The following is a 1,153,433-nucleotide window of genomic DNA, read 5'->3' on the forward strand; positions in this document are numbered from 1 at the left end:
TTGGTAGTGTTCAGATTCTAGCAGCTGCTGTCTTTCTCCTCTCTGTTACAAAATGTCTCAAGCACTTGGGGCAGAGTTCAACACCTTCCTGCAATTCACTCCTGAAAACCACCAGCATGCAGAATATCAAAAGGTGGTAGCCCAGGATTAATTCGATCTCATCCGGTTTTTAGGTGGTCAGGCTTCACAGCCTACTTTCTTATGGCATTTAATCATTAAAATCAGAAAATCTTAGAGGATTTCCTCTTAAGTGTCTCCAATTCCCTCAGCAAGTTATCTCTGACGTTCAAATTTGAGAGCTTACACAAATGTTTCACTGTAGTTCTTGAAAGTAAACCCTTATGCATCACAGCTTTTGTGCAATACATACATGCTAAAGTAAAATTAATATCCTCTGTTTAGTCTGAATTCATTGGCTCAATGCCTAGGGTGACTAAGGAAAGAGCCTGGCATTTATAGAACAAAGCTGGAATTAATTCTGCTAGGGAAATGGACTGTGTTGAGAAAAAGACTGTGAGAGGTGGAAAACAATGGGACTCTCGCTATCCACAATTCAAGAGTTGTCACATATAAACTGGAGCCTGGGAAGTGGAGAGGAGATAACATGTAATAGCTTGGAGAATTCAGTATCTGATCCAACTCCTTGACTGCCACTCGAATTTTATACGTATCTGAGAGTGGGGCTCAGATGACATCTATATACATCAAATTTTTAAGTTACAGGGCCGAATTCCATTTTCATTCATCCCAGAGTTAAAACAGGATTAATCCATCAGAATACAGATTCACACTTCTTACCATGGGGCAGACAAAGAGTGGCTTCTGTAAGCAGTGCAGCTGTACATACCCAAAGAGGATATTCCACCCCACCCTTTCAGAGTGAAGGAAAGGAAAAAATTGCTTGGCTTATCCACTAAGCATTATAAATCAATTAAATGTTCTGGTCATGATTTTGAAACACATAAATGTAACTTGGGGATTTTCATAACAGACACTGTCAGACTGTACTGAAGACTACCTCACTGTAAACGGGGTCCATGCTGGGGAATAGTTTTTTGCTGCAATTTCAGTAGCAAAAGAAATTCACATTCCCAGAACTGAAAAAATGTTTGAAAGAGATGGACTAATTAAGTGTTGCTAATATTTGAGCAGGTTAGTTGAAATACTTTGGGGTTGAATAATGTTTAGGAAAGGGATAATGGATGTTATGATTGAACTTGGGAACAGTTTATCTTGAAGGAAAATGGTATAAATTAGAAGATTCTTATACCTGTATTGGAACCAAAACTTAATCACTGTTCCTATAATAAATATTTCCATAAGTTAATCACATCAAAGTGATGAGTTGCATTTCGAGTAAAAGAATGTTACATGAAAATACTAACAATACAGAACAGCCCACCTACTGAGGAAAAATTGTTTTACACACTACAGGCTAAAAGGCAATCTGTCTTGATGTTTGCATTTAGACAGGTTGACTCAACAGAACATGACAATTATTTATTAACAAACTCCACAGAATAAAGAGCTTTCTGCAGGAATTAATATAACTTACATAGATAACTCACACAGATAACTCACTGTCAAAAATGGACTGCTTGATTATTCTTTTATATTTGGTGAAATTGTCCACTAATCAAATAGAATTAAATATTACTTTCTTGTGTGGCCATATCTTATGGGAATCAGAGTGGTTTTAAGAGCAATAACAGTCAACAATGAAAGCATGGTAATCTATCATCTAAAGTATAGAAGACTCATAGAAAATTGGTTAAAGACATTCACCAACCCTTGAAAGAGTTGACAAACAAGACCATATTGAGTTTTGCGGCTCAAAAAAGAAAACAAATTTGAAGGAAATGTTTAACCATTCATAATCAGATAAAGCAGGTCATAAAATTTAACCTGTCATTAAGCCTTGACACTGTAGTTAATAAAACTGCTGGGGGCCATATCTCAGCTGTCACTAAGACACTGTATGAATGTTGCCAGTGTGAAATTCTTTCTAGGTCCCAAAATTATGATTATTAGGCACTTAGTTTTTCACTATCAGTAGTTTACAATTGTTTTTGTAGAGATGGCAATATGTGATGCCTATTTCTTTTCAACTTTATTTAATAAGTTTGTAATTACAGACTTATGTATTCATGAAAAAATAAGTGCTTGTATTAAATATTAATAAGTATTAATATATGCAATTTTATACATTTTTAGTTATCAATATAGCATGACACTGAGGAAGCAAAGCTCTCTATAAAGGTAGATTTACTTGGTGATTCAATACTTCCATTCCTTTTAAATTACTTGGGAGGAGGCTTCAAGAGGAAAAATGTTGGCATGAGGGGAATATGGCCTAAAGGAAAAACTGAAAGTTGAGAGATGGCAGCTCAACAGCATCACTGATACTGCTGTTCTCATGGGTGGTGACTGCCAGGCCACTATCAGGTGTCTTCTAAGGTGTAATAAGCACATTTTACTTACCTGTCTTTTGTATTAATACTGTGCAGATACAGCTTGCAGAGGCTCTTTATGTAGAGTGAAATTGGTCTGGACAGACATGGTCTAACAAGGCAGAGAGATGAGCCTGCTCCACGCTCATACTGACCCAAGACTTCTCAATTAACAGAATATTATGGGCATGATGTAGTTTGTCTCTTTATTCACATGTGGATAACCTGCTTCCTTGCATTTTGGCAACTTTTACTATTCACAACCAACTTGGGGCAATTTATTTTTTTTTTTAAGAAGCAAGTGTGGGTAGTTTTGACAGCCTCCTGACATTTTATTTCTGATGCCTTAAACAGTAGAGCAATATATTCCTCATTTACTTGCAGAGGTTGTTCTAAAATGCAGACAGTCTGTCTTCTCATGAGTGGTTTGCTGGCCTACATGTTTCTGTTCTGCTGCATTCACCTTGGCGCAGCTTCTTTCTTCAGTCTTTGCTGTCAGCACAAAAACCTGCTTGCAGGCTTCTGCTCGTGGTCATTACTTTGCATAGTGATAACTTTTACTTTAAGTTCCTGCACAGAATCTGAGATCAGTTTTCACTTGCTATACTCTTTGGCAGAATTGTCTATTGTTGTAACTGCAGTTTGCACACAGAACTCACTCCTAAAACATTTACTGAACTCTCCAGATATTCTTTATTCACTTTTTTAAAACACAATTGAGTTCACATAAGTAAACAGTGTCTCCAATCCACTTTGTGAAACTGCCCAGTTTCATTTAGCACCTTCGGTCAGTCACACTGGTTTGATTTATATTTTTCTTCATGGAAGGCTGCAGAACTATCATTTGTTTCAGCCATATTTTTTTATTATGGTAATCATTATTATATGAATTGGGTGAGAGTTTAGCAGCTGTAGTCTCACTTCAAATCCATCTTGTTCATCTCTGTGAAGTAATAAAAAAGAAGAGGTTATAATACCTTTCTAGCAGAAGCTAAGTTACCTGAAAGACGATCTACGATCCAGTCATGACAGTTTAAGATGTTGCTGTGCACCGTCAGAGCAATGGTAACTCCCCATGTGTGTGGATTGAGTTACAGCAAAAGAAAGGTGAATTAGGAACTAATTGTCCTTTGTTCATGGGAGTGACTAACATTAGCACATGGCTGTCAGCCCACTGCTGCCAATAACAGGAACCCATTAAACTGAGATAACAAGATGTCTCAGGTTCATCTACTTATTCTGATGCCACATACCAATCTTTAAATAAGTGTCTCAGTAGTATATACCATCATTTGTAAACATTCAAATATATTGCAGAGATCATCACCATAGAAACGGAACTCAGAAGAAGAGTTTCTTACTAGCTCTAAAGTCAAATAAAATTTTGAATCAATAGAGCTTGTAATTTGAGCTCACAACATATATCCAGGTAGCATTTGATATATCTACATTAAAATATTGAAAGGAAACTCTGCAATGTGAACATGCACACAAAATTCAAAGGGCATATTTTAATGGCAATGTCCTTTCAGTGGTGTCTGAAGCATTTAGAAATGCCTGCCACACTGATTCAACTTTTAAAGGAGGCCTGAAACCAACAAGATGGTTGCTTGCCCTTACTTGGGAAAGGATAAGCAGGCCTGTGTATTTGCTAATCAAAGATGACAACCATAGGTGGATACTAGAGATAACTGTGACCTAAATGATGGTCACTAACAGCCAGGTCACCCAAACTCCTCGTATGGGACTGAAAAGCAAAATCCTGAGGCAAAACTGGAAAAAGCGAGTCAGAGTAGGGCTGCATTGCCCACACAAGCAGCCTGAACTTGATATGGAAGACAAGGGTAAGGTAATAGCATTCTTGTGTTTTGTTATGGCCCAAAAAGAAAAAAAAAAGCAGGGCTTCTGCAGGAAGTGGCAAGGTTTGGGGAGCAAGGAGATAACCTTTCTGCAGGAGCTGTGTTTAGACTTGGAGGTGGTCCTAATGCTGCTTTTGAAGACATTTTGGTCTAGCAGTTTGTTTTTCCCAGGCCTTCCTCTTTCACTGGACTGCTTTTTAGAAGATAATACAAAGCAAAAACAAATAGCAATTAAGTTCAAGTAAGACTAAATGTCTGATCTGAATCCACAAACACAAGGAATCTTTCAAGCTCAAGCTGGAAACTTCATACCTATGTCAACGTTCTCAGTATTGCTGCAAATGCCTGCTGAGATCATCTAACAGACTGAGGCCACAGGTAATTTTGTAAAGAAAACAAGGTACCCTAAGGATGGAGTTAGGACTTTAACTCTGTGTTTTCTGGTTTCTGTTTGCTTAAAAAAATATGGTATTTCTTATGCCTATTGCATGGTCCTGAAAGGATCGATTATAACACGTTTTCCTAGTTCAACAAACAAACTATAATACCCAGCTTTAACAACTGAAAAAACCTCCATCTCTCAAGTGTTAACAGTTCAAACAAAAGGTCAGGTCTTAAAAGCTGGGCTTATACTGTTCTATTTGCTGTAATTTGCATAGATACAATGCAGGGGGGACTTTTTTTATGCTACAGGAAACAAGGAGTTTACATCAAAGAGCACTGAAAGGTGTTCTGTAAGTTCACAGAGCAAGAAGCCCCTTTGGTCTAGATATCTGGATGGAAATCTCATGAAAACAGGCTCTTCCATAACATTTCCAGTCATTTCTAATCCTAGCTGGCTCAGGAACGTCAGAATGATAACATTTCTCAAGTTATTTCAGTAGCCCTGGTTTTGGTCAAACCCAGGAAGCATGTAAACTTCACAAACAAACAGAAGTCTGACAGACAGAGGAAGCCTCAGAAGAAAGGCTTACTTCAGATTTAGTTCATCTATGGGTAAATTTTTTTATAATATTAATAAAGATGCTTTGTACTTTCATCCCAGAATCATGGGATACCCCAAGGCCTAGTCTGTGCTTCAATTTTTGAACTATGCAATTCTGTAAGACCAGAGCTCCCCATTGCCATGGTTAGTTCTACTTTTTCAGCTGCTCTACCTATGTAAGACATTTTGTATTAGCATAGATTATCTTGTTACACTGAACCAAAATAAAACTCCATTTGGGGTAGGCCGCTGTGGTTGGAGGAAAGAAATATTTCAACATACACATAACGTCCCATCAGAAGGAAAAGAATGCAAATTGCACTTGCTCTTCTTGGTCCAGCGTTTCTGGGTATTTTTGGGTTTTGGGTTTTTCTTACTGTGATCCTTTCTCAAACAGCAGGGGTGCAGGAGGTGATGGTTTGTGTGCCCTTCTCTCCTCTTTGTGTATGTGCTATGAGTAACAGACCCCCAAGACCTTATCTCTGATTATTGTTGTTTGATTTTATTCTTTTTCATGCCTAAATTGGGAGTTTTGAATTCAGTTATTTCATAATATACTTTCACTCATTTCAGACTTTTCTGAAGCTTTGAAATCAATCCACTTGCTTCTCAGTGGAGTCTGTGAAGCCCTAAGACCTGAAGACACTGGCAAGTATTAAATGAACAGTGAACTCTCTTCATCTTGCTCTGTCAGTACAGCAGATGCTGTGACCTCCAGTAGCAGCCACATTGAAACATGAATGACATCTTTTCTGTGCTTTTGCCCACCAGTTTACAATTGAATCTATAAATTACAGGACTACAAAGGAAAGCAGTGTGTCCAACCCACACCAGTCAAGTCAAGATAGAAGAAAAGTCTTTACATAACATGATCTTGACAGCTTGTTCTTCACAGCAGTTTTCCTTGTACTTTTAAGAGAACAAATTGCAGTCTTCAGCTCAGCAACAAATTTGCAAATAATTTTGCCACTCTCAATAAAGCTGAGATGTTTGCCATTACTCAGTAGTATTGTTTGCTTGGCTCCTAGAATTGTCCAGTCTTAACTACAAGTAACAAAACATTGCCAGGAGGAAGAATGCCATGCAGGCCTCTGAGACACAAATATTCCAAAACCACAGAGGTTTGTATGAAGTCCCTTCATGGAAGTATGGAGATAAGAAAGTATGAGAAAGGAGAAACACTGCTGGTCTGTGAGCAGAGAAAGAGACAGGATGCAGGGCTGTGGAAACTCCAAACCCCTTCAATTCCTCTTGGCTTCAGCAGAAATGGGTGGATCTAACCTGTCAGAAGGGCACCACTTTCTAGCCTATCATGTCACTTCTCCAACTTTTGTCCTTCAAGACCATCAAATCTCAAAGATAGAAGGCTGTTGTGAAATAGGAATGCTAAATGTTTGTCAATCAGTTTGTGATCTTTGAATGAAAAGCACAGAACATTATTCCTAATGACGGGAATCTCTAGATCCCTTAAAATTCTCCAGCACATCTTATGAACTGCTAGTGATAGAACCTCTCCTTTCTTCAAGTAGTGCCGTATCCTATTCTTCAAGAAGTTCACAACACACCCTGTAGATCTGAGTAGCAGACCAAGTAAAACTGGCAAAAAGTCATAATACAAAATCTAATTAAGGGAATGGAGGGGGAGGTTTCAATTAAAGTTCTAAATGCAGCTTAATAAAATAGAGATATGCCTATATATATATATATATATATTCTGTTTACAAGTAATATACTTGGTACAAAGATATTAGCCACTGTCATGAGCAAAAGCATTTTTTTGAGTTTTGGGCTTATTGCCCATTTAAGATGGCATCAGAGTCATCTGACTCTTGAATGGCTAAGAATTCCTCAGAACAAAGAAACAGAAGCCAGAGTTTCAGAACTACCAGCTGTAGGCAAACTATGTGCAAACAGAGAGATCTGAATCTAACACAAGTAAGCAAATTTTCCACTGGTAGTTTACTTTTAAAGTATAAACCACGAGGCCAGTAGTGGTTCTACAGCACATGCCTGAGCTTGTCACACCTTTCCAACCTAGAAAATTCAAGCAAGAGAAGGAAACGTGATCCCATTCCCCTTTGATGTACCTGTTCACTCCACAGAGGCTAAGGGGGACCTCTGAAAGATCAGTGCTTTGGTGCCAGCTGTAGATATCCTCTTCTTGTTGCATCTCACGGGTTTTGATCCAAACTCAGGCAAATTTCAGTACTAGGATGGTTATTCTCAAGCAGAATCATGGCTGAGTCCTACCCATCCCCTGAGGCAGTTGGCTGGCCTCTGTGGCAGCCCTGGTCATTGCTATCAGTCAGTGCTCCTGCTCGAAATGCTCACAGCCAGGCACAGCCCCATTTGCAAACAGTCCTTCCTTTTCAGTCACTCTTGGTGGGTGCTTTCTAATGGCAATGCTTGTGGCTGGCTCTTCCCACTGGCCAGGGCTGGTGCTAGCTGGCCTGATAATTGCTCTTAGCTAGTTGTTCCAACAAGGTTTGTTCCTATGTAATCTTTCCCACCACCTATTTGCTGCTTTGCTTGTTTGCTGGCTGCTGCCCTAGTTTGCAGGAAAGGCTCTCACGACAACCCCTGCAGTGATCCAATGTGCAAAACCTACAGACTCCTTACTTCAAAACCAAAGGATACCCTTTGTGCTTTCGTCCTCTGAAACTTAAATACTGTCCAGCACCTTCTTTCTTCTGTGTGAAGAATGACACCATGTTTTCTATCTCTTTAAAAGAAATGGTCCCTATTACTGGAGGAAAAAATAATCAAATAATTTTCTCACTTCATCCTATTCCATTAGCCTCTTCCAGACTCATTCCTTTAACTTTTGGACAGATACTAACTGAGGGTACTCCCTCTCACAGTGTCTCCTCAGCCATTCAAGTCAGCGGACTTACACTGTAAGTGTCATTGCTAGCATCGCTCTTTGTGACTTAGCTTTGATTAGTATTTTTGTATTGTTATGCTGTTTTCCTAATGAGGTAATATTTTTCAGCAGAGCAATGTCCTTAAATAAAGAGTGTGTGTGCAAAATGTTACTAGAATTATACATCTCTTGTTCAGAAAACAGTTGAAGAGATTCTTCTAAGTGGGAGCTAAACTTCTTTTCCAGATTCAGAAATAGAGGCTTCCCGTCTATAACTAAACCATTCATGGAATAAAGATACAAACCTTTCTTCCTTTCCAAGGTACAAGTCACTAGAGAGTGGACTGTCCAGTTGCTTCAGCTGAGCACCAGAACTTGTAATGGGAGTGTCTTCTTTTATCTGTGAAAGAGATAGAAAAATAGAGCGAATTTTACATGAAATTTCACAATCGACCTTAAAAAGCTAAACTTTGTGTCCAGACCACAAAAGGCAACAGAATGAGTTACAGCAGAACTCTGTCTGATAAGAGGCTAACAGTATGCAGAAAACATGTACATCACTATTGCTAACTAATCCGTCAGGCGTATCAAGAAAAATCAAAGCTTATTACAACATGTTCAAATAAGGAGTTGACAAAAATGTTGAACAGTGTTAGACACGGAACAGCCCACTGGGGAATTTCCGTGAGAAACACATCCATTTGGTAACATTTCCCCATCAACAAATACTTCTTGAAATCTGCCAGCTGGCCAACTTTTAATCCATTTAATGTGTGCTATACTGACATTTTAGCTGCTGTGGTGCTAAACCGAATGACTTTGTAGGAATATGCCTATGCTAAATCTGAACTATTAACCTATATGTGATCACCTCAAAAACCAAAATAGCAGGAAACTTTTTTCCCCAAAATCATGTTGTGGTGGGCTGGCCCTGACTTGGATGCCAGGTGCCCACCAAAGCCACTCTATCACTTCCCTCCACAAGTGAACAGGGGAGACTAAATATAACAAAGGTTCATGAGTTGAGATAAGGACGAAGAAAGATTGCTCACTGAATATTGTCGTGAGAAAAATGTTGTTTCTGCTACTGTTTGGAAAGAGGAGTCCTTCCTCTGCTCCAGTCAGGAGTCTCTTCCACAAGAGACAGTTCTCCATGAACTTCTCCTGTGTGAGTCCTTCCCACGGATTACAGTTCTTCACAAACTGCTCCAGCATGGGTCCCTTTCCACAGGCTGCAGTCCTTCAGGATCAGCCTGCTCCAGTGTGGTTCCCCTATGTGGACACGAATCCTATCAAGAAACTTCACTGGTATGGGCTCCTCTCTCCACAGATCCACAGATCCCTGACAGGACTCTGCTCTACCACAGGTTTCCCACAGGTTCACAGCCCTCTTTTGGGCATCCACCTGCTCTGGCATGGATCTCCTCCACAGGCTGCAGGTGGATCTCTGGACTCCTGTTGACCTCTGTGGCTGCAGGGGCACAGCTGCCTACCCATGGGCTCCAGGGGAGTCTCAGGTCCAGCGCCTGAAGCACCTTCTGCCCCTCCTTCTGCACTGACCTTGGTATGTGCAGAGTTGTTTCTCTCACATATGCTCACTCTGCTCTTCTCTGGCTGCAATTACTTCTGCACAGTAACTTTTTTTTCCTTCTTGAATCTGTTATTCCAGAGGTGTTACCACCATTTCTGACAGGCTCGGCCTTGGCCAGCGGTGGGTCCATCATGGAGGCAGCTGACATTGGCTTTATTGGACACAGAATTCACTCCTGCTACCAAAACCTGGCCAGCGAACCCAATACACAAGTTTATTGGCATTAATGTATTCTAGAATTTTTATTGATTGATCCTGTCCCTGCTTTACCTTTATTTTGCCTGGCAGTGGAAGTTTCCTAGGTTAAATTTAAAACTGAAACACCAGAAAAATAAAAAAATCTTTTAGAAGTGACAGAGGAGAAAAATAGCATTGCCAGAATCTGTATATTAATCTTTACAGAGGATGCTAAACACCAAAATCACTTTTTGTCCAAGATGGTCTAATAGTAAGGAAACTAGTAATACTGCAGTCAGGGGACAAAGTTTTTCACAGAAAGGGTAGGAGAATTATGTGTCATAGGAGAAGTACGTTGTATTACTCTTTTGCTGGAGAAAGTTCCCTCATTCATTAGCTGTTCTATTTTTGGTATAAATTGAACCATTGTTTTTAATATGATTCAGACTTTTAGATCTATGTTTAGATTATTTTTAAGCCGTACACAAAGGACGATTTTTTTTCCAAAGATCAATTCATACCAGCCCCCCTGCCATGGGCAGGGATGCCAACCAGTAGATCAGGGCCACATTCAGCCTCACCTTGAACACTTCCAGGTATGGGACATCCACACAGCTTCTCTGGGCAACCTGTTCCAGTGCTTCACCACTCTCTGAGTAAAGAATTTCTTCCTAATACTTGGTATAAATCTACCCGCTTTTAGTTTAAAACCATTGCCCCTTATTCTGTCACTATCTGCTCACATAAAAAGTTCTTCTTCCTCCTTTTTATAAGCCCCTTGAGGTACTGGAAAGCTGCAATGAGATCTCCCTGAAGCCTTCTCCTCTCCAGGCTGAACAACCACAGCTCCCTCAGCTTGTCTTTGCAGGAGAGGTGCTCCATTCCTCATGTATTGAGCTCCTGAGCAGCGGTGATGTTCCCCTGGGAAAATAAAAAGTTTGATGTAATATGAATCCAGAAAGGTGTAAATATTGATGTAGACTTTTCCTGTGCAGCATTCAGTATTTATTTTGATTAATTTATGTTAATATCATTTGAATATTAAACATTTAAATTAATTTTAAAAAGTTAAATAATGCTGCTGGATTTCAAGTATTATGGACTTGATTTAGAGAATTCTATTTAAAAAATCACCATTAAAATTATTTACAGCTTTTTACAAAGTTATAGAAAAAAGAATAGTAGAGACAATGTTAGAAACTTTGCTATATACAGTCCTAAGAGATTTTGACTGAAAATCTGTGCAGTTCCAGACCGCAATTCCTGCCGATGTCATTATTTGCCTTTTCTCCTCAGGAGATACTAATATCCTTAACATTATATAAGAAACTGCATAATGAGGCAGGAGTTAATGCTGTTCTTATATAAATTTGAAGAAAAATATTTTGTCTACTTATACAATTTTTTTTTGTATTCTTCTCAGAGCTTTTCAGTTATCAGATGTCTTTCTGTTTTGGGAATTTCCTAGAAGGGAGAATCTGAAGCATTTTTGAAGGGCAAAAAGAGACACTGACATACTCAAAAAGACTGCACCTATTCCAGCTGGAGCAATAAGTGCAGAAAGTTGATGTGTCTTTTCCAAGGACTAAAGAGAATTCAGCTCTCTTCTGTTGTAAGGTTGTGATCCACTGAAGATACTTTACCCAACATGCAAAAATGAGATGTTCTTGACAGATGTGATCCCTGATAAAATTAATAAAAATTTATGGGTAATCTAACATAAATCAAACAAATTTCTTACAACATATAACAACACAAATAAGGGCTTTTCCTGTCCTTATTTTCTCCTTCCCAGATGTAATACTAATGCTGCTGTTATGGACAATTAACATGGGAGATTTTAAACAACAAAATTTATAAAAATAAAGTAGTGAATGGGAAACTGACAAACCTTTACGGTACATGTTATTCGATGTCTGAGGAGTGAATATATATTTATAGTGCTAGAGGATTATCAAGGGAAAATAGCCTGGCTTGTTAACACCTGATCAGAGGGATTCACGTAGGACTGATAAAATAAAAGGAGGTCTTGTCAAAGTGCTGGAAGTTGATGGAGTGTTTTGTTACTGATAGTCTCATTCTCAGCAAGACTAACAGTGTTTGTACAATCTAATTATAGGGGAAATTGGATACAAAATGCTATCATATCTTTAAATGGGGGACTCGAGTTAGTGGAAGTTTTAACAGGCTGGGCAGGAAAATGTTGATTAGTAGCACTCACGTGACTTGGAAGGTTTGAACTCTTACATTTAGGAAATAAAAACTTTAAAAATAGTTTAGCAAAAGGTGTAGAGCTTTCTAAAGATGATAGTGCTCCCTTTTCTTTAGAAAATACCTAGAGAAGCACTGAGCGAAGACGGGCAGAGGAAGCAGTGTGAGCAGACCCAGGGAGAAGCCCAAAGCATTTCCAGCTCTGGCTTGCATCCCATCCATGGAGGATCCACCTTGGAGCTCTTTGCCTCACCTCTGGAGCCTCGCTGGGACCCCAGGCACCTTCCTGGATGTCAGAACCAGAAAGCTCAGTGATGACAATGGTCACTCACATAGTGAACGCCAGCTAAAGCACAACATCTGCAGAAACCCAGACATTTGGTGATACCTCAGCCATCCAGGCAGTTCAAAGAGACATGATTTAGGTGATACTTCACTCAAAGGGAGGGGAAAACCAGACAAATGGCTACCAGCTCAGACTCAAAGTAGTACAGCCTCATTTCCAGCATTTTGGTCTCCCGGCTTCCCTGGGACCTTCAGCTGGTTAGATCCACCTGGGACACACCGAGCAGTTGCACAGTGCATGTTGGTCAGGATGTGGGAGTTGGGAGTAGGATGGAGTGCCATACTGAACCCAGAGTACTGAACCCTCTTTGGAGGGAGAGCTGCCTGCATGTCAACCAGCCCTGATCTCGTCACAGGCTGTATAGATGTCCCATAGTCAGGCAGAGGAGACCTTGTCATCTAAGAGAGCAGAAATCTGAGAGGTGTGAGGAAAAAAAAAGATCCAGTGCTGGGCTTGGCAGGTAACTCTGGGGGCTCTCCATTCTCCTCGAAAATGTTGCCTCTCTACCAGAGAAGGCCAGGGCTGTCTCCTTTGGTCTCTGGTAGCATGGTGGGGTTCATGTACACCACAGAGCTGGACCCATCCCATGAGCACTCACACAGCATCATCCAGCCAGAGGGAAACTTTGGTGCAGGCAGATCTCTAGGTCTGTCAAGTCTGCTTGACACCCAGATCCATAGCAGTGAGACTCTGCCTCTTTCACTGGGCAGACCCTCCTCTAGTTGTGTTTGATCAGGCCCTCAGTCATCATGCAGCAGTGGTGATAATGTTATACTCGTCTGACCACAGGAACTGTAATTGCTGTGTCAATCTAACACTTTGTAGATGAGGTCAAGATACTATGGCGATAACATCATTTGAGGTTGTGGGAGAACATATATATATACACACATATATATGTGTGTGTGTGTGTGTGTGTATGTGTGTGTATATATATGTGCGTGTGTACATATATATAGGCATATACATTGATTTCAAAGACCATCTAAGTCAATGGGGACTTTCTTATTTATCACCATTAGCTTTAGCTTAAGCCCTGTGGGACTGACATTTAGGGGAGCTAGCAACTGGGCAGGGACTCCAGAGACCAGTTTACACGTTTTTTTCCATTTGTCTCTTGATGACCTCAGTCACTTCTCCCTATGACTCAATTTCCCCATCTGCAATGGGGGTAGTAAGCCTGACCTTCCTTGGAGAAGGATGAAAATCTACAAACAAAAAAGGTGAGATGAGCTGGGTATTATTTTGCATCTAGTAATAAGGCAAGAAGTTAAAAATAAAAGGAGAAACTTAATCCATTTGAGTAAATATGTTTACTTCTGGTGGGGAAGCTGAGCTCTCAGAAGAATTTGTTTGCTATTAGCAGAAAATTTCTCATCAGCAGCTGCAGAGATTAGTAATCTGCAGCTACTCGGAACTAAAATCTATACTGCCTCCATTAAGAGTGTGTCATTATCAAACTCCTGTTAATCACTCAGTTAGTGCAACAGCGGTGGCTAACTCTGATTCCCAGCCTCAGACTCTGTCCTTGGTGAACATAAAAAGCAACTCTCCTTACTGTTCCTTCAGGAAGCAGCTTGAGACAGGGCTCATCTAGAAATCAAGCTGGAAAAAGAAGTCTGGGCTCTAATCTAATCAATGGAAACTCTCTTCACCTCTACAAAGCCAGGGTTTAGCCCTGTATCCAAAAATAAATATCAAGGATTTTCCAGTGCGTATCTGTGACTTTTAAGAATAAGCCTGGATGGGCTTCCTCCCAGCAGCAGCAGCCAGCAGCACTCTCAGCAGCAGCATTTATGAGTGTCTCCTACACCAGAACATCGTATGGAATCTGCTTACCAAGGCTTGCAGCTATCGAACTCTTTCAATCGTATCAGAGCTGCTGATCTCACAAGCGTATTCAAGAACATTGCTTAGCTGTGGCCAAGAGTTGCTTGTCTGGAGGGTGTTTTGGAAGATAGTGCATGTTTTGAATAACTGAATCAAGTGAATCTCACCTGTTCAATTATATTTTCATTGGTTTCTAAAGCTGCTGGGACAGTGCAGGGCAGGACATGAGCTCCAGTCACATAGCTAGAAATACAGAGAAAGACACAGATTCAGTAATATCCCAGCTACCCACGATCGAGGAACAGAAGTCCTTTGGCACATGAATCTTCTATTAATCACATTTTTGGAACCAGGCTGATGGTCATGGCGGGCTTTGTGTTCGCTTTAGATTTACAGTAGGATTTCACTGGCCTTCTGTTCTGTATTTATCTGGCTCTCACTTCCAGTTAAGTATTCAAAGCAATACCCTTGGGCTCTGACTACATGAGAACCAAAACTGTTGAACTGAAATGACTAAAATTTGCACATCTTGCCTAGGAGTCCATGAATCCTTGGAGATAAGTAAGGAAGTCTTATCACTGGGATGGTATGGACACTCACATTGGCCAAAACATCAAATTGAATTTCCATGTGTTGCCAGTAAACACTGAAATTTGGGGTGATTTTTTCTGACATTAATAGAAATGCAAAATATGGCTGTTTGTGTAAATCAGGACACACTCTAAAATACCCAGCAGCCCTCTGTTACCAGCACAGGCGAGGTCCAGTGAAGGACACATATCACTAAAGGTCAGCGAGCAGAAAAACGCAAATGCAAATTAAAAGCATCAGAAGGAAGGTGACAGCAGGGTTTGGGGAATGTGAGAGGAAGGGTGGGCATCAGAGATGCAAGTCACCAAGGCTGACCTCAGACCATGAAAGGAAAAATCATCACAAATGCCAGTAATGAAAGCAGATGGGGATGTGACATACCATTGACTTCCCAATACATCATTGACTAATAAAATGACCAATACCATAATGATGCTTTCACCACAAAAATCTACAAGTGTCTAAAAACTTCAAAGATAGTAAACTCACTTTGTAGATGACAAATATTGATGAATAACTCAATTAAGAGCCCCATAACCCGCTACTCAAACTTAGAGCTGCTCACCCCAAGCTACGTAATTAATTGCTGTAGTGTATTGTGAAACTTACTCCTTATTTCAGTCAGGGGATATTTTCTTCTCCAATTACAGTAGTAGTAATCATGACTTTGTCTTCTTTATGGAGGTGTCAATCACAAATGGTAGAGTAGAAAAGGAACATACTCAGTGTATGCCAGCAAAAATAATAGCAAGATTTAACCATTTTGTAAGTATTCCTTTTTGAAACAAATAAACAAAATTGAAAAGGTAAGTGGCTTGTGTTGCAGCCTTTTTTGTATAAGGCTTTACACTACTTTTTCCTCTTAAAAAAGAAAAGCATTGGTTACATTGAAAAAAGAAATAGTTTTCCCTGCCTTCTAGCCACAGATGTAAGCCACGTTAAACACTAAAAATTTTTCAAATGTCGATGAAATTGCTGATCATAGTTATGTTGGTCATTTTAAGGAAACAGACCCACAAATTTGATTTGAAGTCACTGAATCAGCCAAATCTAAACACAAATTCAGCCTTTGTCACTTTATGCTGGAAGTGTAGCTCAGGAAGCCACCTCAATAACCTTCCCTAGTCATTCATTTGGCTTTTATGAATGAAAACCAGAGATCTGGGGTATGGGTTACAGTGAGGTGGTTTGATGTTTTTATTCTGAACAAAATACAACTTTTTCTACTGTGAATATTTATGTGATTTTATATAGCCTGAGGTCATTCAGATTGGGTCAGGGCATCCTGAATTTGTCTGTAAGCTGACCAACATAAAATTAGAGAGATTCAAGACTACACTTTGTCATTTTTCCATGGTATTTTATGCAGATAAATATCTCCTAAGAGAAGGACAGACAGCTTCTACAGAATTGCAATATCTCTTACTAAATACAGAAGCTGTGATTCTAGCAGTCTGGCTTAATTTACAGAAAATTATGAATTATATGTTATTATTCAGTTTTTTATTTCCCTGATGTCAGGCATTTTATTTTTTTATTGTTGATATCTGAAATTAAACCCACATCTGTTTATCAACAGACAATTACTTTCTTTCAAGTTGTTTGTTCATTAAAGTTTCACCATATTGTGCAAGTTATGGTGTATTTCACACAAAAAGACAAGCTCTATCTGTTTTTACAAGAAAAGAGCTATTCAGGTATACGAAAGGATTTATCTGAAAAATACAAACATTGACCCCTAACTAGGCTGCTGCAAAATGTGTTCTTCATATCATCTCCTTGTGTATTTGAATACATATTTACAGAGGGATACATCTTTCAGCTGATCTTCTCTTCCGTTCCCACTGCTCTAACTTGGAACCAGCCAATGTTCAGCCTGGCCATTTTCACATGGGAAGCAGGAAACAAATCAGAGACTTTTCAGGTGTGCCCCACTGGCATTTATGAATATCACAGATTTTATATAATAATTATGCAGCATTTTAGCTACAGTGGTCACTCCTATTGAAGCAGATTTGGACTTCTGTGAAAGCCAAGGCTGAGGGTATGAAGGATAAGCTTTTTCTCGCTTAGCTACCTAAGTATTAGGCACTTTCTTTAAATGATCACCCAAGATTCCTCATGAAACACTCATCCAAACAACCTCAGGAAGGGATGAACAATCATCGTCGGTGTCTACACTTCTCTGTTGAAAAGTAAGAGAGAATTTAAGTGACTGTCTTGAGCTCAACATTTAATACTTAGATATATAAAGTTAGGAGGGATGAACTCAAGAATGAGAAGTATATGCCAAAATTACTTCACAGCTTTTGAAATTATGATCGTACAAGTAGTATAAAGAGCTTTGCCCAGATATAGATTAAAAAAGCTGTTACTCTGCTGTAAATCTGTATCTAAAAAGTGTTAGAGCCAAAAATCTAAGACAAGATGTTAAAAATAGGTGTGAGGGTGTATATTTAGATATCTGAAGAACTGGTAAGGATTTTAAGTGTGTCTACTGAGCAGAGCCATATGGGCTCAAGGGGAGCTACTAGCTTTTGGTGTTCTTGAAATGAAGCTATGTGTTGAAAGCTTTAAACTGACAGAAAACTTTATTTTATGCCATTACTATTCTTATTATTAATTTTTGCCTAAAGGTTTTTTTACTGTCACATAAGTCAACAACAAGAAGATCCAATTTGTTGCCTTTTTTATGCTAGAATGTCCTGAAATGTTGCCTTAGGTGGGACATACAGAGTCAAGCACTCCAGCCCAGGTGTTCATGTTTACAGTTGGACAGGCAATTCCCCAGCATCATTACACTGCCAAGGAACAAAGATTCACCAAATAACTCACTCGCATCTGCTCAGAAATACCCCAGTTGGCAATGACCATATCTTAATTTTGCTTATGTTCATCTACAGACTCTAAACTCTGCAAGAGTCTACAGGAGCACTTTGAACAAGTAAGTGTGCCCTGAACAGGCCTAATAAATGCTGACAGCAAGGGTAGACATTACCTGGAAGGCAGTTAGTGGAAGTGGGAATAGACCCTATCTCACCCAACATCTTGAGTAACACCAGAGATTTTACTTGAAAATTTCAGGAATCAGAATGGATGATTTTTGTCTGCTTCCAGCCAATGATACAGAACAGCCCCCAAAAGGAAGAATACAAAACAGATTAAATGTGTGTATCAGAGAATCAGAGAATCATATAACTAATACGCTTGGAAAAGACCTCTAAGATCATTGGGTCCAACTGTACGTGTGTGGGCATATACCTATGTGTGTGGAACTGGACTATATGTTTAGAGGTGTTTTTCTGGGCTTCCTCCTAGGAAAGGGGCTAGAAGAGGATGAAGTGCTGTTTAGTTACCAAGTTATTAAAAATGGTAGATCTACCAGAGTAGATGGTAAATGCCTGACCCAGGAAGCATCAATTACATCAAAACTGCTTCTTAAAGCATGAATCTGGAAATACCTTGAAAGATGGTGACTCCTGGAGAGCCTTTTGGTCTTATCATGTATACAGAGAATTGTCTGTAACTACAGAGAGCAGTGTTTTTCTGTTCTTGATACCACTAAAGGCTTGGACCTCTTGAACCACAGCCAGTGACAGGAACCAGCCTAACTTCGATGATAAAACTCTGCACTACAAGAAAAACACCAAGACAACAAGCACTACATTCTTTGGACTAAAAATTGAAAATAAAATATAAAAGGTAGATGGGGAGAGATATTTGCCACCTCCTAAGAAGATTTTTAAATCAAAGGGGGACACTGTGATTAGATTATGGCCCCAGAATGACAACAACTCAAATTTCTCTTTGAACTCACAGAGGCTCCCAGGACGAAGTGGTGTTCAAAGACAATTCCTTTGCATGAATAATATGGGGGAGGGTTTAATTACCACCTCCTCCTCTCATTCTTCATCTTCTCTAGTCAGAAAGCTCAGGTTTCAGCAGTTTTGTTTCTCACTGACACTCTGGCTGACTGGGGGAAGGGAGAGAAGGGTGGAAATACTACAAGGCTGGGAAAAAAGGGAAGCAGCCAGTGAGCTGTAGCAAAAAGGACAAGAAAAGAAAAGAAAAGGGCACTGCCTCATTCATACAAAAACCAGTTTAAAAAAATAAAAAAGGAAAGAAAAGAAAAAGAAAAGAAAGCAAGCACTATCCCACTAATATTGTAAATTTCTGGACAGGGTAGTGTCAGAAATCACAAGTCTTGTGCAAAATAATCCTGTGGCTCAAAACTCATCTCGTGCAGAGGTGTTACATTATAGCTATATGTGAACTCTGGCATATACTGAGCAGAGCTGTTTCAAACCTGGTTTCACTCTGGCTAAGTCAGCTTAAATAGAGCTACAGCAGATCCAGACCAAGAATGAGTAAATCCTAATGTTCCCCTCTGTAAATAAAGACTCAATTTATCTTGCCTTTACATTTATGTTGTCACTTATCTCCTTTTTAATGGATGTAATATTAAGCACTTCTAATATTATTGGCCAATAACACAGAACAAAGAGAGAAGTGTGAGTCTGTTTTTTACAGATTTCAAATATTTTCAAAATACAGTTGATTTGAGCTCATATAATATTCACAGCTTAGAGGTGAGATAGGAAATGCTCTTAGTTAATATTATTCATAGTTTACAATCAGTCATGCTATCACTTGTCTCTGCAGACCTCTTAAAATATCTGCAATAAGAGTGCCCTCTCTGGACAGAGAAGTAAGCTCTCCACATATATTGCAGAGAAAGGGGTCTGGCTGTGTTTCCTGACTCAAATGGCTCCAAGCTTTCTCTGTGATACTTGGTGGAGAATCACCTCTTGCTGTTCTCTGCCCAGCTCCTTTGCCAGCTGAGGACCTCTGCAATGACGTGTCCTGACGTGAACTTTCCCTCTCCAGGACTCTGCTGTGAGTCAGTTGGAACCAATTATTGTGTTGTGCAAAGCTCACGTTAGGCAATAGCAGCTGCGTGAGGAAGCAGATTCCTCCCAGGTTGCTCCACTTCCAGTGGTTTCTGACTAACTATTCCTGTTCGTGCCAGGTGTCAATGGGACACCCCACTGCGACAGAAAGGCTTCGTTTGCTGTCCTCCAGCCTCTATCTTGGATGGAGGTGAGAGGCATCAGAGCAGACTGTCAGAGTGCACTTGATTGCGTCCACCCAACCCAAGGTCACCTAAGGACACCTGGGACTAGGAGGAAAGGATCATAGCACACCTGATGTCTGCAGTACCGAGTAGAAGCAGCCTAGAGTGTGAAGAACACTCTCAGAACCTCGGTCTGAGCTCAGGTTTTGACATCTCCCCTTCTCCTGTGCTAAACAGCAATGGCATGTCCTAGAAAAGTCCTCTGGAAGCTCTGCCTGCTGAGCAGAGGTCATATGAAAGACTCAGCACAGGGTCATAGACGCTTTTGGCTAGTGGTCCACAGAGTACTGGAGCTCATCTACACTGTGGGCCAGTGCTCCCCCAAGCCCCCAAGACTTACCCAGAGAACTACAAAGGCCAAGTCAGAGGCAGCCCCAAAGGTGTTCAAAAAATCAAGAAACATTGGCAGAAAGAGAACTGACACTTAAGTGTGGTCTCAGGGCTATTTATATTCTGTAGGGGTGGCCTGTGAGCCCCTTTTGTGCCATGTACAACAAGACAAGCCTAATCCTGCACCATACAAGGTGCTGTTTGGGTGATTCTCCCTAGCAAGAGGGTGAGGGGGAAGTGAAAAATATTCAGTGGGGTTGCTGTTTCTGTGGGAAGAGAGGAATACACAAAGATATTAAGAGAACCCTTCTAGATTTTACTTCAATGAAAGATTCCTCTCTGTTTCTGGGAAAAAAAATGGAGATGAGGCAGTATAACACATCACTATGAACTAGCTCTACCCACCTCCACACCTTGGGGGATTTGATTGCTGACTTGCATTTACCGAAACAATGCCCAGCTGAGGGGTTTGATCAGACACACTGAAGATGACGAAACAAATGACACCAGAGGAGATGGAAGTTCCCAGTAGCAGATACACGATAAGGATTTAGAGCATTCTGCAGCCCTGCCCTCCCTGCTGCGGCCAGCTCAAGCAGCCCACACAACTGCTGAACTGCTTTGGGGAAGACTGGTTCCTAGAAAAGATAAAGAAAGAGACATGGACAGATCATGCAAGATTAATGATGGAAAAAAAGTGAAAATACTTGTAAGAGGAAGTTTTCACTATGCCAGAATGGTTATTAATCCCCTGCAACTCCCTGTGACTAAGAGTTGTTAAACTTCATTGGCATTTAAAAATGTATTCTATTACACAGGCAAAAAAACAACTAAGACATTGGGTTGTGAAAAGGGGATTAACTCCAACGGGTATTTTTCATTCACTTTTAAGAGTATTTTTTCAAAAGTATTTTTTACTATGTCTGTTTAATTAGCAACTAACGAGTTGTTGTCACTCCCTCTATATTAACTTTCTTTTCTTTTTTTTAATTTGTCAGTGTTTTTTAACTCCCATGTCAGATTCTATGAAATCAATCAGAGCAATAGAGAAATTTGAAAAATATTAATGTATTTCAAGCACTGGGTGAAAAAGTGTCCAAAAGACGACCAAAAGCTATTCCCTCATGGAGATCAATATGGGCACAATCCTTAGTAGATATCACAGAAGAAACACTTGACAGGAAGCAAATCTTGATGGTCCCAGCATCACTTGCTTTGATGTTATATTTGAAATTATATTTATAGAACTTTCTTTTTCACTTTTTTGTGACCTCTTCAGGGTCTTTTTCACAGGTAAATCTAATGTAGCATCTTAGCCTTTCATTGCTTTGTACAGCACACCATTTTTTGAGCAACATGAGACCTTGAAATATCTGTGCAAAGCAAGACTGGCATTCAGGTTTCCAATCTGTTCAGCTATAAATGGAGACCATGGAGACAAGGATCAAGTCTTTTGCCTAACAGGGACAATATGATGGTAGGCACTACCAGGCTGCTTATACACCCCATACTCCAAATTCAGGTATTCCCAGCAGCTCTCATCTGAAAGACCACCCTGCTTTTGAGCTGTACAGGGCTGCCAAAGCACCAGCACATGGAAAACCATTTGCAACGTTGGGGCTGGTGATGGACAAAAAGCTGATGGGCAAAGGGCTGTGACCTTTGAGGTCACAGACACCCATACATGAGTTAACATCACTCTTAGCTTCCTCAGTTCTCGTGTGCACCAGTAAAATCCCTTTGAACATGCAGGTAGAGGGTTCTGATATCTGTAGTACCTCCTATGCAGAACACATAATACTGCCTCCTGAATCTTTAAGCTTGCCTTAAGCTTACACTGTTTGTCTGGAATTGGGTAAAGGGGCGTAAATTCACCTCTTGCAAAGCAAACGCTGCCAGTTCATTGAAACACATGGCCCTTTACTTCCTCCATAAGAGAGGGTCTAGAGCAGCTAAGCAAACTCTCAAAGGCAGGATACAAGATAAAGGCAGCTTTGAGAAGAAGGATTTGAAGTTTTGTTTTTCCATTGCTCCATTCTAAAAATAACAATCAAACCTCAGGAAGGGTGAGGTGGCACCCTGTTGTTACGAGTGTTGGTGCACAGATGCTATGGAGGTATCGCTAGCTGGGGCCTGGACTTGAGCTCAAGCACAGTAAGTCCCTCAGGAATGGCTCTACTTCCCAAGGAAGCAGTAAAAATGCTATAGGTCTCTGTAATGACTGGTGTTTGCCTGCCTTCACAAATCACCTCAATACTTTCACCCACATTTCTTGAATATAAGAAACAAATAACATACTTATTTTTTCCATTGTTATGAGGAACTGTAACTAAATGATGGATACCAATTCCTGCTGTCCTGAGTGCTAGGAGAGAGAAAGCCTTGGTACTCCATCAGCTGGGGACACCAGAGGGTGAATCTAGGAAAAAACCACCAGCTGCTGTTCCAGAGTACCAGGAGGAAGCAGGCTGCAGGTTCAAAGGACCCCGCAGATGTGTCTGGAAAGGAAATGGGGAAAGAAGTGTCTGTTATCTGTCACTTCCCTTGGAGCAGAATGCAAAGGGTATTGGCAAAATTTTCTCTTGTTCTTTCAAGAACAGAGATTTATGAGAAGCTGTTCACTAATTTAGTTCTGCTTTTCCCATGATTTCTTTGTCTCCACTCAGGATGCATCTCCTTCCAGCAAAGAGTACAACTACACAGATGAAGAAAACCCCCAATCTTCAAAGGGCTGCAGCACATTGCCATAATGCCATCATAGCAAGACTTAACCCCATCTATACAGGCAAGATCAAACAGTATCCTGCAGAGTCAGGATGCTATTGCATTACAACATGATTCTTCCCCATGACAGATTTGGCCTAAAGCCAGGCAGTGAAATGGGTCTACTCAGAGTGAATGGACTTGGAGTCTTAGACAGCAGTTAGAGATTTATGCTGCTGCTGTTGCTTCGATCTCTGATATACTCACATCAGAAATCAAGACACTGTTTCCCATCATCACAGACTTACCCAACCATCTGCATGGAAGAAGAGAGGCTGCTGCCCTAAACATGGAAAGGATCTTTCCTTCTTCCCTTCTGAACTTTTATTGGAGGGAGAAGAGATTTGATCCATTGTGAATACTGCTTTATCATAGGAAAGATAATTAGAATTGTATATATAATGTATTATAATATTTATTCGTGTAGTGATTGTAATATAATTCCCTTCCTCTCATATTGAGTCTTGTGTTGTGTCTGGAAAACCCCTCTCATACTGGAGTGAGTTGTGGGAGAGGGGCTTGGACTCTGAAGTTGGATTTTGGGGGTCTCGAACCATGACAATAGGAAGTGGCATAGATCTTTTTGCTGGCACTTTGCTGTCAAGATGTTTTAATGAAAGGCAATCAGCAGGAGATAGCAACCTGAAGTACCAAGGAATGCCACAAAATCCACAAATTTTTGTGAAGAGATTTCATCTGTCCTCCTTCATACATCCATACCCTTGATCTTGGTCTTGAAGTCATGGATGTACTTAACATTCCTTGCAATATGCAGGATGAATCCATCAGTACTGTGGATTAGAGAGCAGAGAGCCTGTTGGGGCTTGGTGAATCTTGCAGAAATAGCAGAGGGACCGAGGCCCTTAATGCATCTACGTTAAAGGGGCTTCTGTCTGCTGTAATCTGGAAATTGCCAAATGTTTTCCGCATGCATGTAGGATTGTACATGGCACCCAGTCACCACACCTGAGATGAGTCATGGCATATGATAAGCTCAAATCCATTGCAAAAAAAAATTGCTAAGGGATTTGCAAAAAAATACAGATTAGCATGGTCTGAATGAGTGCATTTGATTGGGTCGAGTGATGGGTTGCAAAATCTGAAACAATTCCCAGCAATCATATGCCTAAAATGTTATCATGTCTGTGTTTATTCTAGTAAAAGAAATTAATTAGAGTCTGTCCACTGGTCCTGAAGAGTCATGTTATCACTTGTGTTCTTATGACCATACTGGAGCCTGCAGCTCATCCTGCCTGGTTTGGGACAGTAGGCACAGCCTGTCCTGCTGCCAAATGTGCATATTCAAAAGGAAAAAAAAAATCTTGCTTGATCTCACAAAGCTGAGACCCCAGCAAGTGACATTAAATGTCATGGGAGGACATAGCTCTCTCTAGAAAGTACTTGAAGACAAGGGACTTTTTAAGTGTCAAGTCCAACAGGACCCTGAGTTCCAGACAGATGGCAGAGGGAGGGTGGCATTTTTCATCATCTGCAACAGAACATGAGTGTTTGCAAAATCACTGTTTAAATAATGGTTTAGTGGTAGACTTGGAAGTGCTGGGTTAACAGCTGGACTTAGAGGTCTTTTCCAACCTAAATGTTTCTATTCTATGGTTATGCTAAATTGTGTGTTTGCTTGCACAGCCCCTTGTGTGAGATGCAGTGGATTACTACAAAAGGTTAAAAAAATCAGTAGTGTAAGCTATGCTTAACATCTAGAAATAGGTACATGACAGGAGCACCAAAGATATTTTATTAGGCAGATACTGTGCATTCTCCAGCCACAATGGGGGATGAATCACTCACTGAAACACAGGAAGATGGAATGGGGGGTTACATTTCTTTAGCCAGGGTGTTCCTCGAAGAGGCAGTCCAAATCATAACACATCAGCTCTGAATTACTGTAGGAAGCTGCTGTCCCTGACTATCTGGAAAGATCTTGGAAAAACCATACAGCCCTCACACAAACTCCTCTCCTGCCCAGGGGAACTGTTTCCAGCTTCGGAGGGTCAGAGACACAGTGGCTGCCTGTAGCCTGCAGTGGGGACAGTGGGTAGGCAAGGCTCACAGCTCTCCCTGACAGAGGAACATGGAAGTTCACACATCTTCTCTTGGCATTATTTCCATGATGATATCCACCTGGAGAATTTCGCCCTCCTGGCAGTGGAAAGACTTTTACCCATCATAGGCTGGACAGTCAATGTCACTTTGGAGTGCAGTGAGCAGCAGCACGAAAAGCTGAACTCTACATCAGGGCATGTTATCACTGCCAAATCTCTGTTGATTCACTGATAGCTCTGATATGTCACCTGTGGCTCTGGTCAGGGAAAAAAACCTCATTGTCAAGGCTTCAGTCTGACAACAGGCATGAAAGAGGGGTGTCTTTGAAATCTGCCTTCATAACCAGAACCAAACCCAGCACTTTTAGTGAAAGATTAGGAGAGCCAGTTGAATTAGCAGGCTCTGCAGCTTGTTGCTGCTTGCATTTGCTTTGTTATCAGCACATACATTCAAATGCATGTTTGCAAAAGGGTTGTGGCAGCCCAACCCCCCCCTCCCCATCCCGTGTAAATCATGGGGGAAAGCAAGAAAGTGTTTGCCTGTGATGAGACCTCTGCCTGCTTTGAGTGCAAGCTGCTGGGGATCATTAGTACTCTCTGATACTCCTTATTTGTAAGCAGCCCTGCTCTCTTCAGGTTCATTGCCTGCTCCACAATGCAACACTGTCAGATATTTTCACACACTCTGGATGCATTGTGTAACAGAGGGCAAAAATCTTTGGCAACTAAGTGACTGCCTGACCATCTAATAACCCAAACAGCTCAGCTGTTGTGTGCTGCAACCCAGCCTTCAACCCAGATCATCTGCCAAAAAAATCCATGAAGGCCAGGGAGCTCCAAAATGTGGGACCTGCACCCTTCCCACAGCCTGACAGTGTATAACAGGCAATAAAAAATATGGTACTACTGGGGCAGGAATTGATTGTTAGTGTTGTCACATAAGGTGATGCTGTGCACACATGTGCTGGGTCCCCATCTTGAGATGCACCCTTCCTTGGTAAGGTCAGCCACACTACCACACAGCCACACTGCTTGGCAGCCAGCTGAGAGGTGCACAAGTGTTAGATCCACTCCTGATTTCTAGCTACTTTTGATGGAAAATGTGTCAGTAACTCAGAGCTGCTGCTCTGATGTGGGATTTCCAGAGAATTGAGCAGGAGACACATGTGCCTTCCGATTTCTGGCAAATTTTCATACAACATGGGGAGAAAATGGGCCTCTAAGTTGTGTGAGTGCAGCTGCATCCCATGATGTCTCCTGGGGCAGCTGTACTCGGAAGCCTGCATGATGGTAACCCATCTCTAACCGAGCTGGTGATGGTAGGGAGGGGCTGTCAATTTAGTAGTATTCACCATCCTACCACTGATCTGCAACATGAATCATGTTTTTGGGAAGTGAGCAAGAGACCATGTAATTAAGTAGGTAAAGTGGTAACTTTGGCTGAACTATTTGGTAAATACCAACAACAGACAAAAGAGCACCCTAAAAATGAATATAAGGGGTGTCCTGTGCTCCTGCCTGAATTTCATACACTCTAGAAAAGTCTCACTCATTCCTTCTATTTCAGTTAATGAAAATTTTGTTTCAAAGAAAATTGAATGCAATGAAAATTTATATTTCACTTTGATGATTTTTTAAATTATTATAAGTAAGCACCTTATAGGGTGCCTATGTCTTTGTTCCCATGTGGTGGCTGAGGATGACTGCACTGGCTCTGTTAGCATCACTATTGGGAGGACAACTCCAACCACCAGGCTGTCAGAGGCCAGGGCAATGCTGCAAGCAGGCTGTGACTGGCTGCACCACTTCAGTGCTTTGCCCAAGCAGCAGGGAGATTAACAAAGGCAACTACCTCCAACCAGTCATGGAGGCTTCTAAAAGACACTATGATGGTGTGTGTAAAAACCATTATTCTGTCCAGTTTCTCCATCTGAAGGTGTCTGAGAATGTACAGGAGTATGTCCCCATCCTGTGAGCAGCCCATTGGAGGTGAGAGCCAAGGCATCCTTCCAGGTGGGGACCTGGTCCCCTTCGGAGATAGTCAGACTCTCCAGACTGGTCAGGATCAGCCCCACCAGGAGCTTGGCAGCAGTGAAATAGCGTGGATTAACATGTGCCAGCCTTGAGCTGCCTGGCTCTGGTCAGTCTAGTTCACTAGTAGAGTCATTGTTTATAGACCTACCTTTAATTGCACGTGCTTTTTGTTTCATATGGTGTTATCTATGAATCCTACACAGAATATAATGCTTCTACTTAAAATTAACATTGAGACATTCTAAACTGGACTCTCACTACTGTCACATTAGGCTATAGGCATGTGATTAAGTAATTTCTCTTAAATTAGGCTTCACAAAAGAAACCTCTAACTGACCCGCTTTTCCTTCTGCTCCATGCTGGTTGCACATTAAAACTCATTACTTCAAACCATCCTGACAGGCATTTGTGCTGATAGTCACAGTCCATTCTAGCTAAGAGTTCTGTACACATCCGAATGTGCATGACTTGTTTCTAGTCTGAACCTGCCTCTGCTTAACTTCTAAGTGTTGCTTCGAGTTATGACTTTCTCTGGTATATTAAAGAGCAATTGTTGGAAAGTTTCAATTTTGCAAGAGTGATTTCCTTTTAAAGACCAATGGTTTTCTCTGGACCCTGTAGAGCCTTGCAGATAAATAACCTTGGATTTAAATAAGCAGAACACTAGAAGCCTCTAAAATGGTTCTACATATGGTGAAAACAACCACAGTGTTAGGTCTGTCTGCACCCAGTCTTCACGGGCCTTAAACTGCCCATGACATTTATATTAAAATCTGTGAGTGGATTCTCAGTTGCCATAAAATCATAATTTAGGGCACGATCCTGCTTTCACTTACATCCATATTGGTTTCTGTAACTCTCTCACTTCCAGCAGAATCTGCTACATGTGGAAACAGGTGTGGAACATACCTGACATGTCAGCGGGGTTGTTGATAGTTCCATGGAGTCTAGGGGTAGAAGGAACTGCTAGATCACTTTGTCTGATATTCCTGTTACGGAAATCCATTCAGTTATTCTTGTACTGGGTTGAATAAATTGCACTGAACTAAAATGTAGCTTCCAAAAAGGCCTCCAGAGGATTTCAAAACATAGGAATACACCACTCTCCTTCATCATTCAGATAACTGTGTAAAGAAAGCTTGCTACTAAACTATGCCTTCTGTCTAGCATGAATATATCTACCTTCCTCTTTTAGCTTTTCACTGTTACATGACAAAGAACCTTATTTTCTCTCATTTTCTTACTGTGAAGGTAACTATGCATTGCAAAGTGTTTGCTTCATGCTTTTCTTATTGATAAGCTCTACACAGTAGCTGATCTGCAGTAAAAGAGCCTGTATAAATCCTTACCTGAGGGATGATGCAAGATAAGAGCCCTCACCTTCACTGAGGGATCACCTCCGCTCCTGTTTCCCTGGCAGCTACTGAAGAGGCTGTTCAGGGTAATCCTGCTGTCAGCTACCACTGGCTGCTGGTTTCCACCCAAGAGCAGCCCTGTCCCCTGTACAGCCAGTTCACACGTAGAAATGGCTCGGCGGCTGCCTTCAACACTGATCACTGAAGGGATCAATAAAGCACTGCAAACTCTGCTGGTCCAAGGGAGGGAGTAGGTTGACATATGTGTGTGTGGTGTATGTTGGAGGCAAGAATTCACATACTTTTGAGGATGATAGGAAAGAAGAGGTGGGAAAAAGCACATGGAGCCATTCCCTCAGGCTAAAAGTGAGTACTCAATGGTTGCTAAAGAGTGGCTTACATGCCATCAATTCATCCACTGATTTGATCTTCAGTAACCAATTTATTCAACCATAGCCTATGCCAAGCTCCCCCAAAAATATATTTTGTCTGACCTCTGTCAAACACACCCATCGTCTCAATAGAAAATTAAGTTAGGTTAGTTAATTAAGATTATTCCCCTACAGCTGGTGATAATCTATGCCTGTGGACAGTGACAGCCAAGAACTCCCTTTTCCTCACTACATGTGATTATAAATCACAATTAGAAAGAAGGATTGTTTGATAATGGTAACCATGTAGATGTAACATAACATATAAATGTAGATGTGATATAGTTCTAATGAAATACATCTACATCTGGTTTCTACAGCATTGCGTGGATTGGCATTAATCATATCCTCCTAATTTTAATTCCTTCCTGGTAGGCAAACCTAACTTACCGACCTACATTATCCCACTTGCCCTGACAGTGTGATCACACAACATGAGGTATGGCTGAGAAGGAAATAGCTGTGGACATGAGAGACTCACCATTCCCATTATGTCATTTTCTAAAGCAAAATTTTGGTGTGATTTAAGTGCTGCTATTGCTGCACAAAGATTTGTGCCTCACCAGGCTCTGTCTCTTGATCCCTGTTCAAACCTAAAGAGCATGGGATTAAGCCAATGGGACATTGTGTATTTCCAGAGTAATATACAGTCATCAGTAGAGGAGGCGTGCAGTCTACAAATATAAATTACTAAAAGGTGGAATAAAAAAAAAAGCTAGTTCATTTGTAAAAAATGCTCATTTGAAAAAATTAATTTGTAAGATTTGCTTATTAACCAAACTAAACCAAACAAGCCCACTCTCCCCCTGAAACCTCATTTCAGAAATTATCCCAGAAGTGAAGTCCCCTATGCAGGACATACGTGTCCCTGAATCAAGACAAGGCAGCCAAGTGTCCGAGGAACCCAGAGGCGCTGGCAGCAACAGCTCCTCAAGGCACAGTGTTGAGGGTAGCCATGCTGAAGGACGGACTAGGGACACCCATGTTACCACTTAATTTTCTCTTGCCTCTGACAGTGCCAGAGAAATTCTGATATCAGGAAATGATGCTTTAGGACTCATGCAGACATCAAGGACTTGGTTATGTGTATGATGGTAGCAGAGCTTGATGAGGTAGCTCCTTGCCCAAATAAATGACGAACATTTATCATTCTTCATGAACTGCAGTGATAGGACAAGGAGCAATGGGTACAAATTGAAAGAGGGGAAATTTAAGTTAAGTATTAGAAAGAAATTTTTAACTATGAGGGTGGTTAGACACTGGAACAGGTTTCCCAGAGAGGTTCTGGGTGTCCCAACCCTGACAGTGTTCAAAGCCAGGTTGAATAAGGCCTTGAACAACCTGGTCTAGTGGAAGGTGCCCATGGCAATGGGGGGGGTGAGACTAAATTATCTTTAAGGTCCATTTCAACCCCTTAACATTCTATGATTCTATGGTCATGTTAAGCCTGGCTTACACTACATATTTGGCTAGTAGGAAGGCTGCTGTGGAGAGGGGGTCAAGTAGCCTTCTTGTCACCCTTCTGGCCCTCTGGCCCTGTTAGGAGCAGACACTGCAATATGTCCCTTGCCTGATGAGAGAGGCTCTGTAACAAAAGATGGTGTGACACAGATCATTTGGAGGTGGTTGGAGTATGAGAATGGGGCTGCCTAGGGAGGAAGGCCTGAAAAGGAGGAATGCCTGAAAGCCCCGACAGACTCCATGCTTGCTAAGTCATGATGTACTTTCAAGGGCACTTTAAACCATCAAAAGTCAGATTGTTGCTAAAAGCAGTTGTTTTGCCTTCACCTTGCCCAAGGTACTTCTTAACTTTTGCTGTTCCCTCTCCCCAGGTAATTAATTTCTGACCTAGGTTAGTTCTCCTGATGTAGGAAAAGGGACAGTGAGGGCAAGGGTGAAACAGCTGCTTTCCCTGCCACATCCAGGTTAAAACTGCTCACAATACTGACTTAAACTACCATCAGACTTGTTATTTGAGACAGATGGATCGTTCAAGGATCTTGGCTTTGATGCAGCATCCTAAAGCCACTCTCCCCTTGGAGCACACCTGTGCTCTAACCACTCACACAAGACAGATTCCCAAAAAATCTGCAGTCTAGGTAACCACTGACTTTAAACCATTTATTTGCACATGAGAAGCCCCCAGAGGGCTCCGAAGTTTTCCCACACGGTAAGGTAACGACAGGCGATAACTCGGCGAAGAGTCACCTCCGGATTTCCCAACGGTGTCTGGACACGGCTCCCTTTGTGGGCGCGACGCCTCAAAGCAGCGACCTTTGTGGTCCTTGAGAAAACAGCACGGCGGAATGGGAAGCTGATCCCCGCCATCCTCCCCCGCGGGTCCCCGCCAGGGCACGGCGAGACGCGGCAGCGCCAGCGCGGCCCCGCTCCGGCCCCGCGCCCGGCGCTGGGGGATCCCGGACCCCGCGCTGCTCCACTCGCCTCAACAGTGCCACCCAGTGCCTCTTTTGTATCATTTCAAGTGGAAACGGGGGCTCGAAAGCGGGGAAATCCGCCTTCAAGGCAGAACGGAGTCATAAGGAGCGAGTGAAAGCAACTGGCGAGCAGCAGTGGGGTGTGCTGTGAGCTGCGGGTGCCCCCGGCTACCGCGAACTATCGACAGAAAAGAGCGGACATTTCTGATTTAAAACAAAACAAGTGAACCCCCCCCAAACAAGACACCAAATCAAAACCCATGCCACAGTTTTTCAGTTTTTAAATGGCCTAACGTGTTTCCTGGCTTGTTTTAACGTGAGAGGCGGGGGTATGAAGGTCAGTGGGAGCTTCCTTGGGTCTTTGCTACAACAAATGCTCCTGTGAGTGAATGGGTAAAGCAGGATTGAAAACTGAAAAGTTCATCCATTCATAGAGGAAATTCCCTTATTAATAAAATCCAGCAGCAGCAATAACTGTCCCAGCCGAATAGTGGCTGTGGGAGGGACGAGTCCCACACCCCAAGCCCAGGGATGCAGAGAGTGGGGAAACTGGGGGCTTGCCCCCACTGCAGGGCATGAAGAGGAACCAGTTGGTGGCAACATATGTGTATTGCATTTCTCTGCAAAATTTGCAAGTAGCTAATTAAATTTCTGACGCTGAATCCTTGGCTGAGATCATTTCAATGGGCAGGGTTGGTTGCTTTTTTTTTTTCTCCTTACAGGAGTTCCCTCCCCTCCTTCTTCCCATCCTCCGCCTATTAAAACAACTCAAGTCTCACTTGTTAAAAGACCCCATAACGTGGAAGAGGCAGAAAAGCAGCAGCAGCAGCAGGAAAGAAAAAGACGTCTGGAAAATATTACCCGTTTGCTGCTGCTGCTGCTGAGAAACCTCATTGAAACTGTTACTCGGGCAGCAAGGTATCACCAAAGAGACTTTATCTGATGCTGTACATCTCAAACTTTCAGACGCTGCCTTGCAACTTCTCCAGGCTCCTGGCTAGCGGGGTTTGAAATAAGATCTTCAGCTTCGACCACGAGAAACTAACTCCTAATTTATTATTTCTAACTTTTTTTTAATTATTATTATTATTATTATTATTATTATTACTATTATTTGAGGAAAAAAATCCCACAACTTTGAGCTAGAAACTGAAGCAGAGAAAGACAGATACGTGGTAATTGTGAAAACACGTGGGAGAAAATGAGTAGGACTGACTAGCCTTAAGCGACTTTTTTTATTATTTTCATTTTTAATTATTTTTTATTTCTGAGCGTCTCAATAAGTCCGTGAAAAGTGCGATTTGATTTTTTTACCTCAAACTTGGAAACTATTCAGCGGGAGCAACGGTACGTGAGACCACACAGTTGGCTGGAGCCCCTCTATGACCAAAGGACAGAAGGACAAACAAGGTAGGTGATTTATGATTACGCTTCTGTCAGCTCAAGAGCAGAAGACCCCCTCCTCCCATCCCCACTATTCAAGGGAGGAAAGCTGAAACAGATCCCCAGAATACGAGTGGGGCTGGGGGAGGATCTTACCGGCTCTTACGCTACACCTATTTCAGCAATGAATAGGACCGTCGTGAGGATGAATGAGGTTTTCAGGTTCAACCCCTCCTCCGTGTAATCCGTTTAAGACATTGCTGAGCGCCAAAATCGGGTGGGGGGGGGGGAGCCACCAAAAACAAAACCTCTCAAAAGATCCTAAAATTAAAATCTAGAGCAGGTTAGGCAGCTGCTCCGCTGAGCCCAGAGGGGAAGGCGAGACCAGCTGAGACCCCAGGTGGGGTTCTCTCCGGCCGTTCCCCGGCTGTGCATCCAGGGCCAGGCGGGGGACGCGACAGGAGCGGAGGGAGGGATGGGACTGAGGGAGGGAGGCGAGGCGGCGGGCGTGGGGCTGGAGTAGGGCGGGCGTCCCGCCCCGGAGCGGGGAAACCAGCGCTCCCGAGCCGCTGGGGCGCCGCGCCGAGCGCGGAGGGCGGTTTCCCGAGCTCAGGAGGTTCGGGGGAGGCGGGATACGGGGGGCGGGGGCTGCCCGCGGGCTTCCAGCGCCGCACGCCCGCCCCGGCCCCCCCCGGCGGGGCGCCCGCCGGCCAGACCCGCGCTGGCGGCGGGGCCGGCCGAGGGAGGGTCGTACTTCGCGGGGGGCGAAGGCAGCGCCAGCGCAACCTGGGCCGGCCCTGTCGGGTCCCGCACGGCCCCGCACGGCGCGAGTCCCGCCACCCGCGCACAGCCCCCCCATCCCGGGCGGAGCGGGGCCGCCCCCCGTGACGTGGCGGCGCGGGGGATCCCCGGCCCCGCCCCCTCTGTGACGCAGCAGCACCGCCCCCGCGGGCGGCGGGGCCGGGGATCCCCCTCAGAGCGGCCCCGCCGAGCGCACGGCACCGCCCGAGGGAACTGCGCGGCCCCCGGGCCTCTCCCGCCTGAAAACCGCGTCCCTCTGTCCCGGCCAGCCCTGCTCGGCACCTGTCCGAGCGTCCGTTCGTGCCTCTCGGACACGGCCGCGACTCACCTCGCCACACTCCGTAGTAATGCTGGCAGAAGGGTGAAATGGACCTAGAGAGAGAATTTACCCCATTTCCCTTCCCCCGAGAGGACCCCAATGTAGTACAACACCCCTGATGGGCGTTGTCTTAGTCTAGAGGAGGGAAAACTGAGGGGGGATCTCATCAATGCACATAAATATCTCCAGGGTGAGTGCCAAGAGGATGGTGCAAGACTATTGTCGTGGTGCCCAGTGAAAGGATGAGGAGCAATGGCCATAAACTAAAACACAAGAAGCTTCACCTCAACATGAGGAATAACTTCTTTCCATTGAGAGTGGCAGGGCACTGGAACAGGCTGCCCAGGGAGGTTGTGAAGTGTCTCTCTCTGGAGAAGTTCAAAATGCACCTGGATGTGTTCCTGTGTCACCTGCACTGGGTGACCCTGCCTTGGCAGGGGGGTTGGACTGGATGATTGCCAGAGCTCCCTTCCAACCCCAACAGTTCTGTGATTCTTCAGGGCTGCAGTGATCCCACATCTCCCAGGGCTCAGCTGCTCCTCTTGTTTCACTCGGCTTCATAGTCTCCTTCCTCAAGGATCATTTTTCCATTGGCACCCATGCACTTTTTCAAAAGCACACATTGCATGTAACATGGATACCTCGGTGGTTCTTTTGGGGATTGGTTAGGTTACTTCACCTGAGGGTGATGGCAGTGAAATATGTTCTTTTCCCCTGAAAAACTTTGCAAAATTCAGCAACTCCTAGGCTAGAGGAGTTTTGTCTCTGGTGTCAATAAAGCCAGGATTTCATTTCAGGGTAGTAAATCTTTCTTACCCCTCATGCAACCAGAGAAAAACCTGAGGAAAGATTTTCCCAGTAGGAAGAGCAACTCTACTGGTTTCAGTGGAGTTTTCCATGCAAGTTCACTAGCAAAAAAACTAGTGGCATGAAAGGACATTTGCTTCAAGGTGTTGCTATTTAAGATTAGTGTATAAAGCAGTAAAGTAGTCCTCCATTCAGTGTAGTGGGACTTGACTAAGTCAAACAAGGTATGATCTGTGCTTTATAACCTAATTGCAAGATAATAAGCTGTATACACCAAATAAATATTTATTTGCTGGATTAAGTAATGAAATAGTCAAGTTTGTGCATCCAGGGACTTCATAACTGGCAACCAGAAAGTATTTCTGAACTATATTTTTGTTTAACCACAGTCCAAAATATCTGAGTACCAGTATGATTTACTCCTTTATTTATTTCTTAGAGCATTTGTCTGGGGGGAGTTGTTGTTGGTTTGCTTTTCTTTTCTTTTTGCTAATTTAACAACTAGTGTATCACTGTCTACATTACACTCAAATCCAACCAGCAGCTGTAAAATTCATTCCATGTTGGTTACTCAAACCTGTAAGAGACTAAATTTAGGCAGTTTAGTGGGAAACATACGTTAATCAGATAGGGGATTCTTGATTTGCTGACCAAAGCCTGTGAATACAGATACACTTTGCCATCATTAGTAATCCTGTTCTTTACTTTAAACTTAACCCAAGAGTTAATTTTAGTCTAATGTGAGCCCTTTCCAGAAGATCAATAGCATAACAAAATCTGGAAGTGATAAATAACCAAAAGTACCAGATATGGTAAGTGTGCTGTAATAAATATGTACAGATGGAGCATAACTCTTCAGTTTCCTCTCTGCAGACTGTAGAATAGAAGAGGGAGTCTGGACAGCTACTTTGTGCTTGTAATTAATGTGTACTTGGAATAATTTGTACTCCAAGGATAAATGATTTAATTTGCCATCAAAATGAGGCTAATAATGAATCTAAATATTGGCTGAAAAATTGTAAGCCTCCAACACCATGTACACACACTGAGTGTGTGTGTGTAGGGCCAGATACAGCATGTGCATGTGCACACAGATGCACACACACACACACACGTGTAATTGAAGCAGTTTCTCTGATGAAGTCGATGCTATTATTCTCATATGTAAGGAGGGGGGGTTAAGGCTTATAAAGATGGCATTCTTTGACTGTGAGCAAAATAGCCCTTGGTAGCTGTATGCACTTATAGCCATGTGTGTTGGCCTTTATAGTGTCAACCTCACTGATCTCAGGCATCCTACTGAATGAGAGTTGCATTTTTGTTGCAGACAAATCCCTACTGAGTATACTTTCAGGTTAATATAGGCAAGAAAAATAGGAAGTGGTGTGTTGGGTAACTAGAGAACTGGCGGATCCCATATCACCCCAGAAAGAGTTACATTGCAAAAATATCAGTAACCTAAGCCTTAAGAAGGGTTTTGTAGACCTCCAAAAACTTCCTTCATGATCATGATTCCCATTTTACAGGTGAGGAAGCTGAAACAGAGGGGTGAATTCACTTACCTAAGGTTATCCCGCACGTGAATAACAACACTAGGAACCAAATCCAAATTATCTGGGTCCTGATCAATTCTTAGATTCTCTAACATAAGAAATGCAGTGGTTAACACTGACCCATCTAACAACCTTCATAAGGGAAGTTAATCTGTATAATAAATTTCTCAAACATATAGATACATTTTTATCTTGAGTGTCCCGGAAATAGCATCTTCACAGAGAAAGATTTTTTTTTTTTACACCTTTACTACAGAACTGCAAGATGTATTATCCACTGATTTCCCTCTTCTGCAAAAATACCTAAGTGCACACTTATCTTTAATGGCATGCTTATGTGTTTTCCTCAGCATTAAGGTCCAGTACATATTCAAGAGTTCGCCTTTGATACAGGCACGTAAAAATGAGACATTTTCAAAGGTTGTCTGTGCTCAGCACTTCTGGTTTCAACAATGGTTGCACACAAATCTGACCTGTGGATCTTGTGTGAAAAGTTGATTTGTTTTATCAATTTAGTTTGAGTCGAGAGTGTGCTACTGAAGTCAATGCTACAAGTGCACTACCACCAACTAAATTGCTTGAGTTTCTATTGCAAAGCAATCACTCGGCACTCAAACTGGATTCTTCTTGAATGACCTAATTGCAAGCTACACCCCTGGGGGACACTTCTCAGGTTTTTAATCCATGGAGTCTGACTATACTTAGTTCAGAGTAAAACATGAAAATGTATGGAGGATGGAGTTGGGCCCTTAGCACCAATTCTTCCTCATTGCAGATCTGTTTCTGTAGTATTAGACTATTTGCTGATGTGACCATAGTCCTACATGTCTAGAGAGAGGCACAGATCTTTTGAACCTTTATGTGGTGGGTGGACCTTGGCTGGCTGCATAGTGCCCTCCTGGCTGCTCTATCTCTCCTCTCCTCAGCAGGATGTGGGTAGAGAAAATAAGATGGAAGATCACCAGGTAGGTTGAGATCAAGGCAGCTTAATAAAGCAAAGGCTGTGTGGAAAGAAAAGGAAAACAAGACATTTATTCTCTACTTCTCGTCAGCAGGTGATGTTCAGCCACTTCCCTGGAATTAGGGCTTCAGTACAGGTAGCAGTTGCTCTGGAAAAAAAAAGTCATAATTAATTCCTCCCCCTCCTCCTCATTTTAGCTTTTATATCTGAGCAGATGTCATGTGGTGTGGAATAACCTTTGGCCAGTTTGGGTCAGCTTTCCTGGTTATGTCACCTCCCAGGATCTTGCCCACCCCTAGTAAAATGGTGTAGGGGAAACATTGGAGAGACAGCCTGGATGCTGTGAGATGCTCAGCAGTAGCCAAAACACTGGTGTGTTCTCAACACCTTCCTAGCTATAAATAGCACTATGAGGACTGCTATGGGAAAAATTAACTTCATCTCAGCCAAATCCAATACAGGCAAAAAATGAGCACGTTTGTGATTGAACTTTTACTGTTGTCTCCTGGATAGATATTGACTTTTGCAGCTTATGGCTGCGATTTTTTAAAATGTCTTCAAATGTTTGGAATTAATAAGTCCTAATTCTTTCAAACAACCTTCCAAATCATTACACATGATGTACAAACTTTCTGTCTCCCCCTCTTGCTTTTTAATATTCTGGGGAAAACTATCCAGAAGTACTACAGGGCAATGTTTGAGTGTTGTGCATGAAAGACGATTTCTGACAGAGATGATGTAGTGAGCTGCATCCCCATTTGTTACAAGCAAACCTAAATTCAGTTTGATCCCCCATCAGTCACTGGTTCCATGTCCTGTATCAGCAGATGCCAGGTACCACCTGGTTTCTTCCTTTAAAATAAGTGAAGAGACTGCAAATAATATTGATGTCTTCAGACACCAATGCACATGGATATGTATTTGACCCTATCTGTTTGTTACCTTCTTGATGTATTAGTAAAAAAATAAGCTTTTCTTTTTTTCTCTATGCCTCCTGACTTCTGCTGTCTTCAGTTCCTGTTACTGTCAGGGATCCATGAAAGCTGATTAATAACCATATGGACAGACCCTGCTACATGATTTTGGAGTGGTGTTTTACCACAGAAGTCACCAGCATTCTTTGCTGAGGAAAGACCAAAGACCCAGCCCAAAGCAAGACATATGAACCTGCTGAATTTCAATCAAGTGTCTAGATCTTATTAAAGTTAGATCTATGTACAATAACTACAGTTAACTGCTAGCCTAAATATTTTTCAGAATAGAGAGAACTGGAGCATATTTTGCTATGTTCTTCTAATTTGAGATCTAAGGCATTATTCAGTCTGAGAAAGGAGTGTGATCTCTAGTGCTGCAGTTAATACCGCCATCATTATATGCAGAGGGTAGGTATATCACTCATTTGTTAACCTGATTTTTTTTCTGAAAATGATGTTAGAAGACTACAACTTTTAGTCATGCCAGTTCTTGATATTAATGTAGAGTAAGTTCTCCTTTGTCATAGGTTGGACAAAAAGATCCTATTTCTTGTGGCTTTATCAGGGTGCCAAAAGAGACACAATGCCAAAGAGTTCACTAGGTGGACTCTGATGCTGAGTACATGCAAGAGTTCATTTCTTGGCCATGCTTTTCCATAAGAGCATCCAAAGAAAGGCACATTGCGTCCTCCTGTACAGTCACTACAAGGCACATATATCCTTGGGACCTCTTAGTGAATCAAAATGTGTGAGTGAATCAGCAACAGCCTACACAGCATTAGGATTTAGCATATGACTTTCACATTTAATTTCTGCTAGATGTGCTGATGAGCACTGCTCAGCTCCATCCACGAAAGTAAACAGCTGCAATATAATGACAACAAATTGCTCAATAGCAGACTTTGAAGCCTCTTTACGTACACTCATCTTGTTTATACAAACCTGGACTCTGTTTGCTGGAGGCTGCATAAAGCTTGTACTGGGCTCAGCACTGTGGGGTTAGGGGAAGATGTGTGTAAAGGATCTAGGTGCCCAAATTGCAAAATAGAATTATTATATTTCACTGTGTTAGGCCAGGCTAGATGCTCATAACAGCACTGTCTGACCTAAAAATCTCTAATGCAGCTGCTCCCTACCCTTGGTGTTAGTATTTGACTCAGCAGTTCATTTTTGGTCCCAGACTTGTACAAGCATCATTTCCTTTTACTTTTGGCTCAATTACTGGAGAAGGGTGGAGAGTTTTTGGCTCCTTTGCCATTGTTTGGGCATGTTCAAGTTGATAAAGATCATTTCTGCTGGGCAAGCTATCAATAGCTCACGTGTTAAAGCTTGAGAATATTGAGCAACTTTTTCCAGAGTTCCTTGAGATTCAGTCAGTTAAAACACTATACATAAAAACCTCAATTGCACATACAAAGAGCAAAGTTTCTTTGATGAAAGCCAGGAATTTAGATCAAAACACCATTTATTTTCCTAAGGATGACAGTGAAAGGATAGAAAAAAATGCTGTTTTATTAGCACCAGAAGTCCATTTCTTGATTTTAAAAGACTGGGGGTTTGCAACAGAGGGAAGCTGGGCTGTAATGACAAGATCAGAGAATTATTCTTTTTTTTTTCCTTTTTTTGCAGAAGCACTTCACAGGTACAGAAGAGCAATAACAAATTAGTATAAAAGATGCCTAGTACAGTATATAGGCAGTCAGATGTAACCACTCCAGATCTTAATCTAAATCCTGTGACTCCTACCCATCGAAGCGGTCCATTTATTTCAGCCATATAATTGTTAATGTAAGCAGACTCTGGCCCCTACTCACTAATACAAATGTTCTATTTCTGGCAAGAGAAAAGAAGTGATAAACCCCAAAAGGGAAAGCAGAGTACAGCTGCACCATTAATGAGACATTTACCTTGATGTTTGTGACATTTTGCATGCTTGAGGAACTAGTAAACACACAAGCTATTTGACTTTAGGGTAATCTAGAAGGGGATCCGTTACTTAATCTCTTTTCTAAAGCAAGTCTAATTTGGGCGCTGGGTTTTAATTCATATATACCAGTGGAGGTAAGCATATCTTTTATTAGGCTTCTTTATCACCCCCACTGTGAAAAATTTTCAGACAGGCCAGAGCAGGGATGGTGGATGATTACAGCACCTGTCAGAGCCCAGCCATAAGTATTCAAGGAAGTCATAAAGATGGGGTCCGATTTCTTTAACAGTGCCTCCAAATATACATTTAAGAGGCTTCCTTCTGTCTTGAAATTTAAGACCCTAAATAGCCAGTGGAAAAAAAGCGAAGTCTTTGTAACCTCCGACTTCATGCTCATCTAGTTTTATTTTGATTTGGTAAGTGATTCCGTGTTGACTTTTTTTTCCAAGCCTATAACTTGTCAGACATATATAATTGATGACAGCTATGTTGCTGTAGCTTGGTAGTAATTTTTCAATGAAGAGTTAAAAACATATATGAGGTGAGGAAGTCCTGTTCCAACTTCAGCTTTGGCCAACAGATGGTGAAACAAATATGATCAGCAAATGAGCAAGATGATAGCAGCAGGGAAAACATGAATAATAGCAAGAAAACACAAATATTAAGTCCATTACTCTGAGAGGATCTACTTCAGCAAAATATTCAAGCATGAGCTTTATTGACTTGCAACACACTTGCTGGGTTAGCCTTAAACAGACATTATCTGTTTTATGTCCTTCACATTAAATGCATCCAGTGACAGAAAACATTGTCATTAACTTCCTGTAATTCTGAGAAAGCATAAAATTGTTAATGTGATTGTCAAGAGAAAGCAGTTAGGTAGCAATATAGTCTGCCTGTCTGCCTGTCTACGCTGTTTGTCTCGAGAATACCAGAGCACCCTCCATGCCAGCCACAGCCCAGAGCTTAGGTCAGAAGATTTTATAGGCAGGTAACCTAAGTATGTAGAAGTGGTCAGAATCAACTGATGTCCTAAGGAATTTCTGAGTCCAGGGTGGAGTCTTGGCTCTGTTAAATTTATGAGTATTTTTGCCACAGACAATCTAAGTCAAGCTTTAGCCCCTATACACACATGCTCACGTGTGCATATATCTATGTACACAAATGTATAAATAATACATTTTTGCAATGGTATTGAGAAGACCTTTTAAAGCAGATGTCTGATTATATAAATATAAATTATAAATATAGTCAGACATCTGTTTAAAAAATTATAAATACATTCAGACATCTGTTTTAAGAATGTCTTTCCAATATTTTTGCAAACATAACTAAGTGACCGAAACAATTCAGGGTGGGATGCGGTCATGACATGGATGGGGGATGAGGAGGGGCTGCCCAGACATTCAGCTGTTCCACTCGCCTGTGACTGTATGAAGCGAGTGATGGCCCAAGAGCCCTTCTCCAACCTCCTCAGGGAAATATGACAGAGCATCTCATCCAGCAAGCCTAGGCTGCCAAAATAAGATCCTGACACAGACAGCAACTTCTGTGAGGACATTACAAATAGCAAACATCTCTGCTACACTAAGTGTATTTGGGTCATGCTTTACATGCAGAAAATACTGCAAAGAGATGTTATGTTGAGCAAGGTGATGCCGTAAGTCTGTGAGCCAGAAGCTCAGGGTGTATCTGTTGCTGCTGAGATCTGTGTTGTAGCCATGTGAACCACTTATGAGATCTTACGCCAGCAAGTGGTGGCTCTGCTAACGGTTTCCCTACTTCTTTGCAGATGTATTGTGAGAGGTTTATATGTATCCTGAGAATACTTGGAACCACACTCTTCGGGGTGTCCCTCCTGCTGGGAATCACCGCTGCTTACATTGTAGGCTACCAGTTCATCCAAACAGACAACTACTACTTCTCCTTTGGACTCTATGGTGCTATCTTGGCATCACATCTCATCATCCAAAGCCTGTTTGCCTACCTAGAGCACAGGAAAATGAAACGGTCGCTAGAGACTCCAATCAAGCTGAACAAAACAGTTGCCCTTTGTATTGCTGCCTATCAAGAGGATCCTGACTACTTAAGAAAATGTTTACTTTCTGTGAAAAGATTGACCTACCCTGGAATTAAAGTTGTTATGGTCATTGATGGGAACTCAGAAGATGACGTTTACATGATGGACATTTTCACTGAAATCATGGGTAGGGACACATGTGCCACTTATGTCTGGAGTAATAACTTCCACGACAAAGGTCCAGGTGAGACGGAAGAGTCTCACAGAGAAAGCATGCAACACGTATCTCAGCTGGTCCTGTCCAACAAAAGTGTTTGCATCATGCAGAAATGGGGTGGAAAAAGAGAAGTAATGTACACAGCATTCAAAGCACTGGGGAGAAGCGTGGATTATGTACAGGTAGGTATTAGAGCATCAGGTCAGTGCCAATTCAAACACACTTTGAAAGAAAGCAGCTTTTGTATATTTTGTGCAGCATGTTAGAGGCTATCCTAGTCCCTGATGAACACAGTGCTCCTTTCAGTCTGTTTGGAAACAGCTTGACCGTTAAAAGGGTATTTTGCTAACTTTTAAAATGGCCTGTCTATCTGTGACTATGTTAAATCTGTTCACCAGCTACTGGAGAAATCCGAAATCCTCCCCCAGCTCTCAGTACTGCCCTCTCATCTAAATGGTTTTGCTTCACACAAAGACAGTGGCCTCCTGAAAACCCCGTCTATGCTCCTGTAGGTTAAGATCTTGGGTAAGGCTTTATTTTGTGAGGTTGTTAGTGGCCCCATGTAAGCAGACAGACAGGTATTTGATGGCACTAGGGAATATCTCAGAGCAATGGTGGAATCTGTAAAAAACATGAGGATATTTTAAAGGCATCAAAGGCTATGTGGAGTATTCAATAAAAGGGTCAATGTGCAGATTTGAAAGAAAGATTTCTCCAGCTAAAGCCTGAAGGAGCTTTTGCTTCATCATTTACAGCTGCATTACCTCACTCACCACAACTTGGCCTTTAAAGCTCTTACGACACTATTCACTTAAAAATGAATTAGGCTGGGTCCTCTCTCCCTGTTTTCAAAGCAGCAGAGGCACATTTCTTTCCAGCTGCCTTGGATCCCCTGAAAGATTGTCTGTGCTTTTGTCTTACTTACATGGGAGCACTTCTCACTCCTGCAAACAGCTCTGCTGATTGTAGGAAGGGGAAGAGGTCATGTATAAGGAAGGTGGGTGGGATCAGGATCTCTAGCTGGACACTAAGGTCCCTTCCTTATCATTCAAGGCCAACAAGGCTCATTTGACTAATACCACTGAATATGAAATGATCTTCCTAATGAACTACCCTCAGTTCTTCCTGCCTTCTCCCAAATGCAGAGCATCCAGCAGTCTCCTCCAGTGGAGCAGCAGCTCCCCGTGAGATGCTCTCTGCTGGCTCAGGGCAGCTGCATGGCTGAGCCATATGTGTTTCTGGGGTCTGTGCCCAGCCTTGTGTGGGTGTGTGCATGCTCTGCACAGCACAGCATCCACGTGCACAGTGTCCAAGGGATGTGGAGAGCCTGCCAGTAGCTGGGCTGAGACCAGTGAGTCTTCCATGCACAGGAGGGGCAGGAACTGAAGAATGCCAGGAACCGCTCTGTTATTGGAGCTGAGAGAGTAAGGCAAAGATTTAAAACCCGTCCCCTACCACTTCTCAGACTGAAACTAATTTATTCTCTGAAAAGAGTGGCCTTAAGTTCTCCATTGTCTGCACTTTGATTCTGTGCTGTAAGGAACTATGATGGGATAAAAATGCTGATTTTCTCTATTAGCATGGGTTTATAATCACTTCACACAGAAATACCAGATTGCAGAGAAAGAAGGCAGAGAGGAAGCTGATTCATTGCAAGTTTCCTCCCTTAGTCCAGGTCTTGCATTTTTCAGGGAACCTGGAAAAAATGTTTCTATTTCAACAGTTATAGCATAAACTGAGAAAATGGAAGAGGTATTTCTGGTCAGTTAACACTTCTGACTGGGCTCAGAAGTCCTAATGAATTAGTCAGGGACTGTAATACTGCTCTGAGCAAAGTTTGCAGTAATGACTAATGCCACAGTCACATCTACAGTTACATCTGTAATAGAAATGCAGCACCTTGGTGGCCCTGGAGATTACACAGTCATGAAGGAATGTAGCTAAAATGTGGCTTTGTTTTATGAATGAATGAAGGTTGAGATATTTTAAATGGTTCTTTGGGGGGACCCAGGGTAAATTACTTTAAACAGGCCCAACATATTAAAGGCTAAGCAATCTGCATCAATGATAAAGCACTTAAAAAAGTGGACCATTCAGCACCACTGCCCTCCCTGAAATTGTAGGCCTTGAAATTGTACGGTTTTTAAGACCCCACCTTGGGGTTATGGACAGGCAACCATAAGCTGTCAGACCAGTGCAGATAACAAGCTGTTGGCATTAGTTGTGTCTCATTAAGTACCTGAAACTGCTGTGTAGGCTTATTTCCATCCTGGAGGAGGTTAGCAGTGTGCAAGTAATCAGGTGGAGGAGTTAAATTGGCAGGTGTCATTGGTGCAGAGCTGGTTGCAGCAGCCAGGGTACAATTCATCTTGGCTTGATGGAGGTACCTGTGCGGACAGTCCAGCACAGTCTGAACTTCTCAAAGCAGCTTGGATAAGCTGTCACTGGCTACAAAAAGTATCTGAACAGCTCGCTTAAGGTCAACCGTCCCTTTCATGCAACTCTGTGATCCAAGGCAGTAATTTTTAGGTCACTCAGCCTTTATGTGGAAAGATGGCAAATTGCCTCTTAGGCTGTCCTGGGCCACCCCTGGCTGGGCAGACCTCAGTGTGTTTTATTTGGGTTCCTAATTGTCCGTATTTGGGAGTGTCCTCTTTTCACATGCAAAAACCTCATCCAGAGAAAAATAATGGCTTGTTAGGTTTGTCCCAGAACCCCAGACATGTCCACTGTGCTGGCATGCCCAGGACATGTAATGGTAACTTGTAAATAAATCCAGTGTTTTCCTCATTTCATATTAGTGAGGGTTCTCATGGGCAGGCCTTTCTGCTATAAAGAAATGCATCTGATGGGGGTGGTGGCTGCTCAAGGGACAGGTTCTGGGAGGGAAAGCAGAGGGACTGGGGGGGGAGCTGATCCCAGCCCACCACTCATGGTCACAAGAAATGGGATGCCTAAAGCTGCCTGAGCACCCTGGGAATTCAGCAAACTACAGATTACCTGTGCAAAACACTCAGCAACAGGTCTTTCCAGGAAGCCCCTGGTGAAATACAAGCATCCTTTCTCCTCTTCAGTAGAATTGTTATGCTCCCTTTCTATCACCAAGCACTGCCACTGATAACAGCTTTCCACTAAAGCTGGAGGCATACCTTGGCCAGGTTACAAAGGTGCTCCTTGGGATGAGTCCTTTGAGGAGAAGAGATGGAGGCATCAAGTTAGGGCAAGCTGGAGATGCTTGTGGCTTTTCTTCTGATGGAAGTATGAGAGCTTTCATCACCTTTATCCTCTTGGCCCCCTCTGAGGGAGCATGGAGGGGAGCATGCTGGCAGACTCCCAGCTGCATCCTGAGCTATGCAGCCCAACTATTCTGGGTAACCTCTCCTCTTGAGCCTGATCTATAGCAGAGCTTCAAAATGCTCTCCTCCCCCTTTGTCTGGTCTATACCAGACATGAAGGTTACTGCTCCCCTGGAGTGAGAGGGCTTGGGTTGAATTGAAAGTTTGCACAGAAGAACACCAAAATTAAGATACCTGATACAAAGTCTCAGCAGAATCTGTCTTAATATGTTGTTCATGCAGAGCTACTGACTTTAGCACCTACCAACCCCATCGAAATCACAGGAATCAGTGTGGGGACAAACTGGAAGCAGTATGAGAATTTGTAGGTCAGGATTCAGCCAGTCAGAGGGGGATTTCTGGGACAGTCTCTGCTCCAGTTCCTGGGCGTTGTGAAGTGAGTTCACACACTATGTGGCCAATGCTTTCAGCACCAGCAACTGCGACAAGGAAACACCCACTTTTTTTTAAACAGGCTGCAGCCCGTGCTGTTCTCCTCAGAGCAAATGAAAGCAATGCCAGCTGCCTTGCAGACCGGCCAGCCTGTCTGAGCCCTCCTCCTACTCTCCAGGGGAAAGCCAATTTCCTAATGTACACAGAATTTAGTTGACTAGGAGTGTTTGTGTAGCTGAAATGCCTTGCGTGTGTCATCTATTTCTGCCCTGATCTCATGGAGTACTGAACTTTGAGACTCATTCCTTCTGGCCTTACATATTTTTTATAAGAATGCCAGAGAAAAATAGCAAATAATTTCTATATATTAAATGTCAAATCACAGCACTACTAATAACACACCGTACATCTAAAATTAAAAATGAATTTGTGCTGGAATCCAAGATACGTATCTTACATGAATTGTGAGATTCACTTCTGTGAGTGAAAGAACTATTAGGTTTCTTACCAGACTCCTACTTGACTTTTTTCTTTCTTTTTTTATAACAAGTGTCTGGAATTTACCTCCTCACTCCTTCCCTCATATGGCAGTGGGAAACATTTGACCAGGGTGCTCCAACTGTGCAGCTGATGCAGGGAAACCCTATGCTAGGGCTCAATAGGAATCTGCTGCACACCCACAAACATTGTCTCACTCTGTGGTGCCCCATATCTTACTCAACGAAGCCAGCCCACTATGTTAGTAAAAAAACAGAGCTGATACAGAAGAGAGGATTGTTGGAGGGCACAACCTTAACAAGGTCTCTGTTTCATTCAGCAACACTCTTTGCTGCCTGGTACAAATGGCCTTTAACAGAAATATCAATGCAGTCTCCAAAGTCAGATTTAATTACATTCAGGAGAATATGCATTTAGAGTCATTATAACCACTCGCATGATTTTTGTTTTCTTCTTTAACCCATTTTTGTTCTCGTTTTGTCTTACTTGTAGGTCTGTGATTCAGATACAATGCTTGATCCAGCCTCATCAGTGGAGATGGTAAAGGTTTTAGAAGAGGATCCAATGGTTGGAGGAGTTGGAGGTGATGTGCAGGTGAGTACAACAATTTTCAGATTAACAGAGGGGTTTCAGCAATTATTTGCATTGCAACTGATTTCCCTGCCTGGAATAGCACTGAATATACTAGATGTCTACATACTATATGTGTATATATAATATGTGGTACCATTATAGAGGCTCTTATCATAGCTTGATCTTTCTGTCGATTGAATGGAAACTCTTATTCTTGTACGTGAGCACTGTGTGGTTTTAACACCCATAGCAAGCAAACAAATATTATTCTGCCTCATATATGTAAAAAGAAGGGCACTGGCGTTGTCAGGACTGTTGTGGCATCTTTGAGTCTCTGGGTATAACTGCTTGCCCAAGGTACCAAAGCAAAGCTATAGGGGAGCAGGGAACTGAGAACAGGTCTCTCAAAACCATGTTCAGCATCTCAAGTACTTCTATTATATTACTACTGTCATCCAAGATTGTTAGAAATAAAAGACATTTTGAAATGCTGTGCACTATGCACTCTGTGTGTTGCTGGGTTTCCCCTGCATCTCTGGCAGGTAGGGCAATGGAAAACTCCTGTGTCAGACCAGCTCCACATCTGTTAGGATTTCCAGCATTGCCAAGTTTGGCTGACAGCTACAGCAGAAGACTGTTGGTTCCTTTTGACGCAACTCCTTCTCCTGTATTTTATAAAGAAAAATGTGTATGAATATTTCAATAGGCCTTAGGATCAGTCCCCCATGCTCAGTTGGGCTTTTTATGTGACACAGAGAAGAAAGGCCATCTATATGGGCAAGCACTTACTAATGAATGCCCCAGTAGTCAGAAGTATTTCAGGCATGTGGCTCTCAACTCCAGAAATTGGGATTCACCCAGAAACCTGAATAACTTTGGAGCTCTAGACTGGCTACAACCAGGTATCACACTCACCCTATGCATGTGAGATGCCAGGCATGTGTGAATACAAGTGGAGGGAGGCAGCACAGGTTCAGCTGTGACAGTGAACATTCATAAGCATCTGCAGAGAGAGGTGGGAAGGACATGTGTCCTCTGGGAGGAAAGGTGACACAATGAAGGCTCTGGGCTTTTTTTTTTTCCCCAGTTCATTTTCCAGCGTACACCAAATGCATTTGAGCCAGGCTTGTATCTATCTCCAAGCCCTGCTGCTTCTAAAATATTCTGGAATTAAACTGAAACAGAGACAAGATTGGCCCATGGCCTTCACACCTGACAGAAATTAGGGTCATCAGAACAAAGACTACTCTTTTTTAGTTACAGGGCAATGCTTTCTAGTTGTAGAAGGCCACAGGTCCCCCTGAAAATCCCCACACTGAGAAGACATAGGTTCAAAGCTGGCACAGCCACCCTGCCACACACTTCCTTGCTGCATCTTCTGGCACAAGCTGTGTGCTGAGGACCTGGATGCAAAGCCACGGACTTCTACATCTGCAGGCACTCATACCTCCACTGAGTGTTCAGACTCCTAGACTGTGCTTATGTCGTATTTTAAGTGTAGGTCTGAGCTTCAAGTGAGCTTTGGGGTGTGCAGAAGAGAAAGACTGAAAGCTTTATGGAGGCCAAAGGACTACAGACTCTACTGGAATATCACCTTATGTCTTGGGACAAAGTAACAGGGTTGGTACTGCAGAGGCAGAACAGGTTGTTCCTCAGAGGGCCTACTGTTGGATATGGGGACACAGTCCAGGGTCAAGCCTCTGGGGCCTTACAATACCAAAACTCTAGGGCAAAGACCATGTGCTCAGCTTTTCTCATGCTCCTGTGCGAGAGCTTTAGGAAGGTTGGAAGAACTTCTGTGAGTCCCAAAGATGGGTGTGGGGAGGAGAGCAGCAGGAGGCCATGTCTGGGACTCCACCAGCTCTTAGAAATGTCTGAGTCCAGCAGGTCTTTAAGTGGGGACAAAGGGGAGGGAAGAACGAGACAGAAAAGAAGGAAGCTTCTTGGTGGAGAAAGGAAAATGTGTGAAGAAAAAGAAAATATCTTGGTGGAACATACTTTTGGTAAGGCTTCATCTCACCCTTCCTGTCAACGTCCTGGCTGAGCTGTTTGTGTAACTCCTGGGTTTGCCATGAGCTGGACTCAGGAGTGAGGTTCCCACCACCTTTGGTCCAATGGTTCTCTAGCCTCTGCACATTTCTTATCAATCCAATTTGCATATTTTCTGTCTCAAGAGCTCATCTAAAATGAAAACTTTTTTTATTTTGCAGATTTTGAACAAATACGATTCCTGGATCTCCTTTCTGAGCAGCGTGCGATACTGGATGGCATTTAACATAGAAAGAGCCTGTCAGTCCTACTTTGGCTGTGTACAGTGCATCAGCGGACCTCTGGGAATGTACAGAAACTCTTTACTCCATGAATTTGTGGAAGATTGGTACAATCAAGAATTTATGGGCTCCCAGTGCAGCTTTGGAGATGACAGGCATCTAACTAACAGAGTGCTAAGTCTGGGCTATGCAACAAAATACACCGCTAGATCCAAGTGCCTTACCGAAACACCGATAGAGTATCTCAGGTGGCTGAATCAGCAGACGCGCTGGAGTAAATCCTACTTTAGAGAGTGGCTTTATAATGCAATGTGGTTCCACAAGCACCATTTGTGGATGACCTATGAAGCTGTAATCACTGGATTCTTTCCTTTCTTTCTTATCGCCACAGTCATTCAGCTCTTCTACAGGGGAAAAATCTGGAACATCCTCCTCTTCCTGTTGACAGTTCAGTTAGTTGGCCTGATAAAGTCTTCCTTTGCCAGCTTCCTTAGGGGCAACATTGTCATGGTTTTCATGTCACTCTACTCAGTGTTGTACATGTCAAGTTTACTGCCAGCAAAGATGTTTGCAATTGCCACGATAAACAAAGCAGGGTGGGGCACATCAGGAAGGAAAACCATTGTAGTTAATTTTATAGGACTCATTCCAGTCTCCATTTGGTTTACAATCCTCCTAGGTGGCGTAATTTTCACGATTTACAAGGAATCAAAAAAGCCATTTACTGAGTCAAAACAGACAGTTCTCATCATTGGCACAATACTCTATGCATGTTACTGGGTTATGCTTTTGACTTTGTACATGGTTCTTATCAACAAATGTGGCAGGCGGAAGAAAGAGCAACAACACTACGACATGGTGCTAGACGTATGATGTTTCCGTGGGAAGTTACCCAGAGTTGTAAAGCAACCCAACGACCTTGTAGTATCTGTGGCATCAGACATATGTTGCCAAGGGAAATGGATCACTGCTGCTGGGAATAGGACACATATTCCTCTGGGTTCATTTTCATCCTGCCAAAGTAAGAAAAAAAAACAATTTTTTTTTTTCCAAGGGGGGGAAGACACAAACCACACAGTTTCGACCTGTTCGCAAGAAAATGGGAGAACTTCTATGTTTATGCACTTTTTTATTGTGCATACGCCTGACAGTGTTACGTTCTATATACCTCACTGGTCATGCTTAGGTGTGTGGACAGACAGGAAAGGATTTTGGAGAATTTGGAAAAGGACCTTACAACCCCTTGCAACCTAATTTATGAACTTCTCTTTTTTTATAGTTCTGTTTATAGGAAGGGTCTTTTGTTTTAGGCTGCCAAATGTAATGCCAAAGGTAAATTTTAAGAGGCCATTGGCTGAGCTGTATTTTTATATTATTGTATTATTTGTGTGTGTGTATTTTTAAGCCAACTTTTTTTTTAAATCACATATTTTATATTTTACTATCTGCCAAAAAAAGCTGCCTCCCCAACATTTTGTTCTTTAGCCTTTTTAAATATATTTAGGGAAAAAAATCATACTTTCTCACCTCAAATTTCTGCTGAAATGATATTGTTCACAACAGAAAAAATAAAAAGTCTCTGCATTTTTGCAACTAAAAAGTCTCTCTGCATTTTTGCAACTAATGAATGGTTATTTCTGTGAAAAAGCATTTAAATGTGCTCTTTTAAGACATTTACTAGGAAAGGCCCAACATTGTCAGATTTTGCATACAAGCATATTTGTGCATAAAAAAGGCCAAAGGGGTAGATATGTGCAATTTGGGGTTTTTGTTTAGATAACATTGTAAAAGGGAAATTTGGTTCTCTGCTGAGAGCTTAATATCCCTAACATGCACAATAAACCATAAGGCAAGGCAGGCCTCTCTGCCACTGGAAAAGACATTGCTATAGGAAGACTCCCACTGATTTTATATAGGACTTGAGGAGTCAAAAACTTCTGATCTGGAAAAATACTGGGCACCCAAAAGTGCTGTTGATTTCACTGATGGTTGTAGTTGTTAATACTCTGCTAGTACCAAGCAGATAGTTCAGATTTTTTATTTAAAAAAATACATGGAAGGAAAAACTTATCAACACTTTCAAAATGTGTGTGGTGTACTATAAAATTTCTGCAGTGCCCTTCATATAGTTTACAGAAAATACAAACATCAACTTCTCTGACATCCAGTGTAATACAGACCCCAGTACTGAGCCCAATCATTTGTGTTTGACTAGAGCATATCTACTAGAAAGGAAGCCAATTTTTTAATCAGAAAACATTGAGGCTTAGCAAATTCATCACTTCCTTGGTGCCTAATAATCAGTCTTGGACATTTATTTTGGACCATGGTTTTGAGAAATAATATTCAGGACTAAATTCTGCAATCCTTCACCAGCCAAAGGAATGTGGCATTGAGCCTTAATATACTCTATAAAGAGCAACAGAAAGCCAGCTGCCCTTTTTAGATTCTGGTATTAAAAGCACTGTGGTAAAGCAGAAATCAGCATATGATGCTTAAAGAACTTAGAAGCGTTTTCAGCTTCTCTATTTTATGCAGACATGGATAGATTCTGCTGTAGAATGAACTGCACACACACTACCTTATTTGTCTGATTATCTTGAGGTACATGATTGCTTGAAAGTCATATTAATATTATGTTAATGATTGGAGAATTGATTCATGTTAATTACAAAATAGAACAGTATTAAAAAAAAAGCAAAAGAAAAGGTAAAAATAAAAAAAAAAACTTGGCTATGCCTTTTAACTATTTATGATGTAAGTTAAAGCTTGGGTTAACATTCAGACGTCAAATAAATCTTCTCATTCTATAAAAAGATTGAATAAATTGCCTGTATTTATTCTAGCAATTATTCAATGTCCTTCCAGTATAGGTTGTATATTATAATTGCTACTTTCATAAATAAAATATTTTTGATAAGATCATGACTAATTCATGGTATTTCTCATCAGCACTCGCGCTTTGAAGCCACAAATCTGCACAGTTTGAATGCTGTTGTTGTCATGTCACCAGCCTGATTTCCAAGTGGGAATTTGCCATTGTACCAAGCCATCGAGCACTCATGGAATGTGTGCCTGAGGAAACCAGGGCTGGTCCCTGCTCTGAGAGGCAGCGCAGTACATGGGGAGCACTCAGAGTTTCTGCCCACCTCTGCCAGCAGCTGCTAGATCAATTCGGTCAAAACACTTCCTTCCCTTTTTCCTCAGCTTCCTGATTTGTAAAACAGGAATAGCAATCCAACTTGCAATCCCAAGCAATCCTTTTGGGAAAGCACTTCGAAGTTTATGGCCAAAGTACTTTACATGAGAGGTGATGTTTTCCAACCCTCCTGCCCGCTGAATGTTACCACCCTCCATAGTTGGGGAAGCAGAGGAGGACAAGTATGTGGCCTTCTCCTGCTCCTCATTACTGCTGTTTATCAAGCCCCCTTTGCCCTGACACAGCTGAAGTGCATGTGTATATTTTCTGTCACTGAGAGTTATGGGCAGCAGCCACTGACACAGGGACAGAGGGAGCAAAGTGATATCTCATGCATCTCTCAGACCACAACAGGCTCATCACAGGTCAATTACTTAAGAGACAGCTTCTCAACCCTCAGTGCTTGTTACTCTATGTCTACATACTGTGCCCAGTATTGACTTCCCCAGTACAGGGACATCATGGATAAATTGGGGCAAGTTTGGTCCAGGGACAGTGTGATAGTTTGATTTGAAGGGTCTGAGAGAGCTGGGCTAATTAGGCTGGAGAAGGGATGGCTTTGGCAGGAGGACCCTAAGCCTCCCCAATACCTGTAGGGAGGTTTTCAAGAGCATAGTTCTAGATCTTCACAGTGCTGCTTGGTGTGAAGATGAAAGACAACAAGTTTGAGTGGAAAGGGCTGAGGTTTGAGGTTCAGCCTGGGTATGAACAGGGACTTCTTCCCCCTGAAGACAGTCAGACATCTAAGCAGGTTGCCAGGACAATGCAGCCTCCATCCTGAGAGTGTTTCAAGACTAGACTAAATAACACTGAGGTGCCTGATCTGACCTCAGAGCTGCCCCTGCTTTAAGCAAGAGGTTCAGTTAGTCCTACACTACTTCTCCTGTTATCCTTTCTGAAGTAGGTGCTGACAGCTCCCACCCACACGGAAGTTCATTCCCATCTCTGTTCCCTGCGCTGACCCCAGATACAAACAGCTCAGCAGCAGCTGGTACAGAGTACCCAAAAAATCTGAGCCCGTCCTGTGACTGTGTCACTCTCCTCACTGTGTTTGTGGCTGTTTAAAAAAAGGTTTCAGCAGAAAACTAGACTAGAAAACAGTTCTTAATTCCTGTTTTTCGTGAATAGCAAATATATTTGTGAGATCTCTGTCAAAAGAAGAAAACATGTTAAAAGAAAAATTTGATCTTATCAAATTCATTTCGGACTTTTTTAAAAACACTGGGGTTTTTTTCACCTCTGATAGACAGATGGTGCTGAAAAAATTCCCACAAACTATGAATGCTATATAAAAGTCTAAAAAGAATATTTTAAAAAATGCAATGAATTGGCAATATTTCAAGTTATAAAGCATTTCCATAGTAGAGTAATTTGGATTTGAGAGCATCTGTTTGCAGAGGTCAGATGTGAGTCAAAACCTATGATAATCAGAGGTGCAGCAGGGAGAAGGACCCCTCCTGTTCTGTCTGCTAACAAGCTTCATTTTGGCCAAGAATCAGGTTTCTTTCAATGGGAAATGCATGAATATGTAGCAGAAATTTTCTAGGAGGCAGAAAAATTCCTGTCAGACACATACTGCCAAATATGTCCTGATGCACAAGCTGTTGAGAATCTGTCTGTTAAAAAATTTGGTCTGAATTTTATTCTTAGCAAGAGATATGATGGTGAAAAGGAGACAAAAGCACTGAAAGCTGTTGATGTGGTTTGGTATTACTGACATTGAAGTTGGTATTACTTCTTTGAAGTTAAAATGATTATCTTAAATATAGTACAGTTTTCCTCTAAATTTTATTTGGCCTAAGTTTGCTATTTTAGTTTTGTATCTGATGGATGGGTGCCACAAGTTGTTGCTGCTTCTTCCAGCTATGGAAGAAACATATTATACTTTATATAATATAGTATTCTGTCTCTGTCAAATAAATCCCACTTACTCTCCTAGAATAACACCAAGATTTCTATAAGTTACCATGACTGCATACAGGAAAATAACCTTGTAGTTACATTTAAAATAGATAAATGAGAGACCCAAGCCAAGTTTCTGAGCTTTGGTACATGATAATGCTCCGTACCGTTCAAGTGTAAATATAATCCATGGCATGTTTTTGCCATGGGCCAGAAAGTCCTGCCCCAGAAAGTGCTGGACACAGCGTGGATTGATATATGGAGCAGGAAACAGCCTGGTTTGGGAGACCGTAGAGCTTAGGTGTGATCCCTGTCATCAGTTGTTCTCAAGATTGGCAATAGTCCCTGGCTTTTTTTTTCACTGGATTGTGTATAATATCAATACCCCACCAAGGAGGAACAATGCTTATTCTCTCAGGAGGTCTACAGATGTGATTAGTTCTGCAGCTCTTGAAAACACCTTTCTTTTTTTCCTTTCCTTTCCTTCATGCATTTTCTAATCCCTTTGGTCACGAGCAGTCTGGATCCCTTTCCCCACCCTCGACGTGGGGGAGCCCAGCTCTAGTTCCTTCTCCATCTGAAGAACCATTCCGACGTCTTGAGGGATGGGGAAAGGGGACTCCAGTGACAGGGTGACAGGGTTTTTCAGGCCCCGAGCCTGGAGGGGAGAGGTGCTCCCCCCTCCCCCCAGCACCCACGTGGCCCCATGGCTGGTACAGAGACAGCACACCGGGCATGGAGAGGAGGCAAGAGAGTGTTTATTGTTGGGGATGTCACATTTATAGGGTTAGGGAGAATCACAGGTTAACCAATTAGAAGTCTCAAGGGGCTTACAGGAACACCCAATCACAGGAAAGGGTTAACAAGGACCAATGGGACACCTCAGGACACCTTGTATGGGAGACAATAGCTTCACAGGGGGGTGTTGGGAAGAAGAAACACGTGTTTACAAAGAGACCACAAAGAGCCATCCTAAGACATGTTCAAACAAGTTTCTCATCAGACTTAGTGCTACATCCCACCCCTTTTAATTCCTTAAAGATGAATATGTCTTTATTGATATATGGATTTTAAATTTACCCCATTCTCTTAGTGTCTGAGGGTGTCCCTATAAAACAGAATTTAAAAATGTTTTTATTGATGTATTCATAAACAAGTTTTTCACTTACACAAACTTCCAATTTACTGCTGAACCAAACAAACTACTTATTGCTGTTAATTTTAGTTTCAGGAAGCAAGAAAAAACACTACCCAGGGTGTAGGACCCACTTGCTGGCATTAATACTTCCATCACTTCTTTTACATGGCTTCCATGGCTTCCCTGCTGAGCTGACTTTCTCCTGGTACTTCAATTTGCTCCAGGTGTGATACACCCTGTAGAAATGAAATGGCTATGACAGAACTTTTTTTGGCTGCTTCTTACAAGTGTCAGTGAGAACAGAAAGCATTAAGAGCTTGCCCGTGATCAGTGCCGTTTTATATAACAGAAGAGGGTGACATTTGGAATTTAACATTATCAGTCACATTATTAAAGAACCCACAGAAAAAGCATGTGCAAGAGTGACAGCTAGCAAATGAATCACAGGAAATTAGATTTTGGTAGTTTCTCTGCCCATATAATTATCTATTTCATATTCTTTATGAGTGAAATCAGCACTTTTTACTATGCCTTGACCCTACAGCACTTTGGGGACACATAGAACACCAGAGCCATGAAGAACTGAGATGAATGTGACTAAAAATACTTTAAATGGGTAGCTTGCTCCAAATTAATTATGAGATTGTGGCCTGTGTATGCTCTTCAAAATTGCTCTTTAGCTTTCCATACTGATTCTTTTTAATGAATGTATCTTATAGGCTGCACCTATCCAGTGAGTTGATGCTGCAGATCACCAGTGATTTCCATCTGCCCTCATTATTCATGGCCTTCCACAAAAATTGCACAGCATCTTTTCAGCATGGGTTGGTCCTGACCTGGATTCTGCCAGCATCTATGATATCGGGAAAACCATGACAGTACTTAGAAATGTCTTAGAAGACATTTCAGTATCAAAAAATAAAGTCTGTGAAGATCATGGGAGAGGGCTCCTCCAAAAAAAAGAGGAATCATTTGATAACAGAAATAGAACTCCAGCATTGCACAGTACACAAAATGTCTATTTTGTGCTATACAGTAGAGCAACATACCTTTTTGGAGAGGGGGTTTTGGGTGGGGCTTTTTTTAGGGTGAATGGGGAGTGGAGGGAATGGAGGTCTGGGGAGGTTTTTTTTTTAAATGACCACCAATAAGACTTGCTGGCAGCTCTTCCTGGAGATAGAAAGAGGAGGGAAAGCGGATGGTTAATGCTGTGATCTGCCATCTGGCTGAGCATGTCAGGTAAAGAGATCAAATGTTCAGGTGTAAAATCTATGGTGCTTGACTCCAGCCAAGAGAAAATTCAAATAAAACCACCAAAAAGGGATATCCATGTACCTCTGAACATGGATACACCCCAGAAGTTTAATGTAAACCAGGTATGATACTCCCCCCTCCTTTTTTTTTTTTTTGGGTAGGACTTTAATACAGCTTATTTCTTGTGCACTAGAAGTCTGACCAAGATGCGCTCACACGATCACAGGTGTACTATATGGAGGTACCCTCCTACAGGCACTGGAGGAAGATACTGAGCATCTACCCCCTACTGCAGAGCACATTAAGCTGAGGTAGTTGCAGGTGTGCCTCCGAACATGCACTGTCTCTGTACAGGACTTTGCACCGGCCAGAACTAAAATACCTGCCTCACGCTGCCAGCATCCACTGTGCTCAGGATGTTCCTAGATGAACAAGAAACAGGCTGTTGGCTGAATGACTGCATATTCCCCTCTGAAGCAACTCCAGTGCATGACAGGCGCATAGGTTGCACATATGATGCATCCAAGTGGTAAAACAGACCATGCTGTACATGCAGCAAACCCATATTAGCCAGGAATCACAGGAGACAGGTGTGCAACTGAGACATCTATTCCTGGCAGCAGAGGAGAGAGAAGAGGGGTTTCATCATTATAAGAAGCATAAATAAGGTGTAAATAAGCTATCTGACTGCACAGCACCTCCCTTTGTGGCCAGATGAGCGTTGCTGTGGCTGCTCTGCCTGGAGGCATTGGCACATCACCGTGTTACCCCAGGGGAAAGAGAGATCGAGCCTATAGTACCTTATGCTGGGTGCAGTTGGCAGAGCACATGGTCTTCCCTCTTGGCCCACTGGACGCAGTTCACTCTTTTGCTGACAGAGCAGCTGCTTTACACATACTGCAGCATGACATCACGCTCACAGGTAGCTGCCAGATCCATTAATTTCAATTTTTATAACTATTAGCCTTTAATTCTAGTAATTAATGATTTGATGGTCATTTGGCTTAACACAGTTCCAGTTCTAAAGTACATGCTGTAATCGGTTGGATTTGTTCCATGGAGAATAAGTCATGCCCCCAGCACAGTGTACTCCCCAGGTATCCTGACAGATCTCACGTGAGTGAGATCTGTACCTATTGGGGAGCCCATGTTGCCCACAGCTGCCAGCTTGGCCCCTCTTGTGCTTTGTCGTTGCTCTGATTGCTCCTTATGTTCTTAATTAAATTAAAGGAGTGTGAGGTTCTGGCCAAATTAATCATGGCTGGGAATCAACGTTCATATTTCCCTTTCAGCTTTGAAGTCTGTCTAATCTCTCCTGTTATCACTATAATATCTGAGATGTGATGAGGGCTTTGTAAGTACACAGATTAGACAGATTGAGAAGTTAATAGGGACATATGGGTGTTGTTTCTCAGCCATTATTCTCTCTGTAATTGTGGTGGAAAGAATCTGTCAGCAGAAATGCACTCCCCAGTAATACATTGCTGCAGCATGTTGGTAAATGTTGCGGAGAGTGCTGGTCTGACAGAATGTGTTCTGCACACACGATTGATCACTCCATACCCTTTGTTTGGGTTTTTTTAAACACCTAACCAGCGAAGGAGTCACTTGGAAATATATCTGGCATTGACTTCAGCTTGCCAAGAACTGTATGAAGTTTTCTGATCAACCTGCTGTTGAAATAAAACAAAAAGCTTATTATCTTTGCTGTTTTCTGCCTGTGACTTTTGGGTGATACACTATGAGCTAAGAAGTAAAGCCTTGGGAAACTCAGCATCACTGCACAGGACACCTGCATCCTTTTGTTTTCCAGCCACTTCCTCAAATCTAATTTGTTACTTCTCTGTTTAAATCAGCACAGCCAGGCAGGTATAAAACTAAAGTCTTAACCACCCACAGCAATTACACATTATTTTTCATAAGATTAGGCAGGAAGCACTCCATAAATTCCAGTAGTTAACACTTGTTTTAATTGAATTGCTCCTGGAGTTTGAATGTAACTGGTATTCCTCTGCTCTGATGGTTGTTTTTCCCAAAACATGGCTGCATAACAACAAACAGATGTTTCCCAAGGGAGACAAGCCCACGTTTTGAGTGATGGTAAAGCATGCCTCTGTTCTGTACATTTATCAAGTACTTCCACATCTAAAATATCTGGAAAAATATTTTTGGTTCAGCTACATTTAATCCACTGGCATTAACAGAAGTTTAAAAAGATCTTGCAATTATCTGGAGTTTAACACATATTAAATAATTTGGTCCTGATTTGTCTTCTTGTCCACAGGTGAAACAAGTCATCGGGATGCAGAGACACTTGTTTTTCTAAGAAAATCAGAAAAACAGATAATGGATCATTCCTTAGATTCATTTAGGCTGCAAAGCATACATAGTACAGTATCTTAGCAAAGCAGCTTTTACCTGCTTCTATGAGGTAAACTACTAAAATAACTTGCCCAGGACAATACTGTGCTTTAGAAGACTTGTATGTAGACTGATGATAAATACTTCATATTGATTTAGAAATAGCTGAGGCATGCAAGATGCTCAAACCTTTATACCTGCTGCCATAGGATATTTTATGTTTTGCACCCTCACCTGCTTTAGCACCAGGTCAGCCAGGCTAATGCAAACCATACTTATCTATGCTAACTTCAGATTAAATATTTGAATAAGGATGTTCAGGCAAATATCACTCTCAGTCCCTTCTATGACCCCAGCTGTGGAGGCAATGACAGCAGCCAACAGCCAGGGTTATTTACTTCTTCAAGAATTACAGCTACATCAGAAGGCACTCTCTGTCTTTGCCCTGATACATGTAGACTGTAATCCAGCTGGCATCATCCTGTGCTGCTGCTGCCAAACTTCTGAGAGGGAGGGGCTGCATTTTTTAAAGCCTTGTCTGCACATGTCAGTTTATTTAGTATATGTTAAGTCATTTATTTTAATCAAATAGATCAATGAAACTCTTGAGAGTTTACTCAGGCACACCTGTTTTGTTTTTTTTTTCTTTTAAGCCTGTATTATTCAGAATCAAAGCCAAAAAAGTCATTCTTACACCACAGTAAGTCTGTTCAAGAGTAGAAAAGGCCTCCCGCATGGATTGTCCTATATTATTACCATGTTCATACAAATAGTAAAATTCAGACAAGCCACAACTCATTTCAAACAGGAACATAAAAGCACTGAAGTGCTAGAAGGAGCAGTCTTATATTACTTATATAGGAGCAGAATACTCTAGAAAAGCAGGTTCCAACCCACAACTCTGAGAGCCCTCAAAAACTGGTTGTTTTCAGAGGAAATAAGTCAAAAAACAAGACCAGCAGGCAGAGCCGAACTTGTAACTTCAGCGGTTTTGTTTGTAACTTCCACCCATGAGCTAAATGAAGGTTTAAGAGAACTGAAGAGGGTTTTTTCCCATCTCTAATGACTATGAAATAAGTCACTGGTGAATTTCTTCTTGTTAAATTCAACCCTAATGATGCTTCAGTATTTAGCAGAAAGGTAAGAAATTACCCATTTAAGGAACTCTGAAGTGCTGTGAAATGCATTCCCATTTAACACATCTCTGATAAAAATAAGACTCCTCAGAAATTGTTTTCCACTTAAAGATCTGAGTATGCTTGTTAATTCTACAAATAAAGATTCTGTGCATATAAATGCTCAGTGAAATCAGATTCCTTCCAAAGTATTTGTTCTCAGAAAAGACAGATTAGATAATTTTATAACTTACTGTTTTCTATTTTCCTTGCTTTTCTCCTTGCCTTCCTTTTCATGATGTCAGCCTCCAATCCACTGGAGGCTCCCATGTTCCTAGAGAGTCCCTACTGGTCCAAAAAAAGCTTTGTGTTAACTCAGTGAATGCTCAAAGCCATGCTCACTTGCATACGTAGCTTTTCCGGCACAGTCTTTCCTTTTAGGTCTGACTATAGATATTGGCTAGGAGTCCACAGGAGGCACATGGGCTGGAGTACCTCAGTTCCTATCAACTGTGCCCTCTGCTCCTTCCCCTGAGCTTTAACTAGTTCCCAAGCTATAGTCCAGAGTTACCCTCCATACTCAGGCAAACACAACACCAAAAATATGGAGTTGAATGATGAGTTTGAAGCTTTCTCCACCTGTTCTCTCAAACGCCAACCAAACTTAACCTTTCCTTCTACATTTATTGTGGAATCGAATCTTTAATTTCACCTCTTCTCCCTGACAAGACTATTTGATTTCAGCTGTTCGAGCTACCAGAACTGAAAGAAGGTAGTTGCTGCAACACTGTTTAGGGTGGTTCAGAGCACTTTACATCCTCTCTCTGAATGTACTGTGCAGCAGTGAGAAATTGAGTCTGTGCTGCTGTTAAACCTTGAATCAGTTCTACCTGTAAGACAAAAGATGATTCCCTTTGTTTTCTTTCCTAGACCAACACAAGACTTAATGAATTCAAGACGTGTATGTTCAAAGTCAGCAGGGACACTAGGATAATGGGAATTACCTAATTGACACATACCACACCCCCCCCCCCCACTTCATAAAATCCAGTCTCAAATTGACTAGTACCATGTTTAGAAGCAGGCTTTTCACAATGTAACAACATGAAAAACTACTACAAGTTTCTGGTCCAGCGTTACATAGCTATGAGTCTAGTCTTGTGAGGTACTAAGCCCATAGATCTAGCAGAGAAGGCAGTGAACTCTGCCTGCATCTACAGGTCTAAATTCAGTGTGTATTTTGCCTGAGGGAAGACTATTATTTTTCATTTCACTTGTCTTAATAAAAATTCTTTGAAGTGCTAATTATTCTTCTGCTGCCGCTTGTTGGTATATGCAGAATGTACTGCTTTGTGATATTTCTATCTTATCTGTTTACTATTTTCTAGTGAGTGGCTTACTATGAGCAATTCATTCCTTCATTTGCTCTTTTACCTTCTTGTACTAACATTTGAGTTCAGGGTGGAAACTTCCACTTCTCTGCTGGAAGAGATCAGACAGTTGACAGAATTTTTGCCAAGGTATACAGAAGTTTTACAGGGGCTTTTTCTACCTACTTGGCTATTTGTAGCTTACTTGGTCCTCTTATACTTTTAGTCAAGATATGATCAGTACTCTCAGAAAGGTTGCTTTTTTTAGGTTTGGTGTTGAAACCAGGTTTTGTAAAACCCCACAAATTGTGTTAGCTGAGCCACACACCAGAGTGCAGCATATTTTAGCAACTGTCTTTTATGCACTTCATTAAGTTTAAGAGTAACAAGCATCTCAGTGTTCTCCATAATGAAAGGATTCTTTGAGTGTTAAATACTCCTTTGGTTGTTTTTAATCAAGCTTAATATGTGTGAAATTTGTGGGAACGACAGTCCCATAGACTAACAGCAACAACAGGTACAGCCAGAAATCCCGACTTGCATAACATATCCATAACATAACACCAGTTTTCTTTACCTTTGACCTACTCAGAAGATCTCGGTAATCAATTTTGCTCTCACAGACATTCACTTGGGGTACTCCCTGTTGTCTTTCAGCAAGGATACTCACAGGTAGCTTTTTGACATAGGAGCTTCAGGAGAAGGTGTAACATACCACCTGGCTTCCTTACACAATTCAACTCACTGCAGAACCCTGTCTATGCTTTTATGCTTTCACAGCTGGCAAAATGGGCAAGACCTTTTCACAGTTGGGCAGTGCCATGTTATCCACCTGCAGGTATTCTGGGGGGCTAACTTGTCAGTTAGATAATCAGATTTCAGTAAAAATCTCCCAGCTATGGATATCTTGAAGTAAAGACACAGAGCAAGTGGGACAGGTTTATATATTTGTTTCAACTTCACTTAAAACAATAGGCTTGAGGTGTTATTTGCCCTGTTAATTTCAAAGGGTTGTTAACTAGATGCCCAGTGCTGATAAATGTCATCACACTATGTCCTTTTTACAGTATGTTCCAGATCAAAACCTTGAACTGAGCACATGTACCCTTCTTATGTTGCCTGCTTACAGAGCAATTATGTCCTGGGCACATTTTAGCCACTGCAGAGCCAGGCAAACCCATCTTAAGCTGCCTGTCCCAGGGGAATATGTCTCAAACAGACTTGGTAGGACTCAAAAAGCATCGCAGAGGTGAGGAAAAGAAGAGTGGGGAATCCTAGGAAGCTCCAGCAAAGAGGAACACAAGCAGGAGCGTCCAGCAGCCTTTTCCAGTGACATGACCCAGGCAGAGTGTTCACCTCTCAATGGGCTGCACTCAGCTGTGCAGCAGAAAAAGTATTATACAGTAAAGCACATTATATTTACAGCCCATTCAATGCTACAGCTGGTCTTGTAAAACTGCCTGCAGACATAATGGGCTGACAAATATATTCCAAAGACTGTACAACAACATAGCTTAAAATGAATCATGATTGCTATGTAAATCAAGTGCAAAATCCATTTTAATGCTCTGAACTGTATTTCCCCCCTTTTTTTTTATCCTTTTCCATTCCATATTCACTTTGGACTCTTTTCCTGCCTTGCCAGAGCAGTCTCCCAGACACAGGGACATCTTCTGTTGTTTACTCAGTAGCAGTGAAACATTTTCATATAACTCCTTCCTTGATGATAGACAGTTTAAAACCAGGGAACTTGAAGGCAGAAAATGTTGGTGAGGTTTAAAATACATAAGTACATATATATGTTAATATACATATTTTTGTATAGTTTGTATATATATTTGAATGTAAGAGGAAGAATAAATATCACTTTTCCAGCCATAACTCAATAATGAACTTTTAACAACAAACTCAACAGCTTTTAAAATTTTAAATGAACTAAATTATGCAAGTTTCAGTTTTTCTGGTCATGTCCTATCTCTTCCAACCAAATGATCTCTGCTCTTTCCCATCTCTGTGTTCTCTCCCCTGACAGCTTCAGACCTGTCCATTTCTTCTCTCACCACACAGACGCTTTAGTAAAACTCGTGTTTTTTTCACACACCTGGCAAATTTCTGCTTAGATTTTAAAAAGAGAAGAGAAAAAAATGTTTAGTAAGCTGTTTTCACTCCCAAATTTCCTGAATGCAAGGAGTAGGAAAGACATATGTTCTTAGTAAAACCACACATCCCGAGGGACGAGGCCTGGACCCCTGGAATAGCTTTTAGCACTCAGCAAGATGGATCTACTCTTCCTTATCTACTCCACTGAGAAAGAAAAGTTGAAGTGAATTGCACTGTGTCAGTGCAAAAGCAAAGTGAAGCAGCAATGCCTCACATATTCTTTCCCTATGATTTCCAAACTGTTTGAGCAAAATCTAACCATCAAGCCTCACTGAGCTGAAGCCTCTCTTTTGTTCTTCATCTCCAGCTTGAATGATCCCAGATTTTCCCCAGATCTTCAAACACATCCCCTTACACTCTCTAGCCTCCACAGAAAAAGGAAAGCTGGCAACTTCAAGAGCAGCGGCCACTCCTCCCCGCTCGGAGGCCACTGCACATCTCTGCTTTGATGTGGCTGACCTCCTCTGAACTGGAGAAGACTGTTGCTTCTCAACTCAGATTTCCCCAGAGGCAATGAATTATCCTGACAACTGACTACTGACAACCAACACCTCCCCAAAGGGCTCTGTCCTACTGTGGGAACTGACACTTCAATGGGAAACTTGGATGTATATCCCAGGCTGGAAGTGGGGCACTTGGTGCTTAATGAATGTTTCTATTTTGCTGAGAAACAACCACAGGCCAGAGGGTCTGAGCTGGAATCTGAAAGTTTGAAAGTGTTTCGATGTGAGGACTCATCTGGTCTTGTGACAAAACAGAAGCCAATTGTGAAATCTGAAAATATTTCTAAATTTCCCAATTTCTAAATGGTCTTTAAGATCACTTCAATGTGTCACTTCAACCCGAAGCCTCCATGGGTCATTGGTTTGTGACTCCCTTTACTTCCTCTTTTGTGCCATCCTTCCCATGCACATCTCCTCCACTTTCCACTTCGAGCGAATAAGAATTTATGAAATTATTTTTCTTTTTTATGAGGCTCTGTCAGCAAAAATTTTGCAGAAATGAGAAGTTTTGAAGACAAAAATGGTCATAGTTTTTTATAAAATAACTTCTGTTTTCACATCTATATTTTTGTCCTGAGGAATAAAAAATCAAATTGCATAAGGAAAATCGGAAATGTTGTATTATTTTTAAAGTTTCACATACTAAATCCACTCTTATTCTTCCCCAGCTGCAAGCTTGCACGTGGGCAACACAGTAACACATTCAAAAGACTATTCACAATGTGTGATTTAGGGCTGATCCATTCTATGCACGAGGGTTTTAGGTAAAGAGCTAGGGGGTTTTGTTATGGTATATTACACCAGGAAACATTCAACTGAAGAAACCCACTTGAATTATTAAGCCTAGTCCACCATCATAATTAAGTCTGTGTAGTGCAGGTGGCTTGACAGATCAATCAATCCACCCCAGCTATAAAATAATTCCCCTGGAAAGAAAGGAAAATAAAAAGGCATCACTAGTGTCTCATATTAGTTTGGTTAAAAGCACAAGATGTTCTTTAGAAGTTGAGTACCAATACATAAAAATAAAATGCCTCTTATCTGCCATCATCGCTTAGGACATATTCCTTCTAGCACTGGATTTAGTGGTAAGTCTAACCTTGGGCACATGAAGTAGACCAAAATATCTGAGAGCAGAAATATTTTGGAGTGCCATTAGGAACAGCCTACCTATCAGGTGTACTGGGACTATTCACCAACCCCAGATGTTATTTTGTCAATGAATGCAATGAAGCATTAAATAAGACACATCAAAAGCTAGATCCTAAGTTTGAAAAAATCGGTTTTATTTGGCAGATTTATGTTGACTTACACCAATTAAACACATATTGAGTTTTGGATTGCATTCTATACAATACTCACACAAATTCACGTTTTACTATACTTTAACAATACTTTTTTCCAGCAAACCAAAATGGGCTTGAGCTCGCCTCTTAAAAGAATATAAATTCTTCTGCAAAACTCAGCTTTGAGAATGTCCTGTTCCCTTCTTCAGTGTCACTGATGGGCAGCAAGTGATTGCAGCTGATAGTATCTGCTAGCCAGAGGATATGAATGTGCTAATCTTACTTCCAATATAAACAACAGTTGGGGCAACTTTTTGCAATGTAAATGGTTTGTTGGGTGCATTTTATGACACAGCTTGTGTCATCACAAGCACTGGTCATTGTTTGCTTTTCTTTAAAATTAAGTCAAAGTATTTCACGGCATTGTTTGGCACCAAAATAAATTAGGTCCATTTGTGTATAGTTTAGGTGCAAGTGTGCACGTAGGCATTTGTGCTCAGTTTTTAAAAGAGATGCAATTTTCAAGAATTCAGAAGACATGAACTGCATATAAGGACTTAGAGTTTTCTCAGTAATGAAGACGACTAAATATACAGAAGAAACAATGCAGGGCTTATTTTTTTACTCCCCACTTACTGAGACATGCTTTAACATTGTATTTTCAGGCATTTGTTTCTGTCAAAAAAAGATGGATATTTACCTTGGTTGCTTATTGTTTGCTTGAAAATTGAGCTTCACTTTGTTTGGATGAGTTTGAGACTATCAAGCTGCCCAAAACAGCCCAAAAATCTGCAAGTCAGAAAAATTGGATTTGAATCTGTTTGTTTTTTTATCCATAGTAATTTTGAAAGACACTTAAAAACTGCTATTAACTGAAGTGAACTTCACATTTGCAGTCACTGAGCTCACTGAGAGATGAAAGGGTCCTCCTGGCCATTACTCAGCACTTTCCCTTCACGTTGCCCTGTCCCACCATGGAGGTTATTAACTTTTTACAAGTGCTGCTCACATCCTCCCTTTGATGGATGGTGCTAAGCTTGTACTTAGATTACAGGATTTCCTAGCCAAAGCTGTTTTGTTATTGAGGGGGAGGAAATTTTAGCACAAGGTGGTTTTTCATATCAACCACTCCATTCTCCTGACAAAAATTTACATGGGGAGTCTGCTTCAAGGAGTTTTGCGCCACACCAACCTGAGGCCTTAATGGAAGGTCACGGGTGCCCCACACACAGGGTGCAGTCGTAGGTTTTGGACTAGTCCTCCCCTGCTTTTTGTGTCCAACCGCAAGTTACAAGGGGGCTTTGCCCTGGGGCTTTCAATGCTGCTCTCTTGCAGCTCCCACAGAGATGCAGGAAACATGGCGTGACCCGTGGGAAGACTTGAGTGAGAATAGAGGGGAAGGGGGCAGAGAGAGGGGAAAGAAAGCACCCTTTAGCCTTTCTGAAACTCTTGTCCTCTTTCAAACTGAAATTAAAAAGGAAAAAAAAAAGAGAAGGTGGAGAGGGAGGCCAGAGGGAAAGAAATTTCCCTCCCACCTCATTAGTCTCTGCTCACTGTAAACTCCCAGTTGTGGCCAGCCAAGCTCCCACCCTTCTCTGCCCTCTGGCCTCTGCACCTAAATTTCTCACAATCTTCTTCCCAGCTGGAAATTAAACAAACAAACAAGGAAACCAGCCTGAATAAGAATGTCCCATTCTCCTTTATGGATTATATAGAAACAAAGCATGGCTGGTCTTCACCATCTCTAACTTTCTGTGATTTCCAGCTGAATTTTCATGACTCATGAACTTACTTTTCAGTTTAAAAAACTTACTGGCTTTATTTTTTTTTCTTCAGTGGAAAAAAGCTGACACCAGATGTTTCTTTAGACCCTTCCCTGTCCTGAGTGAGTAAACACCAGAGAGAAACAGGCGGTTCTGTCATCTTGCTCCTCTCCAGAACACTAACAGTTTTATCACTTAGTTAAGAAATTTAAACTGCTACCAACTGCGTTTCCAGCTAAAGATATGTAAGTCTTCACTCTTAAAATTAAATAAAAGTTTTTGCTCATGAATAATACGTCTGTTTATGAGCAGTGTGGTATGATGCACTGATACAATAAAGCTCTTGTGCTGTCTGAGTCCTTGGCTCCAATGAGCGTGTCTCCTGGCCCAGGAAAGCAACAGCCCTCACTAACAGCCGCCTGTCAGTATTTTTAAACCTCCTCTCCTAAAATAACATGTCAATGTTTGCCTACTGAACTTACAGGAAGGCTGAATGAAAATTTGTGGGCACACTACTGTAAATGGATTTTGTCACGGTTTTTATGATGTCATCAGACTATTTATTGTGCTGTGCTGAGAAAGTGAGTGAGAATTGCACTTCCCCTTGTGGCCCCCTCACCTCTGAAGGCATTTTTGAACCCTTTTTTTTTTTTTTTTTTTTAACGCCTCGCAAAGTAGGGGGTTGAAATTGTGGACAGCAAACTACCACTCCTCAGGTGAAGGTGAGCAGGTTGGATCCGTTCTGCCAGCTGGCATTCAATCTTGCTGTGTTGTTTACAAGCAAATCATAAAAAAGCACCACACAGACAATTTTCATTCCTTCTCTGTCAGTAATGCCACTACATTTGTTTAGCAACTAGGCATGGGACTGTGGTGCTAGCCAGTATTTTATATTCTGGTAAAAATCTACTTTTATATCAAGATATTTGAAAGAGAGGGAAGAGTAAACAAGCTCTCATGTCCCAAGATGTTTTTGTACCAAGACCACTACATCTGCAAATTACAGGTATTTCAAACTTTTCTTCAATTATGCACACATAAAATATTAGATCACTGCATGGTTAGCAAATATTATTGTAATATCACCTTTCATGTAGAAAAATGTCAGTTACTTCTACCTCAGTCTTTGCTTAACAAGTAATTCAAAGAAGAAATCCTGAGCGTAGGAGTTTTTTCAGCTTACCAAAATTGTTTAAAATTAGGTTTCACTCTATCCTCCTTCTCCAGTCTGTATCTTCTCTGTATCTTCTGTAAGCTACTCATTCATTCAAAAATACATGCCTGGTTTCACCTTGACACAGGTAGATTCTTTTCCAGCAGGATCCTGGGGTGCCTCAGGCCAAGACCTAGTGGTGTGAGTGATTTTCACTACAGGCAGTAAAACACATTTTATGCATATGTGCATTTTGCTGCAGAAGTTCTCTCAGTCATTTGCATCACAATTCCCAGAGCTATGTCTTCGCCTCACAACCTCAGGGGTTTGGGTTTCAGCACTGGTGTAGGTGGAATGTGTTTGTAAATGGTGAGGATTTCAGAGTGCAAAGCCATCTGATACAGGTCTGGGGGACATCTGGGGGGGAAGGCAGTGCTGTCTCACACTGTCAGTGGGAACCAGACCCTGGAGCAAGCCCTCCAAGAACTGTAACTGGTTTAGGTCTCAAGAAAAACCAGTTGCTTCATGCTGGGAGAGATCCTGAGTGAACACTAATGCACAAAACCTGTGGGTGATGTGGGGAGGGAAGCTGGGACAAGGGATGGAGTAGGGGAACTAAAATAACCAGGAAGTCTATTTGTAAACTGCTGTTTCAGTAGTGCCAAGATCTTCAACTTAATCTTAAATCTGATTTCTCCTTTGGTCTGCAGGAGCCTGTCAATGCAGCCCTTCCTGTGGAAACCACATACCTGAGTGTGCCTCCTAGCCAGAGTGTGCTTAAATAACTTGCAGAACTAAGAGGCAGGCACGAGGAGAAGGACACCTTCTTGGACAATGATATTTGTGAAATATTAAGACAGAACATGATAGACTTCAGGGCTGCAGTAGGGCTGGGGTTTTGTGGTAGGGTGTCAAAAGCTGTTCCTGGTATTGTTTTGGTTTCCTTCTGAGCATGCAGAGTTGCTCTATTTCCTTCAGAACTGCAAGCCATTCAGATGGATCAGGGTGATAAATGGTGAGAAATTGCTTTGCAATTTAGCAACATATGGAAAACATACTTTGAAAACTGTATTCATTTGTCTTTTAAAAGGTGAATGTGGAGGTTTTCTAATCTTAGGCATATTTTTGAGTCTTAATTTCCCAGTATAGATCTATGTCTTGATTCCATCAGAGTTAAATTTAATATTATATTTGTTTTGCAGTCAGGAAAAAAAATGCTTTATCCTTGCTTGTTTCACATTTCTGCACCATTAATTCGTGGTAATATGACTTTTTAATTTATAAGGTGACTTTTGTTGTCCTCTTTCAGTCAGGACTTTATAACAATAGCAGACTGAGAAGTGAAGACTAATTCCTGTCCACTTAGACAGGATGAGCTGCATCTATGCTTCAACATACACATCCAGACCACCCTACTGCAGCCAGTTGGCATTGAATCACCTCTTGCTCTTACTTTGCTGGTGAAGGAACAGGGTCAAACAGACTGGAAAACTCCACACTCTGAAATGAGCTTTTAACTCTTGAAGGATGACAGCATTTAAGTGGATGATCTGGATGTGGACTACAGCTCTGATAATATAGCTACTCTCTAAATAGAGAGCCATTAAACACTAGTTTAACTCTGGATAGAGATACAAATTGTTTGAACATTAGTTTTCCGAGTGTTTACAAAGACCATGTTATTATAATATGATGTCAAAAAAGTGTGGCAGCCTAGATCTTAGACAAAATGAATAAGAAGATAAAGGAATGAGCAGAGACTTTGTGCTATTGATGGAATCACCAAAGCACTGTGAGTTAGATACAAGCCATTCATTTTCTCTAGTATCCAACAAAATGCCCATGCAGTAAGCAATTCACACAATAAGAGCAATCCATTGCTGCTGTATTGTATCACTGCATACTAACAAAACAAAACTGTGAAGAATGGTTGGTTTCCTTATTAATCCAAACCCTGGGATGAGTTTAGGAGCTCCAAAGAAATGTCGATGCTCTCTTTATCATGAAGTGTTATCAAGGCTGGAAGTCCTTGTCCAGGCATAGTTGCACTGGAATCTCATTCTATTACTTCATTCTTTGTCATTTCAGGGGATGCTGGTTCTTACTAAGTGGGATGAAGGAGTCTTCCTCTTGTTGAAGGCTGCATGGTCTTTTTGAGCACTCCTGGATGTCCACACTAGCACACAGCACAATGCCAAACACAATTAGTGCATCCATACAAAATATGGCCCCAGGCCTTACATAAGGAAGTGGTGGGAATACCCATCCATGGGCTGTAGGAACCTTATTTTTCAGGTGCAAACCTTATGATCTGAAGATAGTCTTAGGCATTTTGTGGGGTCTTCTACACTGAAACAGAGGATAGTAGATGTGTCTCAGGAAATGAATACACTTAAGAGCATTCAGGCTAAAATTATGTGTCTTTTGCATTATCCGTCTTAATGCTGATAGTTTCTAGAACTGATTTAGTTTAACTTTGCAAAATAAGAGACTAAAAATCAGCTTTATGATATTTATGTGTTTTCCTTGTAAGGTTGATAAAATCTATATGTTTCTTGCTTCATCTTGTCTTCTCCCAGTTACCCCTAATTTTCCAGATGCAGTTGCCATCCTAGTTAGTTGGATTACTTCTGATTCCTGCCATAAAGACACTACCTTACAGAACTTGTAATTGCAGAGCTGACTGTACCTAACTGATTTCAAGGTTTTAGATTTAGGGGGTTATTAGAAATATGGTCCACACATGCAACATCTTCCCTCAGGATGTCTGAGGTTACATTAATTAATCGAGCATCCAGGATAGGAAACATTAATCATTTGTCTCTGTACATTACTGGGATTATTCCAAAACCTCTTTTACATATGGTCAGAGACAAAGAGCGTGTCCTCTTCTCCAGGGGCATACATCAAAGATTTGCAGAGATTGGACTGATTCATCGGCAACGCTCTTAGGCCGAGGATGTGAGTCAGTCACAAGCCATTTGACTTTAAACTTCCATAAACAATTTTTACAGATGATACAATAAATTTGTATTTTCCTTGCTCTCCTCCTACATTCAATAGTCTGCTATATTCCCTTTATAACAATTCCTTTTGCCTTTATCTCCAAGACACTAGAAATAGCCATGGATATAAAAACCTGAAAATCTCCATTCTTGAGCAGAGTCCAGGACTCAAACTTAAAAAGCCATGTGATGAACCAAGATGCAACCAAGTGTCCTGTCAAGTCAGTGTCCTTAGGGTTCATGTTCATGGCGGTAATGATGGGAGGTAATCAATGACCTTACGGTGTTCTTGAAGTGTATTGTCTGTTCATGTCAGACTCAGGTGAAGTTTTCCAGAAGAAACACAGCAAGCTAAGAATAAGATTGGTAGTTACTAGAAAGATCAAGCTGACTGCTATCTACATGGAGAATTTTTCATCAAAAACTAATAGTCTAACTCTGTTCTCACTACATGAGAGAAGCCCAGGTTACTACAGCTAAACCAGTGGAGTTGCTCAAAACTCGTAGTGGTGTAGATGCACTTGATTTCCAGGAAAGCAGTAGGAGTCCTATTATTCATTCCCTTTTTTATTCATTCTTTGATATGTTCAATTTCCAACAATTCTTCTTAGTTCACCTTTCAAACTATAGGTAGTAATTCAGGTTTTCCATGCTTTAGGGTGTTTACAATACCACAAGAATCTAAGGCATCTGATCTTCTTTTCTTGAATCTGAATAACACCATCGGTGTGAGTTAGTTTTCTACTACTTTGTTCTGAAGAGCTAAGCTATCCTGAAACTGTCTTGGTCTCTAGAATTGCATGGTCTAAGTTAGTCATAGGCCAAAAAGATCACTCAAGGTCACAGTCAAGACATGCAAAGTTTTAAAGCTTAATACATCAGTTCTCTAGCTTTCTTATATTAAGCTTCTTTCCCAGAAATGCACAGAGAGGAAAGTAATAGAAACTATTGGGGGAAAAGTATTATCTCCTGTTCCCTGTGGTACTACAAGGAACTAGAAAAATAAATATTAGATAATTAAAAGGAATAACAGGCTTTGAAGGAACATTTTCTTATGATCAAAAGGTTGCATCATACCTAAAGCTGAAGAGTTTTTATGTTTATACTTTATAACTTTAGCCACCTGGACTTAATTTTGTAAAAAAGTGTTCCATGCCTGTGAAGAATAAAACCATGTGGGAAAAGAGCAACTTCTTGAGATTTTTGTCCTGCTATGGAATTGCTGCATCCTTGTACAAGAGAGTGAACCTTTTCTTGTGTGTATTCCATGATCACTAGGCCATTCTCTTGGTTTCAGCTGTTCCCTGAGGCATCCAGTCTACATCAGCAGTCATCCTACTTTTGCAAATGCAAAAAGAAGGTGACTCCATTAGTCAAGATTCCAAATCCACAGAAGAAACAGCATGCCAAAGTGCACAGATGCTAGTAAATGTATGCATAGTTTCAGTATTGCTTCAGAAAACATAGTGTAGCTCATTACCTTTCTTTCCCACAAGAGAAATTGCATTGAAAAACAGAGAATAAACACACAGCTTTAAAAGGAACTGCTAATTTTGATGTTACTTATAAGGAAATAGTCAGATCACACTGGCAACAAAATGTATTTTTCTTCCTTTGATTCACAAATCTACAGGAGAAGGGAAGTGTTTATCACCTCCCATTAGAAATTCTGAGCATGTCGCATAAAATACAAATCTCCATTTGAATCTTTTGTTTTTAGTGAATTCTTTTCAGTATGACACATGGATAGAGAGGAAATTTTAGTTAGTATTGGTTTGGAACAAAAAAATTAGCCATTTTTTCAGTAAGTAATTTTGGAAACAACCCCAGTTTTGCAGAAATCTCAGTTCTGCCTCATCCTGTTTTACAGAGTTTCCTTTCTTTGCAGATTCTGGCAGAATTCTGTTTGTTAATTCCCAATGACTAGAATTAGCCACATAATGGTTTTTATGGAGCTGCTAAAACATTTGACTCAATTAATTGGCCAAGAATATGTTTACACTTACAAATGGCCTGCTTAGAAAATTCCCAAGGAATAACTTACGCATTGAAACAATTTTTGCAAGAGATCCAGCCCCTCTTGCCTCAGTTTTAGGAAGCTTCATGTGAAGGCAGTGCCTGCATGCATGTGCCTGCATGCTTCAGATGTAAGGGGACCACACCAACAGATGCTTTAAGGTGCTTTAAGAGAGCAGGAGGCAGAATGGAGACATCTAAGTCTAAAACTGCAATCCACAAAAGCCTACCTCATCCTGCAGGAGATAAAAAGAGCCACAACCAGAGTTAATTTCCCCAGTACAATTCACCAGGTGCTTCCAGTGCTTGACAACCTGATTTGCTGCCATCCCTCTGGAGCTGAACATTTTGGTGCCTTTCCTATGACTGCAGTCCTTTGGGACTTGCAAACTGGACACTCCTCCACCCATGTCTCTGGAAGCACAATCTAGCAGGTGTTTTCTGGAAAAGTTGGATGTGTATTGGCAGCACTCATTTCTGCATGAAGCTCAGCCGGCCCTTGGATAAATCCTGCATCTGGAAGGAAAGCAGAACTGTTGCTTTTACCTAAAAATTTAGAGATTTAAAGCACTTATGCAGGAAACTCGAGGCTTCACTCCTCCTCAGCCAAAGGCAGTTCCAGCTCAGATGTGCAAGCTCCCGGAGGAATACTGGGAGGGAACATCCTCCTCTCGATATGTCAAAACTGATGTGGCTGAAAAAGCCAGAGTCAAAGGGGCAGGAAAAGAGTAAGCCACAAGTGGGTGATGTTGTCCTTGTGCCTATGAAGCACAGACTTCAGGCTCTACAGCACACTAAAGATCACAAAGAATGTTAATAATTTTAAACTAGAACCCCAGTGAGGGAAGTTACCCCCAACACCTAACTACTGCCTTTTTGTTGTCTCAGCTAGTCATCAACACCATTCATTTTGGACAGAAGACTGCAGGTAAGCACTTCTCAGTTTGAAGGACACCTGCTAGAATTTGAGTTAGCAAATTAAAAAAAAAATCTTGGAAATAAATTTTCTCATGAGTTCTAGGACAAAAAAGTAAAATAATAGAACCATGTAACCTAATATTTTCTTTTCTTTAAACTCAGATTCATGCTAATTCTTTCATTATTTGTTCCAAATTTATTGAAACAAGGAGTGCACCTGAACATCTTAGAATGCAGTGACTTAGTTCCACTCTTCAATATGAAGGATAAAAAATTAATTTTATTCATATAAAAGAGAAAGCATAAATGTGTATCAACAAATTGTTTTTCATCATGAGTATTTCAGCTGATGGCTTCTAAATGACTAATTGTACTTGCAAATTACAAGTATTACAATGGAAAGAGATTAGTTACTAAAATTTGGTGTATTAATATAAAGGATGTCTGCGGTGTTTTCTAAAGTAAATTGAATATACTTTTGATGTTGTATGTAGAGTTGGAAGACTGTTTCAACCTACCTATTTCTCTAAAAGACTGAGGAAGACATTAAAATATCAGTGTCATAAAGGTAAGGAAATAGTGACAGACAGTTGTGAAGATTCTATAAAAACCAAGGTTTTTGATTTACATATTTTTTTAATCAATAAAAGAATTATGTAAAAGCCTATCAGACTTTTAAAATTAACCAAGCCACATCTGTACAAAGATTTTCAGGAGTATTGGGAGTTTTTGGCAGCTCAGCTTATTTTGAAAGTTCGTTTCATAGTATCACAGAATCACTAAGTTAGAAAAGACCCTTAAGATCATCAAGTCTAACCATAACTTAGCACTGACTAATCCACCACTAAACCATGTCCCCAAGTGCCACAACTACACATCTTTTAAATAGTTCTGGGGATGGTGACTCCACCACTTCCCTGGGCAGCCTGTTGCAGAGTTTGACAGCCTTTTCCATGAAGAAACTTTTCCTAAGATCCAGTCTAAACCTCCCCTGGTGCAACTTGAGGCCTTTTCTTGTTGTATCACTTGTGACCTGGGAGAAGAGACCAACCCCCACCAGCTACTATCCCCTTTGAGGTAGTTGTTGAGAGCAGTAAGGTCCTCCCTGAGCCTCCTCTTCTCCAGGCTGAGCCCCTCCACCTCCCTCAGCTGCTCCCCGTAAGATTTGTGCTCCAGACTCTTCACCAGCTTTGTTACTCTTCTTTGTTGATACCTTTGCAATTTTGGAAATCTTTTTCTACTTTCCACCCATCTGTTTCAGTTAATAGCTAACTTCACTAGAAGAAGTTAAAGGAAAAGAATAGCCTTTTCTATGAAATCTCATTCTGTATCCAGAAGCAATTAGAGCAGTGATTTTTCTCACAAATAATATATTTTTACTTCAGAAGAAAGTGTGTTTGTGCTAATGATCTTTATGAGGAAAAAAGTGAGTCCAAAATACCAAAGGACCCTAATACAAGTTGGAATTCTTTGAAGGAGGAAGTTTATAAATCATTCTTCCATATTATATAAATACGTCTATATGTGTGGATTTAGTTAGCTATTTTGTAAAACCCACATCTTTGTAAACAAGTTTGTAAATCCTGTTAGCTAATTTATAAAACTTATATCAAGTACTACAGTCTTTAGTCCTACAATACCCAGCCTGAAAAACTACTTTTAAATTTAATACTTAAAAAATGTATAATCTGAATTTACATCTATAAAGTATAATTTATACATGGAAGTCATAGGTAATCTGTGGAAAAATGTGCAGTATTCAGAAACTGAGTAATATCATAGCAGATCAGGCTACAAATTAAACTTTTCCTTGAAACTAGGAGATCTTAACTATGCATTTGATAAAAACTTAAATCATATTCTCCAGAGAGGAAAATAGAGGGAAAAGAAGCATATGGAGGTCAGTCTGGGTGTGACGTCCATTACTGCATCAATCTAAGCTGCATTAGTCATTTCAGTGTATTTTTTTTTACTTATGTTGCCACTTTGAGAGCTTGTGTACATTGTGGGAAAGAAAAGGGAAGAGAAAAAGAAAGAGGAAAAGGGTTAGGGAAGGGAAGAGGGAAAGGGAATGGAAGAGAGAAGAGAAGAGGGAAGGTTTGGGAAAAAGAAGGGGAAGGAAAGGGGAAGGGAAGAGAAAAAGGAAGGAGAAGGAGAAGGGGAAGAGACTACAGGAGTACCCACATTGGCAAGATGGAGGAACAAGATACAGCATGCAAATAAACTGTTCACTGTTCATGGGCCCTCAAAGGCACATGGGCCTTAACTGGACAGGCATGGCGTGCTGTTGCCTGGTTGGTTGTTCTCAGGGATCCTGAGCTTCCAGAGTGTTGTTGGCTAGTTTTCAAATGTTATTTTTATACTGCTAATGTGATAACTAAGTGATGGCCATCTCTTATTCCCAGTTTTCCCCTATTTTTCTCCATAGAAAAGTAGAGCCCATTCCCAATCTGGACAGAGAAAGAGTGACTTCACTGAAAGATTTTAGAAGTATTCATGAAGAGAAGGTATCTGCTTTGCAGGATAGCTCAGGGAAATTGCTCATGGGACAAGAAAACCAGCAGAAAGCACAGTGATGTGGCAGTGGTGTGCTATCACTGGAATGGGCAGTGATATGGGAAGAGGGGACTCACCAGAATCATCTGCAGTGGTGCACAAACTGGAACAAAAAGATTTGTGGGAGGATTTAAATACCCTTACCAAGGAGCGTGTTTGCACCCTTGCCTTCATCGGTAGATCTGTCAAGAAAGAATAAAATAGCTTTAAATCATGTCCCACAGTCTTTGGAGTGCTGTAGACAAACTGAATTTTGTCACCTCAGTATGAGAGTCCTGGACCTGGTCATCACCTCCAGAGAGTTGAACCCTGGAAGGCAAGTCCTGCAATTCCTCCTGCTTTGGTCCAGTTCATGGACAGCAGGACACAACCGTGGGATTTAGTACTGGCACAAGTTACCCCAAGAAGAGTGGGGGCCTCCTTGTTCCTTACTTCAGTTTCAGATGAGGGAGTCCATTTGGTCGAAATGGAGACTGATCACAACACTGATCTGAAATAATGCTTTTGGCTTTGACCTTCCCTCTCCTGAATTTGCTTAACCCATGTGTGGCCCTTTATCATTGATCAGCAACAAGAACCTTCTGTAGAATAACACCATCTTCTTCCTACACCTTCACACAACATTAAGCAATTGTAATATTAATAATATCAGATTTCAGGTGGCCTGAATGCTTTTTTGATTTTCATGAAAGAGGTAATTAAGCAATTTCTGTAGAGTTAAAACTTGGAAACAACTAAAGTCACTACCCAAGGCAAGTGGGCCAATGTGCCAAAGCTGGATCAACGTATGCACAGTTTATTAACTCTGCCTCCCTATAAGAAAGCAGCAGTGTATGAGTATGGGTTTGCAGGGATCACAGAGCCATGAGAAGCAGCTGCAGGGGGTAGCCTGACCAAAAGAACAGGCAGAGCTTTACTTCTGCCTTCTCATTGGAAGTAAATCAGATGACAGCAAACCGTTGTTCATGACACCAAACTTTCCTCCTAAAGAGGAAGAAACCCACAAAACGAGTCCTGAGAGTTCCGGAATATTAATCAGATGTTCATGACTGTAGTGGGGGAAACAGTTTTTCCCCCTGCAGTTATAAAATGGTAAAACCCCAGGGGTTGGTGACCCTGGAAGTTTGAAAGTTTTATCCAATGAGCACTTCTGTGAAATATAAACATACCACAAGCAAATGGAAGAGAAGCTTAGTTGTAGTTTGGTGGTGGAAGTGATAGCCATGTTGTGAATGCCACGAGGAAAGGGGCTTGGAGCCCCTTGGGGCCTCTGGGCTCCCCCCCAGCCCCCGGCAGGGGGGGCTACGGAGACTTGGAACAGTGTTAAGCTGGACTATGTGTCTGTAGCTATGAGCTGGGGGATGTTTTCCACCGTGAGTGAGCAGAGACAGAGCAGCGGCAGAAGCAGCGTCCAGAAACGGTGGCAGGGAGCCAGAAAAGATAAGAAGCGGCAGAGGCATTACAGCCAAGTAGGAGAGACACAGAGATGTCTAATGAAGAGAGAGAGAGAGCAGGACTAAACTCTACACAGAGTTTTGGGGGTAAGAACTGAACCAGACCCCCCAAAACTCTTTTGAGACCCCTCTTAAGTTGGGGTGGTGGACTCCTACTGTGGAAGTCCTAAAATGCAACATGCAGCACCAGAGAGAGAGAGAAGAGCTGAAAAGCTCAAAGCATCCTGGAAAGCTAGACCGGGACGGAGAAGAATGCAGAGGGGGTGACCTTGGCTCCCCCCTCGCCGTTGCTGCCAAGCTGGCAGCTTGAGGCAGAGCACAGGAGCTCTGCAAAGGGGCTTGAATCCCCTAAAGATAAGGACCATCACGGAGACCCCAGAGCTTCGTGATATGACGTAGTGAAGTGACCCTTGTCCTGGTGAACACAGTCTACGGAAGAAGACCCTCGCCTGAAAGACGAGTGGCCGAGGGGCTTGGATACCCCTCATGTGTGCTGGCAGAAATCCAGCTATCAGCTGCTGCATGAAAAGAAGATAGATGACTGCTGCCCTAGAGAAACTGCTGCTCTGAGACTGGAAAGGATCTTTCCTTCTTCCTTCCTGGACTTTTATTTGGAGGGGAGAAGAGATTTGATCCATTGTAAATACTTATGTCATGGTAGAGATAGTTGAGATCGTGTGTATAATGTATTATAATATTTATGTGTACAGTCATTGTAATATACTCCTTTTCCCCCATTTTAAGTCTCATGTAGTTGTCTGGAAAAAACCTTCTCGCATTGAGTTGAGATGTGGGAGGGGGCTTTGACTAGAGAATTAGATTTTTGAAGCTCTCAAACCATGACATAAGGGATGGAAAGGCTCTGAGGCAGCTGTAAGAGTTAATGGATTAATTTGTGAATGCTTTGAGATTTTGCAGTGGTTGGAGGGAAGCTCATAATGCTTGCTCTGCATGTATTTGCAACTCCCTAAATAAAGACCACAGTGCCAGGGCTTGAATTTCACGCATTAATCCACTGGGACCTGCAAGCCAGACACATGGTTCTGAGGCAGCTAGGAAAATAGATCTTTGCTGTTTTTCAAATCTGTCTGATTAGCTGGATTTCTATCATCTGAGCAACCTTACAGCAAAAGAACAGTCACTTCTTTAGAAAGCAGCCACAAGCATAACTTAAACAAACTCTATTAGAAAAAAAGTAGTGTCTGTCTGCAGCCACCAAGTGGACTAAATCTGAGCTGATTTGGGTTCTGTTTCCCACAGTGAAAGAGTGGGAAAGTGATCTTCCCTTGCTCTTGGGATAGGAATGGTATTGGATGAATCAGCCTCTTACAAGAGTTTTTTGGACAGAATGCAGGAAAATCTTCATATGATTTGAATTTGGTTAACTCACAAGCGTTATTGTTTTACGTTGTTGGCAAACATAGTATCATTAATAATAGGATCTGCCAAAAGCTACTACTTTATGGGACCTATGACAGTTGAATCTCTGCCTCAGTAGCTTACAGACTCACACACCTGTTAACAGGACTCATCCTGCCTGGCAGCAGAGACCTTGCTCATGGGTGCTGTGGAGTGTCATCAATTTCCACAACTGCCAAGCCAGCCTAGGGCTCCTGGCACTTTGTGGGACTGACTTTTATAGTTCCGTCCTTTCCAGTAGACCCCTGGGGTATCGAAAAGAGCCAATAAACAAAACAAAACAATACAAAAGCCAACAAGGAAAAAAGACCAGTATTTGCTGAAAATACTGGCCAACATTTACACTGATTCTGTTAATGTGCCCCTGAAATTTCCTGCATGTCCTGCTGTGCAAATGCCAAAAAAAAAAAAAAAAGACTTTATTTCTCCAAATATTAGAGAATATTTTCTTTGGCTTTACTCCATACACATCATCATTCCTCACACCCTACGTTTCAGAGCAGGGTTTGAAAAGGACGTGCCTGGGGAACATTTCATTTACTGACTCTGAGATTTGAGTTTGTATCAGACAGAATCGTTTAGGTTGATAAAGTCTTCTAAGATTATTGAGGCCAACCATCAACGTAACACTGCCTAGAACCCAAGGATCAGGTTAATTTAGCAGGGTGTTTCCATTTGCTCTGTGAACATGGTGTACAACACTGATTACTAACCATTACCTGTTGCCAGCATCCTTATTCTTACCTACTGAGGCTGTGCAACAGGGTCATGTGAAATTATTTTTCCCAGGCTGTGGCAGGCTTTGGGGTTTTGACACAGTAGCTTGAATTTCAAACTATGAATTGAAATCACAGCATTAATCAGGGCTGAGAGCTTCTGGGCTCAGTAAGCTGTGATCCACCCCAACAGCAGGTCCTCTCCACCATCAAGGGATTGAATGTACAGACCCCATTTATGGGCAGCAAGTGAAGTTGTTCCAGTGCTTAACTGGGAAAACCAACTCGTTACCACGCAGCTTGTGCCATGCATGCTGCTGCTGTCATAACTCTTATTTTAAATTTGTCATTCTTGGCTATCAGCAAAAGAAAAGAAGTAGAGCATGCAGAGCAGAATAAACTCTGTACTCCAAGTTCTGGGCAAAGCTGCTCCAGTATGTATTAAAAAATGTAAGAAGTACCATAGCCAGCCAAATCAAAAGCCTGTCTAGCCAAGTATCCTGTCTCGGACAGGATTATTAGCAGATACTGAAACAAAAGTATGAGAATTAAGGCATATAGAATCCTTTTACTACCTTCCAGCCTCCAAAAATCAGCAGTGTAGAGATTTCCTAAGACTGAAATTACATCCAGAGTGTAGTATCAAATAGTTAATGAAGCACTCATCCTCCATTAATGTGTCAATCCCTTTTGGAATTTATTTATTTAATTTATTTGGCCACAATGTAACTGTAGGCCACACAAAAAGCTTTCCTTTTTTGCCTAATTTTAACTGTGCCTGACAATTTTATTGGGTGTCCCCTAAGATTTTATGTTCTGAGAGACTGTAAATGATTGGTCCCTGTTTGTTTTCCCTGTACCACCCTGTTTTTACAGAACTGTGCTATATTCTGCCTCCATTATCATTTTTTACAAACTGAGAAACAATATGATTTAATCAGCAGAACAGAGAGACACACCAAAGAGGAAAAGAGGCTTGTGGTAGGACCAGTTGTGTAAGAGGGAGTTTCTGGAGGCAGGTCTTTCTCCGGACATCTCCTCACCCACTCTGTAGACCTGTGAAGTTGAAGAACAGATACTGTGTCCTGACACCCAACCCTTAAAAATGAGGAGGGAGATACAAAGTACCAAGTTTCAGGAAGAAAATTCAGTAAACTCTTGAGTCCATGGCCAAAATTTCATGGTACTTCAGCCAGAAAGGAAATGGGGAAAGAAGTAGGGCAGAAGGCTCCTGCCTGAAATTTGGGAGTTGTTCTCTGATACAGTAGTAATAATATAAGTACAACCAGTCCCAAAGAAGAAAAAGGGTAGGAAAGAAAGCAAGAGATCAGCTTCACTGACCTTTATCTTTACTGACCTTAAAAGATTTTATCACTGATATAGATAAATTTAGGCCTTTATAGGAAAACCTCTTTTCCCTCTTGCTCTCAGCTCAGGTCTGGTTCTGAGTCATAAAGTCATAAACTTACAACTTCAGCTTCAGTTCGTTTCGTGAAAAGTTGTGTTACAGTATAGGCCTTTAAGGTCATTAAACTCAAGTGTATGTGGAAGAGAAAAACAGCAATAAGCAATTCTCAGAGATAAAAGCCTATGCAGATAATGTTATTCTAACTTTGCAGAAAAGGAAGATGTGAAAGGAAAAGATGTCTAAATGTAATTTTTTAAAAACTTATATGCAAGATGGAGGGATGGGTCTTTTCCATCACATGGATAGGACAGGCTGTGATGCCAGAGTTGTATGTGCACATGAAAAATCCAAGGAAACTAGTGAGCCACAGTCTGAGGCAGCTGCCCTGGTGCCCCTTCCCCCTGTTGCCAGACCTGCCTCCAGAACGAGCAGAGCTGGGGCGTAACGCCCCAGGTCTACTGGCTGGGAACATCCTGTTCTGCAGTGCCACACTGAAAACTCTGCCTGCACGACAATCTATTCCTAATAGTCTTTCAAACTGTTCATGGAAACTAGTCCCTCACTCGCAGATTTCAAATAAAAACCATCATCATTGTGAACTGGTGTCCAGAGCACATGTTTTCGTTAATCAAGATGTTAATCATGGAATCACCGAGAGCACTGCCAGACAAATAAACATAGTCAGGACATCCAGGACTAACAAACTTTGCACTTTGTGGGACTGCTTTTTCCATGATTTTTTGTCATATCTTATATATCTAACTGGCTTTAACATCAAACACCTCCCTATGATAACTTGCATAATTCCTTTTTTTTTTTAAATAAAAGGTAGCTGCTTGCCTTAACTCATGCTGCTTGTCTTCTAAGAATTGAGTCCCTAATTTGACAAGCAATAACAGATGGTACCCTAGCTTAAAAAAAGGAGCATAAAAGGAACTGCAGCCTCGTGACCTCTAGCCCTAAATCCTGTAAGTTTGGGCAGGATGTCTTGATAACAGAAAGACAGTGAGGGTTGCTTTCTCACTCACAAGTTTTCTCACTGCTCTTCTGCCCTGTTCTGTGCCTGTGAGCTCATCCCCATGAGAAAAAAACCTATTTCTTTCATTCGGCGTCACTCCTTGAGCTGAGATTGGAAATGGTTTAACTCAGTCCTGCTGTGGACATTCATGTTCTCAATGCTACTGCAAGTTGCTCTGCCCACCTCTGCATGAGCAATTAAGATCTATAGAGAATGCTAAAATTTTGATATACGCTCTGTAAATTAATAAGATTTGTAAAATACCTGTTCTTCTGGTACGTGTAACTTGTCATCCGTATTCTTGATTTTCAAGAACAAGTTTTTTAGCATCTACCTTAAGGTCATGATGCCTGAGACCGCTGGATGTTGCAATGTAATTAGCCATTGTACTTGCAGAGCTTGTGGTCTCTTTTCTTTAGCCATTTTCTCTGCTAAAACCTAAGAAAACTACCTTCCCTTCCACCTTACTGTAACAAGGAGAAAACAGAAGACCTGGTCTCTTCTCTTGCTGCTACCCTCTCTCAACTACAGCTACTCAGTAAAAATCTCTTGGCTAAGAGAGTGTTGCAGATTTGGTCTTGTCTCCCTGACAGGCACCACAGAGAGGAGAACAAGACTTGGTCAGAGTCTGCCTGAGCCAGGCAGACTGTGTTAGCCTGTGATCTCCGTCTTTATTAGTATGACAAGAAGTCCAGCAAAGATACAGAAAGTGTTTACAGATGGTGGAAGGACCAGATAAAAACAATAATACTTATTTGATTCTTAAAAAATAATACATTAATGACTCAGTTTCATTTCATATTGTAAAGAAATTGAAATGTGGAAAGCATGAGACCTCAGACAGCTCAGAACAGCTCTCAGCTGTGTCAGAAGAGTTTTCATCCAGATCTTGTCAGCTCAGGTAAGTGATCTAACTCTTGCCTATAGCAGCAATGCCCTACAAGTACTTAAAAAAATTTGAAAAAACATCTTCTTATGTCCCATCTGCTGTTTCCCAGCTTGAAAGTGAGATCCTGAAACTTAGGCCTCTTTTAGAATTATCTTCCCCGTGTCCCCTGAGCCGCTTGTGAGATATCTTGTTCTCTCTTCTTTCATCCATTTTTGCTCACTGTCTCACCCACAAATGTCAGCACTTCCTGAAGCTTCCTGAATTTCTTATTTCTCAGCTAAGAAATATTCCACAGACAAATCTTGGCCAGCGTTACCCAGGATCAGGTATTCATGTATATGACCTGCTTCAGGGCTGTATGGGTGAACACTGTGCAAGTACTTCACTTACAGAAGAAAGACACAAGTCTGCTCAGATAAAACAAGACTCACTCAGTGAGGTCCGTGCTATTTTAAGGTCAAGGTCTAAATTCACCACTAGCTGAATACGACTGGATTCAGAAGAAATGTCCCTGATGAAAAAGCCACATCCTCTGTCTGGGATGTAGCTAATTATCCCATCCTCTCACTTTCTGACCAGAAAGCAGAGTGTTTTGCTGTATAGCATAATTCCTCTAAGGTTCTCCACAGAACTTCAAAAAAAATACTGTCTTAGGAAGTCATCTAAGCTGCATTTTGCTCCGACTGGGTCATAAACCAAGTACTCAGTGGAGGGAGGCAAAGGTGGAAGATCCAAAGCTAAGGTCACAGCTTTGAAGAGCAGGTAATCCAGCTCAGTTCTGTGACCACTATGTGTTTGTGGTCTTACCCGAACAGTGATTCAGACCTGGATGGCTCTGGTGTCATCAGGCCATGGAGATGGGTTGGACAGGGCAGGATGCCAATATTCCAAGCAGGGGATGGGGCACCCATACCAACACATCACATCACTGACTTTTCTGAACACTCCAGACCTGAGACACAAACAATTGCCCATACCAATACAGTGCTCATCAACTTCCGGAAGGATTTGTTGGATTAAGAAATCCAGATTTGTTGGATTGGAAACCAGCTGAGCATGAAGTTAAGACAAATTCCTGATTTAAGCTGCTGAGAATTAAGAAATGACAGAGTGGTTTCCTGGACTAACCACATTTGCCTGCCTTTGGTTTTTTCCCTTAGAGCAAAATGAGAAGAAATGGTAAGCAATTTTTAATTTGACATGTTCTTTCCATCTTTTCAGTTCACTACTATTAACTGTAGGACAGTTATAAAATAAGAAATTAACTAATTGGGAGACTGTACTTTACATCTGGAAGTGATCTGATCACACTGATTAGGACAAGACAAGTCTAGTATCCAGCAAATCACTCGCACATTTTTCCTCTGCCTAATTTCTTGTGCCCATTTGTTCACAAAGCAGTTTGCTTCTGACTGTAGGCAAAGCTCTTCACAAAAGGTAGAATCAAACAGGAAAAATAAACATCACCTCAAGCTGGTACCAGAACAATCTACAATTTACTCATGTGTCTTTCTGAAATATTCCCCTTTTTTACTACAAAACTGTCTGGATGAAAAAAGAATCTATAGAGACAGACATTTTTCAAAGGTTAGATTAAACAGGTCAATAAGTCAACAGGAGGGAAACATAGAATCTGCTTGTGCTCTTAGTCACTTCATGTAAAAACATTCTGAAATATTCAATTAACTGTTAAAAACAAGTTTCACAAATTTCACTCTCCATCATCGCCCATACTCTTCAGCTTTGAGATCCTGATTTAAGGCTGTAAAAAAATCCAACTGCAGAAGAGCGAAGACCTGTTATCTCACTAAGCCAGGGGAGTCTCTGCTTTAAATTGTAGATTTAGAGGTAGACCTTCAGAATGAGGCTTCTTTATAGAGCTTACCTCCTGTACCCTGACAGGTCTGTCCTCTAAGTTCACTTACCTCATTTGTCTGCCTATAATATGATAAGAACAATAAATAATAAGGCTACAGGAGGCACCTCAGTTTGCTGAATGAGCATTTTATCATTTAAATTAAAAGCTTAACTTACAGTCACAAATGGCTTAAATATTTAGCCAAAGTAATACTTCAAAAATTACTCCTTCCCTAAACCTATGAGGTAATTCATAAGATATTGTCATTTGGGAACCAGAATAAATATTATGAAAGGCAAAAGATGTCAAATCTTGTAGGCAATGGAATAACCTAAAATTAATTCCAGTAATGAATTTTGATACAATGATTTCTAACATGTCTCTTTGGAGTGATAAACAACCTGAGTTCAAAACTGACTCAAAATCCAATATTCAATACATTTATGAGTAACCACATGGTAAACTGACAGCCAATTTATTTCAGCATAGCTGCTTGTGGTAAACCTTTCAGTTCTTTCTTAGCAGGATTGCTGGAAAATTGCCAGTTACAGAAATCTCTGGCAGTTGTGAAGTGCAGCTGTGGCTATCTGCTTAAGTTTCTATAAAATTAATTTGCATCAGGCAATCTCCAACATCTACTGACTAAAACACACATAGGTACACATTTCAAAAATACTATGGTGATCTGATGCCAGTACTGCTTTCCTGCACCATATTAATAATTTTCGTACATTTTTATTGCTATGACAAATAACATAAAGCCAGTAATTGTGGTTTTTAACTACTTCAGAGTACACGTGAACTTTTTGACCATATAACAGAAAAGAGAAACAAAGAAAATAAGTCTGATGTAATTTTAGTGCAGTCAAACCCTGTAAGTCAAAATGGATAACTGGTATGTATCACCTCTCTTAGTGATATGAATCCACCTCACTCAGTATACATAAATAAACTATAAATATAAGATTCCTGTCTATTTTTAAAAATTATGCATTCAGTGAAGTCTTTGGAGCTTGAAAATATGCAGGGGAAAGGAAGAAATAGAAAAAGATTCCTCTTTTTGTCAACTTCCAAATCTTCTCCCCATCTTTAGCTCATAGGGCAAATATGAAAGTTAGCTACAGAAGAAATTGGCCACTTTCACTTGTATGTTTACTGTAAATGATTTAAGCATTATTTAATATTTTTCTTTATTTGACCAAGTCTATACTTATACCAGCATAGAGATTTAGTTAAAATTGCAATATCTTGTGTGCCATACATATACCAGCAAAAACCCTAACGCAAGCACAAACTATATCAGCATTAAAGTGTCTATGCCAAAACTGACAGCTCTGTGTTATCCAGGTTAATGAGAGGCTGGAAATAGCTTCCCATACAAGGGATATCTGTCCCTGTACCCGTCTCTGGCAGGATGTACCTTGCATGGACCCAAGGCTGTGCTTCTAGCAAGTTTTAACTACTGGGAGTCAAACTGCTTGCGTGCACCTATCCTGTCACCAGGGCCAGCTGCTGCCCAGTCACAGCGCAACCCTGTCTGTTTGGTGTTGAAGTTGCACCAAGAAGTCCCACGGCACTCAAGCTGGCCTTGAGCATGTCTTCTCACATGCTTTTGCATCCATGATGTGGATCAGACTAGTTAATTAAAAATTTTGTTTACAAGAGATTAGTTTATTTACCTGGGGAACTGTTACAACTTGCATCTTCACAAGGAGGGTGTGCTGATGCAGCAGAGCAATGTGAAGACAGCAGCAAATCATTTGAAGTACTGAATACAGTCTTTGTTTATTTTGTCTGGATGTGTTTCATTTATCTGATTCACCTTTGAGTGTTTGATACATCCTGTCTTCATCTGTTATGGCTTTAATCTAGTTTATATTATTTGTTCTGCCCAGTCCACGTATAAAGAGTTTAAAAGAGTTTACCCTGAACGCAAGGTTACTGAACTACAGCTACTGAGAAGAAGAGGGAATGTTAAATGCTTGGTAGTTCACTTTGGCTTCTCTTCTTGCTGCTAGTCAGCTGGTTTTCTATCCATCTCAGCTATCTCTAGCTACAAATACAGAACAGTTTTAAGTATGACTTTTTTCAGACTTGGTAAATTTTTTTGATTCACAACATCTGTTGTACATGTGATGGTGAAACATTGCTCAAAGGAAGAGAAGGGAAACACATTGATGCAGGATAGTTTGATGAGGTTGTGTTCCTCTCAAGATGTTCTTTACAAAAAGGATGAGTATTTTTTGTTCTAAAGAAATATTTTGATGACCTATGGTATCACAGAGGGAGTTCAAGGAAACTATTAATACATATTTTTAATAGACAGCAGGTTTCCAGGACTGCATCTGTTCAAACATACCATTTAGTCTATAGAGATGGGCTAACACAGACCACTGTGCACCAACTAAGGCTGGAAGTTCTCAGTGAAATATGTCTCCTGTATTTGTTACTCAATGTCAAGGATAACAGGTGAGATATGATGTTCAGAGGTTCAAAAGCTTGAATCACAAGGATTTAAGGTAACTAACTCCCTCTCTTTCTTACATATTCACTTCATATTAATAGAAGATTAATTCAGTTGCCAAAAGAGAAATGCCATAAAGGTATTTTTTATAGTCTTCAGCTGCTTCTCTAGAAAGGCACATCTTGCATTGTGTCTGCCATCTTTATACTGGACTCACTAAATCTCTCATATGGCACTAGATGTTTAGGCATAAAAAGTTATAAATATTACCCTAGGTTCTATTGAAACCCAGAATTCAGCATTGAAATTACAAGTTCCTGAAGGAAAAGGGATCTCGGGATTGCAATGTCGAGCAGAGCAACAGTCTAAATTTAAGTACCCCTTTGAGAGTTTATTCCACACAACTTTGGAAATGTAATTGAACCATGAAAATTTAAAGGCAAATTCTCTCTGCAATTACTAGAAAGAGGTGAGACACTTTCAGAGACTGACAAAGATCTTACATGTAGATGACCCATGTAGCCCCTCTGAATTGTACAGTCATTAGTTTTTTACTGTAAATGCCACTGTCAAAGGAGTAAAATTAGGTGGGATGGATCTAAGACCTGGTCATGCACTATAACACACAACCATGGGCTGGTGACCTTGACTCCCTCTCATTGGGAAAGATGATCTATTGTGAAGGACCAGGAATCAGAATGGGAACAATTTCAGAAGTGGAAAAAGATGTACAGCGATTGAAAGGACTTTATGATACAGACTTCACAGTTATTATGTATATACACATTGTATGTTTCCGCAGAATTTGTATCTCCCAGGCATGCCCAGGCTTGTCCACTTCCCTGCTTCCCTGATGATTGGCTGGAGAAGCTGCAGAGAGGAGACAACCTCCATTCGCCCTTTCCTTCCCCGGTTCCTCCCACGTTCCTCCCTCTTTTGCTTGTGGCCCTAGCCCGATTTGTTCCCCCATTTGTCTGTCTCGTGCTCCACCCCATGTTCTGGCCCTTTCCCTGCCTGAACTGATAAAAAATCCTGTGCACGCCTCAATAAAGCATTTCCACCTGCACCCTACCTTGTCTCCTGAACCCATCCGTGCTGTGTCACAGCCCCATCCCCCCTTGGACCGTGGCAGTCTATAGAAGCCAGAAAGCTGAATGGAAAACTCTTTGAACAAGCCAGGAGAAATGCAAGAAATGCAGAGGGAGTTTGTATACTGGAGCATCCACAGCTTCATACTCTTCTCTGAAGTTAGGCACTTGCCTAAAGGACTAAGGAAGTTTCAGCTGTAATTATCACCCCTTGTCTGGGGGTGCAAACAGCTGGTTATATGCCCAAGTTTATCATGGCCTAGAGAAACTAAATAGATGAAAGATCTCATCTGGGTTAGCACCCAGAGTCAAGAGAGTTGAGTAACTATGAGGGGAGAGATCTTGAGAGATCTCCCAGACCTCACTGGAAGAGAAGAATTGTTATTGCTCTGGTTTGTTTTGTTATGACAGGAAAAATGTAAGACAAGGAGCATCAAGAGAGGTAATCTATTAATTAATTCAGATATATACAAAGGGACCATCCTTTTAAAAATAACATCTTCTACATTTCAAGTGCACGTCAATAAATTTTCCTAACGATGAAAAGCTCACCACCACTGAAATTTCAACTGAGAAAAATGGACAATGAGAAAACATACATTGTCGGTGACACTAGCCACCAGGTGCCAATATATCAGTAGTGTCCCAAAAGACCTTCTTTTATCCCTTTTCTGTAAGTACAGCTATTGGTAGGGGTGAAATCTAGCATGTCTTCTGCTTTTAAATCAAGATCTGTGAATTCAGTATTTCTGACCAAGTTCAGACACCAGCTGTACCTCCTTTCTGAGAATTTGTGTGAAAACCAGAGACAAAGCAGACCAAAATATTGTTTAACTTAACCACAAGATTAAATTATGTAAAGGAAAAAAGCATATTGAAAAACCCAGCGTGCATTCTACAACCCTTTGTGGTTGTCCCAGCTCTCTCAGACACCCAGTTATATGACCAAAAGCAGCGTTATTCCCACAAACAACTTTACAGCCACTCTTGGAGGAGTTCCCTTTTTAAGCTACTTCACTTCTTTTGATCTCTGTTGGGTGTAGGCTTTCTCCTGTCTTGCCACTGTCTTTTAAAGTTCTCAGGCCCTTTGCAAAGAAGCAGTCTGGTGTCAGCTGTTCAGTTTGTCCCCTATAAATCTTTTGTCCCCTTTATAGCTTCTATGAGACTGGGACAAAAAATTAATTGTGAACGTCCTACAGTAACCAGGTGGGCCTTCAGTACGCATATATCATCACAAAGGCACAACTTCCTTGCGTTTTTAGGGCTAATACATAAGAACTTTTCCCACAAAATGCATCTATTTCAGATATCATGTTATCATGTGCATTTCTCATGGAAATATGATCACAAGGGCATAAGCTCATCCTTCCTAGGTACCATCCAACTGCCTTCTGAGGGAGAAGGTCACCAGCAGAAGACAAAGATGAGTTCTGTGTCTGTGCACAGCAGACGCAGTAGCACTGTAAACAACTGCATTTAGCAGATGATGAAGTGCTGTTCTGCAAACTTCGTCACTAAACAAAGATTTCCTTTCTGCTGGGTTCAAGTTTGTGTGTGTCCTACCCAATAATGTCTAAGCCCTCCAACCCGTTATGCAGATAATTAAGATAAATATTGTCACAATTAATTAATAAAGCATGGCACTTAATTTAAACAATCTCAGATTCAACTACCTCATAAAACTGGCTAAAAGAACTATTGTAAAATGGTGACATTCAGAGCTGAACTTTTCTTAATTATTCACCAGTTAGTAGATACTTAGGTGTTTCTTAGTATAAAATGGAGGACTTTTACATGATAGATCTTTCCAAAATATATTCTCATTTATTTTTCAAAATTATTATGATCTGCTTATCAACAAATTCTAGAGGGGAAATTTACACTGGTATCAACCACTTATAAGCAATAAATCACCATTTAACTCCATTCATTTAACCATCAGTATTGCTCACTCTCTACTAAAGTATGCAAACTCTTTTTTAATAACTTTCTTGATGATGAGTAAGAGGTTAATATAATATGGCTAATACTGTATATTTATACTGATTAGAAACCAGTGACAGGTTGGTGTTCTGACCATCAGCTCCTAATCAAGTGGAACATGTATGCCTCCAGTGTCCTCTGCACACAAATTGTGGTCAGGTTTTCTTCATGTAGTGTTAGTAATACTGTATTGCATTGCTGTATCAGACAGAATCCTTCATTTAACATTTTTATTATACTATAATTGCTTTTAGGAATTTAAATTTAAAGAAGAAATTTTTTTCATGAGTATCTTTACCTCATTTTTTTTCCAGATTGTAATTGGCAAATCCTTGTCACAGTTTCCACTATCTTGATCAGTATGGTAGTCACATTAATGGTCCGTAGTTGGAGCTATTTTTAAAACTATGTCATAAAGAAACACAATCTAGATAATTATGCAGTGTGTTTGTGGCCTGGGGAGAGTGATGGTTATCTCTGTGATTTTCCAAATATGTGTTCCACCTGTAAGATAATTCAATCTTATCTACAACAGGATAGAGGATTAAACTTTTTCGAGCTCTTGGGGATTAAAAAACCCCTTGGCATCTGCATAGGGGAGAGAGACTACTGCTCTCCTCCTGTTTGATACCAGAGAATTGACATGGAAGAATTTTTATGAATACTCCAGACCTTAAGAAGTTAGAAAGCAGGTAAAAAAGCAATCATAAGACACAAATTCAGTGAAGGTGAAGCTTCATTAGTTTCACTGATCATGGAACAAATTCTTTGACTGCCAGTAAAGCACACTGTTCAGGTCTGTGAGTTCATCATGCCAGGTCCCACTTTATAGGTTGGAATATCCTGATTTTTAAGGATTTTTTTCCCCAATTCTCTAATTCCTCTGATTTTAAGCATTCCTGCCAATGCAATTACTTGTGAATCATTCAAAGTTACTTCTTGAAAAAGACTGTCTGTTTGGCCAATCTAGCTCCATTTAATAATGCCATTTTGGATTATTCAAATGTTCCAAGGGACTAGATGGGGAAAATTACAAACCATTTTGCATACTATGGAAATGTCAAAGCAGGATTTGTCTGCAAATGTCAGACTTCACAAAGGCTACACCTACAACAGTGAAGGTTTTCCATTTACACACAAAACCTATTAGAGATCAATTCCAATCTAGAGAAATCTGATTAAGGCTTCTCCTTTTACAATTCACTCAGCCCAAATTGCCATCTAAGGGGAATTTCACTTGTCTAAGAACTGCAAGAGTGAGCTGGATATTCAGATGCTTAGTCTGACTGTATTTGACTTCATTCCAAGTGTTTCCCCATTCCTGGCTCCTACACACAACTTTTATATTATGTCATAAATACTGTCATCAAACTAAATATGCTATGCTGTAGATAGGTTAGCTGGAAAAAGATTATCACTATACATGACATAATGTTGTATGAAAAGCTAGAGCAAAGAAAATTCGGTAGGAAATACGGCTGGTCATCTACTCAATTGAATATTTCTCAGATTTTTTGCTCAGACTTTCATCAGAGGCAACTTCAACCTCAAAGAAAATAAAGGGATTTCAGCAAGAATTAGGCAACAAACAATTAAGCATCGCTGAAGGCACTCATTCTTTTTTGATAGCTGAGAAGGCATGACAAAGAGATGTGAGCATCCCTTCCATGGGCTTACCTCTTTGTATCTATGTATTTTCCTTGAAATAACCTCAATTAGCTTGAGCCCAAATTCATTCCTTTTTTTGATGAGTACCTGAGAGTGGGCAAGGCTCTCAATAGGAGCAGTTCTGCTCCTCAAAACAAAGGAGTCTGAATTGCTGTAATCTGCCTGCCAGGGAGGACAATGGGCAGGAAAACGCAGCACCTGAATGTTATCATATGCTAATAACAAGGTTCACATGCTTTAGAAACACTGGCAATACACTCTACTTAAATGCTCCTTCTAAAGGTTATATGGCATCATTTTTACTATTTCCACCTTGGCTTGCCAGTGCAGGCATGCCAGAGCTTGATAAAATCATGGAGTGGTTCTGCTGTGCAGGCAAACCCTTTGTAATGAATCATCTGAGAAGAGCTGGAGGTGATGCTCACCCCCAAAAGGAGAGTGATTGTAATGTACCATTTGAGTTCCATCTAAGCCCTAAAAAGAGTAGTCTCTTGTCCCAGAGGAAATTTCATACCCTTTGCTGTTTAACCTAGTTCTTCTTCCCATGGAGAGTTGTAAATGGGCCCTTTATTTCACCTACAAACCTTAGAAAACTTTTTCGTAAGGCTATCTCTGTCAAAGACACAGTGATCTCATTGTTGCAGTTAACACTGAACAGACCATTCTTGCAATGACACTTCCACTTCAGAGCCCTACACTACTTGTAGAACAGGCTTAAGCAGAAGACACTTCAGTTTGTATATCAATATTTTGTTTGTTTGTTTTGCCAATAGACCGCAAAGATATGTATGAAGCTGAGGAGATTTGTCAGCAGCAGCTTGGTCCACATGGTTTTTGCAATGACAGTCGTGCTCATTTATTTTAAAGAGAAACTCTGGAACCACCACTGAGATTTGTGTACTATTGGAATAGCAGTTTCCTGGGCTTGCAAGTTCCTACTCCAGTGCCAGGAAGCCTGGAAGCCATGATGTCCCCAAGCTGGTCGCTGAAATTCCGTATAGTAATACTGGTCCAAGCCTGTATTTTGAGGAAGTCCAGTTTGTACATAAAGTTGCTCTGGAGCCATGCACCTTGACAGTGAGCCAAGAGAGCTGTCAAGAAACCAAATAATTTTCTGATGGCAGCTGATTTCCTGGCAGGAAAGGTTTCCTCAGAACTCTGTATGGGTTCTGTCAGTTTGCCAAAACCCACCCATTTCACAAAACATTTTGATTTCAACAAATCAGTGGTTTCCAAAAAAACGGGGGGGGGGGGGGGGGGGAAGAGAAAAAGATAAAGAAAAAAGAGCTGTTTAAAGCCAAAGTTCCCAACTGATTCAAATGATTTCACTCAGTTTTCCCAAAGCTATAAATCAGCGCAATTGCTGTGTTTCAAAACAGGAGCCCCCGGTTGTGTTAGCCAGTTTGGAAGAGTCTTGCATACCAAGTCCTGAGATGGCTGACAACACTGCATTGTGCAAATGTCCTGATCAAACCATAGCAGTATGCCTGGATATAGCCTCCTGCTCGCTTGTGAAAAGTCCCCAGCACGATATTCATATGCCTGTTCCCCAGGAAGATGAATGGCTACAGAATCATGCTTACCACAGAGTCCTTCATGCAGAATAGAAATTGCAGGGTCTGGAGCATGTAATATATATTCACTGCCTTTCTGTGTCCTGCTATTTTAGAGTGTAATTTAAACAGGACAGGTAACTATCAATGGAGACATCCAGGTATGTTCAGCAGTCACTAACAACCAGAAGACAAACAGTCCTGTCAGAAAGGGACACTGAGTAAATCCTCTGGCTTCTTGTCTGAGCTATGTTAGTGTCACAACAACTTTGTTAGGTAACAATAATTCCAATTTAAAGCACTAGCAGAGTCAACCTAGAGGATTCTTAACCACAGAGAGCCTCTTCTAGTGATTCCTCACATTTATTCTCAAAGTGAGCTTCTTGAGATTGGTACCTTTGTTGGGTGATTGACCAAAAGGTGTTATGCAGAGTAAATGAGAAACCCTGGCACTTGACAAGGTACATGCTAAATGATCGTGCAAATCTCAAAAAGCCTTTGTGTGTTTGTGGGTCAGAGACAGTAGGGCTGTTGTGCAAGATTTATATCTAAATGACATTTTACTGTTGTGATTCCTTTTTGCTAACTAGCATGCTTTGCCTGCATCCAGAAGCACAGTTGTTTTTTCCTTCAGAGGAAGCCCCTGCTTCCATGTGGTGTTGATTTCCACCAGGTTCAGCCCCAAGGGTAGGCCATCCTCTCCTTTGTGCATGGTGGCACCATCTCAATGCTATGCCAGAAGATATGTGGCAGAAAACAGGTGAAAGCCATTGCATTTTACTTTGAAGAGTTAAATCAGAGTGTCTGTGCCAAAATACTGGGAACATGCTGCTCTTTACTCAGGCAACACAAGTCCTACAGTCAGTTCTTTCTCATCTCCGCTGTCCCACCCTGGGTCCCATCTCAGGATATCTTCCTGCTGCTCCTTGTATGCATGGTAAGGCTGGTGCCTCGGGAGCAGCAAGGATGGTGGATTTGGGGAGCTTTTGAGCTTAGAGAAATGCATCAGTATTTAAGATGGGAGTAACGCATTGTTAACTAAAGCAATTAGCTGGGACAGGGCATAAAGTAAGAGGAAGGCAGCTAGGGCACCACCAAAATACGTGGGAATGAAGACGTGACCACGCAAGTATTACTGTAGCGTAAGTCTCCAACACTTCACCAGTCACATTTTTATAACAAAACAACAGTTTGTAGAATTATAAAATGCCCATGCAGGCAAACCTCTAATGTTTCAATGAGAAAAAGAGGAATTAGAGTTGCTCAAACAAAGCCAGAGCCTTGTGTATCAGTATTTTGCTGCTGCTAGATGTCTCAGCAGCATTAAACTGCTCCATTAAATAGGTTTACTCCACAAAATAGAACTGGACCTGCAATTTCTGCAAAATTCCTGAGTGCTCAGATTTGGGCTGACAAAGGTTTCTCTTCATTTGGCGTAACTTGACAGAATGCTCTAGGAATACCAGGGAAAACCTAGCAGTGTTAACAAATACAGTACATCCCAAATAATCACCCTGAAACCACAAAAACTACTTTTTATAATGACTGTTTCTAACAATGTCTGAAGTCCCCTGGTTCCCATCTTTTCAGCCTTTTGCAATCACTGTGGCACTTTAAACTGTGCAAGGTACTGGGATTGCAAGCAGACAGGCTTTGCTCTGCACTATACAACACGTGAACCTCTGCAAGGGGAAATGCCACCAGGTACCAAAGCCCTGGAACAGCAGAGGTAATCCATCAGCTGGTTTAAAGACAAATCCCTGCTGTATCACTAGCCTACTTTCAACCCCAAAAGAATGTGGAGATGTTTACAGACGCGGCATGCCGAAAGCCAGCACAGCTGGAATTTCAGCTCAGCTGGCAAAACCCTCCCACCGAGAGCCAAAGTGGCCAACGTGCTACTCCTGGCAGCCAGTCTGTCCCTTAACGTGGTTTAGTAGCTTAACGTCTGCAGCAGTTTGGAAGTGTTACACGAGCACCAGCAGAAGAAGCATGTCTCAGGGGGAAGCCAAAGATGGAAGGAGAAGCTGGGATGACCGAAATCTGGATATGCAGCTGGAGAGAAACGCCTGGCTCTCCCTGGACGGCTTCTTTGTGCACTTCTTTAGGAGGATGAGGGGAGCCCAAGTCCTGAGCTTCTGTGCCCTCTAGTGGCTGACAAAGGAGTGGAGATAGAGGTGGTCACTCCAGTCCCCAATTCCATCAGTGACAGGGGTGGCACAGCCATGCCCATCCTCTGCAGAAGAGGCCCCACAGAGACTTACAGTGGGTAACGAAGATGGCCAGATGGGCACGGCAGGTTAAATGCCTCTACTTCTCTGTCGGGGAGTGTGTGATAGCACTCTTTCCAAAAAACATATGTCCCCACTGGAACTGATGAGGGAGGAAAAAAATCCACTTGGGAGGCTTGAAGGCTCCTTCTCCACAGTCCTTTCTCCCACCAAAAGCATAACACTGAGCTAATGGCCCCGTAACTTTGTTTTGATTTCCCGAGCAGTCTTAAGTTACCTAATATCTGGCTGGCTTCCCTCAATGGCTTTCCAGCAAAGTAATTCTCAAACAGTATTCATCAGATACCAACTATCATGAAGCTAGTTATCACGAAACTCCTGTTCATATTGTCACAATGCCAATCTTGTGTTTCTTTCCTGGTTTTTTGGTTTGTTGGTTTTGTTTTTTTTTTTTTTTTTCTGCCTGCATTGATTATCCTCTTTAACTGACATAGACAGGACATACACATATACACATAAGATCATGTTCATTAATGCATGTGTACACATATATGTAATTACACATGCACATGTATATAGAGTCATAGCATTGCTTAGGTCGGAATAGACCTGCAGACCTTTAAGATCATCAAAACCAACCATTATGTATATGTAGCCTAGATTTGTAAAGATAAATCCTTGTGTTATTGCCAAATGTTTTTTGCTTTCATTCTTTATTTTGTTAGTTCTTACATAATAGTCATGTATGCAGAATTGCAGGCAAGGCAGAGGACTCATGTCAGGCAGTCAGCACCACAAAACACACATACTGTATTCCTTTAACTAAGCTGTCCCCTACTATCTCTGATTTGCCAACAAAGTTGCATTTCTATTCTGACAAGGAATTAAAAGGAAATCTCTGTGATCGCATTATTTACAATAGGCTTTGGAACAGGAGGAAAAAGTGTAACCGTAGGAAATGGTGCTGCACTCAGAAGAAGTTTTATATGGTTTGTATGGACTCAACACAGTGACTTTGGGAAACTCACAGCTCAGAGGTCACCTGTCTGGCACTTTTCAAGTGAAACAAAAAATAAAACCCAGGTAAATACTATTTAATGTCTGCGAAGGAACCATGAAGTACCACAAACAGCTGAGTCAGCCCCTCTTTCTGAAAATTGCTCCTCAACCACCTGTAAAGGCAATGGGTAAGCTCAAGGACCTCAGAGACCATTCACCTTACTCATTTCTGTGACAGCATAAGCTCTTTTTAGTGCTTATTCAGCATCTGTTTGTAGTAATGGTTTTGTGGCTAAAACTCTGCAGCTTCCAGAACTCTTTGGCAGGTGGAAAAAATGTGAATTACCTGTCCTTAAGCTGATGTCATGCCCACTTCTGCATGCATGCAGTCAACACAAACAGCGTGGGGACCGAGACAAGCAGTTCATCTATTGCTCTACCATCCTCCTTGTCCTTTAAATGATTTGCATCTCTTGGGGAACTAAGAAGAATGATGCTTATGCTTAAGTCATGAAAGAACAAGGGACAACCTAACATCTAATATTCCTGTATTCCCTTGTGCTGACCATATATTTTGTGATAACAATGCGCACTAAACATTTCGGTGCATATCCAAAGGACACCATTTCAGGTGCCAGAAAGAGCTGTTAAGCCTGTACCTCACTGTCTGGATTTACTTCAGAAGGCATCAGTAATTTCAGTGATTGCTCTTTATCTGAAGATCTCATAGCACCGGTGTTACAGGGCAGCTCTACCTCTGCATGGCTCACCAAAGTTCCCTGTGCTCCACTCAAATCTGAAGCACATATTTATAGCTCAGATTAGAATAAGATGTTTTCAGCCTACCCAACTTCATCTGAGCAGAGACCATGTTAGTCAAAGTTCACACTGTCCTGGCAGTTTCTTTCTGTTTTGTCAGGAACTGCAGTGATAGGATGAGGAGTAATGGGTACAAACTGAAAGGGGAAAATTTATTTCAGATATTAAGAAGATATTTTTTACTGTGAGGGTGGTCAGACATTGGAACAAGTTTCCCAGGGAGATTGTGGAGGCTCCAACCCTGGCGGTGTTCAAAACCCAGTTGCCTTGAGCAACCTGGTTTAGTGGGAGGTGTCCCTGCCCATGTCAGAGGGGTTTGAGACTAGATGTTCTTTAAGGTCCATTCCAACCCCTGAACATCCTATGATTCTAAGACAGAACTGTTATTTGACAAACATTCTGGCATCAATCTCATAAAACAATGCTATAGGTTAGGTGGAGGAAGAAATCTGTCTTGAGGATTCTTTGCTACCTCATTTATAGCCCTTATTTGAATGGGGCATCAAAATTAGGAAAGAAACTGGACTTTTTAATTTTTTGTTAAGGAGTACCCATTTTCCTAAGACTTTGTGAAGGGAAACAAGCCATTAATAAAATTTTACTTAGTAGCACATCTAAAGAATTCTATCTCTGTAGACTTTGAAAAAACTAATCATTTGCTATTGTTTTTTCTATAATAAGGATGTGTCAAGCACACATACGCTCATTTCAAAAAACTGTTTATGTTGCAAACATGATTAAATCAGGGGATGGTATTTCAAACAATGATGCAAATTATGGTGCAAATTCTTTTGATCTTGTTATTGTAGTGCACTAGTGCATTAAAGCTACATTAGATGCGTTAGGAGTTCCTGTCCTTATACAGAAAGCAGTCTCTCAGTAGACATGTAAATTGAGAGTGTCATGCAATGAGAAAAGCATCTTAGCTTTTTTGTTATGGTATAAGCAAGGCATTAGATTTACTTGTGAGCCTGACACCCCATAAGCATGCATAAGACAAGTTTACGAATCAGATAAACTTTCATAAGTTTTAACATGAATAAGAACTTGCTCAAACATTAATATCACTGAGTATTTTTTCATTTACCAACTTTCTTTTGCTTTTTAAAAAAACCTGTAAGAAGTGGAAGCAGAGCCTGCTGTCTGGAGAAACAATTAGCCTGGCCTGTGAGCAGTATAACAGAATAAAGCCATAAACAAGATGGCTCCAGGTCCTGCAAAAAAGAGGACATGGACACCCAATGATCAGCTGCCTATGGAAAGGGAATTGAAAATAATGCCACCTTAAGCCAGCCATTTATCTGACAGGCATATTATACTGGGTAAGGATCTTGTAGCAGGATTCGTTCAATATGTCGTGCAGTGGGAGCCAGGGGAGTATAAATTCCTAAATAATCAATCCACGTAAAGAAATCTTCTGTTTTACTGATGAAATTAGGTCAGCAAAAGGACTAGACCTATGCTTAGCCACAAGACTTCATTCCCTACTTTGTGACTCAGAACGTCCTCAGCCTGTATTCAGAGCAGCCTGGTTTCCATGGCCTGCCAACTGCTTACTGAAACAGGCCCTCCACGCACTGGGCCTGCGACCATGTTTCAAGGACATTTAGATGACTGAAAATGCAGATGAGTGCTGTCTGGGACACAACCAGTTAAAGGCTCTGAGAGATCCTTGGCTTTAGGACGTAATTTGTTTTGCTACATAGAAACAGCGTGGCCAGCAGGAGCAAGGCAGTGACCGTCTGTACTCCCACTGTACTTGGCACTGGTGAGGCCGCACCTCACATTCTGTGTTCAGTTCTGGGCCCCTACAAAAGGGACACTGAGGTGCTGGAGCTTGTCCAGAGAGGGGCAAGGGTGAAGGGTCTGGACCCCAGGTCTGATGAGGAGCAGCTCAAGGAGCTGAGGGTGTTTAACCTTGAGAAAAGGAGATTCAGGGGGATCTTATTGCTTTCTACAACTACTTTAAAACAGGATGTAGCGAGGTAGGGCCAGTCTCTTCTTCCAGGTAACAACAGGAAATAGCCTCAAGTTGTGCCAGGAGAGTTTTAGATTGGCTACTACGAAAAATTTAATCATGGAAAGGGTTGTTAAGCTTTGGAACAAGTTGCTCAGGAAAGTGGTGGAGTGACCATTCCAGGAGGTATTTAAGAGACATGTAGATGTAGCACTTGGGAGCATGGTTTAGTGGTGGATGGCAGTGCTGGGTTAATGGGTTAATGATCCTAAGGGCTTTTACAACCTAAATGATTCTATCATTTTATGATTCTAAAGCTCTTCTAGGTGTATGTCTGAATCCTCTCTGGCTTATCTGCTTTTTTTTCCCTGCTCCTGGTCTAAGTTGGAAAGAAAGAAAAACAGTACTCACTGGCTGAAATTGTTCACATTGACTTCCCGTTGTTGAAGGAATGGGTGAAATGCACAATTAATGCAAACAGCTGTTCCCTGACCTTTGCAGACATTCACCTGTTATTACAGCCTTTCTCTCTGTCAGCCTTGAAGGGTTGAGGATGCTCCTGACTACTCCCCACAACTCCTGATGGACCCTTGCAGGGTCTCAGTGAGGGAGGCTCATAATCCACAATTTGGGAAAAATACTTTAATAAATACATATAAATGACACATATGCAGTGACTTTACTATAGAAATGGAGACCAAAATAGCACAGCAGTCCCCCCACACTTCAACATAATCCAGAAAATGCCAGATATATCAGATTTTTTGCATTTTGGACCTAGTAGTAAATTCAAATGTCAAGGCCAAATTCTTCTTTCACACCTCAATAATTCAGAAATAACATGAGACAGAAACTTACCACTGAACCTCAGATGAAACTTATATCTGAATTGCTACAACTTTCAATTTTAAAAGAAAATATTTTAATTATGATGCAATGCAGTGGGAATTAAAGAAGCTTACATTACTGTTTACTTTACATGGTGCCCAGTTCTTTTCTTTTTTCTTTTTTAATTCCAAGGCAAATCTCCCATTGACTTCATTATGAGCACAGTGTGATATGCCTCAGCTAACATGGGAAAGTGCAACAGATCCATGTGGTAGATATTAAGATACAGCACTTAAACAAGGATAAAAACTAATTCTATGATCACACAGAGGTAAAGCAGGACTGCTTCCAGATAAGTCAGAGATACTTGTCTGGTAAAAAGTCAGTGCAACTCTGTGTATTGCTTTAAAAAGAGAGCTGATTGCCATTATTCTACACTCACTAATCTGCGGCTTATCATAACTTTAGGCCACTGATCAGACTAATCTGATGCAAAACACAGACCTCCATGTCCAGTGGCAGGACACAAACCAGCTGGGGTCCAAAAGCCATTTGGACATCCTAGTTTGCATCAGCACCTACAGCAACAAACCCTGACTCTTGGTGGCCTTGCTGCCACAAGCCAAGTCCTGGAATAGAAGGGCACATGATTTCAGTGCTCTGAAACTATTCCATGATGGTTAGTCTGGAACTTTCAAGATTCTTGTAGTATGCTTACCAGAATCAAGCTCATATAAGTCTTCCTAACTGTGCAAAGGGCCTAATGTATGTGTTCATTACAATTTTGAAGCCATTCAGCAAGAAAAGTCTTACAAATGTGAGAAACATTTGGTCAACATGAATATCTGTAAACCAAAATCTACAAGAGTCAGAGTCTCCAGCAGATGGGATACAGCAGTGACAAAATGATTTAAAAGTCAAAGATCTATTTTCAAAGAGACAGGTGCTTAAATATCATTAGAAGTCAAATGGAAATAAATTTGTGAGTCCAATTTAAAAATAGTTTTTCAGTCTGTGTGAAAGCATTGCACACTCATCCTTGAGAACATATTTTATTGTCAATTTAGTGAATCCAACCTCTGAATTTTGGTCTGGACATGTTCTCATATAAACAGAGGAGAGCAAACGCTGCCTCCTGTGGGAATTGGTGCTGAAATCTTATGTTTTGGACTATGCAGGTATTCAAAGCAGATAACACAGTGTTATATTCTGGCCTGAAGGTATGGAACAGGTCTTTCACTCTTATGAATAGGGAGAGTTTCTCTGCAATATGGAGTAGGAGAGGCCTGGCACTATTGCAATACAAGACCCATATATCTCTCGTCAGTTCAGGGTTTGTGGGAGGAGAAGGAGGTTTTGAGCTCTGATGACACTCCTCCTGAAGATCAAAGCACAAAAACTTTCACAAGGACAGCTATGCTACAGAGCTCTACCTTCCTATGGTCTGTGTCTTTCCCTGAAGCAGCATGGACTGCAAATGGGGCTGCTTGGAAGAGACACATCCTGTGTAAGAAGGGACATGTGGCAATCTTCTGCCACCACCCCACTAGGTGGAATTAAATCCCCATTGACTACAGGTTTGTTCACTGCTCTGCCGTTCCCACCCATGGCCATGAAAAGCCACGCATCTCTCAGCCACTGCTGTCTGTGCTGCATGGGGAGGAGCTGGAGGGAAATGGTTACCAGAGTGGTACCAGAGCAGGTGCACTGTGATTGCGTTTGTTTTAATTTCCTGGGAAGACAGTGTTCAGCCTTAGGGAGGCACTGGGAAGAATGGACAACTCCTATGTTTGTCATAGGAACACAACAAAAAAAAGCAGGAACATTTTGAGACATAGAACAAATAATGCTTCATTTCAAAAAGACTTGTGTCTTGTTGATGATATCTCTATGTCTTCACTGACTAACAAAGGGCGACCCATTTTGGGCTATTCTTCTATTTACACCTTAGTCTCTGAACGACCCAGAAGTCCTGGAGATGACAATTTTCCTAATTTGGAACTTGCCTCTCCTGCACTAGAAGAGATCAGAGGAGACAATGTGGATGTTTATTGGTGTACTGCTTTCACTACTTGACCTGAAGTTGGGCACAGCCTTCAACCCTCCCAAACTGGAGTTTGTTCCAACTTGATCTCTACTACATTTACTTCTTTAACTTGACATCAATGCCTGACTGTTTGGAGCTTACTTCGGATGTGTTAGTGGTCCTGTAATGCTCAGACTGAAGGCACTAAAACACAAATTATTACATTTCCTTTGTACGCATCCTACATTCATGTGAGAAAGGAGTTGAAAAAAATTGTGTGAATTTTGGCATTTCCCCCTTCCCTCACAGTAGCACCAGCCCTTGAATTCTCCTCACCCCTTCACAATCCCAAGATGGAAATTTTGATGCTGAAGTACCCAAAAACCTTCTCTCATGCTTCAACCAGCAACATCATTAAGCCTTTTTCAGGAATGGTCAATCCCTTACGTCTTTCACACCCTGCTGTCATGTGCCAGCATGATTGACGCTCCTGGGAATGATCTGCCCACTCCTCCTAAATGCGGTCTTGGGCTGTCGGTGCTGCAGACATGCAGACAGGAGGAACACAGACCCTTGAAGAGTGTCAGATGGCCATCTGCCAGCCAAGGCACAATATGGTGGCTGCTGCCAAGCCAGCTGGGTCCTCGCTCTTCCAGCTGGTACAAAAGTTGCCAGGCAGCCTCCACTCCAAGAATTTTAAAGCATTTGGGGCTATAATCTATGCCATGTGTTTCTCTGTTTTTACTACATAGTAGAAAATAATTTATTCAGATATGCTAAATTATACTTTTAATGTTTCACAAACAGTTCATTGTGAAACTCAGTCTTGGCATTAACTAGAAAATGCGGTACTTTGCTCCTTGTGTATATTATTATAATGGTTCTTTTTTGTTTAATCTAAATATTGTAGCTCATTTATCTTCTTGGATGTCACAACCAGCTCTAGACTGCATAGTTCTGCTGCTGCCTACCAGTTAAATGATTATTACTTACACATTTTATAAATAATTAGTCAATAACTAATTTTTTCTGTATGACATCTACACCATTTTGTCCACTAGAATCCCTTATATTCTTTCATTTTTAGTGCATATTGAGAACCTCTAGCAGGTTGATAATTGCTTTTCTAAACAAGAAGGGCTGAAGAAAGGTTATTCTGAGTAATTCAGTCTCAGTCAGTTTTTGAAAGAATGGAAAATGGCCCCTTTTTCATAAATGAGACATTGTCAGCAAATTAAAAATGGGAATAGAGCCCAGGACATTTAGTTTGAGATTCAGAGATCTCTACCGCTTGAGCTCAAAGAGAATTTTCTGACGTTAGCACTGGTATGGAGCTCCTAAGTTTTCCTTAGTCCATAATAAGATACAGGATGATAAATACATATGTCAATACATGCCTTTATTTCTAAGCCTTTCCTTGAAGAAAAAAAACTGCTTCAATTTGCAAAGATTCAAAAGGTATTGGCATCACTTTAATTTCCCTCTGCATCTTTAAGTTACACTTTATTCTCCATGGCTTTTTTGTGCAAGTTCAGAAAACAGAAGTGAGCAAGTGCAGTTTTGTTTTCTGTTGTGGACTGTTTTCCAGGAATTCTTTTCCTCCATTAGATCTACCATGTGAGTACCTAAGAATCTGTATTTCTTCTTTCTGAAAAAAAAAAAAAAAAGAAAAAAAAGCCAAAACCTTTAACTTTCTTGTCCTTTTCTACCGTATAGGTCACATTCTCCAATCATTCCACAACAGAAATAAGTCTCACGAATGTCCACACAGTCACAAATAAATAACTTCAGAAAAGCTACGTAATCTAGACCTCAGTGGAATATGATTTCCAAACTCCTTTTAAAACAAGAAAAAAAATTCTGATTTTATCTTTTCTGTCATTTTATTTTAATTGCTGTTTATCACATTCTTTATACTGGCTTCCAAATGCCTCACCCTTTTTTTATCAGGGGGCAATTCCTAGAGACGTGTGAAATGTTTCATTTGAACTACAAAAGCCTGGAAGCAGACTTGCTGTGAATTCATCCTGCATTTGCAAATTGTCAGCGAATTGTTAAACTCTTGTGTCTGCTGTCACTGTGCAGGTGTTGCTGGCTCTTATCCTTGGGGAGTTCCACAGCTGTTGTTCTGGGGCATTTCCAGGGAAAATGAGGTTCACCACTTAAGAGGCCACTCACAGTCTTTTGTGGTTTTCAGACACCTGTGCCTTGTGCTGGAAGAGGAATCTCATGCAAATCTTTGTGATTCACCATGAAACTTAAATGTGTCACCTTTCCTTGTAGCTTAAACAGTACCCAGAGATGGGTTAATCCCCAGCCTCCTGGGGTCTGTGTATACAAGTATCTGAGGCCTGATGATTGCAAAGTTACTTCAAAACAAAAGTAATTTTGGAGCCACTAAAGCTGAGGGTCCATAACAAAGTGTGACCTGAAGATCCAAGCATACATTCTCCTCTGCAGGTACAGGGATATCAGCCCAGCAGATATCCCAGACTGGGGGCAATAGCATCTGAAACCACCACAGCAGGACTTGGCCACCAACACTTCAGAAGAGACCTTGCCCCTGCAATTAAGCTGGGTAGGTGTACAGAAGTGGAGGGCAACAGGAAAAACTAATTGTGTCTCTTGATAATGTGGGAAATTATGTAGAAGAATACTTGATTTCTTTTAAAGGCTTGTGAGCCATCAGACCTGATCACAGCAGTGGTCACCATCCAATAGCAATAAGCTGAGGCAGCAGCTATGCTGCTGCCTGCATGTCGTGGTTTGGACCTTGTTTTCCCCCAGAGGCTAAGAGAAGTGGTAGACCCCAAGGGGTGGAAACCCCTAGAAGTTTTGAAATTCTACCCAATGGGCGCTCCTGCAGAAATGTCAACATCTCACAAACCAGACCGGAAGAGAAGAGTTGTAGTTTTGGGTTGTTGGAGGAGAGGTGGCCATGTTGTGAGCCACGAGGAAGGGGCTCCAAGCCCCTTGGGGCCTCTGGGCCCTCCCAGCCCCTGGCTGGGGGGCTGCAGGGACCTGGAACAGCATAAAGCTGGGCTAGGTGCCTGTAGTTATGCTGGGAGATGCTTTTCTCCATGGGCACAGACAGCAGCCGGGACTGACCAGAGAAACGGTGGCAGAGAGCCAGGACTGATAAGGACCTGAACTGAAGGAGCAACAGAAACATGCAGCACCGCAGAGAAGACTCCTGGAAGACAGAGCCGGGAGAAAGAGAGCCAGCAGCTGAGAGACAGAGTTTGGGGTAAGACTGATACCAGATTCCCCAAAACTCCCTTGGAGACCCTCTTGGAGAAGAGGGACATGGACTCCTATTTAGGAGAAGAGTTTTAGACATGCAGCACCGGAGAGAGAGGAACTGAGAAGCTCAGAGCGTCCCGGGAGCTGGACCGGGACGGCCAGATGGAATGCGGGGGGAGTTGACCTTGGCTTTCCCCCCTCACACTGCTGCCACGGTGGCAGCCTGAGAGACAGGGCACAAAGGCCCTGCAAGCAAGGAGCTGAGTCTCCTGGAGATACCAGACCTTCACGAAGACCCCCCTGCGTCTTCGTGATATGACGTGGTGATACGACCTTGTCTGGGGTTACGAAGCCCACGGAAGACCCCTCGGTTGAGGCGATGGGGCCGAGGGAATCTGATATCTCCCTCGTTGAGTGCTGGAAGAAAGCCAGCTATCAGCTGCTGCATGTGGAGAAGACAGAAAGAAACCTGCTGCCTCAGAAGATGCTGCTGCTGCTTAAGAACTGGAAGGGATCTGTCCTTCTTTCCCTCCTGGACTTTTATTTGGAGGAGAGAAGAGATCTGATCCTTGTAAATACTATATGTCATGGTAGAGATAGTTTGTGATCATGTGTATAATGTGATGTTGTATTTATTTGTACAGTCATTGTAATATATTCCCTTTCCCCCACTTTGAGTCTGGTGTGTTTTGTCTGGAAAAAACCCATCTCACATTAGGTTGGGATGTGGGAGGGGGAATGGAGCTAGGGATTGGATTTTGGGGCTATCTCAAACCATGACACTGCATTATTCAGGTGATCTGCCTGGACAGCCTCAGCAATTCTTGGAATTTAATACTTATTAATCACTTGAAATAATCAAAATGCTCTAATATTATAACACAGTAAAATAAAATCATATTATCACTGTAATTTTTACCATAATCTGTGCTTAAAACTGCTAAGCCATCTGTTCAGACATCTGAGAGATTTGACAAATGAGCTCCAGCAAATCTTGCTGAGGCAGTTGAAAGGGATACCTCGGTCAGGGTAGGAGTCAGCCACAGATCAAAATGTCTGGATTTCTAAATCAAAGCATCCAAGCTCCCATTGTCATCAGCAGAGAAGAAAGGCTTAATTCAGTTGCTTAGACACAAGCACCAGATGCCATTTGAGAAGTCCTAAGGGTACCTACCTCACCTCTGGCTGCCTTCCTGAAGAGCAGAGTGTCTCAGGCTCTGGGTGGTAACTGTTGGTCTTTGAGCTCTATCTGTGACCTTGTGGTTGTTTCCAGTATCCTGGGCATCTCAAATCCTGATACCCATATGTGAACATCTGAATAAAGTCCAGCCAACACACTAGAGAGCCCGGAGAGTAGTTTGGAAGAATTAAGCAGATTTATTGACAAAGCTATGACACGAGAAGGAGATGGGACACACAGTGACAGGAACTCCTCTGACCAGAGCAAGTGTCATCAGGGAGCCACATGTCCTTTCTCCACCTCTCCCCCTAGTAATCCTAAAGTGTTATATTTGAGTTTAATGCTTCTTAAGTTAGTTTAGCTAGAGCACAAGAAGCCACAGCTCTGAAGAGACACTATAAATTGTGAATGGATTAGCGGCATCCCCTCTGGAGCTGTAGCTTATATCTCCCAATGGGCTAGTTAACTTGTGTGCAAGAATATTACCACATTGAATGGAAGGGCTTTGTTTGTGGATGGAATTCAAATTAAGAGCAATACATAGGTTATTTTTGCAGCAAAGACAAGTCCTTAATATATAAAAGATGATTTCATTTTAATTTAGATTAAAAAATGCTTCAATGAAAGAAGTTAGTTCTCTTTTTAGGTAAAATTCACATAAGCTTTTAATTGCCACTCTCTAAACATCAATAGTTTAGTTATTGTTTACTATTCACTTACTCTTCTCAATACCAGCTTCATAGCTGGTAAATTCAAGCAGCTGTTTCTGTTTGAGAAACATGCCACTGAAAATGACTACAGATCAGAGAATTTCTTTAGAATATGCATATGCTTTAAAAGGATTTACATTGTGCTTTTACACTGAGCTACATTTGGATTCTTGTTCTGGAAGTGTTTTATTTCAGATTTTGTGCTGATGCACTATGGATACTCAGGGATTTTTTAAACATGCAGATCAGAATTCAGTTATCCCTCATATGTCTGCAGACTTTCTGTTTTTGAGAGTAAAGAATGTCCAGAGGTGTAAGGAAACACAGGTTCTAAACACAGCAATTAATGTACTTTACAGTGAAATCACAGTCCTGATCTGACACACATGCGGGAAACTGCATCCTAACAGTCCAGTCATTTTGATTAAGACCTGATCTCGCAAAACTTATGGACACTTTTTTCCTAAGTCCATTTCCCATAACTACTTCAAAATTTTATTTCAGAAATACATGTGAGTTTCTCCTACATCAAGGCTGCAGTGATAAAGTGACCATGCTGTGGTTTTTATTAAATGCTAAGATGTGACATTTTATTTATAGGCTTCTGACCCAGTAAAAGATTCATGCAAACACTGGGCTGCTTGATATAGAAAAAACTTGCTGTGCATTTGAGCTGTACCATTATTAAAAGCATTCCTCTAGACATTCCCTTTCCTTCTTGGACCATTCTTGGCATTTCTGGAACATTTATGAATATTTATGAAGACATTTACTTGTATATTAAATGAAGTCTGTGAGTAAGTCATCAATATATGTGAAAATCGTTGCCTTTGTGAAAACTTTGTTAGCCTCTCCACACAATTGCCTTTGAGGGCCTGGAAAGTTTGAGCACGGCTTGTAGAGCACATCCTATAGAATGTATATAATCCTTTAATCAGCACAACCGCAGTGCAGCAGATTGAGTAACCATCTGAAGAAACTCAAGCAGTACTGTGCTTTAGTCTACTCCAGAAAGCTGTTTTGTAAGAGCTTTGCAGATGTCTTCTCAGTTACCAAACCTGTGCTAAATCAGCCTCTGAACAGACTTATACCAGTTAGTAGATGACTCTTCTTTTGATTAAGTAATAGATCTTAATAAATTCAAGGCTACATGGAGAAAATACACTGATTTATTGGTCCAATTCAGCTTACCCTGAAAGCAAAAGGAGTTTCACATTTGACTTCAAAGGAAGCAAAGCTGGACCCTAAAACTATAAACAGTATAATAAACACTAGTAAAACATAATACTTACTAAAGCAGCATGAATCCCACTTCCAAAAAGTACACTTTTACTTGCTTTTGTACCATTTGTGCAACTTAATACTAATGAAAATGAAGGGGCTGGTCACCCGAGTACTGTGAGAGCCAAATAATCTATCAGAAATAATACTATGAAACATATTTGCATTAAGTGCTGATAGAATTAACCTGAATTCCAAATAAATCAATAAAACTGTCATATCTCTGCTCAGTTGCAAATTGAGGAAAAGCAGAATTCACCACGTTTCTCAATAAAATGCAAGAATGCATATTCAGTTCTAATATTGACATACCCTACAAAGCCATACATACATTTACAGATTGTGTAAAATTGACATTAATATCAATAGAAGTGGAAATAGGCCAAGATTTCTTTGTTGCACTGAATATTTCACAAAGTGCCTATTAACAATAGCTCACTTAGCTTTTCTAAGTGGTTTCACAACATGACCATTTTTTCTTTTTCTTGACTTAGTATTCTTCGTTGTTTATGATTGGTGCATCATAGATCAGTGGGAGTCTATCATAGCAAAGACTAAATGAAGCCTAAGTTGAAGGTGTCCTGATTTAGCTCTGTAGGAGCCAAATCACATTCCTCTTTTTAAAACCACTGGAGACAGATCTCACATCTTCACAATGCACTTTCCCAGTGAAGTCTGGTGAATCAACACCATTCTTTTGCTGTTTACAAGGAAACTGAGCAAAGGAAAATGATTTTCAATGTCAGCCTCCAGCCAGCTGTACTGTCAGACAGTGAAGCATGATGCTAAGTGCAGAACAGCAGCTTGTCTGATAGACGGTAAGTAATTAAGTCTTTTTGGTCCGGAAAAGTTTTTATGTTGTCCTTGGGCTTTAGATAATAATATTTCTTTTTCTAAGCTGTCTTCCTGTGAGAAAAAAGAAACCAAACCAAACAACAACCAAAAACCAATATTCACCCTACTTGTATTTACTGTGAAAAGATGAGGCTCTCACAGTTCTATAGAGCAGTGAGCCTCCAGGTGTAGACCAGATAATTGATGTTTCATTCAATTTCCCTCTCTTGTGCCTTCATGAAAAAGAATCCAGACATTGCCTTTAGCAATGCTGCTGCATGATGTTGACCCTGAAAGCATATTCCAAATTGAAGTGTATTATTTTCATGTAATGTTGGAATACAAACTGGAAGCACAGACTTCGGTTTCCATTCCTAATAAATTAGATAGAAATATTACACCTTTACAGACTTTCAGCAAACACCTTCAAATATATAAAGATATAGCTGAAACAAATTGTTGAAGAGGTAACATTTCCTTTTATTCCCTCATTTTTATGTAGTGAGAATAAAGCAAATAATACAATTAGAAGTGAGCACAGCATTTCCTGAAGACTAGACATAAAAGATCCCTCATCTTCTTGAAGGCAAGGGCTAATAAAAACTCTTTGCGAAAGTGATACTAGAAGCTAAATACACTAAACTGAAACTTCTTTATGACCTTCTATTACACAGTCATTTGAGACACTTGCACAGTCCTACCACCAGGGAATCCTTGTGTCTCACTGTTTTTATGCCCTGGATTTACTACCCTTCTAAATGGGACACTGCTCAGTTCCTCATTTTGCAGATGCAGAAATGAATTTTGCAGCTCAGTGAAAATCTCAGACAGTGGAGAAAACAGAACTCCTGTATCGACTCAAGTAAAAAAAAAATCATCCTGTGGAGTATTCCTTTTTGGGAAAAAAAAAAAAAAGAACTATGAAGGAAAGATTTATAAGTTTTCGCTCATGAGACTGTACCAATATGGAACAAAAAGAAAGCCTTGAGGCTAGAGTCCTGATTCAGAGAATATGGGAAGTACTAGTGAAGGGAAAAAAAATGATGGAATGTTAAATTACTGTGCAGGCTTTCATGTGGTATGATTGTGCCTCTACATTTGTGGATGAAAACAAAATTCAAGTTACAGTTACAGAAAAAAGATCATATGTTTATTCTATTGCAATTTGACCAAGAGGTGTAATTGAAACAACTGAATCATTGGATTCACTGCAACATAAATGTTGGAAAAACTCAGATTATAAATTGTCTTGATTTGTGTTTTACATTGCTTTTATATAATGAACATCCTGTTCTCTGCTTAATCCTACAATCCTACTTACCAGAAATGCCATTATTCCAGTCAGGGTCATATTCAACTTTAAATGATGTTTGTATAACAGAACCATCTGGCTTCCCCAAGGCCACACAGCTCAGCAGGACTAAAGTGATTAGGACATACTGCTTCACTAGGAGTGATTTGTTCTATTTTGTCCAACTGAACTGTCTGGCCTTGCACAATCTCCGGGAATTTTGGTTCTGGTCAACTCAGTGGCTGTTATCATATTTTTAGTAATTAGTGTTTCAAAACTGGTGTACTATTATTCTTCATATTTACATATGCTGACCAATATTTGTTTGCATGTCATTCTATGTTCAAAATTATACCTTAAGTGTAGGTAGCACTGCATAAGTATAGACTATACTTCATAAGCTGAGTGATCCTAAGATTCCTTCTTTGGTTATATTGTCTTGAGCAATACCAAAACCGAAAGAAATTGTTTGTGACCAAATTGGATAAAGGCAGAAAGAAGGAAGATAAAGACACCCTGAAAGGTTGGTTTGTTTGTTTGTGATTTTTTTGAGGAGGAAACTGAAAGAGAAAACAAGAGACCCCCAGGAACCTTTCTCAGGTGAGGTAGAAGAGATGGCAAAGCATAACTGAGGCCAAAGGAAAGAGGCAGCAAAACAGATTTAAGAGTCTGACAGCAGGGCAATAGGAAAAGATGTGAGTAACTAATGCTGATAAAGAGGGAATATAGAACTGAAGACTCAGCAATACAGGATAGAAACAGAAAGTACGGGAATGTTTTCATCTTCAAAATGATGGTATTTTCCACCAGATTTATCCAGATGTCACACATCCTTAGCCCTGGGAGAGAGCTAAGTCATCTTGGAGATAATCTAGGAGGAAGCTGAAGATAAGGAAATGTTGAAAGTAGAGGTGAGTAATGTATTCATTAGTGGCAACAGTACAAAGAAGACAATCTGACTAGAAACAACTGATGAGATACCTGAGAAGCAAGAGGTGAGAAATAAAGAGAGGGCTCCATGAGAAACACAAAAGAAATAGCTGAGGCAGATCAAAATGGGCTCTTTTCTTGCCAGATCCCACATGTAATGCTGAGAAAAAGAAGTTAAAGGATAAGAAAATTTTGAAATAAGGGATATGGGGTTGAATTACATTTTCCTTTGGTCAGCATTCACTTACCCATTAGGAGAGCAGATCAGCTGAAGGAGAAATACACACCACCTAGATCATGTGCCTGAGGCTTTTACTGTCTGAGCACTTAAATCCAGAGGACAAATACCAGCAAAAAATACAGATTCATCAAAAACTAAATACAAGTACTGCCAAGGAGATGGCCAAGATTAGAGAGGTGGTCATAGCTGTATGGGGGTCAATAGATGAATCTGAGAGAAAAGGGATGATGGTGTGGATCAGTGGGAAGCAGCCAGAGGAAAGTTGAGAGGGGTATGTGTGAAGGAGTAAGTGTAGAGAGGCAAGGGAGAGAAGCACTGCTGGGGGCAGTATGCAGCAGCCAAAGGGATCAGGCCAGCTTCAGATCCATAAAGGAATACTGTTCTGTAAAGACAAGGACAAGAGCAAGAATTGGAGCGTCATGATACAGGAGACTGGAAAGGAGATCAAGGAAAGTAAGTGAACAGTAGGGAACTGGAATAATCAGTGAGTGTAGGGGATGAGATAAAGGTAATAAAGCACCTAGAAATAACAAACTTGACACACTGGTACAGTGGAAAGGAAGCAGTGAGGCCAGAAGGATGATAGAAAGAAGACCAAAGGCAGATGAGAACCACTCTATGGTAAATGAAGGAAAGAAGATGGTTCAGAGAGCAGATACGAGAGCTAAATGCTCTTACTGCAGAGTTTGATCTTGGAGACATGTATGAGGACAGCAACAGTTACTAGCTGGATTTTGAAGACTGGAAGCTGTTACATGTACACAAAGGAGGGAAAGTAAATGAGATGTTGATAATCAGGGTAAATTAAATTCCTCAGAGAAGGATTAAAAAAGATGTGGAGAGTTGTAGTTAAGAAAAAAAAATAATATGTGAGCCAAAGCAAACTACAGGTCAGGAATAAAACCATCCATCTGAAGACTGTAAGAGCAGTCAGAAGAAACAAATGCAGACTTTCAAGTCTGCAAAACCATTCTTCCATTCTTTTTGTTATCAGAATTGCCAATGTCTGGAATGATCAAGATCATTCTTCATTGTTGCAGTGAATCTAGTGAAATGAAACTTGAATGTATAAAATGTTCAAACACTTCTTGCTCAGAATGGCTCATTAACATCACAGATTAAATAAGTGTATAACATTGCTAATTTGATTCAAAGCCTTTGAATATAAATCATCCATAAACTGTGACTTCAGTGAGTATAAACAACACAGTGAATGTCCCCATAGGACTGATACTAGTTCACAATAAAAAAACTGTTACAACTCCTACACATGGGAACCAAGCATTTCTTCTTCATCCTGACTGTCCGTGAGCTAAAATTCAAATGTTAACCGTGAGTTATTTATTGAAAAATATTCTAAAATACTCATTAAAATCTTAGGTGGCATTAACACTTAACTCCACACTTCTTTCTGTTTTAGTCACCTTTGCTAATGGATTTCCTGATGAGAATCATCAATTCTGAAACTGGAATTTCAAACCTCAATTATCATCCTCCCATGTAACCTCTAAATCCATCCCAAAATTCTTGGTGCTTTAAAAGGCATCCATAGTACAAGGCAGCAGTTGTAGAAACTTTGTTGAATCAGGGTGTTAAATCATTCCTGAAGATAAACTGTACTGGCATATATCCAAGAAACTAGGTGACCAAAGAATGCTTTTAGTCCTCTTTTCTTTATCCCATCAGTCTCTTTTGTATTTGGTTGGAGAGCACAGGCTGTGCATTGGGAGGCAAGGTGTGAAAACAATAACATGATAGCAGGGAATTGCTTGGAAGACGTGGGAGTTAGTAAAAATTAAGGACTGAGAAGGGGAATTTACATTTTTTTTTCACAACAAAGTGGCAGCTGTTATGTCATGAGTCTATACTTGTCCTGATCACTTTGTGTGCTGTCTTTTTCCTCCACCCCACATCTGTCTTTCTCTATGTATGCTGTACATTTTCTGGGCAAATCATTACCTTTCCCTGTGTCTGGAGAGAAACACAACATCTTTTTTGGCACTGAAGCAAGCTCCATGATGAAGAACGTGATTATAACTGATGAAGGATATGGATTCATCTTTCAGCTTCACAAACTATTTACTATGATTCAGAGTCACAAATTCCTTTGGGCCAAGGCTTTCTCTTTGAAGAAGCTGCAAGAGTTACCATATATTGTTGATATGACTCAAACTCAGGGTTGGGAGGAAACTGGGGCCAAGATTTTGAAGCACTAAGCAATTGCCCTAAGGCCAAGTCTTTTAAAATGTCACATGTTGGACATATAAAACTGGATATTTTTAAGTTTTTTACATTATTTAAGTCTTATTAATAATAATGATGATAAATTTCATAATGATACCTAAAATTTATATACTACTTATAAAGCTAAAGTTTTGTCCAAATGGTTTGTCCCAAATGGGTAATCAGAGTCGGAGTTAGTTAGATTTCTGATATTGTCAAATAAGGAGCTTTTCAAAAGCAGTTAGAGTTTTTGTAGCTCTTCAAATCCTTGTTCCTCTTTGTTTGAATGTTCAAGCAGCTTCATCTGCCTGTGCTTACGTTTGTTAGTCACAAATGCAGAAGAAATGTTGTTTCAATATTAAATTAAAAAAGCTACACTATGATTATGAGGATAATAGGGCTGTAATAGTATGTATACAAACCCCTGACAATAAGAAGCCCTGAAAACCAGCAAGTACCTTATCCACAAACTCCTTAAGACTGCCAAGTCCAAGACCAAAGACAACAGTCATGTCTCAGTAATGTGCAGTACAATGCTGCCCATGAAACAGTGGCATGTCTACTAGCTATCTCTCAATACAGCATGCTGCACTGCAAGTTTCCTGAAAATATCACTGATCCCAACAATTTAACATTTTTCATATGCTTGACAAAAGGCAGGGGTTAATAATTCAGTGTGTTCTATTCAATTCCCTGGGGACATTTGTTCCACACCCAAAACTATTCTTCAATTGGGAGTTCATTTTGTGTGTTCAAATCAACGTAGAAGTATTTGTAGGATCAACTATGTAGGGTGAAAGGAAATTCTTGTATAACCTATATAACACACCCTACCTTAAGGTGTGCAGAACTGAAAGCAGTTTACTTTTTTAAGTAAAAAAAAAGTAGACTGTCAACAGGCTCCATGGCAGAGAAGGCATTTATTTTCAGGGTGTTTTTCGTAGTCTTTAAGGAATTTTGAAAGGTGACATTTAAAATGTGTCTGACAACTGCCATTGGGAAATTTCTCCCCATATTCTTAAGTTACTGAAAAAACTTTATCCTCAAATTAAATTGGAAGATATTTTCCTTTATGTTGTCATATTTCCAGATGGTTGGAATCCTGACTGACATCTTCTGCCTGAGTGTAGCAGCCAAGGATTTACACAACACCAAGTAAACTGCTGTTCTGATTCCAAGCTTCTTTACAGAATTTTGTAAGATCCATAATAATGGAAGCAATGGATTTCTGCTGAGATAGTTTTGCCAGCATACAGAAAAATCTTTCTGAGTCTCAGTCACTCTTCTTCTTGTCACACTGTCTTGTTCTCGCAGGTTGCCTGTTAGAGCCTTTTTTGCAGCTTCTCTATCAGGAGCTCTAAGAGTTACGATGACTTACATCCAAAACAATATTCAACATTACCAGATTTTCTGTTCTGGCTGGAAAGTGAAGTTGTCAGTATATGTCTATGGCAACTATGTTGAGTATTCTCACACAAATAGGACATATATGCTAAGGCCAAAACATCAGACTCATGAAGAATCAAAAGAAAAATCTCAGAATATAAATTATTCACTGTTACATATGAACCAAAAGGGCAGACAAGGTACAGAGAGGGGACCAGGATCAATAGCACAACTAGCAAAAATTGGTTATTTTTGGTAAAAATTGGTTATTATTGGTAAAAATTTTACATTTTTACCAACTATTCCACACTTATCAATACAAGAAAATGTAGCTATATGGTATTACCTCCCTCTCTTGAGCATTTACAAAATGTTTGTTATATAGACTACAATTTTCAAACAAGCCGGAGAGGCACAGGTCCTCTTTTCATGTGTGAATGTTATTTCACTCATGTCTTTCTTCACAAGGAAACAATGAGAGTAAATGTGGAAAGCAGTGAAAGGCACCATGGAATTTGCTCATCAAGCATCAGTCTTTCTACAGTATTGACCCCACAGTAGGTTTAAACCAAGTATTGATCGATTTATCTACTCTTCATCTTGCAAGCTGGATGATGTTAACACCAGGGGAATGTATCATGTACTATAGTGGTGTTTGTATATCATCTCTCTGGATCATGACATTTATTTCTCCTTAAACTTAATTAAACTTAAACTGAATTTCAAACATTATGAATTGTAGGTAAAACCATGCATATCTCCCCTGCATATTCCAGAATTCATCAGGTACAAGATTAAAACATTGACTTATTCCATGTCAGTGAAATATTAGCAGCACTAAAGAATCTCTTGGAAAACAAATGGGGAAACTATCAGTTTTATGGCAATGGCAGACATTAATTCAAGGGAACAAAAACTCTCTGCAGCAGAGATAAGGGGTACAGAAACAGGGGTCTTCTTCTTTCACTGACACTTCATTGTTGCCTGTGTCCCAATTTCTGACCATGTCCTAATTCCTGAGAAAATCTGGGAAAAAAAGATGGTCTCCACTGTCCAAAGCTGGCAGTAGATGCTACCTGGAGGTCTGCAGAAAGGGTGTGGCAGCCAGGACAGCCCTGCCTGTGGCCAGCAACTGGTGGAGCTCTGCAAGCCAGGATGAACTGAGAGCCCACAATGCCCACATCAACCTCTTCCCTGCTTTCTGCGACCTACTCCAGCTTGCTCGGGCCTCTTGCTTTCACCAACTGCTGCCAGGGACTTTCCTATTGTGTTACTTTGTTCTGCAGGTGGAGCTGGGATAGGAGGAGCAGGGAGAAGACATGCTGACCATGGCCAGGACAGCATCAGTAAAGGAACCTGGGCATTTCCTTCAATAAAGTGTTTGAAATGGTTATAACTCATCCCAACTGCTATGGATCATACATGATGAAGCATCTCAGGGAACAAGGAACAGAAATTCCTACTTTATGATTTCTAGGGAGCCTCAGACATTGCACAGGCTCGGGCAGCTTCATTATCTCAAAAGCAAAGTCCTTCCATCACGCATGGGGTGCTGAAAGGGTCTCAAAAAACACCAGAAATGCCATGAAGTGGCAGTTTCTCCAGAGACAGACAGACCTTTTATATATCTGGACATCTGTGCTTCTACTCTCCTGCTCTCTCTCCTGTGTTCCAAACCTAGTGAGTGGCCAGACAAGGTGCCAGGAAGGCTGTGTCAGCCTCACAGGAGGGCTGTGTCGTCCTCACAGCTGAGGACAAGGGGGATCTTTCCTGCAGCAGTTCCACAGCCTGAAAGGGACAGAGGTGCCTAATCCTGGAGCACTCCCCAGGAAGGAGGGCTTATTTCTTCACCTGAAGATGACTGCCACCACCAACAGCTTTTTTGAAGCTTTTCAAATAGTCAGGTAAATAAAACAAAGGAAGCTAATAATTCCTTAGTTTCATTCAATGGCAGTAGGGCTGTTCTTTTTGAAGCCATGAGCCAGAGTGATTAAAAGTTCATCTGTGGCTGAGTATACCACGCAGTACAATGTGGAGGCTTTTCCACAGAGGCCCCTAAATCTTGGAGCTGGAAGAGGTGTGCAGGCGTGGGGTGCGAGCAAACCTTGGCGGCACATGTCAGCCCCACAGGAGCCAGAGTGAACTCCCACCCCCGGGCTTCACAGAGCTTTTATTGCTCACCAAGGGCCAAACCTCACTTTCCTCACAGTCAGTGGGAATTTTGCCATCACCTTTCTTGAAATAAGGCTTGACACGAGTGGAGCAAACAATAGGAAAACAGAAGCCAAGCCCTGGGCTGCAGAGCCCATGGCAAGTTTCCATAGCTTTGACTTGGCACCCAGTGTTGGTCTCCTAAAAGGAATGTCACTGTACCTGCTATTTGTAAGCAAAGCACATCTGCTATAATTGCAAATGCATATAGGAAAAAAATATTATATTTATACATATTATTTTTTCTCTTTGTAGTGAAGATAAAATCTGTGCGCCAGTACTGATAATAGCGCCTACACATTTTCTGAAATCTAATGCCTATCCTAAATGTCAAATCTTTATTATCACTGTTTTAAATGGGGCATACAATTTCCTTACTGGTCTGTCTCCTGCAAAGAACCAGTGCTTGAAAATATCATATTAAAAAATCAGAAATAGAAGAAAGGAAATAAGATGAAAGAGAGGACAAAAAACCACAGAAATACTGATTTATGTCAAATGTTCCCCAATCTCAGATGTCATATTTTTTTAAGGTCTTAGAATAACTATAACCGTCAAGATTTATATGAAATGAACTAAACATATTTCCTAAAATAGTAAGAGTGGGGAAACTTTTCTGCAAGTCCTGTTCCAACTGCTAACCTTCTGTTTTATAAAGTGTTTAACGTACTCAGTTCATACAGGGTGAGTGTAGCACACAAATATATGTCTATGCATTATCAAAGACTAAAGCTAAACTGTAGTGTTTTTAGGACTTCATGGTTCAATTTTACATGAACATGAGAAATGGAGTCAGTCAGACCAACATGAAAATGAGCTCAGTATCATCATACTTTTAATAAACGTTGTGGAGAGGACAAAATTACTGGAGAATTATTCTTTATAATGGCTTTCTTATATTTTAATAGAAACTAACTGAGAAATCTACAGGAAACTAATTTACAATTGGATTACGAATTCAAGGTGAGGTTAGGAAAAAGTGCACATACATCTCGCAGTTTGTCATCATCTTTTGAGCAGTGCCCAAGTCCAAGCCCCCTGCAGCATCAAGTCAAGTGTGGCTGCAGTACAAGCCAACATTACCATTTGGAGCACACACATCTCCATGTGCCTGGACATATATGGGAGCTCAACTCAATGCCAGGTGGTCCTGAGTGAGGGCTATGCCATCCGAGCGCCAGCACTGTGGACACACGATGGATGCTCCACACTTCCTGCTGGCTCCTGCCAGCTGCCAAGGCTGGGATAACTGAGGCCTCTCACAGAGGATGGAAAAATTACTCACTGCCTTAGGCAAATCTGCCTAACTCTCCATCTCAGCTGCTTCTGAAAGCATGACTTTGTGGTTATAAATGTTATGACGGCCTCTGTCCACATGCACTCTTACATGATTCTGACAAAATGCTGGCATTTCTTCACAGCTTACCTTTTTTGCTTGCATTTTTTAAAGCAAGTTATAGCACCTCATTTTTTACTAGAGCATTTATAATCTGGTCAGGTCGGAAAGCCTGCCATTCCTCTCTGCATCAGAGCTGTATGCTTTCAACCTGAGGTCATGAAGCTATTAGCACTTCCAACAATTGGTTGCATCAAACTGTGTTGCAATACTGTGAAACATGCCACATCAGGGTTTTTTCTTTTTACATTCTGCCCTCAATTTTTCTCCTCAGTCCTTCCCTACCTCTCCAAAGAGAGGAGCAAGTCATTTGGCAAGATATGAAATTAGTTTTCAATCTTTGGCTTTCATTGATTATGAAGAAATTCTTCTGCCTAGAGTCATTCACAGGAAGGGTCTGTTCACTGTGATCTTGGGATTTGCCTCAGCAGTGGTCAATCAGCCTTCATAGTTCTTCTGACCTCGCATGTACAGCCTTACCTCAGGTAACAAAACACTTGACCCACTTTTCTCTGCAGCACAACAGCAGATGTAACTCATAAGCCTTTAGGTACTGTATTCCATCTCTAATTTAGCTCTAGTTATTGCCCCCATGTCATTTAGTTATTCTATTAAAACTCTAGGAATACAAGTGAATTAAAGGAAGTGAAGGTGACAATGAAATTCCCCATGCTCAGAATACCACCTTGAAAAGTGAGTGCCTGTTTGCTGTGCTTCATTGTTTCCAGCAGTAGCATTTAAGTACTACTTGTGGGGCATGGCATTTCAAATTATGGAAAAGAGAAAGCAAATTCTCTAGGGTTGAATCATCTTATCTGGAAATGCAGCAAATGTCCAATTTACACAAACTGCATTCATAAATCTGAATTACACTCTGTGTAAAGAGACACTCATCCAGTATATACTGGTGGAAGCAGATGAATGAAGCAAGGAGGAGTTCCAAAAGGAAAGCTGGAATCTAAAGGAAAAGAAATGGCACATTTGTTATTTCTGTCTAGTTTCTTTTTTTTGGTAACAGAAATGAACACAAGACCTTTATCTGAGATTACTATCTTAGAGAGCAAATTGTCAGAAGGGTCAAGGGATCACATAGACATTGCCCACACAAGAATTCCCACTAAAGAGAAATGCTGGATCAGACGAAAATCATGCCTTGGTTGCACAAGGCACCGTACCTGTCATGGGATTTTAAATGTGTAGTAACCATAGGGGGTATGCCTTATGGAGCACTGAATGCTCAGAAGTCAGCTGCTGGGAATGGTAGGTGTCCTCTGCTGTTCCTTTCCTCTTATAGGAAAATGTCATCACTAAACCTGCCCTCATCCAAGAAAATGTAATAATGAATCCAGCCTTTTTTATTAATTTTGCACAAAGCCATAAATCCCATGTGTTCCATCTTTCTATACTGCAGAGTACCATGTTGGATAACACCATGGAGCATTCATACAGATTACCTAGTACTTCTACAGAATCCAGGAAGGTGACAATTTGCTAGAGAAAGAGCAAAGCCATCCTGAATGAACATCTATGTGTATGATCCAGGATATAAGTACTTTCCAAGGTCCCTGATAGTCTGAGTTTACCAAGGTCCTCTTTTTCATATCACCTCTGAAAAGTCTTTAGCACTACCATTTAATTACACTGATAATTCATGCCTTGATCTGGCAAGCTCAAACCCCACCAACACACGCTGAAGGTTATTTCTGTTGAGGTTCATACTGTAACCACATCTAACCAAGAATTCAGCTTTCCATTAAATCAGGTGTTAGAAGCCCAAACAGGAGTTGGAAACCTGAATGCTTGTCTGGATCTGAGCCAATAACCCTCCAGTATTACATTAAGTAACACGACTAACATCTGTCCTCAGCAGAAGGCAACAGCACATAGCACTTTTCTGAATGTTGGCCTAAAATAGCAGTAGCTGTCAGGCTTTTCTCTCCATCACGTTTCCATTGTTGGTAGCCAGTATATTTTTAAGGTGAAAGGGTATGAAACCCACTTCTTCTATGCAAGCATATAGAAAAATCAGAACTATACATAGGGAAGTAAAAACTACTGGACACTATGATCTTTATGGTCTTTTCAGACCCAAATGATTCTGTGATTCTCAAAAGAAAGATGAAAGACACTAAGAAGTTTTGGTACAGTGAACAGCTGTAGATATAAGGAATCTTAAGTCTTGGAAAAATTACTAAAAAGGGTCATGAGAGAAGACTGTAAAATCAATCATAAGTAGAATGGAAAAGGTGAATAGGAAATAAGGAATTACTTATCATTACTCCCAACAGAAGATTGAGAAGGAGGACATTGATTATAATAGGTCATAAATTCAAAACAAACATGAACAGGTACTAGGTTGGGGTTTTTTGTTTGGTTTTTTTTGTTTTTTTTTTTTTTTTTTGCACAGCTTGCTGTTAAACTGTGAAACCTCTTGCCAGAAGGCATTGTGGTATACAAGTATATAAGGTCAAAACACAGCTGGAGATATGCCTGAAAGAATTGAGAAGAAATGCTGGTGGCCCAGGCAGTCTTGCAGTTGCCATCCACTGGAAATGGGAGCCCGTGCCAGGGAGGTATCATTGCATTTCTGCTCCATTCGGACACTCTTCCAAAAATGACCACTACAGACAGTGCTGGAGGCAGAATATTTAGATACACAGACATTTTTGATGTTTGATGTGGTAAAGATATTCCTCTGCTCTCATATTATGTATGTATGAAAATCACCAGAAACATTGATGGAAACTTCCTAGTCTCATCAAAAGATTATATCTGGTGTATTTATAGCCCTCTTTTCTCTTTCCCAAAGTGTCTGCTCAAAACTACCACCATAATTTATTTCTCCAACAGACTTAATAGTTTTCCAGCATTTTAGTATCTCTTTGTGCAGAACTTTTGCCCTTTTCTTTATGAATAGGTCATTAATGTTTACAAAAAGTTGGAAAAAGCATCTTTTCAAGGGTCAGATCTACCCACTTTTTCATTTCTGAGGTGCAAAGCTATGAGTGGTCTATTGTGGAAAACAGCTAGCAAAGTTTTGAAAATGCAAATGAAATAAAGTAAATTTCTTCCTTATTTGTTGATAGGGATAGAGGAACAATAAAAATTTGTAATTTTAAAAATTAAAAAGGTTGTATGACATTTTTTATGGCCAGGGCAGCAGGGAAATTGGAGCCAAAGGAGAAATTTTAAAACATAACTAAATCAAGGAAACAAAAAAGTTCCTTTTCACTTACACAGAAGCCTTGTTGAAAGAGAAATACTTGTGGGACATGAGGAATGAAAAATGTCAGCATGCAACTGCCCAGGCTTGCCCGATTTGTAGCTCCCACCTCATGGCAATTGCTGAGAGTGTTGTAAAAGAGCTTCTTTGTCTCTGGAGAAAGTATTGCTTTCAAAGACAAGAAAAATCCACAAGCAACCTCTCACTTTGACACACAGGTCATGACATTAAAAGAATAATGTGAAGAATCACAAACCAGTGGTTTCATTTAGGAAAGCAAATGGCTTGGTAGGAGGGAGGGAGAGCTATTTATGTTATGATCTGCTAACTCTCTGTTTACATATATATAGTTCTTTCCTAAAAAAAAAAAAAAAAAAGCAGGCACCTACTAAAGTCCTTCAGAATGACCCAAAGGAAGTAAAATTCCTTAACTGAGTCGACAGTGTAAATAGTTTTCAAAGGGGGAGGCTAGAACAATATAACTTCTAGAAGGAAGTGGGGTTATTTTGCCATCTCCTTGCAACATTGTGGTGCAGAGAGGTGATGCCAGCACGACGAGTCCGTGCTGCAGCAATCCAGACTCTGGAATGAGCACATTTCCTGGCGGGTGCTTCGGTAAGTTAGAGATCTTGTGAGCCTGCCAAAGGGAAAGGGGGAGAGGCAAGAGGGCATTGTGCCAGCAGAGCTGGCACACAGTCCCACCTCTGACGTGGGATTGCCAGAATCAACTTCAACAACCAGTTTTGCTTGAAATGCTGAGAAAATCGTGGTTCTGGCAAGACAAAACAGTTTGGTATTTCCTTGTCCAGAGCTAAGAGGCGGCAAACCTACCTTGACGGGCACATCCTTTAACAAAATGTTCTGAGCTATATCCCTTCCCTCTGCTGATTCTGGAGATAGTAGCAGAAACATTAGGATTGTTTCCTCTATGCCCTATTTGCTATACTGTAATTAGAGAAAACTGCTGAAAAGTGATGCCAGTAGCTTCACTTCAAAAGAAACTGAAGGAAGCAGAAGTTGTGCTCTTGATTCAGCAAAGCTCTCTATGCAAACCAGAAGTGATGTTTTTAAGTAAAGGGGGAACTTGGCTTTATAAAAGTCCTTGAACATCTGAATTTCTCAGTTTAGCTTGTGAACTGAGTGTGAGAATCACATCCAGGAATAAATGCACAGGTGTGGATCTACAGTTAGGGCTAAAATGCACTCCCAATTGCACCTCTTATTGGAGCTCCCCTGTCACATCTGCAGTGGTTTTGGAAACTCTGGCTGCTTCTCTAAGTGACTGTAGCATAAAAAAGGCATGGAGATATTTTTGGAGTGATGAGCAACTGGGTATTTCCAAAGCAGAAACCCCAAATGGAACCAGCCTGCAAAGTTTTGATAAACTCTCAAGTTCTGACAGGAAAAGTAGAAGTGATGATGTCGTTTCAAGAGGACCAGAGGGAACAGCTGAAAAGCAACCCTTCTGAGATGTTTTGGGAATAGCAGTTACATACAACATTGACATAGCTCAAAGCTTTTATTACTGTTGTTGTTGCTGTTACTATTATGATTTTTAAGAACGAAATTCACCTCCTGGCAGGTAGCCTGTAAAAAATGCCATGAGTCCACTTAGTCTTAATCCTGAGCCCTTCTAGAGGCAGAATTGCAAGACTCCATCATGCAGACCAAACTCACCATATGCAGCCAGAGCTCCAATAAATAGCTTCAGGCTATGGATATTTCTCAGTCTGAGCTAATTTTCCCAGCTGTGAATCTGAAGCATGTGAAGAAAAAGAGGTGCCACTGTTTTTGGTATCCACTGTAAAATGAATTAAAAATTATAACAAGGATGGTCACCTTCTCCAGGCAATCAACAGAAGATTTCTGGACAGTTCGGACTTAATGCCAGGGGAAATCATTTGATTAATCACTGATTGACTGGCTAGCTAATTTGTATGGCTGCTTGGAATGGAAATTAGGTTCTCTGTTTCAGAAAAGGATATAGTAAAAAGTTTGATAAGTAGATATATTATAGAATATTCAAATCAAACTGGAATTTAGATTTCATGCCAAAATAGTTATCTGAGCATTCCTGGAAGTGTTGTAGGAAAGGAACTGAGAAGGAGTCAGGAAGCCATAGACTAATGATTATGATCTTTGTGGTAGGCAAGATCTTTCTGAAGTTAATAGGGAATGAGATCATAAATGATCTGGAGAATGTTTGGGGGATTTTTTGATTGGTTGGGATTTTTTTGTTGTTTGGTTTGGGGTTTTTTGTTTGTTTTTTAAAGAAGAAAAAGAATAAGTGGAAAAGAAAAAGGAACTTTGTCACCATGGCTTCAGAAAAGGCAATGGCTGAAAAAATTGGGGTGAATTTTTGAGGAAGTGACAAGAGAGGACTCAAAAGTGAAATTGCAGAATCTTCTACTTAGCATCCTAAAAATAATAAAAATGTCACAGTACAGATATCCAGGAGTTTCAGCAGAAAGGGAGAAGTATGTAGTAACCACAATATTACCCAAGTATACTATAAAAAGCACAAACTTTCTGAGAGCAGAGAGGGGTTTCCAGATTTCAATCAAGGAGACCAAACCTTGCTCAGTGAAGCTGCTATCTGTGAAGTATCTTAGCCAGTAGACAGGATCTGTTATGCACATCTTAGATGCTGTCACAAGCAGGCAATAGTAAGTACAAAATGTTGCTATAAATTTCCACTGAATAAAAGAAGAAGCAGTCAGAACTTTCTTGCTAACCCCATGGTATAGCCCATCTCCCTTTTACAGTGTCATATTTCTAAGGAAAGCCGAATGGTATCATGCAGCTGATTCCTCATAGTAATTCCTTCCTCACAGTAAATTCATAAATAGATAAGAATGAGTTTAGAGAATTAAAGAGAGTTCCAGCTGGAAACTCTAAATGCATCCAGCTAAAAGCTGATTTGTTTGTTTGTTTGTTTTATGAGTACAGCGGTTTGGCCTGGCAAAAGCATCGAGACCTGGTTTCTCTTCATGCTCATCTTTATGTCTTGCTAATCACTGCCATCTCTCAGCATTTCTGGTTTCCCACATGTATTTCAGTGTTGGCTGCTTCCTTCCTGAAAACTCGGAGAACTGCAGGCAACAAACAGCATTCAGCAGATGGCAGGGAGTATAACTCTACTGTCATTTATGATTGACTTAATTAGGCATCCTGAGTAAGGGATTTGCTTTTTTGACCTGGCTTTTGTTCCCTCTCTTTTACTTGTAAGCCCCTCAATTTAAAACAAACCGTTAGACAAAGCAGGGTACCACATCTGGGCACGTGACTCAGCAGAACTGTTAGGAAGGCAGAAATTATTAATTTAAACACATAATATGAGATCAGACTGGTGACTGCAAAAGCTTGATTTACTTCACTCTCTGTTGAGAAGATCTCAAATGGTGCTCTGCAAAAGCTCAGCTCTGCCAGATCTGCACCTTGCTTTGAAAAAAGTTCATGCTCTGTGAGGAGCCCCAGTGTTTCAGACAACACGGCTAAGACAAGGATGCGTTTTCAACTGGAGAGAAGGTAGAGTAAAATCACTTCTTAACTCTGCACAGCTTTACTGAAAAGCCTAGAGAAGAACAAGGTGTATAGAATATCCAAACACTGCATATGTTTACGAGGTGAGATAAGATTATTTCCTTTCTTTAACGGTGACTGGAAGCAGGGAATCTTTTCATATTGGATCCAAAATCTTTCATTTGAGTTTCTCACATTTTCTCCATAGTAATAACAAATGCCCAGAAGAGGACCCAGAAAACTACAGGCCCATTAGTCTTGATGAAATAAGACTTTCAGAAAGTAATAGAATGAGTCCTCCTAGAAACTGTTACAGGACAAATGAAGCAGGTGATCAGGAAAAGCCAACATGGATTTACCAAAGGCAAATCATGCCAGACTGACCTGATCACGTTGTCAAAAAAGTAACATTTTCTGTCCATAGAGGGAGAGCAGTGGATGTGGTTTACCTGGATTTCAGTAAAGCATTCAACATTGTTTCCTACAGCCTCATAAGCAAGCTGGCAAAATACAGACAGGATGGGCATGGGTGTCTGACATGGGAGGGAAACTGGATCACGAGCTACACTGAGATAGTGGTGATCGATGATTTTCACTCAGGCTGCCACAAGTAGGGTCCCCCAGGGATTGACACTGGCCCCACGCTCTTCAACATCTTCATAAATGATGTGGACAACAGAACTGAAAGCAGCCAATCAAGTTTGCTGGTGACAGCAAAGTGGGTGGTGAGGTGGACACATCAGAAGGGAGACACATCTTACAGGAAGACATGGACAGGCTGGAAAAGCAGGTGAGCAAGAACTGTATGAAGTTTAACAAGTGCAAGGTCCTGCATCTGGGACAACATAATAAAAAGCCCAGAACAGGCCAGGATCTGTGACTGGGGAGCAGTATCACTGAAAGGGAGCTGGAGGTCCTGGTGGACAGCAAGCCTGTCAGGCCACACTTGGAGTAGCGTGTCTAATTGTGGCCCCCAAATTCAAGAAAGGTGTGGGCAAAGTGGGGAGAGATCAAAGAGGGACCACAGAGATGATCAGAGGGCTTGAGAACTGCTCCATGAGGGAAAACTGGAGGAGACTGAAGGTCTTTTCTCTCCAGTGAAAAGAAGGCTCATGGGGACCTCACCACAATACTTCATTAATTAAAGGGCAGCCACAAAGAGGATGGAGTCTCTCTCTTCACAATTAGCCACATTGAGAGGATAAGGAGCAAGAGGTACAAGTTGTACTGGGAGAGGTTTCACCTCAATATAAAAAAAAATAAATTTACATAGAGAACAATCATTCACTGCAACAACCTCCCCAGGGATGTGGTGGAGTTCTCATCCCTTGAGTTTTTCAAGATTTGGTTGTACAGGTTGCTAGATAATCTTATCTAGGTTCCCTTGGACTACATAGTTTTTCTAAGGTCCCTTCCAACCTAAGCTGTTGTATGATTCTATGATAACAATTGTTGGAAATTGAAAGTAGTATCTTGTAGAAAAGGCCTTAAAGGAGACTTTGTTTTAGTGCTTATTCCTTCTGTTGTGTAAGGACAAAAATCCAGTTTTGTTATGTACTTCTGGGAGTTCACGTATTTCACCAATTTGTCTTCACTGTTGCTGCATATTATTTATTGTTACCTGCTGGGAGTGCGTCTCCATCCCAGTTGTAGTCAGGATTATAGGTTCCCTCAAAGCAAGTTGCTCAATAGTTCCCATTTTCTGCACTTGGGTTCACAGTAGTGTAATCTGGATGACCTGAACCCTTTTGGATGAAACTGAATCCTATTAATCCTGTAAATGGGATGCAACTGAATCCTATAAATCAGTGAACAGAAAAAATCAAAGAGAAGGTTAACACACCAGGCTATGAAGTGGCTGAGCAGCTGAGCTGAAGCACACAGTTAAGTGCTGCTGCTTTAGCCAAAGGGGCCAGTAACATCTGGCAAAGTGATAGGGCAGTAACCCTGACTCATAACATCCAAAATCACTCCAGCGTAATTCCCACAGTTTTCTTGTCAGCATTCATAATTCCCTTGTTCTTGTAAATTGAAATAAATGATCGATGTCAAACATAAACAGAACACCGGAGTCTTTCAGCTTGCTAAAGAAGTGATGTTGGGGGTAGGGAGTCAGCAGGATTTGTCCTACTCTTAGTATGTTCTCTTTAAAGTTGCACCACTGTATTAAGTCCCGTTTTCTGAAAACAGAAAACAATGAGAAGAGACTTGCAAGAACACCACCAGCTTCCATCTGTGAACAATCTCATACTTGCTTTCGGCAAATTTCTAAGCATTCCTATTAAATAGACTTTGTACCAGTATTCTCACCACCAATGGTGCACTGTTGAAATATTCACAAAACCGATCACAAAATATCACAAACACTTGGACTGAGAAGTATTTTTTGTGAATGGTTATGTTCACTGTTCTCCTGTTTTAAGAAGATTGTTGGAAATATGAAAGTATAACAAACATACCTGAATAAAACAGGTGATTAATTACTTTGAGTTGGTGAGCAATTAAAACTTTGTCACTCCAATGTAAACTAATGAAGAAAACATCAGTTGTCTTTGGCTGCATTGGGGCCTGACTCCAGTAGGTCTGAATTCAACCTATCATGATAGAAATAACATTAAAAAGTACTATCTTCATCTGCTCTTTGCTTTCTAATATAGTTTATTATCATTTTATATATGATGCAAAGGTCCCTTTAATAGGTCAGTGAGGCCAGTATGGGTCTTTGCTGATATCAGAGTTTTAGATATCTTTCTTTCCAACAAATTTCTGTATACTTTAAAAAAAAAAAAAAACCAAAAAAACAAAAACAAAAACCAAAGGTGAGCAGTTACTCTGAGCAGAAGCTGGAAGTTAGTGAAAAGTCTTAGATAAAGCATGCCCTCCAACCCAATGTTACGTCTTCCTGGCTTGGGTGTGTCAACTTCTTTCTGTCTTGTTTCAAGAAAGCAAAAAAAAGTTAAATGTATTCCAGCATACAAATAATCAACTGTTTCCAGTGCAGATAAAAATCCTATCCAAAGGGAATATGTTTTAGAAGCAAGAGTACGCCAGCTAATGATATTCAAACAATGAATCAGTAAGTCTGCCTCCAACTTGCTAACAAGGCTGTTCTGAGTTATGCTCTATGCCTGTTACAGCAACTGTCAGATAAATAATCTTGCTCCTCCGTAAGAAAATGAACAGGCTGGTTCACTTTAATCCCCCACCATCCAAATATATTTAAACAGTAACATAATTAGGATAAGGATACACTGCAATATGAGTTGGAAAAGTGCTAAGGCTACGGAAGCACATACTATAAATCAAGCATTTAATGATTTAAATCAAGAACTTCAAGCAGCTGCCCCTGGGAAACATTGAGAAAATAGACTGTGCAATGAAGCCTGATGAAAATTAATTTAGTAGGCAAACATTGTTATCTCATGGACTTTATGAGAATTACAAAAATAAGGTTCTGAACTTCATAATGTATTTTTATGTTTTTAGGTTAAGATTGCTTTCTACAGGCCCTCCTTTTATTTAATAAGTAGACTACAAACCCTGTACCCTAGGCAAAAGTTAATTTGGAATTTTTTTTCTAAGTTGGGTGATTAAACTATGCCTTTCAACTGCTGTTGTGTTACCTGTGGAAAAGGTCCTGACATCTGGAGGAGCCATGCACCTATGCAACACCCAGGGTTGTTCTGCAGAAAAATCAGACTGTTTAATGAAAGAAAACACGCTCCAGCTGAGGGACTGTACTCTTAAAATTCTCCTTGAGCACCATACTATCACAGGCAGTGTGAACCCACGCAAGCAGGCACTGACATCCAGATGCTCACTCCTGCCGTACTGCAGCTCTCTATGCTGCTCCTTCCCTGTCCAGGGTTATTTGAAAATTCACTTTTTTTTACTTGGATAATTAAGATTTAGAAGCAGGTTAATTTAATCCCTAAAAATATATAATATGATGTTACAATTCCCAGTACTTTGTGGTTTATTAGCAAATAAGTTTGCTTTCCAGTAATTTTGCTTATAATGACAGGTGTTTCTTCCACTCACACTTGTGTTTGTGCTCAGAATAAATTTTATCTTGCATCCATTAAAAAGAGAGGAAAGAAAATTAAAAAGAAGTTATTGGTTAAAGAAGATGTGATTATGCTTATCTGTAACAGCCAGTCTGGAATCTGGAAAATAGTTTAAAGAAGACGCAAAATAAGCCAGTCTGCATGCACTTAGGTAGAATATAGCTATTTTTACACTGCCTTTACAAAGAGATTCCTAAATAACAAAATGTTGTTGCATCGGAAATGTGTAGAGATGTTGTTATATTACATCTGTTTGCATGATCAAAATATGACAATAGGGCCTGAGTTCATCCACTTGCAACCCTCAATGGCTCCTGGAACTCAGAGGTGTATGTAGATGGTGACTTCCACAGCAACAGAGACAAGAAGCGCTGTAGGCCGTGACTGAAACTGGAGTCAGAAAACTCCTGCCTTAAGCAAAAATAGTTCTGCATCACTTTAAACAAATTTCTTAACCATCGTACATAGGAAAAAAAAAGAGGAATGAGGGAATAGAGGGAATAAAGCCTACCTACCTCAAAAAGTGTCATATTTCAAATAGAATAATTGTAGTAAAGTGCTTTTTAATCCTTGAGTGATCATGTCCTCTTATAGACATAAATATATAAATAGAGTGCTATTAGTACATTTTAAAAGTGTTCCAATTTCAAATGTATTTGTTGTGAATGCTAAAAGCTTTGTACTTTTGCATTAATTAAATTGACACTACCATTAAAGTAACAGTGCAGCAGTTTTCTGTCTAAGTTTGCTATTCACACCCAACAGTGCATGTGGTATTTCTTTCTCACTGACTCCAGCATGGTCCTGACCACAACATTTAACATCACTGCTTTCTGAGCAGGCCAGAATCATCGTGAACAAGAGAAAAGTGATAAAAGATCCAAAGCCAACAGAAAATTAAACCTACAGCTTAGGAAGCTTTATTCCAAAGGAGTTTTTTTTGTTTTCTCTCCAAAGCTATAGAAAAGCATAAAGGTTGTAGCTTTTATAATTTACATTAATAAAACTGCTACAGCCTACATATTATACAAAAATAACATAAACTAGTTTATGTAAAAAAAAGTTAGAGGTTATATTACAGCCAGTAAAGCTCCCTAAATTGTCTGTAATATCAACAGAAAATATTTTGCTGATGTATTATTCACAAAAGCATGTAGCCTACATTTGTGTGACTCATAGTCATACTATCAAGGATTCAAGGCCAAGCTTTTAAAACAAAAGTGCAGTTTTCTGGTTTTTTGTTTATCTGATATGAACGTTTCAAAAATATTTAAAGAAAAAGCAGGATATGAAAGGAATTATTGAAGTGCAGAGATTAGTATCCATGCATTTTCCTGGATACATGTGGACAAACACACACCAGCATAAATCAAGCAGAAGTAATGGCAGTTTTGTTAACATTGTCTAACAAGATTCTACATTTTGATTACTACATTGTCAAACTTAAACCATTTGTTAATTTAAATTTTCCATGACACTAATCCAGTGAAGCCCAGGTTGAGCAGTTTTAGGAAAATTTCGGCCAAAAATTTAAGTGTTTTTTTCTGAGCTGGAGGCTGAAGATACAGATACACACAGTCTGCTGTATGTAGACCTTCATGGCTGGGTGACACCAGAGCATTTCACTTGTCTATTGGGTGGGTTGAGCACACCAACACACTTAAACATGACAGCTCAGTAAAGACATGATAATACACAGTAAATTGTTGCAACTCAGTCAGGTCTGTGATATTTTGCAATATAGATTATGTCTGTGAAAAGGGAGGAATTTTTTCTCCATGCCTGCTGGGGACAGATGCAAAGTTGTGGACTAAAATAAAACAACAGAAGTTTAGGTTACATGCTGGAAAAATATTTTCAATAGTAGTGATGCTGAGGCCTGGAGCTGGTTCTCCTGGAAGTCATGGAATCTCATTTATTGGAGGATTGTAGGAAGGGGTTACACAAACATTCCCCATGAGTGATTCAGGACTGGCTGGATCTGCCTGGAGGAGGGTTATGAACTACAAGATCAATCAGGGTCCCTTCCAGTCCTACTTTCTAATTCCAAATCAATCTTGATAGAGGTTTCTGCTGAATTTGGTAAAAGAGCCTCTCTGTCTCTACTGAGATTGAAATTGACTTTGCAATAGAAGCTTGTGCTTCTAACACCATTGAAATAGTTATTATGCACTTTTTTCCCCTCTTGATAATATTTCAGTTATGCAGGTTTCTTAAACCTGAAACAGTGAATTCCTGTTAGAGCTTAAGGTGAAAAAAAACAGTCACTCACAATAATCTCATTAGGGAAGTCATATAAGGAAGGGCATATTTACTATTAGGCTGAAAAGTGTTTCACCTGAAAGAATAGAATACTATGTTCTTCAGATATTTTATAGTTTTCATTTTTTCATGATGATATAATTTGAATTGCTCAACTTATCAATGAGTAAGTTGTGATAACTTGGTTTCATGTACCAGGTACATGGACACTTCCTGTTGCATTCTGCCTTACACAGTGACATTCTGCAGACTGATCTGAGGACACAATTTTAAAATAACTTTTCTTGGTAAAATCAGAATGTGAGGATACTGAAGTACATGCTCTGGCCTCTGAACCTGCTTGGTAAGAATTTGTTATTTGAAGCAGGGAACAAGAAGTGCCACATTCTTCCTAGATATTCTGCTACAAATGTTGAGATGATTGGTGTTAGCAGGAGCAAGTGAGGTTTCACAAGAGTGACAGGAGCACCAGAGTTGCCTTTCAGCAGTCTAAAAGAAGAATCCACTGCATGAGGAACCCACTTGGAAAAAAATCTCCAGGGAGAAACTAATGCTTCAGATCTTAGGGATTAGGTATTGTTCCTATTATAGCCAGCTTACATCAAACCCTTTGCAAAAAATAGGGTAATTCCAAGAAATGCATAGATATTTAGGACAAATGCTTAGAATTTAGGACATTTATAGGATTGCATAAAGTTTCATAGAAGTGAAGGTATCATCTGATTCTTTAGCCTGCTCTTTCTGAGCAGATAAGGGATTTGGCTTCCTTTCATCTCCCAGAATCTACAAGAGCACTGTTGGTTCCCCTCTAAGTATTAATAATTCCATTTTAATGACAGAAGGCTAGAGAACAGGAAGAGGATCATAGACACATTTCATGTGGCAAATCTGTGGCACACCAAGGAACAGATGTAGGTTAGTGCTAAAACGATTTTTCTTAGGACAAAAACACTTTCTAAATTATTTGCTCCTTTTTTTTGTTTGTTTTTAAACTCTCATTTCTTTCAAAACTTCTGCGCTTTTTCAGTTACTTCAATTATTGACTAACAGTGTCAGCATTAGCAACAACACTCATTGCCTGAATTTTAGTTACACCTGAAGGCACAAAGTCATGTGAGATGCAGTATATATAGGGAGAGTTAATTCCTGTTATGAGGACTTGACTGTCTAATTACACAGAAATGAGGAAAGATTAATCATTGTGGCAGAGTGAGGAATCCATTAAAGCCCTTCTGGATCCCTGCCTGGTGCTCTCCTCACCAGCCCATTTCTCCCTTCACATTTACCCTCTGTTAAGCACAGCTAAGGGTCACATGGACTGTTAAGAAATCTTTGGCTGCTTGAGGTGTTGCAAGGCAATTAAAGTATATGCTACAAAACCTTATCTGGAAATATCTAGAGTCAGTCTTCATTTTTCAGCAATCTCCACAGGAGACTTGAAGAAGGAGCAAACCCTCATTGTGATCTGTGCAGGTAGAAAATAGATTGGCACAATTTGGACCCCAAAGAACCTTTGCCATTAGAAAAAGCAAAGAACAATAATAGGTTTTTATGAACAGTTATTTACCTACTTTTAGAAGATAGGCTCAATCAGCTCTCTACAAAATCTGTCCAGCCATCCAAAATTTGGTGGCTTGAAGAGCTCAAAAGCAGATTTAAATCCATCACCTAAGCAGAAGGAACAGCACAGTGATGTACTGTCAATGAAAGCTGGAGGGAAGTATTGTATCTGCACCCACTTTTAAAGCTCCTCTACAAGCTGTGCAAGGTAGTGTAAGGAATAAAGGTGAACTGCCATGTGAAGATCAGAAAAGGAAATTTAGCTGGAGTGATGATGACTTATGTTATTACAAAAGCTGTGAGTGAGAGACAGATTTTTCTTATCCCGCAGGTTGTCCATAAGATTTTGGGACAGACTGCTAAAGACTTCTCAGCTTCCAGATCTTAATATCTGAAGTGTAAGGCTTATTTCTTAAGAAATATGGAAAAGATGGAAATTTTTGAAACTGCCTTTTTGCACTCAATCAACAACTGTTAAGGTAGGCTGCATCTGTAAAATTTAGAGACTGAGGCTGTTTCTGTTTTTAGCGTTCCCATGAAATGCCATTGAAGGTAGAAAGGAAAAAAATACCTCATTATTTAGTTCCAAAACTATAGCCAGCTCTGATTCAGTCCTTTCCTTCCATTTTTTGGCCTGGATACATTAGCACAAGTGTTATGATGTGAGCAGAAATGCCACAGTTCTTGTACAGAGCACTTTTCAATAGTTTTCTAAAAACAAACAAACCAAAAAACAAACAGAAGAATTTTGCATTTAAGTGAAGAGCAAAATTATCCCTAGTGTTTTACATAGAAAATAAAAAAGAAATCTAGCTCTGTGACACTGACAATACTGACTTTTGCTCATCACTTTCAAGAATGCCATGTTCTGCCTCTCCCAGCCTACAGTTCAGGAAAGGACACAGATGTGCTCCTCTTGCCCTGTGATGGCAACAACACAGTGCTACTGCTGAGGGGAGCAGGAGGAAGGGCTGGGCTTCTCACCTGGAAGGCTCCTTTCAGTCTTTTCTGTGTAACCATTAAAACAACACTGGGATTCGTGGTGTGGCTTTATGAAGTCTTTATTGATATTGAATCATCCACACAGGAAAGATTTGGTTTCCTACTCACACAAGCTCTCCAACATTATGTTTGGCCTCACATGAATTTATTTCAGTGACTAAAATGGCTTAGTCAACTCTGTTTCCTTCTGCTCATTCATCCCATCACCAAAGCCTGGATGCTTATCCTTCCCATCAGCCACTTAGCAGAGCTGATCCAATCATTTATTTGGTTACTCGGGGAACAAGGTCAGGTAACTAATCAGAGTTAAAAGACAAAAAAACAAAACTTGCTGGCTTATTTCTTACCCAGATCAATTCCTCAGTTTTCACAGTGTAGCACACAAACTTTATACAAGAACATCTGTGCTGGATCAGAGCACAGGTCCATTTGGTCTGGTGTACTGCCTCCAGCAGCAGAGGAGACACAGCAGATGTTATGCAAGGAAGGATGTTAGCACAGGGCAAGCATGCAGGAATGCTTCCCAGGAATGCTCTCCCAGCCTTCTGTGACTTGTGACTCAGGGATATCTTGAGTAATAGTTAATCTTTTTGTGTTTAATATTCATTGATGGATTTTTCTTTTCATTTATGCTCCTGACTGTTTTGGGTTCTTTTTAATTAAAGGAAATATTTACAACTCTACCATGCTGTGCACCATAGTAGAACTATGTTCTATGCAGCCAATGAAGCGCCTCTCCTTGTTTGCTCTAGAAGTAGTACCCAGTAGTTTAATTCTGTGCCCTTTGATTTTTATATTGAAAGAAGCAAAGAACACCCATATACCTACCCACCCTTTTTGTTCCACTACCTATTTTATGGATCATTGTTGCATTTATGTCATTCAGCTCATCCAGCCTCAAGAGGTCTTAAAATACTCTTAAGGGAGCTGCTCAATATCAAGGGGACAGCAGAGGCAGCACTGCAATAGATGTGCATGGCCAGGAATCCTGGTAACTTAAACGGAGGACAGAAATGGTCATGAAATAAGCCTTTAATTAATAAGAAAAGTGAATCTGGATAGGCAGTCTTGTCCGCTGAACCTGACTCGGACTTTTTATTCTCCATCCTCGTTCCCGTTTCCTCTACCACTGCTTGCCAATGTCAACCAATGTCTTCAGCAGCTCTGTAAGTAACTTTTGTACTTACAGTTTTGTAAGTAAGTAAAGAATTCAAATGAATGATTTAATACATTTCCTTTCATCCTCCCATTGCTCAGTTCCTCAGCTGCCTTCTCTTTAATCTTCCCTCATTTCTGAACTGCAAATATTTTTTGAAGATTCTATCATAGCTGGTTGAAATGTTCACTTAGATTCAATGTTCAGTGTTTCTTTTTGCAACTCTGAATAAAAATCTCCTTCATCCTCCTTTGTCTTGTTTTCTACAGATCTCCCAGTACTTCTTGTTTATATTTCTAAAAAGCCACAAAGCTACTCTTCACGATCTAACTTGCCCTTTGCCACTCTTTGCCTCTGCTTACAATCTGATTTAGCTTGCAGGCTCTTGCCAAATGTGCTTTTTAGAAATATTTTCCTATCTCAGAGAGTCATAGTCAAAATTATGCTACTCATTACATGCTGTCTTAAATACATATCCTCTAATAATACTGAGATACTTGTATTTTCTCCAGTCCTTCACCTGACAAACTCTGAAATAAATGAGAAAGCCAACACTTCTTATTCTCCTGCCTGCATCATGCTCACTTGTGTGCAGGCTGACCTGCACCACTGTGTGCCTTCAGCCACAGCCACTGAACATGGTCGGAGCCCAGCACTGCCCAGAAGGGGCAGGATGAGCTCTTGTATTCAACTTGGTGCATGGCTTTTCAACAGTGCTCTTCACAGAGCAACCTCAGGCATGGTGTACTGTTGATTTAAGCTGAGTAATTTCCAAAGATCCAGGTGGAATTCAAGTGTTCAAAGATTGTCTCATCTCATATGTCTCGCTAAGCTGGTACTTACCTGAGCACCAGCCTGGGAGACACCAAACACTGGGTTATGTGCTAGGAACAAGCACAGTTATACAAGATCCTACAATTTCATAGTGCACTTTTGAAGCAGGGAAAGCAATGCTGTCCCCCAGGGAAAACACTTCCAGTGGGGCTTTTCTGGGTGAAGAACATCACCAAAAGTGTCAGGACTGACATGAATTGATTTGAAATGCATCTTCGCTTCTCTGAGTGGAAGAAGAAACACAGGTCTTTCTTAAAATGACCTTTCATGCACTCTTTAAGGGATTCTTGCCTTATTCAGTCTGTCAGTGGGAGAAAGAAGGATGAAAATATTTCTAAACAATTCTCTCAACATGATGACTTCTATGTTGTGCCATTATATCAGATGTAAGGAGTACATGGACTGCTCATGAATTTTGTCACAGAAATAATTTTCAGCTTCATGCAGCCAGAGCAAACCAAAGGGTAGAGGAATACACAGAGAAATTTACAATGGGGAAAAAAAAGAAAAAATATTTTTGCATTAACACTTTTTGAAAATCATTTTGGGATGGTTTGTGGAAATAATTACATGTTGTGCAAATTACATGTTGTACAAATAATTACATGTTGTGTCAGAGAGCATACAGGCTGAGCAGCTTTGCTTCTTTCAGCCTTGAAGGGGTTGTGGCTGCAGCTTGCCTGTGGGACATTTTCTTTTGCAGGATTGCTTTTTTTATATTCCTTGGATTATGTACAGTGACCACATCACTCCATCAGTTTAAGCTACGGTACATGGTGACATCAGATCAGGGCCATAGAAGCCCTGAACCACCTCTCACTGGAAGGGAACCTTCAGAGGCATCTTATTCCATCTCCTTCTCACCATCACCTCGCGTGAAGTGCCCATCTTCTTTTTTTATTTATTGTGAAAAGAGGGAAGAGTGCTTTGTTTCTGCATGAAAATAGGCGATATAATACATGTTCCCAGACATCAATGGCTATTTCCAGTAAATGGGACCCTTATGTCAAATATATCCTGTCTTGCATCCTCCAAGTCTATGAAAACCTCTCACAGCCACCTGAGCCACCCACATGCCCTTTGTTGCCCCTAACTTCTATTAAACGGTCTTTACTGTGGCAGGCAAAATATTTACACTATTTCTTTCTGCCGACTCAATTGCTGCCTTTCTGCCTGGTCTATCCCCAGGACTCAGAGCCTTGCATGACAACACTGCCTTCTGCTTCCCTTACCTTGAGCACAAGCAACTGAGCTTTAAAAGTGGGCAATTCAAATTAGCAGTTGGACAAAACAGGCTCCTTTTAGCTCCTTTAAAAGCTTTTTAGCTCTTGTCTGAGGTTTTCTTGCTTTTCTTTCACATTGCCTTTAAAAGCAAGACTGACAGAGAAGATTAAGTTGCTTCTGGCTGTGCTGCATAGAAGCAGATTAACGCAGCTGGATCCAACCCTGGGGAGCCCAGCCTGGATATGTATGTTAGCACAACCTCGGCAATGTATAAGCAAGAGTCGTTTGTGTTGATCTTTTTCAGGATGATGAGTTTGTGATTAACTCTTTTGTGTGGAGACTTGCTTGTGTAGGAAGCTGGTACACAGCAGGATGCTGATGGAAAAGCTCCTGAGGCGTCAGCCCTCCCTCTTGCCATTCACATCCCTGCAGCCACTCTGTTGGTCTGCACCAGGGCCTCAGTAGGGACTTTTGTTTGCCCTCTGTCACCTTTGAGATTATTTTGCCAGGAGCAGGATGGCTGGGGAAGAAAAGAAAGCTTCCATCTGAGAAAGGTTTCGTACAGCCTGTTTGGCCGAAGCTAAGGAGTAGGTCCAGTCCTGCATGGTGGATGTACATGTCTAAGTTGCATGAAGTTAATTCAACTCCACAACAAATGCAAAAGAGATGTTAGTGGGCACTGGCAGGATGTTTTCTTCCTTCATTATTTTCTTTGGGGCTGAAGATTTTTTTTTTTAATAAATATGGTCTTATTAATATAAAATGACTGAGACTAAATTGCAAAATATCAAGTAAAAATACATTTGTTTTGTTGAGCTATGAATTATAATGCACAAGAGGAATCCAGGAGACCCCAGATTCAGCAAGCCGCCTTAGTCAAGCAGATGACATCTTTTATGCCCTAATAAAGAAAAGCACAGTAGATCCTGCAGTATGCCCATTCTCCCCTCTGAGAGGCTGGCTGCAGGAACTGCTGCAAAGGGCAGGAGAGAGCAGCAGATGCAACAGCTCCACGTGTGGGACGTGTAGTCCCTGCTCATGTTCCTGTTCAGGCTTCCCTTGGGTGGAAGGATTGACCCTCTAACCTTTCCCTGCCCCCAGTCTGCCATTAGCTGACTTGAGATAACGTTATTTGCCAACCTCAAAGAAGTGTGGTGAGGATAAAAGCCCTTGAGGGGGCTCGACACAACACTGCTAAGAGCAATGAGAAGTTTCCTTCCTGGTTAGAGTGGAGGGTTCAGAGGAAATCTTTGCTAGCAATGTTTATCTGCTGGATGATCTGGAAGCCAGAGAGAAATAACATCATTATAGATATTCCGGTTCACATCTGAATTCCAACCAGGAATTACTACTGGGCTTTATTTTTTTTTTTCTTTTTACGTGGCATTAGTCCAGGACATATTTACATATAACAGTTTTGAAATTGCACACACCCCTAGGCTGCATGAAATATTTTTATACGGCATAATTTTTTGGAGACAGTAAATCTGACCATCTCAGATATGTACCTATAAATTTTAATGAATACACAATATCCCTGTCACTTCTTCCTCCCTTGTCTAATGACAGTTTTTCTCTATTTCCAGCACATCTCCTTCTATATCAATGTGAAGAAATGAAACTAAACACTGCTGACTTAGCAGTAAAGTGAGAAGGAAAGATTCTACCCTGGACTGGGGAAAATGATCATTCATTTTGCAGGCTTAGTGCCAACAACACTACCTTGCAGCTCCAATTATCTGATATTTTAGGGATTACACTCAGACAAGCAGGGATAATTGAAGCAATTTTCAACATCTTCACCAGACAGGCCAGAGGCATGACCTTATCTTAGATAACAGACAAATGAGATTCAAATGAGCTTTTTTTTTTTTTTTCTAACAGTAAGAAGCTTTAATTACTGGAGCAATTTAACAAAGGAAGTGGTACCTCTTCCAACCTTCAAGTCTTCAGGTGGTGTCTGGTGACTGACAGGGGGACACCTCTTAGCTAAGCACAAATTTAGGGGCTTCATACAATTGCCTTGGAGTTCTGTGGTTTTATAATGGATTTTGGATGAGGGAATCCTGGAACTTAATTATAACTGTACATATCTGATTTTAATTTTAATTTTTTGAACTTTAGCTCACTGGAATATGTTCTGCTTTATATCATCAGCATGTCCATAAAACTGCTAAGGCTGATTTCATCAGACCACCTGCAGGGGAATGGGATAATCAATGAGGTTTGTCTGCTTGAAGCTGAGATGCCACGGGGTGAACTCCCGGCCCCATCAGCTGCTCCAGGACAGCTGAAGGCACTGTAGCTGCTGCTCTCCAGTTCTGCATTTCTTATGACTCCAGAGATCTACAGTCTGTCAACCAAATCAAGGGTCTAAACGCTGCTCAGAAAAGCTCATGCCTTCCTGACCCGAAAGACGGGCAGGAATGTATCAGCCACGTTCCTCGCTTGCAAGTGACACTGGCTTATTTCTGCTCTGCACAGGAGCCATAAAGAGATCACTCCAGCACTGCTCAAGACTTTGGCTTTGCCAGTATTTTACTGGCACTATTTGAAAACACTATTGTTTTGGTGGAAATGTCACATACCTAATGGTTCTATGGGGAGAAGCAATAGACTGCTTTACTTGAAAAAAAATGCATGCAATAAAATTACGAAGGCATAAATGAGGACTTCCAGCACAAAGAAATGCAGTTTTGGGCATATAGTGTCAGATTTGTCTGTGTGGGTAGGATAGCTTGACTGTTTATTTCTAGACAGTTCACAAATCTGTTCCCACACACGGAGGCTGAACAGTCAGCTCAGCACAGGAAGGCAGTGGGTGCACAACCCAGTCTAATGCCAATGGTAAAAGGGGCAAGGGAGAAGGATTTCCTCAACAGGCAGGGAAACAAACCCAAATGAGGCCATAATTATCCCTGGTGGCAGTCAGGAGAATTGTGCCATAGTTCATAAATTCAAGGCTATGTTTTCCTACAGCTACAATTCAAGGACTGCTTTGCCCTGTCCTCATGGCTTCATCTTCCCTTTATACAGACTCAAGATGTTCAAATCAGTGGGTGAGAGCTGGGTGACAGAGGTCTTGGAGGCATCTCTCTCTGTAACTTCCCAGGCTATTTGTCCCCCTAGAAGAAGAACTAAGAAATTTCTTTAAGGAAAAGGCTGAAGGGACTAAATGTAAAATATTTTAGGTGATGCAGAGAAAAATCAGCAGAGCCTGAACACATGCAGGAAGCACGTGTGAGAGCTGGGTACCTCCAGTCCTTGCTGTAATGCCTGTGGTCTAATTTCTAGCTCTGATATATTGCATCACTACACAGCATGATGGCCCATTTGGCTTTCCTTTTGGGTCCAGATTCACATGTGTCTCCTGGTGTAGCCAAGGAGCTGTGTGGGAGTTACTCCCCATTTAGTTTGGTATGGCCACCATGAGAATCTGGTCCTTAAAACTCATCACTGGGAGTTAAGAAAAAAAATGTGTGTCTCACAGCTTTTAAAATTCAGCCAGCTGTGGCAGCCTTTTCATATCTGTTCATTTCTGTTTATCAACACCTTTCCCACCTCTTCCCGCTGTACCAAACTGGAGGAGACGAAACGTCCTTCTGGACCTGTCCCAACTATAGACCTCATTTAAATTTCCTCAAGTCTAGCCACAGCTAAAGGTGTTTCAGAAATATAGCACAGGCCAATGTTGTTAGTCTGTAAGCCTCTCCAGATCTTCTCTGAAATCTCAAGAGGGTTCCCTGATTTACCTAAATTAACCTCCCCTATAGATTTCCCAAAATAGAACATCTCAAATACTCTTTGTCAGTTGTTTCCACATAGAGATCAAACTGTAAACCATCAAGGACTGAGACAAAGATATTTTTCATGGTCAGCATACAGTAAGACTCTCACAGAAAGAGAAATTTGCTCATTTCCGAGACTGTCCTTTTTTAATGCCTCTTATTTAGAAGCCCTTATTTACTGAGAAGCTTTGAGATCTTATTTAATTTATAGATCTTGTGTAGAACAATAGCAGTGGCTCAGGCTGTGAAATGCCACTTTGTTGCTTTTCCCCACTGCTGCCCAGAGTGTGAATGCTCCTGATGGTGCCTATTTGGCTTCAGCATGTCAGATGGACCAGACAGAATGCTGAAGAAAGAAACTGGTGTCCTTCATTTCCAAGGCCTGGCTCATTACACATTCTGTGATGAATTTGCCCTGTTTATAAATTCTGCAGCTACTGCTTGCAGCCATACCTGTCAGGAGCTTGAGGAAATGTGAGCGGAGCTAGAACCATCTTCCAGGCAGTTGATTTTTCAGGGAAAATGTTGCACGGAAAACTTAGAAACCCAGAATACATACAGAGCAAGTGGCACGAGTGCAAACAGCAACCTGCTTGTTAAGATCTTTTACACGCTGGAGCCAGTTGGACCAGCTAAAATGTCAGGCTGAGACTGCCCCAAAGGATGACCAGGGTCAGACATGAGTATTGATCTCTGCCTGAGGCAGCACATTACCCCAGCACGGGACCATGTAGCCACTGTGATGGGTTGCAGTGTACAACAGTCCTGCCCTGCGTACAGCACGGACTGACTGCGGTGAGAGCAGCCTGTCTGAAAGCCTCTGCTGCAGTTGGTGGGAGACAGAGATGTGCTACAAGGAGGCAGCAGCCCAGACATTCACAGGTAAAACTGAAAACACTTCTAGACACTTCATTATTTGCACTTCTGTAAGTATCTCTGTTGGAAATGGGTCACCGACTCGCCCACTCTCATAACTGACCACATGGAGCTCTCTAAAGCAAGATCACCTTGACTTCGGAGAAGCAGCACACTTTCCAGGGATGAAATTAATGCCATGGCTGAAAGCTGGCTAGGATCAAACCACACAGCAGAACGCTGACACTAGTGACTACTGCGGCGGCCAGCTTCCTGCAGAGAGTGGTGAGGCTCTTCAGAGCTAACAGAAGGCACAATTCACTGGTATTAACAATACATGGATTAAGAATTGAGTAATTCCAAAAATTCATATCAGAGAAGTAGCCCTGTGAAAGCCAAGAAAAACCAGGCTGTTCATTAGCAGGGTTTGCTACAGCACGAGAGAGTATTTACATGCAGCCAGGGCAGCTTTGCCCTCCTGGGTTTTGCCGAACACCAGAAGCAGCTGCCTGTGTGCTGGCCCCACACCATCCCGCCGAGCCGCATCTGGAACCACTCAGGACTTCCAGGCAAACACCGTCCTCGGGTTCAGCTTCAGTGCAGCATGAGAGCCACCTTTCTCAGGAAGGTGCTTGGGCAGAGGGGACTCCCCCTACCCTAACATCTCCCTCCCCTCCATTACAGCCACAGGACACACATGTGCTTTGCAGGCCCTGAGGGAAAATAACAGGAATTGCTTAGGAATTGTCAGCTGCTGCTCTTTCTTTCCTCATACCTTCATCACCTGGCATGCTATGGTTAAATCCTTGGCTCTGGACAAGCTGTACCCCTCACCTTTGAACTACTGTGATGTTAAGGTTGTGGTCCCAGATTCACCCCCACTGTGAATTAAAATAATCTTATTTCCCTTACCTAATGGCCAAGCTTCTGGTATAGGGTTGCAAGGAGAAACAAGCTCCATCTGCACCTTCCCTGATCCTGGTCTATACTTGCTACTGGGGAGAGGTACAAAGGCTTTGGATCATAGGTCTGGGTCTCCTTCAGCACAATGTTCCTCCTGCAGAGGAGTTTCTGGCTGTCTTCTGAGATCACATTCTACATAATGAAAAGCATGGATGTCCCATATGAACTATCCTCTTCTCCATTTCTGTTGTCTTTCAACCACCACAGCTGTCCTGTGTAACTTGACTTGACTAACCTCCAAAAGAATTAGTAGTGCTACTAAAGAAAGAGCATCTCAGGGAGTCCTACAAGCTGAGAATACAGGAGGGGATGGTCAAGGTTTAAACTGCAGACAGACCTTGCCTGTGGATTTCCCCAGGAACCAGGTGGAGCCCTGAAACAGATTCTACGTATTTTCAGACAGCAGCAGCTCTTACTCAGTTGGTTTCTGGTTTCTGACACCAAAGATCTCAGCTGAATTCAGTTGTTCTTTTCTTCCTCTGAGGTGTACTGCCTGTTTTAAACATAATCCTGTATAAATTTTATTTCCTTCCCTTGAGCCTCACAAATGACCTGTTTTGCGTTCAGCTGGTGGGGAGAAAATTCTGCTGTGTGAAGCCACATGGGACACTTGGGTCTGCTTTTTACATGGTGGCCAAATGCAGTTTACATTATTTTATGCAACTTTTTAATAGGTTTTCCAAATAGGTGCTTTCAGTAAGGTAAAGAAACCGGATTTGATTCTGGGAACAAAAGATTTGTTCTAGTTTTGCTATGATATAGCTGAAATTTGTTGCATCATTCATTTTTTCTGCAGACATTTAATATAATACATACTTTTGGCTTTTACTATTTAACATGAAAAGGATTTTTGCATTATTAGCTACCATCCTGTAAAATTCTTTTTTTTTCTCAGTGTTCCTGACCTGCTGTCTGCATTATCTACCCTCATACACTGAAGTTATAATTTGAGTCTCCACCTTCAGTTTTCCATAGAATAGCCTGTTCCTCACCTGAGGAGGTGTGTCTCTAATAGTTCCGGCCTGGAATGTCGTATGGCAGTGCCACTTCTGCTGCCATTAGTGGTTCATCTTTCTGTTCATCTTGGCCTTCAAAGTGGTCCAGACTTTTGAAGTTAGGAGCCAGATGCCAGTTTCAGGACATCTATTCCATTGTGAGAGAGACACCTAAAAATGTAATAACAGGATAGAGAAAAACTCCTGCCCCCATAGGTAGCAGACCTTGGGACTAGAGCCCTTTAATCTACAAGCTTTCAAAGTTTCTTCTGACATTATGGACAGATGAGTAGCATGAAGTCATGGACAATGCTTTTCCTTTCTGCTATCATAGCAGTCTTTCTGGAGAATGTTTCACTACTACTGACAAAACCCAGACAATTAGGGGAACATGCTTTCAGTTTTGTGGGAGGTAGTGTTGGTCCATGGGCAAGGTATGATCCACAGAATTCCAGCAGACAATGCTTAGGTAATAGGATGGGAGCTCTAGGTATTGCAGGAATTAGCTCTTACACAGCCATTCCTCTTCCTAGACTACAAAATGATAAGACAGATCACCACAACTTCCAGCCTCAACTTACAGGTGGTAAAATCAAGGTACAGAGAGCTTGGAGATCAGCCCAAAGTAATTCAGAAAACAAGCTACAGAGTCAGAAACTGAGCCAATCTCATGCCAGCCTGTTTTGTGCGCCGAGTTTACCTTCTCAACTCTATAAGAGGTCATAGCAAGTTCCTCCTAGAATAGATGACTTCTTGCAGACAGGAACAGGCTCCACTGCAGACAGCCATCATCATCTTCAAGGGCTGGGTCCATGCCTGTGTCTGCCAGAGTCAACAGAAACACTAAACACCACTTGAAAATAAATCACAAGAATGGTTATCCACGCACATGTGTACATGCTGCCCTTTGCACCCACTGCATCTTACCCTGGCTGACAATGTTTGCTCACATGAAGAAACACTGGAGGTTCACTGGAGGCTGCATGAGAGTCTGAGACCACATTCTCTATGCTGATAGTCTACCATCCAAAAGCAGGCTTCATCAACACCAGATTTTCCTGCAACCTTTGCAGTTAGGTTTTCCAGATGAAGCCTCACAGATACTAGAGTTTGGAGACAAGAAGGGAAAAGTGGAAGACAGAGCTACCATCACAGGAAATAATTCTAAATGAGCTCAAAGAAGTCATCTAGCCCACCCTCCTGTACAAATGTAATTTTAAAAATATGTACTTTCTCATATATATTCCCCCTCTCAGAAAGTGACTCCTTCCTTTTTTTTCTTAGAACTCTATTCCGGATCTTATTTATCCTCACTGCTAGAAAACCACTGCTGCTGTCAAGTTGGATGTTTAGTCTCATAGCTTCCTGTCATTCATATGTTTTTGGAGAAAAGATAATTTCTTTCGTTTGTTTCTTTAGTAGGTACACTGCTATTATGTCTGTACCAGGAACATCACTCAACCTGGTTATTCACATTTCACATAAACAGTGCAAGTTGCTGCATATTATTGCATAGCAAAGTAACTGGATAAGCACATTATGTAGACTGTGACATTTTTAATTGTTGTGAAAATAAAATTTATTTATTTTGCAATTCATGCTCTGTGATTATTATTTTTTTATTGAATAGTGGTTTGTTTTGGGGTTTTTTTTATTAAATGATCACCTATACCAACTCCACCAGTTCTTCACCTGGAGACTAAAAGATTAATGGAAAAACACATTTCAGGGACTGTGTGGAAGAACCACAACTGTGGGGAGAGTTCCTTTCATTCTACCTTCATTTCTCATAAGCTTTGAAAAGTCATAACAGGAAATAAATGTAAAGGCATCTCAGGAAGCTATTTAATCCATCTTCCTGCTCCAGGGCTGAATTTGAACTGAGAATTTATAAGAAATAATGGAAGGCAGCCTAGAGAATTACTTTTTTCCTGAGTCACCTAAATTTCCTTTCTCTAAAGGATTCCAGAACTTTGGTCTAATTTTCCCCTACAAAAGCCATTTTTGTGTCTAGAAACACTAAAATTATGCTCTTCCTTCTGTTGAAGAAGTTTTTTTGATACTGCAAACCTCCTTGTACAACTGGTATTCTGTCAAGACTATGAAAACATGCAGGTCTTACAAAGCAACATCTTAAACTCTGAGTGACACAACCATGTCCTTAAAAAGCCAGAGATCTTGAGGAAAATTCATGTGAGGGGTCTCCAGGTCATGTTGCTGAATTTACATGCCAAATATTTCTGTCCATAAATCTGATAGAAGTTGTTACAGACCTTCACTGCATCAAGGTATTGACCTAAACAAATGAACAGGGGACCTAGGCAGACATACGAATGCCTTCTGAAATATGATAATAATAAAAGTCATTGAAACCCAAAATCCAGGAGAAATCTGGGTTGCATCTGTAAGAGTAAACTTTATTCACTGATTAAAATGCATAGAGGTTACTTGTTTTAAAGGACTGTAAACGTGGAAAACAACATTCTGGTATTTTAAAAATGGTCAAATCAACAGAATACCAGAAAACTTCCCCAGACTGATGCCCAAATCTAGCAGTTGCAATTTGAACATATTCGTGACCTGGTTGAGCAGGGCAGTGAGAAAGTTTGATGAGAATTCAGTATTATTCAAGGTAAGCTGACTGTGAGGACTTTAAGAGACTGAAGGTATTACTCAGTACACTGGACACAGAGTGTGGTGTTACTCAAGAGACCTGAGGATCTGAGATGCCCACACAACACTTACGGACATGACCCATGAGCTCCAGCAGACTTTCTAGAACAGAGGAGAGGGCTGGGAAGTCCTCCAGTACTGACATTAGCACAGGTTGTCTGCTTATAGCCAGCCACACTGAGCCTACAGTGACTAGGTGATAAAATATTGAAACAAAATCCATGCAGCTAAAAGTTAAAGCACCTGATGTGGGGTAAAGCACTCCTTACTCTGCATGTAAAATGAGCTGACATTACCGAGCAGTAGGATCCTGGGTTATTACTGATAATTCTGCAGAATAACTTGGTAGACCTCAGTAGAAACCCAAAAGCTGATTAAAAATTAGAACTTACCAGAAAGAATGGAAGTAAAAGTAGGAAATGCCGTTATGCTGTCTTGTAAATCTATTTTTAGTCTACACCATGAAAATTGCACTTATCTCAAAAAAGGTTCTCCCATCTCAAAAAAAAGAATATAGTATAATGGGATAGATATAGTGAGGGCAAGAAAGATAGTTAAAATGTGAAATGAATCCTGTATGAGGAAAGATGACATATAGTAGGAAGCTTGAACCTGTGAAAGAGATGATTTAGGGTGTCAGTATTGTCCTATAATCTTCATAGTCACAGCAAGACATCTTCTTTAGGATGTGGCAAGTAATTCTCTACCATGTCTTGATTACTGACTGGATGCCCCTTGGCTATGATAGGGTTGAGTGTGATCCAGTGAGGCACAGGTGTTTGAACTGTAGTCACAGGAAACTCAGTCGTGTTCATACACATATTTGTAGCTATAAGCTGTTACCGTAGGTTTCATTTTATGAAATGGCCACATGAAATAGTGAGAGTAACAAAATCCCTCAAGAGAAAATCAAACTTATGCCTACAATAGATTTTGCAATCTAAGAGGGATTTGCTGATGACCAGGAGGTTTGAAACACAAATCACAGACAGAAAAAAAAGGTTCCTTCTGTTTAAAGCACTTGAGTGCAGTTTCCTTAGGCCCTCCTGTGGCTTGCAGGGTCCTTGTCCCCAGACACTTTCCACCAAGCCTCTCACAGATAGGGCAGAGAAAACATGCCCACTCTGGGATGCACATGGTGTCCTGCAAGGACTTCAGTCTTTTTTCCTGAGAATTTTATGTCCCCATTAGGGGTTTTAGAGGGAAAAAAGGAAAAGATTCTGTGCTTGCAGCAGAAAGAAAAGGGACCAAATACAATACAAAAGTGTGAGACAGAAAAATTCTCTCCTGTTTGTAAGCGTACCAATTAGTCTGGTGAAAGATTGCTTCTCCCTGCAAACCTTGTCTCTCCTCACAAACAGTTGGACTATCATTATTACTCTACAGTAATGTAAAATACCCTTTAAGATTTTTTTATTCCATCTGTTACTGTAGGGATTATAAGGCAAACAAACTGATTATCACCTTGCCAACACTTATCATCAGGTGGCTGTGACTGTTTATATTGCTGTCCAAAGCCAACAAGAAAGTACCTTAACAGAGAACAAAAGGTATTGTTTAAAAAGTCAACAGTTACCATTAAGCCCTCATGATATAGATCAGATAAATCCAGTGATATTGTAGTGATCATGACCTTTGGGTTCCCCACCAGGCTCATTGCAACTTTATCTTATCATCACTGTATATCCTAATAAATCAGTGTGTGCCATAAAAACACAGCAGTTAGCATTGCCTTTCCAAAGGCTGCTTTGCAGCTTTTTTTGCTTTAACTGCACATTCCCTAATTGTTTTAGATTGGTTTAACTGTACATTCAGAGATGGGGATTAGATTTTTAAAAACTTTGGAATGAAGTGGGTTCCTGCATATGAATTTCTCCAGCTGTGTTAACAAACCCGAGAGGAAACAGACAGGTGGCAAAAACATACGAGGCTCAAAGCAGTGCATTGCTTGGGCAATCGATTAGCACCTCCAAAACTTATGAATGCCTTAATAAAGTGAACCTTCACATCTCCTGAAGAGCAGCTGGAGATCACAACTATTGTGATACGACAACCTGTAAAAGAGAAAATCTGTCTTGCAGGATATAGTTGTGTGTGTACAATCCCTCTGGTTTTTGGAGGATATTCTGCTCTCATGCCTGTGAGCCCCAAACTCAGGCATTTGTCACTGATTTGCCAGACACTGTTCCTTGATGGTTGCAATGACCAGATTTCCATTTTGACTTTGAGCTATTGAGGGCATCCACTGAAAAGGCAAGTAAAGAGACACAGGGAAACTTTCTGACTGGAGCTAAACAAAGCTAAGATCAGCCAGATTTGTGGGGTTTGTTGTGAAGGAGAATAAATAGTTTTATGTCCTCTTCTAGCATTTCAAGTAATTTAAAGATGGTGCTTATCTTGTTTTCTGTGTTAGTGGAAAATTTTGATGATGATTTATTAATGAGTACTTTGGAATTATCTCTTCTTGCTTTAGGGAGTTTCAAAGTAGAGAACTACAACATTAAATTTAGGCATGAGGTTCTAAGAGTCTAAACTTGAAGAGACTAGGGGAGAGATAAGGAAAAATAATAATAGGTTAACAAATTCAGCTATATGCAGTAAGAATGCGTCCTCCATTGTAACGCATTCCTGGAGTTAACAACCCACTCCTGAGACAGAAAAGTATGTTCAAATAGTTTGAACAATTTAACATAAATTAAACAATTTTCACTGAAACAGATGAGATCTGAGAAGATACCCTTTATCCAGCTTTTCTTGGTCATTAAACAGTGACTTAAAGGAGGAGTAGTAGTGGCAGAAAACCGTAACATCTTAAACTACTTCTCTTTAATAAATCTTCAGTGTCCTTCAGCAGAATGAGGTTCAACCAGCATTTATATGTAACTAGGATGAAGCTCTATGCAAAAAGCATGATTGAATCCTCAACCCTTTCAAGGCTGGCCCCTGAAGTAGGTCAGGTGGTTCTCTCATCAAGTCTGAAGGATCATGACAAGGAAATTTCCAACCTTGGTGTTACATCCATTTTTCCTATCACAGCTATGTCAATAGGCCACTGACCCATTAAGTAGTTTAGGTTGAAGGGACTCAAATCCATGGCTTTGTCTGTAAGAAAGTACCTAAACCATCTGGCTAAGTAAGATTCCCTCTGCTTTTCAGTGGGATCTGTGCCCTGATGCAAACAAAACCACAGAATCTAGGGGCCTATAAAGAAAGGAGGTTCTTTCCCAGAGTGTTTGAAATGAAATGTTCCACATTCAAGCTGGGGAGGTTCTGAATGAACCCCATTGCCATGCATACATGACCACTGAAATGTACATTCTTGGACTTGGTTTCTTAAGAACTTTCTCAGATCTGATCCTTCTGGCCTTTTTGCTGTCCCAATAACTATCAAGAACACAGAGGTTTTTACTGTAATTAAATTATCCACAAATGTTAATGTTATTTGCTTAAATCAAGTTCCTGAAGTCTACAGGGTGGACAGAATAGCGGTAAGAAAGAGCTCAGACTAAATAAATGTGAGGGCAATGAATGTCAGGGTTATTAAGAGAAGCAGTTGGTTAGCAATTAAATTGACTTGAAAGACTTATCTAAAAAAAAAAAGAGATAGAAATCTCTAGAGGACTGGATTTTTAGGGGATTTTGACATCCTGTGTTCCCAGACAGGCAGCTGGCAGCCCAACGGATGCTCTTCTCACTGTGCTTTGGGTTGTCTTTTTCCATCAGACCAGGAAAGCCAGAAATTGTAAACCTTACAGAGAGGATGTTGATGTCCTCAGAGATCCTTTGGCTGCACTGTTTCAAAGTTTCAGAGGAATTTGGTTGAATCAGCTCATGTGAGGGGTTGGTTAACTGACTTTCACTTTATCGGTGCATTTGGTCGATCAGTAATTGTGTGACATATCCACCCAGCTGTGTCCTGTGTCTGATGACCCACAGTCTGAACACTCCTATGTCAACTGCTTTTTATTAGCCACTTATTTCTAGGCTTGATGAAAGGTCTTGCTTACTTCTGCATGTTACTGTGCCCAGTACTGTTTCATCTTTGCTGTTGTCTTGCATTCAACGGAATAAATACTTGACTTTTAAATAAATGAGGTCAAATTCTTGCTGGGACCAGGGAAAAAAGGAGGGCAATAATGAGAGGATGTCTTTGAATTGGATCCACAGAGGAGTTGCAATCACAGTCTTACTCAGAATAGTCAGACAATTTTTGCTTTCTTCTTAGCACAATGTTTTTCTTTGGGTTCCTGATGAATTCAGGGTCTAGATAAATTCATTAAGTGAACAGATGATATAGCTCAAGATATTATTCCACTCTCCCCCACAGCTAGTTCAACCCTGAAAGCTCTGTTTGAGCTTCCACAGGAGGTGGTTGGAGCTAAGCCATCAGATCTTCTGCTGAAGGAGCTGAGCACTCTGTCCTCAAGGCAGCAGTGTCTTACAGGAAAGCAGCAGCAAAGGAGATGCAACAGCCTGACACACCACCACAGATAATGGAAAATTTGTCTCTAACTATTTTCTATTATAATTCTTTTCTATTTGTTTGTTTGGAGATAGAGGCACCCTTATTACTAGTGACAAGTGCCCACAGAAATACACCTGGCTCTACTTTAATACATTTGCCTATGTCAAGAGGTGGTAAGAGCCCAGTGTGGATAAGCCCATACAAATGGCCAGTCATACACCCAGTTTAAATTTAGACATTTACTTGTACAGCATCCCAGATCCAACTAAATTCAGCACAGTTGCACCCAAATGGAAGCAGTCTGAAGGTAGGGCAGAACTTGAGTATTCAGAGACACCAGTGCATCAACAGGAGTCTGAGGACTGTGCTTTAACAGAATAACACAAAGAGAAGTATTTGCAGATATTATTTATGTACTTAACAGCTGGAAGCAAAGAACTGCCACATAACCTACAAATATTGCTGAGTTTGGGAATATCCACAGATAATGGATATATTAAGCCTCAGAGCCCTAAGAACAGAAATGCTGTGGCTGGAGGTATTCCTTCTGTGCAATGTGAAAGGGGCTGGCCCCACTGTTTGCAGAGGGTAGACACACATCCTTCCTGTCCCACAGATGTGAGCACAAGGCAGGTTTGATTCCCTCACTTCTGTGCAAGGACCAGTAGTCACAGGTCCCGCAGTCAGAAGCAGTGAAGGACTATTCAGAGCCAGGTGATGCAATGTTAGATTTTAGCCTCCATTTCATTAAACTTTCTTTTTAAACTCATCAAAACAACATTGCTGGATACAGTGTTGCGTATCTGAGTCAACAAAAAGCATATGTATGATTTACAGTGCTGTCTTTCACTACAGTCTTTTGTAAGTAAATTCATGCTTGTGATTAGCTTTCCAACAGATGTCTGAAGACTGGCTATTAGTCAAGAGACAAATACAAGATCAGCATCACAGTTTTCCTTGTACAATCAGCATGTCTTATCTCTGCACAGGAGGTACCCTCTCTGACAAAGGGGCTAATCAGTCCCAAATCATGTGGCTTCCTGATGCAGACACATGACGCTGGGCTCAGACCACCAGCTTTCTCCTCCCAAGCCACAAGATGTGCTTCAGAGGGGTATGATATTCTGTTCATAAGACAGAGGTGAAAGGCTCTATATCCTATTACAGATCCCCTGGGCCAGCTAGTCTCCTTGTTTACATTTTTGTCAGAAAAAATCAAGGATGTTTTTACATTTGTGAATGGAAAGGCAGCAACAGAAGTGCATGTGAAGTGGTGTTCCTTAGTCCCACCATCTGACTCAGTATTGGATAGCAGCCAAGGAAGGAAGGCAATTGCCAGCTCTCCAGCTGTGAGCACAGGGCCATGCTAAACCAAAGATTTCTCTGGCACCCGATGGAAGCAATGGGGAATCTTTGAGTTCCTGAAGTCACCTTCTGAGCTGATTGCTGTAAACTGGTGACCGTGCAAGTCTAAGATACCACACACACAGAACCAAGAACATGTGCCTTCTGGAGGTTTCAATAAAAAGTATGTCTGTGGTGAGCTCTCCAGCCTTGGCTCCAGCAAAGTAGTCCAGACTTGGTGAACTTGACTCATTAGGTTCCCTCTATGCCCTTTGGAAACAAGCTTCTTTCTCACACTCTAATCTGGGATCATTACATCCTGAAATACAAAAGGATGCCCAGAGTCCTATTACTACTGAAGTTACAAGTACTTAAAATAACCTATGAATGATCCTTCTCAGAGTAAATCAATAAGAATAATTCATAGAAAAACAGCATTAATGTTGGTATAATACTGCGTTAAATAGCACCACACAGTGTTCTCGTTCTTAGTGATTCAACCATCTGTGCTTTCAGCCAGTAGACTTGTTCCTGACAGGGCTTTGACCTGACTAACTAGCTTTTACCAAGATGAGAGAGAATTGGAGGAGCTAGCACATGCCTGGGAGCACTGCTAGTCTGGATGCAGACCTTTCTTTGCTTTAGGAGTCAGGAGAATCTCTTTGTCTGTCTTTCACTCTGCTGAAGCATGTGGGAGTTTTGCCATTGACTTCCCCTGACTTTCCCAGTGGAGCCAGATTTCCCCTGAAAAGTTTTGATGATTTCTTTATTCTGCAAGCAAAGAAAGATGTGTGTGAACCAGCTCCTCTGTCTGATTCATCAAAGGCCAGCAGTAGCTGATGAGTGAAATGTAACTAAGATGTGATTATAGAATCGAACTTACAGTTTAGTCCACTTCCTCTAAATTTTTCTAAGTTTTCAAGTTGACTTTGTTTATGTGTAAATAGTTAGATATTATGGAATCCAGGCCATCTCAGCTGTTTTGGTTAGTTTGTGTAAAGTTATAGGAAAGGTACTCGAAATTACTACAATCTGCCACTTTGGCCCAAACATAATCTGCACTAGATTGCCTGAGTTTCTGAACTTCACAATATCATAAATTTGTGCTATTAAAAATGTAGAGGCAAGAAATATGTAAGCTCAATTAAAACATCTGAATTAACATCATGTAACAATAAATAGATTCCCATAAAACTGCTACAGACATCTCCAGAGAGTAGCTCTTAAACAATAACCAGAAAAAAAAATACCCCATACAGCTAAAAGCTTTATATGCTGTATTACGAGGTTTTTTGCCCTTTAAATGATGTACATTGGGTTATGGCTATGAGGTCTTAGGAAAATTCTAAGTGAAACTGTTTAATGCAAAATGTCCAAAGTGCACCCGAGAACAAATGATACCCTGAGCCTCCTTAAATGGAGTCCAGTAAGGTCTCTTTCTTCATATTAACACTGGAAGACAAAGTTAAATCAACTAGAAAAAAATCTAAGCTATTAAAATATGCTTTTGCTTACAGAAAACTTTCATCTTTGTGGCTCTTTAACCACTGCTAGGTAAAGAACTTCATCTGCTCCAGTTTAAGTCGATGGCTATGTCCTGATTGACTTAAACAGGGAAATGGCTGGGCCACAAATGCAGAACGGGAGGAAACTGATTGAAAATGGGTTCATATTTCTGTCAGAGCAAAGGAAAATATCTGTAAACAATTTCCTTCTAAGGCCTTTTAGAACCAAAGTGATTAATGGAAAGCAACTGGCAGAAAAGCAAGAGCCAACCCACTGAATGGAGAAAAATAAACAGAACATATACACAACCATCTTTCCAGGGCAGCCAGTGTCTTTCTCACATCTATATTTACTTTTTAATGCCATCTAAATATGAATACATTGAACAAATGTAATTTTTTTCTTATTTTCATAGCATCACCTTTTCTACCTTAATTTCCAGCACCACTAGGACTGCTCAACATATAATAAGGCACTTAGTAAGCTTTGGCTGCTTTGAAAATTATTTAATCTTATATTGTTCTGTTGTGACTGTTAAAAAAGTGAGGCACAATGAGTGTGTGAGCATATGTATTAATTGCAAACACATTCTGTTTATCCTGCAATGTGTAAATGAAGAAAAGATAGTGCTTAAAAGGAAAGCAGTCTTTTCTTCTGTTAAAAAAAAAAAGAGACCTCTAATGTTCTTATCTTTCCTGTTCTTATCTGGTACAGAGCACTTTCAATCCGTCAAGACAGTACTCTTCTTGTCTAATCGAACTGCTGAGAGATAAGAGGTTTTAGGGTTTCCTGACCATTGTTTGAACCTTTTTCTTCCTAGCTCAAAGAGGAAAGTCTTGAAAGTCTCTAAAGCTCCAACTGTAACTAATTAGGGAATCTGAGGAATATTCAGTTCAATGGAGAGGTTAACAAAAAGGAAAACTTCAAACCACTACAGAGATGACCTTAATGGGAGATTCAGATTTGAATTAAAGCTGTAGTAAGCTAGTCACTGGATATTCAAGCCCCTTTTCTTCTTGTTTTGGAGAAGTTGAAAAGCACATAAAGAAAAAACCTCCAAACCTTAAAAGGGTTGCCCATTTGTATCTATTTTTATGTGAGTATTGAGCCATTTTAATGGAGATGAGCAAATGGCTGGGCAATTAGTGTATTAGTTGTGTAGACCTATAGCTTGGACCAAAATGCTGAAAGACGCCACGTGCAAAGGAAAAATTAATGTTGTTTTTTAAACAACTATAACTAGCTCTTAGAATTTAAGTGCCTCTTACAGCGTAATATGACATTTCAGAAAAAGAAATTGATTTTATTCCTTTCTGTTATAATATTACTTGGCTATGTGAGAAGTAATTTTAACTAAACACAAAAACCATGTAAAAGTGAAATATGCTTGGCAAACACCAAGAGACAGTGAACAATAGATTCCAGATAGTTGGATGGTTTGGATTTTTTTTTATCCCAACTGACTTTCAGTTCCTTGTAGTATTGACTACAATAGACTAACATTTAATTAGAGAACCTTTTAAAATTACCATGTCTCCCTGGATTTAATGGCAAATTAAAGAGGGAACACTTCTCAGAATTTAGTTTCCTGCTTTTAAAATTAAAATTTTTCTTGTTCTGTAGAATTTAAAAATGTCATCAGGCTTTTACTGTCTGCAGTTTGTTATGAATCACATAAAACTCATTAAACACAGCATTTTTCATCATGTTGTGTGTATATTAGTGAAATCATTACAAATATGTTTCAATAAATCACCAGATCAACTGCCATAGAAAAGTCAACAGGAGAGTTAAAAATAACTGTTCTTTCATGGTTTCCCACAGTAATGCAACTGTCTCAAACTCTAGGCAATTTATTTATAGTCCTTTTTTAATAGTAGCTACTTAGTTGAATTTCCGCCTTCATATTTGGGTTGTTTCATCTAGACATGAGTACCAGTCCCAGCCTGATTGTTTGGATTCAACTCTAATTTCTCCCAGATTGTCCGTGGAGCATGTACATTACAGAACTTAGTGGATAAAAAGAAACACACACCAAAAACTGTAGCCCAATAACCTGCACAGAGGCAGGATCAAGCAGACTAAATCCTCCTCAGGAGAGGGTCATCTACCTCTTCTTGAAAACATTCAGTAAAAGGTTTTTCACACATATCTTGCCAGAGCTTCAGAGCCTGCACATATTTAAAGTTTTTTTCTTTTCCAATATAAAACTTTTGGTTATGAACAGACTTATTCTCTCACTACTGAACATGGAGCACAATGATTTCCTGTCCTCCCTATAGCAATATTAACATACAAGAAGCATGCCATGTTCTCCTCAACCTTCTTTTTTTAGGTACCCAGTTCCTTCAGACTTTCTATATTTGTGCTCTGTATCCCTTATCACCCAGGCACCAGGCTTGACCTTCACAAGCTTAGCTACATTATCTAAACCTTGCTATGACACTCCCGACACTCCTGAAACACCTCCCTGATGAGGAAAGGCTGAGGGACATGGGTTGTTCAACATGGAGAAGAGAGGGCTCTGGGGAGACCTCTTTGCAAACTTTCAGTATATAAAGGGGGCTTATGTGAAAGGCAGAGAGAAACATGTACCAAGGCCTATGGTGACAGGACAAGGAGAAATGGTTTTAAACTGAAAGGTTTCTGTTGGACATGAAGAAATTTTTTACTGTGAGGATGGTGAGGCACTGCAACAGGTTGTTCAGGGAAGTTGTGGATGCCCCATCATTGGAAGTGTTCAAGACCAGGCTGGATGGGCTTTGAGCAACCTGATCTAGTGCAAGAGGTCTCTGCCCGTGGCAGGGTGGGGCTACGATAGGTCACCTTTGAAGGGCCCTTCCAATTCAAACCATTCTGTGACTCTATGATTCTAATGAAACCTGGGTAACAAACAGAGAAAAATAGTTGGAACAAGAAAGGTGTTGGTTCACAAGCAAATGACATTTTATGTTCTTATTTAATTTTAGCTCTATCATAATCTCCAAACTCACTCTGCTGTACTGTTTTCATTGCCAATTACTCCAGCTTTACATATGTGAGCTTAATCCTTACCCCAAATTGTACTTACCACACTCACTCTTGGAGAATTCCCACCTGTCTGTCTTGACTCACCTACCCAATTTGACAGACTCTGTATTCCCACAGAGCCCACTGGGTTGCCACTGTCAAAACTGACGGGGCTCCACTCATGCTGACAAGTCATGGTTCAGAGGTACTGGTGCATCCCACAGGGACTGCAGAAGTTCAACTTATTGCAATATTGGTCCCTTATTTATATGCTGTTCCCTTTTACCTGTGCCAGAAGCAACATGGAGGAGCTTCTTTTTTCTACAGCTGGGGAAACACTCCAAATCCCCAATTTTGCTGATGCAGTATAAAACATACAAGCTAATGCTGAACATTATAAGGATCAGGAAATGTGGAGCTTATTCCATTAAATGTACAAAGCTACTAGACCTTTAAAAATTGTTTATAGAAACATTTTGGCTGTAGGAGGTTGATCATAGGCACTAAAGGACTTCTTCCTCAATTGGAAAAAAGATTGAGACATAAAAGGAATGAGACTTGCTTTTGCTAAATGTATTTAAGCTGCCCTTTTAATAATAAAAACCAGTTGTCTTCAAGAGGGATAACTTTTAAATATAAAAAAATAACACACCACAGGGAGCTGAAAGGAAAAACAAATTTAATTATGTACTCAAGGCCATCCAAACCACCCACCCACATATTAAGTGTTTTCTGGCTACACAGACACTCTGGTTGCCATGGCTTAGCCAATGGCCTTTGTTTGAAAAGTAAACACCTTTGTCAAAAAATTAAAATATTACATGAAGTGAATAATCAGACTGTTATGGCAACATCCTTCTCCCTCTGAAATCAGCAGGCTACTTTCAGCAGGATGGATGTTAAATTTTTTCTTGTCTGATTAACAAAAGCCGGGATAGCTGCAGTGAGAATGTCAGGAGCTGTGCTGAACTGACAGCTGGATGCACTGACAAAGAGCAACCACCTCTGACCAAGGGGCTCAGGGAGAAAGAGTAGAGGTTAAGTCAGAGGTGGCAGGATTACCAGGGGTAGGCTGTCAGAGCCACTGTGTTGATCCTAGTGAATTAAATGTTGGATTTAGTTGTACAGACAGTCAAACTCCAGTGCCTGGGAGTTTTTACTGGCATTGTTTTATTTTCTTATATAGATGTAGCTCTTAAGAGAGGAGTGTCATTTTATCAATGGGCTTGAAAGCAAACTGTCTCCAGTGCAGTGTGGCAGATGCACATGGCAAAGTAGCCATAGATTACTTCAGCCTGAATGAAATACTGATTAATATTCAGTTTGTGTGTCATCATACGTGTCTGAGCCTGCTGAAATTCAAAATTACAGACATTGAGAGGCCTAAAATTTCAACGAGCAGAAGAATGAATCTAATAGAGCTCTGCACAAAAAGCCTTTCCTAATAACCCTGAAATGAGGGGTTTCAGCCTTTTGCAGTCAGCAAAGTTTGCAGATGATACGGAGGAGCCTTGCTAAGTCGGAAAAGATGGGTCACTGCAGCAAGAGAGATTAAATATTTGTTTATATATATATATATTCTGTCAAAGAAGGTATATATATATATATGGTAGCAGGGTTTTAGTAACTGAAAACTAGAAGTGATGGCAACTGATACCAGTTTGGTCTTCAAATAGGGATGCTTTGTTATGGTACACACAGTCTAAAGCCTTTTGGAGCAGGCAATCGAAGGGATCAATGCCAAAGCATATTCGCCTGTTATCTGCAACCATCTCTGAGAGGATGCTGATTTCAAGTTGTCATGTACATTTCTTGGTAGTTAATATTATCCTCTAGACAAGAAATATCAAAAGTGACAAAAATTATGTGGGAAATTGCCATTTATAAAGCTGTGATTTGCAAAAGCAGGAAACACAAAAGTGCTGGGATTCGAGGAGAGCGAGATTTCGATGGTTTGCGAGGATCCTGTACCAGATGAAAGGCACAAGTAGCAACAATAACAAGCAAAAAAAAAAAAAATCTTGCAATGGCAGGCATTCAAAAGCCCCCACGCTGAGAGAAAGAGACATCAAGTCCATCTGAAAACTAGCGAAGGTAGATGGATGCCAGCAAAAATAATTACTTTGTAGAGACAGAGACAAATTTTTGGAAACAAACTGACAGGCTACTGGAGGAGTCATTTGTTTTAACTTGCCATGTTCTTGGAGTCCAAAATACATGTCAATGCAAACAAAATGAATAAATTAAAAATAAAAAACTCTTTACAAACCTAATTGCTTGGGAAGAGCCAGGGAAGCAAAAAGCGTGTACCAGCAACAGTGTCCTTGCAGCCCTACATTCCTAAAGAAATAGGGGACAAACTCCAGATAGACACAGTACTGCTATGCTGAAAATGCATGTTAATTCATTAGGACATAGTTTTTCAGCAAGAAAAAACACCTAGAAATGTGGAATAGAATACAGCTAAGATGAACTGGTTGATCTATATGCCTGTCCTGAGTAATCAGTCAACTGGTCACTTCAGAAGAACCTAGAAGAATTAAGGGTATGGAAAAATATGTTGAAATAAATGAATGCTGTTAGGCACTACAACACAACTTCGCAAATGAGACAATATGATGCTGATATGGCAGTGACTGGACTAAGAGAAATACTGCAAGGTGAATATGTCCATGATGGTCAGATGTCTTCCAGAAGCCTAAACCAAATCAAAATGAGGGACATGCCTTTTTTTTTTTTTATTATTTGTCAAATCTGATTCTGCTGTTTAAGACGTGAACACAGAGTGAAGGGCTGGCTGGTGTGACTCCCTAGAGACAGGGGGTGTGATAAAGTCCATTCGGGCACATGTGTTCTGCTTCCCCCAGTTTTAAGTTTCCATGTTGCCAGAGCTTCCGACAGAAGCAAGGAGCTGGAGACTGAGAAGAGACCTTTTTAGATTTGCCTGAATGAATTTTCAGAGCTCTTGGGAGCACTGCACAAACCCTCTGCTGCAGGAAGTCCCTGTTCTATAGACCTCCAGAGAGCTCAGTTTACATTAGCAAGGGATTTTTCTTAATTCAGTTCCCCATTTGAAAGATTTCAATTACTTGCCAAAATCCTTCTGAGGTACATGCATGGTTTCTTTTACCAGGAAACCAGGATTTAATCTACAGGCATACTTTTATGCCCTAAAATCAGAGATTTGTTTGAGAGAGAGAGAGAGAAAGAAAGAGGGATATTTCATATGAGAGATCTAAACAAATATCTAAAGATCCTGCTGTCATGGTACATACACAATTAGACAGAGATTCCCTGAGGGATAATGGAACATCAGTCTGACCCTGTTAAATTCAGCTTTTGCATTCATTCAGTAGACGCAGTGAAGATGTGAGTATCTTGGTCAAAAGTAGATTAAAATGTCTTGAAACAGCTGGGTTCATCTGGTATTTAACCAGGCATTGAACCTTGTGTAGAACCAGGAGAGTAATGCTAGATTTGGTTTGGGTTTTTTAAATTCATAATAAATAAATAGTATATTCATAAATAATAAATACTGAAATGTGATTTTCTGGAAAAACAAACCCAACATAGAAAAACATACAACAGACTATAATAAAGATTTCTGATTCTATACTGAAGTATTAAAATAAATTTTTTATTCTTATTCATTTTAATTACAAACACGGCTCCTGGATGTTCTCCTAAAATCCTGGAGAGAAATTGCTATCCCTTGACAGCAAAATATCCTTTGATTTTTTTCACATAAGTCATAAGTGAGTCTGTGTGGGAAAAAAATCCCACCTCACAACATAGCGCTGGAGAACTGATCAGAACCTTTTTTTGCAGTAACTTTCTATATGATTTTTCCTTCTAGGAATATCTGGTAATAACTCTATGCTTTCCAAACCAGGAAAACATAAACAAAGAAGACACTAGTCCAAACTATTATGTGTTATAAATAATAGTCAGAATGTGCATTTGCATTCACACAAATACAGTGGATGAGGGATGTTGACACAAAACATCAGATTTTCTTCCGATGTTTCTTCATTTTCGTCCTTGCAAATGAATGCAGAACCATAAGGTTTTGAAGACAAAAAGACTTCTTATAGCCTCTAGTTCCTCTCCGTGTCAGTACAAGATTGCTCCTCGATATACAATCCCATGTGGGTTGTTTGGTTTTACCCTCCGTCCTTTTGTCTTACTTCATGTCTATGTGAAATATTTAATTAGCAGCAAGAACGTCTGTGAAGCACAGCACTGTGGTACTAGAATGTGGTAGAAGTGACTCTGGCTGAAAGGAGCTCTGCTGGACAGTCCCTCTTGTCCTCTTCCTCCGCCTTCTCAAATCCAACCAGAAGATCCAGCCTTCACATGCCAAGATTTTTGTCTGTGAGCACACACAGGTTTTCAAGTAAAGCAGTGCCAAGGAGAGACTGCTGCAATTAATACAGTTCACAGAAATCCAGAACTCTGACTCCCATCCTCAAAGCCAATCCGTCCTTTCAGGAAAACGTCACCCCTGGCTTCAGATGCAGCAGAGCAGTCCACGTGCTCCTGGAGTTTGCCCCGTCGCAAACAGCGTGGCTCACATTTCTGGATGCTGTGTGTGTCATGAGCAGGCTTGTGCTGGGAAATTGCATATAGCAATCAGTATCTCCCAGACGCCCGACCAGAGCTCTTCTAGCAACTCCGGTGGCAATTCCAGGAATGATCCTTCATGTGAATGGGGAAGTTTGGTCTTCCTGAGAAGCAGGAACCACCGAGGGATTACAAGGAGGGGCAGCATATCTCAATAGGAAAGTATCCAGGAAGTGTCATTTCCAAGAACCAGCTGGTAAACAGTTCAGAGCGCCCTGTTCACATCTGTAACACTCAGCAATTAATGAGGCACTCATGTACCTATAAAATAACCAATTCAGTCCTGTTTATTTACATCACTGATTGAGCACTTTGTCATTGCCTTTGAAGAGGGAAAACTGGGATGAGCCTCAGATACAAAATTAGGGAGTGCTGGCATGGTAAAACGGCTTCTCTCTCCTGTTTAACAAGCAGTGGTTATGGTCTTAGTTTAATGTCAAACGTATTTGGAGTGGCCATTAACAGGTAATTAATAGCCTGAAATTCCCCAACCTATGAGAGTACTCAGGATTATACTGTAAAGCTAGCTCAGAGCTGCTAAAATATTTATCAGGCAATACGCAGCCTCAGAAACCTTCCCCACCAGTTCTCCCGAGCCATATGCACCGGGGTGTGCGCAGCTCCCATCCAAAGCACGAGTTTGCACTGGGAAACCCTGTTCAGACAGTGAAATTAAGTTTGCTTTTCCGCACTGACCCAGAGCCCCTGCACTGCAGAGACAGGCGACCTTCGGCGGGGTCCACGTTAGAAGAATACAGCTGCTCTTTTCTAACAGAAGGGAAGAAGGAGGCTTTTATGGCTGTCCCTGAAGAGAGCCCTCTTACAATGCATCGCAGTGTCTAAATAGACCTACGTGCTCTGATCCCACTTGGCAATAATGAGGGACTTGTATTCCTCAGGCTTCGGGGACCAGCTCGCCCGTCGGGCTGCAGATGCCGGCTCTGGTTACAGCGGCGGCGCGCTAAAAAACCTGTGACATTTAAGAGGGGATGAAAATTAAAATTGTCTTTAGCCATTGTCCGTGTATTTACCCTTTGCTTTGCTCTGTTTCCATAGCAATAAAAAAAAAAAAAAGAAAAGGGATCACATGCGTTCCCCTCGGAGGGGGCGGGAGGGGGACGGACGGGCGGCCGTTCTGCGGGCAACCGCGCCCCGCCGTGGCTCCGCGGGAAGAGCGGCCCCACACCGCTCCCCCCGCACCGAGAGCGGCCCCACATCCCTCCCCACGCCCCCCGAACGCCCCGTGCACTGACTGCACCCGGTACTGAGGAGAGGGGTTGAAGGAATTTGCTGCAAGCACTGTCAGACACCGTCTGGATGCTTTGCACCATCAAATCACAGAATCGTGGAATGGTTTGGGCTGGAAGGGACCTTAAAGATCATCTAGTTCCGACCCCCCTGCCGTGGGCAGGGACACCTCTCACTTGATTGGGTTACTCATATCATATTCCTGCCCCACGTGATCATGAATGTTTCCAGGGATGGAACATCCAGAACTTCTCTGGCAACTTGTTGCACTGTCTCACCACCCTCTGAGTCGAGAATTTCTTCATATTATTTAATCTAAACCTACCTTCTTTCAGCTGAATGTCATTACCCCTTGTCCTATCACCGCACGCCCTTGGTACTTGGTATCACAGGCCTTCCAGGTACGGGAAGGCTGCTATAAAGTCTCCTTGGAGCCTTCTCTTCTCCGGGCTGAACAGGCCCAACTCTCTCACCCTGTCTTCATAGGGAAGTTGTTCCAACCCTCTGATCATCTTTGCGGTCCTCCTCTGGACTCACTTGAATAGGTGCATATATTTCTTATATAGGAAGCCCCAGAGCTGTACATATTAGCCCAGGCAGGGTCTCATGAGAGTAGAGTAGAGGGGCAGAATTACCCCTCTTGACCTGCCTCTTCCCTCACCCTGCATCAGATTCCACTTACTCAAAATGGTGGTGCAGAGATAAACATTTCAGTGTAATGCTGAGTCTGTTTCAGGGCCCCTTTGTGGGGCAAAAACTCCACTGACCCCATTCAGTGGGCCAGATTAAAAAAAGTTGTTGCCTGACTGTAAATTCTGCCATCAGCCTTTGGCCCTGAATATTTGATGAACTCCAGGGAATTTCTACCTCTCTGAGCACAAAGACAGTAGTCAGTCAAGACCAACAGAGCATGCCAGGTGCTCCCCCACTACCTGTTTACATCCTATCAAATATTTTATTATAGCATCATAAAGGATAATATGTGGTTCCTACAACTTAGAAATTAAAATTCATAGAGAAGTTAAGAGAAGGATCATGAAATAAAGAAAAAGCTTCCCATCAAAATAGGAATTACAATTTTCAGAACTTTTTAGCATTAATCATTTTCAAATTACTAATTAAGCTGATTCTGCAATTTTGTTATTATAAATTCTATCAAAATTTAGTTGTAAGAGACCTCAGGAGATCATCTAGGCCACTACCCTCCCCAAAGCAGAGCTAACCCCCAAGCTTGTCACAGGACCTGATATCCAGGACACCTTTGCAAACTCCAAGGGTGCAACTTTGAGGGCACCTCTTCCAGTGTTGAACCATGTTCAAGGTGAAAAACTTTCCCATTATGCCCAATTTGAATTTTTCTCTTGCAACTTTTCACTCTTGCCTCCCACCCTTTTACTTTCCTCATCTTTGCAAATCGCCTTTATGTAGGGAAAAGAAGATCCTAGCATGCAATCCCTGACATGAAGAACAGTAACAGGCATGAGCTTTCTCACTCTCTCAGCCTATGCTATTAGAGCAGATGTTAGATGAATGTAGGAAAAGAAAAATACCAATTGTAAGTGTACCACAGATCTGTCTTTTCAAAACTTTTAACATAAAAAGATTTAGTGTAAGAATCAGAAAGCAAACTTTCTTAACCCAGAACTGACTTTTGCCTTGGAGATGTTCACATGGTGGACAGCAACATGGTTGCCTCTGCTCATGTCTAAAAGTTTGTTTGGGTTGATACACAACTGTCCTGATTTTGTCTGGGATAGAGTTATTTTTCTTCCTAGTAACTGGTACAGTGCTGTGCTTTGGATTTGGGATGAGAATAATATTGTTAACACACTGATGTTTTAGTTATTGCTGAGCAGTTTTTAGACAGCATCACAGTCTTTTCTGCTCCTCACCCAACCTCAACAGCAAGGATGCTGGCGGTGCACAAGCAGTTGTGAGGGGACAGAGCTGGGACAGCTGTCCCCATCTGATCCAAGGGGTATTCCATGCCATACAGCATTATGCTGAACAATAAAACTGGGGGGAATTGCCTGGGGGTTGGTTGCCCACTGCTGAGGGACTGGCTGGGCATCAGTCAGTGGATGGTGAGCAAATTGCATTGTGCACCACTTGGTTGCATATTCTTCTATCATTACTATTATTTCCTCTCCCTTTTCTGTCCAGTTAAACCGTCTTTATCTCAACCCACGAGTTTTACCTTTTTTCTGATTCTCTCCCCCATCCTGCTGGGAGGGAGTAAGTGAACAGCTGTGAGGTGTTCAGTTGCCTGCCAGGTTAAACCACAACAACAAAACATCTATAGTCTTCAAATAATCTTTCTTGTTTCTTGGAGAACTATTTCAGACTGCAATGAGCTCGGTGGCGTCAGAGCCAGACTACTGCTGCTATCCCAGCTGACTTCTTCAAGGCTAACATGGGCATCTTTATAGTTCACAACTTGTAGTAACTAATTTATGAAACATTATATAAATCAAGTGCATTGGTGGGAAGAAGGAAACTATGTATCTTATAAAAAAATTATAGAGGCATAAATTATAAGTAATCCACTGTTTGGAATGAATAGAGAATAATCTAGGTTTGGAGCATGTTTAAGTAATTTTTTGGTTTTAGAAGACACTTTCTATTAAAATATAAAACTGCTTTTCAAGAGCATTGTTCTTTGGTTTCAGATACATCTCAAACAAACATCTAGTCAGCACTTATTTCAGTGGAGAGATGCAGCGTAAGGGTATGAGGAACAGGGTATTTTCAGACTATTGTTCAAATTGAGATCTAATATAGGTATTTTTGATAGTTGTGAACAGATCCATAGCCTTTTACTAGGCAGAAGTTTTGCACAACTTAGAAGTGCAAGCAGTCATTTATTCTATCGGTATTTAAACAATAAGAAGAGATTCAAACTGCATTAAAAAACCTTTGACCTTCTTTTGAATAAATCAGTGGGGTTTTTCTTCAAACAGCAAGAAATTTTGCTGCAGGACATGATAAATTAGGGAATAGAGTTTATTGAAACTAAAAATAAGTTTTATTAGTTGATCCTGTGTCTTTTTCCAAGGACTGAGAACAAAAAGCACATGGCATTTGTAGCTCTGTGATTTATATGGTCATATATGAATGTAAACATCCTGAAGACCACACACATTTTTGTCAACTCACTACCACATTTTTGATCCTACAGTCCTGTCCGATGCACATGCTGGCAGCTAACATCAAGCTTTTTGACTTGCTGCGCATGTCCTTCTGGGAAAATAGCCATTCCTGGTGAGGGTGTTACAGATCTATGTTTAGGTCTTCCACACAGAAGTGAGGAGAAACTCTAGAGTTACATAAAACAACAACTCTACAACCAGAGCTTGAAGAGAGATTGGTGGAAAAAGCAATACAATTTCAGAAAAAGAACAATGCAGGACCAGGGCAGTGACTGTCCCCCTGTACTTGGCACTTGTGAGGTTGCACCTTGAATCCTGGGTTCAGATCTAGGCCCCTCACTTACAAGAAGGACATTGAGGTGCTGGTCCAGAGAAGGCTAACAGAGATGGTGAAGGATCTGGAGCACAAGTTTTATGAAGAGCAGTTAAAGGAGCTGGGATTGTTTCCTGGAGAAAAGGAGGCTAAAGGGAGACCTTATCACTCTCTACAACTACCTGAAAGGAGGTTGTAGCCATGTGGGGGATCGGTCTCTTCTCCCAGGTAACAAGTGACTGAACCAAAGGAAATGGTCTCAAGGGAGGTTTGGATTAGATATTAGGAAAAATGTCTTCTCTGAAAGGGTGATCAGGCACTGGAACAGGCTGCCCAGTGCAGTGGTGGAGTCACCATCCCTGGAGGTATTTAAAAGGTGTGTAGATGTGGCTTTTAGGCATATGGTTTAGTGGTGAACTTGGCAGTCGTGGGCTAGTAGTTGGACTGAATGATTTTAAAGGTCTTCTCCAACCTAAGCAATTCTATGATTCTATTACTCTATATTTTGGAGATGGTCTGTAAGTCTTAGGCTTGGGACAGGAACCCTCCCCCAGCTGTCATGACTACTGTATGAAAACTTATACCAGGAAAAAAAGACAGATCTACTCAAACACATCACTGTAGTCCAAAATGTCTTTTGGCTCTTGTGTTCAGGAGAAGGGAGAAGAACCTTAACATTTTTTGCCACCTTTTTATGTCAGGAAAGATCTAGCCGAGGCATTTCTGATCCATGCACTGCCCATGACTGGGGCTAAACCCACCCCTGTTTAGACACTGGCAATCACAGGCTCTGACACTGTGAGAACAGGCTACCAGGAGCATTTAAGGGTTGGAGAATTACACAGAGAAAAGTGTTTCCTCAATGAAAGAAGCAGAAAAAGACCAAGACAAATAAGCCAGACAGCATGTCCAGTATCATGGCCCATATAAACACACTGCCAGACGTGCACCGGATGCACTGTGATAACACAGTCTGCCTGTGCCTCTGGACCAGAGCACTCATTTCTGAAGAGGGCTTCAGATTTTTTATTTTTTTGACATTTTTGTTCCTCAGGCCTCCTGCTGCTTGTCTGAAACTGAAAGACTCCTCTACCTCATCTGTATATGTGATGGAAACAGATGAGTCCCAAGAGGGAACAGAGCGACCTTTGCACTTCAGCAGCTTGGCAGAGGTGCAGCAGAGCCCTTCAGATCCTCCTCCAGAGCCTGGAGAAGCCCTGGGATGTTGACAAGGTTCAGAGGGGTTTCCTTTCCGGTTCTGCTTTCTGCAAAAAGAAAGTGCTGGTGATCAAATTAGAAAAAATTATGTCACTCCCCATTTGCTGGCAACATGCAATAGCAGATTAATAACTCACTGGCACATTTTTCCTTCATTTTCTTTCTTTTTGCCTATTCTTCAAACTTTAACACAATAGTAGAACAGAAGAGAGATGGGAAAATGGTCAGACTGTTTTTCTTCACAAATGACTCATTAAAAAGCAAGATGTTTCTTGAAAAATCCCAAAGATGATGTAAAAATTCACAGCTGGTTAGGAAATTGGAGTGAAATTGCAGTAAATTCACTATACTTGTGTTCCATCTGGGATTCTTTTCTACTTGGGTATTAAAAATATATATACACTTCTGTAAAACTCTTGTTTCTTTAACCTCATGGTCATTCCTGAAAGTTCAGGGCCATGTTTTTGAAACCCAAGACCAAAATTTTAGTAATTTATCAATAGAGTTACTAAATTACTCCAAAAGCTCAATGTTCGCACCTTATCTGTTCTGTCATGAGCCACAATAAGTTGAACATGTTAAGAATTATGTACTCACTTATACATGGATTAATTTTGGAAGAAGTTGTGAGGGACTTGATCCAATGGAAATAGTAATGATTTTCATGGGTAGTTGATCAGATCAATCACTCCCCTCCTTCCCTCTATCCCCTCCTCAAATGTTCAGTCAATTGTTCAGTGAAAAAGACTAAAGCAGAGAGTTTAGGAGAGTGCTGGGCTATCAGAAGGTGGTTTGTGTGGCAAAAAGAGTTGAGGGAAAGATATAACAGAGCTCAGATTATTCCCTACTTGGAAGAAGTCTTGACCGAAGCCAAGATGCTCATGTCTAGGTCCTCAAAGACTTGTGGAAACTCTGATGGAAGTCAGTCATACAAATAGAAGAATGTGTTTAATCACCTTTGAAGTTCTTGGAGTTAAGGTCTCCTAAAACTGATCTTCCTCCAATTCCAGTTGTCCCATTAGAGACCCCTATGTCAAGTAGCCTTGAAATAACACATAAAACTGAACACAGGTGTAAAAGCTGCAATAAAGAATTGCCATGTGAAGCCTCAAACTATACTGAATTCAGCTGGCATCCAGACCACACAGATGCAGTCAGCTCAGAGAAGCCCTTCAGCTCCCTCAGAAGCTACAGTGGACAGATCTCATCAACAGTTAAAACGGGAAATACTGCCTGTAGTGGAAATTCACTTCGCATTTGTTGGGAAGTCTGACAGAGCAGAGGTAAGGTGTTTGTAGCACATGACAGCAGCTGGGTCAAGGCTGGAAAAAAGTGATGTTCCTGTTTCTGCAACAGGGAGATCTTTTGAACACTTTAGAGGACACCTCATATGATATCGATGAAAGTCAATACGGCTATTCTGATTTAAAAACCAGAAGTCTCCATTGAGCTCTAAGAAGCTGAAAGTAGCTGTAACAATCAGGATCACAATGAGAAGGTCTTTTTTCCTGTTGTTGAGCAGCTATGGGCTTTGTTTCAGCATCACCCATCTTTTTGTCCTGTCCCCCTTGAATTCATGTCAAAAAAGAACCAAAAATAACCATGTGGAGAGAACATACTGCACAGAAAAGAGATCAAAAGGACTTGAATTTCTGGATTTCTAATCCAATTTCTGTTCAACCACACAATGAAGTTGCCCTTCAGTTGCAGCTGTGGGCCAAGTGATGACAGATGCTGTACAAATGGATTGTAAAGGACAATCCTTAACCAACGTGAACACCACCCTCCCCAAAGTACGACTGAATAAAGGGCAAGAAAAAACATGTGGATACAGGCAAATTGCAAAGCCCAACAAGACCTTCACACCACTATGCTGAATGTGACATGGCCACTTTCTCCCATCTGTGCTACTACAGCTGGGACTTAGGGAGCTTGCTGGTTTGGGTGCTGGAGGGCTGCCTGATTTGCAAGAGATGAGGTCGAGAGCAATCTGTCAGCTATTTCTAAATTCAAACTAATGAAACATAGCATGAGTGTGATTTGAAAGCAGTAGCAATATAAAGAAGTAATTTCAGAAATTTTAGATTTCAACAGCTTTGCCAGTAATTCTTGTCACCTTATTTTGGAGAACAAGAGAATTGACTGAAACAACATCACAAGATTATGAAAGAGAGAAAATTATAATCTTAGAGGTGGGCAGTGAAAGATGCTTATTTTCCCTTATGAAACACAATTTTTGGGATAGAAGTTAAAAGGTCCTGTGAGAACCAGAGGAGTGATGTAATGATGCAATAGAAAGCCTGGACTCTCTTTTGTCTAGTCCTGGGTGGTAGAAAAGTGATTTGCAAAGGTACAAACTATTGGTTTATTCTAAATAATTGGTTTATTCTAGCTGTCTAGCTAGACAACTGGTGTACTCTCTAGGAACTGCTGTTCCATATAAAGTGTTATGAATTATGTCCTCTGGAAAAGGATGGTTACCTTTGGAAAAGGTAGGCAAGCGGCACTGGCAGACCTCTGGAATTGTGGTGTAAAGAGGCTGCTTGGATATCACATGGAACAAAAGAGGGTAGATATGTAGTGAAGGGAAGGGAAATGAGACAGTGTGGGGAACACAAGCAGGTAGGCTGAGGTCCTGGAAGCTTGCAAACATTCCAATAGAAGGTAGGAGAGACATGAACCCTAATTTTGATAAACTAAACACAGTAATAATTCATCCCACTAACAGCAGCTGGGACCTTTAGTTTGTGCTTTTGGAGTGTTTGGAAATTTCTCACAGTGTTTCAAGAGACAGCAGATATTAGATGACAAAACTGTATATAACAGAGCCAATTGAATCTTGAGGGAAAAGAAACAGACTCTTCAGAAAAATAAGAACAAAACCTGAGCCATTGCAGTAGTTTGAAATTATTTGGAACAAAAGAACCTTTGGACCAGAGGTGAGGTGTTAAAATGTGCATGGTAAATATATTCAAAGTACACTATGCTGGCACTGCCTTGTATGTAGCATATCTAATATAGAGCATATCTAATATCAAGCATATCTATATGACACTACACAGCTGTGGCAGAGAAGCTGCTCTGATGAGTGACTGAAAAGCTGAGAACTTCAACATTTTGTGCTGTTGCAGCATAGCAGAGAGGATTAGTATAACTTAACACTGAACTTTTTACACTTTCTTACACTGAAGAACCCTACATAAAATACCATGAAGTGTTGAAAGATCATTTGGCAAGTTGGCTCCAAAATTAAGAAAACAGCTTGGTTTGACTGAAGCTTATCAAGTATTTCAGCAGTTCTTTTCAGAGAACATTGAGACCCTGTTTTCAGTGCAGTTTGTCACTCGTCAGTGCATGGTAACATCTGAAGAAATAATGCAATATCAGTTTTGACACACTAATTCCTGCTTTTAAGCTGATGTTATTGGCCCATCTCTGGTAGTGGTTTGGAGAAAAGCAATGAAGCAGTGATGAGGCAATACCATAAACCCCCTAATTTTCTAAGTAGAAGACAAATGACTAAACCACATGAAAAAAAGATTGGTTTCTTTTAAACCCCCATTTGTGTCACTAACAGAAAGGAATTTGCCATGGCCATAACATAGCCAGTAGTGGTCATGTATCTACATGACACAACCAGAGGCAGTTCAATATGTGGACTCTGTTACCTGGAAACAGACTTCACCTCCAAAGGCTGTGAGCAATTCCCAAGGAAGTCATCAGGTCCAGATTTTGTCTCAACACATTCTGCCTATCTAGGTTTTCTCTCCAGCCATTGGAGAGACATAGGTGAGACTGACTGGTCTGAAAATGTACCACTGCTTGTAGCACTACAATGTAGCTCTACTTCTTTCTCTTAAGATGAGTGATCTCCCGGAAACAATTATTTGCTGACTGTAGAGAAAACAATGATTACCTTCAATTAGAAATCTAACTTTTAAACACATTGAAAAAACTGAAGTGATTTCTAAGACTCATTAAATCTTCCGTGTGTGAATTGGCCTGAGGACACCTTGTAAAAAGCTTGAGTGAGAGCTGTCTAGACAATAGAAGACTTGAAACTGGTAGAATGGATCTATTGCACAGACAAATAGCAATAAGACCTAACAGTACGGGGAAATCTCCCCATTTTTTTGTTGCATAATTTCTTGCATAAAATGCATTTAATACGAAAAAATTATTGCATAAAATATTCCCTCTACATAGTTGTGTTGCTAATGGCTATGTGCACATTCCTTGGATGGTCCTTGTGCAGTGTAGGATATATGCTCCCATGCAGGAAGACAGATATGCATGTAGCATACTGAGATGTTGTTTTAGTCCAGTCTCCCAAAGGAACGAGATTTGCCTCATCGTACTCTGTGTGTGTCTATCCCCACAGCTAATTTTTAATAACTGCTCAATTTTAAGAAAAAATGGCATCAAAGTACTAGTTCAAAGAAAATAGACAGATTGGTAGGGTAATTCTGGGTGCAGAAGGGCTTCAGCAGCACTTGTTAGTTATCAGCAAGTCCAGACAGAGAGCACACATTTTGAAGAGTGCACATTTTTAAGAACACACGTGAAGAGCTCGACTGTGAGAAAAAAATCAGTAAAACATTTCCCCTTCACTGGAGGAGCGGAAGAACCCAGCCATGAAACCAGTTGCATGTATGTTGACTAACTGGAGAGGAATCAAATATAGGGCTCAATATGAAAACTTTCATGCCTTCAAATATGAAGGCATAGATTGCTCTTTAATGCATTAACAATTATGGTTGGAGTACAAAAGAAAAGGCTGTCATTAGACTTGAGAAGAGGAAGCTGTTATGTTTGATAGCTGCCAAATGTTTGTTGATCATGCAAAAGCTGCAGTGCACACCCTACACGGTGCACACACGTGCGTGCGTGCGCATATTTAGTTCTCATAACTCTACTGCAGAACCAACGAGGGAATGACGTGAGTTGTGATCTGGGATAAAGCACTTCTACCATCAGGTCTGAAAGTTCTGCTGGGATTTGAAAGCCAGACTGTATACTTGTATTATTCTTGGTTCCTGCTGATGTACCACTTCCAGCAGTAAAAAATCAAAGATGGTTGGAGACAAATTTTAACTTCTGCAAGTCTTGCTTTGTTTTCTCTTCTTTTGATCAGATCCCAAGAAACCTTCTCTCCTTGCAGAGGCACAAGTCAGAAAAGTATTTCGTCTTGCATTTGCAAATCAGTTAACAATTTGAACAACAAATGAGCCAAAGCCACAATTTTCTTTTCTACAGTGTTATAAAGAGAGATCTGAGGAGTTCATTCACAAGTGCTGAGGAAACGAGCATAAGCATTTTTCATCGAAGTGTAACATTTCCAGTCACATTTTCCTTTGAACTCACATCCTCCATTGTGTCTGCAAAGAACTTCAAGAATCTGCAGAAAACAAGGCAGAAAAGGAAAATTAGACTTTTTCTACTTTACAGCAGCGAAGGGAAAAGTCAATATTAACTTGACCTTATTTCTTACTTTACATCTAAGACTAAATTGTGCATCTTGGCCAACATCTGGAAAATCACAAGTTATCCAGGAGAGGATTGTCTGTTGTTAAGTCCTCAGTATTGTAGAGATCATCTATCATTTGTTTTTGTCTAACACCTTTTAATAGAAGTAACAACAACAATAAAATCTCAGGTTTTAGTTTGGTCTCTCTTCTATCATAACTTGAACTCAGAGACACCTTTGGTATTTTAGGTCAATTGAGCAGAAGACTGAAGGAGTGAGAGAAGTAAGTCAAGTTCTGCTACTTCAGACTAATTCAGTTTATCAGTATCCAGTTTGGTTGAGGCCATAGGGGCAAATCAAGCCGAAGATTATTTAAGTCCCACATTTAAGATACTCCTTTTTTATAATAATAATTTGTGAGTTTGTCAGCCACAAAGGTAATAAACAAAATAAAAACAAAATCAAGAAACCAACAGGCATTCCTACCAATATAGTCAGAAAAATTGTTTCTGACACTGTGGTTCTAGCTACCTACTTCAAGTTAACTGTCCTTCCCACAGTTCTTTTTCTTTTGGGGGAAATTATTTTAAGATGAATACACTTATATCACAATAGAGAAATTATTTAAGACATAAACTACTTGTCAATACTGTGGTATTATATAAATATATTAATCATAGAATTGTAGAATCAACTGGGTTTGAAAAGACCTCTGAGATCATCAAGTCCAACCCTTGATCCAACACTGCTGTGGTTACTAGAACATGGCACTAAGTACATCACCCAGTCTCATCTTAGAAACCTCCAGGGACGGTGAATTCACCACCTCCCTGGGCAGCCCATTCCAATGTCTGATTACTCTCTCTGTGAAAAATGTATATATATATAAAATAAATTTATATACATATATGTTATACATAATTTATATAATACTGTAGTATTATATAAATGTGCTTATTTAAAAGAATGTTTTAGAAAGAAAATAGCACGAAGCTCTGAAAGGTTTTCTTCACTGTTTTTGCTGGCATTTAGATAGCAACATTTAACATGTGACCCAGATGACCAGCAACTTTTACCTTTGGTGGAGCGTTATCTGGTATATATGCAGATTTTCCTTTGGAATTAAGTGTTTCAACATGTTCCCAGCATTTCTAAGTATTTAGTGAGATCCACAATAAAGGGTGTGATTCCTTCCTAAAACACCACCTTCCCAAAGCAAGGGCCTAAGCTTCCCAAAACAAGAGCTTAAACTGGAATTCTAGCTTTCATTTGCAAAAAAAAAAAAATAAATAAATTTAAAAAGCTTACATATCTAGACACTACAGTCACAGAGCTGAAAATCTTGACCCGAGGCAAGAAGCCAGACAAACAAGCACAACTGCTTGCTAGTTAATTCTTTTGTCTTGGTAATGCTTTGGAGGACAACTCGTAATTTTTAAAAAGCTGAGATTGACAATACCAGTTTTGGGATACAATATAAACACAGCAAGTGTAAAAACCATCTGCACCATCATGTCCTTGTTATGTTCATAGCAGAATAGGCAGAGAAAGTATTTCGGTGTTGAGAATTTTTGCATAGTAGATTGAAACATAGTTTGGGTGCGAATAATTGCAGTAGGAGGCATGAGCAGCCAGGGTAATTACCCAAAACCCCAGTGGGTTAAACTAGGGACATGCATAAGCCATCTGCTGTGCAGATGGGAAAAAGGATGGGCCCGTGCCCTGGTCTTCTACAAATCAAGTACTATCTCTGGTCACTGAATAACAGCTGAAAGGATGTGCCTGTAGGTCTGAAAGCCACTGCTTCCCTAACCCACCATAAGTCTTATATATAAACCTCAGGTAAGTAACATTCCCTAAAGACACCTATCTCTGAAAAGAGCAAGATCTTTGAAAAGGGAAGGAGAACAATCCAGCACACGGGCATGTGCCCATTAGCCCAAATACCTTGATTTCCAGCTCCAGTTTACACCAGTAGAGAATCTGGTGCCATCACAGATGCTATTCCCAAGCCTTCTGTGCCTACTCTGGAGCAAGTGGCAAATTTCTCCAACTCGGCTGACTTGAGTTTCCTGGTCTAGAAGACTGTGATAGTGTTGTATCTCTTTTAGAGCCTCTTCTTTAAAAGAAAGGTGCTAAACATATCCATAAGCAAATATAAATAACAGGGAAGACACTGATGAGAGAGCATGGCTGAAAACAAGGCAGAAAAGTTACAAATGAGGATAACGCAGCAGGGAAGTCTGCAGCTGGGAGAGGGAGGAGGGGTGTGTGAAGAGAAGATAACTTTTATTCGAAACACATGTGTGTTGGTTAATCACGGCTGGAACCTGGGATCGGGTGAGACTGTAGTGGAGAGGGGGTGGCAGACACAGGGAAATTATTTTTTATTTCAAACAGATGTATTAACAATGGCCTTATGCTGATGAAACTCAATAAAGAAGAGATTTAAAGAGGAGTATACTGTGATGGGAATTTGTAGCTGGGAGGCAGAGGGGAAAATGATCATTTGCAATAGACATATATAATCACTGTGTGCACTCAGTGCTGAGATGAGGGTGGGACTGCAGCTGCCAGAGCAACTGAAAGGAAAAGCCTGGCTGCTGCTGCAGCAGAAAATGGGAAGAAGGGATAGGCTGGTTCAGCAGGAAGGGAGGAGGAAACATGTGGTAGAGGATGTATTTTTATATTTACAAATGAATCCTTGCAAAGCTAAAATTGTTACTTTAATGTGCCACATTAAAGAAAAGTTCTAAGTCCTGTAACTGTTTTCTGTCTCATTGCAGGATTTCTTGTGCCTTCTTAGCATTTATAGCCTGACGCCTGAACATGAGCCTTGTGTTTTCATCAATAAATTCACTATCATTGTCATTCAATGTGAAGTTAGAATTTCACTTGCTCTTCACTTTTTTTCTTTTTTTTATTTGCTTCCTTGGTTTTTTTTAACACTATGTTAGAAACTTATGTTCCTGATTTGGTTTAAGGTGAGAGCTGTTGTCAGCTTCACCTCTCTGGGGAATCTCCATTCGCAAGCAGCAAGTGATTTTACTTAGAAACATAAACAGATATTACCATGAGTAAATGAAAATCAAATTCAGTACAGGCAAGACTTGAATAGTTTGCCTATAACAGCAGTTATAAAATTGGTGAAAACCATGATTATGTAGATAACATGTTCAAAACTAAATAAATATCTACAGCTAATTTAAGTTTTAATTTGGAGAATGCCAGCAGACAGAAGGAAGTGAAAATACCTTCCCAGAGTCCAGAGGGTACCCAGAAGTACACGTCCAGATGAGCGCAAGGAGTCTCAGCTTTCATGACGGTCAGTGAAGATCTCATCAAAAATGTCACTGCAGACTAGGACAGGATGCCTTGCCATTTGGAAGTGTTTAGGTCAGGATGAGATGAATCCCACTGTATCCCCATTGACCACATTAACTTTTGCTTTCTCACAGTAATGTATTTTGCAAGATATGAAGACACACAACACTAACCCTTATTTTCAGGCATCCAAGGTCTTGGATAAAGAGTCAAGTTTCGATAACAAAGAGCACATGCTCAGCTACCATGGTTTGATGGATATGTTGACTTCTTAGCCCTAGAAAATTCATTGCACCCCCAACTCTGTCATAAAAATAGCTGAATTTTCAAGAGCTTTCAGATAGGCCACAGCCTTGAAACTGCATAAAAATAAAACCATGATACAATTAATGTTGCTTTATTCTCATACAGGGGTGAAAAGTGCATTTTTCTTATGACTTGCCATTGACTCAATAAACAGAAAGAACTGAAGGTGCATGATGCTGAGCTGCCCCAGGAATGGAAATAGCTGCTCTGACCTTCCAGAGTGCAGACTTCCCTTTTGGGAGCTCTCTGTTTTGCTCCGTGCTCTAAAGAAAGCTCTCTGAAGGCTTTTTTTTGTAATAATACAACTTTTTTTTTTTCCATGCTTTTGGATGTCAGGAAGAAAGTACAGCTTATGAAAAAAAAAAATCAGTATTTAAAAGAGAATTCTGAGTATGATTTTTGTCCTGTCCTTTTAAATAGTGCTGCCAGCTTGCAGCAAAAGGCAAAGTAGAAATCCATGGGAAAGCAAACCAAACTTATGTTGGAGAAAAGCTGTTTGCTATCAGCTTCTGCTGGTTTCAATCCACTGCATGACTAGAACAAGGCCATTTTATGCTCTAGGTTTCCTTTCAAAATCCAGACACAAGGGAAGTGCTTGTCAAAAATTATTAACATCTTAAACAGGGTTTACTATAGACAAAGACATTAAGATACATTTGAAAACGCCCACATACATTATAAAAGTTGGTGAATTATGCTTTTTCCAGTGCTCTTTTAGGACAGAAAGGAGAAGTGTGTATTGCATATTTCTCTTGGGACAGATTCACTAGCAGTGATTTGACCAGAATGAAGTCTCCTTCACTTCTGCAATGTATAATGAAGGAAAACTGAGCTGTAAGTTAAAGATGAAGGCAAAAGCCTGACCCCAGTGAAATGAATGGGAATTCTGCCATTGATTTCAAAGTGGCCAGTGTTTCAACCAAGATATAAACTTTATTTTGTTCTGCCTCATTCTGGGAGTTACTCAGGAGCAGTGCTATGCATGAAATTGATTTTTTTTTTTGGTGCTCTGCCCAAACTGAAAAAAAATAAAAAGAAAATAATCTTCAGTCAACCAAAACCCTTTGTTTGCTTTGTTAAACCAAGAGAAATTCAAAATGCACTTTTTGTCAACAGAGGTATTTCTTCTGACACAAAGTGTATTGTTTGTGGGATTCAAATCTCTCAGTCTTCTGTCTTCATTTATTGTTGAAAGCAGTTTTTCAAAAACCCCAAATAAATGTCTTTGTTTAAAGATGTCAAAACAAATTGTTTAGGATTTTCTAATCCTCTATCACCCAATGCTTTTGTCCAAAAACAGTCATCATACTCAAACCCGATTCTTTTGTGTTCTTCAGGAACATTTTTTGGTATAAACTGCTTTTCTGGGAGAAAAAAAAAACACAATACAAATCTCTTCAGGATTACAACATGGTCAGGACTACAAAGAGAATTTAGATCAGTTTTGAAAGTATGATCATATTAAAACTGCTTTACCTGGTAATGAATTTCAAATAATATTTTCAATATGAAAAGTTACCATTCATTTTTTGTGTGAGCCACAAATAAGAGAGGAGTGTAGATGAAGTTTTGATGCAAGCAAAAGAATCAAGTACAGTCAAGATCAGGGTGACTCTAATTCTGAAGATATACTCACCTCTAATCGCTTCAAAAACTTTTATCAAAAATCTTCAACTTCAATTATAGACTTGAAGGAGCAATGTCCCAGTAGCACCTGGACATGCACATGGTCACAGCACCACAACACAACACAACCACAGGCATGTGAACTGGCAGAGTTTGAGGGTTTGGGGCTGATAGGGATTTTTGCCCCCCCCCTTTTTTTTTTTTTTGGTTTGTATGTCAGTGTAATGTAGGTTTGAGCAATCCAGACTTTAAACTGCTCTAGTAGAAATGGAAAGTCCTAACCACAGATTAAATCATCTGTATTGTATTATGAATAGTCAGCTCTGTTGAGTAAGGACATTTGACTTTGCAATATGGTAGATATTAGCAAACACTTAAGAGAAACCACAAAACTTCATGTATTTGCCTGGAGTAAACCTGCAACATCTGCTCGAACCCTTCTGGGTCTACACTGTTAAGAACATAAGTCAGTTTGTTGGTCATTCCTCTGAACTTGAAGCCAGATGAGCAAATCCAAGCCATTTCATGGTACAATCACTCTAATCATTTCAGCATGGTTACTAGAGTTTTTTTGCAGAGGACATGAGCTTCAGAAAAATATTAGGCAGCATTTGCAACACTTCCCTCCCTTACAAAGATTAAGTTGTGTGAGCTACAGAGCTCTGAGAAAAAGCCCTGCTTATCTGTCTGTCTGGTTTATCATTCATTTATTAGGTCACATTCCCAGGCCCTGTAGTCCAGTTTCACGTATTTAGCACTACTGGCTTTTCCGTTCATGAACATTTTGTATTTTCACTCAAAGGAATTGCTACTATATATATATATGGATTACAATTTATAAGGATAATTTTTTATTGTATAATATTTTCATAATTGCTATGAAATTACTACAAATACCTCTACTGGGTGGAACTGGATTTGTTCAGTTGTCAAGGTCAGCCCTGACAGGTGAGTGAGCAGGGATTGTTTTCCTCGGCTGTTGCTGTTTGTCAGATGTCGTGTTTCTAAAGTCACAGGTAGACACAGAATCATGGGACTACCATCATAACAATTGTGAATGTACAAGCAGCCACAGTCATATTGCCATATTTATACAGAACCACTGATATCCGTGTCAGCCTGCGAAATTTTAAAGGCAGCTCCTGATTTTACATACTTCACAATCCAAAAAAGGCACAAGGTGGTAAGGGATGGTCATAGCCAACGGTGCATGGCAGGAATGAGAGAAAAGCACCACAGGAGACAAAACCCAGATTTTTTTGGTACAGTTTCAGCTGGTTTTTTAGGTACTGTTCTACTCTCCTCTTTTATTCTGCTGATTTCTTTTGGAACATTTAGGTTTCCTCATCACACAGACATAACTTAATGGTAATGGGAACAAAATTTGTTGTCCTCTTAAGACAAAAAATGAAGTTCTCTGACTACAAAATGATAAGTTTTTCCAGTTTTGTGTCATTTTGGAAATAATAAATTCCAGGTGTCTGCATACAACTTTCTGTTTTGAAAGGAGGTAGATAAAGTGATGTTTCTTGAAACCTGAGTATTGATGTATTAAAGACATATTCTTAGGGGAAATTTTAAAATCAGGTCCAAACACTTCATATGGGAATTTGGTCAAGGTTTCTGCAGGGGCTGAAGACAGATTAGACTTTTATTTGTAAAGAAAAATCTTTCTTTATGAAGTAGAAATTCCTACCCCTTCTTAAATTTTCTTCCAATATAGCAAAATTCAAAAAATTGAAAAAGTTAAAAATATCTTTTTTTTTTTTTTCCCCAGAAAGAAAAAACTGGGAGAGGAAAAAGGAAGAAAAAAAAATCGAAAACTCCAATATTTTTTAAACATTTTCTTGCAACTGAAAGAATTAAGTTAATGTGCAAGTGTGTTCCACAAATGCTTTTCCTCTCAATAGCCACTTTTGGAACTCTTTGAGCAAGTGGGTATCTCATATAAACAATAGCAATGACTGGACATGAATGAAGTTGAATAAAGATTATCTCTTCAATGTTCATCAAGATCAAAAGAAGTTCTTATAAAAAGTTGGATATCTTTCAGTAAGGTGAGAAATCTAATATTTTCCAACTATCTTTTGTCAAAAGTAGGCAGTCAGGACCATTTCTTTCAATGCTTTCCAGAAAAAAACACTTTTGGCTCAAGTTTGAGCAACGGGATTTTTCCAAAAAGGAATTGAGGGAAAACTGGCCATAAATTTGGGTTAAAACAAAAGAGGTCTGACAAACAATTATATCATTATACCACTGCAATACTGACAAAAGTTGAAAATCACAAGTACAAAGTAATGATCAGTAGGATCAAAAGAAAACAAGCAGGAAGGCAGGAAGGATCCAAATGCGTACAACATCCACACGCGCTGTAAAGGAACAGCAGCAGAATGACGTGCTGAAACAGTGGTGTTGAGTCAATGAGTGGCATCCTGCCACGCACAAACCTCCAAGAGAGTTTGCCCTTAGTCAAGATAAAAATGGAGTGCACTGGTGGCTTCTGTGCAGCAGCTGCCATGGAGATCCCCTGAGGACAACACAGGAGAAAAGCCCTCAGGAGGTGAGGTGGTGCGGGGTGTGTTTTACTGCCCACACAGTGTGTGTGACTGTGACAGAGAGGTGGCCAGGACAGTTTGTCTCCTCCCTTGGACATTCATGAAATGCCAAGAATGGAGAAAATATTGATTTGAACTGCCAATCCTGTTGATTTTGCAAGAGTCTTGCATGACTTTTCCAGAGGAGCATCTGAAGAACTGACCACAAATATACACATGTTCTGGTCAGTTTTGACTTTGGTAAGATGTCTCCTGCTCTCACGTCTCATGCCTGTATTTCTGTCAACTGAGGAAACATATTTCAGCTGTCACAATTGCTCCTTGACCCTTCACAACTACAGGAGGAAAAGTGGAGGCCATTTTATCCCCACTTCATTCCCTGTAGAAGAGAATTCAGCCGGAGCACGTGCAAAGGTGTATTCCAGATCCTTTTGTTATTTTGCAGCAGACCTACAGTAATAATTTTTCTTCTGCACAGGAAAAGGATACGAAAACATGACTGCAGTGAATCAAATGAGCAGCTGTTTACTCTCCAGTTTTGAAGGCACCTCCCAGTTTATTGCTCATTGTTTCTGGACCACTTTTATCTGTTCTTATCACCCCTTCACTGCCACGAGGGAATCATTGCAGACAGCATCCACAAACCATACTTTCCTCGTTCCTCTCGCAGCTTCTACTAAAGCCAATTCCTAATAGCTTACACAGAAACCTAATACGTCTTCCTCTGGTGAAATGATCCTTAAATTAAGCCACTGGAGGTCTAAAAGAGAAAGCAAAGAAAACTCCCCCCAGGAGGCAATACAGAAACAACGCTTCATGAAAAAATGGAGTAGATGAGCAGTCTCAAAATTGGTGATAGGATCTGCTCATTGATTGCAGATAGCCACAGTATTTGATATTGTGCATGTGTGAGCAGCCCACAACACAGCATGTTAATATGAGGGAATATTGTGCTGCCTTCTGCAGGAGTAAGTTACAGGCCACCTAAGCATAATGGAATTGCCCTCCTCATCTCCTAAGGGCACCCCCACTTTTGTTGCCAGCCACCACCTCACTCAAGAGCTGTGCCTTTAGCTGCAGGAGGGGTTTAAGGGCCCTTCCAGTTCAGCATGATTATCTCAGCAGGTTTTAGTTTAATTTGACAGATCTGCTCTCTTTCAAAGGAAAGAAGAAAGTTAACAACTGATCAACCACTATTCACAATGCAGGTTATTCACTTAGAAAAAGACTGGAAATAGAGTTTATATGCATGAGGATCAGGCACCTCCTTCAGCGCAGGTCTCTCTCAAATGTAGGGCAAAATTTTGTAAGTACTCAGAGTTAATATAAGACATTGCAGGATTGTTTAATGCATGTTCAGTTCTTCTTTCCCTTTTTAAAAAAAACAAACAAACAAACATAAAACTAACCAACCAAACTCAAAAAAACCCAACCAATAAAAAAAAACCCCAAACAACTAAAGCAAAAGCAAAACCACAATGATGTTTGTTCTTCTTCTCTTCCTTCAGAATAAAGTTTCCACAGCTTGATCTCCAGTCACATGAGGCTTCCTGCCTATGAGGTCAGGAATGCAAATCCTCATTTAAGGTTTATACCATTAACCCATTAACCTGCAAATTGTTTTTTGTACAACTGGTATTGCCTCGGTTACAGGACATGCCTTTGGACAGAACATCCTTTTTACTGTGTGTATTTGTATATACTTTGCTTTGCTTGCAGATCAAAAAATAATTGGGAAGTCATAAAGACACTACCTGGAAGGTTTCAAGCTCTATTGCTGTAAATTAACCAGAAATCTGCCTCTCTCAGATGTCCGAAAGTTAGATTTGAAGTGAGTGCCTGTGTGCTCTTTATAGCCAGCAGAGGAGGAACTGTCTGCCAGTCTCCAGAGGGAGGCCTATGCCAAACTTGTGTCTAAAATCACATGTATTAGGGCCACATCCCACCCTAGGTCTCCATATTAATTTTAGCCCAGCCCAGAGAGCTCATACATTTTTAAGACACTGTTAAAATCAGAACTTCTCCATTTCTTGCCTCATGTCCTGTGTATTTTACCTTGTTGTAAAAGACCATTTACAAAAACATCAGCTTCCATTTACACAGCATTAAAAGCCACTAGATTCTCAAAAAACTTAATGAACTTGAGCTTTAAAAGAAAAGAAAAAAACTTTTCCTAGGGATACTGGGAATTCGTAAGCACTGAAAGTTTCTGTAATTTCATCTCTAAAGTTACATATCTTACAGGAAAGAATCCGAATCTTCTCAATAGTCCAGTGTCATGAATAATTCATGACAAGAAACTTGTCTGAGCCTAAACTACTGTTCTCAACACACCCTAACTTTGTCTGGTTTTACAGTCCAACTGATCTCAATATCTGGTTTTGTCCTAATTCCAGTGGAATAAATCCAAATTTCCTTTTCTGAAAGGTTCTAGGTTACATTCTGAGGTTTAGGTTGCCTTTTACTTCTAATGGCTGTGGCAGACTGAAAAATACCAGAGTACAAATCAGATTTCTTTAGGGGCAAACACAAAGTAACCAAATGTTTAAAGAAATTGATACCTGAGCAGCAACATGGTTTTTTTGCTTCTAAACATAAAAGAAATTTAGGGAAGGTCTGAAGTGAGACTTGGGTATCTAAAGCAGAAGCCCAGGTACCGTCCAGATGCAAAAAAGCCAAAACTATTTAAAAAATCGCTTCTCAGTTGGTTCTGTGTTATCTTTGGTTGATCTGAGAGCATCAGGTCTGTGCTGCTCTGCCCCACAGCATTGCCCCAAAGGAGTGGTCTGTGTGGGCCTCCCCCAGCCTTGGGGACACACATCAGGTTCCTCCAAACTAGCCAGCATACAGCTTTAGTCCTTTTCTAGATGAGGACTGAAGAGAGACACAAAAGTATGCATTTCTGAAATCATCACAGTCCTCTACATTTGGCCAGGAAAAGTGGGAATATTCTCATCTGCAATGTAGCACACTGAGCAGGCAAAGCACTTCAAATCATTTACTAGTGTGTTCATTAAAAGCACTATCTGTTAAGTCCTGGTGCTCATCAGTGCTGACACTCTGCTTTTGAGATACTATTCATCTTCCAAATACAAAAATCTCCAACCATTATTGGTAGGTCCTGTGCTGAGCAGTTGAATTGGAGACACCTCTATGCCCTGGGAGCTGCAGACAAAGGGTCAGCCAAGCCAGGCTTTTGTACTTAGAAAGATTTTCATTAGGAGTTGAACTGTTCTTGGATACATTTACTTGCTTTAACCAAACAGCTATGTTGTGCAATTTCCCTTTTCCAAATGCAGCTTCCACGCACAGCTTTTTATCAGAGAAATGCTGACGCAGTTCCTGTTATCACAGACCCAGAGGAGGATTCAGTGGTGCATATGCATAAAAAAAGTAAGCAAACCCTTAGCTGGTGTGGTTGGGCTTTCATGCAACAGTTAACATTTAAAAAGTGGTTCTCTTTATGCAGTCGCTTGTGAGCATTATAAGGGTCCTCTTAGATGAGTTTAATTATTGGTAGTAGCTCTTTTCAGAGAGTAACTGGGTTGTATGTATAAGTACTAGGCATGTGTTCATTTGTTAAACTATTATACTTGCTTTAGAAGAACCAGGAGAATATCGACTCACGAACTTCCTTGAGAAGGTTCCTTTTTTTAAATGTTTTTTTCCCAGGCTAATGAAAATCTATAAATGTGCTGAAACATTTTTGGTATGAGAGGTTATTTGTTGAGATCCAGGCAAAGACAAAATGTTTATATATTGAGACCAGTACCTGGAGTTTTCATAACCATAATAATCATTACAAGGCTTAATAAACCTTCTGCCTTAGGGCACAAGTGGCTCAGTAAAATCATCATTTAATTCATTGAAAATATTTCCAGTAGCTTCAGATGGAGTTGTTTAAACTTCAAGTCTGGCAGACTTTTTTCCTCCCCAGTCTAAATTATTGCTGAGCTGGAGAGCAGCTTTACCAGAAGATAATGTTTCTTCATTTGCAATTACCACTACTGATTACTTGGTAATTGTCAGTGTTGAAGACAGGCTTTTGAGCTGGTTGAAACAATAGCTTTATTCAATAAAATATTTTTTCTAACTCAGAATGATAAACTAGGAAAATATATCATGAACTAAAGCTATTTTCTACTTCATGGATTAGCTTTTTTCATAAACATTTATTCCTCATATATTAAGCAGAAACAATGAGTAAACAAGAGATTGCAAGATTAATTTCTAGAATAATTTGGAAGTTATAACATTATGCCAAAAAACAACTATGTTTTTTTCACAGTAGTTGGACAACACCATTGGAATAACAAATAGTAGTACTTCCTAGTCAAAAAAGATTAAATAATTTCATTAGTATTCCCCGTATTTTATCAAAATAGATTCTGAGCTCTGTTAATGTGTATGGACCATAGGAAGATGCTGAGTGTGTTGCTCATAAGAACCCAGGAGCTGACATGGGGAAACTGTGAGACTACATAATAAATAAAAGCTCTTAAACACAGAGTCAGTTTCTGGCAGTGTTAGTGTCTGGCTTATCTCTGTTTCAAGCTAATTTAAAATTTCTGTGACTATAGCACATGTTAATAATCCAAGCCCTGCAAATGTGCTTCCTGCCAAAATAGAAAGACACTGCTTCTTTGGTTGGTATCAGGAGACCAGACCTTACCAGAGCACAGGAGGCAGGACCCGGGTCACTAGCCCAAGGCAGCTTATGCTTGTTATCAGTGTCCACACAGCCCTGTTATACTAAAATTAAGCAGCTTTGAAAGACATTAAAAAGAGATGTTTGCCTGGTTTTTGCTGTATATTCAATACAACCATTTGTCGTCTTAGCCCCATTAGGATCCCAATTCTTGATCAGCTTAAAGAGACATTTAATTTCCCTATAGGCCCACACCATGTTATTAAAAAAAAACAAACAAACAAAAAACAACAACAAAAAACCACCAACCAAAAAAAAAATCAAAAACAAAACAAAAAAAAACTAATCCCAAGGAAATACAAAGTTGCAGATAAAACTTTTCACATTCATTAACATTCATGTTCAATTGCCTTGCAAAAATAAGTTAACGACCATAGAATCATAGAATCATCAAAGTTGGGAGAGACCTACAAGATCATCCAGTCCAACCATTCACCCAGCACTACCACTTTAACCCTTAAACCACTAAACCATATCACCCAGTGCCAGATCCAGATACCTCTTAAACACCCTCAGGGGTGATGACTCCACCTCCCTGGGCAACCTTTTGTAATGCCTCATCTTGTTACATTATCCATAGAATGACAGAGTGTACTGTGAAGTCCTCCTGATAGAGTAGGTTTTGTCATTGATGTTTAAGTAATTTTTTTTCCTGGACTCTTTTAAGTAGAATGTAAAATGAATTAAGTAGCATAAATGCTAAAAAGTAGATTATATTTTAATTTTTTTTCCCCATAACTTCAGACAGAATAGCAATAGAAATTCAGGATTTACTTTGACAGTCAATACATCTAGGTGAATCTGTGCATTTATGCTATTCATAAACCAGGATGACTTCTGAAATCATAATCTTTGTAATTCCACAGTTTCTACCACGGTGGTATGTGAACACCTCCTAAAGTAGTTTTAGAGGTAGAAAAGGGCAATCTTCATTCCTTAGATGGGAAATTGCAGAACAAACAGTTGCTTTCTGGAAGTGTCACCAAGCTGATGCCCTCTTTAAAAATGTATATAATTTTAGGGCAATCACCTAAACACAGTGTGTATAACATGGCCTAGGAATCATACCAGTATAATACATATATTTTCATTCTTGATCCTTACTCTAGAAATTATCTCCATGAGGTGAGTCTAAACCACACTATATTAATATTTCTGAACTCTCTGTTACACCAAGTTACTGATCCAACACAATATTCTCCAATTATAAAATCACCTATTACATTTATGATCCTAGATGATGATATTTCCAGCCAAAAGGAGTAAGATTTCCATCAGCATTTATACCTCAAGAAGCTCATGCCTGAACAAGATTAGCAGAAATCAGGCATATTCTCAGGAAGTGCTGTTACAAACAGCCTTCACTAACACAGACCTTTCTGCCACCAGAGCGTCTTCTTCTCTCTCCAGCCAGGAGGGTATTTACAAAAAATTCCGATATACAAAATATCAAGAATATAATATTACTAAGAATTTGAATATTATAACAATTGCTGACATACTAAATATTATGCATAATTCATAGGAAATGTTTAATATCTAAACTGAAGTTCTAGTCAGTGATGCCAATGCACTGGGAACATTGGCCTCTGCATTTGAGTGCCCTAGAAAGTCTCAGGACAAATATCTCCAAATAGTTATGCACAACATGAACATATTTCAGTACCTGACAGGGATTCATGGTGCTGCTGCCCAGGCAAGGGTCAGACCCAGAACAAAGTGTTCACTTACACAAAGTCTGAATTTGCTCCCGAGACTCTCTCAACTACACTTAAAAATTTTCTGCAGTGGTTTACTAAAACAAAATCAACAAGAAAAAACCCACAAACCTCAACCCTAAAACTAATCAAATCAAATAGAAATTCAAGTAGAAGAATTACTTTCAGATTTAAAGAAAACTCAGGCAGACAGCAATCCAGACTTTTTAGCCTGAAGGCAGGGGCTTATTCATCTTCTGCATTTTAATGATCATTTCAATGAAAAGCTAAGGAAATTATTGGTTTTCAGCCCTTCTTCTATAATACTTTGCAAAATTAGTATAGTTTTTAGAAATCCTTTATTAAAAAACTGATGAACTGATTTTTTTTCCTTTTTAATCTTCTTCCATGAGGTCCACTTGGCTAGAGTCTATGAAGATATTTTTGCAAGAGAAGTGTCTCATCTGGTAAGAGTTTTCAGGAGGGAAATCTTTTGTGTTGTTCTGTTTCTGCTGTGCTTGTCTGTGTTAAAATTTAAATTTTATTTCAACAGTGTACCATAGTGTAAACCCTCACCAGTTTCCTGCACCAATGAGGACACTGTTGCACCTGCAACACGAGGAAGGAACTTCTTTGCCTTGAGGGTGGCAGAGCACTGGAACAGGCTGCCCAGGGAGGCTGTGGAGTCTCCCACTCTGGAGACTCCACTTGAACGAGTTCCTGTGTCACCTGCTCTGGGTGACCCTGCCTTGGCAGAGGGGTTGGACTGGATGATCTCCAAAGGTTTCTTCCAACCCTAACAATTCTGTGATTCTGTATTCTGAATGTCCCACCCTGAGCATCTTCGGAGAGAAACTTTTCCTTTCACATATATGCTATTCCAGTTTCTAAGCAGTGGTGTTGCAACCTGTGGCTGATGCCACAGGGAAAGAAAATGACTTATTTTTTCAGATCAGACAGGAGTGACGTTTATTTGATTTAATATAATGTGGACTCTCTCCATCACCTTAAAATAACTAGATAAGCTACCTAAACATCTGAAATATTTCTGTAATAATTCCTTACTATAGACAATGTCTCCCAGCTGACCTTTTCTCTCCTCCTTACATCATCATGGCTGGGCTTCGCGAATGAAGATTTAGGAAGGCTCTATCCACATTTGTTACAGGCACACTGGTGACTTATGAGGCCAATACGAGATAGCCTCCTTACAAGCTGGCTATTATAGTTTGGAATAATTTGGAATAAGTTGTAACTGATGGAGACTACAAGACCCAACACTTCCCCATCTTTGAAGGCTGTCAGAAAAGAAGTACCTTCACCTACCCACGCTGTGAGATCTGCCCTGCATGTCAGGGAAACCATTATCATTGCTTGGCTAAGGTTTTGAGCACTCCTACAACAGCCACCATTACATATTTTTCTTTTTCAGTCAAGGAACAACTTCTCTGCTCAATTTTTTTTTTTTTTTCACCTTTGATCATCCCTCCTACTACTCCTACTTCAATTCTTTTTTCACAGGGTCAGGTAGTGAACTACATTAGACATACAACTGCTTCCTGTGGATCAGTCCAGTGTTTTGTCCTCTCCTGGGTCCTCAGTTCATAGAAACAGAAAATGTCTCAATTTTGAGTCACACTAAAACAAAATACAAAAGGTCCTCAGTTCATAGAAGCAGCAAAAATCTTAATTTTGAGACAACTTAAAACAAAAAGCAGAACCAGGTGCCCTAAAACTAGCATGGTTTTGGGAATTTCAGAGAAGCTAGTTGCTTTCCACACAAAGTAGGCAATTGACATAATAATATAGGAGAATATGATATGTCTTGCTTTTTTTCCCCATAAGTATTGGTATTGAACAGCTAAGGGTGGCTGTAAAAAAACCCTCTCCAAACATGCTGAGAGAGCTGAACTTGCACAATACTCTTCTTATTTGTCAGTAAACCAAACAAATGCACAATATTCAATATGGAAAGGCAGGTCTCAACTAGCTGGCAAGCCAAAGCAGGAAAAAAAGTCTGTTATTGCCCCAGAAAATAGTCTCAGTTTTTCCTCAAAACTGTGTTGAAGTCAGGGAAGCACATGAGAAAACCCCTGTACTCACTCAGTTTACTGTGATCTCTTCAATCCATGACAAATCTGAGATCTCTTTCAACTACCCTGTTACATAGAAGCCATGGACTTTCATTCAGACAGAGAGAAGACACAGTCATCAAAACATTAAGCTCTCATGAAATCTCCATTTCCTTATAGGAACAACTGTATGGGATCTGAACACTGTCCAAACCATACAGCTGTTCTGGACCTAGATTTGAAAATTTGAACTCAGAACTACCTCCTCTTGTTGAACACTTTTATGTTGACACAAACAACATATGTTATGTATTTGTTTCCTTTCCCCCCTTTTAAGTTGGTTTTTCTGATCAGCGGAGCAAAGATACAAGAGGAAATTCATCTGCTGTACATAAATGTCCTTCATGGTATTTAAAGTCTTTACCAGATCTGCATGGGTAGGAAGATAAGCATGAACTTGAACATACAGCTTTGGGAGGACAAATCCTGAGGAAAAAAAAGGTGGGTTTTTTTTTACCTTGTTTGATAAAAATTAAGGTTATCAGCTCAGTTCATCAGGTTTAAGTCATATTTTTCACAATATCATTTATAGTCACAAATCTCAGCTTAGAGGTAAAATTTATTTTTATTGGGAACTAAAAATACTAAACACTCATAATAAGGTAATTGGGTTGATATTGCTGTATTCCTTTCACATTTGCTAGGCTTTGAAACTGTTACACTTTGGCTCTAGGTCTATTTTGACAAGCCATCCAAATCCAGAATAAAACTACCCAAAGCATGGCAGAAAAAACAAACAAACAAAAAAGAATGGAAAAAAACTCCTACCTTTCCCCAAGTTTATGAAACTGATGGTCAAAATAATTGTTTACAAAATTAAATTCTTAGACAAATTATTAAAAATATCAGAAATATACTATAATACTTTTTTTAGGTTAGATTAGGGATGCCAGCTGAAGAAGTGAAGCTGTTCCTTTTTACCTGTGCTTTTAATGAGCTGATATTGAAGAATTTCAAGAAGTGTTTTGATGATTCTTTGCTTAGAGTAAACATGGAGTTAAACACAGTAATTTGTGTACATTACATAGTCACTGGTTTGAGCAATTATTGAAGGATTTGCTAAAATATCTGCGGGTAATACCTAAAATGCTTAGATTGTTGAAATCTAGATGGAAGTTTTTGCAGAGACCTTATAAATATGTATAGTCACTAACTAAGCCAGAACAACATTGCATATTTACAGAAAAATGTAGACCCTCAGTGACTGGAAAGAAGTGCTTTTCCTGTAGTTTCTGAAGCAATAATTTATTTGGAGACATTTGTCTTGGGGCAGTCTACAACTGCTTTGGTGCTAATTACTCCTTGTAAAAAGTGAAGGATAAAGTCAGATAATAAAGGTAGAACAGCAGCACATATGTGTTGAAATAGCTGTTCTGTAATTTGTCACTGTTATGGGGAAAAAGCAAAGCTCCAACCTTTGGCAAGGGAGGTAAAAATCATGGCATATAACTTTCATTCCAAGGTTTTAATCATAGAATCAGAATGATTAAGGTTGAAGAAGACTTCCGAGATCATTGAGTCCAACTTTTGGCAGAACACTACCATGCCAACTAGAATCATAGAATCATAGAATCGATTGGGTTGGAAAAGACCTCCGAGATCATCGAGTCCAACCCTTGGTCCAGATCCAGTCCATTTACTAGATCATGGCACTCAGTGCCACGTCCAATCTGCGTTTAAAAATCTCCAGGGATGGTGAATCCACCACCTCTCTGGGCAGCCCATTCCAATGCCTGATCACTCTCTCTGTAAAGAATTTTCTCCTGATATCCAAACTAAACCATAGCACGAAATGCTATGTCCAATCATTTCTTGAACACTTCCAGGGATGGTGACATAATTCCCTGGGCAGCCCATTCCAATCTTTGACAGCCCTTTCAATGAAGGAATTCTTCCTGATGTCCCACCTGAACATCACCTGGCGCAGCTTTAAGACCATTTCCTCTTGTCCTATTGCTAGAAGATATAGAGAATGCAGGGAGTACTTTGACGTATTTATTATGCAAGTGATGAAGCTTATTCCACTCTGCATTTGCCAGCCAATTTCCCCATGCAGACAATCCTTCAGCAGCTGCAGATGAGCCTCTAGCTCCTGACTATCTTGAGTGGATCGTCAGAGATTTTGGATGCAACTTTGGTCAGGCTACAGAAACAGGTTTTCGGGTAAATCGTGATCCTGGATCTCTTCCACTTTCTGTTTTGTGACAACTAGATAGCAAAAACTAAAGACCTTGTTGAAACATCATGGTTCTTTTTGACCAAGGTAGAGCCTTGAGGCAAACCATGCCACCTTGCCCAAAAAACGGTAGTGATGCCATTTGCCAACACATTATCTGAAATATATTCAGAAAAGAATATGGAATAGCCTAAAGAGACCATAAAGTTAATTCCAAAGCTGAGACTTCATAGGACGTACAATTATGAGTGCATTCAAAAGGGTATTAGAAGAAGATAAAACAGATAGATCCCATTTGTAGTGCGAATGACACCAGGCGTAGAGGCCTCAGAAGTGTGGACAGATAAGTAGACCTGTGAATGTGAATGCTCTCTGTGATTGGTTTTCTTGACAAGTCTTCTAGAATTCACTTCTTTCTACATTTGTTACTCAACACATTGCACATAATTCGTCAGCATCAGCTATTTCTCCCCTTCAGATGCCCTAGTAAATGAACACATTTAAAGTCAATAAAGAGCAATCTTCCTAGAATAAAGAAAAACCAGGTTCTTGCTTGTAAGGAACAAAATTATTTTTCACATTCCAAGTAGTCTGTTTTCTGTTTTCAAATTGGCAGGTATGAAGTTGAAATCATGTCTAGATGGGTTACGTGAGAACTACAGGAGTTTGGAGGTATTTTATTAGGGAAAAGAAAACCAAAACCAATTAAAAGTATAACAAATAGAAGCTGTCCATATCTACAACAGTTAAATTTGGGAAAAGTGTGAAATAAATATGGGTTAAAAAACCCCATGATCAAGAAAATCAGGCTAGGAGCTGTGTTACATTCAGCTTTTTCTTTATGCTTGACTTACAAGTAGGTACAAGCTTTACTCAGCTTTATATTGAAAAAAAATCTATATTAAAACTAAAGTAAGGACTAGCCCTGCAAAAATAACTTTGCAGCACTTCTTAAAGTGAGCGTTTTTGTGGTTTTACACCAAGAATGATGGAACACAGTCACCATGGTTAGGACACTGGATACATAGAATAGAATCATAGAATCATTTATGTTGGAAAAGACCTTTAAGATCATCCAGTCCAACCCTTAACCCAGCACTGTCAAGTCCACCATCGGACCACATCCCTAAGTGCTACATCCATGTGCCTTTTGAACACTTGCAGGGATGGGGATTCTACCACTTCCTATAGTGGCCTGTTTCAATGCCTGACCACCCTTCAGTGAAGACATTTGTCCTAATATCCAAACTAAACCACCCCAGCACAACTTAATGCCATTTCTTCTTGTCCTATTGCTTGTTACCTGGGAGAAGAGATCAAACCCCACTCGGCTAAAACCTCTTTTCAGGTAGCTGTAGAAAGCAATAACGTCCCCCCTGAACTTCCTTTTCTCCAGGCTATTCAACCCCGGCTCCTTCAGCCACTCCTCATCAGACTTGTGCTCCAGACCCTTCACCAGCTTCATTACCCTTCTTTGGAGTCATTCCAGCACCTCAATGTCCTTCTCATAGTGAGGGGCCCAAAACAGAACACAGGATTCAAGGTGTGGCCTCAGCAGTGCTGAGTACAGGGGGATGATCACTGCCCTGGTCCTGCTGGACACAAACCAGGATGCTGCTGGCCTTCTTGGCCACCTGGGCACACTGCTAGCTTATGTTCAGGTCCTTTTCTAACAGGCAGCTTTCCAGCCACTCTTCCCCAAGCCAGTAATGCTGCATGTAGAGTGCAAGAGCTCTTTATACCAGTGTGTAGGAAATTGAGCCAGGCAGGCTGGAAAACAGCATGGCAGGACAAGGGGAATGATCACTCTCCTGCCCCTCAAATGGAGGAGTAAGAAACGCACAGCCACTGGAAGCAGGGACAGATGACCTGGGGAGAGTACAGGGATATCATTTTAATGTGTAGGGATCGGATCAGGAAAGCCAAGGCAAAACTGGACCAGGACTTGGCAAGGGACATGAAGAATAAGAAGAAGGGATTCTATAAGTACGTAGTCAGAAAAGAAAGGCAAAGGACAATGTACCTTCCCAGTAAGCAAGAGGGGTGAATTGGCGGTGACTCATGCGGAGAAGGCTGAGGCTTTCAATGGGTTCTTTGCCTCAGTCTTCCCCGGCAGTCATGCTTCCCACTTCTCTCACATCCCTGATCCTCTGGGTGGGTGTGGGTGAAGTTCCTCCCATTATAAGTGAAAAGTGGGTTTGGGACCACTTGATGAAGCTGAATAGCCACACTTCTATGGGACCTGATGACTGTGATAGTTTTCACCCTAGGCCTTCCTGGAGACCAGCTTGTAACCAGGAAGGAACTAGGGTAGTGACTTAGGAAGTATTCCATGCTATTCCTTTCCGTAACACAACATATAAAAAGGTGCAGATAAGAGAGTTCGCTCTCTTCTCTCTTCCAGTGGCTGAAGGCGACAGGTCTCTCTGTAGATGGGCTTTGCTTATATAGGCCAGGGCCTGCTACTCAGACCTGCCATTATCTCCGGTCTCTCCGGGAGGTGTGGGGGAGGTGGCTGCTGCCTTGCACAGCTCTGCTGTGCCGATCAGGGAAGTATTTAATTCATTTTTATATTTATTGACTAGCTCTCTATTAACGGGTATATTTAGGAGATATTTGGTTTTAGGCTTCTTTTTATCCCTGTTTCCCCCTCCCTTTTCCTTTTTTCCCCCCTCAGGAGCTCCCTGTTGTGGATAATATATTCAAATTGTATATATATAATTGTAAATATATATTTTTGATAGAATTCAGTTTTGTTCAAACTTCTTTCAGTTTTTTTCCCTGTGGTTCATTTTTTTTCTTCCCTCTCTGGGAAGCAGGCCTTTTTGTCAAGTTTTGGAGACTTGGTGGGAAGCCAGCTCAAAACTTGCACAATGACAAATATCCCTGGGTCTTGAGAGAACCAGCTGATGTGGTTTCCAACTACTCTCCATCATATTTATAAATTCATGGTGGTCAGGCAAAGTCCTCAGTGACTGGAAGAAGGTAAACATCACTTCCATTTTTAAAACTGGGATTGTAAAGCATGAAGAAGAGAAGGCTTCAGGGAGACCTCATTGAAGACCAGTACCTTAAAGGGGATTTTAAAAAGGAGTGAGAGGAACTTTTTATACAGGCAGACAGCAACAGGACAAGGGACAGTGATCTTAAACTGAAAGAGGGCATGTTTAGACCAGATATTAAGAAGAAATTCTTTACTCAGAGGGTAGTGAGGAACTGAAACAGCTTATCCAGAGAAGTGGATGCCCCATCCCTGGAAGTGTTCAATGCCAGGTTGAATGGAGCCCTGAGCAACCTGGTCTAGTGAATGACATCCCTGTTCAGGGCATGGGGCTGGAACTAAATAATCTTTAAGGTCCTGGGCATGGGAGCTGGAACTAGATAATCTTTAAGGTTCCCTCCAACCCAAACCATTCTATGATTCTATGGGGTTATTGTGACCCAACTGCAGGACCTGGCATTGGCCTCGTTGAACCCCACACAGTGATCTCAGCCCATCAGTTTGTCCCAGGTCCCTCTGCAGAGACTTCCTACCCTCTGGGAGATCAACACTCCCATCCAACTGCAAATTCACTGAGGGTGCCCTTGATTCGCTCTTACAGATTGTTGATAACGATATTAAACAGGGCTGGCCCCAGTACTGAGCCCTGCAAAGCACCACTTGTGATCAACTGCCAACTGGATTTAACCCCATTTGACACCGCTCTCTGGGTTGGGCCATCCAACCAGTGTTTACCCAGCAAAGAGTACACCTGTCCAAGCCATGACCAGCCAGTTTCTCCAAGAAAATGCTGGGGTAAATGATGAAAAACTACCAAGCAATATAAGCAACTAAAACAACCTCTGCAGATCCTTGGTTAGATGAATATCATGTCCTTTATCTAAGTATATGTATACAGCAATTAATTTTCTTATTAATCCTCCAACATGTTCTCTTTGACATTTATTATCTTTTGTGTGTACAGGAAATACTCATAAAGTGTGCATTTATAGACATTGAATAGATAAGTACATTTCCATGCTGTGCAGCTTTCCCTGCAATATTAGCAATTGCTGTCATTTAAAAAGGACAGTTGTTAAACATTAACAGTGGGATCCTCAGGAATAGGGACCACACTTTTTTAACAAATGAGAAGTTTGTTTCCTCCAGGGGAGCTCAGCATTCTCACCAAAACATAATAACAGAAGGGGAGGGATGGAGAGTTGTTCTTCAGCAATAAAAGTGTCCTCAATTCCATGTGTATGAAAATACAGACTAATATTATTCACATTCATGAACTGTGTCTTTAACACCTACAACCACTGCAGTCCCTCTGTTGTGGTGGCCGATGCTCCTACACACTGCTGTCTCTCTGTAGGTTTGGTTCAGGTTCCAGTTTCTCAGCCAGATCATTGCCAACAGTACTGACCTGATCTCTTAATCAAAACCCTTCAATTCAACACCTTCATCTGCCCACATTTCCTAGCACACAAGCCATACTACCTGTCCTTCTGCACCCACTTCCCCAGATCCTTTATCACCACAGCAAATTGCCAGTAGTTTTCTCTCTGTTTTACATCACATGCTACCCAATGAGCCCACTCTTTTCAGTGAGCAGCTCCCATGCTGCCCTAACTCTGCCAAAATTTGCAGTTATGATGTCAATAAGGCAGGTTTCAGCAGCGTGCACCTCATGGCCAGATGTGGACTTTTGCATGTCCCCCTTCATAACTATCTGAGAACATATCCTGCAAATGCACTTTAGACATAGTTAAGGTGGGACAGTTAATAAAACAGCATGTTTGTGTTTTCTCAGTACGTTGCTAAGGAATGTCAGAACTAGGACTATTATCTAAGCAGTCACTATGTTTACAAGGAGAAGAGCAAAATGATTGAGGTCTTTCTCCCAAACGTCCTAAAAAGACACGATAATAAACAACAATATCATTGTTTGCTTTCAGCACATTAATTTCTCCAGTGTTGCTGTTACGTAGACATTAAAATCTTGATCTTTGCTGAAATTTACCATTTAAGCTCGAACAGTATGGACTTGGTGAAAATTCTGTCATAAAATTTCCATTTGCTTTCAGGTGCAGTTACTTATTTAAAGCCAATTAAAGCTTTGAACACCTCTTTATCAAATGCAAGTCACTTCAAAAAGATATACTGATTTGCAACCTGAAACACAATGACCTGACGTCAGTATTCAGGCACTTTGCATTCCAAAGCATTGTCTTTTGTGTTTAGAGACCTCATGATATTATCCCAAGCCATAGACCTAGCAACCAATTTAAGATTTAAAAAATAATAACACATCCATTAATTTGGCAATTTTAACATATAAATCTACACATACAATGGAACAATAATCTTCTGATCTTTTGGACTAACTCCTAAAGGGAAGGGTTTTAGCTACAGATGAGAACATAGAGAACACAGTGCAGAGGGATTAATGAAGTTATTGTTTTATACAGATGTAAAATCTATGAAGATCTTCGTTACATGCCAAAATATCAGTTAGTGATTTTCCTTTTCACTGGCTCCTCTTTTCCTTCCCTTCCTTGCACATTATACTTTTCCATGTTCTCACCAAGTTTTTGTCCTAGCAGAGCAAGGGAGAGGGCAGAGCAGCCTCTGCAAAGAAACATTCAAACTCTATATTATGTGTACAACTCGCTAGCCAGCTGGTAGCATATAGACATCTGAGGTCACATCCAGTCCATGCATACATGGCCTCAGAGCATTGTCCAAAGCCTTTTCACTGACCTCAGGGCACTGGTTTGTGAACTAAAGCAAACATAATATCTGTAGATAAACCTTTGCCATCCACCCTTTGACCATATTTGATTCGTTGAGGCATATTCCCTCACCCAAAAATCTTCAAGCCAAGTGAAGAAACAGTACAATTAAACACATGACAAGCAGAAATGATTAGGTAATTTTCATTTTGATTTTCAGGAGAGAAAAATCAAGAGTTGTGTTTGCTAACTAGCTTGCATTGTGTGCTTTACAAACAAAACCTCAAACAGACTGGTCATTTCATAGAATAATAGATAACACTGGCCAACAAAGCCGCTCTCTTGAGAAAAGGAGCACTGACTAGATGAATCTTTTCTTACAACATGGAGACACAGGGTAGATGTGAGATCTTTAACCTTCCCTCCTGGACAACCACTGAAAAAAAGCATCAGGGACCTCAGTTTATAATAAACAACTCCTCCATATTACACTGCACCTAACAATACACCACACACTGCTGCTGCTGCACTGAAATGTCATTATTGGTTACCAGCCCAAATCCCTGTGGGACCTGACCATCTGTTACAGAGAACAGGACACAGTTTGATGCAGCATTATCTGTGGACAGGAAAGCAAAACCAGTAACAGCAGAATGAGGTGGTTCATAAACCATGAAATACCTATAAAGCAGGAATGTGCCAACTTGTTCTTTTATTTCATCACCTTTTAACTGTGGAGGAGAGATTCTTGCCCAGATCCTCAAAAGGAGCCTGTGACATCTTTCAACGTTTGCACCCAAGTAATGTGAGCATATCCATATGTCCCAGTTTTTCTCTTCCCAGACTATTATCCAAAGCCTTTGATTTGCAACTGATACTTTGAGAGGGCACATCTTCTTCCAGAGGTACTATAAATTCCTGAAGCCAAGTGAGGTAAACAATAAGCTAAGTAAGTTTCAGCCAAAACTGATAACTGCTTCCTTTGGATCTTTGGAAAGGAGGGAAAGGAAGGAATGATATAGATGAGTTTGCTGAGTTGTTTCTTATAGCTTAAATTGTGCATTTTAAAAATTACTTTGGAACAGTCATCTTTAGCAGACTGGTAGCTTTTTACAGACAAATGGGTAACATTAGAATAATGTTAGAATAATTATCAAGAAAATTGCTGTCTTGGAAGAAGAGATGTTTATTCAAAGCAGTCTCTTCATGCAAGGAACAGGAAATCAGATTTCCTTGACCGTATTTTCAAGGATACTCCTGTACAACTTTTCCAGCTCAGCTAAAGCCCAAACTGCAAAACCAAAAAAATGTTATCCAGTGCAAAGCCAAGGTAATGGGATATGGAATTGCAACCAGATTTTGTGATGATTATGACACAGTAAGTGTCAAATAGGATGAAGTTTTACCATCATTAATTTGCATTATGGAACTTGAAAATAAATTACTCAGCTGATTCATGTAGAATAAAGAAACAGCATTTACCTCCCATTTTTTTTCATTGGGTTTGAAAAAATTCTGCTTTGTTCTTGATCCATAGCCAGGCTGAACACTGTTTTCAACTGATTTGGATTTTTTCTTCATTATTACAATTTGACAGTAGCATGCTAGAGTTCGTTTCTCAGCTATATTGTTGTATGGAAAAGCCATCACAGACTCTGTGACCGCATATTTCTGAATAGACCTTCTCTAAGCAGGGTGCAAATGTTTTATCAGCCGTCCAAAAGTTATCTACTAGAAAACAGCATTCACTAGCCTGCTTTAGGCATGATGTGCATAGGTTTTGAAACGTCTTTCTTTACTCTGTTTCAAATTTGCCCTTTGTAATCCTGCCTTTTCTGATAAGAAAATGGCAAGAATTGCTTAGAATCCCTGCCAGCTGAGCGACCTGCCCTGGCTTCCGCAACCTCTGCAGGACTCCAGCCTCTCATCCACCCCAGGAAACCCTTACAAGGCATAAAAACACATCCCATAACCCTGTAGCAGGATTCATTCACAGAATCTATGGGGGGGTTTTGAGCTTATAGCAACAACAGCAAAGTATTGCTCACATCGAGTACACACCTTATTTGTACAGGCTGTCACAAAAGGGAAAGAATCCTTGCTCAATCACAGCTGTGCTAACTTTACATTTTTTCTTTATTCTATTTTTTATTTCACACTCATTCATTTAACCGAGTGATTAAAATAGTGCTATAAGGAATTTTATTTCAAATATAAAATTGCAAAAAAATAAGTCAACAGTGCTGGGTGGATGCTCTGCTTCCTGCATACTGTATTCAAATTAAATTGCAGACGGTAGAGGGGAACGACAACTTTGTTATCCTTGCATTACTCCACTGAACACTTCAGTGTAGTAATTTGGAGTAGTTTCACTCCAAATTTAGTTTAAATTCATCTGATGTCCATCACCTGTGTGATTTCCACCTTTTGTTCAATTAGGTCAAGTCTTTTCAATATTGACTTTTTACTCATAGGATCACAGAATCATAGAGTCATCTAGGTTGGAAAAGACCTCTAAGGTCATCAAGTCCAATTATAAACCTAACATTGCACCACTAAAACAGTGGTACCACCTCTGGCATAATGTATTTAAGAAGGGTAAGAAAACCCTGCACAATTGCAGCCAAAGAGTGGAGAATATGTGAGAGAAATAACTCTGCAGACACCAAGGTCAGTAAGGAAGAAAGGGAAGGAGGTGCTCCAGGCACTGGAGCAGAGATCCTCCTGAAGGCTGTTAAGAAGACCATGGTGAGGCAGCTGTGCCCCTGCAGCCCATGGAGGTCCATGGTAGAGCAGAGATCCACCTGCAGCCCGTAGAGGACACTACGCTGCAAGTGAATGCCCAAAGGAGGTTGTGACCATGTGGGAAGCCTGTGCTGAATCAGGCTCCTGGCAGGACCTGTGGCTTTGTGGAGAAAAGAGCCAATGCTGGAGCATGTTTGCTGGTAGGGCTTGTGACCTGTGGTAGACCCACAGTGGAGCAGAGTGTTCCTGAAGGACTGCACTCCATGGAAAGGAGCTCACACTGGAACAGAGAAAGAAGTAAGAGGTCCTTTCACTGAGGAGGAAGCAGTGGCAGAGACATATGATGAGCTGACCCCTGCTCCCATTCCCCATCCCCCTGTGCCACTGGAGAGAAGAAGGTAGAGAAAATCATAAGCAAAGTTGAGCCAGAGAAGGGAGGGGTTTTGGTTTTATTTTCCCATTACCCTACTCTGATTTGTTTGGCAAAAAGTCAATTAATTTTTCCTCAAATCAAGTCTGTTTTGCCCGTGATGGTAATTGCTGAGTGATCACTCCCTGCCCTTGTCTCAATTCATGAGCCTTTTGTTATAGTTTTTTCTCCCCTGTCCAGCTGAAGAGGAGGGAGATAAAGCAGCTTTGGTGGGCACCTGGCATCGAGCCAGGGTCAATCCACCACATCAGCTTTGGACAGTTTTGGATGTCATTCACCTGTCATATATGCAAGCCCTTCTGCCTTAACAGCCATTGTTATCCAGGCTATTTTGCCAAGGGCAGACCATAAGGGCATCCCTACAAAAAGTCTTAACTTCAAGAGGTGTATATTGTGTCACAAATGCTCTTCCCTGTGCACTGCTCAGGCTAAGAACACTGCTCTCATCCTCTAAAAGAGTCAGAAAGCATTTTCTGTCACTTGCTCTCCAAAATAAGCTCAGCTAGCAGAAACAAAAGACAATTACCATGAGATTTAATGCAGCAGATGCAGCTTTAGAAGTATATGAGTGTTTTTAACAAGAATAACCATTGGAACAACTTACATATTTGTGATGCATCATCCATCTGTTCATATCAAGCCAAGCTACTATTCTTAGAAGAAACACTGTAGGTCAAACTGAAATTATAATACAGGAAACTGACTTTTCTTAGCTTTTGTTGCAGAAGTCAGATTAAAGGAGACTAAGTACAACTGCCATAGGTTTACATTTTCCAAATATGTACTATCTTCCACCTATAATTTAAGTAAAATCCTAATTGAAATGAAAAGATTTGGACCCTTTTCCTAGCCTGCTGCACATGTAGAGGACTGCTTGCATGCTGTGCTGATAATATGTGCTTGTCACATAAACCCAAAAGACCTTCCTGAAGTCTGACTACAAAGCCCCAGGTCAGCAATACTTTTTTTATACAGCCCTTCCCAGATGCGTCGTGTTCACTGTGTATGTGTACATGTGCTGTAGAAGGCATATTTCTGCCTAGGAAATCCAACCCAAAGTTATGGGAAGCCATGTCACAACAGCTATTTCCACCCTAGGGTAACTGATGTTTTTTAATTCAGTCCTATTCTTTAGGAAGAAACTTTCCTGAGATTGCAGAAAATGCTGTCAGCCATAGGCAAAGGAATAAAAGAAAGTACTCCATGAAATGGGTAGAAATTTGAAGGACAGCATGATGTCATTTATATAGGCATAAACCAGGAAAGTGAATTAACAGTTAATGGTTTAAAATACCCCAAATCAAACCACCTTTCTTTCCATCCCCTTGCTCAGCAGACCATGTTTCTCTTCATCTGCTTATTGATGAGTCTTTAACCTGACTCCATTTCCTGTAGGTTGGCCCCGATCAGGAGAGTGAAAAGCTCTAAAGAATAGGTGAGGGTACTCAGACAGCTCTGTTTCTCCAGAGTAAGTAGACATAGCTGTCTGACTGGGACTTCTTGTTTGCTCTCTGTGGGTTTTATTTATACCTTCAAGTTTTTCATTCCAGCTGTGCCTGAAAGTGGAGGGGATGGTTTAGTCCCTTTAAGCCAAGTTCATGTGTGGTATCCGCTCCTACTTTCTCTTCTCAAAATGGGAAGACAGCCAAAGGACATCCAAGTAGTAGGAAAATGATCTTCAGGGATGCTTGAGTAAGGATCCATCAAAGTAAAGAGCCAACACAGCTGGAAAAAATAGGAAAGAGCAAGACCTCACTGAAAGCCAGATGTTCAATGCACATTTTCCTTTCTATTTTTTTTTTTTAATTAGAATTTTTTAACAACAACAGAAATGTATGCTACTTTTTTCTTAAAATACAGGCAGGAAAGGAGACTGCCTATGAGTTTAAGTTAATGTGTTTTATTGTTCTAATTCCTTTGAAACAAGTTAAGACATAAAATGTTACTGATTGGAGAAGAAACATATGCTTCTTGGCTCAACAATGCTCAATGCAGTCAGTGTTAGATTTTTTTCTATGTGCTTTCACAAGATGCCTGTTGGTTTTGAATTGGTTGCATTGTAGAGTTAAATTTATATGAAGGGATTTAGCAGACAAAACAAAGACCCTTTACAAAAAAATGTTTTCATGCAGATTTTGATGGAAGAAGAGATATAAAATGATGGGAAAGGGTGTAGTTGAAGAATAAGAAGTCTATAGGGAAAGTTTCCCTGCATGGTTTAAAAGCTTGGTAAATCCAGCACTGAACTAATTTACAAGGAACTGTGTCTGAAGCAATGCCAAAAGGAAGGAGAAGGGGGAATCAAATGTCAAAAAAACCCAGAGTCCTATTGAAGAACTCAGTTTGGGGTTAGAATGGTAAAAGAACTTGGAAGTAGAGATGCCTCATTTGGGCCAGATGTCTCAGTGTCTCTGTACAGGTGTGACTAATATTTCCCCTGATACACAAAAAACTTGAGAAGAAAGAGCACTCAACAGGGATTTGACAGTTCAACTCTTGGCTCCATTATTGACCTTTTCTGTGTGTACATCAAGTCCTGATTCTCCTCCTTTACGTCAGTCTCGGCTTCGAGCTCTCCTGGAAAGAGAGTGTGTCCTGTCATGTTTGCAGCTATTTGACTATTGTATTGATGGGACATGTTTTTCAGAAGCACAGCTTAACTCTTCTATTCAGAAAAAAACCTGATAAATTTCACAGTTTTTAATCAAGAAGCAGGCACAAAACTGGACCTACCTCATCTACATGGACAACAGTAGTCTGTTTTTAATGAGACATTACTAGTGGAAATAGTTACTGAGGATTGTTGATGAAAGAGATGGGGGGAAGCAAGAAACAGTTTTGAAAGCCAGGAAATGTAGCCTGAAAGGCACATATTTTGAACTCAGTCACCTTGGGACATGTCTGCTTAATCACGGAATAAATTAACATTTTCAAAAATGTCAATTAGGAATTTTTGTATAAAATCTACTGGCGACACCTCCAAATTTTGTATCAACACAGACTTGACAAAAATTACACCAAAAGCTGGTTGAGAATAAGAATCACAGATATGGACTGAAATCAAATCAGGTAGCACAAAATGCATCATTTGGAAAGAGTTGAAGATAAAGAAATATGTACAGTTTTTATCAGTGGATGACAATGAGGTGGTGGGTCACTGATGTGGAAAGGTGATGCAACTCTAGGAAGCATGGAGGAACTATTTTAGGCACACATAAGGGAGTATTGACAAAAGTGGTTCAACTGCTGAAGGCATCACCTTTAGGAGACTAGAGGTATAGAATCACCAGGGTTGGAAGAGACCTTCGAGATCATCCACTCCAACCACCCACCCAGCACTACCACTATAACCCCTAAACCACTAAACCATATCACCCAGCACCAGATCCAGACACCCCTTAAACACTTCCAGGGATGGTGACTCCACCACTTCCCTGGGCAACCTATTCCAGTGTTAACCACCCTAACAGTGAAATTTTTTTTTCTAATATCTTATATCTGAATCTCCAATGTCTCAGCTTAAGGCCATTTCCTCTGGTCCTCTCATGGCAGGCACAGCAGAAGAGACAAGTCCCTACCTCACTACAACCTCCTTTCAGGTAGTTGTAGAGAGCGATGAGGTCCCCCCAAGCCTTCTCTTCTCTAAACTAAAAAAAACATCTCCCTGAGCCATAAGGTTGAGACATGTTTTCTAAACCTTTCACCAGCCTTGTTGCCCTTCACTGGATGTGCTTCAGCACCTCAATGTCCTAAACTATCATCCTCCTTTTTGGAGAGAAATTTAATGAAAGAACAAGAGCAGAAGCAGGAACTTGAGTGATATAGGGAATATACGGCTTGGATGCCAAATAGCAGCTAAAGAGCTTAGGTAGTTTGCTCTTGTAAATGAAAAGCCCCCCCTCCAACCCCCAACACACACCACACAACACACACACACATAAACACGCTCCAAGTGAAAAGACCTACTTGTATTAAAAGCAGTGTCATTTTAAGAACAAGGATATACAGACTAGCAGAGAACCAGGCAGAAATTAGAAATCAGAAGAAATAGAAGTTAGAAGGTTCCCAAATGCTAGAAAAGGGAATTTTTAATAAGGTAGTAAATAAATCATAGTAAAAATAAAAACAAAATTACGATATGTATGTTATCTGCTTTTAAGATAGGATTCATTGCATTTATCAAATGGAATTGAGGATGACAGGGACCAAAGAGAGAACCCAAGGGATCCCATCCCAGACTATCTTTCGGCTTCCTGCCACAGCTTGTTTTGTCCTCCAGGAAATGTTCCACTATCATTTTATCTTCAAAGCCATCCAATTCCTAAATTATCACTGGCTTCCTTTCAAGACTTTTATAGCCCTTTCCTCAAGCTGTATGACTACCCTTCCAATTTGTCCACCCTGAGATCTTCATAGTCTTCCTACTTTGTCTGAACATTTCCAACTTCAACCCCTCCACCTTTTAACTCCCTCAACCAAAGAGAAGGAGCTTCTCATACCTTCCCCTGGGACCTATACCCTAGCTGAGGCCTTTTTTTTCCTGTTCAATAACTCTCAGACTAAGCTCACATTTCCCTGAAGAATCACCTGCCCACTCAACACCTTTAATCTGTCTCAAGTGATCTAGCTCCTCCAAAAAGCTTTTTTGGGGGTGAAGAGGGAAGACTTTCTCAAGGCTTCTGGTCCTGAAGCCTTCAAGGTCTCTTCTACTTCTAAACACCATCTTTTCCTTAGGAATAGATTCTGCTTTCCCAAGAGTTCTGTTTGTTCTCCAAAGACACTCCCAAAACAAGCAGTTTTGGGCCTTCATGCATCCTTTCACAACACATGGAATGGGAATCATTGGTGTCGGACAACTCCACTAACTTCAGAGAATCAGTATCTTATTACTGCACATTAAGTAGTTAATTTTATATCAATGATTGATTATAACACTCATTGAAAAATACATTTTTGTTTCAGCCTCTGAAAATAAAAATTTGAGATATATTTTATATAGAATAATGTGAGTCACAAAATTTTTTTATCCCTCATCTACTGACAAGCACTTCTGGCAGATTCTAAATGGCAATCCTGCTAGAAAGAGTGATATGGTTATACTTGGAGTTTGGAATCATAATTATTTTAATTAAGATCAGTTATTTGTAGTAACTGAAGTTCTACTTTCTAGGGTAATACATAACTGAAACTGGAAGTTTAGAGATCTTTTTATACATACAGTAAGCTGTGTACAGTGTTACAAGAATTTTGAGACTATTCTGATTCAAGTGCTCCCCCATACCCCAAAAAAGCATTGTACATGGTGGGTACTGTGAGATTCCAGGAAAAAAACCAAAACTAAACCCAAAACAAAAAACCCTAAACAAATAAAATCAACCAAACGAACAAAAACAGGAAAAAAGAAAATTATGGTTGAAAAAAATTGAGGAGGAACAATGGCTCTTCTCCCTCCCACCTCAAGGAACAAACAGGCTCTCCAAGGACTGACTGCAGTTGCTAACAGAGAGTTTGCATAGGTCATAGTTTCATGTGCACTGTAGTACATGATGTACATTTTGTACATATTTGTCAGAAGTCTTTAGCATGCCCTTGCATAGCTCAGCCCTTTAGTCAGAGATTTTATGACATGAAAAGAATCACTGTCTTTACAATTACTGATTTTGGTCTCAGAATCAAAGTTTCCAGCCAGTTTCTCCAAACCTTGCTTCTTGAAACCCCCTCAATCCTGTTAGTGCTACTGCCTTTTCATTACACTTGGGTTACCAGAGCTGTGATTTCACATAGTGCTAGTACTTCTCTGTGCTGTTGACTCATTCAGTGAAAAGCTAATTATTCCCTAGAGAAAGAAAAAAGATAGAGAGGAATGAACAAGATAATAGCATCAGCCCCACACCAGTAGGTAGGGCGTGACACAGGGACACTTTGTCATCCCATGTAGGCTGGAAGTCTGGGGAAGTCACCTCATTTCTCAGGAGAGCAGTGTTTCTGTAGGCTAGAAAAAAATCACGATACTCACAATGATACTACATTTTCACAACCCGTTGGAGAAAAAGAAGTGTTTGAGAAATTATTATGTACAGTTGTAAAAACTGGAAAATGTTCTTATTTTATTGGTACAGCCAATGTAAAATCAACCATCCTTACACTACTCTGTAAAAATATGAGACACAAAGGACTTCAACTCTTGCTTATGTAGCAGGTATAAGGCATAGACCTACTGTCTTAAGGAGAAAATAAATCTTCCCCTGAAGTGGACAGTATGAAAAAGGGATGAGGAGGGAAAGGAATCAGTGAAGCCTTTAGCAAATATGACAGCTTTACTAGAGACAAGTAGATAATGCAGGTGAAAGAGAAACAAACAAAGCGTCTATCCCACTCGGCATAAGTGTTTCTAGAGTACCTGCAATTTTTCTTTGCTGGAAGATATGCAAAAAGATAAATCTTTGCTGATAAATCCCTCTTGTGCATTCTGGATTCCAGCCCTTGCAGGATTTGAAATTTCATGATTGTATAATTTAAGCACTTTCTAGACATCACTGAGAATGGATGGACTAGTCTCAAATACTTAGCTCATGAAGATTATTTTCAAGTATGAGATTCCATGGAAGATACCAATAATTCTAAGCAATCAATGCACACCCCCAGCTTACCTGTGTGCTATCACTTTCATCAACCAGGGCAGTCCTGACAATTCCAGCTGCCCTTTGTAACTCTGAAATCTCAGATTGGCTTTTCCAAAAGTCTGCTCAGTAATTAGGGTATCACTTTTAAAACCTACATTACTTTCTTCTTTTTTTTCTTACTCAAAAACCAAACAAACTACAAAAATCACACCAACAAACAGATTTTTAATATGTACTAACAAATCTCAGTGCTCATTGGGCAAGCCCTGTACGATTTCTGAGATGACTGACAGTCTCTCACATTAACAGGTCTAGCACTGAACCGTTCATTCAATAATCCAGTGTATTCATACACTTACATCCTGATAATCAGACTAGCTGGCAGTACACATAAGTGATCACAAGATCGATCCCAAATGGTATAGGATTTTTGACTGTAGGAAAAACATCAGTGATATCCTTAAAACGACAAAACATTTTAGTGTAGACAGTATAAACGTTTTCATCCTTCCACTTTTAGTGCAATGTAGCATATGCGAGCAGTGCAATATTTCCAAAGTGCAAAATCTTAAGTCACTGCATGGAGCACATCCCCATGGATTGGCTCACTCCTCCTGCTGTATGATTCTCCCTTCCAGCACTGAAAGCTGTCACTTACCATAAAGATTTGACTCTCTTCGGTGTGATCACATAAATGTCGTCTAAATCATCACTTGAACACCTGGAATCTCTGGCAAGAAAAACTGCTGGTGATTCCCTTAGAAAACTCCCCTGGGATGGATAAGTGACCACAAATGATGGGAGGGCAAAGACAGATTTTTCTTTCAATTGCAGTGCTTCATGGCACGTGTTTGAGAACATGCTAACATACTGTAACTAGAGCCCACAATTCTATGATGAAGTTCGTGCTTTAAGCAACAGGAAAAAATATCTGCTCAGGCAAATGGCATGCTTAATACTTGAACATCAATTTTGTCCATAATCTAAGCTTGGCCAATCTGTACAAGATCCAAGGTGCTTTCCTGTCCATGGTGGGGCTGAGGCACAACTGAACTGTGAGAAGCAATCCACAGAATTTCTGCCCAACTTAGGACCTTAAACCTTCCCTAGAAAGCTTTATGGTGTTAAAAGTTATACCGTGGCACATTCCCAGAGATGCCATCGTCTTAGTGAAGAGGTTACACAAACTCATCAGACTCCCAAATCCCTGCATTTTGTAGACGCTGCATCCTGTCCACCAAGGAACTCACCTTTGCACATGAGGTGTCAGGAAGTCCTATACAAGGTTTTACCACAATTTAATACATAGATGTATCATGAGACAGTAGCCATTCTTTCAGACATGGCTAGGCTTCAGGAACGAAGATTTGGGAATTCTCAAAATTCTTTCAGTATAAGAATGGAAAAAGCAACAGTCATTAGTGTTCAGCAATTGTTCAAGCTGCCAAGGAATGGTTAATTAGCATTAACTGCCAGCAGTAGCTCAGCTGGGGCAGGGAGTGTCACCAAAATTTACATTAAGAGTTAATCATTGTAGCTGGGTTTTGCCCTCTGCTACCTTGGAGGAACCCAGGTCTTCCAGCAATTACACTTATCTGAGCTGTTTTTTAATTTAAATATGCAAATATGGGGGAAACTGTATGAAGACACATGAGCCAAAAGAGAGCAACACTTTCAGAAGCTGGAAAAAAAACCATTGTTCCAGAGAACTCATGCCTTTGGTGTGGGATTGTAAAGTCCATTGTCAAAGCAACACTGATGTAGCAGTGCTAAGGTTATTATGTTCAAATCCCTTTATTAATTTGGATTTATGTGCCTAAAAGTTATCCATAAACTATAAAACAGGATATTCCTCAGAAAAAAGGTAGATAAGTCTGAGATTTCACCTTACTCTAGGCAAGTGACCCTCCAGTCCTCACAGAAAGGGCAACTCTTTCAGGCAATCTGGTGTTAATGACCAAAATGTTTCATCATCCAAAGAAGAAAACCATAAGTGGATCATAATTAAGTAAAAATAGTAATTTCCTATGTTAGATCAATTCAGAGGTTACCACTTATAATTTTAAACTACAATTATCAATTTATAATGGAAAGTCAAGTATGTCTAAGTTACCACATGGGAGTATCTCTTTCACAGAGAACACGTTTTAAAATTATTTTATTGTGTAATAACAAAACATGACTATAGTAAAAGATTCACATAACAGAATATATATGCACAGCATTTTACAAATGTTAATTTAAACTCCATGGTTTTCCTTTTTCTTCTTAACATTTATTGTATTATATGCAGGGGACAATTTTGAATAAAATTACTAATAAGGAAATAAAGTTTTACTGAGAGCTATTTTTAGTTAATATTTGAAAAGAGCCATAAGGATATGTTCGTCCTCATTTCCCAAATAGAGATTTAGTGGGTCATAATAATGAGATTTATTACTACAGGATTCATTTGTGCACAGGGGGTCTCAGATGCCCCAACTATAGCTGAGATCCTAATTGGACTACGTGCACAAATCAAGCTTCAGAACGCTCCAAATATAAAAATGTGAATTTCCTCTGCCCTTTATATTTCTTTCCCCTACAGCCTGCTCAGAATTCCCCTCCTCTGGGCTCCTTCACAAGATCTTGGCTCAGACTTGGCTACAACTCCTTGCTTGCCTCTGCTTTCAGATTTAAAAAGTTTTAGGTATTATTTTCAGCTATTCCTTATGTTGAATATTGCTATCCTTTTCACCACCCCTTGTCTGTAGAACATTTTGTACTTTTATATTCTACATTTTCTCGTGGGAGGGTTTTTGTCCCAGCAGGAGTGCTGGTGCAGAAATAACCTAACATTGCTAACACTGGTGTTCAGCTATATATTTAACTAAACAGCTCAGCAATGGTTATTTCTATCAGCATGAAATCACATTGGAAAAGCCCATTAACACTAACAAAGATTTCCTCTAGATGCAGTAGTCAATGATATAATTACTAAAATAAAAGGTGTGAAATCTTTTATTCATCTTTTATTCATACTCAAAGCTAAACTAGAAAACAGAAACTTTCTAAATGGTCACCTATTCTCTCTCAGATCTGATGGGGGGTAGGGAGGATATACTGAGTATTTGTTGACAGATATTTTTCCCGTATTTGAAGTCTAACTGCAGGTTCTTTTGAATTTATTTTTATTCTGGAAACCCATGCAATCAGCCAGCCTTGACATAAAGTGAAGCAGCGAACTGCACTGTGCTATGGAACATGCCATTGCACTCCACTTCAGTGCTCCCAAACCAAATATACCCTTTCAAATGGTTTCCTGAAAAAAAAACACCATAAAGACTCATTTAAAAAAAGGGATGAAAACAACAGTGGTCACTTGAGTTTCTTTCTTATCCCCAGCTAATTTCCCAGAGGCAAATTCACAAGAGTCAAGAGACACTATAAATCATGAATGTGCAACCACAGGACCACGACTCTGTATTGTAGCTTTGAGAGCATCAATCTCTCTATCTGAGCCAGGACCAAGCAGTCTTGGAGGAGTACCAAGAACACAACCTTTAATAATGACCTAAGATCACTTTTCCCTTTTTCCTGATTTTTCTTCTTTCAATGAAAAAAGCTGTAAAAACTCCACACTTAAACAGAATTTTGGGAAAAGCCGCTGTTATCTTTTTTGTTTTTGTTTCTGGTGCTTATTCTTCTACAATTAAAGTAAAACAAATAAATAAATCGGTTAAAAAATAAGGCTATTTTAAACCAATCTTACAAACTTGGACATCTTTCGACATTCAAAACATAGTTTTCTCCATCAAGCAGAAGATCCTTATTAGCTATTTATACATACCCAGGCTGAAGAAAAGTTAAAAGTCAGGAATTTTTGTCCCATTATTTTGCAACACATACAAACAAATATGTAGTATTTGCCAGTTTCCAAATAATGGTTTTCTGCTGTTTATAAATAATTCTATTCTTATTTCTGGTTTTCTAGGATTTTATGCTTAGCTTATGCTCTTAGGAGTAGACAGTCTAATATAACTTGCCATATTGTTTCTCTCCATGAAGCACATGACCCTGAAAGGCATCAGTAATTCCCACTACAGATTCCCTATTATAATGATGCATCTTTAGGAATCAACTGTTACTTAGAGTAACGTTTTTTTAATGTTATGTCTTAAAAAAAGTCAACTTTTGTCATGTACCATGATAAGATATGTCTGTGTCATTGGTTATAGGTCTAATAAATAACAATGATGTACAATAAAGAACATAGATGTATGTACTTAAAAGCATGTTTCCAGTTTAGGGACTCTCTTCCTGCTTATTATCACTGTTCTTTCCAAAGGTTAAATGCTTTGCAATAGACATCACTGGGAACACTGCAAACGGCTGATGGTAGAACTGCTGCAGTGCACTTTCCCACTTGATAATGTGTAGCTCCCCTGAGCACCTTTGGTGGATTTGGAGCCATGTTGTTAACTTTAATTTGGCTCAGGTAATTTGGGCCCTTACTGCTGCACTGTTATATTAAAAAACTATCTCAAAAGCGTGTAATGTGTGTGGTTAAACTCATAAACATAATACATAAGGAAATGTTAAAATTTGTGCACTTTCTGAAAAATGTACTTTTGTCAACTAGCCAACACCCAAATAATGGAAGAATAAAGTGTAATAGAAATGAATGTACATACAGTAGCTTGAACACATTATTAGCTTTTTCCTTCCGAGATTAGTCAAGGGCCAGTTCATTACACACAATTTAGTACTAGTCATAATTATTGTTAGCCATAATAGCTAAAATACTTTCCTCTCAAAACTTTGAACTAAACACATTAAATTCCTACCCTATTAAAATTTTTTTGTCTGAAAAATTGAGCAGGCAAGTAAATAATGAACACAGGGACCAAATGGTTGCAGCATGCTAAGGTGTCACGGGGTACCTTGGGTTATTATCACAGCCAAAGGAAAATCTACCTCCCAGAGAACATGAAGTGTGTTGTAAAGAGGATTTGGGTTACAACACCCAGGACCATAATGCACAAAGGCCTCACTTATGTTCTAGGTAATTCAAAAAGCAAGAAACACCTAAAATTTTGCCTCCAAAATTGCATAGGCATTTAGGTAATTGTAACAGAACACTGTCCCTGAGTGGGGGATACAGCTGCTTGAAATTTGTCTTAGAATTTTATTAATGATAGCCTGAGCAAATAGGATCTGCTGACCAGTGCAAGGAGGGTCTGCTGTTCTTAGTGTTGAAAAATGCTGAGACCAGTCTGACCAGACTATCAGACCCCACCAGGAGGACATGCAAGACACACTCCCTGACTGGGGCTGGGAGCAGCAAGGATGTGCAGGCCCTGATATGGAGCTGAGAGTCAGGAGTGTTGAGCAGAAGAAACTAAAGTGTTGCTTACACCTCTTTCAGCACAAAGCATATTTTGCTGATTAAATGTGATAACACATAATCTAAAAAATGCATATGACTGACAGTCACTTTATACTCTAAGAGGCCAGTCCCGCTTTTGCACAGGGAAGACTTTTAGCATAGCACCCTAAGGTGTGTGAAGATCCTTCTTTTGAATGGGAACACCCCTTGAAGTTACTCCTCAAACTTGAGGAACAGGTCTTGGTACGGGTAAGTAATATAAAGTTATACTTAATAGAGCTTTATTAAAGTTTTGCTAGCTTTAATATAATTGCTTCAATATTGGTTCAAAAATAGTGCATTATACTAGTAGCTATAGCTATACATACTGTTTAGCAAATAATTCTGATTAAGTTCTTTTTTCCTAATCTTTATAATTATTGTAGTCAATTAAAATAAGTAATTTAATAAATTCATATAAATATATTTGATTTGCCATCCTTAATCCTGCAGGTCAAAATTGTTTAAAAGTTCGGTTACGTCTGTCAATTGTTTATGTCTGAAGGATTATACAAAGTCTGGGGCTAAGATTTGACCCAGCCACACCTGGGCTCGTCTCTGAGGAGTTTAGATAGCAAGAGGGTCCTTTCTGCACCTTGTGACTCCACAAGAGAATTTCTCTAATAAGCTTTGCACAAAGCACCCACTCTGCCTGCAACCCATATTCAGCACAAAACCTCACAATCACAGACAACCCTTTCTGCCACAAAGACAGATTTTGCTGGCCTTTGTAGGCAGCAATCTCACTGAGGCACTATGACACCTCAGCAATATTATTTTGGGTTTCAAAATTTACTGCTCCTGTCTCCCAGAAAAGGTGTGCTAAACCCTGAGCTGAAGGCAAGCCTGGAGAAAAGCAAGTCCCATCCCCTCTCTTGAAGCTGTGCCTGTCCAAAGAGAAGACTGTCTCCTTTGCCCAGGAATATGATTATTTTTTAATTAATTGTTTAACATAATGCGCTCCACTGACAGATGGGAGATTTGGGTTATATCTGCTTGATAAAGCCTGAAAAAGCCACAGACATTAAACATTATTCAACAGACTGGAGTAATGACAATGGGTACTGGGGTGAATTATGAAGATTACAGTTAGCTACCTGCATCTTCTCTTTGCTTACAATGATTGTGCAAATAATTTGGGGAAACTCCCCATGACACATATTAATGTTTCTGGATCTTGTCAGGAGAGGGATTTTAGCTACACAGCTCCATTACCTATCATTTCATCTTTGATATATTTTCCCATCTGCCTAAGGGACTTCCAAATAGATGTGATCCCAAAGGCAGCCTATAAAGCCAGGCCACGCACAGAGGAAACCACGTGTCTCAGGTCAATGAACACTTATTTGTGGAACAGTGCATAGAAGAGGGAGGGGGACAGACTCTTTGAGGAGGTCCTGCCATCAGAAGTAGTAGTTGAAGAAATAAGACAGAGAGCAAATCTGTCACAGGCAGGGCTAAAGCACAATTACGCCAAAATTATCATTGATTAAAACTGGTCTTCTTATCATGGAGGCGGGTCTGAAACAAGTAAAGTTCTGCATGCTGTCATCACAGTTACGTCATTTCACAAAGCATGATTAGCAGGTTCTGCTTTTATATCCAATCTACAGTTTGCTCTATCTGAAAAAAATACTATCTTGTGATTTTCAAATTGCCTCGCTTAACAGAGAGGTTGACCTCACAACAAATCGACATAGTACTGGGCATACTGACTAAATTGGTAATAAAGAAATTATGAATAAGGAGGAAAGAAACTGAATTTGAAGAGATCCTCAAACATGAAAACATGGGATCCAAGGTGGCATCATCTTCCAAAAAAGCAAAGATGAAAGAGTTAGTTAAGAAGTAGCTCCATAACTAGAAAGCAAAATAACATCTTCATAGCATTTCAGCTGCAAAGAGACTACTAAGGTACTCTGAAGTGTTAGGGTACGTAGGGTACATAGATTTCTCTTCATTTACTTTGGCTCCTCTCAAGACATTTGCAGCAACATCTTTTCTATTTCAACTTGTGAATACTTTCCCTATTCTATTTTAGTGCAAGTTGTGCTGGGTTACGGGTGCCTTTATGGTAATAGGGAAGTTGGGATAATGGAAGTTCTTCATAGCTAGTCATGAAAAATCCCCTTAGGCAGTAGGTAAGGGACAAAAGATACAAAACAGAAAGGAGCAAAACATATGAAACAGAAATGGCAAGGTGGGACTGATTAAATTGAAGGGTGAATTAGGATTTCTGGAATTAAACAGGCAAATATAATAAATCTCATTCTAGTAATCAATTAGGCAAAATGAATTAAGAATATTAACAATGCTAAATGCAATTAAAGAATTAATTAAAATAATTACTATAATAATTATTATTAATTATATGGATACAGTCAGGTAGATATTCACCCATCTCTGCTCTGGTTCTTTCGCTTGTGAATGACTCTTTTTTCCCCCCCACACTTTTATTTTCCCACTTGCGTGTTTCTGTCATTTTTGACTGAAAAGCCTTTGAGACAGAAGCCATCTTCCACATTCTGATTGAAATCCCTGGGCTACACTAGAGTAATGTAAAATGAATAATCCCACCAAATTTAATAAAAAAGTTTTTTACCTCTGTAGAAACCATAATTAAAAGGGCATTTCAATTATAAAAGAGAAGGAACTATTTTATCCTGATTCCATAGCTGTCAGAACAAAAATTGCCTTGTCTTTCAATAAAGCCAGAGTTACCCTTCATTTACTTGAGAGATAACTAGCTCTGGATTCACTGAAAAGATGGCCTTTTCATAAAAGAGTACACCCGGAAAGCCTAAAAACAAGGTCACAAATTTCCTGTGTTTGTGTTTTTTGTCTAAAAGACAGAAAGGCTAGACAAGGTTGCAGAGGTCCTCATACTGTATCCTTGCAGAAATATGGAACACATCGGAGTAAAGGGCCGGGTTTACTGACCCGTGCAGTATTTCAGTCTTGCATCTGCCATGTTTGCAGGCTCCCAGATGAGAGTGAACTGGCAGGAAGCTTTGTAAAGGAGGACATAATAGTAGGATAATTTGGCCAACATAACTGTGATCTTTCTGTATTCGTGTTCTATGTTATATTTTTATGTGCATGAAAATAACATAAAGGAATTACTGCTCCATTACATCATCTGGGTAACCTTTTCAACCCAACATTATCCATTCAAGATTCAAAAAAAGAGTTGCTAAGAAATTTTAGGGGAAAAAAAAATCAAAATCCTAGAGAACTGGAAAACAATAAAGACCAAAATATTTAGAGTAAAAAGTCCTAACATTAGCTCCTTCACCAACTCTCTCTCTGGTACGCTGGTAGACACTGGTTGTAGAATGGGGATTCTCCAGTTTACTAAACAAGTTTCATTTGACAAGACAGGCAATTGTAAGCCATCAACACGTCCAAAAAACCAAGGATATTTTCTGGATTTTCTTAACCATTATGATACCATTTCCAATCATATCCAGGCCTAGAATTTTTTCTCTTCCCCCTGCTTTGCTATAGGATCCAACATTTGCTACTATTTGCTGTTCTCCCTTTCAGCTGACCTCTCAATGGTCACCATATCTATACCTCCCTCTGTAAGGTAGCAGAATTACCCTTTGCTTTGTCTTTGTTCTGCTCCCAATGGACAGATAGAATGATTTCTTATGCCCTTTGCTAGTTACATTTCAGTTTTGTGCCTTTCTGGTTTTATACCTCCCTTCCCTTTTATTTTTTTATTTTGTAATTTTTGCCTGACAGACTTTCTAGGTTTTGTATACTTCTGCTTTATAATTGGGGTCGACAAAGTGGTCATGATTTAGTCAAATTGGTTCCATAATGGCCTTCAATCCTCCCTCCAATTTGGGATGATTTGTGTTTATGTCCTTCACCTGGGGAATTACTGACATTAATGGGAAAAGATTAACAGTCTCTTGCTTCCATTTAACTATCTTGTCTAATCCCAGTTTCTCTTATAAATTCAGCCCCTCCCCCTGAGCCCTCATTATGGTGTATCCATTCAGCTACTATTTTGTAATGCATCTTTTGCCATATATATATATATATTTATGCAAGGGTTTATTAGGAAACTGTCAACCTGTTGATTTCCCCTTTCCCATCTCTCCTTTCACTTCTCGAGCAAACATTTCAATTACCTGGTTTTTTATCAAGCAGCTAAGTAACTAGTGCCCCTTCCCCCTTTGAAAAGGTGGTTTCAAGATACAGGAATGTATGGTGCTGGTATCTGGTATTAACCTAGAACCCTTTACAAACCACCAAAGGCAGGCACAAACTTCAATAACATTTTCAGATGTTTATAGGGTCTAACGCTGGGACATTGTAACAGGCTTGTTAATAATTTGGTTTCCAATGATCCAACAGCACCAGCAAAGTGCAGACACCCACAGTGTTCCAGGCTGCACAGTGGAAGAACCACGCCATGGCGATTAACCGGCTGAAACAACCCAAATTGGTATCAGCCTTTTCCTCAGGGAGCTTTGGAACTACTCAGGAATAGTGTTGTCCCATTCTGTTAAGGGGTAGAGATGGGCCTCCTTCCTGTGACAAGCTGAATCTTGAAATGGGTAGAGAAATGGAAGCAAGATCAAGAAGCTAGAAAGTACAGAGAAACACATCTAAAAGACATGAGGATACAAAATTAGCAAATTCTGTGAGTCACTAACACACTATTTATAAAACAGAAAACTTACAGGGTTTATGAATTTGTAGGTATATTTCTAGCTGTTGATTATAGATAGGTTTTACTAAAGCTGTAGGTATAGAAATAAATACAACAATTTGAAAGGTTTTGTATTTATGATAAAAATAGTGGAATTGAAAATACATTTCATGTGGATTCAAGAAAAATACAGGACCTTTGTGTCCCTAGAAAGGATACCAAGCACATAAAATGTCCAACTTCCTTCTTTGCTTCCATAGCTTCTAAACAGCGGACCAATTCCCACAGTCTTCATCTGTCTGTTTCAGGACTCTTCCACAAAACTTATCATTGGAATAGTTGTTACACATGAGCTCACTGATAGCAGTTGTTCATTGGTCAATCCATCAAACTGATACACTTTGGGGGGATCTTTCAGCATTTCAATATCTTTCAAGCAGGTTCCTTAAAAGAATTATAGGGATATGCTTTTAAAACTGTCGAGGGAGCTCTACTGATCCTATCTAAACATCTACCCCTCTAAATCCCTACCAATGTGTTGTTAAAATTGAATCTCCACAAAGAACTCCTACTGTAAAACCCCCAACACATGCATGTCTTACAGAGCTTGCAGGCAGATAACACACAGTTTTGTACCACTGAAAATGTGGAAGATATGATAACTCTGCTTTTAAGAATACTTATAATTTTAGACTCTATGTACTTTTTTCAGTCTTCCTTGTAGTACGTTATTACCAGCAGTGCTGTAGAACTGTCTTTCCCAAATAAGAAAGCCTTTCTTGTCAAGCATTTTGAGTGCCTCTTACTTTATTTACTTGCAAGGCAAGCTGTGAAACCATAGAATTTGTGAATTAGGTTTTCATTGCCCTCTGCTGCATTCCTAAGTGTCTTAATCAAGGCATAGCCTGCTCATACTTGCCCATAAATACTCTGTATATTGAACATTTAAAAAACTGTTGGAGTGTACTGTCCATACTCAGTACAGAAAGCAATTAATTATGAAATTGGATACACTTTCTCTTGTTTTCATGAGTTAAGCTAGTGTGCTATATTTCCCCATATTGCCTTTTAATAACAGTAGGTAAAATGGTGAATTTTCTCTTTCCTTTTCCCCAAGCAGTTAACCAAATCCCAGTTAGTTAGCCAGAGAGACTGCAGAATTTGCACAGTTAAACTGCAGTTGCTTCTCGTATGGGTGAGCTCCAGAGACGTTATGAGAGATTTGAACTGCAGGATGAGTCAGGCGCAGAAGGAAAACAATCTGTCTCAAGTATTTTCCTGCCTTGTTAGTTATTAGAAAAACTTACAAAAATTATTGAAAAATCTTTCATTAAGAGTTTTCCATGTTGTTTTTTATCTGTGCTCTCATTTTTTTTTAATTGAAGAATTTTAAATACACATTATTTTCGGTGCTTTTAAAAAAGGGGACAGAAAATGTCACACAAGTATGTTAACACATAATTTGTTCACCAAATAAATTATATGTACTTTATAAAGTAAGAGAATTTTCAAACAATATGCAACAATTGCCAGCTGTCTATAACAGAACTCTAACATAAATTAGTCAAGAAGAGGACACTGACATCATACCTTTGAGAGTGTATCACTTAGAATGGTTGGCTTTGTTAAGTGAAGTTTTACTGTAAAATATTTATCATCATAGAAACTAATGATGCAAAAAGGCTCTTTCCGCCTCCTTCCTCTCCCATGCCAGCCAGCAGAGTTCTTGAATGAACATTTAGCACCCCTTTGCCTGTCTGCTTGTAACAGGACCAAAGAACTGATCTCCCTGAGGTACATAATGGCCACTAACACCACCCACCCCCCATTATCACAAATTTTGCAGTTTTCAGCCTTCTTTCCCTATTTATCTTCCATTTACATATGCCAAAAGTCTCACTTCCCATAAATTCGATATAGCTCAAGGAATTAATTTGGGAGAAATAAGAGGAAATAGGTGTTAATATGTCAGAATCAGATATTTTAATTTTTTAAATAGTTTTATTTATTTAATATAGAGCATAGATTACACATGAAAGACTCATAGGTGGCTGTCTGACCCCGGAGGTCACTGATATTTAAGACATCCCAGCATAGCCTTGTTGAGGTCTATATCTCTCAGCACTTGCTAACTTATTGGAAATGAGTGAGGCTGTGCTTTTTCAGTAATTATATCACATGTAAGTCCAAATAACATCAGAAGCAGAATAATTCTTTCACCAACCTCAGAGAGGAGCCAAATTAGATCCATGATCCGTGCATTCAAGCTGCCTCCAACACTCCTTGCTCAGCAGTTCAGGCCCTCATCCAGAATATGGAAGTCAGGAAAGCAAAAAAATATGCCCTGGCCAGAAAATAAATAAATAAATAAATAAATAAATAAATAAATAAATAAATAAATAAATAAATAAATAAATAAATAAATAAATAAATAAATAAATAAATAAATAAATAAATAAATAAATAAATTGACATGCCACAATACAAATGGCTACAGGAACTCAATGTAGGACTTTCCTGTGCCCAGGCCATTCTACCTGAATGGTCCTGTGCTGGGGTCTAAATAAATATTCAGCTGGGAGTAAGTAAGCTGTACTGTAGTGTTACATTTGGCCCACTTGCCAGGTGCTGTGGAAACAGTTTAGTCCCTGCTCCAGTGACCCACTTGGTATAATACCGTAAGGTTTGTGTATGAACAGGACCTTTAGCCCCTTCCTGGTGACTATTCAGGAAAAAAAATTAGCAGAATTTATTAGGAAAAATACAAAATCACAAAATCTCACTTTCTGGTTCCCAAAATAGCTAAGCATTTCTCACAAGGTTGAAAAAACTTTACCGGAATTATTTGAGTGTCTGTAACCTTATATTTAGGGATTATTTCAGAAAGATAGGAGAAAGTTTCCTAAAACCAGGTGGTTGGACAAAAGAAGGAAGGAGATATTTCTACATCTAATACTTATTTAAGAAACCTGATCTACTTCCCAGTTATCTGCATGCTTACAGAAATGGAAATTACCTTAGTAGAGTCAGGTAGTCCACTTCCAGGTGTGAAGGGATATTGATGATTTGCTCCTTGGAAGAAGGGATCATGGCACTTAATTTGAGCTGTTAGTTTATGGCAGGACTTGGCTGCTCATATTGTATTGCCTGTAAGCGAAGGTCCCAGCATTGAGAAGGCAGTGGAGAGCAAGGCTGAATTCTGTCAATCAGGTGAATATGTTCCATGTTAGCCATTACAATGATATCCTTCCAAAATCAATTAGGCTTCTGTACTCAACTTTGGCCTTGGAAATTTTACCATGCTTATGTAGAAATCCCTGAAGCTGCATTTACTGTGTATTAGTCACCTTAAATGTAATGAGGTACCTAAAATCAAATGCTATTGAATTGCAACGCCTAAATCATCTCAAGAGTCTAATCTGCCCCTGAAAATTCTGTTATCAAATAATGAAGAAATTTAGAACAAAACTGTACCTCTTATAAGCCAGACTGGTACTCCCTGGATTTTTCTGCCTTATGCCAGCACAAAAAGTCCACAGGGAGAAGATTTTTGTTACCTATTTCAGAGGCCTGAACAAAAAGCAATTATTAATAGCAAAAGGTTAAAAAAAATCAAACAAACCCAAGCCAAATAACTATCTAATATAAGACAAGGAGTGACAAAGTGGAAGAAAGCTGATTTTCTGAGGCAAGAGAATAATACATGATGGGAGCAAAGGGCCAAAAGAGGGTGTCTTTGGAAAGGAAAAAGTTTCCTGAATGCAAATTTGAAAGGCCTTGGAGTTCTGGGCAATTATTGTCATTCCTCCCAACAGCATAAAGCATCTTTGAAAGAGAAAAATAAAATGGGAGCAGTAAACGAGCAGGATTGAAAACGTTCCAGGATCAGTGAGTTTGTAAACCATTTGCATGAAGTTTGTTACTGCCACACTCTCCCAGAGAGAGTTTGCACCTCAGGGACTCCTCTGAGCTCCTGCCAGTACTTTCGGGGATAGACCCTTCCACCCAGCAAAACTGCCTCCCAGCCAGCAGTGCAGCTGTGTGCTGGTTAACAGCTGTCTGTGCAACAATGTGGATGTTATTATTAACTAATTGCAAATTCAGTAGATGACTTCCAAAGAAAGTACAATAGTCTATGAAAATGCTGAATAGTCCCAGATTCACAACAGACAAAAGTTCGGAGCCACACTGAGTGCATATTGAAAGCAAGCTGTTGCCAATCATTTTCTGAGCACAGATTTTTATCTAAAGACATACTATAGTTTTGTTCAGACCTAATTTATGCAGCTTGCTTGGCAGTATACAATACAGGAGAGCTGTGTTAAAAAACCCCAAGATGTTTAATACTCCTTGCTTATTTTTTTCTCTAAATCCTGCTATTGAACGAATCTTAGTTCATTTGGAGCTGTTTGACAAATCCATATGAAACGTAAGTATCCCTTCCCATCTTCTTTCAGACAGCTTGGAGCAATTTGTATATGGTACTCAGAATGATTTGCACTAGTGACCAGTGCTGAAAAGACCCTGGTTTAGGTTCTGGTGGTGCTTTTTGTGATGAGTGCCTTACACTCGACCTTATGTGGTGGTTTGAGACCACCACAAAAATCCAAAATCCAATTTCCAGGCTTCCCCCACCCCTTCCCACAATTTTATCTCAACGTCGAAGAGAAACTTTCAGGCAAGAGGCTTCTATAGGGGAAAAGGGGAAGTATATATACATTTATTACTGTACAAATAAATACTGTACAAGTATACAAGCAACTATATACATAATATTACACACTTCTATCAGTCCCTTTAAGCCGCTCCCTTTAATTTTAATCCAGGAAAAGCTCTTCAGGCTGATAAGTAAAGCAGTCTTTCTCTCATGGGAGCGTTCAGGGAAAAGGGTTCACTCCCTCCATCAACCTCCAGCTGTTTGCTGAAGTCTTTTCTTCTTCACGAAGTCCAAGCAGATAGCCCTGAGTCCTTTATCCTTGGTTCTGTGCCATCTCCGCTGTGTCATTCTCTCTCATACCTCTGTTCCGTGCTGCTGTAGTTCAGTCAGCTCATCACACATACGCGTCTTGGAATCTTCATTCCTTCTCTGAGTTTTCGGCTGTCCTCCATTTTAATCACTGCAAGGACATCCTCCAGGCCTTTCTCCGGTCCGTCTCCAATTTTGCCTGGGGTTATCTCCCTGGCACAGGGCTGCATTCCACCCGTCCACTTTGGCTCGGCTCCAATGCTGAGCCTCCCCTCCACTTTACAGTGAAAGGGAAAGGAGAAGCCCCCTCCGCAGTCTAGCTGCAAAGGGGGGGGAAGAGGGCCTGGCTCCTCTCTCCCTCTTACCTTCAGGTGTTGTGAATCCCTTCCTTCACAACACACACTCACTCCAATGCTGTCTCCAACCCTGGCTTAAGCAGAGCTGGGGGGCCTCAGGGCCCCCCTTCCCCGGAAGGGAAGAAAGGGGGCCCTGCCACCCCCTGGGCCTTCTACACCCACACAGCAGCAGACACAACAGCAGCCAGCCAGACAGACTGATTGCCAACAACTTCCACCAGTTGTGTATATATAATTTTTCACAGGAGCGAACAAAATGAGCGGTGATCTGCCCTCTAGGGAAGACTGTCCTGGCACCCAAGCACCTCTAGGCCCCCCAACTCCTGGGGGGGGGGGGGCAATTTTCAAACCATGACAACTTAACAATGGCTCAACTCTTTGAGGTAAAAAAGGTTGTTGGGAAAAGGAATTGCCTTTGTACTTGAGATAAATTTTTAACCTGGCCGATGAATAAAAGTGATGACAAATTTCCCATTAAATTAGAACCCAGAGAGCTTTGGTGCAGAAGTGCAGGAAGTTTTGAATTTCATAAAACTCAGTTTCACTTCTAATGAAAAAAATCTTCCTTCTTCTGTGGAGTACTTGCCCTGTGACGGATCAAAAGGGGAAATGGTCTCACAAGGTTGCTACCATTGAAGGGGCACTGCCAGGAACACATTAGGTGTCTTCACTCTCAGACTATACAGAAGCCTTGGGATTACTGAGCCCCTTAGGCAGGCACAAACCCAAATAAGTAGCTGGGGACCTCAGTCAGTTTATGTCCCTTAACTATTCTGTGCAGGCATATATGTCTTACAGGGATTAGAAGTTCCCAGTGAAAAATTAAAGCAGTACCACTTAGAATCATAGAATCATAGAATCATAGAATCGATTGGGTTGGAAAAGACCTCCGAGATCATCGAGTCCAACCCTTGGTCCAAATCCAGTCCATTTACTAGATCATGGCACTCAATGCCACGTCCAATCTGCGTTTAAAAATCTCCAGGGATGGTGAATCCACCACCTCTCTGGGCAGCCCATTCCAATGCCTGATTACTCTCTCTGTAAAGAATTTTCTCCTGATTTCCAACTTAAATTTCCCCTGGCGGAGCTTAAGCCCGTGCCCCCTTGTCCTATTGCTGAGTGCCTGAGAGAAGAGACCAACCCCCACCTGGCTAGAACTTCCCTTCAGGTAGTTATAGACGGTGATGAGGTCACCTCTGAGCCTCCTCTTCTCCAGGCTAAACAACCCCAGCTCCCTCAGCCTCTCCCCATAGGACTTATGCTCCAGTCCCTTCACCAGCCTTGTTGCTCTTCTCTGGACCCGCTCCAGCACCTCAATATCCTTTCTGAACTGAGGGGCCCAGAACTGAACACAATACTCAAGGTGTGGCCTCACCAATGCAGAGTACAGGGGAAGGATCACTTCCCTGCTCCTGCTGGCCACGCTATTTTTGATACAGGACAAGATCCCATTGGCCTTCTTGGCCACCTGGGCACACTGTTGGCTCATGTTGAGCTTCCTGTCAATTAGTACCCCCAGGTCCCTTTCTGCCTGGCTGCTCTTCAGCCACTCTTTGCCCAGCCTGTAGCACTGCATGGGGTTGTTGTGGCCAAAGTGCAGGACCCGGCACTTGGCTTTATTGAACTTCATCCCATTGGAATCAGCCCATCTCTCAAGTCTATCCAGATCCCTCTGCAGAGCCCTCCTGCCTTCCAGCAGGTCGACACTCCCTCCCAATTTAGTGTCATCAGCAAATTTGCTGATGATACACTCAATCCCCTCATCTAAATCATCTATAAAGATGTTAAACAGGACTGGGCCCAACACTGATCCCTGGGGAACACCACTGGTGACCGGCCGCCAGCTGGATGCAGCTCCATTCACCAGCACTCTCTGGGCCCGACCCTCCAGCCAGTTCCTAATCCAGGAGAGGGTATACTTGTCCAAGCCATGGGCTACCAGCTTTTCCAGGAGTATATTATGGGAGACAGTGTCAAAGGCCTTGCTGAAGTCTAGATAGACCACATCCACAGCCTTCCCCTCATCCACCAGGTGGGTCACCTGATCGTAAAAAGAGATCAGGTTGGTCAGACAGGACCTGCCCCTCCTAAACCCATGCTGGCTGGGTCTAATCCCTTGTCCATCCTGAAGGTGCTGTGTGATTGCACTCAGGATGATCTGTTCCATAACCCTGCCAGGCACCGAGGTCAGGCTGACAGGCCTATAGTTGCCAGGGTCCTGCTTGCAGCCTTTTTTGTGGATTGGGGTGACATTCGCCAACCTCCAATCATTTGGGACCTTCCCAGAGAGCCAGGACTGTTGGAAGATGATGGAGAGCGGTTTGGCAAGCTCTTCTGCCAGCTCTCTCATCACCCTGGGATGGATCCCGTCTGGTCCCATAGACTTGTTGGGATCCAGCTGGCTCAGTAAGTCACTAACTACATCCTCCTGGAATACAGGAGGGCTATTCAGCTCTCTGTCTCTGTCTATCTGCTCTAGAGGCCAGTTGTCCTGAGGGCCACCTGTCTTACTGCTAAAAACTGAGGCAAAGTAGGTGTTAAGTACCTCAGCCTTCTCCTCATCTTTGTTAACTATATTTCCCTCAAAGTCCAACAGAGAACTGAGGTTTTCCTTGCCTCTCCTTTTGCTATTAATGTATTTATAAAAGGACTTTTTGTTATCCCTAACTGAATTAGCCAAATTAACTTCAAATTCCACTTTTCTTTCCCTAATTTTTTTCCTGCATGACCTAGCTCTCTTCGTAAATTCTTCATAAGTAACCAGCCCTTTTTTCCACAGTCTGTAAACTTTCTTTTTATCCCTGATTTCTTTCAGAACCTCCCTATTTAACCAAGCCGGCCGTCTTCCCCTCCGGCTGGCCTTTCGGCACACTGGTATAGCCTGTTCCTGTGCGCTCAAAATTGCCTGCTTGAAGCATGTCCATCCCTCCTGGACCCCCCTGCCTTTAAGGGTTGTTTCCCAGGGTATGCCTTGAATTAGTTTTTTGAATAGGCCAAAATCTGCCCTCCGGAAGTCCAGATTAGAGGTTTTAATGATGGCTCTCCTTACATCCCTGAGGATTGAAAATTCAATTATTTCGTGGTCACTATGCCCCAGGCGGCCTCCAACCACTACATCATCCACCAGCTCCTCTCTGTTTGTAAACAGTAGGTCTAGTGGGGCCTTACCCCTGGTAGGCTCATTTACCAGTTGATGAAGGAAATTATCCTCTATACACTCCAGGAACCTCCTTGACTGCCTCTTCTCTGCAGTATGAAGCTCCCAGCAGATATCCGGCAGGTTAAAGTCACCCACAAGCACAAGGGCTGGAGATTTTGAGACATCTGCCAGCTGCTTGTAGAATAATTCATCTCCTTCATCATCCTGGTTGGGCGGTCTGTAACAGACACCCACAAGGATGTCAGCCTTGTTGGCCTTCCCCCTGATTCTGGTCCACAGGCACTCAACCTTGTCACTGCTGACCTCAACTTCAACAGAGTCAAGAGACTCTCTAACATATAAAGCCACCCCTCCACCTCTTCTTCCCTGCCTGTCCTTTCTGAAGAGCTTGTAGCCCCCCATAGCAGCACTCCAGTCGTGTGCGTCATCCCACCACGTTTCTGTGACACCACTTGCATTGAGCCAGGTGGAGGAAGAATTATAAAAGCATTCAGTTAGCTGATTTCTAAAATGCTTTAGGGCCATTCAGTCAATTTTCAATTTTAAAAATGTTTTAATGCAACTGGATGCTTTTCTCAAGTATCCTGTGTCCCCTTATAACTATGTGAATACACCAGCAGGGCAAAAATAAGTGTGAATTGCTTAGAGGATACTTCAAAACTTAAAGGTCAATGTAACAAACACATCTATTTCTTCCATTAGATGATACTGTCCTTGGGATTCCCACCTTTGAAAGTTGGTTTTTTTTTTTTGTCTTGCAGGGCTAAAACTCCCATGCAGTTAGCCCTGAGCCTGTAGAGCATAAGAGTCTGTAAATTACCTGGGGGATTTTTTTCCTGGGGCAAGCAGGGACTATTGAAGATGTGACATTCATCTGTGTCATCTTCTGGGCAGAGAGGAAGAATCAATAAGGTTTTGCCATGTCTCACTATTTTGCACTTCATTGCAGCTGCAGTCTGGAGCAGCCTGGTCTCCCTAGGGCAGTGTCAGCTTCTGCTGCATCCTCTGGGAGAAAAAGTGCTATACTTAGAAAAATACAATCCAAATCAGGGGAGGCAGAGACACCACAACTTTTGCTCTGACTTAATTCAAGATGAGTTGCTACTTTGAGTTATAAAACAGGTTTTTTGGCAGGAGCTTTGTAAGGGAGCAGGTGGGAGAATATATGGGGTCAAACCTGATCATTAGAATTCTCTGTCCTAAGAAGAGAAAAAAAAAGGAGAGAAAAAAGGAAGAAGAAAATTAACAGGAAATAGAAAAATTCCTCTTCTTGCGGTAGTTTAATTTAGTCCTTCTAAAAAAAAAGAGGGGGAACAAAAAGAAAGAGCCCAGAGCAAATAGCCTACCATAGACTTGGAATGACAGCAAATAACCTCCATATGGATATAATATCACATAATTGCTAGGGCAACAATTAATGATTCTGTATGCAATACTTCAAAACCTTTTTTTAATTAAAAACATTTCTTTGTGCAAGTTATTCTGCTTTTCCCTTTCAAACGACTTGGCTTCTCTGTGGCCTTTAGAGAGAGCCATAAATCCAATTTGTTTTCATCTGGCAACAAAGAGGAGCTGCAAAAAAGAAAACCTTCCTTCTGTGAGGATGGGAAGGTTGCTCTTGGATAAGTGTTAACATAGAGGAGTAATCCAAATGCTTAAAGACACCCCCCTCCCCCTCCCCTTCCCCTCCCCAAAATGCAGCAAAGATTACCATTTATTCCAAAGAGGTTTAGTTCAGGGTCCTAATGCTATTGAACCCTGCTAACCTTGGGCTCGGAGTTTCTACCCAAAGCCCAGCAAAGGCTCCATTCACATGCACTGTGAATGTTGTGAAGTGAATTTCTTCCACTGCTCTCTGCTATATGTAATGTCTTCCTGCCTCCTATGAGCACGTAAGCCTGCCTTCAGGAGCTGTAGCAGTTTGGCTTGTAATCAGAGATATTTCCCAGCACCAGGTATGAAACCTTCCAAAACCTAAACTCCGACTGATGTGGGGAGATCTGCATTGCAGGAAACATGTGGTTAGGGAGATAAAGAAGATTGTATGTTATCCCACAGCATCTTGTGCTTTGACCTGCACAAGAATGCCATACTCACAGCAGAAATGGGCACAAAGTGAAATTGCTCTCAGCTGGTCAGGACAGGGTCTTAAAATGAGTTAGGGGATTTCAGCACCAGAAAGTACAGTGTACAGGTCATGATCACCACTGTGCAGTCCTCCCATCTGGATAGGGAAGAATCCACGTTTTATGACTCCAGAAGCGCCAGCAACATAAGGAAGAGCACCACCAGTAAACCCCAGGTGATCCAAACACTGCAGCACTAGACACATCACAGAGAAACCTGCAGATCTCTGTTTTCCTGGGTACTCGTGGTCTCAAGTCTGAAGGGCCAAAATCTCCCTTCTTTAGAAGATCTGCCCCTTTCCAAGATGTAGAAAAGGACAAGGACTGTACTCCTCATTGTGAAAAGATTTCAATAAATATAAAATTGTCTTAGCTCATCCTTATATTGCTTTTCCTTGACAGTCCTATGCTCATTTCAGTGGTAAAGAGAGTGGCAAAGTGAGCTGTCAGAGCACTGCAGGCACCAGCACACCACCCATGGCTCTGTCAGGGACCATATGAGAACATCTGGAAGGGCCTGCCAGCTTCCCTGAATTGTGTTTGGTCACAAATATCATCAGGAAAGCAAGCAGCAACCTCCTTTGCCGACCTTAATGAGGTGCCAAAGATAGGAAAGAATATGGATTTTATTTTTCAGCATAACTTAATAGTATATAAGATATGAACAAGCACAAAATCAAGGTGATACTGGAGTGAAATACAATACTATGACATCAGCTGTTTTCCTGGTATGTGGTTGACAGGCCAAGACAGATTTCATTTAAATTGTGTTGGAAGCAGCTTTGTAGAGAAGGACTTGGGGGTCCTGATGAAAAACATGCTGTCCATGAGCCAGCAGTGTGCCCTTGTGGCCAAGAAGGCCAATGGCATCCTGGGATGCATTAGGAAGAGCACTGCCAGCAGTTTGAGAGAGGTGATCCTGCCCCTCTCCTCAGCCTTGGTGAGGCATATCTGGAGTGCTGTGTGCAGTTCTGGGCTCCTCAGTACAAGAGACACATGGAGCTCCTGGAGTGGGTCCAGTGGAGGGCTACAAAGATTATTAAGGGACAGGAGCATCTCTCTTATGAGGAAAGGCCGAGAGAGCTGGGCCTGTTCAGCCTCAAAAAGAGATGACTGAGAGGGGACCTTATCAAAGTAAATAACTATCTGAAGGGAGGGTGTCAAGAGGATGGAGGCAGGCTCTGCTTGGTGGTGCCAAGCAATAGGACAAGAGCCTCTGGGCATAAACTGATGTACAGGAAGTTCCATCTGAATATGAGGAAGAACTTTACTGTGCGACTGACCACACACTGGAACAGATTGTCCAGAGAGGTTGAGGAGTTTCCATCACTGGAGACATTCAAGAACCATGACCATGACTTGAGTGTGGCTGTTGATGACTACAGGCTGTTCAGAAGACAGAAGAAGAAGGGAAGGTGGAAGAGTTGTCCTCTACATCAAGAGGTGGATTGAGTGTTGAGTTGTCTCTGAAAAACAGCCATGAGCAGATCAGAAGCCGGTTGGAAGGAATCAGAGACCAAGGCAACAAAGGGATCCTAGTGGTCAGTGTCTATTATAGGCCACCTGACCAAGAGGAGCCAATTGACAAATCCTTCTTGCTCCATCTGCAGGGCTGCAGTAATCATGCATTGGTGGAGTTTGCAGTCCTGAGGGATGGGAGTCAGGTAAGAAGTAAAGTTAGGTCACTGAACTTTAGGAAAGCAAACTTAACAACTCTTCAAGAACATAGTCAGTGGGATCCCCTGGGAGACTGCCCTCAGGGACAAGGGAGTAGAACAGAGCTGGCAGACTTAAGGAAGTTTTCCATAGCAATAAATTAATTTAAAGACACCTGGGTCAGGGCACCATCTGTTATCAATACAGGCTGGGGGATGAACAGATGGAGAGCAGCCCTGCTGAGAAGGACTCGGGAGTACTGGTGAATGAGAGGCTCAGCATGAGCTCACAATGTGCACTTGCAGCCCAGAAAGCCAAAGATGTTCTGGGCTGCATCAAAAGCAGCGTGGGCAGCAGGGTAAGGGAGAGGATTCTATCCCTCTATTCTGCTTTGGTGAGACCCCACTGGGAGGGCTGAGTCCAGCTGTGGGGTCCCGAGAAGAGGAAGGGCATGGACCTGAGTGAGTCCAAAGGAGGGCCACCAAGTTGATCAGAGAGATAGAGCACCTCTTCTATGAGGAAAGTCTGAGAGAATTGGTTTTGTGCAGTCTGGAAAAGAGAAGGCTCTGGGTTCTAATTGCAGCTTTCCAGTACCTGAAAAGAGCCTATGAAAAAGATGGAGAGAGACTTTTTACAAGGGCATGTAGTGATAGGACAAGGGAGAATGGGTTTAAATTGAGAGAGTCTGGGTTTAATTAGATATTAGGAAGAAAATCTTTACTGTGAAGGTGATGACTCACTGGAACAGGTTGCCCAAAAAGGTTGTGCATATCCCATCCCTGGAAGTGTTCAAGGCCAGGTTGGATGGGCCTTTGAACAAGCTGGTCTAGTGGAAAGTATCTCTGCCCCCAGCAGAGGGATTTGAACTTCAAGGTTCCTTTCAACCCAAGCTATTCTATGATTCTATGGTGACCCACTATGGTCCTTTCCAACTGTACCCATTCTGTGATTCCGTGATTCTGTATTTTAATCCCTCTGGATTTGATATCGTGTCCCAAAGATGTATTTTTCTCTGCCTTGGAAAAATACTGCTTTTCCCAACGGACTTTTGGTACTATTGTATTGTCGTGGTTTGAATCTTGTTTTCCCCCAGAGGCTAAGAGAAGTGGTAGACCCCAAGGGGTGGAAACCCCTAGAAGTTTTGAAATTCTACCCAATGGGCGCTCCTGCAGAAATGTCAACATCTCACAACCAGACCGGAAGAGAAGAGTTGTAGTTTTTGGTTGTTGTAGAAGTGGTGGCCATGTTGTGAGCCACGAGGTAGGGGCTCTGTGCCCCTTGGGGCCTCTGGCCCCCTCCCAGCCCCTGGCTGGGGGGGGCTGCAGGGACCTGGAACAGCATAAAGCTGGGCTAGGTGCCTGTAGTTATGCTGGGAGATGTTTTTCTCCATGGGCACAGACAGCAGCCGGGACTGACCAGAGAAAACGGTGGCAGAGAGCCAGAGATAAGGACCTGAACTGAAGGAGCAACAGAAACATGCAGCACCGCAGAGAAGACTCCTGGAAGACAGAGCCAGGAGAAAGAGAGCCAGCAGCTGAGAGACAGAGTTTGGGGTAAGACTGATACCAGATTCCCCAAAACTCCCTTGGAGACCCTCTTGGAGAAGAGGGACATGGACTCCTATTTTAGAGGAGCCTTGGAGTACAGCAGTACCGGAGAGAGAGGAGCTGAGAAGCTCAAGAGACGTCCCGGAGCTGGACCGGGACAGCCAGATGGAATGCGGGGGGAGTTGACCTTGGCTTCCCCCCCTTGCACTGCTGCCACGGTGGCAGCCTGAGAGGCAGAGCACAGAGGCCCTGCAAGCAAGGAGCTGAGTCTCCTGAAGATACCAGACAGTCACGAAGACCCCCCTGTGTCTTCGTGATATGACGTGGTGATATGACCTTGTCTGGGGTTACGAAGCCCACGGAAGACCCCTCGGTTGAGGCGATGGGGCCGGGGGAGTTTGATACCTCCCTCGTTGAGTGCTGGAAGAAAGCCAGCTATCAGCTGCTGCATGTGGAGAAGACAGACAGACTGCTGCCTCAGAAGATGCTGCTGTTCAAAGACTGGAAGGGATCTGTCCTTCTTTCCCTCCTGGACTTTTATTTGGAGGGGAGAAGAGATCTGATCCACTGTAAATACTATATGTCATGGTAGAGATAGTGTGTGATTGTGTGTATAATGTGATATGATATTTATTTGTACAGTCATTGTAATATATTCCCTTTCCCCCACTTTGAGTCTGGTGTGTTTTGTCTGGAAAAACCCATCTCACATTAGGTTGAGATGTGGGAGGGGGGATGGAGCTAGGGAATTGGATTTTGGGGCTATCTCAAACCATGACATGTATGGACTGTAGTGTCTTTGAAAGTATTGAAAAGACAGATATCGTATTACAAAAAGAGTAGAAAGATGCCACCCTGAATGTTCACAAGGTTAGGGTTATTAAAGAGAGAATTTTAAATCATGCCAGGTGTTAAGTCACAGGAGAGAGAAGTAGGGAGTTAGGCACAATATATATAAATGCAATCCATTCTGTGGATGTACTCCAGGTTTAGATATTTTGGAAGTAGAAAGAAAAATTGAGATTAAAGAGTATCTGCAGAAGAGTCACATTGAAATTCAGCAGCTTCCTTATGGATTTTGGATCACGAATACAAACTTGTGTCAAGTGAATTGCTTCGTTGAGGTGTTGTTTTGACAGGATCTGAAGAATCATGGACTGTGATGTATGAACAAAGAAACAGATTACAGACTCACAACACTAATTGCCAAGCCTCCGGTTACCAGTCTTCACGTTTTGATGAATTCTGTAGATTTATAATGGCCAAGGGCCTGATTCCCATTTGCATCACCCAACGGCATAAAGTGAAATAATAGTAGAATAAAGGGACATGAATGCAAGTGAGAATCTGGCCAAATACCTGTATCTTTTGAAGTTTTGGCTGGCACCCAGAAATAATCGTGAGACTGAATATTCCTGGTTATTATCCAGTTGCTGTAACCCAGATGTGCTCAAACAAGGGCACAGGCCTACAGCTGGGAAAAGGACAATTCCTAAAGGGATGACAAACCTGGCAGGAATTTATTGATTATGGTGGTGTTCAGTTGGCAAGACACAGATATGGGATTTTGTATGAGGCATGAGGGTGATGAGAAACAGCATGATGCTGTGCTCCTCGGACTGGTCTTCATCTCCCTTACAAGAAATCCGATGGGATCTCAAAAACTGATCAAACTTCCACATTTTTCCCTAGGACAGATGGCCTTCTCAAAGCACTGGAATCATTTTGCATCATATTAACAAATTTATCACAAAAGACTATTACAAAAGTCACTCCACAAGGTACAGGAAATCTTTCCCCATATTTGTGAAATGCTTCCAAATCAAATTGCTTCATACTATCCTGTGCAATGGCCTTCACAATAATTGCCTGTTCAAAAGTTGCTTTTTTCCCCATCTCTCCTAATGAATACAAAAATTGAATCTCAAGCAGTAGCTGCATATATGCAGCCCTCCTACTTATCTCAGGAAAGCAGAATTTTTTCTTCAAGGTAAAATTTTTATGAGTTAAAACCAATGCTGAGCTCACAGTTCTAATTGGTAAGGCTCACATTACCCTTCAGCATGACCAGACAAATGTAGATTTATATGGTCTACTTGGCTTGTGTTTTAGATCTGAAGAAGGGCCTGCATATAGGAAAAAATATTTTTCCAATGAAATCCAGTGTGGTGATGATAGATCTAGCTTTCTCTACAAACCTTCATTTGAATCCTTAGGTCACCACAGCAAAGTGGGGATTGAGTGCACCTTCAGTACATTTACAGTTGACACCAGGTTGGGCGGGAGTGTTGATCTGCTTGAGGGTAGAAAGGCTTTACAGAGACACCTGGACTGACTTGATCCATGGGGTAAGGACAATGGCATGAGCTCCAACAAGGTTAAGTTCCAAGTTCTGCACTTGGGTTGCAGCTCCAACTAGAGGCTGGGGAGAAGTGGCTTGAGAGCTGTTTGGCAGAAAGGGACTTGGGGCTGCTGGTTGACAGCCGGCTGAATATGAGCCAGCAGTGTCCCAGGTGTCCAAGAAGGCCAATGATATCTTGCCTCCAAGAAAAGTATAGCCAGCAGGGCTAGGGAAATGATTGTACCCCTGTACTTGGCATCGGTGAGGCTGCACCTTGAGTACTGCATTCAGTTTTGGGCCCCTCAGTAAAAAAGGACATTGAAGGGCTGGAGTGTGTCCAGAGAAGGGCAACAAGGCTTGTGAGCAGTCTAGAAAACATGTCTTATGAGGAACAGCTGAGGGAGCTGGGTTTGTTTAGTCTAGAGAAGAGGAGACTCAGGAGGGACCTCGTTGCTCTCTACAATGACCTTTAAGGAGGTTGTATTGAAGTGGGGACTGGTCTCTTCCGCTCCGCCTGCTGTGAGAGGACCAGAGGAAATGGCCTTAAGCTGAGACGGGAGATTCAAATTAGATATTAGAACTCTTTTCACTGTTAAGGTGGTCAGTCATTGGAATAGGCTGCCCAGGGAGGTGGTAGAGTCATCATCCTTAAAGGTTTTCAGGAGGCATCTGGATCTGGTGCTGGGTGATATGGTTTAGCGGTTTAGGGGTTACAGTGGTAGTGCTGGCTGGATGGTTGGAGTGGGTGATCTTGAAGTTCTTTTCCAAGCTTGGTGATCCTGTGAAAGCAAGATCTTTTTTAGTGTTCTTGAACAATGTCTGCTTTTCCAGGAAGGAGTACTCTAAGTCCTTACAAAAACCCGCGTGACTTCTGCTGGTCTGTCTTAAGCACTTGAAGTGAGCCTTTTCCTGTTATGCAACGTTTGAGGATCACTTTTTGCTGCCTTCATCACATTCAGAGAGACTGGAAGATGCATAGTTCTCTTTCCATGCATAATTTCACAGAACAGAGACAGGAGGTGACCTTTCAAGAGCTGAACCATGTCTGGATGTCCTGACTTGTCTGCATCAGAGTCCCAGCCCCAGCTGGGACACTGTACACAAGACCTATATCACCAAACATCAGCCTACGTATGTACACCAAAACTCACTGAAGATCAGTTTATCGCTTAGTTAGCAACAAGAAAAGCAGTGACCACAACTATTTTTCAGGGAGAAAAACCTCTGGCTGACAAAGCATTTGTTTGTTCTCCTTACATCCATTCCTGTGAGTGCTTACTTCTGTTGTCATTTGCCACGGTGACACACACTGTAATGTGAAGCACTTCACATTAAGGACTGTGTTTCCAATTTGTCTGTTTGCTCTTTGTGCCCTCATAACCTTAGTAATGACAAACTAATCTCAGCAGCCCCTGCAGATAAGCAAGTATATAAATGTCTATGGACTACATCAACCTTAATCCAATAAAAAAGGACCTTCATGCATGTCAGGACCATGTCAGTGATAATAGAATTCTTTAATCTCATGTTAAAGGAGAGCATAGGGTGGCCATGATGGTTAGGTTTTCTTCAAACTAAAGGAAAAAATTAATACATGTGTACATGAGTGACTATAAGAGATTGATGGGAATTCACAGCATTAGCTGTAGTGACTCTCAATGTTCAGAAAAACTAAGTCATAGCTTTTGGTCAGCAAAGGACAGACCTTATCCCTTAAAGTGGTGAGTTTCCGAGACAGTTTACATGGATCACACTGAAAAAACAATGTCTTGTGGGGAATACTGTCCTATTTTTAGGAAACTAGCCTGACACTCAGTAGACCTTACATATTGGAACACCGGGAAAAAACTCTTCTAGCTCAGCAATAGTAGGTGAGTATCTTGGTGGATAGTTTGGGATTACTATTAGAGCACAACACGTAATGTCAAACGCTTTCCCATACCCTACAATAGTATGGTAATGATTTCTTCAAGTGTGCTGCAGCACAGTGGCTGTACTGCATGGTATCCTACAGGCTGTGTAACATCAGCTTCTAAGGGGAAAAACCACATGATGCTCTTGCTGTGTTTGTCCTAGCAAAAATCTACGAAGAGAAAGCAGATGGCAATTGTATTGACAGTTCAACAATTTCTCCACAACTAAGCAACCATTAAGGTAAATATGCATAGATTATATTTTCAAAAACTATTTCTTCATTTACAGTAAACAATATTCTTCTTATGGAAACAGATGCAATTATGAAACATGGACTATATGAAACAGGACTTTTTTTTGAAAATCTTGAGGGTCTGAATGAAAGCCCTCTTTAATCTGTGGCAATCTCCTCACTGACTGCTGTGTTTACTCTAATAGATTTTATTTTGGGAGTTGTTCTCACATGGACTTCTGGTTTGACCAACTATACCTTATAAAAGATAATTTATTGATGGTGAATATCACTAGGGTGGTAGACAAGTGATCGTATATTCATATTTTATTTTTATCAATCAGGAGACCATTTGCAAAATTCATACATACATAAATAGCAGAGAAATTCAGATCTTTGGTTTTGACCACAGTCCAGGTCTTGTTTACAGGGAGCTATCACACAAAGAGAGCTGGACTCCGCTCTCCTGTTCAGAGGGGAGAAAGAGCAGGACTTCTCACTTTTGCTGTAAGATAAGATCCATATTCCCAACAAGAGTTAAATGGGTACATATGGCAAGTTTAACAACCATCAAAGAAGACCCAGAACAACAGAACTTCCATACGTCTGTCTAAGTCACCTTATAAGATACCAAGATATCAAAATTATCTCACAAGGTGGCAGAACCTATACTTTGATTTTCAGCCTTCCATATAGTTTCACAGACAGTTGTTCCAGGCACTCCTGTGACCGTGTAGCACGGCTGTATATTAACTCTGCATGTAGATAATTTGACAAGGATTATATCTTGATCTTAACTGAAACTAAGATTGTCAGAAAGTCCCATCCTCTCTAGCTACTGGGAGGCACTCACAGACTTGACATTATCTAGAGAGCTGGACATATCCTTTCATGATGGAAGGAAGCAAAAGAATGAATAAAAAATTGCCTAAAATAGCTTTACGTTCAGATAGTCTTTGCGTCCTCTGTTTTAAAGTGGTTTAGTAATGAAGAAAAGCAGGCCTAAAACTCTGCTTCATGATTAACATAGGATCTTAGAGGATGGAAATCTTCTAGAAGTCATCTGCTCAAGACAAGACTATACTATTAGACTTTTCTTACCATTAGAATATGTTTCCTAATATGTATCCAGAATCTTGTGTACTGTGTTTTAAGCCATTTACATCCTGTCTCCTGCACAGTCATGAAGAATAAATTAGTCCCTTTCCCTTGTTAGCAAGCCTCTATGACTTGTCTTTCCTTGTCCCTCCTTGTCCCTAAGCTTCTCTTCTTTAGCTTGATAACCTTGGTTCTGTTTATCCTTCCGCATGGGATAAATTTAACCCTGCCAAAGTGAAATACCTCATTATTGTTCCCTTGAATTTTGCCCTATCATTTTCTTGATTATTTCTGCAGCTTGTCAAGATCATTTTGAATTTCAGCCCTGTCCTCCAGTGTACTTGTAGACTCCACATGACTTACAAATTAATAACCACACACTGTATTTAATCACTGCTATAGGAACAAAAAATATGAACAGAATCAGATGTAGAGGAAAAACTTCCTGAATATTCACTATCAACTTCCTTTTTTTTTTTTTTAACAGTCAACCATTGATAAAAGCTCTTTGAAGGCATTTTTTCAAACAGTTCTGTGCCTCATACAAGTTCTGTAGAATCATATCCTCTTATTTACTAATGAAAGTGATGTTTGAAAGAGTTTCGGATCCCTCTTACTGCTTATATGACACTTACAGCTTTTCCCCAGTTCCCAAAGTCTGCTTCATATCATATAAAAATGTGACTGTTTTGACACGAAACTTTATTGACAAAGATATGCTGGATAATAGCAACTTCTTTGAGCATTTGAACATTCATATTTGATATTTATCAGTCTTTCAGCTTTTTCAAGTGTTCTCAGCTTGTTTGACTACGAAATTCTTTCTCCAAGAAATGAAGTTAGACTGATAGGTTCCCTCTTAATTTTTTTATTTATTAATTTGTAAGTTCCATTTTAAAAAAAGTAGATGCTTTTTCCCAGCCTTCTGCATCCTTCCCCAGCTATTACACATTCTTAAAGGTCATTAACAATGGTGCAGAGATTGCTTCATATTATTTTTTGTTGTACACTGTGTAATAAGAGCAAAACTAAGAGTGGAAGCTTGTGCTAAGGCTGATTGTGTCTCCACACGCTCATTACAAAATGAACAGGAACCTGGGATCACTAAATCTGTGCAACCTGAACTATTTTCTCGCTCCTCTCTATTCTGAACATTATTTTTCTCCATCTGTGACCAAGGGCAGGAAATAGCCCAGGTACCTGCACCCCACATCTTTAAGTTTCCTTGAAATGTTGCAGCAAGCAAGCTCTGCTCTCACATGTAGCTCAGAAGCCAGTGCATTCCTCCTCCAAGTCACTTCTCTTCTTTGCCTAAAAGGTGGTGAACAAACCATTGTCCCCCAGTTTGCCACAGAGTCCCAGTCATTGGACTCAAACTGTTCTGGGGCATATCTGACAGGGTGAGTCTTCCTTGGAAATCTCCCAGTTTTATATAAAAAGAATTTATTTACTCAGCCAGAAAGATAACAAATAGTTTAGTCTATTCTAGTATTTATGGCATTCCTCCCCTAAAAATGGGGAAATCCCTGCTTTAATGTCTGATCGTATATTTATTCAAAGGTTTCTTCACATAAAATATACAAATATCCTTGAAATATGGAAAGACTCTAGGGATAGTTGTCTCATACCCAGCAAAGAAATGCAAGACTGGCAGGAAAACACACTCCCCTTCAGCTCAGCCTTGACAGGAGGTGAGGAATAGTGGTCGGTGTGCCATCACCAAAGAAAGGTCTCCCTCATTACAGCTGAATATCCCAACCATTGCATGTCAGCACACTAGCACCACACATTTTTTCATCCCCTTTATGAAAAGTGAGGTCTCCCCGTCTACCCATATGTAGTTTTGAACAAAAAGCCATGGGCAGGGATGTATAGCCAGGGAGAGGTACGAGCTGTTCAGAGTGTTCCAAATCCAGCAAGGAGCAGGAATTGAGTCCTTGTCCTCTGTCTTCCTACAGCCATCAGCTCTTTCCATGGGCTGCACCATGTTTTGTGGCCACACTTAGAGGCCCTCCCATGCACACTGCATCCAGACACAGTTCCAGGTTTTCCCATTACAACTAGATGGCTGAAAATCAGTGTAATCTGACTCAAAGCAGAAGAGCGTTCAAAACAACAAAAAATGCTTTCAGCCTGGAGGTCAGACTTTCACTTTCTTCTTTTCTTCTTGACTTCTCTGGTTCTCTCTCTTTGTGTCTTGAAATAAGCTTTTACTTATGCTTAACCTGGCTCTCAGTTCTGTTGCAGCTTCCATTTCATTTTTTCTCCACAACAGAGATCAAAATCATGTTCAGAGTGTTCTCTCAGTGTTCATTTGCAGACTTCCCAATGCTGTCTTTGACTCACACCCCCGATACAGACGTTTTTCCTAGCAGACTTGCCCCACACACATAGTGCTCTCCTATTATTCCTGATGGGTTTGCTCTTTTCTTGCTCCTTATGAATGTCACAACATCCCTGTGCTCATTTCCTTCATCTGCAGACAGAGGCCAAGGCTGGCTCAGGTGCAGCTCTCTCACAGGGCTTGCCCTTCCTCCTCCTCCAGCCTGATTCATTCAGATGTCACAATCCAATGTTTATGAAACATCGCCATGGCAGTGAGTCAAACGTTACTGACACTGCATCATCGAGTGAATCAGGCAGGAGAAGGATATAAAAAGGGAGAGCTACTATTTATACACAGACATTATGGTAATCAGCAAAGATGAGAACACACAGGGAAGGCAGTCACTAGATGTCATATCCATCACCTTGGGGTATTCTCCAACAGGTACCAGGAACAGCAGGAGTGCTTCCCTCCTGCTCACCAGACTCCCCATGCAGCATTTGTTTAGGCAGCTTGTGTGTTCCTGGGAGGGAACACAGTGAAAGAGCAGATGGCTCAAATAACCACAAAAACCACTGAGTGTGGCTGAGTGCAGGGAGCACCTCAGCCAGGGGCAGGTTGTAGGAGCACGAGGGAGGTGTCCTGCTGGACTCACAGCTGTCTTGTTTCGTGATATCTGGCTCTGAGGGGTTTGCTTCAATTTGGAGTGCTCGCTGGTTGTGATAGAGGGGGTGTTCTCATAGCATAATTGTCCTTAACTGTTAAAACATGTAAGTCTGCAGGGAGGAAGGAAAGGGAAATCCCTTTCAGAATTTGTTTTTCTCACTTAAAGTGGTGTCATAGTGGAGTAACTCCACCTGACTACATGAAATTATCACTGAATTACACTGGGACAAGCCAGAACCAAGCAAGTAGTCGGTCAAAATTGCTGTTTCAAATTTCATCCTTCACCTGTGATACAAGACACATTTATCTCATGGTGTTTGTACAGCATACAGTGAACTGGATGTCACAACTCAGAGGTCCACTCTAGTTCCAGGTCTCTTTGCTTGTTACCAGGAGTATTGTCAAAAGAAAGGAGAAAAAGAAAAAGAAAAAGCGACAGTCAACATCATTTTCATCCAGTCTTATGTGCTCTTTTTGGGTACATCTTTAAGCTCAGAGCAGCTTCCCCTCCAAAGCAATTGCAACTTTACAGGGCTGATAAATCATGCTTGTCAAACAAGGGTTTCCATTAGTTAAAAATATCAGTTAAATAGATAGAAGTTAATTTTTTTTTTTTAAATTCAAATAGAGGAGATTAAGACAGTCTTTTTGATGATTTTGCCTGATGCAGACACTAAAAGAGCCTGATGGAAATTGAGATTTGACTTGATAACAGTCCAAATCAGAAAAGATTACGTGATATCATTGTTCTTTGATTAAAAAAACAACAAACCACATGTGAACACACAAAACCAAGTAGAGTTTAGAGCTTGAAAAGAAATAATATTTTGACTCTGACATGTGTCAGTGAGCATAGGAGTGGTTCATTCTGAATTCGGATCTCGTATTTATTTAAACAAAATCTTCTTGGATAAATAATACAACATTCATGTGTTCAGGTAAACAACTTCCTGAATTCCAGGCTGAAGAGCTCATTTAAATGCAGCACAAGTTGAGATTGGCTTGAATGGAGTTTTCATTGTTTACAATAGGACTATAAGGTCTGTCCCATCAGTTTATACTAAATTATTTTAAGAAAAATAAGTCAATTGGAACAAAAAGCTCTTCCTCATCAAAGTTAACAGAATTAGACCTGCTATCTTTCACGTCGTGGGTTTCCCCCTTGCACAGTGCCAACTATAATAAACTTTTGGTTTATGTTGTTCATCCCAAAGTGGTACAGCAGGATGGATGCCAAATGGGAAGAAATCTGCCAGTAGGCAATTAAGTGCAAATGTTCTGGGTGAGAATTTAGATAGTTATGAACACCCAGCTATACCTTCTGTTGTGAACAGAGCAGAAACAAAACCATGCTGCATAACTTTGAAAGTGCAGTACTAAAAAGGCCACAAGGCACTGGCCAAAATAGCTCTGGCACCTCTGCAGAGGGCGGCAGATGTGCAGCATTCCCACCTGCAATCCCCATGCACTCCAGGCTATGCCAGCCAGCATCTTTCTGCTGTCAGAGTAGAGGCTGCAGCTGAGCCTGAGGAGCAAAAAAAAGTACCTGCTCATGGGCAGTGTCTACAGTTGCAGCTTCACAGCTACATGGTGGAGTTGCAGAGGTTCCTGCCAAGGTGTGCTCTGCCAGAGGGCAATAACTGCATGAAAGCAGACATAATGTGATTTTTCATTCTATGACCTAACTTGTGTGAGGCAGTGTGATGCTTCTATGAGCAGGTTTAGGATATATCCATGTGGTGATTTACTCTACCTTTGTGTCCAATGGATAAATGTGAGCTCCAACATGAAAGCCATGGAGCAGAGAACCTGGTCAATTGGCCCTTCAGGGATGTTAGATGGAGACCACCTCTACTTTAGTGCTGTTAGTAAAACTACTACAGCATGGCAGGGCATGGAAACTCTTAGCTGCACTGCTGGTGAGACTGCTTTATTTCTCAGTTCTTCAGGGTTTTTTCCCCTATCACAGGACAGGCTTCCAAGAGCAAGTGGACAGGCAGTCAGGTAGAGTGCCACCAGAGATGGTTGAACGCCTTGCTACAGTGAGTCTTTTTACCATCAATATGCATCAGTCAGGTCTCCAACCCAAAAAGAGACGTGAGTGGAATTTATGCCCCCCCCTAACGTTGAGGTCTGCGGGTATGTTTCTCTGTATACAGGAGAGCTTTCCAGTTTTCTGAGCAGCACGAGGAATGCATCTGGCAGAGACATCCTTCCTGGGAACACTTCAGTGAAGGGCATCCTACTTGATAACAGAGGGCTGTAAACACTGGCAGAGATCTTGATCTTGATGGAGGACTTGCAAGGTCAGCTCCCGAGAAGGAAATGAAGGAACTCACAGGCACTCAGGTGATAAGAGACTTCAGAGTACTCAAAAAAAGCAAAAAGTGCACTCCAAGAAAGTGGATATGGACACTTAGATGTGTACAGTGCTTGTTTAATGCTTATCTTTTCATAAAAAGGAAATTCCTACTGACATCAAACAACTTGGGACAACAAATTTTATCAGTGAAAATAAAAACTATATTTAAAACATTTGCATGGGGTGTTCAACTTGTTACAATAAAACATCAAATTCTCGGTAGAAAGTGAATTCTCCTCAGAGGCTGACAACAAAATGTAAAAGTTTTTCTCAGCTTCTGAGTCTTGGTCACATCCACAGAGTATCTTCTGCAGCATCTCTGTCTCTCCACAAATCAGCTTCCTACACAAATAGAAAAAAAAATCTGTCTTTTAGGTCTCTTAAGGAAGTCAAAAAGAAGGATTTTACTCAGGTTTGTAAGACTGTTTTACCAGGGTGTTGTCTCCAGTGTTGATCTCAACTTTTCAGGCTTTTTTCTCCACCAAATTCTGGGATTTTTTACTTATGTTTGTTCAGTTACATGAGTTGAATCATCAACACTTGCTCTGATGCTGACTTCCCACTTTCCAGCAGCCAGACAGAGGGAGTCCTCTGGTAACCATTGTTTTTCACTATGTGTTTGCACTCTGTGAGGTCTGATGCTATCAATTTCCAGACTCACTTGACCTTCTCTAGCTGCCCTAAACCTGGTTCTGCATCTCCAAGCTCCCAGAAGGTCTTATTTATACACCTCCTTCACACATAAGTGTTTGGTTTGTAGGTTTTTTTCTTATGTGCTTTGTATAAAATTGTTAGTGTTATCTTCCTTTTATTTACCTGGACTAATTTTTCTCAGATATTGAGAAGAAGTGCAACTCTATACCATTTTAACTAATTGTATAGGTTTTTCTCTTTTTTCTCATGTAATAAATATTGTCTGACTTCAATGAGAAACCAACTAAGTCCTCAACAGAAAGTTAGTGAATTAGTTATTATACTACAAAAGCAGTGAATATTTTGCCTTACTCAATTTCTCCCTAAAATTCAGGATTTTTAGACTTCTATGAAAACCACATCCATTATCACTTCTTTAAGCTGAAGATTTCAGCTTAGTTCCCTATTTCAATTCTCCCAGTTTGGAAAACAGTCTGTATGTCTGTATGTCTGTTGCTGCTTTTCTTAGTACCTCTTCAACATCTGTGTCTCTCCTGGAAACAGAATAATTACAATCATGCTCTGAATCCCAAATTCTGATCCATTATAGACTTGCAGAATGGCACAGCAATTTCAGTTCTTTTGACATCCATTCTTAAAATCTTTTGAAGTCTACTTGACTTTATAATTGCTTACGCTTTCTGAAAATGATCAACAATACCTTTTCAACTTTTTTGCCAAGTAATATTTGATGATCCCACGTTTGAACATCAGTGGTATTTTTCTAAATGTGGGTTACTTTGCTTTGACCTTCTCTCTGCTTGTAGACACTTATAATTGTAAGATCATTCTGAGCCTTTTGGGTTTGACAGTCCTAGCCCACTGCCTTAAGTGTTTGTGTAATCATAAAGCTGAAAATTAACGGAAAGACCTGCCACAGAGCCTGAGACAAGCAGGACTAGGAAGTCAGAGAGAATGAGTACTACCGAGACATAGAAATCACCTAAAAAACAGACCTTCAGCTCAAATTGCTACATAATAGCTATTATTTAATTCCTTTATGCTATACTTGATGTTCTTAATTTGATTATTTTATATAATTGTTCTTCTTTTCTCTTTCAGTTAATTATTTTTGTCTGCTTTTAGTTATATTAAATGATGAACAAGTCTTATGTCCTTATGAATGTAATTTTCTATTAATCATTTCATTGTAACTGTTCCTCAGGAGTAATAGTGTAAACAAAAAATAGTAAGGAACTTTAAATTCAAGAAACCAAAACAAAAGTGCTGCATTCTTGTCATATGTTAACAAATCATAACTTAACCCATATAGCCTAATGTTTCGGTAGGATGATGTTTATGCACATGGGGCATTGTATTATCCTGAGAGTATTTTCATATAAACACAGTTCAGTGGATATCCAGTGCCAAATTACACGCAGGTAAGTACAGTACGTAAAATATTGTCACATTAATTTGGTGGTCAGGTAGGCTCAGAATTTCTCCTACTGCGAAGCTCAGAAAAGCAATGCCTGTAACACCACAGATCACCCATGCCTGTCATAAAGCGCCAGAGATTCTCTTTAAATTTGTGTATTTGCCCATTTTTCTCTCTAAGAAACAGACGACATGAACAAACTATGGGGCATCTTCTATTCATGACTGATGAATTCAATCTTTGTCTCCCTGGCCTTGCAGCTCCGATTTAGTCCATTGATAAAGAAACAATTTCTGAGAACGGCAGGTTCAGAGTCAACTGGAGAAGCTGCTATGATCTGTTGACTTAGATTCTGCAAGATTGGAGACGTTTCCTAGACTACCAACCTTTTCTTTACTGTTTCACCAAGGAATCACTCCCTTCAGTGATGAAGAATCTAGAATAGGCTGAAATTTTTGTTCCGTGCAGATCTGCACACAAATTGTATCCATACAGGATTGGGGCAGGGAATATCCAGCACACAAAGTTTGCTTTACAATGAATGTGGACTGGCATGCACTTTCCTTGAACCCCACTTGGAGAAAGGAAGAATTTCAAAGCTCAGTTAACAACTCAGAGGAGGTGATGTAATTTGTTTTGGTGATATTTCTCAGTTACCACCTATTTAAGGTTGGCAGTTTTAGATGATTTGTGGTGAACAAATGAACTTTAATCAAACTTCCTTTTTAAAAAATAACAGAATCACGTACAGCAAGTTGACAGGGAAAATATATAAGTTTAATTGGGGAAAGTACTCTGGTTATAATGCTGGCTGGAATACCAATTCAGTTCTTAGTAAAAGACTATCATTTGTGCACAATTGTTCAGCATGTAGAAAAGCTGCCAGGAAAAGCACATTTAAACACATTCATTTAGGAAAAAAAAAGATATAGCCATATGTGTCCAAATCATTCAGCATTTACAAAACATAGCCAAGTATTCTTTGTTTTAAGTTCAGAACCCACAAAGAACACAAACTGATGGATTCAGAGCCTCAGCTGTGCCACCTTCCTATCTTGAACAGCTGCAAGGAAGACAAGCTTGTGAAAAACTAACTGCTGAAGGTAATCCCATTGCTGAACAAGTTGCTTAAAAGCAGGGCAGCGGTCTGCAGCCCTCTGCTCTCTCTCCGAGGAGCTGCCCTGCTTTGTTCAGCTAAAACAAAAGCTTCTCACATTCTTCCTCATCTGCCCGCATCTTGCTCCTGGTTGCTCTGCTTTCTTGCCTGGGCTTAGGTCATTGTGGAACCCCACTACTGCCTTATTCCCATTCTGTCCCCAGCCACCTTCCACTCCTGCCCCCTCGTTGTGTCAGATTCGTGGTCTTTTGACGGGACACATTCGGTGACAGGAGAGGAACATTTTCTAACTGAAGAACTCATGAGCTTCCTAGACTTTTCAAGTCTCTGAAGAGATGTATTCACAAGATCATCTCTGTGTCCTATTATTTAGGACACAGTGGTGCAATATTCAAATCCTCGGCCTCCTGCTTCCCTTCCTCAGCAGCTCCCCAATTCTAGAATTACGTAAAATTTCAGAGGCTTCTCTCAGTGAAATTACCCGGATACTAAACGATCTCTTTCCAGTCACACCCAGAATTGCTTAATTCTTGACAGTGTTGAGGAGCCAGGCACTGAATTCATGTCTGAATTTTGTCAAAATTTATAGTCTAAGCTTCTCCCCCATGTCTAGCAGCACAGCACTGCCTTTTCTGGGTGCACGCTGCCAGACAGCGCCTAACAAAATGCAGAGAGATAAGGAGGTTCTACACACCTCCTCTGCTTGACCCCAGCAATCAGGTCACTCAGCTAAGACATGGGAAGATTTATCAGCAAACTAAAGGAACTGTAATTTCCCTGGCTCTACAAAAAAATCCCCATGGTGTCAGCACCACCCAGCACAGCATAACAGCAGAATTGCTTCTGTAATACGTGACGCTGTCGAGAGCAGAACAGTCACCTCATTCACGCAGTCTGCATCTGACTCAGTGGTGCAATGCAAATCCTTAATCCTTTATAACTCACAAGCTTTCCAGTAACTGCAGTGTATCAGAGCATAGGAAATTCTCCCACTGGCTGACCTTAGCCTTTCCTACCGAGACACTAGCACAGCTCCCTGTCATCATGCCTGAGAGCCACAAAGTTCTGTACTACTTGTGATACTTCTGCTCTTTCTGTCCCAATAAATATTTCATGTTTTTCCATAAAATTAAATCTGTGCAGCTTTAAAATAGTACTCTGACTGTAGCAGGGCAAGAAGTGCCTTGGAGCTAGGTTCTCCAAGGTCTATGCCCTTTCATGGATCTAGGCCTCCATTCTGATGCCTTAGTGCATTTCGAAAATGATGTTTCTGACTTCATAGGTACAATTCAGAATGGGAAAATGGGGCTTAATCTCCTTATCTCTTTTTGGAAACCTGACTAGGCAGTAATTTGGACTTCTTGCTTTACATTTCATTTGCATCATTTGCATTTTCACTCAGATTCTTTCAGGATCTGACTATGGAGCATTTTTGAACATGCTATCCATGCATCTTTTCACTCTGTAGACCAATGCCTAAGCACAGTGAGCCAGGACAAAAGTGCTCATGTTCACCTACGTGACTGAAGGTACATATTGTTATACCAGGCTGTCTTCAGCTTTCTAACTCTTTTATGTTGCCACGTGAGATACCCTACAGGCAACTTTTCTATCAGTGCAGTTTCCTGCCTATTTCAGACAGATGTGAGGTTGAGATATTAAGCCTCAAAAGGAGTAAATCTTGCATCCCATTATGCAGATTTATGTGAAGACATATGCATTAAATGCCAAATTAACGTGCTGAGTTTTATACACAAAGGCATGAAAATAAATGGAGGTGTTCTAGCTTTCACTTCTAAGGCTGCTGTTCAAGCTGATGTGGGGACCTTTATGAGAGAAATGTTTGCTGCAATGATACTAACATTCTTAATTAACATATTTATTGTAATCCTTCCTCTTGTTTCATGTAACTTCTTCCTCTGCCTTGCATTTTATCTTCTTTTGACTAGGTTTCTCAAGATTTCTCATCAACAACCAGAGAGTATTTTTGTTTGCAGTATGAATGAATTTTCAGTGTTAGATTTATTTAGCTCTGTACTACTGTGTATTTGGTCTGATGGTTTCTGGGTTTAATATGTTTTTAGTTTGGTCTTATTATCCACTGCTTTATTATCCAATGCTATGACACCTACAATTATAGGTATCATAGTTAAACTAGAATCGTAGAAGTTGTTTGGAAGAGATCTCTGAAGTTTGTGGTCCAACTTTCCACCCACAGCAGGAGTATCACCAAGTAGATGAGGTCAGCTGTAGCTTTGTCTAATATTGCATTGAAAACCCCTAGAAGAGACTTCACAACCTCCCTGGGTAACTTGTTCCACCCCTGCTCTAGCCACACAGCAGAAAAAGACAGTAGCTTTCCTTGATCTGCAGACCAAGATTCTCATCGTGTATCTCAATATGAAGTTTGGTCTGTTTGCAATGAGAATGCAGAGGTGGCTCATGTTCAACCTGGCATCCACCTCCTTGATCTGCCATTGAGCCCGTCACTTCCCAAACTACAGCCGAGCGGGGAGTTATTCCTCTAGATGTTCAGGTTTTCTTTGCTGGTCCTCATGGGGGCTTTGCTGGTGCAGCCAACTTTTCTGGGGTTGCTATGCCAAGTGGTCACATCCATCAGTCCCCTTGGCTGAGGGCCATCACAGGTTTGCTGAGGGTGCACCCGCTGTCCAGGCTGCTGGTGATGCTGAACAACCATGTGCTTCAGTATCAACCCCTGGCGTGGTCTCCCATCTCTGATACAATGAGATGCACTGTGAGACTTCACCATGGTAACCCAAGATCCAAAGCCTACTGAAGCAAAAGAGAATATTTTCAGTGATTCTGCCAATGGTCTACTGTTTGTGATCCCCACATATGATTAAGATTGGTCTTGTAGGTCCAAGCTGCCTGGGCACAGGCAGCAGCAGCAGTTTCAAGCAATTATTCTCATGATTAAGCCACAGACAACAGTGTGTAAGATGTGGGGCCAGAAATTTTACTTCTCTGGGCTAAGGGCCAGGTATTTGGTGACTAGAGGCATCTTGTGCCAAAACATATCTTCACCTATTATGAAAGGTGATAGAATGAATATTACACTAGAGCTTTGCTATTTCTCAATGAAGTGTGGAATACTGTAAGATTACATTTTGTTCATTACCAGATGAAGTACTATGCTACAACCACCAGCGTCAGTTAAAAGGGAGAGAACAAGATCACATCATAAATTAATAAGGGAACAGCTAATGCATCATAGTCCAAACTGTCCTGCTTTATTTTCAATAACAAGTTAGTTTTGATTCTTCATATGTATGGATAAATCTGAAGTAGTATATTTTCCTTGAAGTGATTAAATTTTATGATATGGGGACATTTACATTTTCCATGAAAGAATTTTTTTTTTTTTTTGAGAAAAACCTCATTCAGTGGGGACAGCTCTGTGCTATGCTAGGGACTATGAATTAGTTGTTCCACTTCAATATTCTCTACACTTAAGCTCATATGCTTTGAAAAGATGTCTAAGTTTAAAAGAATGAGGTTCTGCTACTCTGCACATGAAATACATACATATCTGTTACTCATTTGCCATTAAATAGAGCATGTGGTGGAGTGCAGCAACTCTGCACAAAATTGTACATGCCTGCTTGCATTGTGAACTCCATTCTCTGTGGCAATTGCTCGACTTCAGTAATAACAATTTTTTCTATTTCCCTAGGAAGGAACAGAAGAGAGGGGGACACCTGACAGTGGATTAGCAACATGAGTCCTTGAATAACTCAGAAACAGGACCAGTTCTGAGGACAGTGATTTTTTGGGATGGGTCCATCTGGTGGCTGAAATTCAGTTGTGTGAAAGTTCAGCAAAAAGTTGAGCAAAATAGAGTTAAATTCAATAAGGAAATCCAACTGATAAAAGAGAGCAACCAGACCACATGCCAGAAGACCAACCTGGAGGAAGAAAAAAGAGAAGCAAACCCGCCAAGCCTAGGACACTCTCCAAAGAAAGACTCACAGGAAAAATGAGGTCAGAATTGGAGCAGGGTGTGCAGAGTCTAGGAAAGGGGTCTGTAACTTTTCTAGCACTTTAAAAAAAAAAAATAGTAAAAATGAATGTGCTTGAGAAACTCTTCTGGTAGTACTGTTTGTCTCATATGTCACACAGCCACTGAAAGTGCTACTCAAGAACCAGGAGATACCCAGCTTACCACTGGCCTTGGGGCTGTAGAGTACAAAATAGGCAGAAAGTTTCACATTCCAAAAACACCTTGGAAACCTGAACTAAGCAAAACTGACCTGGCTTTTCCCAGGCCCACTTGGCTCACAAGTACATGGGATTCAGCTATGATTCACAGAGCACTGGTATTCATCCAGAGCCAAGCTGCAACTTCTGCACATCATGTTCCCTGGATGGATACACGATCTACCCCAGTCAGTTAACAAACTGAAAGCATCATTCGGCTCATTGTTCCACTGCAGCAAAGCTGGGTGAGGCTTCATGGACCTGTGCCAGTTTACAGCCACTGCACTCTGGCCCCACTGAGTTCACCAGGGTGAAAGATTTTATTCTGTAGCTTCAAATCAGCTAAAATTTTTGATTATTCTCTTATTAGAAACATTAATTACTGTAAACAGTTGTGACTGAAGCCAGAAACTCTTAAAAAATATTAGTAAACCAGAATATTTCAAACTGCTGCACCAACATTGTAAACAAGCACAATTACATTAACATGCACTCCCTTCTCTATGCTGTCTTCTCTTGGAATGTCATCTCAGCCTAAAGATCTTAGTGCTGTCCATAAACTGCTTCCTTGGCACTTTGATACTTTTTGGTAGTGTTGTTCAAAGGGCCATGTTCTAGACCATAATCAAAACCACTACAACAGACTTTTTGCTTTACAGTAAATTTATCCAGGCAGCCAGGAATGGACATTTCTCAGAAACTGGTCCATGGTTGCAGGAAAAATCTTGGAACATGCACTGATCTGAAGGCATTCTTAAGTCCTGTTCTATGGAGCCATTCATGGAGTAAAGAAGTTGAAACTGGGTATGAGTCTCCCAGATTAGTTTTATCAGAGACAGTGGGGTTGCTCAGAATAGTTTTGTTGTGGTTTTCTTTTTCAGTTTTCATTTTGTCCATTTCCTTTGGAACATAGTCAAGGCTGCAAAATACTGCTTATATGCTACACAAGAAAAAAGTACTCTTCTCTCTACATATTTTTTCCCATTTTTAAACCATCAGAAACATTAAAATCTACGGCATCCAGGTGTTTCCTACAGCAACACATACCCGATATAGATCTCTGCTGCCACAGACTCCCACTTTTATATCCACAAGGCAGAGGAAAGATCTGGACTAACGATACTGTTTTGCACAATGTTAAAATCTATGCTCTGGAGAAAAAACAGCTGCAATACAAACACCAAGCTGGTTGCCAGTTGGCTCTGCTTGCTGAAACAAGAGCATATTCCTTCTAATGTAATCTTTACTTCAGGAAGGATGAAAAAAAAAGACACAACTAACATCAAACAGTGTGAAGTATCGCTGTGTTATACTTTCCAGCTAGCCAGAGAACAGCACTGTAAAGTTGGTTATTAGCCTTTCAGACTTAAATACACAGACACAGACTAAATTATAAGACTGCAAGCTTTTCAATAAAAAAAGCAAGAAACACTTTTCTATGTTCCCTGTCTTGTCTCTCAAAGGACCACAGGGGTGATTTCCCTTTTCATTCAGAAATAACCTGCAGTGGGCAATTCCTTACAGATAGTAAAAGCATCTTGTTTGACAGGTGGTTTTGGAAGGGACAGGATGTTTATAAGAATGATGAGTAGCTGAAAATGAGGACACGGGTGTTGAATCTATTTCATGGGTTTTCATTCCAATCAGCTCCAGGCTGCCTATAACAGCTGAGGCTCACCACATATACCCTCCATCGCCTGAGGCCTCTCTGTAAAGTGAAGCAGAGCATGGTTTGCTGGGACAAGCAGGAGATAACCCTCAAACCTGCACTCTTGACCCAAACTGCCATGCACAACTGAGCAACTTCTGCTGTGAAATATGTCATACAAACACACTCACATCTGGAGGAGGAATTTGCAAGACACCAACAGCTTGAAAAATATTTTCAGAGAATTGTCAGAAAAAATTATCAGGAGAAGACTCCTGGAAAGGTCTTATTGCCGAGGGATTCAACAGCAATACCAGCTTAAGGAATTTTATTTCTCCCTCTCACAAAACTTCTCCCAATTCTTCTGATTTCAAAATAGCTTTGGAAGACATAGAAATGCCAGAAATAGATTTCATTGTTAATTGTACCCCAAATACCTGTTATAGTGATAAACTTGCTTAACGTGAAATAGCCTGCCATATGCACTATTCCACTATATATTCATGCAAGTATCCACTTTCTTTTGGAAAACAATTTTTCTCACAGTACTAGCTGGTCAGTCAGCCACAGGGCCTGGGTAAGGAGCTTTTTCGTGTCTTTAAAGAAAATTAAATGTAGATTACCTCAATTTAAAACAGAAAAAGGAAGAAAGAATAATAGGAAATTGCCACCAAGGCCTGAAAGTTTTGTTTTGTGCAAGCCCATTGAAGTCACTCTATTTTCATCAAGTTGCCTTGTAGGGCTGTCTCTTCAGCATGGAACTAGCTTCGAACAGGCCATTCGAGGCAGTTTGCCAAAATTTTAAATGTCATAACATCCATTAGTGCAATTGTGAGTGGGTAAGGTGGTGGTTATGAACTCACAGCCCTTCTACCCTCTAATACAGTTCATATGTCTACTGTATCAAGGGGATTCATTTCACCCACTTGCAGTTTTATACTTATCTGAGCAGACGGAAGTAATGTCCAGTTTCCTTTAGTCTTTTAGTGCTATTATACTGGCCAAAATCTAAGGTATCTCTTTATTTTCAAAGTATAATGAAAAAAATGGATGAAACAAAATAAAATAAAATAAAGTCAAATAAACTTTGTGTGGCAGTATTCAGACTACATCCATTGCCTCATAATTCCTAGGCCACAGAACCACATTGATCTGCATTTAAGAGACTACAGGAGGTTATTAAACAGCTGTTTCTTACTGAGAACTTTAATCTGATATAAAGAGTGAAGCATTAAAAAAATAACACACATCTATTGAAAAATAACAGAATCATGGAATTCGTGAGTTTTGTGCTCTTGTCTGCTTGTGGCCACTGAAATTCAATGATATAAAGATGTCTTACTAGAAAAACGTGAGTATGACATCAGTGTTTGTTCTTACAGAATCACAGAATTGTTTAAGTTGGAAAAGACCCTGGAGATCATCAAGTATAACTGTTAATTCAGCACTACTAAGTTCACCACTAAATCATGTTCCTAAGTGCCACCCCTACACATCTTTTCAATACCTCCAGGGATGGTGACTCCAGCGCTTGCCTGGGCAGCCTGTTCCAATGCTTTACAACCCTTACAGGGAAGAAATTTTTCATAATATCCAATCTAAACCTCCCCTGGTAAAACTTCAGGCCATTTCCTCTGGTTCTATTGCTTGTTACTAGAAGAAGAGCTTGGACCCCCCCTTTCCCCGCCAGCTACAACCTCCTTTCAGGTAGTTGCAAAGAGTGAGAAGGTCTCCTCAGAGCCTCCTTTTCTCTGGGCTAAATAAGCCCAGCTCCCTCAACCACTCCTCATAGGACTTGTGCTCCAAACTCTTCACCAGCTTCGTTGCCCTTCTCTGGACGGGTTTCAGCCACTCAAAATGGCCTTGCTGCAGCAGCCAAGTCAGGTGGGCAGCTTCCACCAGGCACAACCATGCTGTCTCCTCCTGTAGAGCCCTTGCACCTTTGCTTACAGAGATTTAAATGGATTTCAAATTTCAACATGAGATGCTAAAATTTGACATGCTGTGACCTGTGAGGAGATGGAAAAAAAATTGCAAAAAAGTGATATTTTAATGGTATTTTTTAAATTTTATCTAACTGGAAGAAAAAAGTACCAGAAAATCTGCATCTAGGAAGCTTATGTTCTCTAGTCCTGTGAGCTCTGGAGGAACATCAGAAACTGTGAGCGTATTTATGAACTCTTTTCTTGCATTATTTGGTTACATCTCACCTGTGCTTGAAGTCCACTCAAAGACCAGACTCCTACTCTATCCCCCATACTGTGTTCTTACCCCTCCTGCAGCATCCATGTGCTAATGAGTACCTTCCACCCCGGGGTCATGCCCTGAGGTAGAGCTGTGGTGTCACACACTGCCATGCACAGTCATACTCAGGACAGTCCACTGCCTGCTCCTGAATCAGCTACATGGACAGAAAACTGGTGAGGCAAGTAGACAAAACGATGCTCACAGCTGCTCCAGGTCATCATCTTCTGTGTAGATGATGGTTGACTGCCACGACTTTGTGTTCCACAAGCACAGAAGAAAATATGGTTGAAACTTTCTGGCACAATATGTGCTAATACATAGATGAGGAGACAGGGTTACAAGTGTCTTCTGACTTTTCAATGGCATCTGAGAGTCCTTCAGGTAAAATCAGCAGTAATTTCAAAGCTTTTGGTTGATTTCACATAGTTAGCAAAATGTTTGGACTACCTAAGGTACTAAAAACCTTCCATCTGTACAGACTTGATGCTCACTATCTTCCTCTGGTGTGATATGTTTTGGAACTTCAAGATGTATAGTGTGATTTATGCTCTGCAGAAGTCGTAGGGGTATTCACTAGTCAACAACAATTTATTGTACTCCCATATGGAAAAATAAAATTTGGAAAGAGATAAGAGAACCATGATCTCAGAATGGGGCCTAATAGAAGATAAGGATCATGATTTCCCATCCCCCTCCTAAGAGATTTCATTCAGACCTTCATTTTGGATATAACTCACAGAATATGCATGAAATTAGGACCAGTTCCATTGAAGAAGAAGAGGGAATTGGGGTTGTATCCCTGGAGTAAAATTCAATCACTCTGGGCTTGTATAGCTACACTGTACGTGGCAGTCCCAGGCATCATTGATCCCAGCAGGAAGGGGAGGATGAGTATTTCAGAGCAAAAGGGGAAAGAAATCAAATCCAGATAGAACAAGATCACACATTTCAATTTGCATCTGTATCATCTTTGGAGTTGTGGTTGCAATTATTGAACGGAGATGACTGGAAATGTCTTTCATACCAAGATGTCTTGGTTGCACTGAGTTTCTCCTTTAGCATGTCAAATCAATTAGCTGGTGTTTGGACAATGCTTTGAAAAGAGGAAGCAAGATATTACATACAAACACACATGCACATGTCTAGTCACACAGCCTTCTGTGCAATTAGTATTTGTAAGGAATGGAAATTGATGTTTTAACTAGAAGAAGAAAGATACAAAACAGATATTTAAGGCTTAAGTTTCTTTGCAGATTTTATTAAACATAACAGAACAAAGAAATCAAGTCACTTGGAAAAGAGAAAAAAACAGCAAAAGGAATAAGAACAATATACTGAAAGATAAAGGGTTTTAAAAGTTTTCATTTTAAGCCAAGTTTAAGACTGTACAGGTACCAAACTAAATCTGCAGCTCGCTACAGTATTACAGACATTGGAAAGTAATGTTTCTGTATCTTATTTCATCATTCCACTGTTTTACGTCAATTTACTAGTCTGGTAGTACCAAGGCAAATGTAGCATTTTGCTTTACTTACCATGTCATAGTCAAAAATAAATGGCAGTGTGAATAACTATTAATCCAGAAGTCAGCACAAGTCAAATAATGAAATAAAAAATATGTAACAGTTCTTGATTACACATACATAGATATCTCTTTTTTATCTCTCTATTCTCTCCAGTTTCATTACCATCCATGGCTGCCTATGTAAGAATCAGGATTTAGCTAGGTGAAAAGTATGATGAAATTTTAAAAGAATAAGTTTACTACAAAATACCCTAAGATTCAAGAAGACAAGGCAGATCTTTGAAATCTGTTACATTCAAGATACTCTTGGTTGGCATACTCTAAGGTCTTACATTGCAGGTTCAAACTAAACCTCTGGCTCCAATGTTAAAAGTTTTTCCATAGTGTTCCATTTGCTGCTCTCTAAAAAGCTATGCCTGTCAGTGCAAACACATATGTAAAAGGAAAGCATTTGTCTCTTCTGACAAGTCACTCTAGGCTGATAAACATCAATTTATAATTCAGATCTCAATCAGAAAAAAATATTACCTTGGAGAAATATTTATGCATTTTACTAATTTCATGTCATAATGACAAATTGTACTAAAGGTTCTCAGGTAATGAGGGTGTGCCTACTACATAAGCACTTTAGTTTGGCTCAGGAGGACACTTCTGACGTGAACATCCTAATAGCCCCCAACATCACTTACTGTGTTTCACATCACAGAGCAGTCTCAGAGCACACACCATATTCCCCAAAGGAAACAAAAGCAGAAGGTGTGCTCTGGCTGTCAGTGAGCTTCCAGGCCATGGGACCAGCTTAGAGCTAGCTGGAAACAGCCCCCAGCACAAGGACACACCTCATACAGCAGGTCGTGCAGAACCATTTCTCTGCTTATTTGCTCTTGCTAGGCACCACTACTAGCTAATGTGGAAAGCCTCAGAGTATCACTTTAGCTCCTCTCACATTCCCATCCCTCTGCATAAGGTTGTATTTACTAATTCATATCCTATTAATATATATTTTCAAATAGCCTCGGATCCCCAGTGGAATCCCAGGACATAACTGCATTAACTGCCAACACAGAAAACAAGAACTTCTCCCTGGAGAGGTTCTAATGAGCTAAATAGAAGACAGAGGATTAGATGGAGATGAATAGACCAGTGACCACGAAGTGACAGTGCAATAACATGAGTCAAACAGGGCTGATCAGAGAAAGAAGCCACCTTCTCAGTACTGAAAATCAGATAGGTGATGGAGATTAGGCCAAAAAAACCACTAAGAACAAAGAAAAAATTGTATTTGATGTGCCAGAGAAGTTGCAGCAGAAAGGACAGAAAGAGAGGTCAAAGCTATGCTTTAGAAAAACGCATTTTACAGCACTAGTCTAGATGGATATAAATGGTTCAAAGCTAAAGAAACCTAACACTGTACCCAAAATGCTGTCCAAGTTCTGCATGACCTATACTAAGGCACAAACCTTTGGCACACGATAGCAATTCCTTCTTCTATCCAGAATCACTTCAGAGATGGAAACGTCCCCTTTAACACTTCCATTACCACAGATATTCCATGTCAACAGCGGAAGTATAATCTTAAATAAAAATAGAAATGTCCCTTGTCACTTGAAATACTTGGACAGTGGTGCTTTCAGTTGGAGAAGTCTTGTGACATAAAGGGACCTGTGAACACTCAAACAAAAAAGACTATGTAGCAGACAAGTGAATGAGGATATTGATAGCGTTGTTATCACCACAGTGAAGTGATTTAGAAGGCATGAATTTAATGTACCAGCTGTTCCATTTACTTTTCCTGCTTTCAACACAGCGCACATAAGTGAGGACACTAGGGAGCTGTCTTCTCCTGCCCAGAACAGTAACATGTCCTGATCTATGAACAAGAGAAAACAAGAACTCTGAAGACACTGAGCTAGCTTGGGTTTCCTCTAGTGACTGAGCCTCCCTTAAACTCACAGCTCTTCAGCAAAGGACATCTTCAGCAAAATGAGCACTTGCTTCAAGTGCTCAGTATATTTCCAGGCTCACACAAAAGAGCCTTAGTACAAGCAGGAATCAGGACTGTAAGTGCAAAACACTTTACTTGGTAGTATTTCTTATTTTCAGTGAACAGCAATGATGAACCATATTACCCTGCGCACATTCAGCACAGGAAACATTTTCCAAATGGCCAAACAGCTGCCAAAAGGAAGTAACATCATTCCCCATTTTGAATCCAGACAATATATATGGTCTGTCTTTTACATCTGCAGAAGTAGATCATTGGCCTTATCAAATCAGGTTTATTGCTTTGGGGTTTTTTTTTGTACTTCGGGCAAGAACTATTGATTTTAATTTATGAGTTAAGGATGAAATTCAAGTTTGTCCTGCAGTCACAGCTGTGCTGCAGCTGGTATCAGGATGCACACTTAGGCATTAGTTCCCTGGGTGGTCCCAGAACTAGTCTCTGCAGAGGTGACACAAGGGACTGAACCAAGAAATGGTGATCAAACTTGCTGCAAGCCTCATAGCAAAACCTTTGCCTAATTTCTGCAGGAGAAGTCCAGGTGGGAATTTCAGGCAGTCCTAGAGATTTAGTGTTAGCATCTAGAATGGAGAATCTGGCCCAGGCTGAGGACTTCTCCAGGCAGTTTCTGCTGTATAATTAACAAAAGAGTATACAGATATTTGTAAATAGTCAATAGAAACCATTCCTGTAAGTGCAGAAGGGATCATGTAGTGCATTCATTTGTACATAACCAAGACAGAATTTTTAAGGACTTTGCTATAATGTGTAGTGCAGAGTCACGCCTGTAATGGAGTGGTCACACAGACCTCATAGCAGTCTACAGCATCCTCACAAGGGGAAGTGGAAGGGCAAGCACCGATCTCTGCTCTCTGGTGACCAGCAATAGGACCAGAGGGAACAACATGAAGTCATGTCAGGGGTGGTTTAGATTGGATATTATAAAAAGTTTCTTCACTCAGAGGGTGGCTGGGCACTGGAACAGGCTCCCCAGGGAAGTGGCCACAGCACCAAGCCTGACAGAGCTCAAGAAATATCTGGACAATGCTCTCAGGCACATGATGTGATTCTTGGCAGTGTCCTCTGCAGTGCCAGGAGTTGGTTTTCAATGATCCTTGTGGGCACCTTCCAACTCAGGATATTCTGTGATTCTGTGTAGGACCCCAGACCCGCATAGTTGCATGAGCAGAGCAGAAGGAAGGTTCAAGGAATCTCACTCTGTCTGGCTGAAGATTGCCATTGCAAGGACACTCTCAGCAGAGACTCCCATCACCATCTAGGCAGTGACTGGCCTTCCTGTTCAACAGATTTGACTTCTTGGGTGAGGGTTACCCTGTGCAAAGATCTCAGTAAATTAATTTAGCAAATGCTTTGTCCATGGATGATGGTGTAACAACTTAATCTTTCTGGTTGTGTCCCCTCTCATCCTGGCAGCTCCAGTGATTCACAGGAAGGACTGCTCTCCCTGGCCTTCTGCTTTGCACAGCCCGGCTCTCTACAATACACCTCTGAAACAGGCAAAAATTATCTGATATCTTTTTTTTTTTTTATACACCTTTAGTAATTTCTACTCTTAATTCCTTTGTATGTACACAAAGTGCCCCACCCAATCAAGTCACTGGCCCTAAACTCACAACAATAGCCATAGAAAGACATACATAGCCTGAAACTGAAGTTTTAGCTCTAGTTCTGTGGTTTGGACAAAGATAATTATTGCTTTCACTGATATTTGATGAAAGTGTTTATCTACCTGTTGTTTTCATCCTTAATGAAAAGGTACAGGACTATTAAGCAAGTTTCACCCAGTTCCATCACAACAATTCAATGAAAAGTCCAATAGAGCACTTCTTGGCCAAAGTCCAACTAACATTATGCTGGTTTACATCACTGCATTATTCTAACTGACAAAGGATAATGCATCAAGTTTAAAAATTAGTGAGTAATCCTGAATTTCTTTGGCAGCTTTAACCAGAATACACCAAAGGTGTTTGTTGTAAACATTAGGATCACTATGGATTGTTACTCAAGTTAGATACAGATTAATTCATCGACTCTATTGTATAGAATATGGTTGTCCAAAGCAGTATTTTAGCTAAACTATAGCAGTAAGAGCTGGTTTGACTGTGAAATTTGCTTGTAAAGCAACAAGGTAAGAGGAATTCTTTTCTGAAGTTGTCTGTGTACGGGAGGACTAGGTTCACGGCACTCGTCTTTGCAGCAATATTAAAGGCTCCCTGTCCAAAATCTATCCTTCTCCAATGCTCCCACTAGCACTCAGAGTCTGAAGAACATAAAGCTTCCCAGAAATGTCTGTTTGACATCACACTTGCTAATTACAGCAGCAGTTTCACAGTTAATAGCTGTATGTCTGTTGTCCTGGCAGCTCTCATTGGTAGCAGTGATTCCGGTTTCGTGTTACACTGTCCAGCACAAGAAATCATCAACTCTTAAACGCTAGTGTCATTAAAACAAACCAAAACAAAACCAATAACAAAAACAAACAAGCAAACAAAACAGTAAAAACAACCCACAAGTTTTCTAATGCTAAGTCTTAAAGCACAAGTATATGAAAACACAGTACACAAACATGATAAAGTAGCACAGAAATGCCACATTGGTGGCTGAATTCCTTCTGAGATGAGGTTCATAAAACCTTTATTTACCATCTGATATAAAAATTACAGGCTTGATTTTTCTCTTAGAATCCACTGTCTAATTTAAAATCTATTTCTCATTGTGTTATTTTGCATTTTAGAGAGTAGTCACACAAAAATAAAATTGTCAGTTAATAAGATGCTAAATAACCTTTTTCTGATATCCCTAGACAGCATATGTATCTTATCTTCCTGAGCACTATGCATCTATTATAGAAGGTAAAAATCCATATACTTCCAGAAGATCCATTCCTATGTCAGTGTAAAGTTGCAAACACCTCAAAAAAGAAAAGTAAAAAGAATTGAGATCTGGTAGAAATGAAGGAACCCAAAAAGATCTTAAGCTCTGTCCCATGAAAAAGACAAAACTATATCAGCACAATTGCCACCACCACCCACATACTAAGGGAGTGTACATACTTTTGTAACAATGCCACTGATCACTAGAACAGCCAGTTGACCAACAATACTGTAATTAATAACAGATGATCACACAAAACAACTATCACAAACAAACAAAAACTCCAGGGTGCTTGATACATGTAGCTTAAAAAGAAGTTTTAGAATAACTGCTAACATGCCACGATTTGTTTACCATTGAATTTTAACCATTAAAAGATACCAAGTACTAAGCCAAAAAAAAATCTAAGAAAAGAGTTATCTGGTTTTTCTTATTACATTTCTGTAGGAAGTAATTTTCCCACCTTGAAAAGCTAGTTGATTTTTTAAATCAAAATTTATGCATTCTGCAATGTGATAAAACTGGGATCTTTCACAGGGTTTAATGAAAACAAAAATATCTGCCTAAATAGCAGGTTACAAAGGAATTCACACTGGATTTAAATTAGCAGCAAATTCAAAACATGAACTTTCTTCAATTTCTCATATTTTCCCCAAGGGTCCTATCTTCACTGGACCATGCTCTGTTCTATTGTCTTTATGTTACTGTCATCTCTGGTTTGGACCAGAAATTTCATCCTGGAAACAAGCACCTTTTCTCCCAAAATCACATCTACATATTGGTCTATTCCCACACACAGAGGGGAAAAAATGAGAAAGAATATCAACTTTATTGATTTCACATTGCAAGGCATTTTCCTCAGAAAAGTCTGACTAGTTCCTAGAATTAGTTCACAGCAGGTGATAAAATAGCGTCATCACCATTAACTCAGGGTCTTCCTCTGGGCTTAGCAAGCAGCCTGGCAGAAGTACACGCTTTTATAACTAAGCTATAAATCATCAAGGCAGGCAGCTTAGTAATTGTTTACAGCTGGTCATGGAAATTAGCTATTGCTCTGAAGAAACAGCAATTTTTCCTTAGTAGAGAAACAAGGAAAATGGATTTTTTTCCCTACACATAAGACACACGATGTGACCCTCTGTGACTTTACAACAGTATCATATTGGCCTAACTGTTTATGTCAGCTAGCTGACAAGGATATCAAACTGGTGTGCTCAAATAAGGAATGGCCCTGATGGAAAAATCTACCCTGAGTATGGGGAAGATTATTGATTTGATAATAAAAAATCAGCAAGCCAAACAGTGGCATGCAGTAGGTAAGAGAGCTGATGTAGGCTCTACCTTCACCCCATCACTGGTGTCCAACTAGAAATCATATAATTATTTAATACAATCAGATTTTACTAAGGATATAGAGGTAGAAGGAGGGAAAGGAGGGCCTCTTTCCCTTTATGTACCAGGGCACAGTGTCTTCTTGTCGCTGATGGTCACTTCCAGTCCAAAGTATTGGTATTGTCATTCTAGCCATTGTAACGGAGGATGACAGCACAGTAATGAGCTTGAAGCACAGGCAACCTTGCCTATGGTGCAATTCAAAGCATCACTCAGGCCCTGACAGCCAGATGTCTTCCTGATCTTCCTCATCTTCCTATTTCTCCAGCCCAGGGGCATGCATCTCCTCTTCAAAGGTGCTTTCCACACCTTTATGTTTATTTCAAGAGAATGTTCAGAAATGTTGGTCTGGGAAGGGGTCCCAATCAGACATGCCTGAGTGTGTATCCTTGTAGTCCATTTCTCAGTTCTCACACTCCTTCACTGCATGGGAAGTACAAAATGAACAGCTCTCATGAGCCAGACTACAAACTTTAAGGAGCTCATCAGCCACTCTCCCAACTCTTACCTTTCTTTCCAAATAGAGGTCAATGTCCTGTGCTAAAAGTTCCCTTTGTTTGCAATGCAGTGTTATTTAAGTAAGAGAGAGAGCACAGAGGCATATCTGCACTATGAATGCATGTTGGAAAAGAAAAGGGTATGAGATCAACTCACTGAAAATGCAAAGATTCCCAATCTTTAGTAGGAAGTATTGCTAGTACAAAGAAAATTTAAATTGGTAAGGCTCAGAAGCTCTAGATAAGTTGTTGAATAAATGATGTGAAAGCCAGTCTCTCTTGCTCATTGTGTCCCTGCATGGTGGATCCTTTCCTCACCCTTCCTCTGTGCTCCATCATTTTTCGGTGTTCTTTTACCTTGAATAACAGTCACACCATCCTCTTGTTGTACCTAAGAAAATTTTCTCTTCACAATCCACTTGGCCCAGAAGGTTACCCCTTCTCCTGAAGGGTTTCCACTGCTCTAGCCAGGTTAGGGCAAACAGATAAAAGAAAACCCCACCAATGGAGACGGCACCATCTTTATCAGAGCATCCAGAACACAGTACCTGCACAGCAGGCTTCAAAACAGCACATGAAAAAGCTACTGCAAACCTTCTGCCTAAAGACACCTTCATGTAATTTTAAAACACTGTAGATACATCAGTGGCAGCTGAAGGACCACTTTCCTGGGTTCAGTGCAGAAGCTGAGATAATTGTATATTTTACACAAAGATGAAGCTCAGATAAGTTCCCCACTTGCAGTGATTTAGAAGTCATTAAAAATTACACCAATGGAAACCACTTCGATCTGAATGTTCAGGCTTGTCATATACAAAATAATTTGGTAAAACCTTGCATTTAGGGAAAGTTATCTAAATCACATAACTTGGTGGTAGTTTGTGCTACATATGCAGGAATTACTGCTTCTCAGCTGACCTGTAGTAACTTGTTTAGATCATGGTAACCTGATCACACATCAAGGTCTCTACACAGCATAAGAAATATGCAAAGGCTTGTAATCCATTCTGGTATAAACGTGAGGAAAAACTGCAGAAGTCACTTATACAAACATTCAGGAGTTGTACTGAAATTTTACTGACTCTCCCATTGTTCTCCAAGCAGAAGCCTTGCAAGGACTACATCAGGATGAAATTAGGAATTTGGAATTCATACAGTGAGCTTCTCAGGGAAAAAAATGAGATGACGAAAGGGATGGATAAGATCCAGTGCTATTAGACAGTAAAATAGGATCTGCAAACATATAGCTCTGTAAAATAAACATGAAGAGTGTCTGCAAATATGTGTAGCCAAATTAGACCCATTGGCTAAGCGTTGGAGGAAATTTACTACAAATAAATTATTCTTTTAGAAGACACGCTTTAATAAACATATATTTACAATGAGTTCAAAATTCAGTTACACAAGAAAAAAAAATAAAAAAAACCAAACCCACTACTATTCACTCAGGCAGGCTCTACAGAGCTGAAAAGATGTCCATTTTGAAAACTATCTGAATTTTGTCAGTGTAAGCAGTGTGCTGTGTCCTAGAACAGATCCTATTGCTCCTCAGTTCCTACTGCTTTCCAGATGTTCCCCTGACTGCTCCTTCTGGCAAGCTCCACGACAACATTCACTCTCTGCACACTGTCTTGTGTGCAGCACTGTAAGCATCACCCCAGGTACCCCTTCATGCTGCTCCCTGCCCAGCTCAGCCTGATGACCCAGCTGGTGGGCCAGTGGGCTCTAAGCTCAGCTTATCTGGGGAAAACTCTATAGGCAGGTGGCTTAGGTGAAGGCAATACTGTGTTAGTAGAATAATATTGCTCCTTATAAATAGCCTGGTAGGTAATTCAGACTTGTTTGGGGTATTTATGTGTGACACTGCCTGAGGTGTCACAGCACACCTCAGGATGCAGGTCCATCCTCATCTTTAGTGAGCTCTCTACCTGAACGAGTCTGAATGAAGGTGCTAATGTCCAAGCAGAGAAGCTGACACATAGGTGTGAAAATGTGGCCACCACTGAAGTTGATTTTTTTCTTCAGCTCTGAAGTAAAAGTGAAAACATCTACTTGTGGCTGGTTGGAAACTACTTACAGCCAAATTATCAGGATAGAATGTACATATTTTAACAGCAAGGATAACTAACACCTGGTACGACTGGTTACTGGTGAATCCATCCCATGTGTAACTTTTTAAAATCTAGTTATTTTGTGAAGGACAGGCAAGAATTCAAAGGAGAATTCATTCAAAATGGACTTGAACCCTACTGTCCTCGCTGGTCCTTGTGGGCCCTCCTGGCCATCAAATGCAAGAAGTTGATCAACATATTAATGGCAGAAGCTTCAAGATTGTGGCTTGAATGTGATGTCAGAAGAGCAGGAATACAGTTTAGAAAAGGATAATGTGAAGTTTTCCAGGCACTCCCAGTAGAAAGGCAGGTGGGTTCAGGCTGGCTGCTGACAGGGGGAGTGGCATGCAGAAATACTTCTTTGACTCTCAAAATTCCACCCAAAAGTTCAAGTCTTTAATCCAGTCCTTCCAGCTGCTCACATCACTCTGGCGTTTGAGATAAAGTTTTTGCTTTTCTAGGGATGTTACAAAGTAGCCCTTCCCCCTCTCACTGTTTTTTTTTTAATTTAAAGTTCCATTTCGAGATTTTGTTTTCTCCAGGACAATCAACTGCTCTATCTGGCTGCACCATTTGACTAGACTTCAAAATAAATTATACTCAGCTGAAAATGACTTCCAGGCTCTCCAAGAATCAGGTAGATCCAGTGCATTCAGGGGACTCTGGCTAGGACTGAGTCAGCAGAAGCACCCGCATGTCTTCCTGGAGGGAGCGCAGCTGCAAAGCAGAACACAAAAACAAAAACACCAACAATAAGAGCTTCCATGCCAGCCAGCTGAGTAATAGGAACATTTCCACAGCACACAGGACACTCTGCTCTTATTCTCAGTGTCCAAGAAACGTGCTATTCAACAGGTCTCCATAATTACCATGTAATACCTTTACTGCTTGGTGTGGTTTTAAAGACAAAATAGTAGTTTTGTGCTGTTAAAGTAAAAAATAGGTCCCTAAAAGTGTGGGAAAACGGTATCTTTTTCTCTAATATGCAAAGACCCTGGAAGTCAACCTCTGAAAGTTACAAGCAGTTCCTTTTTCAGTTGTTTAGCTCAGTTATGAGTCTTTAAGGAGCTTCTCAGTCCCTGAGGGGAGTCATGTAATGAAGAATAACACAAATGAACAGCATTTTGTCTTGATGCCTTGAGTGTAGAAAGCCTAGATGAAACTTCTCTTTTTTCACCCCTGAGGCCTGCCACTCTTGCCAGCTGAAGTATTGTTTCCAGACTTGCCACAGGACAGCTCCTGTCCCTGGAGGCTTCAAATCAAACCTGGAAGTCCCTCAAAACTGAATCTATACTGGAGTGTGAATGGCCTGATTTTTTTGACAAAGTCTCAACCTTGTTTCTTTGTCCCCACTTTTTTTTGCTGGGGACATCTTGCTGCCCCTTTTCTTTTCTTGAGCAGTTTTGGGGAAAATGTGTATGCTCAGCTGTTTGTTTCTTTCCAGAAGCACAGTAACTCCATTAATGCATCCGCCTGTCCTGCCTCCCTCTTGATCTTCACAAAGCTGGCCAGACAGCCAATTCCCAAGTACACAGAGTCGCCTGGTACCACCACATAGGCCAGTACTTCATTCTCCAATGACAGTAGTCAGTAAATGCTCATATAAATCCAATTATTTTTCCTCTAAAACATCTGAAAGTCCAATGACCTATTCACGAGACTAAAATTTCATATATATTTCAGTATTTATCCCATGAGAAAAAATTCCTGTCATAATTCCTGTAATTCCCAGTGAAGCTCATCAGTAAGTCGATGAAATTCATGAAAAAATACACAGTAAAATCACTGGACTGACCAGGCTGTCAACTTTTTCTGCCTATATAAAAGAGGTTTCTGTGTCTGTCTCCTCACAAAAGCAGTTTGGTTTATCTAATTTCATGAAGTACAGTGTAAAGCCACTACAATGATGAGAATAAAACCAGTAGATCCAGAAAACATAGGACTGCAAGTGTTTTGACTACCCTGTGTATTGCTAAAAACAAAGCAACTTCTGAAAGCATCAATTATTTTATTGTGTCATTTGCAAAACTATTATTTATTGACTGTCATAGGATTATCTGCTAATCTGCATATTCTTTGCAGTAGAACTGAAAATATTTAAAAATAAATGTATGTGGATTAAATTCCTCTGTGAGGTATTTCAATAAGAATATTGAAATACTTACTGTTCGAACTATATTCTTTAGGTTGTTAGCAGAACAACAACACATATTCCAGCCCCAGTGAGCTAAAATCCAGTGTCCCTAAAATCCATTGATGTCCCTAAAATCCACTGATATCCCTGTGTGTTCTTCAGTCACAGCGAAAGAACTGTACAACTTGGTTCTAGAAATGAAACAAGTTAGCCGGCTGCATAAGTTTGAAGTGCATGAGAAAAAACAAGACTGCAGCACAAATGTTTGTTCAGCTCCCATGGTTATTAAAAACATTGACCTAAAAATGAGGCGTTTGCACTGGAAACAGCAGCCAAACCCCACAAAGGAGCAGAGCATATGCAGCGGTCAGACTGCGCATTGCTCTCTGCGAGGTCATCGCTGCAGGATGGGGGAGCCAACATCTGTGATGCAAGATAGACCCCTTGAAGCGCAAATAGCTTTGGCATATTTTAGGAAGAGAGAGACATCTCCTGGACGAACTGTAAATTTGCTACTCATTCCTCTGTGTGTTTAATAACATATGAAAAAAGTTAGAATTATCTGAAATATAGTTATATACTACCTAGGAGGAGTTCTCCTGGTTCCATGTTTTATCATTTCAAATTGATTTGAAAGTACAGTGTATTTGATATCAGGGGGAAAATAATGCTGTGTGTACAAAGAAAAGAAAAATGAGTTTTAGGATCACTTATGGATCTGTGGAAGGAAACACTAGGGCCATACCCTCTCTGAATTACCTTGTCTCATGCCAGCATTACTGCAGATCATGAGAGTAATATTAGTGTTGGGTCTGGAGACAACCAAGGAGCAACAGTGAGAAGTTACACAGGTGCATGTGGCAATTACTGCAGCATTTCTAGAGATTTACTTTGGAAAAAAAATGAACAGGCAAAGACAAGGGGACAATGAGTGCAGCAAAGTCCTTGCTGATCAGTTGTGAATGTCAAGGATTTGCACCCAGATCCCTCCCACCAGGGTTTAGACAGAATCAATTTGCTGCACTTTAAGGACCCTCAAAATTCAATCTATCATTGTAGGCAAGGGAGACAGAGAGGCAAGTCAGCCTACCTATGTACTGATTTCTGCCCAAGATGCACCAGTGTGTTCAGTCATCCTCCAGTGACACCATCTTGCTTTCACTAGGGCCGTAGCCTTGGAATCCTCTCTCTGCATTAAGTTACTTGGCTAAGTATCTAAATCAAAGTGTGATATAAATCAGCTTTTGCTGTCAGTCCCGAAACAAAAGCACAAAAATGCAGTCGCAGGAACAGCTGCAGACAGAAAGTTAGTGCATCTTTCTTTGAGGTTTAGGTTGATTATGATGTTTATTTATACTCCCTAAAGCCAATGACTAGATAAAAACACATTAAGACTAATGCAGTGGTATTCATACAACTTACCAGACCTGAGTGAATCTGGATTGTGGATGAAACTGTTTGCAATGAGTTCAGAATACTATTGTGGGAATAATTTATTAAGTAATAGCTTATTTTTCCAAGTGCTTTCAAATTCATGTGCACTTCCAGACTGCTTTGAAAAGTTCTGTCCCTCATCAAAGTTGCAATCAGGCTTCATGGCCTTGATTTGTTACAATTTTTTTCAATGAGTTTCCAAGATACATCATCCTCAATGAATGGGATCTCAGTTTTCTACTTGCGGTTCAAATCTCTCCAGTTTTGTCACACACTGTGCTTTGATCTTGGCACTCACTGCCACTCTCAAAAAAATACTTAAAAAGGCACAAATGTGTTGGTTGCATAAGACAATTTTCTACTACCTCTTGACACACACTGACGTGGCAGAATCAAGGTAGTTTGTGTGCAGATTGGTCTCAGGGTGGTGTGTTGCAGCCCCTGAAAATGATATTCATGTATTGACAGTGCAATTCCTACTCTGCCTGTATCAGCATCCTTGAAAATTCTTCTCATGGATACACCTAAGGTGGTACATCCAAGCAAGAGACTTTGGCCAGATCCTGCTGCCTGGTTGTGACCCAGACTCCTGAAAAAACATTTCTTCCAGCCTTATATGCAAAACCAGGCTTCAGCATAGCCAGGTTATGCTGGGGAACAGAGATGAGACACACGGTCCTCCTAAGAAGCTTTTGGTCCAACTGATTCTGCTGCCTTTCTGACATTAGTGAACACATAACTGGGATTTAGCTTAATTTTACAGGATCACAGAATCACAGAATGGTTGAGGTTGGAAGGGACTTCTTGGAGTTCATCAAGTCTAACCCCTTGCTCAGGCCGTGCCGTCTAAAACAGGTTGCACAGGACCATGTCCAGATGGCTTTTGAGACTCTCTGAGGAGGGACAGTCCACGAGTTCAATTTATTGCTTTTGAAGTGAGAGGTTATGTTAACAAGGATTATGTTCATGTTTATGAACTCAGGAACATCTGCACCAGCATAGCTGAGCAGGCAGCTAATTGGAACAGGGAGAGAAAGAGTGTAAAGGATTGTGTAGCCAGTGGGCAGGAACTTTTAAAGTCAGCTTTGTCTCTGGGGTGTTATTCAACTACACCATGAGTCTGAATGGGAGTCAAGTTCCTGAAAACAACAAATACACACCCTATTCAGGTATAGAGGTGGAGATATGCAGAGAAGAATGCCTTGGAGTCTACAGCATGCATTCAGCTTGTTGGTACTGCAAACTGCGGCCTTGAAGTATTTCTAGAGATAAGACAGATGGGGGCATCTTGGAAGGGAGAGAACAAACCTCAGAAAAGACTATCCTTCAGACACAGTGGCTGGAATGAGCAAGCACCAAGAAACCTCTCCTCAGTATGCCTTAGCTCTTCTTCCCCCATCAATCTCCCTCAAAGCCCTCCTGAAAGAAGAGGACTTGGAAAGAGAAAGAAAAAGGGAACAGCACCAAGTCCTAGCCCTTCCCCCCTTTGTTGCTCGTTCTACCAAAAAGACTAGCTTCCCTTTTTAGCCTCTGTCATGTAAAACAAGAAGCAAGGACTCCTCCTATGAATAACAGTAAATTCTTTTGATCCCTCATCCCCATACAATTCTTGCAGCTTTCCAGTATCCCCTTTCAATGCAATTGACATCTTTTTCATACCAAGAGTAAGGTAGATGTATCTTTGGTGCACAGAGATACTAGTAGGTTTACATATAATTTACTGTGAGAAAAACCCAAAATACTGATTCTGAGAGTGGCAAAGCTGAGGCCATACAAGCAGGGCAATTGTACTGTAACTCTACCTTTTCCTTTTTTTTTTCATGAGCTTGACATCATCATGAGGCAGAAAATGAGAAAGTACAAGGCCAGTGTAACTCCTGGCAAAGAGATATAGCAGTTAATGAGTCTAGAAGAGAGCTGGATCATCAGGCTTGAGTTCTGATAAATTTTCCAGGCCTGACCTTTCTTCTACCATGCACAGGTTGACCACTGGCTTGCCAAATATATTTGGTCTTCATGGATATTACTTTATTGCTAGACAATGTGCCATGGGTTAGTCCAGCAGACAGTGAGGGACAGTTCTTTGTGGACACAAGCAATATATTTATCCTACAGGAGAGAGAGGGTCAACCTACTACCAGAGTTTCTTGCTTTCTACTTCAGCACACTTCCAACCCTTCCCAAAGCCAAGATGAATTTTTCTGAAGTGCTCTTTTTCCTCTGATTTTAGAGCTCCCCATTCCAATAGTTCTTGCACAAATCTTAGTGGACCATTCTTGTTGCTGTTTTTTATCAATCAACAGAGAAAAATAAAGGTACCAGGTACTGCTCATTTCTCATTCCTCTCCCCAGGACTTTAGATCTGTTCCATAGTAACAGTCCTAATAGCACTTTTGCTATCTGCATTAATTGTCAGTTTGGGGTTTTTTTGCTAGAAGAATAGAAGTGTGAAGGATATCGCAGTGATGCATGTGGTTGGCTTTCTTGCATAACCATTTATCATTTGTACTTTATGACCTTTTGATTAATGTTTTATTCTACTTGGCTTGTAAGAAGTTGCAGTGGTTTCCAGATTTCATGTCTCTATGAGCCATTAAATGTCATACTGGCTTTCCACTTCTCTGCCTGATAATGATGGATTATGGTAGCAAAGCCTCACAGTGAATTAGTGCATTGGCCATATTGACTCATAATTCTTAACGGGCCTGTAAATGGAACAATCTTGTTTTTCAAGACTTTATAAGTGACAGGACACTTTTAAACATTATATAGTCTATGAGATAGTATGCATGTAAGTTTGATAAAGCCATTATATTGAACTACAATATTTTCCAGAACTCCTGGTTGGTTCTGAATAGTCAAATCATTTTCTTCTCTCTGAGAACATACAATAAAAACTCATGTTCTCAAGAACTTGCCAGTGATTTCAGAGTCAGTCCTTAATAGCAGAGGAGCCGTTGCTTTCAGTGGTCAAGAAGGACATTTCGTACTGCACAGGTTGGAGAGCAGCAAGCAAATCTCTTTCCTCAAAGTGCTGCCAGATCTCATTCAGATGTGATGGAAGTTTGGTCATCTGGAAGCCACAGTCTTGACCACCTATGAACAATAATGGTATCATAACATATTGCTGCAAGGAAATACATTAATCTCAGTGTGTGGCTGTGACCCCATTCATTCATTTGTGTCTGCTTACTGGACTTTCTAGTTTTCTGTACAGTACAGCCCAACTCTGCACACTGAGCACCACACTAAGTAGACAGGTAAGGCATTACCAATATATTGCACACTGAGCACCACACTAAGTAGACAGGTAAGGCATTACCAATATATTGCACACTGAGCACCACACTAAGTAGACTGGTAAGACATTACCAATACATGGGTATTTTAATCCATTTCCCACGCAAGCTTCTTGGTCCAAGTGTCCTCTTGGAGAGTAGGTAGACTGCTAATTATCTTTAAATTCAGAGTTTTGATTTTCCCACTAGCTTTCTCATGAATACTCATTCTACATACAACTAGACCCATTAATCTTTAGATTTGGCCAGACAAGTGCAACAGCAGGTCCACTAAGCCAAGCTTGCTACCACCAGCCAGTGAGAGAGGGGTTGTGTGGGATGGAGGCTGTTTTTGCAGGCATAGGCAGGTGATACTCCAGAGGCACTGCCGTCATTTCTGTCATCCACCCAACAGCAGCAGAACAGCAACAGCTATTAGACCCTCATGTCTCCCTGGCAGGAGGGGCTGGGCCCAGTCTCTCATCCTTGTTAAGTTCAGGAGTCTGAAGTCAGCTTCATTCTCCCCAAAGACAAGCCTTGACTCATTATGTATAATTGAAACCATTCTAAGGGCTATAGAGTTGCAATAAGAAGTAACATGAAATATTTTACCAGTCACACTGAATATGCTTCTCTAGAGTGATCCCCCCAGTAATTTTGCAATGGTGTTTGCTCTAACTGAGCTGATTCTTGGGGACAGGTTGTTCCCAAGTGTTGGACATTTGGTTCATTAATTTAATTTCATGAAAAATATGTCATATCACATGTCATAGAAAGAGAAAATAGCTTTCAAATCTACTTTTGAGCCCATTGGTTAACTGAGGAAATACTTTGTGGAAAAGTATTTCATGAGACCCAGTACTTTCCCTCTAGAACCAGCAAAATCCCATCAGAGCTGATGTCACTGAACTGGTAAAGGACATGTTCAATCATCACTGAAGCCTTCCTATCCCTGGGTAAATCTCACAGCAGTTTCTTTAATCCTGCTTCATTGCAGTGAAATCTCTTTTCCAGGCAGCACTTTATTTCTAATGGTTCTTTGCTTGGTGTTAGATACAAAGGATAAAGAACAGTAGACACCATGAAGGAATACTGCCAAAATCCTGTTCTGACCAAGCATGATCTGAGGATTTGTCAGGTTTTCTGGTACATGTTAACTACTTCTATTCATTGCAAATTCAGAGAAACGAAAATAGCATTTTTCTACTTATAATAGGCTCTCAGGGGACAGTGAAGAGCAGTGTCCATATCTGTGTGTCTGTCAGAGGGTCTCCATAGTGCCTCTCCAATGTCAGTGTCAACTGGCTATTTCACAGCTCGTGCAACTGCCCAATTGTGGGCTCATATTTCCCCACCTACTGTGACACAGGCAATTTTGAATTTCAGGCACAATGTATCAAGAGTTTATTTCTGAAGTTGAAAAGTCTTAGTTATTTCTTATAACTTTACAGCAGTTTCTGGATATTTTTAGCAAAACATAAATAAAACCATGAGATGAAATACAGAAGAACAAATGTGATAGAAAGAAAAAGAAAAATTATCACAACCTTGAATCTGATACATAGAAACAATGCCAGAAAATGCTTAATACATCACCAGGAGAAGGAAATAAGAAGATATTTCTTTATGTGTTTGACATGTTTCCATATTTGTGTCTATGTTTCTGTGCTGTATGTAAAGGGATCCATGATGCCCAAGTCATGGAAGAACCAAGAGTACAGTAGTCACAAAAACATGCACTAAGAATCATATTGCAGAGTCATATTTGTTTCTATACTGTGCTCCCCAGAACTCCAGGCTTTTGACTGGCATTCTAGTTCAATTGAGTGCTATATCTACACTTGGTCAAAGCAAATAAATCAAGCTGGGCCCAAGCTGCCTGTATAGAACCATCCAGAAGTCTCTTGAAGGTGTTCCCTTGTGGTCCTTTTCTGCTCTGGCTGTGTGCCAGGGTATAAAGTATTACTGGGCAGATCACCTGCACTTCATGACATGGCACCTGAATACATACCTCCTGCAGACCACACCTGACCCTGCACAAAGCCAATTTATGACTTTTCATCTGCAGAAAACTGAGCCAAAGACTGGACAAACTGTCGGTTAGTAATCATATCTTAACTGTATGACAAAATGCAATTACATTTTCTCTATTGATAGCTGCCAGAGACAGAGATTGAGCTATTTAGAGGGTTTAGGTTTCAAAAATGTTGGCACTCGATAATAACGATCTTATTGCTTACTTTCATATGTTTGCTTCTGCCGATAAAAAAGTCAAAAAATAACTTTGAACTCCCATCAGCCTGCCTTCTTCAAGAATATTGAATATAAAGAAGCACATACTAAATCTCAGAGGTAATGTAGCTCTAGCCCAGGTCCTAATCTCTTGAAGAATCAAATAGTTTTGAGATGAGAAATGCCACTTTCTAACTGAGCATGAAACTGCAGGTTTGACTCCTTCATAAAATGTGACTATCCAGGTGTGTCAACATTTTCCCTCTGCCTGAGGCAGGACCAATGAATTCACAGTATCACAGCTGCTCGACTCACTTGCCTAGACAATAATATGTGTCATAATCTGATTTAGTTGACGTTCACAGTCACATTTCTGTTTCACCGCTTTGAACAGGCAACAGGATACCTTTGAATAGAATTTATGATTTGTAGTAATACAACTTTGCAGTTATTTGGGCAATTTTAATACACAGTGTCAACAAAATTCTGTTGGGTGCAGGACAGAAAAATAAATTTCTTTTTTTCTCAAAGTTTTAACTATATGAAAAGAATCTTTCATGGGAGTTTCTAAGGTGTCTGTCACTATGGTGTGTCAGTATAATTTAGGAATTATAATGTAGGAATGAACTAAACTAAGATTATCTCACAAACTGCCTTCTCATTGACAGTACCAGCATCATCAGACATGACAGACATTTAATATTACCATCAGAGCAGTCTTAACCAAATTTACTAGAAACATTGTAAAATCTCCATCCTGCCATCTGGAGTTTCTCAATAAAAAAGTAGATCTGAGCATGCAATAATTCAATAGGATGAATTTATATCTCATTACAGGTCAAATCTCAGTGTATTTTAGCAGATTTCTTAAAAGGAGGCACTGGTATTAATGTCCACACAGGGAAAGACTTACTCTGGCTATTCATTATAGAAAAAATTTCTTAAGGTTGAACAAAGAATAGAAGACAAGTCTTCCTCCTCTGGGGTGTACACTACTAGGTCAGCATATCAGTGTCAGGCACAACCCAGCATTTTAAAACAGCAAGTCATTCATCTATATCCAATCCCACAATTTAGACCTCAAAGTGCAGGAAAGGCAGTGGACCTACGAATGACAGTCTCATTGAGACACCTAATTCATAATCCAGGGGACAGATAGTCAACCTGTCTCCTGTCTGTTGGTCAGTTAAGATATTTGCTCACCGAGTCTACTGAGACTTCTTCAGACAATTAATTTTTCCAGCTCTGACAGCAGCATAGGCTCTTAGTTGGCACTGGACAATTCTGCTGTGAAAGCAGAACAGATACAATTCAGGGAGATGTTAGTTATGCCAAAAAAATCAGCAGAAAAAAAAAGATGAAAGTATGTTTGGCCACTCCTACACGGATCTTAATGCTTAAGGTTTCTTCAACCAGAAGTCATGCCTAGGCCCCTGGAATCCAACTCTCAAATTTACTGTCAAGATATATGTGACTTTTTTATCCTCCCCATACTTCTACTCAACGTCCAAACTTGGATGCAGATGTGTTTTCATTATGTTGGACTCTTTTTCATTTGTTTTCCAAACTTTGTCTTCTTTTTTGCTTTGAGTTCAGCCAAAATCCACCATAAACTCCACATTATCAGCTGGGGAAAAGTCATGTGGTGTAAATGTGTTGATGGTTCTGGTGACTCTATCATATTACAAATCAATTTGCTGCACACGTGGAGTTGAAAAATTGCAGCATCAAGTCTAAAACCACTACTGTCAAACATATCCTTGAGAGGCACATAAATTTCCTATGCACTTTTACAACATTCTTAGTCACAAAGTTATTCTAAAAAATGGTAAGTACATTTTGCATCGTACATGGCCCTTTGGTAAGATGCTAATTATTTGTCACAAACTCAGCTTTTGGACTTCTGTGCCATTTTTCGTTTACAGCTGCAAGCCTGGTCACAGCAGTGATCCTGCAGCAGTGGGGTTGCGACAGAGAATTTCACTGCAGTCAATTCATTATTTCTTGTTTTCATTCAGTCTCTGTGAGGTACTTACCTATCAACTCCCATTGTTATCTGTACACTGCCTACAAAGGCAAGGAACTCTCTGCTTAGGGATCATCTTTTTATTTTGTATTACTTTGTATTTCTGCACAATGCCTAAATTTTCTCTTGGGCTCAGACTAAGTCCTTCTCATTTTCCCACATTTTAGCTGAGTTCCAGTGTCAGAAACAAACGCATATGGTGCTTTTTCTGTTTCTTTGAGCTTAGGCATGTTCTGAACAAGACATTGTTCATTAGACAGTTTTGTGCCTGGTGTTTCCAGCTGGCTTCCTATCCAAATACAGTCACACATAGGGCTGCTGGGGCTGCAGGATCAGGAAAGGGCAACACACATTTATCCTGGTGCAGCTACAGCGCTAAGTATGAGAGCTAAACAAGCCACATAGGATAGCTGCCACTACCCTCTTCGCTAATACCTGGCACCTCATGAAGGCAATTATCTTTGCTAAAACTGTGCCTTTGTTTCCCTACCATGTTGCTGTAAAGGCACATGAATCTTTTGAAATACCAACAATAAAAATTTCTAGGTCTCTCCTTCTAATCCTGTGATAAATGGGGAACAGGGGGTTATTATGACTGACTTCCAATGAATTGTTGTACCGAAATCCCTTACCTGCTCTAGAAATTCTCTTTCCACCGTGGACAATACTACAAACTGACTGAAGTTTACTTCTCTCTGTTCCTATTTCTTTGCCAAATTTAAGCTGTGTGATATGCATTATGGCCATCTGAGAAATGCTTAGCAATATTATCATATGTTGGCATGACCCCATAGAAAAAACAGAAATATATATTATACTATAGTACTTTATAATTTCCAGCATATTTTTGAGACAAAATATACACCAGTACGTTCATTCATTTTTTTTTTCTTCCTGCACCAACACAGTTAAAACCACCATTGGTTTCTGCAGTAACTCCAGTAGGATATATATAAACTTTCCCCACAACACCAGTGGTGAAACAGTTCTAACAAAATTTAGTTCCCTTTCCAGCCATGTCTATAAAAGTTCTCTATAGGTGGGATTAGCAGTATTGACTCAAGTTCCCCCACTGAAATTTGCCCTTTGTGCTTTGGCATAGACTTGCAATTTCGGCCTAGGTTTGCCAAATCAAGGGGTTGTACTGAGCCTGGTATGGCTAGACTGAAAATCACATGGGAAATTAATGTCTATATTTTTATGAAGAAATTGTGAAACTATGGGCAAAGTTTTTTTTTCCCTTCCTGTTTTGTCAGTTTTTCTGGTGTTACTAAATGAAACAAAACTGCAAAAAGAAGCTTGTATAACTTTCCAAATGAGGGGAAAAAAATCTCAAAGCACAGGATGAATTTGAAACATCTGCAATAATCCAAATGAGCCAGTCACAAACTAAAGTGAAGGCCATAGACAGATTCATACTGTCACACTGTGGCTGCAGAGGACAAAGAAAGCATATCCCCGCAGCTGGCGTTGTGAAGAAACAAGGTCACAGATCTCTGCTCCTACTCTGGTGAGGTCTAGGAAGGGACTTTCCTAACAGTCCATGTCAAACAGGAACCCCCAGCAGGTCCCAGAGCCTGAAATGAAAGCTTAGCACCATGCCTGCACTTTCAGGAATCGCGATAAAGGTGCAGCCTTTTATAAAAGCTCTGCCACAGCTGGGCAGTGTGTTAGCTGCACTCCACACTGGACTCCAAATTTGTTATTCCTGCCGATAGCAGCCGTTCCCAAAGCAGCGGTGGGCAGCATGTGGGAGGTCACTCATTCCTCCCAGGTGGCCCTCAGAGCTGTTTCTGGCACAGTGATGAAGCATCAGCTGATCTTCCAGCTGTGCTACTTCCCACTGATGGAAGGCCAGGTGAGGACTATTTTGGGAGATTCAGAAAACCGTTTGCTAGCTACATTTGTCAGGAGTTTCTAGGGTGTAAATTCCCCTAGAGACACACTTCTTAAAAATGCCACAACTTTACGAGAAGTAATAAAGTCAGAGTAGAACAGACCCCAGCTGCAATAGCACAAGTATAGCACAGCATGGGCTGCAGGCAATAAACACAGGCAAAATGTTTATACCTGTATAGCATTACACTAATACAGTCAATAGGATATATGAATATAAATAAACAGCTGCAGCCATTTGTCCTAAACAAACCGATATTCCACTGAATTATTAGGTGTCCAAGTGCAAAACTAAAGCAGCTACAAGGGCAAGATGAAAGTGATATCAAAAAATAGGTTGGAAGAAGAAGACTAATGGAATGTGGACTTTCTCCTTTCTTTTGTAAATATAGGTGTGTTAGAACAGGAAAAGTGAGAATGGAGCTGTCATATAGGGAGCTCCACTTACTATACGTGAGATGGGAGTGATTTTTTTTTTATAGCAGTATTGCAAAGCAAAAATTTAATTTGTTGGGAAATTACAGGAAATGACTAAAACTTTTCATTCTTTATGAATAATTATGTTTTAGTTCTAACTTCGTGATTTGGAGGAGATTTTACTTTTGGGAGGAATCTCTACAGTTAATGTTCCCACTCTGATTAAAAAAAATTTACAATGAAAAGTAAATAAATAAGTGGAGTCTTGTTTGACTACACATTGACATATCACAGGGAGACTGTTCCCAGTGATTAATGGGTTTTGGCCTGCTGAATAATTCCATTAATCCACTTATCAGCACAACTTGCTGTCACTTTTCTCAGCATTGGTTTCAGACGCATATGCAAACTAATTGCCATATAGAACAACAGGTTATGGTGCACAAACTGAGACTGTCTAACCCAATTTAGAAATTTCCATCTAGTTTTTATATTTGTTTTTTAAAGAAAAATCTCACTGTCATGAAAACCCTCCAGGTCCTACAGAAAATGTATTTAGAGAACTATAAAGAACTTTTAACCCACTTTTCCCACAAGGAAAAAATAAGTTTGAAAACTATTCTGTACCCAATATGAGGAAAACAGGAAATTAAATATTGGCCACAAGACATTTTTCTGAGTTTTATTGAAGTAAGGGTTTTAACAATGTGTTTAACTGTGTAACACATTCAGCAATTGTTAGCATGAAGCTCCTGCTTTTCTGTACAGCATTTACTGCCCCCACTTTAGAAGTCTCCACATCACAAGGGGTGTAAATGTTCTTTTTAAATTTAAATTATGCTTATTAAAACCTTCAGAATTGCCAGCAGAGCCACTGTGGTGAAAACCCTCTTATGTATTTTTCCAAGAAGATTTACAACCTACATTAGACACAGCACTCAGCCATAAAATCAAGAGAAATGTGCAGAGCTGACACACTTCCTCTGTGCAGCAGAAATTAAAATATATATCACATGAATGTTGTCATAGTAACATGTGGGAAACATTAAAAGAAGTCAACATGATGAACAGGTATAATTTATATTTCTCTAAAATCTTACCCCACACACTGCTCATAAATCATCCAGCGTGGGTCTGTATTACAAAGATGTTCAACTTTCCATCCTCTAGTTGTACTGTCACAACCCACAAAATAAGTGCTGGAAAAAATGACTCAATATCAACTGGGTCTTACAATCTGCTCAGTAATAGAGACATACAAACTTAAAAGCAAAACCAAAAAGGCTGATGTCATTTTTACAGTTTCTAAATGGATGCTCTATATTTTGACATCAATAGGATTTACTTGTATGTTTAAAATTAAGCACACACACAGGGTTTGCAGGACTGAAACTTCAAACAGTGCTTTAAGCACATCTGGGGTAATATATTCCCATGCAGGCTTTTGGACCCCTACATATTCCCTACAGCCCATGGTGCACACTAATAGGAATCACTGCAAGTGCTTCTTGACCCAGCATTACAGACCACTGCTACCTACCATTTCAGATGACAACTTCCAGCAAAATCTTTCAGGACAGACTAGTGATCCTAAGCATGTCTGGGTTTGGCTGTGCCTTCTGACAGTGCCATAAATCTGGGTATTCACATGTGTATCTGCAAGGGAGCTCCTGCAAGAGGGGAACACAAAACCTACAGTACTTGGAACCCAGGTGAGCAAATCTTTCCCAAATGGTTCAGCCAAACGAATGGTTTCTTCGGAAAGTCTTGGTCTAATTAGCTGTTTAAGACTTTCCTATTCCATAAAATCCATGTGGTTCACCCACCTGGAAAATTGAAATAAAAAATTAGTCAAAGCACCTGTAGCCTCACCTTATAGGGAGTTTCATGTGGTCCTATAACTTCAACAGCCATCAGTACACTGACAGGATCTGGCTGGGGTCTGTAATGGTCCCAGCTGAAAATTAAAGTCTACTTCCTCTTTTTATGCCCAGAATAATTTAGTTCAATTTAATTTTCATGTATTTTATAGTCTGTATTAACAATAAAATAATTCTGTACAGTCGATTTCCACAAAAACTACTTCCTAGACTATCAAAAGAATAAAAGACTTAAAAATATCCAACCATTATTTCACAGGCTGTAACAGTTCCTAAAAAGCAGTCAAACGCTTGACACACATACAAAAATATTTGCACTGCTTTGTGGAGGATACTTTGCATGTTATTTGATGTGTAATGATAGTTATGTCATTTATTTTTAGTTTTTAAATCACTATGGGACTAAAATAATGACAAAGGAAATAATACCACCGGAGATAGAGGAAAGTACCATAAAAGGTCTTCCTTAAACTGACTGAAGTCTGGCTGTTCAAAGCCAAGCATGAGAATCCAAATTGAACTCAACCCATTTGAGTTAATTTGAGTTCTGCTTTTTCAGAAGCAGAAGGGATGGGGTCAGTGAGAAAGGCACTGGGCCAACCTTCACTGGAGCGAGCGGCTCAGCTATGGACTATCAGCAGTGTAGTGGAGCTGCTGCCCCAGCACTGGACCAAGGACAAGGTGAGGACAACCCAGCCAGTTACAGCATCAGGAGAGGTTGGCAGTGGATTCATACCAGCTTTAACCCAGTGGTATTTGGGGGATTTGCATCCAGCTGTAGAGTGAGCTCACACATGATTTTGCAGGGAAAGGAGACTTGCCTGAATTTTCTTTCAGATGGGAGAAGAGAGGACAATCCTACAAATTTGTCTAAGAGCAACACAAGTTATATTGCTGCTTGCTTGTGGTGCCAGTAGCATTTGGCACATATTGCATCCTGAATGCACAGACACCCCAAAAATCATCCCAGGAGTACCTGAGGGTTCACCTGCTTTGGGTGGAATTTTTAACACTGACCTCAGAAGGGGGAGGAGGTGTCTTGTGCAGAAACCCACAGCGGTCAGATCAAATCTATTTCATCTACTGTCCTTTCTACATAGTGGCCATCAGCGAAGGTTAAGAAGTGTTTAAGGGTATAAGAGTTTAAGAGTGTAAGAGGAAGGTTAGTTATAAAGATACTCCCTATATTGCAGTGATAAATTTTCTGAGTAAAACCTTAATATTCTTTAAGAAGTTTTAGCCTAAGGTTGTTACATTAATTGTGACTGGATATCTTTAGATTACCTGAAAGGCCATAGTCTTATACAATACAAGGACTGTAAGCAGAAGTTAAGGAATATTTTTGAAAAAATCCTGAGCAAAGTATCTCAGACTTGTAAACATAAGCTTAACATAATTGTGGTCTTTTGCAAAAAAACCCTATACTAAAATAATCTGTAAAATAATTTTGTCATTAAATTACTATACTTCTCAGCAGAGAGACCTATGCTTCTATTCACTATATTCTTTTGAAGTTTACAATATAAATTGCTTCTACTGGCTTACTATATTAAAAAAAAAAAAATTAAAGTACCTATAAGCCTTCCTTATGCTTTTCAGTAGCAACTATTAATATGACTTCAATTTGGGGGACAGTATTTCATAAAGGATTCTTTTTGCTTTGGAAGCACACCATTCTGCTGGGGTTTTTTGGTGTTTTTCTTACCGAGTTCTTATGCAAATGCCTCTGAAGAATATGGCACTTCTCAATGTTTTATGCAAAAGTGCAAATTTTTCATGTGCTGCTTGACCTATGTTCTCCAAAAGACACATTTTTTCCTGACAATCCATACTGAAATAAAATTATTTCCTATGAATTTAATTATGCTGAAAGCAATTAACCACAGCCCTTTCATACCTATAAAAAGGAAAATCCTAGAAGACCACATCACATATACATGACGCAAACCATCAAGCCATACTGATTTATATAATCTAAACTGCTTTGCTCTATTTTGAATTCTTGTGTCCATTTCCAACAGTTTTACAGAACTCCTTTGTTTTTTCATCAGAAAGAAACAGAATTCTGAAATCCTAATTTTCATTCAACTGGATATGTTAGGGAAAAAAATGAAATGTTAGGCATCTAATAACTGGGATCTTACCCTTTTTTACAAAGAAACCACAGAGTTTGGAGAATGTCCAACCTTAAAATTAATGACTGAGTGTGATCCATAGAGAAATAACTTTAACCACAATTTGGCTAAACCTTAAAGTCTGCATTTTTATTGGTTTTGGCATCCGGAACTCCATTTCTAACAGATTCACTTCTCTTGAGATAAACAGTGAAAGAAAGGTGGCTAGTCCTAAACTTGAACCTTTAGTGGTTTCCTTGCTTTCTTTTCTGAGTTTTAAATAGCATTAATTACAGTGTAAGCAGAAAAGTCTGACAGCATTTCAGTTTGTATCCAAGATGTGAGTCCTAGTGCAAAGAAGAAATTACATTCAAATGGGACTTGTTCCAACACTGACAACAGCTTTGGAATCAGCACTGTAGTGGCTTTTGGCTCTCATTTCCCTTGAATGTGGCTTGTGTAAGCTCAAAAGACCTGTTGAACACAAGACAACCAGTACCTTCAGCAGCCATTGACATGAATCAGATGCAAATGAAGAAATCAGAGTAGTATATAACCTGGTGAAGCCTTGACCTTCTCTTCCTGATGGACAGAAACGCTGAGAAGGTGATAACTGCGGGTAACCACCATGCTTTGTTCTCCATGTCATTTTATATTGCAACAGGACTATGAAAACATCAGGAAGACCTTTGTGACCACCACTTTACCCGTGAGAAATGGACTGCAACCACTGAAACAACACACAGGGAGGTAAGTGGACCTCTGCACTATTCTGTCCACCAAAGCTGGCACCGGATGGATGAAGGTTTTTCTTTCTCTACAGCTAACAGAGCCATGCAAGCACAAGGTTGGGTACTAATGGGACACTTCCCTCAGACATCTGTTTGGCATCCCATTCCTAAGGGGAAGGGAAGGTCTAAGATTCGGAGATGCTTGTGGTCAAAAGGAATGACAAAAGCCAGAGGATCAGCAAAGCTTACTAAGTGAAAGAAAGAGAGAAAGAAAGAGAGAAAGAAAGAGAGAAAGAAAGAGAGAAAGAGAGAAAGAGAGAGAGAAAGAGAGAGAGAAAGAGAGAGAGAAAGAGAGAGAGAAAGAGAGAGAGAAAGAAAGAGAGAAAGAAAGAGAGAAAGAAAGAGAGAAAGAAAGAAAGAAAGAAAGAAAAAGAAAGAAAGAAAGAAAAAGAAAGAAAGAAAGAAAGAAAGAAAAAGAAAGAAAGAAAGAAAGAAAGAAAGAAAGAAAGAAAGAAAGAAAGAAAGAAAGAAAGAAAGAAAGAAAGAAAGAAAGAAAGAAAGAAAGAAAGAAAGAAAGAAAGAAAGAAAGAAAGAAAGAAAGAAAGAAAGAAAGAAAGAAAGAAAGAAAGAAAGAAAGAAAGAAAGAAAGAAAGAAAGAAAAAAAGAAAAAAAGAAAAAAAAGAAAAAAAAGAAAGAAAGAAAGAAAGAAAGAAAGAAAGAAAGAAAGAAAGAAAGAAAGAAAGAAAGAAAGAAAGAAAGAAAGAAAGAAAGAAAGAAAGAAAGAAAGAAAGAAAGAAAGAAAGAAAGAAAGAAAGAAAGAAAGAAAGAAAGAAAGAAAGAAAGAAAGAAAGAAAGAAAAAAAAAAGAAAAAAAAGAAAAAAAAGAAAAGAAAGAAAGATTCTGGCTCCACCATCACTCCAGCTGATGCAGTTTCCAGGGCTCTGGGGCACACTCACTCCGGGGCTTCAAGAGGATACCTTTGTATAGGTAAGTAACTTCTCTCCACCCTGAAGACAAATTTCTCACTTTCTACACAAAATAGTTCTCATGCACAGTACGTTCTTCTAGACCTTTCTGGAAATGGGTCAGAGGTCTTGGGGCCTTTGGTGGTCTTGATCGCCCCTACAACTCGTGTAATGTCCCCTATGGATTATATTAATAGTTCAATATATTGTAGACACAGGTGGAAAGAGCCAGTCAACAAAGCAAAAGAAATCTGTAATTTGCACAGAATCCTTCACTAGAATCAGAAATAATCCAGAACAAAAGTACAAGACCAATGTAAGTTTCAATGAATATGTCATTTAGAATTTCAGAATTGTGATATCTGCAAGATCTTGAGGCATGTACTTTGCAGAAAGCATGAAACAAACATTTCACATTGAAGTGGGAACATGAAGGAATATGTAGCCACAAAACATTTTCCAAGTGGAAAGGTTCTATGAAGGTTAAAAGAATAACAAACTACCCCCAGAATCTTCATGGGAAGAAAAACACTACATTCAGATTTTTTACAAAAATTACACAAAATTAAGCAGTTATATATGGAATGTTAAAACAAAACAGAACTAGTATCATTCTTTCATACTTGAGGTTATTAGGCATCCTGGCATTTCATACAAAGGGGAAGGAGACAAATCTGACTCCGACTATATTTGAGTTTTTCCCCTCTCTTAAAAGAGATAAAAGTTCATGGCATACTTATAATACTAAAAGTTCACACCAGAACTTCTGAAATCTTCAAAATTGCTCAAAAAATAATGAAGTCATCTTCATTTTTACAATTTGGAAAGGAAATTAAAAATTCAAAACTTCAAATCATGAAGCTCAGGAACAGTCCTCCTCAGTCTTCAAGGAAGACTGCATTTTCATGGGATATTTTCCTGAGAGTAGAGTGGCAATATATGTTGAAATGAAAATGTCCTCTACTCATCCTATCACATTCCTTCAGCAGAAGAGAAAATTAAATTAGGTCTTAGTATATCGTCTCTCTGTGCCTAGCTACTCATGGTAGGATCACTTTTGCTATTCCATGTCTTTTCTGCTACTCATGTAATTACTCTTTTTCATCGATATGCTGCCAAATATCAGCCCCTGCTGATTTGGTGAGGAGAAATGAAGATTGCTCTGCACCCCTGAGAGAAATAGGAAAGGCTGTGGGATGTGGGAGTATTACACAGAATAGGATGGAGACCCAAGCAAAAATCCATGATACTTAAAGAAGTTAAATGCAGTAGTTTGCTGAATTGAGCTGTGCTACCTCTGGAAGAACCATGCTGTAGACAAAATCCCTTTCTTTTTCCATGCCCATCACAGAGGATTGTTGGGGAGACATGCCACAACAGATTGTATGCAACTTTGATCTGTTTGCAGAAGACAGAGACATATATTAGATAACCAGATATCAAGGATAACTTACAAAGACCTTCAAAGTCTTTAGAAAACTAGATTTTAGATCTTTTGTAGAGAAACTGTGATGAGCCACGCCATGGGGCAGGGACATAGTGATGCTTCAGAGCTGCTTTTCTTTCTCCTTCATTCAGTTTCTGCACAGCTTGTTTAGCCACAACCTTTAGAGATAGATATTAAGAAACTAAAATGTTTTAAAGACACACTTAAGAAACATATCTTCTGTAAAGAGTACTTTGAAAGTGTTCCGGCTTCTGGTTTTCTCTAGTCCCAGTAATATCTGAGTGGCAGAAATCCAAAATATTTCTAAATACCTTTAATTTCTAGAAAGGTAGTATTATATTTACTCCATCATATACATTCTAGGAAAGCTGTCTTCAAGACATTTACATTAACCATCAATTTGTATATTGCTTATTGTTTAGAAATGCTTGGTCTTTGTGGATGTTGTCTTTAAGCAGGAAACATTTTGTTGTCTGTAACCAGTTTCTAATTAAAAAAAAACAAACAACAAACAGTATTTCACCCACGTTAATTTAATACAGTGGGGCTTTTCCAAGTTATATTCTTCTTTTTTTTTTTTTCAGAATGTATTTTCTGAGTCTGTTCTAGCCTTCTATCACATGCCCTAGCTATAACAGGTCAGAAAAGTTTTGTTGAAATTCATTTTAAAAGCTGAGATTTAACTGAAATACCTCAAGTTTCTTATGCTCTTGGTAGACCACAGGCATCTCTCTGACAGAAACTTGCCTGGCTTCAGAGAGTAATGACAAGGACTCAATGCTTCTACAAGAAGTCGGAGAGACTCAGGCACATATTTCTTCCCAGCCCTGTCCTCCAGAGCCAAGACCTGGGATCATTTGCCTTTGGAGACCTTGGGGCATGCAGGGCTGTGACTCCATGGCAGGTTGGAGTCCCTTACATGCATGGCTCCCTCGATGGTGCCTCTGGTAGGAGAGATGACAGTGCTGTGAATTCGGCTGCCTGAGAACCACAAAGTCCTGGCTCCAGCCACAGGTCTCCAGGCTCCCATGTTCTGATCACAGAACCAGGATGATGAAGCTGGAAGTAGCTGCACAAGCTCTCCTGTTCCATTCCAGGAAAAATCCCACAATTTCTTGATCATTAAAACTTCACAGCCTACCACACCAACCTTAAAATCAGAAGATAATGGTCCAGGAACCGGGGAGGGTTGTACCTTGCCAGGGAATGTGATGGACAGTAAACTTGGAGACCTCTGGAGCCTGTGCATTCAACGAACACTCCTTTCTTGGCAGTGAGGAAAGAAACAGAAATGCCACTTTTTTTCACACCATGGGACCTCTGTAAGCAATTTTTGGGTTCAAAGATTCAGTTCATTAGATATTTTCGAGCAACAATTATTACTGTCTGCCGGCTTGAAATTCTGTACTTTGTCCAACTCTCAATAAACCCAAATTGAAGTAAAACCTAACAAGTAAGGACATGTAAGTGACAAAATATACCTAAAGTGGCAATGTTAGAGTCGTTCTGAAGGCAACGGACTGTGTGTATGGTGAGAATCCTGTCTATTAATTTTTGTAAAGCAATGGGTGGCTGTTAACAACATATTGAGGTCTTCAAAGGGCACTGAAACTATTTAGAGACCTTTTTTCCCACCCCCTTTTACTTTTAACATCTATTGGCAATATTAAATGTCTAAAAGGATGCAGAAACCAAATCATGTGCCAGAGTTCATCTATACCAGAAGCAGCAGGCAATTTAGATTACCAGTTTGGTTATTATTAAAAGTGCAAAATTGCTGTGAATGAGGCGAAGTAAAAATACTCTCACAGACTTTTCCATTTCATTCCATTTCCTGCATTTATTTTGGAGGTGAATTTTGCTGTGTTTATAGCTGAATCTTACAGATAATTATATACTGCCAGCATTTAGTTTCATTATTTAGGCACAAATCCTTCTAGCACCTATGCAGAAACATAAATTTATTCATTTTGAAGTTCAGCAGGACAACCCATTGTATATGAAAGCAAGCATATGAATAAATCCTCAGAGCCTTAATTTGTACAAGAAGGATTAGATGTTAGATTAATCTGTTGCTGGTTTAGTGAATGTTATGTTCTTCCCAAAATACCAGATGTGAGGAAGAATGCCCAAAGAACAAAGCAGACATGACATCACCTAATTATCATTGTAGAAATAACGACAAGCATGTACCGTAATCCAACACACGACAGATATGGACAATTTGATTTTATCTTTTTGTGAAACCAAAGTAAAATTAATGTAAACTGTAGCTAAATAGCCAACTCATCAGCCAGCGCATCAAGTCCATTCTTAAACAATGGCAGATTGTTTAAGAAAATTTCTTCTCTTAAAAGTGAGTTTCAGTTCTCCAGATAAAACCAGTTCACTTCAAACTAGGATGCTGATCTTGCCCAGATTAGGTCATACATGTGTTGATCTAGCAGCCCAACTGCCCTCATGTAGCACTGCTTCAGCCTCCCCATTGGGAGAAAAGGAAAATGCTTCTGTGCAGAAGTTATGGGGCCATCATGAAACCCCTCTACAACAAGCCTCAAGCTGCTATTTATCTTTTGTCCCCACCATGTAATCACTGGAAGCACCCACTTTTCCTGGACCAAGCTGAGCCCTCATAAGGGCTACTGAGTCCTGGATGCCCAAGAGAGTTAGCCACCCTGCAAGTGTACCTCTCTGAACACGTAGTGTTGGAAAATGCTTCTCCTATTGATAAATGCCAACTGGAGTGAAAATATTTTTCTTTGATATTAGCCTTATGTTAGGATTTCAGAGGAGCCTGAGCAGGTTTCATCCTGTTTGTGCTGAAACAGTGGCCAAGTTGTTACTGAATTAGTGAATGCAGGACCTGGCCTGAGTAAGCACTGTGCTGTGAATTAGAAAGGAATGATGCAGCTATTACCTTGTATTTCTCTTCAAATGCATTTTTTTTCCTATTTTAATTAATGAGTTGACCAACCTCTCTGGTGTGCTTTACTTACAAATGCTATAGCTATAGAGAATTAACTGTCATTGCTATGCCTAAAAAATCCTGATGAGCATAGCATGGATTTGCCAGCTGGTACCAACTTCATCTTCACACTGAGCAGCAGCGGGTAGACTGCGATATCTTGGAAAAGGTGCAGCCCATTTGTGTGCTCTTGGATCCAAGCTGACAGCCCATAAAAGAAAAGTATTTGCATAACCGTGGGGTTAATCCATAACCCAGGTGAGCTTCCAGGCGTCACTGCTGACATGATTATTTTCAAAATCCATTACTTAGTCACTTGATTATACACCCAAATAGGTGAATACTAACTCATTTTTCCCAGTACTATTCAGCTCAACTTTTTTTTTTTTAATTTTGCATAATTTGACGATATTTGATAGCATTTTGGAAGTGAGAAATGAAAAGACTGCATTGTAATGATAAGGAAAACATCTGTTGAAGCCTTACAGACATCCAAAGTTGCTTATAACTCTTTTAAGTTTTAAATAACAGGCAGCAGTAAAAGTAGATATTTGAATTATTAATATAATTAAGGCACTGGGGTTTAAATAGCAGTCAAAATGAATTCCCGTGAGCAATGCAAAAGGGGTTTAAAGCCTTTATTTAAAAGATACATTCCCATTTAAAAGATACCCCCCATTATGATCATCTTCATTTCTTTTGGGCTTGTTTTTCAATTTCCAAAAGCTCGCAGAGATGTTCCTGTCCTTTGGGGAGGATGCCTGTGCACATGCAGCTGCTCTGAACCCATTACACCTGTAAGGTATTTGCTACCTCTGCTTAACTGAGCAATTTGACAAAGTGACTCTGCTGGGGATTCTCTGAAGTTAATGGGAGATTTATTAGCTACTTCAACACCAGCAGGATCAGGCTCTTTGACTTCAGCAGGCATGCCATCCATCTTCACATGAACAGGTTGACAGGACAGGAATTGAAATTTCACAGTCTGTGGTATATTTAGAGATTGTTTAGATTGCATTAGGCTATGAAAAATACTGTGTTGACCAAGATAATCATCCTACAGATATTGATCTAACCCCTGTCTGCTCAAATTTGTTCTCCCAAATCATATTGCCTGCAGCTGCCTACCACTATCTTAGAGTAATATTGTAGTGACACTTCTGGGATCTCTGTTTTTTCCCCAGTGGAAATTGGCAGTGAAACCCCAACTGACTTCAACAGTGCGGGATTGTGTGCTCTGGATACCATTTTCAGCACTACATTTCCCACTAAAATGGGAGAGTGTTTTAAGCTACGATGCTGAAAATCAGACAGTAATATCCCAACTCAGTCCAATAATACAGCGTTTAGCCTTGGGGCATAGGAAGGAAAACACATTCACAGAAATCATACCTATAATACTACATAGCACTACTTAGACTAGCATACCTGGACTAGGTCTGAACAAATTAGTGGAAATGATCAGGAAATGTGCCAAATTCCAAAAACATTGTGACAAGGCTAACATACATGACCATAACAGAGCTAAAATGCCCCCAGGAGACCATTGTACTACCATGACCATAACTGCTTCCAGCACAGCATTAGCTTGTTCCAAGAAAGCTAAACTACCTCTGGGTGGTGCTGCCTTGCCATATTTTGATTTAGACACGTTTTTGACCATTGCTGAACTGTGTCTAAATATATTCTAGTAGAACAACTCCATAACCAGGATCTCCATTACAACCACTGATTTGGAATGCAACTGTAAACACTTGTGATGGATGAAAAGGGCACACAAAGAGAATGATTATCAGCAGCCCAGAAAACTGGGGACTCTGCCAGCAAGGCATAATGTGGAATAAGACCAACAGTACTCTTAAAGCTGTACCATTGCCTGTTAGGTAAAAGTCAGGCATTGCAAAGAACTAATTGCAGAAAGAAATAATAAAATATTATGTTAGTTCTGTAAGTGCAATTCCTCCAGCAACAGAGAGATACAGATCACAAGACCCGGAGCTAGCACATGACCTCAGCAAACAGGTCAAAGGATGCTTCAAAAATTAAATTTTGTTGGATTTGCATAGCATGCTTTGGCTAAAATGCTATGTGAATTCAAAGCACCCTTTGTCCTAAAGGGAGAGAATGGAATTAAAGTGAATTGAGTTTCTTTTTCTAATACCTTACACACTGCACAAAATAAATATAAGGCTCTACCAAAGCTATACAGATTTGGGATTTTGCAGCATTGTAAATTATTGCCCCCACATCAGAGCAATAGGCTGCCTGATCCTTCTTCCTAAGATTTGCTGCTAATTCAAATAACACTACTCTCTCGAGTCATGCTACTTTTCTTAGATCTTATGTTTAGCAGATCACATAAGAAACTAGAGATTTTTATCTTTTTTTTTTTTTTTTAAATTTAGTTTGTGGTAGTCTCATGAACAAGGCAATTCAGAGATGGAGCCGGGCTTGCAATGGGTTTTGGCGTAATATTACTAGGTGTTCTCTGAGGTCCTGTGTTAGTTCTAGATCTTGTGATCTGTATTTCTTTGTTGGTGGAGGTGTTGAAGAATTTGCTCTATCTTTTGGCCTCTTATATCCATTTGTGAGGCTCAGGGTCAATGTCAGCAGCACACACAGTGCAGTTCAGTGCATCAGGTTCACTAGGCTTCAACAGCTCATCAATAGCTTGTTCCAAAAGCAGCAGTACTCCCCTCAAAACCCTCAGCATACTCCTACACAGCATTACTCTTGACCACAAAACCTTGTCTTCACAGTTTGTGCTTTCAATGATTCCATGGCAAGGGTAAGACATCCTGCCAAAACACAGGATTTTCTCCCAAAATCCTTGTACATCAATACAAAATTTTCTTATTACATAATCTCCTCTCTTGAAGCATTCCTCCCCAGCTCATCAATGGCTTGGCAATTTTTGTCAACTCTTTCAAGACACATCTCTTTAGCTTCTACATCCTTCCAAAACAGTGGCAAGGAGGGAATATTCAGAGAATCCTTTATCTAGAAAAAACAGCAAACTGTCTGTGTCAGGGTCAAGTAGATTTTAGAACCCATTAATAACATTTTTAATAAATCAGTAAGAGATGTAACTACAACACTGGCTCATATTTATTTATGAGTTTGACTTTTTCTTCATGAAAATTAATCCAAATCAGTCATTTTGACATTAAAAAAGAAACTAAAATGGTACTTCAGAAAGTAATTTTAGAAAGACAAAAGTTCATTTTGTATTAATTATTCTGAAACTGGGTTTTAAGTACATGCTATGTTTTCCAAGTATGCAAACACTTATCAATATAGTAATAAAAATGACATAATATAATTATTTTTCTCCTAACTCAACTCAACAACTCCTCAGCTTTAGATGAGTTGATTGTTGCTTTGTTTTGTTCTTGTACCATAGAGCTGTCAGAGTGCTGAGTAGAAAACAGGCATCATGCTTCCTCAAAGAAGAGTGTTTGATGTCAGAAATGGGTCTTGGTCTATAGGAAAAGGTCTAGAGCTTTTGGATGCAACGAAGAGAGGCAGAGTAAGATACTCAAATACTCTTGGGATGATCATCACAAAAAATTTCGTGCTGAGGAGCAATTCAAGGCTTGGGTCAAATATTTTGGAATTTCTGTCATGCCTTGCCTGTCACCAGTCCATCAGCCACCCTAATGTGGTTCATAGAATCACAGAATCATAGAATCAACCGGGTTGGAAAAGACCTCCGAGATCACAAGTCCAACCCTTGATCCAAAACCACCATGGTTACTAGACCAAGTGCCACATCCAGTCTTATCTTAAAAACCTCCAGGGATGGTGAATCCACCACCTCCCTGGGCAGCCCATTCCAATGTCTGATTACTCTCTCTGTAAAAAATTTCTTCCTAATATCCAACCTGAACCTCCCCTGGCAGAGCTTAAAACCATGCCCTCTTGTCCTACTGCTGGTTGCCTGGGAGAAGAGATGCCCACTTGGCTACAACCTCCTTTCAGGTAGTTGTAGAGAGTGATGAGGTCTCCCCTGAGTCTCTTCTTCTCCAGGCTAAACAACCCCAGCTCCCCCAGCCTCTCCTCATAGGACTTGTGCTCGAGACCCTTCACCAGCCTTGTTGCTCTTCTCTGGACCTGCTCCAGCACCTCAATATCCTTCCTGAACTGAGGGGCCCAGAACTGGACACAGCACTCCAGGTGTGGTCTCACCAGTGCTACAAAGGATTCAATGTCCAGGTCCTGCCATTTCCTGCCCAGAGTGAAAACAGATGCAGCTCCTCTCACTGACTTTTCAGGCATGCTCAGGGGCTAAAACCTGACATCTCCTGTCCACAGATCTGACAGAAAGCAGCTGTATACCTAATTCTGCCTCCCTGTGGGCCCCAGCTCTGGCATCCTTCAGTGTTTGCAGCCAGCTCACAGATCCTCTAAACATATGGATAACACTCTGGGCCATGATGAGGCCTCCAGTTCCTTGAAGCAAGGAACAAAGATACAAAAAGTGTTTAAAGCCTCCAAGAAGTCTTGCCAGAGTCTCTGTGAGCCACGAGGTAAGTGGCAGAGAGGAGAGGGCATGTTGCAAGGAGGTGAGGCAGCAGAACCACATTCCTTCTTGGTGGGAGCGCAGTTGGGTTGGGCTGTTGCACAGCAGCTAGAAGAGAGAAGGGGAGGTGGCAGGTCCCCAGATCACGACATGACCAAGTCGTAGACTCAGATCATCCAAATATGAATACAGTGCCACCACTGCCAGGCCTAGCTGAATGAAACCGAGAAGTGGGGTTTAGGAGTTAGCACCCTCGCCTAGGGTAAAGAGAAAAACAGTCTGAAAGAACAGGGACAGAGGTGAAGATGTCAGCAGCCATATGCAGGACTGAGGTTTATAAATACAACCCTTTCTCATTTCCAGGCTTGCAGGTAGAAATCAGATTTGGGCACCAACGGAAGATGCTCGGGCTGTCACACAACGCGTGTATTGTACCACCCTCCAAAAGGTGACTACAGTATGCACACATTTCACAAGCAGGACTGCTGTTTTCTTACCACAAGAGGGTCCTAAAGCCTCACTTTCCAGAATAAGGACTCTGCTGTTAAGGCCAGTGAATAACTATTTCCACGCTGCCTGTAAGAGGCCACCACGGGGTACAGATTGTCACATACTCAGCACAAAAACCGTCCTGCCTGTTATGAATGTGTAAATCACCCCTGAGACTCCTAAGCCACAGGAGTACGATTTCAGCCACAGCAGGAAAACAAGACTTGATCAAAGAGAAATAAATAGTTTTCAGGGACCCTCAGTTAGAGTTGAAAGGTGCAATTACACAGGACCCATTACCTGAGAGGGATCTGTCCCAGCTTGTTTTGTAGAGTTGCAAACACAAGCAATCAGAGATGAAAGATAAAACACACAGCATAAGCAGGATTCATTTCAGCAAGGTGTATTGCAGAAATGCATCCACTAGCAGGACAACACGCAGAAGTATTAGGGATGTGAAACAGATGATGGCAGCCAAGCTCAGGGCCATGTCTCCTCAGCTGGCAATGCTGACATGATGTCATGAGTGAAAAACAACTGGAAGAAGCACAGACCCTGGCTGGTCCCTCTCTCACCATCTCCTGGGCTCTCTGGGGGAGTCCTTTGCTGAGGAGGCTGTGAAGACTCCTGGCAAGAGAAGAGCAGAGCAATCAGGGTGAGACACCCAAAAGAGACACCAATCCCCTAGGAAAACTCAGTCCCAGCTCCTTGCAAAATACAGACACAAAACTTGACTCCTGTTGCAGGTCCTAGAGAGGCCAGATAGGAGCAATGTCTTAAGCAGTGCAATGCTAGTAGAGGCTTTTCATTTCCCCAGATGTTTCTTCAAACCAAGAGCTGGGTCAATTCCTTCCCACAGCGAGCTGTAAGTGAAAACCAGCACAATGTATTTCCTCCCTGTCATTTCTTCTCATTGGTGTCTGCTGGTCTTGCTTTATCTAAAAGAAAGCAGGATCAAACTTCAAAAATAAGTTCCAGGCATTGCAAATAAACTTATTTTTTCCTCCCCAAGTGCACTATTTCTACTACTTTTAATACCAGCCAAGAGATTCTTCTACAACAACTTTTTCCAGTGCTGGAGGGAAAATCATTTTTGACAGAAAATGTGTCAAAAACATATTTCATACTTTATATGTCAAATTCTTCAGCTCCATTCTTATTATTTCTCCCTTAACTTCAGTAAAGCATTAAAAATATTTTTGAGGAAGATTACCACAATTGGAGTCATATGCAATCACCTGATATAAAACAACAACCATAGGTACACCACTGACTCCCTGTGTCCTCTTGAACCTCAGTAACACTTTTTCAGAAAACCAGTGGGATGGCACAACCTCAATCACACCGTAAAATTTCTCTTGTTGTCCTAACAGTTACAAGAAAGCTATAAAGGGAGACTTGCAGCAACTCTCAGGACTACAGATCAGAGCAGATACTTAAGAGTGTTTGCAGAACAGATGAACAATAGACTCTTGAGGAGTAAAAAGAGCAAGCAAGTGGAACAGCCAGCCACGCTCAATACACATCAATCCCAGGAAAAAATAAATGTTTGCACAAAGATGCACAACCAGCATGGTCAGCAAGAGGTTTTTTCATCATGTGTTTCATATATTGACTAATTCCAAGCATTTTTTTCTTGGGTTCACTTCCAGGTGCAAGGACAAAAATCAGTCTACCTCACAACAACCAAGGGCTCATTCAAGCATGGTTCAAAATGGTCAAAATTAACAGCTTTTCCAGGGCTTGTGGAAGTAATATTGTTGCCAGACTATTGGTGCAGTGCATTTGCCAACCATTTTCTGCTGCATTGCTTCATATCAAGTATTTATTTTTATTCTAAAAATTTTTATTTGTTTATCAATGATTGAAATGTTATTGTGGAGACACTTTGGAAAGAAGTGGGCTAACAACAGCTAGTAATTAAGTTATTTTAAAGCACCATTTGCTTCAGACTCAGGTTCCTGTTTCTGTATAGTTTCTTTTACATCAGCTGCCCTCAAAAGCCCTTGTTAAAGGAAAAAAAAAATATTAAAAGTGTCAGTTCCCTCTTTACATTGTGTCCAAATTCAGGAAGTCATATTTCAACTACCTCTAGCCAGCAAAGAATTGAAGACAGCATTTGATTCTAAATGCTTGGAAATATCGCACTGAAAGAAAAATAAAATATATTCATATGCACTGAAGTGGATTGTCTATATGGCCACAGAGGGATTTGGCCATTAAAAATATAATGTCTAATTTAAATTAGAGATTTCCCCAACCATGAGGAGAGAGACATAAAACAGTTTCCTTGACCACTCATCCAACACGCCTGCATCAGGCATGCTGAGGGCTCCCTGGATGTCTCTGTCTATCCCTGGGGTGGCAGAGGGATAGGCAAGCCAAGGCTGTCATCTCTCCCAGCTGTTGTCTCCAGTGCAGGATATGCAGATGGATATGTCTCTGCCTAATGCCTGTACATGGTTATATTGTGCTCAAGACCCTCTTTCTGTTAAAAACCAGAGGAGCCACAATAGAAAAACAACAGAAGTAGCACTTATTCAGTGAAATGTTAAAGTGATAGCTGTGGCAAGTTGTGCCACTCCTAGTATCCTCTGGTATTTGGGTGTGGGGTCATTCCCACCAGACTGCCATAGCCACTTCCAACTCTCCTTTATTAGCTTTTTACAGAAGGAACATGATATGAATGATATTGCATTTACCAGTATCAAACAAAAAAATGTAACAAGTCACTTCTTGAGGCCACAATTTTAGTTCAGAATTATCCTCCACTTCCAATTTTGTCTTCAACTCCTACTACTTTGACTAAGATTCAGAATCCTACTGGAATAAGTGTGTTATAAAGAGATATTTCCCCAGTCCATGCTGATGATTCAGAAAGCTATTAGAAGAGGAGGAATCAATTGGTATTTACAATAAGTTCGCAAGCTCTTCTGCCTATTTTATTACCCCTAGACACTTTCTGTCTGCTTTGAGATTCACTGTTGGTTATTTAGGTCAGGTTTATAAGCTAGTCTCATTCCATGCTTCTCTCAAGCATCCTGTGAATCCTGTGCAAGATTCAATTTGCTGAAGATTTATGAGTCCTTCCCATTCCAGACACATATACATCATGTGGAAACAATTGAGCAATGGAGAGCTTCAAGGAAGTCCCTCCCTGGCTGCCTCCAGAACAGTGTTACAAACTAATAGCTTCTGAAAATAACTACCATAATAGTACCCCAGTCTTCTTTCCTGTTGATCTCTTTAAATTTAATTAGGCCCATTTTGTCTTTGCATTTGAATGTTTTCTAACCAAGTCCTTGAACGTTACCAAGGAAGAAGGGAAGGGAAAAGAAGATAGAAACTGCTCTTTGGTTTCAGCCACTGGCTCCCAGTTAGGGCAAATGGACTGAAATGTCCAAAAATTGAACCCCCTGAAGTTGTAGTCAGAATATTGGCATGTGCATATTCTAGCCCATCATCTCTTTGAATGAAGAGTATAAACATTGCTTTTAAATTATCTAACCTCTTGTAACTGGGTTGTTACCTTGTCCGTAAAGAACATTCAGTGCAAAGAGAGCAATACACAAACTGTATTTGAATGGGCTTTGTCCAGCACACAGATATAAATACATACTAGGGAGAGACTCCCCCATACTCAAACAGACCTACCTAGTGCAGCAGCCAGCAGCGATCAGAAGCAGAAAGCACATTAGGAAACAGGACAAATATAAAGTGGTTATTGCCTGGTCTGCATTACAGCCTCAAGCATTCAGAAGGGTAGTATCCAAACCATTATTTTTAGTAACTAAAGACTAGTGTTTAATAACAGTGCTTAATCCTCCTTAAATTTGTCTTTACCCATCTTCAGTTTACACGTAGATCTGAGCTAAAGGAATGCATGTCCAAAACACCATAAAATGTACATACTATTCTACAGTTAATTATATTAAAAAGTCTCTTAGACCAGTGGTTTGTAGCTGAAATGTTAATTTTTCACAAGGGTTGAGTCATTTTGTGGATTAAAGTACAACTATGACTCTGGCAGTGCTTTTTTTGAAACAGAATAATACCTCATTGCAATATTTTACCAGAATACTTCAAAACATGTTTTAAAATCAGAATTAAACCTTGTGAAACCACTGCATCTTTTTTATGTAGATAAAATTGATTTTTCTCACTGCCATCTCATTCACAGGTAAAGCAATCACTCACACAAGAGCACAGGAGTCAGTGTCAGAGCCGGGAATAAATATAGGAATCCTATCATTCAGGACCTTGCACTAGACATTAGGTTGCATTTTCTTTTCCAATTTATTACATTGTGAGATTGAAAAAAAATGGAAAGCCTTTAAGTGTGTCCCTGCTTTACAACACAGTGTCCTATGAACCCTTCCTTGTATTCATTATGACTGTGTTTCATGACAACTGCATAAAAAAATCTATTTTAATTCCATGTGCATAAGACACTCTTTGTGAAATGATAAAGAATCATTTTCTTTCCTAATACCTAACTAACATTTTTTAGTTAGGCTGACGAAAGTTTACCTACAGTGCTATCCTGGCACATAGTTAATACTTCCAGTGAAGTTGCTTTCTGACTGAGAAAGGGTATGAGCTTTTTTTGTCCCAGACAAAGCAAGGGTCATATGTACCTAACCTGTACAGGCTGGGACAAAATGGGAGACTCCCTGAGAATTAACAAATGGACTAGCAGGTATGATTCTAATCTCAGTGCAAGAAAGGTTCTGATTAACCTCTCTTAACCTATTCAGAAATATGTTCTTGCATGTGTTTGATGTGAAAAGCTTATAACAAGAATTCTATATTTGCTGAAAAAGGATATTTGGCATTCTCTTTGGTAATGATGCAGAACATGTGGAACATGAAGTATCTCAGACTGTGCATTTTTATCAGATTCTTCTCAATTTGACATCAATGAACCATTTATAAAATCTCCTTTGGCATTTTTCATATGTAATTTACCTTGGAATTTCCAGATGCCCTCACTTTTGTCACAGAAAACTCCAGGTGATCTTCTGAGTGCTCTTTTCATTTAACCAACAGTGGATATTTACAACACTTAATCAAAATGGATGTACCATGGTAATTTATACCAGCATTTCCAATTTAACATACTGGCTGTTTTCCAAATAGTAGAGCAGAACTAATAAATTTCATATCAGATTTCCAGTTTGCCCACTCTTCACATTATTAACTGTCGAAATATTTTTGCCAGGAATAACCGACTGCAAGTAGCACTTGCACAAGATTTCACATGCAATAACTTGATCCACACAGTAGTCTATCTGGTTTTGGATATTTCCTTACTGTTCAGAGCACCATAGGAGCTATTGCTTTTCTAATTACTACTGAAAGCCTTTCTCACTAAGAGAAGTGAGGCAAAGGCAGACAAGAGCACCGAAAAGGAAATTATTACTAAAATAGCACTGCCTGTGTACATGCTGTACCCTGCTCCTAAAGGCTTATATTTGAAGGTCAAGAGCTGGTATGTCAAAACCTTTTGGCTTTTTCAATACTAGCAAACACTGCTCTGGTATCCCTGTAATATATATGCGCAAAGGTTGCCAACTTTTGCAATTCTATCTCCAGTCTCATCCTATTCTGTAGTTTCCTGCCCGAAGGCCCCAGTGGTAGAACAGAGATCTTTCCCAAAGCTTCAGCTTTCATTTCTAAGGTAAATTTCCATCCCCCATGACTACAGGAAAAAAACATTTAAGAGGAAAAACATGTGCCACCAACGAATGGGACTTTGATTCATGGCTGTCATGTATTTGGAAAGCAAATTTTCCAATCACCCGTATTTACTTCATGTTGGCTCAGTTTGCAGAGTAGTTTTGTTGTACATGAACTAGGCTCCTTTCGGGGGACATTAAACCACACACACCAGAGCTCTCCAGACCCTCAAGGAGGCGGGAGGTGTGACCGGCTCTGCAGACAGAATCAATTCCCACACACACAGGGTGCCAGTCAGGCCAAACAACAAGACTGAGTTTAGTCCCAAGCAAAAGCCTAGAACCACACAAAGCGCAGATGAAAAGCCTCAGCACCCACTGCTCTATATACTGAACCTCTCTTACTGCTCTGAATTAACTTCCACCAGTAAGAATTACTGATTTAAAAGTGCAATATATTTTGTCATTGACCATTTAACTCAAAGAAGGCAAATAAGGTAACCGATAAACCCACAAAACCATGCTGATGCCAATCAAACTGGCTCCTTTGTCCATCTGCTCCAGCCCTGGGGTCAACAGCCTGGCTAGATCTGCACCGGGGCACTCCCTGAAAATCATCCAAGACACAAATTCAACACTTGGGAACATCCAAAGACTTTAGACATCTGTCTTTAGATAGTTGCAAAAACATTACAGCCATCTGGAAAGAAATACAACTGAGTTCTTCCTTCCTCACTTGGGGCTATTAAAGGAATGGTTAATATTTTGCTACAAAGCTCTTGCAAAATGACTAGTCACTTGTCTCTCTGTGCTGCACGTCCCCAACAGTACTGCTCTGCCCTCCTGCTGCTTTATCCCTGCTCTGTGCAGATACACCAGGTGCAAGGTGGGGGATATTAGAGAACCAGGCAGGAGACCATCTGAACCACTAATTCAGATTTTCTCTTCTAACGTCAGAAGGTTCAGCCAAATAATTACAGCACACAGCTGGTGTCTGCTAATACACTTTAAATTTGATAATCTGTCCAGAAGTGAAGAACATTTTTATTCAGTGCAGGTTGGAAAGACAAGGCAAGAGAATTGAATGAGACAAGGTATTTTCTACGTGATCTTTTTCATTACTGTGCTTCAGCTCTATTGACTTTAAGACTAGAACAGCAACTAGGCAAACAAAAGACTTCTTTTTCAGAAGTTACATAATTTAGCAATAATGTCTCTGTTTTTTTTTTTCTCCAGACTGGCAGGGTCTTAGCAACTCTTCTTTGTCAAAACAATGTCTGCTCTCAACACCAAATTTCCTTAATTGCTCCACCTGAAGCAGAAATGTGCCAATTACATTCTTGTCCTGATTATCAGACAACTCACTGGAATGTGTTGTACCAAGAGAAATTCACTTCTGAAGACAAGCCTATGTGATGAACATTTTAAAGACACATTGATATATACTTATGTATATTAAAAGAAAAAAGGTGCAAAACCAACAGTCGTAATAGCATCTGGAAAAGAAAAGACAAAGCAGCTCTGTTCTGGCATGGAGCTTGGTGCTCAGGGAGGATCATATGGGCCTCCACGTCCTCCTGGAGCCCACCTGATCCATACTCTGCCCTCACAGAGCCACCAAAGGCTTCAGCCCTTAGAGAGGATCCATGAACCAAAGATCTCAAAAACCTTTGTACAAATATTTATCCAGTCCCCAGCATGGCTGAGAAACACAAGCAAATGCTACATTGCCCACTGTACTGATGGGCAGGCAGCAGAGAAACAGAACCAAGGAACAGAAAAGGAAGCATTTCCCATGAAAGCCAAGACTCATATCTGCACATCGTGTCCCTCTTGCAGTGTCACATATCCAATAGGATGGAGGTGTTCGGTGTTGAGAACCTCTGGTAGGGCTGAGAGGGATCTCCTCATCCTGAGGTTTCACACTATTTAAATGAATGCTGCAAAGGGAGTTTTGACATCAACTAGCAAGTTTTAAAATTCTGTAGTAAAGTGTGTGCATAAGACTTCTGGGACTCTCTTCCTTATAAAATCCACTGACATGTAGTTGTAGTTGCATGCATAGAGAGTGAACTCTGTGTGTAGAGAGCAAAATTTACTACCTTATTTTTAAGGCAGTTCTGTTAATCAACATAGTCCATCATGAGAACACTGCTCTTAAGCTATGGAGAAGAACTAATCTTTATTTGGATATCCAGATGTAAATTATACTTATTAATATATATTAATATCCACTTTATAGGAAGTGTCATAGGATCATGCTGACAAGCTGGCGTGTTGGGAACAGCCCAGTGCAGAGTCACTCTCACAGGAGGAACATTAAATGATAGCAAACCAATACTCCATCAGCAGCCCTAATACTCTTCCTCCCCAGATTGACCTGCCATGTCTTCAGATGTTCCTACTCAAAACGCTACAGGATGAGAAGAAGGTGAGGATGAAGGCCATCTCCCCAGAAGGGTTGCAGGGAGGTGCCAGGGTGGCATCTGAAGCATCTGAGGATCCAGCAGACACACACAGGTTACAGGCAGCCTCTGCCAGTGAGGCAGAGGATTTGATGATACTGAGCATTGCCTGTGAAGCACTTGCTTGGCAAGAAGTTCATTCACTGGGAATAGAGAAGGAGCTTTGTAAAGTATTAGCCTTTGTGTTCAGGCCTAGGGAATGTTTCAAAATAGACCAGTGGGATATTAAATGAAAGTAGAAAATCCTACTAAAATATGTGTAATAAAATTGAATCTTTACATGAGAAAAAGATTCGTGAAGTTGCAGCTATTTAAAAATAGGCAATTTTATAGCTGCATGAAAATGCTTAAAGTTACTAAGGAAAAATAAAGATATTTTACTTCATTAAATGATATATTTAAAGGTTGGTTATTAAACAGTCCTTTTAAGTAGCCATGCAAAAACACAGGACATCCGACGTTACCAGGCACAGAGAAGCTGTAGAGAGGTAAAAGAGATCTTGAAAGCTGCCTGGTCTCTGCTGTAATTATTCAAGACTCAGAGCTGCTCTCATTTCAAGACAGCTGCTGACCCAGTGTTCCCCAGCTTTGGAGGGTGGGCCCCTCCTTAGATGAGACAGTTTTTTCCAAACACTTTTTGTAATGCTTCTTTGCAGCGCTAACAGTTTAAACCCCTGTTTGCCAGAGACAGCCCTTGTAAGGGGGCAGTTTGTGGCACAAACCAGGTGAGAAGTGAAGCAGTTTGAGCTCCTATTGCTCTGATCAAGGACATGAAGCTCAGTGTACCAGAAACACCCCTTGCCCTTCCTAAAGCACTTCTGCACAGTCTAAGGAACCTGGCCTTGTGCCATGCCATATATCTCCCCCATCATACAAGCTCCTCAGACACACACACGGAGTCGTCATTCCGCTTGCACTACAGGACTTCCATTAACAGCAGGAGCCTACAGAAAAAAAAGGAAAATTTACAATAACAAACACATAAACACAAAGAAGAGACAAGCAGATGATGGCATGGAAAAATATTTTCCACAAAGCAGTAGTGGGACTATTTGTAACCTGGGGTAATGAAGTTAAAGTAGTCAAAAAATGTGAAGCTAAATTGAGGAAGTCAGCTTCACAAGAAGGAGAAGTCAGGCTAACTTCTCTGATCCTACACATCGTGCAGAGACTAGCAAACCCCAACAGGAATAAATATATTTTAAAATGAACTTATTTCAGATCACTTTTTCCTTTGCTTATCTGTCATGATCAGAGGTTGGACCTAAGGCTATCTATCACAGTACATAATATCTTTGTTAGAGTGGCTGAGGTAGCTCCGCAGGCTCTGGAAGAGAGCTTTGCACTGCTTTAAGTGTTAGTGATGGCCATGACATGGATCTTGACAAGTAACAAAAATTTTAGTTTGCTTTCAAAACCTGCTCAGAAGTGAAGTGAAATGCCATTTATCCAGCTAAACAAGCTTCAGCTTTCTTGATAGTCGCTCTGCTCCACTTTCATTATTTATTAGTATATATTACTGGGATATAGGAATGCCTAACAGCTTGAACCGAGAAGGAATTCTCATTATAAGAGGTGTTGTACAAACACACAGCAACAGACAGCTCCTGCTCAGAGAGCTTCTGATCTGACCAGAAAAAAACTGGCACATACTGGGAAAGGCAAATTGACACACGCAGTGAAAGAAGTTTGCTTTGCAGAGAAGCCAGGAATGGTGACTGAACAGCAAACACTATTTTTACACTTAGGCACAGGGTTTTCAAGTGTTTTCTGCCTTGCTGGGGCAATTTTAATGCAAAAGATCCCACTTTCCTTTTCCTACCTGGGACCAACCATGATTATGAACATCATTACTGAGTTGGCTAAATTTCTCCTCATTCCTCAGTGCTTTTTTGGCCCAATTTCCAGCTGAATTATGTCATTAATTTGTTGAACAGTCAGCTCCTCTGAAATATTTTTTGAATCTTTTGGCTTACAGCATTCAAATTTAATAGAGGGATAAAGGTCTCAACATAATTAAGCTTCTGACAAGTTCTGTAGAAGTACTAAGTAATCAGAGAGAGGAGAGAGACCTCGTTAATACGCCTACCAAGAGAAAGACAATAGTGTGACCTCAGCTGCTTTCAGAAACTCAGCAATTGCAACAGAATTTCGGCCTCAGAAGACAAACCCTTAGAAAATTATTTGCCATTAGTTCTGCTGCTCCTGGGACAATCTGGTTGTGCAAATGCTGATATTTGGATGATGTGGCTGACAAAAGCAGAAGAACAGAAAACTCATATCATGTTCATTGCAAAGATATGTCATTTTACCTTCTCTTCCAGGCGTCCCACCCTTTCTCAAAGAAGATATCATGGAAAATCATTCTCCTGGCTGCACTGGGACAATCCAAGCTGTCTAAAGGCTCCCCAGACATGTAGCAATAATTGGTGTTTCCCAGCCATAAGGATAAATATATGCAGTCCTTATCCTCAAGAGAGCCCTCTAATTTATTTTATTAGTGATAGCAGAGCTGATTCCCAGACTGTGAAGGGAAAGAGATACTGTGGAGAAGGTAGCTCTGCTGGATATTGTAGAGCTGGGGTTGTTTAAGATGCCCACTGGGATAGGTCTATCCTTATCTGCTCCCCAGTCAGCTCTTCCTGAATCCAGCCCCTCCATCAGGACCCAGTCCTCACTGCTCTGCATGCCTCCCACCAAAGCTGGCCCCTTTTCCCTGCCGTGTAGAGGTGGTGGTGGAACGGCTGCTCTTTCCCACATTCCTTGTGTCATGCCTGCCACCATTTCTCTTGGCAGGACTTTCTTTCCTGAACACTGAACTGGTCCTGAGTGCAACGGCTCTAGGAGACAAACAAAGTATTTCAAAGTATAATTTAGCCTGATGTGGGAATACCTGCTCACATGAGCACAGGGCCTGTGTTTTGACTATGCAATGCTGTGCCTCGCTGCCTTACAGAGCATCCCAAAACACATCCTCTGCAGAGGCAGGGATACGTCCCTGAAAGAATGCTGTAAACACCACATGCAAACCATCTGTCTCTTCCTCCACAGCCAGAAGGGCTGGATACTGGTATTAAGGCTGCTGACCAACTGTCCAGTGCTCCCACTATGTTCTCAGATGCTTCATGTGCAATGGCGAGGCAGAAAAGGAATGATTTAAAGATGAGACAGCTACAAATGGAAACTCCTGAGAGTCACAGGGTTTTCAGTATTTCTTTTCATGGGTGACGGCACAAATCATTTGGTGTAGGAAGGCAACCAGAAAAAGTCATGCCTTGTGGGTGAGGTACAGAAGAACTTTGTATATGGGAGGCTTTGGGAGGGAAAGTGAAGGGTTGGTGTGACTCAGCAGAGCAACAGAGACAAACAATGTGACCAAAATATGCTGATTTATTTGAAGCTACAGCCCTAATGACAAAAAAAAATTCAGAATAAAGACATCTTATTGTTGATTCACTCTCCTTTACTGCTCATTCCTTTCCCACTCGTGCCACCGGGAACCTGAAGTCTCCGTGACACCAGGAAAATTTTGTGCCTCTGTTTCAGGACAGTGGGACATACTCTGTACTCTCCTGAGTGCAAAATTCAGTACATGGCACCACCTTGTCAGCTCAGCTGACCTTCCTCTGTAAATCATTGTCCTCAGCAAGTAAATTACCAGTTTCATTTCTGAAAAATAATGGATTATAGGTAGGAAAAGGATTATGAAAAAATGAAAGGAGGATGGATTTACTTGTGCAAAATATGCTCAGCTGGGTATTACTTTTGTTTTTTGGTGTTTGGGGGGGGTGGTTTTGGTTGTTGCTTTTTTTGGGTTTTTTTTGGTTTTTTGTTTGCTTTTTACCAGAGTTTAGTTTAGCTCAAATTTTTGGGCCAATCAGATGGGCAGTCCCATAACTGAGGGATTTGAAGTGAGCAGTTCCAGCACTGAGCTTTCTCCCAAAGGCCAGCAGCAGTGAATGAGCCACTATACCAACAGACATTACCAAGAATAGAAAGTAGATTTCCAGTCTTCCTGCTTTGCAGTAGTTTTGTTTTCCCTCGCAGTGGTACCAGTGATTACCTTATCTGTGCATACCAGCCAGCCACACAATGAAGGAAAAGCTACCGTCCAAGAAATACTCATTTAATAAGTCTTGGCATATTCCATGCAGACACGGGAAGGCAGGATGCTGCACAAGAGTATCTTCCTTCAGACAGGCTCCACAGTGACAAATACAAACCTGCAGATATGAGGTAAACCACATTTCCAGGAAGGGAACATCAAGTAGGAAATCTATCCTCTCTGAGAGAGCTTTGTAAAAATGCTTGTTTCTCCAGTGGTGGAAGTTTCTTTCCAGTCTCTGTTATAGGATTTTGGTCTCCAAACCCATATCCTGAGGTTGGGGCACATTTTTGAGTACCCACTGAGGCTCAGTAGATGGGTATGTGAACTATATCCTTTTTTCCATGTCGCAGCTCATTAGGTGTCCCCATGGTATGGCCATTAGAGAACTGAGTGACACCTTCCTCCATAAGACCTCCAACTATTTCACATATTGGGTAACCAAAATTTGACAGTACCAGTGGACCTAGAAAAGCTTGGCCAAATAGAGACAAATATTACATGATCGCACTGTATAAATACATCAGGAAGTTAATACCCAGTGGAGGGAAAAAGCTATTTAATGAAAAGCATATGTTGGCAGAAGACCAAATGGTTATGAACTATCTGTCCATGAATAGATTTAGGCTGGAAATTAGAAGAAGGATTCTACTCATTAAGGAAGTGTGGATCCAAAACAACTAAAATGACAGCTGGACAAGACTGGACACAGAAGCACACAAGGTCCCTCCCCTTCCTATGCTACTATGCTCTTGATTCTATTTTGCAGGGAAAAACAAAACACTCCTAACTTCTTTCTAATCTCAGTGCTATCCACATGCCCTGAAACGCACAAACAGGGCTTGCATCTCAACAAGGAAAGCAGAGAAACACAGAGAAATGCTGTCACAATCTAAGGATGCACTGGACCTTTTCCTCCTGCTGACTGAAGTACAAATGCGCTTTATAGCGATCCAAGACCACTATAAAAATACACTGGAATGGGCACTCTGATGCCTGATTACTCTGTTTTACAACTGACTACCTATTTATTGAACTACAATGTCTGTAAGTCACAAAATGCTATTATCGTATCATTGAAGTGGTCGTTTTGCCTCTACTTCATTACTATTAATCTTGGTAGGATATTGCATTTCTATTATTTACCATGTAAATTGCAGTGGTATCTAGACACCCCCTTTATGTTAGGACTCCATGTGCTGAACTCTACACAAACACGAGTGACAATTTTCTCTCTTCCTGCAAGATATCTAAAGCCTACATAACATTGTACCCGTTAAAGCTCAAGCCTTGCAAACAGCTCTGTAGATGAGAAAACAGAAATATATATATTTCTATTTCCAGAAACATAGAACGGCTTGGGTTGGAAGGGACCTTAATCTAATCTATTTGATTGTAGTATGGTTAAACAGTCACTTCTGCTCTGACAGCACAGTGCCGAACAACTGTTGGGTTTCCCATCCTTAAAGCTGCTGATCCCAGCAAAGCCTTCAGCAAAGACACTTTATCCTGCAGTGGCTTAGCAATATCATGCTGTCACTCAGCAGAGCAGAGCTCACAGGCAGGACCACCATATGTTTTCAAACTGTTCATCTGACCTCACCATTTGAGCAATGTGGGAAGAGGCTTGAGCCTTCCTGAGCTAAGGCATCGTGTACCTGAGAACTCAGGGCATGCACAGGGCTCCCAACTCTGCAGTTACATATGTTTGTACTGCTTTGAGCTGAACTAGCACAACTTTAATTTTGGGGTAGATCAGAAAAGACAAAATAAACAACAAATACTCAAATGCTGAGAGAAGAGGGTAAAGCTACTGCTGGAAGTGAGATTCTCTGTCGCCTTGTATCTTGCAGAGTGTCTCAGGTGGAGACTGTCTCCCATCAGGCAGTGTAACGCATAGAACTTTGCCCTGGAGAAAATGACTGCACAAGGGTCAGTGGAGATCTGAACCCACAATGGTTTGGCCCAGCAGAGTGAGCCTGAAGCCTTTAAAGCAGCCACATAATCCCACCTGCTATCTGTCAGCAGCAGGTTTTCTCCCTCCTTACTGCAGAGGTGAGCTTTAACTCTAAGCTGCAACTTTACTGTATTTTTACCAGCGGTGATTACACTAAGGCCCACTGTCATCAGGCATTGGCTGCTTAAAGAGAGTATCTTTGAGGAAAAGTGTCTGAGACTGACACAAAATGCACAGATTTCATGGGAAAAAAACCTTAATGCAGCTCATCAGAGAGGCAGATGGCAGCTTCCCTCCCGACAGGCACTGTGGGGGCTGAGTTTGCTCAACTCCCTCTCACTGCACTCTGATGTATTCCAGCAGCTGTATGAAATTAATTCCAATAAATTAAACCTTTTGCAGGGACAAATGATCCGGATGAAAACTATAGTGCTAGGGGCAATCAGTCATTTGAAACTTGGTGATCTCAGAGACAGGGAAGCAGCACTCTTGTTGGCTGTATCACAGGCACTTGCTGAGGCAGCCAGAAAAGGCTGTCAGCAAAGGAATCCCAATCAGGATCCAAAGCTCCTTCTCTATAACCACAGTAGTACCAAGCCTGAAATTGTGTGGGATCTGCTGCTCCAGCTTGATCCCTAAATCTATGGGGCCTGATAGGATTCATCCCAGAAACCTCAAAGATCTGGTTGATGTCATTGCAAAACCTGCCTTGATTTTTGAGCACTCTTGGGAATCCAGAGAGGTCCCAGCTGACTGGAAGCTGGTAAATGTCCCAATTTTCAAGAAGGGCAAGAAGGAGGACCCTGGAAACTACAGGCCTATCAGTCTCACCAGTGTCTGGTAAAGTTATGAAGAAGATTATTCTGGGAAGTATTGAAAAACACCTGAAAGACAATGCAGTCATTGGTCACAGCCAGCCCACCTTCATGAGGGGAAAGTCCTGTTTATGAAAACTAATTTTTTTTATGACAAGGCAACCCACCTAGCTGATCAAGGGAAGCCAGTTAGTGTAATCTTTCTGGATTTCATCAAAACTTTTGATACTGTCTCTCACAGGATCCTTCTGGACAAAATATCCAGCCCACAGCTGGAAAAACATATCATGCTGTGGGTGAGCAATTGGCTCATGGGTCAAGCACAGAGGGTAATAGTGACTAGGGGAACATCAGAGTGGTGACCTGTCACTAGTGGGGTTCCACAGGGCTCCGTCTTGGGCCCTGTGCTCTTCAACATCTTCATAAATGACTTGGATATAGGACTGGAAGGGATGTTGAGCAAGTTTGCAGGTGATACAAAACTGGAAGGAGCTGTTGACTCCCTTGAAGGCAGGGAGGCCCTGCAAAGAGACCTCCACTAATTAGAGGACTAGACAATCACCAACCCTATGAAGTTCAACAAGGGGAAGTGTCAGATTCTGCACCTGGAATGGGGCAACCCTGGATGTTTGTAAAGACTGGGGAATAAGATGCTGGAAAGCAGTGCCACAGAAAGGGACCTGGGGGTCCTGGTTGACAGCAAGTTGAATATGAGTCAGCAGTGCCCTGGCAGCCAGAAGAGCCAACTATGTCCTGGGGGGCATCAGGCAAAGCATCACCAGCTGAGAGAGGGAGGGGATTGTCCCACAGCTCTGTACTGGGGCAGCCTCACCTTGAATATTGTGGCAGTTTTGGGCACCACAATATAAGATATTAAGCTCTTAGAGAGTGTCCAAAGCAGGGCAGCAAAGATGGTGAAGGGGAAGCCTTGAGGGGAAGCCGTATGAGGAGCGGCTGAGATCACTTGGTCTGTTCAGTCTGGAGAAGAGGAGACTAAAGGGGAGACCTCATTGCAGTTACAACTTCCTCACGAGGGGAAGAGGAGGGGCAGGCACTGACCTCTTCTCTGTGATGACCAGTGACAGGACCCAAGGGAATGGCCTGAAGTTGTGTCAGGGGAGTTTCAGGTTGGATATTAGAAAAAGGTTCTTTATGCAGAGGGTGGTTGGATGTTGGAACAGGCTCCCCAGGGAAGTGGTCACAGCACTAAGTCTGACAGAGTTCAAGAGGCATTTGGATGATACTCTTGGGCACATGGCGGGACTCTTGGGGATGGTCCTGTGCAGGGCCTGGAGCTGGACTCGATGATCCTTGTGAGTCCCTTCCAACTTGGCATATTCTGTGATTCTGCACTTCTGTGATTTATGGTGATAAAAAATATACACAGACCCTGAGAGTTAACCTTCCTTAAGCACCTTGAGGAGGCTCCTTGCCATAAATTCACCGAGCCCTTCAAAAGCCACTCCAAGACCAAGCTCAATAGGAGGAAGAGTGACTCAACCTATTTGAAACATGAGTCTAAGTCTGACATTCAGCTTAATTATTGCAAATTTAACTTGGAGTGCACCATTGTCTTTACTGCACTTATCCAGCTGGTTATGTGAGTTGTTTGCTCTGGTTTAGGGCCACTCCAATGCATATGACAATATACAAAGACTCAGTGTTGAACAGTAAAGGACGAGCATGTGGAGCAGGTACCCATGTGCTGCAATTTCTGTGCTGTCAGCACCAATCTCTTCTCAGCTGTGTGGCAGGCAACCCTTACATTTTGCAGGGATATTGCTGGATGGCTTTTCTCCTAAACTTTAGGAGTAGGATAATTTTTCATGAAGCTTGTGCCCACTAATTTCAAACTTGTTTTTTGTAAACATCATAGTAACGTGCCCAGAGATACCAAATCTTCAAAACAAGAAACAATCTCTGTGGATTTTTTCTAGTATTTCTTAATATCAATCTGCATTTTTAAATGTCTTTTCATTTTTCACCTAGATGATTCTTTACAGTTTTAAAGAATTGACCCTTTTATAGAATTGTTTATACATTTGAGGCATGAAGTGCCTCAAACAGAGAATATATTAATTTCTCAAAATGAAAACACTAACATAGTGACAGCACATGAAGGAGTCAGAAAACTTGGGTGATGGCTGTCTTTCACCTCCCAGCTCTGCTTCAGTTTGCCTGGCTATTAACTGGATACAAAAAAGTTAAGCACCCACTGATGGTGTGTCCTGTCCCTAGTTATAGAATACCTTAAGGTTGCTTGACTAAAAGTATTAGCAAGGGCAACAGAGCACTTGCAGCAAAAAGAGAACTTGTTACTCTTTTCTGTTCCTTTTCAGGAAAAGTGAGGCAAATATGCAAATTACTTCTCTTTATATCCTCTTCTAAGGAGTTTTTAACTCTTTCCTTTCTTGTAAGACCTAAAAAATTGAGTTGCTGAGAAAGTATGACAGATGTGCCTCTCAGGGCCAAATGGCCAAATAAAGTAACCTGCCACAGACAAATTTAGCCTAGCAGATCCTTATGGAAGCACCTAAATATAAACTCATAGGCTATTTTTGTTATAATTTATCACCAATAAACATGGCAGAAATCATAAACACAAACCTTTAAGAGGCAGAAGAAGGGGCTTTGTATATATTAATGTGAAGAGGCATTTTTACCCGAGACCCTGATGGGATCTATCCCTGCTTATGGTATCCTGGCCCCCATTTTGTCTTAATCTCTGCAAAATAATAAACGCCAAAAGTCTAGACTGCAAACCACCAAAGTATTTAAATGGGTCACAGTTTTAACCCCCCAAGTCTCAATTTCATATATGGATAGGAATGATGTGTGTTTAATCATCTGCTGCTGTAACTCACTCACCTACTGATGGAGGATTTTATTTATTAGTATAAAGTGAATGTAACAGTCTTGTTCTTACTTAAACGATCAGAGATGGTCTCTGAAATGACCATCTGAACAAGTGTCAGAATAGTCTAACTCTGAGAAATGAGGGCCCTGGATTTTGAAGCTTGATTATGATCCATTTGAAGCTCTCCAGACTGATAATTCATCCTGGCTACTCATTGGAGTGGGTTCCTCTGTTATCAAAGGAAATGACTGCCCTTGATGTTGAAGTGTCACACAGTGGATGCCAACACAGCAGAAGAAATATGAGTTAGAGAGACAGCAAAGATGACATGTAATGGGAAATAACCCTGCCCAATGACCCCCATTAACAAATGAGTGTGCAGAGACTAGTGGATAGAGTGTGCCTGTGCAAATAGCCACAAATTACACAATTAATTGCAGTGCCAGACAGGAAAGCTCTTTGCAGCACTTAGTCCTGTTCTGCAACTTGTCCCCTGCCTAGCAGGGAAGTGGTATCGAGCTGCAAGGGATCACGTGCCTGTGTCCCGAGAGCAATAACACTGCTGGCAACTCTCCTTTTCAAGTCTTTTCTATCATCTCACTATTCCTCTCCAAAAAGGACAGGGAAAGCTGTAGTGCTTCTGTCTTTTGGTGTAATTCTCCTTTCTTCTTTTCCCTTCTGTTTCTTTGTTTTATCCTAGGAGTCACTAGAACAGCACCATCCCAGCAGCGGGAGATTTGCCTGCTGTGGGACGTGTTTAGGGAAAATGTTTCTGGCAGGCAAATCTGAAATTTGGAGCCCTCCTCAGCTCCTGTCTCTTGAGAGGATGAGTGCCTCACAGAAGTTATTTAACAGCTCGTATCCCCTAGCAGCAAACAATGCTATGATATATTAAGGGTGAAATCCAGCTATTTCATACCATTGACATGGAGTGGGATCACCTGATGTGCCAATCTGAGCTGCACCTGACCCCAAGTCTTAAAGGATTTGCTACTCCACCGAATCTTGATCTAGCCAGGTTCTTTTAATGTTGTCAGTAACACCTACTTGTATGTGGACATTAAAAAGGAGCCAATCAACCCAGCATGCCTATGTTCATTTCTTCATCAGTTCAAATCCCACTGGTGTGATGCACTTTCCCACAGGTGTTCATAAGCCTGTTCTAATCTCCTGTAATTTATAGCTGCTTTTATAAACAATCTGCCTTCTCGTGGACGTTCTAGGACCAAGTTCAATAACTAACTGAGGCTACAGGAATGAGATGTGGAGAGATATTCAGAGGTGGGATCTAGAGCACTAGTCCCTTAGGCCTAGCTGATACCTCCTCCTAAATCTGCACGGTGATGGGATTCCACTGTCCTAGGCAGCCCAGAACCTGCTCTCACTATGGTCCATCAACCAGGAATTTCTCCTAAAAAGCCCCCCTGGGTGTTGTTCTCCCATATCCCAGCCTGCATGCAGATAGCACTGGAGGTCACCACGCTCTTTTAAAAGCTGGAGAAGACGGTGTCCTCTGTAACACTCAGCAGCCAGGTGGTCAGAGGGCTTACCAGAAAAATAGGATGTCACACAACAGTCCTGTTAACCATGAAACCTACCCACATCTTGGTTTTCAGATAAACCCTAATATCATACCTCACTTGCTCTATGAAGTGTGACTTTTGAATAAAGGTATTGTGGACAGTCTGGCAGCAATTCTGGTGTAATTCGTCCTCTGACAAACTTCATACTTTGCTACTAATTATTATTCTAGCTAAGTCTAGGGGGAGGGCTCCGAGAAAGAACTCGAAAAGTTTGGTAGGTTAATCACACATGAAAACAGGGAGATAGGCGGAGATTGAGCAAGAAAAATGAAATCTGGAATTGCCTTTATTCCATTTGATTACTTTTGGGGTATAGGACTATGAGCATCCCTAATCTGTTCTCAATTTGCTGAATTAATTTAAACAAATAATTCCCACTCAGAGAAATAGAGGGAATGAGGAAGAAGAAGGGAGAGAGAGACAAGGGAAAGGGAGAGAAAAAAATCACATTTTCCAGAAACTGTGACTTGTTACCTGTAGATACTGCAGAATCTTGCAGATCAATGGCAGGATCTTCAAATACGCAACAATAGTTCCAAGGGTTCTGTAAATCTAGCATAATCCTCCTGCCTCTTCTTATGTTTTTGTACACAAATTTCCCAAATCTCAAACACTGAGTGCTGGGTGGGATTTAGGGCTAAGCAAGCCACAGGTGGAGGGCGACTGGGCAGACAGAAAGACAGAATAAGTACAGGAGGGTGGAGTCCAGTGATCTTCAAAAGGCAACTGAAGTACAAACAAGAAACTTAAGCTAACTAAATATTTGATACAAGATTCCAGGATCTATCATTGAGATGCAGGAAAAAAAATACAGAATTTATTAAATTCTGTATTAAATGAAAGTTGACAATAAACAGTAAAATTATGAAACAAAAAGTGTGGGCAAGGGTTTATAATTAAACCTAAATTCAAGATTCCTATATTTCTAAGCTCATTTCTAACCTTGTGAAAACTGCACAAAATTATTCCATTTACTGGCCTCTAAAATTATTTATTACTGATACTCTATTCTTATATTATTTTTCCTACCTACTGGAAATATTACAACATTCAACTTATTGACACAATCACAGACAATTCAGTGGAAATTCTGCCTGAATAAAATCCTCAGGACTTAGCCATTTTGACAGCCTGACTGTGGCATTATAAGTTTGACATAAAAGCTAAAATTATATAGATGTAATCCATATAAATGATGTAATAACAGATGTGGGGAAAATAAAGGCATAAGAAGAAACAGAAAAATCTCTGGGCTCTTTTCTAAGAGAATTCTCTGTGTATGAAGTTATTACAGGAAAATAGAATTAAATGTGACAAATACATACTTTAAAACACCAGGAAACTGGAAGAACAATGTCAAGAAAAATAACCATGAGGTGAAAACATGGAGAAGGACCTGATAAAAGCACCTATGTTTTGCTGCAAGTGTGTCTCTTTGGTCTGCCTGTACCTATTGCAACATGGATGATAATGTTTGCTCCCTGGATGGGAGTTGCAGAAGACAGGCATGTGTGGAATTCCCCAGCCGTCCTCAGGGCATCCGCCTGCCTCACTGCTGCTTTTTATTTTTTATAGGTGAAGTGTGGATTAGTAACTTTGCATGCTCAAAATTGCCAAATTTAATCCACAGAGCCCTAAATCCATACATATCACACAGCATTACAAAACCTTTCTTCTTTACAAGAGTTTGCTGGTGTTTTCATTCCAGATGACTTAAGTAAGTAATTAAAGAGATCATTAGCAAAGAAGTGTACAAAAATCCTTAAGCCTCTCATGACCAGTCTGCTTTCTTAACACGTGGAATTGACACTCCTACTGCCCCATTTAATGTAGATTGTTTTGGGCAAATACCATGTTTTCTTCCTAGACTCAAAACCAAAACATCAGCTGATCAGCTCTGCTGTGTCTCCACCTTGCTTCAGTAATGAGTCTGTCCTTAAAATGATTTACAGCTCCATCAAGGGCTTCCTGAGTTACAACTTTGGGTAAACCAAGCATTTATTCATTGCTGTAGTGAATTATGATCAGCTTTGTCTGTTCAGAAGCTCTTCCAGGCAGGGACAGTCTCCCTAAAAGTATGTCCTGTACATAGCACATAGGTATTCCAACATAGTTTGAGCCTCAGGAGGCTTCTGCAATGCAAACAGTAATAACTGAACAATCTGCTGATGTGATAATAACAGTGTCTGCCATTTGCCTTTAAATAGAAAATTATGGCCTTGTCCTGTGTGAGAAAGGGATGAAAAATCACACTATCCCTGTCCAGCAGCAATACTACCATGTGTCCCCATATCATGTTTCTCAGCAGCTTCCCCGACTTCTAAAGAGCTCAAAAACAATAATCTTACCCTGCTGAAGTTATAAAAGCCCTACTATTAAGCTGGGAAATCTCTTCAGGGTAACTGTGGAAGCAGCCCTACCAGCTCTCTCCACCGCTGTCCACCCTCTCAGCTGGTGACAATCACACTGTCACCAAGGTAACCAAGGAGGGGTCATGGTCAGGCATGATCAAGAACCAGGCTGCATGCAGGCTTGCTGGGCACAGTCCTGACCATAAGGTGCCTGTTCAAGATTTATCCCTCTCTTTGAGCCAGAGCAGCCCTAGCTTTGCTTTCGTTCCTGTCCCCTTCTCTGCGCTCATCCCTAGAGAGCTGAGTCTCATCTCCTCCTCCCATCAAACCTAGTTTAAAGCCCTCTCAATCAGCCCTGCCAAGTCACAGGCTAGAATCATTTTGTCCCTATTAGATAGGTAAACCTCACCTGTCTCCAGCAGACCTGGTGCGGTATAAACCAGCCCATGACCAAAAAAACCAAAATTCCACTTATGGCACCAGTGGAATTTAGGTCACTTGTTGTTCACATGGGTTTTCCAGCTCCTTTCAGTATTCATTCCTTCTACCAATGGAATTAAGGAGAACACCACCTATGCTCCTCTCCCTGTAACCAGGTGACCCAGTGCCTTGAAGTCCTTTTTGACTATCCCGGTACTTCTCTCATCAACCTCATCACTGCCAACCTGGACAACCAGTAGTGGGTAATAAACAGAACAGAGGAGCTGCAAGTCAAACCCCTTTTCCATGCTGGGATTGCCTATGCAGAGGGGATGTTCACTGGAAAGTGTGAAAAGGCAGGAAAGTGTGCTGCTGGCTAGATGAGTGAAAGGACACTTTGCTTATGGAAATTGCTATACACTATAAGGTGTATAATGGCTGTGCTGCAAAAGCTCCCAGCAGCAGCAAGGTCTGACTGACAGGATTTTGTACAGCATTAAGGGGAAGTGAAAAGTTTGAACCACAACAAAATGCATTTATTTCTTAACTCAGGCAAAACACCCATTCGCTTCCATTCAACCCTCTCTGTCAAAGTTCACGTTGTCCTCATTGAGGGCTTCAGCTGAGTAGACTGCCCCTGTAAGCTTTAGCTCCCAGTGAGGAATTAATGACAGACACTTTTCAATGATTAACTCATACAGTTGATAGTCATCTCCCATTCCTGTAATTAAAGAGATAAAGGTGTTATGGTTAATGAGTGCTTTAGCATGAGCTTAATTGCAAATCCTTTCATCAATGAAGTGACTTATTGAAACACCTGTGGAGCAGTGAATAATTTGTCTTCACTTTGGAAGTGCAAACTCTGAGACATAAAAGAGTTCAGAAGATTCACAACCACTGTCAATATTCCTATGCAGCCACTCAGCATCCTAGGTCTTTTCCAGCTCCCCATTTTGTCCTTCAGGATTGAATGTATTTCAGAAACTACGAGACTTTGCCTATTGAGGTGAAGGAGAAAAAAGAAAAGAACCCATGTTGAATTACTAGTGTAATTTTGTTCCTATTTCTGTCTTTCTACTCTTCAGTCTCAACAAACACAGTTCAAACAAATTCAGAGCAAACCTTTGAAAAATCAGTATCAGCTGTGTATAAGCCTTTGGGAGAAAAACTGATTTTTTCCCAGTTTTCACAGAAGACATGAGCTTCCTTAGCTGTCATATTATATCTTCAGGATATCATCTAGAAGCATTAAAATGTCATTTGAATGATCTCTGGTCTGATATACATTGAAAGTGACCACATAAAGGATATATTTTTGATAAAGAAAACAAACTGGAAGTGAAGGAAGAGTACCTCTTGGTGATCATCTCACAGCAAAAAAATAAGCAGGGAAATTTAGACACGTTTCTTTTCTGCAAACAGGCAGCAGTGTTTATGTTTGTTGTCTACCAAAGGCTATTTAAATAGCTGGTCTAAGAAAACTTGTTTGAGCACATTCAAGCTTGTGAGCTGCTTGCAAACTGAACATTTATTTCTGAAATTCAAGCTCTGCCCTTGATCACCTAAGATACATGATATTGATTCCTTTTCTGATTGGAAAACTTTGATTTGATTTTTGCCACTAACTTGAATAAGAGCCACGATTAAACAAGTCCTGTCTGTAAGCTCAGGCTGCAGGCTTTCTCACACGCCCTCCACACACAAAAATCTCTTCACAGAAATGGCCATGAAAAGTACATGGTCTGAGTGATAGCAGCCACCTGGAGCCTCCCGATTAAACCCGGCCAAACATAGGCTTCCAAAATCCTACTAAGAAATCATAAAAATGCCAGTGATTAAACTTGTATCCCTGTACAGGCAACTCAGATGGGAAATCAGGGTGGCACTATCACACCCACCTTTTACATGCAGCAGTTTATCTCAGTGCTGACTGGGATTTAAGAGCAAAAAATGAGGATATATTCAGCACAGACAATGGAGTAGTTTAAGGCTGTGGCAGCACAAACTGCAGTACAAAACTGTGCAAAACTCCAGCTTATCCAATATCCTTAAACCCTCTGAATTTATTATAGAAGATACACGTACCCAATGCCTTTTTTTACGAAGAGAAAAAAGGGGAATATCACTGAACAGAACAGTGATCTGAATCTGAAATAAAAGAAAATAAAGGAAGAAAATAAAAAACAACAACAACAACAACAACAACAACAAAACCACCAAAAAACAAGGGGGAGTTTCACCAAAAAGTTTCATCTATTGCAAGCAGCAGAAGCAGAGGCTGCTGCCTTCAGCATCAGAGGATATGGTCGGCCTTGACCAGACTTAACGCTGAACTCGGTGCACAAGCTGCAAAACCAAGGCTCAGAGCTCAGGCTGCAAAGGCATTTTGGGGAGACACGGCACTGGGTCCAGCCCAGCACCTCCGTATTCCCTCAGAACTTCTGCTAGTGGAAGACCACTAGTAACCTTCTCTGTCCTATCTGTCAGTCTGTCCTTCCCTTCTCTTCAACTTCTTGTGAAAGTTAGAGCCTTTCCTGATTCTGGTTTAGTCACACAAGAAATGACCCCTTCAGAGCATTTAATTAAATTATTTTATCACTTGGAGGTTGCAGGGTTTTCTGACCTGTAAAAGTATGAAAAAGGGGAAAGGAAGCATGTGACTGCCTTTTGACTAACATACGCAATAGTCTCGGACAGAAGTCTCAACCAAAAGGTCAAGGAGTGATATTCCTTTCACTTCACTAAAAGGCATTTCACTAACCATGGCATCCACCACTGCAAAATGTCACAAGCCATGCAGCCCAGAGTTGTGCTCCTAGGTAGGGCACAATCTGTAATAATAACTAGAAAATAACAAATCATGTGGAAAAAAACCCCTCTACTTTTATTCTCTAGAGTCCATTTTTTCAACCAGAAGCTGCTTGCTATAGAAACAGCAGCTGGCAGCTCCTACTTTCTGATCCTGCCTCCACAGATGCTTCGCTGCACAGACCTTAGAAAGTTGCTCAGCCTTTCTGCACCTGCTATTTTTCTTCATCTCTTAAATTTTAATTTTATTTTGTGCTCGTGCTTCCCACTGTAAAAGCCCTGCACTACTCTGCTCATCCTCATCAGAATGCCCCTCCAGGGCAGATGAATATCAGTGTTCCTGTTTCAATACGATGGAGAAATTGAAGCATGGAAATTAAATTACTAGTCCACAGAATCAGGCCTCTCTGAATCAAAACAATATCTTTCTGGTTTGTAGAGGTGTCCTCTTGCTACAAGATCATTTCTTTCCATCTAGTTCAGAGATAATAATATCTCTGTAACTAATCCCTATGGTTGTTGTGAGGATCTACTGTTCATTCTGTTGAAAATCTAAAGCAGTATAAAATATATTACTGATTAAAGATGATGAAAAAGTCACAGTGAAGGTGGAAAATGAGAGTTATTCCTCTTAATTTTTAGGTTTTCATCTGCAGCAACATGACATGTCTCCTGAAGCCTTACCACCCGCTCTCTTATTGCTATAGTGCTTTTCCAGGGGAGCTACACAGTGGACTGTGCTTGAGGAGAGGACTTTAAAAGATAAAGTGTTATTTCAGAATAGGAATGAACCATGAAAATGAGGTAAATTTTTAAGATACAGACAGAAAAAATGATGATCAGATTATAAACTGGAAGGGATGGTAGGAGGATTACCATTGATTTGACATAATTCAAGAACAATGTTTCTGTAGTCAAGAAAATTCTTTCTAAGCTTTCCTGTCCTTCCCTGCTGAGTCTCTCAAGGGTTAAATGACCAGTGCAGCTCTGCCATGGGACCAGATTCCAGGGAGCTTGTGTAAGCCCCCAGGGACCCAAAACATTAGAGGCAACCGGTTTCAAAATCAAACCGGGCTGGGCTGTATCAAAATGAAGGGATGAGGGAAGATGCTGGAGCTCTGGTCAGAGATTTTTAGATCCCAAATTAAAAGTGATGCAGAGTTTCTCCAGATGTCAGCCAGCACCTGGGCCTGCTTACAGCAGCTGGCTGTCCCTGTGGACAGGGAGGGGCTGATTTTAGCACAAAACGCTGAGAAAATCAGACAGCTTGGTGTACAGACAGCAAGCAAGCAAACACAAAGAATGCACAGCAGTAATGTAAATTTGCCTTTGTAGCCAAATGGGGTAAAAATTGGCCTTTAAGACATAAGATGGTGTTGAACTTGGCTCAGAATTCAGGACGGGTTTGTCTTGTTTACAGCTAAAGTTTTTGCTGACAAGAACTATGTTGTTTGAAAGCATGAAGAATTCATACCCCCAAACAGTACATCTGTATATTGGAAGTCCTTTAATAACAGGAGTAATAAGTTATTTCATGGGAAATTGGACTTTTTTTCTTTTTTTTTTTTTTCTCCCTACTTTCCCCCCTTAATTCCCAAGTATTTTGTCATGACCAAGTACTTTCTTAGAATAAGAAAGTGTGCAGGGACTTTGTATGCACCAGAGGAAGTCTGCCAATCAGTTCAACCATGTAGATATACAAATCCTCTCAGTGGAGATGCAGTTTATAAAGACAAAGGAGATGTATATCTAAATGGCCTGCTCATAACAGCAAACTCCTTCTAATGTAGACAAAACTACTGTTTATTTTGTTATTCTGATAAGCACTAGCCCGTGACACAATGCCGAAGTATCAGACTTAAAGTTATTAGAGTTTGGCCTCTAGCTGCTCTGCCACTTGAAAGAACAAATCTTCCAAGAGATCCCAATTAGGAGCAAAAGAAAAATTCAGGCACCAAAATAAGTTAGATTCCAAATAGTTTCATCATGGATGAGATATAGCCTTTCATCATTTTTGGGAACTCCCCTTTTCCAGTTAGAGAATACAGCTGCTTGAATAGTGTCATGTCTGTTCAGCAAGTAGCAGGCACAATATGCAAGCACTTGTAGCATCGAGACCATTGTTCAGAAAATATTGCCATTGAAATATTGTAAATGTGAACAGAATTAACTTCCCCTTCATCTCTTGCTTTCACACTCTGTTTATTTTACTGCATTGTCTGAATGAAAGCACAGCCTCTCATACACTCACAGGTCCCGTTTCACCTAACAAACGTCTGATTGTTTGCTGCTCTTCCCTTCCTTCCCACTGAGCTTCCAGCAGAGATCAGAGCATTAATGAAACCCTTCCCCAAATTGTCCTTTTCCTGCCGAGAATGTTATATAAGGCCTAATTCTTCTTTATATTATTCTCTGCAAAACCCTTTATATTACTCTTCTACTCAAGGAACAAAAGACACTTGTTCGGCAGCAGCAGAGGAGAATCAGAAGAACATATTCTTTCAGGTAATGGCACGTTTCTGTTAATTGGTTACTTGGTTCTTGCTGCAAAAGAGAGTAATATGTCAGATCTCAGAAGAAGTTAATCACATCTGACTAACTACATTCTGTTTTGAATTATGAGTATCATGAAACAACACAGGTTCATGAAACCAATATTCCTTGATCACTTAATTTCTTTTATAGCCTTAACCTTCCAACTTTCCCATGGTGTTCTTGAAGATTTGAAGCAGTTTTTTTATCTATAATGAACAGTCTTATTCTCTTATTGACAGTAAATATGCATCTCCCTTTTAATTAATTTTAGCACTGCAGGATACACAGTACAGAGCTGCAGATACAACAAAGGAGGTTGCTTGTGTGTGGGAACGAGTGTGCTTTTATCTGATGGAGCACTGGAAAAGGGCAGGGCATAATTCTGTATGGAGCTATTATGACTTCTGCCTCTAATGCTGCACATTTTTTTAATCCTACTGTTTTCATGGGACCTCTATCAAATCCCATTATGTGGGTGGGAATCTTACAATGTACTTCAGTGGGAGGTGGATTAGATCCATGTCATAAACAGTGTTGATGGACAGTCAACATAGTTGTATCTATCACTTACTCATTTTCCAGCATTTGCTAAAAATAGGAGAGACACTGCTGATATGCAGTGGAGTGTGCTCTGCTGCCCTGCTGTCTGTGAAGAACAGGCTGACTGACGTGGCTAGGAAAGCACAGGTCTTTCCTGACTCTATCTTCCCTTTGCCTAACTCAGAGTCACAAAATCACAGAACCACTGGAGGTGTCTAGTCCAACCTTCTGTTCAGAGCAGGGTTAGGGCTGAGCAGCTCACTCAGGGCTCTCCTCTTACATGTGCTTCAGTCCCTGACCATCTCAGTGAACCTCTGTGGGGCTTACTCTAGTTTGTTAATGGGTTTTTTTGCACTGAAACCTGTAACCAAAACTGGTTACACTGCTCCAGATGCATTCTTAAAATTGCTAATTAAAGGAAGAAAAATCACTTCCTTCCTGCTAGCTACATTTTTGGTAATACAGCCCAGTATGTCATTGTTGCAAGGACATACTTCAACTAGACCCCCAGATCTTTTCTGCAAAACTGCTTCCTAGCCAGTCATACTCCAGTCTGTTTTGGTGTAGTGGGTTATTGTGGTCCAGTTGAAGGAATGTGCATTGACATTTGCTGAACTTCACAAGTACCTGTCAGCACACCTCTCCAGCCTGTGCAGGTTCCTCTGAATAGCAGCCCTGCCCTCCAGGGTATTGATTGCTTACCCACAAACTCACTGAGAGTGCACATCATATCACCATCTCATTAATAAAGACATTAAACAACATTGGCTGCAATATTAATCCCTGAGATACACCACTGGTAACTGGCTGACAGTTTTTCCAGGTCACAGATCACTAGCAATCTAATTTTCCACCTACCTTGTCATCCGCTCATCCAGTCTGTATCTCAGCACTTGGGCAATCTTAGTGATATCATGGGCAACTCAGGGATACCTGATGTATACAAAGATCTGTGGGGGAAAAAATTATTAGTGTTGTAGACTAGGAAAGCATAGAAAGGGAATTTGCTTTATTTACAATCTTATACTCCCTTCTGCTACACTCATCTATTGGACAATGGTGCTCCCTTCAAAGCTTCCTGGGAAACCAAAGTAGTATTTCAAGAAAATTACAACAAACCTTGAATTTTCTTTTTGCTACTGGGAAAAACCTTCTGAGAATAATTCCAAGGATCAGAAGAGAAGCACAAATCCTCTGTGTTTATCAATAAGTGAATCTCAACAAAAGCTGACACATTTTTTATCCAAACATGTCTATGCACTGTGTCCAAATGCAATGGCAGTTCGCCACAACCAAAGTCGGATTTCAAACAGAATCCAGAAGTGGTGCAGTGACCAGGACATGGATTAAATTTGCACCCTTAAGACAAGCTTGAAACATGGACTTAGACTACCTACAAATGTCTACTGTCTGTGACAGACAACTTGAGCCCTCCCATGAAGGACTGTCTGCTATCTTGTCTCCTGATACTGCTGCAAGGGCAGATAAGCATGTGGCCTACCAGGCACAGTTCAACAGGGCACATCCCACTGAAGGAAAGTGAGATGTATGCATAGTCTCCCTCCCTTCCCTAACTCATTCTTTAACACACCTTGTCTTAAAAACAATCCCCAAGGAACTCCTGCAGCAAAATGATGGAAACAGAAGTTTTTGCCTTGAATTTACCACTAAAACTGATCTAAAAGAAAGTGCAGAGGTGATGTTTCACTTCCAGGGTCTTTGGCTCTAATCCCAGGGCTTCATCTGGGACTCAGAAGCAGTTTAAAATGCCAGGACTTCCAGGCCTTTTGCAATGGAGCCAGAAGCCTTGTGTGTTAGTGAGCTATGGAATTTAATTTACAGACATTCAAACCTATAGTTACAGCTACAGTGCTGCTGGTGCCAGGGCTGCACCTGGGTGCACACCCTGTGCACTTAGGCATTAGTTCCCTGGGTGGTTCCAAAGCTCTCAACTAGTCTCTGCAGAGGTGACAGAAGGGACTAATCAAGGCAAGGTGATTGCCTGAGCTTCCAGACACCCTCACAGCAAAGACTTTGTCTAATTCCTGCAGGAGGAATTAGGTGGGAGTCCACGTGGGAATTTTTTGACAGGCCCAGAGATTCTTCCATGCAGTTCTTGCTTTACTTAGATCATTTTATAGGCACTATTTGATGTGTCAGTGTGTTAGTATATAGGATGACAAATCTGCCCATGCTGGGGACTCCACTAAGAAGTAATGGCTGCAGAACTGATAGACTTATATATTGATGAGCTACTTCTAAATACTTAGTAGAAATTGTTCCTGAAGTTTCAGAAATGATCATGCAGAACAGCCTTCTGCACATAGTAAGGACAGATAGGGGATGTTTTGCTCATGGTTTAAGATAATCTGTAGCAGGTCATGTAGGAGCCCAACCCCAACAAAGCAGGATGGTGGTTCAGGGAGTCTCTGATATGTCAGAAGACACTGTTGCAGGGACCCTCACAATAGCCACTCCATTTGCCATGTGGATAGTGAGCCAAACATCACATCCAAGAGATGTGATTTCCCACGCGAGCATTACCCTAAGCCAAGACCCCAATAAGTTAAGGGATTTTCTTAAGGAAACAAACACTCTCCATGAGACAACAGATGTTTCACATTTGTTGTGCAGATGTGCAAGGCTTGAAGCCTTAGAGCTCTACAGTTATCCCCATCTAGACCTTCTTGTCCATCACTGCACCAGAGATTGTGAGAGTCTCGCAAATGTCAGGGAGGGATGAACGCTCAGAGCTGCCAGACTGTCTGCAAAAGGGCACACAAAAGTCTGTAAATCTTGGGTCTTTTGGGCTTGGGGATGTCTGGTTCTTACAAACCCTGGTGAACATTTACAGCTGTTCAGATATATGACTGTTCACACTGATTTTGCAGCTGCTGCCAACAGTGGGCCAAGAGAGTTTCCTGGTAGTAAATGGAATTGGAATACAGTATTGTATGAACAAAATGTAAAAAAAAAAATAAATAAAATAATCCTGCCACCAAATAATGTTGGTTTTCAGTAAGATGTAGCTGCTACCCTCAGATAGGGCAGGGGACAGCTGCAAAGGACTAGCAGGAGTCACATATTACACTGCGCACCCACAAGTGGATCTTCATTCTGCAGCACGTGGTGTATTTCCCAATGCAAGACCTTCTCCAGATCTGTGCTCCATGAATTCAACCTCCACTGCCCTGGATTAGTGCTACTGATCACTATGTAGGCTCTTTCATGAGGCTAGAGTTGTTTTTCCAGACTGCTCCCAGCTCTGCTGGTTGCAGTTCCCTATATTTATTCTATCCCAGCCTTGAAACAACATTAAAGAGTCTGGATAAAAAAACCAAACTCATTCCCACAGGCTCAAAACAGCACTATCTTTAGGAATTTTGTGTTCCCTGGCCAAGCACACACTCCAATTATACAAGTTTATCACTGTTATCATGAACGCATTTTTACTCTTATATTAAATGTTCATCAATCGTGCTTTTATTGTTACGCTTTAATAATGGATTGCCACCCAGAAAAAAAAGAGAAGCACTGCTGTAGGCAACTGGGAAGTGGTCCAGAGCTACCCTCCTGTGTGTTCTTGGTGCTATATTTCAGAGGCTCATGCTTATTTGTCTCAGTTCAAATCTAGTGAGAAAGTTGTTCTGTATTTGCATTAGCACGAAGAAACACATTCTCCTAAAATCACCCCCTTCTCCCCCCTCATGTTTTTTCTCATTATGTGTGGTAGAACCAGATTCCCAGAGGAAGTATACTTGGCTAAATAACTGTGATGACTATCCCACCAGTTGTTAAATACATTATGCAATTTCTATTACTACTCTCATTTTAACAAACTATTTTTAATTTATACTATATAAATACTAAACGAAACCCCAATATTTCAAAAACCACCCAGTCTTTGAAACTATGTTTTCCATTTAGTGTGTTTTGCACAATCTAACTAATATCTCCTACTTAAAGACCAAAATTCTTATAAAAAGATGCAAAAAATTCACTTTCACTATAATACTAATTTTAAAAAAGATTCAGTCTATGCCACCCTGACAGAAAATTAGTCAGCATGTTCCATACTAAATATGACTTTTAATTCTGGATTAGATATTAGTTCTGGGTTAAATATACAAAACCAGATCTGGTTAGTATGTTACCTGTATCAGTGATGTATCAGAAAGCTCCAACACCAAGAGCTTTACATCTAGGTACACTCTTTGGGCAGAAGCAGTGACAGTGGCAGCAGTGAAAGGTACACAGAATGGATAGGGTAAGGTAGGTTAGGGTAGGGCAGCTTGTGTCCTTATCACACAACCAAGAGTGTGCACAGGATGGAAAAGCTGATGGGGATGTGGTTTGGCAGTACAGGGTGGTGAGGAAGAGATAACATCTAGAGGCTCCTGCATCCTCTGTGACTTTCTCAACTCTTAATTTCACCCTGAATATTGAGAAATGTCATTGTGAACTCATATCATAATTTCCATTAAAGAAAATTAAAGTACTTTAAAAAGAAATCCAGTATTCTTTTATCAATTAGTTGATAGGCAACTAGGACACAAAATAAGGATTTGTCCATGGCCAGGCAGTTCAACACTGGCTTTCAGAACTTGCAGGCCAGGGCTTATACATGAAAAAATACTGACATAAAGACAATCCACAACCAAACAACAATCAAAAAAATTTGCTTAAGGAATCTTTCAGGCAGATGTGCAAAGGGCTCAAACATCTGTCCAAGAACGCATTGTGCAACAGGTGGGATTAATAAAGGATGCTTTAATGTCACAGAACCAATCTCACTTAGATTTCAGTGTCAAATACCTTCACAGTTTCTCAAAATGAAATTTAAATCAACTTTGTCTATGATTTGTAAATAGAGTAGTTTTACTTCCAACAGAAATATCTGATTTAGCAAAGAACTTTGGTCCATTTTACAATCTTAGCAGTGAATGTATCTATTGTGTGTAGAGGATCTGCTCCTGCCCTGCCTCACACACCTTCCCTGCCTCGCTTGGGTCTGACCTTATTTTTCTTTCAGGAGGTTCCTGCCCACGGAACACTAACTCAGACTGATTACACTAAAATAAGAACACACTTTCAACGTTTCCCTCCTAGACCTGCCTTATAATTTGATCTGGGCAAAGAAGCACATTGTCATTAGTCCCCTGAATGTGATGGTTCCCATCTTAATTAACTGTAAGGACATTGTGTCTTATTTCTAGAGCACAGGAGAAACACTCAAGAATCAAAAATACAGTGAGGCTGATTCTTATTTCTCTGAGATCAGTTTTCCATTGCCCTCCCTGGATTTACACTTGATTTACAATGCTGTGAGAAGAGAACTAGCACAGATATTGTGTGAAGCAAGAGACAGAACTAAGTCATTGCAGAGCTCAAAAGTGAAACAAACAAACAAAAGTGAAAATGGCATGTACACATGCAAAATAATGTAATAGTATTATAGAGGACCTGGAGGTGAGCACTATTATTTCTAGCATGCCAGCAATACTTCTGTACTCTCTTATTTCTTGGTGGAGCAGGCTTTCTGTACATCACAAGGCATTTCTTGGAAAATTCGCTACTTCCTCTCTGATGAGGTCCTGCCCTGCCATGGGAGGGAGCAAGGTCCCAACTGCTGGTTTGCAGCTCACATTCACTGCATATTCACAGTGCAGAGCTTGGAGGAGCTGTCTGACCTCTCTGCCTTCTCTTGTGATGGCAATGAGAAAGCAAGGTGCTTCTGGAGAACATAGAATTGGGACATCTCTCCTGCCTGGAGTATCAAGTTGCTGCTTCCATGAGGGCAGGCGGGTAGGGGAGCCTTGCTAAGGTCCTGAAGGAGTCCTAGAGAGCCCTTCTCCTTTGGTAACCAGCAGGACCATGCTGTTTCCCTCTCTTGGGCTGGGGGATGCTCTTGGGAGGCAAACTTGTGCTGAAGTCATAGCATGAGCTCAGCATAATCTCTGCAGGACCAATCTTGGAGAATAGTCTGTTTCCAAATTGCAAACTCCTCTCTTCATTTCCCTTCTGTCTGAGCAATCCATTGCTGTTTTTCACCATTGTAACAGATTGATTTATGACCCTGGGAATTGCATGGAAAGGGGGAAAATGACCTTAGTTCACCTGTGACAGGGTACAGCTGGAGCTCTAGGCTACAGAAGGAGCAAACTAGCTTTTCTAGCTGAACTACTTTGCACAAAGGAAACAAACACTTCTGGCACCTGCACAGCAGCCAGCTTCTCTCCTGCTGTCAGCAGCATGCTGCAGGAACAGATGCCTGGGGACACCCGAGCAGTAAATACCACAGGAGATTCCAGGACAGGAAAAGTCCAAAGACCTCGTGGACAGTGTGTTTCACAGGCACCATGGCAGCAGCAGAGTGGAAGGCAGGACACCTCCAAGTGAGACTTGCAGGAATGCACAGGATTTGACAGGTTGAGGACAAGGGCATGAAGTCATTGGACTGTGGGGTCAGGACCACATGTTGTAATGCACAACATATCTCACCCCTACAACATTAAAAAACCATAGGTTAAGACCAAGAAAGAACAGGATAGTAAAAAATGCTTTTGTTGCTTTGACACCCAAACAGATTAATCTGCTTCTGATGAAAATGAAAACCAGAGCTGAAGCATGTTGGATGATATCTAGGGTTCCACCACCTTTTTCATTATTTATTATATGTTCAAGAATTGCTGCAATGCAAACCTCTCACCTTGGCATTTAAAACATCTTGGGCTTAGCTTAGGGAGTGGGGGGAGATCGGTATGCAAGAGATAAAAAACCAATTCAAGAAACTGCAAGATCAAAGTAACTTGGAATGAAAAAGTTAAGAAACTAATGCACTGAGAGAGATCTGCAAAGCAAGTGCAGGACACCAAAACAGGACAAACTCTGCTATAGTGTCAACACTATTATATGAACCTTTATTTTCAGAATTTTTTTGTTTTAGTTCTTTCATAAAATTGCTTGAAGCCAAGGCAAAACTTTCTAGAGTTCTGAGCTTGATCTTGTCTTTTTTAAAAGTCATCTTAACTGTTTCAGGAAACAGCCCCAGATGTAAGCGCACAAGAAACCTGAACGCTGCCTGGCACCAGCTTCTGCATTCACTTGTGCCAGAGTTGTATTTGCAGAAGGGATATGTTCGTTTGCAGCCTGGCCCATAACTCCCTGGCTGTGGGAACATTTTCTCAGTTTACCTAGTTAACATGTGACTTAGGTAGGTGCACATACAGATTTCACACAGATACTTCTTTCATGTGCACACAAGTAGGTTCCTGCTTTGAAAAACTGAATGCATAAAGCATTTGTTGGCAAGCAGCTATGCATTCATTTTATTTCTAAATACCACGATGTGTGGAAAAACCTGGATAGCTTCAAACCAGGAAAAGAAAAACAATGCTTCTGTAATTTGGAAAATAAGCCATAATGCAACCTCCAGGTTACGAAGATCTTCAGGCACTCTTGACATCTTCATAACCCCACCAGCACCAATGAGCAATGATTGGTCAATGCTGACTTTAAAGCCAACAGGCTCCCTTAACACTGAGAAAGGGTGGGTAGCTCGTGAGGATTAGTGGGACTGCCTGCCCTCCACCAGCAATGCCTTTTGGAAGGCATGACCCTGGCCAAGTGAGAGGTCCCCCCACTGTGCAACAGGGACATCCGCATCAGGGCTGGAGCTTGCCCTGCTGCATCCCATCCTGCATAGACATAGGAGGGGCTGCCATGGGGGAATTAGTAGTTCAGGCATGTTCCTCAGAAAGGAACTTAAACTTGGCTGCTGAACAGTGTTTGGGATCACTGGAGGAACTGGACTCCTTTCCAGCTCTCTCATTTTTTGTCGGGTTTCCAGTACTGGCCTTCTGACACTGGACTTCCTTCCTGTCTAGATCCGTCTGCTGAGCTGGTCGGTGTCAGGGTAACAAGATGGGAACGTCATTATCCAGACCTGACTTCTTCCAACTTCTATCATCTGAAACATGTTCAAGGATCACAACCCTGTTGTTTCCAATGTAAAGGAATTTCAGCTGAGCTGGCTTTGAGCTATTGTTGCAACACTAATAATGCAAAAAGAAAGAAAAAAAGACACTAGAAGGGTTTGAGCATGTCCCAAAAGTCCTTCAAAAATTACATCTCTGCTATAGAAAAGCACAGATAGTCATAAAGAAGCCATGGCTATAGAAAGGCTCTCTTGTGTCCTTACCTTCTCTGCCTGTGATGGGAGTGGGAGCTGTGTCCCCTGCACCACTGTGTGAGTGGTGAGCTTGCATATGAGGCTTTGCAATGATTTTGCTATCAGGAGGAGTTTATTTATATAAGATGTGAACACTGACCTCTTTGCCTGAAAACAGGGGGAAAAATCCCATGAACAGGCAGGGTCCTCATTCTATCTCCAGTAGCCTCTTCAGTAAAGCTGAGCCTGAAGAACATCCTCAGTGCCACACTCACAACCCTTTCTTCATGGTTCTTCTTGTATTTCTGTTCTTGCATGCATGCACAGATCCCACATCCCTTCACCTTGCTTGGACACCTCAGACATCACTGCTGCCCTTTATGACCTGGACATGCCTCGGTGCTCCTTGTCCCAGGAAGCCATTGCTGTGTTTTCCAATGCACTGACTTCTTCCAGTTCGCTGAATCGCTTCTTCCATTTGGCCCCTTTACTTTAGCTGAGCCCACAGGCCCCTCCAGGTCAACAGCAGCTATTAGCATTATCTTGCCTAACAATTTGTTTATACAATATGAGAAAGGACACTAACCTAGTTCAAGCTTTTACACACTGCTAAAATACAAACATCAAAAGATGATTATTTGACTTTTTTGAAAGGCTCTGCTTTTCACACCAGACTCTTTCAGAAGGACAACTGATGGAGAGAGACTTTTGCTAAGTTTTGTCTGTGCTGAAAGCCTTTCTGGTGACTAGAGATGGGAGCTTGGAAGTACTGAGTCCTCTGCCAATCCCACCACGCATCCCAGCTTCCTTGCAAAGAGTCTCACTGAACACTGCAATTGTAGTGTGGATATTTATAGATGATGTCGGAAACATCGCCAGGAGAAGCTTGCAGCTGAAATTGGGAGATTGCACTCTGCTATGCCTTGGAAACTATTAGGGACCAGCAGCTGACTTTGAAGTAACAGTTTTATTTGTTGCAAACCTGAGCATCCAATAGCTGCAAACCCAATTAAACACCTGTTTTTATCTTCTGTTTTTGCTCCTGCTGCATGAACCTGAATTTCAGAAACTACCCCTGCAGGTGTGACTGGCAGACCTGAGGTAGGGCTGGGGATAGTAATGTTGCCAGGGGTACCAGCAGAGAAGTCTCAAGGCACCTTTTCTTTCTCACCCATAGTTCAGCAGCCAGAAGTTGCTCTTGGGGTACACAAAGACTCAGGGTACACAAACACAATTACAAGCCTGCACTCCTAGGACAGAGAAGCACAGACATTAGGTATCAATTGCACTGTCTCCAGTAGGGGAGATGATCTGGGACACTGTTTGCCTTGGATCTGTGCCTTAGCATCTCTTATACTATCTTCTTTCTACTTCTATTTTCAAGATTAAAACATCACCTCTCTTTTCTTATAGCTCCAAGGTGGGCAGGAAGGGGGAAGAGAAGCAATGGAGACTGCTACAAAGCCTTTTTTGTACCAGGGACCCATATATCAGATGCTGGCCTTAGGAAACTTTATTATTTACCTCTGCTGGAATAGGAAAGGAAAATAGCTGGAACAAGCACAGTTCTCGGATACATGCAGTGCAATTGTCTACACCAGGCAGTTCCACAGGATCCCCACTGGAGAACCAGACACGTTCAGCAAACACGGCCCAAACGCACAGTGTGTGGAAGAAGTGTGAGGCATTAAACATTAACTTTCCTTTCTCTATTACCTTTTCACAACAGGACAGAAACATCTGAATATCCTGAATTTTCTGAAACTATGTTAAAAAGATACATTCCCATTAGAAGCAGCACTGATCCTTTAGTAATTCATAAAGAAGAAACATTAAATAACTGGTAAGAGCCAATTTACCAAGCAGAGGTGCCTGATTTTATAACTTGGCCTGGTCACTTGGGCTTGGAGCTATGCAGGAATATGAGTGCTATGACAACTGGCATCGTAGCATTCAATTTTTGCAAGCCTGTCTTTTCCCTCCCATCCTTCTCTCACCTACCCGAAGCTGCTGCAACTGAGCAAGCACATTCATTAACTATGTTTGGCACCTGGGAATGGTATCTAAAAAAACCCACCAACCCAAACATCCAGTGTTATACGTGAGCTACCTAAATCAGGTAGTGAGGAATTAGCTGGAGAAAAGGATGTGTTGTGTTTTTCTCCTATGTAGGGATTAGGTGCCTTGTTCAGGTTTAACGGGACATGCTTCTTTTCACTTTGGATTCACAGTCCTGAAAACTTAATTATAGCTTTTCACCTTGCATTAATTAACATGAGAAATGAAGAGACCTCTCTCCAGACTGCTTTTTCTCCACCCACCCATTATCCTTGAATAACCCATTGCCTGTGGATTCCCGCTCTCCCTAGGTGCAGGGTTGCATTCCTACTGGGAGGAGGGACCTGCGCGCAGCCTGGGTGAGGCTGTAGATGAAGGAAGATTGGGGCCTCCTTCTGCTGTCCTTTGGAGGAAAGGGAACGTGTTCTGTGTAGCTCAGTGTGAGCAGCGTGGTCTGACAGACTCCACTAAACCAAGACAAGCTTTTCTGGGGAGAATCCCACATGTAGGTCCAACCCCATGCTGAGAAGGTGAATCCCAAATTAATCCCCACATTAATCTGGGGCATGTGTGAGTACCTGGAAGCAAAACCTTGGTGTCAGAAATTAATGGCATCACTTCAGAGAGGAGCAAGATGCTGTATTTAGGGACCCACATGACTCACATGGCCAAAATGATTGGGACTAATAACTTCACTAGCTATCCCAACCTTCCCAAAGTGTTGCTCCTATATACACCAAATGTTTCAGAACTGCCAGAGTTTTCATTCCAGTTTAGGAAGAAGCTAGAGCTGCTCTGCAAGGAGAAGAAACAAAGGCAGTCCAGGAGGTGCTTCGTGTCTGTAGAGTCACATTGCTATGGGGCAGCACCTCCAGGTCTGCTAGGGACATCTCCAAACAGGAATGTGAAAGCTTTCTCCTCTCTGGTGCCTAAGCTGGATCTTTGAGTCCCTTCGAGTCCCACCTATTACTTCCTGGGAGGGAAGGGTGCATGGGAAAAGCTGCAAAATGACAAATGTGGACTCCACGGGCCTTTAAAATTCGTAGTCAAAGGGCATAGAAAACAGTTTCAAAACGTGCAAAAGTATCTGTCATAAGCAATTAACAACTTCATCCCACAAAGCCGTAAAACAACTTGAATTTTACTTCCATACTGTTGAAATTTAACTACCTTTGGGTTACCTATTAGTTTTAATCCACTTTATAGAAAAAAAAATCCCTGTGGGGAAAAAAAAAAAAAAAGGAGTTGGGGGTTTTCCTTATCTCTTCCCTGCCACCAGTTTCCTTCAACTCCTCTGTACACCCCACTGCAGACGGCAGCTGCCGGCGCTCCGGCGGGGCCCCTCCAGCGCTGGGTGCCATCACACCCTCAGCTCGAAAGGACCCGCGGCTCAGCCAGGGGTGTCCCGCGACGTGTCCCCGCGGGAGGGGCGGGACACCCATGGCCGGGGCGGGACACCCTCGCCCGGCACACCCACCCACCCCGCGGGCGGTGCCGCCAGGTGCGCCCGCCCCGGCGCAGCCCCGGGGGGGCGGCCGCGGCTCCTCGCCCCTCCCCGCCGCGCCGGGAGCTCGCCGCCCCCCGGCTGAAGTCCGGGTCCGCCGCGCTGTGCCGAGCCGGGGGTGCCGTCACTCGGCGCTTCCAGCATGCTCCTAAGATGGCGGTAGCGGCGGCGGGCGGCGGCGGGGGCGGCCGGGCGCAGCGCAGCGGCTGGCTGGAAGTTTTGGTGCGGGAGCGCTGGCACAAAGTGCTGGCCAACTTGGGCGGCGAGGCGCTGGTGCTGAGCGGCGAGGAGCGCCCCGACGGCGCGGCCCACAACGGGCTGGGCGGCGATGGGACGGCGTGCCGCGGGGCCGAGGGCGGCGGGGGGGCGGCCGCGGTGCGCACCGCCTTCACAGACCCCCCCGAGCAGGTGCCCGAGGCCGTCTCCAACAAGAAGCGGTGCGTGAAGGTGCTGAAGCAGGAGATGGGCGGGCTGGGCATCAGCATCAAGGGAGGCAAGGAGAACAAGATGCCCATCCTCATCAGCAAGATCTTCAAGGGACTGGCAGCCGACCAGACCCAGGCCCTCTACGTGGGCGATGCCATCCTGGCCGTCAACGGCACGGACCTGCGGGATGCCACTCACGACGAGGCGGTGCAGGCGCTCAAACGGGCCGGCAAGGAGGTGCTGCTGGAAGGTAGGGGAGCGGGGACGGGCCGGCTCAGTGCGCCCAAGAGTGGGAGGCTCTGGGGCGGGTCGGCTCGGCTGCCGAAGGGGCGGCGGAGTCGAGCCGGGGGTTAGGGGGTAATGCCGCGCATCTCCTGCTGCTCCTCCGGGCGTATTTCCAGCGGGGAGAGCTCACACTCTCTACCCCGCGCCGCGCCGGGACCCCCGACGGCATGAGTTACGGGTGCGGCCCCTCGGGAAGGGGCGAGCGAGGTGCCGCGGAGCTGGGCTTGAACTTTCCGCCCTCGTATCCTCCAGCACAGCCCCCACAGCCCCGTCCGGGCGCGCCCGGTGGAGCCTCCGCAGTCGCGTCTGGTCGCGGCGGCGGGTCGGCTCCCGGGCTCTGAGCTCCCGGTGGCAGCCTGGCCGACACCACTCCCCTCCACACACCTCCAGGGTGAGCGATCTTCGGGATCTGCCGTCTGGACGTTTTCGCATCTTTTCAGCCCGGGAAAGGTGGGGGGAGTTGGGTACCGTGAGAGGAGGGGTTAAAGAAGTAAAGGCCCCCCGTTCTCCCCGGTATTAAAGGAAGGGCTTGAGTGACTTTTCCGTAGTTACCTCGAAACGCCCGACACCTCCCTCTGTCCAGTTTCGCCCTCCACCACCCCACTCCCGACTAGGACAGCGGGGGCTGCAAAGCAGCTTAAATGAAGCTGGTGGTGCCTCACGGACACATCAGCCATCCCTGCAAAGCAGTGCCTTTTCCTTTCGCAGGGGTGACTGAAACAGTTTTGTAAGAAGTAGCCTTACAAACCGAGCCCAGAGAAAGGAGCAAACGCTGGTGTGCGTGGAGGAGACGTGAAGCGAGGGTGTCCCCCTAGAACGGGACGGATGGTGGGGAGGGAGTAAGAAGCAGCAGAGTCACATTCCCAAGACCGCGAGTTCATGAGGCGAGTTCATGAGGCGTGCACAGGCGTTTGATCCCCGTCTCCTCACAGAGACTAATTTACTTGCTCCACCTGAGAGAACGAACAGCTTCAGAAATGCCCTTGGCGCGTGTTTGATAAAGTGATTACATATTTGCCCAGAAGTTCATTTAACCGGAGGTCAATGGCATTCGAAGCATGCTGCGGTGTTGCCTTCCCCTGTGCCATCGCTTTCCTCCGAGCCACGGGTGCTCCCACCTTACTGTGCCTGTAGCCCTTTCGGTACCGCAGGTTTTTTCACGTGTGTCTTTTTGGTGGTTATTCCGAGAAGCAAAGGAGGTGCTGCTGGCGGCTGGGAGGTGCAGCTGAGGATCAGCCGTGAGCAACCAACTATGGCATAAAGTTACAGGAAAAGTTTGAAGGGGAGGAAAGGTGAGAAAATGCATTCTTCAGTAGCGTGTGCTGAGAAACTGTTTGGTTGTCCGCGTGATAGTGAAAAGTGCGGAGGAGTTCGTGCCCCGTGAGGATTTAGGAAGGCGAGGGCAGTTGTGTTTCCGCCCTGTGAGCCCCGCTCTCCCTGCGGGACCAAAGCGCCTCTCGTCCTCCCGCACTGCAGCTGCATCGTTTACAAAGATACCTGTGAAGTCTTGATACGAACTTCTCTGTGGGGTCTGAATTGAGGCTGTTGCATCTAAATTTTGTCACTGGTTTGTTTATGCAGTTTAAGGGACTTCCTGGGGTGGAGACCGGGTAATAATGTTTGAGCTTTGCTGTGATCGAATGAGTAATGTATACAGTGCTTGTAAGTCTGCCTCCCTCTGTTAGTGCCTGCAGTAACAGCACCTGAGCACACTGCTGCTGTATGAGTCTTTAAAACACATCAGTTTTCTTCCTGTTTAGGAGTGAAGATGAAGCCTTTTCAGTGTGTACTCAGCACTCGCCTTCACTCCTTTTGACATCGCAGCTGTCTTGCATTTCTTTGCTCCGTGAAGGCTGATGTGCCTCAGTAGCTATTTCCACGATTGATTTTGTAATTTGTAAATCGAGAGCATATTTCAGTAGTCAGCCTTATGTAGAATTAAAAATTGCCCCGAGAGGGCTGCTCCCTTTAGCAGGGACCCACTCTACGTGAATGGCTTGTGTAAACAGGCAGTTTAAAACAATTCTCTGTGATACTGTTGCCCAATTTATTGCTCATTCTTTAGTAGCACAGTCTAAAATGGTATTTTTATTACTAAAGGAAGGGAAATCCAAAATTTCTTTTTACCCTTTAAAGTACAAGAGGGCAAGACTTGATTGTCCTTTCCTTCCAGACAATAGGAATTTGCCATTTCCTAACTTCTTAGAGAGTTATATATGGCAAAAAGCAGTGTGCGCTGGGGCAGGGCAAGACCTGTGTGCAGCTCCTCTCTAGACTCTTTCTCCAATTCACAGAGCAAAGCCAGCACGTGTTTCCAGCGTCAAAATGCACCATTTACATTTTTGGGGAGTTTCTGAGATTTGCATGTGACTTCCAGCCCAGGAAAGCCGAATTTACAAAGGCATGGCAAGGTGTGAAGCACAAGAGGCATATTTCCCAGATAGCAGGGCTCTGAGTATTGCCCAATGCACTGTGCATTCCTGGAAAGGGTCTTATGGTTGAAAATTTCCTAGAAGTTATTGCAGGGAAGATGTGGTCAGTGTGGCTCAACACACCCAACCATCAGAGTGCCAGAGTCTGCCTGTTATATAGTGTCCTGCCTAAAATCGCTTGCTCAGTGAAATGAGGCATTTACCAGCTCAGCACTAAACTGTAGTCTCTCCTGCATTCCTGTGCAGGGAGGAAGGGAGCGGAAAATCCCTCTGCAGACCTATGCACCCTGTATGGGAGACAGGGCTGGCACCGGGATGGGTGGTGGGAGGAGGAAGGTCTGCAAAGAGAAGGGATGAGAGAATGCTTCGTTTTAACACTTGCCCCTTTTGCTGCATTGATCTCTGTCTCTGAGCTGGTGGAAATAGAGATTTGATCTCTGTCTCTGAGCTGGTGGAAATAGAGATTTGCTGAGGGGTTAGGGCTGACATAGCTGCGGTATCTGTGCTGGTGAGGGGAGGTGGGGCACAGCTGTAAAGCCTGGTAGGAGAGATCCTACTCTAACAAATTTAATAGCCATGCTGGGTTGTTCTGTCTTCTCATTTTCCATCCCTGAAGGACATCAGTCTTCACTTGTATAGTCCACCTATTAAGCTAAAGTTCCTTCTTATAGGTGTGGTCCATGGGGTTGGCCAGGAAGGGAAATAAGATAATAGGTGATACTGCCATAAGAGGAGCTATAAGGCAGAAAGGTCAAGAGGAGAGGGAGGTGATGGTGAGGAAAGGACTTGAGCCCTTAGAAATATTGTTGTCTCCTCGTGTGCAGGGGTGAACTGCTTCTGCTTGCAGGTTTAATTTCCTGTGAGCTTTCTGTCACAGCTTGGGCATGGGTGTGGGGGAGCAAAGCAGGCAGAGTGAGAAGGGACTGGTGTTGAGCTTGTCAGCCCTGGGTGGCTTCTCAGGTGTTCAGTACAGCAGGATGGAGCTTCTCACCAGCATTCAGGACCAGAAAGCATTTCCTGACGTGAGAGACGAGGCAGCCTCCTTGTACAGTGTGTATTTGCAGGTGTGGAAGGAAGCTAAAATAACCATGGCAGCTATTGTTTATACATATAATTTCCCTGTGCTTCTGTTAATTTGGACTTCTTAAATAAGCACTTTGGAAAATCAAGCAGCCCCTCTTGTGCTGTGTAAAGCACATTACATTCAAGTGACTCTCAAGACACAAAAGGTGTTTGTTTTTATCAAAGCATCCTAGATGAGAGCAGTCCCTTGGCATGCTCTCTAACTGAACTGGTTGTGCTTTACTTGTATTCTCTATGTTTGGTGAAAAAATGAAAAATTGAAGTAGCCTGTGCTTTACTGAGATGTGAAGAAAACCCCCCCACATTAGTGTTATTTGTTATCTGTCTGCAGGGTATTTTTTCCTAACTTGTTTAATGTGTGTGGACGAGCTAGTGATGTTTGTGGTGGAAGGTATGTAGTGGGAAAAGGAGCATCTTCTTAGTGTTGCTAGAGTTTTTATTGGTTTTCAGTGCTTCCCCGTTAACACAGTTGCAAGGTCCCTGGAGAAGTGGCTTTGGCAGCCTTTTTGGGGTTGCGTAAATTTCCCACAGGGAGGCCACTCCCTACATAGTGAATTTTAGCATATGGACAGTAGACTGTCTGTAGCCTTCTTGGGAGTAATACACAGCTTTAAAGCAATGTAAGAATATGTATGATGCAGTTTGTACTGTAGTAACATGTATTATTTTCCAGACAATATTTCTGTAAGAATTGCAAGGATTCTCCCCTTCCCACCCTTTTAAATTTTTTTGGGGGGTGAAGCAAAGCAATTCTGCCTGTTTGAATTACATGTTGAAATAACATAAAATAGACATGGGCAGCTTGTTGGCTTTAGTTTTCTATCTTATCTGTGTTTTTGTGTTTCTTTCAGTAGGGTCAACAGGAGATTTCTAGTGTTAACAAAATACAATATTAATCCAAAAACTGTGTCTCTTGCAAGTATAGAGGAAGAATGAGGCACAGGGTGCTTACAAAATGCATATGTGACATTACTTACTACAGTCAGGTCAGGGCTGTAAATCTCAGTGATTGCAACTTGTATGTGTAGTTATTCTTTATACTTTGAGTATAAAGAATGGAGAAAACAGTCTTTTTTGTATGTGTGTGCAGCAAATATGCAGTTAGGGAAATGCTTTGTATTTAGAGGCTATACCATATTTCATAGCCTGTGTAGCTGCTCTTGGCGCACATCAGTTTAAAAGTGAAATTGAAAGGGAAAGGAACAGGTAATCTTATTCTCAAGAGTTCCAGGTCTATGCAATTCCTGAGAATCTCAGTTTTGATTGTTTTAGCTGCTTGCAGCTGATGGGGAAGCCTGAGTGGCAACACTTGATGTGTCTTTCTTTGATTAGATTAGATTACAGGCTAATTTAGCAGTCCAGACAATCTGTATCACCTTTCACAGACAAAAATCAGTACATCCTCTTTGCAGTAATTCTCATATGAGTCCTCTTTCTCAGTTACTGTAAAGAAAATAAGGCAGTTGTGGGCAACACAATTCCTGAATTTATTTGGACCAAGTGCAGGGTGCCCTGTCAATTTACCCACCTTGGAAACCATATACTAAGCCCTATAGAAGTAACTTACTGCCATCTCCTTAAGGATGTCAGAAGATTAAATGTCTAGAGATCTGGGATTCAGTTGCACATACAGATTATATGTGTTAAGTATCATTAGAAAAGAAAAAAGCCTGTTTTAAAATCCCAGCAGTACTTCCTTTGTGGAATATTAAATTGAAATCTTGGTATAACTCTTTGAAGAATCTTTAAACCATTAGAGTAAAATGGAAAGCTGAAGGCTTTTGCTGTGGTTAATGAAACAGTGTTTGTGTCTTCATTTTCCCATGGCAGGTGCCTTTTCTTTGGAGATGAGTTCCATTCTCCCAAGAAGGCATTTTCACAAAGGTGATGCCAGAGGCACTGGCCTTTCCTCATCCCTGCTGCGCACTGGGTTTGGGTCAAAAATGATCACTGCATATCTGTCCTGAGAGAGCTGATGAGGAGTGTCTGTAATTCAGAACAGTTTGGGTTTGGGACAGGTGCTGATCCAAATAAGTTGATAGTTTCAAGTGTAAGATAGGAATGTGTTTTTTTTTTTTTTTACTCTCTTAATCTCACTGTTTTTATAATACATGGTGTGGAACTTCTCTTGTTAGTAATGTATCTGTAAATTTGGCTTTAAGTATAGCACGTACTTTTGTTCATTCAGAGTTTGTAAGTGTTGGAGAGTTTACCACATCTATTTGTAACCCTTTCCAGTAGGCATCTAATTCCAGGTTTTAAGAACACATTATTTCCATTCTATTTTTCTAATTTAGATTTCTGATCATAGGTTTATTTTGTAGTTTATTCTGTAAAATTATGTTGCCATGGCTACTTGTTAGAATTGGTACAGCTACTTCAGTAGAAGGGAAATTGGAGGAAACAGTAGTTCAAGAGAGCAATAGCATCAGTGAACAAAATGTGATGGGGGAAAAAAGCTGTCCCAGTACTGCATACGAGACTCTGGCTTTCCAAGTCTGAAACAATTCTTCAAGCATTTCAGAAAAATAGTTAGTGGAGAAGGGATTGTAGTGGTACTACAATAATATAAATTTAACTATTTATAGTGTACAGTTTGTGAGTAGCCCATAGAACACAGCTTTGCTGGCCTTGACATGGTGGGTGGAGGTGAGATTCTGCTCTCCTACCCCCACTGGTGTCACTACAGCAACTGTAGCTGGTGTGAAGTAGGCTTCACTTGGCTCAACTGTGTCACCTCTTCAGACCCAAAGCTATGTTGAGCAGAGAAAAGTACTGCTGTCAGCATAAGGTGTGTCTGCTCTGAGGGTCTTTGCCAGGACATCTTTTCTTAGAGCAATCAGGGAGAGCATCGTATTGTTATGGCAGATTGGGAAAGAGCTAGGACTTTGAATAGGAGGAATAGTCTTGTTTTGGCAGGAGCACAAAGCTTGTTGTAGAGATGGGAAGGAACATCAGGGGAATGGCAGCATTTGGTACATGCCTTGAGGAGTGTCTCTGCAAGCAGGGAGGGAGTTTAAAGATGTTCAAGGTGAGACATGGCTGATTTGGGCTAGAGAAGTCCATGAGGAGCTACAAGGTATATAGAAAGCATGGAGTGATACTTGCCACTCACGCCACTTATTGGAAGGTGTGTTGTGAGCCTCCTTCATGCTCTTAAATAAATATCTGTTGGCTGCTATTTTGCAGGACCGGGAAAGCTGCTCTATGAGACCGTGTCTCTGTACTTTATATGATGATTAATGATCCAGCCTTACACTTCTGGGAGAGAGAGCATTCATTGAAATTATGGCATACAGCATCTTGCAGCATCCGAGAGTCCAGCAACACTGAGTAATGAACTAGGACACCAAAGTTTTTACCTAACTTTGCTTGCAGGAGAAGTTGGGAAAAGACAGAATTGGTTTGTTCACCATCCATTTAGCTGTCAAAACATACTTTTCTTGAGAACATAACTTAACAAACTTGCTTACAAAAGATTTAATCAACTGTGACTAGTTCTTCAGATTGCTTCAACACTAGATACGGCCTTGCTGTAGGGTTAAGTTTGTTCCTTCACATAAATTCAATTAAGGGGCGTAATTTCCTCATAACTCTTTGGCAAACATGAATTTCCGACTCCTGCTACTGCACAAACTTCTGTTACAGTCTGGCTTTAATTTGAACTGTCTAGAACTTGAACTGCTGAACTGGTTACAGATTTCATTGTGCATATGCTGAGGGCAAAACACAGGCGGTCACTATCAAAGCAGCACATCTGTATTGTAACTATTGGGTAAAATTGAATTTTTAATTGTAAGGAAATGAGCCAGAAAAGTAGACGTGGAGAAACTGTCTCTGATTAGAAATGATTAACGTACAGCACGCTCCTTCTAAAAATGATGTGCAGCTTTTTCACAAACTGTTGGAAGTCATGTTTGTTGGCACAGTTCTAGAAGTCATCAAAACGAAAACTGTGGTTACATTTATTCCTCACTGCTCTGGGATATTTTCTTCTACAGATGACCTGTATTTGAGCAATGAGGCTGCTTCAGGGCAGCACACAGGTGGGTAACTTCTGTGTGTGTGCGTGCGTCTGTGTAAACAGCTTCTGTTCACTTTAATGGCATGCTAAAAATGGTGAATTCCTGCTTTGGTGTAAGTACCTGAAAAACAGGATCCTTTTTCCAAGCATCAGAAAGTTAGAAATATATCATAACATTAAAAGAAAATGTAAAAAATTTTCTTTTTAAAAAGCTGTTATCAGAATATAAATTCTTTTCTGACAAAGGAGGCACAATTTACCTGATTTGATCCAACAGATAACATGACCTCTTGGGAACATTTATCAGCCTCATGTGTCCTTTCGGGGAAATAGGGCCATTAGTTAAGTTTTATGTTCCATTTGCCATAGGCATATACAGCTGGTGCAGTACCTATTTGGCTTTCAACATAATCAAGTGGTTATGGGAGAGTATGGCAAGCTATACCATGGGAATAACATTTCTCCACTTTTGTCTGAGTTATTTCAATAATGCTATTTCTAGGATGATTTACCATCCTGACATGTTTTAACTGCCACTGGCTCTGATTCTGCAAGGGAAGCAAGAGGCAGCTGTGTGAAGATGAAGATGCTAGAGAGGTTTAGTGTTATCCAGCATGTATCTTATGAGGCTGCTTTAAGCTAGTGGTTTTAACTCAGACAGTGAAAGTTTAATCTGTTTATGCGGACTTTGGGCTTTAGTCCCTGCAAAACAGCCTGGAAGGACAGAGCTGGTAGCAGGGCTGGCAGGATGTACTGGCAGACATGATTTCCCTCATAGCAGGTGGCTTCCCGTTGGTCTTACTCTTCCCAGGTAGGAGCCAGAAGGATCCTTCTCTTGCTGACATGACGCCAAATGAGGTATTTAATTTCTCGATGTTCAGAAGTGTTTTACAGGAATAAGGTAAGCAGGGTTTGCCTTCAGTACTTGCTGGTTGAATTATTTTTGAGGGCTTTTTTTTGTTTGATTTATTTTGTGTGGGTTTTTATGTTTGGTTGGTTAGTTTTGTGATTCTTTTTTGGTTTTTTTTTTCTGTTGAGGATGCTGTGGACAGAAAAAAAGGCTTCCAAATTACAATTGTTTTCCAAAGAACATGTTGTTCTTGGTAACACCTGCACCTTTTAACTTACTTGCCCTGTCTCACGTAGTGCCAGAGTTTCCTGATACCCAGTCTCCTTCATCAGTGATATGTGGCTGGGATGGAGGAATGTCTCCGGAGAACCAGCAGGATTCCTATCACATAAGTACATCCTTGGGCACGGAGACACACACAGGAAGATGTGTTTATATACATACTCCTCTAATTAACAGTCACATCAACAGGCATTTCTTGTTTGGTGCTTGACCTTCATATGCGCTTAGGGCCAACATGGTTGTACCAAACGCTGGGCCTTTGCCAGGTCTGGAGAGGCTGAGCTGATGCCTGTGTTACCCATCGGGTCTCTCTGCTGTGAGGGCATGGTGGGCTGTCCTAGCTCAAGACTGCATGGAGAGGTTGTGGAGTCTCCCTCACTGGAGATATTCAGGAACCTTCTCTGGATGCAGTCCTGTGCAATGGTTGAGCAGCGAGGCTGGACCAGATGACCCCACATGTGGTCCTCTCCAACCTTACCGTTCTGTGATTCTGTCATTCTGATTCTGTACTTCACCCTGGGAAGCCTTTTCCAGAGCGGAGGATGTGGCTGGTTGTGAAATCTGTAATATAAAGTCACGAAGATGTGCTTACTGCAAGAGAAGGGGAGCAAGCTTCAAGCTGGAATGACTTGGATGATGACAGCAGGCCTTTCATTAAGAGCTTCAGGTGTTATTACTGTGCTCTGTCTAAATTAAACCCATCTAGATTTTAGAAGCTCAGGTAAATGGCCAGTCAAATGGTTAACATAGCCCAAATTCTTGAAGTCCTGACCACGCTGGTGAGGAGAAACACAAGCAACACTTAAACCTGCTGACAGACCTCAAGGTCCTGCAGATGCCACAGCTAATATGCTTGAAGGCACTGTTGCTCTCCTGGCTTTTGTTACCCTTTCCTTTGAAGGAGCAGTCAGGTTGGGGTTGCAGGCTGATGCTCTTGTGACGTTTGTAAGGCACAGCTCTCATGTGACTCTTGGGAGGAAATCTCTATTCCTGACTTAAAAAAGGGGAAAAAACCCCTCATGGTAAGTTCAGTCTTCTTCAGGTTTGTGGAACGCTGGAGAAATGTCAGGCCAAAAAGGCAATGAAAGAAAACCACATTTTAATTCAGGAAGAATGCAAGTGAAAGCAGCTAGTTTTAAGAAGTTCCCTGTCCATTCAGTGAATGTCTGTCTGTATAAATAAGTCAGACTTAGGTGATGTATGAGAGTAGACTGGCCATGAAGAAAGCATTGCAGTAACAAACCAGTGGAATTTCCACTTAACACATTAAAATCAACCCTGAAAGGCTCCATTAAGGAAAGCCATAAATTGAAGTTCTAAGAGATGGCATATAAAATTTCAGGGCATATAAAATTGCCCTGAAACTAAAAATGATCCTTTGTCAGTTTTATGTTTCCCTTTCACTCTGTTATATCTGCTTTAATAAACACGTGGGATAGACTATCAAAAGAGCAGCACTTTGACTGTGAAGCCTTGAGGAAATAAGTAGTGAGTCTGGGCATATTATAAATTACACCCAGTAAAAATAAACTGAAACGATTCTGGACTTTGCCTGTGTGAGGACTGCATTGTGAGGATCATTCTGTGTTGATCTTGTTTTATATATATTGAACTTATCTGCTAGGCATATCTTGAAATGTTAGTATTTAATGCTTGAGTTTTTGTTCAGCTACTGCCAGAGCTTACTGTCTATATGCAGATATAGTATTAAGACCCTAGAGAGGTTTCAAGGTTCACTCTCTTAGCAAAACACTGAGGAACAAACACCCTTTGGTTTTTGAGGGAAGAGCTGACTTGAAAACACGCAAGTTTCTGTGGGACTCTTTATGATGTTTTAATGTGAAATGGTATTTTGTATCTAAGAATAAAGCAATTTGCTTTCAAAAGACTGATTTGAACTTGCATTGAAAACCTTTTCTAAGTAGAATTTTCTGTGTGGAATAGCAGAAAATTACCCAATGTACCATCTCCTCATAGAAAGTCTTTGCAATCGCATCACATTAATCACAAGAAATTTTCATAGCCAAAAAGTTTTGAGCAACTCAATGTAGTACTTTTCTCCCTTTTTGTTAAAATACGTAGTTAGCTTCAATAAGTGCAGGTTTTTTCAGTTCTTTGGAAACTTTAGATATGCTGTTCCTCAGTCACTTTGTTCCATTACTTTTCTATCAATATGCACATTGTATGAAGTGGATAAGGATGTATATTTGGTATGAGCCAAGATAGATGCACTTCCAGTGGAGAAGTCACAAGTGAAACATTTTATGAATTCCTGTAAGACGTTTATGTTTGATCTTTTCAGTTAGTCATAGTTCTGGGGCTACGCTTCCTTGTTTCTGTGAAACTCACAGTGGAAACCTTGAATACAAAAGGAAATAAGGAAGAAACTTCTTAAGTCTCTAAAACTGCATAAAATAGCTCTTCTATGTGTAATTTTAATATCTCCTCAATGCAGCTGTAAATTAAGTTGGCCTACTACTTTTTTAGCTTTTACTGTATTAAAGGCTTCGTGTAGAACTCTATGTATGAGGGAATCAAGTGTTCATGAAACCATAAAGGGTACAAAATTATTTCTATGGGGGCAATGTGCAATATGTTATTTATTTCTTTATTTTCTCTATTGCACTGGCTGATGTTGGTTTAGGAATGCCTTAAAATGTAGCTGTTTAATTCCAGAGCTGACCTAGCCCTAGTGTGGGCACAGCTGTAAATGCCTGTCAGCAGTATTGCATAGGCACAAGATGCAAGTGGGCACACACATACAGCTTGCATGCATGTTGTACATGCGTTTGCCCATATCTGACAGAATTTGTTTGTTGTTAGTGCAGTGTAGATTAAGTTAATTGTTCTTTGAAAATGGAAAAGTCTTGATTATAGCTGCCCTGAAGGAGTCTCTGGGTTGATTCATTTGCTGGAATGCTTCACAGGAGACTGCACCTGCAATTTTGGTTTTTCTCAGGGTCTGTGTTCTCCACCCAGACCCTGCTGTCTGTGTCCACTTGTCTGGGTGTAGCACTGTCAATGCATAGACGATTCTTCAGCAGAAATTTGAGTTTGCTACTACCCTCCTGTCATTGCAGTGTATAATGCCAGACTGTGACAGTCATCAGAGAGATTCTAGGTTTGCAGAGTACACCAAGCCCATAGTCTCTGCGTGGCTTGCCCCTGAGCCAACAACATAATGCTCCTCTTCCCATTGGATTTTTCTGGATATCATTTGCCTCCTTTCTGGCTTCTGACTACATCATTTAAGATTTGAGGCAACACCAGAAAAAGTTTGATGTTTATCAGCCTGACTATGTAGGAAAACCTGCAGTTGTAGCTGAACAAGTAATTGCATAATCAAAACGTTGGCTTGCTGACTTTGTCCCGGCTGGCTGATTTGTGTATCTGAACGCTGGCGGATCCTTGCTGGGGATGAACAGTGCTTCTGGGCAGGCTCTGTCAGCTGCTGATGGCTACCTGGCCAACAGCCAAACCTGATGGTTTTCCTTATCTCTAAAGAGGTGCAAAGTTGTGACCACAGTTTAAGGGTGATGGAAAAGTGACAAAATGGTATCATCACAAGAAGGTACAAGTCTGCTGTATTTTGTGTTTGAGTTCTTGGGAGAATTTGGATTAGCTCAGGAGCCCTGAGGTTTCCAGGCCTGGAATGCAACCCAATTACCTTATGGGATTTTTTTTTTCTTTTAAATATAGGTATCATTAGAAAATATAGTAAGTTGAAACTAAGCTGTAATGTTAAACCTGTAATCACAGCTTTGGCAGAGTGTTGCAAAGAAAGCTTTTTCAGTATTACATAAAAAGTACCCAGTTAAAGCATAATAACTGATTCTGAAAAGTCAAGTGAGATGCAGGTCTGCAAAAACAACTAATGCCTTTGAACATTATTTCCTTTATAAATGTTAGGATGAGAAAAAAAGTCTGATTCAATGGCACTTCAGCTGCAGTGCCTCTGGCATTGACTCATCTGGGGTTCAGTTCTGGCTAAAGGGCCCCTGTGGTGCAGCTTCAGCCCTCTGAACACTCCTGCTTCAGAAGGACATTTGTGTATTAGCCACAGTGGCCAATGAGGCTGGAGAAAAGAGGGCCTGTTAGGCTCAGCTTGCTCTGGAGGCAGGAAGGGTTTATAGAATCACAGAATTGTTTAGGTTGGAAAAGACCCTTAAGATCATTAAGTCCAATTGTTAACCCAGTACTGCCAAGTCCACCACTAAACCATGTCCCTAAATCCCACATCCACATGTCTCTAAATACCTTCAGGGATAGTGACTCCTCCACTTGTCTGGGAAACCTGTTCCGATACTTGATAACCCCTTCTGTGAAGAAATTTTTCCTAATATCCAGTCTAAACCTCTCCTGGCACAACCTGAAGCCATTTCCTCCTGTCCCATTGCTTGTTACTGGGAGGAGACCAACCCCCACTTTGGTACAACCTCCTTTCAGGCAGTTGTAGAGAGAAATAAGGTCTCCCCTGAGCCTCCTTTTCTCCAGGCTAAACAATCCCAGCTCCCTCAGCCACTCCTCATAAGACTTGTTCTCCAGACCCTTTATCAGCTTTGTTGCCCTTCTTTGGACATGCTTCTTATCCCAGAAGCACCTATCACCATGTCTCTGTTTAGTATAGTAGGTGATGGAGGGGATGGAGCTGTGCAGGGCACTGGCAACCCCCCTCAGACCAGCCTTCCTCACAGCTGTCTTGTGCTAGAGGGTCTGTGTGGCTGGACCCATGGCTGCTGTGCACAGGTACTCCCTGAAAGTAAAGGAGTACACACAAAGCAAAAGGGAAAACATTCCACTTTATAGGGTGAAGCAGGGTGGGCAGGCAGCAAGGTGTACAAGTTTCGAGCTGGCTTCCCGCCAAGTCCCCCGAAACTCGACAACAAGGACCCACCTCCCAGAGAGGGAAAAGAAAAAAAAGAAACCAAGCAGCCAAAGTTATAGCATATATATATATATATATATATTTTACATATAAGACAGATACACAAAAGGAGAATACCACACGGGGGGGGGGGGGGGGGGGGGGAAGTGAGAAGGACAAAAAGGGGCAGGGACCGAACAAGTCAAACAGCCAGCCGAAGGCAAACTAGCAAAAATCTCACCACTTCCCTTCGAACAGGCAGGATGGCCAGACATGGTCCTTGGCTCTCCCCTCACGCGTGGCAGATAACGGCAGTCACTGTAGGCCTCGGCTCCAGATAAGCCAGACCGAGACAGGGACCCACCGTTCTTGAACCTCGCTGGAGAGGAAGAGAGCGAACTCTCTTATCAATGCCTTATTTATACCCTAGGTTACGTAAAGGAATAGCATGGAATACTTCCTTGGTCACCTTCCTAGTTCCTTCCTGGTTACAAGCTGGTTTCCAGGAAGGCCTAGACTGAAACCATCACACAAGGCCAGGCAGAATGCCCCGTTCTGCTCTGCGCGGTGTGTGTAGGCTGAGGTTTAGTGTGTACAAGCTCCTCTGTCCGTGCCCTAATCCTGTAACTACATAGATGAGGATGACCTCTGCATGCATAAGTCTTTTGCATTGATTTCATTGAAGCTAAGTTTGGGTAAGGCTATGCAAGATGAAGAGCCATGATTTTGTTTTCTTTCTCCTATGGGCATGCCTGTGCTGACTGTACTATATAAAGCTGCTTGCTGGTGAGTCTGTCCCCGTTCAAGGTGAGGAGAAAAAGTGTTCGTGTTCTTTTTATCATTCCACCCTCCCTCCCTATGCTGCACCAAAACAAACAAGCAAATGGTAGTGATTGCCAAGGAGAGAAGCAGTGTTTTGCAGATCATAGTTTTTTCTGTTGGGAAAAACATAGCCATGTTTAACTTCTTTTTTGAGAGTGACAATGTTGAATATACAAATTAAACTCCAGTTTACACAGTTGAGATTTCCATGAGCGCTTCACACAAGCATTCTCAAAGTACAACGTTTTTGAATAATGGCATTTCCTAAGAACAGTCTTTAGGGAAGTGGGACAACCCTTCTGTTTTTACCCTTCCCCCTTTGACGCCAGCCTGTGTCAGCCAGTGCTGGGAGCCAGGCGGGAGGGCTGTGGCCAGCTTTGAACAGATCAGCCTTTGTGTCCCCAGCACAAACATCCCTCTTCTTTCAGAGGGAATGGGCAAAATGGGTTCTGACCCAGCAAGACCAGCTGTTTGCAGCTTGTTGGTCAGCAGGAGAGAGACAAGTGGCTCCTCTGTGTCCCCATTAAAATGCTGCTACAGAGCAAACTGTCAAGCAGGCAGTTAAACAGTTCAAATCTTTACAAGCCAAAGTTTAATATCAGCCATAAGGTACTTCAGCTGTGTCACAAGACTGCCCAAGTTGCTCTGCAGAGGTTTTCTGCTCTGGTTAGAGGCTTGGAGCTGTGCAGAAGTGCATTGGTGCCCACTGAGGTTGTTTGTTTTCTTGGCAACTTAGACCTTCAAGTGTTTAGCGGGAATAGCTCATGTGAGAACAACTTAAAAATTACAAAAACCAGTAATAACCTCTGCCATTGTTACTTTGAAAGGTATGCCCTTGTGAAATTTAGGAGGAAATCTGGAATGATGTAAAGAGTCTAATTCTGCCCTTTTTAATTGTATGATGCCTTATATTGATACTGTTCAAGTGCTTGGTATTTTTACTATTCCTAAGTAAACTCAGACTTAAATTACTTCCCAGGGCCCAAAACCTACTCAACATTTTTCCTGAGCATGGTGTAACTTGCAGCACCTATTACCTTCAGCAGCAAAGAGATGCTGCTACAGTCTGACTGTAGTTTCAGGCTTTGCCAGGGTCATTGGCATGACTCCTTTGGGTTCATATCAATAATGAACCAGATGAGGAGGAGAAGAGGAAGATGCTTACAAGCCATTGCTATCCAGAGCACTGCTCAACTGCTGCATCAGTTGGGATCCCTGCTGCCTGCCCTTGCACCTCAGCCTGGCACATTAAGCTGCTGAGGTTAATCGGGCTCAACCTATCTTTAACAAAATGTGGAGTATTTCCATCACCAGGGCCAATGCTTTTCACACCCTCAGTGCTGTGCAGGAAGAGTCGTCTGATTTCTGTGTTTGCTGGTTGTGCTCCAGATCTTTCTGCCTCAGTTAATGGAGCCAGGCTTGGAATGTGGGCAGCCATGAAGCTGGAGCCTACAAGAAAATGTGTACATCACCTCCAAATGTCTTTTTCTTTGCAGCAGTGGTGATGGACTGTGAGAGGTGGGCCCAGCTGTTGCCTGCCAGGGTAGGCAGTATTATTAATTTTCAGTAACACTGATTAAACATCGGCTGCTGAAGAAGATTCGTGCTGGAGTCAGAGTCCATTCTGTGTTCCTCTAGCTCCCTTGTTAGAGACTGAACCTTCTCTGCTTCTCTGTGGTTGTGGGCTGGGCTGGACTTCAACAAATAAAGCCAAGTGAAACCTGTCTTTTTAGGTCTAGTTTGGCATGTTCCCTTCTGGGTCATGTTTTTTGTCGTTCATGCTGTAGAGACAACAACAAAGGGAAAATGGAATGATGATGCCTTGGCCTATGCAGTCCAGGCATGGTCTTCCCTCTGGGGTGGAGGATCTCTGAGCCAGCACAGTATGAGACTGAATTGTGGCTCGTGTGCTATCATCACCCAGTGATGTTTATCCTCTGAGGCAGGAGGGAAAATGCCCCACTGTAGCACAACTGCCAGAGAAATCTGTCTCCTCAGTACTTTCAAACCTTGCTGGGCAGCCAGACTGCAGCCCAGGCTTCTAGGTAGACTTTAATTTGGTATCAAGAACTATCATATTAATGGCTTAATTTCTTTTAAAGGAGCTTTGAAGGAGATGTCATTCTTTTAGCACTCACAGACTACAGAAGAGAGCCCTTTACTTCCTAAATTTTTGATGTTCTTGAGTAATTGTGAGATATGCTAACAGGGAATGTGTTTTAACAAGGATGCAGAGCTAGAGACCGTGTGAAATGAAATTTTAATTAAGGCTCCCATCAAGCTGTAAAAAAGCATTTAACTTTGTTTTGAGGGGTAATGTATGGGATACAGCCTTTGCTTTTAAAGAAACAGTATCTAATTGCTTTGGACTTTTGGTTGAAAGGATAAATCATTCTCCCTTTTCCTCTTTTTTTTTTTTATTTTTCCTTTTGTTTATAAAATGGGCTTGCTTGTATCTTTGAGTGCTTCCTTTTGCTGGCTTTATACTGTGCTTTTTTACTGATTGTGTAGTGACCTTTGCTGCCCCCAAAACCTTAATTTCTAATTCCGAGCAGTAGAGGTAATAGACTGAGAAAGGTGTTTGTGATTTTGGTTTTGTTTTCCCCTTTCTCAGGTGTGTTCAGACCTTTAGAGAGGATTCCTCTTACATTAGGCATTTAGGCTACGCTGAGCATCCCTGCTCTCGGAATGGGCAGAAGAGAAAGGAACAGCCCGAGTGTTCTTGGGCGATGCCATTCTGCTTCCTCACCTACTAGGGATACTAACTTGGCTTCCACTTACACCTCTTAGGTGATTAAAGCTATGTGATATAGATTCCCTCCCTTATAGTGTTTTTCCAGCTTTTTCTTTGCAACCCAAGGACAGTTCTGTATGTCTCAGTTCTCACTCAGTTACATGGTTCTCCAGAACTGGGATTTTGTGTAGTGCAGGATATAATCCAAAGAGTAGAAAGTGCTACATACCTTTGCTGCAAGTAGTATGAAAAAAAGATATACTGTTTGAGAATATTACTGTGTGATTGTGTTGTATGTTGGCCTTGGCAAGAGTCTTCAATGAGAAAAGCCCATCCTTGTGCTGCAGTGTACCTCTTTGTGGTTGCACTGATTTAACTGCGTGCGATGCCATGTCGGAGGCAGATTATTTTTAACTTACATGGGCTAAATGTATGCTCCAGAAAAGATGTCATCTCAAGTGCTTACCTTTTCCCTGATGGAGTTTACAGAGCAGACTGGAAAGCAGTTGTGTCAGCAGAAGGACCCAAGCACAAGGTAGAAGTGCTGAGGTTAGAGGAAGAACCCAGCAAGATGGTTTTGTCATTGAAGCCAGCGTGTTGTGAAACTGCAGCCTGAGCTGATTGGGACTTTCCTGCCCTCCTCCTGGCCTCGGCAGCTCATTCCTGAGCTCCTCCACCTGAGCTCTGACAACTGCTCCCTTGTGGCCATGCAGCCTGTTGTGTGTTCTAGGTTTCCAGGTCGGCTTACTGGGTGGCAGCAAGGTCATGGGAAGCTTGAGTCATTGGGGGTCCCTTTTGCAGGGTAGCTTATATTTAAGATCTATGTAAAGCCATTGTGAAACTGCACCCGTCATGCTGAGGCTTGTCTTCTTGTTGTCAACATGCAGTGGCCCCACTGAAACCAACTTCAAACGCTCAGTGATGGAACAGGGCCAGGATCTCTCTCAGTGTGGCAAATTGTGCCACAGCTGAGAAAAAAGCCACTTTTTTTTTTTTGAAGTGCTAGACTTGAGTGACAACCTTGAATTTTCAGTGTTAATTGTGTCACCTACAAGTTAAAGTGTGCTTCTTACCTGCTTTGTATTCTGCATATCCCAGCTTTTATATAACCTTGTGTTGCTGTACAAAGGATGGATATAAATCTTTCATACACACTGTCTCCGGGATTGTGTGTGGGAGTGGGAAATTCTGCAGAAGTTAAAAGTACCTGTCCTGAACAAAGACTGGGTTGATTTGATAGCAAGAGCAATGATCTTACAGCTGAAGTGAGGAACAAGAGCTAGAAAATTAGACACCACCCCCTCCCTCCGATGGGTGAGAAGAGGGACAACCGAGTCGTGTGGTGCCCAGGAGCAAAGCACAGACTGAATTGATCCTCCTGAGCTGGGCATATCTTAAGTGTTGATTTGCATCAACGCAGGAGGGGAGACTGAAGTCCAGCAGTTTTACTTGTATACACCTTGCTTAGGGAACATGCATCTTATTCATTAATTGGCTTAATGTACAAGTAGTCCCCTAGTTTCATGCTGTCACTAGCTATACATAGAGATGTCTGGGCATGCTAAATTTGGTCCACAGTGTGCAACTGGTCACACTTTAAGTGTACGAATCCTGTGGGGTTTTTTGTGTTTTCTTGGCTCTCAGATTGGGATGACTTGTCCTGTGCTATGCCCAGCCAAGCTGTATTTACTGTGCCTTGAGGCCATTTTAATACATTGACTCTCCTACCCATTTCATAGCTGTCAGAGTTGCTTTCTGAGGTCTACAGCCTTTCCAAATGCTCTAGTTTATTTATGTAAGATTTTCTAACAATACTGTTTCCTTCTGTATTCAGTCCCTGTCCTATTAGTAACAAATTTGATTTTTTTAAACCTGTTGTTTATCACTTCTGTTGTTTATGCCTTTTTATTTTTGAGTCTTGGTGACTCCAGCCTAAGAGTGTCGGTTCTTTGAACCTCCACCAGTAGTTTGCTCCATTGCATGCTCTTCCAACATAGTAATTAATCTGGCAATGCTACCCAGAATACCAGATGTTTGAATGCTTAAAGACTTCCTTTCTTGAAAAAATATTTTTTAAGTAAAAAAATCAGAAACATCCCCAGAACCGTAAGAAGCTTACCTTCATTAGCTAAGTTAGAAAGTTGTATAGAGTTCCAAAGATATGAGAAAAAAGCCAGAGAATACAACAAAAAGAAACCCAGAAAAAAAATGGGATTAGCAGGCTTGGAAAGCTCTGAAAGGCACTACTTATATTGTGCAAAGGGGTAGTGACCCTTAGGTTTGGTTGCAAGACTGAATGCCTCATACCCACAGGATGGCTTTGCATGTTCTTATTCAGGAGTTACAACATATTTCTTAGCATGAGGCTGATTTACAGGTCAAGGCTCTTCCAGGAGATTGAGTGCTGCAATGTGGAAATGCCATTTGCCATGATCTGTAGACTTCATTGTATTGATCTGGGCTTAGTTAATGCATGTTGGAGAACTTGGGGTGTGCTTGCATTGCACTTAAAACTTTTCAAATGGTTGCTACCATGGCATTGACCTGCTTCCATCCCCAGCTGCATGTTCCTGATTCTTCTTTGCATGGCTCAGTTCTTTATCTGAGTTTCTAGGGGTCTGGTTCAGAGAATTAAGCCAGCAATAAATTGGGGCTGTTGCACTGGCCATGCAGCCCTGAACTGCCCCTTATATGGATACTGGTGGTTTTGCAATCAGTCAGGGAGTTGGTTCACCCAGCTGAACATGAGGAGTGTTCATGTTGTTTCATCAACATTCATCAATGTTGTTTCAAATGTGAAAAAGATTCCACACCTGAACATCTCTTCTGATGCCTTTGCTGGCTCTGGCCCTGGTGTAGTTTCTCCCCCAGTATATTGCCCTCCACGCAGCGGATGGGGTGGCAAACAGTGATTCATGGGTAGGACGGAGAATTTGGTGTGGCACTTCTTAATCATGGCTAGGCTTCGCGAACGAAGATTTGGGAAGGCTCTATCCGCATTTGCTACAGGCACGCTGGTGGCTTATGAGGCCAATACGTGACAGACATATCCGATTGCAAAAGGCACAGCAGAAAGACTCCTTAGATGGTGTATTCTGCAATACACGGTTCTTTCTGCGTTGCCTTTTCTCCTCGAGGGTGATCCTGCGTGTGTTCTCAAAGGAGACAGCAGCGTTATAGATGGTGTGTCTCCAGGCCTCCTGATTTGAGGCCGGAGTAGACCAGTTGTGGTGATCAATATGGCCAAGGCTGAGATGTTGTTTCAGGGAGTCCTTGTATCTTTTCTTCGGGACTCCTCTCATGCAGCAGCCAGTGGCAAGTTCACCGTAAAGCTGGATCTTAGGGAGGCGGTGGTCCTTCATCCTGGAGACGTGTCCTGCCCGTCGCTGCTGTGTTCTCATCAACATGGCCTCAATACTTGTGACAGCTGCTTGCTCTAGAACAGATGTATTGGGCACTTCTTAAACTTGCTAGAGAAATCACAATAACCAGTTTCAGCAGGAGAGCACATATTGCGAGCAGCTACTAAATGCAGTGCTTTTGCAGGCAACAGCTTTTTTCACATATTTAGACAAAGTTCTGATTGGATGTTTTATTTCTTTCTCCTTAACTGATACGTTTTACAGTAACATCAGTTCATCCGAAACTTTCAAATTCTGGGAAAGCACGAGAAACAGTGATTAGGTCTTTTTTTGGGAGGTTGTTTGAATTAATTGACATGACTGAAAAGCACTAGAATGGGGAGGCCATGGAAACCCCTTGCTGCCAATAACCCAGATGGCATCTCTCCAAACTCACGGTGTGGGCAGACAGACTGCAATACTCACATGTCCCTTTCCGTGCTGTTTTATCGTGGTTTTTGAGGAATGTGCACAAAAGCTTCCCCTCTGGGAGAGGACTGATCTGCATCAGCCCTTTTCTGAGGTTTTGTGTGAGGACACAGCCAACAGTGAGGACAACAAGCCTGGAGATCAGCCCAGCTACATGAGTTCCTGGGTTCAGGTTACTTTTCAAATATCCCTACACAGTGTTAGGTCCAGTGCCCATAAGAAAATACACAGTGAAGGCAGTCAGAAAACCGTCAGGGAGTGTTAGGTGTAGAGCGGATAAATAGTGGCACTGTGTTGGTTTATCTTAACAGTCGATACAGTAAAATCACCTTGTTTTTCCCTCCTCTCTCCTTGTTTTCTCCTCCTTTTCCCAGTCCTCAGTGTCTGGTCCCTTTTGTTCAGAGATGCTGTGGGTTGGTGCCGGTGGCACACGGCACAAGGCGAACGTAGAGCACCAGACTATATAGTTGTGCTTGATTTTTTTTCTGTCCTTCTCTTCCGTATATGAAGATCAAATCTTTAGTACTGCATCTCTGCATATATTCCTGTAGTTGTTCTTGTTCTTCCAAGCTCTTTTACATGGCTCCGCAGGCTAATTTGCCTAGACTCACAAGGTTTATGTCATCTCTCCTTCTCCCTCTTTCTTTCTTTTTTTTTCCTTTAAGCTACCACCAAGGTGCCTAAGCAGCAATTTTCAATAAAAATCTTTGCTTTCCTGAAGTTGCACCCTCCATGTGACCTGGGCTGACAGAGGTCTGTGCCCTTTCCTGGAGGGGCAAACCCAGGTCTCAGCTTTAGTGGAGGCAAAGCCAGGTCTAGCTGCACCTTTCTCAGCTCCTTGGAGAGAATAAAGCTACTGAAAGTTCAACATTTCAGAGCCTATCAGTTTTGCATAAGACAGAGAAGGTGGGAGGCTTTGGCGTCTTTCTTGTAACAACAAAGGCAGCAAGAGGTGCAAAATGTGAGCATGGCTCAAACATTTTTTTACTTTATCTTGAAATTAAGCAGGCTAAATCTGGAAAGGAATTAAGACATTAGTCTGCCTTAAGTTATTTTGGCAAGAGGGTGAGCCTTCTTTGTACCAGTAATGTTCCTCGAGGAACAGCATGGACCTCAGAAAGTATGGTTTCATATGCCCTAGCAATTTGAATATTATAATTTTGAGGTGAGTGAACTTAGCAGAAATGCTAATAAATATGTCCAGTATTGAAATCTTTGTAAGTACTGATGTTTACCCCTGTTGATAAAGCTACAAAACTCCTGAAATGGAGATGCAAGTGGAGAGGTGGTGAATGTATCCTTTATACAGAGAAGCATTTCTGAGAAAGCAAAAAGCACATCTCCAAATCCAGTAAAAATTAGAGATGAAGAGTCATTTGTCATCTAATCCCAGGGACCTGCCAGAGCGCAGCAGTGAAGCTAGCAGCCTTCTCTTCAGTTCAGGATTTCTGATGATTTAGCTTGAAAATACCATTCTTAATTTCCATGACAGAAGAATACTGTTTTACAAATGTTTTCAATTCACACATGAAATTAGGTAAATGGAAATTTTTACCATTTATGAAAGCTTCAAAGGAAGTAGTTATGTTTAGTTAATTAGTTTTGCAGTTTAAATATCTACAATCCGTCCTTTACTGGCATATAAATTAGTAAAGAATCCATTACGGAAACGATAGCCTGGGGGGAGTGTGTCTGTCCTGTAAACCCTTTTAGCTGATGGCTACTATGAGTGTATGTGAAATGTCAGCTTTGTTCAAATGCAGGAATAAAGAATGCTTTTGTAATGTATATTCTCTTAATCGGGTGCTTGATCAGAGGTTTTGCCTTCAGAAACCAAAGCAGTAGAGAGAGTGAAGAAGATAGAGAGAGTGAAGAAGCCTTGAAAACAAAAAGGAGCCAAAGCATGTTCCTTGCAAAATATTTGAGGCTGATACCTGTAGAGTTTGGCAGGAAGGACATGAGGTCAGACCAGCACACCATTGTCTTCATGTGGTCTGTCTGCATCTGTGAAGTACTCTATGAAGTGAGGCTCCATCCATGTCTGTGAGGACCCCACCAATTCTCCGTTTGCCTTTTCTATCTACCTTTGTGTCTTCTGGGTCACCACTGCTCGGATGTTTTTTTTCTGGTGCCTTCTCCTTCGTGTCACCTGGTGCAGCATCATTTCACAAGCCCTCATTGCCTCATCCTCACTCAGGCATGATTAAGCATATCCTGGAGTTTGGATAAGCTGCTTACACAAATGGATTGGAGCTGTTGGCTATGGCTTTTTTACTCAGAAGTTGAACTGCTTAAAACACCTGTTATTTTGATCCTACACTTTAAGTTATGAATATTCTTGCTCCATCTGTTCTATGTTTGCTTCACAGTAAACATGTAGTTATCTCTGCCCTTCACAAACCTACAGAAAGTGCAATTTATAGACCCAGTCCATGTTTAAAGATTGGGTCTGTTACAGGCTGGCTAAGAAAACTGTCCTCTAATTCAGAGCAATGGTATTTTCTACTGCTTTTTTTTTTCCCCCTGAGTGTCTCAGTTGCTGAAAAAAAACAGGGAGAGTGCCTCCATCAAAGCAGCATATTACAAAGTCAGTATTAATTGAAGGCTGAAGTTGTGCATAGAGGTGTTTGTGCATTTCTCTGCAAAAGTTTAATGTCTTCAAAGCTGAGCAACAGAAATGTGCCCATTTTTAAAATCAGCAGTCACTTTCAAAGATGTCGATTTTAATGGGACTAAAGTACATTGGGGGAGAACCAGTGATGGAAAATGAAAGCAAGAAATAAAGTCTGCAGAAGTTGTTCTGGCAAAGCCTTGCATCTACTCTGTTTTTAGTAATGAAATTAATCTTTCCTAAATGGCAAGGAAATAAATATTATGGTTCATTTCAATGGGATCTTTAAATATGGTTAGTGTTAATGTACTTAATTTGCTCTAAGAATGATTTTTTGATTACATCATTAGCGGAAGATCAATTAGATTCCTTTGAATGCACTATGTCTGTAGGAGATTAAAAATGAAAGAGTATATGTGTTTCCTTGAGTCTCAATCACATGTTGGAACCTAATTCAAAGCCTTCTTAAAGTGATAAGTAGAAAGGAGTCTTTTCATTGACTTCAAGTTTCCTTGGATGAGTCTTCAGAAGAAAAAATCATTTGGACAATTTCATTCTTGTTACAAATATGCAAACTTAATTAATATATGGAATTGGATTTGTGCCTACACATTTTTAAGCATTTTGGTTGTTGTTTAGATGGTTAGGAGACAAAGGGGAGGTTTAGGTTAGATATTAGAAAAAGGTTCTTCACCCAGAGGGTGCTGGAACAGGCTCCCCAGGGAAAGTGGTCACAGGACCAAGCCTGACAGAACTCAAGAAGCGTTTGGATGATACTCTCAGGTGCATGACGTGACTTTTGGGGATGGTCCTGTGCAGGGCTAGAGGTTGGACTCAATGATCCTTGTGGGTCCCTTCCAACTTGTGATTCTGAGAAATAAGATTTTACTGGTGTGAAAACATGTATGTTCTTCAGGTAGGTACCTTTGCTGATGAATAGGATTTTGTACATTTTTTTCTTGTGGCCTCCTAATAGACTGTTGGGAAAGGGGCACCCCATATCCTTGGCAGTTTCAGTGCTCTGAACTTATAACTGAAAGACCTCGTAAGACTCTTCCCTTATTTGTGTGGCTCTTAAACTGAAGCAAGTTTTGAACAGTTCTGAGCTTCCTCTGTTTACTCAAGAAAAGTTTTTTTGGAACTAACCCATTTTTTGTGGGACTACTAAGGGTATTGGTATTTCAGTCACCATTATGGTGGCTAGGAGAACACTAATGTCAGGGCCAATTTGATTGATTTTGTCAGTACTTTTTCACTACTTGAAGTAACAAAGGCTTATTTAGAGCTGTAGGGGGACTAAGAGAAAAATGTCCTGCCTTGCAATAGTTTTCGACGCTTCTGGGAGATGCAAAGTGTTTTGTTGACCCAGCCCAGCAGACAGACCAGAGATGTATTTCGTCTTGATCTCGTTATTGTGAAGGTACGAGATTACCTCTGAGAGGAGGAGAGCTAGAGAGAAAATTGGTCTTGGGGCTTACTCAGCCAGTCCATCTCCAGCTGAGTCATTTATATTTGTCAGTACAGTGTTGCCTTGGGGATTTTTTTGCACTTGTTAAAAATAAAGACAAACCTCAGGGGGGTGGAGAGTCTGGACAGCATCGCATCAGGGTATGGGAACAGCGTGGGCATTTGGCCTCCTTGCAACATCCTGTTTCCCCAAGTTATCACAGTAAGTCTTTGCTCTTTTTCCAGCCAGGCTTCCTGAGTCCCTCCTCTCACCATGCCCTCCCACCTTTAACTCTTTTTCTTCCTACCTTGGCTGGGAAAGAGGAGGATATGCCTGCTGTGCGTAAGGCTTTTTTTTGCATCTGTTCCTGGAGCTGGAGGATGGAGATGGAGAAGCTTGCCTAGTGTGAATCCAGAAAATGGTGGCTGGGTCAGGCCACTACCAAACCATAGGTCCTTGGGGGAAGGGAGATCTCCTGCAACTTTGCTGCCTGTTGACATCACATCTTTCTGGGGGCACAGCAGTTGGTGAGCACCCCTGGAGTGCATCAGTGAGGGAAGGCTTCACCTGTGGCCTGGGATGGGTGATGAGCACACCCCCAGCCACTGTATGCTCTCTGAAGGATTTGTATTGGCAATATGTAGGAAGCACATAGGGCTCCTGCTCAAGAGCAAGCTACTTTCCAAAGCTGTGGCGAAGATGTCCTTGTCCTGCAGGTCCCCCTGAGCTGAGACTGCCCTTAGATAAACCTCGTTGTAGGTTTAATTCCATTCATGGACATAAACATCTGTAGGAGTATGACTGTATGCCTGCCACCCCAGGATTCTCTCTTATACTGGCCAATAAGGTGGTATTTAGGGGGTGTCATGGTTTAATCACAACCAGCAACTCGGCCCCACATAGTGCTCACTCACTTATCCCCGTGGGACTGGGGAGGGAACTGGAAGAGTAAAAGTGAGTAAACTCATGAGTTGAGGTAAAGACAGTTTAATAGGTAAAGCAAAAGCCACACATGCAAGGAAAGCCAAACAAACCAAGGAATTCATTCAGCACTTCCCATGGACAGGCAGGTGTTCATCCATCCCAAGGAAAGCAGATCTCCATCACGCATAACAGTGATGTGGGAAGATGAGTGCTAGCATTCCGAACGTCTCACCCTTCCTCCTTCTTTCCCCCAGCTTTATATACTGAGTGTGATGCCATGTGGTATGGAATGGCCCTTGGGTCAGTTAGGGTCAGCTGTCCCAGCTATGTCCCCTCCCAGCTCTTTGTGCACCCTCACTGGTGTGGCGGGGCGAGGGACAGAAAAGACCTTGATGCTATGTGAGCAGTGCTCAGCAGTAACAAAAACATCCCTGTGTCATCAACACTGCTTTCAGCACAAATCCAAAACACAGCCTCCACAGCTCCTATGGAGCAAATGAACTCTCTTCCAACCAAAACCACCATGGAGGGGGAAAGTATAAAAATCTGCCTGAGGGTGAGGTGCTGCTCCTTCCCTTTGTATCCCCTTCTTCCTGCCTTTGGGCCATTGGCAGCTTGGGACTGCTGGAGCCAGGCATTGTACCCCAGCCACTGCATGTCATAGCCACCACCTACCTAGCCCCCACAGATTTGTTTGAAGTCCTTTTTTAAGCTTTGCAATACCCAAAGCTACACCTGCAATACCTGACAGTAAGCACATGTATTACGTGGAAAAAATACTCTCTTTTAAGTTGTCTAGCTGATAATTTCACAGCATGCTCATTAGTTCTCTGATAGGAAAAAACGATGAATAGTCGTTGTTTTCTCTGTCATTTCTATCATCAAACACTTTTTTTTTAACATGTCCTGGTATATTCAGTCTAATGATATGTCTGGAAGCTGGCACGCACTTACAGCCATCCTTTTAATTCTCAACGTCTTTTCTTATTTTTCTAAATCCCTGAGATGGGGTGACCAAGAGTGAGTACTGTGTTGGAGATGTGAGTGTATTGTTGATGTGTTTCTATTTTTTGTAGTCCCTGGTTCTGATGTTCTCTGAGCCTTTTCTACTGTCACCTTTAGATTTCTTCACTGAGTTGTAAGAGCTAATGTTCATCTCATCTGTAATCCCTTATGGGAATTACAGATGGGAGTATCTTGATGACTGTCCAGATTGGTTTAAAATAACCTTGAAAGACGTTTTGTCTAGCATAGGACTGGGAGACAGATAGCATCTCCACGAAGAACGGAAACACCAGCATCCCCAGCAGAGGGAAAGCAGGGGGATTAAGAGTTGATGAGTGAATTTAACTGTCTTTGAAGAACTGCTGCCAGCTCTGTTTGATAGACATGCTAGAAATAATAAATTTTTTCACTTCACCCCTGGTATAACTTCAATGACCATGGCATACGGGACATGGGGAGGTTTTATTAGTTCTCTGTGACCCCCTGATGTACTTCTGTCAGTGATTCCCCAGCTCAGCCCTTCTGTCTCTGACCAGATCCTTAAACCCTGGCACAGACCCTTTCCCTGGTGATGGGGCAGTTTATTTGTTCTTTTGCTGTATTTGAGCATCTAAATTACACCCAGAGGAATCTTCTCTTGAATTCATTGAGTTGCATGGCACAATTTCATCCTCTATCTCTGAATGTCATGAGGGACAAGGATGGAGTTGGAGGGATCTGAGATGAGGTGAAGTCCTTCAGCAGACAAATAGAAACCCTCTGAGTTGGAGGCCACGTCATGAGGGCCTTTTGCTTTTAAGCCTCCTATAATTTAAGTTTTTTTTAATTAAACTACTAATCCAACTGGAGGGAGGAGGAGGAGATATTGGCCCGGAGTTGAAGGGGAGGACCAGGACAACCTCTGTGGGGGCCCAGGGGAAACTGCTCTTTGTTTAATTGGAACAGGATTTTTTCTTATTTTGTCTCTGGATCTGCAATGTCATCCAAGCCAAGAGTGACAGAAATAACGAATTTTGGTAATTAGAATATTTATGCTGTATCTGTTTATCTTCTTACAAAGAGAAATGTACCAAATGTAATGTCACAGTATATAGCTGCATGTTGATATATTTTGATAATTCAATGCTCACTGTTAGGTAGCTTTCTTTGAGAAAGAAAGCAAGCTATAAATTGAAGATTTAGCTTTATAAAGCAATGCAGAATAGGATAAAAATATGATGTTCATTTAAATCAAGGCTTCTCACTGCCTTCATTGCACTAGCCAACCTCTTCCCATCACCTCAGACAGTTGAGTGTACTAATCTTTAAGCTTGTGAACAAACTGTACTGCTAATTTATTTGCAAGCTCTTAGTGGCCTGTTGTGGTTTGTTTTTGTTGTTTGGTAACATCTCTTAATTAATGAGTAAACCTGTTGGAGAGACTCATGAGCTTATCTGTTGACAAACATCTGACCCTGTTTGACAGCATACCCTGCCCTGGTTGGGTCATGGTACGTGGTGAAGGTTGGGTTGTCAGCACCCAAATATAGGGAGGAGGAGTGTCCCTTCTTCAAAGTGCCCATAGTCTAAATAAACAATACCAGTGAGGGAGAGGAGGAAGGGGAAGTAAAACAGTATGTGCCAACATGCTGTGTGTTAGCTCCACAACTTTTGTTTTATTTTTTTAAATCCTCATTTATGGCTTTGCCCTTGAAGTAACAGACTTCAGGAGCCCATGTGGCAGCCGGCACCCCAGCTGCAGCTTTTATGGGAGCAGGCAAGGCCATAGGTGGTGCAGTGCCTGAAAGCTGGAAGGCAATCACCCTTCTTCTCTTTGGGCTAATACATCTCTACTCACAGTGCCTGGGACTTTGTAGAAAAACCAGATGCTTCCTTTTCTGTTTGAGGTATGTGGGCTCATTACTGGGCAGACCAAATGCCAGTGCTGGAATTATCTCTGGCTTGGTTTTTCCTCCTGCTTTTTCCCTTTTTAGTGATTTCAAAGTAATGGTTTGAAAACTGCATCACCTGAAAACAGCCCTTTTCCTTGGAAAAATGCTGTTGAGAGACTTGAAAATAAGCACTCAAATCCCTGCTCCCAGTCTTTCTGCAATTGAACCAGGTAAATATACTCTTCAGATGCATCTTAGACACTACATAAGGTAAAACTCACAGCTCCATTACACTTATATTTCTGTCTATACCAATCCATCTAATCTTTCTTTTACTCACAACTGGCAATTAGTGTTTTCTTCACGGGAGCTCTACTGTGCTGGTGGTGACCATGGCCATTTTGGGAGGGTCTGTCAAAATAAAGATATTTGGGTTCTGAGGATGGTGCACTGCCCTCAACCTCATTTCCAGAAGACTTGTGAGGCTTCATGCAAAGCCTCATGGTTGAGCAGAAAACTCGGACTAAAAGGTGCTTGAGTGTCTGTGCTGGCAAACAGTGCTGATTTGACTGTCCCAGAAGACAAAAACTTTCATCCCAAGAAACTTTCAGCCTGTACTGTTATGGTAGAATCTCTAGATCTTTCCCTTTGGCATACTGCAGACTTCCTGTGTCCTAACCTGAGATGTGTCCCTGTTCAGTTCTTGGCGTGCCAGCAACCTTGACAAAGTTTGGTGGTTTAGTAATGAAATTGAGAATACAAAAATAAGGCCTTTCACTTGTGTTTGAAATTCAGTTCATGTCAGCAGTGAGTGAATCCTTTTATCTGATGGTTGTTCAGTGACCTTTGGAAATTAATAGCTTCTTGCTTTCCTTGTAGTTCTCAGTAGATACTTAGGTTACAAGGGATGCTTATTTATGATACTTTTCGAATTTGTCTCAGGATGCTGGGGTGTGTGTTTGGGTTTTCGTTCTTCTCTCTGAAGGATTTCACCTCTTTTGCACTTCTAGAGAGAAATTATCATTGAATCCAGTTTTAGGAATGGCTTATCTATACAAGCTGAGCCATAGCGAGGGCTTGCTGAAGTGCTGGTTACATTAGTAGGGAGACATGGTTATTTATTAAAGATTTGAAAGCTAATGCAAGAATATCATCTTGCTGAACACAGGAGGGGTGTGGGACAGTACCAAAACCAAGGTCCTAGACTAAGGAGAGCTTAAAGTTATGGTAGAATATGCTGTACTGGCTTAGAGGCAGTTGTGGACTCTGTCAGAGAGGGCTTTTTTTTTTTTTGGAGAGAGCCACACTGGATTTGAATCTGATGCCCTTTGTCCTGCCAGTTGCAGATGTGCAGCTTTTTTCCTGTCTTTCTGAATCCAGGAGGCAGCCAGGTGTTCAGTTCCTCTTCCAGTCCTGTTTGCAGCCTGTCTGCTGCCTACGCCAGCTCCTGGCTCCCAGGCTGCTCACTGGATTATTTAGAGCAGAGAAAAGCCCTGTTGTCGAAGCGTAACAGGTTATGTAAGCGTTTTGAAAGTACACCCTCTAGCACTTGAAGTCTTTCAAGTGTTTTAAAAAAAAATAAAAATTACAGGCTTACTGGGTCTTCCTGCTTGGGCCTTTTATATATGTACAGGTAGGATCCTTTCGTAACATTATGTTCTGCCCTCCCAAAAGGTAAGTGGCCAAGCTCTTTCTGCTGCATTCATCAGTGGCTTTATGCAAAAAAGCAGAGATCAGTTGCTGGCTAACTTGGAAATGAACCACTTAGAACTGGAGTAGGTTGACAGATCATAGGCTTTTCAGCATTTCCTTTTTGAGACAAAACTGGAAATATGAAAATTAATAAGAACTAAGTATTCTTTTCATTTGTCTGTAAAGTTTTGTAGGAAGTTTTTGCTTGGGTATAGAATTTAAAATGCAGTTTAATTCAGCCTTGCGGCACAAGAACTGCATGTTGTATTTCCAACTGAGAGACATAAGTTTAGGAGCAGACAGACTACTTTAGTACCACCTGCCAATAATAATAATAATAATAATAATAATAATAATAATAATAATAGTAATAGCAGCCCTTCAAAACTTCTTTAGTCATTTGATTACCTGCTGTGTATTTAATGTTTTATTCATTTCTTATGCACAGTCTTCCTGTCTCAAGTACCAGATGATTCTACTCATGCCTTGGCTGCAGATTAAACTGAGTTGGATTTTGGGGTCTTCGTCACTATTTTGTATATAGTCCTAAGGGTTTTCTGTGAGTGGATAATAGTAAGAGAGCATCAAGCTGTCTGTTGAAATGGTCCAATTCCTGCTTGCTGCATTACAGGCATCATTTTGTTAGCAGTGTGAGGCCAGAATGGCATGATGAACAGTCATTGCAAAGTCAAAGTGTCTGTGGTGGCCATAGATTTCAAAATCCCAGCAAATTTGTAGGTCTTAGTGGATGATGAAATGCAATTGTTAATGTGACTGAGGGACAAAGAAATCCAGGAGTCATTTGTTTCATGGAGGTCGTGTTTCGCCTGAATCATCTGGGCATGCTTGTTTCTCTCACTTTCCTGCTTTTCCATTCAAGCTAATGAGATGTAGGTTCAGAGAAGAACCCTATCTGAATAGATTCACTGCATGTTCTGGAATTCTAATGATGATAAAATTCAGCACTTTTATCATATTATCACCTAATGGTTGTTCTAGACCTACTGTAACCTTTTTGTACCTTAAGTACCTCAATAATCTGATATCCCAAGCTGAATTTTTCATAAGGATTAGTACAGCAAGTCCTAGATCCATGGTTCCTCTTCCCTAACAATCTTGACCTCAAATGATTCAGTTGTCCTCCTTGTAATCCACGTTGTTCATCTGTCTTGAGGTGAAGATTCATCAAGATGACTGTAATGAAGTTTGATATTATGAAGAACAATCCAAGAGATCTCCGGAATTAGAACACCAAAAGCCAACATTTTTCATGCTTTTATCCTAAAGAATGTGTTTTGCTGTTCATATTTGCTTTATATCAAAAGCCTGAGAAGTTTTCTGGAAGACTTTCGTGTCTTGACTGTAAAAGTTTCAAGGAAGGTCTTCAGTATGTCTGTTTGTTCTGCACATTCTTCTGTATTTCAGTTTCATCTTAGGAGTGAACTCTTTGACTTGTCAGCATTTAAAATCACATTTCTTTACAGACACATCTTAAGCAGAGTAAAAATGTGGACTTAGGCAGTGATACCTTTGCAGGCTAAAACCAGCTTGGTACTGTTGTGCTGGTATTGTTGGAGCCTGATGAAACAAGTGGCAGGGTGTGCAAAAACCAGCAAGTGACTTTCCTGGGGAAGAGGAAACATCCCTATGCTGTTACTCACTACTGAACTGAGTAAGAACTGGATAGGCAGCTTTTGGGTTTTAGTTTTTTGTTTTGTAGGTGAATGTAGTTGTCATTTTTGCTGCATTGAGCAAATAGTGTGACTTGAGCTGATTGATCTTTTTAAAGTTTTTTCTAAAAATGATTCTCTGGTCTGATTGATCTCTAACAGAGACAACTGAAAGAAAAAAAATAAGATCCTATCACATGCAACCTAAATGTGTGATTCACGACTTGTACTAGATTTTCCTGATGGAAATGAGGCAAGGGACAAACTGTCTGCATCTGATTTATACAAACTGATATATACAGTTTATACATTTGACATTCTTCCTGCTTTGGGAAATAGCTTCTAATATTGTCTTTTAATGTTGTCGTCTTGACAAAATCTTCCAATTTTTTTTAAGAAACAGAATTCTCAACTGACACTGTCTTGAGATGAAAATATACTGGCATATTTTACTTGGGTCAGTATTATATTAGAAATTACTGTCGAACTGTAGACGTGATACCTTCTGATATGCAGGCTTATAACCTGTATAAGTCAAAAAAACTTTTGAAAATGTTCAGACCAACTCAGACAGTTGTTCTATCTGTTGTGGTGTTGACCAGAGTTTATTTGGTTTCCTTTAAAGTTTGACTTAAAAAAAAAAAATAGTTCTGCAGTTGAAAAGAGAAACATCAGGGACAAATTTAATAGTGCAAGCAATTCAGAAGCATTTTCTGAGCTGTTTCATTGCATCTGGTAATTCTTTGCATAATCTTCTCTTCAGAAATCTTATCTAACCAATTGTATCCAGGCAACTTATTTTGAGCCTTTAATCTTCAAAATCCACAGCGTGTGAAACTTAAAAGTTTCCTAAAGAGTTGATTAGTGGTAGAACTGGATATAAATGCAGACAGAACAGAGGCTCCTCACGGCACTGACCCAGGCTATAGGTTGGAGCCACGGTCAAAAGCTCCCTGGGCCCTTGGCCTAAATACACAGATCAGCTCTGGTAACAGTGGGAATGACCATGTGTGTGTGTCTCTACTACTTAACTTAGTCAATGCAGACTTTTTTTCTTCCCCAGTTCTCCTTTCCCGTCTGTGTGCTGAGGAATTGGGATTTGCCAACACTTGTAGTTCTTAAGGCTTCAAATAGCCGTAGTTGATATTTTTTAATTTTGCAAGTTGAAACAAGGGAAATTCCGATTCAATATAAGGCAGAAAATCTTCAGAATGTGAGGTCAAACACTGGGACAAGTTGCCCTGCGAGTCTGTGTAATTGTCATCCCCAGAGGAATTCAGAACTTGCCTGGGCAAGGCCCCAAGCAGCTGGCTCTTGACTGAGGTTGGTCCTACTGTGAGCAGGGGCTGCACCAGGCAACCTCCAGAGGTCCCATCCAACCTCTACAACTTTGTAACTTTTGTTCAGTGATTAATGAAATTCTTCTGAAGGCTGACGAAATGAGCCCAAGATAAGGAAGGTAAATGTAGATTTGTTGTATTCATTTATCATCACTTTCATCAAAAATTGAGCATCTTACTGCCAATTAAAGAAGATGTTTTCAAAGAAATATGCATGAAACATAAAGAAGGCAGGAATTGGTAGAAAGCAAAGTTTTTCTTTTGGTAATTTGCTGGTAATCACAGAATATTAGTGCAAATATTGAAAAGCTGGGGAAATAGACTACTTGTCTTCCTAGAGGAACCTGTGTTTGCTGGCTTTATTCAGCCTTTTCTTGGGATTGGCAGTGTTTCTGTAATTAGATTCTGTATATCCAGATTGTTCTTTATGTCTCTGATTTTGGTAAGCCTGCCCACTGTATGCGCCAGCAAAGCTTGTATCAAGAGGATATTCAAAGTCTTTAATCTTGTAAAGAAGTAGCTTACAAACACATGCCCAAGAATTCCTGCATGCAACAGCAGCATTTCCCTGAAGGCTTCTTTGTTGGTGGCAGCTAAGCTGAGTTCTCCTTTCAGCTCTGGCTGTGACAAGATTCTTCATAGAGAAAATTATATGGGTATTTTGTGACCTTCTCTGGGATTAGTGGGTTTTTTTTCTCTCTGTGTACACCAGTTTCACATTATTGTGTTTCAGAATCATAGAATTATCAAGGTCAGAAGAGACCTTCAAGATCATCTACTTCAACCATCAACCCAGAACCACCATAATCACTCCTGAACCATATTCCCAAGTGCCACATTCAGATGCCTCTTGAACCCTTCCAGAGATGGTGACTCCACTATGTCCCTGGGAAATTTTGCTTGTACTATTTGCTGGGTTAAAAACTGGCTGAATGGCCAGACCCAGAGAGTGGTGGTGGATGATGAAGGATCTAGAAAGTGAGTCCTAAGAGAAGTGGCTGAGGGAGCTTGGAGAAAAAGAGGCTCAGGGGAGGCCTTCTCTCTCTCTACACCTACCTGAAAGGAGGTTATGTCAAGGTGAGTCAGCCTCTTCTCTGGGCAACTAGCAACAGGACAAGATGAAATGGCCTCAGATTGTGCCAGGGGAGGTTCACGTTGGACTGGAAGAATTTCAGGAAGAATTTCTTCTCTGAAAGGGTGGTTAAGCACTGGAATGGGCTGCCCAGCGAGGTGGTAGAGTCACCATCCCTGGATGTCTTCAAGAAATGACTGGACAAGGCGCTTAGTGCCATGGTTTAGTTGATAGGGTGGTATTTGGCCAAAGCTTGGACTCGATGGTCTTGGAGGTCTTTTCCAACTTTAATGATTGTATCTGATTTGCGTCTGTGAGCAAAAAGACTAACCAAAACAGAGAGGATGAATTAATTTTGGTTGAACCTCAGCAACCGTATTGCATCTTCATAACTAGTGCTTGGTCAGCTCTGCAGTTGTCAGTGGGGCTTTCGGAGAGAGCACCAGGAAGGGATGTGTGTTGTGGTTTAGCCGAGGCATGTAGCTCTCTGTAGGAGATTAACTGTGATCTTGTTTCTATTGTAACCAAGAGACTGTCTCAATAGAGGGTCTGTCTGGGCGCAGAGAGGATTTGCTTCATTGTTGGAACAACTTTTGGCCCCTGAGTGTCTCCCCTACAGCTACGAAATAAATTCCTTGGAGTTCTGTGTTTCTGACCATTATTTTTGCCATCCGTCCTTGATTGAGATTATGGCAGGGAGTTCAGTGCCCTGTTTTTATTGCCAGGAAATAAAAAAGGTTTTCTATGCAAACTAAAACATGTTCCTTCACACTCTGGTCAGCTTAGACATCTATATGGTTTTGGATATAGAGTTGGAAAATTTTGGGTTTTCTTTTGGTTTTATTTATACCTTGCCTGTTTTGAGATTGATTTCCTGTGTATTTTTTTCCCATGGCTTTGAGGAGACTGAGGGGAGACCTCATTGCGGTCTACAACTTTCTTATGAGGGGAAGAGGAAGAGCAGGCACTGATCTCTTCTCTGTGGTGACCAGTGACAGGACCCGAGGGAATGGCCTGAAGTTGTGTCAGAGGAGGTTTAGAAAAAGGTTCTTCATTCAGAGGGTGGTTGGGTACTGGAACCGGCTGCCCAGGGAAGTGGTCACAGCACCAAGCCTGACAGAGTTCAAGAAGCATTTGGATGATACTCTCAGGCACATGGTGTGACTCTTGGGGATGGTCCTGTGCAGGGCTAGGAGCTGGACTTGATGATCCATGTGGGTCCCTTCCAACTCAGCATATTCTGTGAATATCTTACTTGTTAAACACTCACGTCACTCTGACATTTGAAAAGTCAAGTTCTACACTTTCCCCTTCTACATACACTTCTTAGCATTTGGAAATGAAGATCCCAAAGATAACTATTGCTTGACGATCCATATTAATGTGCCTTACCTGCAGAAAACAAGTCTTGAAAGACCTCAACATATAACTTTAACTTTTAACTTGTCCCTTGAAATTGTGCAGCCATGTGAGCCCAGGGAATTAATGTGAAGACCTTGGGCACAGGTGCCAGTTGTCTTAAGTGGCTGTTGAGAACAAAGTGCCCATGCGGACACTGGAGATTTTCACAGGTTGAGTGAGTTGATTGTGCTTTGAGGGTACTAGTCGTTATGCTTGAATACCAATTCAGACTAAATGCTGCAATAATGGTGTTCCAGACTAGTGCTTGCATTAGAGAAAATTAATTTATAATAGCTGAAATATTTTTGATTTTGAAATAAGTTGTTTCTGGTTCTCCTGTTCAGCTAAGACTAATAATTGTAATTTTCCCATAAAAAACGGAATAAGCGGGTAGATGATTCAGTGATGGAGGAGGGTTTAGAGTACAGTTCAGATTTCAGGTGTGTAAGTAAAATCTCTTTATTCTTTTAAACAGAAGAAAACATCAATTAAAACACAGGCAATGCATTATCTGATTCCTGCAAACTTTTTTCCTTTTTGGTAGTGCTAGATTCTGAGTTTAATTCTTCCCTGCAGACAGTCCTCACTGTTCAGTGCAAACATATGAGTTCATTGAGTAAATATCTTCACAATAATGTTGGTGTTAATAGTAAGAGAAGTTAACAGTTGAATTTGCAGGACTGTGTGTGACTACTCTGTGTTTTGACAGCTTGACTTTTAGTATTAGGTGTTGTTAATTTCATTGGGAAGCATCACTGGTCAGAGCAGTGGAGTGAAGGCAGTCAGAGGCTGAAAATCTGACATCCACTCATGGGCTGGGGAGACTGCCCAGCGTTGAGGTTTGCCTGTTCAGCCCTTAGGTTATCAGGTGTAAGCAGTATATTGCCAGGGCATCACTTATCATCTTTGATTTGTGAAGACAAAAAACGGGACATTTGAAAACCCTGAGGCTCCCATGAGAGATTTCCAAGGAAAAGAAGGCATCTCTGAGGGGCTGTATGGGACAAGGTGGTTCCTGAACTGTCGAGATGCATATTGAGTTGTGTAGTATATTGGTTGATGACAGGGATATCTGTGTAAATCTGTATGAAAAGGACAGTGCATAGTTTATTTTTTGATGGTCATGATCTTTTAAATTAATATTTCTATTTAGTTTTGTCTCACAGGGATAATTACTTTAAAAGTTTATTCAATTTCACACCTGCTGAGAAAAGTAAGTCTTTTTTTTTATCATCCATCCCTCATTGTCTGTGCAAGATGCGATCAAAATAAACCTGCCCAGAAGAATTCCTGAATGTCTCTGTCCTATCTCTGCCTTTCCAAGCTTTGTGTTGGAAACAGGGTAATCCATACCTTTGATTAGGAATAAGTTTGGGAAGGAATGGGGAAAGAAGGGATGGATGGGTTTGAGGTTGGTTTTTTTTTTGACATCCATTAGTTGGGACTTGTGAAACATAATGAACTTCCTTGCCATCTCTGATTATGGTTTGCAGTTAAAAGAATAATGTATATGCATGTGATTTGGGTATGGTAATGTAATCAAAAAAAACCTTATGGAAACTCCAGAGCATTTAATTTACTCTTATTTTCCTGTCTCCCAAGTCTTTGCAGTACCACTTAAGCATTTACAAATTATAATTGAATGATATGACCTTGGATTTAAAATACTGGATTTGATGCAAAATCAAATAGAGGTTGATCAAATGGAGTCTCTTGGTCTGTGTAAAGTTCATCCCTCTGAATTTTAGCTAACTGCTGGACAGCTAGCTAAAACAGGATACTTACTCTTCTTGATTGTTAACAGAGAAAAAGAAAACCTGGCAGCTCCAAAAACTGATTTCTTCCTACTTTACAATAACTGCTGCATGAATTTCCCTCTTGAGAGGACTGTTTCTCTCTGTGAACTACAGAGATTGCCAGTTTCTGACATAGTAATTTTAACTCAGTGGATGCCTCCCGTTATGCCCACGTTATTGGCTGTTTTCATTTTGGATTTTAAGTTGTATTAGATCACATTAAAGGCCTCCTTCTCCCCCCAGACTTCTCATTTTTAGTCATTTGATTTTGCTAACTTGATCACCAAGGGAATAGCAGCAGCATGTGTCTACCAAAAGCTAACTGTGCCAAAGCAGCAGAGACAATTAAATCATCTCCTGAAGTCTTGGGAGCTCAGCCAATGCCTGGTTTCTGCTCTACAAGATTTCCTTGTATTTTTCCTCTTAAAAGACCAAGTCACCATGCTTGGTTAAGCATGGGGATTGATGATGTTGGTGACTCGAATCCTGAATAGGGCCAGCTGCTGCGCTGGGTGCTTGTGGTGCCCAGCTAGTGCCATGCCTCTGAACTGAAGGGCACTTATAGAAAGAAGGGGGTTTATGGCTCTTTAGGCCTCAGTTCTCTACTCAGCTTCCATCAAGGGCTCCATCTGGCCCGGTCTGGAGCATTGCTAAGTGGGGATGACTGTTTATGGGTACTTCTGGCAAGGACTTGACAAAAGCTGCAGGCAGCTGTATGTCTTATACCAGTCAGTTTCTTCCCATTGCAAGGGAACAGATTCCTGCTCAGACAAACTGTTATTTGGGGCTTGGACTCCCTCTGTTAATTCTTTGAGGAATCCAATGTTCTGTGTTTTTTGCTGTGTATGTAATTGGACTTCCTGGTTATTTGCAAAAAACCTGAAGTCTGACAGCCCCAGAATTAATGGAGCCTGGTTTTCAGTGAATCCTGTTTCATGGTTGATTTACTTCTTAATCTAATTAATCAACTAGAAATATTATAAGACTGTGGTGGGAACTATGTCTTGTAAACATCAGAGTCCAGTGGCAAGAGTGACAGTTGTAATATCTTAACAGAGGAAAAGTTTTGCTGAGCTTTTATATCTCTTTACCAAAAAATCTGCAAGGGAAGAAAATATTTCATACCATTTTCATTCTGTAGATCTTCTGGTGTCTAAGGAGGGTTTGCCTCTGGTTATTTCCTTTAGCAGGCCACTGATAAAAGTCTCTCTACTTTGCTGTGTTTGATCAGTATTTCCAAGGAGGTACATTTGCCAAGGTTGAGGTGTGTTTTCCTTCCTCCTGACCCTCCAGCTTTCAGCGGGATTGGCTTGGATGTCTGTAGTGGTAGCAACACAAAAGCAAGACAGACTTTTTTTCATCCTAGCAAACATCAGGATCATATATCCCTGCAATGCCGGGCAATACAGAAGGGAGCCAGAGGAGATAGTGCTTTGATTGAAGAGATCAACATTTAAAGATGATGAGAATTCAGGAGAAGTAAAACAACAACAGAAACCCTTGTGCAATTAAGATGTGCAAGGTCCAAACCACGACAACACTAAAATAGGGCTGAAAGGTGAGAATATTAGTGAAAGAGGATGAGCAATTACATAGGCTTAGTTTTGTGGAATTACTCAGCCCTGACCTGCCTAATTGATTGATCATATGAAACAAATCAGACAGTAAAATAGAGTTGATCTCTGTTCTTCTCCCTAGTGGTTACCATCTGGGGAAGTCTTGTAGGTTTTGTGTCAGACACAGAATACAAGCACAAAGAGGTATCCTTACAAAGGAATATAGTGAGGACATTGAAAGCAGAGGATGCTAGGAAAAGGTCATTTAAACTGAATGCCTATTTGAGGCTGCTGAAGGACTGTAGAGTAGCAAACAGTATGTTGTGTTGGAGAATATGCAGGGAAAAAAAATCACTGTATGTGTCTCTGTTTCTGCATTGGTATTTCTGTATCTGAAAGATGACAGGAACAAGCAGCGTTGTGTGAGCAGCTGGGCCTTTGCTCTGTGCTTGCTCAGGGCAGTGAGCAGGATGGCCTGTGAGCGGGGCTGCCTGTGCACACACTACCTTTCCTCCAGCTGGAGGAGCAACTGTGGAATTTAAAGAAAAACAATGGTTCTTCTAAAAGTGATAGCCTATGCAGAGGAGTGTGCTTTTCATCGAAGTGCAGAGTCGAATGCTTGACTTCAGACAGCTGTAGGTACAGCAGAGGTCTGCTCCAGCACAGGGATGAGGGAGAATGGAGACAGCAGTAGGGTCCACCTGGTCCCTGTGTGCTTGGACCTGCCTTCCTCCCCTCTCCCCTGTGGGATGAAGAGACCCTAGTGCTACAAGAACACTTTAGGAGATTTGTTTAGTAAGAAGTGTGGGTCCCTTTTTTCACTCAGCCAAGTTGTTCAAGAGATTCTCCTCTACCACGAAAATCCTGGTCACAAATTTTGAGGTAAATATACACCTGCTCATTCTTGAGCCTCACAGGCTCAAGTGTCAGCCACACACTCCTGAGTGTGTATTTTAATAAACAATTTTTTCTGTTCCCAAGTAAGAAATAGCAGAATCAAGGGTGCCATAGGAGTGGAAGATGCATGTCTGGGAGAGGAGCTGTTGGTGGCCCATTGGGTTAGTCTTGCTGGAAAGTGAAACATGACTTAATTGCACAAGGGTTTCTGTTGTTGTTTTACTTCTCCTGAAGAACTTCTTGAGCTTTCCATCTCCTGAGCACAGCAGGCATCTGCACGATTACTGCGGCATGATGCAAAGAGAAGGGGGGAGAAACTGTTGACTGGGGGATCCTGACAAACATTATTTAAACCGTTGGAGAAGTGCAGCAGATTGACTCCCCGGCCGTCACTGCTGATAATGCTGCTCGTAGAGCTTGTCAGCATTCCAGCTTCACATTTTTATAACCATTTAATTACTGCCTGTATTGAATATAGCTGGAATTCACCATTGCAGCTAATGCTCTGGAAGTGCACTGTAGACTATAGGAAAGTGGAGAATTTCAAGGAGACAGGCTGTAATGAGTTTGCTCATCCTGTTAGGTACCATCTCAGTAACAGCCCAAATAACCATTCTGTTTGTTTTGTATCTGGGTGGGTTTTTTGTTGATTTTTTGTTGGTTTTTTTTTAGAATACTGCGTCCTTGACTTGATGAAATTTTCTTTTCTGTTAAAATCACAATCCCTTTCTCAAAACTTAGTTTGACTGTATATTACTAAATATGTTTTATCTTTAACTTTCTTCTAGCTCCCCATGCCTGACAGGGGGTAGTGGTGGGCTGTGACATGGTCTAGCATGGACACCTCATTCCCGTTTTATCCAAGACTTCCCTTCATGTGGAGCAGTGCAGACCTACTGCTGCAACTTGATCTGACTGTGGTGGGTGCTGAGCTGCTGTGAAGTGATCTGAAAATACTGATGCGTAGAGAATGCTCTGAGTATTTTAAAGATATTTTGTCAGGGAGGCAGTGTTTCTCTGTAATGGTAGATAGAATTCCCGACATGAGCACGTTGGCATCATTCGCCACAGGACAACACGTGGCTCATGGGATGCTTCTGCCCTTGCTGCTGTGCTTTCCAATGGAGACAGAAGCTGCACAGCACGGGGACTTCTTGCAGCACCTGCCCCAGCACAAGAGACTGCTGGGATGAGGGAGGCGCTGGAGTCCAGCATCAGCTGCTGCTCCCTGTGTGCACCTTGTGCACAGAGCTAAGGGAGAGAGGGCAAGGACAGTCCGGCCCAGCAGCACTGCTTATCTCTGCCTCATCTTTTCCCTCCTTCCCTCCTTTGCAGAAGAGTTTAGAGACTGCTGCTGTGAGAGGGAAAGGGTAGAAGCGAAGGTGAGGTGTTTTTTGAGGCAGGGAGGGAAAAGATTGGTACTTGTTGAGATGAGTGAGAGGGGTGTGCAGTGTGTGCCCATGAGAGGGAGACAGGGAAGGGGCTGGGGTAGGTGCTGGCTGAAGGGGAGACTGCTGCTGCCAACCGGTTCCTGGCAGAGGAACACATCCAGATTTGGTCCCAGGGGTTGAGGGAGTAGGACCACTGTGATCAGGTAACAACTTCTGGAGGAATGAGGAGCCAGAAATCTCTAGCTGTCTAACAGCACCCAAGGATATGGCATATGTTGAGGAGATGCATGTATATCTGCATATATTTGAAATGTCTATGTATTGCTATATTGGCTTGCATATATATAGTTGCTCTGTTGTATATTTGTTGCTGCTGAATTATCTCGTTAACACTTTTGTTGAAGAGGCCTTTCTGGTCACTGATCATTAATGTCACTACATGCTAAACATGAACCCTGTAAACCTCAAAGTGTAAGCCAGGTCTAGTGTTTGGAAACTAAACTGAGGTGCAGAGATTGTGCTGTCAATCTGGAAGAATCCCATGAGTCTTCTAGTCCTGCCTCTGAAGGTGATGATGATTTGTCCCTTCAGTGGGCTGAAACAAGACAGTGCAATATAAATAGTGTGAAAAACAGTCTTGAGGAAGCTGAAGTGACCTAGAAACACTCTATTTACTGGCACATACTTCAGAACTGGTCTGCCCTCTTTGCAGTTAATAGGCTTGTACACTCTTTAATCTATCATGCATTTAATAAAAGAGTTACAGAATAACCTTTGGTTAAACAAAGAGTGTATAAAGCACTCCAGTATTCTCAGCTCCTAACTTGGGATATCTATTATTTACCCACTGGATAAGTTTCTAACACTTCCTGTGGTGGAAGAGGTGGAAATATCACAGGCATAAATTTGTCATCAGCTAGATTAACATCCTCTCCTAAGTCCTCATCTTTTTTTCTTATATCCAGTAACTGACCAGGCAGATTGGTCTTATGTTCCTCAAAAGTTTTGCTTTAGGCTCTCAATCTGCCACCAACTTTATTTCAGCCTCTTATGGCTTCTGGAAGGGGGGAAATCGCAGAAGTGATCTTTAAGAGTTGGAGATGAGCATAGTGTACATATTGAATTGTTTATCCGTTTCTTACATATTCTGAAATCTAGGGTTTCAGACTTGTCCTTTTATAAACTGGAGCACAAACCTACAAAGGCAGTTAGCCCAAAGGTCAGCTTACTTAAGTGAGTGATCCCTTTAGAAATATATGTCAATAATATTCTGACAACCTTTGGTGTACGAGATGAGAGGAGAGTCACCCTGACCGTAGGGACACAGATGGGCTGGTGTTTGTGATCTGCACTGAGCCATGGTGTAAGGCTGAAGTCAAAGCTCTTTTCCAATAATTCCGTTCGGGATATCTCTTGTTGAACTGGAGTTCAACTCATGCAGCTACGTGCCAGGGTTAGTTTTCCTTACACTGCCCATTCTTTCCTTCTTCATAGACTATTCACATCTTCAGCTTTGACCCTTGGACCTGATCTAATTCCCACTGAAGATGAACCCAGTGACTTTGGCAGAAGTTGTAAGTGACCTTGAGATCGGAAGCTCTTTAGGGGAGAAACTGTTCTTGATACATTTTTTTTCCTCTATGCCCATCAGTGCTGCTGTTAAAAAATAAAAAAATTTAAAAAAAAAAAAGAAAAAAAAAAGAAAAGGAAAGCAGCAGCATTGATATAATCTGATTGAGCTCTCTGCAAGTAGCAGGAGAGACCTGCCCTTAAGCTAAATAAAGCAAACAAGCCTCAAACAGATAGTTATCCCTGTTTTGTATCCCCAAGCCTCTGTAAAAGCATAGATGATCTGGATGGGAAAGCTGTGCTTTCAACTCCTCATTTCAAAGGTACTCCCACACTGGAGCATAAAGAAAACCAGTTATGCTAATGGAAGCATACGTGTCTTATCCTTTGCTTTCAGTCTGCCTTAGCCTTGCAAGCTTGTTTACTTTTGCAACAGGATTATTCCCAGGTCTTACAGGACATTCATACAGGCAAGGGGTTTTTTTTTTCCCTTTTGTGGGAATTGGCCTGAACATATGAGGCCAAGACAGAGATTGCGAGGTTTAGCAGAGCTGCAGTTAATCTGCACATGTATTGAGGACTCTTCATTATATGTGCCTCAAGGCACATATAATGCTGGGTATCCTTGTCTGGCTAGCTGCTCCTACTTGCTTGAGCTGTCCTCGTTTCAGACAAATGCTTTTATATCTATATCTATATCTAACAGCAGAATTCAAGCAACAATTCCAGTGCAAAAACCTTTTACACCTGAGGTGGTGCTGAAAGTTTGTCTTGATGGATCTCTGCTTGGGAAGCAGCAGTGATAACCACACAGGGAAAATTCTTGCTACTATTAATTGCAAATGCATCCTAGCAACTGTATCACCCTATTCGGTTTTCCTTTTCTTCCCCACGTTTTTCCAGTGTTTTTACAAACAGCACCTACTCCTGCTTTCTGCCTTACAGAGAATACAATACAACTGTAACAACACTGGGAGATACATGCATGATATTTACCGTGGGCTCTTCTGCCTGCTTATTTCCTTGTCATGTCTCTATTGTCCCTTGTACTTGATTTCTAAGATCTTTGGGAGGGGAACAGCTTTTTTGTTCTGTGTTTGCACAGCATCTGAGGCTGTCATGCCCATTTGTCACCAGTCCTGGTAAGTGCTCCACTAGTACAAATGGCAAATAAATTTGAGATACAAGCAAATCAGCATTCTTCTCACCGATTAAACAAATGATTTTCTCTGTGATGATTTGAACCAGGGTTGCATTTCAATACAGCTCTTTGAAGCTCAGTTTGAAATTGCCAGTTTCTTTTCCAGCCTCTCTTATCAGCCTCCTGTACTGGTTGACCAAAATGTACTTGGCAGGCAGTTTGCAGACTCTGAAAAACAATAGGTTGTACTATTTTAGCCTGGCTTTGACCTAACCTGGAACAGCCAAACTGGCATTTAGCATAGTGAGCAAATGTGTTTTGATGTGCCGAGTCAACTGTACTTGCTGAGAGCAGCTGCTGAGAGCAACCTGTGCCTGTCTTGCCCTATGGAGAGGTGGGGGACCATGCTGGCCCCAGCATCGGCACAGTACCAGGACAGTCTCAGTAATTCTCTGTAATAGGGCTTGAATGAAGCAGGGAATTACTTTACCCTTAAATTGAAGATTAATGTAATTTTTTTCTAGGACAGAAAACATTGCTTGTTTTCTGGAAGGATAAAGTGTCCACTGAAACGGGATTATATTTACATTATTATTGCAGGGTGATCTGTGAAATAGGCTTTCTGTTCCTCAGTAAAGAGCCATGACCCCTCACAGAGTTATCTTTTAAGCTGCATGCTAAACCCACAGGGGCTTACGGCTCAAAGCTAATGGGGATTTAACTTCTCACTGAAAGGAATTTGAAGCCTAACCCTATTTAGATGCTCTTTGCTCTCATTGATTAAATGCCCAGTGCACTGCAAGAAACCTAATAGAATCATAACTGTATAAATTTTCCATCTGACAAAATGGATGCTGGGAAACTCTATGCAATATTTATTAGAAAAGGAGTTTGATCTTAAAAAGACATTTTAAATCAAAATGTCAATTCACAGTTCTATTTTGTTTGTAGAGAAAGAAAAGAACTTGAATGAAGATGCATTTTTCAGAGCACCTCACAAAATCATTTCATGGAAAAGAATCAGATTCTGAATTCAGTATTTTTATGAGGATTTTTACTGCTTCACTTGTTCCCTGCGTTCAGTAATTCATTTTTTGAGTTCCTGTCTGCAGAATAGTTTTAGATTATGCTATTTAAAAGTAATAAACCTGCCCCTCCCCTAAGTATTTCCTTTCACCCCAAACTGCATTATGCACTTAAGTTCCAGGAGGGCCATATTACATCAGGGATCACTGGCATTTTTTAAGATACAGTAACTGTAGCTCCTTGGGGATGAGAACAGAAGAGCTGTCATCTTGGTAAGAACTTTTCACTGCAAAGAGCAGCACATGATGCCATCCATGGTCCTGTGGCAGCACCGTTGGGTTTCAGTCTCACTCTCTTTGTGTGCTTCAGTTCTGAGAATTTCCTGTGTTCAAAGTGGAGGTGCTTTCTGAATAACTTTTAACCAGTTCTAATGACTAGTGTGCTTATTCTTTAATCGTTGTAGTTTGTTGTTAGGTTTTTGGTGGCTTATTCCTAGAGAAAACCATAATCCCTGGGAGAAAAGAGCTCCATTCAAATGGAAGCCAAAGAACTGAGGCACAAGGATGTGGTTAAATGTTTCATTGTCAGTCTCTTTTCATCACCCTTGCTGGATATATAGTCCTGCTTCGTTCATTCCTTGAAATACAAGAGGTGGTGTCATGTGAGTTCTGTCTCCCTTCCTGTGCCTCTGTCTGCTTCAGGTAGTTTTCTCCAGGTGATAGTTGTAGAGCCAAACCTCATTCCAGGTCTGCCACTCTCATGCTGGGTCATCTTACAAATTACTTTAGGTGGAGTAGAGGGAGTGTGAGACTGTGCTTGGACTTCAGAACCAGGCAAAGGTGGTCTTGAGCTATCATTATGCCACAAAAATAAATGAAAATAAAAGTTGCTACATGATGCCCACCTCTGGTCAGAAACACTCATCCCAGTTCACCATGATTAATTTAGGGACCTCCTTGGATTTGTATTTCTTTGTCATTGAACTTCAATAGTGTTCATATTCTTTCCTTCCTGCTTTCCTTCCTTCTTGCCTTCTTTCAATACCTCTATGGATAAGTATTTATAATCTCTGGCACATGAGTGTTGTGGATATGGCCATTGGTCTGTCCTGTTGGTAAGGGTACAAACTAAAGGATTACAAAAAATAAGGACTTGCATGGTGATCTGATGCCTTTTGGTGCACAGCCCAGCCACAGGAGATACAGCAGGTTCTTTGTTGAATGTGTGCCCTGAGTTTGTTCGTTTCAAAGCTCTCAGTATTGTCTAGTGAAGAATGAAAAGGATGAACTGAAATTTTGCAAGTGATTGCAGCCCTGCACTTTAAAAGGAATCCTGGGAATCTTAGAAGGTCTTGAGAGTTTTCTGACAGGGAGAAGACCATGGACATTGTGAATCCAGTTTTCACTGACACTAGGATCTTTTTGATTTGTTTAAAAAGCAAAAGTCATGAAGGGGTAGAAATTAAGTTTAATGCTGAGAACTCTGCCACTGACTTACTGCATGACTTTGAGGAAGGCATTTTAACTTGCCTGTGTCAGTTTAGCCATCTGTAAAACAGGTACAGTCATACACAGCATAATAATTTCCCTCTCAGTGAGTGCCATTTTCAGTCTATCCTGTAGTACTTAATGATTTGTGTGACTGCTGAAATAACAGCATCCTCTAAAACCGTAATATCCTTACGTATTTTTCACATAATCAGTAGCAGTTGAAATATTTGTTCTGACACTTGAGATTACTCATGTAAATAGAAAAATTATAGTGTGCTGGCAATGCCAGACACCTTGAATTCCATCTGAGCATGTGGGTGATTGGAGAGGGATCTGTAAATACTAACAGAGGCGGGGAAACAAACATGAGCAGCATACAAGAAATTCTGAAAGGACTTATTCCTGAGATTTATGTAAAAGATTTTAAAGTATAATGTCAATTTCAGGGAGGACGTTGCCCTTAGAAATCTAAGTACTGGTTGCACTGAAGAAATGTATTTCACTCCATTTCCCTGCTTTACATGAAGTCACATTTTTCTGTTGTACTTTGAGTAGGGTTACAAGGAGTATGATGACCTACTTCTAATATCAATTGACTAAAACCACTTTTTTTTTTTTTTTAACTTAGGAAACATTCTCCCTTGGAGACAAACAGAAGCTCCAGTTTTGTTATCAATGGTGACTCACGGGTCCTACAATGCTTTTTCTCAAAATGTGACTGCTAATATCCATGTTCAGCTCCCAAATTGCCAGTTTCAGATGTTTTCCACTGCCCTTATGAAAGATCTGCGTAGTTCTAATGGTAGAGTTCATAGTGTCACGAAACAATGTGGCAAATGAGCTGTGTAACATTTTACATAAAACTGTAGTAAGTTAGCTACAGCTTGCAGGTTTAGACAGTAGTCTTTTTCTATTTGTAGTTTATTTGAGAAGGGACACTTGTGCAATGTAACTGCTTCCTGTTCTCCACTGAGTAGTGTTTCTTTTGAGAACAAGTTCTTCAAGATAGCATCAGTGTCTCCTTCTAGATCAAACTATAAGCATCTCCCTTTTAACCAAACATTGCACTTCTGGGATTTACAGGATATGTACAAGCTAAAATTTGTTTTTCACATTATGAAGAGAGAGATATATCTGCTTTTATTTCAGGGAAGTACGTAAAGTTTTTGAAAGATAGATGAATAGTTTATGGGACCTTGCCAGTAGAATTCATGTAATTATCATTAGTTACATATCAAAACTCAGAACTAAATACATCCAATTGATTGAAACAGAAACTTTGAAATTTAAAATAAACTAAATAACTTGAAGGAAACTGTAACACATTCAGTGTAGTAGGTATGTAATGGAGACCTTATAATGGAAAATATAGAGAAACACCAACTGGAAAGAGTCTGCCTTTAGTTTATTATTACTTTACCAGTCTGAAACTTTTGTGTACCAGATTACTGACAGCCTGTGACTGCTTTTGATCACTCCATCAACTCAAGTGCTGATGTCACGTATTTAGAGCTTTGATCCAGCCTCCGGTTTCATTGTGATTCTGTCTGACACAAGTTTGTGTCTGTTTAGTTTCTGTTAATCTGTTTTAAACAGAAATACAAAAAAATCTCACTGCAGCATTGAAACTCGTCCTGCTTCCTTGAGCACATGTGCTGTTAACTTGGAACATCGAGTTGATTATTAGACCATGGAAACGTAACTCAGAAGGGAGCTGAAAGGGGATAGTTAGCGGTGACCAGCTCCAAGTGACCTCAGGAAGAGGGGGTGGGAAATGCTGACTGGAGGCGAAGTTTTCAGGCTGTCTAATATAGGCTGGAGGGGAGTAAGTTGTGTGCTATACTCATGCTGTGGAGTATAAAACTGTAGCTTTGTTGGAGGAATGAAAATGGATTAATACTTACAGGCTTTGCAGTTAATGAAATTGATATGCTGCATAAGATAAGAAGATGTGTAAAGCCTTCTCTCCCTAGAAAACATTTGTTTGCTAAGGAATGTCAGAAAGGGTTGAAGAAGTGTTTGCTAAAGGGGAACATGAGGCCTAGGGAATTGGTGACTGAATCAGCCCATATCGTAGGCAAAGTCTCAGGGAAAGGAAACTGAGGAAAAGTAACTGTAGAATTTTTGATGTTATACAGAAGCGTGGGATGGCCTGGGAATGTAATCTCCAGCTCCTACAGGTGCTGAAATCAGAGCAGAAAAGGGAGGCTCCTGGTGCAGGTGGGAAGGAGAAAGCGTCCATAGAGGCTGCTCATGGCTCCAGTCTGGACTCACACTGGGTTTCCCCCTGCAATTTCTTGACTTCTAAGACATTTTTGGTGGTGAGTTACGTTTTTTGAAACCTGATATAGATAACACAGGGTAGCTGGTCACTGTGACCTATTCAGTTATCAAAACCACGAGATTTCACAAAATGCACTGTTGCATGGCATCCCAAGAGCAGCCCATTTTGTCCCATTTTCTCCTGTTTGATGAGGACCAGACCACAAATCTCCTTGCCTTATTAACAGAGAAATTCTCTTAACCACATAAAACTGCGTATTGCAAGGCACTTTGAAGAGGAACTGCCTTCAATTTTTGAGTACAAACATGTGATGGTGCTTATAGCCCTGCTTAACATTGCTTCACCTCTTCTATAAAAGCAGCTGCTAATTTTAATTTACACTGTGAAGTATTCCTTGTATTTTTAAAGTGAAATTGTTGATCTTATTATTCCAGCTTGTTTGTAGCCCTCTGAAAGCTCAAACTTGAAGCCTGTGATTGCTTACCAGCCACCTTTTGGCACCAATTGCTAAGGTTCTCCTTTCAGGTAAACCTTGTCTTAAAGATGTGTTTGTCTCCTGGATCTTTCTGAAATTATTCTTTCAAAACACTCATTCATGTTTTCCATATAAAAAGCATAATAAGTGCAAACATCAAATGTTTTTTAAAAAGGATTTAAAAACAGCCATTTCCTTACAATTTAGGTCCAAGCTGTCTCTTTAAGAGATGAATACAGAATATACTGAATTCGGTAGAATTACTTTAAAGACAGCAGAAAATGGGAAATTGAGTATAGTCTCACTATACAGTATGAGAAATGACCAAAGCCTAAAGGAGATTTGTGTTCTCATAAGGTGTTTATTTTAACTAATTCGTATTATCTTCCAGAGGCAAAGATCCGATTCTTTTGGCAGATCAAGAGGTTTACTATTTTCGAATCCCTTTCAGCATGGGAGAAAGCAGATGATGTTAATGGATGTTACTTGTCTGAACTTAGCAAGAGATGTTTGTGTAGGAAATGTAGTGGAAACATTCACAGGCAGGATTGTTGACTGCTATTTGGTTTATACCCACATTAAAGCTGCTGTAAGGGTCATATCTTCATAGATTATCTGATTCATAAACTCTTTTCTTCAAGTATTTGGGTCTTAAGCTGCTGGTGCCATCATCAAAACTATCTCAATTTTATATCCCATTTTTATACATGTGTCTTTACTATAGGGTGTGCAGTTGGCTTGAGTTTAGTGGAAATTTGATCTCTTATGTAACACCGAGCAGGCAAATTCTGGTATTGTGGTAGGGGACACACTGTGCTTTTCCCCTGCGAAGGGGAATTCCTTGATCAACTGTCTTCAAGCAGATTCAGTGATGTTGTTCCTTTTACTTTCGTACTGTAAACCTACACATCCTGTCCTCATTCCTCGAGTAACAAAAGAGCTTTCCTCCGGCTCGCTGGCTTCTCTTCAGTGGTCTTTGTCTTCCCTCCTAGGAAACAGTTTGAATGTGTCAGAAGAGTCCCAGTTCCTCAGAAAGGCGTCTGGCCAAGAACCTGACCAAGTTGGTCTGTAGTATTTCTCTCATTAAAAGCCTGCTTCTTCCCCCCCAAAAAATCATCTGTGAACAGTAACAAAGGATTAATTGTGGAGTCTTGGGACTTGGCAGAAGTGCATATAAATGAAGTGCTTTTTTGGAAGCTACATTGCCTGTCTTGCAGATCAAAAAATATATCCAAAATATTTCAGTGTGTATCAGTGGATTAATTCATTTGATTGCCACTTCCCTTCCTCTTCTCTTTGTGGGGAGGGGCACTTCGGAGATTGGAATTTTAATTGCTTGACCGCAGTTTCTTATTAGTGGTGCACCAAAAGGGTATGGATCATTAATTAGGACTAAATATAAGGATCTCTGAGGTTGAGCTATAGCATCAAACAAATGAGTTTAGACAACTCTCGACTAAAATTACAGTCTATCAGTAAATTGAGTTATAATAATGAAACCATTAAAATTTTTTTCTGAGTCACTGCGTGTTGGTTTCTGTGTTTGCAGAGTACATTCTGGTGGTCTTACAGATATTGGTGGGTTTATATAAATATATATTTAATATTTGTATATATAGTAGACATATGTATTCTGAAGGCATATACATATATACATACTTATAGTCCAGTTATACATAATTCAGAGTTGCTATACAATGGCATGCCTTATTTAGTTTTATTAAATGTTTTGGAGGTTTAATCCATTAAGTAGTTTCATTGGCAATGTATAAAAGCAGTTTTCTTGATAGTCGCTTTCTTTTTCAGTCAGTACCTGAATTTATGCTAATGTATCCAAAGGAAAATCTAGCTCTTGAGTGTAGTGGTCTGAAAGCAGAATATTATCCACATTATTGCTTTAGTGTCCAATAATTTGTATCATATTTTCCTGGTTTTAAAACTTGATGATGGAAGCGAATTGTATAACTTCAGTTATATTTTAACTTTGCTGTATCCATGATTCTCAGTGCAGTGTGGAATAGGATATTCCAATATAAACTTGTTTTCTTCTGTGTGGATTAAGAGCTGGTTAGTGCAAAATGTAACTTGTAGGGGGTCACCCTAAATTGCTGTGTATGTAGTAGGGTTACTGGTGCATTGCTATAAAACAGCATGTTCTTCAGTATTTGCATCCAGAATTTAGAAGAAAATAGGAAATAATTGCTCATAAAACTTATGAGTCATCTGAACACTGTGTGCCTTATTTCAGCTAAATTCATAAACTGAACTTTGGTTATGGACATGTTATTATGCATGTTGATGAAGCAACTGGAAAACAGTGGCTCTGAAATTTAAATAATAACAAAAAAATTTATAAATGGATCAAGTTCTGCCACCTGTTCCACTCCCATATTACATTTGTGCCTTTATGTGTATCCATTTGGGGACTTTTAAAATATGAAACGTGTTACAATATGCAACAGCCATAAAGTCTGGACTGTAAAACCCAGCAGAATTCAGCCATGAATTTAGAGCTGTGCTTATATTTAGTAGGACATAATTAGTAGAAACTACCAAAATCCTTTTTTTTTTTTTTTGACAGAAAACCTATATCACTTCATTTTTTTATTCTGGGAAGAGGGTTGTGCTTCTGCTCTCTCTGTCTGATCCTGCTTCCTCTTTCATGGGGGTTTCTGAAACATTTCAGCTGTCTGCCATGAATTCACTGGTGCATCACATGGAAACTTGGCTTCTTGGCACCTGGAAGGGACGTCTCTTTTCTTCTGTCCCATCTCTGGGGAATTAAATCCACATTTTGTGTTCCTGCTTAGGTTTACAGCCAAATTTTTTACTTCAGCTTCCTTCCTGCCCCTCTCTCTTTTCCTTAATTAAAATGTGCTAAGGTCGAATGCATATAGCTGCAACTGAAAAAGGACGAAAATAGCACAGATGAAACAGCTACACTATTGAGACCTGGACCTTCATTTAGCATTACATTTGCTGGCATGTCACTGTAACAGGGTTCAAAAGCTGACAGGATTACTTTTTTCAACAGATTAATTGTTAATCTCTAGTTTTAAAGAGAACAAAATTTTGTTTCCAGTCAAACGTGATTTTTACAGCTTCAGCTGTTCCACCCATCTGAGTTAATGACAAAGTCGTATTCATTCAGTGTAAACAGGAATAGATTCACCACATCTGTATGTGTTCAGTTTCTCTGCTTATGAGTACATACATGAGGCTACGAGTACATCCAAACTGAGATGCCAACTGCTGCAACCAGTATCTCTATGACACTGACTAGAACTGCTTATTTTCAGCACCTTTGAAAATCACGTAATTTATGGAGTACCCAAGGATGAGCACTGGTTTTGGGAGTTAGGTAACTCAGTTTTGTAGATAATGGACTTCAGGTATGTGTCTACAAAAAGATTAAAAAAATAAATCACAACACCTTTTGTTTCAAATAGTTTCTGGAAGCCTCACAGAATTCTGTGCTAATTTTTCCCTGAGTAGGGAACAAATTAATTTAAAAAATGCTCAGAATAGGAGCATTGAGCTCAGAATAGGGACAAGGAAATCAAAACACTAGTGTTGGGTAAGACAGCTTTTCTGATAAATCACAAATGATTCTTCTCACAGAGGAATATTGTGTAACATACCTAAACAAAGAAGTTCTTGTAATTGAAGTTCACAAACTTTTTAAAAAGGAGAGAGTGAGCAATGGCAAGATGTGCACTAAACTGTTTTAGAGAAAAGATGGCAATAGATGTTAACAGAGCCTGGACTCCAGTTTTGCACTGATTTCTCTCTTGGTAAAACTGTTATGAAGTGCCTTAAAAATAGTGATACTGCAGTTATCTCTGGTTTTGACAGAAAATCCGTTGTTGTTCTTCTCCACTCTTCTGAATGCTTTTGTTGCTTTCTTTTTGAACTTCAAAACTTCTCTAGGCTTTCCCTTATTTAACGTCCTTTACCACAATGCCGCTTTGTAATTTACCCGCCCTTTTGTTAATCAGTCCTTCACAGCTTCTTCAGCTGAGCTGACACGGTGATCTGCACCATTTCCTTGAAATGGTCTCTCACAGCATTTTAATAACATCCCCAAATAATTTCACAGTGCTCTTGCCCTTTCAGTTCATGTCACTGCTGTCTGAGTCCTGGGTACAATCAAGTGGCCACAGCCAGTTAGACAGCCACAGCTGTGTGCAGTGGGGATAGAGACTTAACCAGGGCACTTAAATGTGAGGTCTTTTCTTGGCTCAGGTTTATGAAGGAGAAGGAGACTGTGACTGGCAAATTTGCCAAGCATATGAAAAGCAAAAGTAATCTTGAACTACCAAAAGAATTAAAAAGCAGAGAAAAATGTTGCAATATTTGCCTGCATAAAGAGAGGAGTATGAAGTACATGTGTAAAAGAGGTATTGATTTTTGAATACATTAAGATAATTTCAGAATCCTACATTCCTGTTTCCTATCCATACTGGAAAAAAGCCTGGAAGAGGCTGAGAAGAGATCTAATCTGACACCTCCACTCTCACGAAAGGCTGAAACTCAATTTTATTTCCCCAGGAGAAATCTAAGAAATGAATTGGTTTTTATTTACTCCATATATATATATGTACAAGTAGATTAGCTAAAACTGCTTCCCAGCAAGCAGAAATAGCTGTTGAGATTGGTGGTGTGATACCGACAAGCATGAACCAGAAGCAAGATGTGAGTTGGCAGCACTGGAAGTATTGTTGGAACATTTTAGATAGCAGTATAATAGGTTCACTGTCACTTGATTGAATGTCTTTCTTAAAAACTTCCACGTACCTCAGACAGCCCATGGCTTCTGTACGTAGGAATTCCTGCATGACTACTTACAGGTTGCCTATAGAGGTGGGATGGCTCTCCTGGCCTTACACCAGCTGTATGTTCTATTTTGCCTATTCTGTTCTTCTTCCTCATTTTACTTATTGCACCATACTGAGACTGCAGCAGTCAGATTTCCATCTCCTGTATTTGCACAGCTTCCAATGCTGGGATGCTGGGTGAGCAGAAATAATGAACAACACTGGGAGTTAACACCAGCTCAGGGAACTCACCTGAGGATGCAACTACTGAACATCCATTTATTTATTGTTTTCCTTTTTTTTTTTTTAATTTCTCTTTTCCATAGTGAAATACATGAGAGAAGCAACCCCCTACGTGAAGAAAGGCTCCCCTGTGTCGGAGATCGGGTGGGAGACGCCTCCCCCCGAGTCCCCCCGCTTGGGCTGTGCCTCTGCTGACCCAATGTCGCAGCTTTCACTCTCCATCCACAGAGACAAGAAGACAATACCACTCAAGATGTGCTACGTGACACGCAACATGACAGTGTCAGACCCTGAAAACAGGTGAGCTGGGGATTTGCCTGGGGTTGGGATTTTGCGTTCGTGTTGAATCGTTGTTGACCTTTTCAGCGCTGGGATTGGTGAGCAGGAGCTGGGCTCTGGCCACACGTAGCAACCCAGCAAGGGAAGCAAGCACTGATTTGGGAAGGCTGGGTAGTTGTGTCTGAGACATGTGATGCTGGGTTCAGCTTTTGGGTGTGCTAAAGAAACCCTTCGATGTGGTAATCCAGCATTTTTATTAGAAATAGAATTGCAGGAGTTTGTTTTCATCCTGATTAAGTGTCTGCTTTTGAAGGAAAAGACACTGTACACACTAATTGGTTACATCCTCCAGGCTGGCTAGATCTGATTCCACTAAATTGCATTTTCTTTCCTTTTTCTAATGAATATTATTTTAAAAATGGTCTGTTTTGTCCATTCCATTCTGGACATTAAAGTCAGGAAGAAGAGAAAAGTTCCACTTACAAAGCATTTATGGGGAATTTTTGTGACTTCTTGGTTGGCTTTTTTTTTAATGATGTTAAAAATAGGATGAGCTTTTACCAGCCCTTATTTATAACATATGTGGAACAGCTGCACAACACCAGCACACTCCTTGATCCTTGCTCTAACAGCTGCTAATAAAAAAGGGACCAGTCAAGTCAGGGATGCAGACTGATTCTCCATCCAAATAATGGCCTTTTTGTTTCTCTGCAGTGTGCTGCCTTGCCCAGAAGCTGGGTGTAATGTCTTTGATTCTCAGCACTTACATATAGGCGTAAACAAAAGTTACATTTTCATTTGCAGAGAAGGTTAAGGAGAGGAGCGGAGAACAGAAAGGGGTCTGGGGAGAATGGGTTCCTTTGTAATCTCTTGCACTGCAATTCAGAAACTTTATTAGTATCTGTGTAATTTTCCGTCTTTTTCATATTTGTCTGACCTTTTAATTTTCACCCTCCATGCTTTATTGTTTAGTATTGATTTATTCTCCTTCTGGTCCTCATCTCACCACGTGGTTACCACCATAGTCGGTGATAACTGACAACTACAGAACTGCAATTGTAAAACAGAAATAGCCCTGGCAGTCTTTCTCAGTTTAAATCAAGATGTTTACTGATATTGGCCACCTTTTTTCACCTATATCTGTATAGTTTAAGATGTTGAGGTTTGACAGCTGTATCACTTACTTGTCTGAGAGTTTGTTGTTCTCTCTGCTATGGGGTGTATTTTAAAAATACCCATACAGGTCACATTGTTTGAATTGATACAGTGTAATGATACTTTACATGTGTTGGCTTCATTTTGTCATAATTTTTCCCCTTTTCTTTGGTCCATATTGTAGTTTTCAGCTTCTGTCACTCTCCTGATCCTCGGTTTGGTTTGGGGGCCAGGAGGACTGACTCAGAGGGACACACACTTATTGCTCATGCTACTTCTGCAATGGAGCTAACTTTTTTGAAGCATGCTACAAATGTGTGTGTTCTTAGGTGTTACTAGGAAGTAATGTGTGGGAGAGTCATTTTGCTTGTTATCATGGTTTTCATTTTGTGTTGCTGTCATTTCCTGTGGAAAGATAGACTTCTGATTGTTACTATGGTCCAGCACAGTGTGGTCTAAGCTGGATTTTTCCATCAAAGCCCACAGTACCTCACCACTGTGGTAGCTGTAGTGTAGTAGCAGCACCTCATCGATTACCATCTTTACCAGTTTCAGGGTTTTTTAACAATTCTGAGTACTGGAACTCGTATTTCCCAGGAGAAATGCTACTACAATGCAGCAATCCCTTCCCACTGGAATGCATCCCAGGACAGTAATCTTATTCCATAAAAATAATTTTATCTTCATTCACAGCGGAGTCCAAACCATGTTCTTACGTGCTTACAGCGCTTCTGTTTCATAACCCAGTGACCTGACACACATAGATTTTATAACTGATGGTGTCACTTTGCTGGATGACTTTAGGAGAGCACTGCTGGCAGACTGCAAAAGCATATGCTGGCCATAGAAGGGCTCCTTTGGATTATAGCTGAGCTAATTTTCATCTAAGAACAAACATGGGCATGAAAAGCCTGAGTTTTCCAGTGCAGCTATTTCTTCAGTGCAGGCTGAGGATAATGTCATAGCAGCATTGTGGAACCAGCCTGGACTGGTTGGATGTTCAGCATGAGAAGATACATATATTAAAAGACCTAAAGGGAAATATTTGCTTGTTGGCAGAGAATTATCTTCAATTCTTAGAAAGCTGCAGTGAAATGTGAGTTTAATGGGCATGGAGGAGAATTGTTTTTGCCATTAGAGCTGGTAGCGCTGCATAGGATTTCTTCTTCTCCTGGAAGACTCACGCTGGTTAAGAGATTCTTAGGTCTGTGTCTAATCTCAGCTGGTTTGGTCAACTTGTTATGTTGGAGCAGGAGTGAAGTTTGGTGCTTTTAGAGCCATAGGTTCTCAGATGTCTCCGTCTGCTACGCTACCTGTGGGTTCACTCTGGAGGAGGTAGAGAATTGTCTTCTGTGTCACCTTATTAAAAAAACGGTAAGATAACAAGGAGAAGATCCTTAATACAAATTAATGCCATACTTAATGTGTAGGAATTTTTTTTAATAATATAGACATGGCATCAGGAGAAAAGATTCAGAGCTGCTTAGTGGCATCTGTCATTCTCCTCTAGATGCAGGGCCCATTGTTATATTTTAGGCTAGAAAAAAATGCTTAAAATAATTGCTACCAAAATCAGTTGTTTACCTGTGTTTTCACTAATAAATGACCTCTTTGGTGGCAGCAGTTAAGGTTAATGTCAGGCCTCACAGAGGAGCATCCCCTCCCAATGAAGGGACATGTGGGAATGGTCATAGGTAGTAATACCAATAAGCAGTAAATCTTACTGCAGTGTAGAAAGCTTTTCATCAATTTCTGGTGATGATATTAAGGAATAGGAGAAAAAAAATAGGTCTCGGAGGTGAAATTTTTTCTATTGGTGCTTTTAAAGTCTTGGGACGTAATACAGTACATGGCATGGGAGACATGACATTCCCTGAAGGAATGAGACCATACTTTGTGGACTGAAAAGATTTTCTTGTCTGCTTTTGAAGTCACCCAAAAATCCTGCTTACACTTCTTTCAGCTAAACCCAGGATGTGTGGGCCTGATCTTGTCAGCACTTAATGTGCACACATCATGTTTTTCCAGTGTCAGGAGTCCAGAGCAGTGTGATCCTTACAGGCAACTTTGCCAGGGTCCAGTCTTAATGACTGAGTTATTCATTGGCTGGATTTGGCCCTCCAATGGGAAAGGTTTGCTTTGGTCTGGAAGCAAGTTAAAATGGGCCAAGACAGATTCCCAGCAGTGTGGTGCCAGCTGTCAGCTGCACACAGTAGCAGCACCATAGCAAGTACGGCTACAGCTCAGAGACTTCACACCAAGGACACATGGAGAAACAGATACGGAACTTTCCTTATCTGTTGTGCATTTCAGGGTTGAACTGAGAATTACAAACAGAAGGTAAAATTGAGCAGGTGTGTTCTATAGATATGTTGAGTTTGCATGGCCAGGTTCTGGTAGCGGGGCAGCTACAGGGGTGGTTTCTGTGAGAAGCTGCTGGAAGCTTCCCCCATGTCTGACAGAGACAATGACAGACAACTCCAGGATGGACCCATCCCTGGCCAAAGCCAAGCCAGTCAGGAATGATAGCAACACCTCTGTGATAACATGTTTAAGAAGGGGGGAAAAATAGAAATAATTGCAGCCAGAGAGGAGTGGAGTGAGAATCTGTGAGAAAAACAACTCTGCAGCCACTAAGGTCAGTGAAGAAGGAAGGGCAGGAGGTGCTCCAAGTGCCAGAGCTGAGATTCCCCTGCAGCCTGTTGTGAAGACCATGATGAGGCAGGAGTGCCCCTGCAGCCCATAGAGGTCCATGGGGGTGCAGAGATCCACTTGCAGCCCGTGGAGGAACCAACGCCAGAGTAGGTGGATGCCTGAGAGAGGTCTGTGAACCCATGGAAACCCATGAGGGAGCAGGCTTCTGGCAGGGACCTGTGGATCCATGGAGAGAGAAGCCCACTCTGGAGCAGGTTTCCTGGTAGGACTTGCGACCCTGTCGGGGACCCACAATGGAGCAGCCTGTGCCTGAAGGACTGCATTCCATGGCAGACTGATCAGCAATTGATGGAGAACTGTTGCCCATGGGATGGACTCACACTGGAGAAGTTCATGGAGAACTGTCTCCCATGGGAGGGGAGCAGGGGAAACAACATGTGGTGACCTGACCATAACCCCCATTTCCCATCTCCCTGCACTGCTGAGGGAAAGGAGGTAGAGCTCAGGAAGAAGGGACTGGTGGCGGGAAGATGTTTTTAAGATTTATTTTACTTCTCATTATCCTGCTCTGATTTTGTTAGTAATAAATTCGATTAATATCTCCAAGTTCAAGTCTCTTTTGTCTGTGACAGTATTCAATGAGTGATCACTCCTGGTCCTTATCTCAACCCATGAACCCTTTGTTATATTTTCTCTCCTCTGTCCACGGGTGGAGGGGAGTGATAGAGCAGCTTTGGTGGGTGCCTGGTATTCAGCCAGGGACAACTGACTACAAGGTGGCTGAGGAACTGCCTAGTATCCATTCATTCTGGGCTCTGCACACAGAGCTGTGTCTGAGCTTCCCAAGACAATGGGGAGGTGCAGGACAGGACAGACTGAGACCTATTTACTCCAAAGGCAGCAATAGAGTTAAGCAGCTTCATTATTTTATTTTTTGTTTTTGCATTAGGAAATACTGATTCACTGAAAGAAGTATTTGCAAGATTTATTGCAAAGCTGTCGCTCCCCAAAAATGATTCCTTTTGCATGCATTCTTTTATAAAAATATTTTTTACTTTATTCAGTAACATGTCAGTAATGCACAGTAACAGGGTCAGTGAGATTTAACATTTTGAAATGTAATTGGTGTATAAGCATGTAATTTATGCAAGCATGAAATAGCCCTGTGTGATTCTGAAATGGCATTTCAAAATCTTAAATAGAAAAAAAATTCTGGGGAATTTGCATATATTTATTTTTGTTACAATAAGATGTGAAAACAAAAGTTAAGCTTCTTTTTTAGGGCAAAAACTGAGTTTCCAACAGATTTAATATGACTTAGTAGAAACAAGTCCTTGCATCAAAAAGCTTAAGTCATGAATGCTCACAACAAATATAAGAAGTTACCAGAAGATTGTAAAGATGCAATAAAAAGAAAACATCTTGAAGTAAAAGTCAAGGATCTGGGATGCTAGTTCAGGACAGCAGTGTTCAAAAATTGACTTCCTGAATCTTTTTCTGGTGCATTTTTATCTGTGAGGCTCAGTATGTGTTTTTAGAGGTGATGTCTGGAGTACTAGTAGAAACTCCATGCCTTTTCAGTAAAACTCTACAAAACATGACCACACATAGTTCAGGACCTGCCAACACTCCCAGTTTCACTACTGAGACAAAGTACAGCTAATTTTCTTTAAAAGGATTACAAGACTTGAAATGTTCAAACTGGACATTAGGAAGCATTTCTGAACTGAGACAGTGGCCAAACCTTGGAACAAGCTTCCTAGAGAGGTGGTGGTTGATGCCCCAAGCCTGTCAGTGTTTAAGAGGCATTTAGACAGTGCTCTTAATAAGAGGCTTAAACTTTTGATCAGCCCTGAACTGATCAGGGTGATGGACTAGGTGATCACTGTAGGTTCCTTGCAACTGAACTATTCTGTTCTGTTCTGATTCTTTTCTATTCTATGAGGGGATGAAAGACCGAGGAGCTCCTGTATCTCTTCACGTTCCTACCTGTATAAGTTAAGGGCAACTGAGGGGGCAGGGAGGCAAGTGGAAAAGATTCTAGATGTCTAAATGAAAACATGGTCTTGCTTATGCCTCCACCCTGCCTGTTTCCTGCTTAGTAAAGAGGACCATATGTTGATGCTGCCAGGTATGAGCAGCCACTGGTGCACAAAGCAAATGCTGGATTCTCCTCAAAGAGCTGTGTGGTTTAGGTGTGCAGCTTTGCAGCCCGGGTTTTTCTTTGCTGTTGGGGAAATGGTTCCCCTGAGTCGTGTGTGTATGGGGCTCGCAGAGGGCAGAGCACTGCCACAAAGTGACCATAGTACCAGAATGATTTACAGCTGCTCTTGGAGAGCATAGATCACATTTATCTTGTTTTCTGCCTCTTAAGAGGTAGTTTGATAACACTGGGCACAGTCAATGACACTGGCAGTAGCAAGCACAGATGGGGTTAGGTGCTGGGTAAAGGCTGAGACCTGGACCCAGGATTGAGGAGATGATGAACTGCTTCCATCACTGTGCTGGCACTGCTGAAGCATGCTGGAGCTGCGTCAGTCCTGGGTGGACATCAGCAGCTCTGTAAGGCTTCCTGGGGAGGTGAAAATTTCCTTTTCCTAGTGGGTCTTTTTTCTGTTACTGTGTGTTGTATATGGGCGACGGAAAGATAAAGGAGTTAGGAATGCATGGGGTAGAGCAAAGGTAAAGATATATAATGGGTGCATTACTAGTATTAAAAAATCCCCCTCCACACCTCCTCAAGGAATTGCTCCTTATGTTGTTATTGAGCTGCTCTCTGGCTGTAGACAAAACCTCTGTGAAATGGAGAGACCGTACTTAATTCACAGTGTTGTTGTGAGCTACAGCTTGAGATCCTTGGATGAAAGGCACTTAATTATCATTATTGGTACAGACATGTTTTACTATTTGAATATCAATAAGTCCTTTGAAGAAGTTATTGAGCCTGCTAGAGTCAAAGTCCTGATTTATATCAGGAATTTTTGTTACTTTTCTTTTTCCCCCTGGTGGGCTCTGTTTGTTATCTATTTAGATTACTGTATCAGCAATCCAACAGTAAAATAAAGCAACTTGAAAGAGTATAATTCAAATCCAGAAAAGAACAAAAATGACAATAATCAGGGTGAAACTCTGGTTGACTCGCCCCTCATCATTAAACCACCCTGTTGTTCTGTGTCTGTTTGAGAAGGACACTGTGATACCTTATACATCCTTGCCCACAGAGGCTTGTGAATTTAAAGTCAAGATGAACATGGGTTTATAACCTTAGCTCCCAACTATTTTACTATATTGGATCCAAATCCACCTTTTGTGTGAAGTTGGATGTCTCTTGTGTTCTTGTTTATAGTACTGTAACAGCTAATCTGCTCACAAAATCCGCTCTTTATTGGAAGAGATGAACAAGTAGGTGGCACTTGAGATTTATCTACTGTTCTCTCTTTCAAGCTGAGAGACATTAGGCAATTTAGCTAAAAAGGCATTTGCCGTGTCCCCTTCAATACCCTGAGGGTAGGAGAAGGGAAGAAGTTGGGGTGTGAGGAACAAGAGTGGAGTTGTGGGATAGGCCATGGGGAAGGCCTCCTCTTCCTCCTTGATATGTTTCATGGCTGTGGGACCCTCCTTGGTAGCCAGGGTCAATGCATTTAGGGCTAGGTTTGTCAGATGTGAGACCTCTAAGATTTTATTTTTTCTCTTATAACAGAATTTTGGGGCAAATCATTAACTGCTAGAATTAATAATTAATGGTTCGATAATTGGGTGTCTAACGGTCCTCTGTCATCTACATCAGCTGCTTTTTGGGCAGCTCTGTGATTGCTGGTGCATTTTGGAAGCTGCAGTCATCTAGCTTGTTAAGGGGGCAGTTTTCCAAACCTGTAGGAGCTGGAGCTCTGAAGCCTCTATAGGCAGAAATGGTGATCTTTTTTTTCCCGTTATTAGGAATAGTTGTTTTCCATCATTTGTGAAACTCCCCAGCAGCCAAACAGGTAATTGTTTTTACTCTGGGTCATACCTATTTTTATCTATTTTGTCTATTTTTTTGAAAGGCCACTGAGATCAGACACCTCTGTAGGATTATCTCTTCCATAGAGAGGAGTGGTTTTGCCTCTTCTGAGTTCAGATCAGCTTTTTTTTCCCTTCTTTTTGGAAGAAGGAAAAAAATCCACCAGACAATCTAAAGGCAATTTTCCACAGAACAGCCTCCAGGGTATCCAGCATATACACAAATACATTAACAAACTAGGTTGAACTTTAGATGTTCATTACTTTTTTTTTTTTTTTTACTTTGGGTGTAATCCTTGCTGTTAAATCATGTTAAAGTAGCTTTCTAATGTCCTCAAGACTGCTGTACTCTCTGGGCAATGGTTTGAGAAGTGTATTGCTGGGGGAATGTGCCAGTATTTGGAGATACAGTGGAAACCGCTGAGTTTTCCTGAAGGATGTTTGGGATATCAGTGTAGAATTGGATAGTTACAGCATGTTGTGACTGATCTTCAATTTGTGCAGGTCCTGGTGAATCTGGAATTAGTTTTGTCTCATTTTCTTGAAGGAGAAAAAAAAAATGTCCCATCTTTTCCCCTGACATAATGACAGGGGGCTTTCTCCCTTCCCCAAGAGCAGTGTGAGTGCTGCAGGGCAGGACAGAAGAGAACAAATAGTTCATCACGTTTTTGTGTGTGTCTGTTTGTAAAGCTATGTAAGTGCTGACATCCACGTTGCTGCTAAATAATGCTGAAGAGCAGTTTTAAGACCCCTGAGATCTTCCAAACAAAGTAAGTTGAGATGCAAGAGTTTTAGTTTCCTGCCATACTCCCAGTCCCCAGAGTCTTCGTATTATGACTTGGAGATAGCGACAACCTCAGACCCTTTGTCCTGCCCAGCTGTTGTCCTGTGCTCAGTGCTGGGCTTTCCCTTGCTTATCAGCGGGTCTGCAAATTGGATTTCAGTCTTACAGCTCTGATCTGGCCTGACCTGCCATTAATTAAGGAGCAGGAATTTCAGCTGGTGTATTTAAAGCTGCTCCCTCCTGCACATTGTGTAGTCACTGGTATGGCAGCAAATTACATCCTCAGCATGAGCCTTGGGTGGTGGGTTGCCACCGTAGGTGCCCCAGCTCAGTGTTGGTAGATGCTGAGGCTGATCTTTAGTGCTTAGGTTGCGGATACATTGCCATTTTAGTACCCTGCATTCTCTTCTAGCTTTCTTGCACATCCGTTTCTGCTGATGAAAATTCCTGTTTTACTGTAGTAGGAGTTGTGGTGAAGTTGTTACTTCTTCTCATCACTTATGTACAGCTTTTCCATCAATCCCTGAGTCTATTCGATGGGAAGATGAGTTCACTGCCAGTAGAGAAAGTCCCCAAGGAAGCTGCCAGTATTTTCAGGTGGTGCTTCTTCCCACAACACTCAGAGGCCAGTAACTGATCCCGAGTGAATTTATGGCTTTGTTGTCTTGGTTGTCTGGCTTCTGTTTTGCTTCACTTGGTAACTAAGCAGTGATTCCTGGGATTCTTGATCATGGAAGCCAAAAAGTAGGTATTTAAAATAATGAGACATTGAGACGTCCTTCTAGACAAGGTGGATGGGCTCTTTCTCTCTTCCAGCAGGACTTTCTCCTGTGACAATTCATCCACAAGTCAGAGCTGATCTATCAGCAGCCCTACTCATTTTTCCTGTTTTCATATCAGTTTTCACCCAGGCTTGTAGATCTGTCCTCTTCTTTCCCCTGGGTCCTAGTACAGCACTGCCTAACAGGAACAGTGGCGTTCCTTCTCAGAAGACATCTAGTTCTTCTCCAAGACCACGATCTCTTATTTATGCAGCAGCATGAGACCCTCCACCCTCATCTCAATTTGAAGGGGTCATTTGCCACTATTACCAGCTGCTGTCAGGTGCTCTTTGCTTAGCCCAGATGCAGTTCCAGCTGCAGAAGGTTTGCTTTGCTGCAGAAGATGCTTTGAGATTGGCTTTGCTTCAGGTAAAACAGCTACTTCAGCAAGCTGTGGTCAGTGTGTTGACCACACCATCTTCTGGCCTTAAATTTTCAGACAGAATCTTCTAAAGGTTAAATCAAATTCCTGCCATGCCTATGAAACAATGCAGTTGGTGGGGTTTTTTTCTCCTCAAATAACTGACCCCAGCTGCTCCTTAAAACAGCACTTTTGACATTGTTTGGTGCTGAATCCACTGTGAAGAAGACTGGACTGTATTCCCAGGTTACCAATTCTCAGCACTATTACAATCAGACCATAAAAGAAAAATTCAAGGAAGTAAAAGATAAGAGGTCTTTTGGGCAATGTGGGCTAAGAGTCCTGCTCCTTAACATATGTATACATTTAATTCCTTTAATATACTATTCAATTCCTTTTGTACTTGTTTTGGGTGGAGAAGGCAGCGTGTGATGTGCTCTGCAGATCAGTCGGCATCAGCACACCGTGGTGTGAGCAAGTCCATTACAGAAACAAAGCCTTTACTTGCATGTGGCACAAGTCTGCTGATATCCCTTTTAATAAAGCCCAGCTGGTGGCAAATAGAAATGAAATCAACTGTGACAGCTCAGTACTGATATATCCACTCTCTAGTTGGACATCCCTCTAGTCCAGCTCTCAAGGAACAAGTATCTACATACTTTTAGCACTGTAAGTTGAAAGTCATCAAGTAACTATTAATACAGCAAATGCCCCTGTGACAGTGAGGGGACCCAGGAACTTTCACATAGAAAAATTCCACTTGATTACCAAATAAGGCTCGCTTAGTAAAATTGTTTTCACCTCCATTTAAGTTAATCATAGGAAGATGCTTCTTAGAGTATGCTGGGAAATTCATTGTGAGCCTAACAACCTCTCTGGAATATTTTCCTTGCAGACTAAACCCAAAGTATTCATTTCTTAATTTTAATATATTTTGTTCCTGGTTCATCTCCTGATACTGCAGGTGGAATTCTAAAGAACCTTAACAGTTTTTTAAAATTTATTTAATAACAAAACTTACAACTATTTAAATATAAATCAGATTGTGTTCCTCTAAGTCTGCCTTTTTCCTGGAAAGGCTCCTACTGTTGTACACTCAAAAATAAAATTACTTGCCGTGGTTTCATGTGCAGACAATGATGCCAGAGATGGAGTGAGCAGTTTGGCCTTTGATTCATTTTTAAGTTTGCAGAGTCACTGACAGACTGTTTCATTCCTGGCTATGCCGGTGCAAAATCAAAGTAGCGTGATGGACTTGAATAACTCTGGCTCCAGCTTATCATTAACTTCAAGGGATTTACTCCACACTTTAATCAGTCACTGAATGCATAATCTGACCCGGGAACAGGCATGAAGTGGAACTCAGTGCCTGATTTGGTGCTGAGCCAATGCTGGTGGGAGAAACGCTTTCAAGAGTTTTGATAAAAGTTATTTCTTAAATAATGAACACTCCTACAGAAAGAGGCCTTATCAAATGGGGAATGAGTATGGTCTATCAAACGTTTGCTTTCAGCTTTTTCTGATCCTCTTTAAAGTAAAAAGTCTGGATGATGAAGCGAGGGATGGAGTTTTCCTCTTACGTGCCAGGTTAGAGCATTTGGAGGCAGTGGGTTTTGTGTCACCTCCGTATTTTGCAGGTGGAGAAGGGGATGCTGGAAACACTCCTTGGCTCAGTGAGGCTCTTTGAGAAGGAGAGAGAAAATTACTCTTTTATTATAAGGTTTGCCAAATGATCTCTGAGAAAATGTGATATCATTCATATGCATTGCCAAGCTGGAGAGATGCCGCACATCTTGGCAGTCATCTAGAGCTAACATATAATTCCTTTGGGTTGGTATGGGCTTTATCAGAAACAGCTCCATATGCAGTATTTACATAACTGTGGTGGAGTGTGAGAATAAACACAGCTGTGGCATTGCCCTAAATATTTCAATTCAGTGGGGAATTAAGGGAACTTTATCACTGAACTGCAGATAAACAGAAGTCAGTAAGCGGTGGTCAGTTTAGCCAGGGAACAAATCAAAACTACAATAGCTGGACTGCTGGAAATGTTTAAGTGCTTTAGTCTTGCAGTTTACTCAGGTCACTGGTATTTTTTTGCTTTTCAAAAAGTATGGAAATGCCATCAGTCAGCTGCTATACAGAAAGCATCATCCAAATGGTCTGGTGAATCAAAGCAGCGTAGGCTGAAAGGCAGAAAAGGGAAGAGTTTATAGGGACACAGCACTTTCAGCATCTGATTGCTGTCAGAGCCCATGGGTTTCTGGGAAGATTTTAAGTTTCTTTTAGTATCTCCATCCCAGTCGACTGTGGAGACAGGAGTCCTGGGTCTTCAGTGGAAATCTGCAAGCTCGGTTTCCAAAAGTTTTCTAGTGATCAGGCAGTTGAGGATTTAGACTGTCATCCTTAAGGTGTGTGTAAATAAAAGGTGCCCTACCTAGCAGCTTGCACAGGAGTGATGCTTGCAGATGTATTTCTGGGACTGGGCAAGTGCCATGAATAAAAGATGCAGTTTCAGAGCTGTCAAAGCAGCATTTATTCGTGTTTTGAACTAAATTTTGAGAAGTGTAACATGTATAGTCCAGTCATCCTGTTACTCAGCTCAGGGAACAAGGTAGACTTTCTGCAGTTGTTAGTGTATCACCAGCAAACTTTGATGACTGACAAGCATTCCCCAAAACAGCTCCATTTTAAGAGTTTTTTTTCGAGCATGGCTCAGTAGGTGTGTATGCATATGTATACTAGAATATATACTTTGATATCACATTTGAACGTGTAGATATTAGAATATGCATGGTTTAGAACCCTGAAACAGAATTGTTAACAGCTGTCTAAATGTTCATTGTTGCAAGTATTGTACAAATACTTAAATAGTCACCATCAAGGGAAATACACTTCGATGAAGGGCCAAGTAGCAAAATAGTTGTTTGTATGTTAATCCACTTGCTTTAAGGAAGAATTTACAAATTGGAGGTACGCAGTTGCCATTTGAAAGCTCTTTCAGATCTAGATAATTTATTTTTAAACCAAATCCTGCTACAGTTCTAACTTATAAAGAAATCACACAAGTTTGCTGCTGTTCCTTTGCAACTGAAAGAGCAGCACATTCTTCTGACTCTTTATAGTCTGTGTTCAGCACTTTGTTTACTGCTTGATGTGCAGTGACTTTGTAGGTGGCAGTTCCCATATAGAAACCACAGGCTTTGTAAAGAGCATTGTTTTGCACCATCCATATTGTGCATTAACATCTTTCAAAACCAGCACAATGCTGGTTCAACAAATGTTCCAGTAAAGTTCAAATAATTTTTGTTTCTAAAAGAAATATTAAAATGGGAGACAGAGTGCTGAAAATCCTAATTGCTGCTCCTGGCCTTGTCTGGGTTCTTCACTTTTCTGCTTTTTTTGGTGGTGAAATGGGGATGCTGTCACTGACCTCATTTGTAAAATGCTGTAAGATCTCCTGCCAAAAAGTGCTCTGTAGATAATAAGCAACATTTCACTGATTACCACAATGTACTTTGAAAATCCAAGCCTGCATAAGTTTGTTTTCATTGATGGCTGCCTACAAGAACAACCTGAAACTCCAGTTCGGATGGCAAAGAGAGCAGTGTTTCTGATAGGAAGACAGACCCAAGTTGTGATAGCTGTGCATGACCGTAATAATCAGTGAACACAAGGGGCTAAATCATAACCATCAGGGAGATTACTTTTTCTCCCAGTTCAGAAAAAGTGAGAGTGTGATTGGGAGCATGCCTATCTATAAACATAGTTTTCTTATTCACCAGACTGGCATCATCTGACAGGGAATTTTACTTTTGGTACCTGAAGTTGAATGTTTGGTGCATCCTGGAGCAGCTAAATAAGAACCTTTATTTTCAGACAGTGCTGAGCTGCAGCAGCTTTACTGAGGAAACATGCATTACTGTGCTGGCTTAGTGCTTTCTGAAAAATCAGCCCGCTTTTTAAGCTATCCAGTGATTTAGGACCCTGAACAGTTCAGCTGCTGAGTTTGGAAAATCATGACCTTTTCTATCTTTAGAACAGTGTCTACATGGAGACCTCCCCTTCCCAAAATGGACAAACATGAAACCAGTGATCCTTGCTCTCTGAGCCCCAGAGAGCTATGCAGATAGTCACCCTCTGTTCTGCATTCTGCTCTGGTTTAACCAATTAATTAAAACCTTTTAATTGTTAGTTAAGCTCCAAATTGCAGGATTTTGTAATTGCATAACAAATATTTGCATTACAGTACTGGTTTGAACCTCAACCTGAATAAATTCCACTGAACTAATTAATTTTCTGCTGCAGAAAGGAGTCATTGTGTGTCCCAGAGATTGGGCAGCCATACTCAGGACAGAAGTATGTGCTTAGGCTCAGATCCCAGGTCGAATTTGTGAGGGTAACATTCAGGGGCAGTCACTGTACCTTTATAATGAAAATGCACAAATGTGATACAGAGTTGAGTGATGGGCAATGACCAGAGCTTGGTTTTATAATTGCCACATAAAGATAAACAAGACTATTACTTTGTGGGTTATTTAACAAATGTTCAAGTAAAAATGGCCCACAAAGCTATAAAGAGCACACAAAGCCCTACTAATAACTAATAACTTCACTGAGAACAAAGCTGAAATAGCTGCAGCTGCCTGTCAAAGCATTTTTGTTGTTGTTGTTAGCAAAGGTGTTGGCACATGTCCCATAACCACAACGAACAGGATTTATTTTCCTGAAAACTGTGTTTGTTTGTGCATTTCAAGCCACGGTGGTGGGGTGGAAACCCACAGGATGGTCTAGTAGGCATAGTTTTTTTGAAAAAAACTCATCTCTTTCCACGGGAGTTTGAAAATCTGCAAAAAATGCCTGCCAGCAGCAGTCATATGGTTGTGGTTAGCACTTTCTTGCTGCCACTGTTAGCAGGATCTAAATGGAGCACTGAGGATGCTGGTAACTCCTGGAGAAGGCCAGTTGCAGTAGCCTCTGGCTAATGCATAGTGGTGTCACTGAAACTACAGTGCAATCCTAAGAGAATGTCTGTGCTTGGGAGGAGGAATGGTTTTCATTTATCTCTGTAGGTGTAAAGTAAACAAAATGAAAAAGTCTGATTGTGCCATGATGGCCAGCTAAAGAAGGTAGCCACTTATCCCTGGCTTCTCCCCAGTCATCTTCCATGCGTTTCTGGATGGCTGCCATGTGAGTGAATGTTGCTCTTGCCTACATATTTGAAACTCCTATTGACATGCTGTGTATGGGGTTGCATCAGCATTGGCAAATCCCCTTCTCAAGGATTTTATCATAATGCCACTACAGACCTGGCTTCCGTTAAGATGATACACCTGAAGGTGTATTCAGGTGTTGTAAAGGTAAGTTTTTAGTGCTAGGTCTCAATATTAGTATCGTTCTTTTTAACTCATTGATATCACTAAGCGAGGTAATAAATTTAGCTGCCTAACGCTGTATGAACGAATATAATGTTTTTCCCCCCATTTTTCTAGAATTATTGAAGTTCATTCACCTGATGCCAAGCACACCGTGGTGCTCAGGAGTAAGGATTCAGCGACAGCCCAGGCCTGGTTCAATGCCATCCACTCCAGTGTCAATGAGCTCATCCCCAGGGTGATTGCAGAGGTCAGAGACCAGCTGGGTAAAACAGGGATTGCTGGAAGTCGAGAGATTAGGCATCTAGGCTGGCTTGCAGAAAAGGTAATGAAAATATTCTTATTTTCTTTTCTAAGCTCTCTGTCTCTTGCACTCTGTTTCTGAATTCAGACGTGTCTGGAAGTGGAGAGACTAAATGAGATTCTTGGGTTTGATTTAGCATTCCTTGAAGACCTTTCTTTTCTTAACATACCAGTTTTTGTGCTTTAAAAAACCCAAACAAATAGAAAACTAGAAGGTCCCCATAGTCTTTGCTTCTGTATGCCAATTAGCAGTGACTTTCCCAGGAGAGCAGAAAGTGTCATGTCAAGTTCAAGTATGGGACATGAATCACAAAAACTGACCAGCCCCAAGCTCACCTGCTGTTATGAGTCCCATGATGTTATGAGTTGTCACCTTCCTGCTCCCAGCTTGGGAAGTACCCACTTACTTGGTCCATGGTCTTCCTCTCTGCTGTGCCTGGCTACAGGAGCTGGGCATGATCTGAAGCAGGAGGTGGTGTCCCCATTAAGCCTAGGAGCTTGTTCTTTAATTGCAATCCTGCGTTTGAGCTGAGCGTTGTAGAAGGCTGAGCTTGCAATGGCAACTTTCACCCATCTTGCAAAGTCTGAGTATCAAAATGTTTTACGCCACAAGGGAAACCTGGTGTCCAGTTCAAAAGTAGTTTGGGATCTGTTGGGCTGTGGAATGACCACCCACTGAATGCATCAGTATGAAATGATCTGGTTTTAAATCAGTAGTCTCAGTTTTTTTTTTAGGCACTGTACCAACTGATAAGTGTGGATTTACTTCAGTAACAGTGTTAGAATTGTGCCTAGAAATAATTCCCATCCAGCTACTGCCCGGGCAGCTGTTCAGAGCATCTGTGCCTCTCCAACTGGAGTGTGTGGAAAAATGGCCACTATGTACACACTGCCCTTTCAACCCATGTATCCAGGACAGATGTGGAAAACTGACTGCAATTGCCCTGAAAAAAATTATTTTATGTTTTAACTTTGTTTTGGATTTTGTAGATGAAAATATGGGAGCCACAGACACAGGTGCCATATTTCTATCTAGTGTCCTTTAAGAAGGCACACCATTAATTGTTAGCAAAACACGGGTCAGTCCACACCAGTCCACATCACTTGCAGTGACACAAAGATTACAAAACTTTTCAGGCACATTTTGTATGTTTTCCTATCCTTCCCTCCAGGCTTGCAGAGTAGGGCTAACAACACAACTCTGTGGCTTTGTGCTATAAAAAATGTAAAAGTTTGGGGAAATAATTTGGTGTTAAAGCATCAAAGAATTGGTAAGTAAATTTTAACAGTATTAAACTGTACAGCCATGGAATCTTTAATCTTGTTTTCCCTTTTGTATTTCTATAAACTTATGAAAAGCTGAATATAAGAGGCTTTTCCTGTTGCAAAAGCCTCTCCTCTGAAAGGGTAACTGCTTTGTAGCAGGTCACGTAGATCTTGTAAATATAATTTTCACATATCATCTTAAATGGACACATGGCATGCTTCTGGTTTATGAATTTCCTCTTCTTACTGTTAATACACAATATCCCATTCACATGCTTTTTTCTGCTTTTTTTTTTTATTTTGTGGACTGAAATCTTATTTCATGTTACTCATTATAGACCATTTCAAGGTCTTGATGAAATTTAATGGTGAAACTTGGTTTGCCTTTATTAGGGTCATGCTGTGGCTCTGTGTATGTTCCAGTGCATTTACAGTGGCTGTCACCAAAAATTAGCCTTGAGAGATTTGCAGTGACATTGTTACTAAAAATCCAACATGTTTTCTCACTAAAAACCCTGAAGAGCTGTGCAGTAGTAGTGGAGTGAGGTCAAAAGTTCCCACCCTTCTCTCATGTTGGACACCTGTTGAAAAGTAGAGAAAATTCCTACATATGGTAAAAAGCAATGTGAAATTCCTTTTCTCTTGTTGCTACAAGAGTAGCACTTTTCTCCAGTGCTACAACTGGACTGTGGGCTGGAAAGCCTGCATGAGAGAGTGATAACCTGCAGGGTGGGAGAAAAAGGTGCATATCCTGTATATGTGAAAACTCTTTATATACTGTTTCAGAGGAGGTGTTCAAGGCAGCTAGATGATGTGCTGACTACAGATGCTCCTTGTGTGAAACCTGGGTTTGTCAGCAGAGAGGGATTAAATTCTGCAGTGATTTGTGGGAGCACACTGTGAATACCAGTGTGGTTGGTTGACCCTGGTGGGACACCAGGTGCCCACCAAAGCCACTCTGCCATTCCCCCTCTTCAGCTAAATAGGAGAGAGAAAATAAAAGGAAGGCTCATGAGTTGAAATAAGGTCAGGGAGAAATCACTCACTGCTTGCCATCATGGTCAAAACAGACTTGACTTGGGGAGAAATTAATTGAATTTATTACCAAACAAGCCAGAAAAGGCTAATGAGAAAATAAAACCAAAACTTAAAAAACACCTTCCCCCTGCCCAGCCCTTCTTCCCAGATGTGCAATTTTCTCTACCTTTCTCCCCTCCCTGTGGCACTGGGGGATGGGAATGGGGGTTGTGGTCATTTCATCACACATTGTCTATTCTGCTCCTTCCTCCTCAGGGGCAGGACTCCTCACACTCCTCCCCTGCTCCAGCATGGGGTCACAAAATCACAGAATATGCTGAGTTGGAAGGAATCCACAAGGATCATAGAGTCCAGCTCTTGGCCCTGCACAGGACCATCCCTGAGAGTCACACCATGTGCCTGAAAGTATCATCCAGGCACTTCTAGAACTCTTTCAGGCTTGGTGCTGTGACCACTTCCCTGGGGAGCCTGTTCCAGTGCCCAACCACCCTCTGGGTAAAGAACCTTTTTCTGATATCCAACCTAAACTTACCTTGACACAACTTCAGGCCATTCCCTCAGGTCCTGTCACTGGTCACCACAGAGAAGAGATCAGTGCCTGCTCCTCCTCTTCCTCTCACGAGGAAGTTGTAACTGCAGTGAGGTCTCCCCTCAGCCTTCTCCAGATTGAACAGACCAAGTGACCTCAGCCTCTCCTCCCTCCCCAAGGAGACAGTTCCCCATGATCTTCTCCAACATGAGTCCTTCCCATGGGCTGCAGTTCTTCACAAACGGTTCCAGTGTGGATCCTTCGTGGGGTCTCAAGTCCTCCCTGGAAATCTGCCTCAGGGTGGGCTCCTCTCTCCATGAGGCCAGTGGTCCTGCCACGAGCCTGCTCCAGCATGAGCTTCCTGCAGGGTCAAAAAAGCATCTTAGACTGCAACTTTTAAGACAGTTATTATGGCATCATATTATGTTACTGACATAGCATATCCTTACAGTGAATTCTCAGCAAAATGGAACGACTGTAAGTGAGATGAATTCCTCTGCTTGTTTGGGGAATGCAAAATGTAATCCCATAGATATTTCACTGTAATTTGCTGTGATTACTCTCTGCTTTCATTAAGCTATTTCCTGGTTTGACATTTTTTATATGACTCTGCTCTAAACTTAGCTTTAAACTTCAACCTTCATGATACTACAAAAATAGATTCATTAGGGGAGCCTCCCTCAGTGGGTAACATTAAAATAAATGGTAGGTTATCTAAGGTACTAAGTAATTGAATGCTAACAGGATTCTACCACCTTAACTGAACTTCCCTGTGAAGGCAGCCCTAAATTTGTGGTCTTCAGCCTGAAACATCCATCTTGCAGATCCACTTTCAGGTCCCTGGCTGTGCCCTGGGGTGGGCAGCAAGGATCCGTCTGCAGGTAAAGCAAAGAGCTCTGCATGACCTTAAGAAAGCAAATGCTCACTGTGGCCTTCTTGTAGGTAAGGAGAAAAACAGCCAGAAGCAATCATTAGAGATGCCATATTCCCTCTTTTTATTAAGGAAGCAACCTTGTCCTGACCTTGACCTTATGAGGAGGGTTTCTAAAGCTGACCAAGGATTAGGGAGTTGTATTAGTCACCACCGTCCTCAAACTTCTCTTGTAACTAATAGAAATATCAAGTACTGGTTTGTAATGAAGTATGTGCACTCCTCATCACCCTGTATTTTCTGTATTTGTCTTTTCATTTTATCAAGACCTGTGCAATTAACAGTTGTGCAAAGCATGAGGGAACAGTTACATGTGGGTTTTAATATTTCCAGGCTCTTTTTTTACTGCTCTCTATAAAGATACATTTAGCACCTAAATTTAAAAAAAGCGAGTTAGTAATGTCATCAAGATTGAGGAACTTTTCCATGTGTATGTTAATTGTTCCTCTTCTTTCCAGAAATACTTTCAGCCCTTGTAGAAATGTCTTCTCCAGCTTTCTTTCCCCCTTTTTTAAATACTTCTGTACATCTTATGACTTAGAGAGGAGCTGAAGCAGGAATTGCTGCTTTTCCCCTTATGCTTATTCACCTTCCACTGAGTTCCTTCACGAGGAGCGAATTCTGAGGAGAGCTAAAACACTGAGGAAATTGTAGTTTATTTTATCACTCTCTAACATCTGCTCCAATAGACCAAGATATCATTGGCAAAAGCCTTATCTAAATTTTTGCCTCTTTAATGCAAACACAAAAAGGTGTTCTGGCAAAGGGGGTTTTGCAAAGGTAGCTTTTGCCAATTCAGCAGTCAGCCACACAAGCAAAAGCATTACTGGCTTCAGGGGCAGCTGAAGCTGTAGCCAGGCGCCAGCTTCAAGCTGGGTCAGTTAAAAAAAACCCCACAAACTAAATGAAACACTGAGCTGTGCATCTCTCCCTGTCCTCTCTGAGCCAGTGACACTTTAAATGTAGGTTTGGAAGAAGGAGAAAGTGCTTCTGTAGAGACTCTTCTCTGGAGGTCAAATGTCTTACAAGCAGCGGACTTTTAAGAATGATCTCAAAGCTCATTTGAGAAACTTAAAAATAGGAAATGCTGCAAGTTGTCTTCCAGAATGTTAATTTTCGAATCTACAGAAAAAAGGCTCTTATGGACTTTTCTCTTTAGATCTTAACCCCAGCACTTGGTTCCTGTTCATGTTGTTCTGCCTGGGCAGGGCAAGCATGTTTCTGCTCCCTCAAATCTGATGTGGGTTTTAGAGGTAAGAAAAGACCTGATATTGGAGGGGAAATAAGCAAAGCAGCACGGTGAATTGGAGTTGTTTTTCAGCTCCTGACACTATCTCCAAAATGAAAAGTGTGCTAATGTATTACAGGCTGTTCAGTCTCCTCAAACCTTAGATAACCATGTCATTGTGTTAGCACTGAAGCGTGAGGCACACCACAGCAGAGTGATCTTCTTCAGTATGGAGCTGTATGTTGCAGTATTATATTTATCTTCCTGCTCTCACTCTAATTCAGAGGAGTTAGTGATAACAGAAATATTGTGAGGTGTGCAAGCTGTCCAAACAAGATTTAGGCAAATGACATGGAAGTGTATTTGAGGTTGTTTTTTTTTCCCAGTGTGAAGTGAAAATGTTTCTGTTTTGCCATTTTCTTTAGAAGCATGTTCACTGGTTAGCAAAATAAGTAGACAGCAACAGAGCTGCATTGTTATTCTCATCACAGACAAATGACTTTTCAAAGAAGTGGAGAAGATCTTCAGTTTTAAAGTTTTATATAATTTCCAAATTGTAAAAGTGAGTTTAAAATGTCTTTGCATGAGAAAACCACCAGCCCACCACATAGTTAAAATATTTTGCCATTATGTAACATTATGAATCTGACTTTATCTGATTTTATTTATTTATATCTGACTTCAGCCACCTTCTCTTGAAGCAGAGCATCTGCTAGGCAGCATTTTAAAAAACGTGGCACAGCCATGTCTGTGGTTGTAGCTGGTTCCCCTTAGCGCTCTCAGCTCTTCCATCATTGTACCAGCAATGCTGGTAGAAAACTCCTTACTTTTGGAGAGACACCATTAGCTTTCTGCAGATTTTATGACAAAGGCAGATCCCAGTGCAAGACAAGTCATGAGAACCTGTGGCCTGGAGGAGGGGATCGGGAAACTGCTGCTTCATTAGGCAGCGTGTAACTCTTCCTGTGGGGTGGCTGCCTCGTCAGGCTGCACAATCTGAAACAGCAGCATTTTTGGGAATAAAATCCAAGTTATGCTAATCCCCAGGTCTTTTTTTTGGGCCTGGAAAATACCTGTGCATGTTTAGGCTGAGATTGCAGCAAGCTCTGGTTGTACTGTTCTTAACCCAGTACAAATCAATGTATAATTTAACCAGATAAATAGCCTGCTAGAAACATGGGTATATGGTCAAAAACTTATTACTGAAGTGACAAACTTATTTGCAAGTAAATTACACATTCCTGTAATGTGGTCTTCTTTGAAATGTCTAGTCTCTACAGGGATTTTTTTTCCTCTTTTCTATAAATCCCTGTTTTCTTTACTAATGATCTGGGCAGGTTTGGAAGTATTACCCACCTATAATGCTCAGGAAGAAGAGCAAGGCAATTTGGGCCTGGCCTCCTGTTTTCAGTAGTCAGAGAAGGATGCAATTTCTCTTATTGATAATATATATCTGGTCATAATCTTAAAATTAATCTGACCTTTTGGAGATTATACCTACCTCAAATTGGAAAATTGTGTCCTAAATTAGAAATCGCACCTTTAAGTAGCAGCTAATGACTTGCTGTGGAGCACCTACATCCAAGTGAAGAATCCTGCTTTTTTCCCATGTCACTTAACCTTGCAGCCTTTCATACCGGAACTTATTTGTTTGTTTTGTAAAACACCAGAACAGAGCTCTTAATTACATTAACAGTCTCATTATCTGGGATAACGATCAGCCTGTTCTTAGGAAAGACGCAAACCTGAAATAGCATGAAGAGTAATTTCCTCTTCCAGCTTCAGCGAGGTTCCTCCACAGGCCACTTTTATCAGCAGTGACATCATTCTTTTCTCGGCTTTAGGTGCCTTCAGTAAATGGCTACATTAAAGAAAGCTCAGGCTGAAAACAGCCTTTTCATTCACTGTACTGTTTTAAAGGCTTTGCCAGTCTTTATCCATAATACACATGCTATTTTTTCCCATGCCAGTGACTGACAAGCAAATCATAAAATAAAGTCAGGTGGACGTGCTGCAGGGGGATTGGAAAGAAGAATAAGTAAATAATGAAGAATTATAGGAAAATGATGGTAAATGCATGGAAGACGTAAACTCGAAAGTCTGTATTTCTGCAGTACAGTTGGCTGTTACAGTGAAGGAAAACCCCTCTATTAGATAATTATGGAGCACAGTTAAATAGCAAGTGAGCACTCCTGTGCCTGTGGTAGCCTTCAGGTACGAGATTATTCTTGCAAAACTGAGCTGCAGTTTAAACTGGGCCCTGTCCTCTTGCCCTTCCCATGAGGGCTGCATTAGTTCTGGTTGTATCCCAGCAGAGGTAAACATACCCTTCCCATACTCCCTCTGCCTCAGTTTTAATCTAACCATCCTTATGGCTGACTTAACTTTTTCCATAAAATATAGTGTATTGCTATCGCTATTCCTATGAACCCCAGGAATGATAAGAAAGTTCCTTTTTATAGTGATCCCGCCCTGAAGCTTTATTTAACTTCTCCCTTCCTGCATCAGGAGGAATTCTGAGCCCAGAGATGTGGCTCCTGCTCTGGCACATGTGCCTGTGCTCACATGTTGGGTCAGCTCACCTTTTGGGGCTTCACAGGTTTGAAAGTCTATGTTTGAACATATTTGCGGTAAAGTTCAGTTGGAAAAAAAGCAGCAAAGGTATAGGTATGATGTGAAGGAAGGCTTTGATCCCCTTCCTTCAGAGCCAGGAAAAGGCTTCCTTTTTTCTCTCAGCCTCTGACAGAAAACATTGCAAGAAAGACAGTGAAGAAATTGGAGACAGTGATGTTTCTTTGTTTTCAAATGTGATTTAAATGCAACATGATCCCCTTAAAAAACACTTGTTGCATAAGGAAGCAGAGACCTCTACTGAACCCAAATCCAGCCCTGCTGTCAGTGGGGAGCAGAGGGTGCCCTTCCCAGTTATTTTAGATGCTTAAGTACCAAAACAACTGGTCTGCTTCTGCCTCAGTGTGTTTCTGCCTCCTCTCACTGATGCAAGTAAGGTGTCAGCAGTGGCAGGGCAGAAAAGGGGAGCATCTGTTCTTGCCCAGCTGTGGGATGCAGGGTGGGAGAAGTCAGACCAGCATGAAGTTGCGGAAGGTGTGGGCATTTGGAGACACTGTGGAGTGGTTGTCCAGGGGGAGGAGGCTTCTATAAAGGCTTTGGGGCAAACTCAGCTAAACAATGAGCAAGGCAAACACAGTCTGAGCAAGAGGAAAGCCCTGAGCCTCGACCCCACTGACTGCACTGACCCGAACAGCCCTGTGGACACCCTTCAGCCCCTACATCCCACTTCACTTGTATGGAACAGGCAGACTTACTCTTACATTCCCAGGGCTGATCTACCCTGAGTACATATCAGTGTGATGTGAGGGGTGCTGGGAAACAGTTTTGCAAGAGCTGTGCCCTTGCACTCTGTCTATTTGCCCATTTGTCTGCATTTCTGTGATTACAGGCTGCATGTAAGAAGCTTGAAAGGAAAGGGATTGTCTGTCTTAGAAAATCCTAGATTTTTCAAACATTATGTTCCCATCAAGCTGCATTTTCTCTGTTCAAAGTTACCTTGTTCTCATTTGCTGGTTTTGTCTCCTGGAGTTAAAAATCACGTTCAGGGGAATGGAGGGGCCCGTTAGGGTGTGTTGACCTTCAGGCTTTGCCCAGTATGAATTTCTCTCACCCCAGTCATCATTTTGTTTTTTTTCTAGCACAACAATACTCCCATTTCAGCTTTTTGATTAATGGCATGAATAAATAGATCAGAAAGCAGCAGAATAGGCCATAAAAAAGCCTCTTCTCTCTGCCCTGCAGCCATTCTTTCCCCAGGTCCCTAAGCTATTCCCTAGGGAAAACTTCTGGCAAAAATAGAGCTATTCTTAGTAAAAATATTCTAATTTAGAGGGAAACATTTGGGTTTTTTCTCTATCTTTTTGCATAGTATTGCCCCATCCTGCTCACCCACTCAGCTTGCAATCAGAGATGTGCTGTCTCTACCCACAAGTGCTTTTAGGACAGATGAGCTGATTAATGTTCGAGGGGTGTTGCAGAAGAGCAGAGTGTCACTGCTGGTACAAGCAGAAGCAGCATATGTCTTGTATGCTGTTTTGCTGAACAACTTTTAACAGAGAAAAATAAACAGATTTTCTAAATATATCTTGAGGAGAAGTCATGTTCTCTGTTGGAAAGAGGGACTGACCTTTGGAAGAATAAGAGAGCTAAAAAAAATAGTGAAGAAGGAAAGGTTATATGCATTATGATTTTCAACCTGGCAAGACATTCACTCAATGCAACCTCTACAAATCCAGTTCAATTTTAATACTCAACTTCTGTTTATGTAATAAGATCCTAAGGCTATTAATACCAGCCTTTTACCTTATTATCAAATCCTGTAAAAATAAAATTATACCCATAATACCATGACAGCCCTTACAAAAATGTGCCATTAGACAATTATATTGCAACACAGCAACTCTGTAGACTGCAGGGAGGTATTTCTCTTACAGTCTAATAGTTGTATCAATAGCATTTTCAACACCCTTGGTTACTGGGGAAGAAAGAACATGCTGATACCATATGTAAAATAGCATATTTTGAAGTTCTAATTTCAGGGCCTGACTGTGGCAGAAGTGCTTGAGTTATGAGTAAAATCCTTGCAATCACTGTAGTTTAAACAAATCCACAATTGAAGAGGTTTCATGTATCATTCCTCTTCTCTCTCCCACTCTTAAACTAATGATTGTTTTATTCTAGTTATTTTAAGATGGGAAATGTTTTGACAATGGAGTTTTAACTAAAAGAAATAATAGTGCTGATTAAAAAAAAAATCCATTTATTTCCTTCTCCGAGATTCTTCAGTTCTGAAGATTTATTTCTGCCTGCAGAATTATTCCCTCTGCTTAAATGGACAGTAATTGATAGTGCACATCACGATAATTAGTCTAATGAGTCTCCTAAACCCCAAACCCCACAGCTACCTCTAAACTCCACATTGTCTTTACTGTAACGTAAATAAAAGCTTTAGGAAAGGACTGAAAAAAAAAAATTGATAGTGAAGGAGCCTCCTTACCTTCTCCAAGGGATTTCCTCTACTCATTTTTAATGAGGCCTGTATTAGTTGTCATTTGTACCTTCCCTGATGAATAGTTTGGAAGAAAAACTTTCTCTGTTCACAGCGAAATTTGTGCCAAGTTGCTGACCTTTGCTTTTGGTGAGACCTCATTTGAGTCTTAGTCCCAAGCCCAAACATATTGTTGGATCAATCATGTTGATTTTTGGCTCAGATAGCAATGCACGGTTAATGAGTTGTACTGTGTACACATTAACCTCAGACCCGGCAGAAGTTGTGCCAGGCACAGAGCAAAACTGTGCTGGGCTGCAGGAAAGACTTACAGTGCTGGCATCTTAATAGAAGGAGACAATTAAAAACAGTAGAACAGTATCCCAGGTTCATTGCTTGTGGGATGTAGGATTTAATCAAAGCTGGAAAAACAAACTGCCTTCTCTCTGTTTGGAAAAAAACCACCCTCAACACCATAAAGGTGCTTTATGAACTGTGAAATAGAGAGGAAAGCCTGAATGTTTAAACAGTAAGACAATGATTCTACTACCTAAAGGGAATCTACTTCAAGGAACAGCCTTTGAATGACATTAGATTTAACCTTGTCAGAGCTTACGATCTATTGACTATCATGGCATTGCAAGGAATTTGGGAACATTGGTATTTTTTTATTTTATTAGTGATACCATATTTAGCAATAGTTTAGAAAAATTCTCCTTTCTTTGCAAGTAAAATTGCTAAGACCAATTGTTGAATTACCACAAACAGCCAGCATCACTGTTTCTGATAATTTCAAAAAGTAACATTTCTCTTGAAGGACCAGATTTTGACCTCATTTTACAATTGTAAATCTAGAGAGAGACAGAAATTATCCTCATGGAGAGATAGACCATAGACCGAACGTCCACAATATTCTTCTTCTGACTGTTTTCCTCACTTAAAGGATTAGGAAAGGAAAGAAGAGTTGGTCAGTTACTACATAAGAAAACAACATTTTCAATTTCAGGGTAAGCCCTAAACAACCAGTTGCAGGGGACAGAGAAATAGAGACGGAATAAATTTGATTTCTACAGATCACACACAATTTTGTGTCCTCCTCTGTGCAATGAAAACTGATCAATAAGGCTGAAAGACCATTACTGCTTCAGATAGAAAATCCAGTGAAATCAAGTGGAAAAAACCCCAAAGTACAGAGAGATGCAGCCTTTGGTGTTCATATTAGACTTTGGATGAAAGATAGGAAACAGATGAAAGGGACAGGGTGAGAAGGGGGATCAGTGGGTATGAGTATGCAAAACAGAATCTTCTAGAAGAGCAAAGTTCTTCAGAGGTATGAGAAACTGCCCCATCCTTGCATTGTTCCTGGTAGAGCTCCCTAAACGTGAAACATTTCTGTGATCTGAAGAGGGTGGACGTGAAAGTAGTGAAGTGGCCTCACACTCACATGAGGCATTGAGAACTTCTCTGAGAGACATACAAGGGGATTAAAGAAATCAGATACTGTCGTGTCATACCTGACCTCTTGGAAGAACCTGTTGGAATTATACTGTTTTTTCCAACACTAGCATGGCACACAGAAGTCATGAAATTTTAACAGCTGTGTAGTACACCATCCTTGGTAATAACCACTCAATAGGATCCATAGAAGGCTCTGTGGTTGATTTTAGAGCTGTGCTTGCTGAAAGGGCCCATGAAATCACTTTTTTTTTTTGGTCTAATAGTGTCATGAAGTATTTTTCTCTTCTAATAGCTTTTTTTCAGAAAAGTCAGACAACAGCAATGGAGTCACAGGTATAGCAAGCGACAGAAGTTAAACTTTTTTGAGATGGGAATCAGAAGAGTCATTGCTAAAGGTGGTAGTACATTGATGTCACACTGTTACAGTGAGCCGTCTTGTCAGCAACTCCAGCAACTTCAGCAAAAGCACAGCCATCCTCACCAGCTCCAACTGCAGGATTGTTGAGGACCATCTTGGAGACCTAGGTGGATACCCTGGCACACTTTTTTTAAGTACAGGGATTTCCACTCCCTCCTTTAGAAGGGCACATTGGCTTGTACAGCATGCCTTTTCAACAGTCAGGGTACAAAAAGGGGGTCTGGAGCCACAGTGGCTGTTTCTTTTGGCGTATGTCTGAAGGACTACATGGGAGTTTGGGCCTTCTGCTTCCAGTGTGGTGCTGTTGAAGACAAATGAACTTAGCAAAGGTTTTCCTCAGATGTTATTTGGATTCCCTGAGTTTCAGGTGCTCTTACAGTAACAGTAGCCCTTCTGGAAGGAAGCACCTGGGTTTTAATCACTAACGACACATCACAGTGAAGATTCCCAAAACTGTGTGAACGCATCGTGTTATTGTTGGAGTTTCTTTTGTTTATACATTTCTGCTGAGCAAATGTTGCTGTGCAAACATTCATTTGTTGATCTTGTGCTGAAAATAGTTTCAGACATTGGCCAGAGTAGCTGCTGATATGTAGTGTGGCTATAACTGCTTTTTGTACTTCATGCTGGAAATGCCAGTGATGTTTATGGAAATGGCTCTAAAAGGTTCACTTTGAGTAGAAGCCTGCTATGGGAATAAAAGCATACCTATTGTTTTGTAAAATAAAAAGCTTGTACATTATTATGAGGTGTTTTATGGTGTTGTCTCTGGCTTCTTTCACCCTGGGAGATTTAGCACTGGTCTCTTCAGGTTGGGGAATACATTAAAACTTCATGTTTGAACACACACATGTATTCATTCCACTTAAAAAATGCTTATTATTGATATGTTCTTTGGATCTCTGAATCACAGGATTAAAGACTACATTAACATTCTCCCACGTAAAATTTCAAAACAGAGGTTTAAATCTGCTTTCCCAAAACTGTAGGCACGTGTTTACAAGGCAAAGGCAACTGGAAGAAATGGAAGAAGCTGGAAGTATTGCAAAGAGAAGTGTGGAGAGGGGTTGCATAGCTGCATGGGATAGCGTCAGAACCTTTTATGTGATGTTTTTGTCTGGATGCCCCCTGTTTTTGTGGGTTTGGGGAAAGCTGTCTATTGAGGATAAGCTGACTTGCTGTTGGATTCTTTGTTGTTGCAAGAGTTTGAAACAAGAAAGAGAGCATCACTGATTCCAGGGGTGAATGTTGTGGTTAATAATATAATATTAATAATTCCATTAGTATAAGAATGCCTAGGGAATAGCCAAACATGGAATGCCATGGTGTGAGATTGCAGCATAAATAGTATCAATAGAAGCAAACTCTGCTCCAAACTATAAACATCTGAGTAGGCAAGGAGAGGAAAGAGGAGACATGGAACCACATATCAGACGATGTGTCTCTGCTGTGATTTTTGTTCTTGTGGGACATAAGCCAAGTGGATGAGTGCAGAAAGATGAGTTAGAGCCTGGGAGAAAGGAAGTGTGGGACAGTACTTTTCATAACTCTGTAAGATTAATTCTTCACAGCTGCAAGGAGATCTCAAAGAGAGGAACTTTAGCTTCTCTGTCTTCTTGCCTTTCAGATTGGATAAAGGGGGCTGTCAGCACTCATCAAAGGTCATGTACCTCATCAGTTTCCATTAGCCTGGACATATCAAGTAAAACTTCATTTTCTAGCCCCTTCAAATAACTTAAAACAGCTGCTTGGATATTTGCAAACACAAGCAGAAGGAATGGGTTGTGTGTACGGGATCACATGCAAGTGAGTGAACAGTTCTGAAAAACAGTGACAAGGAGACAAACACTAACTGATAGTGCTTACACACCTGTAGCCCTGTGTGGACCTGAAAAGGGGTTCACAGCTTTGGGAACAATAGCATTACAAGCTGCTCTGCTAAGAAATGCAATGTAAGAATACCAGTCTCAGAAGTAACACAGATCTCAGGCTGCTTTTCTACCAGGGAAGCAAATAACAACCATGTTGCCTTGTGTCAGCCCCAGAGGTTATCAGCGTAGTGCCCAGGATTCAGCAGCAGTGAAGGTTATGTGCATGAGCAGATAGCAGCAAATGAAGTTGCTCCAGATCTCTTCTTTCTTTTCTCCTTCTATCACTCCTCTGCCCCATCACTTGTCTGCCCCTTCCTCTGATGTTAGCTGGGTTATGTGAGTATCCCTGCTGTCTGAGGCATGTGCTTTTGAATAAACGGTGCTTTTGAAGGGATGCTAGTTGTATGCATGAAAATGTGGTAATAGCTAGCCTGATTTCCATCTGGCATAATTTAGGAGTAAATCTATTGACGTCAGTAGAATTGAAAGGATATAAATATAATTGAAGTCAGATCCTATATTTTTAAGGTTAAGCCTAAAAAATGCTGTAACTTCCTTTTCCCCCCTCCACCTTCCTTTCTTTTCTCTTTCAAGATCTGCCACAAATTTAAATTTCTTAATTGGGATTTCATCTATTTCTGCCCAGTTCAGTCAAGGATCTGTCAGTAGGGAATTTTAGGAGATGCAGAGGTGAAGCCTTGCTGACCCCCTACCTATCTTTAGAAAACCTTGCTGGCTGCTGGTTCTGAACAACCGTGGCAGCAGTTGTTCTTTCTTGCCTTGGTCAGTTGTGTCAAGCCATGTATCTGTAGCTATGTTTAGTTCAGAGCACAAACATGAGGCAGGAATGGAAGCTTTTTGGCAAGCAAAGAACATGATTTTCAACCTATTCACACAGAATGGTGTTAATTAATAGATTGTTTTCTGACAAATAGTTAATTGTGCCTGACTGTTTTCCATATGGCTAAGGAAATAAAAAAGCCAATGAGGACATATTATTTAAAAATCCAGAAATTTTGGTATGAAACTGCTGGTATGATATCCAGTGCAATCCCATTTGCTATACTTCTAAAATGGGTTATGTGAATATTAGCATATGACCACATAATGAAATACAGTTTCTAATTTTCTTTTTGCAGTGTTACTCAACTGAACTACTTAAAATTTTTTATACAAGTATATATAAGATGTTTAGCCAGTACAAACTACAAAAGAGATCTCAATGAAAAGATAAATATTTATCTCTACCTTAGGAATAAAACCGAGAGAAATAATTTGTAAAATTTCCCAGAGACTTCAGGGCAAGTACATTTCTAACACCAAGGGTGGAATTAGGTGCAGTCACTTGGTAATATTCACACATATTTGTCTTCTTGGAGTTTCCACTTTCCTGTAGGTAATAGCAGCTCTGTGATGTTCACGTTATCCTCAGCCAGTTCATCCTGTAAATGCCTGGCACTTGCTGGCTGGGGTGATTTATTAGCCCACAGAAGGAAAGAAACTTCCATTGATCAAATCGGTTCGTGAGATTGTATGTCTCTTGTGCCAAAAATACTTTCCCTTTGGATATGTGAGATGTTTATTAAGAGATCTAAAAGTCTATTTGCTGTTACCAGGAAGTTCTTAATTTTATTAAGTTAGGTATTGCAGGAGTAGTTCTTAAATCTGAAATCTTAGTTTCCCATCCTGGCCCCAGGTAAATAACCTGTAGCATGCAATCTGGTTATACTAAGTTTGGAAATTAACTTTATTCCTCTGAAGTTTTTCTTCTAGAAGGATGTTCAGTTCCCAGTAGAATTTCCTGTGAGTAGTTAAATGCTGTAATTTTTTAAAAAAATATGAAACACTGAGAGTTAGAACCAGATAAAGAGCGTTAGCTTTCAAAATTGCATAGCTAATAGCATGTAATTTGCTGATATTTGTAGGATTTGGATCTGTAGATTGATGGCCCTAATTGTGTATTTTTTAGTAGTCTGGATGACATAACATGGCGCAGTACTAAATCCGTTTGTCCTGGGTGGCTAATGTAAAGCTCAGCATAGGTAACTGCCAAGTAGAAGATTCTTTATTTGTCTTCCTTATGTGGCTCTGTCGATTATTCATAGTTCCTATTAACATGTCCTTCAATATTTGCTTTTTTTTTTGTCGTAGATAGTAGATTAATTGAAAGAGTTGTTGCCATAAATCCCTGGGCTGTGATCTTGTCAGGTCTTATAATATAAACAGTATCAGATCTGGGAAAGTGATGCCTCTTGAGAAGTGTCAGCTCACATCCTGATCATAGGTGCAAACCTCATAGCTCGAATGCTTTTACTTTAGGGATATTTCTTCTACTGCATCTTCTGAAATAATGAGGCTTTATGAAAACTGAGCTCTCATTTTTATTATATGTTCCTAACCACAGAGAAAAGCTTGAAACTATGGCATGTCAGCAAAGCAAAAAGGCTTGATGTATCAGCAAGAATTAAAAATGTATTTTAAATACCAAGCAAACCTCAGATGGATTTTCAAGCCCCACTTGACATCCCCAAGGGAGCTTTGTCTGGCTAGAGTTGGTAATAGTGGTTTCCTATTAAAGCTGCCTTGTCAGTTATTTTTGCAACATTAGGTATGTGTGTGTGTTTCTTCATGTACCAGATAGTTAGTGATGACAACTGTCCAGCAAATCACAGACCAGTGACAAACTGGAGTTATCCTCTAGCTCTGAACTTTCTCTCTTGCATTCTTCCCACTTGTCTGTTTCCTCTGTGGCCATTGCTCTCCTGAGATTACTTTGGCAGGGTTAGAGTAATGACCATCTTAAAACTACATTTAGCTAAAAAACCCCCAGATTTCAGTTTTCTGCTAGTCTCCCAAAGCATGTAATGATACCTGAACTCACAGTATCCCCAGGACCACAGTGGTGTGTGCTCTAGGATGGGCAACAATTTCCTAATGGTGAGACTGGCCAAGGACTACAATAGAGTAGCTGGGAATTTCTATCAGGGAAGGTTTTACAAAAGAGTCTAGGCAAATCTTGGGAATAAAGTCTCTCCTCTCCTGAGCAGAGTTCAGCTTAAGCATCTAAATAAGTAGATTTGAATTTCAAATTGTAACTGATTTTCACCAGATTTTTCAGACATCTGTGGCTGTTCCACATTTTTATCAAAATTAAACCAAATTATTAAGGATTCTACTTGAATTTTTGCTTTTTCAGTAAGTCTTCCAAATATTTCTCAGCAAGTTCAAAATTCCAGTTGATGAAGCACAGCATACAGATTCTAACAGTGGTTTTTGAAGATAATACATTTTTGTACCAGGCGTGTAGTGAATTCACTCATTTGCTTGAGGTCATTAGTTGCATTGAAGTCTATCAGTATTACTGAATATTGATTGATGACAGACTGAAATGGCACAGTATTCTGGACTGTTCTTCAGACAGTGTAATAACAATGAGAATGAAACATCTTGTTCTCTCTGTATTGCTCCCCTACTATTTTTCTTCAAGCACTTGTGATTTATTATGACCCTTGAGTAAAGTAGTCAGATCTGTCAGTGTTCAAAAGGTACCAGTCATGATGGACCATTATTTCTGAGGTGGAATATTAGGAAAGACAATTTTATAGAGAAAGGCACAGAACATCTCCTGGGACAGATTTCCGTCACTGTAGTTTTAATGTAGACATCGATGATTACCTGTCCTTCACCAAACAGACACTGTAGTAATTTCAAATTGCATTTTTCATGTGTCAGCCATCATTAAAAACTGCAAACTGCTTTCAAATCAAAAGTCCACCTCCAGCATTCTTATTTGATTGGAAGCTGTTGAAAAGTGGTTTTGAGATGATGTTCCGAAATCCACACAGTTTTACTGAATTGAAAGATGACACATGTGTATCTTTTGAGGCAATGGGAATTATTACTCATTTTTTCTATTGTGGTACCCACTTGATCAGCAGAGGTCAGACTCAGTTGTAAATTATAGTCTCTTCAGAGACACTGAGTTGAAACTATGGTGTCTGTACATGGATTCTGCTGCTGTACAATTACTGTTATGCCTCAGTGATGGTGATGAGCTCCCTCAAAAAATGCTTCACCTTGGCCTGAACAGAAAACTCTGCTCACAGCAGAACTCCAGCATATACTATAGCATATATATATAGCATAGTATATGCACAGCATATATATGACCTGCAGGTCACAGCAATGATTATGGTTGTTCTTGCTATTCTGGAACATACCCATTTTCCCCTCCACAGAGTAACAATATCCATTCTTGAACAGTTACACAGGAGATGTGGTAGAGCTTCCAAAGCTCCCCATCTGTTGTCGTGCCTCCTACACAAAGCCACTCACAAGTATGTCCCCTCTTCATCTATGGCTGATCCTGATGTGCAAAACAGCTCCATGGACTAAGTTGAAGATAGACAACCATGCTACTCTCCTTCTTAGTTTTTCCCATGGCAAGTCTGGCTTTCTGGAGGAAGGGAACTGCTCCATTTTGAAGGGAAGTACAATCACAGAATCATAGAATCAGCTGGGTTGGAAGAGACCTCAGAGATCATCAAGTCCAACCATTGATCCACTACTGCTGCGGTTACTAGGCCATGGCACTAAGGCCACATCCAGTGTCATCTTAAAAACCTCCAGGGAAGGAGAATCCACCACCTCCCTGGGCAGCCCATTTCAATGCCCGATTACCCTCTCTGTAAAGAATTTCTTCCTAATGTCCAACCTAGACTTTCCCTGGCAGAGCTTAAGACCATGCCCTCTTGTCTTACGGATAGTTGCCTGGGAGAAGAGACCAACCCCCACCTGGCTACCACCTCCTTTCAGGGAGCTGTAGAGAGTGATGAGGTCTTCCCTGAATGTCCTCTTCTCCAGGCTCAACAACCCCAGCTCCCTCAGCCTCTCCTCATAGGACTTGTGCTCATGTCCCTTCACCAGCCTTGTTGCTCTTCTCCAGACCTGCTCCAGGACCTCAATATCCTTCCTGAACTGAGGGGCCCAGAACTGGACACAGTACTCGAGGTGTGGCCTCACCAGCACTGAGTACAGGGGAAGAATCACTTCCTTGGACCTGCTGACCACACTGTTCCTGATCCAGACCAGTATGCCATTGGCCTTCTTGGCCACCTGGGCACACTGCTGGCTCATGTTCAGCTTCCTGTCAATCCAAACTCCCAGGTCCTTTTCTGCCTGGCTGCTCTCCAGCCACTCTGTCCCCTGCCTGTAGCACTGCATGGAGTCGTTGTGATCAAAATGCAGGACCCAGCACTTGGCCTTGTTGAACCTCATCCCGTTGGAATCAAACCATCTCCAGCCTGTCCAGGTCCCTCTGCAGAGCCCTCCTGCCTTCCAGCTGATCGACATTCCCCCCCAATTAGAGTCATCTGCAAATTTGCTGATGGTGGACTCAATGCCCTCATCTAAATCATCGATAAAGATATTAAACAGGACTGGCCCCAACATTGATCCCTGGGGGACACCACTAGTGACCAGCCGCCAAGTGGATGCAGCACCGTTCACCACCACTCTCTGGGCCTGGCCCTCCAGCCAGTTCCTAACCCAGCACAGTGCCCCTGTCCAAGCCATGGGCTGCCAACTTTTTCAGGAGTATGCTTTGGGAGACAGTGTCAAAGACTTTGCTGAAGTCCAGGGTAGACATATCCACAGCCTTCCCCTCATCCAAAGGCAGGTCACATGATCATAAAAGGAGATCAAGTTGGTCAGACAGGACTTGCCCTTCCTAAACCTGTGCAATCTTTTCCCCCCAGTACTAGGTTTATTGTTCTTTGGGGTCCAGTGATTATTTTGGAGATAACACAGCTGCTCACCTCTCCCAGAACTAAGCTGCATCTTAGAGGTACAGTTTCTGCCACATTTTCACTTCACGATTTTTATTTTAAATATGCCAGCTTTCTAATGATATGTTCATGAGACATGTTTCAGAAAGCAAGTTTAGAGCCATTCTCACGTACAGTCTGAAGAGCCCTGACACTTCATAAATAAGCTATGCATGAACACACAACAGATTCAAAGATGCCTGCTAATAGCAGCTTCACTTTTATCCTGACTGTGTGGTGTGAGCATACTGGAAGAGAGAGAGATTGATGTGTGAAACCCAGGTGCTGGTAGGTCAAACAGTTGCTGGCAGGCCATGGAGGTAGGGAGTTGTGATTGCCCCCACTTGTACAGAGGTTTTTTGCTTTTGTAGAGCAGTTTTGTGCTCACCTCCACTCTCCAGGCTTTCCATTCATTTGTTCAATCAGTATAACTGATTAGAAAATACTGAGGTTAATGGTCTTTCCTTTCCTTTTGTCCTCTTTCCCCTGTGCCTCTTTTATAAGCAGTACTAAAAATATGACCTCTTCCAGACCAGGTTTGTTCCCAGTCAAGCTTTCTTTGAAGGTCAGTGGAACTTCAGCTGTCCACTATCTCTTGATGAGCCTCAGTGGCTAGTGGAGCTGGGCTGTGCTGACCTTCCTCTGTGTCTGACTTGCCTTTTGTTTCTAGCCTGGTGACTTACAGGTTGGGCAGGTTTTCCTTGCCACAGCCAATGAGTGATGAAATGTCCTCTTCCCTTTCCTGCTTTCCTTGGCAATTTCTGAGAAGCAATAAAAATGGGGACAGAAAAAAAAAAGAGAAGAAAAAAGCAGCGTACAGGTTTTTCTAGAGAAATCATTTAGTTCAACATTGGATCTTTTCAGGAGTAGACCTTTGCTATTTGCAAAGCCTTGTTATCATGAATTACCACGACTCTGATTTTAGAGAGTGCTCTCATGGTCTGAAGATTCTGCTGTAGAAGAAAATGTGTTTTATGCAGGAAGCATCAGCATACTTCTTAAAACACAACAGTCACCTTCTCTAAGATGAAAAGCAATCAACGTCTTAACAAATGGTGTGCGGCTTTTGCCATCTCCTATGCATCCTGCCTGTTTGTTCTTCCCTGGAAAGACTCCTGACATTATCAGAAAGTTAGAGTCTCCTGTCTCACAGCAAAATAGCTCTTACTTATGGACCTTCAAATCTCAACTTCAAATCTCATGGTAGAGATTTCTAAAATAATAGTATTACCATTTTGTCCCTTTTTGAGTCCCCTGGACTTGGATTTCTGTGTATTTAGTTAACCAGTTTCTGTGGATTTTAAAATTTTCTCATGTTGTTGTGTAATATATTTTTACTTAAAGTGAATAAACTTTATATGATGCTGGGTTTTTCACTCCCTTACATTCCTTACCTTTGGCAAGGAATCTAAGGCAAAGGAAATGCAGTGTGTTAGACTCTGTCAAGTCAGAAGGATCAAGGATGTACATCTTATACAGTTCTAGAGGATTTAAGGTTCAAGGTAACTGCAAATCATCCTGCAAACCCTTAAGCGCAATAACTGTTTTATATGACTACTGCATTCATACTGACACAACATCTGTGCAACACACGTGTATGAAAAACTGCATGTGTACAGAATAATTATACAACCAGTTTTAACTCGGGCAGCATAAATGATGTCAATCTGATCCAAATCTGGACTTCTTCCATTTTTTCTGTTGTTTTATAGACTCACAGAATAATATCAGTTGGAAGGGAGTACTTGGGCTTTGACCCCTCTGCTCTAAGCAAAGCCAACTAGACCAGCTTGCTTAGGGCCTTGCCTAGTCATGTTGTGAGTATCTCAAGGGGTGACTATTTCACAGTCTGCCCCAGTATTCACCCTCCATGACACACTGAAAAAGTTTCTCTGAATATCAAATCAAATTCCCCTTGCTTCAGTTTGTGTATATTGAACGCCATCCTCTCACTCTGCACCTCTGAGAAGAATTCTCTGTAGCATGGGAGACATGCAGCCCTCCAGGCTTGTTTCCCAAGTGCCTAGTCTGAAACAAAAGAGTTACTAGAAAAGCTCCAGCTGACTTCACCAAACTCTGGAACAAACCTTTACTGCAAAACTGGGATCAGGCATTCTCGTTTGGCTGCAGGAAAGGTCTCAAATCACCTGCCATTCCTGCATGGGTGAGTCCAGAGTACTCAGGTGCTTCACTTGCATTTAGAGGTATTTGGATATGAGCCGGAGCTGTTTGAAAATCCCATTAGTCCAGCGAGTTGGGACATTGGCTTAAAAATATTGCTGTGTTGATGTGGTTGACTGTGTTAACTTTGAGAAAAGTTGGCTTTTTTCCTGTCATTCTGAAAGATATTTAGGAGTTCAGACTTGAACAGACCTGTCTTGAGAATGGGTGTCTTGTCCGTGCTCAGCAGTGCTCGTAGCTGAGGCTGTCAATGCATCCCTGGGCTCTGCTCAGGATAGCACAAGGGTTGGATCCACACGGTCCCCACCTGATCTGTGTGGCTCTGGCTGCTTGCATAGTGGTGGTACATGTGCATCACTTGCTGCTCACTGCTTACAGGAGGCAAATATTGTACCCTTTTGGGGATTTTCATGTGTGCATTGACTCTAATCTATATCTGATAATGGCACAAGCCACCTTTGACCCATCATTGAGGTCAAAGACAGAGAAGAAAAAAACCAGACACATTTTCATTAGCGTTTTTTTTCTTTATCCCTAAACACTGTGAACATTATTTCCTGTTTAAAACTACAAAGTTTAGCAGCAAAACACATCTCATCTGCATGTGGTGTGGAAGATGTTGATATCCCCTGCCTATGGCTGTCACTTACACCCACTGCTGTATTGCAAATTGCCTCCCATCAAATGAGCTCACAGAAATATCAGTGTTGTGGCATATGCTGGGGTTTGCAGGATGTATTTCTGCATCCCTGCTGTTCATCTTGCAAAAATCCTTTTCAGTCCCAGCTGTTATTTTCAGGAACTGCCAAGTAGCTTTTTGTAAATTAATCAAATTTATTCTGAACATGGATGTAACCCTTCATCAAAAGACAATGAAAAGGCAAGAAATACATAGCAGAACATATCCCAGCCTGTGTCAAAGCTGGCTTGTCAGCACGGAGAGATTTTAAATAAAGGAGGAGGGAAAGTAGCAAGAAAATTCTTTCTTGGTTGCTCTTCCTGTGCTCTGTGTAAGGGGATAGTGTAGGTCTGGAATTTGGGAGGAGGTGATGGAAAAGGGATTTAAACAAACCACTCACTATAAACATAAACTTGCTACCTTCACAGTGTCTCTGAAAAGGCACATTCTGGACACTTGCTGCAGTTTATAATTTGTTTACTAAACAAGGAATGTAATTGAAATATCCCTTTTGAGGTAATGAAAATATAAAACAGCTTTTCAGAGCAGACCAAGGCCTCTAATTTAATTATCTGTGAGCCTCATAGATCCTTTCATCCATGCCTGGCAGCCTGAAGCAGATGAATAACTGAAATTCAGAGAAAACCCTTTTGAAAAGGAGACCTGGCAGATGAAAGAGCAGAGGGCCAAACAGTTTGTAAAAGGATTTATCTCCACTGAGATGCCCATTGTCTTTATGGCAACAAATTATATGTGAAAACTGTTAAATGTGATCCCCATTGAAGGGGACAGGGGTCCCCATCGCTGCAGGCAAAACAAGCTGGCTTCTCTGAAATACTGTTTGCTGTGTATCAGAGGAGTTATTCTTTATAAGGGTACATTGTGAGCAGTGGCCTTAAGCACGTGAGCAGTTACCAGAAAACAAGCAGGAGCAGTCCTACAGGTGGCACTGAGCTTGTGTCATCATGTGCAGTCAGTCCTTCACACTGCAGATCTGGCCCTAAAGCAAAGCCTGGAGCAATGCTGCCCCACCTCTGCAAAGGCATCCAGAGGCAGCCGGAGCTGCTCGGTGGGACCTGGTGTGTCCTAACCCTGCGTGAGCCGCCTGCTTTCTGCATCAGAGCACATTTGCTTCTGTGTCAGCCAAAGGCTGATGGCCAAGTCTCCATGTAGCTGCTTGAAATACAGCAGCTGTTCTTGCACACTTTTTGTCCGCCTCCACATTTACATCTGTTCCTGCCGTGTGTGTTACAGGAGCACTTGACACCCCAGCAGAGACTGCAGTGTCCATACGGAAACACACACATTTAGGCTGACTTTGCAGAGGAAACCTATGGCTGAGCAAGTCGTGGACACAGGTCTCCTCTGGAGTCATTCCAGGCCCAGCCATCATATTGTTACACACCAAAAATTTAGATTTTATCCCTGACATACATGGAATATTTTCTGAATTTGGAAAGGTAAACCAGAGAGGTACATATGGGAAAAAGTGGGATTTCAACTTAATGGGGTGAATAATGAGGAGCAAAGAGGTTTGGAGTAGGAAAAAGGATTCTTCACTGCACTTGGGTTTTTTTTCTTACAATATGTTCTCCCTTTTCAGGTTGGTCCTTGAAGACTTTGATCTAGAGGCACAGTGTGTCTAGGAAAGAAAGAAATCAAGTTTGCTTCTGGTATAAACATTTATAGCTTCATTGACTTGAAGTGGAATTTCTTCTGGGAGTATAAGCAGTGACCTCAGTGACACAGGGAGAGGGAACACTGGTACTTTTTGCTTAGAGGTACTTGAACAGCACCCAGAACACCAGCAAAATGTTTGCTGATTAATTTTTTTCTGGAGTACTGATTTTTCTTTTCCATAGTTCATCTAGATTTGACCTAATGATTTTGACTTAGAAAAAGGGTTGAGTTTGAAAAGTTTTTTAGAGTGGATGGTGATTTTATTTGTCTACAACAAAGATCAATGCACTTTGAATTTTATATGTGCAAGTGGGAACTGGAGCAAAGAAACTGTAGTGTAAGTTCCAGAATTCTGCAAAATTCTGGCTAAGAAACTGCCCCAATCATTGTCTAAAAGAGTGCCCCTAAAAGGTATCTCAGATGATACTTAAATTTATTTTTACAGAAGTATTTCATATTATCTTTCTGATATGTCAGATTTTAAAACCTTTAACACTTGAGCAAATCCTTCACTTAGCTGCCCATAAGCAGTATGTTGTTTTGCTTTTGTTTTGTAATTTGCTATTATACTCATGCTTGGTATGACACTTGCTTGATCTGGATTAATTTCCCATGCTGATTTGTGCTGAATGTGCCCTGTAGGCTAATGATATATTTGCAGCCTCTCTTCTTCCTTTGTAAAATCTGCTATTACCATTCACAGGACAGCGTGTTCTTTTTGACACCTCCCAGAAGTGCCAACTGCCTGTTGAACAGCACAACATCAGCTGTTACAGCCTGATCCAAACCCCAACGAAATAAGGGAACAATAATGCAATTCGAGGTTTTTTAAGGAAAGGCAGTATCTTTTATTAGATCAGCTGTTACAGTTGGAAAAAAAACAGACAGGCTTTCAGGCACACAAATCCTTCTTCAGGTCTAAAATAGCAGCAGTATTGCTTACACCAGCATTCCTCATCAGTGAGGCAGCTATGGTCCCAGCAAGGTTTAAAAAATGTGTTTAAAAGTGTGTGTGTATTGCGTGGCCCTTCTCACTGGGGAGGGCTTCATAGCAGGGCACAGGCAAACATAATTCTCCTCCTCTCCCCTTTCCAGTACACATCCTACAAACATGGAATACACCTTAGAAGGAGAGGTAATATAAGGTCACTTATTCTTGAGAAAAAATCTTCAATACCTTGTGACCAAGCCACATTTTCTCCACAGTCACCCTGGTATGGGGAAGAACTGGAGCAAAGCTGTGGGATTCACTGTGCAGGTGGTAACCTCAGGGTACACGCTGAAAATTCTGTCTCCTAATGTTTACAGCTGTCCAGCAAACAGTTGTGGGACCAGCTGGCAAAATGAGTTTTGGGCTCTTTCTTGTGGTTGCTTTACAGGGAACAGTGTTTGCCAAAGTTTCTGCAGTCACAGTTGACTAACCAGCCACTTGATAGCAAAGCTTGTGATTGAAAATACTACACAGGCAGAGTGGTTCTGCAGAAAAGCTGTGAGCAGCTTCCCATAGTCTTTGGATTGCTTGTGGTCAGAGAATTAAAAAATAAGAAGTAAGACCCCAGTAGACTGCCTGCTTACTTCTCCAGAGAGTGGATCCGAACATCCTGCTGTTTTATCCTGGGAGAGATTTCATATTTATCTTCCTTTTTATTTTCTGGAAATTTTCAAAAGTATGTACTACTTTCTATTTAAAGAGCATAGACAGGTGCTCCAAATTTAAATGTTAACATTAACCATAACATTTATTTAGTGTTAACTGTAACACTCATCTCTATATTCCCACGCTAGGAACTAGAGTGTTAGCTGTAGTTAATAGCTGTGGCATTAGGAAACCGAGGATGCTTTTTGCTCATGTGAATATTTCCATAGTACATGGGCTCTGAGAACTCTGAATTTTGCATTCTTTCTGGAGTGTCTTAATAGGTATGTAAATTATTTGGCTTCTCTGTTCAGCCCTATTTGAAAATGAAAGGTTGTGTTTTAAGAAACTGTCACCACAAGAAAATTGTAAATAAGTGTTGAGGGCTCTGAAGAAATTGAAGAGATTTCAATTTCAATTATGTTGATGACTTTGATTCGTGACCAGCCAATGGGCAAGTAATGCTGTAAACAGGAATATGATAATAATGATAATAATCATTGGAAAAGCATCATTCCGAGGGAAAAATACATCTTGAAAATTATGCAAGATAAAAATCTTACTTTGAGATCTGCTTTGGGCATTGGTGTTCTGGTATGAAGTTATCTTGAAGTCTTGAAAGCCCTTAAAAGTTTAGAAATTTGTGGGACCTTGTCTTTGTATAAAATACACGTGTTTCAAATGTGGTTCTCAATCTGAATCCATCACATAAAACACATCGTACTTAAGGATCTGAACTACCATTCCTGCCTGTGCCACTCCAAGTCTGCCCAAATTTTTATCCCTTTTATATGTTTCTCCACCCAACAATGTTCCCAGTGACACATGCCCATGGCAGGTAGGCTGGCATCAACCATAAACCCGCACAGACAGCTGCTTCTGTATCTCAGGGAAGGTTTAATGCAGGAGTCATGTAGACAACCAGATTCTCTGGTGAATCTCAGAATTTGTTTCAATCCCTTTAAGTACCTAGCCAAGACGTTTGAGTTTGAAAGCATGGCTGTGTTACTGTGGGCTCAGGCTTCTTTTTCTTTATGTTTACCAAATGGAAAATGATTGTCTGTGAAAGAGCTTCATTCTTACTTGAAACTAAGGTCCTTTCATATTCTCATCTATTTTAAGACACTTCTATGCTGCCAGAGTAGAATAATTAGAAACCAGAATCCATACGTGGTCCTCATAGTAGTAATTGTGTAGCCACGTGGACTATCACACCTCTAACCTGCAAAATATAATTCCACATCTGGATTCTGCAGCGAGTAAAGGGCTCTGATGTCTCAGTCTTTGGAAATCTTCGACATATGGGTTTGAAATGCGGAGCAGATCCATCACTGAGTCAATGCTTGAGATCATCCCCATGTTTAGGTTGGACCTCTTACAAATAGGCACTTGTAAAACTGGAAGAATGGTATGAAAGAAGGAGAAGCAATGCAGACGTGAACTGCTGAGGAAAAAAGATCTGCTCCCAAAGCACTAGGTTTTACTACCTGTCACTCTTTAATAGTGATGACGTTGCAGCTTTTTTTCACTCACGAAAATACAAACAGCAGCAGCAACGTCCAGCATTCAGATTAATGTGCCAGCTACACGTGAATGGTGCACATCATAAATATACATTAAACATCCTTTCATGCATACCACAGCTAAGTAACAGCCAGCTCCACCTCAGTGTTCTTCCACATTTATCAAGTAACCCATGGTAAGGGAAGGCTGGAAATGGCAGTGCTAATGGGACCAGCAGATGACATTGCACTTTACTCCGTTTCTGCTGCATCTGGTTATAAATCCATGTGGGAGATGTCAAAAAGCCAAAGAAGTCAAACTCCCTTTTGTTCATTTTCTCACCCAGGACTCAACATGTCCTTTGGTCAGGCTTTGCATGATGGTAGCTTTTTTTCTTGTTGCTTCATAGAGACTTTTCTCTTTTTCAGGTGCCAGGAGACAACGAGAAGCGCTGGAAGCCAGTGTTAGTGGTTTTGACAGAGAAAGACCTCTTAATATATGAGAGCATGCCCCGGATGAAGGAAGCTTGGTTCAGCCCTCTGCATACCTACCCCCTGCTAGCCACCAGGTACCTGTGCCTTTTTATTATGACCACTTCAAGAGCAGTGGGAACAGCTGAGTCAGCCAGGAACAGGTAGAGCTGGTGCACAGCTGTATTTCACACTTGAAATGTTGTGGTTTGAGAAGCAGGTTCTTCAATGGGCCAATGTGCTGAGCTTAACTCCCCTCTTCTCCTCCATTTCAAGGTCTGGCCAAGGCTGATGGCCAGGAGCACACCAGGATTATGGATGTGACCATTTGGCCTGGATACAGAGGCAGGAGTGCTGAAAAAGCCAAGAGCTTGGTCTCCTGAGATTTCTATCTCAGTGTGCAGACCTTAGGGCTTAGCAGAAGCACTTTGATTTCTAGTTGCTCCTCCAGACTGAAACAAAGTGAAATTGGCCCTAAGTTGAACGTGCTGGTGTGGCAGTTCTGCACCACCAGCATGGGGCTTTTGGAGACACTTTCAGCACAGCTTCTCTTCCTTGTTCTAACAAATGAATTCCTGGCTTTTTTTAGCTTAAAATGGTGAGCTTGGAAGACACATTCTTGAAGAGAGGTTGGAAATAATCATTTGCATTGTTTTGGAGGTATCCATCAACACTAATTCAGAGAGAGCTTTCCCATGGTCATCGTTATGCAGTGGAAACTGTCTGTGCTTCTTGATGTGAATCTTAATCATGTTTCTCTGCAAGTATTGTCAAAGGGCTTGAGAAAGAGCTCTTGTTCCATTGTTTTGGCCTTGCTACAGGCCTCCATTATACCATTTTCAATGAGTTCTAATTCAGAAGGGCTGATTGCACATGGCCAAAAGCAGTGGGTCTCTCACTGCACTCTCATTAGTTAATTTTTGTTCTCTGTCTCTTAGTTGTCTCCTCAAATGAACCAAGGCTTTGCTGCTTAGTCATTATATTAAAAAAATGAAATGGAACTCAGTGAATTACACTGATGGTTGTTTGTCCCAGTCTACCCACCCATGATGGAGTTTTCAGACTTCCTGAGAATCCAGCTTCTGACTCACTCTTTGTTACTGTAACATGAGGCAAGAGACACAAGCTTTGCAGCTTGCAGCCTGATGCGTAGTGTGGTGATGAATGTTGAGAATTCCAGGTGACAAGTCTCAGTGAAAACTGGGTAGTGTTGGAGCTAGAGGCTGTGTCCATGTGTATCACTAAGCCTTAAAATTTGAGAAGCAAGAGTACCCCAGCAGAAGATGATGCATTTCCTTCCCACTGTTTTGGGGTTTCATTTGTATATGGCCTCAAGTCCTCCTTAAAGTGACTGGAGATCCTGTAGTGCATCCTGTCCCTTCCTGCCCACATGCTGTCACGTGTAAAGACAACTCTTTGGTGAGTATTGCCAGCCCTCATCATCAGTGACCTCCAGATTACTGCATCCAGCAATCTAAGTCCTCATCTTGGAGGGCCCGTTAGTAGATTATTTTTCCTCAAGAGGTCACATTTGATAACAGACCGGATTGCCTTGGCTGGGGATAGTCATCTCCCTGTATGATGGGATACCTGCCTGAGCGGAGAAACATTGGATTTCAGGATGGAGGGGAATGAGAAGTTGCACAGCACATGTGTCAGGCTGATGAAGGCTGGGGGAATGGTCTGTAAGAAAACCAGGATGCAGTTCAGAAAGGGCAAGTGTAACGTTCAATGCTGGGGAATAATCCGCTGCACCTTTGTGGGGTGGAGTATGAGTGACAAAGTAGTTGCTCTGCCAGGAAGCACCTGGACAGTGTGGCAAAACTGCTTAAATCTAAGGTATTATGTTTTTGAGAGGGGATAATAAAGACAATCATCTTGGGTTATAGCAGAAATGTTGCATGTTGGGCAGATGTAATAATCATACCTAACTAGAGACCATAAGTAAAGCCTGAGGTGATACACCACCTTCATGTGAGGAATTGCACTTCCAAAAAGTGCCAGTTAACTGTGGCAGGTCTAGAAGAAATCAATGCAAATATATAGAAACACTTGCAGTAGGGGAATTCTTAAGAAACCTTAGTTGTTTAATCTAGAGAAGTCCATGGAAAACATGTCAGTAGTTTTCAGGTATGAAGATGAGACACAAGTAGGACAGGGGAGCATCTTCTCTTCATCCCTCCTGGATACAACAGGAAGTAGTTGACTGCACTTGTGGCAGGAGAGGTTTAGAGTAGGTCCTGGGGAAAAACTTGGTGTGCAGGTGAGGTACTGGATTAGATTCCCTAGGAACAGTGCACAGTTCTCATCACTGGGGACTTTGAAGGATGGGTGACACAGCAGTGTGTCAGTACAGTTAGCCCTGCTCTGTGAAGGGGGATTTGCTGGGTGACCTCCTGAGAACTGCTCCAGCCCCATTTCTGTGATTTCTTACTAATATCACTGTGAATTTAATATTCAGGTAAAAAGGCAGCAACTATACAGAAGCTGGCATTCAGAATGGAGTCATGATGTGATAAATACATATAAATACATGAATCCTCAAGATGAGCAGATTACATAAATGGACAGATTCCCTAAATTATTACCCCTATTGTTTTGGATGATTCTGATTAAAACCCTGCAGGGTCCTGCTTTTATGACCTGTCACACTGAGTACAGTTATACCAAAAAAATAGAGAGGGTTTGCTTTTGGTATTGACTGCTGTGTTCATTCTCGGTCAGTGATTACCCTCCTCGTGACAAGTTTTTTAATCCCCTCTGTGCATTGATCAGTGCAATTTAGAACTTTTCACCTGGAAAGTTTGCAGAGTCCATGTTGTAATCTTGGCTGCTTCCATCTTTCAGATTTTTATGAGTCCTTGGAAAAACATTTTTGCTTAGCTAATGCATATTTGAAAAGCTGCTGAAACTGGAAAACTTCAGTGCCAGATACTGTACAGAGTCATGCTTAATCTACCCAAGACATAATGAGCAGAGAAAATTGGAAAGTGGTAGAAGGATTACAATCTTCTTACAGTCCTTTAACAGCAGAATTTCAGCATGCCCTTTTTGTTTGTTGATAAGTTTGCCTTCAACCTCTGGATGCTATTAAGACCTAAAAATATTTTCCAGTCAGTCTTTTCCATCTTTGTGTGGAATATAAGTAATAGCTCAAATAAAACTGAGATCAGATTTAAGTTGTTCCTTTAAATCCCTGCACCAGGAGGCACAGAAGCTGGCACACAGCCCTGACTCCAAGGACCTTTTTGTCATAATCTCTGTTTCAGTGTTTCCTTATGCCTGAATAACAGTGCCTCCCTCTAGCATAGGAATAGGGCTTAAGTAATTACATCTTAAATGTTTGCAATCAAATTCTGTTATCTATCATAGCCAGATATGAAATGAAAGGGAAAAAAAGTGCAGTCCATGTTGGGCTCTGATTAAAGATCAGGTAAGTAGCTTTTGTGTACAGCTGAGGTCTGTAATCAGAAATTATTAAAGCAGCTTAAGAGCTAATGACATAAAAACTTGGGGAAGGGGTTTGGGCACTGATTAGTTATCTGGGAAAGCGAGCAAAGGGACAGGCAGAGAGCATTGAGTTCCCTGAGAACCCTGAGAAAGTGTATGAGGTGCCCTGCAAGTTCTCTGCTTGTCTTCCAGAGGCAGTGAGGGTGGTTGTGGCTCCCTCCACGCAGATGAATTGAGAGCATGTGCATAGGTTTCCAAAGAGTACAGCCATTCCAGAGCAGGTTTCAAATGCTAAGTCAGAGTGACATAAGAAAGATCAGTGATAGTGGTGTTCTAACCAGCAGAGCTGCATGAGTATCTGCACGTGTAGCATGGTCTCTTCTGAGATAAATCTTGAGTGAGTGAGCAGCTGAAGGCTTCCTTTGAATGTCAGTGCTGGTTTCACTGTCCTTTCTGAAGAGGCCTCTAGATTTGGCTGTTGCATTACATTGTTGAAGCTCTTTCCATAGCATTAGGATGAGAAGCAGGTCCCAGTGCATCTCACCCTACGCCAGCACTTCATGTTGGATCCTATCCATCTTGCTATCACACATTTGCAACAAATAATGCTGAAAAGGCCCCCGGAACATAGAGAGACAAGGGAGAAATGAGAGAATATTAGAAGTAGAAACGAGAGAAGATCAGAAGTGGCTCCCTGGCTCCCTGGAGCGCGCCAAGAGTGGTATTCAGAGCCGCTCCAGTTCCCCGTGCTCTGTGCGGAGGCTCGGTCGTGACCAGCCTTCTCCTGCCCTCTCGCGGCTCTCGCTGTGCCGGGAGGAGCGATCAGCGCTCAGTGCTCGGTGATGGGAGGAAGGGGCGAGGGGAAGCCTGTGAGGTTTCTAAGGATATTTTTGCCTTTTAAGGTAGTTTTATGGTCTTTAGGATAAAGTATCTTCTCTGTAAATGAAACATCTCACACAAATGTAACTTTATTAAAGCTTGGGAATCCTTTGATCTGTGCCCAAATACATTAGTACTGACACCTGGTACATAAATACTATCAAATATTCCCCTGCATGTTTGTCTAGTTCATGCTTAAGTGCATGACTTTACAAAGCACTATCTGTAGTTGTATGATAGAAAAGGGTTTTTTAATAGTGAGACTCGATTTTTAATAATGAGGGGATAGTAAGAGAAGGCAGGCAAGAATAAATGTTCATGTTGGATGTCTACATACTTTACTTTGTAAAGTATATCTTCATTCTGTCCATATGCTGAAAAACCTACAATGCCAGTGGTATGGATAAAGCATGAAGGTATGGAGGTGGTGTGTGTTTTTAGAGGAAACAAAACATTGGTATCATCTGTTTGTCTTGCATTCAGTGTTGTAAGTATGAGGAAACAACTTTTAGCACAGCTGATGAGTACTGCATACAAGAGAAGGAATGACCCAGGGAAAAGCTGGAATAGTTTTATTTCTGTTGACAAACTTGATGTGATTTTCTAGGCTGATTTCTAGGTTGCTTTCCCACAGCCTGGTAGCAGAAGGCAGCATGAAAGTGGTGGCCATGCCTATGGCTGGGTGACTGGCTGGGGACAGGCAGCAAGCAGATGTCACTAGAGATTTCAGTTCCTTGGCTCCTCCCTTAATTATCAAGATGCAGCTTCTGCTCAGAGCTTGCACCCTCTCACGCCAAATGAAAGGGAATTCAAGTTTTTGGGTTGTTTGCTTGCAACTCACTCCCCGACTGCAAAATCTGCCCAGAGCGCACTTAGGAGGCCCTGAGTATCAAAGCTGAGTGGGGCATTAACTCAGCCCTTCTAGAGGGAAAACAGCTTTGCCAGCCTGCCCAGACAGAGGGCAGGGCAGCTCTGACCAGGATGCTCTGCATTTCACTTCCCAGGAGCTCCTGGGACCATAAAATCCATGAACCTGAGCATGAACAAATCTTGCAAACCTTCCAGCAGGGTATGAAAAAGGGGCACATCTGTTTGGCACCATGTGCATCCCAAATGCCAGCACAGACCGTCAGGGAACTGGGGAAAATTTCAGTTATCCTGTGATTAGTGTTTCAGCAACTGAAAAGCTAAAGTTGTGCTTTGTTTGTTCTTTCCTTTCTGCTTTTTCTTTTCCTACTCCTACACTGTCAGCTAACAGGCGACTATTCTTGTAGACACAAAACAGTAATTGGAGGGTAAATTAGCATTCAGTAAATGATTAGTATAATCTAATGTTATATCCTTCAGCACAAGTGTTCTACTACCATGTTACATACTTTATAGTGTCATATGAAGTATATTGTTTGCCTATAGAAAGGAAAACAGGAGACACAAGACAGAAAAAAGCTTTTCAGAAGAATTTCATTTTGTGATTGCCTCAGAGGGTTAGTCTCTGAATCTCAAAGAGTGATGAGTTCCTCTGGATTATTCTTTTCAGAAGAATCAGTGTTGTGTTTCTGAGTGAATTCTATATTGACTGTCCATGCTTCTGCAGGGAAAAAAACCCAATGCAAAAGGGCAGTCTTAAAGAAAAATTAATAACTATGAAGTATTGATTTTCTTACTCAAAATTATTCTGTGTGATTTGTGTTTGCCCAGATGAACAAACCTTTCCTGGTCACAGGAGATCAACCGGGCAAAAAAATGTTAATTGCAGACAAATGTGAGAGAATTTCAGATTACAAGTAGCTGCAACATTTTGCATTTTACAGGTTTCTTATGGGAAGAGTAAGTATGAGACAGTACTTGGCATCTGCATATTTTACATATGCATATATATACATATATTTTATCCAACAGTATTTATCACTGAGTTTGTCTGCAGATGTTTAAGGTTTAGGGCAAATGTTGCTTCACAGTGAAAGATGGATTCAGCTGCCTCATCTGAGTGAGCACTTGTATCTGTGGATCAAACTCCATCATCACAGACCAGTCAGTGATTTCTCTCAGTTCCTCATCCAAAGGGGTGTTTTGTACAATTCATTAGGAAATTTTGGGACATCCATGTCATCACCTGCATGTCCAGGTACTTCTGTGCTCACTGTCATTGTTAGAATTCCCTGATGTGTATTAAATCCAATTGTAGGTTGGTTCATTCTGGCCCAGGAAAAGGCTCACCACAGTCAGGGATGGATTTGTCTTTTGCGACCCGTACTGGCACAAGGCAAGGGATTGAAACCCATCTGTTCAGGACGGAGACTAGTCGAGACCTCTCACTGTGGACGAGGAGTGTGGTGCAGGGCTGCCACAATTCTGCAGAGCTCATCACAGAAATCACCACATGTGAGTAACACCTGCAGCGCCATCCCCACACCGTTCTCATGACACTCATGGGAGTGGGACACTTCTGCTTGATGTGATTCATTTAAAAATGTGCATGTTTAAAATACTGTCCCCTTGGTTTCTGAGCGGTCCCAGCTGGTGTGCTACCTGTGGCCAGTCACTATGGTGCTGACTTCTGGTTTTATTTTCAGCATGTTGTTTTAGACAAAAGTCTGTAGTCAGCCATGTAGGCTTTCATGTCATGGAGGAATGATGGTCAGAGGTTTGTCTAGAAACACGAAAAAGAGCATTTTTCTGAGATTCGGGAGACTTCTGCAAGTCTGGCAGGAGTTTCTCCTGCAGAGGGAGGAGGCAGAGGAGGACTGGCACATTCACAAGTGTGAATTGGTCATTTATTCACCCAGCTCTGCACACTTGAGTAAAAAAAAAAACAAACCAACTCAATAGCCACATTTTGATGGGTAGTCGTTTCCCTCCCTGAACATCAGGGTGTCATTTCTCAGCACTTCTGTACGTGCAAAATCGACTGGAATAAAAGTAATCAGCTGCAGATGCTCTGGAGTGATGCCCTGTCTGGTCAGATATCTGCTGGCCTGGGGTGGCTCTGTGGTTTTGGGGCTGTGCCTTTCTCCTAAATGCCCTCAGGATTTGCAGTCCTTTCCCTGGTCACTCTACAGCTGGCAGGGCCGGTAATGTTGAACATTATCTCCACTTGTATCCTAAAAATGTGAGAGCAGGAGCCAAAGCACAAATCCACCCACAACAGGGGGCAGTTCTGGTTTCTTGAAGCATCAGGTACAGCCACGTGCTGCTGAGCACAGGGATTCGGGCTGGTAGGCACAGGGAGTTCAGGCTGCTTTGGGAGGGCCCCTGACAGAGAAACCAACCAGAGTGCTCAGGGGGACACGTCTGTCTCCTCAGCACAGTGACATGGATGCCAGTCTTTCTGAAAGCAGAAGGAGAGCATCACCCCCTTCTTTTATAACAATGCTTTTATCTCAGTGCCAGTGACCTTCCTTGACAGAATTGGTCACAGGAAAGTGATGGAATAGAGAATTTGGGATGTGAACACCAAAACTCTTCATTTTCTTATTTGGATCATGGCCTCTGTTTCTGAGCTGAGAGGAAGATGCAGCCTTTCTGCCGCAGTAGCTATTATATACAATTATCTGGGCCCTTTTTCAATTACCACGACACTAATGAGGACTCAGGAGTGCCTTCATCTTTGCCAGAATACTTTAGGGAAACCCTTTACAGCTTCTAATTTTCTCATGCACTGTGCACCGCATTTATTGATTTTGGCTGTGTCTGTCAGGCACAAAAAGAAGAGTAGCTGTGACTTTGTCAAGGTTTGGAGGGAGGAAACACCAGTCTAAGCCTTCTTAAATTTCAGTGTACTGGTTTTTTGTCAGCAGGTAGATGTTTGCTGCAACATGAAGAATGAAGTTAGTAACTGAAAGGATGACATCAGTCCTGCTACTGCTGAGCACAGTTTTAGTCTGTTGTGTTTACACCATAACTTTGCTTGGACCTTGCACAACAGGATTTTAGTTGTTTTTCCAAACCTGCAGGTTGATAGAGGTTGACAGTTAGAGCATGATTAGCCCAGTTTCAGGAAAGGTTAGTTTTCCACAAGATGGCATTGAGATCAAATGCCATATGCAGGTATCTGCAGCCAAATGGAATTTGGTGCTTTTAGGAACATTACAGACTAAATTTTGATTTCTTCTGCAGCTTGCACATACAAAAGCCAGGAGTGCCGCCTGACCATCCATTATGAACATGGATTCTCTCTTACAACTGAACCACAAGATGGTGCCTTCTCCAAGAAAATTGCACAGTATCCCTACGAAAAACTGAAAATGTCTTCAGATGATGGGATAAGGATGCTTTATTTAGACTTTGGAGGAAAAGATGGAGAAATTGTAAGTACTACTTTTAGAAAAGGGATGCATGTTACCATCTCTTTTGTGATCCTAAAGGCTCTGGGTGTGGAGAAGCACTAATGAAAGTTGGACTAGATGACCATTGTAGGTCCCTTGCAACTGAAATACTTTATTCTGTTCTGTTCTATTCACAACAGTTGGACAGTGCCAGGTTCCAGTACCAGTATTTAGATGCTGTGCTTTCTAGTACAGCATGACAATCTGGTTATAGAAAGAGATGAACTAAAAAGACAGTTAAAATCATAAAACCATGCAAAGAGGGATGAAAGATTTGTTACATTCAAGAACAATTTGTACCTCTAAATAGCCAGATATTAGAATTTTTGTATGTATCCACTTCACTTTTTAAATGATCAAGGGTGAAAGAATGTAAGAAAGAGATCTTATTAATTCCAATGGGCCCTTAGGGACTTCATGTTATGACAACAAGCTGTGTTAAAACATTTTTGAACATGCAGTTGCTGAAAAAAACAATTAAGGCTACAGATATAGTGCAAATTATCTGCTTAGGCCTCTAAGCTGTCACAGTGCCTAAATACAAGGCACATATTCCAATGAGCAGTTTAAATATCATAAATTATGAATGTAAACATGGTCTTCCCTCACAAATTTTTTCAGCAGTTCCTGATCACATTGGGTGCTTAATTCTTCGCATAATTTTCGTTAACACTTTGCAAACTGCTTATTGTCAGGCTTTCAGAAGGGAGTTTGTTACAGGCTCTCAGTAAAATTGATACCGGTGGAAAGGCAAATTTGTTTTCTTTTGATGTGACCCTGTTGTTGAACCTGCTGTCTACACTGACAAGCCTGTCATGCTTAGCAAGAGTGTGGTGAGATCTGAACCACGACTGTGTAATAAAAAAGACTCAGTACAGTGTCACTGCTGGCTGTGAGAACAGAGGAGCAACTCTGCAGCAGCAGCTGAAGGTGCTTCAGCTGTGAACAACAGCAGATGCACTGGGTATCAGACAGTGCAGTCCCACCACCATCCCTGGTCAGAAACAGAGCCTGAAAAGACAGGAGGGGTTGAGCCTCTTGGAAAACTGCTTGTAGCATCTGTCTCAGTTTTCTGCTGCTCACCCAGGTGGATGCAAGGCCAGAGGCACCAGGATCTCATCTGCTCTCAAGATGCTTATTACTTACTTTGAATAACCTAAATATTTGCAGCTGTCTGCAAAAGAAAAGCAATATGTTGTAGAGAAGGGCTGTTATTAATAGAAGCCTGTTCAAAATACCAGACAGCAGTTCATCAAGTAGTTCATAAATTATTCCTTCTTTGAGCTGTAATCTAATTTAGTAATTCTCAACCTGATTTTTTGTTTTCTGCATTTTCAGCAACTGGACCTCCATTCCTGTCCAAAACCAATTGTTTTCATCATTCATTCCTTCCTGTCAGCAAAGATCACGAGACTGGGCTTGGTGGCTTAAGTGGGATCCATCTGTTTCTTCAAAGAGAGACGGAGCAACCATGCTCATCTGAAGTACAGTCAACAGCAGGAACCCGTCCCAGCTAGCAGCAGACACCAGCCTGGGGTTCAGCACTGGGCCTAGGTCATTTCTGCAGTCTTCCAAGGCCCAAGTTTCATTTTGATCAGCTAAAGAGATGGCATGACAAGGAAGACAGGGGATTTCATTGTAAATAATGAGGTTTTAAAATCCCATATGAGACCGTAAAAGCGTGTAGTACCATACGTGTAAATGTTTCAGAATCATAAATTGTGCCTATTTCAATGTACTTGTTTATATAGAATAAGTAAAGGGCTAAGCAGACAAGAGCATGTTGGCTGTAATGCAAACTCAAGACTGGCTGAGAAGTTCTCCAAACAAGATTGTCCCAGCACCCAAAAGTAAAAGATTCTTTTAGTTGTAACCTGTGTACAACTTACAGAAAATTTTTATTTTGGAGCTCTGTCAGAACCTGTTGCATGAATGCCCAGCAGAGCATTCAAATACACGCCTTTGGTTGGACTCTCTGAAGCAATACAGCTGTGATCAGGGAACACCTGGAGGGCCCCTGCCCAGGGCAGTTTCAAATTAAACAATAAAGACGTGCTACATGTACATTCCTAGGGATGGAGCCAAAGTAAGACCAACTCTAGGATGTATTGAGAGCTGGCTGTCAGTGGACACAGGTAGGACTGTCCTGTATTAATGAACATTAGGGATGCATTTTTATAGTGACTTCCCAGAATAGCTTAATGAGTTTCAGTTATCTGTGATCCCCAGCTCAGGTAAAAGGTACCTGAATCCATGTCAAAGTGTGATGGAAGCTTCTGCCAGCGTATTTCCATGGCAGTTTTCCAAAAGAAGGCCATGCTAAGCTTCCTGTCCTACCCCTACTGTGTCACTCCCTCTCCTCAGACAAGATGTGTGGTGTTTTCATAGCGGTGTGGTGGTGTGGTGTTCATAGAAGAACAAATGTGGTGAAGGAAGAGGACTTGACTTTATGAGAGTTTTCAGAAAAGTTATTCAAGCAGCTCCACAACAGTGAGGAAAAACGCACCAGGGTGGGAACATGAGCTGTACTTCTTAACATGGAACTGCTCCTATGGGCATGACTTGGCAAGTCCAGATTTCTTGCTGGTGAAACATAAGATGTTCACCTCCATGTCCCTGACTTAATAGTTCCTGTTTTGCACCACAACTTACTGCTTCTAGTCAAAGTATGCAATTCACTGAGTTTGAGCCTTGTTCAATTACCTTGGGCAGCACAAAGCAGGCAGAACACTGACCTTCATCATCAGAAACGATGCACACACAGCTTGAACCTGGAAGTAATAGAAATAGAAAGAAGCAGAACAGGGATGGCACTTACATCGCTCTTCCTTTATAAACAGAACTGCTTCACACCGGGGTGGGGTTTTGTCTGCTTTTAGAGTTTTGCCCTAAATTCACACTTTGAAAGACGTGTACAGGAAGTAATAAATCCAAAGTTTGTGGGCATTCGGTTGTCATATTACAACATTTCTTTTATTCTTGAGAAAGCACATTAATTTCAACTTAGCATCACTTGGCTGGCAAAGAGGAAAATTAAAAACACAGTTTGGCTCCATGTTGTTTTTAAGCTAAGTTTGAGAGTTAAGTGTAAGTCATGCTGTTTATTCACAGCATAAGAATTAGTTCATTGTGGTTTCCATAGGTATCTTAATCATAAAAACTAACTAAAAATTTAGGATGATAGGCTGAATTCATAAATACAGAAAACAGTCATTGAAGAACAGCTAAGTGCCCCTTTGGAGGAGCAGCCCCTCTGCCGGCACCTCTCACCACTCACAAGCACACCTGGGAGGGGATTCACCTCGCTGTGAACATTGTTTTTACTGTCACGGTACTTGCACTTAAAAATTAATTCCTCATGTAAATTCACAAGGTAGGAAGTAACATGTTATGTAACTTACCAATAATTTCCAGATGGACATTTTTCACTTAGTGACCACTGCCATCCACACAACTTTCTGTGGGCAGTTACGTGGGTCTCCTTTGGCTTGGAGGCTCCTAGAAGAGCATCTCAGAAGCTGAGAGCAGTCGGTACGCGGGGGGACGGGTCCTTGGGTAGGAACTCGTGTCACATGATCAAATAAACTGTTACAACAGTTGTGTAGGTTTTAAAACAGTGAAGGTTTTAAAAATTCAGAACATTTTGATCACTGTTCCAAAGTATGACTTAAAAATCTGGACGTGGGTTCCTATAAAAGTTCCAGAGGTTAAAGTGAAAACTTGCATTCTGTGGGGTAGGTAAAATACATCTGTAAACTACACTGCACTATTTCCTTACTCCTTTAACACTTAAAAATCACTGGAATGTTATCCTTAATACGTATGTGCATTGTAAATATTACAAATTCCTATATTAGTACCAACAATTAAATGATACAAAATGTAATCTAAGGTGCTCAGTACCATATGAAGTCTAAGTGAATAACTAAGCAGTTTGCAAAGAAGATTCATATATATATTTATAGAAAAAATAAATGATAATTACAGATGCTATTTCTTCATTTTCAGATTTTGAACTGATTCATATTTGGATGGGATAGACAAATTAAATATGGACCTACTCCACATTTATAAGAGTATAGTGAATATTTATATTTTAGAGGAAAAGAATATATTTAATAAAGTCATTTATTGGATTTTTGTGAGGTGAGCTTACTTTGTACCCAGACAAACTATTTGGAAGGCTGTTCTTTGGTTTTGGGCTGGGGAAAAAGACATTTAAACTTCAGTTCTTTTTTTAAGAGTTCCGTTACTTGAGAGAACTGTTCATTGCATTGATGGAATGACTTTTAAAAATTTAAAATTAAAAAAACCTGAAAGCTCACAGGGATGTTCCAGGGCAGGTCATCCAGACTCCTCTGCTGAAGTTACAATGCTTTCTCTGTTGCTTATACTGCACTAGGCAGTTACAGAAGTCATAAAAAAAAAAGAAATTTCTGCTCAAGCTTCTGCATTCAAGGACTGAGGTCAACATGTGCCACGCTTCTCTTATGAACAGTTATAGAAAAAAAGATGGTTTCCTTCCCTTTAAGTTAAACTCTTAATTTAGTGGCCCAAATAGAAAACCTAACTGGAAATTTAAGGCTGTTTTTTCAGTTTGACCTGAGGTATAACAGACCAGCCTCATGGAAATCCGAAAAAGAAATATTCCAGAGTCTCACTCTTTTCACAAAATACTGACTGTGAATTGAACAGTCGGATCAGAAAGTTTGTATAGCGGCTTCACCGTTAGAAAGATCTGGATACGTATTGGAACATAAATGTCATTGGAAAAATGTGATAGAAAGTGTTTGTTAAAAAGAAAAAGGAAAATAAAGCTGATCTGATTGTGTTCAGGGAAGCATACTGGTGTTTCCTAACAGTCCTGCTCTTCAAATGGAACTAGCATCTCACTTAAGGTACTTTATAAATCAGAACACAACTCTTCATGTGCTACCAAGTAAATCACTACTGTGAACATCATTAGAATTGGTCTTTTGCAAATAACAAAACAAGTGTTTTCTTTCTGCAGAAGATTAGTATTCCTTCTTCCCACAGGACATGGAAGCACACTCCATCCAGCTCTTTGCATTCAGAAGCACAGCTGATTGGAAGGAGAGGTTGATCTGATTCCATATAGAAGAGTTCTCAGTGTCCCCTTACCCATGTTTAAAAGTTAATTGGGAGTTTCTTTTTCTTCAGCGAAAGCAAAATCAGAGCCTAAACAAATGATATGCTCCAGATCATTAGACTATCACTTATTTCCAAATTTATCTTATTTTTCATAGAAGTCAAACTGGCAGGTTTATAATTTGATGTTTACTGAGGCTATTTACTATATATAGAGAGACCATTAATACAGTGTGTGATATATATATATAATATTACATAATAATATATACACACTGTGTATATTATTACTATAACGTAATTGAGAATTGTATCTAAAATGGACACTTTTGAATTCAGTGATGACTTTGATTTTAAAGAGCAGATATTAATAATATGCTAGCAAAATTTTGAGAAACTTAGCCTGCTTGATATAAATGGACCCCTAGATTAACCAGGGCAAAAGTTTAATTTAAAAGCATGATGGGGAAAACATTTTAACAAAGGTGATGACCTTTTTCCCACACAGGATTAGCTTTTCTTCCTTCATCAGAATTTCTGTGTGTAAATAAATAATGGGAGGCATTAGAAAAAAAATTCAGAAGACAAATCCCAAGGGAGAACTGTGAATTTGGAAAAGGAAGTTTGTGAATTTGACAAGCATTTGTACCCAAGCTAAGTTCTGTGGTAGCCCAGTGATAGCCATCATGCAAATGCTGTAATACTGCAAGCAGTTCTATCACCAAGGAATTGCAACCACACCAAGTGTTGTCTTACCCCAGTCCTGTGGGTAATATAAGCACATAAAATGGATGGATTATATGCTTATAATACATAATGTTATTATATTATGGTACGTTATGTTATGTGCTTATTCTGTAGTATGGATGGATTATGGGTAAACTGTAAATGTGTACTGGTGAATATGACTTACATCCTGATTTGGAAAAACATGAAAGCAAGCACCCAGAGGATGCATAGGGCAAACTGGATTTTGGCTTCAGCAGCCCGAAACAAGAACATAATCTGAAGTTCAGAGGCAAGAGGTGATGTTCTGTTCTGCATCACGTAAGTTGAAACACATCAGCTGGTGGGAACTCTTGGTGTGAGGTTTTTGAACTACAATAGAGTATGTTGTAGTTATAATTTGCTGTAGTGCTGTTACAGTAGACCAGGTCAAATTATTTTGCATGTTTTTTATAGGTTAAGTGTTTGGACAAGGACAGTTATCACAGCTCAAATGGGGCACAGTGTTACTAAGCCACAGTAATAAACCAGCTGCCACGTACCCTAAAAAACCACCAAGATAAAGAGCAAATGAGACATGGGAGCAGTGTATTAGTTCAGGACTGGGGAACCATGCAAATAAACAATACATCAAAATGCTTATGTTTCCCTAACTGCTTTCCTGCTTATTATTTCAGACCAGCCTTTGAGTCTGCAGAATTAATTAAAACAATAACTTTTGGCCTCTATTGAACTAGAATAAAACCAGTTCAGGAGTACTAATTACTTTTCTGAAAGGTGTTTGCTTTGCTTATGGCAGCTAGCCTTGAGGATTTTATGAAATGTAGAGTTCCTGTACTTTTGCTTATAAACTTAGGCATAATTTATTAACTACAAAGTGTTTGTAATTACACATATATAAACCTCTCAAAATTAAGTAGAAAATACAACTTTCAGTGACTTGCTTTAGTATTCAGACAAAAGTATCAGCATTCAGGCTGAAGAGATAAGGCTATAACTTACAGCTTTTCTCTGTTTGCAAGTAGAGACTTCCTTTATTAACTAAAAGATATTAAGGAAGATTAATGTCTTGATTAATTTCTTGTTTTCTGTGTTGAATGCGAAGAAATGTGAGCCATACACAGTAATCACTACACTGGAGCAATTTCATGCATGCACTTATCAAATCATTATTTAAGTATCTCTCTTCATTGCATTTCTATTTCACCAAATCAGTAAAACCAGGATGCTGTGGATGTGTGGCATTCTGCAAATGAAATCCGTCTCATAGTAGTTATGTTTGTCCTGGGATAAGATGCACACGGTACTCACTAGAGCCCCCTGTCACAGCAGAACAACTACAAAGGTCTCCTCTTGCAGCTCAGAGTGCAGTTAAACCAAGTACACACTCCCCCTAGAAAAGGTCTTGTAGAGTTCAGGAGAACAGTAAACAGAGAGACAAAGGAACAGATTAACACAAGATCTTGTTAGACACGAAAAACCTCCTTAGGGCTCAGCTTTACATGAAATAGAATTAAGCAAAGAATAATGCCACAAAATCAGAAAGGCTTTTTAGAGAATGTGTAGACTTTACAGTATTTAGTCTAACCTCCACATGGTTTATTTCATGTACTTTTTCATCACATTAGATTTCATTTATATTTGTATTGCTTAATCCATTTTCGTGCCAGGGAAATATAGCAAACAAAAGCAGTGCTTCTCTATCAATCATATTAGTTTATATGATGAACAGGAAACCTTTATACTGAAAGCTGTGAAATCTGTTTGTTTTGGTAGGAACTCCTCATCTCAAAATAATACTAACTTGAATAATTACATTAGTACAAGCCAGGTACATGCCTGAGACTTCAGCAAACTGAGGCTGAATTTAGTCCTTTACTGTACTTGCAACACGTGGAACAGGTAGAAATTCTTCTTTCCATTACATTTCAGCACAGCTTACCAGCTCTTTGCCAGCTCTCACATCATCATTACTGCTTTCGCTTTGATTTTCTCCTCCTCCAGGACATGAGATCTCAGACCTCTCTTAAGATTTTTTTCTAAGGAGTGTTACAAAGAGCACGCAGGAAATTATACCAGAAATTCAGCTTGTAAAGTGATCCTTTCTTTAATGGGACCTCCCATCAAGTTTCAAAAGACATTCTTTTTTTTCCTGCTACTACAACACAGAGGTAATTGTGACTCGAATTCTAATTACCTTTGCTTTCACCTGCAGAATAGAAACTGCTCTTAATTAGCTTACGAAATGTTAATGGCCAATGCTGTAAACAGCTGCCTATACAACAGTGAGCTGTAATAAATAGAGTGGAGGTCTTCACACAAAAAGGTAAACCAGAGAGGCTGTTATCAAAATTAAATCTGTTGGGGTTTTTATTCACATAAAAAACATATATACTGGTTGAAAAACATACAAAGCTTTATCAAACCAAGTTAAGCTATATTCCTTTTAACAAACATAATAAATATGCATATAAAATAAAACCTTTTTTCATTTGAATTAAAAAAAAATAATTAAAACTTCCAGTATAAAAAGTTTCAACTCTTGCTACTGTGCTTAAAGGATGAGTCTGTATAATTACACTGACCACCAGTGTGCAGATCTGTATGTGTGTGCCTCAGGCAGTACAATGCTTGTAGTCAGAAGTGCTCTGTCCCCACAGTTCCTAGGAAGGTGTGAATAGCATCCACACAGTACTTCTACTTGCCAGTCTTCTCCAAAACCCATTCAATCACCTGGGCAAATAAATGAGAAAGCAAACCATTTTCATAACTCCAGGTCTCGAAAGTAACTTAATAATATCTCACACATTTTATCAATTCTTTCTTTATCGCCACCTTTATCATCATCTGTGTGGTATTTACTAAACAGTAGAAGAAAGAATAAAGGATAATTTGTGCACTGCTTTATCTACCACCTTTGTTACTGCTGCTTTCCAAGCAGGGCAGTTGTTCAGACCACTGATTAGTCCTTGGCAATTATAGTTTACATAAGGTAATTTCAAAATATTCTCCAACACAGGGAGCAGTGAGCAGCTTAGGAGAACACCAATTTTAACGCCTCTTTTGCAAACAGCAAACATTCACAAAACTACCTGTTTTCTCCCCAGACAAAGATGGTGGTGAGAAGCAGTGTATCAGGACAACAGCCCAGTTCAACACCAAACAGCACAACCCATGCAGTTTTTGAAACCTTATCATCTGTAGGAAGCAATTCACAACAGAGCACAGTACAGAACACAGCAAATACTGCTCTTGTAGAATAAATTCTGTGGGGATCTAGCAGTTTTCCTTGAGAGTTTGGGTTTTATTACTTAACTATGCCAGTTCAAATTCTTCCATTTAATTTATGATTTTGAAAACTGTACTGTAATTATGCATAACACTTTTTTTTTCCCCAATCATGGAGTCACTTCAGTGTATTTTTCAGAGTCAGTTACTTAATTTCTGGAGGGGTATTTACTTGTATGATTTACTCTGTGCTACTGTTCACAAAAGTCTCACTTTACACACAAATAAACTCACCTGATATCCCTTGTGCTTACAGTTACTCCCAAGCTTAAAATTACTAATTTTCATTGCTTCTTTTAAGAAGTTTATTTCCTTTTACAGACCCTCTTATTACTTCCTAACCTTTGAAAAGAAATGTTATTTACTTCAACACAAGAAGAGAACAATTCCCTAATGATCCAGGCTTCCCTCTAATGAAGAAAAATCTCATCTCTCATTTTTTTGTTTCAGTGATGTAGAAACATTTATTGCCTTCATTTCCATTTCTGAGTGTGGCACATCATATAGGCAGCTATAACTAGAATACCATCCAAATCCTGAATATATGCAACTGGAAATTTTGCCATGGGACTACTGATTGAGAGGAAGTTTCTGTGAGATCGGACTGAAACAAGACCCACAGCCAAGGAAGAGTGTTCTTCACTGAAGTATTCTCTTCATCTCTCAAAGCTGTGGACTAAACCATCCTACAACCAAGTTGCCATAGCAACATTTAGCCTTGGCTAGTTACAGAAACAAACAAATGGTCTTACCTGTTTAGCATTGCTATTTGCTGTTTTCTTCATTTCATCAAGAAGTCCCCTAGAAGTTTTAAGATCCTAGATAGGAAACAAAAAGCCACAGGAATCAGCACACTTGTATGGTGACTCTAATTTGGGTTATAAGAGCCCCAATAACCAGGGTGATGTTACACTTTCATCACCTTGTTCTGAGCAACAGAAGAATTATTTGACTTTGCTTTTTTTATGAATAAAGGTAGTAATTTACATCTATTCAAGTGGGTTGCAGCTTTCCTTACAGAAGTCCAACCCTAGTACTCAAGTGTGTGAGCCTTCCTAACCTTCTGCCCATTTCCAGAATTTTTTTTCCTAAATGATATCCAAAGTTCTGACCATTTTGTTGAAATCTTATTTCTATATAAACATGGAAGTCAGCTGTGAGCTTAGATTGCAATGCAGAGTTCTGGCAAAGAACAGAGAAGAGGACATCCAAAAAGAAAATCAGTGCAAGAAAGGAAAAACCTAGAATGGCTTGTCTGTTTAGCAGTCCAATTAATTAGTCTAAGCTCATCTACTCTTTTAAACAAAGCAAGAACAAAACTTCTCCTAAAGAGGAAGAAAATTAATTTACTACTTGTCTCCCAAGGAAAATGATACCTATGATATCATGCTTCTGAAATATGCAGCAAACAAAAGGATTCAAAGAAAGGGCCCCCACAGACTTGGGGCTGTAACACAGTTCAGGAGAACAAAATCCTGTGACACCTCTCTAGATCAGCTTTCCAAAGGATAGGATCACTGTAGTATTCTTCCTTTTGCTCTTCTACTTGGAATGGAACCATGAACCCATCTGATCTGCCCTACTCACTCATCCCTACATGCAGCCCTTTCTGCTTTTGGATTAGGAGACCTTCCATCAGGGCATATTTCAGTGAGATCCCGGAAGCACTCACAGAATGACTGTGCAACTGTGTTCCAAATTGTGAAATGTGTTCCAATTATTTAAGAAGTTGGTGCTTATCAGCAAGATGTTCAGATTGTCCGTGTAAACAATCAGCCCTGTTCAACTGCAACTTCGTTTACCTTAAATCACCTCTACTGAAGTTGTCTAAACTTAGTTCACCCAACAGACATAGGCTAAACACATGCAAATGAGCAGGAACAGCAGCTCAGCTTGTGAGCAATAGCTTTTAAACACCCCATACTGTAATTTAACTTCATTTTGTGCCCAGACCAAGTAATATGGCTTAAACATTGACTCACAAAGTCTCTTAGATATTGTGGAGAGAATTCTCATCTCCTTCCAAAAATGAGGTTGATGCAATTCTACAGGGTGCTGCCAAGCCAGTATGTGTCAGACAGCTGTGCACATTTGCAGTGACTTCTGTGAGCATGTCAGAGAACTAGAATTTCTGAGTCAGTTCTGTAAGCTACTTGTTGAGCCAACAGCCTTAGAACAAGGGAGAAGCTGAGCTGTCACAGCTACAGCTGTGAGATAGCTACAACAGCTAAGGAAGCAATAAAGTATGACTTGACTGAACAGATCCATGCTTTAAGGTGTTATCTCACATAGAAGAGTACTGCTTTATAAGGTTTAAAAACAAATAAGACACCACCAAAATATACTGTAAAACTATGTTCTGCATTGGACAACAAGCCTAAAGGTTTATCCACACATTCTACACACTACTAACATATTGGAAAATATTGTCTTAATCAAGTATGAATATCCCACAGTCTATCTAAAGTTTTATTCAGGAGTAGACTTACTTAACTAAGAACAAAGAACTGTAAGAGCATGTCTTCTAGTTACCTTTAAGTAGAACTTGGATATCTCAAACAGACGCTGGCTGCATGATGCAAAGCACTTGTGATCCTCTGCAATTCCATGTTTCTGAAGAGTCTTAGCAACCACCTCCTTCAGCATCTTGGAAACAGCAGAAACACACTCAAAAGTTCATCCCAATTACTGACAAGAAAAATTTTCCAATGGAAGTAAAAAAAAAAACCAAAACAGAAAACCTGATCTTTTTTCTTGCCTCTTTCTTTAATCCATTGCCCCAACACCATCAACCCACTGACCAAATCTGAGCAGAGTTATTTAACAATCTATTTCCATTCCCTTCATCTAAAAAATTAAGGAACTGCTTACATGTCAAAGCAATGTAAAGGATCATCAAATATTCACATGGAGCTTGGAAGACAAAAAAATCGATATTGGCTTGGATTTTATTTCCTCCAAAATAATAAACAGATAACTTTTCATTAGACTGGTATTTCCTTCTTTGATGCATCCATATTAAAAAAAAAATCTAAATCAGATACTAAAGTCATATTGGAAAATTTCCTCTGACATTTTTTGTATCAGAGATGTTTAAACTTTACTGTAGGTCTGAATGAGTCACACCAATTTATGCTTACTTGGGCAATCCCAACTTGCCACTCACAGTACATCAGCATTCTTGCAGAGTCCTCTCTGTATCCTGGGATTAATTTAAAGTTAGTACCATGCCAGAAACAGTTTTGTGTACTGTATTTTAAAAATGGCATTCCTAATATATACAGCTATTAAGTAAACATTATTGCACCAAAGTATTTAAATGTTATCTCAATTAATGGACTTGTACAACTATTGGAATATCTTTTTATTCTCAGAACAGTCTGTTCTTCCACAATGGCTTCGACCCTTCCAGCACAGGTATTTCTTTGGTGCCTTTAAGTTTTATATTAATCTTCTACATTTCATAACTCCATTGATATTAATTCCCACCTTTTTTATTCCTAATTGTTATCCCTCTCAGCCTTAATTCCCTGGGCATGATAAACTACTCCTTTACATACTTTTTCATTCCTTGCTTCTGCAGCACTCTCCACAGTGCCTTCAGGATTCACTTGCACAAACGAACAGAATGAAATTTAATAACAAAGAGAGATGAAGACAGTTCACTTTGAGTTAAAAAATGTAAAAAATCAAGCCCCATGAAAAGAAGTTAAGCAAGATGCTTCTTCACTAAGCAAACAACATAGACCTTTACCCTTGTATGCTTCTGGGATCTCGATTCCTTTGCTGGCTTTAAGGTCTCAGGTTGGGCAGCATTTACACGACTGGCTGAGCCAGCCTTAGTGGTCACTTTGTGGGGTTGGCCAGGCTGTTTCAGTGGCATCCCAGCTAAAGCAGCTGATCTTTCAGAGCACCTCCTTGTTACCGCAACCCCACAGTGACTCCCGCTACTTCCACTGGCCTGAGAGAGGAGGGAATCTGTACTCTCAGATTTGGTTAGCCTAGAAGGAAGTTAAACAAACAAACAAAAAAGATAAAAGAACTTTCAGATTTTTTACTGACTCTTTTGGTGCCATTGTTTCTACTATAGAGGCTGCTGCTTAAAAGAAATAAGTGCATTCTTGCAAACAGCATCTGAAAAGAGCAGACAAGAATACAGGATTCCATTATATAATATTTTTTGTATTAGAAGAACACTCCACTGACTGGATCAGTCTCTGATATACAGACCCATTAAACCTCTGATTAAAAAATTCCAGAAACAAACTGAAGAAACCAGAAAACTATGAAAATGAAACTCTTTGGAAGAAGGGGTAGTTTTGCATATAGACCCTTCATCTAGAGAGCCAGGAAGAACAGTGTTCGCTGGCCTCCAGTCTTAGGATAAGAGAGCTTCTTGAAACTACCTCATTTCTTTTGGCTCTGCAGGAATGTCAGAACTCATCTTTAACTACGGGAAGTTGGGCATTATAGTTCTCTGGGAACATTGTAATCCTTGATCCTTCAACTGTAAGAGCGCTAGTTATTCCAAAACTCTAATTCATGAAATGTTAGATACAATCACATTTTCTTTTCTAACTATTCAGAGTAGGTTGCAAAAGATATGAATATTCCTAAAACCATACCTCTGTTAAAGGCCTGGTGTGATTAGACTGCAAAGGGTATCAGACTGGAAAGAAGGACGAAGTGAAGTATTATAGTAAAAAGTGCATTCAGAAATACTGTTATATAGCAGCTATTTTTCATTGACACAAAGACTTTGCATCTTCAGAGTGAGGACAAGGTACAAAGGAAAATCTTAAAAACTAAAGTTGCAGAAAAGACTTTAATAAACAAGGCTGACAATAAGATTGAGTTTTGGTAGGTCATCTTATGCCAGCAGTCCTTTGGATTAGCAATTCAATTATTCTGTTTGTACAGTACTTGGCTTTCCAAACCTCTAGTTGTTTATTTGTACTGCAGCAGCAGTGACAGTTTCAGTCCTAGTGAGGCTATCTGTCATCTTTTCAAAGGCACTTGAGACTCTGCAAGATACAACCTTGCATCTCTTAAATAAAAGCTGCCTGTGCCACATGGTTTTTGATTAATCTAATGCTATCAATGAGAGGTCACACTTGAGAAAAAAAATAAGTCCACAGAGGAGGATTAAACAACTAGAACATTTGTCTAGATAGCTTCACTAAAACATTTTGAGATGAAAGAAAAGATGCAGTTCACAAGAGACCACTGAAATACTTCATGCTAAAGATTCATTTTATTCAGTGCATTACCTTTTCTTGGGATAAAAGCAATCCAAGTCTTTTGATCTGCGTTTTAGCCTTGATGTCTCTGTTTTGAATTCGCTTTGTAAAGACTCTCCATCAGGGACACTTCCAGGCTCTGACAAGACTGCGGGAGATGGGAGAGGACTCAAGACAACTGGCACAGGGCAGCACTCCTTGGTGCAAGTAGTCTGAGTTTCATAGCGAATAAGACGAGTTTGAAGTTCAGCATATCCCACGTCTCTCTCTAAGGCTCTTCTGTCATCTAGGCAATATCTGAAATTGAAATTGGTGAGAAACCTGTGAGAGAAAGTCTCTGCTTTATTACAATCAGAAAAACTTACTTTTGACAATCATGTGAACTGCAAAACTTTTTTTCATTTGAACTGGTGTATTGTTCTGAAAGATAATTTATAACCACCCAGTAAATTAACACATACCTTATGGATTTAGCTATATTTAAGTCCAACTCCAACAAAGAAGCTGAATCATATATTCTTTGCAAGTCTTTACCCTGTGGTCTTATAAATAAGATTTCCATGGACATTAGCAGAATTTTTTCCTTGAACAAAAAGTGTTTGCTAACTGCACCTTTGAAGTGAAACCTTTAGCTTTATCCCAGATAAACAGTGCTGTATGAGAGATTCACATTTTTTAAATGCTAAAAATACAAAAAAGGGTTTCTTATCGACTACAATGAGTAAGCAGTTTAATCAATGAAATCAACAAAACAAATTGTATTAAATACAGTGGAGCTGAAAGATACTAAGTGAGTACTTCTAGCCCAGTGAAACCTACAGAAGAGATTGCAACAATACAAAACCCATCTTAACTAACTTTTCTCTGGTGTAAATGATTTCCAAGATTCCTTGGAAGAGCTCAGTGTTTCATCACCCAGAAACTTACATTACCTCTGCTGGGGAAAGGTAACAGTATTGTCCAGTATTATTTCATCCTTTTTTTTATGAAGTATTCTGAACAGTGTGAGCTATCACTCAGCCCACCCTCCAAGCTGCTCAGCAATGTTTCCCACTCTTAGGAACTCTAGACACATTCTTTACTTTTGTCTCTTAACATGAAGTCATGTTAAAATGCTAGATCTGATTTCTCTACTTTCTTCAGAGTATCTTCATATTCAGGGAGAAATTCACTTTTCTAATAACTGACTGATAAGTCCATTTCTACAGTTGAGTAAGACTTTCCACTAGAAATAAATTCATTATCTGATAAGAGAGTAAGCTCTCTTAACTTAAAAATTTCAAGGTATTTGAATTTCCTTATTATATTCTCAGTCCCCTGAGTAGTCACATCCCCTATAAAGATAAAAAAATCTATTTAACTTTACAAGTTAAATTGCCATTTTACTCACTGCTTTAATGGCAATTACTTTTTCTTTGCAACACTGGATTCAAGTGTCTGGCACACGTTCATTACACCAAAAATTTAATTTAATCATAAACAGGAACAGCCTCACAAGTCCTGGTCTGCATGGGGGAATTCAATCACCCCAATACCTGTTGGAGGGACAATACAGCAGGGCATAGGCAGTCTGGGAGGTTCCTGGAATGAGCTGATAACTTCCTTTTCCGAGTGAGGTGAGATGCTCTGCTGGACCTTGTCCCCTCCCACCAACAAGAAGGAGCTTGTTGGGAATGTGAAGCTCAAGGGCAGCCTTGGCTACAGTGACCATTAACTAGTGCAGTTTGAGATCCTCAGGGCAGCAAGGAGGGCACACAGCAAGCTCACTACCCTGGACTTCAGGAGATTAGACTTTGGCTTCTTCATGGATCTGCTTGGTAGAGTATCATGGGATAAAGCCTCCGGAGGGAAGAGGAGCCCAAGAGAAATGGTGAATATTCAAGGAGCATCTCCTCCAAGCTCAGGAATGATAGGGAAGAGTTATGCTGAATTATTTACTCTAGCATTTCTGTATGTCTTTCCTCTTCTCCTCAATGTCAATATTTCTGTTTTTCTAAACTATTTTTATACAGCTACATTATATGATGAAGCTTTAACAAATAACTATTTCTGGCTGGCTGGGACTAAACACAGTCCTGATCATATTGATCCTTTTGAACATTCTTACCACTAACACTTGCCTGCTAGAGTTGTTTTCAGGTTCCCTGAACACACAGGTAGCACCACAGCAGGTCTCATAAACCTCCTGACTGTTCTAAAAGTGTCTACAATTAAATATCAAAGTAGGAGCTACGTATGTACTTCACTCATGTGCTGCCCCAGGAATTTGATATGTACTAATGAACCCTATTTCCCTTGACACTTTTAGTTCTGAATTAAAATTTACAGAGACATTGAGAATAGCTACAACAGTACAGCTTAGAAAAAACTTAAATGTTTTTACATTACCATCAAGGCAGGAGTGTTGAAATTTAAACCAGTAACTAAAATAAAGGTAAGAAAGGGAGAGCTGGCACGTGCAAAGTTGTTCCAACAAAGAAAAAGGATACATAAAATTTTCCATAACTAACACACATGTTGCTTGAAACATTTCCAATTATACCCAGACTGGAAACTAAAAAATAATTCTGGGAAAAAAAGCCAGGACACTTACTCAAGTCCATGATAATGGCATCCAGCTGCTTTTTCAAAAGGCAAACCTCTGAGCTTCCGAGGAGTAAGCTCTGGTGTCAAAAGAAATGCATTTTCACTGAAAAAAAGAAAAATACGGATCTAATTTAACAAGCTACAGTCAGGATAAATTATACTTCCAAAAATCAGAAAAGAATGCCATGGTATAGGAAGACTAAACCAGCATGCCAGCTTTGGCAAAGCCTCTGGGGTAAAGCATCAATGGAAAATTAAATGTTTATCGAAGTGACAATGTAAGTTCAACTAACTAATTCCTACTGAGCTATTAATATTACAGAAGCTCTTAGACATTTCAACCAGTTAAGGTCACTGCTCCAAATAACTTATCAATAAACCCAGGTAAATATTATTCCATTTCACAATGGGACACCTGAGTAGTAGGATGGACTGAAAGGAACTGGGAACTGACCTCCCATTTCTCAATCCAGCACTATAGCAGTCAATTCTTTCCCTTTAGCTTGTTGTCTCACCTCACAGTCACCTTTGCCAGACTTTATAACTAACCACTTGTCTCCTGTGATATTTCAATTCCAGCTAGAAACTCTCTGCAACTAAATCACATGAATGCATTTGTTTGAAAGTATTTCAACAGAATAAGCCATAGCGAGACAGACAGAAAGCATCTGCTGCCAGATCCCAGCATACCCTGTCACATCTCATTTATCTCTAAAGAAGGGAAGAGATGAAGGCAAGATGCAGGAGCATCTGAAACGTACACATTGCTTCAAATTTTATTCACACAGACTGTCTCTGCACCATTACCACTGTAAAAATTATCTGGGAAAAACATCCAGGAAAGATGTGATACTGAATCCAGCAAGATGGTAATTTAGAAAGACTGTCAGCCAAAACTGTAATCTATCAAACTTCTATTTAAACTCAAACATGTAAAACAAGTGAACATGCCTTTAATTCATCAGTCTCTCTCAAAATCTCTTAATTCCTTCTGTTGGTCTAACAACTCAGTAGAAGATTCTCAATCTTCATTGCATGTTTTCTAACTTGCTTGAATTCTCTGCTCAGAACATCTTTAGGCTAGTTTCACAACTCCAGTAAGTATTTTACAGAAGTCTTAAAAATCCTACAGAAAATCCAAAATATTACAGTACCTTTCCCTCTCAGAAGCATTCCTATTACACATAATGAAGTCTGAAAAAGGATCAAGGGCTGTATCAAATAAGTCCATTACAGATTCTATTATTCAACGTTAAAAATGTCAACAAACATAATTCTAGTGACTGCAAAGATTGTCTTGCCTTACCTAGAAATCTGTAACACACTGCACAAATAATACAGGCAAACACTATCTGACTCTCACACAGTTTGGCCTTAACTCTAACAGATGTTCAGATCCAGAAAATTACTCCATTAACTCCATGTATCAATCTTCCTGCTGCAAAAGTACTGGTTAATACACTAATACTTACAGCAGACACACTAAGGATAAATACTTGTGAAGCCACCAGAGTAGATAAGGTTCCTTTAAGGAGCACTTTACCACATAAAAATATAGATAGGAATTCTGGGCCAGCATGACAGGAGACGAACACAGTAAAACAGGCTCAGCTATTGCTTTTCTACACTGCAATTTTCTTCCCACCTAGACTCCCCCCCACTGAAAGAAATCACACCAATAAAATTAAAGTTCTGCCACAGTATTTCTGCTTGGATAGAAATACTATTTTGGAAATGCACACATTTCAGCAGCTTGCCAGGAGTCCACTAGCACACTTTTTGCACTTCAGGTGATTATTTTGTTATTTAAATGCATAGGACAAACATCATCATCATCTCCAGCCATTTCAGGTCCTGAAAGAATTAATTAGTAAGACTGGCTGGAGGAGCAAAACAGTTGATTTCACTGGCAGGTATGTAATGCAAGGATGTTACAAGTTTTAAACTCATATCCAGCTACACCATTCTGTGACTCTCAATCAGTCCTTATTTGTAACTCCCCTCCATCAACTCTGAGTTCCTTATTTGTAACTCCCCTCCATCAGCTCTGAGTATGGTCTGCTTTAATATGCTGGATTCTTACCGCTTGGGAATTTGTAGTGGCTGAAGATCACCAACTGGCAGCCCTTCTGGTGTGAAATATTTCAGTAATTCTTTAGCATCGAGCAATGTCAATGACTCCCGCTGGCTGTCTTTATGCCCCAGCAACTGCTCAGATGAATGTGCAAACAGAGAAACTCTGAAAAAAGGAAAAAAAAAAAAACCAAACACCAAAGACCAATCTAAGATTTTTTTCTTTTCTTTAGTAATCTCATGGTATTAAAAAAAATAAATTAAATAACTGCTAGTCTGGAACAATTAAACTATTGCCAAAGTAAAACGAATAAGCTTGCTCCTTGAGAACAGTCACACAAATGTTCATGATAAAGTATATTTGATGCAAATTCTCTAGCATTCTACTAAAAAGAAGTAATTTCTTCAAGAATTTAGAGCCATAAAGCCACTACTGCATGCAAACTTCCACTCTTTTTTAGTGTCTTCAATCAAGTACAGCAAAGTTCTCTCTTCTCTACTGTTGAGCAATATGCTGTACACTGATAGAGGATAAGAAAGATCATCATTCAGAATACAATGAAATAAACACTAACTGACTATGAAACAGAAAGGTCCTTCAGGAAGGTTTTCAAAAGCTAATTAGAAGGAAGAACTTTACCTGTCTGAGAAAGAAAAGCCATTAATAACAGCAACAACCATGAAAAAGCAGAGATCTAATGTGAGAATTCCTCACATGCAGAACTCCAATCTAAGCCATGGCCAACTATGGCATTTGAAAGAGAGAAATGGGATGGAAGTGATTAAGAAAAAGACAACCAGCTAGTTGGACAACCAGCTATAAAGGTCTCTCAGCAAAAACATTAAGACCACCAAAGACTATTAAGTCTTATATGAAGTGAGAACTAAACTTAAATCAATAAGCTGTATTAAGTGACAAAAAGGTCTACAGGTTTCATTTGAACAGTACTGAAGGAAAAACATAACTAAATGTAAATTTCAAACATAAAGCCAATAGGATCTTCGACTTCAAAATGACTTGAGACATGACTTAAGTACTGACTATCTTGGAAATATAAGGAGATTAGAAACACATGTTGACAAAAAATGCTAGATTATCTATTATTTAGGGCATGTTGGGAGAAAGAACAGCTTCTATGTGTTTTTCTGCCAGGGCTACTATTTTCTAGAAGTGTCATTTTGGTAATTCAGTTTTAGAACTATGCTATTTTAAGCTAAATTTCACTTGCATTTAGTCAATCAAATTCAAAACAATACTACTTTCAATACCCAGAAAATACATCTTTGGAAATGGACAGAAAATTAGTTTTAGTTGTAAGCAATATTTTCTTTGAAAGATTATAATATACTTGAAAACAGTTTACACAATGGCTATCAACATTTGAAGTTCCTCTACAGTGATGTTCAATGGCCACTGCAAAGAAAATCTTCAGTATTTCATTATTACCTCGTTTTTTGTTTGTTTTTTTCGAAGTTTTCCAAATTCTGAAGAACATGTCTTTCTGGCCATTCCAATGGATTTGTCTCCATTAAATCAGGCTCTGCAAGAAATATATGATGGATAACCCTTAATAAGCAATCTTATTGTTTAAAGAAATATATATGTATAAACTCATATATATACACATTCCTTTATATATAGATATTCCTTAAGGCATATATATAAATCACATAAATAAATGGAAAATCTGTCTGATGATGCAATCAGAAACTTTTTCTGCACAGTTTTTTGTCAAGGAAAAGAAAGGAAATAGGTAAGGCAAGGGTCATTTCAGTTTGCAAAAAAACCCTAGAAAGCTACTTTACTTTTCCTTCCATGTTTTCCTCTTTTGGTAAAAGTAACCAATTGACGACCAGTAGGAAAAAACATCAGAAGAGAATAAGCAGCGTATTTCCTAAATAACAATACTCACCACAAGTCACAGTGCATGACGTAGTTTTATTGGAAACCTTCTGTAGATCATGGTTAGGAAGACTAGTGTTGCACAGGTCCAAAAAACATTCTCTTGTAAGTTTTAATAAAATTTTGAACTCACTGGTAGAAATAACCGGAGGCTTCTTAGTCAATTCCTTTCTCTCTATAAAAGGAAAAAGAAAAGGTACTGCACCTACTAAGTAACAAAGAACAACTGGACCCTGCTAAAAACCAACTAAACAAGAAAATATCCACCCAAAACCAATAACACAAGTAAGTTAACTTGACATTTACTACTGTACCCTTTAGCAAGACATGGGTGGTTTATTCCACAGACAAGTGAAAAAACTTAGCAGTGAGAATAGCTGAAGTCACATGTGAATCCCATTTTTACAGTCCTTTAATTTCTGTATACATGCATTTCTGAGTACATCCAGGTTTGGATTCCCCAGAGACAAATATCTTGGACTTGCTGAGCCTAAATGTGAAAAGCTGCAGTCTGCAGAGCCTCCCACCCACCTATTTTTGCTGCTGTTGCAGAAGTGTGGCTTCAGTGTAACTAAGAGCCTGTTCTGGTCTCTTTGGTCAGAATATCAAGGGCCAGGTAATTCTGGTATGATTAGGGATGATCAGTCAATCCCAACTGCTCCTATTCAGTCTTCATCCTGATGGAAATGGATGATCCACTTGAAATTAAAACATAAACTCTAAAGCAGCCTCAAGCTCAGGGCTGAAGCTGACAGGACTCTGAGAATGACTGCAAGCTGGCAGGGGGCAGGGCGTGGAAGACGAGACTATTAGCAGGAATCTTCTTTTCTTTAAGATGCTATTCTGTTAATGATAATACACTTATATTATCTTCACAGAATGGCATTTTCTATAAGCCAGCCAATCTCTCAGAAGCATTTTTTCTTTTAATTGAGTCTCTTAGAGCAATGGACTTGGATGGAAAAAATCAGGACACGCAAATGTACTTCTCTGCAAAGCCATGAAAATCTAGAGGATGACCTTTCAGCTCTTACAAACGATGCTTCATGATAAATCTAATAAATATCCAATGCATATTTTTCCTCTGCTGTTGAAGACTTTTGCAATAAAGAATAAATTTTTAAAAACTCTGAAAAATCAAAAACAGAATTCTTATTTTTGTAGAAGACATATCCAGCAGTAAGGGTTTTTGGGGAAATCATCACAGAATTACCACAAAATTATTCCAAAACTAAGCTCAAACAGAGTAATAGTGTAACAAGCAGCCACCAACCTTAATTCAGTGTTCTCTTTTTCATTATCTGACACACAATCATGAACATACCACTAAGTTTCTTTTTAAACCGTCACTATTTCTTCACAAAGTGATCAACTCACTTCGGTTTTGTAAACTGAGCCATCACATTCAGTTTGACATAACGAGCTTTCAAAAACTTTTAATGAGAATTACCAGTGCTTTCCCCATTACTTACTGAGATATTCTTTCAAGGCAAACACTTGGAGATGAGACAGTTTCATTTCTCTTTGTACAATCTGCTCTCCACAGAAGCATGGCAGCGACTGGATAAAGTCAGCAATACAAAAGCCTGTACAGATTAGGAGAAGTTTTTATTAAGAATCTCTCACAGGACTTTGGAATAATTACTTCTTTTTAGAAAACATAAACATTGCAGACATAGAAATTTCATATTAAAAGGAAACAATCAGACTTTCAAATATGGCTAATCATTAAAAAAACCCCAAACAAACCAATTACAATTGAACATCAGGATAACTTGGAAGAGATGCCTGACTAGCGTTTTTGAATTTCTGTACAAAACCCATATGACAACACAATTAACTTGACTAACATTTAAAGAGGGTAAAAAGATCCTAAGTTTGATACTTAGGATCAAAACAGAAAAGAAAGAAAAGTTTTCTCCCAATATGTGGTCAAGGACTTTCAGTTCTCTGACACTGTACTAATGGGATTTTAATTAGGATAAATGGCAAGTAGTCAGTCATATCACACACTGATTTATTTCGATAATAAGGAATTAAGTGGATAAGATGCAGGTCACTGTGCTCTTTTTCTTTGTCAGCATTACAGGAATTAGTAGAGTTAACTAGTATGTGTAGTTGTAACAGGATAACTATTCTAAGATAAATGTCTAGATACATGCTCTTACCTAGTGGAGCAGCTATGATACATCAGTGAAATAGGATTTTCAACAGATATTTACCTAGTTTTTTGGGCAGTCTTTACATCAACAATACATACTTTTTAAATTTTAAGTTTTCACAAATTTGATTTGCACTAATATTACCTGGATGTCCCTTTAAAAAACAATTTTCAACTAATCTCACTGACTGTAACTTTACATAGTTGATTTAAAAAATATGGTAGCAGTAAATTCTGTGAATAAATAAGCTCATTATATTTTTTATGAATTTGAGAAATATTGCTAATAGACACATTTATAAAAAATGTAATATTCTTCCTTGTTTTCTCCATTTTAACACTGACTGGAATGAATAAAAGGAACATAAGAAATTGAGCAGCATTTGCCTGCATTCAGATATTCTTAAATAAATAAGCAATTACTCTTACTTGACTCTGTTTCTTCTGCTCTTGTCTTTAACCTTCCATTTACTGCAGCAAGAGTGGCCATACCATTGATCTGGCCAGCTGAATGAATCAGGGTTGCTTTACATCCTCCAGAGCCGTTGCCTTGTAGCAAGAAATAATATCGGCAAGATTCTCCTTTCAGTTCAACTTCTGGAACTTCACAAACATCAGGACATAACTGTGAAACACCCTCAGAAAAACAGCTTTAAAACAAGCTATAATCCACCATCAAATCTCTTAACACTTGCTCTCTTCTGTTCTGTGAGAAATCTTGCATCTTTTGAGGAGAAACAGCAACTACAGGTGATATTTACCCCCTGTAAAGCTACAAACTGAAGAGCATGCAAAATAAATGAACGACAGCAGCAAAGCTGAGCTGGACAATGCTGCTGGCTTAAAGCCAGCACATTACCAGCACCCAACTCCTGTGACTGTCAGGAGGGCCAGCTTTCTAATGCAGACTACAAAGTATATCTGGCAACTCCAACCACCACTCAGAGAAGTTCTTTAACTGTCAAAGTTACATTTCTACCATGAAACAGTGAAGAGAAGTTTCTGTTCTGCTAGGTAAAAAAAGGCCTTTTTTCATATGTGCATTGAAATAATATAAGTGTTCACTGGAAGAACATACAGCTGTAGAAGAAAAGGAAATACTATACTCTCTTCCCAAGGACACTGCATTATTCATTAATGGAAGCTTCACTCCCTACTTTACCCTTGTGCATAGCCTGGGTGAGAGATAAAGACATTCTGTTTTTAAACACTGGCATATAGTTTGCAGTTTTGAAAATAAATTATTGTGGGACTTGACAGAAAAAGTGGAAGGATGGGTTTGCTATCTTTTTAGACAGAAAACATTTTATAGCACCTTGGTAGATGCAGCAATTGAGAGAATGAATACTTCTTGATGTACTAAGCTTTAACAGTCAAATAATTTCATACTTGCAATACTATCTCAATAATTAATGCAACAGGAGCTTAATATTTATTAGCATTATAAATTTTTGTTAGTAACAAATATAAAATATTCCAGTATTTCTTGAAAATTTTAAGCTGGAAGCTGAAGGAAAGAGAAGGGCAAACCGTGCTACCTCAATATATAAATCCAGAGAAAGAAAATAGAACAATAAAGTGAAAAAGATTCCAGAAACATTTTCACTATTGTCCCATTCCCCTAATAATTTGAAATATTTTCCTTTTCCATTTTATCTTGGCATCTCATAGCTGATTCCTCACAGGTAAGCTTTTATTTTTCACTTTAATCTTAGCATTTGAGAACTACCAATTCCAAGAATTACACCTTCCCACAGATCAAAGGCACTAAGGATTCACAAATGCTTAATACAGTCAGATTAGTAGTAGCCACTAAAAAAATCAACACTTTTCAACTAAATAAGCAAACACGTTTAAATGGTCATGTTTCTCCTCCTATTCTAAATTTTATTCAAGAGGCCTAATAAGAACCTATTGTGTGTTACTGATCATATTATAGTTAATATTTGTACAAAACCCTTCCACTGGAACACAGGACAGAGATCTTGCAGATATTGGGGATCTCGCACTCATTTGACTGCATCAGTAGTATCTCTCCAATAAACATAAATACTGCTGCTGCATATGTATATATATGTATATATATACATATATATACACACATATATATGTGTGTGTGTGTGTGTGTGTGTATATATATATATGTGTATCTCACACCCTCTTTACCACCTCCAAACATGCAGAGATAATTTTAAATCTATATACTTCCAGTATCCATTCCATAATTAAGCTTCTTGCCCTGTTATACAACTCTTCCTAATTCCTCTCAATTTTTTCCTACCCCTAGAGCCGAAATAATATCAGTCTGCCAGCCACCCTCATCTGCATACTTGTTTACAAAAGTTATCCAGCTGGCAACAAAAACAGTCAGTCTTAAAAGAGAAGGGAAGCACCTAACTGAAGCACGCTGGAATTCCATCTGCAGAAGCAAACCTCTATGCCCATGGATTTTACAGTCACCTTACAAAAGTGTGTGAAAGCTGCATCTTAGCTGAGAGACAGGACACAAAAATGGTTTAAAGAAGATGCATTGTTTCCCCAAAGCTTGTCATGATGTTATTATCCATTTTTTCCTGAAAGTTTGCATAGCTGAACTTGCATTCACTAAACCCTTTTGTGTCAATGAATACAACAATCACTGACCTAATTTCATTGAAGACAAAAAGAGAATCCCAAATGTATAGGAAAAACTCACCATATATATATACATGTACACTAATAGATATAGCCACAACAAAATATACCTACCAGTAATGACCTTGGGTTTCCTGGCCATATATTCCTTCCATTTCTTAGTACTCAGCTGGGCAGGAGACGGGATCACTACACTGCTTACATTACATGGCAATGTAAATAAAGCTCCCACCTAAATAATGAGAGCAAGTACAACACATGCAATATTACTGAAACCTGTTTTATATTTCAGTCTTGAGCTACCGATTTGGCATTATTTCAAGTGTACTTCAATTGATGAAAAACATCTTAACACATCTGTCAATTCACATCAATCAAAATGGAACAGCATTTGACATAGAAGCTGTAAAAGTTTTATTTACTTCTTAGTCCAGTTGAGAGATCATTACCTGCTGAATTTCTATTTTATAGATAAAAAGATATTTATTACCTATTACAATTCTTTCAGTATTCTGGCTACAAACACTGCTGTAGAGTAGTATCCAGAATGAGAACAGAATTCACAGATATTAGTTGGCATCAGTGACTCTGCATTCCTTTGAAAAACAATTTTATTTTTTTTTTCCTTCCTACATATTACCCTTCTCCATTAATCAGATACTGGACTATGTTTATGTCTCTATATAGATTCCAGGCCAATAAGCACTAACAGAAAAAATGCACATGTATTAGAATACTCAAGCAATAAAACAGTGCTATTACAGCTATTAGAAAAGCCTACAAATGCACAATATTTCCAGCAGCAGTCTGAAAAAAAATCCCTATGAGAAACTGTTATCTTCAAAATACATTCAATTCATCATGTGCAGACTCTAAAAAGTAATCTGACAATGTGTTTTGACTGTTTTGGCTTCTACTTTAAAAAAACTAGTGGAAATGCAAGCTCTTCGACTGTAAAAGATATTTGACCAAATATTCAGTACCCTTAAGTAAAATGAAAATTACCTGGGATATTTACCAATATAAAACCATTCTAGAAGATATTTTTGGTACAGCACTAGAAAAAGGATCTTTTCCTTTTCTGGCTAAGTATAATGGAGAATGGAGAGGCAGGGGAGAAAAAAAGTCACTAAACCCCTAAATAATAAACTGAAATGAAACATACAGCCTGATAATGGGATACCATCTCCACAGCAAATAAAGAACATAAGTTATTAAGAATAACTGTACCAGCATTTTAACATTGCAGGTTTTGTTTTGATTGGCATAGATTTATTTTATAAACTAAAAAACTTCCCTAAACAAACATGTATCACCTTTTATGTAAAAGTGATATTCAGGAAAAACATCTTCAAAACAATACTGTGGCTATGAATAATCACACTATCATTCCAAGGCAAAGCAGGGAGGGGGAAAATAGGATTATAAATGTTTCATGAACCCTTTTTATCCAAAATCAGAACGTAAATGCAGAATATGCACATGTAAAATAAAAAAGCTTACCACTTCAGAGTAGCTAGATATATTTTGTAGGCTGCACATGTGCCTTTTTAGCCTTTTGCTAAAAAAATCAATAGTTAAATTATGATAGCACAGAAATTATCTGTCAGGATATGATTAAAAGTTGCAAAATGTTTTAAGAGATTAAAACTTAGCTAAGGTAAAGAGAAAAACATCTTTAAAAGCTCTATTTGCTTTAGAGCTAAATATTGAAGAGGCTTACACAGAGACTAGGTTTAAAAATATTATTCCTGTATCTTTTATAGACAATATACATACTTCCATTTTTTTGCTATATGTAATTAAAAAGAAGTTTTCACCTTCCCAGAGAGAAAAGAAATCTGGTCCAAAAGCAGTGTAGATGTTTTCTTTGTTCTTGACAGGCTCCTGAATGGAACAGTTTAAGGAACCTCGTCTTCACAAAAAACTCTGCATCTCAACTTTGCAAATCAAGTTCAAAGAAGGACTGCAAGTGTTTAAGTTTTTATGCGCTTTGATGCAACAGTATCATAAAACATACAAAACTCACCACAGATACTTATAGATTCAAAATCATGGAAGACTTATACATCCTAAGCTACTATTGTTTCACCAAGACTAGTACCCAAAGCACATACATTTAAAACCAATAGTAATACACCTTGAGATCTCTGCAGCATACACACAAAAGAAAACTGCTCTGCTACATCTTCCCATAGATTTTGCCCCTGCACAATAAAAACTTAATTTGTGGGCAAATGATCCTATATTGTGAAGCATGTTACATTCATTAACTAGCAAGGCTTCAGGGTTTTTAAACTCACACAGAAAAAAACATTTCTCTATTCTTTTCCCACAAATAGCATGCACATCAACAGACAAATGATATGTGTGATAATATCAACACTATCTGGTCATTGTTAGAGTAATTTAAATTTCAAAATTAAAAAAATCCAGTGGTGAAGAATCACTGACTATTTTGGCAGGCTAGAATGGAATGAGCCCTTGCAATCCCCATCTCTCTGTTGTTTGCACAGGTAGATTCTGATTGTTTTTTTTCTGCTACAGACAATTATCAGTAGTAGTTTAGATCCTTAAAATAGGATACAGTTCAAATTCCAGATCTGATATAAAAATGGAGGGTAGATCAGAGAGCACCACCATCTGTAAAAATTCTAGGGCAGGACCATAGTAATGAAAAACCTGAAAAGACATCAAATCAAAAAACCTGTAACACAATGTATGATGTTATCTCAGTATAACTTTCTCAAGTGTTTTGCTAGGGGCATTTCCCTTACAGATAACATCTGAAAGAGGTATAAAAGACATAAAGGAACAGAAAAACAATTCACAATATTATATTAAGCATAATTATATAAAAACCAAGGAGAGTATTTAATTCTGTTTAATAAAGCTTACTTCCTAGAATGTCAACCACGTGCATCAAATGAGTTCTAACTCTTATCCAAAGAAAAATAAGTTCTGACAGGAACAGACAAATGCAATCCAAAATGTATATATTTTAACAATGAAATAACAAATTCATAATTGATACCAATTTTTATAAACACTCATTTTTGTTTTCATCAACAGATATGATTCTGAAGTTCCTATCAACTGTCTACTTCCAGTGGAAAACATGAAACAGCAACAGTGTAAAAAAACCCAAAAAATCCTAAACTTTTAAAATTAAGTGGAAAAGGTTAATTTAATACAGAATTCATAAATTAGATATTTGAGTATTAAGATTGAACAAAGTCTCAATTTCTACTTGAAAAAATCTTGGTATGGTATTTCTATGAAAAACAGATGAAATTTTAAGGACCTATTTTGATAAGACACATGAACAAAAGAAGCATTCCTCAATCTTATCCAGTACAAACTTTTATGTTTAACTTTCGGTTCTGACTAGAGTTTCCCCAGTTACTAATTTTCTCAGGAAAGTAAAACAGATGAATTCTAAAAGTAAAAGAAAGATCAAGAATAATACTTGCTTCTGGCAAAGCATCAGTATTCCTTGATTGCTGCTCTTTTTTACCAGCAAGGCAAGAACTTAAATGTGCAGTGCTGAATGTCTTTGCTGAAGTGCTTTTTATACAAAATTCTGGAAAGTCAACTCCTGATCCAAACTGGAGGGAAAGAAAGACAATAAATGTGTCAAAAAAGGAGATAAAAATTATTTCTTTTCAGCCAGTTAGATGTATTGTTATTTTTAACAATTAGTATTATATTTGTTTCCATCAGATCTGTAAAACTAAGTAAAAGTACTGCGCTTAGATAACCAAGTACTAAATCCAAAACCTTAATACTGAAAATGTAAACAATGCCTTTCACAGTCACAAAGTTTTCAGTCTTTGCTGAAACATGAGATGTGCACTTGCAACAATGACTTACAATTACATAATAATTATTTGTGATAGATAGAAAACAATATAGTTTTGAACAATAAGTTGTCTCAACAAATATTTCAGAGGAGAGCAACTGGATTTCAAGTTCAAATCTTGATCCATTAACCTCATTTATCCTTTCATCATGCTAAAAAAGCAAGTTATTCCACCACCCACCCAGACAGATTGCACACTAGTTCTTTGAATTACACTGTCAAAACCAAATCTGGCTTAAAGCTTAAAATGCACTGTACAATACACGCTCTAAATGAGAAACATAGATGCTTTAAAAATTACCACAGCTGAAAAAATTATTTTACCTTTCTTTCCCATATCTGAATCCTTCCTCTCCAGAGTTCCTTTAAATCAATAATATTCATGATATCATCTGAAGACACAAAGTCTGCTGATAGATAGTCTGCAATCTTTTGCCAGCTACTGCAAAAATATGGAATTAATCTTACTGAATTTAGTATTACAAATTAACATGAAGTGCAGTTTGACTGAATTTACCTATTACCTCTTAGCACTGAACGGTCTTGTGTATGTTAAGACAGACATATATAGCTTTGTATTTCACAAAGTAAAAAATATTGCAGAATTTCTCATTCAGGCTCTGTAAAGGAAGGTGTTCACATGCTCCATGAAGGTGACAGCAAAGAACTTTGACAGAAATCAAACAAGACTGGCAATGGCAAGCTGCAGGCAGACCATAGTAAAGTTGGGTGCTAGAAGCTGCAGCAAAGCCAGGTAGCCATCACTGGGGCTATCACTGGTCCCTCTAGATGGTTTGTAGTTAACCTTCTAAGCAGAGTAAATATGACTGCAGCACAAGCATTACCCAAATTCAACAAGAGAGAGAACAGCCAGTATCTGTGGGTTCTAGTGGCAGTCTGTCTTCTAAGTGAAATCAGCACCATCAGCAGAACAGGAAGAATAAGTGAGGTAACTTTCACCAGAGATACTCTATGCCCAAATGGCCTCATTTTACATAAAAGGCTTCTCAGACAACTGCAAGAGAAGTGTAGGGAACAGAATAAAGGTCTCTATGTAACCTTTGTTGATCTCACCAAGGCTTTCGATACTGTGAGCAGAAAAGGTCTGTGGCAGATTTTGGAACGTTTAGGTTGTCCCCTCAAGTTCCTTAAAATGATCATCTCGCTCCATGAGGATCAGCATGGCCAAGTCAGATATGGTGATGCACTTTCTGAGCCCTTTCTAATAACTAATGGTGTGAAACAAGGCTGCGTTCTCGCTCCTACCCTATTCACAGTCTTTTTCAGCATGATGCTCCAAAGGGCCACAGCAGACCTCGATGATCAGGACGGTATCTACATTTGATATCGTACTGGTGGAAGCCTTTTCAACCTAAGGCAACTGAAGACCCACACCAAGACCTTAAACCATCTTGTCCAGGAGCTGCTTTATGCTGATGACGCCGCCCTTGTTGCCCACACAGAAGCAGCTCTGCAGCGTTTAACATCCTGCTTTGCAGACGCTGCTGAGCTCTTTGGGCTGGAAGTCAGCTTAAAGAAGACAGAAGTTCTCTATCAACCTGCACCTCAGGAAGTCCCCCATCATCCCCACATCACCATTGGCCAATCAGAGCTCAAATCAGTCCAGCAGTTTAATTACCTAGGCAGCCTCATCTCCTCGGATGGTAAGATTGACGGAGAGACAGACAATAGGTTAGCAAAGGCATACAGTGCTTTTGGAAAACTCCATAAAAGAGTATGGCGTAATAAACACTTGAAGAAAAGTACCAAGATCAGTGTTTACAAAGCCATAGTGTTGTCTACTCTTTTATATGGTTCTGAATCGTGGGTCATCTACCGCCACCACCTGCGTCTCCTAGAACACTTCCATCAACGCTGCCTCCGTACAATCCTAAACATCCACTGGTCAGATTGTGACCAATACATCTGTTCTAGAATAAGCAGCAATCACAAGTATTGAGGCCATGTTACTGAGAACACAGCTGCGCTGGGCAGGACACGTCTCCAGGATGAAGGACCACCACCTCCCTAAGATCTTGCTTTATGGTGAACTTGCCACTGGCTGCTGCAAGAGAGGAGCCCCGAAGAGAAGATACAAGGACTCCCTGAAACAACATCTCAGCCTTGGCCATATTGATCAACATAACTGGTCCACCCTGGCCTCAAATCGGGAGGCCTAGAGACACACCATCTATAACACTGCTGTTTCCTTTGAGAACGCACACAGGATCACTCTCAAGGAGAAAAGACAACACAGAAAGAACTGTGCCTTGCAGAATATACCACCTAAGGAGTCTTTCTGCTGTGCCTTTTGCAATTGGACATGTCTATCTCACATTGGCCTCATTAGCCACCAGCGTGCTTATAACAAACGTGGATAGAGCCTTTCCCAAATCTCGTTCGCGAAGCCCAGCCATGATGACATAAAAGGCAGCAGAAGCACTTATTCAGTCAAAAGCTGATTCCACAGGATGATACCAATGAGCACTGAGATCAAATGCTCATGGAAGTCCCTGCAGTAAGTTTATCATCCTCCATATACCTCAGAGAGTACTATGTAAGAGGTATATTGCTTATTCTATCCAAGGACTGAACATTCAACTTTTTAATTTTCAACAGTTTTATTAATTTAGGATTAAGCTTAATCACACATTCTACAAAGCAAACTTGAATCTTTTGGGCATGGAGGGGAGGGGAAGTGGAGGTAACTTTGCCAAGTTATTCAGTATCCACACAATCATTCACTGTGGGGGGGGAAAACCCCAAACTACTGTGATTTATCATGGCCTTTTTATGTCAATTAGAGGAGGACAGTAAGGAAACTACTGGACTGAATTTCAACTTGAATTAATAGCCTCAGTGACTCTTCAGAATAATAAATTCTTCAGAAGCATATAGGAAGTAATTGAGCATTTATACTCTTTTTTGACAAGGGACAAATCAGACACTATTCTTCCTCCCTGAAATGTAATACCAAAGATAATTAAAGTAATGTAAAATTTTAAGTAAAATCAGCAGAGGTATGGATTCATTTAAAAAAAACCTGGAAAACTAAAATCAATATACAAGTTATTATGTAGCATAGTACAACAACTTGAAAACACTGTATGCACACTAAAGACAATAGGGAAGAGAAAAAATTTTACCTTTTCCTCCTAGAGAAAACAAGAAGTTCAAAGGACTTGTTTTTTTGCCTGCCTCTTTGGTTAGGGCATGTATTTACAACAAATCAGCATGAGTAATTCCTGCCCTCATACAGTAATAGACTAATCTATGTATTTTCAAAGTAAATACGTAAAATATTCAAGATGCTGTTTTTATTTAAAAGCACTGACCTATGCTAACACAAAACAGGAGTGACCTTGTTTACAGCCCTGAAATAAATGCCATACCCTTTTGCATCATTTGCTGCAATAGTGATCTGTGCAGAGTGCCATTCTCTCAGGTGTTTCAGGGCACCAATAGCAGGTAAGCAGTCTTTTAACTTGGGTCCATCTCGTTCAACAGCCTGCAGTATTACATCCACCATCGCTCTGCCTATAAAAACAGTTATATATGACTCAAAGTACCATGATTCAGTAAATTATTCAATCATTTAAAGATAGAAAAGTTCTGATTACCACTGATTGCATTAAAACGGGCTAAAATATCAGCTTCAAGTAACTTCAGTGAGATCTAAAACACTTTCCATGCATTTTTAGCTCATCCCTTGCTGCTCCTCTTAAATGAACACAAAACATTTTGCCATTCCCTCAGTGACAGTGGTTCTATACCTTTCTCCTCTCTCACTCAGCACTGACAGATAAGACTTGTCTCCCATACAACTATGCTATTTCATTTCCCTTCTTTTAACACTCTAATCTCTAGATTTAATAATCTAGATTTAATCTCTAGATATACTTTCTCACAGCACTGAGAGGCCACACATCGAATCCTGTGTCCAACTCTGGGCCCCTCAGTTCAGGAAGGACATTGAGGTGCTGGAGCAAATCCAGAGATGGGCAATGAAGCTGCTGAAGGGTCTGCAGCACAAGTCCTACGAGGAGCAGCTGAGGGAGCTGGGGTTCTTTAGCCTGGAGGAGGCTCAGGGGAGACTTTCTCACTGTCTGGTGAGACAACCTCCTTTCAGGTGGTTGTAGCCAGGAGGTGCTTGGACTCTTCTCCCAGGCAATTAGTGATAGGACAAGAGGACATAGTCTTAAGCTGCACCAGGAGAGGTTTAAGTTGGATATTGGGAAGAATTTCTTCACAGAAAGGTGATTAGATATTGAAATGGACTGTCCAAGGAGGTGGTGAAGTCACCATTCCTGGAGGTGCTTAAGGAAAGACTGAATGTGGCTCTTAGTGCCATGGTTTAGTTGACAAGGTGTTTAGTCAAAGGTTGGACTCGATGATCTTAGAGGTCTTTTCCAACCTTAATGATTCTATGATTGTCGTTCTTCCTACATTCCTTTGCTATCCCAAATCAACCACTGCAACATTACATAACCCTAACCTGCAAGGTGATACTTATCTCCAGTTTGCAAAATCTAAATCCAATAGTTCTGATATATTTTTCTTCTCAGCTTCTTGACTCCCACCCACAAGCAGTCAGCTGGCAACTTAGATGTAAGCCTGATGTCAACATCTTCCTTTATTTTCATAAAAAACTTCCTGTTGAGTTTTGTATTGCTTACTACTATTACGACTTTGACATCATTTTAGGTGGAAAAATTAATTATATAAATATCCACCTTAAGCTCTACTGACATACAGCCTTCCAAAGAAACAAGCAAACTAGTCCATAAGCTGATTTGCAATGCCAACCATGCTCAGTTCTTTAACTACCTGCAAGAGCTTCATTAAGGTAATTCAGCTAACAAACTAATATCCTCTGAATTTTTTAATTTGATTATGATTTTACCACACGAGTTTTTAGAGTAATAACTAAGAAGACAATCTCCAATGAGATTGCTTTTTAAAGAGAGATTACCTGGGGCAGGCAGTTTATCAGCTAACTGATGCAGACTTTCAGCAGCTTCATCATAGATACTGAAAATGAAGAGCAACATGGTTAGAAACAAAATATAAACAAAATCATTTAGAAACCAAAAGGTACAACTAACGAGGACTACCTGATGTAAGTATCTTACAACTTTAAAACTCTGCACAAACATATACCTAGGGAATGAGAAATACTTATCTCTTCTTTTACTGAGGCAGAAGTAAGCCTAATGACATCAAAATAAACTGCAGTAAAACTGGAAGTAGGATTCAAGATGGATTAGCAAGTAATTTTTTTCTGTGTATATAGATGTCAGCTGTTAGGAAACTGTTCAGTTACCCTATAAAAATCATCTGTAACTAAAAAAATTAAAGCTATGTTAAACAAAATAGAATTATTTTCAGTAGTAGTAAGGGATTACTAGTTAATATAGTTAACTGTTGCTTTGGTAGTCACTTGTTAAATTTTCTTGATTCCCTTGGGTTATTACTGTTAAATGTCAGATCACTACACTTGCAATTAAAATATTAATATGCATACTCAGTCAGAGACAGTGACTCCCGACTGTTATTGTCATCTTCCTCCAAGTTTTGTATGGCTCCCAGGTATTCATCAATGTTTGTTTGGAGAGAGTCTTCAGTTTTCTGTGTGTCAACATTTACCTCCTCCCAATCAGAACTGCAATACTAACCAAACAAAAAGACTTTATTAAGCAAAAAGAATTTTGAACATCACAGTTTTAACTTGCTCTACAGAGAGGCAGACAGTTAGGGAACTTATATTCTGAAAAAAAAAAAAGTGTATCTTACCTGATAATAACCGCATATAACATGACTTGCAAAATACCATTTCTTTGCACCTGGAATACCAGCCACTGAACATGCTGCAAAGAGATACAGCAATTATTTAAAATAATAGATCCACTACAATCTATTCTTCCTATTATAATGAACATCTCTGTTGAAAGACTCTCTGTAAGTCATTTAATGTGCCACAATGACTTGAGTTCTACTTTCCTTTGGCATTGTAATTAAGTTCTAAACATGTTACGATGTAGATAAGTGTTTCAGCAAGTGTCTTAACTATTACTGGCCTTCTGACTTTCAATAAGAAAGAAAAACTTTTACCTCTTCTCTCTTCTGGGTAATAATGCTTTCTATTTGCAGGATCTGTATCATACCTGAGCTAAATCACACCTTTCATAAATATGGTTCAGAGAGTTCATAAAATGAGATTCTCTCAACATTTCTATGCAATAAGAGCACAGAAGTTGAAAACTGCTCAATGTTCCCATCTCCATGAATTTTAAGAGCTTTTAGTGGTTTCCCCACACGAATCCCAATAATACAACTGTGACAAGCTTTTAACAGCTCAACAATAGATATCCAAAACAAGTAAAGAACTAAGAAAGCATTTATTAAACAAAACAGAACAAAACCTGCAAGGTGATATTTATCACTTATCACATCTGGCCCGTCAAAGTACTAAAGCAGATCTTAAGAAATCTACTTTAAGATTATAAAATGACTTAATAAATACTCATGGATTAAGATTCTGAATTGTTACCCAACAGACAAATATTGCTTCCACTGAAAAAATTAGAAGATATTATAGGAGCAATGAAAATATCATGCTTCCCACCGACTTGAGAAACAAGCCCTTTTCTACTTTTCCTTGTTCAACTGGAATGAAATTTGTCAACTTTTCAAAACCTTTCCCTTTAATTTCTCATGTCCAGTCTATCTAATCTCCTTATACCTTAGTTGCTGAATTGTCATCAATTCTCCACAGAAAAAGGAGCAGCAGGAGCAGTCCCCCACCACTGCATTTGGGTTTACTTTTATTTCTGACTTGTTTCCCCTTGATCATAAGATGTGCCTAGGTCAATCCCCGGTAATGCTTCCCTTACTGTCCATTGCTATATTTACCTGGGAATGCGCTCACATCTGCGTTTATAGATGTGTTACAGCTTTCTTTCAGGAACTGATACATATCTGCAGCAGTTCCAGCTGGAAAAAAAAAAAAGTTTTTTCTTTTAAATTACTGAATTATGGAAGTTAAATCTTACTTTCCTGGAAATACAGCATAAAGTTTGGTGTAATATTAGAAGTTATGTCTGATTATTTTTTTTTTTAAAGAGAACCATCAACTGCAGATTTACGGGAGTTTTAAAAAGGCAAATTTTGCAAAATTCTCATTAAAGTCCTGCTCATGAATCGCACGACGGAGTTACATGGCAGCGTCAAAGTTTCTGCAGGTTAAAGTCACCAAGAAACCAACGCGGGGTTTAAGCAAGCAGGATACAGGAGGGGTTTAGGAGGCGGGATCCGGAGGGGGTTCAAGGAAGCAGGATCCAGGATGGGTTTAAGGGGGCAGGACCTAGAAGGGTTCAAGGAGACAGGATCCAGGAGCAGTTTAAGAGGCAGGATCCAGGGGGCATTCAGGAAGGCAGAATCCAGGAGGGTTAAGGAGGCAGAATCCAGGAGGGGTTCAAGGAGGCAGGATCCAGGAGGGGTTCAAGGAGGCAAGTGTTTGTCAGCTCCGGGAAATGTTTAATGAGGCAGGATCAGGGGGGAGGTTAAGGAGGAAGGATCCAGGGAGGGTTCAAGGAGGCAGGATCCAGGAGGGGTTCAAGGAGGCAGGATCCAGGAGGGGTTCAAGGAGGCAGGATCCAGGAGGGGTTCAAGGAGGCAGGATCCAGGAGGGGTTCAAGGAGGCAGGATCCAGGAGGGGTTCAAGGAGGCAGGATCCAGGGAGGGTTCAAGGAGGCAGGATCCAGGAGGGGTTCAAGGAGGCAGGATCCAGGAGGGGTTCAAGGAGGCAGGATCCAGGAGGGGTTCAAGGAGGCAGGATCCAGGAGGGGTTCAAGGAGGCAGGATCCAGGAGGGGTTCAAGGAGGCAGGATCCAGGAGGGCCCGCCCGGCCGGGCCCCGCGGCCCCGGCCCCGACCCCGCGGCCGTACCTGGTCCGGGCCCTCCCGCGGCCCTGCGCTCCCCCCAGCTCAGGAGCAGCACGTAGCGGTCCATGGCCGGGCGGGGACCGGGACAGGAGCAGGGCCGGGGCCGGGGCCGCTCCGAAGGTCCCGCGCTGCCGCCCGGGCGCCGCCCCTCCCAGGGCAGCGCTTCCGCTTCCCGCGGGCGCGGCGGCCCCGGCGCTCCCGGCCCTCGGCGCGGGGCGGGATGGCGAGTTACACCAAGGCCGCTCAGGTGAGCCGGGGCTTTCGGAACCCGGGGCCGTGAGGGAGCGGGTCAGCAGGCCCCAGTGTCGGTGCTGAGGGTTCCCCTGGCAGGAGCCGCCGTGTGCGGCACGTCCGAGGGACAGAGATCCCCGCAGCGGCCGGGGCTGTGCGCGGGCCGGGAGCTGCCTGGGAGAGCTGTGCCCTTCACCGGGCGGGACGGGGACGTTGGGCATTAAATATCCTGCAGCGATGTTACAGCTCGAATAGCGATAATGGGTGCTTCCAGCAGGAGATCTGCATTTTTGAAACAAAATCCTCAGGGCCTGTAACCTTTCAGTTGTGTTACGCATGTACATCGTTCTGTATCGTGGTGCGCCGTCCCTTTAAAGGTTATTTTAAGGGGGTGTCGATGGGAATTAATATCTTCCAGTATTTTTGAGTGTAAAAGAAGCGTTGATTTAATTAAAGAAGCTGGGTTGTGGTATCGTGAGCTTTTACTGTTTTAAGTACTGCCTCTCTTTTTCTTCAGCAATGGGCCACTTTTGGCAGAGCCTGGTACCTCCTGGATGCGAAGATGCAGCCCCCAGGAAAAATAGCAGCTGCGACTGTGATGAGACTTGAAGGCAAACATAAACCTATTTATCATGCACTAAGTGAGTGTTGCAGTGGTTGGAAGCAAATTTTCTTTCTTTCACTTGTATGTTTATTCCAATTTCAGTTTTAAAATCAAGCCTGATATGAAAGGTTACATTTTTCATTTGCTTGTAAATTATAAATTAATTAGTTTTCTTTCTCATCTTTTTTATCATACCCTTCTACAACTTTATGTTGTTTCTTTACCAATGCATATCAAGCATGTTATGAATTTATAGTTTATTTTAAGTAACTGAATTACAGTGGGTTGTGCTTTCATTATTTTAAAAAATATCAAAATATGTTTCATTGTATTGATTTCAGATGTAGAGATTTAATTCACAGTGCACATAATGAAACATTGATGCAATTCTTGGTTAGATTTTCTGAATGCTACCTTTCAGTATGCACACAGCACCACAGTCTTGGAGTGCTTCTTCATTCTGAATAAGGTACAGAAAAGTTCTGTCTTCATGAAGTAGTGGGCACAATCTGAAACACAGAAGGTTCCCTCTGAACATCAGGAAACATATTTGTGAGAATGACTGGAAGTGGTTGTCCAGGAGGTTGTGGAGTCTCCATCCTTGGAGATTTTAAAAAAATGCCCTGCTTTTAGCAGGGCAATCTGATGACATGACCTTCAGAGGCCCCTTCCTGTCTCAGACGTCCTGTGATGATCAGGCTGGAACCTTTCAACAATGATTAGGGGAGACATAATCATTGTTGAAAGATACTTTCTTGTTTAAATAAAACAATCATGTTACTTTTCTGCAAGTTAGAAGATTCAGCAGTAACAATGTATCTGTGCTATTGTTCATTACTTGTAGTACTGTAGTGCCTGTCTCAGGAATAAGTGTTTTATAAATAGTAAAAGGTTGATCCCTCATACTGCTGGACCAGTGTTTCCTTTAACACCCATGAAGATTTTTCAAGAGACATTACTGAAACATAAAGGAAACCTTGACGTTTGTTCATGCATGTGAAATGTACATACTAAAATTATACTTGAACTGTTTCATAATAGAAGGTAGGATTTGTAGTTGTCTAAAGATGTTTTAAATACCAGAGTTCTGCTGCTGCAAATTTTGTGGTATCCACAAGATGTCACTGGAGACTTAAGGCTATCTGAAAAACAAAGCAGATGCTGAGAGGAAGGTTTTGATTTTTCTGTGGGAAAGATCTTTGACACTTCTATGTCCATGAAGTTATAAAGTCCTGGAAAGTCATTTCAAGGGTAACTGTATTTGGTTTGAAGTATTCTATAAATCAGTACTAAATTCGCATTACACACGAGATTGACATTGAGAGGTAACTACTACTGAGACATTTGATATTCCCTATGAAAACCAAATATGCAAAAATTCGTGGTTGATGTACTTAACACTTTTTTTTTTTTAATGAACTAACAAATCTTTTAGTGTCTTTGAAATAAAAATAGACCGAATAACATTGTAGGGATGTTTTTGTTGTTTTGTTTTTAATTTGGTATCCGGATTGTTAATTTGGTGTTCATGCAAGTGGAAAACCGTTGGCAGAAATTTCTTTAGATGAGCTTATTCTGTAATCTTCCCAACAAAAAACCCCAAAAAACCAATGCCCGTTCCCTGATATTTATGTAGACACACAGTATTTTTAGAGCTGGACTGTCAGTGAAGATGTTTAAATTGCATTAAAAGAACACAAGATTAAAAAATTGTAAAAAAACTTAAATAAGATGTGAAACTTGCATTGATTAATTATGTGCTGCTATAAAAAATACATGCTCAATTTAAGCCCTGCTTTGTACAGCTGCTTTGTTATCTACTCAAAAATGTTTTAATCAAGTGAGTCTCTTCAAATATTTGTGTTCTAATATAGTGATGGAAGTGAGAGTGACCTCTGGACAAATAGTTTTCCAGCTGATTGAATGTGTGGTTATGGGTTATATAGCTGTTCAAGATCATTATTTCTGAAATGAAAAACTACTCTTTTCTCATATTTCTATGATATTTTTGAGATAGTTTGGGTTTTATTAGCACTTTATTAGTATAGAAGATCTAGTAAAATAACTGTTTCAGGCAGGGTGATAGATTATAGACTTTGCACTTAAAAAACTTTTGATGTTAAAGTTGCTGATATAAGCCTAAACATGTGTATGTGCTGTAACATTCACTTCTGTTTGATTGATGAAAATGTGGGAGTTTTCCCAACAGAGCTATTGGAGGATTTTTTAGGGCTTTTCTCCCTCCTCCCTCCCAACACTAAATTTTTTTTTTCTTTTATATATTTAGCCCTAAAGTGTAATTATTTAATAGAATTATTTTACTTCAGTCCTTCAGTAAACATAGGTACTGTTTTTATGAAATAAAATAAATGTTTTGCATCATTTGGAACTAACCTTTTTTTCCCTGTTGTTTTTTTTTTTTAAATATAGGTGCATATGCAGCATAATGTGTTGAGTAGAATAATACGCTTGCCTGTAAGCCACATTTCCAGATCTTAGCTGAATAATTGCAATGATTTAATTATGTACTCTGGTGGTATTTTACTTCTCGCCTGCCTTCTAACCTGACAGTACTAAAAAATATTGTAATTAAGGTTGGTATTTAGGTGCTGATTTGGATAGTGTGACTCAAAAAGCTCAGATCTTTAAATTTCAGCTTTATGAAATGCGTGTTTATGTGCTACTACATATGTATCACACACATAATAGTTGTTATTTTGGTTGATTTCCCCTATGGTTGTCTTTAATATTTTCCACTTATTTCTAAACCTTGTAGATGACTGTGGAGATCATGTTGTCATAATAAATACAAGACATATTGCCTTCTCTGGTAACAAGTGGGAGCAGAAAGTATATTCTTCACACACTGGGTAAGATTTATAGTATATAATGAAATGAGCTTGTGATAAATTCAATGTCATATTTTCTTGATAATGAAAGTCTTTTTATAGCATATTGGTTCAAAAGGGAATTCCTACTTATGGTTTTGGGGGGTTTTTGGTTTAGATTGCATGTATTACAGTGTTTAAAATGAATCCATTTTCTACCTTTTTCTTCCTTTTTTTCCTTTTCTTTCCTTTTTTTATCCCCAGTGTATTGTTGTTAGGGACATCACCTAACTCAAAAGTAGTTAGAACAACTGAATAAGTAAAGAGATTTGGTGAACCAGGTTGTGTCTTGTATGAACCTCTGGACACAATGATCTGGACTTTTCTGTTTAGTGTGTAATAAGATATTTCTATTGACACTACATATTTATTTTATATATAAATATAAATAAAATTAATTAGACAATGAAAAAAATTGGGAAAACTAGTAAAAAATGAAATGCTCTCCAGATGTACTGATATACACTTTGTTATTGCATACAGTAGTGTACAGTATATTATTCTGGCAGACATAACTTGTTTACAGATGGGAGCGCAATAATCAATTACAGACAGTGTGGCAGTGATCCCATCAGTGCTCCTATTTTATACAATGATACTACTATAAATAATAATCTCTAAGTGTCAAAATGTATCCATTTGGGAGATGTATAAATCGTGTTGAAAAAGCTAATTTTGCTGGTGCTAATGTTGCAATCCTGAAATTTCTTTGCTGAATCGCTGAGAAATTCTTGTTCAGAGTTGATGGAAATAAATGTGTGATTTTTTTTCTCCACCCCAATATGACTTCTTAAAATTTTCAGTAAAACTGATGTGTAAGTTGAAGCACTTGCATAAGAATTATACACTTAAAACTAATACTTAATTCCATGCAGCCCTGTGGACGTCTTACTGATGCTGGGCTTATTTTCATTTCACTTAGGCTGATACCTAATAACGTAGTTAAATCAAAATGAAACCCAGCTTTACCTGACTTCTGTGTAATTTCTTACTTCACTCTATCATTCATTTAAAGCTTATGTATAAATCTGAATTAGTGCAGTTATCCACAGGATATCCCATAGACTTTAGACAGATGGATCCATTGCAATAAAAGTAAAATTTTACAACTGTAGATATGCCAAGTCTTGCTAAGGTTTATTTAAAATAGTAAGAAAATAATAAGTACTACTCAATACGGATGTCTTGTATGTCATCCACAGACTAGTTTTGAGTCTTGATCGTCTGGAAATATTTCCAGGTTTTGCATATCTTACTCCCATTGTAATCTGTAGCTGTTGTGGTATATTTAATAAGCAGTTTTAAAGATATATCCATCTGCTTGTGAAGCACAGGCTTTTTAATACTCAAGTGAATAAAAAATTACAAATGGTGTCAAACTTGGATAGTTGACAGGATAGAATCTTTCAAATAAAATACAATTTTTGGCCTCATGAGAACAACTTCCTTTTTTGAGGGCTTCTAATACCATTACACCGTTGTTCAAGATGTAGTGATACCTGTGTTAACGTTGTGCTTGAGCATGTAGAATTCAGCTTGTATGTATGTTCTGTTTTTCTAGTTATCCTGGTGGTTTCAAACAAGTGACAGCAACTCAGCTCCACTTGAAGGATCCAACCGCTGTAAGTTTCCCCTTCTTCCCTTCCATTTGTGAAGCTGGGTTTTTTTCACTTAATTAGTTCCCCTAAACAAATGGGATCAGTTACCTGCATCTCTAAAGCTGAATTACAGACATTTGGCTAATCATTCTTAAAAGCTTGACTTGTGATACCGTTTTTGTAAACAACATGTTTTCGGGGTTAGATTGTAATTTGTATTTTCGTTGTTCTTCCCTGGAGTCCAAAGGAGCAAATCAAGCTCGTTTGCTTCACTAATTTTCCACTTATTCACTTGCTTTTAGTTTCAGGGGCCTGACCTTTCTCATAAGTGAACTGCCTCAAATTTGACTTAGCTAAGCTTCAGCTTAAGGACTCTATTGCTTTTTTAAGACCCAGCAGGAATAATGCTAATCTTAAAAATCTTAGAAAGTGCACCTGTGTCTTTCTCCCAGTAAAATTCAGCTGTAGGTTTTGTTAATTGATGCTGTTTTTTAAAATCTGTTTTGCAATGCTGTGCATTCATGGTCTGTGAAAGAACTGGAAATGGTGATTACGTTGAATGTAAACCTCTTTACTAACTGTCTGTGTTAGACTGTTATAAATCCTGAATATCAGTGTTCATATGTTTGTACTGATTAAAAAACTGAGGAAGATATGAACAATTTGGTACATTGACTTACACAGTTATGAAATTACGTTTACTAAGGTGTTGAATGGTCAGCATTGGAGTATTGAATAAGTACTAATGTTTCAGAACATGATTTGAGGCCCACAGAGATTAATAGATACCTATGTTTAATTTTGACTTTGAAATGCTTTCATTTGAGTCACCTTATATATAAAATATAAAAGTACTTCTTCCTTTTCCTAGAGAAATTTTATCTGCAGAATTCTTGGGTTTTGTCAGTTACTTATTATCAGTGATTTAGAAATCCTGGATTGTCCCAAGACTGCCTTATTCAAGATGTTGAGCAAGTAATCAATAAAAAAAGTAATCCATATGAACTTGCCTGTTTTTTTTTTTTCTGCTATTGCAGTTTCTATATCCTACAGTTCAATATTATGTTCTGTATAGAATTTTTTTAAAAACAACTTAAATGCTTTTGTGAACAACCTCTAAGATAGTTGTAATTCCTTTGGGAATTGCTGGTAGTTCCATGTCTAAAATGGATTCTTCAACCCATTTCATTTGAGCTTCAGGCAGATGCTGTGCACTGGGAGGCAGTGTAACACAACTTGTTTGTTAGGGCATGAGAACTGGATGTTCTATAAATTACCTTCTGGCATTCATTCTGAAATACCTCTTTTCTTGCCAAACTCATAGATGAATTTCTCTGCAAACAGAGGAGGATTAGATGCATTGCCAAAAACTAAGGCATGTTGGACAGAGGCTCAGCAAATGGTGATGTGGCTCAAGTCTTGGTCTAATTTAATGAGACGCTATTTTTTTAACAGAATTGTGGAGAGTCCTCAGCAATTAACTCTTCTATTTAAGATGAAGCATTCAGATGTCCCTCTCATAAAGATATCTCAGATGTGTTTTTGTCATAATTAGTAGCAGTGAATGGTAATTTGGCAAGATATGCTCTGTATGTGTAGCTGTTGTATTTATTTACTACTTGAATTGTTTTGGCGTGAAATACATTGGGATATGACAATGATGAAATTGTGATGGTGTTTTACTAACAGGTTTTATTTTTGGAACCAGCTTTTAAAACCTGAAAAAGTAGTACTGTAAAGAGAACAATGCCTAACCTAAGTAAGATATGGATCTTGAAATCATGATACATAGTTAATGTGGAGGTTTTGATAAATCACTGTATTTCACTTCTTTTCTCTTTTAATCATTTTAATCATGTTAAATTCAGTTCCTGGGAAGCCAGTGGAATTAGATAGGTTGTAGGAAGCAGACTGTATCTTCCTGTGGCATCAAAGTCTTCATTCTGTAAAGTGTTACAGGCTACTGCATTTTCTCTGCCCTTGGACTTAATGACTCCTGCTATCTCATCCTGGTAGTGCTTCATTAGATGAGTCAACACTGGTTTTGGAAATAGTGCTCTTAGAGAAATTAAGGCAGTAAATTAATGGAGGAGACTACTTCCAAGGAAAAGGATGTTGTAATCTTACTACATAGAGATTTTGCAATGGATATGACTTATTTTCACTTTATATGAGACTCGAAGAGTGTGTGTTTATAGTAGGACTGCAGTACTGCTTAGCATTGTCTTTACTTACGTATATCTGAATTCAAACATACAAATCCCCAAGATAAATATTTTTCTATTATAGTTTTGTTTCTAGTATACAGAGAGACTGTTTTTAGGAAAACCTGGTTCACAGCTAATAGCTAATTAAAAAGATTATAATGAGTAATTTGATGCAAAATGCTATAGTTTATGCTTTCGTGGGGGGCTGAAAAGTCGTAAGTATAGTTGTCAGAATTTAGATAAGGTTACTGTAGTATCATCCTTGATCATTTCTAGTTCCTTCATAAGATATCAACACACAATGATGATCTGATATTCTCACTTAATGGAAGTTGACCTCATTGTATCTGTCCGACTAACTTTGCAGTTTTGTATTCCTTGCAGGTGGTAGGTATTGTTTCAGTAGGATTTGTGCTGAATTTGAATGTACATGTGCCTTTTTTCATAGGGTCATAGGATGGTTCAAGTGGAAGGGAGTCTCAGGAAATCTCTAGTCCAATCTCCCACTCAAAGTAATGTTGGCTATTATGTCACATAACGCCGCTGGAGATTCATCCAGACACGTCTTGAAAGCCTTCCATGGCAACCATTTGTAGTCCATGGCATTTTTTCTTTGTTGAAAAGAATAAAAAACCCAATCTGTCCAATCATAAATGTTTAATCTCAAATGTATAATTTTGTCTCTGAGATTGACAAAATATTACTTTTTTTTTTTCCACTGCTAAGTATCTTTTATGTTAATATGGGGCAGGAAATACAAAAAGAGGTCTGCATAGTTCATGTTTTGTATAGAGCTTAAAGTTCCATGTTCATTGTGCCAAGTTTTTCAGCACTTCAGAAAAATTTGGTTTTATGGAAGGGAAAAAATGACAAAAAAGATACGAAAGTACATAGTCTAACATATTTTTACCTTTAATACCTGTGAATTAAATTGGGTGGCATGAGGAGGGGAGTATCTGTGAATCTGTTTAAAATTTCTAGTATTTTCAGTTGTGTGCTCTTCTGGATAGCTGTGATCTGTTGGAGTGTGCTGGGCTACTTTAGGAAGTGCTTACTGAAAAAAAAAACAACTTCTTCATATTTCAGCCTTTTATTGTCTGACTTAGTTTTAGTGTAAATTCTTGGACCGCTCATATGCAAGAGTATTAAATATGTTCTTTAGGTGCACCATAACTGTTGTTGTAGTTTGAAACAGCCACTCTGTTCTTCAGTTAATATAATACTAATATTCTGTATGGTAGGAATAATCCCTTAGAAGATTATTAGGCAGCATTAATTTCCATTGGAGGTTGCTAAGAAAAATCTGATTGAAAGGTATGGTGCATTTTCTTTGCCAAGAGTCTTTTGAAAATAAAGGAAACATATAAACCCTGTGAGGTGAGATGCAGCTGTTTGGAATTCATAGAAGTTTGGGGTTTTCTTGTTTGTTTTTGATAAAACGTGCAGAAGTTTTGTTTAGCTGGAAAACCACTGATAGGCATGGGACCAGCACTTGCAAAATTAGGCTACTAACTACTTGATACAGAAAGACTAAAAGATGTACTTCTAAATCTCAGATCTGAGAGGGAACAAAAATTACTTGAAAAAACTTTCTAGGAAAATATTACAGCTCTTCATTAAAATGCCTGCAAAATATGTTTACAGATCTAATCTGTAGAACCAGATAGTAATCCTGTCAGGACAAAGTTTTCAAGCAATTGTTATTCTGTTTCTAATTTAAAAGGTAAGCAAAACTTGGATTTTTTTTTTTTTTTGGCTGCATCAGAAACTCACCCCCCCCAAAAAAAAAAAAAGAAATTACCTTTGGCTAAGAACAAGTGCTCAGTGAGAGGACTGACCTTTGCAGTATTCAGAGGTTGTATCACCTTTGACAGAGAAATAAGGGGCAATAATTGTTCAGAATGAATGTTACCTGATAGGGAAGATTATAAAGTGAAGCAGAGTAGCTCAGTGGAAATGTGCTGCTGGGAGGGAGCCTCCGGGGGTGTCAGGGTTCTGGTTTGTTCAGCTGCTGGCACTGATTGGAAGGGGCTTAAAATGTTCTAATTCTCCTTTTGAATGCCTTTTAGCAACTGCTTGCACGTATAGACTTGCTATTGTGTCTGCATAATAATGGTCTTTTGAAGAGAAGCTCAGACAGAAAACACAGTTAAATCTTGCTGTTGGTATTTGAGAACGTATTTTCTTTGCATCAGTAAGGGATACTCGATACAGTAATACGTACATGCTACAAGCCAGTTACTGAAACACTAGATGTAATAGAGTTTTCTTTTATTACTGTGGAATAATGTTTTTTAATTAAGTAGAGCAAAACTTCAAAGTCTGGCTTAGCACGCACACAGAAGTTAGTTTGGCATGGGGAAGAGAATATTGTTATGGAACATGTTATCTTGAAACCTCTAGGTGATCTGAATTAGTCTTAGAATTGACTTGGTCTTTTGGTTCATAGTACACAAAAATAAATACTTCTATTAAAAAGATCTTAATCTGTTCCTTATTTGAATATGCAAGGCAAGTTAGTATATTAATTTAAAGAAAACATTAAACTTCTATGTTTTTAAGTGCTGAACAGTAGTGGAAAGCCAAATGGCATACAGTGGAAGTTTAATTTGTCTGTGACCAAATGATTCTTATGGCAGCATTGAGTACATTCACTGTTGCTGTACTACTTGTACAACTGTCAGAGCTAGAAAGATGAAGTTCTTTGTATGTTTTTATAACATGTGGTGAAAAGAACAATATTGTATACAGAACAGAAAACCATGAACTGGTAGAAGGAAGATATAGTATCAAAGTGTACCTCTGAGAAACTGGTGTATCTCCTGAAATTCTTCTAGGGTTTTTTTGGTATAGCTTGTAATTAAAAACTTTGTTTTCTCTGGAGCACTGTGTCCTTCCCATGTTCTAGAATTGCTTCCTGTTGATTACTGGACTTAATTCAGCTATTATGGTAGACTTTCTCCTGGAAATTCAGCCAATTATTTTGTGCTTCTAAGTACCAGGAGTGGTATTGCTCTGTTGATTTTCATCTTTAAAGTATGTTTTATCTGGCAAAGAATCTTTCTCAGAACTTGTTCTCCATTAGACGTAGTCTGCAAGTTGCACGTAAGCCAAAGCTTGTCACAAAAATTGAAATGTTTAAGGCTCACGGTGTTTCAAATAAATACATTTTAATTTATTTGTACTCATAAAATGTAGAAACATGCAATAAGGGATTGAAAGGGCAAGAGTTTTAATAGAACAGCCTTCAGATTTCTCTCCTTTTACCTAGCCCTTTAAATTGGAAACTAAAAGCATAGTATCATGTAACTGTTATTAAGAGCATGTCTATGCTGTGAGTATATTAATTAGCAAACTTGGGGAAAAGGATATTGCAATATTCAAGATGACAGATGTAATTAAAGCCAATAGGAATTTTGTAATTCAAAAGAAACTGGGGCAAACAGCATTCCAGTAGTACAAAAATCTCCAAATATTAATACTGTAGTGTCTGTATACATCTGATGGTGGATGTCTTTACCTGATGGAGAAAGTGTCATGGTCTTTAGGAGTGAGTATTTATGAGGACATGGAATTTTACACATTACTAGTACTAAAGATAGAGGACGGGGGGAGGAGGCAGTAGGAATCCATACACAACTGAATAAACTGTTAAACTGTGCTAGTTAGTTTTAAACTGAGATCAAGGTTGCCTTGAACCTGTGGGTAGGTAGACCTCTTCACCAGTCTGAAATCCCACAGAAATCACTGGGTTTTACAACTTTCATGTAAAATTAAACTCTAGTTACTTTAATAGTTCAAAGTAAGCATAATCACATAGAAAACAATAATATTTGTCTTTTATTAGAAGTATATTACAGGCATATAGAAAGATCTGTTGTTATTGTTAATTCCTGAAAGAAACAACACATTCTGATGTGTGTTTTCAGGGAGCATTGAGTCTGGGTTTGGGTTTTGCATGGGTTCAGTAGCAGACTTTTTCTTGCAATTCCATACTTTTTTATTTAGGGTTGGTATATTTTTAATAAAATTTGAGCATGTTCACGTAACATGAGAGCCCTTGCTTACCTAACACCCTGTAAGTATTGCTGGTTTTATCTGCCTTTTCTGCTACACAGCCTTACTCTAGGTGCAAAAGCAGTTTGTGCAACCTCAGTTAGGCCTGTGCTTTACTGGCTTCTTTGTCTTGTCATCACACCAGTTAGAGTGAGGGTGTAGGCAGAATTTTGGGCAAGGACTTGGATGTAAACTTTGTCTTTCCAGGAGTTGGGTTTGAATTTGTTTTGGCTCATAGAAGAGTCTTTGAGGCAGAAGTTACTGTGAAGGAAGCTAGTCGTTTTCCAGCACTGCTTTCTGTCCTGGCTCCCTGTATGGTCTTCTGTTCCACAGCTGGACTAATGACCTTGCAGTAAATCAAAGTCCTGGGCTGCATCAAAAGCAGCGTGGCCATCAGGGTGAAGGAGGTCATTCTCCCCCTCTACTCTGCCCTTGTGAGACCCTACCTGGAGTACTGTGTCCAGCTCGGGGCCCCCAGCACAGGCAAGACATGGACCTGTTGGAACAGGTCCAGAGGAGGGCCACAGAGATGATAAGAGGGATGTAACACCTCTCCTATGAGGAAAGGCTGAGAGAGTTGGAGTTCTTCAGCCTAGAGAAGGGTGGACTCTGGGGAGACCTTATTTTGACATTTCAGTGTATAAACAGCACCTATAAGAAAGATAGGGACAGATTTTTTATCAAGGCCCGTAGTGACAGGACAAGGAGTGATGATTTTAAACTGAAAGAAATTTAAATTTAGATTGGACATATAGAAGAAATTTTTTAATGTGAGAGTGGTGAGAAGCTGAAACAGCTGTCCCAGAGAAGTTGTGAATGCCCCATCCCTGGAAGTGTTTAAGGTCAGGTTGGATGGGGCTTTGACCCAACCTGGTCTAGTGGAAGATTTCCCTGCTGATTGCAGGGGTTGGACTAGGTGACCTTCACAAGTCCCTTCCAACCCAAACCGTTCTATGGCTCCATGGTTTCCTGGCAGTAAAAAGTGGTTTTTGCTTCATGTGAGCATGAATTTTCTGTGCAGGGTCTTGTGGTTATGAACTTCTTGCATGTGTGAGAGGACAGGGAAAGGCAAATGAGTTCTTGAACAGCATGGAGATTGGCCAATGTACCGTAGGCATGCTTTGGATCATGCTTATTGCATTTAGCATACTTATCTACAGAAACCATTATTGGGTATATGGTTATCCATGCTCATTCATTATCCATTAGCATTCTTCAAGCCCTGTTTTTATGTAAGTCTGTCACAACCTGAGGTTGTCAGTGCTGCAGTGACTGTACACAATATTGAAAGTATTTTTCATTGTTAAAACTTGAGCATATAAAATCAGTCATTCTTTACAGAGTGGACTTTTTTTTAATAGGCACATTTTTACTACTGAACTGTTCTCTTTTGGCTAGAAAAATCAGAACATATTCACCAGTCAGAAGTATCTATAACCAGAACAGACCAGCTGTTCTACCACACTGGTTCATTTCAACGGGTGGCTGTACCACATGCTGCAGAGGAAGATCAAAAACCAGTCATGAACACTGGTTGTTTGAAGAAACAAAACACTGAACATAATGTTCATTAAAGTATTTTAAAGTCTCTCTTTTCATTGGACTGAAATCATTAAATAACTAGCTCTGTGTATCTATAGGTCAAAGGTAACATGTTGGACTGTGTATGTACAGTTTATTAGTCTAAGAAGGTAATACTGGTTCTATCAGAGCCTGAAGTTAAAAGTAATTTTTAGATAAAGAAAAAAATCCCCACAGTTAGGCAATGTGTTGTGAAGTCTCTGGGATTGGTGGTTTAGATCTGATGTATTTTGATCTTTCATTTGCTATAAGGAAAAATGCTGGATAGAAAGGAAAATAAGTGTACAAAATGAAAATTACTAATGGTAAGAGGGCTTTTAATATCTGTGTATTTTCTTGTATCGTTTTGGTGTCTCACTTCATTTTCAGCATTCAGTGAAGTAAACTGGTGCACTTTCATTTTCTGTCTTCATCTTGTCTTTGTCTAACCCTATATTGACCTAAATAAACTGCAGTTTGCTGTACAAGCATGAATAATTTTTATCCCTCAAAAGCATTAGTTTTCATCGTTGGTTTTTAATAAATGCTTATTAATTTTTATTAAAGAAGGTATCAACATTATAGATTATTCTGCCTGACCTATATATTTCTTCTGTCATCTTGATTTACTGTATTTGTCCATGGATCTGTGGTACTGGCTGCATAACACCTGAAAATCTGTCTTAACTACATGGTTCCAGCCGGGAACTCAGTGATTGTCTCTAAAATTTCGATTGAACTCCTTTAGTTAATGTTATAAAAAAAACCAACTTTGCTCAGTACACTTTTCAAAATGTCCAGATGCCTGGAAGGTTTTTTTGTGCTTAGTGCCCTGCATTTCAGTGTGTCTTATTGATATGAGCTTAACATTGCACTAAGTGTGCCTGGGTAGTTTCTGATTTGGAAATAGTTTATGTCCAGGTGGCTTGGAACACACATTTTACCTACAGAATTGCATGTAAATCTACCTCTAAATGCTTTGCTGTCCTTTGTAAAACCCTTTGTGTCTCCTACAGTTGTGTGCCTTGTTTTACGTGTACAAATGTTCCCCGTCTGGGTGAATTCCATAACAATGTGTTTTGTATTTAAATTAGAGGCATCTATACTAGAGTCCAAGAGAAAATCCTGTTGAACTTTGTTTACTTTTCATTGAGCATTATTTAGTGTAGATGTACAAATTCTATTCATTCCTGATGCTCAGAAGTGAGATTGTTCATCTGTAACTAATCATTATAAATATATATAGTATGTTCATAATGGAGTGTGTTGCTATGTCAGCTTTGCTTAAGATACAAAGCATTAATTATAAAGCAGTTTCAAACACAGCAAATTACACTGTTAAACTAGTTGCTGGGAACACTTGGGAAATGTGTCAGAGCCTATTTTATTTTTTTCCTCAATAATATGTGTATATAAATGTGCAATACAATATGGAATATTGTAGAGCTATTGTAGAACCACAAGCTTCTCAGTTATTTTTGAAGTTGAATGATCATATGCAATCGTCCACAATGCTAAATATAGCTCTTAACTTTCTAAGCTGAAATTTTCTGTATGGCTGTCAGAGTAACTCTTTATATGATGGGGAGTAAGTATTTCTTTTTTTTTAATTAGTCTAGAGCACCTGCTGAATGTGTTCTTCAGCATGGAAGAAGGTGACTGCAAAATGGTTTAGTGACTAATGGAATGGACAGAGGGAAACACAGCTGACCTTTTCATATTATCTGTAACCTGTCTGATTATTTGTTGCCATGTTATCTTTCTACAGATTGTTAAACTGACTGTTTATAGAATGCTTCCAAAAAACCTTCTGAGAAGAACTATGATGCAGAGGCTACACCTGTTCCCAGAGGATGTGAGTAGTCATGCAGTTACATTTTCATTCATGTGGGATTTGGAGGTGTAGAGGGACTGTTAGCAATAGCACTTGTGTCCTAAGAAGGTAAATAAAAAAAAATCAAGCTGATTTTTTAAATATATATATGTGTATATACACGTATTTGAAATGTTGATGCTTCTTTCTTTATTATTTCACAAAAACGTGAGATCCATGACATGTGTGAGATTGTCTTCTATATTTAGTTCAGACACTTAGCATGAAGAATGCAGTAGTACTGACAAATTTTGGTCTGTCTTTGGGAGTGGTGTTGTTTTTTAAACCATGAGATAGTTAAGACTGTTCTCACCTGCCTCAGGTTATTCCAGAAGATATAGAGAAGAACCTTCTGCAAGAGATTCCTCAGCCACGTGCAGTCCCCAAGAGGTTAGATGAATATACACCAGAAGAAATTGCTGCGTTTCCAAGGGTTTGGACTCCGTAAGTATCTGAGATTTTTTTTTTAAAGGACACTTTGAGTGAATATGCGTTATGTAGCCTCTCACATTATTAGTAAGAAAAAAAAAGTAATGATTTTTCTGTTTATGTCATCTCTTTTTGGAGAGAGGCCATCATTAAAACAAGGAACAGTGGTTGCTAAGCTTTTTGTATTTCTGGCCTTTATTTTAATGAGAAAAGCTTTACTTGAAATCATGTTTTCAACTCTTTACTTCATCCAAATGAGTAAAAAACTTCATGACCCAGTTTGAGTGTACATGCTCTGTAATGCATAACTGTGGCTCTATGAGCTTTCAAAAGCTTATTAAAAGCGAGTTTCCTTAGGCTTCTCATCCTAGATGAAACTAAAACAAAGTCTGTGTGTCAGTTCTGTGTAATCAAGGCACTGTGTTACAGTCTGTGTTGAAGAGAACAGAATCCAGTAAATGCTTTAAGTCCTCTTCAGGGCTGAAGCAGGTTCATTGGGTTTGATGTTTTCTAACCTGTATCAGTTATACAAATTGTTGTGTTTGCTTTTATCCTCACTACGGGATGGAGTTGAAGATGCTGATATGTCCTTGTTCCTATGAGATTTCAGTGGACTAGCCCTGAAGAAATTTAGACTGCATCAATGACCAGAATTCTGCAGTACATTAGAGTAAAGCTGATAAGCCTCTCCTGTCATATGGCATGTTATAGTCTTGTATAACTGTTTTTAATGTTAAAACTTATAAAGACTCTCTCATAATAATCTAGCATTGAATGGGGAGCTGACACTTAGCTTAGCTAGCTATTTGGGAGTATCTGTATTGTCAAAGGAAGTGGTGTTATGCTGCCAGAGCTTTTGAAATGCGTTTCTTTGTCCACCTTCACTGCCACAGTCTTGGTTGAGTTCATCTCCTTAGCACTGGGGCACCTTAAATGTGTTGACTCGTAGGTGTGTGTGGCAGAGGACAAACTTGATGCCACCTAATTTAGTCATTGCTGTCAAACTAAGTTTCCTAATATCTTCATCTTAGCATTGAGAAGGCTACTTCAGCATGTTGATCCTTGAGGAAAATCTGCAGGTACAAACACTATTGAAGCTAGAATTCCCCTCACATCATTTCTTGGAACCATTCCTTCTGGAGGGATTGAAAGCACAGGGAAAATAATCATTCCCTTTTTTTATATTTCTCTCCTCTGCAGTCTCATCCAGACTGATTGGTGGTAACTGCTATCCATATACAGTCTTTTTGCTCCGTGCCAATTATGGAGGTGGGGGAATGCCGCTGCCTTAGAAACCCTGCAGCTGCAGCAGATTTGGAGGCTTTCAGCTCAGGGGATCATAGTGCTTCTCCTATGGGAGGGCTGGGGAGCTCAAGTGGGTACTCTGGTGAGAAGAACCAGAGGAGGAGGTGCACCTGAGAGGAATGAAATAGTGGGTCTAAAATGAGTGTGAGAGAATGCCAGAGAGAAGTGGAGCCTGTGAGGTCTGGATGGAAAAACAGGGGAGTTTGGGAGAATTTTGACACTCCTGAGTGGAGAGACTAGGCCAGAATTTTCCCTTCAGTCAGCTACTCTGTCTAGAGCCACTTTTAAAGGCAGGAAGGCATATCTAACACTGCTACCATACCTTTGCCATGTTGGACTTTAGTCCTACCTTCTTTTCCATACTCAGGAACTGGTAAGACCTAGCAGAGAGGTAAGAGTGAAGATGGTTATCTACCGTCTCTCTCCAAGCCTCAGGGCTCGTCACTGTTGTAATTTCAGGCTTCTTGTTCTGGCCTGCAGCCAGACCATTGTGAATCTCAGATATAAATGTCAGATAGCTAAATTTTAATTTAACCTTCAGCTCACTTTTTTTAGCAGTTTTGATGTTGGGAAGAGTTTCCAATTTGAAATAATGAGAAAAATAATAATGCTTTTCCTGTCTGAGGGAGTAAGTGTATTATTATGATTCTCTAACATTCAGAGTGCTATGTGGAGAAGGGCTTAGTTGTGAAATAAAAGATAAAGAATTGAGCAAATTTGGTAAAATAACTTTCTGATGTGGTAGGTAAAATACAGAAGTCTGTGAGGGAAACTCAATTCTAGGTGAATTGTAGCGGTCACTGTTGCCAGCAGGAGTGTCTGAGAATAGACAGCTTTGCACCAAACTCACTAAAAGAAAGGGTGTATGCATATCTAGCTTAATAGACTCTGTATTCTGAGCTTTTTCAGTGTGTGAACCCATGGAACAAGTGGTGTTTGCATTATTCCTTTGAAAGACTGTAGAAGTGACAAAGATTTAAGTATTTACATATTCTTTTTAGGGGCATCTAGCAAAAACATTCTTCTAAAAATGAGTCAAAAAAGGAGACAGATTTGTTCAACAAATCAAAGTGAAGTTAGTTAAAATATCATTGTATAAATCTGATCATTTGAGATGTACCAAAAAAACAACTACCTGACATTATTTCAGAAGAGGAAATGTGAAGGGAACATGAGTTATTTTTTGGAAATCCAAGTATTGCAGAAACACACGTGTATCTCAGAATGAAAAACTGACTCTCTGTTTGGGTTCCTCATCATTTTATTCTTTCCAGCTGACAGGATGCCCAGAGAGGTTTTAGAATCTCCAGCCATGGAGATGTTTTGAACTCACCGCACGGTTCCTGAGCAACCTGATGTAATGTTGAAGTTAGTCCCGCTTGGAGTGTGGTCCTTTCAGATGTAAATTTTTCTATGGTTCTTTATGTATGATTAAAGTAAACAAACACAGATAGTAAAATAGATTAGTATTTTAATAAATTGTGTTAAAAAACCCCAGTGCACAGGTTGCTAGTAGAGCACTAGCACTAGTAGTCCTGTTTGGCTTTTCCTTGGGCTGTTGTTTGTTATTCTGTACTAGGATCTTAGTTCTCTGTGTGAGAACAAACGCATGGTGCTAAAATGAGTAGGCTGTTCTTGTCCTCTGTGTCCTGCATTCTGCATTTGGGATGTAAAAAGCCTTTTTGTAGACTTGGGTATGTGAGCTTCTGCAGAACCTATAGATAGCTTCCAAGCAGTAAGAGTAGTCCTTACAATAAACCAGAAAATGAAGGATGCAGAAAAGCTATAAACTCAGGGGTTTCTTTCAGATGGTTTTATTAATTCTTCTTGCCTTATGTGACTTTTGTTTTTAATTATTATGTATCTTCCATGAAGTTCTGAGCCCGGTGACCACCCTGTTTAACAAAGGGTAGAGGTTTAAATGGGAACTAAATACCTCTGAGAGTGATTTTAAAAAAGGAGGAATTACAGGGAAGCAGTGTTTGTGGTTCATCTTCTTTCTACAGAAAAAAAAATAGTTGATATCAGCCTTTTAAAATAGCTGTATGCTGTAATGAAAAAGATCAATTGAAAAGCATAGCTTGCTTAAAGGTATGTAAGGCTATAAATACAGGTAAACACAGTTATAAATAGAAAATTAATCTTTAAAGTTTTACAATAAAACTTACACCCAAGAAATGTACCTCGCCATATGTAAAATAGCCATAAGATAGATAATAGGTAATTAATGTAAATAACTGAATTTATATGAGAAATTACTAGTTCTAGGAGGAAAATACCCTTTTTCTCTTTAATCTGAAATAATAATGTAAATAATTTTCATTTGGAACGTGAAGACAACATGGTCAGTGCTGCTAACAATCTCATTGGATATCTAAGTGTCTTGCTGTAGATATGTTTTTAAGGGCTGTTTTGCTGGTAATTGGAGACTGATCCACCACAGAGAAATATGCAATATCCATGTGGAACTCTAAACCAGAGAAACAGTTTTTTAAGGAAAGCACAGGTCTGGTGTGGAAACCCAACAAATCATTTGGTGTTCAGAGTGGAGAGCTTTCCCATCACCCCTCCTTCCACCACAGCAGAGTTCATGATGGGACATCAAGCAGGATCCTGTTCCATGAAAGTGGAGAATTAAATGTCAGAATATTTCTAGTCAGAGAGGCTTTCTTTGAGCATTCTTTCCTTTTATCCATAATGGGAACCAAACGACTTTCCAGCTTGTGCAGAGGTTCCTACTGGTCTGAAGTTAAGTGTGGTGGAAAACCATGTAGATACAAGTTAAATTATGTCTTTTCCTCAGACATATTTTGAGGGGGAAAAGATCAAAAACTGGTTCCTTTGACAAAGTTCAATTTTGTACTATGAATGAAACCATTATTTCAAGTGTGTTTGAAGTTTCAGATTGTATGTCTTATTAAATGAGTTTTAAACAGAAATCATTACAGAATTTACCAGTCACATATGACTAAGCAAACAATTCTGTTCCATAAAAGCAAGGACACATCAGATTCATGGGTGAATTTTCCTGTTATATACCATTTTAAAGTTTTTTAACTGTCTGGGTATATATATGTTTTGAGACAGTTTTAAAGGCAGGAAATTGTTTTTCAAGAAGTATTTAAGTAAGAATGTTACCAGATATATGGAACAGCAGCTCTGTGTTGGTGCAGTAAGATGGATGCATTCCTGAGAGTTTCCCTTAAGAAAGCAGAGCCATCTGATTTGCAGGAGTGTGCTCGGGCTGGTGCTGCCGCATACTGAGCGCCTGTTCCACTGCCAGCCCTCCTGGGAACTCCCCTCTGGCCAGACAGCCCCTCCCTTGTCCTTTCGGGGGAAAAGTTCTTGAACACTTTTGATGTTTTTAAAACTTGATGTATTGTAAACTTTGAAATCTGGTTTAAGAAAACCAAACACCTTTTTAGTGTTTATTTTTCTGAGTAACTTGCTTGATTTCCACCCCCATCTGTACATCCTGCTTTGAGGCAGCGGATTGCAGAACCTGGTCTGAAGCCGTAATTTTGTTTCAGCTGAGCAGCATGGGCTGGGCAGGGTGCCAATACTGACACTGCGTGTCATCCCCACGCCATGGCACAAAGATTCCTGGTAATTCATCAGCAACACTCCGGGGCTTTGAAAGCAGAGAATCACAATGTTCTCAGAAAGAAAAGTTTGTAGGTGATGAAACACGAGCGTGTTGGATGCCTGTGAACTGCAGGTGGCTCTGATAATGCTCATGCACATTCTGTGCTTAAGATAACTTCTACTCCAGTTCCACCCTGGTTTTGTGTCCTTAAAACCAGCCTTGCCAGACTCAGCCAACCAGAAACCAACTGTCATGTTCCCAGCAAACAAATTTGTGGGCATCAGTAAATGGAAAGGCTTCTGGATTTAGAGATCCTCTCAACCACAGCTGCCCTTTGTGATTGTTTTCTTACAAGAGCTGCAGCAATTGTTGTCTTGCACAATTCTACAATTTCTAGTGTAGGTTCCTATTTTTAGTTACCCACATTATTTCTGGGATGGAGTAACAGAGCTGAAGAAGCCAGGGATATGCTGGTTATGTGGCTGAAATGATGTTATGAACAGTACTTTTATATATGCAAAATGCTGACAGGTTTTTTTATGAGTTTTTTTTGTCTGTTCATGTCTTCAGATAACTTCACAAGGAGCCAACACTAAAAGACACCTCACCTCACTGCATAGAGAAATTATGTTTGGAGTATTTCCAGTGATGTGTTGTGGTTACAAATTATAACTTGCAGTCATTGCTAAGTTTATAAAATGCTTTTTTTCCTAGTATGAAATATAAATAAAGGAAAAATTGTGGGATTGGTTACTCTAGTTATATGGAGAAGTGCAGAGGGAAAGCCATAAAGATCTCCTTCCAGAGATGGTGAGATCTTGAGCTATATTTATAAGGACCATCTTGAGTTTATTTATTAGCCTTTAAAAAATCGCTACTAAAATAAGTATTTCTCCAGTCTTTTTCTTAGTTCCTGCTTAGTTGTAGAATGTGGCTGCAGCTTTTTGGGGTTTGAATTTCAAGTGTCTCGCATGGTAATATTTGTTTCTTATCTTTGGGCTGTGGGGAATAAGTACTGCCCCTCCAACTGGGGTGCTCATCTTCTCTCACAAAGCAGGGCTGGCATGTGTCAGTGCTGAAAGAAGAGGTGGCCAACACAAACTTCTGTAAGAAAAGACTGGAGCTGGTCTTACTTTTTCCTAAAAGCAAACTATAAACCAGGAAAAAGCTCTCCTGCCAATAGCCCAGTTCTGTTCCAATGTACTCTTTGAGGAATCCCTCTGGAAGTTCATTTTCTGTGGCTTTTTCGGTTCTCGTTAAGAATTACATTTACTAACTGGATATCATTAACCCCCAGTAAAATCTAGGAACTATCACTGGTGACTTTTTTTAATAGTAAGGGCATAAAAATATATTGGGATTTTGTGCAGCATTTTGTTTAACAGGAGATTTGAAGGTAACCAAGTCTCACACTTCAGACTACCAGAGCTGGATCTACATTCCAGTGGACAAAAAGCCACACAGATACTTAAGAAGCAATTTTCTCTCCTCTACATGAGGTTTTAACTTCAGGCAGCAACTGAGCACTAATTGAGAAGGGTCAGTAGCTCAATCATCTTAAAAATCCAACAAATTCCTGTTCAGATTGTTTAGCCAATTGAAATTAATTCCTGGCTTTTCTCTGGCATACCTGAAACACATCAGTGCTACTGATTCCCCATACCCTTTACCTGGGGGCAGCTTACATTCTGTCTAAAATTAGAGCTGAAGGTCAGAGATAATGAATGGGTAACTGGGCCCTTTTACTTGAGCTGTCTGAAGAGGCTCCCAAAAAGAAAGTTCTAAAGCTACTTTTCCCTTCCCTTAAAATCTGTTGATCTCCTATGCTAAAGTAGAAACTAAATTAATGGAAATTTGACAAGCAGTAGGAAAATGGTTGTAAATGATACTGTTGAACTACTTGCCCAGGTGAAATTACAGTTAGATTATTTTTTAATTGCTCTTTTATAAATGTCTAGATTTCCTTTTTTCACTTCTGGTGCTGACAGCAAGTCTGGAAATTATTTCACCATTTCTTCACCCAGTCCTCTATTTATTTGAAGAATAACGTAATTCTTTGTCCAAAGCCAAGTGTGCAATGCTACAATCATACAGTTTTTAGCAGAATATATCACTCAAAGAGAAACCTTTCATTTGCAAAAAGCATTGTCATACCAAGATGAAATTTAGGTGTACTTTGCATTGATTTAACTTAAATCATTTTCCAGACAGAAATAATGTAATCCACGTCAAAATTTGGGAATTACAGTAATTTTTAAACATCTTAGATCAGTTTTGCATAATTTCTTTTTATAGAAACTGGGTTGTGACCACTTTATTTTAAATTGTAATAAGCCATTCTTAATTTCACTAGGAGTACCTAAATGCATATAACATTGGTTTAGGTAACTTGACTTAAGGACACTTGTTAAGAATTAAAGTAAGTGCTAGTTTTATGTAGAAAAAAAGAAAATAAGCTGCAGCTGAGGACCACAAAAGGTAAATCTTAAGTGTTTGTGCAGAAGAGGGTTAATCACAATGGCTGTACTGTCATAGCAGTATCGTCTTTTCTTACTCTATTTTGTTACAAAAGCAGCTTCTGTAACTATGGTTTATTCTCCAAGCAAAATTAGTTATACTTGTAGAAATGCTTTTTAGCCAAGATAATAGTCTGCATGAGAACTACACCAACATGGAAAAGGCTCTTGTGCCCCAGGCAGAACAAGTTCATGGTTTAGGATAGGCCACGGTGGTTATTGGAAATTTAATGATAGTTTAAATGTCATTAGCTGTTTCACTGATTATTTTACCAGAGGCACAGAGCTACCCTGGGATAGTAGGTACACCTTGAGTAGAAAAGCGATTCATTTCCCCCCCCAGCTCCAAACTGTTGATATTTGAGTGCAACCACATAATTTGGTTTTACAGAGAATGACAACCATGTCTAATCCTTGTTTTTTTATTTACTAGTGTGGTTAGTGAAAAAGGGTGATGTATTCAAAAATGCCCTTTAGCTATAGTGCACTTACCTAATACCTATTGACTTTGGCTCAACTTGCAAAGTGTACCTGAAAAATACATATATATGTCTTTTGTTTTAGAGTTTACAGTAAATCTTGGCTCTGTCTTGAAGTTTGTCCATAAGAAGGAGTCTTAAGTCAAAATTTCATAGTTTATTCATAAATTAACCTTAAAATATGTGCCAGATGGACCACAAATTTCATGCTGTGTGTACTGTGCATGAGTTTTATACAAAAACAAATTATTTGGAACCCTTTCTTATGAGAAAAGGCTAAAACCCACCTCTTGCCCTTAATAAGGGAATATGAAAGTTGAGCCATAGAACTATCCTGTGTAAGCAAATGACTGTCATCAGTTAGCAATAATTCCACATTCCTATGATTGTGATTTCCATAATTACGAAGAAGAGCATTGCAGTAATACAGATCCAGCATGCCTCCTACCACAGACCAATTGGATCAAAGAGTGGCTGAGGGCTAAATACTAAGTGGCATGATCAGTCCACAAAATCTTTTCACTAATTGATCTTCCCCTGTCTGTCATCTCTTTGAAACTGTGCTGTTTATAAACTCTCCTAAACGATACATTTATGACCCAGTGGATATCACTGGTTAACTACTTAAAAAAAAGTAGGGGTAGTTTAGAAGTACTTTAACACCAATTAAACCACATTTCTTTGCATGTTTTAGTTTTTCAGCCAAGTTTAGAGAGATTTTATCCTTGTTTCTTAAAATTCTTGACATTTGTGTAAGAAAATCACGGAGAGCTTCTGTAAAACTACACAGTCATGCTGAAGACTCCTTCAGTTGTTTGGGGAACTCTCCACTGTTCAGCAAGAAACAGAGTGGGAGAAAGTGGAAAAAAAAAACAGTGGGGAAAAAAGCTACCATAGAAGCCACAGACCTAAAACTCTCCGGCATGAGTTACTCTTAGAACATTTCAGTAACTGTGAGTTAAGACTGATACTTTTTTGGTTTTGTTTTTGATGGATAACCCATGCAAGTGGGAAGCCTACCAGACATAAAATTTTTCAGGTAATAGGGAGCATTGTGAAGACTGTGAATGGAAGAGATGGATGTGCCTTTCATACAGGATGTTTATTAATTTTTAGGGGGGGGTAATGTATCTGGAGTGGTTTCTCTCATTCATGGAAGCAGTAATATCTTAACAGAATTCTAAGCCTATCCTTTTCAACTTTTGCTCTTGTACCACTGCTCTCATCTCTTGTCAGTTTATTAGCCTGTGGCATTACTTAGCCCTAAGGCACTGACCTTTTGCAGTGCTGAAGCAAGGGTAAATCCTTTCTGAACACTCTTTGTTTTTGCTGGTGAGATTGCAGAAAGTCCAGGGAACCCCAGCTCTCTGGGTCACGTTCTCCAATGCTGAGATAATTGCCCACAGATGAAGAGAAAAATGCAATTTGAGATCTTCAGAGTTTCTGCACCAGGTGTGCATTGCTGAGTCAAGAGCAGGTATTGACAGGTCACTCACTTCTTCTGCAGCACTGACACTCCTATTCCTCAGCAGAGGCATGTTTGAAAACATAAGTTAGCAGTCATTAACGCAGTCTTGCAAGCACACAAATGACTGTAGTTAACTCCATGAAATTTGACTTCATACAACTTGTTTTGGAAAGTATTAGACAATGGAAAATATCAACAAAGCAGTGTGGGTAGGGATTGTTTATGGAGAGATGAATGTCGAGGGGATTTGAGTTTGAAAGAAGATAGGGTCATGTTATCAAGTGCTATTTATCAGCAGCATGTGGTTGAAGAAACTAGGCAGGTGTAGCTTCTTTTGGAAGAAGAAGGAAGGGCAACATCTGCCATAAATTATATGGTAGAAAATATATAGCTAATCCCAATGCATTTAGAAGTTCTAAAAAAACAAAGTAATTTGGGTTAAGATATGTAGTTTTGAAGAGGTATTCTGAATTATTAAAAATTCTGAGTTATTAAAAATTAAGAGAAAATATTTTTAAAGGATTGGATTGTAAAATGACTGCTTTACATATAAAATAGACACTGTCATATATTACTCTAAAGTCTTAACCTTATTATTTCTATGAGGTAAGTAATGCTATTTTTCACCTGTCTGCTGTAAGGACTGTATTATAAGGTGTTCTCTTGCTTGCCAAGAAATAAGGTGGTGAAACTGTCCTATATATTTTTGAAATCAAATTAGTTGCAGTATAACACAGACTGTTGATCCCTTAGATTTGGTGTTCACAGAGTAACACACACACATATACACCCCTCATTTTATTTTTTCTGAGGCTGTTTTACCTCCACAAAACATTGCTAGGCAAAAGGAAACATCATTGCTGGAATGTGCTGACAAGAATTTAATAAAGATGGAGCTGTGAAGCAAGCCTGTTCAGAGTTGATGGAAATAAATATTCACTCCAGGAGTTGAAAGTTGAACACATTTAACTATTGGAAAGGGTCTCTGTCCTGTCCACTTTGACAGGAAAAATACCCTTGGAAAAGGACATTTCACATCACACTGAAAAGAATATTGAATGTTCTGTGGAGTGGGGGGTCCCATCGTAGTTGCAACTATACAAGTAGTTCCTTCTGTGCTGTTAGTTTCTGTTTGCCCTCTGAGATATTCAAAGGCTGAGGTCATAGCTTCATTAGCATTTTTTCCAGCAAAAAGGCTAGGTTTTAAATATCATCCATCACTTTTCCCACCTTTCCATTCTGCTTGTGTGGCAGCAGAATGGAGAATCAGGGGACTGAGCTAGATTAAAGATAAGCTTGTTTTATGCAGCTGCACAAAGTGGTGTATGTTAGAGTTGGTGGGGGTGGTTAGGGAAGCACATGTATGATCACTAGATTTCAGTATTAATCAAACAGGTAGTCTAAGCTCCATTTGGAATAACTAGAATGAATCTTTAAGTAAAGTATTCTGGGGAGGTCCTGCCTTTCTTCACTGACTTTAGAGATGACTTGAAAAGACTTGCGTCCTTGGGCTAAAGTTTGCCATTGTAAATTCTGTCTTCAGTGTCTATGCAGATTTCACAGTTACAGTTTTGTCTGAAAAGCAATTTTAACTGCATCATTGTACAGAAGGCTAGGACTAAGTAGTTGGGACCTCTGGAGGTTATCTGGTCCAAACCCTTGGCTCAAGCAGGGCCACTTAGAGTCATTTGCCCAGGACTGTCGCCAAGGATGGAATGGAGACTCCAGTCTTTCTGAGCAACCTGTTCCAGTGCTTGGTCACTCTCATAGCAAAAAAGTGTTTCCTGATGTTCAGACGGTACCTCCTGTGTTTCAGTTCGTGCCCATTTTCTCAGTCTTGTCAGTGTCCTCCACTCTGTCCTCTTCACACACTCCCTTCAGGTATTTGTATACATTAGTGACATCCCCCAGAGCCTTCCTTTCTCCAGGCTGAACAGTCAGAGCTCTCTCAGCCTGACTATGTGAGGTGCTCCAGTCCCATAATCGCCCAATTAACTTTGTGGCCCTTTGTTGGACTCTGCAGTGTGTTCATGTCTCTCCTGTACTGGGGAGCCCAGAACTGGACACAGCACTCCAGGTGAGGCCTCACTAGCACTGATCAGAGGGGCAGGATCACCTCCCTTGACCTGCGGGCAGTACTTAGCCTAATGCAGCGCAGGATGACATTGGCTTTCTTGGCAGCAAGGGCACACTGCTGATTCACGTTCAACTTGGTGTCCACCAGGACCCCCAAATCTTTTATGGGTGAGTGGTACCTGAGACATTTGCATATCTGAATTATCCCCTCCAGCTAATCTTTTGAGTATCTTAATATATCTGAATGGCTCTTATTTTGAGAAAGAGTAAGTCAGCTTTGTGATTCAGTGAGATTTCACAAATTGCTCTCAATTTTAAATCACAAAAAATAACCTGGATATATAGGGTATCTTCAGAATCCCGCAAGTATAGCACATTATTTCTGAGAGTTTAAATAACTGTTCCATTTGATCCTTAATTCCACCAACATTTTGTATTTTCTGTGGATCCAGCCTATAACAGTTTCTTCACAAGTGGACATTTTATCCTTTACATACACTGTACAATTAGCCTGTGATTTGCATTACATTCAAATAATAGGTATGAAAAGACTATCCAGAGCTACAAATCCTTCTTGGCCACAAGGGCACACTGCTGGCTTATGGACAGCTTGTTTTCCACCAGGACCCCCAGTAACTTTGGGGACCACTAAGACCCTTTTGTTCTCCATCATAAAAACTGATCCTATGAACTGGTCGTATGTGCAGGTTTATCTCTTTTGTGAAGTTCACTGACTGTGGATTGTCAGCATTTACATCAGCTGTATTTGTCTTCTGATAGCTGTGAGTATGGATAAAAGTTGAGAGAATTTACAGAATCATGGAGTCGTTCGGGTTGGAGATCATCCAGTCCAACCCCCCTGCCAAGGCAGGGTCACCCAGAGCAGGTGACACAGGAACACATCCAGATGGGTTTTGAATGTCTACAGAGAGGAAGACTCCATGACCTCCCTGGGCAGCATTAAGGGGTTTAAAAGCTGTAATCAGAGCATAGGACCATTTCTTCAGTTCCTTTTACTTAGTGGTAACATATTTGTTAAGAGAGAAGCACTCAGAGGCCTGGTGTAATGAACAGGATGTTAATTTAATTTGCTAAGTATTTTGCCTAGAATTTGCTGAACTGTGTCTTAAAGCTCTTTATGTGGAGTATAAAAATGTTAGTGGGACAGATATTTTTTACTTTTTTTGGTGGCAGACATCTACTGCAGGGGCTAATGTTGCATATTTTCAGTGAACCCACAACACTTTGCCTTTCAGCACAGATTTCAGGGATTTCACATTCTGCCGCCTATTTCCCCTTGCCTTGGAGTCTGCTGTCAATATACAGCAAAGTTGTGGTTTCTTCCCCCCCAAGAATGTTACTTTAAAAAAAAAACAAACAAGCAGCTATGTGAAGTCTTGCCTTTGCGTAAATTTCTGAACTGTCTCTTCGAGAAGGTTGCATTTTCTTTGTTCCAAATGCATAAACTCAGGGCTTTGCTGGGCAAGAGCACTGCCATCGAAGAACACTCTTGCATGGATTCATGTCATTTATCAATGAGCAGTCTATCCATTAGTGTTCACAAGTAGTTCATAATTCTCCCTGAGTAGACAAGGGTTTTGTGGTTCATACTCTTTGTCTGACAAAGTGCCTATAACGCTTTTGCCAAAGGCAGAGTTTTTCAAGGCTTAGCTTTTCTAGTGCCAAGGACTCTTCAAAAGCAGTCCAAAAGCCAAGTACAAGTACTGTGGCAATAGAAAAGGCTTTAAAAACTTTTGTATTTGTTCACACAACTGTTTCAATGTAGAAAATCCTGCCTTTAAGCTTCATTAACTTTGTAAGACTGCAAACTAAGAGTCCAGTGTTTCATGCATTTAACTTTTAAGACAATGGGCATTACAGTTGAAATGCAGACTACAAGCAAGAAAGAAAAAAATGGATTTCCACCCCACAACAAAGTACTGTGAGACCCATAGTTCTGCAGCACTCAAGCATAATCCTTGAGTGAAGTTTTAAGTGAGCTATTCATAGAAAAATGCAAAATCCTTTGAGCAACACACAAGAGGATGAATTGGCCTATGAAAAACCAGAGTAATAACTGTAAACTGGAAGACAAGGATGTCTTTGCCATGCTGCATTGCCTAAAATCTTTCAGCACTGTCCACCCATCTAGGATGGATGCAGTGATAAAACTTTTAAGTCACTGCTGATAGGTTTTCAAAATCCTGCACTCTTACTACTCCACAAACAGTTTGATACAATTGAATACCTATGCTGGTGTACGTGGCTGAGATCTAAGTGACAAAATGTGGAATGGCTGAGGAGTTGGAACTAAATGATCTTTAAGGTTCCTTCCAACCCAAACCATTCTGTGATTCTGTGAATATGTGCAAGTACTGAAATCCCGGATTCTATGAAGTGTGACTTGACTTTCCGGTGTGTACCAGCCACAAGGTACACAACGTTGAGTATATTCAAGTCCAACATTAAAGAAGTATCTAAACAACATATATGGAGCTTACAGCAGTTCTGTCTTGCACAAAAAGTACAAGTCCAAATGTTAGAATATGCCATTTAAATGGAAAACAAAGAAGCCTTGTGATACATCACAGTATGAACACTAACTCTTTTTTATGGTTGTTCTGTAAAATTTATACAATCATCAGATTCTATACAATACACTTGAAATAGGACAGACTGAATTCCAGAGTTGCTTTCATATAAGAACCTACAGGCTCATACAAGAATTGCGTGACTGACTTTGCAATGCTATTGCTTGACAAATTCTAGAACAGCAACATAAGACTGATTAAGTATTGGATTTCTGTATGGCATCTCTGCAGCCATGTAAACTCTCAATCTCTAAAGTAAACTCCCTGCTTCCATTGCTGTCTGCCTTTCATTTCTATTGATGAACAAAATTCAGCAGGCTGCTGCTGTCTGAATTCAGTTTTTCACATTTGTCATCCAAGCAGAGGGGATTGCAGAACCTTTAAGATTCAAAGTAGGGTTGTTTTTTTAAATCATCAATTTTAACTATTCCAGCAGTGTTGTGGTGAACTGTGCTGTTAACTTAAAACTTGCCATCTTTTGCGGAGATTGTTCAGTTTTTGAAAGTGGAGACAAATTAGTACCAGTGTTTAAAAACACTGTGAGACTGCACTCAGTTCAAGATGCTTTTTGTTTTGCTTGGGAAAGTAGGAGTGGCTCGTGAGAAACACCTTGACCAACTAGTCCTGATGTCTGTAAATTCTTAGAGGTCTTAGGAAATTTCTTTAATTTGTTCTGTCTTTTTTATTTAATCCAGAAAATATTCTTTGTCAAAAAAACTTCAAGCACCAGAATAAGGAAATAAAACTAGACCTGGCTGCTACTGCAGCCTTAAAGCAAAGCCACTGTAGTGCCACACATTTCTTAAAACACTTTTTTTTGTTTTTTTTCCAGACCTAAAGATTTTCGATGGAAGTAATAGCAATAAGTGGAGAAGAAGTGCCATCAGGAATGTCTCTCCTCCTTGAAAGAAAAGTCTTCTAACATGGAAGCATCTGTGCATCTCAGTCAACTCTTCTATGCTGAATGTTTCTAACAGCTGTTAGCAAACTTGATTAGGCAAGATTATGAAAATGATTGTATTTGAAACAGATAAAAATAGATATTATCTTGTTAATACCACCTGTACTCTGCATTGTATGATCTGGTATTTATTAGTGACATTTGGTTTGATACTATTATTAAAAAATTGATACCTTTTTAATAAATATTTGCATCTCATAGAAACAGTACATTGATTACTAAAATGAAGTATCTCACTCTAAAAGCTACAAAACTTGAATTCTATGCAGCAAGAGCAGTCAATAATTTTGGTCACCAGCCATGGTTTTTCATCCTCAAGCTTTGACCCAGCATAGCTGATTTCACTAAACAGCTTGTTGAAATAACAGGCAGTAAAGGTGGATTACAGGGAGATACTCTTCCTTTTTTCCACCCTTCAGCACAAATCTGATTTTGATTCAAGCCACCAGAACATGATTACTTACTTTAAAGAACATACTACAGAACAAAGCAGCAACATTTTTATTATGAAAACCAAGTGAGGAAACTGAACTTAAGTGTTGAATGATGCAAAAAAGTCTTAAAAATTCCTTTGCTTTTGCAAGCTACTTCCCTGAAATTCCTTACTGCTTTTCTGCATGGAAAACCCTCAAGTCAAATCTTTTGTGTAAGTAAGTGAAGCACCTGTTGTTTTCGGTGTTGTGGAAGATGTTACCTGCAAAATTTGGCAATGTTTGGTGAGGAGAATTTGAGTTTTCTATATTTGTTTTATACAAGCATCATATGGGAAGAAAAACATTGGTTTGTTTATAATCATATTTCATTACATGAAATAATGGTTTGCTATCAGGCATTTCTTTGGCATTCAGGTGGGCTTATCCTAGGAAACATTTCTACCCTGTGAATACGCAGTCTGCATTTCCAAGTTAGTAACATTTCGTTAACAAGTGAAAGTATTTTTAAAAGCACTAGGTTGCAGTAAATGCTCTTTTCTGTCCAAGGACACAGTACAGAGGGTGTATTGGTAAGATATGGGTGGCATCAGCTATTCATTATGTGCTGAATACTCCAGTCAGCAACTTCAGTTCCTTAGGTGGTCTGGAAAAAATACGAGACACTCTTGATTATTCAGAGACTGGATTTTGGAGGAAATTTTAACTGTCTGTGTCTTACTTTTTTTGGCAAACATACAAATCTTGAGTAATACTTTTATAAGTTGGTAGTGCCCACCAGTTAGTTACTTATTATTACCAAGGTACGCCCAGCAAGTGACTGTACGACCAATGACACCAGAAGCATTCTGGTCAGTGGGGTGCCAGTAAATGGCATTTTAGATATAAAGTTTAAACAAATTAACTAACAGGAGGCTCAAAGTCTTTCTGAGACAACACAGGCAGAATTGCTTGAAGGCTGATTTTCCATCAGTGACCTCAGTCACTTCCACAGGACCTGCAGGTCACCCACCGTGTCTCGGAGAGCACTCCAGACAGTGTCAGTACAACACATGGGCAGGAGTGTGCCAGCCAGGGGAGGGCACAGGGAGTTCACATTTGGGGTAAATTAATGTGGGTGTTCACAGCCAAGTACCAGTAGGGAAATTAATCCTGTGGCACAGGCATTACCTGTATTTAGCTGTAATAATATCTTTCTGAATGGCAGCTGTGTGTGCCAGGCTCTCCCTGCACATGTGTGCAGAGAGCTGTGCTCACTTGGGGCCTCAGTGTTCTGTAAAAACCAGGGCTGAGCTGCTGAAGGATGAGGTCCATAAACTGCATTATAGTTTTCTACCACATTCTACTTTAAATGCAAGTGCAGGTAAGGAACTGACTCAGCTCACATTCCATCAACTTTTATCACCTTTCTCCAAGAAAGTAGTGGGAGTTAGGGATGAAAGAAATTATGGGAAAACAAGCACAGCCTACAAAGGTATCCAGCCCCCAGGCAGGGCTTGCCCATGGTTAATCACATGTACAAATGGTGTGTGTTACTAATGAGGTTGAATTCTCGGTGAGATAATTGGAGATTACACAGTAAAGGTACCTGTTATCTTCCTCCTGGTGAACTAAGGGAGCTGCTGGGGTGGCCAGAGGTGAAACCTGACAAGTTTTTCTTAACTGAGAATGGAGAGACCTGCATGCAGGGATGAGCAGGAAGACAGCCCTGGGATGCACAGACCAGTCTCTCCATCTCTGTATGAGGCTGAATTAGAAGTGCCCCAAACCCGTGCTTTCAGCTTAAATGGCCATTTTGAGCTAAGTCTTGCTTTGATGCTTAGTCTTCAGTGCTGTTCAAAGCTGTTTATTGAGTCACTTCATAACTTACCTTGTTTATTTGTAGATAAGGAATTGCTCTGTGCTCAAGTGATTGGGTTGGCATTTTTCCTTCCTCTTCCTCATTAGCTGATCCAAGTTGCCATCCCAACTACACCTGCCAGTCTTTTGACTTTGGCATGTCAATATGTGAAATCTCACCTCCACAGATGGTACAACCAACTCATCGCACAGTTACTCTCTACATTTGTCCATATATAATTTTAAAAATAAGGCTAAATAATGTTTATACTACGTACCCAAAAGTGTTGAAAAAGGGGAATGTATTTCTTTCTCATTGCAATCTGTCCCCTAATCTAATGCAACTGTTCAGAGTTAAATGAATACAGAATTACCGTACAAAAGCCTGCCACTTTTATTTGCATACAAAACAGAAATGAAAGAGGTTCACAATAAATTATCAGTGTGCTCCCACAGAACATTCTTGTGTATTTATATCATGTGAGTTAGAAAAAACAACACCCTGTTAACATATGCATTCTTTGCAAAAGGGTAATAAGCTGGGTTCAAGGAAACCTGATTATGATTGTTCTCCAGTGAATTTAGTCGGGTTACTCTGCTAGTAAAGCAATTAATCCAAAACCAACAGAACATAATCAACTAGGAAAAAACTGATAACAAACATAAACTTTTCTGGATGGTTCTACATACACCAACTAGCTGGAAGTATGTTTTTATACAGTTTGAATAGTGAACGGAACAGTACTCCAGAGAAAGGCCTACAAGTGACCTTTCGTCATCATCTAGCACCAACCCACTAACAACTAAGCTTCTGGCATGCAAGATAATTACCATTATTTGTTGTGTCAACCAGCCATGTACACTTTTTTCTCCTTTAACATAAGAGCCTGTAAACATCTTCCGTGACAGGTGAGGCACCTGGACAAAAGGCCAAACAGATGCACATAAAATGTTTCCCTTTTTTAAACAGTTCATTGAGAGGGTTTTTTTCCATTTGCCTTTGTGCGTGCTGGAGTCTTGGCGCTCCTTTTGGCCATCCTCCTTGCGAAGCGACTGATTCCTGGGGATCTCAGTTCAACGGCTTCCATCTCTTCTTGAACAGGAGTAAATTCTGGTTGAGCAAGATGAGGTGATGCATAGGACTGGGAGTATGGGGATGGTAAGGGGTAGGACCCGTGAACTATGTACGGCTGTTGCTCACCATCATAAAGGTCCTCAGGGTCATAGATTTGGTAGGAGCTATGTGGCAACTGCACTACTGGGATGTCTTGATCAGTTGGCTCACCGTATCCACCTTAACCCACCACCACCAAGAGTATTCATATGGTTAACACAGGAGAAGGGGAGTAGAAAATTAAAGCATTCATTAGGAAATTGACATTTTATATATAGATATATTTCTATATCGTGTGTGAGTATATATATATAATCTTTAAATACACATCTTTTATTCACATAAAGGAACAACGAAAACATTTAACAAAATTAATAAGCTGGAGCAATTGGAAACCCACCAACAGACAGCCAAGTTAGTTGGAAACCACCACCAGAATTTGTCAAATGTCCAGTTGTAATACTGTGCTCATTATACATTGCACACTCTGCCTGCTTTAGCTTATTCCAATTGTGGGCAAGAATACATGATTAACAGGCAAAAGTGGGTCAGCCAATAATTTTTAGCAGTGCCAGGAAGCCAAGTGCATGTACAGCAGCTGTAAGTTCATTAGTGGTAGTCAATATCGTTGCTGGAAAGCACAGAGCAGTTCAGCATCCATCTCTGACCTTCAGCCCAATGAGACCTGAACCAGAATGAGCCTTTCACCTTCTGGATTGGTAGCCATTGTAAGGGATTGGGCCTTAAAACAGGAAATGAACAACGGGGAGGGGAAGTGAGGAGAAAAGGATAGGAAGAGACGACAACAAAAACATTCAGGTAAGTAAAACATACAAATCAGCTCAGGGCAGATTAAACTGTAAACATCAAACAAATATGCTTTATGTGTAACATCTGTAGAGACTAGTGCTTTACTAATTTCAGTTTTAGGTTGGGTGACATAATTGTTGGTAATTGTGTTAACTTCCTCCTATGGCCTCTCCGTGCTATAACGAGAGGGGAAAGTAGGATACAGAGAAGATGCAGAAAGAATCATTTTTCCAGATGGCTTTCACTGGTTAATGATGGACACGTGCATCCCTGTGCCAGGTTACACTACTATGGTTTTAGTAAGGGTCATGCTCTCATGCCACTCAGAGGCACACAGAAGGGGAAGTTCAGCAACACGTCTGAGAAACTACAAATGTAAAAAACTCTGCTGTCACAAACATTACATGGTGGGGGTTCAACACAGAGACCGCTGAGATGGAGCAGGCTCATACAGCTACACAAACACGTACAGGACAAAACCCACTAGGCAGAATCTGTTTTACAGGCCGGGATCAGATGGTGGACTTCCTTTGGTCACTGTGCTGGAGTCACCTTCTCTTTGTGCTGCAGTCCCACAAAGTACAGCCACACTGGACATGCAGGTTTTTTGGGAGCTGCCACATTTTAGCACAGGGTTCACCAGTAGCCTCCATCTTACTTTGGCTGTTAGAAAATGCCACCCTCGCCTGTGCAGACAGCAGCTGCCCCAGCTCCTGACTACTCACCTCCCATGCCATAACCAGCGCAGGAGGACGGATCACAGTACCCAGGGGGACCAGAAGGACCCTGTGAGCCTGGGGGTCCCATGTGACCAGGGGGACCTCGTGGGCCCGCTGATCCTGGAGGTCCTGGGCTGCCAGTTCGACTTTCTCCTGGAGGTCCTGCATAGAAAGGGGGAGATGAAACAGCTGAGCAGTGTCTTTCATGAAAGCAGGGATTTGAGGCCACTTTCCTTGGCCTGGAAAACATGGCACTGAGTGTGCTACTAACACTTCCAAGACACAGCCTGAGCAGAGCAGCTGGGCATCCTGGCTCTGACTCCCCTGGGCAAGCTGAGGGAAAGACTGCAGCCTCTGGCAAGGAAGGCAAAGCAGCAGCCCCAGAGGAGACCTGCTCCCGATGAGCCTCCTTCTCTGGCCGCTGCTTCGTCTTCCTTGCCAGACATAGCTTTTAGCCAGAAATTTATACTAAAGCAAATGTTTCACCAAGCATCAAACTTCCAGAAAGGCAGTTTCATGGGGGAGGGACAGCCCTGGATGCCTGTGCAGCTGTTGATTTCCCCCACTCCCTTTCCATACAGTTTCTGAGTAATGCTGTGCCTTGATACCGGTGCTCTCATGGCCAGAATATCCTAATTAAGTCAATGCAATTTTACTCCTGTTTCAATAGGACCTGGATATCACCCCTCTGCTTTTTCAGGAGCTAAATATAAATCCCTGTGATTAATGTGCTTAATTACTATACATTTCTCTGTCAACTCACGCTTAAGTATGACCTTGAGTCAATGAGAAAACAAATGCAATTAGTCCAGACTACTTTCTTCCCCTTCAAGAACCCATATCTAAAAATAATACTTAAAAAAAATTAAAAAGTTGGGTTTGGAGAAGCAGTTTATTACAGGGAAAAGGAAACTACTCGTGACTGACAACAGCATCATGTGGCACATCACAACATCGTATTACATAATAAGAAGATTATGACAGTTAAGGTGCCTGAACTGCTGACTTCTGCTGCTTGAGCCTTAGAAGCGAAAGACAGAGCCAGTCTGAGCTGCTTTGCTCTTGGGTCAGAGTGGTCCAATGCAGATGCTTCAAATGTAACTTTACCTGTAGATCCTGGTGGGCCTCGGGGTCCTTGTGTTCCAACACCTGGATTGCCTTTTTCTCCTTTCTCACCTGGTAAACCTAAGGAAATAGTATTTGGTCACACTTTGATCAAAAGTGTGGGCAGTGTTTATTAGTTAACCAGGATTATAGTTCCATATGTTATTTTTCATCTAAAACCAGATGGCAGAGAAGGAAGGAGGTGAAAATTAAAAATTATTTGGTTCTTTTTCCATCCCTTCGCTGACAGCCTCTCAAGGGAAACGTCATTCCTGAGGTCTTAAACATTCCTGCTGCCATGGTGGTTTCATGGAGGTGGTATGCAGAGGCATCAGCCAGTTTCCAGGCTGCACTTCCTGCTGGAAAGCTGCCTCTGGTCTATAGCAAGGTGCAACGACTGTAAGTCAGAAGAATCCTCAGAGCCTCAAAGCTGTTTATAAATTACTGTGTGGCCCAGAAAAGTAAAATTTTTTAATTCTACAGCCAATTTTTCTTCAAACATTCACCCACTAAAGAGTGGTTCAGCACAAGATGGTTCTACACACATGTGGTGAGAGTTGTAGCGGGTTATGGCAGAATCTTGCTGAAACACAAGAAAAGGAGTTTCATCAAAAATCTGTCAACATCTGTCCCCCACAAATAAAGCCCAATCCAAGTGTTTCCCAGTCATAAAACTCTGATGTTCCAACATACACAGCCAGTGAGTTGTGTTCCTGCACTTGCTCATGGCACTAAATTTCTGTCCTTGGGTCTGATCCATGGAGGTCACAAATCTAGTAATTCAGAGAAAGTAGTGCCTTCTTCCAGCTTTCCATCTCCTTCTGTGCTACCACTATGGCATCCTATAAAAACACTTTCTATATGCAGCCATCACAATAAGCTGTGTCAAACTATAGTAGGTGTCAAAACTATAAATTCCAGACCCTGAGTTTCCACTGATGACTTGGAAACTCTCATAAAGTCTGTGTTTGATTTGGATAGTTCAAAGACACCAAACTCAGGCTGGTTTGTGGGACTTCCCCCCCATTTTCTTGACCTCCCTCCCAGCACTGGTAATTGCTCTCCCTGCTTCACACCCTACCCAGTTTCAGAGTCAAAGCCAATATAGGGCACCTTCATCAACACAAACCAGAGAGAAAACAGCTGCTGCCGTGGGAGGAGCGGTATCTACAATTTCAGCTGATTCTTTCCTTCCCCTCTGCTCAGGTAACTGCTACCTTTTAGGGCAAAGCAGCTGGAGAATACCTCATTATTTCAAGGAGTCACAGAAGATTTTTTTTTATCTTCATGAGCTAATGTCTGATGGAAGCAAGTAAGTAAATACAAAGTCTAGTGGTGAAAAAATTGTAACTAAAACCCCTCACTGGTACAGAATTGCTCACATGAAGTTTATCAAATAAGAGTCTGCTGAACTGCAGGGGATTCAGTATCTGCTGAGGAGTTCTGGGTCTTCTGTGGAACAGGAGGGCAACATATCGTGTGACCCAACAAGGTGGAAAACACAGGCCACACCTCTGCAACCAGTAACTCCACACTGAGCACAAAATTTTCAACCAAATCACGATGAGCTCTTTGTCTTACCTCTACAAGGCTCTTTGCCACTGTCCTAGCATAGTTAAGGTATTTCTTGTTTCCCTTTAATGCCTTCTATTTCCTTTGATTGCAAAATTTGGAGGGGAGGGGTGTTTTTTTCCAGATACCTAAAATTTGCTTAGCCCTGTTTTGCTTCAAACATATGGAGAAATTCATCTGTTGCAATGTTCTACTTGTGCTGCATGCCTTGTAACAAGGTGAATGTATCCAAATTATCTCTTAGCACACAAGACCTGTAAGGAAAGGCTTGCAACTGGCCCATGACAACCTCCTGGAATCTACACAGATGTTTATTACAACAATCACTGCTTATCCTACTGTATGATAACATTACTTGGTGACTTCAAAGACAATAGCCAAAATGTTTTCAAATCACAGCCTTCAGGCACTCAATGATTGTTCTTAACACACACAAAACCACATACTCACATGTGACGTTCACAGAATAAAATGACAGTAAGAAATGCTAAACATGGAACAAATCTACTCAGGCTAAGAATAAAATGTTCATTCTGGAACAAGTGATGAAGCTCTTGTCCAGGACAAACCTCCTTTGAAATCACATGGATATCAAGATCTTAAGCAAATACTGAAGGCCAAGACAAAAGTCTACCTTAGGCCTCTTTTAGTCTAATTTTCAGTAAAGTTTTTCCAAGTTAAAGAGAACATAAACACTGAAGCAAGAATATCCTATTCCTAAGGCAAAATGCTCATGAGTTAAAAAACGAGCACTCTATGAGCTTCCCTAATGGACTCAACAGACTCACAGACCTCTTGGCTTGCTCCTAATAAATGACAGAACATTCAAAATTCACCCAAGTCACTTTTGCTGTCATTAGAGCACGGCTTACAGAAAGCCAACCAGACAAGCCATCACTCTCTATGTGGGTTTACTGCAATGATTAATCACCCTCAGGGATGAAAGTGGGTATCAAAGCTTGTCATCTGAGCCTTCAGATCCCAGGAACTGCTTTCTAATTTGTGCACTGGACATACTTCAGCAATACCTTCAAATTGTCTCTCCCCCTTCCCATTAACCACGTTTTCATGTCTTGTCCCCATCCAAACTAAGCAATGGCTTTGGTTCAGCCCTGTGGAGATCACAAGCAACTGAAATCAATTATTTCCAACGCTCCTCTAAAGATAACTGATAGTATCAGTTATTAAAAACAGAGCCAAACTCATGAACACATTCTCTAGCAAAGAAAATTAAATTTCCATGGCTCCTGCACCAAAAGGAAATCTCAGGTATTGTTTATCTAATTTTGTCTTTAAGAGAATACTGTCCTGCAAGGAGAACTGCAATTCTCCTGAGAGAAGAATATTGCAATTAAGAAAATGTCCACTTTTAAAGATGTTCAGCTGTGACTACAGTGTATCATAACACAGGGTTGTCATTTTTTTTCTTTTTTAATCCAGATGAAGCTAAAATTGGAAATAAAAGTATTTGATTGACTCAACTGGCAAAAGTTCCATTTAATTCCACTGGAATTTTGCCATCACAGCTGTAAACATGTGTCTTTTGATAACACATGTTTAACTGACTCTTTCATATGAAGCCAGGAAGTAAATACAGATCAAACTGTGCTTGAGAACAGTGACTTTCCCAGTGACAACCTAGGTATTTATTGTACTTTAATCATAGTGGGATGGGGTGAGTAGCCATAAGTTTTATGTGTCACTTCAGGCCACATAGGAGCTGAAGTCCACCCAATAGTAGAAGAACTGCACTTTCACAGCATCTGAAAGCTAACAGTACCTCAGAATAATTTTTACTAGGGCTTTTCCATTTTTCCTCGAAGTTGAGAAAACTACCCATCTATTACAAAAATAATTAAAAACAAAAAAAAAAAAAAAAAAAGAAAAGAGCGTGCTGAATCCTTGGGGATTTTATATTATTTTGCAGTTTCAACTAGTTCCTGGGCACTCAGAAGCCAGCCACTAGTTAAGTCCCAGTTCATAAACATAAAATGAAAACAAAAGATATTTGAACTAGCTGAAATGAAAATAGAAACCAGTGCTGTGAACCAGTTAAAACGGAGATTAAAATAGAAATTAAAATTAAAATAGAGATTTGTTGATGTGAATAATTAGCGTTTGAGTGTGGGGTTTTATGTATTTATGCAAATAAGTAAGAGAGCAAAATTCTAGTAATTTATCTGGGAATATGTACTGTAGGGGCCTGGTAATACAATGTGGCCTCTCAGCTGGCAACAGACACTGAGAACTGAATCTGTCAGGAGAAATGACTTGTCTTTTCTCCCTGAGGTGGTCTTTCTTGGAAGGACCAGCTCAGTGCTTTATTAGTGAGAGAACACATCCAAGAATGGGACATCCTGGACCTAGAAGTTCAAGTGAAGGTTTCAAACAGAACTCCAAAACACTCTCTGAATCCCAGTCTCTTTCCAAAACATCTGATTAATGCTTGGCAGAGTGACAAGGTAAACAAGGGAAAAGAAGCTATTGGCCAGGCAAGTTAGCAGGGAAGCTCACTGGTGTCTCTCACTGCTGACATATTCCAGTAAAGCTCTCTTTGGTGCACGACTTCTGACCAGTCCCACATGCTGCTTTCCAAAGTGCCCCTTTCTCACAGGCTGGGATTGAACAGGTGGTAGGCAGGAGAGGCGAGCAGGAAGAAACATCTATCCTCCTGTCCCACCTTTTCTCTTCCCACTTTACCAACACCTTGCCACTCAGCTCAGAGCCAGTAACACATTCTTGAAGCAATCCCAATAATTTGAGGGAAAAAAGCAACACTACTAAATAAGGGGGTGTTGTTTCCTTCTAATGCCTATGACTTCTTAGTACACTCTGCAGCAGTGCGTTTTCTGAACTTAAAGGTGGAGCCTGACTTTCAGAGTTGCTGATCTGGCACTGGTCTTGAACATTAAATTGACTTCATATACAACCAAAATGTTGATGACATCAGTGAAAAGAAACACATTGTTCATAAAGACTTCCAAGTGGCTGGCTGGAGATCTTCAGGACAGGACTATACATCGTGTTTGCCAAACAAGTTAAATGCAAACAATGCTTCAGAACACACCAAGGGATGGGGTCTGACTCCATTTACTCTCTTCTCTGTAATTATTGGAAAATTAAAAACCCTTCCATACAGAAGAAGAGTAATTTTAGTCTACTCCTTCCCTGTATGATATGTAATTAGGAAGCAAGTGATAATTGAGAATGCACGAAAAACTTCCAGTCATTCTCCACAAGCATGAATCTGGTTACAATAATTTTTTATTTTCATTTCTGCATTTTGGGGTTAGCTTAGAGAAATTCCTTAGAAACAGATTCTGAAATATCCCAAAGGTCTGTAGCAAAAGGTATCTTCCTGCTAAATAAAGTGCTATTATACCAAACACATCAGAATAAAGATTCAGTTGCTTCTGAAGAAATTAAATCCCCAAGGACTAATAAATTATGCTATGCTTTTGCCTACTTTGTGAAGGAGTTCCTTCCTCTTTCTTCCAGATTCTGTTTAAGGCTCCAGTTACATGAACATCCTAAAATCCCATTTTCACTCCAAATAAACCAGCCAATTATTTTGTCTTTTAAGTTTACACGTGGATTCTTGATTCTTGAAACAATCTCATTTTAAGCTTTAAGTACTGTAAAACACTCCCAATATTTGGCATCACATTTCATGAAAATCTGCAGAGCTCTGGCTGGCTGATTGTAATTCTGAAGGATGCTTGAACAGAACTTGCTCTCTAATTATGAAACTCCCCATAAGCACTACCTGTCAAAATCAGTCCCTTCTAACATCAGTTATCTATATAGAGAAGAAAAGAGTAATAAATACTCTTTTCAATGTGTTTTTACCCTATCTGTACTCACCCTGTTGCCAATGCTGCTTCTCAGACATTATCAGCAATGAGTTAACCCACATCCTATTTCATTTAAATGACTGTATCTAAACACTCTGTGATTTCATAGCAGTACAACATGTGTGTCTGGGCCTCAGCACAACAAATACAATGGAAAATGCTGGATGGGTTTCCTTTTTTGTAGCCTGGTATTTTGGTTCTTCCATTCCCAAAGTCCTAGCTTAAATGATCTATTCCCAAGAAGCCATTTGATACATGCTAGTATTAGTGTGGAAGCAAGTACCCTGAAATCTGCATTCAGTCTCTCCAGGTCACCCTTTTTAAAGTCAGTTCCTCACTTGCTTTCTCTTCCAATCTTTTTTTCTACTTGTCTCATTCCTCCTTCTTTCTGGACAGTGTCTGGATTTTGCTCAGCTGGAGCAGGCAGGCATGACTGAGGGGCCAGTACCTGAAACCTTGACTCTTTTTTTTTTTTTTAAATAATTGGAATTACAGTCTCACAGGTTCACTCAAAGACTTTCTTTTCAAAACAATGTTTTAACTGTGAGCATCATGGCTACTGTGAACTGGAACTATTAAGCTCCTGAACTGAACTGTTCCTGAACTGCACAGCCTTCATAGCAATTAATTTTTAAAATGCTAGATAGCAGATTTTGTAACAGCAACACCAATTCACTGCTTTTGAATATCACATACGTCTCTTGGGTTTCTGGACACCTCCTCATGTCACGGTCTTCAAAGCACTTTCACAATTTTAGATCTACTCAGTATTACCTCTGTGAGATTAGTGCTACTCAGGGACACCAAAGATTGCCAGGGTTGCACAGAGAGAGAGTAAATCAAACATGGAGCTTATTTCTTTATTAGACAATGCTGGTGGAGGAACAGAGAAGGGGATCTAGCCTGCACATAAGAATACAGAAGAGAATTCTTGTAAATGTTAAGTGTATTACTTCTCTCTGACCTCACCATTTCCATAAACTAAGAATTTTTTTCTTTTCCTTATCAACCTTGCTCCATTCAGACAATTGTGAGTCAGAAATTTCTAGACTGAAACATTTCACGTTATCAGAAAAGCTCAATCTTTCCCCAACATGCACCTGTCAGTTTTGCATTTGACATTCTTCAGCAGCTCCCTTGCTGATATATTTAGAGATTCAGCTCACTTCAGAGTCCTACTAAGCATGATGTGATGGGATGTGCACAGTTAGGTCCTGCCAATCTTCAGCAGTTTAAACATTAAACCTCTGTTTGATCCTGCAAAATCACACTCAGCAAAGCCTGCATGATCTTCATGACAGAGATTCTACAGAGCTTTCATTATGGTCTGTGTTAAACTCACCAACCAACTAGTGAGAAAACTGTTGCTTTGATTTAGATAGGAGACAAAAGCCATCAGAATGTATCAGGAAAAGGAGGCATAACTTTGTATGTGTGAAGTATGAAGCCTACCTCTTTCTCCTGGTCTTCCAGGTTGACCAGGGCTTCCTGGAAACCCTTGCATGCCTGGTGATCCTTGTTCACCCTGTGGCCCTGGAGCTCCTGGCCGACCTGGCTCACCAGGAGGTCCTGCGATGGTTCGTGTTGAGACAGACTGGCTTGGAATCTGGTTCAGAATTGAGTTATATCTTGCCATATGACCTGTCAGGAAAAAAATATAATTTTCAAGTTGCAGTGGAAAATCTGGTTCAGCAAAGTTTGAACAGAGCATTGGCAAGTTCTCAAGGCTGTGGTCTGTCATACTTTGATATTATGTGCATGAAGTTGTGTGCTTGTTGGTGGAGAAATAATGGTTTAGGAAGTACACAGAAAGTGGAAAAACTATTGTGTTGAATTTTATTTCTTTACTTTGGTAAGGGTTTGGGGTTTTTTTGTATTTTATGTCTATAAAAATTTAAAATTGTTACAGCAGAAGCTTCTGTATACTATAATAGATTGGAGACAATTCTGGCTTTTCTTAGATGGCTGATGCTAATCAGCTCTACTTGGCTATAAATCCAGTTGAACATAAATCCTGACTGTCTAGCCTAAAACAAACAGATCCCCTTAGATACTTTGAAAAGCATTGTATTTGTAAGTAATGGTGGCAGGAAAAATCCATTCTGGAGATAGAAGCATATGAACTATGGATATACTTGCCCTGGATGAGCTGTTCACACACTTGACGAGCAACAGCACGAACCATTGCTTGGGACTGAAGATCGCCCTGGATAACAACAGCAGCGGTGTCATAAAACAGTTTGTTGCATCAGTTCTGTGTTGAAAGTGCTTAGAGCAATGAAAGACATTTATCATTGCTGAGAGATATATTCTCACAGATGAGGAAGAAAAGCCAAAGAAATTTCGGGATTTTGCTGGTTCCCATTACTGTTTCAGCCAGTAAGCCAAGGTCTGAGAAGATAACCCTAATGAGAGATTTGGAGACATGCTTGATGCCTCATATTTCTCGCCTTCAAAATATGAATGTAGCTATATGTAAGACCAAGTCTGGAAAAGAAGGAAAGTTTTCTTGACTGCAGAGAGAAAACTATTGTGCCTGTAAACACAGAGAAACATAAATTGTTGGAAAAAGCTTTCATAAGACAGAAGGCAGACAGGAAAAAATGCATCGCTAATGTGAATATGGACTTACCCGCTCACCCCTTTCACCCTTAGCTCCAGGAGGACCCTATGAAAAGATTCAATACCAAAAATTAATTCCCATTTTGTTCTGCTCAAAATTTTCAACACCTAAAACATTGTCTCCCTTGCAGATTCACAGTAAAGGGAGGGGAAAAAACGATAAACAAGGTTTCACTGTTATGTGACATTGACAAATACACTTCCATTTCAGTACTCAACAAAATGTTCGCCTCTGGCAACTACATGGGAACAATTACTTTCTCATGTGTTTGTCACACACTGAATTCACTTGTTTAAAATGGCAGCAAGGGCAGGCATGCATTTCACATCGCTGAAATTGGTCTAATTATGACAAATTAGCAGTCTGAAATTTGTGACATTTACTGCACTGAGACTCTTCATCCACTATGAACAGAGTCAGCAAAGGGGTTAAACTGCACAGAAAATTAAGTATGAGAATGTGGCAGTTTGGTCTAGGCCTTCCTTGGTGACCAGTTTGTAGCCAAGGAAGAGCCCAGATTTACCCAGTATTCTCTACGATTTTTACGTAAGCCAGACTATAAGAAGAAAGGAGGAAAGGCCTTCGCTCTCTTTCCTTCCGGCGGCTTGGAGGTGCAGGTTCCCTGCTGTTGAGTCTGTCGTGTTGGGGAGCGAGGCCTGGTTAGGTCTTGCCGACCTTGGGAGACGGAGGTTGCCGGCGATCGTTCCGGAGCGACTCTCGGTTGTCCCAAGGAGAGTAGTGAGCTATTTCTTTGCTAACTCTTTTAGTTGCTAAATATTGGGCTACTAATCAGAATATATATATATTTTATTTTGGTTTTGTTCCTTTTCCCTTCCCCCTTCCCTTTCCCTTGTGAAATTGTATATAACTGTAATATAAGTGTAAATATATTTATATTATGTATATATATATTGCTTTAGCTGTCTCTCTCTCGTTTCGGTTTTCTTGGTTGTTTTTTCTGTCTTCTCCCTGGGGTTTGGGGGGAGGAAGGGGACTTCTTGTGGTAAGGTTTGGAGACTTGGCAGGGAGCCAGCTTCAAACCATATCAGACATTAAAGATAATATAATACTGTAATGATGGTAAGGACTATTACGGATTGGAACAAGTTGACTAGGGCAGTTATAACTTCACCAATGGCAGTTTTTTGGGGCAGCAAGGAAAGGTCTACCAGAATAGGTAAGCAGCTCACTGATATATGGTTAAAGCACAGCTTAATTCTATCCTGGGAAAGAAGAAACTCATACAAAGACTGCAAGATTATTTCTGAGATCTCTTTTTTATTACTTTACCCTTTGAGAAAGACAGTTATTAAAGCTCAGTAATTTTTCACCCATCTAGCTGTTTTTTCTGAACACAGTAGAGCTCTTACATGACTCACAGAAATATCTACACTCTAGGAAATTTGGTTCAATATCTGGAACATGTATTTGGACAGGAACCGAATAGCCAACATGTTATATATTGATAGTAATAAACTCCATAGCTCATCAAATCTCCTTAGTGGATTTCATGATATCACGAAGAAACTATGCAGAACTGGGCATTAGGTTATTATCTTTGCTTATATATTATTCATTATGTCAATTTAATTTCATTTCCGCTTAACCAAATAAAAATGCTTGCATTGGCCTAAATCTCCAAACCAAATTGGATCTTGAAAAAAAATTTCTAGTCTACAAATAGAGTCAGAAATACACACTGCCCCATTCTGATGTCTTTAAAAATTAAATAGAACATTTACTGTCATATATGGAAAAAAACTGAGCAGGTTTTCTAATTAACCAAGTTGTCAAATGTTTAAATATGAATACACAATATTACCTGAACTGTTACAGAGAAAAAAGAGGTCCACTATAAATATTGTCTTTTATATAATTTACACACTCATTTCATAGTTGTATTCCTTTCTTCCAGTCAAACTGTTTTGTTCTGGGTTGTTTTGATAATATAAAAAATAATATTTGAAAGACAAACTTAATATTGGAGGTTCCTAATACTAATTTCAGTTATAGAGAATGTAATTTTCCACTCAAAGAAACTGACAGTCAAATTTATAATAATAATCTAAAAAAAGCCCTGGTCATTAGTCATTTGTTCTGATGTGAACATAGAGTAACCACAAAAGCCAGATTTTTTTTTCATGCAATATTTTCACAGTTTGAAAATCAGAATAATATTTTGGAAATATTCAGGTTAATAAATGGCATACTTGAATTTCCCAAGAGTTGCTAGAAGTGTAAATGAAAGAAAGGAGAAAGTAATTACACAAAGACTACAAATTCACATAGTTATGTTTTTAAGTTCTGTGTTTTGACTCTATAATCTCTATATTCCAAACACTGTATGTAAGATCAACAAATCAATTTAGTTACAAAGAATGAACAAAGAAAGATCAATATGATGTTTCATTTAGCCACTAACTGCAAACAGATCACGAGCTATAAATATTGAGGAGTTCTGTCAAACAGTGAAGCCAATATCAGAAACCAACTAATACACAACAGAAGATAAAGAAATATTAATTAATTTTACTCACAGGAGCTCCAACATCACCTTGTGGCCCCTGGCTTCCAGTAATACCTGGAACACCTGGAGCACCAGGTATGCCCTGCATGGAAAAAGAGAAAGAAAATAGTGGTGATGACAGTCAACACCCGTGAATCTCGATGAGCAAAAGTCCACAAAGCAGCCAGTACACAATCAGTTCTGTCAGTCAAAGACTGGAGATGCCAAGAGAGAGGACTGAGAAGTACATGCTGCAGGAAAAAGAGCACCAAAAGCACAGCTCTGAGAAAAGCACTTGAGAAAAATAATGTGGGTTGCTTGCTGTTGCTGGAACAGGAAGGAATTGCTGAACCACCAAATCCTGTGATGTTAATACTGTGTTGAAGGGGCATGACTTGGAATGTTCTTTGTAAAAACCACAGGATGGCTTGGAGAATACTCAGCTTCATGTAACATTTTACACTTATCCAGAAGGCATTAATTTTGCCTAGCTGCCCAGTAGCTGAGAAGGCTGACACTGATTCTGAAGGCAACATACATCTTACTTTGAAGGATGAACTTGGACTCTGCTGTCTTCCTTGATTACTCTGTGAGAGTACCTGCGCTCACCTCCAGCCTCCAGACCAAGCAAAACGTGGCATTTCCCTTCAACTAACAGTCCTAATTGGAATTTTTTACAAAAAGAAAGTCTTGTTCGAAATGTTAAGAACATTCATTCCCTCTATATAGTGCAGCTACTTGCCTAAGAACAAGCTATCAATCTATTGACAGAATAACCCTCTCTCCTTCCCATGGGAGACATTTTTTCTGGAGCTAAGTAAGAGTGGAAAGAAATGACACTGGACAAGCAGCTATCTGCCAACTCCGTGCGTCATGAGAAAATTAACTTCCCTTGGCCTTGGTCTATCCACTGTAGCCTAGATAACAGTGTGACCTATAATCCCCCCAAATCCTGCTGACTTTTACAGTAACAAATTCCATAGGCAATACTCACCATTGGGCCAGGAGGTCCTTGTGGGCCTGTGGGTCCATCTTTGCCAGGAAGGCCCTATAAAAGAGAAATAAAGGCAATTTTATCAGCTTCTTATATGTACTTCATGAATCTGTTCTGTTTCATCTAGATGATATTATTTACTTTTTGTTCTTCAGTTTTGTTTTCCTTTGTTGGTTTGGTTTTTGTTTGGGGAGGTTTTTGTTGTTTTTGTTTGTTTTTTTAATTAATAACTGTTGGTAGTGGTTTCTTCGAAAAAAAAATCCCTTATTTGCCCTGGGGAGGGTTTATTTCTGAAAAGGAACCATAGTGTCACCAATATTATTAAAAAAAAAAAAATCTAGCTAGTCTCACAATACTTTTGAAATAAGAAGTAATGCAAAATTCTTCATACTGGCCATTTTCACCTCTGAGTGAATTTCACTTTGAACGCTTCTGTAGCGAGATAAATGAGAGGGTTTGCTGTCAAACCTCCCTACCACAAGGTCACGTTTCTACATCTGTTCTCACTGGTTGCAACTATTCACAGTCCCACTGATGAAGTGCTGAAAGATGGCAACTGAGAGTCGATCTCTCTGCCCAGCAATACTGTACATATGTACTAACTATCACTGAGGTCCTGATTCAGGAAGCACCGGGAATGCTCATGTGGTTTACATTATGAACATGCCTCAGAGCTTCCAGAAATGGAGCCAAAAACTAAAGATAACTTGGAAACTGGAAAGCAAGCAAATCACAAAAAAAAAAAAAAAAAAAAAAAAAGGACTGACCAGATGTAGAGTAAAATACACTATTAATAAAGTATTCTTGCAAATTAACCAATATGCACACTTTGTACCCTATGCTATAAAGCATACGTTTCTGACCAGCCTGGTGATAAAGCATTCTTTAATTAATACAGCCCCTACGAAGGAAAAATATGGTCTTGTTTCTGGTTCAAGACCACTTTGAAAGGTAGTTTAAGCTGGAAAGTGTTTGGTTTATTGCTGAAAGGTTTGAAAGTGTTTATGCTGACACATACAGTAAAGAACATTCCAGGTCTCAGTATCTCAGAGAGCTTTTTTGGTTTGTATTTTTTCTGAATCTTTATTTCTGACACAGTTTTAGTAATGACTCCAGCATGAACTACTAGTGTTATGCTTTTCATAATTCAGAAACTATTATTCATATCTGCAATCATATGGCATAAAAAACTGCCTGGGGAATATTATCTGCCATGTACCTGGAAAGGTTTTTTTAAAATTCCACCAGAAGGGTGTTTTGATGATAAAATAAGCCACATAGTCAACTCACATTATGTCATCTATGCATCCTTAGAGTTGATAAGGAAATACTTTCCTGTTTCACAGTGTAGCCAGATGGTTCCTGAAGCTGCAAGGACCAAAGCAGCTCCCCTATCACAGTAAGAACTAAAGCAACTGTAACAGCTAAGCGCCATTGAAGTAAAGATAGTAGTAGTATCTTTATCACAGTAGTTTTAAGAGATACACAGAAAAAGGTTGCAAGCCTAGCTCAAATATGTTTGCAAAGGAAAGTGTGTTCATACTCCGAAACTGGTATTCCTAGAGCTAACAGAGAATGGTATAAGGAAAGAACTTTGAAATGCATTGAAAATTATAAAATAGGGTTTCTAATATTCTGTGGAAGAAGCATTTAGTTGTGAACAATGTTTTGAAAAATTCAATGGTAGCTATTCACATTTTTACAATAACATGGAAGTCCCTAAAGGTAATGCAAGCTAGACTTCTCTTTGTAACAGTAAAACCTTCAGGAAGACCGATACCTGCATATTTACAAGCATGTTTGACTTTTTAAAGCAAATATGTAAAATCTGCATTTATTTTTGACCAGTTCTAAAGCAGGATGGAAACTGGCTGGACTCTTTCAAGGGCGTAATTCAACTATGAGTAGGGAAATATAGAGCTTTCCACTGACTTCCAGGATCTAGAGTGGATTCCCACAAACTTCTAAAGCAAAACAATGCTGTAGGTCCCTCCCTTCTCCCATCCCAGTCAAAGTGTAGAATTAACAGTATGATCAAATTACATTTTCTTGGAATATATTTCACAATTTCTTTATTCTGAGCAGTGTTTTTACTGTTGGCTGCTCAAGAATCACCTCCTGTCCATTCTCCTAAGGTTTATTTCTCTTGGCATTGTGTCTGTATTGCCCCCAGAAGATCACCTCCTACTGTATTTGCTAGATGTGAAAACTGCTATATGAAAATGAAGTCAAAGTGAAGCCTGATTTAAGAAAGAGTATGGCAATACCTATTCTCTCATGCAAGTAAAAGACTAAAGATACTTGTTTGTGCTGCCAGCAGGGTTTGAAGATGATGTTACTCAGACCATCTGATGGCCAGAATGGATCTGACACTCATTCTGAACTTGTGAGTAGTGCATAGAGATTAGTACGTACCAGGAAATTGGCAGGAGGACTGGGAATGTATTTCTTCTGGCTCTTTCTCTCATTATTTTTGGTGTGTGTAATGTAGAAGAAAATAGAGCACTGTGGGAATTCACAAAGATGTATTCTGAGCGCTGAAGCCTTAAAGATATTATCTAATCTCCCATTTATTGAATTCTCCTCCTTGCTTAACCATCTCTATTCCAATGGGAATGACTAGAGGAATTACATAGCACAACAGCACTTTCTCTCTGTCACATCCAGGACAGAAATGACTCCGTACAGAGCCACTGAATCTCCCCCATGTAGCTGCATGTCCAAAAGCAGGATGGTACAGATTTCGATGTGTGACCCAGGATGTAGATCCTAGAATCAAGATGTATATTATCTTGGAAAGTTAGCTCAAATCAAGACATACTTTGCCAATGGTATGAAAAAAAAATATGGAGAAAGAGTGTAGCTCAGACAGAATTTTTATAAGGGATTTTATTCGCTGAAATACAAATGGCATTGTGTGTAAAATCTCAGGTCTGCTGACACCATTATAAACTCCTGAGCTTTCAGTAGCCTGGAATTTGTTTGGGGGACTTGTGGAGAGGTGATTTTTCCAGTAGGACGAGATAGTGGCAAAAACTTAACTGAAGCTTCTGAGCCCAGGATTGAAAGAGTTTCCTGTAGGGCCTTTAAAAAAACCTAGCAGCCTGGGACCCATGACTGCCTGACCCAGAAAAAGCAGAATGTGTCACATGTGCAATTCAAGCTCTATCTTTCAATGTGAAATGCTTGGGAGTGTTCAGGGAGAAACACGATCTGTTCTTTTTAGTAAAACCTCTCTATACTGGTAGCTACAAATATGGGGCAGCAAGAGAGGACACAAAAGAACCACAGCTCCAGCCATAAAATAAAAATTAATAATTTTCTATTTTATAAAATCTTTTATGACACTCTTTTATAAGTGGAAGCAGATAAGAGGGGACTGTTCCTCGTGTGGAGCCTGAGATGTAGATTTAAACCAGTTACCAGATAGGTATAAAACATTATCATGTATATTCAGAATGTTTGCTTTATTATCAGAAAATGCAGGTTTTTTACTCTGAGTCAGGCTTCACACAGTACTTTTATTACATTCCACTTTTTTTCATAGAGTGGGTATGTCATTATGAGAGTGATCTTTGTATGAATTCACAAAACTGACAGGGAAGATGTTCTATTTCTGGATGAGGTACTAAAATGCAAGATAAAGCAAATAAACCAGGGACTAAAAAGCAGAAGTCCAGAAATACAAAAAGAAACTCTACAGACTAAGTGTTGAATTACAACATTAAGAAGGGAACAAACAAACCCTTTTCTCAACTGATTTCAAAAATAAAACCAGAAAGTATGAACACTAGAAATCAAAATCAAAAAAGGAAGGAAAAAGAACTGTAAAAGTGAAGTGATTCCAACTACCAGTAACTGGAAGAAAAAAAAAATCTTCATTCCAGGACTTCATGAATCTAATACCACATTATACCCAGTTCAGCAAAGTTCTCAGAGATCTCCCAATAAATACCAGTCCCATGCATATCTCCCATTAAAATCACTGTGATTTAGCCGTCTGTTTAAGGACTTTACAGCACTGGTATCACTATAATTAAAATATTTAAATGATCAATAAATACTAAAGAGGAAGTGATACCTAAGCTAAGAATAACATAGAAGAGCTCAGTTCTAGTAGTGTAATAGTTGCAAAACAGCTTGGCACCTTGGCTAACAGGAGGAAGCCCAACAAAAGAAACATTATATGAAAAGGCAATCTACTTCTCAGGAATTTTCCAGTTCCCCTTTGCTGCTGCAGTTATGCCCTTCAAAACTGTGCCTCTCTCAAGTGCTGGGTCTTCAAAGAGACTGCGGTGAAATAATTGGTTTGAATCTTCACCCATTAAAAGCAATTTTATGTTGTCATAACTTCACAGGAATAAAATGAGTTACAACACCATAAAATTAGTATAATATAATTATTTGTTGCCATAGAAATAATTACTGCAGGACAACATTGCATAAGGGTCACACAGAGACAATAACAGACCTCATTTTATGAGGTCCAGGCTGTTCATCCAGCTCCTGTGATTAACAGCAGAAGAAAGGCAACACACATGAACAAAGCATTACTACCATATCTATAAAGAACAGCAATTTATTTAATTGCCCTACCTTTTTATAGACAACACTGGGGTATTCTACAGAATAAGCACCACATGACCTTCCCAGGATGTATCAAAAGCCTTTGTTGCATTAGCCTTCCTCATCTCTTCCCTGGAATACCATCTCTCTGCAACAACATGCTGACTTCCACATGTAGGAAAACTAGACCACTTCTGAACTGCTGACTGACATCAAGGCCTGTCTGAGGGCATCCACTGCTACATACAAAGTCAGCTACAGAATAATATAAAAACCAGTTTCCTTGAACTGCAAACCCCTCGATGTCCCTCATGATCAGGAAGGTAGAGCAAGGAGGCACACACCACTCACATGTACAGCATTTACCACCAGGTCACCTCAACTTGTCCATGACCAAGATCAGACAGAACATGGCAAAAATCCAAATGTTCATCAAGCTCCAGGTCTTTATTAACCTGGAGATGAACAGGTGACACCAAGCTTGGGGAATTTAGGGGGAAATATGCCAATACAGCCAAAAAGAAAACATTAAAAACATGCAAAAGAAGAAGACATCACAGTATTATAAAGTAGAAAAAAAGAATATATATAGCTTCATATTTCACCACAACTTAATTGAAAATTAGAAGGCTATTCATCCAATTATTCTTCTGATGATAATGTGTAAATCTTTATCTTAAGAAAATTTTTTTTCTTGATTTTTAGAGAAAAAAGCATATCTATGTATCATCCAAATTCCACAGTAACTTCAGTGGATTTACTCCTAGACATAAAGAGATGCCAATGTTTAAATTCATAATAGTGAGTTCAAATACACATTTTGCTACAGGGATGGGGTTTTTTATAACAAGGTCTAAAAGTAATGCCAGAAAATCAAAGAAGGTCCAGGTTTCTCTGAAGTTCAAGTTACATTAACATACTCCAAAAAAGTATCATGAATATGTAAATCTTGTTCAAATGAAACTGAAAAGTCATATTTAATAATGAACTTCTGCTGTAGACAGAAACCTAGTACTATGCTAACAAAAATTTTCCAGTGCCTGACTAATAATGAAACAAGAGTCTCTTCAAGGAGACAAGGAGGAGGACTTAAATATTTAACTGCACAAATTAATATGATTTTTTTTTTTATTGCTTCCTAGGCAGACTGTAAGTATCTTCAGTTGCTTTACAAGAAGCAGAATAAGGTTGAGTAAATTTTGGTATTATTCTTCACCTTCCCCTTTTCCTCCTGTCAACAGTTTCTACAGGTATTGTTCTAAATTCTAATATTGAATTTCCTTGTTGTTGTCTCTGTTACTCATTAATTAGCTAGAAAGCTAACTTACATCATTGCATTGAATTGCATACTAATTATGTACCATTTAACAACCACCTAATTTTAAACATATAAGCAAAGAGACTAATTAGCAGTGCTTGAACACAAGAGACATCTACTTCTATCAAATGCATTAAGCACAGCCATTGTGGATGGTTCCTGTCACTAGTCTAGTATTTCTCAACCCTCATCCAGCAGATGGAAGAATATCCACCCTGCCTCTGACTGCTGTGCTGACTGGCAGAGATGATAAAGGTGACATAAATTATGATATATCAACCACACTGGGAAACATACCCATTATAGAATGGAAATAAAACACGTAAAACATGTAAAACCTTACCCTTTGACCTTGAGCTCCATCTCTTCCGGGTGAACCTGATGCTCCTGGGACACCCTAAGCATGATCAAGGGAAAGCAAGCTGAGTTCAAATTAACAGAATCCAACTAAATCATTTTCCAGTGAAACTGTATGACATGCTTTTGGATAAATGGAACTAGGTTCAATAATGGGTGGGGCCATAAAAGATTCAGTAAAGAAGGTATTTCTGTGAAATGAGATGGGTAAACAGACATTGTTAAAATGCACAAGCTTTGAGCCTACAGAGACCTGATTTCAGTGTTAAACAAGAAAATAACCAGTTCCTCAGGCCCCAGATGAATTGGTCACTGCACACCACCATACGCTGTATTCCTTCACTTTCTAAAGCTCTGTTCAATTCACCCCAACACCACATTTCTCAGCAGTTTGGAATACATGCCCTAAACTCACAGTGATGTCAATTCAACATTCAAGCTTAGTAAGAGACAGGTTAGACAATAACTTAGGGAATACCTGCAGGCCAGGAAAACCAAGATCTCCCTTCTCTCCCTTTTCACCTGGTGGCCCCTGCAAATTAAGAATCGCACATAGTAAACTAAATATATGGTTTTTCTATTTTTAATAGTGCCTTTCCTTTTCTTGTGAAAAAAATGACAAAGCAACCAATAAAAAAAAAGACTATTTTTCCTACTGAAAGCAAACATACAGACTTTTGTTTACAAAACTGCAAATGAAGAATTTAAAAATACAGAAAATAAAATTCATTTTAAAAGAATTCAGAATTAACCTGACAAAATTATAGCCATTATGTTAAAAAAAAAAAAAAAGGTAGCTATTTTCTCTTCAAAGGAATCTTTTTCACTTCAGGCCTCAGAAGTATTTCCTACAATGACGAAACCAAGGGTTTTCTATGGAAAATAGACATGTTTCTACATTACATATGCATGACAAAAAAATATATGTTGCTACATAATCAAGTAACTTCAATGAAATTTTATATAGAAACAGTTTCTCTAAGAAATAAATATTCTTATAATTAAAGTATTCTGTATTATTCTCTGATGACAGCATCATCAAGAATATACAGTGTTGGTAAATCATTATATTGTACAGCAGTACCATACAGACTGGATAAAAAGAAGAAAGTGGATTACAATGTAGTAAATTTGAAAAAAAATCTTGCAGAAAAAGATCTGTATCTACTACATTTCAAGGCTTGTGTGTACCCATCTACTGAGAAGTATATGAAACAAGATAAGTGCTACCAATGTTTCTACAAATGTTTCTTTATGATGAAATTCTGCGACTTATTTCACAACAACATTTCAAACTCCAGGCCTAATCACCTCCTCTGATGACAGATTTTGTAATGAAATGAACATTATTACTTAATTTTGGCAGAGAATATGGTGCTCTTGCTTGGGTATACCTGTCAAGTTAGAACTGATCTGCAATGAGCAATACCCCAACCAGAAAAAGATAAAATACTACCACTTTGGTTTGGTGTCATGTTACGACCCCCACTGCAATTTTTTTTCACTTGTCTTCAGGCTTGGATGCTAATACCCAGGTCATACTGAACCTGTGATCAAATACTTTCAGCTGACCAAAAGTTCAGATCAAATAAAAAACCAAAATTGTTGGCATTGAACCCACATTCACTACAGGTCAAACCCACATCTGTGATTTCACCTCAAATGCTGAAATTCAGATTCTGATCACAACACTAAAAGCAATTTCAGTCTAGTCTATTTGCTGTTTTAAACATCACAGGAAAGCCTATTGATTTTTTTAAGTCTCACTGGAGGCCCTTGAATAGAAAGTCCACTGGGTCCTTGTGGTCCTGGAGGTCCTTGCGGTCCAGGAACACCAATTTCACCTCGAGGTCCATCTGGTCCCTAAAGTAGCACAGGACATAAGTTAAACTCTTATCATATGGACAAAGGCAGCTTCTGTTTGAAGAATTAAATACCAATAGACTCAAAAATATCTGAAATATGAGTTAATATGTGATTGAGCAGTTAGGGTTCAATTTAAAACTGCCTGGGTCCTTTATAAATACTAAAAAAAATGATTATTTATGTGGCGAAAGCAGAATTCTAAATTTTATATTTTATCAAGGAACAAACAGGACAGGCAATTGTTATGAAAAGAGCCAGACCAAACGCCAATGGCATTTCACTTTGTTTTTTCCTCAACAACACCAGAGACAATCTGGAATTAATTTCAAGGCTTACATGCAGCAGAGATAAAGTAAGAACCTGTACATCTATCAAATGTAGAGTGCTGTACAAAGTACCTTTGGACCTGGATCACCGCGATGACCTTTGGCACCTCTGACACCTGGACCACCCTGTGAAGCAAAAGCACAGCAGACACTGAAAACCAAAACTCTCAAAAATGAAATCCAGAGAAGCCCAAACAGGTTTTTTCCTGTTCCTAAATCAGCAGTCAAGAATCAGTAAATATCCTGTCACTATCCCTCCACTGGGGTAATTAAACAGAGAACATACTTGAGTATGGCCATGCACGGGAACAGATTTAAACACAGATGTGACTGCTTTCTAGAGCCAAGAATGCACACCACGTAAGCATCAATAACACTGAAAGCTACAATACGGATGGAAATGTGGTCATGGGTTCCCTTCCAGTTGCTGAAACCTCCTGCACATATGTCTGTTCTCAGCAAAATTGTATTGTCAAAGGCTGAGTTTCCAGGAAGGCCAAGAGCATTCTGGCTTATATCAGAAACAGTGTGGCCAGCAGGACCAGGGCAGCGATTATCCCCCTGTATTTGGCACGGGTGAGGCTGCACCTCACATCCTGGGTTCAGTTCTGGGCCCCTCACTACAAGGACTGTAGTAGGTTGAGGGGCTGAAGTAGGTCCAGAAGAGGGCAATGGAGCTGGTGAAGGGTCTGGAGCACAAGTCTTAAGAGGAGCAGCTAAGAGAGCTGGGTTTGTTTAGCCTGGAGAAAAGGAAGTTCAAGGGGGAACCTTATCACTCTCTGCCTGAAAGGAGGTTGTAGCCAGGTAACAAGTGACAGAGCAAGAGGAAATGACCTCAAGCTGCACCAGGGGAGGCATAGATTAGATATTAGGAAAAATTTCTTCATGGAGAGGGTTGTGAAGAATTGGAACAGATTGTCCAGGGAAGTGCTGGAGTCACCATCCCTGGGAGTATTTAAAAGATATGTAGATGTGGCACTTAGGAAATGGTTTACTGGTGGACTTGGCAGTGCTGGACTCATACATCTTAAAGGTCTTTTCCAACCTAAACAGTTCTATAATTCTTTGATTCTAATGACTCGAGAATACTTTTCAGCAAGGACAACTCTAGAATCTACTAGATCTACCATGGTTTAATTCAGAGCTACTCTTAGGTAAAATGCTCTTTTGGTCATTTTTCTCTTTCTTGCTTTTTTCAGTAATGCTTACATCTGTTCACAATTTATTAACCAACTGTTGCCTTTTTTATTAGTATCATCTGAGACACTGGAGTAGCATATATCTATGGACGGCTGCCATGAACGTGTTTTGCAAAAATATGCTGCATGTGCTTTCTGTTCTAGGACAGCATAAATTTTTTTTCCACTTTTTTTCATATCAATTTCCCTCTTCTCCCACCTGAGCATATTGCTTAACCTATTGGATTATAAGATTTACAGGTATTCTGCCCTTTTTTGTACTCAAAAAGGATCTTGTACAACTACACACCATAACTGAATAGCATTCTATAGAGGCTACAATAAGTACTTACAAAAATAACAGCAGTTAAATTAAAGACACAAAAACATGTAGTATTTATGAGACTTTAAATAGGAATGCAAATAACAGAAATGTTTGGAAATGTTAGAGCACTCTTGCTCTTCAATAAAGGTATCATGACATGGTCTTCCTACGTGTCATCACAGAGCAGTTTTCCACTGCCCCTCTCAGCTTCCTCAGTCTTATTGCCTCCATCCCACAGGTCTATGGCCACAACCCATTCCACCATAGCCAGCTCCAACCCTTAAAATCTGATCCCATTCTTCCACGGAACCATATCTCAATTGCCAGTTCCAAAATTCCAGATACTTGTATTACTACATTCCAGCCCAGTAGCTCCCTCTGTCCTTTCTCCTCCCTCTGCCTTTCTCTTGAGATTACTCTCTCTGAGATTAAAAATTCTTCAGAACAATAACTGCAACTTTTTAACATAAACAAAACCACAGAGTTTTCTCACATTTTGTTCTCAGAAAGAGACTGCATTTTTACTAAGAACATATACATAAAACCAGCCTGATGCTGAGACATTAAATCATACACTTTGAGACCCATGCTGAAGTTGATACATTTAGCCATGTGCTGAACCCAGTAGCCTTTGCTTGGTAAAAGTACAAGTTCCAGAAAAGCATTTATTTAAGATGAAAATATCAGAATAGCCCCCCTCAGTTTTCTCATAAACTTGTATTGGTGGTTATTTCCCAGCACTACTAAGCTTGTGTGACTAATTTCAAATTTTTCATTTCTTCTGCCATTTCTTCTTCTAGCCAAAAATTCCTGTTATGCCTTTTCCCTTATTTTGAATAACTTTTTAATATCCAGTGCTTTCCCCCAGAAACAGCCTTAATCAACTGTTATCAAGACACCTCCTTATTCCTCTTTAATAGTCAAAACCTGTGAAGCACTGAATGCTGTTTCTTGCAATTAAACTTCTGCAATCCTCCAATATTTTTGTTTATTTCACCTTCTTCAGTTCTGCAGCACTCCTTATAAATGCGGGCATTGATTTTGTGTGATATCTTATTTTTACTTTGTGTCAGGAATTTCAGACAGCAGGATCAAATTCTGGCAAAGATGAAGCCATAAAAACAGTATCCCATCATGAAAATTGCCAGATAACATTAACTCTAAACAATACTTTGTCTTACCCAAAATGACCCATTTACTAAAAGCCTAGAAAATCTTTCCAGAGTTACTATCCCAAACAAATGGAAGCCTTTTCTTTGGAGTCTCTTTAGCCTAATGTCTAAAACTGGCTACATGGTAGAATCCTGATCTCTTAAACAGAAAAATCCTTGGCTTAGAGAAAAGTCACATGACATTTTAACAACTTGGAGCACTATTGACCAGACATAGCACATGTGACTTTCTGACTTTTGGTTGGCACGCAGATGAACGCTGACTTTATTCCTTTGCTCTGCTTTTTCTTAGGCCTTGTACTTCTTTTTTTTTTTCCAGAGCTATGCCATCTAACTGTCTGGCAAAAAAGCATCACTTCAAACACACTGAGTTCCAAAATCACACACTGCCTGCCTTGGCAGTGATTTTTCTGCTTGACTTTAAGCCTCCTCTTGCATGGCACTATGCTATTCAAAACATTGTTAATCCTAAATGTAATATATAGAAGTACATTATTTTACTGCTGGGTTAAGCCTTAGCAATTCCTGATTCATATATCTTTTGAACTATAGTAATACACATCCTTCCAGTCAAATAATTTTCAAACAGTTTTCATTTTACTGTGAAATGTGGTCAAACTACTCAATTTCAGTGGCATTTTTATGTGAATTATCTGTCTTTGTCAAAGAACACAAATTGGATGCTAAGATACAAAAATTAAAATTTTAATCCCTACTTGATTTATAACCTATATTTAAATAGGGGAACAGAACAATTTCTCCTTGTTCAAGACACATCTCTTCAGTGAATTTTCTCCTGAATTCCTTTCCAGGTTTTTGTACCAGAGGTTGAAGAACCATTCTTGCAGAAAGACTAACCTCTGAGTTGTTAGTAGGATTAATGCCTGCTAGGATCGACAACATGAATGTCTTATGTGCAAGTTAATTTTGTTGTTAAACATGTATCTCATGTAATCAGTGTACTTTAACATTTTCAGAAGCATTTTCCTTTGCATTCTTTACTGGCTCTTTTGTTTCAAAACATGATCTTGGAAGACACAGGACTCAGTATGAGCAGAGAAACACGCAGCTCAAACTTTTCATAGGAGAGCCTCATCTCAAACTAACTTAGCAGGCAGCCCTAAGATGCCAATCAGAGTTAAAAACCTAGTTGTAAAAAAAGAAACCACATGATCATTCTATCCCAGTTAAGATTCTTGTTAAATCAAACCAATAACAGGCCACTGTAAACAGAGGCTGCAACTTTTCTAAATTGATAAAAATCAAGCTTGGAATGTGAGAATGAGTTCTCAAAATTTAGTGACCTGTATCTCTATGTCTTATACACTGAGTTTCCACAAGTTTCCAAGAAAGGAGATTTATTCCATATTTCAAAGATCCTACACTGAGATGGAAGGAAAGTGAAATAACTGGCTTCTAGAAGAGACTATCTAGTTCCACTGGTTATGCAAGGAACTTAGATATACACTTAACATTTACACAGTAAAAACTTAATGAGTGCTATTAAAAGAACATCAGAAAGTAAAAGTTGTGCCAGTGTGCATTTCATCATTCACTGGCAAGCTGGAAAAAATTTTAATTCAGCTTTCACCAAAGCAGATCATTTCATCCTCTCTTCCCTTCAGGGCTTTTGGGTACCTCTCCATCTCTAGGAGGTCTCAGAAGAACCTACACTTACAGTTGTGCTTTCCAATCAATACTGTACTTACCTAGGGCTTTTAACACAGAAAAGTCTTCTTTCATCACATACCATACAAGTGGCATTGTCATACCCCATATCTTTAATTCATAAGATACTGTAAACTGAGCATTTCAAAAGGTAAACTCCAAACTACATTTAATACATATATATTATAGTAGACAGACAGAAGGTGATTAAAATTTAGAAAACAAATGGCACTAATTATGACGTATCTACTAACGCTACAGACAGGTAACAGGGGGCAAGGTCCGAAGAATACCACAGCTGCTTCAGGTCTTGATTAAACCATTAAAAATTTGACTGACTGACTATGTAGAAGGTTTTTTACAGCCTAATACTTGGCATCTTTGCTATAAATTGAATATAATTCTATCTCTTCACAAACACTTAAAACCCTAATTTAACCTTATTAGTTTTACATGGGCAATACATGTTTTGGAATAAAGGTGGCCAGGGGACTATTTAGTACAGTTCACTAAAAACCTGAATAAAACCTTACCGGTGGTCCAGGAGGTCCAAGAGGACCCTTATTGGCTTCTGAACAGGAACAAGCATGAGGAAGGGCAGGGCAGTTTTCCTCATCTCTCTAAGGAAAAATTAAGATAGGAGAAGAATGATGTCAAAAACTTTAGAAGTTAGGGATTTTATGAATCTAAGACAAAGCACTGTGTGGATGCCTCAAAAGTACCTACTTGCTTTAGAAACATATATGTCCTTGACTTTCAATAGGACACATAATTCAAGCAGACTTGGACTTGTTTTGAAAACACTTAACCATCCATTTCAATTAAAACATTTACTCAATAAAGGGGAAAGTAAAAGGTAAATTCTACAGTTATTGGAAGAGATTTCTTACCAAGCCAGGAAGCTCACAGCATTTGTCTCGATTGGCCCATGAGGTAGCACAAACAATGTCAAACATCTGTAACTGCAGCTGTTTCAAAACAAGGGTGATGTACAAAATGACTGTTAGGTGTAAGAGCAGTGCAGAATGAAGCTATCAGCAAGCAAAGCCATCTTTATTTAAAGCACTCAGATTAGACAGAAGAGAGACTATTGACTTTGAGCAGCAAGCCACAAATACGTCACTTAAATGGCAAATCCACTGCTTTTACCAAATGCGTATTCTAAGCAAGTCATCTGAGCTATCAGATACTACATGAATTGAGCAAGCTGTTCAAGGTTAAATGCTGCACTTGTTGGATTATCCCCCACTCCTTGATTAAATTTCTGATTTTGCACAATGTTGCCTTCCAGTACTTTTTATATAGCAAAGGAGGCATCAAGAGTCAGGCGAAAGAGAGCTCAGCTTCTCAAAACTGAGTAATTCCTCTTAACCCACCGGTCAGCTGATCAGATTTTATCTGCGACAAGGTCTCCTATAGCCTATTACTTACACTGGAGCTGAGCCACAGATAATATTTATAGTTTTCTCCAGTTTAATTTTACTTTAGAATATGCCCTCTCCTGTCCTTATTATCCCCAGGCAACAATAGTTTAATGATGGTGAAAAGTGACAACATTGGACAGAAAATTCCCATCACAGGTCTGGGAACATGGTTTGGACAAGAATTTAATCTACAAGAACACACACATTTGCTAAAAATAGTGGCTGTTAGATACTCAGAAACAATATACTAAATAGGGCTCAATGGTAAGACCAATTGTCTCCTTTACAGCCTTGACTCAATAAAGTGGTCTAGAGAGATGAAGCTTCTGTTACTATTTCTATTCTTTTTCCATGCCTTGTTTATGTGCATATTGAATACAGAGGAGAATGGAACAGAACATCCCATTAAATTAACCCCACATGTTAAAAAATTCGAGGAGCTGCTAGAGATAGAACTCTGTTTGGTTTTGCTCCCATTATTATTTTCAGTGGCATTATTTTAAGACCAGAAGAGAGGAATGAATTTAAAGATTTCTTAAAACCGTATTACTTTCAAATCTGTTTAAATGAACTACATATGTGAACCTTTGGTTTTGTCTCATTCTTTTTCTTATATAGGTCAATTACTGTATTTTGAATAAAGGCATACTTTCACATAAATAGACATTTTCTTCACCTTACAGCGGATTAGCTGGTTTGTAGATGCATACTCACATGAGCTGGGTCCATGCTAAACACCTCAAACAGCTGAAGTGCAGCATGAAGGCAGCTTTTGGACCCTTGGTTTGGGTCCACAGAGATCCACTCTGAGTCCAGCAAGTCTGTGTCCCTGTCTATGTCAAATGCAAGCTGGCCTCATGTGGAGCCACTTAAGATGCCTCCCTCTTTGCTATACATCTCTAAGCTACCCATTCCAGGATTTCTTAGCTTGTGAACAAGCATGAAGACACTGTTCAGGGACTCAGAATGACCCTGGGCATTTGCATGTTACTGCACTTAAGCCAATAAGACATCTCAGAAAGGGGTGCAGCAACATGTGAGCTGGTTGTGCAGAAAGCAGCCTGGGTTCAGAAGTGAAGTCGTATTGCCATTTTTTCCCACAACCCAGTCCATCTCAAGCTATTCTCTTATCCTGAACAATGGAAGGCTGACAGTACTGGCTAAATTTATACAGTCCTACATAGGCGTGTATACGCTTTCATTTTCTCTGGACTAGACAATCTAGAGATCCATAGAGATAAAATATGATGTTGTAAATTAAAGAGTAAACAGGCATTTTCTGAATTGCCGTATTCACTAACCAAATGTTGAATGACACAGTATTCTTATTTTAAAATATTATGTGGGTTGCTCTGACTCAAGCTAAATAACAAAACAAAGCTTTCTTTGCTAGTGTTAAACATTTATTTATAATTCTCTGTATTCATAGTGATTTTGCTTTCTAAATATCCAGCCCTCCAAGCAGAATCAGTAAAATGAGATGGAAAAGTCTACCTATCATCATCTAACAAAGCTACAGCTCTGCAAAGATTTTTCAACAGCAGATTGCACTAGGCATTACTTTTTTAACTTTTCATTAAATCTCACTGAAGGAATAAAAAACATTACTTGCTGCATGTCACAGTCAGGTTTCATTGCTCTGGCTAGCTGGAATGTCTAATGCAGAGAAGCTTCACTATTCAGGAATGTTAAAAGGGTTAGGCACCTTTAGTCTAATGCCCTTTCTGTCTTATCTATCTCTATTTCTGCATGTTCATTTTACTGTTGCACACCATATGCATAACTGGGAAAAAAACTCTAGTACAATTACATTCCCTCAAAACTGAAATGTTTGGCAAAATTCAGGTGATTGCACTATATTAATTTAATTAAAAAATACTCTAAAAAACATTCCAACAATGCTAAACATGTGAATACAGTTAGAACAAAACATCCACAATTTTATTCCAAAATAACTGTCTGCTTGTTTTTATTTTATGTAATAAGTATCTCTAAAACTAAGAAGTTTACTTGTTGTGAGAAGAATCTCCATCCTGCCTCCTACTAGAGTCCTTTGATGTCCTTCAATATTTGGACTAGGAAACCAACTCATTTGTGCCTTAAAAGTGACCATTCACACAAGTCCTACTCAAGATGAATAAACTGTGCAGAATGGAGACTTTAGAGAATGGTATTTGGGTACTTTCTTGATTTGCTTGTAATTTGGTATATGTGGTAATACCCAAAGAGAGCTGAACACTACTATAAAGAATTTTCATCCTCAGCTACATATTTTTAGTCTTACATGAGTTTTACAGTTCATTTGAACAAAATCAAATTTTTCAGTGAGTGGGCAGTCTGACTTTTCTTTTATAGATTCTTAGGTTCTAACAAAAGACACCATTTCTTTCCACTTCTTTACAAAGCCTTCTCTAATTCCAAGATTTCCTAAGTCTGCCCTTTTCTGTTTCTACTGGAATGTGACTACAAGGGTTTCTCTATGTAATTGTCTTTACAGGCTTCACATAATTATTATCTGTAAGTTTGAAGGTTAAAAGCACTTTTTTTTTTGTACAGAAATATATTCTGAAGGCTTATTTTTTACTAAACAAGAGTATTTTCATATATTAACAAGTAAATACATTTTTGAAACCTCATTCCTATTCAAATCAAGCCTTGAGTTCAAGGTTCATATTCTCTGCTAACTTCATTCTAGGGTCAAGAAAGTTCAAAGAAAATTAGCGAACAGTATCACACAATGAAAAAGTCAAAAACCCCAAACAAATCTTCTTTAAGACATCTGAAACAAAATGGAAACACTCTCATTGGTTGTCATGCAAACAGAATAATCAATTACTGCTTCTAGGAGAACAATTTCAGAGGAATGAAAGAGTACTTAAATTTTTGAGGGAGATCTTTCACATTTAAATTTTTTTATATTATATAAGAGCTAGATATGCTAAGATGAGAGCTTTTGCTTTGGGGACTGTCTGTGCCAAACCAGTTCAATTATTTAATTGAGCAGACACTGAGCTAGGGGACAAACAGAGAGTAAGAGGGGATAAGAGACATGGGGAATAGTTATCACTCAAAACAAAGTTTAAATTATTCCAGGCAACAGAGTTATATACTGTATTACTCTACGTAATGAAATCTGAAACACAAGTCATATCTAAACATATCAACTGTGTTTACATATGTGTTTGAGAACAATGTTTGAACAATGATGATCCCGTGATTTCATTTATTAAAATAATCAAAAATGGATTTTGCTCAAAGTGACAACTACTGCAGACTTCTGCAGAATTTCTGAAACGCTGAAACTTTACTATTTAAAATTTGAGTTCACTTGTCTTCAAATTAAAACTAACTGCAAAGATCCCAAACAGTTTTCTTAAGGATATTTTAAATGTTTTAAAGAATTGTTATTGTTCTACTCACTGGTGCAGAGTTGTCTCTCGGTCCTCTGGATCTCACCATTCTCCCCAGTACTTCTATGCCATCAGAACTAATATTCCCTGCTGCATTAATGGTCTTCTCACTCACTTGTTTGCAGTCAATAATTATCTTGGCTGTAGTCTTGCTGATAACAACATGCAGCTAAGCAAAAGAAAAGATGCTTTAACATACAAAGGAGCATGTGGGATATATGTGTTCTTTCCTGGGAAAAGGGGGCACTTTTTGAAATGAGATCCTAACTCCATGTTTGCTAATGAAACTCATACAATCATCCATAGCAAATAACCTAGATGACCTCTAGAGGCCCCTTCCAACCTGAATGAGTCTTTGATTTTAATCTGTTTAAGGAATTTAGTTAATTTTTCTACGTATGGAATATCTGCATAAAAATTGTCAATTTACGGAATTTATTCAGTAAGAAAATAATTTATCCCCAACAAAAGATCTACACAATGTTCATATACAACTCAGATCCCACAGAACTCTTGATTTATGTGGTCAGTAATAATTCCTGGACTTTGTATGATCCTGCTATCAAGCACTGGATTTCGCCAAGACATCCTTTATAGCCAGCCACTTGCATAAGCCAAAAATGAACAGTAAAATTTAGTTTGTAAATTTTACCACGCAGCAAAAGTTGTCTTAGTGAAGTTTTTACACTGAAAAAATCAAATCACACCAAATGCAGTACAGAAAGAACACAGTGACCAAGTACCTTCCTTCTGCCTTGATCACACTCAGTGGTCCCTTCTGCTGAGCAAAGCCACTCCCAGCAGAGAGTCCTGTCATGAGCAATCTCTCAGTTAAGCAAAGGAAAGAACAATTTGGGGATGGGGTTAGGGTAGGAGGAGACCAGGTGAACTGCTGGTAGAAATGTAGCATCTTCCCTACAACAGTACACTATGAGTAGATCGGAGCCCAAGGACCAAATGCCACGAAGGAGTCCTGCTTTGCTCCGGGCTCAGCTGTAACTAAATAACTGAAAAGTTACTATAAATCTGCCTTGCTTGCGCCTTTCAAACGTGGTTGCAAAAATCATCATTCAAACATCAGAAAAATGCTTAAGAGGAGAATTTCCTAGAGCCTCATATATTCCTCCAAACCACAAATTAAAAGTCAGAATTTTACACCAGCCCTGACCTACCTTCCCTTTCTTGCTCTATTGACTGAAAAGGAAGTACAGAAAAGTTAAGCTCTGTAAATACTATCACCTTAATTCACAGTCCCTTTTTTTTTATTTTTTGCTGGGTTTTTTTGTTTGGTTGGTTTTTTTGGTTTTTTTTTGTTTCGGAAAGATACAAACATCGGGAATAAAAGTGAACAACAAAAGCACCCTTCACAACAAACACATGCTACAATCCCAACACTACTTCACCTGCTTTCAGAAAGAACATTACAAGTCCTCTAACAGCCAAGAAAAGTTAAATATGGCATAGCCCTTAAAATCTGTTTAAAAATTATAACTCTAATGAAAAAAGGATATTTTTTTTTGCTGGACTTTTTTATTTTGAATGATACTGAGAAACCAAATCTTAAAAGGAAATGCCAATTTATTTCTAAATTACTTTTCAAGGCAGGTGTTTTTAAATGAACTCTAAAGTTCAGGCACAAGGCATGAGATGAAAATTGAACACATCAGCTTCATGATAAAAACTATGATTTGCTTTATGTTAATCCAATATTGCAAAGAGATTTACGATAGTAAGGTACAAGATGCAAAATACACTCCTTTTGGCACCAGTTGATCTCATGAAAGATGATTTCAAAACATGAAAAACTCCCAAAACTTTATTCAGAGTAGGTTTTTTCCCCTATTACAATTACTAACCTTATGAAAACTCCCATAAAACATCTTCCTTATTTCAGGACCTTCAAAAGTCACAGTTTGAAAATCTCCTTTGTAGTCATAGTTAAAGAAAGTCAGAGTTTTACCACCATCTGTGTGAGACAGAAATTAAGAGCTCTGGGTTAAAGGCCTATACAAGATTTGAAAGAGTCAATTTTGCATTTAACAAAGCAGACCAAAGATGACAGCTCAAATGACAGTAGAACACATTCATAAGTGATATACTGACCTGGAAGTAACAAGTTGTATCAGAGCAATGCTGTCCCCTGATTTGACAAGAAGGACAGGACAGTAGTTGTTTATCTACCTCACCCATGTCTACCTGGTCCTACTAGTTCTCTGCAGGACTTGCACAAGAAAAACACATCCTCAAGCCAGCTAAATGCTTAATTCCCACCTATTTCAAGGTGACATACTGGCAGCTATGAAGAACAGCTATCAGAGTATCTTCATCTTTTCAATAGTAAATATGAAAACCCTCTGAATTATAAACCCTGTTTTACAGTTGTCAAAGTCAAATCAAATAGAAATGAAGAGCCAGCAAGGGTTCATGACTCTAAGTCTGCTATCCACCAGACTGCACTCCCTCTGTGTGTACTTAGTGTACCACTGGCATATATCAAGATAGATTCAATTAGAATCAGATTCAGAGCACTGGAATTTTTAAAAGCAAATTAGTACCTCACATCAAATTACATCTAGTTCAGCTCTTTGGATTTCAGTATTGTTCGCCGCAGTTTAAAGCAGTTAACTCAAAATTTGACTCTAACTCCAAATTCAACTCAGTTAAATTGAATCTAAAAACCAGGCATTAGAGACCACCACCTTCTGGATTCAGGTAGTTTTTCTTGCAGCAGATTGAAACATTGGCAATAATAAATCTAGTCACAGAATGAATAATTTGTACAGTTAAAGTCACTAATAAAACACAAAATACGTACTATCTAAAATAACTCCAACCAGGGGTTCATATCCTTCATTTAAAATCTCCCAAAGAGCAAAGGGCTCCTGAGGTGTGTCAGGGAGTATACGAAAGAGAAACGTGATGGTGTAATCAGAAGGGAGACCTTCAGGATGCAAATACCTGTAAGACAAATAGTGTTCTTTTAAACTGAAACAACATTAAATCTGATTATTTACTTATCAGATGTTCACTTGACATGCTTTTTATTACTCTGTATATTTCTTTAGAAATCAAGACTGAGAAGTGATATGAATAAGTGTTTACAAAATCTACTCAACTTGACAACTACTAAAAGAATACTTATGAAGAAAGGAGAAGTTATAGTTTCCCTTAACATTTACAAAATTGTCCTTAATTATTAACATTTTTTTTAATTTGAAGATAAAATCAGAGCTCAGTTGGAAATAAAGCTAAAATTAATAATATTAAAAGCTTTTAAAAAACAGTAAGACCTTTGCACCTGTCTGATTCAACAGACAATGAAAACAGAAATTGCTTGGAAGACCAATCTCAATAGACATGCCTTTTGTCATTAAACTGTTTCAAATGGATTAAAATTAGGAGTGACAGACTGTTATAGGAAGCTTTATAAAATATGGGAAACAGAATTTATAAATTTCAAAGCCAATACATAAGAAAGTGAAGTCAAAACAGATCACATACAGAAATACAATCTGGTTTCCTAGAATTTTTTCAGAAGAGAGAAGAAATTTATGATATAAAAGAAATATGTTATTTTATGTCATTTCCAAAAATTTGTTATTTAGTACTTCCCAATTAATTTAACCTTTTCTTGTCAAATCCCATAGTGGGATGTTTGGACAAGTGTCTGAAACAACTGACTGTATTTTAAAATGTTAATTAGTCTGATTTCTTAAAATCATAGCAAAGGGATCTGAAAGAAGCCTGAAGAAGTTATTTAAACAATTTCTTTTCCCTAAATACATCCCATTCCTTCTAAAGTGCTTCTGGCACATATAAGATGTATATAGATATGAATCATGCTGAAAAGGGAGACAGATGTGATATATAATCAATATATTCTGCACAGTGTCAGTAGATGATCAAAAGTGATATTACACTGCCCACTTCGCACAGAGAAAGAGAGAGATATCAACAGGTAAAAGAAAAAAGCCTTACAGTGTGTCCACTGTACATGAATAAAAGACAATTCAATAAGCAGGGTGGGTCAAACACAAGGTTTGGGGATTCAGAGCTCAAAAAGGAGAATAACATTAACGACATTCAGTGCATAAATGAGACGACAAAGCCAAGTGGTATTATTCAGACATACCTGCAGATCATCAAGAGAAAGGTGTTCTCTGAACCATGAAAAGGAGTGAAAGCCTATGAAGCAGTAAGACTGGGCTGGGGTGGCAGCTAGAGAATAGCATATAAATGCAGCAGATCCAATTAGAAAGAAGCAGAAAGGGAAAAAGAAGTGAGAAATGCTAATCCCTTGACATCTCAGTCCATCTAGGCCCAGAGGGAAACAAAACATGAAGAACATGAAACAGCCCCAGGAAGTATAGCTCCAACTGGGACACAAAAAGACTGATATGATATCTAATATAAATCTTCAATGTCATTTCCCACTGTTTTTCTTTCTTATTTATCTCAGCTAAAGAATACTTGTTGTTACACCTTCCCATGTGTAATCCACAGAGCCACTGCTTTTCTCTGGTGCCACTTAATAAGAAGTGAGGGACTGGACTGAGAGGAACGAAACACAACATTGTGGTAGTTTAGTCTGGGCCTTCCTTGGTGACCAGTTTGTAACCAAGGAAGTGCCCAGATTTACCCGGTATTCCCTACGATTTTTACGTAAGCCAGAGTATAAGAAGAAAGGAGGAAACGCCTTTGCTCTCTTTCCTTCCAGCGGCTTTGGAGGTGCAGGTTCCCTGCTGTTGAGTCTGCCATGTTGGGGAATGAGGCCTGGTAAGGCCTTGTCGACCTTGGGAGACGGAGGTTGCCGGCGATCGTTCCAGCATGACTTTCTGTTGTCCCAAGGAGAGTAGTAAGATATTCTTTTGCTAATTCCTTTAGTTGCTAGATCTTGGGCTATTGATCGTGTATATTTTATTTTGTTTGTGTTCCTTTTTCCCTTCCCCCTTCCCTTTCCCTTTTCCATTTGAAATTGTATATATATTTCAATTGTATATAACTGTAATATAAGTGTAAATATATTTATATATATTGCTTTAGTTGTCTCTCTCTCGTTTCGGTTCTCTTGGTTTTTTTTTTCCCTCTTCTCCCTGAGGTCTAGGGGGGGACTTTTTGTGGTGAGGTTTGGAGACTTGGCAGGGAGCCAGCTTCAAACCATATCAAACATACACACTGTTCATCGAAGAAATAAAGAGTTTCCATCACTTCCTCTCTGAGGAAAGACTGTAAAAGTTCAATGGGAGGATTCCTCATTGCCTTAACTCTCCCATGATACAGTCCTTGTGACTGAAATATGTGCCTCCTCCCAGGAAGGTACTAGATGGAGTTCACACAGACTCACTTCAGCATAAAGGGATAATCTTCCTTTGTAACCAGTGAATGGACACAGACTGAAGTAAAAGTAACCAAGGACAGCTAAAGAAGGTTCTCATTCTGACTCCCACTTCAAAGACATTCTGAACTCCATGAGACTTCAGCCTGCATTCCAGAGGCATCTTTCACAAAGTAATACACACTGGAATCTTCCCAGACCTATGCCTGCATGAGATTGGTGGGTGCTGGCACAAGCCTGAAACTGGCTTATGTGGAAAACCCAGAGTAGCCAGTGGGCTTACCTACTTTTACCTACAGTTGTTTTTGAATTAAACTGATTGAGGACTCAGGACACCAGACACTCTTCCTATTCATCAGTATAACATAGATATACACTAGTGCCTCTGCTCTTCTGACTTAAAATACTAGTCCCTGAAATGAATAATTGACTGCACTGGAAAACTATTTTCATGTTTTTTGTGAGTATTTACATGTTAATACATACTTGGTAGGCTGTGACACCAGGGCATCCTTGTGCAGTCTGTAACATGGGTAAACATTAAATGTACCAGGTTCCATTGAAACCCCTTCCACAGCGGAAAACTCCTTTTCAACCAAACCAAACATTTCCATCATTTTAAATCCTGGAAGGTATCAAAACATATATTTTATTCATTTAAATTAATACTGCATTACGGTAAACAAAAAAAGACAAAGCCAGTTGTATCAAAGAGTTTCATTCACCAACCGTTTAATACCTGTTAGCATGAAGGGAAATTTATTGCCTAGTATTGTGAAAATCACATAATAAAAATTATTCCAAAAATCAGAAACAAAAATTAACACAAAAATACTGTACCTGCAAAATTATTGCCATCTTTAACTACCAATGGGCAGGCTGGAAAAGAAGAAAAAATATATTTAAGGATACAAGAGATGTCCCACTGGGTCAGAACAATGATTCACTCAGCCCTGTCCGAGTACTCCATCCCCAACAGCAGCAAAAGGAGATGCTGTTTCAGAAGGGCATGCAAACCTGGCCACCTGACCACTCCATTCAGTTGATACTCCTCGGGATCCACAAGGGTTGCAGCAAAGATATTAAGGGGTACATTACTATGTGCTCCATATAATATCCTATTAAGGATTTCTCATCCATGAATTTGTCTAATCCTTCTAAGAAATTGCCTTCGCAATCTCTTCAACAAATTCAAATTTGTTGAAAAAAATTCACTGCCTGCTGCATAAAAAAAAAGTATGTCTTATATTGGGTTTTAACCAAGTGTTTCCTAATTCTCCTTTTGTGAGCTTCTCCAGCCTAACCCCATCTCAAGTTCAGTTATTACAGCTGGCATTCTCTGTACCTTTTCAAACTCCACAGTAGCTTTCATGAGCAACAGAGACCAGAATTGCACACAGTCCTTAAGATGTGTGCACACATTTTAAATAGCTGTAAGTCTGGTTTATACTTTTCTTCTGGCAGGGAAGAGCACACGCTAATCTCTTTCAGAAAAGGTGCCCTGGAAAATCAATAGGCCTAGAAGCAGTATGTCAACCAAAGATAGCACCCCAGGATATTCATATTTGAAAATCACTTCTAGAATACAAGCACAAGTGACCAATAAATGCTACTGTTGAGTATTCTCATGTTCAACATTCTCTCTATGGTCAAAATCTCAGAATTGATGGTTCAGAAGCAACATTTTTTGTGCTTACCAGCTCTGATAACTCAAGAGTCTCATGATAACTCACAACCCCGTGCAGAACTCACAATCGCAAATTCCTGTACTTCCTGGCTTATATACAAGGAAATATATTGTGAGCACACACCTAAAAGCATATGAATTATTGACCTCTAACCATTAGGTGCTGCTCTAGAATATATTTCCCTTAATTTTCATAAAGAGATTGAAATGAGGTTTTTTTTGCAGATTTCAGAGTTTGGGTGTGTTTCATGCTTTTCCTTAGGCTACAACTCAGCTACCTTCTCTCATAATACAAACATGAATGATTGGTTCTCCACTGATAAATTAACCATGTGACTGGAGTAATAATGAATGCAGCTAACTCTTAGAGAGGGTTAAAGTAGCCTAGAAAATAAAATATATTAACCTTTTATGATTCTGAACTGTTTCACATCTGAAATAAATTTTTGACAACCAATGGCTCCATTCTGGATTTACAGTAAACAACCCTTAATTATTTTGAAGTCACAACACCTTCATTTCCTTAATCTTTTATGGAAATAACATTAGAATTATAACATCAGCAGTAAATTATATTAAAAATATCAAGAATACCTCATAATAGAAAATTATCAGTTACAACCCCCCCAGTATTTAGCAGTTATTTTAGAAGCAAACATAAATCAAAGTGGCTAACTTGCTGATGCAGTTTCACAAACAAAAGTGATCAGCTCATCTTCAATCTTTGTAAAGGCATCAAAGTCATCCACAAAGAAGACGTGTCTTTCACTGGGCTTGCTGCCAATATTCACTAACTCTGAATAGTCGGCATCAGCTACTCCAATAGCAAAAAAGCTGAAACCTGTAAAACAGAAAAGAACAGTCTTGTGAGACATTCATTAAGAGAGTGCAAATACAATATGAATACAACTGTATTTGCACTGGCTCCTTTCCTGATTAAATACAAAGGTGGACGTTTTATTATTATCCTATAGCACAAGAAAATTCATTTATATAATCTAAAATAAAGCTAATATATTCTCTGTGAAATATTTCTTTTGGTTATTTATGCTTAATTAGTTAAGTAAAGTTAAACCTTGAGCATTTTCTTGAAGATATATGACTACTCAGCAGTTTAAAGTTTTAGCATATGTTTAAATGCTTTCCTACACAAAAATATCCATGTATCAAGTATATAATAAATACAAAGCAGAGAAATTAATTTCCTGTAGGTCCTTTACAGATTTTTTTCTGACTCATATATTAATATATATAATATTTCAGCCACTGCTGCCTCATGAGTGAACACTGAAATAAATGCATTCTCATTTCATCAACAACTTAACTGCATTGGTTGAATTTGTTCTATATATTCAGCATGAATATATTTCGAAATTTGAGCCTGACTTCAAAGATTTAAATGAAATGGAAATTGTATCCTATATGTTTCAGGAGCAGCAAAATAGCTAAAAGTTTTTCAATATTTTCCTTTCCATAAAAGATGAAGGAAAAAAAAACCTCTCTACATCAGGCTGAATCTATTTAATGACATATTGGTCTTGTATGGCTCAGTCCCAAACTTACTCCAGTCAAGCAATATTAAGTTTGACTGAAGCCCGGGGCATTCATCACCTTCTGCAGAGCTTTTAGCATAACAAAACTTTGACCTAATAAATTACAACAATATCTTCATGTCTCATCCAAGATCAGCACCTCTTCATGCCAGTTGCTGTCAAACATACAAGTCAGTACCTGCTCCAACCTATCTGCAGCCTCATTGCACAGCACACTCAAGAGGACAATGGAGAGGGGAACTCATCTGCCAAGGTGACACATCCTAGTCAGCACCTAAACCCTCACAATACACCCTCCCCTCTCAAGGCTGTTGCCAGTCTAATAATTAATATATGCAACTGCAAGACTTACCTGAGAGCTGAACAATTTTTGTTCAGCTTAGATATAGACTTCAATTTATTCACAAATACAGGGTTTTCTTTACTGCTACTTAAAACAAGTTATTCGAACTCTACTATTTTGTAATACGCTTTATTTATGAAGGCACTACACTCAGCATCTAGCAACACAACGAGTAGGCAGACAAGCTGGACGATCACATTGGCTTTCAGGAATCCATGATATAGACGGGGAACTTCACAGCTCTCAAAGTTAAAAGCAAATAAAAAGCACAAGTGTAATTTCTTGTTAGATTGCTTCACATTAATAGGCAGATCGGATTTTTTCTTCCAACCTTTAGTTTTGTTCCATGTGGCACGCTGTGCCCTTTGGGTTTTGACACAAATCTCTACAACAATTAAATACTTAGACTCACAACACAGTGCGGCCGCTTAAAGCTCTAAAATCAGTGCTTTAAAAAAATTCCTAAAGGTAATTAGTGTAACATGAGAGCAATCAGAAACAGTAAAAGAACACATGAAAGAATTTTCAAAGGACCTCTTATATAGGAAACAAAATAGTTCAGTTTGCTTGTAACCACAAGACTACACTTTATAGATGACAATCCAGATTCTCAGGATCATATTCCCCAAATTCTTCATCCTGGGAGCAATTCCATTGACTACCACATGATTTTAGCACTGTTGCCAAAATTAAAACTAATGCCATTAATTACCAAATATATCCAGAATGTAACCACATCCTAGTGTTATTCTGTCTTTCTCAGGAATTGCTGTTTTCTTTAAACTTGAAAATCTTCCTGGAGGAAAAGTTACGCTTACCTCATGCCCACACTTACAGAGATACAATTAATGAGAAAAAAAGGAAATGTGAGTAGTTCTTAAAACTACACATTTTACCATCTAGTTGCATTTCTCTGGAGACTTTGTTCACATCATCCTGTGATCGCCCATCAGTAATGACAACCAAAACCTTTGGAATGCCCCTTCTCATGCCTGCCTCTCCAGTAAACAAGATTTCTCTTGCATGTTTAATGGCTTTGCCTGAAACACAAAAATTGACAATATACTTTCACTGAATGTAAATGCAGTTTCTATTGGTTACTTACAACTTTCTCATATCTTCTCAGACTTATTTATGTTAGACATAAATAAAAAGAGAAATCTGCTGGGTCCTGGGTAGTCTGTCAATTAGTGCATTCTGTAGTTATTAAAGCCAAGATTTAGAAAAGTTTAATTTTGACCCTAACCTTTGAAAATTTGATGGCTTCAGCCATCCATTTTTCAATCCAGAAGGTGAAGATCAAGAATATGAAATGTGTGGGTATCCTGGTTTTAGCTGGGATAAAGTTAAGTTTCTTCTTTGTCACTGGTACAGTGCTGTGTTTTGGATTCAGTGTGAGGATAATGTTGATAACACTCGGATGTATTGGTTGTGACTGAGCAGTGCTTACCCTGAGTCAAGGCCTTTTCAGTGAGGCCTCTATCAGTGAGGAGCTGCACCACAAGACTTGGGGAGAGCACAACCAGGACGGCTGACCTGAACTGGCCAAAGGGATATTCCACACCATAAAACATCATGCCCAGTATATAAACTGGGGGAGTTGGCCAGGAGGGGACAAGCACTGCTCAGATGGGCTGGCCATCGGTCAGTGATTGGTGAGCAACTGTACTGTGCATCACTTGGTTTCCTTGGGTTTCATTCCTCTCTCTCTTTTTATCTCCCTTTTCATTACTATTATAATTATATTTTACTTTATTTCAATTATGAAAATGTTCTTATCTCAGCCCACAGGTTTTAGCCTTTTCTGATTCTTCTCCCCATCCCATGGGGGGTGGGGGGAGCGGGCAGTGAGTGAGCACTGTGTGGTATTCAGCTGCTGGCTGGGTTAGAGATAACAAAACCTTCCTTTCTGGATTGTAGGGCACAGTCCACATAACAACTGACAGTGCCATTGTAGTAGATGGAAAACGTGTTATTTTGATAATACTGAGACTGGATGCAATGCAACAGCTGCAAGAAATTTCTGTGCAGTCTGAGAATAATAAAACACATGGTTTCCAACGAAAACAGATTTTAACCCTTTCGGCACTCATCTTTAATTTCTTCACATCAGAAAGCTATCCTAAGGGATTAATTAAAATGCAACCTCATTCAGTTAACAGACATCTTCCCCCAACCCAGTCTTAAACATCCCACTGAGATTTAACCGACCTGGCTTATAACCAAACAGACCCTCCACTCTCTCCAGTTTTTGACATGCTCTGCAAACTCCCTCCCACCCTCTCTCCCCTCCCACTTTTCTATCCACTTGCCAAGCTGACGTCACATTACTCCCCGTTCCACCTTCCACTGTCCCCAGAGTCATTTGCTTTTGCCCAGCTGTCCCTCTCTGCCTCCCTGATCCTTGCCATCACTGTTGGTCAGTGGGGTCAAAGTGCACCAGTAGGGGTTGAAGGGCATAAACTACAGATTGCAAAGACTTTCTAATTTCCGTGCCCAACCTCTCATCTCCAGTGAGGACATATCATGTTCTCACTGGTTTTGCACTGATTAATTAAACCACTTAACTAATGGGAAAGAAATACCACACAGAGAGTAGCAGGGAGAAAATCTGCCTCACAGTCATGACCTTTCTCACCTGTTTTTGTATTTCCTCCTTTGTAGGCTATTCGCTGAATAGCTTCAAGAAGAGTCTCTTTTGTTTTGTATGCATTCAATTTAAATTCTGTCCTGGGATCATCGCTAAACTGAATTATTGCCACCTGTGCATACAGAAGATGTTCATTACAAAAGCACCACCCAGTGCATAAGCAAAAAGTGAATCTGAGCATTTAAAACAAGGATTTATCTTGTAACTTTGCTTCATCCTTCAATTGAAGCCAGATTTTTTTTCTCTTTAAGAAAGATTTCACTAAATAAAGTTCAATTTTATTCTCTGAAACCTTGGCAACCATCTAACACTTTCTGGTTTCATTTTGCAGCAAACAGGATGAGAAAAGTAATACCCTCTTTGGCAAAGCACTCGCAATCAAGCCCCAAAGCAAAATCCTGGTTACAGCTGCTCACACATGTACAGTTATTCATATACAGAACTGCAGGGACTTTATTCAGTCTCCACAAATTAATAGCTGCACTTAAGTAACTCAAGCTAGGGAGCAAGACTGAAGCAAGTAATAGAAAGATTCAAGAACATATTCTGAAATATTGCCTCTCTCAAATACAATGCTACATGAGTTCAGACCCTGTATTTCAATACACTAAACCCCTACAACTCACAAAGCACACATTGAATTTCATATTCTATAAATAGTGCCTCTGATTTAAAAGGAGCTATTATGCTTAAGCTTGTGCCTAGGTTTCTGAAGCACCATGAACTATATTCTTGGAAAATAGATGTATAGGAAACAGTAAAAACTAAGTATTCTTCAGGGTTTGGAAAAGTTGAAATTAATTTTCCAATGCGATCCCAAACGACATATTATACAGGTAATACAACAGTAATATATTTGCCAATAATTTGTTCTGGAGCAGATTCAAACATCTCTCTAAACAAATACATAAATAGAACCATCATTGTAAACACTGTATTTTATTTCAAGCACTGTAGATTCTGTAGAGCATGTGATTTTAAATAAAAGAATATTTACTTTTCCTTATCAATGACATTTTTAGCTTATTTAGAAATCAACACCATAGTGGTACAAATACCAAAAGCATTAACACAACATAATTGTCATTGTAATGATTTAGAGGAGACTGAAATTATACCTAGCCTTCATGCTACCAAAATCCATATCATACAATTTATCATATGTTGTGCATAAAAAGATATTGAAAAAAGATACTATCCTTAAGCAGTTTATATTTTCACAAGATCTGTGAAGTTATGTCACTTACTTTTTGATTCATTTCACTTCTGGTGCTAGTCTAAAATAACCTGCCAAGTCCACGCACCCTTCATCTCTCTACATTTGATTACCTGTGTTCCATCAGGACCAATCTTATCCAAAGCTCCAACAGTGCTATAGAGAAAGCTTATTATTTTATTGAAATTGTCATCTCCAATACTCCATGACCCATCCACCAGGAACGCAAGGTCAGCTTTGGCTGCTTTGCACACTGAGAAAGAAAAGCAAAAATTTTTGAATTAGAGCAATGCCTTAACTCCTCACAAAATCTCATAAATCACTTAAGAAAATGCAACTGTCATGAAAAGCCCTTGTTTAATGTTAGTTAATAATGCTTTATCAAACAGACCTGCTGGCATTGACTGCAGTGCAGGTGTAGAACCAGCTGAGCTCTGCAAGGGGTGAATTGTCTGCGCCGACAGATCCTATCACAGAATATACTTCAAGTGGTTCTTTAAAGTCTGGCTAGCCATTTTTATTTTTGTTTAGATTTTTAAGTAAACTCACACATGAACTTATACAATGCCAGACTCCTAGTGTGACACAGTAAGCAAGATTAGAGAATCTTGACTGCGGAAGTTCCCAAAGAGAAACTAGTCCATTCAAAAAGTTACCCTAAGTTCTGTAGTATCTAATGCACTTCGACTGCACTACGTAGGAGCAATGCAAGTTTCACCCACCTCTGTGTTGTTGCAGCAAATGCATTTTAAGATCCACTCCCCACAGGTCTAAAATACTGTCAGAAGCAGAAAAACATTGCATCAACACCTTAAAATTACTATAAACTCACACATGCAGCACTTACCTTCTTTTGCAGGCGGGATTGTAGGTGGTGGAGGTGGTGTTGAAGGTGTTGTTGGTGGTTGAGTTGGAAATGGTACTGGAGAATAAAAAGAAGGAATATTCAAGCATGCTTAAAAGCCCAATATATTCTATCTATAATAAACACAGCATTTTCTACTCCTCTCCACATTTAAAATTCATTATCTCTAATCCACTGGTTATGCAATTAGAAATAAATATAGGTGAGTGTGCGCAAGTAATGTCCTCCTCTTCTGAACACCCAAGAAAGGATACTACTATTACAAAACAATTAATGGCTGCATTTCAATGTGAATGATACAATGATACAGCTGAACTACTACTGGAACTGCCCCTTTTTAAGTTTCCCCAGTGTAGCAGACCATGTGACAGCTCTATTATTGACCTAGAATCCATAATTCATTTTTTAAAAGGTCAGTGTCCTTTCCTTTTCTGATCACAACCAGTCCTCAGTAACAGAAGGTACGTCTCTGTGCACCCTGGAAGGAAGAAAGTATTAGTCCTGCAATCCACAATACAAAGTACAAAAGTAAGCTAGTGCCTGCACTCAGAGCAGATCACAGTCTGCTCTGAACAAGATTTTTCTGAATTTGGTGAAAGACCTTGTTGTTTCCAGCTAGAAACATAGCTCCAACCATAACTCTACAGGATTGTGGCTTTGTTGCCTGCAGCAACTTCTACTAAGTTTATTATACAGAGTTTCTGAAAACGTCCTTCACACTTCTGAAAATTAACTTTGTATGACAACCTTGCAGAGACCAAGCTGAATATTCAATCAGATTGACAGCTTTGCTGAATGCAAGAGCTCTATTTCGTGCCTTTCAATACAGGCCAGCTGAATTCTCAGAGATAATATGCACATGCATTGATTTCCACAACTCTAAGTAAGGAAAAGCTTCTGCTTTTGTTCAAGGGATTTTTCCCGTTTTTATTCAATGCATTCAGCATAAGAAGCTGCAGGTGACAGAATATCAGTCCTTCAAGTAAGACTAAACTTGTTATTTGCTATAACACGTAAATTACATTTATAAACAACTGATAAGAGGTAGATATGACAGTCTGAGAAAAGACACCTACATTTCCGAAAAATTAGTGCAAACAGGATTCATTACAATCCTCATGTCCACATCCAAGTGGACTTCCATTGCAACTGGTGGGGCTTTTCCCACTGGGTTCAATAACATAAAGGGCTAAGACTGAAACACCTACAAGGAACCAATGCCCAGGACATCCATGGTCGCAGCAATCCAGGACCAGACCCATTTAGAAAGGGTCACAACTGCTGTAACGTGACTTGAAAGGCTGCTCTCAGCACCAGAGAAGTACAGGTCACCCTGAAGACTTACTTTCTTCAAAGAGTTTCCCTCTGAAGTGATACAATTATTTGTCTGCATCACAAACCATCTTTCTTAAATGGACATGTAGGCCAAGGTGTGTTCTTCCTCATGCTTCCTAACTCCCTTAACTGCAGAGCACCCTAAATGCACTCCCCAAAAAAGCTGGAGAAGCTTGGCTATTTCCTCACTGCCCTGAGAATGAGCCCTGGACAACTGAGAAGTGGAATCATGCACCTGTGCAGGTTTTTGCTATGTGAAATCAGAAGTGTGGGAGGAAAGGAAGAAAAGCATAAACATTATCTATCCCAAGAGAAAGGTAACAGCATTGTGGTGTATAGCAATACAGTATGAGAAGAAGGGTACCACTGAGACTGGAAACAGGTTAAAAGTAAGACAATGTTGAAATATTCGTTCTGTTATTCCTGTACTTTGTTTTGCAGTATTTTGAACTCATAAGAGCAAGATATTGCCTTCATAAATAGTTGTGATGTGGGTTTTTTTGTTTCTTAGCCATGTGTTACTGAGAATAATAATAAAAAAGGTTGGTTGGTTTGTTTTAAAATACTTAAGTAGATTGTGTATCAACGTCCCATTTAATTGTAAATTATTCAAACACTGGTAAAATTTTACTAAATCACAAGAGCTGCAGCACATAAAACCTTCTCTGTTTACTTCATTTTTCTGTACTTTTTCCCTGAAGTCACAGATATTCAGAGTATCCCCTAGTGGGACTTTTTACAAAGAAAGCTAAACCCTCCCTGTTCCATTCTCATTAAGAACTACAATACAGTTGGTGAATGTGACTTCACAAGTAATTCACAGCAGTGGGGTAAGAATCCTGCACTTCCGTGGAGGAGTCATAATGTAGCACATCTGTGGGCAAAGGGCAGAACATGAGAAGCAATGAAGCATTATCACTGCTGGCTGCACTCTGCTCTATTTTACTCACATGTTGTCTCCATGATGCTTACAGCAGGGCCCTCAATCTCCTGAAGCTGTGTATGAACACTGATTTTATACTCAGTTCCAGGCATCAGCTCAAAGAAACAATGTCTAGGTGTCCCTCCACCAAGATTTACTTCTCGTTGTTTTCCATCTGGAATTACAAAAGAAACCATTAATATACTTTACTGTTTTATTGAATAATGTAATTTAAATCCTAAATAAGAAGAGGACGTGATAGCAGATGAAGGGCAAGTGGTTGACATAAATTAATAAACTATATGCTGCCTTATTTTTAGAAATTCACCTCTGTGCAGAGGTTCATGTAAAATTTAATTCTTCATAATAAATAGGAGCTGAGAAACGTGTCAAACATCTTCAAGAAAAAAAGATGAATTTCAGCCCATGCACTGAAGTTAATAAAAACACTAACACTGTCATCAATAGGCTTTGAATCCGGTCCTAAATTATCATTCTAATGAGGAATTGCTGGACTATGTAATTCTATGGCAACCTTTGTCAATGCCTCTGCTTCTCACAGTCTGTAATGTGCTCAGTAATTGCAAGAGAGACTGAACAAGATATTGTATTCTACTAGTAACCACTTAACAGGATGGTTAAGGAATAGTGTTTACATGGTTCCAAAATTAATTCTGCTAAATTCTGAATTAGAAAGCATGCTGTCAATGGAAAAGGCTAGGGTACTGGAAATAGCATAAGGCATGTTTTAATGATAAGAATTAAAACTTGCAGCACAATTCAAAATCTGTAGCAGAATGAAGTGAAATACAAGCAACTGATCTCACATTTTACAGTGAATATACAAAAAATGCCAAACAGTCATTCACTGCCAAGGAGAAAACACCTGATGTTAATCAGATGCTACACTAGTATAAAAATAATACTATTATAATATAATAATAATAATACTATTATAAAATTATAATAATAATCGCTCCCTGAACGAGACACACACACAATCTGACAATCAAATCCCATCATGACAGATGCTAATAAGGAACATTTGTTCACACTCTACCTCATTCTGCTCACATTTAGATGCTTTCAGCTCAGTTAAAACAATTCTGGCAGTTCTGTATGAAGAAAGCAGAATGTTGGCTAGCTCCCAGACCAGAGGGAAGTCTGTGCTGTCTTGTGCCAGCCAAGGTCTCTGTGATCTGAACAGCTTGTCTGTTTTCCAGACCTTCAAACAAACCCTACTGCCACCCACTTGCCATGCCACAGAAAGGTCATTACTTCTTTGCCACCAAATCCGTGTTATTTTTCATGGTACCTTTAATACATGCGATTAAATGTTACTAACTGCACTTCTCTCAAGTTATCCAAAGCTTTCAATTTATCACCATTTAAAATATCACTGATGTCCCCTTGGGATAAGAGAGGTAGTCTGCTCTAACAGTAACATCCCCATAATGTCTTCTGGCTACACCTGAGAATAAGTGAGATGGAAGAGACTGCAATCTAACCTCTACATAGTCAGTGACAAAAGCATCAGGACACCTTGTGTGGCTACATAAAAATAGGTCATGTTTGTCCAGATGAGTAATCTTACTACAAGCTAAAATGAACAATCAACAGAATGAGAATAGACAAAACTGGACATTGTTCTGACTCTGTGAGCATGTTCTGGATTCAATCAGCGCTTTCCTTAACCTTCTGCCCTCCTCATCCTACAAAGCTGGTGCTGATGGTTTATTTACAAACTTAGATGTATTCAGTTTATCCTTTATCCATCTTCTGCTCCTCACACCAGTGAAAACCTCAGGCGATCATCTATCTTCTATTAACAGATCAAAGTCCCTTCCATAAAAATCACAAGTTATCAACATCTGTTTGATGTAAAAGGACAGAAATGCTCCTGAAAGTTTCATTGTGTACACAACTCTCTTCTGTCTGTCATTTCCAGTATTTCAGGAGTCACTCTACAGGTCTGACTGCACACAAATTCTTAGCTATGCAATTCAGATCTCTGCATTGGGCTGTAGCTGCTTATCAAATTATTTAGTAACTTACCCACAAGTGACTCTATAACTACCCTGTATGCAGTTGCATGTCTATGAAGCTGCCACTGAGCACACAGACTAGTCATGCGGACTTGATAGGAATCCAGATTTGTCACACCCAGGTACACTGAAAATTAAATATAAAAAAAATTAGATTTAGGCCTCTAATATACATAGATAAAAAATGATAAAATAACTATAGTGAAACACATTGCCAATTAATTTTTAACAAATAATTTTCATAACTGCTTAAAAGAAGTCAAGAAAATCCAAGACAGAATTTTAAAAAAGTGAACCCCTAAACCAAAAGTTTGGAACTTTAGTTGATTTAGTTAAGTCTAAATAATGAACACTGCTAAAAAATTCAGTTACTAAAAATAAGTATAAAAGTATCATAATAGCAGCAGCGTTTCTGTCAAAATCCAATTTTAAATTGAGCTTTAGATACATAAAGACCAAATAATATTATATATATGGAGCCAGAAAAAAAAATAGATAGCCTTTCATTAAAGAAATTTTTATCTACTATTAGGCAAATATATTTTTGGCTGATAAATAATACCCACTTTGTGATCTCTGTCTTGATAATATCTAGTCGATCACTTTAAAGCCTGATATAGTCTCATAAAAAGAGGGACTTTTATTTCAGGAAAACAATTTGCACATAACTGAGTAAGTCTTCCCTGTGAAAATTTTTTCTGGGAGCTGCACAAACCCATAGTTATAACAAAAAGCAGCCTGTAGAGATCTGAACAGCATGAAATCATTCTTACAGGTTTTGGCTACGCCTGTTAGGGCATCACTGAAGCCTGTTGAGTACGAAGCAAATACTTTAACACTGTACTCCGTTCCACTGAAGAGATTGAGAATGAGAATGGTATTAATATCATCCCCTACAAAGGTCTCCAGCGCAGGACCAGGAACTGCAAAAAGTGAAATAAATTAGAAAATCATTTGCTCGTCCACTGAATTAGATACATCCAAAAATTGTGCTCCTAAAGTTACTGCTATTTTTTGGCCCCATTTTTTTTATCATACACAAAAACAAAGACATTCTCCTCAATCCTTGCATGTATAGAAAACACAACACACTTGGGAAATTCAGCAGTGGGATTCATTAAGGCAGAGCTAGACACTGGCATCTGTTAAGACCCTTTTGTTCTGCTTCACCCAGTTACTACTGCTCTAAATAGGCAGCCAAAGATCTCCTCAGTCTGATGGTGTGCCAGGACCAACAGGGGGCACAGCAGATGCCAGCCAGCAATACAGTCTCTCGGGGGTTCTTGTACAACAGCATCATTTAATACTGTGCAAAAATGATAATGAAAATAGAAAAGAATAAAACTTTCCCAAATCAGAATAGCAAACAGCTCCTTTGTCATCTCCCTTAGTTGTTCTGGATACACTTCAGAAGCCAGGCAGCAGTATTGTCTTTGGACAGTGTTTTAGTCCCTTAATGGTCACATATTTGTGTTTTGCTCTCAATAGAGGACCCTGCTTTTCTAAAGAAATCTGAGGGAATTTGGCTGCCTTATCTAGCTGCAATGTGCAGGTGGGCAAAGGATGCAGCACACACAAAATGGGCAATGAATAAAATGTCAAGTGTTTGGGAAGAAACAAAAACTTGGTATTGTGAGGGGAAGGAAGTTGAAGAATAGAACACAGAAGAGAGGAACAGGAAGAGAGCAAAGATAGTCTCTGAAAAAAATAGTCATGGTAAAATGACATAAGATTGAAAGACTTGGGATTGATCAGCCTTAAGATGGGAAGATATTAGGAAAGACACTTCCACAGTGACTTCTAGTAAAAAACTAGAAGAGATGCATAGAGCAGTTTTAAAATCTCTGTCCTTGGAGATATTACAAACTCCACTGGATAAAGTTCAGCAAACCTGTTCCAAGCTGGCACTGTTTTGTTCAGGGAGTTGGACCAGACGATCTACAAAGATCTCCCCTAACCTGCATCATTCTGTGACTATGAAACTTTCATATCCAAAACTCAAGACACCTAAGTAAATGGCACTTTCAAGGCTGTACCTGTAACTGATAGATTTAAGTACAAAATTCAGCAAAAGGTGACGTCAAGACCTTGTACAGTCAGAAGCAACCACCAAAAAAAATCAGTTTAAGAACTCACTGTTGATAGGTTTGTAGACAACTCTGTAACCCATTGTTGTTGATGGTGGGGCATCCCAACTGATGCGTAATCTGTTGTACCATTCATCTGAGACACGCAAATTTCTAGGAGCAGACAGGGGTACTAAAAGGAAACCAAACTGGACTTTTACAAGTTTATCTCATACAAGCACATACAGAAAAATCAAGACATGGAAAAAAAAAAGTGATACCCAGTACTCTCAGATTTACAGGTAAAATTACCAGGGTGAAACCGTTAATCAAAGTCATCCTTTGAATTACCTCAATGGATTAATTACAAACTTGGATCAATAATGATTTTTTAAATTAATTACAAACTTTGTCAGTACATTTAAAAAAAATTATTTTTTTGGTAAAAATGTAAAATAGAGATAATTATATATTGCATAGTTTCTTCCAATCCAAGTGCACTAAAGTTTTTAATGCATAAATCATGCTCTTTTGAACACTTAATCGCATCAAATGGAATCAAAGGAATGATTTATAACTGATTTAAGTCTCTGCACAAATAGCACTTCAATTTAGGCAGAAATTATGTAAATTAGGAGAATAATTCAATAAAATTATACTATCATGACTAGTAGTGCATAATGAGATGGTTTTTTCAATATCCAGTAGAGAGGAAACTAAAACTACATCTGAGTAATCGTTTGGTACTTGGTCAGATCTCTAGAAATAATGCAATCATTTTTATAAGAACTTCAGCAGCATTTCTAATGACCTTCAGGAAATAATGATCTCACACAAAAGAAAATCTAACCGTACAATTGTTGGTTTGATATCATCTCAGCAGGCATTGTTTATTTTCTGTATCAGTTTGCTTGTCCTTGATGGGTTAGTTATCAAGGACTTACCAGCTTTATTACTCAAAAGGTTTCTGCAAACTCACAGTATTTGAATATAAAATATAACTTGCTAGTTAGAAGAAATCCATTGTTTATAAATCAATCAACTGAGATTTATATAATGTTCAAGTTCTATAAATCATGCAAAATAAGCCCACATTTATACTAAAATACATTACTACAGCCAAGGAAAAAAGGCAACAAGAGCAAGCTTTTTTTCATGCATATCCTGGCCAAAGACAAGCAGAAAGTTTGTACTTACAAGTTTTGCCAGGAGCTGAGACACTGACTCCTTCCCCATCGGCATAGATCGGAGTTATGGTAACTTTGTATTCTGTATCAGGCAGCAGAGGGTGAAGCAGAAGAGTATTTTGTCTCCCAGGCACCATTACCTGAAGGGTCAGAAAAAGCAGAAACAACCAAACTTAATGACTGGAGCCAAAAAGCTTTTTTATCTTACATCATCTCTGACACTTCATTCCACTAGCATTGCTGTATACTTGCGTTTTCAAATATTCTTGATGTTCTACAGTAAAATAAAATAATTACATTATCCATCCTTTTAACAGATCTACTGTTGTACCCAACCAAAATATAAAGGAGAATGTGCCTATGTGATAATACCATTTTATATTAAACCTATGAGCCACTACAACTCCATAAACCATATACTACATGGATAGTTAGTACTGCAACAATTTTACTGCACAGACAAAATATATCCTCTATTTTTATTTATTCTATGACATTTCTAGATTTTCTGAAGCTATGTACATTAATAAAGGTTGATTGTTATGTTCTTTGGAGACAGAAAATTCTCCTTCCCTGGAAGGAAGGAAAATCAGTTCATGAGATTGGGAAGCACTGAACTGAGCAAGCAGGAATAAAACACGTTTGTCTCATCTTCATCTCAGCTTCATGGGAACAAGCAAATGAAGGCAGATATCTAGGAGTAGGAATACATCCCACAAGTACAAGAGGATCGCAAACTGCTGTGAAATATGGAAGATCTGCAACAGAAGTCCAACCAGAAAACCTGGTAGAAGTAGAGAAGCTGTAGAAATTCCTCCAGGCAGTTTTTGGTGTTCTAGAGTAAATGTTTCAACTCACTGAATTAAGCACAGTAAAAGGTTTCCCCATAAGCAGCTACTTCTAAAACTCTTCAATAGATTATAGTATTTAGCCAGAGCCTCAAAAACTAGTGTCACAATACTGGTGGTAGAGGTGCCAAGCAAAGCCTTGCAATCGCTTAAATTGTCAGTAAAATTTTAATCTCAGAAGACTCCAAAGCCTGAGCGGGAGCCAACTGAGTGGGAGCACCTGGAGTGGGCATGATAAAAAAGAGAAACTAGTCCTGTGTTTCCTGCACCAACACCTGTGCTCTGAAGTGATGCTGTTGGAAGTGACAGTGAATTCACAGTGAAGTGTGAATCTATCCCCTGAGCCAGCAACTGCACATATTTGGCAAGAAGTTGAGAGAACCTTAAACCCATTAATCTCAGGGGGAAAAAGCAGAAACTAAGTCTATAAAAGTATTTTGCTGTTTCAAAGAAGACTGATGCATGTGATGATGGCAAAGTTTTGAAGCACATACACGAGAAAAGAAAGGTCTCACCAGTTTCAACACTCCAGGATACATTCAAACTACATCTAGTTTTGGCAAGTGATACAAAGAAGGAAATTTATCTAGTTCACACAGGTGTTGAGATTTGTCCAAGAAGTGCTTCATTCTTTGATCAAAACTGGACTTAAACCATCTAAATACATATGCATAAAAGATTCCCATGTCCCTCTTCCATATGTAAACTCAAAAAATACAAACCAAGTTTCTGAAAAAAAGCCCCAACTTTTTTGGTTTTTTAGGGTAGAGGATGCAAGCATTGAGAACTCTCTCCTTTCCACATGTGCAAATCAGAGACCTCCTGCAGACCAATACAGTTTTCAGCAGTGAGAAACACTTTTGGCTTTAAAGAAGAGAAAAAATTTGATCTTTCCAGTATGTACAGCACACCCAAGAACATACATGCAATTTAGGGCTTGACCTTTCTGTATTCTATTACATTTTCTAGTCCCTGATTTTCAGCCAATTGCATAAAGAATTATAAAACTTATTAATATTTTTATGGAAAGGGAGGCGTAACTGAAACTTATATCACTGAAATCAGAGCCAAAAAACTTAAGCATTCACCACAGAACCGTCACGCTATAGTACATTTAAGCCCAAATTCCACAAAACCTTTGGGTTCTGCTTAAAATATGTACTTAAACATATAAGGAGTCCCCTAAAAACTGAACATCTGTGTTGTTTTATTGACATCTGTGTTGCACCTCTCAGGTGCTTGAAGCCACATGATAAAATACATTCCTACCATTTAAAGTGTGCTTAATTTTAAGTATAATCTTACATAATTCCTTATTCAGTAAAGTATTTAGGCATGTGATTAATTTCAAAGATGAAACAGGGTTAACCTGTTTGCTGAATGGTGACCAAAGATAATAAGACTTGGGAGTGTACTTAAAATTAAATATTTTGTAGAATTAGAGCCAAGTACCTACCCAATCATACAGTTATATAATTTTCTTTAATGAGGTTTTCAATCAGGTCTAATATCCTTCTGATAGCCACAATTTGAATACCTTTCCGACAGTTTTAATTTAATTTTAAATAACAGTCATTGAATACTGGAACAGAATGACATTTATACCATCCAACTGAACTCGAGAGCTGAAACAGTAAATCTGAGATCTGAATTTCAGAAATTTTGGGTTATTCTCAGAAGAACAGTACAATTTGTGCCATTACACTGTGCAAGTTTTCCACCATATTATATACTATACTAACATATAGTCAAGGTAAATTCATAAAGCATGTTTCCCAGTCCAAAGGGACACCACTGCATTGAAAACTCATTTTCAGATTATAGTTGAAAGATGGCTAAAAAGTAAGAAAATACCCTTGAAAAATATACAGCTTAATCTTTTAAATGTATCTACATAGAGCCATCCCAAAATTTTATAACTTAGTTTTAGTGGAAACCAAGCACTGCAAAACTAATATTTCCCCAATTTAAAAATATTTTAAAGAGGCACTTGGTCTCACAGAATTCGGAAAGTATCTGAAAATTTGTGAAATCTTAAAATAATACAGCTAGGGTTTCTTGTTGGTTTGTTTGTTTGTGGTTTTGTTTGTTTGTTTGTTTGTTTCCTATATGCTCAAAAGAGTACCTGCAGGAATCTTCATTCTTTCAAATATTTTCCAAAGTCAAGATGACCAGAAGCTTTTTCTGTGCAGGACAACTTCAATTTTGACCATCACATGGTATTAGAAAAAGAGCAAATATTCTTAGGCGCTTAGGTTAAAAAGCAAATATTCTTAGGCGCTTCTAGTTGACATGCTCAGGTCAACTAGAAGTATGAAAACTCTGCATTTGAACTTTAATTACATTGCTTTAGCATAATATAAGACACTTCAGGAAGGAGTAAAACTGCTGAAGGAAAACCAAAATTACTTAGGACTGTCCTGTACAAATATTTAAGTGTCACTTAAACAAGAGAGAAAAAGGCCTAGGAATAAAAAATAAAATTAAACATAAAACGATAAAAAAACAAACTTGGACAAATTTAAAAAATACAGGAAAAAGAGGACAGCCATCCTGTCTTTTAACTGTGACATCATTAACCATCTGTGTGACTGGGCCCTGATCTTACATTTGACTGCTGTTGCCTGCAGTGCAGCAGGTGCTATACAATTAGAACTTTGAAGTTCAATCTCACAGTAATACCAAACACAGATCCTTTACTAATTGCAACAAAAGTGTCATATAAGAAGAGATCATGTCTTAGCAATTATTAAACAAGCTTATGAAGGCAATTACAAAAGCCATACAGACCATTCTTACCGCTTCCTCAGAACGGTCACCCTTCGCAGTGAGATAGGTCACTCTGAACTGCTGGACACTATAATCTGAAATGTCCCACGTCACCCTCAGACTTGAGGTTGTTTCATCATCTATAACAAGGTTTCTGATTCCTGTTCGAAAAACTAAGTCCAAAAATATTTAATTAATATTTTCTCAACTCTATTTTTAGATTTGAAATAATTTAGATATTGTGCTAATTATCAACGAGTAGCTGCAAGCTCTGCTGCAGTCATGGTGGGTCTGCAGGTCCTTCATGGGGCAAACCCATATACTTCAGTCATACTTGGGTTTAATAACATAAAAATTGTAAGCACTTATTCAAATAATAGTTATTCCATACTGCCATTAACATATATTATCCCATCTGCTTTGTTTATCTTACTCGGATTATGGAGCTTTAGAATAATCAAAACTACAACGCTTCAGAAGATAAATAATCCAGAAACATTATTCCTTAAAAGTCAGTCTAATTCCAGGGAAAAGAAACAGAACATCCAAAACTAAATAAAATTCTGAAGAGTTCCCAAGCTCATATTTATAAAGGGGAAGATAAATTCTATCTTAATTTTCCAAATTAATCTGTGTACTCCTACATAATACCACTGGTATCATTCAGAGTCCCTACACTGTGTGATGGGTTGGCTCCTCATCCACACATGGCAGGTGCAGGAAGTTGTCCACACACAGAAGGGTGAAGTGGTGTCCCTTCCCATCAGAAACTGGGGTTATCAGCTCCTCAGCAGTATCACAGCTCTCTGCCCCCAGACCTAGTAGTGCCTGTGGGGAGCCTCAGTGCTGCGCACTCAGCATTTAAACTGCTGGCAGTTGCTCTGCTTACCTGCTGTGGTGGGCTCAGAGGTTGTGGCACTGGTAGTAGTCGCTGTGGAAGGCATTCTGGTAGAATTTGCAACTGAAAAACAGTACTCAGCTCACTAACAATTCAACAAGACATGGAAGTCACAGTATTTTTCTTGTGTTTCTAACTATGACAATGAAACTATTTGCTCACACATACAAGTATTCCCCACGCTTCAGGCATTTCAGAGACTACAAGGGAATTATTCATTTAGATTACTTTAGGCCCATATATTTGCAGGATTAGCACTTAGATCTACAGATAAGACATAATTATAAACTCTACAATTAAGTAACAATGCATATATATTTTCCTAGATTTCTGGTTGAACTTCCACCTTGACCATTTACTAAGGTTGTCAGATTAATTAAATTGAAAGTTTTTTCAGAGTGTTTTATTTCTGTCCAAGTAAAAAACAGAAAGTACACTCAGCAACACTGGGCAACATTAGCATAATTTCAATGGGTAAGGGCTCTTGCTTAATAGAAGGTTCAAGATTAGGCCTGCTATTAAGTTACTAAAAATCAAATAAATTTTTGAACTTATACATAAGAAATACAGCCGTTTACTTAACCAAGTCATTATCCATAAAAAGAGAATAGAACAATCTTCCTGAAATACTGGCCACTGTTTTGATTATAAACCACAAAATACACTGTACATGTCTGTCAAATTTTATCTTTGTTACTGTCATATTAATGTCACAGGATGCCTATGTAAGCTGTTTTGGACCATTATTTCAGGCAAGAGCGAATTCACCAGTGAGTATAAATTACATAAATAAAAAAAGTAAAAAATTACATAAATAAAAAAAGTAAAAAAATACTGAAAATTCCAAACATCTTAAGTGAACTTCCTGTAAATTATTTACTTTAAAACACTTAACACAAATCTCTTCCAAAATCTGATATATCTTCTCATAAGGAACCTTGTTCAAAGACTAAATATTGAAATGTGGGATGGAACAATATCTACCCAGTTCCAAAGGTTATTAATACCACAGGTCAGACAGAGAGCCAAACCACCATTTTGATTCAAAGCCATCTCCACATAATATTAAACAAGAAAAGCAAAAAATACAGTCAGCAAAGCCCTGGTGCTAAACCACCACATTCTTCAATATTATAGCTACCCAAAGCTAACCATATTTTATATATAAGTTATAAGCATCAAATCTAAATCACTTAAACATCTTTAAAAATTACAATCAAGAGTTTGTCTTACATGTAGCTCCCAGAACAGCAACAACTTCACTTTCAGTTTCATCATCAAAAACTGCCAGCAAAGAAACTTCATATTCTGTGTCAGGCAACAAACCCTCTATAACGTGACTGTCTGCATCTCCATTTATGACAACCTAAGTAACACAGCAAGATTAAAGAACATCAGTTCTGCATTTGATTAATTTACATTAACTGACTACAATGAAAGAAGGAAAATTAATTCTCCTTTAAAATAAATTATATCTACACTCAGATCTGCCCAAAAAAATTATTAGCCATATTGAAATAAAAAGTATCACAGAGTACATCTGGGAAAAAAACACTCAAGAATATTTTAAATGTATAGTCTCATGCTTTCACCCACAACTAACTAATTGCTAAAGCTGAACATATGCTTTTTTTTTGAAAAATTACTACAATTCAAAACAGTTATCAATTAAAGCAATATAAAAAGGTAGATTAACTTTCATTCACATTCATACCATTCAAGCACTGTTATGACAAATGCATTCAGCATCTCCACAGCCTTACAAAATGTTTCTATACCAGAACTGTAATCCCAGTTATGATTCCACATTTCTGAATGCAACTTGAAAGAATATCTGCTGCAGATTTGGGGATTAGGAGAGATGCCCTGATGAGAAGTTTGCTATATGGTGTGAAGTGTTAAATAGTAATTTTCCTTATTTCTACCTTTGACAGCAGCAGAAGATTACATGTGCAATGTTAACTGTAAGCAGAAAGTACCACTTCAGATTTTTTTGTGTTTCATTTATTTTATTGGAAGATATCAACAGATGGGGAGGAGCTGGAGAGCAAGGGAGTATAAAGCAGAGTGCTTTAGGAGCCTGAGCAGTAATTCTGGAGAAATGGGCTGACCAGTTTTGGGAATAGTTTTTAGGTTATGCAGACAGATACTACAGTAAAACAGCCTTTTTCTAGGTTAACACTGCCAAGTTTTTAAAGGTGGTCACTATATACACAACATCAAAGTTAGATTTATAACGAAAATCAAACAATAGATATGTGCTGCAATCTACCGCAGTGGTTAGCAGAAACAGTGAATCCCACTTCATTCTTTTAACTACCACAGGAGATTTCCTGAGTTGGTCCTGGGGAAAAGGGACCCATAACACAATTTGAGATCAGACCTTCTGAACTCAAATACAAAAATCAAAAGCAGAAAGAAATGAGTTGGGGCCATGCCTTCTACAACTATCAAGTAATGAATCAGGCATCCCATGCTGCGCACTTTCTGGCACAGATTTTCTCAGGAAAATTTCAGGAACAAGCTTTGAGTGAAATTAGCTGTATACTAAGTAGATACAGGCAATGCCTTCCTTTTCAACTCCCCAGAGCCTCTAGTTGTGTATCAAATATTTATAAAATATCTATACATTGTTACTGTCTCACACTTAATTTTGGCATACTTTCTGAAGCATCACCCTCCACTCCCTGCCAATGTAGCTCACAAAAAACCATCACAAAGTGCTGAACTTTCAAGTGGGCAGGACAAAAACCAGAAAAAAGCACACAAGTATAGCAGCATGCATTCTCTACTGTAAAGGTCACTCTTAAATTTATTCTGGCTTTTTAGTGCTAACACCCCACTGAACCCTCCTTACCCATCAGCAGTGTGGGTGAAGTGAACTGAGAGGTGTGTAATTCACCACCACCCCCTGACCCCACTCAGCTAATTGGCAAGTTGGGTCTTGGAATAAAGACAGAGGGAGTGCATGTTGTTTCTCTGCATGACTGATCACTTAGCTGGGAAAGAAGCTTAAAGAGGGAACAGCCCGGAGGTATTGTGCTATCCTGGACCTGACCCCATTAGAGAGGTCATGCAAGGAGAACAAGAAGGCAGCTTGGGCGTTTTTAATATTTCAACATGCTAAAATATTAGGGCCTCCAGCAGTTCATAGTGAATACAATGAAGAAGTGGAACCTTAGCAGTTCAAATATTTCTTAATAATTTATTCTCACACTCGAAGAACACAGATACCTTGAATTTCACTTTAAAAAGCACATGTCTTAAAGGGGTTCACTGGCAGCTACTCACTGGAACTTAAATAGAAACAAATCAGTTCATCTACTGCAGAACAAAGTGCTAGAGAACGACCTATGTCCACTCACTCATCTGCCAACTCCTTCTTTTCCCTGCTCAATCCTCTAATTTCTTTCTTTCTTGCATGAATACCTCTCACTAGGTAAAAGGGAGGAAAGAATTAGGCTAAGTTAAATTTACAGAAAAAAATGACACATAATCTAAGCTAAATCGACTGCTTTCTGCCCTAATGGATGACAAAACAATGCATGAAACCTAGGGCCAGGTGGGAAATGTCATCTTTCCCCCGAGTTCTGTACCCAGATAAACAGTTTGCAGATGTGGCCTCTTCTCACATTGTTGATGCCAAGAGAGCAAGATGTATGAGAGTCATCAAATACTGAGAATTACAAAAGAAGCCAAAATGATGAGTAAATAAAGAAGAAAAGGGAAAGAGGAAATGAAGCAGACTATGAAAATTGGGAAAGTGAGAGAAAGTGTCTGTCTTTTTCTATTTGGAAAAAGATAATAAAAAAGGAAAAGCTAAAGGGATGAAAAATCATTTAAAAATTCCATCTGATGAAAAGGGCACTATGGATGAGACACACAAGGGCTTAAAGCAAAAGATACAGCATGAGGGGGAAAAAAGAGACAGAACTGTAAAAGAGGAATAAAGGAACAATATAATAAATTTACTGTCTGTAAACTTTTTCCTTTGTAACATTACATAACTAAGGCTTCACAGGCAACTTTACTGTGGCAAGCACATTAGAAAAATTTTGAGCTTTATGCTACTCTTGCTCAGCTACTGCCACCATTTTTACAGCAAAGTGAAGAATATGAACGTCTGAAAACTGAAGTGACATCAAACAACAATGCTAGTTCTGTGGCAGTTGGCACATTACAGATAAGACTGATCATTCACAAAAGATCTCTTATTTCCTCACTTCCTCTTCAAAACGAAACTGGAATATTGGTTTGATTTTTGTTTAGAGAGCTTTGCAGAGGGGCAGATTTCTCTGTAAATCAGCTGGACATATTTAAATGGCAAAAGTTGCGGCACAGGTGTCATTAGAATGGAATTCGCTCTTCCTTTTCACCCCCTCAGAAAATTAAGGCAATTTACCTCTTCGGATTCCCCCCCATCCAAAGGAATCCATGCCAATCTGTAAAAAGCAATATTTGATGAGGTGGGCTTCCAGCTGACCCTAAAACTATCTGTTGATGCTTCATCAATTTCCAAATGCTGGGGAGCTGGAACTCTTTCTGCAAAATATTAGACAAAAGAAAAGTGTGAGTAAATTATTCTCTGAGACTTCCATAGATGGCAATGTTAGACACATACCATTTTACTTGCAGTTTGTTAAAAAGAGTATAACATGAGAGGTAGGCAACAAAGGCACTAGAGAATTCTTTACACACTTACTTGTACTTAGGGAAGTGGGTCTGTAGTTTGGGAAGGGGAGTAGACTCTGCCTATTCTAACTGGACAAACCTCCTTGTCCTCTCTTCACTGATGGAGCTGCATTCAACCCTCAGTCCCTCAGTCCCTCTCCTTTGCTCAGAGCTCTATGCACCATGCTCTTTCCTTCCATCTCAAAGCAAAGTCCCAATCTCTGCCCTTTTTGGACTCTGTGTCTATTTCCATTTGCACTTTGCATGTGAGTATCAACCTCTGTTCCATACCTACCTTGTTCCTTCCTCTTTCACCTCATCTTTCCTCCCTCAAAGTCTTTCTCTTCCCATTGTTGTGTTGGAAAGCATTAATATGTGTCATCAGCTGTTTGTTTGATGCAGAACTACAGTTACAGAAACTATAACTATGCTACACAAACTACAGGAACCTTAAATGCCTTATATTTTCTCCTTTTGATGTAGTTCATCTGTATGTATATAAGGTTCTACCCTTTAGTGCCTAAATAGTTCACTGGTTAAACATATGATTCAAAACTCCTTAAACTTCAGCTGGAGATACAAATGCCATCACACTGAATAACGCTTCAGAATGCTGTGGAGATGTTTTCATGATGTCAAGAGATTACTCATGTGAGTAAAGAGGCAATTGACTCCACAATAAGGGAGCAAAGAAGCCAAAAACACCAATGAAAATAACAGAAAGTATTCCATATATCTGAATTCACAGCCAGAGACACTTGCTGTAACTAATCTTACTTTCCAATAACGTAAGAGAGTATAAAATTTCTTCTTGGAAAGCCTTCAAAAGCTCGGCAATACTTACTCGTGGTAAAGCTGCCAGTAAGCGGTTCAGATTGTCCTTCATCATACAGGGAGAAAATTGCAACAGTATACTCTGTAAGGGGTGCCAAACTTTTCAGAGTATGGGTTGAAACACGACCAACTTCCACCTAGAGAAAGCATAACTTGCAATAGATATTGACCACACAATACATTATCAGTGTCTGAAATTCTGCTGGGTAATAATCATACAGAAAGAGAATGTCATGTAATCAGTAGAGAAATTCTGTGAAACTATTAGCAACTCAGGGCCATAAGAGCTGACAAAATCAGTTAAAATAGACAAACTACAGAAAAGGAAAATTTTGCTTATGACAAATCATGGAAAAGGAAAATTCAGACTTGGTAGCCTAACTCTAGCTAGCATCAGCACTGATGACTTTTTGAGCTATTAAATCCAATCCCTTATCATGGACAAAGACTGCATAAACCGTGACGTTTAACATTTGCCAAGAGACAACATGACAGTTACACCTGGTCTTTCTCCAGGATGCAGTTAACTGACTCTGCCAGGGACATAAAACTCAAAGCTGTATAAACAGCTTATCAGTCCAACTATGCAGTGTCATGTAGCTCAGCACCACAGAGGAAGTTCTACCAATGCCGAGCAAACAAAAAAATGCCACCTGCTCTTTGAACAGACGCAAAGGAAAAGTGAACTGAACATTCACTTGCAATAAAAAGCATAAGTATCGGGAGCCTGAGATGTTCAAATACCACTGTGAGGAGTACAATCAGGCATATTATCTATATTAAGGGTAATCAATAGGAAGAGGTCAAATGATTTCTAATTTAAGTTTTAAGGGACCTAGAAGACACAAAAGACACAAAACATTGCACTGGTATGCTCCCTTCCAAAGCTGGCAACTGTTTCTTCAGGTTCAATACAAACATTCCATCTCATATGGATGAAAGGCCAGATATGTCCCAAAAGAAACATAATCACAGATAACTACTATTAAAGACTTTTTTTTTTTTGAGGCCTAAGTTATCCGTGACAACTTATTTTGTAAGGGATCTGGACTGTTTTCATAATCAAATCCACTCTTTAAACTTTCTGTATTTTTTCAGATTTCTGCATTAATATTTCTGTATTAATCATTCCACCACATTTTTCATTGTATCACAGAATTTATGCTGCTAAAAGGTATTATAAAACACCTTCAATAACAAGTCATAACTAAATACTGCATAAGCAAATTATTAAATGCAAGAGTGTAAGTTAGAACAACTTGGTATCATCTAAGCACTCTGTTCAAGCCAAATCCTTTTTCTAGGAAGAGAGTTTTCAATATATAATTAGAGCAATAAATGTTAAGGAAATGTGATGAAGCCTTCAGTCTTTTTGAATAAGCTTGAGTCCATGACATGATACATCAAAAGACTTATCATCTGAACTGAACCAAGAATAAATATTTGCATACCATACATTTAGTCAAGATCATGCTCGTACAGACCATTGTTCACTTGAGTAGTTTCCTTCAGTAGTGCCCCAGCAAATGACTGTTCTGATATGTAAGAAGTTCAGAGTACTGTCCCCCACAAACACATATATCCAATACCAACAAACTCTTCTTTGCACCAAGATGCAGAATTCTCTAGCGAATCTTTTTTTACAGCTTGCAAGCTTGTAATTTTTGTTTATAAACATTATCCTTAATAATCACAGAAGTTTGGGGAGGTTTGAGATTGGTTAAGGAAAAAGAGGTGCTAATAATTTACCTCATTGGTTTCTGTTCCATCTGTTTTAACATACATGATGCGATAGCCATTTACATTTTTGGAAGCAGGATCCCATGTTAGCTTAGCACTACTGTGTCCAACGTCAGAAAATCTCAAATTTGCTGGTGGACTTAGAGGCACTTGAAATGAAAAGAGATAAAACCATGAAAGTGATTCCAAGTTTTAGCTATGTCTTGAAAATAAATAATATATTTTCCATTCAAAAGTTTTTATCACTAATATTTCTATTAAAAGACCTACATCAACAGAGATATAAAAGTACTTAAAGGCAGGTAAAATGGCTTAGCTCTTCATTGGCACAGAACTTTCAGTTTTGCTAAATGCATCTCAATTAATACTGAAAAACAAAGAAATTATGCAATTGTTCATTGCAGATATCACAGCAAGACCTAGCTTACACAAAGCTTGCAATAAATTTGTGTTAGTATTTGTGAATTAAGTTAATTCAACTAGATCTTTATCCTATTTGCATTTGTTTTTTATGTGTATCCCAGCAAAAATATTTCTTGGCCATAGTATATTGGCAAAAAACTTTCTGAATCCTAAAAGTTCCTGACATAAAAGTAAGTTTATGTAAGTATAACTAGCTCAGAAGATTTCCAAACATGCTATTTTTTTACCTTTACTTGATCTTTTCTCTTTTACTACAGAAAGAAGCTGTTTCCTAACAGCAACCCCAGTCAAAGCCATATTTATCTACTATTTATTCCTGGACTGTCATGGGCTGAAGGAAAATGAGGTCATGCAAGAGAAAGTCTCAGATTTCACCCACTTTTCTGTCACACCACAGAAAGCAATTTGTGCTGTCTGTTACTCTCAGCAGTAGGTTCTGTATTAGCCCAACATCTGCTACTTTCCTCTGAATTGTGAAACCTCTCCCTATCCATCCTGCCTTCACACACACACTCCAATCCATGTGGACAGATAAATATCAGCACTTCAGAAGCTGCTTCCCTCACACAAGAACACATGGGAAAAAGCACAGATTTTAAACCCCTCATATATTATGTGGGATCTTTAGCTGTGTATCAATTCAGAATCTGCAACCAGCCGAGGAACAGTCAACTTGGCTCTGAGAATAGAGAAGACGGGAACACATTGGAATTGTACTAAATGGGTTTGCCACACATTCTGGCATTCAGTATATTCCCCTGAGTCTAGTGAAGGGAGTATCACGTGCTGGCTTTCCTTTCTACTTTCTGTCAGTTGTAGAATGCATTTCACTCCACCATCCAGGTCATACAACAAAATGCTTCAGTCTCAGCTCTTTTCTGGAACCAATCTCCTGACGACATTGCTCTCAATCAGACAGGCAGTCCTGTAAATATCACTTACGTGATATTTACAGTGAGTCTTGGATGAATCCTGGCCCCAAAATGAAATTACGCCCCAGAAGGAGCTTGATGATCATGTCTCTGTTTGGCATGGAGAAAGGTTTTGCTACAGTAACCAAGATGATACAGTGTGCAGAATATTATTTACTAAATACAGATTATCAGATACTACATGTAATACTACAGCAAATTTGGCAGATCACTCTTCAGGCAGATATAAACTCCAGGAAAAAAATACTAAGAAGCCTATTCAGAAGTTGTAAGCCAGAAATAACCATTGAAAGAAAAAAAAAAAACTAAAAAAAAAAAAAAAAAGTAGCTTAAATCAGAATACGGACAGTGAAGATATTAGTGTTGAACACTGACAGGTGTGATCACTAAGAGCTTTCTTCCTCCTAGATTGCCTCGCTGCCTGATCCATCAAAGTCTGTTAGCAGAGAGCTTTATTGAATAGCTGTATATGAAAGAATCAATCTTTTTTCATATTACAGTGATAAAGACCAGAGATGGCTGCATTGTGTCAGTCTAAAAATAAATGAAGATTGCAGAGTAGTTAGGGTTTCTTTTTTATTCTGGTCTGGTAGCAGCAGTAATATGATGGGCTGACTAATATATGTTACTAGCTTCTGTGATCAGACAGCGGCCAGGAAACTTCAGTTTGTGCCAAAGTATCTGGAATTTGTATGTGATCTTCCATCCAATGTGTTAGTCAGGTTTAGTGTTGTGCAGTCTCCAAGATCATATGGTATGAAGTGAATTCAGACTGGCACAGTCATAAACTACATAAACTACTGTTTAGGAGAAATGAAAACCAGATATTGGTCAGATATCAACCAAAAGCCAGAGTGGGGGGTGCAGGCAGGGAGGCGTGTGTGAGACAAGGAGTGCGACACAAAGAGAAGGAGAAAGGGACAGAGCCAAAAATTCGATCTTCCAGCAGGGAATCCTCTACACTCATTTCAAGTCCACAAACATGCCCAGGTTGCAGTAATTCACTATTGACACTTGTCTGTCTACAAATGACCTACTAGAGAAGACCTGGCAAACACCATTCCTAGAGCTCCTTCCCCTATTGCTTGCTGATCTTACAAACAATTGCTCTGGGCTTTCCTTTTCTTAGCATTCACATGCCCGAACTTCTCTCACCTATTAAATGCAAGTCACTTTCACATTGCCCAAGTCACTCATGCCAGGAGTACAAAACAAGAGGATGCACTCACTCCACTGCTGGGAGCAACACTGAATGCAGTCCCAGAAATAGCCCAGCAGCACCACAATCACTTATTTTTAAATCCTTTGTCTTCCAAACGCTGAGGCTTTTTAGGGAGTTGACATAAAGGGCTGTGTACAGACTGCAGGGGACAGAATTTAGCTGGCAAAATTCTTGCTGCTTATTAAAAACACATCATCTATCATGAACGCACAGGCACTTTCCAACCCTTTCTTAACCAGATGTTGGGCAGCAGGGGTTGGACAGAAATCTTGTTTTTGCTTCTTTTCTGTCTGTACTACTACTGAGCCAGAGCAATGACTTTCTCCTTCTGAGCAGGCTCCCCCACACACCTGGTTCTCTAGCTACAGGAGGCTAAACAGAGCAATCTCAATTTAGAGCCAATCAATTTAGAGCTATGTGATGACCTTCAATCACCGTCGGCAAGTTTGGAAAATTAAGCATTCACTCAGAGAAACTGAAGTACAGTTAAGAGCCCAATGGACTATTCAAATCAGATTTTAAAATCAAATGCCTGGTCTAATATGTTCAGAGACTGTTTGGAAGGTCTATTAACACTGAACTGATAGATATATAGATATGTGCTACCTACATGTAGTTTCTTGTCCTGTAAGGGGATCACTGGCTTCTTCTCCGAACATGGCATAAACTGTGACTGTATATTCTGTATTTGGCAACAGTCCATCCAGTTCAAGATCTGTTGAGGCCTCCCCAATTTTTATCTAAAAACCCCATGACAAAAAAGACACATTATTTCTGAAACAGTTCATAATAGGGAAGAATACTAATTACACACTTGAAATTAGATATGTGATCAAATGCTCTGCTGAGCGTTTGTCTGATACTGTGTCTGCAGTACTTTGCTCAAGATTTGGGGATATTGCACAATAATTGAAACATCAAAATTGTCAAAAAGCCAAACACATAGGTAAGAGGGCTTTAAAAGTCACTACTCATACTAGCAATAACGAAATTGCTAGTTCTCCAGAACTAAGGCCTTTTCATTTCCAGCTACCTTTTGTTTCATCTTCGGTCACAGATCTGAAAATCACATGAAATCACTGGAGGAGCTGATTTCCATTCCCACTGAGGTTCAGATTTGTTGCTGTTTGAGGTGTGCATCATTTTCCTTCTCCACCTTTCACAGAGGGCCATATGGACTGACTATATTTATTTCTTTAAGGTAAAGCTTAGGCCTCCTGAACCACCTAGTTCTCAGGGAGGCCCCATTTTTAACAGAATACAGTGCTCACAGCCACTCATTTATCAGACAGCACAAGTCTATACCAGCTTTCAGTAGCTTCCTGCACTGAAAGCTCACATGCCCCTGCATGCTTTTGAGTGTTTCTGCTTGAACGCAGATGTTGTACATAACCTTAATTATACATACAGAAACTTGAGCATAAAAACTTTAAAATCCTAGATCAGAAGTTAAGTTGGAACTATGCTAGCAACTTTAGAAAAGTCTATTGGTTTTACTATTTTAGTGACAAAAGACTAGACTTTGCCCTGTCCCACCTTCTTTTCCTTCTAAATAATGTGTTCTAAAATCACTTTTGATGGAAGGCATTATTTTTAAATTTAAAAGTAAAGGCTGAACAGAACTAAAAGAAAAAAACAATGAACGTCAGACCTACAAATGGTATTTACATTTAAAGGCCCTGATGAGAACAAAGGCTAAAGTTCATATTCTTCAGATAGCACACTTAGAAAATATCTTAGTTTTACTTTATTTTCTTTCTTCCTTTGAGTGTTAGTCTTATACAATGATAACAGTATCATCTCATACATAATTTCAAAAGGGTCACTTAAATTCAGTTGAAGTTGTTGCATTTTTATGACAACGACATATAAAAATAACCAACTGGCACTTGCACTTTATTCATAGTCTGTAACATATACAGTACTTGATGTAGTCATGGAAAAAACTGCAAAGTATTTGCCGATCAAGTTGGAGGTTAAAGGACACTAGTTTATTCTTTAAAAGACTGATTTTTTTAATAACTGCTATACAAATGAAAGCACAATACATCACCTCTTTCTCATCTGCTGCCAATCCTTCTGTGAGGGGAGCATATAGGATCATGTAACCTGTGGCACCCGCTACTCCGTTCCACTTCACTCTCATGCTGCTCTGCGACACATCGTACAACTGCAGATCCGATGCCATTGGCAAGGCGACTACAGTGGAACAAGAGAGAGTCAATTCAGTTGTCTCACTTGAACAACCAGCTATTATTCAGAGTTTATTTTACCCCAGGAAACACAAAGGAATACAGCTATCTCCACGCATGGAAGTACTGTCTGTATGCTACAGCTATGAAGAGATGATTGGTACATAAGAGATCGCAGAACTAGACAAACAAGGAAATTATGACCTAAACCAATTCTAATGCCAGGGAAGAGATATGCCTTAGAAAGCATTTCAGCTATTTGTCCTAAATGGCTCTGAATACTTCGAGTAGGAGGATTGCTGTTCTTTGAGCACCAAATTGCACCAATTGCTCTGTTCTGATCTCACTCTTCCTTCTCCCTGATCTGAAGGAGGATTACCAATCACTGTTGAAGAATATACAGGGTTGCTATTAGGAACCAGTAGTATTTTTAAGGGATGGCTCTTGCTGGGAATAGTTCCCAAGCCAGAGCATGGGTGTGACAGCCACGAGGTACAAAACCCTGGAGAAAATCCGGGATGAGCACATTGCACATGTCAAAATATTTAGACTATAAACTGTTGCATGTTTAAGGCCTGGACTGTCCAAACTGGCTCCAAGGCCTGTGTCAGTGGGATAATGCAAATGTGGGCAAGATCATCCATTGCAAATCATGGTGAATAATAACCTGGCAAGTGAGAGCAGGCTGAGTGAAATTCAACCAATATTAGGAGGTTTACTTGTGAATTTAAGGCGCTGATACAGAACAGAACACCAGTCTGGGTTCCTGAATATTTATTTGCATTTCTGTAACTCTTTAGAGTAGCATTTTGCACTTCCCTGTTGTCCTCACTTTCTTCCTCTCACAAAATAACATCCCAAGGTCTCTTAACTGCTGTTACACCATTTAGAGATCCCACCAAAATATCCAGTCACTGGAGAGATATGAGGGAACTTTGACTTCTCTTTTGGAACTTCTAAGTCCCTAAAATGACTGAAAGGGTCTGAAAAAAACAGAGGGCTATTGCTAACTGATATCAAGCCTTTAATATTAGGAACTAAGAGAGACCATAATAAGCAGGATGTTAAACTGCTATTAAGCTCTTCTTTGTATACTTCTGAAGAATCTGATCTGCAAACAAAGATTCAGCAACAAATTCTAACTACAATCACAGAGCTTCACTAATCTCCTTGTCCAAACAAAAACTGCACCCTGTCTAGCTGATTTCTCCAAGAAATAGTTTATCCCTTATACTGTGTTCAACAAGCTCTAACAGAGCTCTTAACTCCCCATGTACAACACCAAGCTAGCCTCTTGTTCATTGAGGCCATTCACTCAGTCTGTAAGTGGTGGCAGAACTTCAACCTACATCTCTCTTTAGGTTTCTACTTCCAGGTTACCCATCTACACTTCCAAACCTTTAATAACCTACCTCCATCCTATTTAAATCCTTGTTCTTGTGTTGATTTATATTCCTATGAATTCTCACAACTCCTCTCATTACAGGGAGAAACTGCCCATGAATATTTTCAAGTGTACTTCAGACTCTTTGCTCAGAGCTCCATTCAGATCTCTGATACTTACAGCAAGAAACTACATGTTGAGATATCCTGAAGGCACTTGGTTCCACAGTGTCTCATTCCTACTCAAACTGCCCCAGAATCAGAGACAGAGTATCCATCACCTGTACTTTTCCTTATTTTAATTCTAAAAATCCATAAGAAAAATATTTCCTAACTTGTGACTTGTATTTTATCTCTCAACAAGAACTGGAAGATATCCTGGCAATAGATATATTAGATACTATATCTAGATAATAATAGATTAATGAAGAGGTGACTGGAAATAAAACATGGTATTTTCTACTGGAATTTTCAGCTGAGGAGTTCAGAATCTCAAATATGAATATCTAGTAGATAATGCTGGTTTAGTTTATTCCAATTGTTTTTAGTCAGTTTAATTTATCCATGTTATTAGAATAAACTATACCAGGTAAAATATATATTTGCAGCAAAATTAAAATGTGAATGGATTTCATATTTATTTCAAGTTAGAAGCAATCCTTAAAGTCACAAAACATTCTAATTATCTGTACATTATGCATATACATACATCTGTTTAGATACCCGTAAACCATTTTCAGTGTTCTATATGAACACAAATGCAATTGGTGACTACTTTCATCTGTCAGTATCTCACACAAAGGCAGGAATGTAAAGTACAATTTTCCATAATTCTCCATTAGGATAGTAAAAAATACTTCAAAATTGCAGATATTTTAGCTTGTGGAGTGATTAATACTTGTACATGTCAGACTATTACTTCCAACACACTATCAAAGACAGATGTATAAATTGCTTGATGCTGCATGACCCTGGGGTGTGATTTGATCACATCTCAGAAAGTCAGCAGGACTGGGCTCCGTCAGAACTTGACTGGGTGACTTCAAAGGAATTCCAGGTGCAGTACAAAACAATCCTGTTGGCTCAGTATGTGACTGCTCCCTCTGCCTCAATAAATTAAACAGGTCCTAACATTGTGTTGTGGGGTGTAATATGGCTGGAGATGACATCTTGGGAGACTGAGACCAATTGAGAAGTCTCAAATAATTTTATATTATTATGTTTTATTTTCAGGTCATGAAGATCTGCACTGACACAGAATCAAATAACCATTTAGTATGAAAGTCACCTCTGGAGATCATCTGGTCTAACTAACTTTCCTGTTCAGTCAGAGTCAGCTAAAGCAGGTTGCTCAGAACCTTTTCTAGTTGGGTTTTAAATATCTCCAGAGATGCAGACTCCACAGCCTCTCTGGACAACCTATCCCACTGTTTGACCACCATCACAATAAAACTGTATATTCTCCTGTTCAAATTTAATTTCATGAGTTTTTAATTTGTGCTTATTGGCTCTTGTCCTATTAGTGGGCATCACTGAGAAGCATCTGGCTCACTCTTCTTCATTCCCTTGCATCAGGGATTTTGACATAATTGGTGAGATCACCTGGGCCTTCTCTTCCCAAACTGAACAGTCCAGCTGTGTCAGACTCTTCTCCTACAAAAGATGTGCCTATCCCTTAATCATTGTGGACTTTCACTGGAGTCACTACAGTAAGTCCACACGTTTCTTGCACTGGGGAACACAGCACAAGACCCAGCATCCAGCTATGGTCTCCTCAGTGCTGAGCAGAGGGCAAGAATGACCTCCCCCAACCTGCTGACAATCATTTTCTAATGAAAATGATTCATTTTCAATCATGATCCAGAAGCCTTCTTTGTGACAAGGGTGCTTTGCTGATTCACAGTCAACTTGTTGTTTACCATGACCCCAGGTCCTTCTCTGAAGAACTGCCTTCCAGCTGGTCATCCCTCCGCGTGTACTGACACATGGGGTTGTTGCTCCCCAGGGCAGGACTTTGCACTTCCCTTTGTTGAACTACATAAGGCTAAATTTGTTTTCCTCTTCACATCGCTTGCCAGATTCATCTCCAAGTTGGCCCCGGCTTTCCTACACTTATCCCTGCAAGATCAGACAGCAACTCTGTATTTCTGTGTCATCTGCCTATTCTTCCATCTCTTATAAACTTCCTTTTATGTCTGAGCTCTGTTAAGAGTTTCTTGATTATCCATGCTGGTCTCCAGTCACCTTTGGTTGATTACCTACTTGTTAGTAGGGACCTTTCTTGACCTTGTAGGATGCGATCTTTGGGTATCAAGCTGCTCATCTGGATCCCTCTTCTCTCCAGGGCCATATCCCTTCAGCTTCTTCCCAGCACATCTCTGAAGACACTAAAGACTGCTATCCTGAAATCCAGAATTGTGGTCCTCCTTTTTAAACTCCTCCCTCCTCTTAGAATCCTGAATTCTACCATCTCATGATCATTACAGTCAAGGCTACCTGTGACTTTAACATCCTCCTCCCCACATCAATTCTTCCTTGTTTCTAAGTACCAGCTACAGCAGAGCACCTTCCCTTGCTGGCATCTTGACCAATTGTGTCAGGAAGTTGTTGTCAAAGCACTCTAGAAGTCTTGTAGATTGCTTTAGCCCTGTGCTGATCTTCCAGCAGGTATCAGCTATTAATACATCCCATATGGACATAAGTCCACATATGGACTTCCAGTCTCCTAGTCTGAACTCTAAAGTTCCTCTTTACTTCCCTCTCTAGTATCTGTAATATTTTCTAAAAAAAGTAACTGCATTTTGTATACAAATACCCGAAACTGTAAATATTGTCTTACAATATCCCAAATCACCATTTTACAGACAGAAAATAATTGAATCATTGATGAAGAAACGCACAGAAATCTTTGAAAATCTTTGGAAATCACATGCAGGTATTTCTGGTCCCACCTAATCCTCCCCTCACAAGATCATCTTCAGCCACAAACCTACTTCATAAAGTTTGGTTCCACACCCAACACATAGGAATGTTCCAATTTAGGGTTCAATACAATTGACTTCCAAGTTCATCCCAGAGATAAAAACTTTCTCAGTGTTTAAATATTCACAGAGAATCTGGACTTAGGAACTTAGCCCAGAATTAATTCAAACTAAAATTAATTTAAAGCAAATGCACTAAAATAAGCTAAATTGAAAAAGACTCCCTTCTGTATTTCTTTTTCAAAAAGACTAACACTTACACAGTTTGATAAAATGCAGACAATCAAATCTGCAACAAAGATGCTAAAGATACTTACGTGTAGTTTCTGTTCCACGGAGGCCCTCACTAGCAGCATTTGAGTATATGGCAAATACAGCTATCTGGTATTCAGTTAAAGACATCAGGTTTTTCAGAACTGCTGTTGATACGCTTCCATCTACCACAACCTGTTTAAAAGAAAATTTCACTAAATATGCATTAAGCAAACTAACCATATTATCCTCAAATCAATCAATTCCTCTTTCAGGCAATTTTTACATTGGCATTTCTAGTAAAAAGGAAAAAAGGAGACAAAATATAATCTTAGTTCAATCCCTTTGCTCTTTGCCATTCCACTCAATTTTATAAGCTGTCAGATAAAGTGAGAAACTTGTTCCACTGCATTTTTCCCTGTCTCCAAAATGCTCAAGTCCTACTCAAATAATCACCTCTCTCCAAATTTTGCATGACAAATTGTAAGTGTCCCAAAATGTACACACATATCATCTTCTCTTATGAATAATTATTTTCTTAGAACTGAAAATCTGCCTTGCCATCAACTCCTACCTCTTCTGTTCTTGTAAACAGATGGGTGCAGCAGGAAACTACAGAACTGGTTTAAGTAACTGTACGTGTAAGAAAAATGTGGAGATTTTACCCCATCCCCTGAAAGTGCTTATTTTTACACTTTATTCCTTTACTTTACATCGTAGACAGAAAAGCAGCCTAGTTACTACCTAACCTTCGTCACCATCCAGTGTGATCAATCTCCTTTCTGTAGTGGGCTTCAGAGCCCACACAAGGAATTTCAGGGTAGATTTAAAATAAGACCATGGATCTCCTGTCTGGTTACTTGCTGCTGTTGCATTAAAAATTTCTGGGAAGCTTTTCCTCCTGTTACCTCTTCCGGTGGTCCTCCTCGAGTGGGATAGTACACAACCCTGTATTTTTCCACTTTGCCTGGTGCATGGGTCCAGCTAACCCGGAATCCTCTAGCTGTTACCTCTGATGTGACCAAATCCGAAGGAGCCCCAAGTGAAGCAATTGTTCCTAGGTTAGAGACAACAAAATTTTTTTATTCCCTTCTGCGTAATGATTATTTGGTTTGTTGTATTTGCTGAAGCTCTAAAGATCACTCCTCATCAGTAGTGTGGCTACTACACACTCACTTAGGTTATTTTCAAGGAAACAAATAAGTCATAATGAGTACTGCACATGGAGTTTCACCGGGCCTAAGCTTCCCCGGTCTTTCATAAACCTTTAAATGAAAAAGACAAAACACAAAACTAAGCCTTCCTGTCCTTCCTCACATTACTTTATCAAAACCCTTCTTTCTGTTTTGTTTTTTTTGTTCTAGGTTGCTTTCTTCCCAGTTATGAAAAACATAGAAGTACGTATGTGATCTTGTGATCTCCTGTGCTCCTCTGAGGATGGAATCTGATATGCTGTCTGTCAGCCAACTGAAGAGATGCAGTGAACAGTCATCTTCTCTGGCAATAATTCCTTTCCACAAAGATGTCTCATCTCTCTATGGTTTTTTCATCCTCTCCCTCTCAATTTCTCAACTGACTACTCCCTCTACAACACAGAGCTAGTGTTCTATATTTCTTCCAGTTTTCAGGTGAATAAAAGAGCAAAAAGATGGAATGAAGCCTTACTAACACACACTTCTTCATAGCACAGGTAGAAATATCCGTGAAAGACAGACTTCCTTACTGATATATATTTCCAGCTTACTGAAAAATCACTCAGCATTTCTCTGATATTAAGGAATCAGAAACCAAGAATACAAACAAAATCCACTGGAGCCTTTCAGAAAGAATTTCCTCACGTAGAACTGTTTCTCTGGCAAATTGCAACATTTTTGCATAGCCGTTTCTTTTGTTCAGAAAAGCAAAAAAACCTGTAGTCAGTGGAAACTTTTTCATGTAAGAACAATTTTCTTCACCACCATCTTTTCTTGTGTGCTGAAATATATTTTTTGTGTGTTAAAAAAGAGAAAAAAAGCTGTCATCAGGAAGGGACAAAGCAATCTAAATAGTTGAAACTTCTGAAAACTTATGAGATAATAAAAACAGTAAGTTAGGAGATGGAAAGCACAGTACAAATGTAACAATTCCATGTGCAGCTGTTAAACTAATTTATCCCCAGAACTGTGTATAATAAAAAGAATTTCCTTACCCACCACTTTGAAATAATTACAGCAGAATGAATTTTTGTATTTTTTGGTACTACCAAATACCATAATATTTACCACTATCAAAGACAGAGAGTAAAAGATCACAGATATCAAAGCAAGAATAAAACGTACCTAGGAAGATAACTTCCCTGACAATGTACCTTCTTGCAAGCAACAGAATATACAGCATGACTTAAGAGCCAGAAGCCAGCCTAGAACTTAGACTTGTAGCTCTAAGTTCATCGTAAGTTACGTTACGTTTTGTTTCTTATTCACCTTTGATTTCCTTTTCCTGTTCCTCTACTCGTGAGCACACTGTTCTGGTAAGACCTTCAACAATGGTATGCATGAAGTTAAAGTCAGCCACGTTGTAGACGTGTGTGCTGTCAGGTTCAGAAGCAATTTCTTTGAGTTCATTTATATCCGCATTCTTTACACCTTTTATCGGAAAGAAAAATGAAAATATTCGCAATGAAAAAGAAAAAATCTTGTATACACAGGGATTGTTAATAAAAACTTATTAATATCCAGTTCTATTCATTTTAATGACCAACTGCAGATTGTTCTGTTGTTAAGATGTTAATTCAAGACTTCCATTTCTGCCAGCACAAGTGGCATCTTTTCAGCTGTCTCCTGATAATGTAGCATCCATATATACTGCTAAATTCCAATTATAGCAGCAATGAATTGGAGAACGTATTAAAATATATAAATTAACAATGATACTTACTTGATACAGACAGAAAAGAACAGTTCTTTAAATTAGAGAGCAACAGATACAAATACACCAGGGTATAATGGGACACAATATATGGATATGGCAGAATACACACCAATAGCAAACAGCTCAATGCCAGCATCTCGGAGGTTTTTAGCAGGAGGGATAACATCATCTTGGGACTTCCCATCAGTGATCAGTATCCCAATTTTAGATACTCCAGGTCTTGCACCTGCTTCTGGTTTAAAGCTGTTTTCCAAAATGTAAGTTAAGGCAAGACCTAAAACAGAAAATATTTTTAAAGACTTCAAGAGGTGAAAATGTCCATTAATTTTGCTAATATCACAGTGTTTGTTTTTCCACTCAATTTAAAAATTGAGAAACCTTTTGATGAAGAATAAGTATAAAAGAAGAATTTATTTACTGAAAGATTAAATTCCAACAAGGAGCCTAAACTACAAAGAAGATGACATTTATTTTTAATAGCCAGTTGATCAATCAATGTACTTCAAACTGGCTATGGAAACCTAAATTGATCTTCCTGCAAATGCATCATCTCTTTTTTCTTACTCTACCAAGCTAGAACAGGAAGTTCCCTCTCCTTCTACCTACATTGCTTATATGAAAGCACATGTTCTGAATAGCTTAGTAAAACCCCATGATACAGACAATCTTAACTTTTGTTTGTTTGTTTGTTCCTTCTGATTTAAAAGCTGAAGAAGAGCTTTATTTAAGCTTAGGGAGAATCTGATTTTAATAAATGCTAATTATTTAAAGGGAAAGAAGAACAACTCCAGGACATGTCATGATGAGCTCCTATCTCAAAACTCTCTTAAGTCTCCCACAGCAAAGGTTCCTAACTCACTTTCTTCTAACATCCATATAAAATAATCATGATAATTTACTACTTCCTACCACACAGTAATTTCATTCCTAGAATCACAGTAGAGTCCTTCTGCCCTTTGTCCCTGTGCAATCATTCCTTCTACCAAAATAAAGGCTGTTGCATATTCTTTCTCCCTTTCCCTACCCACTCGAAGAAGCAAAAAAAAAAAAAGGAAGACAGCACTTTACTTAAAGCCATGTCTGGGTCTTTGGATATATCATTCTCCTGGCAAGACAGCCAACATTACTAACTGCTGCTTTGATGACACTGGAATTGTATTCAGAGACTGTCAGACATCCCCCTTTATCCATCACTAAGTGTCTCTGGGGCTTAAGTGCTCCAACTACCCAAAGGTCAATGGAAATCTAAAAGCCCCAGGTGGTCATTTGAAAAGTTAGTACTGCCAGTTGTCACATATTAAAACAACATTCTTTCCTTCTCCAGAATAAAGCCCTGTGCATGAACATTATGAATGGATTTTACATTTTCTTCCTAGCAGGTAAAAGATTTTACTTCTAGCACAGAGAGTTCATGTACACTTTGTTTTATGAGACCCTACCCTGATATGCAGTAAAGCCAATGGACAAGCACTTAGAAAAGACTTAAGGAACACTGGATAAAGCCATTAGCAAGCTGCAAAACCCCTATCCTTTTTACCCTTCATAATAAGAACTAACACTTCTTAGTCTGTGCAGCTGAACGTGATTTTATTACAAGGATAAAGCTAAAACATACACTGTACCTGTTAATGTATTCCCTCCCTTATATGGTAGATTACGGACTGCATCCAAAACAGCATCCTTTGTGCCATAGGCATTCAAATGCCATTCGATTCGGGGATCACCACTGTACTGTGCAAGACCTAAAGAACCAGAAATTAAGGTGATTCACTGGACAACAGAGTGGGTTTTCTTGATGAATCTACACTTTATGTACTTGATTACGAATACCTTACTACAGCAAGCTTACTGTAAGTAGCTCTGCTACTATACTAGAAAAACTGCATTGGTTGACAACAAAAAAACAGTATGAAGTTGTTCTGGGTGACAACTCCTCAGTTAACTTTCAAAGTCTTTTGCTCAAGTGCTAAGTAAATGAGAAGCAAACAAGTACACATCTTCTTCAGTTTATTAACAGTTCAAGACTTTTTTTTTTTTAACGAAGTTTTACTTAATACACTTTTGAACAGTAGTGGATCACAAATATAACATTTGAGCCAGTTTAAACCAAAAGAAAAGCCATCCACTGGCACATTCTTCCTCTGAAAATTAAACTGCAAGGATTTGAGTTAATGCTGACTGAAGTCAGTAAGACTGTTTCCACTGTTTTCATTTTTCCACTGACATTGCATTAGCATTTACCTAAGTTGAGGATCACAGTAAACTGTGAGGAATACAAACATTGCAGCAGCACTACTCTTATGATAGAAGCGCTAGTTCCAGACAAGGATGAATCTTGCACAAAAGAAGTAGCATTAAGCTGTTAACTCTCCTGAACTGGTAACATTTTTACACTGCTAAGAAATATTAGGGAAAATGATGGCGCCTTACCTACTCTTGTTTTCTCAGATCCCACATTGAAAGCGGAAACCAAATTTTCCAGGAACAGTCGAACGAGCCTGAAATTGAATCTGCCAATACTCCAAGAACCATCTACTAGTATCACAATATCTGCAATTGCTGGAGTTTTGCAGGTAAACAGGCTTCCTGTAAATCATTAAAATTAAAACAATATTATTAATTCAACAATAAAGTTGTAACTCAATAAATATATGCCTTCTTCCTCCCACTAAGCTTAATAATTAAAGCTTTCTTCCATGGTCCAAGTGAGAAATAAGCAAAATTACTAAATGTGTTTGTTCTATATTCAGTAATAGAACAGTCTGGCCATTATCTACTCCATTTCTTTCATCAGGGTGTTCAAAATTACTGTTGGGAGACCCATGAAAATAAATCCTTTTCCTAAAAATACAATACTTGAGAAAGAAAAAAAAATTAACTGCCATATAACACAACCAAACCAGCAGTTCATTTTCATTCCCAATGTACATATACAATTTCACTCCCAGTACACAGTTCATGACACTTAACCTTAGGCATAGACAATGCAGAGAGAGCTACCTAGAGATGCAGACATCCAAAACAGTTATCAAGGCCCCTTTTACAGTCAACATAGAAAACCAGGTGTTTCTATACATCTCAACAGCTCTGTAGAAAGCCATAAGCTGGCACTGTAGACCTGTGAAGTTAGAAGTGAATTTCACCCCTGGGAGTTTAGAGCAAAACTGGAAGTCAGTTGAACCTGCTGTATTAAACCTAAGTAGGAGGCACTCAATACAGCAGAGGTAAAATGCAAAGACCTCAGATTCAAATTCACAGTCTCTAGGAGAATGAGCACCACATGAAGCTTTAATCTTACAGATATATGTAAAACACAAAAATACAAGAGCATTAAAAAAAAATATGAGAATTAGCAGAGATGCATGTTAATGGTCTCTAAGGTTTAACAAGCTAATGGGTAAATCAGAGGAAATGGAAGCAGAGATTAGACACAAATTGCACAATAAATCAACTGAGAAGCCTAAACAGAAGTGCCAGTTTGAGAAAATGACAGGAAGGGAAGTAAGAGAACAGAAAATGTTTCTACAACCTCAGACACGACTGCCACATGCAACAGAAGTGTTTATGCGACTGTGAAAGTAAAGTTGCTGAAACAGTGGACACATATTGTAGGAAAGGAAAGCAAAGGAACGATGTTACACAGGTATAACAAGCAAGAGCATATATTTGAAGTACAAATAGAGCGAACTCCCCAACAGACTGACTATAGAATAAGGATGGAAGTAGGAAAGCCAAAGCAAAGCAGGTGAGTAGAAAAGACATGATGCATCATGAACCACTTAGGGATGAAAATCATGGTCCTGAATACAGTAAAAAACAAATATAGACTACTGAAATAAGCTGCCTTCCAATTTTTTTCATCATTTGTGTAAGGATCCACTTCATAAATTAGTTCACAAAGAACACCAACACCTAACATGGTACTAACAGGAATCACCAAGTACACTGCTAGAAATTAACTGATCTTGAGCAGAGATGTTCAGCAAATAAAAGAAGTAATTCAGTAAGAAATAATCCAAAAGGTGCTCGCATTAGCTCACAAGAAGCTCTCCTGTTACAGAGGGAATAAACCACATGGCTAGCAACTGAAAATTCTGACACCATATTATCAATGACAATCTTTTCATTAAATACAAAATGATAGTCTCACAAGCAACAACAATCTGATGTGCAGGAGGTCTTCAATTGGTAATAATTAACAGTTAGATATGTACTGTAGTGAAAATCCACTGAGCATTAAATCCAGTCCATAAAGTTACAGTTAATGTCTTAAACATGTACTACAAATGTTTTTAGAAGAACAGGGAACATTTCCTACGTGCAGCTAGCAGTGCAGAGTGAGTTCTAAACACATGACAAAAATTCCACTTACAAAGATGCCAAAACAAATATTTTATTTTAGTTTTTACAGTACAAGACAACGCTATTTGAATTGGCAACACATTTTAATGTATCAACACTGGGGAACATTTAGTAATCATCAGAAAAATGATCTTAAATTGGAAGATAAATCCAATGGAGGTCCAAATCTTTATGTCACTGAAGTCAACAGGAAAAATTCCCTTGATTTCAGTGGGACTTGAATCTGTTTTGTGATTTAATAGGAACCTACTGGTCATGGCAAAATTAATGTTTTAAATATCTTTGCCAAATAAACTTCCTGTTAATCAGTCTGCATTACTTGCAGTATCTGTCTCCATTAACATGCGGTTCAATTGTGCCATTCTCCCACTGGCCATGATGAGCATCGCCAGCTTCAAAAGAACTCTTGGCAAACTAAAATGCTGTTCAACACCAGGAAGAATGAAAGCACTGGACCCCTGATTCACATCCAAGCAGCTGTACTACAGCACAGATGTACCTTTTCAGTATTATCACAGCAGTTTAATCATATAGTCCAATGAGAATAACAGGATTTGTGTGGCTGTATTTTCCTTCTCTACTTCTAAAATCTTATGCTGAGTATGAAACCGAGTTATTACTCTGGGTCTTGATCATTTCATATCAACAAGTTTTGCCTATAAGGCTTCTTTAATCCTGCAGTGATGGCTTTGTGAATAAAAGCTTTTATTGTTTTTTCTAAATCCATTCAGCTAGGAAAAATCCAAAGAATAAAGAAAACAATAACGACATTCCTTTCAATATTTTATTTCCACATCATCAGATCAGAGCAAATAGTATAATGCAATTATTTTTTTGTTAAAGAAACATGTGGTTTGATCCAAGATTGTACTGCAAGGTCACAGTGTGAAAATTTGATTCGTTCTTCGTAGGTGGGAGATACTTGTTGAATCTTTTCTGCATAAAACATTTAGGTTTTGTTACTTCTGTACACCCACTATTTGCTTATGTTTTCTCCTTGTTGTATTTAAAAGAATTGTAGAAAGTTCCCTAAAACGGAATAAACAACAGTGAGATATTAAACAGAAAAACACACTGATAGAAATCTTTACAACCTTATAGGAATTCAAACACCATGACATCCTAGTTTATAAAGTTAGTCTAAAAGCCACAGTGAGTAGCAGATAATTTCTGCACCCCACTGGGATTAGCCAGTTTCCATTACCAGTTCTTGCAAATGTCTTTTTCAATAATCTCTCCATATAACCATACATGGTCATGAATTCCTGGAGAGTTTGAGCATAGTTTTGAACATTTCAACTATCTACACATAACTTTAATATGCAATTTTCCCAAGAATCTTTCTTAAAGGAGGATGACAGGAGAGCATTCCATATAAACATTGACTGTTGAAAGCTTTATAAGGTCCACTACAAGTTTCAATAGTGCACTCAGGTTATGCTTATTTCCCTTTTACTCAGTCACCAGGTCTCACTTGCCTCTGAATTATACAATACTCACCACTTCCAAGAGCAGGACAGCAGGGAAGAGATCAGGTATTACCCAATTTTGCATAGTGTTTCCAAATGTTATTTAGAAAGCATTATTATACTTCAAGTGCTGCATTCCACAACAAACAATAACAGAGCCTGTGATTTTTAGGTAAGCAAAAATAACAGAATTGCACATATCACAAAGTTAGAAGAGCTTATATATTTTACAACAGCAGCTGTCTTCAGTGCATCCACCTACAACTGGTGGAGAATTTTTATGGGGAGAAAGTAAATTAATGGACTTTCTATAACAAATATACAGTCTTCCTAGCATTACTTGGCAGAAGGAACTTTCCACTCTGCCAGGAAGCTAATTGAGGAGGCAGGGTCTTGGTCTGCTCATTTCTGCTTGTCACAGATGAAGGAACAGGTTCAAAATTACACCTTCAAAGGCACCAGCATAAAACTAAAGGCTACCAGCAATGTTTTATGGCAAGGTATTTGCACAAAATCTGCTTCAGTGTTGCCAAAAATCATATCATCATCAAGAATTTTTGTTCCTTTTTTCAGGGAAACCTTCTGAAGAATAGCCAGCATTGAAGGAGCTTTGCATCTACCAAGTTAAGTTTCCTACTTTTGATTCTTCAAGCCCCAGATGCTAAAGGTGATGCTTTTGCTTGCACTTCCAATATGCAAGTGCTACAGCACTATCAAGACCATGCCAAAATTTGGCTGAGAGTGAAGCCAATGATGGCAATACTGAAAAAAAAAGATCCAGCTAGAATTTCCTGGGATAGAGGGAGAGTTATAAGAGCCTGCAAAACATGACCCTTGAGACATCCTATTAAAGGGAATGGAGTGCAGTGAGGCCTGGGAGGGGCTCTGGCAGGGCAGGGGCTGCACAGAGCACAGCAGGGTCTGCAGGCTTCTGGAAACACCGACCACCTCTCCGTTGGTGCATTTTCTACCCATGGCTGTTCCTTCATACATGCATTCAGTGAGCAAGTGAGCAATGGCAAAAAACAAAAGTTGGACAAAAAAAACCCTGCAAGCCTTACTTAGACAGAAATACAAAACTATGACTTTTAAACTAGAGTAGTGGTTCTTTGACCCTTGGAGTTAATACAACTACTCTTTCAAAGTTCCTTGAAAGTCAAAAGGAGAAGCAGCAAATATAGGCACTGCTACATGGGAGGACTCAGTGCCTTAGACAAACCAGTGCAATTTGCATTCAATCATGATATGTTTTGCAGAAACACATTTGATATTTTGCCTCCCCTTGGTATGAAACCCTGTTCTCATTTTCAAGAGCCAAAACATACACTTCTGCTAGAAGTTAAGACTATAATTCTTTCTGAGTCTGCAATATGTCGTTTCCTTTCTTACTCCCTGTCACAGTGGAAAAGTCAAATAATATATATATGTAGAAGAGAGGAAGAAAGTTCAAGTAGGGGTCAGTAATAATACAGTATGAATAGAAGACTCATTCATGGCATAACAAAGCACAAAATGCAAGAAGCTTGTTGACAGAAGCAAGTGAAAAATACCTTGTGAATAAAGCATGAATAACAGAGAACAGCCAGTCCTCCACAGTGATTGACAGCACCACAGCTGAGCAGAAGCACCACTGAGGACAAGGGCAATGTAAATCTACATCAGCAAAATGTCACTTCTTTTTTTTTTAAAAGGGTTAAAAAAATACAGGGACATGAGGCAGTGTTCCGCTCCAAAATTCAGCAACTCACTAGTCCACACTCCTGACATTGATACTACTGCACTTTGCTGGTGATATCATCATTGCACTTGGACCTCAGTTTAACACATCCCATATGTCAGGTCATGGACCAGACAATTCCATACAGCGTAACTGTTGTTCTGTGAACTAGATCCAACCATAGCTTGAATCTGAAGGACTCAAATGCTGGAACATCATTAGGCTGAAAGAGCAGCCCAACAAGGTTAGAAGTTTGTCCATGCTCTCTAGGAAAAAAAAAATAAATTAAGCAGCCAGCCTTTTCCCATGGAACTTACTCTGTTCCAGGAAACCAACAGAGGCCAACTGGTATGCCTACAAATTTGTTATTTGGGGGAGTTGGAATATTAAGACTTACTGAATCTGTTGCGTCCAGTCATATCACATTTGACTGTGAAAGCTGTAGAGTTCAGTAATTTTGCTTCTTTCAAAAAGTACACAGTAGTAAGTAAATACTATTTAAAGCATACCTTCTGAATTTAAAGCCACAAAACCAATTAAAGCAGTAGCTGATAACGCATTAATTACCTACATATACTGGTGATGATTCTCAAGTGTGAGAGAAGGAAGCATACAGCCACTTTCTATGCACATTTACATACACAATCAATGACAGTTGTACTTCAGAAGTAATCAGAGTTTAGAAGAACTTTTAGAACTTTCTTCCTAAATCTGAACTTTTTAATTTACTTGAGAGACAAAATAAATATAAAAGGTAACTATGAAAGAATGCTGATCTTTTCTTGCAGACCATTGTTGATTGATAGCACTGAAGCACCTGATGTCTGCTGCAGCTTACCAAATAGCAACACTAAACACTCTTGGCCTGTGCACATGGATAGAAAAATATATTTTAAAATCCCTCTGCACTTAAACTGAGAGTTTAAATTTCTCTTCCAAAGGGCAGTGTGTCAACACAGAACAAAGCACACTGCTGGTCTTTCCTGAAACTGAAGTTCAACATGGCAAGATGCCGTGTCCATTTATCCATGACTTACACTGAAGATGATCTGTGACCCTCCAGGAAAGTAAATGAAACCTATTAAACTCTTCTGCAGATTACAGTGATCATTCTCTACTTCTCTTTCCTCTCACTTCTGCATCTGAGTGCATGAATGTTTTAAATGAAACAGCTGTCTTAAAGTCTACATTACTTTTCAAGATGGAAAACTATAATTTTTTTTTAATATGGCCATACTTATTCACCATTACTACGTAACAAATATGCCAGGATTTAAAAGGCTTATTTCTCCCTTTGCTTTAGTGAAGTATGAAATCCCTGATACAGTTTTCTCTGGCTATCTAGAAGACAGTTAATCAGGGCACTTCAGACGAAACTGGTACTCAGATATCCTCAACATTAATTAAAGTGTAGATATAAATCCCTCTAACTATGATAAAGAGCTGGTCTGTGCCTGAGCTTTTAACACAACAGGTAAAGTAATGGAAAAGAGCCTGCTGAGAGAACAAGCTGTATACCTACATGAGTCAGTAACAAAGAACTAATTAAAAACTAGTTGAAGCAAACTGCTGCAGCACTATTAAATTACGGCTCATTATTACAGCTCTAGGTACATAGGACATTCCGGTCAGTGTGTCTAGAAACAAAAAGGATGGTGCAATAGTTACAGTGCAGAAGACTTCCAAATTCAAGACCCTATATTACCTTCAAGCAGTTCTTGAAATAATATTTCCATAATGTAACCAGTGTAAATGTGTGGTGATTAGAAGCATCACTAATTTGGGATGTCACATGTCAATCCACAAAATCCCAGGATGCCATTTATGCCATCTGGAATGTAGCAATTCTTCCATTCTCTAATTAGCAGAGATGTCTGAGTGACCACTTTAAGAAATCTTTAGCTCCCAGAATCACAGGTGGGAAGGGACCTCTTCAGTCCAGTCAAACTGCCCTGATCAAAGCAGAGACCACAATGGCAAATTGCTTCAGGCCATGTTCAGTCTCCAAGGATAAACCCGAGTAACCTGCTCCAGTGTTTTACCATCCTCACAGTAAAAGAAGTGCTTTCTTTGATTAAATAGAATTTATGGTTATTTTAGTTTGTGTCCACTGCCTCTTGTCCTTTGACTGGACTTCATCAAGAAGAATTTCTGCCTTCTTTATTTATTCCAGTGTGTATTTTTACACATTGGAAAGGTATCTTTCACCTGCTGTCCTACAAGCTGAATACTCCAGCTATCTCAGGCTCTCTCATGAAAGATGCTCCAAGCCCTTAATCATCATCATGACCCTTCAATGGTCTCATCCCAGTAAGTCCATGTCTTTCTTCTACTGGGGAGCCAGCCCAGCACTGGGCACAGAACTCTACATGTGGTTTCACCAGGGCTGAGCCGAGGGGAAAAATCATCTCCCTCAATCTGCTGACAACTTTCTTCCTAACATAGCCCAGGAGGCTGTTTGTCTTTTTTACTACAAGGGCCCATTGCTGGCTCATGGTCAACTGGATGTCCACCAAGACTCTCAGAGCCTTTTCTGCAAAGTTGCACTCCAGCCAGTCGGTCACCAGCATGTCCTGGTGCCTGGGGTTACTCCTCCCCAGGGGCAGGACTCTGTACTTCCCTTTGCTAATCTGCCACAGTTTGACACTACCTCCCTGCCTATGTATTGAGCTATATTTGGAAGCTGAGTTTGAAAGATTTTGAAGGTATGCAGAGAAGAGATGAGATATGAGTGGTATTTCACAAGCCACAGGAGCTACATCCCTGTGCTCACAATTTACTGTTTTCCCTTCCTTTATCATACTAGAAAGATCAGTGCAAAAGACCAGAAAATTTACCCCACATTTTTAGCCACATAAACAAATCAAACACAAGCAAAGACCCTGTTGAGATTAGCATTTACTTCTGAAACAACTGTCTGCATCACTACATAGCCCTAATTCTGCTAGCTTTCCTGCATACAAGGAAACTAAATATGCTCAGGCATCAAGTTGGTGCTGGGCTCCACAGAGGCTCCTTTGGGCATTCCAGGAGAGCAGAGTACATGAATACCAAGGCTGTGCTTACTGGGGAATAACGAGCCAAAGACACACACTCCAAACACAGCAGTCAGATAAGGAAACAGGACTCCTTACATGCAGACAGATTCATACAATCAGTACAGCTAACTACCCAGGTGAGAACACTTTTGAGGCAAAAAACTTGGTCCCCTTAGCCAGCTAAGTTCTGTTACAGGCTACTACCTAGCACCTTTTAACCAAGGGACATAACTCAGCTGTAACACCAAGGCTTACCCAGCACACAGGGCACCAGGCAAAAGGTGCTGACTATGAGACAGCCCAAAATCAGTGGTCACAGCACCAAGCCTGAGAGAGTTCAAGAAGTGCCTGGATGATACTCTCAAGCACATGGTATGACTCTTGGGGATGGTCCTGTGCAGGGTCAGGAGTTGGACTCCATGATCCTTGTGGAACCTTTCCAACTCGGCATATTCTGTGATTCTGTTTATTAAAATATCTGTCTGCTACCACCTTCTCAAAGCTTTTTTTTGTTATTCCTTCAAGGTTGCCATACATATTTTAAAAAGTGGCAGGAGGTTCAATTTGTTACTATGTAGCTTCAGTTTCAAACATGAGGTACTGTCTTACATCAAAGAGGAGCATCACTTGTGATTTACTGAGATGTTTGCCTAGAATATACATAGTCCTGAGCAAGCCTACAGACTTCCAATTATGAGAATTCATGCTGCCAGATGATGAAGAACTGTTAAGGAATGTCTCAGCAGGGTAATAATGAAAGTGTTTCAATAATGAAACATGTCAACAAGGACCCTGAATCTGGCTTAAGGGAACATTTCTTGCTGCCAGCAGAATCCAGCCATGCCAGCACACTGCGGATTGGATAGATGCTCAAGAGCTAATAACTTGAAGAAATGAAAAGCAGTCTGAAGATAATGAAAGACCATTCATTCACCTGAGCTTCTATTAATCTATCATTCAAAGATGTGAATAGCAGTCTCCCACTTCAACTAAGAACAGATAACACAAAAAAAGGTCAGTGCCTTAGGAAAAGCTACCAAAGAAAAAAAGAGCCCAGACAGGTTTTCATTTACTAATGGTTCAGATTTACCAAGCATTGTATGGATTTACTATGAAGGGATATAAGGAGAAACATAACTCAAGGGTTATGAACCTGAGGATAAGCATCTTTTAACTCAGCAGTTGTGAACCTGAGTAGTTCTGGTATCAGGAGGTAGATCACTTTATGACAAAAATGAAATTTGCATTTAGGTCCCAGATAGGCTGTCTCTTTTTCTGCTCAGAGAGTAGAAAGAAAGCTGCAAAGTTGCTTTCTTTTTCTGAACTACAGATTCTTTAAATATCTATGTCAACACTGTGTCTACTCTTAAGTGAAGCAGATGCATTCAAGGAGAGTTCCTAAAAAGGGACAGGGGACAGGGAGGGACACTGTGTATAAGAGAAAGGCAATCTGTCCAATCTCCAGCTTCTGCCTAGCCTGGAACACTTGTGAGAGGCAATACACAACCACAACCATTCATATGACGTTAACATACTGACAGATAGAAGAAAAGCAATTCCTCCTCCAGAAAGGAAGAGCCAGGAGATAAGCAAGAATTCCTGGTTAACAATGGAAATTGTCCATCATTTCTAATGCCAAGCCTTCTATTTTTGGAAAAAAGCAAGGGTTTGCAATCTGGCATATATATAACAACCTCCAAATTAATACTCACTCTGAAACTAGGCTAAGGTAAATAAAATTTAACACAATTTTACACATATCCAGAATAGACAAGGCAGTTATAAAATACATATGAGACCCTTCTTATGTTGAAATCAGTTCCTTGCTCCAAATCTCTCTCTCTGTTCTTCTCGATTCCCTGACATCACTTCAATCAGGGATTTCTTCTGTCAGGATCAAAGTGCACAACTCAAAGTGAACCCTTTCCCAATTCCAATTTTCATAGCAACTTTCAGGTCTTCACTTTCAAGCTTGTTTTCTCTCAAAAGTATATTATTATCTTATTTGGACTATTTCAACACACTTGCAAATAAACTAATGGCTATTTGGCCAGATGGCAGATGTAAATGCTGCAATCTCTAAATGTAGCTTGCTTGGTTTTCTACAAAGCAACTAACAAATGACAGCAAGGGGAAAGCACATAAGAATTCTGTCCATGTCAGTGCTGATACTTCCCATCAGGTTTTTCAGCTGTGGGAGGCACGAAGGAGTCTTCCAAATCACCCTGGCCAGGTCCACAGAAGTATTGCCATTGCAGAATGAAATCCAAGTCACAAGTCAAAGGACAAAAAAAGTTATTTCCTCCAGAGAAATTCTTATGATGAATTCATGGAATAAGCATTGATCATCCACAGCACAATGAGCTAAATTTTCTGGACAGTAAAGGGGAGTTTACCCAAGAGTTTCCTTGCAACAGAATCCTTCCATAAGTCCTCCAGTGACTAACAAGGAATTTCTAATACACGAAGTTCTGCATGGCAGCTCACAGGTTTATAAACTAGCCTGGAAAATTAATGGACGCCTCTCATCAAATTCTACCTTTTGAGAAGTACAGAAACCAGCATGGCTTGTATGCAGCATCCTAAATTCATATATCAAAAGAAGCAAGGGTACATTCTGGCAAGTCTACTTCACCTCCTGTTTTTAACAGATATTTGCATCACCTGAAATTGAGAGAGAAGATGATGTCCAGGAGGAGATACAGAAGAATGGAAAGCCATCACAACACTTGGCACAAGTCAAAAAATAATCACTCAAAAAACCCCATGCTCTAACATGGGTGGGGGCCTGCTGACAGGATTGCTGGGCAGGTTCTATGTGGAGTCCAGTGCAGAGATCTTCTAGCACACATCAGGATGGCGATCTGACTAGCAGTGAAACCATTGAAACCATGGTCTTCAGGCATTTCAGTAACAGTCCTATTGGCTAAGATCAGGTGGTTAGGTGCAGCTTTCACTAGTAAAATAGGAGATAGGAGACATCATGAAATCCTCTGCTTGGGCTAAGATTGGGCAGAACAAAGCCAAGTGAGTCCAAAGCCAAAGCGTCTGAAACCAAAATTAGATCTAAAAAATTATTTCTGGGCTAAATAGCTTCAGAGTGGTCAGAGGAGCATGGTGAGGGGAGCATAATTCTAAATGCTTGCCAAAGCCTTGTGGTGATCCAAAATGTTCTAAGAATGCTGCAGCATTGTCCAAGCATTCCCCAGTCTTCTCAAGGGAGGTGTGGGGATCTGAGGCCACCCCCTCTAAAGAAGCATGGAGGATAGATTCATTTCTATGTTCATATTGCTTTTAATTGATTAGTAAATGCTAGAACAAGCAGATATACACCACACACTCAAGCTACTCATACTCAGGTCAAAGGACCACATGTCACTGCATGCCGCACAGTGCTGAAAGGCAGTTTTTGGTAAAGACTAGAAAAATATTTGTCAAGATGGTAAGCACAGAACTGAAAAGTAAACTGAAAAGAAAAAAAAAGTCCTGAACAGCCTCCACAGAGCACGTCCTCAGCTGTGAGGCAGTTAATGACAGCAAATGTGCATCCCATTTCATACGTGACAAGGTAATGCATCCACATACCCCCTACAGACACTGCAAAGATGAAATATTCAAGCCTCAGTACCATGTATATACATCTTTTAGGGAAATGTAGACAGCAGCCTACCATTGAGACAAATGCAATCAATAATTCGAAACTTCACTATAATTTGTGATGCAGACTTTAATCTACAAATGTCCAAAAATGAAACCTATCATACAGAAAGACTCCACAATGTTTAAAGAACTTAAGAAATCCCCAAGTAGGAAATGCGTTTGTTCCTATTCTGCGGCATCAAGAAAGTGATGCTAAAGACTAACGGTGAGGGTTATGTCTACACTTTGTAAGGGAGAATAAGGTAGAACACCTTGAGCTAGCTAGTTCTGAGCAGGCTAGCACATTCACCAGGGAGAGTGCTGTACTGAACAACAGAGCTGCACTGCTCTCTGTTTTGAATTAAACTTGGTTGCATCCAGCTCAAGCAACCCTTTGATCCGATATAGCACTGCACTGGAACAGAAGAAAACAAAAGGCAAGCAGAAACTTTGTGTTTCCCTCTTGTGAGAGTCCAGCATACGCCCAAAACTAAATGGTAATTACACGATCTCATGAGGCTGTCTCATGAGGTATCTTCCAAGATCTGCAACTCATTTTTATAACTTGTACTCACATTTTGATAACTTGAACTTACTTCACAACACGGTCTGTTGATGGTTCAGACTGTTGGGGATTACTGCTTAGGGAGTAATGAGACACGGGATACAGGAACAAGCATCTGGGAGTTGTACAAGATCTAGTATGAGATGTTAGGGGAGGAACCAAAAGCACTGAAAGGGAGGGATCAAGGTGGTTTGGGGAAGAACATGCATGGGAAAATAGGAAGATAAAGGGATCAAGCTGGTTAGTAGTACTTGCTTGGCCAAGCCCTGTGCTTGATCACCCCAGACCTAGTGGGATTACATGCTTAGTCTTGCTACTGGTTGGGGCTGGGGCAACTCTGCACACTTCTACTGGGCTAAAGGGTTCAGTGGCCCCCAATGCAAGACAAAAAATAAATAGTACTGAAAGTAGAAGAGCCAAGTACCTTCCAATAAACTTTGCTTTTATCCTCTGATTGCAGAATCAGATAAATCTGCAACGGTTGAGAAGACAAGGACTGTTTAGGAAGAACAGAATGGCACTGGGGGAAAATGCCCACACAGCATAGTTACGATTTCTTTTTTCTGCAGCTCATAATCAAGAGCTAAAGTGTCCTCCAGAAAGCTCAAGAAAACACTGCTAATAAGTCAGATTATAGGTTGTATAAAGACACAGTTAATGAGTTCCATAGCCAGGGAGTTCAGCAAGTAATAAAAAAAAAAAAAAGAAAAATGCCATGACTAAAACCAACATTTGCAGTTACATTAGCCAGGATGAAGTGAGTTAAACTATGAAACACTGCCAATGGAGCAGAAGTTCAGAAGGTATTCATTCCTGTAGCTTAGTCAAATACCTCATAGCACTCATTTCACACTGTCTAGTAACACTTACTGAAGCATCTGACATTAACTAAACAGTCAAGTTAATAAATTAGATAATTAGTGTCTTCTGAATAGTATCTTAATATACTTCTCCCTGGATTTCTTCTACTCTGCTTAAGTAGTGCCATTCAACAGCTACAACGTGAATGTCAAAGTTTATTTGCATCAAAGGCGATAGGAGTGTTAGAAGAAGAAAGCAAATCATTGGATTTTTTAAGCTTACTGCACCTCTCATTTCTATCACTATCCAAAGACTGATTCAACCTTCAGTGCAAGAGTTATTATAACAGAAACCTCAGAAACCACGTATACCACGGCATTTTGAGAAATTATATGCCTTTTGCATTACTTGATAGGTGCATAGCACTGGAAGAAAAATATGTTATTAAAAAAAAAATCATTCAAAAACATATACATTGAAAGATTGTAAAAATAATCTAAATAATAACATCGCTAAAAATGTACAATACATTAGGAAGACACAAAAAAACCCCAAAAAACCAACAAAAGCTATTCCACTGCAAGACAAAATAACTGCAGATATGTCTACATAGTTTTTGCAGGGAGCTGAGAACTCCACCTATGTTCGAGGCAGAGATTAGGAAGCTACAAGTTATGATCACAGGAAAAACTACAAAAGATCCAGCACCGAAGGGACATTGTTTCTGCAAGATTCAGAGCACTGACAGACCACACTCACCTGAAAGAAACTGCTAGTTACCTATTCGTACTTAGCAGGTAAGCATCACATGACTGATGGTTTCAGGTGTCACTCCATGACACTTTATGATACTAAATGCTGAAAGTGCTAAAAACTTGACATTTAGTACAATATAACCAAAGTCTCTTCTCTGTGCAGCACTGAGTAGTGAAGAAAACAAAGAGGAGAGTGGAACCAGCATGTGTCAGAGGGAACTGACTGAATGAACAGCCATTCTTCATAATATTTATAACTTATGTGTGTGTATATATACAGGCATATCTGTATGCACAATAATAATAATGATAATGTACCACTGGTAGTGTTAAATTCACTAAAGGTCCCTAATAATATTCAATTCTTTCAAAGGAAACATTTGTTTATCTGTTGGAGTCTGAAAATTCAGAAACCAGAAAAGAAACTGCTAGGTTTAAACAGAAAACCTTGAGTCACAGAAGCTGGAGAAAAACTCTTTTCAATGACCTCATCACTGTGGATTCTTCCTGCCTTCTCCAGCAGAACTGAAGAGACTCCTTGCATGACATTATCACATGCCCTGCCCAAGCCGGAGAGTCCACACCCTGATCTCATCAGACCAGTGCAGAAGACCTATTGTATCTTATCTCTCTCTCTGTGTTCCCTGAATCCTTGCATCCCCTAGACCTGAATACCTGTTCCCCTCCTGCAAAATTCCCTAAGATAAAATGGGTTTTTCCCCATGAGGTAATTCCTCAAGCTGAGTTTTCCCCTATTACTTCATCTCTGTGAAACCCCCAACTGTAATAGAATGAATATGCAAACCCCCCAATGAATATGTAAACCCCCTGTTAAATATGTAAACCCTAAATCCTTTAAATATGAACTTGTAAGTCCAATAAAGGATTCTAGCTTCTTGCCTCTGCTGGGATTAAGTAGATATTGACTCGCTACATTTATCCTTACAGGTAATTTTTACCTCTTTGTCCAAAAAAAAATTTATATTTAAATTAATATACAAATGCAGGAATATCGATCAAGACACATGAAGTCAACTATTCACTGTTTTAACGTTAGTTCAGATTATATTACCTATATACAGATTATGTAACCTGGCATCTGCACCTTGCTATTATACTTTGTGGCAGCCAAGGTATGGCATTACACAACTCATTATATAGAACCTCTGCTTTTCTATCTCTAAGGTCCACTATGATTTCCACACTGTTTTTCACTCACCCAGTGCCTAATTTTTTCCACTGCCAAGTTATCCTTTCTATTTTCATGGCTCCACATATTAGCTAAAAAATCTCTTCCCTGAATTTCTACCTGCTTGTCTCAGTCTTCCACAATTAGAAACTCAGAACTAGCTTTTATTATCAATTGATTTCTCCCAGACCTTTCTCTAATATGCCTTTTGGGCACAGAACTGAGGGGCAATATCTGTTTTCTCAGATCTTCCAGTTGGCTCTGTACTGGCCCAGAAAGCTTGGGCAATGTTCTGCCAGTTTGGCTCCTGGCACATGGTAAAGGTGACTCCATCAGAGACACGCATCTAAGGGATTTAAAAAGCTACAGTTCTCCCAGGCTTTTTAACTCAGCCACAAAGCATTAGATTTTTATAGAAATCATTGAAAAAAAATACACCTACCCCTAATGGACTTGCTCCAGAGATGAAACACAATTTTCAGTAGGGAAGACTGAACGAACCACCATGTTCTCTGCTGTGAAGACCCCTGACCTCCCTAACAAGTCATATTTAGTGTATGACCACATTATATATGCTTTACGATGAGAAAGTAGTTGTAACATTGTGAAACATAAATCACAATCTTTTATAGGAGTTTATTTCTCGTTGTTTTAATAGTCTATAGCCTGTAAAAGGTTTATCCTGACAACACCTGATCCAGAAGAGAAATCTGGCCCGTGCATGCTCTGTGCGGTACTAAATCTTCTTTATTGGATATTTGTATATGGGAATTTCCAAACAGGATAGGTTAAAGACAATGTAAAAGCTTTACTCTAGTAAAGCACTAATAGAGCATCTCTGGTATTGGGTGTTTGTGGCCAGGTTTGGCAGGATGAAGGCTGCAGAGGTGGCCTTTTCTGAGAAGCGGCCACATGTCCATGGACAGCCAGTGGCACCTCTGGAAAAACATATTTAAGAAAGGACAGAAAATTTCAGGCAAAGAGAGGAGGAAGAGGGGAAAAGGAGTGAGAAACAAAAGATGTTAACCCCAAGGTCAGACAAAGGAGTGCTCCATGGCAAAGCAGATATTCCCTGCAGCCTGTGGATGACGTACATTGGAGAAGAAAGGTCTGAGACAAAAGGAATGGCAGAGAGAAACCACTACGTCTCGATCATAACCCCAAAACACCCCTTTTGTACCACTTGCTTTCTCTCTGAAGGGACTTGAACTGAGTATAACTTGCAGTGATAACAAGGGAGGAGGAGAGGAGCCTGGGAGGAGGTCAAGCCGAGCCTGGGAAAATGGGGAGGAAAGCTGTTGTTTTAGTGTTTGTCTTTTTTTGTTTCCCACTACCCTCATCAGCAATTTTTTTAACTGGCAATAAACTAAGTAAATCTTCCCCCACTTGTCTCTGTTTGCCTACCACGGTAATTGGTAAGCAGTCTCCCTGTCTTTATCTCAATCCCCAAACTTTTTCATTCCTGTTCTTCCTCTCTTCTCTCCAATCCTGCTGGGGAGAGGAGTGAGCAAGCAGCTAAGTGGGATTTTTGGCTGCTAGCCTAGGATAAGCCACCATACCTCTCAAATAAAAAACCCCAAAAATCAAATCAACAAGCAAGAAGATAAAACTGGCCCTCGGTGTTATATTGTTTTTATTGAAATAGGTAGCTACACCCAGTTCAGATACATAAATACCCTGCAGAAAAAGATATAGTCACATATTTGCCAAAGGATGTAGTCAAAACACTGTGATTCTCCCCTCCCCAAAGGGGTTTGATTAGAGAATCAGTCAAAGAAGCTCTCTGAGAAACTGTAAAACATCCAAGAAGGCACAGAATGTATTAACCCCTGTCATTGTACAGAAAGGAGCTTTGTACATGAGGGAGCTGGCAAAGTGCCAGGGTACAAGTACTCAGATATCAGTGTGTGCTGAAAGAAGCTGCATCTGTGAGCTTCTTCTCAACAGAGAGAAAGAGAGAAGGCTTCTGACATTATTAATATGAGTGTACCTAGCAGTGATAAATCACTAAGCTGAAAAATGACAGGTTCTGAAAAATATAGAAAGGAGACTTAAGACTTGAAAGTGGTTGTGCAGAAGAGCTACAGAAAATTTTTGGAAATCAAATATAAAGTGAGCATTTGATAGATGAATGTTACACATTAAGCCTGAATTAATTTGGCACCATGACATCACTGGATATACACTGGAGGTTTGCTTGCGATAAGAGCATAGTACTTGGAGCAGGAAAGGAGCACATCTTTTCAAACCACTTGAATGGGTAGGACAGAATAGGTGGAAAATTTTAATCTAGGTTACTGAATCTGCTGGAAAAATTACTAGCAAGCCATACAAGCCACCAACAGCGTTCCATAAAGACAGACAAAACTCTAATACAATCTTCTGTCTTCAATGACTAAACAAGAAGGTAAATTTGGGAGTGCAGGAGAAGGCATACACACCTGCCAGCACAGCAGAGCCTCAGGTGAAAACTGCATAATCAGTCCTCCAAAGCAAAGATGAAAATAAAAGTGAGATGCTTTGGAACCATCTATAATCATTAATACAGATAACCATCTTGCATTTCTTAGCAAAGGGCTGGCTTTGACGAACAGAAGGGTTATGGTGAAATCTTTTTCCATTTGAAAGAGAAATTTCTGGGCTTTATTGTGTGACCCTGATGAAAGTATATTAGCTAAGTATTCATAAACAAGTTTATACGATTATGATTATGCCTCTTCTGCCTTTCAGGAAAATCAGCAGGATACATGAGTTATCACAATCCACAAGCTGGAGCTTCTATTATTGACAGAGTTCACATGCTTTTTCATACACACTGACAAGTATATTGCTGTGCTTCATTAGTTTCGTCCCAAAACAATGATTCCAGATTTTCTGGCCTACTCAATGCCAAATGTGTCCTAATATTCACGCTGGAGAATTCTGTCACATAATTCTCCATATGCAGGAGAATGATATTTGCCTTTCTAAGGCTTGCAAAGACACTCTAGTTTCTTCTTATGTAAGCATCCTTCTGTAACAAGTGGAGCAGATGTTCACAGAAGATACCTCCTTACATCAAAATTTGACACTAATAAATGAAGAAATAGGATTTTGCTACTCTTTCACTCAAGACAAGAGCAGAAGCCACAACCACTGACAATACCAATCTGGACAACAGCTGTTTTCAATTCTTTTTATGGCCAAAGATTGCTCTTGTTTACAGCTAAGATTCTACTTAACTCAACCTGGCCACTATCATACAAGATAAAAAAAATTTCTACAAATACATTTAGTTAACAGCAAGTTCACACACCATACCACACTGGTTGGGAGTGTTGATCTGTTGGAAGGTAGTAGGGCTCTACAGAGGGATTTGGACAGGCTGGATTGATGGGCCAAGGCCAATGGTAAGAGGTTTTACAAGGCTAAGTGCCAAGTCCTGGACTTGGGTCACAACAACCCCATGCAGCACTACAACAACCCCAGGCAGGGAAGCATGGCTGGAAAGCTGTCCAGAGGAAAAGGACATGGGGGAGCTGGTCGATAGCAGCTGAACATGATCCAGGAGCATGCCCAGGTGGCCAAGAAGGCCAATGGCATCCTGGCTTGTACCAGAAACTGTGGCCAGCAGGACCTGTGCAATGATTATCCCCCTTGTACTCCACTGGTGAGGCCACACCTCAAATACTGTGTTCAGTTCTGGGCTTCTCACTACAAAAAGGATATTGAGGTGCTGGAGTGTGTCCAGAGAAGGGCAATGAAGCTGGTGAAGGGTCTGGAGGACAAGTCCTATGAGGAGTGACTGAGGGAGCTGGGGTTGTTTAGCCTGGAGAAAAGGAGGCTAAGAGGGGACCTTATTGCTCTCTATAACTACCTGAAAGAAGCTTGCAGTGAGGTAGGGGTCAGCTTCTTCTCCCAGATGACAAGTTATAGGACACGGAGAAATGGCCTTGAATTGCACTAGGGGAGGTTCAGGTTGGATATTATGAAAAATTTCTTCAGGAAAGAGACGTTAAGCACTGGAATAGGCTCACCAGGAAGTGGTGCCGTTCAAAAGGAAGGGTTCAAAAAACAAGAGGCACTCTGTGAGACAGTTTAGTGGGCATGGTGGTATTAGATCAAAAGCTGGACTTCTAATAACTTTTGTGCTGTTAACTCCTGTGGTCTTACCAACTGAACGAAGTATATAAACACAGCCACAGAATGTATCAGGGTTGCCATTAAATCCATCAAATTTAACCATACATTAAATTGTTATGAAACCAATTAACTGCTAGCCTGAATTCATTTGGTCATACTCAAATCATTTCCTGTCAAACATCTGCAGAGGATGAAGTTATTATTCATGGTTTTGCCATAAAATTTGGCACTTACTTATTTAATCCATTTCTCTCACATACTCTTCCTTATTTGTTTGATCCAATTTCAATATGATGTGAAACAGTCTTTATATATTAAACTAGGAAGGGTTTGATAACATTATTCTGAGTATCAGTTCTGAGTTCACTTCCACCCCAGCTATACGTATTTTGCTGATGCTGTTATTTTTGCTCAGTGTTTTTGCTTGGAATCTCACCCGACTCCCACTGAAGTCACTCAGTTGGAATCTCCATCACTTTGAATAATCATTATACTGCGCAAAGGGAAGAAATATGCAATAGCTAGTAGGAAAAGGGTCCATTACTTTACAATAAAATATAGCTGGGTTGGGAATAGGGCTAAACAAATTCAAGAATTCATAAAAATTAACGTTTTTTCTTTCTGGTCAGGTTTGCTGATCAAGAAGTTCATACGTTTTGTCATTGTTACAAATGTATACCTCAGTCTTCTAGTAAAACCTGTTACAGTAAGAGTAAGGCAATAGTTTTTCACAAGTGCTAGAGGGAGATGTATTTTGCTCTGATACAAACTGCCCTGATACAACAGAAGTTCAGATAAGTAAAAAGCTGTGCATGGAGGAGGAAAGTGACTGAGCTAAAGACTTCACAAGTAAACAAGAATCCTAAAAAGGGAGAGACTGCAGATCCAATCTCCTCTTGCCAATTGTATTTTTGCCCCTACGCCATGAAAAAGCATAAATTCTCTCCCACAGTCTGGCAGACACTTTCCTCTGTCTGCATTTAATCAACACTTTCCTATTACAGGCTCAATTTTCCCTCCTTCAACTTTTATCACTTGTCCTTCATTAAGAAAGCAAATCACATTTTCCTTCTTTAGTTTCTTCCAACTCAGTTTTCCTCCAGACATGATGTAGGAAAGATCACCTATCCACTACCCCATCATGTACTAGCAGGTATAACCTGTCTCTTTAAGTGTTGCAAACTCTAGCTAACATTTTTCCCAATGTACCCAATGGAATTCAAGGGTGCTTTGGCTTGAGAAATGCTATATGGAAACAACTTTTCATAGTGCTAATAAATAAAAGATGACACAAGTATGTGTGGTAAGAATAAAAATCCACTCAAGTGAGAAAAATTTGCATGGGCTTCAAGGAGCTTTGGGTGAGGCCTTTGATACTTGCATTCCTGGAGACAGAGCCAAAAGGGAAGGGGGGAAATGGCATCCTTGAAACTGTCCAGTTCATTCACAGAGAGACTATTTAGGCTCATATTAAGCTCTTCTCCTCTGTGCTTGTTCTGTACATCATAAATAATCACTGAAGGGAATAATTAATGTTGGGGTTACTTCATAAAGAAGATGCTATTTGAATTTTAGAATAACAGGAAATAGAGCTGTATATTAAGCTTGAACTAGATTTTCATCCATACTAGACAAACTTCTTATGGCAAGCAATATCACATTTCACCAAAAGATTGGCTCCTTGCAACCAGACAAAATTAACTCCTTTTTTTTTCCCTCCCTCAAAATGTTTCAAATGCTTTCATATATATAACCTGCATTAGGACAGTTATCAAGTTATTATATGCCTAATTAAACAATAGTATCAATTTGATTTTAGGTGGGAATCAATACTGCAAGACTGTCTTACAGCCAAGATCATATGAAGTCATCGTTATGTACACACACATATGCACAATTCTTCCACTCCTCAAAGTGCACCCAGGGGGGAAGTACAGATAACAGGATTTTAATAAATTTTTGTCTATTCATGGTGATATTTAGTACTTACTTTATAAAGTGGTAAAGCAAAACACAGAACTAAAAGCAAATCTCTGTTGTAGCAACTCTCCAATAATCTTGAAAATACTGATTTTTCCCTTTTGTTTAATTTAACCTTGGGAACCAGATTTAAAGTACTGACTTATAGAAAATCTCTACAATGGCCAAGTTAAATAAAGAAGTTGATTATTTTAAGAATATCACATCAGTCATATGTGTTATGATCTGACCTTCTGGAGCTGGTTTACTCGCATTTGTTTTTTCTGGATCCTTCACCTTGGGTTTATTTGTTTCTTTTCTTCTCTCTATATCTTTAACTGAAAAACAAGAGGGAAAAATAATCAGTGAATCTAGAAACAATGTAGTTAGAAGCATGTAATTTTCTTGTTCCACATAAAGTAGTTGCACACAACTTCTTAAGATACGCTTAGGTAACAAGTGACTCTTTCTGGTTTCTCCCTCCCTCCCTTTGAGTTTATTATTTTTACGCAAAGTTCCCCATCCTATCATCACTGAAGTTCTCAAAAGTGACTCTCCTCACACACGAGAGTCCAAATAGTGACATCAGCACCTAAGCCCATGCAGACAAGCTCCCACACTGGAAATATAGTCCAGAAAATTGGCAAAGCTAGCTGGGGAAAGTCCAACATTGCAGAGTTCCACTCCAAGTCAACAAAAAAGCACATAAGCCAGCTGTTACACTATCCTCTTCACAGAATCAGCTTAGATCCCATGCCCAAATCTGTGTTCAGGGCACCAAATACTCCCATGAGTGCAAGGCTGCTCCAAAGCTGAGACTTCAACAGCTTCCTGTCCCACAAGTGGGTGGGATACCTCCCTTACTATGTCTCAAATCTCTCACAACACCCAAGCAGAACCCAGCTTGGTTAGCAATTCCTACTATTACATTGGTAGCCACTATTACTAAACTAACAGTCTGAAGGGTTCTGGCAAAATCATAGCTAAAGTCACATATGAGGAAAAAAAAAACAAAAACAACCCCTTCCAAAATTTCCTTAGAATGCTAATGCACACCCCAGCTGCCTTCAATGGCCAAGAAGAGCTTAAAGCAATGAATCTGAGAATATCTTTTATAGAAAATAAAATTCTACTCCATTTAAACTCTTTAGTATGACTGATATTCATCCAAGCACGCACTGAGCCTTAGCCAGGACCAAGTCCCTCTGTGCTACATCATTCAAAAACACCCACTGAGAAGGTGAAAGAAGGTTATCTGTCTCTTGACTATATGAGAGACAGCATCAGCACTCTGTTGTACATAAGTGGAGCCAAAGTGAAACAGATTTCATTCATTTACCCAATACTACATGGAGTATCTGAATCAACCAGGAGTGCTCCAAGTTCCAATCAAAAACATAAGCACAAGACCAAGGCCTTAGGAATACAGCAAGCCATCAAAAATCTCAATGTGATCTTCTCAGTGTGATAATCCTTTGCAGAACCCCCAGTCCTTATATTCCAGGTATAGAGGTGAGAACAACACCTCTTCTTACTAACACAGCATGGGTACCTGTGCATCACCTCTGCCTTTAGTGAGTGATTGCAAAACTGATGAAGCAAATTCAAGTCCACAGGCTTGCTGAGGAGATCTTGGTTATTAGCTGGGTTACAGATACTCTTAGTCAGAGTCTGGGTTTAATTCTTAACTGAACAGGATCCTGACTAAAACAAGAGAGGTCAAATAAACAGAATAATGTCAGTCAAAAAGGATGCTGTTGCTTAGCCTTCTAAGAGCATTCCTTTGAGAAAAGGTTAAGAGCAAGCTGAGGAGATGCTTGATGGCCTCCTCTAATGCTAGTGCTATCGAGAGGCAAGGCTCCAGAGAAATAGTATAAAAGGCTGAAAATGCTCAAAGGAAACAAATTTGTCACATCCTGAGAGAGATTTCTGGATTTGGGAACTGTCAAATTATAACCACATAGGAAGAAGAGACAAGGAGACACTAGTTTTATTCAAATATTTACACTGACAAAAAATTTATCTAGTGCATGTTTTTACATCTGCATTATCAAAGGAAAAAAAAAAAACATTGCTCTTAGTTAATTAAATACTATGTACTAGAATAAGAATGTATACCTGGCTATATAAAGAGAAACACTCTTTTAACAATAAAATTTTATTATAGGCTTGAGAACTCTTTGTACATCAGTTACAACCCAGCAGCACTAAAACCATACTTCCAGTGCACGAAACCAGATGATATTCTCAAAGCTTTTTATACGTTTGACCTTATTTCATCTCAAGAATTAGTGGCCATGTGTCAGAAAAGGGGGGGGGGGAACTGTAATACAGGGTAACAAAAAAGAAGGATTTGTATATATGCTGTATCTGGTTTTACTCAGGCAAGGCATCATATTGTAAAATGAAACTCCAGCCTTATTAAGTACCACATGTTTTCACCTGCAGTAAAGAGAGTACACTAAATAGAGCACTACCCCATATTCTTAAATCAAGCTGCCAGCTCTACTTTTCCTAAAGAGTAAAGGTCATTTAAAAACCAGCCACACCGAGTATTATAGAATTTGCTGTAGCCTTCTGTGGGCTTCTCTTTAATGCTAAAGTAATCTGTGGTTTGTGGGTTTCTTAAATAGGACAGAACTTAAGGTAGGTACTACACACACAGTTGTAGTGATGAAAAGCTAGAAAGACTTCGACATACACCACATCAAGCACTCAGCATATTTTATCTTGTGCTGGTTTTAAGAGAAAGACAGTTTAGCAGTGACAGTGAGAAATGTTCAGTGTCAAGGGAATTCAACTTTCAACTGTAGGCTTTCAACTGTACTCCTACACTGTCACATTTTTGTCTTTATGGACCAATTCATGTTTAACATGAAGATCAAGATAAATCAGTTAAGACATATATATATACACCAGTAAAAATTCAGCCTTTCAAAGTATTGAACTAACAACTAGTTGCCAATTGGCACAGCTATAACAATGTTTTACTAAAAAGGAAATTTTTTAAGTATCAGAATATAGCACTTCCCTTCTTTTCACTCACTGAAGATTCTTTCCACAAGATACCAGCTAGTTTCCTAATGGATTGAGGCAGAAAGGGACACCAGTCCAATGGAAACAAAGATAGCCCAATGCAAGAATCTCCTACACAATCAATTCAGGCCTCCAGTTGTACTTGTACCAGTTAAAATCTGTGGCTTTTAATTACCCTTCTACCACAGAAGAAACTGTTTTTCCATTATCCCCTTTCTGTCAGACTTGTTACCATTTCAAAAGTTATACTAAACATCTGATAAATTCTGCATGTCATGCATAAGGAGACACATACTTCTGAACTGGCCTTGTGCTGGCTTACTCTCCTTGTCTTCATTGAATGCAATGATCTGAAGAGCATAGTTTTGATCTGGAATGAGACCTTGAATAATTGCTTTGGTTGCAGTGTTTTGAAGAATTAATTGATTTGTTTTTCCACCTGTAATAAAGAAGACAAAAAAAAAAGCCCAAAAATACATAACTTTGTTTGCTATTCTTATAGCAGAGCAAATGTAATGACTTAAAACCACCTCAAGCTCTATCATGACCCATGCATTCCCATTTTTGGGACTATCCATACAGTAAGACCAGAGACCATCCCAAAAAAGCAAGAAGTCAGGCAGTGTAACCACATTTCTTAAATAGAAACACTCTAAGATCTGGGCCTCATGAAATAGCCGCAGTGTCCAGTAAAGATATTAAGAAATGAAACATTTTACAAAAAGCTGGCATATTTGGTAGCATCATACCCATACTCTGTGATTGGCTGCCAGTTCCAACCCCATCATACCCATGTAATCTCTGAATACTCTCTTCAACAGTTTCTTTGGGCAAGGAAATTCTCATGTATAAATACAAATATTAAACATTTCTCTGTGCATTTATATACATAAAGATTGTATACAAACATGTACAGATAGGCATTTTAGCTCTATGTTAAAACTTGTTTCTATATTTAACTTTAAATTCAAATGTACAGAACTAGGACCCCTATAGTCCTATACAAAGTAGCCACTTTGTTGTCTACCTTTTCAACTTCCCATTCAAAAAAATTTTTATAGGCTGCTTGTTTCTTAATTCTTTTTGATCTTTTCTGGAGAGCTCACTATGGGATAACAGCCAGGGAGATCCACCTCAAAACTCTGACCAAATTAGGGTTCCAATGCTTTCCCTTGAATACTTCCTAGACTTCCTTACACCCTACTGGAAGAAAGGTAAAGGCAGATCAGTCACAATTCCCAAAGACTACATACAAAGCATAACTAGTATTCACCCACTTCTGACACTTTAAGCATTCGATTCACATTTTCTATGCCTGTGACCACCTTTTAGTGAAATCAATCCGTCTCTTCTGTTGACCAGCTGGTCAACTCCATTATCCAAAGCTTGCTCACAGTTTCTTAGTCCTTAGGGAACGACACTAGCCTCCGAAAAGTTTTAAGCCTTAGGAAGACAGTCCTTTCACCTTAGAAGAGAACATACAGACTTTTACCTGAACTTGGAGTGACAAGAAGCTTATATCCAGTGAATTGCCCTTTGGGGGCTTTCCAAGAGATCTGTACACTGTCAGGACTCACTACATTATATCTTAGTCTTGTTGGTGGGGACACTGCAAGTTTGGAAAGAAAACAAGATTTTAAATTCAAATACAAAGTAACCACCAATTTTAAACAAAAATATACACATGTAGGAAGACAACACAAAATTTTAATGATAAAGGATGCAAGTTATTTAAAATGTCACATACATCAGTTTATTAGTTTGTAAAATGACATCCCCAGGTGCACTACTTCCCTCAGACAGACCTTTTACTTATCTCTTCACAAAAACAAACTAAAAACCTAATAGCAGAAGACAGAAAGACAAACCATGTTAGATGTTAAGACTCTAGTTTAGCAAGCAAAGCTGGTAATAAAAATGCTCTTTGTTAATATATGGGAATTAAAATTGCTCTCCTTGCTTACACTGGCAATATGCATGACCTGGACTCCTTTGCCTCTCATTACCATAGGCACTTATCTACATTTCATGTCACTCAGGGCCAAATTTTCAAATCCACGTGAAGAGAGAATAACCAAGAGAAAAGATCAGCATGCACAAGGCAGAGGGAACATAAGCTGCCCAATTTGCAAACCTGGCTTAAGCAGCACAAAGACTTATAGCTGCAAGCACTGCTTCAGTGTTATGAAGACTAGCAAGCATGCACAGGCAAATCAAGATTTCAACCGGGGCAATCTGGATGGTAAGAAAATCTAGCTTCTATTTATATTGTGCCATCACCTAGGTTTCAAATTGAAGCAGCAGGTGAAATGAATAAAAGCATGAAATGATTGAGAAAGAGGTGATATATCAGTGAAGAAATCCACACAAGAACAAATGTGAAAACTGCCCCGCACTGGTACTGTGATATCAGCAACTTTGTGCCTCTGCACATACACTAGTTTTTCATGGCCTTGCATCCCTCTGCTCAGTCAAGCTCCACTGATGCTGGACAACACTCTACATAACATTTCTGCTCTACTTCAGGAAGGCACATCCCTCCTTCACTGAACAACTGCAGCAGAGCTGCTAGCAGTGCAGCCTGTGGTATCCAAGGCTGTCAATATGGGGAAATCTTCATTCATTTGAATAGGGTTTGGCTCAAAAAGAACAAACTGATCTACAGGGAGAGGCAGTCAGGGAAACTTCCCAGAGGCTCAATTACAAAAAGGGCTAGAAAATCTTAACAAACACCTCCATCAACCTTATTGCTCCTTTTCCTGGCGTCTTCACAACCCCCTGAACTTTCTCCTTCATTTTTCAAACCCTTGGTGTCTCTGCCACTACCACCCTTTAGGTTCCTGTTAGTAAGTCTAAGAAATAAGGCAAATCTGAAGCAGAGAAGTGGCAGGTTTTTTTCCCCAGTGCTACAATAGCTCTTAATTGACTAGGCTTATGCCCACCATTTGTTGGTCCATTAGATAAAATAAACCAACAGTTTTCATTATACTTCTGAAATTTAAGGCACATGGATTACAGCACATGGAGCATCTGAGTCAAGAGGCAGAGTGTGCTAGCCAACAGTCTCTGGCCTCTCCATTTGACCTGCTACAGCCAATGCAGCTCTGGCACCAGCAGCAGCCAAAGACCCGTCCTGAACCGATTACTTTTTCCTACATGCTACTTTTTCCAACAGTTTGGGAGAAGAAAGAAGGAAAGAGGCAGGCTGTAGTTTTTTGAGATTTGGGAGTGCATGTTTTTTCATGTCATCTACCATTAAATACATTTTGGACCTTCAAAGTAAAAATCTGGAGATTTAATACAAGAGATGCACTCCCTTGCATCAGCCTCTCGTTCCGTAAGTGGCAGTTTTGTCAGACCAAAGGCAGGTTCTGCAGTTCTCTGCCTCAAGGGACTTAATACCAGAACACAGAAAAGAGAGTACATAAGTATCAGGAGAAGCTTAGTAACACCTCCACACTCTCAAAGAGTTTAGAGAATAAGCTCAAGAAAAGCAAGGGGACAGAAACAGCAGGCAGCACACCAACTCCACACACTCAAAACTGTTCTGATTTGCAGCACTGGGCTTACACCCAACCTGTGCATGTCCTCAGTTGCTGGACACAATCTTGTCAGACCTTGTCTTCAGTCTGCCTGTCAACTCCCTGAAGTTTAGACAAAAAGAGGCTGCAAGTGAAAGTGCAGGAATTGCTGCAAATACAACATCAGTTCTTTGAAAATTTGGCCCTTGTACTGCAAAATGTTTTGCTGGGCAGGTTTCTGCAAGAACATTCAGCATGCTATAATTGTAAAAAAAAAAAAAAAAAAAAGACAGAGACTATGGCAAAAAGTTTTTAAAGCCAAGCAGACTGTAATTATGGATTACAGCTTTTAATTCATTCTCAAGATTCATTGTGTCTTTGAGCTATACATAAATCACAATAAATTTGGGCTGAATGAACCAAGAGTGACAAATCATACCTACAAGTGTATAAATCTGCAATTCCTTTTATTACTTATTTTGTCTCAGGAATAGCAAATAAACTTTTAAATAATGACTGTATGCAAGTGTGAAAATGCTGCAGATTTTACTAGGATTAAGTGATAAATTTGTATGGGGATTAAGAGGCAGAGCAGAGAGCAACAAGGTACCACTAAAGACTGACAAAAAAAAAAATAACAAACATGTCTAAGAATTTCAGAGTTCATTTTCTCTGCCATCTTCTTCCTTCCCCATCATTCCTTTCCATCCTACTTTCAACTTGACAGTTCATGAAAGTACCTTCTAACAAAGAAGCATAGTTCTGGCCTAATTGCTATTAGCCATCACCAAAACAGGTAAATTTTTGAGCCCCTAAAAAACAATCACAGATCTTACAAGCAAAGAAGGACACAATCACCAAAAGTTTTTTGTTTACTACAGAGTTACAATGTGAAAGACTAGAAAAGTTGTGCCAGAATAGTCTTTACATAACTGGTCAATTTTCACTGGGTACTTTTGGTATCAAAGGCAGCAGTACAGGGGAAGGGACATTCCCACACAGCAATTAACCATAAGAAAGAAAATAATTATTCACTAGACAGATAATCAACTGTGTCTTAGTTGTGCAAAGACTAACGTTCTGGCATAGAGAAGTACATACAGCTAAGGAAGTTAAAAATCTAACACTCGAACAGACAACAAAATATTGATGGGAATTACTACACATTCACCAACCTGAAGAGGATATCTTTATTTCTTTGGACCTTTATTGTCTGTGGAACAAAATCTCACTTCTTGTAGAAAGGGAAAAAAATTAATCGAAGCTGAGTCAGTTAACTGATAGAAATCAGTAGCTAGATCTCGTTAAGTGGTTTTACAGGAATGCAAAAGAGAATGGCCTTCAGCAGCATTAGAGCAGTCACCCAAAAGAAAACTGACAAGTTCAAGACTTTGGTTTATGCCACCAGATAAATTACCACTCCAAACACATAACTCCTGTGGACAACTAGGGAAAGAATGTTTTCAACTATTCAGTATCTTAATGAAAAATACCATAAATCGCCTGTGTACGGTTCTCCAAGACATCCAATAGTCTAAGATTGGATACTAACTAAACCTTGTGGCTTCCAATTTACCTCTGTCATAAGAATTGAGCAAGTTAATATGCACAATTACTTAGCAATTACAGTAGTAATGCTACTGTAACAGGGAAGTTATTGCTACACAAAGGAAAGTTTCCATCTTTAAATACATTGCTCTCAAAACAAGTTACTTTATGAACAAATGAAAAATTCTGAAGTATTTTTCTTGCCCAGCACTATTTGCATGTCATCATATAAGTAGACAAGAGCTGTTATTTATACGTTACACTGAATGCAGAAGAAACAGCAGTACTGAAAAAGCAATTGTTGTTGAGTAAAAACTGAATGGCACTATGTGGTTTGTTAGTCATTCGGGCAATAAATGAGACAGAACCACATAGCTCAGCTGAAGGAATAAGTTGTAGCTTCAGGCATGTTGGCTTCAGTCTCTGAAACATATTCTCCTTTCCAAGAAGTCACATTACACACCTTTACCTGAGCACTTTTGCCAAAGGAAGGAAACACAAGCTGGAACTAATACCAGCTCTTCCTACACCTTGGCAGAGCTTACAGTTTCTTAAAACAGACAAACAAACTATTAGTGTTGTATTAAACTGTAAATAGTCAGCTGCACGAAGAGCTTATTGCAAGGAGTGGCAACCTTGAGAACAGAAAGGATTTGAGAAACATCTTACTACTTTAAGTGTAACAAGAAATTTTTTTTTTCTATGAACATAGAACAGAGACTTCATATCACTTCATTCAATAAAATAACAGTCATGTTGGCCAAGGCATTAGTCCACTTAGCTTAATATCACGTGCTGACAGCATTCCACAGCTGATGCTTGCTGAAAGAGTGGAAGAACAAGGGAAGTATTGTTCTTTACTCATCAAGTACACCAACTCTAGCTTCTGCTAGTGTGATTACCATGGAAAAAAGCGTCTCTCTGACCTTCATTTCATTGCATTAATAGTTGGAGAATTTTTTCCCTTTACATATAACTGACTAAATCAAAGTTTAAATAATAACAAGAAGCAAAAGCAAAACAAAACAAAAAAAAACCAGTGGGGAAGAGAATAGTTTTCCAAGATCAAGGAAATTCACAAAACTTTGTGGAGATGGATCTCAACCCTCAATCTTGTTTTGTAAATCTTAACCATATGTATTCAGACTGAAACACAGAGAAAGGACTAACCATATGCTTTGCTTTATTGGCTCATTAAGTCACAAACATTCTGGACCTCATTTCTGACCAGAACAACTGATGCACTGAACATTGGGATCATATATTTCTTCATTCACCTCACATTGCCGACATCAGATATTACAGCTTACATGTGTCCCTAAGTTCTGGGAGAGGCTCGTAAAGTGCTCACAGATTCCCAAACATACAAGATGGTATGCTTACCCAGCCCTTTAGTGCCACGCAGACTGGACAAAGCTACTTGCATTTACCAGAACTTCAAAAGCCCCAGGTTGCCAGTAGTCTCTGAATGTGCTCATGAATAATGCATTATACAAAACACTTTAAAAGAGCCCGAGGAACGAATTCTGCTCCCAGCTATGCCCATACAGTCTCATAGCAAAGGGATTTCATAAATATAGAGTTGAGAGAAACATCTTTCTTTAGAAATCACAAAAACTCATTGGCATTCTTCCTCCCTTCTTCCCCAAGCAATAGGATAAATTTTCTCTAGAAGTCAAGCCACTGTCAATACAATCCAACATGTACGTAAGCCTAACAATCCCAGCAATATCCTTTAATACTCACAAAGGATTTTTTTTAAAAGCTGTAGAAGTAGTCTGTGACATTTAGCAGATCCGTGCAATATGGAATGATATAAGTGTTACAACAGCCACTGTTCCAACAAAGAAAAAAATATATTCTATACAAGCTTAATATCATAGCTGATCCTTCAAACCTTCTTGATTACATAGAGCACAGTCACAGCAATTTCTGATCAGTGCTTTTATATAAATAAGAGGAAACAATGTTGTGGATAACTCATTTCAACAGACACAAATTTGCACAAATATTTATGCTATTTGAGATAGTAGGTTCAAAGAGCACACATGAACATGTAATTCTACTCCTCCCTGCCCCCCAAGATCAGCAGCAGAACTCCTGCTTCATTTCAGTAGTACTGGATTCAAACCCTACTAAGAGGAAAGTAACACTTGCATTTGGAATAAAAAACTCTATTTCTGCACATCAGAGTGAAAAGCTCCATCTTCTTATTTATGACTTACCTTGGCCCTGGGCATCACTGATGAAGAAAGCTGTGACAGCTAGAAAAGCCAAGAGGAAACAGCTCTGTATCTCATACCGACAAAGCATCTTCTTCCTCTCAAATATACACAGTATCAGCAGGTCTGAAAACACATAGATCAAAAAGACTTACTCAACCTGCAAAGATAAGGCATCCACTTTAATGAAAATTGTGGGCAAAATCTGGATTCCATTTAAAAAAAAAAATAGGAATTTATCACAGTTATCAGTGGAGCCAAAATTTCCAGGCAATAATTTTATAACCAAAGCATATTTTACCTGAAAGGGACAAAGAACTGCACTTGGGCTACTCAACAGTTCTGAAAACTTGGCCCAGATAAAAAGAAACAGTATATTCCTTGCTAGGTATACACAAGTACTGGAAATAGAGTATGTTATGCACAACGAGGTACAACATGTATCTCTATATAACCCAGTGTTGCAGCACCTGATTATCAAGATACCTGTGGTAAAGAACTCTGAAGCTTGTAAAAAAAGGCAGAACTTTGTTCTGAAGAACACAAGTCTTCTTTGTCCTCTACAGCCTACTTGTTTTCCTTTTTCTACTTTATTTAACTTATTGTGTGCTCTCTGTTGTACTACCTGCACTCACAATAGGTAATATGATCAAAACCATTTGCTCTAACCTGATCAGTTAGGAACATCAACACTTTAGAATGCAGCAGTATATGAAGGCTCAGTGTAATCCTAGGTGAACTAGTTGGGTTACAGGAAGCAATTCTGGTGCTAAAGAACAAGTTCGAGAAAGGATCATTTATCTGTCCACAGAAGATACCTTAAAAACAGTACCAATTTCATCATCTGAACCTGGCCTTTAACACTTCCGAGTACAGTTATTCAACACAAACAGAAGTATCTCTCAAGATACATCAACATGTTCCTAACATTGTACATTTATCTATCACTCAACTTTAAGGCACTAGTTTTAGTTGATTTTCTGAGCCAAGAAGAAGAATTTTTGCTGCCCTCTCCTGTTAGAATTCTACAGGAGAATCAAATTAAGATAATTAATAGTAGATTTCCTGCTGTGAAAGAGACAGCATTTGAAGGTTTATGGGTAAATTTGGGTAAATTTTGGTTTATGTATTTCTGTGTTGCAGGTTCCTCCCATTCACCTCCTATGTCATTTTCTCTAATATGCCCATCATACTATCACCATATTTGCCTCCCATGTTTTCCTTCACTTCTGAGGAAGGCACCAAAGCCACTGGTTCAACCACTATCTAATATAAAAAGCAGATTGAAGCACTTCAACCATTATTAAACAGATAACATGATAAAACCTACATTTCCTTCTCTTTTCAAGTATTTACAATCTGCCATAGTTATCTCAGGACTTGATAGGTCTACTGTCACACATTCCAGTCATTAATGCTTGATATAATTCCTAGAAATATATAGGGGGGTTATACATGGTAAATTACATCTCTACAGGAGGTTATCAAAGTTTTAGCCAACAAATTTCACATTACTTAAACACATATTTTGAATCAATCTCTTACAGTACAAATCTCTTAAGAAAGAGGCAAGTAGCTAGATCCAATAAAACAGATGTGCACCAGAAACTTTTGTATTGGTATGCTTGGTTTTTAGGGTACATCCTCCAGATAGAATTCTGAAGCATGAGCAAAGTGCCCAGGCTTCCTACTACATGAACCAAAGAGTCAGACACCCAAGGACCACAGTCAGCAGACAGTTGCCTACCGACAGGCAATGGGAAGAATGAAGAGAGTCTTAAAACAGTCTGAAATCCATCCTTTGTGCATCTCACATTGCGTATTTATTCTTCTCCCCTCACTCAGGAATACACCTGGATTAAGTAAATATAAACTCTTCAAAGAACAGAATACAACTCATTCTTCCATGCAGTCATCACTAATGATGTGGGGATTTCTTTCCATGTAATAACCCAGACATTAAAATATTCATTCCCAGTGGTGGTTTAATTCCCCATCTGCTAGATTTGACATAAACCCTCCTCCCAAATAAGAGCTATAAATACTACCTGACTAGCAATCCTGTGTAGAAACATTCTCCGCTGCTCCTTTTAGAGAACAGCCATTGTGCAGAGAAGTAAGATTTATTGGGACAGACAGAACTGGTGCTGGATCAACTAGGTACAAGTTCACCTCTGCAATGATCTGCACATAAAGTTCACTCAACCAGGAAAGGCAACTACACGTCTGCAGCCACCTCGTGGCTGACATTGGCTGGGACTAAAAAGAAATATCCTATTCCTCCTGCTTTATATATATATATACACATATATATACATATATATATATATATATATATATATATCACCTTTCAGTAAGTATTTGGTAAATCATTTATCTGCCAGAACAGCGCTGGGAGCAGACACCAAACTCTCCCAAACCAAGAGCCCCGCCACGAGGTGAGCCTCCCGCCCCGCGAGCTCGCAGCTCCTCTCCCAGCTGGGCTCCAGGACGCCTGCCTGGGATCAGGGCCCTTCTCCTGAGGTAACAACCTGCCCTCGAGAGCTCCCAGCCGGGATAAACACCGCACACATCCTTCCGAACTGCCCTGGCTGCGGACGTGCACTCAGTGCAGGGGAGGAGGCTGAGCCGCCTCCACACAGCCCTGGCTCTCTCCCCAGGGCGAGCAGGTTAGTCTGGGTTGTTTTTTTTCCTCCTCTCTGAGTGTCTTGTTACGGAGCGGCGCGGGAACAGCCACGCGTTCCTGTCCACGTCCCGCTGGCCAAAGTCACAGCACAAGCTCCTCCGGCCCCACTGGGGGAAGGCTGCGGAGGGACCGGGGCGAGGCGGAGCCCCGGCCGTGTCACGACTCGCCCGCCTCCCCAGTGCCACCCAGCCTGGCCCAAGAGGAGCGGCTCACGGACGCGGGAGCCCCAAGTCCCAACTTCCTCCAGGGCGCTCCCCACCATCAGCGCCCACTCGTGTGAAACCGAGCCCCCCCACAGCCCAGGTGAAGGGAGGGACAGCGGGGAGCTCGTTGTCGAGGAATGTGCCCCCCTGAAACCCAGGGGACCGAGCTCACCGTCCCGGGCCGCCCCCGCTGGGATAACATCCCCCCTGGGCACCGGGTGTGCAGAGCTGGGGCAGAGCGACCCGTCCCGACGCGCCGCGGCAGCGAGCGAGGGAGACTGGCAGGATGCACCCGCGGCGGGACGCAGGCATCAGCACCACTGAGACTAGCTGGGGTTTTTTAAAATTATTGTTATTTTTAAAAGTAACGCCTCTGCAGGAGTTTCTAAGGGGGTTCTCCGCCCCAGCCCAGGCTCGCCACTTTCCACCTCTCCATCTCCTCCTCTCTCACCCATTGTCCCCCCGAGGTTCCGCTCCCGCCGCCGCGGGGGTGGCCGGGCAGGTGGGCAGGAAGGGTTCCCGTTCCCGTTCCCGCTCCTGCCCCGACCCCAGCCCGCCTCCCCCGGCCCCCGAGGGAGTCGAAGCGGAGCTCACACCGACCTGTGCGGGCATCGGCCGCGGAGCCGCCGGCGGGGAGCGGCCGCTCGTTCTCACGGGGGGCTGCGGGTGCTGAGGTGGCTGCGGGAGAGCCACTTCCCTCCCCGCTGTCCGCTCCGCATCCGATAAGGCGAAAGGGGAGCGAAAGGAGGCGGGCAATTATAGAGCAGAAGGTGGAAAGAAGGGGGGGGAGAGGCACGAGCGATGCCTGAGATCCCACCCTCCGCCCCCGAGCCCGACTCCCGCGGCGGGGGCGCGGCCAGGTGCGCGGGAGACAGGGCCGGGGGGGGCACGGGCAGCGTTCCACGGGCAGGTGCTGAGCTTGCCAGTGCCCTTCGTCTTCTGGGTTTGTTACCTGTTAACTCATTTTCCTCTCCCCGAAGTTCCTCATTCACTTCGCTTATAAATGATTTAGAAGGTGCCTATTCTGCAGTACGCCTTGGAATGCAAGTATCCCCCCACGCCAGCTATTGAGATGTGTGGATTAGTGATTCATCGGGGAAATATTTATATTAAAGTGTTCCAGCACTTGTCTGGCTTAGTATAAACCTTGATTAAAAGTGTTGTAGTACATTTGTACATTTTTTGCCATATGCATGGACACTGCAGTGGTACATGAATTGCAGAATCTATATTCCTGTAGAAATATGAGTTACTCTGTGGTATACCCTACTGAATTTACAATTAAGGCTACTACTCACAAAGTTTGTAAGTCCTGAGAATTTAAGAGGTGAATGAAAATATTCATTACAACGTGCCTGGTCATCTGTGTAAAATTACAAATGAAACCACCGAAGGACTGCAGTTAAGAAACAGGTGTAGGTGATATAGAGATGTGCATCCTTTCTTAATATAAATAGGAGCCCCTCCTAGGGAAGAAGAAGGCAGTAACTCTCAGGGAGATGACTTTAACTAACTGTAAACCAGGACCTTCAGCTGCTGAGTAGGATTCCCAATCCTGCAGACTCTTGCCCAAATTCACAGCGCACAGATATCTTTCCACTGAAACTGCAGAAGTGTTTGACCTTCAAAGAAACTCTTTTAATCCAGTTGTTTTCTATAGCAAAGTTTCAAAAGCATTCCCAGATCTAAAAAGCATTTACCAGATTCCTAGTTCCTGTCACTTGTAGTTATTCTACTGCACTGCCAGCTTTGTGCAATGGCCAATGATCATAACAGTCAAGTAGAGTAGCTTGCAAGATAACGATTTCTCTGAAACAATAAGATGTCCAGCTCATTGATGCTAAATGTAATACAGTTTGTACCTTTTCAGTCCCCAACTTATGTATTTAGCTTAAAAGCAATTTCCAGAAAACCAGGAAATGGATCATAGAATCATAGGATCATAGAATATACTGTATTGGAACAGGATCATCGAGGCAAACTCTTAACCCTGCACAGACCATGCCCAAGAATTGCCATGTGCCTGAGAGCATTGTCCAAACACTTCTTGAACTCTGTCAGGCTTGGTGCTGTGACCACTTCCCTGAGGAGCCTGTTCCAGTGCCCAACCACCCTCTGGGTGATGAACCTTTTCCTGATATCCAACCTAAACTTCCATTCACACAACTTCAGGCCATTCCCTCGAGTCCTGTCACTGGTTGCCACAGAGAAGAGACCAGTGCCTGCCCCTCCTCTTCCCCTCATGAGGATGTTGAATACTGCAATGAGGTCTCCCCTCAGTCTCCTTTTCTCCTGGCTGAAGAAACGAAGTGACCTCAGCTCCTCCTCATACGGCTTCCCCTCCAGACCCATCACCATCCTCGTGGCCCTCCTTTGGACACTCTGTAATAGCTTAATGTCTTTTTACATTGCGGTCCCCCCAAACTGCCACAATATTCAAGGTGAGGCCACCCCAGTGCAAAGCAGAGCGAGACAATCCCCTCCCTCGACCAGCTTTGCCTGGTGCTGCTTTGCCTGATGCCCCCCAGGACATGGTTGGCCCTCCTGGCTGCCAGGGCACTGCTAACTCATATTCAACTTGCCATTGACCAGGACTACCAGGTCCCTTTCTGCGGTGCTGCTCTCCAGCCTCTCATTCCCCAGTCTGTACACACAACCAGGGTTGCCCTATCTCAGGTGCAACCCTTGTTAAACTTCATATGGTTGGTGATTGCCCAGCCCTCTAATTTATGAAGATCTCTCTGCAGGGCCTCTCTTCCCTCAAGGGATTCAACAGCTGCTCCCAATTTGGTTTTATTGGCAAACTTAGTATTCCTTCGAATCCTGAGTTCAGGTCATTAATGAAGATGTTGAAGAGCACTGGGCCGAGGATGGAGCCCTGTGGAACCCCATTAGTGACCTTGCACCATCCTGATGTCACCCCATTCATTGTAACTCTTTGTGCCTGACACATGAGCCAGTTGCTCACCCATCATGTAACATGGTTATCCAGCTGTGTGCTGGACATTTTGTCCAGAGGGATGAGAGACACATCCTTTGTGTGATACTGTGTCTGTGAGAGACCCAGTATCACACAAAGTACAAACATATTGCATCTACAGGCTTCCCTTGATGGATCAGTCTATTTGCAATGCTCTTGAGGAGACAGTAAATGTAGAGGTAAATCCATGACTGCTTGTTGGCTCATGTATGTCAGGGTAGGACAAGGAACAGCCTGCCAAAGGGAGAGTCCAGCTCCCTCTCTTTATCTTTTTTTTTTCCCCTCCTCACAGATTCATAATGTGGTATCCGAAGTCCATGAGCACCATCCTGTGGCTGCAGCTAGTCAGAGTATTCTGAGAACAGTAAAAGGTCCTGAGGATCCCAGTGGTGGGTAAATAGATTCTCTAACTCTTTGTAGCCTTCAAATGACTTTATACTTTAATTTTTAATCCCCTGTTTGCATCAGAATTGAAATTAATATTTTAAGTTTATGCAAAGTGTGTGCTTTCAAGAGTAAGATGGCTGATTTTATTAATATCGGTTTATTTTCCTGATTTACAATGCTACTTTTACACTCTTTGATCACTTTTAGAGTTAATGATGCTTATTACTGTTGAGTTTACTCAGCTTTCTCTGGAAGGCACCTTTAACCTTTTTACGTAATTCCAGGGAAGAGCTCATGTTGTTCACAAGTTCAAGGTAAAAGTTAAAATGTAAAGCTTCCTTAAAAGAGTTTGTATAAGGTGTGCATCTGGAAATAGAGCAAGATCAAAATATGCTTAATATTAATGTACAAATGATTTACCACTGTTTCCTTCTTGTGTTCCATTAAAAAAAAAGAAAGACAAAAAACCCACCACACTGATTTTTAAGAGTAAATTTACTGAATATGAATTGGCCTCATGAATTTACCTTCCACTATTTTGAGTCAGACAAGCCTCAGTGATTTCAAAAGAACAAGAACAATTTACAGCCACCACATTTTAAAAGTATTCACATCAGCAAGATACGGACCATCCTTTGCTTGGCTAGTATAGATTCCACAAAATTTCTATAAATAGGATTACATGGCAATGATATTGAAAATACAGCTGGGAACAATTCCACTAATCCAACACAAGAACAGAATTAGTGCAGGCTCGTGACCACAAAGCGAGCTGGCTGAATATGTAATGATGTGATTGAACCAAGTAATGGACCACCGACAGCAATACTTGTGCAAACTAAACAGAAACCAAAATAAAAGATGATTTTGGTGAGTGTGGGGCAGAATCGCACTGTAATTATCAATCTTTATCTTTTTTTTAAAATATCTTCTGCTTTTTAGGATATACTTAGAATATTTCTCTGACTTTTTTGATATACTAATGAATGCAATATATACCATTTTTCACAAGACTTAGGAAATGAGAATATCAAGTTTGGGGGATATTTGCAAATGGCAAATAATTAAAAACTAATTGCATCTTTTATTCTTTTATTAAAATGATGTGTTTAAAGCTGACCAGCATTTTTAACTCCTAAACTAAAATATCTTACAAAGAGATGTACACTTTTAAATTCCCTTTCTCCCCCAGCATCCAAAAACTCTAGTCACATTCAAAGATTTGAATCACTCAAACTAGTCCCTAGGCAAAACAACAATTCATAGATTTTTTAATTTTTTTTTTTTGCTATTAAAAAACCTAAAGAACACAAGAACAGAGGTAATACTTGAGATGATGCATAGCTGTCTTTTACATTTTGTAAATATTATTAAGTATAATGGAACATACAATGCTCTTTGAAAAGTGGTTTGCCAAGATCAGTCTGTCAACACTTGCAGTAATTAGGTGATCTATGAAGTCATGCACTGAGAGAGCAGAGAAGGACTTAAAACTGTATTCTGCCCAAATTAAAAGTAGAGAAAAAATATCTTAATTGTGATCCACCTTCTCTAACATATTAGTCATGCATGTTTTCTTTTTAATTTTTCTCTTTGTTAGTTAAGACCATTTCATAATTATTTTGTGATATAAATATGCATTGAAATGACTTCTGAAAATGGTAGCTGTTTTTTGTGAAATATTTTTTTCTAGTGGCTTTCTTTGTGCTACAACTATTTCTCTGATATCAACCCCACAAATGTGACTTTTTACATCTCTGTTTTTAGGCAGGACTGTCAGAGTAGTCCAGCTTTGCTTCATTATTGGTTGACATGTCAGATGAGTCATTTTCATTTCCTTGATACTTTTTGGATTTCAGTGCTGTCAGCACTTTAGTGAGCTGCTAGGTTTATTCATCTGAAGCTTATTACACATAATGAGGTAAGTGAAAGGTATGCATAAGAAACCAGATTGATGCCACGACCACTGAAGTGTAACTGTTCATGTTTAGGGTTGGTCTTGCTCCTCCAAACGTGCAGGAAAGAGAGCAAAACTGCGCAAAGGGAGCACAGGGAGATGGAAAAAAACCCAAATGTTACTCAGTCATTTATTTTTCTGTTCTCTTCTCAGTAGGAGGGTTGGTTCCAGAGGGTAATGGGAAGGATGACAAGCTTAGTGTTTCATAAATTTAGTTTTTCATTCTGCAGTCAAACTAGATCTCTTCAGATTTGTGAGGTGTGATTGATCTATCCCGTGTTTATACTTCATCATCTGAGCTAGTTTCTGAGCCCTTGTCTGGCCAGTGGAACAACCATGGCTGTATGAGCCTGGCAACATGGCCAGGAGCTACTTTCCTCCTTCTTAGCCTCTGACATGTGCAGCTTATCCAGATCCATTTAGGGGAGGGAGTCCAGTCACATGTTAAAATCTGTGAGCAGAGGGGAGGCTGAGTTCAGCTTGCTGAGAAACTGCAGATGCTAATTCCTGCACCCACAGCCTCCTCAGAGCTGAGCACCAGAGAAGTGATGCTATCCTCTCTGATGTGCCTATGTGCTCACAGGGCAGGAGCTCCTCCTACCTCACTGGACAGGGAGGGCTCGTGTGTGCTCTTTCTCCCTCAGGATGCAAGGACAAGGAATTTCCTGGTCTGCTTCTGGGCAATGTTCTGGATCCATGAGCATTACGCGGGATCGCAGAATCTCTGGAAGGCGCCTCTGGAGAACATCTAATCCAGCCCCACTCTGTTCAAGGAGGGTCAGTTAGAGCAGGTTGACCAGGGCTATGTCAAGTTGAGTTACAAGTATCTCCAAGAATGCAGACTCCACAGCCTCTCTGGGTGACCTACTCCAATATTTGACCACTTTCACAATGAAGAAGAAAAAAAAAAAAAACAAAACACAAATGTTTTCTTGCACTCAGATGGAATTTAATGTGCTTCAATTTGTATCTGTTGCCTTTCACCCTGTTGCTTGGTACAAGGAGAAGAGTCTGGCTCTCTTTTCATTCCCTCCCATCAGTTATTTATTTATCCATATGGATAAGATCTCCCTGAGCCTTCTCTTTATGAGAGATGCTCCAAGCCCTTAACCATCTTCGTAGTCTTTCACTGGACTCACTTGAGTCCTTGACCCAGTATCCAAATGCAGTCTTGCCAAGACTGAGTAGAGGGGAAAGAACACCTCTCTCAGCCTTCTGTCAGTGCTCTTCCCTGTGCAGGCCATGAGGCTGTTTGCCTTCTTTGCTGCAAGGGCACATTCCTGGCTCATCAGCAGCTGTGTCCACCACCCCAGGGCCTTTTCTGCAAAGTCAGTCAGCCACCAGTGTGTACTAGTGTCTGAGGTTATTCCTCCCTAAGGGCAGGAGCTTGCAAATCCTTTTGCTGATTTTCATGATGTTCCTATTTTGCTATTTCTCCTGCTGAGTGAGCTCCAAATGGTCAGAACCTTCTTATGCATCAGACACTCCTCCCAGGTTTTTTACTATCTGCAAACTGGTTCAAGGTGCATTCTCCACCATTGACCAGTCCAGTAATGAAGAGTCAAAAAACAGTATTGGGGCCAGTATCAACCCCCTGGGTACATCTCCAGTGACTGACCTCCAGTTGGACTTCATGCTGCTGATCAGAACCCCTTGAGCCCAGAAATTCAGCCGGTTTTCAATTCACATCACTGTCCACTTATTTAGCCCGTGCCTCATCAGTGTGTCTGTGAGTAAGTTATGGGGAAAAGCATTACTAAAGATTGCAGTCAAAGTGCAAAATCTGTGATCACTGCTCCCATTTGCTCCCAGGCTGCATGCTGAGACTTCATCGACCGTCTCGAGAGAGTGCTGAATCTGGTGGGCAGGTCCTGGGACACTGCCAGCATGGAGGTAGGGTGCCCTGAGTAAAGAAGAAAGACTAGACTTTGTGATGTTTGGATGTACCAGCACCTGGAAATAGGTAGGTACAAATACAACATTTGCCTGGCAAAAGCTGTCTCTGGAGTATGCTGCACTGCAGAATAAGTTGCAACCCACCAATGGTACAGTGTAACACAGAGAGGGAAGGATTCCCCCATTTTTTACTGAATAAGCAAAAAAGCTACAGATTCTGGCTGGCCGTGCAAGAAGTAATTTTCTTTGGAATGATATCTTGGCTGAAATGAATATTTAAACCCAGTAAGTGCTGGAAGCTATACCATGGTGGTCTCTGTAATAAATACCGTGAGTAACGAATGCAGAAGGTGTCTGGAACAAGGAAGAATTCTTTTCCGAATAGCACATATCTTAAGCTATTACCTAAAAGAAGCAGAGTTTCTTGTTCATTTCCTACTGAGCTTCTGCTCTGAGCTCCTACCCTACACACCCTTGAATGCTGTAATTACACATCTCTGGTCTGCCTTGATCTACTTTAAGAACTTTTCTAGTACATGTTTGACATGAGGAACAAGATTGATTAAGTGCTGTTCAATGATCTGTCTTTCCATCTTGTAGATTACTGAAAAATTAAATTTTCCATTTTTCTAATCTGCAATTTTTAGAAAAGCATGTCTATTCATTAGACTCTGAAAAATAATTAAGATTTGTCCTAGAACAATATCACATGACAACACACAGGATTTTTTATGCCACTGAATAGACACCCGAACAACTCTCTCCTTTCAGATAGTCGTTCATATTGCTCACAAATTTTATTCATCTAAACTGATTCCTTTGTTCAGTTTTAAGCAGCCTGGTTCTCTTTGCTGCTTTTGTTTTAAGGGATTTGAAGTGGATGATGAAAGTCAGAGGTGGGTACTTTGTTCCCCTACACATTTTCAAGTGTTATGATTGGAATTTTCAGGAATAGACTTAATTTTCCAATATTTGTTTAAGCATATGTTAAACTTATAAAGTTAGCTTTCCAGGAATAAAATATTGAATTGACCTTAGCAGAAATTTTATTAAAGAGAAATGGTACTGTGATTTGTATTTGCCAAAGAAAAGGCAAAAAAATTTTTGTAAAAAATTTTTGTACAAAATCGTAGCCTGTGTTTCAGAGTAATAAAAATGTGAATAGAGAAAACCAAGAGAAATATTTATATTTTTATTTGCTGCAATCAGCTTAATAAAATTACCCCCACTCAAATACTCACTGAAGAAACTGAGTATGCCTTCCATATTTATATTTCAGGAGCATTTAACTGTCAGTACTTTTTCCAATACATATGAATACTAAAAATCAATATTCTGTAAATCTCACTTTTCAGACATGAGGAGAAGAATTTACAGCAGTTAGAAACATTTTTTTTCAGCTGTGAAGCAATAACAGAGGGGGGCAGTCTTGGACAAACATCTCTTCTGTGTATTCGCAAACCTCTATCTTTTGAGCTTCTGAAGATCCAAATTCAAGTACTGTGTCTGCTCAAACACAACCCTTTAGTCTACATTGTCAGAGTCAAGAAACTAACAGCTGTAAAGACCTGTATTACTCTGCTTCTGTGCAGAAGGGTTCCACTCAGCCAAAGCCAGCTCATATGAAACTCCTCCATGGAGAAAAAGGTGCTGCCATGGGATGGACTGTGGTGCTGCTCAGGGTTACAGCTAAAGTCATAGAGTGGTACCTGCAGTGCAAGAGTATGTGTGACTGTCTTCAATGAGTAGTCCCTACGACTCAGATTGTCATTTGGTTTGCCAAGAATTGCTGTAATAAAGAGAGGAAGGGGCTGTTCTCATTCTACCCTGCGTCTGTTGCAGAATTAGCTTTGAGTTGCATGTGCACCCAGGAAGTGCTTGGACACTTCCCATTGAACATGATTTAAGCACCTTAAATATAAAGCAAAAAAATAACAGGAAATTACACAGGAGGAAAGCAAGTGTATAAACTAGCCTTAAACAAATAGCCAGCAGTAATTATGCTCCAAAGTGATTGATCTGATAACTTAAAGAATTATAGGGTATTGTGACAAAGAATGAGAAAGCGGAAAAAAGGAGAGGCAGTAGTTTACAACCACAAAAAGCAGATAACATCTCAAAAGCTTTTGGGTTAGCCCTTTTTCTTTTTTTCTTTCCCTCACTCTCAACACTCAGATTCTGTATTTTATGCTATTGTTAAACTTTTTGCAGCATCTGAATCTTGCCCTGAACATCACCTCAATTATTTTTTTCACGAAACTCAGGTAAGAACAGGACATTTGGCAACACTCCATCCGTGAGTCCACCTCTTTTTAGTATTTGTTTATTAAACTGTAGTAACTGACTTCTCACCTCAGGCTTCTTGGCCTAGCACTGTAATCCCCATGTCATTGCTTTTTTGCGGTTTCCTTTATATTTTTTTTTGTTTGGACCCTATTGTAATCTTTAATTTACTGGTGGCAACCTTCATGAATTCTAGTTTAAATGTCCTTGTAGTATTGGCACTGGGCACAGTAAAGTTCTTTGTCTTGCAGTGCACAGAAAAAACTTTGTCTATGACTTGTTTAAATTAACACAGTGCTTAAGGTCAGACAGGTTACAAGGCTCTGATGAAAATAATGTCTTGTTTCTTACACAGTGTTTCTTACAGCATAATCTTCAGAGATAATGATGGAATGGTACATGTTCTTCACTATCTTACAGAATCAAAATCTTGTCCTGTGGTTTGCAGTCTTGGAAGAATAGCCCAAACTTTAGACCACTGGGCATTTCACAATGTTGTTGTTGTTAATAATAAAAATATTAGCTAATCATAAATCTATTATTGTTGTTATTGTCCAGCACTTGGACAGGAATTTCTTCTGTTTGGTCCATCAGCCAATCTGTCCCTTCAAATAGCAACATTTGACCTGGAGAATTAGTCCTTAGAATCTGGAAGCTCTGAATGCTTTTGCACTGAGAAGCGAGCATGTGAGTCCTTGTAGTAACAGACCGTATGTTCATACTGCTTTTGCATATGCTGTTTTGTTAGAGCTAATATTAGCCTGTGGAAGAGACTGAGTATACAAACAATTAGACAGCAGTTCAACTACATCAAGATGCATCACAATCCTATTTTATCTTGAGCGATTCTTTTTTCCCAAAGCCAGCTGAAGGAATACCTTGCCTTCCTGTCTCCCATATAGCACAGGTAGCTCTCCATGGGGGAGTCAGACTATTCTGTGACTGATATTAATCTTTGGAAGGCTCCCCCTCTCATCTTCCCTGCACTCTGTCACTATTCAGGCTGCCAACCTGGAAAGTCTGGAAAGCTGAACAGGAGAGTGCAGTTTTGGACAATGAGCTTTCCTCAGTAAAATAATTCTACATTGGACATAAAATATGCAAACTGTAGGATCCTGCAATAGGGACTTGAATCTTTGCACTGATAAAAGCGACCTGGTTGGAGTTTCACTGTTTTCCATTAGAATCAAGAGCAAAATTCACTGGTGGGGAGAGAATAGGATCAGCTTATTTCAAAGTGAGCTATAAGCATCTTGGAAATTCTGTAATCTTCTGGCTCAGCTCTCACACACAGGACCTCTCCTTGAGCAGTTTTCCACCAGGTGATGCAGAACCATCTAGATATCTGTCCATTAGCTGCTTCTGTACTGTATCAGAGAAAGAGGAACAGGCATTTTGTTACTGGCATCAGTTGTGAAGCATAAAGATACATTCTCTAAAATCATGTTTCTGCCCTTCTTTACAGTCTGAAGTTCATTTTCTTTGCATTATATCTGCTGATATTTTTAAAGACTTCTGTAGTTACTGTCTGCACACTAAAGAAAAAAGAAATAACTGGAAAAAAATTAAGAACAGCTTTGTTTCTCCATTGTGTTACATTCTTACTACATTTTATCTTTAAAAAAAATCCGCCTATGGCCACTTGCCATGTTCAGAAAGTATTACATTCATAAGACAAGTAAGTTCAGATTGCTGTGTAGGTTCTGTTAATTTTCAAAAATTTTCCTCATGAAACTTATAAAATCTTTCATAGGATATAAAATTTTCTCAGCAGAATAACACTGTGATAATGCAATGCTGTGGCTTATTTCTGGATTCACAGGTGAGAGCCTAGTGTGCCACACTGAAAGTGGCCCATTAAAACAAGTGCCTGACTTGGTGCTTTAGTGATGCTGAATCACTACCTCGTGTATCCGTGTGTATTGACACGAGGATAATCCACTCTGGGTTTTGTTGACTTTTTTTTCTAGAGCGATTTAGGGAACCATCTTAGTCCAATCTGTGCTTCTCACATTCAGTAGTATTTCTTTTTAAACCAAGGCTGCATTTGGTGATCAAGTCCAGTTCAGATTTACAAAATAACTTCCTAAATATGAGTTGTCTTATCTTTCTGCTGTTAAAATCAGCCTGCCAGTAAGAAGTCAGATTGTAATTTTGCTTCTACTCTTATAGTCAGGTGGCATTTTTGTACACTTAATGGAACTATTCCTGATTTTTGAGTGAGTAAATAAAACAGAAGCTCACCATAAATATTTATAATCACTATTGTTATTTGCCTAACTGCATTCTCAAACAATTTTCAACACTATTTGTTAAACTGGTGTTAATTTTCTTCACTTGCTTAGTGAGTGTGTAAGATTTCTAGGACTTAATGATTAATGTCAGTAACAGAATTATTAATGAAGGTAACATTAAACATCTGAACTCTTCATAATTTGCAATCTTTTTGCAAGAGTGAAACCCACATTTTACAATTGTCATAGTTCAAAAGATGTTAACTTGTCATATTTATTTACAAATTCCCACTTATATTATTGTACTGAAAATATTGTATGAGGTGTAGCAATACTCATGGTTTAGCTATGAAGTTATTCCTTTGAAAAGGCTTCCCGGTGCTTGCTTTTAGCGACAGGCAGGAATGTGCCGGAAAAATCGAGCCCAGAGCTGAACATGCTGCTGAGGGTGTTCTGTACAGCTGCCTTCTCTACAAACCACAGGCTGTTCTTGTGGCTTCGCTTGGGTAAACATGGCTCTGGCTGCGCGGGGAGGTTGCGCAAGGCAGTGCGAGGTTTGGCCTCCACATCCTCCACACCTTCACAGCGCCCGGGGACCAGGGCCTGATCCAGCCCTCGGCAAGCTCAGCTGGCAGCCTGTGGAGCTTGGCACTGGGGCTTGCTGCAGAGGGAGCCTCTCACCAGGAGAGGCTGGGAGGAAGCAGAGCTTGGGGAGGAGCTTGAAGGGGACTGTGGAGCTGAGGAACTTGCAGGTTGACTGCACGTGTCCCCTGGCACACTGGTGACAAGAATCTGCCAAAACTGGACATACAAGGTTGCGAATAACAAATTTATGGCTACAGAAGATTCAAAATACATAAAGGGAAATATTTTTCTACAGCCATGGAGTCTGGGTTGCAGTCAATACAGGAGATTGCTGTCTTTTGTGTTGAAGGGGGTGTGCCTTGCTTCCCCTCTGAAGGGTTGTCCTGCAGGCTGCAAACTGTCCAAGGTCTTAAGAGACTGGGTTTCAGCTTTGCTCCTCTGCAGGCTTCCATAATGGCCTTAAATATCCAGGTCATCCACATGGATTTTATGGTGGAGCTCATTTGGTGGCACTTGGAGAATGGTGGATTTTAGGAGTGGGGGACCCTGAACTGAAAAGCCATGAAGAACATGAACATGATGAACACCATAAGCCAGCTAATAAAGCTACAGTTACAGCACATTCGGTAACTGGTGGTGAAATCTTCAATGCCAGTGGCCCTCTAAACACCTGTGTGGGTTAACAGGTATTTTTAAATTAATTTATTTTTATGTCGGCACCTAAATTATTTATAAATTTCACTTTGAATTCCTTATTTGTTTTTGGACACTGCCTCTGCCCCCTTCTGCTACAGGGAGTGAGCAGAAGCTCCCTTGCACCAAGGGCTGAGATGTCAAACACTGAGATGGGACTGACTGTGGTGCAAGAAACATGGTAGGGAGAGCCATTACTGAAGTGTGTGGGCGGTATATAAATACCTCAAGACACCCAAGAGCTACAATACCTGTCATATTGCAACCAGTGCAATAAGACTCAGGTTTATGTGGAAATACTCAGCTGCTTCTGCCTCTGTTCTCATCTTCTGTGACTGCTGTAGCTGCTACTCCTTCTTATGATCCCATTTCCCTAATGGGAGCAGTTGTTGCCTTTCTGTGTCTCCTTGGGTAAAATTAATGCTTTTCAGGACAGCTTAAAAACAGTAACACCTAAAAAGCAGGAAACATGCAGAAAGTAATTATATATGATCATTTATATATGCAGATTAGAGCTCAGCTAACAAATGGCTCTGGTCCCCTTGACTGGCAATAGACAATTCAGAAACAAAGAGATCTTTGGGTGAGAGGCCACTTTGTGTCTTGACCAAAAGCACAAGAGGGACGGTAAAAGAGACACATTTCTTGGGAGATTTAATATTGGACATCATCACAGTCAGTTCTGTGTGGTACAAGTGTGCAGCAACTACTCAGAGAACTCGCTGGACAGCCAGGATGTTCTTTTCGATCAACAGTGCTAATTGAATATACTGCTGGGTCACTCCAAAAAATTACCAGCAGTGAGACAATTGATTTGGCTGAATTTAAGTGGTGGTTATTAGGGATGTCATTCAGGTGTTCATGCATAGGTGTCTAATGCAATTTGAAGTGTCCTGCAGTATTTAAGACATCCTCTGGGACTTAGTCTTTAGATGTGATTTTGAGGGGTCATGGGCTTCCCTGAAGGTCCTCTCTTCTACATAAGAATGTCTCAAATGCCCTAAAAGCATCTTCGATGGCACTTGACATTTATGTGTATGCCACAGAACCAAGCCCTGGTTTCTGAGCTCAGATTCTAATTAGATAAGTAGAAGTAGATGCCATCACCCTGCTGTGATGTTTTCTCAGACTATCTGCAGTTCTGGGAAAAGAGCACTGCATTAACCCACGTTCCAAAGGTCATCTTTGCAATCACAAGCCCATTGTTAGGAGTTAATCATGATAACTACTGGAAAATGGTATCATCAAAGAGCCTTTAAAATGTGGACAATTTGGTCCCAATCATAAAGTTTTTATTCCTGTATTATATGACTTCCTGAAGCTTTGCACATTAGACAGCATTGTCTGGTTTTTGCAAAAGAAACAGTCATCAGTGAGAGTTAAGGTAAATGTTTTTTGTGCCTTCATCTTCCAAATTACAATTTCTGAACCAGAAGAGATGATTTTTTTTATTCTCTAAATATGTAGGAGGTAAGGTCAAGGGGATTTATATTTAAATGGTCTCTGGAATTGAATATGGATGCTGCTATAAGGAAGGTGAATCAATAACCCCCAGAAAATAATCTTTTAGGAGAATGAACAATAACACAATCATGTACAATGGATAATGAAACAAAATTTGAAAAGTGTAACACACATTTTATCATGAAAATCAAACATTTAAGAGAGTAACTCAGCACCGTTTTGTAAATGCATCTTTTAAGCATGTTTTGTAATAGATGATTTGTCTGATGGAGTGTAATAGAAATTGAAATACTGAATTCTTTCATATTCAACAGGGTCTTGTTTATTCTGGCAAAACAAACTAAGCACACACACTTCCCAACTGTAGTAAAAAACAAAAGGGTGCAGTAAGTCATCTTTAAAAAGCAGTTGAGCTGAAAACACAAAACAAAACAGGCAACAGGAAAATGTAACATTAAGATCTTAAATACGTTCATGTTTCTTCCTTTCCAAGTTAACCCATAAAAGCTAGTACATTCCACCTGCAATTTTTAAACGAGCTTTAAGAAAATCTTATCATGTTTCCAGAAAAGCTTTGCAGGCTGTTAGGGCACGTTGAGAACAGAAATTAAATGGATTCCTGATCCTGCAACATACTAAGCACTTCTTCTGAGTGTAATCACTTAATATTTCCCAGGCTTTGCTCAACATCACGCTTAATTAAACTTTTGCTAATAAACATGAAGAGCTTAGTTTAGCTCCATTGATGGACTCCATTGACAAAACAGTTGTTCAGTCAAACCTGCATGAGTATTTATTTTTAGTTGATAAAATGTTTGCACATATATATAATATTTTATAAATACAAGATATTAAAAAAGTTTTAATTACCTCATAAAGTAAATTAAAATCTTTTTCTTTAGAGGATGTGTTTCCTTTGAGAAGTTTGTTATATTTGAAACTGAGATATTTCACAAACAAATGTATATCTTTACTATGTTCTTATGTACTGCGTTCTATGCTTGAATGTTCTTAAATGCAAAAGCATTACAACTTTGTCCTTATTGAGAAGACAGGGTTAAGAACATAAATTGTAAATTTACTCATAAAACTACAACATATTTTTTTCTTTCAGTGATGCTATTAAGAAACTTAACAGGACATTATGGGAATGTCCCATCTCTGGCAGTGTTCAAGGCCAGGCTGGATGATGCACTGAGCAACCTGGTGTAGTGGAAGGTGTTACTGCCCACAGCACAGGTCCTGGTCAATGGCAAGTTGAATATGAGTCAGCAGTGCCCTGGCAGCCAGGAGGGCCAACCGTGTCCTAGGGTGCATCAGGCAAAGGATCACCAGCCAGTCGAGGGAGAGGATTGTCCCACTCTGCTCTGCACTGGGGCAGCCTCACCTTGAATTTTGTGGCAGTTTTGGGGGACCACAATGTAAAAAAGACATTAAGCTATTACAGAGTGTCCAAAGGAGGGAAATGAAGATGGTGAAGGGCCTTGAGGGGAAGCCGTATGCGGAGCAGTTGAGGGCACTTGGTCTGTTCAGCCTGGAGGAGACTGAGGGGAGACCTCATTGCAGTTACAACTTCCTTGTGAGGGGAAGAGGAGGGGCAGACACTGATCTCTTCTCTGTGATGCCCAGTGACAGGATCTGAGGAAGTGGCCTGAAGTTGTGTCAGGGCAGGTTTAGATTGGATATTAGAAAGAGGTTCTTTCCCCAGAGGGTGGCTGAGCACTGGAACAGGCTCCCCAGGGAAGTGGTCACAGCACCAAGCCTGACAGAGTTCAAGAAGCATTTGAATGATACTCTCAGGGACATGATCCTATGCAGGGCCAGGAGTAGGTGTCGGTGGGTCCCTTCCAACTTGGCATATTCTGTGATTCTGTAATTCTGTGATCTTTAAGGTCCCTCCTTTCCAACCCAAACTATTCTATGCTCTATGACAGAACCTTTCCACACTACACCCCATCACTTCACCTGCAGAATGGGTGCTCTTCTGGGGGCTACATTCATTTTGCTTCTACTTTAAAATCATTAACCAGAATTTTAATACAAGCTAACTTGTTTTTTTTGGTTTTGCTTTTTTTTAAATAAAAGTTTGTACATACTATGTATTTTCCAGCTACATAATAATAGGCATCATACTGAAGGTTTTGCTCAGGTAATATTTTCCCAGGGAGGCTCAGAGGAGGTTTTCCTGAGAACTGCAGGTAAGAACAAGTATACCCTTTGTATTTGGATACAAACAGAAAAGTATGATTTCTGTTCATCACACATTCCACCAGAAACATAAGGAGGGGAAAGGAGCATTTTTTCAGGAGCATTTTTTAATTGTATAGATGGAGAAATTAATTGTTTTTCTGTTTAATAAAAGAAACTCTAAAACCTGAAGGGGAAGGCATAAAATGCAGTGTAGACATGAGTTTATGTGGTTCTAACCCCAGCTATGGTTGGGAGGCTGTGCTCCAGCCCATATGTGATGGAGGGAAGTCTCTGGTAGCTTATTCAGAAGGTCAAAAGAAAACCCACTCTTTGGAGGCCCCTCATCTTTTCTCTCATAATCTGAGAAAGTCCATGAAAGCTATGGCCCATGCTGTGTTATGAATCATATGCAGGTTTGTTATTAATAGATGTGGTGGCATTTTTTATCTCACACGAATTTTATTCCATCATTATGATAACTTGGTCTTATTTTGTTCTCTTACCTCAAGGCTTTTTTTATTTGTGAGTTAACATTTGATAGTAAAGCAGCAGCCAGTTCACCTGTTTTCCTGAAATCTTAGACTTGATAATTAAGCACTGCTAATTTATGAAAAGCTAGTGATGGTCATCATAATAAAGAGACACTAAAAAACAGACTAGTAAAAGTACAAAAAAAGCAGGGTCATTGAGATCTTCCAGAACCAATTTTTGAGCTGGAAGCAGAAAGCAGGCCCATTACTAATTATGGGGCAAAAGAAGTAGAAGAATGGGAAAGAAAATTAAATATATCTATAAATCACTGGTAAAGGCAAAACAGCCTGGTGGGCACGGACTGTCCTTTAGACCAGTGTTTCCAAGTTTGGCCTGCTTGGGTGCATGCAGTAGGAGCAGCAGCAGGAGCAGTGGGAGCACTTCTCAGGAGAGGAGGCGTTCAGCTGCTCAGGCATGATGTAAAGGACTCTTTGAAGTGGTCAGTATACCAACAGCTATCTCTGTACCATGGTCTAGTGACCATCTTGTAGAACGTCTCTGGACCTAAGTGCCTTAGGAACAGAAGTGGGAAGTTGCACATAAAAAGAGAATTTTCCTCTGCAAATGAACTGCAAATTATGAAAAGAAATTATTATTATTTGACAAAGCCATAAAGAAACCAGCAGGCAACTGTTGTACTCCAAGTTCAGCAAGAGCTACTTTGACATAGGATACCTATGGGTATGTGGCAGCATTTTTGTATAAGAGGCATTACAATGATTTGCACTTCCTAGAGTACAATATCTGTTTCAAACATGTGCTCTTAAAGCTAAACATTTAATTTCAAGTGTGTGTTAATGAAATTTGAGTTTTGACAGTACTGGAAATTCACAGCTCCCATGGCCAATATGAGAATGGATACCTAACTGCAAAACAACAGCCATTTTTCTAGAGGACATTCAGTTTGACAGTTACAACTATTCCCTTCTGAATATTTCTGAGTTTTCCTGAGGAACTGCAAGTACAAAGACTAAGTAACTAAGCAAGAAACACTGCCTTTATAGTATAAATTAGTTGTATCACTGACTCCTGTGATATCCTTTGACATTCCTAAATTCCCTGTTACATTAATGGCTCCTTTTAAAAATTAATGTATAAATATTTATTTATGTAGAAGTTTGTAGAAAAAGTTAATGGTTTAAAATCACTCAGCCTCTCTTGGACATTAATGGTATTTTTATCTGCACTGTGTGTATACAAAGGGAATTATTGCATTGGCAGTTACTACTTCTGGTTTTATAAGTAACACATATAAGTGAAAAATGTAAGTCACATCAGATAAAGAATGTGACTTACCACATAAGATAAAGAAAGAGAAATTTAAAAAGGGTGGTTTATGGAAACCTTTAATGGCAGTTTCATTGTAAAAGGTTAGAAGTTCTCTCACTTTGTTTGAAGAGTGGTGTGGTCTAGCTGTACTTATACATGTGACATACACATGCTTTTTTACTTACACAAGTGGTCTAGTTCTAATTATACACTGGGAAGAAAATACTCATAATTGCAACAATTGATTTCTTGGTCTGTCTTGCATTAGGCAAACATTTTTGCAAAACATGTCTCACTTTTCCTGTCTCTAAAATTAGAATAATACTTATTTAGCAAAATTAACGTTTAAAATTAGTATTTAATTCTAAGTATTATCTGAAATTATTAGAGTATTACCCCATAATTTGATCATTCTCTTTCCATCCATAGGGAAAAGGAAGTCTCCATGCATCATAGCTGTCAGCGCAGAAGTCAGTTGCTTCTTCTTCCTAATCCTCAGACTGTTCTCTGTGACTATGTCTATGTTAGTACATAAAATTAGGATTGTTCTCTGGTCCTAAGGCCAAGAGGCACAACTAAGCCTGCACCCCTGTGCCCAAATTCGGATCTCACATTATTCTCTGAACTACACTGGGGCAATTTTCTTAGAGATCTAGACTGTGCTAAGGGGACCTGCTGACCATTAAACCACTAATTGTGGGACAGCATTTGACACATCCCTAGCTCTCTGTGATTATCAATGAGCATATAACCAAAAACCAAAGAAAAACACCAAGAGAAGCAGTCCTGCTGCATGACTTCTTCCTCCCAAACCCCTTCCTGAAGGTAATCTCATAGAAGAGGGTATAGTAGGACAGACCCCCTCGTATTTCAGATGTTGCCTTGACACCACTATGTCTTTTTCTGAAAATTTTATTTTCGGCTTCTATGGAGACCTAAAATGCAGAGAATTAAATTCTGATACACCCGAAGTGGTTTATTGCATCATTTCATGAATTAAATGCCTTCCATGAGATTAGCTGTGGAAACAGTTGTGTTCAATCCTATACATATGGTATTTAATCTTGATGAAGATAACAAATATAATGTATCTTGTAGGAAATATAGCAGAAGAAAAATACAAGAAATATTGCCCTGATTTAATGCTCCAATTATCTTAACGGCTACTTGAATTTAATTAATTATTATATTGCTTGAAGATGTTTCATAAATGCTTTGCAAATGTACATGGACAGAGAGGTGGCATGAATCTGTATTATTACGGCTTAAAGATTTATTAGAGGATCTACAAGATCTATAGTAACCAAAAATGTGATCACATAACAGAGTAAGCCTTACAAAAATGCCTATCTTTTTAACGAAGCTATTACAGCTGATGCCAGGGGTTTTTTTCCTTTTCTAGTTTCTTGCTTCAGTCCACACTGTGATATTCATGCATCTCTTGAAATGCCTCACTTCTGTGAATAATCTTACATTTCCCCTGGCACTTTGCAGGAAGCAAGGTGGTCTGTTATATTCAAAATTCTATGCCCTCTGAAGTGCATGAGATTTTGACACTGACTCCTATGGGATGTCTTGGAGCATATGCAGCACTGTGTGCAGACAAACTGCAACTTAATTGGAAATGATACATCACATAGCTTAATTGTTTACTTTGCATTCTTTTTTCAAAAATACAAAATTTCATTGCAGAGATAATTTGAATACCTTTGTCACATTGAAGAGGGAAAGAATTAATTAAAATCTGGATTGCCAATCAAGTTGAGAACACCATATGGAAATCCCCATTAAAAGCAGGCAAGTAGCCGTGCTCAAATTGTGATAGAGACTAATGTATTTTGCAAATCAAGATGCCATCTTCAATCTGTAACACAGTGAAATGCACAGATTTTTCCCTGCCCCCATTCCCACTCTTTTTGCTCCAGTCTAAAGTGCACTCTGTAATGCATTATTAAGCCCAATTCTGACCCAGTTTCTTAATTATCTGTAAGCTACAGAGAACTTGTAGCAGAATATTAACTAAGGCAAGAGATGTAATACAGAAGAATCCACAATGGCATTAGAGAGAATCGTTAGCATTTTGCTAAGAAAATCCTTTACATTTTAATATTTAACTTAGCCTAACATGCAGCATTTATATTTTAAAGAGGTACAAAGTATATACCACTCAAGCCACCAAAACAAGCCGGGGGAGGGGGGAGGAAGCATTCCTGGATTCGCAAAATCAAAAATCTTGTAGCATACTGAAACATTTCTGGAATTATTTTTTCCAACTGTTCCAAGTGGATACCATCGACAGTTGTTACAGTCTAATATATCATTATGTGCCCAACTGTTTAGTTTAGATGAACTGACAAAGATAACCTGGTATGGGTTGTACATACGTTACAGTTGGGACAAACAACTGTCATAGCAGATGATAGTGTGAACAAATCCTCCAAACACTCTTGTGCCTGGTTAATATCAAGTCAGCAGGTGCAGTTTCATACTTCTCTTCACTGCTGCATATTAGTGGAATATGAGAAGTTTTCATGGTGAAAAATCAACCACAGATATACCGTATCAGGAATAAAGAACACCGGGACATCTACCTACAAAGTTGCAGGCACGTGTGATTTTGAAGACTTGCCGTATCTCTGATGTAAAAGTGTTTGAGTAAGTCAAAAACATACTGAAAGAGCAATTTATTTAGTGAGAACAATTTTTAATATAAAACATATTTCAACATTATTTGAGGAAAAAATACTTTCCCCACCCCATAATTGAATGATTTGTGGTATGCGCATACAGAAAGTCAAGCTTTAATTGTAAAATTCAGATGGCAGAGAAAGTCTGCAAAATACATTTATAATTTTGTGGAGAAGAATGTATTTATCCCATTCAAAGATCAAAGAAAACCCATGCAGTCCCCTTGTCATCAAGCTGAGGAGTCACCTAACTGCAGAATATGGAATTTGTATAAATGGGTTTTTTTAATCAATGAAGAAACCCTACTGTTTGAAAAAGAGTAAGAGTCAGTTAAATACAGTGTTTTATTAGTAACAGTGTCAAATGCAGCTCATGTGGCAAGCTGGTTCTTTGCAAAACATCAGATGATTGGAAAGTGCTGACAAGCTTAATGTACATTCAAGTACATTGCTTCAATTTGAAGTGTACTCTTGCTAGTGGAACATGTGGATGTATCATTCCTAATGCTAACACTGTGAATTTTCCACTGCAACCTGCCAAATATTCTTCTTTTAGGAATAAAGGTGTCCAAAATTTCTCCAAAGTGATAAACAGCAAGCTTGAGGCACCTTTCATTTACAGATATGGAAAAAACCTCAAAATCAATATCTTATACTCAAGAACCTAAACCAGTGTGCAGGCATTGAAACCAAAAGACCAATTTTCAAAGGCAGATTTTGTAAAAGTACCACACATTTTTCCATTGTCTTTCTAGACTAACCCGTGTATTCAGTTAGGCCCAAACATTCAGGCCAGAGTATCATCTACAGAGCACAGACACCTTTTTTTCATGCATTTGCAGTTCGTTTGTGTTTGATTGCAATCAAGCCAGCATTTAGCCAACTGTCCCTTGGCCCAAGGAGAGAGCAACTGTGACTGCACATGCTCCAGGGGCAAAGCTGGACACCAGGTCGATGCTTACCAATGTAAATATGTCATGCAAACCATCTGTGACATACTGACCCCATCGTGTTTGGCTCTTTCACTTCCTGAAGTGCTCTGATCCAGTGGTGGACTATGAGATAATATGCAAAACTTCTTAGGTTGGAAACCATTCTGACTGATGCAGACATGGCTGGACAATCTAAAGGCCTTAATCTTGTTTCTGTCAGGCAAAGAGAAGTCTGTAGTGAAAATTTGCTGGTATCTATTGTTCACATCTTAGCATAATCACCAGTGGTATTATTGTTAAATGAAAGAGAGTCCCCTCCCCTAAAAGCAAAATCATCTATGTAGACACAACAATGTCCTGCTGCCTTATCTCATGTCACTTCATGGTTGTCGCCATTTCTCTCATAAAAATATCCAGTAAGAGGGTTTTTTGCTTTCTCAGGCCTCCATTTCTTCCATCACTTCCATCACAATTGTTCGAGGGCCAGTCAGGATGAGGTTGCTCACTGTCCTGTAATCCACGTGGAGAACATTGAGGCCATTGACAGATACAACAAACTGGCAAACCTGAGGAGAAAGCAAGCACCAAAACCAGTTAGGCATTAGACTTTTTTTTGTTAGGTTATTTACACAGATGTACTATCAACTCCTGAGCAGGCAAACCCTGCAGAACTCTTCATACCATCTCATTCAGCACTTTTAAAAAACCCCACATTTCTTAGAATTAATTTCGCGAGTTAATTTTCCATATTTTCTTCTGAAATATCACTGCGAGTTTCAAATCTGTGGAATTTTGAGGTTCAACATCAATAATTTTTCTCACAAAAAGAAGATTTTTCTTCTTATAACAATGATATTTTATTATATCAATTGTGGGTTGCAAACAATATGGGACATCCAGCTCTGGGGTCCCTAGCACAGCAAGGATATCAACCTGTTGGAGCAACTCCAGAGGAGGGCCACCAGGATGATTAGAGGGATGGAGCACCTCTCGTATGAGGAAAGGCTGAGAGAATTGGATTTGTTCAACCTGGAAAAATAAAGTTTCAGAGTGACCTAATTGTAGCCTTCCAGTACCTGAAGGGAGCCTACAAGAAAGAGCCTACAAGGGTGTGTAGTAACAGGATAAGGGGGAATGGAAACTAAAAGAGAGTAGATTAGATTACATATGAGGAAAAAATTCTTTTTGTGAGGGTGGTGATGCACTGGATCAGCTTGCCCAGAGAAGTTGTGGATGCCCCCTCGCTGGAAGTGTTGAAGGCCAGATTGGATGGAGCCCTGAGCAATCTGCCCTACTGAAAGGCGTCTCTGTCCACAGCAGAGGACACATCTTTAAAGTCCCTTTCAACCCAGGTCATTTTATGATTTTATGAAGACAGCTCTGGCTATTACAATCTGTTGTCCTTAGTTTGTCTTGAACATTTTCTTAGAAAACATTTTAGTCAGTTCTTGGTAGTCACATTAAAAATATGCATCATGTTTCCAGGCTTAAGGCAAAGTCTGCATTGATTACTTCACTAGATCAAAGCATCCAAATTCTAGGAAATAATATCATGGAAGATGAAGTCAGTACTAGGAGAGATTAAAATGTCACTGCCATGTAACTGGTTTTAGTTTCCTTCAGTAACTATGGCTTATTAATTAATTTCAGATATGCTAATTTTTTTTTTTTTTTGTAAAAGCTGTAACAAATTCAAATATAGGAAGTTTTGTATCATTGTAGGCCATTTTCAACTAAAAAACTCTTGACAAAAATACTCTGATCAACATCACTGTATATCTTAAAAGAGTTAATCAGAGAAAAAGTCACATCAACATTGTAAAAAAAGTGCAGGAAAAAAAAGACAATATTGATTCCTCAAAGACATTAAGCCTTCTTTGTGTCTAATCATAATATTACTGTGTTTGGTAAAAGGTCAAAAAATGTGTGTAGTGTCTAGATCTGTGTTTTTAATGATAAAAATATGGAGCCTAAAGGAACAATAATATCGTCCTGATGTTTCAATGAAAACAAGGTTATCTTACTCATACGTCATCTTGAGTCTATAAGAAAGAAGCTATGAAGCAAGTATTACTAGAAATTGTCATGCTTTATTTTATACAGACAAGCTGGATTGATGGGTCAAGGCCAATTTTATGAGGTTCAACAGGGCCCAGTGCCAGGTCCTGCACTTGGGTCACAACAATGCCTTGCAGTGCTACAGGCTAGAGGAACATTGGCTGGAAAACTACCTGACAGAAAAGGACCGGTGGGTGCTGGTCAACAGCAGCTGAACGTGAGCCAGCAGTGTGCCCACGTGGCCAAGAAGGGGGTGTGCCCAGCAGGACCAGGGAAGTGATCAGCACTGGTGAGGTCAGACCTCATATACTATGTCCAGTTCTGGGCCCCTCACTTCAAGAAAACCATTGAGTGGCTGGAGCGTGTCCAGAGAAGGGCAACAGAGCTGGTGAAGGGTCTGGAGCACAAGTCTGTTTAGGAGCAGCTGAGGGAGCTGGGGTTGTTTAGCCCAAACAAAAGGAGGCTCAGGGGAGACCATATCACTCCCTAAAACTACCTGAAAGGAAGCTGTAGCAAAGTGGGAGTTGGTTTCTTCTCCCAGATAACAAGTAACAGGATGAGGGGAAATGGCCTCAAGTTGCACCAGGGGAGAGTCAGTGCCATGGTCTAGTTGACTAGGCAGTGTTAGTTCATAGGCTGGACTCTATGATCTCATAGGTCTTTTCCAACCTAATTCATTCTGTAATATTAAATGAAATTTCTGCACTGAACAGGTGGTCAGACATTGGAACAGGCTGCCAAGGAAATGGCGGAATCACCATCCCTGCAAGCATGAAAAACCCCCATGTGAATATGCACTTGGGAACACGGTTTAGTGGTGAACATGGCGGTGTTAGGCTAATGGTTGGACTTGATGCTATTAAACCAACCAATCTTTTCCAATTTAACAACTCTATGAGTCTATGATTTTTTACCCTTCCCATTTAGGCAGAAACACAAGACAGAAATGGATGCAGGAGAGGTGGGAAGCAGCTCTAGTGTCCTTCAATGCTAGCTCTAAAATAGATTTTCTTACATATGAAGTCATTTAACTTTTGTGCATCAGCCACCTTCCCTCACAAGTAAAATGTGCAGTGAAACTCAATTAATATTTGTGCAAAACGGACAGAATGTAACTATCTATGTTTCATTTAAGGAAAATTCTAGAGGAGGCAAAGCCAATCCAAAAATGTAACATTTCATCAAAAATGTCACAAATTATTTTAATCTCTTCTCCTTAGAGCAGGAGCAGCGGCCCCTGAAGGGAGGGCTGACCTTTCTCTTGCACCTTACCCCCTATCCTCCGAACTCCTCTGCAGAGCTGAATATCCTAGAAGTCAGCCTTCCTGGTAGCTTAAAGGATCAACAAAGTATGGCAATCAGCAATATCACTGAGCCAACTCCCATGGCAGTATAGATGTACCTTTCCTCTATATGAATATTTCCGCTGCAAATAGCATTGGGAAAATGGTTCAGTTTTTGCATGCAGACAAAGACTTCTAAATGTAAGGATTTTTGTTGAAAAGGTAACCCTTCATCCTCTGCAGTGTGCTTCAATTACTATTTAAGTGGCATGTCTATTTAGTTTAAAAATGCAGATTCTTGCTGTATCTGTAGGTCTCAACTTCCAGTGGTATTTCCTAAAGCCTTCTATGGCTTTCCAAGATTGTATCAAGTTTTACTGAATTATAGCCCTAGCTTCAGAATAATACTTGGGTTGATTTAAAACAGACCTTCAGAAACAACATTGTCTCTTCTGGCTTAATGCAATTTTTGGAAGTTGAATGGCTGATGTTTGTTTTACTGCTGCATATTCTCAGACTTCTTGAGTTACTGGAATCCCAATGCATGGGATTTGTGTTTGGCCAGGGACAGGCATGCAAGTGTGTGATGGATAAATCTGCATGCTGGATCATGTCAAGGGCATTCAGGGGCCTCCGGGGAACATCCCTGGCAGAGGAACAGACTTTCCAGACAAGCCACTCACCCATACAGGGCTGCTACGGTGTAAATGTGGATGGTGCAGGCTCGACCATAGTGTGAACAGCAGTCTGGATGCCAAAGAGTGAATTTCTTACGCAGAAGGCAAGAGTTGACACGTCTGTGTTCTCAATGTGTTTGTTTTATTGCATGCCCTTGGCGGTACTATTAACCAGCAATGCTGAGAACAGTCCCCTTTGTGCCATCCTTTGCACTGGATCCAAAGGGCTTATTAGTTTCATCATTTCCACTGGAGAGGATTAGATGCAAGAAGTCCACCCAAGCCAGATGAGAACAGAAATGCAGAGAGGAGAAATGCACTCAGAGAAGAGTGCAGTCCTGTCCTAAAATTGTATGAAAAGACTCATGAGGAACAGGAAATTGTAATGAAGGGCCAGCCAGTCTGGGGCAGAAAGCTCTCTCCATAGTAATCACTTGACTAGTGTTCCTGAGGACTGAGTCTCTGCAAATTCCAGATCTGGCTCCCTCAGGGATAAAGAAATACGGAGCCATTTGCTGTGTCCTCCAGTCCTAAGGAGGGGAAAGAGGTTTACACAGTCCTGAGCCCTTCATTATGCTGAGTGCCCTTGACTCACCCAGTTTTCTTCTCCCCACCCTGATTTCCCATCCAGCACAGCATCTAGCAAGGTGAAATAAAATGCAGTGCTGCTTCATGCATTTTGGCCATCATCAGCCCTGCCCCCAAAAAGCCCACCTCCTGCATTGCTCTACTGGTAGAGTTGGAAAACAAGTGAGAGCAAGCGAGTACCCACAAACCAGCCCTGATTGAGTAGATCAACCCACATATTATTATCTCAGGAGTTTTCTTAAGGTAACTGGTTTACAAAATCACAATGATTTAATGTTATATTTATAAAAACAAATTTCAAAAAGCTTTAAGTGCTCAGCCCATAGCTACAGCTGTTAAGGGCTTTGTAACCATAAACATGTAAAGTATTTCTGTTGGTTTCCACACATCAGTAACTATAATAGATGATAAACTACAGTTAAAAGAGCCTCAAAGAACCTTTTATTGCTCATTTCCTCATAGCTCTCCAAGGAGCTTGACAGGAGATAAGCATCCCTTTTCATCCCTTAGACTTCAAGAAATGATACAGCCCAGAATAAATTCTGACCATTTTGTTGGTCAGGATGTGGCAACCTAGAAACCACAGAACTAATAACAGTTAAATAAAGTAACAGTCAAATGAAAAATCCTCCCTTAACTGATTTCAAATATTTAAGTGTTACAGCAATAAACATTTATTGTTGAGTATTTCAATTCTCGCCATGGGAAACAGCAGCCCATGGAAGCAAGGATAGCAGAAAAGGCACCTCTGTCTTTGGGTTTTCCATGGCACGTACAGAAAGTTTAAACAAATCCAGGTGTTTCCATAAAAAGGTAATCTTCCAGTTTGGGCTTACATTTGAACAGAAAGGATCTGGAAACCTGTTGTTTAAGGAAGATAGCAAAGATATGTCATGCCATTTACCATTGGACTGAAGACAGCAAGAATAGGCGAGAATAATCAGTTACCGTAATGTTTACTGGCCAACATCGGGATTGTGCTGTACTTGGAGCTGTACAACCCTTCCTCCCCCTCACTGGTAATTGCTCTTTCCTCCACAGCAAGCCTTGGCTGCCTGCCTCTCCTCAGCCTTGCCAAGCTGCCCTGCAGATGTACATCCACACCCCTTGATTTTCCTGCTGGGAGAATCGCCCGCTGGCCAAACCAAAGCCCCGCTCCCTCGCAGGAGCTGCCTGCACCAGGGCTGGACAGCTGAGCCGGTGTTGTTCAGGAGCTGGGATGAGGATCACTGCAGGATGCTTCTACGGGATGTTGGAGACTGGCTGCATGCACGGGTGTGGAATTGCACAATTACCTTAAAGCCAAGTATTAAATAAAAGCATTGCATACCTATCACTAATTCTGAGTTAGTTCTGCCTGGGGATGACCTTAATATTTATGAATGCAACAGGAATGTTCTTGGAGGATAGGCAGTTAGCCTAGTTCCTTGGATATTCAGGCACTGTTTGTGCTTTAGGCACTGTAGGCTTTAGTTGCCTCTCCCTATGGAGCTAGGCCTTGCTTGCTGGACTTCTTTGAATTAACTGTATTTAAAAGTCCTATTAAAATTTCCTTTCTTTTTCAAGGCACACTTTTTAGAAGGGTGCTGTAAAAGATTATGAAGAGCTGGAAATTCCCACTGTAGAGTTTGGCTCAAGAGATAATTGCAAAGTTCTTTGGGACAGCCCTAAAAATCATTTAAATTTACAGATGCAGTGAGCCCAACCATTCATCATGGGTTGTGAAGGAAGTAACAGATACGCACAGTCAACAGAAAATGTATCTTGAAAGAGTAGAATAAGATCATGATTACATGCCCACCTTACTTTGACATAAATTTAAAAAAAAAAAGCTTAAAGTGAAGAGAAACACGACTAGCAGGAGGCAGCATGGCTGGAGGTGGCTGAGGAACCACCCTTTCCACAGCAGCAGATGTGTGCACCCCACTCCAGTGGCTGGGGGTTAAGGCTCTAATTCTCAATGGATTCATCATTTACATTTCAGTGCCAGGATTTTTTTTGTTAACTTCTCTTTAAGAAAGAGAGTATAAACACTGCTACAAATACAGATCAAATAGGTACCAAAGAAATCAATGTTACTAAATACAATGTAGGCTTGAAATTCTTGAATACAAAGCTAGATTATGCAATGACACAGTAAAGATAGTGGCAAAAATGCTATTTTTCAGCAGCACTGATATTTTACACAATTATCTAGGCAGTAATGGGAACATTCAAGGTCTAAGACTGCAAAGCACAAATTCTGCCGGTACACTTAAGTTTTGTCCTCCAACAGCACCAAGGTCAAATGGAAAGGTTTCATGGGCTGTTTGGTACTGATAGCTGCTCTGGCATCAGCAATTAACAGCATAAAGAGATTCTGAAAACACTGCCACTAATTAATTTCCATTGATGGTGTGAATATTACTGTACATGTGGCAACTGTATGAAGGAAAATATTAAAAAATGCTGCACTAATCTTTCACTTTGGAGCAGCCAGGATTTCACTCCTGGACTCTGTGTGGATCTGAAGCAGATTTCTAGCAGCTGACAGCTCAGACTAGGGCCATGTCCTACTGCAAGGCCTTTGAGACCAGGGTACTTCAGAAGTTATTAGCACATTGCACAGAAAGAAGCAGTAGTTGAGAAAGCTGTGTTTGAATCAAGGCTGGCTCAGTCATCCACCATGAAACAGACTGAATTTAACCCTTTGCCTATTTTTCATGGTTTGTATGTACACTGACTTACATACAGTTATTGGATAGTTTAGGACATGCTTTCTTGACTACTACTTCTTATCATCTGGTGTGATAATTTTAACTTTAAGGCAAACCATTCCCAAAATATATGGAAAATGTATGGGTTTTTTTTCAGTCTTTTTTTAAACCTTATTAGCATCAAATAGAAATGACAAATTCAGGCAAATGTAGGAGTTATTTTCAACCTTGGAAAGTTCTTAAGCAATTTTCCCTGCGAACTAAAATAAAAGTTTCTAAGTATAACTTCTTTCAGAGCTGCCTAAAGAAAAGTGTATTTTGACAATTTTACAGAATAAAATTCATACCAGAATTGACAATCTAACTACTTCAAGAAGTATAGCCCAACGTTAATATTTTTGCTTTTCTTCATGCTAATGCAAAATTAAAACTAAATCCATTACAGATGCAGCCTGCTTAAATTTCTTTTCTACAGACATCCTCAATAATTATAAATAAATTATTTTTTCATGTCCTACTAATCCTGCAGGGACAAGGATCAGCTGGCCAGTTTGAGTAGCTCAAACTTATAATTGTTTCATTATGATATTCTGAAATTCACTGTGATCTTCCAGAGGAAAGTTCTCCACATGTGGTTAGCAAACCAATCTGTTTCTTACGTATAATCTGCATTAGAGACCTGTGAGAACCTGATTCATATTAAATATCAGGCCATGCTGTCAGTAAGAACCCTTCCTTATGGGCACCCATGAAATCAGGGCTGGAGGACTTACATTTTGCAATTGTTAGTGACCTGGAGATGTCTTCAGCAGGATACCAAACAAATCAAACTTTTCACACTTTATAGATATTTTTAAAAACTCTGGACCAGTTCTAAAATGGAAAACTTACTGGTTAGTTCGTGTGGTATGGCCACAGCTCTCACCTGGGAAGGTTACTGAACTCCTGATACTGAGAAGGGAAAAGCAAAGCCAAAAAAAAAAAAATGAAATATAGTCTTTGCCACAGCTTGTTTAAAGAGGCAATATATATGCTTTGGCTTTTCTTGTCTTGCTGACAGATTTCAGCAAAATTTGGACAAGGCTTAGGTGCTACAAGAACATAATATCTGAAACACAGCTTTCCAGCTTTCAGCAAGGAGGAAGAGGACATCCAAGCTTCCAATGTTTTAAAGGAATAGGTATCCTTCCAATGGGATCCTTCCCTCCTTGCATTCCCCTTGCTCCTCTGCAGATGCTGGGAACAACTGCTCCCACTCCCGCCTCCCGAGCACCATTGCACTCTCAAGTGAACAGATGGAGATGAAGGTGTCATTTTTTTAAACCTAATTTAAATATAAAGGAATTGAGAAAAGAGAAAAACTCCCATTTAAGGCTCTTATTTTGTCACAGTGGAACAAAAACTTATGCTGTTTGTTGCAGTTACCAATTAGAAAGGGAGCTATTTACAAGTTGGTAACTATGCAGGTTTGCCCTGCCAGTTGTTAGATCCCTTCAATAAATCTTCCAAGCTAATTACTATATCATCATCTTCTACCTCACACACCATACCATGGATTTGTACACAAAATCCTTAGTGACAACATAAGAGAATGAGGTTCCCCTCTCCTCAGGGTGTAAAAAACTAATTTTACTTTTAAAAGAAACATGGAAAGAAAAGGTTTGCTTATTAAAAGCTGGATCAGTAATCTGATCTGGGACCTCACAACCCTTTCCGCCAGTAAAAAGCTCAGCCTGAATTGCCAAGAAGTCTGTGGATCCGGATACCAAACCTCTTTCAAAGGAGAGGAAGGTAATAGCAGGACTTAGTGCCTGTGGTCCCAAGAGGTGCTCCTGTCCCTTTGTGCTGGCTCGGAACAGTGCACCAAAGCCAGGCACTGCTCCCTTTTCATCTCATGCCAGCAAAAATAAATAAATGAAAGGACTTGTCTCCAGGCAAAATAAGTTCCTTGATGTGCCTGACATGGATGGAGGAAGGAGGCAATAGATACATATCTGGTTTGAGGCAAAGGGAAAGAGGGAGATGAAAAGGAGGTGAAGATAGAATCAACCCTCCTAGCAGCAGCTTACACATAGATCAGTAAACTTCAGCTTGAGTTTTCAGATAACTTAAAGTCTCAGTGAAATCAGTGGCAAGATGGATGTTACGGTAGCAGGAACAAGCGTAGAGAAATCTGGGGCAGGTGAACTACGATGGAGGAGAAGAGGGAGCAGGGCTCAGCTGCTTCTTTTACATACTTACACATGGAATCCACATTTATGCTGATACAAAGTATCTTCTATTTTAATAGGTCACCCATAGCCATAAAACAGAGGAATCTCCATGCTCAGCAAACGGTCTAGGCCATGAAGATGCTGAATGTGCTACCACAGAAAAGCCCAAGACCCAAGACTAACCTTCCACATAAAAGCAAACACAGGCAGCACTGAAGTATTTGCTCCCATACTGCTAAAGCTTTACATTGTCACATTGGAATGAGGAAAAGAGATGAAAATCAGAGGTCCTAAAAGCTATGTTTCCAGTTAGATTTTTATCTTTGGGTGGGTTTTTTTTTAAAGAATTCATGCAATCTTGATAGGATTAGTAAAGCAAAGCTGGAACCTCACAATTCGCAATCTACTGCATGTCGCCGGAAGGTTAAAAAATCATACAATGGCCTTTCCTACATAACTGAGGTAACTGGATGGAACAGAACAAATTACAGCTGTGTGTTCAGCTCTGTAAATATCTCTAGCAAAAGTGTAATTGGCTGTAGAGTGGGTGGTGTGGGAGTAGGCAAGTATCCAGGTATTGCATAAACACAGGATTTTCTCTCTCAAGGGGTGAACTTCTTCAATCTTTACACTGTTCCATCAGTGGGCTAGAAACTGGGTAGCATAGCATAGAAAACCAGCTCCATTTACAGAATTACAAAAATAAGTGCATCATTCTTGTGCTCCATCTTGGTCTGTGACTGCAGTCTGCTATGGAAGGTTTGCCTGAGCAAGGCTTCATTACATATTTTCATTATGTGCACTTATTACATACTTCTTTTGTTTTTAAAAAAGAGTCTGAATTTTTTATAGTATGCAAACAAGTTGGTCTACAACTGAAAAAAAGCAGAAATTAAACAACAAACTAAAAACTATATAATCTAAAAAATCATATATGCATCTAATAAATCAATATTTATTTTATAACATAATAAGTCACATAATGTAAAAAGTTGTAGAAGGGCCTCATTGTTGGTTCAGATAGTCTCTCCCTCCCTCCATTCCCACTGATGGGAATCAATGGGAATTTAAGTTCTTTTTTTTTCACCAGGAAGAGAATAAAACCACTGCTGTGCAAAAGCCACAAACAGAGTGGACAAATTAGGGGGGGGAAAGAGCTGACCTAAGAGCCCATGAGAATAACTCTTGCTTTGGAGTGTGAGGCTTTTGGGCTGCACACAAGTCTCAGCTCTGCAAGTGGCAGAGTTTCCCCAACTGATCAGTCAGACAAACACTGACACAGCAAACTGGAATTACTCATGAAGGTAAATTAACATTATGTGTAGATATATGGAGAGTAATAACATGAGGAGCTAATACCCTGAAATGCAAACCTTCCATAAATATGGAATGGGGAAATATAGGTCACTGCTTTCCATGGCTCTAATTGGGAATTGGTGTGTAAAATCACTGACTTAATGTGAGTCCCAGCAAGAAATACCCACAGGTAAAGCTGAGCCAGGCTGGGCCACATCAGGAAAGCAAACCAGTGACTGCATGTCTAACTTTATAAGCATTTTTATTGTATACTGCAATTTGATACCTACCACAGAACAGCTCTGAAAATGTTAAATAACTCAAATGGCTAAAGATTGCTCTGGGTGAAATACTGCATCAGAGTCAGAAGAACACAGAGTCTAAGCTTTGAAATAATGTCTTTATATGCTTGGGTTGACCTTTGGGTGTCCTCTTTTTTTTTTTTTTCTGATATATCTATAACTAAACTAGAATTGCTAAAATAAAAACACACATAATGAATAAAGAACTTAAAAACTATATATCGGTTTACTTACATGGTCAAATATAATTATGCTAAACTAACTAAATGTAGTTCCTTCAAGGCTCATATTAGGTGAAAACAGTCCCTAAGACAGTCCAAACAAGGGAGTTACAAGGGCAGACAGACTCATGCAGGGCACCCTCAGCACCCTCCGTTATCCAGCCTGTCATGAGCAGGAATGGTCTGCGCATTTGAGACAAACAGCTGCTCTCTGTTTGCACAGACAAAAGTGCAATTGTTTTTCCATGTGTTTGGCTAGCTAAACAGAGCCTTGGCTTTAACGCAACATGTTTCCCAAATCACTTGCTTATATCATGAAAGGAAGCCACTTTGTGTCTTGAGCAACAACAAGGAAAGAGACAGCGAAGTGCGGGGAATTATCTGTAGAGCAGCAGCTGGGGAGCAGCAGCATCCTTGAAGTGCTTAGGGCAGAGAGCTGAGATAGATAACCATGGTCCTGTAAACCTAACAGCATCTGAGGAACACGTCAAGGCTTCAAGTGAAATTGATATTGCAACTAAACCTAATAAAACAAAATGCTTTTCATCCTCAATTGAGAGCAAAAGCAGTTCAAAATGCCAGCATTTTGCTGTACTGGCCTCTAATTGTATGTCTCTTTTAGAGACACTTAGGATAACCTCTTCTAAGATTTCAGCCATTCTGCAGGCCAGTTCTTCAGATGACAGTATTCTCTTCAGGGAGCCTGGACTACCTGGGAGTGACCTGCAATAGCCTACAACAGCTTGAGCATGGGTAAAATCCCAGCTGTTCTGGCAGGCACCAGATCTCACCATTCAATGGGCTATAGATCACACTGGAATTTGGAAGTTGTATCAAAACACAAGCACAGCCCTGTTTTACAGTGCAGCTGAAACCAGTGCTGCTGTCTCTCGTTCTGAATAGCTACAGCTGTAAGACTTCAGAAAGTATCAAGAAAGCACTTTCATAAAGGCAGGGTGTTCAGATATCTGGGTTATTCTGTCACAAAACACCACTTACTTGAAAAGAATTTTTAAAACAATCATTTATTAAAATAATGTGACTAAATTTTAAAAATCCACTGACCTCCAATTATGAACCTGCAGGCAATATTTTTTTGGATTTTTATTTGCTATAGATGAAAAGGAACCAATGTACAGACACCAGTATAGTGGGTCACTTGTTGCTCAACAGCATTTTAGGTGACTGGTCTACAAGCAAGTTCAATTCTAATGTCAACTACGCTGCTGTCAACGCAGAAAAAAGAGCTCTGAGATATTATGAAACTTTCTGTATTCACATAAAGTTTCAGTTGTTGCAAAGAAAAAAAAAGTAATTTTATTGCCCAGTAAAACTCTCTCTGTTAAAAGACTCTTTAGGAAAAATCACAGAGCCACTGGAAACCTAATACTGCACTGCAGGCAGAAATCCAGGTCTGGGATAAGCAAGTAAAACCTCACTAAATCTCTGTCTTGTAAGTTTATGGGTGAAAAAAAGCTTCACAGTTAAAGGTGAAATTTAGACTGAAAAAGTTGAATTCACTTGTTTAATATTTCACCTAGGAATTCTCACTGCCTTAATTCCTTTCTCTATAGTGAATAACTAAATTTTTCTTTAGAGTCTTTTTGAAAGATTTCTACAAGATCAAATAAATAATTTAAAAAATAATCCAAACTGTTCACCATTACATTCTTTCTATGCTCTTAGTACATCCTAATGTGACAATCACCCTGCTTTAGAATGACTTAAATGATGTCCAAGGCTAATGGCTATCCTACTCAGCTCACTGTCTCCAGTCTCTGTGATGGATAGTAGGACATGAAATAGGAGGTCCTGGTTACTGGTGCATGAAGTGAAACACAGAGTTAAAATTTCTTTGAATTTTCTTTGGTTTTGCAAAACCAGAGGTGATTTTATGGTAAAATACCAAATCTGATTGCTTAAAATTAGATTTTTCTAAAGTGATATATGCTTGAATACATCTTCCATGTTTCTGTGGAGGAGAATGGACCTTTATGTTATAGTTTATAATTAAATACTATCAGAAAATGGGGCAGTCACTTACAGAGACATGTTTGAAACTTATATATACATTTATATTGAAGCCCTACAGTAGTGGCATTCATCGCACAAAGTGCTATGTGCGTTTAGCTCTGCTGTTCTCTATTTATGGACACACTATGAAAGCAGTTTGTCAGCAACTTTTTCTGAGTGTTCACATTACCAAATACACTCATTCTGAACTCACTCTAATGTAATTATCAAATTCAGCGGCAAGCTGATAGCACAGCTAAAGGAAAATCCCAACCTGCCTCAGTGTTTTCATGCTGTAATTGAAAACAGATGGTGACTCGTGTAATTTATGCTTTTCTACAGTCAGTAACATGTTAGTATAAGATAAGAATTCTAAGACTGAATTGCATCTGCTTCAACAACACCATATGCTAGTGCACAGTATAAATATTTATCCAAACCTACTTCATCTTCTCATTTAAAGCTCAGTTCCATGAAAAAGTGAAAGTACCCTTCAGATTCCTTCAAGCAGCATTGAAGTATCTCCCCAGTGCTTCAAAGGGTCAAAGGCCCAGCACCAAACACAGAGGTATCTTCCCTTTCCTAAGCTTCATGGAGAGGGTTAAATGGAGGCATGCATATTGTGCCTTATTTATACAATATAAATCCCAGTCTTCAAGCTTCCACTAAGCTGCTTGTAGGAGTTACAAGGAAGTTTCTCACTCATGATATCCATGCTTCCCTACTTTTCCCACTATAACATAAAACACTGGAAATTGGCCACAGCCATAAATGGGATATTTTTCCTGGGGGAATATTTTTTTCTAAAAGGATTTTTAGCCTGGTTTATCTTGCTTGCCAAAAAGTTAAGCAATCACCGTGTTTGAGGTCAGACAGGCAAGGACCATGGAATAGGTTTTGTGTTTCTCTGCAGCATGGAATATGTTCAACCTCATGAGAATCTCACAGTTCAAATTTCTTCCAAGGAATCTAAGACATTGGCGATTCCTCTGACATTGCATAGTTTTGGGTTGTTTTCCTCCCACTTGACACCTACAACACATACATTTTAATCTTTTATGTTACAAGTCATTGTGGCAGTACTTGTACTCTTTGGACTAATCAGCTGGTACCTGTGTTCCTTGGATTGCAGGGAGACTGGGCTTGATGACCTTGATGAACTGACACCAATCAACTACTTGAGACAGTGTAAACCCAATTACACTTGCGATCTGGCTCTTATTCCACTAGTGAAATCACTTCAGAAACTGGACCTGAAATAATCATTTGTGAATGCAGAAGACGATGGCACAGGCAGAAAATTATGAATCTGATCTCCTCCCTGAGCCAGCTTTTAAAGACCAGGAGAGCAGAACCATAGTGAAAAGGTCCTCGCTCCATACCACAGTCCCTAAACAAAAGAGGTTGGTGCAAGTGACTATATGTGGTTCTTTAAACTCCCCGGTGCTGACTGAAATGAAGAACTAGAACAGGCTACAAAAACTTGAGTGGCCATTGGCAATTTATGTGATACAAGGACCTTAAGTACAACAGCTATAAATACTAATTTGCTCAAAATCGGTTTAAGGAATCAGACATTCGTTAGCGTTCCTCAAAGGTCTGAGTTGGGCACTGACTTCTCCAGCCAGTGGGAAAACAGATAATCAGCAAAATGAGTGATTAATTTGTGTCTCTCACAAGCCTCACACTAAGCTAGATCTGCTCATTTTGTCACACTCTGTCCAGTGATGTCATACTAAATAAGAACATGTGATGCATAATTTAAGTCACTAGTTTGAAGTCAAATTGCATAACTTCTCAAAGAATACTTTCACCTTGAAAACAGAAATGAACTTACAGAATAAAACACTGAGAAAAAGGGAAAAAGAGTTTCCTGAAAACAACTGGCAATCTTAAGCAGCGTCATCTGCAAAGAACCAAATTTTGTAGCCAGTCAATACTGAATATGAAAGCAACCTGAGAACTTCAAAATCCTGCTGGTCCTGTCTGCCACTGCTGAGGACAGCAGACAGCTAAACAGAGCTGCAAATAACTTAGAAGTACCATTGCAACACTGACTCCTTTCATAGCCCCAAGTCGCCTCCAGCTCCCACTTGTTAATGTGCTTACAGCAACCACTCTCTTCACAGCGCTGTCACAAGCTTCAACACTTCAGCAAACCAGGCCAAAAAAAATTTAATAAAGCTAATTAACAAGTTATTTATTGAATTATTTGCTCAGCTTCATACTTGAAACCTCAGACTGCAAACAGCAGTCCTATTTACCAGCCCCAGAAGAGGTATCAGGACCTAAAGCCAAAAAACATAACACCCTCTCACACATCTTCAGCACTTGTATGCTTGTATGGATTTTCTCAGAAACAAATTGTCTGAAAATTCCTCCAGAAGAGGATGTCAGATATGGTGGCCAGTGCTGCCACACCGAGGTGCATGTGTGTGATGGAGCACTGTGACTCCCAGCTGCCAAGCCCCGTGCCCACCGCGCAGCCGCTGTGTGTGGGCAGAGCTCTGGCCCAAGCTCATTGAGATTTCCACTTAGACTCCCAATTCACAGCACTTTGGAGCAGGCCAGGAACACAGCCAAGGTCAAACTGAAAGCAAGCCACCACAAAGTCCTGCAGGTAGGTTGAGCCTGTTTACTGATTTCTGTGATACATGGTAGAATTTTAAGCGCACAGACTGAGGTCCTACAATGAGATTGTAGGCAGCAGTCCTCTCTCAACAGTATGTCAGGCATAATCCAAAGACAGGAAAATAGTGGTCTCCAAAAGAGGTAAGTGCAAAATCACAAGCTTTACAAATAAAGACACTTCCAAAAACAACTACAATGGATGCATCTCCTTAGGAGGAAAATCCCTGCTGCTACTGCCAAGAACTTTTCTACAAACTGCAACGCCAAGTCTTGGCTCTTCTTCAAATTCTTGCCCTTTTCATCATAGCCAACTTTCCTAGTTAGCGCTTCTTTGGTGTAGCACTCTTTTTGCAGACAAAAGCCTCTTGCACCAGCCCACCAGAAGTTACTGTGCCCAACAGCCTATTTTCAAAGTGCCCTTCCTGCAGCTTCCACACAGAGGAAGGTTTAATTTCAAGGACCTGTCATCTAAAGCATGTCATGCAACTTCTTTACATTTGCCAGATTGAGGAGTTCTCTAAACAGATGGATTAAGTGACATAGATTTTTTAAAATTTCAGATACTTCACTGTGATTTACATACTTATTGCCATGGGAACATCTCAACAAAAGCCATTATTTTCAAAGAAAAACACAATTTCTTCACTAGGCTAAAGGTATTCAGAATTTCCAAAAATGGGGCACCAATTTTGGTGTCTAAAAAAAGGTTCATCTAACATATGGACATAAATTTTTATGTTTGATTCTGCTCTGAAAAGCGATTTTACATAAAGATAACAGCTTCAAAAATAATCAGATCTGTCCTTTGTGTAAATTCAACATAATATATCCCAGTTTTACAATACTGTTTGCTCCCCTCAGAACAGCAGACTGTTTTGCATTCTTATGTCTAGAATGGTTCAGGCAGACCTCTGTAACCCCATCAGATTACACATATGACACCACAGTGTTGTTTTTACAAGTCAGGTTTCAGAATAGTTCTACCTTACTGCTAGCTGCTATATTCAAAGAACAAAAGATGCTGTAAAATACCAACCCCCCAAGTTCAGGATCTAGAACATACACATGAATAAATTCATTATTTTTAAATTTAGGTCCTTTAAATTTAAGGCAGGATTACTATTTGAAAATTATACTCTTCATATAAAAAATGTAAATATATATTTAGGCATTGTATGAAATGTATCAAAAAATTCCAGCTCCCTGAGGATTCAAGCTGTTTGCCAGCAGGATGTGTTTGGGTGCTGCATGCACCAACAGGCTCTGCAGCTGCCATTCCCTGTCCCAGGGCTTTTTCCTGCCCGTACTCAAAAAAAGCAAATGTTTCAAAGACAGTGTGTTCTTTCAAGTTTCATTAAAAATAAAAAGCAGCAGTCAGAGAGGAGAACCCCCTGTAGTGCACTTGTTAAGGACGGTGCCATAGTAGGTCTGGCACTGTGTAGTGGGCAGGATGGACATCCCCGGAGTCGTGGCAGCATGTGCTGCCTCCAGCTTGGTGGGTGTGAATATATGGGTGAGAGGCAGCTGGGGTGAGTGTGATGGGAAAGGAAGCTGAATAGAAGGCTGGACAAAATTTGTGGCAAACTAGGATGCATGTGGAATACACCTGAAACTTTCATCTGTCTTGTTGGCATACAATAAAACATGACATAAACTGATAATTTAGTCTTTCTGTCTGGCCGAGCCTGGATATTGGAGCAGGTGTAGCAGCTAGTTTCCCTTTCTTGCTTTTACCTGTACTTGATATAATGCTTTGCTTTTATTTTTCGTGTTGTACAAGGCAGAGATTAATTCACAGATATATGCAGGATGTGATCCAAACTTGCAGGTAAGTCAATGGCCTCTGCATTAGCAGTGCAAAAGCCTTCACATGGAATGTGTATTTATTGATTCTTAAATCATGTATGAAACTATTTGAACTCTTTATAAAATGTGAAAGTATCATTCATCCTTCTTTGCAAAATTTCTTGAATCTTAACAGCTGTACAGTGAACAATGGGCTATGCTTGCTTCACTTTCACTAGGTATGTCTGACTTTGCCTCTTCTTATATGGATGAAGTCCAGAAGCTATATACTAGCAACAACATAAATGGCAAAGTAAAAAGGGATGCTAAAATTGTGCAGAGTTGAAAAAACATGATAATAAAATTTAAAAAATCGACCAAAAAAACCAAAACACCACCACCACCAAAACCAACTGAAAAAAACCCTGCCCCAAAAAGAGAAAGGGTCAAGAAAGAAACTTGGAAAGGATAAATAAGTTCCATGTGAAAAAGAGACTTCGAGAATCTCAAGGACAGAATGGGTTGAAAGGCAGCAGAACTCACTGTGCACAAATGCCTGCAACTGAGACAAAGGCACTCAACGCTGGAAACAAAAGCACCTCTCCCTCCCCAAGTACAGGCAGCCCAGACCTTCACTGTGCATGACAAATTCCCCTGGGAAGTCATTCCACTTTGAAAACCAACCTTCATCCCAGCTGCAGCTGCTGGCCCGCTGGGGTCCACAGCCTGGATGTGGCAGGGCTTGCTCCCCCGCACCACAAAGCCCCAGCCCACCGCATCCCCGACGATCTGGAAAGAGAAGAGAAGCACATGATAACTTTCAGGCAGCTCCATGAAATTCAAGGGGACAACATATAAATGGTCCAAGACGTAATTTCAACATCTCTATACTTCAAACACATAGTAGAGGACGTAGCCTACAGGTTGCTATGTCACTCATGAGAAAGGCTCTACCCAAATTATTTCTCTTGCTTTTCATGAACTTTTTTTGTTGAACTAGGAGGCTGTAAAAAGAAATGCTTCCAATGACTAAGTTCAAAAATGTCTTTACAGAAAGGCTCTAAAAGTGTATATGAGTCAAATTTCTGTCACATCAAGTAGGAAGACCCTGGTAGAAAACTTTGTTTTGGGTAGGTGATCCATTCCTGCAGAGCACAAAGTATTATCAGGAACACAAAGTCTAGATGAGTTTGTATTATACAAATGTAATTGTCTTTATGTAATTTTACACTCCTTTTAAGTCAGCAGTACCACATTGGCATAAAGACAGGATAAACAAGTGCAGAATCAGACCTGAAATGTGTGGAAGTACTGATAACGGAGTTTGGGATTTTAAAGTACAAACCTCAGCAAATGCAAATAAGCTCTAATTATCCCATCAGAAAATGTCTGTTTGGACTGCCTAATGCATACAGCATGCAGAAAATAAAGAAAAATACTGGAGACATACCGTGAAAGTTTTTCTCACATATGGGGCTCCAGGCATTAAGAGCTCATCAGCAGTCACAGGTCTCTTTAATACTGTGAAGGTATAGAAATGAATATTAAATATAACCATTCCTCTGGAGTTTCTCCTAACAAATAAGATACAGTGTTGGGATACAAATCTTTTTGGTCCCATTTCCCAGACATGCTTTCAGTTCTTGCAGACTTGCTTGAAAGTAATAAGAGAACAAGGAAAAGCCTGCAGAATGAGTATAAATGATGGGATCTTTGGAAAATTGAGCCATTTAGCCAACAGACTTTGTTATCTGCAATTAAAATCCCCTAAACATTATCACAAACATCAAAAGTGTCTTTTCCTGTGTCCAGTGTTGAAATCTTCCTGGCATAGAGCTGCAATTCTTCCCGGCTTGCTGTGTGCTTGTTGGGTGCTCTCTGCTATTTCATCTGAGTTGGGTTTGAATCACAGACTTAAGTAACAGGAAAATCCTGGTTGTGTCAGCAATTATCTCAAGAGATTTCTGCAGTTGTAGGCACAGACCTATAACTCAGTCTTGTCCAGGGACAGGCTAGGTAACCTATAGCTAGCTGGGATTTTACGTGAAAGGAAATACCAGCAAGTTTATGCAGGTGAATCCCTATTGCATTGCTATGGAACGGGATAACTTTCCTCTCAAAAAAGTAAATTTAAAGTTTTGACAAATCAAATTAATACCATTTTTTTATTTATCTATAAATGCTTCACAAGACAGAGAATGACATAAAGATATATATTGTTCATCGTACTGGCCTGCTTCGCCCTTAAAATTATGGCTGTTTTCTTTTAGTGATAAATAATTTTGATGATGTCTGTCTTTTCAGTTACAGGTGGGATGCAAAATTTCCCACAGATGGTATTTGAAAACATTCCTGGGTTTCTTAATGGCATGCATTAGAGCAGGGAGAATTCTAGCATACGAATCAATACCTTTTTTTTTTTTAATTTTCCCATGGATTTTGACAAACTGTCATTTAGCCAATGTTACACATTGCAGAGTATGTCTGGTCAACGTAAAAAAACCTGAATGATTGTGCTCATTTAACAAGTCAGAATCAGATAAATCATCTGTGCAGGTCTCCCTTATGTGCCTCCCTTCATTATACCTCAGAAATACTTTTTTGTTTGATGATTGGTTTTCTACATGATTGGTCAAGTCACGACCTGGGTGTTTTTGAAGTGTTTGCCTGCAAGAGAATTCATCCGACAATAAATTTACCTCTGACTTGTGTTTATTAGCACGTAGTTCAGAGATACATTCTGTGTCTGGATAGCAGGAAACTATTTGTGAACAAAATCGCTTTATAGTCCAGCAGAGGATTAAGAATTCCTTGCAACATTTACATCTGACAGCCTTATGTTAACCTATGTGAGCTGACGTGTGGTCTTGTACTTGTGCTATGGGAGAAATAACCCTACACTGCCAGTAATTGTATAATTCCTAAGGATCAGTCTGTTTATAAACCCATTGCTGTCTTCTTTCAAATATGAGTCTGTTAAAGCTATTCAGAGTTTGAAAATGAGTCCTAAGGGAATATTTCTTTAAAAAAAATAAAGAATTCATGCAAGGGCAATATCAGCCTATCCTTTTTCTTCCAGTGTTGTGTAATCAGCTGCATTAAAATAAACTTGTTCTCACTACTCATGGGTTGACACTTCATATAAAATCAGAACCATAAATGAACTGAATAGTTGGCGTACTTCAGATAACACACACATCTAGGGACAGTGCACGAATGCTGTTTTATCTGTCCCAGAAAATTTTCCAGGATGTAATTAATGTGCTGGGGACAAAGAGCTTCCCATAGAAAACCTACCAGAGCATTTCTGGGCAAGTATACCTGAGAGATATTCTACCAAAGCATGATAATGTGGCACTCTTCACACAGAGGCAAGCTCCTTGCCTGTACGGATAAGCATACTGGAAGGTGGTGCTGAATGCCCAACAGCCCAAAGATGCAAAGACCACTAGCACTGACAGCATTTCCAGGTCTGCTGTAGGGAGTTATGGCTTCTGAGCATACTCTCCTACTGAGTCCTTTCAATTTTTTTAATTAAGAGCCTCATACTGAATTCCCAGCAGAGGCTAAGGAGAGGGAAGGACATGTGCTAAAAAGAGAGAGAAGGAAAATATCCCTGTAAATATGTTTCCCTTTTTGATGGCCACTCTGCACAGCAGGAATGAAATGCACTTTAGTTCACTCCTCTCTGGAGTGAATGGTCAATGTTTAGAACAGCATTCATCTAGTGCTTGAGGCACTCTCTCGTAATCACTTCAAATGCCAGCACCCCTCTGAAAGCAAAGATTACACATATCCACTGAAGCCTTACCCCATTGCACAGTACTCCCCACAGCACCAGCAGAGACACAGCAAATCTGAAATAATAAGGAGCTCAAAGGGCAGAAGGGATCTTGCTTTGAAATTTGTGGCTGTTTCTGAGGGAAACAGAGAGGTTGAAACAATATCTATCTTGTTCTGTTTTCCTCTTCCCAGATGTACAGTAAGAAACAATTTTAAGTGAATTGTGGAAGAATGGGTGTGTTTAACCTTCCGGCTGGGATAGGAAATCCTTTCAAAAGGAAAATAAGCTTCAACACTACTTTTACCTTTCAAAACAGACCAATGTAAAACTTAAACAAACAAAAATGCTAAAGTGGTCCCTGACAGGCTGAAACAATGCTGCCTCTCTTCTTTTTTTAGAGGCTTCTGTTTTCTCAGTGGTGTTATTTCAGAGCAGCTCAAGCAGTCACTGGATAGTTAAACTCTCCTCTGACTTGCACCAAAGGAATGTCTCTATGAGGAGATTTGAATTGGTTCAGAGCTTGGCAATGAAGAGGCAAATCTAGGCCTCTGACTGCATGTCCTCCAAGAGATAAACTGCAGCTCAAACCACAATTATGGACTTGACACAGATATAACTGGAGGCAGACGTCTGGCTTGTGTTCAGCAGGACTTCAAGCTAGAAGATGAGACTTCAAGCTAGTCCCTTCTGGCCTACAAAACCTGTGACACTGTGAATTTTTACGTATTCTTGAAAACATAAGCTTAAGTGTGATGTTGGGCATTCTCCCCAAACAGATGTCTGCACCCTGGCTCCTGTGCATTGTAAGTGATCCTGATGCTCACCAGATTTGGGGTTGCAGAGCACGGGGGGACTGCTGCTGAGCGTTGGGCTGCTGCTGAAGTACCCGCTGCTGCCACAGCTGCTCATGCTGCTCCTTCGCACTGCTGACACAATCTTTATCTCCTTGGTGGGACTCACTACAAACAGAGAGAAAATACAGAGGGAAAGGGAACTGGTATCAGTTATTAAACCATTTCCCTGGTTTCTTTGAAACAACAGCAACAATACAAGCTTTCATTGACAGCACTGGAAAGGGCCAGTATGTCCTATATAGAAGAGTCACTGCATGAGTGTAATGCTGTAGCTAACAGGATGGCTGAACTGCTCCTATTGCAGTGTCTTCTAAGAGGCATTGCAATGTAGGGAACTAAGTTTTTCCAGTTTTACTCCTTTCAGTTCTTACTAGATATTGCTGTACATAATGCTGCAGGGCCCCTTCTCCTCACTTTAACTCTTCTTGAAAACTCCACATAGAATGTATAACAAATTACTTTGGGCTTGGGGGATTTTACCCAGTTCTGGTTGTTCATGGATACCAAATTCTGATCAGCATCTGAAATGATATTGATACAGATATACCCCAGGGAGTTAAAGATTTGGTAACTTGAGGGAATGGACAATCCCTATGAAGAGGGACACATCATACCAGCCCTGCTCTTTTCTTTGAACAGTGACAGGAGTTACCTGAGAGAAAACTGGTGTGTTTTCTGTTGTCGTGGTTCTGTTTGCGCAGGCAGAACGGGCTGTCATGGCTTTCAGGCATCAAGCGGGATTTCTCAGTGAGGAGCTCCATTAATCGCCGCCGCCGGCGAAAGTTCATTCTGCACTGATAGAGCAAGTTGCTGTCCATGAAATGGTGCTTGTTGGACACTAAGAAAAGAAATGGATAGAGAGTGTATGCCTGGTAGGATTGAAATCAGAGCATATCTATCTGCAACACGTGCACTACAGGCCTTGGTGTAAAGAAGCAACACTCAGAGCTCTCCTCTTCCCCTCTGCAGACTCAGAAAGAGGAGGAAGGTGGGGAGCTTCACACAGGAGCTTCAATATACACACTTTTATAGCAACAATAACAAAGTAGGAATTGTAGTGGTCAGTGCTGAGAGGAATCTTTTACACTACCTTGATTAATGACACGCACTTCTTATTGTCAAGTGGAAATAGAAGTACATTATCTCCTCATGACCAACTGAATAGTGGTGCACCCCCATATGTGTGCTCTTTGCTGCTACTGGTCAATAAACACCACACTTAGCACTTTATGTTGATTTTTGTGTAAATTCATCAGTACAAGGCAGCTCCTGGGAGCTCTTTCCAACTACCTTGTTCAAAGCCATAGGGCAGCAAAAAAAGCAAGACCTGTGTATTTCCTCTTGTCTTGTTCACCACAGACATCATGTCCCAGACATTTCCTGCAGGCCACTTCCCCCCTTCACACGGATACACGAGGTTCGAGAACAGGCAGCTGGCCAAAAATCATTTCTTACATAATGAACAAAAGTCTTAATTGCAACCTGTTTTGGCACTGACAGCAAGTCCCAGGCTGCTGGTGTCAGAGCAAGAGCGCTGAGCCTACCCACAGAGTGAAGCATTGCCATAATGTTTGCGTGTTTGCTGCCACTGATGCTGCATCTTCACAGCGATATAAAATGCAACAGTTGTGGATGGAGCTCTGTGCCAGGTCCTGGAAGTGCTCTGACTCTTGCAGGGTCTGACCCCAGGAAAGCCCTCTGGAGTACTCCCTGCATTAGTACTGCAGCATCTTAATAGCTGCAGTAGGTGTTTGGGCAGGATTTTCTCCATCTTCACATAGCTTCTGTGATCATGTTACAGAGAAATCAATTCCTACAGTTGACCTTTTCCATGAAGGATCTAGATTTTGGATTTACCTGGTTTATAAATTGCATTTCTTCCAATACTGAATCATAAGAACTGGTGGGCTATAGGTAATTGTATGTAAAGTGTAAAAAACAACACAGGTATGCACTGAGGTCAGTCAAGCCTATGAGTACATACATAACTCATAGGCAGATATTGAACTTCTGCCTTGCTCTTTGCTCTGCCCAACACATGAGGTCGAAAGGCAGCAAAGTCCAAGGTGCTACACAGGACTCAGAGCCTGGAGCCCTACTGGCTTGCCTTCCTTTCATCCCCATCCCCAACAGAGTCTTTCTTGCTCTCATCCCTTCTTAACACCTCCCTGTGTCTCAGCTTGCTCTCCATGGGCCCCACCGAACTATATCACACACGACAACCTTGCAAAACAGGCTGTATTTAGACATAAACTGCCAGAATGTCATTTGATGCCTGTGAGCTGAAGAAATAACCTCAAAGAGGAAAAAGTCCAGTCACCTTCCCCAGGGATGCCAAGTCACCCAGACAATAAGGAAGACTCCAGTCGTAGACATGATTCTCAGGGCCCAGTCTTCTGTATGGATGCAGAAACTGTCATATGAGGTCAGATCATTTACCCACCTCGCAAAGCAGCATGTCTCTTGCCTGTCTGGATCACTGTCAGAGAGTCCACTGTACAAATGGACTTCTGCCTTTGGGACATAAGGAATAATCAAGACACAGGAACTTTCTGAACACAAGCACGTGTTTGTGCCCAAACTGCCACACAGATCATCTGCCCCAGAGTCCTCCAGCATGGCACAGGCCGTAAGGCATCCCTTAGGATTCTGAAATGCTATGTTTTTTCATTAAGAAAATAGAAAGGTCATGCCAGTCAGCCAAGCTCCGATTTCTCAAGTACCATCTACACAAAAGACCCCTAACCCTAGATCACCTAGTTCTGTCGAAGATCTTTGGAAGAGCCAGGGCCGCTTGGCTTTTGTCTGCTTCACTTTCGTGCTGAAACTGTTGTGTCCCCAGATCAGCCACATGCATCCTCCATAAGCAAAATGGTTTTGCCAGTCCAATTTAACATTGGAAGCAATTTGTTACTGTGTCCTGACATGTTAATTATTGCAGGCACACGCTGCTGCTCTGCTCCTCATTTTGGATACATATAGTATGCAATACTATTGAACAATGCTTACTAATAGTCACTATTTTTGACGAAGGGAAATAGAGGAGGAGAGATTTGGAAATTGGCCTACATCCCCAAAAGGATTTGCTATCAGAAGCAGAGTTAGTACGTAGGTGTTCACAGCTACCAGTCTCATTTTAAGATCACTGACATAATACGTAAAAGTATCAATATCTAGCAATATCCTACCACATTATTAGGATAACCGAATTTAAATACAAAAAAACCCTTTTCTTTTTGAGGCCATCCTAATCTTAAAAAGGCAAATTCTACTTATTCAGCACTACTGCGATTCATAATATTAAAAGACAGGATTAGTGTAGCCAGCCACTTGCAGTATAAGAAATATCATTATGGTTTATGATTCAAGTTAAATATTATGACACTATGGTTTTTAAATAAAATTATTCTGTTGTTTGTGTCATTAACTGAAGTGCTCTGACAGTCCTCAGAAATTATGATAATCAGAGATCAACACATACTCATGCTGCAGACACCACAAAACATTCTGAAATTCAGGAATTACTGACCATGAACTAGATAAGGTAAACATTTTTATGTCAAGCTACTGAACACATTTTAGAATAACAATACTTGTTTTGACTGAAATATTGTAATATTTATATACTTGAAATAGCAAAGCTTAGGTTTTCCACTGAAGTAATTAATCTCTGCTGTTATCTATTTTAGTCCAAGAAAGGCTAATTTTTATACAGTAAATGAATGCAAGTGGAAAAGGTAAGACCAGTGACTGGTGTGTTGGAGAATACTTTTGTATGCTTTTCACAGCAAAGGGTTTGCAGCCAGAATGCTTATGACAAGTAGCCTGTATACAGAATCTGGAGCGCTCATTGACTTTCATAGTTTAATTCCTCATTTCTAAGGATAGTTCACATTTCATGTGAGAGTGATACAGCATCCTCAGTTTGAGCAAATAACGTGTTTGTAGCACCATGTAACTTTTTGCATATATAAGAAGAAGCTAAAAATATAAACAGGAGTAGTATAGCTCAAACAGCCTCCTTCTGCATACATCATCAAATAAAATCTCTCACCAAAATTATTACTGTGCCCCTTGGGGTTTTTTTTAGCCATCTGACTTATTCTTGATTTGTAATGAAATGTCCAGGCTGTGATTCTGACTAAGCATGAGTGTATCTGTAAGGGTGTGGAAAAAGGGATTTCCAGAGCATGGGTCAGAAGAAAGAGACTGAGGAGGGGGCAGCAGACACAGATGTTGGCTGCCTCTGAAGCTCTCCTCAGGTGCAGTAGCTGACTTTCAGCAGGAGCCAGGAGAAGCTGCACATGCCCTTGTCCTTGATAAATCACAACTATGTGAGTGCCAGAAGCAGAGCACACACAGAAGGTTGGTTTTGTTGTGCTTAGTAGTTGCCAGGTGAGAGGTGCAAATGCAGGCACGGGTGCTCAGCTCAACCGCTTCAGCATCCCGTGTTTTGCTGCAAGCAGCAGATAAGAGCAGGAGTGAAAAACTTCTCCAAACTGATGGCAGAATGCTGAGAGGGTTCCACAGACTTTCTCAAGAGGGTTTCTTTAAAAGTGCTTTAGAGGTTGTTACCTCTGGGTGTTGACTCAGATGCAGTAGCAGATAAACTTGTGGCACTTGACAAGGCTCTTGCTCCAGGTATCTGTACCTCTCCTGGAAGCTGCTGCCCCCAGGTAGGGATTGACTAATTCAGACTACTGCTGAATTAGTTCACTGCTCTTCATAATACAGCATAGAAAAACAAACTGGCACACACTCCAATTTGTCTTAAACAGTCAGGCTGTGGCTGACCAGTGTCAGGACCTGTATTTGTACATTATGAGGGTGATGCAAAGAGCAAGGTGGGGTGACTTCATGTTTCTTGTTCCAGTTTAATTCACTGCTGTTCATGTGGCAACATGTCCCTGTTACAATGTGCACCCTTACGCAATCGAAAGAAATGTACCAAGGAGAGTAAAGTAAAACTGTGGTGACTGGCAACCACCAAAATCATAAAAGTGCACAGGAGCATTTATGGTCCTGGAGGGAAAGGCACCAACACTAAGTCACAGTCACCGATATCAAACTGTGGAGTTACTGTCACAGCCCACCAGTCTAATCTCCCACATACACACACAGACCACAAAATTTCTCCCAGAAACCAAGTTTAAAAACTATCTTTAAATCTTACAAAAAGTTCAGTTTACTTGCACCTTATAGCAGTCTGTAATGACCACTTTACTCTTCCCTTTAAGAGCTCTTCAAGCCTTCAGTTACTTTCCCTGACAGGCAATAATGATTTTACTCAACGCTGAATTTGTTCAACTTTAGCTGCTAATCCCTGGATGTTGTCACACCTTCACCAGAAAGTTACATAAGATCTGGTCGTAAATCTTTGCAAAGAAGTCTGAAGAAACGAAGCCAACTCTCAAACACATTTTTTATCAACTGAATAAATAACACCCCTTAAATTCTGATATTTTTTTAGCCTTCCTTGAGTCCTCTTCAGAATTTCTTTATCTTTCCTAAAAATCCACTTACCAGAACTGCATGCCCACAGCTACAACCTCACTCCCCTTCTATTACTTGCTGTTGTCCTTTTTGTACACCTTAGGCTCACAGTTACTACAACTGTAACGCACAAGTAGCATAAAATGGGAAATTTGTGTTCTGTATATCCTCTTTTCCCGCACAGCACTGCTTCACAGCAACAAGTAGAGCCCGTATTCTCATTTCCTGGCTGTATTGCCTTCTAGGTACACCATTAATTACACAAAAATACATCTCTTCTGGGGTAATGACTATTTAATTAATAAAGTTTACTGTCTCATCTGTCCCTAGAGTTTGAAAATTTCATTGGCAAGGATTTTATCTGGTCATTCCCCATTTACATTATTGTTAAGACAAGAAAAATCACAATATTTATTTTGGATTTTCTCTGATCAGGAGCACTTAATGTTGCAGCTTTGGTGCTTCTTGTGTCTGGCTGCTTCACAGTTTCTGTTTAGATACACAAAATATAAATAGCAACATCCATGCAAATCTTCTTTCAGCTTCTGATTCTGACATAAAATCCTAGGATCTGCTTGTAGCTCAAACAGGCTTTTCTTTTCCACTTTTTCAAGGAGGCTGATGCACAGCAGAGATAGAAATATTAGCTTTACATCGATTTCATAGAACTGAGGAGGCTTTAGAAAGTACAAAAGCCTGTTTTAATAAATGGTATGACTCATGCCTTAAAAATCAGGCCATTTTCATAACTGGCTTTTTCCCTAAATCCCTCCCACCACTTCAATTCCCCATGACTTTTAGCGCTGATAATCTGTGTACATCTCCACCGCAGTGATTAATGCTTTCTACCAGCTGAAAGCTGCAGTCCCCAGTAGGCCGCATCCAGTGATGCACTCCAGCTGCTCTGCACGTCCCCAGAAACAACGCTGTCACCAAGCAAGCTTGTGGCTGGAGCTGGGGAAAGGCTGTTCCATGTTGAGGGAGCAGTGAGAAGGAGATCAAAGTTCCCCAAGGAGCCAGATGAGCAGCTTTTCTCGAGAGAGCAGAGGACACACTGAAGTGTGCGCCTGTTTGTGTGAGAGTGTGCTTGTGCTGGGGTTAAGAGGAAGAGGTTATAAAAGCATGAACAGACTGTATCGAGTTTTCAGCATGGATATGTCGTATCTTTCACCATTTAAAGACAAAGGCAGCACTGAATCTTTTCAGCAGCGCACAACACATTTCCAAGCCTTTTGCTCCACAAGGTAGCAGATCTAGTCTATTCAGAAGTACACTTTATCCTTTTAATGAGGTAGTTTCCTCTATTAAAATTATGTGAAACCTAGTTCAAAGCTGCAGGAGATTATTTTGGACTTTCGCTACTACTGGCTGCAATAGTCTGCACTTTCATATAGCAAGTCACAGATGACCATACCAGTTTTGACCTCTGGAGTGGCAGGATATTGCCCCAAAAGAGTTGATGTCATACCAAAAACAAATGCAGGATGATGAGACATACACTGGAGGGCTGCAGGGACTTACAGGGGCCTGCTGGGTTATCTGAATGAAGGCATTGCCTGAGCTGCTCCCACCAGAACCCAAAGTTGCCCAGGGAAGGGTCTGGCTCCTGCTCCACGTCATTTTGGTTCCTCACTCCCCTCTCCAAAGCAGAACCAGTGTTGAAAAGGGAAGGAAACAAATCAACACTATAAAATACTAGTTCCTTAAAAAAATGCCTCTCTCTGTGGATAGCACACAGTTTGCTGAGCCTGTCTCTTCTGCGCCTCAGGCCTTTGGCCAGTCCAGTTTTGGTCCCTTGCCAGAGAAATGGTGGAAGTGTGTGTCCACTTTGGTTTCCACAGAGCGATGGCAAGTCCACAGGCTTGGCAAACACTGACCAGCTGCTGAGACCTGCCAGGGTGACGGCGTGGCTTTCAGCCAGCCCTGACTCAGCTCCACGTCCACACCTCTGCCACACAAACCTCCCACTCCTGCACCGTCCCTCATCCACTCCTGCCTTGCACTGACACACATGTGGGTGGAGGAGAGTCACTGGTACTTTATTCGCCACTGGACAATGCTTTTCCCATTCCTCTCAAAGCCTTCCTGTTTTTCTGCTAATCTGGCACAGCAAATGCATTTTAATAATGGCACCTATTCAGATTAGTTTCCTTTTACACATTGATGAATTCCACCTGCTTGGAGCTCCCAGAAATCCAGGGAGAGAGACTACAGATGTTCAGTGAGCACAGTGCCCTGGGTCTTGGGTCTTGGATTCCCAGCACCATATGAATACAACACTTGCATTTCCACCTTTTATGAATGTTGATATGCTACGCAGACTGTAGATAAGCCCACCTGTGAATGTATTCAACTGGTGTGTTAAACTTTCAGCAGTGCAGCTGTGTGAAATCGTATGTTTTCTCGTTTGGATTGCAAGGAGTTCACTTTGAACAGACAACGGATCTAAGCTTGAACTACTCTTGTTTCCACCAATCCTCTCATACAAAATTGCAAGACAGATCCCAGCCCTGAAATACAAAATCCAGAGAGCTGTTCCAGCTCATCCTAGTAAGGGTGAAGCCAATAACCATGTCCAGAAATAAGTAGGTCCTGGAACTGTAAGGAGGCCCAGAAAAAAACATTGTGCTATAATTAGGGAACCATGTTCTCTGAGCTGTTTCAATGAACTGTGGTATATTCACATGCACTGGCTTTAAAGCATCAAAATTACAATAGAAAAGTGTAAAAAATTCCTTGGGAACTGAAATTCAGAGTATCCCACTCTTATTAAAGTGGTCTGTTCTGCTCAGCACATTAACATTTCAGTTTGGCTGCCTTAAAATAGTTATGCGGATAAGTGTTTCTATACACATTTTGTCTTTTTAGTCAGTTTGCCACCTATTTGCCATCTATTTTCAAATACATATTACCTGCTCTAGCATGAAAATCCAGGGTTGAATCACATGTATTTCACCAGTCTTTTCAGTTTGTATATGAGGATTTATCATCTTCAATTTAGCAAGTTTACAGAACATAGCCAACAGCTTTTCTTTGCTTCCAAATAAAGTATGGAAAGTACAGTCTGTGGCAAGGAAAGCAGAAGATGAAAAGGCCCATCTGGGTATCTTTCTTTTTGTTGCAGCTGTTAAAAACTGAAACCCATTCTCTGTCAGAAAAATAGAATTCAGTAGTTAATAGGAAAAGAAGTCTTCATATGTTATTTACATAAAACATAGAGCATGTGGTTCTTTCAAAAACAAAACCCATTCCTGCTGTAGATAAAGACAACTGCAAGAAGAGCACAACAAGAAGCTGACAGACAAAGAAGCTGGGAGATTATAAAATTACATATGAAGTTCTTATTCTTTGACTTTCCTACAAGGGCAAAATCATGAAAAATATGCAAAGTGGTCTCCAGATTTAGCACAAGCAGATGAATTACTGTGGGTGAGGTTACTGTTCTTATGTCTGGGAACTGCCAGGGAAGAACTGCCACACAAACAACTGAGTGATTCTGCATGGTGTCAGCACAGGGGGAACTGGGCATATAATAAAAACAAAGTTGTGTTGCAGGACTTCAAAGACTAATTGAAGGCTTGTGATTTACTGAGATATAGCAAGTATATACCTGTAAAAATGTGATGTGTTATAATTTGCAGCACAATGAAATCTTGGATATATCCAACAGCTGATATGATCCAGGAGTGAGATCAACTAGAAAAATTATGTTAAAAAATATATGTGTTAATTTTGGAGGAGAAAATCTATGACAAATTAAGTCAAGGATTTATGTTATGGTTCAATGATACTTATAAATTGCTACATGCAGTTGGTATTTCCAAGAAAGGGGTTCCAAAGAGAAATCTTGAATTAACAAAGAAGTGGTATTTCACGTATATGGCAAGTTTTCACTTACAAAGTACAAAATATCAGCAGTTGGACATCTAAGGTAAATATTACAGCACATAGTTCATTATTTACGGCAATTATAGAAAAGAGGGAAAGCTTTTCAGCAAAAGCAAGAGAAATAATACTTTGTTAGATACTGAATCTACTTCCACAATTATAACGAACTTTCAGCTGCATCATGTGTCTTGATACTTAAAAGTTAATGCACTGATCATCTTCATAAAGGAAATGTTGCTGTATAAAGGTACAGAGTTCTTGCAAACAATAGGGAAAATTAAATATATGCACAGGACTTCTCTGCAGAGACATGGAGATAGCACGTGTCAATATTTACTGTTCTCACTAAGTCACTACAAAGTGTTTGTTTTCATCTCTGAAAGTCATTTGCTGATAAAAGATTAACTCTTGAGAGATTATAAACACCTGCTTCTGTGCTAAGCCACCAGAACATGTGTCTGCCTTGAACACACTAGGTCTGGTCAAGTGCAATTACCTCAATAAAACTTATAAAGTTGAGGTGTTTTAGAGGAGGGTGGGGGCAGACGATACTGATATCATGCCTAAGACATCTTACTGCATATTTACTCCAGATTTAAAGCCATAAGCTGCCCAGAATGGTTACATTTTATTTAAGACTTTTAAAAAGCCTTTTGGTTTGTTATAACCTCACATTTGCGTCCGGACAAAACGTCACACACACACTTCTCTAAGAGAAATTCTTCTAACCTAGTGAGAAAAATTATATTTTGGCAAAAGTTTTTTACAGGAGTAAAATACAACCAAGAAAAAATATTTCACTATAGCACTCAGCACAAAGATGCATTCCACAGAATACACCTATTGCAAATAATCAATATATCATCTTCAGTAAAACACAATCCATTGGCTTTAAGTTACCCACGAGAGAGGGAAAAGAGTAAAAGAAGAAAACATTAAAAAGGTAAAGAATGAGAGAAGAAAGAGAGGTGAGAAAGGAAAGAAAAATGGTTACCGACAAGATTCGAGGATTCACATGGTGCAGACAGCAGGAGAAAAGAGAGAGTAAGAAAAGGAAAAACAGTTTCTGACAAGGTCTGATGGTTCACAAGGTTCAGGTTGCAGGAGAGAAGAGAGAGCAAGCTCAGGTGGAGTCTTGTGTATTTATACAGTTCGGTTTTCCCTCCCAGGCAGGATATCTGGCCAGTGCCTTCCAGGCCAGAGTGAGATGAGCTGTAGCCGGTCAAAGGCTGCAGGGGCATGGTATGGGCAGGCTACCAGGCAGGTTTGCCTTGACTGATAGCCTGGCTACAGGGCCTTCAGTGATGCCACATGCTCTCAGCAAGCCTCATTTGATAAGGCAGGCCTTACCATGTACCTGCAGGTCTAGGCCCAGTCCATCCCCACATACACACAGCCACATGGACAGTGAGTTGGTTCTGACCCATAGCAATAATTCAGTGACATTCACATCCAATATCTAACACTACCATCATAAAATCCTAGCGCTGATAAAATCATATAATCCTTTAGGTTGGAAAAGACCTCTAAGATCATCAAGCTCAACCATTAACTCAGCACTGCCAAGTCCACCATGAAACCATGTCCCTAAGTGCGACATCTCCACATCTTCTAAACACCTCCAGGGGTGGTGACTCCATCACTTCCCTGGGTAGCCTCTTCCAATGCTTGACAACCCTTTACACGAAGAAATTTTTCCCAGTATCCAACCTAAACTTCCCCTGGTGCAATCTGAGGCCTTTTCCTCTTGCCCTGTCGCTTGTTACATGGGAGAACAGGCCGATCCCCACCTGGCTACAGCCTCCTGTCAGGCAGTTGTAGAGAGTGATAAGGTCCCCCCGAGCCTCCAGGCTTTACATTCCCAGCTCCCTCAGCTGCTTCTCATCAGACTTGTGCTCCAGACCCTTCACCAGCTCCACTGCCCTTTTCTGGACACACTTCAGCACCTCAATATCCATCTTGTAGTGAGGGGCCTGGAACTGAACACATGATTGGAGGTGCGGCCTCACCACTGCCCAGGTCCTGCTGGTCATGCTATTTCCAATACAAGCCAGGATGCCACTGGCTTTCTTGGCCACGTGGGCACACTGCTGGCTCGTGTTCAGTCGCTGTTGACCAGCACCCACAGGGGCTTTCCCTGGGCAGCTTTCCCGCTACTGTTCCCCCAGCCTGTAGCATTGCCTGGGGTTGTTGTGACCCAAGTGCAGGACCTGACACTTGGCCTTGCTGGATCTCATACCACTGGCCTCAGCCTATTGATCCAGCCTGTCCAGATCCGTTTGCAGAGTCTTCCTACCCTCCATCAGATCAACACTCCCAACCAACTTAGTGTCATCTGTGAAGTCGCTGACATTGCCCTTGATACCCTCATCCAGATCACTGATAAAGATATTAAACAGGACTGGCTCTGATATTGAGCCCTGGGGAACACTCTGAGCTGGGCCATCCAGCCAGTTTTTTACCCACTGGAAAGTGCACATACCCACACAATGGGAACACAGTTTTTCCAGGAGAGTGCTGTGGGAAACACTGCCAAAGGCTTTACTGAAGTCTAGGTGGACCGCATATGTCAAAGAAGATAGCTGCTAGCTTCATCTCCAAAAGAGACTTTTTCAGGAAAGCAAAGCCTTTTGAGAACTCATCACATCTATTCTGCTGGTCTCCGTCTGGGAATCTGCATCCCAACCCCCTGGAGTAGAGTGAACAGCCATACAAAACACTTCATGTTGAACCATGCTGTGGTCACTGCAGGGGAGGTGCTGGAGGGATGTCAGGAGGGAAATATCACCAAGCACATGGACTTGAGAGTCAGCAGCAGCTTGGAAAATAACAAAGCAAAAGAGCCAGAATGTGATCTAGCATGGGAAGATGAGTGCTGCTGCTCAGATCCGCATTTCTCACAGGCCCAACTGGTGGTACATGCCATAGGATCTGCAATAGAGGGCAACCACTGTGCGTTTATACTCCACAATATATTGAAAAGTATTTCTACATCTTATATGATTTGGTCGCTGCCACAGAGACATGCAAGTATTCACCTTGCAACACGCACGTGCTATCCTAAGAAAGCATAGGTTCCTCTTAACAGTATTAACCAGATTTTAAAATTGAAAGTATTTATCACTAGATATTTCAGACTGTAAAAATTTCTGCAAGGCAGGTGGATGTTTCTCTATCCCCCAAGCTTCCAATGAGCCCTTGGAGGAGGACAGGAGTACTCAGTCTGTCATGTCAGTGGTGCTTTGCAGCTGGGGCTGCAATTGCAGGATAAGTTCTGCAGCAAATACCATAAGCAAGTATGAGCCAAAAATTATTTCAAAACCAGCTCTGCAGATACCCTCTTTCATCCTTGGACATCAGTATCTCTGTTTTCCAAACTGAGAAAGGGCTCTGACTGTGTGGATGCTCATGCTGACCTCTGCCTGCTCCCAGCCCATCCTTGTTTGATCTGATCTACCCTGGAGCTGGCAGAGAACTTCCTTCTCCTCTTGTTGCCTGTGAATTTTGATCACAGTAGCTAATCTGTCCCACCATTTCCATATAAAGAAGAACTAAGATAGATCCAGTCTCCTGGAAGAAAGTTTTATCTGTTAATATTACCAAGTTCTACATACCTCACCATACTAGAAATGGGCATTTCTACAGCTAAGAAATGTGTTCTGGGCACCTCTTGTCCCTGCCCTTATTGTATGTGCATCACCTTGTGTAAAATTCTTCCCACAGCTTTTATTCCTGTATTCTGGATGAAGGCCATCAGTGTTCACAAAAGCAGAGTAAACTACTGGCAATTACATTGCCAACACAAGTCTTCAAGAAATATACAGTGCACAATTTCCTGGTACTTATATTTTTTTATTCCATATTACCTGGGGGTACCAGTCCATAGGAAAGGACATCTGGGCCCTATTTGCAAAAGTGGTGGTTTGTGGGTTACAATTTGTGTGCGCCAGTGGGATTCTGGAAGGAAGCAATTCAGCACTTAAGTACATTTCATCGTTTTCATATATGGCAGGGGAAGTATATGTAGTTACACAGGCCCAAAGAGATCAGGAAGATTACTTTTAAACTGAAACATTTTATACTTTTACAGCATTTATACAATTCCTCTTAAACCACTGTTTTCCTTTTTAAAATTATCATCAGTGTTTGTTTCCTGTGTGAAACCTGGTTTGTGTCTGACCAATTAAAGAGAAGATAAATGTGTCAGGAAGCTGTTTTGAATACAGTGCCTCAGCTGCAGAATACAGCTTCTCTGAGTAATTGAAATGAAAGTCAGCATCAGTAAAAATAAATTGCATAATTCAGTTGTGGCTGGAAAATTACTATTGAGATTGGCAACCTGATGCAACTATTTCTGTTACTTTCCATTGCATTCGGTAGGGTAATAAATACTTCATAACAATAATATAGCAAGATTATTTTATTCCATATTGTATATATCAAACAATACAGCTAACAAAAGATTGCCTTTAGGGCAGGAAATGTTTTATTCTCCATTCCTGTTCAGTCAAGAGTCTTTCTGCTGGTTCTGCCAACAAGGATGCCAATTAGTGTCAAGTAACATTTTGGTATTACTGATGAGAGACAAAATAAAGGAAGCATAGTATGGTGAAATCAATTTACTGTATTAAGAGACAGAAAGATATCTGTCTTGTTTTTAAATTGGATCTAGAACTCAGTAAGATGGGTGGGAGGGTGTTGGGGAGAGAATACAGCTCCTGCCATTTCACAGTTTATACGCCCAATTCTGTACTGTGAGTTTCCATTTTGAGCTCCCTTTTTAGAGGAAGTCAGCATTACATGAACCTTCAAAACACACAGATCATATCCAGTTACTAAGCTGAACCTCAAAACAGCTCTGTGTTAATTCTGCTAGTACTTTCATCAATATTCCTAACACTATCTAGACAACTTGTTGCAGTGAAATCCAGAGAAGAATGAAATCTCCTGTTTAGGAGTGTGCACAAAGCATGTCTACTCATAAAGATAAATCTCAAGAACATAATTCAATTTTACTTTACTTCCAGTTTCCCTCTCAAATCAGTCTGAAATTCCCCACTGAGTGACCTTAGTCCCAATAAAAGCTGAGTGAGAAAGATGCCAGTGCCTTGGAGTGATAACCTGCTATTGACAAGTGAGAAGGCCACTTCCTCAGCAATCAACCAATTCCCAGAGCTGTGCCTTTACTTCATGAGGTTCAAATCTCTTTCTAAAAGGGAGCTTTACACATGCTCTTGACTACTAGAAGAGGATGGGCAGGGGATAAATCTGCAGAAGTGGCAAAGATTTGAGTAGCAAAGTAAACCCAGCTTTGCACTAAATGTCAAGTCCTGACTTTATTTCCTCTGCAAAAATATAAATATCTGCATAAATATCACTTTTCGCTTTGGTTTTTTGTTTGTTTGTTTTTTGTTTTGGGGTTTTGTTTGGTTGGTTTTTTGGTTTGGTTTTTTCTTTGTTTGGGGTTTTTTTTGGTTGGTTGGTTGTTTTTTTGGGGTTTTTTTGAGGTTTTTTTTAAGGAAAGTTTACCACATACGTAATATAGAGAAAATGCTCACGTAAAAATAGGAATGAAATCATTGCTGCTGTAAAGAGGAGGGGTGGCATACCTTTCCTGTCCATCAAGCTCCAAGCAGCTGGCACCCTATAAATCATAGGAAGCACAGGAGTAATTATAGAACTGAAAGCTGATTACTGTAAATATTCAGAAATAGCTCCCAGTAATTGCAAGTTAAAGATAATGTGAGCATGATTACAACCATGACAGAACTGCGCACGTCATTTACACTCCCATTTTTCTCTATTCATTAAAACTACATTTTCTCACAAAGTAACAAGCAACCTAGGCAACCTACCACCTTTTATACTAACAACCTGTTAATATTGTCAATTTTTTGTTCTCTGTCAGAATTAGAGTTGATGTGACAACACTCAGAACACCAGGATCTGATTACTTCCCTGTTGGGCACTAAACAATGTAGATTCTGCCAGCTTGATCTGTCATCTCCTGGCACCCCTTCATTGCTCCCAGAGGCACTGCAACACATTTATGGTGGGAAATGCCCAGGGCAACTTTCACTGAGAGCAGATGATGGCAATATGTAAAATGGGGTTTAGTGTCAGGGGTGTTCATGTCTTCACCCTTGGGGCATTATAGAGAGGAAACTCTGTCTCCTCCACCCTTAACGGAAGGAGCTTCTTGAGGAAGATGCATCCGCCAGACACATTGTGCTGGACCATGAAGAAATATTTGATTCCTGCCTCAAAGAAGTTATATGGGCAAGACAAATACAATAATACTTCAACCAAAAGATATCCTCTTTCTTGCACAAACATACTAGAAAAACTCTACCACATGACCAAGAGAGAAAGTTGCTTTTCTGGCATCAGATTGTGCTCTGCTCTTGTCTTCAAATAGGGAAATATACAGAACCTCAAATTTTTATTCTGCACAGAGAACTTAGTTTATTTATGGCTCTAATCCCTATTTGATCCTTACAAAGCTATTTACCTCAATTATAAATATTGCTGATAGCAAGTTCTACAAGTTAATTACCACAAGTGTAGGAGAATTGATTTTCATCCACATCCTTATGTTGTTATTATACAATCTCAAATTCTAGCTGTATTCTGCATTTGAGGCAGAATTTTCTGAATTAATACAATGAGCTTTCAAAAAATCCACCTTTTACCCAGAACTCCTATCTGAAATCATTTAGAACATACTATGATCAAGAAGACAAGGGCCTCTCCACTTGATTTGACCAGAAGAAAGTGCTACAGTAAGTGCAGCTTTTACTACTTGGCAGTAAATTTCTCACCATGCTGTATAATTCCGTGCTCCAAAAGCCTGCGGCCGAGCTGCTCTGCTTCAGTTCGTGTCGTGGCCTCTCCTTCCTGGATCAGCCAGTCAAGGAATTCTGATGCTACAAATGTCCGTTCATACTTGACTCCTTCCTCTTCCCTGGCTTGCAGAAGGGTGTTTTCAGAACTCATCAGCCTGGTATTGGGGGGGGGAAATTGGTATGGAAAACAGTTCTTGAGAAAAGCAATATAAGATGTATTCTGGCAAATCTCACTGATACTAAGCAAACGTATACGAAGTTCTCACTGACTTACTAAATTGCTCCTCAAGCTATCAATTTATAACTGCTTAGTCAAAAAATTTAGGCTATATATCCCTGTGTGAAGTCACTGTTTTCTTGTGTTTTCACCTAAAAGAAAATTAGATTTTTAAGTTTCACATGTCCCCCAGTTAGTCCTCTAGGTTCTCTAAAAGTTACTGTATAATCAACTTTGAAAAAAAATTATCTTAAAAGCGTGACTAATGTGTTCAAAGCTTCCTAATTAATATTTACACTTACCAGGACTATGCCCCGAAGTCATTTAAGTGAATCTGAAAACTCTCCCCATAAGCTCTAAAACAGCTGCAGAAAAATTCAAGAGGAGGAAAAAAAGTAGTTCTGTGGTTTGGGTGGCTGATAAATATTGGGCGTACAACATTTACATGGAGCTGTAGTCAGTGAGCTACACACCTGAACACATTTTAACATCTGAGGCTCAGAGTCTCTGCACCTCAGCTGGCTCTGTGTAACACCAGAGTTCAGAGGAACACCATGAGATGTCTCTAAATCCCCTAGCAATTGGCACGTACATAGCTGAAGGATATACTAATAAAATTCTCTATTCAAGTTATCTGTGCAAACGACACACTATTAAAAAAAAAAAGGAAGAAAAAAGCCTATTAATGCAAAAGTCAGGTTGAAAGTCTGAAAGAGAAGACAATTTGAAAGAAAAAATGAGAATTGTTTCCTTTTAACACAGAATTCCACTTCTTTTTTTTGTTTTGTTGGAAGACTGAGCACCATAGCATCCTTAGTTACCAATCTGATTTTTCTTCATAATTATTTTACTTATTATAGGCTAACAATAAGACTAGTGGTAAGACTTTCAGAGTAACAGCTCAGAAATGGAATGGTTATTTTTTTCATGTAAGACTAATAGGTCCCCTCTCTTCACCAACTATTTTGAAATTAAGGGCACAACTAAAGTACAACAAGCATATTCTGGAAGTGCTTAATCTTTGACCTTCTGATAAAGGAATTGAAATTCATGTAAATCCATACATGGGCCATCTGCTTCTTAAACTGCCAGCATGTCCAGGGATTACAAAATATAACCTCACCTCCTTTGGGAAGCATCAGAAAAATCTGTGCCATAAGAAAACAGAGAGAAGTTTCATTTGAAATTACAGTGAATAGGTTTGACTGGATCCAGCATCTGTTATTTCACCTGAAATATTTCTTCTCTTGACTTTAACCAGCACTAACCTGAAGCCTGAATTAACTGGATCTGACCACCAGGTAGCAGATCATCAAACCAGGCAAAGGCTGCTCAGCCACAGCTGTTTGTCAGTGGCAGCACAATGAGCTGCTCATTTAGATGTTGATGTGTCATTGCCAGCAGCTCTGAGCTGAGTAAGAACTAAGAAAGTCAAAATTAGCTGAAGTCAGGGATGAGGTCAAAAGCAAGAGTATGAGCCACAGGGGACAAGGTATTGACTCCAGCACCTTATTTTTTAATATTTTGATTTACAAGCATCTGCATGCAAGGCAACATTTTGTCCCACATTTTGCATATCTAATACAGACCTAATACGCTCCAAGAGAGTATCTTTAAATGTGTCTTGTTCACCAGGCTTTTTCCCTCCCATTAAAAAATGCAAACTGAAAGCTTGTGTCTTTTTGTACCATCTGCTGCATGGTTACCCATAACTGGTTACCCAGGCTCTGCAGGCACCAAATAAAAAATCCTTAGGATTATGTTAATTGTTCTTTGATGAGTCTGTAATTAGTTGACCAGCTCATTGAAGCTGCAGATAGAGAGGTCCTTGAAAAAGCAATGCTAATTTTTAGAGCTTTACAGACCCACAGAAGAAATCTGGAGAAATATCAAGTGGAAAAAAGCTCAGTTTGACATTTCACACGCTTCTGCATGTGCCCAGAATAGCTGCAAAGGATTCGGACTTGTGAGCAAACAGACACGACAAATTGCCAGTTTAACAAACCCAGACACAGCAATCCATAGACTTACATCGCTCACTGAAGTAAATCACTGTAACTCCATGGCTGTCAACAAAGCTGTACCAATTTACATCAGTCAAAAACCTGGCCTTTCATTAGCCAGAGCTGGAAACTGCCTCTTATTCTACCATTTTTTCCTTGTTTCAAGAAAACATGAAGCTATTCATGTCAAAACATATTACTTACTAAAACTGGTGTTATCCTACACTGGAATGTATTTAGTCAAACACTGAAATTCAGACTCCTTTCAGAAGAAATCTTTAATCTTGTTTTATCAAAATAACTGTACTAGAGGATAAATGTGACTTAACCGCTCATGAGTTAAAATGAAAGTGATTCAAAGAATGCAGTCTCAAAATTATCTGAAAGATTTCCTGAAATTAAAACCATAAATCTGCATTTCTTTCACTATGAAATCTGGTTGAAAAAAACTCAGTGGTTGTCAGCATCATGAAATGAGTGACAGCTCCTAAACCCTAAACTGCACCAGAAACAACATCTTGTGTGCCTGACCAAAACCTACTGAGAATTGTAAACATACAAACAGGATATCTGCACAACTTTTTTTTGTTTTTCTTTTTTTTTTTTTTTTAAGCTATGCAGTGTCTGTGCTGGATTTATTTAAGATTTGCAGGGAGGGTTTTGTTGAACAGGAAACATGATTATCTCATTCAATCTATCTGGTCAGTCCTGTAGAGCTTGAAAACTGATACCAATCTCAGACCTAATAAACTGTTCAACAACTTCAGACAAGACTGTAGGAAATCCAGTGGGTTTCATGTCTAGTTATAAACTTGAACCTCAAAACATGTTCACAGAAAGGTTACCAAAGTTTGCAATGATGTGTAGGGAATCTGAACTGATTTATGATTTCCAGTGCAAATGAAGGGACAATATAATCCGAGACTGATTTAAAATCTTCTAATCATGTGGGTACAGCCACCAAACATGTCCACAGCAGGTGAAGGTGGTAATGCCACAAGAAAGGAGAATCCAGGTTACGAGGAGCTTTGTGGTCATGCAGAAGAGAGACAGGAAAGACAGGGAAAGGGAGCTCCTCAGCATTTGGACAGTCCTTATGTTCCCATGTCCCAGGGCAGAGAACAAGGCTTTTACTCAAAACAACTGTCTAAATGCAGGGAACCTGCCTAATCCATCCATTCCTCTTCCCATGCAACAACCTTCTGATCCTCCTAAAGCATTTTGTTCATTTTCCTCGCTGAGGGTACAAATCTGCATGGGCTGGTATTGGGTAACGTGTCTGCAATTTTGGCAAGCACAAACTACACTGGCTTCTGAACGTAGCAGTACTCCAGCCTTAATGCAGAGAGTGGAGAAGAAACAGTATTATAATGTCTATCTAAAACTAGCAAAGCCTAGTGAAGGTAAGCAACATCTACAAAATTAGACACAGATTTCCAAAATGTGTTGGATTAGGACAGATAGCCTTTGGTATAGTTGCATTTTTCTTGCAATTAGGCCCACAGGCATTTTGATAAACAAGCTGAATATGCTGGTAAGTGACTTCATGTTTGTGCATGAGTACTTTCCTCCAGTTGTTGCCATTTAGTAATTATTTTAATTGCACTGAATTAATATTTTCTTTCTCAGCACTATCAGCAAACGGATACAATGGATATATTACACATCCACACATTTCACTGCAGAACTCTTTCTGTAGTAGTCTGACTTTCAGCATTAGATTTTGAGCTTAAAATGTATCCAATGAAACTGTGAAGGTGTTGTTAATTAGTGTGCATGGACAAAGGAACCAAATAAAATCTGAAATCTCTGCACACTAGATTTGCTAAAATAAACAAAGTGAAGCCCAGATAGGTATGCCTTCTTATCTCCCATGAATATAAAATATTTCTGATGATCCGAGAATTTTGATTAGCTTTGACTGTCACCAGCTGGTTTTGAAATGCCAGGTATTTTTAATCTATACTATATTTAGCACTCAGGGATGGTTTTAAAAGTTTCTGAACCCTTCAGATACGTTGCCTAGGAGCAGTCACCTTGTGAGGATGCTGCTATATTTAGATACAGATGCTGGTTTTGGCGTTAACTCCTTTTCTAAGATGGGAACAATCTCTACTGTTAGGAACATTTTTCTGCTAGTACCATGTTGGACAAACTGGACACTAGACATGGGTTTGGGGATAGTTCTCCATGCAGAGAAATGGTGATGGAGGCAGATACTGGTAGAACAGAGTTCTTTGTGTCATGGTTCCTTTCATGCAGAAGACTGGAATCAGCCTCACCAACAAAAAATTATTTTTCTCATGGAAGAATGGGAATAGAAATACAGACAAAAAAAACCCCACTGTAGACAGTCTAATCAGCTTTTTATAGTATGGGTCAGGCTTGTAGGCATTGCATATTACAGAGTGTAAAGGAGCAAATGCTGTGCTTAGTAAGGCACAGAAGACTTTGGAGGAGGCTGATTCAATCCATCTGTTCCAGTGCATCGAACAGAGGATTTTTTTCAGTGGTGCATTTTTTTATGTCTTATACAATTTATTATTTTTTTACTTTAAATAGTCACAGTCACTGTATCTCCGGAAATGTTATATGATAGAGGCAACAAAAGGAGTGGTATTTACAACTACTTGTTTATATTTTGGTTTCATTGCTCTTTCACCAAACTGATCTTCACAGGCAGCTAACCTTGAAAATAATGTTTATTATCACCTTTTAAACTTGGGAGTTTCCTGAGTGCTTTCTTTCAAGAGGGAGACAAATTTTCTCTGGTGAGAAAACACAGCATCTCTCCTGACTGCTGCAGGCTTCTGCTCCAAGCAAGCAGGAGAGTGGGTGGTATTCAGTCTAGAGCAATACTTCAAGCTTTTTGGTAAATTACACATCACAACTTTTGCATTAATTTGTAGCATATGCTAACATGCATTTTATTCTCTCTGCTTGAAAGTCAAAATCTCCACATCCTGAATAAAAATGTCATTATGAAGTCTGGTTAAGCTATCTAGTTATTTAATGGAAGTAATCCAGTGGGATATTCAGTATCTACGCATAATAATCTGTTTCAAGTCATAATTTTAAACTACTTTAATATAACTTTTCGGATGTAGAAACTTTGTATACTAGAACACTAAAGATTAATTTCACTTACAATTTAAAATATACCTCTTTATGAAGCTGTAGATATGGTGTCTACACAGATAAGTAGCTGCTTGCTCCATGCATTTTGATGTACTAATGCTTTAGGAATTATGATTATGCTTTCACATGACAAATCATCCTTTAGTAATTACTTTTACAGAATAGATTTCAACATACTTTTCGTACAGTCTTTGTCCTCTCATGAACACCTTCACCTCATTGTCCAGTGGAAACGTCCCGTCATCTTTTCTGAAGCGGTAGAACAGTTTGACATCCTTGAATTCTTTATGCTCATCACAGACTGAAACATAAAATAATTAAATAAAAAACCAATCACATATATGTTAAGGAGTTGAGGATCCATTTACCAGGTACCGCTGCTGAACTTCAAAGCAAGCACATATAGAGTCTAACCCCCTGTATTTTTGAGCTAACAACTTTGCTCTGTTCTAATAACCAGTGAAAGGCTGGAGAAAACTTTCAGACAGGTAACCAAATTTCAAGATGAGGGAGGTAAGTGTTTGTCAGTTTTGTGAGTATTGCTGCAAAAATAAAGAACAAAAAAGCATCCATCTGCTACAAACTCAGAACACCTCTTGCTGAAAACAGTCTGTTGGCTTCTTTGTTTAAAAGGCCGCCAGGGTAGAATGCCCAATAATTTAAGGTTTGTCAAACTTCTTAAAGTTATTAGTATCAGTTAGCAATGCTGTAGGAAACCTGAGACTCACTAAAGAAACAGTTAAAATCAAAGCCTTCTCCCTCTTCAAATTGTCTCAGTTGCTCTGCCATGCCAGCTAGCAAATGGTAGGTACAATAAGGAGCACACTGGGAAATGCCAAATTAGGTTTGTAAGACAGCAGCTGATGATGGGCTCTTGTAAATGCAGAACAGAGTCCCATCAAGGGCATAAACTGATGGGAGCCATCCCAAGCAAGCTGCTCCTAACAGAGTTGTCAGCCTATATTCATGGCCAGTCTTCGCAAACGAAGATTTGGGAAAGGTCATTACCCTTCGAGCCTGCACAGTGGATTTTTTTAGGTGAGACACAGTGTGCGCTGAACTGAGCCCACCCTTTAATCCTAAGGTTCATCTGCCGGGACCGAGCGAGCTTGGACGGTGGCAATGAGGTCCTCAGGACGTAGGTTTGTTTAGAGTGACCTTCTCTTAGATGGATGGCCTTACAGGGCTGATGAGCTCCATCTGCCTGGAGGAGTTCCCTAACCGGGAATCGAAACCAGGCCATGGTGGTGAGAGCACCACATCCTAACCACTAGACCACCGGGGGTCCTCCTGTCAGCCTATATACATAGGGTACATTCTGCACCACAGAAGCAGAATCTGGTACCTCTTTCACTTGATACGGGAGCTGAAGCATCCTGCAGAACCTGATTGAACCTCCCTGAATTTGCCTACCCTAGCTCACTTTCTAAACTATTTTATTAGAGTGCAATATATGAAAATTTTCAAGAAACAGCTGTTCCACGTGTAATATATACACACACGTATATATGAAATTCATGTGGAAGCTACAATGTGCAATTGGATCCTGTGGTAGAAAACACTTTGAGGTTGTTAGAGCTTTAAACAAGCATTCAGCAATAAAGCCTCTATTGCTCAATTAAATTAAGTCACTCAGGCATCCACGCAACTCTTCACTGACATTTTCTCAATAGAGGATTAAGTAGTCAGATTTGAATACCCTATAATTACTTTATTCTTTAACTATCTACCATGAGTTCCAGTTTCCATAACTACACAGAATTTTCATTTAATAGCCAAGCAGAAGCTGTAGAAGTGGCAGTCATTCAATATGTGCATTTCTGACTCTAATTAAGGTGTTGTTAATGTACTTCAGATAGCAGCAGCATTGCTGCACATACAATGACCTCTGCATAAAGTCAGCATTTGTTTGTTCGCAGTCCCTCAGTTTTCTCTTTAAAAAGAAACAAACGGTACATTTGCCTTTTTGATATGGGTAATACTATAGGCTTGAAATCGAGGCCTTGGGTCTTCTTCGCTTGTGTGCTTCCCAGCCTTTCTGTGCCCCAAAAGGCAACTAAATGCTACCATTGAATTGGAAGTCTCCTTTTCATCAGCATAAATTGTTATTCAAGAAGCTGAAAGGAACAGATCTCAAATAGACAACAAGTTTAGGGGAAAATTAATCAGGGCACAGCCGGACCGCTAACTTCTTGCAGCTGTACCAGCACTAATGTTTGCGCAGCTGGTGTGAGGGACAGGGCCAGGGAACTAATCCACGTGAGAAAAATGATCTTTTTTTTGCTGGCTGATTTTTCAGATGGGTTTTTCAGCTGGAGAGCTGTGCTCTTCGGAGCAGGGAAGTGAGGGCAGCAAGTAGAGGGGTGGGGCACAATCCAGCTGGGGCTGCTCTGGAGGCAGGGAAGCAGTATCACAGTCTCCAGTATCTTACCCTGCTACCTTGGGTCACTCCACACCTCTTCAGCCTCTCATGTCCTTCAGGACACAGGGGACCTTGCACATCAGCATAGTCCAAGGGAGGTGCTCTATTTCTGGCAGGGAAAGAATCCTACCTTTGTTTCACAAACACTCAATAAAATTTAGCTTAGAACTTTTGAGCAGCTGATATTGCACTCACCATGGTGGATAATGCTGTGATCCAGTAATTTCTGCACCAGTTTAATGGCTGTCTCTCTGTCAGAGGCCTCTTTGTGGTCAATCAGCCAGTCGATCAGCTCTTTGGCGACGAAGCAGTTCGGGTACGTTTTGAGGTGGTGCCGCCGATCTTTAATGACCTTTTCTTCATGCAGTCGGAGCCTGGGGGTCAAATCACCTTCTGAGTATCATTTGCAAAGAGCCTTTGTAACTAGAAAGACTAGGACAAGAGCGGAGCAGCACTCAAGCCCTGCTCAAAGGATGGGCTTTGAAGGGTAGAATAGGAAGGGACCCAGCCACACCTCCACTGCTGGTATCTCACAACCAGGAAACCCACAGCAACCATTTGTTACAAGTTTAAACTCCATAATTGAAAAAACTTGTTTTCTGCTCAGTGGAAAAGTTTATAAAAACTGAAGAACAGAACACCATACTAAATCCATTAAAATACTTCCTGTAGGTCAATTAAACTGCCAATAATTTGGAATTAATTTTCCCACATTATCTCTAATACATTCCATGTTACTCCTTTATTTTATAGTATCACTGCTGTAGATTCTTTTTTCTTTTTTATCTCATTCATTTTTTCAGTTGTAGTTTCTCCCTTGGTTGGGTAACTGCATTTTGCCTCCAGCTGCACAACAAGCATAGCATTTATGATTTAAAATTCAGGTGTGAAGCTGTTCCAACACAATGCTATCTGTCATTAAAAAGCTGCCTCCTACTTCAAATCAAGAACTGATTTGTCACTTGGGGACCTGTTGGTAAATGCTCTCTAGCTGCAAAATCTCCCCCATCATCTTGAAAGCAAGTTGGCTGGCTGTTTTTGAGATGTTTGGGTCAGAATGCTAGATCCTGATTAGAGTAATACCTTGTTAATAAAGGTTCTGGGGTTCTGCATCTTTATTTTTAGTAATTTTTTTCTAAATAAACAAAATAAGCAACATTACCAATAAATTAACGGATAGAAGTTTCTAAAGTTTTGTTTAAGTTTTATGCTTTCTTGTTCCATTTTAATGAATCATATCAGAAAATCTCTTTGTAGTGCCATGCCTATACCCCAGTTCTGAGGAAAGCACAGAAACCATAATGCTTGGGCTCCTGTCACAAACAGAAACATTGCTGTTCATTTCCAAGTGGCCAGGATCCTACCTTGTAAACACCCTCACTGACTTCAAAGGGTCCTGAGCAATGCTACAGTAATTGTAGGGGGTACAAGGGTGATAACACAGAAGAGTGTTAACATGAGCCTCAAGAAGCACGGAGCAATTTTCCTCTCAATGTGATTCCAGTATGAAACAATATTTTCGCTCTAGAATCAAAAAAAGGTAAAATATTTGGCTGAAATCAGTGAAGAAAGTAATATTAGGGCATTAGACAAGGCTTATGTAGGCATCTACCTAAAAATAGTAGCAAAGCAATGTTTCTGTTCTGCAGTATTTAGCCTTGAACGACACTGGAATGGTCAATCTGATGTTAATTCAAAACCAGCTTTGCAAACATCATTAAAAAAATCTAAGAGTTTTATATTAAAAATACTGATAAATCAGATAAGTATTCTGTAAAGAAATGCTGATTAATATCCCAGGCATTGTGAAATTCTCTGAGCTAAAATATCTTTGCTTATAGCACATTTTCCAGATGTGCTCTAACAGCTGTTGCCATGCTCAGAAAGAAAAGCTGACACAGTTTTAATTATAGAACATGCAATTATCAGTATGTCTGATGGAGATTCACAATTAAAATACATTCCAGATTCTGTTAATGTTCATCCAGTCTTATGTCACACAATAATCTGCAAGAACAAAATTATAAAAAGAGTGTATAATACGTATGCAGACAGCTCAACCCAGCTTTGTGTAAGTCTAAATGGCTGTAGTTCATCTGATACAAGAGGGAAACCACCTTCTTAGTCCACATATTGCACAGGAGTGTAACAGTACTGGTCTGGCATTCCACAAACAAGTCAGCCAAGAGCCCCAGAAATGAGCATCTAGGTCTTCAATTCTGACTTCAGGCTTTCCTGCAGTTGGTGGGCTTATAAATATTTCAATTTCTCTGTCATATCAAAAGACACAAGTTCCCACTACAATCTTTTTACTCATTCAGACCATTCACAAAGTCTCTGTATATGCCTTTTTGCCTATATTCATAAAACTCATAAAAATGTCATAATCTTAATTACTTCCACCCACTAGCTAAAGTGGATCTGAATTTGCTAAGAGGTTATAAAATCATTAAGTCAATGACAGCATGACCACATAAGCCTCAAGAAGCCTGAAAAAACAAATTTATCTACAATGGATGTGGGAACCTTTGCTGCAGTCTATATCAATTGTATCCATACTGAATTATGGCCATGCTAATTTATTTGGAATAAAGAACAGAAGGGGAACAGGTTTTGTCCTTGGTGATGTATGCTGTTCTCTCTGTCAAGGCTCTCTCACCCCTACAAACCTGCTAAAAATCAAACTATATGGAGAAGTAGCTCAGTAAATTGGCATTGTACCCAGTGTAAGCTACAAATACAGAAGTCTAAGATAAAGTTATTGAGCATATATTGCAGTATACAAATCAAAAGTTTAGGCAGGAATTCAAAAAATGTGTCTGTGTTCATAAGTATTTATCAGGAGATAAATCAAATGGGTCAAAAAGGAATGAAACGCACCAGTGAATGCAATTATACTGGAGCCAATGCCCACATGAAGTCGTAAATTCTTTATCCCTTGGCATTGGGAAACAGGCTTCTCACTCAAAGTTCTTGATGTTTTTCCCTTTAAGTAACATTAATCACTTTACGTCAGCTAGTCTACATGATGACTGGAAAAGACCTAACATCAAACATATTTCTCTCACTTTTTCAAGAGCTGATTAGGAGAATTAGCTGACTGACAAATCCTGACCAGCTTGAGAGGAGAAGGGGAGGAGAGGGCAAATAACAAGGGTAAATGGGGAGACACTTTGACTCAATAAGCCTTAAAAAGTTGACCCTCTTTCCACAACTTAATAGCTGAACACCAGAAAATGATCTTATGTACACGAGTACATCATCCATACATAATTCCATGCATCGGTCAAGACTACCTGCCAGATTTTGCACAAGGGGCCACAGTCTGCTCTACCTGGAGAAAAAACAGTGAGAGCTCAAAAGCATTTGAGCAATTGCCTGTGAACTGTAACAGGTATATGCAACCCTTTAATATTTACAAACTGATATCCATGACTCTTAGTCATGCTTACAACAAATAAAGACAGGCTGTATTTGCAAGCATGCATGCCAGAACAGTTTCCTGGGGGCTTGTCCAAACAGGAGTTGCTCCTAATTAACAACATGTAGGGACTCTTGCTCCAAACAGAAGTGCCTTCCTCCTCCGTAGCATGGAACAGGATAACCTGGAAAACGCTGCTTCTGATTTGCAGTAAGTGTGTTCAGAGCTATCTGGAACAATGCTATTTGTTGAGAGGCATTTTCTTTGGTAACTGTCAGAAAAGTCAAGATAATGGAAAAATCTAAATCTTTGCCTAGAAATGAAGGATCAGGCACTAACTTGGGACAAAACTGCTCTTGCAGCTACATGAAACTTGCATTTTGTTTCCAACCGACAGGGACATTATTTCCACCAGGGACATTACACATTTTCAAGTTTCTTGCATCTTTTTCTGGACCAATGGATAAGGACTTAAGAGACAGTGCCTGCACAAGAGTTTAGCTTTACTTTTAAACCCAGAAAAAGTTAGCCTGCTGGATAAAGACAGTAAATATATCATTAACTGGACCATGGTCCAAATATCTCACCCAGCTATTTCCCTTTATTAAGTCTAGTAGTTTGGGCTTGGCTAACATAGATCTTCCAAAGCACTATCCAATCCTGATTTCTATGCGTGAAAAGAACCCTAAAAACCTCCTGCTCTTCCTGGTAATTTTCTGAATAAATTATCTGCCATTTCCTAGTATATCCGATATAGTCCCTACATTTATCCTAGCAAGGCTCAGGAACAACGTGCAGAGAACAGGTTGGTCCCTGACACTCTAAATAGACAAGATGGTACGAAGACTTTCATATGGAGCTCCACTCATTCACCTTTTTTAACATTCCTGAAACAATCATACACACACATAAAAATGCATATATCACTGAATTGTAGAACAGTTTGGGTTGTGTTTTAGTTGTGGCTTTTAAAGGTCATCTGGTCTAACCCATCTGCAATGAGTAGACACATTTTCCACTATATCAAGTTGCTCAAAGCCCCTGCACCCTAAACTTGAATGTTTCCAGGGATGGGGCATCTACCACCCCTCTGGGCACCTTGTTCCAGTATTTCACCACCATCATCACAAAAAATTTCTTCCTTCTATCTAATCTGAATCTACCATTTTTTAATTTAAACCACTACCACTTACTGTATTGCAAGAGGCCCTACTAAAAAGTAGGTCCACATCTTTCTTCTAAGCCCCCTTTAAGAATTGAAAGGCCACAATAAGGTCTTCCTGGAGCCTTCTCTTCCGCAGGCTGTTTTTCTGTTTTCACAAGAGGTACTCTATCCCTCTAATCATCTTCATGGTCCTTCTCTGGACTGACTCCAACACGTTGATGTCTTTCCTGTGCTGAGGACCCCAGAGCTGGATACAGTACTCCAGGTGGTGTCTCACTAGAGCAGGGGGGCTGGATCCCCTCCCTTGACCTGCTGACCACACTGCTTTTGGTGCAGCCCAGAATACAATTGTCTTTCTGGGTTGCAATCACACATTACAGAGTCACAGAATCACAGAATATGACAAGTTGGAAGGGACCCACAAAGATTATCAAGTCCAACCCTTAGACCATCCCCAAGAGTCACATCATTGTCACGTCACGTCCATCTTTTCATCCACCATCACCCCAAGTCCTTCTCAGCAGGGCTGCTCTTGATTTGTTCATCCCACTGTCTGTATTGATATAGCAGGGGTTGCCCTGACCCAGGCATACACCTTGCACTTGGCCTTGTTGAACCTTATTAGGCTCCCATGGACCCACTTCTCAAGCTTATCCAGGTGCCTCTGGATGGCATTCTGTCCCTCAGGTGTGTCATTCACTGCTCTCAGCTTGGTGTCATCTGCAAACTTGCTGAGGGTGCACTTGATGCCACTGTCTGTGTCACTGATGATGATAATAAACTGTACTGCTCCCAGTACGGACCTCAGAGGGACACCCTCATCACCAGTCTCCATCTGGACATAGAGCCATTGACCACTCCCCTCTGGATGTAACCCTCCAACAAACTCCTCATCAGCTGAATAGCCCACTCAAATCCATCTCTCTCCAATTTAGAGAGAAGAATGTTGTGGTGAACTCTGTTAAAGGCCCTTAAAAAATCCAGACAAATGACATCTGCAGCCCCTCCCCTGTCCACTGATGTAGTTATTCCATCACAGAAGGCCACCAGGTTGGTCAGTCAAGACTTGCCCTTCGTGAAGCCAAGCAACATATATATGGCTTGGTTTCAAAGTGTGTATAAATATGTATATGTGTGCATACATATATATATGATATATAGAAATAAAACATATATGCAAATGACATACAATATTTTCATTATGATATTTTGCAGTATGTAATCATCTATACTATATGTCATATATATCTCATCTATATCACAGAACACATCATTTAGAACAATATTATTTTTTTTAATGGAAGGACAAAACACCAGTGAAGAGATAATTTAAAATGGAAATTCTTAGCAGAATTTATTAATTATTGAACAATACACATTGATGTTGTAATTGGCCATGACACAAAGCACGTCCTGCCTCAGAGTGCTCAACTGCTGCTGCTGAGTTCTAGCACGCTCATGGGTTACTGCTGTGTTACACTTTGGTTTCAGTGACTATCCCAGATGGAGCACTGCCAGTCAGCATTCATTGAACTACTACAATTCTATCAAATTTGGTAAACTCTGAACAAAACCATATTAGATCCCTTCAAAATTAACAGTGGTATGCAAGAAGGCAAAGCAGTGCAAGTGGTTTCTGCCACTCTCAAATTCTTTCACAAGTTTCCTGTACTTGGAACTTCTGTAAGAGAAGGATTTACTTATTTCCAAGAAAAACAAGTCACAACATCCTTAGGGAGAAACATATACACATAGAAAAAGTATCCTGACAAAGATGAGGACAATTCATGGTGGCTAAAGAACATGGGAGAAACATATACAGATAGAAAAAGTATCCTGACAAAGATGAGGACAATTCATGGTGGCTAAAGAACATGGGGTTTTCACACCTCTTCTCAAGGGTTATCACAGGTGTGCCACTGGCAGGTAGAATTGCCCCTTTCTGTTGGAAACAGAACAGTTTTGTATCTGCCCAGAGGTCACAAACTTTGGCTGTTTTCTGAACATAAGCATATGACCTGTCTACAGCATAGGCATCTTACAAAAGATGGCATTTTCCAAAGTGTCTCAGTGACTTAGAAGCATAGGTCCCACTGAAATTTAAACCTCACAAGTCAGTTGCGGACCCAATTAATTACAAAATAAATGAGCATAAGGCAGCATTTTTGTATATACACAGACCTAGGAAAATACAGGACTACTTGAAATGTCCTTTACACTAAACTTTTGCCACTGCACTGTCAGCAAAAAAAATAAAATAGGTCATGAGGATATGAACTTTTTACACAGAGGCGATCATGAAGGTACTCTGTGAATGTAGTATGTGTTGCTGGGACAAGCATTTCCAGCTGGGTTTGCCAAGTCTCAGCTGAAGTGTCAGCATTTCACCACTGAATGTTCCTCTTTCTATTTATGCTTCAACTCTGCAATCACTTAGTTTTGTTACTTGATATTCACAGGAGCTAGAATACCCTTTAAAACATGGGGTCATACTGGAAATAGGATGAAAATATTTCTGTGTCAGTAGCTGTGGCAGAGAAGGAATTCTAACATCTCAAATGGGGTTAGAGAGGTTGTCTTCAAAGCAGCTCCTGATACCAGTTCTCGTCACTGTGTTTATCTCCACTTTTTTGCCCACAGCCATGTAGTCAATGTGAAGAGATGCCAGAACACAGAGCCAGACAGAAAAACTTCAGGTAAACCATCTCTGGGTGCACTGCAGAGGAAATCCTAAAGCTTTCAAAGAAGTGATGGTTCACCAGTGCCCCCGTGGCTTTAAATAAAACACTGTGGCTGCCTCTTTAATGAGGTCTTTTTTTATGCATTCAGAAAGCACTAAGGTCACTAAGCCCACAACCAAGCATGCACAGGGACATCCCCAGTACTCATAACATTTTAGTAATACTGTTAGGGATCAAAGCAAACTCTGGGGAACAGACACAGTCATGGCTCAGGGTCTGGGATGAAATCAAAATGATGTGTCTTGGAGACACTCTTTCAGCCCATAAATTCAGGCCAGAAATTCAGAGCCACAGGCTCCCTTTCAGTACTCCAGACTGAAGAAAAATTATATCTGTGTGTTTGTAATAACCTGTCATAAAACTAGAGACCCTTTGTAAAAGCAACGGAAGCTGTGAAGCGGCTGATCCCCCTGCCTGCCAAGCCATTTCATTTGCATTTCACTTTTAAGTAAATTGTGTACAAATATGAATAATATACATCTACTTGCCTATGCGCTTGAACCTTGAGAGCTTCTGGCTTGCTGGAAAGCATAAAACCATATTTTACAAAGATGAAAACACAGAATACAGGCAAGTTATTATTTCACCTGTCCCTAGTCATAAGGAAAGTGGAAGTCTGCCTGTCTTGCTCCAGCTGTTTGCTTTCTGGGCTGAAGCTGTCAGAACTGAGCAACTCATAGTTCTCCTTCTCTACAGAGAAGTCAAATATAACTGCTTCTCACTCATGTAGGATGAGCTGGGATGCACCATGGGATGCATGTATGCAGGTCTATGTGATACTACTGTGTGGATCCCCAAAAGAACTGATGGACTTTCCACTGAAGAGCAAGCCATCTTTGCTCACATCCATCAACTATATTTTCTCCACATTACTTTTCTGTGTCTCCATTGCAAGGATATTCTTAGGCTTACCAAATCAATAATAATTTTCTCAATGATGTCTTCCCAAATCTAAACTGAGGACTTCTACCATAAACCACTAAAATTTCAAAGTACAGACCAGAAACCACAGGAGAACTGTTGCTATAGACATCCCTTGACTGGATTAACAGGGTAGCCATAAGCCCAGCACCTCTTGTAGATTTATGCTAAAATACCTCTCAATAAATGAATTATTTTATGGATAGCAAACTTAGGAAGGAGCAGTGTAGGTCTCAAGGGAGGCCAGTGAAAATCAATGAAATTTTTGTCAGGGAATGCAGACCTGTTATCTCAGTAACACGGCTGGAGGAGGAGAACTTTCCTTTGAATGCTAAATGGGCTAAACAGAGCAAGTACAGGTCAAAGAGCACAAGCCCTACTGCTACAGCTATTGCTGCTAGCACTGCCATTCAGGATCTTGGAGAGACAGACTGGGATCTGGGGAATAGGACGCTGAACTACAGGTCTGCATCACTGGAGTCAAGAAGAGGGGCTGCAGCAAGGACACAAGGGGCTGTGAGTACCAGAAAGCCCTGCTGTGTGAAAGTTCCTCTCTTGGATGCACCTTGTACCCCAAGGAGGTAGGGAAGCCAAAAGAAGCTACAGGCTGAGGTCCCTTATGCAGCAAGGCTGACATCTCTTCTACACTTATCCAGAGAGAAAAGCTGACTATGACCTTGGTCACTTGCAGTCTGTGCAGCAAGTTTCAGACAGCCTGAGAAACAAGGAGGTCTTTTTCACCCACCCATCTCTCAGCACATCTGGGAAGAGCAAACCTGTAATGCCCAGAAAGCACCACAGTACTGAACAGGTCTGCAGTGCAAACAGTAAAAGGGGGTGTTATCTGCCAGAGATAACCCAAGAAATCCATGGGAGAAGTGAAATCAGTCAAGTGCCTAATCTCAAGTGCAGTTTGGTATTTCTCCCACCCTGTCAATAAGTGACAAGTAGTTTTGCTGGGACATTATATGGCTTTGGGTAATCTCTGAGCTCAAAGTCCTTCCAGGCATGGCTGCTCTCAACCTGAGGGCTGCATACATGCAGGAGATCTTCTCCCTGATATTTTATGCTTCTTAGAGGAGCACCAACTGTTTGGACTTCTTTCAGCAGTCCTTGGCAACCCTGCTTAAAGCAAAAAAAATCTGCCTTCATCATTAATAATGCTTCATACTGCAGTAATATCCCAACTGCTTTTACCAAGTGTTTTCCATCGCTACACAAAACTCTTATCCAAATACTGTGCTGTGTAATCATGAACGACATCAAGCACAGAGAGTCAGTACCTGACAGGTAATAAAAGGAGTAATAAAATACTTAGTGTTATGTACTATTGTCAACAAACATGATTTTATATTGAGGCTACAACTCAAGGACTTTTTACTCATTTCCCACAAATATGTAGGTTCACCTTAAAATGAATGTAGATTCAATACTATTTCAATATACAGTAGGCTGTATTAAAACCATCAAACTTTGTTTATCTCTTTCCATTCTAAATTAATATTTTACTTTTTTAATCTTTAGTGTAATTGCATTACTGGAATTTATTTTTATTTTGAAGGAAGCTGTGATAGCTTTAAGTGGAAAAGTACTCACTAAAAAAAGGCATTCTGTATTGAATTTCTTTTTTAAAGAAATCTTACAGCATTGTGGCACTGATTCATTTTTTTTACCTCCTACAGCTGGCATTACCACAATATGCAGGATGTTACACTGACAGAAGACGTGATGCAAGACAGTTCTTTTCACTGTCTTCCAAAAGTTGTTGAAATCCAGTGGTTGACCACTAAACTGCAAAATAAAACTGGGATTGATTCAAATTTTTAAACACTTAAAGTAAGTGTTCCATCTGACTGGAATACCTAGAGGTATTAAATTAATTGTGCATAATTAATTGTGCATAAATAGAAATGGAGGAACAGGTAAGACTATAAAATGTAAGGCTCTGCACTAACAACAAAATGCTTTGCTGAAAACTGGAAACTCAGAGGCTGAAAGCAACAGAGAGTAAGAAATAATTGAATATGCTGTAGTGAAACTTGCACTGACAACAGGCTGAAAACAGGCAGAGACCATATAAAAACCAAAGTCAACCTTAGGTTGTATTAACTGAGATGTTTCCAGAAATGATGTGAAGTCCAGTTGCTCATGTCATTGTATATGATACTACAGAACATCATCTAAATATTGTGTTTGGTTTATGCCATGTCATTCCAGAACAATGAGCTCAAATAGATGCAATGATGTAGAGCTACTCTAGTATGAGAAATGATGAGCCAGTCTCATGACCAGAGAGAAAAAGATACTGGCTTGGGAGTCTGGCCTTATCTAGACAGAAAATGAGAAGAAGAGAATTGCTGTTGATAATCTTTCAAATGAGCTGAAAGAAGAGAGCAAGAAAAGCTATTTAAGAGATGCTGAGAGAATGTAAGAACTAGACAAAGTTTTGAAGAAAAATTTTCTAATTGTTACTTACGACAAGAACTGAAATGACTTTCAGAGGACTGTAATAAATATATTGAAGGATTAAGTGTTATAATATTCTGCAGAAGACCTTCCAGTCTAATGTTTTATAATTACATGATTTACACTGCTATCTGCAAACGATCTTGGGAATACTACAGGAAGAAAGAGTATCAGAGGCTGGCCTTTGAAAGTACCATACCAAGACTCACAGCCTTTCTAAAGTCCTGGTTCATGTCAGCTGCAAAAAACAAAAGTTCAAATGCTGCCTATATTAAAACATTTGCTGTTTATATTAAAGCTTTTATTAAAAGTACATATGCAGATATACATTCTTTGTCTGTTTGCCAAAGCTCAGGAGCTGTAGGTATAACGAGAGATGTCCACATTTCTGAGCATGCTTCCTTGCTTTTGCCACAGGGTATTCCTTGTTTTTCATTTTTACTGTGCACACACGCAACAGTCCTTATGTGGCTGACTGGAAGGACAGGGATTAACCGGCCAGTCATTATCATACAGTCAACACCAAACTAGGGGCATGTTTTCCTCCAACATATGAAGGAAATCCTACAACCCTTGAGACATACAACTGTGTCAAGACATGGCTGAGGATGTGCTGTGAGGAAACCCCATCAGCTGGGTAACAGCATGCAGAGAGGCCAAGGGTCTGCTCTGTTTCCTTGCTAAATCAAAGTGTAGAAGCCAGGAGGAACTGCAATGGCAGAGGATCCCTCTGCCAGCTCCACAGCCCACTCTGCATTTCACCCTTGGCTGAAGTCTCTACACGTCTGCACTCAGCTGGCTTTCCTGCCTGCACGTGCAACATCCACTCATCCTGTTGAGATCCAGATCACCAGGTTCGCAGGAACCTCCAGCCTCTAATCTGAGATCTTGTGAAGCTACCACAAAGAACCTGTCTACATAGTCATAGTCACCTTGGTCTTTTTAGCCTGGAATTTGTCTAATTTTATATAGTAGCATATGATTTTATTTTATTTATTGAAATAATATAGAGTATGCAATTATTAAAATGAAAAAATCAAAATAGGATAGAAGCCTAAATAGAATGATGTTACAGGTTTTTGGAGTTTCCTTAAGTTGCCTTGTTTGCTTAAGAAAAACATTGAGAGTAAAATATAAGCCAGTATGACCTTCACAGTCAGCTGGAGGCAACAAATCAGTGTAATCCTAATTAACATTCTGGTCATTTATACTTGTTCTTCTTAAAGAGAATCCTGTAATATCCAATAAGGTTTCACTGCAAATGCCAAACAAAAAAGAAGAAATAAATCACCATCTAGAGATGAAAAAATGAAAAATGTCTTGGAAATCTATTGATTGCCCCAGACTACACTGAATGAGTTCCAAATGCATCTATGCAAATGGTAACAATGATTTTACTCAACAATTTTGCAACATAACACTACTGTATTCATTGTTTAAACACAGAAAGGATTGCTTTCTGACACAAACATTTTAATGACAAAACCTCACCCTATCTGCTTTAAATCTCTTTCTTTATCTAGGTCATACAAACACGTAACATGAAGAATTATGGCATATGAATTTAAGGGGATTATGTAATGGCATGAAGTTGCTCACTGACTAAATTCCGGTAGGCTAATGAAGAACTTTATCATTAAGGAAAATGTATTAATAAAAATCCTAGTTAAATACCAATTCTATTTCAAAGATTTTCCTTTTGTAAAAATATAGCCTGAGGATGGTTTTGTTTGATTAGCTCAGCATTTTTCTACACCTCATATATGACATGAACAGATACACAGCTGTGGCATAACCACTCTTTATGAATAGTTTCTTTCTGTCAGGGTGCTATCAAGGATCTTGTCTTGTTTGATTAGGCCTTGTCAAACACTCACAAGTAGATAACTTTGAAAAGATAAATATTACAGAAGCAGTCTTCCTCTGCTCTTAAGATTAAATGGAAATTTTCCTTTAAAATAATAAATAAATCCACAAGGACCCCAAAGAAATTCTGTTGCTCTACTGAACATCTTGCTCCCATTGCTGAGCACATGTTTGCCATTTCTCTTTCTAGGCAAAATTCTCTCTCCAACATGCAGAAAGGTCAGTGAACAGGTATTTATGTACTCTGACAATAAATTCAAACTGTGACTTCTTACTGCTTTAATAACTCAGAACATGCACCCTGACCCTTATTCACCAAGTAATGGCATCAGCTTTATGTACGCATCAGCCTAAGTAGAATGCTGCTGGATTTAGATTACAACAATATGGTTATGTTCACAACATACTCCAAACTTTGTCTCGGGCCCCAACTTGAATCCAAAACATATGTTGCACAGACAGTTAGAGATAGGCTTTAGACGGGTAACAGGACAAGAGGACCTGAGTGGTTCAGACTCAGATATTCACCTATCATCGGTATAAATGGCCCAACACTGTGAGTTAATCCAATTCATTTACTCAAGACAAGCCCTGACATAACCTGTCCTCAAGAAAGGCAAGATCTGTAGGAGCTTGGCTATGGTTGCTCTTCAAATGCTTTCAACAAGCACAGGTGGGCAGGCAGACCACAAGTGCTTCTTGTTGGAGCTGCCCAGACATATGGATACCAGAGCACGTGCCAAGGTTTCGTCCATTATTCACCCTGACTTTCAGAGCACAGTACAGTGCTAATTAGGTCTTAATTTGAATGTAGCCAAAATGAGCTTTATGAATGTTGAACTACAGCATCATAGAATCACAGAAATATTTATCTTGGAATATACTTTTAAGATCATTGAGTCCAACCCTTAACCTAGCACTGCCAAGTCCATTATTAAACCATGTCCCCAAGTGCCACATCTACACATCTTTTAAATACCTCCAACAGCGGCAACTTTATCACTTCCTTGGGTAGCCCATTCCAATGCTTGACAACAATTTCCATGAAGAAATTTTTCCCAATATCCCATCTAAACCTCCTCTGGTGCGACTTGAGGCCATTTCCTCTTGCCCTGTCACTTGTTACTTGAAAGAAGAGACTGCCATTCACCTGGCTACAACCTCCTTTCAGGTAGTTGTATACACTGATAAGGTCTCCTCTGAGCCTCCCCTTCTCCAAGACAAACAATCCCAGCTCCCTCAGTCACTCCTCATCGGACTTGTGCTCCAGACCCTTTACCAGCTTCACTGCCCTTCTCTGGACATGCTCCAGCACCTCAATGTGCTTCTGGTAGTGAGGGGCCCAAAACTGGACACAAAATTTGAGGTGTGGCCTCTCCAGTGCTGAGTACAGGGGGACAACCATTTCCCTACTCCTGCTATTTCTGATACAAGCCAGAATGCCCCCACAGCCTTCTTGGCACACTGCTGGCTCATGTTCAGCTGGCTGTCAACCAGCACCCCCAAGTCCTTCTCCAATGGGCAGTTTTCCAGCCACTCATTTCCAAGCCTGTAGCATTGCATGGGGTTGTTGTGACCAGAATGCAGGACCTGGCACTTGGGCCTTGTTGTACCTCATAAAATTGCCCTCGGCCCATTGATCCAGCCTGATCAAATTCCTCTGCAGGGCCCTCCTACCCCCTGGCAGATCAACACTTCTGCCCAACTTGGTATCATTTGCAAACTGACTAAGGTTGCCCTCTATCCCCTTGTCCAGATTGTCCATAGAGATCAGAAGATTTCAGTCCATATGTAAGTAAGCTGTGCATATATGAACTGCTGAAACTGCAAAAGGTTTGTGGTCACTAAAGACATGAAACCACTGATCAAGAAAGGCCAACACCTTTTGGTGCCTTTTCCTACAGGTTTGTCACTCTCTGAGGTCAAATACTGATATTTTACATAAAGACATGTGCTATCTACACTTTTTAGCCTGCAAGCAAAATTTCACAATTTCCAGTCCACAGGAACTTGTCTTTAGCCAGTATATGTTAAAATAAGGTTTTCATTCCATGTTTATTGTGCTTCTCTTGAATAGTTTATGCAACCTTTTTTTCTTCCTCCTTTGGCCCAATAATGTGTTTCCCAAGAGTACTGTTGTTACTGGCCTCATGCAAACTCAGATGTTCCATATTCATCAGTAAAGAAAGCAATACAGAGTACAAACATATTTCATGTGAAATTATGTAGGATATGCTGTTTCAGCTGGTGTTGATTTACAGATTCAACCACAAAAAAAGTCATATGAAGTTCTTAATATATTATATTGGAGCAGCTCTAGCCCCTCTGTAACCGAACAAAGTGAATGAAAGCAATTATCTTCCAATCACCCATATTTGATTCCTTACAGTAGGACCAAAGTACAGCACCTGGAAAAACCACCACTTCATAGATAACTTAAATGGCTGGATTTTCCCCCATTATGAAATATTTTTAAAGGATCTAGGCCTTGCAACATTGTGATAAAGCACAACAGCATACAGAGAAAGCAAAAATCCCATTGTTTTGTGTGTGCTGAAAGAAATGTTATTATTTTTAACAAGGTGGGATTATGGTTGGGTACATGCTTGATTTAATTATGTCTTTGATCGCATCTGTAAAGACAAGGGAATATATCTCATTACATTCCAAATGGATTACAGGATGAGACATGCCACTCCAAGGGAGGAAAGTGTTAACATTTCAAACACTTTCTTCTCCCTCAACACATGACTGAAAGCCCTCTTTCCACAAGCAAAGTTGGAGCTGCAGGACCATGCACAGGAACCTGCGCACACAAATGAACTCTGAAAGCGGTCCCTTTGTGCACAGTGTGAGAGGATCTAGATGGCTCAATCCATCTTTAGCAACACTGGGCAGGCAGAGAGAACAGGGAAGCAGGTGGCTGTCCCTGAGATTACTGTTCCTCATGTAATGCCAACACTACACAGCCAGCAGGATTTCTGGCACTGTGACCTACTGGCCTTCCAGCATGTATTACTCTGTACAATGTCTCCAATCTTTTCTCTATTCTCATCCTTCAGGGACTGTTATAAACCCACCATGTCCTAACCATTTGTACTTTGGTTTCTGTCCCCCAAGTTCTTAAGAAATGAATCTACAGATAACCTTACAGACACCTTAAAAAGCAATCTTGGTGGTCGGAAGAGTTGTGATGTTGGCATCTCATGAATCTCACATGATTTGGGGTGAAATCCTGGCCTAACTTAAGACAGTGAGGTCAAGGGAGTCAGGCTGTCACCTTCAAATCTTCCTAAAAATCTCAGCTGAAATAGAGATATTTCAAAAGTTCTTAGACATTCATTTGGGAATGGATACATTTCTCATCCTTAAATTTGCTTGAAAAGCTGGACAATGTAAGAGCGATCAGTGGTACAAACTAACTTATCTGATTTTGCACTGAAGTAGTTAAAAGGCATTCTTAGAAGCCCTGCCACCAATTCCACTGACCAGACAATAATACCTGGTTATCAGCCAGTAACAAAAAGTTGATAATATTAGCCACCATAGCTTAAAGAAGACATCACACTCTGCCTTCATGAAATATGCAACTGGAAGGGATCTCTAGAGGTCATCTGGTCCAACCTATACTGAAAGTATATCCAGTTAGTACAAGTTGCTCAGGGTCATGTCCAGGCAAGATTTTAATACTTCAGAGCTTCTCTGGGCCCCCATTCTGATTTTTGACTTACCCTTATGGTGAATAATTCTTTCCAAATATCTAATTAGAAAGACCCTTGCAAACTTGGACTATTGCCTCTTGCACCATCCCTGTGCACCTCAGAAAAGACTCTCTCCCCTTTTGCCTACATCTCATTTTAGTAGTTGCAACCAGCAGTAAGATCCCTCCAAGCCTTTTCTTCTCTAGGCTGAGCAGACCCAGCCCTCAGCAGTTCCTTGTACATCACTTGCTCCAGCCCAACCCTACCCTGAGAGCCAGCCTTCCTTGGGGCTTGCTTCTTGTATGAAGACACCTTTTTCCTATCTATTTTAGAGAGTTGCATAATTTTGCATAAATTACAGACAAAGAAATAAATCTTATTAAAATAAGTATCTAATAAATTTTGCTTTATTTTTTCTATTTGGTGGGCTTTTGAGAACCCCCTTTCATTGCCTCATCTAACTAGACATGCATAGTATGATACCAATGGCTCCTATTCTCATCACAGAGATGTACTTATTAACCTAATTTAACCTCATCTATTTCTGCCATTTCCCAAAAGACTTTAAAGGTCTGAGTTTGTCCAAATGCTATAAGTTTTGAAAATACTTTAATTGTCCGAGACAAGTCTTTAGGCTTCTAGACCCAAATCACTCTCAAAATGGTATTTGTATGATCTCTTTTGGGATTTGTACATGATAATGCTACTTTGAGCTTCTTCCCATCACAATCTCCCTCTGTCTGCACTGACCAAGCAGCAATTTAGCAGTTTAAGCTAGGACTTACTCTTTCTACATCTTAGAAAAAAAAAAATTAATTTCAGTTAGAGGAAAGTATAAGTTAATTACATCCTGAGCATCAGGAAACAATTAATAGCTTTCTATTATATCACCCTGATTTCTATGCTATACAAACAATTATATGCTACTGCAGAAAAGGATGTATGATTATCAAGACAAGGATCTTTTCTGAAAAAAATGAAAGGAAATTTTTCTACCACTGACAATCAGCACTATAAATAATGCTTAGCTAATATCTTTTCAAAATTCATTTCCATTATTTGCAATGCTAACTCTGAGTGATGCGTCGGCTGCGTGTTGTCAGATTCTCCTTCCAAAGAGGATAACTGTAAACAAATGTTGGACTCTGATTCCTCAGATAAGCACTCACAAATTCAGGTTCCTGTGAATATTTAGTAATACTCACCGGAATTAAATTAAAAATCATTGTTTTTACTAACCATATTGTAATCATGCCTTGCATTTGGTTTGCCTCTTGAATCAGAGCTGAGACTGGCTTGTGAAAACACAAAGGAATACACAGGCTTGCTTTAAGAAGCCCCAGTGCTTTGAAGACATAGGCCGCAATGTGAAGAGCAACGGATATGACACACAAAAACTTCTTTCAGCTGCCAATAAACTCATTTGGCCTGATATGCAAGAAAGTGGTGCAGACACAGAGCCAGCAGATTGTACAACAGCTCAGCTGAACACTAATGGAAACACTACAGAAAACACCCATTTTGGCAACAGCACTTAGTGTGAGAAGCAAGGGAACAAACCCACGCAAACCTCCACAATGCCAAGTCAAAGGCTACCGTGCTAAATGGCCTCTGTGTTACTGGGGGTGGGACAATCTTCCAAAACCAGGTACAGAATACAAGGCTTGTAAAGGATAAATATGATAGTGGTGTTTATCAGCAGAAAAACCTTGGTCTCCAGAGATTCCTCACACAATACCCCTTCCAGGACAGCTAAACCTCTCCCCCAGAACAAGTTCTGTTCCACGCTCTCCTTCCCTATTATTTTCCACTTCAAGGCTTCTTCTTGATGCTGTCCTTGACAAACATCATCTTGGAGGGATAGTTGCCACAGGTTTTGATCAGAATAAGTGTCCATCTCCCCGATTCCTTCTACTGCCTCCTCCTCTTCTGCCACAACAAATGCAGTATTACTGTACTTCACTTTCAAGCTCCCATCTTTGCTATCGCCATCTCTTAGGTATGTTGGCTTTTGCTCTGACCAGCCATTTAGTTACAATTTTGTAATTTGGGTTTTTATCTTCAAGTGAGCATCTCTGTGCTTGCTGCCTTAATACAGGAGGCACCCTCAACCAAACAGCCACAGGGTTGTCTGGATGGAGTCACTCAAATCTCGCCCAGCATTGCTATGATCTCTACCAAACACCTGACATGTAAACAAGGGTCAGGCAGGGGAAGAATGGATGAAAGGGGTGAGAAGGGGCTCCTGGACTGGTAGAGCTGTACTTTAATATCAGAAATTGATTCCCTGAGAAGTCAATCTCACTGTGGGGTCCTCCAGTAAAACGTGGGGTCTGTGGAGCTCCTCACTCCCTGACCCCAGGCCAGCTGACCTTACCTGTTACACTGCCATTGGTGCTGGTTTGACATGACAATAACCTGTGTGAGCTCCCCAGACTGCTCATCTTGAGCTCAGACACTCACCAGCCAAGCAGCAGGATCCTCAGTCCAAAGGAATTGGGCTGCTCTTTTCTGCAGCAGAAGCTAGACAGATCAGCTCAACATCGCTGTAAAACCCACAGCATGACCTACCCCTGAGGCAGGTCAAAAAACTCTCATCTCCCTGCAAACTCCTGTGACACAGCTGCAGTAGCTCAGGTACTCACCTACACAATTCAAGGAAACGGGCAATTACAGCCTTGCTACGTGAAAACCCACTTCTATATTCGCTCTGAATTAGCAAGCCAAACCAGGAACACTTTACAATTATTCCGAACTTCACCTTTGGGATCTGAATGCATTTACTGGATTGAGGCACTGCTAAGACACAAACTATGAAGACTATAAAAGGCTGATAATTAGGTCGGGGTTGAATTCTGAAGTAGTGCTGTCACATTGGTAGCACTGGGATATGCTGGTCATACAAATTACATGGTAAAAATTTCAAAACATATGAAATGTCAGTATTTGTACCTCCATTCATGCACAATACCATGATAAGAGCGCAGAAGTAAAGGTAAAAGCCTTGAAAAAGAAAAAGGCTTGGCAAATTGCAAACTTAGTTTCTGTTCCTGTCAGGTAACAATACGTGCATTGGGCATCTAAACTCAACATGATTTTTATAGTCTGGTTTCTACTGGAGTCTGAAATTTTTAAATGGGAATCCAGCAAATTAAGCCCTGGAGAGATTGCCAAGCAAACCCAGCAGTGGGTTTGCTGCCACTATTTCCCTCTCCCTGTCCTTGACATGTGTTTCTGCTGGCTCCTTCACCCCAGTGCTGGCACTGGTCTGACTTCATGCTGAACCTGTTTAGAAAGTTAAATTTTTCTTATTTGGCTTCAGCTGCTTCAGTTCCCTGAACTTCTGATCCCAGACGAACACCAGTGCAAAGTGCAAGGGAAGAGATAAGAACAGGGCAGAGGCAGCCTGCGGTTGGATCCGCTGTATCAGTAAACCACAGCCTTAAACTGTACGTGCTTCAGTGACATGGGGGAAGCCAGGACCCACTTCTCCCCCTGTACTTCTTCAGAAAAAGCTTTTATGTGGTCATGTGGTAAATTGGTTTGTAAAACTGACCCAACTGAAATACCAGCCTTCCAAAAGCCCTGCTGATCACTCCCCTGGTGCAGGTCACCATATAGTGATGGGTCCAGAGGTGCTTAAGCCAGTCCAATGAGGGGAAGGACAGGGGTGGGAACCAGGAGGCAGAAACACCTATTTAATTCTGGTGGTTTATACATTAAAATTACTTAAAATATATGGTTTATATGTCCTGATCTTGCTTAAGGAAACAAACCAACAACCCATGATTAACACACGAAGTGCATCCTTCCCTCAACAAATGTCAGTGGTTCTGCTGAGACTTAAAGCTTTGTAGTTTCTGTCTTTATTAACATTTAGAGCCTCAACACAGTTCTTCAAGGACCAAACCTGATTACCTCTTGCTTCTTCCCCAGCCTTTCATCCCCTTTGCCAGTTCTTCATCAGTTTAACCTCTTCCCACATAAGTATATTTTGGAGAGATGACTGGCCTTGAACATATAAAAAAGGTGTCTTTGAGTTAGCAAAAGGACTCATACAGGTCTGCTCTGCCAGGATGACAGAGGCAAGAGAGTTAACAGAACCATAATACAACAGTTATGAAAACAAAAAGCAGAAACTCAGGAGGATCTGGAGCCTCAGGATGGAATGTCTCTTTCTGAGAGCACACCCTAAGCCCAGAGCTACCACCAAGCCTGCACTCAGTGCCTGGAAACTTAGTGACAGGATGAAGAAGCCTATGTCAGGAACTTAGATGGACTGCAGATAGGTTAATATTTGCTGCTGTGACATCATCTTTCATTTTTTTAAGTTCTACATCACAGAAAGCACTGAAATTCTGTGAGTTTTACAGAATTTACAGTTTGACTTCAAAAAGTACTGGAGTCTACAGATACAAGAAATACCTCAATGAAAATGAGATATACTGATTCCTCTCTAGTCTTTGTCCATCTATCCACTAGTGAAAGCTGTTTGACCTTCCTCGTGGCTTCAGCCTGTTCTCTCACTTTACCAATGTGACTTTGGAGGGAGAAAAGTGCAGATCCTTTCCTGGACACAGTATCCAGAGCTCTCTATCCATCCTGGTACACAAAATATCCTTTCTGCATCTCCACACTTTGGAGTTATTTTTCTCTGTGCTTTCCAGATGCCACTCTTGGGGTCAGTGACTGACCTCCCAAACCAGAAATCCCAATCCTGACAGTCCCACTTTGGTGGCTTCACATAGATCATCCCTCACCGTCCAGAACCCATCAGTGCTGTAAGAAACCACTACCAACTTCAGCCAAGATTCCTGTTGCAAGGGCTTCATTCTTCTTCAGAGCATACAGTGGCTCCCTGTTGGGACCTGATAAATAGCTCAGATTCCAAGGCACTATTGCTACACAAACAGTAAATAATAATGGCAAGTGATAGGAGGACTTCTCTGTCATGGTGCCAGCCTAAAGCCACTACTCCCACAGAAGCAGGGATCATGAAGTAAAGGCAAACTTAGACTGATTTTGGCATATTCATTCTGCCGTCCCTGCATGAGCATCAACATGGAAACAAGTTTCCTTCACTTCTTCATAGGCAGCTACTCTAACATAAAATGAGTAAAAAATATTCTTGCATGTGCTACACACATCAGCTTGCCTTGCACTGCATCTTCATTTCTAGAAATGTTGAATAGCCACAATTTTACTGAAAAACATGAGAAACTGAGATTCCTGGATCAGGAATCATGTATATACATGGGACTTGTCATTAGAATTAGTATAAATGGGCAAGATTGAAACACATGAGAGGGTGCATCAAGTATCAAAGATTCTAGAAAAAAAAATAACATAAATTTCAGAAACACATGCTTTTTATAAAATTATAATAATTTATACTAATTAAAATATATAATTGAAAGTGTTGTGATAGGGTAGAGTTAGTGGGAAATCTTGATTTCAGAGCATTTCATTTTGAAGCTTTACCAACCTTCACTTTGAAACCTTTTCTTTCAGTGTATCACTCTGATGGAACCTCACAGAGAAGATTGCCAATTTTTTGGTTACTTGAGTTTGGAAAACAAATTGATGAAAATTAAATTATTTGAACAGAGGATCCTGGAGCACTCTATTTCACAGAAATCTGATGATACAGTTTCCTGTGTTCTATCCACTGTGAGGAAGTCAGCAGACAAGGGCTTTCTCAAGTGAGACAACTGAAAACTACTTTTTTCAGGGCTAGTTTTGAACCCAATCAGTATCTCTTGGCTAAGGGAAATGGAATTACTGGTGAAGAACTAAGGAGGTTGCAAGAAAAAGATGCATGGGGTACAAAAACATATCATCCCCTTAGGTGGAAGTACAATATTGAGTTGGCTCAGGCAGATTACAAAATCTCATCCTAATGAATTCTGTCTCTTCAAATGTCATAAACATTTGTTTAATATCTGAAGATCTGTCAGGAGCTGATGAGAAGAAGTGCCCTCTAGACAGTTGTATATCTCAAATCCTTAGAGTGCCAATACACTTTCAATCCTACCATCATGAAAAAAAGTTGACTATTTATTGCTCAGAGTAAAAAAAAAGTTACGGATCTGTAGATCCATGACTCTGAAAGTTATGCACTCCATTTTGTGTTCTTAAAGTGATAATGTTCTAGTGAAAACTGGTTTGGTCTTACAGCTTCAAAATTTGTAGCTGTTTACCAGGTAAAACATCTTTTGTAAGACAAAACTCATAAAACAAACTCTGATAAAAAGGCAAACAAATTTCTGTTGAATCATATCTTGACTTTTCTCTCTTTTGAAAGTATGAAAAATCTCTAAGAAACATGCTTCATATTTCCTCAAGCAGAAAGAAAGACCATGCTGAATTATAAGAACTATTCTATCAAAATCATTGGCTCATCTAACAAGTCTCATAATTATTTACTCAACTATTTAACAGACGTGTGAATTGGAAAGGTGTTGCTTCTTGTAAAAGCTGGTGATAAAGAGTCTGCAGAGACATTAAGTGTCATTCAAGTTACACATACTATAGAACTGCACTATATTTACAGTGGCAATTTCTGATTTAAAAAAAAAAAAGGCAAAAAATAAGTAATTCTTTCAATATTGCTGTTTGGTCAACTGAAGGCTGAAGACCCCTGAATTACCAGGCACATTTTCTGCAAAAAATGTATCTCTTGGGAGATATACAAGATTTTGATGACAAGCTGACATCAAGAAACAATTAGCAGATAAGGAAGATTTCAGACACCCCTAACTTGTAAGACAGGCAGCCAGCATGTATATCAAAACATGCCCACTGAAACTGCTTTTGGTTGCCAGAGGGCAAGATCAGCTCTAATCAAGTTAATACTCCAACCCAGCGAGAGATAATACTTTAATCCTTCTGCCAAACAGTGCTGAAATGGGCACAACCTGTTGCCTTCAACGAGGAGGGAAATGAGCTTGGAATTGCTCTGCTTCTGATAAAATTCTTATCAACTTCAGTAGTGTCGTTTTATGTTCTCATTATTACGCTTCTAACAATGACTATCCAAAGCACTAAGGATGTGACACCTTTCTTCAGGCACTCCCAGCAAGGCCAAGGAAGCCCAGGGACATTCATTTACCAGGGTTGTACCAGGCAGGGATTTGCAGGCAGGGATGTAGCAGGATGGAGGCTTCAAAGGGCTCTCCCTGTTTCAAGGAAGCTGAAAGCCCCATGATCCTCTCAAGCACTGCTTGCAGTTTCTTCAGGAGACAGTTCCATACTCATTACTTCCATCTCTTCCTCAAAAGAGAGTGCACCACTGAGCAGCTACAGGGTCTCTGAATCTGCAGCAGAACAGAGGAAGAGCTGGGGTTTTGGATGGTTGGAGCTCTTAGGCAGCCAGAGCCCCTGCAGTTTGTCCTTGCAGGGTCATCAGTGCCTGCAAAGCCCACAGCCTGATCATGCCCACCCCAGCCCTCACCTTGCTCTTCCTACTTTCTCCATGGCAGCAGAAACTGCCAAAGGATCTGTTCTGATATGTACCACTCAAAATTCAAAAGCTTGCCAGGACCCAAACTTCAGAACTCCTCACTTTAAAGAAAATGTTTCTATTAAGCAGAGGTAGAATTATACATTTGCTCAGACAGCTGCTGTGTATAGAGGCAAAGGACACTATTGGATGTAAAACTTTAACATATTAGCTAAAATATACCACCCATGGACCAGTATTTACATCATAGCCTATGCCAGCAGCCAGCTTCCTGGGTGCCAGCTGACATAGCACACCTCTGGGCAGAGCTCCTGAGCTCACAAAGGTGAAACACACATCACAAGAAACCAAGGGACAGGAACAAGGAGAAGGAAAAAACCTCTTTGGCCTCTTCCTTTCCCTCCCCTAACCACTGTGCCTAGGGAGGGGAAAGGGACATGGGGCTTCCATCCCCACCACCGGCATTGCCAGTGTGCAAAGCCAGGCTTGCCAAGGTGCGTCTCAAACAGCTTTAGCCCTCACTACATCAAGTCCTTGCCAGAGAGGGACAGATGTGCAAGAGGCCACAGGAACGAGAGCTATGAGGCAATGCATGAGGCTGGGGCGAGATCCGCAGTAGGTACTTTGTAAGGAATTTAAATTAAGCAGCTCTGGCAAGTATTTAGATACACGTGCTGTTTGGTCTAGTACAAGTGTGCTTTAAATACCTACATTTGGTTGGGTTTGTGTAACACTATGCTCACAGTTTCACTTTACACTTTTACTCCGAAGTTATGTATCCATCTTGCAGTATGCAACACTTGATCACATGCACTTTCACCCAAATACACACATAAGCACCTGTCTGGCTGCATCACTCCCTCTGGGGGCTAATCTTGCAGTTGTAAGCATCACTAAGAATAGAGTACAGTATGTTTCCTTGAGTGCATGTGTGTGCTGGTTTTCTATCATCTGTTTGCCTGCCCCAAAGGCTGCTGATATAGCCTGTCTTTGATCCTGAAAACCTGCCACATTTTCATTATACACTTATCTTGGACAGGAAAAGCAAAACTTCTTAGTGGGGTTGGCTAAAACTTGTCTACTGGCCAGTTTTCTATCACTTATTTTGTGGCTTTTATTGCCTAGAGAACTGAAGAAAACTAACTCTTTGCATAGAGTGTCCCAACAGAGAAACAAAACAAACTTAATAAAAAATTGGGGGAAGATAAGACAGTTTTTACAATACAGTTACAGCTCACTCAACAAGTCACTGCTACGCAAATGCGAGATTTTGCCTCTTCTCCACCACCTCTTGTTCTTGGTCCTGGCTTCACATTGCCACCACCTATCTTCTGGGGGTTCTGGAAGTCAGCAGATCAGAAAACTAACCTACCCACCTGATCACCACATTGGATCTGTTTTCAAGAAGTGCAAGAAGTACATGAGCAGGCACAAGGGAAGAGATGGGGCTACACTACTGGGGAGTAGGAAAAGGAGCGGATCCTCCTATTCAGCAGTAGCCAGACATTATGCACAGACTTGATCATGTACCCACAGTCCCAGCATATTTAGGACACATCTTACAGATTTGCAAAGGAATGTCCATAGGTAACCTCACAGGATGGCAAATAATTATTCTGTACCTGCAGATCACCCTGCCCCAAAAAATCACCATGTTTCATGACCTTAATAAATAAAATTACAAATATCATCCTTCATTGCAATACTAACGAGCTGATTCTAGAACCCAGATTTGTTGATGTTTCCTCAGTCTTCTCCTTAGGGAAAGATTCCAAAGTTTTTGTTCTTACATTTAACTATGAGGTATACAGAAAGATTAATATGATCTCCATAAAAATTTTGTATTAACTTTAATCCTTCAACTTCTAGGAACCACGGGATTCTCATTTGGCACTTGGATGCAAAACTTTGCACCAAGTCCACCATGCAGAGCCTGTGCCAGTGCACTCTTGTCATCCTAGGTTTCACTTCAGGCTACTTTGAAGCTGAATCTCAAGCTTGGAGCAGACACTGGTGTGTACCAGAGCCAGAGGATCAAAACAACATTTACTTCCCAACCACGCGTATTACAAGCTGTCAATGCTCCTTACCTCGTGAATGCAACAGTAACAGTATCTGTACTAGCAGCAATGATGGCACCTTCCAAATCAAGGAACATTTCTATCACTTTGCAGTGTTTGTCAGGCATTTGAGCAAAAAGATTTTAAAAAAGTAGATCAAAAAGGCAAAAAATATTCAAGCAAAAACTACTAGGAAAATATTTTTACAATCTCCTTCTAGTTAATTGTACAACATAATATAATGGGAAATTTCTTCCTCAATCACAAGATGTTTCATCACCAAACTGAAAGCATTAAAATTTATTTTTCTCCTCTCTAGTGTATGTGTACAGCCGGCACACTAAATACATCACACAAGTTAAAAATTAACTGAGTCAGGCATTTTTGTTCAAGGTTCCTGTGCTGCACACAACTCCAGTCACAAAGCACTGTTAATTACTGCTGGCACTGACAGTAGGGATCCCCTTCCATCTGCTGGGACCAGCTGATCCAAAATAAAAACAAGCCCTCGGAGTAAGGCGCAGCTCTGCGAGGTCAGCGCCCGGCGCCGCTGCCAGCGCCGGTCCGCACCGGGGCTGTGCGGGAGCGGTGCCTTACGCTCGGCTGGGCTCCCTGTGGGGTGCTCAGACACTTTATCGCTTATGGTATCTTCGGGGGTTTTAATCTTTAAAGACGCCACACTCCTTCTGCATCGCTTGATGCCTTTAGTGACGCAGCAGCCTCTCCCCAGCCGCCTCCCGTTCCACACAGGGAAGCAAAGGTGCCCAAGGCAGAAGCGCTCTGGGCGGTGCTTTACCTCCCTGGGCTCACAGCACTGGCTGCGGCCCCCTTGTCCTGCTCGCTGCTGGAAGCGGGGCCGGAGCCCCGGGATGCGATGGAAGCAGGGCAGGTGCTCCGGTGCAAGGAAAGCCCGCGGGGACAGACCCTCGCCCTCCGACCCGCAATCCCCCCTCCCCAGCCTCGCCGTCAGCGGGGCTGCTGCTAACCCCGGGTACTCGTCCCCGGCAAAGCGGGAGGAAGGCACCGCTTACCGGAGCTGCTCGCCGGTGAGCAGGACCTCGGCCATGTGCTCCAGCTCCGCCGCTTTCTGCTGCATGCTGCTCATGCCCTCCTCCATCGCCGCCGGCCTGCGGGCACAGCACCGCCGGGTGAGGGGGGACCGGGCACCCGCCGCCCCCGGGACGCGCCGCCCCCGCCGGCAGCTCCGGGGCTCCTCCCGCCCGGCCCCGGCGGCCGCAGAGCTCGTCCAGGGGTGGGAGGCAGCGACTGCCACCCCCCGCCGCTTCGGCTCACCTGAGCGGGTCAGGTCACTTTCCCCTCGGCAGGCTCGGATCCCTCCTGCCGCTTCCCGTGTTATTGTGTCACTGGCAGGCGGAGAAACACATGGCTGCAGCCGCCGCCGCCGCAGCCGGGCTCGCCGAGGCAGCAGCGTCCCCCCCCGGCTGTCACACGGCAGGGTCGGCGCTGCCCCCGCGGGAAAGGGCCGGATCCCCGCTGGGGGCTGCGAGACAGGCGGCTGCTGCCGCGCCGCTCCTCTCCTCCAGCCCGACCGGGGAGGCAGGAGACGGCTGGAGGCACAGCGCTCCCCACCCGTGGTTCCCTTCCCGCGGGTGCAAAGTCCCCGGACCTCCCTCTGGCACGGGGCTGCCGGGAGCACAGACTGCACGGAGGGGCAGCGCTCGGGAGAAGCCGAGCCGGCTACGCGGGCGGGGATACCGCTGCCACCCGCCGAGGTACGCCGGGATGCGCCTTGGCAGTGACCCTTAGAGATGCAGCACGGGGCAGGTCGCAGAAAAGGAGCTGGTAGTCTGGGGTTTCACCCTAAAAAACTGCTACTGCCCTCCTGCTGTCCGCATTTCTGCTTATCTGCTACCCAGGGGTTATTTTCAGACGCTGGTCCCCTGCCCACCTCTACTCTTTGTCTCCAGGTGACAGAGGATGCAGAATTCTTGAGAGTAGAGGAACATTTAGTCCGGGCAATGGGAAGTAAATTGCAAGATCATGAACACTGTTCGTCAACATTTTTGATGGGGTAAAAAAAACCCAGTCTTTTTCCAAAAAAAAAAAAAAATCAAGAGGAACCATCATCTGCGGTGGTTCAACCATGGTTTTCATTTACAAACACATGCGATACCTTGATTGTCTACTCATAGCCTTTATTTCTGCCTACACATACTCTGTGTGCATGGAAATTGCTTCTACTTTAGCAGAACTTGCAATACTGTCATCGAATCAAGACCAAAACGATAATTTCACAACCACAAGAGGAACTAAAAGGGAACCAGGTGAACCTGGTAGTAACTAGACTGCAGACAACAAGAAGTAGGTGATTCTTTGCACGGCCCATAGCAGACTTGCGGTATTTTTTACCAAAAGGGGCTCTGGATGTCAAAGAATGGACTTGGAATCAAGGCAAAAAAATACTTGGAAAAAAATCTACAGGGGGTTACTAAGCAGACAGCAGTCACCTCCAGCTCAGGAAATTCTCTGTTCTAAAAATATTTGCCTCACAAGGCTACACAAATGTCACTTGTATGACATTTCATATATGCTTTCCCCGCTGTTCCCTATGCATCTGTTTATAGACACTGAGATCAATTCAGGACTAGATGGACCTTTGGTTCAATCCAGTGGAGTCCTTTTAATGAGCATCTTTGCGGGTCTCAAAGACAACTAGAGATCCATGGATGACGAAGGGGGAAAAATTCCATCTGCCTTTGTTTCATTTGTGGAATGGGCCAGGGAGAGAGAACACCTTAGGACTGTAAGCACTACACCTTGAGATTACTTTCTGTGAATTTGGAGGACATGCATTTAATCTGAATACTTGCAAACAGCCTCTAATTCCACTCATATTACAAATATACAAAGTACAGATTCACAGAACTGGAAGTAAAAAGGGAATTGAAACAACCATCTCATCTGACCTTATTTTTAGCACAATGAATGTACAGAGTAATTTTTACCAAGCACTTTATCACATGATTGAAAGAAAGACAATTTCTTGTGAATGTACATGGCAAACCATTTCTGGGTAAGTCATTGTCTCTATTACCTGGGTTTGGCTAATTTCAGCCATTCACTGCCGCTAAAGGAGATACACTGTTCTTCCAGGCTCTGGCAGCACAATCTGCAATGCGTCTTATGCTAGTTTTCACAGTTTTAGGACCCCTGCTTGCTGCAATTCAATTCACTAAATAGGCAGAAGCATACCAGAAAGTGGAGAATTTCTTCTGAGCCAGTGAGCAGAGCTGTACAGATGGTCATAGGGTGCAATGAGCACCAGAGCTGACACTAAGGTGGAGTAGACCTTGGCAGCTTGAAACACGAACAAAAGAGGTGGAAAAGGGAGAAGAAGCTGTCTTTGTGCAGTGACAAGGTATCATGACAGGATGATTGTGGAACTGCCTGAAATCTGTATCTTTCCTTGCAGTCTTGCAACTTGGAAAATGTAGGCCAGTGCAATCTCCTGTACTGAATTATTTAATGATTATAGACAACCATGTTGGCCTTTGCACACTGATATCCCATTTTTAATTTGTTCCATATGTTCTCAATGAAATTTCTTACAGTTATCCTGAAAGGAGGGAATGGGGTATCAGTCATCCCAAGCCTGGTGTCACGCAAAAAAATGGTTAATTAACATAACCTTGAAGGATCATGTTTCAGTCAAGAGCCAGTAAAAAGCTACACAAAATAACTTGGTTAGATGTTTATATCTTGTTTTTAATGTACAGACTGCTAGAGGACACCAAGTCTAGCAAAAGATTAGGTTGTCTTGACCCTCCCTCCCAAGGGAGATTGGTCATGAAGACTAAGTGGCTTCTCTAAGAGGTGGGACAGCATGTGCAGACTTTGAAATCCTGACAGCAAGGAGGAAAGACATCCCTCTAAGGTAACCCCCAGGAAGTAGATTAATTTCTTCTTTCAGATATAGGATCAATTTTAGAAGTTGGTGCCTATTTTAGATATGAATACGTGAGTTTTACCTTAGCATGGCTGAAGTTAAGTGAGATGAAGGTAGCTAGCCAACAGTTGGCATTCCTCAACCAAAAACATGACAGATCTTTGAGCTGGAGTCCTGGGACACTTCAAAACTCATCCTCCACAACTTCAAGAGAGTAACAAAAGCTACACAGGTCTGAAGAGTTGGCACCACAGGTATGAGGGGAAGCTCAAGTGTCTTCCAATGACTCTTGACGATGCTAGCAGCTCTCTGGCATGTAGTAAGGTATAAAGCACACTCGAACCACCAAGGACAAAATGCCATGTGGAACATCATGCATGAATAGGCACATTGTACCAGAGTACTGGGTTTAGAAAACATGTTAGCAAATTGTACAAACTTTCTTATCTCATTTAGTAAATACCCAAGTGGTGAAACACTAGATGTTTACATTGAGAAATAAGAATATTGCTTTCACTACTTTAAAGACTATTGCATCTGTAGCCAACATTTTGACTCGATAAATTAACCTGAGATTTGCTAAATCAATTCTTTAGTCTCACAAATTTTCTGCGAGCTTATTTTAACACGAGACATCCACACGAAAGAATTACCAATATTCATGTGTATACTTCTCATTTCTCCTACAGCCTTGTTCTTAACTCCCATATAAGGTTGTTTGTCTTTTCTTTGCTGGGATGACTAGGGCTTTTTAAACAGGAAAAGGACACACATGCAAAAGATGGTGAAGCACTTCAGGGACAAAAGGCATTAGCAGGTGAACTGTCCAATGGGTTAACAGCTTTGTTTTCCCTAACATCCTTTGTATAAGAGACAGCATTATGTAAACATCAAATTTTAAAATACCTGGTCCTTCTCTTTACTGAGGAAGACAAATACCAAATGATTTTTGGCTTTTAAGTTGACCTTTCATTTAAGTAGCTCTTGCAACACTCATGGAAAATTAGTGTGGAGGGTTTTTTCTATATTCCCATGCTTATTTGCAAAAAGAACTCACTTGTCTTTGTGTTTCAATTGGCTGACTTCCTTAGCACTAGAGGCCTGGCAAGGGGAACCATAGGAACTACCAGGTATTGTCCAATCTCCCCTCCTCTTTTCAGGCTATGGACAATAGTGCTTCCCATTCATGGCAATGCACAGATTACATTCATTTCTGCTCTTAAGTTTGAACAATTTAAGTTATCTGCTGGGAACTGCTCAGAAGAATCAGTGCTTGTGTGATTCAAAAGACTGAATGCATCTGGCCAAGCTAATTTTAGTCTTGTGATAAACCACAGGAAAAGTTAGTAAGTTTTCAAAAAAAAAAAAAGGCATGTTTTAAACTTCTCTTTTTCTGTTATAGCATCCAAGTTCCTGCAAAAGCCACCATGGTGAGATAACAGGAGGAATTTTTCACAATCTGTCCAACTTTTCAGCAGACTCATATCTGTTTAGATTCTTACATTTCATGTGTCACTGGCCTGGTAGTTGTTATAATAGTGAGCTGAAGTGCAGAGCAAAAGGCCTTTTGATCCTGAGATACGCAGAGACAATCTGAAAGGGGCTTTCTAAGCCTGTCCTTATGCAGCTTTTCCATTTTGCATTAAATGTTCAGACACTCACTAGGCCAGACAGAGATAGCAAGATTCCTGTGCAGACTGACAGCTAAAGCACAGCTAGGAGATGGGTACATGTTTTAGTGCTTGCTCCTGTGAACAGATAAATATTTTATAGAAACAAGCAGCTTCAATAAGATAAAAGATCAGAAATTCACATCAGATCAGTAACCCAAATAGTTCCAGTTGACATTATGCTCTGTTAAACCAGCATCTTGCACTACCCAATGCATGATGCCAAGTCCCCCTACTTAATTACACCTGGAATGTTTTCTAATTCCTCTTACTTCATATATTCATTTGTTTTGCAATAACTTCTAATTTTGAGCATCATAAAAATATTTATATGTCAAAAAGCACCTGTAAACCTGTCTGAAGCCTCAGACTTATATTTGAGCATTTTATGTGTATTTCTAGTAGTTCTTTTATTTGTTTGTTTTCTCTTTATTTCATCCTGCAATCAACCAATAGCAGTTATGAACTCATTCAGCCAAAGTTACGTCTACATCCTATCCTTCGTATGTTTAATCCTAGATTGGTGTAGTATCTAGCTTCATGCATGGACTGGGAGCTGTCAGTCAGCTGGGAAGCGTGAATAAGACCTGAAAAGGAACTGCTTTCTAAAACACTTCTCAAGTGTGAAGACAACATATTCTAGCTGTGGCAAAAGCCAGTTTCTTAAGCTGTTCCCCAGCCATATCTGTATTAATGCACTCTGATGTCTGGTCGCAAGATCTAAAATGTTTGCTCAAACCACTGTGGCTTGAACTGATGGTTTGACACTGAGTTGTGATCAGCCCTGAACACTTAGGTTTGGGGTATTTTTCTCCTTTGGGAGGCAACACCTAAGAGCTGAGATTCAGTCTAAGATACCTCATTGTCTTACTTGTCCTTTGCTATCTATTCCTGCTTCTCAGCCCAAGTTTCTGTTGACTATTGCTCTTTCCACACTGCCCACAATGGAGCGCACATTGCCTTAGGTGATCTGGCTCTTCCGTTTCCTGGGGTGAGCACCACAACCAGGGTTTGGGGTAGGTGGTGGGTGCAAAAACACAGTGCGCATGAGTCTGGCGATATGTGGTTCTGGTGGCAGGAACACATGCAGTTTGACAGATGCCAAACAGCTGCTTTTATGAGACACAGAATCATAGTACTGACATAGACTGATGAGGCTTTTAACAAAAGAAAAATAGTCTTTGTCAAACAGTACGCTGCAAAGCAGAGGTTTCAGTCTCTCTCCTTAACCACGTCCCATCCTGTCATTAGGGGAGGTTGTGCAGCACACAGAGACATCCCGCGGCTGAGAAACACCCGCTGCTCCTCCAGCTGACAGACCTGTCTGGAGCACATTGTCATTGTGCCACCATTGCTGTGAGACATTGGAAACACTACAAACTAATGGCATCACTCAGCTCCACTGGGATAATCACCACGAGCAGCTACTCTGGCTCGCCCAGCTCTTGTCTGCTCATGTCCGCATAAAGAACTGCTCCCAGTAGATATGTGTTTAATTGCTCTGCCACCCTGTGGTCCTTTCAAGAATTTAAGTATGAAAATGCCTATTAGAAAATTGTTGTGAACTGATGCAAGAAAGCAAAAGACTGTTAAATTAAGCTAATGGTAATTTTATAAGGGAATAATCTTTACACAATACAGTCTTTGCACACAATTAATAACACAAATATACTTGACTCCATCATTATTTTCCCTCCACAATGAACACCAAAAATAACTACCTAATCTAGCAAAATGAAAAATTAAAGTCAGTAAAACACTGGATAATTCAATATTCTCTTCTACATTGAACTGTTTGTCTGGAACTCCCTGGGTTCCGAAAATATTTCTATTCTAGGTCTCTTAGAGTGCTGAAGTATGGAGATAAACTCGGTAGAACATGATTCAGAAGAACACATAATCAGAATCTGCATTGTGCTGAGATATAGCAAAATGATTGGCTATGACCAGTCCATTTATTGAACAAAAGAGAAGGTATTTTTAGTGCTATTGAGAACCAGAATTCTTCATGGAGAAAGTTCTGCTGCAGCTCTGCATCAGGGAAACTGGATGCTGAAGGAACTGTTGGAAGGAGGCACCAACAGACAGAACTGGGATGAAGCAGAAACATATCAAGGTTTTCTCATAAGAACAAATTTGGGTTTCTTGAAATAGAGAATCTGGTAACTGTTGGCAAGGGCTGAACTGTAGTGGGAACACTGTTCTGCTCTCAACACCTCAGCAGAAAAAAAGCATCAGAAAATCAGTCTGTAGTTGTTGTGCCCAAGAAGAAAATTTCACTAAGGTGTATTTGCCCAGGGAAGAGGGGTGAAATGAGGATAAAAAGGTACAGGAAAGATCAGTAAAGAGAAAAGGATTGGAGACAAAAGCATCCCACTAAGAACAGAAGTAGGACTTGAGCTGAAGGAAACAGAGGGAAAGAAGCTGGAACAGCAGCAACAAAGCCAGGCTGAGGTAGGAGGCAGAAGGAATAAATTGTCTTTGTGATGTCTCTCAGAGCTTTTCCCCTCTGTATTACACTGGCTTCACAGTGAGACGCTGCCTGTCTCCACAGCAACTGTCAGAGAGACAAGACCTTCCCTCCCTCTCTGCACTGACTCCTCTCTCTGGAGAGGAGCCCTCCAAATTGCCACTCTCCTATGACATCAATGCAAAAAACTCATCTGGAAGCATCTCAGAAGACCCACTTACTGCACATGGGGGATGCACATGACCACCATGGAGTAGGATCAGCTACATCTGTGTTTTTTCTATAACCCAATTGGGCAGACCCCAGCACCCACTCCTCCAGGAACAGAACTTGCATAGAATTTTTAATTAAAGCTTTCTAAGTTTTTTCATTGCCTTTGATGTTTCTCTCATTCAAATTATTAAATCTGGGAGGAAAACTCATTTAGCTCACCAAAGAGGGGCCTGAAAGGCAGCATGTCCCCTTGTGCCTCACACAGCATCTCTTCTGAAGCAGTTCATGATGAGAGCAGCCTCATCACCCACTTACCGAACAATTTCCCAAGGAAAGGTAATTCTGTTAGGTAAGGTCCATGCCAAAACTGAAGACCCAATCTCCAACACTTAGATGGGAGAAGATGAGAGGACAAGGATCTCACCTAATTGTACAGGCAGTGAATTTGTTTTTCTGAGTCAAGAGTGATTGATTGAGTCAAGATCTGAGAGGCCAAAACATCCAGTGAATGGAAAGTTACTTCTGTTGTCCCATTTATAACTCACCACATGATGTCTAATTGTTCAGCATCTCAAGGCATTGATAGCCCTTGTGATATACTACTACTCATTGCTCACAGAGGTGTAAGAAAAAAATTCCAGCTACTCATTGACACAGTGATTATAATGGAAAAATGTTTGTCCTCATGACAAACTCTAGTATTTAGCAGCAGGAGAAAAAAATACAGATGGTTAGGATCTTCACAGCAAAATATCAAAAATATAATAGATGTGGAATCATTAATGCTTTAGGCATAGGCCCTAGTAATACCTGATGAAGGGGGTAGATGGAAATCTTCAGAACAAAATGTTTCCTGCGGAGGTGCCTGCAGAGTTTTTTCCACTTTCGCGTCAGGTTGATAGTTTGGGGCTAAAAAGGGCATGGGACTAGAAGGGCTCCTAGTTATATTGGGGAGCAGGATGAGAAGGGTACAGCCTGCTCATCGTTTCAGCACCGGGAGGAAAGTTGAGAATGACAAAATCGAGATGAAGGGGTAATCCTTGGATAGTTACAACCTGGGATCTCATTCATCATGACTGAGAGTGAGACGAGAAGGCCCTACAAGCAGAAACAAGAGAAACAACTGGAATTTAACAGAATCAGATATTTGTTCTGCAGTTTATAGTTCATTCTAACATTAGGTTTGTTGGACAGAATTTTTATTACGTGTTCATTTGTATTGTTGGGTTTTTTTCCCTATGTAAGACTTCTGCTCTTTTTGTTACATAAGTTTTTCCTATATTGGCTCCTTCCCTTTGAGTTTTCACCCTGCTTTTTTCACTGTGATTCTCCTGCATCAATCTACTCCTTCATTGTATTCTCACAAATAGAATACTTGATGCGTCTTCCTGTTTGTTTTGGGTTTTTTTTTAATATTTTGCATAACGTGGCTATGGTTCTCATATTAATTTGACAAATCTATTTTTTTTTAGATTCATACAGAATGTATAGGTATTTAGTTTGCTGGGATATATTTGTAATGCATATCCCTAGCAATGCCTCAAAAAATAATAATAATGTAACTAAAAAAAACTCAGTTTCTGAAGTTACTACTGTGCAGATTAATAGCTAATCGATAACTGAAATGATGTGATAACTTGTCAGACGACACATACTGATATTTAGGATGTCACTATTAATAAGATGTCCAGATTGAGCCTTGAAAATAGCCACAAAACACTCCACACAATATTTAAAAAACTACGTTTAATTGCATTTATCTCATGTAACTCCTACATATTAATGGCAACACTGTTTTAAATAATTTTAGCAGTCGGTGTTTTATGTGATTAAAGTTTAGGGCCCACAGTAAAATATTGCTGTTAATTCTGCCAACTAACAAAATCAGTTGAGTCTGAATCACAGGTTTGGTTGTGGTAGAAGCACTCTGGAGATCTATCCAGAAAATGATGTACAGGGAGCAAAAGATTTTCATGATGTACTCATGTATGAAATAACATGACTGCCTGACATAAACTCTGAATCTAAAAGGGACCATGTCACTTTAATTAATACATTCTTGAAAAAAATATCCTGCTCTTTCATGACAAAGAGAAGAGACATCATAGCACCTTTCCACCCACTGCACCAGTGTTTACACTGTGAGGACATGCTGTTTAGCCACGAATGTCCTGTCTGACTAGCTGAGAATGGGAGAAGCCATAACTGCAGACTGGGTACCTGCTTGTTCAGCTTTACTCCACCTGTCATGAAATCAGTGTGGTATGACTGATCCTCTGGCTTTGTTTGCAATTACACCCGCGGTCCTTGCAGAGAAATAACATAACAATGAAACAGGTATCTAAACACTAGTTATTTCATAAGCATTGGGCATCTGGGTTCTTGCTTGTCATGACTGCGTACAGTGAAATTCTCAAAGTTATTTTTGAACTCTGTTGATTGTGTTTATGCTCTGGCTATTTTGGTGTATGCTTTCCAGCTTTGTGGTTGAGTGTTTCTTCTCCAGTATTTCCAAGCCAGCACCAATTTTAGGTTACTGAGGTAATCCAAGCTGTTATATAGTTTACAAAAATATTTAGGTTTTGTTACAGCTATTTATTCTCTCCTAATTTGAATATAATTGTTTTGCATACCCCTGTTGGCCTGTTAAGACTGACAAGACAGCCTTATTGGAGGTAGCAATGAGCTATCTGATTATTCTACTAATTGGCTGAAATCCTCCATGTTTGAGTCTTGGCCTCATTAGTTCCTTTTATGTGGTGCTTTTCTGGCTGATATCATCAAGTATGACAGTTTTACTGGTGTATGGAAATACAAGGCCTGGAACATAGAACATGCAAGCCACTGCTTTGCTATTTTGCCTTTTACAAAAAAAAACCCCAAAAGTTAAAAAAATTAATGTATGTCTGACTTAATAACCAACTACAAGGAAGGCAGAAGAGTCTGTGCTTTGGTGACTTAGGGCGTCTGAATTTATTTAGGGTCCTTAGCTATGACTAAAACCTGAGCATTGTGATTAACAGAGACAAGCTCATCTAAACTTCATGAATTTGGCTAATTCTTTTGTGGATAACACTCATTTTGACTTTCATCACATCTCACAAGTTCCACAATGTGTTCCATAGAAAGATCTTCTCTCCTGTTATCCATTACTTTCTGTTCATTTCAGCACTATTCCTCAGTTCTTACATTTGAGACAGACTAGACAATCATTATTCAAATAGCTGTGAACCATCGATTTATACAATGGCATAATGATATTTTCTGCTTTGTTTTCTTTTCTGTTTCTTGTTTTATTAGGAAGGAAATGTAACACATTCATTGTAGACAGTTATTCTCCCACTGTCTCACAGGAATCTGTGATGTGCTGAAACAGCATTCAGAGCTTTAACCTCAGTCACACCTACAGCTCAAGCAGTCACCTTCTGTATTGAAACACAAGGAGCACATCCAGTGGCACATCCATTGTCTAGGTATTCCTAGACAATGAGAAACAATCATTTAATGAGTGAAAATGTGACACACATGCTAATTTTAAATATTGCAGATGGCATTCCAGCTGAAAAAAAGAAATGCTTGAACTAAGGTTTGTGAAGCTTTAATAAAAATGAGCCTCTCTTGTGGAATAATCTCCTAGAACTGTAACTGTGAATTGTGTAATTATCACCAGGCTGATAATGTGTTTGGGTATTCAACTTTGGCACTGTGCCAGTATTTCCAGTACTGGCTTTATCATCGCTTTTATTTTCCCAGCTACTTCTGTTGTGCTTTGAAGGACATCCTTAAATTTCTAGGGTGTACATCTTTGTCATTTAAATGCCCCATTTCATGTAGCCCATTTTTCTTGCTACATTTTACTGTAGTGCTCCCAAGCACTTGAATTGCAATGATACTTGGGAAGTCATCCTCCTAACACTCCTAGTGACCACAGCCTGACAGTGGTAACGTGCACTGTTACATGTTATGTTATCTCCTGGTTCATTGTTTTATGTTTTAGTTGTGGAGCTTTGGAGTTATTTGAACTTCCTTTCTTTGATTTGTCACAGCTGCCCTTCATTTATTTAGCTGTTCACATCCTTGATGTTTGAGTCCTGGGAAACATTATACAGGGCCAAGAACTTCAAAGGCAAGACTATAATAATCTTCAACAATCCTTTTTTTGTTTCTCTAACTTCACTCAACATTAGTCAACCACATTCCACTAACACTAATTTCCATTAACATTTATCAATTGAAAAACTACACCAAATCTTATCTTGGTCAAGACTTGATTTCATTCTTGCCTCCCACCCCCAGCCCAGCTGAGGATCCAGGCTATTTAGTGGTTCAGCCTATTCTCCCTTGTACTGAGAGGTGCACACCTCTCAGCTGTACACTCACTGCAGCTTCTTAAAGCCTCAAATGTGCACCTGGGCAGACTGACTGCAGCTGGTGATTAGTTAAGTTGGGATGGCTGAATTAACTGCTTTTTGAACTCTTGCTTCCATTCTCCTACAGGTGAGTTTCCCCCCTACTTGTACCATGATATTACAGGCTCCTGAACCCTGAAAATTTCAGCCCACCAGAGCAGCTCAAAGTGAAAACAGAACTCATTTATGCTACAGCAACTCCAGAATAAATAAAAATCCCAAAGCATCAGTATAAAACAATTTCAGGATTCTACCAAACTCCCTCGACATAGCATGCACTTCCTTATAAATTGGCAGCAACATTGATGGTTCAGCATCTCCTCATTTTCTCTTCAATTCAAATTCATTAAATGATTCATCCATGTTTCATGAAACCAACTTCAAGTTCCTAGAGAAACCAGGTTTTGTCAGTTAGATCATTGCTCCAAAATATTTTCAGTGAAACCAGAAGCATATACCAGCAATAACAGTAGTTTCCTGAAAAATGAGACATATCTATAGATTTATGTTCATGTTTTTGCTGGTAAGCCAGTTGGCTTCTGCCTCTCAGAATGGATTAGAGCTGCATTCCTCTAAGTAGGGGTTTCAGTATATCATCCAGATGCTGATCTTCACCAAACTTCTAGGAAATTTACCTGCCAATTTGGCATGAACTTGAACAGCAACTTCCAGAGTGGTAAGCAAGGGACAGGCAAAGACAGCAGGCAGTACAAGCAGAACAAGCCTATACATTTCAGTTCCTAAGAAAATAATATAAAAAGCATCTTCAACCAGAACTACTAGAATAAACAAAACTGATTGGGAAAATTAATAACTATGACAAATGTTCCTGAGCACAGATAATGCCAACTCCTGGATAACATCCCGTGATTTAATTCCTATTGGGTTTCTGTTAAATAGCAGAGCTCTTAAGATACCATCTCCATTAACTCATGCCTTGGATGACGTTCCTTGGCTATATCAGAATCTCTTTTTTTATTTTGCAGAATGAAAAGAGGAAAGGAGAAGCAGGCATGCAAGGTCATTGGAAAATGGCACAAATTAAGGTATCATTTAAACCAGCATAATTAAGCTGCTATTTAAATAGTAATTGTGTGAGCATTTACTTGATAAAAAGTGATTTTCTGGTTTACTTTAGAGGTGTGCAGGAAGAGATTTACATTTAAGCAAAATATAAATCTTGAATGAGGCTGTACACATATCAGTTTGTGCCTACACATTAGTAAAAACTAGCCAGTGTTGGAGTGTCTTTGGTTTCCTGTGTACACAATGACTGTATTTCCACTTTCTAATAACTGAAATAAAACATGAAAACATGATAGATAGCTGAGTCTTTGAACAAGCCCCTGCACATGTGACAGAGGTAACCGCCTGATAACTTCAAAATTTTCTCCAAGGCCAATTGCCTTGCTGGTACCACTCAGGCAAAGGACGTTCTGAAGGCAGAGGATGCCTGACTCAGTCATGTATAGTAACAGCTGGTCTCTGCCGGTACAGAACCGAGCCAGCTCCATCCCACCGGCTCCTGCTTCTGGTTGCCACAGAAAAGAGGTACGCCCTCCTTGCCTTGCTCATTTGGTACAGGCTTATACCAAGCACAGAGGGACTCTGCAAGCAGATATACACAACTTAGGAGTGCAGGGAAGAGGCATCCTGTGCTGCTTCTTGCAGAAGACTGACTCCCAGTGTTGCTGAGCCGTTGTCTTCTGAGTCTCTGCTTTTGTTTTCTTATGGTTTAAGGACGTCAATAGACTTCCCCTTGAATCTCTGAGCTGCAGACTATTCCCATTGCAATAACCGTGCACGCCTGTGGTTTCCACTCATCTTTGTCATGGCTTTAGCCAAGCACTTCTTCATAGCTTCCTCCGGCAGAAGGAGCCCAGATCAGGCCACAGCTGAGCCCTGAGTCACAGGGAGACAAACCTTTCTGTGGAAGCCTTTTCCTAAAGGATCATGTGTGGATGAGAGCCTGCAGATACTTGCCCCCAGTCAGACTGTCCCCACAGCTGTCAGGACAGAGCTGGAATTGGTGACGCTGATGGGTGGCAGCTGCCTCACCCAGTACCCTCCCACCTACAGCCAAGATCGATCAGTATAGCTCAAGCACTCAGTCTCCCTCTGTCCACACTTGCTGTCATGCTCTGGTGTGGAGTTAGAACTTAGAGGGTGCCACAGGAACACTCCAGGCATGGGGCAGAGTGGCTGGAAGCTTGCTGAGTGGAAAAGGGTCAACAGTCACTGAGCATGAGCCAGCCCAGGAGGTCGGGAAGGCCAGTGGCATCCTGGCTTGTACCAGAAATAGTGAGCTCAGCAGGACCAGGGCAGGGACCATCCTCTTGTACTTGGCACTGGTGAGGCCACACCTCAAATTCTGTGCCCAGTTCTGGGGTTCTCACTACAAGAAAGACATTGAGGGGCTGAAGCATGTCCAGAGAAGGGAAATAGAGTTGGTGAAGGGTCTGGAGCACAAGTCTGATGAGGAACAGCTGAGGGAGCTGGGGCTGTTTATTCTGAAAAGGAGGCTCAGGGGAGATCTCATCACTCTTCAACTGCCTGAAAGGAGGCTGTAGCAAAGTGCGGGGTCTGTCTCTTCTCCCAAGTAACAAGTGACAGACAAGAGGAAATGGCCTTAAGTTGCACCAGGGTATGTTTAGATTGGATATTGGGAAGAATGTCTCCACAAAAAGGGTGGTCAAGCATTGGAACAGGCTACTCAGGGAAGTGGTCAAGTTGCCACGAGTGCAGGTATTTTAAAGATGTGTAATGTGGCACTTAGGAACATGGTTTAGTGGGGGACTTGGCAGCGCTGGGTTAAGGGTTGGACTTCATGATCTTAGAGGTCTTTGCTGTATTTTGTGTTTTTATTTTATTTAGTGTACTTTGTAGATTATTTTTTTTCTTTGCATCTTATTGGCGTATCGAGAGACTTTACTGCAGCACGGTCTGGCTCCCGTGCAGCCGGACCGGAATCGGGGGGGGGGGTTGTCTCGGGTCAGAGCCAGTGGAGGAGGAGGAGAACGATTCCCCTCAGCGCCGCCCCGAGCCGCTCCCGCCCGCCCCGCCGGCCGCCAACCGCAGGATCAACGAGCGTGCGCGCGCCGCCGGCGCCCGCCTGCGCGGGGCGGGGATGGCGGGAATGGCGGCCCTGGCGCAGCCCGGCCCGGCCGCCATGTCCGAGCGGAGCCGCGCCGAGGTGGACGCCACCCTGCAGACGGCCAAGCTGAACCCGGCGGAGCTGCTGCCGGCTGTGCACTGCCTCAGCTTCGGCCCGCAGGCCAGCGCCGGCGAGTGCTGCCTGCTGCAGCTGGAGCCGGGGCTCTGCGCCGAGCTGGAGGCGGGGCGCAGGTACCGCGGGGCGGGGGGCGGTGCTTGGTTCGGGCCGCGGGGACACCCCTCAAGTGTGGCTTGGTCCAGACTTCTGCTCTTCTCATGCCGTTTGCGTAACTGTCCCTTAAATCTGTCTCAGTTGCAGTGGAAACTAAAGCTATTAACATCTACAAGACGCTTTTTTTTTTTAATTGTAAAACAGCTGCTGTGGAGTCTTCAAGCCAAAACTCAAGAGGCTGGAACAGGCTCCCCCGGGAAGTGGTCACGGTACCAAGTTCAAGAAAAATATGGACAACGCTCTCAGGCACATGGTGTGATTCTTGCGGCTGTCCTGTGCAGGGCCAGGAGTTGGACTTGATCCTTGTGGGTGCCATCCAACTCGGGATATTCTATGATTAGGCATCTGAATATAGGAGATGAAAAACTCGAGTTTTAAAAATAGATTATGTCTCTAGAAGAATTCTGCTTGCTTTAAGATTTTCCTGGTGAAGGTCCCGAGGTCTGATGGACGGCACGGTGCCTGCAAGATAGACAAACTGGCAGGGAAGGATGTACAGTATTAACACAGGCATGTGGTAGGATGGTTACAGGACATCGAACTCTGGACCAAGAACAGATAATAGACAAGTTTTTGATACTGTTTTAAATTTCTTCGTTTGCTGCAATGCCAGTGACATAAGAAAAATGTTTATAATGATACAATATGAGAACTCCCTCTAAAGAAGGTAGTTCTCTGAGATTAATGTTAGCAAGCCTATTACTATTTAGTGTAATATTAATAAAGTGTCATTGGTAAGATGCCTGAAATACACAGAGGATCCCTTGGGGCACAGCTGATCTTTGTTCAGGCATGCAAGCTTAGGGAAGCGAGAGGAGCAGTTTGATTAAATTGAATCTGAGCACTTAATTTAGTGTAGCCTGTGAGGAACTGAATGTTCCTCTCTTGTGGTCCTGCTTTGGTATTTTCACGTCCTCACGAAGAATCTCTACTTAATTGAGTACATGAGCTGAAGAGGGGGGTTTGCATTGTCTCTTTGTCCTGAAATGTTCTAGAAGATGATTTTCTTTCCTGCCTGGAATTATTTGCAAGAAAATATATATGTTTTTTGAGAGGAAATTATCTGAAGGGCACCGCACCATAGACAATTTCTGTTTGCTTTCTTTTTTCACAATGGACCAGTTTCATAGAATCACAGAATCGTAGAATCAGCTGGGTTGGAAGGAACCTCCGAGATCATCAAGTGCAACCCTTGATCCACTACCTTCTGGTTACTAGACCATGGCACTAAGTGCCACATCCAGTCTCATCTTAAAAACCTCCAGGGACGGAGAATCCACCACTTCCCTGGGCAGCCCATTCCGATGCCTGATTACCCTCTCTGTAAAGAATTTCTTCCTAATATCTAACCTAAACCTCCCCTGGCACAGCTTAAGACCATATTCTCTTGTCTTGGTGATAGTTGCCTGGGAGAAGAGACCAACCCCCACCTGCTTACAACCTCCTTTCAGGGAGCTGTAGAGAGTGATGTCTCCCCTGAGCCTCCTCTTCTCCAGGCTGAACAACCCCAGCTCCCTCAGCCTCTCCTCATAGGACTTGTGCTCGAGTCCCTTCACCAGCCTTGTTGCTCTTCTCTGGACCTGCTCTAGCACCTCAATATCAGTCCTCATTAAAGAACAACTCCGGTTGTAATCTAATTCTTAAGATTAGTGAACTAGTTTGGGCATTAAGCATCACTTAATCAGTGTTTTATGGGGGTTGTGTGAATAGGCATGTGGGGAGGTTTGACTGTGATCTGCATAAAAACGTGTAATGCTTGTCTTTTTGAGTTTTCTCACACTGAAATGACAGGAAAAAACACAGTCAATTAAATTTACTTGACAGTTGAATCTTTATATTTTGGTGTACTGTGACTGCTGCCACCAACCAGAACTTCAGTTTATAACTTCTTTACAAATGTATAAATATGAAAAAATATCAGTCAAGTTTAATAGGTGTTCCTCCTGAAATAGAGTTAAAAATACATCTTTATTTTTGTGCTGTGTTTTTTTTTTTCCCAGCCTAGTAATCCGTGGTGAAAAGGATGAGCAAGCAGTGTTGTGCAGCAAAGATAAAACTTACGACATGAAAATAGCAGATACCTCAAATATGCTGCTGTTTGTTCCTGGTTGCAAAACTCCAGAGCAGTTGAATGCAGATCTAGCATCTTGTAATATTATTCATTCACAAGTATGTCTTTCTGGGATTTTCTTTGTTTGCTTTAATTCTCTGTTTTCTTAATCTCTGTAATTTCTTGCCAAGATGCTTATGTGAAACTCAGCTGGGATTCACTTGCCTTAACACAGGCTTGTAGTGCCATTTTAAATGCCTTGTGATATTGCTATAGCTGCAGGCTGACACTGCAGGAGGACATGAGTCTCCTGTAGGTTCTTTGTATATTGAACAGCTCCAGGAGGATGTCTTTATAAATATGCTTTATACACAGGGGCATGATTTCCTGTTGTTTGCATACAGAGATGAATTGTTACCTTTGTCTTATGCACTATGAACATACTTTTATCAATCACCAGTGGATTTTTATATTTCATTGCCTGTGATAAATTTTTTTTATTGAAAACATTACAGTGATTGTTTTGTCTTGAAACTAATTACCCTATCAATACATTCTTGTTTCACTTTCTGCTGAAAATTTTTGGTAAGCAGCTTTGAATCCAGATGGTATATTAAAGAGTTTTAAGAGTCTCTATTTTTTCTTGTAGATTGCTGGTTTCTCCAATAACTATTGGGAATTAAGGAGATGTCGACCAAAGCTGAAGAAACTAAGGAAGCTTTTAATGGAAGATCCATATGAAGGGCCTAACAGTCAGGAAGATCAGACTTCAACATTTTCAAAGGTAAATTTCAAAAGTAAATTGCTTTCTTGTAATTGGTAGTGAGCAAATTCAGGTGAAGATACATTCTTAACTAGAAAAAGCTTTTCCTCACATGATTCACAGTGCTCCTTTGAGTTAATTTTTTAAGCCTAAACAAGCTGGAGAGCTTTCAGATTCATTTAGACTTCCATCAGTGGCAAGGTGAGATTTGTCTTCTTGTGTCTGATACATCTAGTTGTTCTCCAGCAAGCTCATAGAGGAAATACATTCTCCTTCAAAATAAATGGTGATCAGTTCTCAAAGTAGGCACTAATGTTTGGGAGACATTGACATGTTTTTATAACATTCATTCAACATTATGAATAAATATTATTGCACATGACATTTTGGTGTGTTGCTAGCCTATGTCAGTGCTTATAATTTCTGGACAACTTAAGCCTTTCTACCTCTGCCATCCCTATTTTGCTGTATGTCCCTCTATGTCTAGATCAGAGTAGGTGACAAAGGCAATTCTTGGGGCAAGATCATGACACTGATCAGAAATCAGTCTGTTAATCACCCAGGAAGAGAGAGGCAGCCTTTCTCTCCAAGGGAGAAAAGTAACATCTATATTTGCACATCCAATCACACACAGATGGCTTGTTCGGTCAGCTTCAATCAAGCCTCAGCATAAGATACTTTGGAGGACTGTATCATACACAGAGAACCCCAGCAAAAGAGCCATAAGGAACTATGAGACTGTGTGGAAGCCTGTTGCATAGTGATGTGATTAGCAAACTACAGGAAAACTTATAAATAGTTTAGTACTGAATGTTACTGTGAAATGACAAGGCATACTCAGGTGATCACAGTCTGATAAGAATAAGGATAAGAAATGTACTAAATACATTATCTGGAAATTGCTGATGTGGACATGATGCAAGTCAGTCCATTCTATTTTATATTTGTGAGGATGATGGAGCTGATAAAAGCATCAGAGCTGAGAGCAGTGATGTCTTCAAAAAAGCTGTTAGGAGTGCTAGTCAGACCCCAAAGCAGGGACAAATGCTAAGGACTTCTGTGCAAGGTATCTGAATGGCAGCATCTAACTTACAAACACACATATTGATTTGGGGATGTTTTTGATCTCAATTGCTAGCAGTGTTTCTTTAAGTATTATATAATAAGGTTGTCCCTTGTTGACATACTGATGGGAGCTTGGCCTGATGATATTTCGACAAACTGTCTAATAAGAATGTCATGGCAGGAAGAGGAGACCTTTTTATATTTATTAAATGCTTTTTTAATATGTGGATGTGCCAAACTTAGTGTTGGTTTGTTCTGTTTGTGTTCCCGTAGTCCAATAGATCTCAAGTACTTAATACAATACATTTTCTTCTGATAAGAAATAAGCTGTAATCAACAGAATTTTAATATTAGAGTGGATTAAATAGGCTGTAAGGTGAATAAAGGAATTGATCAAGCCCTATTTCCAATGGGTTGAAGTCTAGTATTTCCTCCATTTACTTCACTCTTCATGGTACCTTCTGTTCCTACCATGTCTTTACTACAGTATCCACAGCACCTTCCTATCTCACCTCATAACTGTTCTGCAAGGAGCTGTATGTATTGTGGCTGGGTCTGTGCTTTGTGTCTGCTAATTGGATAGCAGACACCAAAAGTGATAAGTGATTTTTGTTTTGCCTTTTCTTTGAATCTCACAGATTAATATATGTGATTTTAGGAAAGCCAGAATACATTGACTTTTCATTCTTGGTGGGATACTTTACTTATGATGTCTGCATGTGCTAATTTGACATCCTGGGAATACAGGTGTATTACTTACGCCTGGCACAAAAACGTTCCTGTAGTTGGACTGACTTATATTGAATAACCCTTTGAGAAAATGTTGTAAGTTACAGTAAAAGTTTCAGAGAATGTGGTAAACCTTAGAAAATTCAGGGTCTGAGGAAAAACATCTATCTTAAGTCTTTCCTTCATTATATTTTACAATGCATTTAGCATGCTTGCTGAAGCAAAGAAGGACTAAGGATAACCTGGTTTATTTCCTTCTTTTTTTCCCTTCTTGCAGTATACAACAGAAGATTTGTTAAGTCTGATTCAAGCAAGTGAAGAAGAAATACTCCATCAATTGCAGATTATAAATGCCTGCAAAATTGAAGGTAGTCATCTCTGAAGAATATTATTGCTTATGAGGAAATAACCCTGCTATTGTCCCCAAAATATGTGTCTCCTTTTTCTAAGGCTCATTCCATATCCTTGTCTTTCAAGGTGCAAGTTACTTCAAAATTCTAAGATCTGCTTCCATAGTTCTATGTCCTCCACTGCTATGAAGCTGATCGAAAGAATAAAGCCGAGCAGGCACTGCCAGTCTGTCTCTTCCCAGGGTAATTCCTTCTTTGCTGCTACAAACACTGGCATCAGAGTATCCCACCCATTGCATGAATATTTTTTTGGCTGGTTGCCCTCTTCATGAATGAGTAGGTACTGCTTTTTGCAGTTCTAGAGGCAAAAATAGCTGATCCTTACCGAACTCCAGCCTTTTCCTAGTCCTTTCTTCCTCCCAGACTGGGTTTATCTCAGTGTCTTCCTACCACGTGAGGCAAAACTTGAGCAAGTGCCTCACCTTGGGACAGGTCCTGCTCATCCTTACTTGGCCATGCCCAAACCCACACCGGAACACCAGGTGACAGCAGTCCTTGAGTCATAGACTGAAACAGGGCAGAACTGAGCTCTGAAGGTTATCAGGTCCAAATTGCTGCTTTAGAACAGAGCCAGCTTGTAGCTGGATGCGCAGGGCCTTGGCTGATTGAGTTCTGAGCATTTCCAAGAGTGGAGATTGCACGCCCTCTGTCAGGCTGTTCTGGTGTTTGACTATCTACAGGGGGAAAAAATCCTAGTAACCAGCTGGGTTTTCCCATGTTACCTCACATCCCAGCATTTTGCACCACTAGGAATAACTCTGCTTACATAATGGGATGGGGTACAGAGATGATGGAGTAAAGATCTCAGAGATGGCTTCCCTTGTCAGTGACACCTGCACAGTACCATTGTACCACAGCTGTGCTTTGTCACATCTGGATTGTAGTGGACTTGTCTGGACCTGAACTGTTGCTTTGCAGTGCCAGTGCAGCCAGTCGTGTTCGTGCCTGAACTAATTACTAGTTTCTCCAGGTCTGATTCAGCTTGGGATGGGATTTGTAGTGTCTGTGGCAGTTAATCTACATGAAGAGTTATGAATAATTGAGATGATTAAATGTCATTCTCCTTTACATTTGTTCTTATTATTTATTTCTGTTTCTCACTTTTAATCCCTAAAAAGACAGAATGCTGCTGCCGTACTTTGTAAAGGTGTGACCTAAATGTCCAGACTCTGTAATGTATCTTAATGGGAATAGAATTAAGGTGTTAATGTTTTCCTTCTAACAGTGTTTTGTGATGTTCTGTTTGGCAGGATATTGGAGAATTCTAGAATTCAACTATGAAATGAAACTCTTGGATCACGTTACTCAGCTAGTAGACTCAGAGTCCTGGTCTTTAAATAAGGTTCCTTTACATACCTGCCTGGAAGAACTTGGATCTCTAGAACCCAGGTAAGCAATTATTTTTAGTACTTAAAATTGCCTACATTCATTATTAACTATTGCTAATCACAATAATTATTAACTGTTTTTTATAATTATAGTCTTCCAAATCTAGATTCCAGTTACCGTGGCGTTAATGATACATTTTCTTTGCCTCTAAAAGTATACAAGAGCATCACTAGTTTAGACAGATAGGTTAGTAAACTGATTCTAGTGTCTATTGGTAATATTTTCAATTCATTCAATAGTAGAAACATTACTACTGAATTGTAAATGATGGAAGTAGCATGTACTTAAGCTGTAAATGGCTGAGCATCTTGAAACACCTATTCTGAACTACAGCTAGCCAAAAATGTTTAGTTTACCTCTTGCGTACTGTCTGAGATGTGGGTATGTTTTCTGGTGTAATACTGATTTGAGAATATAAGAGTTGAGGTCATGAAGTAATTCAAGATTACCATTCAAACAAAGTCTTAAGTTTACAATATGTAGCATTTTCCATTCATTTGGCATTTGGCTCAGAAAGAGATCTTGCTTTTGTGTCTGCAGTTAGGCTATAATTTTATGCCAGAGTTCTAGAAAAATGCCTACTATTCAGTGAGGGGTAATTAACTGCCAAATTTTTGACTTGCATCCTAGAATCATTTAGGTTGGTAAAAGACATCAGGATCATTGAGTCCAACTGTTAACCCAGCACTGCCAAATCTACCCCTTAACCATATCCCTAAGTGCCACATCCTACACAACTTTTAAAGACATCCAAGGATAGTGACTCCAGCACTTCACTGGGCAGCCAGTTCCAGTGCTTGACAACCCTTTCCATGAAAAAATTTTTCTTACATCCAATCTAAACCTCCCTTGATACAACCTGAGGCCTTTTCCTCTTGTCCTGTCACTTGTTACTTGGGAGAAGACACCGACCCTCACCTGGCTACAGCCTCCTGTCAGGGAGTTGTAGAGAGCGATAAGGTCTCCCCTGAACCTCTTTTTTTCCAGGCTGAACAACCCCAGTTTCCTTATCTGCTCCTGCAAGACTTGTGTTCCAGACCCTTCCCCAGCCCCGTTGCCCTTCTCTGGACATGCTCCAGCCCCTCAATGTCCTTCTTGTAGTGAGGAGCCCAGAACTGCACACAGGATTCATGGTGTGGCCTCACCAATGCGGAACACAGGGGGATGATGACTGCCCTGGTCCTGCTGACCACACTGTTTCTGATACAATTCTTTCTCATTGGAAAGAAGTAATATTGCAAGAGTCTCTTTTCCATATTCTCCTTATGCATTCTAGTCTTTGTGAGTTATAACTAGAAAGTGAAAGAGACCTTTGAGGTTGACAGGCTGAATTAACTCCCATCTGTTATTTCTGTCCCCTTTTGTTCGCTTTTACTTCTAAGTTTTTACCAGTTTCTTCATTTCACCCATGAAGAAGTCTCATCCTCTGTTCTCTCAGATTTATTTTTTCCCCTATACCTGTTCCTTCATCATCTTCTTGGTAACTGTTTCTGTGACATCCTAATGAACAGTGTTAAACTTGATTTCTGATTTTTTTTCCAGAGAGATGATAGAACACATTCTTTTAAGCTATGGGAGGAAATACATTGATGATGGTAAGTTTGTGAAAGCTTGCATGGTTTAACTTTGGATAAAGGAAATAGTTATTAAAGAGGAAATGCAGATTTTGTGAGGATGCCCCAAACAAATAAGTTTACTACAGTGCCAGTAAAAGGAGGGAGAAAACTGAGCTAAAAATCAGTAAAATTGTTAAAGGAAGTTTCATATGAAAAAGGACTATTAAACTGTACAAGATAATAGTGAAAAACTGGGAAATAACAGATGTACTGGAAGTGACTTATTAGGTGTCTACAACCCTTAATTTTGTGACTAAAGACAGATCACTAGTAAAACTCTTTGAATGTCTCTTTGAATACCCTAGGAGGTCTCAGATATTTAAGCAACTAATTGTGCTGTTGTGAATAGTCAATGGCATGAATTCAGCTTGCCTGAAGTAGGGATCTGCCTTTGGTCCCTTGAACTGCACCACAAGATCCGCTTATTGTATTGATTAAATTTCCATTGCCCATCTCACACACAGACATTATATTGCAGTGCCTTAATCTCAGTCTCAGTTCTTCCCCACAGTGGCTTTTGTCTCACCATTGGCTGAAGTAGGAGTTGCACTCAACCTTAAAGAACATAGGAAAGTAGTTGGAGTGGCAACAGACTGTGATCTTAATATATTTTAAAAGGTTGCACGAGGAACAAGTCTGAATGACAGGAGGTCTGTGTGACTGAAAAAATGGAAGGAAGTGTTTATACATGATTTTGTTCAGAGAATTTTAGTTAAGTCAGTATGAGAGAAAATGAAGTCTCTTTATTCCCTTCATCATCTCAAAGAAGTGAAAATTTTCTTAATTGTTCAACCACAAACAGCAAATGCTTTAATAGAAGTCATTCAGAAATAGGAATGAAAGCTGTAGGAGAAACAGAGTACTGTGAAAGGGGAAAAGATGGAGGGCAAATACATTTATTGATATGAATTAATACTGGAGCTGGGACAGTGCTGCTCTATTCTGCATAATTTGTTCTTGAGAATGAGAAGATACCATCATTTATCCAAAGTAGTACCAAGTCAGATTACTTACCAAGAAAAAGAAAGAAGAGGATACTTGGTTTACAGCAGACTGTAGAACAGAATGGAAGTACAAGACTGTTTTCTGTTCTTTTATCAAAAAGCGGGAACCCAAGATATAACCTGTTTTTTGTTTCTCAGCAGGGGAGGTTTACTTTGAAATGCATGAAGATAAAATATGTAGAGCTATAGCACAAATGCTTTTGCAAAATGCTGTTAAATTCAATCTGTCAGAGTTTCAAGAAGTCTGGCAACAAAGTGTCCCTGAAGGGATGACAACAAGGCTTGATCAGCTTAAGGTAAACACATAAAGAAGTACGATTCTTTCATGAGTAGGCTGTAACTGAGTGGTGTCATACATAGATTTTATCCATTACTGGGTATTGATTGTGTTGTTTCTGTCAGCTTTTGAATTAAAGTACATTTTATTATATCCTCTATGAGCACCAGTAGTCTGGAATCATGATAATTCATGTTTCTGTAACTCCAGCATGTTTCACTGTTTGAAGAAAAGTTGCAGCTGTGCAGTTACTACTTGTACATGTACCTAGAACAGAGGCTGAAGCTGTTGTTGAGCAGACTGTAGTGACAGCCAGTAGAATAGCAAGCACTATGGGAATCCTTTTGCTCAAAGGAGACAGAGAAAGGCTGGAACTCAATGAATTCCCCCTTCTTTCTTGTCATAAAGGAAATTATAAATATTGCCTGTAAAACAGCCCCTTTATGATATTTCTTCACTTTGCCTCTGGTAGTGCAGTTCTAGGAGGCTTTGGATGTGCAAAGAGCAACTTGTATGCAGCATTGTCAGAAAGAAGGAAGTTTCTTTTGGCTTTACATTTTCTCTCTGATGCTGATCTACAGGGCTTGGCTCTTGTGGATAAAAGCTCAAGGCCAGAGACCATCTTTCTGCTAAAAGTAGAAGACTTACCTGAAGACAATCAGGAAAGATTCAACAGCTTATTCAGCATACGGGAAAAGTGGACAGAAGTGGATATTACCCCTTATATACAGTAAGAATATATTTCCTCTTATTAAAATATAACTAGCATTATATTCTTCCCTTTTTGCACTGCTGGCTTCTGATGAGCTATCATTGACTCAAATACTATACTTTGCATTTTAAATGAATATGACTTCTATATGAATAGAATACTCACCTCTGGGATCGGTAGCTCTATTTGTTGGGTTTAAATGTGTGTAAAAAGCTGATCCTATTGGATTTAAATGGGTGATAATGTGTAGTTTTGCCTATTGCTTAAATGTCAAGCAAAGTTCTAAAATTTAGGTAATTTAAAGCATTATGTGACAGTTTCAGTAGTTCATTTTTCTTTTCTCCTAATATCCTAATCCAGGATAATTTGCTATGGTTACAAGTATTTCTTGGGTTCATTTTGTTTGAGAATACCTCTAATGCCAGTGTCATCTGCTTTATTTTCTCTATAGAGACTTGTGTGCAGAGAAGCAGACTGTTGGTGCTCTCCTGACAAAATATGCTCGCTCCTCAATGCTGAATGGTGTTAAAGTCTATAATTCCAGAAGACCCATCTCATAACAAGTATTGTTTTATGAGCTGAGGATACTGAACAGACTAACAGTGAACATTGCTTGTTGCTGCCTCCTGGGGAAAGGAGTTGCCAACCAATGTTATACAGTGTACTGGAGTTTAAGCAGCTGAGCTTCTTGAAGGAGTACTGTTCTCTGCTCAGCTAAGTAGAATGTGAGGGCACTTGTCCTCTTAGGAACTACAGTTCAGCTCACCTTCCTTTGCCCACCAGCTTCTTTTTCCTTTGTGTCTAGTTAAGCCAGGAGTCAAGCTACTTCTCGAATACACTTTCATCTGTCTATCCAGAAGCTAAAATCTGACATGAATATTTAAAACCTTGATAATAATTCAGTCAATTGAATTGATTTAAACAGGAAAAGGGAATGTTTTTTGCCTGTTAGTGACCATTTTTAAAGATTTCATTGAATGTTAGTGAATAGTGCAGACCTTGAGAAGCTCATGAAAAAATCATTCCTGATTGAGACTACACTAGTCTCAATACCACTAGGTGGTTCTTTTTATGGTCACATCTGTGAATACCATTAGCACAAGCTCTTGACATTTTAACACTTGGCAGAATGGCTTTTTAAATATTACAAAAACCCCAAATTGCACTGAAGTGTGAATATAAGAAAGAACAGCTGGACATCATGTTATGAGCGTCCTATAAGCTATCATTAAAACGTAGCTCAGGTAAAACTAGTGTTTTACAGAAGACTACCTGTGCTTTTAAAAGAGAACTTATAAAACTTTGTGCAATTATTTTTTATTTTTTAAAAAAATTTGTTATGGCAAATAACTGCACAAAGAAATTGTGCCTTGAAAACTTACAGTTGAATATTATTCTGTATAGAGCAATGAAACAGGAGTTTTTTGATATTATCATGAAGTCACGTGCCTGAGACTGAAATTTTGTAATCATTAAAAAGGATTGTTTGTGTGTCAGTGAACTGGAGCTTAATGTTAGACAGTTTTCAGATTTATTATTTAAACTTAACAGTTGTAGGTTATTTGATACAAAAAGCATTTGCTGCATCAAACTCAGAAGTGAGGTATGAAAAACCTTGGAACTGCCAACATTCCAGCTGTAGGGTGAGTAGGGAGGGGAAAGAAACTATAAATCAGATGTAACTCTTAGGATGGCTATGTGCATACGTGGAATTTTGTTACAGATAAAATACTGAATAAAAACTATTTCCTAAGCTCTGTTTATTGCTGCCCAGCGATACAAGGTCAGTTCCCTGTGCTCCTCAGTGCTGGTGCAGGGGTGTGGTGTTTGATTTATGATGGCTCCCTGCAGGGAAGAACCGCCTTGTTCTCTGTCTGGTTCCAACAGCTGTGGGCTTCCAAAAGCACCAGAAGGTTCCCTCTTGGAGATCAATAATATCAATGTAAAAGCCTCGAAAATTCTTTCCATTGCATCACAGGAGGTTCCGTAGTTGAAATACACGACACAATTGATATAATTTTGTAGTCTGTGGTCCCAGTGTATATTTGTATAGAAACCCCGGCATCAATAGGGGTGGGGTTGTGAAACAAGTAAGAAATGAAGTATTTAATGAAAAGTACCATATTACAACACATCACAGTGCTCCTGATTTGTTTTGTTGGACATTCAGCATGAAATGACGCTTTCAAAACTCCATCAGCTTCTTCGATGCAAGCATTTACTTGAACATAAAATAGATGAATTGACAGAAAAAATCTTGAACTTATCTCGTGTCCTCCTGACACTAAAAGTAGAGACCCAGGCGGGCTGTGAATGAACGGGCCGTTTTGTGGCGGTGTGCCGTGATTCCAGGCGCGTTCCCGAATTAAATCGGTTTTCATTCCCAATCAGATGCCGACCCCGCCGTTCCCGCGGCACCACCGCCCCTCCCCCCCTTCCCGCCTCACCGAGGCCCCGCTCCAGGGGGCGCGCGCGTGCGCGCCGCGGCCTCTGCGCGCCTGCGCACGGGGACACGGCCCGGCGCCTTACGCGGCTTTCGGATCATTTTGGGGGGTTATTTCCTTTTTTTTTTTTCCCTTTTCCTCTGGCCGTCATTGCTCCGCCCTTCTGTAAAAAGCAACACTCCAAAAGACTTTTCCAGCCTTAAAACAGTAAAGCTCCGTGAATCGGGCCGTGACCCCTGACCCGCCGAGGTCGGAGGTGACCGCCAAGATGGCGGCGGCTGTTGAGGGGCAGCGCGCGGCGGGGACGCGGCGGCCGCACTGCTGAGGGAGAGACCCGCGGGGCCGACCCTGCCCCGAGCCCGGTCCGGCCCCACCCGGCCCGCCCGACCTCCGCAGCGCTCCTCCTGCTCTCCGTGGGCGGCGCTGCCCCAGCCGGCGCTCCCGGGAGCGCGGACCCCGGTGCCATCCCGATTCCGTAGCTCCCGCCTCCACTGCCCGCCGAGCCGATCGGTTTCCGCAGTTCCTGCGGAGAGGAAGCGGCTCTGGACTGGTGCCGGACGCCCTGCGGCAGAGGGGCTGCGTGTGCACTGACAGAAGGTTATGTGCAGACACCGATTGCTGTTGGTGTAACGATGGTGCTCAGCCGAGCTGAAGATTCCTGACTGCTGGGGGTCACGGGTCCACTGAGGAGATGAGTGATCAAATACGACGTGACTCGGGGAAGAGTCGAAGGACCCATTGAACGAGGATGGTGTTGGTGCCAGTCTGACGGTCAGCAGTGTGTGTTGAGTGCTGCGGTTCAGAATGAATAGGAAGAAAGGAGACAAAGGATTTGAGAGCCCAAGACCATATAAATTATAAGTATCCAATTTTTTTTAAGTTGCTGTACTTGAAACCAGTGCACACTGAAACAGGCCGATCAGTAATGATTTACCTGAGAAGGCTGGAGCTATTGTTTGTGTTCTTGCATTCAGAAAACGTGTGTTGCAGGTTTATGTTTTACTGTGTAAATGGATTTACCCATGGAGTGAGTCTGTCAACCATGCAGTCTTATCATTTGAAGATATTTACATTATGCTCTTCAGACCTTGGAGATTTTCCACAAAGTGTCAGTACTGCAGATCATACTACCATGTTAAATTCTTTCGGCTGTGTCAAATCCTTTTCACTTAAGGGCTTTTTTATGTATAAAAAAATATTTACCTTTGCAGCAAGTAGCTTTGTTAAGCAAATTGTCATTTTTACACATTCACTATTTTGGTTGTAACCAGGCTGCAAAGCAATTGGTGGTGGATTCCAGTTGATCTTTATATATTTCTCTCTATACCCCCTTGAATCCTTTATAAATCTGTAACACAAATATATTTCTAAGTAGAATCATTATATACAATTATATCATCATCATCATCATCATCATGGCTGGGCTTTGCGAACGAAGATTTGGGAAGGGCACTACCCACGTTTGTTACAAGCGCATTGGTGGCTAAAAAGGCCAATATGAGATAGGCATGTCCGGTTGCAAAACGCACAACGGAAAGACTCCTTAGGTGGTATTGGCAAGACATGATTCTTTCTGCATTGTCTTTTCTCCTCAAGGGTGACCCTGCATGCTTTCTCAAAGGCATCAGCAGCGTTATAGATGGTGTGTCTCCAGACCTCCCGACTGGAGGCCAGAGTAGACCAGTTATGGTGATCAATATGGCCAAGGCTGAGATGTTGTTTCAGGGAGTCCTTGTATCTTTTCTTCGGGGCTCCTCTCTTGCGGCAGCCAGTGGCAAGTTCACCATAAAGCAAGATCTTAGGGAGGCGGTGGTCCTTCATCCTTGAGACGTGTCCTGCCCATCGCTGCTGTGTTCTCAGCAACATGGCCTCAATACTTGTGACTGCTGCTTGTTCTAGAACAGATGTATTGGTCACATAATCTGACCAGTGGATGTTTAGGATTGTACAGAGACAGCGTTGATGGAAGCGTTCTAGGAGACGCAGGTGGTGGCGATAGATGACCCATGATTCAGAACCATATGAAAGAGTAGACAGCACTATGGCTCTGTAAACACTGATCTTTGTACTTTAATACAATTAAATACAGGTAATGTCTGAGTCGGTTTTTAGGTGTTATTCTCTTGTAGGAATTTTTGTCATACTTGATCTCAGCTGAAGCAATATCACTTTTTAAGGTACAGGGTACCTGAGTATGTGCATATAATGTGTGATATGTCATAAAAGTTGCATTATTGCAAGGTTGTATCTTGAGTCATGAATTACACTACTTTAATACCAGTCTTGATTAATATATAACCATTATTTTAAATAATAAGTTCTTATGGCATCATCATGGCTGGGCTTCACGAACGAAGATTTAGGAAGGCTCTTTCCACATTTGTTACAGGCACGCTGGTGGCTAATGAGGCCAATGTGAGATAGACATGTCCGATTGCAAAAGGCACAGCAGAAAGACTCCTTAGGTGGTATATTCTGCAAGACACGATTCTTATGGCATGTTCATTGTAAAAGCACATGCTATATCTTTTAATGTATAATACCTGCTTACATAAATTGTGTGTGAGAGTCAGCTCATCAGATAAATTTTCAGAGGTCTCTGATTGCAATGGCTACATACCATTTTTGATACTGTATATCACTGCAATGTTAGGCCTTGACACTATGCCATTGGTACTTGCTTTATTTTTACGTATAGATAAGTGATGTTCAAAACCGATGTTGCTATCTTCTGTAATCTTCCTAGTAATACTCATAATGGTATGATACTATGTTTGATTTTATTAGAACTTTCTTGACCTTGTGTGCAACTTCTATTCATTATTTGGTTTAGACCATGTAAGCAATTTAGACAACCATTAATTCTTCTTATATAAGTATATTTTATATGCAATATTTATCTATATATACTTATATCCTGTATAGCTCTCTATTTTTTTTTAAACTGGGTTAAAGTATTACTTTAAATGCTGGCATTTATGCAAAACTTACTTATTTTAAATTTTTCTTTTCTTCCAGTACAACTCATCAGGTGGTTTGTATCAACAACATAAATTTTCAGAGAAAGTCTGTTGTAGTAAGTATTTCTTAATAAAATGTGAAAGTAGAAATTAAACATCTGGGTTTTATTCATGCTTTTAGAGGAAACAACTGCACACACAAGCTAATTATGTTGTTCAGACTCTTCATATGTTATATTTTCTAATCTGATGCCTCTCATAAGTCTGTCATTCCTTGATATGCATCAAAGAAAATACCCTCTAATTGTGAACGCTTTAATCTCTGTACAAAAAAGGTGTCTAAATGAAGGCCACTGCATTGCAAGTAGTATTACAGAGCAATTTACAGTTCAAAATTGATGTTCATGCAGTGTTAGCTGATGTTAGAGATAGGTGTGTAGAGTTTTTTAGCCTATATGTGAGTTCACTTGGCCTTTGAAGAGACTGATGATTTCAGGCCTGAAGTCACGGAGGGTCTTTGTGAATTTAGACATCTGCTTAAATGGATTCTGGTTAGATTTTAGAAATTGTCTAAAGCTCAGATACCAAAACCTAAATCATAGTGATGATAAATGTAGTGATGCTAACAACTTGAAATCTAGTCAATAGAGGCAGATTATTTCCGGTAAAAGAAACATGATTGTCAGTCATGTTCAGTTTTTTTTGTTTTGTTTTGTTTTATTTCACATGTGGGAAAATTCACCTGTTAAATAGTGTGGAAGACAATCCACATGTCTAAAAGGGCAAACCAGTTTCCTTTTAAAATAAATATCTTTATACCGATGATCTTCTTTGAATTGTGCTAATAAAAATTCTTTTATATCTCCCTATTTTGTGAGTTGATAAAGATTTTACAGAAGGTTTGTTTTGTGTTTTCATAGGGTTATGTGGAACTGACAATATTTCCCACGGTTGCAAACCTGAACAGAATCAAGCTGAACAGCAAACAGTGCCGGATTTACAGAGTGAGAGTCAACGATTTAGAAGCAGCTTTCATCTATAATGATCCTACGCTGGAGGTTTGTCACCATGAGTCAAAGCAGTAAGTGGTGTGTTTAAAACTCTGCAGACTCAGTGTTTTCTGTTGCTCTTAAGCATGACCTATTTTATTTTACTCTCAAGTTTTACCTGGTAATTTCCTAATGGTGACTTTTGGTATGGTGACCTAATTTTGGGGAAGTATTCTGGCAATAATTTTTCTTCTTTAGAATTTCTTTCACTAACATACCTTTGTATTGTTTTGAAAAAGAATCAAACACTTCTTTAAAAAGTACTTTATGGGGAAAAAGTCATTGCATTTGAACTATTTGTTTGTGACAGACACTCTGTATTCCTTTATTCATCACTTATACAAGAGCTTCAATAATTCAGTTTGCCAAATACAGTGTTCATTTATATGGGACACTGAGTTGGTTATCAGAGCCATGAAATTTTCTTTTGAGTCCTAATAGTGAACCACTCGAGTCTATTAATTCTGTAATTCTACTTGTTTTGTGACTTGATATTTTTGTTGTTGTTGCTATTGCTCGGTATGTCAAAAATTCAGAATCCTCATTGCAGGGCTTCTAAATTGTTATGAAGTGCTCGAAGTAAAGCTTTTGGTCTTTCCTATGGAATCAAACTTCCATTGTTTCTTGTGGTAGATAAGATTATAAGTCCTAGCATGTTACCTGAACTCACATTGAAATTTGAAAGAAAAGTTTCAAATTTATTTACCAGCTGATATCGAAGAGCAAATTTAAAAACATGAATTGTCCCACAAGTTTTGGGGCACAAATAAGGGACTGAAGGGACTTCAGTAAAAAATCTCGTCTCTGTTTGATTTTTTTGTAAGAGAAGCACAATGGGCAAATGTTTTCCCAAAGTATTCTCTTTTGATTTATTCAAACTTATGTTCATGTTCTCACACCTTCTTTTCGCTGAATTTACAGTTTGCTGAATTGTTAAAGAACTTCTGGTGAAAGTGTTGTACATATTTAGCAGCAGTTGATATGAAATCACAGAGACCTTTAGGTTGGAAGAGACTTACTGACAGCCAGTCCAACTCACCTGCTCATGCAGGGTCAATTAGAGCAGGTTGCACGGGGCTGTGTCCAGGTGGTTTTGAGTATCTTCAAGGGTGGAATCCCTGCAATCTCTCCAGGCAACCTGCTCCACTATTGATGACCCTCAAAGTAAAACGCATTTTCCTGTTTTCTGATAGAATTTCATGTATTTTAACTTGTGTCCACTGACAGGACTTAGAGGGTAGTGGGCACAAACTGAAATACAGGAGGTTCCCTCTGAACATCAGAAAACACTTCTTTACTGTGAGGGTGACTGAGCACTGCAACCCCAGAGAGATTGTGGGGGCTCCGTCTTTGGAAATACTCACAAGTCATCTGGACATGCTTCTGAGCAACGGGCTGTCAGTGGCCCTGCTTGAGCTGAGGGACTGGACCAGAGACCTCCAGAGGTTCCAACCTCAGCCATTCTGTGATTCAGTAATAACTGGAATCCTGCATAACTTCTGGCAGATGTGAGAAAGAAGCATAATTTAAAATTATCAGAGTGAGCAATCCATTATGTTAAGAAAGGGATCAGAGAGATAATTCTATAATTTTGTGCAGAGTTTTTCTGTTCAAACTATTCAAACTTAATAGAAAATCTCTGTATTTCATACCTCCTGTGTTATTCATAGTTATGAAAGACAGAGGTCACCAAATATTCATAACAAAAAATTTGTATGTGTCTTTCTGTATCTCAGAAGTCAAAGGCAACATAGGTTACAAAGTATTAGGTGAAACATGCATTTTTCAATTGAAATACCTGGTCAGAATTGGGTAATTAAATATAGCATCTCTGCTCTTAAGGCAGGATTGCAAACAGAAGTGCTAGAAATCTAAAAACTCTCAAGAATTAGGATCTCAAAAAAATCATCAGTGGATTTCCTCTGCCATTCATTACAAAGAACTGCTTCTAGAAACAGCAGTGGTTTGTAGTAGTTTTTAATCATCTGGTCAGCTCTTCCAAGTTCTCGTTTGTTACGGCAAGTTTAGTGATGATGGCCTTTGTGCCCTTGCAGCTGAACTAGGCTGCAGCAGTTATTTTAAACAGGACACAGATTAGACATGATGTTTTGCCTCTAATGGTACAGAGACAGTTACCTTTTGCATAGTTTTCCTCAATAGTCTGTTGAATTAGTAAACGTGAAGTTAAGAGGGTTCTTGGCAACCTGTTTATTTGAAATAATTTTTTTTCAGTCTTTATTCTTTCCTGTTGTGTGTAGCAAGTATGAAATAAGTTCAAATTACAAGGTTTTGTATACAAGTATTTTCTCTTTTTTTTGGATGATGGTTTTAGTTTTGTAGAAGTTGTTTTCTAAAAGAATGCATAAAATCTTAAAAGTGTTAAAGTTGGATAAGACCTGTAAGATCATCAAGTCCAACTGTCAACCCAGCACACCATCATGTTCACCACTAAACCATATGCCATGTCCACATGTTTTTTGAACATTTCCAGGAATGATGACTCCACCACTTCCCTGGATAGTCTGTTCCAATGCTTTACAACCCTTTCTGTGAAGAAATTTTTTCCTAATATCTAATCTGGGGCATAAGTATGTAGAAGAGTTAATTTAATGTACCCTTTCCTACTTTTTTATCAAAGTTAAGATAATTTAAAGACTTCTTACTCCCTTATTTAGAATCAGAATTCCATTAAAAATGGAAAATTCTGTATGGAGTAAAGATTAGAAGACGTGCTACAGCATCTCTGACTTGAGAGATTATGTTTGCTGATAGGAGGTGAAAGTTAAGAGAAATGGTTTGTTGTTTATGTTGTGCAAATTTTGGCATGCAAAAAACAGTTTAAAAAGGGTTGAGAAATTGGAGATTAAAAGAGTTTTATCTATGCAATTGTTTCTGCCTCACCATGATATTCTTTGCTACTTCTTGGGTGAGATGTCAGATCATCTGTGTGTTCTGAGTTTAAATATTCATCTTGTTTTCAGTTTAAATAATACTTCCAGGTTTTATCATCTATTGCTGCAAAAATCATTGACACACAGTCTGTGTTGTTTCACATATTCAGTGTTGCAGGAGGTGAAACAATTTTTTTCAATCTTGTATATTGTCACTTTTGAATATCCTTTCCTAAAAAGGTAATTAAAAATCGCTAAAATTTGTAGGAAACGTTAGAAACTGTTAATTAGTGCATTAGATATATTTTCAGCTTTAATGCCATTGCCAGTTTATCTGTCAGTCCCAAACCATAGTTTCAGGTAATAAGTGAATGAGCTTTTAGAGGCTTATCTAGAAATAAAGTCAGACTTCGATCTTGTAATTTCTTTTGGGGGCTTCAGGACAACATGGCTTTTTCATATCAGAGTAGATGGATGAACTTAGATAAGGCAGTCACTTTCTCCCTGACTGAGCAAACACCTGAGTAGTGCTGTGAGGTATGAAACTATTCACACTACTTTCCCATGTATACACAAGGTGGCAGAGAATCCCATCTTTGCTTATGCTTTTCAGGAAGAGTTTGAAGTCTTGCAAAGACTGGAGAGAACAGGGGAGGAGGATTTTCCCCCTGCTTTTGACCCCCTTTTTCTCCTTCAGGCCTGTTACAACAGCTTTTGAGAATTTTGATTTCCTCTGGATATTAAGGACGTTAAGGAAAGCAGACCAACAGGCACTGTGGCCACTCAAACTGCAGCTGAGCCAGAGGAACAACCAATGCTGCTAGCAGTCGCCCCTATACAGAAGAAGGAATCCAAGACAAAATCAGTTTGCTTAGTGAGGGATGAAGAGGAAGTAGGGCCCTCAGAACAGGAGGAAGAGGCAGGGCCAGAGATAATCGCCTGGTCCCTATTGCTGGGTGAGCTGTGAGCTCTGAGAAACAATTTTAGCTGCCAGTTGGCTGAGCCTCTGGTGACCTGGCTGGTCCAATGCTGGAATATCACGGCACACAATATGAAACTGGATGGTAGTGAAGCCAAGCAACTGAGATCCTTGTCCTGGGATGTGGGCATTGACAAGGAGATTGGGAAGAGGACAGAAACTCAGCCTCTGGAGGTGACTCCTGTCAAGCATGAGGGAAAGGCATTCTCTCAAGGAGGATCTAGTAGAGCACATCAGACCCACAAGAGTATAAGGCTTTAGTTGACACCAGCACACAATGCACTCTGATGCCATGAAGATATGTAGGGACAGAATCCATCTCTACTTGTGGGGTGACAGGGGGATCCCAACAGCTGTATTGGAAGCTGAAGTGAACCTGACTGGGAATGAATGGCAAAAACACCACATTTGACTGGCCCAGAGGCCCTGTACATCCTTGGCATACATTACCTCAGGGCAGAGGAAATTAGAGAGCTGAATACCTTGCCTGGTCTCTAGAGGACCCTTCTGCTGTGGGACTGCTGAGGGTCGAAGAACAACAGGTACTGATTGGTACCGCAGTAGTGCACTGTCAACAACACTGCACCAACCAGGACTCTGTGACCCCCATGCATGACATGATTTGTGAACTGGAGAGCCAGGGAGTGGTCAGCAAGACTCTCCCACCCTTTAACAGTTGTATATGGCCAATGTGTAAGCCCAGTGCAGAGTGGAGACTGACAGGAGACTATCGTGGCCTGAACAAAGTCACACCACCATGGAATGCCGCTGTGCTGGACATGCTGGAACTTCGGTATGAACTGGAGTCCAGGGCAGCAAAGTTGTGCCACCATCAATATTGTCAATGCATTCTCCATTCCTTTAGCAGCAGAGCACAGGCCACAGTTTGCCTTTACCCGGAGGGGAGTGCAGTACACCTGGAACCGACTGCCCCAGGGGTAGAAACACAGCTCCACTATTTGTCATGTGCTGATTCAGGCTGCACTGGAAAAGCGTGAGGCTCCAGAACACTTGTAGTACTTTGATGACATCCTTGAATGGGGCAACACAGCAGAGGAAGTTTTTGAGAAAGGGGAGAAGAGAATCTATATCCTCCTGAAAGCTGGTTTTGCCACAAAACAAAGTAAGGTCATGGGACCTGCCCAGGAAATTCAGATTTTAGGAGTAAAATGGCAAGATGGATGTTGTCAGATTCTAATGGACATGGTTAACAAAGTGATATCTATGTCCCTACTGACTGGTAAGAACGAAACACAGGCTTTCCTGGGTGCTGTGGGTTTTTGGAGAATGCATATTCCAGATTATGGTGAGGTTGTAAACCCTCTCTATCAAGTGACCTGGAAGAAGAATGATTTAAGTGGGGCCCTGAACAACAACAAGCTTTTGAACAAATTAAACAGGAGATTGTTCATGTAGTAGCCCTTGGGCCAGTCAGGACAGGACAGAAGAAGAACATGCTCTGCACTGCAGCCGGGGAGACTTGAGGATAACTGCTGGGGTTCTGGAGTTGGGGGTACGATGGATCTGAGGCCTGTTACACCCCAACTGAAAAAGAAATCCTGGTAGCTTAGGAAGGGGTTTGAGCTGCTTCAGAAGCGACTGGCACTGAAGCACAGTTCCTCCTGGCACCTTGACTGCAAGTGCTGGGCTGGATGTTCAAAGGGAAAGTCCTTTCCACACATCATGCCGCTGGTGCTACGTGGAGTAAGATCGCTCTGGTCACACAGTGAGCTGGAATAGGAAATCTCAATCTCCCCAGGATCTTGGAAGTCATCACAAACTGGCCTGGTCTGAAGGTGAAAAGTTTGGACTACCATCAGAGGAGGAGGAAAAGGTAGCACGTGCTGAGGAGGCCCCACCATATAATCAGCTACCAGAAAATGAAAAGTGACATGCTCCTTACTCACGTTTCTTGCTGTATTGTAGCTCTACATCAAAAATGGAAAGCTACCGTATGGAGTCCTACATGGCAGGTCACAGAAGCTATTGGGAGGCAAGGCAGATCAAGTCAGGTTGCAGAGCTGAAAGCTGTCCAGCTGGCTTTAGATATTGCTGAACAAGCAAAATGGCCAGTGTTCTACCTCTACAGTGACCCATGGATGGTAGCAAATGCTCTGTGAGGGTGGCTGGACTGATGGAAAAAGGCCAATTGGCATTGCAGAGGGAAACCCATCTGGGCTGCTGAATTGTAGCAGGACATCGCTGCCCAGGTAGAGAAGTTGGCTGTAAAAGTACATCATGTAGGTGCACACGTACCCAAGAGTTGGGCTGCAGTCTGTAATGCTGAATTGGTTGTTCAATGACATTGCCACTGTATGCCAGAACTACCATGGACAATGAGTATCTGCTCCACATACACCAGTCACGAGCTGCTGGTGCACCTTGCAACCAGCCGACGGCACACCAGCCCTCCTGCCCTGGAAGACATCTAGGACGGATAGAACCCACAGTCATGGACTAAATGAGCTCAACAGACATCTTGGAGGGATGGCCATTGACTATGGAAATGATACCTGTGCTTGTGTATGTATATATATATGTGTGTGTGTATATACATATACACATGCATGTGTATAGTAGGAAGGTGTAGGATTTGGGGATGACATAGATGGTATAAAATAAGGGGTGGATAATGTCCTAGTTCTGGCCAGGACAGGGTTAAGTTTTGCAGTAGCTGTGAGGGGACATGGTCAGGACCTGGCCAGGACCCGGAGGTTTTTCTGTACCACCTCAGTCATTTTCCAGGGATCAGGGAAGGGCTCACTTCTGCCTCGGGTAACAGGGCAGAGGGAGCAGTTGGGTATTTTCGGAGGTTTTCTGTGGGGTGAGCATTAATATGTGAATTGTTTGTCTCTTTCCCTGTACTCTCTGTTGTTTGTATTGTTGCTGTTACTGTTCTTGTCTTACTTCATTGCTGTTTCCAGTAAATTGTTTTTATCTCAACCTGAGTTCTTTACTTTTTGTGCCTCCGGTTCTCCTCTCCAGCCCACCCTGGGGGAAGGGGAGGAGAAGGGGAAGTGATTGAGTGGTGTGTGGTTTGGAGTGTTTCAGTAGGAACACTAAACTGGGGAATACTGTTCCTAAACCATGACACAAAGGTGTAGAGAACTTTTGAAAAAAGAGAGGACAAAGTCCTTAAGCTTGAGCAGGAATGGAAATTAGGTTTCTCAGTGTGCTAAAGATTCAAATCATTGCCTTATTAATAAATTACATATATGTGTACAAATTATCTATTTAAAATATGCTGTATATAATATGTGCTATGTCATGTATATACTCCAATATCAAGTGCTAATTCTATCTCGGAAGCAAAGTAAAATAGTAAATGAATTACAGGTAATGAAGAGTAATTAATTGCTTGTAGATCGAAGAACTTATTTTGCCAAGTTGATGTTAAGTACTGTAAGAAGACAGTGCTTTGTAGAGTACGTATTTAGCACATATATTTGTAGCACTGGTGCAGCTAATAGTGAGAAATGCTATGGAAAGTTTACATGGAGCTATTTGGAATCAGTTAGTAGCTTTAAAAAGTAAGCCTCTGCAGGATCTCTTCTTTATGAGCTGCATGCACTTGGGGTGTAATTAACAGTGTTTGGGGTGAATTCTGATAATAAGATGTATCTCTACCAGAAAGAAAACATGAATGCATTTTTTTTTTTCATTGTCAGTCTATGCTTAGCATCAGGACAATTTATCATTGTTCCTTGGGCTGTCACTTTTGGCTTGTGCTCTGTTTTTGTTAAAATGGCCATATCCAGTTTATGGAGAATAGTTCAGCCTATGAAAAAATTAATCTGTGGTACTAAGCTTTTAATGGATTATTTTACAATGAATCACCCATTTGAATTAGAACACTTCACAAAAATAGAAATATCAGAATAGACTGTTTTCCATAAAATGTTAAACTCTGTGGAGTCTACCTTTTTTGCTGTAAAATCATAACCTTTTCCTGTCTGTGAACTCACTGATGTTTGAAGTGTAGCCACAAGCTCATCACAATCCTCAAATCTGGAGAAAATTCTCACTGATGTATTGGAAAGGGATCCCCTATCAAAAATAGTCAATTTTCAGGACCAATTTAGATTAAAATTAAAAACTTTCAGACTTTACAGTCTAACAGAATGTTACTGTTGTTTGCTTTTGCTAGTTTTTTTAATTACTAATATAGTTCTTAGTCATGCTCATGTTCATGGCTAGGCTTCATCCAGTCTTTTTTTTAAATAGAGTTTTTCTGATGGTATTTGTTTGCCTTTCTAGGATGCCATTTGAAGAGAGTTTAAAACAACTTTGGCTAGGGTATTTCTTTGACCCCTCAGTATGACAGGTCAGGGAGGTAAACCAACTGAAAGCTGTCTGAAAAAACGACTTTTTTTCCATTTGGCACTTTGAGCTGGATCCCTACAAAGTCAGGTGAACAGTAGTCTCCTTAGTGAGTGAGGGAGTAGGAGACTCCTCAGTCTCTGAGTGACTGAGACTAGGAGACAGCACATCAGCTGGAGTTTAAGTGATTTTGAATTATTCTGGAGTCATAGCTGGAGTTATGGTATATTCCAGTATGCAAATTCAAACTTTTGCATTTAAAACTTGTTGGTGTTAGATCCTATCTATAGGTACACTTCAACTGTGAAAAAGGAAAAAAACTGTATTAAAACTTGAGTGTTTAAAATTTGGGTGTTTCTATGCTCAAATGGTCCCATTTACTATTCATGTCTGATTTTCAGGAGCTTCCAAGCAAAGTAGACAAGTTTACTGCTCCTGACATTCTCAGTCCTGGTAGTGGTGCCAGGGAATTTGTGCACTATAATTGCCAAAGATGAAGAACTACATGAAAATATGTTCTCATATTTCCGTGTTTTAGCAAAGTTTTTTATACGTGGAAGACTAAGAATATTAAGCATGGTGTTTTACATATCTAGACTTACAGAATGATGCTGGCATGGTTAATTACACTTCATTCTTCCAAATAAGGTACTGTAATTTGGGTTGTTTTCTCTGTGGGTGGTGAATAGAGAATGGTTAGATGAAAGCAAAATCCTGAAATGAGGTCATGTCTGCTTTGTGTGGACTTCAGATTCCATGGAAGGTGGAGTCCCCAGCCAAAAGTTAATTTACTCCATTGTGGTATAGCAATCTTGCATCTGGGTCAGGGCAACCCCCAGTATCAATACAGGCTGGGGGATGAAGGGATTGCAAGCAGCCCTGTGGAGAAAGACTTTGGGGTGCTGGGAGATAAGAGGCTCAACATGAACCATCAAGGTGTGCTCGCAGCCCAAAAAGGCAACCCTGTCCTGGGCTGCCTCACTTGCACATGGGCAGCAGGGTGAGGAGAGGTGATTCTGCCCCTCTCCTCGGCTCTGGTGAGACCCCACTCTGGTGAGTGCTGTATCCAATTCTGGGGTCCTCAGCACAGGAAGGACAGGGACCTGTTAGAGCAGGCCCAGAGGAGGGCTGTGGAGATGATCAGAGGGATGGAGCACCTATCTGTGGTGAAAGGCTGAGAGAGCTGGGGCTGTTCAACCTCAAGAAGACATGGCTCTGGGAAGATCTTACTTCAACCTTCCAGTACTTAAAGGGGGCTTATAAGAAGGACAGGGACAGACTTTTTGGTAGGGCCTGTTGTGATAGGACAAAGGGTAATGGTTTTAAACTAAAGAAGGGTAGATTTAGACTAGATATAAAGAACTCTTACTGTGAGCACCGTGAAACCCTGGAACTAGTTTCCCAGGGAGGTGGTAAATGCCCCATCCCTGGAAACACTGAAGGTGTGGTTGGAGAGGACTCTGAGCAACCTCATGTAGTGCAAGATGTCTCTATTGCAGGGGGGTTGAAATAAATGACCTTTAAAGGTCCCTTCCAACCCAAACTCTTCTGTGGTTCTGTGATTATATAGTGGCTTTATGCTTGGTTGTGTTTCTGCCTCCAGTGTTTGGATTCATCGGTGGTACCCAAATTCTGGGGAAAAGGTGATAAGTAATTCTTTTCATGTATAGAGTTGTGCAAGCTTTTGAAGAACTTTGTGTACTGGAGGATTAGAATTAAGAAAGATTTTGCTCCCATGTGTAGTGGGTTGTGTTTTGGTAGCAGGGAGGGGCTACAGGGGTGGCTTCTGTTAGAATCTGCTAGAAGCTTCCCCTGTCCTGTGGAGCCAATGCCAGCCGGCTCCAGGATGGACTTCCTGCCGCTTGCCAAGGCCAAGCCAATCAGGAGTAATAGTAACGCCTCTGTGATAATACGTTTAAGAACAGAAGGTTGTTGCGCAGAAAAAATTCCAGCCAGGGAAGAGCAGAGTAAGAACATGGGAACAACAAGGTAGACCCCAAGGTCAGTTCAGAAGGAGGGGCAGGAGGTGCTCCAGGTGCCAGAGCTGAGGCCCCTGCAGCCTGTGGTGCAGCCCATGGTGGAGCAGCTGTGCCCCTGCAGCCCATGGAGGACCATTGGAGTGCAGAGACCCACCTGCAGCCCATGGAGGAACCCATGCTGGAGCAGGTGGATGCATGAAGGAGGCTGTGACACTGTGGGAGGCCCAAGATGGGGCAGGGTCCTGCTGGGGAACTGCAGCCCGAGGAGGGGGAAGACAACGGTGGAGCAGATTTTTCCTGCGTAGGACTTGTGGCCCCTGTGGGGAACCCATGTCGGTACAGCTCATTGGTGAAGGACTACACCCCATGGAGGAGTGACCCACGGGACAGCAGTTTGGGAAGAACTGCTGCCCAAGGGATGGACTCATGACAGAGAGGTCCATCAAGGACTGTCTCCCGTGGGAGGGACCCCACGGGAGCAAGGGAAGGACTTCTCTCCCTGAGCAGCAGCAGAAACTACAGCTGACCGTAACCCCCATTCCCTGTCCCCCTGCACCACTGGGGGAGAGGAGGGAGAACATGGAAAAAGGGGTAGGGAGAAGGTGTTTTTAAGACTGTTTTATTTCTCATTCTTTGGCTCTTATCTATTAGTAATAAATTTAAGTACTATCCCCACTTTGAGTCTGTTTTGCCTGCGAAGGTAATTAGTGAGTGACCTCTCCCAGCTGTTGTCTCAGCTCATGAGTCCTTAGCTGTTTTTTTTTTCTCTCCTCTGTCCAGTTGCAGAGGGGAGTGAGAGAATGGCCTTAGTGAGTATCTGGCATCCAGCCAGGGTCAACCTGCTACACCATGCTTTTATTTTTGAATGTGACTGGTCATCCTCTAGTATCTCAACTTAAGCACATTAAATAATAAGATAACGTCCTGCTCATAAGCATTTTAATAGCAGACATATGCATGTTCCTGCTCATTTCAGTAGAAAAATCTAAGTCATAACTGAAGTAATGGTATGACTTTGGAATGAAATGAGCAGTTAATTAGCATCTGATATATAGTAGCTAACCTGATTACAAAAATTTGGGTCTGCAGTTTAAATAAATTATGGTAACACTTTAAAAAAGAAAAATGTTTCTAGGGACTGAAAAGTATAACGTGTACTTCTGTGTTTGTATATTAAGGCCAAAACTCTAACCTGTAGTATTTTATGTGATATTTACAAGTGCATAAAAAAACCCTCTTCCTATCCATCAAGCTAAGGGAAGAAAAATACCATTGCCGAGCTAAAATCTTACTACATTTAGAAAAGCAACATAAGAGCAAAACTGAATATGAGGAAGCAGATCTTCAAGATGGATCTTTAGAAAAAAGATGCAAACTTAACCCAAAACTAAAAAAACCCAGAATTTTAGATTTCTAGCCCAATAAATGTAAATATTACTCTTATTGGCAAGAAAAGAACACTGAGCATTTCTCACTTAATTTATTGGGCATTATTGCTGCTTAAGTCTTTTTGATCATATATCACTTCTGCAAGAGCCACGTTTTAAGTTCTGGTTGTTGAAATCTAAGCTTTACTCCTTTTCTCTTCCACTCCTTTAAAAGCAAAACAAAACATGTGGTTGAAGATGGGCCTTGAAATTCAGTATAGAAACTGTATAACTGCCAAAATTGGTTTTTTGTGGTTCAGCACAACTGCAGTTTAAGAATTAACTGGGTATTTCTGACAGGAGGAATCTCAACTATTTTTCCAATGCCTATGCTGCTGCAGTCAGTGCTGTGGACCCAGATGCTGGAAATGGAGAACTCTGCATTAAGGTTCCCTCGGAGCTGTGGAAACATGTTGATGGTAAAGAGACCATACTGCAAGCTTAATTTAAGATGCCATAGAGTTGTTGGCTACAAATTTGCATAGGAAGATAGTAGATTTAAATAAGTAGAGGTAGTGTTACATTATTTTATGAAATTATGGTTACTGTTTCCTTATCACCTGTATCTTTCCACTGGAAGTCTGAAAAAATACCTTTACACTTCTTGGTAATATGGAGAAATGGTAGCAAGGTTTCTTAACACTCTTCACAAGCATACTCTTGGCTGGTCATGACCCCAAAAGACTATTTGAGGAAGTGGGAATAATGGAGTATATTGGGTGCTAAATTTTAATTTTGAGGTTACAACGTATATGATCCAACAGAGAAAATAATTTACAAGGATATAGCTATATCCATAATCATACAAAGCTATATCAATTTTATCCCATCTCACTTTGAAGAATGGTTATTTTAAAATTGATTTGGTAGTGGAAGTAGACTGCTTTATAAACTGGCATACTAGATCCTGGGGTAAGTAGCTGTTTGAATAAATTACCCTCCGGTGTTGATTATTTTCTTACATGGATCTTATTGGTTTCTTGTATGATTTTCTTACATGGTTTAATCAGTTTTTCCCATGGATTTATGAGACCTGTGAGAGAATAATAACAACTGGATCATGAAGCTGACTCACACAGTGTTGTCAGATGCACCTTAATGGGAAAGACATTTTTGTTTCTTTTAATTTTTGTGTAAGTTCCTGTTGCCTTACTTGCAAGCCTAGAAAGGAAAATATTCAAGCATGTATAATTTCACTTTTCAAAGTTTGAATGCCAAAATATGGTGAGACCTGTGGGATAAATTTCAGTGTATGTTTGAATTTCTTTTCTTGCAAGTCTATTCATAGGTAAAATTTCTGTGAAACTAAACCAAAGCAAAGACACTTAAGTTACAGGAAAAGCATTGACTATAATAAGAGGTTTTAAGCAACTGCACATGAAAATATTATGTCTTTTAAGAATGTGCCTGCTACATGCAGTTTTTGTAGAACATTATTTCAGCAATGTACGAAGAGATTATGCTTAGAGTACAATCAGTGCATAAATATGCTTTACTGCTGGGAAATTGGAAGATGAAATGTAGCTCCAGTTGCAGGTTTTATTAATTAATAAAGATTCCTATAAATTCATATCCTGTAAGTTATGCTTAGGAGGTCTCAGGTTTTGAGGTTTTGAGTTGTACGTTTTAAATGGACTCGGAAGTCCACGTAATCTTGAAAGACTAAGAGTCCAAAACTGAATTATTATTCTGAAATAACTTTTATGTAAGTTGTATATATTTACTCCAATTTTGGTCTTTGTGCTGCAGAGTTAAAAGTCCTGAAGGTGCATATAAACTTTTCTCTGGACCAGCCGAAAGGAGGCCTTCATTTTGTGGTACCCAACATGGAGGGCAATATGGCAGAAAGAGGGGCTCATGTCTTTTCGTGTGGTTATCAGAATTCTACAAGGTAAGAAGACTGTCTTTGAATGTTACACTATATTTCCTACTTAGTGTTGGAAATACAAATAATTTCTTTGAATTCTTTTAAGTTTGAAAAATTCTAGGACTTAAGTTGTGCCTGAAAGGAGCTTACTGATGTGAAGTAGCATCTAATGACTAGTAATTAGGATGTCTTGTCTTTATAGCTCAGCAGGAGGTAATGGCAAAAAAACTTGTAAAGCTTTATAAAGTTAATATATTGTAGGAGTCAGTATGTCAACATTCATATATTCTTAAAGTATTTAGGAATATCATTTGGAACTTGAGAGAAAAATCACCTGTGAAAAAGAGTTAAGTATAATTATTAACCGTTTTCACCCCAATTTTAACTTTCCTAGATTTTGGTTTCCTTGTGTTGATTCATATTCTGAGTTGTGTACCTGGAAGCTTGAGTATACTGTAGATGCTGCAATGGTGGCTGTTTCAAACGGAGATTTGGTGGAAACTGTATACACCCATGACATGAGAAAGAAGACTTTTCATTACATGCTGACTATTCCAACTGCAGCTTCTAACATCTCCTTGGCAATAGGACCTTTTGAAATTCTTGTTGATCCATACATGCATGAGGTAATAATCTTCATCACAGAGGCCTGCTTTTTTATTTTTTTAAAAAAGAATTACTGACTTATGTTACAACCCATATATATTGGTCAAATGTGGATATGTCTAGATCATCGTCCATTAGTACAGTTATATGATAAAGCTTGTCTAGTAATGCCTGTATTTAAATTTATCTCCAAAATACTGCCTTTGAATGAGCAATAATTCTGTTTCTGTCTGAATTTAGTTGGAGTTGGGTTTTCTCGCAGTTATGTAATATGCTTGATATTTATGTATTTGAATATATTTGTAGGCCTTCTAACAAATTTTCCTGTGTTTTGTAGGTGACTCACTTTTGCTTGCCACAACTTCTCCCGTTACTCAAACATACCACGTCATACCTTCATGAGGTGTTTGAATTTTATGAGGAGATTCTTACCTGCCGCTATCCATACTCCTGTTTCAAGACTGTTTTCATAGATGAAGCTTATGTTGAAGTAGCTGCTTATGCATCCATGAGTATTTTCAGGTTAGTATTTGAGAAAATTACACCACAGACCTAGAAGCTCTAGATCCAAGACTGTTGAGAAATATCTGTAAATCTAGTTATTTTTGTAGCCTGAGTTTTGGACTCTCTAGTTTGAAAAGGCTCATTTTTGTTGGCATTATAGGCTTTTAACACCATTGCCATTTTTATCTGTTATAAAGATGTTGGATTTGTATTTACTTTAAGAAAAAACTGTCAGTGATTTTCCTTCTGAATTAGAAATGCCATGCTTGAAGTGCAGTTTAATCTCAAATTAAGTTGCAGAAGTTTGATTGTGTTTTACTTTTCTTCAGCTGGAATAGGGTATCAGGAATCCAAGAGAGTTTCACCAGTTACAATACTTAGCCTCTACATGGAGAGTTGTATGTAGATATACTGATCTTCTGTATAGCAGGAGATCTGCCTGATTTATAAGATTATTTAAAAAAATGTATTACTGTCTCACTGGAAAAACAGTGAATGAATTATTTTATTTATTTTGGCTTTTAAAGCAAGGTCTCTTATGTTTCTTTGGAGCTGGTGCTCATGTTGTGTTATTTTCTTTTTATGGGGATCCAGCACAAATCTCTTGCACAGTGCAATGATTATAGATGAAACTCCACTGACAAGGAGGTGCTTAGCACAGGCCCTGGCCCAGCAGTTCTTTGGATGTTTCATATCCAGAATGTCCTGGTAAGTATTTTACCATAGTATTCTCTAGAAAATGGGAAAAATCTAGAAAGCTAAAATTTTAATTTGCATATCGCGTTTTATCAGCAAAATAAGTGAAACACTAATTGTAGAAGAAAGGAAGAAAAAAGAAAAAATAATAAAACCAGCTCAATAAATGAAAATCCATTAGTATTTTTTGTTGTTGTTTGAAAGGAGAATGTGAGAGATAAAAGTTCCAAAGCCTGTAGAGATCGAATATGTCTTCCTGAATATTGTAGTGTGCTTTGGCACCTGGAAATTTTAGAAGGGAGACTCTTCTACATCATCAGTAAATTTCTGTCAGATATTCTGGATGAAGAAGTGTAGCCTGCATAGGAAGTACTTATAGAGCACAGAACTAATAAATTAAGAAGTTGTTTAGGGAGGGCACTGCAGAAATTAGTGTCAAACAGGAAAATTCCTGCTAAGGTGACTATAACTTCATTGCTCAGAAAATCTCCCCAGCTGGCTCTTGCAGCTATGATGAATATTTATTTTAAATCCTTTTGCGTACACTTTATATATTGGGGACAATTAGCCCATTACTTTTTTTCATTACAAAAGTATATGTCCCAGAGTATCCTTATTTTAAAAAAAGGAAATCAACATGTTCTTAAATTGGTGTTCGTTCTGTAATAATTTCTTTTGCTCTTCCTTATTTGTAGCCTACTTCCATGGTGAATACAATTTTTTCTGTCCTTCATAATGATTCCCTTTTTATATGTTCTTGTTTTATTCACTTGATTGTACCCTTTGTGTCATTCTTCTGTTTATGATTCTAGTTTCTGTTCTTGTTATAGTTTTTGCCCCTATTTTTCTCTCTTAGAACATAACTCACAGAAGATGTGTTTAAATAGGTGTCCACCAAATTGTGAGATAGATATTTTGTTGCCTTGCTGTCCAAATCTTCTGCATTGAGATGTTTATCAAGAACTTAAGGTCATATAGATTGGCAGTTGCTTTAGCTTTAGAAAGTGTCCATTTCCACCCATTTATTGTTATTATTTCGGCTAAAGTAGTTTGGGTTTATATTTTAATCTGGATTTCTGTGGTAAAAGTTCAGTTTTCACTGACTTTTCAGTTTCATTGGTCCCATCCAGGTGCCAAGATCCATAAATTGGTTCACAGCTCATCAGACTCCTATTGACTTAGAGCTAAGTTATATAACCTGTTGAAATTTGTGGCTATTTTTGAGCTGGTCAAAAATACCATCCTCTACAAAATGTCTTCTGAAGTGATATAATTCATGCTTCTTTATTATAGGTCAGATGAATGGGTGCTAAAGGGAATCTCTGGTTACATTTATGGCCTTTGGATGAAAAAAACCTTTGGTGTTAATGAGTATCGCCACTGGATTAAACAGGTAACATCATAATAGTAGCATTTTCTGTACCTTTTAGATATTTTGTGTCAAAGATACAATATAAAACCAGAATATAAAACAGCTTTGCATTACAATCTAAAGACATGTTTAGTAGTGACAAAACTTAGAGCTAAAATATTTTTACCACTTTCTGCAAGGAAAAACACCAAACATAGGAACCAAAATGCATTTTTCTGACTGCCATATGAATAATGAATAATAATTTTCATTGTCTCTCTGTGCAGTTAGTTTTCCTCTTTTTGTTTGGACTTTTGCACCAAAAAATAAAGGTCAAAAAAGGCGTTACTTTTTGAATACATAGAATATAGGATTCATACAGATATGTATTTGGCGGATTCATTATACTGTGATGGCCATCCATATAGCTCCAAAAGGCTCCAGTATTAGCTTGGATCAATAGAGGATCAGGTATCTTTTAATGTCATTGAAGTGCTAAATGAAATAATGAAACAGTAAAAAATCCCCGTTGAAGGGATTTCTTTTCCTGGAAAAGAAATTTCTGTCTATAGCTTACGTTTTCAAATGTAATGCTCTGAGACAGATACTTTCTAGTGATAGCAGCAGTGACTCCTCATTCTTTGCCAGTAACATTTGTTCACAGGAAGATGTGTATCTTCTTCCTCTCCTCACATTCTCTCGCTCTCCCTATTCCATGAAATTAAATTCCTAACCCCATGGGCTCCATTAAAAGCCCTTACTAACATGGGGACCCAATACCATATCGTTATCTGCCTAATGTTCATTCAGCTCACCAGTTGTGTGCTGTCTGGGCTAAAGGCGTGGGTGCTACAGAGAACAGCAGAACTGGCTGAGGATCTGTTGCAGAGTTCACTGCTGTGTTGTTTCCCATGAGTTGCTAAGGGCGTCCATATAGAACTGAGAGGTGCTACTGTCACAGCCTCCGGTTCTGCCCTTCCTTCTTTGAGTGTGTTACTAGTGTATGAAAGTGTGTAAGTTTATATGAATCAATAAATATCAATACATATCAACATTTGAAAATTGTTTAACATTGGGTTGCAGACAGACCAGTTTACACTGATTTGGTTCATGTTGATTGTTGAGTGACAGTGAGCCCATGCAAACATCTGGCCTTAAAGTGTGCTTGTTAACATGGGCACAGCATCACACAAATTCAGATTCATGTTCCTGTGCAGAGCTTGGGCCAGATGTATATATATATATATTCATATTTTAAATATTTATTTAATTTTATTTATGTATATTATATACATACGTACATGTATGTATGTGTGTGTGTGTGTAGTTGCTCTCTACTGCAAGGAAATGCTGATTACCCTTATTTTTTTGGTCAGAGACAACTTATTTGTTGAATAATAATACTCTTTAGCTGTAATGTAGTTCAGTATTATTGTGGGTTGACCCACTGTCCAGACCCAAAAAAAGTATTAACTGCTAATTTCTACTGTTTTATTATTGTTTGTCATGCAAGAACATCCCCGATTTTAAAATATTCTCTCTCTCTGTAAACGTGGTTAATTAGGAGGTGTGGCTTGAACAATGATATTAAAAGCTTTCTTGTCTTCTTTAAATAATTGCTCTTGAAATATGCTTGCTTACGTATGTTGTTCTTCTTAGGAGTTAGATCAAATAGTGGCATATGAACTGAAGACTGGTGGAGTTTTACTGCATCCAATATTCGGAGGAGGAAAAGAGAAAGACAAGTATGTTTATTTAAGCTGCAAGTCATTGAAGGGTATGTTTTTATGGGGCCATTAATATATGCCTTGGGTGTGTTGTGTAGCACAAGGCCAAAGGCTGAAGATCTTGAGCTGCCCAAGGCATGTATTACCAGTCTCATAAAGTACATCTTGAGAATATTGTAATAAGTGTGGTTTTATTTGTCTTTCACTTTAAATCTCAAAGGGAATTAAATATAATGAATGTTTTTAATGCTGTTACGAAACTGCTTTTTAGTAAGAGGATAAGAGAAGAATATGATGCCAGAATTTTGACCTGAGCTATTTCTGGAGTGGTTAGTAGTTTTCAGGCTTTTTACACTATCCTCAGCTTTTTCTTTCTTTGCTCTGTTTTCTTAACCACTCTCAGATATCACTCTTTAATCTTACGCTGAGATTTCTTAATATATTTTGGGGGAAAAAGTATTAGATCAGTGTACTGTAAAGAACTATTGGTTTCCAGTGGATTTGTATTTTCTCAATAACTGTAGCTTTGGTATTTTTAGTTTAAAATTATTCCCCTTACCTGTATTGTAATACTACTACCCACTGAGTAATTTGAACCACTGGAGGTAGAAAAATATTACTAGATGTCAGATCAGTAAAGTTTATCTGTGTTTCAGTGACAAGCTTTTGCTGGGTCTTACTTTTGTTACATAAATTGATGTAGTTATGACGCAGCCTCACAAGGAGTTGCTCTTTGTAAATTCACAAGCAGCATTTGCAAAACTGTGAGGTTGAGCCTGTGCAGGTAGAGTGAGAGAATATGTGACTTTCTTGTCTTCACTGCAGCAGAAGCCCCTGTTTTGCGAATATACAACCAAAAAGTATCTAACAGTGGTTCTCTTGCATTTGATTGTGTGTAAATCCAGATTTTGTTAATTTAAAATTAAAACTCTGGATTTAGAACTGAATGAATTATGAAAATCACCCATTTAAAATTTGAATGGTGATTTTTTTTTTTTTTGAGATATGAAGAAAGTGTTTTCTGAAGTCAGAAATAGGACATGTTGGCTTGTTTCACAGCCAGGTGAACCCTCAGCAATGACCATGTTCTCTGGCTGTTGACAATGACAGATGCAGCTTGTATGTGCATGCCAAGCTGTTACTCGGTTTTGTTTGTCTGCTCATGATGGATTTTGATTTAGTTTACTGTCCTGTTCTTTCTTTTATGCAGACCAAGGACCTGGGTGCTTTTGTTACATGTACATCTGAAAAGCATATTACAGTTAGCAACAGTCATTTTATGGCATGCTGTTGCTTATGGTGTCTTTTTTTAAAGAGAATTTGGGAAATGAGGTCTTGGCAGGCTTTTTGATTGGCAGCATTACAATTCAGCAGCATACTCACCTATACAGAGAAACTAAATTCATAGTAATTGGATCAGATGAAACTAGAGATAAGGGGCACATGCTTAAAAAAGGGAAATTCACTAAAATCAAAGTCACTTCGTAACTGTTAATTTTATTAATTTCATCATATTCATTCTACAATTGATCACAAATAATTGACAAAATCTTGTCCTGATGCTCATAAATGTGTTTCCTCTATGTGATATATTATTGAACACTGTGTTTCTACAGTTATTTTACTACTTCACTGTATTTCAGCTTGTTAGTAATAACCACAACATCACTTACATATAAATTACAACTTGCTGTTTCTTGTAGATTGCAAAGTTCCCTTGTATGTAAATTAAATATATGTTCCTGACTCTGGTAGATGATTTGTATTTAGGGGAAGTATTTTCATAATGATGTCTACAACATTTTTTCTCCAGCATATTCTATGCATTTCTTTGTTCTTGTTGTTATGATGCAGTTTTCTGCCAAACATTTTTGCGGTACAGCAGTTCTAACTAATAATAATATGAAGAAAATTTGCATTAATTAATAATCTTTTTCAACTAAATTAGAAGTAGAATATGGTAATAAATCATCGAGGAGAAAAAAAAACCACCTTCTTTCAGACACGTGAATTAATTTCTATGCAAAACACAGGTCTTACAGGTTCTTCCTGTTTATGTCTGGTGTAACACAGACACTGCTCTCCAGAACTCTTGTTCTAAAAGGCAAAATCCCAGACCTTGAGCAAGTGAAAGAAAGGAAACTGCAGGTTAACTGCTATATGGATGAAAGCTTCAGAACAAAGCTTTGTGTGTTATGTTTTCATTTTGTGTTCTCCTCTCTCAGACTTTGGTTCTATTCAATTTTGATTCTGCTGGTACCACCCTACTAAAATTAAAAAGTTGAAGAAATTTATAAAGATATATTTCATATGGAAGAAGCTTACTAGCAGGTCTATATTGAATGCCAGGACTGTGTTCAAGAGCATGATCATTATAAATTTCCATGGAAGTGTTGGTTCAGTTTCCACTTTGACAAGGGTTCTAGGTCCATATTGCTAATTTTCTCATTTGGTGCCAATTCAATAAAAGTTTTAGAAGTATAATGGTTGAAGAAAAATATTAGCTGAAGAAATATGCTAATATTGAATGAACTACAGAATATAACTGTCAAATGCAAAGTTTGTTTTGCAGTTAAATAGTGTAACCAGTACCAAAATCAATCAACACTTAGTAACTTTAAGAAGGCCAAGAATGTGGGTCCTGGCTTGGTTGTAATTTGCAAGAAAAGAATTTTACCAGAGTCAATCAACTGTATAATTTGAAGCTGGATAAATAGTTTTTATACTGAGACCAAATTATTATATAATGTCTGAACCACAACCTCAGTTTCCTCCTTGAATTTCAATTCTTTGATTGTTGCTAAACCTTCCCTACCTCAGAATAGAGAATTATCCAAAATAATAGGAGAACTGTGATAAGGAGAACTTGCTTACCAACCAGAAACAGCAAGGAGTAAACCTATGTACTTCTTTTTCATATAATTACTGCACCTAAGAAGGGCTTAGATTAGGGCTTAGTACTTGCTTAGATTTAGAAATACTTTTCTTTTTGTATCTTCTTAAGATGTTTCAACAGATATTCATAAGCAAAGTAAAGGGAGTCTCCCAGTAAATAGAAAGATGGAAAAATTATTAAGGCACTACAGCTGCCTTGGTTTTTGTCATCTCCTGAAATCTTAAGGGCTGCAGATAAGGAGCTAAGTGCTGGTCCTGTCCTGCTAGAATACTTGCTGCAATACATCTTTCAACTGCATGGAAAGATTGGTTGAAGTTAAAATGGTTTGTTTAATAGGTCTTTGAAAGTTTGGGAAAGCAGTCTCTTCCTGAGGTAGCTGGCGTGAAAGATCCGGCTTATAGCGCTTACCTTTGATCGTTACAATCTGTAAATCATTTCATTCTGTATTGCTGTGCCTTCTAAAGTCTTTGGACAATTCTGGTGTCTGGTTCATCTGGAAATGGTTTAGTTAGGTTATCTGTAAGTGAGAATCACAGGGGAAGAATCCAGTTTTGAGCCCAGAAATTTTAAGTTGCTGGCATCTCAATGTTGCAATGACCAATTTCTAATTAACCACCAACCAGCATAAAATAAGTCTGGATTTCCACTTCTTAAGGAGTTGGCCTGACATGGTGTGGGTACAGTTCCTTCTGATGTTTGTTATTCATTCATGGAAAACTCAAATGTTCTGTGAAAAAAAAAAAAAGAAAAAACATAGCACAACAACATGGAGTTGCCACAGACTTGGTTCATCAATAAAATTAAGTCAGACTTTTAATTATTTGTACTTCTCAAGAGAAGTAGCCTACTTGAAAGGAGGCAAAAAAAGTCTTATTTTTCTCAAGCATTCTGTATTACAGCTACTTTTTTACTTTGAAACTGGACCACAAGTCAGAATACTTGTGTTCTGAAATGTAAAACTTGGTGGAGAAAATTAATTTCCATCAAAATTAAAGTCTTTTGGTGCTTTATTGCTGTATGGCCACTAAGACTATTGAGAAATTGGTTCTGTTTCTTAAAGTTTCGGGGGTTTCACCATTTGTTTGTCTTCTGATATGGAATGAACTTTAAACCATTTAAAATGTTTTGCTTATAGTCATAAAGGGTATATGTGAAGGAACACCACAGATAGTTCAAATTATGGAAACAGTGTGGTAGCTGTAATGTGATGCTCTGCCTAGTCTTTCTTGGCATATTATCTGATTTAGAAGATATCAAGTTTGCCAAAGTACTGAAAGATAAAGTTGCTAACTAAAATAAGGAGAAAGCAATTGCTTTGGCTCATCACATGAAAGTCTGCTGTGAATTGTAAAACTCCTACTTTTCTTTAGTTGCAGCAGTTATTTATTTAAATCAAAAATATTTACTATATACAGTATAAGTCACTCTTAAAAGGGAAGTGGAGCAGGAAGAACATTGATTCATTAGTAATTTCCAAAAAAGTCACAGATTCCTTGCTCAGTCTGTTAGTGCCACCAGTGTCTTTACAGCAGGTATTGTGTGTCATTAGTCTCCATCCAGTACTTGCTGGATTCCAGATACATAACACGCTTGTCACCTCTCTGTACAAATGAGTGGTCATTGTAAGCATGCCATTATTTATAACTAAAGCTGCACAAGAGATCTTAAGTAATTGTTGGTACAACTCTAAGCTTTGTGCTAGGTACATTTTAAGTTTCATTCAATAAAATGGCAAATAGAGAGCTGTTTTGTTTTTTTTTTTCAGCCCTGCGTCACATTTACATTTTTCTATCAAACACCCTCATACATTGTCCTGGGAGTATTACACTATGTTCCAGTGTAAAGCACATCTTGTTATGAGACTGATTGAGAACAGAATTAGCATGGAGTTCATGTTACAGGTAGGTATTTAAATGATTATGCATAATGTAGAAAACTTTCTGTCTTTAATTGCATTTCTAATCATTAAATGGAGTTCAGAGAAGAACAAAACAGGTTGCCATAGGATTTGTAGTTTCAGTTTTATGAGAACTGAACAAACATGAAGTGTAGGTCATTTGTGCTAGGATAAGGTTAGCTATTATTCTTATGCATATCTTATAATACTTTTTATATATTGCATATTCTCTTTAATCTTAGGGTATTTCATTGGTTTGGGTTGTTGTAATTGGTTGTTAAAACTGAGAGCCCTAACTGATGTTGCTGTGAGCTACTCTCATGAAATTATAAATAATGAAAGTAATGAGAATCCAACATCTGCTCTCTCCACTGTATAAAACTATCAGTGCTAGATGGAACATAGATGTTTAGATTAGAAGAAGCAGTTGAATAGAAGATTGTAGTTTTATTCTGAAATGCTAAACTTCTGCAGAACTGTAGTTTCTCTTCTTTGCTAAATATCTTTTGTGGCATGCCTTACAAAAGATAGGGTGCTACAAACAAACACCCAGTCAGGAGCTGAATGATATTTTCATATCAATTTCAGGTTTTGAGGGGGGGGTTCGGGTTTTTTTGTTGGTTTGGGGTTTTTTTTAAGGAAAACGTGTGTTGTTGTGCTAGAGCTGTTTTAAGTAGTTATCAGGTTGAAAATGCAGCAGAGAACCTGATGAATATTTTATTTCTGCAAAGGAGATAATGATCTGTTTTACTGTAGATGATTTTTGAAAGTTGGTGGATTTTAATGGATTTTATGTGTGCATATATATAGGTAACTTTGAGAAAGTTATATTTGAGACTGCAAATCACAATTTCTGTTATGTTGGCCTTTAGTTGCAATTCAGCTGCAACTGAACATAAAAGCTTATTTTATGTACTGAAGTATTTAGGGAAACTAGTAACTTTTTATCATTTTAGGTTTTCAACAAATTGTTGAGTCTGGCCAGCACTGCTTCATCTCAGAAGTTCCAGTCACACATGTGGAGTCAGATGTTGGTTTCCACATCTGGGTTTTTGAAATCTATCTCAAATGTCTCAGGCAAAGACATCCAACCTTTAATAAAGCAGTGGGTGTATCCTTTTTATTCTTGGTCTGGATTGTTAATACAGGGAATGAATTTGTTTTTTTAATTGGGACTATTAAAGGAATGTGGAGAAATGTATGAAACAGGTACATTATTGTGTGAATTAGATGTATATGTGACTTCACAGCCTTTTCATAGTCTATGATGGCTTTTTTGCATGTTCTTTACTAGAAGGGATTTCATTATTTTAAGTTTTACTTTGAAAGAAGCACAAGAACTCTGTGGGAATTTAAGGCCAAATTATACTAAAGGGATTCCAGAGGACACTGCCCATAGAAATATGCTGAAGTCTGACATGGAAAATGCTATAGTCTGGTGCATTTTAATATGTGATTTCCAGTAAATCCCCATGAAATAAGTAACCTAAAGCACAGACTGATAGTTTACAATACACTTTAATAGCTTGGTAGCTGGTGTTAATATTACAATTTCAGGTAAAATAAACCTCTGTGTGTTGACTCTTCAAATTTCAGTGATATTAGGCAAGAAATAGGGTTTCTTATTGTGGATTGATATGAGGGAAAATTTGAATTTGCTCCATTTAACAGGTTTAATTGTTAGTTTTATTTAATGTGACTACAGGCTGGAATCCTACGTGACTGCAGCAAAAACATACCTTACTGTTCTAACAGACAACAACAGTAGGTATGCTGACTTAATGTTCATGCATCTCAATATCTAACTAAAAAGCACTGTGTAATTAATATTTATAGAGTAATATGGGAAGTTAGCACTTTATTTGCATCAGAAGTATTCATGAAGTATAAATACACATTATTCTTATTTCCATATTTGAGGAAAATACAATACATATATTCCCACTGCAGCTATACCTAAATGTCAGCATTACTATCTGAGAAGGATGAATCTTAACTACATCTGTTCTGTAAGCAAGGAAGAATTGTAACTCTCAGATTTAGGGATTTCTCAGCTTCTATGGACTTTGGCCCCAAGTCTTATCCTGTTAACTGTACCTTGCATTTAATCCTATGATTACAACCTCCCTACTGTGCTCGAAACACTGTTACACCTGTGACAATAGATTGTCCACTCTGTAAGACCACAGCAGGTCCTTATGTTGTTTGGGAGGAGGTCTTATTAACTAGAGCTGTCTTATGCTCTTAACAAGGGCTGTGTTGATGCTGAGTTTAGACCTTATGCTGAAGAAACCACTAAAAATGCCTTAAACTCTACCTGATGTCAAAGTCTCGGAGCTTTATGAAGGCAGCCTCTGTGAACAAAACCAGCTGGATGTATCTGGGCAAATGGCCAGATTTTGGGAGAAAAGTTAATAACTTGTGTACAACAAGAAGCATCTTTGAATCTGGAAGCTCCTCCCCTAAGTGTCAGGATATGAAAGAACAGATTTTCCTTCCTTTCTTTTGTCTTATATTGTCAGAGACTTGTGAAAATGCTCATTAGACTAAAACGCTTCCGTTTAGTTGTTTTAGTTTTACTATAAATGAAGTGCAGTAATGGCTGTCGTCAGACAACGAATGATGAAATTATTCACAGGAAGAGTTGGCCTCATAAATTATTTCCTGGGGAAAAAAGGCAGAGTAAGATTGTTACTTTTCATCATTCGTGTTGTATACTCTCATGTATATGTGAACTCATGTACACATACACATGTGAATGCTCACATGACCCAGTGTGAAAAATTGGAATAAAATAATTGAGTTAAATGTAGTGTGGGTGGAAAACAGAAACTGATGTCTACATTTTCCCTTTGTTTTCATTCAACTAAAATATATAGTAAAACAAACCATATTGAAATTACTGAAATCTTACTCGATTACTTTCTCTGAGAGCATGTCGAGGACATTGGATGTGGTAGAGTCCAGTACAGTTTTTCATAATTAATTTTTTCTTACTGGTAGTTTTCATTGTACTTCAGTTTTTCTGCATAAGAGACAATACTGGACATTAAAGAACTGTTTAAAGAAAAAAACAAAAAACAAAGAAGCACCAAAACCACAAAAATCTTGAAAAATTCATGATGAACGTATGTGTTTTCATTTCCTGATTTTATTGGGATAGGAAATTCTAGGAATAAAAAAGCATAAACCAAGTGTAAAGAATTGAGAATTATGTTTGTTTATAACTACTGCATTGTGCACTAGAATTCCTATACTGCTTATTAGGGATCAGAGTGGAGTGGTAAAATTTTATGGTAGCTTTGCATTTAATAGAAAACGGAATGTATTGGAATTGGAAATAAAACAAGACTATACATCTCCTGGGACTCAGAAATACGTGGTAAGGTCCATTTTCCATATTTTACCTACACGTACAAGTTTGATATATACATTAACAAGCATAATTTTAATGTTAATAACAAAATCTTGTGATCTTGAAGGGTCCACTCAAAGTGACAGTGCAAGAACTTGATGGCTCATTCAACCATACATTGCAGATTGAAGAAAACAGTCTTAAACATGATATACCTTGCCACTCTAAAAGCAGAAGGTAAGAACTAAAATACAAATTGCAAGTATTTTTAGTATGGGTATACGCAAACATACAGTGCACTTAATCATAAATATATGCTTTTTTTGAATTTTATGTTTATATTTTCTTAATCTTACTAAACAGGGTTTACCTGTAAGTGGAGAAAATAGAATGTCTTACTGTTTAAGGACAGCTAGAAATCTTACATTTTATATGCAGTTCTTAATTATAAGTAATTTTGTAAAAGTTTTATAAAGAGGTTATTTATATAGAATGAGTTGAATGAAAACTAAATAATGAAATTACTCAATTGGGAATCACAAATTAGGGGGAAGACAAATGTAGGCCAGAGGAGTGCCTCAAGGGAAGATCCATGAAAGAAGCCCTTGCATAGTTTTCTGTTAAGAGTGCTAGTGCTGTTCAGTAAAACTAATGGGCAAGAAAAGCAACATACTTCCCAAATAGATTCTCTCAGTTTTCTAATGCACTTTCATAGTTACTTTGAATTCTGCTTCTCAAAGTTCTACCTTTGTGTGTAATTGTAAAAACGATGGGAGTAAAAATTATAGAAATGGATGCACAGCTCAAATCTGTGAATACTTTTTGCTGGAGAGAGCACTATTTTTTGGTGTGGTGAAGTACACAGAGTACTTTTGCTGGCTTATGCTCCATTTATAAACTTATATTTGCCAGTCTGGTAAGTAATACTTTTTTTTTTCTGTTTTCTATATTTAATAGAAATAAGAAGAAAAAGATTCCGCTGATGAATGGAGAAGAGGTGGACATGGACCTTTCTGCTATGGAGTAAGTTGGCTTGTTGTAATTTCTCACTGTGAGTCTGAGCCATGTTCTCCTTGTCTAAAGCATGCTATTTTGAAGAACTGGATAATAATCTTGTACTTCATTATATGACTGGCAGATTTCAAGACTATACCACATTTCTTTTTCTTCTTTGAGACTTTTCTTCTGTAGCTGAGGAAATGCTGGCAAAGTGTAAAAAGTGTTGGTTAACCACTATAATCTGTTTTTATAATAAATCTTGGGCATGGTAAGGTGATACAATAAATTACTTAATTCTTACACATTTCCAGTGATACTTTTCAGCTGACCCTACAGCTAAAATGTAAACAAAAATTTGCTCGAAACAAAGTAAGGCCATTTTTTGTTGATGAGGACCATTTAACTGCCCTAAGAGAGACAAGGTTCTGAAATCTGTGGTTAATTACAAAAGAATCCTTTTAGATTAAAACTAATGATGAAGTGCTTCATGCTGAAATTCACACTGGCATTAGTTTCAGTTCGAACTGTTAAGCTCTTTGGAAGCAAATTGTTACTCAATGTAAATACCCACCTTAGCCTCCTTGAGTTGGAGCCAGTAGTGCCTGCAAAAATCATGAAGGTTTTGGTACCTTGTTTTCTGTAACAAGGGAAGTAAATAATCTGCTCTTGAAAACCAGGGGTGTCTCTTTGAAGAAGGGAAGATTGCTTGTCACTTTAAAAGTGTTGGAGATTCTCATAAGTTTAACCTCATCTCATATGATGAGAAAAAATTTTATAAGGTATATATACCTTGAGCAAGTTATTACTATCATTTCTGTATGACAGTTGACATATGAATAGTCTTTTAATGGTATTGAAGAATAATAAACATGAATATTTGTGAGGATTTTTTATCAGTTATGTTCAGGTCACTGTTGTGTTACAGTGAGCTGAGACTTTAATGATCTTAGAATGACCTTTGAACTGGTATGACTACACTTTACCTGATAACCTTCTAATCTGTGATGCAGTCATTCTGTTCTCCAGTTTGGACTCCTCTGCTCCAAAAATATCATATACATTCTTTCTTATTCTTCTAAATCCCAAGTATACACTTTATCACTGTCCTTTCTTCTCTAGCTACTATCTTGATGGTAATTCTAGATATTCTAAGATGTATAAAGACATACACCTCATATTTATAATGATGCTCTTTTCATCATTCCAAACTCTCTCCTAATTCTGTGTCAGTATTTTGCTGTTGTAACTTTTATGTGGAAAAACAAATAAGAGAATTTATTGCATTGTTTGTGCTTGTTGCTCCCATAAATTCCTTCTGCAGTTATGGTGCTGTGTGAATACTAAAGCATAAAATGCTTGTTCAGATGGAATACAGCTGCCTCATTTTATCTGTAGGATAACTTTAATCCCATCTATTGATACTTTGACTTTTATCATAATTTGCATGGTTACCCTTGTCAGCTTTCAACATCATAGCATGTGTGTGGTTGTAAAGCACTTTCACATCTATTGATAAAAAAAATGGATATTTACCATCAGATTTCCTTTCTTGGTTTTTTTTTGGTAGTCTTAACCTTTAGAAGGTGATAAAGTGCTTCTCACAGCATCTGAGAAAGTAGAATTAAATAAACTGAGATTATACAGTAGTTTACCATAAACACAGATCTGTAGGTTAAAAATACTAAAACACTGTGTTCACTTTGATGTATTATAGGTTTGGACAGATTGCCCTGGGAGGCTATAGAATTGCCATCCTAGAAGCAGGAGATTGGACTAGGAGACTTTCAAAAGTCCCCTCTAACCTAGTTTTTTTTATGGTTTTGTTCATCTAAATACTTTACAAATAACTCAGAGCAAGTTAGAACATCTTTGAAATTTGTACAGTCTTGAAATTTTGTAAGCTATTAATGTTTTTCATGTCTGTCTTAGTGCTGATTCCCCTTTGCTCTGGATAAGAATAGACCCCGATATGTCAGTACTGAGGAAGGTAGAATTTGAACAGTCTGATTTCATGTGGCAGTATCAGCTTCGATATGAGAGAGATGTGGTTGCACAAGAAGAAGCCATTCTGGCATTGGAAAAGTTCCCTACTCCAGCATCACGTCTTGCACTGACTGATATCCTGGAACAGGAACAGTGTTTCTACCGGGTGAGAATGATGGCCTGCTTCTGCCTTGCAAAGGTGAGGTTGTCTGGCTGGGAGTAAGGGAAGAAATCCACTAGATTTTGTAAATGTTTGAAAAAGGGTCAAAACCCATCACAGTTCTTAAAATGGCTTGATATTTAGCCTCTTAAATGTATTCGCCAAGTATTTTTAACATGACCGATTTGAAAGGAAAGCTGTATTATTTTAGTCTGTAAATGGAGACTACATAAGGCTTTCATAATTGTCAAAATTGAGATGTCAGACATGAAAACCACAAGGGATTTTTCCAGATTTCATTAAGTGGCAGAAATAAAAGACTTTTGTTTAATTTTTTTTCAGAACCAAAGTATATTTTTATTATTTTACAGGGAAGTTCCTTGGCCAATTTGTTGAGAACTCTGAAGTGCTGAAATTCATCTTTGCTAATATGAACTCACATTGCTGCTCTATATCGTTTCAGATTGAATAGGGTCACAAAACAAGCATCAAATTGGGCTAGAATTAAATATTAAAAGCCAAATAATTGCCTTGAAAAGGGAAGATCTTTTTTTGTTAGACACAAAATTAACATTAAGAATGAAAATTAGAAAGCCCCATAAAACAACTGGATGGAAAAACAGAAGAACAAGAGTTTCTGAAAAGGCATGTTGGTGACATACTTTTATGGATGTGAAGACATATATATTGACAATTTGTAGAGTTCAGATTATTGGCATCTTTCTGCTGTATACCTGTTGGGAATAATTCAGTACCTGTATAGAAATAAATCCTTAGGCCATATTTTAAAAATAAAAATCCAAGAAGTGTTTTTGACAAAGTATTTTAATATTATGAAGCGCTGATGTAAAACTGCCAGTCTTTGTGCTGGTATTGGTGCTGCCAGTATCTGACTTAAAATATGTGCTTTTTGTAATAAATTCACTTGGAATATCTAAGAGTGTATATCCCACAGATAAATATTTAAAAAACCAGTTGTTAAAACATTTAAATGCAATAGTTTTTTCTGTCTTTACTTTGAATTCTTAGGCAGTTGGGCTGCAGATAATCATTACTGGTTTTGTTCAGTTGTAATTGTATGGAAAATCTTAGGTCTATGGATAAGGTGGTTGACTTACAGAAAAGAGGATTATAAGGCAAGCAGAAAGTATGGCTGTGACACTGAATCAAGGTGAAGGAACATGGCAGAACAGAGTTGTACATATGTTTATGTAAGTTACCTAGGAGGAAAAGTGTAATAGATTCTGTTACTGATTCCAACATCAGGGCGTTAGCAGGAATAGCTTCCTGTTGTCATTAACTGTGTTTATTTTCTCGGCTTTTAAATATTCAGGATTTGTATTCTTTATTGAAAAAAACCAAGTCCCTCATGTTTATTTGGTAGGAGGGTTCTTTTTTGTTGATTTGCAGTTTCTAGCTGGATTGCAGTTACTGTTGTCAAATGTTCTTAGTGTATTCCTGTTGATACAGAGAAATTATTTGTGACAATGCAATTATCAAACTGAATTTACTACACTTTCTCAATGTACATCATATTAAAACAGCACTTCAGTCTCTCAGCCATAGAGTATCCAGGAGACACATTAAATCCTCATCCATAAAGTAATTAAGGGATGTGTGTACGTGCGCACACGCACACACACACGGTGCAGAGTCCTTCACAACACACATAACACATACAGAGAAAGGAGAAAATAATGTCACAATATTAATTCCTAGGAGTATGCAGGCTGATTTTCCAGTTTGAATCCGTTTCAGTATTTGGGATATGCAATAAAGTTTTAAAAAGGAACACTACCATCACAAACTTTTCCCTCCCAAACATTGAGGAGATTCATAGTTGTGCATGACAGTTACATCTTAGTGCACTTTTTTATGCTGTACTGAATTGAATGATGCAGAAATGGAGTGTACCTGCTGCCTTTTCAAGTAGAAATAATGCAAGACAGGAAGGCAGGCTACTTGCATTATTGCTCAGAGAATGTGCAGATATATTTAATTCAGTGTGTAATGGATCAGTAGAATAAGTAGAAAAATTGGATTCTGTTGGTAAAGAGAAATTCAGATGAGTCAGAACACATGATAAAACCAAAAAATACTGAAAAGATGATGATTTATGTATTATTGATTTAACTTGAAAATACAGTTATTCATCTGCAGTTTTTGCAAAATGAAATGCTTAAAATAAGTTAATGTTTTAAAATATACACCCTGATATTAATGGAATTGTGAATATCTTGTAAACATAGTAAACTTAGATATTTTAGGGATTGGATTTTATCTGACACTGCTACATAAATTTCCTATTTGCAGTTTTAAGTTCTTTGTCATGGTTTCTAAGCAGTCTGGGATTAAGCTTCCTCTGCAGGAAGAGTAGTTGAAGTTTACACAAAAAGCTATACCTGCATCTTTAATTTGAAAACTTCAGTTATTGCAAACGGAACATCGAGTGTGACTGCAGTATTTTCCCTCTCTCACTTTCCTTTGAAGCCTGACTTAGTGGGAAAATGGTTTTCAGTAATAAAACACCCATTTTACACAAGAGCAATGGTGAAACAGATTGGTGCCCATATTGAGATAGCCTCCTGCTTTTCTTTCACTTACTATGTACATAATAGCAATTGAAACAAGCTAAATAATTTAGAAGGAAATGATCAAATTCATTTATTTCTGTGTGAGAACAGATTTTTCCTTAGCTTTTGGTGGGTCTGAAACGATGGAAATTCCTGCCACATTGTAGGGTGCATCGGTCCCATTTGTTTGTGTGCACACACACATCAAGCACATTAACCATCAGCAGGCACAGGTGTTCTTGTCTGCAGGCTTTCAGTGCTCCATACAGCAAACGTATGAAACTCAGGATGCTGGGAAGGCACAAAAAGCAGTTTTATCTTTGTGGTACCAAAGCAGACTACAGCAATAAGTTGTTCTCAATGCACAGTCTTTATTAGTAAATTACAATTAAAGTTAGAGGGAACTGCCTTGCCTTTCACTTTAGGGGTGGTCTTTTATTCTTAGGGTGGCTGAGGCCCATTTTATAGTCTAGGCTGAGGTTACTGGCAGGGTAAATTGGGGAAGATGGTATTGCAAAATACTCTTCCATCACTGGCTTCCGTAGAGTCAGAAAACTTGGCTTAGCAAACACAGGATTTTCATCTAAAATATATGAAAGAGAAAATAATTAAGAACAGAAGTTTATCATGGAAAGATAATTAGTTGCAGATGTCTTCCAAGTGGAACAATTTTCATAAAATTTACCTTTAATGTAGAGAGGATATATTGGGACTGACAGTGAAAACTTAGCTAATATAAGATAATACAATGATGAAAATAAGTATCTATTTAAAGGAGAGAATGTTCTTGGCAATTATCCTTTTTGATTATGGGAAATGTGTATTTTTCTACAGCCAAACTAAACTTACAGTGGTCATGTTAATATGATTTCCCTTCCCCCCTGCTTATTCAGATTGCAAATTCCATGGTAAGTACGTGGACAGGACCACCAGCCATGAAGTCACTCTTTACCCGAATGTTTTGTTGTAAGACTTGTCCAAACATTGTGAAGACCAACAATTTCATGAACTTTCAAAGCTACTTTCTGCAAAAGGTAAAATTTATTTTTCTCAATGAATGTTTTAAAAGAATTGTCAAAATAGGAAAATGTTCCTACAGTTGACAGTTACAGGAACCTGGATAGCACAATCCTGCTTTACCCCTTCATAAAAATCCAAAGTAACTAATTCTTTTTCATATGTCTTCTGTTTGTTCCATCTTAGCAAAAAAAACAATTTAAAAAATTTTAACAATTTTTTTCTGAGTAGCTCAAGTTAAATTAACAGTTTCTTCAGAAGAATGGAGTGCATAAAATAATTATTTGCAATTATTTGTGAGCTCATTCTGAAATAGCATTGTAAGGAAACTACTAATTTTATCTTTTACGTGAATTCAGCAACTGCCTTTTTTCTTTAATAGCAGTTATAATCTCATAAATCTTAAATTGGTGGGCTTTTTAGTCCAAGACACTGCATAATCCTTCTTACCCTCTTCTTTCTGTTGTCAGCATCATGTATTGCTGCAGCTTATTTTGGTGTTAGACAGGTTTTTTTACTGGGACCTATAATTTTTGGTTGAACAGTGGATAACAAAATTAATTACAATTTTTTTTTCTTAGGATTCACTTTATAATTATTGTGCGATTGAGTTCTTATTTCATAGATTTCATATCACTGATTATAGAGAAAACTCAAATTTTGTTTTTCGACTGTCCAAAATTGGTTTATCCTTCTTCCCACATCTCTTTCTTGGACCTTCTCTTACATTTTTCTGTCTTTTTTTGTCACTGCTCATTCTTTACCACTAAATCTTACACTCTTGTCCCTTTTTAATCTCATGTCCCAAGTTTGTAGATCTAGAGTAAGATTCCTAAATCTGTGTTGAGTGGAGCTTTTAGCTCATTCTAAAATAAATACCTGATCAGAGTAATACCTGTCTGGCTAATAATTCTTGAGGCTTCACTGACCCTCTTGTTTCTATACGTCTCAATGGTACTGGAAGCTTAGATATTGTGTTCACGTGAAAACACCCAAATTCAGTGTCTGTTTCAGAATTAATTCCATCATCATTTTCTGTCTTTCATTGGTTTCATTACCTTTTTAATAGTGTCTTGACTTGAGAGTCTGTTCTTGGATATACATTTTTCTTTTTGTGACTAATTATTGAGCAATAACTACATAGTTTATTTGATCTGAAAATTAGATAGCATGTGGTAAGTCTTTCAGAAGTTATTTAAGTACAACTTTTCAGAGATTTGCTCTTGTAAATTTGTTAATTGCTGATTTTCAGGATGTACTTTTTTTCAGGGTGTAACTATCATTTCACTAATGTAAGAATGATGCTAGTATTAATTTCATTACACAGACTATGCCTGTTGCCATGGCCCTTCTGAGGGATGTTCACAATCTCTGTCCTAAGGAGGTTTTAATGTTTATTTTGGATTTGATCAAGTATAACGATAACAGGAAGAATAAGGTAAAGAATGTGTTTGTTTTAATCTATTACTTTTTTTTGCTGTTGTTGAAAAAAGTCTTAGTTAATGCACTGCATGATGTTTTATGCCACAACTGTAAATATGTGGCTAGGAGAGTTGATGGAAAGGTGATATGCTAAACTAAACAGTAAATGTTACAGAATGTTCTCTAGCTGATATTTCTATGAAGGCACTTTTCGGATGTTTCAAAGCTCTTTGTGCTTGTTGACTTTCTAAGGACCCTGTGCCTGTCTCCATTTGCACACATACTTTTCTTGCTTTACTCTCTTTCGTTCAAAAGACCCATGTGTTTTGAGAAAATGTGCATGAGGCTAACACATAGCACTAATTTGTTGATGTTTTTTTTCATGTTGAGAGGAGTATTTGAAAGAGCAAGGAAAGGAAATAATCTTTTTTTAACAATGTACAAGACTGTGGGATTCTGGGTTCTGAATGTCAGCTCTAGCTCACAGAACTGGATTGTCTTCATCTAGTTAAATAACAGGTGAAACCTGTTCCATCACTAAACTGAAGCATCTGAGTTTGAAATGTTATCATCCAAAGTTCCTTCTCACAGACCACTTCTGAAGGATGATTATATGACTTTTCATATCCTGAGATGATAAAAAATTCCATCTCCCTAGCTAGTGGAATTGGACAACTATTAGAAGCCTAGCATAATCTTCCCAATGACGTATCCAAATTTGAGTGGAACCAATCTGATGTGTCCTAAGCCTCACTTTTTCTTGTGTGTAGAAACACATACTGTAACAAAACATTTGTTGCTTATTACTGAAATAAGAGGGTGATGGAGGGTGGAAGGGTAGAGTTAGACACATGGACGCAAGCATCAGTAGTCACAGAAAGTGGTGAGTTGTGCTAACGTCTCTCCAGCATTAAAGGAGTGATTGGGCTGTACTGATGTTGCATTTGTTTAGAATAAAGTAACTAATATTCAAATACAGTACTTCTTTCTGCTTTTTATAAATTTTATTTTTACAGTTTTTGCTGCTTACTAACACAACCAACAGATGCAAAAGCCAGGATAATGGAAAGGGTCAAACTATGAGCCCACGTAAGAGGGGCGAATGAAGAAGCAAGATTTTCCCAGCTAAGCAACAGTGAGCTCATTAGTTCACTTCAGAATCTTACAGATTTGCTGGTTGGGTAAACTGTATGATTTTCTGAGGTGCTAAGCACCTATTAACCTTTGTACTAAATACAGAAATAGACAGGTAGGTTTAGATGCTCACATTTGAAATAATGGCTTTTATTTTCCCTATATGGAAGATTTTCAATTCCTGATCTTTCCATTTTTATAAAACAATGTATTAACATTAATATGCTTTTATTATGGCATGAAGAATAATGATTGCTAGTATGTCTGCTTGCTCAATCACTTCCAAATCCATTTTCAGAACTAATTCATTCCTGTTTTGCTTTCTTGTGCAGTTTCTCACATGGGTTTTAAGATCTCATTCTAGAACAGGGCTTAAGCATTTCTTAGGTTTGAAAGAATATGTATTGTTATATTTGCACATGTTAAGTGTTGTTTTTATCTAGTTTTCAGACAACTACTACCGTGCTGAGCTCATTGATGCCCTAGCCAACTCTGTGACTCCTGCAGTCAGTGTGAACAATGAAGTTCGAACACTGGATAACTTAAATCCTGATGTACGACTTATTCTTGAGGAAATTACTCGTTTCCTGAATATGGAGAAGCTTCTTCCCAGTTACAGGCATACCATTACAGTCAGGTATGGTTTAATGATGCTACTTTTCTTGTGTTTTATATACCCGTCTGTAGTTAGCTTTTGAGATTTTAGCTTGTATGTCTTAATTTTAAATGTCAAATTCCTTCCAGTTTTCAAAAGCTGATAGTGCAAGTTTGTCTTGATTGCTTTACTTTTCAACATTCTTTTCTGTCAGTGTAGCCTTTTAATAGCAGTCATAAGTTGATCATGCCTAGGCCTCTTTAAGAAGAGCATTTATGAAAGTTTTGCAAAGTGTAGCCATGTAACAATAACTGTAGAGCACACAACATCATCTGAGCTGTGTTTTCTCTGACTTAGTGCAGCTCTACTGAAGCTAAACAATGGATTTGACATGGTGGAGAATTTTATTTGTGTGAGATAATGAGAGCTGTGTGTTAATGCTGTGAAAGTAGTTGTAACATGTTAACAAGGTAACATAATTCTAGAAAAATTGCAGTATTTGATTTTGAGAAAGTAGATTTATTTTTCTGGGCCGGTATTCCATAAACCTGACGTAAAGTTTCTCTTTCTACCATGTCTAGCTGTTTAAAAGCTATCCGAGTGCTTCAGAAGAATGGTCACGTCCCAAGTGACCCTGCTCTCTTCAAGTCGTATGCAGAATATGGGCACTTCGTCGATGTCCGAATAGCAGCGTTGGAAGCTGTTGTTGATTACACAAAAGGTACTTTCTTCCAAGTATTTTGACACTTTGTAACAATTCTCAAACAAATGTAATGGTTACCTCATTAATATCAGGTCTAAATGGTGTTCACCAGAAGACCTTGTGTGATGACAGGTATATCGATAAAAAGCTGAGATTTCTGTTAATGCTTTGTCCTAGCAAATACAAGTTTTATGAAGATGTGCTGAGCATTGTTTCTCAGTGTTTTGCAAATTGAATCAGATACCTAAGTTTTGAAATAATGAGTGGATGGCACAATGAGTCGTAGTAAGAGGATTTGGTGATTTCTTCTTAAAACTTCATTTTCAGTGACTTTGATTCAATTGATTTCAGCCATAATGGCTAGTCAAAGTTCTTGGTTTTGCTTTACCTTCTTGCTAATATTGTTATTTTGCTTTTTGCATGCATCTTACAGTTATAAATTTTAGAAACTTAGATTATTATAGTGATTTTCTGGCTGATTCTGCTTTGCCATTCCTTATACATAGCTTATGTTTGTGAGATGTTTACATTATTTTAATATTGCCTTTATCTTGGTTGACTGCTGCAGGTCCATGAAACAAAACCCTGAGTAGTTTCTTAAATGGTCTTTGAAGTTGAAACCCAATCCTGACAGATTTTTTAGAGGTAGTTAAAAATTATAGCTTCAATTATTTGCATTTCATAAAGTTAATTTAGTATTATATTGTCCTTTTCATTTATTTGGGTTAGTCTTTCTCTGTTCAGCAGATTTGTAACACTTCTTATGTTTGAAGGTTTATCCATGTCAAAGTGGCCAAATCCTTCAATTCTTCCTCTGAAGAACAGAATTCCTCTGTTTTCTCCTTTTATTTAAGGACTCTATTACTTTGACATTACTCCTGTCATTCTATCCAAAGACTTCTCAAATTAGATAGGCAATGGGAGGTTTTAAGGCGATTGGAATCTTTGAGTGAACACATGTGGTGGAATTCAGGAGTACACTCAGAGACTGAAACCAGGCTGTTATACAGAAAATCTGATAACTTCAAGGGAGGTTGTGCACTGAGCATCTCTCTCAGGCTCTGTCTTGTAATCGAGACAGATTACAAGACAGATCCAATGCCTAGTGGATACCAGGCATTCTGTATCCATTACCCACTGCACATACACCATTTGGTGACCCTGTGAGTGATACACAGCTAAAATTCAGAACTGTGCTGGTGCTATGCATCTCTCTCTCTGTTAGACTGCTTGCTTTATTCTTCACTTCATATAGTGTTAGTGGAAAGATTACTGGAGAATGAAAAGCTTACTCATCAGCACTCTTCCTTTAGAGTAGTCTCCTCACTAATTCCTCCCACCCTTTGGAAAGACAAACCGATAGAAATAATGTTTTCTCATTAAATTCTTGACCTTTTTTGGATCGTTTTTATATTTAATAAGTGGCTTGGGTAAGAAGTGTGCTACAAAGTAATACAGTACATCTTTAAAACAGCTGATCAAATGGGGTGGTGTATAAGCAAGATAATAGGGTAAGATGTTTGAAATATTCTACAGAAAGCTAAAACTTGAATGGTAAAAAGGTAGTAGAAAGATTACTTAAAGAAATCAGTGATTGAGCTGAACTAGCTCACTGTGGGAGCTGAAAGTGGTAGACTAGAATACTTCTGTACCTAACTGCCTTGCCCCTTGCCAACAGCCTTTTCTCTGATGCAGAGATAGCAGATGCAGATATCTGTGTGCTATGAAGTCACTACAATTTACAACACAGCCTGCTATCTAGCTGGTCATCACTGTCATTTCTCAAATACAGCTTTCCAGCACTGAACACAGTAGCCATAGAGAAGTTAGCAGTGCTTGTCTTGCAGAGCCCTAAACCTGGCTTTGGAGGGAGAAATGATTGGCCATCTATTGCCAAGAGATGTGATTCTCATTGTTCCAGGCTACCTGGAACATACTGAATGCAAACCAGCAGTTATCAGACGCCTGTTGCTTGTGCCAAAGCTTACTTTTAACAGTTCTTGTAAAGGAAGATGACAAATTTTGTAATTTCCATAAAAAGGAAAGTCTGTATTTTCTGGGTGGAACCCTCAGTGTAGGAATAGCACTGCCTTTTTTAAGTTACTTAAAAGAAATCATTTCTCCATGGAACTGAATAAGTTGTTTTCTTTGCTGTTAATAGTGAGGGTTTTTTGAGACGTGGTAACTTTGTAAAATGCTTGAGGCAGCATATAAGGGCTTGGACAGTTGATCTAAACTGGCTTGAAGTGAACAGGGTTTATTAACTTTTTAAAATTAGCTTCTGAGAGTTATATGACTAATAGCAGTTATTTGTATAGAACAAAGCAATTGCATATTTAAAAGAGATAACAACAAACTATTCTAAATAAATATCCATTATCAAATCACATGAATGTTAAAGTTTAGCATCTCAGAGATGTTCTGCTGTAATTGAGAACTGATACACCATCTCTTGTAACTGAAAAAAAAAAATTCAAGAGGATTTTTTTTTCAGAAAGCAATCCCTTGTTTTTGTGTCTACCAGAAGAGAAGTATGAAAACCTACATGTCTTTCTTTTCCCACAGTCTTCTTCTAGACAGACTGTCAAGCTACAGACAGGATGGGTGGTCAGTGCAATGGGGAGGAAATCAGGTCATGGGCCACACTCAGAGGATGGTGATCAGTGGTTTTTACTGAGGCTGGCAGCCTGTCACAAGTGCCTCAGGGAACATCTTCAGAAATTATGTGGACAGCAACATTCAAAGCAGCTTCACTGAGTTTGTTATGACACCAAAGTGGGTGGTGAAGAGGACATGTCAGAAGGGAGATATATCTTACAGAGAGACATGGACAGGCTGGAAGAGAGAGCAAGCAGGAACTGTATGAAGTTAACAAGTGTAAGGTCCTGCACCTGGGACAACGTAACAAAAAGCCCAGAACAGGCCAGGATCTGTGTGCCTGGGGAGCAGCATCACCAAAAGGCACCTGGGGGTCCTGGTGGACAACAAGCTGACCATGAATCAGCAGTGTGCTGCTGCAGCAAAGCAGATCCTGGGCTGCATCTACAGGGGCAGTACTAGCAGAGACAGAGATGTGAACATCCCACTCTAATGCTCACTCTGTACTTGAGTAGTGTGTATAGTTGTGTCCCCCACAATTCAAGAAAGATGTGTACAGGCTGGGGACTGTCCATAGAAGGGCCATGAAGGTTGATCAGAGGGCTGGAGAACCTGTTCTGTGAAGGAAGACTGAAGGAGTTAGGTCTTTTCTTCCTGGAGAAGGCTCAGGGGGACTTCATCACAATACTCCAGTACTTAAAGGGCAGCTACAAAGTGGATGGAGTGTCTCTCTCTCCTCCACGTGGAAAGGAGAAGGATTAACAAGTACAAGTTGCACCAAGAGAGGTTTCATCTTGATATAAGAAAAACTTTTTACAGTGACAACAATCAGTCAGGGGCACAACCTCCCCTGGGATGTGGTGGAGTCCTAATCACTGGAGGTTTTCAAGATGCAGTTGGCCAGAGTGCTAGATAATCTCATCTAGGCTCCCTTTCCCATGAAAGGTTTGAGCAGATGGTCTTTTGAGGTCTCTTCCAAACCAGGCTGGTGTATGGCTCTCCAGTCTAATAAGATTTTTTTCTTCCCAGAAAAAATCAGGTTTAATTTGTCATTGCTCTCCAAATCATTTCATAGTTCCTGTAAAAATTTGAAGAGCAGGTTAAATGCATTAGTAGCAAAGTTTTGGAAGCCTAGCAGCCTTAGTTTACGCTGTAAGGCAAATAGCAGGGAAGACTGACTTTATTTCAAGTAGAAACAAGTTCAAAATACAGAAGAAGAAATTTTATTCTTTAATCACAGAAGTATGGTGTTTCCTGGTTTTGTTATCCAGTACTGTAAGCCTAAAGGATTCATCTCCCAGACTTCTCATTTTATAATCAAAAAAACATTCTAAAATCTCTTACGTTATCAGAGTAATTGCAATTTGCTAATGATTGTGACCTAGTGTTTGCCATGTTGCAATTCTTTGCTGTGTAGTAATACAATATTGTTTTTGTTACATGCAAAACAACTTTTGCATGCAGTGTTCTAGCTGCCTTCTGTCCCAAGCCAGGAAAAGCAGCTGTGCCTGGAGCTTCTTTTTTAAGGGATTAATCCCTTAAAATGCCTTCTAGACTTAGCTTTTCAGATTTCTCTGATGTTTAAAGCAAATCTGAGGTTGTCGTTCTGGTCTGTATGGCTACGAATTTGCCCTGGCATCATCCAGAACTGTGTAGCCGTGCTCTAAAGGGTGCATGGTCTGAGCTAATACTTCCTGTCTCTAAACAGGGCTTATCGGTGCCCCACCAGTTTTGTTTTGGTTGGATTGCAGGAAGAGCAATGCTGACTTGCAAATGGCTTGCACAAGACTCTTCAGCCAGCTTCTGAGCAATATTACAATGGAGTTGCCTTCTCCCAGCCCAGGAAAAGATCTTATGTTCTAGTTGTCCAAAGTATTTTTAAAACTTGTAATAGAACAGTGCTGATTCTTATGTTATAAATAAATGCTTCTTGTGTTAAAAGCAACTTACCCTAGTGAAATAACAAGAGAATAATAGGTATGAGAATTGATGGGACTAAAAAAGTTACATTTAAAAATTGTTGACTGAAAACTGACTGAAATCAGAGTGGAAGGTTGAACTGAGGTATTTAGAACTAAAAATACAGTAGGGGAAGAAAGAAATACATTGTTAGGACTACAAAATGGAAAGCAACAGAAATGTTTTTGGACCTGTCTATACAGTAATGCACCCTCTTCATTGTTTTAAAGAAATGAGAAGAGAATACTGTTGTAAAAATCTTACAGTTATGCACCTGAGAAAAAGATATGAAAATTCTTTCATTTTTTTGTGTGATCAGTGGTGATGATATCCTACGTTGTTTCCTATTTTGCAATGTTACTCTGATAATCAAAGGAATTTTGTAATGTAACTTGCATTTTAAACTTACAGGCTGACTTTGTTTCCAGTGGTGTCAAGCAGCAATTTTCTAGAAGCATCTGCTGATAGGTTTCAAAATCCATTTTAGTTGCAAGGTATACTGATTTAAAAACCTAATGAAGGCTAGTGAGGAGAGTATGATTGTAGTTCTGTATAAGCCTCTGTAGTATACCTCTTTCTATCCTGTTTAAAGAAAATAATCTTTCACAGATTTCTGTGTATGAGAATTGTATATTCCCTATTCCCTACAGAAAAAAATTATACTTCTTTTCGTTCAAAGGATATTTGAATGTGTTCATTTTAGGAAACACAAAACGTCAAGATGATCCTTTGCTCTGATCTTCCCAATCAGTGCTTACGCAAATAGTCAACTTGGTTGTTGTTGAACAATTAAGGCATGTAGGAATTTCATAAATGTTTCCATTTCAGTGTAGAGTAAACCCCTTTTTACTTTGAATTTGCACTATAATAAATGAAATTCTTCTTTTGTTGCAATGATTCAAGCTGTTTGTGTGCTAACTCAGGAACTCATGATTGTCTTGATCAAAATCCTTCTAGTTTATATATATTTAAAGGCATTTTATTTTATTTTGCTTTGCAGTTGATAGGAGCTATGAAGAATTACAGTGGCTGCTTACTATGGTTCAGAATGATCCTGTACCCTACATAAGGTTAGTGAGTTAATAAACAGCCAGTATTTTTACTAATGCTGAAACTACTAAATAAATTCTTGGCCTGGAATCAGTAGAATAGATCAGATGCTTGACTGCTTAAAACTTCTTCACATAACTGTTTTTCCTTCTTGGTGTTCTACATTAATTGAAATGTGTTTTGATGTTTCAAGAGTTCGTATCTCAAAAATTAGTATACTCTGTTCTTACTCTGCATTATATTATTTTTGTCTTTTATGTACTACCCTGAAGGCAGAAGTCTGAACTTAGATGTTATTTCATCATCATAAATAAAGTGTATAAATCTGGTGTTGCATATGGCAAAAAAGACTTTGTGATCTATAGAAAGGACAGAGGGTGAGACATAGTGCGCAGAATATTTGGACAGCAAGGGGTGTAAAGCAATTGTTAGACTGTAGATGGGGTGAAAGGATCATGTGAAAATATGGTATAATTTCTGGTATTGCCCATTTCAACTTTGTTTTCACACAAGTGATTGGATATTTTAGCATGTTTGTTATAAACCTGGGAATGCCAAGGTTCATAATTGTTTTTCCCCAACACTTTCTTCTTATGACCACCATTAAAATACTGAGTTTCAAAGATAAATATTACTTTCGCTATGTCTCTGTAGGTGATTTCTTACAAAGATCATAGCTGCAAGACTGTTCTCTGTTTTATTTCTGTCATTCTTGTTAACGAAAGTAAATACAGTTAGACTCACTAGAGGAGGTTTAGCTTCAGTCTAGGAGGGAGATTGAATTTAATTTGTATCCTTTTAAAGAAGAGTTTAAATTTTCAATTGAGTGCAATATGTTAGCCTCTTCTAAAAGAAAAAGGTTAAAAAAAGTATCTGCAAGGGTCTTCTTGTTCCAAATGTGTAAGACAGCAGGGGGAAAGCTGGCTATGCAGAGAAAAATCATTAAAATAATAAGTAATGGAACAAAGAATTATTTGTTAAATGTTTTCAAGGCCAAATTTTGAAGAAAGAAAGTGGAGAAAAATGTATCTACTTTCAGCACAGTGTGTAAATATTGTAAGCAAACATGGTGAGTGAAGAATCTTTATACTCCGGTGTAACCTGAGAGGTGGCAGTGTTTCTTTCCAGGAAAATGTGCTACTCACTGGTTTTGGTCCTGCCATTTTGCGTCAGTCATAAACATTTACAGGTTTTTAAAAATTCTTTGGTGTCAGTATGTAAGGAGTTTATTTGCCAGTGTTGCTTATTCTTTGTAATTACCAAGTCAGTGTGCAAGAAAAGATGGTTACTAAACAGAAGAGCATAATGTATTCTACAACTGTTAACAGTTGTGTCTAATAACATCCTGCTGCTTTGCACCTTACTTTTTAAAGTTATATTGCTGATAGTAAGTCTATGTCAGTGCATATTGTGGACAGAAGGAAGAGCTGAATGCATAAAACACTGATTAAAAATTTGGAAGAAATCCTGTAGTTGAATAAGTTTGTAACAATATTTCAAACTGAACAGACTTGGTATTCGTAGTGTATTTCTTTTGGCTTTAATAAAAATTGTTTTTTCTATTTCTTTCAGGCATAAGATTTTGGATATGCTGACTAAGAATCCACCTTTTACCAAGAACATGGAGTCCCCTTTATGTAATGAAGCTTTGGTAGATCAGCTTTGGAAGCTGATGAATTCAGGTTGGGGTTTTTTGGTTGTTTTGTTGTGTTGGGTTTTTTATGGTAAGGTCTTTTGAAATAAGCGTTAAAGACATGCTTCAGAATATGCCAAGAACTCTCTTAGTTTCAATAGTTAGAAAGTGAAAATTTAGTCTCAGAGGTTGAATATCATGTATGTACTTCCAGAATGTTCTCATTGACACAGGGTACTAAACCTTGTTTTTCGTTCTTTTGTCTACTGATGTAGTGTGCTTGGATGTACTTTTGCACAGAATGATTCTTTTAACCAGATGTTCAAAGCAAATGTTTCCTGAAATAATGATGTCTGTGTTACCTTTTTCTCTATAGTTTGCTTTAGATTAGATGATCTCTCTTTGTCCTCTTTTACTAAACTCTGAGAGAACATGAGAGGATAGCATTGGTATAGATAATTTAAATGAGATTTTTAGAAGTGCATTATAAACTAAGACTCGATTTCCTTGTATGATTAGGAAATATCCTAATGAGAGAAGGACTTGCATCTTTACCGTTGACCTGTTTTTTGTTACTGAAGCAGTTCTATCCAGTCCTGACAAACTGCCCTTTAACAAATGGCACATTACTACATAGATTACATATAAACATTTATGTAGCTCTTTTAGGTCCTTGAAGGCTTTCTGTTTTCTGTGTGTCATTATTTGTAGTGTTTAAAAGTTTACAGCTACGCTCCAGGGTTTGAAGTGGGGAGACTACTAGCAGTTCAGTTTCATAGGATTTGCCAAGTGTCAGGCACAGAAAATAAACAATTTTGATGTTCCCATCAGAAAGTTTGTTTTTGCTTATTGGTGAGAGAAGAGTGTGTGCAGTGTTACAACCATTACCTCTTTTTGCAAGTAACAAATAGGGTATACTTTCTTATTATGATTCCTGGGGCTTTAAGCACTTCAATTTCTATACCTCAAGATGATGTAATGTTTCAATGTATTTTCTGTCAGGGATAACTGAAGCATTCCAGGGTGCCTTGAAAAAAAAAAGCTTGTTAATGTGTGACAAGTTAGTAGCCAGGTTTAAAACTGGAATCCCGAGTTGCTTTTATTTAACATAAGCACATGCAATAGAAAGCAGACTCTGGTTGATATATGTAATCTTTTCTTTTTTTCTATGTTAATCTGCATTAAATTGATAATGCTCACAAGTTCCAAAGATTGCAAAGAAATTCAGTGACCAATTGTATTTAAGTTTAGCTGTTCCACTGGAGAAGGAAAGAGATGCTGAATGGGAATTCTTCAAGTCATTTTAAATGTAGTGAAGAAACTGAGCGAATTATTTGTTGTTAAAATATTACAATAGTTTCTAAATTAATATTTGTGAATGTGTCATTCTCTGGGAGTATTTTAATGTTATAAATGTCCAGATTAATATTCATACTGATCTCATTTGTAACTGAGAGTAACTGGTAATTTTAACTGGTAAGGGTAAGCTAAGATTACTCAAAACACTATTTAGCCTCATAAAACTACTATTTACAGGGATAGATCTTATAATTTTATTTTGTGCTAAGTCTTACACAGCCTCATTAATATGGCAGTTGACACATCTGTGTCTTGTTTACCAGATATAGCTCAATTCCTCCTGGGGAACAATATGTTCAATAAACTTGCAGTCACTCGAGAGCTGGGCTGAGTTAACACCAGAATCGCTGTATTTGCAGCGTTGCACCAGATGTTACATGTCTTTCTGTTGGGATTGGTGCCAGACGTGCTTTGACTGTTTGTGTATGATGATATAAAAGCAGTACACAGTTTGCAGTGAAAAATAATAAAAAAACCCAAAGCATTGCTTTGTGCAGTAAGAATACATGCCTCCAGTATAAATACAAATTAAAATACTGGGTATCCAGTGAAGTACTTGACATAGTGGTGATATCAAAAAACGTGCTTCTGCATTTCTCTATCAGTGCAGTTTCCAGAGGGTATAGATCTTGGCCATGCTTACGGTTTCTACTATATTTCATGGAACACATGGGCAAATGCAACCAAATCCATTGATATGGAAAGCCAGTTTGGTTATGAAATGTTCTATTTAATTGTCCAATAGAAGAACTTGAGACGCAACTTGAAAAATAAAAGTATATGGGTGTGGTTATTTTTCTTTTATTTTTCATTATGTTATTAAAGCACTTTCCCAGTCTTGTTCAACTAAACATGTCTAACTTACAACCCAAGCAACTTAAAGCTTTCCTTTTGAACAGGATGTGGCAGGTGAGTTAGAGCCAAGAAGAAGCAGGAATAATGAAGGAAGTGTAACTTAAGCACAGAAAATGTCATACTTTGGTAGCCCCAGATCGCTTAAACTGTCTTATCTGTGGGAAAGCAGAAGATTGTATCTCTGTGTTAACAACAATCTCTTTTGGATTTTAGGAACTTCACATGACTGGAGATTACGATGTGGTGCTGTGGACCTCTATTTCACACTTTTTGGCCTCAGCAGACCTTCTTGTTTACCGTTACCAGAGCTTGGACTTGTTCTTAATCTGAAAGAAAAGAAGGCTGTACTTAATCCAACGATTATCCCTGAATCAGTTGCAAATAATCAGGAACCTGTGAATAGTACTAACAATCACGGACAGTCAGTAGGATTTCAGAACACTGTAAGCACAAACCACCTGCATATACTTCCCACTCAGCTGCCTACAAGTCCTTGCTTTGGTTGCCAATTTGATTTTGTACTGTGTTCAAGCCTCTCATGCTTTACCTAAACTGCCTTTTTATCTTATTGCTCTTTATTCTGTCCACTTGAAAAGCTGGCATATACCAGCTTTTTTGACATTTTTTAAATTTTTTGCATAGCATATGCAAGCTTTTTACTTGTTTTTTTTCTAGTTTCATCATTTCTATTCTTTACAAAACTTTACTTTTTGTATATTGCTTATGAGACATGAAGCGCTTCACAGAAATGTTTGATGCTGTAATGAAAACCTTCTTTATTAGACCAGGAATATTTATTATAGGCAAGTTATGCAATTTTCCAAAACAAAACCTTTTATCAGTAAATTTGTTACATCTTAAAATACATAGATACACCTGTTTTTAAACAACTTTAAGAGATGTGAAAGTTGGAACTTTAATACATTGAACGCATTTGAATCTGACTGTTTAGTACTGTGCTCTGAAGGATTTGTAACAACTTCTGAAAAATGGCATACATTCAGCTTGATATCTGTCTGGATCTGGAGTCTTCTGTCCTAACACATAATACATTGTGCAGTTGCAGAATAGATTTTTATAAGCTATTAAGTTCATTCTTTCGTTAAGAATAACTGCCACTGCTGCAGGATGGAGTATTTTTGTTGGACATATTTAATTATGAGGGGAAAAAATCAACAGACATGGAAATAATGAGGATTTTTCTTAACAGTTTCAAGAAGTGCATTTGATTGAAACTGTTCAGGGATAGATCCTGAAAGAGAATGTGAACATGTGATTAGCAGGTTTGGAACTCTTTCCACCCATTTGAATGGGATGGTTTACTGATGGTTTATCAGTCCCATAGTTAATGTCTAAATAGTTTTTACTGAAAAGTATACTGAGAGTACTAATTAACAGCACCCCGCAGGCCCTTTCCAGCAGGGGGAGAAAATGCTGGTAGAGTCAGATATCATTAGAGCTCTCCTGCATATTTACAGAGCATGGAGTAAGTCCTAATTTGCTGTACATAATCATTAGAATTAAATAGCAGGAGGCATTTTGTTGGCAGATTTTTAGGTTGCAGTTCAGTGACCACCCAGACCTTTTTTGGAGCCAGACTGTCAACTCTTAACTCTTCTTTTTCTATACTGTTCTCTCCTTTGTGCTAGCATAGTACTTGTTGCTGCATAGTGAGCTGGATCAGGGGAGGATCTTGTTGAGCGGTACCTTTTTATGAACAGATATTTCAGGTTCCTGGTCTGGTTCATCACGTAGTTTAAAAATGCTTCTGGCACCCCAGGACAGAACCGTATGAGGAAGAGGCTGCTTCTTTTAGCAGCGGTACTGGCTTGGACTAGTGTAAACATATAGCTCCAGTATAAGCCTCAATTTACATTTCACCCCCATCATATCTTGCCTCATCTCCGTTCTCCTACCCCTTACTTTAAGGTTACTGTTTTCACTGTTACTCCCCCAAAATTCAGGGAACTGATTTTCCTTGTAAAAACAAAAATCACAAACAAAAACTGCCTCTCAGACAAAGTTCATCCAAAAGTTTTTTCACCATAGCAGTGTAATGGCCTAAATAATAGGGAATTAAAAAAGGAAATATGTATTTGAGGGGAAAAAAAGAATAAACAGGTGATAGAATTCATCAGATTAACTGGATTCTTTAAAGTAGACGTAATCTGAGAGCATAAACATGTTAAAATAAGTACTGATAGACTTGTGACACTGAATTTGCTGAGGATGGTAAAAGTTACCCACTTCAGGAAATAGAATTTGAATTGTTCAGGGCAAGAGTTTGTGGGACCAGAGTGCCCTTTGTAGGATAGAGAAAGAGCAGTTTGGTGGAGGAGCGTATGCTCTTGAGAGTCTGTGACATATATGCCTTTTATCTAGGTTGTAGTGAGCTTTTAATTACATTTACTTCTGTGGATACTTTATTTTCCCTTCAATATTTTGTGTATTGGACTTGTTGGAATACCTGTCTCCTGTTTTCATGACTATATGTATAACTTAGTAGACTCTCCTATTTCTATATTTTTTTGACCTTGATATTTTTTATAATCTAAGCAGTAATTACAAAATACTTTAATTCTTTTTAATAATTATTGTAAATTAAAAAAAAACCAACCAAGCTATAAGTACACATTATGGTTTGTACTCAGTAAAGTAAGAGTTAGCTTTTATAACTAAGTAGAAGAAGATTTAGCTAAATCCCATGTGTAGATCAGAGGCTGTCATAGTTTTTCAACTGAGATTTGGCATAAGTAGAGTCCACGAGGCACAGATTTATAGAAAGGCTATTCAGAGGCAGCAAATGTTGTTGCAACCAACAGTACCATGATTGTGAGAAGCGACAGAAAAGATGCCAGTGCTAGATATGCAGAGGGAGCAGGGATAGAAGTAAAGAGAAACTAGTTTGTAGAAGTGGTTGGCACAAATCCATACAGGGTTTTAGAAAATACTTTTTGCCAGTACTACAGGGAAAACTTTGTTCAAATCACCCACTTTACTCAGAAGATTTTTCTGCTATCAGGTCTCTTTCTCTGAAACATGGATCTTGCTACCTTCTAATTTTGGTCTTTTAATGCTGCTTCAGGAGGATGATCATCTTATTAAGGAAACAGCATCCAGCATTTCTGGTCATCAGCAGGGGGTGAAGAGGAAGGCTGATATGCCACTCGGGTCTCCATTGGAGCCAGGGCAAATACTAGAGAAGAATGAAGACAGTAAAGTCAAACTCAAAATCAGAGTAAGAAATGGAAATTCAACTTGCACAATGTTGTAGGGTGTTCAGAATAACAGCAGTGGCATCTGCTGACTTCCCTTGAAGCTGTGTTCAAACAAAAGACATGCTGTGTATATGTGTACAGCAACTGTTATGCTTACTTTGGCAAAATCATTTCCTATCAGATTCTTTATTGGCTGGCAAGAACTAAAGTTGACAGATAATGCTCTTGTTCACACAGCTTCACAGTAAATTAGAAAGAAGAAAAGTAACTGACCCTTTTTAATTTTATTGAATTATTATTCCTTTGCAGTGGTAGATATCACTTCCTTTCCCTCTCACCCCCAGTTTACATCAAAAATTAAATATTTTAAGTTCTATTTAGTGATGTTTTTATGAGTTATTAGCATCTGCTTGTTTTTTTTCCTGGTATCTTAGTTCTCAAACTCTCAAGAGGAGGAAGAAATTGATATGGACACAGTTCATGACAGTCAAGCCTTTATTTACCATCATTTGAATATGCTGGAGAGACCATCCACACCAGGTACAAATAACTTTATTGTCAAAATGATTTTATGATTTTTTAACTATTTCAGTTGTGGAGTGTTTTTTGCTGCTGCTTATTTCCATACATATAGTGTTGGTAATGTTAAATGTTATCAAAATTCCAGGAAATATATAAAGGGTGCATAAGAACATTTCTTTACCTTCCAGCATATGTATAGATACATGTGTATAGATACGTGTTTATTTTCACACATATCTAAGTAAGACAAGTATGTACCATGCTTATAAAAGTGAAAAGCTAAGGAATGAATAAAAGAACACAAAGTTGAAGTAGAACCCCATACGCAATTAGGTAAAAAGTTCTTTTACCATATGTGTCATTTAAAATGTAATAATTTTGGAGATTAAAGAAAATAGCAGGACTCTTCAGGTAAAAAAAATATCAAATATTAATGATTTATGACTTAACATTAGCAGTTAAAAAACACAAGCCTCAAAGATACTTAAAAGGGCTTTTCAAAGTTGAAAATATGGCGTCTGTGAGCAAAATGGTTTCATTTCAAGCACTTTCTTTCTTTTAGTACGTCTTAGTATCTTTTTTCATAGAATACTTGACAAAATTATTGTCAAAGCATTGTGTTTCTTAGAAACCTTAAGGCAGGCTGAACTTCACTGATGAACTTTCATCTTCTTTGCTGATCTGTCAATGGCAAAGAAATTCAGTGGGCAGTCTCATTTCCTCAAAATATTTTAACCACATTTCTAAAGTTTAGTTCCAGAATGTGCCAGTGGAGCTAAGCTGAGGTAATGTCACAATGTACTAAGCATTCTGAGAGGTCTTCGTACAGATCCAGAACAAGGTTTTATGGTTGCAATACTGCATTGTGTAAAAGTGAAGTTTTTGGCTTTAGAATTCAGCATAATTACCCTCTTCCTTGTTTTTCTGTTTTTATCCAGTGCCTGCCTAATGTAAAACAGAAGTAGACCTTAGCAGCAGGATCTGGGGTGTTGGTTCCATCCTGAGGGCCCTAGGTCCTGAGCTATGCTGACAGGTGACCTCATCTGCTTTCTCTGTGACCTGGCAATTTAGTGGCCCCATTTAAGAGAAGGGCTGGTGGATGCTTCTGCTCCGAGAATCCTGCTGAGGCTGGTGCCTTAGTGCTTGCCAGCGGTATGGAAGCTGTAGGCTCATATTCTGTTAGAGCCTAGGACTTAACCTTTTTACTTCCTTGGCAGATGCTCCAGCCACTAACAGGCTTTGTTTCTTTGTCATTTTTATTTTTTTTAATACAGGTAACTGCTGTAACTGCTCAGCTAAGCAATTAAGTTTGTGTGGGGACATTAAAACACAGAGAGGTCTGGTTTCTGGATTCCAGATGGCCTCCAGTTAATGACACGTGCCTGTACAGCAAACTCCACCAGGATGGCTTTGCTGTTAGAGATGTAGAGTAGCAAAACTCACAACTTTTTGCCTTATTTCAACAGAGTAAAGGGGCAGGCTGCATATAGGTTGCTCTCATGAACTTAGAAGCCTATGTCTGCACAACCTTTACCTTGAACCTCAGAGCTCCTTTGAATTTTGTTCTCAGAGCTATGGTCAACCATCACATTTTCTGTTACGGCAAAGAATGACGCATCCAGGGCAAGCAACTGCAAAGCTGATCCGCTGAGGATTAGTATTTATAACTCTTACATGATATTTTGCAACAATTTTTTTACTAGGTTTACACACTCTACAGAATATCAAGTCATAAACAAAACGCTGCCAAATGCTTCACAAATAGGACTTATGGGACCCTGTGTATGCCAGCTCTGTGCTCCAGGACTGTTGCAAATTAAGTTCACACTAGGGGTCAGAAAGGGTAAAGTCTGCCCAAGAGTCAGAGTAATGGCCAGTTGACTGCTGCTTTTGTAGACCTACAGCAGACACAAGCTACTTCGAGTTTCACTTGTGTGCTGAATGACCTTCTCACCTCTGCTGTTTAGACATTCAGCACACTGGAATACATTTTCTTTCCTAGATAAAAAATGAGACAAATGCTGGGTTTTGCAACAGAATTCATTTTAAATAATAAGCCTTTGAAAAGCATTATTTTGAAACACTTCAGATTATTTTTTCTTTTTTTTTTTGTTTGTACGGTTAGAAACAGTTCCACTTCACATAATCTTTCCTTCTAAAATTTCACCTGTTTCTTATTCATGCCATTTTTCTTAGAAGCAGAGATGTATGAATTTCAGACTGAGTAAATAAAGATAGTTCCATCTTTAGGAAATTATATACTTCTGAGGAGAAACAGATGGGGAAAAATAAAAGGATAAATAAATAATTTTTTTCATGCATAGGAGTTTTTTGTTTTACAAAGGAGTTGCAGAAAATATTTCCTGAGGGCCTTTGAGGTCTTGCAACAATGACAGAGGGTGGGTGCAATTCAGTGAGTGATTACTGTGAAACAGATTGACAACAGGTTCAGAAATGGTCTCAGTATCTTAGTAAATCTGTAAGATCTTGTATCTGCCTTAGTTCTGTGTCTCGTACTTGGAAGGAGTGAGCTGTTAGTCCTTATGCAGTTTTCCTCCCACAGCTGTGGGTTATGTCCCCACATGTCACATGAAGTGTTAGGTCATCAGCCAAACACAGCCTGCGAACAGCAGCTGCCAGGAGGAAGTTCATGTTGGGTCTGAGTCCTGCTGTATCTGTGGTTTTTTGTTGGGTTGTTGTTTTGGGTTTTTTTACTCCGCACACCACCCCAAATGATAATTTTGATTTGTTCAAGTTGATGTAACCCCTGTAAAACCAGGACAATGTTGTTTTCCTTTAAAAGTTTGTAGGAGTTTTTTATTGTATGCTTCTGCCTATGGATATGAAAGGTTAGGATTGAGACAATAAGAGAAGTCTTGTAATACAACTATTGCTGGATTACAGGTTTCAGTGGTGTAATTACAGCACCTTTCCTGGTTCATATAGAAAATAAATGTTTCAAATCCTACTAAAGCATCCTGACCATGATAATAGAACTGTGGACTCCAGTAGTTATAAGGGAATCTAAGCATTTTTTCAAGAAATTATTAAAACAAATGAAACATCAGTTGTGAACTGTCTGAAGAAGCTATTGTGCTGATTACTCATCTGCCCTAAGGACTAGAAACTTGGTAGCCTCCTTTGAGCCTCCAAAGCTGTGCAAGGTCATGTTTCTAATGTGAGAACAAATTTTATTTGCTACTAACTCATCAAGAATAGTAGGAATGCTCCCTACTCTTAAGATCAAAAGAATTTCAAGATCAGATTTTGTGTAAGCAGCAGATTTGAATTCTCAGATTGTAAGGTGACTCGTCATGTGTTGTTGACTTCAGTGAAATCAGATAAAGATACTCTTCTTTACTTCAGTATTTCACTAATCTGATAGTACAGTACGTCAGAAGTAACCTTTAAAAGGTTTTTGCTGTATCTGTCAGTGGTTGTTGATTGGCCTGGTCTTTTCTGCTTTCAAAATAAATGCCTGGCTACAGTCTGCATGATCTGCCAGTGAAGTTACATATCATTATGGCTCATCACTGATAAACACTTAATTAGAATTTCCCAAATAGTTTTGATGGATTGAAAGTTGATAAAAAGCAGTATCCAATTCTCTCTTGTCTTTATTTCTACAAAGGAAACAAAAGAAAATACAGCAATGTTCTCTGTGCATTGGCAGTCCTTTTTCTAATCACATTCAGAGGCAGTGGGCTTCAAGGACACATCCTGAGCATTCAAACTCAGATCAAACAAATTCTTTGGCCATTCTGTTAATACTTTTGCAGTTTTCCAGGATAATCAAATTGGAAATTTCCACTGCTGACCTTGTAGGTTGCTCTGTTTACTATGTAGATGTACATGAAACTTTGGAGGTCTAGGCCACACACATACATGTTGATTGGATTGTGGTTTTGTTTATCGTGGTTACTGTCTACACTTTCAGGAAATTATGATTTATCTGGATTGACTTTTTTCTGGAACAATTTGAAACTGGACATACTGCAGATGCTGCAGTAAAATGTAGAGGTAAACTACTGTAGTTATTATATTTAAAGAGTACATTTCCAACAGCAGATCTGAGCCTGAGGTGCAAGTCACCACATTTTGAATGTGGATGCAGCAGTAAATAGAAATGCAGTAGTAAATAGAAATCCAGTCTGAACTGTTAAGAAGCCCTATCCTGCAGCTCTGCAGTTCCCCGAGTTAGCTGTAAGCACAGCAGTACATCAAAGTTCAGCCATTGGTGGTTCTCTGCCAAAAAGGGCTGTGGAAACATCAGCACACAGATAAATATATAAATGAACAGTTCTTGGATATGAGGGCACCATTGAAATGATGAATTTTTGCTTTACTGTCTAAGGAGGTAAATGTTGTTACAACTGTTCTGTTAGAATACCTTTTAATAACACATAATATTAATATAGTATCTGTTTGATAGTAGCCATTACACATATGTTGACTTTATTACCCAAGATATAACTGTTTCAAAAATGGTAACTCATAGGCTTTGAGGTTCTGTAGATAATTTTGCTTCACTGAAACAGTGTGTTTTAATTGTACACTTCACAACGAAGGGTGTTTTCCAGTGCTTTATTCTAAAGTAAAGAAAGCAGCTTTAACAGAAACAAAAGCACTGCAGATAGTGACAGCGTAAGTGAGAATTGCATCAGTGTGTGGCTGCAGTGTGTCAACTACATGATTTAATAAAAACATAATATTGTAGCTGTGACTATCTCTGAGAAAACAACAGATCACTCTGAAACCCAGAAGATGGACAAGGATAGCAAATTTTCAAGTGAACTACCTGAAACTGTTGGAGGAATAAAGTATTCTGAATTGGCTTGCTGATTTAAATGTTCTTTTTTTCTAAAATAGAGATTTCACTAGAATTTCTACAATATTAATGTAAATGTAGTAAAAATAACACCACAGTTAAGCTGTTATTTTAATGTAAGCACAAGGCAATATAGTTGTTAAATGAAAGTCAAATGAAGAAATTAATAAAATTATTACCAATTAAAAGTATATTTTAGTTAAATCACCAGCTTGCTTATTCGGTACTTTAGGTATACCTTTGGTATAGGTATAGGGAATTGTCCATCTGGTTATAGATCCCACTAAAAAATGAAATCGAATGAAACTGTAAATTAGAACTAGTTAAAATGTTTATGTTGGAGCCAAACTATGTGATTTGCTTAGCACATCCTCAGAGAACTTCTGGGTGGTTTTATTTTTTTTAACTAGACCCTTACTTCTTACCCTCAAAATTTAAATTTTTTCCCATGGACCTTAAAAGAGCACTCTCCTAGAAAGGAAATGGATATTTTTTTCAGAGATATATAATTTGAAAATTCGGCTTCTTTAGACAAATTACAAGACACTTGCATTCTGGAAACTTGAAATCATTTATGCTTGGTAACTTTTTATTTCTGCTTTGTTGATGGCTCAACAGATGCATAAACACAGCATGAAATTAAAAAACAGTGTGTCTCGGATGTTTCCAGGGTAACACTAAAAAGAAAAAAAAATAAGGAAAACCAGGATAATTTTGAAACAGTATTTATGATTTTTTCCATTCTTTAAGTGTTCTCTCTTTAGAGAAAATGCTAGCCAGAGCTGCAGTTCAACTGCTAGGCAAAGGGAGTGCATTATCCTTCTCATTGGTAAGCTTTCTTTGAGTCCTGGGAGAGACACATAAGTGCTTGTGTGCTTGTGCTGATGTCCCTTTCTTCCCAGAGCTGGTTGGTGTCAAGTTCTGGAGCACCAGCCTGTTCTCAGCCAAAACACTGGACCTGTGGGCTCAGCCTTTGCTGTGATTTGTGAACTTGGTTTCTCCCTCTCTGACATTCGAATAAATCAGGGCGCAAATGGGGTCGTTTCAAACAAGGTCATTTTAATTTGTAAAAATCTTGTATAAGCCAGCTGTTTGACATTGATTGCCCATGGAAAGAAACAGAGGCTCTAAGTATGTGGTGTCCTACCTTCTTTACACAAAATCAGAAACATAGGAGAGACTTTATGAAAGATCTTATGAAAGCTTGCTAGCATGTTAAAATCTCAAGTTACATATTCTCAAATTGTAAAGGTTCAATAACAAAATAAGATTAAATAGGTAAAACACTACCCAACAACATAGTTCAATGTTAATGCACTCATAAGTCTTAAAAAGAGAAGAAACTTACTTAAATAATTGAACAGGATGTTATAATTATCTAACAGCAATTTGTGTTATGACAGAAAATGTGACTTTAAAACTTATCAGGATCTAAATCCCTTTTATTCTAAAACTAATATAAGAGATCTATGTTTTCATGTTTTATTCTCTCTCACGACATCCACAGCATTTGTACTGTCCCTGTGACAAACTGTACACAACTTTCTGATCTTTCTCCCATCAGATTGTAATTCTGTCTAATTTTAAACACCTACCCAGCTAGCTGGAACACCACAAAGCCAGTAATTACACTGGAATCTCCACATCCTAAACAGAAGGAGATCCAAGTGGATAGACACATGTATGTGCATTTTCTTCCAAGGAATGCTACTAACCACTTCAAAAGTGAGCTCCTGGGCTCACCCTCCACTTATTTTGTGTTTCTGTGATTTGAGAAACTCAGGTTCCACTCCCTCTGCCAGGAAGTGAGTTCCCTGAAGGAAGAGGGAGTGCTCTCTGCCTCCTTGCAGCAGTGCTGCTACTCCTGTTGATATAAGGATAATGATATTGCCCTGTAAAGCAACTTCGGTTTAGCCTTGCTTTCCTTAACTATGCTTGGCATGTTCCTGGCATGGGCTTTAAGTAGATACTAATTAAAAGGAAGAAAACAAAGTATTCTGCAGTTTTAACAGTGAATTTTATGGATAAAAATCTGTAACGTTTTCTATAGAGCTTTTATAAGTCTATCCATTTTAACACACAACCAAGTTTGATAGTTTGTGCTCAATCTTTTGGAGTCATCATCCAGGATCAATATATTTGATTCCTGTTTCAAAGCACTCTTTAACAGTAGGAGGAAATTTTCCAGATAGCTGTTATTCTTGCATTTAGAAAAACCCAACAGATTAGAGTCATCATTGACCTCTGTGAAGAAATTGTATGTGTACTCGGTGCTGGCTGAGTATTAGATTTATGTGTACTCAGTGCTGGCTGGTAGAATTAGATTTTTGTAATGACATTCTTTAATTTCTTACTGACTTCTGTGCCATATTACCAATATTGACTGTCTCCTTAAGTGTCAGTAACCCTTGAGTTGCAGTTGGATCCCATTTCTCCCCTTCTTGAAGATCTTCCTCCCTCTCTAGGTGGTCACCATCGCCTCTTCAGTCCTGTTGGCTTGAACTACAGTTGAATTTGCTCCATAGCTTACTCCAGTCAATGGTGTTTAACTGCTTTAACTAATGTATTTTTTTAATATATAAAAATAAGTCACCTGAAATAAGTAACAAGTTGATAATACTGACTGTTGCCTTAGCAGAGCTGGTAGTTCAGTAAACTGCAGGAAACTTGCACAAGTTGCAGGTCATGCAACAGAGTCAGGAGGGTCTGTTTGATTGCATCTTCTATCTTCCTCCATATTCACTAGTGCTTGACACTTCTGCTACATCATCCCTGCAGACTTAAGCCACTGTCTTTATACCAGTTCTATTGGGTTAAACTTTTTAAAGCTTAGAGGCTTAGCTTTGGTTTGAAGCTGTTACAGATGTAGTGTCTAGACTTACAGGTTTAGTTTCCATAAAAGAATAACTCCACAATTTGGAACTAATGTAGCTGGGAAGTTTGAAGAGTTTGTGTAATGTGTGTGGGTTTTTTCTTTTCTTTTAAGTTGACTTGTTTTTGCCTTGTATATTTTAATTTATCTTGTCCTTGTGGCTTGACAACATGTGAGAATGTTTTCTGTATTTTGGATAATCTTTTGTACATTTTCTGTGGATGAACACTGACCAATGTTTTTCAGGCTCTTTGCCATGACCTTTATTTCTGCCTTACTGGGAGCTCTGCTTGTGTCACTGTCACAGTTCACCTTTAACTACTGTAGCCTATTTTAATGGTGTCAAATACTGCCTGCTTTGGTTTTCTGATGTACAGCCTTTTCTAGTGGCTTGAGTCAGATATGCTCCTTTTTCCACCATTTTGAGTTCTGTTTAATGGCTGGCTTTGCATCCTTGCAGCTGAGAAATAAAGTTCTCTTGACTAGAAGTTGTATGCTTTACATGAATGAGCTCAGGTTACAGGGATAGGTTTAGGTACAGGCAGGAATACCTTAAAAGAAAAAATATACTTGGAAATAGTTACACTGTGAAACAGTTTGGTATCTTTTCTCATCAAATACCGTATACTTGCGCGCTGTCTGCATTGTCAAAAAAGGCTGCAGATAACAATGTAAAAAAATGGTCGAAACTGTGAAGTCAGCAAGTAGAAGTTGGAATCGGTGTGTATCTCTTCTATCTGCCATAACATGCATAACCATAAATCCTTGCATTGATGACATGAGCTTACTGTGGCATAGTTCTTTTTAAATAATAAATAAAGCTTTTTTAAATACTTGTATGTTAGAGATTTTAAGTTTATAGGAAACTGTTGTACTCTAGACTAGCCTCCTTCATAACCTCAGCAGAATTTTATTTTGCACCATATTCACGTCTTGTGGTTAAGATCAAACATATTTCTAGAAAGACATAATTGTGCTGTTTAAGACTTCAAGCAATAGAGATGTCACCATGTCCCATAGTAAGTCGCTGATCATCCTCACTGTAAAAATGTTTTGTGTTTCTATTCTGACTTCTAAACACTTCATACAAATGTAGAGTTTGTTTTTCCCAGACATATTTAAAAACAAACAAACAAAAACTAGAACAACTGTACCATCTAGAAACTTTCCTATAGATGTGCTTGATTAAATCAGTTCTTAATCTTTTGGGTAAGGCTAAAAAGAAATTGTTCTCAATACTTGTTTGTCATACAAGGGAGCTGGCTCTTCAGACTTGCAGGAATCATTACCACAGACTAATCATTCTTGCCTTTAGAAGTACAAAACTAATCAGCCAAACAAAAAGATGTGCTGGAAAAGAAACATGTTTTCAAATATACAGGAAAAGATAATTGCAAACATAATTCCTTTTTATTTAATGGGGATATTTTCATCAAAAACTGGAGGGGGGGGGGGAAATCCCCAAATATTTAAAGTAACTGTGAAGAAAATAAATTTTAAATAAAACTTAGGGAAGTAGCTGCCTTCAAAAATCTGATACTGCTTTTCTACATTTATATAGTTGTTAAAGCACATTTTTGCACTGTGAGTGATTTGATTCAATTTCTGCCTAAAGGAATCTGAGCCTTCCTACCTTCCAGGCACTTCTGCTCTTTAACAATTATCCTTAGATTAATGCCCTTTAATCCCTACTGTTGAAGCTATTGCAGTCTATGTGAAATACTGAAATGTTAAATGAGTCAAAGAGAGAATGAGAAAGTCATTCCTGGATTGAGATGTCATAGATCATATTTTCCTTCCCCAGGTTCAGATACAAGGCTTGCTCAATATATAAGTAGTTCTAGTGTATTTGTTAAAGATGTATTGACAAAGGTGATGTAATTGTCTTTATTGGGATTTGGTTTTGTTTAAGAAAAAAACTTTGTAAAAACTTTCAAATAGACTAAATTGGTTGTAAGGTGCAGTTTTTAGAAAAAGCAGTTTAATTTTTCTGTTCACAGTCAAAAGTTTGTATGTCCTTGCAGGGAGCATTAGCTCCTGACTGAAAAGGGTTCACATCCCAAAACCACACTTTTATGTATGCCAGCCTTGCACTTTATGCTAGAATTTTTACAAACAGTTATATTTACATTATTCAGGGTATAGTGGCCTTCCTGCTCTGTTCAAAAATTAATTTCAGGAAGTTTGTATAACTTGGAGTTTCTTAGCTCTTCACAGTTCCTAATTGTCTGGGATACTTTTATGCTGTTGAGGAAGGAAGGACTATCTCTGTAAAAATTGTCGGTAGTATGGGAACTTTAATGGCATGTTGAGAGCCTTCCCTGAACAAACCAAAAAATTAACGGTACAAGTATCATAACAGGTTCTGTGTTAGCATGTTTAAATGATAATGTAGGCTTTATCTAATATTTCAGAATTTCTTATCTTTGGGAAAAATGCAGGTTAAACATTTACTAATCCCACTATATCTATTCCTTTAGGTAAAGAACAATCTTCGGGAGAGATAAACATGCACCCTGTCTCAGCAGCTCCGCTCTCCATGTTTAGTAAAGAATCAAACTCCTCAAAACACAGTGATCACCACCACCATCACCACCATGAGCACAAGAAAAAGAAGAAGAAACACAAGCATAAGCATAAGCATAAACATAAACATGATACTAAAGAAAAGGAGAAGGATCCTTTTGCTTTCTCTAACAGTCCAGCCAGTGCACGATCAATCCGTTCCCCATCACTTTCAGACTGATATCAATGGCTTCTCTGGAGTTCAGCTTGCAATATTCTCGGAGTGCTTAGAAGGATGTATATAACTATAGCTTCTATCTTTTTTTATGGAACTAAGAATAAGTGAATTGCCTTAGCAATTCAGAACCTCTGCCACCTTTGAAGCCTTCTATTTGCATATGTGGTTGTTGAAATCTAATTCAAAAAATATGGTTTATGATTCTGATTCATTTTGTATTTCACTGTTCTCCACACCTCCCACTCTTTTTTCCATTTTAAACAAAGAAAATGGCTCTTTATGTAAGGGCCCCATGTCCACTGGCAACCCCCTGCACATCACGCTGACCATGTGTATTGCCAGAATCAATTATGGTTTAATCCTTTGAAGAATGTTAGAGGCCGAGTATGTTTTAAGCCAGAGCCAATTGCCAGGCCTTTGGTGACAGGCTGTTTCCAGAGCAGTATTGTATGACCTCCTCAGAAGACAGGGATTTTCTGTAGTCTTCAGCTGAGCTGTTTCTTGCTTTAACCATTGCAAAGTAATGTCAGACTTTTAAAAGTACAGTATATATAACATTTGCATTTTTCAGATACTAAAACTCTTGAAAAATTCCAAGCTGCTTTTAAGCTGATGGTATTTATTATGGACATGAGCCTTTGAATATGATGAAGTTCTGCAATTGTTTTTGGAATTTTAGCAAAATGCATAATGCATGTTTTGTCCTGTAATCAGGCTTTTAAAAATCCAATAAAGTTTGCGAATTATTTTGACAGAGGCAGAATTTTTTCTTCAAGCTTGACATTGGAATATGCTTTTGAAAGATGGTTTTGCTAAAATTTAAAAATAATTTTAAAAAGCTTAAACATTAAAATACTGAAAAATACATATTTCTTCCTGCTGGGGTGGTTTGCTTGAAAGCATTCTATATGGTCAGCTCATGAATCCACTGGAGAAGTACATCAGTAGATTAAACTAGGTCTGGGATTTGAAATGATGGATACATTTAAATTTCTTTAGCTGTGTTTTATGCAGTGTACTATTTACACCTAGGAAATGTTTTATTTAAAAACTTAATTTTTTAGATGTTTTAATAATAGAGAAAAATAATCTCTGCCATTTTTAATCTGTTTCCTTTATATGTATGTAGAGGCAGTGTTTTCTTTCCATGCACTGGTTGACTTCTGTTGCCCAGAGCTCACATAGCTTTCTATAAGATGATTGTATTTGGGTTCTTTTTTTTTTTTTTTTTTTTAAATTTTCCCAAATTTCCATGAGAGACTGATTCTTCTTCTTAGGGCAGGGAGTGAAAATTTAAGAGAGACTCAAGAGGATTTTTTTTAAGCCATATTTTGTTTCATGAAAGTTAATAAATACTTTTCTATTCTATACCTGCTGTTGAATCCTGTAGTTTTTGTAATAACAAGTTATCTGTAGAATAGGAACATGACAGGCTCAGGTATTTTGTAATATGCATATACTTATTTTATTATTCAGACACCACATCCCTTTAATAGTGCACGGATAGTTGTGCTAATAATTGCACTTGGACACATGTTAAGGGACGTGCCTGGATTCAGACGTGATGCTCGCAGCCTCTCCCCATCTGCTGCTGTGCCATGTCCGGGGAAGCCCACCTTGGTTTTGTTTCCTCTTAGCAACCACTGCAAGCTTAGGTGAGCTAAAGCTGCAAGAGGAAACCTACATGGGTAGAATGAGGTACCGAGCCTGTTGTGGGTAACTAACCATGTGTGCAGCTCAGCTTAGCACCCCTGGTGAGGCAGCGAGCGGTCAGGTGAGCACCGTGAACTGTGAATCGCAGGCAGAGTCTGGGAGGCTGCAGTAATAGCTCGATGGAAATACTTTGAGGTGTTTTTCCCTTGGCTAAGGAGTGTGATGTAACAGTGCCAAGGGTGTTTGTGGGAGACCTGGGCTAATAAGCAATGAAAGCTGGCATTGTTTGGGAGAGTGAAGGCAGATGCATTTATGTTTTAAAAATGAGGTCATGGGTAATTTAGGCTGGTGTAGTTTCTACTTTTGGAGATGTGGATTTACACTCTTGGGCTGAGGGAGAACGCATTGTTCAGTGATAGAGGCACGGAACTGAGGCAGAGCTGTAACATGTGAGAATCAAGAGATTGTCAAGGAATTCTGCCATCGTATATTTTGCTGTATGACTTTAAGTGAACTATTGAATATATGCTAAGGAAATATGGCAAAGATACTGCCAATAGAAAATTGGAAGTAGGGGGGGAATCTAAAAAGGCTTTTTCCAGTGCAGTTTCTGAGGTTATGTCATGTTCCTGGTTCCAAATATCCATTAATGTGTTTGATGGAATTCAAAGTTTGAGGTCTGCAGGTGATGCAACGTGGACAGGCAATGTTCACAAACTGATATATGTGCTCAGAAGTTAGAATAATTCAGCAGATTGCACAGGTGATTCAAAAGCAGCAAACTGAAATTCAGTAGGAATAAACGTGAAATACTGAACTCCAGGGAAAATGAAGTGCCTGAAAGCAAACCATTCCCCCCATATTGTAAGAGCTGCAGTGAGAAAAAAAAGGCATCTGGTTGCAGAGAGGTGAGCTGTTTGATACTATTGCAAAAGTAAAACTCACTTGAGGATTAAGAGGAATTTTTTATGTAAGATGTGAAAGTAATTATTATGTCAAGTGCCAGTGATTGGGGGCAACATATTTTAAGAAATAGGTGGGCAAATGGAAACAAGATATAACATTGCATATAAGAAAATAAATAAAGGGAACTGGGTATTCCTGGTCTAGAATAAAAGAAGTCTGAGGAAGGAACTCGCCCTTCTCATACCTAAAATATTGCTACAATGAAAAATGTTTATCAGTTGTTCTTGATATTTCCTGTGGGAAGGGAGGGATTAGCTTTATTCACAAGAAAAAATATTTTTGTTGAATGTTGAGATGAAAAACATTCTAACAGCCACCTAATGATGATGTGAAAACTCATTTCTTGTAGGCTTTTAAGCAGCAGATTGTCTGGAGGGGATGTTTATGGGATGCTTCACCCTGCCACAGTGCAGGGTGGTTTCTTTGATCTTCCATTTTTGTCAGTGAAGTTTCTGCGGTGACTCCCTGGACATGCTCGGCACTTGTGGAAGGTTTTGGAAGCAGAGCTCTTTGCCTGCCAAAGATCTCACCGATTGCAGTTTAGCCTGGGCTTCTCTTCTGCTGAAAAATTGATGAATATTTCAAAGTTATAATCTGACACTGATTCAAGTTAAAACTTGGTATTCGGACAGTGAATTAAGCTCTTTATCCTCTTCACCTTCATTGCCCGTAACCCGTGCAGTTGCTTTTGGTCTGGGTTGTGATTTTTGGTTAAAACTTCTGCTTTATAGTGCACTCAAAACACAAGGAAAAGTATTGTATTTAAGTGGGGTATTATCCAAATACTGGAAGAATGTACATTACACACATAAAGTAGAAATTAATGTTGTTGAAAATGTGCAAAGCAGTCAAAGTCTGGAGAATTTATTTTAGTATCTCAGCTTTTAACCTGAATTCCTCCATTTTGTTCAATATAAACATTGTAATACATGTAAGTGTAGGGCAAATATGTAATATTAAAATATCTATATGCATTTTTAATGCAGACTTTTCATTTATCTTGGAGTTTTTTCTTTATTTCTCAGTGTAATTACAGAATAAAATGTCCACAAATTAACTACTGGATGTCTTAGATTTGTAGGCATGCTCAAGTATCTAATGAGGATATAGCTTCTCTCCTTAGGTGTCCTAATAAGCACATGTTTCAGCTTTGGTCAGTCACTACCAGGCCCTGTCCCAGTGCTGTGGAGGGAGGGACAGCAGGATGCAACTTCATTGAGTTCTTGGGTGAGCTCGTAACATCTTTCTGTCATAAACTGTGCTGTCCCCTAAAGCACTCCAGCTGGCATTAGGACTTGTATCAATGATAACAAAGTGTCTTACACTGTTTAGCTTTTGGGGATATAAAAGCTGTTAAGTTGATTTCATATTCATAGAAATATGATAATTATTGTAAATTGTAATATATTTTTACTAATTATTTTCAGTTCCTTACGACAGTTTATTCACAGAAACTTAAGAACCCAGTTTTTAATGGAGCATCAGTATTACACAGAGGCCTTTAAAATACACAAGGTAAGTAGAAGAGTTTTAGATGAGATTTAATTACTTTTGTGTGTTTACATTTTTATATAGGCATTAAAATATATATTCTTAAAATACATGTGTACTTCCTGATTTCATAATCTTAAATGGAAATAATATGTGTGTATTTGCATATGATTTAAGTCATGGCAGCTAATATTTAAAGTCTGCATTATTCCATAGTCACCTGATACCATAAATATAGTTTTTCTAAACACATTTCCAAGGTTTTCTTTTATTATTATTATTCTTTTTGTCCTGATAAATCTACAATGTTAGTAATCTTTGTTGATGTAGATGAGTCAGGATTTAATTTGAAAGACTCTTCTATTTTATTGAAAAATACTTTAGCTGTTATGGTGCTTAGGATGTGGTCACCATCATAAAGTAACAGAAAACTGAAAGCATATTTAGCTGGATTTTCTTGATTTCTGAGTGAAAGTGAATTGGTATGAATATGCTTTGGGCTGATCTAGCAGCTTGTTCCTGCTGCAGCAAGCAGCTGTTTTTCCCCCAGCAGCTCCTGACCCCATAGTCCTTTGTAGGATTATTTTGCTAACTGGGGTCTTCTGTGGCCCAGTACAACTCTCTAATCTGTGAATAAAATTGGGGTAATTCTTGCAGCATTAGGGATCTGAAACTTTTGGGGAGAGGCTGAGTAGGCAGCGAGGCTGATGCCCGGCTTGTGGAGCCAAGGTTGGAGTGGGAAGAGGGAGGGAGGGAGGCATGAGTGGGAACAAAACCCTCTTTGGCAACAGCAGCCAGTTCATTTGGCTCTGCTGCTCCTTGTGACTTTGCTCTGAGAAAACAATACAATAGGGAGAATTCAAGTTTTCATGTCTGCGCCTCTTTGGGAGTCTTAATTTTGTTGTGAATTGGTTGAGTGATTGTTTTGAATTAGATTCATTTTGGAAATTTTGGAAGGCTGGAGCGAGATGAACTTACATGACTGGCAGTTATTTTTCCTTTTCTGTTTTAAAAGAAAAATGGTCTCAACCATAAAGGACAAAAGAAACTCACTTTAAAAATTACTCCAAATGTCATTTCAGGTCAAATAGAGTTTTATGAATTATTTTTAGTCTTTTTTAATTTATTACTGTTATTCTATTTTGTTATATTTTACTTTTATCCACAGAATTCAATTTCACAAGGGTGTTAACATGAAGTATTTAATTCTGAAAATGCACTTTTCCTTTTCTAAATGTTCCTGTATTTTATAAATAAATCATATTGTAAAGTGTAAGTAACTGATAAAACTTCTAAATTAAAATATTCCCTAAAAAGAAGGAAAGAGTTTGAAAGCACATAACGAATCAAAACACGTTTCCAGACCTGATTGATCCTCCCCCTCTTCAAAACCATCCTTCTGGGGCAAAAAAAAGCCTCTTCTGGAAGTTACCTGTTCCTCACCTTTGCAGGAAAAGGAGGGATGACTGAGACTGGCTCAGAATTCAAAAGCTATTTGAATTCGTGTCAGTAACCCTCTGTTTGTCATGGGAGCTGGAACCCTTGTGCCAGGCCCTGGGGTGCCTGTCTGGCTGTGGCTTCCCCGTGGGACCCAAGAGGACACTTTCTGAGAGCACAGAAAGGGGCCACGGTTTCCCTTCAGCACCCAGCTACAGCATACGTGGAGGCAGTCATGGACCTGTTTTATCTTACACTTCTGGCTTTGCTGAGCTTCTAGTAATTTATTTTGCTAAATCTTTCAAGTTTTTAATGCCTTCAACTTTGGCACTATAGAGAAGTCTTTGGTCTTTTCATGGCTTATCTCCCATACAGGAGTTGAACTGAAGCATAAGAGGAAGAAGGTTTCTTAGACGTTTTGTAACTATTCGAGTACAACTTTTCATGTTGATATGGCAGTCAATGGAAGTTAATGACAATGCATTATTGTTTTGCTGGTTTTAGTCACTTAATTCTTGATTTTTCTGTACAGTGAAAAACTACAGATAGGGAGGAAGGAAGAGAAAGGACTGGGATGGTCTCTCACCTCAGGTAAGGGAGACTTGGAGAGATTAAAGGTCTCACATCAGCTCTGCCACTCACCTTCCTAAGACAGTCTCTGCTGCTTTTAGTTATTATGGAGCTGCCACTGTCTTCACTTGTTTTCCTCTACTATTTCTTTACCTTCAAGTCTTCTTCCAGTTTATAGATGTAATAGACATCAGAGAGATATCCAAGCTTCAAGAAAGACAAATCACTCAAAGACATCCACTAAAGCAGAGGGTTTAAGCTGCTTACAAGCAGGTTGATACCCCACTTGGGGTTTGAGGCTCTTGTCATGGTCTTTCGTGGTCTGTTCCCATCTCTGTGGCCAGCATGCTGCTACAGCTTATTTCTTCTCTCTGAGAACCAGATACAGATGTTGTCCCTTATGGACATTTTACAGTTCCAGAGTCTGTGCAAGCATCTTTCTTGTGTTAGGAGCAGTATGTATAAAAAATGTTTCTGCATCTCAAATGTCATTTTACAATGTTGGAATTCATATGTTTGTTACTGAGTACTTGACTACTTTCAAAATACTGAAAACTTTCTGTTGCTTTTCTTTTGAGAGTCAGATTTTTACAAAGAGACATTTGTTTTTATAGCACTGAAAATCTTCCAGGTGCTCAATAAAACACTCAGCACTTACAAACTAGGGCAAGACGCAGAGGAGGAGAGAGAACAAAGCCTTTTTGTACATCTCTTCTTGGAAGAGAAATGCAATTATGCTATAGAAGAACTGATAAAGGACTTCAAGGAATTGCTTATTGACTACTGCTATGATGAAGAGATCTGAAAACCTCAGAGTAAAACAGTGTGGAAAGGGCAGCTGAAAACAGTGCTCTCTTTTCAATAAAAGTTCTACAATTTAATTGGAGACAAATGCATTTATATAATGAAAACAAGACAGTTGTAATGTGTATAACATACAACAGCTGCTTAATTTGTGGCCATTGTCCTTGAGTGCTGTATTTCTCAACTGAGAACGTAGCAAGAGCTCCATTTCTTTTCCAGAGTCAAGCACTGTATTGTGACTGAATACCTGTCATCTAACTGAAACTAACAGCTTGGGGGTTCGCTTGTGATTTTCCTTTAATGATTTATATTATTAGAAATAGAGAAAGCTTCTAAATGTATGGTTTACAGTTGTTTTCCTGAAATCAAATATACTTTAAACCTGATTTACCTGTTCTGTAATAATGTATATGATGTGTACTTGGGCTGCACAGAAACACAGTCAGGGATTGGCCTTTGAGCTCTATTTTGATCAATATGGTTGTGGTTTTGAGTTGAACCAACGACTTGTACCTTTCCCTAGAGTCTGAGCCAATTTGGGGCAATCAGTGTCACCATTTGGAGCAGACTGAGCCATTGAGCTTCCTTCCAGCTTCCTCAATTTGAGTGCCAGCTTTTCTCATTCATCTGCCTTTCTTGTACTTAAATATGATGGAGACTTCACCCAAGGATGATGGGAGGATTCAGTCTGAGCAGATTTTCAGGCTGGGATGATCCTGCTCCGCATAGTGAGCTCCTGAAGCAACTCCTGACAGTTACCTGTCTGCTACAGAAAAAGAGGGAAGCTGTAAATCTTAGAGTGTTTTTTGGTAACTCAAAGTAAAGCTGAATTAGTATAAGGCATCCGTAATGCTATCCCTGTTAAAGGAAGCTCTGGGTGCTGAGTTTTTGTATGTCTAATACTTAATATTCTTGGGGCTTTGACAGTCATTGGAGGGTCATGACTATCCCAGTTTTTTGGATCCTGGTATAATTAAGAATTTTTTTAGTTTCTTTTTGCATCTGCAGCATTCCTCTCTGTAAAGACAGCATGTCTCTCTTCTTTCAAATCACTGCTCAGGTCCTCTATTTGCATACAAATTACTTCTCTGCCCTTTAAGGGGGGCAGGATAAAGTAGACAAGAAGCACTTAAGCTCACCCGAGCTGCAGTCATAACTGCCAGGGCTTTTTCTCCAGCCTGCATTCTGCATTGTGACTCATCTGTTCATCGACCATATCTGCTGTTTAAATGAGCTGTTCTGGACATTTCATGTGGCTGCATGTGCTGCACCAGCACCTTGCCAAGCAGAGGAAGGGGGACAGACTGGAAGGTGAACCGTGTGTATCTCTCATGAGCTGAATACACTTCACAGACAAGGGCCACCTCCCCCCCCATCAGCTCTCAGGCCCCTCTTCTCCCTGGCTCCATCCCACTGCTTTTGTGTCTCCCCTTTTCCTTCGCTCCATTTTCTTTTTGTTTACTATATTTTTACATTTCCACAGCCTCAGACAGGAGCTGTTCAGGGTGTCAAGGTTTCAAACCTCACTGGGATGAAGAGCAGATGGAAGTACTTTTATGCACAGGACATCAGTACCTGCCACCAAATAGTCTTTCATGCCCTTGAGACAAGTACAGAGATGGTTAAAATGGCATATGCATGTGTACAGGTGAGGGCACTCTGGTAATTAGCCACTATCTAAACCCAAAACTTGTTGTTTTACTTTTTCAGAGGCTTTGACTGCTCTAGTGATTTATACAACCTGGGTGGATAGCATTCTGTCCTTGGCACAGCTCTGGGGTGGTGGAGCGCACTGGGGAGAGGGAGCAGCACCACTGCCTGGTACATCTCTGCTTTCTGGGCTGAGGGTTATGCTGGTGCTCCAGCAGCAATCACAGACTTGTTTGATCAAAGTGAAGGCAGCAATTTACCTCCAAGTGCTGCTCATGTCCAGCACCGTGTTTACAGGCCGGCCTGTGAACAGGCAGCCGAGCAGCATTTTCAGCCCAGAGGAAAATAGGTAGTTTTGTTTAGGAGTGGGTATATTTTCTTTTTAGAAGGCTAGTCTTCTGTTAAACATCTTAAGCATGTGAAGTTGAGCTAATCATTTACTACGTCCCTTCCATTCAGAGACTGTAGATTTTTTATAAAAAAATTTGTTCTGAATGATTGTAGGATTTCTATATAAATTGACTTTATATGGCACTGACTGTGTCCCTCTGAGTTAATAATGCTAAAACTAAGGTTTGATTCTGAAATACAGCAAAATCTTAGTAAAGCATAGGGAAATGAGAGGCCCCATTGTGAGCTAATGACCTCTGTGAAGGAATGAACATGTCAGCACTGTAAAAGGAGATACACTTAATAGCTTTTTACAATGGATGCTTGTATATGATACACATCAGTATACTGTGAAGTGGCTTGTTATGATAAGACTATAATATAGAATTTTCTGTTGAATGGTTCTCTCTTCCTACTTCTTGGGAAATATTTGTTCAAATAAATATGTGGGTTAGTGAGGCAACAGATAGTTATTTGTCTCTCAAGTGTGAGTAATGTAACATGAACAAGCATTAATGACCTAACTCCTTAGTTCAACAGGAGATCCTTATTTTTCTTACACGCTAGCTTATTTCTTAATATTTTGGAATCCATTGCTCAGTGTGTGTTGTGTGTTCCCAGGGGAGCTGAGTGCAAGTTACAAGCTTTGGATTAACTCTCAGTTTTGCTCAACTTTATAATCTCTTGCACTCTCTCTGGGGCTTCTTCAGCTCAGTGGCTGGCAACTATGTGTATCTGCTCCCTGAATCATCCACTAACATCTGCCTGAAATAATGAAAGACTCACAGTTTTCAGTGGACATGACAGGTAGAACTGGCCAAACCATTCACGTGATTTAGAAGTCCTTGCCCAATCTCCAGAAGAGACTCCAGCATGGCAAAATCAAAGCCCTGTGAATTTTTGTGAGATTTATCACTTTGATACACAGCTGAAGCAGTTCACATAATCACACAGCGTTAGCAGAAGGGAATGGGCACTCTGGTTTCAGCCATTCCAGAGTGAAGTCTGGTGGTTTAGACTGACCCTGAAGGTGAATCAAATGTGAAATAAAAACTTAAGCTAACCCAGGGGGTGAGGGAGCTAAGCGAATGGGTGAAGAACTGGAAAAAGAAACCAGTGACAGAGCATAAAGTCAGAGGAAGATCTGAGGGGCAACAGCAACAAGGAAGAAAAGCTGGGCATCAAGGGACAATGGGCAAAGATGACTAGACAAAGTAATCTAGAACCACAATCCACTGGGTTGTAACCAGAGGTTCAGGAGTCTCAGTGCTCTTGGGAAACAGGTTTCATATCCATTTGCTTAAAATACATGTTTTATTTCTCTCTAGGTATCAGTTACCAAAAAGATAGCAGTCTACAACAGCTGCATTTGCCAGTCTCTTACCTCACGCGAACCTGATGTGTTCCAGTGCTGCTGTTGAACCACGAAAGAGGCAGCATATCATCAGCATGCTAGGAATTGCTCTTCTTCAAATTCAGTCTTTTGAAATAAAATTAAAAACAAACAAACAAACAAACAAAAAATATTCTCTTTGGAGAATATGAATAAGGTCCATTTGAGTGGACATAAGACCATCTGGGCAACCTTATGCAGTGCCTTGGCATTTAAGCATGATGAGACAATCTCAGAGCAGTGTTGACTGGGGAGTGGGACTGCAGGAGAAATGAGGTCATGCTCAGGTCAGCTCAGTCTTGTTCTGGAGAGTGAATCCTCTTTCTGTGTCTCCATAGAGAGAATTATTATGAGATGCTGCCAGGTCATTTCAGCTATAATTTTCAGAAAAGGTAATTTTTTAGAGTCTCTGTTCAGCACTCAGCTTGAAATGCTCAGCTCTGATTAGAACTACTGAGACTTGATGGCTTCATCTGGACATAACAGGGGTCTGTGCTGCACACATCCAGTACAGCCAGTCTCTGGCAGTGCCTATTACAGACTGTGGTGGTAGTGCTATATAATGCTATGAATTGTTGAAGCTGGGATTCTTGAAGTCTTAAGTCAGGCTCTTAAAATTAGTGGAAATAGTTTGTTAATGTCCCTGTGTCTCATCTGCAAATGGCAATAGTGCTGCCTTTGCCTCAAAGGAGTGTTGTCAAAATATTTTAGAAGCAGCTTGGACACCACTGCAAGGACATTTCTTGATCATCTTGTCCAGAGGTAAGCTTTGAATGGTGCCTCATAATAAAGAAGTCAGGAATTTGTATGCAGTGACTGTGCTGAGCCGCTGTGTTGCTATTGATATCAGTGGCAGCACCTGGAAGATTCAGCTGGTCCTGCAGCCCTGATGTGCAGCTCTGCAAACAGCAATGGTGTGGTCTGTGCCCCTTTCTTCTTAGCAGCATTTAGCATTGCAAAATTGATGTGTCTGAGAATAAGCTGCCTCGACATTTCTGATCTGGAATGGCTCCCTGCCTTGGTTTGCAGTGTGGTGTTGGTGTGGGGAAGCAGATGGAGCAACGGTGCTGTCAGAACATCTGGCTTGTTGAGGTCGTTGATGTTGTTTGACACATGAGTCTACAGCATCAGGACCTGTGCAGAAAGCACCTGAATAAACAGGACACACACAATCCAGAGCAACAGAGATTAAACAGTGTCTTGCCAGAGGACAGACTGAGTGGCAATGGGAATCTATCCTAGTTTGAGTGATTTGGAGTACGTTTTGGGTGATATATTTTGCACTTGGTGATGATGCTGATACCCTAAGAGCATGCTAAAGCTGATTGTTGCAGAGATATGAATATACTAAAAGATGAAGAATTGTTGGCCTGTATTTGATGTCCTCTGTGACATAGAATTGGTTGCTGTCTTGATCAGGTTCTCAGTAATATAGAAGCACAAAACCAGCTGGGAGCTCTTCTGTATTAGGCAAGAGGTTGTCCCTCAGCCATACTTCAGGTTCCCTTCAGCCTTGTGCTGTGTGTTGAACACCACGTGGCTTCTCAGTACCGATCCCTATTTGTATTTGACAAGCGACCTTGGAGCTGGGATAAAATACAATTCAAGTCAGTGGCTACTTGCCATCCCTTGTTATATCTGCCTGCTTTAAGGTCATTGAAAAACATTAGATGGACTTCTGGTGAATATAATTGGTTTTCTCTTTGGAGAGCATTCCAAATTTAGCACATCCTCTCCGAAGCCTTAGCAAAGCACTTTCCTGGAGCTGCATCAAACCCCAGCGCTCAGTGTTTAAAGCTCAGTGTTAATGCCTGTTAGAGATGATGTTGTAACAGTTAGAAGCTCCTGTCACACTTTGAGTGATGGTTTTGTTTTCTTGAAATCTCTCTGAGCATCTTGGAGATGTCAAATTTTGGAATCAAACACTGACTTTAATGCAGAAATGTTCCCCATGGGCCCTGATGTTTTATCCAAAAATCCCAACCTTTGTATACAATTGTTGCTGTTGATTTCCAGTCTAGGGGTTTGTTTCAAATTCCCCCCCAAGTTTGGTGTCATCAAAAAAGCTCACATCTTTTTGCAGCTAATCAGAAAGAAGGGTATTAGGAGATCATCTGACTTTGCAGACACTGAAGGAACCCTCCATTAGTGGCTCTTGATCTGAAGATTTTTAAAGTGATTTTGTATATTATATTCCTTTTCCTGGAGGGACGCTGAATCCCTCTCTTGACAAAATGAGACATCCCTTTTCTGCTTCTCTCCATTCTTCACAGTTCATGCTCTCCAGGGATGGGAGGAGTTCCTTCAATGAAATACAAACAAAGAAATCAAGATTCAGTTGCTACATAGAGAATAGCAATTAGCATTTTCATTGTTTAAAAATCTTTACATGCCTTAACCCTCTTATTCTTGTTTTCCAGGTGAGGGAATTGATTTAGTTCAAAATTCCCCAGAAAGCCCTGGGTAATCCTGTCACTGAAACACAGAATTTCTTTGTGTAACGGAAAGAGCATGAGTTCAGGAGCCAGCAAGTGCCAGCTCCTGGATTGTTTCCTCAAACAATCATAGTGGATATGGATTCATTCAGGGAACTTCTTGGTTTTGTCATGAAGTGTGAACTTAGCCATCACATTGTTGCACCTCCATCTCAGAAGTATTTTGATGGAAGTGAATTTTTTATGTAAAGTTCATATCCAAATTGCTCTGTGGCACCACGTGGAGGGTGAGATTTAGTATCAGGTAAAGGAAGGAATCCCTGCTCTGAATGAACGGCCCAGCTGTGTGTTACTGTTGGGCCTGTTGCTAATATTATTTCTGATGAGGCATGTTTGCTTACTTTCACCATGACTGTCCGGAAATCCCATGGCAAGGAACGTCAGAACATTTGCCAAATCACTACTTCACCCATCAAGCTGATTGTTTTGTGTTATTCAGTCTGGTTCACATTAAGGGTTTGCTCCGTCACTGCCTTTGCTCTTTTGGGCTATACTGATTGCTTGTGGTAGGTTTTATGACAAACGGCCCTTTTTGAGGGATTACTCTCCCCTTCTCTCCCTGAGCCTGTGGCATGTTAGTAAATAAAGAACTAATCTTTTCTACTTCAGACACAGTCTGTCTAAGGCAGTTCATCCAAAGGAATCAAAAGCAAATGCTGTCCACTGGTTGATTATTATTATGTCTTTTGCAAAGCAAACAAGAAAACAGCTTACCTATAAAATAGAAGTAATAAAGCTGAAAGAGGCTTAATTTCTTCTCCTGACAGGTATCTTATTTTTCCATAAGTCAAAACCTCTGCAAGAATGAGAAGTCCTGCAGCTGAGGGAGGCTGGTGCTGCCTGAGAGCCAACTGGCTGCGTGCAGGGAAAGTTTGGCAGCCTGGGGGTCTGTCTGGCTGGGGGTGCACATGGCTGAGCCCCCCCCACACCAGCAACACTGGGGGGCTGAAGTCTCTCCAGGGGGTTCCTCCAGAGCACAAGAGGAGATTTAACTGATAAAGATAGGCCTGAAAGGCTGTCTCAGATCTGCTGTCTGCAGTCCCCATGAAACTCTGCAATGGACAGAGGGGGCCTTTCACAGCCTGGGTTTGGAAGCCTGGCATAATCCCCAGCCTCTGATTTAACAATTTCATCTGACGTCCAACCTTAGATGAATGGCAAAAGCATAAGCAATCAGAGAGAGTAGATTTGCTTTGCCAGGGGGAGGCAACACTCTTGGAACCCTCTGGAAGTTATATTATTGCTCTTATTTATTTGCTCAGTTCCACATTGATCCTGCTGGTTTTACCTATTGGTAAATAATGAGCTGAATTAATAGAGGGGTGAAACTGCTAGAAAATACATGCTCCAATAATTAGTTCTAAAAATGTATTACTTATTTCTGCTATGCATTTGTTGCATTTATACCTAAATTTGCTTTTTGTTGTGCTTCAAGAGTTCCTGAGTGTCTTGCAGGTAACTTGAAAAGGAAAAAAGATGGGGTTGTGCTCTGTAAAAACTTTAAAAAGGAGGAAGGCACCTTGAAAAGTTGTCTTTTAAAGTATATCTTTGCTTAATTTTACTTTTGAAATTTGTATTGGTCCCCTGGAAAGTGGGAGAGGACTAACAGTTCAAACAGCAAAATTCTACTTCAATAGTAATTATATATTTTCTGAAGGTGCTACCTTGTAAAAGGTAAAATGTGTTTTTTTCAGCAAGACATTTATATGCTAAAACTTCTGTGGAAATTATTGTCAGTAAGGCAAGAAGAAAAAGTGGAAGAAGAACAGGTGCTATCACCTGTTAATCTGGGCCACCTGTTAATCTAGGTGTATTCTATGAAATGCCTCTCTCTGAGGTAATGGATTTACAGTGGGGTGATAACAAGAGGCACAGCAAGCTAAGCCTGGAGGTGTTTTCATCTTTTGAGCCAAAAGGGATGATAAGACTCGCAGCGGTACTGAGAAAAATGGACCTGGAGGGATGGACTTAGAGATGAACCAGAGAAATCTAACCTGAACTTAGGCTCTGATGAAGAGCTTTTTAGAGTTTTCTAAGTCAGCTCAACAGCTTTTCATTAATGTAGTCTGACATATATGCTTATTTCAATACTGTGATCCCTAACAGCAGACTTCAAACAGAAACAAAAAACTCAGCAGAACACAACTTGGCAAGGTGCTGTGATGTCTGAGTTGTATATGCTCTTTTGGCTACACAGAAGAGGTTACAACAACTTAAACTGGAAATGCTCAAAGCCCTAATGAAAGGTTTCATGTTTGAAACGCGGAGAAAGATTATGCTCTGAGCACATGCCAGAAAACAAGAGGGAGGAACTGACACCATGTTAGCTGAATTTGAGCTTTCCTTTGCTGGGAAAAAGGCCTGAGAAAAAAGTGCATCTCTGTAACAGGAAATTGTATTGCTTAGACCATCTACAGGGACTTCTGGCTGTGCTGTGCCATTCCCTGGCATGCATGTCATGGAAGTGGCTGAGAGCTGTCAAGAAATACAATGCTAAGAGATGGCATATATAAAAATAGAGATGTTCAGCTCTCACCTGCCCCAGGCCTCTTCCTTGGCATCCCCTTGCAAGCACATTGCCTCTCTCTGTTCCAGTCTCACAGGCTCCTGCTCTGTGCATATGGACTACCAAAAAAACCAAACCAAACCAAAATAAAACCCACAACAAAAAAAAACAACACCTAAACCAAACCAAACCAAAACAAAAAAAACAAACAACCCTGAAAAAATGGCTTTTAAACTCTTTGTTTAGTAAAAGGTGCCTAAGCAAGTGATCATCAGCTTAAATTCACTGTATAGGTCCTTGTCTCTGCTGGGACGTTTTGGAATCCTGTTGAAAACAAATTGACAGAAGTAGCATTGACGGTAAGAGATCGTGCAAGAACTAAAGCAAAACCTCAGGACATGCAAATAAATATCCATTTCTTGGTATTCCTATACACTTACTTACTGCTGCTTGTGAGCAGCATGGTGCAGATAAGAAATCTGATCTCATTCCTTACTCTTCTCAGGGGTGGGAAGAGATACAGTGCCATTGACTTGCCTCCTTCATTTAGGCTGCCATTCTGTACTATTTCACCTCATCATCCAGCTAATTAAATATGCAAACACTTATTATAAATTATAGCCTATAAGAGGGAAAATTCAGTTGCAGATAAGTCTCCAAATTTGCTGCTGTAAATCTTGATGCACTGGCTCATTGGCACGTGGTTAAAACACAGCCGTAAATCTCTTTGTGAGACATGTGGTGGGGAAGGAAATCCAGGAGTTTTTCATCACAGCAGTTACAAGGAAAAGGCTCAGAGCTCTTTGCTGCTGCTAACCCAATCCCATTGGTGTCCAAAGTAATTAACAGATTCCTGTTTTTGTACAAGGCTGGAAAGTGATAAAAAGAAACAATCAAGTTGCTTTAACCTTGATTCCTGTTACTGAGAAGTTCAAACACCCACAAAAGCCTTCAGATGTTTTTCACTTGAGTTCAAGTCAGACATTGCAAAGTTTGCAGTTCCCACCCCCCACTTTTGATCTGGAGTATGATGTAATCAAACTGTTTGCATCTTTACCTTAAAAGTAGGCGTATATCTAATGTACCAGCTTTGAAATATCTTTAGGTGCTGCTAAAAATCTGTCCAGGCTCAAAAATTGCCAGTGTTTTCAGAAAATCTGCACTAAAATATTTTCTTATATTTTTTGTATTGTAAAATGCAGACAAAAAGGAGAATGTGCATGGAGATATACAGTGGGAAGAATATATGGAGCTGTCTCTGTCTCTCCCCTTATTTGGATATGATTCTACAATTAGTTAATACAGGACTGCTGAAAGTGGTGGTCCTGTCCTCCATCCACTCCATTTCTGGGAATTCCTGAGCATCAGCCCAGAGGCTCACCTTGATCTGAGTCAGCTTGCTAAACATCCAGAAATCTAACCAAAAGCAGAGGGGAAAGAGCAGTCTGTGCCTTTTGGGGACCTACATTAAATCCCCTGGCAGCCAAGTGAGAGCCATAAGTGGTACACTGAGGGGCAGCAGTACCAGCTGGGGGCTGCCAGCCTCCAGACCTGCTGGTCTGTGGGCTGTGGGTTAGACCCTGCTCTTGGGAACCAGTGGGGACCAAACCCCATGAGAGCTTAAGCACTTGGTGCCCAGCACTTGGTGCCCAGCACTCAGTGGTATTTAGCAAAGGGCACTTCTGTCTTGTAAAGGACAACGGCACAAACCTGTGAGCTGGAGGCAGCTGTGACGCAGTGGATTTTGTGAGCAGGTTTGGAATAGAAAGCCAGCAGGTTTGGGCACTACAAGTGGGAGGCTGTTCCCTGCATGCAGTGAGGGGACACAGCTATATGAAAGGAGGCATTAATCAGGAACACGGCTGCAGCACCGGTTCAAAAAAGCAGTTTGGTGCTCGCTTACGTCCTTTTCATTCCATCAAAGCCCGAGCACTTCATTGAATAAAGGCATATGGGACCAATAAAGCAGATTTAAGGAGATGGAGTCCAGGTGGCAAAAAGGTATAATGGGAAGTGACTTATGGGAAAATGTTGCATTCAAAACTCTTCTGTTGGTTTAGGTGACCCTGTAAATCCAGACCCTGCTTTTAGTCAATGGGACTACTCATGAGAGCTAAATTGCTTATGTTGCAGGATTGAGCCTACTGAAAGGAAGACTTTTCAAGGAGGTTCAAATAAATGTTCTAACTCATGCTTATAGTGTTCTTGTTTTTTAGCATGAGCCCAGTTGTGAACACAGGCAGCCAATTTGCTGTAATTTGTATATTTAGTTGGCATGTGTTTACAGAGGGGAGATCTGGATTTATTTTAAAGAAGTACTTTGCCCCTGGTTTCTGTATCCTTACCTTAATCCTTCTCCACAAAAGACGCTAAAACAAAACCCCCATACCCTCCCTCCCCCACTTAATGGAAAACTTGAAAGCAAACCCTTCACAATGTACCTTTCATATGCACATAGGTACCTTGCAGTGAAATAAGAAACAGCAGAAGAGCTGTGCAATAACCATGACAGAGTGTGCAAGGAAAAAACAAGCCTTCAGTAAAATACTGCTTCGTTAGATCTTAATAACAGAAAAAAGTCCCTTAGAAATAAATCCTCAACATGATTCTCCTATGAAAGAGAATCCTTCCACGTTGAAACCAAATGTTCAAAAGCTCTGTGCTTTGTTGTATTAATGCCCATAATTTATTCTTCTTAGAAAATATCCCTCACAGGCTGTTAGAACACGCAGTGTGGTACATCATAATAAAAACAACTTAGAAAGCAAAAACGTTAGAATGAAAACAAAGCTCTGAAAGCTTTAGTGAATAAAGCCATGCTGGGGGGTCTGGAAAAAGGACACAGATGTTGTGAGGAATCAAAAACAGAAGATAACTTGCAAGCAGGAATATAAACCAAGCTTTGCGAACAAACTGGAGTCATTTTAGAAATCGCAAGTAGTTGCCTGTAAAATTCATTTGTGTAGACCGAAAACCTCCACTGCACAGCCTTTCCTCTCTGCAGCATCCAATGCTTAACAAGCCAGTTTGCTATTAGGTTTTTTCCCAGGATCAAGTACATTTCAGTACAGGAGCAGCTGTCACTGTGATCAATACCTTCTCAGTCGAGCACTCATAAGGGTGCTAATATATGTTGCAGTTGGGCTCGTAGCTTCCTCTCACAATGGATTTTTCTTAGGCTTCACACAAAATGAAAGGATGAGTTGTTCAATCACTTGAAGTATTTTTTATACCCCAACTGGAGATGACAAGAAATAAGAATTATTATTATTATTATTTTCTTCTAAAAAATGTGACCAATTTCCCCAAACTCAAAAAGATCGAGATGTTCATATACTTTGGAGATTCAGCTTTGTTTTCAGGAAGATGAAAATCCAAGCACTATAGTAATGGTGGCCAATGCTCTGATCTTGAATTACAAACACTGCATGAACAACTCAAGTAATGCCATGGCTGTTGGACCAACAGATGCTTGCTGGCACAGCAGCTGGTGGGTAGTCGAAATTCCTCATCATGCTTCAAAAGCTGGTCTTGGTGTATCACCTGGAAATCCATGGGTGTGTCCAACCAGTGTCCTGTAGTAGGACCCCTTGGAAGTCATCAGTCCTTCCTCTGTAAGCCTTTTCTGGAGTTTCTTGACTTCTCCCTTCTCTGGGGTATGTTGGCTGTATTTGTAGCTGTGTTTGTTGGCTGCTCGCCTATGGATCAGTGTTAGCATCTGTTGCGTTGCTCTTTGGTGAAAAAGGCACCATTGCTCTTGGTGAAAAGTTTTGTGGGGAGTGTGTAATTATCATATTTATTTAACCTTCATAACCCTTATTCCTAGTGGAATATCTCATGTCAGGCCTTTATAGTCAGGTTTCAACACTGGATTTTCTGTAGCAGATAAGAGCAGCCTTGAAACTTGTTGTGTTCCCTTCTTTAGGGATTTTATCAGCTTGTTCCCTAGTTACAATTTGTGAGTTACTGTTTCATTTAAGAAATCTGAACATCTTGTTCAGGATGTAGAATTTGACATAACTTGTATATATTGTACAAGACTAGGAACTTCAAAATTAGGTGGATCTGTATCTGTGTTAAAGAGATATTTGGGATAGGGAATAGAGATTGGCTTTGGGCAAGAAAAGCAGTAGAAGAGAAGGATAGGAGATGTAGAAAGGAGTGCTTTGGTGACAAGGAAAGTAGATAAAGGAGCCATGGTGTCAGCCCTCAAGCCAAGAGCAGGATCTTGTTTGATGCTGGTAATGCTCTGTTCTCCCCGTGGCTTTTCTGGCGTTATCCAGGACTTGGATAACGATTAAAGCGATAAAGCTTTAATCTATCTCAGCTAGTTCGTGCTCTCACCGGGAAAACCTTCAGCCATGCAGAGCCTTTTCATGTTGGTCAGGGACAACTAAGCCTTAGTTTGTGATCTTTATGATTCTTCACATACCCACACTTTGTCTCCCCATACACATTTACCCCCAACTACTATTTATGGCCATTTCTCTTCCATCCCAAGCTCCCCATGGCAGATACCCTCAGGGAGGTGGATCCTGCTGGTGCAGGTTGGTAAAGCTGTGCTATTTTATACCTGGTCATAGCCTGGTATAGTGTGGTCAACAGAGCTCAGGAGAGGAAGATTAATCTTTTGATAGATGGTCTTTAGAAGCTCTGGGTCTGATGACTTTTCAAAGTGAAGATACATTTTTGCACAAACTGAGAATAAAAGGTATCATAACATCTCCACTGGTGGGAAAAGTCTAGTGGAAATAAAACATTTCATGACACAAAAAATGCTGTTGAACAGAAGTGGTAAACCTCTGGACTTCGAGCAAAGCTGTTATGCAGCTGCAACACTGTAAATGAAGGGTTAAGAACAAGAAAATATGCCATGGCAAAGTCAGAGATACAAGACCACATAATCCATTCAGATTGCAGAAGGAGTAACTCCAGCCATGCCTGGAAGGTTGCTGGACAAAGTATACTTTTTCCATTAGCTCAGCTCGTGCAATTATGCTTGTACAGAATTACATATTTCAGCGCAGTTCTGGCCACAGAAGCTATTTCTTCATGCTCAAACCTGTTTGCAGGAGGTGAAACTAAGCCGGGTCATTGGAGCAGCAGAGAAACTCCTAATGAAATAAAACCGCAAGAGGCTGTACTTTGCAGGGGGTGGATGGCTGGATTAGGCAGCATATTAAGTAATCCCCCAGGATATTTTTCAACTGTAATTCACACTCAATGATCAAATATGGAACAGATTAACAGGAGGAGGAGTTGTATATTTCTCGTAAGTCACAATCTTCTTTTATTCATGACTATCTGAAGTGCAGTTTTTTTGAAGCACTGTTTTTCATGATTGGTTTTAGTGCTGTACTACTCATGGCATATTTAACTGCCAATATAATTTTCTGATTAATTTATTTGCATCAATATCGTTTAAAAATGAGTGCAGAAAGTGCAGGGATTAGAAGTAGTTATGTTCAGAAAGTCTTTATTTCTAGCAGGCTGGGACATCTATAAACACAGCTTTTAAAAATACGATTTTAATGTCCAGCCCTGCCCTGATCTGAGCAACTTGTGTCTTGTTGTTGCCTGAAGCCAAGTCCAGAAAGCAGATCCATCACCTCTGATCACAACTCACTGAGGATGTGCTGCAGGGAGAGGCTGTTTCATATTTTCACAAGGGCATGTAGTGAGGAATAGCTTCAAACTGAAAGAGGGCAGGTGTAGATTAGATATTAGGAAGAAATTCTTTACTGTGAGGGTGGTGAGGCACTGGAACAGGTTGCCCAGAGAAGCTGTAGATGCCCCATTCTTGGAAGTGTTCAAGGCCAGTCTGGATTGGGCCCTGAGCAACCTGGTCTAGTGGAAGGTTCCCTGCCAGTTGGTAGTGGGGTTGGAACTAGACGAGTTTTAAAGTCACTTCCAACCCAAATTGTTCTGTGATTGCGTGAAAATACACTGATGCCCACAGCCTGTAAAAGAGTGGTGGTGGCACCGCACAGATCACCTTTTAGGGGTCTTAACTAAATCTTTATACATATACATTTAAAAACTCTGTGTTTATGGGTAGAAATCCATTCCTAAAGCCCTTCAGGTCAGGCACTGGCTTTCACTGGCATCACTGTGTGCTCCTCTGAATGTATCCTGCCCCCGGCCATTGCCCCTGCTTGGACCGTGCTAGTTGTTGTGCATTAATTCTGACGAAGCGTTATCTAAAGCAATACCCACTGATCCCCATGACATCCTGGGACAGCGGCGTCTGTTTTGCTAAACAGCCTGAGTTTGTTTATACAGAATGAGAGTTGCCCAAGATTTACTTTAACTGAGTATGACTCAAAAGAAGTCAGGAGCTGTATGACCAAGAATAATGTGGTGTTAAACTGATGTAAAGATCAACCAAAATATTTTCAGATTGCAATTAATATATTGGGAAATACTAAATCCTGCTAGTTCCTGCAAACCATGCTGAAATGAGACTGAGTAGGGAAACTCATGCTTTTCTCCAAATACAGGTCTATTTTAACTCTATAAACGTGGAGAAATCATTTAGTTTGTAAATGTAAACATGTCTTTATTTGGCAGAGCACTTATAACAAAGAGTTTAAACCCCTCTGCTGTAGAACAGATGTATTTTCATGGGGCAGCAAATACTTAAAAGTGCTAAGCTAAAATTAAAAAAAAAAAGGAAGTGAGATGGGGATAAAAAGCTGCACATTAGCTTCTAAGGAAAGTGAGACATCTCTTTTTACTTGGAATTCAAACAAGTATTAGGGAACACAGTGTTGGGAACAGCCTGCTATGAGGTGGAGATCTGTGAGTTTGCTAGCTTGTTTCTTTGTCTTCAGTACATTTCTGCTCCCTTTACTCAGATATTTTGCTTCTAGATATTACAGAATATATGTATATTTTAATTTGCTTGCATTTAGTACTTGTAGAACTCTAACTGGATTTGTATCTAGAATTTTTTGACCTCACATGCAGAAATATTTCTCAATCAAACACTTGAAATCTGTCTGCTTCTGTGATCTCTGTGTGTTATCACGTACTCTGTGCTATCTTTCCAACAGCAGCCCCGTTTCATTTATGATACAGGACTTGCTACCTTTGCAGTAACTCCTCAAAGCTTTGATTTTATCCTCCTTTTTAATGTTTGCTCTCTTAAAGGACTGATGTTGAGGGAAGGGGCTGGAGGGAACACGGAGACTGGGTAGGGAGATTTCATAATGGGGTTTGATTTTGTCTGGGCGATGGGACAGGATTTATTTTGGGAGAAGAAATTCCCTTTCTCAGCATGCACACCACCACATCTTTTTATGAGAGATATGGGCTGTGCTGAGGGGGTGGTGTGTGACAGCCAGCCAGCCATGACCCCATTCCTGTATCTCATTGTGACTGTGAGCACCTCTTAAAACTCCTTTCCTTTGAAATAAACCTACAGTGTGATCCATGGTCTGTAAGGGGCTCAAACACACCCAGAGAAGATGATCTTCAGAGAGGTCAACCATTAAGTGTGAGCAAGTTTCACACAGTGCTGAGCATACACAAAGATCTCTTGAAGATTTATAACTTGGCAAAATTTGTGTGGAATGTGATAGGGTTGGATGAATGTATTCACTTGACAAAGGCCATTCTTTCCTGGTCCCCGAAATCCAATCTGTTGCTCTAGAGTATGTAAACCTGAGGTCTATTTATGGAAAGGACAGATATTTTTGTTTAACATTAGTATAACAAAGAATGCATCCTTTATTTTAATCTCAAAAAGGTTCCGTGTATTTTGCTGTAAGTTAAAAATAGATTAAAAACCCCAACTCCTTTCACCATAAAAATATCAGTGCAAATTTAAGTTTGTCAGAGCAATAAACAGCAAAAATCGAGGTCTTACAAAGGAAAATTTGCCTAACCTGAGAGTCACACTGCTATTAATCTTCCCTGTAAACTAATAAAAAATCACTGAGGGACCATCCTTTCACCTGCAGCGTTCACTGACATATCCCAAGGAAAAGGCAATAAACTCTGTCTTCACCCCCCATCTCCAGCCAAGCTAGAGGCATATTTTTGTTTCATGTGTGCTATGTATTGGCAGCCACTATTTTATATCCCATCAAGTAAGAAGCATTCAAAATACTTAAAAATCACAGTTAGAATAAATTGATTTATAATAAATAAGTCACTCCAATCCATTGAAAACCCAAAGGCCCTGCCGGTCTTATCTGGGTGCATAAATTTAAAATCATATGCGCTGTAGTGAAGGTGGCCTGAGCTTGGAAGTGGCTCCTAGGCTGGCTCAGGGTGTGGGATTGGAAGTTGGGGTACTCTGGTTTTGTAGTTAAATTTCTAAAAGCAGAAAAAGCACTCCAGATAGCAAATTCTGCTGAAGGACTTTTGAAAGTGAAGAAAATAATCCTATCCATTACTGAATAGCTCTATTAAATGATCAGAAGAAGCTTGGCACCACCTTGTTATCTGCACATGACCTCTCCTGAGGCATCTGTGGCAAAAAATCGAAAAGAAAAACGACAGATTAAACAAGCGCCTCAGACTGCTGCATTTGAAAGCAGAGCTTTGGGACAGGGACACTCTCCACAGAGTCGTTTCAGGCAAAGGTCACATGTGTGCATATAAAATCATTCCTGAAAGCAGTGCCTTTGTCCCCCGGCTATCTCCGAATGGAGCCATTGTCCTGCCGGGGGCAGCTGGCACCCTGACTTCAGCCACACTGCAGTGGGAACTGAGACCCACAGTGGCCGGGCAGCCCCCCAGGATCCAGCCTGGGGCCAGGGCAGCCACGACCTCCCCAGGGAAGCACATCTGCCAGGAGCTGCTGTCAGGGACAGGGCAAAGCAAAGCTCCCACGTCAAGCTTTGGTCATGGAGAAAAAAGACCCACTGGTACGGTAGGCACATCTGCCCTCCCCTTCTGCCCCTTGTTTTTCCCTGGCTTGCTAAAGTAGTCTTAAATAAATATAAATACAAGCAAACTCAGGCTATGAAGTAGCATAAATGTGGTTTTGCAAAGTGCAACTTGGATTGGGATTTGGCAAGTAGGAAGTCCTTCCAAAGTGCATTCAGGGGTGATGTTGGAAGTGCTCTGACTCATGAGTAAAGGAGAAAGTATTATTTAATGCACAGAGAAGAAAATGTATTTTACAAACCATAGTAGATCTCTTATAGCTTCTTTTGCCTCCTGAAGATGTTTTATCTCTTAACCTTTTTAATATAAACTGCCTTTCATATATATTCTTACCTTACAGCAGTATCAAAATTGGCATCCAGCACAGACAGGATCTTGTGTTTTGTTTATGTTTATGTCCTATTATATTAATATTATGCTAGTACATAATTATGACTTTAAAACTCCCACATCACTTGGCTTTTGATTTATATTAAAATTTCCAGTGTCTGGAGCTTCACTGGTAAAGTCTTGGGCTTAAAGGCAATCTGTCTCAAAAGGTTCCTATTAAAGGCACCTCTCCCTAAGCCTTTTTCTCCAAAGGAAATATATGAAGTTCTTTAATCAGGGCAGTAACACCCCAAGGATCTGTAATTTTTTTCCATAACTCCCTGTGCAACAAATGTAAAGTGCTGATTAGAGAGTCAAGTTGATAAGGAGTAATAAAACCGCATGCCTGGTAGTTCCCCTCCGTATAGTTGGACTCATAATGGTTTTGATTACTCTGATTTTGAAGTATTTATCATCGGGTCCCTCTTTTGAGTCTCTTTTGCTTCTGATTTGCTTAGACTTTGATTGTGATTTGCTTCTAATTACTGCTGATCTATGCAAGCTTCCTGTCAGCATGTGTTGGTGCTGTGCAGGCTGCTCCTTATTGCCACCACATCTGTGATGGGAACGCTGAACTCTGCAAGTGGAACTGGGATGCTGACTTGTCTTTTTGAGGGTGTCAGGGTTCTGTCTAAATCTTACATGAAAGCTCCAGCCCTCCCTACTGGATGTGTGGTGGGTGCTGGGGAGGTGGGCTGGGGGTTGGCAGAGAGCACTGGTGGGTAGGGAGAGGTAGTGGGGGGTTGTCTGTACCAAAAAGAAAGAAGAGGCTGACTCTGCCCCTAACATTGGCTGAGCACAGGTGACCAGCCGAACTGTTCAGGGACAGCAACAGACATTTTTAGATTAAGAGCTTCTCATCAAGTCCAAGTTTGTAGAGATGTTTCCTCCTAGGAGGCTGGACTGTTTAGGATGTTAAGAAAACAAAATAGTTCTTCATTTGTGTAGCAATATTTATTCTAAAAAAAATCTTAACCTTATTTCAGAGGTTATAGTATGAAGTTTAAACTATGAGTTTAAAGTCACTGCAGCGGGGAGGTTTCCAACTATTCATCAGGGATGCCAGCTCAGTTTGAATGCCAGACAGCTAAAGATACGTTAGCATCATTCTTGTAAGCTGGAGCTGTTAAAAATAGCGCCCACAGAGCAGCCTTTACCAAAAGATGCCAAAGGTAATCCTTTGAAATTAGCTGAACTGGAAGTGGGGGTAATGAATATTTGTGAGAGATGAATGAAGAGTGGTGGCACAAGACTGCTGCTGGCAGTGCTGGGGTAGCACCAGTTGTACAAATTCTGTGCTATTCTGAGTGCTCATTTATGGCAATTTCCCAGATTAATGGACCATCTATGGAAACACAGCAGAATCTGCTATTGCTGGCTCACCAGTAACACAAATTGTTTTTCGTGTGCTTGCAAATCTGGCAGCACCCCTGACCTCTGCAGCACCTTACTGGATGGGGACTTTTGAGCCTCCCCAGCATCACTCTCCCCATGCCACCCACACCAGCCCAGCTGGGATGCACCCTCCCTTGGGCTCATCACCAGCTGAGATGACGATTATGTTTGCAGGGTGTCAGACCAAATGATCTCACAGGCTTTCTTTGTTTCAAAACCCACGAAACTGGGTGTGCTCCACACAGAATAAAAGACGAGAGGGTCACCGTCACTTTGCTACACAAAAAAGATGTAAAATAGAAATAAATACATATGGGCTCTATCATCATTGGAGAACTGTTTTGCTGTTGTGTACTGTTTAAATTCTGTGAGAAAGATTCACAGGAGATGGTCTTTTGTCCTAGCAGTCTTCATATTTCAAAGTATTGAAGAGTTGCTTAGAAGTTCCAGTTGATAGTGCTGTACATGAAAAATTGTATGAAAAGAGATCAAAAATAAAAAATAATAGCAGGTATGCTCAGCTCCTGCCCTCTTGTCCTAAGCCAGACAGAACTTTTCTCCTACTGCAGATGGACCTTCCTTACATCTGGGACTGGAAGATTGTCAGATGCCTCCTCTTCTAATACAATCCTATCCAGCTGCTCTTTTAATTTCTATGGGGGATTTCATGTCCTTCTTACATGCTTTTTATTGTAAAGTACTTCAAAAGTTTCATCTATAACCTTTCTCCTTTGTTTATATAATTTCATCATTGAATTTCATCATCTCTTGTAGAGATTTTTAATAGGAAGCTGTGGTGGGTTGACCTTGGCTGGCTGCCAGAAGCCCACCCTGCCGTTCTCTCACTTCCCCTCTTTAACAGAGCAGGGGGAGAGGATAAGATAGGAAAGCTTATGGATTGATATAAAGACAGAGAGATCACTTACCCAATTAGTGTCATGGGCAAAACATACTCCATGTGAGGAAAATGAATTCAATTTCTTGCCAATTTAAATGGATTTAGATAGTGGGAAGCAAATAAAAAAATTAAAACAGCACCTTTCTTTCCCCTTTTCCCAGTTCTTCATTCCTGGTTCCTCCGCCTCTCCCCACTATCCCAGGCAGCACTGGGGAGATGATCAGTATATAATAGCCCCTCTCTGCTGCATCTTCCTCCACACACACCTCCCTGCCCCACTGTGGAGCCATGGGCTGCAGTCCTTCAGGGCAAACCTGCTTCTCTAAAGTATTTTCCATGGGTTGCAGGGGAATCTGTGCTCCAGTGCCTGGACCACCCCCTCCTCTCCTTGCTTGATGACCTTGGTGTCTGCAGAGCTGTTTCTCTTACTTTTCCTCTCACTCCTCACTACCTGCACCATGTTTTTTACACTTTTTCTGTATGTTCTACGAGAGGTACTGCTGGGCCTGTGAGAGACTCAACCGTGTCCTGCGGTGGGACCAGCTGTCTCTGGCCCAGGGCAGCCCCGAACTCTCCAAATAATGCACAATTGTACATATTTCTGGATTCTCACCTCTGATCTTCTGTTTCAATGTATTTTTTGGCTATTTAAAGATTTTAACCTGAAAACCTTCTAGTTTTGAAGCCATCTCTGACTTTGCTGTCACTCATCTCTTCACTAGCTTTATAATTTTTTTCTTTTAAGAAGTTCTTGGAAACTCATCCTTGACCATAACCTCATTTTTAAATCCCATGTCATCTGGTGCAGAAATAACATTTGTGGGACATGGCCAGAGTTGTTCCTGCTGTTCTTCTCCTAAAGCCCTCTCTCCCACAGCAACTGTCTCCTGTCCTCATCACTGAAATTTCACATTTTATTCCCTTCATAGATTTCTGTTTCCTGCTGCTGCTTGTTAATGGCATGTTCAGCTGAGGTCCTGCCTCTCATCCCTGTGGTGGTCAAAAAACTTGGGATATATGGATTATCCTGGTAATAATGCTTTGTTCATGCAGGACTTTTGATCTAATGCCAAATTTGAAGATTCTGGCTCTATACTGTCATATGTGGCTGTGCAGGCAGCTGTAGGGACATGGCAGAATGAGCTTCTGAGGCTGCCAGGCTACACATGCACTTAGGCAGGACCAGCCCACTAATTCCCAGATGGGTCCAGGCCCTTGTGTTTACACACAAACCAGCCCACCGGGTCCTTCATTTGCCAGAAACTGATAATTTGCAAGGGGAAAAATGTGTTAACTTGAAAGGATGATTGTACAGCTCTGTCAGTGCAACAGCAGAAGTTGTCAGAGCCAGTGCAGGCAGGACTTCTCGAATGGGCTCCACACTCACTCTGGGTTTTAGGGAGAGCCCTGTGCAAACCTGGGACAGGATTGGAGCACTTCCCTCAGCTCTTTGCCAACAGCATAACAAAGCAGAGGGAGGGAATTCATCCCAGGGACAGTCCAGAGACATCCCATCCCACATCTAGAGTTTTCAATTACTTGACTCCAGCAGCTGGGCTCTGCAGAATTGCTCCAAACTGCCTTATATGAGTGCAAGTCCTTGAGGCAGGAGGAGATTTTGGTGCAGCAGGATGCACCAGCGCTCACGACAAACAGTAGTAAAAAGGGGAAAGACAATTAACTGCATTCCAAGATAGAAGTCACTATCCATAGAATATTTGCTCACCTATTGCTGCATATTTCGCCTGGCAGAAAAACCTTTTAAGTCACATTAGCTGTATGTCCCTGGTGCTGTTGATGAAAGCGATAACTTAAAAACCTTTTCTGGGCAATGGCAAGATGATGGGGGAATGGGACAAGGGCTGATAGGGCTTGTTGGAGCTGGGAGAGGATGGTGGTGAGGGGCTCGTGTTCGGGTAGCAGCAAAGGGGGATCAGCCCTGCACCAAATTCAGTGTTGTGGCTACCGAAGTGGACAGGAAGACTCTGCAACTGCAAGGATTGAAACAAACTGCTGCCTCTCCAGCTGCACCAGCTCATGGTTTGGTGCATCAGCATCAGCCTCAGGTGTGAGTGGGATGATGGGAAAAGGCCTGCCACTCATCCTGTATCATGATCAGTGAAGGATGTTCGGTAAAATGCCTGAAGACTTCACAGGCTGTATAAAGAGAAAATACGGCTTGGTTCAGCCATCTTTGGAGAAAGAAGAGTAGGAGTTCGTGGCTGCAGTCTGGTACCTGCAGCAGATGACACTGGAAGCACGGGGCTCAGCCCAGGAGAGGTACAGCTTCCTCAGTCATTTTAGGCATTCCCCAAAGGCTCTCTTTGCACGCTCAAAACAAATTTTGGCTGAGACAACATCCAGTGGATGTTTTACACACATGGTCACTATGAAGGTGGGAGGAGAAAATGTCCTGATGAAACAATACTTTGTACATAATTGAGTTGCTATCACGTATCAATGCTTGTTTTCCTTTCTTTACATTCTGAGGCTGCACAGCTGCAGTGGCAGTGAAGGCAACAGGCAAACCACAGACAAGGTCACCCCTCCAGGTAGGACAGAGGGAATGTTATAAGATTGAGTCAAATTCCCTTGGAGCTGATGCCTCTTCATTCAGGACAAATGTAAGAAGCCCTTAAGTGCCTCTTGGATATCCAGAACAACAGGATTCCTTTTTCTGCTCAGGGAAACAGCATTTTTTTGTACATTCCTTGTAAATGACAGGATTTTACCAAAGAATTCTTGATGCCACAGTTTAAGTCCTCTTCTAAAGAAACAACCTGAAGGGTCTCCATCTCAGCTGGCTGCCAAGTCCAAAAGGATTCATTACTCAGGTCATTTGTCCTTGGCCACATAAATTCAATGCACCTAAAGAGGCTCTATTTTTCTGACATCCCTTAACATGTAAAGGACTTGTGCAGTAGAATACAACTGAAACAGCGTTAGCCATAGCACAGAGATCACAAGGATGTTTTCCTCCTTTCAGACCACACAGCAGTGGGAACAAGAAGGAAAGATTCCCTTTTGGAATTTCTAAAGCTCTGTTCTTCTAATATATTTTGTCTCTTTTCACCCTCAATACTAATCTATCTTTTTCTGCCCTACCATTGCTCAGTCAAGCCAGCCCAGTATTCCCCACAGATGGCAGGAGATGACTGTGGCAGCCATGGCATACGACAGTCATGGGATATCTACTATGCTCTCCTGGCAGTTGCTGTTGTGCTGTTGGCAGCATCAGGTCTGGTTTGTGTGCTGAATCTGCCACCCCTGCAAAGTTTCCCATGCCTCTGCCCTGAGCCCTCTGCCCCTCAGTCTGACTGTACTTCCACCTGCCCTTATACAATGGGGCTTTGAGGTTGGCTTATTTGTTTTATTCATAAGGCATCAGAGTAGGAAGCAACGAAAACACAAGTTTTCCTAGTGTTGTGTTGTCTTTTTTTTAATCCAGTGCTTTCCATAACTATGATGAATTATTTGCAGAATCAAGCAGACGCTTCAGCAGGCTTAGACTGCCAACAAACAGGGGTATGAACTTAAGGTTATAGTCCCATACTCATTTTCAAAACAGCTGTCATGGCTTGAACTACCACAGAGGAAGCTTGTGCTCCTGCTCTGTCTCAGTGCAAAGAGAACTCAGTTTACCCAGGAGTAAGTGTGATCCTCCTCAGCTGACTTCAGCTGTCACCTGAAGATGTTGCTGTTCCTTGCCTGTTTCCATCATCCATCCTGGCTTCTTTGTCCAAAGTGTGTTTGTTTTAAAGGTCATTTAATCATAGTGTTCCTCAGCGCCAAGCTGGAGGAAGATCACTCAGGCGGTGAAACTGCCATGCTCAGTGTGGTGCATAGGAGGGGTTGCAGGCTGGGCAACTCCTCTGCCAAAATGAGGAAATGTTGAATTTGCATACCTGAACAGGGACAGCAGGCACCAGAGGCTTTCCCTGTAGCTGGCAAGGCTATTGCTGGAAAGGAGGGTGTCCCCATTCTCTTCATCAGAGCAGTAGTTTACTCAAGTCCTTTTTACATAGGTTGAATCAGACACATACAAAGGTGTTTGGTTTCAGTGTCTCGGAGAAGCTTTAGCAATGGACAGTGAAAGGATAATAAATTAAATCATCCCAGCTGTTTTGCAGGTTTTGTGGATGCCCAGGAACATCTGTCTCTGCCCTGAGAATCTTCAACAAATATAATATCTAGCTGACTTCAGTCTTGTCTGCTGTGAAAAGGAGATTTACCAGGTTGGGGAGCTTTCTGTGAAGGCTGAGCAAAGCAGAGCTCTTTTAGTCTACAGCAGTCAGCAAGCATCAAACCAAGGAACTGTTTCTTTCTGAAAGTCTTGTTTTGCTAGATAAAAAAGATGAGTTAAACAAAACAACTCAGTAAGATTATTTGCTTAAAAATAATCACAAAGTCTATTAATGTTTAAGTGACCTGAGTTTCCCTACAGCTTGTTTAATTCATTATAAAAAAAAAAAGATTCTTTATTCCTCTCCAAAGTTTTATGCTGAAAAGGTGAAAAAGTATTTGCATAAGCCCCCTGATAATCCTTATGCAAACCCATGCTAGCAGAGTTGCATATTTTTGACTGCCAGCATTTTTCTTCTTTTTTTTTTTATATTGCATTCCTGCAGACTTTGAAATTTATTCAGTTACACATTATGATATGGATTTAAAAAAAAAAAATCCAGCAATGGATCACATTGTTTTGTTGTTGAAATGTTACTTATACTTTTCTCACCCATAGAAAACAGGGAGTACTGTTCCAACAGGATGTTTTTCCCTTTGTACTTACATTTGTCATCTTTGCACTCAGCTGAAATCAGAAAAAAAAAAAAAAAAAAAAAGCTGGCCTTCAACTGAACTAGGGGTGACACGTTTCAGCTTAGCAAAATTTGTGATGCTTGGAAAGTGGCCCATCTGTCTGAAACGACCTAAAAAAGCAAGCTGCAATTGTTTTACGCTTTTGTGCTTTGCCATTAAAACAGCAGATGCACGTTCAGAAATGCGGGTTGGTGAGCGTGTGCTGTGGTGACTCCACTCCCCTGGGAGCAGAACAAGTCAGGGGAAGAGAAGAGCTTGTCCGTGCCCTTCCCGCCTCTCCTCTGCCCACGGGATGCTCCTTAGTTACAGTGCCCGGCTTGGGGGTCGGAAACAGCAGTTTGCAGCTCACTGTATCTCACAGACACACTGCTTCCAGGGCTGAGGACCAGAGCAGAAAACTCATACAGCTGCAAAACCTGTCAAAGGAAGGGAATTTTTTAACCTGTTCTGACTTGCAGTGTGACCCTAGGAATGGCTGGGGTGAGAGGATGGAAGTGATAGCAAGGACTAGCCAGTCTGCCAGTGCTGGTGGTAGACACTTGATATCTGGATTCTACTTGCTAGGTTTATTTCTGTTCTGAAGGAAAAGGACAAAAAACCCACTTATTTCCAAGGTAATGGAATACCTCACCCCTCTCAACAGCTGCAGATAGCTTAAGCTTGTGTAAATCATAAAGATGAGATAAATCAGTTCACCCAAAAAGACGTTGTAGATGAGATTATGTTTGTGACAGTGTTAGCTGTGTTCTCATTTATGCATTTTTCTATGAACAAAAGCCTGGACAGTTCCTATTGTATCCTCCTCCACATAAATGTTCAGGGAGCCACTCAGTGAATCAGATCACGCAGTTTAGGCAGCATTAACAGTTGTTATTTTAATTGTTCAGAGAACATCTCTTTTTTGTCAACTGTTCTAATCTCTTTGGGATTTCCTTGTCTTTATGCTGGACTGATTGCATTTAGTGGTGCAGTCTTGCAGTCTTCATGCAATTAAAATAGCTCCACTTGAATTCAGCTCATGCTCATGTGAAGTGGGTTCAAGCTTTTTTTTTTGGTCTTAACTGCAACACTGCCAAGGCCTGTTCTGTGTTGATGCATTCATCTATCATGCCCCCCAAAAAAAGCTTTCATATGTGCAGACACTTACAGGTCACTGTAACAGCAGTCAGTTCTTCAGCCTTAGATGCCTCTTATATAAAGAACCAGGAGCAAAATGTGCCCACCTGAAGACATGTCCCTGTTTGTTGTGGGGGAATTCTCTGTTTCCAGCCTGATCCCTCTGCTTTTACTGCAGAACTATTGATGCCGCAGAGCATGGACATCCGAAACCTCAACTGCAGGCAAGTTGAGAACAATATTCATAGTGATGAATCTATTTAACTGAAATTAAATAGGATTTTGCTGTTTTGAAAATATCAATGGAGTTTTTCCAGATTAACTAGAAGAAAAATATTAATTAAAATACTTCTTTCTTGATCCAAGTGCCAAAAACATGAACAAAATAATCTGTTTCAAACAAACAGAAACTCTTTTCTGGCAGATAAAGCAAAGTAAACAAAACAGTATTAATTATATCCATATTTTACTTGTAGGGAAGAGATTAGCACTTGGAATTTTTTTATCATATCCAAGCCTTGAGCTTGAAAATTGTGCCAAAGTAGAGTTTGAGCTGAGGGTAAATGTGATTAAGTAGGAGAGATATGTTACAGGATTATTGTAGAAGTCCCCAAAAGACATTTTATATATCCAGAGATTCAAAGCTATTATTCTACTGAGAAAGGTTCAAACAAGGCAAAGGATGTACATACAAGTTACACAAAGAAACTAGACATATGACTTGAAATCTAGAAAACCTTCTTTTTACATCTTTAAGAAGTTCTACCACCTTTGTGGGTTTTGTTTGTTTGTGGTTTTTGTTTGGTTTTGTTTGTTTTGGTTGGGGGGGTTGTTTGGTTGTTTTTTTCTTGTTTAGCTTTAACTCTTTGTTTCTGAAGGTCTATGGTTTTTATGGGATGTAATAGGTTGTATAACTTATAAAATTCAAATAAATTACTGTGTGTGGCACATGCAAGGTATCATGCAAGGCCCTTGAACCTCCAGATTACTGTATGGGGGTAGGTGGGCAGATTTCACACGACGGAAGTCTACAGCTCTTTTAGAAAGAAGGATGTAAAGCTGTTGGAATGCACCTGTGACACCCATCACCAATTCAGGCAGTGGAAAACAAGGATGAGGACCTGAATACATACTAAACCTCACATAAGCTGCACTAAGAACACGTATGGGCTCTTCGGCTCCATGTTTTACTCCTTCACATCCTCCCTGAAGATGTGATTTTTCATCACAGAACAGTTTTTATTCTGCAGTTGCTAAAATTTTTATATATGACTATTTTAAGAAATATAATTCTGAACTCAGTGCATTTTAGTGAAGTACTTGTGCAACTTCATAATAATAATATTGTTCAGAAACCAAGTTGGGTAAATGTTAGTTTCTTTGAAGATGAGAAATTTGTTGGAGGGGTATTTGTTGGAGTAGTGTTGATGCTGCTGCCGCTGTGTGCAGCTCATAGTGAGAGGTGTAATGCCCTGTGTTGGAGTGGGTGGTGATTAAGCTGTAGTGCTGCTGGGAGAGACAAGCATTCAAGCACCCAAAGCTTTCTTTGGGTCACCGAAAACTTATCTCCTTTTTCCAGCTGACCTGGCTACCCTACATGACCTCTCTTATAAACCTTGTTCTGCTTATGTGACAGCACAAATGGCGATTGTGTGTGGAAGGTGCACTTAAGACCCCTCCACAGGCAGCAGCAGCAGCTTCAGAAGCTGCAGTGCTGTCACCAAATCCACATCCCACACTGAACCACTGAAGCTGTCGTATGTGATGTTGGGTGTGGGAGAATTTATTTCATTATGCCCTCCTTTTTCTCACCAGGCTACTCACCCGGCTTTCAGTGCCTGACGAGTATACTAGTGTTTTACATAAATAAATGTAAAGACTGGGACTCAGGCCCTCCCTTGGCCAGTGGTTCCTCTTCTCTCCCTGGGAAGGCAGAACTCAGTTTCAGACAGGCATGAACCCAGTACACCTGTATTTTGTGCCGAACACGTAGATGAGGGTGAGATGAGGAGGGGTGCAATGTGCTCTGCAGGTCGACGTGCTTTGTTGGTTGTCCTCAGCGAGTTTTGGGCTGGATGTGGGTGCTCACTCCCCAGCCCTGCGAACCCTGAAGGCATTGTGTAGGTTGCTCAAAAATGTTAATGGGCCTTTATGTGCCTAAGGCACTTGGTGCCTCACGGATTGGGCTGAAGCAAACTGCAATTTGGAAGACTTTAATTTGTCCATGATTGTCCCTGAGGGTCTGGTGATGATGAGCAGACAGATAATTGGAGACTGCTGTTGTTGGGTGGTGTTTTGAGGAACTGTGGTGAGGAGGGTATACTTTAATGAGCACAGCCTGGTTTGTAGGTCTTCCCAGTCTCATGGGGAAGCAGAGGGTGTGGTGGTGCAGCTCCTGGGAAGTCAGTCCAGTGCCTTCTGCCTCCTTGACAAAATGCAACTTCTGTGTGTAAGTACAAAAGATACTTGCAGAAGCTTCTTCAACTTGCAAACGTGTCCCACAGCCCAAGGCAAAGATAGTGTGACCTTGCCTATGCTAATAGTTCCTTTTCCTGCCCTATGCTGCCTACCCCCTTAATGCATCCATGTGAACATCTGTGTCCCCTCCTACCTTTTATGATAAGGTTGTAACTTTTTCTTTCCAAGCCAGCTGCCATCCACTTGAAATCTATTACTTGCTCAAGTGTTTTGCCTCCAGTAGACAAAGAGCACTTCTCAGTGGCCCTATTTTGGGGTCTTCAGTGGTGCTCTTTACAAGTTGAGCAGATACAGGTCCCTCATCCTTCAGCAACTCTTGTATCTTTTTTCCTACATACCCAGTCTGTCCAATCATCATTCTGCACTTCTGTATCTGGCTGTAGCCTGGCTCCCGGGCTGATCTCTACTGAAGGACTGCTCACCACAGGTCATCACCCTCCTGTACTGACTATTACTCTTCCTGCCCCTTTTTTTGTCATCAGACCTGGCTGACCTGACCTGATGACTGGCTTTGCTGTCCTTTTGCTGTCCATGCCTTCAAATACACCTTCCTTTCCTTCTCTGTCTTGTTTATCAGTCACTGCACTGTCTGAGTGCCAAAGATACTTGGTTTTGATCTATAAAACCCTCTAAATTCCACCACCACCTTGGTGGTGTCAAGCAGTAGGACAAGAGGCAAGGGACAGAATCTGGAACATGGGAAATTCCACCTGAGTATGAGGAAGAATTTATTTACTATGAGAGTGACTGAGCACTGGAACAAGCTGCCCAGAAAGGCTGCAGAGTCTCCTTAGAGATATTCACAATCTGGAGTAATGTGCCCTGTTTGAACAGGGAGGTTGGCCTAGATGACCTCCAGTGGTCCCTTCCAATCTTAACCATTCTGCGATTCTGTGATAAAAATATGTTTTAGAGTCCTTTATACATGGGAATCAGCTCTGCTTGTTATGTTGTACCTCTTTGATTTTGTTAAAAAGACTCAAGGTGTCTTCAGCAAAGTACTTGACTCTTCCCATGATCACTTTGGCTGCTGGAAGTTCATTTGGTTTCTCAGTACTTGTATTTGATCTGGACACTGTTTGAATTTCTATGGTTTACCAACCAACAAGGTTTTGTTCTTTGAAATTGCTATTTCATTCACTCAACTAATCATTTTTCTTGGCTACAACTATTTGTGGAAGTTGCGTTTGGGAGGGTGAGAGTTCTGTGATGCTTCAGAGAAGTTCTTCACCTTTCTGCCTTTCATGCTGCCATCAAGCATACTGGAGCTTTCACCCTGCCCCCCCCATCACCTGATGTGGCTGCATCCAGCATCCAGGGCAAAGTGGAGAGGAGTAGCAAAGACGGCTCATTTCTTTAGAGCACACTCCATCCCCAACCTCTGACTAGGCCAGTATACTTCATTTCTCTGCATTTCTTTTCTCATTAAAATACTGCTCAAGAAAAATCAGTTTCATATAAGACTGTAAATACTGCCTTGCTTATATTAACAATATGGAATAGCCTTTGACACCATTTCCTGTATCATTCTTCTGGAGAGATCAGCTGCTCATGAACTGGATGGGTGTCCTCTTCACTGGATGGCTGGGCCCAGAGAGTGGTGGTGGTGTTAAATACAATTAACAGCTGGTCACAAGTGGTGTTCCCCAGGGCTCAGTATTGGGACCAGTTCTGTTTAATATCTTTAACAATGATCTGTACAAGGCAATTGAGGGCACCTTCAGTCAGTCTGCTGAACTGTGTAAAAGGACCTGGGGGTGCTGGTCAGCAGCTGAACATGGTCCAGCAGTGTGCCCAGGTGGCCAAGAAGGCCAATGGCATCCTGGCCTGTATTAGAAATAGCGTGGCCAGCAGGACCAGGGAAGTGATCTGGCACTGGTGAGGCCTCACCTCTAATCCTGGATTCAGTTTTGGGTCCCGCACTACAAAAAGGACATTGAGAGGCTGGAGTGTGTCCAGAGAAGGGGAATGGAGCTAGTGAAAGGTCTGGAGCACAAGTCTTAGAAGGAGTTGCTGAGGGAGCTGGGGGTGTTTATCCTGCAGAGAAGGAGGCTCAGGGCGGACCTTAGTGCTTTCTGAGAGCCACCTGGCTGCAGCCAGGTGGAGTTTGTTCTCTTCTCCCAAGTACCAAGTGATAGGATGAGAGGAAATGGCCTCAGGTTGTGCTAGGGGAGGTTTAGACTGGATATTGGGAAAAACTTCTTCTTGGAAAGGGTTGTCGAGTTGCTCAGGGAAGCTGATGGAGGTATTTAGAAGACATGAAATTTGTGGCACTTGGGGACATGATTTAGTGGTGGACGTGGAAATGCTGAATTAAGGGTTGGACTCAATCTTAATGTTTTTTTCCAACCTGCATGATATTGCAATTCTGTGAATGTTTGTAACTGTGGAAATGTTGCAGTATGAATTTCACATAAAACGCCATCTGGTGCCTGGTTGGAAGTTTTGCATCCAGAGTTAAATAATCAGTCTAATAGAAGCCAGAAAATCCAAAGGTCAATTCTTATTCACGATAACTGATGAAGAGGCATTTCATATTCTGCTGATCTTGTTAAAATTCCTTTGAAATGTGTTTCATTTAAGCCTTAAAACTTGCACTGAATTGCTGAATTATTGGGCCAGGAATATATTATTTCAGCTTTAGTCCTTTCTATTCTGATGAGTAAAATGGCAATTAGTTGCTGAAAAAATTAATTGCCACTGATCCCAGCAGTGAAATTTTGCCTGAACAAAATGATTAGACCTTGCTTATGCTAATAAGTTCCTTCTGCATCTGTAGGATGGCTTCAGGCACAATCTTTGTGACAAAAAGAACATTGTGCATCTGAGTGTATGTTCAGTTGAGAGCTACTGGAAAACGTGTCTTACATTACACAGATGAAAAAGATTAGCAGTTTCAGAATCGTCATCATCTATATTTCTAAAGGACATTACAAAGGATTTAATTAATTTAATATACTTGTAACATAGACCAGAAAACAAAATGAGCTCCTCTATTATGTAAAGTCGTGAAGTTTACAAGCTCCAGAGAGGTTACACAAATGGAAACATGCAATATGTATTTTTAAATCAGTAGAAGTCATGCATGATGCTGTGTTTCTTGGTTTTGTTTGTTGCTTTATTTTTCCAGGTGGCCATTTTTAACATATATAGGAATTTTCTTTCAAGAGAACTGAAGACCTGTATGTTAGGAAGACATGCAGGAACAGCAAAGACTCTGGATCTCTGAAAATGAGACTGGATGTATTGGCTTGGGCACTCAAAACTGGCCACCTGATTTGAAAATTCATTTGTTTTGCCCAGGTTCCTCAGTAATCTGAGGGTCCCAAGCTGGAGGAGAGCTCGGGGCTGCTGATTTCCGTATTTTGCCAATGAAATCATGAGCTTCATTAGCTGAGATACATAGGCAACACCACTGAGCAATTTTACTTGTGGCACCTTAGGTTTCCTGTCTGCTGTGATCACACACTGCTGTGCTTACCTAGTGCTTGGGGATGAAATTGTTTAACCACAGGATATACCGGAGGCTAAGGGCAAAGAATTTCATAGGAACAGATAGTAACATTGTTGATAATAGCTTTTCTCTAGACTTCTATGCTCAGCTTTTTGCTAGAAAAATATTGCCTATTGCCTATTTTTTTTTCAGCCCAGCTAGTGGTGAAGTGGACATTAGAAGATAGGTCTTGAATTCATAGTCTCAGTCCTTGCAAGTAAAAGGAATACAGTGTCCTGGTGTGGCTAAGATGAAGGTCTTTTTGGGCTAATTACATTGCCCCGAGCCTTGCAATGCAAAGATTCAGCTACACAATGGAGCCACTTTCGGTTAAGAAATTGCATAAAAAAGGATCATCTCCTGGCAAAGGCTGGCAAGCTGATGAGATGTGGGCAGCGAAGAGAAAGACTTTTTAGACTCTGCCCTGTAAAGCTACACAGTGGGGAAGGGGAGTTATTGCAGCAGGTAAAAGGTACCTCTAAACAAAGCTCAAAATTGTATGTGTTTATTACTGCAAGTTAATTTAAAGAAAACTGTCTCTTAATGCCAGTATAGAATATGTGACCGGTCCCAAGAGAAGGTCAGTCCATCTGAGGGCTTACAAACCTCGACTCTGTCCCTTTAAATGTAATTGTTAGTAAACATTTTCATGAAAGAAGCTTTCATCAGAGAAAAAAAAAGTGGCAAACTACACTGGTAAATAATTTGCCTTGGCAAATAATATTTAAGCCACTGATTTCAACCTTAATTCTGTTCAGCATTATCATTTGCTTTGTAAATAAAAGTGCTTATCCAAACAGCCAAGCTTTCTGTTGTTGATGAAAATGGGGGAATGTGGGGCAGAGGGAACGTGTCACTTCCCTTCCTTTCTGGAAGTCTGGGGTTTCCAGCTATTCAGATGGAACTGCTTGTGTTTCCATCGATACGAGCCTTGCCCTGCCACAGCAGCACGGGAGAACAACGTTGAAAAATACCCCCGCGCTCTGAAAGCGTCTCCAGTTTTGAGAGGCCTCTGCTCTGCAGCACAGTTAGAAATTTGAGGAGCACCCGTGGAGAAGGAAGGGGTCCCCCAGCTCCCAAACCCGCCCAACCGTGAGGGGTCAGCGGGGACTGAGCCCACCGCGCTGTCACACCTGACACCGGGGCACTTTTGAGGGTGGCATCAGGATATTTTCACTTCGCAGCCCCCAGTGAGTTTCCCCCTCTTCTTCTTCGAGCCAGATGGAAACGCATTTGGTTTTTCTTTTAACCATGTTACTTTTGTGAGGAGAATAAAACGAGCAGGAGGAGCTATTGGCCGCCGCGGCACAAGCAAGCCCAGCTCTGCCAGAGCAAACCACATAAAAGCGCGCGGGTGTGTGTTTGGGGGGAGGGCGCAGCCAGGGGATGATGCCTGGAGCTTCTTGCACTCGGAGCTGCGATTTGTGAGTGAAACATGATGAAATCACCCCCTGGACAAATCACACGAGCCTGTCAACCTCACCAGGTGGGATTACTCGTAGCTAATAGCCCGAACTCCCCGAGCAAACAGAGCTCTGCGCTCAGTATAAAAAAAGGCGACGGTGCGGCGTAGGCTTTTCAAGAATTCCCTGGTATGGCTAAGCAGGGCTGCGTCCACTCGCACCAGGTAGGGGAGGAGAGGAGCGTGTTTGCTTTTAGAGGAGGAGTAGCAGCCCGTCTGTCCTGAATAAGTTCCTACAAAAAGGAGCGTTTCAGCTTCAGAAAGAGATGTTTTATTCATAAACCCCTTCTGGTCTGTGTTACTCTCCAACGGTGACGCTGTCAGCTGCTGCTCCAGTGATGGGAACTGCAGTGCTGGGGAGCTCGAATGTACAGAGGACCATCTCTACCCTTTATGCCTAATGCTGTTAGCACAAAAGTCCTGCTTCTTGCACAGTTCTCTTACTTTGCTGTTTTGCTTTTGCAGGTTATATCCTTGTTTGCTTTTGCCTTTGGAGTAAATGTCTGCATGGGATTTACAACAAATCGATTTAGGAGATCCGAAGAATGGGATGAGGGGCCGGTCTCAGGTACAGTAACGGACTTAAATTGTGCATCGGCATACCCTTATGTTATAGGCTGTGGTTAGAAACCATTCCTACTCCGTAACAGTAGTTTGCTTGTTCCTTTTCCCTCTAGGATATAGAGAAGAATAAATAACTCGCAGAGCCCGAGTCAGTTGACCTTTGGGACTCACCTATAGGTCTCCTATTTACTTAAACTTTTGCTCTGTGTGCATGTGACTATGGAAAATTTAGCTTATTTTAGGACTGAGCACTCTCAGTCTCAGAGAGATCGGTCTCATCAGCTCCTCTGAAGCGTTTGGCATGTTTTGTGCTCTGCACAGTTTCCTTCTAGTGCTAAGAGAAACTCCCTGATGGGTTTAAGGGTACTGGGTTTATTTTGGTAGCTATTGAAGCGGTTTCTAGAAACTCGATGAATGCTTTCAAGAGGCGCTGGTGAGAAAAGCTTTTGGGATTTCTGTGGCTCCTGAGGTCATGCTGGTTTGTGAACAGTAGACGGCAGACATCTGACGGCGGAGAGGGCCGGGAGAGGAGAGCAGGTGTTCGTGCAGATGTGCTGTCACTGAGTCCTCTGTTTTTCTTGTGCATTTTACTTTTTTCTTTAGAAGACAGTAAGAACATGTCACAAAAGGAACTGTTGTTTGTGTTCTGGGGCAATACAGGATTTTGTGAGCTCAGACATACTCCAAATGGAAAAATGTATAAACCAAAAAACTACTCCTCTTTTTTTCCTAAAAAAAAAAAAAAAAGGGCAAAAAACCCCAGGCTTGACTTGTGCCTCTGTTCCTTTGGCAGGAGAAACAAAACCTGCGGTCATTGACTTAGAGATGGTTAACGTAATTGAAGTGGAAGGGTTTCATTTGCAGTGCCCGTCTGTAATGATAGCTTGTGAATTTTAATTATAAAATGGTTTACCATGGCCAGAGTTCGTTGCGTTCCTGGTAATGTATCTGTGTCCTTCTGTCCCCCGTCTTTGACAGGAATTGATGTCTAATCACAGCAACAATCAGGGCTGCTGATCACTGAGCAGAGGCGTTTTAGGTAATCAAAAAGATAGTGTCTGTTGCCTTTGATCTTTATATCAGTTTAAAAAATGTTTGAAAAACAGGTTTTGTTTTGTTTTGCTTTTAATCTTCTAGTATGCAGAGTAGTTGTGTAGTGTGTGTAATAGTAATGCGAAGGATTTGCGTTTCAAGCGTTCAACATCTGACTACCAGCTGCTTTGATTCGCTAGTGATTGTCTCGGGCAGAGGTGCTCAGAGCTGGCTTTTACTGAAGTTCCAAAGGTCTGATACTGGGGACCCATTGCAGCCGATCGGGTGCCAGCTCGGCTGAGCCAACCAGCACCGTTCAACACCGTCAGGGCCGGGATCGGTAGCTGTGTGTTGTTTCCAGTAGCAGGAGGATTAGATCAGCATTACAGAAAAGTAGGAAGAAATACAGGATCTCTTGCAAAAGGGCAGGAGATGGGGTATTTTTGGAAGTGTATTGAGAATTTGCTTACAGATAGGATTGGACCTGCACCTGGCATTGAAGTAGTCAAGTCCAGGTTGCAACAATGAGAGACAAAAGTAATGGAAGGTTTTGTCCATTCTGTGTTTATGAAGCTTGGTTACTTTCATTGCAGGAAAAAAAAAGTGATAGTAAATAATAAAGTGTTGTAGTTATATCTGTCTAAAGGAGACAGTAAAAATTACTTCCAGTTATACTTCATTAGAAGTCCAGTGCAATGACATATCCAGAACAAAAGATTGGTATAATTATTTTTCAATTTCACTCTTCCTTGGCTTATTTATTTCCAAGTTTCTTGGTGTTAAGAGTTAATTATTTTAGATTGATAAAAGCAGTCTTTACCAAACATTACTGTGGAAGACAATTTGTTATTTCTCCAGAGGTATGCCATGATTATAAACAAATTTTAGTTTTCATCTAGCGTAGAACTCCGCTATGAGCCAAAACCAACTTGTTTTTTTTACTAGTTGCTTATAAATGCATGTCAAAGTATCACATAATACCTACCCCACCTTGTTTTCTTTTTACAGTGTGCAGATGTATGTCTTTATACATTTGAGATGTTTAATATTTGTACCCAACAAATTATTTAATTGAAATAATTTTTTTACACAAAATTTCTAGAAGACATAAGAGAACCAAGACTCACAACTTTGCTTTTGTAAGTTATTTGCTTTTTGCGCTTTGTAAGCGCTTTTGGGGAAAATGGCCTTAGTAATCTCTTGAAGCATGTTTCTTGGTCATGATAGGATAACTTACGCTTTGGAAGGAGATACACTGAAGTTTTTCTATCCCTTCTCAATGGATTTTTAACATGTCATTAGAAATGGAGTCTTACCTTTCTCATACTGGAGTTAGGATATATTTTTTTTCTTTCTCTGACTTTTTATTGAAATTTTACTTATTGCAAAAATGAAATGCAAGTTCATAAAATGAATATTATGTGGCAATATTGAAGCTCCAAATGTTTTACATAATCATTTGGTTGTTCCGTATAGGTTCTATATGGGATCCATAGGATCCAAAATGGCAGATTGTTACCAGGTAGTCTCCTTCCTGTAATGACTGTGTAGGCATGTCTCTATTGTCTTATGTCTTAAATACTACTGAAAATAAATGGATATGATTTTTTTAAAAGATATTGTAATCAGAGTCAAAGGAAGTAATCTGATATGGTACCTTCTAAGATGACACCTTTACAATGAAAATGTAGTAACCCCCATGAACTAAATCACAAAGGCACTATTGCCCTATGTAACTGTGGTCTCTAACCTATGATGTAAAAGACAAATAGATGATTGTTTTGAGCTTAGTTGGCCAAAAAAGAATGTATGGAAAAGGATGCAAAAGGCTTTATGTTTTAAATAAGGAGGGGAGAATCTTCATGCTGAGATCCCTCTGCCTGCTGCACAGTCTGACTGCAGGAGCTGTGAAGGGATGCAGGAATTTTGAAAAGGACTTTTAAACTGTGTAAGTTTGTTCTGTAGAAGGGTTTCTCCTAGTTTGAAACTGCTCACCACGGATGGAGCTCCTGATATATTTTCAGACTATTTTGCATGCACCAGTACCCCTGCCATGGCATTGTGCACGACCTGAAAAGCATGGTCTGGCTGCAAAGGCAAGGTCAAGCATGATAAACAAAGGAGTGATCTTATATTGAGAGAAATTTAGCAAGTCCTCTTTTGTGCTGTGATATAGAAAGTGTCCTGCATTGACCAGGAGGTGCAACTTGAATTTGCTAAGTGATTTGGGATAATTTGTCACATTAGTAATGAGATGGTTGTCAAGAGATATGAGAAAATAACAGACAAGGTAGTGGCCTAAGTCTTTCTTGCATGAAATGGAAACCCTACTTGCAGTTATAGAAGATAGAGCTAGAAGGGACCTTGAACAGCTATGCAGACCTTCTTCATATCCCAAGACATGGTCAGTTATTACTGAAGTGATCCTGACAGATCTTGGCCTAACCTGTTCTTCAAAATCTCCAAGCTCAGAGATTGCACAGCCTCTGTGGGCAATTTGTTCCAGTGGTTTCCTGATAGATGAGCTGCTCTTTACAACAGGTAGACATTCCTTGAGCTGCAGTTAATTGTCTATTATGTAATCTGCAGTCAGATTTACACCTTCTCTTTCCTAAACACATGTTGATGTGGATTTTTTTACCTTCCGATAAGATCTCCTTCTCTGTCCTTTGAAAGGAAGAGGGTAATGCCAGTGTAAGGATTATATGCTAGTATGTAATACCTTCAAGTTCACAACACCTTTGATTTGAAGCTTATATTATCTGGCTTCCAAAAGAAAAAGTAGTGGAAGAGGTTAAATAACATGAAAATATTTTTTGGTAACAGATTTTCAGAAGCATTTGATAGGAAGCATCTGTCATTAAAAATAAGGAAGAAGGCTTCATAGCTCTGAAAGTTTGAGTTATTAGCATGCTTTGAAGCAATTCTCATGTGATTAATTTCTAACATAGCTTTATGACCTACTTACTTGAGCAAAGAAAACACTGGTCTTTGTGTTGCCAGCACAGATACACAACATTTAGGTCCTTGGAATTTCAGATGGCCAAAATATTGATGTCTCATTAAGAACATGCTTGCAGGGTAGAGCAAAACTTAACTACGTGTATAATGTTACTCTCACTGAGCATTGCTGACCTGGCTGAGAAAAACAAACCATGAAAGCAGAGAGACACAGTTGTCTGCTACTGTCTTTTCCAGCAGTCATATGAGTATGCCTTGCCATAATCCATGAGTGCAAACATGGTAGGTTTGGGGTTCTCACCTACAATCTTGCTGTAGGGTTGATTTGCTGACGGGTTTATTCCCTGAAGTGGTTCATGCTGGTGTCCAACCAGTGCCAGTGCCACTCCAAGGGAAGTGGGGGAGCAGTAGTGCTGGGGATGGGTGCTGATGAGACATCAGCTACTACAATGGCACCTCTGAACTCCTCTTTTATCGTTTTTCCATCCATTCTCATCGTATTTGGTTAATGCCATCTTATCTGGGAAGAGATTTCGCTTCAGTTTATGTGGTGACTGAACTTTCAGCTATTTAAAAGTGTAAGGGGAAAAATATATAAGAAAATATCAGAGCAGCTGTTTCCCAAAAATGCCATTGTGTCAGTCCTCTTAAAATCATACTGTTAATCATGGTGAGGTTTACCAGACCCAAAACCAAACCATGACCTAAAAGAAAACAAAACCAAGATGATTTCAAATACTTAATTTTAATAGGTCTCTCAAGGAACAAAAGGTATTGTGAAATTTTCCTTGGGACACCTTTTTATTTAAAGGATAACATAACTTAGTTATTTTATTTCATAAAATGCAATTAACCCCAGAGAACAACACACAATTTTTCTGTTTTGTATAAGCTGCTATGTAAGATTCTCTTATAGGAAAAACTTTGAAAATACTTAAAGAGTACAAAACAGTAAGTTTTGAGAAAACAGCAGATACGTGCATATAAGCTTTGACTTTAAGGACCCTTACTAATAGAATATTGAAGTCTAATACATTATTCATGGATTTCAGATTGGCAGTCCTCCATTTACTTATACATGTAATAATATATTAATTTCTTAAATATTTCTACATTTCTGGATTTTTTATAATTTGGTGCTCTGCAGAATCTCGTCAAAAAAACTTGCTTTATTTTTCCATTAATTTATAGAGCATCTTAAAGTTTTCTTTCACGCTTCACATTGATTTGACGCCTTCCAGTATAGCAAACCAAGTCCTGCTGTTGCATGTAGATTAATTGGAGTCCTTTCCTATGCAAACTGACCAGCCAGCCATGAAAATGTCACTTGGTTTCTGAAAACAAAGGCCTGCTTCTGTGGAATAACTACAGCTCCTGGAATGGGGCCTTGGAGACTTCAATATGTTTCTGCTAATGATCTCTTGATTGTTACAGAGGTAAAGCCAGGGCTGTTTCTTTGCAGGATGTTATCACAGCATGCTGCTTCCTTTATTTTTTTTTCTCCCCCAAAAGAACAACTCTTTTGGAATTTGTTCTTTTTTTCTCTTCATTTCTTCAAGCAGTCTTTTTCCTCTCCCTGCTTCCTTCCCTTTCCCAGAGCAAGAATCTGAGGTTTTGCTCCTTTGAGTGGCTTGGGGCTGAGCTGCCTGTCCCGTTGCTGCTGGCCTGACAGATGTTGCCCTGTTTCTTGTTCACACAGTCCTGTCAGATTCCCCCTGGATCAGTACTTCTGGCTCCTGCAAAAACAGGTGCTTTGAACTTCAAGAGGCAGAGCCTCCTGGCTGCCGCTGTGACAACCTGTGCAAGAGCTACAACAGCTGCTGCTTCGACTTTGATGAGCTGTGCTTGAAGACAGGTATGATGGGTCTCTTGTCCTGCACTGCCAGGTGCTGCTGACACCTGGTTCCTGCCAGTGGTCAGGACCTACCTGATAAACCCTCGCTCCCTGCCATAACCTGCATCTCCTCCTCACCTCGCCTTGCTGGGCAGGCTCAGCTCAGCCCAGAATGCAGCCCATGTTTCCTTGCAAGGAGCAGTAGGAATGAGCATCTATTGTTCCTTTCGGGAAGGGGCAGAAAAAGCAGGGTACTGTACATATTACATGAAAAGTAGGTCTTCTGGTACTAATTAAAAGCAATAATCAGTGTTCAGGCACCAGTTTGACCTCTAGGCTACAATTAAAAGCTGTGGTAAAAACTGGAGGTTGGTCATTTTGTGTCAGCCATCCTTTTTTCCCCCAAGTGATAACTTAATATTGGTGCAGTTCAGGCTCATTTGTGGCATGAAGGTGCCTTGGAAGCTGGGAGCACTGAAGGAGTGTGGGTCTTCTTGGAGCAAGCCTCAGATGACAGCCTGGGCTTGCTACCTGTGCCCCAGACTCTGATTTCCCGTTTTCAGTTTCAGGATGCTTATAACGCACTGGTAGAAACATTTGACTTCAATTTATTGGACCTCGGGGGATGGAAATACAGCAATAGGTTCACTTTCTTCTTTTTTTTTGCCTTTTTTTTCCCCCCCGTTGAGTCAAAGTCAAGGAAAACGTCGAAGACGGCCACAAGTTATATTTTACTTCTGAGCATAGTGCATCTAAATTATTAGTTATACCCTTCTTTTTGAGTTTTTGCACAGTGGCCAGAGTTGGCACAGGTGCCTTTTACTTTTGCCATTAAACTTTTTCTTGCTTTATCGAAGTATTACACTAAGCAGCCAGAAGAGAAGTCTGATGATTAAATATATCATTGCCCATGGTTGTGCCATGTTTAAAAGTCCTGATTTCCTCAACTCTGTTTATGGATATATAATTTTCATAGCTCAGTACCAAAAAATGGTGAGCTAATCTGGTATGAAAACCAACTTTTGTTCCAGGCCAAAAAACTTCTGATTTTAGACTGATGCTGTTTCACCCCGGGTGTAAATGACTGCAGAATGGGAGGCTCTTTTTGAAGACTTTCAGCTTTCAGCAAGATGTCTGCTACCAAAGGGTGGATTTTCACTTTTTCAAGTCTCCTGTCTGCAGCAGACACATGTTCACATATGTGTATGCGTACCTGCATAGCACTTGGAACTGTTATGCTAATTCTCATATACCCCCATAGGCATTTATTCAGGCAATTATCACATGTATAATCTGAAAATATTACCTACTTACAGAAAAAGAAGCCCCAAATGAAGGAGAAAATAAGATAAAAGACCTTTCTCTGATATGATGTGGTTTTTTTACTGGGTGGATGTTGTCTAAACTGATTTTTAAAGTTTCTTTGTTGGGCCTGGATGTGCAAAATCATCCTTAAAACCAAGGCCCTGTTCCAAAATGTAGCACTTGAGAGAGCACTCGATTTAGACAGGCCCTTAGATCTTAACTTCATTTGCAAGATGAGAAGAGCTGGAGTGTTTTACTGGAAGAACAGCTCTTGTTTTCTCGAAACTCTTCAATTGGTGCTGAATCTTGCTCTGTGAGTGAGGAACTGATGGGAGTAAGGCATCAATTTGCATCGACATAATCTCTTTCCTACTTTCTCTTACTTTCTGTGAATTGAGCTGGGGACTGCAGTAGTTGTTAGGAAAAGAAACGATCATCCTAGAAATACCATGATTCTTAGTTTGTGCTTCAGGCCCCACCATTTATCTGTCAAGATTCCTTTTTGTCTTTTCTTTACACGCTACTTCTGGCATCCAGACTGTACAAAGCCTGAAACACAACACCGGAGGGTAGCAGAAATACACGTGTATTGGGTGGAGGAGCTCTCCTGCACTTGCAAATCACGAGTCCTTTTTGGTTTTGGTTGACATACTTCAGAGGTCTTGAAATCGCTAAAATGGGGCCATAAGCTTTACACCCAATTTTAACGACTAGAGCGTTGTCATTGTGGCTTGAGTTGCTACTTTGTTTTGCTTACAATCTCTCTTCTTTCTTACAATGCGAATATTGTAGCTCGGGGCTGGGAGTGTACCAAAGATCGCTGTGGAGAAACCAGGAATGATGACAATGCTTGTCACTGCTCTGAAGACTGCTTAAGTAGAGGAGATTGTTGTACTAATTACCAAGTCGTTTGCAAAGGTACGTCTTTAGTCTTTCTTCCTTTTATCTTTCCAAACCCAACAGAAGGCAGCCCTGTGGGTAAAGGGTTTTCTTCTAAAGGAAGAACACTCCTTTTTCTGAATTTCTTTTTTTTTTGGGGGGGTGGGGAGAGTGGGGTGGCGGATAATGGGGAATTGAATTTGTAATTTTCTGGATACTAGCAGAGAAAAATATGTATAATTTGTTGATCGTAGAAGGACATTATCTCTGCCTGTAGAATTAAAATTATTGAAAGAGAATAGGCGTAGGAGGATGAAGAAGAGTTTAAAGCAAAACTCTTTAGTGTTCAGATGCATTTGTCTGCATCACAGGGAGAGCAGGGATATCTGATGGTCTCAGAAGGAATGGAGCATTCCTAGATATGTTATCTCTGTCCTGAAGACATTTCTCCACCCCCACCACAAAAGCTCCTGCTCAAACTATTTGGCCTAACACCTGTAGGCTTTGTTTCTTGTGGGAGAGGAGTTACACAAATACAAGGGCTGTTACTCACAGGTGGGTGACATGGGCTTCAGATGATCATGACACACCATGGCTGCAGAACACCCCACACTGCTTGGCAGGTGGATGGGCTGTGAAAGCTTAACTTTCATCCACTGCCCTGCTCTTTTAGAGCATCTACTGCCTGTGTAGTGTGTCTGCCATTCAGACCAGATCTTCTGATCCTTGGTAATGAGCTTTACAGGTTCTGCTTTTGTATCTCAGCTAGTTCTTAGGTTTTTTTTCATTCATTAACTTTACTGGGGCAAGGGTTACAGTTTGAAATTGTTTCTTCCACACCATTTTGGACAACTGTGTATGTTCACAGAATGATAATGTTCCAGATCCATAGACTGAAAATGGGCTTTTTTGTTTACTTGAATTTCGCTGTTGGGAATCCAAGTGAAATATATATTTTCCAACAAATCCCTGTAGATTGTTCTTCCCCTTCTCAAAGAAACCCGAGGCTGAGACCACTTAAATATTATTTATCTTTTCAGTTCCTGCCTTTTTTGTGAGCTCCCTCTCACAAGGGTCAAGACAGAGGAATTTACGTCTCCAGCTTTAATGTACATAATCTTTGTTTAATTGGCTAATAACAAATTATCTGAACGACCCTGGAACTCTGACAGGAGTAATCCTTATGTGAGAACAGTGTTTCCTCTTTATTCATGCCTTTGCCTTTCTGAGGATAGTGTGTTGGTTGTTGTTTTTTTTTTTCTTGGAAATTGTCCCTCCACCTCCTGTCATGGTCAGTTGGAATTGCTTGCAGCACACATTTCCTGTAGTTTTTTTCTATGATTTTTTTGTTTTGTTCTTTTCATTGAACTGCAGTTCCTTTAATAGTGCCAGGTTTAGGAAGCAGGCTTGTTAGTTAATAATTTGTTTTTCAATTGACCTGTGAAAGTGCAAGTCATGAGCCACTCTATAGTCAGCATTCAGCAGTGAAAACCTTAAGAAAATAGTTGATTACATGAAGATTTTAACTAATCTAGCTCTGAAGGAGTATTAATGCTTTTTTTAGCCTGAGTCCCACCTGATCCATGAGCTGATCAGCTCTCTAAACAAGGTGGAAACTATTTAGAGTTGTTTTTCTTCCCTAGAATGAATTTTGTTTTGTGCCTTTATCCAGCTGAATCAGCTTATGGAGACATCAGAGCTGGGGGAAGGAGGGTGAGAATTCACAGCCAGAAGCAGCACTACCTGTTTTTGACACATCAAAAGTAAAAAAAAAAAAATTAAAATAGATGACCACTGTGACTAAAGTGTTCCCACTGTCTCTTGCGGTCAGAACTGCTTTTAACTCCAGTTTTAAGAGCTACCTGTAAGAGTGCTAGTTTGAATATTTTTATTGAATAGAATATAACCAGATCACTTGTTCAGCCTTGTGAAAAGACATGCTCATTATTCATGGAAAGTATGACAAGACAGTCTGTTAACTGGAGCTAGACTTGATTTTTTTTTTTAATATATATTTTCTGTGAAACCTATAGCTTTGTCCACAGATTTTTTAGTTTTTCATTTTTTGAAACTCCAATGTGACTTTTCTGGCAGGAGAAACCCACTGGGTGGATGATGACTGTGAAGAGATAAAGGCTCCTGAGTGTCCAGCAGGGTAAGTGTTTTGCATCCAACTACAAAGCCAAACACAGCACAGCCAGTAGTCCCCAGCTCTGCCCACCACACTTCTGCAGTGGCCCTGTGATGCAGGCTGAATGGCTGTGGGTTGGATGCTTTCCTGAGCTTCACCATTTGTACAGTTAAGCTCATAATATCGTAAAACATTTGCCTTTAAGCTGCTGGGTGAGTAGTGTTGCATAAAATATGGGTTTGAACTCTTGGTCTTTGATCACCTGCTGCTGAGCTTTCCTGCTTCACTTACATGGGGAAGGTAACCAGACTCATTTGAAGTCAGTAGGAAGGCTTATGTCATTCTGCTTGCAGTAAAATTCATGTTAAGCCACATGTGAACACAGTTCAGACCATTTTTTTTAAAAATTGAATTTATTACTCCTGGTGTTATGCTCCTAAATGAAAGGATTTCTAAATTGCAATGGGATATAGACTTGACTTAGTGAGGAATTTGAGCACATGAGAAAGTAAGCACTTTTGAAACCAGTTGTCTCTATTATCCCTAAAGGTAAGCATCTGCTCAGATGCTGTGTTGGGTTGCAGCTCAGCCTGTGCTGTTAGGAGGATAGTTTGGAGGAGCTTCTCTTGGTGACAGTGGCAGCTGCTTACCCCTGCAGCAGTAAACACTAAAAGCCCAGGTGTGTCCGTCCATGACAAATCTTTGCCTGCTTGCAATCAACTCTCAACAGCAAATGAAATAATAATAAAATAACATGAGATACTATCATCTTTAGTATGTGAGGGTGAGCTATGCCTCACAGAGCTCACTCAAAATGCTACATGGAGTTCTGTTTGCAAAGAGAGAAGACCAGCTGTCGTGTGACGTGGTTTTTAACTACAGATAGTGTACTAGGGTGGGTACTCATGAATATTATTTTTTTTCCTTTTACATCTCCTTCTATAAGCACTTGCCTTTATGGGCTATATGTTTTTAACTGTTCAGGGAAGATGTTTTTTAGGTTGGATATCAGTCCTTTCACTGACTGTGAGTGAGCACTGGGTATTACTAAGTGTGAGGATTATCAGCTTCTGCCGGTCTGTTAAGTACACAAAGGATTATAGACATGTAATATATACAGTAACTGTACTTCAGATTCTCTGGAGTCCCAGTGAGTAAGTGAATATAAAAAAAAAAAATATTTTGAAATGCTGGTTTATACTCCTGCTGTTTTTGCTTCTAGCTTTGTTCGTCCTCCTTTGATCATCTTCTCTGTTGATGGTTTCCGTGCATCATATATGAAGAAAGGGAACAAGGTCATGCCCAATATTGAAAAACTGAGTGAGTACATCTATTTTTTTACAATGAATGACAGACAGTCTCTTGCAGCCCAGTTGTTTTCTTTGTTCATTGAGCAACGGAATGTCAGCATGGAGCTGAAATGGCAGAAGTCCCCTTTGGTTTAGATGGTATCAACTGGCGACTGGAAAGCAACCTGGTTAATGTACACAGAAGAGTGGGAAGAGCTGCTGGTTTGGTAAATGTTGCTCAGAATTGGTGACCTTCATGTGGTTTTGTCAGCAAAGAAGTGCATCTTCAGTACATGATATGTATCATACACTCTTACAAGCCAGTTGGGAGGTGCCCACAAAATTTTCCCCTTGATTCAGAAATGTCAGAGGTTTGGATAAGTGACTGCAGGAGCTGTGGTGGATGCCTGTTAACTGGCTGGGGACATGCCCTGCACTCACCTCTGGGGGAATGGACATCCACCTGGGTTTGTGGAATACTGGATGCACTGCGTATTTAAACCTCTCTCTTATAGCATGGTGTTTGTGTGTGTGCCCATATCCTTGAAAGGTGTTGGGTTTTCTTCCCCCTTGTATTTGTGTAGTCATCTATAGTTGGACTCAGTGATCTTAAAAGTCTTTTCCAGTCTAAATGATTCTAAGGGGGACTGAGGTCAAAGCGCATTGTGAAACTGCAGCATTAGTGTATTTATTACTTAAAATAAACCTGGGTTTTCTAACATTGTTTTACTTAACAAAATATTTCCAGTGACTCTGGATAGAGACTAGCTCAGAAAAGAAAACAGTCTATGGGAATGCAGCTGGTTCAATAGTCATCTGGCTGCATTATTTCAGTTGTTTACTGTGGAGTACAAAGAGTGTATGAGTAGATTTACCACTGCCCCTACTGCTGACCACTGCTAAGCAGCAGAATGTTCATTTAAATTGGTTAAAATTTAACTAGTTTCTGCATCATTTTGAATCACAGAAATTGCTTCCTCTGTTTTTGTTTTCTGTGTCTGAGAACTTCGTTTCCTCATGTTTGCATTTGGTATTGATTTTTCAGGATCTTGTGGAACGCATTCTCCTTATATGCGACCTGTCTACCCTACAAAAACCTTTCCCAACTTGTACACCCTTGCTACTGTAAGTCCCTGGGAAGGATTTTTTTGATGACAAAATGTTGTATTGGAGTAGAAATGTGGGTTGTGGGAAGCAAGATTAACAAAAAAAAATGGAACTGCTTCACTGTCCACCCTTTTTAGTCTTTAGTTATGTGAAGTGTTTTCTTCAGTATTTTGAAGTGCTGAGATGGAGTGTACCTCAGCATTATACATTGTCACAGTGCTCCTATGCTTTCTTATGCCTGCTTTTGCAGTTATTTGTACTGCTGCATAATTACAGGTCAAAGTTTTCCTAGGGGAAAAAAAAAAACCACCCCTGAAATCCTACCCTGAACACAACCAGCAGTTGTTCCTTCATTGGTGGAGCTGAAGTCAGTAGGGCTGACTTAGCAGTCAGCGTACAATTTACAGCTGCTGAGTGTGTCTGGGTGCTGTGTTGGCCCTGCAGTAAAATGAGCCATCACATACCCCTGTGGCAGGGCTGGCAGCCAGGCTGTCCCCACACTGTCAGGCACACACACTGTGTGACACTGACAGTGCTGTCAAAGCTGGTCTAAGGGAGTCTCTACCTGCAGCTGCAATTTTTACCCCTTTGTTTTGTGCAGCCACTACACAAATATTAAATGGATGAGAAAGGAGAGGATGGACAAAGAAAAGGTAGGGATGAGAGAGGGCCAAGAGAAAGGAAGAAGAGCAGAAACTTAAATTACTTTTACTGCAGAGCAAATTGTGATATAAAGCCATGGCTTTGGGTGGCCACCTTCAGTTATTTTCTGTGAAAATAACTTATCTCACGGAGACTCTCATGAAGATAAAACATTATAAAATGGAAATACTAAGTTTTACTCTTGCAACCAGAGAATGAATTACTATGTCCAGAAAGGGCATTCATGGAGAGGAACTGAAAGTACAAATCAATCTCCTCTTCATACATTTTTACCTTTTCCTTGATGGCCTCGAACTTTTAACCAGTGTGAAAAACTTTAAAGTATTAAGTAACAGGAGTTTTTAATGTTTTTAGCACAATTCAATCATCTGCTGCTTTCATTACTATAGCCAGTTTTAAATGTGCTTATCTGAGAGTAAAAACCTTTTCTGATGTGTAGTTACAAAGATACTTATTTTAAAACAATTTAGTGGTATTTGCAGATAGCTATGAAGAACTGTATTTCTGTGTACTAGGGTTTTACTAATTAATCTACTTCTGCACAAAGGGACTCTATCCTGAATCACATGGGATTGTTGGCAATTCGATGTATGACCCAGTGTTTGATGCCAGCTTCAGTCTTCGAGGGCGAGAGAAATTCAATCACAGATGGTGGGGAGGTCAACCAGTAAGTTTCAGACTCCCTCTTCCTCCTTTCCTCCTCCCTCTCCTCCCCTCCCCCTGTGCTGTGGAACATAGCCAATAATAATAATTACAAAAATACATATGTGAACAATTTGTACCTAATCCCCCCTCCCCCCAACCCCAATTGGCCGTCTGTCTTTCAGTTTAATGTAATGTTTTGAGTTGGTTTTTGCTTTTCAGAATAATAAATCCATTGACTATGGAAAGGTATTTGCATTGATAAGTATAAATTAGATGTGGCTAGGAGAAAAAGCTCATTTGAGGCAGCAGTATAATGCTATGCTTTTGTTACTATGGCATTATGTTTCCTTTTCATTATGGGTTTCTCAGGGTTTTGTCCTAGCAAAAAGTTTTGTTCTTGAGCAGTTTTAGTATAAATGTTCTGTCAGCAAAGCGTGGCAAAATTTTATAATTGTTAAGTCCACAAGCGATCACTGTTACATGACTTACTGCAGAGGCTGTGGAAGCTTGGGAATTAGTTTCTGCCTTAAGCACAGCAGCAGAGGCTGAACTAGGTCCCCTCTCTTAATTTGGTGTTGGACTTGACTTCTCTAGCTCTGAATCCTTATTCTAGGCAAGGAAATGGACTCCTTCAAAGTATTCTGTGTTACTACAGCTAAGACAGTCGTCTTGTTTCTGCTGCACTTTCCCCTATTACTGTGTGCTGTGGTGTGCTCAACAAAAGTGTGTTTAACTGAAAATAATAAGTTTTAAGTGCAAGCAGCCAAGGTGCATGCACATTTCATTGCCACTGATTGCTTGACCAGTTAATCTCACAAAGAGTGGGATGATAGAAGTGAGGAAATTGGAAGGCATTTGGAACACCATAATCTGTCATTTCTGTTTGCTAAATTGATCAGTATCATCCCCCAAATCTCTTAAGACAGGAATATCCCAAGAAACTAAAGGAAGTTACTCAGATGGTTTTAGACTTAGCAAGTGTGTGTGTTATTTGTCTGCACGTGGTTTTAGTCTGCAACAAATGTGAGACATGAAAATTTAGAGCTGCAGGCAGGCGTGTGACAGGCAGATGTCTGGCTGTAGCTGAGCCAGAATGAGGTATTTGTGCTTTTGTAAAATCTGTCAGTGAGCATAGTCACTCCCTTGCCTATCTAAGACCTGCGTTTGGCATGGGTTATGTGGAGAGGAGAGGGTGAGTCGAGCTCATAGACAATCCTATGGCTCAGCTGCTGCGTGTCAACTTGTTAGGCAGCTGTAATTTAATTATGCACTTTTAATTTTGCATCTTACATTAATTATTATTATCAGGTAGGAGTTAGTGAAGAACTAACTGTTGGGGCTTGTACAAATCTCTCTTTTTAAACTATGATATTTTAAAAGTACAGTATAAGTCCGTGAATACTTCATCACCTGCTGTGTTGTGTGGGGAACATTGTTAATTCCCATACCCAATTGTTAGCAACACCTATGCTATTTCAGAGAAAAAAGATTTTCTGGATTGTAAACAAGAATCATGAAAAATATCATCTGAGAAGAGTTCAAGAAAATTACACAACAATGGATGACTGTATGCTGAATGAGATCCTCAGAGAAGAGGGGAGTGTTGTGGACCCAAGTGGGGATGATAAAATAAACCAGCAGATCTGAAGAATTTTTGAAAAGGGGAAACACAAAAATAATGTGATAAACTGGAAATGTTTTTGGAAAATTGGAAGCAAATGCATAGAGATAGGGCTGGCTATAATTCAAACCCCATACACTTAATATGAGGGAAATCCATAAGTTTGGCAAACCTGACAGATAGGGCATAATAGCCAGGTAAGGAGGTGGTAGATCTCTTGCAGAAATATGATATAAATGATATTCTCTCTACATGTGGAAGAATTGCACATTTGATTTCAGACTTTTATAAGAGAAGAAGTTATCTCCATATATACATATAGATTAGATACCGTTAGTTTCTAACTCCTTTTTATAATTTTCTTTAAATATGACATTGTCATAGAGTGTCAAAAATAGCTGGGCATTGAAGGACAAGACGTTACAATTAAGGGGGTAGGAAAGGAAATCAGGTCTTGTCTGTCATATCACATATTCAGCTGGTTCTTTTTATATCTTGGGTCTCAAAGTGAAGTACAGTAAAAAACTGCAGAGTGGTATGTAGTTTGCACAGGATTTGGAATTATTATTTTTTTGTCCAAGAAGGCAAGAAAAGTGTCAGAGACCCCCAGCCTTGTATTATGATCAGAACTGCCTAGAACAGAATGTTATTTAACAGTGATAATTTCTGAAATACTTTCTTGCTCCTGAAGACCAGCTTATCATATATGGCTTTATTAAAATGTGGAGGGTGTGGTCATCTTTCTTTCATTGTTCTAATACTCAGCCTTTTGCTGGGAAACATCCAGATTACCATGGACATCAGCGTGATTTGGCAGATGAGTATCTGAATGGTTCTACTCCAGGAATGATGAGAAAATTAATAGCATTAGGAAAAAGAGAAGGGGGGAGAAAGTAGTTTGGAAGTGTTTCAGGGTGCTGTAGCTGGTTGTGGGACTTCCTGAAATCCAGTCTTCTCATTTAGTATACAACCTTGATTTATTATATAAGCTTAAAACCACCATGTTTTCAAAACAAAAGCGTTTCATAGGAAACTGCTCCAAAACCACTCCTCATATTGCCACAGCATCTCACAGAAATGGTGAGCATCAGGGCCCATGGGGGGAAACTAAGTTTACTGCTCATTTTTCATGACACTGACATTCTGTTTTCATCCCAAATAACTTTAAGCACTAAAATTAGGCCCCAGCTGCCTTTGGCTTCTGTTAAGCAGTAGTTTTCCGTGTCTTGTTTTGATGTAGTAAGTTTAAGCTTGCACTGCTGACAATACACTGCTTTTTTTAGTGATCTCTCATGATCCTTAGAAGTAAGCCAAGGTCAGCAGATGAAAGGTATAAAACTGATGGTCTGTGGTTAGTGGGGACAGAGAGGCTCCTTCAGAGGTTAGGCCAGCTCAGATTCGAGTTTGGGTCCTGAAGACGTCTTGCTCTTCAGAAATATCATAATTATAAGAGTATTGATGGTTGTTTAGGGTGCATTGTATGTAGCTTTATTTCCACTGTCAACCTTTTAAGGACCACAACCTTCAAAAAGGGCCCAGTTTGAGATGATGAGATAATCCTTAAATGGGGCCAGTAAGTGACAGCAGGTTGTGAAGGTGTCTTTAAAGTCTGCAAAGGTATGCCTGCAGACACTAGCCATCAACATCATGCATCTTAACTTGATATTCCTGGTTTTATCCAAATTTATACATCAGTAGTTAGAATAAAACCATTATTGGAATTTTGTTGATTTTGCCTGTCTAACTATTACAGAAGGAGCTTCAAAAAGCTCTCATCTGTCCTTCCATCCTGAACACATTTTGCAGTCACCTGGTTGATCCATGGGGGAAGCAGAAAGAGAGATGTTTGTAATTCTGTTTTATAAGTATTTCTTTTTATACAGCTTGAGCCATGAACAAGCAACAGGGCTCTTTGAGTCTGTCTATTTAATTAATAGGCTCCATGTACAAAAATATTCTCCTGAGCAAGAAGGCAATGCTTAGTTGCCAAATCTGTGAGAACCTTTATGTCCTGATAGAGAGTAAGAAGTATGGAAGGGGCTACTCCACGTTTTACTTTGAAAATTGCAAATGGTGCAGGAGTGGTATTAATTTTGCATTCTTGCACCAGTCTTGTACATGTTTCTTTAGTGGGAAATGCTGTGATTTCCCCTTTCCCACCTTTGCCTGGTTGTGGAAAGGATTTTCTGTTCTTGCATTACCAACTCTCCACTGCAGTGAGTGTATGCACTTCCTCTGCTCCTGACAGGAATCTCCTTCCCTACTTGGCAAATGGGAGCGTGTTTGCATGACCTGGCCCAAGGGCTGGACTTGAGAGCCGTCCCTCCCATCAGCCCTGACCCAAGATATGGTCCTTTCATAGTGTGACAAATACAGGGCAACCTCTGCAAAGTTATGGGCTTTGTTTACCCATGGAAGATTAAAACTAGGGAGGTGTCCCACTTTCTGTGCACCTTTTTTAAAGAAAATTCTACAGCTGCCTTTAATAACTCCTTTTGAAATATCTGTGTGCAAATGTGTCTAGCAGTCAGAAGGGAGAACTTTGGACTTTCATGTTCCATATGGCATTGACACCTAAATTATTGCTTAGCCTTGTATTCTTTCATCCATAAATAAAGGAGGAGAATTGTAGTCATTCAACATAGAGGATATAAAAATAAAAGTAATTCCACTTATAGGATACGTTTAATTTATATTTATAAAAACATGTATATTGTTTATTTGGACATTTGCCAGTGTACTAGGGTTGAATGTCATTGCATAATTTAGCAGGTCTTTCTGCACTGGAAAAGCTAGATAATTTCCTGTGGCGTGGCATGGCATAAAGATAAAGTGGTCGATCTCTGATTCTTATTTTTTTAAATATTTATTCCTCTCCTCTCTGCTTAAGCAAATTAATTCAGAAATATGGCCTTTATACTGCTTGCAATACAATAAGGCTTGTCACATATGCAAGCCAGGAGTGGACATCTGCCACTGTTAAACATCTGACTCTAAAATGCTAATATGTTAACAGTTAAACTCAATGTATTTACATATGGCAAATAGCATAAGCTCATAAATGGTACAGACCTGGCGTCACCTAACACAGCAAACGTTATAAGTCACCTAAACTGATGTGACCAGCCACAGAGTGTATATAACACATTGCATTTACATGCTGAGTGCTGGAACATCTAGAATGAATTAAATTCAGGTCTGTGACTCTAAGCAACAGGGAGGAAATGGAACAATAACCCTTATTTGCATCTTAATTTCAATTGTTCTGAATGGATAAAGTTGAGAGGGCATCTGCTAACTTTTTTCTTCTATCCTACCCTCTCCTATGACTTGTAGTCTGCCTTGAAAGACAATGAGTTTAATTTAAAGACAGTGAGAGACAGTTCACTGGTGATTAGGCAGCAGTAAGCGTTTGCTGCTAACTCTTCTCTGGAGTTAATATCCTGTGGCTGAGGGTGCTTGTGCACTCCTATGAGCTGATCCAGTCTGTTGTCTAATTTTACCTATCCATTAAAGCATCTGGGCAACCAAGGGCACTTCTGGTAGAGATAGCTACCACTAGGTTAATCAGCACTAACTGTCACAACTCTAAACCCCTGGATATTTGATTTAAACCTTGTTCAATGCAAATAGAAATTCTCCCACCTGGGTGACTGCTGCTTCTCTGCGTGCTTAAAGATGCCTCTACAAATGTATTGTTACGAGTAGCAGTTTTTAGGTATGATGGTGAATAGTGTTGAATTTTCTTAGTTTGGGTTTAAATAAACCAAAGGATTCCACCCACCCCCACCTTAAAAAACAAAGGAGGACAGAGATCCAGTAGTGTTTTGTTGTAACTTTGAGTTGAATCAGGCTCTGCCTGGCAAAGTCAGAATGGAGTCATTCAGATGTTGTGGACAGATATGGGCCTTTTGATTTGCTGATTTTTGACTTAACAGATCCTTGTCTTAGCTACTGAGCTTATTTCAAGTGCAGCAGACAGGTGTACTCATCCAAACAGTTAATGCCAATGTAAATGGCTGCATTCCTGAGGTGAAATACCTGGGAGCAGGACAGGTGCAGCTTTTCCCTCTCTGAAGCCAGTCTGAGTGCTTTTAGACCGCCCTTAGTGCTCTTAGAAGTGTATTGCTCCTAGCTCAGAAAGCGTGAATGCTGTTTTCGTGTGACATTCATGGAGCACACTCTATGCTCAACATGAATAAAAAATAGCTACCACTTTCTCGCAGGTGTGCTGGCTACCTTGGCAATGTACGAAGGATCCAGTTATTCATTTGCCAGAGGGACGATGTCTTTTGGCACAGGTTGAAAATCATTGGCTAAAATTCACAGTGTCGTGGGTAAATTCAGAGTGCTAACAGCCAGCAGCAGTGCAGGACATCTTCAGCTGCTGAGGGTGGAACTTGGCTGGTCTCATTTAGCCAGACAGGCAGACTGGACTGTTTGGACCTGTGTAGGCCAAAGGACTAAAAGTCAAAGCAGAGTTAGCAGATGGTGAAATCCAAGCACTGAATTCCCTGGACTTAGTTTGTTGGGACCTTACCAAAGATATCTGCAAAATTATTTAAACTTGAAGGAACACATGCTTTCAAAGAAAAATAAATCTCTTCCAGCTCTGTAGGGTCAATGGTTTTCCAAGCAGAGCAAGACCAAAGAGCATAACAGCAGTGGAGCTGACATACCTTGTGCTGAATTTGTATTTGACCTCCTTTCTCTGCCATGACTGGGTTCTCCTCTAGGAATAAATCTGCAATGCAAAGAAAAATGTAATTACTTTAAGTGTGGGTCCTTTTTCACCTAGGAATACCAGGAAACAGAAAGAATATGTAACAAATAACTGCCTTAGTTAGACACAGGGGCCAGCCTGAAGTTATATACCCTGTGCTGATTTATATGGCACAAACAAACATCCTTGTATTGCAATTGCACCTCTGACTGCAGTGTGTGGACATGGTCACTGGATTGTAGGCACATGTCCTCATCTCTCCTGTTCACTTGCATCCTTCTGTCTCATACTTTTGGGGTATCCTGTGAGATTTTGAAAACAATATCCCTGTTATTCAACCACAACCCCCAAATTCCTATACAAATTCAAAGCCATTTTCCCCCTTTTTTGGCAGCTACTTTGGAGACACATTGTCTTGTTATCCTTGTCACTGTGCAAACCATAGTGCTGGTGGAAGGCTTGTGTTGTAGGGGCTGGGGGAGATGTTTGGGGGACTCATTGTTTGGTGACAGCTTGAATGAATGTTAATATGAACAAAGCCTGAAATCAGACTTTCGAGGAGAAGCACCTGAAAACAGAGAAGAGTGGGCTGCAAATCTGTGACCATTCTGCCCCTGCTGCATTTACTTAGGAAAATATCTTTTCTATAGAGCTACTCTAGATGTATTATTCTTCCCTGGAAAAGAGGATTCATTACTAAAAATTTAGAATAAAATGAAAACAAGTGACCCTTTATAGCTGTGATTTTAATTTAACTGGACTGAGTCCAGTAAGATTTGGTGGAGGAGATTAGAGGTAAGGGGTCTGTCCAGGGCACTGTAAAGGCAAACAAGACCAATTTTCTCATAAATAACATTACAATATCCAAATTTAATAGCTGTTAACTATAGCCTCATTGTGCAGATGATCTTTCATCAGACCGCGCTGAATTTATTTCAGTTAAGACTGATGTGTGAATAATTCAGGCATGACATGAATAATGCATGTCCAGATAACAGTTTACAAGTGCCTGTTTAAACAAGGTAGAGTGACTTAGAATGCACTTTCAAAGAATGGATTTAAAGTAAACTAAAGATTTTGCAATTATTAAGTAAGGGAAGTCCACTTTGTCTTAACTCCTCATGAAGCAGATACATTGCAGTATGCATAAATAACGGAAAGAAATAATCTAGCTTTATATACAGTGCTGGCCTTTAAGCCATTGTCACTTTAGAAATGAGTTTTGAGATAACTTGGATAGTTCCTTGCAAGAGAGATTTAGTTCTGTAGGGCTACAAACTCATGTTGTTTGCTTTCCTTTATTGTGGACTTTTCTGATGTATGGACATTCTCATTCCCCTGCTTTGTGCAGAGTCATAGGATAGAAAAGAGAAAGAGGGTGAAGTGAGGCAGTAAGAGGATGATGAGGATAACCAGGGGTATGATATGGCTTTCGTAACAGAAAGATCAAACAAACCAGGACTAGTCATGTTTGAAAAGGAATAAACAGAGGGGAATATCATGTTGCACAGAAATGGGAAGAGAAAGATTAGTAACCTGTTTTCAAAGTATGAGAACAGTACCCTAACCCCAGTGAAACTGGCAGGCTTTAAACCAAACAAAATTAGAAATTCGCTCTTACAGTTTGTGACTACATTGTGGAACTTTCTGGTACAAACTGATTTATAGCCAGAAAAATTTATGAGCATTGAAGAATTGAAAAAAGGGTTAAAAAAATCATGGAGATTTTTTCTGTCATTTCCATCAATCACCATGTGGGGTGGGCTCAAAAAATTCTTAAACATCTGTGGAGGAAGGTGTGTCTCTCTGCTTTCTTAACACCTGCTGACTTGTCTGCTCCCTTTTTTGTGTGCTCTTTTCTAACACATTTTCTGTTGATGGCTACTGATGGTAGAATATGGGAGAAGAGGGACATTTGTGCAGACACTGATTAGTGTTTAAGGTATGTTCCTTTCTAACTGAGTATCATCCAAAACCTGAAGAGCTGAACATTAAAAGGGTCAGATTAGTAATGGCTGGGTTTTGAAAATTAAATTATATACTGGAGGAATTCCTGGTCGTGAATCTTAGTACTTTCAATTAAAAGCAACATAAAGATATAGGGGTGAAAGTCTGCAGCACAGCAGCTGACCCACTACAGCAGAGTTTGCACGGTCTAGTCAATCCACATTTTCAAATTAGGACCGCAGACTGAAAACTGCAATTTCCACTTCTAGGCTCAGGGTAGAAGAATGTGTCTTGAAAACATTTTCTTTTGATTTCAGAGATTCATTAAAGATCTGAGTGCACTCTAATCCTCTTATATTTTCCTCATTAGATTTGGATTACTGCAGCCAAGCAAGGGGTGAAAGCTGGCACGTTCTTCTGGTCTATGTAAGTTCCTCTGTTTTCTGGAGATTTTTAACTAATAACTCGGAATTAATTTGATGTAAGTGTTTATTAAGTTGTTTTCCTTTCTCTAAGCATTTGGTAGCTTAGAGACTGTACCGGTAACCCTCTGTTGTTTCGTTTGTTCGATGTTTCTGATGACTAAAGCTGATGCTGCAGTTTGCTGCTTTAGATTCATGCACTGATTTTTAGCAGTTGTCTAAAGAAAAAATGTGTAATTTTGTGAAAAATTACTTTCATTTCACAGTGTGGTTTTTTGCCTCCTTAGTATTGCTAGCAATGTTTCCAAGTCCTCTGAGAGTGGAAGACTCTTGCTGTCCTCTTTGTTAGCTGACATCACCGGCCTATTTGACTCAAAGGCCTGACTCATTCATTTTACAATACAGTCTGACCTTTGAGTAAGATATCCAATTTCTCTTTCTTAAAAGACAACCCTGAGGATCTTTGTTGTTTGTTCTTTTGTTTAATGATTCCAACCTATTTTTCCTCATCCCAACTAAAGCTACAACCAAAAATGAATGCATTTTGATAATTTTTGAGTTCTGAGGAATTCATATGGATCAGTCTCTCCACTACATTTTAGTGGCAGGATCTCAGGAGCAAAGGTTTAAAGTGCATGATTGAAACAACAAGGGGATTTGCCTATTTTTTTGTGATTCCATTAGGCATAATACTCTTTACTGCTCTAAATATCATATCATATGGACAGAATATAAAACTAGGTTTGCGAGATGATTTTCTGACAGAGCTTCACTCTGGTGCTCTACAAACCAAAGAGATCAATGTGATTCCTAAGCTCTATAGCTACATAATCTCCATAAACACCCTGGCCAATGCATGTTTGGGGATATAGAATGTTACAGAAGGTAACCAAGGATATGCCATATGAATGGCAATAGTAAAGGAGTGAGACAGCCACTTCATGTATGAAAGAAATATATATGCCTTAAATATATATGTCTATGTATTATTTAGTTTGGAACATAGAATGTTTTTGGGGAGAATTTTCAAGCAAACTCTTTTAGGAAAACAGAATTTTTAAAAAGATTTTAGTCAGAAATTAGTTAATTGCAATGATGGATTTTTTTTTTCATATTGCAAAATTAATAAAAACATAAAAATTGAGCAGTACCCAAGATTATGATTGCACTTTAAAATATTGCCTTGTTTGCAAATTTTAGCATAAATTCTCATTTTTATAGTTGTTTTTACAACTCAGAGTTCTCCATGTTGTTGGAGACTGAGGCCACTGTTATTTTACAAGGCATTAAAAATTAATGTATTTCCAAATGGCTGTTGACATATCTATTTCTCTGTCAGATGTTTCCAAAGAATGCTGAATTCAATTCAGTGTGGTTGCTCTGATGGTTGTCTTTGATTCTTGTCTTGGGATTCTGTTATTGATCTAATGGAATCTGGACTGACTATGCTATTGTATTAAAATAACTGTGGTCACTGACCTGCATAGTTTTCCTAAGATGACCAAGATATTTGGAGTTTTAACAGCTGTTTATAGGGTTAGTCATATTCATAGCATGAGCTTGGCCTCAGCAGCCAAGTGAGAATGGCTATCACTATACAAACAGTAAACAGGATGTGTTTGTTCTGCAGAGTGAGAAGTTGTCATAGTTATGCAAATCATCGTGCTGATGGCCTGATGTTTCAGATTACTGATTCTGATTTACACCAGCCTAGCCCTCAGTTTGGTTACTGTTAAGTCTGTGAGAACTTGTGCAGTGTCTGCAAGACTACCAGAGCAGGATGGTCATTTAAACCTATACCGATGTGAGTAATGTAATGGTTCTTACTCATGTTGGCTATCCGATGGCTGCACGACTGTGCACAAGAAAAGGTTCCTCTGGGTTAAAGCTACCAGAATGGATCTTTGTTCACTTTTATGTTAGATTTACTGCCTTGAGTTCTGAGTGCAGTTACAAAATTCTATTCATCTTTCTTTTGGAGTATGTGGACATTCAGGAGATCTGATCTGATTCTGTTTGCAAATTAAGAATCGGTATTAAGCAACAAAGAAGATACATCATGCTAAAATCAAATTACACTATTACGTTTTATTTTATATGTTAGAATCAGTTCATAACAAAGTTTTGTTGATGCTTTCTGTATCCTATGATAACAAGGTATATTTCTGTATTTTGTGGTCTAGTGTCATCCCCCATGAGCGCAGAATATTAACAATACTGCAGTGGCTAACCCTTCCAGACAATGAAAGGTAATTCACTTATTGTCATCTGCTGTTGGATAACTGCTAGTTTGTCTTCTCCTTAGAGGTAGTTGGAAGAACAAGGAGAAATTTAATTCCAAAAATCATTTTTGTCTGCTACAGGCTATCACTGATTTAAGGATTTGTTTGAGTTTTGTGTTTAGTGGAAGATTTTGGGTATTTGGGGTTTTTTTTGTTTGTTTTGGTGTTTTTTGTTGTTGTTTTGTTTTCCAATATTAGCTCTTCCCCATCAGCAGTTTTATTCTTCCAAATAAATGTATGGTATGAATTTATTTCTTATCAAAAAGCATGTAGTTGCATGGATTAGCTTGGATTGTTCTTATCCTACTGAGCCTAATATAGTTTAACAACCTTACAGACAATGGCATTTGCAGAACTGGACACTGAGCACTAGGAAAATGTTAAGATTTTAATTATGAGTGGGGTTTAGTGCACAATTTCCCACATGCTGCTGGCTGCAAAGTTCAGGTGAGCTGCTGTTGAGATTTCTCCTACAAGACTTAGAATGAGTGTGTGTCCTCAGATGGTACCCCATGTGCCTCCCTCTGTGTGTTCTTGGATTTAATAAAGCTGCAAAACAAGTAGATGCTTAATTATACCATGGAAACAAAGGACTGGTAAATGATTCTGTGACTGTATGACTGAGAAACAGTTCTTTTTCCATAAAGATAAGTCTCTTTGGAAAGTTGGCTTGACTTGACTTGACCTAGGAGGCCCATGTTTTTGTGTTGTCGAAGGAAAGCTAACCTGACCAAGACCTTTCTTCCTTTCAGGCCTTATGTTTATGCTTTCTACTCTGAGCAACCAGATGCTGCTGGCCACAGATATGGTCCTTTCAATTCAGAGGTTAGTACAGATTTTTTTCTGCAGAAAAAGCAGGTCTCTCAGATTCTTGGTTTTTGAATAATTAATGCTGCTCAGGAGTAGCATTTTTAGCAACTTTTTTCCCACCTGTTTCTGCAGCATGAATCCCCTCTGCAAGAGAAAGCAAAGTTATTGTTTAAAGGATTTATCATGTGAGATTCACTTCTGGGAGAAGGAACTGCCCATGTGTGATATGATTATGCAAAAGAAAAGATTTGGCAAAGACAGGAGTATGTTTGTGTGCAACAGCATAATTTGACTTTTCTCTAACAATTTGTCCTTCTTAAAAGCAGTTAAAATATAATGCAGAAAATATTGAGGAAAAATGCAGAGCAGAAAAAAACTTTCTTTAAGCTGACAGCCTGCAGTAGACAAAGTAATAATTCTAGTCTGTCAGGAACTGTAAAAAGCTGCTAGTTCCAGTTTCATATAGGCCCTACAGGGTTTCAGAAAGCTTTGCCAATACTGTTCCCTCAGGACCATACTGTTGAGTTTGAAGAAAGTTTTGAATCACCATAAAGCGTTTTAATGAAAAATTATCTGCAACATGCTGCAGTAGTTTAACTCCTTGTTTGACTTCAGATAGCTGGCTGTGACTGATGGGTACTGTTTCCCTGCCAGCACTGTCCAGCTGACAAGAACTTAAAAATTATGCATTTGCCTGGGATTTGTGAGGAGGGAAAGTAAATTCTGTACCCAGATATCCCACTTCGTGTGACTGGGATCTGGCATTTCCAATAATCTCTGACATCTGGCAAAGGTCCCCTAGTTTCAGTGCAAATGTATGTCTGCAGATTCCCATCACAAGACTTTAGGAGTGTTTATATAAGCTTTTCAAAGGGCAAACAAATGTTTGCAAATCTTTGAAAAGTGAGGAGTGTATCAGATGCCTACCTCTTGGGAGGCAATACAAATTTCCTTGAGCAGCCAGGTACCCAGCAGTAGTTTCGTATTTGTTTGTATACATCTGGTAGCTGTTTCTTGACTGGAGAAGAGAGCGAAGGGAAGCAACATTAGTATTTTTTAATATGCTTGAGTTATTTGGGCTGTTGAAATAGTTTGCAGCAGTTATGAAGTTGCAGTTGGTAGCATCCATCCCTATTAGAGCAGTTTGAGCTATGGTCCGAGAACAGCGGGTGTGAGGAATTATTCCAAACCAGTGCTGAAACACCATAGTGGATGGAGGGAAGCAGTCCTTTTCCTGGATAAGGGGTGGTTAAGACCTACCAACACTCCTGTTAAATTGACAGGCAGGATATGTGTCCATGTTGTCATTTGGTTCAAAACAAGAGCTATGTCTGATTCAATTAGGCAAGGTATCAGTAATGAGAGCTCTCTGATTCAGTGATATATTTCTCAGTAATGCTTTATAATTCCTCTTATTGAAGTGTTACAATTACTATATGCAGCTTATGACTGAAAACTCTAATTTTATTTATCTGGAGACAACCACCTCCTTCTGAACAGGGTTGTGGAGCTTTTTCCATGGACCTCAAGGAGAATATTAAGATGATGACATTGAAATTGTTCTTTAAATTGTAGTGTTTAACAAACCAGTTTAACATCCAATATGGCAATCTAGTTTCAGGTTAATTGTAAAAGTCTAAAAAGTGAAGTTACGAAAGTGTTCATTGTAGGAAAAGTCACTATAAAAAGAAAAAGCCTCTAAAGACTCTTACTGTTTGGGGGCTCTTCTCTACAGTTATCTGAAGATTGATCTCTAATTGCAAGGCAAAGCTTAGCCTCTTATAAAGTGTGAATTATTAGCTTATGAAACTTTTGCAAAAAACTAGTTTTATGTCATTTGCGTTAAACACAAGAAGACTGTGAAATTGATTTTTAGCAAATTGAGAACAGATGAGTTGGCAGAACTTAGTATGGGTTTGCAGTTCAAACAGTGGAGCTAACTTTGTGAATGGAAATTTAAGTAAGTGAATACAGCTGTGTAAGTATACAGATGCTGAGGTTTGGGAGGGGCCTGGTTTCAGGATTGAAAAGCTAGGAAGTATTTTATATTGTTTCTCTTGACACTGCTCTCAGTGTAACTTTTAGGAGCTATGAAATTTACATACACCAGCTGGAAGAAAGTCCTCAAAGGGATCCCTTTCGGCTACTTCCTTGATATACTGAAAGTGTGACTTCCTTGTGAAATCATTCCTTTCTTGTATGATGCTGGCAGCACTTAGACAGCTGGAGTAGTACGGATCATTTTAATTCGTGCAAACGCAGATCAGCCAAACAATAATATTTGAAAACAAGCTCATAAGGACTCTGTTATATTTTAAATGGGCTTCTTATTTCTTCTTTGGAAGAGTGAATATTTTATGCTGAATTTTTCTTGCTGTAGTAGTTTGAGAAATAGTTTTATATCTTGAAAACCTCCAAATCTTACAAGTTTCCTTTAGAATAAAGTGAATTAGAGCTTATTATACCAAACAACATTCTAAATATATTTTAAATATATAATCTTAAAGGTCTAATGGCATCCATTACTGGTAGTTTTCAGCTTCCAGGCTTCAGCAGATGGCACTCAGAGCTTCCCAGGACATACACAACATCATATTTGCAGAGTGTCTTAAAAACTAGAAGTAAAGGGACTTAGAGACACATAAACCTTTGGTGAATTGCCAAGGTTTTTTAGGTAAATGGAATTGATATTATGGCTAGTGTACACAAGTGTAACTATGCATATACTGTAACATGAAGTTCAGTGTAAATGACTTGGTTGTCTAGGTTTGGTTGGTTTTTTTTTTTTGTCTTGTGGTGGGTTTGTTTGGTTTTGGTTTTTTGTTTGTTCGTTTGGTGTTTTGTTTTTTGTTTTATTTTTAGTATTTCAGTGGATTCCATTATGTTTCCAGGAGCAGTTATGGGACATATAAAATATATGCTTGCTTTTGATTTACTTCTGCTTTTTTTTTTTTTATCTTTCCCTCTGTGCTTCTGCAGTTGAACTCTGGTAGGTTGGTCCATCCGGGTCAAGAAGCAGAGCTTTGGCTGGCTAGTTACCCTTGTGATGTTACAGTTTCCTTCTGTAAGCAGGGAAGGATTTGTTTCCCTCCTCCATAACTCTGTTATGACTCTTCTCAAGCAAGACTAAGATTTGGCTGGTTAATAAGAACTTGGCTTTTTGTTTTTTTCCTCCTAGCTAACTTTTTTTTTTTACATAAAATATTCCAGAAATATACTACCATAAGAGCTCTAAAATACATCGAAATCTGGCACTGCTAAGCCATTTCTGCTGCTCCTCTAACATGCTGTCTTGAGACAGTCATTTCAGTGTTCAGACCTCGCGTTTTCTGGCATTGTGGAGCTCTGTCTGGGCCGATTCAGAGACAGTAAAATGAGAATCCTTCCTTTCCCTGCCGCTCCTCTCATCAGGACTGCACAAAGCTTGAAGCATTTTAAAAACAGAAAACTCTGGTGCTGCTTTATTAAAATGCCTTTCTGGAGAAAGACGAATGAGACTGGACTAGAATCTCCTTTCCAGCTGCTTGCGTTGGAAGCAATGAAACAGCATGGCAGATGGTAACATCCCCTTCCTCCCCTTCCCTGTTTATGTAGCTCTGTAACTGAACAACTGTGAGAAGCTGCCTAAGTACATAGAAGTTCAATAACATCGTAAATCTCCAACTCCTCTCAAGCCCATTCAGCATGCTCTGTCACACACAGCATATTGTAGTTTATCTCCTGGTAGGCATCACCTGTCAGCACTTCACACACCATCTGAGCAGTGCCAGGAGCCTGTGACTTGTGTTAAAGTCAGAGCAGGGGAGTTTAAAATTACAAGCAAGTTGATTAATGGGATAATAGTTTATTCTAGCTATATCTCCTTTTTTTCACTTTTATAATTTTTTTTCCTTCCATAAGTCTGTCCCAGGTAGTTGTGCATTATGAACAATAACAATACCCAATGAGATGCCACACTGAAAGTGCTAGGAAATTAAATTCTCGAAATTGCCATGGAGCTGGTAATGAGGCAGGTAGCAGGGCAGACTTCTCATGTGCTGCCACTAATGTGCCCTGCCTGGCTGATTTGAAGGATACGAGCTCCATTCTAACTGTCTCACCTTTGTAGCTCTGATCTGCAGATCCCAAAGAGTAGGTTCTGGTGATTTCGGTGGGTTACAAGGTCTGGCACACGATAGTGGCACCTGCTAATGCCACGGATGAAGGTAGTTGGTGTCACTGATTCAGCCAAAAAGTGGTGTGGGAAACCTTGCAGAAGTCATTTAGACTGAACAGGCTCTAATACTCATACCTAAGCCATCATTCAAGTGAAATGTTGCATTTCCACCAGCACTCTATCCCCAGACACTTATTAAATGGTGTGCAATGAATTTTGCTTTAATTGAAATTGTTTACTTAATTTTTTATAATATTAATGGATTAATATCTTATAACTAACACCCCCCATATAACTATATATTTTCAAAGTCAGAAGCCCCACATATCTTCTGAAACACCAATTTAATTTGCTTTTATGCTGTCTGCTCTTGTAACTGCTCTGCTTTCAGTACAATTTGGTGGATTCCTCCTTAAAGAGGGACAGATCCTAAATTGTCCACAAGCCTAAATTTTTGAAAAGGCTAGAGCATTTATGCTTCAGAATTATCTGGCACACATAGCTTTACTATCTGATGTGAGTTGAGACAGGCTTTTTTTCTGAGTCCAGACATCTCTCCCTGCCAGTACAGGAGAGTAGTTATGGCTCCCCTCTTACTCCGCCTAAGAGACCTAAGAGAAAGCTTCCTCCTAAGAGGAGACAGGAAAGACCAGTTGCAGCTCCAAAGAAAAGAAGAAAAGTACATAGAGTGGATCAATATTCTACGGAAACTCGTCGGAAGAAAGTAAGTTCCAAAAATTTATGATGGAAGTGCCACTTTTTAGGCACTGCATTGTCTTTATTTTTTTCAACATGGGAGTTCATTCCATGCTTCAGGTTGGGATTTTGCAGCCAAAACTTTTCTAAATGTACTGAAGGACCCAAAGGAAAGCAGCCAAACCAGACCAAGCCTTCTGGGAGCTATGTTTTTCTTATTTCAGACTGTTTGCGTTAGGGAGAGTTGTCTTTATAATCCCTTAATATTTTTAAATCCAGCCATCAGCTGGAGGCAATGTCAGATAAATCCCCAGGAAGACAATTCCACTGTTGCTAACCCTTCTGAACTATTACAAGTTCTGCGATAGGCTGTAGACTCCTTAACTCCCACCTCATAGGAGCATAGTGATTATTCAAGATTTTATGTCTAATCATGTTGTGACTCATAAAATCTAAAAGGAAAAGAACATTTGTTTTAAAAATGTACATTTTAAAGACATTTTGTGACTTTGGAGGGTAAGGGATTATTGATTACATGATTTCTGAATGCTGTATTTGCAATAGAGATGGTGCACTACTCTGTTTTCACAAGGAAAACATCAAATAGAAATTGCTTTATTAAGAAATGCAAGTGGATGAAAAGGGTATTCCTTAGTGTACGATCTTTCTCCACCTGGCACTAACTAACACACTAGGAGGGGTTATAGACTGCTTCAGTATTATTTTAATTTCAGAAATTTTAACTAAATAATTAAAAAACTCTTAAATAAACAACCTACATATTTCTCCTTTAAGCTTGAAACAAAAGCCTTGACACTCAACAGTATACTACTAGAAGCTTTAAGCGTTCTTCTCAGTATCTTTTTTTTGTGGCAATGTTTTCACAATGCTACCAACTCTTTATTGTAGCATCATCTTAGAGATCCATACATCTTGAAAGCTAAAATTTTTCTGTACAGTCTTCCAAAGCCTTGATATTAACATATCAGCTGAAGAAGGATCCAAGAGTTCTATTTGTTTGCCAGTAACTTTTTGAAAGCTACATCTGCAAAAGAATGTGAGCTGTAAGAGGAGATCAAGTTGCTGAAGAGAGTAGCTAAACAAAATTGCCTTCACTTGAAATCTCTGTAATTATTGTTGCTCTGTTTTTTTATCATTATTATTTCTAAAAGAAGCCTCAAGCCTGCTGACAAAAGTAAATATTAATGGAAAATCCATCTGGTACCGATCTCTTCACTCTTGTGACCAATGACAGGACTTGAGGAAATGGCCTGGGGCTGAGTCAGGGGAGGTTCAGGCTGGATGTTAGGGAAAGGGTCTTCACCCAGAGAGTGGTTGAGCACAGGAAGAGACTCCCCAGGGAAGTGGTCACTGCACCAAGCCTGACAGAGTTCAGGGAGCATTTGGACAATGCTTTTGGGCACATAGTGGGATTCTTGGGGTGTCCTGTGCAGGGCCAGGAGGTGGACTCAGTGATCCTGATAGGTGCCTTCCAGCTCAGTATATTTGATGATTCTATGGATTTCCAGCTTTCTTGAATAAGCTTTGAATTCTGAGTAAACGTTTTATTTTCTTACGTGATTGACATTGTATAAATAGTTTCATAAAAATGGAATTCCCATTTGTTGAAGAAATTTTTTTATTTGAGAGTGGAAGAATGCTGAAATAGACAATTTTCTTTTTTTCTGAACTTGAATGTTCCAAAGTTTTTACTAAAGTGACTACTTAGGCCTTCCTCAATTAAAATATTTCAAAATTTCACCCTTCGACTGAACTGCTTCCATATGTTGCAGAAACTGTTCCTTCTGTTCCCCACCATGATTCCTTCTCTCATAAGTCACTTCTCTGTGTATTTATAGTGCCACATGGGAGTTGATATTTCCTATCTCATCTTATAACCTATCAGACTCGTTTAAAATGTGCTCTTAATGACTCAGGCAGAGGGAGAATTTCTGAACCATATCTTTCTGGGTCACACTAACATGGTGTTTATTTTGGAAAATTCTGCCAAAACCTACGTTTTTTCTCATCCACAATTTGTTATAATTCTTTTTGTCACTGGGAGGACTTTTTATTGTGGATACTTGGATCAGCCAAATCAAACAGACAAATGAGGAAGAAGTTGCCATATTGTGACAACAAATGTTTTCTTCTCAAAATCAAAACAAAATCTGAGTCTTCTGCCTAAAAATCTGACTTTTACCTCCTCTGTGCCATCTGGTAAAAAATATTTGATTTTCTTAAAGCTGAAAACACAGTCCCGTATCCTGCTGTTTTCTGGGTTTTTTTCTTAATGAAAAAGAAACTTAAATGAAGAAATCACGGTATTGTATCTGTGTCCTCTGGGGCCTGCTGACGATTTGGCCAGAACTGTCATTTGAGCTGCTGGAAACTCTTGGCTTTGAAGCTGAAGAACGTTCCCTCTGAGCCCCATGTGCTCAAGTGACGTACATGTTGTCGTCTAAGTATCAGATGTCCTTTGAAGTGAATTTCATTAAGTGACTTGGCATGTGAATCCCAAGTCCAAAGTTTCATTTCATGTTTGTGCTTTGACTAAACCATTCACATAAAATAGCCTTTTAAAAATACTGTTCTTTATTTATAAGAAGCGAACTGAACCCCAAAGTCATGTGTGCTTTCCTACTCTCTATACATGGTTTTACCAACTGTACACATGTTCACCGGATGCCCAGGATCAGCCATAAGGATCTTTTGCTGTCTTGTGTCATCATCTCAGCAGGGCTTTCTCATGATGAAATCGTGCTGCAGATACACAAAAGGAAGTGGTATGATAGTTGTGGGTGTAACAGCTCAGCCAAGGCTTTCCCTCTTGACCTGGATGGTTACTCCTACCAGAGTTTTGCCAAAGGACCACCATTGTAGTAGTAGGAACATCACAACGACAGAATTAACTCTTTTTTTCTTTCTGCATATTTATACAGATGATGGTGAATCCTCTGAGAGAGATTGACAAGACAGTAGGACAACTAATGGATGGTCTGAAACAGCTGAAACTACATCGATGTGTCAATGTCATATTTGTTGGAGATCATGGTAAGTTTTAAACTATAATATTTATCAGTTAATAAAGGCTTAAGCAATGTAGCTGTAGATATAATAAGTGAAATGAAAGTTCTGTTTAAAATATTTTTGTGCTGGGTTTTTTTCTGGTAGTTTAACACGCCCAAATGAGGCATTTGGTGTGGACTGGCCACTCAGCTCACCTGTTAATTGTCATTGGAGGACTTTTATAACAGTGATCTGGGTATTTACATCTTCACTTAAAGCTTTTTAAATCTTGGCATTTCTGATATCACATCCAAGCGCAGCTCTTCTTGCATGTTTTGGAAGGCTATAATGTGCCTAGAGTAATCTTTCTGTCAGTTTTTATGGAAGGAAAATATTTAAAAGCCCTGTTCTCCTGTACATGAGGAGAGAAGTAGGACTTTAGATTAAGGAATTTCCATGGCAATTAGGGGGTCAAATTATCCAACCAGGAGAAAGACTGGAATATCTTTAGGAGACCGTGTTCAGCTTGGATGGAAAAGTTATCAAAATAATGGAGAAAGGAAGTAAAAAGATATTTCATGGTCAGATGGAGAGCCACCTAAAAGAGGAGATATTATTTGGTAGGTCTCATTCTTTCAGATATCAGAAGAAACTTTACAATATAAGTAGTAAATATAAGCAAAGGCAAAAAGAAAAAGAATTTTATTACAGAAAAACGCAACCATATTTGAGAGAAACCTGATTTTATATAACTTTTTTAGCGATGCCACCAAAGGTCCTGTTCTGTTTAGATCTCTGTTCGTGAAAAGCTCACAAGAACCGCTAATATCAGCAATAAAATGGCATATGCCTCCTTTCTGGCTGTGGGGAGAGAAGGGTAAGGGGTGGGAAGGATTTCCAGAGGTGGCAGTTTTGTGCTGAGAACCTTCTGTGTCTGGCAATACATTCCTCCCTGCCACAAATGGCAGCAAGAGAAAATTGTTTATCTGCAGCTGCCTTAGAACAGACCACCAACAGACAATACCTTTTGTGTATTTCTCTTAAAATCATTTGTTTAAAAAGAAATAATCCCCAAACTAGTACACTAAACTAGAAACAGACTTTGATTTTTCCATGAGCTTAATTTGGAGTTGTGTTAGTGCACATATGGGTATATGTGGTGACTGTTTCTACGACTCTGAGACTGGTATTTCTCTTGTTTAAGCACGTGCTAAGATCACTCCCAGTTTGACTCCTACCAGTGTATTATGTTGGAATTAGATGGCTGTAAAGAACAAGATTAGTCATCCAAAATAATATATAGGGTGTTTGGGGTCTTTTTTTTTTTTTTTTTTGCTGTTCTGGAAAATGTGGTTTTTTTCAGGCTGGATAAATTTTACATTTTCCTTCTGCAGGAATGGAAGACACTACTTGTGAAAGAACTGAATTTTTAAGCAACTATCTGACTAATGTGGATGACATCATTTTGTTGCCTGGATCTTTAGGGCGAATTCGCCCTAGGCCTAGCAATAACCTAAAGTGTAAGTTAATTTAATCATTTCTCTTATATCCTGAAAACTAGACTTCATTCCTTCCTTGGACTGATGTTATCCAAAGGGTGTAAATTTGCAGTGTGTTGGCAGGAATTTTAGAGGGAATCCCACTGCTCACCAGCTGCTTCCTCCCTTCCCAGTCTGTAGTTCACAGACACCAAAGTGGTACAGCTACCAAGTGGATGGCTGAAATGTTCTGGGTTAAACCCCACTCTTTTATATCAAGGAGGAGTGGGAACTCCAAGCCAGCTTCACGTGACAGCTTATGTGTCCTTGTGAGTTTATTCATGTACTTTTCCCCTCTGACAACAGAAAATGGACTTAGAAGATCTGAGCACTGCACAGACTGGATATAAAAAAAAGCATCTCATACATTTTGAGCTAATAGAAAAAAAAGTGAATTTTTAGTTTTGAATTCAGTAGTTTTATCAAACTTTTGGCATAGATGAGAAGCAGTGTGGGTTGCTGAACAGCAACAGACTGGAGACGTTGAGGGATATAAGGAAGATTTAGAGTATGCATTCAGGGCCAATGTTGACAGTAAAACTTATTTTCTAGAAACATGCTTTTAGAAATTCACCCTGACTTAGTCTTTGAGATTAATTGATCTTTGATTAGTTCACTCAAGGCTCAGGCAGGAATCCTCTGGTTAAGCTAACTCTGTGATTTCAAGCATTACAGACCCAGCTGCCCTCTGCTGCTCCTGAGGAATACCACCTCCTGGGCAACAGTACTAGGATAGGGCTTGTGCCAGCACCATGGCTGCTGTTGCTCAATGTACCAGGGCAAAACTGGCTTTGCCAGCAGTTTAAGCTACCGTGCAAACTCATAAACTAACCATAAGTACCTGTCTTTTGCAGCATAGCTACAAGGGTGACAACTTTTGATAGAGGGGAAGATCAGATAGTTGGGACAGCCACCTGTCCCTTCAAAACACTTCAGATATGCTTTGGTTGAGGACAAATTTCACAGAAAAGTTGATCTTTGAAGATTAAATACCTTTAGAATAGTAGCAGAAATCATAAGAATGTGGTAAAACTTTCTTAGATAGTGATTTATGTATGCATTTATTTTACTGTAAACTTATTTACCTGAGTATGTATGCTCGAGGAATACATGATGAATGTGGAAAGACCTGTTGAAAATAGTGCACATGTTGTTCAAACTTACCATAAAGACTGAATTCCTACACTTCACAGTCTACTGAAAACAAATTACAGTTCTGATAAGTCTTATAAAGTTCTTTCAATCTTGAATTCCTAAACTGCGGAGAAAAATAAGTTTTCCTTGGAGGGTGAATGGCAATATCTTTCAGAAAGATCAGCTTGTCTCACTGACCTCTGAGTCACACCACTGGTTTTCCCGCAATAGCATTTTCCTCTTTTGGCCTCTGTCCACAGCTTCCTAGTTTGAATATTCGCAATTGCTTATAAATCAGCTGTTTGAACATAGAACAAAGAAGCATGTTTCTTAGCTTTAGAAGTGGGGTTTATCCCCTTAAATGGCAAACTGCTGACTTTTTTATTCCTCCTACATTTTCCTGATCCATAATACTGTCTCAGTACTGCAAACACACCTTTGCAATGAAAAAACCTGTAGCTTGTGTTTTGAGGTTCAGTAGAGCCCATTCCAAGCTCGGCAAGATCATGCCTTAAGCAATTACAACATTAGTAGTTAAACAAGAGTTTTGCACTTCCTAAGATTTTCTTTTAGTCTTTTTTTTTTTCTCTAAGGACCGGAAAATACTTTCTCCCACTCCCCAGAAGAAAACAGTATGTACTGTTGCCAGTTTCGGGCTTTGTGTCTTTCATGTCCCTTTAATTAGTCCAAAGACTAATCCAGAATATTTTACTTTGACTTTTCACTTACTTAGCAGTAGCCTATGAAATTGGTCAAATGTTAAAAGTGACCAAAAAATGCAACATATTTATCTTACTGCTTCTAACAGAGTGCATTGTTGCATTCAAATGTGCTTTGAAAATTTTTCAAGGAAAGTAATTGTGTTTGAGGATAATTTTTTATTTTAAAGAATAACAGAAGTCTTGAAAGTATGTGTTTTCAGAAAATAGAATAAGTATTAAGCTAAGGTCCAGTCTTAAAGCAATGAGAACACTACTAAGCAACTACATATCACTGAGCCATCACATGGCATGTGCAGGGCAGCCAGGGATCAGGTCCACCCAGCATGTGTTTAGGAAAGGCAGGTCCTGCTTGACCAACCAGATCTCCTACTATGACAAGGTGACCTGCTTAGTGGATGAGGGAAAGGCTGTGGATGTTTCCTAACTGGACTTTAGTAAACCTTTGATACTGCCTCCCACATCATTCTCTTGAGAAACTGGAAGACCATGGCTTGGACAGATGCACCTTCAGTGGGTTAAAAACTGGCTAGATGGCTGGGCCCAGAGTGTTCCCCAGGGCTCAGTATTTGGGCCAGTTCTGTTTAATACCTTTTATTGATGATCTGGATGAGGGGGATCAAGGGAACCCTCAATCAGTTTGCAGACAACATCAGTCTGGGTGGGAGTGTTGATCTGCCAGAGGATAGGAGGGCCCTACAGAGAGATCGGGACAGGCTGGATCAATGGGCTGAGGCCAACGGTGTGAGGTTCAACAAGGACAAGTGCCAGGTCCTGCAGTCTGGTCACAACAACCTGAGGCAGTGCTATAGGCTTGGGGAACAGTAGCTGGAAAGTGGTTCAGTGGGAAAGGACCTGTGGGTGTTGATCAACAGCAGCTGAACATGAACCAGGTGCCCAGGTGGCCAAGCAGTCCAATGGCATTCTGGCCTGTGTCAGAAACAGTGTGACCAGCAGGACCTGGGCAGTGATTGTGCCCCTGTACTCGGCACCGGTGAGGCTGCACCTCAAATCCTGTGTTCAGGTTTGGACTCCTCACTACAAGAAAGACATTGAGGAGTTGGAGCACGTCCAGAGAAGGGCAACGAAGCTCATGAAGGGTCTGGAGCAAAAGCCTTAAGAGAAGTAGCTGAGGGAGATGGGGGTGTTCAGCCTGGACAAGAGGAGATTCAGGAGAAATCATATCGCTCTCTACAACTATCTGAAAGGAGGTTGTAGCCAGGTGGAGATCGGTCTCTTCTCCCAGGTAACAAGTGACAGGACAAGAGGAAATAGCCTCAAGTTGCACCAGGGAAGGTTTAGATTGTATATTAGGAAAACTTTCTTTACGGAAAGGGTTGTCAAGCATTGGAACTGGCTGCCCAGGGATGTGGTGGAGTCATCATCCCTGGAGGTATTTAAAAGACATGTAGATGTTGCACTTAAGAACACAGGTTAGTGGTGGACTTGGCAGTGCAGAGTTAATGGTTGGACTTGATCTTAAAGGTCTTTTCCAACCTAAACAATTTGATGATATATACAGAATACTTTTAGTAAAGATCAGTGAACTATTAGGAAGTATGCTTATGTAAACCTTGTGTTTTCTTCTATGAGTTTTTAATCTTTTGTATTTTTTTTTCCTTTGCTTAACAGATGACCCTAAAGTGATTGTTGCCAACCTTACAGTAAGTACTTAGGACTGGGAGGTATCTGTCTGTATTGCCCTGGTCACATCTTGATTTGTGGCATTATTCAGCTTTCTCTGTTCATTCTTTAGGCAGGAAAACAAATGATTATCATGAATAAGAATGTTAAATGGTTCCCTTCATGAGTACACATTAATGTTTGTCATACATTCCACTGTTTGCTGCTATAATAGCTTCTTTAACCTTTTTGGGCAGCACAGACACAGAATCTCCTGGAGCATCTTTACTCCCTGAATTGGGTCTGTTTATTTATTGCTTCAGAAATGGAAAATAACCTTTTAGAGTAAATATTTTACTAGCACTTTGAAGATGCTGAAAAAGTGCATTTGATAGTCTTCAACTTCACTACTTTTTAATTAAAGAAAAGTGTTTAAAATAAAAATAAAACAAACTCAAATTTTGTAACCAGATGGCTTTAAAGATATCTCATGCAGATAAGGTATATTTTTGAGCATTCAGGTTACCTCTGAAACTTAAACTTTGATCCAGTTAGAATAAAATTCTTCATCTGTGAGCTTCATCTGTGATGTTTTGGATGATGCTTCCAACAAGAGTGTCACAGGAATGAAGAATTTCAAATATATCTTTGAATGACTCCCAAGTCCTTGGATGTAAGTAAATACTGCACAGAAATGACTGGCCTACATACTCTAGATGTACACTTTGTTTTCAAGACACCACCAGTGATGACCTTAACGACTTGATTTCTGTAGTTGAAGGTTTTATGTATGCCTTAAGCTACTGACAGTGTGTCATTTGTAACCATTTATATTTCAGTGTAGAAAGCCAGACCAGCACTTCAAGCCTTACTTGAAACAGCACTTGCCCAAACGCTTGCACTATGCTTACAACCGAAGAATTGAGGATGTTCATTTACTGGTGGATCGCAAATGGCATGTGGCAAGGTAAACCCTTGCTTTTGCTTCCTTCCTGATTTTCAGTCTTTTTCTCTGAGGAAAAGGGATTGCCCTGTCTCTTGGCATCCTGCTCCTGTACCTGTACCCTGTGCAGAAGAGAAGTTTCTAACTCCTGGTGAGGTTCAATAAATTTGAGGTGGGAAGGTGTGGTTCAGAACACAAAATAATTTAAAGTTTCAGAAAATCAGTCACTGGATAGAGGGTAAAACCCCATACTGATTTCCTTTAGCAACTTTGTGGTTTTTTGACTGAAGAGTTCAACTGGGGAGCGGGGAATGTGGGAGGAAGAGGCAGGCTTATGTGGTGAGGGGATGTTAAGGAACAGGAGTCTGAGTGGATGCAATAGGTGAATGGAAAGAAAATGGAGATATTGACACAACAGATGAATACCTGAGAACATGTGGAAGGCTATGACAGGGTGGCCATCAAAGTGCTGTGCTGGCAGTGTATTGTGTTTCAAATCCACGAAAGCCAGGATGCTTTAGCTCAGAGAAAACCCTGATTTGGGTTGCTCTTCCCCGTATGAATTTTCACTTATCAAATATGGGCAATTTTTAACACTTTTAACATGAATTTTAAATATTAAATATTAATTATAATTTTTAAGCTAAAAATTGAGTGAGGAAAACTAAGTTGGCGCATATCTAGAGTGAAGAGGAGAGGAGTAGCCTTTGTCTGTGAACTGTGCACAGCTTTCTGTTTTAATATTCTTTTGACACATGTTGTGTATTACAGTATGAAAATGGTTGAGTCTTTATGCATGAAGCTGACTCAGTGGTTCATGGAGGATGACACAGCTTTTGGCTCATGCTAGTCTGTTACGAGCTTTAAATTATGGTAGGGTTTTTTGCCCATATAGGTGCCAGGCAAACATGTAGTGTGTTGTAAGTGCCTTTTGACATCTGTGCTTATCTTTCCACGAATTATGCAACGATCACTCTGCTGAAATAGTGAATGAGAAACCCCAGTTACTTTCTAGTGTAGCTCCACAGGCTGGCTGGCTGCCCTGTGCAGTTGCTGTGGCAGGGGTTCATGTACATTTCAAGGAATCACACTCTGAATTTTAGGCCTATAAAAGTTTCAGGTTTAAGAATTTTGCTGGAACTGATGGGATTGGTCAGGGTCATTTACATTCAGTGGTTTCCTATTAATTGCCAGGAAAATGGTAGTCACAGATCTGATTGCTGTAACTCTAGTAATTTGCAAGGCCAAAATCAAACTTTGGTTGAGCATTATTTTATTGCAGATAAAGAAATTAATTTGTAGGATTAGCTGGTCCACTGCATGTATTGCCTGCACATGTCCCTATAAAACTATAAAAAAGTACTCTGAAACAAGCTGGTAAGTATAATTCCTACGACACAATACTTATTTTTCCACTTTTTTTTTTAAAAAACCCACCTTAGTAACAAGCTGATAATTAGCATTCCTATAGTACAGCACTTATTATCTCAGCTATTTGTCTTCATGAAAATATTTCTCTTGTCCTTTCAGCTTTGTTTCTGCTCCCCATTTTTGTTTATTGAAGGCAAATAGGAGAAAGCATTTTATAGCATTATATGACATTTGCAGCATTGTAACATCACAAATGCGCTTTAGAGAAGCCTCTGTTGGTCTTTTGAGGATTGGAATAGTATGGTCCGACACCTCCAGTCTGCAGGAGCTCTTGTGACATAAGAAAGTCAGAGAAAATAATAGACACTAAGGTTTTTATCAATGATAAGAGCTGTCCCTTAGTTTTGCACCCTCTTAGAGTGGGAGCAGAGGGAGAAACCCTGGACATGCTGGATAAGCCTGCAGTACCCACTACTGCTATTCAAGAAAACTAAACAATGCACTGCCCTGTAGCATTATGCTTCCTGCCTCCAAAGTATATCGTCAGGTCAGCCACCTTTTGAGGAAATTTTCTAATGCTTTTTCAATTTAGGAAAGCTGTGGACGTTTACAAGAAACCAACAGGAAAATGTTTCTTCCATGGAGACCATGGCTATGACAACAAGATAAACAGCATGCAGGTATGAGCAACACAGTAACCTTTGTGGGAGGGTCTTTGAAGGCAGAAGAAATTGAAGTTCTCTGCAACGAAAATACTCAGTGAAAAACCCCTACATTTTAATGCTCTTCTTCTCTCTTCCTTTTTTTTTTTAAGACTGTCTTTATAGGTTATGGCCCCACCTTCAAGTATAAGACCAAAGTACCTCCTTTTGAAAACATTGAACTTTACAACGTCATGTGTGGTAAGCTGCCTGCCTGAGAACTTGCAAAAGCAGCAAGCTGTTTTGGCCAGCAGGGCTTAATTTAGGCACCTGTGAGCTCATGCCCTGAGTCCTTCCCAGTGTTCTTTTCCTAGTTCCCCTTTCCCAAGTACTCACCAGGTGGGCTGAAGGCACTTCTCAGGGGCCTCAGTTTGCTCTACTTTAGCAGCTGGCCAATAAAGAGGATTTTGATGTGTGCAGCTTGACAGAGATCAAATGGACACCACTAAAATGTGTGGTGTCCACATCTCAGCAGTCTAGGAAGGAGGTTTCTGTTCAGAGACTGCTTCTGCACCTGCATGTGTCATGCAGTAGCTCAGGTTCATCACTTAGTTTTCTATGGCATCTTCTGTACGATTCTGTTTCCTGAATTTGTACTGAAGCCATGAAGAAGAATCTGATGATGTATGCAGATATTCATTAGGATCTTTAATACTGATTTTTCAGCACAATTAAACTTTCGAAGTGTAATTCACAATAAAACTTTCAAGGTGTTTCAAAGCTGTAATTTTTTCCCCCCAAACTACCTAAGAGGTAGTTATCCCTTATTTATAAATCACTGTGTTGCAGATGTTTGGTGTAAGGTCAGCACATTGACTGTTGGGTTTGCACTGTAAGCTGAAGGAGTAGTTACAATAAAACTGTTTTCCAGTGTCTTGATGCAAATTAACCTTGTCATAAAGGCAACAATACTATTCATGTGGCATCTGAAATTTTATGATTTGGACAAAAGATCAGTATTTTTATTACAGTAAAAGTTTTCATTAACTTGCTGTGGGTGTAAACAGTATTACTAATAAATGTCTCGGCTCGGTAGAGCTGTTTCGAATACATATTTGAAATCTAACCATCATTCATATTTCTTTGGTGATTTCATAGATCTGCTTGGATTAAAGCCTGCTCCCAATAATGGCACTCATGGAAGTTTAAATCACCTTCTGAGAGCCAATGTTTATAAACCAACTGTGCCAGATGAAGTTGCTAAGCCACTGTATCCTGTAGCCCTACCTTCTGCATCAGATTTTGATATAGGATGTACATGTGATGACAAGGTAAGTGTTTAGGATCTGTGGAAGCTTCCACTATTAGCATTAATTTCTAATAAATTTGTAGCCATTTTATGTGTTTTGAGAGGGTTTGATCTATAAGAATTCCCCATATCCTTCCTGTGAAGTGTTTCTGCCTTTTTGGAACAATTATGGCTTTTTGTAAAAGAGGAGACAAGAAAATCATCAGTGTCTTACAGCACTAGCTTTGTTTTGCTAGATGCCTAGTAAAACAGGATGTCAGAATGCTCCAGTGATCCTAATCTTGTTCCTTTTTTCTGTTCTTGAGAAGAACAAATTGGATGAACTCAACAAGCGCTTTCACGTCAAGGGAACAGAAGGTAAGAGCCTGGTGCCTCAGTCAATAAAATCTACTTCTGGTTTTTTTTTGCAAATCACTTTGTGTCATTAATAACAGAGCAACTCCTGGTTTGGTTTAGTTAATGTGTAGTAAACTGTCTTTTCAAGTAACTGTCAAAATAGCACACAGACATTCATGAGATACGTGGGCAAGATGAAGTGCTGCTCACATGAGGAAGTTCACACTATCTTTTGTTGTTACCAGGACTAAAGTATCATTCACAGTGATAAAAATTTTAGTTCTTCCATTCCACTACTTTTAGAAGTTTTAAGCTGAGATGTGGAAGCAGAGACATGAGGAAAGGAGAGGGTGCATGAGGCAGTACTCCATTCAACCACAAGCTATAAATGGGGAAAAAACCATAGACCACATCTGCATACTGTTTTATCAGTGTTATTCAGGCTTAGGTTTCACCTAGAAAGGATGCTACAGCTGCTTTGACAATATCTGGCTAGTTCTCTAGTGCTTGTTCCTTAGGGTGCAGTTTACCCAGTGAAACAAGTGTTTAGAGATACTCGGCTCAATTCCGTCCCTCTTCAGTGTTCAAGTCAATGTTACTCCCAGGAGAAAGCATCCCCTGCTCTCCCTGCTCCTCATTCCTGCACCCTCCCTGCTGTAGTCCAGCACTGATTTCCATGTGGCTGCACCCTCAGATGCACGAGGACTGTGGTCCAGATTAAAGGGCAGCAACAGGAGCAGAGAGAATGGGATGAGAACTGCTGACAGAAAGGCAAATCAAGGCAGAGCTTCTCACAGCTGTGATCCAGTTCAGCATAACAATTCACAGCATTTCCCTTACCATAACAATTGTCCAAATTAGCAAACTCTGAAGCTTTGAGTTTAGACGTGAATTTTTGAGGTACCTCAAATGGCATTGCTCAGATGATTAAGGAGATTTGCTTTTATTCCCTTATGAAGTTATTTTCTCAGTTTTTCTGTTGTGAACAGTCAATGCGGCCTATCCTTTAGTTTCTAAAGGTGAAGTTATTCATCTTATGTGAGTTAAATTGCCTTTCTCCAGCTTTCATCTTGTTAAACTGATTTTCCAATTAATGAAGGGCTCCTCCTTGCCGTGGCAATTTCTGGCATCAGGAAAAAACACTCTTGTCATTGTAGTCTGGGGTATCTCAACATCTCTGTTTTGGATTATGGTTTCGATGCTTCCTCACTGTAGTAATATAAAAATAGTATTTTTAGTGTATTTTAAGATGTAAGCATTTAAACCAATTACACTTGCTGGTTTGTCAGTTTGCTGCTAAGTGTGGAATGATGAGCCCCTTATTTAAACAATAAGGAATTGTGCTAGGTGTAAGTTATTTTGTTTTACTTCATTACAGGCTGTAGCACCTGTTCACAGACCTTCCTGCATTTATTTGTTAATTCCCATCTCCCACACAGTGCACTGTGTTGTTATTCACATGCAGAAGAAAAAGATGACTTCAGCTTCTTTTGAATAAAGCAAGTTTATCATCTCTATCCTTAGACTAGGCTTTCCTACTTTTTTTCTTGTGCCCTGTGAAAACATCCTCTGTTTGGACTCAAACACTAATAAAACATGCCCTTTTCTTTCAGGTTAAATGCCTTTCTGTAAACTATGTTAGGCTGCTTTCCTTGTTTCTAGGTTTTAATTTCTAAAAGAAAGCCAAGTGTTTTTGCCAAAAGGTTATCAAAATCAATGAACTGTACAGGGTAGTGCAAGATTAGCCAGGAAATTTATTTTTCTTCTATCTCATTCAGTGTTTTTATCTGTTTATAAGCAAGCTTGTCAGAGTTATCTAAGGACATTTAACTGTAACTTATCACCGAGACAGAAGAAAAGCAAGTTTTACAGAGCTGGAGACGTCTTTGTAGCCAAAGTTAGGAAAAAGGCTTTTTTTCTTTCTTTGTTTTTTTTTGATATTACGAACAAAAAGTAGCACACCAGTCTTCAGAACAAAATCTGTATCAGCCAAGGGGAAAAAAACCTATTCTTTTAGGGAGTGATGACTTCTGCCTCCCTTTTGAGAGGGACTTTACAAAAAACATAGGAAAGGGAGAAAGTCCAGAGAGGAATGGCAGAACTGCTAGAATAGGGACTGATGTAAAGCTACAAAAAAAGTGCTTATCACCTCATGTGTGACTGAGATATGGACACAGGGATCCTTGAGGAGTCTCCTGTGTTTGGATGCCTCTCTCCATGCTATGACCCCATCAAGCTTTCAAGGTTAGAATGGAATTTTAATCCCAAAGGGGGTTGTGAGCCTGGAATGAGGATCCCAACTAGAACTGTTGAAGAGCTGCTTCTCTGTCTGTTGCAAGATTTTTCTTAGCAGTTATTCAGGGTCAGTATATCCCATTAACGATGACTGAAAAATCAGCATGTGATACAAAGCTGACCCCCCCCCTTTTTTTTTCATCTTTAAGTTTTTCAGGAATAAATGTAAATGTAATTTCTTCTGATCTGCAGATAAGCATCTTTTATATGGGCGCCCTGCAGTACTGTACCGCACAAAATACAATATCTTGCATCACCACGACTTTGAAAGTGGCTACAGTGAAACGTTCCTGATGCCTCTCTGGACATCCTACACTATTTCCAAACAGGTTAGTGCTCTCATTCCTCTTGAAAAAGTGCTTAAAAATGCTGGGGAAATTTCTTTGGTACCTGTGTTCTGGAAGTCATAAAATTCCTTTTCCCCAGGAAGATTTTCCCGCCAGAAATTATGTCAAGTACCATTGCAAACAATGCCCAAATTCTTTTTTCCTTCATGAGGGACGAATTTTAAGGCAGAAGGGTTGTATATTTCTGTTCCTATTTTAATTTTAAAGTTTTTTTCGATGGGGGTTTGTTTTATTATGAGTGACTTCATTTGAATTATTTCCCATGGTGACTTCTGCTACCTGAAGAAGGGGCTCTGCAGCAAATGCAGGAGCATGATTTGGTTGTACAGTTAGGTGGTTTATTTTACTGCACACAAGGCCTTCCATATAGGCTGTCGAATGTATGAAATAGTTTTCTTTTATCTATGAAAGCTGAAATTACTCTTTTTGTTGTTTCTGTCTGTGTTCCTCAATGCAGGCAGAGGTATCAGGTGTCCCAGAGCACCTGTCCAGCTGTGTGAGGCCTGACCTGCGCATTTCTCCAGGAAACAGCCAGAGCTGTGCAGCCTACAGGGGCGACAAACAGCTCTCCTATGGCTTCCTTTTCCCTCCTCGTAAGTTTTGATAGCTTTTAATACCTAAAGATTTTGTAATTTTCCTTTTTTGTTAGGGAATGTGAACATATTCCAGGCACACCCCCCCCCAGGATATAAACAGACTAATTTTGGATTCAAACAGCAGTAAACATGTTTTTAATTTATAAATCCAAATTAGACTGCTGCATACTCTAAAAATTTCTGCCATCCTCTAGAAATAGTGCTAGTAGAGACCCTGTGTAAATGAGTGTCCTGGATTCTCCTGGAGCAGTTGTCTTGGAGCAGGGGTCTTCTGGGACTAGTAAATATTCAAGGGACACAACTGTCTCACAGCTGTGAACTTCATTGCTCTGCGTTTCTCACTCAGTGGCTGAAATATTTCATGGTGGATTTCTAAAATTGAATTACTGGTGAGAGACTTGCTCAGAACTAGAAGATAATCTCACACTCCTCACTTGCCCTGAAATTGTTGGCCTCTTTTTAAAAGCTTGCAAAGCAGATCTCTGATTTTTTGAGACAGCAATTGAAAGCTATATAAAAATATTGTGAACTGGTTGACAGTTGAAGCAAAGATAGAATCGTTCCTTTCCATGTTCAGCTGCCACATTAAAGACAAATTTTGTGTATTTAGCGTGGGCTTCTGAATATAGCACTCAGATTTGCTGTTTAGATTACAGTATTCCTGGTAGTTAATCTCTGAAGCCATTTTCAAAACATTTTTATATTCTTTGAAATTCTTATATTTCATCTTATTAATATTTTGCTGTTTCACCGTTTTCAGAATTAAGTTCCTCTGCAGAAGCAAAATATGATGCTTTTCTAATAACAAATATCATTCCAATGTATCCTGCCTTCAAAAGTAAGTGCCCTTTCCATGACTATACTTCTCTTTCCCAACAAGCATTTTTTTACTGTTTGTTGGATTACGGAACGAATGTGGGTTTCTTACTGTGTGTTGGATTACGGGAGAAGTTTAGAACATAAAGTTCAGTTACCTGTAGCCAGCAGATAATATATGTGGGCACCTGTATAGTTTTAGGTATGGGCAGGCAAAATACTGCAAGAAAGGCTGAAGTGTTAAGAAAGATTTATTTTCCTTGGTACTGGGCTAAGGTAAGAGCATAGACAGGTCAGCAACTTTGCTTTATGACACAGTAATTCACTTTCTGTAAGACCATTGAGATTCTCATGTCTGCAGCCCAAGCTAGTGGAGAACATACTTAGGCAATGTTTTTACTTCTCAACTGGAGCTTGAGAGCGTGCACAAGCCTGGGAACCCTTAGCATGTTGTTGTAGGTCAGGAACAAGTGATTACATTTCGTTTTTCTCTCCATGCCCTTAAAGAGAGACAGAACATATTGATTACCTATAAAGAAAAAAAGAAAAGAAAACAAATTTATGGAAAATGAGGAATGATTTAAACCTGGCTGAAACTTTCAGTGCTTCAGGGATATAGTATTAACATTTCTTTTGTCTGCACATCCGTTTTCTCTCTAGTTTTGCCAAGAGGTAGGAAAGCCATCAGGCTATTCTGGTGGCATTTTTGGCTTGGCAGGGATTGAGAAGCCTTGGAAGAATCTCAAGAGCCTGTTCTTGTGAGATTTCCAATTCAGATTTTAGGCCAGAGAGGTTTGGATAAACATCAAAGCCTATGGGAGTCTTCTTCTTTTTAGCCAGGAAAGAGTGTTTTTAACAGAAAAACCTCTGAGTAGGAACAAGTGGTGATGTTTGCTGGAAGTTTGAGCAAAGACACTTAACTGATTAGAGAGTGCAAAATTATTGGGGATTTCCCACACTTAAATCACTTCATAAAAATGTTCTTTATACTAATGTTAATCTAATCACAGGAGAACAACCCACCTCTAGCAGCTCTAGCCTTCCTCTTCATCACAAGTGGGTGAAGGATTCCTTGAGAAAATATGCTGGCATTAATGTGATTCCTGAGGAATTAAAAACCACTACATGTGTGCAGGTTGCAATGCTGAGAGCCAAGTATAAGCTCATTATATGGACCTTTTTCCACAGCAGGGAAAATATGAGGTGGCAGTTTTATGCTGTGCTGGCTTTGGTGGCAGTGCTGGCTGCAGAGGCCCCCTCCTCTTCTTTGTTTTTTTTAATTCACTGTCCCATCCCACCCCCATGAGCAATAATTCTGTGTCTATCTTTTCCATAGTGAGGCTGGCTTGAGCAGCTTCTGCTTTGCTGGAGCTACAAGAATGATGCCCCTGGGCTGCCCCCCCATTGCCCTGGCATTGCTCTCTGTGTGGTTGCACTGGGAACTGGAGCAAGGAACTGATTTAGCTACAAAATTTGAGGCAGTGGGAGGGAGGGCGAGTCTTTCCTTTTTGAACTGTTTTCATTGTTAAGGCATATGCATTGGAGGAATGAGCAGCTGGAGGAGTGGTACTGCCAAGTGGTTACTGCAGCTGAGGTTCTTGTTAGACCATTGCTGGGGGTGGTCCTGTGCATCAGCCTCAGCAGGGATTGCATGTGGCACTGAGCAGGCTTAGGCCAAGGTGTACTGGTGAGCTTTCTGAGGCTGGCATTGCCATCAGCACCAGGGAACCATGGACTTGACCGCCTGTGCTGGCAAGACAAGAGTTAAACTTTTGCAAGTCTGAGGAAGTTTTGTTTACACACACTTCTGTTAGTTAAAATAAAAAGGGAAAAAAGAACAAAAAGAATGATGTAACTGGAGATTCCAGTGTGTTTCCCATCCTATAACTTGTCAAGGTTGAGGAAGGCATGGTGGGAGAAAGTGTTTCATGCTCTTCCCAAAGGTTGCTATAAGGTTGCTATGCTTTTTGCATTCTTGATGGCACCTAATTTAAAGCTTAGACATTTTGCATTCAATGAGAATTTAACTGGATGACTATGACCTTTGTGCTTCCCTTTTTTTAAAATGTTTGGGGTTTGCATTTAATCACAGTGCTGTATTATTTTTAAAATTAAAAAAAAAAAAAACAAACCAAAACAAAAAAGCACCACAGCACTGTTCCCCAGAATTAGATAAGAAAGACAAAGGCAATGTTCAGGGACATCAAAAGCGTGTGAATAGCTGTTTCTACAGCTTGGTGAAGGAACAGCAGAATCTCTATTGCAAGGCCTGTGGCAATGCCAGCCTGGAAGTGGTACCGTGCCTTTCGTTTATCACTGGTTGAGCGGAAAAAAATTCAGCAGAGAACAAAAGTCTGAATAGGCTTTATTGACAAAACAGAATGAAGTTGCAGTAACTCTGTAATGTTTGGTCTTTGATTTCCCCTACAGTTGTGTGAATGATGTCCACTGGATTTTTATCTTCAGGAAAGAAAAACTGTTTGTAATCTTGAGATGTTTTGACTTATCCAAATTTGAGTGTGTTGAGGGTTCTTTTTACTTGTTTGTTTGATTGATTTTGTTTGGGTTTTTTACCCACAGAGGTATGGAACTATTTCCAAAGGGTTTTGGTGAAGAGATATGCCACTGAACGAAATGGAGTCAATGTTATAAGTGGACCAATCTTTGACTATGACTATGATGGTTTACATGACACACCTGACAAAATAAAACAGTAAGAGTTTGTCTTTAAATTGATTTGCTGTTGCTTCTCTTAATGGTGACTTTATCTTAAACAATTCATTACCTGCACATAATTTGATTTTTGGGAGGAAATTTGATTTTCTAGCTCTTTCTAAAATTATTGCTCGTTAAAACTAAATGCTCAAGTAGGTAGGACAGTGGTAAAAATAAGGAAATGGCAATTCAACAGTTAACTCTTCACCTTGACTTTGAAATTAAGTGTTCATCCTTGAGAGGAAGCTGAATTATGTTCCAAATTGTTTGTTTTCTCTAAAATTCTCCAGAACTTAAGAGCAGCACTATTGAATTACATACTCAGGTCTTTTGTTAATTCGGTAGTGCTTTGTCTCCATGTCCCTGAACTGAAGAAGCCTTTCAGTGCTGCATTGTTTTTTTCTATAGCACAGTATGAGCTAATTGGATGCTCACTTTCAGATAGTGTTCAGGAATCAAGCATATCTCAACAATGTATGTGTGTCCTCATATGTAGGAGAGGAAAGACAACGTTCTTTCTGTAGCCTCCCTCCAGACAAGTTCATCCTTTGTGGATAGATGTTTGCTTTGTTCCCATAGGTTTGTGGAAGGCAGCACAATCCCTGTTCCAACTCATTACTATGCCATCATAACCAGCTGCTTAGATTTCACTCAGCCAGCTGACAAGTGTGATGGACCACTCTCTGTTCTCTCATACATCCTTCCCCACCGGCCTGACAATGATGAGAGCTGCAATGTAAGTCCTGCTGCACTACTCTAGCCCTGTGGTAAACATATTCCTGGGACACGTGAAAACCCATTATTATTAGAAGCTAATGCTCAATGATGTGTTGAATGGCAGCACAAAGTAGTGACTCTGCTGAGTGTCATGTTTAGCTCATTAGACAAAAGCACTCCTCTGTGATATCAGGGGAAATATGGAACTATTACTGCACCTAAAATTGTCTGGAAGAACTGACATACAGTAGGTTGGCAGTAAACAATCTGTAGGATTCTACATTTTGACAGGCACTGTCAGTGTAACTTGAGAGCAGACTGGGGGGAGGTTGTATGTGTAGACATTGTCCTGGCAGCCAGCCTGTTGTTTTTATTGAGGTCAGTTTCCATATGCAGGTACAATACAGCCTGTCTGCTGTGGCAGTCTGGGTGCATCAGACAGCATGATTACATCCAGCCCACACAGTATTAAACGTATAGGCTAAAACCTGCCAAGGGTAGAGTGCCAGCTCTTACTGTTTCCAGAATCCCTTGATTCAAGGGAGAATATTTGGGTTCCTATTACAGAGACAGCCAGACACCCTCCTGGTTTCTTTCCTATCTTCCTTTAGGATGCAAGGTCTTACCCTGTCAGAATGCTGATGAAGGCTTTGGTCTGGTCAGCACTGCAGAAAGTAACACACACACTTGGCAGCTGATGGTGTGGCAGGAGTGTGGTTGAGTCCCCATGGGCTCCAGCACTGTGCGAGGACAGCAGTCCCCCCAGGCAGCTGTATTTAGACTTGTCCTTCCGCCGAACTTGTTCTCCCATTACACAGCTGTGTGGATTCCTGCACACAGACACTTCACTATAGGCTGCCAGGAGACCGTTTCCTGAATGAACGCATTAATGTTATGAATTTTGTATTGGCAAGAAAGTTAAGACTCCTGTTCCAGCTACAGGCAGAAATAGTCATTCCAGTTCTGTACACAATTCACCTGGAACACTGTTTCTTTCTCATTCATCAAACATCGCCTGCTTTCAGGTCCCTCTTTTTAAAACCATGTTTTTGGAGAAGTATCCCTCTCTCTTGAGCAAGTCTGGCTTTCCCCTGTTTCGACTCTCAACTGCTCTGGGCAGAGAAGTCTTCCACCAGAAGTCTCATAAAGTCCTACATATACTTCATCGTGGTTTTTCTCTGGACAGCTTTCCTCTGAGACAAGATCCAGTTGGTGATCTGAAGGTTACTACTCTGGCAGTTATTAGTGCCTCTGCCCTTATAACTCTACCCATATGTCATTTTATGACAAAGTTATTTATTTTTTCCTCCCTCTGTTGCAAGTCATATTTCTCTTAAACTGTTGAAATCTTTTTTATGAGCTCTTTACAATAATGGCCTCTTTTAGTCTTTGATTTCTTACATCTCAAAACAGGCTTCTTTTCTCTATAGGTCACACTACTTATGGTGCATGTATTTACAGTTCTGAGAGGAACTTCAGTGCTACTGTGAGGTCATTAGCAGATATTGGTCTATGAATTCTATATAGCAAAGCACCACTCCAAAAATATTTAAATGTTGCTCTTGAATGAAAGTACAGTTAGGCAAATTTTTGCCATTGAAATACAGCATCAGTCTTACTTTTGCACATGGTGTTCCATCTTATTTGTTCAAAGAAGTGATTGTGTAAAACCTCACCATATCTCATGGATGAAATGCATGGAATAACATAACAATTTTACCTTAACCTCTCCATGGTTTTCTTGTAAGATTTGGAGAAATATTAGCTTTCCCTCCTACTCTGCTCTAGCTGCACACACTTTCTTCACAGAGCCATTGGAGAACACCACTACACTTCTCATTTGAATTTGTTCCATTTCTAAACTGTGTTTATTCATGGTGAGGTTATACCCATTTATTCTTGTGTCAACATTTTTCTATGTCTTAAATAGTTCTTCGCTGGGCTTCTTTGGGATTTACCCTAGTGATGATTTATGGTGAATCTCAAGGCATATACTTCTCTCTGTTCGTGGAAGACCCAGGATCTTTTTTGCTCTTGTAAAAAAGGATGAGTATGGTAGTAGTCTTCCTATGCATCTCTTCCAGACTGATCTTTTTTTAGTTTTTCTTTTTTTTTTTTTTTTTCCCCTGGATCATGAATGAGATAAAATACTGTAGCTCAGATCTCAAAGTGAAAATATTTTTTTTTCTCTGATACTACCTAGAATGTGCTTTTTCCATAGCTGTTTTATAATGGTGGCTCACATTCATGCACAACCAGTACATCCAGGTCTTTCTCTTCTGTATGTCAAATAACCTAACTTCATATTATACCAGGGATTCCTGCATCTGCATCCTCCGCTATGCTATGCCGTTATTCCTCTGCACTGACAGGTGTTCCCAATTGTTGTGATTTTTTACTAGTACACTAATGACCTTGGCTCAAGAAGCATGTGTGAAAATATTACACAAAATCCTAAGACCAAAGCTGAAGGAACCCTGCTAGAAACTTCCTCCAGGCCACTATTTTCCCTTTCAGCAAAACCTTTAAATTTTTTTTTGATAAGCAAGTTCCTCACCCACTTGTCTACATGCATCATGTTCAGCTTTCCATCTAATAATTTGATATTCAAAGAGATTCTTGTCCAGAATATCTGGTACATTTTCCACTGGATTTTAGGTTATCCTCCTAATTGATTGCCTATTTCAATTTACCCTCATATTTTCAATTGTTACTTTTTCCTTCTAAGACTCACTGTACTATTGACTAACCAACATAGGTGGGAAAAACTATAATTTAAAATGTATACACTTCATTCATTGTTATCTAGTAATGCAATAATGTAATACCGTGGTAGCTGATCACTGTGTTTAAAATCCTTGCCACTTGACCTGAGCCTTCCTGGACCAGTTGTGGAATGGAAAACTAAAACCTAGATCAGTTGACTGATTTTCTGGAGTCACGCAAAAGCTGTCTATTTGGACTTGGTTTAAACCAACCTCACAGTCCTGTGATTTATTCATGTTGCAGATCTTTTGCAAACTGACTGTATTCAAAAAAGTGAGCTTTGTAGCTCACTTTGAGCTTCTCTCTGAGCTCTGCAAAATGCAGATTTTCTGCTCAGAAGGAAAGCTTGGAGCAAACAAAAATGTCAGAGTAACTGTTTGCAATAAGAACCCTGTTGAGGCCAGTATGCAGACCAGCAACCTGACTGTCAGGCCCAAGGCTGAGCAGGGGGCTTTCCTGGAGCGTGGCACTGCAGGCAAAGCAGAGTGAGTAGGGTGCGCTCCCTTCCCTTCCCTCTTAAATTGCATCTTTCTTTTCTTGTTCCAGACCTGGTTTTGGGCCTCAGGTTGCTAGTGACATGGAGAGGAAAGATGGTTTGGAGCTGAGAAGCTTCAAACCTGACAAGTGCTGACTAGGTCATAGATGTTTGCTTAAGAGAAGCCACCTGTGATCTGCCTGGTACTTCATGTCCTCTCTGTGCAAACAGTCAAGCTCACCCTCCTGGCTTTTGTTGGGTGACCCACTTATTGGGCTGTGGCATATTTACTGTGTTGGATAGGCTCTGGCACTGCTGAAGCTTAGTCTTGATCCATGAGAGGATCACTTTGCAGGAGGAGCTTGCTGAGACAATTAGAAGAGAGTTCATTACCAGGAGTAAGCCCAGAAATAGACACACACATCGAGTCCAAAAGCCCAGAGACACAACCCTCCATTCCTAACTTGCTTCCCCAGCAGCAGGGTAGACGTACCAGCCAGAGAGGCCAAAAGGGGAAAAGTCCTGTTTGCTTTGTCCTTTTCCCACGTCTGCTCCTTGCTGTGCAGTCCCCAGGGCTGACTGCAATGCTTGTGGGACATGTTTTGAACTGGTTAACATGCTCAAACAGCCAGTCACTGCAGTGTTTTGCAGACCTGATCTTCTGATATGCTTGTGAGTTACCTTTGTTTGTGGATCACTCCAACATGTGCTGGTGGTGGCACAAGGCAGGCAGCAGGAGCTGTCCCCTAAGAGAAATTACACCCACACAACCTAACCCCGATCATGCTGGCATCAACATCTTCCTGATTTTTTTTTTTTTAAATGACATCTTCCTGATTTTTTTTTTTTAAATGGCAAGTTCTTAGTGAAAGTCTTTTTTCTGTCAGTGAATAGTATATATGTTCCAATAACAGAGGTTTTTAGATACCAACATAAGCCATTGTCCCAAACGTGTAATGAATTGCAATGGTCTCCTAAAAGTAAAGTGGAAAGATTAAAATAATGCTGTATTAGATGATGTGATGGTCAATTGAGAATAATGTGTAGGGGTAGGGTTCAAAGCTAAACAGCCTGGAGCTTGGGCTTTGGTAATACAAAAGTGATGAATATGTGAGATGTTTCTGTGAGATAAAAAAACGTGTAGTGATCAGTGGATCTTCTAAAAGCATGCAGTTGTTCTTCTGAAACACCTTTCAACTTGGGGCCAGCTTTTCCATTGTCTCAACTGAACTGTAAAATGAGTACTGATATAAAATCGTAGGATTCATCTTGCCTGTTAAGTTTCAAATCTGTTTTCTTGCAGCTCATTTACCTTAGTCATTCTTGAATAAGGCAGAGATTTTTCAAATGTAACAAATGCTTAGGAAAGTTGCATTTGCTTTTGGAGTTGATTTTTGACAAAGCATGTTATAAACCTGGGTTTGTTTTGTTGGGTTTTTTTCCAGAGCTTGGAGGATGAATCTAAGTGGGTTGAAGATCTTCTTAAGATGCACACTGCACGTGTGCGTGACATCGAACAGCTCACTAGCTTGGACTTCTTCCGAAAGACCAGTCGCAGCTACACAGAAATCCTCTCCCTAAAGACATACCTGCATACGTTTGAAAGTGAAATTTAGCTTTCTAACCTTACTCAGTGCATCCTTTTATCAACTGGTGTATATTTTTATATTGTTTTTATATTTATTAATTTGAAACCAGGACATTAAAAATATTAGTATTTTAATCCTGTATCAAATCTTAAATATTAAACCTTTGTGTCATTTGTTTTGTTTCTCTAATGTTTAATATAGGTATGTCTCTTGGTTGATTTAGTAGTGCTTGTAATACTGCAGTTTGAGTCCTTACTCTGAGCTTTTAAGTGGTGCTGCAAGGTTTGATGCGTGCATCAAGGAAATATTAATTTTCCATGCTCCTTTACAACACTTGTAGTCCTGTACTGTATATCAAAATACTGAACATGTAAGATTACACTCATTTACTGTTAACTGTGTGACAGACATATTTAAACACTATAGACAAATAGCATCTTAAATATAATAAACCACACATTCAGTTTTTTTAATGTGTTTTGACTTCCTTTCACAGGGATGTTCAGAGGTGCTTGTGGGCAGATGAGTACTGACAGATTTCTTACTGGGCAGAGCCCTTCTCAAGAGCTTAGGTTTGCTGGTAAGAAGACTGTCAGGAGCCCAGGTGCCCCGCCCTGGTACTCAACAGTGAGACCATAAAATAGACACCCTCAATAGTCATTACTGGTAAGGCTTTGCTACAGTGGCAGAGCTGGGAGAGGAGGATGCTTGTTTTCACAAGCTACGAGGGGTACCCCATGCTTGGGGCCACTTGGTCCTGCTCTGGAGCTGTGGAGAGGATTCATGATAACATCTGCTGTCACTGATGCGACTGTGTCACATCCCTTCTCTACCACAGCCGCTCTGGGCTGATTCCTGGAAATACCTGCTCCATCATCCTTTGCTTTGACTTTGATGGAAATTGAAATAAGGCAGATGTTGAAGGAGATGATATTGCTAAACACACAGCAGTGGGCTTTTAGCTGAGAGGAGAAAATCTGATTTTTGTCATCTTGTTCTAACAGCCAGGATCTTCCATGTATTCCCTAGTCTGAGTCTAAGGCTTAATGACAGCCCTCAAAGGAAGTTCTCAAAGGAAGCCCCCTGGCCTCATTGCACATATGTAACTTCTGGTACAGTAAAGTCCGTGCAGTGCACGTGATTTACAGCCATCACCTACCTGGTCAAGGGAGTCCAGTCTCTGTTTGCTGGTTCTGTGCAGTAACAGTCTCATAATCCTGACAAGCCCCTACAAGTGACACTGATGTCACAGTCCTAAGCCAATGGAAGAGACTGTGTTGCCTGCTGGTACCTAGGTAATGGCCTGATTTGGCTTTGACAGCTTTTATAGAAGGTATATGTTATGGAGCATTAGTGTTAGTGTAGTTAGATGATGTAAAAGATAAATTATTGTTTAGAATGCCTCTTGAAGCTGAACCCACTAGTGGCACTATCATAAAGCCTTCGTTTGGGGTTATAGCTTTCCCTCTCTCTAGAAAAATGGTTTTCTGTTTTCTCTTTGGGGGTTACAGATAGTGGAGGAAAGCAGGAAGTGCTGGAAAGCATCTCAGCCATGTACACAGATGAGTAGCCAGGCCTCCTAAATAAAATTAACCTGGCACAATTTCAGCAACTTGCATCCCTGTAGAACTCATCTAAGAGAAAGTAGTAAACTGGAATTAATTGTGTTAACACAGATGATAAAGTTCTTGTGAACAGTAGACAAAAATTCAGTATTCTAGGTGCCAAATTCTGTTTAATTTAGAAGAGTACAGAACTTGAATGCTTTAAAATATCCCCAAAATGTTAGGGTGGAAATTCTAATAACTGCACAAAGCTCTTGGAAACATCCTATTCTTGCAACTTAAAAATTGTCTCTTGTGGTTGTCTGGTAGCACAGAAATATTTTCCTGGAAGCTTTTGGCAGGGCTTCTTGCCATGATAAACTTTATGTTCTTACATATACTACAAAGGGTATTTCCTCTGGATTTAAAAGAGTTTTCAGTTAAGACCTAATTCCTTCAACACCAACTTCAGTGATGATTTAATGTAGTGGTTCATAAACCAAACTGAAGACCACCACTACTGTTCTGCTTTAACATTAATCTGTTTCCCTGTTTGGGTTTTTGATTAAATCAAATTATGTAATTCTTTTATTTTTTCTCAAAAATAAGATTACATTTATACCAAAGGAACGTTAAAGCTCTAAAAAATGTTCTTCCTGTGTTCAGAGAAGTTTGCTTTTGAAATACAGTTTCTGATAATTGCTGGGAGAGACAGTTTAGCTCTCAGTCGCACTATTAGTATGTAGGGAAATGTCATTTTTTTTAACTCAGTTGTTTATTGTGACAATAAATACTAGTAATTTACTTCTGTTCTGCCTACTTCTCTTCAGCCCCTGGTCCCATGCTCTTGCAGGGTATTGCTGCTTTATTTTACTGTGGTAGCAGAAATAGCTCTGTGCTGGGAAATGTTTGTGGTGACTTCTGCACATTGCATGGGGTACTTTTCCTGTTGAAAGATGCCTTATCAACACAAAAGCTCCAGTGCACAAAAGCTCCAGCTAAAGTCTTTTAAATCCCTCTAAGCAACATGAGCTCTGCAGGAACAACAGACATTTTAAAGGAAACTTGTAATTTTCCTTTGGCATTCCTCGGGGTGAATGTTAGCTTAGGGCAGAGGGAAGGAACCCCTCTGCTTTCCATTCCTGTTAGAACATTTTGAAAATATGAAATACTACTTGTTTCTGTTACATGTTGCCTTTTCTTGATATTACTCTGGCTTCAGCAAGAGGTCCATTGAGGAGAACAAGCACTGAATTTTTTTGTTGAACAAACACTAGTTTTGAGGGTTTGGGTAATTACTGTTTGCAATTGGTGATATAAATTTGAGTCATGTTTAATGAGTCAGATTGATTGAGCAATTGCCACAACAACAGAAGCTGTATGTGTCCTGCACACCTAGCAAAGTCCTTTTGCTCTGGGAAAAATCCTCCAGAGGTAGTTATGCAACTAAAATAACCCTGCTACAGGAAACTGTTACTTTTTTAACCCCTTTTCCACAGTCATATATCCTGAATAGATAAGCACTGAAAGCAGGTCAAGTAACCTGACCAACTGCATGGCCATGATAGCAAAATTACAGCAAAAGTCACTATCTTATCCTGACTGGTCTGTGTCATCTTATGAAGGTTTGCCAGAATTCATAGGGATACAGTCGGAGTAAATTTAAATAACTATATTTAATTAGGCCAGTCTTGCTGTGTCCCTGGAGGCTGCTCCAAAGAAATCCTGCCATAGTCCCTATCTTCTCAGTACTTTAAATGCAAACGGTCAACTAATTGTGTGAAGATTTTAAGACTTTAACAAATGAAAACACACATGCACTTCTTGTAGGAGAGGCTAGAAAACAAAACCAGTGATAAAGAGAGAAGAGAGGAAGTTTCTTGCTTCAGGAGACAGAAGAAGTTGAATGGTTGAAAGTCCAGGAGATGCTGCTAGAAGGGAACTGGGGCTAGAGAAGATTTATTTGGCAGGTTTATGAAGTCCCTGTTCCCCCTACATCCAGCTTCTTCTGATAGATCAGTCTCTCATGCACAACAGATGAAATATCTCTCTAATCCCTGCACACAACTGGGAAGCCGAAAACTTCTCAGGAAAGCTGGAGGAGTTCCCGTCTGAAGGTGTTGCTAGCTGCAGGAGCAGAACTGGGACTTTGGAGATGTCCAGACTGGACAGTGAGTATAGAGTGCAGAACCCAACCTGAAAAAAATAAATTTGTAGCAACAGGAACTGATGTACCAGCAGTCCTTCCCTTCAGTCTCACATCCATATCAAGTATCTTTAATTACCCTTACATTTGCATTACATTTCTGCACAGCTCACCTCTGCTCCTCTCTGCAGGAGACAGGAAATATTGCTTGCATAGCAATTGATAAAATTCCCCTTTTAATTTTTTTTTTTTAATTGGCAAGCTCCTACCTACAAAGGAGCAACTACAGTTGCTCTGCCCTGTGAGGGAGGGAGAAAACCAAACTTTCCCACAGCATGGGAGTGTGTGGGTGCTGCAGAGCTGCTATCTCCTCTCTGCTCCAGTAATGTGCTCTTCCAGTGAATTTGGCACTTATGTCAGTGGGGTTTATTCTGCTGGTTTGGCACAGAGAGACAAATGAAACCACTACCTCTGTGGGAGGCTGCTGTTACCACAAGCATGGATGAAACTGTGGCATGGAGAGGTTGAATAGTAGGTTTAAGAGTATGCATATAGTATAGCCAGTAAAGCTGCTCACAGCACTCCTGTATGGGTTTAATATGTGACATTTTGAAATAATTTCTGATAGTGCTACCACTGGTGGGAGGGCACAGGGTAAGTTTTGTAATGGAAAAGCCTTGGAATCACGTGGCTGAAATAAAATATGAATACAGGGCAATAGAAGCAAAACCCAACCTCCTTTGGGGACAATCAATCATGCTGAATTGGATTTCTATTAATCCTGTGCATCAAAATGCTTTTGGTAGGCCTAGTTCTTTACCAGAGTCCTGTATCTCCAGAGGGATGCTACAGCACCTTCCTGTCCATCCTGTCTGTGGTCCTAGTCCAACTCAGTTTTGTGACTCGTTTCAATTTTCATTGCTGCTGTCTCAGACAGCTGTTGCACTTGACCTGAGATACGTAGTATAGTCATGAAAATACAAGTTTACTCTGACCAGGATAGACCTGCCACCAAATGATTAGTACAGCACTAGCTGTACATCTTCCAAGTCGTGGAATGTGTTTGAAATGTTTAAAGTTCAGCCCTTGTTCAAGACGGGAGAAAAAATGGCATTTTTAAACATTATGGAAAAATACCTTATCTCGTTTCTTTGCACTTGTTGTGTAAATACAAGATAAGAGCAGTATTCCCAAGGTTACTGCAAACAGCCTGTCACTACAGAGTACAAACTAACATTTACTAAAATGTATGTTGACATAAAAAACAGCATTGCTGCTATCAGCCATGGTAAAAAACGCCACAGATTTCTTTGCCCTTACAAGTCAAAAGTTTGGGATGTAACTTATTCAGATCTGCCCTCATAGAGGAAAATCCCTATCCTGCTTATAGCATGCAGTGTGTGCACAGTTGTTCTGGAACCTTACCTTACCCTCTTACCTTATCTGTTATTTTCTAAATATGGCAGGGAAAGGCAGATGGAGGTCACCCAGGTTTCATCTGCAGATTTCACCATGGAGAGATCAGCAGGCAAAGAAGTTTGTAATTGTGGCTTAGTACAGCTGTAACTGATTGACCCTACAACTGGAATTTACTAGAAAAGAGGTGGGATTATTTGACATCATAAGCCCTCAACAGAAAAGGATTTAATCCTTTTCAGGGGATACTTTCCTGAGTTTTCTTCTTCTTGGCTGTGTGCAGCAAGTAGAAAATTATTTCATCTGTTCTGCATGAAGGATTGATCTATCAGAAGAGGCTGGATGCAGGGGGAACAGGGACTTCATAAACCTGCCAAACAAATCTTCTCCAGCCCCAGTCCCCTTCTGGCAGCATCTCCTGGACCTTCAACCTGTTCATCCTCTTCTGTCTCCTGAAGTGGGAAATTTCCTCTTATCTCCTTACATGTTTTGGTTTTGTTTTTGCTTGTTTGGTTGGTTTTTTCTGGCCTCCCTGTTTTATTTCAGCTTTGATCTGTTGTCATCTGCAAATTGCTTTAGTGTAAGCCTAACAAGTGCCATTTCTGTGTACATGCATATCTGTACAGCACGCACTGCTACCTCTTAGCTCTGTTAGGTCTTACACACTCCTTCTGCAGAAAGGAGGATGTGGAAGATCCTGGAAGATCCCAGTTTCTTCTCCAGTGCAGTTAAAACCCCAAGGCCAGCTTTTGTAAGTAAAGGTCTCTTCAGAGTATTTAAGCTGGTGGCCTTTACCCATCTGCATGGTTTTGTTTGAGGCATTTAATATTACTGAGGGTAGAATGTCAAATATCTGATGAACCAACCAGAAATTCTCCATGCAGGCCATGACCAACTAGACCGTTGCTAACATCTGAGAAAATTAGATATTAATAATGTCAGTATTTTCTCCTCTGGGACTAGAAAGTTCAGACCCAATCCAGACGCATCAGAGTTCAGGACCTATCCCATCACTGATTGTGGGAATTGTGACAAATCTCCTCCTCTGCTCATTGACGCATTTTCATCTAATAAGGTCTCTAGGACACTGCTGATGGCTGTAGTTTCAGCTGCTCTCTTTGAAATGCATGTTGCCATTTGTACCTGCAGTCTGTTCCATGTTTCTAGCTGTCTTTTGGGATGTGTTTTGGGGTGCACACACTTGGTGTTCTGGGTCAACAGCAACTACATCCTCCTCTTCCTCCTCCATTGTATAACCACGTGAACAGTTGTTCCTGCTTCCCCATGCCCATGGGCTCCTGGCTGGATTCAGGTTCTGTTGTACAATTACTGGACACCTCTGTGGGGTGTAGTGAAAAAGACAGTAGGAAGGAGGTGACAGATGATGTGTTATCTTCTGGTGGGCTGCATCTATCTTGGGTGGGCTGCAGCCTTGTCAGATGTGAACAGTCTTTTCTCATATGATGAAAAATGAATCCTCAAGTGCTATTTGTTAGCAAAAAAAATTAATTTCAGGGATTCTCCTGACTAATAATACCAGAAGAAACACAGTTGTTTTAGGGATCTAACAACTGACATTTTTATAACAATCTCTTTAAGGCAGTAGAGAAAAAGAAGTTTGCAGAAAAATATTTATTTTTGTTTCTCCATTTTGCTGAATACAAAAGCCATTATATGCAGTGTGCTCAGCTGGACTAGCAGGCATCCAGATTGAACTAAGCATGCACCTCTATGGCTTTCACCTTCTATGCCTCATGATCTAATTCTAGTCTTTCTCAAGGGTTTCCATATGCATTCATGAAACCTGGGAGCCCTCCTGTGGTCAAAATCATGAGCTATACTTCCGGTTGTTACCCCAAATCTAATGTAGTCAATTCCATTTTAAACTTTATCCTTGGAGTGTTCATTGAGAAAAGTTCAATCAATTGAAGAAAAAGAAAAAATTTAGATAGTTTCCTGGGGTTTTGCCGGGGGATGGTCTCATTACCCCTCACTCCCCTTGGCCGTTATCTGATGCTGTTCACATCCCTTTTCCAAGGTTGGGGTATTGCCTGACAATCTGCCTATTGCTTCATCTTTCTTCTCTCCAAACTTCTCCTCCCTGTTTTCCATCCTTTGTAGGCTTCTTCTTTTCTGCTCTGATCTAGTCAGGTTCTCACCACCAGTCTGTCTCAGTACCTTTCAGTCGTGCATTAAATAATGTAACACAAACTCCACTTTTATTGTCTTATTGTCTTCCAAGTTGCAGAAGCACATGATTCAGAGAGCTTTGTTGTGCCTAGTTTTAATGTTGTGCTGAAGTTGTAGAAAAGGTGTTACATTTCCTCAGAGACTTAATTTTGTGTTCTTTGTACAGTCCCTCAGGACAATTCTGCTTCCACATGGGCAACTGCTTCCTTTTTAACAGTGTTTCGTTGTGCATGAGAAGTAAACTGTCAGTAATCTGGGCAGCTTTATGAAGAAGCAGGAAAGGGTGAGGTGAAAATGAGGAAGAGCAAGAGGAGAAATAGCCCCTTTGCTTTTGCCTGTACTGGGGCTGACGCTTTGTGTTTCTTTCCTGCTGTATAACTGAAGAGGAGAACAACCACACAGCTGTGCTATCTCACACCCATTCACCAAGGCTGCTTGTGGGCTACATCACAGATCCCAGGATGGTCCATTGGATGGTGGATTCACTACCCAGACAAGGTCTGTGATCCTCAGCTCTTCCCTCTTTGCCCTGGAATTTGTAAAGGCAGATGGGTATTCATGAGGGTAAATACGTCAAGGTTTGTAATTTGTAAGATAATACAGCACATACCACAAGTGCTTGAAAAGGATTTGAAACTTCTAGCTTGTTCTACTGTTACATAATTTGAAGATACAGAGGATCAGGGAAAATCTCACCCAAAATTTCAGCTCAGGTATGAACTGAGTAGGTTGCACAAGGCTAGTCTAGGATGGGGTACAGTTTGGAGCATTGCTTCTATCATAAGCATTACCTAACAGAGAAAAAAGTACCCCAAACTCCATGATCTTAGAGGCTGCACTTCTGAATTGCACTTGAAAGAGTGCACAAATACTTTTGTGAATTGTTTGGATCTCTGTATCCTAACTTATGCTGAGGGCAGCTGGTCTAGAAAGAACTGCAACAAGCTGTAGCTCTGGTGGAGATAAGCTGTTGGCCTCACTGCTCTAAGTGGAAGCTGGATCCAGAACTGTAATGATAAAAACTGGCAAATCTTAGTTTGTTCGTAGTCAGATTATAAATTCTTATCCCTTTTGTGTCAACATCATTCTTATCTTAACAAGCTCCAAACTCACCTTCCTCACTGGTATTTAAATAATCCACCCAGTCCTTCCCAAAGTATTTTTTAGTTGATTTGTTGATTTTTAATTTTTTTTTTTTTAACCTGCAAGCACATCTCTTCTGAATAAAAAAAAGAAGCTGTTGCAACTGATTTCTGGAAAAGAGGTTTGTTTAATATTTGTGTTTATTTTATGGATTTAGATTTATGGAAGCACATACCGATATTTTATGCCCTAGGTGCCTTTGCTTAGTTCTAGTTTTATAATGTGGATGTCATTGAGAGGACTGTATTTTCCATTCTCATAATTAAATGTACAATAGCAAATAAAGCTTGCACGAAGAGAATAATTCTTCAGCAGCCACTCCGTCCACCTCCACATAATTTAGTGTTGGTTTTTGCCTAAGGATATATTCTTGTGGATCTTCCTAGAATGGTTTAACAAGTCACCACCTTCAGCACAAGTTTCTTGGCGTTGCAGAAGCACATCATGTGATGTTCCCGGGCTTTGGACACGGACTCAGCTGCACTGAACTGGCTGAAGAAATTACTGCCTCCTCTCTCTACAAATGTTATTGTTTCCTCAGTGCCTGCAGAATTGCTGTCCTCTAACCCACTGCAGGAGGAGTCTATTTTATTGAAGTGTTTAAAAGCTAGAGATTTGCTCATGTTGCTCATTTTACCTGAAAATGGATTAGGAAGCAACACAGGATATACCTACTTAGAAAACCAAAAAGAGTGGTAATTAGTGATTCAGGGCCTGAGTTGATCTAGTGGGGACTATGGATATTTTCATTTGGGACAGCTTGAATTAGGTGAGATGGTCCTTCACAGCCCTTGTCTGCTTCAGACACAAAGAAGCTTGATTACTTTAAATCACCTTTACTAATGCTTCAAACTAATTCAGTCACCCATGTTCGTGCAGGCTTGTCCTTTAGTACTCTGAGGCTGAGCCTGTTAATGCATTGCCACCCAAAATGGCTTTACCACTTAAGCTCCTGTGTGTTTTCATCTCAGCCCATCTCCTGGCACCTCATGTTGGGGCTGCTCCCAAAAGCAGTAACTGGGAGCTCAGCTGAGGGGCTGTCGAGTGTTAACAAAGTAAACCTCTACTGCTCTTCATGAAAAGTAGAAATGAGTATGTCTGTAGAGTATTTCACATCATCAGTGGCAGTGGGCCACAGTTAAGCAACTTTTTTTGCTGTGCATTCTTCTAACTAGGTCTGTCCCTGCTCATTGCAGGGGAGATGACCTTTAAAGTTCTCTTCCAACCCAAATCGTTCTATGATTCTAGCTACCTCTTGCTTAAAGAGCTTCAGTCCAAGCCATGAGGATTTTGTATATGCTAAGGTAATTTACAACACTTTAAGGCAGTTGCCTGACTACCTATTTTCTCCATTAGCCACGTGACTTGATTTTTAAGGGTGCACTATGTGCACTTCGGTAGGATTCATCACTTGCTCATAGACTTGAAAATAAGGTCCTGACACTGCACAGCTCTGTTCAGCAAAGCATTTCAGGAGCTGCCTAAGGCCAGATATTTGTTTATTGCAACTGCTCGAGTGCTCTGTGTATGAAAAATACACTCTTCTCCAGAGTGCCAAACATTTCTGGCCTGGTAATGTGATTGCTTCATTTTTGTCATCTCCTACCTTCAACAACCTTTTTGTCTCTGTACCTAATTCAATTCACATAATCATTGGGTCTGAAAAATCTGGGTCCCACAAGTGCCATAAATATAAATGATGGTCCACCGGGTGATGATGTTTTCTTTGGGTGAGGACCTTCACAGATGCATCAACTGGTGGATCACAGACCTCCTAGTCAGGAGGAAGCAGAAGGTGCTGGGTATATGTTTTGGCATCTGTGCACTTTCGTATGTCCTGTATATGACATTTTTCTGAAAGAAAACAACCTGCCTTGAGGGGTGGTGGGCCTGATAGGAATGCAATTTCAGCATCTTCCACTGCACCACACACTATTAATGGAAAATCCCTGTTAGATGATCTTATTCTTACCTCTGCAAATGTTCCCTGCAGTGCGTTCTCACTTCACTTTAACTGACCCAAAGGGTTTAACACTTCACTGGCAGTCTATTTCCCTTTCCCAAAGACTTCCTTCTTGGGATATTTTTCTGCACCAAACATTTTCCTTGCTGTTTCACACCTTGCTTCTAGCTGAAGATCCTCTCACTGAGCCCTCACAAGCCCATTTTAGCCAATGCCATTTTTTCCTGTTAACTGTTTTTACTTTCTCAATGGGTATATTTTCAAGACCAGAAGAACAGAAGAAGGCATTTTTGCAGCACTTCACTGCAAGTGTCAGTGTACGCAGGATCTCTTCTTCAAAATGTGCTTAACATTTCAATGAAAAAGCTCCTACTATTATCTAATTCATCTGTGTTTTCTTTGATACCCTCCATTTGTAATGTAAAAAACATTTTTTCCCTCTGAAAGGTGCTTAATCTCTTTCTGCCTTTCATCCTAGTCTTATGCTGAATTATCTTTAGATCATGACTCTCCACTGTAAATTATTTTTTGTCCTCTCTATCTAGGTAGAACATTGTCAAGCCATTTACAAACATGCTCTGAACATGCAAAGCTATCAGTGCAGCACCCCAGTACATCCCAGGTCACAGACCAGATGCACAGGATAAGCATGGCTCTTCTATCCTTTGCTGGAACCAGAGCTGCATCCAGAGCCTCTGAAAGCCAGAACTGAGGGGCAGCAGTGACCAAGCAGTACGGAAGTTGCCTAGACAAACTTCCCAGCTGAAAATAGAGGATGAAACGTGGCCTTAAGGTAGCTCTAACTAAAATGAAATTAAAAAATATTTTTCTGGATAAAGCCGGTAGCTAGCAAAGGAGAAAATTCTTATCATCTCTGTCTTTCCTAACTCTTTTGTATAGACATCTAACCCTTCACAGAACAAATCCTCACCAAAATACTGGAGTTTTGTACTATGGATATATTTCTACCATGTGGCAGCCTTGGCTTTAAACATTTGCCTGTAATTGGAATGTGGATTCAATCAGTCGTATCAAATCTGTGTCTGCGTGTGATCCAGCAGGATACTTAAGTGTGTTCTTAGTTCACATCTGTATTCTTAAATCCCTTTGATTTTTGAGGGCCCTTGATCATGTGTGAAAACTGTAAAGTGTTTTTCAACATTGGGTTTTACTTTGGAGAAGAAGTACATTGAGGTGTAATAAAAAATATTTATAAGCTGTGAATCCTTTCATATCTTTTGGCTTGTCTGCTCTATCCTACTGCAAACCCAGTGTAGGTCCCACAACTGACTGAAGTCTGCTCTAAGATAATTCCTGTTACCATAGTAATAGGAGGCTTTGTATTCAAATCTGTTTGATCTCTTACACCATGAATTATAAAACTGAACTCTTCTACATAGCGATTCCAGCTGTGACTTATACATATTCCCTTTGGAAAGAAATCACTGTTTCCAGTTTTCCAAGTCTGTCTAACCATGTCCTTGGCAAATCACTCAATCATTACTCCAGTTCCTAACCTGTGCTAAAAATAATGTTGATTGATTTTCCAGGAAAGTATAGTTGAAAACAACCTTGATCTTTATAAGTAAGTATTATGTCTGTCATCTACAAATTATATGAATAAATGTACTTGTCCATTACATTCCTGTATAGCTTCTGCATGCTGGAATATAATGTTTTTCTCCTTTAGCTTAAGTTTAATCCAAAATGCATGGGTTTAGAGGGCCTCTTGTTTGTTTATTTTGTTGTTTTTAGTATGCTCACCTGCAGTAAATGCTCGTATTCATTGATCATGCAAAATAGCACAAAAAAGAAAATGAGAAAATAGTGATATATCTTTAAGAGTGCCTGCAAAACAGCAGTGATTAGTGTGTAGTGAGTTTAGTAGTTCATGGCCTACCAGGTAATGAGCTTTCAGTAAAAAACAAACAAAACAAGAAATCTTTGCTGATGGGATGTTTGGTACTATAAATTATAAATTGTTGGAAAATATAAAAATTGTCTTTTATTTTGATTAGGAAAAGTGCCTAGGTTCAGGGAGTTGAGAAAAATGTTTCTGCAAAGTGAGGAGGGAGGGGGGAAAAGAGCAAAATAGATTTTGGCATTTTGAGTCCTATCTTGATATTTCCTGCTGACTGCCCTGTGGTGTTTGTGCTGGTGCTGGTTTAGCTCACAAGTTTCAAAGCTTGTTAAAGAGCCTCTTTAACTACTCTAAACCCACACAATTCACTTGAAAATGGTTTTCAAAATATGATTTCTCCCCGTATTTTAAGTGGTACATTCATCTCAACTGATTTCTTCTTAGTATAAATGAAACTTTAAATGTTGAGTCATGGAAGATTTTTAAGCACTTAACACTCAAAATAGTTCTTAAATAATCTTTAAATGTTGAATTAAAATCTCTGATTCCCATGAGATAAGAGATAAAATACATGTGTAAGAGGTATTAAAGTTGTAAAATGTTAAGTAGCATTAGGCAAAAGATATAAATAACAAGCTGGCATCTTTTCATATACCTGTTAACCTGTTTTACATATGCAGCTCCAGCCATTTGTGTTAAATCTGTTCAAATATATCAGTAAAGCTAACGTGTTAAGAAAATAAGATGACTTCAGAACATGAAAAATCAAGTAGCAGCTCATGGTTTTTGTTTTTTACTTTCTTTTTTGCATTTTCTTTTTAGGAGGATAAAATCACATCCTTTTTTCCCCTCATCTTAAAAAATTAATTCAGGACATTAAAATCCTGTTTTTTCTGAATTTTTTAGTAGAGAAAGTCTCCCAGTTAAGATTTTCTTAAGCTGTGCAATGCATATTTTAAAGTAATAAATTTTCATTAGTAATTTTCCTTGAAATAACTGTTAGTGTGAGAAATAACTGTATGCCTGGATAGGATTTAAACCTGGAATCATGTCAGAATAGTTTCCAAAGAGAGTCCAACTACTTTGCTCTCCCATCTCTTTGTCTTTCTCTGAGAAATGCTGTTGTGGTCACCTTGGCAGGGTAAGAGGTTGAGATGAGGGAGCTCATAGAAGAGACGAGTCATAAGAAGACAAGAGGGCATGGTCTCAAGTTGTGCCAGGGGAGGTTTAGGTTAGATATTAGAAAGAATTTCTTTACAGAGAGGGTGGTCAGACATTGGAATGGGCTGGCCAGGGAAGTAGTGGATTCTCCATCCCTGGAGATTTTTAAAAAGAGACTGGATGTGGCACTCAGTGCCATGGCCTAGTAACTGCAGCGGTGTTGGATCAAGGGTTGGACTTGATGATCTCGGAGGTCCCTTCCCACCCAGCTGATTCTATGATTCTATGATTAAGTGAAGAAAATCCCAAGCGGCGAGGGAAGCCCATGCAGTGGACCCCACCAGAAGCATAACTCCTTGAGCAACACAGTGGTTGCAAATAAAAGCTCAGTGAGCTTTTGTCCAGTCTCTATTTCTGTGTAGAAATATATAGAAATAGGGCTATATTTCCAGACCCTCTTGTTTCCAGACCTTGCATGCCCCTCTGAGCAGTTTGCTCCACTACTTTCTGAGGGTTCCCATTGGAGCTGGCTCATGTGCCTCAGCTGGGGTGGCAGTGGCAGGAGCAGCCCCAGATCCCAGACCAGCTGGGCACTAAGGCAGGGAGGATCAAACCATGCTTGGGTACATGTTTCCAAATTATCTCTACAAATACTTGTACCACAATTTGGAAATGCCATCTTGTATACAAAATGAAAAACGGACCTTGCATCCAATCTGTATGAAATCCACAGTTTGGGGCCATTATTGACTGAGGGCATTTCTGCAGTGAAAAGTCAGGGCAGAGGCTCCAGCCAGATGCAGCCTCAACCACAGCCTCAGATTCTCATTGCAGGGGTTACACAATCACAGAATTATTTAGGTTGGAAAAGACCTTTAAGATCATAGTGTCCAACATCCTGCTTATTTCCCAGTATTTCCTCTCTGGGCTGTCCCTTAAATGTGGCAGAAACAGGCAGTAAAGCCCCTTTTTGTAGAAACATGTCTGTGGTTGCATTTCTTCCTTTTCTAGCCAGCAACTATCTTAATACTCCTTCAGTTGTTCTTTTTTTTTTTTTTCTTGGTGTTTTGTTTTGGTTTTGTTCTTGTTCCTGAGGAGGATATGCCATGAAAATATTATTTTAAGGCTTCCCATAGAACTGGGCGGTACTTTTTTTTTCCCCTCTATGAATAATATTCAATGCAAAAAACTAGTCTGGAGAGGGTAGAAATGCAACAATGGATGAAAAGCCCTTGGTCTGGGTTTGAGCCTTGGTTCTTAGTGATATTGGCTGCCAGAAGAGCAGATGATACCCAGTGCTCTTGAGAGGGTCTGTGCTTTTTCCTGAAAGTGAGCAGACCCAGATGCCAGAGGAGCTTGTGAACTCCATGGCTAGGCTTTACTGGAGGAGAAATTATGACAAGAAAACTTCAAGGAAATTCGGGATTAAATTAAAGAAGTCTGTGAACGAATCTCACTCTTGCTCATTGTGTCCTTATGGACAGGTCCTTCCCTTCAAGCCTGGGCTCAGTCCTGCCGCATGTACCGCATGTACCAACTGCATCCAGCCATCCCAATCCCCTCACAGCATCTGGGAAAAGCATCTTGCTGCATGTCCCACTTTTGGTTCTGTTGAAGGGCTCCTGCTTTGCCAAAAGAAGGACATTCCCTCTGTTCACCACATACTCCTGCCTACAGTTTTCTCCTCTTCCCAGGACTTTTGGAGATGCCATCTGCTTTCCCCAAAGTGACTCTGCCTGAACCACAGTGCAGCAGCCAGGATGAGTGTTTCTTTCTGTTGTTCAGCCAAACCCTTTCAAAAGAATGTAATATATTCACATTCAACCAGCTGTGATCCAAATATATACCATCTGTCACAGCAATTTAAAACCACTATTCTCATGGCCTGACTTCTTGGAAGTCATTGTAAATGCCATGGATCAAGTTAGCCTAGAAGTCTGGACTTTGCAGTCACTTTAAAGATGCAATAGGGCAGTATTTCCAGCAAGCACCAGCACTGATGTCAATAGTCTTTCAAGGATGGGGTGTAAGGCTGCATTAGAGGCTAAATGAACTGGCAAAAAGCCTACAAAACCCAAGAGCTTGGGTGCCTGTGTAAGGTCCTAGGCCCTGCCAAGTTGGGGACTGTGGGAGATGGACATGAAGGGTGAAGGACATTTTGTGCTAGCCCCACTTACACTGTCCATTTCTGCCTGATCCACTGCTACCAGCTGTGGGGACCAGGCATTGACATACAATTCAGAGACCTGGGTTCAGTGTTTAACACATATGGCCTTGGGTAGGTCATACTTGTGTTGCTTTTTGGGCTCTTGAGGTGTTCAGAGAACAGCTTTGTAACTCAGCACACAGTCTATGCTGCTGTAGGTATGGTGCATAGAGGTGGACAAATCTGCATCATGGGAGAGGAATCACCTACAGAGCATCTCCATCACCCTGCACAGACAACAGTGCAGCCTCTTCCTCTTAACATTCATCCTCTGAGACCCCAGGGACACTGTATGCCTAACCTGGGATCTGTGCCGAGACAGAGCTGTACACACAGCCAGGAGAGGTCCATCTTCACACCTTACTTGACATGCACTGTCCCCATGGATCCTGCTGCCTGCCTCAGAGGCAGTTAGCAGTGTGCCTTTGGATCAGTATTTCTAAACATATTTAGAATGCAACAGATTGAATTTCTACTGTTGCATTACTTTCCTCCTATTCTTCAGTTCTAAATCAAAATTTCTTTATGGAGATGTAAGTACACAGTGACAATGTTATGACCTTTATCAACAACATTGGTAAACTCAATAGAAAGAAGATGTGTGTTTGTTTAGCAACATCTATTTCTCATATATCTCTTGCCACTAACTGTGTTTCTTGCCTGCCCTTCACTCCCAGTTCTCTACTCACTCAGTCCCATCACAGCTACTCTGTTTTTTTGCCTGTGCTCAGTGCCAGGCAGATAAATCTGTAGTTCCTTCAATTGTCCTTGGTCCTCCTCTGAAAATTAGCCAAACTTAAATCTTCTTATTGTCCTGTATGTTTCTTGATACTCTCAAAAACTGAAAATCACTGTTTAAAAACTTAACTCCTGGGTGAGACAGTTGATTGAAAGTGATGTGGGCTTGCCACTTCATTTAGGTCTATTTTTCATACCCTTTTTCATGATTGCATTTCATCAGGACCCCAATCAGCACAGCAAAGAACTAAAAATTTTCTTTTCCTCCAAATGGAAAAACAAACAAGCAAGAAATCCTAGAACTATGATTCTATGATTCTCCCACTTTTACCATCTAACAGTGAATAATTACTGCTCGTAGGAGGCCTTTTCCTCTGATATGCTTAGGAAAAAAAGACCCTTCCTACTGTCATTCCAGTGGCCATAAACCCCCTTTTGTATCCCATTGTTTCCCGTCACCTACCTTTGCTGATATCTGATACACAGTTGTTATCAGCAGTTCCTTCCTTATTAATGATGATATATGTGGGTTTTGTTTGTTTTATATTTTGTTGTTGAGAGAATTGTGAAGGGGGATTGTTTGTGGAGGCTTTTACAAAAGCTGATTTAATTTCCTCTCTAAGCAAGCTTGTGCTTCTGTTTTGTTTTGTTTTGGTTTTGTTTTTAACTCCACTTGACCTTTTTTGTGCAATTTGAGAATGTGCCTTTTGGGGCACTTTGTAAATTGTGTTTAAATATTTCCCAATTATCACTGACATTTTTCTTGTTTGAATTCTTTCTCTGAAATAATTTGGCTCATAATTGTTTTCAGCTTTGTGTAATTTGACTTCTTGAAAGCACTAGGTACATAGAATTGCTGGTGTGGATTTCATTCTGGTTACATGCAATTAAAGCAAACCAGCCTCTCTGATTCCTTCCTTTTTAACTGTCAAGACAAGCCTAATGCCAGTACTGTCTCCAGTTGGGTGCTGTATTTAACTAATAGTTTCTTTAGGTGTTGTTACATGCCTATTCCTGCAAGAACTCTGTGCTCTCTAGTCCTTTACAATGTATTTTCCTACTTATCTTTGGGGACTCTCCTCCTTCCTTCTCAAATGGAAGGTTTTTCTTGATGCTCTCTACCATGGTCAAGTGAGAAAGAAATACCCTTCCCCCTGCCTTTTTTCCATTGCCAGTAAGTAGTACTGAGAGAAGAGTGGAAGATTTGTGATGAAAACCAAATTCTAATTTCTTCTTGCCTTATTATGGACAAAGTAGAAGAGCAATTGTGAAACTGTGAGTTGTTCCTTTTCATAGGAGAGCTCCAACTTTGCACAGCCCTTTGCTGCAGGAGAGCAGGGCGTGCCATGAGACTCACCAAAGTGATTATTATTGTGATGCTTTAATCCATTGACATGATTTGATTTTGGGGCTGAATCTTCTTCTTATCCCCCTTTTGATCGTCTATCACAAAGGGGAACCACAGAAAGTGTGGTCTGGAAGGACACATTCACATGAGGCAGGAAAGGGGGCAGTCTGGGGGCCTGTCCCCATGAATTGGTGGTGAATACAATTGCAGAGGTTGTGAGGACCAACGTTCAGTTCACTCTTCCCCTTGAGGAGGTCTGTAACTCCTCTGTATAAATGCCTCTCTCCAGGCACATGCAACAGCCTTCAAGGAATGGGCAGACCACTCCGCAATGTCTCCTGTGCTCCTGCTGATGCTGTTCCCAACACAGAGATCCTAAAGGATTCCTGCAGTGAGAGGAAGCAATTCCCCAGCTTAGTAGTTGTGGCTACTTGTCTTGTGTTCCAGAAGTAGTGAATATTTCAGTAAAATAAATTTACATGTTTTGAAAGAAAAGATGAGACCCCAATCTAGAGCTCAATGTGGTTGCCTCTGAGTTAGAAAAGAATTTAAATTGGCTCTCCTATGCCCATCTTGATCTTATGTTCCGGAAGGCTAACACAGCATAACATTCACCCAGCCACAAAGTATTTATTTGCTTATTCTTTTTGCCAAGGGATTTGATTGTTTCTTGTGTGCTTTCAGACTTCTCTCCTCAGCCATATTTCATTACTAAGCATCCAGGATTTTAATTTAATAGTCTTAATTTGGTCCATAAAAATCTTCGTGTTTCATGGGATAAAAATTTTATGCCTAAAGGGCCACTAATGAAAGATGATAACAGCCTTGCACAATGAAAGGAGGTATAGTACAGGGTGAACAAAAAGCCCTTTTATGATCTTATAAGGTTGTTCTCTTCTGTTTAGCTTAAGGCTCTATTCATTTTAAGCTGAATGGTGCCTCTAATTCTACACTCTCTAATTTTTCCTCCTCCAGGAAGGCATTGATCAGTATCGTTGCCTGGGTCACCACATCGGATCTCAAGCACTGCTACTGTTTACTCCTTCCCCAGAATGCTAACTTTGGTTTATTTACACATCATTAGTAATCCCTGAGGTTTGACTATTTTTTCCAAACAGTACGATGAAAGTAATTTCCACTCTGCTTGCAGTAAGAAGTCCACCATGTCTTCAAAACACAGCTGCTGAAGCAATGTATCCTACATTTGCAAAGATTAATTTGTATGGTTTAAACATAATTACAGAGCAAGGGCAGTTGTTGTAATAGTTGCAAGTTGATCTGTCTCAGAGTTTGTTCTTGGTTTCAAGTTTCTGGACATAGCTACCTATAACAAGTTAAAAAAAGTAATTGGAGCATATGTTAGGGAAATCTTCAGTGCTTGCTAACACAGGTATCCGCAGTGGTAGCTTCTTACAGAGTGGGTTAAAAAAACAACAACTAATACAAACCACAACAAAGGGAACTGTGAAAAAAAATCTGTGTAGTTTAAGAAATTTCTTGGTTATGACTCTCTCTGTTTCAGAAAAAGCCTTTGGTTCCCAGTCACCAAATGGTCCCACATCTTGATAAGGCTGGTGCAGATGGGCAAAATTGACTATGAACTGTGATTTCCTTTTGCCCAGTTTACTCTGGTTTCAGGCAGGGGTGAACTGAACCAATGTAAATCATGATTTCAAGCACATTTTCCTGTGTAATTAAGATTTTTTTTTTTAACCACAGCAGCTGCAGGGGTTGAATCATGGCTTTTGAGTCTCTGACTGGTGACTGAGCCACTTTGGCAGTAGTAAGGGCTGCTGAACTTCTCTGCCAGGCACGGGGAGGTAGGCCACCATTGCTATTTCTGGGAAAGGCAGGGAGTGCTGGGTCCTTGGTCAAGGTCCTCCCCTGTGGCTTGGGCTGTCACAGACCCAAGGTGAGACATGAGGTGCGGACAAACGCCAGGTAATGGGGGCAGCCTGGGGACCAGCTGCCCTGTAGCCGCTGCCCACAATTTTTTGGTGGGTCCAGCCTGAAGAATGACTCCTAGAGGTGGTCATTCAGCTGCACCAGCATCTCTTGAAAACGTGGGTTGAAGGATATTTATGCAATTTAATACATGGGAGGAGGTCAGTTGTAAGCAAGGCAGCACATGTCGTGAAGTGTTTTAACCTTGGTAGGTTTGTACGGCTGTTTGGTGTGAGTGGTGTGCCTCTGTCTGCCTTAAGTAAATCAGAAGAGCAGATCAAAACCTTTCCAGTGAAAAACTTTTTTTGTTTTTCCAAATTTCAAAATCAAAAGTCTCCCCTGAGAAAGTGATCATTTTGAAAAAATGTTGCTTTGGGGAAATAGAAATTAAGCCATTTAAATAAAACTTGAAATGTAGTGCTTATCTTTCTTCGAAGGAAATGTCTCACTTTCTAGTTTAAAAAAGACTGCTTTAACATTGATTCCCTGTTTTTAAAATGTGGTATGTCATTGTTAATCAAATGAAGCAAAATAATTTTGTTGAAAAGAAATATCTTATGATTCCAGAATGACTATTTGAAATTTTTTCCATGTAAACATTGCAAATTTTTTTAATAATATAGAAAGAAAACTGATTTCCAGATGTCAAAACATTCATTGGACTAGGCACTTCTTGATTTTACATGGGTGTACATTACAGTTTGCACAAATTCTGTTTAATTATTGCTGTATCAGACTGGTTTTTTTATATTTGCCTTTATTTTCTGCATAAGATAAATGGCAAGACAGTGGTGCATTGTTTTGATTCCAGCCTCCTTGGGATCTTTCGTTTTTTATTAGAAAAAAAATCATCTGAAGCTTACTGCTATTTCTCATCGCTTGAATGTTTTAGGCTTTTATTCTTTAGTACACTTAGCTAAACCCCTCCTTTTTAAACCTCAAAATATTAAAACAGAATGTTGGGGTTTTTTTGAGAAAGAGTTGATATGAAATCAACATGAAAACTCAAGGATGGGGGGAAAAAAATAGTTTTGGCATGAGAAAAAGAACCTTTCCCATTTAGGTCACTGGTTTAGATTCTGTGAAGAACAGACTGCCCTCATTTCCTGATCAGTTAATTGAAGACTGATGATGAATCACTTCAGGTTGCAGGAAGGTCCACAGCCTCAGCTCCTACTTCCTGGACACATGCTTTGTCCTCTAGACAAAGAAAGTGGGTTGTGGTAGCACCCAGTGCTCCAGCTGCTTCTCCAGAAAAAATGCCTTCAGCTGCATTTTTGGGTCAGGCCTGTCCTTCTGGTGAGCACCAGAGCCCAGATGTCCATGCTGAAAGACCTCAGAAAGAGTCGTCCTTTTCAGGAAAATTTTTGGGTCCCATTAGGGTTTAAGTAGGAGCTTACTGACTTGGTGCTGAGCAAGTAGGGCTCTGAGGTGTGAAGCATCAGAGCCTGGGCAGCTCCCTCATTGACCAGGAAAGTCACTGACTCAAGGAGTTACCCAAACTGGGATTTTGGACTTCAGGACAGATGTCTCTTGGCCTAGACTGGAGACTCCTATGAGAGGTCTCAAAGATGGCCTTTGCTTTTCAGTTCTCCTGTGGAGTGGTGATCGGTATTTCCCTGCCTCACAGCTTGCAGGGGAGCAGGGGGAGATGGGGACTCAGGTCAATATGCTATCCCTTGGTATTGTTCCAGTGTTAGGGGCAGAAGATGTATCTGAAGACCCTGTCTGCACTGATGGGGTCAGTAAGTCCCACATAGAGACTTTAAGAGTTCCTTGTTAGCTCCCTGGGGGAGCAAAACCTAACTGCATCTTGGGAATTCAATCCACTTCTTCTGAAATGGACTTTTTGGTCTGAATTAAAACTAATTCAAGAGGAAAGTACTGTGAAAATTTGTGGCAGGCCTCAGAGGCACTGGTTGTGGAGGAGAAAGTGTGAGGAGATCCCAACATACACTGAATCAGCTGCTGAGATGGGTTGGAAGAAAAACTTGAGAAAGTATCAGCATTTGCAGACTACGTCTTATCTGCCTTCCTCTAAATAGTCCTTTTTTCAGCAGCTGAACCTTCATATGTTCTGTAACAGGGTGATGCCACTGCCACTTTATGGGCATATGACTTTCTAATGCACTAATAATGCAGTTTCACATATGTCCATGAAATGCACTGGAACGTGAGAAGTTTGCATTATAAAGTGGGTAGTAATAACAGGCTTAGTGGAAGGATGAAAACAACAATGGGATCTTTTGCTTTGTATTGTCAAGAACAAGATCAGTACATTTTACTTGACTTTGGTAATTTGAAAAATAATGGAACAGAAACATACACTTTCTTTTGGAAAAGCAAGTGAACACATGCATCCAAAACCTGCCCTGAAACATAGCAAAAAACTGTCTTGTAAGTCTTGTTATCCTGGAAGGTCATGATGGGCATAGTCAGAGATGGAAGAAGTTCAGGAAGGTCAGGAAGTTGGGACAAGTAAATAAGGAGAAGAATGCAAGGGGATAGAGACGAACTAAACTTAGTGCCCTAGCAAATGGCAAACATAGTTTATGCAGCTCAGTGAGTCATAAGATATCTGAGGAAATATCATCTCAGTGAGCAGTACTGTGCAGTTGAGAAACATGTGTTTAGGGGAAACCCAAATAAAGCTGGCTTTCTTTGTTTGTGGCTTTTTCTCTTTTCTGCCTCCATTTGTTTTTGGGTTTTCACAGGCTTTTTGAATTCCTCAAGGAGCTTTCAGGGTGAAATAAAACGAGATTAGGTCTGGTCTTCTTGCTGTACTTCCTCCAAGCAGGATCTGAGGTATCATGAGTAAAACAGACCTTGGGTTATTTCAGACCCATAAGCTTTCAGATTCCAAAAACAGCCTGTGAGAAAGATGAAAAAATAAAAAAATGTTTAAATGCTAGTTCACATGTATACCCCTGTCAGGAAGATAAGAGCTGGCTGTCTCCTCCTGGAGAGCTGCAAGGCTTCAGAAGGGCACAGAGCCATCTGGGCTGCCTTGCCCTCAGCACCCCAGTGGAGGTGTGCCAGCCCAGTTGTGGGAGCTGGTGTGTAGTTAGGCACAAACTCCTATGATGTGTCACGTGTGCTGACAAAGCTCACTGTCTGAACCAGCAGCTTCTCACAGGCTGGTTCCAAGCATGGAAGTGGGGCTTGTGCATTCTCTGAGCATCATTATGTTCACATGTGCTTTGAAGCACTGGAAGCAAAAAACATATTTTTTTTTTCCTCTGGGGTGACTTAGGATTGTTTCATTAAATGTCACATTCATTTCTCAGTCACAGAGGCTGAGCAGTGTTGGAACAGCACATCACAGTGGGGTGCCATGAGCAAGCATTCGCATCAGCACAGTGTTTGTGTAAACCAAGTATACCTACATGATCTTCCTTGTATAAAAATCCCAAATCTCTGTGGCTTTTCTGTTTCATGAAGCCATGTGCTGCTGATATATTTTTTCCCAGAGTACAAATTTGCTCAGCTCTACTTTCATTTTTTTTTCCCCAATAAAAGGTCAAGGATAAAGAAGAATAAGACAAGTTCTGCTATGGCCCAGCAAAAATGCATTGGTTTACTGGCTCAAATCCGTTTTTGAAGTAACTTTGTGTCTTTCCTTCACTAATGTTGCACAAGAGATTTGTCTCCAAAGGCTTGGCCTGGGAGAACTGTTGCTGTTTCCAAGTGTCAAACAGTTTTTTAGGGGTGGTATGCAGCATCTTCCTCTCTGCAACTTCTTTTCCAGAGCTTTTAATCTTATTCTTCCTTGCTCCCTCCCTCTCTGTGTTTGCCTAAATGGGATGCCTTTTGCAGCACTGGGAAGGAGGCGCAGGGCGAAGAGAACAGAACATGTGATCATCACTCCTCGCCTTGGTTGTTGCCCCTGCCACTGATTTTCTGTGCAATTTAGAACAACCAACCCAATCTTTCTGTATCCAGATGATAATGTGCTGTTTGCTTCCCAAGCAGGCACAAATACTGTCCAAAGAGCCTTACCTAGTCCAAGTCAGAAAGTGCCAAAGATGAATTTTGCATAAAATGTCTTCTGAGATTTTAAATGCATTTGCAAGGGTTCACCTTAGGGATGGTCAAGGATGGTCAAAGAGGCCCACTTACTTGTTCTGGCAGCTTGAAATCTTCCTTTCTTCCCTCTTTGGTCTTTGAATAATCTTAGCCTGTTGCTGCCCTGGGGAGTTTACATCTTCCTGATGCTTATTTATCTCTCTGTGAGAGAGTAAGGACTGAATGTGAATTTTCCTTTCCAAAGGCACCATGGAAGCCTCAAGTATGTTAGTAAAGAATATTCCCCATACAATACACCTACACTGCTCCATGGGGTCATGGCTACACTACCTGTACTATCTGAGTAAGCTTGTTTAGAGACAACTTGGGCTTTTCTACCTTGTGGTACCCACCAACACCAGGAAAGAAAAGGCTGGCTTTTAAGGTCTGCCAGGTTTCTGAACATGGCTCTATGCAGTGCTGTGTAGTCCTCAGCAAGGTCATTTATAGATAGCTAAGGCACTTCTGCACAACACCTTACTGTCCTGTAGATAAATCCTCTGTGTATGTGAGTACGTGTGTGTACCTGTATTATGGCAGGTTAAACAAGTATCTGCTATTCAAAGATCAATGTGTAATTAGAGTTTGGATGAACCTAGAAACATAAACCAAGAATTCAAGGATGCCCAAAACATATAAGAAAACTGTATTTGGGCAAGACTCGAAGTAGTCATTTGTGGCTGGGGATCTCTGGTTTGCACTGCTTCACCTCCTCTAAGTGAGGAGAAGAACCAGGCCTTAAAATACAGACCCACAAGACCTGGGGACTTTGAAAAAACAGCTCAGGCCCATAACTAGTTAAACAATGAGGCAAACAAGAAGGAGCGCAATTAAACTATTTTATGAGATGTAGAAGAACCATGGATTGTGAAATTTACTGGTAGACAAGTTTTCCTCCCTGCCCTACCACTTATAATTATGCCTTAATTGTAGCTACTGGCTGTGGCACAAAGCTCATGCATATAAACAAATCCCAGGATATGCTGCAAAAATACACTCTATGGGAGACATTAGCAAGACAATCAGGAGCTGGAAGAGTGTTCCCACATGGAAAGCTGCGGGTGGTATAAAGAGCTCTGTATCCATATGGTTAGTTATGTGTAATATCTTTGCAATGACATTAGTACCCCTCCATTGCTTTTTCTAGTACATTTCTAGCCTTGAGTCACTTGGACAGATAATTACCAAATTGTGGTTTGCAGACTACTGGTGGTCCATGAGCTTATGGTAAGTGGTCCACAGCTGGGCTGCAGAACCAAACTGAACATCTTTCAGTCGTGTTTTCAATTAAAAGTTTGATGATAACTGGTACATGGTGGTCCACAAGAAGGTCTTAGCACTAATGGTGGTCCCATTACTCTAAAAGTTTGGAAACACTGACACTGGCTTAAACAATCATGCAGATCAAAAATCTATTTGTCTTATGTTGTTTGAAGTTAAATGGTACAGCATGTAATCTCCTTTCATGTACTGGGAGCTGTGTTGCCTGTTCTGCTTGTCAGTTTTAAAAATAAAAGTATCATAAAGTATGACTAATGGTTCTTAGTGGTGTTGTTTTCCAGGCTTATGATTTATTTAGCTCATCATTTTGTATATACTACTGTAGCCACATATCAGAATTATTTGCCCCAAAACCTGTAGTATTTTGAGAGGAAAAGAAGAGGGGTGTTTTTCACATTTTGTTCACTGAAGTGGGAGTTAAAGCTGAGTAGCAGCGACACTTTAGAGAGGCAGTCATTGCAGTCTGTTCCCAGAAATTAAGCTGAGATTGAAAAGAAAAGGAGATGGACCTTATCTGGGAAGTTTTTTTGGTCCTTTTATTGCTTCCTTAGGTTAAAAACTGGGAATTGCCTAAAAGGGAAAGTACCTCATTTTAAGCTGGATATTTAAGACTAGGCACAGGCAAAATTTGTTTGATCTTTATAAACTCTGAGCTAGAGGCTTACAACTCTTGAAGAAAGCTGTTTACAGCTTTGTCAGCTAGCAAATAGGAGTAGCCTAAGGCTATACATCCAGCTAGGGCTGGTTCACTCCTCATACCTTGGTGATTGCAACAGTTGTCCATCATTCAAAACCATGGCTCCCCTCAAACAGCAGCTTCTTAGTCACCAGCTCTAGACTATTCTGTACTGAGCAAGCTGCACTGGTCTTGGGAAAACTGGAGGAAAAAATTCAGGATGTGTTGTAGGAGAGGAAGAGCACAAACATAAGTTTTTAGTCCAGGGCAGAGGGCATTTAGCTGGGAAGGAAGTGGCCTGGCCTCTCCTCTCTGCTCCCAGAGCTATTCTCATATCTTATCCAATGTCTGGTAACACTACAGAGACTCCTGGGAGCAGGGACAGGACCAGTGGTTCCTTCTGTCCACAGACTTCTGATCTCTTGCTTTCTCTGTCTGACTGAGCCATGTGGTACTTGACCCAGTTGAGCATGGGACAGGGTGAGTTCCCACCAGGACCCAATATTGTGCTTCCCAAACAAATGTTTTCATTGCTAAGATAGACCACTTAGGAGAGCAGCACCCTTGCCCTGGTTACATGAAGGAAAACTGAATTGCAATTGTGTGTGTATAGGTGGCTGAATCTGTTGTTTGGTGGTCCCAGAGCAAAGCTGGCACCTCACTCTCAACCTCTGAAGGGGCTTAGGTGGTGCAAAAGACCAGTTTTGGCATCCCTTTAAATTCAGAGGTCAATGAATTCTGCAGCTGCTTCCTCTGGTAAGACTGTCCAGTGTCTAGGTCTGTAAAGTAATCCAACCTCACACTCAAGCCCTTTGCCACTGCAGTAAAACAGAAGGTTCAGATGACTTTAACAAGCACTGTCCTAGAAATAAGTTTGGTTTGGTGTTTTTCCCTTCCAACTGGAACATACTGCTGACTTTCTCCATTAGGAGTCCTTTTGTAAACTTCAGCGAAACTTCGTCAGTGCCACTCTGTGCCCATGTGCTCTTGAATAAGCTTTTCTGGTTTATTAGCTCTTTCTCTTCTCTACTTTTGGTCTACTTTTCTGTGTTTATAGAGAGTAATCATAGTTTTTTCTCCATGAGTGTTTGCTTCAGGCTAAGCTAGACACTTCTAATACTGTCTTCTAAGGCAGGCATTCCCCTTTCCTATTTCCTTCATAGCTCCTCTAGCTCAAATTCAACTTTCATAAAAATGGCTGTTTAAGAAAAAAATGCATATAAAATACTGTTCCTCCAAAAAAACCCTGTTCTAGTTAAAACCTGGAATATCAGTTATATTCTTTACTCATATAAATATTTCTGCTTGCGTATGCCATGTATATCACTGACTGCCTCACTGTAGCAGCTGGAATATGCCAGTCATTCTCCTCCTCTGATGTTCCCAAATGACAATCCCATGTTTTCTGCCAAATACTCTTAATTTCTAAGATCCGCAGCTTTTCATTATGTACCATAAAGTTGCAGCATATTTCTGCTCCTCCAGCCCACAGGTGATCCAAGTCTCCCTTGGTACTCCTTTGCTCTCTCTGTGGCTGATGAGGACTGGTACCTCTGAGCCATCAGCCACCTTGCACCCTTGTGTAAGCCAGAGTCAGACCCATTGAGCATCTGCACCTTACTGCAATAAAAACAGTGACCTGTCCTAGCAATGATAGTATTTAGGATGGTAAAGCAAGGCAGTATGAAACTACGTTGTACGGACTCCCCAAATGGATCATCACCTTGTTTTGATTTGGCCAAAACCGGAATGCTCTTTAGTTGGCCAAAAAGATGAAGAGTTGGGCAAAACACAGTGGTTTTCTCACTGGACCTGAATGGCTTTGCAACTCTCAAACTCCCAGAGGCTGAATGGTCTCAACTGCTGTTTGTTAGGCACAAGTGCTATCCCAGCTACAAGAGGTCTAGGTGTTTGTGTGGAGGCTAATTCCACACTAGATCTATTATTATTGTATTTTATCTTGATCTATACTGCACCAGAGCTATAAGTACAAGCACCATCATACTAGGTACATGTAATTGGGTTTGTTCCCAAGTGATGATATAAATATTTTATAAATACCTGGAGGAAGTTTATGTTGAGATTTTAACCTCACTCTTAATCAGAAACCATTTGCTGTTAAGTCTTACAATTTTTGTTTCCAGTAAGTACCTGCTGTGTGTGTGACGTCTGATACTTCTTGACTCTGTCTGAAACAGCAAAATTCAGAACTGAAACAGTAAAACTCATAGTCAACATTGTTCAAAGTTTACAAGTGTCCGCAGCACAGTCATGGTAGGGGCAATTTTCTTCCGGTGGCAATTTCATTGCAGTCTGTGAGACACTGTGGAGGAACATTGTTTTGGCTAAATATTAGAGGTATAATTTAAGAGAACACAGATTTTTTTTCCCCCCATGCTGTTATCTTTATCTTTACCATAATTAACATACTGACTCTTCCAAGAAGAAAAAATTAACGTTGGTACAATTGGCTTTTATTTAGAGCTCTCAAATTCTACAGGAAGCAGATCAAAACATTGCCACTCTGCAAAGAGATTGTAAGATGCAGTGACAGGGTTGTGCTCAGACTGGCTCACTGCCCACAGCATAGTGTAGGTATCAGGAATCAGGTTTTACATTTCCTTCTGATGTAGATCAGACTGAACAACACATTCTTTAGAGCCTAGGCCTGGGCTACATTACATTGGAGGTGATTTCACAACCCTGTTTCTTATTTATATATTCAGTATGATTCTGGGACTTGGGAGGTGGACAGAAGGAGTGCCTGGAAGAATGAAGTATACTAAAACACATCTTGATACAATTCTCTTGTAATGATTTTCTGCATGCAAATTTCAAACAACTTCAAAAACATGAAATCAAACAGTGGAAAACAGACCTGCAAGTGGCACACAACAGAGAGAGCCCTGAAGGCTGGAGGACGGGTCCTCACTGCATGTATTTCAGCTGCCAAAGTCATTTATGGGAATTGTCCCCTGTGCAGAGCTATGTTATGCATACTGAACAATTTGTGAAGATTCCTGTGGTCTCTGGGATCTTTTCTGCTGGGTCATAACCCAGATATCTTATTTATAAATTTCTGTCACTTCTAGCTTCCCAGCCTCCTTATCTCATCTTATTGTATTCCTACTGTCTTATTGTATTGTCTTATCTTAGGGTATTCCTATTTTTTTCCTGTTGTATTCCTAGAAGTGAAATGTAAATGACATCTTCATCTGAAACCTAGAAACATCTAAAAATTACCTTGCAAAAGCAAAGGCCGCAGACAGGTCCTATGAGAGCTCATGTGAAAAAGCAGGGGGGTAAAAAGCAGGTCTGAAGGATCACAGGAGCTGAGGTGTGACTAATGTTGTAAATAAAAAGGAAGCAGCTCCTGTGACACAAGTTGTGCATTACAATCAATATAACCACTGCCTATTTCAATGGCAAGTACTTTCGCCTACTTAAATGAAAAAAAACCTGAAGTTACTTCACTCATTCATTTTTTTTCCAAAGGGATAAATTCAAGCCTTAATTCATACTTCCATGAAAGAATCTAAGTCTCAAAGCTGTAGAAACTAGAAGTGCTTTGAACCAGGTAAGGTCTGTGTAATAGCCCTGTGTTGAGGATGATGAGAACATTGTAAATGAGTTATTCACTTGCTTCTTCCAACTCTTCCTCTAAAGGTTAGTAGGAAGTGAAGAACTTGGAGGTATAAATTGTAGATCTGGCAGAGAGAAAATGCCCAGATGAATCAGTATGGTGTTCCTAAGGCTGTCGCATCCACTGACCTTTCCATATTTGGTCTGTAGTCAAGAAAGACATCTCCACTACAGCCATTCCAGCTCCTGCCTGGCTGATTTCACCTTATTTCAGAGTAAGCATAGATTGTTTGGCCCATATGTTTTACTTCCCTATCTATCTGCAAGGGAAAATCAGTTTCTACTGCCTTGGCCTCTGTCATCTTGGTTTGTCATCATAGAACCTCCTCCAGCTGCTATAACCAGTACACCCAGTATCTTCAGAGGTGGGCTCTTGGGTTTCACAGTAGTTGCTCTGACCACAGAGCCCAGGTAAGATGTGAGGTCCTGGTGACTTCCTTCTGTGGCAATTGTAACAACAGGTTTAGTAATAGAATTCATAATTCATAACATCAAGACACTTTCTAATGGAAGATCTCCCTTCCCATGGCACAGAATTGGAACTTCCTGATCATTAAGGTCTCTTTCAATCTAAACCATTCTAAGATTCTGTGATTCAACTCTTGAAGCAAATAAAGGGTGAGACTGATGAGGGAACCTCTTTGAATCACACCTCTCAGAGGCAGCTTTATTAGTGACATATCTAGACTAGGAAGGATTGAATTTGCAATAATGTTAATTGTTAATTGTTTTCTTTTAAAATGGATTTAGCTTTTATTACAGATATTTCCTTTTGAGGCAGTCATTTTTTGCAGGCTTATTGACTTATCTTCTCTGCATTGTCCCAGTTTTTGTGGCCCAGCAGGCTGCTCCTGCAGCTTGAGCAACTCATGGTCACTAATATCTGGAAAACACAGTCAGCAGCTCAGCAGGGCACTGAGGGACCACAGCCTCTCATCCAGCCCTCTTAGTGCTGTGCTACGCAACGTGGCCTCGAGCTCCTGGGATGGGGTACTGCTGTGTGGTTTGTCCTCGACCCACCGGTTGGCATTTGGACACACTAACCTCCTGCAATTAAGAAATGCAACATCTTCCAGCAATCACTTAATCCACCATCCATAGAGTAAGTCTGTCCTGAAAGGTGTCCTTCCCTGCCAGGAATCCTAGCAACTCAAAAATACGTGATGCTGAACATCTAGAAACTAGCACTTTTGACAGTGGTTACCCCCCCTGACCTGGTGGGTGTGCGAGCAGCCCCTCCCTGGGCTTTGCAGCATTGCCCTGTGCTGCCACGCTGTCACAATCCCTGACTTTTTATGCCATGGAAACTGAGGCAAACAAAGGCTGAGTAAGTAGACCAGTGCTACACAGCAAGCCTGTGGCAGAGCTGGGAACCAAACGCAGACTTTCTGACTCCCAGCCCTGGACTTTAGCTCCCCACTGAGCTCTGACGTGGGATGAAGTGAATCTCACTAGAGACATCAGATAACCACAGTTTAATTTGGTTTCTCTGTGCTTCATACCCTGGGGAGATAGCAGACCTCTGGCCACAAAAGGCAAGTTATTGAGAGATTTGCTGTTAATTCCTCCCTATGAGGTCCATCTTGTTATGTTTGGAGTTGCCATAGGTTTCTGTTTGTTTTGCCTGTTTTTATGCATGTGGGGCTTGTGTATTTTATTAAGCCCTTGGCTAGTATCTTGTGCATGTTCAAGATTTTATAAGGGCTTCTTTCGAGGTTATTCATTATAGCTCTCAAAGGTGGCTTATTCTGAAGACTTGCTATTGAATACCAATCTTTGATAGAGTCATGTCTCACACAGGGGAGAAGACCATTTCTCATAGGCTCATAATTAGTGTTCCCAAAGGGTTCCCCAGCTGCTTTTCATAGCTCTATGCTCACGTTGACCTTGGACTTTGAACTCTCCGTGGCTGTGAAGTACAGTCATCAGAGAGAGAAACTGAGAGAGAAACCTCCTTTTATTTTCATCACTTAAACAAGAAAATTCATCCAAGAAATACATTACTAGTCACTCATATTTTTGGATTTGCTACTGCTCTGCTGGAGAGCACAGGGAAGGGACTTGACCCTTCTATGACTCATCTGGCTTTTTTCTCTGCCTTGTCTGATCATGCTGTGAACAGTGGAAGGTTTTTGGTGTCCTCAGTTGTCACTAAAAGACTTTTCATGTAAAGTTTTGATAGTTATGTCCTTAAAAATTCTATTTCAGACACACAGGAAATTAATTAGTTAGGGAAACAGATCTGGAGTCTGTAGAATATTCTACCAGAAAGAGAAAACAGCTGCTTTTTTAACACAAGTATGAATTTTGTAATTCAGTGTGAAGTATAGCACACTTGAAATTTAAAAAGATTTTTTTATCTGCTTCATAAGAATCATACAGCATGTGTTTGTGGGTTGATTTTAATTCTGGAGAATCAATTTCTGTTATTTCACTCCATATATAGAAGCAAGAGCATCATTTCCATTAGCAGATTTCCTTCCTCTGGTGAAATGCTGAATTTTATTCTAACCGCAGTTAATAAGATTTATAAAAAAATAAACCTTACTTACAAGGATATGAATTGATAACACACATGAAAAGGTTAATATTTTCTCTAAGGCTGAAAACAGATGTGCTTGCACTCTTTTTGTTGATGTCCCAGTGTTTTTCATAAAAAACCTGAGTTCTACGGATGCACATCTCATTATTTTTCAGCTGCCTCCCCCTCGTGGTAAATCTGGAAAACCTCTTTTCATGGAAAAGGTGAAAAGCTGGGTAAAGCTCAGCATTTTCATTTCAAGAGATGTTATTTATTTTGACAGGGAGTCTTTAAAATGCTGCACAAATGTGAATTAAAGCAAGAACATATCAGTTCTTTCCAGGAATCAAAAAGCCCAAATAAGCATAATAAAAATAGCACAGATACCTCAAAGAACTTCATGTAACAGCTGCAGCTGAGTTGAGGTTTTTCTGTCTCTCAAAACTATGCTCTTGCCCTTCCCTCTCCCCTCCCACTTCAGAGAGGCCTGAAGGTTGCAGCAGAGACTTCTCCTCTCTTCTTTTTTTTTGTGTGTCAAGTACCTGAGAAGGAGCACATGGACTCACTGCCAAGCCCCAGGGCTCCTTGTCCTCCTTGTCTGTCGACAGAGTTGGGGTTCTGTTGCTTTACATGGGCTGCAAATACAGATCCCCAGGCTTTGTGGGTTTTTTTCCCACTGATACGGAACCTAAAATGTTCACTACAGCTTGGAAGAGGAAAGATTCAGTAACCACACTAATGGTCAATGCAAGTGAGGGATGGCTATTTCCTCCACAAGCATCCTGAGGAAGAGAAATGCAAAACCATATTCCACCAGGCACAGGTGGTTTGCAATCAGATAAAGTAAGACTGTCTTAAGTACATCTGCACCACACTCAGAGAGCAATCTCTTCACAGTGGAGCAAACAGTCACCATTCCTGAGACCATCATTTTCTCTGAGATCGTTGTTCTTCTAGTTTGTAAAGGTTTTTTTGTGGTGCCTGAGACTTCTCGGTTCTTTAAAAATAATGTATATTGCTTCATTACTTCTGCAACACGATCCTCTAAAGTGCAGGGTGGACTTGAAAGGGCAAAGCTAAGAGGAAGAGGAGGAAGAGGAGGAGGAGGAGGAGAGCCTTTGTGGTTAAGGCTGGAGATAGGGATTTAAGAGAAATGGCTCATTTCCTGGTCTTACCACAAATTGTGTGTGGTGGGGAGGAAGCTGCTCATATATTCTGAGCTTTTAGTGCCTTATGTGATAACCAGAGAAAAGGGCCTCTCCTTCCCTTCATCCTTTGTGTCTTTCCCACTTAACTGGAAAGCCTTTTGAATCAGAAACTGCCTTCTGCATTATATATCTACACAAAGAAAGCAAGGTCCCTGGTGGGGCAGGGGCCTGCCATAATGCTAATAATAATTTAGATACATTTAAAAATTAGACTTCTGTCCTCCTCTGCTGTCGATGTCCCCATAACCAGTGGTAGTTTTCATAGGTAACCTCAGCTGGCCTCATCCTCTCTGCATGCATCCCTCTTTTCAAAAGCAGATCCAAAGGTTACCATTGACAAGTCAGAACGGCCTGTAGCCACCAGGTGTCCCCCTTCTCCATGGTTCGGGGAAGAACTGGAACATCCCGCTGAATCCCAGCTTTGTAAATTTGAAGTGAAATGCATCTTGAAATTCTGGACCCAAGTAATGGGCTCTTTCGTCTCTCCTCTAAGTCATGCGGCGGTGGCAAAGGCAGCCCTTGGCAGGATCCTGTTATGAGAACAACTGAGTTTTGTACAATGGCAAACTCACACCCCACCAAATGAGAACATTAGCTAAATGTATATACTTTCAAAATGTTGACTTTCTGATAGTTTTCCTCAAAGAGGTGCATTTTGTTTCTGAGGCAGGCAGCCCAACACATTACAGTCTGAAAATACAGTTTTTGCAAAATGGTGAGGGTACAACTTTTTAAGAATATCACTGCTTGTACTTGTTTATGAAGGAAGTTCAAAGAATTTTATTCTGCCTCAATCTGTGTAAGGATTTCTGGGATTTGCTTCCTTTTGTGCAAACTCCCAGTTTTATATTGAAGTGCAATTATTTAATTAAAAGCAAAGAGGAAAAAAAGGAAAAACAGCCCAAGCTAGCAATCCTCCCAGAAGGGCTAACAGGTCTTTCTGTCCTGATGGTCAGAGCATAATCCTGGATATGTGCAGGCTGAAGTCTCTGTTTGATCTAACGGATAGATTTTTTCTTTCTGAATTCCTGTAAATCAAGCATGAGGTGCTGAGCCTGGGTTTTTAATGAGCCAGACCCAGCGGTGTAGGAGAGCAAATCTCCCCCAGTAAACACATCTTTTTCTCTTTAGAATATAATTTACTATATCCTTTTTAATATCCTTTATCTTTTACCTTCAGCAAAATTAAATTTGATATATTTTAAAAAGCTCCGATTATCTCCAAGCAAATGGACTGCAATGTACATAACATGTACCCTGAGGACTGCAAGACTCATGGAGAAAGGAGAAGACAGGATGCATGGGATGCACGGGGTGCATGGGGAAGGCCTCTGAAAATGGGATATGGATGTGGATGCATAATTTACCACTAGAGGACACGGTGTAAGTGAATAATAAGGAGCGGAATAAGGAAAGCATGGAAAAAATATGGAAGAGGAAAAACAGTCTCAGCACATGCTGATAGCATGAGAGTCTAAAGAAGAGGAGAGACAACTTATGAGACCAGAGGACCAGGCCTCCTTGTATGAACTAAAATGAAATATTTTGGGGGAAATATATCATTCTAATATTGAGAATGACAGCAACCAGATCCATGAACACTGAAGAGTTTTAGGCACTTTTCTTTGTTATTTTAGTGTAACCATTTGCATATCCAAGGCAGAATAAATCTAATTCTTGGGATAAAAATAGGGCTTTTTTTTTCTTTCTTTCCTGTTTTCTAGTCTACAAATCGTTCAGTTAAGTCAATTGGACAGCAATGGGTATTCCCTACTGTTTATCTGAGTGGAGAGGCTTAGCGTGAGATTAATTTCATGTTACTCCAGCAAGCTCACTGGAGGCAACCTGCTGGGCTCCCCCTCCAGTCCATGGAGAACAGGAGGTTTAAAAACGTGTGTTCAATGATAAAGAAGCAGACTTATATCTACCTTTACACATTTATAGAAATAACATTGTTAACAGCAGGGATTTAAACCAATTTTAAACATATTTACTCTATATTTACAAGTAAACTCTTCCTCTTACAGCTGCATGGTAGGTCTTGACTCATATTAGTGGTATCTATGGTAATAGAACAGGTACCTGTCTAATGCATAAACTGGGATAGGTAATGGGAAAATCAGAGCAGAATTTTCCCTCAGGTTACATTAAATTTCATGCCTGCACTAGACAGCTCATTAGAAAATTTAGCACGGTAGACATAACTAGAACAGCTTTTTGAAACAAGAATCAATACAGAAAGTTTTGGTACAAAAGAATTATTTTATTATTGCTTAAAAAAATTGAGAACAAAAATAAATTCCAGTGTATTAAGTTGTCAGAGGACAACTTAATAATAACAAATAACAAATGTTATTCCATGAAGTTCACATTTGTCATAATACTTAAATAGTAGGACTAGAAACAGTAATTAATTTTTTTTCCATCCGTCTTCCCACACATCTAGAAATTATTAAAAATAGAGTGATGAAAAATTATAGGTTGGACCAAGGGAAAAAAAAAAAGGCAACATTCTATTTTCCCTGAAGCTTTTATTGTACTACTTCCAGAATTATTCTGGCAAACAAAAAGGGTCAGGCCATGATCTTAGTGAATTCAATTGTAGACTTTTACTAATTTTGAGATTTTCACACTAGCGTCAGGCATCAGTTGAGGAGGCTGTCAGCTGGTCTCCTTATCTAGTCAGTGAAGGCAAAAAAGAGACATATTTTCAATATATCTTTGACTATTGCACTAGAGAAATTCAAAGCAGATTAAATGCAAGAAGTATGTTGCTTTAATGAAGTCTCAGAGATGAAACAGTCCTGGAAATAGCTACAAACATCTCTCAGGGTATATATGCTGGGGGTAATGCTGGATATCATCAACATCACTTATTGAAGGTGTACATAGCCTACTAGTTGCTAACATCAAAAACTGTTAACCAAACTATTTTTGGGACTGTCCCACACTCGTACTAGCAAAGGAAAGGTAAATTTGTTCAGAGAATATGGAATGAACAAGTCAACCAATATATTTTGTGCTTGTTTCATCAACACATACTCCGTACAAACTGCAGTATGGACCCATACATTGAATGTTGAGTGATTTTCCCTGAAATGCTCAGATGTGAATCCTTGACCTCATCACTCTCTTCAACTACCTGAAGGGAGGTTATAGCCAGGCGGGGGTTGGTCTCTTCTCCCAGGCAACCAACAATAGGACAATGGGACATGGGCTCAAGCTCTGCCAGGGGAGGCTTAGGTTAGATGTTAGGAAGAAATTCTTTACAGAGAGGGTTATCAGGCATTGAAACGGCCTACCCAGAGAGGTGGTAGATTCACCATCCCTGAAGGTTTTTAAAAAGAGATTGGACGTGGCCCTTAGTGCCATGACATAGTAATTGGAGTTGGACTTGATGATCTTGGAGGTCTTTTCCAACCCAATCTATTCTATGATTCTATGACTCTTGGAGATAAGAAAATGAACTGCTCATTTCAGGGGGGTTGGACCAGATAACGTTTAAGGGTCCCTTCTAACACAAACTATTCCATGATTCTATGATTAGAAATCAAAAAGTGCAAGGGCAGGGAGTGTTGCACGTATGCACCTAGATACTCTTGATGAGGGGCAAGGCTAGTCATGTTCTGGCTGTTTGAAAAGCAATTTGTTGATAACAAAAGCAATTACTATAGAGAAATTAATTTTTGGTGCAGTTAGTGGAGAAAGCCATGCAAGAGCCTAGATGAGGACACAATCTATCTAACCTTAACTGAACCAGCACAGGTTTTAGCACCAGGGCCTCACAATTTCAAGTTACTAAAAAAACTTCAGCAGTTGATGCTTGTTCATGGTTATCTTTACCTTAAGCTTCATTGGCTAATATGAGCATTTACCTGTCCACATGCAGACACTAAATTTAGGAGTCTTAACCCCCAGCTGAATTCTACCCTGTGTCTCAGGAGCTGCCAAACAGGAGGTTGATAGCTCCTCCAGAGAAGGACAGCAGGCCTAATATGTTGAGATTTGGCCTTCTATCTTTTTTTCTCAAGACAGATTTTTTAGCCTACCACATAGTTATAGAACAGTTGTGGTGTAAGTACAACTCTGGTATCACTAACAGAGACAGACAGACACTGAGCTAAACTTGATCCCACAGCTGAGGCAACTGGATGTCTGCACAATCATATTTATGACCTATTGGCACAATCCCGCTACATACCTGATTTAATATACGTGAAACTGCGACCCTCAGGCTCCATATTCCTTGGGGATATTGTCATACAATGTCTAGCACAAACAGGGTCACAGGTTGATTTTGGGAGGCTGAAATGATGCAAGACCCAATTAAATACTTCAGTAGTACCTCATACCCAAACGTGAGCTCCAAATCATGTAATTATTCTTCACCACCACTACATTTAAGGGCACTCTAATTTAATTTACGTCATCCTATCTCCCAGGCTAACTTACTCCAAGAGAAACTTCCTTTCTAATGTATTTCTCACAAATTATTCATCCTTCCTTACACCAAGACACTGCACACCTTTTAGGACAGAAATTAGGACAAGGGACACTAAGAATATCAAAAGATAGTATCTTTTGGTTTTAGGAGTCTGTAGAGCCTTTTTCTTCCCATTGTGTTTTAGCTACTAAAAGTTGGCAGTTTAAGAAAAACAACTTTGGGAAAAATATTTTTAATCACAAAGTTTATTTACTTAGTAAAGTTATATTACAATATGTACAGTTTCTATTTACATACACACCTTTCTAAGAAATGAAGCACCATATAATACAGTTAGTATTTTAGAGGAATTTACAGATATATTATTTTTTGCATCCAATAGTTATATCTACAGACACATATTAATTAGAATCAAATACTTATAAAACACTGACTTTAGTCGGTTTTGGATTAGAGTGCTAGTGAAGTTATCAAAGAGAAATTTAACTGCTGTTAGCTATCAACCTGCGCTTCAGGATAAGGGACCTTAGCTATGTCATTTCAGAGGCTACGTGCAAACTTAATCCTCAGAGAAAGTCAGAGGTATTGACAGAAGGTATTTTATAAGTCATAAGAATGCAACACTTTCATCAGTAAGATTTTTACTCTCATCAAAAAACATAAAAAGGAAAAGAACATTGCTTAAGTTTATATGCATGATGCAGAATGAAACTGAGAATCTGGAAGTTTCTGTGACACATTGACTCTTAAAGAGCCCAGTCCTACAGCTACTGAAACTTGTGGCATGATCCCCTTAACCCAGGAGAAAGTCTAACTGTCTCCTTTGTGACCTTTCTGTCACCATCAAGAAAAAAAGAAGGCTCTGTCCAGGGTACAAAATTTCCTTCAAATGAATAAAAGACATTTGGAGGGGGGAAATGTAAAATGAGGTATTTAATAAACTACAGGAAAAAAGAAAGCACCCAGTTTGAAAGACCGTTTTGAAAAAACATTTTAGTTATTTTATATATGCAATTGTTACCTTCACCTGATTGTGGGTCAAGTTTTGTATGAACTATTTATATCTTTTATGCTATCTAATTCGTGCTTTTCATATTTTTATTTCACTAGATGACAGATCTGATGGTTGGAAGAAAACAATGTTACTCAAAGGACAGTTGTTATGACAGACGCAGGTGTTGATCAACATCATTGGCTTTTTTAGGACTTTGCCCTGAGGACAGCGGAACTCCACCTGAATGGTTTTGGTGTTGTGTGGGGTACAGCATCGCCCATCACTGCAGAGGCCACAGTAACGTGGTTTGTATGTCTGCACACTCGTGCAGTTGTTGTACTCAAAGCGAACAGCTTTCACAGACTTCTTTGTTCGGACACATTTCTTCCCTTTCTAAGAGAAATAAGAAGAGATATTAGATATATCACTGCATAAGACAGACAGCAATTAAAAATTGGCATGCAAGGATATAGGTCTACTCAGAAAACTTAAATTGTCTTTATTCACTCAACAGCAAGAAGAGCCTGCAGCTGCTTCAGTAGTCACTTACAGGTAACACCTGTAAGATCTGCCCTTTGACAACAATGGACCAGTAATGAATGACAAATAATTAAAGCCCAGGCTTGTCATCTGATATAAGCAAAGTCAACATTCATTATGAAACTATACTCTACTGTAAAACTTCTCAAGATAGTGTAGTTCCATCAGAGAATCAGGAAGCCAAACACCAAGTTACAGGACTAGATTCAGGGGAAAAAAGAGGGGTAAAATGAGTTGCAAAAGTTGTAGTCCATTCCTGTGACCCAAGGCAGCTTTAATCATGTGTTTCTTAGCAAATGATTGTCTAACTTGTCTTTGGAAGTCTTCAGTGACAGAGACTCTATTTACCCCCAGACTACCCTAATGGTTCACTGTTCTTACTGTCTGGAAGGTTTTCACTTATGTCTTAATTTTCATGAAGTCTAAACTCTCCATCTATTCTTGTATCCCCCATGGGCTCAGAACAGGCTGCAATATCTGAACACAGTTACGAGAATGAATATCTCTTCTCTTGCATTCAGAGGAAGTTCAGTTCTATCAGTTTTTCCCTAGATGAACATGTTTTCTAGACCTCTGATCATTCTTGTTAATGTCCCCAGCTCCTTGCTCATGTTTCATATTCTTTACAAAACACATTATTTAAAACTGCAGAGACTGTTCAGCAAAGACCTTAGAAATGCTTTTCAACAATTTATATAAAGTAATGGTCCTCTTATATAACTACATGTTATTCTACCTGACAGGAATACTTGTAATAATATGCTGAAGGGGCAAAAAAGTCAGCTCCCTTAGATACACATTTTTTTTTTGCATTGGAAATGTTGGGTTTGCTTGCAAAAAAGCATCATAAGGATTAAAATAAGGTTTAATTTACCTAAGCAGACTTTGCAGGATCTCACACATTTCTCTGTAGTTCCAGATGCTCAATAAACTAGAAATCTGACATATCCATTCTGTATGACTGAAGCAATTCTGAAGTATACATACAGGTAGAACAATTGCATTTGTGGGAGAAGTTAGACTGTGTGAGCTGTCAAAATAACCTGTGCATGCAATACATGTGATCTGAGACAGCTCAAATTATCATAGAATCATAGAACAGTTTGCGTTGAAAAGGCTGTTTAAAGATCATCTAGTCCAACTCCCCTGCAGTAAGCTGGGACATCTTCCACTAGATTGTATTGTTCAGAGCCCTGTCCAGCCTGACCTTGAATGTTTCTGGGAATGGGGAATGGCATCTACAATCTCCCTGGGCAACCTGTTCCTGGTGTCTCACCACCCTCATTGTACAAAATTTCTTATATCTAGTCATTTAATCTAGTCTGAATCTACACTCTTAGTTTAAAGCCGTTACCCACTGTCATATCACAACAGGCCCTACTAAAAAGTCTCTATCTTTCTTGTAGGCCCTCTTTAAGTACTGGAAGGTGCTGTAGGGTCTCCCCAGAGCCTTCACTCCTCCATGCTGAACAACCCCAACTCTTTCAGCCTTTCCTCATAGGAGAGGTGTTCCAGACCTCTCACCATCTTAGTGGCTCTCCTCCAGACTCCTTCCAATAGGTCCACATCTTTCCTGTGCTGAGGGCCTCAGAACTGGATGCAGTACTCCAGGTAGGGTCTCACCAGAGTGGAGCAGAGGGGCAGAATCCCCTCCCTTAATCTCCTGGAGGTGCAGCACAAAGCTACTAAGCAAATATGGCAAGTCTAATGTGTTTGGTAAAAAAACCCCTTTCCTCTGAGCAGCCTACCTTATCAGATGACTCATCATTTTCACAAGGTCTTATCATGCAGAGCCGCGTCTGCTTCACCATCTCACACCGTTGATTTCTGTTTGTAACACGAGTGGAAAAGCCCATTCCACAGCTTTTGGAGCAAGCACTCCATTCTGTTGTCTGCTCAATACAATTGGCACTTGAATCCGACACATCAATCCCAAGTGTGGCCTCTTGTCTGTAGGCTGGAAACAAAACCCCATAGAACTTTACCACAAGAAAAACTCCCATGAAAACCCAGTATCTGACTGAGCTCCACCACATCTGGAAAGCAACATGTGAGACAAAAAAAGGTTCAAAACCCATGCCTTTGACAAGATTTAGGATATTTAAAAGCTGCCTTTTTAGGAATCCTGGATGGCAACTTCCTGCATCTAAAAATAACAGAAAGGTGCATATCAGTGTAATCACCAAAACATTTAGATTCAGTTCACTCAAGAATTATTGCCAATTTTCAAAACAGTTTAGAACTCTAATAACTTTTCATTCCTCAGTCTTTCCAATGGACATACATCACAAATCTGTTCTAAAACTAAGTCACGAAAATATTTATATTAGGTGTGATTTGAGAGAGGTTGAATGATTTATCTAAACTAATAAACAGCATGAAAATAAAGTCCTTTCCTCTGAGAATCATAAAGTCACCCCATCTTGTCAATTATTGACAGACTACAGTCAGGGTGATGGTGGAGAGGGAGGAGGGAAGCAATTTTCAGGAGCTATCACAGCTACTTAAAGCCATAGTCAACTCTGACCATCGTCCTGCCATATTAAGCTGTACTATGCAAATATTGTTAACTGCATAGTTTGGCTCATTGATTAGCACAGGAGCAAACAGGAAGAGGCAACATAACTGAGCCATCGGTCACAGTTCTTGCTGTTAAGTTCCTGTACAATGGCCCTTCTGCCTTTTGCATGGTAAAGATCCAAAGGGGTGGCCTCCCAAGAGGGATGGCGATTGCTAGAAAGAATGCAGATAATTCATCTATAGGAATTTTACAGATTAGCCTGTCACTATCAGACAAATCAAAGAAAAGGAAAGGTAGCAGAAAGGTGTCAAACTTTTTGTTTATACCTTATGTGCCTTACAACTTACACTTCATAGCGCATTGAAAAGTTATTAGAATTTTTCTCTCTGGATCCTTCCTCACTTGTTTTTTAAATGGATTAACCAAGTTTCAGCATAACTAACTGCTAAGATCACAAAGAGCAGTGACTGGAAGAGAATGCAGTGCCCTCTATTCTCAGTAAAAGTAGCTTATGAAAATTCATGTTGAACCACTAGTCTAATTTAAAGGGGATGGAGACATAACTCAGTAAGAAAACAGGGGGAAAATATTGTCTAGGGTTTTTCAATTACAAAAGCACTTTAGGAGTTCTGCATTTTAGAATGGGTGGGGATTTTTTACAGATGCACTCACTGTGCTTATATCCACTCCTTCTCCAAGTACTCTGTAATGTTTTTAACGCCAGCAATAATGATGAGAGCTCTAGCACAGACAAGCAGGAATTTATTGGTATTCTAGCAACCATGCTGACCACTTGTAAGAGCTGCAGAATTTAGGGGGAAAAAAGTCTCTTGTAGACTAAGCCATTATAATAGTATTTATGATGTAACATATTCTTGCAGAGCAACTGGCAAGACAAGCTTTGATTTTTTTTTTCTTTTTTTTTTTTTTTTTTTTTTAGTGTGGGAATGTTTGGAGGATTAGTAGCTTGCCCCTGTTTTATTCTGCTCACAGAACTACTGTGCACCAGATAAACAGAAATTTAAGAACTGGGAAGTAATTTAAGTTAGCTAACTTTTAAAACTGCTGTGCACATTCATCTTCTGAATCTCTTCTTTTACCTGTTGGGCTCTGCCTTTATTCATTACCACTGGTATACCTACTAGTCACTTCAGATGAGAAAAAAAGATCAGAAAAAAATAGACCTTGCAAACCAAGGTGTCTTAGCTTTGGCAACCCCATGGACATTTCCAGTATGATATCCCCTCCTCCTCCCATTGAATGTGATAGTTTTAATTTTCTCACCGGCCATAGCAAAACCTCCCAAAATCACTTCATCATCAGGGTCGCAGATCCACTTCTCACAGCACTCTCCAGGGACTTCGATTTTTCTGGGAAAGGGGCAGTCGGGGCCGGGGAGCAGCAGGTCCAGGTTGCAGCGGGGCAGGCAGCCGATCTGTCCGTCGCGGCAGGTGCACTGGTACTTGCAGCTGGGCTGGAACGTCTCCCCGTTGCGATAAATCATCCCGTCAAACACGCAGTTGTCTCCCTCCAGCACTAGTGGGAAAAGGGAAGGCATTTCGCTGATGCCGTGGGGATTCGGACGGCCCCCGACCCTCCCAGCCCCTCGGCGGCCGCAATGGCACCTCCCGCAGCACCAGGGAGAGCCCCGGCCCCCCGTGGTGCGGCCGCTTTGCCGGAGGGAAGGCGGGAGAGCAGCGCTACAGAGACACCCGAGGCGGGCTCCGCGGCGGGCCCAGCCGCGGGCAGGGTCTGCCCGCCGCCCCCGAGGGACACCCCTCCCCGCCACCTACCCATGCAGATGCCGGCGGTGCCGCCGTCCTCGGGGCCGCGGTCGCAGTAGAGGCCGCTGCTCTCGTCGCAGGGCAGCAGCGCGGAGCAGCGCTCGCCGCGCTGCCGGGCGCACACCAGGCAGCAGGAGCAGCCGTCCAGCACCGCGGGCACGCCGGGGGCGCAGCGCGGCGGCTCGGCCGGGCAGTGCCCCCCGCACGGCCGGGGACACGCCGGCTCCCGCCCGCTCTCCTGCGGGGACACGGCGGCCCCGGGGGCCGGGTCACGGGGCCGCACCGCCCGCCGGCTGCCTCCGGCCGCCGGCCCCCCCGGGCGCCCCGCACTTGCCTCGCACGGCCGGAGGACAAGGAGAAGGAGGAGCAGCAGCAGGGCGGGCAGGTCTTGCCCGCCGCCTGTCGCCATAGTCCCGCCCGCCGCGCAATCGGCTCTGGCGGCAGAGCCATTGCAGCCGCTTATATAGCGGCGATCGGGGACCCCCCTCCGCCGCCACCCCCGCACGGCGGGCAGAGGGCCGGAGGCGGGGAGCTGGAGCGGGGAAGCTGGAGCCAGGCCGGGCGCTCTGCTCCTCCCGCCACCTGCCCCTGCCCTGCCCGGCGGGATCCCTCTGCCCGAGGGCGGTACCTGGAGCGGGGACCAGCGCTCCGAGGGCAGAGCTGGTCACTGCCCTGCGGCTGAGTCGACTCGGTGCTTGAAGTCGAGGGGCTCCCCCGGACGGGGCTGCCGCCCTCAGCCCATCCCTATGGCCTGTTTCCTGCCCCGTCTCCTGCCTCGTCTGCTTGCAGGCATCAGTCCATCCATCCATGCATCCATCCATGCATCCATCCATCCATCCCCACAAGAGCGGTGCTGCAGTCACACGCGGTGGGGCAGCACAGTGCTGTCCCGCAGCTGTGTGCAGCTACACCAAGGCCTCTGGCACTGCCGATGTGGCTGGGCAGTGCTTGGCATTGGAGACCAGCCACCCAAAGCCAAACACCTTTAGGGCTGGTGGCTGGTTGTGACACTGTGCTTCTGGCCCTGGAGTGAGGCATTTTGGGCTTGGCGGGCATTACGGAGGCAGGAATGAAGCCCGTGAAGATCAGGGGTTATGGGGGTGATGAGTGCTCCTCAGCGAACTCTTCAGTTTCAAGTCATGGGCACTTTCATTACCAGAGGGGTGCAGGTGTGTCGGCTGATGGGAAACAGAAGTTGCATAGGGAGCCCTCCCTGCTCTGTGCAACACGGTGTGTTGGAGCAGTGACAGACTCCTCAGTGCTCACATGGTGTGTTCAACCGCAGAGGATGCAGAGTCGACGTGCCAGGCCTCAGGAATGCTTTGTAGAAGTAACTCCAGTGCTCTGTGCTGTGCAGTTAAGATTTAGGCCAAGCGTAAGGGAGACTAAATCTGTTAACAGGTTTTACTTGTCAGGAATTGCTGTCTGCCCAAGCAGGCCTTCTTGGGTCTTGCTAGGATACAAATATTCTTTATCTTCGGTTGTCTGAGGCAGATAATATGCACTGGATTCTGTTATGGCTTGTTAAAGAGAAAATATTTGAAAAATAAACAAAACTTGTAAGCAGACTAGTGAAAACAAGATGCTCTTTGCGTTCAAGACATGACACAAATGGTACTCATGAATTTACAAGGCTGCTGTAACTCTATGCCAAGACAAAAGTCAGCACAAAACCAGAAATGGCAAGATACAAGTTTTGTTTTGGACAAAAGTCACTGTTCCTTTCTTGATGCTGAGTGGCAACCCCAGGGCTTCTGGAAAAGCCTGGCATTCTAGGGAAAGCAGACTTCACTGGTGCATGAATACATAATCTCTGGACATGCATTGGCCCTTCATTTTCTCACTCACATACAGCAGGACCAGCCAAGGGGAACATTGGTTGTTCAAACCTTATTAGCAGCTTGGGCATGGGTTTGAGTCATCCACTGCCTGCCAGGTCATTTTGCCTCCCTTATCTCCTTTTTTTTTTTCTTTTTTTTTTTTTTTTTTTTTTTGTCTTGCTTCTTTTCCTCTTATCTCTGATTTAGGCAGTTCAGTGCAAAGCCATCACTTTTATAGTACCTTGCTTGTGAACAGAATAACCAATGCTCTTGGCCAGGCATGAAGATTTGCTTAAAAGAAGCAAGGCTGTTCCTGTAGTTTTCCCAAAAGCAGGGCTGTCAGCCAGAGGGCACATACAAGACTTGTTTTTGCCCATCCCTCTGTATGTGAATCTGCTGAGGTTTTCAGTGGTGATAATCATTCACAGCCATTGAAAGTTTCCTTACCTTTCAATGAGATTCCTTCACACCATTCTTAAATATCTTCTGGTGTATAAAAAAGGTTTCACCACATAAAACTGCAGAAAGAATCAAAGAAATGAAAAAAATATTTGCCAACATACTTAATTTGAAAAAAACCCCACCCCTGTTTTACTTGCATTTAATAAAATAAAGCCCTACTTGTTTATAAAATACCATTTATGAAAATATGATTATGCTACATTTTAGTACAATAAGACCAAATATCCTTTCCTGGACATTTTAGTTCCTCCAAGCATAATTTGGAGTCCATTGAACCACTAGTTCTAGGATGTTGGTTCATTTTCCTAACTGTGAATATTTTTGTTTGTACTTGTTTTACAACTTTTTAAAGAGTACCATACTGTTCTTATCATATGAAAGTAGCCTTTGTTACTTCTCACAGAATAAAATAATGATCAGGTGGAGAGATTTTATGCTGGCTCAGCTGGCAATGAATAGCATTTATTCATGATACAAAATTAGTAAGTACAAATAAATATTTTAGTTTCTCTGGGTTTGCTTTTTTTAAAGAACTGTATTGAATTGAGTTAATATTTGGGTTGCCACCTTGGCTGTAGCTGTTGCAAAGAGTAATCTCTCCCAATGTGTAAAGAAATTTCCTGTGCCACCAAAATGGCAAAGGAAGCTTTATCTAAAAGACTGAAAACAGAGGTTACAGATAAAATTGACTCAACTCTTACAGTGTTTCTAGTTGTTGATCCTGTTCCTATCCAAAGGTGTCAAGGTATGTGTCAAGGTATGACAAATCATGACAAAAATTCAAGCATTCATAGTAATATCCCTCTGTTTAAAGCCAGCTTCCCATCCAGCCTCCTGTGAAAGTCACTGCTTCACAACAAGCAGCCCTATAAAATTATCTTCCCTTATTTTTTTATGGCAAGTGATGCAATTTTTAGTGAGTAAAATTCTCATAAATACCACATCTTTCTCATTCTCTTCCTGATTTTCTTGTCCCACCATTTTCTACTGATACAAATATGATGGTGGATGATTCATCACTTGCCCTGCACTGTCTCATAAATTAATGCCCTCTCTGGTAGTCTACCTCAAAATGGCAATATTTTTCTTGAAAATATTGCAGTTTTTCATTTTTAGCTATCCCTTCTCAGCCTAGATGACAGCTGCAAATTCCTAACATCTTTTGGGGCTATTAATATTGAGCATGACCTAAATATGGAACAAACAAAAGTTATATAAACACCTCAGTAAATTCATGATGTCAGTGATATTATCAGCTTTCCATACATATTGACATATCACAATAGCAAGCCAACAGACTTGGTAACAAATTGCCCTGGTTCCTCCCTCAACACATGGTAGTGGCATAAGAGGTTCTTCAGCCACAAATGAAATTACTGTAACTAAATCTAGAAAAAGATTTCTGAAGTGTGAATTGTGTTGCCTGGGGGGATGACTGGGGTTATCCTGATGGTCATCCTCATCTAGCCTGAACCATTCAAATCAACCCTCCATGACAACAGCATGCTTTGAGGTCTGTACCACAGCCATCGTTCAGAAGATATCTGTCCAAGGTTCAAATAAACTCTCCTATGTTTTTTCTGCTTATATAACTAGTTTGTAAGCATTGTGGAGTTTTGAAGTTGCTGTTTGACTTCCGAGGTTTTAGCTTTCTGTCTCCTTGATTTCTGTATATCCTACAAAAAGAGGTAATCCAGAAACCAGCATTTAGCTGGGCATTTGATTTCATCCTCAATATTTAGGGTTTTAATATTGATGAATGGTGTGATTATTCTTGAAAATCATACCTGAACTACAAATATGAGGCTCAGATGTTGGTGACATTACTTCTGATGTCAGTGTTAATAAACTGTTTTATTGAGCTATTCAGAAAAGATGAGAAGATTGCTACATATTTTTACACACAATTGAAGAAAACTTTGAAATGAAATATCATTGCATTTAAAATTGAAACATCATTTAGAAAATGTCAGAGTTAATTATGTGGGGATGGGGAGTACCATTATCTTTGAGTTAGACAATTCTATGTGCTCAGAAGAAATTCACAAGGTCCAGTTTATTCTCATCTGTCTGTTCCACCAAAAAAGTTCAATCAGTTTCTTACCCCCAGACCTATTTCAGCTATAGAGCCGGCTGGGAATACTTACATATTATCTACATGTTATTACATATGGCTTTGTTATTTTGGGGAATATATGAGGAAATGTAGGTTTATTAAGAATGCCATTATTATTTGCTCATTTATAATTGGTTCAAATGTCAAAATGCTATGGTGTGTGCCAAGACAATTCTCCCTTTTTAGTCAAAAGGGTGCAGGTGGAAGTATTTGCTGTGATTTCATTCAGGCTGAGATTTTTAGAAGAGAGCAAGAAGAACAAACATGGTATGCATCCTGTTAAAGATAGCACAAACAGTAGGGAAGGAATGGCTCATGTCCACACTGCTTAGGGCTGTCATTCTTTAGTGCAAATACTCTCTACACACTAATTAGGTTTGGATTTTTATCTCCCTGGAATTCTCTGTACCCTTATGGCCATAAACCATTGTAATTTGGGTGAGGGTGGGATGACTGAACAAAGTGCTTGAAGCAGCATAAGGGCTATGCTACAGCCCATCAAAATAACGTTTTTAAATAAGGAACATGAGGGCAGGTGTGAAGCCTTTGCTCCCTTTCAGGATGACAGTAGGTGTGTATATTCAGGAACATGTACTCACTTTCCACAGTGCCAATTTCTATGTTGGGAACCAAAGGGATGAGACTCGTGCCAAAAAAAGGTTATTAATATTTGCTCTCAAAAGACATAAGATCGTTATTATTTGCTTATTTAATTTTGCTCTCAAAAGACATAAGATCGTTATTATTTGCTTATTTAATTTGATTTTTAAATTTATTAACCTCAAATAGGTAATTATGCTTTTTGTCTGAAATTACCAGATTAACATTACTGAAAATCTAAGCTGGATCCATTTTGCTGCATGAGATGATAATGGATAAACAGAATTGGGGAAATTTTCCTGTCTTTATTCACTGGGTGAAACTCATTTGGTGCAGGGGGCCAGCAACGTCCTTGAGGGATGTCACCTAATTTCTATTCCAAGAGTTTCAGTAAGAGATACCTGGACATGTATCTCAGTAAGAGACACCTGTGGACCATGTGGGGATCTCTGGATGAAAGAGCTGTTAAAGAGTTGCCTCTCAGATTGCTTTTGAGGATAAGAATACATGTGTGAGTGCAGGCAGGAAGAAAATGCTGGAAATATGAAGAACCTAGTGATGGTAAAATGGGTGTTCTGTAATTGGAAAACTAGTTCAGCCAAGTGAGGTTTCCCCATCTTTTTTTCCTTCTCTAAAGACTAGCCGTTTTTTCAGAGCATGTGTGACAGAAAGTGGTATGGATAATGAGATCCTAATTCAGCTAATTGAGAGTTCCAGACATTTACAAGTAAGTGTTGCTACCAAATGGTATGATTTAGGGCTGTTCTTTGTGCTTATTTCCCATATCCTTCTTGATGTCTGCCAAGTGCTGAATAACCTGGCCATAAGTACTGAAAACATATTTTATAGTTTTCATTTCATTTTCCAATATGCTTTTGTCATATTCTTTTTTTGTCATAACTTAATAAGAAAGAACTTGTCCTGGGAATGAGCAGCTCCAGCAGTTTTTGAATTAGGGGAGCTCTGAATTAGAAACCGTAAACTTCTCAGAATGCAAGGAACACAAATGAGGTACAATTAAATTGAACCCTCTCAGCTTGAGCACGTTTATAGTCTTTGTTGTTGCTTTGTGCTGCAGGTGTAGAGGCAGTTTCAGAAGTAATTCCTATAACTTAAGGGTTTTAAGGTTAAAACTAGTTTTTTTCTCATAGAGCAAATGACTAGCAAGAAAGGACAGAGAAGTATAAGAGCAATACATTCCCTACAGAGGCAGCTGCACAATGCAAGGTATCTTGGGAGTGCATGACAGCCATCCTGTCTCAGACTGAGAAGGGCAGGGCAGCAACAATGAGTTCACACAAAGAGGGACACTCCTGGCAGGAGGTGTTCCTTCTAACTAGAATAATTTTGAAGACCATGCGTTTCAGTTCAGATACATGATTTTGAGCATCTATCATCTCATCTATCATAATAAAATCTACATTTTCTCCATCATCTGTTCTGAGATCCTGCATTGCTCGATAGTAACACATTTTGGGCTGGCAAGCTAGGTGCCCTTCCAGGGAACCATTGACATCCCTAGTTCCTGAACCAACTGCCTGATCTTCCCAAAGACTCCTCGATGTTTCTGTAAGTTAGGGCTTAAAAATATTCATAGGGAAATACTGAAATTTTGGTCTTGTGATAGCCAAGCCCTTATTGCTGTCATTCCAAATAGATTTTTTTTCTCCTTTAGACAGCCATGTGATACCTGCACAGCTTACCATCTAACTGCATGCACTGAGTCTTGCCAAAGGAAACATACTGAATTGGGCTTCACCAACCCAGAGGAGTCACAGAGTCCGAGCACTTTATCAGCCATCCAGCAAAGAAATCGAAGACATGAGAGATGGAAGGAATGACTGGCCTTCTAATCTCTTTTTCTGTTTTTTCTGGTCTGGTTGCCAGGGAGATACTGTACTAAAAGGAGTGGTCCACATATTAGCTTCACTTATAAGCTGCCTCATTGTAAAAACAGCATTTAAAAATAAAGTTTAAAAATACTTGTGAACTGAAAATGTTATTGAGTCATTGTTTAGCCAAGCTCAAATAATTTAATATTTTCAATATTTCTTGTAAACGACCTGTTCAGGCTTTTTTCTGTGTTTCTCTAGATTCTATTCAGGTTTCCCTACTGAAATCCATAGAGCAGAAAAAGTCTATCCAGATAACCATGCTATTTTTTCTAAATCAAAGTCAGGGGCTTGTTTATGGAGAGTTCTTTAACACAGTTAATTCCCTTTTCCCATGTTCCTTTTTTGTCCTTCTAAAAGGCTTCCAGGACAGACTCCCTCTGTTTTCTCCTTTGTGGAAATAGAAGCTGGATATGAATTCTAATAACCCTTTTTTTTTCCACAAGTTTTCTCCTTGAGACTCATATGATAGATATGATACGTATGATACACTGGAAATAAACTCTGCAAATATTCACTGATGTTAGCATGGCAGTCGCTTCCTCTGTGAACATTACCAGGAATGGACATAAGATAGAGAAGTTTTTGGGTAAAATTTGTGATGACTTTTTAGTCTCCTCTTCAAAAAAGAGATTTGGGAGGGATGCAGGATGTCCTAGAATAAAAGTGATCCTGCCCTATAGGGCTCCACATCTGAGTAGGGCTCAGCCGGGTAGTACTTACCATGTACCATTACAGCTTGCTCAGCTGGGGAGCAGTTGCAAAAAGGATGGCATTGATACCAGGGAAAAATTCAAACCAGCTGGTTGTTTTATTAGTTCAGCTGTAGAGGTGGTGTGACAAGAAGCTCCAGGACAACTTCAAATTGCTGGTTCTGCGAAAGCTGCAGAGAGCACTGGAGGGAATTTAGCAAGTTGAAAGGACTGGAGAGCTGGCAGCCACCTAATCTGGTGCATAATGCTGTGTCTTGTGAAAATCTGGTTACTTCTAGCCTTGAAAGAAACTGATATCCTAACAGACTAAGTGCTCAACACAAAAAAACAACCGGTTTAGAACACTACGACCTCAAAACTTCTGCAGAGACACATGGAGTAAGATACAATACTTCTGAAATCAAGCATCATCCCTTTTGTTTAATGAGCTTGTTAGCAGGAAGCTATAAATTAAAGCAAATATTAAGCAAATATTAAGCAAATATGAATGTTAAATTTTCTAGATTATTGCTTCACATAGAGGGTAAATTTTGTAATCTGCTAGAAGTGTTACCAGCCATTATGTTCTGAGTGTCCCCACAGCTGAGGAAGTAGATTGAAAAGCATTCCTGATAGTGGAATAAATGACTTCATTACTGACATTCATATTGCCTCCTGCTTCTGGAGCATCCTGCATTAGTATTCATATACATTTGTATTCATGGGCATTTGCACTATAATTGTATCCTCCTGTCACATTGTAAAGGTCTCTTCATTAGTCCTGCAAAATACAAAAATCTATAACTTTTATGGTGATATGTGAACAACACTTCAAAAAATGCAGAACTGGAGTCTGTGGATTTCAGTGACTGGCTATTTAATGCCTAGTTATCATGCAATCTGGAATGAAAGCCAAAAAACCACCAAACCACCAAAGCAAAAAGAAACAGGAGGAAATTCCAAATAAGTATTAGACAGTAATTTGATGACTTCATACATCTGTAACAGGCAAGATTGCGCTGAAGATCTTAGATCCATGCCAAGAACTGTAATGTACATCCTGTGGCAGTTTTTGGAAGAAATTAGGGACTCTAAAGTGTAGATGGTGTCACAAGATCTAGCAATGGAAAATCATATCCTATATATCACATTAGCTTGTCAGGGACTGTTTCCTGTACCATCTCACTGCCACAATCAAATATTAATTCAGATGTAGCCATCAATCCGAATGTAGATTTCTTTTAGAGAAGTGTGGAATCCACCAATGGATAATACTATGTGGAGCAAGTGTAGCTACTACTACTAGGTGCTACTGTAGTGTAGCACCACATGCTATGAACATGGCCATTCACATGCTCGTTTAATGAAAGGGAAAGCACCTTCTTTCCCTCTGGTCGACAGTCTAAAAAAAATGTGGAGAGAAGAAGGGAGGATAGTAAAGCAAAGGAAAGCTGTGCTTTAATAAATTTTTTGTCCGATTGCTCTGCTCTTTAATCTCTGCAGTGGCTCATACAGGTGTTAACAAGACTGGCAAAGGCTGTTGGTGTGTCCTGTCTACTTACACCCATTCATTCTTCAGTACCAGTTCCAGGCAATTAGAAATGGCTGTAAAGTTCTTTTAGTTCATAAAAATTTCCAGAATTATTTCCTTCAGCATAGCTTTTCAGTTGAAATGCTGCTCAGACAGCAGGCTAGGTATGTGAAATCCATGGCTACAGAAGTATGTTTGAAAGTCTCCAGGCCACAAGTTTGTTCCCCTTGCCAACAGGAGAGGAAAAAATTTCTAAACTGGAAACAGAAAGGAAAAGAGGTCAGTGACAAACGAGGAGAAAGAAAAAGAGAAGCTACAGAAATACAGGCAGAAAAAGAGACATATATTATATTAAAAATGCAACTTTTAAATCAGTTGCTATGGCATTCAAACTTTATCTCCAAAAATAGTCATGACAAAACTGAAGGCTAATACTGGCATCTTAGCAAGTTCAATAAAGCCAATTTTAAAACTTAGTACTTGGCAGAAGTAATTTACTGATATGGTGCATATCATAGTTATTAATTAAAAATTACATTATATTTTTCTAATAGATAATATTGTAGATTCCTAGAATACTATGTGGTAGGCACAATATAGATATAGAAAAAGACACAATCCCTGATCCTGACAGCTTTGACCTAAATAAAATTAAGATGCTTATTTCATCATAGTAGTGGAAGATGAAAGCAGAAGTTATAGTATCTACGATAATGCTAAATATTTTTGGTGAGGCATTCTTAAATTGTTCTATTCAACATGTTTGCATGTAAGGCTCATATGACTTATTGAATAAAAGCCCTCCTTACACAGAGATAGGTGTCACAATTCTACTTCAGTGTGTACTCATCTCTCTTGTACTTTAGGTGATTTTTCTGCATTTAAATGCCATAAAAAAAAAATTACATCTCATTTTGCTTGGCTTTGTTATAATATGATGAAAGGCAAGGCCTGGAGTGGTAAATTTGGGCTAGCTTTTAGAAACATTGGTAACCTGTCTCCATCACCCCAAATCTAGAAGGATGGGTTAAGATAACAGTGTTGTGTGGCTTTCTTTAAACGTACATAGTGATCCAAAACTAGATCCACCTGAGTATTTTCATTGCCCCAGAGGGGATAGTGCCCTGGCTGCCCAGCTGCCTAGGAATCCCACGAACAAGAGATAAGATTTCCCATAAATATTTTTTTTATTCAAGGAAATTTTATATTATAATGTTATACAGTTACATGATTGGTATCTTGGTTCTATTCTGTCAGCTCAGTTTTGATTTGGCATTGAGTAGAACCCCAAAACATTGTGGTTTGGTTTTCTTTTCTAAGCAAAAATATGATTTTTTTTCTCACATGAAGTATGTGATGGCTTGAATATTTTGAAAGCTTTTTAAAACACCAATGCTTGATTTCATATAAGAGAAATTCTTCCTGTGAAATTAAAGATCCTGCATTTCAAGTAGAAGGACCCTGATTAAGCTGTAGGGTTTGAACTAGATGATCTATAAGGTCACTTCCAACGCAAACCATTCTATGATTCTATATTATTCTATGACTTTAAATTGAACTAGCTTTAAAGTACCCCATTTTACAACAACTGCCAGTTTTTAACAGTTCCAATAGCAAAAATATAAATCATGGCTGGGCTTCGCGAACGAAGATTTGGGGAGGGCTCTACCCATGTTTGTTGCAGGTACATTGGTGGCTAAAAAGGCCAATATGAGATAGACATGTCCGGTTGCAAAAGGCACAGCAGAAAGACTCCTTAGGTGGTATATTCTGCAAGGCACGATTCTTTCTGTGTTGTCTTTTCTCCTCAAGAGTGATCCTGCGTGCTTTCTCATAAGCAGCGTTGAAGATAGTGTGTCTCCAGACCTCCTGATTAGAGGCCAGAGTAGACCAGTTATGGTGATCAATATGGCCAAGGCTGAGATGTTGTTTCAGGGAGTCCTTGTATCTTTTCTTCGAGGCTCCTCTCTTGCAGCAACCAGTGGCAAGTTCACCATAAAGCAAGATCTTAGGGAGGCGGTGGTCCTTCATCCTGGAGACATGCCCTGCCCATCGCTGCTGTGTTCTCAGTAACATGGCCTCAATACTTGTAACTGCTGCTTGTTCTGGAACAGATGTATTGGTCACATAATCTGACCAGTGGATGTTTAGGATTGTGTGGAGGCAGCGTTGATGGAAGTGTTCTAAGAGACGCAGGTGGTGGCAGTAGATGACCCATGATTCAGATCCATATAAGAGAGCAGACAGCACTATGGCTCTGTAAACACTGATCTTGGTACTTTTCTTTAAGTGTTTATTTCGCCAAACTCTTTTATGAAGCTTTCCGAAGACACTATAAATAACCATGTTTGAAATTGCTTCAGTAACGTGCAGTGGTTGGGGAAAATATTTTACTTTTTAATGATATTAATTTCTACTTTTTCCTATATGATTTCCAAAACCCAGAACATTTTGCTTTAAAGACTAGACATTTTAAGGTGCTCAGGTTGCAGGTTTCTCAACCAAGATTTTTCACAACTGTTTTGTTCTTTGTTCTTTTCAGATTTTAACTTTACCCAGATAGATATTTTTCTCAGAGTACTTCTATTCAAGTAGTTCCAGGGGGGGAAGTGGATAAAGTGTCATTATATCTTACTGTGAACATTTTGGTTATCCAGATCTCATTGTAAGTTTCAAAGCCATGGGAAAATTTTAGATATGGAAATCCTCTATAGCTGTCCTGAGGATTTAATGCTGCTCCCAATGAAGTCAGTACTGGTCCTGTTTCCAGTTTCAGTGTGAATGCTTCATCCAATACATCCAGAATTACCCTGACCTGTGAAGCTTAAGATCTTGGTCACCCACATTAACAAGGACATCTCTGCTATAGGGAGTGAGATTTTGTTTTAAAAACCAAAGAATCAAATACTTGAGCCTAGAGAAAGGAGGAGGAGAAAAGTAAGGCAAAGGAGATTAAAAATAAGGGAGGACAAAAAGAAGGATAGCAAGGATAATTAACCTGGTTCATCAGTTGTTTTGCTTATGGGTGCAATTGGGAAATCCTTTCCTGGAGTCAGCATGAAAACTAACTTCAGCTCATGGCTCCATCGAGTATATCCCTGGCTGACTTGCTTCTGTGTGAGCCAAACCACTGAAGTGTAGATGAGGGAAAGAGATGGCTATGCCAAATATTGGGATGCAGCTGTCTGAGTTTTCCATATAAAAGTCAGCAAAACAGAGATCTACATATTTTGTAAAACTCAAACCATTTTCCGAAAGAAGGTCATAGAATTAAAACAAAAACATCCCGAAACATTTACAAATAATGACTGGATTGGGCTTTGAGGCTCATTCTCATCTGACAGATGGTAAGCCCAGCTTATCCACTGATCAGGGGAAAATCAGTCTCTCCCCCCAGCAACCATGGAGAGTATAGTTCATACTGTGTAAACATATTAAGTAAGTAAGTTAAATTAATTAAGACTATAAATCGCTTCATTAGTTTTTTACTTCTCAGAATTCAGTCATTTGGTAATTCTTTGATTAACTTCAGGACATCTCTTCATATTTTGTTCTCTCATATTTTCATTTAATATTTCATTCAAAAACAATGCAATCCCAAATTCTTTGACTTTCTGCTTTTTCTGCTTCATAGCAGTCCTGTCTCCATGCTCATTCTGAGTTTAATCCAACACCCAGTGATGTTAATAGAAAAAAATTCCATCAAAATCAGCAGATTTGGGGCAGGCTTGTTCTCTAGAATATTAAATGACAGCAGGTAGGAGGCACATGAGCAAGGGGGAAATCTTGACTTTTCCAGAACTCCTTTTAAGCCAGTCACTTCAAATCTTGGCACCCTGAGGTCCTCCAACGCTCATACTAACGATGGTACTCACCAATATAAAGTAATTAAGATCTTACAGATAAAAGTTATAAAACTTGTGGACAGTATTATTCCTTCTGAGGGTAGTCCCATAGCATGGCCCAGGAAACTGGAAGTTTCTCAACTCGTACGTCGAGTCTTCTGAACACAGAAGACTTTTAAAAAGATGCTGCTCTGTGTTGCTTTTTACCTTAGTCATTATACAATACTGAGTCCAAGTTGGTGGCCTCCCAAAATTTTAAGAGCCTTTGCTCTAGGGAAAAATAAGTCTGGTATCAGGGAGAGGAAAGAAGTGAGGGGTAATGCTGGCAGATATCCCAGGGTAATATTAAATAGCAAATGAGGCAGAACATAAAGACAAAAAATGGTTGCTTGTGGTTTAGAGAAAAGTTATGCAGCAACTTTAGGTAAGAAATAAATGGAGTTGTTCTTTTACCTGTGGAGGTGATGGGTGGTACAGAGGTGTATCACACCACATTTTATAGGGCTGCACAGACCTCCCTAAGATAGCTCTGGAGCTTCAAGGAGTTGATCTCTGAATCATTCCACATTTCAGTCTGCTGGATTTTCGATGTGAACCTAGCACCAGCTCTGTATTTTCCCTAGCAGAATGACCTCAATTCAATGAGAGACCCCCTCATAGACCTTTTGGTGTCCAGTTGTTCCAAACAAGGGACCCATATTATCTGAAGATGACAAAAGAAAAAAAAAGACTTTGACAAGAACATGCCAAAATCCATTTGCTGCTCAAGATGTCGTTGGAGTCCAGGTATCCATTGCAATGCTTTTCCAATAGGACGCCTGGTCTGGGGAAAAATAGGTAAAGTGACTCTCAGCAGGACAGTAAAGTTCCTTTTTTTTTTTTTTCCTTTCTGAATGATTTCTTTCTGTAAGAATGCAAAGTAAAGCCAAAAGTCTCTAAGGTATCTTTTCAACAGATTTCCAATCTGTAATGATGATTCCTATCGCCAAAATATTTAAAAGGCCTCTGAAAGTCAGACACTGCAGATATAAAATCCTTTCTCAGGCCTGAAGAACTACACTATAGTATTTTTATGGAAACCTTTAAAATAAGACCATAACATTTTAGTACATACATGTGGAGTGTTTAGATAACTAGACTAGACATTCCCTCTAACAGTCCTATAGAAAAGAGTGGAATGATATCCAGAGTTACGAACTGTTTAAAAGTAGGTTCTCATGACAGAAGGGCTTTTAGTCATCCATAGGAGATGCTGTTCTGGTTTTGATCTAATTAAAAGGGGAGAAGCTGGTTATGAATGTGAAATAGGTATGAAGTGTGGCAAGGAGCTAGTAACTTCCTTGTTCTTTGGAAAAGGAGAGGTTTCCTGAGAACAGGAATCAATAAAGTCAGGATTTGTAGGCAAGATTTCATAAATATATAACCCAGGGTAAAGGGACTTTGGAATATAGAGGAAGTCTTGAAAGAAAATGCTCTAAAGGAACAAGCACAAACTCATCCAAGAATGGCCAAGGGATAAAAAGTTTAAAGAAGTTCTGGTTATGTATTTAGCTTTTCACTGGTATTTAACTCTAGAAGACAACACGTTGGAAATTAGATATAAATTGGATTGGCTAAAATTAACTGGAAATCAATAGCTCTAGCCAAAGTGCTTGGCTAGGGACAGCAGAATAACTACCCACCATTTGATTTCTAATAAGTTAATATTATTAGTATTGTGTTATACATTAATATTAATTTAGATATGTATACATTAATACTAACAGGAAGCACAATGGCATTTCCAGTTTGCTGTTCCTTGGAGAGGAGAACTAGAAAAAGATATTACCCAGAATATTCAAGTATTTTCTGGATCCATAATAATTTAAAAGTAACTAATCAGTAACTAATCCAATACTGGGTAAGGCTTCAGTCTAGAACAAATGTAAAACAAATTAGAGAACCCTTAGGTGAGTTTAGGGTGTTTCAAATAATCTAAACTTGACAAAGGTTCAGATTGCCTAAAGAACTTGCTAAAAGGTGCCTAAAGGTGCCTAAAGAACTTGCTGAAGAGAGATCAGAAAAAAATAGTTATCTTTGAAAATTTGTGGTGGTCATATTTAATATCGGATATATGAAAACAGTAAATATAGGACTTACCCTGGGAAGTAAAGAGCTGTGAAATTCTAGTTAAGCTAAAGTGTTATAGAACAAATAGATATTTAAAGAAACCACCTGTAGGCATTTGGAAGATAACAAGAGGATGAGCAATATGTTTTTTCAAGGAAGGTTCATACCAAGCTCATCAAATTTCCTTATACAATGAAAAAGTCATTCTAGATGAGTGAAGCAAAAGATAACATATGTTAACTCTGAGATGATTTGAACTGTATTAATGGCAAGCTTTGAAGATGTAATCTTGCTGAAACTGCTATGCCCACATACAGGATAGAGCTGGAAGCCAAAGAGAAGGTATCAATATGTTGAGTGAAATCTTCAGTACTGGATTAAATTACTTGAGTGTTGGAGCAGAGAACTGTAATATTAAGCTTGCACAGATAAGCAGCTGGAAGAGACTTCACGAATGCCAGAGGTAAAGATTCAAAGAAATAGTGAAAAATTGGAGAAATCATCAAAATGATGGTTTGAAATTCAATGGAATCAGTGCAGATCAGCACCAGGAACAAGCAATTGCCTGAATGCAGGATAGGAACAGCTGGATAGGTGGTTGATTTAAAAAAAAAAAAAAGAATAGGGATTCAAAATGAACATGACCCAAAGCTTTCACAATGTTGGAAGAAGTCAAACCACAGCTGAGATGTACAAATAAGGATGTGGTCTCCAAAATACAATAATCCAGGTACTCTGTTCAAAGGGACATAAAGTGTCTGGTGTTGGGCACTGCCTTTGAAGGAATGTATAGATAATTGGAGGAAGTTCAAAGCATCAAGAATTTATCAGAGGGTTACAAGCAAAGATGTATGAGGATAGGATAACTTATTTATGATTCTTTGACTGAAGACAGACAAGGCTGAGTGTGGAGGTATGTTAACAGTCTTTCAAGTATGTAAGAGTTAGTTCCAAAGAGTAGGATAGAATATCTAGTGAATAGGGCAAGAAATGATCAGCCTAAATCACAGCATGAAAGGTCCTGGCTTGACATTGGTATAAACTTTTTAACAGGAATGATTGTGAAGCATTGGGGCAGATTGCCTGAGTAAACTGTGAAATTGCAGTCAGTGGTGGTGTTTAGAAACAAGTCATAATAGGCATTTGTCTCCTCAGCCTTTTTATTCTTGTGCTCAGACACTGCCTTACAGCTTGATCATATTTTTGGAGTTGTAACAAGAGGAAGAATTTCTCATTCGCTGCGATAAATTCTTAAAAAGTTGTGGCAGGTTAACTGCAGAAATAAAATAGAAAGAAAAGTGGGGAAAGACAGGGAAAACAAACGAGGACAGATATTAGGTTGTTGCATATTTTTCTAATGCCTTTAATGCCCAAAGACTAGAGAGGATCTGCAATGTCACTGTAGAGAGAGTCCAGAAAAAGAAAGGGACTTGAGAGATATTTTTTCTTGGGACTGAGGTGTAAGCAAGATATTTGTCCACTAATGGGCTCTGTGGCAGAGATACTTAGAAACATAAGATGACATTATTAAATATTGTACTTGCTGATATTTCTCAAGAGGACATGACACTACCTCCAGTAGTAAACCTCCAGCTGTCACACCTGCAGTCACTATCACTGCCTCTCCTTCAGAGCTCAGATCCATGCTCTCAACTTTTGCAGTCCCTGCTTGTCTCCCCAGTTTTGGCCAAAGTGCTGCCTGTTGAATAATTTCATCTTCAATGCTGTAAATGCTGTAGATCTTATTCACTGTTGGATGAAAGCAAAGGGAGTGTATTCTTTTGAAGAATTTCATGCTAGGCTTGTCTATTCTCTGTACTGTGATAGATGACAGAGCCAATGCCCATTTGAGGGCATATTTATTCTCATCACATCAATAAGCTAATTGAATTCAAAAGATGTTTCTGCTCACTGCTTTCTATGATCCATCCACAAGCTGGAAGGATCAAGACAGGGATAATTTTGTCTGTGTTTGTACAACTCTAAGAATGAGTAGGTTATATACTATACATAACTAAGAACTTGAAAAGCCTAATACCTCAAATTGACCTCTATGCTAGGATTTTCTCACTTATTTTATATATAATGTATTAAAACCTGTCTTGTGATATAACTAAAACATAAATCTTGTACCCTTTTCTGCCCTATCTGCCAGACATCTCTAACAGCTGTACTAACAGGTATTCATGGATATTATGAGTAGCAGATGTTTTCCTGAGAAACCTATTTCTAGAAAGGTCTTGCCTTCAGTGCACAGGAACTTCTGTGAAAGTGTTTCATTCCACTGTAGTTATCAAATTATGACAACAGAAATCATGGCGGTGAAATAAACATCTCGGTGTTGAAGGTAAGTGTAACCAAAGATGCTGAGAATTCATATTTGTAGCTGCTTCCATATCACTGCTTATTCACATCAGACATAATCTTGTTCTTTTTATTTATTACAATTTACCATTTTTAGCCAACTCTAATGAGAAATCCAGTTGCTATACAACATTACATCAATAATTTAATCAAAATCAATCTCTGATATATGTTATATTTTAGTTCTGAGTATTTAATATCTAGATATGTCTAATCTGTAAAATAAGGGGGACACAAAGTACATGCAATTTAAGGCCAATGCATGTGAGGTGTTTCTGGTGGGGCCCAGAAACAGTGGAAGATAATGTACAGGATGCAAACTCATTTGCAAACTACTGAAACCAAACTCTGCTTTACCAACTTTCTCTTGACAAGCTGTTCAAGACATAGAAATAATAACTACAGATATTTTGTTTTACTTATGTGGTTTGTTTTCTTTTAGTTTGGTTGGTTTAGATTTGATGTCCCTGCTTTTTATTTCAAAGAAAGATTAGGAGACTGAAAGAAAAAAGGAATAAGTCTTGAATAAAGATAAAACAATAGATGGTTTATACTGTCTTGTATTTTTTTTTTCTGGCTCTGATTTTAACATTTTTTCCTGATGTTCTGACTAGCAAAATGCCACTACCAGTTTGAAGAGAGACAAACTCATTCCGTTATGACACAGCAGCTATGACAACCTCTTTTATTGTTGCTTAATGATGTGTTCAAGAATGTCAAAACAGCTTGCAAGTATTTCTGGATTTGCTGTTTCAGGGACATGAAAACAGCAACTTCAATTGGATTCAAATATTATTCAGAATAGCTTAATATTTTGGGAGTATTTCTTGGCATCAGTGCACTTGCCCATATTTCTAGTCATAAATTGTCCACTAGTCTTTAAAAAGTTAGACTAAACTTTTTAAGAGAGATAAGTAAGCTAAAATCAGTAAAACAGAAGTGCAGATTAATTGGATGTGGAGACTAAATTCTTGGTGATGACTACTTAAATTTTTATTTCGCATTCACAAAAATCAGAGAATAGCCCAGCTCACCATGACCTGTGGTTTCCATTTGAAATGACTGTGTATGATTGTCTGCTTTGACATGGAATGACTTCTAAATGGTTTTTGTGAAAGTAGCGCCCAATCATAAAAATAACCATAATAAATTACACACTTATCAGCAAATTTCAGCAGTCAAAGGAAGAAACTTGCTGGACACACTAGGTGAAATAGAGTTTATCTGCTCTCTCAAACATATAGTTTGGGAAAAATATAATAAATCACAGGACCGTAGGAAAATTCGCTTTGGAAGGGAGCTCAGGAGGTCTTTATCCCAACCTCCTGCTCAAAGAAGGGGCAGCTCTGGGGCCAGACTGGATCGCTGAAGGCTTTGAGCAAGCCCAGTTGGAGTTCTCCCCCACCCCCAGGATGGAGACTGCACAGCCTCTAGGTCATCTGCTCCAGTGCCTGACTGCCCTCAGGGGGAAAATCCCAGAAATTCAGTCCCAATGTCTGAACCACTCCTCCTTCAGCTTATGCCCAGAGTCTCTCAACTACCCACCAGGCACAGAAGTGAAGAGCCTGGCTCCCTGTATTTTTGATAGCCTCCTCAGGAGCACTGTCTGGGGGCTGCTGTTTGCTTCCATCCCTTCTCCACACTGACCCAGCCCAGCTCCCTCAGCCCCTCAAGGACATGTACTCCCACCTTTAACCATCTCAGCGTCTCTCAACTGAACTTGCTCCAGTTTGCCGATCTCTTTCTTGTGTTGGGTGTGCCCAAATTGGATCTCAGCAATATATCTCAAACTCATAAAATTATTTCTGTCTCCAACTTCCCCACTGTGGAAGAGTAGCTCATGAGATAAGACCAAAACTTTCCTAACAAAAATCAGGTCTCAGGTAGGATACCACAGGTATTGATTCTAGGTCTAATGATTTCCTTTTATTCCCATACTGACATTTCTTTTCCAGTTCATAGACTCACACTGTTTTTCCTACATGGACTTGTATGATAAAATCAGTTCAGATTGCTGTCTACCAGTGGTACAGAAAATGTGCATTTTTATTTTTCTTTTCATTAACCTGCACCTCTGCTTGCTGATCCAAACAAATGTTGCTCTGCATCAACTAACCTTGGGAACGGCAAATACAGCAATAGCCAAACAACACTGCTTTGCTTCCAGTTGGTCTGAGGTGGAATAGGACCTTTATTCTGCTGCCAAAACTCAGTGTTCAGTATCCTAATGCTGGACTGACTTTTGCTGCATTTACTGGTGGTAGAGGATAGAAGGAAACAAAATCAATTTGAGCAAGATTTATTTAATCAGAACTATTTGAAGATGTTAAGAAAAATCAGTTAGAAGTAATACTATCATGACTGTTTCAACATAAGTTGCAATCCAAATTTTTTCACTTCTTAGGTGCAGTGCCTCCAAAATGTGCCTATTTCAGGGTAATTCTTTACTTCTCAGTTTTTCAAAGTCAGAAAAACCCCAAAACAACTGTGTAAAGCTGCTAATTGCATTGGCTGACTCCATGCAATGAAAAGCATGCTGTGTGTCTTTAGCTGCACAGGCCAAACCTGTCCCTGACCCGCTGAAGTGGCTGGGCACATGCTGCCTGGACTTGCATTCCACAGCCCATGGGAAGGGAGGAGATGCACCTTCAAAAGGCATAGGAGCAAGGGCAGATCCTAAACTCTCAGGAAAGGGCAAGCAGCTTGTACTGAGCATTGTGGCAAAAGGAGTCAAGGAAAGAAAACCTCTCTGAAATCAAAGGGACTTGAAGGAACCCAAAATTTCACTTGTGCGAGAAGGGGATGGGTACACCTCAAGGCTCTGTCAAAGTACTGACATCTCCAGGCCACCTCAAACCATCCTAATTTGACCCTCTGGATTACAGAAGGATCCTCAAGAGAGGCTGACTTTGGCAAATGGAGGTAAAGGCAATACAATCTAGTCCGTTGATTTTGTTGTTGTCTTTTTAAGCTGCAGGGGACCATTATTTTCTACTGATCTTATCTCCTGAATAGCCATGAGGGAGGAAAGCTGACAGAAAACAATGGCATGCTGGTCTGAGGGGAAAGCTGTTCTAAGGGCTTCATGGAAAGCTCAGTGCATGCCCCACAGCTGACTGAGGTAGCTGCACTTTTTTTCATCTGGACATGCTGCCAGCACACTGTCCATAGCTCTACAGTTTCTTTTCTTGGCCTCCACAAGAGTAGTTTAATCTGCAAGATTTTCCTGATTTACATGCATTTACAGTCATAGAAGTGGAAAAGAAATCCTTTTTAAAAGGAAAGGGAATATTCCATGCTGAGGTTCAAATCATAAAAAGCCTTCTATCTCTGCTTGTATTTAGTGATAGTAATCATTGCATGAGCAAGGAAAGTGGCTCTTACCTTTAAAGAACTCTGGAAGAACAACCTTCTGCATATGCCAGCAGTTTACAGCTGATTTATTTTTATTAGCATACTGGTATAAGTGCATTTCCTCCCCACTCCAAAATTGTCTATGACTAAAGATTTAAATCTGAACCTTCTTCCATTCACACAGAGGTTTTCGGAGGACTCTAAACTTGGACTTCTACACAATTGCCATTTCTATCTGACACTGCACTGAAGAAAGGCAGGGATGAAAAGTGTGTTGTGAAGAGGAGATTCAGGACTGGATTTAAATTATGAATAATCACAATCCATGCACCATCAATCATAGAAGTGGCTTTTGAATTCTCACTAGAAAATATGCCTCCTTATATTTGTGTCTTTCAGAGTCACATTTTCATTTCACCATACCAGTTAGCAAAAAACACATGAACCCAGATGTCCCTGAAGATGTGACTTTGAGGAAAAAAACAAGAGGGGGAGATGAGTGACAAAACTCTGTTTACCTACAGCTCTGGAGTGAGGCTGCTGATTGTGCAGTCCTGGATTCCTGGTGTGGAAGGAAAGTGTGGGTGTTTGGTTGCCACATCCTGGGAGTGAGGTAGAGGTAAGGACAAGCACACTCATGTCTCATTCTAGCACAGAATGGAGTCATGGCCAGGTTGAACATATGGCCTCAGAAGTGAGTTGGAGTCCTGAGAAAGATATAATCCAGGATCAGGAACCCTTGCCACCTGGGTTCAGATGACGCCTAGAGTTAGGAATTAAAGGGTATGTGATGGCCTGCAATAAAGTATTTTTCAGGTTCTGTTTTGTCTGCAGGCTCATCTCACCTGAGATGAGGTATTGGAGCAGTACGAGCACATCTTGAGCCTAGGGGATGGACCTTTGCCTGGATCTAATCTAGAGTTAAATCAGAACACTGCATCCTTGACCCTGCTCCATACACCTGGCTTTAGTGGGTACAGTTCTCAAATGAGAAAATGAAAGAATGTGGAACAGAAATGTCAGACTTTCTTGGGAAATACATGTCTAACAGTATGTAAGAGGTTAGTATTATTTTAATTTCAACAATCCTAGATGGATTTTCCTTGGTTAGGTTAAGAAGTGAATATAGGTATTTCCCAATTCCCTTTACCTGATTCAAGTGCCTTGAGGATTACGTAAAATATCAGGAGTACTGTGTTCCAGGTTGGTTAAATATTGCTCTGGTTCTAGTTATATTCTTCCATATCCTACCAGCAGGAAAATTTACTCCAGAAGAGAATGAACAAAACAGGAGAGAAGGAACTTACTTATTGCCCAGTATATACCTTGCCTATCTCCTTTTATTTTTATTTTAAAGGAGTAGTATGGTATAGAGTGACATCCACTTTGAAAATATTTTCCCATCACTGCTCTACCAGCTCTAAAAGTGTCTTTTGTTTGGATGTTGTTATTATCTGCTAGACACTGATAGGAATGTGGAGTCGCTCAGTGAGAAAGGGAAACATGGTTCTCATTCAGAAGGAATGCAGCTTCATCCACACAGTTTACAGCACAGTTGTATTTGAAGTTGAGCCACAGGATCTTGTGGCAATAAAAAACATTGTGATTTATAGGAAAGTGTCACTCTGGCTGTCTCCTTTATAAAATCTTTTTACTACTCTTGTTGAATATAAATCAGAATTATGTGGCCAACAGTATGATGGTTTTGGCAAAATGTTGTGAAGACAAAAAATAATCAGGTTTGAATTGTCTTGGCCTTATTCTGCAGAGAGATATTATTGGAATTTATTGACTTGCCAAGATCAATATCCTTGTCTTTAAAAATATCTGTGTGTATGTCTAAATTAATATCCAAATTAATTAAAGGATGTTCACCATGAAGTTTACCTTCAAATCACAATAACAGTAGATCTTAACTGCTTGAAATAAAGGTGACAGAATTTCAAAATCCCACACTGTCCATATTTGTAGCACTAGACTTCAGAGTCTTTGGGGGGGGTTGTCTCTTTCCAGGGCTTAATGTGATGTGTCTCAGCATATTTGATTGAAAGTTATCAAACTTCATCCAGGAATTTTAGTAGGAGATAAACCTCTCTTCCCACACTGTATATTAGTTCAATTTCTAAGGAAAAACATGTGTGTGACAAGAAGTAAATGATCAATTAATCATTTGTCACAGTTCAGTTTCTGCCTTTGCAGTGAAGCCAGTAGAGAAAGGGAGTGTTAGAGGAAGGTGCAGGAGGCCAGAAGACACCAAAGAGAGGTGACCAGAATTCGAGACCAGTCCTGCACCACCTCTCTCAAAGCCACAGTGTTAAACAAGGGTTGCCAGCCAGTGCCATTTTAGCCACGTGTAGTTCATGAGTGTATAGCCAGTGTGGTGGCTTGAATTTGGCTGTGGACAGACTCAGGCCGTGGTGACAGTATCTCCAGTCTGCCCTAAGATCCAAGCAAAGTCCCAGCTCTAGCCCATTCCTGAGCAGAGCAGAAGGATTCATGGAGACCCAGGGACACCTCTTGAGTCCTCTGGGGGATGGTGGATCTTGGTCAAATGAGGATAGAGAGCAAAAGGATTAATTTCACCATCACTTGCTCTACCAGCACTTACAGCTGGATGTAAATAGTGTTTGGAGAAACTCTGTGCTTGCACCATACAGGAGACTGGGTTAGACAGAGGTTGTAACCCTCCCTTCTCGCCTTTATGAATTTATGAGTTCACAGATCCTTCCCTGTATTAAAAGACCTCTACTGCTGGTAGCTGAGCATCTGTGCGTGTCATCTGTTTGTAATTAGCTGTACAGCAATTGGAACAGGCAGCACTCTCCTGACCCATAAATTATTCAGCATACCCAGTTCAGAGTGGTGCCCTGGTCAGAGGCACCAGCTGAGATGCACAAACCACAGAAGAGCTTGGATATGCAGTGGAAGGACTGAAGGGACTCAGCTGTCTTACGCAGCCAGCTCCTTGTCTCTTGCAAGTCCACATTTCAAAGAATATTGAGCGATAATGCACAGGGGTATAGAGGGCAAAATAATCCATCCCTTGCTTCTGCATCAATGTCAATACTTTTCTAAAAAGTGAGATGTAAGGAGAAGCCTAAAGCTGGGCGTAACCTTGTTCTAAGGTTTTATTCTTTGATGGAAAAATTATCATATAGGCAAAAATAGTTGAAATAGCACTCAAATGGAGCTCACAAATGGAACAAAGAATATTTCTATGTCAAGTCATAAATAAAAATGGACTACAGGATGATTTAATCACAACTGCTTACTGACTGCAGAAACCAGAGTTGATACAGATTTCAGAAATATTCAGAAATATGAATATATAAGGTAATGACCCCGATGTACTTTTATTCCATTCTATTTTCTGTGCATCAAAAATGCGGGTATATCTCTATGAAGAGTCATTTTGGCATGCTTGAAGTATACTGGTCTGTTTTGACCACTCTGCTGAGTATTTAGGATTAAGGGATACAGATTTCTGACTTCTGAATTAGAGGTATGTTTTCTGATATATTATATTATATTTCTCCCTCAGTCTTCCCATTTGTGCAGTGGAGGTAAAGCTATCTACTTTCTTTCTTCAAGGAAGCACTGGTGGGATTAACGTATTTATTTAGGATTTTAAAAATGGAAAAGGTCAGACAAGCACAAATTGAATTTATTATAACTATGCATTTCTTGCCTTACATATACAGTGAAAGGTGTTTCCCTTTGCCTCAATTATCAGAAGATTGCAACAGCCCAGAACATTCAGCAAAAGCAATCGCAGATGTTGACTACACCCACATATTTCTGAAGCTTTTGGTGATAAGCACGCAGGCTGCATACTACAGGAATAAGCATGTACTGATTCACATAGAAAATGAAAATACAGCAATTTAAACTAACCGCTGATGAATTGTGTCTATCCCCCTCTAGCTATTTGCTTCAATAAAAAAAAAAATTAAAAAATCAGTACTTTAGCTTCTTCCTACACAAGATGATAAGCTTTCATTCCTCTTTCTTCTATTACGCCAATGTGTCAAAAATGGCAATGTGGTATCTTTCAAAGTCACTTCAGTAAGATCAGATATTGAAGATCAAAGTGAGAAAGAAATTGGAATAAAACTCACATTGACATTTGAATAATACAGAGAAGTTTAAATGTTAAAACTCTTAAACACCTGGGGGGTTATAGTTAGCTACTATATTTTTCTGTATACACAGTTTGTTAGCCAATACTTCTGGCAGAATGGGAAGTAGGAAAATGGAAAAAACTATTATATTATGGGGAAATATTATAATAATTTACTTAATCTTTCAGAGACACGTTCATGCTCAAAAATGCAGTGCGATACATGTGATAGTTTAATATGAGGACACAAAATTTTTAAATTCTGGTTTGTAAACTCCAGCTTTTCAAATAGAGAGCTTTAAGTCTCCAGGCAAGTAGATTTCACTGGTTTGGAGGAATTTGTAGTTCTAAGACTCTGAAATTAAGAATGTATATTTAATTAATAATTAATTCCCAGATTTAGGAAGAAAATGTTACTCACTAAAATAGAAAAACACTTGACCATAAACTAAATGCATCTTGTTGTTTTCTCTATAACTGTTCTTGGTTTCAAGCCCTGTCAGTGACAAAGCCACATGAAAACTGTAACTAAAATAAGCTTTCCAAGCCAGTAGTTTTGCAATCACTGAGTCGTTATTCTGCGGATGCGTAGCCAGGCCCCAGGTTCTTGTAGTTAGCCACAGCCCTGGCTGAGCCCCTGTCTTTGCCCTGGGCATTTATTAATCTGTTTTGGGCACACAGTTACATTCCTTATGTTTTAAACTTCTCCAAGTATCACAACCAAGCACTGGCTTTAGTTTGTGGTTGCTGGTGCAATGTAGAACCTCTTTTTCTTCCTTCTGAGGATGGAAAGCCCAAGAGTGATCCATTTGCATGAACAATGTCTATTGTGTAGAGGAATGTGATAACAGAAACAAATGAATTTAGCAAAATTACTGCTTTGACTAGCAAAAGAAATGTACATATACTGATAAAATAATAAATGCACAGATGCCTTTACCGGTCTTGTTTCTTTACATTTGGAGAGCGTTCTGGGATTTTGAATGAAGAGACACTATAGGGCTCAGAGTCCCTCCCCTTCACAATGTCTGCTATAAATGGATTTTCTGGTAACAACCTTGAACCTTGCTTTAAAAGGGCACATGAAGGTTATTTTAGAAAGTTCCTCTCATGTCTACATCAATATTATACCTTAGCTATCGAGTCTTGAAACAAGTCTGTGCTTCCAAAGCTACTAATTCTTACATATTTATGTATATGTAGAGATACCCATATTTATATTTATATCTATATACACTGCTTTTAATTTACTCTGGATGGGCTGATGCCCACTACCTTGAATATATCTGAAAGCAGAGCAAATGGCCAGGGCCTGTCCTATTTGAAAAAAATCCAATTAATTACCTCAGAAAGAACTCTGAAATACTCCTGAGTGCAATTAATGTGGAGGGCTGTTGAGTTTGGCCTAAAGCTTGGCCTTAAGACTTCTCTTGTACAACAGAACAGATGTAATCAATAAGTCTGTTAATAGGTCAGAAACTTAAGTGCTTCATGTTTAAGGAAATGGTAGAAGAAACAGTGAGAATGTAGTCTGTCAAGACACATGGTGTTTAATATTTGTAGAGATTTAACAGAATTTTTTTTACTAGAAGATGACACCAGGATGTTCCAGCTAACACTGAGCTAGATATGAAGACACAGATGGAATAAGAAACAAGGATTTCTGCCCAAAGTGCTAGGAGAGAATAGGAATCACTGTAATACCATGTCTCTGTCCAGGTTTAGAAATGGCTAATAAGTATCGGTGAGTACCATATATCTTTTTGTTTGACCTTTTGGTGGGTCACATAATCACAGTGCTTTCGGCTGTCCTGGCATTCCTTGCAGGACTGGGTAGGGCATACATAGGTTCTGCCATTAAAAATAGCCTTATGAGAAAGAAAATAACCTTTTGGAATCTGAACTGAAAGACAAATACATGGGTTTTGCCATAAGTTGACATAATTTGGCTGTTTTATTAATCTTGATAAATCAAGTTCTACAAATAGATTCACAACATGATTCTGCTGGTAGAGGGAGTCTGACGTATACCTGATAAGCATCCCAATTTAGAGACCTGTGCTTTCAGTGCTTTCTTAATTACAGACTCAGTTTTTCCTTATTCCAATTAGACAAGGTGTAGCTGGGATGAGTTCTGCCAGTGCTGGGGACAAAACGTCAGAGGTGACAGCACGACCTCAGCTGTGCAGAAATGCTCCTCCCCCAACCACACCTATGTCTGCCTTTCACTGTGTACGAGATGGAATTGCAAAATACATTACCTGGTGTGTTCTCAGACCTGACACGAAAATTCTGAAAAGATGAAGACAGAAACCTCTGTAAAGCCAGGTTCTGTCTTTAGGCAGGCTATGAGATAGCCTGTAACTTCACTTTCCCTGACCATCCCATAACAGGAGCTGTTTTCCTCAAGCTCTTATGGGTACACAGCAAGCTTATTCTGCTGTCCTACTGACCTTCCTTCATGGCCAAAGCCCTGGAAGCAGGCTTGAGACTGCATCTGCTGCCACAGAAGTTTAATCAGCAAACCAGGACTGGTTGTGCCTCCCCTGCTCTCTCCTCATTCGCTGTGTACTACTGAGATTTGGAGACGTAGTACAGGCAAGTGTCTGTGTAACTTACGCCTCTTTATGTCCCTGCAGACTCTCAAAAGGAGCAGCCACAATGTAATTTCATATTAAAATGCCATCTTAGAGATATTTGGTGGGAGTTCTCATGTGCTGCTGTGCCACTTGATTTAATTCTACCCCCAGTTCAAATGGAGTGCTGGGCTGCTTTCCTGTCTCTGTTTGGATTTTAAACCTCTCTGGATCCTGCTGAAATAATCTCTGCCAGAGACAACTTATCACTAGGTATTACTGAAATGCTCCCAAGGAGCACATTTCTTTCTTTCTTATTCTTGGCCCAGACCAGGACACAAAAAATGGGAGGAATTTTAAAGAAAATTCCCAGAAGTGGATATCAAAAATACTCATCCTTTTGCCCCAAAATTTCATCTTCCCCAGGTTTAGAGTGAGCAAGCCAAGCATGGTTTTGCTTCATCCATATCCCTGGTCTGTTTTCCAGGAACAAAACATGAAGTGATGTGCTTTGTGCAGGCAAGATCACCTGCCTCTTTGGGGACAGAAGTGAGACAGCTTTCAGACGATGTGGAAGGCTGAATAGACTCTCCAGTCTCCCAGACATTGCAGGTAAAGGCAAATGGGTTGTTACTGGGAATTTCTTTGTTTAAGATGTTGGCAGCAGGCTTCTATAGAGTTGGGGTTTCATATCTAGATATCTATCTATCTATATCTAGATATCTATATATCTCCATATCTATATAACTATATATCTATATATCTCTATGCATGTAAGTATATATTCCACCCGCTGCATTTTTAAAGCCTTTCTAGTTACTAGTTCTATCTTCCCGTGTCCTCCATAAACTTATGGTCAGGGAACCTGTGCAACACCTGAGTTTAAGCACTTTTTCATAGCTGCCTCTCCCAGTGGTTTTTGTCAGCTCTGACCATTCAGCAGATCCCTACTCTAGGGCAGGACTCCAGGGACAGCTAGCAATGGCTCCACCACCCATCCTATCTCCCCTCAAAATCCCTGAACCCAAGGTTTCCTCCTCTAGCTTTGTCAAGGACGTGGCTTATGGTTTGGATTTTGTGCGCTGAGCGCTTAACCAGGATCCAGGAGAAAGAGTTAAATATTTATGATACGTGGTGAAGGAATATAAAAATAGGCAAGGAAGGACTGTTAACAAGCCTTCTTCTAGACTAGTGGAAAGAAAATGGCAAGAGCAATTTTCCTAGAGCTGGTACCAAAAAACGAGCAAGTGTTTGAGGTAAATTAGTGATAAAGGACTCATTACAGATACAGGAAAAATTTCAGTAAAGTGAACATGGAAGATTCCAATACTATAATTTTTTAGAGTTAACTCCCACAGGAATGCTTAGGTTTTTAACTCCTTCAGTATTTTAGCAGGATATACTGTGTTTGCAATGAACAGAGGTTTGTATTCCTTGTGAAGTAGAAAGTGTTTAATTTGTTGAGAAAACTTGTTCTCAGGAAAATAACTATGCGGTTTTATAAAAAAGATCTTTTTCTTTACACGTAGTAAACCAGATTCATTAGGAGCAGTTGGCATGTCCTGTTTTTCCCACCATATTTTTCGGTTCTTGACACTCCAGGTTTTGACTACCCAAGAGCAGTAGAATGTGCCAAACTTCCATTGTCCAGGACACCAGCCGATAGAGTCCCCCTGCCTGGAGCAATTAAGAGGCTTCAGTCCTGGATCTGATTCTTGCACAGGGACTTGCTGTCCCTTCCAGAGCTCCATGGAAAGCAGTAGAGAACTCTATTGGCAAAGGTTTTTCATCACTTCTGATCTTAGACTTGCATTTCAAATTTTCATTTCTAAACCAGTGTAAGGCTGTTGTTTAGGAAATCAGCACTATCAAGAAAGTGAAAGCAGTGATGCACACACCCTACTCAAAATGGCAGGAGAAAAGGAGTTGCTGACTATTTTAAAGAAATGTAACCTTAAAATGTCATAATATTGATTGTGGTGTTGCTGTTCTTCCCCAATAAATAAAATAAGCCTTAATGCATATAAAATAGATTGTAATAGAATGCAAGAATGCTTGGAAAAGTATAAACCATTTACTGAAGGAAACTTGAATTTCCTGTGAAATGGAAACAATTTGAGAGCAAAATTTAAGATCATTCATTTATTATATTCATTGGCCTTAAACTCCTTATTTATGGACAGTCAGAAAAGATGGGAGAGGTGCTAGACTTATCCCAGCCACAGTGTATATATTTCCATTATTGATACTAAACCCTAAGTTATTTTAAAGAGGCTTGGTGCCTTCAGCTCACCTTCTGCTTTTAATAAAAATAGCATTTTCATAGAAAAACTAATAATGACTTCCCTTCATTCCTCCAGATTTGGATTTTGCTGTAGACTTCAGTATTGGAATAGGCACAAGGTACAAGGTAAGACTTCCTAATGATTACTTTTATGTCTAGCCATGGCAGTAAAATCATACTCCTTTTACATACGTATATAAACATACATAAAATGTACCATATACTCTTTAAAGGTTAGGAGAACATTCCATGAGTTACTGATGTGGTGGAGATACACTGCATACACTGTATATGTGCTCCAGACGTATGAAAGCTGGTGGAAAGACTACGATGTTCCTCGAGGGGAACTGGATCAGGCTTGATTAAAGAAGTAGGTCAAACATTTCTGTTGCCCTAATTCACAGGATGTCAGCAATATAGAAAATGTCATTCAGTGGTTTTCTTTGGTTAAATTTCACTTCTTTATTGGACATCTAACACAAAGTCTCTAAGTGCTTTGTAGTTACTGAAAAAGATTAAATGCTTATACCTGAAGAAAAGCCATCTGATCAAAAATCAGGAAAGAGAAATTTTATCATTAGTGATACAATCCCAACTTGACCAAAAAAAAAAAAAAAGGAGGAAAACTGCTCAATTATATAGATTTGGAAAAACTAAGAGAAAGACCCCCCAAAAATACTCAAAGAAAGATTAATAAGTTGAAATCACTGTGACTGGCAAAGCACTCTAAGGGCAAAGTAGGACTTATGGGCACAAGATTTCCATTGTCATCCACACCCAAAGGTGCATCCAACAGTCCCTGGGCTTTGCAGAGAGGATCTTACTGTGATGAGTGAGATTGTCTGTGACATGGCATATACAGTACCTCTAACATGTTGAACTGGCTGCAGGTGGGGAGAGAATTACTAGACAGTCTCATAAGATCCTTTCACATCTCAGCTCTTCTGTATTTCTGTGATTTATGACAACTTCAGTAAGTGTAAAAATCCTAATCCTACTGGGCCTGTCCTAAGGCAAGGCTACAGGGGTCCAGCTGTTATGACCTGTCAGCTGAGTTGACAGAACAATGGGCTCTGCTGCTTAGAAGCCTGAAGGAAGTCCATCTAAGTCAAGTCTCATTTAGGCCTTTCTGCTTTGAGTTTGTTTTGCCTGTGTTGCCAAAATCACATCATTATGGAATAGTTGAGGTTGGTAGGAAACTATGGATCTCTGTCCAACCTTTTCAAAGCATGGTCAGCTGGAGCAAGGTGCTCAGGGCTGTATCTAGCTGGGGTTTGGATATCTCCAAGGATGGAGCCTCTCTGGACAATCTGTCCCAGTGTTTGACAACACTCTCTATAACAAAAATTGGTGTTTTAACACTTAAATGGAACTACTGTGTTATAGTTTGTGTTCACTGCCTCTTGTCCTGTTACTAGGCACTGCTGAGGAGAGTGTGCCTTTTTTACTTTCTCCATCAGGTATTTACTTGCATCTTTGAAATCCCCTTGCACCTTTTCTTCTCCTGGCTGAACATTCCCAGCTCTCTCAACCTCTCCCTGTGTGTCAAATGCTCCAAGCACTTAATCACCTTCCTGTCCCCTCACTGGGACTCACTTCACTTAGACTCTCTTGTACCAGAGAGCCCAGCACTAGAAACATTACCAGGATCTGTCTCACCAGTGCAGACCAAAGAGGGAGGCTCACCTCCCTTGACCTGCTGTCAGTGCTCTGCCCCGTGCAGCCCAGGAGGCCACTGGCTGCCTTTGCTGCAAGGGCACAGCATCACTGGCTCATAGAATCATAGAACCATAGAATGGTTTGGGTTGGGAGGGGCCTTTTAAGATCATGTAGTCCAACCCTCCTGCCATGGGCAGGGACATCCTTTATTAGATGGGGTTGCTCAAAGCCCCAACCTGGTCTTGAACACTTCCAGTGATGGGGCACCCATGGTCAGCTTCGTGACCACCAGGACCCCAGAGCCTTTTCCATGAAGCTGCTCTCCAAATAGTTGACCACCAGTGTGTACTGGTGCCTGGGATTATTCTTCCCTGGGGGCAGGACTTTGCACTTCCCTTTGTTGAACCCTATAATGTTTCTGTCTGCCCCACTCTCCAGACTGTCCAGGTCCCTCTGGATGGCAACATGACCCCCTGGAACATCACCCACTCCTCCCAGTTTTGTATCATCTTCAAACTTGCGGAGGAGTGTACTCTGTCCCATTGTCCCAGCAGGTCATTAATGAAGGTGTTCAAAACCCTACCGAGTTGTAATGGTCTTCCAAAACGACCAGTCTAGAGGTGAGACACTTAGGACATGCATCCATAATCTGTGACTCCAGGGATCAAATTCCACTTCACAGGTTCCTTGACAGAGGTCTCCTTGCATGAGGACTGTCCTGCAGGGGGACTTAGCTTCCGCCAGTATGCTCAGAGTTGTCACTAGGAGAAGTGTTCCCCTCAAAGGAATACAGTGGTGGTACTGGTTCCACCTCGAGTGATGCTGCCAATGTCAGGGCACAGTGAACCCAAGCAGGACCCCAGGGACCTGGGGTGATAACCAGCAGGGAAGGAGACTGAGAAATGTACCTTGCATGTGTCAGAGAGACTTTTTGAGATCTTGCATTTTCAAGGCCATAGAAATGTAACAGGCGTGTTGGAAACAGGCAGCTAGTCACTGGGACACTGAAAGTAAAGGGAAAGAGAGGAAAAAGGAGGAAGAGATTCAGGCTTTTTAGCCCAAAGCTTGCTGGAGGGCAGATTTTGGTGGGGGGTAGTTGGCTGCTGCTGTTTATTTCAGTTGTGAATTTAGTGAAAATAAGGTTTTCTTAAAAAACTCTTTTCTATAAATATATTGTTTTTTTCTGAGTGCATACTTAAATCTTATTAACTGTTTCTCTTTCTACGGGAAATGACCCTTAGTGGGTTCAAATATTGGCTAAGCACTCAGATAATAAAAAAAAGGTTTAAACTGCTTAGTAACATGAATAGGATGGAGGATGAAAGCTTACTGAAAAATAAACTGTGATAGCCTCTTGCCATAAATGTACTTCCCCAGATGATCTTCTTCACAGTATCCTCTCAAGACATTAGCAAATGCCAAGGACTTCATCCGAGGTTATTGGACACTGTGTTCTGCTGTCACTTGGCTTGGAAGCCACTTGGTGTGGCTTCTCTGCCACACTATCCATGTAAAACAGATCTGGCACCTTTCTCATCAGGCCTCTGTAATACTGCTCTTGACTAAATAGCAAATCCTGTCCCTCTTCCAGTCCCAGGTCAGACTCACTCAGCAAGGGGGACACCCACACATGCTGTGATGATGCATTGGGAGAGTCACTGCTCCTCTGCAGAACTGGCTCAGTTTGTGTAAAACTGGTCTGGTGTTAGTATATGGCCTCTACAAGTCTTAAGTCTCGTCAACTGAACTAAGGAGCCATGAAATGCAAGGTGATTTCATCAAAAGCCAAATGGGGATAGAATAACATTGGAACTGGGAGTTGGTTTTGTTCTGACTTGCATGCACAGCTGTTGGTGTAAGCCCCAGCATAAGCACTTGGCAAGGAAATTGTACAAAAATTATTTGCCAGAGGCTTGCAGTTTATGCCTGTATAGATTTCTGTGGTGAAATTTGTGCCTGCTGGCCAAGCCAGCTTGTACTCGGCACTTCATTGGAAGACTCCTTGCAAAGGCATGCCTGTAGCCTTCCTGAGACACCAGTGCTGGAGCCTTTTCCATTGGCATTCCAGCTCTGCTTTTCATTGGGACACTCAGTGCCTTGGAGAATCACAGAGTCAAAGTAATAATCAAAAGTATCTCTTTGGTATTCCAGTATAGTGTGATATTGCATGGGTTTACATCATATAAAATGTCATGGTTTAACCCCAGCTGTCAACTTAGCACCTCAGAGAAATTCACTCACTCCCCCACCAGTGGGATGGGGAGAGAGTCTGTAGAGTAAAAGTGAGAAAAGTCATGGGTCGAGATAAAGACTGTTTAATAGGATAAGCAAAAGCTGTGTACACAAGCAAAGAAAAACATTCACCACTTCCCATGGGCAGGCAGGTGCTCAACCATCCCCAGGAAAGCAGGGATCCATCACGCATAATTAGTGACTTGAGAAGACAAACTCTGAATATCCACATACCCCCCTCCCCGCTTCCTTCTTCTTCCTGCAGCTTTATGTGCTAAGCATAATGCCATATCATAGAATCATAGAATCAGCTGGGTTGGAAGGGACCTCTGAGATCATCAAGTCCAACCATTGATCCACTACTGACGTGGTTACTAGACCATGGCACTAAGTGCCATATCCAGTCTCATCTTAAAAATCTCCAGGGACGGAGAATCCACCACTTCCCTGGGTAGCCCATTCCAATGCCTGATTACCCTCTCTGTAAAGAATTTCTTCCTAATATCTAACCTAAACTTCCCCTGGCACAGCTTAAGACCATGCCCTCTTGTCTTACTGATAGCTGCCTGGGAGAAGAGACCAACCCCTACCTGGCTACAATCTCCTTTCAGGTAGTTGTAGAGAGTGATCAGGTCTCCCCGAGCCTCCTCTTCTCCAGGCTCAACAACCCCAGCTCCCTCAGCCTCTCCTCATAGGACTTGTGCTCGAGTCCCTTCACCAGCCTTGTTGCTCTTCTCCAGACCTGCTCCAGCACCTCAATATCCTTCCTGAACTGAGGGGCCCAGAACTGGAACAGTGCTTGAGGTGTAGCCTCACCAACACTGAGTACAGGAGAAGAATCACTTCCCTGGTGCTGCTGGCCACACTGTTCCTGATCCAGGCCAGGATGCCGTTGGCCTTCTTGGCTACCTGAGCACACTGCTGGCTCATGTTCAGCTTCCTATCAATCCAAACTCCCACGTTCCTTTCTGCCTGGCTGCTCTCCAGCCACTCTGTCCTCAGCCTGTAGCACTGCATGGGGTTGTTGTGGCCAAAGTGCAGGACCCGGCACTTGGCCTTGTTGAACCTCATCCCATTGGAATCAAACCATCTCTCCAGCCTGTCCAGGTCCCTCTGCAGAGCCCTCCTGCCTTCCAGCTGATTGACACTCCCCACCAACTTAATGTCATCTGCAAATTTGCTGATGGTGGACTCAATCCCCTCATCTAAATCATTGATAAAGATATTAAACAGAACTGGGCCCAACACTGATCCCTGGGAGACACCACTAGTGACTGGCCGCCAAGTGGATGCAGCACCGTTCACCACCACCCTCTGGGCCCGGCTCTCCAGCCAGTTCCTAACCCAGCACAGAGTGCAGAGTGCCCCTATCCAAGCCGTGGACTGCCAGCTTTTTCAGGAGTATGCTGTGGGAGACAGTGTCAAAGGCTTTGCTGAAGTCCAGGTAGACACATCCACAGCCTTCCCCTCATCCACCAGGCACATCACCTGATCATAAAAGGAGATCAGGTTGGTCTGGAATATCCCCTGGGTCAGTTGGGATCAACTGTCCCAGCTTTGTCCCCTCCCAACTGCTTGTGCACCCCCAGTCTCCTCACTGATGGGGTGGGGTGAGGAGCACAAAAGGCCTTGGCTCTGTGTAAGCACTGCTCAGCAATAACAAAAACATTTCTGTGTTATCAGCCCTGTTTTCACCACAAGTCCAAAACACAACCCCATACGAGCCACTGTGAAGAAAATTAACTCTGCCTCAGCCAAAACCAGCACATTAGTGCTGAGCCTTAGAGCAGAAAAGTAATAAAGAAACTCCTTGTGAAAATATGCCTTCCTAATCCTCTCTGCTTCGCATGGCTTCTGATTAACCTAGATGAGGAGATGTTTTTGGAAAAGCCAAAGAGTATTAATGAATGGATTTGTATGCCTAATTTTTGTTCCTAATAATAAAACTTTTGCCCTCAAATGCGTAAAGGCTGACTGTGCAATGGGAACTTCGCTCAATTAAAAATCACAAAAGGCTTCCTATTGGGGTCATCACTGAATACTCTGCAAAAGAGCAACGAGGTGTCAGGGGATAGAGCATGGCACTCTATGGAGAGAGCTTCTTCTCATCCCCATGAGGTCTGATAGCTGTTAGGGAACATGCAGACATTCTTCAAGATAGTCTTTTGGGATTTCATGGTCTGCTTCCTAGTGAGTCAACAGGGAGTACATCTGCAGAGCAACAAGCAGGTGTGAGCTCAGTATTTAGAACAGCATGTCTTGATTAAAGAATTAGGTGGATATAGCTTGTGCCTTGCTTGGTAGGCACAAGGCAGACTTACAGGACTTCTCATAGCAAATCTTACAAACTCTCTGCAGGTAGACTCTGAGCCGGGGTCTAGTTTGCCTTGACAGAATTGTTCCCAATAAGGGCTGTCTGCAGATACATCCCACAGGCTGTCCCACATTGTGATTCTCTGATGGTAAGTTCTGCAACAGCTTGAGGGAATAATTTGCTGCATTTAGCACTAGTCCCTGCTCCAGGTCTTCCAGTATAGAAAAAAACCATGTGAAATTCAAAAGCTAGACCAGATGCCAACAGGAAGAGAAAAATAGGGTATTTCCTATTAAGCTGCACCTCAGCATCACTGCTGGGTGTGGGTGAGGGGACCAGTGCCCTGGACAGAGAAATATATGCACAGTCCTTGCCTGCAAAAAGGGGAGTGACAAGGGTAAAGCACTGTGCTTATCGCAGTACTTGTGCTGTGGGAACTCCTCTTGAGATTAAGTAAAACACTGCACAGGACTGTTCAAATTAGGAATAGAAGTGGAAGCACAAGTAGCAGCAATTGCCATTTAGACATTTGACATGTTCTTCCTCATCTCTTGTACCGTTTTCCAGTATGCTTTGTCACACGATACCTTTAAAATAAAAGGAAAATTATCTATAGGCACAACAATATCTTCTGGTCATGCACTGGGACAGCTTACCTGCCTTCTCACTCTGAATCCTGTCAGGAAACTACAGTTTGGGCACTGAGCACCCATATTTAGGCACGACAACAGTGGTCATAATTCTGGCCTCTGAGGGGCTGACCCTTTATGACCTAAAAAGACAATGGGATTTTTAGCCTTTCATATCATATACATGGTTTTAAAAATATACCCCAAATTTAACTCATGTGGCATGTTGTTACAGCTGATGCACTACATTTTCTTATTAGTTTTCTGTTTCTCTGAGCATAGTGAAGGACTGCTTGAAAGATGAACTACAGGCTACTCACTCAGTGGCAGCACAGCTTTCTTCTAGCATCCTAGAAAAAAGCAGCAGTAAATCTCAGGCCAAGTGTCATATGAGGTAAGAGAGACTATTTGACATAATTTCTTTCTTAGAAACCTTCAGTGTTGAAAGTCTTTAAACTTTGGCATTTCACCAAAATCCACAATCCCCACCACAAAATTAGAAGATATCTACAAAAGAGGTCCCTTTCCAGGAATGACACAAACAGAAATGAATACAGGGAGAGGAAAAAATCTCCCACTGTTCAGGATAGATTAGACATAATATTTCCTTTTTAAACTTATAGGGCACGGGGGATTTGGTCTTAGAGAAATTATTTTCCAATTACAATTCTCAGACCTGAATTTTGCTCTTCCCACAACTGATTATTTCCCAGAAGTCATATTTTTCATACTTTTGTTTGGCTTTTTTGATACTGAACGAGCTGAAACCAGGAATCTGAAGAGAAATAAAAACTAAGACGCTTAACTCTGAAGAAAGTACTTTTCCCTTTTCTGCACTTAACAAATTTTAGTAATTTACCAAAACTGCTATAAACACAACATTTGCTACCCAGGCAAATGCTAGCAAGGTTGACCACCATTCTGTTTGGCTGAATTTTACAGTATACTTTTAGGCCACTTAATATAAAAGAATCTGCTCCTGCAAAAAACATGCTATAGCTTTAGTTCACTTCACATTTCCAGTTCATTTGTCTGTGGCCTTCACAGAGACAACCTGTTTTTCTATTCTTCGGTGAAGTTTATTATACTGTTGGCAAAACATCAAAGGGAGTGCTGGACCGAGCTGTAGAGTAAGCCACAAGGGGCACACTATTGAACTGGAACAGTCTAGATTTTTCAAATGTTAAAGATAGGAAATATTTTATATACTTTTTTTCCCCTTTCTGTTGGATGTGCTGCTCAGTATGCCTTGCCCACGACTGTGGAGAGAGAGAGCTGCCTGCAGGACAGGTACCCTCCACGGGGCCAGCAGGCCAGGATAGGGCAGCAGCATCCTTGGGATGGCAGTAGCAGCCAGGGAGGGGATTTCCAAAGTTGCTGTCAGAAGCAGGCTCACTTGAGACTACATCTGGGGCCAGATCTCAGCATACTGTGTGCTGTCAGAAGAGTGGAAAATTCACCCAGGCTGATAGTGGCTATGGGCAGTAGTAATGACCTAATAGTCCAAGGATTTGACCACCTTCTACAGCTATTAAAATTTTAACCTGTAGCCTGTTGGGGATATTCTATAGCCATTTGGTAATGGATGACAAGGATATGATGGGAAAATGGTTATCACTTGAAGTTTATTGATGCCTGTCACCATGTGAAAACAATGCCTTTTTGTTCACTATGGTACAACTTCAGCATGTGTATGTATGTTTGTGAGCTATTCCAGCCTGGCTGAGAGTGTGGTGCTTAAGGATCTCTTTTGACAGTAAGGGAGATGAGTTTAAACCCCCTAGGGGGATGGAGGACAAAAACACCAGTCACTTGGAAGAGCTTTCACGACAGGAGGGTTATATGAGAAGGTGAAAAGGAAAGGACTTCTCCTTAGACCTTATTTTTGGTGAAATTCTTCCCCCTCTAGCTACAGGCTTTGTTTATGTGTGTTACCAGCACAATAGCATGAGCTAGAAGGTCACTTGCCTCCCTTTGGACTTACATGACATTATTGCTAAAGCCAGCAGGCTGGAAAATGGAAAGCTTTCCAGGTCTGCCTTGTCTCCTGTTAAAGACAATCCAGGAAGCTGTGCAGTCTCAGTGCTAAATACTCAGAGATATACTGAATCCCATGGTTACTTGCTACCCTTTAATGGATATTTGAGTAAAGAATACTCTCTGGGGGAAGTGTGTTATTGTGAACCTCTGAAAAACTGGTGCTGGAAGTTTGTTCCCTTCACTTGCTTCCATATGCTTTTATTGTTGGTTGTTCCTCATCATCGTGGTGATTGCTGGGTAAAGAAACACAAAGCATAAAGGTTAAAAAAGAACTTAATTAAAGGCCAGGTTAGATGCTCAGCTGATGTGAGCTGGCACAGCTGAACAAGCCAAGACAGATGCCCCACAGCAGTAAGAGGAGAGGTCCTCAGCTTCAGACCTCCAGAAAAGTGGTACATAGAGGAGAGGGGGACTTTAAAAGTGGCAAATACTTTTCTCACTCAGTCTGGAAAGCAAACTTCATTCTCATTTACTTCAGAAAAATGGCATTTAGATTGTAATTGAGAAAATTTGGTCATAACAATACAAGCATTTTCCAGTGATGATCATACAGCTGAAATTTTATCCAAAAAAGGCAGTGTTGCTTTGGTGTCAAGGGGACTTGTTGGTGTGAAGGCTTAAATATCCCATGGCCAGAGCAGAAAGCATTGCCTATCATTAAAGAAATGTAACCTTTCCTTTGAAAGACTTTTAGGCTGAAATTCTCCATGATGTTTGCTTATTTGCTGCTGAACTGTTTGGGAAAGATTTCATCAGAAGTCATTCAATCCTTTCAAACAGAGCAACTGGGAAAAACTGCTCTGCCTATAGTGAAAAAATAATTCTGTATCTATATTACTAAGCAGCTGCATGTTTTACAAGGGAAAGGCAGGTACCTGACCACCTCCAAGGTCCCTCACTCAACACATAGGGATACTAGAGGTATTCTCCTGCCTCATCCTTTTTGCATAAAGACCCATTAATTTGTCCAATCCCTTTTTGAACATGCTGATACTGTCTGCCTTCACAAGCTTCCGTGGTGGCAAGCTTCAGAAGTTCACTAGTCACTGTGTCAGCAAATACTTTCTTTTATCTCTTTTAAACCCATCTTTTGGTAGTTACCTCAAGTGTTCCCCAGATCCCACACAAGGTCCTTCTAAACAACAGTTACATGTTTGCTTTAACCAGCATGTTCATCGTCTGGTAAATCATGATTACCCCACTCCATTACCTCCTTCACTTCAGAGTGGAGTCCCAGTATTTTCAGTCTTTGTAAGGCAGCGGCTTCAAAATCTTGACCATTTTTACTGCCCTTTACTACAGGAATGCATTAGGGTGGTTTGGGTTTTTTTTTTAATGTAGCAGTAACATTACACTCTCTGTCCTGTTCCTAATAACTTTCTTATGAGTTCCAACATTTTATTGGATTTTGTTTGCCATTGCATACTGAGCGGATGATTTCAGAGTACCATCAGCAGTGGCTCAGAGATCTCTTGCCTAAATTGTAACTCACAGTTCCAAGTTTGATGTGGATAATTTTTTCCTAGATGCATTGCCCTGGATTTATCTATACAAAGTTCATCTGCCACCTTTGAGCCAACTCAGTTTGATGATGTCTTCATGGCCTGCACAGAACTTGACTGTCTAAAGTATCATCCACAAACTGCAATGACAGCAATTCCATGGTATGAGCTGGTTCTGTTGCCATTTTAAATTAGTTGACCTGGTTAACTTTTAAAAATCCCTAGGAAAAAGAAATCCCTTCAAAATCCTCTTAAGGTTTGAAGGCTAGTTTCTCCTTCTCTAACTTAGTGGAGCTACGTGGATTTCAATCACAAATGATTTCTAGAAGTCAATAAAGCCAACTGTGTCCTGCAGGAAGAAGAGTGAAGGGTACTGTCTCCAGCTACCTCAACTCCACAAAAAGAGAATTTGCATCGTAGGATTTGTGTCCTAGGATTGTTCTTGATAAATATGAAATTTTTAACACAACCATAGTGACAAAAGTATAAAGTCATGTACAATGTTAAGTTGTTGCTATGTCTTCTTATAACAAAAAGATGAAAAAGTAAGCCCGGTCCTTTCAGATGAATCACCTAAGTTATAATGAGTGTTCCTAATTGCACTCCTGGGAGCTTTGTTTATTCGGGATTAGGGTAGGCAGGAGCCCTGCAGTGGGGCTGGCACCGAGCGGCTCCCGGCGCTGCGGCTCCATCTGCCGGCACCGACTGCCCCGGTCAGGCACGGGCTGCGGCAGCTGCTCGGTTATCTCCGCGGGTCTCCTTTCACCAAAAAATGTTACGGTACATTGGATGGAAGTCAATTCGGCATGGATCTCTTCTCCTGCTACCCTTTCAGCCAGCAGAGGTACTCAGATCCCTAAAAGACCACTGGAACTTGGTGATAATGTAGCAGTTTTTCATCTTAGGAGCTTTATGCTACATTGCACCTCATATTCCCTCTCCACTTTGCCAACCCTAAACCATTCACAAGCCGTAAGTCATGTCCTCCAAAATAATGAGATTCTACAAGTGCTGGATTTTTATCTTGGAGTCTTCACACTTTTTAAGTCTGCCATGAACACAAAGGCTATTTGTCCCCTAATGGCAGCAGAAACATATCCCAGCAGCACCTTGCTCTAGCAGCAGGATCCTTAAGAGGAATAGCAAATAACAGAAGGCCAAGGAATTTGTAATACCATTTGTTTCAAAGGTCAGCTCTATTTAGTGCTGAGGGAAAATTCTGCTCTTACTTCCATTAGTGAAATTCCTTGCTGGCGAATGGAAGTTGCATTTATGTAACTAAAAGAACAATTTGGCCTCTTGTTCACCATTAAATTTCTCTCTGAGGTAACTGTGTCTTTTTCTAAGAACATTTGCTCCAGCTAAGACTCAGCCTTGTTGTTTGACAATTTCATTATGGCATATATTTAATTTTTATTATAGGTCAGGGGCTGGATGTTGGATTTGGTCCAGGAACAGCTGCCAGTGCTGTGGGTAAGTCAGGCATGTTTCAGGACTCAAATGACACCCCTGTCCAAGTCCTCCTCCTTTCTGTCCCCCAGGTCATCCAGGGTCCACGACAACTGAAGCCAGAGAACAGAGGTAGAGGAGAACTACTCCTGCCCTTCTCCCAACTCTTAGAGCTGATACCAAGTTGGAAAGTGGACCTGAAAACAATTTCCCTTCTCCTCTGCTCCTGAATTTTGGGTTAAAGCATCTGGTGATGATTCATCTTGTCTCTTATTCCAACAGCCCAAAGCTCTAAGCTGGCCCTACAGGTTCCCCAGGGCTTTAGATCCCAGGCCAAGGTATTTACAGTTTGAAAAACAGGTATGTTATAGAGCTAAGTGCTGGATTCAATGCCAGATTTTATACAGCAAACAGTTGTAGCCAAGTACTAAGGTCGTATTCTCCTTTTCTAACTGGCAGGCCTCCCACCCCATTTCACCCATTTGCTGTATCTTATCTTGGTGTAACAACCTTAAGACCATCCACGCCTTTTTGTGCTCCTAAAGAGGGAATCATATTCCAATACACCACATTGGGTTTTGGATTCTTCAGACTGTCCAGATCATTCTGCAGCTCCCTTCTTTCTTTCTAAAACCAGGGAAGAGGCAGGGAGAAGAGAAAATGCTTTTTCAGGTCTTACTGTGGCATAGAGCTGTAACCAAGCTGGGGAGTTCACACTGACCCAAGTGTCTGGAAATACTTCCAGACCATGCAATTTGTGAAGAGCAAGACCTATGATATGATTAATTACATTATTAATTTATGTTAAAGTGTGTTTTCCACTTAAAAAGTAATCACAAATTAAAATGGCTGTGATCTTTGTATGGGAAAAAACAAGAGTCAGCAAAGTGTTTACAGAAATAAAACCCTTTTTGCATCATTATTTTGGTAAAGCTTATTGAACCCAAAACACCACCAGTCACAAAGTAAAGTTAACAGCCAGTCACTGGTGGGCACTGCAAGCAGAGCTGCCTGAGCCTGTAATCAGTTCACCACGAAGTCCCAGCACCTTTGTACAGTGTCACGGGGCTGTGGGAGGTCCCAGCTCTGCAGCAGGAGTGCAGAACCTTTAAGGTCCCTTCCAACCCAGACTATTCTATGATACTATGATGCTTTTCTCTGCAAGGGAAGTAGAGCATTCCTCTGGGCTTGTTCTGATCTGCTGTTTATTCTGCCGCACCACTGGCCCAATGACATAGGCCACAGCTTGCTGAGATGAACAGGAAAAGGTGTTCAGATGAGATTAAAATCTCCATTCTTTTAAGATTACTAGTAATGGTGCAACCATAATCAAACTCTGTATGGATCCATAGAGCTCAGTTACAGAATCACAGAATTGTTAGGATTGGAATGGACCTCTGGAGATCACCTAGTCCAAGCCTCCTGCCAACACAGGGTCACCTTAGAGTGGGTGACAAAGGGATGCAACCAGGTGTGTTTTGAATGTCTCCAGAGCGGGAGACTCCATATTCTCCTAGGGCAGTCTGTTCCAGTGCTCTGCCACCCTCAATGGAAAGAATTTCTTCCTCATATTGAGGCAAAACTTCTTGTATTTTAGTTTAGGGCCATTGCTCCTTGTCCTGTCACTGGGCACCACTGAAAAGAGTCTGGCACCATCCTCTTGGCACTCACCTTTGGGATATTTATATCACAGAATCACAGAATATTCTGAGTCAGAAGGGACCCAAAAGGATCATCAAGTGCATAAGAGCCTCTCTAGAGACAGGCACAGTAAGTCTGGACATGTATATGAATATTTTGTCCATAATCTCCAGAATCCCAACAGATATTTGCAATAACCGTATGGCAAAAAAGGTGTTAAAACCACACCTAGGCATAATCATGTTTGATCATTGGATTTCCTTGAATAGCTTGATGGGTTAGCTGCCAAAACTTAGCTCAGGTTTCTGAACTGAAGGTGCTATGTCCTGGCAGGTTTAAGGCAGGTAATATTTTACTAGCATCAAGAATTTGGGGTTCAAACATGCTGTATAGGAGGGAGCAGCTGAAACTTGCAGATTCCTGAGGATCTGTTTCCTCTCTTAAGACGCAGGAGGTTGATCAACACCTCAAACCTCAAACTCCATGTATCATGCATAATCAAAACTTGTTAGAACACCCAGAAACTATTATGTTTAATATAGGAAAGCCAATTTGGCACGTTAAAGCTCCCTTTGACTCATAATTATCCTCATTCTACCTTTTAACCCCATGTAACTAATTGCCAGAGTAATACCACCAGGACAGAGACAGGAATGGGACAGGTCACATACCATCCACACCACATTGCTTCCTTCCAGCCCCCAGTGGGCAGCAGTAGGGGCTGCTGGGCAGGGCATGGAGAAACTCTCACCTGAGAAACCAGGTTTCCTTTTACTGCTCCACCACAGATCTCCCAGGACAGACCTTTGGCAAGCAAGTTGTTGTTCAGTGTCTCTGAGTTTCCCACCTGTGAAATGGGAATAGCACTTCCCCCCTTTCCAGGAGCACCTTGAGGATAAATACTGTAAATTCTGAGCTGGTCATGTTATAAGGGTATCTAGATAAACACCATCATTGACCAAAAGAAACTTAACCCAATGGGAGAAAGGGGTATATTCATGCTGAACTCAACTTCTTAAAAAAATATTATGGGCTTTCCATTGCTGTTTACTGACTTTAGTACATCAGGTTTGCTTTTTCTTCTGATGGTTTTCTCTGTGTTTCAACAAGGCTAATGCATCATGACCAATTGTACAAAATACAGCTAAGAAAGAAATACAACACACTCTCATTTTCAAGTTTTTCTTTTTGTAAGATTGAAAAGAGCAATGTTCTATTTGCATCTCAGTCTGAGAACTAGTTCACTGTTATCCACAGACAAAACCCTGGGAAGCCTTTCTGTATGACTTGGGCAGCCTGGCAGAGGAGCGTGAAAGGCAGCAGGACATTTGCATTCAGAGACCGATTTCACAGTATCTAGATAAAAATGGAACAAACAAGCTATTGGAGTTGTAAGCTCTCTTAGCACTATTTTTTCAAATTCAGATGGAGAAATTATGAAGGCCAACATTTTTTAAAGTTATAAAGCAAATGCAAACATACTATGCTTAGAGGAAATGCAACGGGAGTCAGCATTGTCATCTTGTTTTGGAAGCAAAAGACAAAGAACAGCCGGTTTAGTGATTATCCAGTGCTTTTTCTTTAATGTTTATGAAGGGCACAGATTTGTGTGACCATTAATTCTACCTCTCTCACCTTTTACAGCTGTGTTTTACAGCTGTATTTTAAGGCAGTATTTTACATAGCATAACTTAACTCACATCAGGAGTTATAACCAATGTACCCAGCAGAGAAATCATGAGAATCTGAACAGACTGATCTTCACAGATCAATAATCACTGCAGGACCCGTATAATTTTTGATTATTTCCAGACATTCAGTGAGGTAGAAGCAGAGTCTGGACTCCTGTGAAGCACTTGCTGTGTATATTTTCTGAAAAAATTCTAATAAAGTTTTAGCTTTCTAAAATCTGCACTTTCATTTCTCTTTAGCAAAAAGCAATAAACTGCTGCTTATCTCTGCACCCTTTGAAGGAAAGTCTCCTTTGAGGCTTCTTCTTATTTACCAGCAGCTACCACACAGTCATATCCAAAACACCTTGAAATATCTTCTAAGAGTAGGAACCTGCCTGGTGTCTTAGACACTGGTGCACTGCAACTTCACATCAAATAGAGATGTTTGAGGAAAACACTATTTAGCATCTGTGGTCTTCTTCCTTTTGCCCTAAATTAATTCAGATTATTTATTTCCCTATGTCCCCTCCTATGCTTTCCATTCTTTGGAAGGTCTAAGCTTGTGTTCCTCAAGGTTATAGGCTTGGGGGAATTTTTGTACAAGGAAGAGTGAGACTTATTAGAACCAGCTTGCATATATCCTCTATAATACCTATCACAAGGATTACGTATTATTCCCATATCAGTATCTGCATACAGATATCCAGCAATCACATACCATTTCTGAGTCACACCTATCTTTTTACCTCCCAGTACAAAGTAATAGCAAATTAACTACTGACTTTTTTCCTTTTTTTTTTTTTTTTTTAAAGAATGTAACTGCATGTTCTGGTGTGTCTTTCCTTAGATCTTCCTCAAAGTACAGTGCATACTATGAGAAAAATTCCATTCTTTCACTCCATTTTAGCTGTTAAAGTCATTCCTCATTACTGTAGTTTTTACCTTTATCTCTTCTCTGTCCTTTGTTTGCCTTTGATATTTAAGAGGGAAAAGTTCAGTCTTTCCTCACTGTGCAAACAGTTTCCATTCTACACTAACCACACTCTGCTATCTGGACTTCTACAAGTAGATTGGGAGACTTGAGTAGCACCCATTAATCATGACCTTTACAGCTCAGGTTTGAACTTGGAAGTTAGATACAAATGCTGATGAAACTTTGGAAGCTTTTTAATTGACACCAGGTGTGGGATTCATACTCTGTAGGTTTTAATAGTCAAAATATTAAGATCTGCTCTCCATCACCCCAGCTGGCTGCCAAGACCATAGTTGTGGCATGCAGAGTCTGTGGTGAGCAGTGCTCAGCCAGGTTGCAGGATACAGAAGAAACCACACCAAAGATCAGCATCCATCTGAAATGTTGTTGCAGCCGGCCTTACTATTCTCACTAATATTCATGCAGTGTCACATGCCAAAACAGCTGTGAAACTATATATATACATATATATATATATGAAACCAGCCCAATGCAATTGTGCCTTCTCAAGAAATCTTAGCCTTAATTTTGTATGTCTAGCGTCAGCAAGTCAAAGTTGCAAGGTAGTTTTTTTGACTTTCCAAAGACAAAATTATTAACCAGACTACTGCCATAAATATATTAAGTAACTTTAATGCTGCTTAGCATAAGTCTTTGTTATATACTTTCATCCATATACTCCAGTGTAAAGGTATTTTTTACAATATGAAGTATTTTTAAAAGTATATGGCTCTAGATAAAATGTTCACAAAAAGTCTCAATGCAATTAGAGAATTAGGAAAAAAAATCAGACAAGAGTACAAAATCTTTGGAAGAAAAAAAGATTCAGAAAACAGATAAAGGAAAACATCCCACTGCAGTAATTCCAGATGACCAAGTGGTTCCATAGTCAGAAGGGCTGCCACTCAGTGCCGTGTCACCCATAAGAACCTATCCTGCGTCAGCAGGGACTGCAGGGCACTGCTGGGGGTGGCTGCCTCTCAGAAATGCTTGTCCCTGACAAGTTTGATAAAGCAACTTCCATGGCAGATACCGTTGTTGGCTCAAGGAGAATGAGTACACCTGGGAATGAAGGAAATCTTGTCTTCCCTTACCCAACCACTGCTGGTCTCTGCAGAATATTCAGGTGCACTGGCAGGATGTAGTGAACAAGTCGTTTTATGAATGACAGGGAGCTTTTATTCTCCCAGGTTATCTATTTGGCACTATTCGCAACAGCAAAAATTATTTGCTAGCAGTATAAAAAAAATTTCACCATCTGCAAAAGTACATGAGTGTCAGGGAGCAGAGCACAATGTTATCGTTTAGTTTTGCTAAATCAATTATCTATATAAAATATTGCATGTCATTATACAACAGGATATTCAAGAAAGGCTCAATTAAACTTCATTCGTGCAAAAAGCAAACTCCATAGTGGGTGGATTGCTTTGCATTCCACTGCTTTCAGTAAGATGTTGCACAGGCATCTGTCCAAATAAAAACACCTTTACAACACTGCAGGTTTAGAATGCAACAAATAACACACTGCAAGAATTGAGGTCAGACATTATTCACCATTTGGTAACGTTCCATTCAAATGATATTGACTCACACAATACCCAACAAATGCAGCACTTTAAGTAACAAAAACAAATCTGTACTCTAAGGAAGTAAAACAGTGCAAATATTCCTGTTAAACAAAAATACACCATGTATATACACACACAACACAAATGCACTGTTTTGTTCTGCGGTATAAATAGATCTGATAAATAGTTCCTAAAACTAATGAACTAATGATTGTCAGTCCCAAGCAGTTTTCATCTAGTATAGAATGTAATAAGCTTCAAGGATCAGATGACCACAGCCAGATATGGCTACAAAAGAGTATCAAAAAATTTCACTGCATGGTTATTTAAAATATATTCTCTGTACATCGAAGTTAATAATACATTTATACTAAGTTGATATCTCAAAGTCAGCTCTGATCATGCAAAGAGCAGCACACAGAACATCCATGACTCTACAAGGAGCCTCCAGGCTGGACCTGTGTGGAGTGCACCATAATGTTGCAAGACACTTAAGGCCCAATCCCAGGACTTAACAAGAGGGAAGCTTTTTATCTGCCTATGCAGTCAACATCTTGGCTTAATTTCCATTTTCTTCCTCTATTGATGTAGCACTAGAGTTCTGCTGTCTGCTAATGACATGTCTGTTTATCCCTGAACTCCCTAACACCATACAATGAGTACACTTAAAATGCATACACAATAAAAGTAAATATTAGAAAGGGAAGAGATGGAAACTTGTTGAGGAAATCCTAATTAAGGGTTATTTGCATTTAAAACAGATTTTAAGCAGAAAAAAAGTCTTTTTGGAATTACAGTAAAACAGACAAGTAGCACTTAATTTGATCTGAAGTGAAACACATGGGTGTCAATCTCTCTTCAACTATTATTTAGTCTCCATCTCCTCAATGCCAGGGCTGTGCTGAAACCGTAACAAACAGCTGTTGCAAAGGCAAAAATCTAGAGAAGAAACAGGGGAAAAAAGAAAAAAGTGAATCACACATTACATTGTTCTACAATTGTTTTTATTCTAAATGAATATATAAACACATATTATTTAAAAGTTATCCCCCTCCCACCAAAACATTTAAGGTAAAGGTAAGTGTGGGATCCTCTGAAGTCTCTTTAGGAACTTCTTTGTTATAACCCCATTTTACTACTACCCTATGTTACTACTTTACACTTGATTGCTTCAGAAGACATTTTGAAATAGAATATTAAATAGAATTCCTGCAAAGTTATGGTACAAAGTAAACATGTATACATACACTGTGTATTTCAGTTTTCTCTTATCTAGACTGATCAAACATTAATCTCATATTTGTTTCCAAGTGAATGTCTTCATCAGCAAACATCTAGGAAGACATCCCTCTAAATAGCAGAGCTCTTTTACTTGCAGAAATACAGAAAGAACTCTAAGTCTGGCCTCCTCGACCAGATATCCAGTCACTAGAACAACTTCCAGAACAACACCAGGAAGTTGCTCTTGCTCAAGAACTGAACTGGACAGATTTGAACTGAAGGTCATGTCACAACGAAACTGAATACATAATAATGGGTTATGTCTCTTTGAAGATACGAATTCAATCATAACAATCTATTCCTTGCTTTGCATACACGTCTTAATTTGACAATTGAAGTTTTGCATAGATGCTACACCATAGAAATACCAGCTGTAAAAAATGAACATATATATTTCTAATCATGGTATATGAAAGTAATTTAAAAAGACAGAATGTTAGCAACCTCATATATTTTTTTTGTCATGTAGCTTACAGGACCATTTTAATGAAGTATTTCAAAGGATTACAAATTTTTTTCTGTGTGTTCTGACTTCCTAAATATACACTTTTGCAAAAAATGCAAAGACACTAAAGACTATAGTTATCTGATTCGCCATTTTCAAGCATCTCTTAATTGAAGATACTAAGGCAAGTTACAGAAGAGTCTCCTCCTCCCCTATCTTGACAGGTATTTGAGGGCTTTGAAGAACTGAATTCTTCCTTAAAAAAGTAGTATGGAAGGAGGAAACAGTCTCTTGGAGTCGCCAGTATCCTGTTGTCAGACAAAATTACTTAAGTGACCATATATTCAGTGGGATCTGAACACACTAAACTAGGATTGAAGAGGTACACTTAAGGGTAGAATTTGAGATACCTGCTTAGTATAAAGATCTCCCTTAGTTCAGACACAGCTATGAGACACCACCTCTGTCCTTGTGCCACATGGCCACACAGATCAGATGTGCTTGTGTGTTACTGGGAGGTGGCTAATGGTGAGGAACTCCGGACTTGGAGACTGACGTGACCACTTCACCTCTTCAAACTATTCATCTGTTTTTATCTTAAGATGAACTGAGGGTGCTTACTATGCAAAATTTATGGTGTACTTTTAAGTTTTAAGGACAACAGATACTCGAGGAGGGTTTGAGAAGCTTAATAAATATATATTGTTCCCTGAGGTATGCAAGACCCTCTGGATGGAACAAAAAATAAGAGCATTAGTTTTAGTACTTTAAGCTAAGCCTACATGGCATACCTCTACTTGCCCCTGAGGAGTCCAGCCAGGGAGAAAACTAGAACCTGGTATATTTTCTGATTCAGCTATGCATGCCCACATAAGCAGATACAGTGATTCAGTGATAATGGAAAAATGCATTCTGAACTTAGGCTATCAAGAAAAGCACTCTAATAATTGCCATAAGAGACAGCATGTCCCTGACACATAACTTTTATGTCTGATTTAATATGTACGTATGTGGAGCTTCACAAAGATCTAGCCCAAGTTTTATTTCTCCATGGCATATTCAGGACTATCTAAATGGTATAAAAAAAAAGGCAACTGAAAATTTGATCACAGGCGTGAAATTCGTATGTCATTCTTTGATAAAGCCTCAGTTGTTATTTTTTCTTCAAATAACCAACACCATTTTTACACATTACCTTGTCTAAAAATTACAAACTGTAGTGATCATGTACTTAAAACACTATGGTGAAGAGTAGCAACTCTACACTGCAGTGAAGAGTAGATATCCCATTAGCTTAGACCAATAGTTTTCGCACGTTGCTGTTAGACGCTATTTGCTGCTCTCAAAGACAATCATTTCTCCCACAGCTCCTCTTTCTATTCGATCTTGGTGTTAAGTTCCCAGGTTGAATGGCTGGCTACAAGGACTTACAACAGATTTCTGTTCCCCTGATACAAATACACAAAATACATACCGAAGCTGCTATGCTTATGTTATATTCATGACCAGTTAGAATCCTCTCTTGTGCGGTGGAATTGAATTTGCGGGGAAAGTGATGCAGAGATGTAGTTGCTGCTTGGAGTAGAAAAGCTCCAAAATAAAAGACAAAAGTAGCCCCATGGAAAATAAAATCCTAAAAAACAAATAACAGAATCAGTCTGGGCTGCAATCCACATGTAATTCTTCTGTCTCAGTACGAACGAAATCCAACACTGAAACATGAAACGAGCACTGATAACAACAACTTTAGATAAGCTGTGTTAAATCCATGCAGGAGCTTAACCTGAACATGTTTTCACAGCTGCTTGTACTTATAAGCAACTCACTAACATTATTAGTGATAAAGTGCAGCTCTCTCTCTCTCCAAACCTTACATTCTTTCAAATTAAGAGGCACGTGCTCATCTTTATGTCCACATCCTGACCTCTTAGATCACTTTAAAGCTATTGGAGCTTACAGAAGTCTCCCTTCATACAGCTTAGATAAAAAAGAAGGGACATACAGGCCAACTTTATCACATTTCAAGCAGTGCAATATGATCTTGCAGTCCCCCACATCCCTTCTTAGCTATAACCAAAGCTCAAAAAATGCCCCCTCTGTGCTTAAATTTTGCTTCTGTGAATGCCCAGAGACACCTCAGCCTTGACACAGATGAAATTTATTTCCCAACATCAGAATACAAGACCTGAGGCATTTCCTCAACTCACTCTGACTTGACTCTACCCAATAGTCAGTAATCTAAAAGTTCTTCATGACACTGTCTAATAAAATGCCTGAGATTTGAGAGGACAGGTGTTAGGATTTACTTTAAATATGCTTCTCTCCTAGCCCTCTCTATTCCCTCCTCTGTGGTGAATACTAACTGAATGTAAGGTTTAAACATCTCATTTCAGGGTTCTATTACTGACACACAGGAAAAAGGTCTGGTCCTCAAGTATCGTTGCAGGTTCTATTTCAGAGTCCAGTGTTCCAGCAGCAAGATCTAAGACATGTTCCAGTACAGTTTTAAAACATCTAAAATATTCTTCTGACAACTCCTTTTGTTGTTGAGTCTGAAAATTGCACTGACATCTGCACTGCACTCAATTCCTGAGTCCATACAACATGTACTTTGTGCCTATACCTATGCAGGTCTGCAAAAGCCACAGACACAATTTTTAAAATACACACAAGTATATGTATGCTTTTGATGATGCTGATATCCATGATATACAGTCTATCTCCAGCATAATGAATTCTTTATCAACTTTAACTTCATTCAAGTGCAATGGACTACCAGCATGTCAAGAGTGAGAACCCAGGGTACACTATGTGTGCCCAGCACAGCAGCAGTCAGCATTTATATGCACTAGAAATTACTGTGTGACATCCTTACCTAATATCAAAGTGCTGCATTTCCCCATTTAGAAACATGCAGTCTCTTGGCAGAGGTGAGATTTTCTTTTTATTGAAAGCATTTTCTTTTGAAACCCATGACTTGTTCCATATTTGATAGCAGCTAAAGCTACTTATCACACCCTCATCGGTTTTGATAAGTTACAATATAAGCTGCTACTACAGTTCCCCATTCCACTTAGATCAGGACTGACTGCATACAAGAGAGATATTTTCAGAAGACAAACTCTTTCATTTCCCTCATTCTCCTGCCAAACCCTCTAATTTCCTTCTCCTGGAAGCAATGACAGTGAAGCTATGTAGCATCAGTAAGGCTTCACGTTCACATGGTTATGGTTTCTGTGACCAAAAACCCCAAGATCTTATGAGGGAGAGTTTTTTGGTTTTTAGTAATTGTTGGCATGGTGCCTAACTCTCCCTTGCCTCCACACTTGTATAATCATTGGAACCTCATACAAAGTGTTCATAAAATACTAACAGATCTGCATAAGTTAGTTCACATCTAATTTTGCAAATGAGTATGTTGTGAGTCAGGCTGCAAAGGACAGTATTTGTCATACCATCTGGTTTAATACAGTGATGTACAGAGTGATGTGGCTCCATAAGGTCCATCTTTTCCACTGTGTAGCATCTTATTTTTTAATACCTTTATTAGCATTAACGGATATATCCGTTATACTACGTAAGGTATTGCTAAATGCAGAGCTGCATTTACTGTAACAAAAATAGTTCTAGTGTTTCCAGTAATTATTTATTTATTTGCAACAGATGGTAAAAAACCTTGTGAAGTGCCGCTAAAGAGTTTAGTGCCAATAAGTTACTGAACATTTGGGTACCCGAGAATAGTGGTCAAATGATCTATCTAGTCTTATTTTTGTTGACACCTGGAAAGGGCTGGGTTTTAATTACCGAGTTAGAGATAAAATCATTCTTTCTGCATTTATTTAAGATGTTGATTGAGTTATGACAGCTTTTCAGATGAAGCTACAGATACAGCTTTTATACAAGTTTTGTAGCAATTTCCTGACATAGAAAGTTTTCCAGTCATTTATTATATGCAAGGGGACAAAATGAACAGTACAACAAATCACTGCCAGTATCAAGTAGCCAAGGTGTAACACACACACAATTGTCATAAGATGAAATTTGTATAGCATTTTCAATCTATAGAAAGCTCTGTCTTTAGCCAGCAACTCTTAAATAGATGCATGATTGTAAACTGGCAAACAGTTTCAATGAAACCCAGGACACTATTAATTTACTTCAGTTATGCACATGCTCAAGGGCTTTGTTGCATCATAATTTGTGAGGATGTTGCAGCATAAATCCCTGTAAAGGTCTCTGTGATTGTAACTCATTATTAGCCTAATTACTGCCTGTATTGTGCTGGAAAGCTGATGCTGTATGTTTGTGTACTCACAGTGCTAAAGTTTGTTTTTAATAGAATCCAGTCTGTTATCACTGATAGGCTTTGAAGTTATCTGAGCTCCAAACTCATGAAGCTCTATGATTTGCTTTAAAGACCTTTTGTTTTAAGGGATTGTCCATGAATAACCTGAACAGATTCCACAAATGTTGATACTGAAGCATGCAATTCCAGCTGTCATCAAGGAAAGTGTCAACAGGAAAACTAAGCCATACTTTAGTGTTTTAGAGGTTGTAATCCTTTTAGATTTTTTTAAAACTTCCATTCTGATCACAGTTTTGCCATCCCTTTTTACTCACTTCCAGTAATATAAAAGAGTGTGATATCATCTCATGCTCAACTATTTGAGTACTAAAAACTCAAAGTAAAAACAGTTAATTACAAAAAAGGAGCACATAAATTAGCAGTCAATAACCTGAGGTATCCGTATGGTTGACAAAACCAGAGCAAACAACTTCCCTTTTTTAATAGGAAGGTACAGTCTGTGAGAACTGCTGGCACAAGCCACAACAATCGATTACAGCAAGAATCAGGTTTTGTCTTCACAATGAGGAAAAGTTGAGCAGAGTATAGTTATATCTGTAGTCTCACCAGATGAACGTTAAGTCTCCTAATAAGAAGCTATATCATCCTGCAGGTTATTCTGTCTTTGACCACCTAAGGTCTAACAGCCACTCAGCATTGCTGCCCTAGTTTTAAGGACCTCCTGGGTGCTGAAGTCCAATCTGTGGAATCTCAGACAATCCCATCACACAGAATGTTCACAAATGCATCCCTTCCTTTACAATATTAGATGTATCTTTCTACGTCCCATTATTCACAGGGTGTTACTACCACTTCTTTAATACCAGAAAGTGTTTTCTGATTACCAGTCCACAATAATTTCTGGCCATTTAAACCAATTTGTTGTCATGCCTTGTTAAACTAGTCCTCTTCCTGCTGCTCATGCACTTTATGTGCTCATAGAGGACAAGTATATTCCTTCAGTTTTGAAAGCTCCTTCAACCTCCATCATAAAACAGGTCCTGTATTTCCTCTGTCATCTTTGTAACCCTATTCTTTTTCCAGTTTTGAATTCCTCCGTTTTGAAGAACTTTCCACTGATACAGAAGGCCAGTCATTAAGACTTTGGATCAGCACTTCTCATTAGATCATTATCAGTTTATAAAACAAAAGGAACCCTTAAATAAAGAAAAAAATCTTACCGCCTGGTTCCAGTTGACAGCAATTCTATTTGCATAGCCGAAGAGGAACACAGAGAGGAACACAATGGACAGGAACCATGCAGTCACTGCTACAAACATGACCCATCCCTGCAGCAGTGGCAGTGGAACTTGGGTAGAAGCGACCAAAATCCAGACTATTGTTCCAAAAAGCTGCAAGGGAAGGAATACACAGAATGAACTGAGAGATAACTTTTATTCAGTCCTTTCTGCCTAAGAACTGATATCACACATTACACATCATCAGATTACTCTTAGGAACCAAGAGGAAACACTTCTGAACTACTCAGAAAGCCAAGTCCTCTTCTCAGAAATGATAGGCACTAAGTGGTGGTAGGACAAAGTCACTCTGAAATTCTTCAAAATTCTTAAAATAGTCTTGAAAATGGGATTTATGAACCCAAGTGACTTGTGTGCTGCTGCTTCTGCTGCAAATTCTACCCTTACTCTCATTTTGAGGAAAATATAAGAAATGTGAAGCAAATCTATCTACATATACTAAAATTGGCATGAGAAGGACGAACTTCAGATTTTGATTCAATCTCACACTACTTAATTTAGTAGTCTTAATCAGATGAGATACAGAAAAGATGAAACTACTTCTCTTTTTCAATGTATTTGTAATAACAAACTGAAAGAGAACACATTAAGCAATAAAGTGAAAGAGAAAACTAGAATACACAATAAGGCATGTTGTAAATTCTGTCGTAAAGATTAGAAAGATATACAGCTTTCCAGAATCATCATAACTTGAGGAAGAATTCAGTACTGCCAATTTTCATTTCAGCATATTGATCACAGCAAATGAGTGAGAGGGACACTGTGCTATGATGGACTGATGGAGAATTTATGTACTCTATGACTTCCCTGGTTTAATCAACTCTTAGTGTAAGGAAGGCTACTATTTCTTCCTGCAAATCCTGCCTCTTAATAAAAAAAGGATAAATGGAGTGAATCACAATTGTCACCTGAAGTATGTTCATTTATTACAGAAAGATTTAACTGCATAATCCAACCTGCTGAATAGTGACAACCACAATCAATTTCCAAGCAAGTTACTTCTCTCCTGTTTAAATTCTACAGATTTACAACCAGGAAGTCAGAGGTTACATTTTCAGATTCAGAGAACTCCCTTTTGTATCAAGGTTGGATGAGAGATACCTTTTAAATAATGTCTGCTATAAAATTATTGGTTCCTCTCTCATGTTACTTTACAGCAGCACATATGTAAAGATGCATTGTAAGTCCCAGTTCAAAGCTCCCAAGGGTTTATGTATTAGCATTCAAGTTGTTCTCTAGGGTTCCTTTTTTAGCTGCTGTGAAGAACCAAACTTTCTCTAGTTTCACAAAACTGCAGGTGCAAGTCTGTTACTCAGTGAGCAGATAGTGATGGGCAGTTAGGAAGCAGAAGGGATATCAGAAAGTGTCTGTTAAACAAAAAAAACTGAGTCACGTGAAATGTTTTCAGTATTTTGAATGTGCAAACTTGCAGGGTTCTTTAAAAATAAATTTAGAAATGTACTGTAGAGACTGCTAATCTCAGCACTCACTATTGTGTTATTTCACACCACACCTGTCCACTTCAGCTCAGCTGTCAGATATACAATAGGTGGGCCAACCTAATTAACCTTTTGTTCCTACTGACTCAGGGCCTGATTTAGTGCCTGGACTTGTGTTTTGAGCTCCTTGCTCAGGCGGAGTTTTATAGCTTGTGGGGCGGGACCCAGCTCACAAGCAGCATTCTGCTCTGACCCCGAGAAAAAAAAAAAAAAGTTAATAAAATCAGTTCTACCGCGGTTTTTTTTTTTCCCTCTTACTTATCAGTACAAGGGCACTGCAGAGCCTCATACACGGCCTTAGCTCAAAGGTCTCAGCCCCGTGTACACCAGCGAGGACTTACACATACATGACACTAAACACACTTGTAGGAGTCTGCACAGGACCAGTAACGCACGCGCGCAGGAAAAACCCGGTGTAACTCCACGGTGCGATTTTGGGTCTAGGTCACTGAGTGGCTTAAAGTCCTCGACAGCTCAAACAACCCCGCGAAAACCATCTCGGCGGGGCCGAGGTGAGCGGACCCTCTGAGGCCGGGTCCCGCTGCCCCCCCGGCCCGGCCCGGCCCGGCCCGGCCCCCGCACCTGCCCCGCTCACAAAATGGCAGGTGAGGAGCGCGGGCGGCGCGGAGCCGCTGCTCGGCCGCCCCGGGGAACGGGGGGGCCGCGGGCGCGGAGGGCAGGGAAGAGCGCGGGAAGGCGGTGGCCACTTCCCCCCTCCCCGAACTCCCCCGTGCACTCACGATCTCCAGGAAGATGACGGCTCCCGAGAAGGTGCGCAGGATCTCCAGGCCGGAGGGCAGCGTGACCCGGGCAGGCGGGAAGTAGGGAGAGGGGTTGGGAGGCGGCGGCATGGACGAGGCTGCCCTGGGCAACATGCTGCCGCGGCGGCGGGTGCGGTGCCGAGCGCGGCGGGGCCGCCCGAGCCGTGGCCAGGTGGGCGAGGGGGCGGGGGCAGGTGAGGGCGGGTCGGTCCGCGCCTCCTCCCGCCCCCCGCCCGCCCCGGGCCGGCACCGCCCCGCCTCGCCCGGGGCTGGGAGGGCGGCCCCGCCGTGCCGGGCACCCGACCTGGGGCTGGGCCGTGCCCGACCGGTGCTTGTGCGGCTTCCCCGGGAGCGCAGCGCTCCGCATTCATAAGTCCTGAATCAGTCCGTGATTTCCTAATGCCGGCTTGCAAAAGGTTGTTATTTACCTTCTGGTTACAGATATTTGGGGCTTCGAAACTACGAGGTGGCACTTTTTTTTTTTTTTTTTAAAGGAACCTTTAGAAAGGAACATTGCTCATTCAAAATACTGAAAACATTTCGTGTGTATCTTCTTTTCGTTCAGACTGGCTCAACTATGCACAGTTGCTTAAAAGTAATAGAAAATGTTTGTTTGTAAAAGTTTTGGGTAGGGAAGGGTCTAGAAAGGCACACGTTCCCCAGACCACTTATAATGCATTTTTTCTTATGTTTCTTTGTATAAACATCTTCTCTAGATGAAGGATGTGGCACTAAGCAGCAGTTTTGTTATTTCTCCCAGACTGGTTTAGGATTAAGTGTCCTGACTATGGGATGACTGAGCACTGTTTCACCCCAGTGTTAAACTGTGCAGTGTTTCTGGGTGTTTATCCACAACACATATAGCTGCGATTTTACAGATTACATTTTAAGAAGGTTTCATGCAAGTGTAGCAGCAGCTCTAGAAGTTGAGCTAGCTCGGGTGTTAGGACTATATTCCTTTATGTTTAGATGCATGATGTTTCTGGGATGTGCCTTTGTCATGACAAGAAATGCCACAGCCTGAATGCCTGTCTTCCCCACCCCAATCCAAGCTCCAGGTGGAGAGCAGTTGACTCCAGTAAACACGACTCATCCATGCTTCTACCATACCTAGTATATAAATAGGTTTGTGATGCTTTTAAAATGCAGTAAAAGCTGCTTGGCTTTGAAATTGTGGCTTCTAAAGGAGAAAGAAACAACAGTTTGCATTCTTTATTTTACTCTCTTCATCCGCATGCCTGTTGTAGCTGGATGCCTCTTGCACTTAAGTAGGAGATGTGGGATTGAATCCCCATTAGGCTGAGGAAGGCACTGAGCCCAGTCTTCCCTCTTTTCTAAGTGCTTTACCCCATCAGTTACTGAATAAGATAATATTTCTCCTCTAGACCTATTTTAAAAGTGAACCTTGTGTCCCATCCATTTATCTTCAGGAAAGGACTTGGACTCTGGAGGTGTATGCCTACAGGACCTGATTTGGGTGTGTTTTGGAAAGGAATGGGGTTTAGACTTGTGCCTAAGTGATTAGGTGTAGGTGGTTTGTTCTTGGGGTTGCATTCTGAAGACCATATGTCCAAGTAATTTCACAGTCTGGCCCTAAATCTGTTGAGACTGCCCTGCAGAGGGAGAAATCTCAGTGGGCAGAAAGCTGGGTTGATCAGTTTATGATTCAGAAGGAGAACTGTGGTTGTCCTTATCTTATACAAAGGAAGTACAAATAACACTTGGTCATAAACATCTCCAGTGTTATTATCCAGCTGTGCAATTAATCTGTGTGAACTCCAGCAGCACTGGATTTTACTAATGATTACATACCATGTACATTCACTTTTTCTTGCTTATAAATACCATTCCTTTTAGTCTGCACATTCTTTTAAACACTTCTTTTCTAGAATTTTAGTAGGTTTTTACAATAAAGTCTAAATTTCACTGGGAGGTATAGGTATGCTGAGTAGATTTTTGGCAGGGCTTTTCCCTGAAGCATAATCATTTAAATGAAATTGACTGTTTAAAATATTTTTACTGTGTTCAGACAGGATGCACTACAGCACCATAAGGGATTGCTTTTATACTGATTCGTGACCTGTTTGAATCTTTAAAGATCTGGATTCCTTAAGGGATTAGTGTCAGGATTGCATTTTTAAATTTCCATGGCAAAAGCACATGTTTGTGTTGGACTGCTTTTTAATAGCATTTTTATGTAACTAATTGCATCTTGGCATGTTGCAAGGTAAACTAATGATGCTGCTTCAAGTCCACCAGAGTCAACAAGTAGACAGAAGTATATTGATTCACTGTGCCACAGAAGCTCTGTCTATACAACCACAAGGACTAAAAACTGCTCCTAAATGGCTATAACATAAAATCCAAACTCTTTCCCCTTCATGTTGTTATGCTTATGGCAGCCTAACACAAAGTTGGCATTGTCATAGAACTACAAAACCAGTTGCTATCAATTTTAGATTATGCAAAATAATTGATGATTCGAGTTCCACGTACAGTGATGTAATATGTAGATACCTTATATATAGAAATCAAAATATCTGTTTTGGAATACTGTAATTCTCCCTCAAGTGATCAACCATTAGAAAAATGCAGTAAGGATATGAAAATTACTTATACAGCAGTCCTATGCAGCAAAATTCAGGCTACCTTTTGTAATGTGTGGCATGACACTTATCGAAAAGCTGAATATTAGTAAGGATACTAGAATAATAGGTGAAAGTAATGTCAGTGTAAGAATTCATGGTCCTTAACACCTTATCTGAGTATGTTATCAAAAGCACTTCAGGAACAGATGTAATCTCACGTCCCATGTTGCAGTGTGCACAAGGGTGGTCTGCCAAAATGGCCAAAGGGATGAAAAATAAAAAAAAACCAATAAATGAGAGTAGCTCTATTCTCCTATGGCTATGTTTACACACAAACAGATTTCCTCAAGCCAGAGCAGAGCTAAGAAAGTATTAGGATTAGATAGTATTAAGATATGCTTCTTTATTCCAGAAACTTTCTTTTTCTGGAGGAAGTTGCCCCCAAAAGTCATCTGTGTTTCTTTTAGATTTTCAAAGCTGCTCTTTCTTAAGAAAGAACACAGACTCTCTTAATCCCATAATTAGTTACATATCAAAAATAGAAAACCTGAGGCTGATTGTATAAAATGCAGACTGTTTTTTTAATGGATTAATTAATTTAACATGCTCCGTGAAATTGCATGCAGGATTCTGATCTCATACTGGTACAAACTCTGGAGTCATTCCCCTTTAGCCAGTGAAATTAAATAGGCATAAAACTGGTTTGCATAAGATGAGTGATAAGGAAACCCTTTTGCATCATTTGTATAGTGTATTTACTCAGTGGTAACAGAACTTGAGAGTCATGGTTGGACCTATGCATATTATGAATTAGTGTGCAAACACCACTACACTATTGAGGTTTCTTGGGAGGCAGTGCAACAGTTTTTATTTCTAGCAGGCAGGGCCAGGCTTGTGAATGCATGGTGCCCCTTTTTGAATCATTACACTAAGGGAAAAATAATTGTTGAAATCTCTCACTTCATCCAGTTAAACTGAGCTTGGGATGGGTGCTGCAGAGGGCAGGTTAAGATAAATGTGCCACCTGTTTGGCCCACCAGTCCCAGGGATGGCTGGTTACCAAACCAGTCCCTACAGTAGCTTAAAGCAGTCTCACAGCTGCTCCAAGCAGTAATTTCTGGCTGGTTCATAAGCCTGCGGTGGTACTCTGGATATGACCTCTTCCCACAGAAGTGTCTTCTGTACCCACAGCTTTGGGATGAAAGGCATTGACCTGGCTACTTTGGCTCTCTACAGTCTAAGAATGCCCTTTAAAGCTGGGAATCCTTAGCTGGCTGGTTAAGGGCATTTGAGGGTCCCTTCACACAGGCACCACACAGCTGGGAGTCTGGCACTGAGCCAGGGGCCCTCCTTGGTGGAGTAAACTGGTGTTACTGAGAACGGACTGAGGTCTCTGACTGTTCCTGTAACATCATTTCCATGTTCCTAACGTTGCCAGCACCTAATTTGTTTGACTTGATGGCACTGCTGTTCTCTAGCAGTGTAGTTTAAGGTACAGTCAAAGGGCGGATTCTCCTTTAATTTACTTTGAGGAACTCCTTTTAGATGTGTAAGGGTGCAGCAAAGGTAAAAATGCAAAATCTCATTGTAGTAGAGAGGAGGATCCTGAACTGGCATGGTGCAGGAGGCGGGGTGTGTAGAGAGGGACATGGCAGAGCAGAGCAAAGTTACCTAGTGGGAAAATGTCTCCAGAAGTCAATGTGCTGCTCTTGGCATAGGTGACCCAGCAGGAAAAACGTTTTGCGTGGATCATCCCCAGAAGGGAATGTGGAAGTCTCAGAGGTACAAACTGGGAGCATAACATTCTTGCAGATGAGAGATTAGTAAATGACACTGATTGTTTATGATAGAATTGCCCAGGGAAACCAGCAGACGGACTACACAGCAGCAATACTTAATGCTTTGTTTTTTTCCCTGTCCCCCTCCAGCTTCATGATGTAAAAGAGGACCAGTCCAGCCAGTCGCAGAGGAACTCACATACAGCAGCACAGGCAGGAGGATGTGCTAAATGCTGCCAGTGCAGGATGCAGCACAGCACCATGCCATTGGTACTGCTGGTAGCGTGCGTCTCTTCTCACTCTGTCATCACTCAAGGCTTGATCTACTAATCTTTACTCATAATGTGTTGACCTCTGATCTTATCTGTTGTTGCTCAGGAGTATGTATCTATTGTTTTGATGAACTATCAGTACTGACGGAAAGTCACCTTTTTCCTCAGTTGGAGTTTGTTTACCTTTTGGGGACTGTTTGTTTTATTGAGCAAATTCCTGGCTAAAAATCCAATAGATGGCAAAGGATAATTAAGCAAAAGACAATGGTGACTTTATTTTGTGATGAATGAATTCGGGAAGGAGAAGCAGGGAGACATTAAAATAGGGTTGTATAAAAAAGCACTGTAATGGTTTAATATAGCATAAAAATGCTGCTGCAAAAGCAGTGAATCCATAGATTTCAAAGCACTCTGAATTTATTTAGTTGTAAATAAGAAGGATTTATTAGTGTTAAAATAATTAGGACCTATCTGATGACTGTTAATAGGATGGTAAAGAGCTATTTGCATGTAAGTATGGGCATCTTTAAAGGATATATAATATATATTTGTAGTTAGTTTCAGTTTGCTTAAAACAGCAGCGTCTTATTCTACTGACACATGTTTTTACTTACAGTAACTACTGGAGTTATAAGGCTGAGATGGAGCTCTTCTGCTACCAAATTACTGACAGACCTGTAATCCTTTTACTGACTAAGCATCATTTCAAAACTGTCTCCAAGCCTCCAGCCTCCAAGCATCCAGTGCCTCTGGTGTTCACAAACTTCCTCGTGGTAGTTCAAACTGCACATAAGCCAGTGTAACTGAGCTGCTGCCTCATTAAGGGATCCCATTCCCCCAGCCGTGGTTTCCCTCTACCTTCTTTGCATCAAACCCAATGAAAATGAGGGTACAGAGTGGTTCTGACCAAGGCAAAACTGTTCCTTGTTTCTCTTTGGTTGATTAGGTTTATGCTGAAATTAACTAATTTCAGTACAAAAGGACAGTTTAAAAATGAACACAAAACTTGTGAATCAGATACACCACCATGTTCTATCTTCTTCATAGAATGTACAGTACATTGGATGTTTTTTCTCTTTTAAGATCATAGATGGAAAGCCATTATTAGAATTTTTCTTTTAGACAAGAAATGCTGATGCAGCTTCTAGAAGCCTTCTGGTGGTCTGAGCCATGCTTCTGAATCTTTAGACACTCTACTGCCATGCCTATATTAAGCAAAGGGAAAAATTAAATTATCACAGTTATTTGTTTGTAGTGGAAGAATATTGATTTCATTATGAAATTTAAATTGTTCGTAAAGAGGTATTTGAACATTCTTATGTATAGGTGATTTTAGGGAAATGCTCTCTGGAGTGTATTTTCTTGAGTGACGTTTACGGTGTTTTACATCCCAGAGGACTCCAACAGTCTCAACTGAGATGAATGAGTCACAATATATTAGCATTTTTCTCATTTTCCTTACTTAGATTAAGCAGAAATACGTGTTCTGTAACCTTGAACTTTAGAGTTATGAGCTTATTATGAGTTTGTCTTTCCTCTGCAATGATTACTCCCTAGGACACCCAGGTGTTTTCAGGAGCTGGATGCCACTTATAGAACAGGAACCCTGTTTCTAATGCTTGATCTTCTGACATCAGATTGAGAAATACTTCCCACTGATGTGCTTACATCCTCTGAAAAACAGCCCTGATAATGATGGCAAGTTCCAAATAGTAGCTGCTTCTAATTCACCAAGTGCTGAAGCCACAAGAGAAGTTAATAGAACACATGAGAACAATATCTTTATTTCATGGAATTACTATGAATATGTTTCTTAGGCCTATCTCAGCTACTTAGTTCCTACTGAACCCAGGCCCAGATTCTTTCACAATGTTTTGGTAAGTTTAAACATTTGATCAAGTAGGTTCTGATTCACAGGGAAGCAAACAGGTTTGATTTTTTTTTTCTTTCCTTTCTTTCATAAATCCTAAACCAGTTAAACTGCATTCCTGTTGGCCTGGCGTCCTTCATGAAGAAATAAGTGTTACACACAGTACGTATGCAATTTCTGGATAGAAAACAAACTGTGGTTCTACTAGCAGGTTTAGCTTACAAATCATCAAGGAAGATGAGGTGGTTCATGTTGTCCTGATACTGAGACACAGTCTGCTAAGATGTGGTTTAGACTATGAAAAATAAGTTAAAGACCAACTGTCTCAATTTCCCTCCATGATTTTAAATGAGACAACCACAGAATTTACTCAAACAGAAAATGAATATTTTATTTCATTTGCAGTTCCTGATGGTTTCTTGTATTCATTAATGTCTTTGTGCTTTGTTTCCTTACATCTTTCCACTTCTTGCACATGCTCTTTTTATGTAGTGGGTGTTTTCATTCACTACAATAAATAACTCCTCACAGTGGACTTGTTCTCAGAGGTGCTGGATGAGGGGAGAGAAAGGGACGGTGGACTGGCTACCAGGAAAATTTTGTAATTTATTTACAAGGCAGTAATTAATAAATAAAACCAAACAAACTTTAAACAGCAGCTTTCTTGCACCTTTAAACAAAATTATTCTTCTACCCTGGAATCTGATTTGGAATGGGACCTTATGTTCACATATCCTTTGGAGCATTTACAGTCTGTAGCAGTGCATTTCAAACACTTGAATGGCCTTGCCATTTTCTGCCTACCAGTAGTTTTGTGGAGCTATTTAAGTAGCTTAAATTTTAATCCACAGGTATTTGGAAGAAGGATGAATCAGTGGTCAAAAAACACAGCTCATTAATTTTACATAATAGCAAAAGAATAAATAGGTCAGTCAGTATTCTGTGCCTTATTTTACTAGTAGCATAGTCTAACTGCTGTGTAGTTAGGGTTTATAGGGTACTTTGAAGATGTAATTTGTTGTACAGGACTAATGTTTTGTTCATACATTTCTACATCTAGCTATACTCAAAAAGAAATACTTGACTTGCTTGAAGCTTTTTTGAGTTTCTGGTGTACAGTGAAAGCAAGCACGCTGGGATTCAGCTGACCAAGTGCCTCTGTGTATCTCTAGTTACCTGGCTAGACCCCCCACTACAAACAGGAAAGAAATGGCTGCATTTGAGGAACAATTTGTTTAGTACTAAAGTACGTGTCTGGAAATAGATCATATGAATCATTTGTGTTCTGCTTTGTCCTTGGTTTTGCAAAAAATGTATTTCTGCCTCTTCAGGTCCTGAGAAAGCTCTCTCTTGCATATGTGAGCTTGCAGAAAGCTCTGGTATTCCTGAGCTGTTACAATGAAATTTCTTGTTGGACATACTGACAACCCTTTAGATTTCCTCTGACAAACTTTAAAGCATTTTCAAGACCTAGAAACTGTCTCACAGGGGGAAATAAATTGATCAGTTCACATGCTAAGCATCTGCCAACTCTGTATTCACATTTTTCTGCACTGTTTTACTTAGCCTTTTACTGAATGATCATCATTGTGACTACTTTCACCTTCCAGAGAGTAGAGTGCTCCACGTGCTCAGGGACTGTCATGGGGCAACTGTTATAAAGACTTCTATTGTATGAAGTTAGGAAAATTAGCATCTCTTGCTAGACAATTCACTGCTGAGGGGTTAGTAACATAGCAAAAGCTTGAAACATCTAGTAAGGGAAGAAAATTATCTTATATATCTTATATATATATCTTATATATATATATATATCTTATATATATATCTTATATATATATATATATCTTATATCTTATTATTATATTCATGACTGAAATCTGTTTCAAAAAAGACATTACTTTTATTTGTTATACTCTTAAGGATTGAACTATGTCTGCATCAATAAAATCCAAGTAATGATTGGCATCTGGCTACTTTTATAAAGTTATGTCTATTTTGTAAAGCACATGAGAAAAGACAAATGTGACAAAAGAGAAGATATATAATGGAATTGCACTGTCTGTGAAGGTAGTGGCTCTGCAGATGCACCCGTGATGCACTGCATCACACCCAGTGAGAAGCTACAGTCCCTTTACAGCTCAGCACCTGCAGATCTGCACTTGATTAGGCACAGGACCTCCATGGGATTTAAGCACGGGTATAGCACTGAGGGTGCTGAGGTATAGCACTAAGGGCCTTAGGGATTCAGAACTCAGAAATGCACGTGTCCACCCACACTTCCCAGGCATGGAGTTTTGTGTGGTTAGCCACTGTACTTCGGTAGGCTGTTGCTGCTGCCGGCAAAACAGAGTGACGCGAGTTACTGGTCCCACCCACCTAACGACAATCAAGTGAAACTTTTCCTCCCTATGTTGAAAGATCCGCATGGAGAAACCTTTCCAGGCCAGGAGGGGGTGGGGCCCCGAGTCTGCAGTCGGGCGCGCTGTATGCAGCAGGTAGGCAGACAATTCTTTTACAATTTGCTGTTCTTCCTTACCACACAAGCATAAAAGAAACCCAGATGAAGCTACTGCTTTGATCTTGCTCATTCTTTTTTCGCCACGTGAGTAGGTTACATGTGAGTTCAATAAATGACAAAAAAAGAGAGGAAAAAAAGAAATAGCAATTCACAGCTTCTGTACCTGTGCAACCTTATTAAATCAAGACAATCTAGAGCAATGCTTTCCAAATAACTATGGTAATCCCTCTCTCTGTGAGACATTTACTATTTTTATTATCATATTTGGTGTCAAATTGCATCTCATTAACCATTTCAGTCAGCTGAACTACAACTGCAATGTAGTGATTAAAGGCAGTGAAAGAAGCAGAAAGAAAGAAAGAATTGGAACTGCTGAATGCCCGTGTGAGATTGTTTAAAATGCTTGAGGAAAATGTATTCTTAATGGGGTATATTGATTCTGTGATCATTTTTATTAGAATTAGTTTTTAAAACATTATATTTACCATAGGTATCCTTGCCATATATGTGTTATGAGCCTGGGGCGAACAGGATGATAATGCTTGCACTGAGTCAAGTGACAGTCTTCAGAATATAGAAGATCATAAATTCCTGGCTGACCGAGAAAGAGCAGGAAGTGTGCTGAAGTATTCCTCCTATGATGTAGCAAGATCTTAAGCAGCTGTCTTGTATTCACTGTATATCCACAAGCAAATGTGTCAGGAGATTGGAGTGGCTAAACATGGAGCTTGGTGGAGATCCAATACAAAAAGGGAGTGTAGAGGGGATGGAAGCAAGGACAGGCTACAATGGAATAATTTAGAAACATTGCCTGAGTTTGTACGGGTAGCCTCAGGGGCTCCAAAGCCTAAATGTAGTTGAGACTTACATGGGAAGCAGAGCAAGAAGAGCTTCCACTGCTGTATTAGTATAAAAAGCCTGAGCAAGAATACGTGGAACTATTGCTGAATGGAGGAGGGGATGCAGTGACGGCAGACATGGATAGAATGGAGATGTTCTGAAGTTTATTTGCCATCTTTACCACCAAAATATCCCATTCCTCTGTGCTTGGGGAAAGGGTCCGAAGAGAACTTAAAGTGTTTAACCAGGGATTACTTGAGAGAGTTTGATGAGAAAACTCCATGGGAGCACATGGACCATGGAGTGGTCCAAGGTGCCAAAGAAACTGATTAGATGTCTCTGCAGAGTCACTGTATCAAATCAGAAGAGTAATGGAGGTAATAGAAGGTTCTTAATAACTGCAAATAGATAAATGTTGCACCCTTCTTCAAAACGCCAAAGACAATCTGGGGAACTGTAAACTGATCAACATCACCTCGGTCCCCTTGGAACTTTAAGGAATGGGTCCTCTTGAAGCACATTTCTGGGCATATGAAGAAGAAGGTGATTGGAAACAATCACCATAGATCTACCAAGGGTAAATCATGCCTGACCACCTGATTGTATTTATGATTCTATGACTGGATTTATGGATGAGGGGAGAGAAGTGGATGTCATTACCTCAAATTTAGCAAGGCTTTTGACATTGTCTCCAACAATATTTTTACATCTGAGTTAGGATTTTGTGGTCTGTGGATGATTTGGTTCAAATAGGATGGTTAAATGAGTTGTTCTCTACCCAGAGAACATTTACCTGGTTTCCTAGTAGAGTACCACAGGGATCTAGATGCTAGAAAGATCCTGTTTAACATCTTCACCAGTTACCTTGAGGAGGTGATGAAGTCCACTTTCCTCAGATTTGCAGATGGCACCAAATTGGAGGGAACAGTGAATATGCTGTGGGCAGTGCTACAGTACAGAGGAACCTAGGAAGGCTGGAGGAATGGGCCAAGAGGAACCTTATGAAATTCAGCAAGGACAAATGAAAGTTTCTGTCACCTGGGAATGCTGAGCCCTTGTATCAATACATGCTGGGGCTGACTGGCTTTACTGCAAAGGCTCTGGGGAGTCCTGGCAGAGAGCACGCTGCTCATGCATCAAAGTGCTCTGGCAGCAAAGATGGTAACAGCATCTGGACTGTGCTAGAGGGAGCACAGCCAGGAGCTTGTGAGAAGGGATTATGCTCCTGCTCAGCACCTGTTAGACCGCATCTAGACACTGTGTCCTTTTGAGCCCCTCCAGAAAAGGCGTTGAAAACTTGGAGCCGAGTTCTGCTGAGGCCCCCCAAGATGGTTAGAGTCAGAGCCATGTGATAGAGAGCTAAAGGAACTGGATTTATTCAGCCTGAAGAAGAAGTGGCTTCAGGTGGACCTGGTAGCAGCCTGCCAGGACCTATGAGGGAGTTTTCAAGAAGAAAAAGCCAAGCTTTTCACAGTGGTAACTGGTGGGAGAACAAGAAACAGCAGGTATAAATTGAAACAAGAAATGTTCAGCCTGGCAATGATGAAAAGAAAAACATGTGAAAAATAATATTGGGATTGGGTAAAATGGTTTAGTCTCAAGCACTAACAGACCATAAATAGTGAATAGTCAGACACCATTTCCTGTGTTCCTGGCTCCATCCACCTAGTACAGAAACCTAAGATACTTTACCTACCACGGTGAATTTCCATTGGCTAGCAATGAAACCTTTGATATATCCCATATTCTTAATTATAACAAGAATATTTTTTTCTGCAAAACACAGCTGTAGTATTTCAGTTAGTGAAGGCTCAAGCCAGTGTCTGCATGGCATGGTGCAGGGCTGCATGCACCTGCCTGCCAATTTTCCTTTATGGGATAGCTTTATTTATTTGGCCTGGCCTATGGGTTAGGCTTCTTGGCAGAATTTATTAACTGGGACCTAGTGCTGCAGGAATGGGTTGCACAAGCACCTGATCACACTTATGCCTGGCTGGGTTAACATCTGCTGTGCCCCTCTTCTGTAGTCAGCAAAGGAACTGCAACCTCAAGCCTGCTTGTTTTAACTGGCCTAGCCTTGCCCAGTGTTACATTACTACATAGTGTGTAAAAGGATTGGTTTTGTTTATTTTTTTCTGTTTAAGAAAGGATGAAGCTGGTGTGGTAGGAGAGGATGAGGGCAGTTCCAGTCTTTCCATTGTACAAACCTGACACAAGGTCCTCACTCACTTCCCTCAGCCATGCAGCCAGAGGTTGTGACAGTCACTCCTTCCTGTATGTGGAGCATGCTTCGGGATTACTCATAACTCATGGTCACCTGAAAAACCCCTAGAGTTTCAATTTAGACATGTATTCCCCAATTTTGAATGTGTAGGATAGTACCTGGTCTAATATGAGGCAGAACTTGATCCTGCAGCAAAGTAATGCTCCTCTTTCACCTTCTATGAGCTCTGAGTTTCCTCCTAAAGAACAGGAAAATATCCAGTTCCTGATGGTTGTAGCATTAAGGACACCTCTAAATTTTGTCACTCAGTGGTCTCAGTATGGCTAGAGGGTTTCAAAATATGGCCCCCAGTTTGGCAAGCATGTTTTGGTGGCTTTTTGGGTCAGAAGATGAGATGAAGAGAAATGATTGGGCCTACTCACAGGGATGTTACTATGACACTTCTGCATGACTGGTAGGAACTGATCTGCTGTGAGTGAGGCCAGCAGCCCTGGTCTTGAACTTCTAAAAGGTATTACTTTTAGTCAAGAAACTTGGCCTCGAATTAGTCATTAACTCTATCATTACCCATGAATGATTCTAAACCAAAAATGTTTAGCTTAATGAGTTTATTAGTATAGATCCTAAAAAGTGTAATGCTGCTTAATTTTGGGGAATATCAATTCCCAGAGAAAGAACAATTCATGTTGAGTTATGTTGCGGTAAGTGAACCTGTTTGCCCAAATACTCTCATGGCACAGTAGGGGAGCAATGAAAACAAATGTGGTCTCACCCCTTCATTCATGGATCTGAATAGTTTTCTGGATGGCGTGTAGCAACACAGATATTTTACTGCTGGTAACAGGTTCTCTGGAGGAACAAGTGTCAGAGAAACTGGATTACAAGAGTGGTTCTGAGTCACAGAGTCTTCTGGGATCTTCCTGCATTGGTCATTGCTCAGAGTCAAACTAACTCCATTGACCTGGAGTCAAACTAACGACGAGCTAAATGGTTTGGAGGATTTTCCTGTTGAGGGTGAGGTTGAGGAAATTTGGCTACTGTCTGTTTGCCTTTGCAGTGCTGTGTAAAGTAGTAGGAGACTTGGAGCTGATCCTCTGCATTACCAGCTGATGACATGTCCACCTCTTCATACACTCAGAGGAAGACTGGGTGCAGCTGGTGCTCAGAGTGACCTGCAGGGTACGTTGCTGTATGGTGCTTAATGTCTAGCATTCTCCTTAGCTTCCAGATATCATTCCTTAATTTTTAGTGTCAAGTGGGAAAGGAAAATTTCATGGCAATGGCCCTGGGATGTCTCTTGACATCTCCTGCTGTGAGGAAACGTGAGCCATGATTAAGAACAGGCTCGCTTCTGAAGGCAAAGTGGTTGCTGTGTCTGAAGAAAAAAGGTCTGTCAATATTCTCAAAGATATGAAGCTGTGATCCATTGTGGGCATTCTGATGCACAGATGTGAGCAGCCAGGCACGGACGGCAGAGCCTTCATGTTCACTGCTTATCATTTTTGGGGAGTCCCTCTGAAGTGCATGACTAAGTTGCTCAACAACACCTGAATTCTTGGGGGATAAAGCCTGTTGCATAGCTGTGCCCTGTGTTGCAAAGGCATGGGTGATTTTAGCATTAGACATCACATGTCACTGCCTTCTGAGTTAGGGAGTTAATATGTTTCTAGAATCTCTTGTTAAACCAGCAATGCACAAGGTATAGCTTATACTACATGGGGCTGTTTACAGCCTACAGGAATGGTTTTGCTTCCTTTGCGCAGTTCTCTTTGTACTAGATTTATTTTTCTTTGTCTTTCATAGATTTTGGGAGACTTCAGAGACTAGAACTTCTCCACCTATTCTCAGGTTTCCTACAAGCTGTGCAGGCTTGTATGCAGAAGTACCATTAATTCCTCACAACTCAGACCAGCCTGATAAAAGATAGAGTTGGAAGCAGAAATAAGCAAGACCCCTCCTTTGTAAAATCATAGAATGGCTTGGGTTGGAAGTGACCTTAAAGATTTTGTTCCAACCCCCATGCCATAGGCAGGGACACCTTTCACTAGACCAAATTGCTCAGAGCTCCATACAACCTGGCCTTGAATACTTCCAGGGATGAGGCATCCACAACTTCTCTGGCAATCTGATCCGGTGCCTCACCACCCTCACCGTGGTTCTTCCTGATATCACACAGAATTTCTTCCTGATGTCTAATATAAACCTACTCTCCTTCAGTTTAAACTCATTCCCCCTTATCCTGTCACTTCATGCCCTTGCAAAAAGTCTTTCTCCAACTGTCTTGTAGGCTCCCATTTCAGGTACTAGAAGGCTGAAATTAGGTCACCCATAACCTTCTCTTTTTCAGGCTGAACAAACCCAATTTTCTCAACCTTTCCTCACAGGAGAGGTGCTCCATCCCTCTGATCATCTTGGTGGCCCTCCTCTGGACTCACTCCAACAGGTCTATGTCCCTCTTGTGCTGGGGACTCTAGAGCTGGATGCAGCACTGCAGATGTGGCCTCACAAGAGTGGAGTAGTGGGGCAGAATCCTCTCCCTTGCCCTGCTGCCCACGCTGCTTTGGGTGCAGCCCAGGACATAATTGGCTTTCTGGGCTGTGAGTGCACCTTGCCTCCTCATGTCCAGCCTCTCATCCATCAGCACCCCCAAGTCCTTCTCAGCAGAGCTGTTCTCAGTCTGTTCATCCCCAGCCTGTTTTTAATACCAGGGGTTGCCCTGACCCAGGTGCAGCATCTTGCACCTGGTCTTGTTAAACCTCATAAGATTCCAATGGGCCCACTTCTTGAGCTTGTCCAGGTCCCTCTGGATGGCACCCTGTCCTTCAGGTCTGTCAACTGTACCACTCAGCTCAGTGTCATCTGCAAATTTGCTGAGGGTGTACTCAATCCTTTTGTCCATGTGATTAATGAAGCTATGAAATAACACTGGTCCCAAAACGGACTCCTGAGGGACACACACACAACATTGATGACCATCAGGACTCGAGCCATCAACCACTGACATCTGGATGTCACAGTCCAACCAATTCTTTATTCATTTAATAGTCCACCCAGAGAATCCATCTCACTCCAATTTAAAGAGAAGGATGTTGTGGGCATCCATTTCAAAGGCTTTGCAGAAGTCCAGATAAATGCATATCAGGCAATATAATTGCACAGCCAAATTAAGGGAATATTCCAACTTCTAAGTTTGAAGTTGGCCATGCTTTGCATGGATGATTCAACCAGATTACTTCCAGAGATCCCTTCCAACTCAGATTACTCTATGATTCTAACAAAAGAAGGATTTTTTCAAGAGAAGCTGTAAATCTCTTCTCCCAGCTCTGAAGTCACCAGGGAGGTTGCTGGGACTTCCTGCACAGGTCAGAGATTAGTGAAAATCATACTCTTTCACTTTTTTTCCACTTTGTGGACTTTGCAAATCACATCAGTGATTAATATACCAATGAGCTTACTATTTCTGGCATTGGTGAAATTATATTCACCTCTGCATGCTCTAAATTTACCCCTAAATTACACAAAGAAATGCCCAACCTAAAATGCATGTATAAATGAAACAAAAATTCACAACTGGCTGGATGCCCTCTGCAAATCTTTGCTGACTTTATCGTCACTGATGACTAAACCTTAGCTACTCTTGTTTAACCCGGTGACGTGAAGGCTGGATTCGGTCCTATCCCTAGTTTGCTATCCTTGGTTTGCTCTCTCTACAGCAGATGAATGAGGATGGGTTATTGTATACACAGCAGGTGCCAGGCACATTCTCTGGCACCTTTATTTCCTCTTCTTGAGGAATTCACATACAAAGTAGATGGTGACTTGGCACTCAGAGTCGTTCCACTCTCCTGTGCTGAGCATTTCCACACAGTCCTCATGGCCAGCTGGGTCATGAGGCTCCCCTTGCTTCCAGTTACTGTAGTTCTGCAGTGGGCTGTTGTCTGCATACACAAACTGTCCTTCTTTTTCCATGTCATTCAGCCCAATGAAGGCTCGGAAGAGACCACTGCTGGAAATGTAGTCGGCAATCAGGGCATTGGTTGCCTCATCTTTAGGCATGGCCAGTGTTCCTCCTCTGTCCCTGCAGTGGATCAAGGCTTCTCTGTAATTCTTCTCTTCTTTCACGATGTAATAGAATTTCTCATCTGTCTCCCTGATACCTGCTATTACTTTAAAGGAGAAGAAAAATTGCTTAATGGCATGTCAACAGGTGCTGAAGGTGCTTCTATTCCAACATGACAGCGAGATGATTTTTAGATTAGAATTGATAAAAGGGAAAGAGGAAAAGTATTCCCAGCACTGAATTTGTGATGAACAATGAAGACATGATCAGAGAGTGATGCAACTAATGGGACTGACAAGCACCTTGCACGCATTAGGACAAGAACTATTCAGTCCTGGTTGGTGTGTCTCCTGTGACACATAAGTTTTACTTCATAGATATCTAATACTAGCCAAATTAAGGCATGCTAAATGGTCAAATAGCAATGTCTAACTCTGAATCACCTCCATTGTACGTGTTTGAATATAAATTGTGAAAGAGTGCCCAGGGATAGAAACATAGGAATATAGATAGCTTTTCAGGCCCTTTCCATAAAGAGGAAAATGAATGTGACTGCTAAAATAAGACATTTTAAATACAGCCTGATATTCAGAGCTGCTGTAGCACTATGTGGCATTGACTAGGAAGAAAATTGTGGCTGCTCAGCAGCTTTAAAAGGCAGACCTCTCAACCAGTGTATAACCTTGTGAATTAAGCAGTGACAAGGAGCGTGCCTGGGCAGCTGGAGGTTGGTAGTCTCTGCTGATGGATTGCTGGCATGGTCCTGAGCAGTGTTTGGCCTGGGACATTTAACACTCTCCCAAACAATTTAGGAGTTATCCCACGCACAGTTTAGGAGTTAGTAGAGAGATACTCCTTGATAATATGTCAAGTTTTGTGGGATTTATAATACAGATGAGTTCTGTGCTGGATGCCTGCAGTGACAGAGAACAGTCTCAAATGCATTTGATTTACTGATGCAGCCCTAGTCCTGGAAGCGGTGGTGGAGCTGTCTCAAAATCTCTGATATGCCAGGAAACTCTCTGCTTTCCTTTCAGTGGGGCAGTTTGCACTGTCCACCTGACAGCACTGCCTGCAAATGTGGCTTCTTATAACCCATGTCTTTGAGCGTTGGCTCCCTGTTACAGAAAAATGATGCTTGCACTGAAGGGAGCACTAGCAATACAATGTTTGCAGCCTTCCTGGGCAGCAGAAAGATCAAGAGGTTCCTATTGCTTTTCCTGCCTCTTTGGAGTAGATTGACACGAACTTTTTCCTTACATTGCCTGACTGGACACTGAGCCTAAGCAGACTGACAGTGCAGAGGTGATTAGCAAACTGTGCCTTGTGCTTTTCATTATTCATTCTGTTGTGCTGTAGATAATTCTTTATTGTTTTTGCCTTTAGTCATCTGGTCCTTACATTCTTATAGGTATAAGACTGTCTCTCTTTTGTAGGTTTTTAGAGTGCCTGGCACAGCAGGACCCTCCCTCTGGGTCATCTGTGGCTTCTGCCATAGAGAAGCAATGGTAGAAGAATAGCAATGATAACTGCTATTGAAACCAATTAAAACCCATCAAATACATAAAAATCCTTACCATTCTTTACAAACTTGATGGATGTATTAAGACGAGCAACATTTATATTCAGTTGTCCAACAAATCTGCGGTATCTTCCACAGTCACAGACCGTGCCTAATGCAATACAAAGGGTAGAGGATTTATCTGTTTAGAAGCATTTGTGTGTGTGCATGGAGAGTCACCCATAGCCCACTTCCAAAGCTTCTGAAGACCCAGGCTTTACGTGTGGACAGCCAGTCTCACCTTGACCCACTGGCTGTACTTCTGCTGATCAAAGCGCTAAATATTTTGGCTCTGTCTAATCCCTTGCTAACTGGCTTAAGAATCCCTGCTTTTAAAAATGTGGATAGAAGAGTTTGCCATCTTCTTTTGACCCGTATCAGTGTGGGATTTGTACATCCTCTGTCCCTCTCATTATTGATTCCATCTAGCTCCAGAGATGTGGCTTGCCAGGAGGATCACTACAGCCTGACATCTGAATACCAAAGATCTACCTTTGTATCTGTAATCAGCGCAGGTCCCCCAGCCTTCTAACAGAAACAGCATCCATGAAATGGGGAACTGCTGCTTTCTCAGTGAAGGAGTTTTGTGAGTATGCATAGAGGTGGGATTGGCAAAACTTTCGGTAGAAGGACTATGTTAGTGAACTAACCATGTTAGTAACTTTCTTCTAGAATCCAGTATAAATGTAAACTGCTGGCCTGTCTATGTGTTAGTTTTTGTGATAACAAACATTGCCCATTAATTTGGGTGACTCTTCTTATTTTATGTATGTTGGTGTATTCGTAGGCATCAGTCATGTCCTATCCTAGTCTTCATTTTGCTCAACAAAACATTTTCAGTCTCCTCCTGTTTATTCTCATGTTTTCCCGTGGACCTCAAAATTTCCCAAAACTCCAGACAAACCAGTCCTGAAATCAAAAACCCAGCAGACTTGACCATTCTGCAGAGAAGGATGCATAGCATACCTGCTTTTCCTTTTTTTCCAGGAACCCCTGATAAGCCCTTGGCTCCTTTGTCACCTGAATAAAGAGGAGAATATATTCTCAGATCTCAGACAGTGCATATGTCAGGGGAGTGTATTTGAAAACCTGTTTAATAATATATTAACAGCGTGCTTCTGATAGGAAGCTCTGATGTACTGTGCTGGAAGACATGCCAAGTTAAACAAACCATGATTAATTCTGGTGTATGGAAATGAGAACCCTTTAATAGCTAACTTGCTGATAACACAGGCATCTTGTGTTCTGCTGGTTCCTGGTACTACTTACTTTAAATATAAACTGCAAAACGATCCTGAGAGGCTGAAAGCACTCCAGAAATCTTGGAGAGGTGAGATCTGGGTTCTCTCACGGGCTACAGGACAGAGCCCTTCCCTGGGTTCAGTAGCTCCATGATGGGCTGAGGCACCAGACAAGGCTCATGTGCACTAAGCCACTGAATTCATGTGTGCCACAGATTGTGTGTGTGGGCAGCAGTTGGCACCTGCACCTGCACAGAGGGAGGTCAGTAAGGAGCAGCATTTAATTTCAGTTGCAGTTTATGGAAATGTGAATTATTTTCATCCAACTGCTTTCCTCTTTTGTAAACCATAAAAATGATTTACAATGCTCTGCTAGTATATAAGTGGAGGTGACTAGCTTTTTAAAAGATCTCAGCTGTAATTTGGATCAGGAGCAGCTGGACTTTGTCTGGAATTCATGTCAGCTCTTCTTTTATGAATTAAACCTTTAGAAGTGAAAAAATACTGCTTGCTCTGCTTTATTGATAGCCATGTTTTGATGAACTTTTTACTTTATATGGTTGTGATTTTTAAAAGAATTTACATGTTGGCTGTCATTTTAATTAGCATTGCTTGACATGCATACTTGCAAGCTGGAATTTCAGAGTTACTTCATTAAGAACTAGATTGTTTAATTGTAGATTTAAACAGTGACTTAATGACCTTTGCTTCTGCAAATAAAGAAAATGAGAAAAACTGTAAGAGGAAATTTGTGCATTCAGATTGAGAGAGCTTGGTTTAAAGGCTCAGATCATTGGTTTATTTTCAGATAAAGAAAAGCAATTTGTGAGATACTTCATTTAAAATTAGTCCCTCAGACAAAATTCTTTTCTTCTCTGATACTGACGCTGGCTAGAGGCCACCAAAGGCCTACTGAAAACACTGGTTTGAGAAGCTCCCTGGAGAGATTGTTCCACCCATTCACCAGCATACCTGGCTTGATGCACTGGTTAGAGACCACAGAGTTCCCCTGGGGATGGTGGAGTTCCTGATCAGCTTTCAAGGCAGGTCTCCTTGTGGCAGAATTGATATTCCTTCTTAAGTAACTCTTTAGAAATACCAGAAAGAAATGCCCGAGCTTCTTCTTAAGATAAATAGAGCATAATTTCATGAAATTATTGTCCAGGCAGACTTGGAGTCTACCTTGATTTGCAAGTAGTTGTCCCTGCTTACATGAATATCTTCTTAAAACTCCTAAATCCCTTCCTTACCAAGCTGTCCTGTGCATATGTGACCCAGAACAGTGCAGGTGACCAGATGTGGCATCCTGAACAGCAGCAGAACATTAACTTAGGCCTTTGTGTCCAAATGAGAGGCATAAATTTGTCTTTCTTTTTTAGAACATGCAGAAGATTTGCCTCACAAGGGCAAGATTTCTTCTTTCCTCTTTTACCGTAGAATCATGGAATAATTTGGGTTGGAGAGGACCTTTAGAGATCATCTAGTCCAACCCTCCTGCAATGAGCCAAGACACCTTCAACTAGATCCATCGAAAAGAGTTGGTTTTTTAACTCATAAACCAAATTATTTTATCCAAATAAGACAGATATAGCGCACATGGGAAATAAAACAAGAATATCTCCATTAGCTCTCATCACCAATTTTTATGCATAACTTTATTTGGAGAGCATTGGTCACAGCCATTATCTGATATTACTCCATCTCTGGAACTCTCACAAAACACATTTTTACCTTAAGGGAAAAAACCGAGAAAACTCCCAGACCAGAGCTTACCCTTGCCACCAATTGGGCCAATTTTCCCAAGCATTCCCTGGTCACCAGCATCCCCCACTGGTCCTTCATTTCCTAAGAGAAGAAATGAAAAGGAAATGAGTATGGATGGTTTCTGTAATTTCTTTTCCAAGGCACTGTTTAGGTATCTACTGCTGCTGTTTTTCCTGAGTGTGGCTAGTCTGCATGTGTGGCAAAGTCAGAATGAGCGCAGCCCTGAGGATGTTTGGAGGAGTACAGCACAGATGTCTGCTGCTGTAGGATACGACAGTGGGACGTTGCAAGGCACCTTAATAGAACTGCCTGTTCAATGGCCAGAAATATCATATTTTCTTACAGAAAACACAAACTAAAACTGCTAGTGAATATTCAAATATTGATTTTACTTCACAGTCAAACCAGGCTGACAGCAGCTTTATTTGTTTTCATTTTTCTCCACCCCAGACAAAAGTCTTCCCTTCTTTCTTGAGGTAAAGTCCTTGGAGCTTTGCTGGGAATCCTTCTCAAAGCAGAATTGCAAGTAGGGAGCTCATGGCTAGGCTTCGCGAACGAAGATTTGGGAAGGCTCTATCCACATTTGCTACAGGCACGCTGGTGGCTTATGAGGCCAATACGTGACAGACATATCAGATTGCAAAAGGCACAGCAGAAAGACTCCTTAGATGGTGTATTCTGCAATACATGGTTCTTTCTGCGTTGCCTTTTTGCCTCGAGGGTGATCCTGCGTGTGTTCTCAAAGGAGACAGCTGCGTTATAGATGGTAAGTAGGGAGCTAGTTTTGGTGTATATGCTTTCCCTGTCTTCAGAGCACCAAAATAACAGATGTAGTTTTTAATTGATTAGTAGTTCAAGTTCTAAAATAGCTGTCTAATGATGACAGGCCAATCTAGGGAATCTCAGCTTGCACACTGAATTTAACATCAGTAAGATGCTTTGTAAATGGTTGGTTAGCTGACTCCCTTGTATCTTACCTGATGTTCATTTTAAGGTAAGAATCAAAATCATAAGAATGCATTTAAAAATGGAAAAAGTTTTTTGTTATAGCAATAATAACAGAATGATTTTAAAGGTTCTATAAAAGTAAAAACTTTCCCGATTAGTCTTACACCGCTATCAAAGAAGAAAGACCATGGATACACGTTATCATCAAACTCTAAAGATAAATTAAGGTTTTGAATTGCAGAATGCAAACGAGGCTGACACCATCACATTTGGTGCCTCCAAATGCCCTCCACAGGTCACACTGTGGATGTGGAATATGTTTAATTGAGCCAAGTTCTGAAACATCTGTGACTCTTTGTTCTCAGCTCAGATGCTGCTTGATTAGAGGAACTTCTGTTTTCAATGGCTTTGTTTGCTCTTCTGCAGAATACAGACAACTGAGACCCAATGTTATTGAGCATCCTGATGTATTACTAGGAAATAACTTTCAAAATTCAGTTTCAACTAAAGAATCATTTGAGTAAGGATCAGTAATCTTTCTGATTATACATATGATCTGGGTCTTCTGAATCACACTCATAACAGCCATATATGGTTGTCTTAAGTATCGGTAGGAATTGCTCCAAGCTCTCTTAGTATTGTTAGGTTCTCTGATTAATGTTTGACAGGATTGTGAAATCCACTGGTTCAACAGGAATGAAAAGCATTAAACATCAGCAATCATATGCACCATTACAGTTGTGCATAATGATATTCATATATCAGTAATAACCAACAAAATGTTATAAATACCTTTTGGTCCTTTTGGTCCAACCTTTCCTTGTTTGCCTGCTTCTCCTCTGTCTCCCTTTTCACCTTCATCCCCTTCCAAAAAACCAGAAAATAAAACAACATGGTACCTTTCTCTCAGTGCAGTAAGTACAACTATACATGCTCAGAAAGTAAAGTTCATAGGGTTTTTTTCCTATTAATTTCTTTCTATTTCACACTGAAGGCACAGTAGCCATGGGATAAATTTCCAGAGAAGATATGATGAATCTGACCATCATTAGGAAAAGCTATTAACTTTCCCTTTCTGAGAGGCTGTTACAACATGAGAATTCAACAACACCAATTTCTACTCCCACACGTTAAGCCTTATTAGCTATAAAACAGATAAATAAGCCAATCTTTCTCTGTTGGGAAACTTGTGAACACACAGATGTACTACCAGGGGAGGCAGTAGGTGTTTATTAATTGTTCCTAGTGATTCTCTTCCTAGTGACTCTGTGTTCAAGGTATGCAGATGCTTTCAAAATGGGAGGAATGTAAATATGTTGAAATATTTCTTAACATAGACCTTGGCACTTAATATGGCAGAATTCTTGCCTTCAGTTTTTGACAGATAACATTTGTATGTTGATATAACAAACTTGTTTTGCAGTTACTCCAATGCTTTATTTTGAAAAATCATACACAGGGTATCTGTAAGAGGCAAAATCATTGCATTTATTACAGTAGTGCAGAGATTTCTCCAAATGAGATCAAGACCCTCTTACATAGGTTCCTGTGTAGTACCGTACAAACATTTTTATTGTTGTAACAGACAGTCTCTCACTGTGCAGCTTACAGTCCAAAGGTGCAAGGCAGCAATTAGCCGGAAAGATATATTATCTCCTTCCATAGGTAGCATACAATGTTTCTTTGCACTATGCAGGAAATTTGAGGCACAACTAAAGTTGATTTTCTTAGTTTTTACTTCTTAGTTTTGAGCCAAATTTCAAGAAGAGATTTGCTCTCTCTCATTTTTCCCCCCTGCCCTCCCCCAGGAGGTGCAGGCAGGGGACACAACTCACCTGCACCAAACAGTAGCACTGAATACAGGCAGTCTTCCAAAGCCTCTCCCCCTGTTCCCTACCCTTGTTGGCAGTAAGCCTTGCCATGCAGTGGGAAGCAGTGCCACAGTCTCTTGGCTCAGCCAGAATCTCACCTGTTACTGGCAGCCAGTTGTGTCTGTGCCTGCAGCCCGTAAGGGAAGAAGAGGCTGCACTTCAGTGTATGGAGAACCAGGGGAGGGAAGTCTGCCTGGATGTCAGCAAAATGAGAAATGAGGACAGAACAGCAGTATGTGACAAGACCAATAACCTGTCTCACTGAGGATGGTGCCTCCAAGCCCTGACAGCAGGTGTTTAGGGAACTGGGTGTACTGAGGGTGACTATGACCCAGGCAGCCATTTCCAGACTCTCACAAGCAGTGGTTTAAAGGCTCACCTGAGCCAAACACTGCATCCAGACCTCTCATGAACTAGTGATTCTTCCCTCCACCAAATAGCCTTGTGCCTTTTAAATCCATGTATACTTTTGACCCTTATAATAAATATCCTGTGGCAAAGAGCTCAGTGGTTTTTTTATGTGGTGAGGAGAAAGTACCTTCCCGTGGTTGCTTTAAGACTGATCATTACATTGGTCTCATTTTTTTTCCTGAGAAATACTGCCCACTCATTCCTGATTTACCTTCCTCTACTTCTGTAGTCATAGGTAGTGTGCCATGAGGCTGTTCTGTGGAGTGATGCCGGATGAGAAGTGCTGCATATTAGTTGCAGCATATAAAATGTAATTTTAGATGTCTGGCACCTTTCCATGACAGTTGCATGGACTGATCTGAGTCTGTCCCTTTATGCCAAAAAACCCTTCAGTGTTGGGACTTTTTTGTGGAGAGCAGATTCAGTCTGTTGGTCAGGATGCCATTTGGGGTAAAAGGTCAGTGGTCCAAGCTGAGAAAGATAAAGGGCTGAACTTCAGTCTGTGTTGGAGGGAGGAAGCAGTTTCTAGAGGCATAGACAAGGAGGAAACATGATGCATGTGTGGGCTGGCTCACTCAGGCACTTTGTTTTTAACACCAGCTGCCACAGGACAAAATAGGAAGAGAAAAGGCTATAAGCAGGCAGCAATAGAAATTTTAAACATCTCTGTTTTCACTGGGTCTTAAAAATACTGAAAAACTTAGTATATATTTCCAAAAGCCAAGCTCTTTAAATATCCAGCTGAAGCTGTGGGTCTGAGCCTGAAGCTGATGGAAGGATCAGCCTGCTTTTACTGGCTTCCAATCCTGCTGAGAAGGACTTGGGGGTGCTGGTCAATGAGAGGCTGGATATGAGCTGGCAATGTGCACTTGCAGCCCAGAAAGCCAACTGTGTCCTGGGGTGCATCCAAGGCAGCATGACCAGCAGGGTGAGGGATGTGATTGTGCCCCTCTACTTTGCTCTGGTGAGACCCCACCTTGGGTACTACCTCCAGCTCTGGGGTCCCCAGCACAGGAAGGACATGGACCTGTTGGATCGAGTCAGAGAGGAGGGCCACCAAGATAATCAGAGGGATGGAGCACCTCTCCTACGAGGAAATGTTGAGAGAATTTTGTTTGTTTAGCCAGAAAAAGAGAAGGCTCTGAGTGACCTAATTACTGCCTGCCAGTACCTGAAGGAAGAAGGATGGAAGAGACTATTTACAAGAGCATGTAGTGACAGGACAAGGGGAAATGAATTTAAACTGAAGGAGAGTAGGTTTACAGTAGATATGAGGAAGAAATTCTGTACTGTGAGTGTGGTGAGGCACTGGATCAGATTTCCCAGAGAAGCTGTAGATGCTCCATACCTGGCAGTGTTTAAGTCCAGGTTGGAGCTCTGAGCAACCTGGCCTAGTAAAAGGTGTCCTTGCCTACAGCAGAGTGATTGGAACTAAATCATCTTTAAGGTCCCTTTCAACCCAAGCCATTCTATGATTCTACTGGTCATCAAACAGCAGAGCTAGAGAATGTACAGTTTAAATTTGTTGTTGACTTCAGTGGACAAGATATTGTCTTTTCCAAATCCATCTAAGAAACCCTTGAGAAAAGTGTAAAAGTCACTTCTCAGTAGCTCAGAAATTCAGAAAAGTTTCCCAGAGGCTGACAAAGAGCTTGTGAAATGAAATTCTGGGAGGAGGTTAAGAGCCAATATGGTCATGAAACCCATACAGGGGGAAAGTTGTGTGATAATAGAAAGGAAGCAGGGCATGATTCAAAGGCTGGAAAAGCTGGATGAATCTTGACTATAAATACAATATGGGGATATTTAACAAATGGACTATGTTCTCTGACAAGAGAGAATTGTGGGAGGCTTTTCAGGTCCAACCTTTCCCTGTGCAATTAATTGCTTTATGTAAGATAGGTTGTAATTCTGGGTCTGGTATAGAAGCTTTGTTTCTTTGGAGTTTCTTTGGAGCAAACCAAATTCCTGCTGACCTTTCAAACCATTGCTTGTCACCCTGGCAGTCCTCATCATCTTTCAGGCTGGTTAGTTACGTTCCCTGTGGCCTGCAGGCTGCTCTGTGGGGTTAAAATCTCCAGAAGGACTCTTGTTTGCTGCAGAAGAAAGACCTCTGTGCAAGATGCCTTTTCATTTTTTTTTCTTTTTAAAGAAACCTTGCTTAGACAGTTAATCCTAGAAATAGAGCCCAAAAAAGAAAGCCAATATAAAAGCAGAGAAGCTGTGATTCCTTTCCAAAGATGTTTTATTCCTATCTCAGTTTCAACATTTCGAGCCATTGAAAGCTACAGTGACTTTTTCTGAGGGACACTGGAGTAAGCTTTTCACACATGGGACTGCTGCAGATGAGGGTTGTCCTGTATGGACCATCAGACTGAGAGCCAACAGGTGAAAGGAATGATAGGTTTTGGAAAGTTTGTTCTGAGATTTTGAGAGGTTATGGAAGGGCCTCAACTTTTATTGTTTATACCTTGTATAGTCCAAATTTTTGCTTAAACCATCCAAAAGCCTAAGGGAGAGGGAAGTAATATCTATCACCTTGGCATAAAGCAGCCTACCACATTCTGTCTTAGTTTCCCTGTCCAGAAAAATGGGAAGAAAAATAATTTGTCTGTAAAGGAGAGTAATCCTGCTTTTCTCCCCATGTATCTGAGAATAGGTAGGCCATTACAAAACAAGGGTAGACACAAACCAGTATTAGTTAGTGGTACCATCTAGTTGTTAATTTAAGACTGGATTAAGCCCAGTGCTTGCTAATATGGTTTTAAAATGTTTTGTGTCCTCCTTTAGCTGGTGTTGTGTGCAGTGATCTCAAATTTTGGCACAAAACTTGAACTCTTGTGTTGTGCTCCCCTCTTGTGGTCTCGCTATGATTTGCAACCAAGTAGGAGGGGCTGACTGTTCTGGGCAGAGGTTGAGTTGGCTTCCTTTCTAATTTATAATAACTATTCCTCCCTTTCCTCTGGGGCTTCACGTGGACAAACCATCCCATTGTATTAGCTCCTTTTTTTGTTTGTTTTTTGATTATCCAGAAAAAAAAAATCTGTCCTGCTAGTACTCTGGGCTGGATTTTTGAATTCTGTACTACTGTGCTTTGTGCAACGTGATTTTTCTGACCCTTGACCTCATATGCTTGTAATCTATACCTAGAGGATCACCTCTCCTTTGTGCTGCTTTACACTCGTGGCAGTGTCTGGTTAAATTTTAATCTAATTAGCAGATTGTCACCTTAAAACTGTGGTTGCAGGGATGTCAGATAATGCACTGCATTGGCATTTGAAGCATGGGTGAAGAAGCACTTGAAATCAGTAACTGAAGTAAGACCATTTCTCAACCTTGTTAGTATTCCCTCAAGTTGATTTGTTTCTTCTGTGTTACAGATTTAAAATACCAGATTACTGAAATGAACACCTGAAGCAGTACATTACTCGACTCTTCCATCTTGGGACTGTGCAAGACAAAAGAAAAGCAGAAGCCATAAATAGAAAGTGACTTTTGCAGCCATTAGAAAATTTTAATTATAATTGAGAGGGAACAACAGGCCTTCTTTCTCCTATAAACAAGTTCAGGAAAATGCTAAAGGTCTAATCACCAGCAGGATTTTTAGACAGTTGAAAGGGGCTCAGTCTTTTTAGGACTTTCACTAAAGAACACAGTGTTGAGAGGTTACATTTGGTAAGAATTTAAGTAGTAAGATTTTACTGACCTTCAAGTGACTTAGATTTCCCTGCTGAATCTTTTGTAGGCAATTTATTTCGTTTGTATTCATGAACTGAGGATGTTTTCTGGTTCATATATATTGTTCACATATATCTAATGACTCTCCGAATCTTGTGATCAAGGGCTGGCCCTGTTTTTTGGAGAACCAGGGTGTAATTCCCAGAGGTTACAGAGCCCGCTTTTATCAACAGAGGCAGCCCTGCATCAGGGTGAGAGCACATCTGCAAGCTGCCTAAGGGCTAACACCAGGAGGAGACTCCTATCTGGACTTATGCATGTGTATCTCTCTCAGCACATAGCCTGTTCTCTTGGAGCTCTGCTCAGACTCCCTGGGTCCATGCAGGGACACTTAGTCAGGTGTGCTGGCAAGCCATGGCCTCAGGTCAGCTCCAGTTCCTGTCTTCTGAGCAAAACCACTACAGAAATGTTAATGCTCTCTCATCCTCTCTTTGGCAGCTATATCTTCCTCCACACTCCAGGGCATGCCCACCCTTCCAAATGAAACACCACTTATGCTGGGTTACAGCGCAGTTGTCCTCCTACATCAGATACTCTGAAATGAAAGAAAGCCCACTACCAGCCAAAAAGTCCTTGAGAAGCCCTGGACCATGACTAATCTGCTATGAGGGGGGAAGGATGGTTAACTCGATTAGTATACCACATGGGTGCTTTGCACAGCTTGCCTTGCATACATTTAGCATTGCTGGGCATAGCCAATGTCCCATCACAAAGGTTTTGTATGGAATTTGTTATGTGGTTTTACCATCTGACTATGTGTGACACAGTTCTGCTGAGCAACATGTTTCATGCTCTTAGTCCCACCAGAGGTACCAGAGGGACAGACCTCCCCCATCTCCAGAGAGAGAGTGCGAAGAGTGCAGGTGATTTCTGCCTGTCTTGGGTGTTAAACTAAAGGGATAAGGAGATGTGCATAATTCTGAAGCCTTGAGAACCCTGCAGGAACAACTGAATGCCTTGCCCTCCTGGAAGAACCTTGCAGATAGCCACAGGATTAGCTCTGCAGCCTGGGGTGCCAACTGACCCTGAGCAGGGATAACCTTTGCAGCACTTCCGCATGTGCAATAGCTCCTGAGAGAGTTTGTCACCAGAGGGAGTCACAGACCTCAAAAAATAAGCAAACATGTCCCAGTTTGTATTTCCAATGTATGAGCACGTCACAGTTACGTCAGTGGAGAGACTCAAGATTTCCTCTAATTTCACTTTCAGCGTCTTTTAGATCCTTAGCAAATTTCCATAGCAGTGTGCATTCTTGCTTTCACACTATACATGTCTAGTGAGGACAGGATTTCTTGATGTCATCTGCCTATCTGGCATGATGTCATCTTCCCTGTCCTTCCTCCTCACTTCAGCTCCCAGCACTGTCCTGCACACCTCCCTCCCCTCTGCCTGATGTTGAGCACTCTTTTGACCCTGTGTTGAAGGAATTCAACTCCCTTAACAGAGGAATACCGGTAAGGCAAATACACATTTTTAGTGAGTGAGCTGAATCAGCCCAGTGAAAAGTATGGTTAGTAAATAGCTGACCCAGCACAAGGTGAAGGTGGGGCCATGTGGTCAAAGTGTAAGAAGGAGATAATGTTTGGCCTCCCTTTTTGGTAGAAAGCCTGAAAGTTGAGCGCAGTGGGAAACTCTCCCAGGTGTCCTGCAGGAACATACAGGGCTCCCACATATTCCTCCATTCTTAGACGTGTTGTCTTTTTTCACCCAGATCCAAACTAGACAACAGACTCTCTTCCCTTGTGAAATAGAATCTTCAAGAAAAACTGAATTCTCTGCTTGCTCTTCTACTTGTAAATATCCATTGACTTCAGTAGGAATACCCTCCACTCCTATTGCATTGCATGAGTCATACCTAAGCCTTCAGGAGGCTCAGTGAACCTCTGCTGACTTATATTATTTGAAACTGGGGGCTTTTGTGCATGAGTGGAACATACATTATTTCTTTAATAACACAGAAATAATTTAAATTATCCCTGATTCTCCTTTTACCTGATCTGCTTGATTTAATTTTCCCAGCCTGTTTCCCTGCCATTCTGGCATGGTCTCAGAGACTCATGAATTACTTTGGCTTCACGGAGGAATCAGATTGCCATTGGTAAGAAATACAGACCCACTATCTTTTGAATTTATGTATTTAAGCCCCCACATACATGCTTTGTAGCTCAGGCTGATAAATGTCAGAAATTTAATGTACACTAAAATGAGGAATTTTAAAAGCCATGAAAAAAGAATTACGTGTTGAAATTAAAGGGCTCTTCCGATCAAACTTGAGGCACTAAGAGGGAAGTTTAGCTATAGTTTTGAATGGCTTATAGGATGTGGTAAAGCATTTTATATTTTCGGAAGGAAATGTGCATAAGAGCATATCTGGTTTCTGAGAGAGTTTGAGATTTTCCAGGAGTGAAATTGCGTAAGCACAATTAAAGTTGAGAGATGGACAGCTATACTGGAGACCACAGTAAATGCTATTTTGAGGCAACAGCCAATGTCAAAGAGTTTATAAGCATCACTTGTCAGAAATAATGATAAGGAAACATCTAAATTGCTATGGAAAACTCCCAGTACTCTTCAGATTTCATCTCATTTCAGTTTCTCAACCTGGATCTGATTCAAGACCTTCAAAGTTTCTATGTCTGGATTTCAAAGGAAATGAGCTGGGACCTGGGACAGACTGCAAGATCTAGAGCCAGCCTTCTGAAGTGCTGAGCTCCCATGAATCCATGTGAAATGAGCTTCCACAGAGCCAGCCCCCACCCCAGTCATCTTCTCCCCCTGCTCATGTTTTTAATGGGAGTTTAGGAGTCAAAGCTTTGGGTTCTCTGCTTATTTTTACCCTCATGTTCTTGCTTATTGATTTACTCAGAACAGGTCAAATCTCATCTTGTCTATTTCCTTTGCGGGTTAGACAGAACTGAGCTTGCAGTCTCTAGGCAAGAGCAAGCTGGAAGAAAGGACAGAGCCCAGGGGAGCAGAGCCTGGTGTTCCTGATGCTGCCAGGGCATGGACCAACAACTGGTGCCATTGCTCTAACTGTTTAGTTGTTGCCTCCCCACAGTCCCAGATCCTTTCTCAGCAGCAGGAACAGCCAGCCTGCTTCCAAGCTTGGAAGGGTAGAAAGCAAGCAATAGGACCATGACTAGTTTGGCTAGGCCAAGCATCTGGCTGCCCTGGAAAATTCATTGTTTTGTTTGTGCTTGATCTTGTTCTCTTTGGACCCAAGAAGTGAATGAAGTACAGTACTTGGCCTTTATTGCCCCAGTTGCTCAGCTGTGGATCAGCATTACCTAGTGTAAATTTTCAGCCCAGTTCCTGTGCCACAACAACCCAGCTAGGACCAAGGTGTTCCTAACGCCTCAGATTCAGATCAAACACCAAAAAACACTAGTTAGAAACACTGAAAATCTGTACTTTTTGTTTGTTTGTTTTGTTCCTTGGGTATTTCAATAAGAACCCTAGAAAATGCCTCACACTGCCATGTAAGCCAGATTGTTGTGTATCTCAAAAGCGTTTTCAGAAAGACAGCACTAGACAGCCATTGCAGTGGGGCTATTTTCATTGAAAATAGTTCCCTCTTTTTGAGAAGAAATCTGAGTGTTGCCTAGAAAAGGAAACTGGGAGAAAATTGCCAGCCTTTGCCTGTCTCTTCTTCTTCTTTTTTTTTTTTTTTAATTTCCCATTTTTAGGGAGTGCCAATTTAGCAAATTTCTTTGCATAATTCTTTGCAAACAGACTTCAGTTTTAATTTTCTTGCACCAACGATGGAAAGCAGCAGATGGATGGCGTGGACTGCAGGCGTCTGGTGATCATCGCGTGAACCACCAGAGGTCAGGCTGAAACCCCTGATGGTTTGTCACACTGAGCAGTTTAACTCGGACCCACTTCTGTCATTGCTATACAAAGCGCAAAGGCTGACAGGACATTAGTACATTCTTTTTGTTGCTGGGAGACTGCAGTCTTCGAGAGTATTTTCTAGCTCTTATTGTTGTACACGATGGCCTCTCGTTTTGCCTCATGCTTTGTGGGAGCTGGTGCGAGTGTCATAAGTGGTTTGAAGGCTTTCCTGATAATTAGCCTGGAATTACCCTTTTTTTTTTACATCCCGTCACTCATGTCATACTACTCTTGGGACATCTCAGTTATGAGCATACCAAATAGTATATTTTTGAAGGGGAAGAATATGCCTTGCACAAAGTAACTTGAATGAGTTACATGTGGCTTACATGTGGACAAAGTGGCCTAATTTCACAACACTAATGACCCTTCTTAAACAGGTAATTTTCAGGGTGAGCATGTGGAGAGGTTGGGAGCTTGCTCCTGTAGCAACTGTGAATGCCTAGATGATGAAGTGAGAAATGCAGCCCCCAACAGTGCAAGCACTAAAGGATTGTAAATTCTGAGCCTCTTCAAACAAACTCACTTCTCCCTCAGCTTTCTACTCTTCTCTGGGCTGTGTGATGGAAATGGCAGTATTGCCGTTGCATAGAACCAGGAGCCATCCCACTCGTAGCACACAGACTGGGTCTAGCCTACAGGACAATTTGTACCTTGCACTGGGATGGGTGAGGTGGAACAGTGTAGGAAGTCTTAACAGCTGCTGAATATCTTTTAATTCCTTTGACTTCTGGTTGCTTTGGACCATTAGACACTTCCATGTTGTCATGGAAGGAGGAAGTTGCCACAACGGAAATCTGGCCTGTGGTGGTAGAAAAAGCTGGCCAATATACTGAGTGACCTCAGCACCTCTGTCTTGTGGGAGCACCACCATGTTTTACCATAGCTGGGATGCTGAGCAGAGGGAGGTGAGGGGGTGAAACTTGTGCCAGGTGGGTCAAAACCCATTTTTGTGAGAACGGCGGACAAAGGGACACAACAGATGTAGCATAGGAAATAAAACCTACAGCAGCAAAACTCAGAGGCTTGTCCACTACTGAGTTTGAGTTTAAGCAGCAAACTGCTGCCTGTGGCTGTGGTCATAAGCTTGGATCATGTGCTCTGAGTTCATAGACATAAGATGAATAGAGGAAAACTGGCAGCAGGACAGACTTTCTTCTGCCATATTAGGTCAGCATGTTTCATACTTGACTACAAGGGGTGCCTGAGGAGTAATAGGATAGTTCATACACTCAGCCTGCTTGGTCTTCAGTTGCCCAGATGACTGGTAGTTAAAACTAGTGCCACTGAGAGCTGCTTGTAACTGTCCTGGATGAGCTCAGCTCTGGTAGGAACTGAAATTAATCTATAGAATTACATCACATAGTCTGCAAAATAGTATTTAATGACCTGCAATGGATGAGAGCCAGTAATTTGGAGGTGATTTATTTGATACTCCTTCTATCAGTCATGGATCTTGGGCATAGTAATCTAAAGTGGTAGTGCGGGCTATGCCAATACGTTAGTTGTCTCATCTTGTGTCTTGGTGTCAGCCAGGAGGCAGTAGGACTGCTAATGACTAAATTCTGACTTTCTCAGTGCCACACTTACAAAGAACCATAATACCTAACCTTCAAATGCTCCCTATACAAGCTAGACCACAGAAACCAGCCGGAGTTCCAGCTACTCTGTGTTTTCATGAGACCACCTCATTAGCCTTGTGACTTGTTAAACACAGTCCTGTCAAACTTTGTTCTCCAGCCTGCCATTATTTAGATACTAAATAAACCAACTCCCACTAGCTCCCTTGGGGATCATTAAATCTCTCTGCATTTATGCTGTGGCAGCAAAAGTTTAAGCTTGGATTGTAATCATAAAGAAATTAACTTGCTGATTAAAAATGGTCCTTTAAGCAACATGCATTTGAATAATCCATCATAAAAACAAATGAGTCTATAGCAGTGCTCTTGATTTGATAATCTTTTTTCTACTTTAAATTTACATCAGTTGTACTTTTTTTTTTCTCTCAGTCTGTAGCCCATAGAAAAATACAATGAATTACTAAAAAGAAAGCAATAGTTTGAACTGCAATAGCCATGGTGTGGAATATATATTTTAGATCTGTTAGTACAAGATAGATTTGTATGTCATGAACCTGAATTTTTTGCTAAGATACCCTCCAGGCAATTCCAGCAACATTAATTGTGTTACAGAAAGGCTTAGTTAATGCAGAAAATTTGATTTCTCGTATTTCCAAAGTGTTTTGAAAATAAAAGACCTGTATATGCCAGGGCTGATCCAGTTCTTGAAATCTGTAGCTAAGGTCCTGTTTAATTCAACAAGAGCTACTGGATCAGGTCTGATGAGTGCAGCAGAGATGTGTTTACAAGTAAACATTTGGGAATAAAGACGGTTCGGTCATTTTAAATATTGCATACCTCTCTCTATCTGTAAGTGCAAAGCAGACAATTAGCAGTTCACAATAGGTGCCTACTTTTAGACAAGTTCCTCAGTTTGTAGCTGTACTAGTTGCGTGATGAACACAAAAAGTTAAGAGAAGATTTATATGGCTGGAGAAAGATGCAAAAGGACACCTCTAACTTATATGAAAATATGTGACACTGTTCCTGAAACTGAATAAAAGCAAATTTAACTATCTTTGCTTCATCATTTCCCCCCGTTACAGTTCCGCTTTCCTAGATGTTTGTACAGTCCACAATAATTCACATCTTTCCTGCCCAACCCATGCCACAAACCCTCCATGTCTCTAATTTTTAAAAAATCAGCCTTTGTCAGTACTGGTCTCCGCATTAGCAACCTGATAATTCCTCACCTTTTGGTCCAGGTAAAATTGTGTGTGTTGAGCAGACATCTGTTGTAGGTCGATTGTCAACATCAAAACCAAAAATCTGAACCTGGAAGATAAAAAGCACTACAAGGGTCCCATATTTTCTTAGCTGTTGTTCTTTCTTGCTGCCCATCCTTGCAGCTTCTCAGGAAATGCCTTTCGTTGTTACTGTCTTAAGAAATGCAGCTGACTCAAAAATAAATGCTTCACTAACTGGAGCAGTGGAAAGATTGGGAGCTACATGCAAGAACAGCTAAATAAAGTGAAGAAAGAAGTTTGACGATGCTGTAGTTATTTCTGTCCTGCACATTATCCAGGATATTTATTTAACACTGACAGCTGTTTATTCCAATTTATCTCTTATCTGTGAGATGTTTAGCTACATTTGCTGTGGAAAATTTCTTCAACATTTGGGAATATCTCTTTTGTAATATTTTTTCCTTTCAGCACTGATTTTTTTTATGCTCAGCTTTTCACTTACTCAAGAGACAAAAGACTTTGGTACGGTATCCAAGTGTGTACTAATTAGTTATAGGATACTTTTGGCAGGTTTTGGGCTGAAAGTAATGCAAACTCCAAATAACATATAGAGATACTTTTCCACAAAAGCTTTCCTCCAAGGGGACTGTTAGTGACCACGGACGAGCTGCCAGTTCTCTGTGGGTGGAAATCACTGGTGCTATTTCACACCCTTTGGGTGCCATGTACCCACAGTCCCCAGAGCGGCAAATGAAAAGTGTATGTGATCAATGGGTATTTTAGCCCCAAACCCACAAGTGATGGTTTTATGCTTACAGATAACTTCACAATGCTTGCTCCAAGCCCAGATTACGTTGGTAGACACAGTACAGAAAGGGCACACTTCAGAACTGAAGACACAGAACAAGATGAGCTTGAATGACTGCAGCACCTCCTCCCATAACACTTTTTCCATGCACTGGGAAAGGCCATCTATTGGGACAGTAGTGTAGCATATGTCCCAAGAGAATATTATGTTTGGGTTGTCCAGGAAGCTGCAGCTGGTTCAAATCTGCATGAGGCAGCTACCAGGTTTTCAGTTGGCTGCTGAGACTTTGAAAATAGGTGTAGGAGGCCTCTTGGATGGAGGAACAAGTAGTGTGCATCCTTCCTTTTGAAAGGAGCTGTGACAGATATCTCTCTATGTGCACTCCCTTCCTAGAAAAAACTCTAGCTTTCTCTTAAGGAGAGCACAGTAACCAGGGACAGAAGACTGACATAGCCTGGCAGAAAAGAAAGGGGAGATGAGTATTTGTAATATTTCCAGTAATTTTGTTAACTTCCAGTTTCTCCCACAGTGAAGGACATAGCTACTCTAAAAACCAAACTATGGTTTTGAACTGTGTAGTGTATGAGAGCATGTTTGCTCTCCATTCTAGGCAAAAAATGTATTCCCTATGATAATAGCTTATCAGAGGTTTTCCTCATTATTTAAGAGAGTATTAATTCCCTAGTCCTACAATGTTTCAGCCTTTGGGCAGACAGAATAAGTAGCAGTACTGATGTAAAAGCGAATACCTTTCTGTAAAGGCTGAAGGAAGGCTTCAATTTCAGGCTTTCATCTGGGATAAAATGTTGGCCTAAGTCCCAAGAGGCATCAAGACACTCCTCTCCCTCTTTCTTTCTAGACTTGTCACAGACTGTCCGCCTTTTCAAAACACTTTTCTTTTTTGTTAAAATGTATACAGTACTTCAGAAATAAATAGTGGTCTCTGTCCTAAGGAATGTCATCTAACTAACCCCCTCAAATGTGGCCTTGATAATGGGTACACACAGCTAGAGGGGGAGGAAAGAGAAAGACAGGATTATAGTTGAGTAGAGTCATACCAGGAAAAACTTGTTCCTCTGTGATTTGCGTTGGGCACTGTGCCTCTGACTTGTACACTGTAAATCTGTTTTATTTATCTTTTTCTTCACTTTCCATTTTGTGAGCAGAAGGTCAATGTAAGAGCAAGAATAGAGAGCGTAGGAGTGGGAAGCTAGTGTACTTAGCTTTGGAGGAGGCATTTTGGGAACTGTTGCCAAACTGACATGAATGATGCTATCTGTTACACAGTACTGAGAGACTTACAGTGACTTCTTTGTTATTTATCAGGGATAAAGAGGGGTAAGTGTAAGTGAGAGAGGAAACCATTTGTTTAGCCACTTCAGTCACTGTCTGGGACTAAGCAGGGAACATTTTTCTAATAGTCCTGTGATCATTTACAAATGTTCTCATTCCACATTAGAAAATAAATCAAGACCCTACTTCCCCCCTCCATGACAGTCAGAAACCTCCTGAACACGCAGTGAGAAATTAAGTTTAGTGTATCTAAAAACTTGGTAACGGAGACACTTAAAATGTAGGAGCTCCAGATTCAGATTATTTCTCTGCCTAATTCAAACCAATGTTTGCACTAGAGCCTTAAGGTTATATTCCCTTATTACAAGGCTGTATGCTAATCAGTTAGGTCTTACTGTATGTTGGACCAGAAACACTGTCCTGGAGCTAGAAAACCTCCCTTAGCAGGCAATCCATCAAAATTGATATACTAGCATGAAAAGCTTGATTTTTGGCAAATCAGTATTTATCAAACCAGTTTCACTGAAAAATCGTCAAGCAGCTTCATTGCTGATGGAGATTTAATGAGGCAAAGTGCCTATTGTGCATGTTAATTCTGTATGTCTGTAGGCAAGAGAGAAAAACAAACAGCGTTGTCCAGACATAAAAGACATAAAGCAAACACTTTGAGGGACATGAATGTTTTACAAGAAAACTCTAAGACGCAAAAGAATATCTTGAAAGATTCCGTTCTTTGAGATGAGCACTGGTCGGGTAATCTTTGTGTCATGCATTGCCTATTTGGAGTCCAAGTAACTTCCTTCAAAATTTGTAATTCCTTCATTTGCTTATTCTTCAGCTGTTAGTAGTTAAGTGTCAACAGACTATAAGGAATACAGATAACATCCTGAAATAGTGTTCATAAAAAACCAATTTTAATAATTTATAGAGTCCCAGATCCTGTGGTTGGACTCTAGGTTAATACATCCTGCTGATTCAGCCATCAGTTTTGAGAGTCTGATGGCATCCTTTCTAACCCAAACTGAGTATTAAGGAGAACTTTCCTCTTCTGTACCTTACTGTACTGAATAAATCTGGGAACATCTGAAAGAAAAAAAAATTTAGAATATTTCTCCACTTTGGGATGGTTTCAGTTCTCCTGGTATCAGAGGTCATGATCATTTGAGATATTTCAGTCTGTCATACCGTATACATCAATTGCAGTGGCAAAGCTTAGAGAAAATGGAAAAGGAAGAGCAGTAACACATGATTTGCAAAGTGTAGGGAGGAAAGTAATCCTAGGGCTATTTTGTAAAACCTCATTTTTGGTTTTGACACCCTTCAATGACTACTTGAGCCTGTAAACACAGTCTTCACCAGTTGTTGTTCCTCTGAGTAAGATATAAACAATTACTAGATCTTGATATGCCTGAAAATAACTGGGAAAAAAAAACAAATTAAGGACAAAATTCTCCAAAATCTCCTTGCTTATGTGTTTAGTAAACAGAGCTTCTAGGACTCTAATGGTTATAGATAATTCTTGTTGGATGTTTGAAAGGCTTTATCAACCTCAGCAGTATAGAAATATATGTTCCCCTGTCAACTATAATCTCCCTGGTTTCCTGCTGATGAGTTTTACTCTCTGTTGAGTTGAGTGTCTTGAGGGATAGGTGTGAGCTTTTCCTGGTCTGACACAGGCATGGTGCTCTGGGGGATTCTTAGATTTGCATTAGCGCTTACAGTCCCTTCTCAGGATGTTCCTACCTCTCCTTTCACATTCCTATCCCCCTCAGCTTTTAGCCCCTAAACAGAAACGCTGACCCAGAATCCAGCTGTAAGTGTCTGCTGTGAGGTAGGAGGGATTTGGAGACAGCTGTTGTCCAGGGAGAAGAATAACTGGTCAGCACTGAAATTTCAGAGGGAGCTTGGGTTGCAGACCACAGATTCAGAGAGCTACTGGATGCTGTATGAGGTGCAGTACTGAACCCTGTACTCCCTTTTTTAAATAGACCTCAGTTTTGTGTGACTTCTGCTCACGCAGGTAGCACGGCATTGTAACTTTGCACTTCTAACTTTTGCACTTAGCAAAAATGTCCTGGCTTACAGGAAATGTGTTATATGCACTTTTATTGTGAACACTAGGATTGAGAATACTTCTCTATCAGTTAGGATGCAGGTTTTCAGTTCTGTTGACGACACCTTTGACTTACAGTGCCAGCCTTCCAGAGAGGCCTAAGAGATACCTATTGCTATTGTTTTCCAGGCAGTCACTCAGAGAAGCTGTCCAAAAATATAAGTCATTCACATATGCATTCAGAGATATGATAGAAAGTGAAATACTCAGTGTGGTTTGTAATTGTGTTTATATAAGTGCAGCCTCTTCCTGTGTCAGAACAGATTTTTGCAAATAAGAGGGCAATGATTCAGTTCCAGGGGAAGACTGACAAAATAAACCCCAGCTTCTACTGACCTGATGCAGTGCCGAACAGTGTCCTACCCTGGGAAAATATTTCCTGCTTCATTTTCATAAATATTTATGTAATTCCTTCTGGGAAACATGTCTTCTTCAGAAAACTGAACATGCTGCTCCCTGACATAAATTTAACTATTTGTTTACACATGAGAGATTATGGGCATCTACCCAGCCTTAGATTTTTACATTCTTATCTCAGGCATTTCTATCTTTTAGAGTTGTTCTTCAGTCTCCTCCTAGAAATTGAATGTCTTGAGTCATGGAGCTTAGTTCTGGCTCTGGAATTTGAACATCCCTGATGCTCTTTGGAGAGTTGTTATTTTGGGCTGCAGAAATAAGAACCAAATTTAATGTTCTGTCTGGAATCACAGTTCTGTCCTGCATAGTTATGCGCTTCCCATTCTGGTTTGAGGCTCCTTTCTAAAAAAAATAATCATGTAAGCAATGAAACAGAGGACTGCATGGCTAATGAAAGTATTTCTTTTTAGAAACAGACCTGTACACATGGGTGTGAACTGAAATAGCACTTGTGTGCAGTCTTTTGTGTTTGCTTTCTAAATTTATAATACAGACTAGTGGCAAAGTCGTGCACAAGTTTCCCCAAGAGAACAGGTATAATCCCCCTTATGACAAACTGAAAAAGGTTGATTCTGCTCTCTTTAACATTTTTTAAGAGAACAGAAAAACACTGACATTGAAGCACAGACTGACAGAACCTTGTACAAAGCCTTGTATTAGAGCAAAGTTGAGCTTTGCTTTCTGACATGATCACAACCCTTCCATGAAGTGGTGAACTGTGTGGGGTGCTCTGGAAAAAGCCATGTGATGGGTAGCAGAAATAGTCACAGGAGATGGATGATGTTAAGATTGTGTCCAGGATAAAACACATAAATGAATAAGTGGTACCTAGGGGACGTGCGACCTGTGGATTTTATATGAAACCTGTTTCTCATGCAGAGCAATGACAAAACTTCAAAACACAAGCTCTGCCAGTCGTTCAGGATCTTAGTTCCTTGGTCCTAGAATTCAGCTGCTGTGCCTTGTATTACCTGTTTGACCTTACAGGTTATTATTATGCAGAACATCTAAATTTATAGTTATTTAGTTGCTCTTTTTATTTCCTTTTCAGTTCAAACGCTGTTGCATATTTTCCAAGTAGAGCCATAGCCAAACAGCTTTTATCACTTTCTTCAGCATTTTGCAAAAGAAACACCAACAAACCAGGAGGCAGCTACCTGCCCCAGAAGATTTATGAGCTCATCCAGCAAAAAGGAAAGGCAAGGATGTGAGGAAGATGAGAGTGGGAGACACACTGAACAAGTAAGGGTCCACAGGAAACCAGAGAATGTTTAAAGACCTCCCTCCTAGCTCATATTCTCCTGGCCTTGGTCACTGCCTGAACCCTGTTACTAAATGTGTCTCAAGATGTCTGCACTGCTCAGTGAACTCTATCTTGCATCCTGAGTTGCTTCTCTGGTGCCTGGGGACTCACAGTGTTGTGTAATATGTATCGTAACATTGGTTTCACGTATATGTGGGTGTCTTTTTGGGAAGAAAAAGAAAATTTGAACCTCATTCTCCCACCTTCCTAGTTATTGTCTGCCAGACTGTTTGGTAGTGATGGGGAGGCAGGCTGCTGGTGCTGGCTTATTTTCCACTTGACAGCATCGCAAAACTAGAGGGAAAAAACCCTTTACTCAATTCATACTCAGAAAGTTGTTTGTTTTCTTGTGTTTGTTTTGGTTTGTTTTTTAACCTGCTAATGTATTAGTCTTCTCACAAATTCAAATTTTGTGTAATGAAGAAAGACTTTAAAGTGATGAGGTTTTCCTCCTCAATTCTGATTATTGCTGGTACCTCTGGAGCTTTTGGCCTGTGATTTGGAGACCAGAAGGCTGGATTCACCTCCCATGTCATATGCATGCCTCTGAATTACACAGAATTACAGAATCACAGAATATGCCAAGTTGGAAGGAACCCGCAAGGATCATTGAGTCCAACTCCTGGCCCTTCACAGGACCATCCCCAAGAGTCACACCACGTGCCTGAGAGTATCGTCCAAACGCTTCTTGAACTCTGTCAGTCTTGGTGCTGTGACGATGTCCCTGGGCAGCCGGTTCCAGTGCCCAGCCACTCTCTGGCTGAAGAACTTTTTCCTAATATCCAACCTAAACCTTTCCTGACACAACTTCAGACCGTTTCCTCAGGTTCTGTCACTGGTCACCACAGAGAAGAGATCAGTGCCTGCCCCTCCTCTTCCCCTCACAAGGAAGTTGTAACTGCAATGAGGTCTCCCCTCAGTCTCCTCCAGGCTGAACAGACCAAGTGCCCTCAGCCGCTCCTCATACGGCTTCCCCTCAAGGCCCTTCACCATCTTTGTTGCACTCCTTTGGACACTCTCTAAGAACTTAATATCTTTCTTATATTGCTGTGCCCAAAACTGGACACAATATTCAAGGTGAGGCCTCCCCAGTGCAGAGCAGAGCGGGACAATCCTCTCCCTCAACCAGCTGGTGATGCTTTACCTGATGCCCCCCAGGACACTGTTGGCCCTCCTGGCTGCCAGGGCACTGCTGACTCATATTCAACTTGCCATTGATCAGGACCCCCAGGTCCCTTTCCACGGCACTGCTTTCCACTATCTCATTCCCCAGTCTGTATGAACATCCAGGGTTACCCCACCCCAGGTGCAGAATCCGGCACTTTCCCTTGTTGAACTTCTTATGGTTGGTGATTGCCCAGTCCTCTGAATTGTGGGTACTTGCTTAGGTGTACAGTGTGGTGTCATTATGGCTGGTTTTTAGTTTAATAGTTTAACATATAAATTACAGCACTAGCACAAACTTGATAAAAGGACTGCTGTGACTTCTACCATTTGGAGTAATTCACATCACTTGGAACCACTGCTGAGCTACCTCTGGCAAGGCAAAAAATGAGCTACAGGGCTTATAAAAAGATTTCTGAATAGTAATGACTTTGCCATTAGTGGGAACTGTTGAGAACCACAGAGCTTTCAGCACTTTTCCCCAACATAGAATTCTCCGAAACTTCAAGTTTTTGTTCGTCTCAGAGGAAGTGACACCTACTTAGATGCTTTGCTTTTTAATCTACCTGCTCTCTTGACTGCAGTAATGTAAGTATAGATACAGAAGAAAGGCTCGTAAGTCAGCACAGTATTTCTCACCACCAAAAACTGGTGCGTGGTTTTGTTTAATATGTGGAATTTTATGACAGCATTCAAAAGAATTTATGAGTTTATAAGTAAGATTAAATCAGTTCCAAAGACAGTGTCAGACTATGTCCAACACCGTCAGTAAAATTTTATATAGCATTGTTATTTCTTCAAGAGTTTTGGAGATTTCAACTTTATTCTCATGGGAAAAACAGTCACTTTCAGTCTAAGGAACAGGAAATTGCCACAATCTGCTAGGTGCTTGCAATTTGGTCATAGCATGTGCTGGGAGGAAACAGTAGATCCTGGCAGGTTCTTGTCCTGTGCTGTGGCAAAGAGGTCTTATCCCTTGGGAAGTTCAAAGCACTTCCTTAAGTTCTTACGAGCCAGAAACAGTTAAGAATAAACCTGAATTTATGAGCTGTCAGATTAATGGTAAGAGATTTCCTCTAATCTTAACTGGTCCTTGGCTTTATAGTACAAAAGAGATTTGCCATGCAAAGCATCCACAGTGCTGCGTCACAGATCAGTGGTTCCCTTTCCAAAGATCAGCAACCTAATCAAAAAAATAAAGGCTATGGAAAGGGCAGGCAGAGTGTGAATACACAACCCATCATTAAGAAATCTGATTGTTCTTCTCCTTCTTCTCCTTTTTCTTTTCTGGTGCAACATATGTCTTGATTCCTTGGTGATGAAAAGTACTTCACACAGTGAAGGGGGCTGTTTGGCTGATATCAGAGGCAATTCCAGCTTCATGCTGTTGACACGGTCCATAACTGTTGAATCTGCCATGCTGTTGCCTCCACGTTCCTGGGCTTGGATTTGTGCCCTTCCTGCCCACAGTCAGTGTGTGCACAGGACTGCTTGGCTGCCCACCCCAGTACCCCTGCAGTGCGATGGCATGGTGCCTGCTCACGGAAGTGGGAAGCCAATTTCACAAGGGTACAGATGAGCACTGGAAGTGGATTTAGGCTGGCATCCTGCTCGATGCTGCCTATGCCAATTCCCCAGCTGGAACTGGCTTATTTTCAATGATAACTTTGAAAATAAAATAAAAAAAAATTAAGCTTAATCAATCTGAAAGTGAATTACTGCTATTTAGCACTAGGAAGAGATTAATGTGTTTTCTTTTAAGGAGAATTTGTGGTGGGGAATGAGTCAGTAAGTGTGAGTCTTTCCCTGAGTGCAGAGGCCAGTGTGTCCCCTGGGATGTTATGACTGTACCTGCCCTCAGGCTGTGCCATACAGGCTGGAACAGGTTCAGTGAATGCCACTCCATGGTGGGGAGGGTGATGGAGTCAGAAACTGAATGCCGAGCTGCCCTTTCTCAAGGAGACAAAGGGCAAGAGCCGAGATTTATTGACTAGAGCTCCTAAACATCATGGCAAACATTACAGCTTTATACCTCCAAAGATTTGCATCAACCAGCACTTAATAAATAGTAAGTAACAGGCACCCACAGTAATAGAGCAAGGAAACAAAGGAATCAAGCAACCTTAAAAAGTAAGCAGGAATGAGAAAATGAGAAGTTATGATTTATCTGTTTTTCTAATTACATGAGATTATAACCAAACTAGAAACATCTGCTGCTTTGATTTTGCTGCTCCTGGGATTCCTCAGACCTTTCCTCCTAAGTGGAATATTTCAAGTGAGCAGGAACTGGCCTGAAGAAATCCATAAATCTATATTCATTACTTAGGTTTTCTGTTTGTGCTGATTTAAAGATTTGGCTGTTTAGATTTTCTTTGGATTAGCTGAGCTCAAGGGAACTCTCCAAAGGAATGTGCCATTGGTTTTCTGTTTGTGCTTTTTTATGTGATGCAATTCATTAAAGCTTCCATGCAGGCAGTCATTAATTGTCAAAACCCGAAAAACCCCTAAATTGTCTGCAATTATCCATACTGTGATATATTTGGGACACATTATGGTTTCTATCATTAAGAAGGCCTCCTTGTAATGCACCATCATGGATAAAACATAGCCACAAAAATGATGCATATGGACAAAATATAAAGTGAAATTATGGGTTTCTATACTGAAATGGAACTACCGATGGTGCTCAGGCCGGACACCAATGACACACAGAACAGAACGGTTAGTAAACAGAGGGAAAGCTATAAATATGCTTAAGATGAGACATCACACATTGTTTTAAGTGACAAACTTTGTTCTAAAAGAAAGAAGAAAGATCACAAATCTAGACAGACAGCACTGCTAAAAGTTATATAGCTGCATGATTCATTCCCCAAAGAAATCAATGTCAGAATGACATTTTTCTTCAGGCAGTACTGGCAACTGCTCGTAATTTGGGTAAACTTTCTCTGCCCTATAAAAACAAACCATCAAACCAAAAGGTAACCACTGAAACAGCTACCACTCAACCAAAAAAAAAAAGTATTTTAAACAGAGCACAACATAAAACTGCATGAGTCAATCTACCGTAAACTTTCAGCAAATAGGATGTGTCATCGAGATCAACTTCGGTGTTTCCAATGAATATAGGCTTATACAGTAGGCTTTTTAGAAACAGACTTTGCTCCAAATAGTAATTCCCTGCCTTCAATAAACTCTGACTGTCTGCAACTAGTTATTTCTCCTGTCCTGATACAGACAGCCAAAATAACTGACTTGTAAACAGAGGCCTATGGAGCTAGATTAATTACAAGGATTACATATAGTATTCAGAGCTTTTAAAACCAGAAGGGATCATTATGATGATCCCAGCTGGCTTCCTACAGTTGTGGGTGATGTAAGAGGCAGAGAAGGCCTTGACAGTAACTAAAACATCTCTGAGCTGTCAACATGGTTTCCAGCACAAATCCAAAATGCAGCCTCATACTAGCTACTGTGAAGAAAATTACCTCTATCCCAGTCAGAACCAGCACACCTATTGCTGTGGTTTAACCCCAGACAGCAGCCGTTTGCTCACTCTCCCACCTGAAGGATTGAGGAGAGAATCGAAAGTGTAAAAGTCAGAAACTTGTGGGTTGAGATAAAGACAGTTTAATAAGGAGAGAGAAAGCAGCCCACACAACCAAAACAAAGCAAGGAATTAATTCACTGCTTCCCATGGGCAGGCAGGTGTTCAGCCATGTCCGAGAGAGCAGGGCCCCACCACACATAACAGTGATTTGGGAAAACAAATGTCATCACTCTGAATGTACCCCCACTTCTTTCTTCTTCCAAGCTTTATATCCTGAGCATGATGTCATATGGTCTGGAATATCCCTTTGGTCAGTTTGGGTCACCTGTCATGGCTGTGTCTCCTCCCAGCCTCCCATGCACCCCCAACTTCCTTGGCCAGCGTGGCAGTACGAAAAGCAGAAGAGGCCTTGGCTCTGTGTAAGCCCTGCTCACCAATAACAAAAGCATCTCTATATTATCAACCCAGTGTTCAAAACAAATCCAAAACACAGCCCCATACTAGCCACTGTGAAGAAAGTTAACTCTACCCCAATGAAAACCAGCACACTTATGTAACATGGAATTTCACTGGATGATTACTGCTGAGAGTTGCTGGTGGTGATGGGAAGATGTCATCTCTGTTTAACTACTTCAAGTGAGTGAAAGCACGCTACAACATTCTAGTGGCTAGCTACCATTGTTTTGTAACATATTTAGTAAATTATATTTAATATGTGTCCCTGTTTAAACGAACAATTATATTTGAAGTATTTATAACTTTCTCTCAATTTTAGGCCCAAATGCCAACCTGTTCTACATCCTATATCCTGAAAATTGATTTATGACATGATCCCGAAGTGTTACACTTCTCAGCAATGGAATTTTGCAGCCCTCAAGAATATGTGTTTCTTTGTTTGCTTCCATTGGATAACAGTCCTGAGGCCCACTGTTTTAGCTTGTTGCAGCATATAGTGTTCTTGATAAATTCCACAGTTATTTAAGTTGGAGGCTTTACTCTTATGTTTGTCTTTTGTGCAGGGAGCTGGCTTGCAATAAAACCTCAACATTTTGCCTGAATAACCTTTGAGATGAGACAGTCAGTTTGCTTGATAAAGTGAAGAGTCATCCTCTGCGTTATGCAGGGGAAGACAATTTGGTTTCCAGATCAACCAGTGCAGTGGTTAGAGGGAGAGCTAAGATGATCCTGTGTGAGTCAGTCTAGGTCCAGCAAGGCTAAGGAGTTTAGGCACAATGCCACAGTATTGCTTAAGCAGTTGTTCCCAAGAACAGTTCAGGTTCAGAAGTTGTGCCTGTATTTTTCCTTTGGCTGTGGTATCTTGTGACTCAAAGGTAGAGAGTTGATTCTGTTAGATTTCCACAAAGCATTTGACTTTGTTCCTACATGTGGGAGAAACAAATTCCACCATAAATGAGAGTAACAAAGATAGGTAGCTAGGATTTGGGAAGGATGCATGATGTGATTGGGAAAGAGATGAGAGCAACAGAGAGTATCCCAATTCTCTGTGGAAAGGAGAAGTAGAGTAAAAAGAAAAAATACAGGGAAGGTACAGATATGGAATGTGCAACTCCAGCATGTCTTTGAATGCAAATGAATGAAAAAGCATGGAGAAATGGAAAAACTCGCGTTAACTTCCCCAAGTTTTGTACCAAATCCTTTGCAAATTATATAGCATGGAAAAAGGAGTGTTTAAATATGAAGAGCCCGGTCCACCTCTTCATTTCAACTGAATGATGTAAACTCACAATGGGAACAGGTATATGTAGAAGAACATAAGAAGGGATATATCAAAGCTCTTTCCATTCCAAGTGACTGTTTTTCACTTACTTTGGAAAGCAGAAAAAATACAGGGTGAGATCACATGACAAATAATATGAGAAAGATAGTAAAATTTTGCAGGAAGGTTTCTCTGAAGACAATTCTGTACTTTTACGCAACAATACAACTTTTTGTTCATGACTGTTTTCATTTTGGCATGGTTTATCAATCTGGCATGGCTTCTTTCCTTCAGAAGTTTCAGATGTTTGCAAAGAGGAGAAATCACGAGGAAGGGTTATTACATTTAATATAGATGAACAGCTTATCTGTTATCAACGTCCCAAAGAGGAAACAAGGTATAATCTATTGCACTACTACTGGAGCAAGACTACATGTTGGATTACTCAATGAATAATGCTGGAGAGCAGTAAAATGGGCCATCATTCTTAGTATTTAGTCAAGTACACAGAATTTTCCTCATTTGACTTGATTTTTTTAAGACAGATAATCTAATAAAAAATAAAACCAGTCTAAATGTCAGATTGCAACTACAGAATATTTTGAGTGTCAGAAGACCAGAAATTTGGTACTGTTTCCTCAACTGAAAGATTTTTTTTTTTTAAGTTCTAGATGTATTTGCTCATCTAAGGGCTTTTCAGCTCTGGTGGAAAATTCCTCACTGCCTCACTACAACTATTATAGTTGGTGTCTGTTGGAGAATGTGATAAATGTTAGCAATAACTCAAAAAATCACCTAAAAATCGATTGCTGATATGGGTTTATAGGTACAAATTTTACAAATTATTATCTTCTATGCAATTTTTCAAATCTGCGCTGTGTCCTCCCTTAGCTTCCTGAGAAAATCTGCTATCATCTGCATCGGAGACTAAAAGTGCATGCTCTTGATAGTCACTTGGGAACTATCAGCATAACCTCTGGTTTTCTGTCCTTTATTTTTGTAATGCTCACTGACTGGAAAATTGAATAAACATGTAACTGTAAATGGCCCTTCGGAAAATCCAGAACTTTCACAGAATAGTCATGAGGACGATCCCTTGTTCCCCATGTCTCAACTTTGTGGTGGTCTGGGAGCCAAAAAAGACCCTCCCCTGGCAACCTCCAAAGATGAATAAGTTAGAAAAATAGTTGTACTTGGGTATTTTGTTTCCTGGCATCAAAGCTTCTTGAGAGAGAAATGTACTATTATGTGACATTATTCTTTTTTTCTTCCTGTAATAGCTGTGTCAGACACTCAGGATTTCCTTTGTGCATTTAAAATTTGGAATCATTCAGGAAGAAGCCTGATTCAGATGAGAAACCTGCTGAGGGTTCCTCTCATCCTGTTGTCAGTGATAGCACTTTTATTGGGATAATCTGGACCTGCAACATGCACCTCATATGTGGGTATGCACTGGAGGAAACAAGGAAATTTTCCTCCAACCTGTGGGATGCTGTGGTTTATACTGTTTTAATCTCTGGGGTGGCAGTGGGCCTACCTGCACACCTGGGAGCCTTGACCCATTTCAGCATAAAAGGTCCTTGTTACTTCATCCTGAGAAGTTTTAACATCTTTGGTGCTTCCAACAGGGCTTTGAAATATGGCTCTGTGAGGAGTGTGCACATACACATGTGGCAGGACAAAAAGGAGGGAGCTCTTAGTGTAGAAAGAAATACTTTTGTCTCGCAAAATTATTTTTCCAAAGATGTTCCCACTTCTCCCTACAAGAGCTTAGGAAAGCTGTGGCAGCTTGCCAGCACCACAAGCTGATGCCAGTGTAGGCCCACTGCAGCCAGCACAGCAGGAGAGATTACAGGGATGCTGGAGCTGCTCTCTGGAAAAAAGGGGCTGAGAGATGATTCCTCTTTTGTCCCATTCCAGAAGCCCTCTCCACCCCCACTTCCATCGGTTCTCCAAAAAGGTGTGTGTGGCTGGTAGCTGAGTGTGTTAAGGGTTGCTCAGCTAAATTAAGGCTTCTGTGTGGCTGTCACAAGCAGTCAGCGTTGGTGTCCCATGGATGATGAAGAGGTGGTTGCATGCAAATGGAGTAGACTTTCTTAAAAAATAAATTAGCAACACACATGAGAAACTCACACTTCTTTTCTGTGGAAAATGAAGTACCCTGAAGTTGGGAAATGCCAGATATTTGTCTGTCTGGCCAACCCAAATTCAGCCTGGCGTATGTGTGCCCTGCTATGATCTCCAGTTGCCTTTCCCACGGACTCTCTTCCCCTGGGCCCCGATTCGTATGAAGTTAGATCTGGTTACAAAATCAACACTTTGAAATTAGGAATTATCAAACCTGGGGATTCCCGAGTATCCTTCATTCTGAAACATTGCATACTTGCCATTCTCCATTTAGTTTTCCCTGAACTGAACACAAAGTGTCACACTGTAGAAAAACTCCCATTGAATCCAATAACCTGAAAGGAACAATGGTGTGCATGGACTGTGTGTACCAATACAGCATTACTACACTTAATGGATCAGCTCATCCATTTATGATGGATGATCCACCTGTCACTTTTCAAGAATCTAAACCAAAGGTGAGTATAAACTCCAAGACATGGGAAGGAGAAAAGCAAATAATGTGTGGGCTGTAAGCAGAATTCAGCCTTTGTACTTAACAGTAGAGAGGAATTGTAAGAAAACTGGCAGATATTTAAAATCAATAGGAAGATAACCCCTCCAGCCCCCAAAACAAATTATAAAAATGCTTTAAAAAACAACTTCAGCCATAAAGAAGACAAAATATTACAGACATTTTTTTATTATTATTTTGAGTCTTGAGCTGAGGCTTGTTTTTGGTTTTCAGAGAATCATAGAATTGTCAAGGTTTGAAGAGACCTTTAAAATCTTCATGTTCAACTGTTGACCCAGCACTACCACTGTAACCCCTAGGCCTCTAACCCATGTCACCCAGTGCCAGATCCAAATGCCTCTTAAACATCTCCATGGTGTCATTTGTCACTGACCTGCTGCCTAACACAAGCAGGCCCAGACATTTAGTGTTTTGTTTAGTAACCAAGTAGGTGTTTATTACAAATTGTCTCTTTCTTATGACTTTTTCTTCATGTGGATGTCTACCTCTAAGATTAATTTAATAGTAGCAATATGTTACAATTTTCAGCCCTAACTAATTTTTCTTTTTCACAAAGAATATCTTTCTGACATTTTGCACATTGTGGTGCCAGTGGAGGTGAACAGATGCAGTTGAATTGTTAAGACAGAAGCCTTCCACAAAATGTAGTTGAATTGTTAAGACAGAGTCCTTCCCAGATGACTCTTGTTCATTGTAACATGCTTACTAAATATGACAAAGTTTTCTGCATCAGCAGTGCTGGATCTGAGTGTGTTGACCCCTTCTCAGAAAAAGGTTTTTGACACAAGTGCCCAAAGGCATATGAGTTCCAGTTGTTTGTAACTATAAAGTACTGGTTAAAACTGACTTGAGTTCTGAAAAGATTTTACTGTAAAATATTTCCTTGTCTGAAGCAGAATGCACTTGACAGTATTTTCAGACTAAATGTGCCTAAGCACCATTTTGATGTATTTTGAATATTAAAGAAACAGCTTAGTACCTCCATGGGAAAAATTGCTAAAAGAGTTTTTTGTTCGGTTGGTTGGTTTTGTTTTTGGTTTTTGGGTGTTGGCTCTCTTTTTTTCTTTGTTCACCAGGTTATCCTCAGCTAGTTTATTTGTTGTTTCAGCGAAACGAGTGCACTCCTGTGTTATTTCGGGAATACAACTACTCCTGGGACTGGGTGCAGAACACACACATGGGACTTTACCCAGATTCTTCCCTTATCCTTCAAAGCAACTCTTCCAAACTGTGCCTTTAGTCCCTTCAGCGGGTATGTGTGGTATAAGATAAAAGTAGGCAGTTCCCTTACTTGAGAAACATATAACATGGCAAGAGAGGTAGCACTGCTTCCAGTGCATGTAACAGCTACCACATGCCTAACATTTCTCTGTGACTTTTACTAAGCCAGCATTTAAAGTGAAGGTGGCTCTGAAGTGAAATCCCCTTAGGAACTGCAGGTGGGCAGCCTGTGACACCTTCATTCTATCAAACTGAGGGAAATAGAATCTTTTAATTTTCAGTCAAGTATCACAGTTGGCTGGCTTCACAGACTGTCAAATATGGGTTCGCGTGTTCTGCCTTAACAACCCTTTCTTGTCAGCTTTATTATGTTTTGCTCTTCCTTTCAATTTTCCCTTAACTAGGGGAAAAAAAAAATTAAAAATTGCTTAGTTATTAAGACATCTCTTTCTATCTTGGAGAGATCCTATAAAAATTTCTCAGGTGACTTTTACTTTCCTGAATACCTCTTGTAGACTGTCCAGTTATCTAGGAGACTGAGGGGAAACGAGCACATTGAGATCAACTTAACACTCTTTAGCCTCTGAAGCTTATAGGTTAAGCAAAAAATATGAGTCCAAAAATATGAGTTAAAAAACATGAGTCAATCCTGATATAGCTAAAACAGAGCCCCGCAGTCTTTGGGCCTGTCCAGCTTCTTCATACCTCGAACCAACAAATTTACACCCATAGGGCCACCTCTGTTATTTGTAGCATACTGTTTTCTTTCATAAGTTTAATTAAAATTATTTGTCAGTAACTACTGTGACTAAACCTTTGTGATAATTGAAACCTTGCAGGCCAAACATATGAAAATGATCGTTTCAGTAAGGTCTCAATAAGTTTGATTAAATCTGCTACAGTTGAACTTTTTGAGCAGTTTGGTCAGGAGCTGAGTTGGAGAATACTCTGTACTTCTCCCGGAAAGCTGTCATTCCAGTATATGAAGAAGTGGATCATCTCTCTTGGGGATAAAAGAAAAGAGAAAAAGAAAGGTAAGTTTCAGCATGACATATTATGTAACAGTTTTGCCACATTATCTAGTGATCTTACGTTAAAAATAAGCACTTTAAAAATAATTCATGGAATGAGATTGAAACACAAGACCTGATAGATCCAGTGTTATGAGGAGGGCTGAAAGGAGCAGGTCTCTCTGCAGTCACTTCACCTCATTTCAATTAGGAAGTAAATCTTAAAATCACCTGAGTAGGTAATTAAAATGTATGCAGTATTTTAAAATGCTTGGGGTGTCCTTATTCTGATATTTCTACAGACAAAATGGATTGCACCAAAAGAAAAATAAAGAAAGAAAATAAGGAAAATAATTCTCAAAATGTGCTTTAATGAATGCTGTGGGATTTTTGTTTTCCATATGATTGCCATTGTTTATCAGTACTTCGGCTCAATTCAACTGCAGAGGATGAGATAAAATGTTGGAACACTTAATTGTCAAAAACCTTTTTCTTTCACTTCCACAGGCATATACTTTTGGTCTACAACTCACTAAATCTGGGTATGGCAGTTTCTCTGAATATTTGATGTGGGTTTGTGATAACTGCATTACAGAATTTAATTAAGAGGCATAAACTCTACAAATATGTTCAAAATGTCTACAGATCTTCCATTCTTCATTGGCTTCCCTTGACTTTTCCATCAATTTCTCTTGATGCCTACTTTTTGCAAGGTCTACAGTTATGATGTTAAAATTCAGAAATAATTCTTTCGCTGTCTGTTCTGTATTCCATCTCTTAGTTTCATCTTGAAGTAATTTTGCACAGCTGTTATGCCTAAATTTTGTATGTCTTACACGATTTTTGTTTCTACGGTAGGCAAAATCAATATTTTATTATATCCATGAGATACATCATTAGGATTGCAATTATCCTATTAAGTAAACTTCAGCTTTGCCTTTAACATACAATATATACAGTAATATTTGTGCTATTAAGTAGCTCTCTGTATCAGAAAACAACAGTTTCAGGCTTTATTTTAAGTCTGCCTGTACCTGCAAGATGATGCCTACCACGGGATCATGCCAATGTGGTTCTGTTAGGTTTGTGTAGGGAAACACTTTTGACAATAAAGATACCATTTTGTCAGTGTGTTAATGAGAGAAGGAACAGTTTCTGTTGCTGAAAATGCTGGATTAGAGTTCTGGGCTCAGCAGAAGGATTGGTTATCTACAGAAACGTTATTCAGCTACTCTATGTCACACATTAATCTTTCTTCAATAACAATAATATATATTAATTTTTCCTATTGTATTGATGTAAGATAGATATGAGCAAGTAGAAGGAAGAGGCATAGGACTCACTGCATTATCAAAACTATCTCCTTCAGAAGGTAGGAGACAAACCTCTTTTAATATTATGATTTTCTTGTAGTTAAATTGAACAAGAGATGAGGTAAAAAAACCACACCTGAAATTCATTACACATCTGAGATGTCACTACTTTCTGTATTAGGGTTTTGATCTTTGTCCTTTCATCTATGGGCAGATGTTGCTTTTCCTTGCATGAATGCAAGGCATATTTATGGTGTCTGTTTATGTATTTATTTAGCTGATTAATTGTTTTTAACAACTATTAATTACTCTGGTCCCTGTGCTTGCTTCTTAACAGTGTAAACAAAGCTCTGGAGCTTAATGGAATTCCTCAGGTGCTTAAAACCAAGCATTTTGCATTCATTTCAGGATCAAGTTCTTAGTCCTTTTACTTGTATCCTGATCTGATATAGCAATTTTTGACACTTGAACTCAGCTTCCTTCGCCAGAGAATCTGTGCAGAGTATATATGTGCTGTGAGGATGTGTTTTTATTGCAACAATAAATCCCTGAAAGAGGAGTTTGTAACGGAAACTCTGACTGCTCTGTAAATGACCATGGAACCAGAAGGCTTGGCAACACTCAACAAAAACAAGGGCATATTTTAAAATTAGGCCTACCATTCTTACCTTCATAAGGACTAGAGAAAATTCATTGAAACCTTCAACCAGCAATGCTGACTGTATTGCAGAAACTTGATCCAAGACCTTAGATAAGTCTACATAGTATCAGACAGACAGGGGAACCCTGGACATAAAACAAAGTGCCACAGGAAGTGGCATTGTGATTCAGAAGACGACCTTCTTCACCCTGAGTCACTCAGGCCTTGCTGGGGTGCTCTCCTGCAGGTAAATTCCATCACTGAGGCTCCAAGTACTGACCACTGCAGGCTGTAAAATATTGGATAACACTTGTCCCAAGAATAGCAGCATCTATTCTGGCTTTTGGCTATGTTACAGACTGGGTAATTACTTTAAAGTTCTGGTTGCTTTAATTGCCTATGGTTCTTTTTTCTATACTTCCTTCCCTTTGATCTGTGTCATGCTGCTGGCACTGTTATAATTCTGTTGTGTTTCCAGGGGTGACTGGCTTTGTTTTATGCCCAAGAGGATCTGGCTAGATTTCATTGATTGCTGAGTTGCTGTTTCTATCATACCTTTTTAGCTTATGACACCATTGAAACAAAAGCTGAGCTGCCTTTCCAGTTTGGAAAGTGCCCAGCCTACTGGGATTCATATACAAGTAAGACTACTGCTAACCTGAGGAAGACTGAAATTTTTGCTATGCCGGTAAATAAAAACGGTCTTGACATAGCATCACAAGCACAAAAAAGCACAAAGTACATAGGGAGAAGACTCCATTCCCACACAGCAGACATACTGAGCTCGAGTCAGTTATATTTTATTTCAGCCACATTAATTGTCAGCCACATGTATCTACATCAGGAACACTTAGCACATACTCATAAAGAATGAGCAATTACTCTACTCTTGAAGGTTATTTTTAAAATAAGGAAGTTCTTTCTTACAGTTATGCAATAATAAGCATTGCAAATAATGTTGAGGACCAAACTAGGTAATAGAAGCACAAATAAACTTAATTCTCCTGAAATTCAGTTGAATCGTTATCTAGAATGCCATAATAATAACTGATTTTATTTCTTTTCAGTGGAAACTGCTTAATCAAATGCAAATATTAGAATGACTCTGAGGCTCAGAAACCACACACCAAATATCTGGTTTCAGTAGATTTTTATGGTGGCTTATAATGGAAATGCTGATAGAACTTTAGCCATTGCCTTGATACCAAATGCAGCTATAATTCCAAATTAACATGCCTTATGTTATCTGCTAGCTCAGCTACTTGCTTTGCATTCATTACGATATAAGAAATGCTGGTCCCTTGGTCATTTTAGTAATTTTGATGTCTGCAAGTGGATGCTTTGCATTTTTCTTCTATTCGAAGCATATAGCAGAAAATACTCTTTTACTTATCTGTTAGAAACCGGATCTCAGTAAATACTGTGTTTTCACTTGGTTCTGTTGATTTCAAAGAACTGAGAATACACAGTGACTCACAAGACACGTTGGCACCTGGCAGAATCATGTTCTAGTCAATCTGTGTGGTGCTTGGTTGTTTCAGTTGGCAAAGAGTCATCAAGATATTGCGTTTTATTGTATTATACATTCCAATCCAAGTGTTTTTGCAAACCTTGAAGTTTGCTTTAAGTTCCAGATCCAAGTGTTTTTGAAGAATTAGTGTAAAAATCCTTCAGGGTACTACATTTCTTGACTTTTAAAATGAAAATATGCTAACTGTAAATTTCCTAAAATTGTGTTGAAGGAAAATGAAGCAGTGTTATTAAGGTTGCAACTCAGAGCAGGTTCAAAATCTCTGTGAGTCTTAATGGACCTTTTAATACACATGCTGCTGAGCTAGAGGTCTATTTCTAAGCCCCAAACACAAGGCTTTTAATGTAAAAACTAAAAGAAACCCAGCTGATATTGCCATAATCAGCAATTATTTTACTCAGTTGTTAAGTAAGGCACCAGCCTGCCTGCCCTTGGCTTTCTCCAGAATTTCCACTAAAGACAACAGCCTATTTAAACACTCAGCAAGTATATCCTCTTGCTTTATTTCCTTGGTTATTTTTGAATATTAACAGCCTTCTTATGCATGTACCTATGTACTTATACGTGTCCTTTTAATACCTTAATCTGAACTGGTTTTATAGTGTCCTTTGGCAACTACTGAACAGCTATCTAGTTGCTCGTTTTGTGCAAAGATTACAAAGGAAGCAGATGAAAGTAGATCTAAAGGCAAGAACTTGAGAAAAGCCTTAAGAATGTATTAAGAAATGCCAAATTTTAAAATGAAACCTGAGTTTCAGTTATATCTTTTTTGGAGGTGTGGCTTGCCCTCATTACAGAGCTGATTTCAGTTATTCTTTTAGAGTTGACTTTAAACCCAAATCTATATATCTCTACATTATACATGATGGTGCTTTTAACTTGAGATATTGATCTGCCAGAGAGGTTAATCTAAGCTTCAGCTAACACAACTCTTCAGTTATTAACAGGATACAAGCTGCCTCCTCTTCTTTGCTCTTAGTCTTTAAATGCCTGTCCAAAACTTCCCTCTTGCATTAGAAGAGTCTGGAGGTTACCTCTCAATTCACACAGCAGCATTTCAGACCCACATTTCAGCTATTCAGAGACTGAGGACAAGTGCTGTCCAAAGAAGGGCAACATGTCCAGAGAAGGGCAATGGAGCTGGTGAAGGGTCTGGAGCACAAGTCTTATGAGGAGCAGCTGGGAGAGCGGGGGTTGTTTAGTCCGGAGAAAAGGAGGCTCAAGAGGACATTATTGCTCTACAACTTCCTGAGAGGAGGTTGTAGTGAGGTAGAGTTTGTTCTCTTCTCCCGAGTAATAAGTGACAGGAAAGAGGAAATGTCCTCAAGTTGCACCGGTGGGGGAGTTAGATTGGATATTAGGAAAAATTTCTTTGCTGAAAGGGTGGTCAGGCATTTGAATAGGCTGCCCAAGGAAATGGTGAAATTACTATCCCTGGAAGCGTTCACAAGGTGTGTTGATGTGGCACTTGGGCGCGTGGTTTAGCAGTGAACACAGTGGTGCTGGATTAATGGGGTTAATGGTTGGGGTCGATGATCTTAGAGGTCATTTCCAACCTTAGCGATTCTGTGATTCTACTGCAGCTCCAAAAGGCTTTACACCACACACAAGTGACTCCTGTCCAAACTAAGTAGTTTAGGTGTCACTTCGCAGTATGGCCACCTCCACTAGCAGGAGGCTAAATTGAACTTAGGTAACAGAACACTAAAGTAAGTTGTTCTCCTGTATTCTTCAAAGTTAGTTTGACTTACGTCCTTCTGTGCTTTTGAACACCTATAAGAAACAGACCTCAGCTCATTTTCTGCATTCATTTGTGCTTGATAAAAATTCAATATTTTTCAAAAGCAACCTCCAAGTGAAGAAGGGACAGAGGAAAGTATGTATGCCAGGGCCTCATCTACAGGTTGCATATTAAACAGTTTCTAAATGAAAAAGTTGTTTGCTGTGCTATAAAATAAAGTCATCTTTCTGCAGACCTACAGCCCACCGGAACAAGGGGACAGGATGGAGTGTGCCTTTTCCAGTATTCCCCACCCACTGACCCAGAGCATGAAACCCACAGAGTTCTTGGAACTGCAAACAGTGTTTGAATTCAGACTAAAACTGGAAAACAGAAACTGGCCTTTTTTTTTTTTTTGAGTCACATCAGTCAATGCTATTTACAAAATCGGTTTATGGAGACCACAGGTGGACACTCTGACTCATTACACATGAATACTAAATATATCCAAGACAATCTTGGAAAATCCCATAAAGAAAGAGGGAATAGCCGTCTGATTTTTATATTTATAATGTCGGGTTTTGGATGCCAGTAATGGAAATGACATTGTTTTCACAAAAAGCAGGTGAGGGACAGTAAGGGACTGAATGATTGCCAGGCTACATGTGGCTAGAAGGAGAAGGCAGCTCTAAGCTAGACATGGGGATGGGTTTGTCATGCTGCCGTAGGTTGCCGTTTGCATTTGTGGCAGGCTGTGGTGAGGTTAGCAATGCATTCCACAATTGTCAGGAGTTAAGCAAATGTTATGTCCATCCAGGGTGAAAAGCACACCTGCCCAGGAAGCCAGCGTAAAATTCGGTACTGTCTCAGCCCTACGTCAGTGCTACATGGAGAATCTGAGTAGTACTTACGACCTCATATCCTGCCGCATATTTTAGTCTCTCTGATCTTGAAAACCAGAGAGGTCCAAGGTCTGTAATATATACAGGAAAACAGATAATGGATCCCTTTATGTTGTCATCACTGAATTCTGTTTTGATGGATGTTTCAGTGCCAAGGCTTCTCTTATTCTCACTGCTGAAGGAGAGCTATTGCTGGACACCCTGCAGTCCCTCACTGAGTCGTGAGAAACTTAGCAGTGTAAGCTGCAGCAGTTGTACCATGAAAGCTTATTTTATATGTAAGCTGAGAAACAACAACTTCTGTTAGGAGGAGCTAACTGAGGAATAAATCAGTGATTCTAACCTATAACCTTTCCTGAATGACCAGTAAAGTAAATAAACTCGATGCCAGAAGGAAATTTTTTTACTTATAGATCACCCAAACCTGTAAGCTATTTCCCAAGCCAAATTTTGTCAAGGTAGTGCAGAACAGTTCCTCACTATTCCCCTCTTGGAAACATCCCTAGGACTAGAAAGAACTTCTCTGTCCCTGCTTTCTTGTTGGAAATCGCAATATGTGCATGTCTGTGGGCATAAACGCAGTGAGAAACTACTAATGCAAAGTCAAATGAAGTAGTCACAGTTGTTCTGGTCAAATTTGTACAGCAGATGTGGTATCACTTTTTTGGGAAGGCAGTTTGTATCAAGTGGTTCATTAGCTGAGCCAATGTAATGGGAATTTATTTGTGGACTTAAGATCTGCTAATTTAGCTTGGCTTGCTGATTCTTTAGCAAAATAGACACAACTTCAGAAAAGTCACTCTTCTGGTAACCTGAATGACTAAAGTTCCGGAGCTGGAGGTGGAAATACCCAACTAACCTATCTGCTTGGCTCACTGCAGTCAGTCTCTAATGAGCTCTCCATTTATTCTGTGTGTCTCTGTAATGCTTCTGCCAGCCTGCGGCTAAAGTGCTTCTAATGGCAATTTCTGTTTCTTCACTACTTTCAAAGGAGTTGATTCTTCAGCGTATTGTGCTCGTTTTCATCCATTCAACTTTAATACTATCTACTGCAGTAGACTTAAACCAAAATGAAATATTTCTTGAAATGTTCAGGATGTTGTTGTTGTTGTCTGTTGAATTTAACTCCTTACCAGTGCAGAAGACACAAACAACACAGTGGAAATGGAAAAGTTTATTGCAAAACCAGAGGGATGGCAAAGTAGTATCCCTTTTTTTTTTTCCCTGGAAGAATGAGCTTCTTTGTTTCAACCTTAGGTCCAGAAATTTTTACAAACTCCCTGTCTACAAATCTTGGTTCTGCATTGATCATCATAGTCATATGAAATTATTTAACAGATATCTTGTTGCCAAGGTCATATGAAATCGTTTAATAAGAACTTGAAAGTGAAGTTGTAAGCTCATCTCTCATTGAAACACTGTTTTGGCTTAAAAGAACCTGCTGAGTTGTAAGAATAAGCAGGACTGGGCATTTTCCCAGTAATAAGATGGCAATAACAGGAAAGAATGCTTGGCTGTGTTATATGGTAAGTGAACAATGCATCCATGAATTTTATATATTTATATTCTTAAACATTTCATGGTGACTTAGTTCTGTAGCTTGTTTGAAATTACCCAGTGCAGGAAAATCATGTAGGTGGTCTGCAGCCATCACTAAGACTTTTATAAGTACCCCCAACAAAAGTAAAGGGAAATGTAAGTCTTTTTGTGGGGAGGAGATGGAAAGGAAACTGTTTGGGGGTAAAGAGTAATTTTATGAGCCTAACTATATTTCATTTAAAGCTTTGTAATGGCTCTTCATTTCCACTCAGCGCACATTTTGGTCTCTGTTACAAAGAAGCAGCACTCCCAGAAGATTTGCTCTCTTTCATGAGGTAAAAGGTCAAAAGACAAAAAAAGTTTGAATGTTTTCATACTGAATAGTTTAAAGCTAATCCCTACTTCAGAAGCAGAGCTCTCTCACTGCTGAGCTACCAACTATAGGTCTCCTCATTGCTGTCTCTCTGGACTCATGGATCTCAAATTCAAATTACGGTGTCCCGATCTCAACAAGAAGGAATACTGTACTACTCACTCAGAGTGCCACTAACCTCATGGTTAGGCTCTCTCCTGTGAAGCAAGACCCATGGCCTTGGGCTCTGTCACCCTAAAAGGTCCATATGCCAGCTCTCCTACTTGAGCAAGTACCATAACCTCAGGGTTACTGTGCAGGTTGCCTCTTCCCACCATTTTTAAATGAAGGTGGCTGTGGCTGCAGGTGTCAGTGCACTCCCCTTGTGTTGTGAGCACACTCAATGAATCAAGCAGTTTATGGCTGCAGTTTCCTTTTGTATGAATCCCAAACAGCCCTGGGCAGGAGAATGGCTTCTGAATACTGAGCTCTGGCAAGGTAACAGTTCTTGTGAGCAGAAGTAACAACTGGAGGTTCTCATCCAGCCACAGGTATGGATTAAATGCAGTTTTTCTCATCATTTAATTGCATTTTAGGATTTTAATTGCTACTAAAACAGAAAACTATTTACAGGACTTGTGAGGACCAGAGTTCATCTAAGTGAGTAAGAATGTTCTGTATTTTAATGAAAAAGGGAGGAGATCTTTCAAGAAAGAAGCAAACCTGTTCTTGTATTAAAGGCAATTGCTCTTTGACTGCTCTGGCTGCTCTGCATCCTTCAAAGGAGACCACACTGTGTCAGCTAAATGATTGAAAAAATAGATTTTTTTACCAGACAGTGTAGAGTTGGACTCTCCAAAGAGTTTTAAACAAAGTTGAGACACCACAAAACTTCAATTCAGTATGAATTATTCTTTGTACTGCTTCCACTAAGGAAAAACGCATGAAGTATTTCCTGTGCTGGACACAAAAAATTCTTCCCACTTTTGCTGCAAGGGATTTGTGTTTCATTCAAAGGCTTTACTTTTTAAACCAGAAATTTTCCTGCTAGACACTGTGTATGTGTTTGCTGTGTTTGTGTGAGGGAGCAGCTCCTGCTCAGGCTGGAATGACACCCTTCTTTTTCCCTTGTCTCTACTTTGATGACTGGTCTCAACCCATGAATCAGGAAAAAGACATACTACCAAAAAGCAAAGAAAGTGTGTACGTAACTCTTGAACACTAAATTCCAGAAATTCCCTCAGCTTTAATCCAAGTTCCAGTGGTAATGACCAGTGGTAAAGAAACTAGCACAGCCAAAGGCAGCACCTAAGGACCAGGAAATGAACTGATCAGATCTCTTGTCCCGTATTGACCCTCTAAGGCAGCTATTAAATATTGTCAGGCGGAAATTCCCAGGGACAGGGCCTGATTCACTATTTCCCAGAGTATACTGCTGTCTCATAAGTGGAATATAATAGCGTAATGCTGTTTGTTCTCACACAACCTACTGAACACTAGCTTCTTGGGCATACTGAACAGTTATTTACTCAGCTTATCGATTACACTGGAGAAATGCAATACCTCTTCTTTAATCTAATGCAAAGCAGTGAGTTTATGTGTTTGCACGTGCTGTAGTCAGCAATGATTAGCAGCTTACATATCTCAGCAGTTTCTTTTTTCTTCCTTAAATTTTAAATAAAATGCAATGCAGATTTAGTACTCTGATCTGTGTTCTTTCCTTTTACTCACCTCATTTCTCAGATCTCATTCACAAGCTTCCCTTCTTCTGTCACCAGAAAAATTATGTCAATATTCCACACCACCTGATGCATCCTCTTGCTGTTTTATCCAAAGAACAGAGAAAACATATATAAAGTACTAACCAAAGAGTGTTGGGCCTGGAAACAACATAAAAATGTGCAAAACATACTGTCTTTATTTTAAGTTACAAGAATTGTCTCAAAGTTAAAAGCCTGGGTGTGTGCAATGATCTCACACACCAGATGTTGCCTCTAACATACAAATATTGAAGGAACTTTGGCAATGTGTTATTTTTCCTGAGTATTGGAAAGAGAAGAATCATTAAAAAGTCTGAATTTAAGACCTCATTAGGGTTTTCATGTAAGGGAGGTATTATAGAGAACATGGAGAACACCGGGAAAGCTGCAAATTTGAATCTGAGATACTATCTGCACTGGCTAAAAAAAAACAAACAGGGAAAAACCAAACCTCTTAAAATAGAGTGGAATGCATGTTTGTGTTTATTTATCTCTTCAGTTCCATAGTTCCATGGAATGCAGTTCTAAGTAGTTGATTCACAATTAAGAGAGTCTTCAACTGAAATGATTGAAGGTCCATTCAGTTTCTTTACTGGAAAACCCTGTCATCCATCAAAACTTTGCCCATGAAAGGAAAACAGTGTTGCAGTTCCAGTGTAAATTCCACTGTTTAATGAATTTAAATCCCCACCAGTTACTGGGAAAGTTTAACCTTGGGATACTTTGTTCAATACTTTTCTAGTAGATAATGAATGCCTGAAGAGAAACATTTGATATGATGCAGTCTCAACATCTTTAATAGCAAATTCACTGTGGTGTGATATACCTGTGGTGAATGTAGGAAACCAAAAAAAAGGGGCCACAATTACCCATCCACTTCGTAGTTGTGGCCATTGGCAAGAACTTGCAATGGCTACAGAAATAGTGCCAACCATTCTTGGAAGAAACACCAAGACAGAGGGCAATTAATACAGCTTGTTTATTTTCTGGCAGCCTACAATACATATTGGGCCACTGAGGGAGAGCCAGAGGCTGCTTTAATCTTCAAGAATTAGCAATAACATGCTGTGTCAGAATTTTAGAGATTGGACTGAATCCACGTTAGCTTTACTGCTCTTACAAAACATTGAGACTGCATGGATGGTAGTATTTTCCTGCGCATTCATAAATGCCACTCAGATTCTGACAATGACCATCTTATTTATTTCAATGTATTTTATTTTATTTCATTATTTCATATTTTATTGTTTTCCTCACAGAGTTATTTACCCTCTGCTCAAGTCTGCCCCCTGAATTTCCTGTGACTGAAGAACACATTTCCTTCTATCTTCTGCCTCTGACTGGAAGAAACAGCCTCAAAAGATCAAGAAACAGATGGACTGTTCTTGGTGATTCTCTCACAAATGAAGGTCTAGTTGCCAGTGGCTTTAGTTTCACTGGAAGAGGCAGCTGCTATGATACAGCAAAATGGGAAGATTAAACGATTTGGGGCCAGTGAGTTCACCCAGGAGAGAAGGGGTGAAGAAGACAGTGTCTAGGCACAGTGAGTCACTTGTGTTGGGAGAGCAAGTGCCTGAACAAGGTAGGTACAGGTAGGTACAGACTAACACAGAAATGACTAAAACAAACGACCCTTGAAACATGATTTGGAGCAGAGCCTACAGCATATCTGCAGCACACATGAGATAAATCCTAGAAATGGTAGGAAGGGATGTCAGACTGGAACAAATGCTGAATCTTACTTTAAAGTGCCCAAAATGGATCAAAAGACCCACTAGGAAAATTCACTAAGTACTAAGAATGACTGATGCTACATGACTTCTGGGAAACTTAGTATCTGATAGTGCCCATAGGACATGCCCATGCAGAGGACATGCCTGCTTAGATAAAAGTACTGTGATGTATGTAAGAGCCTCAGCCATCCTTGAACGTGCTTCCTGATTCCCAAGAAGGGAATGGTGTAGCCAAGCAAAAGATTGTTGTTCCAGATGTGCATCTGGATTTCCCTCAGCCTCTCACAGCCTCCCCTGAACAAAGGGTCCATTAGAACATGCTCCCCTGCCATTGCAAAGCTGATCTTAGGATTTAAGCACATTAATTTTATGGCAATAAGAGCCCACAAGTGTATTCCCCTGTGCTTCCTCACCTGGTCAGCATGAACACCCTTCCCGCTTTCTTGTACTGAATAGATCCCACACTCAGTCCTGCATTTTAAGCTCCTTGAAAATCTGAACTTTGCTACTTCCCCCATATCTAATCAAGTATTTCAAACCTGTTCTGCTCCTACTTGCTTATTCTTAGAACTGGTAGGTAAGGACCATCATGGAGTCAGGAAAAGAAGCTCTACTAGGAGATATATTTTTTTTCTCTGTTTCCCTAAAAAGGCCTCCAGTCAGTTTTAGGAGAAAGGGATTTTCTGTTTGTAAGCCTTCTTCCTGGTGTTACTGGCAAAAACAAGGGACAGGTTTAAATAGCTCCTGGGTGGATCTTCTTTTGCAACCAACATCCCCAGCTCAAGCCTTCCTGCAGACTGTGTGCCCTCCTGATGTGCCCCCAATACACAACACATGTTGCCACCAAGTCCAAGAATTTATAGGAGACTGCTGGAACTGCATTCAGAGGAAAAGGCACAGAGGCTTAGTGGTAGAAAACAGCAATATGACTATACAAAAGAAAAATAAAAAACTCTTACCTGGTAACTCTGCCAAGAGTTTGTTAATTTGGTTTCCTGTCTGCTGGTGTAAACACCCAATAGCAAATGTCCCCTAACCACACAGCTTCATCCCTCCGCCTCTGCTAACCCTCTCTCCCGATGTGGTGGCACTGAGTATAACAGGCCTAAAGTCTCCAGGTGTACATGAAAAGCCTGTCCCTAAACCTGGTTCTTTCCTGAGATTTTCATAACTATTACAGCTCTTGTGATTTCAGTGTCAGTTGATGGGGAGAAGAAGTTGAAGAATTTATTCAGGACAGCAGCTGTTCCCTAGAAAGGACCCTGAGAAACCACTGGAGACCTTCTGCTGTCTCCAGATAGAATTAACTGTAGCTGACAAAGGTTTTTGTAACCTCTTCTCATACAACCCTAGTGACACTGAAGACATAGCTTCTTCACACAGCCTCTTCCAGTATTTAATTGTCTTCCAAGCTGAAAGTATTTGTCCGGGGTTCAACCTACAGCTCTCTTGCTGTTTTTTAACTTGATTTCTTCCTCTTCTGTGCTCAGTGTGGGTATACAATGGCTAATTTTGCTGCTGCTGTTTTAAAAGTCTTGTCCCTTTCTTCAGACTAAGTCATCCCAGTTCTTTCAGTTTTTGTTTTGCATAATCTTCATTCCTCCCTCTTTCATTTGTCCATTTGCTTTCTGGTTTAGGGTGGATAAATAGCTATAAAAATGCTCAAAATTACCCTTGGGGGATTCTAAATAAAACCCTTGTAATCTCTGTAGTCATCAGCTCCTTTATTCATACTAATAAGGCAGGATGAAGTATGGGTAAATAAACAACCCCAAGGCACAGCTAATACAAAGCGAGTATAAAGCAAAAGGTAAGTCTCTGTTTTGTAGCTCTGGAGCTGTTTTAGCTGTACAGCTATTACAGTAAACAGATTTCCACAGGGAGATGCAGCAATTCTGAAATACAGTAAGAGCACCTGAATCAGAAAGAATTTCTTTGTGGAAAGGGTTGTTAAGCATTGGAATGAACTGCCTGGGGGGGTTGTGAACTCACCATCCCTGGAGATGTTCAAGAAATGAGTGGATGTGGCACTTAGTGCTGTGGTTTAGTTGACAAGGTGGTTATCAGTCAAAGGTTGGACTCGATGATCTTGGAGGTCTTTTCCACTCTAAATGATTCTGTAATTCTGTGGTTCTCTCTGGCACTTGGCCATGCTCAAGAGTGAGGGAAAACTGGGGCTCAGTGGACCCAAAGATGACTACTATTAAATGCCATTCTTCATTCCTTTTATCTCAGAGCTTTTGTTCATATACAGTGGTGGATGGCTCTATGACATGTACCCATCAGGGATAGCTCTGTGTCCTCTAGAGCAACAGACCCAAAACTTTATTGGCCCATGACAATACTGACTGAAAATACATTCTGGAGCAACATCATTTATTCTCCTTATCAGCTTGAGTTATGGTATTAGCAGTCATGCCTGGCTACACATAACACTGGAAGTTGGAGTCTACAATATTGTCCATAAGCCACTTCTCCAAAGCTTCAGGCTACAGAGCTTACACATTGTTTTCTAGGATTGCATGTTCTTCTGAAGCTGTTTTCTGTAATGTTAGGTTTAGACACTGGCATAAATATACGTATTTGGCAAGGTATGTTTCTGGTTAAGATTCTGAAGATGTATGATGTAAAGAATTGAATTCTTTCCAATCCCAAATATGTAAAATGTGCCATGCTTTATTTAGCATAGCTGTGGACAGGAAGAAAGAAGATTTACCAGCAGACTGAGTGAATCAAAATGCCAGGGTAGTTTTTGACGAACATTATTTAACTTGCTTATATGCATTTTCAAAGTAGTATAAGAAATGCAAACTGATAGTATTTCAGTGTAACCTTCTATTAGGGAAACATTTACCATTTCAGCCCAGAGTACATGGGTAACAGGATAGCCTTGTAAGCAAGATGTGTATCTGAATAAGTCATAAGCCTCTTACACCAGCATACGGATCAGAGAGGATGCAGATCTGTGGATTTCCCTTTGGATCTGTGAATTTTCTACAAGTGCATCTCTTTCTGTTTGCCACCATCAGATCTCAGTGGAATGGAAATTTGAGGTTTGTGATAGTCCCTAAAGTGGGCCTCATCTGGTAAATTTCCCAGACACTTAATCCACTTGAGTCTTTTGAGAGGAATTAAAGAGGTATGCTAGCTCAGCCTGTCTGAATCTTCTTGTGTAGACATGTACCAAGCAGATATTTACCCTCTTTTGGTCTATACAACAGTATTAATTTTCATAAGCTTTTCTTGTCCTGGGTTTTGTTTTTTTTTTGGTTTTGTTTTTGGGTTTTTTTGTTTGTTTTTGTTTTTGTTTTTTTTTGTTTGGTTTGGTTTGGTTTTTTGGGGGGGTTTTTTGTTTGGTTTGGTTTGGTTTGGTTTTGGTTTTAGTTTTTTTGTTTTGTTTTGTTTTTTGTTTGTTTGGTTGGTTTGGTTTGGTTTGGTTTGGTTTCCGATGCAATTGCCTTGGGAAGGGACAGAGGGACATGTTCAAGTGATCTTTTGGATATGATTCTCTGTGTGAGCTCTTGAAGACCAGAAAGCTCTTACAGAGAAATAGAGGAGTAAAAAAATATATACAGCATATTTTTATTCTACCTTTATTCTGACATTTTAAAATTGCTTAGCATGACATGCAACATTGGCACCAGCCAGAGACAGAGGCAGGCCTGGACTTTCACTTTCTCCAGGACACTCAAGAGAAGTAAAATCCAGTATGTGCACAGAGGGATGTATCTGGTTGACTGTGATAGACATGAGAGGTTTTCATCCCAGAGACCAACTGGAAACCAGAATTACTCTGCTGCCATTCACCCTATTACAGTGTTATAACCTGACCCAAAATAAAGTAATTTGAAATTTATTGAATAGTCACATTTGGTATCCAAGTAATTTTTTAGCTTTAGTATGGCCAAACCAAAATATCCCAGTCCAATTTTGAGAAAATGGGTAAGCCATATAATTTCCAGTGTGTTAAGTGTGAAGTTCCCCCTTCAGTGCAATAACTTCATGAGTTTACCATCCTATATGGGAATAGAAGCTTATTTAACATTATACTGTCATGACTATACCCAAAACTATTAAAAAATAGCATTGTGGAGACAAAACCATTATGTTTTTTTTAGAAAGTGTCCATTAAAAAAAAATCCTTTGAGTAACAACTGTTTGGGTGATCCCTCTGTAAAATTAAGATGTCAATAAGGCTACAAAATGATGACTGAAAGACAGATGTCTTTCAGTGAGAAGTGAAGGGAAAACATGCAAACACTTATGAATGACAGAGATTTAACCTTCACAATCTGCCAAAGGAGAGAAATTATCTTTTTTAAAATTTTCACACTGTCTTGGAGGATTTTATTATAACGGAATATAACTTACTGGCAGTAATTAGGTGAAATTTGTGTTATGCAGGACACAAGGCTACATGACCTAATGGTCTGTTCTGGCCTACAGTTTGTTTAAATATGACTAATTATTTTATGCAATTTTTTCCAGTGTAACATAGTTTAGCAGTTAGTCAAAATGGAATTTGGTTATTCCTAGTAAGCAAGTGATAGATCAATGTGGGTAATGTTTACTTGAAGATTTCAATGGTCTACATATCTTCATGTGGTTTCTTTCATGGTTTTGCACATGAAGGACTCCACAGAATGTGAGACATGACTGAGCTCTTGGTCTGAGGTTATGCAGTATTATATCCAGTTCTTACAAAAAAATACAAAGCTGCTCTGCGTAGCCTGCAGGAGTACTTTTCTAGGGAGATCATCACATGGGGTCTTCTTGTTTAATGCTATGTTTTTCATTGTGAAATTTCAACTGATCATGAAGACAGAAAAAGGTCATTATCAACTGGCAGAGAATGTGCATGGAGGGCACAGAAGATCAACAGCAGCTCTGATCTTGGGGTTAGTTCAGTAGCTGCCCTGGGCCTTGCATGCACTGGGAATGCTGGATATGTTCCATACTGCTCAACAGCTACCAAGGATGTGTAGGAAGCTTGATTTGCTCTCAGTCAGTTTGTACCTATTTCTGTTCCTTTATGCATGGTCAGGAGATTACTCATTTGGAGGAGAAAAATGTTCCAGGAATTTGGAACTGACTTGCACTTAAACTAGAAAAGTTCTTTCTGTACCTCCTGCTCAGTGGCACTCAGGACTTCTCCAGCGGGGGAAGTATGTTGTGTAGAACAGTTCATCTGAAGAATGGATGAGCTCACAAAGCTGGTTGGAAAACGGAGACACTAAACTTGCATCTTGCATCACGCTTTCCCCTCATGCTTCATTACTTCCATGTCTGACATTAATGGGCTATGTTTTCAGTGTTTTAATCACATTTATTGTGGCAGGAGTGGTACCTGTTACAAGTATGGCTTTCAGTGGAATACATAAAAGAGAAGAGATCAGCATATAGCAGCCTAAAAATATACTTTTTGTATTTTTAGTATATTATGAGATCATTTTCATCCATAAAACCATGAGAGGGCAGCATTCTCTCTATCATTCATATTCTCTTTCTGGTGGAAAATAAAGAGATGCTTTCTTTAACATTCATCTCATAAACCACAGAGAAGTGTTATATATAATTCAGAGCTTGGTTCAATATTCTTTGTAATCAATATGAATGTTTCCCTTGATTTAAACAGGTGTTGGACTGGGGCTTCAGTTGTTCAAAATGACATCAGGAAGAATTGTCTACATAATTTAAATCAGAAGATACCAAAAATAAGCAGTCAGGAAATTATTTTGGTGGCGGTTAACCATTGGAACAAAATACCAAGAATACTGGTGTGTTTTCCACTTCTTTGTGTCTTTGAATTCAGACTCAGTGTCCCTTTGGGAAAAGAGGACAAAAGCTGCTGGGTTCAATACTGAGGTAACAGAGTAATATTTTGTGAACTGCATGGCATAAAAGAGAAGCTGATGCTCTGTGTACAAAGACAGGATAAGCCCAACATATTTTAATGCTGTCTGTAATTATTCAGTGAAACCTTAATGTTTCAGTGAGGGATCTTACAATCAAAATGGATGAGGAGCAATGGTCATAAACTAAAACACAAGAATTTCCACCTCAATGCAAGGGAGAACTTCTTAACCTTGAGGGTGGCAGAGCACTGAAACAGGCTGCCCAGGCAGGTTATGGAGTCTCCCTCTCTGGAGACATTCAAAATCCACCTGGATGAGTTGCTGTGTCACCTGCTCTAGTTAACCCTGCCTTGGCAGAATTGGACTAGGTGATCTGCAGAGGTCCCTTCCAACCCTAACTATTCCAAGATTCTGTGATTTCCCCAAGCAGGGGTGAGACTAGATGACCTTTAAAGGTCCTTTCCAACACAAACTATGATCCTGTGATTTTCTTGAAGTCAGCTCAGAGCATTTGCATCATCTGTACTGCACAAGCAGTCAGGTTTGCTAAGCAAAATGATCTCCTCAACTCTGGAATCCATTAATGTGGCCAATACAATTAATCTAGCCAACAGTTTCAGTGCAAAATGTTACGGCTGTGATGTGATCCTTTGAGCAACATCAATACAGTATTGTAGCAATAAGTGATTGGGGTTTTTGAAAGAATTAACTGTGCATTTTTTGCAAAATTAGAATAGCTTAAGATGGAGAGTGAGGTTTTGAAAAAGGGAAGCAGAATTGTTTACTTCTAAATATTTTCTTCAAAAATAAGTTAGGTGACAAGAAGCTACTTATTTTTTAGTGAGATGAATATTTAAGACATCTCCCAGTGCTAGTCCAATATAGAGTGGCAATTGCTAATTAGCATTCTTGCTTGCAATTTCAGCAGAGAGTAGAATTTAATGAACATGGAGACCGAGCTATTCTTTTTATACTGCTTGACATGATGACCCAACTCCAACCCCAACGGGTTTATGATGAAATTGTATTTTCTTATTTGTTTACTTCATATCCTGCTGTGAGAGAAATTCATGTTTGTCTCTTACTGTATTTCAGTCATTACAACACCCCTAAAATTATGCACAAAGTTTTCACCGTGAATACCCTTAGGAGGTACCACAAACTGTGGTTTCACGGAAAAGTCATTGGGCCAAATGCAATGGTAGGCAAATGTAAATGATTCATGAAGATTGCCCCAGGCAATCATGCAATGTTTGAGAAAGCAAAGGACATCCACAAGGGTTGGCAGTAAATGAAACAAAAATGTTATTTGATCTATATCTACTTTCATATAGATGTTATTTGATCTATATCTACTTGCATTTTCTTTCATTGATATGCATTACTTGAAAAGGTTTCCCATTTTTTCAGAGGGAAAGAAGCTGTGTCTATGTGTGATTTTTAAATAGGACCAAAATAAAGAAAAATGTTGATTTTCTAGTTAAGTTTTGAAGACTACTAAAGGGTGTTAGCATTTAATAACTTGAAATATTTTCACATAGCTTCCATAAAAAAAATTAATGTGAGGTACTATTAAATTTCCCATAACTTGCCATATAAAAATGAATTCAATAACAAGTGAGCTTTGCCAAGATGACTGTCTATTTTTTTAGAGAAATAATGTAGCTGTTCAGACTAGCCTACATTTTACATGGGGTTTGAATTAGCACTTTTTCAATGGGTCTCAAAAGCTTTTTTCTCTGCTATTCAACTCAATACTGAAGCTCCAGTTCAGGAAGGTACTTCATAGTGTGAGTAATCCTATTCAAAGTAGTGGGCTACTGACACACTTGGAGTTGGACATGTACTTGCACATCTCAGGAACGAGGCCTTGCCGTAACAACTCTAGCTGGAGTATGGGGGGACCCTTATATGGTTCGAGCCTCACCTTGTTGTGGTTGGAGTCATGCACTTCACTCACAAGAGAAAAGCAACAGTACATTTTATTGATATAGGACAGCGAGATAACAAAGTTCAATGGCAGATGTGAGAGTGGCTTAACAAGATTCATTGGCAAGGTATGTACTGCATAGAGGGATGTCAGGAGACCCTGTCGTCAAGTCATGAGGTTCAGAAGGGACCCCCTTGCATTCTAAACTCCTTCTCAGAGAGGAGTTTTAGCTGCAGCTGTATTCAGGCTCAGGCCCAGACTTTATCAACAGTTTATATCTAAAGGATCATATATGTACAAGCAATTCTTTTTATCACTTTGCTAAGACTTCCAAGTTTCAGTGCTCCTATTCCCAATTCACCTACTGAATATCTGATGTGATAAGAATGCTCTTAGCCTCGAGGAGTAACCATGACAGGTGTCTCCCCACTCAAGGGGAGATTCTGACATGGAACCCTACCATGCAGTAGAGCTCAACAAGTCCTGGACTGTCTGCTAGTTATGGGGATAAGGTGATTGACTTACAGTTGTATTTGCATACCAGTTGTGTTTTGGTTGGCTCATGCTCGACTTGCCCTCAGCTGCTGAGCAAGATTTATACCCCTTAACTATTCTGTTGTTTTCTGTCTCCCCAGAGTCCAACTGAAGACAGATGCAACAATTCCAAGTGCCACTGGTGGGACATTTGCTTGAGCAGAGAAAGGGTGAGGGAGGAGCCCTCACACACCTGAGTTTTGATTTGATCTCTAAAATAGTGCCTACCACTCTGCTCTTCATTGGTGTGGTGCCACTGCCTATGCTTTACCATATCTAAATCTTACTTATTCAGAAAACATTCAAGAGGTCACAGCCACTTTGTGAGTAATATAAAACATGGAAGTATGAAATGCAAACAGTCAAGACAGGCCCCAAAAGAAATGTCACAACATGCGAGGAAAGTGCATACGGTAATAGCAGCAGGAAACATCATAGCTTTGGGCCTCCTCCTTTTTTGATAGAAGAAGAAGTAGAGTTGAGGAGGGAGGGGTGAAATGAAGGAAAGGTAATGAGGCTACATGAAGACAGAGATAATGGGAGGGGAAAAAAACAGGTTTTCACTGTGGGGCAATGAGATTCCATTAAAGAGATCCTTGATCTGGGTTCTGCTTTCTCCCCATCATGTTGAGTCAGCTCCTACAACCGGGTGGCAGGGAGAAGGGAAATGGAGAGATAACCATCACTGTCTGGCTTTTGCAGTTGCCAGAGTGGCTAATGAATCTCCTTCGCCCTTCTCATCTATGTCTCAATTTAATTTGCTTTTTTCTGTGCAGTGCTGTTGTGGAAGGCCATGGATTTTCACTCATTTTAATAGTCAGCTGATGTATTCAACAGGGAGCTTACTTTGCTAAATAAGCTAGAAATCAAAACACCAAGAAGCATATTGCAGTGAAATAAAATACAAACTCTAATTGATGCAGTAGTTTTGAATAAATCTTTCCATTGTCACAGTCCGCATGCTAAATGCCAAGGCCTGTCAACACCACTTCTTGTTTACCTACCTAAGGTAATCATATAGCTCTTCTTACTGCAGAATCCAACTGCATCCCAGTTTGAGGTATTAATCTGTTAGCAATACCACTTTATGGGGTTTTACCCAAACAGAATAAAAAACACATGGCAAAAAATAAATTACAGGCTCCATTTTGCAAGATTGTCAGATCCCATCTCTTCTTGCAGAGCCAAAATAACTTGGAGACCAGTGTAGATGCTTTGCTGGGAGCGCATGGGTAAGGTGATGCCTCAGCAGAGAACTGAAGTCAGGTCTTTCAAGAGCCTTACACTGGGCCACTCTGTCCTTTTGTAGAGAAATGGCCCAGGGAAAGTAAATTTTTGCAAACAACCCATGTGAGGTTTAGAGATAGTAGATTTGCTATCTTTATGGAATTGTGATGGTTTTCATCTCTTTGCAACTTCAAACTGTGCATGTGAGCTGGAACAGCAGCTGATTTGTCCTCAGATTTGCTTGGAAGAGAGGCTCTGGAAGAGATGCATCCAATGCACACTTATGCTGAAATTTTACATCTGTCCCTCTGGGTATTTCCACTCGGAACATGTAAAGTCATTTTATAGGCAGAAAAGGAGGAAAGATGAACCCCTAATTTATGAGAAATGTGAGGTAGAGGAAGCAGAAAAGAGAATGTCACTGATTGCAGTCTTCTGCTATTGCAGACCAGACATCACATGGTCCCTTTCATGAAATTAATGGTTTAGTGAAAAAAAAAAAAAAGTCCTGCTACCAAACTAGCCCCAGACTCTGTCCTGTGCCCCTCACTGACTTCAGCTGGCATCTCTGAGTTATATGTCAGATTGTAATTAGGCCTCTGAAAGTAGAAGATAAAAAAGGCCTTTTGTGGCATTTTGTGCCAAAAAGGCTTAAATAATTTCAGTGTTTAGGCTCCCAGAACTGTTTTTTATTTTTCAGGAAAAAGGTCAATTTTTTACTTTTTCCATTTTCTTCTGGTTTTTACAGGTGTCCTTTTTCTCCTCTTGCACTAAAGAGTCGAAATTTGTCCTGGTAAATTTATCTGTAAAATCTATTTTATGGTTCAAGATTCTACTGTTGTGAAGACATCACATTTTATTTAACAAGAGGTATTCAGGTAGGTCCTATAAAAAAGTATTATTATCCTGAAAAATCTCTCTTAAAAACATTTTGAAATTTATTCATGATAGTCTGCAGAGGGTTTTTTTCTAAGCTACTATATAGCAAGGATATAATTTTGTATTAAGTTCTAACAGCTCAGAAAGTGCATGAAAAAATAATAATTTTCTATTAAATGCTAAAGGACTTTCCTCCATGAGGATATAAGGAAGCTCTACAGGAACTGCTAGTTATGCTGCAGAAGGATTTTTCAGGCTTAGAGAGCTTGGGGGAGGGTGTTTGAGTGCATTAGTATTCACTCCACATTCTTGCCTGCTGTTCCACATGCACTGTTTTCTGCCTCCATAAACTGCTCTGGATGCAGATCAAAATTATTTAAAAGAACTCAAAGGGAAAAAAAAAGCAGAGCAGAAGTTTCTGTGTATTTCCACATTTCCTTCATTTTCATTGGCATTTACTGCTGGTCTTTTTATAGCAATATGAAAAAAAGATGGCAGAAGCAGAGAAGGGAAAGGCTTTGTCTGATAAGAAAGGCTTTTACATTTTAGAGAGAAGTTCTCACAACAAATTAGAACACTGTTGGCTTTCCTTGTGCAGTCAGCATCAACAATTTAAAGCAGCAGCACTAAATTCTTTAACTCAAAGGGCACTTTGAAATTATTATTATTGTTCATTATTATTCATTCTTGTTTGCAATCAATTTTTTTACAGAGGAAAAAGCATAGTCATCTCTTCTGCGTTAATCCTTTTTAAAAGGGTGAATGTTCATTTCCTCTCTTTTCATTTTCCACTTTTCAAGACTCTCTAGTCCTAAGCCATCCAAGAGCAGACCTAGCCAAAGAACCATTCTTCTCTCTCCTCGAGTTGAACTCACAGCTGCAGGAAGATTTACTGAAAAATTTCCGGAAAGATCAAGAGAGCATGATCACCTGAAGTACATGGCTTTATCAAGAAAGTTCTGCTTTACTCCTGCTAAAAAAAAAACCAGCTGCTTACTATAGCTTGGGAGGAGCCTTTAAATTCTTGTTCACTAAAACAACCCTGGTTCATGGCCCATCACCACTGACTCTAGGCTTCTTCTGTAATATTTGTCCTAGTAGTGTTATTTTGCGTCCCGATTGAAAAGGAGCATGGTAATGTGCAAACTTGTCTCACAGTACAAAGCTGTATTGCCTACTCTGAGAGCAGGCTAGAAAAATCCTTGTATCTCTAGAAATATGGAAGTGTATGGAGATCTCCATTAAAAAAAAAAAAGTGCAAAAGCTAGAAAGTTGAGGGTAAGCCTCACAAGCAAAATCCCCCAAACACTGTGAGCAGACAAGTTAGAATAAAGCTGAGATGGAAATTTATACATTTTTAGAGAGGTGAATAAAGACAGATTCAGGGAAGAAGTGTATCTTGCAAACACACGTACAGTCAGAGAAGTCAAATGTCCAATGTTTAAAACTCACATTGCATGAAATACAGCAAACCCACAGTGCTAACTGAGGCACAGTATGGTAGATGCAAAATCTTTAAGTCAACAGCATTCCCTTGTGGACAATAATCACTGACTGGGAAATCTCTTTAAAAGCCCTGGTCCCTGCTGGGTGAAGTGCTGGAATCTTTGCTGTTCTCTCAGGGTGCCACCCTGCTGTGTGCATGGTGATGAAGAATAAATATGCATGAAGTCGACAGTTAGTTTGGCTTCCACCAAAGCTTAATTTAGCTCACTTCCCAGTGCTGAATAAGAGAAATTAATAATAATAATTAATAGTTCTTTTAACACAGTGAGTAAGGAGCAGCATGTGATAAAAATCCTAAATCTAGGGAAACTTCATTGCTGGGAGACAAGGACTGTACAATGTATTCCACATTGCCAAGGAAGTACAACATACTTTGGAGGGTACTGATGGACTAAACAAAAGAAAATGTCTGGTCAGAGGAAACAAAGGAATGCACTGTAGAATCCAGGGAGGATGTAGTACGGTCCACACCAGCTGGAATGCATCTCCTGAGGAGGCTGAAATTCCTTCCATCTTCTTCCCCCTCCTGTTTTTGGTTTTCGACCTTCTCTGTCAAGAAAAGGACAAAAGCTCTATTATGTCTGAAGTCTGGCCACAAGCAACAGTACCTAAAAAGTGCTTCAGAGCATTTAGCACATGAGCATGTGCTATTTCTGCAGGACCTTGGCAAGCTTTCTCAGTGACTTTTGCCATCATCCACAAATTGCATATTCCTTCAGTATAACTTCACAAAGGTTCCTCCTTTTCTTCTTGGCTTGCACCACTGTACTCACTTCCTTAGAAGCCAGAAGATGCAGAGCTGACATTGTACAAGGAATTTTGAATAAATTCTGATATACATTTTGAGGAGAAAACATGGGGTGTTCATTACTGATTTTGTTACTTTATTGTGGTTATTTCTGTGTATAGTTGTAAATGGGTTTTTTTGTGGGTAGTGCTGCACAAAGTCTGAGAAAGGTAGCATACTTCCCTACAAAATTTCAAAATGTTTTTAAAAGTACAGCAAGTAGAAAGCAGAGAAGTACATTCTATTTTTATAATATGTATAGTGTCGGGGAAGGTTTAGGTTGGATATCAGGAAAAAGTTTTCATCCAGACTGTGGTTGGGCACTGGAAGAGGCTCCCCAAGGAAGTGGTCACAGCATCAAGCCTGATAGAGTTCAAGAAGCATTTGGACAATACTCTCAGGCACATGGTATGATTCTTGGGATGTCCTGTGTAGGGCCAGGATTTGGACTTAATGATCCTGATGAACCCCTTCCAACTCATCATATTCTATGACTCTATGATTCTATATATTACACATAAAATACATACACTTATGGCCTGCCCATCAGACACTCATTGCTCCCAGAGAGGGTGGATAGACTAGCAAGTAAAGAGTCTTCAAACTTCATTCAAGAAGAGTGACCTATGAACAGAGGACAGTGCTGATGAAGACATAGACATGGTTGAGGGGAAATGGACAAGCTGGGGCTGTCCTCAATGGCATGGGAAAGGAAACAGAAGCTGGATAAAAAGAAACATGCAGATAATTAGTAAGGGAAAGGACCATATCACTCTCAAAGGTGTGGACAAGATGGTTTTGCTCAATGCGGTGGGAAAAGGAAAGGATGTTAGAGAAATCTGAAGGAGCATCATAGTGATATGACAGAAGGCAAGGTCAGAAACTTTGTATAACTAAGGAGAAAAGCTGTGTGTCTGAAATTACTGTATTTGTAATGTTATCTGTATAACTAATAGAACTGTCATACAGATTGTTTAATATTTGCAGCTGAAAGATACTGCTTTTATACCAAATATTCTTATTTTGGTTGATTTCCTTAGAAGACTCTACTCTCTCATAGTGGTTCTTCTGCCCAGCCTCAGCAAAGTCTACACTCGAGGTTCCAGTCTGTTATCTCACCTGTGTTTCAGACTCTTCAGCATTGAAAGCCCCTGCTGTACTGTAGATGTTTACTGTCACAAGAAGCAGCAAAGGTCCTGTGACAAGAAGCCAGCTTCTTCTCACAGATGACAACTGCCTTTAAATACTTTACTGGTTGAAAGGGGAAAGCCTAGAAATCCCCAGGTGGTGAAAGCATTTGGATGTAAATTATACAGGCTGTCCATCAAGCTGCACAAACCAATAGCTGATTCACAGTTGAATGAACCCAGTGTCTGAGATTTGAATTCAGAGCATGTAGCAAAAAACCCTCAGATGTCAATGCAAAATTCATTGAAGGCTGAGTGTGGCATCATTTCTGGCCTGACAGCCTTGTGTATATGGAAAAGCAGAAGGAGTGAAAATTGGTGCCATGTTAATACTGCCCAAATATACACAATGAAGTCAGACTGAAAGCAGTGAAATTGCAGCTGCTCCTCATGAGCTAACAGGACTGCTTTCCTTAACCAGTGACCTTCAATTACAGAGTAGCAAGCAAATTAGCAGAGACAAAAAAGAAACACCTGTTAGCCAGAAAATCTTACTGGCTAAAGCTCGTCTTGTTTCAGTTCCAGTTTCCGTAGCTTTCGGTAAAATATGTGCTGTCTCTTTCTCTTTTGGAGTACTGGCATTAACTGGAAATGTTGATTCTGGAAACAGTGAACTCCTTCTTATCAAATTGTCTGGTTTACAAATGGTTTTTTTAGAAGACCTTAAGGGTTTCTAAGTGCTTGAAGGATCTGAATCATTGCAGAAGGCCTCCTGATGTCACAGAGATCAAGTTAGGAAGAAATGCAAGGCCAAAAATGGCCAGGGCAGGAATGGCTAAATGAAATTGCCATTTCTCAGTACCAAGCTCTCCAGCACTCCATATGCTCATGGTTGTTTGCTGTAGGTTGGAGTGACTATGAAGCAGGCTGGGATGTAAATTTACAGTGCAGCAGTTAGGTTGTCCCCATACAGGAGTGAAGGGGCTTACTCTGAACTATATCCGTCTAAAAGGTAGCAGTCTGGTCCTACCTGATACAGGTTGCTTATAAACCTGAAAAAATCACAAATCCAGATGAATTACATGGTGTGAATCCACTTTGAAAGGGGACTAGAGAAGACAACAGTATGTGCATGCTAAGGGTGTCCACACAGGGAACTATCACTCTTCAGATTCACAAGCTGACTTAATTCCCTAAGTAGGCAAGCCTGAGCAGCAAAGAATATATGGCCTTCTTCCCTTTGAATTTGGAGAAAATGTTTGGTGGTTTGTTTTGTTTTTTATGGCTGGTAACTCTATACACCTTTTGCGTCTCTTAATTTTCCGGATGCTTCATTGAAACCTTAGGATCTTATAATCAAAATCAACTTTTTAATAGGACAAGCTCCATATTTCCTTCTCTGGACACAGTTTTACAAGTGAGGTTTTCCTTTTGGAATATTAGCACCTTTTATCTGCCTCAGATTTACAAAATAAGCCATAAAAAAAATGAGGCAAACCCACTTACAATAAAAAACAAGTCACACAGTTAAAACAAAGATAACCACTTAGGCATAAGTTATCTTTTGACAACATTAATAGCTAAATACCTTTTTTCATCCTTCAGTATATGTTGGCATGAAATCTTTTCCTTGGGATTTCTGAGTTATATGAGGGAAAAAGGATGGGGAAATGTCTGCAGAGGGTTTTCTCCTACTTTGGCCAAATCTGAAACATGCTTTGCTGCTACCTGTGCCACCACACTGCCTGCAGATTAACAGTTTTCTTTAAGCCTCCATTTTCAAAGTTTTCTCAGGATAGTTTGGATCATCAGCTCTTACAATTTAAAGAGAGATTAATTTCTAAGAGACAGCTGTAACAGCATGGTAGAATGCCAGATTGTTTCCTTCTTGCAGCTACTACTATGTTTTCTTTCAGAGGCAATTGATCTTTTTGAGATTCCTCTTCCCCTTAGTTTGACAGAAATCTCTTAATTATGAGGCTCTGAGTGTTGTCTAAATGTAATGTGTGGTGAACTTTAAGTCCCAAGCCTGAAGCCACAGTCTTCCCACTGTTTGTTGTTTGAGCTCAATAAACATCACACTGATATATTGAGGTGACTCAGCTATGCAGTGTTCACCTGCCAGCACCAAGTCACTGGTCTGGACTTCTGAATTTTTCCAGATAGCAGACAGGCTGGAAGAGCAAAGCCATTTATATACCTGGTGATTATAATGATGCATGGGAACAAAAATAGATTTACAACAATAATAACATCCAGGACAGCAATACAAATAGTGAGGATAAAAAACAGGGAAAGATAAATACCTGTCTGGAAATATGACTACTACTGAATCAATAGGCTGATGTCCTACCAAAAGCACGTCACTACAGATCAAAAGCAATGGAGTGTTGGTAACTTTCACTCTGCTCAATGAAAGTTACCCTTTTTCTCCAGTCTATCTACTGTTACAAATTGCAGGGAAGCATTTCTATTAATTAGAGGGCTGCTTTTACACCGCTTTTAACTAATTATTGTTAAAACAAGCTAGTCATATTCCTCTAACATGGAATGGAGTACTTAATGCCTATACTCAACACTTCAGGTTTGTTAATAAAAGAAATCCTGGGGGTTTTTTTAGTTTCTTTTCCTATTACATTTTGTAAACTATGCTATGAATAATGAATAATGAATAATTAAAGGTACAACTTTTAAAAAATAATTTCAGGCTGTGTCCCTTCTCTGTTATGACATGTAGTCACAAACGTGGTTATTTTAAACACTGCTGAGAACAGCTTGGTTGTAGCATGGACAAGTGTTTATTACAGGGTTTACTGCCTTGTCCTATGATTCCATGCTCTGCAAGGCACATCTTAACTAATTCCCAAAGGCAAAGTGGCAACATTGTAAAACACTTGTGAAAACATTCAAACTGCAGTTTAAACCTTGTTAAAATGCAGTTCTTCTTTGGAAAGTGACACTGAAAATGGCAGTGTGGGATCCTGTATTTATTGTCTATGTGTGATTTCGAGATCAAACAAGCTAAGTACAACTATATAGTTCCATCCTGACATCCACAGCCAACTCTACGGACTCCAATGAGATTAAATAGTTGAAACTTTCATGTTCATGTATCGTTAAGACTATGGTCTCCTTAGCAACTGTCCAAACCTACTGTCCTCGTTGAAACAGATACACCTTGGCCTCCTTCCATTTAGCTGAATGAGCTTGAGGAAGATCTGTTTTCTTCTCATTGACCTGTGCCAGTTTTTTCACTGCTTGTGGAAGTAAAGTGCCTTTTCAGACAAGTTGGCAAATCTAATTCTGAACAAAAACATGCACAAAACAGTTATGTTGAAGAAGATACCACTTCTTAATGATAGTTGCATTTTCAGCTAAAGAACTTTAATGGCTTTTTAACTTGGTTTTGGGTCTGGTTCATGATGTAAAATATTTTGATCTCTAGAAAATTCTGATATGAACAATATTGTCTATACACATTAACCTGTTTGAATATAGGCTTATGAGCTATAGTTTTATTTCTCTAGAGAGCTAGCTGTTGTGCGTTTATGGTTAGCACCAGCAATGAGAAGACACAGCCCCATCCAAGGCCCATGGAAAGTCAGTTAACAGTGATATTTAACCACAGGGAGCTTGCTATGGGTTTGATGTTTTTCTTTCTCCTCTATCTGACAGGGAAGTAATCAGCTTCATCTACCTCCCAGGGACCTCTGGTTTGACACTGAAACATGCCGTTTCCAGTCAGAAGAGACACACGGCCATGTCCAGCTCTTGGCCTCAGAGAAGACACAGCTAATTTGGCTTAAATAACTTTTGCTGATGGAATTGCTATAGCACTATGGTTGACACTTGAACTTGGCCCCTATATGGAGAAAATCATAGCTACCCTGACATGGTCAGAGATGTCCATGTCAGGAACAGCCCTTACCTCTACCCCACAACGAAAATGTTGAAACATAGAGGTAGATCTTATTTATTGGCACTGCTGTCCTTCTGTCTGGACAGTATGTTCATAAATATATTTAAGAATAAATGCCAAAGTACTAAAAAGTTCTGAAAAGATTACAGGAACAGTTACATCATCCATTCCAGGTACAATACCAATCAAGTGGTGACTACTACCCGACAGATGCCAGCAATACTCCCTTGGTTGGTAGGGTTTCTGTGCCAGTTTTCACATCACCTCTTACAAAGAACTTATTACTAATCCAAATCTCTTGAATTTTTATAATCCTAACGAGCGTAACCAGCATCTGTTTCAATCTTAAATTAAGCCTGATGGGCGTTCAAATGGTTACAAATGTGCAAGGAGGAATGCACAAGGCTGTGCTTGAAGATGGTTTCCTGACTTAGCATGGGTGAATTTTTATGAAATAATATGCAGGCTTTTTCCACCTCACTTTTGCCAATCCCACATAGCCTTGTGACTCAAAGGGGCAAAACTGCAGTGCCAATATAGGTTTCAAATGCTCGAGAGCTGGAATATCCAGAGCTGAGGTTTTGGTCTGGCCTGTGAAAAGGGAGAGAAAACCATCTGTGAAATCTGGAGGTACATCTGGGCTTGGCTTCTACCCCGGGATCCCACAGCCTCCCATAATCCTTTATGGATATCTGCAGGTTGAGAGAAAAAATCCTTTTCTGCACCCCTGCTCTGCTCCACAGCTGGCACACACAGGTTCCCCAGGGCTTCCACGGAGCCCTCGGAGCAGTCCCGTGAGGCACAAACAGGAGGGTTTGGTCCTTATGGCTCTAGAAAAATGCCCTTTTCTAACTAAAACTGGGGGGAAGAACAGCCCTCTGAATGGGGCTTCCCCTATGGGCAGGGGCATGCTGCAAACACCGACTGTCTCTGGAAAATCACAGCAAAAGCCCCGTTCCCACAGGCCTCTTCCCTGGGCAAAGCCCCTCGGAGCGGACGCCGGCCTGTGGTGCCTCGGCGAGCGGCGGGGGCCATTCCTCGGATTCCTGCCTCAGCAGGGAAGGGAAACGAGCAGGGATCCTCCTTCTCCTCAGCCTCCCCCGCCTTGGCCTTTGCTCCCGGCCAGCCCTGCCGCTGGGAGCCCCAGGGGAGCCGAGCCGAGGGACAGCCGTGCCCCGGGGCGCGGGTCCCCCCTCCGGCCCCGCTGCTGAGGGGAGAGCCGGGCACAGCCAGACAGCCAGACAGAGCCCAATTAAACCCTCCCCTGGCCAGCCCCTGACACTCCCTCCTGCATTTTCCAGTCTGTGGTTACGGCGCTCAAAGGGTTCCATTAAGTCACCAAGTTTTACAGGTTCCTTAAAAAAAAAAAAAAAAAAAAAAAAAAAGGGGGGTGGGGGGGCGGTGAGGGGGAGTGCGCGAGAGAAAAGTTTGGTCATGGCAGGGAATGTGTGATCAAAGCTGAGCCCAAGCTTCCTGTTACACCGGGACTATATATATATCGTGTCTTTAATGTTGGGAATGTAAGCAGCTGCTGGAGCCTGGCGCTGACTCTCTGCCTCATTCCCAGAGCACTGAGGTTTCTTCCACCGACCACAATGAACAAGTTCCTGTGCTGCACGCTTGTGGTAAGTCCCTTCGGAGGGGCAGATAGGCTCTAGGATGCATTACAGCTTCAGACATCAGGCTGTACAGACACACGGCTTTTCTTCTGGGGTTTTTGTTTTAGCTTTGGTTTTTTGCAGGTTTTGTTCGTTTGTTTGTTTGGGGGTTATTTTGCTTTCTCTCCGTTTTCTTGGTAAACCCTTTTTGCTTCATCACTCCGAACTTTCCTGATGAGTTTGGAGTGTGATGGACATGTCCAGCTCCAGGGAGACAGCAGGGATTTTCATCCCATTCTCAAGGTAGTGGCATAAATTGCTTTTCTTTTGCCTTTTTTCCTGTCTTCCTCCTTCTTTTTTTAAGGCTTCATCATATTGGACTGACACAAAACACTGTATCTAGGAATTAATTTGGAAACTGTAGGCTGGGATGTTTGTTTCTGATATACATAAACTCCATCCCTGCCTGCCTCTAATCTCTGCTGCAGTGGCACTGTTGGTATCTCAGATACTGGGCTGGCTTTCTTACCGGCGAAAACCACTGTGAATTCCAGAAAGAAAAAAAAAAGCATAAGTGTGTGATGCTTGTTTTGGCTTAGAAAATTCAACTTCATGTGCAAGAAAGTGATGAATTAGTAGCTGTGTCAGTAGCTATTATAGAAAGAGTTGTTATTAAATCTAGTATAACCTCCCGTTTTAATAAGTTTTTGTTTACTTGGAGATTTAGTGAGATGCTCCCAGATGCAAATTTAGAGACCTTAGCAGTGTAGTAAATTTCAAAATGTTATTTAATCCATTTAGTCATATGGAATTTTATATGAATTCAGATCAATTAAAACCTGCATAGAGGGACATCCTGTGTAACATCTACTTGGAGGCTCTTCATCTTTTGCATAAGAAAACATTCAAAGAAAAATATTAAAAAATAATATTCAGAGCAGGCTGTTACTCCTGTCAGCACAGTAACTTGCTCCTGGGTTGTTTTGGTGAGTACAATGGCATTAATGTTGTGGCAGGGCATTAGAACTGAAATCCATTTATTCTGAAAGCTTTTTATAAATGCAACGAGATTTCCAGGATCTGATGAGTAATGCTTGTTTATTACTCTCTGTACAAATTTCTGAAAGGGCTTTTTGAGAAACAAACCCAAAGTAATTAATAGTGCAAGGGAAGCAAAATTTGTCAGGCTTGTGGTCAGCAGACTGAAACACAGGACAAGTTTTTCATCTCGTGTGATGTTGTGCCTGCTTTGTCAATATGAAAGCATGGGAATTTAATCTGAGAATTTCAGCAATAGCTCTTTATCAGCTGGCTTCTTATCTATGGATGTAATAAAATAATCACATCAGGATTTTGATTAAATGCATGTGCTTGTTCATGTTCTCCCATAAAGTAATAGCATTTGGTGAAGTTCAGCATAATCCTCTGGTAGATGAGTCTTGGAGCTGAAATATATCAGTGGCAGGAGTACATATCATAGACCTTCATCATTCAACTGTATTTTATTATTATTATTATTTTAAAATCATTTATTTAAAGTTATTGTGAAGTTTAGGTAAAATCAGTGAAGTTTAAGTACTGTCAGATATACTAGAGATCAGAAAAGACATTTTAGTACCTCTTTTATAAGAACCCTTGTAGGAGGCACAACAGCAGTTCAAAGTTGTGTATGTTTGGCTTACGCAGCCTAAATCTAGTTTGGAGACACCATAGCTAAAAGGAGTTTTTGGCCATGATGTACTTTCAGCCTTGGCCTCTTTGCTAAGGTTTCAGAAGGGGGACCTGGTGTGGTGTTGTGTTCATGTTCATGCTGTTTGCTGGAACACTGAAGCTGCTTACAAACAGACAAGCATTATGAAATCAGACTGAATGGAAAGAAATTCTCCAGAGCTGAATCTCGTTACTTGTCACGTAACTCTCTTGACCCTTAAACTTGACCTTTCTCTATTTTGGTTCTCTGGGTGCATGTGACATGCTTTTTCTGGCCTGCCTGTTGGGTTTGCTGTGTGTAGGCAGCAGCGGCTTTGCAACCCGCGAGGGTAGGAGTTATCTTTCTGTCTGACTTTCTTTCTGTCTGTCTGCATGTGTGTTGGTTAAAAATAAAACACTAAGGTTACCAGAAGAATTTTTAAAAGATATTGTCACAATTTAAGCAACATGCACTGTTCAAATCTCAAGGAAAAATTAATTTTATTCCTTCAGTAGAAACACCTGTTTGCACATAGTACTGGACATACTGTTTCTCTAGCTAGCTAGTCAGTTGTTAGAAATTCTGTCAGTGTAAAGGCAGACTGTAGTCACAGTAGGAACATCCCAGATTGGGTTAACTCTACATCTTGCTGTCACTGTGATGAATAATGTTCCAAAATATAAGTTATGGATAAGACCCACCTTTTGGAGGGTATCTGGCTTGATTTTCCTGCTTTCTCCCTCTACAAGCTTCAAGGCAAATGTAACTCATACAAACGAAGACTTTCAATTTAACACTTCTTTGATGAGATATAAAACTGTTCTTCAGCTAAATGACATTTTCCTATCACTGAAAATAAAACAATAGTTTCGACCCCTAAATTTCTTTGTGAATGACAGCTAATGGTCCTCAAAATGTTTCTACAAGACTTGACTTTTTGACATACTGCTTTATTGACAGAGAAAGGAAGACAGTGGTTCATAGCCCTAGTTTTGAATACAAGGTCACTGAGGAGAGTCACCAGTTACTATTACTCATGTAAAAGAGCAGCCTCCACTTCATAGAGCATCTTCCAAACAAAAGTAGGCCCTGTTATGTCCAAAGGATTGCATTAAAGCAGTTGGTAGAATGGTGGAACAGCCTTATAAGCTGAACTCAAACCAGTGAAAATGATTTCGTGTCAGCTTCCATTGTGTACCTGGCACTCTCCTGTGGTCTGCCAAAAAGTGCTTTGTCTGAGCAGTGGTCTCAGTGAGCCTACAGCAACCCACAGGTCAGCAGTGCCACAGAGCACAGAGAGGTTAAATTTGGTGACTGCGTGGGCCTCCAGAACAGCTAGGTGAGGAGGATGAGAGCTGAGTCTCTCCCAGATGGATGGGAGTCATTTCTCCCAGAATATCAAGTATTTTACAATGGTTATGTGCAATAGGTGGACATGAATCTATTCCAGCATGGCATTGTCAGGTACTGGATTCAGAGATACAACTTATCCATGAGGAGGACCTTGATAGAATCATTCAGTGCTATATTTTGCCAGAGGGATTTCTCTGGGCCTGTGCATGATTTCAGTGAGGCATTCTGCCCAAGGACTGAGGGTATGGGAAGGCCTCCTGCCTTAGCTTGGTCCAAATACTTTGTGTAGAAGGCAAAGTAGGAGAGTTGTGAGGTTTTACTTTAAACCCAATGCAAACACTGGGAGCAATCTGACAGATGTCTTGAATGATGATTTATCACACAAGAAAATATGCTTCAGAATAGTTGTGGAATGCAAAACAGAAACAGATTTATCTTCCTCAGCAAATTAAACATTCTTCTTTGGTCTACAACCCAAAACCACAAAGCCAAGCTATATAATAATATTTTCATATGCTGAAAAGCCACTTTTCTTTCTATCACAAAGCAGTGATTTAAAGTGATGATGCTTGAAGGATTTTTACTTCATATGCTTTGTCTTTGAGTTCATTTTGATTCAACTAGAGAAAGCAAGCAGCTCGTTGCCTTACATTTAAAGATGAAAGAAAAGGGTGTGTATTTTTTCATGCCCAAGATCTGAAGTGAAATTTTACAATCACATTGTTTCTCTCTCAAAAGAATCTTCCAAGGACTCAAATAAATGGACTGCACAGGCCTTTTATGTTAGCATTTGTATACTGACATAAAGATGGTATGGAGAAATATAGCTTCAGGCCTAATGTGTTGAGTGACACAGTGAAAGAATTGCTGTTTAACCCTGAGTAACTCATTTTGAATAAGTTCTTAGTATTTATTTACATGACACTGATTTGCACTAGACTTGTATTTCAATATTTACAGTTCATCCCAATTTCTTACGTAGAGACACCATCCTGAGAGATGCCCAGGATCTTCTCCAGGGAGATGGACGAAGATTGAGTTTTTCAGTCCTTTCAGAACAGAGCCCACTGACACTAGAACTGTTTCACCCAATACGTTGTTAGATGCAGTGACTGATATGGGTTTTGGTTCGGTTTGGTTTTGCTGTAACTATTTTGTTACTGATAGCATTTCATACTAATAGAACAAAAACTCAACCTTTGGGACTTTTTTTTGAGTTTGCATTTCACTACTGCTAGGAAAACTGTTTGCAATTGAGTGCACTCTGAATCAGACTAACAGGGAATTTGTTGAGATGAACAAGATACTAAGCATTATTGTCTTCCATCAGTGCTGGGACTTGCTTAGGGTTTAAAATTTAAAGAAACTGCCTAGATCTTTCAAGTCCATTTGCCAGCTATTCCAGGAAACCAAATACCGCATTTACTTTCAGAAATGCATTGAGAGTTATATTTAAACTACTTGGGTTTCTTGCACCTGCTTCTTGGTGAAAGGCTGTTCCCAACCTTCCTATGACGAGACAGTCTGCTTTTCATTTGCCAGTATTATCCTTTAATGGAGAAAGTTCTCTCTGTGTATGTTAACTATCTGTACCAAATCTATAGGTACAGTTGTGACTTGCCAAGCTATTGAAAAAGTTAAGATCGTCTTCTAAATGAAGATCTTAATTTCCTTCTAAACTTTCTCTGTACTGCTTCCCAGATTAATTAACCTTTCCAAAACAAGGATGAACAGTATTTTACACAATTTTCTGAATGACAAATCCATGAATTTGTCCAAGTGTAGTACTGATGTACTCCAGCTTTGGTTTCTTGAGGGTTAAAGGGTGAACATGTTCATTGCCCCTACTTCTGATTCCAGTAAACTGAGGCCAGACTTCTGGTTTCTTCCTTCTTTCAAACTGGAACATGCCAACTTTTCCAGTAGGAGTAAAACAGACCAGTGCCAGCATGATTATAGAAGAAATCTTGCTTTCTGTGAAGTTGTGGGGAAAACCAACGTTCAGACCTTGTAAGCTCTAATCATGGCATTTTCATGTGTGCAAATAGTGCTGTTTCTTACAGTAGAGATTCAGATGCTTAGTACGTAGACCACCTTTAAATATGGGCATTCAGATCAATCAGAGGTTTTGTGTAGCTAAGAATCTGCTGCCAAGTTGGTCATAGCATAGTTTAGGACAGGAAATGTCAGGAACAACATAAAATGCATTTTATTACCATTTTAATTGGTTTTAGGAACGTGCTTTTGAGGGACCTCTCCTGATCAACCTTATTTACTATATTTTAGTTTGCATATCATGGCGATGTAGAGCATAAGATGGATTTACAAAAGTAAACTGGACTGATGAAAGTAAATCCAGAGATGGACTCCAGAGATGGACTCCAGAGATGCACCAGGTGCACCGGAGCCACTAATGCATGCTCGTCCATGAGAGCAGACTGAAGTTAGTCCAAAATATCCCCTCTGAATCCTGCGTAATGAGGATGTCAGGTGCTCGGCACCATCTGTTTTGCTCTGGAAATCTGCTGTAACAGGTGATCCAACTTCCTAATGCAAGCACAAACTCAGTGTGTGCTAGGACAGGAGAAAGGAAAATTTAGTGACATTCTCCTCTAGCTTACTCTGTGAAATGCAAGACGAGTTTTTTCATTCTGTTTGTGCCAAATTGCTGCAGCAAAACTAGTAAAAATTATTTTTAATTACTTTCAACCATTTTTCATGAATTTTTGCAGAACATCTGAAAAATAGATTGCCTTTACTTTGGCGTTTGATGTAGGTTCAAAGATAACTTCTGATTTGCAGGCTGCATACCAATATTCAGAATACTCAGGTATGCTAGGTGTTTTCAGCCTGCATAAAAGACATTTTTGCAGATCTTTTCTCTTAAACATTATTAGGCAACCTACAGTAGTCTTATGAAAGGTGGTATTGGGGGTTGGGGTCTAGAAATGTGCTTAACGACATACTAATGGCTGTACTGGCTAAAAAAAAAAAAAACAAACACAAAAACAAAAACAGAAAAAAGAGTCCTAAACCAACTAAACCAACCCATATGCTGTCCGTGGGTTGATATCTGATGCTTAGAGGAGATGGAAGAAAAAAACGGAAAAATATCACTATTTTTCTGAAACAGTCCTTCAGACTCAGGGAATTTGGGGGCTGGGATTTCTTGATCCAAAGGTGATGTTTATGCTTAATAGCCCTTTATTATTTTCATCCATTACTATGTCAAGTAACATCTTGAACTCAACTGTTTACAATGTCCTATGACAGTGAGTTGCACAGCTCACTGGGCTAAAAGGATCATGGTAGTCTAACAGTAGTAGTAATGGTAATCTAGCTCTATGTTGAAAATTATGTATAAAATGCTCTGGTAAAATATTGAGATATTGATTGCATAAATATCTTTAGTTTGACTGAAGAATCTTCTTGTCGTAATTGTTTGTAAATAAAATAGTTGGATCCTGCATATGTATGGCTCAGCCCCTGGTCAGTGGATTACTGCAGCTACATAATGTGTGTTTCTGGGATAAAGGGGAAGAAAGGTATGATGTGATTTTCTTTTAAAAGCAGGAAGAAAAAAATCAAATGGAAAGACTGATTGTTCTTTTAGTGATGCTGATTTATTAATGCTATTATTATGGGGTTTGGTTGTGCTCATTTGAATTAATAATATGCTGGTTCCCATTATTAGTCCATAGTTATTGGTTCTTCCAAAGGCAAAACTTTGCAGGCCTCAAACAAGTATTATTCAAGTCTCCTTTTGCTCAATTTTTTACATCAGCTCCCCTCAAATTATGTTGAATTGTTTTCAATTTTTACTGGCTTATTTCACATAGCTGTAGGTTCTTCAGGAAGCAAGTGGCTCCATTTTTCCCTATAAACCCCCATGCTCTCATATCCTGATTATTGAATTTTAATTAATTTTTATGCTGATTTATCCCCTGCGGCAAAACTCCACACTTGCCTCAAACATGATTTCCAGCGTAAATAGTTGAGTAAGGGAAATAGAGAAAATCTTATTGTTCTTGTTGCTACATGTTGCAGAGCAGAGTTGAATAACCATGAAATTATTCACCTACCTGTTTGTTACCTGAAAATATGTCACCAAGGGCAGAGGCACAACCCAGAAGAGAAGATTCTACTGCAGGGACAGTTTTGGATTTGTTGTGAGCTGTGCTTTGCAGAGCAGGAAAAACAGTGTTTCTGCACGAGGATGTGCTACCCTTATGTCTGGTTGCTGTCCCTAATAATTTTCACAGTGTCAGATTTTCATCTGCGTTGGGTATTGTCTTGAGTTTCCACAGATACTTGAATAAAATGGGGGTTGATGTTTGTAGCATCTGTGCTGTCTGTTGCAGTCTGTTATATTCTGTAAAGGGAATGCATGTGTCCATGCAAATCTTGGACTCTAGTATGCTGTATTAGCTATTACTGAATTAGAAATATAGAAGAAAACCTTACTGTTCACATCAAAAATTAATGAGATTACCAGGACTTCCTTATTACTAGCGTCATAGATGTAGATTTACCAAGGGTGGGGGCATTTTTCATCAATGCAAAGCCATTCACTGTTAAAAAATGTGCTGCACCCTCTTTGTTAAATAGACCACATGAAACAGATCCAGTCATTTAAGGAAAATGGAGCTGTTCATCAAACTTCAAAGACTAATAAGGAATTTTTCACAATGAAAGGTATTGTACATTGAGACCACAAGAAAAAGTGGGCTCTCCACCTGTAGAAAACACAGATTGTATAAATTACCAGGCTTAGTCAAGGGTAGCTACAAGAGACTGTAGGAAATATCCATACTATCCACACTTCATTCCTCAGCCTGTCTAGGTATAGCTGTATAAAAAAGCTGTATAAAAAGTGGATTCGCAGACAGGTAATAGGAGAATACATTTAAGAGTACTTTCTTAAGCAGTAAGAGTTCCTAATTTAACCACATAATATCACCTGGTGATCACTGTGACTTTTGCTAATGCAGATGAATGTTTAAATTGTCCTTTATAACCTTAATAAGACTATAACTTTAGAAGTGCCATGATGTGGCAAAAGGGAGGTCCTTAGATGAAAAACCTCTAGGAAATATTGAACCTGGGAAAAAAAAAAAAGGAGTTAATTCCACTTACACTCTGGGCACATCTGCATTGGAAAAGAGAAAATACATTTTTGAAATTGAATTGTCATCTTTGTATTAGCTGACCAGGATTAAAATAGCAACAAAGACAAACTGGTTGCTTGTATAACTTGACTAGATATGTAGAAAACTATCTTAATTCAGAACCAGTTTACTTCATCTTTATAAAATGTACAAGTTTTAGAAGAGAAATGGCACATGCAGCCATTCAAGAAGCACAGGACAGAGCTGGGTTCTCAGTGAGAACAATGAGCTGTTCCCAAGAGTTTTTTTAATGGTAAACTGGTTGAATCACATAACCAGATTTTCACTTATAAGGGAAAATTAAGTGATATGGAGATTGTCTCTGCAGCAGGGCAGTGTTGTCTCAGAGCTCTAGGTCCAAAATCACACCAGCAAAGCAGACTGTTGTAGGAAGCAGGACTGTAGCTGTCATAACGTGCCAGTACTGAACCAACTCCTTACAACAGCTGTAAGCCTGTGGTTTTACATAGAAATGAAAGCATTAGTCTGGCCTCTTCCAGTTCATGCAATTGAGTCTTTAATGTACCCTTCATAAACTGTGGCATTCTTTACCTCTGTCTGAAGCTGCGTCTTTGCCCTTGACGTAGCTGGCACATTTTATCCCCAGAACTGCTGTATTTCAGTGCAAGATTAAATAGAGGGCATTAAAAAGTAACCTCTATTGTTCTAGGCATTTGTTGGTGCAATACACTAGTCAGATTTATGTGCTCCTACACAATTCCTTTTGCATCTGAAGTACTAGATACTTAAGAACAGGCATAATCCCCACCTTGGCTGTGCAATGGCCAGCTTCTCTGGTACCAGGCACGAAAAGGTCATTGCCCAGTGATATGAAATAGGGTGTAAATGGGAGAAGCGTAATATCTACATCTCTGGAAGAAAAAGGAGTTCTAATATTGGGAAGATTTGCTAGTCAAGATCCTAAAATTTTCCCATGTTAAGATAGACATGGGAGAGTCCGGAAGCTGGCTAATATCTTACAAATTCTAACACAAATGTTTGTTTGAAGATAATACTATAACTAGACTCATAAACTCATTAAAGTGTAGGTTTCTTTGTGATCCCAGTGCTCCCCAAAACTAAAGGAAGTGATGTTTTATTTTCCTGTTGCTAGCTCTTGGACATTTCTGTTAAGTGGACCATCCAGGTTGACTCTCCCCCCAAGTATCGTCATTACGACCCAGGGACATCTCGTCAGCTGCTGTGTGACCAGTGCCCTCCCGGGAGCTACGTGAAGCAGCACTGCACAGCCACCAGCCCGACGCAGTGTGCGCCGTGCCCGGACCAGTACTACACCGAGGAGTGGAACAGCCACGACGAGTGCCAGTACTGCAGCACTGTCTGCAAGGAGCTGCAGTACGTCAAGCAGGAGTGCACCAGCACACAGAACCGCGTCTGCGAGTGCGTCCAGGGCAGATACCTGGAGCTCGAGTTTTGTTTGAAGCACACGGAGTGTCCTCCCGGGTTCGGTGTTGCACAGCCAGGTACGTACTGCTTGTCAACAAGCACAGACTGAATTGGAGCTCTGCCGCACATCGGCGACTCGTGGCAGTTACAAGATTAGGAAAGAGGCTCGTCCAGATGAAATTACAGGACAGTAAATTGTAAAGCCAATTGAACCTGTTCTAGTCTGCATCATTTGGACTGTAGCCAAAGGAACGTTTCTTAGTGCTGCTCCTGCTGTAATATATAACTTAATGGCAGTAGCAAATGTAGCAAATTGCACTCTAATGAGAAACATGATGGATTTCCTCTTTTAAAGGAACATTATCTGGAATGTAGTATTTGTGTGTGTGATAAATAATAATGTTTTTCATTTTGAAATCTGCTGTTTCAAGCAACCGTATATCTTGACAAACACCAGGAGCACTACATGTTTGACAACAAGTGTATAATTATAACAATATTAATATAGCTCTAGCATCACTGCAATATGTGTTAATAATTAATTATCAACATCCTAAGTGGAACTCCTAGGGAAACTGTTGCTATTATCAAACAAACAACCATTTCTTTGTCAAGCAGGCTGGCTGTATGTTTGATGTGGATACAGAGGGAAGGGGTACTTTTCAGTGGAGGGTATTCTTCATTTAAGGCAACGTAAATTGTTAAACCAATAATATGTTCTTCCCTCAAAATGAAATACATCATTTATTGTTTGGCAAATGCCATGGCCTAGTTTAGCTCTAGTATTTAACACAGCCCGAAAGAATTGTAAACTGTCATGGTACCAGAGCTCGATAATTGCCCAGAGAAGAGCTCTGAAGAAGGAAGAGAATGCAGAAAATCAAAGCATCTCAGACACAAACCTGCAGGCAACCAGTCTCCAGACTACAGAATGATTTCCCTAGGAATTACATACAAGGAGTGAGAAACACTAGGGCTGGCCTGTACATTTTAGAGGTGTGCTGAACGACAGGCTGGGAGTCCTCTTTTGGGTCATGAACATCTCATTGGATAGCAACTTTTATGTAAGGAAAATGTCACTGCTGTAGATTCTCACTAGTCCCTGAGTAACTGATTGACAAAGCATTACCTTGATGCCCTTGCCATTGTTAAGCATTTCCACTGGCAAACACTGCAAATCCATACTGTAAATCTTCATTAACCTAAACTATTATACCCAGGGGCTTGGGTTAATGAGCTTCCACTGTACCTCGGCAGTGAGTCAAGAGAGGCCAGAAACAAAGTCCTCAGTTTGGGAGATGAACAAAACACAGATTGTCTGAGCAACCAACCTACTGCGTCCCTGCAAGCATGGTGAAACTGTGGCAGATAAATTCGAATCCCTCAGTTCAAAATGAAACAAACTTTGAAAGAAGATAAAATGTTGAATCGTGTAATTTATTGGAAAGTTGGTTTCCAAAAGACCATCAGAATGAACTAGCTAATCCCAGACAGACCTCAAAAAAGGAATGAAAACATTGTAAAAATAATTCCATCTCCTTGTGCCAATAGTCAGTTTTTGAGGTGAGGCAAAAACTAAGAATTTAATAAGCATGTACCATACTGTGTTACTGCTTTCTGCCATATGATAGCCTTGAACTTTGTAACGATGCAAATTCAGGTGAAATAAAACCTAACTCTAGGAAAATATTCTTCCACTCCCACACAGGGAGATCGTGGTCCAGTGCCTCTTTTAAAGCTTAAAGCACTAAAAATCTGTTTTCCCACTGCCAGTTGCTCATGATTACACTGGGAGATCACTTTACTTTGGTTGTCCCCTTTTGTGAGTGCAGATTAAGGTTTTGTTCCCTTCTGCTACCGGACGTGGCAGGGTTTATAGCAGCAAGGTACTGGAGCAGCAGCGCTGCTACGAGGCAGCACTATCTCCCCAGCGGCGGGTGACGTTTCCCTGGGAAGAATGGGGGATTCCAGGTGAATTGGAGGGAGAGGTGGAAGGGCGGACAGACAGCGGCAGTTTGTGCCGTGAACAAGAGCGGCCAGATAAACAGTGAAGAAGAAGCTGGCAAAGCTGGAGGGTGACTTTATTCTCAACCCCGAGAACGCCGGTGGATTACCCGATTTATTCCTCTCTTGTGCCGCAAGGGTTATGCGGGAAGCTCTGAGCAGAGCGACGCCCCGTTTGCAGGAACACTGCTTTCTTCCCCTTCCTTGCTGGCAGAACACAACAGCAGCCTGTCTGTAGCAGGGAAAGTTGCTAAAATTCAGCTGTCTCAGGACAGCTAATTGCTGCCTGCGCAGGTGGTGCTGGCTGGAGTTTTGTCCAGCCCAGAGCCGCAGGCAGCGCACATTATACGAGGGAGCGCAGGGGCAGACGCTGTGGCTGCAGTCTGGGTACTGGCTGCAGAAAGCAGAGGATTTGGGAGGCGGGTTGGCGACATATAGGATCTCTGGCAACTATAAACTCCTTTGTTTTCACTTGCCTGATGAAGTGCTAGATCAGGTGTATGCAAGCACTATTCTTTATTTCACAGCTTGTGGAAAACTTGAGATTCGTACTCTTTTTCTCCAAGGATTTCCCAAAATAAATAAAGGGTACCTAAAAGCTGTCGTCAAGATAAACGTCCACGCGTAAATACTTAAAAACTACACTAGATGGAGGCATTTTCTTATTCAAATATAGTTTATAATTATTTCAAAAAAATTTTAAGCATGTGCTCAAGTTCCTGTTCAATAATGCAATATTAGATACTAGACTTCAGACACTTGTTAAATGTTGTCTGAATAAGGATGAATTATGAGTGAATATACAACAATTATTGGTGCTGTGACTTTCCTGCCACTGGTGGTTAGACTGCATTGTTTCAGATTTCATGCATTAATTTTCTTCCTCTTTGTTAATGTGCTAGACCATACATTGTCATTCTGCTGTTGTATCATATATTTATTTCTGAAGGAAAACTATGTCTTGTAAATCACCAAGCAAAATATGTATGTCTGTTAAATAGTTTTGTTTATACTGGACACTATATCTTCTTTGGGTTTAGTAACATTTTATTCAAGCCCAGAGAAAAGTTTAAAAAATGTTCTTTAGTTGACATTTAGTTTGGTTGTGGCTTTAGCCAGAACTGAACTAACCCATTCAAATAAAATTCTAGGCAGTTATTGCAGAGTAAAATTCAGAACAGATTTTTATGCCAATTAATTACTTTACAGAGTATTTGTACAGTTGAAGGATGAAGATCAGACATTGTGTAATGTCTGACTAGACTCGAGTAATTGAGGTTTTAAAGATATTCCTTTACTAAATTACTGATTTAATCAGTAATATCTGATTTTAAACTTGGTAACAACTGTATTTATGAGTATATTTACTGTATTAGACCAGCAGGAACATCATTCTCTTAAAGAATCTTCTGTTTTGCTTTTTTTGTTTGTTTGTTTTGTTTTAAAGTGATTCCTTAATAGATAAGAAATAAGAAAACAGAAGCATGACAATTTAGAGAGGAATATTTTCCTTTATTTTTGTGTTCTCATTGTGGTTTTTTTCTACAGTTGAGATTATATATAATTGGATGCATTGTTTTCCTGTATCTGCAGGTACCCCTGAGAGTGACACTGTATGTGAGAGATGTCCAGAAGGATTTTTCTCAAATGAAACATCATCCAAAGCAGTCTGTCTTAAGCACACAAACTGTAGTGCCCTGGGTTTCAAAATAACTTTGAAGGGAAATGAGGTTCGTGACAACATCTGCCAGGAAAATAAAGATATTACACCTCAAAAATGTGGAATAGGTATGTATCCTATTATGGAAGAGTGCTCTGAAATCATACCTTTAATTATTATTAAAATTAATTAATCAGCATTTATGATAAAAATATTTAGCTTGTTAGCCATTTGCCTGCTATGGTGATGGCCATAGTAGAATTTTAATTATTGTAGCTTCAATCAAATAGAACTCAAGCACAGAGAGCAATCTCTTTATAGAGACCACTTCTTAACCTGTTTTTAAACACTTTTTCTTATCATTCTTGCTGCTTGCTTTTTTTTTTCTTTTTTCCCTGAGACAGGCAGGGTAACAGATTGGAACAATTGTCATCTTCTTCCCTTTCTCGTTTCAGATGTAACCCTGTGTGAGGAGGCTATGTTCAGGTTTGCTGTTCCTACCCATCTCACACCTAACTGGCTGAACATACTGGCAGACAGTTTGCCTGGGACAAAGGTTAGCACAGAAAATATTGAAAGGATTAAACAAAGACACAGCCCTCAAGAGCAGACCTTCCAGCTTTTGAAATTATGGAAACAGCAGAACAAAGAACAGGATATGGTCAAGAAGATTATTCAAGGTATCTTACTGTGATAGCATGTGTGTTAAAAGCACCCTTTTAAATGGCATTTTAAAAATTGCCTGGGATCAAATACCTCCTGGTGATGTGTTATGCTTGGAGCAAGGCCTGCAGGGCTTGACTGAGGTTTATTGATGCAGTAAGAGCAGTGAAGTTGAGGGGAAGCAGGAAGAGAATTCAACTTCTCCTGATCAGTTGAGGACTGAATTCTTCTCATTGTAGTTGTGTGTTGGGACTGTGTGTTGTGCCATGACCAAGATCCCCTTTTAAGACTCCACAATATATGAAGAATCTTGTTAAAGTGAGTCAGGTGTTTCCCACTGTTAGATATGAGCAGTGGTTGTTGAGGTTAGAGGGAGCTGGATGCCTGCAACTGAAGTGCAGCTACTTTTCTATAAAAGTGTTTGGGACTAGGACATCTGTTCACAGGGTGGGGGCACATGGGAGTGAGAAATACACAGGCAGGCTTTCCCTTCTTTTTCCCTTCTGGTACCTGTTTGCCATACTGATTCTCTGCTTTGTTTGTGCTGAATCTACTAAGACAGGTTTCAAAGGTGAAATAGTGCTGCAATGTTAACACCAAGGTTTTTACAACAGTCAGGTCAGCTCTTCTCATGTAAGGCACCATCAACAGCCACCACATTCAAATGACATTTGTCCACTCAGAATAGATTTGAAAAAGGCTGTAGAAATGTTTGTCACCCCTCTGCTATTTAGTATGTGTGTTTATGTCACACTGTGAAGTGTCTAGAGTACTTCAAAGCCCAAAATTACTATTTTAGCAAAGCTTGCCTAGACATTTCTGAAGGGACTAAGCAAAATTTTCATTCACTGGAACCAAATATTACGAGTTCTATCACAGACACACAACATTTTACAGGACAGATGACACAACTCTATAGCAATAAATACTTGCTATGAAGTTTGTTTGTAATTTGGAGTTTTTGTATCTGCAAAGTTAATTAAATTCTTAAGTATTTTTTCATAATTGGACCCTAAAAAAGCAAACCTGAGAGAATTATTTGAAATAAAGAAAAAAAAATTTGGAAGGGAATATTCACCTTGGAATTTTGGAAGGTTTTTTGCAGGCCATGGTAAAGTTTAATGGGCTGTATTTACCTCTCTTTTCTTTTTGCTTTCTCTAGATATTGATCATTGTGAAAACAGTGTCTTAAAGCACATTGGCCACCCAAACCTCACCTTTGAACACCTCAACATGCTGATGGCAAGTTTACCAGGCAAGAAAGTGGGAAAAGAAGATGTTGAACGCACAACGAAATTGTGTCAACCCACAGAGCAAGTCCTGAAGCTTCTCAATCTGTGGAGAATAAAGAATGGCGACCAAGACACCATTAAAGGTTTAATGTATGGACTGAAGCACTTGAAAACATACCACTTTCCAAAACGAACCATCCAAAGTCTGAAGAAGGTGGTTAAGTTTCTTCACAGATTTACAATGTATAGATTATACCAGAAACTCTTCTTAGAAATGGTAGGGAACCAACTGAAATCTGTGAAAGTAAGATGTGTCTAACTCAAGATATTTTTCATTTCCACTGACTATTTTTCCCCAATTACTGCCAGCAGTAATTAAACTGGAACGTTGTTTCACCACATTATATTTTACTATTTATAGAAATGCCTGACTGGAATAGTTCTAAGTCTTCTGCAGTGGTTCTGGAGTTTTTTTCTTTAATAAAAATCACTTTTGTAAAAGCTTTTAACCTGTTGATAACACTAAGAGCCTGATTCTGCATTTTTGCACATTCAGTGTTGAAAAGTCCCACTATAGTCACTAGATGAGAAAGGAATGCTGGACCAGGCTCTATTCCAGTATTTGCTATTTATATTCTTCAAGGAATAAACATTTTTTGTTGTACATATTTATTAAATTAAATGGAAACTGTATGAGACTGAATTTTAGAAAGAGAAATGAAAAGCACACTGTATATTTTCTAGTTAAACAAAAATGATTCCATATATTTTTCTGATAAAAATTTTGTAGCATGCCCTAAGAGTTATTAATTTCCTTATATTTTGTATTTAAAAAAAGTATTATTGCTTAGTTTTATTTGTATAAGTTGTGGTATCTTTTGGTAAGGATGTTTTAATTTATCCAATGATTTTAACTCAAATACAGTGAAAATATAGTGCAAGTGACCTGAATATTTAAATATTCTGTGAGGAAGTGAATGTACCATATTTAAGAAGCTGGATTTTTATATAGAATTTCATAATCTTATTTTATAAAACAATTAAATTTTTCAGTTTACTTTTTGACTGGTGTTTTGCTCTTGACTCTGAAGTAGGACCTAATAACAAAGACAGACTGTGTGGATTTTGCACCTTATCTTGGGCTTGGCTTTCTGCTACTCCCTGTCTGGTCTAGTAGTTAATATGTGAACTGAGTAAATATTGACCAGCACTGGATTCTCATAGTCACTGCAAAGGTGTAAATGAAGGCAAAAAGTGTTAAAGGTTCCAGTTCAGAAGACCCAGGTGGTTTTGATACGACCGATTACAACTCCATAGACACATTTGGCCCAGCAACACTCTTGGCCCCGTGTCATTCTTGGAGAGCTCACAACCTTTGCCCTAACCACAGCTTGTAATTTCATGGAGGAAAGATGATGCATGGCCCTGACGGGCTTGGAAAGCCTCACATATTGCCGCTATGTTTAAAGGAAGAGAGCACAGAGAGGTCACATAAGAAAAATAGTCATCTACCATTTCCCTCAGCTACAGAAGGAGACACCTACAAAGCCTCGGGCCCCATGAAAACAGAACAGAGATTGTCTGACTGCTGTTATCAAAAGCTAACGGTAATTTAGGGACCAGTAGTCATTCACAGTGCAAGCCAAAGGCCTCAGCGGCTGCAGAGAAAGACTGTACTCTTGATTGTTTTTCTTTAAACCATGTGAACAGAGCTTGAATATTCAACATATTTTTTTCGTTGTGTAAAGGAAGAAAAAGCCGTCAGCATTTACTCTTGTATGACAAATATTCTTGTATTACAGATGAGAGGATCTTAAGCAAAGAATGAGAAACAGATTCCTGCTTGATATGATAGGTGCTCATCAGAAGTGCTCTCCTTATAGACTACAAATAGGACATATTCCTTTAAAATACTTGGGTTTCATTTTTCATTGAATTCTCACATCACTTTTTGTATCAAAAGGAATAAGCTCCCTTTTAAATTTCACGTTCTATTAGCATCTCATTTATCAGTGTAGCTGAGAAATGGTCCTGAACACACAAAAAATTCCCAGTTTTGTCTTGATTCATTTGAAATAATTTATGCCCTTTTACAGCAGAAAATGGTTCTACATATAATTAAAGGTTTATAACAGAATCTCAAATTTCAAAAATAGATACTAGATGTTTCCACGACTCTGCCAGATATGGAGGTTTGGGGTGTTCTAGGTGTTAAAATGAGAATAATGATCTTATTGGCAGCAAAATAAAGAGGATCCCACACACCTTGTAAACAATACCATGTTGATCCTTTCAAGGTATACAAAAATTTTGCAGTTAATAGTATAGTTATGGTATCAAGTAGTAACATAGTTAAAAAATGTATCACAGACCTATTGGCTGGAGAAAAACACAATTGCTTCCCAGTACATGGTACTGTTTTTAATTTATACATTTATACTTCTATATTGCAAGAAGTTATATGTGACTCTCATTTTAAATGATACAATATTTGTGGTCCTTCAGGAATGACAACAATGAAGAAAGAGTTTGAAGCCAGAGACTATAGTTTATTCTACAACTACCATGTGAATATGCTATACTTCACTATAGCAGAGTATGGCCTGGACTGGATTTCCTGGGAAACTTCAGCATTTTACTATTACCTGTGCCTTTTAAAATAGGATTTTTTTCCCCCTAAACAGAAAATTACACTTGTTTAATGAATTATACCTGTTAAAGCTGATTCAGTTAATTAGTGCTCAGGTAGACTCTTCTCAGACAGTTTGTTCCTCATTTATCAGTTCAGCTTCCCTTAGCTGGAATGACTCAAACACTTCACATCCTGAGCAGGCAACACTTAAACTATTCCCTTCCCCAAAGACCTTCCAGCCCAAAATAGCCAAGACAAACAAAAGTGAGACCCAGGATAATGAGGGAGAGAGTGAGGCAAACAGAAAGTGGGAGGACTGCTTGGAAAAAATGTGGGTTTGGGGGTGGTAGCTTGTTTTTCAAGGAAGGCTGCAGGAGGAAGAAAGAGGTGTGCAATGAGCAGCAGGTAGGAGAGGTGTCCCTGTGTTTTTCCCAGAGGAAATGCTGCTGTGGGCAGGTGCAGGTGAGGGGAAGGAAGGAGGTGTGAGGACTAGGGACAACCAACCAGAGCTAGGCCTTGGGAGTGACTTGAAGGGTGATTCTGTGCTCACAGTGCCCTGACCTGCCAGGGTACCATTGCCTGCTCTCCTCCCAGCCTGGCTGATGACCAGACTCCAAGAAAGGCAAATGTTTTGCCAGCCCCTGGCTAGAGGAGAGGCCACCCTTGCCTTAGGGTGGAAAGGAGGAGAGGAACAGGGAAGCAGGAGGAGTGTGCTGCCTCTGCTGCCCCAGCCAGGGGCAGGATTTGTTGTGCCCTTTCAGCTTCTCTTTCGATGAGAGAAAGGAAAAGTAGTTTCAGGAATATTTGACAGAGATAGTGAGACAGACTTTAAGTCAGATTCTTCAGCTATTGTCTGTCCAGCTGTTCTCTCAAAGAGTGGAAACAGCTATCCAAAAGTACCATGAGTTTAAACCAAATCTTAGGATTCAAAAATCTTCTACAACCCTGCTTTTTAGAATTTTTTTTTTATATGTACTTGTTCTCCATCAAGGCAGTCCTTGGGTCCCAGAAAATACACTATGTTTTGGAATATGGGAGAAATTAAAGAACAAACTAGATACTAAGCTCTGTAATAATCTTTTTTCTACACTGTGCATGTCACCAAGCACAATAGATTCCTGGTCCCTGACCCATGGATGCTCTCATAGTAAAATCAAAAGAATAGTCTGCTATAGACAAAACAAAGCCTGGTATTACATAGCTTTTAAAATGTTTAAATAGCTGAATAATGAAGTTTCAAGTGTTGGTTAGGAATGGGCACATAACTGTATCCAAACCACGCACACAGAGACTTGCACGCACTTGTGCTCACACACACCATACACCATGAACACGACTTGTAGTTGGGGCTTCAACAGGCTGTGGTGGTGATTTCAACTCAACTAAGCCCTTCATCATCCTCAGACACTCATCCTGCCCATCCTAGTACGGGTCAACATTGCCACGTCCAAGCCAGAGGTGTCTGGTTTACTTCTGAATCACCTTCAAAATGCCCAAATTTTTGTTCTTGAAGTAATTCAAAACTGTGGCTTAGAAATAAGCAAATATTTATAGAAAAAAATACCAGCAATTTCTGCAGACTAGCAGAAACTATTCAATTTTGGATAAACATCAAATATAGGAAATGCCCACACTCCAAAATATTTCTTTGTTGAAATAATTTGGAGAAGAAAAATTGGAGAAAAATAGCTGGGAAAAAAAAGAGGTTTACATTTTTCTTCCTTTACCTTAATTAGATGGAAGAACCAATATTGGCAATAAGCTCAGTAGTGAAGAGGAATAAAAATATGTACAAAGCTAACTGTGGTCATTGTGTGACTATTCCCAATGGAGTTGAAGGACAAATCTATGGGGAAAGGCTATAGGAATGGATTCAGAATTGCAATAAATTGAATAATTCTATTTTTATATTAGACTTTTGAACTGAACAAAACTTGAGACAAAGTAAAGCAGACGAACACAATGTGAATGTAGTTTATTCCACTCATCCTCATCCTCACCCTCACCCTTTTTATTTATGGCAAGTTTGCGTAGGATTCCTCTGTTTGTATTTTTGCATTTAAAAAAAGTTCTTTCATACTACCAGGCTATTTTTCTTAAATCATTCTGACCTTTAGTACCTAGGAGGTTATTTAAAAGGAACCACATGATGAAAGATTGTGGCTTTGGCAATATTTCTTATATGAAAAGGACAGGGTGTGGTTCAATAATGGTGAAAACAGAACTTTCTGAAGAATATTTTTCTTCTTCATTTCTTTATCTAAGACAGAAAGTCTTCATCCTCTTTTAAATAAATAAATAAACATTCTGGCAAGTAGGACGTATATCATTCTGGTTGTACAGAACTTTGTCAGCACACAAAGCAAGACCTTTGTCTATTGACAGTATCAGTGGTTTGCTATTTGTGTTGTGCTTCAGCTCTGCCTATGGCACTTTAGATGAGTGAAATGGTACATCCTAAAGGATGATTAATCCCACATAAGGCAATGGAAACTCAGTGCCAGTAAGAGATGTACCTAGGCCCACATTTTTGGGAAGGTTGTCCACACCTGGGAGATGTGTCAATGCTTGAAGTGTGTTTTTTGAATTACAACAAAACAAACTGAGAGTAGATGGCAGGCTGGTGCAGCCATTGGGAAACTGGGCTATTCCTGTCTCTGGGAGCTAGAGAGAAGCAGCTTGGTTTGACACCGCGTGGGTTGGGAGCCAGCACAGGGATACAAGGAATGGGTAGTTGCTGCTGTTGAGATGTGTTTTTGAAAGTCTGAGAAAACTGACATGCTGAAACCTCAAGACGAAAGAGGAATGATGCAGGAAAATTTTGCACTTGATGCCTCAAAACCAGACTTTCTTTCTTGAAACAATCACAAAAACCAAGTACTCAGAAAAGAATAGATTTCTCTGGTAGTTATTTATGAAGACCCCATAGCAGTATTTGAGTGATTTTGTGTTGACAGAGGATGCTCACAGGCAAGTGATGGCAGCACCAAAGCAGTTCAACGCCCAGATGCAGAAGTGGTGCTCCCAGGCTTTCTCTATATCCTTCATGGACCTGGACACTTTAAACTCAGCACAAGGATGTTCATCTCCTAAAAGGAAATTACTGCAAAGGCCTGTGTGCTGAAACTGGGTCCCTCCCTCCCCATCACAACACTGGTTTAGTGAAACACAGCCTTGCCGCTTGGCTCTCCCTTGCAGTGCAATCCAACCAACTGGTTCCTTTGGATGTAGACAGTTCCTTCACTTTTCTGCCACATCTGGAGCTGCTGGTTCCCACCTCTCCTTGTCCAACAGCACACACAGGCAGGGAGGAGGCAGCAGGAGCGAACTTCTGCCTCCCCAGCCTCAGAGAATCCTATCAGCCACTTCTGGGAAGGGGCCTTGACAGCCTGGAGACAGAGGCAGAACACACCAGCCTCCAGCCTCCAGCCTGGAATGGGGCCACACCAGCAGCTGAGTGCATATTAAACAGTCATAGAGAAATGGGCAGGCAGGGATTGCATTTGCATTAAACAGGCATAGAAAAAAATGCTTGCTCAAACAGAAAGCAATGGCCAGGACCCACAACAGAGGAAATATCAAAACCCCTCTGTACAGCACTGTGAATTCAAACTCCGAGTTAGCTACTGTTAATTTAGTGTTCTCTTCAGTTAAACTAATTGTGGGGTGTTTCCACATGCACAAAGAAATGAATTTCAAAAAGAACAGTGTTGGGTGAGACACACAGGTCTAACTGTTCATGTCCCATTGTTCTCATTCCCCTAAAACAATTCTCATCACACAGTAGCCCTATTACAGCTCTTTCTGCTTTCATGCTGTTCACAGTTTGTTGATGCAATTCCTTCCTCTGCTCTGGCAGAATAAATGGCTCAGTTCTTACACTGTGTTTTACTCCTCTCCCATCCAGTCATGTCATTATCCTCTTGTCACTGTGCAGCAAACGTGCAAGGCACACACTGAGGCTGCAAGGAGCAGCATTAACCACAGAGCCACCCCACCCTAAATAACTCACCCTACAAAAAATATTGTATCGCTGCAAAGGCTCCCTCAGCAGTGACCAAGATGGCAGAGCACCATGTTATTTCTCTGTGCTATGTTGTATTTACAAGCTGCTTTGGAAGTGCAGAAATTGCACCTATTCCCACACTAATTTCCCTGCTCCCTCCGACACGATGGCAAGAGGGCAGTTATTGCAACATCCCGCAGTGTAATACTGAAGGGTATAGGACAAACTCAAACACCCACAGAAAACAGAATAAAAGGACTCTGACAAACAAAAAGCCTGGGTTATATGAAGGATAATGACTAGGAAAACCCTTAAGCTAGGAAAATACAGTCCTGTGAAGAATCATCATTGCTCCGACAGTGCAGGTATTATAAGACATATGCTCCAGTTTTGCTGGAGCAACAATAAATCCGACACATACAAAAAAACCATCAGTTCTGTTGTCTGGTTAGTCTTGCTTAAGGCTAAAATACCTAAAAGCCCATCCAGCACAGGAAGTATTTAATCAGCACTTTTCTGGTTTGCTCTCATGCCCCAGAGATACCATTCCCATGGAAAGTTTAACTGTAGAAATAAATGCATACTTCCAGAGGTGGCTAATTAAACAGTAAATTGAAATAATTACAATAACATGAATTAGAAAATCTACAGTTCTTTAATAGTCCCCTCTGTTCTTTCTCTGTAGGAGAACGCTGGGTTTCAAATTCAGCCCTGAAGATATTCACTCTTTTGCCAGAGTAAGTAAACGTTTAATTCTGCTACGCCCGGAGGGAACTTCTTGCCAGTACTGGAGGGAGGTTTGGAGTAATTTCCCCACCTCCTGGGCGGTTTACTACCTTCTTGGTAAGGTATCCTTTGGAAAGATAATGGGTTCTTGGCCCTCATCTACATAACGTTCAGCGGTTGGGTTTTTTTATATTCCAAATGTAAGGTGTTTTCCAAAAAAATTCCCACTGAGACATAACAAGCTGGCACTGTTTCCTTGAAAAATCCCAAGTACTGAATCTTGTGGGAAAGGATGCTGACTCACTGATATTGATGGCTCAATACTGAGGTCTGATACAAAGAAGAAGGACAATTACATTATTCAGGCAGGAAGAAGAAAGCTATAGAAATGAGAAAGCAAGAGGGAGGAAAAGACAAAATGTTTCCTTATGATCGAAGTCATACTGTAAGAAAAGTGAGGTTAGACTCATTTGTCACACACGGGTTTAGCTGATCTGCATGAATTTGTTTCATTCAGATTCACTGTGTTGTGTCTAAGGAATATAAATTCAATACTGAATTTTAAATTCTGGAATATCTAGCTCTGTTCTTATCCCAAGCCATGAAGAGTCTTCCTCTCCTTTCTCTCCACCAGACTTTGAATGACATATAGTCCTCCTTTCTCTGAGTAAAACCTGAAAAGGATAAGAAAACACTTTTTAAATGGACGTTTTAGAACTGCCTTTTGTGGGAAGACATCTGATTTATGGTATGGTTTTATTTACATGCAATTTATCATTAGTTCAAGCACACAGCATACTACTAAAAGCACAGCCCCATGTCAGGCATGAAAAGATGTGTCTTACTTTTTACATTTCTTTTTAATTAGGATTTAAGGTTTATGTGTGGTATTCTTTGCTGGTCCAAGACTTACTTGTTTCTGTGGCATTTGTAAATGCTTTAAAGAAAAGTGCTACTGAAAAATTAAATTGCTGCCAGAAGCAAGTAAAATAGAGCCAGTCTCCACGACTGCCAGCACAACCATTGCCAGCATAGATAGCCATTGCTGCAAAAGGAAATATTTTCAGCTACACTGTTCAGACAAAGAATTATAAGGAAAAAATGCCATTTTGGTGTTTACTCAGAGTAAGAAAATCTTGCTTCTGTGAAGATGGGCTGAGGAGAAATGGATACAAGTTAGTTTTAGCTCAGCTATACCATGTGGGATTACCCGGGCGATAGCCGCAGTCACTGGGAGTCAGCCCAGCACTCGACATCCTGCCTTCCAGACATATTAATCCCCCCATTGCAACGCTGAGCACCAACCAGAGAAATTCTTGTGGAAGCTCAGATTTCACATCCACTGGCTTTTCACTTCTACCTCCCAAGCAAGCATTTGCTGGTTATGCTGGAGGGGAATTTTGAGCCGGCAGAGACAGACACCCCATTGCCCAAAGACTTTCTGAGTTATGGTAATGTGTCTGGTTTCAGTCTGGTCCCTCCATAAATTTTCTGTGAACCTTGTTTCAGTTCCTCTTTTATTGTGAAATTCTCTGTGAACAGAAATTGAGTCTTTCAGTGGATGACTGATTCTAGTCTTTCTCGGACTGGTGTTGCACAGCTGAGCATCTTGATTTGGAGCTTTATTTTATTTACTGAAAGAGTAAGTGAATAACCGGACTCTTCAACCTACCCTAGCTCATCCTCTATCTTCTTGCTGCTACAGCTCCACCGGTGGAAAGGGGCCACAGACAATACAAAAGATAACAAATGAGCTATCTAATTTCTGTAGATGCATTTCCAGCTAGAGGACGAAACAGGCATTACCACTAAGGAGCGGCATCTGGGAACTCTTGTTACCACGGCTTACTTGCTTCTGGAAGCAGCAGGAAGCTTAAGGAACTGGTTAGTGCCTGCTTGCTGCTTGCTGATGGCAAGAACAGAGAAAAAAAATTAATCTCAGCTTAAGTCCAGAGGTCACTTCACCAGTGTTACCCTGAGTCAATAGTTTGGTTTCTTTTTAAAAGCTTGATTAGATATCAATATGCTACAAGTGCAGAAGCAAAGTATTTCATATTGTCTCTGACAAGTGCAGTGAACACATTTTTCTTCTCAGTTCAATGCCTTGGTGCTCAGAAAGTTTTGGCACTGAGGTTTGTTTGAATATGGCAAGAGCAAGTTTTGGCTTGGATGGTCACTAACAGCACCTGTCTGGCACAATGATCTGTTCCTCTGTCACGGCCACAGAGCCACCTCGCTCACAAAGCCCACTGCAGCCATGGGCAGGCAGAGCTCAGAGGGGTTTAAGCATTTCACCCCATGTGAAACTTCCCCTTACTCTGCCAGGAAGGGCTGAAAGAACCCCACCTGTGAAAGTCAAAGGGCTTAGATAATTCATATGGGGAAAATTTGAAAGCACCCTTGAATTCAAAGCAAAGAGGTTAAACTTCCGAATGGGTTTCCTTCTGAAAAGACTCACTTATTTGAAGTCAAGCAGGCAATTCTGTCTCCTCCCTCCCAAATCAAACAAAGGTAAATGTAATACATTTAACTTAAGGGATTTTAAATTAAAATAAAAGAGTAAAAAAACCCCATTCTTTTCATAATCCTGTTTTTATTTTCTGAGCATAAAAGAGCTGAGCTGAGCTAACATGGATGTCAAACCCACTTGACTGCAGTAAGTAGAATGGTTCTAGCTGTATATGCTTGTAAAATTGGGGAAAAACATATTTAAACCTTCAGAAATAATTAAATCATATGTTTATGGTTATACAGAAAATAGTTAGATCTGATTGCTTAGAAGACGGTGGTGGGGAGAAGTAAAGCGTTATCTTACACAGTGTAAATATATGTTTTCTGAGATTAAATGGATGCAGAAAAGGTTTCCTTTAGTAGGCACTGTCACAAACAATTGTGGGACAGAGACAGAACTGCTTAGTTGCTTGTGTAAAAAGGACTAAAATCACTGGCCTAAAACTGCCCACTGTGATGAAGGACTAGAGAAAACGAGGAATGAAAATATCTCTATGTTCCTGATGTAGCTGCTCTTTTCTGTCAGTTGCCTCCATCTTCTGCCTGAGAGAATTGTGAGGAATAAAGTGCAATTGTTTTCCCCTTGGCTTAGATCCCCCACCTTTTTTTTTTAAAAAAAAAAAAAAAAAAAAAGCCCTGATTTTGTTACATTATGGTACATTCAACTTATATAGGTCCTCTGTCTCACTTTCTGTCCTGGTGCATTCTTGCAGGCTGTTCTTTGTGGGATTGCTGTGTATAGCCTCTTAATAAAGCCAGATTAGTGAATCAAACCCACTAACCCTCATATCCAAAACAAATAGGGCCCAAAGTTGCAAAGTAAGAAGGATTTTGCCTGCACTCTGCAGCTCTTCAGAAGAGAAGCCAAACTTTTAAGAGCTGGCAGAAGGTATTAAAGGAGCTTTTCTTACCAAGTGAGAGCAACAACTGGGTGTTGATTACCTTCAAAACAGCTCAAATACAGACATGCTTACATGGATTATTTTTCCCCTGGGTTACCCCTTACTTTTTTTCAGAAAAAAAATTACCTGATTAGTGGTCAGAAACAGTGAAAGTGGTTTTTATTTGCCATTGTGTACGACTGTCTCTTTCTCAGAAGTGTAGCTCTTTTTTATGACACAAATTAATAACTGTGACTTCTGTGAAAATTCTGGAAAGAGCATGCAGGAAGGAAATCAGTTATTTGCCCATTCTGGAAGAAAGACCCTTCATTTTTTATTAACTGCTGATGTTCCTGCTTTAGCAGCCTATGTGCATTCACATGGCCCTGAATCAAAAAAGGTCTTTATACTTGGGTAGTGTAACTTGTCCTTCTTCCTGCTGCTCTGGAATAGGTGGTGAAGAATGATGTAGTGATGAAATACTTCAGACGAGTCAACACACTGAAGAGATTTGAGCCCAGACCTCTGTCCTGGATCAGAGACACCCTTTGATTTTGGCACAACTATGATTATGGTCCAGGCTTTCAGCTCTGCCCCAGTGTCTATGATCAAGTACACCAAACCCTCTCCCTCCTGTTTTCCCACACCTGTGCACTTCTCAGTGAAGGGGAAAGAACAAAATGTGTATATCCAGTCTAAAGCCTCACTGCCTTCACAGACAGGAAGAAGTAGTCTGAGATGTGTCTTCTGCAGGCAGTTCTTCCTGCTGCTCAACTGTCTGTGTTGAGCAGCAGTTCTATGGCCAAATAATCATAGAATCACAGAATCATAGAATCAGCCGGGTTGGAAGGGACCTCCGAGATCATCAAGTCCAACCCTTGATCCACTACCACTGCGGTTACTAGGTCATGGCACTAAGTGTCATATCCAGCCTCATCTTAAAAACCTCCAGGGACGGAGAATCCACCACTTCCCTGGGTAGCCCATTCCAATGCCTGATTACCCTCTCTGTAAAGAATTTCTGCCTAATATCTAACCTAAACCTCCCCTGGCACAGTTTAAGACCATGCCCTCTTGTCTTGCTGACAGTTGCCTGGGAGAGGAGACCAACCTCCACCTGGCTACAACCTCCTTTCAGGGAGTTGTAGAAAGCGATGAGGTCTCCCCTGAATCTCCTCTTCTCCAGGCTCCCTCAGCTCCCTCAGCCTCTGCTCATAGGACTTGTGTTCAAGCCCCTTCACCAGCCTTGTTGCTCTTCTCTGGACCTGCTCCAGCACCTCAATATCCTTCTTGAACTGAGGGGCCCAGAACTGGACACAGTACTCAAGGTGCAGCCTCACCAGCGCTGAGTACAGGGGAAGAATCACTTCCCTGGTCCTGCTGGCCACACTGTTCCTGATCCAGGCCAGGATGCCGTTGGCCTTCTTGGCCACCTGAGCACACTGTTGGCTCGTGTTCAGCTTCCTGTCAATCCAAACTCCCAGGTCCCTTTCTGCCTGGCTGCTCTCCAGCCACTCTGTCCCCAGCCTGTAGCGCTGCAGGGGGTTGTTGCGGCCAAAGTGGAGGACCCGGCATTTGGCCTTGTTGAACCTCATCCCATTGGAATCAGCCCAATTCTCCCGTTACAAAATGGCTGAGGAGAAAAAGAAGTCTGAGGTCAGTGGGGGAGACTAGGACTGCAAAAAGAAGAGTAGGCAGTGGTGAAGGAGTAATTAGGATAAAATAGGAAGCAGTATAATTAAAGAAGCAGTTTGGAGTAGCATGCGGTGTTCTAGTTTTCACAAGGCACATCTCATGTTTGTTAGATACCCTCTAGGTCAAGAAAGAGCTGTTCCAAAGGGGGCTACTGATGACCTGGATGCTAGGAGGTGAAGACCACTACTGCACCTAAGAAGAAAAACCTGGAAGGAAGTAGAAGTGAAATATACTGACAAACTGATCCAGAATCCAAACAGAAGGGAGAAACCAGGAAATTTCACCTCCTTTCACCAAAATTATGCAAGCTGAATATGCATTGGCCTTATACCTACTCATTTATTGTATGATTCCTGGTTTTCTGAAGGTTTAGCATCCACTCAGGAAATCAGAAAAGCTGTTTATTGCCCTACAGTGTGTCAAAAATCAGAAGTCACATTCCATTAATGGCTGAGGTTGCTCAAAGGATTCACAATAGCAAAATACCAGATAGACTGTCCCAATGGGCACTAGGCACAAACTAAAACACAGGAGACCCCTTATGAACTTCAGGGATTTTTTTCATGTTCCCCTATAAATATGAAGAAAAAAACCCAAACAACTTTTTTTACCATGAGGGTAATTGAACCCTGGAACTCGGGGAGGTTAGGGAATCTCTATCCCTAGAAATATTTAAAACATTTCTCGACACAGTCCAGGACAACCAGCTCTAGGTGGCCTTGTTAGAGCGGGGGGATTAGACCAGGTGACCTCCAGAGGTTTCTTCCTTCCTCAATCACCCTGTGATTCTGTGATTCAATACCATACTGTATCTTCTTGCTGTGAAACCTGTTGGACCTTGGCCAGAAGGAGCAGAGGCCATTCATGATGTAGGGCTGTGCCACCAAGGCCCACATCACCTGGGGTCATCTACAGAGAGCTTGTGGCACACGTTTCAGTCATTGTCCTGCTGGTTAACCAATAGTATAACTATTGGTTAACCCTCATCAAAGACATCTGGATTCCATTTTCTTCTGCCTCTCTGGGACTGCTTTTTCCTTCCCCAGGAAAGGCAGTTGCACCTGCTTTTAACATCCGTACTTGAGGAAAAAATCATCTGTTTATTCTAACAAAGCAGACTTGAAAATACATGTTGTGCATGTATGCTTAGGTCAGAAGCGTACTTGCCTCAGCTGATAATTATTCTGTATTTTTAGCATCAGGGTGGGCAAATCTTTCTATTTTCTCCATTGGACAAAAAAAAATAAATTCCTTCCTGTTACACACCCAGTACTCACAAGGATTGTTATTCTGACAGCACTGTCTCTGTTGTTAACACAAAGCAAAATCTGCTTTAAAGCAGACAGATAAATACAGCCTGGTTTTATTTTAAGCTCTTCATTTCTTTACTAATGTGACATTTCAGCTTGGTTGGAGTAATTGCTAAATTTTACAGTCCATAATTCTTCAGTTCAAATGCTGCAATTTTAATGTAGATCTAATGTGTTCAGCTCAACATTCAGAAATATGCACTTTGGTATATTCAGAACAGCGCTATTGTTTATATTGATTTTGCTATTAAATGATCCTCAAATTTTCAGTTTTGGTGAGCATAATTTACAAGAAAATCCCTCATTTACTTAAATGGAACAAGCTTAAGTAAATGTCTTTAAATTTCTTTCATGTTTCCTTTTTCTGATTAAGATAAAGTAATGATAAAAATGAATTAAGAATTAAATGATTTCTCACAAAAGCCTTTTTTTCCAGACAGTAGAAGCTTCCAGAGATTTAAGATGAAAGGATTCAACCTCATTAGGCTGCTAAGTCTTGCCAATCTGTTTACACGGAGAACAAATGAAATGCAAGAATTAAGATGGTTTCAGAATTCAAGTGAAACAGCTCTATAAGATGTTACAGAAAGCAATGCTGTAGAGCTTCTGTTGAAATTTCTATTTATTAAGATGTGAAAAATATATTTGCCTGACTCCAAATCTCAAGCTCTCCAATCTGGTGGTAGGGATTTTTTTCACTTAACCAGCTCTGGCAAGTGTGACCTTGACTGGACTGAGGCACTCCACAATGGCTGTGAGACAGTGCTGAATGACCACGTTGCTCATGCCAGCATTTTGGTTGGCACAGGCAGACCAGGAGTCTGGAACTCTGTACTATTCTGCCTGAGGGTTTAGATACTAGAAGAGAATTATATCACTTGCCCCCTTCCCCTCTGTGTACTGGTCTGTCCTCCATTTCTCACCAGCTCTCTTTGTGAATTGTATTTAATAACAGCCCCAGATGGTTTTTAAAACCATGTTGGTTTAACATTTCTTTAGAAAAAACACCAATTCCCATCAGACATAATTTTACAGTCTTATTACTTATACAAACATTGAATTCCCCTCATTATTTCTATTGACCTTGGCATTACTTAAATCCCATGGTTGTGCATTAGTGCTTCTACATAATACAAGATCATTTCCCTTTGGTAAGATTTATGCTACAGTGCTTTAAAAATGATTAAGCATCTCCTTGTTCTTGCAAGAAAGCAAATAAGGTGTCCTTTACCTGACTGTCCATTCTTATTTGTTTCCAAATTAAACAGTCCTGTGATTATTTGCTCTTTGCTGTAGTGCTTTGCACAGCCCATGAAGATCACTTCAGCAGTGAAGTCAGGCAAGAGAAGAGGAAAATGGACTGGAGAGAGCTGAGTATGGAAGAGAAGGACTATGACTGTCTATTGAAACTCTTTTTCTCAGTATGTTCTTTCGACATAAAATTTGTTTCTAGGTGTCAGTGCACGCATGTCCCCCGACCTGAGCAGCAGGTAGCCTCTCGTAAGGGAGAAAAGGAAGCAGAGCAAACAAAATGGGGTCAGAATTTTGAAAATTAGGAAAACAAAAAGGGAGGGAAGAAAGCCCTGCTGCCTGCCTGGTGCTGAAGGATCTAAGGATCTGGTTACCAAACAGTTGCAAAGGGACTTCAGACAAATAAAGATGGGAATAGACCAACACTGTATGTGACTTTGTTCATCAGAAATGAGCAGAAAGTTCAGACAGAAGTGTGACTTGTCACCTTGTCTTGCTGCTTGACCACAATTCTTTTGGCTCTGCATGTTATAAGTACCAGGTCTGTGTTTCACTTTTATGTTGTTTTTTAGGGGGTTGGGTTGGGGTTTTTTTCTTCTCATTTTCTTGAGATGCTAGGCACTACTGGACTGTCCACTCAGGCAGACTGCACTTAACCAGCATCTCTGCAAGTACAGGACAGGCATGGAATTTTTTCATGTTGTTAGAAAGTGTGTATTTGCCAAAACCAGCCTGTTTCAGTGAGAGCACATACACCAGCTTCCTTGTGAGGAATTTTGCTGTGTCTACCTGAAGTTTTCAGTGAAAACAGGCTGCTCAGTCTCCACGACAGCCTGTTTGTCAAGGCACACACTTGGAGAGTGAGAGATCTGAAGTCAAGTTCTTGGCTCCAATAAAGGTACCACTGGTAGTATAAAACAAAATACCTCCAAAAGGAGAGACTGAGAAAGCACTAACCAAAGAAAGAAAATAATGTGGTGTGAAGGCACTTAGTGGGGAAGAAAAAGCTTCAAGTCCATGGGCTGAATACAAACTCAAGTCTGCTCCATTTCATGTGTGTTTCCTGAGCTCCAGGGTGTTGAATTATGGTAATCCATTTCATTAAAAAACATCGAAAAAATGTCAACACCCCTTATAATTTGGATTAACTGACCTCTGTGGGCATGACTGGCATGGAAAATAATGTCTCAGCTGTGCAACATGACAGTATTAACACATCTCTATGCTACTTGTATAACCTTCCCCAACGCTCCTTGATGGTGCCCACCATGCACTACCACTTTGGGATTGTATGTTTTTTCTATGCAAGAACAGAACCCAAGTGAGCAATAAAACAGATTACAGTTGAAATTATTCCTGCCTGAGAAGGCAAGACTTCAGAAAAAGCACATGCTGAGAGCTAAGAGATGTATTTGTGATAACAAAGCTTTTATGTCAGCCTTGATGTTACTAACATCATTTAGTTAGGAAGTCCTTAGACTGTGTTTCACAAAGAATGGTTTTAGACTTAATTGAACTTAAAAGCACAGACCTCAATTAATGGTGATGTCAATTTACTTTTTATTGAGATGCCCTTAAGAAATGTAGCATGGCTTACTTTATTGTGCCTGTCTCAGTTTGAATTGGTTGTGTCTGCATGGTTCTCATCTCCTTCCAAAAGAGAATTCAGTCAGCTCTTCCAACAACCAAACCATCAAGAGGCCATGATGCTGTCTTTCACGTTTTTACTATGGGACTCAGCTCCCAGTAAGGTACTGATTACTGTTGTCAAAGCACCACATGCCTGCAAAACAGACACAAGCCTGTTGCAGAGTAATTCATCCCAACAGCAAAACAGAAGTCTAATAAATCTGCTTCACGTGCAAATGATAATCCATCTACTCACCATCACAAAATTTTCCTTTGACATGGAGGGCTACACAATCTGTTGACTACATCATATTTTCCAGTGCATTATCTCCTTAAAATATCCGTACCTGAATGCTTGGAGAAGCAAGTGGATCCTGCAAACAACCATTAAGCTAAAGGTAGACATCAAGATTTGTTTTCCGAGAAGGTTCAAAACAATGACTTGGAGGCTTTTGCAATTTCCTGCTTTCACTCATGTCTCATTCTCCCTTTGCCACTTTAGTTTATCTAATCCACTTTGTCCGTTTCTTTGAAAGAACAGAACTGCCACAGCAAGAAGGAAACATATGAAACCATATTCTGAGGTGGTGACAGCTCTATGACCACAGCTCCTGTACACATGGAAAAATCAAGCTATCTGCATATTTCTTCTTTGTTCTCTTTAGTCAAAAGTGGTGAACACAGCCTATACAGACTATGCCAACTAGTACTGCATGAAGGTCTGATGAAAAAGTCATGGTTTGAGCCATCCTGCAAGATAAATCTCCCTTCTGTCAGGAACAAAGTATATCTTTATCCCTTGATCTCATATCATGCCCAAATATTCTCTTTGAAAAGATACAGAAAATGCATCTTTCTGGGAACACTTGGATCACACTGGACTCAAGAGATGATTCTGGCACCAGACCACATTTCTCCCACTCTGTGGCTCCCATCAGCAACAAGACTCTGATCCAAACTCTATTTCAGAAACATAATGGAGATTAATGCTGGTTTTCTTACTACTATTACTGAGTATCATATTGCAAGACTGAATTATATTCTTCAAAGCTGCACCCCAAAACATGGCTAAATGCCCTCTTTCATTGTATGTCCTGAAATACAAATGGGCTTAGTTATGTTTTTCCTGTAGGTCACTAACAGTGCTACTGAAATCATTGGGATCAGACTCTAAAGGAGGAGGAGGTGTTATGTTAATAATGCGTGTGACCTGTCTCATCCTTTTGTCAGGAAGCCCTCCTTTGTAAGTTAAAACCCCTGAAATAAATAATCTTCTACACCATGCATTGCAGTACACCTGGACTTAACAATGGTGGAAGAGGATAAGGCAGACTTTTAAGCTTACTGAAGCTAACATGAGTCTAACATCAAAGTACTGAGTTACTTACCTTGCCCATTAACTGAGGAATATCCAGACACATGTGTGTTGTACAGTAACTCTGCATGCAACTGATGGAGTAAAATACTCCAGAAAGGGAATTTATCTTCATGGTGTTCCACGTTCCAGCTGGCAGTGTAGCATGGCTCCCAGCTCCACACTTCCTCTCTCTACATGAAAAGCTGAAGGGAATGAATGTTTCTTATGACTTTCATGCATTCAGTCCATTGGCAATAACAATGGACAAGTGCAAATACCAAGGGGCTTCCGTTAAAATTAACAAATATCCTAAAACTCCACCCAGACACCTGGGAAAATTAGATATTTTCCCCAGACACTGTAACAGGCTATACTTCCCCTCTCACAAGCTCAAAGCCTGCTTATAAATAAAAGGAATGGTACTGAGGGGAAAAATGAACCCAGAATAAATTCAGGAAAATAGAGTGGTGATAAAAACATTTTCTACCAATGTTTTGTATATTCCCATCCTCTGGTAACTGTGGCACTTGGCTTTCACCCCATTCCCATGGGACTGTGTAAATTCCCATTAGACAAACGCCGTCCCACAAATACTGTTTCTTGCCTTTCCACATCCCACTCAGTTTCTCATCAGATCCCCAAAATTTTTATCTTCTGTGGAAATGGTGTCTAAACTATGACTAGTCATTCACACTCTCCTTTGTCAAGCAATTGCTGCCCAATTATACCTATGGCTATGTGGGTTGGTCCTGAAGAATCCCATAATCCAGGTGGTAATTCAGCCTAAAATGCTAGACTGAAGGTGATACCTGGCTGCTGCCTTTATCTGCAATGCCTGGATCTGACTGAGCCAGGTTAAAGTTACAGAGATGTGAAGGAAGTTCATAATATCTGCCCTGTTTCCCACCATACTTGTATCATCTGGTTCCTAACTCAGTTGGGGAAAATGACAAGAACCCACAGCTCTACTAATGCTCATGAAAGTGTCACTGCCTTGTAGAGACACCATGCACAGGAGGGAAGAAGGCTCGTGTAGAGTCCCTGCATCAAAACTATTCATGTCTTACAAAGCTGAACAGTTAAAATATTTGTGAGGGTAGAAGGAGATGGCCCCTGTTCAACAGAGGAGGGATTCACTGTTCAGAGCACCATGAAAGGACAGTAGAGAGCCTTCTGTGAGTTCAAAATAGGTCACTAAAGGTGTTTATTCCCTGCCAGATAACATATATTTCAAGTCAACAGTAGAAACAGAGGTGGCTCCACATCAGACCTAAGAAACCTGGCTGCACTTTGGAGACATTTTTCTCTGCCACTAGCTGCCACATTTCCCCTTCGCTCCCACATTCCTTTGACACAAATTCAGCAGCAAAAGACTACAGGAAAAGCAGAAGTAATGAAAATGTCCAGAACAATGAAGAGCACACACCCAAACATCAAAGTCCATACTCCGCCCTTCTGGGCTGTGCTCAGCCCTCCTGCTGTTACCACTGCTGGTGTCCCAGCCACAGCCCCCAGGCTCCACTTAGGCAGGTGTCGGAGCACACCACAGATGTGGTCTCTGGCTGTGGTGGCCTCCAAGCCACGCCCAAGTCTCAGCTGGGCGGGTGCCAGCTAGCCCTGGTTTCTCCTTTGCTGGGAACACCACAAGCTCTGGGAACAACCATGTACTGGTGTCCAAGTGCTATGGATTTCCTACGCAGCCTGAGGGTGCTCCGTGTTGCTGGTGCCTTGACCAGACCAGGGAAGGCCCTTTGCCTTCCCCTAGCACCTCCATTCACCCCATCCTACCCACACACCATTGCTCTTTCTCTCTAGCCTGTAACCCAGGCACATACTTGCAGAGTTGGACCCCAAGCCCCCGTGAACCCCCCACACCTCACCCCTCTCACCTCTTTCACGTCTCCCTACCCACACATTAGCTGACAAACAAGTTCCCAGATCCAACAATCCGAATAAGCTAATCTGAGTTTGTGGTAATAGTGGTGAATCACGTAAACTAACACAAGTTTCCCCCCAACTTCTATCTTTCCATGACATTTCTTATATCCCAGCTGCCTCCTCTCTCCCACTGTACCTTCCACTGCACCAGAGAGAGGGCTGCCCTCCGCATGCCACTCAGACCTTGCCCATCCCTGCAGCCTCCCCTAAGACCAGTAAAGGGATGAGCAGCCAAGCACCACCCAAGCAAACAGCCTTTTCAACATTCATTTGTCAATTTAGCCGAAATAGCCCCGAAAGCACCACTCTTAGTTCAGCGGCCACAGGACAGGGCTGATGCTTGGCCTTGCTTGTCTGTGCTCCCCAGGGTGCAAGCAGGTCTTTGTCCCACCATGGCCATCTCAGGGTGTGTGAACGTGTGATAGGGATGGGCACAGGCACAGCTTGAAAAGACATTTGGGCTGGGCAGCCAAAATCACCCCTTTCTGCAGAGTGGTGGCCGTGGAAGCTCTGGTCACTGCATGGGAGAGCTCACTTCTGCAAACTCTGAAAACCAAGATTCAAATCTTGCACCTACCTACAGTTGTGAAAACTCTCCCTTGTTTATTGTTTTCTGCAAGGAACTGAACAATTGCTATTTGGGGCAAAATTTAATCCTTGTGTTGAAACAGTGGACCATAATGACCTAAAGGTGTTTTGGATTTGTTTTTTGCTGTAGGAAGACAGATGGACATAGAATAGTGATTTTTCCCTGAGGTTCTCAAAGGAAAAATCAAATTTTATTACAGATACCATAGAGAATGATTGCTTCTTTCAGTTTTTATTGCTCCACTCTGCAACAACAAAATATATGAAACTAGCCCAACCACATATCTAGTCATACAAAGGCAATCAAAATCACATTACAAATTATATATGATTCAACACAGTGCAATATCATTCATAATACAATTCTAATAATCCCAGATTCCACAGCCTGTAAGATTTTCCTGACCTGTATGTAACAACCATTGAAGTAATTTTCATCCAGCATTGTTTCTATGAGGCTGAAACAAACCAATATTAAGTTAGTTCTGGGAGGAAGCTGGACTTAGAGTATGTGTCTCTATATCTACATTTATTGTGTAAACTGAGTACAGTAAAGTAAATTTAGAATAAAAATATTATAAAAATAATAAGGAAACCTAACTGTAAATCAGTGAGTTAGTAATTTTTATAAATTCAAATATCTATTATAGCCCAGGAAAATTAAAATCTAAAAGTGGTGGAAAGTTTTCATGTTTTTGCCATCTGACCAGTCTGGGGTCCAAAGACAATCCTAGACTTTATTAAAGTCAGTGGTCTGGCTGAATCATCTTCCAGGTACAACAGAACAGCCTGGGTAAAAAACAGCAGAAATGAATTAAACCAGTTACAGATCCATAAATAAATATTAATCCAAAAGTTATTGTGGAAATGCCTTAGAAATTAGAATCTCTGAAACGCTTCATGTTTTCTTTGAAACAAGCACTAAATTGAGACAACTCTTAACTTGACAAGTCTCTGCTGCTCATTTCCCATGCTGGCAAAAAATCATGAATAGGCATAATTTCATAGCTATGGTCCCATGGCTGCATTTCAGCAATGTCATATAGGACCTGTTCATTACTGTAGTCTGTAGAGAACTGGCTTTAAAAATTAGGAAAGGCATGTCAGAGAACAGGGGTTCGATAAGATGGGCAGACAGCACGAGGACATGTTTGAGTGGCTTTGTGTTTAATGCTCAGTTCTATGCATCATTAGAAATGTTGCTGATGGTACCAAACTGGGAAGTGCTGTTGACTCTCTTGAGGGACAAGATGCCTTGCAGAGGGGTCTAGATAGACTGGAGCTTTGGGCTATAGTTAATGGGATAAAAGTTAACAAGTCCAAATACTAGACCCTGCACTTGGGATGGAGTAATGCCAGGTACAAGTATAAATTATGAGAGGAGTGACTTCCTGAGAAAGGGAAGTCGAGAGGGAGGTGATGATCTTTTTTCCCTAGTATCCAGTGATGGGACATTTGGAAATAGTTCAAAGGTGCACCAAGGGAGGTTTAGACTTGACATTAGAAAACATTTCTTAACCAAGTAGTGGTTAAATACTGAAAGAGGTTTCCTAGACAGGTGGTCAATGCCCCAATCCTGTCAGTGTTAAAGAGGCATTTGGACAATGCCCTTAACAACAGGCTTTCACTTGGTCAGTGTAGGTCCCTTCCAGATGCACTATTGTATTGTATTGCATTCGAATCTACTCTATTTTATTCTATACTATTCTACACAGTCTGGTGAACTGGTGGGGTGGATGCTCAGGGAACCTGCTGTGTACTCTACCAGCAGTGTGCAGATTCTCAGCTGAGACATTTTTTGGATGCAGTGAATAACTATTTAAACACAAAGGCACTGCAAATATTTTTTCACCGCCTCATTGCTAACCCAACTTCTGCCACCCATCCCTCCTTTCATCGTGCAATGGCTTGGAAGGATGAGTGCTGGTGCAAACTGTGAGACAGTCTGTTGTGGTAATCATCTGAAATCCACATCCTTAGTGCAAAGAGAAGAACCTGAAATACAGACTCTTTAAAATCTGAGAGGGAGGAAAAATAATAGCAGAAGGCAAGAGCTCCAGGGAAAGTTGAAACTTAGCCGACCTTTGTTGAAAGATGGATCAATAGTCCCTGTAGCCTCTAAAAACCTCTCAACATGTTTCTTCAGGCTACAGCTGGATCCAGCAAAGTCGGCGGCGTCGGCACGAGTGACGCAGCTGGACCAAGGCCCGTGTGCAGGGGCGTGTGGGTGCCAAGCTGGGATGAGCCGGTCGGGGTAGATGGGGTGACATTTGTGGCTGGCTGGTGCCATTTCATTCCTCGCGCCAAGGCCCTCACACTGCAAGACTACCCGGAAAATTATGTTTTGAAGCAAGAACAGAGCCTGTTTAATCCTGGTTAATGCAAAGCCGCTGTTAAAAATGGTGTGCACATTTTTAAGAGTTTGTTTCAAGCTGGCTAAACCATGAAAAGGGGACATTCTCTATTATCACTTCTCTTGAAGCAAATTAATTTCCATTCTCCCTGAAGTGAACCTTAGGGAGTGAGGAAGAATCACAAGGGCTAATGGGGAAGGCGTCGCCTATATAACACCACCAAAAATATTCAGTTACTCTTTCCCCACAAAGCCACTGAGTAATTTAAAAAAATAAAACATCAGAAAACAGGGCAGCTTGCTTCTCTGTAATTTAGACGCATAAAAGGGAACTGATGCTGTAATTACAGGCTAAAAACCAAAAGCATCATTTTTTAAAGTTGTTTCAGTGGACTTTTTTTTTTTTTATTGGTATTAGCTCCTCCAAAGCAGGGACAAAACTTCCAGTTAAGGGCTTTGTTCAAGTGTGAATCGATGAAGAAAAGGTGCTGGAAGGGGCCCTGGCAGACCAGCAGTTATTAGTGTGCCACAAGGCAGAGATCCAAGCCGAGACTAGGATTTGCTGCAGGCAGGGGTAAGCGAACAAGAGGAGATTTGCCATGCCTATGGTATTTTTCATCATACCAGGTAAGTATCCTCACTTCACAGATCAGACACTTGAGGCACAGAAACAATAAGATCAATAAAAAAACTCTACTGAAGAGACAAAAAAAGATCTATGTTAACATGCCTTCTGTGTTGTTCTTAAACCTACTAATCCTTTAGGTTCTGATGTAGTAGTGTATATACAGTATAGTTAGTTATATATGTGTATTATAGTTAGATATGTGTGTGCACACACAGTATAGTTAGCTATTCTCAAAATCAGCCAATTTAAGCTCAAATCCTGTAGGACCACCACAGTCATGTGACAGACTGGTTTCTTTGTCTTCAAACAAATGAAATGAAACACAGAGGGGAAGACAACGTTTGCAGTGAACCTTTCCAGAGAAGTGGAGAGACAGCATAATTTCAAGAATACCGTGGTTTTTCTAATGAAGTTCCTTGTTCCGAGGTAAGATAAAGTCACTTCCAGCATCTCTGTGTCCTTCTCAGTAATTCAAGCTGTTGGTGTTGGTCATTGTCTGTTGGAAGGTCAAAAGAGATGGTCTCCTCCTTCACCTCGGGAACACTCTGTCTCTTGCATATGCCAGAAAACAGTTGTAGGCAAGGCTTCTGACTTTCTCATTTCCTTTCCTATTTTGTTTTGCAGGGATTTTAAGCTCTTGGCTTCCAAGTTCTCTTTTCATAGGCCTTTTGCCTTTGTTTAATGCCATTTAGATTTTATTTGTTTTTGTTAAGATGCTTCAGGCATGGATGCCCATAAATTAAAATGCATTATTATTATAATAAAGTTCTATCACTGCTGAAAGCCTGACTTGCCAACATAGACCTCTAAATAGCAGGCTAAGTGAGAAGTGGGATACTATTGACCTCTACAATATGCAGCACAGCTGAAAGTATCTAATCTGGGAGGTGGAAAATATGGAGAGATCTACAAAAGGGTGTTCATATAAGCATCTGGTAGCCTGAAAAGTTCATCTTTGAAAACTAGGATCACCATGAAAAATGTTAAAACTTTCATAGGGAACCGAGATGAATTACATGCTTATAAAACTGTGGTTGTTCTAAACTGTTGGGATTAAATGCTAAAACAGGCAGCATACTTTGACTCCCATCTCAAACGGGTCAACCAACTTGAGAGAGCAGTGACTGTGCACTACCACAATTACAGGGAGAGGTTGCTTATTGCAGCAGCCACCTATAAAATGAAGAGTTCAATGATCAAATAAACCAGCCTGCTCTTTTTTTCAAGCTTTTCTTTGAATATTCAAATTTCACTTCAGTGCTTTGAATTAAAAAAAAAAATACCCCGGGTGTTACTGCTTGTCATTTCGCTGCTGCGGTTAACCCAACTCACAGACAAACATTCAAAGACTTAGCAGCTCTCTTTGTAAGTGTGAAAACACTAGGTAGGATCCATCCTGCACAACCAGGAACCCTTGAAATTGTGTTATAACTTTAGCACCTAAAAAACCAATTCACAAGAGCCTAAGTTGTCCAGGAAGTAAAGGAGATGCCTCAGAAGGCTTTCAAAACAAAACTCTTCTGTCTAACGCGAGGAAGTTCTCCATCCAAGGGGACTAAGGTTAGGTATACAGTGCATACTCACGAACTCAAGTTGTACCTTGTCTTTTATTTCCAGGACTGCAGAGGAATAAAGTCCAAATGTGTGGTCAAATGCTGCCTGCAAAAGACTCAAAACACAACAAATACATCCCCCAAGCTCACAGCAAATTTAGCAAAAAAATACCTGCTAGAGCCTAAGTTCTACAACCCATCATCTGTCATGTTAATGTGTCTTTTTAATTTGTAGTTTATCGGTCTTGTTCTTGTTCCCCTACTTTAAAAATCCATGAACTACCAGTAATTGATGTCTTCTGATTGCATTTAGGTCTGAAATGTTTTCTTACCATTTTTTGGCTGATTTGATTTCTTAGCCGTTTCCAATTGAAAAATTACAGGCCCTGGTTTTTGTTTGGTTTGGGTTTGTTTGTAAAATATCTGATGATCTAACGAATAGAAAACCTTAAAAAAAACATTCTCTTGGAACGAAGTTCTAGAAGTCATGTCTGATTTGCCATAGGTTTTCCCCTTGATATAAATAACATTCTTTTAGCCAGTAGGAATCAATATAGCAGATATTAGAGGCTGATCTAAAACCATGATAATGACATCTGAATTCCTGCTTTCATTACTTTAATGGAAAGTCCTACTTTAGGTTTTGCTAACCAGGAAACAGGCAGCACTAGGTACTTCTTTAAAAGCAATAGCTGCTAAATTCCTACATGAAGTCCCCTTTCTAATTTTAGCTCTGGGAAGGTAAACTTGCTCTTATGTATACAGGGATGCCTTGCATTGCTATCCAGAGACTATGACAGTTAACATCCATCCCTCTTTGCCAAGATGGGAAAAGCTGGAGCATCAGCAATCACTCACTTCAGATTTAAATATAAAAGCAACTGTGTGGTATTATTAAAACAGATATTAAAACCAACTGAAAAAATAGCAGTAGCTTCTTCAAAAGAAATGAGAATCACTGCTGGTTTTTCTGCTGCCCATTCTGTTAAATGCAGCTCTCAGCTGTTTCCCTGTAGTTTTCTGTCAGAACATGGCCATAGGTCCAACTCTAAGCGTCTGTCCTTCTGGTTACTATAAACTTTGATGCAAGATTGGTCAGCATGCTATCTCAGTCCCTCCCTCATTGCAAAGGGATCTGAAATGTGCAGTAGATTTTGCACTTGAACAACTCGTCCCCTCTGGACCATTGCTTCTGAGTGGGTCCTACTGAAGTGTAGCTAGAAGCTGGAAGACTTAGATCTCTCTAGTCCTACTAAGATCTGGTTAAACTCACATTGAGTTCACCAGGGTTCAACTTTCTATAAGTACTTTGGGGCAAAATAATTTGGGTCACATTAACTGAATCATCTGCTGTGGTATTTTCCTCTTCTACTGAACTACAATCCAGTTATTCATATGTGTTAATTAATAATCCTTCAAGAGCGAAAGCATTAGTACATCGTTTATTCCTTGCTGCCAGGAAAATTATACAGGAGACTTTGTATTCATTGCTCTGTTGCCAGTAAAACTGTACTCAAGAAATGGAAAATCAGGGAAAGACAGACTGCCCATTCTGTAAAAGCATCGAAGGCATACACCAGACTTTGCTTATCGTCTCCTTAAACAAAACCACACGGCCCTGAGGGTCAAATGGGAGACTTCAAGAAACAAATCTCAGATAAACTGGCAACTCATTTGAAAAAAAAAAAAAAAAAAAAAAAGAAAAAAAAAAAAGAAGTCCTTCCCAGAGCACTTTTCTTTCTTATCTGATATTGGAGCTTTATAACTGCTCTGTTCCTTTAACCACAGGACTTGTTAATGAGTACCACTCAACAATGGCTACATCACAGCTTCGAGATAATGTCTCCAGCTGTGATTTAACAAGGGCAAATACATCCCTCCTGCAAAGATAAACAAAGTGAAACTTTCCCAGCAGTATCTGTTCCAGTCTGGTGGAGAGAACATAATTCAGTGCCTATGACACTGCTCCTCTGCTGCAACCACTTCTCTGATGCAGCAGCTGAGCTGAGCATCCAGGGTGGTCAGAAAGCTTGTCTTCATACACAGACCATGGAGCGAACACTTAGGTCAGCTCCTTTAATTGTTCATAATTATTCTCCAGTAGTGGTTGGCTCTTTTCTTATACCAGTCTAAAGGACCTGTTTGTTTTTTACATATCTCTTCTGCCCACTGCAAATTAATCAAAATGGAAAACTTGCATAAACATTTATTAAAATGTTCATTCTCATTAAGCAAAGTTATCTATTTATCAAAGTAATCTGTTTTCTCATGTGGAATGATCTTATCTGTCCACATGAGGAGCCGTAAGAGATAATGAAACATAATTAATGTAGAGGTTTATTAATTCATTATATAAAAATCTTGCCTGTCAGTGAAGAAGAATAGCTCATCCCCATCCCAAGATGCGTATTTCTGTCTCCCTTATCTCCAGATAAACCACAAAGACAGCATTTGATTTGAGAAGGTTTTACTCCTATGTCCAAGTGACGACTTGAATATATAAATATAAGGGTCATTCCTCAAGAAAACAGTTTCTCCTACAAGATTGTGTAGTATTTGGAAAGCATCCAAGGAAGATCTTCATAAAACTGTCTGGTTTTCTCGTGGTTTTGTCCTCAAACAAAACAGATGTGCTCAGGTTTTGCTGCCCTCTCCCAGTGCAGGCACAAGTACTGTGGTAGAGGAAAAAAAAATCTGGTAACCAAGCCTTTGATATAGAAAAACCACATGGAGTTGAGTCATAAACTGTGGACACGAGACAACTAATTATGGGTTGTGTTAGGCACGGGGAACAGGTTAACTGCTACATAATTATAATTGAGATGGCTGTGGACACAGTCAAGGAAACCCAGTTAATAGAAAGAAGTAAATGAAAATGTATTGGTACCTATGACGGAAAATAAGTCCTCTCTGTTTTCTTTAGCTTCTTCAGCTATTTCAGATGTTCTCAATGCTTTACTGATGCTTAAACCATGTACTTATGAAGTCTAAACAGAGTTTTATATTTCACATCCTGCTATTTTTCATGAGAAGGGCAGGGAAGGAGTTAGTAAAGATTTCTTTAATAAGTGCCCTGCACTACCAGTTGAGTGAAACTCCAGAGGCGGGCGACACAATACAAACTGGAAATCTGTGAAATGGAAACCCCTGTGAAATAGATCCCTGAGTGGTGAAAAGGAGATGGGTGGTCATACCAAAAGTGTTGGTAATCAAAGGGCTACGGGGAAAGGAAGGGCACTGGGAGCGGGATGCGTTGGAGGACACTGTGGGCAGCAGAGCCCTGCGGCTGCCCTTGACACCCTGCTGCCCCAGGGGCCCTGCCAGAGCCCAGGCAGAGCCGTCTGCTCCAAGGCCACCTCTTGCAGAGGAAAACCTTCTTCTGACAACAAGGGAGTGAGAAAACTGAGGTGAGCGTCCAGACGGGCTGCATCCTCAAGGCTTCCCTGAAGGCCTGACTCAGACCAGTTTGAAGGCTTCCCCATTTCCTCCTAGCTTGGTGGAAACTTTTGTCCTGGTTCCTTGAACTCGCCTTCCAAAAGTACACACCATTTCTGAGTACACACCTATATATAGCCTCCTTCTGCAATGCCACCTCACCGTCAGAGGCTGTTTCCCGTTGACACCAGCTAAATGTGGTATTGAAGTCTGAGGTTGAGGTGATGGGTCTCTACCTGAGTGAGTAGGCAGGCAGCCAAATGGACACTCAGTTTGCTTGACCTTTCTGTGGTGTCACAGCTTGCGCAGTGGAGTTGCAGGCAAACACTGTGGCTCTTCAGGTTTCTCCATTTGCCACAAGGATTACACTTTTGGGTCTTTGTGGGGATGCCGTGGGTAAGCCCAGCTGGTGCAGGGCATGACAGCAACTACTCACACAGGGTATCCCTCTGACACATCAAGCATTTCCTTCCAGCTCTGTGGCTGAGGACATACTCTTGTGCAAGAGACCCAGGTGTGGTCCAGGTCTTTCAGGCACACAGGCATTTGTCTTGGTTTTTGATCTTTAGCTGTAAAGACACAGGTCTTCTCTGCAGATGATTAAGGAGGATGTCACAACGTCCTTGAGCTTTTCCATAAAAATTTCTGCCAGTTTCTGGGTTGTATATGTACAGGAGAAGGTGTTTCTGTTTAAAGCACATTGACAACAACGTATTTGCGCAAGTTAATCATGTGGGAAATGTTAAATGTGTATAAATCCATCTAGCATCTCACAAGCCTCCATAGTTTCTATTATTGAAAACAATTTAGTCATTGGCAGACTTTAATTAGCTGGCTGCCTGCTTCCTCCTGCAGGTCATCAGTGCCTGAGATACCCCTGGTCCCAGTAGCAATCCCTGGCTTTACACCGCAATTCATTCATTTTCTGAGCTAAGGAACAGACTCCCACTGTGTAACCATTCCCAAGCCTTTGCCAAGCCTTTGCTTCTTTCCCTGTGGTTACTTATACTCCAGCCATTTGTATTGGGGATATTTGGAGTATCTATTAAAAAATTATGAAGGGCCTTTTTTGAACACTAATGTAAATTGCGTTTTACGGATCACCTTCTGTGCAACTTACCTTCAGGCTGTACTACTTCAGTCGCTGACAAATTGCTGTTTCCCACTCTCCAAACATACGATTTAGAAAGACAGAAGCATTTCTGATTCCTCTCCATGCAAAGAAACACCCCATCTCAAGACCTCAACTGTGAGTTATGAGCATGTAGTTTTGCAGCCACTGCATATTAGAGGTAACAACTAATTACAAAACTGCAAAGTGAAACATAATTACTAAGGAAGAGTATTTAAACGTTATCATAGTTTATTTTGACAGATGAGCCTGTCTTGAAAATGAGGAATTTCCCATAAGAGAAATAAAGATTCTCAGGTTATTTTTTGATCTAAAGGCAATTTCTAGACTTTTCTTTTTATCACCTCCTTTGAAGGGAATCATGACTCAGAGAGGCACAGGGTTAAGGGTGGAATGAACATTAAAGGCTCTTGTCACTGCAGCAAGACTCTGGAAACCTATGAATTTTTTTTTGCTGTTTCTCCTGGCAGTAGTGTGATAGGATTTAAGGCAAATTTGGGCCCTGATGGATGGCAATTACTGCTCCAAGAGAAAAAATAGAGATGATTTCAGAAAGCCTTTATATATCATCAAGCAAAGACCATATACATCAGGGTTCAGGGATCCATTTCCAAGTAATCTGACAAGGAAAAAAAAAAAGGTAAAAAAAGAAAATAAGAAAGTTGGCATTGTGGAGTACCTGGGAGTTGTTAGATCATCCAAGCTACTTATTGTACATCAAAGTGAAAGCAACAATTTAGCTTTGGTGATGCCTGTAGTCATTTCTATAGCTGAAGTACTTTTGCGTGTATCTATTGCTGGGTAAGTTATTCAAGTTTTTGTGAAGCCAGGTGATTGCTCCCAGCTGTGTGCTGTGCCCCTAGCCACACTGCTCTTCTGGGAAAAGATCTTGAAATGACACTCAACTGTAAACATACAATTTTTATTTAATTAGTTTGGGGACCCAAGGAAGTTTATAGGCCATTCCATGTCATGGTTGAACTAGTACATATTATAACACTAGTGTCGACTAACTTAGATATCCATCCTTAAACATCCACCAAAATTGAACTGAGCATTTGCCATTCCTAGATTTGTGCCACGGACCAGCTCTCCTATGACAGTTCATAGAAGTTAAACTGAAAGTTTAATATATGCCTCACAAATCCTCTCATATGTGCTGCTCAAGTTTAGTAAGAATACCTCTGGTGCTGTCTAAGCATTGTCCTTCTCCCTGCCCACTTTCCTTTTTTTTTTAACTTTTGAGTTTCTTTCCTTTTACAGCCTTATTTTGGTTTCAGGCACCCATTTCCTTCATGTTCAATTTAGGCATGGGCCATTTTCCCAGAACCAAAATGAAGGCATGAGTAAAGGAAATGGTATGCAGACTATGAGCACTGGTGAGGAGTAGATGCCCTCCATTACTACAAGTGAAGCCTTTATTATCACCATGACAAGCCAGTTCAGAGCTGTCATTAAGGCACCTTTATTTTGGCGTAGGAGGAAATCATCAGTTAGTTCTTAAATTGAGTTTCAACTTTATAGAATCACACCAGGGAGTAAAAAATTGCCTCTTATTTGAGCCAGACACATGGAAGGACATTCTGGTATCGTAGATCTCTCACAGAGCATTGTTTAACCCCTAGGCCTCCTCCAAAACATCTGGAAATTTGCACAATTAATTTCAGGACAGATTTTGCCCTCAACACCAGTGTGCCCTTTTTACTTGCATGGAGCAACATCATGTCATGTTCGCTTCTGTTACCTAGATGAGTTTATTGCCTGGACTCCAAAGCCACAATGGCAGAGAAGCAGCCACCCATTTTTCATACTACTGGATGGAAAAGAATTATGGCAGATATGAAAAGTATCACTGGTTCTGCATCTGGCTAGCATCTTCCTCTGGTGTTTTGTTTTCTCCGTGGGAATTTTTTATTTTTATTCCTATTAACCATATCATCAGGTCCAACATATAACTGATGGCCATTTCTGTGAAGGACAATAGTGGCATATGTTGAAATTATATCAATCAAACTAAACTGTGAAAATTCTAAGGAAGGTGAAAACTGGGTGCATGCAAGTGCTTAGGGGCTGAACTGCTTTGTCATCCCATCATGCAGCAATATGCATTGCATTGAAATTTGAAAACAAGGAGTAAGCATGCATCAAAAAAAAAAAGAAAAAAGAGGACCTAAGTTTTTCCAAGCGTATTTGCTTATTTACTATAACAAATGGGTAAAACTCTCCTCAGGAAAGCACTATTACATGATCATTGCCTGAAGTGTATTCTTACCACTGGATCATAATTCCCTTTCTTTCCATTCCTTAAAAGTTCATTCAGTTCTAACTTCTACAGTAATGTTTATCTAGGGTACCTAATTATATAGTGCAACCTGCATCTGCAGTGCTGGTTCAAGGTTATTATAGTTCTCCACAGACATAACAAAAATATTATTTTAAACTTATCCATTGAGGAAAAATGGCTGCACTTTACCACTGATAGAAGCATATGATGTAAAATAAAATTATTGTAACTATAGAAACGTATCACTGTTGTCAATTCAGATTAATTTTCTCCATGACACTTGCTGTCACAGAAGTATCTCCTTTTCATTTCTGCTGTAGACATTAGATCTGTCAAACCTGAACTAAATAAATTAAATGTATAAAACGGTAGATTATTGTGATAGGCAAATAAGAAAGGTGCTTTTTATGAATGCTTGTCAGTACATGTTCCTTTTTGGATAGATTTGATAAGATTAATGTAATATGAATAATGGAGCAGGAATAATAATTTAACAGTGTCTCAGTACTCAATATGTGAAAAAGAAGCTTCTACTTAATCTATATCATAGTGATTATATGCAGAGCACCATTACTTTCGCTACAAAGAAGAAAACTTTCTTTGGCAGCAGTAGAAGGAAAGTGGGTAGATAAAACAAACTCTTTAATTCATATGTCCTTACTCATAGGTTTCCCGTCAAGCATGGTTTCTTCTTTATTTAGAATCAATACTAAGTAAGGAAAGGATAAATATATAAATCGCAAAACTCTTTCTGTGGGTGTATTGGTAGCCAAAGTAAATTGTCTGAGGTTTGGAGAGACCATGGGCTTGTTCTGTGTTTGCTCTAAAATTCAGAAGTGATGAAGAAATATTTTGCTTCGATCCCTAGAACGAGGGCCATGAGCCCTGCTGGGAGCACTGGCTGTGTTTATGACACACAGCATTACTGATAGATCCCTTGCTCCTCACTGTTGTAGTATTCATGGTCTCTGTGGAAAGGGTGAGGTCTCACACACAGCCAAAAATGGGAAGTCAGGAACCTTTGGCTGGAGCCCACTTATGGTTTCTGCCATACCAAGTGAGTGCAAGGCAAGAACACTGTACGACCTTCTCCTAAGGGATTTATAGTGTGGACGCCTGATCTTGCTAACAACTCATGTAGCTATTCAAGTGCAAATATAAAAATAGTCCGTTTAATATCAGCAATGACTTTAAGGTAAAGAATATGATCAATTATTTTACTGGCAGGGGAATAAATTAGTTGTACTCATATCACCAAAATATATCACTGTTACAAGTCACTTCCATTTTGTCTGTGTCAGTGCCCTTATGTGAAATGGATGCAGTAAAGTGCCCAGGTGATGATGCAATAGAGCTGTGGAAATTCACATTTTTGGCACATCCTATGAACTCCAGAAAAAGGTAAGTCAGAAGTGCAGAAACTCTGGTATTTTAATAATGCTTCTGGTTAGTTGTACAGGTAAGGCAGTCCTCAGATAATGAAGTCAGCTGGGAGAAATCACAGGTTTATTAAATGCGTGATTTAATGTTACTTGAAAGCTCTTGGGACTTTATATGTGTGCCGATATTTTTTTATTGCTCTTAATGATCAGAAAGAGCCTTCATTTTTATCTGGGTAAAAATAGTATCAATATTAAATAAGTTTGGGAACATGGGAATTGCTGCTTCAAGGTATTTGAAGTAAAGTAAGTTTAAAAAATAGGAAAGTATGAAATACATATGAATACATATGCATGAAGCCTGTGTAGCAGGCTTCACTAAAACTGTGAGATTCTTCAATCCATGACCATTTACACCCTTCCTTTAAAATTGGGCATGTTCACTCAACACCATCTAGACAGATAAGCCTGGCATTCACTGTAGAAAACTCCTTCACTTTTCCTAAAAGATTTTAACCCATGAGACGTTAAACATCCCTTTCAAACCCGTGAGTGTAGCCACCTAGCTGGGTCTGACTGTTGCTCAGTACAAATTTTCAGAAACAGATTCATATCCTAAAAATTTATTGCTTACATTATGCTATTGTACAGTTTGATCAAACCCCTTCCTTCCTTTCTTCCTTTCTTCCTTCCTTCTTTCCTTCCTCTGCCCACCCTGAAAATGGCAGAAAAATTATCTGAGCAGTCAGGATGAACGTGAGGCTTTATTGGCTCAGTTCCAAAGGAAATGAAATTACTCTGAGGAATTTTCAAATTTTGCATAAAATTAGCTGGATGCCAACCCACATGTTTAGATGTGGGACAGATGAAAATTACTGTCAGAGGAGATGTGGAAGGTCAAATGATGAGACAATGTGCTCCTTGTGCTCGTGTCCAACAATGACAAAAATCTTGAAGGAAGTGGTAACATAAAAGAGGCTATCTGGGATTACAGGCTGCCAGCACTGGTGCTGTGTTTCTGTTGCATGCCTATTCATAACTAAAAACATAACAAAACATGTCATAAGGTTGGTCGTTATGCATGTACAAAAAGTTCAAATAAATGCACTTCTGAAGTCGCATTTCAGGGGATTGAGTTTGCAGAATAATTTCTGTAGGAGAAAGACTGCTGGTATAGGAATGGAGGTGACTTGAAAGTAGTGTTGCAGAAGCTGGGACAGCACTGTGAGTGGCATAGATCTTAGGAGACAAATGCTCAAGCATTTGATTGCAGGGTAGTGGGAGAAAGCTGCAGAAAATCTCTGCCAAGATTTCTTATGGAACAAACACAAGAAAAAATTCATCATTCCAGAGCGGAAAGTCTGGAAAACAGTGACAACATTTCCAATCTTGTTTTCACTATTTATTTTGACCTTTAGAAATATACTAGGAAAGGTATTTGCTCTCTTCACTACAGTCCATAGTATCCAGAATAGAGCAAATAAAAAGTACAATGATGTTTTAGGTCTGAAATAACAGTAACAGTGGTCTCTTGATTAACATTTAAGACCCCAGCTGAATAGTACAGGACTTAAAAGCCCCATGGGTCATAGGGGCAAAAAGAAAGAGGAAAGCAGAAAGAGTTGCAGCAGCAAGATTGGCAGGCAAAGGGAAGTTGGAACCATGGGTCTGTTCAAACCTGGGACACAGTAAGTGGTTTCTTGGAGCTGAGGAAGTGCCTTTAGAAATGCCAGGAAAGGAAGGAAGTTTTACAGCCCAGACACAGACTATGCCTAATGGACATGGGCCAGACTGGAGCAGGTAGGATGCAGGACCTAGGGATGAATTTGTCAGTGCAAGAGGATACATGAAAGAAAACATTTCAGACTGCTAGTCAAAAGAAGGTGGGAGAGTTTCATCCCTGCCAAATAAATCATAGGAGACCTTGCGGTGAGATCATTATTTATGCAGAGGGTGGGGTAGGACCTCAAGCAAGCAGGGTGCTTTCAGCCTGGAGCTCCATCCACAGAAAGATTGCCACAAAGCTAAGTGGGGAAAACAAACAGCAGCCAAACTGAGGACAGAGAGGTCCAAATTTTATAAAATTGTTTAAACCCAGAGATATCCCACATTTTTCCAGACTTTCAACAATGCTATTACAAAGATCATTGTGAGAACTGACAAATTGCTGCTACTCTTGCTGAGCCCAAGCTAAAGGAAAATAACAATTTGTTTTTTTGAAATCCTTTCTTCCACTCATGGTACAGAAATCACGGAAAGCTGAAGCAGTCAATCCAATGCAGTAAAATATCAAGAGGTCCTCTTAGTCTGGATGAAAGCTCTAGAATTCATACACTGAATTGTCCATTGTTTGGTTTTTTTCATCGCAAGGAAAATGATTTTTCATATGAGATTTTCATGAGAAATTTTCATATGAGATAAATGCTCAGATGACAGCAAAATACTCACAAGTACACTGGGAAGGATAAACAGAATCTCTTATTGCCTCAGACCCCAGAGTTCTTCCAGGTCTCCCTGCCAAGCCAGCAGAGTGCAATAGGTGCGATGGTCCTTCGGGAGTTGCACTTCAGTGTCTATTTGGCTGGTGTTAGACCACATTACCTATTGTTCTTTTCACACTTATGGTCAAAAGCTCCTGAGGACCATCACTGAATTCCTCAGAGAATAATGCTAAATGAAAAAGAGGAAAGGGATGAAACACCTGCTTTTTGTTTTCTGTGTTTTTCTATTTTCAGTAATATCAAAGTACAAACCATTGTACATCAAAGTGAGAACCATTGCTTCCAAAGAAGAGTAATGCAATGATGAATTTACTACTTGAAGGTATGGGACAATAGGCTTACTGTGGAAAATTTGTTCCAGTCCTTTGTTTTTTCTTGAGTTCCACTAGCAAAAAAAGAAAAAAAAAACATATTGGAATTTGTTTTTTCAATTTCAAATGCTTGAGAAGTTTTCACTCGGAAAACACAACACAAACCATAAAGCATGTGGGTGCGCTGGCAACCTGCTTGGGTTTTAATGAGCATCATGTATATTTTTACTGGGGAGAAAGAAGTTCCTGTGTTTTTTTTCCAATATACCATTGCTTTAGTGGGAGTCAAATGTGTAGTGAAACCATCGTGTTAACCAAGAGGATACCAAGATGATAGTGTTCCTCAGTTGTTCCCAGCACTAATACCCACTTGAAAGCAGTAAGGAGACCTTATTTCCTTTGGGGGGGTTTATTTTAGCATTTGAAATATGGCAGATAGCATAATTGGATTTTAAATATCTGATCCAAATTTATTTCAGGGGACTGAGTCAAAACAAATACAAATTCTAGTTTGTCTAGTGCATTTAAAAACTGGCAGCACACACATTTCAGAACCTCACCAATTACAGCACTTCACTTATTTCTGAAATAGTTGGCTGCATATTATTTCTATCTAAAACCTGGTCCCACACTTTCAGGCTTAGTTGCGGGTTCATAAGTGTTTGTTCTATTATTCAATCATATTATAAAATGAACCACATTTTCCAATAGCTACTTCATGTTCCCTATTTCATTTTTAATTGCGGCATTTCTTCAAACATCAGTTATCCCACAGGATTTCGGTTTTGGACCACTTTTGCAAGCCACTAAAAATGATGAATTCTTGAAGTTTGCAATCTGAGCTCTGTTTAAGCCCACATACCAAAATCTTATCCAAAACCATGTCAAAGAAGCCAAAACCAACCCCACATCACTTCCTAGGTCTAAGTTGCATAACAAATAGGCCTGTACCCTCCCATAAAAAAAACATAACCCCCCTGGCCTCCTGCATTTTTCATGAACAGAGAGTTATCTCAGCATCCATGATGCAATAATATTGTCTTGCACCATGTAAACATGAGCCTTCTATCAATTGTATCTTCTTTTTACTCTTGCATTTTAATCCTCTGATTTCCTGTGGTGTGATGACATTGTTTGTCTCTCAGATACAAGGGAAAAGATTTTTTGATGACCGACAAGCAATTTTTCATCAGCTAAACCACCTTTTAATCTTTATTTTACTCTTTATTTTTGAATGTTCAAAACTGTCCAGATGCTGCTGGTGCTGGTTCCACCATACCCATTTGCACTCTTAAGGACCCTTCTCTGCCCTGTGTTGCAACCACTAGGACATCCCACGCTCTTTCAGATAAGTATATGGGTCTTTCAGTGTGGCCCTAAGGAATTCACAGAAAAATCTAAGACCAGTAATTCAGCTTTCTGAGGAAAAAGGCAGATCATTGTTACAAAGTCCACATGTGAAGAGAACAGTCAATCATCATCTTCTGGTGGAATGACAAAAAAAATGCTGGTGAGAATGAGGTTGCTGCCATATGACTTAGGGTGGCTGGGATTCAAGCAATCACCACCTCTCAAGCAGGTCAAAAAGGAAAGGACCTTCAGCTACATCTCCTATCACCATTCTGTTTGTAACTTCTTGTTACAGCATCAAAAATATCAAATTTTTTATTTTTCTTCTATTATATGTTGCAAAGCACTTTGAATGGAATTAGTTCTTTTACCTAAGTTCTCCTGAAAGGTTTTTGCTCTGGGACCAAAGCAATGAGTTTGTCACTAGGTTGTATTAGAAAATTGACTCTAACCTAAGACGCAAAGCCAGTCTCGCTGCTGGAGATGTAGCAGACAGAGATATGAGATAAGGAGCTGCAGCCTCTTCCATGTGTCACCAACCACTGCTGGTCAAAGGTCCCATAACCCATTTTAAGGCCCCAGATCTTGCCCAGCGAGTTTGTTAAAGAGGCTTTAGGGTTTTGTACAGTGAGCGAGAGCAAGGGAAAGATGTAACAAGGTTTTTCAGGAGGTTAAACAACACACTTTTAGTGGCAAACTTTAGAAAGTAAGGGAACTTGGCAAATTTTAAGGGTAACATTCAATTGCAATAAAGCATTTCATGAAGCATTGACTCCAACCCATCCATCTTTAAGTTACCCAGGTTTCAAGAAGCGGAAATTAAGAGAAAAAGAAGAAAAGAGAGAGAAAGATAGAAAAAGAGAGAGAGAAAAGAGAGATGTAGCTACTGCCCTTTGATCCAGCGTGGTCTGGCTGCTGTAAAATGCAAAGACAACAGGAGTGTGACACGTGGAGGCTTTGTGCCATGATTTTTATCTGCTCTGGCCTCCTGTGACCACTCTCCCCCAGGTGAGGCTTCTAGTCTCATTCTGGAGCTGGGTTAAGGGCTCCAGGAGTGGGGGTGGGTCATTGCTGCTGGTATGCCAGTAACTGGCACCACTCCAGGGCTGTCCCAGAGGCTCTCAGGGGTGTGGTGTGGAGCAGAGCACTGTCCCACCTTCGCAAAACTTGATCTGCCCCCTTTCCCACAGACTCCTTAGTTGTTTTGAACCAGTAATAGGTTTTTTTCCAGTCTCTTACTCCCATCAAGCAGCATGTGGGGGCAGGTAGGGAGCAGTGAGGTGGTGGCAGTGCTGCTACTTCCAGAGTCTTTGAGCCTACTGTGCAGCACATTTCTGGCTCCAGGTTGCTGCTGTTACTCCTCCTGTGATCTGGAGACCATGTGATCCTGGCATCCCCTGCATCCAGGCTGTGGAGCACTTGTGAGCACTTCAAGAAGAGAAACTGGGGAGGTTTCCTGAAGCTCTGATTGCCATCTAACCTGGTCCCCATATGGCAAAACAAAAGCAGGCTCAGTTTTTGATGAGCTAACTGAGTTTTCAGTTCATGTTTCCATACAGCACTTGAAGCCCTTAGCCCACATCTACACCACTTCCCTACATATTAGTTATAGGCTTCTTAAATTTTCCTTCTATCACACAGTTGCTCAGAAAGCTTATCTTCCTACTACACAAATAATTCCTGCTTCTTTTAGAACAAGAATCCTCAGATCTTTCAGGAAGGTCAATTAGAGCAAGATGAGTCTGTGTATTTTGCTTTCACATCCAGTAAGAAGCCAGATGCATTTCTTCATACATGGAAATTAAGAACATGGTATCTTTGTTAATAGCAAGGCCTGAGCTACATCCTTCTTTCTCCTATTCAAAAATATCTCTTTTGGGAACTGGAGTCCACAAAAAGCAGTGAATTAAGGTGTCTGTGAGACATGAATGAAACATCTCAGAACATAAAAAAAAAAATCTATGTCCATCAATTTAAGAAGGAAACAGACCCATTTGCATGTCCTGCTCACTCAGAAAGAAATCTGTAGAGTGCCTTGGCTTGGGAAAGTCATAAGTGTCGTGGTTTGGACCTTGTTTTCCCCCAGAGGCTAAGAGAAGAAAAGTCTGTAAATGGAAGACGTACAAAGAAAAATCAAGAAAAATGCAGAGTACACAGAAACACAGTTAAGGGTGGATGTACACTCTGGTTCAGCAGTTAGTTCATAAACCTTTAATATATAGCTCTTTTCAACAAGTCTCAACAGTCTTCATAGCCTTCAGTTTATTTATGATTCCACATCAGATGAATGTTACAGCAACCTCCTTTTAGGTGGCCAAAATGTTGATGATTGTTGCAGGTTTGCATCTGGCAGAAAAGGTCATATTTGCCTTTACATGAGCATAAAAATTGGTCCTGGCCAGAGCTGCTCCTGGAGAGTCCAGGTACACAGCTGGAATATGCTGAATGCTGTGTTTCACCATCCTACAAGCATCAGCTATGCTTTCTCATGGAAGAACGCTGGGATAAATTCTGCCAACTCTTCTGGTTGCCTTCCTTACCCAATTCATCCTGTCTAGCATGAATAGTGAGAACTCAGTCAGGGCTTAAGCTCATCAAAATGGTCTATTATTGACCATCCATGTCAGAAATGTGATGTAGGAGATGGAAGTCATCAGTGAATTGGATGCACCAAAGTCAGTGTTCCTCCATAATCTTTCCAGTGTCTTCATACAAAAGCTAAGCCAGAAACAAGGGGATATAAATTAAAATTATGGAAAACAAATTACATAGGTCCCAGTTATTTCGTCCTCCAAAAGAAAGAGTGGAACTTCAAACTCTTATCACAGGTAATTTCCTAAGATTTCCTTGTGTTTACAGATAGTCACATCACTTCTATATGAGCTTCCAAACACAGGTACAATCCCACACACTATAATGGACAGTATAAACTAGTACTCAGTAAAACTACTCTACCTAGGGGTGCAAACAGTGCGGCATTACCAGCTGGTCAAGGGAGGGGATTGTCCCATTCTGCTCTGCACTGGGATGAATATTGTGGCAGTTTTGGGCGCCACAATGTAAGAAAGATATTAAACTCTTACAGAGTGTCCAAAGGAGGACAATGAAGATGGTGAAGGGCCTTGAGGGGAAGCCTTGAGGAGCAGCTGAGGGCACTTGGTCTGTTCAGTTGGAGAAGAGGAGACTGAGGGGAGACCTCCTGGCAGTTACAACTTCCTCGTGAGGGGAAGAAGAGGAGCAGGCACTGATCTCTTCTCTGTGGTGACCAGTGACAGGACCAAGGGAATAGCCTGAAGTTGTGTCAGGGGAGGTTTAGGCTGGATATCAGGAAAAAGTTTTTCACTCAGAGGGTGATTGGTCACTGGAACAGGCTCACCAGGGAAGTGGTCACAGCACCAAGGCTGAGAGAGTTCAAGAAGCATTTGGACAGTGCTCACTGGCACATGGTGTGATTATTGGGGTGTTTTGTGCAGGGCCAGGAGCTGGATCAATGATCCCTGTGGGTCCCTTCCAACTCAGCATATTCTATGCTGATTCACTTTTTAATTATCTACAATCCAAAGATTCTTATGAGTTCTACATATACATCTGTATCTGGTTGAGAGTGTGGGAAATGAAAGCAAGAAAGTGAATTCCAAATAGAGCCATTTTGCATGCAGCTGCACAGAAGCACATTAAACTAAGATTACAGTCAGTAGCTGTAATTTTGATGTTTCTTGCCATCTGATAACTTATCTTGAAGCTAGCTTTCTTTAAGTGAAGGCAGAGGGGAGTGTTCTTTGCAATTTTTTAGGTTCTTTGAAAAGTCAACAAAATCCACCATTCCTCTATGTGGAATTGTATTGACAGCATGGAGGGTCATTGACAGGGTCGGAATTTCTGTCCAGAGAAAGTGAGACCAGACTGTCACCTTCTGGGTGGGCCAGCTTTCTAAGGGAGCATAAGACACAGTCTGAAAATGAACTTCACAGATACTTTTCAGATGGAGACAGAGCAAGTTTCAGCAAGGGGGTATAATTTCAAGTCTTCATGGTCACAGATCATGTATGCCAATTTATAAGGCTTTCCTTTCTTATTTTTCTTTTCTCCTTTGACACACTGATGACCTTTTTTTGCTTTATTCCCTCTAATCCTTTCTTATGGCAAAACTTCTCTTTCCTGTCTCTCTACATAGGAAATCCCATACTCAAACATTATTCAGCATAACACAAAACATTCTCTCCCCATCCATAGTCTCCCCTATTTCTGCCTTTTCTGCTGATTTCATTGTGCTTCTTTTCTTCCATGTACTTGATCCTGGCTCCACACCCAGCCTCTCCAAATCAGTTCTGTATCTAGTGAATCCACTTCCCACCTTCCTTCCCACTTGGGGTCCTTGTTTCAATCTTTCCTTTCTTCCGACCAATTCTCACTAACTGCCATTCCTAATTCTCTCCTTAGGCTGCTCAGTCATCTTTCCCTCAGTCTCTCTTCATCCAGACTGGCTTCTCATCTCATCTGCTCTCTTTTGTAACTGCCCCTTCATCCCAACAGTGGCCAAAAGTGACCTATGTCCTTGCACTCATCCTTCCTTGTGGTTTTTCACCTGGACAGCAGGACTTTCTTCATCCCTGCCTTTGTCCTGTTCTGATCTTGCCAGTCTTACAGTTTTTCATATAGCTCCTGTTCTTTCTTACTGACTTTATATTATGGTCACCTTGTCCGACCAGTTTCCCCTTTTATTTTATTTTTGACAAAACCCACCAGAGCTCCCATGCTTTTCCAGCTTAGGCTCTTGGTCTTCCCTGGACATATATCTGAGATCTTGGTCTTTTCTTGCCTGGACTCAGGTGAGATTGTTTCTTACTCTCTGTTGACCGGGCAGAATGTGGGCACAGAAGGCACCAGTCATGAGCCATCTTGCTGCTGCTTTTAAAAGCATCTGCAAGTAAATCCCGGGTTGGTAAGAATGCAGAAGGCGTAAGTAACTCTGTGGAGATAATGCAGTTGGCCTGCAAAAGGTAGCACATGCTCAGGACAGACAGCAATTTTTAGGAATTTATCTGCCAAACTCTACTGTATTACTAATGAATAGGGTTTAAAACCCAGCCAAATATGGGCAAATGCTTATGTGTCTGGCACCAGGATGCCTCCAGCCTGCCAGCCTTCAAGTCAAAGCATGGAGTAGCTAGCATTTCCAAAAAAGAATTCTTACAACCAATTCATTAACATTGGCAAAACAATGTCTTTTTTTCATAATCTTTTTTCTGGGAAATAGCATAACCATTTTTGCTGAAACTTTCCAAAAAAAATCTAAGCAGAGGCGGACACCCAGCATAAAAATTTGCAAAGTTATAAATAACCAGAATAGGAATTTATAATTAGAAGCATCAAACAAATTTATAGTATTGGGTAGCATAGCATCAATAACAACCATTTTTATTACTCTAGCCCCAAAAAATGCTGCTCAGGGACCACGTCTCCACTGTGTTAAATGCTTGCAAAGACGGAACAGGGATATGTCTGCAATATTGTTCTCCCAAAGAGCCTATAACTCAAATTTTAGACAACAGAACACAGATAGATTCAGACACATGGGGAGTGCAAGGAAACAATAAGAAAACGCTATTCAGTGTGACTGGCAAATGATCCCAAGGTACCATCTATCTACGTATTGTTCCACTTTTCATAGTTGTTTGGAAAAATAAGAGCTTTTAAAGAAAGTGAGGTTTTATCAGAGGACAATGAGGTAGTTTTGCAGATACTTAGAGAAACATGGGTCAGGATAGGAAAAAGTATGGAGGAATTTAAGTGAAAGTAATCAGTCATGCTGTGGACCTCCAGGCAGATGACATCCAGCACTGAGAAAGAGCCTTTAAGCAGAGGGGCAGTGGACAGGAAAGCAATCCAGAGTCAAGGATGGCACCAAAGGAGTCACCCTAATTATTGGAATTGTCATGTGTGTCCATTCCTGTGAGTACAAGGAACTGTATGACCATCATTTCCTTTTCCTTACATCTTCTTGTGCCGGAACCATTCTCTTTGCTCTTGTGTGCATTGGAAGGATGATTGTTTTTCTGAAGAACCTATCTCTTTGTCCCTCAAGAGAGATTGATTGGAGGTAAACTAAAGCCCATCTACCTCTCTAACTAAAGTGGGGGTCTGTGGGTGTGGGATAGAAGTGGCCTTATCAGCTTGACATCGAAGCCCGAAACTCTCCCCCACCCTTAGAGATGCTGTTCAGTGGCGGTGTCGCGGGGCCCGGGCGCTCTGGGTGCGCAGCCCGGCCGGTCCGGGGTCGGGACGCGCTGCAAGCGGTCACGGCTCTCGACCCCCAGGGAGCAGGCCCGGCACTCCCGGCGACGAGCTGGCAGAGCCGTGGGACAGGGACGCGGCGGGATCCTGGGGATGGCACCACGGCGAGATCCTGGGGATGGAACCGCGGCGGGATCCTGTGTGACGGAACCGCGGCGGGATCCTGGGGACGGGACCGAGGGGACCGCGGCGGGATCCTGTGGATCGGGACCGAGAGGACCGCGGCGGGATCCTGCGGGACGAGACCGGATCCTGCGGGACGAGACCGGGGCCGGGGCGGGATCCTGCGGGAGCGCAGGAGCGCGCGGCGCGAGCGCCATCTGCTGGGCGGGGAGCGGAGCGCGGAGGTCCCGATCCGCCCCCGCCCCTGTGACATGTGAGTGACACCGCCCGACACCTCCTGCCACCTCCTGCCACTGCCCTGTAACGTGTGCCTGACCCCTCCCCATTGACCCATGAAACACGTGCCTGTCACTGCCCGTCACCACCTCATAATACGTGCCCACCACTGCCCTGTAATACGTGCCCACCGTGCCCACCACTGCCTGCCACTGCCCTGTAATATGGGCCTGCCACTGCCTGCCATTGCCCCACAACATGTACTCACCACGGCGTGCCATTGCCCCACGTGTCCCCCAGCGTGGATGGGCAGCAGATTTACCCCACCCACCTGTGAGGCAGCTGCCCATGACCAGCGCGGTCTTTGGGGGACCTCTCTCCCTGCTCCCTGTGGAACGGCACATTGTCCAACGGGACAATGGTGGTGGAGATCTCACCCTGAGTATGATGCCTGCACAACCATCTCCAGCACTCCAACTCCAGTCCCTGAGAAGTGCTGAGAGAAGGCGGTGCTGAGATAAGGGGGATATGAGCCTTCCCTGCTTTGGGCCAACCTGATCCCTCTGCCAGTGCCCTCAGGCTTCACACCCACCTGTGTGCCAGGGGTTTGTGCTACTCAGTTCTCGGCTCTTGTTATCTCTTGCAGGTGGCTTCAAGTTGATTCCCGAGCTTTGCCTGCAAACCTGCAGCATCTTTAGCTCTAGTAATTTAGACTTGACCAAGACATCTGTAGTGGACACTGCAGAAAGCATCCCTTGCTCTCTGTTGAGTTTATCATCTTTGGCAGGAAAATGAGTTCTTCCAAAAGCCTAAGCCTCCTTTCCAGAAGGAGTGAGAGGGCTCATCTTCCGAAACAGTTCTT

The 1,153,433-nt window shown here is 40.2% G+C and overlaps 13 protein-coding genes and 6 long non-coding RNA genes across 34 annotated transcripts; 10 read left to right on the top strand and 9 right to left on the bottom strand.

Annotated features, from left to right (window-relative positions):
- Positions 1-32,222: 32,222 nt before the first annotated feature.
- Positions 32,223-52,398, top strand: HAS2 (hyaluronan synthase 2). Its single transcript, XM_064645832.1, has 4 exons — positions 32,223-32,855; positions 41,963-42,589; positions 47,126-47,227; positions 49,417-52,398. Exons 2-4 carry the CDS (start codon positions 41,963-41,965, stop codon positions 50,347-50,349), a joined length of 1,662 nt encoding a protein of 553 aa, XP_064501902.1. The 5' UTR covers positions 32,223-32,855; the 3' UTR covers positions 50,350-52,398.
- A 121,777-nt stretch (positions 52,399-174,175) lies between these two features.
- On the bottom strand, positions 174,176-196,576 carry LOC135409813 (uncharacterized). The gene is made up of 2 exons (XR_010428369.1): positions 195,493-196,576; positions 174,176-174,876 (listed from the first exon to the last, which is right to left on the bottom strand). It is a non-coding gene; the product is annotated as an uncharacterized LOC135409813 (long non-coding RNA).
- Positions 196,577-333,972: 137,396 nt separating this feature from the next.
- SNTB1 (syntrophin beta 1) lies at positions 333,973-445,554 on the top strand. Its single transcript, XM_064645905.1, has 7 exons — positions 333,973-334,586; positions 389,344-389,560; positions 404,807-405,014; positions 432,723-432,862; positions 439,279-439,475; positions 441,210-441,400; positions 442,757-445,554. Exons 1-7 carry the CDS (start codon positions 334,064-334,066, stop codon positions 442,847-442,849), a joined length of 1,569 nt encoding a protein of 522 aa, XP_064501975.1. The 5' UTR covers positions 333,973-334,063; the 3' UTR covers positions 442,850-445,554.
- A 3,142-nt stretch (positions 445,555-448,696) lies between these two features.
- On the bottom strand, positions 448,697-479,064 carry MTBP (MDM2 binding protein). Of its 2 annotated transcripts, none has more exons than XM_064645892.1 (22): positions 478,947-479,064; positions 477,913-477,993; positions 476,794-476,867; positions 476,525-476,670; positions 475,973-476,031; positions 474,393-474,537; positions 471,325-471,439; positions 470,612-470,746; positions 469,726-469,820; positions 468,959-469,025; positions 467,253-467,370; positions 464,934-465,107; positions 463,816-463,929; positions 462,354-462,518; positions 461,888-461,981; positions 460,451-460,606; positions 458,375-458,470; positions 455,812-456,078; positions 454,296-454,542; positions 453,074-453,187; positions 451,294-451,359; positions 448,697-449,986 (listed from the first exon to the last, which is right to left on the bottom strand). In XM_064645892.1, the coding sequence occupies exons 1-22, from the start codon at positions 479,008-479,010 to the stop codon at positions 449,951-449,953; spliced, it is 2,628 nt and encodes an 875-aa protein (XP_064501962.1). In that variant the 5' UTR covers positions 479,011-479,064; the 3' UTR covers positions 448,697-449,950. The 2 variants fall into 2 exon arrangements, with proteins under 2 accessions (XP_064501962.1, XP_064501954.1); XM_064645884.1 differs by having other exon boundaries at positions 471,325-471,442.
- Positions 479,065-479,071: 7 nt separating this feature from the next.
- Positions 479,072-512,099, top strand: MRPL13 (mitochondrial ribosomal protein L13). Its single transcript, XM_064645947.1, has 7 exons — positions 479,072-479,190; positions 479,692-479,815; positions 482,555-482,648; positions 484,228-484,288; positions 493,856-493,942; positions 494,283-494,404; positions 509,243-512,099. The coding sequence occupies exons 1-7, from the start codon at positions 479,164-479,166 to the stop codon at positions 509,265-509,267; spliced, it is 540 nt and encodes a 179-aa protein (XP_064502017.1). The 5' UTR covers positions 479,072-479,163; the 3' UTR covers positions 509,268-512,099.
- Positions 512,012-627,396, bottom strand: COL14A1 (collagen type XIV alpha 1 chain). 3 transcript variants are annotated; one of them, XM_064645870.1, is made up of 48 exons: positions 627,239-627,396; positions 623,753-623,875; positions 617,951-618,067; positions 616,754-616,897; positions 613,674-613,760; positions 592,237-592,392; positions 591,429-591,548; positions 589,916-590,080; positions 589,359-589,520; positions 587,805-587,953; positions 586,962-587,091; positions 582,142-582,287; positions 580,699-580,828; positions 577,521-577,660; positions 575,782-575,908; positions 574,669-574,808; positions 571,500-571,632; positions 570,258-570,329; positions 569,390-569,541; positions 565,762-565,891; positions 564,635-564,757; positions 563,272-563,421; positions 562,509-562,625; positions 560,482-560,628; positions 558,179-558,253; positions 557,445-557,584; positions 556,104-556,227; positions 554,362-554,505; positions 552,246-552,410; positions 550,723-550,761; positions 550,369-550,507; positions 547,363-547,505; positions 546,404-546,513; positions 544,558-544,716; positions 540,604-540,681; positions 540,247-540,333; positions 535,443-535,496; positions 534,946-535,041; positions 533,657-533,710; positions 533,165-533,218; positions 526,938-526,991; positions 525,975-526,046; positions 523,447-523,482; positions 522,954-523,020; positions 522,267-522,455; positions 515,392-515,469; positions 514,291-514,446; positions 512,012-513,497 (listed from the first exon to the last, which is right to left on the bottom strand). In XM_064645870.1, the coding sequence occupies exons 2-48, from the start codon at positions 623,838-623,840 to the stop codon at positions 513,460-513,462; spliced, it is 5,376 nt and encodes a 1,791-aa protein (XP_064501940.1). In that variant the 5' UTR covers positions 623,841-623,875; positions 627,239-627,396; the 3' UTR covers positions 512,012-513,459. The 3 variants fall into 3 exon arrangements, with proteins under 3 accessions (XP_064501940.1, XP_064501932.1, XP_064501922.1); XM_064645862.1 differs by having other exon boundaries at positions 512,012-512,935; positions 569,399-569,541; positions 627,239-627,392; XM_064645852.1 differs by having other exon boundaries at positions 512,012-512,935; positions 627,239-627,392.
- On the bottom strand, positions 594,939-605,774 carry LOC135409850 (uncharacterized). Its single transcript, XR_010428386.1, has 2 exons — positions 595,669-605,774; positions 594,939-595,197 (listed from the first exon to the last, which is right to left on the bottom strand). It is a non-coding gene; the product is annotated as an uncharacterized LOC135409850 (long non-coding RNA).
- LOC135409847 (uncharacterized) lies at positions 626,082-654,672 on the top strand. Its single transcript, XR_010428383.1, has 4 exons — positions 626,082-626,418; positions 629,911-630,007; positions 633,775-633,855; positions 654,374-654,672. It is a non-coding gene; the product is annotated as an uncharacterized LOC135409847 (long non-coding RNA).
- Positions 647,777-722,526, bottom strand: DEPTOR (DEP domain containing MTOR interacting protein). Of its 2 annotated transcripts, XM_064645921.1 has the most exons (10): positions 722,230-722,526; positions 721,968-722,063; positions 695,329-695,507; positions 692,889-693,012; positions 687,330-687,508; positions 671,780-671,965; positions 671,098-671,232; positions 667,940-668,010; positions 667,174-667,278; positions 647,777-649,292 (listed from the first exon to the last, which is right to left on the bottom strand). In XM_064645921.1, the coding sequence occupies exons 2-10, from the start codon at positions 722,051-722,053 to the stop codon at positions 649,164-649,166; spliced, it is 1,194 nt and encodes a 397-aa protein (XP_064501991.1). In that variant the 5' UTR covers positions 722,054-722,063; positions 722,230-722,526; the 3' UTR covers positions 647,777-649,163. The 2 variants fall into 2 exon arrangements, with proteins under 2 accessions (XP_064501991.1, XP_064502001.1); XM_064645931.1 differs by lacking the exon at positions 722,230-722,526 and having other exon boundaries at positions 721,968-722,197.
- Positions 722,527-736,709: 14,183 nt separating this feature from the next.
- Positions 736,710-748,758, top strand: DSCC1 (DNA replication and sister chromatid cohesion 1). Of its 2 annotated transcripts, none has more exons than XM_064645996.1 (9): positions 736,710-736,950; positions 738,991-739,159; positions 739,690-739,824; positions 741,875-741,965; positions 743,258-743,396; positions 744,939-744,991; positions 746,158-746,312; positions 746,875-747,023; positions 747,457-747,717. In XM_064645996.1, exons 1-9 carry the CDS (start codon positions 736,733-736,735, stop codon positions 747,563-747,565), a joined length of 1,218 nt encoding a protein of 405 aa, XP_064502066.1. In that variant the 5' UTR covers positions 736,710-736,732; the 3' UTR covers positions 747,566-747,717. The 2 variants fall into 2 exon arrangements, with proteins under 2 accessions (XP_064502066.1, XP_064502059.1); XM_064645989.1 differs by having other exon boundaries at positions 736,712-736,950; positions 746,155-746,312; positions 747,457-748,758.
- A 1,173-nt stretch (positions 748,759-749,931) lies between these two features.
- Positions 749,932-814,930, top strand: TAF2 (TATA-box binding protein associated factor 2). 2 transcript variants are annotated; one of them, XM_064645976.1, is made up of 26 exons: positions 749,932-750,306; positions 752,471-752,525; positions 753,330-753,490; positions 765,355-765,473; positions 766,804-766,945; positions 767,316-767,547; positions 767,865-768,049; positions 768,626-768,739; positions 770,021-770,120; positions 771,738-771,823; positions 776,467-776,602; positions 777,555-777,709; positions 779,866-779,980; positions 780,081-780,190; positions 780,911-780,976; positions 782,882-783,134; positions 786,562-786,702; positions 788,013-788,123; positions 789,685-789,878; positions 790,418-790,557; positions 796,097-796,166; positions 797,719-797,828; positions 800,207-800,436; positions 803,079-803,231; positions 803,646-803,751; positions 813,914-814,930. In XM_064645976.1, the coding sequence occupies exons 1-26, from the start codon at positions 750,254-750,256 to the stop codon at positions 814,177-814,179; spliced, it is 3,603 nt and encodes a 1,200-aa protein (XP_064502046.1). In that variant the 5' UTR covers positions 749,932-750,253; the 3' UTR covers positions 814,180-814,930. The 2 variants fall into 2 exon arrangements, with proteins under 2 accessions (XP_064502046.1, XP_064502053.1); XM_064645983.1 differs by lacking the exon at positions 803,079-803,231.
- A 23,197-nt stretch (positions 814,931-838,127) lies between these two features.
- Positions 838,128-910,932, top strand: ENPP2 (ectonucleotide pyrophosphatase/phosphodiesterase 2). Of its 9 annotated transcripts, XM_064646104.1 has the most exons (26): positions 838,128-838,412; positions 854,924-855,026; positions 860,715-860,870; positions 862,947-863,072; positions 865,128-865,188; positions 866,387-866,484; positions 867,499-867,578; positions 868,771-868,890; positions 877,530-877,585; positions 879,765-879,830; positions 880,616-880,688; positions 885,401-885,553; positions 888,468-888,579; positions 889,929-890,054; positions 893,558-893,589; positions 894,388-894,515; positions 896,455-896,542; positions 896,677-896,764; positions 897,662-897,834; positions 898,118-898,169; positions 900,636-900,772; positions 901,248-901,383; positions 902,147-902,224; positions 904,783-904,915; positions 905,497-905,653; positions 910,321-910,932. In XM_064646104.1, exons 1-26 carry the CDS (start codon positions 838,128-838,130, stop codon positions 910,489-910,491), a joined length of 2,988 nt encoding a protein of 995 aa, XP_064502174.1. In that variant the 3' UTR covers positions 910,492-910,932. The 9 variants fall into 9 exon arrangements, with proteins under 9 accessions (XP_064502174.1, XP_064502103.1, XP_064502112.1 ...); XM_064646033.1 differs by lacking the exon at positions 885,401-885,553; XM_064646042.1 differs by lacking the exon at positions 885,401-885,553 and having other exon boundaries at positions 898,121-898,169.
- A 37,256-nt stretch (positions 910,933-948,188) lies between these two features.
- CCN3 (cellular communication network factor 3) lies at positions 948,189-955,402 on the bottom strand. Its single transcript, XM_064646005.1, has 4 exons — positions 953,810-955,402; positions 953,301-953,552; positions 951,244-951,452; positions 948,189-949,348 (listed from the first exon to the last, which is right to left on the bottom strand). The coding sequence occupies exons 1-4, from the start codon at positions 954,207-954,209 to the stop codon at positions 949,052-949,054; spliced, it is 1,158 nt and encodes a 385-aa protein (XP_064502075.1). The 5' UTR covers positions 954,210-955,402; the 3' UTR covers positions 948,189-949,051.
- A 19,560-nt stretch (positions 955,403-974,962) lies between these two features.
- On the top strand, positions 974,963-981,304 carry LOC135409888 (uncharacterized). Its single transcript, XR_010428410.1, has 2 exons — positions 974,963-980,449; positions 981,099-981,304. It is a non-coding gene; the product is annotated as an uncharacterized LOC135409888 (long non-coding RNA).
- Positions 981,305-1,000,290: 18,986 nt separating this feature from the next.
- MAL2 (mal, T cell differentiation protein 2) lies at positions 1,000,291-1,011,037 on the bottom strand. Its single transcript, XM_064646130.1, has 4 exons — positions 1,010,815-1,011,037; positions 1,008,498-1,008,668; positions 1,004,446-1,004,604; positions 1,000,291-1,002,184 (listed from the first exon to the last, which is right to left on the bottom strand). Exons 1-4 carry the CDS (start codon positions 1,010,947-1,010,949, stop codon positions 1,002,104-1,002,106), a joined length of 546 nt encoding a protein of 181 aa, XP_064502200.1. The 5' UTR covers positions 1,010,950-1,011,037; the 3' UTR covers positions 1,000,291-1,002,103.
- On the top strand, positions 1,010,414-1,090,489 carry LOC135409949 (uncharacterized). Its single transcript, XR_010428452.1, has 5 exons — positions 1,010,414-1,010,679; positions 1,015,352-1,015,471; positions 1,082,370-1,082,438; positions 1,084,244-1,084,373; positions 1,085,175-1,090,489. It is a non-coding gene; the product is annotated as an uncharacterized LOC135409949 (long non-coding RNA).
- Positions 1,025,940-1,045,672, bottom strand: COLEC10 (collectin subfamily member 10). The gene is made up of 6 exons (XM_064646028.1): positions 1,045,229-1,045,672; positions 1,033,295-1,033,366; positions 1,031,564-1,031,635; positions 1,029,516-1,029,569; positions 1,028,566-1,028,661; positions 1,025,940-1,027,094 (listed from the first exon to the last, which is right to left on the bottom strand). Exons 1-6 carry the CDS (start codon positions 1,045,374-1,045,376, stop codon positions 1,026,703-1,026,705), a joined length of 834 nt encoding a protein of 277 aa, XP_064502098.1. The 5' UTR covers positions 1,045,377-1,045,672; the 3' UTR covers positions 1,025,940-1,026,702.
- Positions 1,090,490-1,093,132: 2,643 nt separating the features above from the next.
- Positions 1,093,133-1,109,550, top strand: TNFRSF11B (TNF receptor superfamily member 11b). 2 transcript variants are annotated; one of them, XM_064646126.1, is made up of 5 exons: positions 1,093,133-1,093,338; positions 1,102,637-1,103,006; positions 1,106,527-1,106,721; positions 1,107,049-1,107,273; positions 1,108,419-1,109,550. In XM_064646126.1, exons 1-5 carry the CDS (start codon positions 1,093,309-1,093,311, stop codon positions 1,108,805-1,108,807), a joined length of 1,209 nt encoding a protein of 402 aa, XP_064502196.1. In that variant the 5' UTR covers positions 1,093,133-1,093,308; the 3' UTR covers positions 1,108,808-1,109,550. The 2 variants fall into 2 exon arrangements, with proteins under 2 accessions (XP_064502196.1, XP_064502185.1); XM_064646115.1 differs by lacking the exon at positions 1,093,133-1,093,338 and adding an exon at positions 1,093,407-1,093,614.
- A 38,584-nt stretch (positions 1,109,551-1,148,134) lies between these two features.
- On the bottom strand, positions 1,148,135-1,152,366 carry LOC135409953 (uncharacterized). Its single transcript, XR_010428453.1, has 2 exons — positions 1,150,682-1,152,366; positions 1,148,135-1,148,656 (listed from the first exon to the last, which is right to left on the bottom strand). It is a non-coding gene; the product is annotated as an uncharacterized LOC135409953 (long non-coding RNA).
- Positions 1,152,367-1,153,433: the final 1,067 nt, after the last annotated feature.

Source organism: Pseudopipra pipra, chromosome 1 (genome assembly GCF_036250125.1).
Source record: "Pseudopipra pipra isolate bDixPip1 chromosome 1, bDixPip1.hap1, whole genome shotgun sequence".
Classification (NCBI taxonomy): Eukaryota; Metazoa; Chordata; class Aves; order Passeriformes; family Pipridae; genus Pseudopipra; species Pseudopipra pipra.

Bases quoted from the DNA above. Each gene is read 5' to 3' on its own strand.
- DEPTOR (XM_064645921.1), bottom strand. From the start codon at position 722,053: ATGGAGGAGGGCATGAGCAGCATGCAGCAGAAAGCGGCGGAGCTGGAG. The intron at 693,013-695,328 runs GTGAGTGCAATA...TTTATGTTTCAG, and splicing joins TCACAGCATTATCCACCATG to TCTGTGATGAGCATAAAGAA. The intron at 671,966-687,329 runs GTGAGAAATTTA...TTCTTTTCTTAG, and splicing joins GCACGGAATTATACAGCATG to TGTCCAACAAGCACCATTTC.
- TNFRSF11B (XM_064646115.1), top strand. From the start codon at position 1,093,546: ATGAGTTTGGAGTGTGATGGACATGTCCAGCTCCAGGGAGACAGCAGG. The intron at 1,106,722-1,107,048 runs GTATGTATCCTA...TTCTCGTTTCAG, and splicing joins ACCTCAAAAATGTGGAATAG to ATGTAACCCTGTGTGAGGAG. The intron at 1,107,274-1,108,418 runs GTATCTTACTGT...TGCTTTCTCTAG, and splicing joins GGTCAAGAAGATTATTCAAG to ATATTGATCATTGTGAAAAC.
- DSCC1 (XM_064645989.1), top strand. From the start codon at position 736,733: ATGGCGGGAATGGCGGCCCTGGCGCAGCCCGGCCCGGCCGCCATGTCC. The intron at 743,397-744,938 runs GTAAGCAATTAT...TTTTTTTTCCAG, and splicing joins CTTGGATCTCTAGAACCCAG to AGAGATGATAGAACACATTC. The intron at 744,992-746,154 runs GTAAGTTTGTGA...TTTGTTTCTCAG, and splicing joins GAGGAAATACATTGATGATG to CAGGGGAGGTTTACTTTGAA.
- MTBP (XM_064645884.1), bottom strand. From the start codon at position 479,010: ATGGACCGCTACGTGCTGCTCCTGAGCTGGGGGGAGCGCAGGGCCGCG. The intron at 469,026-469,725 runs GTATCCTATTTT...TGTTCCATTCAG, and splicing joins TCAGATCTGGAATTTGAACT to GAGCCTGTCAAGAACAAAGA. The intron at 460,607-461,887 runs GTAATAATGAAA...TCCTTTTTTCAG, and splicing joins AAAAACAAACAAAAAACGAG to AGTTTCTCTGTTTGCACATT.
- COLEC10 (XM_064646028.1), bottom strand. From the start codon at position 1,045,376: ATGGGCAGCAAGAAAGAACAACAGCTAAGAAAATATGGGACCCTTGTA. The intron at 1,028,662-1,029,515 runs GTATGCTATGCA...GTATTGCATTAG, and splicing joins TGGAAAAAAAGGAAAAGCAG to GCACGGTCTGTGACTGTGGA. The intron at 1,027,095-1,028,565 runs GTAAGGATTTTT...TCTCCTTTAAAG, and splicing joins CATCAAGTTTGTAAAGAATG to TAATAGCAGGTATCAGGGAG.
- TAF2 (XM_064645976.1), top strand. From the start codon at position 750,254: ATGAATAGGAAGAAAGGAGACAAAGGATTTGAGAGCCCAAGACCATAT. The intron at 776,603-777,554 runs GTAGGTATTTAA...TTATCATTTTAG, and splicing joins GCATGGAGTTCATGTTACAG to GTTTTCAACAAATTGTTGAG. The intron at 788,124-789,684 runs GTAAAGAATGTG...GTTTTTATCTAG, and splicing joins ACGATAACAGGAAGAATAAG to TTTTCAGACAACTACTACCG.
- MRPL13 (XM_064645947.1), top strand. From the start codon at position 479,164: ATGGCGAGTTACACCAAGGCCGCTCAG. The intron at 479,191-479,691 runs GTGAGCCGGGGC...CTTTTTCTTCAG, and splicing joins GTTACACCAAGGCCGCTCAG to CAATGGGCCACTTTTGGCAG. The intron at 494,405-509,242 runs GTAAGTATCTGA...TTTTTTTTCCAG, and splicing joins TTTCCAAGGGTTTGGACTCC to ACCTAAAGATTTTCGATGGA.
- HAS2 (XM_064645832.1), top strand. From the start codon at position 41,963: ATGTATTGTGAGAGGTTTATATGTATCCTGAGAATACTTGGAACCACA. The intron at 42,590-47,125 runs GTAGGTATTAGA...TCTTACTTGTAG, and splicing joins GAAGCGTGGATTATGTACAG to GTCTGTGATTCAGATACAAT. The intron at 47,228-49,416 runs GTGAGTACAACA...TTTATTTTGCAG, and splicing joins GAGTTGGAGGTGATGTGCAG to ATTTTGAACAAATACGATTC.
- SNTB1 (XM_064645905.1), top strand. From the start codon at position 334,064: ATGGCGGTAGCGGCGGCGGGCGGCGGCGGGGGCGGCCGGGCGCAGCGC. The intron at 334,587-389,343 runs GTAGGGGAGCGG...TCTTTTCCATAG, and splicing joins CAAGGAGGTGCTGCTGGAAG to TGAAATACATGAGAGAAGCA. The intron at 405,015-432,722 runs GTAATGAAAATA...TCTCTTTTTCAG, and splicing joins TAGGCTGGCTTGCAGAAAAG to GTGCCAGGAGACAACGAGAA.
- COL14A1 (XM_064645852.1), bottom strand. From the start codon at position 623,840: ATGCTTTGTCGGTATGAGATACAGAGCTGTTTCCTCTTGGCTTTTCTA. The intron at 582,288-586,961 runs GTAAGTATCTTT...GTTCCACTGTAG, and splicing joins CCGTGGAACAGAAACTACAC to TCGCCTTGCCAATGGCATCG. The intron at 515,470-522,266 runs GTAGGCTTCATA...CTATTTCCTTAG, and splicing joins TGGAAGACCAGGAGAAAGAG to GTTTACCAGGTGAGAAAGGA.
- MAL2 (XM_064646130.1), bottom strand. From the start codon at position 1,010,949: ATGTTGCCCAGGGCAGCCTCGTCCATGCCGCCGCCTCCCAACCCCTCT. The intron at 1,008,669-1,010,814 runs GTGAGTGCACGG...CTTCCCTTGCAG, and splicing joins CCGTCATCTTCCTGGAGATC to CTTTTTGGAACAATAGTCTG. The intron at 1,004,605-1,008,497 runs GTAAGATTTTTT...TTTGTTTTTTAG, and splicing joins CTGTCAACTGGAACCAGGCG to GATTTTATTTTCCATGGGGC.
- ENPP2 (XM_064646104.1), top strand. From the start codon at position 838,128: ATGTGTGCATATAAAATCATTCCTGAAAGCAGTGCCTTTGTCCCCCGG. The intron at 855,027-860,714 runs GTACAGTAACGG...TTGTTCACACAG, and splicing joins GGATGAGGGGCCGGTCTCAG to TCCTGTCAGATTCCCCCTGG. The intron at 902,225-904,782 runs GTAAGTGCCCTT...TTTTACCCACAG, and splicing joins AATGTATCCTGCCTTCAAAA to AGGTATGGAACTATTTCCAA.
- CCN3 (XM_064646005.1), bottom strand. From the start codon at position 954,209: ATGGCGACAGGCGGCGGGCAAGACCTGCCCGCCCTGCTGCTGCTCCTC. The intron at 953,553-953,809 runs GTAGGTGGCGGG...TTTTCCCACTAG, and splicing joins CACCGCCGGCATCTGCATGG to TGCTGGAGGGAGACAACTGC. The intron at 951,453-953,300 runs GTGAGAAAATTA...TTTTGTTTCCAG, and splicing joins GGGAGGTTTTGCTATGGCCG to CCTACAGACAAGAGGCCACA.